A 1,138,150-nucleotide genomic window follows, 5' to 3' on the forward strand; every position below is an offset into this window, starting at 1 on the left:
ATACAGGTACCAGAAACCAGTAATTTCAATTCTAGAGTATCATTCATGTTTCTTTTCACTACGTCATTTTGTTTGACACATGAATAGTTTTGCTTTTTTTCTAATGTTACAATAATTGATGCTGAAGCTGAAGACATCAAAGTTGTTTTTTTTTTTTTTTAATTCCTTAGCCAGAGGGGAAAAAAGCTTTGTCCTTGCTAGAGGGGAAAACAAGTCTTCAACCAAAAGTTTGTAACTTTAAAAACAGGTAGGTAAATATAAGGTGGTGAGTTTAAAGAAAGGTAAAGGAGCAGTTAGAAGAGATTCTGCAAGAAATCTGTAGCTTTTGAAAACAATAAGGATGCTGTATTAGAAGCAAAGAGTAGTGCCAAATGATTGGGCACTTCACGCAATGAGGACATACAGGGCTATGACAAAGAAGATGTAAAATTCCACATGGATACTAAAAATCTTGAAACTAATGCCTACTTTTAGGTGATCATATTACTGGATCTCGTATCTCGGAACTGTAGTAGAAGAAAGGTAACTAGTAGGATATTGTAATATTAAGGATATAGATTATAATACGGACAGCTTTCGTTCTAACATGCAGTTTCTTCAAGCCCTGGCTCCTGTTTCTAATTCAGGAACCTGATTATAAATGGCAGATAAGGAACTATGTTTGTCTCACCCAAAAGAGTTATGCGAGAAAGCAAAACAGCAGCATATCCTAGGTGGCTGTAAAGTCATTTAAAAATGTCTAACATTTATTATAAGAACATTCACGCAATTATTCTCTGTTAATAAATTATACATAGATAGCAGTTACCTTTTCCTTTCATAACTTAGTCCAGTCAATTTCTGAAGAATGACTGTAAAAGTGAGGAGCTTCTGTATCTCAGTCCCAACATGGCTATTTACAAACTATGACCTTAGTCAATACAAGTATTCTTTGTATTCTAATCTGTAAAATGAGAATATTTACTTGCTCTGTTCATAGAGATCAACAAACACAAATATCACAAGACTATGTAGTGCCAAACCAGAGAAACTTACTATTCCTTATCCAGAAAGGCTAATGTTCCACCTTCCACTCTAGCCTAGCCTTCCCAAATGCTATTCACCCAGTCATAAAAGCTATTCCTTTTGGGGGGGGCAAAATTCCATTAGGTACCTTCAATCATAATTTAATCACATTCTGGATTAAAATTGAACCCTGCCTCTTTGGGCTTCTCTCTTTTTCAAAAAGTATTTCTCTGGTTAAAATAATACCTAAATGGAAGTAGACACATGGAAGATTTATAGAACGCTAGCACAAAATTACTGGAATGATATCAACTCCACAAGATCCTTCAGGAAGCCATGAGAGAAACAAGTAGTATAGTCAGAGAGCTAAGTGAAGCACAGATGTAAAGTTCTTCAACACACAAACAGTTCAGACAAATTCTGATTTCAGTTGTTGCCTCATAGATCTGTATCAAAACATTTTTTACTTTATTATTACAACAGGTGCAGTAGACAAACATTAGCATTCTTTCTTTGCATTGCTTAAAACAGGGAATAACATCTAGATAGTGACCTCAGAACACGTCACACATTTCACTTTCCATGGGCTTCATGCACTACAAGATTCATGCAAGTATTAAATCCAGAACTCTAAAATATCTACAGTCCCTAAATTAGTGAAGCTTTTATAAAACAGGTTCTTGGTCCTTTCACCGACTAAGTTTGGATAGTCCAAAGCAGCATTCTGAAACCCAGAGCTAATAAAAGAATCCAAGTTGGAGGCATGAAATACTGGAACTGAACAAACTGCTATTATATATTCTCTTGCTTCCCTCCCCCCCCCCCCATCTGATGATTCACAAGGAATAGAACCAAAAGTGAGTAGAAAACTGTGAAAACACAAAACCACAGCCATTTAAAAAATAAACAAAAACCCCAACCCAAAACAACCTGACTCATCACTGACTTTTAGGTTTTTTAGGGGTACATAGAAGCCTAGCAAGACGAGGTGCTTACTGAATCAGGTTTATCAGCTTTTTCACAGCAGCATCCCCAACATTTCACCCCAAACGCAGAACGAAAAATATTTGCATTCCTATGCTGTTTAGGACAAGCTTGAGCTGGGATGCAGATCTGCAACACATGCGTATTCACATATGCAATACAGGAGGATTGCATCATGAAATTCACCCTAACACAAATAATTCATGTGATCATTCACAGGGATTTCACATAATCCCAACATTAAGAAAAAAGTAGCCAAGGATTCCAGTTCTTTACAAAGATTGTGAATACAGCAGCTAATTTGTTAACTGTAGCCCATATATACCTACTCAGTATTCAGCCTTGCTAGCTCACCTATGGATAACATCAAAGCAATGTTAGCACAACCAAAATATTTGTCCCGAGTGGACTCCTGCAGCCTGTATGAAGCTCAGAGCAGAACAATTATGGTTTTAGCACATAAGCTATATACAGTTTTAAGCTAGTTTATCAAATACCTTTACACAAGCTGTAGTGAGGCTGTGTCTTAAGTTCCACTTACAAAATTACTACACTTGTCTGCAGTACAAGCACAAATAATTAAGGGGCACCAACAGTTAAGGTCACACATGCCTAAAATGGAAGTGTGGGATAGGCCTTGTCATTATAGCACTAAGCACACCAGCAACTCATCAATGTCCACTACCAGGAAGCCTAGCTTCAGTACACCTGAAAACAGGGCCCAGAGTCAGGTGGTTTGCCCATCAAATGTACACTGAAAAAAACAGACTGATAACTGTCCTAATTATGTAAGGAACCACAAGAGGGTGCGTGGAAAAGTGTTATTCTGTGCACAAGACTAGCAAAACCTAGTCTCAAATGTTTTCGTCTTATTTTCTGTACCCGCCCCCCTCCTTATTTACTCTGACATGAGATTAGCACATGCTGTAGGTGGTCTGGAGCTCAGCACAGACACAAGTTGTAGGAATTTCTCTGAGATTTCTACTCTTCTTTCAAATCTGGCTAGTACTTTTTAGTGACTGTAGTCCCAGTCAGGAACAGGTAAATGGGCCAGAACGAAAAAAAAAATTATTGCCTACGCTGTTTTCATGAGAAAGCCAGGCTTGAATAAAAATGTACAAAACCAGACAATTTTTTAAATTGAAAAGTTATTCTGAATGACACAACTTCAATGGGCAGATAACAATACATTGTACAGTACATTTATTCTTAAGAATTCATAATAGGACTCCAATGATAGTTTATTATGCAATCAAGTATCAGTTTAAAACACGTAACTGAGAATAACTAAATCATATGATTTTTAACACCAGTGGTACGTAGTAGTTCTACATCTATCTGCCAGCAATTTACTACTTCAAAATCTGGCAAGCTATGGCCTGATCTGCAGTCACATATCACCAGGAACATGGAGCACACTGGCCCATGAATGCTTATGTCTGCTCCATGTTTGTACACACCTGTAAGCCTAGAGCAGGTTTCCACATATCCTTTGATTTGACAGTACTTTTTGAAGAATAATTCAATACCTTCAGATTGCACAGTTTACTTCTGGTTTACTTCTGGCACAATATCAACTGTTAATTTCCAGTCTCACTAAATAAACTAACCAGCAATGTCTTACTTTCAATTTCACATCCATTTTCCTGCTGAAAGCAAGAAAGCTTTTTCCACTGTTCCAGTTTGCTAATTTCAGAACAGTTGAAGTGCTTTGTTTACTTAATTTAAATTGCACCAAAAATCTGAGTAAGGAAACACATTCGGTACTCAAACCAGTAACTTCCCAGAAATAGTTTATACACAGGAACAGAGGACTAAAACAGAGCACCTAAGCCAGTGCATCCAGTTCCCCATGATCATGTAATAAACATCTGGTGGAGAATGAAAGGGACTTCATGTCATCAGCACACCAGACAAAACATTGCAGTATTTCTATTAAGTGCTGTTATTCTGCCTTAAAAAAACAAAACCAAAAAACCCCAAACACAACCAAGATTGAATGTAGATTACAAAGCAAATATGATTCTGCGAGTTCAAGTGTTCAAACTAGAAAATGTCAGTATTAAAGTTTTTAATGTACACTTGTTTTAAGTGATAACAGATGGTTTGCAGAAGATTGTGCAGACTGTCTCAAGCAGAAGTCAAAAAGACAGGACAAAATGCAATTCAGTGTTCACAATTCAGCTGAATAAGCCGCTGCAAAACTTCCACTAACGAATTTCCCAGTAACAACATACCCATGTAGTACCAGGTAATGTAAAATTTCTATGCACAAACTATACGGAATTAATTTAATCTACAGAGAGGCAGTTTGTTGTGAAACAGTTTGTGCAAGTATAACTAGACATGGAAGTGTTTCTAAATATTGTGAATTATGCTTTTATAGTGGAAGATTGAGATAATATGTATCTACTTAAAACACTAGAAAAATTGAGATATAATATTGACAGTAACATCTCTTTCCCTAATATCAGCACATTATCAATGTCAGCACGTCAAAGAGAAAAAACACACCTCTGACAATACTAATGCCCAGCTAATTTGTGAAGACATAAAAAGGGCTTTAGGATCTTTCACATCTGTAAAGGAAAGTATTATTCTGGAAATCAGTGACCAACAGTATTAAAAGAGTTTTAAATTTTCCATCCATATTTTTAAACTCCCACTGCTTCAAGGCAGCCTTCAGAAACCACCACAGAAGCTTTATTAATTTTCTCACTACAATATTAGAAGTCTTCTGACAAGCGTGGAAGAGCATTTAGGAGATGGGAAGCAGAATTTAAAAGCCACTAGATATTGAATGGAAGTTCCAGGCAGTCAGGTGGCTTGAATCAATCAATCCCAACTCTAGAAATGCTCAGTCCATAACAAATGAAACTGAATCACACAGATATTCACACTTTTTTATTTTATACTCAGCACACCAGCACAAATCCTTCCTCAAGTCTTATGTAAAGAACTTCCAGTGCTTTATTTAAGATGAGCCTTAAATACTATTGTGAAATTAATTTGCTTACAAACACAGAATCCTTATGCTTTTCAGACTTCTTAATGTTACCCTGGGTAACTAAAATTGTTTCCACACATACTGTTTTCAAAATGCAAAGAGGAAACACACATAACCAGTAATAGTTACTCTAAGGCACAAATGGAGCTCAGCACCACTCTTCACGGCATAACATTTCAAAGAGAAGTTTTTAATTACACAGTAGTGCTAAGTCACAGCTATCATGCGTAGGACGTGCTGATGCTGGGCATGACAACATTACTTCATCCCGTCTGCAATCAAACAAAAAAATCACTGTAGTTGTGCAATCTTATGACAAGCATATGCCTAGAATAATAGCACTCACTCTGCAACTAATACGCGGTTCGTATTAGAGGATTATAACTTGTTATTTATGAACATTAATGGCATCTAGACACAGTATTTAAATCTTTCTCAGGAAGTGTTAAAAATGCTAAGAACATTGCTGTGGTAGCAGACATATTCTATTTAGTAAGTGAACAGTGAAGCATTCTGTTGCATTAGTTAAGCATTCCACTATATTTATATACTCAAACAATTTTGCTTTTGTAGAAAACCATCACTATCTAGAGTACAGATAACAGGAGAACAAAGAACTTGCATTCTATTGAGGATCCTTCAGGAAGTTGTAAGTTTGAATGTTAACATAGTCAGTTAACATGTTGTTATGAATACGTCTTTTAAAAAAGTGAAAAGCAGAGCATTTGTAACACTATCAACTTGCTTAATTCTTTTGTTTGAGCTCAAAAGTTATGTATGCCAAAAGATCTTGTAAATTGCAAGGTATACATTATATAGAAATGAATAAAAATACAGCCCTAATTCACATTTATAAAGTATCTGCTTTTGTTCCCCAAACAGTAACAATACAACATATTTTGTTCAGAATTATTTTATTTGGATTATAGCAATTCGTATCACCGATCAGTAGGCCAAATCCAGGCAGAGAGCACAGAATCAATTTCACAAGGCAACAACACGGACTAGTATTTTAGCATACAAACCATTTCACTGCATTATCAAGTAGAAATATCTTCCAACCATGCATAAAAAGTCTATGCTTAATCTTTCAGAGCTCCAGGTAATACCAGATTCCTAAATATACAAAAAATACATTGAACTTATAATAATCTTAGTGAATCAGACTTATAAAATTACAATTTTATTCTTCACAACATAGAAAAAAATACAAAAATGACTGTATATAGTTTTCACCCAAATTTCACTGACATATACATCAAAACGTATGATTTGATGTATACCCATGAAAATTTTAAGCTGAAAGATAGGTTTTAAAATGACACTGCAGATTGGTCCACACAAATGCCAACCTTTCTACTGATAAATAATAAAAAAAAAAACTTTGATAGAAATATCACATTGTGAAAAATTACATTTAACCTGCACTGTAACCCGCATCTTACTGTAATTTACAATATGAACATTTCTACAATTCCAGTTGTAAACTATACACTGGTAAGAACCTTGGTCTTTTAGAGGGTAATGACTAACTCAGACAAAGCCGGCGTGGTGGAACATAAAGTATTGTCGACTGAACCAGTGCACAAAACACAAAGACTACCAACGCAGAAACCATATCTGCTGCAGAAGTTTGGTGACGCTGATAGAAAACATGCAAGCCAAGTAAATAGTCTGTGGGGAAAAAAATACCCTCTAGATTTGTGACAAAGAGTACTAATCAAAGCTTCTATTATAAAGTTCACATAAACCATGTTACAATTTCAGTGACAGATGAGGGGAAATTTGTTCTTATTTTATGAGGAGGAAAACACCTACACATGTGACCGAAGTCCATATTAGGGAAAAACCCAAACAGTATTGGGGCATTGCACTACAGTTCTTACGCAAGATCACCTTCCAGTGATCTCCACGGAAGCTAAACTTGAAAAAGCACTGCAAGCTGAAGTGCTGGAATTCTTGTACATACTAACTGCATGTTCATACTTCAGAATATAATTTTTAAATCAACTTTGCTGATAGATTTCTTACTATCAAAGCAATTTCTTTTAAAAGGAAAAATAACTCCATTATCTTTTAAAAGACTAGTTTATTTGCATTTGTGTGGTAAATTAATATTTTCAATTAAAGTAAATATTCCATAATAAAGCTTATTCAGTAAAGATGTTGGCTGTACAAGCTTACTCGCTACTGGCAGCTCTCTCTGCTTTTCTGTAGTGCCAATGCTATCTAATACAGGTATGTACTACATCTTCTCATCAACAGACCTATGAGTTTGTTTCATACAGGAATATTACACAGCCATTTTCTTCTCCAAATTGGACCAACAAATTTGAAACCAAATCTTTTATTTGGGCACAGAAATCAAATCAAGAAAAGTTCAGGAGCTGAGCACCGACAATATCCAGTAACCTGAGTACATCAGGAAATCAGATCTTTTAGATGACATCCTTCAGAAGTACTGACACTAACTCCTTTCATAGCAAGTATAAGGAAAAGTAGATGTTTTGTTCAGAGCTGGAAGTTTACACTTTTGAACAATGAGTTCAGTATAATGCAACATTTTCCAGATCACTACAACAAAGCACCACATAACCTAATGGAGAAATGAATTGAAATTGTTGCATCTTTGAATGCAAAACCACTTTGAGGTTGTATATGGCCATAGCATTTTTGATTACAGCCAATAACTGTCTCCAAAAGGTTTAAAATAGAAGCAAAGATCATTACTGTCTCTTACCCTGTCCCTGCTTACAACAGTCCTGTTTGTGTTGAACAGGAAAGGTTTCCACTTTATACATGTTATGGAGCACTAGGAAAATTCAGTCAGACTTTCTGATGGAGCCAAAGGAAATTACCGAAAAATGCAAAGTTGTTTTTTTTTTTTAAATACAGCTCTGACAAACATAAACCAAAGTAACTGTAAATCCAGCTCTCCCAAGGGCTAGAACAGAGAGCCTGTGCCCTTAGTACTTACTGGCTATGTTTAGGGAGAGCTGCGATGCGTCAAGCATGAGTAACTGGGACACAGATATGGGCCACGTCCAGGGGGAGGTGCTGGCAGGCACAGCATGAGGCTAGTATTGCAGGTACCACAGTAGGGGTCACACCTCATTTATTCACTAAATCATCATGTTACAAGAGGGAAGCCAGAGAAGCCCTTGTGTTGTTGTCTAGTGGCTCTGACTGTGTGCAGATAGGACTATCTGACTATCAATTCCTAACAGGGCAAAGGCCATAACCTACATTTCCTTTTGCCTTTGCTTGGATGTGTGTTCTTTTCCCTGCTCCCTTTGTCCCCTCCATTCCCGACCCCCTGCCCCCAATCAACAGTTTGTTCATAACCTGGGGCACTGCTCACACAGCATTACCGCTTTCTGCCTCACCACAAGGTTTTCTCAGTTCTTTCATTTTCTGTTTTACCTTCTCAAGGGAAGGCTTAGCCTGAGAACCCAGAGAAAGCACCTAGGAAAATTTAACTTTCTATGGTCTTCTGCTCTTTCAAAAGAGCAGATGAGGGAAGGCTTGTCCAATCTGCAAAAGCAGCATGTAACACACGAGATAATCTGCTTTCAAAGAAGGAGCTTATGACTTTGCAACATTTCAGAAGCTGAGTGCCCGGAACTGCCTGCCTGCTTGGATGTGCCACAGTGATACACATTAGTCACTTGAGAAAAGTTAGGTTGAGGAACAAGGCCCTCAAATGATTCCACAGTAGATCAAATAGTCCTCAACACTGAAAGATGAGTACCACTGAGATAGTGGACAGTGATTAGAGATGATAATTTAAATTAAAAAAGGGAGAACTGCACCTGTTTCTGGGTGACCTGCCTCCTTATATTGTTTAGATTCATTACTGATATCACTAGAAATATTACAGTTAGTATTTTTTTTTTTTAATATTTAAAAAAGTATCCAGGGATGCAGTACTTAGAGGAGTTTTAATGTTTTCAGATAAGCATTAGAGCCTCTGAATTAACATTAGCATTTGAGTAATCAGCTTAAACAAGATCTTCAGAGAACACACTCTGGTCAGACACCCTACTGTTTAAATTCCTGAAGAACCACATTCCCCTCATTTCCCATAATTAGTTTCCTGTTCTCGTTCCCATCACCTTTTAAATACACAACCTACTTTTCTAAATTCAAACACTTTGCCTGGATTACATTCTCCACTGGAGTCTCTGACAAAATCCTAAAGTATTCCAGAGCATATTGTTTGCTTTCACAGCAATACATACAGTTTCTGGCATGCAGTCAAGCACTTAAACAAAAGAGGTATCAGTAATATAATCCCAATTCAAGCATTTAGTGGGTACAACTTCATCACTCATACTGCAACCTTCAGGCATTTAGTAATAAATGAAAACCATTTAGCACATCATTTAAGGAAAAGGCTAACTGCCAAGCCATATAAAGTTTTAAAGTTTTCTGAAGCACTGCAAGCTGAAAATTATTTCAATGTTTTACATTGTGGAATTTCAGTGAAATCAGATTTATTGGTTATTCTTGCTAAATTATTGGTCTTTTACCTCTGACTTATTTTATCTTGGTATTTTCTTTATAAATGTGCTGGGTATTGAAAATCTGCAGCATTTTGATGTTTGAAAAGTTCTGAAAAAGAGTTGGAATTACTCCGACTTCTTGTGTTCTTCAGTGTGGGAGAGTACCTTTCGCCTCTGATGCAGCATATGAAAATACAGCTGAGGAAAGACTGAAACGAAAACAGAGGTAAGTAAATAAAGTATGAAGTGATGCACAGTCACATGCTCAAGGTCACCAATTCTCCATTAAAAGAAAACACGCTTATCCACTTTCTGCTCAAGTCATCTATTGCCTTTTATTCTTTAAAGAGAAAAAGTGATATTGTCTTTAGGCTTCCGGTACTATTTATTTTTTGCTAGAGCAATCACATTTTTAATTAAATGCAAAATGCCTTACTTAACTCTGCATGTACAAGCAGGATAACAAAAGTTTCCTGAACTGCACACACACAATAGAAAGAAAATACACTGCAGGGAGGAGAAAGTCTTTCCAAAAGAACGAAATTTCCAGATGTTTCATTTCTTATAATTCTAGTGTCACTTTTTCAGGATCTAAGGAACTTTATACAAGCTGGTGCCTCTTTCATGTCTTCTCTCTTTATCCTCCATGCAAAGCTTTTTCTCCTACATTATACAGTATGTTTGCAGAACAATAAAGCATGGGATGGAAAACATACATACATAAACAGCAAAAGCTAAAATTGCCATGAGACACTAAACCTTTGTGGACCATATGAAAATTAAACAAGGTCAGCATCAGTCTAAATTATATGTTACACATGTAAAGTGTTCGTCAAATATAGGCCAAAGTCTATTTGATTTGTGTACTAAATTTTTTTTCAGGTCAACATTTTTTCTTTTGGCTTTCTTTACCCTGTAGTTCATTTCCTGATTGTTTCCCCCTATCCTGATTCACCCTACCAGTGTTAAGGAGTGAATACAGCTGTCCAGAGACATAACAGAATACAGAGCCACGTGGTTTCTCCATTAGAAGTCTAAGTAATGGGGATCCATTATATGCAAAGAATTTAATGACAACTTTTCTAGCAAGATGTCAACTTTGACAGACAAGTACTAAATTAGAGATTTGAAGTGAGGTAAATTGTAAGATGCAACTACCAAGAACGTAAACCCCTCAATTTTTAACAACAGTTTTCAAAGCTTGCTTTCCTTGTGATATTAACATTCCGAAAGTTTCCAAGATCTTCAGTGGGTTCAGAAGGCGTAACTCCTGCACAGGTAGCTTTTATGAATGAATAACCAAACTATGGCATAGTCAATGACTGCAATGAACATTGCTTTTCTTGTATCTCAGAAATACCACAGGAATAGCTTAATGTGAAAAGGCACCTAAGACTGCTTGAGTCCAAGCAGTTGGTTCTCAGAGTTAAGATATCAATTCACAATAATAATTAAAAAAATAATTTAAAAAAATTAAAAAAAGACTGCATTCAAGTTACGCATCCAGCAAATGATAGTGGATCACAGAAAATACCTAAGAGACAGCAATTTTAATGGATAAAGTGGGCTAAAATTGCTACTTGGGTTCAATGTGTGTTCCCTCCCACATGGCCTGTCAACTGTGATCTAGCTACCGCACAAGTAGTAATTAATACTTGTGGTTATTTTGACTAAAACAAAAGATACTATTCTGGCTGCTTGGAGTTAGTAACATTACCATTTCTGGAGAAGGGCGACAAGGAGAAACAAATGCATGAAAAGTGTTGGGGTTTTTTTGTTTGTTTTTTTTTTTTTTAAGAACAGCTGGAAAAACTTATGAACCTTGATGTCAGAATTACGAGATGGTTCACTGAAAGTGTAAGTGCTTCTTACAGAGACAGCCATACTACTGAAATTTAAATCTTTGAATATGGTTTATCATTCTGCACAAACAACAAGGTTCATATAAAGACAGCTGCAGAGATAGCTAACAGCAGCGTCATCACTACATCATTCTGCATGTTAGACCTTATTTGCACATTTAAACTTGCTAAAGGCTTCCGTGTTCCTATTGCCCATTTCAAAGCAGCAAAGCCAAAACTTCATTCCATCTATAGAAACATGAACCAGAGATTATGTCAAATCAAGTTAATTCAACAGAAATGGTTCCCTACCCACTAATGCAAAAGCAATGTTCTTATTCCTGATAAAGAACTGAATTCTAAGAAGCTGTTTTGAACTTGGTTCTCCTAAAAGTCTGTAAGTGGGGGAAAAAAAATATGAAGATGGCAACATTTGTCAAGAAGTACCACAGTTATTTTATATTCCAAGTGTAAGAGAAAAAACATGTATTACTGTTTTGCAGGTGTTGGTCGAAAGCAATCCCTGCAGATTTAACTCTGACTTTTTTCTTTAAATAATTTTCAAAATTAATTTTGCAAAATTAGTTAGTTATATGTATGTTAATCCCACAATTATTAGCTTCTCCTGTTACAGCTTTTAATATTAAAAAACCTAACAAACTCATACTTACTTGGAATGTAAGAGATCATAACCAGGATCAGGAATGTATAGTAGTCAAAAGAAAAATTGTACTTGTTAGGTAAACTAATGGAATACAAGCCAGACTGCCTGACGAAGGGTAATGCAGCATATATTGTGAGTAATTCGCCTGAGACTCCCATTGGATACAATACTATAAACAAAGTGTACCTAGAACAAAACATTTACGGAAAGGATTAAAAGTTATGACAAACTCTGACAAAGTATTTGTTAAATGCTATTATGGATATTCAAATTTTAAATTCTCAACTCAGTATTTATTTCCCTTAGCTCTTACTTGATTAGAGCATGGCAAGGTATGAACGTTATTGCAAGATAAGTATTCAAATCAGCAATCAGTGTGAATTACTTAAAGATTACCTCTGAGAATCTAAAAACTATCTTTAAAACTGTTCTCCCCACTCCCCCCACACTTTGTTACTTTGATTTCTGAACTCTTTGGTAGAGGTCATTATATTACTTAAAATGGGGCCAAACACAGTTGATATGAATCAATGAGCTTACAGATTATTTCAAGTACAACCCTTGGATTCAAGGGTTACTGTTAAATGTCAGTTTACTTACTGTTAGCCCTCACTGTTAAATGTCAGTTTCTGACAAACACGATCACTTTGTAAATGGGACTGAGTTCTGACAAACTACTCTTTCAGCTTACAATGTAATAGATTTTTTTAAACCCAGAAATCTGCTGGAAAGAAGCTAGGAAGTCACATTCACAAACAGGGCAATTACCTCAAGGTAGAATCTAATTTTTTGTACTGTAACTATTTTACAAGATAAAGATCCCTGTCAAATCAGTGCTTTAAGGCTATGATTTCTATTATGCCACCTACCTGGCCCATTTGATGAGATAAGGGAGATGGTTTAACAAGCTAAATGTATAAAAAGAATAACGGATTATTTCAGTGATTGTCCAGGCCACCACAAACAACAGGACACTATCTTCAGTTTGTACCTGTAAGAAAGAAAAAAAAAAAAGCTCAGTATGAATTCAAGCGTTACTAATTACTCACCAGACCCAAGAAGACCTCAAAGAAATCAATTCCCACGGGTTGCTTTACTGCATCATATTAGAGAACAGACTCCAAGAATGAGCTTAAACGCAACATTAGTAACAACAGTAAAAAAACCTTCTTATCATGCTCTATATTTTTCTAGTTGCTTAAGAATAGCTCTGCTTGGTGATCAGATAACTTACGATCTCCCATTCTGTGCAAGGTAAATCAGTACAAGAAATCCCCGAAATGCTGAGGACAACTCATAACTCTTCCCATTCCTATATAGTACCAGCTTCTATTTCAGTCCTATGATTGCTTCCTAGTGCAGCAGGTAGAAAGGATGCTAACACATTAGTCTAACACTTGATATCTGGTTTAGACTTTATATTCTGATCCTAGTCCATGCTACTTCTGAGTAGAAGCACTGTTTTCCTCTCTCTACAGATGAGAAACTGAATACTAATTTTGAGCAGCAGCAGCAAAACAGCTAACACCACGACACAGGCTGGGAGGAGAGAAGAAACAGAAGCTCAGATTGTCTCACCGCAGGTAAGCTTGACAACCACCTGCTTCACTGTTCCTTGCTCCTTTTTCTGCTTATTGTATCCAGCATAGTCCCTCTAATGTTACACTCAAGGCATTACTGTTTCACTGCTTTACACCTCTTAGAGCTTTTACTTCAGACACGCATCACTGAGCCAGCTTTTACTCCCTTCATAGTTTGAAGGTTAATCTTCAAAAGCATGTATTTTAAAATGAATTATTAGATTTATTAGATTTGGGAGCACAATTATGAGGTTTAACTTTCAGATGGAATAACAGTGATCAAGTAGTGTATGGGGTCACATACCTGCACTACAAACTCTTGAGAGCAAACATGATTTTTATGCAGCCCTCCCCCTCCTTCCCTCCCCTTCAACAGAATTCTCAGCTGTATGAGTACCTTGAGCCCAAATTCAGTGGACCGTGGGAACAAAAAATGCTCAACCACAGGGGTCCGCATTTTCTTTTTTCCTCCAACTCTTGAAAGAAGGGAAAAGGAAGTCAGTAGGTGTGGGTGGTACACTCTATTCATCGTGGGGAAAGTACACGTACAAATGAAAAAAGGAACAAGTAAATATATGGGCAATCAGAAACCTTTTAATAGAAGGGGACTGATCATGTATTTGTGTGTAAAAACACTAATGAGGATTACCCATAAAAAGCTTTCTGTTACAGACTAAAAAACCCAGGAAGATTTATACAGAAATCTTGGGATATCCTGGAATGTAGAGCTGCTGTTAACCTATATTCCGCTGCATATAGCATTTCAAGTCACTTTCATTGCATTTTGCAGCAAATGCACCTTGTCCTTTTTCCACATGAAACTCTGATAATTTGCTCATATATTAATCTCCCTTACATCATCATAAAAGAACAAAATCCAAAACTTACTTGAAGATTTTCAGAGAAGAGACCAAATCTATTTTTACATTGCTACAGGATCCTAATCCTGTTTGGGCTCTGCTTTATAAGCAAGACTCCGTTCTCAGCCTGGAAAAGTTAACAGCACTTCAGTGATGATGCTGTTCCCACGGAGCAACATGCTTCACAAGCACTCCAGAGCTGCATCTTCTGGTCAAATCCAGAGTAGCAGCTTAGTGAGTTCATCTAAACCTTTGAGTCACAGACTTCAACCTGTACTTTGAAACCTCACTTCCTTCCCTAACTATGGAAGTCAGTAAAACTAACAAACAAAAGTTTGTAGCTTGAAGTAGCACCCAAGGACATGAGCAAGGACAAGAAACTGTGACGCTAACAGTGAATGATACACGTAGAAGTAGAAAATCTGGCAGTTACAATCCAGTTCTATCACAGGACTTCTGTCAACACTGCCTTCACAGGTCTAGCCTTTCCCATCTACTTTAACATTAGAACTGTGTTTAGAAGTTACTAAAACAGTTCACACCATTATAAAACACACACATACAACTCTGTTAAGGTCACTTAAAGTATCACTGATTGTGCCTTTATAGCTTGTGTCCCTATTTAAGGAAGAAAGAATACTGGAAATTGGTGGTAGTTTTCATACAAAAGTAACGTATACAGTTTTCAAATAGTTCCATTCTGTGCAGTAAGGAACAGAAGACTACTGTGCATTTTATTATCATATTTTAACTACATTCCACAGCTCATCATTAAAAAGTATGTTTCTTACACACTAACAGATCTTTCAGAAGTCTGTCACTATTCGAACATCTCTTTGAGGACTGACAATTTTTCAATACTTCAAATAAAGATGTCCGAGATGCACATTATCAAACCCCTGGGAACTGATTTACAAACCAGTCTCTCAAGAGTCTTATTCATTTAGGCACTGCTAATGCTGCATTTGTATCGTTCCTGTTCCAAATTGAGGATAAGGGGAATAGTACAGCCAATAAAAAGTAGACCTTTAATAAATCACTAAGCCCAATGCTGCCCTCAGAACTCAGTTTCTCTTCCTCTACTTTTTCATGCCAGTCTTTGAAGAAGGTGTTAGACAAAGTCAAAGCACATTTTACACTGTATTTACAACTTATTTGTCCAACTGCCTTAATAAGGGTCAGTCATACCACTGGCATAATTTTTTGGCATGTGTTTCAAACCAATTTATCATCAAGGAGGGTCCTGAATATATTTTAGCTTATCTTCAATACTATGAACAGCAGACAATGTTTGTTAAAATATAAGAGAATCCATAGCCTTTTAAGATGCAAAGATGAGAATTGGGAATTGATAAAATAAAGCCTGAGAGGTTTTTACTGTTCTCCTTATGCATGAGAAGGGAAATTCTATAGATTTCTCCACATTAAGAGTAACAGTTTGACAAATTATTTGCAGAAAATTTCAGCTAAACACATAATTAAGCAATCCAGTGCAGAAGAGTAAAACCAGCAGCACTATGCAACTATAATGATGAAACAGCATGTCTCCCTCCAGAGCACTGGATCTCTGGTACATTAATTAAAAAAAAAAAAAAAAAAAAAAAAAAAAGAAGCTTCACAGTAGGCACAAAGGGCCTGACAGACATTTGTGTTATACAGTATTACTCAAATTTTACATAGATGTAAAGCAGTGATGAATCGGGCTTTTCAACTGCACTCACCCATTTAGAGTTCTGAACTTTGCAGCATGGACTTCCTTTACTACAACTTAGTCTTAAATATCATAAATTAAGATGCTCTTCCTTCTTTAAGTACACTTTACTACTGATTGAAGATGTCAATTCATAACTGCAGATACTAGAGTCTTAATTATCAGCTCAATATGCTGTACATGTCATCTTCACACCACCCCTTTTGACTGTGTGTTCTAGAAAGGTTCCTCTAAATATATACTATACTGATCTGCAACTTATCTGTAACTGAACCCAACTGGATAAGCATTAAATCACTGCTGACACCATTTTTTAACTACCCATCAGAACTGGGTGTGGAATTATCTATCAGAATGGAACTCTATGAAGGCCTGCCATGATGTCACCAGATGATCTCATTGTTCACACAAATTCAAAAAGACAACTTTGAAGTGAAGAGCACCTTCTGTTCTCCTATGCCTACTTTCTTCTAGCCCTTCACGCCAGTCTGCTCATTCTCTTCCCTCCTTTGTAGGAGAAACAGTAAAATTCACCAAACTGATTCCTTTCTGATGTAATGACAAAACGATTACAAGTACTGTATTACATGCCAGGCCCTCCTCCACTAAGCTAACAGCTACTCATATGGTGGAGGTAAGGGTAGTCTCATTGCTACCCAAAGAAGTGTGCAGTGCTTTAACATTTGCCATGCTTTAACATTTATTATAAATACTTTCATATTGAATTTAACAACACATCAGCACTAAATTCAACAAAAAGCACAAACATGTTAGTGGCAAGAAGCATGCTTCAAATCACATCACATATCTATAAGTGTATTCTGACAGAAAGGAGGGATGCAATACAGATGTTTCTTCTTTTAACTATATTATATATGAAAACAGTCTGGAAAAGCAAGATACTGAACAAGTCTCACTCAAGAAGTTAAAGAGGAAAACTGCGTTTTGTTTTACAAGAACCTCATCATGCAACTGCATAGCTTACAAGTTCCATAAAGCTGTGTGAGAATTTAATCCTGGACTTCACCATGGAGCTCACTTGTGCAGACAGCCCTTTAGAAAAAGTAGAACACTCATGACACTTTCAATACATCTCCCCAGGTGAGACTGCATGCTCTCTGGTTGGGGGGAAGGGGAGGGGTCAGAATACAGCCTCTTCATTTGATTTATTTGCTCTAAGTCAGAGGTGAAACTCATCACAGGATTCCTCATCCTTACCATTCTTATGCCCACTTTCTAAGACATTAAAAAAAGTAACACATAATACAGTCTCTCACAAGACCTTAACCAAAAGACCACACAAATGTGAGGGGAAAAAACTGCGTGTAATATTGTTGAAAGAATCCTTGTTAAAAATTGAATGTTAGGCTGAACTTGTTACTCACATTTTCTCCCATTTTGCTGGTCTTCTCTAGTGAGAATGTGGGCATAAGTTTCAAAAAACCTAACCCACAATCATTTTAGACTTCCGTTTGATGTCTAACAGACAACACATGGAATAATTCTAATCCATGCAATCCAACCTTTAACATTTGGGTTACTTCAAAACCAGGAGGCAATTCATAAAAACAGATTATCGCTGTTCTTTACGAAGCACCACATACCCCAACATTATACAGGTAACAAGCAAAACTACAGGCATATTTCTTTAAAAATATTTTATACATGTATGTAAAATCTAATGTCTTGGGATTACGGCTTTTTTTTGTTCAAAATCTAGTATTTATCTCCAGTGAATTAACAGAGACTGGAGTACATTTGTTTGCACCAAAAGTGAAATCCATCAGAAGGTAAGTACTTACAAGATTTTGAGTTTATTGAGAAAAATAACATTCCTCCACTTTAAATAGCATGAAACTAAGGCTCCACATGAACAAGCATCATAATATCAGAAAGGGCTGTTAATTACTAGGAAATACTGTGACTTATGTTACTCTACATGTGAATGGACGCTCTGATAACAGGTTTGGAGTAAGGAAGAGAAAGCAGCTTCCCTGAAGACTTGGTAACGAGACAAGCTCCTTAAGACATTCTCCATGTCACATCACAAAAGATCTTATGCATATAATGACACTAGATGACCATCACTTATTTCAGGCAGCCATGCTGACACTGGCATCAAGACTAATTTCTTTCTTTAATGAGAAGAAAACCAGTAAGGTTGGTTGGCTAAAGTAACAGCACAGATGCGGCATATCTGGGCTACTACAAGGTATTAAGATGACATGAAAGGGTCAGTCAGCATGATCTATATCAATTAAAGCACATTTAGATTTTAAAATAGCTGTCAGGAATAATTTTCAAACAAGATTGCTTCCAAAAGATTCTGCAGAGACTTGTATGAAGTACAGCAATATTTGGTGTGGTAAGCAATGAGAAGAAACACACAGGCCCCAAAACCCACCTATACTCAAATGGAAGAAAAATGAACGAAGGACAGAGGGAAGATTATCCTGGAGAGTGATAATGGAGAACATCCAGGCATTGCTGTGCACAAACAGTGAGGGGGAGCTTCCACATGCCATGGTAAAGAAAGCAAACTGTGTATGAAAGAGAGGGGCAGTGAGGAGATTTTGCTATTAATTATGGCACTAAAGAGATCAATACTAGAATGCTGTCCCAAATTCTGGGTTCCGTATTACACACAGGAACCTCTTTAACTTTCAGTAAGGACTGCAAAATCTATTCAGGAGCTAGACGTCTTACAGTGAGAGAATCAGACCTCAGGCTATTTGATTGTGAAGAAAAGATGACGTCAGATTTATTTTTATTTCTTTTGATCCACAGAAATTCACATAAGCAATTTCACATGTTGGGATACAAACAGAAGTCATTTTAAGGAAAATAAGACAGTGATAAACACTTGCTTTTCAGCATGGGTCATTAGTTTTTCTATCTATTTTGTAGCTTAACTTACCTCTTTTACACTATGTGTTACTGCCCACGTCAGGAAAACCCTTGACATCACTTGGAAAGCAGTCAGAACAACAGAAGAAGGAACAATGCCTGGAAGATATTTTGCAGTTAGTAAGTATTCCTGACTATTGGGGTGGGAGGCAGGGGTGGGGAAATAGGACACAGCTAAGCCAAAGTCCTGTTATTTGAAATTTTTGGAAGGAAAGCATTTAATTTTTTTAATTTGAGAGTATGAAGTCTGTCCTGTGGTGTGTCTATACAGCCTAATGCAATGCAATCCCCTGACAAGACTTCGTGCATCAAAACGCAAATAAAAGTAATCAGTCTTGTTGCAATCACAGCATTCCTTAATACACAAAACAGCTGAATAAGATAACTTCAATCAAATAGCTTTTGGGATACAGTCTTTCAAATAAACCCTGTCTGATTAAAATATCCAAGATACTCTTCATTACTATGATTTAAAAAGTAAAAACAATAAAGATGTTTCGCACCGTATATCCCAAAAAACAGCAAGCAAAAAGTATAACTACTTTGAAGAAACACTGATCTAGCCCATATTCTGATAGATACAAAGTTTGTAATTCCTTCCTGGGAATACAACTTTTAAAAAAACCAAAACCCAAGGAACAGCTGATGCATTAGTAGGTACAGAAACTATTTTAAGATTTTCTCAAGGAAGCAGATTTCACTGGTTCTTCTAAGCAAGTTCTGAGGTGCTGATTAAACTGCCACTAAAAGGATCCTACACACCCAGGTCTGACAGAGTAGGAATAGTTTTAGACTGCAAGATTACACAAAATTTCTAAAGTTCACAGCACAAAGTTTTATTTTCTTCCAATAGCATGATGAAGACAAATGCAAGAGCAGTTGAAGCTCCTAAAATACAGTAAAAAGTGCTTCTAAAACTAATGCAAATCACAGCAAGCAACACAACAGCCTCAGAAAGATGTAAAGACCAAACTGGAAAGTGGAAGAGGAAGAAAGAATAAGAAAAGCCAAAAGCAAGTTTCATTAGAATTATTTTCAGTCACACAATCATTATGTTAGTCTTCTTTCAGAGTAAAAAGAGGGAAAAATCCTACAAACACAGTTCTCTTCAGTTTTATCACGTATTGTTCATAATCTAATTTCTGTTGTAAAACCTCAGGGCAGAATTGTTGTCTGTTACACAGACAACACAAAAGGGGGTGCTATAAAACCACACAATCTATACTCATTAAAGGCTCACTCCTATGATATAACAGACCTTTTCTTTTATACAATTTATATCATTCCTTCCTAAGCAAGATAACCTAATGTTCTTGCAAAGGAATCTATAAATAAGCCAAAAAGACTGTGTAGGAACTATCCAAGATTATCTCACAAGTTAGACAAACAAGGTTTTTCATTATAGCCAAGACAATGCCAATCTATGCCAAAAACAGGAGATCAAAATAAGTGACTCACCAGCTACAATTTATGTAAACTTTACTTGCCTCTAATTATTTACTCATTGCACTGAAAAGGTACCCGACAGTCAATTTTAAACTTGGTATTTTTAAAAACATCTGTCACCACTTATACAACACTGCACGTGCTAGAGCAGTGCCTGACAGAGGGCTCAGGTCCAGAACCAAGCCACAAGCAAGCCACGCCCAGACCTCTTCCCGATCCTGGACTAAGCCTCCCACCTCCAGCAGGAAATCCTCCAACTCCCAACAAGTGCTTCCTCTCTCCCAGGGAGTTCCCAACTGAGAATATACTGTATGCATAGCTTACAGGTGGAGCCCTCGTATCCCTCCTAACTGAGCAGGCTAAAGCAAAGTCAACCAGTGCTGACTTTGGCTTACCAGAGGGTTACTGGTAAGCATCACTATGGTAGGAAAGCGGGTGCTGTAGTGATTCTGTAGGCTGGGCCTGTACTCACCAAAGCCTTCTTGCTTTTCCACATTCCCTTCACAAACTCCCTGTACTATTGCTTCTGCATTTTGGTGGCTCCTATCACCTCTTTCCATATCAAGTTCCTCCAGGCAGAAGCTCTTCCATGCTATCGATGCCATGGATACACTTGGGTTCTGTCTGCTACAGCAGTCAAGGAATTGCATGTTCACTTTCCATTTGCCTGTCCTTCAGTCTCTCCTCTTGGTCTCTGGGCTATATGTTACCTCCTCTCCATGTAGAGCTCTCCTTCATTTTTAAAATCTTTGCCACATGCCAAAGTTCTGTTCTCAACCATGCTTGCTAGAGACATTCCCCTATCAATCTTCATATTTTGAAGAACTTGCCTCACAGATGCTAACATTTCAGATTCTACTGAAAAGATGTGGAGAGAAAAGTTATGCTGATACACACAGCCATCTGTCACAGATAAGCTCCTCTATTGACAGAGAATTACAGCTCTACTTATAGCAATTAGTTTAGCAGGGGCAAAGGACTCTGCAAATTTCCTGTTTCCCTTTGCATAGAAACTTTTACCACAGTCAGTAGGACTACAGCAGACAGCAGCAGTGTATCTAGCTGTGCAAAAACGCCTCATTTTATTTAGCTGACAAATGTTTCCATTAACAGAAAAAAAAAAATCCATAGGCAGTATAATAAGTGGGTTTTTTGTAAAAAACTTTGTTAGGGAAAGCAAAAAGATAGAATTATGATGGTATAAAATGTTGCAACATTCCACTAATGGCTCTCTTCACTAATATTAAACTGTGCAACTGAGGATAACACGGGCTAAATGGATCCACACCTCAAATCAGCTGAGCCAGGATTATTAGTTTTGCACGCAGATGGGCTGGTACAGTCATCTTGTTTGCTGTTCTGCACCAGCCTGGAAGGTGAGACACAGAACTCTCTCCTGCTATTCACCGATTTGTGTGGACATATACTCTAAAGTGTGAGGAAAAGATAATCCAATTAAATTTTTTACACTCTTTCTTAGATTTAATACTAGCAAACATTGGCATCTGCACACAAGTTTAGCTTAAGAAAACAGCAGAGCATTATAGATTTAGGATGGTAAAATAGCATTTTATCTGCAAGGTTTTTTTGCTCAGTGTTCTGAGATTTAACTTGTCCTTCTTGCCACTTGTTAAATAAGACTTCAAAAATTTCACATTATTATTAACTTTTGACAATTTTTTAAAAAGTAAGTATGGTTTATTCTGGTCAAAAAACAGTAATTGAGATTTAGTAAAATAAAACAGCATTGGAAGGACTGCCTTGGCAGCACAGGCAACTATATGATACATATAGTTTACTCTGAGAAGCCTTACATTAATTTGAGGAGTATATGATCATTCATTTCTTGGGATGATCTGTGCACAGTCTGCAAACTGCCCTTTATGAGATAACATTTTCAGGGTAACTGAATTACTGAGGAAGGTCGGAACTACTTTATCAAATACAGAATTAGACTGCCCTCTGCTGACAAATTTATGTATATGATTTTAAGTTTGCCAACTACCACATTCGATTATTTAAAAAAATCTTTTGCACAGGAATTCAATATGAACCTACAATCTAATACACTGTCCAGTGTGTAGATTGTTTGTATAATATGTGAAAAATCACAAGTTTGTAGCTGCAGCTTTAGGAACCTTAATGCCATGTTACTCTTTAAATAGTGGCTAGCAAACATTCAGATAGGAGCTCAAACACTTATATTTAAAATCACAAGACCAACTACCTGAACATAAGACTGTCTCTTTGTGAAGACTGGATTGTTTAGAAAAATCAGAGTTAAGCAAAGGTATGCAGACAGGCACCGCTCCCTTTTATAGCACATTGGCTTTGATCTTGCAGAGATTGCGACACATCATCTATTCTGTGAACAAAACATCCAAATGCTGAGGCCAAACTGTTCACTACTCGTGACGACTGAGAAACCAGACAAGATGAAATCCTGTCACTCAGACATGAGGCTCTTCAGGTTGACTGAACCACGACACTGCTACTGACCCCAGGCCACGTATATACAACTGAGTTCCTGCTACCAAGCTAACAGACAAGCCTCACAGGACAGGCTAACAAGAATCGTCAAGTCTTAAGTAATCCTTACTCTCCCAAACAATTCCACAGCCGAAAAAAGCACAGCCGAATCTGGGATAAAGACTGGTTACCCCTTCCTAATTTTGCAGTGTGTATCTATACTCTATGGATACGGGCAAAGTTCTAGTGCTTGAAATGTTATTTTTATTGGATTTTAAATTACTTCCAGCTAGAAATTTTTTGGGGGAGGAAAGACAGCTTGGTACAGAAGATTATAGGATGTATTATGGAGATTATGGAGAGTAATGATCTACTATAAAACATTTATAAACTGCTCTAAGATTTGTAGCATTGGAAGGATCTAGATAAAAATAGAATGTCAAGTAATTGAAAACCTGTTACACTATTTTCCTTTTTGTGATTTAACTTGTCAAATTATTTAGTAAAAAATTGCAATGTACTTCAAGCAAAAATTAGTGAGTTATGCAACAATTAAATCTGGCAATTCACAGACCATAACATTTCTCATGCTAATATATTGCTAAAACTGCAGTCTTCTATAAAAATAAAACTGAAAATTTGCAAGCTTACCAAATGCACAGTGCAGAATCTAGAACAAAAAGAAAAATTCAAATCACTAACATTTCAAATGAAGCAATTCAGAAACACATTTAGTTCTATCACAAGAGCTTAAGATTAATTATTTGTATTTCAAAGATTAAGCTTAATATTTAGCTCTGCTGCCCAAGCTAAATAGCAGACAGTAAGCTCCCTCACCGCTTGCTAAAAGGAAAAATTCAGCATTTGTCTGAGGCATATTTCTTACGTTTACCTTCAAATCACTCTATAAATGCTAATGAAAAAACAGGTACCTAGAAAGCACTGTTCAACAAAGGCTGCCTTATTGCTCCTAAACAACACACTCATGCCAATATTAGTAATGCTAGGGAAGAAGACTACACCTACCTCAAGCAAAGCTCCAGTTTGGAAGAATTTCAGGGGTTTTTCTATTGAATAGTAAAGGCTATGGTAGCTACCTTTAGCCAGGTATGCTCGAACTAGACCAACTGCAATAACAAGCCATCTGAAAGAGAGAAAAAAGTCTAAGATAAGGAGACATTAAGCAGAGCATAAATACAAAGAAATCCTTAATCCCTCTTTTGATATCTGAGAAAGCAACAGGCATGTAACTGTCCTGAAAGATACTAACTTTTTGCCTACCCTCTGCAACACTGAAAACATTAAACATTTAGATTCTCTGCAAATTGATCAAAGTTAAAGATCACACATTTTTTAAACATCTTTCAGCACCAACATGATACCAATATCTTTAATGCCTAAGTTTATTTTTCAGTAAGCTCTATTTAATTTAGTTATGGGAGGTATTCGTGACAATTTAATTAAGACTGGCATCACATTTTGTTTAGTTTAAGCAGAAAACCATTTACTGCTAGTCAAAGATCTCTTACCATACCATAACTTAAAGAAGTATGACAAACAATTAAGATTCAGAAGGCATTCATTTTAACATTTCAGTTCAAAGGAAACCGTTAGACTTTATGATAGACCATCCAGCTTAATTGCTAGCCTATATTTTATGAGAAACAGTTATGGATAAGTAACTGCACGAAAACTGAGCTTGCTAAAGCCTTGAAGGCAGCAATGGCCATTCCTGTCCCAGCTTTCCTTTTTAAGCAACAAATGTATCTAGGCCTATATAAGTAGTGCCTATATAACTGCAACTGTACTATAAACAATGTGTCCTGTTAACCCTGCTGATTTTCCCCTCCCGTAATTTAGGAAGCAACCCTAAAAATTTTTCCTCCAGTCCTGGCCGATACAGTAACATCTGTCACTACCACCGCTGTCCAGAGTCAGTGTTTGCCCACAACCTCAGAAATTCTTCAGTGAAGTCTAGGACAAGCCACAAAACTAAGGTAGGTACACCCTGGTCAAACACTTTTTCATTTGACATTAGCATCTATAGTTAACATCAGCTTCCAATTGCTTGTGGCAAACATGGGGAGAAGGGGTTGGTCAATGAAAAGTGGGAATCCCTACCAGCGGCTCCCAAACTTTTCACTGACAGGCTCATCCTGGCTGTCTTGCCCTCAGCTGCTACTAGTGTTACCCTACTTTACCTCCACCTCCCTCCAAACCCAGAAGTGCCGTTACAAAGCTTGTGCTAACAGCCACCAAGTGTCTCTGCTGACAACGGTGCACCTCAGTGGAAGCGTGTGCAGACATGTAGGAAGTCCCCTAACTATGCAACAGCTTTTTACCCTTCGGAAAAAAAACTGCAGCTGTGGTTTTATAACAGGGAAGATGAATAAATCCCCTTAATTTACAGCATATTAGATGCTTACAAGTACCACATTAGCTTAGGTTTTATGAAGTATATACAAATATTGTCCCAAATGTAGTAATTGTTTGAAATACACTGTGAAGTTCAGATTTTTCAATAATAAGTAACTCTGGCATCCAAGTTTGTGTTCATAACAATATTTGTTAGTACAACTGAAAAAAAGCTATTTCATTTCTGCCTGGACTTCTCAGAAGACAAGCACCAAAGAAAAGCAGTAGGAGTGGGGAAGAGAAATGGGGAATGAGAAACAAGCCCTCCCTTTTTTCAGTAGTGACAAGTTATTTCAGTTAAAGCTGTCTTGTGAAACCAAAAGACAAACATTTGCCAAGTAATTGCTGTTTACAAAGAAAGAATCAGATTAATTTCATATTTGGACTTCAGTGTAGAATAAACCAGTAAGCGCTATAATATTAATGACTCTCCCCTGCAACACTGCTTCTTTTTTAGAATAGTAAATCAGAGCAGGTTGACACTGTCCTGTTTGCATCTGTCAAGTTTCTCTATTTTTCCTAATCTTCCGTGTTTGTTGAGAAACTTCGCTGAATTGAGCAATTTCTCAGGTTGCACAAGATACCAGTTCTTGGTTATGCCTGCAAACTGTTCTCACCTTAACTGAGCGACGGGTGAAGTACGTGGCTCCCAGAAGAGCTCCAGCCCCATGCTCATCTCCACCCTCCCTGCCAGATCACTGACTCCAGAAAGACTGTACTTTCCATTTACTGTCCTTCAAAAAGCATTTAATACAGATCAAAGTATTAATCTGTACAAAATGAAAAGCTGTACCTAGTTTGTGTTCAAGCTTTTAGTACCTCTGTCCTGCTTCTGTGATTCTTAAATAGTTCTTCACCCTCTATGACTAGAGAAAATGGAATAGGAGTAGGTGAAGCAAGGAAGATCAACTGAAAAAGAAACTTGGTGAAAAGTTTAAAAGGGCAGCAAAAAGCACCGCGGTCACATGAAAGCTAAGCTATAAGTTAGTTTTTCCAGCTTTCTCTGACCTAGACACTAAAGTCTACCTGATATACCAGCCGGAGTTACATTTCATTAAATTGTCACTGCCATGCATGTAAACTTTAAGCTAGACTCTTACACTCTTTGATTAATCCAAACTAAGGAAAATGAATACTGCATACACACAATTTACTTTTCTTACTTTCAGTTGCTCAGACTTGATAAGCAAGCTTCGTGCTGAAGTCCTTCATTTAATTCCCTTTATTTCTCTTACAAATTATAAAAAGGTGTTTTCTTATGCAAAGTTTACTGAGGTTCTGCATCATTTATGCAAGAAAATGCAGCAAAGCTCTGCAGTAAATGCACCTGGAAAGGAAGAAGTGTACTTTGACTCTCAACAACCAGTCACTGAAGACGTGGATAACGAAACTCATAACCAAGAACACTCTTTGCTTAACGCTGATAACACGAACACTTGCGAATTCAAAAGCTATTACATTAAGATCTATCTTGTTGAGTGAAATCCATTTGAAATTCATTGTTTATACCACCATCAGCTACTTCTACCCAGAAGTACTAGTCAGTTACGGCACTTGACTAAAAATAAGAAACATAATCGCATTTTAAAGCGGCTTATCAAACATTTACACTCAACTCTAACAGCATGCCCTCCCTCCCCACCCCCCCATTATTCAGTGATTTCAGTCAACCTCGTTTTTTAGGAAATAATTTCCATGCTGCATCTATGCCTCCAGAATGAGCTTCCTATGCCAGGTCAGGCGTGACTACATGACTTCACGCTGTGACCGGAAAATAACAGTTTGACTGAAGACAAGAGAAGAAAGATGCAATGCTTTCTACAGCTTAACACTTTGAACCATGGTCAAAAAAACCTGAGCAAGTACAGCTGAGAACCAACTGCAGGACTGGTTATTCCCTGTTGTGTCACGTTGGTCCCTTTTCTGAAAGAAAACACCCAAAACATATGAACCAAATGGTAAGTGTATGCAGCTTCATTTAGGGACCCACAGGTATATATACTTTTTCTACTGTTCTGCTCTTGCAAAAGCCACTGTAGTACTAGGAATCCATATACTACATGCACTACAGTATAAAATTATGTCGTGGTTTAACCCCAGCCAGCAACTAAGCACCACGCAGCTGCTCACCCCTCCCCCCTCCCAGTGGGATGGGGAGGAGGATCAGGGAAAAAAGAAAGTAAAACTCGTGGGTTGAGATAAGAGCAGTTTAGTAACTAAAGTAAAATAAAATATAATACTAACTTATAATAATAAAAATATAATAACAGTAATGAAAGGTAATATAACAAAAAAAAGAGAAATAAAACCCAAGAAAAGACAAGTGATGCACAATGCAGTTGCTCACCACCTGCTGACCAATGCCCGAGCAGCGATCCGCCCCTCCTGGCCAACTCCCCCCAGTTTGTATACTGAGCATGACATTCTATGGTATGGAATATCCCTTTGGCTAGTTCAGGTCAGCTGTCCTGGCTGTGCTCCCTCCCAAGCTTCTTGCACACCTGCTTGCTGGCAGAGCATGGGAAACTGAAAAATCTTTGGCTTAAGATAAGCGCTACTTAGCAACAACTAAAACATCAGCGTGCTATCAACATTATTCTCACCCTAAATCCAAAACACCCTGTACCAGCTACTAAGAAGAAAATTAATTCTATCCCAGCTGAAACCAGGACAAATTAGAAATAAGATCGATATTTTTAGAATCAGTATGTTTTCTTTAGCTAAGTCAAGATAAATGCAAAGCAAATACAATAATTATGCTGAGATTTTTCAATCACTACTTGATCCATTTTAAATAAAGCTAATAGCCAAGGCAACTATGATTTTAAAACATTTACTACCTGTTTATTGCACAACAAAGCTGTTGTGTGCTTCAGTTTAAAAGCCACCCTTTTGTAAAACAAAACCAAAAAACCCACTTAAAAAAAAAATTTTAAAAATCCCACGCGCTTTTACAGCATCACTTCATCATCTGGGCACCTTCAGATTTTTGGTGTTTTCTTTTCACAATTCTCTTTCCGATGCAGTGCTGTCTGAGAAACTAAGTCTGAGCACTCTGACGGACACGGGGACAGTAACTAATTACTGCCACCAGCTGTGTATCAATCTTCTCATATGAAGAACTGAGCTTCTGCCAACCAACTCCTGAAAAACTACCTTATTATGAAGTCTTTCAAAAAGAAGAAAATAACTGAGTTTTTTTTCCTAAGCTCAATGTTGTATATTGTGGAATTTCAGCAGTGTCCAAGGGAAGTGCAAAATCCTCATCCATTTGAAGACAAATTATCAGTCAGCGCCCTCAGTGACCTTACCCCAAAAGAATGGCAGTGAGTGACAACACAGAGGTATGAACCCTGATCACAGGACTCCTATAGTAGCTCTCCAAATAGCAGAAATCATCTAATCACACACATGCCCAGAAAAAAGCAGCTCATGTTAAAGCACTATAAGTCACATCCCACCCGAGACTGGAATTTTCTAGGAAGCTGGGTATAAATCCGGAAAACAGGTAACATCATGATCAAGATTTACATGACAACAGGAAGCTAAATACAGATTTATGCTCTTTATTTCTGAGTTTCTAACGTTTGGATTTGTTTTAATTTTTTCTTCTGAGGAAACAGAAATTTCATATGCTCGGGAACTTGCCTACCATGATAAAAAGTTCAGGACCTTTAAAGAAACTTTCCATTTATACTGCAATTTCTCTCTCAGGTTTTTGAGATCTTTTACAAACGTAAGTGAATTAAATATGAGCAGCTCAATGAGCAGGCAAATGCTTTTACTTCTAAGAAGAGCTCAGAGAGGTTAACTTCCTAACATTGTGCAGGGACATCACAACAAAACTGAAGAGACCTCCTGACTGCCTGTACTGTGTTGTATTGCTCATGTAATTAAGTATTTATGAAACAAGAGATTCATTTTTATCAAACCGGTGGGTAATTATCATTCCCCTGAGTGAAATACCCTGCAAATATCATACGGAGCCATAAATCTGCTTAGCAGTCCCACTTCACAGTAACAGGCCTATTGGGTAATGAGTGTAACGAGCACCTTCCAAGAACTGAGCTCTCCCCTCCCAGCTACCTTTGTTCCACGTAAGTGTAACTATCTTATAAGCTGAAATAGCACCAGCTGTCACCATCAAAGACAAGAATCATCACATCCAATTGCCTTATTGAAAAAAATCATATCTATATTAATCCTATACTAATCTTCCCCAAAAATAGTGAGACTAGTCTGTTTGCCTGACTCCTCACCTGCCAGGACTTATCTAACGGAAGACAGGCTCATTCGGGATCCATTTTAAAGGCTCTTTTCTCCTCCCACCCAAATATCCTCAATCTTTTGAAAGATTTGAGAGTCCCCAGTTGTTGTTATTTTTATTTTTGTGCCTAGGAACACACCCAAGCATGCACCAACTGGCTCAAGTCTCCATTTTCCTACACAGGGCAAGAGCAGAGCATCAAGCAGGCCCGGGAACTCACATGTCGCAAGCAGCAGCTTTCAACTTCAACTGAAGTATGTAGCAGCTGAAGGGTTTACAGGAAAATCTTGCAGAGCTCTAAAGGATAACACCTTTGCCTTCTTAACTACTACAATGGATAAATTCCCTGCATTTAGGTTCACCTCTCTACTAAAAAGTGCTGGAGTCCACACCACAGACGTCGTGAGGCGAGAACGGCAATCTACACAATCACCTGGATGATAAAATAGTTGCAGAGCAAATTAAGGTGTCAATTACAAAACACAGCAGTTCCCAGAGAACACGCACGTGTGCTGTGCCGCTTAATTCGTTTTGGAAGGGGCGCCTGGAAGAGGACACGCCACAGAGGGGCTCGGCCGGTGCTGAGCGGGCTCACGCCCAGAGGCTGCTGCTGTCCGGCTGAGGCCTCGCACAGGCAGGGCAGGGGCAGCCCCAGGGACACGCTCCGGGGGAACACCCAGGCACCCAATCGTCACAGCATATGACGGAGAGAAACGAGAAAGCAAGCAAAGCAGCTTTACATATACGTACAAGAAACCCCTTTCCAGCACGAGAAGCGGCAAGAGAGGTTTCTGGTTGTGTTTTTTTTAGCGTTATCGAAAGCGCGAGGCATGACCACTGATACCACGAGGGACAATGGGAACGGCAACACGCCTCCCTCCGATACTCGGGCAGGCACGGCTCAGGCGGCAAGCGCTTGAGGGGAGGATGGGGACAGACAAGAGAAAGGGCGCAGCGCTGGAAAAGACCTAATGAGTTCGTCCAGCCCAACTCCCTGCGGCGCAGAGGAACTCCTCTCCCAGCCCTGCCCCGGCCCCGCGACACCCGCCGGGACGGCACCGGGGCCGTCAGCCGGACCCGCACGCACGGCGGGCACACACACACGGCTGCAGCCCGTCCGAGCGGAGCCCCCCCGCGCTCGCAGGCTCCCACCCGCTGCCGCTCGGGCACCGCGCGGAGCGCCGCTCCCGGGGGGGGCCGCCTCCGACGGGACGGGCTCCGCCGAGCCCCGCGGCGCCGGGGGGGAGCCCGACCCGCCGCCGCCGCAGGCGGAGCTGCCGTAAGAGGCGGCAGCGGCGGCGCCCGGCCGCCCCCTCGCCCCGCCCGGCGGAGGGCGGCCGCTGCGCGGAAAGTTTCCCCGGTGCGGGGGAAGGCGGCGGCGGCCGGAGGGACGGCGGCGGCCCCTGCCCCGGAGAGGCGGGCGGGGTGCTGAGGGGAGCCGGGGCGCAGACGGGCGACGCGCCCCTGCCAGGGAGACCCCCCCCCCGCCAGCGGCCGCGCCCGGCGACCCCCGCACGCCTCCTTACCCCGCCGTCATCACCACGTTGTAGATAACGAGGTAGGCCGTGGCCAGGGCGCCCGGGCCCTTCCTCCGCCGCGGCTGCTGGCTGCCGTAGCCGTTATCCGCCCGGCTGCCGCCGCTGCCAGACGCCGCCATGTTGCGGCGCTCCGGCAGCCTCCGCCCGCTCTCAGCGTACGGCGAGGCCGCGGGGCGGGGCCTCCCCGCCTTCCCCGGCGCTACCGTCGCCGCCATCTTGGAGGCGGGTAGGGGGCTCTGCGCAGCCGTTGGCCCTCCCGCCTGGCAGTGCCGGGAGCGGGAAGGAGTCTGCGGGCGGTGCGGCTCCCGCCGGCCCTCCGCGGGGTAGGTGCCGCGTCCCCCCGCCGCCCTCCGTGTCACAGGCGGATCCCGTGGTGCCCGCAGAGGGGAGCTCGGAAACGTGAACCGAGAGGGGTGGCCAGTTCCTGGGGAATTTCACTTAAAGCGCGGCGCTGGCCCGTGCCCGCGCGGTCGGGGCGGCCGGGTCGCCCCGCGGGGAGGCCGGGCCTGGCGCTTCCCGGGTCCGTGATAAACGACCTTTTAGATCACTTTTTAAAACAGGTTAAAAATGCCCCTCTGCGGTCTCACTCCTGCAGAAAGAAATAGGTCTGTCATTTCCTTAGAGAAATTAATAGCGTTAGCTGTCAAGGTAAGGTTATTTTAGGAATATTTAGTAGGTTTAATAACTGCTGAAGCCGAGTGCAGCCAGAGCTGGAACTCTGTTTTCTGCTGAAGTTTTATACAACAGCAAAAACCTGGATAGTGTTAATTTCATAGCAACACAAATTCAAGCATCCTCTTTAGGGGAGATATAACTAGAACTACCTTTCCAGAGAGTTACAATGAAAGGATGATTTTTTTTTTTTTCCCCTACAGAAATTGTAGATATTATTTGGAGTTACTTCTCAACTTCCAAAAACAATTCTCAATTTATTTTTCATGCTGGTTATGGTGCAGTTCCTTTATGAGCCGTGCAGAATAACAGCAGAAGCCTCCCTTCCCGTCCCAGCAAATTCTGCTTTCACCGAAGTATTTACGTGGCCTAATAAATTCATGGTGTTACATGCACATCTCTTGCAGCCAATAGGGCTCAAAATTCAAAGATAATTTATAAGAATTATATTTTCAAACAGCAATGTTTTAGTGCAATGTTCTGATAGATATTCCAAGAAGTTTTAGAGAAACACATCATTCATTATTCATGTGTGCCACTAAAAGAACTTTCTACGTTTTCAAAGCCTGACACTACAGAGGAGAGAGCTATGAAGCCTTGTGCTGTCTTCCTTGTGAGCAAAGAGAAACAGCGATACAGAAGTTTCTGCATGCCACGCATACAATTAGCAAAGGTCTCTTCTTCAACCAGAAATATGCACGGGACGCTTGGGTGGTTGGACAGGCCTGTAATTAAGTAAATTAAGTTTATGCAAATCCAGAAACCCAAGTAGTGAAAAACAGCGCCCAGTCCCAAATTTTCCATGTCTCTTGAGACGACTGAATTTTATATAAAAGAAATGCAAGAAGAATTAAGTGGTCCATCTTGGGCAGTACTGATGTCTTGCATAACCTCTGCTATTGGGGATTGTTTCAACCCTACCACACCCCAAGGGTGGCCTTCTGCAAACATTATACAAGCAAGACAAGGTTTATAGGAAGAGGTAACACCTTTTATTAGACCAATTAGGATGGCTGGCAAAATAAGACAGGATTTCAAGTACATAAAATACCCTTCTTCAGTGGAAATAAAATTCTATTCTTCAGACAAAAAATTCAAGGTCAAATACAGGTTGGAGTCAATTGCTGAGAGTTGAATTAGATACGTATCACATCACTTTTGAAGCAGAGGTCATTGTTTCCTGCAGACTAGAAGGGATGTTAATAGGAGGCAACAGGGAGATGGTAAGCTAGTTATGTCCTTGGGGAGAAAGAAAAATAGGCAGTTTATAGCCTGTGGGACATGGAAGGACTAGTAAAGGAGGAGAGGGAAGGGAAAATCTGTGCAGGAACACCAATATTGAGTCTGTGGGTTTTGATACCCAGTACATGTACCCACAGACATTGCTGTGCCCACAGACCAGGCCATCAGAGTCAGACCTTTTACTGCTTTATGCATGCCAACCATATCCTGGGCTGCACCAAAACAAGCATGGCCAGCAGGTCGAGGGAGGTGATTCTCCCCCTCTACTCTGCTCTCGTGAGACCCCACCTGGAGTACCATGTCCAGCTCTGGGGCCCCCAACATAAGAAGGACGTGGACCTGTTGGAGCGAGTCCAGAGGAGGGCCACAAAGATGATCGGAGGGCTGGAGCAGCTCTCCTGTGAAGACAGGCTGAGAGAGTTGGGGTCGTTCAGCCTGGAGAAGAGAAGGCTCCGGGGAGACCTTATAGCAGCCTTCCAGTGCCTAAAGGGAGCCTACAGGAAAGCTGGAGAAGGACTTTTTACAAGGGCATGTAGTGATAGGACAAGGGGTAATGGCTTTAAACTGGAAGAGGGTAGATTAGATGAGATGTAAGGAAGAAGTTCTTCACTGTGAGGGTGGTGAGACACTGAACAGGTTGCCCAGAGAAGCTGTGGATGCCCCCTCCCTGGAAGTGTTCAAGGCCAGGCTGGATGGGGCTTTGAGCAACCTGGTCTAGTGGAAGGTGTCCCTGCCCATGGCAGCGGGGTTGGAACTAGATGATCTTGAAGGTCCCTTCCAACCCAAACCATTCTATGATTCTATGTGCCTACCTGAATGGAAACCAGCAGTCAATGAATAAAGTTAGGTATGTTCACAAGAGAGTAGAGCACATCTTGCAAAGATGACTGTTTCAAGGGCTGAAGATTTGCTCAAGAAACGTGTTGCTACAAGCAGGATGTTTCACAATTTTTGCTTTAGGGAGTTTCTGCGTGGTCCTGCATGGTCTGTGGTGTCTTGGACTGCATGTTAGAAGAAGCCTGCATGAAGGCAGTGCAAGCGTATTTGCTAAATATTTTCATCTTTACAGTTTTTAGGAACATTGGTATAAGTACACATCTACATCTAGACTTCCCTGAATTTTTTCCCTCTTGCTCTTACAGTCTTTCTGAAGTATAGGTTTCCCCACCATAAGGGAATTCTCAACTGCAAAAGAAAACCACAGCTGTCATGGTGCCCATCCACGTTTACACTTCTGTTCATTGTGAAGGACGCGATGAGGCTGGAGACACGCGGCAGAGCACAGGGCTACAACTAGTGCCAGCCCCAGGCTGTACCTGATAGCACTGGGGCAGAGCAGCCTCCACACAGCGCTGCCCCGCGCTGACGGGGCAGGAGAAGTGCAGCAGCACCACAGAGATCAAGGAGGTTTCACTGTTGCCACCTCAGCCGTTTGCGTGCCAAGCAGCTCTCAGGACAGAACAGAAGACCGCTGCTACTGATACGCTTAGCCATGTGAATGCAGTGACACCTGCAATAGAGTATACAAGGAGCATGCTTTGTGGTATTATTTATTTAGGAACTGTGAGTAACTACAGCCGTAGCGTTCTCATCTTTGCAATTCTGATGGTTTAACAAACTGGGAGAACATTAGCATATTTTTATTAAGGTACAAAATACACCCCGTTGTTGCCTAAAACATTTAAAAAAAACGTGAGAAAAGCTCTGTATGCTCTAAATCAGATTCAAAACCTTTCTGTATAAGGAATTGTGGCAATACTGTGTTTAGTATAACGAGGTTTTTATCAATTGGAAAGGAAGAGACATGCTGGCAATCTGAACTTAGCGACAAAGAGTAAAGCAGTTAAAAACCATTGTGTCATCCACATTAGTTGAGCTTTGAATGTAGAAGGAGCAAATCATATGAAACACGTACACAACTAGGTAATATCAAACAACCTAAGGTTGATATTGTACACACCTGTATTAAAGTACACTGACTACTTAATGGTGAGGATTTAAGGTAATGTTTTTTTAAAAAGAGGTAACCTTTGAAATGCAAATGGTTGCACTTCACACACAAAAAGTGGAAAAGGAAAAGAATCACCTTTGGAATGATACATAGATATAAGACACTAGTTTTGGATTATGCGTATCACCTTGCAGCCTCTGATATTACCTCTGAACAACAACAACAAAAAATTAAAAAGTGCCAATACTGTGAAAGGAAAGCAAAGTTACTAAGTCTGAGTGCATTAACCACTTCTGAGAAAAAACCTGGGCTTTGGATTTTTTTGTTTTGTTTTGTTTTTCTGCATTTTTAAAAACGCAACAGCCTTACTGGTGCAGGTTCAAGACAAAAACAAGACAGTCAAGCTCATAAGGTAGAAATAGGTCCTATATAGGTTAAGATTCTTTGGAAACTGCTAAGTATAAAGGAGTTTGTAATCCAGGCTACTATCTTTTTGGCTACTCCAAAAATCTGTGGGAGTTTCCAGCTTATCATCAGTTGAAATCTGTTTTGCAATCGCCAAACAAATGCAAGTAAAACTTTAACTAACCTGGGATTCCATTCACACACATGCACACCGAAGTCACTGATTGTGCAATAACCTGTTTTTTCACGGCAGCGTATATACGAATCGTAAGTCATTATTAGATTGACCAGAACAAGAGAAAATATTCTCAGTCTTTGTGTTTTCAGCCTGTTTCTTAAGTAGGCAGCTGTAACTGCACTGAAGTGACAGGTTGTATAAGGGAAGAGGGACCAGGTGTGATCAGCTAGTTAAAAGCAAGATTAGAAGTTATCTTGGGAAACCACCTTCATGTTTAACTTTAGCCAGTATTACAACGGCGCTAACAGCGCACTGAGAAAGGGCAGTAAATGTGTTTGAAGTTAGGACTGTGAAATTCTGTTTAAAACAAATGAAAAATGAGCCATACCAACATACAAATCGCAATGCTGGCTGTGTCAGACCTTCCCTTATAGAAGATACTGCTCAGGGAGCAGCCTGTTTCTTAGGACTGGAGAGATTCACTGCGTGTCTGGGAAACGATTCCTTGTAAAGTAGATCTTGGGGAGCCAACTTAGCTGCAGTTTTGGCTGAGGAAAGTGATGGTATAGAGCAATGAGCTCACTACATAGACTTTTTCTTTAAGATGTTCAGAATATAACTGTAGACTTGTTTTCCATACATTTGATTTTAAAAATAGACTGGGCAACTTAGTTGATTAATTGCTTAAAGTAAATCCAATCATGCTAGCAACTTAAAATTGCCTGCTGATTTGAATTAATGCCCATACATAAAGCAAACAGGTATCAACTGACCATGCTGAAAAAACAACCCCCCAAAGACCTACGTATCACACAAGGTGCTTTTGATAACTTGGTTTTCTGAGCCTTATAAGGAGAGTCTTTAAATATATTTTTTTCATTTTTTTTTTCTTTGAGCCTTGATTCATTCTTCCTCCTCATCATCTTCATCTTCTCCTTCTTTTCCCATTGTTTCCACAAGGAGTTCTGCGGTGCACGTGGCTTCCCCAAGGCTGTTAACAGCTTTGCAGGTGTATTTGGCATCATCGTCCCCACATACTTCAGAAATAGTCAAAGAACAGTTCCCATCCTCATCATAATCTATCTGGAAGTGACGGGACTCCTTGACGGGCTGATCGTCTTTGTACCACATTACCTCAGGGTCAGGATAGCCTGCAATAGTGGAGAGAGAACAGCAATTGCAATGAACGAGTATTGACTAATCTGTAATTACTTTAAGCTCTAATTCCCCGTCTGTGTATGGACATGCCAATACGTTGATACACAAATACTTCACTGAATTCTATTTAAAATAAATGTAGATGCTGTGAGGCTTTTTTACTTCACATTTACCTGAAACAACTGTATTATGAATAGCAAAAAATTGAAAGTTAGCACTGAGGTACTCACTAGATTCCTCTTTCCACTACTTTAGCAGCGACTGCAGACAGCTTTTTGTGTGTCTCGCACATCAGCCAGCGAGGGAGTCTTGATAGTGTATGTGAGGCTTACCTTACATTGCACCTTTTGTGGAAACCGCAGTTCCCAACACTGAGATTTAGAATTTCAAGGGTAGGGTGTTTTGGGCTACAACTACAATTTAATATCCTTCTCAGGTTGCTTTGTTGTGGCTATTCTGAATCTTCCTCGTCCTAATCTGCTCCTTACACACCAGCCTGTCCTGTACGGTGACCGAGGCACTCCCATTTCCTATTTGTGTTTGTTAGGATAAGCGAGGGAGTCTAAGAAAAGCATTTTGATTATGCATCTCAACAGGAGTTTTGGAGCCTTTTGTGAAGCAAATGGCTCTGCTAGACTCGAAGCATTCAGAGCAGGGCTGTACAATACATGCTGGAGAACAATCCCTTATACAGTACTCTTGGCTGCTATAACAAATTGAAGGCTTGTTGTCTCAGCCAAGTTCTGGACTGTGACGGGAGGATGACTTCCCACTGAGCAGAAATAAAGTGCAGGAATCCTTGATACACAACGAACATTACAGCGATACACTGGGAAGTTTGGAACATCAGCCGTGGTACATCCATCTATTTTATTCCATGCAGTACTTATGCACATACCCCTCACGCTGAGCATCCATCAGCAACAATAATCCATCCTCACATCTCCGCTGTGAGGTAGGAAACACAGGCGGTGAAAGAGATTAGGAGCACAGAAACAGACAAGCAGAAGGTCAGTGAGGCAGTTTCTGAACCTCATTTTAAGATTAGAAATTGTCTAGCTTGAACACATATAGTACCAACTCTATCCATTTTGTTTTAACAGCTCTTCTCTTCCTAAGTTCTCGTTTTCATCAACAGCTGTGATACAGAAGCTTCAATCTCATTGCAATAGAAGTGCTAGCGGTCTTGGCCTTCAGACTGTTAGGCTGACCAAGCCCAAGCTCCTTAAGTGCCTTCTCATAAACTTATTCTATCTGCATATTCCGTTCTGCGTTTTCTTTCTTGAACTAGTAAGCTAAAAAACCAACCACCACCACAGTATTTTCTAGATGTGACTTTGGTAACCAGCACAATGATATCATTACTTCTCATGCGAATACACTGTTAGGGACTTCTTTGCCTTGAATACAATGTATGTATGGCTTAAAGTTATCTTGAGGTCACCTGAAATTTGTCTGTCATTTCAGACCAGTGACTTCCTACTTATTCTTGGTTTCTGGTTAGCAGTCTCTAAGAGTGTACTCTTGCAACTTACGGTACTACATTGCATCTTGTTTTTACTGTTTCTACCCTCAAAAATCATCTTACTGTTCCCACTTGCTATTCTGAATTAGTGATTCACACATTGACTCTTGGAGACTTCTCTTCTATGGCAAGCACAGAACAAGCCCGTGCAGCTCCAGATATTCTGTTATTGCAACACATTCATGCTGTGACATGCAGATACTGGTAAAGCAAAATGGCACCAACTCAACAATAATACAGAAAAAAAATTGAAAAAGTTAAACAACAGCACAATGCAGAAAGCTGGCAAGGAAGGAAGGAAAGAAACAGATATGCTGATTCAAAGTACCTTCAATTTTGCAGTCAAATCTAGCAGCACTTCCTTCCACAACCTCTATGTCAAGGATTGTTTTAGTAAAATATGGCTTTACATGGGGCTTTTCTTCAGCCACTTCTTCAAGGAAAGCATCTGGAAGAGAGTGAAGAGATAGTTAATTATTTTACAGGGCATGTTCTCAAAAGATGCATTTTAATTTTTAATTACCAGATGGTAATGAAAGCATCTTTTATTTCACTTAATTCCGTAAGGCTAATGGGACAGTGAGGACGTTAGCTGCTTAGTTTTGTGCCAATCTTTTGCAGCTGGACAAAGATTCAGGCCATAAATAGAATGAAATCAACATGCAGGCCACCACGCTACAAATCATCTTTATTTTTTCCTTTAATTTGTTTCTAACCGAACCTGGACTTTTGCTAGTCAGAGGGGTAAACCAGTTCAACTTGTATCAGGCCTGCAGTCTATCTGGCTATGTCCAAATGACTTGCTTGATTTTCAGAAGTGTCAAACATGTGCACCTCTGATGATTGTTACACACCACAAATCCACGTTTCAAATGGGGACATAGGGGAATAATGTAGAGACATTATTTTTTTCTTAAATGCCCCTGTCTGAGGAGCATGGTTGATGCAGAGTACATGTCTTGGTTACAGCAAGTGTTAATACTTTATTGCTTGCTCGCTTGCATGAGAAGGCAATACATCACTGTAATCTTTGTATAAACATGCGTTCCCAAGCTGATAGAAAGTGCAGCTGACAAATCTGCCTTAATTCTTTGGCTTTAAAAAGAGAAGAGTTTACTGCCCGTACTTATACTGGGGCATTTTGAGTAGCAGAACAATATGAGAACAATGAATTTTTGATAGATTTCTTTTTAAAAAAAGAAGATAAAAACAGAGAGAGAGAGAGAGCAGGAATAACCGACTCGATGATTGGTCTCTAGCATTTTGCTAAAAGTTTTAGTAAGATTGATTCACAGAGAGGTAAAAAATATGGTGCAGCAAAATTCCTTACCTTCGTTCTCTACTTTGTCTGCATTTATAGGGCTGGTAGGCGAGCTCCCAGAGGCCTTCCTCCCACTCATACCAGAAATCATTGCCATGGACGACAGTCTTCCTATTGCTCGGACAGCATGGCCTGTTTTCTAAGACATAACATAAAAGGCTTCTGATCAATCCAATCCAACAGGCATGTGATTTTCTGTAACAATCGTGCTTCGGACAAATTATCTGGGATCTCTGCAAACCTCACTGGAATTGTTGGACAAACTGCTTATATATAGCTCTGTTGTTTTAGGAGAGACAGAGCAGGCTGGTCTGAATTACCAAATTTAGTTGCAGATATAAACTTCCCCTGATGAACTCATACCTAAATGAATGTCTCTGTTAGCTGCGGATAAAAAGCACTGTGCGAGAGGAGGGCCAGCAAAAAAGCTATGTCCTGTTTAACTGGAACTTAACTCTGGTGGCGGACAGCTCTCTCAATAGCCGAATGGGCTGGACTGAGTTTCATCAAGGAGGAATAACCAGCTAATATGAAATGAATGAGAAAGCACCATCTGCACGATGGAAGCAGACCTCTGACAGGCTCAAGAATCAACCACCAGGATACTAAAATATGCTCAAACTACGTTGCCTCTAGTACGGACACTTGTATTTTTGTACAGCTTGCATGAGCTCCTAAGAAACACATACAGTAGCAGGTAAGAGGAAATATAAGGTAGATTTACATAAATGAATATTTTGTCGGCTACTCAAAAGGCTGGATGCAGGATTTCATACACCAACTCCCCTAGCTATCAGAACGGCTCCGATGGACCTGCTACAACAGTTCTGGCATTAAGAAAAAAGAAGATACGGAGACCAAATACATCAAAGAAAATTATTAAACCCATCTGACCGAATCCATGAGAAGCTTGGTGCTCTGACAGGACAGAACTACTGGCTTAGGAGAATGAAACTACCACAAAATGAGGCATCTTTCGAGAGGCCAGGCGGATAAGCTTTTCCCTAGCTGTTCAGGTTTGTTAAGGATAACATAATCCCCCAGCCCTCAGTGGCATGGAGAGGGCAGGGAGGAGAGATGGTCATACCCCCAAAAGAACAGGAAAAGCTGTACTTGAACTCATACGCCTTTTAGTCGCCTGAAATGGAATCACCACGTGTTACATACATGCAGCCGTGCACCCTCCCACTGCTTGCCCGTAGAAACCAAACCTGCTTTACTGCATTCATACTCTGGCCACACTGGAGTTTTCACCAGCAGCAGAAACCACCTGGCATGACATGTTTCTCAGAATCATAAACATTAGAAATCAAGAGATGTATTAGGATAACTAGCCCAATTCTATGTCCTCTTCATTACCTGCCATTTTCTTCTGGCCATATATTTCTTCATCCTATCTTTGGAAAGTTTTTTGGCTTCCATGGTTTTGGTGTCTTTTTGCAGCCAAGGATGCTGAAGACATTGAGTACAATTTAAGCGACTCCTGTTTTTATATAAAAAGACTAGTCAGTGTTGCCATTAACGATAGTTGAACCTACCTGCTTTAACATTTTGCGCTCTCTTTTCTGAGAGCTGATTTTTGTTTCCTAAATTTAGCAACATAGGTCACATGGCACTGCTTTCCCAGCTGTGCTTACTTCTTAAACTCACTTTCACAATTTCTGTAGGTTTTTTTGAGAGGAAACCGTGCATTTTTAAGTGTTAATAAAACATTATAAAACAAAGCACGAAAAGCCGTATGTTTTAGGCAGGGAATACATACAGCAGAGCCACAATGGCAACGATTCAGCTACCTCATGCTGGCAGAACCCTATCCCAGATCTCCTCTCCTTCACTTACAGAGATTTCCCCTTTCCCACCACTTAATACCCTCCTTCCCTGCAGCACTGAACATTGAACAAAACAGAAATGTCCACATCTCTAATCAAGCCACACCCATTCTTCACTTTGTTCATGGTACACAGATAAATAACCCTCTGTTCTCCATCCGTCTGATTGCAAACTCATTGGAAGAAGTACGTTTTCTTTCCTTGGTTTGTTCAGAGTCTGCTATAAACAGGGCTTCCAACTCTGATTTTTTTTTTCTTGCCCGATTACTAGATTTATAGGAAAGCTGCCTACTCAGAGGTACCACACTTAAAAGCAACACATGGAAATACATCTGGCAAAATTGCAACCTATTCAGATCAAGACAGAATATGTCATGCAGGAATCTGTGTCACACAACAGTGAAGTAAGAGTAGCCACATAAAACCTCAGGGTGCATCTTGCCCAAGGGAAGGGAAAAGCAGAATGAGTAGGTGATTAAAAGAAAGCGCTCCGTTCAGACCCTGCACCCTGCACGTAAAATAAACAGACAGATGGGCACACAGAGCTCCTTATAAAGTATCACCAGAGGTGCCTGCATCGACGTGGAGATTCACAGTGGGGAAACAAGAATGACAAGTTCAGCTAAATGCAAACATAAAAAGTGTATCAAGTCCAACAGCTTTACTTCATATCTTTCTTTAGTAGATTGCTGATAAAGTCCTTGGCATCATCGGAGATTTCATCAAAAGCCTCATCATCAAAGTCCCACGTTGCTGAGGTAACATTGGCGAGGGTTTCGTTGTCATTGTCTCCCATGAAAGGAGAAAGTCCGCTGACCCTGGGGATAGAATAGACAGACAGACACAAAACAAACAGTGTCAATTTGCAAATTATCAGAGGAGCAAACTAAAATTGTGTGTGACATCTCCTATGCTCTGCAGATCTTTATCAGTAAAAGCTCCCTTTAAAAAAAAAAAAAGGACTCAAGTTAACTATAGGTAGGCTTATGGGAAGGAAACTAGAATTTTGACTGCAAAACTGAAAGGAACATTTTTGCTGTTTCTTTCTCTTTTCCCAAGACATTTTTGAGGAGGGAACTAGAATTAGGTGAAAGCGGAGCATACTAGTTTGTTAAATGACTTGTCTAGTTCTGCATAAATAATACTGCAGTTTTCACACCAAATTCAGCTAAATAGCTTTTTTTTTTCCTGGTGCTTTCAGAGTGACTTTGCTGCCTTTACTGTCAAACCAAGTTTTTTTGTACATTTTATTCCATTTACTCCTGCAGAGAGAGCCCAAGAAGAAAGATGCATAATGAAATAATAAAATCCACGGGGGTATTTTGTAAACAAAACCACCCTGAATTATATAGCCAGATAAAACAGTGCTACATCACTGCAGGCTGTAGAGTTATGCACATGCATCCAAAGTAGTTTGGTCTTTATGTTCTCAATCAGTCATGATGATGCATGAAATGGAAATAATACTCTTTTATAACCTAAGTTGAGCTTCCGAGGCTTTTTACTCAATATAACTGATAAATTGCCAGTGAAAGGCAATTACAGAACATCATGGTGTCGTTTTTGCAGAGTATCTTTCTCCAGTTGAGCGTTGTCCTTTATTATACTGTACCTTTGTGCATCCAGATACTTTTGATTCCTGTATATATCACCCTTTCAGTAAAATCTTTCAGGTGAAAGGTTGCTTATTCCTTAGAACTACAAGTTAGTCAGTTTTCCAGGTCTTCTTCCTGGCATGCAATTTACATAATAACCTGTTCTTCATGAAATTTTACAGACTTTTTTTTATTTCTCTGTACAATCATGTTAACCAGTTACAACAACCAGTTACATTTCAACAGTAGTACATTTTTTTTAAAATATGGAAAAATAAGTGAAACTTATTAGGGTTCTGAAAATACTGTATGGATATAATACTATATGAATATCGTGATGCTATGAATATCACAGAACAGACTGGTAGAAAAAGAGATTGAGATCAAATAAAAAGTGAGTTACTGGATTAATAATATTAGTATAATCTCCTCCTCCAAAGTTATTTTGCTACTCTTTTGTTAGTAATTACATTCAAAATCTGATTTGGAATTTGTTCCTAAGGCTTTTATTTCTATAAGCAAAGCAGAAACACACACTCTTTGAAGCCTCAGACAAAGCAGATACTAAATCTTTTACCATTTCTGGAAGTTGTGTGCAGTACAGCAGAGTGTAGAATCTTATGTGTATACTTCAGAAATTGGCTAGTAATAATACATGAGATGAAGATAAAAGGTTTGTTTCTTCTCAGACAGAAAGAGGTAAATAAGAACAGAAGGTATTTGCTGTCTTACTTTCCATTATATGGGGTGCATTCAAATGCAACAGCGAAGCATGACTTTATAAATGTATAAGGTGGCATAAACCCATTTATCAATTTATAATAGGCAGGAGTTACAGAAAGCTGAAAGATTAACGTACCAAAAAATGCTCACATAAAACAACTTTGCCACGACTGTTCTCAGTCTTTGACACTTACTTTACTGGAAGCGACAAGGTTTATGCCTGATAGCACTGGAGAGTTGGTATTGCTGCGGCGCAATGAGAGACTCTGTTCTGCCCTCAGGCACATCAGCCATCACGGCCAGGTAAATTGTTGAAGCAAAATCTCTGTCCTGCAATCCGCAGAGCACTCCTGCAGGGCCTTAAACCTACCTCCGCTCCAATAGTTAGGCATTTTCCTATTTATGACAATGTCATCGTTCTCTATAATGTTTTAGAAAGTGAAAAAATCTCATCCAGGCTGCAGTCTAAGTTTTGGGTTCCAGATAACGATTGCGAAGTTGTCTCTTTTTTTGACTATGTAGCAAGTGCAATAATCTCTCAGCCAGTTCAGTGGCTGCTAAAAAGGCTCACATTCTATACAAATGAAGGGTCTGTGAAGTATTTCTTTAGTTCACTGTCAATATAGGAGACGCACATCTCCTCTTCATCCAGTTAAGCTTCCAGAGGGGACACTTGGGCAGCCAGAGCAATAACGATCCCATTTCCCTTCAATACTTGATCGAAGCGTGGCAAAGGTGACCCCTGCATAGTATTGCCACAAATAGTATTGTGCAGCTCTTGTGCTACATTAGATAATATTTTGGCCTATTTCCAGAGATTAAAGCTGCAGTATTGAGAGATCACCTCCATGCTAAAAAGGCTGCAGAGACGTTGCTTTGTGTGGCTGCCATAAGAGGCAGTGCTTATAAAGACATCTAGCTTTCTGGGCAAAGGGATACTGCCTGTCACACACAGCTTTTGAGGGATGAGGATAAATAGAAGGAGATTAGAGAGGGAAAAAACCCTTTGGTTGTTTTGGTTGGCTTTGTTGGGTTTTTTTTAGAATTGCGTGACAGAATTATCAGATAAAATCTTAAATGCTGTGGTAGGATTGACCCATCCCATGCATTTGGTAAGTTACCAGAGGGGTATCGGTTAAGCCTCCACTCACTTCGTCATTTCCAAACACCAGTGTAACAGTACCCATTCAAACGTTTTAATGAACCTATTTTTGTATTACTGAATGTGCTGTTGCAAATTTATAAGGCTAAAATAATTTTCTCTCTCTACCACAGTTTTACACTGTGAATCAGTTGCCTTGTCGTGGAAATAATTGTAATGAGAACTAGATCTTTGTCTATAGTCAGAAAACAAAATCCAGCAACTAGTGTAGCTTATAACCAGAAACGCTTATCTTTAGCACAGATTTCACTGACCTAAGTCTTGGTTGTTCATTTCTTAATAGCCATTTAAAGTAATAATGGCCCAGCAACTCTTTTGACAGATTATGGAAACAATTTCTTTTTGGAATGCTGAAGCTAAGTGATAAAGATGAGCTACCGCTCCAGAAAATTAATACTGAGCTTACACTGCAAAGTTACTATTAGACAAGCAGCAAGTTGTTTACTGAAAACATTTTTCCAGCTACTTAACCAGGCATCTTCCTGGCATGTTAAGAACCATTTGTTTAGAAAATCTTTCACTGTTTCCACTTCTAAATAAAGAAGAAAGATATTTTATCCTCTGGAAGTTCCTTAACATTTATTGGTCTGTTCTAATAAAGCTCTGAGTGCAGATTTAGAAATGTTAAGATCAAAAGGGTCCAATGTGGTCGCCGGTCTCACTGCCTATGTAATAAACCCCATAGCATTTCACTTGGAAATCTTTGCATTAAGACTGCCTCTAATCCAGGAAAGACGAGTTTGCTGCATGTCTCAAAAAGTCAGACTCTGAGCATTCATTCCTCTGCAAGCAGTGCTTGCAGCAGCGGCTGATTTGGGCTGATGGCACTGAGCTCCTCCTTACAGTCTTTGCATTGCATTAGCAGTGAAAAAAGTAACGGATCTCAGTACGAAGAGTACTGTCTGCTTCTCATAAACCTGTGCAGGTCATGTCAAATAAGCACATGATAATGCCTGCACCCTGAAGATCATGTGGGCATTTAATTCTTTTACAAGTGAAATAGAACAAATAAATAGTCTCAGGCTACTTTGTGGAGGACACGCATCCACTGGACAAAACCACCTTTTCCTTAGCTGAGGGCTGACTGACTCCCACACCGGTCATCTCAAGGAAGAAACAGACCACTGAACCCACGTAAAGGAAGACAGGTCATTGCTGAAGCAAGGGCGTTACTCTGTTCTCATCCTTGTTTTACGTGCCCAGTGGATTAATGAGGAATCACAATTTGCTGGTGCCACTGAACAAAGAATTCATTTTCTTTTGAGCAGTACAGTCATGACATTAACGGCCTCCTAACTTGCTTTATTGAAAGAACAAGGAGTGCTCTCTCATCTTTATATTAATGAGGCTTAAATTTTTAATACAACGTGGAGCCAACTGTAAGCCAGCAGCGTGTCTTGCTTTATCAAAGTCCCAAGTCAGCATACCCAAAAGATGAACGATGCCAAAAGATCTTTCAACCAACCCAAACTGCCAAACAAGGGAGGAATAACAGCAGTGATGAATCACACAATAGATAAAAAGGAAAGGGAATATTTGAAGAATCGGGGTGCATGCTATTAGGAAGGCATTGAAGGAAAAGAGTATACAGCAGAGTATATTAAAAAACAGCCTAAGATATGGCATATTAAAAAATTATTAATTGACAGAGATCAACTACTCTGAAAAGATACACACTGCCTGGCACTGATAAAGCAAGAAGAACTAATGGAAAGGAAGTAGAGGTTTGAATTGGCCACAGCAAATTCCTCACTGAAACTAGTCAGATTCTATGGTGACAGAAGGAAAAGGGCTATCCACTTTCAATGTATGTACACGCAGCACTGAAATCTTAGACCGAAATTTGGTCTGAAATAAAAATAGGATTTAGAAATTGTTTCAGATTACTAAATATTGGAAATGCTAGATATCCAAATGGATCATCAGAAAAGAACCAGAAATAGAAACACAACAAACAAAATCAGCAATGCCCAGAAGAATAAATGGGACAGAAAGAGCTGGAAAGAATTCAGGAGGTTTAACCTTCATTAGATAAAGATTACTGTAAATGCAAAAAGAAACACTGAAATAGACATAAATGGAGATGATATACACAAGCTATAATATTTGTGGCCTGTTACTTCAAAGGCAATAGATCAACTTAAGTATGTGGGACAGTACTGTGATGCAGAACAGGACAGAGAGCAAGATAAAAGTGGAAGATAAAAAACATGAGGTGAATACAAAGGGAAATTTAAGGAAGAACAAAGACTGATGAAGAGACAGGACTGAATAAATTGTCCAGAAAGATTAAAAGGACTTATCGTGTGGCTTAGAAATGTGGAAGGGGAACCCATGAGCTGTAGGACGGAATTAAGTCAGTCATGCCATAAGGAAGACAGATGCAGCATCCCAACAGAGTGCGGTATCTGTACTTACGCCTGCACAGCAGAAGGCTAGGAGAGAGGTTTTGCTGCAGGGTTTTGGAGGAGCGCTGTCACCCTGTTTCCTACTTGAGATTACATCCCACCCATTTATTCTGCTGCAGGGAAGACCCTTCACCCACAGAGATCTCTTTAGTAGCTCTTCACTAAACCCGGTTTGTATTCATTGTTGTACAGGACATAATGGGAACACAGTCTCTTTCTAGGCAGGTTACAGGTCTCTCAAGTCTTGAATCCTACCTTGAAAGAGGTGTTATGTCAAGTCATGCAATAGCATGCTCCCTGCTACTTCACTTAGGACCTATGATGGACACAGCAGCTTTGGGCCATCAGCTGCCTGTAGCAGACCTGTCCTTAAGTCCAGTGCTGCTGCGGTGCTCACCTCTTCCTTCATGGCCCCACTCACCATGTTGGGGGGAGAGGGGATGCAAATGCTAAGTTACAAGCACAGTGATGGTATGTGAGACAGACACCAAATGAGCGAGTCTTACACTTCGTGCGTGAGATCTGGCAGTTCTGAGCTTATAATCAAAACAGGAAAGCAGAGCTACAACTAAAGAGAGATGCAGTTCTCAATGACTTTTATTTGCATTCTGGAATGATGATGTGATGGTCCATTTTGGATAATGGCTCATAGTTGTGAGTCTGCAAAAATAGCCGGGTTTTAAGGAAGTGAAGACAGATTGGGAGCCTGTCACTCTGGGGTGGAGAGGGAAAGTCCAGGCAATGACTCACAGGTCTTCCCTAACTTCTATTACTTTATTCATATTGCAAGAAAGACAAAAGCTGATTATTACTGTTAATCATTATTGTGGCAATAGCTGTGCATCAAAAAGAAGATTTTTGTTGCGTTTGGGTAATGTAATTTTCCCCTCACGAGGATTTAAATGAGCTTAAAGACACCTTAGCAAACAAGTCATTTCATAATATATTTCACAAGGCATATCAGGTCATCTGAATCAAGTGTAACACCACCCCAATCCCATCAGCTGAACATTACAGCATCCACATATCTTGCTTCTGGTGGCACAGAGAAACTGAGAAGAAGCAGTTCTGCCACTGCAGACTGGTCTTTGGCAAGATGTTTCACCTCTTCTCCACCTGTTTTCACCTGCGCCCTTTGCCTTGTCTACTTAGACGACGATGGTGTTCTCCAGCACGTACCGTACTGGAGCAGCAACCCTGATTGCATGCCTTAGGAGCATAGACAGCTGCTATCACCAATTTTTGCCTCGATTGTCTGACATGTCACTGCTTATGCTGGAAACACACAAAAACTCATTATATACTTTGATAACAAGTGACAGCAAAAGACGTTCAACCCCCCAAAGGTGCCTGTAACGCTGCGGTTAATGTTCTGTGCCTTAACGTGTCCGAGGCCTCTAGGGGGCAATGCAGCATTGATGTAACGGTTGGGTTTTCCATTGCTGTGCGGGCAGCCTGGGATCTCCATAGCACTCTTCCAGTGCTCTGTAACTCAGGAGGCCTCAAAAGCTAGAGAAATAAATTAATTTGTCATCTGAGTACTGCGTGTGTGGTCTACGTTATTTGAACTACAGAATGATCCAAACGAGCTTTCAAGATCTAGAAAGAAATGTTGTAAGTGAATGGAAAATAAAGGTCCTGTAAATAAACTGGCAGAGCAAAGTGACCTTGGAGAGTGTAGCATGCTTCACATAAGAAACAGAAGATAACAGAAATATTCAGAGTCTTTGCTGGGAGTAAAAGAGTTGATGTAGTAGCTTTTGCACAGGACAAGAAAGAAAATTATGTTGCTTAGTTTGGAAATGAGAAGAGTATAAGCGTAGGCTGACAAGGCAAGCAGAATCACAGAAAGACCAGGTAAAGATGAGGCAAACTGTGCATTGCCGGCTGTCAAGGAAGAGGGTAGCCAGGGCGGACGGGACTTTGTTAAAAAAGAAAGTAAGGTATTGAGAGAAGCCTTTTAAAAGAATGAGTGCAAAGCAGATCTGCCGTTTACTTACTATTGAAACTGGAGCGAGGGAGAAAGAACCATGCTCCAAACTGAGCTTCTCTTTTCATTTTTTTATATGGCATCAAATGTGTAAAGTCACAGTTGGAAGAAGATTGCTTGCTGTTCTAGGCATGGAGATCCTATTTCCATATACATTTCTCTAGACCCATTGAAGTTCATAATCACGTGTTATCAAATCACATATAGAGATCAAATCAAATACCGAAATATACCAAGAGCTGCAGCTAACCGTCCTCTAAAAATATTTCCATGAGCTTGATCCATGCTGTTTATAAAATGTATTTATCCAGTGGTTTGTGCTTAGTAATAAATTAAAATGCACTGTGAACAGATACAGTAATGCTGGAATACGTTAGTCTGTCCCACGAGGGATACAATCTGAGTAAGAAGACTCCAAAATTTCACAAAAATTTTTTCTCTTGAGAATAAAAGAATGGAAATTATCAGTTATTAGTGCATGCCCAAACATTTCTCTTTGACATCTGGGAAGGACAAATAGTTTAAAGTTAATAATAAAATACTGTCACATTGTCTTTTTAAATGAGATGAAGCGTTGCTGGTTTATGATGGAGGATGTACAACACTAAATGGCTGAATTTCCAGAACTGCTAGTTCTGCAGTTTACCAATTACACCCTTCAGAGAACAGAGAATTTTTATTAAAGATGCTGGAGCTGCTAATTTCAGCCCTACAAAAGGGCTGAAAATTGGAAAAGAATTCAGAAGTTGATGGAAATTTTGTATGTTCAGCAACTGTCAGGATTTGTGTTAAGAATAGCAAAGGTACTCACAAAATGTAGCAGATAACTCCTATACTCCACATATCTGTTTCATATCCAATAGGTTCATAGTTTATAACTTCTGGAGCCACAAACTCAGGTGTCCCAAAGAGAACTTTCAGAGAACCTGCATTTTCTGTGAAGAATGAAAGAGAAAACCATTAACTGCTGGTAGAAAAACAACCTATACGGAACCCAGTATTGCCAGTTTATGCTGCCAGTGTGCAACTATGAGTGATATGTCTAACTTTTAGTCATACTGTGAAACACAACGCAAGCCATTTAGATAGAAATTATTAGACAAATCTCAATGGGCTCATTTGCATCAATGCTCATTCTGAATAGGATGGGAAGAAGAAGAAAAGCATAAGCAAGGTCAGGAAGGAAACAAACTAGGAATAGATTAGGAACTGGGAAAAAAACCAATCCAAATAAAACATTTGTAGTATAAAAATATAAAAATGTCAGGAAATAAATTGTTTCTGACTTGAAACAGGCTTGGATTTAGGTTGAGAAACTCTTGTCCAGTCTGCACATGTGCTTGAGCAATCAGTATTTGCCTTAAGTGAGATTCATTGTGTTACGTTTGTCTTCTGTGCACTAGTAGCATCCAGATTAGGCACAGTAGAATGACATTGTGAGGAACCATTCCTCTCCAAAAGAGATTACCATCTAAACAAAACAGATAGGAATGGGAAGAAAAACAGATGTAACAGATTCCAATCCTGCTCCTGTTGAGGTTACCACAAGTACAGAGATTTGCAGCTCTGTAATCAAGAGAAAAGCTTAAAAATACTCAAACAACAGCAGATCAAAGTTTTGAGAAGACTACAATAGAAGCTACTTGTCCACAACACTGAATCTTTACAGAATATTTTTATTTACCAGAACTTCCTCTACCAAGCTTTGCAACATAAATGCTGATCCCAATACTGACTCCACACCCACCGTTACCTCCATTAAAGGCTGTAAAGCCATTTCATAAAATGGAATCATACACCTAAGTTAGTACTCTTTTGAGGTATGCAAATCTGCAACTTACCAAATGAAAATTGAAGGATATATGGGTTAATAACTTGCCTAATGATTGAACAGCATGCTTGAGGCAACTTTTAAGAACTACCACAGTAATTCACTGAGTCGTGCCAGTTTCCCATTTTAAATGCTGTGAAACCCTTTTTGCTCTGCTCAGGTATGGTGATAGTAAATTAATTGCAGAAACCTCATTTTCACATGTTATCCCTGCTTTCAGAGACCCCTCCATGCAGAGAGTACCCATTTCTAGAGACAGAAACAGACAGAAGAACGCCTGGGAGCGGCCCCAGGAAATCACCTAGATCCTCCCATGCAAGTTCACCAACATCAAGAGCTTCCTGCCAGATGTCTGACTAGCCTTTAAAAAGCACATTCAAAAGCTATTCCACAACATCCCTACACTCACATAACCAGAGTTTTCTCACCCCAAAAAGTAGGATCCTTTTCCTAATATCCAATCGAAACTGACTTAGCCTAAAACAAGGGCAATGTCTTCTCCACAGTGCCAATGAGGAGTGAGAGATCACCCTTCCTTTTCCAAGCACAAATGGGAAGCCTCAGATCCCATCTTCCCATTTGCCTGCTGTAGGTCAATACCTACATTTTTTTCCAACTGTCCGTATGAAAAATTACTGAAATTTGTCACAAAGAACATATTTGCTAAAAGCTTCATCACGATCGTCCAAATCTCAGGCTCAGATTTTCACATCCAAGTTTGGAGGCTTTTCTGTGCACTGTGTAAACTACCATGAGCCATTGTCTGTGCAAAAGGCTGGTGTATGAAATGTGCTGCCTGTAGGTCAGAGAAATGTTTTTCTGAAAACATGGCATTTGAGTGCAAGCATACAGTGTGAAACAACTGATACAGCATTTTCTGTGTATAAAAGAAAAAAGAAAAGAATAAGACCTTTTCTATGCAATAATATGTCAAATCTTTACCCAGATGTTTACAAGCTTAGTACACAAGTAGGATCTGTGTTTGGATATCCCTTAGTTCAGATAGAAAGCTGACAAGCTAGCTGGAAACTGTTGCAGACACTGTGTATAATTAACTGATTAAAAAAAAAAATCTTTACAGTACTCAAAACCCATTCTCTTTTCTCCTCAAGAAGTTTATCTTAAACAATTTTCTACATGTGTTCCTCAGCACACCAAAAAAGGTCAGGAAAATATCCCACTGCAGCTTTGGTATTTCCTGACAGTGTAAGAGAACTAATTAGCTGCAGAAGATGACTGCAGAAGGAGCTGATCCTATTTTCTTGAAAACTGATCAAAACACTGAATATTTAGAGGTATTAGTTTGCACTAGTTACAAAATGTTAAAAGTAAATCTCAGAAGTTGAAGTGCAAAATCAGCCACTGTTCCCTTTAGCAGTCCCTTGGTTGAGTGGTTTCTGCTCAATCAGGGTCAGGTCCATAGTATGAGGGCTCCAATCCCACATCTGTCAAAGCCAAAGTGAATTTGACAGCCAATTTCAAAATCAGAAGGCTTGAAGGAACACAAGTGGAGGAACGTGCCCTCAGTGCACCACAGAAGACAACTGGCAAGAAGAGGGCACTTAGTGAAAAGGGGTTTTAGCAATTTTTGTAAGTAAATGAAACAGTAAAAATTGTTTTCTACTTTTGGAAAACATCTCAACCAAAATGTTACGAACGTCTTCATGATTAACACACTGCTTTTGCTTTATGGGCATGGAATGGGAGGGCACTTTCTCTTCCTAGGGAAACGCCGTACGGACCGAGTTATCCAGAACGGAGGCTGATGAAAGAAACAGCAAGTACCTGTAATGTAACTTTGCAAGAATTAGCAAGATATTAAGCCAAATGAATGTACAGTATTGTAAAATCAAAATCAATGTCAGTGCCCATAGCTCTCAGCCTTCTACATCAAGAAGAGTTATATATAGGTTAGAGATTTACTACATATGGCATGACTGTAGCAGCTCACAAGCACGTGTCAGCCGTGCAATATACAGTGATGCCGCAAGATTAACAGAAAAATGGAAAAGCTGATGGATATGAACAAGTTACTGAAAACAGGATCTTCCTTTTGCTAAATGTGGGTTTGATTGTGGTTTGAAGTTAAAAAGGTAGTTGAAGAAATTTCCATAAAAAGGCCATTCTGTGGTTACATTATATCACTTCTTGATGAAATCCCCTCAGTTCAGCAGTCAATGTATAGTTTTCAGACTGACAGCTGTAATGTCATGGGATGAAGTCTTTCACGCACCTCTGACAACAAAAACTTCAGCACAGGAACTTACTTAACAGTTCATCTGTTTCCTCAACAAGAACAAAATCCAGTTCATGCTCCCAGAAAACTATTGGCTCCATACTGGTGAAGGAACATAAATGGCAGCGATCTCTTTTTTTAATGAATGAAATAAACACCTTATCTCTGAGTTCACAGTGTCCATGTGACCAAGATTCATGTAATACCCTTTTGGAGTTGGACATCATCTAAAAATCTGAAAAGCGGATTTCTTTTCCCCTATTCATTCAACATACCATTTTTGGTTTGTTTTAGTAAAATTTTATTCTTGGGTATGCAGTAGCCTGTTACTTAAGTGTCAAAAGAAGTAGGATGAGCAGCATGTAGGCAGATAACACAAACCAGAAGGCTGTAATTCCAAACTGTACTCTTAGAAAAATCATTGTTCTACTTTTTATAAGTATTAAGTATAATTTTTTTGAAGAGGGAAGGCAAAAGATTACAATGAAGAATGTAGCTGTGGGCCCCTTTATATAGAGAGCAGCAATTCATAGGAGTTGTCCCAATCAATTTAATGGCAGAAGAGCCACAAATCTCAGCTCTCCCAGTGTAACAGGTTCATAAAGTATTTTAGCTCCTTTCAATTCCTGGAATGATTTTTTTTCTCTTGTGAAAATACAAGATTAAAAAAGATCAGCATGTGATGTTGGTATTGTTTAACACTAACGGACAGAACTGGGGGGCTGCTTTTTAGAGCTGAATTAACACTGAGCAATATGAAGAACCCTCCAAGGTCTTTGGCTTTCAAATTGCAGAGCATGTTGGAAAGCTTAGTCCAAAATGAATGATAGGAAGCAGCGAAAAACAGCTTAGGAAGAGGAGGAGCTTGTCAAATGGAACTTCCCCCTCCCCCACCCCCCATGCCATTGCATTATTTTTAAGTAGTGCTATTTTATTAATCATTTTGAGCATGACCAAAACACAGCTGTTTATAGAATTCCTCCCATGTTTAACATGTGTGACAATATGCTGCTGTTTAGGATAAGAAATGATAAAACTAATGGGGAAATGTAAATTGAATGTAATTATCCATATCTGAAAGGCTTCTAGAACATCACCTTAACTCCTGCCGTTAGAAAAGTTTCAAGGATTTGTAGTATTCATGAAGATCAAGGTTTTGTTCTATTTTTTACAGTTAGAGAGTTAGTGTTTTATGGTTTCCTGTAGCAAATGTAAATATTTGTTAACATTAGTACTCCTGTGTATTTTACCTTGTAATCTACAGGGATACCCTAGCCATAGAAAGAGACAGGTAGCTTGTATACACTTCACGGCAAACTCCTTTTGAAGATGAGGTGCCCTACTCTCACTCTGCATGTCTTCTTTTTCCCTTTTCTATTTTTTCCTAAAACCAGAACTATTTATAGGAAACATGTCTATTTACTCTTTATGCATAAAAGAATATAATAGTAACTATGAATTACTGCTTGTCCTGCCCTTTTCCCCACATCATATTGAAATAGGCAGAAAAGTCATTACCTAATCTTCTTGCAAGTCCAAAGTCAATGAGTTTGATACTTGTACCGGTCTTGTTGACACACATAATATTTTCTGGCTTCAAATCCAAGTGGACAATACCCTGCTTATGGATGTACTGAACTCCTTCTGAAATCTGCCTCATATATTTAATGCACTCTCTCTCTGTCAGTTCAAAGTCTTCATCAATGATTCGTTCAAAGAGTTCTCCTCCAGAAACCCTATGAAAGACAGAATAAAAAGAGGACTTCTGTAACTTTTTCAGTTCGGGAGTAATCAAACTATTTCCTTTACAGAAATACAGACAGTTAAAGCTTGCAATAGTCATTTCAGGATGTAATCTATGTTTTGTAATAGCACTTTCCATAGACACAAGGATCACATCGGAAGAATCACCTCTTGTGTGTGGTATAAATAGATTTTTTTGCATTCTGAATCTCTTTCCCAGGTTAGGACTGTGAAACACTCATACTGGTATCCCAGGCAGTAGGGATGTAGCTGGATTTACATCCTACCTTTAGGATTCAGTCACCCGCAGCTGGCAGTAAAGTGTGTGCCATGTGATTGTCACCCTGCTGACATGTGTTTACAACATCGCTCCAGACTCTGAGCTCATGTTTCTCACTGCTTCCTTCCCTCCTATGCTCCATCACTACACAAGTGCAGATAAAATAATTTAGAAATAAAGAAAACTAAAATACATGGGATGGGTCACAGGAAAAGAGGACAAAACTTCTGGTAGATGAGCAAAAATTTGGGAAGAAGAGAGATTGAGAGCGACAAAGAAAGGCTGAAGAAGGAAGAATTCAAATGATACGGTTAATTGGAATGCAAAGCTCAAAGGGTAAATTACTGACCCAAGTGAGCTCAGAGGGAATTTCCTCCTCAGCTATGACAGGACAAGGATATAACCCACAACTCTTTCAGTGCTGGTATTTTTAGCTAAGCCATCAGCACACTCCTTGTAGGTCAATTCCATTTTTATGCTTATTTAAGATGTGAAATAATTGGTCTTTCCAGGGTAGAATCTCCTGGATTGAACTGTTTGTGGAACTGAAGTGGGACATTTTTAACCTAGATTTAATAAAGCAAAATTCAAGTTGTAGTTTGTTTTGTTGGTTTGGTTTTTTTTAAATTCTGAGTAATCACTCAACTGGTTTATCTGCTTGCATCCAAAGATGGGAAATACTTTTTTGTATGCGGCGGGTGAATGACCCATACAGAAAGGAGCAAATAGTGAAGAGCAGCTTTGCTTTTAGAAATCTGTTCTAAATTAAATACTCCATGGTCTTTATATGGCTTAATATTTTGCAGCATTCATGCTTATTGCCAAATGTAATTGCACATTTCAGTTACAGAAAGAAAACACACAACTGAAAACTGGCCTTGCTACATTTGCAGGTTGTCAGATATACGATTATATCCCTCATGTACTAAACTGAAATTGAAACATCTGGGGTTCTGGACACATTTGTTGCTTTGGCTATAAGATTTCAGAAAATATATACTTAGAAATGCTACTGCAGTTTCCTACTAACATGAAAATAGTAAGAATAGCATATGCTTGACAAACTGAGAGGTTATGTTGGATTATAGCACATTTGTAACATAAAGCCAGTAATATGGCTACAGCTGTTGAATAAACAGCTCTCATAAGTTGAGGATCTAGTATTTTGTTACTTCAGTAAGACATTAACCAGTATGGAGGTGTTTATGAAAACATCTGCATGCAAAATGTGTATATCTGGAGCACTCTGCAATTCCAAATGATAACCATTCTAACAGTAAAAAGTACCAGTTGTTTTTTTACTATTTAACACAGATAATGACGACTTATTTTTAGTATAAAAGTGCCATACTTTTCAGATCCCTAAAGTGAAAAATTTTCAGAAATCGTGCCATTGTCTCAAGCACCACTTTTTAGCATATTATTTGGAAATTAACTACTGTTAATACATCTGCATGCTGTTTTTACCCTAGGACTTTTAGACACTCTGGTAACATCATTAGATTAAACTGCAATTGCATTTATAGAATGCATATTTTTGCATTTATATCCTGAGCCAAATCCAGTTTAATTTTTGCCAGGTTAGGAAGCTGAAATGAACCAATGCAGATTAGGTTCTACGTATACACAGAAGGAGAAGTCGGCTTTCTTCAAACAGTCACAACTAGTTCAGAATCTAAATCTCTCATTCTATTCTGGATTCTCCTCTTTTCAGTCTTCTCTAGATGAGGTCACAAAGGAAAATATTCCTGTCTATAGAGTCACAGAACACACATTTTAAAAATGTTTTATTATAAGGTTTTGGTCATGGAGGAACAGTGAGAAGAATCTACCTTGGAGTTGCCCAGGCAAATACTCAACTGCATTTTAATAAATCTCCCTTTGAAAAAAAAGAGAAAACTTTAGTGACTTGTGCCAACTTAAATCACACCAAATGAATGGAGTTTACTGCTGAAATTTTGCTTTAATATTCTTAATTTGCAATGCAATAATCTTCTTCTGATCTATGTCAAAATAAAGTGACTATCTGAAGTATGTAAAAACTTTAAGGCACTTAGCTCCCAGTGCTGAATGCCATTCACAACATGGTACTATTTTTCAGATATTCTTTTTCCACTGAGATGCTTATTGGGGAACCAGTACATTGCTATATTTGAAAAGGAAACGCCTGAGATTTGCCCCTGACTTCCAGCAAATGGTAGATGGGAGGGTTTCCAGGGAAGAGCACATCAAGTGATTTGAATCATTATAGTATTCAATTTTAAATGTATGATAAAAAATTCTGAATGTATTATAAATATGAAATCAAACCATATAAAATAGTGGCGTGACAGATATTAAAAGGAGAGAGGGTGAAGTTCAAAAAGTTATAAGAAAGATACGGCAATAAAATTAAAATGAAAAATTTAGGATGAATATCAGGAAGAAAAATCCAAAGGTGCTCCTCATCAATAGCTCCAGTTTGAGTGGAGGGGGAGCTGCTAAATTCCAGTCACTGCTAAAATCTGGTTTAAAACGAGACTGATGGCAAGTGAGCTTGATTTATTTGAAACCCATGCATTTAGACTCTGATGGGAATAAAGAGAACAGCTTGGATACTAAGAATTTTTTAAGGTATTTCCAACAACTTCTTCGATATGCAAAGAAATATTAGCTTAACAGCTAAACCAGACATGATCCGTCAGTGGCTTTCTAACAATACAGGTGCAGTTGCCATGCTGGGACTGTGTCAGCTGGGTAACATGTGACAGTATAGAGGCTACCAAGTCATCTGACACAAAGGTGTCACACAAGCATCTCACTGCCCAGACCTGCTCCAGAGCAGGGACAGACTGCTACTGCCCGCCATCGTGCTGCTGTAAGAACTCCTCCTCCTCCGGCTCTCGACACTATGGAAATTTCAGCGTGGGGGTTCAAAAGCCAGAAAAGGTGGCCACCCCAAATGAAAATCACGTCCTAATTAGAGTGGTTAACAGAACTACTTTAAATTTGATTGCACTTTTCTATATTTTTAAGAAGTAAAACCCCTTTGTTGGCAGGGGGGAACTAAAGGAGAGTAAAGCCATATGCTATTCAAAACTCTTTATACATTTCCTTGTTTTCCATTAGGTCTGCCAGCTCCCAATTCCAAGCTAAGTAGGGCTCCCTTCCCTTAGCATCACCAGCTTGCTCAACTGTTGAATCTAAAAATAAAAACACTTTCTTGCACATAAGTTCCAAGGTTGTATAATGGAGATCCAGTCTCTGAAATATGCTAGTGCAATAATAGTTTGCACATAATCTAGGCAAGTGCCAAGCAAGCAAAACAGACATATAGTCTCTTTTGCTTCTAACAATTTATATCTTATTCAGCACTTCCAGCCAGCAAAAAACCTGCTTCTCCATCTTGCAGCAGACACCACATCAAGTAGATGTGGCAGCAGAACAGTGACTGATGTAACTTTTGGGAAAAACATCAGCACAGATCAGGATTTCATTTTCTTTCCAGCTGCTACTGCCACAAGTATGGGATTCACACTAAGCAGGTGCGTTATGGGTGATGTAAATGTTGGTCATGTTGGTCATTATTGTTTTTGAAGTCTGACCATTACTTTCCATCCCATGCTGTGCAGATTCTTTTCTTATAATGAATTCTGGTGCATGAAAATGTTCTGAACCTTCTTTTAATTAATAAATACCTACTATCTTTAAATACAAAGATACCCAAGTCACAGCCCTGTGAGATGCTTTACAGCACTGCCTTTGTGGTGCTTTTCTGCTACTTCCCACAGTGGTGTGGCCTAAGAAGCTCAGGGCGAACAGTTTCTGGGAGGTAAAAATAAGTGTTGCTATCTTACTCAGCAAGAACAAGACAGCAACGCAGGCTGTCTTCAAGTTCAGCTTTACTTAATTGTATAGCTTTGGATGAAGAGTGCCATGACTTTCAAGTAAAGGAGAAATTCCCTTCTATGACTTCCGCACCTGGACCATCATGGAGAATCTGTGTATTGACATTAGGGGCAGATCAATTCATGTTTAATTAGTTTTTTGGGGGAAACAGTCAGTGTAACCAATCTTTCTGCATCTACTGATCTAGATTTAGAACATTCACTGTGTTCACCTGTGGAGATTTTTTAGACAGCACTCCCTTATTACAAATAAATGTTTTGCAATCAGAGTATTTATGTTGTTGCAGGAAAAACACATCAGACTAACCCTTTAAGGTCTCTTAAAAATATAAAAACTGGATATAGCACTTGATGAAAACTAAAGTGTTCCCAATACCTCTTGGGTACTATAAATTTGCCTGGGTGAATTTTTCATGGAAATTCAACTATTTTGTTAGAATGTAGCCTAGGTGTTTGCATTCTCAAGCCTATCTTTCTCTCCTACTATCTGTTTTGCACCAACATTCAATTCTCTGCAAGAGACAAGTGATCAGTGCTTAAGTGAAATTTGACACAAGCTTCTTCAATACATGTTTAGAACTGCCTAAAGAAAAAAATATTTTTTCTCCTCCTTAAACATGTTTTTGGTTCTAAATGCAAGCCCAAATTGCAGCTAACTTTTTTTCTCTCCCCTCCCAAGTTGGCAATAAAAGTGAGCTGCAGAAAAACACCACATGTACTTGATTAAAAAACAAACAAACTAGACAATAAAGACTGTAACACATCTTCACTGATTTTTAAGAGATACCACACAGATTCACTTACACAGTTTAAACAAGTTGCATAAATAATTGGAAAAACTTGAAAGATGTGAAAACCATCCAGGCCCTGCAGATCCTGGGGCTTTTGACAGTCCCATGTCTGGGTAAGTTGCTACTTTTGTGTGCACAATTTTCAATATTATTAGCTTTGTTAGTGTGATCTGCTTTATACTTACATTTCCAAGACCATAACGATGTTGGCTTTTTCTTCAAAGGCATCTACACATTGGACAAGTTTTGGATGATGTAGACAGTTCATGATGCTGATTTCATCCCTTATGTTTTCTTTTTCCTTAGCAGAATATGCTTTGAAAAATTTTCCTGCCCAAACTTTTCCAGTCTTCTTTTCAACAAGCCTAAAGACTTGTCCAAATTTCCCCCTGAAAATATATAACTATTTCCATAAAATGTTTTTGCAATATATGGGTCACCACGAATAGCAACATTTTACTAAATACTCCAGCGCAACCACTCCATTCTGAAATAAAAATGTCTTCATATCAAGTGCTGTTCTATACTGATTTTATGCAGGGTAATCTGCAAGAACTTTTGCATGAACACCACATATAGAGATATCCCGCTATTCCAGTTAGCAAGTTTTATATAAGAGGGTTCAAAAAATGGACTCCTACTAGGCTTTAATTCATGTGACTCACATTTTTCTGCACACAGTTTTCTATAGGTCATACACCTCTGAAGGGGCAGCAGATAGGAGACTTCTCAGGTATAAGGTATAGGATATAGGATATAGGTGAAATCAGAATCTGCATGCTAGAGGCTTCAGTACTGTTATTTCACATTGCTGTATATGTACAATTCTACCTCTACAATACACTTATCAAGATTTATTAATGGCAGCATACAGGATCCCCTGGCCTTCAGCACCACCAGCAGCAGAAATTGCTGAAAGATTATCATGGCATGCAATTCACATAACCACGAGTTTGAGCACTGAGAAACGCAGCCAGGCTAATCACTGACCTTCACTGAGCCATACTGTTAATGCTCTTGGGATTATGACTGCTGTCAACAGAGATTCTAGCCCGTGGGCAGGATAATCTTATTGCCACTAATGGATATAATGGAAATGCGAGTATACAATGTGTACCTTCTTTTCAGCTAGCTTTTAGAACACTGAACAACAAATGAATCCTCTAGCTTTATTCATTTGTGGGCTCCATTTTCCTTGCCAGAAATGCATGTAGTGCGTATTTAAAATTATCAACTAATAGGAATAAAGGATCTTTATGGAGTGGAGGCCAACATATGTTAAAATCTATTTTTACTGCAACAGAGGAGCCCAGCTGGAATGTTGAAAGTGCAAGACATCATCAAAGAATGAATGCACATGATCTTTATAATTGACTGGTAGCCTTGAAAACTCTTGTGTCTTCAAAAGCACAATATGGTACTTACGATCCCAGTCTTTCTTCAATATTATAGACATCTGAAACTTTTTGCTCAGTGTTGATAGTAACCGTCCGATAGTCGACCTCTGTTTCTTTCCCTTCTACAAATAAGGACCATGATTAAAACCTCCATCAAACATGAATTGAAAACACAGATTTGCATTTGTCCAGATTAAAATATGAACTTCTTACCATCGTCAGATAGTTCCACTTCATCCTCTTTAAGTTCTATGATGAAAATAAAAAGACATGAATAACTTACTATGTAGGATATGGTACTTACATAAGATAGTCAAATTATTCACAGTAACATGGGCAACTGGTAGACCCTATGGCTATGCAGCAAAAAGCAGTCATGGAGTTTGTGCATTAACTTCCTAATTAAAATCTCTTCACCACTTCTACGTGACTACTGACTACACAGTCACAATCTGGTCACCATTTCTTAATAAATCAAGTTCATGTGTTTTGCAGTACTTGTCTATTTTACCTGCCTACTAGAAACAGCAGCATACCAAATCAGTTCAAAGTCATTTAATAAATAGCTTTAGGAATGCCTTAGTGAAATAGAAAATAAATTAAAAATATTAAAATCAATAACAACACTTCTGGTTCAATGACAAATCCTTTTCTGGCTTTTCTATGCATTTTTTGGATTGCAAAGCCAAAAGTAAAGCAAGTTTGTACACGAAAAGATTTCCTGCAAAGCATCCAGACAAATTTTTCAGACTCAAGATGACTAGAAAATTTGGACAGCATGCACTTTGCTGAGCATGGCTGAATTTTGAAATCATTGAGGTCCAAATGGAGCCTCAGTTCTACAGGGATACTCAAAGGCAGGCAGAGATGTTGGCAAGCCCAGTGACAGAGTAAAAGCTGGCCTGAGTGTCTTGATTTTCATTTTTTATTTTCCTGTGCATGAACTGTCAGTAGCACCGGTTTGTGTGTTGTTCCCTATGTTGCCTGCAGGTATGAGGGGAAAGAAGTTGTAGCTGGAATGTTGTTATAGATTACTTACACTGCTTGGGCTTGCTCCTAAGACCTGTGGCTATGACCAGTAATTTGAGAAACTGCAAAGGCAGTTGCACAGTGACCTGTACAATTCTCCCTTTAGCTGCTGAAGCTGCACTTTGCCGTTGTAGAGTGCAAGCCTGACCAAATGATTTATCCCCACTGTGTCAACAGATTTATGTTATGAAACATCAATGCGGTACTCTGGATGCTGTTAGGTGCTTTAGAGTATAGAGTTATATGCAGCGGATGAGAAGAAAACAACAGAAAAAAAGGGTGCAGCATGAGCAGATAGCTGGTCTGATGCGTGGGGATCACCTTTTCATATCCAACACATAATGCTGCATCTGTATTCTGGTAGCAAAGCCAATTGAGTAGATATAATCTGTTACTAAAGCCCTTCTCTCTTTTTTCTGGATTTGCAACCATTGTATGTCCCAGCACAGACTAGCTGGTTTGCAGCGATTTACCAGAAGAGCAAGGAGGGAAGTGAGTCCTCCCCGCTCAGGGGTAGCTGTCCTCAGATATTCCTCAGCTAGAAACCACACTTGCATAGAGCACATCACATTTTCCTCCCCTTTTAAGGGCTGCATAAGGGAGCTGATCCCAACCACGCTGCCAGTAGTTAACGTCTGCCAAATACTGATTAGACAAAGAAGTCAGTTCCTGGTTCTGCAGTGACACTGTATTGAAGCCATGAACTAGAAATATTTTGGTCCACTGGTGGAAGCCTAAATTAGATAAGCGGAACATATCCGAGCTTGATAAGCACTGAGGAGCTGTGCTAAAACCTTTCTCAGACGTGAGTCAGTGATACCAAATTTTCCTCAAACCTGGCAATGCCTACTTTAATCTGTTGTGACTTACAGCCTTATTTTAGTAGCTGTTTTCTTTAAATGCACAGTGAAAAGTTAGCCATGCCTTTCTTCACTAAGATTATACTGAGATTGCTAATATGCACTGGCCACCTCAGTATGAAAATCAGTAATCAGTCTTTCTGGCAGCAACGGAAAATCCCTAGTTACTCAGCTAAGTGTTTACATAGATGGCAGCTTAAAGTCCTGACTTTGAGAGGTGCTGAACACATGCATTTTCCACTGCCTTTAATTAAAGCACCGGTTATATTCACACACTTGAAAAATCACGCATTATATGACTTGCCCTTTCTCCACGCTAGCTGCAGTATCAAGAATTGAAATCAAGAAGCCCTGGCATTGAGAGCACCAAGACAACCCCCCCTCCTGCAAACAGAATACATTTTCTTTTCACTCAAAACAACTTTTTTTTTGTTCGTTTTTATACGTATCATAATGATTCATACACTTTCTAGCCTTTTTGTATTAAATCTATGTAAGAAAACTCAGTCTTAAAAAGAAAAATAGCTTGTTTGCTTTGGTCCAGTACACGTAGTTCTTGCTCTAGGAAAAACGAATGTAGGGAAGAGTCAGGTCCCCAACTCTAGAAGGTGTTCGTCCTGCAACTAAAGAAAGAGGGCATTCAAACACAGGGAATTTTATTATGAAGAGCCAATACCATCTAGCTTCCTTTCAAGTTTATTGCTACTCTTAATGTTATTTTCACCCCTTTGAAGAGAAGCTGCATCTTGATTTAGACCAGGTTTTCAATTTTTAAAATAGAGGAAAGTAATTTCTCAGAATGCATCCAATTTAGCACTTGAAGAGAAATATGATTTACTTTTGTCTGGAAATGTCTGTTGAGAGGCTTACACAGTTGTGTGATGCTGCACCATTTTGCTATCATTTTGTCTTGCTGTGGCAATAAAAGATAACATCACAAGGATTATGTGAGACACTTAAAACTCCAAAGCCCTGCATACATAAGTAAGGAGGGAGAGATACAATGCACAGTCCACTCCTCAAAGACAGGAAAAATGGCAAAATACATTATTCCTGGTCTGGGCTTTTTGGTATGGTATGACTATCAAAGTGATCCTTGCACAGTAGGTAGATGTGGGTGTGCACAAAAATATGCATTCAATATCTGTTTTTAAAAAATAATGCTGATATTTGTGTGTGTTTAAAATTTTGGTATCAGTTTCCGAATAATTTCTAAAATGCTCCAGCTCTTCCCGTTAGTCCTTTGAGAAGAACTTAAGCAAAAAAGAAGAGGCAACAGATACTGAAAAATATTTTTACAAGTACGTGCAACTGTAATCAAAAACCCTAAAAAATATTTTTAGCACGCAAAACACTGCAAAACCAACATGCTAAATAGGATAGCCTTGAATTCACAAGATCGGTGTACTAGGGATAACAGGACTGAGGTGCTCTACCGTGCTGGGATTTGAAGCATGGGAACTACAACTAGGTATGAGAGACTAATTCAGTTTCTGCTGTATATTCAGTGCTTGGCTAGCAGCAAGCACATTTACTTTTTCCAAAAGCAAATTTGGGATAGTGTTTATGGCTTGTTTTTCCATGGTATGTCCAGTATAAACTGTAATGAATCCATCAGTATGTTTCAGGTAAGCCAGCAAACATCATTTTCCAACTGGGCACAGTCTGAATGCGTAACTTCTGTGTGAAAGGTTTCATCTCCCATTACCTGTGCACTGAACTACAGAAGTCTGTCAGCCAGCACTCACACAGCAAGCCAGAAGTCGAATTATTGGTTGCTTTCACAAGGCAGGGTTTTGGGATCCCTGAAGCCAAGTTTCCACACTGGATGCACGCAAAACTTACATGCTCAGACACCCACATGAAGTCTACGAAGGGACTTCAGCACACTTACAGCCAGCATAAGCGTTCATTGTACAGAGGCATATGCGAAGGAGTGTGTACAGCTGCCTGACCTCACTGGGGAACTGTTAAGATAGAGTTTAATTGAATTTAGATTTTTTTTTCTCTTAAAAACTAACCTTCTTGTTTCTCTCCAACTTTTACCAGCTCGGATTCTTGACTGGGCTCGCTGATGCCATACACGTTAGCAGCTCGCACACGGAATTTGTACTCCCGGTCAGCCTGCAGGTCCTGCACATTGAAAGAGGTGCTGCGGCAGGTAGTGAGATCTGTCCATTTGTTATCCACTGAGTTCCAGATCTCCACAGTGTAGGACTGCACCGCGCTTCCACCATCATAAGACGAGCCGTACCACGAGAGAGTGAGGGAGGAACTCCGTATGTCTGATGCGCAAGGTGTGCCGGCAGGTGGGTCTGGTTTATCTGCGAAAACATATGCAAAGCACATCAGATGAAATCGTGAGAGTGAGAGGTAGGACTTCCATTAGGGTATTACTGGTCCTAGCTAACGGCCTTTTTCTTTCCATGCCATTGCTCTGCTTCAGAGGTTTGTACTACAGGGAGAAGGAACAACTGTGGCATAGACAGACATTCCTGAATTAGCTAACATAGATGCCAATCCCACATGGGCCTCAGCATGGGTTTTTCAGTTCCCTGGGCATCTTGCTAAGCCATGCTGAAGCCTAATGCCTTTCACAGCTATTATTACAGAAACTATGGAGACTAAAACCAGTCACAGCTATGCCTGCAAGTACTGAAATCAAATCTCCCACGACAGTGCAAGCGACTCCTTGGTGAACTTCCTTAGAGGTTTACCCCTCTAACAGTCACCGTAGCTGTGACGCTCTTTCTCCAGCTCCCTTCATCTGCTTCCATACTTCAGGGCCACTACGAACCTTTCACAGCCTCAGAATGTGCCACTCATCCAACTATTACCTGGGTAGCAGAGATACTAAAACCATTTTGTTGGCACAGAAACACAGACCCTGAAGGGTGACAACTTTGTCTGCTAATAATTTAGTGAACAACTTTGCCTATGTGCAGTTTTTTGAAGCCTAGTGCACTTTTTGGTAAAAAGGAATTCAACTTAGAATACATCATTTAAATATTGAGATTTTTTTAATCTCATGTGCATTTTGGAAATTGTTGGTGAGGTGGAAGATAGAAACTTCTAACTGTTTTTCATCAGTTAGAGGCTTACTCCCACAGTCCTTATTTGCATGAATAGAGCCAATATCACCAGAACCTGGTGTGCAAATGAGCAGCCAACTATGCAAACATCCGATACCAAAACCATGCAGTTATATGACTTTTTCAAAATGAAGTTTAATGATTACATAGTTATTGAAATGAATGTTTTCCTAAGACAGAAAAATGTTGACTTTTTAAGAAAATTACTGATTAAGAAAATAATTATGGAAGTTAAGCACTTCAAAAGACTTTAAAGGGAACAAATATCTTTCTTGGGAATAATCCTCTCAGAAGTAATCTAGCAAAACCTACAAAATAATGATGATGTTGATCTGGATGAACTAGTGGCCAAAGGTTGAATGAGAAATCAAAGGATGGGATAGAATGACAAAAGATGAAAAGAAAAAGATAGAAAGCTTGAGATGCTACAAACAGTGGTTACACTGGACACGGACTGATAAAATCCTGTCCCATTTTGCTGGTTAAAACTGCTAATGGACATTATCACTTTCTCCTTAAGAAAGGCAGAGCTGGCAAATCAGCCAAAAAATACAGCCATTTTCTCAGCAATAAAAACATCCAAATGCTGGGGAAAACTACTGTGGACTTTGATCAAAGCCTTACTGTGGTAGCCTATATCAGTTATCCCTCCATACTCAAATTATCATTCCTAGGAAAATCACTGAGCAGACAGAAATAGCCACAGTTGGCCACAAACATACCTTTAGTTCTTGGACAGAGGGACCTCTCCTCTGGCTGCTGTGCTTTTACTCATAAAGAGGGAAAACGGGGTAGTCTAATCTGATCAAGACAGTTAAGTATCAGTTCACTATTTGGAAGAGTGCAAGTTCCGTTGACCAATGATTTCCCTGAAAAAACGTTTGTAATTCCTTTTAGTTCAGTTGTGATGGAAAATCCATCTCCCTCCGCAACTTAAACATATTAGAAGATAGATAAATAGAATTTGCTCAGTATGAGGGAAAAGACTGGGAGGGAGGAAGGGAGATGGACACCAAGGGTTTGCTGCTGCATTCAGCATGAGAATGCCCAGGTGGAAGAAAAAGAGACTGCCAGAACATAGGTTATCTTTATTCATTTTGGCAACACTTAAAACACCATTCCACTAGGAGTCATCATTATACAGTACATCTCTTGTTAAACACAAATATCAGAGACTAGATGTCCTTAACCTGTGGAATGGCTTATTGCCCTGCTTAGTTGTCACATTTTACTCACCTCATTTTCTGGCAGAATGGAAGGGACTATTAACAAGCACGAATTTATAGTGTAGATATCATGAACTGAATCACAGAGAAGTTAAATGATTTGTTCAAGATTAGAAAGAGAGATTGTAGCAAAGATGAGAACTGAATCTTGATCTCCTGGTGCCCGAACAGCAGCACCCCTCTTCCCTGTACTAGTCCTGCCCCAGCCTCCTTGGAGCTGCAAGAAATGAGAATTCAATGCTCACACCATTCACAATATCAGAATCCGTGTACAATACTACAGCAGCCACCAGAGAGCTGGTTGCATGGCACACAGGGATTGTATGACTTTAGTCAAATAGCAGCGATAGCCATCTTCTTTTCACTACAACTTATTATCCACACAGACCTTGTAGGGAATAATGCTAGCTCTGTCCTCTTCAAAATCTGTACAGAAGAAGAATATTCAGCTCTGTGTCTTGTTTTCCTCCCATATAATCATGATTGCATCATCTCAAGATGCAGATAGAAGAACTTGGATAAGTAACAGCTGACTTATCCTAAATCCAGACAGAACAGAGCAGTTGCTGATAGCAAGAGGAAAATACTTTGAAGAAAAAGCTAAGCCAGTAGTCTATCACCTTACAGAGGCATCTGTTCGGGTTTGTCAAAGTAGTGCAGGTTCTCTGACATCTGCTATGCACACAGATAAATCTGGACAGTATGTGTTTGTTTTAAAAAAAAAAAAGAAAGTGTTAGCTTGCCTTAATGCTCTGCACTGAATTTTACATTGAAGGAGGAAAGAATGCATATGCTTCAGTCTTGACAGAGCACAGTAGCCTGCTTCCTCTGCAGGACATGAAAATATAGTCTCTCTTTGTTGACTTTCAACACACTTCTGTTTCCAAATGAAATTCTGGGTATGATTTATCAGTTGCCTAGGCCACAGTTACCTTAGTGACCTCTCTTCCCATGACTCACCTAGGTAACTGCAATCCATTTGGCCAGCATAGTTTACAGAAGCAAGGCTTAGGTATGTGAGCACTGGAGAGAAAACATTCATGGCCAAGGGGACATCATCAGTAAAGAAAATGCTACATGGCTTTAGTCTAATATCTGCCAGCCTTGGGAATATTTCTACTTTCCTAATAAATTCTTCCCAGTAGGCAAAGACGAAAACCTGCAACTCTGTCTGGACTCCCTTGAGCCAGAAAGACGCACGTTTTTGTTTGAAGTCTATCATGTGCCGCTGCTTGCAGATCTGCTCAATGTATAAATACTGGGGTAGTAGCTGCTATGGGAGATCATAAACAAGAACGAAAGCCTAATCTTTGCTCTTTCTTAATATGACAGATGTATATGTACCATTTTACCATGCTTAAAAATTATTTGATATCAGACTGGATGATATTCTACAGCTCTGCACATTCAGAGAATTTGCAGATGGTCTCTCCATGTGTCTCTTTTGTTTCTCAACAGTTTATTCTATGGGGATTTTAAAGGTTACCCTTTATTCATCTGTCTGTATTGAAAGCTAGGATATTTTGCCAAACTACATTCCCTTCTGGAATATGAAATCTCTATCAGCACAATTAACTGCTTCCAATAAAAATATCCAGTGGGTTGAGGAGGGGTGTGGAAGTCAAGCACAATTCTCTATTTTGTCCAGTTTTAGTGTTTAGTATACCATTAATGTCCTTGGACTGCCCATCTTCAATATTTCATTTGCATGTCACGTGCAGTCTTTTACACACACAAACACACTTCATACTTAGGCTTATATTATGAGGGCTTTACATAGGCTTCACTGGACCACAATTTTGTTCTTCCTTTTCTGGATCAAACCATAGCCACAAGCCAACGTGAACTAGAAGGAAGGGAACGCATCCAAAAATACACTGCTCCTTGTGAACATTTCTATAGGGGAAGCAATTAATTTAAAATATCGAGCTCAAACTTCAGTTCACTATTATATGCAACAAAAGAAAACATATATTCTCCACCATAAGATGTCTTAACTATATGAAACTAGGGGTACTCCAGTCTTGGCTAACTTACAGCATGCATATAACACCAAAATCAAGACTTAGCTACACTTTATGATATTCTAGATTGTCACAGTCAAATTGGCTGTATCCACACAGTCCTGTTGAACTTGGTCAGAATCCTACAAACCCCACCTCCTTTGTAGCAGATAGTACTTACAACTCTTTTACTAGGATGCATGATCACCTCATTTGCCTAATAGTATGACTGCAGAGGCTAACAAGATAGTTGGAGGTTGGACAGTTTAATGCTAAGGGGGACTCAAGCACAAAGCTCCCTACATAATCTCTTTAGGAATATCAGTAGGGTTGCCCCGAGCTGGCTCCCAAAGCCTAGTGGCAGGCAAAGGAGATGGACAAGCAGCTGATTTGGCCTCAAGCCTGCCTCAGGGACTGTTCTGCACAGCAGCACAGAGACTGCATGAAGTCACTGACACTAGTGGCACAGAGGAAACAGCAGTTGCAACTTGTATGTGCTATATACGCCATGCATAGGGGAGTAAGAGGGGAGTGGAAGTGATGTGAAGGAGGGCTCTACTGCTTTCCTCCCTTTGTGCTCCAGCAAACTAGGCACAGATTAAAAAAAAACTACTTCCCAACAAAGGGAGACATAAATTACCACTACCCCACAGCAAGGAGGTCAGATTCCAGTTTATTCCTTGTGGCATACATTCCTTAGGGCAGATGGTAAGGTCACGAGCTGGCCTCACATGAAATGTATAAGCCACATTTAAGACCATACCAGGATTGAAACACGCACTTCTTATTTACTCCCAAATTGAATTCAGCTGCACTCTTTCCTCAGACAAATTCTCAGAAATATTTTGGTAAACAGGTTTTGATATACAGCCTGGAGTAACCTTTAGTTAATTTGTATTTGTACACTCTGAGAAGCATAAAGCATAAGCATGCTCCGCCTTTAAATCATTGCTATTTATGAGACAAATTTGACTTGAGGTCCTTGCCTTTTTTTCAGTGGTGTGTCACCCAAAATTCCTCCTGATAAGGAAAGGGTCTCTCTTTCTTTCTGCATAGGTGGTGAACCCACGCTTATACAGGACACCCACATAACATGAAACTGTGCTATCCAGATCTCACTGCCTTCTCCATGGCTCAGTTTACAGAGTCCGCAGAACACAAGCACCATTCCAAGAGACCAAAAAAGGCAGCAATCTCCTTATCTAACTCTGCGCGCAGGGAAATAGAAATTGTTCTGCTACTTGATGTGAGGGTCAGGCTGAGCCAAAGCAAGGCGATAGGGCTTGCTGCACATTAAGAGCTTGCAGGGCTCTGGCGGGCTCTTAAGTGGCAATGCTGTTCCAGTAGAAAGCCTCTGAAAACTGAGAACAGTATAACCACAGCCTCTGAAAAAAGTTATTTTTCTTTTATGAACAGAGACAGCACTGAAGTGATGTCTCTGAAGTAGTTTTCTTTATCTGTTCTCAAAATTGGTTTGGTTTCTTTCTAAATCCAGTTATCATATTACTGTATAATACTATTATTAGCTATTGTGATATTTGTCTGCCAGATAAAGAACAGACAGAAAGAAACAATTTAATTCCATTCCACAAGCTGTTTAGCCAGAGAAGGTATTTAATATGCTGCAAAAGCCAGTTGAACACTGTCCATGCCGACAGCACTGGCAAAGCCTTCGTTTGAAATTTATCAGCAGGAGAAAAGCGAAACCATAAAAGGTCATAACTGAACTCGGCATTATTGCTGACAGGGCTTGGGGTCATGGCAGACCTCTCTGCTTTGCTCAGAAAACTATGCCCTGCAGCTTTTTTTCCAAGGGAGAGGAGTGCTATAAGTAGAGATATTATTACCCGTTAACACCCTGTAACAACCATTAACACCCTTCTGGATGTTAGTGTACCATAGGTTTAGGATAAAATTAAACTAGAAAAGAATGCCTGTGTTCTCCCGCAAAACAACACAAGAGAAGTTGAAATGAACAGAAATTTTCTCCTAATGAAACAGCCTCCCCAGCAGAGCCGAGGACCACATGGACAAGGTTAGTTGGCTCAGGGGCCCAGAGTTTGAAATTCACACCTCCCCTGTAATACACACTGCAGGCTCCTGCTGGCCTCCTCGAAGTATGATCCGTCACCATATTGCCCCTCCCAACATCTCTGACATAAAACTAAGTTATTTAAAAACTGTCCTTTTGAGACCTGCGGATAAAGTAGCTCACAAATACTGGAGGCCCAGAGCACTGCTTCGTGCTGTTGTTCCTGCTTTGCCAGTTGGGGTAACCGAGGCATAAAAGGGTAAAGTGACCTTGTCCAAGGACACGCAGGAGAATGGAGCTGGGAATGAAACCAGAGCTCACCACTCCCACGCAAATGCCCTCAGCACAAGAACATCTCCTGCCACAGGCCTAATGGAACAAACAAATATATAATGCATTCTCAGGAGCCCTTTTTCTAAACCATCTGCTCCCGTGCCTGAGTCAACAAGCTATTCGGATTACTTATGTGCTACACGTTAGGCATCTGGTTTGATAACTGATTGAATTAGAGCTCCGATACCTGTCCACTGAAAGGCAGAATAAATTTTAGGACTTTCCCCAGTAAGACTATCAGCAGATTCCAAGTCTCCACTGGGGTGAGTCTGGGTCCTAGGAACCCCATGTTCGCGTGCAGGAGTTGTGATGAATAATTTCTTAGTAACTAAGACATTCCTAGCATTTAACGGCAGGTAAAATACAGGAATTTTGTTGTGAGAAATACTGTCATGATATTTCCTTTTCTTCATCAGAAGAAAGGTGAAGGTAAGTATCAGGAAAAATAACTAAGCAGGGGGTTCTACTGGACTTTCTCCTAACAGAAATGACACTGAAACTAGATCGCCCTTCAAGGAATAAATCTGGATCAGTGTACCAGCACTGATGCATGGGGTAACATAAGCTGTTTTTCCTCTATACATTGTTATCTTGCTGCGAAAATTTAGTTTTGATACAGCTGCAGAGTTTTGCCACTAAGCATTAGTGGGGAGGCTGACAGTGGAGGTTGCAACACTGTTGAACTACAACAGCAGCAGCAACAGCAGCAACATAAGACATCTCTTCCTTAACCACCAGTCTAGTTGCCCTTCAACCATAAAACTGGTGACAAAAATCCTCCAGCAATCCAGAGGAATTTAAAAGGCTAAAGGTTAGACACCAAGTCCACCCACATATTCTTAGGCAATTCACTGCATTCTCGACCCTAACTGTAAACAGGGAATCACATGGATACTGCAAGATATAATCTGATGCTTCTCAAAAGAAGATGAAGTTTCAGAAGCAGTCATGTTAGCACTTCTGAGCTGCAGTATTCTCTGTAGAAGTGTCTATGGTTGTTCCGCTTCACTATCTACTTCACAGATATCTGCGCTTGCTTTTCCAGAGAGAGAACGCACAGTTTCTGACCACCGCTGGATCCACTCAGTCTGAGCGGCTAGCACTGAGCCAGATTTCTCAGGCACTCACAAAAAATGCCAATAGTGCCACTGTGAACTGTTGGTTATGCTACCACATTTCTTTATAACAGAGTTTCAGGGCAAAGAACTAATGCTAATATAGCATGCAGATATGTCACTTGTTGAACCAGGACCAAGCCCTTCATATAGGCAATTAATAATCCTAGCATTATATTTAATGACTGACTATTGGAGTTAGTGATGATCAGATCTTGTTCTCAAGCTAAGCTTGTATTTTCTCATTTTTGCTTGGAAAGACTCTGCTCATGCAGATTCTGCTAAAAGCATAGAAGTAACAGTTTCCTCACACAAAGTAACTTCTCCATCCCAACTCAAGTGTGGAATCATAACCTCATGCAGAGAAGCAGCTATTACTTAGTGAATTCATGTTATACTACTTGCATGCCTGTGTGCAACATGCTTATATTTAAGTGTCCTTAAGTACTTGGTTTATCACTTTCCAACAGTGCATGAGGACGCAGTACACAGTATGTGCACAAATGCTTAGAGTAATAAAAACACCATAACAATTATCTTTAGGCCTCTCAGGTTATAATGATATTGCTCTTACTCTTCTGCATGTATCTACCATATAGCTCACTAATCACCATGTGTTTTTTTTTTTTTTTTTTAAATACAATACCACACCAGGAACAATACAAATCTAAAGGATTTATAAAAGACAAACAAGGTTGATCAAAATTAGCCCCCAGGTAGGTAGTACATGTGTACTTCTGTATTAAAAAAAGTAAAAGATATACTAATATCCAAAGTATTCACCAAACACTGATCATCAGAAAACCCCTGTATACTAGGCATGGAAACCTAAAGCAATTTGCCCAAAATCATGAAGGAAGCTTGTGGAATAGCTGCGGAACAGACTACTTCTCTAGTGCCAAATTCTCCTTGTTCAATACTCTGTTATTCTTTTGACTCTTTGTCATAGTAACCAGCTTTAGCCAGTATGAAAACCAAGTTCCTTTTTCAAAAGTGGTTACAGGTTGGGGTATTCCTGTCACATAGCTAAAATGTTCAGAACCATAAATTTGATAAATTTACCTATATACATCCAATAAATGGCATGAAAGGAATGACTATTCCTTGTTATCACTGTAGAGCGAGGGTTCTACCTTGCCTAAATCAGTCCTATCTTAGACTGAGCTCATCACTGGCTCATTTAATATAGCTTTGGCAACAGAAGTCCACCTTAATCTGACACAGTGTCTGCTGTAAGTCATTAGCTCAGTCTCACATCAGGCCATTTTGGTTTTGGAGCAGAAACATGTTGCAAAATCTCCCTAGAGAGATCACTCAGCTAATGAAGTTGCTTATTTAAGAGAGCTAATCATAACAATAGAGAAGAGCTCAACATGGACATTTTGGGACCAGTCAACCCTTTAAAAGAAGACATTGCTTAACTTGGATGTCTCACTTCTACTGCAGGTCTCCCAGAATTATTAGTGCTTATACAAAGTTACACAATGAATCAATGTGAAACTCAAGACTTGGTCCTCGTGGCTCGGTGCTGTATACTCATCACCACACTGCACTGCCTGTCAATTAACAAGTCAGCTCTAACTTGAGTACGTATCAGTGCATCTGGTGTGTGGACTGCAAACAGCTCACACTGGAGGCTGAGTGTAATGGACATTTTGTTCATTGATATTCATTAAAATCACAAAGGAAAAAAAAATCCTTAGAATAAAGTTGGGTTTCTTTCAAGAGCATCTTTTACCATGGCCCAGACTGCATCGAATTCAAACTCTCTGCGTCTATTCAAACCCTTTAAGCGTCAGAACCCCTGCCCAGTTCAGTTAAGCTTACAGTTGAAGTCTGAGTCTGACAGCATGAGCAGTTAAATTTAAGACTTCAGGAGCCAAATTCAAAGGAATGCAGGGTAGCTTTTTTTCCCTAAAAGTCAATATTAAAAATCATTTCTAAAAATCATACCCAGCTATAGTTTACAGTCTAGGACTCAGGGTTTAAATCATAGCAGGATCATTTCTGATTTGAATCCTGGCAGATAAGCTCAGTCCTTTGTCCTCTGGTTGGAGATAAGTCAATAATGTTATTTTTTGTGAAGAAAGGTCTTTGACAACCGAAAGTATGAACCCAAGATCCAGGATGTTCTTAAATATCCTCAGGAAGGTCTTTAGACCTTCTGCTCAAAGCAGGATCAGCTATAAGGTCAGACCAGATTGTTCAGGTGCTTATCCAATCTGAACTTGAATACCTCCACGGATGGAGACTGCACAACTTTTCTGGGCAACCTGCTCCCTGGCATGTGTTACAGTCCAAATTTAATTTGGGAAATGCTTATTGGAGTCTTTCACATGAGAAGCTTGCCCATCAGCATGAAGACTTTGCAATCCACATGGTTGTGAGAAGTAATAATAAAAGAAATACTTCTTTATTTCCATGTTTATTTCATTTTATATTTTAACAAATGTCTTTGATTTGCTAAAATTCAGAACAGACAAGCCTGTTAGCTAGCCCTTTGAGAAACATAGCTCTAGGTCAGCTCAGACACACTCCTCCAGAAAGCAGATGTTCTGTATTTGTAGTTTCCCTCGATATATTCAAGACTCAGTTGTGGATTGTGGTCAGTCAGCAGTGTTTTGAGCACACAGCATACATATAGATGTGCCTTTTATCAGTAAACTTATAGGGAGGCAGCTCACACAGAGTTTAGAGCCTTGTTATAAATAGCTGAGGCAAACAGAGCTGATCTCTAGCACCAGGGCTGTGTCCACAAATGCTTGTTATGAATGTGGGGTCAGGGCAGGGAGGGCAAGTTTCTTCCCCGTACTTTGGATGGAGCAGAGAGAATGGACAGGTGAGAATTTAGGACTAAGGATGAGCTTTGGTAGACTAACAAGTCTCACATTTTGTGTATTCAGAGAAGCATAGCTTCCCTATTTTGACTAGAGCAGGCTTTGGAGAAAAGTACCTTCCAACTTTCATGAACATTTAACACCTTTAAAGGTGCAAACAGGGTGAAGGATTTTATCTCAGTAGTGAGATTCTAACCTACTCCCTAGAAGGAAGACATTTTTGCTCCCTTTTCCCACATTTTTGAGTACCCAGATGGAAGAATCTGGCCTTAAAATGTGTGTGTAGCAAACTAGGAATCTTGAGGCTTTGTCATGCCTTTGGCAGTGCTGACATCAGCGAGATGTCTCATTGAAGAACCTGGCAATTTTACAAGAGGGAATTTATTCTTTTCAGTTGGAAACAGATAGCTTGTCATCAGCCAAAACACATGGCAAACTCCAGCACATTGTAAGGATTCTTCACCCAACTCTCCCAAAAGCATCTCTGGGAATCCCACTGTTCTCTGGCACATTTCTTATGGAAGAGCAAAGCAGGAGGCTGAGATGTAGCTTTATAAGGTTATAGAATTCAAAGACTTTCAAACCAATTAACTCCAAAGGATATAAAGCAGTGACTTATATAATAATGAGTCAAGGCTCATACAGTGACAAGATAATAGGAATTGTCGGCCTAGTTCAGCTAAAAAAAATCCATCTTGCCCAATAACCTGCTACAGTTAGCAGCCTGCAGCAGTTGCCTAGGAAAGAGTGAAAAAAAGGGAAATGTAAAGAGCAATTAATCTCCTGCCATACTTCTAGCTGCTAATCAGCTGTGTTGGGGCTTTGGAGCCACACGCTGTACCCAGAACAACGTATATGATGATTATTAGAGGACCAATTTTTCATGGTGTTCATTTTTAACCTAGCTATACTTCTGACCTGTACAACCCACTGTTGGACGGAGTAGTACAATTTACCTATGCATCATGTGAAAAATACTTATTGTATTTTCTTCTGTCCATGAATTCTCTGGCACGTTGCTGGAATCTACTTGATATTTATACTCATTCATTCAGTTATCTTTTAACTGCAACACAAGCCACAGATTAGATGAAAGAAATTCATTTAAATAATCAGGAGGCCACAAGTGACCATATGTACAGCAGTATGCAAATAAGGAACATTCACTCTTTAGCAGTGGATATTGTACTTGAAAGTGTGATTCCACTCATTAAACTTTCTATGTTATTCACTGGATTGCTGGAATGAATTTCCAGTCCAACTTGGGTTAAGGGTATTTTGCCATTGATTTCATTGGAGTCAGATTTTCATCTTTGGCCTTATACCCGCATTTCTTTACTTGCTCACTAGCCCACATATCTGTTAGGACAGCAGAGCCAATGCAGTTATGAGTGTGTGATTAGGATGCAGCCTTGCTGGTTGAACTAGAATTCGTCCAAATGCCCGGGCAAGCTCTGCCCTCCCCCGCCTTGTGTCAAAACCCCTCTGCAGGCCATAGATAAGAGAGCCTAGAAACAAACCCATCCCGCAGACTGATGTTTTAACGAAGTCACCCTCTGTGCTTGTAGAACTTCCCTAGATTTCCCTGGAAACCATTTGCTGTGTATCCACACCAAGGTGGGTTCATTAGTCCTTTCAGAGCTAGATGTCACAGCTCTAGATTTTGTCTGATACTCAGGCTAGCTGGTCTAGATATTGGCTGCAGTTTTACCTGCAAACATATTGCAACCATCTACCAGTCTACAACTATCTGCAGCTGTCCACGGCCTGCTATAACAAACTTGACGGCCTGAATGTATCATCTTACAAGGCTGTTTGAAGCTTTAAAATACATGTGTGTAAAAGCCCATATACGAAGGACTCCATATTCAAAACAGAGTGCCTTTATTCACTGCTTTCTGTCACTATAAAACAGTAGATAATGGTAGGAATTTCAATTAAAAGGATAAAATCTCCCTCCCCCAAGCAACAGGATGTTTTCAAATTTACAGTCTAATAGAAACCACCTCAATCCTTCCTGAACTAACAGTTTCAAAATTTGCAGTCTAGCAAACATCTGGATGGCGCAAACATTAAATGGGAAAGAGAAGTGGTATCTAACCAAAAAATGGAGCCGTGAGCTGTTTTTTTCTTGTGTTTTTTTTAAAGTCTGAGCTATTTTGTACCTCCATTGGTAATTAGTAATTTTTCAAAATAAAACACAGTATAGCCCTACTGAACTTGCTTATAGTCCCTATTACAAAGTCACTGTCCAGATATTTTTTAAAGTACTAGTTTTTCATTTCAGTCTTCTTAACTTATCTGAATCTTTTATTTAATTTTTTGCATATCATCATATATAAAGCAAATGTAGAGTGATGTCTGAAGAATGAGTACATATCTAAAACATTATTATGGACTTACCAACAACTGTAAGGTTGACTTGTGCTTGTCTGCTGCCAAGTTTGTTCTCTACAACTAGGGTGTAACATCCACAGTGTTCCTGCTTTGTTGATGATATTGTTAGCTTGCTGCTGTTTTCAGCATTCTCAATTTTAATATATTCATTTTCTTCAATCTGCCAAATTCAAAAGACAAAGAAAATAAAGATTTTATGGGATAAATTTCTTCATATCTGAAAGAGCTCAAATTATAATACAAGGTTATCATACTGAGTGTTATCTGCAGATAACTCTGTTACAGCAGTGAGTATGTGCAGCTGGTAAAGAGTGTAATCAACACGAAACATCTAGAAATGCAGTGGAACGTTATAACGGCTCCAGTCCTGCAAAGGCAACAGGGAGCGTTGCTGATTCTGGGACACCACTAAAGAACAGGAGTTTCACTTTCCAGCTCCTCTTTGACAGGCTGAAAGTGCAAACTGTGTAATTGGCAAAAGAACAAAGTTTGGTCTCACATATCTCACAGAGACCTCAGTGGAACAAGGGTTTAGCTCTAAATACCCTAATACATTTGCCATTGCTCTTTAGAGGCCCAATGTGCAAATGATCCATAGCTGTGACTTTTACCCTCTTGTCTTAACCAGCCTTATTCTGTACTTCCACATAAATCAGGGTAACAGTTTCTTGGGTTTGAACAATTGAAGATGATGTTGCCTGAAATGGAGATGTAATGCTACAGCTGTGCAGAGAGACATAGCAAGAGCAGATTTAGCTTTCCTATAGCATTTTTATTTTCTGGAGAGGCAAAAATCAAAATCTCAGCTGAATACCATAGGCATATTATGAACTAGTTTTTAATTGAAACAAATCTATCATAGCATAAATGGCCAAGGAGACTTAGATTTTAATCAGTATTAGCTTGAGACATGACAGATTATTTAAAAACCTCGTAATGCTACACTGCAATTATAGAAGCTGTACGCTGTGTTCTTATGAAACAGACAACATAATGTCAATGCCCTCCTTCCTCCCACCACTTCCTTCTTAGATAAGTGACTCTTCCAACTCATTCTCAGAATTTCATTAAAAATGAAGGCTATTTAGTTTGCCTTATCTTGTCTCATATATTCAGAGAATAAGAAATGGCAAGGCTAAGAGCAGGACTTTCCCTGCTTTCTCCTCAAGTGAGATAGAACACATGCATTGCTGTATGCCCAAAAGTAACCTGAGAAAGATGCTCCTACAGTAACTCAAATAGAAAGTTAGCAAATGGGATTATGTAGGATTACAGTTCAAATTATACTGAAAGTTGTTCCTCCCTGCCCCCGTACTTTGTTCTTCTGAGATTCTACACAGGCTTACATGTTTTGCTTTATTAGAATTAGTCAAAGGGTAATAGTAATAAAAAAATCAGTCTAATAGAACTAGATCTGTGTTATGCAGAGAAAGCCCTGAAAGTATGCAGAGAAAGCCCTGAAAGGGCTCAGGGGCTTGCAATGGTTGTGGGGAACAGGAAGCTGGATCCCTGTGTTCCCAAAAGAAAGTCACTGGTCGTAGTTAAGAAGCTCCAACAACTGACGATGTTAAATGATGGACTTTGTTCCTCAACTAACGAAGAGTCTTTCAAAGGCTTTCCCCTTTTTAGCTGAGCACAGTTCCAGCATCCCTCCACTAGACTGCCATCATGTACAACAGTATGGGTCACAACTTTGTGACATTCCTTTTCTTCAAGCAAAAGATATTTGTCCAGAATATACCTGTAAGAGGCCACTGTGGCTCTCTTGAACCTGAGGGAATGTGAGGAAGGAACATGGAGAGGACAAGTCCCTCCTGCATGCTGCAGCATACAGTGGCAGGGCTGAAATCACAACTCAACACTTACTGGGTCTGCTCAAATAACTACTACAAATAACCCCCAGGAAAATTGTAAGAACACTTGGGTGATTTTCACTTTTAGGACTGGGAATGGAACAGAGTTGAAATCAACCACGTTTGTAGAAGAGGAAGAAATCCAAGAATAAAAGAATATGTGGTGAAGTATAAGTGAAAAAGAAAGCAAAATAATAGTACAGCGCAGTACATAGTAACTGGCTCCCCATTTAATTGAATTTAATAAAGGAAAGACTGCTGCCCTCACTTGTCCTCTTACAGTGTTTATTAACCTTCCTGAAGTTTTCTTCTTTTCTATATATCTCATTCACCAGCTATAATGAACCATTGAAAAATGTATATGTCATTTAAATGTATGATTTTGCAAACCTTTAGATGGTCTCATAGTGAATAACTAAAGAAGAAAGTATAAAGATGGTAAAAATAACATTTTAGAAAGGAAAAAAGCTGTAGAATCACAGATTATGGATCTGATATGGGTATTATGAGCTGCTGGTCTCTGTTATCACATAGGTTTTGTATATAAAAATGGCCTTGAAATCTATGTAAATAGGATTGTTGTATTCAGCAACGAACTCAGAATTCTGCACAAACCAGAAACTCACTTTTGAGGGGTACATTTTACCCGCATGTTAAGACAGAGCTCAGCAAAACAGGACACTGAATGTCACTGGAGCTTCTGAGACATATTTGTGTGGAAATGAGTAGGCCACTTTTTAACTCCAGTCTTGAAACTAAAGAATTCAGGCGGAAAACATCCTTTCCACTGAAGTAAGAAGTTATTTGGGTTTAGCAAAGATGGACTCTGGAATACCCTTTGCACTAGCAAACTGTTTTGAATTCTTTCAATTAAATGCTGACACATCTGGATTTAGAGTCTAAACTTCCTTGTAGGAGGAGATGTTTTTATTTATGTTCTATAGAGTGCATAACGAGTTCAGAATGAAATAAACAGAATAGCAGCTACAGTACATATTTACATTTGCTCTGTCCTAGCATGGCACTTCATCTTCCAGTTTGTACTTGCATATTGGACTATTTGATTTAAAGTGGTTTTATTATTCGCTAAAGCAACTTTCTTTAGAAATTGCCCTTATGGACAAATGTAATGTAGTTCAAGGAAATTAATTCAAGTGGAAGGAACTTTAAACCTAGGGGGTGAGGGCACTCGCGGCAGCATAATTGCTGTTGTGCCTTGCATGGTGACATGTGTGACGTAAGACATTTCACTCAAGCTTCTTATATGGCATTTTGCCCTTCTGACATAACTTTAGACCAAGCATCAATGAAGAAGAGGTTATGTTTGAAGGAGAGAAATGTTTCCTGTGACATATACTTTTCAGGTGCCTGTATCTTTCACATCACCTATCCTTTAATTACATGGTCTAAGGCTTTTCTCAAAGGCACAGTCATTTGTTATAGGAAGGGACAGGCAGCAACAGGTTTAAACTGTAGAAAGAAAGATTTGAGTTTGGCATTAGGAAAAAATTTCTAATGCTATGGATATTTAAGCACTGCAATAGGTTGCTAATGGAGGTTGTGAAATCTTCATCATTGGAATGTTTTCAGCAGAGGTGAGGAAAACATCTGGCAGGAATGACATGGACTTTGCCAGTTCCTGGGGAAGGGAGATGGACAAGATGGGGCATTGGTGTTCCTTTCCAGCTCTGCTTTTTCAATGATTGTTAAAACAAACCAGAAAACAATGTACCTGCTTACGGAATTTCATCCAGGTGCAAGTTATGGGTGCCGTTCCTACCACCTTGGCAAACAATTCCACTGATTCACCTGCACGGACTTTTCTGTCTTCTGGGAACTGAGTAATCTGAGGAGGAGCAGCTGATGAAAAAAAAATAAAAATCTCTCTTTAGGTGACTATACTTTCTATTTTTCTTAAAATTCAAAACACATGCATCTCTCAGCTCAAGAGTTTCAGAGCAGCATTTGAAATCCAGATTAGCAGTTACCTGTTGCTTGCAATGAAACAATTCTGTGGACATTGTTAATTCTACTGTAGTGAAGCAATAACAATCTACCCGTTGGAAGTTTGCTCATGCAAGAACAAGGTACAGAAATCCAAAGGCCAAAAGTGTTAAGACCTACCATCAATTCCAAATATACAGCTTATGAAATTTTGTGTTGGGTTTTTCAGAAAAACTTCTTCTTTCTTTTGCACTTTGTATTTTTGAGGAATGGCTCAAGCTACCTTCATATCAATTTGCGCGTGCTGAGGGGGTCTGCAAACCTGCTCCCTGATGTCATCAACAGCATTCAGAAAATTTAAGACTCAACACCTGCCTATGAAGATTCTGGCTTCAGTAGCCAGGTAAACATCATGTGGGACATCTATTAGAAAGACAAGGAAGGAAATCGACGTCTTTCTCCATCACACTCAATTTTCCTGTGAGCAATGACAGATCCTTTTGTTTATGTATTACAGCGCTTCTTTTAAATCTTGCAGTCCCATTCATACTCCTCCATTTCTGAATCAGGTATTTCTCCTCCTCTTCCCTTTCACTGCCTGAGTATCCATAGATGGCAGAACACCTCTTTTGCTAACAGTGCTACTACTTCCTGACTCTCGGTTGTGATGCTGAGTGTGCCAGACCCCTGGTAGCTGCTAGCGACAGATGCCAGAAATATCACAGCCTGGACAACTCCAGGGTGAAACCTGTTCTGTTGCTTTACAAGAGCAGCACAATAAAAAATATTCAGGGGACAAGGGGGGTGTCGGGGGGGAAGGGGGCAGATTTGAGGACATACTGACAGAAATGGTAAAAGGCATTCCCTAACATTAGAATGACCTCACTGCCAAATGTAACATTCCCCTCCAAAGCACAGGGCTACTGGGCATGAAAAAAAGTGCTTTCTTTTTCTTTTCGATGTAATTAAAACAAAGTGGGGTTTTTTTTCCCCCTAGACTTGTTCTTTGAAAAGTGTTTTTCTTTTGAAAATATCTGAAGGAAACTAGGCTGAGGCACATATCTGGCATACAAAACAGCTTGAACAGTTTAAAAGTCTGACAAAGTTTTAAGACACTGAAAGCAGGTTCCTATAGAGGAACATTCTGGGTAACTTTAAATATAGATAGCTTTGCCTAGGAGAGTGCAAACACATGAACGGATTACCATAATGCCAGTTATGAGGAAAAGCAGAATCTATCAACTTCTCTGGTAGCTGCTCATGCAGAGGTGGCATTCTGTGATACACAGAAAAATCTCTTTCACAGAAGGCTAAGGTGTGTTGTGGATATAGAAAAGGGCATGAGTTACAACACTACTGCTGATATTTGGTAGGAACTTGCTATGGTTTATTTGATAGTAACTTTTTTGCATACTCATAATTTAAGTCTTAGTGCAGTGTAACCTTATGAACAAGTTTGAAAAAGGGACTTTGCTTACCCACTGTTTAATCACATATGCAAACCAATTTAGTAGGCAAACAGCTGTACTTAGAAATGTGGTGTCTGTTCTTTAAAACTGTATTGGTTTATTATTTATTCCTACAGGATGACACATGCAACAAATTACCTGCTTTTGGAGGAGTCTTTGGAGCTGGTTTCTTCTTCACTGTTGCTTCACCTAGTTAAAAAAAAAAAAAAAGGTTAATTCAAAGGTGAGCTTTGGAAGGTACCAGATTAACTGCAAACCTTACATCCATAGCGATGCTTTGTTGGCACTTGAAAATATAACATGTTCTTTCAGCATATTAAACTCAAGAATTAAAAATACTTTTTAAAAACACTTTTATTATCCTGAATGATCCTCAGAATATTCACAGTTGAAGCTGGAACTTTTAAAAGAATCAAAGAAATCTGCTACACATCTCCCATAATCTGTCATACTCCATTCCTTATAGCAGTTTAACTGGGGTAAAAACATTGGGCCAAGATCCATCTAATACTGAATTTCTGCTCAGATTTCCAGCATAATCAATGCTGAATGAGCTCAGTTAAAACTAGGGTAGTTAACACCACATACTGCTTCTTATACCACTTGTGAGCTAGCAAAGAAACAGCGATATACAGGCAGTAAATACTAGTATCACCCCTCTGCCTCATCCTCTTCCCTAGGCAGGGACAACTTTTTGCTATATTCACAAAATAAAGGGTCATGGCATCAAAAAATATGGCCCAGCATTTGAAATCTGGGCGCATAAATTTTGGGAAGACAATGTTCTACAAATTGTGAATGGTAAGTCGAAAGGCAGTAGAGAAGACAGGTAGGTAGAAAATGGCTATTAACTATTTTTCACAAAACAAGAACTAGGGGCCACCCAATTAAATTACCAGGCAGCAGGCATAAAAGAAACAAAGAAGTATTTTTAAATATAGCATGCATATCTACATTCATAGACAAGCAATGTTTTGCAAGACAGAAACATAAACAGGTTCAAAAGGACAAATTCATAGGAGTTAGGTCTAGTGGTGGCTGTTAAATGTAACAGTCTGGATGCCTTCAAACCACTGAATTCCAGAAGTGGAGGGGCTCCTTCCTTTTAGACCACTCTCTTTTTATCTGCTCTCCTAAGCATCCTTGTCAGATGATGGCCTCTGCTGTGAAAGGACATTTCTTATTTTCTTATGCTCAAGTAGGCAGCTTGATTGCAGTACTCTGGCTTTTAAGATGTTATTGCCTCCAATGGAAGCAGTATCTGCTAAGTGCTTTTCAATATCTGGCAGAATATACGTAGGTGCCTAGTGATAGCCATAACAGTCTCAAAAGGTTTGAATTTTTTGGTTCATTTTCTACTTAAGTTATTTCAAAGTAGCAAGACACTGAGCAGTAAAAAAATCCCCCCAAATCCACCAAACCAATAAAAAGAGTCTTTTATTTTAACCCCTTTGCTACAGCAAACTACAAGCTGTGCATGATACCCAGGGAACACATCACCTAATGCCCCGTTAATAAGGAGCCATGAGTTGTGAACCCGCCATGGGAGTCTAATGTTATAGCTCAAGCAAGAGACAGATGTGAAGGTTGATTTTAAGTTTTAGAGTCATTGGAGATAGTAACTGATGTGCTATAGGTTGTTAAAAGACCAAATGCTTCAATAAATAGATAATGGTTTAGCTGTCAACACCAGTGTTTGTTCAGTTCATTCTGGAGAATATTTCACTGTGCACTGAATACAGAAGAAGTTTTTGCCACCTTCTTTTTTATAAACTTCCATTTCATAGTAATTTTCTCTGAAAGTATACTTAGCTTTTATGTACTCAGTCTGTATTGATTTTGTAGGAACCAGAAACACAATAATGGAGAGGTAGGATATTCTTGCAGTACTTATGGCTGAGTCGAAAAAGAATAGTTGGATATCTCCCAAGGAAGCCTTTCTTCAATGACTGTCAGCGCAACAGCACTAGTTAAAGGTTTAGATTAGTACTTGTGAGGTGTTTATCCTGCTATAACGACCACCAGGGCATGCGCTAGGTATCTGTCCTGCGACATCTTCCATGTGGGCTTAACTCTGTTTAAACGGAGGCCTTCAAAGAGCACCACTGCTTATTAAAGGGCCCCATTACTTTTTGGGCCACCAACAGACTGACATGTACCCTGGCTGCTGTAGTAAGTGACAGCAAATATATTTCCAGATTCTCTTTCCTGCCCAAGCTGTATGAGCAAAAGCAACAAGTGGTGTTTTCAAAGCAGCTTTCCTCTTTGTCATTGTATGGTCACACTCTGAGCTGAAACTCTTATTTCAGGCTGTAGTCACAGTTACGTGGATGAAACTACTTGTATTATCAGGTGCCAGCTAGAAGGGCTGTAGAGTCTGGCCTATCATCTCCTGTTAAAAATCCCTGTTAATGGAAATAATCCATTAGTTACTCATTAGATGCATAATCCCATGCAAACTAACTCAATTATATGATTTGAAAACGTAAACATTTTTGCGTGTATGCACGCTGTATTTGACACCAGATTCTCTGCTCTTCTCTAAACTGAGAATGCAATAGCTGTTGGGTATCTCCTCAGAACTATAATGGCTTTTAATACAAGCTAAAGCAATGACATGACATTTGATTACTTCCACGCTCCATTAAGCCTGATACGAACAAAGAGCACCAATGATGAGGAAAAAGCGCCATTTGTCAAGTGCCATCTTGCGTTGCAGATACTATTGCTATTTTTCAGAAATGTCACTGCAGACAGGAGGAAAAGCAAATTCCTTAATACAGCATGATTTTCACTCAGCTATCACCTCTTGGCCTACATTGTATATTTGTTGCAGTACCTTAGTTAACAAGTCACCACACTTGTGGATGTCACTGGTGTCCACACTGGTGGAGTCATCACACTCTCGAAATGTTCGTGTTTCACTCTGACTCTTAATAGCTCAAGATTTTTTTTTTCCTCCTGGCTGACAATGTCATTCTCTGCCTTTGCACAATATATGCACAGAATGGATATCTATATACTCAGATACCCCTCTCACTTTTCTCTGCCTACTGTCAGCCACTCTCAGTTCATCACGGAAGGGACCCCAATACCATAATTTGTTCATTCACAACTACAGTCAGTGACATTCAATTCATCACTGTTAAAGAACAATGTTTCTATACAGGCTAGGATGTATAATGAACCACCAGGTATTACATTTACCCTGTAAGTGGAATAAATGCATGGTGTCCCTCCTAGCCCTGGAATAACTACGGGCTATGCTTAAGACAGTTTAAAAGGCTCTCACCTCAATGAAGATTTCCATAGCAGCAAAGCAAAGAACATGAACTCATCACCTCACTCAGCTAGGGTACTGCTTTTTATATGTAAATACGAAATTTTGGTTTAATTTTTTTTTTACCCACTAGGACATTACATTCACTTAGCCGAGGATGTACAGACTGTCACTGGACTTCGTCAAACCACGCAGATTGCAAAGGGCTGCTGGAAGGTCTGGCTGAATATCCTGTTTTGCAGACACAAATAGCCCTGAGCAGAAATGAAAGGCAGGGGCAGCGTGGAAGGGGATGAGTACAAGGATGTGTCTCTGGGTCTGTGAAGCTGACTTCTTTGGCTAGTAGCATACACTCCACTGTTCTTAGATCTTCCTTAAGAATACCAGCTCATCTCATGCATCTTTTTGAAACACAACTTTTGTTTCAAAAGCTGCTGGAGACAGTTAGTGAAAAAGATCTAGTAAGATTACCCAAAGTTGACGAGGTCAAATGCTTGTTTTCATTAAAATATTTGAGCCTCTTGGAAATGTTAGTTCCAGTCTGCCTCTGCTGCTTTTTAAAAAAAAGACAGTTTGTCTCTCTTTTGATATTTACATTGAAACGGGCTGAAGCTCAAAACCAGCCTGGAAGAAAAAGGACATAATATGCCCTCCTTAAATGAATCTGCCTTCTAGAAACAACTTAATGTAAACATTACAAGGCTGGTATTTACATAACTTTATAGGCAGGTTTGCCTCTTAGAGAGCTTGTGTCTGGGTGGGGGGACATAAACTAAAAAAGGGAAAGATCCCATACAGGCTGATAGCTGTGGGACATTTGCTTCTGCCGTTCTTTGCCCTGATGGTGAATTCGTGAGAGCAGATATGTTCAGAAGCCTCCGTCTTTCTTTTTTGTTTCCCTTTTTTGGAATTTTACTAAAAATAGGCATAGCCCTCCCCTGAAATGGCTCTCTGCACAACTTGCTTTCATAAAGCATGAAGTAAAACTCTTACAGTCTGAAATAAACATCAGTACTCAAGATAGCATTTCCAACCAGTCCATAATTCCTACTCTCTTCCTTGAGGGACATGCCTAAGGTTACGTACGTGTCTTCTATAATGAAGGATTTCAGCACCTGGTAAACAACTACAGTAAATCCGTAACTCCGCTAACATAAGGAGCAAGACATTTCCCTGCTTCTGTCTGCTTGTGGAATAGCCTCATTTTAGCTCAGGATAGGAGAAGGGCTAAGACATACTCTAATACTATAGTCACATAGGAAACCATTTTCCCCTCATGCAAAACTTTTCAAGATTTCATCTTCTGAGAGGAACTAAATTGTTTTTTGCAGTTTCCTTTAAGAGAAACTGAAAAAAGAAGTCATGTCTGTAACGTGTCAGATATCATGGTAACAGGAATATTTATACAGGAGATGGAAAACCCAGAATCAAGTCTCTGCTCCTTCTTCCCCATCTCACTTGAATGCTTCAGACGTGTGGGATGTGACATTATGAGGTCTCTCTTCTCCCCCACATGTAAATGAATCACAGTGTAACCTCCTTCAGACCCTTCTGGGGATGGGATAGATATCAGGGTCTGAATCAAAGGTGACTGTTGTCTGTAAAGCTTCACTACTCACTGCTATGCTAGAAAGCATGGAGTGACTGAGACCTAGATGTACAGAAAAAATAAAACACCTGGCCTTGTGGTCAAGGGAATGAATTATTCAGTTCTATCCTTGCTTCTGTCACAGACTTCGCTGATGTTACAAAAACTTATTACAGGTATTACTTTGCACAGACAAGATGAAATAGGAGGAAGATGATGGCTACAATTATACTAGAAGACAACAACACATCATTACTCACCAATTTATTCAAACGTTCATGAACCTATGCTAATTGCTACAGAGAAAAATGACAGTCACAATGCACTAACACCAGTAGCCTGAAAACTTCATCAAGGTTTGAAAGCTTAAACAGTTTCGCTTCATTGCTTCTCAAAGAGCAAATTCCTCAAACTGTTTCCAAATAACTGTTTATTATCTAAATACAATAAAATAGAAAGCAGCTCTGGCTTAAATTTGATGACAAGCAGAAATTAGAAAACTAAATACCATAGAAGTCAGTTATTTGAGTTTGTGTGTTTCAGAACAGTTTTTAATAGCTTTTTTTTTCCCATTAAAAACAACTGTCATTTTGTTGCAACATCCCATATTTAGTTTCTAAATCATGCAGAGATTGTTCTCTAATTGAAAAAAATCCTGCCTCCTCCTTCTCAAAATAAAAATAAAAATCCAGGACATACTCACTCTTGCATTCCAGTCAAAAGAGAGCTAGCATATACTAGCACACTCAGAGCTTCAATAATGCAATATAGTACACTGAAAGTAACTCAGTATTTGAAAGCAGCCTGGCTGGAGGAAGAAACAATTCCATAGCAGTTTAGTAGCACAGTGCTTGAGCAATTTCTGCAATTAAAGCAAATCTGAGCAGCGCAGAAGAGATCCAGTATCAAACAGAGCTTACAAACAACCCAGGTCATGTGAATTCCACTAAAAGGTCTGGTGGGAGCAAGACGACAATGTTAGTTTCTTAAATACAGATTTAATTTTCATATTTCTCATGTCCTGCAAGAAAACCTACAATTAGATGCCAAAATGCTGTGCCCAAGTGTGTAGGAACAGGAATCTAAACTAGGTTATTAGCCTGCTACCCAGTCTGTTATATAGGAAAATACTGTCAGGTCATCTGGACATTCAGGAGCTCCAAATGATTTCAGCGGGAAAAGCAAGGTGTTATGTGCTTTTGCACATTAATTAAGCCAATGGATTTAGGTCCCTACTTTATAAAGAAGAAACTTCGGTCAATGCTTCTATTACATGCCTCAGATCTGCAATTTCTAGTCAATGACTTAACTGGGAATTAATGATGCATGGCACCTCTTCAGTTCAAGGTCACATTGCAAAAACTGTACTCATTTTTCTCTGCATGAGACAGTCAATAAACATTTCTGTCTTCTTCTGTCAACATACACATATGTAGGATGGACTGTATGAAAAACACATGGAAAATACTGTTCTGTGCCAACAGTAACTCAGAAAATGTCAGTATGGTGTGAGCTGTAAAGTAACTTGGCAGAGATTCAAAATGCATAGCCGGCATTAGCTAAACAGTGCTGAACTGGTCATTAAGGAGAAGTGATTTACACAACAAATTAGTGTTTCTCCATTGCTCTCTTTATACGTACAGAAACTGAATTTTATTTTCATCTGTGGAGGCAACCAACCTTCAGAGTCACCAAGTTAAATCTTACATTGCCTTTTTACTTCAGCCTAACTTGGTTGTTAGGCCTTGTGCCACAGTTATTCACCCTTGGACCCCAATCCTGAGGAATGAAGTCAGCACCTTTCATTATTCAGGGTTTCAGACAAATCATATCTACATCTTAAAAATAGCTCATGGCAATTTTATTTACTGTCCTGGTTTCGGCTGGGACAGAGTTAATTTTCTTCTTAGTAGCTGGTACAGTGCTGTGTTTTGGATTTAGTGTGAGAATGATGTTGATAACACTCCGATGTTTTAGTTGTTGCTAAGTAGCGCTTATCTTCAGCCAAGGACTTTCCAGTTTCCCGTGCTCTGCCAGTAAGCAGGTGTGCAAGAAGCTGGGAGGGAGCATGGCCGGGGCAGCTGACTTGAACTAGCCAAAGGGGTATTCCATACCATGGAACGTCATGCCCAGTATATAAACAGGGGGGAGTTGGCCGGGCGGCGCGGATCGTGGCTCGGGAACTAACTGGGCATCGGTCAGCGGGTGGTGAGCAATTGCATTGTGCATCACTGGTGGTTTTTTGTTTGTTTGGTTGGTTTTTTTTTTCCCTTCCTCCCCCTCCTTTTTGTTATATTCCTTTTCATTGCTATTATTATTATTATATATTTCATTATTACTATTGTTAGTATTATATTTTACTTTAGTTATTAAACTGTTCTTATCTCAACCCACGAGTTTTACTTTTTTTTTTCCCCCTCTTTCCTCCTCCTCACCCCACTGGGAGGGGGAAGGGGGAAGCAGCTGCGTGGTGCTTAGTTGCTGGCTAGGGTTAAACCACGACATTTACATATACTAAAGGAGGAATTTTCAGCTTCTCTTAGAAAAAAAAAGTTTTGGTTTTTTTTTTTCCTTGAAAAAGTTTGGTCAGAGGCTTCCCTGGCAATGTAATTCATATTGTTCCAACACAGTAAGTACTTGCACTCACTATGCAGAAAATGTCTTGGTTCTTCTTGCAACAGCCAGGAATGGAGCAGCATGGACCTTCTGGGAAATGAATGGGACTGAGAGAACTGGTTTGAATAGCCTCATTGACCCTCAACAGCATCTTAGACTATCCCAGGGACAAAAGAGGACAGCAGCAGCACAGTCACCAGATTACAGCTGCTATGCAGCGCTCTTATTTCTGCTATTAAAAGAACATCTCTGACCTGATCAGTTACTTCCTTGGTAACTGAGTTCTTCCCTTAGAAAGTGGCAACTTTTATACTGAGGAAAAAACAATCTGACATGAAATGAAGATTCTGAAACATTCTATATTCGTCAGTGCTATGTTTCATATTGTATTCATAGAATGGAAATCAACAAAAAACTTGAAGTGTTTACTGATTTAGTGATATATTATCTAAACTGGACACATCAAGTTTAATGTTTTAATGACATTTTCTTAAAACGGTGCTTGCAGACTTGGATTCTCTGACAAGATTGTTTATTGAAGAGTAAATAATAGAACTGCATGCTAATCACTTGGCCACTGACTCATAATTTTTCCATGGTAATTAAAATGCTTAGAATCCCCCCCACTATGGAAAAGAATATATAACATGATAAGGAGTCCTGTCTGACATATTTACTTTTATGACACACTGTTCCAGAGATGCCACTGCTCAGCCTTGCATTCAAGTACCAACGCTGAGAAATCAGATCTGGGAAGATAACAGTGCAGCCTTCCAGAGGGTTTGATCTGGACAGTGTCAGTGGTGACATTTTATTAACAACTATCAGCAAGACAATGCATCGTTACTTAACCAAAAATGTGTTTGACATGAAATCAAACATTTTATATAGTAGCAGATATAAAAGTTTTATATCAGCAAGATACCAAATACTGCTAAATAATGTCTTTTGGGCTCCTTTACTTGAAGGTGTGTGGAGGAAGTTCTTTTCTTTGATGTAACTTTATTTTTAACTGAGCAGAAGAACTTATATTTGTGCGATCAAACTCTGTGCTGGGTCATCCCTTCAATGTATGTGGTTTGGATATGAGAACAGCGGGTTTAACGAGAGTTACTCAGATGAGGGAATCCAGGATATCCTGTTAGGTTTTCATACCACTGATTATGACAGGTGATAGTTGCCATTTCTTAATATTTACTGGAAGTAGTGCTGTGAATTAGCCCTACAAAAAACAGTGGGCATTTCTTTCCAAACACTTTAATCCAATGCTTAGATTTAGGAGAGTTATTTTCTAAAGCATTAAAGTCAATTCTTTTCTCAGTAGCAATGACTGGGATACAGTTTCTTCCTACTATAGTAAAGTTATGTTGCACTTCTCAGCCCTGGTGAAGTTTAAAAAATAGCATCTAACTGTTGCAAGATGCCTTTTTCCTCAGCAAATCTTGAAAAAAACCTTTGAAAAAAAACCCTTTTGGAAAATTCATGTTTTAAGTAAATTTTTGGGATGTCAGTTTAAAAAACCAGTTAAAAAATATCACATGCAAACTAATCACGAGACTGAGGATCAAGAAAATTGGCTTCTAGACCTGCAAATGATTGTGCCTGATATTGGGCTAATTACTCCAGCTATGATTTACTGCTGTTTTGGTCCTCAGCTTAAGACACATTAAGGAGGACAAAATATTAGGAAGTGTGGAGTAGTAATAGGTTTTTTGAAAAAAAGAATATTTATTTATAAACCTTCAAATCATTATTTACTCTTAAAAATCTCAAGCAGTACTTTGATTTTTCCACAGTCTGTTGGGACAAAAACATTTATGTAATATGCACTGAAGATTTTGCAGGTAGCCTTGGTAATTGAAATAAGCAATTCCCTTTAAGCCTAATTTGAAGTAACTTCTAATTTCAATGGGAATTGGGTGCCCAAATCCCTTTACAGCAGATGCTTTCAAAGCTCCCTAGAGAAATGTTCAAGTGGTGAGAATTTTTAGCTTAGTACTTCTGCTGCAGGGCTATGTCAAACTAGAAGACCCTTATATTATCCACTGATTGTTCTGGCATAGCAGGGAGTACGCAGTATGATAAATAATGAAAGGTTCCAATTTTCCACTGCCTCTTCTAGTCTTTTATATCTGCGCAGAAGAAACATAACACTTTATTATTCTAACTCACTAGCATTTCACATCCACCTAGCAAAGATACAAGTGGCAAAGCCTAAGTCAGTACAGCCAGTGAAGAATGAACCAATTCCAACGTTAAAAAAAGAGGTGTCCTTCCTCCATTCTTCCTCAGGATTGATTTCACTCAGATTCAAAGGTGGATCTGTTTGTTATTCTCAGAAACGTTATTATTTATTCTATCTATCATTACAGAGTTGCATTCCGCAGAGTCATAATTATTACTAAATTCTAGTGACAGAATGTTAATTGTAAGCAAAAAGAAATACATTGTAATTTTCCTAATTTACTAGCATGGGAGCGATATTTCTGCACATAAACACTTGCAAGCATCCATTCAGAGCTACCGTTAAACATTGAATGCTACAAAGCTGCCTTCATAGGTGTTTTTCTGAGAATAACTGCTTATTCTAAACCAGAGTCTAGTATGTATTGCATTTCAAGAGAGGTAATGCCCAAAAATTTCCTTACCATTGGATTTCTGTAGCTTACAAACCCCAAGCTTCCAGTAATAAAATAACAGTCAGAATGAGCAGTCAAATGACCTAGGTCAGCAACTATTCTCACAGTGAGACAAATTCTACAGATTGACATACTGACAATCATTCTCTTTCACAAAAAGAAAATTATTGATCTGTGCTTTCAGGAACTAAAATTTAATTACTTTCCTGAAGGTTTCTACTAGGGCAAAAAACAAGGATCACTTATAATTTATCTGAAGGGAGAAAAGGTTGACATAACTCCTAACCAAGAAATTTGACTTGCACTTTCTTACAGAAAATGCAAAATAGGGATTTTTTTTCCCCTGAGAAGTATTTCTAAAAATGACAGAGAATATATAGTTTCTGTATCCCATACAGTATATACTATTGTGACTGAATTCACTATTCAAAATTCAGAATTTATTCAGTGGGATTATTAGGAATTTTTGTTCTCTATTTCTTCAATATCATTCCTTACAATCTATTTGCCATTAGGACTGTTGGCGAGTTGATGTGGCAATAAAGACTAGAAGACATCAGAGTAAAAATTTATGTCCTTATTAGGTTGGGACATCTTAATTCACAGTCATTCTTTATTAACCTTCTTTTCGAGAGAAATGCAGTAAAGATGCACAAATATCTGACTTGTTAAGCCCATTCTGTTTCAGGTAAGGAACTTTAAAATCTCTACTTCTGAAAGGGATTTCAGTTTAAATTGGAACTGTGAAGTCTACTGGATCAGTTTTGTATCTTTTGCCCCTGACAAACGTACAAATATAACACTCATTTCAGGCAGACAAATACCCACAGTCCTCAGAGACTGAGGCTGAGATGTTAAAAACCACCTGTGGAATCTCTGCAGCCAAATCCTTTTAAAATTAAATATGTATTTTTCCGAAGTTTTCCAAAAGCTCTTCCAAGGCCCAGCTTCCTAACATTCTCTCTGGTTACCTTGATGTTTTCAGTGCAACAGGAAAGATGTTTTAAAGGTATTTTGAAAAAAGAGCTTATGAGAAGTTCAAGAACTTAAACACTGATATAATATGCCATGAAGCAACCTTAAGAAAACCATTCACCATTTTCAACCTTCTTTTCCCAATCATTTCTGAAGCCAGAGTTGCCAGTTTCTGTTTTGCTACCTATATCCAATTTCCAGTAAAATCATCAGCAAGACAAGCAGTGATTTCAGCAGGATGTGGATCAGGTCATATATCCACATATTTAGACTTCCCAACTCACACTTTCTCCTGGGAAAGCTGCAATTGGTAACACTGCTGGGAGGATCAGAGGAAATGTATGTGTTTGTGTGCATAGAAAACACTATTCAAAACACTATCCCGTGGAGCTTTAAATGGCTTTAAAACTTTCTTTTCTATTGATGTTCAAGAACAAAATGATTGTTATTAATTGCTATTATTTACAGCATTTGAAGCTCAGGTGCAGAGGTGGAGCGTGTCGGTGTGACCCTTGCCACATCCCCAAATGACTGGCTGGAGGGAAGGTTACAATGCTCAGCCAGCAACTCAGAAATAGCTGTAGCCCAGGGCATAGCTCTATGTAAGTCAGCAGTTCCAGAAGCACAATTATTACCTGTGATCATCAATCAGTACAAAATTGCACTGAGTCCTGCTGAAAGCAGCTGAAAATGTTCCATGCTGGAAAATCAGATTATAGTTTCTTTCCTTTTTTTTTTTTTTGAGAGAGAGAGAGAGAGAGCGAGCTGGATAAAATATTTCATGTTTCGATTAGAACCATGTCTTTACATCTTTTTTAGGAACTCACATTGTGGACATCTTAGATAGACAACTTCCAAAATCCAGTGATTGATTTAAGAGATATTTGTATCCCATAGACACTTAATTTCAAAAGTAGTAGTGGTATTAGGAATTTCTAAACTGACATTATTGTGCTGCCTTTACCATTTAAAGTTTCCTCTTAATCAAATGCATGTATACAGAGTAGCAAACATGGGAATTTATAGCTGATTTGTTATTTCAGAAAGCATTAAAAGCAAGTAAAGCATTTAGGCTTAAAACAAGGAACATAAAATTCACCAAACCACACCCCACGGTCATGGAAAAAAGGAGATTACGCTGCAGCACATTTCAGTCAAGATACCTTGCCGACCAATGGTAAGACAGTATATTGTCTGCACAGGACACAACATGACTTGAAGCACACTACTTGAGAATTTCTGTGCTCTTTGGGAGGCAGCCAAAAATAAATCTGTGTCATAAGTTTATTGTACCATTATGGAAAACTGAGAATAGAGTGGGCTAGGTCTGAACTCACAGTTTCAGCACTTACTTCTAATCCCCACAAGGTATGAAAATGAAAAACTCATTTCACATGACTTATGAGCAAGGGTTAAAGAAACAGCACAAGCTTCTGATACTATGCCTGCAAACAGAAGGGAATGACCACCGAATCCCAAAGCACTCTTTTGTTTCCACTGAAAAGGAAGTAATTAAAATCACTGTCACTTACTCTCCGTTGGCAGCACAGGGGGAAGTGTGGTCTTAGGCTTCTTGGTCTTCTTCTCAGTAGGCTTTGAGGTCTTTGTGGATAAGGCATCTGCAATCAAAACAAATAATAAAATACAAATCCTATTTAAAAATCAATAATGAAAAAGCTGCCTATTAACATCAGTTTGTTTTGGATCTTTCTGCAAAGTTAGAGGAAATTGCTGTCCTTTTGGTTTTTAAGAAAGATTTTATGCACAGACTTGCTGGAGAATGTCACATTCTAAAAGGAAGAGGGAGCAGAGAGGGAGAAGCCCTCTACGAAAGCAGCTGCACTGAGAACCTGAGAAAGCAACTAGACAAGAGGCACCATCTAAGCTGATAGGTCTATTTTAACTGAATAGAGCAAAGTACACTCTGCACAAAGCTGCTTTAGGCAGTGCATGGAAGAGGGAAACAAAGGCATGTTTGAAGCATCATTTCATCCAAAAGAATCTCTTGCTATGTCATTCTTCTATTCCATTGTCTATGTGATCTATATAGATGAACACATTTTGAAAAGTAGCATTTCCTCTATGTTTAAATCTTTCCAAGAAGATATTATTACACATTGGTTCACTCCTAAATAAAAATGGCAAAAGGGACACCACAGGACTCAAGTTTGATGGATTTCATTATTCTCAAGATTGCACAGCTCATATCCAGCAACTACTCAGTGCTGCAACCTCCACCGACAGCTAAGAGTCAATACAAGCTCTCTTCCATGTGTATCCCATATGACATAGACACATATAACTAGAAGGTACAACCTTTTTTCAGCAAGGTTATCCCAGGTCAAGCATGTCATATAATGCAAATCCTAACAAGCTCCGTTAGATTGTTTCATCCTGACATTTATCTTTGGAAGAAAGATCCCAAATCTGGATTATGATCTCAGCAATAGCTGTATCAATTTATAGCTTTCAAATATTCAGCTTTCAGAGGATTTGTGCATGAGAGAGCTGTTTGAAATTTAGTTACCAGAGAAAAGATAACATAAATATTATGGAACCACCTATTTCAGTCACCTACTTCTAGGTGCCAGAGCGTGGAAGTTCATCTCTCTAAGTTTCCTAAAAAGTTAACAGGGGAAGACAGAATCCCCTAGCAAACAATTCAGAGCAGAAGGCTGTGCTAGACCTGAGTTCAGACACTCAGATTCTACAGATTTGTCCCGGAGCTAATTTGACAGCTGAAGTCAAACATTCCTCCAATCTGATTTGAGCCCATGAGGCCAAAAGGAATATAATGATATCTATCATTACTTGTTGAGTCTAAAAATCAGTATCTGGGATGCTGACAGCAGACTGAGTAGAAGGGAGCAATTTTAAATGTTGTTTTAGATCACAATTCTAATTTAAAAATAACAGTCATCCCCTCTGCCAGTCACAGACATGGGATATCAAATGGCGTCTCTCCTAAATAGCTGGAGTTTGCTGTGGTGTCATTCCTCAAAAACCTCTTCTCAGCCGTACAAAGCAGCACGCCAGTACGGAATGGAAAAGAGAGATAAGGCAGCCAGTATCAAGGTAAGGAATGTCGTCGTTCTAGTGTCCAACATTACGCGAGCAGTGAGCTCCTAACGCCATGGGTGCCACTACCAGAGTGAGCCAGACAGCTGATGTAACGCCATTCATGTCATCATGCAATATGTCATGAGCTGACAGTGTCCCATGATGAACACTTTGCAAGCCAAAGTCTACCTCCAGCCTCCTAGAACATGCATTGCCCAGCAGGAAATTGGAAGTGGGAAATAGGCTAAGGGAGGGTTCAGGAAGAAAAGCAACTGCTTGAAGGAGATCAGAAGACAAAGTCAAAGGAAAAAACACATAGGTGATTGAGACTTGTAAAAGATGCTGGAGCGGCTCTGGAGAGCTACTGTGTGCTAAGCACTTGGTGATCTGATCCTTTAACACTCCGCATCTGTGGCAGTTAAGGTGTTACAGGGTACTAGATTTTGCTTAAAGCCTCTTCTTGATAGTCTTCTTTGAACTTCAGTGCTGGTAAAATTTATTACTTTAAATTACAGAAATATAAACAATAGCTTATCAAATATCTAAGCCAGACTATGTTGTGACCATAGTATCACAGAAGGTGCCATTACAGGAACCAATATAATTAACTGTAATTATATGTATAATTAATTCCCTTTCTAGCCACATGAAGACTGACCCTTACTGATGGAGTTACAGGATCATATTCTTACCTTGTGTCATGCTACATTAGGAAAACAAATAATAGGTTTTTTTTCTAGACCTCCTGCCCCAAATACCACATCTGTAACACAGCTGTGAAGGCTTAGTACCCAAGATCTATGTTATTGGGCTTGTTGTTTAGTTTTGTGTTCTTTTTGGTCACAATGGAAAGTATCAGAGTATTCAAGGACGAGCTCACCAGAAGGTGAGCTGATAAGAAGCACATTTAGTTACTTAAAGTCCCTTAAGCAACTTAAAGTCCATGACAGGTTTAAAAGTCTGTGCTCTCAACCTCATGACAAAATATTTGCCAAGACCAAGACTACTTGGCAAGAGTACAGTGTCATCAGCATGACTAAGGCTGAAAATGTGTACCTCAGGCAGCAAATTATCCATATTTGAAGACTATGGCATACAAGGGTGGTTGAGCTGCTATTTTGTTTATTTTTGCTCACTTCCACTAGAAAAACCAAATGACCAAACATCAGTGAATGCAAAGAACTGATAAGTTCTAGACTGAGAAATGTGCCATACATAGTCCTGAGGCAGACTAGTACCCAGGCTCACACACCGAATTCTTATGTGCTCTTAAAGAATGCATACAGCTCAGAAGGAAATCTTCATGGATTCAACTTACTGCTCTAAAAACTTGTAGAAATACAGGGGGCAGCAGGAGGACATAGATTATTCCGCAAAGCAGCCAGAGCCCTTGGCTTTGTACTGTCTCTCTGTTCATGCTCCTTTATGGTACATATTGAATTATGTATTGTCTGAAAAGTGCAGAAGGGAAGGGGGCAGAGGTTTTTTTGTGTATGTGTGTATTGGGTTTCCATGGCAAGGTTTTGGTAGTGGCAGGGCTACAGGGGTGGCTTCTGTGAGAAGATGCCAGAAGCTTCCCCTATGTCTGATGGAGCCAGTGCCAGCCGGCTCCAAGATGGACCCACCACTGGTCAAGGCCGAGCCCATCAGTGACGGCGGTAGCGCCTCTGGGATAACAGATTTAAGAAGGGGAAAAGTTACTGCACAGCAGCAATTGCAGCTGGGGAGAGGAGTGTGAGTATGTGAGAGGAACAACTCTGCAGACACCAAGGTCAGTGAAGAAGGAGGGGGAGGAGGTGCTCCAGGCGCCGGAGCAGAGATTCCCCTGCAGCCCGTGGGGAAGACCATGGTGAGGCAGGCTGTCCCCCTGCAGCCCATGGAGGTCCATGGTGAAGCAGATATCCACCTGCAGCCCTGGAAGAGCCCACGCCGGAGCAGGGGGATGCCCGAAGGAGGCTGTGACCCCGTGGGAAGCCCGCGCTGGAGCAGGCTCCTGGCAGGACCTGTGGACCCATGGAGAGAGGAGCCCATGCTGGAGCAGGTTTGCTGGCAGGACTTGTGACCCCGCAGGGGACCCACGCTGGAGCAGTCTGTTCCTGAAGGACTGCACCCCGTGGAAGGGACCCATGCTGGAGCAGTTCGTGAAGAACTGCAGCCCGTGGGAAGGACTCACATTGGAGAAGTTTGTGGAGGACTGTCTCCCATGGGAGGGAACCCATGCTGGAGCAGGGGAAGAGTGTGAGGAGTCCTCCCCTGAGGAGGAAGGAGCAGCAGAAATAATGTGTAATAAACGGACTGCAACCCCCATTCCCCGTTCCCCTGCGCTGCTCAGGGGGAGGAGGTAGAGAAAATCAGGAGTGAAGTTAAGCCCGGAAGAAGGGAGGGGTGGGGGGAAGGTGTTTTTAAGATTTGGTTTTGTTTCTCATTATCCTACTCTGATTTGACTGGTAATAAATTAATTTTTTTTCCCCAACTCAAGTCTGTTTTGCCTGTGACGGTAATTGGTGAGTGATCTCCCTGTCCTTATCTCGACTCATGAGCCTTTCATTTTCTCTCCCCTGTCCAGTTGAGGAGGGGAGTGATAGAGCAGCTTGGTGGCACCTGGCATCCAGCCAGGGTCAACCCACCACAATGTGGTTCATAAAGGCTGGTATTGGGAAATAAAGGGGGGAAGAAGGAAGTTCTAAGGAAGGGTCTCCAGCAAAGTACTTACCTTCTACCAGCACTTTGCAAGCACATTCAGCTTTTCCTGCTGCATTCTCAGCTATGCATTTGTATTCGCCCCCATCTTCAGGCATGGCCTTCTCAATGGTAAGTGAACACAGTGTCCCTAATACAAAGGAAGGAGAGATCAAATGGATGTTATGTTGCAGTTCACAAAAACCTTAGTGCTATTAAGGAACAGAATGTATCCAATGATCCAATCCTTTACTACAGGTGATCTTCACTGCTAGAAAAAGATGTTTTGTCCTTAAAAATTCAACATCAGAATTGGAACCTTATTAATGCTAAATAAAATAAGAACACATTTATAGATAAATTGAATCTTATTGCTGTTCCCTAGGAGCTGTCCCTGCAGCCCTCAAGTGATTAATGGATGAGGGTAGAGAAGACCCAGAGCAGAATATCTGCTGCTGTTCTTTGTCTTATACGGGGGATAGGAAGTCCTCACTCAGATGATCTTTTTCCAAAAGCGCTAGTAGTGTAGGACTGTAAACAAGAGGGCTTCTGTCAAGTGGCCATCTGCAATATTTTGATTCAGCCTTATCTCTAGCACTCCCATGAGCATTCATGTGTGAAAGTAGAACTTCAGCTTAGTGACCAAGTTTAAAAATGGCACTGAGACACATTTTCTTTTTGCTTGAATTACTTAAAGAACAAGTGTCTGGTATTGTAAAACATCTGTTAGAAACTCCAATATATCAGTGGCAATCAAATTTGTCACTGCAACAAATCCATTTCTTTTCAAGCAAAAAAGCAAAATTTGACTTCATTGGGTTTGCAGAAACAGGATGCGACATAAGCTCTGTAGTTACCAACGGAAGCTTGGTATGACCCAAGGGAAATACATTTCCTCTTAGAAAATAAAACTCTGTGAACCAAAACAGAAGCTGTTCCCAGTAGTTGAGGGATAAGGAAGGAGAACTGTGGTTTACTTCGTTCACTTGCATTGCTTGGAACAACGAAGTACTTTGCTCCCCAGGGAGAACCCCAATTAAAACACTCCAGACTTTCCCCTTCCAAATATCCCTCATTAAGTGAGGGTGAAGGGTGGGCTTGCTTTCTCCTTCCTCACTGGAAAGTGTGGCCTGTCCCCTAAACACAGCCTGAGACATTGTGCACTTCCACCCATTGCTGTTAGCTTGTCAAGAATGCCTCCACCCTCCGCTTATTTCAGCCGCAGTAATACCTTCCCCCCTTCGTCCATTTACCTTTCTCACAGTTTCTCCTAATTAATGGCAAGATTGTATAGATGATCTTTTTTTGACATTTCTCCTGTGTCCTGAGACGTAAGGAAATTTCCCAGCATCTCTTGCTATTTGCCACCTTTCTCTCTATGTTAATGGGAGGCTGCCTTCTGCCTTCCAGAATGCCAGATCCCAGGCTCCCCGTTAATATATCCCTTGTGATGTGGGAGGTGGCACAGGCACAAGTGACACTGGTCCTTGAAAAGGACATCAAAAAGTCCTTGAAAAGAACACCTTTCTGTCAGAAGAACTTTGGGAATTTACTGGCTCCCCTTGGAGACTGGACCTCAGTTCTGACATGGCAATTATGCTTTTGGCATTCAGATTTTCCCCCACTGTAAAACTGGATGTTATTATTCAAGACAAATCTTGTAAAAAACATTCAAATGGTTCCTAACAAATTTAGTTTGCCAGACACACTCTAGGGTTAGAAGAAAACGAATTTTTCCCTCCTCCTCATCCTCCACAAAATCAAGAAGCTCTCAATAATGACTATTTTCCCTCTGAGAAACGATATGAAAACTATCTCAGAAGAGGAGCACTGACCCCTCACTCACATGTGCTGTGCTCAGCCAACCATGGTGAAAAGAAAAGCCACGTGCCTTCCCTGAGGCAACTCTTCTCCATGAGTCAGGCTGAGCCAAGAATGTCACAACTGCAGTTCCATTCCAAATGGAGGAGGGACACTAGAAAAGTATTCTTGCAGGCATCTAGCAAATATAAATTCACATGTCTCTGCTGTTTAAAGAGACAATTGGAGAGCAAGCCAAAGATAAATTCCAGTCTAAGAATTTGTATAAATCTATGTAACGTGATTAGAAAAGATCACACATTAGAACCTAAAAACGCTATTGCAAAACCATAAACAAAGACACATACATATGAAGGAGATCTCTGGCCACCTTACTGCAGGGAAGGAGTCTGGCTTCCAAGGATAACTGGATCATTAAGGGACTGGAACAAAGCAGCATTTAGTTTCTGCTGGAGTTTTCTACCTGCTCAAAAGCCCTTCCTCAGCTCATTGAAGACTAATGTGACATAGGGTCATTCCTCACCACTCATACTGTTGCAGAGTTGTCCATACAGCATACTGCAGCAATATAAGTTAACAACTTATGAGAAACACATCCTTATGCAGCATATACAAACAGAAACATCCCACGCTAACAGTAAGTCATTCCCCACAGTTATACTAAAATCTAGAAGCAAATCCTAGGGTTTTCTCATGATGATCCTCGACTTGCCGTGTGCATTCAGCACTCTGTCAGTTTTGCTTTTAGAATCTAGCCCTGGCCAGGCTGCGTGGCAGAGGTCTGATCAAAGCTGCATTTGGCTTATTCCACTGGAAGCAGAGTCCTCATGAAATAATGTCAGTCTTACTCCTTCCAAAAGAATATTTATATGTGTTGAATTTTAATGAAGTTATTTTGTGAGAAGGAGGATGAAGGAAATCTGTTTTTTCAAGGGCTGCATCCTTTTTCTCCTGACTTCCACTCCCCTATAATCTGCATCCTATTTCCCTCCACTTCTTCATACTCCCCAGCAACTACACTGGAACAGCACATACAAAGTGCATGGGGATTGCCGGGCTTGTTGCTACCACCAGATGCAATTGTAGTATTCTGCCCTCAGTGGAGGAGTGAAGGGGAAATGAGATAATTTGGGTCATTCTCCTTTATCTAGCCACTAGTTTTCATGAAACTGTGGACTACTAGGACTTAGCATGAAATTGGCCAATGGTTCAAAAAAGTATTGGCCAGGCTGGGTCAGGAGTATAAGGGGAGGCTGAGAGCACGCATGACTGTAGAAACCTCATTTTCTTAGAAAACCAGAAAAAAAAACCCCAAACAGGCAAAACTTGATGAGATTTCATAAGGACAGGAAACTCCCCAACAGGCCTATGTTCTGTGATCTAAAGCTACAGTCAATTCCTGGGGCTAGAAGGCCAAATGTCTTTCAATGAAGTATTTGGTATTTCCTCTGCAAAAACCCTTCATGACCTGAAACAAGCTTATTTTCTCATAACTGCGAGAAAGCCCAGACTGGTTACTCCAGTTAGGTATTCTGAATCCTGGCACTTCACAAATCCCAGTCAACTAAAAGAATTTGCTATCCATTTTGTCCCCCCATCCCTCTACTTTTTTTTAGGAACCAGCCCATGGAGAGTCTTTAAAACACTGTCACAAAGTGCAGGACTGGAGTAAACGTGAATACTGGGATCTTCCACTTAGACATTGGAACTGGTGCAGCTCTAGAAAAGACCTTAACAGCCACAGAAGCTGACAGTTTACTGGAGGCTCTGGTTTAGATACACAAAGCCTTTCCCTTGTATTTTGAGCTATTAAAGGATTTTCTGACTTAGTCAAAAATAATGCAAGCCAGTTTAAAATATCTCTAGGCTTCTGCATTCTTTCCATGAAACTCCGCAGAAAGTCAACTTCAGATATAAAACAAATACACAAACCAACAAAAACCAGCTCCTGAGTCTAATTTCCCGCACTGGCATCTAGCTGGCCAACCTCCTGACTCCTATCCATGATGCAGATTGAGTTTATGTCTTTCTCATTTGTATGCCATGGGATAAAGAAGTACTATGGAGTATTTAGGCAATACAAATAAATACTAGGCCATGAGAAATTGTGCCTAGGAGCCATAACAAATTTGTTAAGGAACTTGTTGGCCCACAGTGTTAATTTTCTAATAAATCACAAATTGTCTGGGAAAGTGCAAATATGTGCTAGTGTCACATTCATGTTTAAAAAGGGCAAGTGGGTTGACCTGGAAAATATTGACTACAGTTACAATGACAACAGGCAAAGTAGTGAAAAAACTCACATGAGTTTCAGAGAAGAAAAAATGTCAAATTTAATTATTGCTAATTGATAGAGTTTTAAGGGAAACAATGTAAGAAACCTACTTTCATTATTCATGAGATTACACATTTAACTGGCAAATGTATCTGTGTAAAGGTAATTTTCTTAGTCTTTACTGAAATATTTGTGTTATCTCACATTATTCTGCTTGTAATTGATGCTATATTACTATGTTAATGACATTCATTTAGGAAGAGTTAGAGCTGCCAGAATAAAGATCTCATGAAGAAGCTGACAATAGGAAATCATCACTTGGTATGTTTCTGGTGGATTTCCTCTGTGATCAGACTAGGACCAAAGTTATTCAATATTTTAATCTGTGACGTGGAAATATTCATAAATTAATGTTGATAAACTTACAGATGATAGAAAGAATGTTGGAAAGGGAAAAGACAGAAAGAGAGAGAAAACAGGGCAGTCCTCATAAACAATCTCATTTACTTGTTAAGCTGAGTCCTATTCACTCAAAGAAAATAGGGCTTAAGATAGTGAAATGACAAGCATCCATGGACAGCAAGGGATGCTCTATTTTCAGAAGGTTTAAAGGTATAATACAGAAGTAACAAACACGAGCTCCACTGTTGCGAGGTAGAAAGAGGACCAATGACCTCCAGTAAGCACAGCAATAGGAAGGTCACCTCCATGTCACTGATGCTGATACTGACATGCGGTTCTGCTGCCTATTTTCTAAATAGGATAATAAACCAACAAACAGCAACTGAAGAGGAAGTATTAAAAAGAAAAACAAAACAAAACGACCCCAAGCCTCCAAGGGCTGGATAAAGTGCATTACGGAGAGAAAGTTAGTAAGAGCTTGACTTGTCAAGTTTCGGAAAAAAGAGCGAGAGGTATCTTGATTACAGAGTCAAAGCCATTTTATCAAATACAAATGGGCTCTTTAGCTTAGTAGAGAAAGGAAAGAAGTGTATGGAAGAAGAAACCAGATAAATTCAAATTAGAAATAAGACATTGCTTTGTTTCTTGATTTAAAAACAAAACACTTATAAGAATAATTAGACATTGCAATAAACTACCAGTGATTATAGCAAATGTCTCTCTTTTGCTATATTTAAACCTACACTACATGCATTTCTGGAAGAAGGAAGATTCAGACAAAACTGGCAGTACAGAAGGAAGTTGTGTCAGAACTGACGCTCAGACGATCTCCCTAGCCTTAAACTTTCTGAAGAAGATTTTTTTAAGCTGCAGAATCCATCTACTTTCAGCAGTACATAGAGCTGTGTTAATTACACACCAAACTCTTGTCCAAAGCTAATTAAAAAGAAATAAAAAAAGTCATGGCAGATCCTAGTTAGACTGACAGACACAGACTTGCACAACTGATAGGAAGATTTAGGAGTTATGTTAAGTCACAAGAAAGTTGTTAAGGCATTATTGCTAACAGGATTACCAACTCTTTATGCTGCCAAGACACTTAGGAAGAAAAAAATGCTGTCTTACACAAAGCAATACAAACTCTGGGCATTTTCTAAGCTACACCATCACTGCTACCTGACCCTATATTAAGTAGTTCCTCTTCAATCTATATAGTCACATGCTACTAAATCTAGCCAAAAAAAAGCAGAGCAAGTTGATTTAAAAAACGGTAAGTTTGGCAGTTTTGACTTATATTCACTGTGCACCTCAATTCTCCAGTCTAGTAAGGATGCCAGCTTCCAAACTCCTTTCACTGTTGTCTTCTAGAACAACTTTTGTAAAGTTGTTCTAAAATGCAAAAATTTTCTATCTGGATTTTCTATCCAAGAGCGAGTCACATAGCAGGACACTAGCACAGGGCACTACTGTGTCAAGTACTATACAAATGTAAAACAAAATGGTTCCTGCTCTAAAGAGTTCACCGTGTGAGGAAGCCTGTTCTGCCCAGTCCTTATATGTCTAACTCCACTGTAATGTCTGCTAGACCCTTCTTAAAAACTTTTTTCCAAACAAAAAGCTCCCCACAACTTCAAACAAAGAACTTTCTCATATTAAAATCAACTGCCTCTTTACCATACAACATCTAACCTGCCCGTATAAATGCATAATGCTCTAATTTAGGAGTACCCTCTTTTGTTTGTTTGTTACAGTTACCATTTATTTTGAGATTTCACAGGCAAAAACCACATTAATATCTATCCCAGGAATGTAGATAACCACACTCTGACAAGTGTTTAAAAGAACAAAAATAGAAAATCAAACCACTAATAAACTCCTACCGGGTCAGACATGTTCATAAATGAAAAACGGTGTAAGAGTTCTCTTTGTCATAAAAATGATACTTTAAGCAACAAATCACTCATGCCAATCAACTGACAGAATACTATTTGGGGAATTATTAAAAGAAATGGAGAAACAAGTACTGATGTTCATGATTTCAAAGGGAAACAAAACAGTATTAATAGTTGAAATGTAAAATGGAAGGAATGAGACTGATCTTAGATATGTTGTGATTGTGACATTCAGTATAATGTTGCCCAGATTCTGGTTTCTAATTGCTAATATAAACTTAACCCTGCAATAATAGAATACATTGCAAGCCCTAGATTAAGTACTAGAATACAGCACAAATACTGCATAAATATGCCTGAAGATGAAGGTCTTTTTTGGAGCAGGATTTATTTTTTCCTTTGCCAAAGACCTTACCAATCAGTGATTATTCTGATCCTGGTGTTTGAATTTGGGCTTCTCCGATGGTACGGAAGTGGGGCTAACATCCCCCCTTCTCTTGCACACTAATGGCTAAACTGCCTTGGACAGGCAATGTAGTGTTAGCCTCTTCAAACACAGAGGAGACGTGTAAATAGAATTGTTTCTAACAGGTAAAGGGCCTTACTATCAGCTAGGACAAATATGCCAAGGAAAGTTACTTTCATTGAGTGACTACATAAAGGGACTAGTTAGTTTCCCTATCCTGTGAACTTGTTACACACAAGTATACTTTTAAGTCTGCCCTTCCTGGCCAAATATGCCACTTGTTTCATCAGGTGGGCTTGTTCCTGAAACCAGATTTTATGTATTTATCTTCACAATATATTTGGCACCAGGAGATCAGCAAACTGCTATCTCTTTTTGCTGTCTGGTAATGACAGAGAGGGTTAATTTAATTTCCAAAAGACAAATACATGGCATTTTGCAGGTTCATGTGTTACTTACATTGAACAGTTTGTGGGTCAGTGGCCCATACTAACTAATATGGGCTTGTAGTATGATGGGAAGCAGATAGACATGTCTCACTCTAGACAGAGGATTTGCCAGTATCCAACTCACTAAGAAGAAATAAGTTATTCTTCTGTGAGATACTTCTGGAAGATTTCCCATATGTGAGAATCAGTGGTCACCACCAGACGTCACCGCAGCACAAAACCAGTTGGTGAAATAGCTAAGAATAGACCCAGTCTATCCACTTCCATAGTGGGTTTTGTGGCTGAACACAAGAGGAGCAAGGTCATACTGAAGAAATAAAAAATGGCTTTGCAAGATCTAAGCCCATTAATGTGAGCTAGGTCCATTTGCTCTGAATTCCTCTCCTTCCCTACAGACTCAACCTTCTTTCAGCTGAGGATGACTCTAAGGGATTATCTCCAGAGCCCATTAAACGCTGCTCCAAGGTTGGCCAAAGGCACTGCTGCTGAAGGACATGACACCTGTGGGCGTGACAAAGCCGCCTTTTCAGTATTTGGGGCAAAAGATGGAATCTGGGATTTTGGCATTGGGCTGCTGAGTACTGCATCCAGTTTTATTGTTGCTCTCTATGTTTAAAGCTGCTCCAAACACTCTCTGTGATACTAATCCATACAGTTTCTCTATTGAACAGTATTTCCTGATATGCATCCTGAATTTGTTATTTCTCAATTCTAGTCTGTAGCTCTAATTATTCCTTCTCCTCCCTTGGTTCCTTCAATTATTTATGTGTTCCTAATTAGGACAAAAGAGAAAAATCAATCTCTAAGAAAACCCGAACTTACTTAAAGTAAGTATCATGCATACCTAGTTAATCACTTAACAGTTGGCATGAAAGCATCTCACAGTGGGAGAGCAGCAGCACATTGTTCTCCAAGTGCCAAAGTTAGCAGGTACTGTCAGGAAAAAGCCTAAATTGACCATCATGCAATGCATCCCCTCAGTGTACCAGAGGGTATGTAATAAGGTTTAAAAAAAAAAAAGTTCTAATCCTCATTCCATTTCTTTCCATCAAAGGAGAAAATTGTAGCATTTACTTCCCTGTGTAATATTTCTTTCTAAGATCCTCTGCAAATACATGCAAAAGAAAGCATATCTTTGAAGTACCAATAATACTGACTACCTAAGCATGATACTAGTGTAATAATGCAGGTACAACTCAAACATAAGGACAGTTTCTTCACTCCCTGCAAGAAGCTGCCCTGAAACAATGGATTCCTTATCCAGTGGTGACCTTTGTTCCTTACCTCAATGGAAAACACTGCTAAAGTGTGACATCCTGACAAAATGCCAGCTCTGGGGTGTTACGACAAAGAGTGTCACCTAGCCCAGACAAACTGGATGGTATAAGTCACATGCCCTGCTCAGGCAGGTGGTAGAGCATTTCTGTACATGAGAATCACTTCACTGTAAACACAATTACACTGGATTTTCAGCTCCACAGTACCATTTTATAAGGTGAATATGAGTTGGTGGATTGTAACACTCAATTACTCAGATTATTTCAGTCAAGAAAACAGCTTTCTGCAGCACCACAACACTAAAGCTTCGGGACTTTAGGAGGCTCCACCATAGCTCAGAAGCTTTGATACAGAGCTGCTGTCTATCTGATGTACTTTGATAGGAGACATGAAACTTTGAGATACATAATTTCTTTTCACTCTGAGCAACTCCAAGAAAACCCTTGAAATATTGCTTCCAGTGTAAGGCTGATTAACTTGCAGTCTCCCACCTTCCTGATCCTGTCAGTCCTTTTTACAAGGATGGCATTTCCACCAGTTAACTTCTTCTCATGTACATGACATGTACCCCTATTCTATACAGTCCCCTCTGGTGGAAATCATCATGTACTCATAAATAAAATTTTTATGCTACTTCAGACACATGCCAGACGCAATGCACCTGCTACCATTTCCCTCTCTCCAGCTACTTACTTTGGTATCCCCTTAATGTAGTACTCAGGTACACACACACACACACACACCCCCCACCCCCCCTGCTCCCATCTGAAGGCAATGTTGTTTCTGACTGCATCCACTTTAAAAGAATCCTCATGTTTCGGTGCCTGGAACACTGCAGAAGGATTCACTGGTTGTGGTGAACCATTGTGCGTATTCATTTGGTTCTCATTTAATAACACCGAAAATAGTCTGGATTAACTGAAGAAAGATTCACAATTAAAAGTGCAGACCTCTGTGTCAAGCTATAATTCTTACTGTGAACGTGAACTTTTTTAATACAATGTGCAGGACAGCGTCATTCTCCATATAATTTCCTCAGTGTTTTATGAAACAAATATGAAGTAAAGAAGTTTTTTTTGTTTTATCAGTTATCCTCCCTATTTTTGTCCCAAGGAAAATATATTTTGTCTAGACACCTTATTAACTTTCATACAAAACCAGTCTAGTAGGGTTTGATTATCCAGAATGTAGAATATAAAGAAATCACTCAATATGACAACAGTAAGTGTTCTCTCTGAGGACTTCTACCAAACTCTGTACTGTTTTGAAATTAGTTAAAAGTCGTCAGGCCAGTGGCGTTCAAATATTTCAGTGTCTGTAAAGGCAACAGAATCATCTGTGGTGGGGCATTAAATACACTGGAAATCAATTCTCAACTGTGATCTTAACTATGTAACTTGAAGTTGTAGTAATTTCTTTCTATGACACAACCCCTCTTTGCTTCTGTGTTTCTTATTGCAATAAAAAGCCTGAAATATTAAACATACAGAAGAATTAAATTAGAATTTGTAAACCAGCAATAGTATTATTCTGTTTTCAGTGTTCTAAATCCTTAAAGTTCAGCTTAAATAAACGTCATGTACCAGCTCCTTAAACAGCGTTAGCAAGGTAAACAGCATTTAAAAATGCAAGAAGTTCAACTTTATAAAAATTACATCTGCAGGCTGTTAAAGGAGAATCTGCAAGAAATGTCAAACAATACCGTTCCTTGTGTACTCCACTGAAATAACAAGAAAGTTGCATCTGGAAACAGTTACTGGCACAGGACTTAAATAAAGTATTGCATTACCTTTAATGAACTAAATATTATTAATCAAGAGCCAGATATAATAGTGTGCTGTCCAGCTGGCTTGTAATTCAATTAATTTACCTTCTTGGGAGATGACAATGGACTTTGATGATTTGATGGTTTTGCTGTCTAGAGTCCAGGTGACAGCAGCAGGGGGATCAGAGGAAATCCGACATTGTAAGACCAATTTTTCACCATCTACCACTTGAGCATCCTGAAGCTTCTGTGTAAAGGAGGGTGCTGTTCCTTTGCTTGCTGGTAGTTTGCTTGCTGTTGCTTTGTTTTCAGCTTTTTTCCCAATTATTCCGCCATCCGCCACCGCGCACCCATGTTCACAGTTTCTGTCATTCTTCTCTTCTTTTTTCACTGCTGGTTTGGCAACAGGGGCTTGAGAATTGGGGGTCGCATTCTGGGCTTCAGAATTGGTGCGGGCATTTGGTGCTGGGGTGCTAGCACTACCATTCTCTGCAGGTGGCTTTTTCTTTGAGCCCAGCACAGATCTGAAATCTGTAATGGCTGGTTTAGGAGGTGGCACCTTCTCTGGCAATGGGGTTTTTGGGGTGCCTTTCTTGGCCAGCACAGAGCGGAAGTCCACCTGCTGAGGAGCATGAACTTTCCTTTCCTCCTCTGACAAGGTCTTGGGTTTGACCTGCCGCTGCAGGTTTGCTCGGAAGTCCATTTGCTCGGCTGGGATTTCTTTCAGTTCCTCCTCAGAAAAACTCTTGGTGCTGACTTTCTTGCCTAAAATGTCACGGAAATCAAGTTGCTCAGCTTCCTGCTGCCTCAGGCTCTCCTCTGTGTGTTCCCGAGTTTCCACTCGCCTCTTCAGCACACCCCGGACGTCTTCCTGCTCTTCCTCAGCTGCTCTGGTTTCACTGCTGTTCTTTTTGAAGCCACTTGTTCTACCAAATGTTAGTTTACCATGATCTCCACCATCTCTTCGCTCTCCAGAGCTGGCTGATTCCCTCCCACTATGATCCGAAAAAGAAAAGAAAGAGAGAGCCAGGAAAGGGGCTGGTTTAAAAATGTCAGGGAACAATCTCAGAGCAGGAACAAAATGTGTTTATAGAAAGGGAGGTTGATTAGAGGAGCACACTCCATTAGTTTATTGCATCAATGATGACTTCAGGAGCCATATAAGGGCACAAACAAAAAAGATCTTCTTTACTCTGGCTTGGTACAATGTGCTTAGCCTGTATGATGAAAACAATTTGTTGGGTCACATTTGGGGATTAGGTTGAACAGCAGCCAGCCTGGGTCTGTAAGGGCAGGGAATTAACGGAGCAAAAAATAGAACCCACCCATGCAAGTCCCTGGGAAAAATACTCACTCTCTGAGCATTTCTGCTCTGGAAGCTGAACTCTCCCGCAGCATCAGAGACACCTGGCAGCTGCATTCTCCAACTTGGTTCCTGAAATATTTAAGTGAAATCAGGAAAGCAGAGGTTTCTCCCTCCAAAAGTGTAACTTGCCTGAGCTAAGTGATTGTGTGTTGCACTAAAGCAGCTCAAATCCAGTGTGGCATCCTCCTTTCCTACGCCCAACATTGTGGTGGTTGACTGAGTGGATTTGGTCCCCTTATATTTGGAGCCAAGATATCTCAAACAGCTTTTACTGATCTGTTGCTGTCTACACTGGGAACAACACACTCCCTGAACAAAAATCAAAGCAACAAACAAGCTAAAGGAAAACAAATACAAAAGCTGGAAAATCAAGGCAGAGGAAGGGGCTATTTTGCAAAGCTGAAAATCTTTCCAACTCTGCCTACTGTTTATTTATTCAAACCCAAGCTCTTAAGTTTTCTAATGTTAAGATATTAAAAGCAAGGTCTCATTTCCTTCCCTCCCTGCCAGCCTAACCAATCAGCAAAACCCATCTACATGGATTGCTCCAGCCTGTACATGTTTATATTAAAAAACATAAAAGTATCACCATATATGGTGCTGAGTACTTATTCTTCCTTTTGCAGAGGAATACCATGGATGCCTTCTGGAAAGGGCTCCCATTAAAGAATTCATTTAAAATGCTCCCCCCGCCCCCGCTGCTCCCTCCCTCCCGCAGATATATATCATTCTTCTAGCCCCAAACGCCTCTTCTCCACTTAACACAGGAGATGCCAAAAGCAAAATTTAACTCCCCCAAGGCAGCAGTTGTGTAACTGTTGTCACCGCTGCCCTGAACTGCTATTAAAAAACCAGGCTTTAATTGATTAAGGACTAGAGATATCTTTTATTAGTGAAAACACTTTCGTCCTTCCCAGTTTAAGTATAAGCTTGTAAGGGGACTACAAACTCCTGGATGATTTTTATTTTTCAAACAAAAACAATTTTTGCTACTGAAAACATTTCCTGGACATGAACAGAACACATGTGCATTGGGGGGAGGAAGGAAAGAAAGGCAGGTTTTTCCAGCTGTGTTCTCCTTTCAAAAGAGTTGCTAGATAAGAGCACCTTCAAGTCCACTTTACCCTGAAGTTTAAAACACAGACTCAGGAGTGCTTTTCGGTTAGTTTGCCATAAATATGTTGTATGGCCTGTTTTTTAAATAGTGCATGGAAATACATTCCTAGATATGCTTCTGTTTGGGTCAATAAACTATAATTTCACCCATTTGCAACTTGCAATGAAGTCACACAGTAGGCAAGATCATTAACACAGATGCAGCACTAAGTTATGTCTTTATAACAGCAGTTAGTGCCATCACCTTTTCAGACAGATTTCCCTTGCTTTCTGTTGCTTTAGAAAATGAAACCGTGGATCAGCCTAATATGAAAACCAAGCCTTTAACACCAAGAAGAAATTGGTGGGGTTGACTGAAGTAACTGGATTGCAAAGAAAGGCCCTGCTGGTAGGAACACATCTTATTTGACCTTAAGACCGTTAACAACAAGAAGCCATAGAAACGTTTTCAACACTTTCTATCCAACAAGTCAGAATATGTACACTAGAAACTGTTATTGAAGGCAACCCATAAGGACAGGACTGAAAGTCACAATCCTAATTTCCTTCAATACAAAAGACTAGAGAACATCTGAGTACCAAACAGAAACTGTCCAAATGGCAGGAGAGGATCCAAGTCAATGCAGAGAGTATTTAACTCAGTCCTGCACTGGCGACCTGGCATTCTTACTTCCTCTTATGTGTGACCTCCATTTGGAAGCAAGAGAAATAGAAAGAAGGAAAGACAAATGGAAAGATAAATAGAAAAAATTGCATGTCAGCTCCTCCCAACATACTGATTAGCATCAAATGATGGCAGGGTACCAACATTGCTGACAATCTGTTGTCTTCAAATAATGCATTTCAAACTGGCCCCTTTTGCCACTATTGAAACTCATGAATTTTTTTCCTGCTTCTCAGAAGCTTTTAAGAAAAGCAGACACACTCTGAAACTGCTCAAGTACTTTCTCATTCACTAGTGCTACAGGGCTGTTAGCAGGCTGTTGGTTTACCAGAAGATCCCCCCCATAAGTCTCCTAGAGCTCAATTACTCTTCCTTTAGGACTTAAAACCAATCCAAAGCTGACAAAGTAGGAGAAGCCATGCAAGCTGAAGTATAGACAATTTACAGCATACATCAAATAGGGAGGCACCACTGCCCAGCTTCTGTCATGACTGTACGGCAAAAATATTTGCCCACAAAAATTGTGTCACCAGTGAGAGAGGTTAAAGTGACAGAGACAGCACTCTCCCAGGAGAGGGATCTAGGGATACTGAATGTGGTCCTGACCATGAAGAATAGCATTTCTGCAGGACCCATTTCTGCAATGCATCTTTCCCTCTGCAAATTCTTTACATATGCAAAGAGGCAAATAAGGAAGGCAAAGTAAACCTCTCTAAACTAAACTATTTTTCACAGGGTTTGGAAAATAAAGGAGGGGGTAAGAAAGCAGGAGAGCATTTTGTTCTTTCTATTTTTAAAACCTTGGGAAGCACTTACAAATTATGGCAACAGTGGGACATAGAAGTACCTAGATGGAAAAATTATTCACAAGGTAGTTTTCTGATCTTAATTATGATTTCTGATTCAAGTGAATGGCTGAAAACTAGACCACTGGATACAAACCTCGAGTCTGTGTCTGATTCATCCTATCCCTGTTCAAAAGTGTAGCCTTCTCAGGGCAAGTCCTGCTCCCAGTGAAATCAAAGTGAGTTTTGTTACTGATTTTAGGAACAGGGAGAACATAATTTTGTCTTCTGAATTCAGTTGCAGAGTCTAAAAATGTGAAGTTAATAATACTGACCCACCTTGGGGATCACAAGATGGAAAAAGAGAAACAAGCCAAGAAAAATTAAGAAGGACTGGATGGTTTAGATGCTAAATTCAATCAAGAATAATTCTGGAAACTTTGTAAATATTTTTACGTTTATGCAATTTCAGAATCTAGGTAAGGCAAGATACATGGGGGCAGTTAGAAAAAATAGAGCTTTGCAGTACACAAGCACTAATTCAAGTCTTTCACATCTCTGCTGTTTTGAATCTTGGCAATAACAATCTTCTGCAACTTGAGGTTCTCTGTGTCGGCATTTTATCAACAAAACCCTAGACAAAGACAGATCTTAGTGGCTCTGTTATTGTGGAATAATGATAGATGGATAAAACTTATGCTTAGTAGCTATGCTGTAAAGAAGTGTCTGGAAGTGTGGACTTTTACAGGATTGTTCTGTAGAATGCCCATGCACAAGACTTATCTTTAAAATGTCAAGGAATAATAGTAAAAAAACCCCACCAAAACCAAATAAAACCCCAGCTGCAAAGCCTGAAGCAATTTTAAAAATAGCTCTCTGTCCTATTGTGGGATCACTTTTCCCTGGAATGGCTTTTATGTTCAAAATATCTTGAAATACTAGTTTCTTGGCAGAATCTACTGAAATATTTTCACTGAACCTTAGATGAGACTTATTGTCTGTGTGTCCCTAGGAAGCACTCTCTGGAGGAAGAGGAAAAAAAGCATTGTTAATTATAGTGTGGGGACACACCGAAAATTCCTACTGGCCTACCAAGTCCGACACAAGTATTGCAGAGTAAATTACATTTTTTTAAGAATGAACTGAAAGGGGCAAAGAAGTTGATTCCTAGCTATAGCTGGTGCTTCAGTGCGGGTAACTGCAAAGCCTCAGAGCGAGGTTTTGCAACCCTTTTGTGAGTTAGTTAAATGGAGAGAAAGTCCAGACTCCATGAAGCTTTAGTCCCAAAGAAAGCAACTAATCTACTGGATCACAACTTTAGCTGACATAAAGCAGAGCAGCTCTAGTGGCTTCAAAGAGGATGCACTGATTTACCTCACTTGAAGGTTTGGCCAAAAGCTTTTTGTACCTGAAAGACCAATCAATTTATTTGCATTTTACAGCATTGAGTGGGAGAATGGAATGGGAAGGGGTCATGGTTTTCTTTCCTAAAAATAGACAATGTGTTGATAGCAGAAAACAAGGTTTTCAAACTGTATTTTACAGACAGACAGAAATATATTTACTGTTTGGTGTAATGGAATGTAATCTTACAACTGCTTTTTATATAGCGTGAATTGCAGAGTATTCAAGGTACCACTGATTTATAAGATGAATGTTTACCTCTGATTTTAATCAGATTATCAAAATCTCTAAATAAGATTAATCAACACTAGCCAAACTTTTATGGTAGATGGAGTGGGTGAGAAGAGAAATATTCAGCGTCTGAGAAGACAAAGGTTAACAAAGCAGATGATCTGTTTAAGGAACTGCAGGAGGATTTCTGAGGTTCTCTCATGTTGACTGTGCTGATATAAAGATAAAGGCTGTGCTCAACAAACACAGTCTCTGTCCAGTACTCCCAATTTCTTTGCTAACCTCTTCATTTACGATGTACACACTGACTGAAAGAACATGGGAAAGTCATACTGGGATAAAAGGATACCAGTGCTTGCATCACTGGAAGGATGCAAAGGACAGGAGGAGAAAAAGATGTCTGTGGTTTTCTGAGTCAAAAAAGGATTGTTATTTCCCATTTCAATCACGATGGTTTCACAGAGACTCTGACTGACTGATTTCTTATCCCTCAACTGCACGGGCCGGCATTTTACAGGCTGTAGAATGTTCAAATTTCAATAGATGAACCGCAGTAGTGGGCGAATCTGTTGTTCTTTTTATATCTATGTGACACTATTCCTTGAGGCCTGAGCAGTAACGAACTCAATGGAACATTATTAGGACAATTAAAACGAAGAATGCAAGTGTAGATGAGTCAGAGGTCTATGTAGGTTTAAAACAAAGACCAGGAGAGGCTACAATGGCTACCCTCTTAAAAGTCAGACTTAGTAGTCTGCTATACAGTAAAAGGCAAAGCAAACACGTATTCTAAATAATGCTGAGGGATGGAAAGACAGAAAGCCAACCAGCAATCATCGATGGATCACATTAGGATCACACTGGGCTACACACCCTTGTCAGCTCACTCTGATGAAAGGAGAACTAAGAAGAGACAAATAGATCTTTTGTTAAACCCAAATTTTTAAGAGCAGAGTTTTAATTTGTGAGCAGCCAACACAAAAGGAGAATTGTGGATGTATTAGGACAGAATTTAGAGCTTAAGAACAATGGAGAAGAAAATTGGAAAATAATTAACACTGGTAGGAAATCACGCCTGGACTAAATTAAGGGAGTTGGAGAAGGAATGACTCCCTAAAAGCAGCTACGCAACATGCTTCTAAAATTAATACATTAAAAGGAACTGCACATTTTATTTGAAAAGAAAATGATTATGTTTAAAAGTAGCCTACTGTCAACTTCTCTATAAACTCTCCAGTGAATTGACTTGTGGCTTCTCAGTTATTCCATATTTTTAATGGGCTTTGTAGGAGTTTTTGAGGGAAAGACACTAAACGCAGCTCTCCTCCTCTCAGGTACTGTTAAGGCTGTTTCTGAATATATAAACAATTCTCAATCAAGTATTGAAGACAAATGCAGGCAGTTCAAAAGCTATTTAGACAAGACTATTTGCTGCTGAAAATTATTTTGGCTCTATTGCAAACTTGAAGTTATACAGCTGACATTTGGCTCCTTGGATATTCCTGAGGCAGTTACTTCTCTGTTATTCATAGTATAGAAGCAATTGCCTAAAAGCATATGGCTTTCTGTTCCCCAAACAGTAAGTGAAATTTTACAAATGACAGCAGGGTAAAAAGAGGTATCAGCATTCCTCTTGCTCTAATTGCAGCATTAATTTACTCATTAAGGATTAGAAAAAGCCAACACGAACGCACTGATCTTTGTGGGATCCCCAGCTATTTCTCCAGTAAAAGGATTAGGGAATAACTGAAACTAGCATGTAATCTGCTGTGTTGTTTTCTAGCTACAACTTTACTTCTTCTCACCCCCCCAAAAATTGTCCTCCTCCGCTAATTTTTTGAGATAATTTATTTTCTAAGTGTACATTCTGTTATGTACTAGAGTCATGATATTGTCAGGCTTCTACTTTGACAAATGTCTTCAGCGATGAATTTGGTCTGGGTGATCACCAACTACACCTGATCATTAAGGTCAACTTGCTCAAGTCAGCCACAACAAAGTCTTCCACAAAGCCCTCTTGGCTCTCCTTTGTTCTTCCTGTTCTCTTTCCTTCTTCCATCCCTAACATTTTGCTGAAATATCTCATCCTCTTTCAGTTCAAGTGAAATCACCATCATATCATACGAGAAGATGCCCATGTCCAGGGCACACAAACCGAAGTGTGGAAATGTACCAGTAGAAGGTAGCAATTCTCACAGTTTGGCCTGCTCTCTCATGCAGAGGTTAGTGACCTTAATGAAATTGAACTGGCATTTCTATACCCACCAGAGGTACCGAGTGTTAGAAATGCCACTGATCCCCGAAGAGACTTTTCTTAGATGCAAGGATGTATGTAGACATGACCCGCGCAAATCAGCATTATGAATCCCCTAGATGACCTGGGCTGATTGCAAACAAGCCAGTTGTTCTGAAATGAGTCAGTTCACAATTTATTGCAGAGTACAAAGGGTCTAAATCTATGGAAGAGCTTATTTGCAAAAAGGTCATGGCACATATGTCTCTACCTACATAAATATTAGTAATAAGACTTGAAATTAAGTGTAGAAAAACTTCATTGTAGGAAATCTTGATATGCAACAGCTATAATTTTCTAAAGCACCCTTTTCTGGTGAAAAGTGAGTGCCTCGTCTGACTTTAAATGCTAAAATATACTGAGGCTAGTTTGTAGCTGCCTGTGATAGTCTATGGAAACATACCTTAGAGCTAGGCATCTACACAGTGACATGTCCATCATTCGGGCAACACTGGTTGGAAAATAAACTATAACTATAAACAATTAAACTCACTGTTTGGACGTTAAATGGGTTAAATTTATTAAGAAATGCCCTCCCTCCTTGGGTTAGGAAGACATGAGTAATTTATTTGCAAATAGGCAAAGGACAATTCAGTTTTTAAATTTTGTACTAGACTGAAGTATATGAAACAAAACCAACTTGTTTATAGCATGAAAAAAGACAAAAAACACCATAAACCAGGCAAGTGCAAGCGATGTGGAACTGCAATGCTAACACTTCGTAATACTGGGCAGTATCTTTCTAAACTGCCTACTGGACTAGTCTGTCTGAACTAAAAAGCTAGCGTGTAGAGCAGAGCAGATAATTTTCTTCCAGTGTAATGGATTCATATGTCCATGATGGTTAAATAAATTTTAATAAAGAAAGTCACAAATATTAGCCAAGTAAGGCAATACATCTATGCACAGTAAATAGCACAGAATGATAACATCAGTTTAAAGTTGTACACTAAGTTTTCTACAACCACATAGAGGATATGTAATTACGCCCAATCTTCACCATTGGAGGTGGAAAATGCTGTGGCACTTTCTGCAAGGTAAAGAACCAGCAAATCTGATTCTTCATTTAAAGGACAGTTATTTTACCAGGGGAGGAAAAAAAAAAATTCAAAACAGCTCTTCCAAATTTTGTAGGAATGACAAGAAGTTCAAAGCATCAGGGTCCCTCATTTCAAAGACACATCAGAAAAAGGAGACTACAACTTCCATATAAAATTCAGACATTTCAAACATGGCCAGGAAACACTTTTTCCCCTTAAAGGTATGGATCATAGTCTTGTGGAACGGCCCTTCCTGGTCAGGTTGTTCCCATGGAAAGCAGGCATCCTTACAAATATCCAGAGAGATGCCAAATATGATAAACAATAGCTCCAAAATCAAGACATTGATTGTGGTTTCCCTTGCTAGAAGCCCAAATTGCTTCCTGTACTGCTGCCACAAAGCTTTGTTTTTCAGGATCCCAAAAGGAAACTCTATACTGCTTTCTCCTTCTTTCTGACTCGTCTTGTGTTTCCTCTTTCCTCTTTGAGTTTTATTAGTTCTTTTCATCCCTCAGAAATATTTTGTTCCTTTAGTACCCTACTATTTTGTGTGAATAGGAGGGAACTCACGTCATCTTCAGGCGGGAATTTCAACTTGAGGGTAAATATAACTAATTGTTCCAAGGGAACAAGCTCTTTCCATGGCAAACATACCTGAGCTGAATTTCATATTGCCCTGCGTGATGAGACTGCACATTTCTCAAGATCAGTGTGAAGATGTCTTCATTTTGCAGGATTTCACATGCTGTTCCCGGCATTATTTCTTGTCCATCTTTAAACCAGTGAACAGTGGGGAAAGGATCTCCAGCAATGGCACAGGATATAAGGACATTTTGCCCAGGAGCTGCTGTCACTGATCTCGGTTTGCTAATGAACCAGGGCTGAATACCATCCTGAGGTTCTGTAGTTTACAAACACAGTTTACAAATCAGGAGAAAATGCCAAGCTTGAATGTAACTAATAAGCTAACTGATTTCAGGGAAAGCAATCACAGACAAGCAAAGTTATTTTGAACATGCAGAGTATAAGTTTTTAACATGAAAATAAGTCAGGCTTTAATTTTGGAAGTAACTTCTGTTGGTACTAAAATTAATCATTTACTTGGCACTTTACTGGCTCGATCCAGGCTTATATTAAGAGCAAAACAAAGGGACTTTAAAGCTGCCCTAAAAGGAATCTTGAAGATTTGTCCTTAGAGAATATGGGTAGGAATAGCTTTAAGGGTAAGTGACAGTACTATGACTGCTGTGCAGTTGAGAGCTCATGTAATAAATCATCATTAGCCATTGCATAAAATTGCATTTAGTATAGAAGACTGACCCTGAGGCTAGATCTCAGGGGAGCTTAGAGAATAGAGGAAGGTCTGAATTCAGAGCAGACAGTGACAACAGACTACAGACCCACCCGTGGAGGCACAGCTCTCTGAAATCCTGGGGTTAAGATCCTTTACATTAAAAATAATAAAAGTCTCCCATTGATTTTCAATAATTCTTAGTAATGACTATGGGAAAATTTTGGCATACACTACGATTAGATGAAGTCCCCTATCATGCAGGTAGTGAATGCCCAATCACAGGAAGTTTTTAGGTATTTGAGTGTTTACTGTGGGATTTACATCATACGTGGAGATTCAAAGCCAATTTTTTTGCAGCTAGTTCTCAAATTGCAGAAATCATGTGTTCCTCACCTGCTACCGCTGCAATGCTAATATTAAAGCCAGAATACCTGGCTCCTAGACAGCTTTTCCAAATACTCAGGGCTTTAATTAGAAAGAAAAACATCATTAAATTGTTTACATTAAGTCCATAGCTAAGTAAGCCTTATAGTTATAATCTGAAGCTGCATTTAGCAGAAGTTTTGCACTATCCCTAGGAGTAGGACTCAGGAATGCATTTTTGAAATAGTAACATAATGTTCCAGAGTGAAAAGATTTTTTTAAAGTTGCTTCTGCTCAATATCCTTTTTAATTCAGATGCAGAGACTGAGAACTCCTAGCATCCTTCACAACAGATCTTATAAACACTAATGTACTTTAAATAGACACTCCTCCCGCACATTAGAATTATTTTCTTTTAGCATTTCCTAAGGTGGAGAAGAACTTTATACCTTGTACTGTCAATGTAGCCTGGGTTTGAGTTTCTCCTAATTCATTCCAAGCTTCACAGGTGTATTTGCCTGTGTCTTCAGGAAATACTTCCTGGATGTACAGACTATACTCATTGCCTTTCTTCTCAAAGTGGAAGTCTTCTGTCTCCTGGATTTCTTTCCCATTGTGCAGCCAGATAATTGCAGGAGGTGGGTTAGCTGAAAAATAGGAAACAACAAAAATCAGAGACACATACAAAAGCCCACCATACATTGATTAAGAAAATGAACAAGGTTGGTTGTTTTCTGCCACCTGATTCTGCAATTTCATCTTCAAAACATTCAGGAATTTTATTAACTGTGTTGATGCTGTGTAATGTGGAATAGTTGTAAGTCTATCTTATTACAGTTAAAATACAAATGAATAAGGGAAGCATGTATACAATAGAGAGGGAGAATGTGTTCTAGATCCCACGAAGGTGGTTATCAAGGGTTTCTATTACCAAAGTTCATACTAGGACTGCTCTTTTCTGCAGCACTAATCTTACCCCAGCTGCCAGGAATTCAGTCTTGTTTGGTTCACAACAAAAGCTATTACAAGTCCACTGAGAGACTTAGTTTTAGTTCAATAGCAGGACCCAATAATCACCTTATTATTATTATTATTCCAATAAAGAAACACTTGTACAGGCCTGAACACATTAACACTGGACAATGTTCATCCACCCTGAAGATCAGATTAGACAAACCTAGCTTCTACTTTTAAAAAATTGGTTCCTTGAAATATTATTTCCAAATGCAAAGATACTTGCTAAAAGAAAAGGACAGTTGAAGAAAGCACATACTTTGCAGCAGGGCTTAACATTTTTAAATAATACTGTTCTATAGCTACACACCTGATACCTCCACAGTCATTATCACTTGACTTCCATCCATTACTTTGAGGTCAGTCAGGCCTTTAAGGAAGATGGGTGCAAAAGTCTTGTTTAACTTGGCAGCCTGTGCGCTTTCTGCCTTCTTGCTGCTTTTCTTTTCTGTGAAGTCAAGAAGAGAACAAAAGTGGTCTCTTACTGGAATTTTCATGACAAATTTTAACTGACACTAGGTTCAATCTGATTTTGAGTCAGTGGTCTTGTTTCAGCTCTCAGAAGGCAAAAATCACTGAAACCACCCAATATAGCTGTTTTGCCTTACCAGTAGTCCAAGCAGAAAGGCAAGAAATGGGAATGTAACTGTCCTTCCTCCAGGGATCCTCTTAAATCATTGTTAACAGATATTATAGAGTATCACACAGAAATTTACACTCATTTTCCCCAAGTACACGTGCTCAGGAGCAAAAGAAAGAAAACCCAGACAGCTTGTAACCAACAATTCAATGCCTTTAATCACTGCTAAATTCACATAAAAATCTTAAGATATGTTACAAGTTGCTGTTCTCATGGTAGATGACTTAAAAATGTAAACTCACAGGAATATAGGATTCGCCACTCTGTATGAAACTACAAACCATTTAGATTGTTAGACAGTCAATATCAAATGGGTTTGAGTTCACCATACTCCTCTCCTGTACTACATTTAGCCAACTGATTGATGATGGGAAAGATTGAAACCTGAGGTTATCAACATATATCACAAAACAAACTGTTGGATTAGGGCTTTTTTTTTGTTTGTTTTTAGGCTGTACAATCAAATTATGAGTGCTGGAGTTAAATTAATCACTCTTAAAAATAAAATCTATCTGTGATAGATATGTAATTTCCCATATCCACAGTGGTATCCTCTGTCTTGGATTCAGAGGCTATGAAGCAAGATCATTTAACTGTGACCTATATGGTACACTAGACCAGGAGAAATACTTCTGCTCTGAAAACCTGAGCAAAGACACTTCTAAAGCCAAAGTAGTGATCGTGACCAAATGTAAGAAGTCATAAATATTTATCGGTCACTTGGATACACTTTTTGTTTTGTTTAGCTTGAGTTCAGACCTCTTACGTCTTTAAAATGCCAACCCTACTTTCTGTCCATACATGAAAAAGCTTCATTTTGCTTATTTCTACCTTCAAAATTTTCAAAGGTATATCAAGATCATCCAAAATAGTATTACAGCAACACAAAGTGCCAGGCTGGGAAAAAACCACCATTCATAAAAGGATGGTGATTAGACAAACTGAAAGCACCTCGCTAGGCAAGTCCACTGAACCTCCTGGAGGCAAAAAATTAAGCTTGTCCCAGGGTTATTTGAGCTCAATGTAAATTTGGAAGCTGCCTGGAGAGGAAGTTTTTCCTCTTCTCTAGCAAAGCTTTTTCTAGCCAAAATCTTGTCTTGCTGGCTTATGTCGTAGGTCTTTTCTTGGCACTGAGCAGTAAGACTTTGATGCATGTGAGAATGGAAATATGGGACCTGACTGAGACCCACTCAGCTCGGTGTTATGGACTTACTACTCTGAAATGCCTGATTCACCATCAGGCCACATTGGTCAGTCTTAGGGCTTCCTATAGCACCTGCTTGTAAGTGACCAGTGCTGTATATAAAATAGCCATGAAGTTGGGTCAAACCCATCTACAGTAATAAACTGCTGTGGTTCACCATATTGCTCTGTTTTGTATTGTTTACTCAGGGAAACAGCTTCCAACAACTGCTGTACTAAGCAGTATCAGCACATACTCCTTCACTACTCTAATGCCTTGCAGAAAATCCCTTTGTCCCTCAAACCTGGGAGGGAAAGCAGAAATCCATATAATGGGAAAAAGGAGGAAAAGAAGAAGAAGAAAGGAGGAAAAGGAAAAAACAAGAAAGTAATAAGACAGAAAAGAGGCATAGAAAAACAAGAAAGAAAAGGACACTTAAAAGATAATGCTTCTGTTATCCCTTTTATTGAAATAATTCATAACATTGCAAATCGAGAAGGCAGATATGTAATAAAAGGAGAGCAGGGAAAGGAAAATTAAAAGTAGAGATGTGGTTCTAGACCACCAGAGAAACAGACTTGGGGTATGATCAGAGAAGTTCAAGCCTTCAGAGAAGGACAGATAACAAAAAAAGAGCTGAAACAGCTCCCGCAAGAGAGTTAACAGTGACCAGGAAACAAATTTGCTAGTAGTGGCTCTAACACCAATTCTCCCAGAACAGACCGAGCTGCCTCCAGCAGAGCCCTGGTACAAACAGCATTAAGTACTAGCAGCACTCCACATCCCTTGCAACTGGCTCTTTGCTTTATTAAACTGATGTGCCTGTTCCATGTAGTCTAAATAAATGGATTTTTGTAATCAAGGAAGACAATACAGTATAACAGCCTCAGCTTATTCAAAAGAAATGGGTGAGCAACTACAGAAGGAATAGAGCAAAATTATCTCCCAAAAGGAATTTTTCAGCAATGCTAACTCCTCCAAAACATGTGCTGCAGAAATGAAAGTTTTGTGTACTGGAATAAACCCACCTTCTTGCACAGAGCTGCATAAACATTAAAAGGAAGCAAGCAAATAATTCACAGTAATTGCATATATGAATCCCAAACCCAACAACATTACAAAAAAGTTAGGCCTCAGTTTCTGAAGTTATCTCAGGCAGATGTATCCTATGCTGGTGAGGAGACCTACTGATATGAGTGACATTAAGAAGATTTACTGGGGGTGCACGCCTCTATACCTAAAAGAGCGACCTGCAGGATTAAAGGATTAAGAGCAACTTGCCATTGTTACCGATCAGTGCTCACTATTTGTAAGTGAAGCTGTCAAATTGAAGGGGACCAGAACCTGCCTCACCATCACACAAATCTTAAAAATAGCATTTACAGTAAATTTAAGCATTGCATAGGTTTATGCTGGTCTCTTGCATGAAGACCAGTTCTGTGCTTAAACAGAAAATTATGATGGTAAGTATCAAAAAACAGAAGTCTATGGTATATGAGTAGTAAAAAGCTTAAAGGGTACAGCTTCAACAGTGCAAGAAAAGTTACTGGAGAGATGAAAGAGTTATTTCATTAGGGGAAACTGAATGTAATCATGCAGAGGAACATTAAGATGGATTATTAAGTCTGAAATATTGAAAACTTGAGGATTACTCCAGGGACAGAAACAAAGGCAACTTTATATATCATAACTTTTCTTAAGACATTCCTATCCTTGTAAACCTATCATATACCAATGCACATACACTTTGATGTATTCCTTGAAGTATTACCTGATTTCTGAATACCTATTACAAAGCAGGCGTAAAAACGTCTCTCTTTCTGTTGCTGATGTTCTTTGGAGCATGGGGGCAGTGAAGGCATTTCTTTACCAACAGATATGAAATCTGTTGTATGTAAGAGCTCAAAAAGTAGAAGCTGTCATGACTAAGGCAACCAGTATTTCTTTTCAAACGTGTGACATCCAGGATACAGTAAATATATGGCTAAAAAGACTGACTCCATGGCAACTTGAACAGGCTTTCTTCAAAAAACAAGCATTTTCCCCTACTTTTTAAATATTTTTTTTAATGGGGATCTCTACTCTTACGCTACTGTTGCTCAGTAGTATATGTTGATCAGTAGCATATGTTTATTGTACCAACAACTTAAGCAGAATATCAGAAAAGTTGTCTAAAGTTTCTTGACTTGGCAGCAACAATTAAAAAGATTTAAGTTCTAATCCATAAACGCTATTTGTTCATTAAGAAACTATAGGGGCTCATTTCATATAACATTTCTTCCTTTACTTAAAATTTGATATTGTGGACTTCTGGACTTAGAAAAAAATTAAACTGACTTATTGACAACTTTAGTTTCTTGCAAATGTTTTACAAAAGACGATACAGCCAGTTTTGGATACATTATTTAGTTTTATTTAGTCTTAGTCTAAAATCATTGCATTTTCTCAGAAGGGACTGATACAATCATGCAGAGGCCAAATTACAAAGCCTGAATGTTAACTATTTTCAAATTCTTCTGAAGCTTGTAAATGCTTTTAGTTGTTTGTTTATTACATAGCACCATGCAGTGACTCAGTGTTCTGATGAAGGCTTTAATGTTTCACAATTTCACCATGAGATAGCAGTGCTGTACATTTTCACAGCTTATTTTAATATACCTAAGGGCTTCTTCCATTTTAGCCTTTACAGCTCTTGTTTGGAAAAACAGCAATCAATCTGATTTTGGAGGGTACTTGGGAAAAGAAGGGACAGTGCTCATTCAAGATTAAGCAAATAACTCCTGTTCCCATTTATGGTGAAAAGATACTGTGTGATTCTGCTTCCTTTTGAAAACACTTGGCTAATTATTTTGGCAGGAAGTAGTACAAGGAAAACCATACACAAAAAAACCAGGTATTGTTTGCAAAAGGGTAGCTTCAGAATGTGTAACAACCGTAGAAGTTCACATTCCCTGGCCACAGCTAGGTGCTAGCTAGTCTTATACATCAGGAACAAAATCTGTGACTTGCACCAGGAAAATGGAGGGCAAGGAGATAAGAAAAACAGGATACAAACAAGCAAGCTGCACACAACGAAAGGCCAGTATCAGGGCTTGCTTTCCCTCATTCCTCCAAAGCCCCTTTTAGCACATGAACTCTGCTGGGGTTCAAAATTCATGTGTTCTTCAGTGACAGCTGGCTTCAGAGGCCAAAGCAGGGGGAATGAAGAGAAAGAAGAAAGCACAGGTACAGCTCCCAGCTCAGATACTGCAAGTCACTATGCTCCTGGCTGAAACAACTTCTTTCGTAACACAGCAGGGTATTTTTGCTGCCAAAACTACAGACAATAAAAATATGGCACATCTGGCACCAGAAAGGAACCTAAGGAAAATTTTGTCTGACATTAGCATAAGGGCATGACTTTGTTATATATCTACACATCCTCAAGCCTAATCAACTGGATGTGAAAAAGAGGAGATCCGATCTCTTCCTATTATGTTAATGCGCGCTAATCGCCTATAGCCATTTAACATCTCCCTCACCACTCTTACTTCTTATTACTTTCAAGTAGGAGTAAGTTCACCTCTAAGAATGAAAAGAAGGAATATAAGAGTTAACACATAGCAGTACTGCCACAGTGACTAAAAAAATTCTACCCCAGGCAGTTAATTTTCTCCCTCCCTTTCCTTTCCCCCATCAACTTCTGCTGCTGCAATGAGTTCCCCGCAGGTGGATCATGTCAAAGCAATTCATGAGGAAAATCAGAAAGCACTACATAGGGTGGGCTTGATAAAACACAGGTACATTTCAATAACTTGTTTTTAGACCATGCAACTAGTTTATTTTACAGTAGCTTATAAAAGCTGCCACAATTTTTTAACCACTGCTGTTGGCTTCATGCAGGTCAAATCATGCAAGATAATACAGAAGATACTATGATTTTCTCAAAGGCTGCTTATAGAGCACTGAATTCCCAAAGGCTCTTATAAAATGATGAGATCAAGAAGTTTAACAATTTTTGCACAGAGCTGTGGTCTGACATAATACATAAGCCCAGCTGGGGCATTCTCTGGTGAGCAGTGGTCTCTCTGTCATTTCAACAGGCTTTTGATAAGGCATTACACAGGGTGATAGATTTAAAAGTCCACCACAATGATGCCACTTACATGCTTCCTATGGTTTTTGCCTTTCCTCAAGCTTTAATATGTACAGAGGTTGGGAAAGAGCAAGTAATAAGATGCACAGCTCAGTGGGAAACACAGCCTGGAAGACCAGAAATAGTAAGCAATGCATTTAAAGGGTACCTTATATACCCACATATGTTTTCTACAAAGCAAAAGTAATATAGGCTTTTCCCACAGCATTGCCTTACCCCTAAGGGTTCATTTTTTTTGTTAGAAAGGCACTCTAATAAGCATCCAAATCTATGTTTAAAAAAGCCACTTAGTGCATTAAATCCACAGAGATTAAGGAGAATTTAAACTCTTCCAGTTTCTTAAAAAAATACAGATTCTCAACATATTTGGATGGCAATGGGAAAAGAGATATATTGCCTCTGATACACAACTATTTCTATTAATCTCTTATTCTATTTTCCTGTGTTTGTGTAGTCAATAGTAAGTTAATCCACCTACAGCTACCATATCAAACATCTGTTTATCTGTTAACCTGTATTAATAGAAATTTAAGGTGATAAAAAATGCTTTCCTATTATTTGACTTTTCTCAATCCAGGATTTAAAGAGTCCTTACATAAATTTAACCTCCACATATCTGCAGACTGGAAATTATTGCAAGAGGAGTCTTAATGTTAGCTGTGGGCCTAAGCCAAAATACATTTGAATTTTTTAAAACCTAGACCTGGATCAGAACTTGGTGCTTGGACACAGCTCTAAATATCTTTATATTGATAAGCAAGGGTGAGTTATTGTGTTGAAGGTGTGTATGTAAAAGAAAAAGTGGAAAATTCATGCTGCACTGAACAGTTAACCTACTACAAATCAATTGTACAATACACTTGTACCAGTTTAACTGCAAGTATACAACCAACTATTTACTTTCTAAGGTAAAAGTTATAGATAAATCTATACACTTGGAGAGAAAGAAAAAAAGAATCAGTAACTGCACTGTGGCATTTCCATTCCCAGATTTGCTGTTGAAACTGGAATGAAGAAGAAAATCCAGATCAGGATGCAAACTTTAAGAAGGTTTCCAAACACTGGACCTGGGTTTTACCTGGCCTGTAGTCAAAACAGTTAACATTTTATGGACACCATCTATTCTAGTAAATTTTCTTGTTCATTTGCCTACCCAGATGTACTGAAGACTTTTTGATGTGAGCTGCAGAATGCTGACATCTCCTGTTGAAATATCAGGACTTCAGCATGCTCAACACTGCACAGAATTACACAATAATTGAGTTCGGAAGGGACCTCTGGAGATCGTCTAGTCCAGCCCCCGGCTCAAGCAGGGTCAGCTACAGCACTGCACATATACACCTTCAGCTGCACAAGATCAGGGTTACAACTGGTTACAAGTCAAGGACATGCAAAGAGTAGAGAGTTTGCTGCCTTATGTTCAGAACACTGCAAACAACTTGCAGTGTTCAGTCTTATAAGAGATTTAATTATACTTGAGGAATCTGTTTGCCAGAATCATGTGGTTAACTGCCAAATAATGCCTGGTCTGAGCTGTGCAAAAGGACTGCCTCAGCAACATTTACCATTTATGGTGTTTAAATATCATTTTGGCTCAGAGGCTAATAAGTCAACTGAGCTGAGGAGAATGCTTAACTCAAAAAGTTCTCTGTGTGAACAAGCTCAGAGAGAGAAGCAGCAGATTCCACTAAAATTTCTCAAAGCAAGACTCAGGTTCACACACAGATCTTGATCTTGAAAAGAGTTTCACTTCTCCAAATATTTTCAATGTAAATAAATCCAGCTGTTACCAGATTTCACATTAACAATGCTATCAACTTAAAAAATAACAGATTTTATAAGGCAGAAAATTGATATTAGGACACTCATCTCATCTGTCTTTCTTCCTGTAAAGTATTCTTCTATCTCAGGCCTGAATTGATATGGTCAAAATATTTTCTGCAAGTTTTCCAAGAATTCCAAACTTGATTTATACTGGCATAAAAAAATATGAGACCTCTATGTTCTTGAGACATGTAGGGACATTTCTGCTTTATTAAAGATCTCAGGTTGGTATGCCATTTTGCAAACCTAGGTCATGAGAACTAGATGTTTAATGACCTAGCAGTGTTCTTTACACACCTACCTCCCATCATTTATTTCTGCAGTTATAATCTGGTTTTGTAAATGGAAGGCGAGATTTAAATATCCTTGGGAGATGCTTTCACTGAAGAGCCAGGCCAAGTTATAGTCTGGATGCTGTGCCTTGCATTACGCAGAAAAACTATTAACCCAAGATTGGCAACGCCCTAAGCCTATACTAGTCAGGATGGTTAGGGATATACAAAGGAGGCCGAGTTCCACTTTATCCAGTCTGGCAATCTATTTATTTTACTGCAGGCTAGTCTCCCAGCCCTATCCTGCAGCTCCATGTACGCTCCTTCTTTCCTGAGGCTTTCTCTCTGTACGGTATAGCACTAGGTCATCAGCCTTTTAACCTCTGTTTTGTCTACTCAGTTCGTTCTGCAACCCACAGCATTTGAAAGAGATGCCACCCCAGAAATCCCACTATCAAAAGGCTGACTACACCAGTAAGAATCATGATTTGGGAGAAACAGTCAAAACAGAATGGAATAGACTATTTCAGTTGCAAGGGACCTGCAACGATCATCTAGCCCAACTGCCTGACCCCTTCAGGGCTGACAAAAAGTGAAACCATGTTGTTAAGGGCATTGTCCAAATGCCTTTTAAACACTGAGAGGCTTGGGGCATTGACCACCTCTCTAGGAAGCCTGTTCCAGTGTTTGACCACCCTCTCGCAAAGAAATGCTTCCTAATGTCCAGTCTAAACCTCTCCTGGCACAGCTTTGAACCGTTCCCACGCGTCCTATCACTGGACACCAGGGAGAAGAGATCAGCACCTCCCTCTGCACTTCCCCTCCTCAGGAAAATCTCAATTTAGAGTGCAGGGGACAGAGATACAAGTAGCCAGCTGAGTTCACGGCAGATCCCTTTGCAGTCAGCAGGCGGAATTCCTCAGTGACAGTCTTGCTGGAAGTTTTTGCAGCCAAAGTGGTGTTTGCTTTTGCCTTCAGAACTGTCTGCCTTATTAATGACTAACTCTGTTTGCAAGTCATTTACATGAAGTAATTGCTCTTTTGTCACTGCCACAGACAGCAACTCCATGGAAGGCCTGAGAGTGTGTATACCTACCGAATGCATTTATAAGGCAGCTCAGCTAACAAATCTTCCAGCATTAGATACCAGTCTGACATGGAGAACTGCAGAAAAGGTGCTTCATATATGCTAGATCAAGCCAGGTTAGCTCCGCAGTGAAAATGTGCATACTGCTGAGGCAGAATTTCACCTTCACAGGTTCAGTCTCAATTTTTTGTGTGGCTGCCCAGGTAGAATTTAACTTAATTGCAGTGTATCATGATCTATAGAGATACCACTTCCATTAGAAAAAAAAACCGGGCTGTGCATGAGCTGAAATGCAATGGAAGCACGATAAGAACAGGCAGTCACATACAGTACAAGTGTCCCCGAGGATGCCACTGATATAAAGAGTTACAGCCCCTTCAGCCCTTCCCTCCTCTGGCAAATCCACACTGGCAACAGAATAGTTACCTGCAGTAATATTAAAATAGTGCTGCTCACTCTGTTGAGTGAGTAATCAAAAGGATACTGTGCTAAGAATGCTTTTAAGGAACCCCTCAAATAAGACAAATAAGACCCAGCTTGAAAGCAAGGAAACATTTGAAGTTAGACTAATATAAAGGGAAGAGGGAAAAAAAAAAAAGAAAAAATACAGCAACATTGTATTTCTAGGTAAAAGTTGGTGTCATAAAGGAATTCTAAACCAAGGCTTGTTTGGCATTTAAGTCCAGAAAAGATAAGGTAGTTCTAGTATGGCATGGTTTGTGGTCAGTTGTTTCTTCTTGATGAATTTATATTAAAAATCTCTCAAACTAAGACATTACCCTGAGAAAAAAAAAAAGGGCAAAGTCTGTGTATGTGGACTAGCAGTCAAGGCTTGACTAAAATGAAGCTGCATGGAAACACCTCCAGTAGTATACAGCTATACAAAGTTCCTGCCCTCTGTTCCTTTCCTCTACTGCAAAGGAATGACCTGCTCATTAGGACTCACACTATAACCTGTATTGAGGCGCTTAGACATCTCTGTATTGCTCATTTTTCCAGTTTGTAAAATAGAAACCTTATTCTTCTAAAAGTAAGGTATCACTGCTTGAAAAAATTAGATCTCATGAAGTGCTAAAGCAGGTCTTAGAGTGGTATATCTGCCTAGTTAGATATATTTTCTATCCCAAATTCTGTTATGCTGCTTCTGTTATGCGGACATTTTTGCCTTTTAGGGCAAGAGAACTGCATAGACTCGCAGAACTAGTAAGGACAAGGCAGGACCTGCTAAATTTCAGCACGGGGGCCCTGCGTTTGTTTTTTCAGCTTTGTTTTCAGTTTGGTTGGCCATACTAACCTAGGGACTCTATGCTGCAACCCAGTTAGATGCTTGAGCAACACGCTGTTAAATTTGTAAGACTAAACTGAAGAAACATACTTTTAAGAACTTGCCATCCTTACTTGGCTCTATATACACCAGCTTATGGGTTTGAAATTTTCAGATTTCTCTTTAGTCACCTAACTCAAAGACAGATGCTTCCCTTAGGCAAACCCATCTCCTCTTTTCCTTACTTGGACCTTCCTTTCCTCCAACCCTACTTCTCCTCCTGCATATGCTGTTCATAAAGCAATTCTTTAATTCTCACCTTTACAGCTCTTCTCTTTCTGCTGGTGCTGAATATCCCTTGCTTATACACTCACAACTCTTCTCCATAGTCCTCCCATTTCCCTATACTTTTGATAATGGTATTCACAAAAATATTTATACTGAGAAGAAACATGCACATCACCCTGCTCTCAAACCAATCCCTTTAGTTCACTGAGTCCTTTGATTAAAAGCCATTTTTTAATTATTATTTTCTTGTGAGACCCTGACATTCTCTGTTTTTCTGTAAGCATTGGCCATGCTCCTCCGCTTATGCAAGAATCTTTCTTCTGTAAGTGAAACTTCCATGAGATTTTTGCACTGGAGCATATATATGTTTGTTTGTGTATATGTTTTGCATCAGCTGATAATGCAAGGTACTCAACAGGCTTCTAAATACTGTCAACATGTCTGCTCCCAAATCCAAGAGAAATTAATAGAAAGGGACAAAACTCACACTAAGAGAAGTGCTAATTATCTTTAAAAAAAGTGAAAAAAGTAGGCACAGATACCTCCTTAAAGTCTGTCTTGCTGCCTCTGTAATTTTAATTCTAACACTGGGAAACAATTTGCTTAAAGATATATTTCACCTTTTGATTTGTAGTTTAAAGGCAAACATCAATCCTACAGGTACTCTTCAATTTGTGACTCTCACTCTACTTAAGTATAAGGCAGTAGAGATGACAAGCTTAGATGTTAAAACAGGTCACTTCTAGCACTTAGCCATTTTACCTGTGATGTTGTGTTTTTTAATTGTTACATAACCATTCTACAGACTAGATTTCTCTTTGGTGGCTGCTCCATCTGATGAATCATGACCGATGGTACACAAGTGACTAAAATATGCGTTTGCTCTTTGTCATTTATTTAGCAATATTTGCACAACAGGACTGTGTTTTGATAAATTCAAGTTAATCTAGTAGTCATGGAAAGGAAGCTCAGTGAAGCTAGGTTGGAAGTCAGTTCACAGAAGTAACATAAGCTGAGTGAATTCATAACTACACGAGAAAAGCAGGAAAAAGGCCAGAAAATTAACGCAGACAGAAATGATGTGTCAGAAACCAAGTCCATTTTCCTCCAGAAAAACACACACTACATCCAGCTCTCAGATGCTTTGGGACTGATTTTCAGTGATTAATTCTGATTAGGGCTTCCTCTCATCCTACAGCTTGCCTACCTCAAATCTACCTGCACAACAGCCATTTCTGGAGAGTTTTACAAATTGAGCTAATCCTGTGAGACAGTTTGATGGCTGACTGTTTGTGTTCCCGTTAGCTAATCCACATCAGCTGCTCTCGGAAACATTCTTTGGGGTAACATCATGCCCATGCTTTCAAAATTACTCAGGCATATATTCAGTTAACGGGTTTTGTATGTATTTTGATGACTTCCACTTTTCAGCTGAAACTTAGAGCTTTATAGGATTTGGCAATCCAAGTTGGGACAGTTTGCCCCTTGGCCAATGCAGGGCCATTCCCAAGACTGTTACAAAAGCCATCTGTTCTCTGTCATTCTGGTACCTAATAGCTTAATGTTCATAGCATTTGATCGCTTCACAGTTGAGAAGACCATCAGAGATAGGGGTGGGTTTTTTTCCTTCCTTCTTTTCTTTTTAAATTAAACATTTTTTCTGTCAGCATCTTATCTTTGTTTTTCATTTAGAAGAAATATTAATGCAATTCCTGCCATTTAACTTTTGCTCATTCTGCAAGCACTCATCCCTCATTTGCATCCAAATTTGGTTCCCCTTTTACTGGAAATAATTTATATCAAGAAGCTGTCTTTAGACAACATTGTTTATATTGATGGCACAAATCCTGTATCATTAAAAGCTTCCACGTATGGTTTGCTTTTGTCCTTCATTTTTGGTCTCTAACTGGCATTGTGTTTCACGTTTGGTCCCGAGGTGCTGAAAGAAGGCTATTTTAAGAAAAAAAAAGAAGCTTAGTTTTACAAGGATTACAGCTGTTAGTGACCCATACAGAGTGCTGGACTGAGAATTTTGGGACACTCTTGAAAGCACTGGAATAGAGTTTCTTTGATGCTCATGACAGCTTACCTCTGACCTTTCAATACAGTAACAACCCCCCCTTCCTGTCACTTAGTGCTCTGAAACCAATTCTTACGTAGCCAAGTGGTTCCACCAGGCTACTGGTCTGGAATGCCTTTTGGACATTTAACAAGACTAGACTTGTATATCTTGGAAAGTCTTCTATAGTTCTTTATATTTATGTTACGCTTGAAATACAGCAAAATGCTTTCAAATAAATAGTGACTTTGTAAAGCTGTCACAAATATTTCATCACTGTAGGCAAGTAAGACATTGTACTTCATTTACCTTAGGCAGAATATATATCTCAGAGAAACAAAGCTGTAGCCTCTCATTTAAGTCTTCAAAGAGAGGCTGCTTATTGCAGTAATAACCTTCTTTAAAAGATTAATGTCCAAGAGAGGTCATTCTAAGATAGAAAGAAAAACAACCCACAACCTAGAGACAGCATCTCTCATGACTGGAAGAAAAAACTCCTACCTGAAAGCCTTTCTTCCACCTGGTTATATTTTATGGTCCTGCTCACACCAGATGGAAGAGTGACAGGAACAAAACGAACTGGTTTTCCAGAAAGCATCTCCCTTCACTGCTCTGATAAACTGGTTACAGCAGGGACTCTGACAGGCTTTCAGGTGACTCTAATCTGCTCGTCCAATGATCAATGAATGACTACAGTAATCGGATTGTAAGGGCTACAGGCTTCCCAACACAGACACTTATGCTGGGGAGGCTGCACTAAAAAAATAAAAGTGTGAACAGAAAGTGGTGGAGGAGAAAGGGGAACCGATGTGAAGACAGGAAAGTGCACTGCTGGCAGGGAGGGAGAAATGAGGTCAAGAGCCAATGAGCAGGAGCAGCAGTATTTGCTGAATCGTGTTTGCTCACCAAGGGAGGCAGTATTAGGCCTCTATTCAAAAAAGCAGTGTGCAGAAGACAAGCATCAGCAAAATGGGTGGCTGCAGAGCATTAGAGCCCACAAAAGTAGCCTGGCTGCAAGACTGTGCTGCTGCTATCACTACCCATGTTTTGTGCCTTCCCTCTTGAAATCAATCAGTGATGCTGCTGCCTGGTGGGAGGAGGCTGGAGAACTCTCAAGGAGCCTGCAGTGGGTCAGATCTTTTGTTTATCTACTGCAGAACTGCAAGAGAGAAGGACATTCTCTTAGGAGTCAGCCCTCATGTAACAAGCACTCCAGCTTGATGCCATACCTAGAGAAAGCTGGAAAAAGCAATTAACTGCCTCTCTTACATGCAGAGTCTGTTTGCAAAAGAACAAAAGCTTCCTACACACAGTATTAATTTGGTTTGGTACAACAGTAGATTGAGTCTATCACATATCCCATCGCTATTCCCACTCTCCCTCCAGCCTGTAATCTTGTGCAGTACACCCAGGTATTGGTGTGAATGTCGGGTGGTTAAATATCCCTTTGACACATCTTTTCTACAGGTGGATCTGACCTATAATTCCTTGTCAGTGATTAGTTAACTCACAGAGACAACCACATATCAGAAGGCTTATCTCAGGTATGAGGCAGACCTGAAGAACAGTTACTATGCCTGGGAGCCGGCCTTACCTTCCAACTATACCAGTTATTACCACTAGTTGTCTTCCCTGTATACTCTGATTGTCGCAGCTACAGCAAAGCACTAACACTGACTCACAATATAGGCACATCCAAAGTCAATTAATTTCTCCTCACCTCAGTTTCCTATTCATAAAAAACTGATGAAAATGTTCAGCCACCCTGATAAAAAGCTGATTAATATTAATATTCAACTTCAGTATCTACAATCACCATCAGTATGTAATCACTGTATATTTCTGGTGACCTGAATGTACCCTGCATATCCCTGTTAAGGAGCTGTTTTCTTTTTTTTTTTAAATGGGATGCCTGGTGTATTTAAAAAATGGCTTGTATACTTATTTTCGTATCACAAAACAATACAAAAATTGTAATATTAAATGGGAACACCAACCCAATTGCCTAGCTTGCACACACAATAACAGAAACGACTTAGTCATGCATATGTTGTTTAAAAACTTTTTAAAAAATTTGTACATCCACCCTAAAGCCTCCCACGTTCTGATTTTCCTGTGTATAGAAAATGATGCATAAGTTTAAAGGAAAAAAATTCTAACATTTGCAGAGCAGCAAATGGTACCATTTCAGGACTGTCTGTTATTGGATGTTTGAGTCACCTGGACCATGTTTCTCACCTCTCAGATTTTCTTGCATTAGACTAATTAATCTAGCATTTTCTCCAGTGCACCCCACTCACTGGAGAGTTCAGTTAGAAAAAGTTCTTATGGTGAAGACAATTGTTAGGCTGGTTTTTCAAAGACGTGCTGCTCATTCTCTGTAGTTCATCTCTACCTGTATTTCAGCTGTAAGAAAACGCTGTCACAGGGAAGATGGCTGTCAGGATTCAATTTAGTCTACTTAGTCTTTTACAAAGCCAAAATTAGCTTCACCTTGATTAACTTAGTTTCTCCACAGACTACCTAATGGATCTATCCCAATTTACTCAGCCTTCAGATCACTTCCTTAAGTGATCTGAAGATGTTATTTTCTTGTCTTAAATAAGCAGAAGACTGATTAGTTTGAATTTTTTAAGACCATTGCAATTCTTATGCCCCATCCATATGAAGTGTGGGACTTTTTCAAGACAGTGCCAAAAGCCTCCTACAAACAGCTAAGTACCTTCAGCGTTTTTCATACAAAAACAAGGAAGGACTGAGGTTGCTCAGCACTAGGCAGAATTTATCCTGCTTAATAATAAGGAAGCAAAAGACAACCATAAATGAACCTGAGACTGATGACTTAGAAGGAATGCTATGCCACAATAAGCCTAGCTAGTTATCCAGGGCCCAATGAAAAGCATACTGAAAGTACTGGAAAAAATCCCCCCCTTGTGTTTAACAGGACTTGAAGCAGTAGCCGTTTATGGGGCAAAGGGCCTTTAAAATGTTGTTTCCTACAATAATCCCACAAAAGGAATTTTCCTTTGACAAAAACAAAGGAACAGATCTTCTAAAGGACAAAGAATGCACAAAAGATGATCAGAAAACACAGTATGTGGCCAGATAACACCTGTAACCTACCGGCAGGTTTAAGTACCATCTTGTACTATAATTCAAACGAGGCCTACATTGTGGTTGGTTTTTTTTTCCTTTGAACAGTTTGTCACTGACTATCCTTGCTGCCAGTATGGGACTTTTCTGAGTGATCTGTGAGCTTAATTTAATTTAGAAGGTGGAGCTTTTTGCCTTTGAAACAGAAAATTGAGTTTTACTGTTAAGACAGACAATTCACTCCAGGTAAAGTTTCCCCAGTGATCACAGCAGATATGCCCCTCCATGAGACCCTTGCTACATTAGAATAGCAAAGCCAAAAATGGCAATATGAAGTGAAATGTAGACCCAGACAGACTCAGAGATGCGTCCAAGGACCACAGTAGCAAGTTAAGGAAAAGCTGAATTCTGACACTGGTCTGATACTGATGATATGCCAAGAACATCCATTCCTTCTTAGATAAAATACAAATTACTTTTCACATACAAAAGGAAAATATTTCTCTAGCAATGAATGAACAAACTGAGCACTGCCTGAAACGTGAAAGGAGACAAAAAGCAACTGGAGAGAGATGGGTTACAATTCAGAAACAGTTCTTACAGACTTTACTCCAAAACTCAATGTCTGGTCAGGAGAGGATTTTTGAAGTTTTCTCTCCTTCTGCACGTACACTGATTTCCTGCTGTAATCTGTCTGCAAAAGCTGAGCATTTAGAGAAGCTTTAGCAGCAGCATTCAGAATCTCGGAGAACTCTAATGCCAATAAGCATTTGCTAGAGGGTCTGATGGAAAAATATATGAACAGATAAGAGATTTGGAAATCATGATTTTAAATTTGGTACTATTTTTGGCAGGCAAATCCACATTGATCTGAGTCTTGGGGAAAGTTACTGTAATCCTCATGGCAACAGGGACATAACGAGTTTTAGGAAGGAAGTGGAGGGGACAGCTAAAGCTGTAAAAATGTTGAACATGTGGCTTTACAGCCTGTCACGCATATTCTTAATTCTGCTCTTGTTCTTCCCCCCACACTCCATGACTCCCAGAAAATAAAATGGGATGCAAAAGAGAGGAACTAACTCCCCATAATAGTGGCAATGCAGCCTTCTAGCCCCAGACTAGCTAAAGTACAGGAGGAATCCAACTCAGTGCAACAGTGACTATGTAGCCAGAAACAGCTCAGCAGAGTACACAAGCCTAGGGAAAGGCTAGGTCAATATTGCTCCCACGTTAGCATTGTATGTCAATCCTAAAATAACTCAGAAATGGTTAGTGAGAGGGGCTGTCTTTTTGGTTTCCGTGTCCCAGTGAAGAATCAGCAGGTCCCATGTCAAAGACAGCTCCCTTGAGATGGAGCGTTCTTGATTGACCCTTAGCTAATGCAGATGAAATGCTTCAGAGAAATTATAAATGACAGCTTTGAGAACAGATTAGTTTCAGGCTTATTTTAAATCAATGTTTTCCTACTTTGTGCCTTTTTTCAGGGGGGGGAAGGGGAAGGCAGGGAGAGGACGACTGCATTTCCAATTTGGTAATCAAGAAATTAACTCATAGGTTTACCAGAATTACTTTGTTTTCATTTTAAGCTTGTCTAGGGTTTTAAGTGGATTCATACAGACAGAATAGGGGCAGGCATATCACTGAAGTGCTGTAGACAAACACCACAGAACATTAGCAAATGAAGACAAATCTTGGGATCCCAGGGATCAGGGTACATTTCCCACCAAGCTGCATGTACAACTTTGGGGCAGGTATTATTTGGTCATAGGCAAATGGAATAGTTCCCTTGGCAGCTGTCACTCAGCAGTCTGTTGGACAGGCAGTGCCAAACTATTATAACTTTGGGAAAAAATCATTTGCAGATGACAAATACCAAATACAGGCTTGACTGTAAAGGGAGGGGGGAGTCGGAGGGAGGGAGATTGTAGAGGGAGGGGGCTGATCATCTCCAGGCCATAAAACGATATAAACTGATGCCAGGTGAGATTATAAGGATAAAGACCAAAATACTGATTGATACTACCTCACTGTTCAATTTATCCATGGGATTCTGTCATCTCTTGTCTTCATTGCGATCTCTGGTCTTTCAGACTGTGTTTGTTCAGATCCTAGTACAGAATTATGGCTTTCATGGACAAATCAGCTACGTCAAATCAGCACTGAGGCTATCAAATTATTGATATTTGCAAAGAGAGTGCTCTCAGGTTTCAGAGACAACAGATCACCTCAATTGCTTACTACAATGTTCTTCTGGTACTTTCCCTACCAAAATTCTGCTTATTTAGAGATATACTGCTTCCAATTAGCTGATACATACCTCTTCAGAATTATCTCTGATAAATCCTGGTAGCAGAACAAGAATATTGGCATTTGCTATCATAATTGCAGTCCCTGGCACTGGTCTCTGTGCTCTGCCTTTCAAGAGAAAGGGGTAGCATCTGCCTCCTCACCATAACACACTCTGCCTGATGGGTGATCCTGGTGATACTGCACTTACTTTTCTTTCAGCAGCGACAGTCCTTTCCTACACTGGTACACCTCTTCCAAAACTTAACCTCACTGCTCTGTACCACACTAAGCCCTTCTTGGTAAGGTCAGAACATTAATACCTTTTTCTAAAACATGCATGTGACTTTACATTTCACAGTCTTTAAGCACTTAAGTTGCACACACCTCCAAGGGGGAGAAAAGGTACCCAGCTGACAACAGCTTAGAAAAAACATGGAATCCACTGACAAGCACCTCTGTTAAGGATCCAAGATTTTTTTTAAAAAAGATTGTAGCTGATATCATTATAGTAATTACAGCAGGCTGAGATATTCACCTTTGACTGTGACCTGAGCACTGCAGGATGCCTGTCCTGTGTTGTTTTCAGCCAGACAGGTATAAATGCCATCATCTTCGGGTAGGGCGTCTTGGACAGTCAGTTTTGCAACTCCATCTTCAAAAGTGGAATGGGCATACTGAATTGGCTGGTCTGCAGACAGAAAGGAAGAGAATTGTCTTAATACATCAGCCACAAGTTTCAAAAGCACTTCTTGTTTTCAGTGAAATCTGGATGCCTAACACCAGCCAGTATATTAAAGTGCAGAGCCAAATCCCGCTTTCTGGTGCACAGCCACTGCTCTCTAGTGACTACAAACAGCAGCATCCCAAGCACAGAGCAGAATATGGTTGTCAGACACATCTCGCCACTAGGTTCACTGGGTGCTACCCTGAGTAGCAGCAAGAGGAGAAAGGTTTATCTTTGTATTTTGAATAGATTCTCTTTCAGGTGGATAAAAAAGAAATGTCTTGTGTGTTTGCTTCACCCATTGTCTCCATCTTGTACTTTGCCTGAAACTAGATATTAGCATATTGTCTAGATGTGCAAAACCTGTTGGGCATGGAGAAGCACCTGAAGTCCTCCATCAAGTACTTTGTAGTGGAAGACATTCCAAGAGAGACAGCAAAATCTATGATGGAGCCAAGAGGCTGATTTACACAAGCAGTCAATCTACACTACAGTATGTATAGTCTGGTAACAGACAGGTACAGTCTGATCTGTGGTGACGTGACTATTAAAGAAGTTCATTTTAAGAAACTGGTTCCTTGAATTGTTTTGGAACATGCTTAAATGTTAGCGTAGACTGGTTAAAGTTGCCTTGCTATTGTTTCAGGAACTGTCATCAATCTCAGCCTTACTGTCTGAAATGCTTCTGCAATCTGTTTTCCCAATATTAAATAGTTTCCACTACTGACTCATCACTGGTTGCTTTCCCAGTGTATGCAATGCTTAAGAGGGCCTGATATCTGTGCATAAACATCATGCTGGAAAAAGAAATTAGAATCATCTAAGAGAAGAGGGTGAAACTGCAGAGAAATTGTGCAGGACTGAATCAAAGACATCTGTCACTTGGGAAATCATGGTCAAAAGGAAAGATCAAAATTGATTTTGTTGCCAAAATAATTTTAAAAGATTAGGACAAAAGCTCTGGGGTTTCTAAGAACCAGCTCTGCACTATGAGCAGGATAAATTAAATCATGGGACAGATTTTTCTCTCATCTCTGCTTTTCAACACTAGCAAACTCAGAAGGCAGTCATTATCTATGCACTATCTAGCTGCATACGAAGTTTCATTCTGAAATACAAACGTGCCAAAATCAGCATGATCCAATACTTACATATATTATAAAATGTGGTAGATGATCTTGTTCCTTTACTTATAAGTCATCTGTTAAGTTAGCAAATTTTCTACCACATGAAAACTGGGGTGAACATTTAATCAACTGCCCAGAAGACTCCAATTTTAGAATAGAATCACAGAATCATAGAATGGTTTGGGTTGGAAGGGACCTTAAAGATCATCTAGTTCCAACCCCCCTGCCTTGGGCAGGGACACCTTCCACTAGACCAGGTTGCTCAAAGCCCCATCCAGCCTGGCCTTGAACACTTCCAGGGAGGGGCAGCCACAGCTTCTCTGGGCAACCTGTTCCAGTGCCTCACCACGCTCACAGTGAAGAACGTCTTCCTTACATCTAATCTAAATCTACCCTCTTCCAGTTTAAAGCCATTACCCCTTGTCCTATCACTACATGCCCTTGTAAAAAGTCCCTCTCCGGCTTTCTTGTAGGCCCCTTTCAGGTACTGGAAGGCTGCTATAAGGTCTCCCCGGAGCCTTCTCTTCTCCAGGCTGAACGACCCCAACTCTCTCAGCCTGTCTTCACAGGAGAGGGGCTCCAGCCCTCCGATCATCTTTGTGGCCCTCCTCTGGACTCGCTCCAACAGGTCCACGTCCTTCTTATGTTGAGGGCCCCAGAGCTGAATGCAGTACTCCAGGTGGGGTCTCACGAGAGCAGAGTAGAGGGGGAGAATCACCTCCCTCGACCTGCTGGTCATGCTTCTTTTGATGCAGCCCAGGATATGGTTGGCTTTTTGGGCTGCAAATGTACTTTGCCAGGTCATGTTGAGCTTCTCATCAACCAACACCCCCAAGTCCTTCTCCTCAGGGCTGCTCTCAATCCATTCTCCGCCCAGCTTGTCTTTGTGCTTGGGATTGCCTCGACCCATGGGCAGGACCTTGCATTTGGCCTTGTTGAAGTCCATGAGGTTCGCACGGGCCCACCTCTCAAGCCTGTCAAGGTCCCTCTGGGTGGCATCCCTTCCCTCCAGCGTGTTGACTGCACCACACAGCTTGGTGTTGTCAGCAAACTTGCCGAAGGTGCACTCAATCCCACTGTCCATGTTGCCGACAAAGATGTTAAACAGCACTGGTCCCCATACTGACCCCTGAGGAAGAGGAACACCACTCGTCACTGGTCTCCACTTGGACATCGAGCCATTGACTGCAACTCTTTGAGTATGACCATCCAGTCAATTCCTTATCCACTGAGTGGTCCATCCATCAAATCCATGTCTCTCCAATTTAGAGACAAGGATGTCATGCGAGACAGTGTCAGAAGATTTGCAGAAGTCTAGGTAGATGACATCCGTTGCTCTTCCCTTCTCCACCAACACTGTAACCCTGTCGTAGAAGGCCACCAAATTTGTCAGGCACGATTTGCCCTTAGTGAAGCCATGCTGACTGTAACCAATGACCTCCTTATTGTCCATGCGCCTTAGCATAGTTTCCAGGAGGATCTGCTCCATGATCTTGCTGGGCACAGAGGTCAGACTGACTGGCTTCTAGTTCCCTGCATCTTCCTTTTTTCCCTTTTTAAAAATGGCGGTTATGTTTCCCCATTTCCAGTCAATGGGAACTTCCCTGGACTGCCACGACTTCTCAAATATGATGGGTAGTGCCTTAGCCACTTCATCCACCAGTTCGCTCAGGACCTGCGGATGCATCTCATCAGGTGCCATGGACTTGTGCACCTTCAGGTTCCTTAGATGGTCTCAAACCTGATCTTCTCCTACGGTGGGTGGTTCTTCATTCTCCCAGTCCCTGCCTTTGCCTTCTGTGACTTGGGCGGTGTGACTGGCGCACTTGCTGGTGAAGACTGAGGCAAAAAAGTCGCTGAGTATCTCAGCCTTCTCCATATCCCGGGTAACCAGGTCTCCCGTTTCCTTCTGTAGAGGGCCCACATTTTCCCTAGTCTTCCTTTTATCACCGATGTACCTATAGAAGCTTTTCTTGTTGCCTTTGACGTCCCTGGCTAGATTAATAATAAACTCTCTCCACCTTCTTCCCAGGTCACATATTCTTATTAGTGGTTCCTTTGAGCTCCCTTTCACTCAGTTACACACAGGCTGTTGTAACTCTTAAGTCCAATCACATTTTTTTTGCATGTGGGAATAACATTATGTTCAAATATGTACACGCAGAGCTAAAGCCCAAGCAGATAAAGCTTTCTGTAAGAGGACATGGGGCACTGGACTGCCTTCCTGGTCTAACTGTAGAATATCTAACCTGACAGGGATCCTCTCTGGGATTCTGACATTGAAACTATTAATGGTGCCTAATGATGCTATGATGATAACCATATCAGAAATGCACTCAGGATAAAAGCTGCATCATCAAAAACAGAACAATGCCTTTTTATTTCTGTTGTAAATAAGCAAATGAATAGGGTAACTGTTCTATGTGGAAAAAGAAAATGTGGTCTCCTTCACCATGTCCTCAAAGTTTGTCAGGGCATCCTCTTTTTCACTCCAGCTCCCAACAAAACTGTGACTATTTTTTAGCACTATTCACAGAATAGCAAATTCACTTACAGAATAGCCTTTTCATCAGACCCCAGAAAACAAACAGAAGTATATCAGCCCTGAAGAATAAACTGCAGCAAGATTCTAAGTTATGTCCATTGTACTTATATTTTGATCTAATAAAAACAGCTCTCCCAGTAGTGAAATGTTCCCTTCTCCAGAGGCAGAACAGTCAAATCTCCATGACAGCTTGGCAGCAGGAACAATAACAAAAAATACCTTTCTGCTGGCATGTTATGCCAGAAGAAAGGAAATTTTCCCCTGGCCCATTTATTAAAAGCTTTCTGGACAGATCAGAAAGCTATCCTAAAACCAAACACTACTCAGAGAATTGTTATGCTAAAGTCATGGTCATACTGTTTTTAAATTCAGAAGAAAGAGGTTCAATTCAACTCAGGGGAAAAAAAATCCACACGGTAAGCAATATGAAAAGGAAGATATTTAAAATACAGTCATATAGGCCTTATTCATGCAATTTAAAAAGAAGTTACCAATAAAGTATTTAAAGAAGCTAAAGTAAATTGGAGTTACATACTGAAGTATTGTCACAGAGAGCACATGTAAAAAGTTATTTATAAGGCTTTGGTGAGGCCAGAACTAAAACACAAGAAGTTTACTTTCAGGGAATTTGCCAGTAAATCAGTGAAAATTCAGAAAAAAACTTAAAATAAAGGGCAGAGTGAGAGCAACAGGACAAAAGAACCATCTTGAAAAAGTTGGAAAAAAGCTTTTAATCATTAAAATAGGGAAAAAGTATAAGAAAGAAAGTGAAGATGGTAGAGCTGCAGAGAAAAGCAAGAGCTCGAATAAAATCCATAGTTCAGTCAGGTAGCTCTTATTTGTGCAGTCTATGAATGTGGAAAAACTATTCATCCTCATAGATGCTAAGAAGTAATTACAGACAATGCACTGCATACATCATCTATTTTTTGTCTTGGTTGACCTGAAAGAGAGGTCAATCTACATAATGGCTTGGAAAATGTTTTAAATTCGTATGTAGTCACAGCTGGTAAAAATGCTCAGTATCTAAAGTAGTACTTGTATGTAACATTGTCCAAGAAGTTATTGCAAGTCTATTAGTTCTCAGGTGGTGTGGATTCCTCAGAGATCGCGGGAAGGCAGATTGGACAGCATACAGGCTGTTCAGTATCAAGGGCTGGCCAGCCTAGGGGTGAGACTGTTCTGCTTTTTTCCTATTTTTTATTTGTTTCTCAAAGCAGCCTTCTGTTCATGTTTCTTATGATTTCATAACTTGGTCTTTACATTCATTATTTCACTGAGATACACACACTTTTCTCACTATTCCTTTCAAAAATTAATTCTAATTTGTTATCATTGTCATACTTGGAAGACAATTTGCATTTGATGTTTTCTTGTGAATTTTACACATCCTGTTCCATATGATTTCTATTTCTATGGAGTTCTGCAAAAGCGCTATATTTTGAACAGTAGTGTGATTGCTCTCAGCAGATTGCTTTTTTCTCTGCCGTAGCCTATCAGTTGTGAATGTAAAAAGCTTTATATTCCAAGCACGGACAGCAGATTGTAACACACCTTTTTTTAAAACAAAATTTGTCTGCCTGCCTCAAATTACATACTGTGAATATACTGTTTTCTTCATATGGCCAGTTGATGAAAGACTCCATCGTGTCATTTTGCCAAAAGCATTGTTATGTCTGCTTGAAGTAATATTTCAGGACCAGAAACACAACTTTCTCCTTTATTTGATAATGGATATAAATATCAGAAATTTGTAGTATCTAACTAGCTGGTAGACAGGAAGGAAATGTTTGCATTCAAATGGATATCACAATAGCCGATTTGATCCTTATGTAAAATAATGACTGTAGGAGTGTACACGGAATTATCAGCATTAAACAACTGTTTATAATCCATTCAAGTTTGTATCAAAATGGCATATGAACGGTTATGTATCACAATCAGATGCAAGACAGAAGCATTAAATTACAGTGGTATGTTTTAGGAGTCTGGAATGAAAGTGGTGTGCTTATGTCTTTAGAATAATATATGATGTCCCTAATTTTTATTATTATGATAGTTTCTTGTGCTTCTGTTACTCAGACTCATCACTGCCTTTGGATTTAAGAGCAGAGTTAATGCACTGGCTTTCACTTACAGAACGCTAACGGTTTGAAATCCCACTATCTAAAAAAAACCCACCTGCTTTTGCCTCCTTGTGATATTGATCCAATTGCAGTTAGAAGCTTGGACGCAATATAAACATGGTTATACCTGAACAGGGGCAGACTCCTCTGAGATTAGGGAGAAGAAAGGTCAATGCAGAACAAACATCCTGCAAAAAGGCAGGGGGGCACAGTGCGTACTGGAGGCTTACAGAAACATGTTGCTTATTGATCCCTAGGCTGTATTTTTCAGGAGACAACGGTTTTCTGGTTAGCAAAGCAGAACATGGTTACATCAATGGAGACGCTGCATCTATGCCTGATGAACTGTAACACAGAAAGTCATTTGAGACAGGAAGATGTTCTGTGTGTGGAAGACAACTGAGTATAACCACATCATTCAATGACTAAGGGAACCCTTTATGAGCAGGAACATGAAGATGAAATGACTGACCCTATGGGTCGGAGTTGCTCCTTCTGTGCTGCAGGACACAATTCTTGCATAGCAAAACAGTGATTCTACTCACATCTGCAAAGGAGGAACTGCAGAGTAGCCTTCAGACAGAGAAACAAATTATTTCCAATGGGAGAGTGTCAGAGCCTTTACTCACATGCTTCGTGTTTTAAATAAAGCAGTAGCCTTTCTATTCTAGACATGGAGCTATTGGGAAGGTGAACAGATCAGGCTGTGGGAACATACCAATCTCAAGGTCATGGTTCATTTTTTGCCCTGCCACCTTTTTCAGTTATCCCATTTACTCTGAACAGCTAAAGAAAAACAGAGATCATGTGCAAATAACTAATTTTAAAACAATCCTGGAGGAAACATCTTTATGGCAAAGTATGCTATTCTTTGTCTTTAAATCACACACACACATACACACAAAGAGAGATAGCCTGGGAGAGTCTGCAAAAAAATTAATTGCACTTCAGGAGTAACAGAGGTGATGAAGGGTTAAGCTGAATAAATCTGCCTAGTGTTTAATAGACATGGCTCTAAATGGAAAGAGCCCTTAGCCGAAGTGTGTAGTCCCTGGAGTTCTGAAATCATTTGGAATCTAAGCAAAATGCTGATGTTTGGGCCCAACTCTGATATTAAGAGCGGACTGTTAAGGAAACTTGAATGTTCAGTTGTGTAATCAGGGCAGGGTAGGAGATTATACAGTCTGATGAAAGTAAAAAATATTTTACTTATCCTTTTTCTTAGTCAGCTTTGGGCAAGTGTTAGAATCTCAAGGAATATATTTCTAGTAGAGAAACAACCAGAAAAGCTGTGATTTTAAGATCTTGGGGACATAGCTGCTAATACCAATTATGACCTGCCCAGCTGATGGGAGGGTGGAATTGGGCATGGGTTTCCTTCCTACAGTAAAGAGTGATATACTGCCTTTATTTTGCTTAGAACTTATTATCCCTGCAGGCTCATGATGCCAACCCGTTACTCTCAGAGCAGAGGCTAGTGCCAAAGGAGTGGGGGTAGCACAGGATTCAGCATACAGTAGCAACAGAGGCTTTGTTGCAGCGTGGTGAGCAGCTGTGTTTAACAAAACCCAGGAAACCCCTCTGCGTACAATCTTGTCACCAGAGTCCCCTGCTGGACATACTGGAAAACTGCAGTAAGACAGAAAACGGCTCAAGAAAACCACCCTTCGTACATATTACGTGCATATCAACTGATTTTCTTCAAATATTCTAACGGATTATATTACAGTGATTTAGAGTGTTTTGTGCAGCATTCACAGCCTTGCTGTGTACCGATCAGAGTGGCATTTGAGACTATGGATGTAAGTGCGTGCATGCGTATATTGCAGACCAGGGGATTCCTTACCATTGAGAAGCCATGTGATCTGAGGCACAGGTACGCCTCCTACACAGCACTGCAGCACAAAGTCTTGCCCTTCACTCACAGTGCATCCTTTCAAGACACTGGAAAAGCATGGAGCAACCTCTTGAACTTTAGGCCCTTTAAAACCAAAACGAAAACAGTTCCTTTAACCCAAATTGACAAAATTATCTTTACCACTTAGTGACTTTTTCTAGGTATGCTTAGGTGACATGGCTGGGCTAACAGATTCATCCCATGTAAACAAGAAAAAAAAAAGAATCAAAACCACGGTGAAATGTTTTATTGGGAAATAGAAATCATTTTGAGCAATGGACTGGTATGAAGAAGGGGTTCTTCTATAATCGACAAGGCAGGCATTGCCAGCCCTCAAGTTGTATCTTAGGTGGTGGTTTTCTATGCCAGAATCCACCATTTGCAGCCAATCACTAGAAGTGTATGCAACATATTACCAGAGAGTTCAGCTCAAAGAACAGGAAGGATAATTCATCTCTCCTCTTGTCTGTCTTCTCCCAGTCCTTCTCCCAAATTTCCCCTGGCTGGCAGTGAAACAGGGTGACTTAAGGATGCAGTTTACAGGTCTCTCATGAGACAGAAAGAGAGTATCTTGGGTGTGCTGGTTTAACCTCAGGCACAGCAAATAGAGAAATGTTGCATAAACATGATCATAGCTCCAGGACAAAACCAAAAACCAGGTGAAAAGATTAGAATTGAGGACAGGATTTGCTAAGAGGCCAACATATCTTTCAACTAGACCATTAAGGCAGTGCCTTCAAGCTCAAAATAATTTGTCACTGGGAGGTGTACTTGAATTTAGCAGAATGCAATTCTCATTCCTTCACTTTTCTTTTATTCACTTTACTGCACAGGATTGGTTTGTGCTCACAAAACATTTCAGATATGCAGTGTCCTACAGGAATGCTAAGCAACTCCAAAAGAACTGAATGCAGAACAACAACAACAATAAAATCTTTGGCAACCTGTATTAAATGCAAGCATTAACAGAGAACCTCAGTGGAGAGCAGGCCCTCCTGTGTACAAAACATTCAATGAGATGGTTTTAGCTATACAAACGACAAAAACAAAAGGTCAGAAGGGAAACTGATGCAGAAAGTGGCTTGCCAGCTATCCCACACCATATTATTCACAGAGCTAGGAATCAGAATTAACCTGCATTGAGAAGTTGTAATAGAAATTTTGTAGTCACCACCCTCTGACAGCTTAGAAAAGCCCAGCCACAGTTTTCAAAGTGCAGATGGGCTCACAAGAACTTACTTCTGACAGTTAACAACCAGCTGGTGGAAGTCTGGCCTTTGGGGTTGAAAGCCACACAGCTATAAGATCCACTGTCCCCCAAGCAGGCTTTCTTTAACCATAGGCAATGAATTCCATCTTCTTCATATATTTGGACATCCTCTCCAGCTGTAATAGGTTCACCCTCTTTGAACCACTCCACATCTGGTTTTGGTTTCCCTGAAACTAGACAATCAGGTATTTGAATTTTTATGAACAGATATTCCCCTTAGTGTAATTCCATTATTTGCTTTAGTGTAAATTAGGTATAATTTACACATACATAATTATATAAACCTTAATGAGCAAGTAATAAACAAAACTATCTTCAAAAAGATGGTTTGATATTTCTGATCCTCCAAAACCTCTTGGCCAGTCCATTTTTTCAAATAACAAATATTTTGGTAACAGGAAAAACCCCAAGCACTTCTATCTGAGAATTGTTCCTCTAAAAGTCACAGACAAAATGGATGTGATGAGATATTAGAGGAGAAAGAAAGAATTTTCTCCCCGTTCTTTCCTACCCTGCTAAATTGGTTTCTCTGAGCACCTAGCAGTACTTTGCAATCCACGGTACCTACCACTGAGCTTGTTTATTCTGGGACTGTTCAGCCTGGAGAAGAGAAGGCTCAAGGGGGATCTCATCAATGTATATAAGTATCTGAAGGGAGGGTATAAGGAAGACGGAGCCAGGCTCTTTTCAGTGGTGTCCAGTGATAGGACCAGAGGCAATAAGCACAAACTGAAACACAGGAGATTCTGTCTGAACATCAACACTTTTTTACTGTGAGGGTTACTAAGCACTAGCACAGGTTGCCCAGAGCGGCTGTGGAGTCTCCCTCCCTGGAGATATTCAAAAGCCACCTTGACATAGTCCTGGACAACCTGCTTTAGGTGACGCTGCAAGAGCAGGGGTGTTGAACCAGATGACCTCCAGAGGTCCCTTCCAGCCTCAAACATTCTGTGATTCTGGGTATTTTTTTCCAGACTAGGGTCCAGTTGTAGGCAAAGCAGGCAGCTTCCTAGGACAGTAAACTTTCAGGGAGCAGAAGGAAAACAGCTGTGGCTTCACTGCCTGCTTTGCCTGTGTCAGAGCTCTAAAAAACCAGATTTGGCTCCCAGTAGTGCTGAGGGAGGTCTGGGCTTCATGGGGCAGTTGTTATGATGAGCAAAGAGGAGAGGTTAGGAAAGAATGCCAGAAAAGGTCACCCACCCCATCCTTCACTTATTTTCAGCAAACAAGGCCCTCTGGGGTTTCCACCTTGCTGATGTTCCTTTCCAGCTCTACCCATTTCATTATAGCAAGAGTGCTCATCCTCAGAGGAGGGTACAGACCAGTAAAAGATGGCAGGAATATCCGCAACAAAGACATATGATATACTGCAGGAAACCCTTGTGAACAGAGGAAGTACAAGGATAGGGGAGTGACTTACCAAGAAGAGGAATCCTTAGCTAGAAGGAGGACCCCACCTGATACAAGTGACTAGAAATAGGAAAGCAAGGAATCCCTTCTTTTTGAAGAAAACAGCAGTCCCTAAATCCAGGCCCAAATCCATAAAAAATTTGGAAGGGGGCAGGTTACCATTACACCCACAAATGGGGCAAAAAATGGAATGCCCATTGCATACATCGGAAAGAAGGAAATGTCCTTTTTCTGTGAATTCTCTCCACTAGAAACTAGAAGTTATTATTCAGAAAAGATTATTTTTCCTGCTCAGCAGAGAAAGGGCACATTGGAATCTACAGACAATTAGTGAAGAACAGTGGAGGTGGGAGAACCTCCAAAAGCTAGGGGGAAAACAAAAAATCAAGCCCTGAAGTATCAAAGAACCTGGATGCTTTGTAGTAACTGTACAGACCCAGAAGCATGCTGAGCTGACAGCCTGGCAGGTAGAAGCCTCCTTAAGGGTGTAATAGCATTTCCATTGTCCTTTGCAACCAGGAAGCAGAGGTGCCTGCGAAAGCAACCCTGGTCACCCTTTGCGGAGAGGATTCTCAGGAAAGGGAGTTTCTCGGATTACTTATTGAAGCGCACTAGGGACATTCCACTGTAACTTCCCTACAGATACCTTGCCTTTGCATATAAGAGTTTGTGCCTTGGGTCCAAAGCCAAATGAAAAGGCATTCACTGGCTTCAGTAAGAACTGAATGATCTCCTTGGTTTCTGTACAATAGGGACTACATTTCCCTACCAATCAGGATCATGAATTAGTTAAACCTTGCAAAGTTTTTGAGATGCTCTGATGGAAAGCAATCTATGTTCTTAGTACTAACATACCTGAAAAATAAACTATTCAAAAGGTGTCGGGATCTTTGGAATACTTTCTCCCCTCCTTACTCTCTGGACTTGTGATATAAATTGTATTCTTTAGTCACGGGGCAAGAAGTATCAAGAAATGAAATAAATTACCATGGTTTTGTTGTGATTTTTTTTTCCTCCAGAGACATAAAAAACAATTTCTCTCTCACTTGTGGGAATGTTATTTTTAAAGTGCGAATGTTATTTTTAAAAAATAGCAGAAAAATGCTTCAAAATTATTTTCTACTAAAATTGTAATAAAAAAGAGAGAAATGTTCCAAATCTACTCCCTGGATTCAGCAAAATGCAGCTCTCATTACTCTTCTGAGAGGTTAAAACGTGGTCAAGTTCTGCAGAGCAAACTCTAAACCTCCCTTTTAATTCTGACTTTATCATTTCAGCTGTTAGGAAGCACTCAGATCAGCACTGGGTTGACCAAATATGAGGGGCAAAAGTAGATGCCACAAGGGAAATGCAGTGACTGATTGTAGTTTCTTATCCGATCAATTTTTTGGCTCCAGGGCAATATAACTAATTACAGTTCTGGAATGTGTACCATCCATTTTCTCTCTTGTACTCTCATATAAGAGGCTGTAAAACTACCTCCTAGAAAGAGCGGCTTTGATTACATCTGGGGAAACCCCCGATGAGAGAAGGGATGGACACTACGGTATGGACTGATTTGAAAATTTCATTGAGAAGAGTATTGTGGAAACATCATGAGATTCTGCATCTATTTCCAAAATGCTTTAGGAGGAGGACAATTTGCAGTGAAGAAGGAATTAATTCCACACACAGAAGGGGAACCTGACTAACCCCAGGGCTCTGATAACTTTCATCCCTTTACCTTTGCTCTTGAATTTAATCTCTTTGCCTTCTGATGCTTCCAGGCTCTGTGGACAGCTCTCAAACTGAGGGGGAATTCCCAGAGGCTCCCTCTTCTCCTTCATGACAGCCTTCTGGGCTTCAGATCTGTTTTCTGCTTCTCTAGTCTTTGGACTGACTTGTCCTGTCAGAAATGGGGTTTGTTGAGCTGACATCAGGGGCTGCACAGCCCTTTTCCTGTCTTCATACTGTCTGATGAAAGTGGCCTGAGGTTCTGCCTTTGGTTCTGGTTGCAGTTTGACAGCTTGTAGTGTGATGGTGCTTGAAGTTTTCTGCAAGACCTGAGATCCCTTTTTTCCTTCTTTAGGTTCTTGAGGAGACACTGCGTTGGCTTCTTGGTGCTGTCCCTGCTTACTGTCTTTGGCTTCTCTGGTGATGTAAAAGGTCTCTTTCTTTGCTGACACTCTGTCTTTGGTTTCAACCATGAGTTCAGTGCTGCTGGATTTCAGCTCTTTAGCAATCCCATTGCTAGTTGCCTGTTTGAATTCTGAATTTTCAATGGCTTTAACAGCAAGTGTTGTTGGTTTTGATGGCATGCTGAAGGAAAATGATAAGTTTACAGATATATGACACTGTATAAAGACTAATTATTATCAGCAACGATATAAATGTACAAGCCCTTAGCAAGGTGAACTAATTAGCCCTTAGTTTCCTTCACACAGATTAAGAACATGGATGAAAGAGGTGAAGTGAAAAGCTTCATAAAATGTGATCAGTGCTCAAACACTGTCTCAACTGAGGAGTTTCTGGATACAAATCCACTGCTCAGGTTTTAACATGTTTTGTGAGTCAGACACTAACCTTGCATACACTGCTTTAGATAAGAGAGCAATTACACGAGACTCTGGAATGACCATGATGTAACACTACTTCATGCTTTAATAAATTAAGGCCACATATAATTATAGCTGAAAATGCCACATGAAATAGTTCCCTAAAGGGAAATGAAAATGTGAATTGTGCAGTGAATTTACTATTTCTAATTATGGTGCCTTGTAATTTAGGTGATTTCAGAAGAGGACTGATGAGACAACTTCACTAAAGTCTAGGGGAAGGAGAGGGGATGTTGTCAAAAAAAAAAAAAATTGACTGGACGTAACAATATCAGCTGCAGTTTTATTAGGAAGAGTTTCTCAGAATTATGATGGATCTGCTGCTCAGTACTTTGGGGGCACAAGAGTAGCTGACTAACTGGGGACTTGAATCTAAGTTTCCTTCATTGAAGTTGACTGCCCTGACCACTAAGCTGTTACCTGTAGATCACTGTGTCTGTGTCTCACACTTCCAAAGTATTATTCCAAGGCAGAATTGAAACATATTTGAAATATGGGAAGTAATTTCTAGCCCAGCTCTGTTTTGCTATACTTAGTGCCATTGACTTATTCTCTCAGGAAGATTCAGGATATTTATTGTAGTACTTCATTCAGCCAGAGTTAAAAGTACTAGAGAAATAATGCCTATGAGATTTGCAGTTACAACCGTACGATTTTTACATTTTACAAAATATCTCTTTTTTTTGTGAATTAACTATGGAGGAGGCAAAACTACTCTGGAGAACCCAGTACATGGGGAGTTCTGGCTGTAGAGTTGCACAGTTTCATTTATACTAAACTTATTTTAAAGTATGTTCCTAAAAACCACACAAACCTGAAAAACAGGGTAGCACAGCATTTTCAGATCCACTTTGCAGTGGACATGGAGTTAGGACAATGTAAACATGCCATTTTGAAATCCCATCCAGGGCATGTAAGGACAGATTAAACACCCTGAAGACTGTAAAGCAACTGGCCTTCATGAAAGTGTCTTACACAGTCAGCTTAGAGCATTTCATTCCTACATTTTCTATTCATGAAGAAAAGCCATTTTACAAAATTTTTTTTTAAATTATAGTCAATTCACTTTAAAATCTTGATAAAGCCCTAAACCATGAAATTTTTTGTTTCTTGTTACTTTACCTATAGTTTTGCATATATTTTCCGACAACAGCAAAGACCATGGCCATACCACGTTCTGCTTATGACAGCAAAGAACAACCAGCTCAGTACTGACAAGATGCATACAGGTTTTTTTTACTCCAAAAAGGAAGTTTGACCAATTGGTATAATTTCTCCTCACATAGTTTCTGTTCAGATTATATAACTATTTGGCTACATGGGAACAGTGAGCATAAAGCCATCTAAATTTTGCTTTCCTGAACCAGACCAGAACTCTGCACTTCATAGTGTTGAGTTCCACCAGTTCCACCAACTATTTCGTAGGAGTCTACCCGGACAGCTGAATTTGGCAGTAAGAGAGAATCTCATTCCAAGTAAACATTTTCTAACTTCTAACTACAGACTGACTCAAAAGGGTTTATCACTTTGTGAGGAAGGCTTATGCAGTAAATGTCAAAATTAGTGCACTGCAATTAAATATTCTGAGAAAGTACTCCAGTAAAAACATACCATGGTGGCTGAGTGTATGTGTCAGTCTTATCTGGACCTGAAATAAAAAAAGAAAAACAGGTAACTTATACATACAACACTGTACACAATTCCATAAATTTGCAAGATTTTAAGCAAAGAATATACTTAAGAACCTTCACTCTTCATATTTTCAATCCATTGAAGTCAAGATTGACTATCACCACACCTGAAATTTGATATGGATAACAAGCAGCTGCTCAGCTGAAACACAAAGAGGTCTTAGTCCACTTTGAGACATTGCTGGGTCAACTAAGTTCTCAAGTCCCTTAAGAACTAAAGGTTCTGTGAGCCTCAAAGGCTCCTTGTTAGGGGAGAGAAGTAAGAGGAGATTCCAACTGGGAGGCAGCTCATCAAATCTCATAGGAACTCCATAGAGCTTGTAGAAGTGGAGAAAGACAAACCGTCAGTACTATACCTGAGCATGCCCACAGTGAAACTGCAGCTGTCCTCTGGCTAAAACACAAAACCAAATTAACAGTAGTAAAAAATGCCAAAACCTGAGCCCACCTGTAAACTTTTACCAACTCATTTGCTGTGTAGCAAGTATTATCATGTTTAACATGAATAACACAAAAGCTAATACATCACATTTCTTCACTTTGCAACACCACCAGGAAATCTGGGAACATGGCTGAGCTATATTGATTTGCCAAGGTACCTCATCAGCTGCATTGATACAACTGAGCACATATTTGCCCATAGCAAGTCTCTTAGTTCATATGTATATGTAATCCTCCATGTATTCTCTCAAACCTTGACAGTATTTGTTTCTTTTGGGGGCAGCATGAGATAATAAATAGTTGGGAGGAGAGAAATACCACTCCAGATCAAGTACCAACCACATCTCTCCATTTTTCCCTAGTTAACACTACAGGATGCAACTTTTTTCCTCCTGGTCAGATCAAAGTTTCATCTACGCTGTTGTCAGCTGTGAGACTAGAAACTACACTAGAAAGACATGTAATAATGAATTTGCAAGATAATGAATTTTGCCAGTCATCAACAAATACTCCACAAAAATGCTTTCAGAGTCTTTTCCTCAGGGAAAAGACATGTGATGGATGATACCCTGATTTCCACTGTGTTTTGCAAGCAAAAATCCACATCTAAATGCTTGGACTTGCCGCATCATTCAGAATGACCAAAAGAATCTATTTACACACACACAAAAGTTGCAGTGAGAGAGGGAAATAACCCATTGACCTCACTTCAATAAACCTGTCAATAAACAGTAACAGAAATTCTTCACATAAAAATTAAGGCTGAAAAGAGACTGGATAAATGCTGAAGAGGAAGCTGAATAACTACTGGTTGCAGACAAGACAATACCATGCAACCCTGTCAATTAAAAGAACATTTTCCCCCTCCCTCTGCGCTTTCCACTATGGGAACTTGGGGAAAAAAATGTAGCTCTTGGAACAAGATTATCTATATATGAGATTGCATGGATTTAAAAGAAAATGTAGTAATTCTGAGCCACTTGATTGTCTCCTTGCATCTTGCAGCAACTCCTACGACCTGATTGAATTGATAATGAAAGAATTAGGTATTATATATTGTGGTTAGGTAAGTGGAATCATCCGATTAGTCAAGTAAATTGCAAGAGAGTGCCCTTTTTACTGACCTGTACTAATCCAAGAAAGAATGCCTGCATTATTCAGAGATGTGGTCAGCATCTGAAGCAAACATATACCACAACTGACTTTGTGACCCCAGTTCCGCATCATCTCTCAAGGCAGAGGTACCCATTACACAACAGAAAGCTCACCACTTCAGGGAGACCAAGTAAGGATCAAGTTTCACATTTACAAAAAAGGTTTATTGAACAAAATGGCCCTTTCTATAAAACATCAGTTCAATAGGCAACATGTAGAAGCTTCCCATCCTTCTACAATGGCTTCATCAGTTTGGAACTTACAGATAAAAAGTACAGCTTTAAGTGGTAAAGGCTAGTTGTGGTTCTGAGGATCCCAAATGTAAATCCTCTTGTTATTTATATTCTTGATATCTTACAGAGTGACAGCATTGATGTGAACCTAAAAATCTTGCATCAAAAAATTCACTGCTGGGTGCGTATGTAACCCACTGATCTTATGACTACAGCTGAAGCCAGCAGCTGTTGATTTAATTATTTAATTGGGTCCACTGACTGATGAAATTCCTCTTTAGTGTGGTTGCTGAAGGCTGTATGATTTTGAGGCTGATGCAAAGGGCACCCTAAGAAGCATCAAACTGCAAAATGAACTGTATATGGTAATGCATATATGGAATAGAACATCCTAAATTATTTATACAAAGACATTTGTTTCCTTTAACAGCAGTGAAATAGGCAGGTTTGGGAGTTGAGAAGCCTGAATTTTAATCTCATTAAGCTGTTTTTTCTCTCTTACAGTTTAGAGTTACGCTCCTTTACTTTACTTTCCTGGTTCTACAAATATAGATAAAATTTTGTTTCCCAAAAGGGAGCTGGTATAAATGTGCATCTGGTGTTGGTACTCAACAAATACAAAATTAATTACTGATTATAATGACAAGTGCAAGGTTTCCATTTGCTGAAATTAAAATCTATGTTCAAAACATATGGAGGTCAAAATCACAGTAAAAGTGAAAAGCTGGTTTTAAAGAAAGTTGTTACAAAGCATTTGGATAGCCTTTTTCCCATTGAACCAACACAATGTTTTCAGCTGTAGCACACTCCAAGCTATCACAGTATCATTTAACGAAGAAAGAGGAAGATAATGGGAAAAAGAGAATGTTTATACTGAGAACACAACCAAAGATATTTTAAAGGAAAGTCTGTGGTTCACTTGTGCTCTCTCCTGTAAACTCTTTGCTGTACCTTGAACGGTGAGCTCTGCAGACACAGATGCCTTCCCAGCGCTGTTTACCACTGTGCATGTGTAAATTCCTGAATCAGCAAGCTGAGCATTTTGGATTTCCAAGAACTGGATGCCTGTTTTCTCAAACATGTTGAAACGCTCATTTTGCTGCAACTGAATATCACCCTGCAAATATCACAAGACACCATGAGACAGCTAGCTATTTGTAAGAGAAGGGGAGCAAGAAATTTTTTGCTAAAACATCAGGTCAAAATGCCTTTCTCCTATCTTTTAGCCAAATTCCTTCTACGAATAATACTCGGATGGTATAAACAAAAAACTGTGTCCAAAAGTTCTATAATTCATATCTGCGGGAGGCTGTTTTTCCCTGCCTTTTGCCACCCACTCATCTCAGTTTGGTTTTGGCTTTTCATTATTTACTATATCCATATTCCTAGAAAAATTTCTTTTCACTGTATGTGGGCTCAAACCAGTTTTCTGTTCATGTTTGTTCCAGGAAGTCAAACATCACACTTCTAAGCAAAAAATTCCAAGTTGGGGAGTAGTTCTCTATCCCTCAGTAGCTCCTTTATGCTGTATCACTTCAGGAACTGGAAAAAATTCTGCATAAGAGGACTTCTTCAGTGGCCAGGTGGGGGTGGCAGGAGGCACTAGGCATACATTAAGAGAAGCATTGCTGCAACACAGCTCCTTTGCAGTGCTACACTGGAGTTAAATCAAAAGGGATGGCTTCGAGGCAGGAAGAAATGCATGTAGTTCTATGCTCTCTGTTACATAGATGAGATGATCAGAACAACAATTTTTGCCTTTAAATTCTACAAAATAATTGACCAACAGCTCATTTGTGAGCAAATCAGTGCTTCTGCTTCAGCACCAGCCATTAAAGAGGAGTCCCTTGCTATCAGGCACCACAACTTTTCCTATCCTAAGTTTAGGAAGGGAAAACGCACAAATCCACGCTTTGTAGGGCTTTGGTCAGTAAACATTTGGGAAACACTACAGTGTTTTCAGACACTGTAATTCCTGAAGTCTCTATCAACTTACTGCTATCTGGGTGCTGTAAGTCCTATTTGTATAAATAAAGCTAGTTCACGTCAGGGGTTTGGTGGTGATACAGTAGAAGCTTCTGTTCTTTGCAACTTAACAAGAAAGAAAAAGGGAAAGAAAACAATAAGCAGAGTAAGACATTTACACAAAAGCTTATTCAGTAGTTCTGAAAAGTGCAATTTTAATTCTTTATAAAGCTTCCATGCTGTATGGAACTTGGTCATTTGTTGGCTCTGCACTAGTCAGATGTGGTCCAGCAGCCGTATAAGTTCATTTCCATGACGCTGAGGCAGAGTTGAAATACTTACCACTCAGCAGGACCCTGCAGCGCCATCCTGACATGACCAGAAGCATTGTGGGCCTGAGCTTGTTTGCAGCTAGCCAAAGCACATGCATGATTACCTGTTAATCCATGCCTTATGAATAGGGATGCAAAAATATGCTTCACAACAGCAACCTGCCAATAAAACTCTGATAAAGAGCAACAACACATTTGCACTTCACAGACCATATGAATTATTGAAAGACAGCTTCATGGTGCTCAAAACAGGTGCTGAAATAATATTATGAAAGCCTAAAGAAAACTAATTTAACCAAAAGCGATGGATTGAGGATAAGTTCAAGAGAGTGGACTGGGTGTCTGCAGGCCAGCAATGGTATGACTACTGAACCTCTGAACAACACACCTGTGGTATTTTACAGAATAATATATGCAGACCTGCAAGTGCTGAAATATGTTTTTTAAGGACGTAAACATGAACAGAACTCATGGAGCTGCTAACAACAAGAATTTTGCATACTTCATTCATTTGATCAGACAATGAATGCCAGATTATAGAATAACACGTTATAGAAGCTGACAATCAATAGCAAAATATATAATACAACCTCTAACACACTGCAAAAACATGTATGAAGAAGTATCAAAGTGTAGATCCAAGCTGCTGCAAGTCCCTACTTGCTGTTTACCACGCAGCCCTGAACAAAGAGAACTGAATGACAAATCCTGTTTTGCACTGAGTTGCATGGCTGGAAAACCTGAGCGAGTCTGGTGGGACTGGAAGCAGGCTGCTGTGGAGCAGCTGCATTGCAGGCTGCCTAGAGAGCCAGCAGGCCCAAAAGAACTGACAGCAGCTGGAGGGAGAAGCAGACTCTAGATGGAGCCGCCAACTGAAGGAGATGTCTTAGTGAGTGCTTCCACAGCAAGAGGCTGCTTCTTTTCTGAGAAGTACCCTGGCATTCTTGTATTACAGACAACAAGGATAAGTCTGGAATAAAGCAGACAATGACCTGGAAGCATTCTACGAGCAGTTTTCTGGTTTTATTTGTGGTTTCTTCCCCCTGCCCCCCAGAAAACCTGGAGACACCAGAAGAAAATAAAAACTCTGAGAAAAGCTTTTTTTTTTAACTGTATGTAAGGCAACTGTCTGTTGAAGGCTGAAGGGGAGCAGGATGCCAACGGAGCAGTCATATATTTGCTCTTCCAAATTAAAGAAAGTAATTGTAATTCTTTGAAATACTAATAGTTTCAGTAAAAATGGCCTAATTAGTGTAATATTTAATTATCACCTGAAAGCTCTCTCCTTACTAACAAAAAAAAGTGGTTGGAGATCTTGTGTATGCCCAAAGGGGGCACTAGGACTTAAGTCTTCAATGCTTTTTTAACAGTCTAATGAAATTTAAATATTGCTCATTTATAAAGCTTTTTTTGTAAATGACAGATGTTCACAATTCCCAATTTTAATGCAGATCTGAAGTTGACAGCTCAGGTCTCCTTTATTTTATGTCAGACACTTTTCTGCTACCACTGTTTTAGCAGAGGTCAGACTGAAACAGTTGAACTGTTGTTCATCTGCCTTGGATTTTTTTTTTTTAATTTGCAAAAAACACTCGTGCATGCCAAACCCCAGTTGTATCTGTTAATTCCTAAACAGTTACTTTTCTTTTCAATTCAATTTCATTTCTTTGCAAACATCATTTTCATTCTAATGTACAGGTAAAACTCAATGTGAGTGATACAGAAAAGGCAGTTTATGACTGAGACACTGACATGGAACTTGGGAAATACAGCTGTAATTTTCACAGCTGTCAGAGACTCCTCCGTAACCACAGTCAAAGCACTAAATCCCTGCAGACCTTCTCTATAAAACAGAGACAATGATAATATTCAGGTTTCCCATCCTTTGTCTATTTCCCTTACCTAGGTAGTAAGGTCTTTGGGCAAGTATGTCCCATACTTGCTATTTTTATAATGGAACCTGGATCTTGTTTGGTGCCTTCAGATGATTTTTTTGTACAAATATTTTCATCAATGAGACAGATAAGGGAGAAGTGTGTACTGAGAAGGAACGCTATTATCTTTTGTGAGTTTATTCAGCATAAAAATGAGGAAGAATATGGCTCTCCTTGTATGTAAATTCTCACCATGGTAATTTGCAGTGGCAAGTACATTTCATCGTTTCAAGTCACAAAATTTCAAAAGAGAAAGAAAACATTAATTTTTTGGGAAATCATACCTTAAACCAAGTTACTTGAGGCTGAGGTCGTCCTGTTATTTTACATGAGAATTTGCCTGTTTGGCCTTCACGCACAACAACTCTATTGGGTTTTGTAGCAAACTTGGGTGGACTCTCTCCCCAGATGCTTGGCCTAGACTCCACAGATGGAACAGTAAGTCTTCCCCTGGAAAGGCAATTGACATCCTGGTTTTACAGAAGAACTGGAAGCTGTTGTGGTAAGAGCACACTTCAGGAAGCATTTTAGACCAGTGGTCTGCCAACAAGGGTATATAATTGGTGGTAACAAAGATTGTAGTTACACAGGGGTTTTTTTGACCAATGGAAGAAATGGAAATGCTGGTGATGACTGCTGTTGACCCCTCATGCAACTGAATAGTATGATGCTACACACCCTCGTCTAGCATACACATAACAGATCTTGGGGACAATTTCAATTGCTTATAAGCACAGCTGGGCAAACCAAATTATAGGAAACACTGCGTGCATTTAGTTTTTCCCGTTTTCTGTTTCTTAATTGCCTCCTAATAGATTATTTGTGCATACTTGTTCACTGTTCACAGTTCTTTATCATGTAATTTGTTTTGACACTGAGTGCAATGACACAGTAATTTCTGATTTATGAATCAGCAACTTGTTTTTGCAACATTTCTGACATGTCCTGGTAAAGATTTTTGGTTTGGGGAAGGCTTCTGTTTGGAATCTCATTCACTAAAATGTTTGCAAAGCAAACATGAAAAGGGCACAAAACCAAAGTACACCTATCCCAGGTGAATGTCTGTTAAGTGTAAATGCCCAGCTCTACTTACATGGATGGCACAGCTGGGAAATGACATGTGGAATGAAACTAGAGTGACATCAGTGACTGAAGTCCAAAACCCTCACTTACACAGCCATAAAACATAAAACATCAAGCAGTATTATAGCAAGAAAAAAAAAAGGTGCAACTTCAGGTCTGTTAATGTCAAAAGGAACACTCACACTCTTTGCTCTGAAGCCCTGGTACAACAAAGACACACATTAGCAGACGGCAGATGGCGATTTCTTTTTTTTTTTTTTAATCCTTTAATTTCAAGCAAACGGAACCATTTTCAAGGCCACCTTTTCCAGATGGCCTTTTACCACATGCAAGTAAGATGTGTCAATACCTCACCATTTCTACCAGGTGTCAGATACTAACAGAGACCGCATCGCCTTAGTCCAAGGTGCTGCCAAGACATGATGGTTGCCATATAGGCAGCTCGAGGTTTCTAAGTAAGAGATGATACCATAATGAAAGGATTTACATGGACAAAAGGACCAGCAAAAAATCTTGGGAGAGAAGGGTGACCGTAATACGCTAAAATGGAAAACATTTCATCACGTAATTAAATATCTGATAGCTTTTAATGTCATCTTCTTCATGCTACCACTAAAGAAGAGCATAAATGTGTATTAAAGAAGTCTTTTAGTGACCATCTTTAGGTGATGTTTCTATATTTATATATCTATACACGTATACTAACGCATTAAAAGAAAATCAACTACTAGCTAGCCTGCAGCTTTACGGCTGTTTCCTAGATATACACAAACTGAAATGTTTTTTTTTTTTTCCTTTTCCCTCCTCCCTGTTTATGTAAGGCATAAACTTTCCATACCATTAAATTATTAATACTAAACAGGAGTAAAACACGTGAGAATGAAAAATGAGGACAATCACTCTAACTCCATGCAATGCAATGGATTAGGATAGTGCTTTGGAAAGTCTGAATGTATAACAAAACCTAACAGCAACCTCGACTGTCCTTTCTTGCTATGATTATTTAGCATGTGTATATTTCTGTAGCACATTTGTGACACAGACAATATCATGTAAAAGCCTTCCTGATTACTCAGTTTCACTTAATATTTTCACTGTTGTAATCTCAGTTAATTTTAAAATTCAAAACATACATAAACAATATTCATATCAATGACAAAATTAAAATCTTCAGTTTTAACTATCTGTATTCTGATCGCTAACATAATCAGAAACATGTATTTTTGTCTACATCCAGGGTGACTCAGTCCCAGGCATATAAATTAGAAATAATTCTGCTTAAATTCAAGCTACTTATAAGGAAATGAGTTCAGCTGTTGGAAGAATTAGGCCTGGGGCTTTTAAAACAGTGGCATTCACTTAATTGTAAATGCTTACTGAAGTGAGGAAGTACATGACAGCAAGAAGGCTCTTCTGTGTGCCATCATAGATCACCCCATCAACCTATTCTTGCTACCAGTTACTCCAAACCGGAACAATTCTTTCTTCTGGACTACAGTTTACCCACTGTGTTGCTTGGAAGTACTTAAATTATATGTGAGAGAATGCTGATTTCAGTTGCTTTTGTTTCCTACTGATGACTCATAAAGCAGTATTTGCTCTGGCTTTATAAGGAGACTGTCAAGTCATGAAAGATCTGGGGAAGGATTTCTGAATATCAGAGAGCAGAGACAAGAGGATGCAATATTGCAGCAGAGGAGGGTGCAATATTGCAGATACCAGCAGAATGTTCTGTTTTCAGCCAGATTAATTCCTGTCAGTATGAGGGAGCAGTAGCTGTATCAAGCTACTTAGGTCTTCCTGACAGCCTCAACCATTTTCCTAACACAGCAGCTCTCATAGTAGCTATTCTGCTTGGGATAAATGGAGATTTGGACTTAGAGCATTTGAGTTCACAAATATCGAATTGTTTGTTTTCAGATGTTGCTGTAGCTGGCACTGCCTCTGACAGCCCAGCCATTCTTGCTATCCCCATCTCACAAGCGTGAGAAATCATGTCAAGCAGTTACTCTGTTCCAATGCAATGCTGTGCAGAACTGAGTCGTTAACCACCAGGCTTTGCTTTCCTCCATTACCTCTGATCCTTGCATAGGTAAGGAGCCTTGGGGATACGTTTCCAGTAAGGAATTACTGAGAACTAGACAAGAATCCAACCCTTTTTGACTGGCCCTCAAAGTGAATCAGAGCTAAAGACAAAATGCAAGAGGCACTTAAAATGGGGAGAAGTGGCTATTCTTTAGAGTAATTTTACTTGTTTTCCTACCCAAACATATTTAGGTGTCCGTTAAACAATATCAATTCCAGTGGACTTCTTACCCTGGGGTTTTGGCACTGGATGGTAGGCTGTATTTCTTCAAGGAGTTTCCTGTAAGCATAGGACAGAAAGACAGGAAGTCAGTTTTGTCAAGACCATTGGGAATTACAGACACGAAAGACTATGTAAAATATGCATTTCTCCAGGTTTCAAACATAAAGGAGGAATGCAACACCTGCAGTATAAGGTTATGTCATCTGTAGTCCAAAGTTAGGCTCTCCAATTTCAAAAACAAGTTTTAGCAGAGTTACCATCTAACCCCTGGCCTCAGTAGTAACAACACTGCAGATTATTCATGCAAAAATATTTTTAAACATGTGAATGAAACACTGTGTCTAATTTCTACAGTGCAGCACTAATTCAAATTAAGATAGCAAAAAAAGGGGTTTGGACTCTGAAAGAGGTCTTACTTTACTTGGTTTGGGTTTTAGTCCTGTGCTAGCCCAGACTACCTTTTCTGTAAAATGATTCTTTTTGAAGCACAATAGTTCATCATGCTTGCTGGTGTGAGCAATAGGGAGATGGATATGAAGTTATGTAAGCTCACCGCCATCTACTGCATTCCTGATAGCTTTGGCACATTAAAAAAGGGTAGTGACCTGGGGTAGATCCAGAGTGGCAGCATGAAACAAACAGCTCTGATGGCTGTGAAAAAAAAAATTTGTTCTAAAGCCTTATAAGAATCTACGTTACTGACAGATAGGACAGCCATGCAGGATGGAAAGACTAGATTGTGTTTCAGTCACTCATTTTTCCAAGTAGCACTCAGCCCCACCTAGATATCTTTGCTGAGAGCAGAAAAAATCTGCGCTTTGCTATCTTGATGCTTAGAGGGATTTTTAGGATAAAGACCATGTAATTCTTAAACTCTGAGAAAGTCAGTCATTGGGTACTGCCATGAAATTGCTTTTAAACTGCAGCAAAGCCCAGGTCAGAAAAACTGATATAAAAACAGCTTTAAAAAATCCTCCACCTCCACGCAAGTTGTCACTCATAAAAGTTGTCACAACTTAAAACTAGGGGAAAAAAAAGATTTTGCATAATTTTTACAACAGAAGGCAGTAACAATCATGCCAGATCTACGCATATTTCAGTACGTACTCTGAGGATATCTGTTAGAGATTTTGACTCTGAATAAACTCAAATGCTGATTGTTTCAGGACTGCTGCAGATTTTTGCTTTGCTTCAAGAATTCAACACAAAGTTGTGACCTGAGGAGCTTTGATATTCAACAGATCTCTGACATGACCAAATTGCAAAGAGAGAAGCAGTACAATTCCATCCTTCCCTGGCTTTGTGTCACTCTTTAAATTTTAAATTTGGCAGTTTGCAACTATCTAATATGCAGATGTTCTCTTAAAAATTCCTGGGTTTGATCTTGGCTGTTTCCCGTGTGACATTAAGCATGCAATTACAACCAGGCGCTCAGCTTAGCAAATGGAAGCATGCATGGAGAACTCCAGAAACCCATTGCCTCAGTGTGCCTACCTGATGGGCTGTGAAGCAACCAAGATTGCCACAGTTTTTACTGCCTCAGAGAAAATGCTAACTTTCCAGGCCTTTGTTTCTGTCCTGAGTGGTGGCTTCCATGAAAATTACAAAGTTTATAGCAAAGTCTTTAAAGCTAGGTCTTTTGCTACCTGGGCATCATCATACACATCTGAAACTGAACACACACTTTATCTAGCTATAGACATGTAGTTTCCTGCAAAATGTCTTAAACTGTGAAATGCAATTAATGAATCTTACTCTTACACCAGTGAGAAAGCATGTGTGTACAGTTGTGATTTTAACCAGACAGTTTAACACAGCTTGTTCATTTAATTAAACTCTATAATCATCGCAACAACAGTATAAGTATCCTTTTACCTTCCACTGTCAGTTCCACGGTCACTTGACGAACCCCACCATCATTTGCAGCCTCGCAGGTGTATTTACCACCATCACCTTCCCGTACACCTTTGATTACCAAGCTGAATATTCCCCGAATGCTGCAGTCCACGACATAATGGTCTCCCTCTGGGACAGGATGCCCATTTCTGTACCATGTGATCTGAGGCTCGGGGTAGCCTCTGACCTGGAAAGATGTGAGAGAGAGAGGAGAAAGAAAGCAAACATAACAGATGATGGTATTTGGAAGAAATGTTGGACATTTAGCAATGCAGTGGAAAGTTCTTGATGCAGGAGCTGTTAAACACATACTTTTTGCAAGCCAAATGGCAGAACATAATGAAATGAAAAAATTCTTGCATAAGTCAAACTGTTAAAATCATAAGACTAGTCAGGCAGATAGATACCTACACAGAAAAGTTTCCCACTAGAATGGTTTACCTGCAGAAGCATAGTGATGGTGCCAACGAAGAATCCTGACACCCGGGTCCCCATTGTTCAGAGACTCAAGGGCAGTAGTGCTACTATACCTCTAAGTATGCAAGATTGCAAGGTATCTAGACCAAAAATTTCTAGCATGGTTGCCAAGGATTAGGTTTATATTGTAAACCTGTATGGAGCCATCTAGTTTTCAAATGTGCTGAGATATAGTAGCTCCTGACAACATACAGGGAAGAAATGCAGACACATACCAAATTTTGTCTTGATCTTTAAAAGCAGAAGATGAGGAGTTGCCATTTGAGAAAGCGTCATTAAGGGTCATTCTCATGTTATGGTGGTAGGGGGACTATAAAGACCTAGATGTATTCACACAAACACACTGCTCAACTTAAAGAGCTTTATGGTCTACTGGTAGCCCAAAGAAGAGCTTTCAACAAAATGAACCAGTCCTGTGCTTATTAAATAGCAACCATATTAATATATCCTTGCCTGCTGTGGCATTAATGATACCTTCAGATTTGCAAGCAGATGCTCAGTTGGTATAACTGAGAACAGAGTTATTGATTTCAATTGAGCTGTTGAAACCTGCTGAGGATCTATGTCTGTCTTTCATAAAAAAATGGGAAAAGCAGACATACACCAGTTTCCACCAAAGAATTAAATCCTCAGGCAAGGGTTCTTCTGCTTTATGAGAGATGCCATCCTCTTTGAAGGTCGCTTTAGTGTGTGTTAACTGTTAGCACACTTCCCCAGTTATCATAACGAATCCTGATTACAGTATTTCTCCCTTCTTTCCTATTCCCCCATTCTGGTATGTTAGCTCTCCATCTTCCAACTCTTTGATCCTTTGCCTACAGGCCATGAAGTAACTGAGTGGATCAAGATGAGCTGGGATGAGTAATAGTTGTGGCTGTGTTTGCTCACTGGGAAAGGAGCAATGTTGCATTTTGAACAATGTTATCAAATCTTGGCAACTGAACAGGAAGTCCCTTCAACCTCCAGGTGAGCAAAATATTGATTATCTGTCTTGATTTGAAGAAGGCTTGGTTGTGGCTTGCACAAATTCCTCCCAGCATTCTCCTCTCAGTTTCCAATCCGCATTTCAGCTCTGCTTTCTTCTGACTGCACAGCACTTACTTTCCAAATTACAATCTTTAGCCAACTGACCTTACCCATTCTCAGATTCTCTTCTTTCAAAACCTTTCATTTTTAATCCAGCCCCACCTCACTCCAGCTGGGTTTCTCATCTGTTGGAGCTTAACTTACATCTGTCAGAAATTTTTCTCTTTCCTTTAATTCCTTGGGTATCAGTTCAGACAAATTAATTTTGCCAGTGATGTGGCGACCCCTTCTTCCTGGCACTACTTAATATATATATAGAAGACATTAATGTTTGCCAAGAGCATGAATATGCTGAATAAGCTGGAGAAACTTTCCACTTCTGGTAGAAACTTCTCAAGTTCTTTCTGAGTCTATCTTTACCTAAGTAAAAGCCATGTTCTATGAAGAATACATTGTGGGATCTTGCACAATGGGGAGTCAATTGCTGTTTAAAAATACCACAGCATCTTTCTAAAGCTCTTTGCAGCCATGCCTTTTCTTTCATGTGCCTTCTGAAAAACAGCAGCTCCCACTCAACCATGCCCCCTAACACTACTCCAGCATATTGGTTTAGTGCTTACTCAGAGGACAGGCTCCCAGGAATATCTTTATCAGCACATCTCATTTTCAGAAAAAGGGAGTTGTGAAACATCAATATGAGATTTTTACAGTAGTGTAACTCTTGTTAGTTGATAATGTGCTCACTGGTATAGAAAGTGACTTGTACCAAAGAATTGTTTCTTACTATTAACTTGTCAATGCCCTCCTACCTATGTTTTCATTTTAGATTAAGAAACCAACAGAGAGAGTAAGTGATTTACCCAAAGCCAGAGAGTATATTAGAATGGAGTTTCTACCTCTAATTTTTGCTTCACTGGATATTAAGATTTCCTTGAATTTGAAATATTTGAGGCAAAAATACTTGAAACTGCTATTTCAAGTAATGCATTACAATAAAATGACAGAGTAGCACTTGAATTGGTGTGAAAAAATAACCACCTTTTCAGTGCATTACATCACAACCTGTTTACTAACATTAGTCTAGCCACATCTGTTTACAGCTGCTGAGATTCTGGCCTGTGAATACAAGTCATCAATTACACGTCACCTAATATATTTACTATTTACTATCACAATCATTCCTTCTGGTGTTTTCTTCTACGTATTGTTCAACCCAGCTTCAAAGCTCCCAAGCATAAACCTTCCATCACTTATCCCAGGGAACAACTGGGGTTGAAGCAACGGGAAACACCTTCCTTCCATTTTTCTTTTTGTTTTATCATATTCTTAAGTCCCTCTTGGACCACACAAGGCCATTTTTACCTGACCCCTCAAGCTCTGGTAGACCATTATACATGCCCTTCCAGTATCACATGGCTGAGCCTACGTTAAGTATATTTCCATTTCTTCCATGTGTGTTTATTTTATGCTTGCTATGTCTGTATTATTTTGTTCATCCACACCTCTACCCTGAGGAAATGCCACACAGAAAATTACAAACACAGGTGATCAGCATGCCATTTCCTTTCAAAAGGTTGAGTCATTCCGTTCCCAAACTCTGTAATTTTTTTCTTTTATTTTTTGTCAAAAATGAAATGATGGGAAAGCAGAAGTTTACAGAATTGCTCTGTTGCAAGGATTTATTTCAGGTTTGGGTTTGGAATGTGTTTCAAACTGAGCCAGCCCACTCTGAAATACATAAGTCTTGCCATAAAAGTGTCAGGGACCCTTAAATGAATCACTGGTTACTAGGTTTTGATCCTAATGGATCAATTCCAGAACTGCAGCAGGTTTTATATTCCTCCCTAACCTTTCCAGAGCTCACTAAAAACATCTGCCTTGAATAAATCCACAGCAAAGAGAAATTTATCTGCTTATTTAATGCCCAGCAGCAGAAGGCTATAACCTTTATTTACAGCTTGGCCTGCGTGATTATTGCCAGTCCCAGTGAGGCTACAGCTTTTCTTTACCTGCTCTACAACACTAACAAGTGGAAAATTGACAGCAAGCAGCAAATAACCATTGTATTAGAACAAACATGAGTTTTGAGGTTTTGTCTGGACCCATGAACTGCTTAGAGTCTTACTGGAAAAGTCTGCTAAGGTAAAACAGGCCTTCTGCTTCATGCATCAACACAACAAGTGGAAAGATCTGAGAGAGAACCTGTTGCCTATGAAACTTCCAGAGTTAAGATTCACTTCTGCATCTAGGTCTGGGGGAATGCTATTGAAAAGGGATGGCACTAGGTTCCCAAAGAAAAGAAATAAGGAGAAAAAATACAACAAATCTATTGAAGCTGTACACTAAAGGACAGTATTATTAAAAAATGTGCTGCTACAAAGTAGTCCCCATTGTCACACACCTAAAGGCATTCAGTGACCATCAATGCCAAGTATAGTCAATGACCCTTTTTCTTGTTCGAAAGCACAAGAAAGATTTTCTAAAACTTGGCCTATATCTATGCTCCATAAAAGAGCTGTTTATATACGAATTTCAAAAAAACCATAGGTTTGCCTACTTGAATGTGTCACAGTTGCACTAGCAGTTTAGGGCAATGAGGTGCACTCTTTCGGCTCATGCTTTTACCTTCAAAGATACCCTGCTTTGTAATAACTGTTGCTAGCTCCAGTGAGGTTAACGATGAGCACAAATCCACAGCACCCAAAAAGAGCCAGCCATAAGTGACAATAAACCAAAGTGTAAGTAACTGTGAAACACTGATGGGACGTGTACTATTACTAAGTGTTGCTCACTTTGACAGTAACACCTTAAGACTATTGGAAATGATGGCAAACATTACATGACGTATTCTAGCATTATGTTCATTATGAGGCTGAGGTGTTCAGTGTTTGATGTTAAGGACTAGATAAATGTCCCATGTTGCTGCTCAAGGTCCCATCAACACACAAGCAATGAGATCAGGAAGAAAACAGTTATCAAAAGGATGTCTTGGTTTGCAAAATCCCCCCAAATTACATCATATATAGCCAGGCACGTCAAAAGTTGTACTAAGACTGGCAATGATACAACTTTTATGAATTTGCTATTCAAAATAACTCCGCTCATAGAGATGATTTCATATGCTGCAATATGAATTCCACTAATGACTAAAATTCCTCTCAAGAGACAATCCTTCTTCCATGAAGTCAGAATTTTAAAACATCCAGATTCCGTCAGCACATAGTGTTCAGTTGTGCTGCTATTTGCTTTTAATTCCACAAAATCCAGAATTAAGACCTATGTACGTAAAGTATTCAATCATTGAATAAAAGAATCAGTTGTATTTGGGTCGTTCAATCCATCTAAAGAAAACTGATTTTGAATTTACCTGTGAAAGACAGAAATATTCTCTATGCAACTTTTTATATTTCACACGCTATTTAAAATGTAGCTTTCAACCCAATTTGCATACCTTGCTGCTTTTTGAGGAAGGTTGTCCCCTTTGTAGGCTGTTAAAGAATAACAGGGTATAGTAGGTAGTATTTAACATCCTAAAATAAGCAGGTTTACTGCCTCTGCAGCTAAGTGACAGTGCTTTTTGACACCTGGTTCTCAGTGAGAACTTGGTATCATAACTGCCCATTTATATTTGAGACGGAAAAATACAGAATGTACTTCTTAGAGAAAATGTATGGAAATTTTTGTTGTTTTAATTAACATGTGCACTCATAAAGGGTTATGCAAAAATAGGCTTTTCCACTTGTCTTGAGACTTCTAGGGATATGCAGCCCTTGAGGCTATTAAAAGTGACACTCTTAGCCTGTATCTCATTCATTGCAACACAGAGAAATAATTTATTAAAAACACTGATGGTCAGTAGTGTAACTAGCACATTTATAGTTAGACTGTAGTGTCTGAAAGCATTAAACCAACATGAAAACAAAGTTTGGATGACCTGGGTAACAAGTCTTACAAGAAGAATGGCAGTAATGAGAAATGTTTTCTAATGCATAAAGGTGCCTGCAAAGCAGAAGAGAATAAACTGTTTCCCACATCCACAGTGGATAGGACAAAAAATAGACTTTTAAGAGAAATTGGTCAGTGGGTTGGTAGATGATGTCTTACAGCAGTGACCTCCTTTAGAAGAACACCAGATGTTTTGCTTATTTGGCTGCCTGCCTATCTTAACATTAAGGAATGCCAGAGAGCAAGGTAACTTTTTAAGAAGGGTTTGTAGCCTATCCTCTGTTCCATGCCCACCTTCAACCAGAAACCAGTCATTCCTTGGAACTACATCTCAGAAAAGGCCACAGAGATCAGAAATTGCGAAGGGATAAAAAGGGGATAGCCTCAGTTATAGTTGCCAGATGTTACCATTGAGCTCCCAAGTGTATGCTTTGGGCAGATCATTAGAAGTCACACCAGGAGGAGATGTCAAGGGAGATGTGGAAAACCATTCAGAATATCTGACAAACTTTGACCTTTATGCTGCTGCCTGCAAACAAAAGCCTGATACAAAAAAAGAAGGGACTTGGCCTAGCAAATACTCATTGCTAGCAGGGTATAAACTGCTTGCACCTTTTGCAAAACTTAGGATATTGATCCATCAGATTGTATCAAGAAAGCAGCAGAAGAAATGCAATTAAGTAGCATGACAAAATTTGTAAGTGTAATTCTACTCAAAGAAGTGAAAATATAGGAAAAAACAATGTGTAGCACTTACACTTGAAATGGAGTAGAGACTGTATAGTGTACCTCTTCTTCCAATGTCTAGGTATCAGTAAAAATGGAATATTATTCACTTTATTGCAAGTTATGTATTAGACAGGCTCATCTGCAGGTCATATAGTTGAAGGCTCTCATGCAGCCCCAAGAGATTCAATCCAGACAGTAACAGCTGTTCTGTGGATGTGGCTCATCCTAGGTCCTACAAAAAAAGAGGTGTTTCCCATAGTCATCAGACTCTAGCCAGTGTCCTCTCTCTTCCTTGAATCAAGAGCTGAGAGGTTTTGGATCTGGACCTTGATCAAAAGACTTGTGAGGGGAATGAAGTACTTGAGAGCAAGCTTAGCAGAGGATGCTAAGAACTGGATACACCGTAACACAGGCTTTGTCCATGTGGACAGAGCTGTGCTCTCTAACTAGAAAAAAAGCCACTTCCTGTTGTAATAGTTCATACTGATGTGAACTCTTACTATCAGTCTTAGGAAAAAAGTACTACAAAACTGTGGAGACTACAACATGAACAACGTGAATACAACCCCACCTAGTAGGTGGTATATTTTTATTTTAATTTAAATTTTTTTATTAGTGCAGGTGGGAAACATGGTTCTGGCCAGTGCAGCTCTTTTGTAAGTCTTGTAACAAAGCTTCTGTTAGGCTCAAGCTGCAGTTTGCTTTAACAAATGAACAGCAGATGTTCTTGATAAAGGAAAGTGGACATGATACATTGTTAAGCTCCTTCTGAGACTTTAAACACACACAAACCATATCTCAGGAATAGTTTATCCATTTTAAAAGCTTGCTTCTAAAACAGAGAACTTGCCTGGCAAGGTTAAACATGAAAATGTTAAATATTTGGAGACTTAGCTGTGACCTTGCAAACAAAGCAAATAACCTACCTCTTCTACAGAGCAGTCTAGAATCTACAATTGCCCCATTTAAAGCAAAAATGGAATACGTACTAGGACTAAACATAGCTCACTTCAAAGCATTACCTATTGTATGTACAAGAAACAATAATGGTCTTTCTGTAAACCTTGGGTATGTTTTTGTTTAAGTGCTGAACTCTGGTACACTGCATCTGGTGTTTAGGTTTCTTGTTCCACATGCACACAGTCCTCATAAATTAGTTCTTCGGGCATAACCTGAACTGGAACACAACTCTGAAGACGTAAGTCTTCACAACTGGTGTGTGCAATTATCTGTTTCTTCTCCCAAATGGTGTGGAGCAGGGAGAGAAAAATGACAACACAGGCCTTCAAACAGACTGTTGTCTTGAAAAAAAAACAACCACAAAAACCCCCCAAAAACAAACAAACAAACCCAATCAAAACCAGCAACAATTAAAAAAAAAAAAAAGAATCAAAAGTAGAAAGTAGAATCAAACATCTGCAAAGCACCACCAAATGCCACAAGTCGTTCTTTAGGCACCCGTCCCTGGCAATCACTGCATTCTGTTCTTAGGCAAACTCAGACCATGCATAATTATGTTAAGTTCTTTCTCAAGGTTTCACCTATAGAAGTTTCAAACCATACACATTTTGCTTCATTCTCATTTGTGGCAATGGAAAGAAAACCTTTGCTGAATTGAACTCCTTGATATTGCTAATGTTAACATCATGAGTGAAGGAAGTCTCAAGTAGAAAGATCATATGCCACAGCACTAACATAGAAAGGCTGCAAGATTTGTCATTGTCCCATTTGCTCTGATGAGAGATACAGAAGAATTACCTGGAGATGCAATTCATAGAATTCAATGCAAGGGTAAGGAGACCCAGAAGGTTAAAAAAGACTTAGCAATTTCTTCCTATTTATTAAAAGCTGTTCCTTTAAAATTATTGTTTCAATTCAACTGTTAGTGTGCCATATGAAGTTTACCTCTTCCTAGTCCCATGGAAAAACCTGTGGCCCAGTTTCAGAAGATGCTGAGTAATGTGTAGTTTTCACTGACTTAAAACATGATAGTGAGTGCTGAGCACTTCTGGCTCATTTTGACTGCTGTACCCAGCTATGGGGATATGAATGAAAACCAGTATACTTTAGTTTATTTTTAAAAGTCCACTATGTCGCGGTTTAACCCCAGCCAGCAACTAAGCACCACGCAGCCGCTTCCCCCTCCCCCCTCCCAGTGGAGTGAGGAAGAGGAAAGGGAAAAAAAGTAAAACTCATGGGTTGAGATAAGAACAGTTTAATAACTAAAGTAAAATAAAATACACTACTAACTAATAACAATAATAATAATAATAATATAATAGTAATGAAAAGGAATATAACAAAAAAAAAAAAACACCTGAGAAAAGACAAGTGTTGCACAATGCAATTGCTGACTGATGCCCGAGCAGCGATCCGCCCCTCCCGGCCAACTCCCCCCTGTTTATATACTGGGCATGACGTTCCATGTTATGGAATACCCCTTTGGCTAGTTCGGGTCAGCTGTCCTGGCCATGTTCCCTCCCAGCTTCTTGCACACCTGCTTGCTGGCAGAGCATGGGAAACTGAAAAGTCCTTGGCTTAGGACAAGCGCTACTTAGCAGCAACAAACATCAGCGTGTTATCAACATTATTCTCACACTAAATCCAAAACACAGCACTATACCAGCCACTAGGAAGAAAATTAACTCTATTCCAGCTGAAACCCCCACAATATCATAAACCTACATGGACTGAGCAGATTATGGATCCTGGATCTAATCTGTAGATCATAGGATACAATTACAGAATTCAGGTGAGACAGAAGCTAGGGGAAAGTAAAGAGTTAAAGGATTCTCTAAATTTTCACACGAGAGACCCTTTCACAGAGTTTGACTTTGCTGTCTGGCAATGTGCAAGGGTTTCTGCAGGAGCGTGGCAAAAAGTCCATTCATCCTAGACAGTGTGGAATGATTTGATCACGTGGAAGAATAACTTTCTGCCATGCTTCTGTGCTTATTCCCTCCATGACACCAGTACTGACAATCTAGAATTCTGTAGCAAAAAGGCAAAAGTTTATCTCATCCAAAATTCTTTGACTCTGATGAAAACTCATTAGATCTTGCTTCATTAACTCTGCAGTGCTCCATTTGGCTGGAAGCATGCTTTCAGTTCAGATCATAAACCAATGCTGGCATTACATGCATGCTACTTAGATAATCTAGAAGAAACATACGTAACTGGGTCTAGTGAACTACTAGCACACTTCACAATTCCTAATTGTCTAAGTAGGAATTCAGGTACCCAAGGACAAAACTTCCATCTTAGGTGTGCATAAAGTAACATGCACACAGAAAATGCATACACAAACACAGCCATTATGGTGGTCATGGGAAAAGATGTTACAAGAAAGAAAAGGTGCCCGAAACAGTAACGCACTGGAGAATTCATGAAAAACAGCAAGCTTCTTTGTAAGGAGAACAGTTGGGACCCTACATTTCTTTGAAGCTTTACAGAAATACAAATAAAGCTGGTGTGGATTTTCCATCTGAAAATGTCAAGTTATGAGATGGTCCCAAAACCAGATTTACTTCATGCATATAGTGAGAATTTAGAGAACAGCCAGAAGTTACACTCTGGAGCACACAAGCCTGAGCAAGTGCAGTACCTTAGTACATCATTAGGGCAGGCTTAGGCAGGCCTCCCAGACTGCGTGCAAGGCACTGTCTGTTTTAGCCTTGTTGTTTGACATTTTACAGTGGCTTCCTATTTTTTATATTTTGGAAAATAGCAAATAAACATTCTTTATTCACTTCCATGTCATTCATGATTGTGTAAACCTGTTTCAAATCCTTGTCTGCTTGTATTGTTCAAGCTGAAGAGCCCTTGGTTTTTAATCTGTGCTTGTACTAGGAGCCATGAAACACCTCTGATAATCCTTGTCAAATTTTCTGTCTCTTTTCTAGCCTGAGATAAGGAAGAGCAGAACTGCATGTAGCATCCAAAATGTGGGAACCCACAGATTTCTAGATTGACACAGCAGACTGTTGGGGGTTTTTTGTTTCCAAATTTTTTTTAACACTATTTGCTATTTTTCCCACCTTGAGCTCATTAGTCAGAGAGCTGTTCAGGGCACGATCTCTTTTTTGAATAGTAATAGCTAAGAAAAATTCAACTAAGTATATTTTATCTTTCTACTTTGTACTCATCAATGCCAAATAGCATTTGATGTTTTATAGTCCAGGCACTAAACAGAATAAGATACTTTTGCAGATGGCACCCCACCAATTTTAGTTTTGACTCTTTAAAGTAGTTCTGCATTATCTGCAAATTTTGTTATCTCACAATTCAACCCCTTTTTGCAGATTGCAAAGGTGCTGAACACTACACATGCTACCACAGTTCTTTAGAGGAATCAGCATTTATGGTACTCCCAGCAGGGAAGAATTTATGACCTATCCATGGAAGACATGGTCTGCTAACTGAAAAGCAGACAGCAGCTGCAGATCATTTCTTCTTCATTCTTCTACATTTAGTCATATTTTTTTGTAAAATTCAGTGTGGAGAGTTCCCAGAGGTGCATGGAATATTGGCTTTGTGCTCAGTCACCAGAGTATAGCTGTTTGAATAAAGCATAGCTTTCCCAGGTACTATAACATCTACAAGTCCATTTGTCCTAAATTATTTCTGAAGGACTCAAGTGGAATTTCAGAGCAGCACTGGGTGTCAAGCTGCTTTGAGTTTGTTTAATTTCTAAGTTTGTTTAATTTCAAACACCAGCCCATATTAATGCAGCTCTTAAGAAAATGCTTAAGCCCTACTTATGTCTTTTGGAATTAATCACATGCATAGGTGCTTTTCCTAAATTAGATTTTATTTCATTTAAAGAATAAGTTTAAATTTATTGTATTTAAAGTAACATTGCTATAGGAGTCTTCAGAAAGACCCAAAGTAACCTGAAACATCATTCAGATGAAATACAGAACACTATCAAGGTGGACTCTACCCTTTCCAGCATAGTGGACATTAGGGGAACACACTGTATAGAGAAACACATTTCTGTGTAGCTATAATGTCAATCAGCAAGTGAATCAGAGGTTGTAAACCTCTGTTACACTAATGGGGGCATTTTCACACAGGTGTTGCAGTCTCAGAGTGGCAGTGGTTTTTTGATGGAGCTTTAATAAATCATTCTACCAGCAGCAACATCTGCCTTTTTACTTTCCCCACATTGTAGCTAGCTGACCTGTAGCCATTTAGCGCATGAGGAGAGTTTTATGCAAACCACCCATATAGCTGACCCGGACCTTTTTTTCCTGTAAATACAAGTTTTCTGAACTTGATGCGATTATAAGTAGACTGAATCTCTCTCCATCTTTAGATCTATGTTTATATTTAGTCATTGTCCAATTTTTCCCCTTTTCAAAAAAGTTTATCTAGGTTGGCAATTTAAAAGCAGTCAGATGCCATCAACCTTGGATAAAGTCTAGGAGAAAGGTTAGGCTATTTCCCCCATTGCCACCCAGATGCTCTCCTGGCTCCCTCCTACTCCCCTGTAGTTGTTGCACATTTTTATGAGTTACACTGGCACACAAAGATGACAAGGTCTCTGCAAAGTGGTGAAATTCTGACACTGAGGATACTGAGTTATGTACAAACTGAAGACAATTTCAGTTCCAAAATAGGTAGCTGTCATGTGGGGAAGTGTCACTCTGACTTCCCAGCTGAGGATCTGAGACACGGAGACACTCAGTGACTTTGCCAAACTCACACTAAAAGGAAATTAGCTTTCCATATTTATTAATGTTAGATCAAATAATCTGACCATATTTCCTCCTTGCCAACAAATTTGCTATTGCAGCAGTCAATGCAAGACTGAACTGAAGTTGCAGCACAGGAGGGCAGCTGCTCTTCTTACCCTGAATAATGGCTGAAGCCATCAACATATTAATGTGTTTGTATACATGTATCAAAGTGCACAGTATCAAGTAACAGTGAAGAGGGTGCAGACAGAATAGGTCCAGAGTCTTGGCAGCAAAACAAGAAGCATGTAAAATAGTGTTACAAATAAGAGAATGTTAACTCACCACCATAGGAGAATGTGAGCAACATAATAAGATACAACTCTGTCAGCTCTCAGTAACTTCAATACTGCCATACAGCTCTGCAGAATAGAAGTGTCTGTAGAATGGGCCAAAAATATTTCAAAGGCAAGGACAAGCACAAGAGCTCTCAACAAAACAGGGAAGATAAACTTTGCAGCCCTCTCTTGGGTGAAACTCTCATCAATTTTAATGAGAATTTTCTCTGCTTCTGAGTCTCTTCTTAAAGAAAAAAAAAAGCAAACTGCAAAGAGGAAGCTTTCTTCCCATGGACCAACTGATGTTAAGGCCTTTTAAAAAGCGTTAAGTTTTATGAGGTGCTGAATAGTTTGAACAGCTTAAAAAGCCAAAAAATGCAAAGAAATAGCTGATTGTGTGTGGTTATGGGTCATTTAGGATTATGCAGTAACAATGTAAATGAGTGCAAAGGGAAACAACTCTGGCTGCTGAATGGAAATAAGGCTCTTGCTAATTGTTCCACTTAGCCCAGTAAGCCCCTAAAACGTGCTCTCTTTCCCTATCCTTCTCTTCCTCCCCACATCTTTGGTGATTCTGAATCAAGATGTCTATCAAATACTACTAAACGAAGCAGCTACTTTAAGTCAGTAGCAATGAGTTTAGGAGCATGCCAGGAGTTTCCTGATAGGACCAGTGTTCATTTCAGAGCAGCAGCAATCTTTGCTACAGAAAACAGGATTTTGAAAAATCAGACCAGAGTTCCACTGTGTTGTGAGAGCTGTCATTCATTTCCACTTCAACAGGACAGCCTGATTTACTGTGTTTGCTGCTACTTTTGTTCATAAATTTTATTTGGCAGTACTAGAAGAAAGGCTGAAACATAAAACAGTTTAACACAATAAAAATAAATTGTTGGGAAACTGTCTTCCCTCTTCCCACTGCAAAAAGCTTAGCTTTTAACACTTGACAAAGATTTTTACTTTCAGTTGTGAATCCTTCATTCAGTAACAATTCTGAAAGGTGGATAAAGATTGTTTAGACCAAGCACAAGCACTAGGAAGCCCCCTGACAAGTACAGGACGAAATTAACACCACCATTTTGCTCTGTCATTAGCAAAATGTGTGTATGTCCCCACTTAGAAGGAAAACTGTAAACATGTAGCTGTTTTATCTCACAGAACTGATCTCACAGAATCCAGACACTCTGAGCCACAGCTTGAGACTGGGACATTATCAGGTCAAAAGACTCTGCTGATACCACGCAAAAAAAGCAAAACTAAACAGCGTCAATTATTTTCAGAGCAATGATTTGTTCATAACAATAATATTTGGGGTTTGAATTGGCAGTCACTTTTTAAAGATGACAATCCACTCCGTTTCTTTCCTTTCTCAAGAGAAGGATCATCATTCACTGTAATAACACTTGCAAAAACCTAATTTTTCCATTGCATATTATTTCTGGAAGACTGAAAGATTTCTTGTTTTTTTTTTTTTTACTTACCAGTGTGAAGTTTCTGTCTTAATAGGATGTGAATTCATTTCAGACGTCACCAAATACTAGTGGCCCTACCTTCTTGTAGGAGCTATGCCACTGACCAAAAGAGCTTCATACTTTCCTAGCTTGGGGATGCTGTTTTGGGGAATTCAATATCAATACATGCTATCAAAAGGTAAGGAATCTCTATAAATTTACATGAGCACACACAGTATGCATGACCTACTGTGGAAAATTAATAAAAAAAGAAAATACGTGTTTTCTTTCTGTGCCCAAAACACACAGCTACTGGAAAATATGTTTGGAGGTACGAAACTCATAATTAAGGGCAACAATCCACATCTGGAACGTAAGGTGGTAACAAAAACTCTTTGCTCTGAATGAACATGCCCGTACTTTATCAATTTCCAGCCAGACAAGATTTATTTCCTGCAATTTAGGAGTCTGGCAGTGGCCACAGAAAATGCTAAAACTGGATTTTGTTGCTGAGTTGACTGCACAGTTGTATGTTCATTTAAAGACTGTCTGCTGACAGTGATGAATGCTGCTGGCAAAGGCAGTGCTCTGGAGAGGTTACAAAAATTCTCCTCAGTTACGTGTACTGCATCGTTGTTAATGCTACTTGGTAGGGCTGGCAAGCATACTGGCATGAAATGTCATTTGTTTTAAACTTCATTAAAAAGTAGAATTGATGTGATTACAAAGAAGTATAAAATGCAATGTTGAATTGTGAAGATATGAATGCATTAGCCTAAACATCTAGCATTTCTCATTGCATTGTTTATTCCACTACGTGCAACCTACTGCTACGCCTTAAACAAATAAGACTTCCATACATAAGCCTATTGCAAAATATCGACTGCTCATTAGCAACTGTCAGTGATGTTTTTATCCTGTAATAATCCGTAAAATCTGTAAGCTTTCCAGGCTTCACACATATACTTTTTAATAACAGCTTAGCAGAGATAACTCATACAGTACAATATACAAATTGCTGTGTTTAAAATAAAAATAAAAATCAAGGGCTGAGCAACAACTGTTTAAAAGAAAAAACCCTCAAAGCACTAACTGAAATACTAAGTATAAATTGATGTGGCTATAAATTTCTAGTTCAACAGTTCAGAATAAATATTTATAGACATGCTGAATTCAAGAGAAATTTTGTGGGATCATCTCTTCTTTCTAACGCTTTCTCTCAAAACTAAAATTGCTGTGATCTTGGTAAGAGCAACACACACGTGCACTCAAAAGTAGCTACATTTGTTTAGGTTGTGGAAAAAGTGCTTACTCTGCATATGCTTTCAATAGAGCTCCACTTAACTGCAGTTGCTGGCATTCCTATTGAGAGATCTGAAGAAATCCAACATAATGTTTTCCATTAAACCTATGAGCATGTAATAGTCTCCTGAGCAGACAAATCTTTGTCTACACTTCTGTCCATTAGCATATCCCAACAGGCAAACAAACTAGCTTTTGTGTCAAGGCACTGAGGACCTAATTCTGGCATTGTGTTTTCATTAAGTGATGCTGTCCTGGTTTCAGCTAGGACAGAGTTAATTTTCTTCCTAGTAGCTGGTATAGTGCTGTGTTTTGGATTTAGTAGGAAAATAATGTTGATAACACACTGATGTTTTCAGTTGTTGCTAAGTAGTGTTTATACTAAGTCAAGGATTTTTCAGCTTCTCATGCCCAGCCAGCAAGAAGGCTGGAGGGGCACAAGAAGCTGGGAGGGGACACAGCCAGGACAGCTGACCCAAACTGGCCAAAGAGCTATTCCATACCATATGACATCATGCCCAGTTTATAAACTGGGGGAGCTGGCTGGGAGAGGCGGATCGCAGCTCGGGAGGTAACTGGGCATCGGTCAACGAGTGGTGAGCAATTGCATTGTGCACCACTTGCTTTGTATAGTTTAATTCTTTTAGTATTACTATTGTCATATTATTATTATCATTATCATTGTTATTCTTTCCTTACTGTCCTATCAAACTGTCTTTATCTCAACTCACGAGGTTTTTTTTCCTGATTCTCTCCCCCATCCCAGAGGCGGGGGGGCAGTGAGCGAGCGGCTGCGTGGTGCTTAGCTGCTGGCTGGGGTTAAACCACGACAGATGCTCTTAATCCAACAGCAGTCACCTAGATATTGGTGATACTTGCACCTATTGCAAATCTTAACTTTCTCTTCCAAAATCAGAAGCTATTTATCCAATAAGGATAGGTTCATGTCTAAGGTACTGGATGGGAATTGAACTTCTGGAAGACAGCAGTTCAGTTCTGAATCCAGGCATGTATTTCTATGCAATCTTGCACAAACCAATAAATCTCACTGTGCCTCAGTACTCCACATGAATGTCAAGGGGCGTTACAATGACTATTGCCTCTGTTGTTTTAGCTAGGAAGGTCATCAGAGAAGGGTCCGACACTAGTCTGGCCTGTGTATGTGTTAAATACTGTCAGCAAACATACACTAGGACTCAGTTGAATTAGGCTGTTTAAGCGGTACCATGAAATAAGCAAAAATCAATACCATTTACCATAGTTTTTTAATCTGTATTTCCAAGATTTTGTCATAGTTTTTCTTCCAGTGCCCTGGCTTTTAATGTAACTTTGTTTTGAAATATTTATATTTGCCTCCCTGTAGAGATGAACTGCTGTGTTATTCTTTTATAAAGGAACACCAGAATTTATATAGACAAAAGAATCAAGCTTAAGTATATTGAACTCTTGTTCCAGGGTGTTCACAGAAAAATTCTTTATTCATTGTTTACCTGATGAGTATGGGAATGTGATATAAGTGAGTTAGATTTCAGATATGAGATACCAGATACTACCGTGTGTGTGGGGGGGTGCTTTTACAAAATAGTGTGCATTACACTAATATTCTAAGCTTTGCAAAAACAATTTAAATAATACATGCACTATAAGCTTGCTTGTGTATTATGGGGCACATGGAAAGAATAGCAACCTCTCAAGCCGCACAGTTACAATTTGACTCTACTGTGCAGCTAGAGTAAAATTACCTTTCTGATTCAACACGAGTCAAGAGAGCACAAAGCTGGATGAAATAAGCTCAATATTCTGTCACCAAAAGCCAAGTAACCATGAACAGAATTATTTAATTTGTCAGTCTTTGCTTCTCCATTTTCTTTGGGCTACATGTGCAGATTGTTGTCATCTTTAAATGAAAAGTTCTTGTATACATTACACATTGGCATACAGTATGACTTTTAATTAGTATTTTATAGTAAGCTCAGCTGTTGTATTTATAATAAATAGTATATTCCATAGAATAACATTTACTATAGTATTTTGAAAAGGTGCAGAAAAGCAAGGAAAATTCAGAAAGAAAGATAAAATAATTTATTTTTCCATTTCACCTCATTCTGCACGTGAATTACAAAGGTCTCTACATAAGCAATAAAAACATGCAAAGCTGACTTGGAATTTGTACCAGTTTTAGCCACAGTTTTTTCAGAAGACAAGGATTGCTTTGTTCTGTCTGGCTGCAGGCTTACATCAACGCACTGATTTACAGGGAATAAAGCTATCTTCATCATCAGAAAGCCTAGAAGAAGATTTTTTTTTTTCTTTTGAAAATGGAACATTTCCAGGTTTTCACTCTCTCATGCAGAGTGGTATATATTCCTAAAACTCCTCTGAAGAAGAAAGGCATAAGAGCTTAGATCATCTCTAGAATCTCACTACAACATATCCTTAATGTGGGAAGGCTAGCCCAGAGGTCAGGTTACTAACTTGTGAATCAACAAACATGATTTAATTCCCAACCAATAACCTGGCTGTCAAGTTTCCTAGAAGAATAAATTCAACATATTTAGGCAGGCAATTCAAGGCCTTTATACTGGACTAGTTATCTCAGGGATGACCAGTCAGTGGAATGCCTTGATTTTCTGGGTCCTACTAGTGCAGAGAGCTTTGACACACAACCTCTGACAGCAACAGGAGTAGCAGTGTCTCCCTCATCAAGCACTACCCCAGCATATTAACGTCTCTCCTCTTCCAAAGGTTATTTCCTCCATGTAAGAGAAGAACACAGAGATGTGTATTCACATGTGATGCTGAACTATGAACTGGGATGACTTCTGGCTTAAAAATCATGATGAAGGCAGGTTTGTCCCAGACACGAAACAATGAACTCTGGCAGCTTAGGCACAGAAATATGTGCTATTTCAGGCACCTGCTAGAGATTCAGTAACCTCCAGTAACATAGTGATAATGTCTTACAAACTGAACATTAAAAACCAAACTGGGCACCTACAGAAGGAGAAGCTGGCCTTGCCTACTTTTGCTCCTGACTGTATCCTCTGGTTGGATCCTGAACCTGGTTCATTGCTTACCGTGTCTGGGACCATCAGTAGACCCTGTTAGAGCACACGGCACTGCCTGCTGTGTTCGCAGCCTGTGGGACTGCGGCCCATTGGTGATGGCACAGCCCGTGCGTGGCTCACCCTCAGCTCCTGGCTCGCTTTCCTTTGGGGAGCAGCCAGCCCTTGCTGCTCCCTGTCAGACAGACTGGTTTCTCTCCTTCATGAATGGGTTGAATTGTACACGATTCACAGCAACGTTATTTTCTGTTCAGCATGCACTTAGATGCTAGGGAGTCCAGATGTTACATGTAAAAAAAAAAAGTATGTTGTCTGGTTTTGCCCAGTAGGTTTCCAAACTTCATACTACATCCATGAGTGAACAGAGCCAAGTAACATGTCAAAAGCAGAAATTTTTAGCTTTGGAGTCTAGGTGCTAGAGTGAGTGTGGACTAAGCAAAACCACAATGAGTAATGATGTGTTTTGATTATAAACCTTCTCCACATGTGGCCTTCTGGAAAGATTCTGAATGCATCATGCTTGCTGTCTATTAATGACTACTTTCTTTTCCTACAAGGGAAACGCAGGATTATATCAAAAAGTGTGATTTTGTGTCATTTGGTGTAATTTAGGTCAAACTCTCAGGGACACATTTATAGACAGTCAAATGCATACTTTGCTATTTTTTGTGCTCTCGTAGTTACATATGGCACTGAACCCCTCCCTGACCTTTGTGGTTTCATCAGCCACATGAAGGCAAGGTGTTGGAGTAAAGTTTAAGCCTTGCTCATGATGGGAGAAGGCAAATATATTACTAGTTAGCCAAATGCATGTCTGATGATAAGTATTCCAGCCTATCTTTTGGGTCAGCTAGAAAAAGGAAATTTAAAGTTGTTCCAGCTAGGGGCATATTTCTGGAAGAAAAAAAAAAAAACCACCCAAAACCCCCAAAAAACCACTTTTCCCCATTTCATCCCTCTCATGCCACTATAGGCTATTGCAGCACAAGTAAAAGAAAGTTAACTGCTCACACTGTTCCAGTTACTAGGTCTTCTTTAACCTTTAAATCTATTATGACTGTGAAAGAAGTCAAATGCACAATTCCCCCAAAAAGCAAATTTAAAACATCATAATGAGAAGTTGCAGTCATGTTTCATGTACTACTAAGAACTTTTATTTAAATAAGAAAGCACAATGCTACGTGATGAGTTTTATTGCCAGTGGAGTTGACCACAACAAAGACTTACGTACTAGCCCAGAGGAGCAAGGGAGACTAGCCTGGAAAAGATGATGATATTTTTCAAATTAAAAGCAGAATTGAAGAATCCAACAAGACTTTGTTGAAATTTGAGAGATTCACGATTAACCATCATGGGACAAGAAAAATAAGAAGAATTATACTGATCGCTTCTACCCTGACTTACACGTACTCAATCTTTGAACATATCTTGGTTCAGCTATTTAGGATCTGCTGATTAGCTGTTTTTCTCTTTGGAAACAGCTAGATTTTCTTCTATTCCTTTTTCAGACATTTTTATCTTATCATCCCTAAACAGTGGACTTTATGATTAGTCATGGTATTTATTCCATCATTAGTTTTGTAAAAGACTGAACCTCCTTTACACCACAATATGAATATTTTATATCTCCTTTTCCTCTGCAAATTTGTTAATACATAATTTAAGAAATTTTTCTCTGATTTCTATTTAAGAACTATAGAAAAATAGCAAGTTCAGAAGTCCCTGCTAATGAAGTGAATTTTCTTCAAAATCAACCCTAGGGATATCCCTATGGATAAATCCTTAAACAAACACACTTGCCTTCTTTAGCTGACACAAAGCCATGTTTTACAACAATACATCACAGTAGTGGGCAATCACAAAACAGATATCTACAATAAAATTTTCAGAGTCAACAGTTGGTTGGTTCCCCCAACTCAAACTAGGAGCAGGTAGATGCAATTAAATCACACAGAATTTTATTGACAGGTTCCTCATGTGATTTTAATTGCTTCCATCTCAAAATCAAAAATAACTGGAAACACGTTAAAGAAAAAGCAAAGAAAGAAAGAAAAAGTGGTGACCAAGAGCAGCACAAATTCGTGGTCTGGCTTCAGCTGAAACAATGCTGGTTTGGGTAGATACTACACAAAATAATAAGAGGTTCTCTTTAGCTCCATGTGTACCTTAGTTGAAGTGTTCTAAAAAACTTCTATTATTATTATTACCATTATTATTAAAAAAAATTTTTTTTTATGTTCCTTAATTACAGTAGTTAGAACCAAAACAACCAAGAACAGGGAGCCAGTCTTTCTGCCATTGCATAGAGCAGCAGAGAACTCCTGTCCCCAACTGGTTATAGAGAAGCAATTAAGGTGGGAAAGGAGATAGAAAGCAGACAGAATAATAAATGTGATAGTGGCAAACAGCACATTTCTTTCACAGTTTGGGGGTGGGTGGGTGGGTTACTGAGAACAGGCTTAATTATTTAAACAAAACAAAAAAAAAAATCAACCCTGAGAAATGGCAACTGAGAATAGGGATACTCCATGTCCAGTCTTCCCCAGTCGTGGCCTCTTTCCTGCTTAGAAATTTTGTCTGGGTGGAATTTGAGGATATTCAGCATTGTCTAGGATTTCTGAATGTCTGGCAGATTGGAGCAACTCTGCAAAAGGTCTGACCAAACTTTGCTGCCAAACATCCAGAAATCTTGGCTGTTGCCTCAGCGCATGCACAGATCAGTTGCATGGGACGGTGTACTAAGTCCAGCACTTTTAAGAATCATCACACACACTGCACACAGGCTACACAAGGAATGCTTAAATACTTCTACCTGGAAAGTCCTGAATATAACTATGATGGCCAAAGGTGACAGGGAGACAGGTGTGAAGTGAATTTATGAGTTAAAGAGACTGAGACAGAATTGGAGCTCACAGACCACCGCTCCTGTCTAAAACCTAGAAATTTCTTGAGCAGCAACTTGCACCCCTGCAGTTTTCCTAAAGGACTTATCACATGCAAGGTAGGGAAATGGGTGCCAACACATGGGTGCTTGTGTCAGTTGATGAAGGGAAGTGTCTTTGAATAATTCTGGGTGTAGATGACACTGTGTGGGGAAGGAATTTTGACTGAACCCCACCTTAACGACTTCCCAGCTGAGCAGCCACTCCCACTTCGCCCTTGTCTAAAGCTGGAACTCTTTTGAGCCACTGTTTCTATATGCGAATAGAAAGTTATACAATAAAATAAAACCAAATAAAATAATGCATGCATTACATATGAGAACATGTAATTGGGTAAAAAACCAGCACTGTGGTAAGTGAATATAATGGGAGGTCAATTACCCCAAGGAAAAAGAAAGAGCAGTAGAAGATCCAAACAGAAAAAAGATGTGCAATAAGCTGTTCACAGCCACCTAACTTGTGCTTATTTTCCTTTTTATTTCAGCTGTCTATACCCCAATGTCCATTTGACACAAAACATTTCAGTAAGTTCTGAACGCACCACATTTTTCCCAAGAATGCTCACTGGTATGTGGAAAGAAAGATCAAATAAAATCTCCAGTCAAATCGATAACTTTTTCAATTCTTTGCTCCCAAAAACATGCCTCAGTGTTTCATATCAGGTTTCTGGGAGTATCACAGTGCATGGTAGTTTTACAGATCAGCACAAGTCCTCCCACAGCATTTGCTTTCAGACAACTGTCTCCCATGAAAACACAGATCTTTCCTGACTTTCTTCCTCATATGGCTCAGAACAGGCACCCCTCCAGAAAGTGCAGATCCAAAACCACTGGCAGCTTCATGCAATTAGCTGCCCAGTACATTTTGTAACAGCAAATGTCTCATGCTGACAGCAAAGGATTTTGTGCCATGTCATCATCCTCTGTCATTATATGGGCTTCTCTCATTTCAGATCCTGCCATCTCAAATCTAGACATACAATGTAATTAAGGCATACTTCTGGAGTGCCTGCTGACTGAGGCTTGGAAATGGAGCACACATTGCTGCTTCAAGTCCAAAGCAAAGGGAAGATAACAAAAGTTTTGCCATGCAAAGCTGGTGCAGCAGCCACAGTAAAACAAATTGGTTAGATCTCAGTTTTTCCATTAGCAGGTAGTTGAAAGGATTTACAAATACTGTGGGAGTGTTTCCCTTCAACACTTCTTTTAACGCTCCCCTACTCATATCTAACACACCACATAAATGGGTCTCCCCTCTATCTCAGAACAGATGGCAGAATCACTGTCTATCTTCCCATTGCCTCTTGTTTCTCATTGCCTGATCCCAGTTTATTTTCTCAGGCACGATGTTTCGAAGAGTGCCTGAGCAACCAGCAGCAGCAAAAGCAGCTCAGAAGTTGGCAAATTGATGCACATCATTGGACTTAACTGATTCGAACAGATACAGATAGGGTGTTGCAACAGCAGGGTGGTAGAAGGACAACCAGAAAGCACATTAAAAAGGGGCAGGATTTGACGTTGGCCTGGCTTGCCTTAAAATTTACCATCCAGCTCCCTTACGTGGAGGGGGATGGAAGGGGAAGAGCGGAACATTAACTACTCAATGGGCAGCAAACTGAGCTAAGTACCCCAACATCTACTCAAACTATGAACTACATGTCAATACATGAAATCTAGCTCCCTGGGATTAGAATACCAGACTAGATTTAGTATTTTGATATCTTGATTCTGGCAATGGACCACATGTGATGGTTCACGTGAAGCAGAAAAACAACCCGTACTGCACTGTTGCCAACTGTGCAATGTTTTATCCAAGGAGAAAAATTCTTTCCTGACCCCTAGGCAATCAGTCTGTGGTCTGTAGCATGACATTTGGCTGTTCCTCTCAAGCAGAGCTGTAGCACAAGTATTCTTTAGGCTCATAAAATTAATGACCGTCAATATTACCCTAAAAAATTATACATGTGTGCAGCCAAAGCAGGTTGAGTTAACTGCTTGCTGAAATCAAATGCAGAGGTTAATATCACCCTGGACAAGGAAAGGTTTGTTGGAAACTGATGGTTCTTTGACTTGTCATTTTTTACTGCTTGACACTCAGTGACATTACAGTAAAGAACCAGAAGTGTTCACGCTATATTTTAGATGTAGTGAGTCTATTGCTATTTAAGTTCAGCAAAGTTATGTGTGGGCAGCTAATCACATAGTTATCAACTGAAAATGCTTGTTTTGGTCAACCACCTTAATTTTTTTTAAAGCAACAAGCCTGCTGCAGACTATTTTATTGGTCTCGGAACCCAAAGCTTAAAATAGGGAGGGAAACATCAAGAGCATGTGATTCAGTGGTTACAGAACAGTAAAGATTCTCAATTTTTGTTCTCAGCTTCTCCATCAGTTTGCTGCAGAAACCTAAGTAAATCTCTCTATGCCTTGAAGTATCTTTTTGTACAGAAGTTAACATGGACTAGGGAAACCTGGATGAGAGCGCTGATATCCACTGACTCCTTATGTGGGCAGTCAAAGTGCAGAGCCCTGCTGGCGTAAGTCCATCCTGCTGCTCTGTTCACCTCCACACATCACCAGGACTTCAGGGTCCCAGTACTTTTTTCTGCCGCAGAAAGCCAACCTGCTTTCTAAGACTTCCCCAGACAGTCATGAAAGAACTTTTCAGTGCTTCTAAACACAGAAAGGGAACCGGAGGATCAGCTTGCCATCTTAATACACACATAGCAAGGCTCACAAACCCAAGCAAAAGCTGAACCTGAGCCTTAACACTAGGATGGGCCAATTTAGGCTGAGAGCAACACTTAAGCTGTGGGTATAGGTGGATGCAGAGTGGAGTCAGGGCACATTTAAATAACTCTTAGGTTCTACACTGGAGACATATCTTCCCCTCTAAACAGTTGCAGCAACTTAGAGCTGGATAAAGTTGTCCAATATTTAGAAGTCAAATTTCTAAATATGAAGGAGGAGGTCTTCTCAAAAAGGATGGAGTTTGAGTCGTAAGACAGGCTTCAGTCTTAAGTCACTGAGCCTGCAGTCTCTGAAAGACCAGTAAAGAGGATAATTTTGTGCCTAAGGTAGGCACAAAAACATGCAAAGTTGTGGAAATCTGTGGCCACCCTCTGCCCATCACAAGAAAAGAAAACTTGTACAGATCTGCAAATTCCAGTGAAATATCTTTCTAGGAGCTTCTGCCCAGCACTCAAATTAATATATGTTTGCCATCCTTGTAAGAATTGGAAAGGATAGCGAAATTCATGGAAATGTTTAAAAGCTTTATTTCATTTGACTGTATGGAAAATTATACTATTTGCATCCGTATTGGTCTACTGTGATGTTTTGAACTTTTGCTATAGAATAGTGCAGCTGAGTTTCAGAGAGTGAGAGAGACTGAAATAAATTAAATTTTAAACTAGATATACGGCTAATGATCTTGTACTTGTAGGTCAGCACAGTAATGTGCTCCATGTCATAATTAAAGTATCCTGCACTGTTTCAGAAAGTGAAATTTAGGAACACTCAAAGTCTGAAAGAATTTGATAGGATACCATGCTTGGATTATGAATTGATCAAATGTCATCAGCAGCATTGAAATACCTCCTTGCCTGATAATTTACAGATGCTTATTCAGGTGCTATGGCTGAAAAGGATTTCCCTGGCCTCTCAGGTGACACTTGCCACAGAAACCCCCATGATATTTGCTACAAAGAAAGGAATCTCCTTCATTAGTATGCCATTAAGCATTATAAAATCCAGTGATGTTCAGATGAATTAGAAAGATAAAGATATACAATCACAATTTAATGTTGCAAAGCACTAATAAACATTCTAGTGATTAATACAACAGAGAAAGAAACAGCTTAAAACAAATCCTGGTAACATTTTGGCCTGCTCTTCTCTTCCAAGAGTATCTTAAAGGCTCTGACAGACAAGCTACAATGCCTTAGCACAAGGCAGGAGGTTACTACCCTGAGCTGTTCACCTCACACATGATGTGCAATTGAAGAAGCACATCAATCAATTCCTAACAAGCTGAGAACCCACAACACCATTTCATAATAATCTGGGATGGTTTCCCTAAAAATCACCTCAGCAATTGATTGATGAACAACTGAGATGTCCACACAGCAGATGTTTGGGGAGCATCTAGGGAAGGAAACCTTGCCTTTGCCTTACTAAGTGGTTCCACCCCTCAGTCTGTGCTCCAGGCCAAAATCATGCTCATACACTTGAAAGATGATGAGCTAACTTTTTAAGCTGAGGTCACATTGGAAAACTGAGATCTGCAGTCAGATATAGATAAACTTGCTGAGATTTTAGTAAGAAAACCAGGGTGGTAGTGGGAGGAACAGAAAAAAAAAGAATTCCTGTTAATGGTAACTCCAGTTCCTTTCTACCTCTAATTTCCTACATTTATGGGCTATTTCTCAATTTCTGCATTCTCCTTGATCTTGAATTGCCATTTCACACAACTTATCTTACATGCCACTGAAAAGAAAAGCAGCAAGTTTGACTCTGGGGCCCTCTCTTCCTTGTTCACTTAATGAGAGTACAGGATCATCACAATATCAGATTTATATCCTGTCTTGGATTCTCAAAATGTTTGTTCCTTCTGATAAGATAAATTCCACTGCAGAGGAACTCTTTGAAGAAAATCTCCTGTCTAGCCATTTTTAAAACTTTTTATTTTTCTTTAGCCTGAGTCTAGTTTGGTATTTATACTGTGTGATGAAGCAGGGTATCAGCAACAACCCATCATAACATCTGTAGCCTATTTTCCAGGATAGAAAAACCTAAGTATGTTCAGTAGCTACTTCTATTACTAAATCTTAATAAATTGTTTTTATTAAGATTGTCCTTCCGAACCTGTCCTTCTGAACCTCTGGAACATTAAAGTGATAGAAGAAGCAACATTGTACTAAGCAGCTGAAAATGGACCCAGATGATACAAGCTCTGCAAGCTGCTGCAGCTATTAAGTGACAGTATCCTTTCAAACTGTACTGTTGCGTACCTGCCCATGTTGCTCACCCTGCCCATGTTACTAGACTAGGAGCACAAACAAAATACGAATTTGAAACCACCAGTTATAAACAACAGAACCAAACACAAACTCCCCAACCATGTTATATTACAAACAGCAGATCACACAGACTAAATTTTAATAGTTGGTATTATAATTAAAAACCTAATTTTTCTTGCATAAGATAATAAGGAGAATGTGCTGTGCTCCATTACTTTCTATGTTCAATTATTAGAATGTAGCTTGTTCTCCCCCCCCCCAAAAAAAAAAAAAAATTAAAAAAATTGCAAGTTCATATCTCAGCCTCCAGCTAGGGTGTATTCCAGGAAATTTGGAACTAATTCACAATGATAAAGATTGGCTGTTTTATGTCTTCAGCTGCGTCACATGTTTACTCTCATCTGTGTTAGCTGAGAGAGGTAAAATAAAGCGCCTCCAGGGCAGTAAGCTGGACTGAACAAAAAATACTCCAAGCATAGCAAGAGGCTGAAGTGCCAAAGACAGTTGCTGTAATTGCATCATCTTGGTTTGCCAAACCGTTAAGGCAGGCTACTTGCCACAAAGTAATTGCAGATCTCACACGTATTTCAGCGAAGCTGTGCTCTTAATGTTTGGCACTTACAAAAGCACTTTGAGCATTAAAGGTTTATTTCAGCTATACAACATGCATGCAAATAGTATATTATCATTTCCATTTTAAGAACGGAAAATTAAAAGTTTCAGCCATGCTCATATACCAGATGAGCAGAACTGGAATTTAGATTTTCAAGTAGGTTCAATCCAGGGCTTGACTCAAAGCTTTGTTCATTCAAGGAACTTAAGCCTGTCAGTTTAATTAGTATTGAATTTGTGTATTTTTTCCAAACTACTATAAAAACCCCTTGGACTTTACCCTTCCAGCCTTCAAAGCGACTTTAAAAAGGGGATAGGTATCCCTGAAAAATTAATACTTTAAGACCAGATCTGAAAAAAATGCAAAGCAGTGATGGCACTCTAGCTCGTAGGTCATTATATTTTACAATTGCTTCCATATGACTAATAATAAAAAGTCTGTAGATTGCACTAAAAATTGGAAATATCCCACTTCAGCTTTTGATTAGGAAACATGAGAAATGTAAAACCAAATCTTAGCAACATCACATGCTTCAACATTGATTTCACTGTACTGTTATTGCCAGTTGCAGTGTTGTCTGGAAGAACCAGTCGGAGTTAGAGTAGTATTGTGCACAGGTGTCAATGCATAAAGTAGCAATATGTTGCCATTTTTCCACTGTGTCTGCAACAAAGCAAGGTGAAATAATGGGGGGGCGGGAAGGATAAAAACAGTAAGAAAGGGAATGCTCACTGGGACTGGCCAATGTCATACACACAGAGGGTTTCTGACTGGTGCCTTAAAATCACAATAAAAGTAAGCTAATTTTTAAAAAAAAAATCTTTCTAAAGGTTTGATAAAAAAACCTGTTCTTTGGTTTAAACACTTTCATTGAAATTATCTGCTTTCTATGAAAACTGCCAACTTTTCTCCAAAAAGTCAAATCCAAGAACTACTTCTGAGTTTTAGTTTTGCACTTAAAAATTTATATACTCTAAAAATTGTTTTTCTGCCCAGTTCCTGTTGAAAAATCCCAGTTCCTGGCCTGCTCTTGCATAAACAAATAAGATAAATATCAGATGCCCTCTACCGGCCCTCTGTTTAAGTTAGAGTTTCAGAAGTTATGAATTTCCCAAATTCCTTCTAGCCCTTGCTTTTGTTACAGTAAAGTTGTAGTTTCCTGCCTCTGTCAGACAAGTCCCACCACTTCAAAGATTAAAAGTGCGGTCGGTTTGATGATATAGCTGTCAGCATGCAATCAGAGCATGACATGGACAGAAGGAAGCTGAAAGGGCTGAGGGGGAAAACTGGCAGCTCCAGGAAAAAGATTTGGGTTAAGGAAGGAGAAAGAAAGATAGCTAGAACAAGAGATCATACCAGGATTGAAGCATGAAAGAATATGGATGCCAGTAAGCACAATTCAATGTCCCAAGCATGAGGGGAAGGGAAGAACCTGGGATCCACACCCCACTACACATCCTTTTAAACCCTTTGGGTTAACAAGTTTCCTTGAACAAATCAATCTTTCCTCTGAAAATGCTCTTTTTGCTTTCTGATTAACAACATGTATGGCAGGTGATGCAGATACAAAAATGTCACAACTCTCTTTACAGATTCCTAGCTTGACTGCTAGGAAGAACATGCTGTAGCAGGGTTAGATTTGTGTTACACATGAAGCTTCACGAACAAGCAGATTTGGAATGCAGGGAGACGAATATGCAGTAGGAGAATATGTACTCTCTTTTTAGAGACAGCTCTTGAAGCAGTTTTCCACTGATACTAAGCTCAGTGCCTGGCATGTTCAACCAGGTTATACTTAGTACATACTTAGGTTTTGCAACATCTACTGAGAAACAGACCTGTAATGCTCCTCCCTCCTCAGGAGGGTAAACACTGGTGCATTCTTCTTGAATAAAGGTCCCGTATTGCAGAGGCAACTTCACTATCTTTGCAGCCTACTAGGCAGCTTCAGAAAAGGGCAAAACCAAGCAGAGAAGCCCTCCATCATCTCCGTTTCTTACCTTCCCCTCAAATCTTGCGGTGGCTCCCAGCTGCACTCGGATATTCCGAGGAGGAAGAGTAAATGCTGGTGCTTCAGCAGGGACAGGGGGGCTGAGTGTCAGGGAGGTTTTGGAGACTCGAGTAGATGTCACCAGTTTCACATCCCCCATGATGTGGACTGTAAAAGAGAAACAAGTGGTAATATAGAAGTTATGATGATTAATTACTTACATTACAGTAACACATAAGAATCAGATCAGGAGCAGATTGTTCTATGTGTGTGCTATATTCGTATACATAGTAAGAGTCTTCAGCCTAAGGTGACAAGTGCTATTTTCTGGGTGGGGAACTGAGACCCAGAAAGATTGCCTGGTGTGCCTACAGTTGCGGTCAGGGTCACAGCCTTGAGCTGAACTCAGTTTGAACTCTCAAGTCCCAGGCCAGAGCCCTAACCAAAAAGTCATCCTTTACAACTGCATTAAAAGGTAATAGCTTATTTCAGGAGGATATTTTCACAATATGACTTTGATTTTCCTGGCCTGGAATACACCAAAATCAATAAGTCTTAAAAGTAGAGTCAGCGTTAAACAAGTACATATGAAACAGAGAGACCTCTGTTTGCACTGGATTTAAGTTGCAAGTGGGAATGTGGAAAATCTGATTTTTCATACCATGCTTTCAAGATCCTAAGAAATATCTGGATATATCCCTCCAAAGTACTGCTAGTACATAACAAATACTTTTGCAGAAATTCCCAGTCTCTACTGCAAATCCTTCTACAGCACATAGACTAGCCAAATAGCATGGAGACCAAATTTCATAATGCTACAAAAATGGCATTTTAGAGACCTCATTACAGATATCTGCTTCAGAGGTGTTTCTTCTGCTACACATTTCATACTTCCCAACAGAAAGCAAAAATTATTGTATTTTTGAAAAGTAAAATTTCAGGTTTTCCAGAAAAAAAAAGTAGTAGCTGACCCTAGTACTAATTCCTTGAATCATCTATGTAAATTAGAAGCCCTACTGTAAAATGCCTATTTAATAGACAAGTTTAACAAAGAAAAAAACTGAGAAATGGCTTGACCCACCAATAGGTCATGTTGAACCAATGAAGAACACTGGGCTTTCAGTCATAATCCTCTGCCATACACACCAATTCATGATAGACTGTGTATTTATCTGATTCTGATGAAAGTTACAATAAAGAATACTTGAGTAAACAGTGAAACTTCAATTTGAACAAGAGAAAAATCAGTTAAACTAGGGCCATATTATTCCTGACTGTATGAAGGATACTTTTTCTAGAACAGGCTGCAGTTATTTGGGGAGCAGGGGAACACAAAACTCCTTCGCTTCCAAATAGGACTTACACTCCAATGTCACATGTATGCATCTGAAACCCCAGTCTGAGAACAGAGTTTTCCATATAGCATACCTGACATGCTCCATAAACATATAGAAACACCTTCTCTACGTTGATCAAAAACAGTTTAAGAGGGCAGCTCCTCTCATGGAAGTTATTAGTCTAAAAGTTAGATGTTTAATCTGAACTAGAAGTTTTGGCTCCCTCATAGTCAACAGAGAGAGAGAGGCACCTCCAGAGAGTGTTTTGTTCTAAGATGTGGGAGCCACAGAGCTTTCTGCTTCACAGTATGCACTTGTCAGGAACTATGGTTTCGAAGGCAAATCCTTCCAAGATATCAGTTATATTATGTATGCACACAGATTTTTAAAAAATGCTGGAAGCCTCCTTCCTCATTCATAAGAATCCAGATGACCTGGACTTTGGACTTCTGGAATGGTGTTCTGTTAGCATTTCTGTATATTGACATGCAAAAAACCAAGAAAATCCCCTAGCGTTTCTGACAATTGAATTACTGAGACCAACACACAAATGGAATAAAGATGATTTCCTTAACCATGATGCAAAGCTTTAAACTGAGAAATTCTGCCTTCATTTACACGAGAATTAATCTTGCAGTGAATCTCTGTATTGGCACCCAGTCACTTGAGAGCACAGCATTAGTCTCCCTCTCCAGTACAAGCAACTCTTTAAAACACAAACAGAAAAAAACCAACCCCAAATTATCTTTGTACCTTAACTTATCAAAGAACCATATGAAATCATAATATAATTTAAATAAGAAAGAAACTGATTGTATTCCAGAGACAAGAGATGAAATCAAAGACTTGCTTCTTTTCTAACAAATGTACTTAGCACCCTAACAGACAAACAACGACAGTCTTTCACATCTATAGTCACTGCAATGAACAACCATTTGCCTGAAAAAGTGAGAGAATTATTCTTTCGATTATTTTTTCTTTCATTAAGGACAAGACGCCAAACTCAGTTCTCCACTTGGCTAAAACCGCAGTTTATCCCAGAAGATTTTCAATCAATTACACAGATCTAAACTGATGCATACCGAGTCCATATTTGCCAGCACATTTTTAAAATTTATTTTTCTTTACAGATTGAGAACAAACATTTTGCAAATCTCAAATTGCCATAAATATCAACTGTGATCTTTCGTCACTTTTAGTATATGATGTTGATAATTTTGTATCTGCTTACCTCTTCTGAATTGGCCTAAATTCCATTTTAAGGTTTATTTCTAATTTTCTTTTTTTCTGTCCTTCTCAAAGTGCTTCCTTGACTTTCTCTTTTCCACAGATGATCTTCACTTTTCGATATGCTTAACTAACTACTCAGTCTTCAGTTTTCCTTCCCACATGTTCTTTTCCTCTGCTAAGCTACACCTTTCCATAGCCTATAAATACCAAAACCTGCAATGTCTCTCTAGCTGTGAAACTCTTAACTAACAAATCAGTCTGCCAATACTGCCTGCAATATTGCCAAGCCTGCAATAAAATTTTCAGATCACCAGTAGTGACAATAACGTGCCAGGTATAATACAGATGCTATGCAAATCTTCTCCTGTCTGAAGACACTGTAATGCATTCGATTCCATAAGAAGCCAGTAACAAAACCTATCCTTCCACACACATCTGTATCAACTTTGCAGAGAGTTTACAAAACCAGAACAGCATTTAAAAAAGCATATACCCCCTAAATTTTGTTTTAAAAATAATATTGTAACAGTAGTAAAATTGAAAACAAAACAAAAAAACCCAACAACCAACATGCAGAATCCAATTCAAACTTGATACTCACTCGTGCAAATGGAACTCCATTTTGGTTCATGCCATTATAATGGCTGAAATAAGCAAGAGAGAAAACTATATGCACTGCAGATGCTCACAGGTCTATTCTGCAGGGACAAAATGCTCAAGTATCTGTCCTTAGGTACAATGCACTGCTTATGCAGGGCGACTTTAAGGAACTTGTTAGGCATGACAGCTGCTTACACACAGAAACCTCCACACTGGGTATGGTACAAGACCAAATTCACCAAGTACCTGAAACAGAGCCACCGGCACATGCCTGCATTCAATATACACTCATCCTCCAAGCATCACTGGGCTCAGGTATGTCTGGACTGCATTGGACGAAAAGTCCTGCGGCTGGGAAAGACCCTCTGATGACAAGACTGAGCTAAAGCCCAACACCAGCTTTCCACTGATTTCTCTGGCTACTCGATCAAGCTCTACACAAAATAATATGAGAATAAAAAAAAAAAAAAAAGAAAAGAAAGGAATAGGAGGGGGGAAGTAGAAAGAAAGAAAAAAATCCTGAACAACTAAGCCACTCTAACTGGTCAGGTTACATTTCTATTGCATGTTGGTAATGTGCCAAAAACTGTCAACAAATTGATGCCTAATATAGTGAGACTGTAAAGCATAAAATAAAATAATAGCTAGTCTTTTCCATAAGCACATCTTGCAAAGATTTATGTTTTTCTAAATAAAGTGTCTAAATGGGATTGAATTTACAAATGAATATTAGCTCAAATCAGCACAAGCAGTTTTCTAGCAACATAAGCCTCTAATCATCCACATTTAGCAGTCTGATTTTAATTAGCTATGTATGCTGAAGATGCTTCTACTAAATAATTAGGAAGTATTTTTTTCAGCTTAGAGAACGTTTAGCAATTATGTTCCCAAATAAATAAATAATTCCATGTTGTGCAGTCTGGTGTTACTATGGAACAACCATGTCCAAATATTTTAAAGAAATAATGTTCCAGAGAACAAATATTGTTCAAGCTTAAAATTTGATAGACAGGAAGAAAGCAGACACGTAGAAGCTATGGAATGTATCTGATTTTTTTTTCTTTTATTTAAGCAACTTTCTAGAATAAGCCTATCCCTAAAATCTTTTTCTTAGGTATTTCAAGCTTGCTGCTGAATGAGATTTCAAGGATGCTACATGAACTCATAACATCTCATTTCACATGCTGTGTGCACCTAGACTATGGTCTCTAAACAAAACCAACTGTAACTGAAGTTGCAATACAAACATTGTGGTATTAAACATAAAAGAAAACCACCATGCAAATGTTGGCTTGTAGGGTAGTGATGTGGCTAGACAGCATTTCTAATCGGGATTTTTTTTTTTATTCTTAACTCTTTCTAAAAAGCACATAAATTCTTACAAATTCTCACAAATTCTCACAGTGTGCCCTCTAATCTTTCTAATACCAAAGCAGACTAATGTGTTTCAAGCATTTTCTACTGGGAACAAATCTCTGTCACTCAATAGTCTGCTCACAAAAATAAACCCCCAAAAGCAAACACTAAGAAATCCACCTCATAGTTTTTTCTCCTCCACTTATTTTATATAAGTAAATACTTACCATCAGCTTCCTACATAACCATTTAATTATACTAATTTCCTTTTACCAAGTCCTTCCTCCGAGGCAGAAGAAAAATGAGTTGCAGAGAGGGCGTGTGGGTGTGTATGACAGCAAGCTCGCACAAGTGAGAGGAAGCCAGAGCTGCCAGCTGAAAAACCTTTATTTGACTTACTGATATTGCAACTCTACACCGAAGCGGCACATTTTTACTTGGTCCAGCTATTCTGTTATTTTAGCCAGACTGCCTTCAATAACTTCTGAACCATGTCTGAAATCTGGATGGAACCTTTTGAGCTCTTTAAAAACAGGAGCAAAAGGACAGACAGCCCAGGGGTTGGAGCATTTATCTGCTGTTTGGGAGTCCTGGTTGAATTCCTTGCTCCATAATGGGCTGCCTGCATGACCTCAGGCAAGTCACTAAGCCTCTCTTTTGCCATGGCTCCCCATTTGTAAAGTGGGGATTATTGTACTTCCTTACCACAAAGAAGTGTTGTGAGGATAACTATATTAGAGGGTGGGAGTCAGGCTACAGTAATAGGACCACATAAATAGCATAAGCAGCAAAAGGCACAGAATTACCATAAACTTACAGGAAGCTGGATCTCATTATAGCTCTCTCTTTATATCAATCAGTTGGAGGGTGTTTTCAAAAAGCACACATTTTAAAACACTAGGTAAAATTTATTCCCTTACACAGATCACTGAATTCAACAGAGTTTTGCCAGGGACTAAATGTTATCCGTTATGCTTCAAAACCTTCAGTATTTAAAAGTTTCATTTCTAAACCTGCTTGACAGCTTCCCCTTTTCACACACCTTATTTCCTTTCCTACAACTTCTTTCTTTACCACAAGGACTAACATGTGGTTACCATACTTCTATACAAATCTATAACTGAACACATTCTCCACAGAACTACAGAAATGAATTTTTGCAGCCATATGACTTGTGACTATCTTTTCAGTCTTGCCCTACAAGACCACACAAGGAAGTATCCTGCCTCCTGTCAGCTACCAGTACCCAAGAAACAGCATGTAGGGAGAACAATTAACCATAAAGGATCAGCAAAGGTGATGAAGTCATGTGTAGATTTAGCAGATGGGAAGAGGCTGGAATCCAGAACAGGAAGCAAGTGACTTGTAACGCCACCAATCGTAGCCACACTATTCTGGGCAGCTTCTCCTTCAGACCCAGTAATTATAACAGGTATTGGCCTCTGGTAAAGGAACAGCAACAAGATTATGCTGTTGCAAGTAGGACTAATTTGAACTGACCATGCTATTAATACAAAAGAAATAGATCTTTTCTTTTTCTAAGGGAACAATAGGAGACTGTCCACAAATCATGCTTTTGTGATGTTCAGATCTTTTTGTGCCTGTGCTCTGCTATTTGTAGGTCTTGCTAAGTGTTGTGGTCAAGCAGAGCCTCAGAATGTGTCCTGACACTATGGGAGCAAGTGACATTTTGTATCAGTCCTAACTCGACTGGGGTTTCTTCCTCTATTGTCTCTTCCTCTGTTGTCTCATCCATAAGTGATCATCATCATCTCACTTGTTCTCTACATACCCAGTTTCTAGAAAAGCCCTTTCGTCATAAAAATTTTCAAGGCATTTTCAACCCAGACCCCTAAATGTCCTACCCTTTTCCCAGTAAAATTTGATAGCAACTATTAGACATGGCAGTAGGAACAAGATCAGACGCCAAATCTTCATGCGCAACTCCATGATCCCAAAATTTTGCAAGCTTAAGTTTTGGCAACACTATGCATGTAAGATCCCTGGGAATGTTCCCACAGTATGCATTTGCATAACTGTCCCACACAAATGGGAATTACAGATCAACTTGCAATTTGTGCTAAAGCTTAGGCTCACTAAAGCGACAGCAAAAAAATTCCAAGCAAAATTACAATTTCATTTGGGACCATCATGTCAAAGATTTTCCCAGAAGTAAGCAAGTTCTTCAAATCCCATCATTTCAGTGCCTTGGATTTCACACTCAGCAAGTCAGCCATGAGGCTTTGCATTAGCAAGAATCTTGCTTGTACACAGAAAAAGGAAAGAACAGGTTCAAACTGTTCCAGGTGCTCATTTTAACAAAATACTATTGCAACCTCTATGTTTTATTCTGATACAATAACGTTCTCCCGGCTGTTTTAAAGACTGAAATACTATCAAGCTCCAAAGGAGATGTATGCATGTGAGACTGTGATACAGAGTTTGAGCTACGAAGTATAGTAGGAGCTTTCTGAAATGAAGCTAGGCCATTTTCTTAGGTAGCACTGTCCAATATCTTCTAGGAGTTCAGGCTACACTATTTGAGACAAGTGGAGAACAAAAGTGTTTTGTGGCAGATTTCCTTTAGTCTACTGTATGTCCTGGGTATCCTTGCAAGAAAATGGACAACTCTTCCCACGTACTCTTTCAGGGCTTCTGCGATGCTCAGTTCATTAGCTTTTGTTGAATATGCAAATCACAACACTGGCTACTGTAGAAGTGTCCATAAGTAAAAGTGGCTAATCCGGTGTGACTGAGAACAAACTTCATAATTAATATTCAGCTGACAAGTCTCTAAAAGAGACAAAAAGATATTGTCATACAGCTTGTGTGACACAGAACTGAATTATTTTTAGCAGATCAGAAAGAGAGGTAAGAGAATCTATTTGTCTAATCAATAAATTTGGCGCTCTTATTATATTAACATAACTAATGCCACATGGGCTTTAACCTGAAATGGTTTCCATGGTACAATTACATAGCTGGGTGAGGAATTTCATCCTGATCTTATACAAAAGAATAACTCAAGATGATGCTAAGTGACCTACATTTATTTAAAGATAGGTTTATTAGAGCACAAGAAGGATGGCAGTCAAAAACATCTATTTATATAAATCATAAGAAAAAAACCAAAAATAAAAAAAAAGAAAAAAGAAAATCATCCTAGCCCTCTGTGCTGCCTAGCAAAGAAATCACTAGCAAGGATGTGACTTTCCTGCAGATACAGACAGTTGTAAACATCCTGCAATTTTCCTGTTTAACAGTGCTGTTTAGGGTACTAAAGATACCAGGCCCACTGGATTTGTACAGATATCTAACTTCACCTACTGCCAGCAGTCATGCTGCTGCACCAGAACACATCTAACGTGAGCCCTGATATGTGCCCTTGCACAATTGCACCTTAAAGGTTTATTGATATATTAAAGTAGCTGCAAAGGGTATTTCAGGTACAAGGAAGGATGTGGAAAAACATATAAAAGAGAAATGAATGTATACCTTTGATAACATATACTCATCTTGATTATAAACAGACATGCTACATTATTCAATTATTCCATACCACTGAGCACTAAACTTTAAGAAAAAACATGCCCATTACAAAGAAGCTGAACATGTGTCTTAAAAGAATGTGTGTCTTAAAAGAATGCAATGACATTTTAAGACTCAAAACCTTGCATGTTTAATTTGAAACATCAGATTAAGAAACAGTAAATCAGGGGAGACCACAAGAAACACAGCTTCTTTGCAGCTGTTATCTTAGAAGAAATATGAGTAACTAAATGTGACATGCATTGGGCAGGTTCAATACACCATCTATACTTAAGAATCTTTTTATAGCAGCAAATTGAAGCCAGAGGGAAACGCAGATGGCAAATGGGATGCAGGTTGGGCTTGTTCTTGCTGCTTCCAAAGTGGCTTCCTATAGAAACACGTTGGGGAGAATAATTCAATCTGACTTCAAAACCTGCTACAATTCTAGTTTATAAGCAACATTTAAAAAAAAAAAAAAAATGAAAAAAGGCAAGACCTACAGAAATGTTTTCAGTGTACTAAGCAGCAGGTCACTGGCAATAAAATTCCACTGGTTTTCCTTTACAGGATCATTCCTAGTACTCAATATATACCAAAATCCAAACACCTTAGTCTTGGGAAGGTTTGGACTAAAAATCTCATTCTGAGTTTCATCATTGACAGCTGGCCTCAAAAGAATAAACTTCTAATAATGCCTTTTATAGTCCTTAAAGAAGGATTTTCAGGATATGCAGAGCATGCACTTTAAATATCTGCAGTAAGAGAGATTGCATCAGTCCTCATCCTACCAATAAACCTTTGTAGTTAATTTGCACCTTATATCTTATCCTTTACAAGTAGAGAAAATAACTGGTAGAAGTTGGTGTTTATGATAGAAATACGCATGTGTCAAAGATCATCCAAAATTCAGGGAGACTTCTGGGTGTGGGTATGACCTTGATCACTGAACAGCAGGACCTGGACTACTAATCTATTTTTGCAGGAAGGAAAACAATTTTCCCAGTGCTGTGCTGCCTTTCAGGACATACACTGATGAAAGTAGCAGAGAAATCTGTAGGAAGACACTTGTTTCAGGTCATTTTAACACAGCAGATGAGCATTTCCAACTTGTTTCCTCTCTCCAACTCACATCCATGTGGCATCAGTGACTGAACACCACAGAATACCTGAGGATCAGCTGGGAATCCCAGCTGACCATGGATTTAAGAGGACTTGGGTGTAACATTTGGAATAGAGACTCTTGAAACCTTCTTGAAATGTAACTTACAATTCTAGAATAACTTTCAGCGCCAGTGGCAACCATGTGGAGGCGAAGCATGTCAGCATAAGCTGATAACAGCATAAAGTTTCAAGTACACAAGCACAAATTTGCAGCTACAGCTCTGGCTTCAGATCTTAATACTCAACATACACAAGCCCAATAATATTGCTTTGCTAACAGCAGTACTTAGAACTTAAATCATACCTTCCATCCAAGCCTCTTAAGTCATTTATATGTATTAACTCTCCCAGTATTGAGGAAGAAGAATGATTCAGTGCTTCCGTGATTTAGTGTAAGACTATAGAGCTGGGAGACAATAAAAAAAGTAAAATCAAGATGTCAAAGATCCAAGGACTGAACAAAAAAAATGAATCTTAGAAAGAAAGAAAAATCTTATTTCCTGTTTATTTTGTAAGGTAGTTCCTTTTATCTGAGTGCAGGTTTCAGCAAGGCTTCTAGCAGAGCTAACAAGTTTAATTCTGGAGGAAGTTAGCATGTGGCAAGTTTTGAAAGGTCTGCCTACCATTTGATTTAAATAAAAAGTTTTATAGAAAAAGTAGTTGTTGTAGAATGTTATGCTAAATCAGCAGTTTACAGTGAAGTTGTCTGTTGGATTTTTTTATATTTCTTTTTTTTTTTTTTAGGTTCCACATTTCAAAGAGTAACCACAACATTAACTTTCCTTGATGCTGATGTTGCAGGTGGCCAATCACTATTGCCCATTTCCAAGCCAGTAGGGCCATGATAAAATTACACGAAAGGTGAGTCATGGAAGATTTGTGGTTCATAAAACACAGAATTTTTAGCCTCTAAGTTTTGCTTTGTGCTTTAGTTTCAAATATAGCCAGAACTCAAAAAACAGACACCCAAGTCCACCAAGTTCTATGCCATTTGGGAAAATGAACACATGCGCTCTGCTGGCTGAGGTGTGTGAACCCTGGGGTAACATTGGAATGAAACCTGGTGACTTCAGCCAGAGATAGACTGGGCCATGGATAAACATCACTAAGTTTCAGATTATACCGCAAATACTTAATACTAAAGGAATTAGGTTCTTCGTCTGAAAGAGCCACCGGTTCTTCATGCTGAGATACTCTGCACAAGGCCAAATTCTTTGCTGCCTTCCATTCTATGAAGTCCCATTAACTGTCAGCAGAAAACCTAGCCCATAAGTTCTCCTGAAAGTTTATTTTTTCTGGAAACAGCGGTTTTGTTCAAGTATGTGAGCCAGCATACTCCAACAATCATTGGTTATACATTGTTAAGGACTGATGTATTCGGCACTGTAAAGCAAACAGAAACATCACCTTGCCGAAAAAGTTATAACCTAGATGCAAGATGGGGCTATACAATGACAATACCTTTTTTCTTAATTAATAAAGAGTTGGTTTTATTTCATAAAAGCACTAGATAGCATGCAAAACTTATTGCTGCAAGATGCTCCAGACAGTCAGACAGTTACAGCATTGACAAGACCATCTACAATTAGATTGCAGAAAAAAATTTTTCTACAGAGGTAACAGCTCTCAAAACTTCAGGATAAAGCAATGTCTACTAGAGAGAATAAGCTTATGGTTGGTCCACAACACCCTCAACCCCACTTTACCTATCTGACACAGGACAGCTTCTTGTGACTTTCTTCCTGTCTCTATTCATAGAAAGAAAGAAGTGAAAGCTTTAAGAGTGCCATCCAGGAGAGCTGTACCAGACATCATAAAAAAGTTAAAGCAGTCTTCAGATGATGAAATGTGAACCCCTACACACTTCCTTTGAGCTGGAGACTTCTTTTCTACTTTACCTCTACTGTCCAGGTTCTAGCAACGATGTAACCAAACAAGACCAACTCCTAACACTGAAGCCATCCATCTGCTCTTCTCATGGCTAGTAAGGTTCCACATCCAGTGCTGCATGCTGCACTCCAAGCCTGAATCAGCTGGAGACTTTGGAAACAAGCAAACAAAAAGTGGTAGCATTTTTATAAATTCTTAAACAGAATAATTCCTCAAATGGGCCCCACTAGGTGGAGAAGTTAAGGTGGTAATTATATTTAAACACTTAACAGCTTGCTGCAAAGAAAATGAAGACAAATTTATCCTCAATGTACATGGAAAATAAGATGTGAAGTCATAAGCTTTTAATTGTACCAGAGACAATTTAGACATTAGGGAAAAAGTTTAATAAATAAGAACTGAAGCAGTCCTGGAAGAGATTTCTCAAGGAGTCTGTGGAATCTTCAATGCTGGAAGCCATACAAATGTCTGTCAGGAATGACATGTACAGTTGATTTAGCCTTGGACATGGGAAAGACTGGATGGCCTTCTGAAGTCTCTTCAAATCCCATGATTCTATGATTCATCTGACAATTGAAGTTAAATTTGGACTACAATATAGGACTTACACAGGCTGGATATGGGCCAGTAAGACGACTATTATTCTGTAGAGAACACTTTAAATCTGAAAAGAAACAACTGTTATAAGGTGAAAAAAAATCAGCCTATGAAAACGACAACAACATCAATATATAAATCATTAGCATTGCAGAGCTTAGCGAGGAGGGAGACAGAAGGAATCTGGTTTAATCTTACTTAAGCACCAGTTTGCAAGTCTCAGCCAAATGTCCATTTCTGATAACAAGGGAACACAGCTTTCATTTGAGACTGCAGAGAGTGGGACATGCAGGCAAAGAAATCAATGCCTTTAAAGACATTTCCATTTTCAAACATAAAGAAACTGCCCTGTTACATTCAAAAACCTTACTGCATAAAAAAGTTTTTACATACTTTTTACTGGGTTTGTAAATTAGAGAGTTGCAGTAAGTTACTTAGATTGCATCACATTTGTTCAGCTGTGTTCTACAAAAGCACACAATGCACCTTCTTAAAACTATCAGCTTAAAAGTGTATGTAAAAGAAGATTCAATTGTGAAACAGTGGTTTGGAGCCTCTTCACATTTCAGTGGGGCTGGTATGAACACAAGAACGGTTGGACTCAGTCTGAGATCCAGGTCTGTCCTGACTGCCCTGCTTCCAGCTGGGAGACAAGCCCAAGAAGGGCCCGTTTTCCTTCTTCTGCATCGAAATTCATGAGAATGGCTTTTCTCATGAAATATGGGCACAATTCAATCCTCAACCCCTCTTTACACAGTATATCTGTTCAATGAACATATCGACATTTACTTTATCAGCAGGGAAAAAAGTGGTAGGAATAATAAAATCTTTCCATCATGTCCACAAAGCAAAGTTTTCCTATCCCCTTTTAAAAGGCTAAAATTGAGCAAGGTGTAGCACTGTGGTGCTCTTGTGAAGATGTTCTACAGAGGCTTCATCCTGTCAGTGACATCAACTTGTCTATCACATTGGGAGTAACTGGCCTAGCTCTCCTCTCGGGCAGTGAAAGATGGGAGGTGAATACCATTTCATGTCACTGCCAGGCAAAGATGATCCCTAGCAAGGAGGGAACAGATGAAAAAAAGGAAGAATTGAGATTAAAAACAAAAAAGAGAATAAGAAGGAAAAAAATCAACAGGAGATTAAAAAGACAACTCTGAGAATACAGAAAGGCACTGAGCAGCGGGGAAGAGCATGGTCACACATGCAGAGAGAATATAACAAAGAACATATGATGAAGGCTGTCAAAGGCCAACCAATATTCAGCTGTACCAGCAGTATGGTTGAGAATCATGACGGCTCCGTTGTTGAATTCTACAGCTTTAATTGAATGAACTTCAGGACATTTTCTTTGACTTTTTTTTCCCCTCATATAAGAGCAGACAAATAATCCAAGAATGACTGAGGTTCATACAAACCTCTTCTGATTGACTTTCACCCACAAAGTCGGTTGTTAAAGAGTTATTCCCCCCAAGCCCCCCTCCCCATTTTTCAAGCTTTGTTGTTTGCAAAGTGTTTTATATTTCTCCCCACCCAAGTGCCTCACTCAATCTGTCTAGTTGCCAGTCTGGGGCAATTCTCCTGTATATGAGATCCCAACAACTGCTCTGGATGCCAATACTGAAAGTGAAAGACGCCAATTATTCAAGTGTTTACACAGATGTGAATAAAAATGTGCAACATTGATATTAGAAACAGAGAAATGCATTCTTCACTTTTTTTTTTAAGATAAAGCATTAAAGAAGATTTTAAAAAAAAAACCACGTATGAAAAAAGCTAGTTCTTCAAATGCTGCTGACACTTCACATCCCATTACCTCTGTTGTATATCTCTTGCATATACAAAAATTTTTCATGTTTTCTCCATTCTCTTTTCAGTTCCTTTTGCATGCAGTTCCTACCAGAGATTTCTTCTTTAATGATAGATTAAGAGAATCATCCCTCTCCTCCCCTTAAATTAGCTCCCACCACCACACTGAGATACTTACACTTCTTAACAGACCAGCATATTGAAGCCTTAATTGTGATTAAAATTTGATCTCTCTCTGTCAATTTTATTCTGAAAACCAATTTCAGCCGTGGAGGACAGAGGGCAGAACCCAGCCAGTTTCTGTGCTTTGTTCCCAGTCACACGTTTTATTCCATGAGTAGTATATCTGAGGTAAGCAACAGACAAAATAGTATTGTCTCACTTCAGTTTTGCTGAAGTCAGTAGAAAGACTACCAGTGCCTTTAGTGAGACCTGAATAGGGAACCAGGTCCAAGGCAAGCTCTTCATTTACAAGCACTTGCCAGGAGGCTCCTGTGCACTCAATACAGAGCTCTGCAGGCTCTGAAAACCAGTTTAGAACTGGGCACACTTTTAAACTCTGCAGAGAAGCTCTACACCAGATGTGCCTTGAGGTATCACTTAATTAAAAAAGTAACAGTATGCCTCAGTTCTATAAGGTGTCCATGAACAAAAGGTTCTTAATTAACTTGGAAGTAACAAAAGTAATGGGAAACCTGATCTTTGATTAGTATCAATGGGATTAAAAAGTTCAAAGAATTTTGTAAAGCTTGGGGAGGGGGTTTGAGAAAATATCAATAAAATCCATACCATTTTCCCCTTAAGCAGAGTCTCTTTTCCTATACGAGGAACAACCAGAAAGTTACCCTATGAAATTGTCACAGAAAGTGTCAAATTGGAATGAGAGTTCTGCAAACCACATAAATCCCCTTTTAGACAAAAGAATCTCCATGCCACAAATCTAGAAACCAGCACTGAGGGGGTAAAAGAGGTTAGAAAACTGCTTTTCCCAGTGGACCCACAGATATAGCATAGACACAATTTTAGCAAGGGGCGGTTTTGCCAGTTGCACAAGAAGATTTCATTTCTCATGGAGATTATTAAAACAGTGTTTTTCTGATAAAAGACAATTATAAGGATCACCTATATCCAGAACCAGTAAATAGGGAGTAGAAATCATTGCACTGAAAACTGCAGAGGTACACAAACAGAAAGTTCATCAGTTTTGCTGAGCAAATTCCTGGAATATTTGCACCTCGTGATACATATCCAAGTCTGCTGATCATGGAATACTTTGGCAAATCACATGCAAAATAATTGATTGTTGAAAAAATTTTGTGAGCACAAACACTCATGAAAAGAAACCAAGCACCTAAGTACACAACTATTTCAAGGAAAAAAAAAAAAAGAAAGAACCAAATTACATCTAAAGGCATCAGAATGAGGTTTTTTTTTTAACATCAGGTATAATTTCTGAGGAATCTAGCTGTGAAGACAGACCGATAAAGATAAGGTAATTAATAAAAATAAGACCATATGAATATATAGACTACATATGTGTATCACTAAACAACTCCAAATCAATATAGCAATATTTTGACAAGTATCAGCAAGTCCTAAACCCTCAGTAACTACCTCTAGGATCCATAGCACAGGAAGCTAAGATGGCAGTAAAAGCACAAAGACCTTTTGCATAGCAAGTTAGAGGTCTATAGTGGAATTCCTACTATGCCACAGCATCACAGTTCGTATCACCCAGCCCCAGAAGTGCATTGCCACACAGGCTCAGACAAACAGCATAAGGATGTCACATGTTACAGGTTACAACACAGGAAGACTTCCCCTATGCCTCAAATACCATTCCTACTTTTCCTGTAACCGCAATCCCTTCGCTACTATTTCCAATGGCCATGGATCCCTTCCCTGCCAACATGTCTCCACATTCCCCAGCTAAAAGAAGTGCTGCAAAATATTTACTTGTTAATCGAATCACACATTCCCCTGTGCTGCTGCTTAGCCAATTTTTCACAGTATCACACTGCTGGCTACTACAATGAAGCCACAGCTGTGTTAGCTTTTAGACTTTGTTTTTTGGGTCGGTGGTTTTGGGATTTTTTTGTTTGGTTGGTTTTTTTTGCATCAGCTAGATCTCTCCCATGCTGCTTTGCCATGTTAGCTTTAAACCTGAGCTCTGAATGACTTTAGTGAAGACATACAGCAAGTCCATGTGAGAAGCAGGACCCAGTTCTATTGCTGTCCTTCGGCTCTGTGAAATGCCGTCTTTCCTCAGTTCTTAAACAGCAGAATTCAAAGTGATTTGAGAAGTTTCAAGTTCCCATGTTTATCATCTTCTTCCCCTGCATTTCTTCATGGCAGTATTAAATCTATTGCACTCTGTTGAAAGGCTCATCTCCTGCTACCTAAGGCTTTGTTTTGTTTTGTTTGTGGGTTTTTTGATGGTGCAAGTGTTTATTTTCAGCTTGGAGGGGTTTTTTGCTCAATAGCTTCTTGATTCCTCACATCACTGCTGATATGATCTACTGCTTCTTCCTGCCTCCTCTGTCCTCCCACAGCAATGACACAATGTTCCAACGACATCCCTGTCAGATCCATTTTAGCTGTATGGGAGTACAGTGATGTATTCTATAGACACTATTACTGATGACTGAAACAATGCATGGCTTATGATGCATCAGACTACTTGAAATAAAAGGTAAAGCACAGAGGCCAGACAAGCACAGGTAAATAATGCTTTTATGATTACTATTATCATGTTTCCGTAAGGGGGGGAATGTCTTAAGGTAAGCAGCTAAGTTTTAAGCTGGTATAAATCAGTCTATTTTCATAGGGTCACAAAAGTGAACCAGTTTACACTGGCCAGCGATCTGGTAGCACATCGTTCTGTAAAAGTTTTGGCAGCTCAGTGTAAACCCATTAATCATGAACTACAGTATTACAGTTCTGTGAGATCTGCAATCACAATGACCCTGCATTATTTATTCTACTTCTTATCTGGCAGGAAAAACCAGCCTCCAGGAATCTGCCTGCTGAGGTACAGGACAATGGATGATTTCTGCCTCTGAGAGAACAGCCTCATATTTGGAATGACTAGGTTATCTGAAACCAGAGGTAGAGTACCTAGCAAGAGTTTTCTTCTTTAGATTAAATAGCATGGTCCTGTTTTCAAATAGTGGAGATATTTCAAAGCATCTTTTTCATTGCTTTAATAGATAACCTTCAAACAGAGTAATCCAGGCAAATTCCACGCAAGATCTAGTAATTTGAAGAGAGGATAGGGAGCCCAAGCTTCCAGATTCTGTTTCTGATCTTGATTCCCTCTCAGTTTGTGATCTTTTCCTTCCTCCATTCTCTCAATGCATCTCCTAGTTGGTACAAGAATGCTATTCATCTCAGAGATGGCTATGAGAGTTGGTTTTTTTAAAAGTACGTTTGACAGCTCTGGATCAAAACCCTGCTGCAAGAAATCAGTAGGGCCTGAGTCTTTGGTTTTTTAATCATCTTTACTATTTGCACAATAAGTGCCATTCACGTCAACTTTGTATGACCAGGAATGACAGCCAAACAATTTCCACATAAGAAGCCCTTAGCAAGCAGCTGTTAGGCATTCAGAAATACAGATTGGCTATAAAATAGATTATAGAAATTACGCAAGTTGTCATGAGGTGCATATTGCAGCTTTATGCTTTGTCATTAAAGCAAACACCACAATCCACTCTGAAGCTTTAAAGTGTGTGGCCAGATGCAGTTTTGTTTTGAGGACATTTCGGTCCAAGCGATCAGAGGCAGCATTGTTGCTTGTGTGGTTCTACAGCATACATCTGAATGATTCACCCAATAAGTGACAAAGAAAACAGCTTTTCTAGGATCCTAGAAGATGACATTACACAGTATGTTCAGCAAACCATCAGTGTTTCTAACACACGCAGAGTCATGAGCACAAAGAGAAAAATAATTCCCTTCTTGAGGAGTCAGGAAAAAAAAGAAAAAAAGAAATAAAAGGAAGGGCAATTCCTACAGTCAGGACAGATACCAAAAAGACTCGCTATTGCTCTATTTTCTATCTTTATGTTTCTGATGGGGAATAACAGCAACAACAAATAACAAGATGCATCAGAATTTCAAATAAGAATTGGTTTGTTGGTTTAACAGACAAGAGCAACTTTTTTCAGCACTATTATGAAATATCTGAAACAATTATTAACCACTTACTACAAAGGGGTAGTTGCTCCTGTGCTAGAAAAGACAGTCGCTATCTGGATTTATTGGTATTATGCATGAAGAGACATCTGGGAGAAAATATGAAGTAAACCAATTTTTACAGGCTTCTGATATCACAATTGGAAATCCTTAGAACAAAACTTGAATAAAGAAGAAAATTGCCCAATTGAAATGGTTTCTTGTAAGCCTAAAACTTAGGCCAATTTCCTGAGGTTGGCAAACATTTCAGTTACCATTGCTATCCCTAATCACCGAAAGTTTTTCCTTCCAGTCTTGGCTTTTCTCTGAATTTGAAACCCAAGCTTAATGCAAACCCACATCAAGTAGAAACAGGATAAAACAGATCCATGCTGAGCCTATATGGGTAAAACTGCAGAGATTCTTGCTGCTCTAGTCACAATAATTGTTTTTCAGCTAAAAAATCTACTGGTCCAATTCAGCAAGTGACTGCTTTGCTCCTGTGCCACACAAAGCCACAGGAAAATGAAACTAGCCTTCTGCTAGTTTTTTTTAACATCTGTTAGCTGGGACATAGCAGCATAGAATCTTAGAAGCTTGTAAAATGGATTAAGCAGACAAATGCACTATATTTGTTTTGAGTTCAATAGGAGGCTCTAATATTGAATACATATGAAGGAAGAGACATGCTAAATTGAACAAGCCTGGAGGCTTAAAGTGATATTAATTCCACTTGCATTCAACCATGTGGATCCAATGATCAAAGGGATTTAGAAGCAAGAAGGGAATAATGGAAATATCAACACTCAGCAATACTCCATTGCCGCAGGGCAGCACAGGACAGTAACAGATGTCAGGAGAGCAGCAGGGCTATCTCTTCTCACATCGAAAGGAGACAGGAACTACAGTCCCACTGGGTTTTCATGCACCAACCTCAAATCTTCAAGATGGTGTTATGAAAAGGTGCCAATTGCACTTCTATCCTTCTGCTTTATAAGCTTAGAAACTTTCTGTATAAAGCGCCACTAGTGATGGCTAGTTCCTCTTAGCATGACTTTGAAGAGATGAGAGAAGAGCACCAAAACACCATTGTAGTGACTGAAAATTAGCAGATAAGTCTTTGAAGAGACCAGAGACAGACCTGTTGAGTAAGCAAGTGTTTATTTAAGCAAGAGCACTTGCCACAGGAGAGCAAATCTTTGTTTTAAGGTGTTTAAAAAAGGCTTCCCAGATCCAGCATAGGTATTTTGCATTATCCATATAATAATAATAATAACTAAACTAGAAATACTAGCTGATTAAAAAAAAAAATTAAAGGGGGGGGGGGAAATCAAGATTCAGAGCAACTTTTTGCCAGAAAGTTCCTCCACTAGCACACGAGAAATCTTCAATTATTCATTATTGCATGTTGTTATGCTAGCAGTTAGTTTTCTGTCCTGGGGGTGGGGGTTATCCTTCCTATATGGTGGAGCAGAAAAAGAAAAAATAGAAATTCACTGCCCAAAGATATTCCAAATAATGCTTTTCCAAACTAGAATAATGACACAGAATATAGAAAACAATTGTTGTTTTGTTTTGGTTTTGGTTGTTTTTTTTCCTGGATCACACAAAGATAACAATACAAGGGTAACTGCTGTGAAAACCCTGATCAAATAAAGTATTCTTTTTAAAAGTCAATGTTATTTCTCTTTAAATATTAAGTCCTTGAAACAGTAGATTTGCAGAGTTCTCCAACACATGCTGTTTTCCTGAGAGAAAGTGAAGTAACTCCATTGGTATTGATAGAGTTAATCTAGATTTATAACACCATAAACAAATCATCACTGACCAGGTATGTACATGTGTTCTTGTTTTCTTCCTGACCTATATTTCTCCTACATATATGGGGCCGAGGGGGGGTGGGGGAAATCACAGGAAAACATTCTAGGCAAGAACATAACTTCCTTGTAGATAGCAGGTGCTATGTACAATATTAAGTTATTAAGACAAAGAGACTATCCAGTTGGAAGACTAGGGCACCTGTAATTACCCACTTTATTTATTTTTATACAAAGTAGAATCTGAAACTGCTAGTCTTGAAGTGACACACTGCCGAATAATTGAGGATTACCAAGTGGTTATGTCATGGATTTTATTCTTTGCTTTGCTTGCCACTGACATAATAGAAGATCTCACATATGGCTCACTGACAGATGATCTCGTGATGTTTGCTCCTCAGGAAAAGTGTTAGAGAAGACAGGTTTTCTATACAGTTGTATAAAGTATGAATTTTTGATAGTAGCCTGTCTTGCAGAAGATATACTTCAGTGTTTTCTACTTGCTGCAGTGACCTAATTGCTAGTGGTTTCATGCCCAACTACATTGTACTGCTACAAGACAGACAACAGGTAACAAAGCTTAAGTGAAGACTCTGGACCTCTAACCATCTCTTCCAAAGGGCTGCCCAGCTTTCTGACAGAGCAGAGCTAGATGATGCCAGCTCCCTAAAGGTCAAAAGGCAAACAAATATTCTCATGTTGGAGGAGGAAACAAATCACTCAGTAGCTAGAAGGAATCAGAGTCAAATCTCATCCACAGGCCACTTCTCTGGCAGTCCTGATCATCACCTGCTCAGCTTGCTAAGGTTTGTTGGAGATTCTCCTGTAAGCCTTTGTGCATAACAGTAAACAGCAAAGCTTGTACAGAAAGAGTTCTAGCCAAGTTCAATATGATTGCACTTCTGAATCAAACTAATCATGAAAGTAAGTTTTCACAGTATTAGGGCCTAAATTGTTCTCTACATTCTTGTAGAAAGACAGATCAGCTGAAGGCTGGTATATTAAAATTTTTTAACTATACGTCAGGCCTTAATTCTGTCAAGGAACAGACCTGATATTGCCAAGGGTTGCGAGTTTAAAACAAACAGTCAAAACTGGTAATGTAATGAATAACTTCATACTTAGCTTTAGTATTTAACCTGCCTCAACTTAAAATTGGGTTAATATCTCACATTCAAGTTCTGTTGAACTGAATGGGAAGGTTCCCCTGATTTAACAGACTTTTGATCATGCCTTGTGGCAAACTTCATCAGTTACACTTTCAGATTCTCATGTGCAAGACATCCATCCAGAGAAGTGGAAAGTATTCTTGCAGTAACTGGAGATTTTTGGAAGATTATTTGATGAAACACTTCTCTAAAAGTGTGTTTGTTTTGTTTTTAAAGTAGGAATTGTTTTGGAGGACTAGAGGAGTTGGATTTTGTTGTTCTTAAATGTTTAAGTTCTTTGTCTTTCTGCCTGAAGTTTTTTAAAAAGGGTTAGGGATAACTTTCCTGATGTCTTGCTGCATTTTTTAAATATTTTAAATTTACTTTGGGAAGGTCCTGTGGTACCTTATAAATCTCCCAGAGAGTAGAAAAGGATTTTTGTGGGCTTTCTTTTTGCCAAAGTTCCCCATGCTATGTGTATTTTAACTACTACTTTCTTTAGACTGAAGTGCTGCCTATGTTTTAACCCCTCTTATGCAGACCTGCTGTATCTTCTGCATGGAAGATTCAATCACCAGAGCCCAAAATGGTCTGTTAGAGGCAGAAATCTTACATGACATTTAAATAACTGTTAGATGTCCTTACTGTTCCAACAAGATAAGGATTGTCACTGTGCAAAATAAACTAACAACAAGCTCCTCACAAAGACCTGTAACTTCAGGAAAAGAGGTGAATGATGAAAAATAGATAAATAACTACTTACAGGTTTCTAGCCTCTTGAAGCTGTCTGTTCTGTTACAAAGTTACTTCTTTCCCCATTCTTTGGAGGCCACCAAATTGATTTTGAAGTGTAAACTGCTGTAGATTTTTTTAAAAATAATTTTAAATCATGGAAGAAAAAAGTCAGTGTGAGATTTGTTAGTTAATGTTAAATAAATGGAACAGATAAATGCAAATCATTAAAGCATACCAGTGCGCCCTCTGGTTTGAAATTACCAGCCATTTTTCCCTAAGTGCTAATCCTAGTTAATGCCAATCCCTTTCCTTAAGGACTCTGTTGCAAGCTTCATTGCTTGCTGCACAGCCTTGTGCATACATAAAGCTCTTTATGAATTTGGTGAGTCTATTTAGATAAGTAATATTAAGTTTGCACACCTAGATGGAAATAAAAATGAAGCAACAACCATGGAACAAGGATACAAAATCTTAGTACAGCTTTCAGTCAGAAGAAACATGGTCTTGTGAAGTCTTTAGATGCAATATTATTGGCATCTGACAGAACTGAATCCTTTGTAATATTTTTGCATTTGAGTTAAGCAAACATTGAGGAAAGCAAATGCTTTAATGGCAATGATTGATTCTGAACTTACAGGGCATGAAAAGCACTACTGTAGTGCAGACTGGGGGCACTGCTGACAGGTTTAAGGCTCAGGAACAGACATCCAATAAAATCTAAGCACATAAACACAGCTAAGTGAGACATCTGCTCCAAGCTACTCAGTTCATCCACAGGGTGAAACTGGTTTGCATTATTTATTATATTTATTTGTAAACAATCAGGCAAATCTGTTGTTAGTTAAGGCATTAGAAAAAAACCTTTACAATGCCTCTTGCAGAAAGACATCTGTTAACTTGAACTCTCCAACCCAAAGAGCTTAAGGAAACCTGTGCTTGCGTATTATTTGGGTTTACCTTTTCTCTCTCTTCCTATTTCCTTTTCTGCTCTCACAGGTCACTTTAGTTATGTTTTACAAGGAAACATGTTTTGTAGCAACAAAGAACATCATAATTTTGGCCATACGCTTACCATTACACCAGAGGCTCAACAATCAAAAATTATTTAACGAGAAAAAGATTCTAGTGTTTTCAAAATACTTTGGAGACAAACTTATTCATCTATAAAGAAAACATATAACTTGTTTGTACTACTACATATTTAGTATTCAAGACTACGTGCTTGAAAGACCAAACCTTTCTTTAAGGTGTCGTGGTTTAACCTGGCAGGCACCTAAACACAAAGGGAATCTGAGTAAGGAATTTAAAATGTGAGCTAGATTTATAGCTGTAAACTCTTCCTAGACAAGCAGTTTTCCTATTAATGCATGCTGCAATCATCTGCTTTCTGTAGCGTGATTTTTCATTCTGATCCCATTGAAAAGAGACTTAGCCATGGCATAGTGGCTTCTCTTGAGCCAAGCCAAGTGCAGTGCATTCAACTCTTGAGTATTAAAAACCAGATTTTAATTTAATTGTTATAATTTATTTCACAGAGGTTACTAGCACAAACCAATAAGGAAAAGCAGCGCATATGAATGTCTTCCACTGTTTTAAAGGAGAACAATCAAAATCAGCTTCAGAGTATTAATTTTCCATCCTAACAAATGGTTTAACTTCCAAGCTCAACCCAGCTTTCTGAACTGGATTGATTCCACTGGGCACCCTAGTTATGCCTGCATATCAGCTGCTTCAGAGAAAGTACATGATAAATCTCATTCACTGAGAAAGGATATCAAAAGAAAAAAATAACATATCCAGTAACACCCCAAAAATACAGAGGTGACTTTTATGCTAATAAAGGTACTGCATTAACATTCTGGAAACTGGTATATTTTCAGTATTGAAGACTCATGTAGTCTTTTGGTAACTGGCAGGGACAGTGACGGCACCTTACCGTGGTTAAGCTGGAGGTGCCTACCACTGTTAGCACCCAGACTACACCTCTAACCTGCTTCTCTCTTAATGAGGAACCATGCATACAAGACAATTAGTAAGTGATAAAGACTTGTGTATCCCTCTAAACCCCTATATCATGGGAATAAAGATAAAAAACGACCAAAAAAAAACCCCTCAAGCAAAAGACCCAATTAAGCCACTGTTGACAGCCCTGCACCAAAGCACCTCCTTCCTTAAAAGCACGAAAAGCTATTGACTGTTCTTGGCACATTATACGTTGCTACTAGGTAGAGACAGAAAAGGAGATATGTAACTTCAACTAGTGAGTTTCTTCAGAATACCAGGAGCTATCTTGACTTGCCTTCACTCAGTATAACTGCTATTTTGTTTCTTGCTGAAAAAGCATATTTTTCACTGTAATGCAAACTGGACATGTGAAACCACAAAGAAATCAGGATTTTACAGCTGTTGGAGGATCAAAATATCTGCATTTGATCCTACGGGGATCATCAAGAGATTGGCTCTGTAGTGGCAGTACTGCAGCATCAACAAGCAGAGAAAATAGATTAAGCAATACCTGCTTATGACAAGTTTTTGTCAGCTCCTGACCTCTCACTAGTGCCAAAACTTGGAAAAAAACAATACTAAATAAAAACCTAATGGCTTTAAATGCTGGAAAAATATACTTACTTCTCTGGAATGAACCTCTAATCCAAACAAAAAAAATTAACATCTTCTGCTCTTGTGAATTTTGGCTGCTCCATCTATATTCATGTTCTTTCTTTATGCCTGCAATGACATCACCCAATAATACAGAAAATGGAAATTCATTGCAAGCTTAATTCACAGCCCTTTAAAGGGCTCAAGATCCAAATTGTACTGAATTAATGAATTTACAGGAATGGGGCTACTGCCTTCAAGAGTTTTATACAGACGTTATTCAGAGATCCAGACACACATGAACAGTGGAATATACAGTAACTGAAAATGCAATCATTGACATCCCTTTAACCAGAAGGCGGCTATACCAGATTAAATTTTTAATCTTAAAAGGAAGAAAAAGAACAACCTCAAACCTTTCAGTAGTTTAAAAACTGATAAGACTATAATTTGCAAAAATGTTTTAGTCTAGAATTTTCATGTTTAATGCTCATAAAAGTTCATTGCTTCTCCTTTTATTGACTACATAATATAATCTTGTTTATCTAAAATTCTTTGGGGATTTCTGAATCCACTTGAGAAGCAGACATTCATGAGAGGGGACTGGAAGGATTACAATGACTTGCATCAGCTTTTTGAAAAGGTATAGTTCCTTTAATGTATCCTCTTAAAGGGAGCCCATATTCTTTTTATTTCACTGCAGGGATCTTTGGATGGGGGAGGGGGCAGGGAAGGAAAGTCCAATCACACAAAATATAGAGAACTTTCCTTTAATCAGGATTTAAATTAATCAGAGCTGAGCCATGTCTGGCAAAAATATATGCTGCTCCCAGTAAAGAAACAAACCTGAACCACTCCTAGTCCCCATAAGATTTACAATAACTAGAAAAATATTCCCTTGTATACTGAGTTCCCCAAAGAAATATTTTATTTCTTCTCTGAAGAACTGTGCAAGGAAAAGTGTTTTGCACTTCTAAAAGCAAGCCTGCCCACAGGAGAACCTCTCCTCCCTCTCCATTGTCTCTAAATTCCAAGACATCCAAAGTAGACAGTGCATTGCCATATCTACAGATAATGTGCCATTGCTGGATTTCAGTGCTTCAGCCATTCTCCTTGCCCCTAGCTCAAACCTAGACAGGTTTTGGTGCCTTGTTAATAAACTGAGACTTGGGATTAGTCTAGTGCAGTATTATGCCCCATTCAGAGCTAACAGGTACAGAAGAAAGATAGGTACAATCCAGCTTCCTCTTTTCCTTTGCAATAGCTAACTCAAGTTAGACACATAAATGGCTGCTACACCTAGAACTTTCCAGAAAAAAATAGGGAAAATAGTACAAATACAAATGAGACAACCTGCCTAGTAAGAAAGCACCTTGGCCAGAAACAGACTATCCTCTATACGTTACTGAGCAATCTGCAAATAGAGAAAGTAAGAGCATTAGCCAACAGATTCATATGTTAAAAAAAACATAGAATAATCACTGTTCTTTTCAGCCAAGCCTGGTTGTGTTAGGTTTATGATACCCTATCATAGGGAATAAAATTCACCCTAAGATGCATCTAGTGCAGAACTTCAACTATGGGCATCCGTCTCCTAAGTTGAGACTCAGCAAAATTTTCAGGGTTACGGCTTGTATGCTTGAGCTTTGTGAACACAGATGAAGCAAAAAGCTGTTTAAAAACATGTTGTACAACCCCTTCTCTCTGGATATTTCCAGACAAGAGTCTGCAAGAAGAGTGAAGTATAGAGACTGACAGCATACATAGAAAAGAATTTGCGGCCTCCCTGAAGATGATCTGTTCCTTAGAATGCCCAAGAAAACAGATGCATCCTTCTTCCATGTATATTGGTAGCTGCAATCTATAAGCCTAAATTCTTCTCCACTGTGCCAATCACCAGACTATTCAATTTCTATGGGTCTGAGAGAGACCAAGGCCATTTCCAACCAAAACAAATAAGATAAACTTTATAGCTTTCACCCAGGATGATTTGTGTATTTTGGAATAAACACAGTCTCATGAAATAAGGTTACTTGAAAAAAAGAACGTGTTTACATGAAAAGCACTAGGACAGGCCAGTTTTTCACTCAGTGGTGGAAATACTGTGCTGTTACTCTTGAAAATTTTGCTTAATAAAACCTGATTGCTTTTCAGCTTTTTCTCTCAAACTCAGATCAATACATTCTTAATTAGATGTTATATAGGCTTACCTGTAACTGATGCAGTAGCAACTCTCTTTAAAAGATTGCCAATTACTCCTAAAATAAGTCATTCTCTTTGTGCAATACCATACATGTTTTCATTATCAGTAGCTGACTCCTCCGACAGACTGAAGATAAAGAGAGCTTATTCTTCTTTTGTGTTTCAATTTGAACATGAGCTGAGAAGTGAGGCATTTTAAAAGATTGCCAGTTTTTCCATAGCCCTGACAGAAAGAGACAGCAGGCCTTCCTGTGGCTGACACACCAAACAGTAATACTACCCAGCTGCTCTTTGTGGCTCTCGTCAGTCAAATTACTGCTATTGTTGTTTTTAAAGGTCACAGCTACAGTGGACAAAATAACCCAAATCACCTCATTAAGCTTGAGTTTTCCCTAAATTTCTCTGTTTCACACAAAAACCTAACACAAGCTTCCCTTGCTGCTTCTACACAAATCTCACACTTGAGCACGTTCTGGGCAGACACACACTTGTGCTCACTCACTCATAACATTTTTGACCAAAAGTTTTGACCAAAGTGAGTTCTTGAAAACTGTAGAAGTGGGATTAAAGCTCAAAAGTTTGCCCCTGTCCTGTGCTCTAAGGCTGTCTGTACACTCCAGTTTTTCCCTAGCTTACCCGTGCTACAGTACAGAGATTCTAGCCTTCATTTGGCCCATTTCAACATGATTTACAGGAAGACAGCCTGCTGTAACTCAGGAGTTAAAGCAATATGGTAACAATAGAGAGATTAACTATCAAAGTCACATAGGCTCTAATGAGGCTTTCCCTTGGCACCAGTTATAAGGATACTTTATAACAGATATCTGTCCTCCAAAAATAAGACAACACTAATTAGCTTCTTAATAGGTCTTCAGGTAGACTATAAACTGGACCACAAACTGGAAGTTTGAACTGAATTCAAACTGGCAACGGAGAACTTTTACTGAGTTCAAAGTTAGGAGAGATTATTCCAATCATTTTGTCTGACTTGGTGGGACACAGCCCAAAGAAATCATGCAAGAATTCCTCCACTTATTTAAGATCCTTTAGAGAAGACATCCAGTCACTCTAAGATGTCTCTAAAGCCATATTATTATTTTTTAAGATTGTTAAACATTTTGGCATCTCAGTTCTAGTGAGAATTAAACTCTCCTTCAGATTCCAACCTCTGGGTCTAATTCTACCATCAGTAACCTCCTGTCCAGGTAAGTACAATTCTAATCAGTTAGAGTCACATTTTCATCCTTTTGAAAAGTTAAATGGACTGAGCTTCTTTAGTCTCTGGCTTCAAGGCATTTTTCCAGACAATGAATCATTCTTTTATCTCTTTCCTGAATCTTTTCCAATTTCAGCCTCCTCTGTGAATTGTGGCTACTAGAATTGGATATGGTAAGTGTATAATGGTCTCTGTGGTGTTACAAAAAAGTGACATCCCCACCTCTCTCCTCCATGATGTTTATTTCCCTTCTCCACCTCTCAATAAGGGCTTAATCAGATCTCTTGCCTACAGCATCACAATGACAGTCCTTATTTCCTTGTCCATCCAGTACTAGCCCCAAAACTTTTCCAAAGCTGCTTTCTCAGATGTAACATCCCATTTTCTGTGACCCACATTCTGCTCCCATATACATGATCTAACAACTGACTGTTAACAAACATGAGTCTGCCTTGCAGTAAGATCCAGATTAGCACGTTATTATACGTGCTTCTTACATTATTGGTTAAAAAACAAATATAAAAACAAACAAGGGGAAAAAAAAACCCAAAACCTGCTCTGCCCCACTGAGGCTTGCATGGTGTCAATAAGTCCTTAGAACTAACCACTCACCTAGAATCAGAACACGGTGTACTGCAGTCAGGGTGCTTCTGATATGAGGGAATTTCCTATAAGATTTCAGTAGAAGCAAAGGTCAGGAGACATTAATGGTTTTGTACGTGTTTTATAGAAACACTAATTTGAAACACAGTGTGGATAAAAATAAGTATTGAATTTGATCCATTTCCACTGACTCTTGGAAACGAATACTGGGTTTTTACTGATGTATTAATAAATGAACAAAATTTAACCTCTGATGGAATTGATGCCAGTGATGGATTTATTTGGAGCATTTAGCCTGCTAATCACATTAGTGAAGGCCCAGCTGATAGAAAAACCACCCCTAGAGATGTTGCTACTTTCCCTTCCAGAAACACTAAGAAACAGCTAGTGAGTGATTTAGGAATTTTTCCATACATATCATTTATACAAATCTTCCATTGCTTCATGCTAATGACAGTCAGACAGGTAGCAACTATCACAAACTGGGAAAGACAATTTCAGCAGAAAAAGAGAGCTGGGATTTTGCTAAAGCTGTTTTCTACCGAAAAGCTCATAAATGGAAAATTATTTGGCATCTTCATTGGAGCTGAATTGGCAGAGTAAGATGGAAAGCAGTTCTGTATCTCATTACTGCCTCTACTATCACTAGCTGGAAGTTTTGGAAAAACAGGCCCCTTTCTGTTTAGATACAACGGTGCTGTCGCTCTACAGAGTGTCTGGCTTTCTCTTTCCTTCTCCTTGGTATGGATGACATCTGCGTAGAAAGGCTCTTTGTCTTTTTAAGGCTTCACCTACTGCTGCTTATTTTCTACCTGACATCTATTTCTGATATCATAGGCATTTCCTAACTAACAATTACAATGTCAGCAAAAGACAGATCGAATGATACCCCCCCCCCCCCCAACACACACACGTAATCAAGTGTTTCCGATTTAATTTCGGTTTAACTTGGTGTAGCATGCATTTTCATTAATTAGTTAAATGCAGATAAATTTAGCTTTCCAAAAGAGGACTGCAAATTAGCACGTAGAAAGAGCAATATCAACAGCTACCCAATCTTCAGTCGAACCGAAACAACACCCGGATAAGGTGAGCAGTAAGTGCTGGGAAAAAGCAAGATGTGTAAGAAAAACTCTGCTTTCATGTCAGGATTCCCCAGAAATAAAGGATGATGGGAAAAAGAGATCAAAAGCCATGATACATGCTTGACTGCAGTAGGAGAATTATTTCTAAATAGCTGCATTGATAAAGGAGACATAACAGCTACTTTAATAGAACAGGAAAGGTGTTCTTACATCTCATGTAAGCCTAATCAAGGCAGTACAGTATTCTATAGACATATCTAGGCCAGTTCCAAAGCTAAAATAGCAACATGAGCATGCTAATCCACTGGACTAATTATCACTCTTGAGACCTAAGCTAATTTTTCTAGGTGTTTCTTCGTGTAAGATGTATCAGCACAGAAAGCAAAACTGTGGACTCTCAATATTTTACCTTGCTTTTCTGGTTTAGGAAATGCAGTTTCCATCCAGGAGCAGCAGAAATCTGAATTCCATCATTACACTGTTTAGAGCCTGACACTGGAAAGACAACATGGTCTACCATGCAGAACAATCAAGTAGTAGGAATTCAAACATCTGACACTATCTCTGGATAAAACCATTTAATCTTTCTTTCTCTTTTTCTTCTTTTTATCTTTGGTTTATGTATTGAAATTCAGTGCAAAGAATCTGTGTGCTTGTACAGAGCCTAGCACAATGGCATCACAAGCAATCTTTTTTCAGTGCAACAAAAAATACTACATCTTTTGTTTCCAGGTTCTCACAGTAGGGTAGGGCTCTGTCTTACACTTAAAGATGTCTGGAAAATGGAATACTATATCCAGATTAACGCAGAAGAACACAAAAGCTTAAGTCAGCCATATAGCACAAAGAACCACAGTCCCTTCACACGTCCAGTCTTTAGCGACTCATTTCACAGCTAACACTGGAAATTAGCCCCCCACCATCCTCTTCTCTCACTAATAAATTGACTGATTTCTCTTGAAGTCACAAACACTCAAAGGGCACATTTGTTACAATTGTGCTGTATGCGTTCAGACAAAACTATCTCCAGTCAGATTGGGCTCTTTAGACACAGTGAGATCAAACAGCTCACAAAATCCTTTGATGGAAATTTAATTCTTTAAAAATATGCACGAGGTAATTGAAAACACATTTTATGATATTTCAGATTATAAACAGTAGATCTCTGGCTGGGTTGAACAAATAGCATTAAGCCTTTTTCTTCCTTCTGAAAAACCACAGTGCTTGGCAGCATGAGGCACTGATGCGTCTTCTGTACCAGTACAGGGAAACCAGTGTTTATAATGAAGAGCTTGTGTCAGGATGCAACTTGCACTCCAGCAGAAGAAACTACTTCTAAATATCAGTTATTGTTCATTCAAAGCCATTTTGTGATATTAGCATGTTTTTCCAAGTTCTAAGCACAAGGCCTGGGTTTATTACATTTTTCCTCCGCCCCCCTTCCCCTTGCACAAGTCTTCAGGAAAAAGCAAAAGTAAGTATCCTTTGCTCACAACCTCCAGTCTTATGATCAATCCTATGCACCCTCGAAAGCAGAGACATTAAAAATCATAAGATAAACGTTCAGAGTATAAAATCCAATTCAAGCTTTGCTCACTTGATATTTAAACCTCTTTGTCTTTGCTAGTACTATGAAACATTGACGAAACAAATCTGTAGGCATGCTTTATAGAAAAAACAGTTACAGAAGGAGGCACATAGCTTTATCCATTAACTATCACTTCCACACACACACACCCCAAGATCTGTTTGGTTCCATCACTAGTACTTTGTGCATTTGCTATATGAACAAGGAAGTTCTGAGCAGCAAATGCCATGGGCAGTCCAAAACTTTAGCGCTTCATGCTGCCAGACTACTCTAACTTTGCTTCTATTTGTGCAACAAGACAGAGGCTTGTGTTAGGTGTCAGAGATACCTCAAGTAAGAGCAGGACAACCAAGGCCTCTTCATGTTCCTCTAAAAAGACAGGATGTTAATGCGATGAGGTGGGGTGAATGAGGACTTTTCTGGCAAAACCATTTAAGAAAACAGTACCTTTGTCACAGCTAAAGCATTTCATGGAAAGATACAGGCTAGTCTGAAGGAGGTCATTTCTAGTCAAAGAAAAAAAGTGCAAAATCAGCCTTAACTCACCCCAATGGAGTCAGGACCCAAGAGTCCACAGGTATTCAGAGACTGTGGGAGACTGCTTCAGACTCTGCCTGAATCACACACGAGCTATGAACTTCAGTCTTCCACATGACTTAATGCATGGGAAGTGCATGGGAAGTGTCTCAATGCATTTAAAAGGTCTTTTAATAGTAAGAGTATAATGAGTCCGTCTCCCCTTTCTCCTGTCCTTGAGGGAAAAGAGGTGGGGGAAATCCAGAACTGTCTGGGGTTCCTTCTGTGGCAGAGACACAGAAAAATCTGCACGCTCAACACACCAGGAGTTAGGCTTGATTTGAGTGCATATTGCTCTTCATTATCTGTCGCATTTTTGACAGACTCTGAGTAACGCAGTCCCTACACTTTCTCCTCAAACTAGAGATTAAACTACCTCAGTCCTAAAAAGGAAACAGCTATGATTTTTATTTCCACAGAGTTGATGTTTCCCTTCATCTTCCAAGTCAGTGGCCCTTGAAAAATACAGCAGTTTTACTCCTGAGTTGGAACAACACAGACCAAGGAAGGTTCCAAAAGCAGGCCAAGACTGATGTAGCCTTTCACTAAGGTAAAACGCACGTTGTTGCTTGCTTCAGCTTCCTCACTGCTTGAGCCACAGATGAAAGCACAAAGACAAACATTTGATTAAACAATGGTACTCACCCACTCACTCTCTGCTTCCCCTTCTGCCTACTTATGTTGACAGAAGTCTTTTCATTGTGTGGGGGGATTAAAGAGAAGCCCTTATTTTATGGAAAATGCTTCCCTCACCTCAGAAGAAACAGTTGATGTTTAACCTAAGGCTTCCTAGTTTGTTAGTTTCACTAGAACACATACAGCAACTGAGAAATCTATGAATTTGAAATGGTAGGGTATCATCCACACTTTAAACCAATGCTCTTGTTTTCCCTGGATCACTGAAAGAATGTGCTGCCCTTTGTACAACAGGAATAAGAAGTTAATATGTGAAGTCTAAAAGGCTCCACTCTTCCATAAACTCATTTTAAGGGATTCTTTATCATAACTAAAGTTTTGAAAAGTGAAACAATCCAAAAGGACAGTGAGATCTAACAATAAATCAAGCTTTAAAGTGAGAGCACTCTGAAACTGTGCAGGAATTACAATTCATTGTGTAGGGAGGCATCTGCACCTAGGTAAAACCTACCAAACCAGTGGTAAGGCAAAACTGAATAGGCTGCTCATTGTTCTGCACCACTCTCCCTGGGTGAAGTGAAAGTACAGGAAAATGAAGTCTTTCCCTCTCACAACTAAAGATAGAACAATGCAAATCCCAGGGCAGCATTGACTTGTTAAACAGTTTCTGCTGGCTCTATTTTAAAGCTCTAAAGACTTTGAAGTGGAGTTGTAAACTCAATTGATTTCAAACAAAAGGCTAATGTAATCCACTTTCAGCACCAGTACCATGCTGGCAGTGAATACTTCCTTCTCAGTAATAGAAATTACTTATTAGGATTTAAAGCAATTCATTTCAGTGTTTTCAAGTCACTTAAGAAGTTGGATAGGCATGATCTTGGCTGAATTCAGCCACAGGGAAACAAAGCCAATCTCTGGACCTGTTTTACTGGGGAGACAGTAAGGCCTCCAGGAACAATGGCATTAATATTTGACACATTCATGTGCCCTTTTTGTCCCAAGCTGCTTTCCAGGTATTGTAGTTTTACATGTGAATTGTTACACCCAGCCCTGGAGTGCAGCCATCTCTGAGGTGGGATGCACAGCTTTAGCTGTGCAAGGTCAGCAGGATCAATTAGGGTAGTAGTAGACACTGCATCAGCTTAAAGGACTGGGCAGCTGTCAAGATTCAGACACTGGAAAATGAATGGAGAGTTTGGGAAATACTGGCCACTTTATAAAATTTTATAACACTTACAGGTCATGAAAATGAACCAGTTTAGGAGTTTGTGGCAACAAGATCAGAAGTCTCCGAGAACAGCCAAATGGAAAAAGATCTAGGAGGGAATTGATTAGAAGAATATGGGACAGACTGAATGGAATTACCAATTATAGAGAGTCTAAGAAAAACAGGAACAAGTGGAACACAGAACAGGTCAAAGATTTTAAACCTTTCCAATAAGTTTCACAGCATTTGGCCCCTTCCTTTGGAAAGTACATGTGATACACCAGGGAAAGTAATGAGTCAAGGCAGAACGTGAAACTAGGCAGATTTTAAGGTGGCCCTGACATAGTTTTACATGTACACGAAAGCTGCACTGCCTGTTTCACTGTGTTTTTGAGTTTCTAAACAAAAGGTAGGACACGTGTTAACAAACCCATTGAGTTGGGATGGAAAAACCTGCAGCATAATTTTTGAAGGCCAGTGCTCGGCAATGGGCACCCAGGACAATTCAAACCCAGAAGTGATTCAAACTTCCTTGGGTAACTGCAGGCCTGTTCAAGGCCCAAGGAATAGAATTAAGATCATTTTGTCCAGCAGATGTAGTCTGGACTAGATCTGCTATTTGACCTTCCAGGCCTCAGGGCAAAAAATCTACTATGTCATTAATGTCCAAATGGATTTGGACAAGGACAATCTGCTTCCAAGAAGCTTCTGTAAAGGAAGGACACAGCGTAAGAGGATTTTGCTATAACTAATTATAAATGTTCAAATTAATATTCCCATATTGTTGACAGTTTCCAATGTCTATCTGCTCCTGGCTTCTGCAGAACTGACTTCCATGCGAATCCAAGAGCTGCTCTTCCTGGATAACTATCTACACTGAATGCCTTGGAAAGCTTTATTACTTTCCTCTTCTGCATTCATACCACTTGACTTCATCCCAGACTGAAGCACTTTGAGGCTAGCAGTCTTTTCCCCAAACTGACACTGAAGTCCTTTAACATAACAGCAATTTGAAAAATATTAATAACAATCTGTAATTAGAGCAATTAAGTCATGTTTGATATAGAGAAAGAGAAAGGAGATTTTTAGATGCATCTCAGCCTCTCAGAATGGTTATTTAGCAGCTGGAGCTGCCTTAAAATAAAAGCTTATACAGTAGATTTCTTCCATGTTCTCTAATTCAGATGAACACAAAACCATTTTTAAAGGGCACACTAATTCCTCCTGAGCCAGACTACATAGCAACAGCACTCTCCCTCTCAAACTAATCATTTTGTGCTAAATGAAAAATAGAAATTACTCTTTACTTCTGCCAGCAACAAAATAAAGCATGCACTTCCCTATCTCATAAACTTCTACTTATCAGGTAGGAAGCATACTTGGTCTCTCCTCCTTCAGACTAGATAGGTAACAACTCCAAATCCAGTAAGTAGGCAAAAGTTTTTGCACGCCAAGGGTGTCAAAGAATTCAGTGAGCATGAGACTGCCAGCAGGCAAATACATGACTAACTCCAGTTGAAATGTTATGACAAAGGTCTGTTTTTCCCTTTCTCTTTATTCACTTCATACTTTCCGTTGTTTACTGCTGCTCATCTATAGCTAATGTTTCTTTAATTGAGCAGACTTGGGCTGCACAGATACTCAGAAGCCAAGTGTTTAGCTCACCCTGTGCTGTTAAAAGACTGCCCAACACAATATTACTCACCTTCATTACATACCCTCCCATTTTTCTAGCTGCTTTGATGCACAATGAAACAGTTAATGTTCACCTTTAAATTTTTATCAATGCCATTTGAATTAGCGATCCATTGAATGAATGAGAAGAATTCACACCTCAAGGCTTATTGTTTCAGGCTGCCTGCCAACTCAGGTGGCTATGGCCACAGCAGTTACTGCACGCTTTAAAAGGTTTCTTCACAACTACAAAAGCTAGAAAATTAGTTTGAAAACTTCTGGTCATAGAAAATAGAGTATAACTGTGGTATCTGTCTAGCCCCCAAACTTTAGCTGGTCCTTTTTAAGGAAGCCTGCCTCATTGATTTAAAAGTCCTGTGTTTAAGCGACAGTTCTTTCATTTTCCTCAGGACAGCATTTTTTGACATGACATCCTTCTTAGGAAGGCACAAAAATTTCCTCAGCTCCCCGAAGATGGCTTGCCTAGAGTTGCATACGTTCACTCTGTATGCAAGCTGTATTTTAATATGCATGGCCAGGGAAGAAAGCTGTCACCTCTGCACTCCCAGAGGAGTGTGAAAGCTGGAATATTACATAAACAACAAAAATAGGCAGTGGGCCAGATAGCAGAAAGGAAAGCAGTTCTCATTCCTAAGTACTTGCTGGTTTCCTATTGATTGTAGTGGGAAAATTCCAAGTTCACACTTCCAGTCTCTGGGACAGCAGCAAAAATATACACACTTTCTGAGCACACCACTACAGAGGTTAACGAACCAGCAGGCCCCTGCAGCTTCACTGCACTGGCTCACACACTGCTAATGTGACACTGGCATTGACCTGGAATTCACTCACGGCAGTTACAGGATTAAACAAGCAAAATCCAGAACAACAAAACCTCACGTGCATTTTGCCCATGTGAAATACAATTGTCTATCACTCATCAAAGGAGCTTTACAGAGCTAACAGCTTACAGTATCGCTTCCTTCAAATTCACAAACATGAACCAGAGCACCACACTTCCATCCCTTCCATGACAAAAGCAGGAAATTCCCCCCCCCATTATTTCAAGGGAGGAATACTCAAAACCGAAAGTGGACAAACAGAAAGGTTAGTGGCTGGAAAGAAGCACCGGTCCCAACTAGGAAAGCAACAGCTAAATTACCTAGATAACAACAGTAAATAACTTCAATAAATACAGGTGGAAAAGGCTTCCAAGATGATTAAAATGACAGCAAGTGAAGCTGAAGTGAGTGTATAGATGCTGCAAAGGAGACAAACCAGAACTGGAATCAGCACCTCACAAAGCAATTGCTCTCGTGAAATTCATGGAGTCACACTGAATAGGCAACTCAGAGAAGTTCCTGGATGATGCTCTGGCAGACAGGGCTATCGTGTGCCTTGATGTATGAAGAGAGGAGTACAGAATAAATATAAGGATGTATTTGATCATTAAGTGGATCGTTACCGAAATATCATGTTTGTAAATGGAGTCAGACAGCTGGAGATGTTGGAAAGCAAGCCATAAAAATGCCCCAATGTCTCATTCTTATGCATATCCTATCTCCAGTGACCATCAGTAGCACTTGCCTTGGGAAAGAACACATAAAGCCAGAGTAAGCTTACAGCAATTCTTTCCCAAATACACCCTCCTGGCTTCTGGCAATCAGCAGTTTATGGACTTAAGAAGCCAGACCATCATGTTTCATAGTCCCTGAGTTTAACCTCTATGAATTTAACCTCTTCCTGAACCCATTTTGGCCTTCTTGACGTTTTATTGCAGTCAGTTCCACAATCAATTGCACACGCCTTGTATTAAAAAAAACAAACAAACCCAAAAAACTTGTTTTAAGCTTGTTGTCTGAGTTTTACTGAGTTCTCCCTTTATTCAAATGAAGCTACGACTGATAATTCCTTGTTTACCTTCTCCACACCATTTCTAGTTTTATGACACCCTCAGCGTCCAACCAAGATTGTTTCCAAACTAAAGAGTCCTAGTTTACTCTCTGGTCCTATGGATGTCATTCCATACCTCCGATTTTTCTGCCCATTTCTGAATCCTTCTCAGTTCCATCAACCCTTTCTGAGTTATAGTCAGAGCTGCAGATATGAGTTTTGAAAATGCCAGAATAAATGTTTCTGTTTTATTCTGTATTAGAATTCCTAACTTTGTTATTTGGCCACCCCTGGAACTGACAATTTGAAAGAATTATCCACAGTAATGCCAAAAACACTTGCTTTACATAAGAATTTAAATTACATTCTCCATTAACATATTGCGTGGGGATTCTCAAATCCTCACTTGTATTTATTACTACAATACCTTTCTGATAGTCAATCTAGAATTAACCCAGATACCATGCTCAGCACCACAACATCTCCCCAGTGCAGTAAACATAGGAGAAGACTCATTCCACTTCAGTAAAGTTTTTCAAGTAGAAGGTTGTTTTGGGAATAAAGCATACCATGAATTAGTCTCATATCATCCCTAGCACTTATGACATTTGACGTAGAGCAGAGACAAAAAGCTGCAAAAACCATTCCCCCCATTTCTTAAAAGTCAATCTATAACGAATAGAAGCCTGAAGAAATGCTGTGTGCTTGATTCTCACTCTCAGCACTCTTGCTTTTTCCCCTCCTCCAAGAGCATGATATGGGGACATAAATCAGTAGCCTCAATTCTTCACACACACCCATCCACCTCCCAAGTTAACAGAAAAGATGAAAACCAGCTGCCTTCTAATTTGCCTCTGTTCTAAGTAAGTGATTCCCACATTTATCAATATTTCATCTAGCTATTTTTTGGCACCAACATTTTCCACATCACTTAGAAGTGGAGGGGTGACTAAGGATGGGAGGGGAGAACATAAATATAACCCCCACACAAAAGAAAAAAACCCCACCAGTGTCAGGTTTCACAGTGGGACACTTCCTCTGCAAGATTATTCATTGTCTTTAATGATTTTTTCCCCTGCAACATGACTTTAAGTCATTTTCTTATTTTGAACAACCAGAACAAGCAAAACTAATATAGATTCCTTTGGAAGTAAAAGAAAGCTCCTAATTCACTAGTAGTTCTTCAAATGTTAACTTAGACAAATATTGACCAATACTAATCCACTCGTAAAAAACAAATAATCATTCAGTATATACCTCAAAGGGTATCTGGAAAAGGTTGCTTTTTTCTCACCCACTGAGAGCTTCCAGGTTCTGTGCATGCAACATTGGGTTCCGAAACAACAACTGGCTCAGGACACTTCTAAGATACCAAATGCACAGGTTGAATACTGCTTGCCTGGACAGCAAGTGAGAGAAAATTATTTCCAAAGGCTGTTGGAAGGCAGAACTGTGGTTTTATCCTAGGAATAGAATATGCACACACACTCCCTCCATAGCACAGGAAAGGTCTCTGCCAGCTCCCTGGTAACCAACTTTCTGTTTTGTTGACTAGACTGTTAGAAAACGTTAGGGAAAGAAAAGCATGGCTTGGCAGTAATGCCCTGGACTCAGAAGACATGAGTTGAGCCACTATCAGTTTGTGTGAGAAGGGGTAACTACAGTGAGCTTTGTCAAGGTACTTCATCTTTCCAGGACAGAGTTCCTCATCTCTTTGCTTGTAAAAGGATGGGACCTTTTAAGTGGAAACTCCTTAGCCCAGAAGCTGTGCCTGTTAGTGCTTGTACAGCAACATGAACAGGTTTCTAATCTTCAGTCTAGAGGGATCTTGTATCCACACCTTAAGTATCAGCTGCTACCAATGACAACATTCACCTCCTCGTTCCCATCCCCCCACCTCCAGTTCTCATATTCTTACCTGTCCCTTTTTACTAACTCTAGCATTCACCCAAGCACAGGGGGCACTGGATCAGGACTGAAAATAAAATCAATCACATTACATCCAGAAGGACCAGAATCTGGTTTGAATATATTCCTCTATTCCAAGACACAACTTTCCAAATGTCCCTGCCTACATGCTGTCTCAGAAATACATTCTAGGTTAATGTTACAATATTCCTTAAATTCTTTGTTAAGGAGAAGACAGTGTGGACGTAGGTCCATCATGCCAAAGTCATGTCTAATCTCAAGTAAAAGCTGGTAGCATGCTTCACTAACTAATCCAAGCCTATCTTTGTGTACAGTTCAGCAGTCAGTTGATGTGCTAATATGAAATGTTTTCTGCAATAGTCAGGATAGATAGAACATCCTACCACACAGTGAGTTAATAATTTGATAATAGGATGGTAAAATTTAGATGACTGCACGTGGCCTACCAAAGTGACAACAGCACATCCAAAGAGGCAGAAACTGTCCACGTACCTGTGAGGAGAGGCAAAATTACCTCCTACTGGACTGTCAGATGACCTGCCATCCTCAAAGAAATCCCAGACAAGACAGAGATAAAACTCACAAGCTACACCAAACCAAGTTTCTCTTGCATGGATATACATTGGACAACTGCATTGTCAGAATCATAGTGTAACATTCATTTCCTGTTTGTTAGAGAAGATTTGATCTGGCAGGTAAGTGATTTTCTGAGCTTTGTCACCTGTGCCTTTATAAAAAAATCTTTCTAACAGTATTACCTATTTTGGATTTTAAAAATAAATATTTGTATTCAGTGCAACTTGATTCAAAGTATTAAGGATTATTTAAATGTAAAAGGCACCTCATTCTTACGGAAGGAGTGATCAGCCTTAAAACAGGCATACCACAATGCGCTTGTAATGCTCAGCTTTCCAGTGCATTTCTCCAATATCCAAAAGATATAGGAGGCACCTTCAGTGAATTGCACTGACAGTGGAGATGTCCACACATGCATAAGTAAACTATCAAAACAAGGGTCATGTCAGGGAGCCTTCCTGGCATGGAGTGCAACAAACCCCAGCTATAGAGCTTGTGACAATAAGTCTGCTCAGATAGACTAGGAAATTCTGTGATTCTAGCTGTACAGGAAGTTAACCTAAACCATCATATGAGTTATTTCTGGCATTACCCATTTAGTAACAGACTTTCATAATAGATTACAGGTGTAATTATATGATTCAACATGTATGTTCTTCACAGACAAGTGTTTGCTTGCAGAGAGCCAAGCTGACATTAACAAAGCACTAATGCAAGCTCCAGAGAGAGAACCTGAGTTATAGTACTTTTGACTCCAGTCAAAAATGTAACGCTCTTTTCACGTTCAAAGAGAAATTACCCAGTTATTACAGAAGCAAATTGTTGCAGAAGCTCTCTACAAGGCAGGCAGAAAGTTCAAATGCAACTATATTCCTTCTAAAAAAGGACTTCGAAGAAAAAAGATGTACTGTGGTGAGGAACACAACACTGAACGAGATTACTGCTTTTAAAAATGTATGTGATTTTACAATCTTTAAAGTCAGGAGCACTGGTCTTTTATACTCCAAACAGCTAGGCAGATATTCTACAGCTACCATGGGGAGTTTTAAGAACATGCATCTTTATGCTCACAGAATATAGCAGTAGATTAAGAGATGTAGGACATTATGATTTTCATGAAAAATCAATAGACAGAGATTGTTTGTCACATCAGAAAAAAAAAACCCACAAATGAAAATATGATCAAAATGTACCATTGTTTGCAGAGATCCAGGAAAGTTCAGAATCGGGATGATGGAGACAGCTTCGTAAACTATAAGTCGAATGAGCTGTCCAAATGTATAAACTATGAACCAGGACCCCAGACAGACTGCGAGTTCACCAGTTTTGGGAGATGCTATAAGAGGTCTTTATCTTTCCCAGGGATGAGGATGAAAGAAGGAAAACTAATAAACTGATAACATAACGGCAGAGTCCCAGAAATGTTAGCTGGAAAGGATCTCCACGCATCCCTAACCCAACATCCCACTTGAAGCAGAACTACCATCAACACCTGATCAGATCAGCTGTGGTTTTGTCTAGACAAGCCTTGAGTATCTCCACAAACAAAGGTGCCACAACATTTCTGGGTAACCAATTCCAGTGCTGCACTACCCTCCTAAGCTTCAACGTGAACCACTCAAGCTGCAACTTGTGGATACTGCCCCTCATTTTTCCATCTGCCACTACTGAGAAAAGCTAGGCTGTTTCATCTTTGTAACTTCCCTTCAAGAAATTGTAGGCTGCTATTTGATTGACAGCTCAGTAGCAAGGCTATATATGAAATCTTTGAAAAATCTCCCACTAGAGTAGGAGACACTTAACAATGAAATCTCTTTGGAAAGGAAAGAGTGAGACTGAAGAGTCCAATTTTGAGTTTCCCACTAATTTACAGAATTTTATATTAAATACAATAGCACAGTATAAAACAGCATCTTTCATTAAAAGCAGAGTTTAGTTAAAAGTGACATTTTTCTTCCACACTATTTAAAGAGAAATAACTTTTGCCCTGGTGTCTGTGATTCCCAGCTCTCTACGCCTCCCAAGAAGTGAAATAAGAAATTTCAAATGTAAGCTTTTTTTCCCTTGAGGTATGGGTGGAAAAGGGGAAGAATTTAATGAGTATTATCTGCTCGGTTGGCACTCAGGAGGGCTATGACTGAGAGAAAAAAAAAAAAATGCAGGGAATATGTAAAAACGGATTTCATTACAAAATATAAATAGTTTCTGCAGAAACATCCATTTTAAAATGAATTATCTTCCAAGTTTACTGTCATCATCACAGTCTAAGTTAGATACTCAAATTTATGCTATTACAGGACATTTATACTAGCCTGTTTCCTTAACCAAAGCAAACACACAGTCTAACTAGAATAGTATGTTTAAAGTTAGCATGCTTGTGCCAAGACATTGCACTTTCACAGTTATTTGCTCTTCTTCCCTCTGCTTCTGAGCACCTTTGGGATATGTCTTCATAAAGCAGCTATTGAATCAACATACAGAAAATTAATATTTTGCAATATGCATTCAAATTACTTTAAAGGTAAAATTTTGGGCCAACTAATCAATTTGGGGAAAAAATTAATCCATTTACCTCACTGAAGCCAAAACTCTTCCCTAGGTAATTCTCCCTAACTCTGAAGGTCAATGGATTCAATGAGTACATAATGTTTCCAATTCAAACTACTTGTGTTCTTAGATGAAAACAGGCTAATGATCAGATCCAGATTGGGTGCAACTCCAATGATTCCATATGGTCTCCAACACTTTGAGAAGAATAGTCACGGTAATAAGCACCAGCTGATCTGTCCAAAATATGAAGCTGCTCACGTCTGAATGAAAGTTGTCTAAACCTGGCCATTCTCATGAAAATCAGCATTTCCATACTGGCCCAGTCTTCTATGCACAGAAGTCAAGCTGCTAAAGAAGCACAAAGAGTTTTTCTACCCTCTTTCTAGATAAATTTCTCTTCTTATTAGGTTGCTTATTCAGCCAATACTAAAAAGTTCAAGTCTAAGAACTGCTGCTGCAGTTTTATTTAAATATTTTTTTTATTTATTTATTTTTTTTTTTTAGTAAATGTATCACAATTTAGACAGAGACGTGACTGGTATGCTTTCAATCTTAAAATATGTTCTATGCAGCTGTAACTTAAGAGTTTTGTGCTTATTTTCAGAGTACACTTAGCTAAGAAAAATCTACAGAATGGCAATTTTGAGAAGAAGAATGGAAGGAAGAACTCCAACACCACAATATTTGTAACATGAAACAGCTTTTTTCTAACCAGAGCTTGACCCTGGTTTTCAAAGGTAAAAGCATCAGTTATGAAAAGGTGATGCTTGGTGAATTTCCCAATTGACAAAGGATGATTAGGACGGTGGGCAACATGAAACACTAAATGTACTGTGCTACTCACACTGAGTTTACTTTTAAGTAAATGGTTCAGTTGCACCATTTATCAAAGGAGAATAAACACAGACATGAAGGAACATGCATATTTGAATCCCACACTGGTATAAAGTTGTGTTTGCTTCAATATAGGTGAGTAGGGGGTGGGGGTGTCTAGTTCTTTTTCTAAGAACACTTGAATGCAGTTTTTAACAATTACAACAGTCAAAGTAAAAATGAGTGGAGAGGGCACGTAAAATGCAGAAAGTGGGAGCTGGAAGGAAGCAGTAGTCTGTCAAGCCAATTATTTGTCTAAGCCCTTGTTTTCCCCTCACCACCTTTTTCCCAAATCCAACTAATAGGGAAAAACATCAAACAGCCAACAGCCAGTATCCCCATTGGAAGACTGGTATCTTCTACAGAGTTCAGCTGCAACGGTATTCATGTTCTTTTAAGCCTCTATTTGAACAATGTCACTATGGAAACAGATCTGTGATGCCCTGCACCTTATCAGGCCTTCTCTATTTAAATTCTTTTCTTGTGCTTTCAACAAAGCCGTTCACTGAACCTCAACTAATCCAAGATTCTGTTAGGGGTGAGGTTTTTGTTTGTTTTTTTGGTTTTGGGGTTTTTTTTCCCCCCTCTTTCTCCTTCGCTAGCCTGTCTCTTCCAAAAGGTTCTCTCCCCGACTAATGCCATCTGACAAGTTTTGTTTGACTCGCATCTCTTCAGTTCCTAGCTCAAAAATATTATGGCTGTATTTATTGCCAAACAGATTCTATAGTTTTTATTCCTCGCCCTCCAAGTGACATAGTTTTCAATGAAAATTCCACTCATTCAACAGCAACTTTTTCATTTTGGTTTTAGCTGCTAGGAATCTGCCTGCATCTACATCAAATGTGCCTGCAAGTTCTCTCTAGAGAATTCCTAGGTTAGAGGTATAAGGGTTACATCTCTGTAATACCAACAGTTTATCAGTTCCAGATGCATATGGAATCCCAAATCCTGTGTTTACAAATTCCAAATATTAGAATACTTTTGGGGAACAGAGAACAGGAGGTGAGCTGGGAAGCTTCAAGGTTACTTTATGCAAATGAAAGAGGGCAAATCTGGGTGTGCCCTCACTGCATCCAAATCTGGTGCATAGGCAAGAGCCATAGCAGTGCTTTTGCAAACTAAGCAAATGCTATAACCTCTACAGTAGTGAAATGCATGCTATAATCCTCCACCTAAGCAGATATGAGCCAAACATTATTTAACCTTTGAGTTTTTGTAATATTGGCCATAACTGTAATTTAAAGCAAGGCTACAAGAGACATGTTTAAGGGAAGTTTCTGGTACTTTCCAGTGTGGGGGGAGGTGGAGTCTTATCAGCTTGCATGAGAGTTTTGTGAAGAGGAGGATGGGAGTTATAAAACAATTTTATTTTATTCGCTTACTACCTTTGATATTCTGGGTTGGCTGAGGAAGCAGAAGATATGGCACCACAGTAGCCTAGGACATGCTGTGGCTCTCAGAGTTTCCAAGCTGGACTGGTATAAATACAAAGGCAATTGCGATTAACTATCCAAATGAGCTTCACAGTGAAAAACTAATCAAAACCTCCTTATGACTTCCACTGGGACAAAGCAACTGTATGTATGTTGATGCTTTAAGAAAAGGTAAAACTGGAAGGAAGCATACAACTCAAACATTCTCCCTTTCTATATTTAACTGCATTATCTCTAGGCTTTCATTGAGCAAGCTGTCTGATGGAGGCAGGAGCAGCACAATTCACAAGCAATACTCACTGGGGTTCAGTTACTATTTCAAACGGAAATAAGAAGGACTCTTAAGAACCTCATAGCAAACCAGTTTCATGTTGTTGCTACTGCAAATTTATATTTTCTTTACTCTTATAATACACCACCTAACAGCTTTTGTGAGGTGTATAACATGACACATTGTAGTAATATATTTTAAGTTATATTTTCCCTGATACTTGCACAGCTTATTTTGGTTTACTGAGGAACAAGTTTGACATATGGCCAAGAAGAGGACCTGCATACCTAAACAAACGTTACATGTTCAAATCCTTCAATCCAAAAAGGTAATCAAATTCACATTTTTTCCATGCATCTAACCATGGAACAGCAGCCTTATTTCCTATTTCCACACAGATCAGGATCTTGACATTCTATTTCAGCCCATACCCAGGAGAACCACAGCAAAACAGGTAAGCTCCCTGCTCCCAAATGCAGCATTGCCTCCCTGGAGCGTCATGACAAATGCATGACAAAAGCAACATAGTTCATAGAGAACACATTTTTCAGAGAGCTGCTCAGATACTTTGTGCTAAATTCCACTGATGTTCAACAGAACATAGATACTTCTGAAAAATGCTACCTACACAAAGCAAAAAAGGTAGAGACCAAATAATACACATTCCAGCTTCATCCCTAGTGCACTAACGGGGAAATTTTTAATCTTTATTTTTAGGAACTAATAGACTTGGCACAAAATAAAGTGTTACTTTGTGTTACCTCTCACGTTCTTAAACTAATCATTCTTCCTAAGTCATCTCTGGCAGCTACTACTCTGCATCATCATCGCTTGCCATTGAAGGACTAAACACACTACTGATTTTCAGGGACTTAAAAGTTGGGATATAAAATGAGGAACTAGGAAGTACCGTGCTAATTTAATTTCTTGCCACAGTGCATCTTTCACTGGGTAAGATCAGGACATTTCCAGGGACCCTGTGCATAAGGCTATCAGTGCATCCAACGTCCTCTTGCACAGATGCCAAAGGAGCACAGCAAGAGGTCAGCTGTGCCTTTGGAGAGGAACAGTTCTACACCCAAAGCTGCAGTTTTGCAACCTAATTGGGTTAACTTCCATGTGTATGTACTCTACTGGTTCATTTTGTTTCTCACTGTAAACATCCCTCTGCTGGGTTTTAGCCTCACTCTTGATAGCATACTGTTAACAGATATCAAACAAACAAAATCAAACAGAAAAATACTTAAATAAAACAATTCTGAGTAACAAGGGCTGGGATAACCAGAGACATAAGTCATGGGTGTAAAATGAACAGTGAATATATTTAGGTTAGAAATCAAAAGAATGCTTCCACTTTGGCAGAGGAGCAGCTTCCACCAACTAAAGAAAGAAGCCTAACTCCACTTAAAGATCAGAGTATGAAAGAGGTTGTATGGCACAGCTATTGTATATAAGGCTGGACAGGCCTCCCTGGACCACTGGGTCTCATTCCCTGCAAGGATAGTACTGAGTTGGATACTTTGTGTACCATGTTATCCTTTCATCATGTCATGCAGTTTCCTCTGAAATTACTGAGAGTTGTGCTTACATTTCTGAGGGCAGATCTGGGCAATTTGCCTTTAGCCTCATACCACTGAATACACTTCCCTTTCTCCCTCCCTGCCCACAACTTTGAGAATTAAGCTGGGAACATAAATCTCTATTTCAGATTTCCTTGGTTTAGACAGACTAAGCCAAGACGCTCCCTGCCCCTCTCAAACATCTATAGCAATGAACCCATTTTGGAGTAATTTCTTCTCCTATGGAAGACACTAGCCAATGATATTGATATGTATTTTCTCTTCACATTAATTTGATTTTGTAATCCAAACTAGAGCAAGACTTCGGTTGCTTCTGTATTCTTCAGGCTGCTGTGGGTCCTCAGAAGACGACCCAAGTGGTGAAATGAATTTGGAACACTGGTTTTCCTCGAAAGCTTTCTCACAGAAAGCTTTAGTGATCCTTCCACTAGAGACTGCTCACCAGACAGTTGCCATTAATTACTGCATGGGAACATTTGGCCAGATATACACAAGACACAAATCACGCATTAGGGATTTAGTTGGTTTAGAACTATGGCAGAAGGAGTTGGCTTTCTCCCGTTGTGTCTTGTGTGCATCATTTCAAATCCCTATGGCATTTTCACTGGCCTGGCTGTAGACAGAAGCAGGTAGGTCTCAGTAGTGAAGCTGATGAAGGACAGGTCACAAACTGAATTTAAGTAGGGAAGTGGAGCTTTGCCAAAACCATGAGCCTCTCCCTCCTACACTGCACACTACCAGTCTAGAGGCTGTAACAAGTTTAAACCCACCATTAAACCTGTGTCTAAATGGAAGCTTCTATTTCATGGTCTAGAAGAAAATTAATTTGATGATTACGAGAAAAACTGAGTTACAGTCTTGTTGGCGCAAGCAGTAGTAGAACCAGCTGCCAGTCCTCTTGGAATGAGGAGGCATATTGCAATAAGAACCACATTTTCTGTAAGAAATCTCAGAGAACATTACTAGCAAGTTGTCTCTAACATCTCCGATTTATAGCATGGCCTGGCTCAGAACCACTGCAATTTCAGAGCTTCCTCGCAACAAAAACTGTTATTAAAGTTTGAAACTCTGCCCAAAGCTTTTATTCCTATAGCAGTTTATTATCTCCCTCTCTTCTAGTGCTAAAAGTCCAACAGTACAATAGTCTCCCTAGGTTATATGTTAAAATGTGCAACAACAGTTCAGAGCTACAGCATGCACCTTCCAATAAAGCACTTTCTGTGCAAGCCACTGGGGGCATGTGGGGTCCTGAGGTCAGCAAAACACGTCATCTGGTTCCATCTTGATCTCTTCTGACATTAAAAGAGATCAGCAGATAAGAAAAAGAAAATTGTGCCCTAGCATTTCCATAGGCAGAATCACGCATTTATGTGGATGTGATGTGAAACAGTAATGCAATGAATGTGGAAGACAAAAATCCAGGGAATTTTCCATCTCATTCATTATAAGTTATCATGCACAAAATGTTTGTACACTACTGTTTGCACAGAGAACAGCTCATCTAGACACAGTTGAACTGGTTTTAAAATGAGTTAGTGACGGTGAAACAGCACAGCTTGCAAATCCCGCCAAGAAAGTAAGCGAATTTTCAGTTTATTAGGATAGGGACTTCCCACTGAGTCCGGCTCCTTTCCCTTCAGAGAAATGAAACATTTTTCTAGGAGCAAAAGAACTCAGATCCAAAGGAGGAACTGCATTGGGACACTCCCAGTCTCCCAGCTGATTCTTCTGCCCAGCAAGTCTTCACTTAATATATTGATATATGGAAGAAATCCCCTTGTAAGGAAAAGGAGATTAGAGGTTAATCTTTGCTTTAACAATAAAAATAAGAAGCCGCTTCACAAACCATTGCAGTCTCATGGGTTAAATGGAACCAGCTGTACATGTGGCCATCGTGCAAACAAAACAGTATGTCACTAAAAAGAAGCTATTTCTGGGCAGCACAGAAAAGTGGATAGGACACTACAATGTTGTCACAAAGGGACAGTTCAGTCATTTATTCTGACCCACTGGATACTGTCAGCAATTCAGTTTAACCCTTTCACACCTATATTGAGACTGATCAGTGCTCCCTGAGTGAAGCACAAAATACAGGAAGACAACTCCTAAACAGTGGTGTCTCAAGAATTTCTAACAGCTGCTGCCTGCTGCATTGACTGAACTCAAGTCTCTGAATTAAATCCTGTGAAATCCAGTATTTGCCCCAGAAAACATGTCTGGGATTATCCTATAGATTCCACATGCACAGGATACATGCAGCTTCAAAAGACAGCTCCCTGCTGACTGAAGGAGGAGCAGGTATTACAGGGCTTTTAAGTCTCTGCAAGCAATATAGATATCATATCCTTTTACTGTATTACTCTATAGACTCCAATAAATCTATAGAATTCAGCTTACCACAAGGCTACTGTTTTTCAGAGCGACTGACCCAATGACTGGTATTTATTTGCTGAGACAAGCTCCATAAAAAAAAGAAAAAATCCACACTATTCCAGCTCATCACCACAAAGATGACATCTTGTTGCCAATCTGCCTGCCAGGAAACCATCTGGAAACAATATCAATACCACAATCTATAGGCATCCCTCCAATGCATTAATCAGGTCAGAGTTCAATAACTGACAGCATCTTTAAGAACTGGAAAGGATAAAGCTGTGGTAATAAGGCACAGTCAAGATCAATCCCCAGGGCCTAGTTAGTTCTTCCTCTCCTTTGTTTTTTTACTTTTTTCTTTAAAAAACATACAGCATTAGCATTTTTGTCCCCAGTGTTTGGGTTTAAATTTACCATTTCACAGAACTTCTAAGTGCAAGCAAGGCCTCGCAGTTTGACACACACACACATAATGGAAAATGTCTACCGCCTCACTGAAGCAAGTGCAAGTCCTCTCACATACAAGCCAGGAAGAGCCACAGACTTCTGCCTTGACAGAGTTATCCATATAAACCCTTAAAAGGGCATTGAAAAAGTCTGGAGAGAATTAAATGGGGCATGACAATGATTTGGAGATTGGGAAAAAATACATTAAAAAAATATAAATATATACGTATATGTTTATTGTAGCCAAAAAATGTACAAAGTTCAGTTTAAGATGGTTACAAGGTTTCTTATCACACAGAGCAGACATACTTTCAGAGGGAGACTAGCAGTAGCAGATGCTAAAGTTATCTCAGAGAAAGACATACCAAAGCCCAGGGGCTGGAAACTGAAGCTGCAGAAATCTAAATTTGAGAGTGCCTTTCTTCTAAAGCACGAGAAAAGGTAACAAATCAGGGAAAAAAGAAAAAAAAAAAAAGTGTTGCATGCAATTTTGGTCTCCTATCTTTCTTTCTCAAATAAAAAAAAAAGGTGGTTTTCTAGGAAAGATGTTTTAACAACACAAGTTATTGAGTATGTTATAAGACCAATGAAAAGACACACACTTCTGAAAAGCAGGGATTAAAAGCAGAAGCACAGCAAATCCCCCTAGATTAAAGAAACAAACAACTATTCAGTTTTATCAGTTCAGTACAGCTCTCCATTAAGAAAAAAAAAAAAAATCACTGCACTGGAAGTAAGCAGCCGTTTATATCTTGGACAAAACTCTTTGAGGGCAGTGACAAGGTCTTCCTCAGTGTTTGCACAGCAGCTGGCATAACACAACTCAAAGTTAGTTGTTGTACTACGTAACTCCATAATACAAAAGACAGCAGTCAGCCCTTGTTCTGAATTTAAGTTAACCAGAACTGTTCAAAATAACAGCATCAAGTCCTGACACTGAACCTAAACTCAGGTTTTGTTTCACAAGTTGAGATTCAATATTTGTCAAACCGGTCAAAGCTTTTTTTCTTCCTAGTAAGCTCATTTTTTTAGTTTCCAGAAATCTTTGTGTCTCCTGTAAGCCTGGAAACTTTGCAGAGCAGTTTTCCTATAAAGCATGTTCAGGTTCTCTCATTTGAAGATGGAAAAGAGTGAATAACGTTGTCATCTGGAAGGGGCAAGGTACAGGGAGTTCATGTAATATGTTCAAAGGGTGATTTTTAATCTTATTTATTTATTTTTCAGGCTACAAACTTCCAAAGGTAGCTAGTAAGAGCTTCATGTCCAGTTTATAAGCACCTAAAAATCTTCTTGGTCTGCAGATGGGGTGGAATAGCTACAGATAATAATAAGTCAGAGTTAACCTCTGAAAAGGGTTTTTACATTGAGTCTCTCATTGTGGAAGAAATTAATATTTTGGCTTGCCACTAGATCAGTTACATATTTTTGAGCTAGTTAATCCAGTTGAGCCAACAGAACTAATATTAATGCAAGTAGACGGCAAAATCTTACATTAGAGTCTCACAGAGAATTGGGCTAAAAGATTGACCCAAAAATAATTCTCCAATGAGCTCCAGAAATTCTGCATATGAAGCATGTGATTTAAAGGTAAGAACTTAAATATTCGATAATACCTAAACATTCTCATGGGTACACTTGCATTTATAAGTGACTTTTCTGTTTGTTTTTTTTTTCCAGTACATTAAGCTAAATCTAGACTAAGCCTACATTATAGGTAATGTAAGTGTATTAAATCACAGGTTTTAGTCAGTGAACGCCTAAATTGATTTTAGTTATAATAAGACAACTTTGCATTCAGACATGGAATCAGAAGATTCACCTTGCCTACCTTTTTTTTTAGGCCTTAGAGAAGTCCTTTCAAACTCCTTTCCCTCTGATACTTCTTTGTAAAGTGTTTTGAAACCTAGTGATGAAAGTAGTAAGAACTATGTATTTGGCCATATCATTTGAAAAACATTCTAGTAGAAATCCTGCAAATAATTCACATTAATGAATGTATTTTACAGTTAGAAAAAACATAAATTAATATGCTGTTGAAATTATCGATACCTAAATATCAGACAAGTGAAGTCTGGCTGGAGTAGCTACATAAACCTACCAGTCTAACTGTAAAGTAGAAAATTGTATCTAGATAACAAGCAAAATCCTTCTGAAGCCTGGCACTGAGAACAATTCCACAGCTAAATACCTCCACAGAAGTCAATGATCACAAAAGATCCTGACAGCCACTGAGGTTTCATTTGATAAGAAATCACTCAAGAGAATGGATTACAGGACTGTAAGAAGTCTTCTGTATCATGAAATCCAGTTCCTCTTTATGACATGCAACTGTTTCACTTAATATCATTTCCCTTGCACATATTATAACGAAGTGATGAGGTACAGGTTTTCACCACAGATGTTATTCCAGTCAGCTTTGATGAAGAAATTGCTCTGAACAATTTCACTTTCATTTTTTCACAGTAACTGTTAAAGTATACAACACTACATCATTATTTAGCTCCTCATATGATGGGGAACTCCTGCAACTCATCAGCAAAGTCATCACACAGAGACAGCGTGTACATTTCCAACACCTTTCTGGTCCAGGCAGATATGTAGTAGGCTTGAATCCAAGACCTTCAACAGCAAAGCACAGACACATAGCTAGATTTGAAGCAAGATTGGTCCAGCACTCACAGGTTAAGAAAAGGCTCAAACAGACAAGCTCTGCAAATTTAGGTGTTTCTATTTACAGAATGCAAGGTGACTGCTATAGCAGGGGACTGGATGTGGCCCAGAAAAAAACCACTCAAACACTCCAGTCCTGTGCTCCTAGTAAAGACAATATATGTGACTTTACTGATATAGTGCAAAGAGAACACAGTACTAGGTTTATTCAGCTATCTATTATTCGTTAATATTAGCTTTGACTAGCTAAGCAATACTAATCAACAATAACTTGTTTGCATATCTTGTTTCAATGCTGGATTGCATCTGTAAAAGTAGCCCTTCAGAGTACATCTGTAGAGAATAAACTTCCGTACTGCTCCTTCAAATGCATGCGCATGCTTTATGGAAGAAGGACAATCTTCCAGTAACTGCACAGAAATTAATATAAACACACTTCAGCTCTTGTAAACATGTCCACAGAGACCTCTCATATAACCACAGAGTATTTGCCTTCAGGTTTTTTCCATGTCCGCAAAGTGGGAAAAGCAAGGCTATCTTCTTCCTGCATTTCTGCCACTTCACACAGCCTGAGGGCTCCCACAACTTGTGTATTGTGATCTGCTCTCCACATACCAAGAAGGACATAGTAATGTTAGAGGGGTGCAGAAAAGGGCAACCAAATGGAAATGGAGCAGATACTTTACACGGAGAGACGAAAAAGGCTGGGACTCCTAAGCTTGGAGAGAAGGCAGCTGAAGGTGGATACAACCAGGTATAACAAAAACCCATGAGCTGCTGAATGCAGAACTGTTATTTGCCAAATCCTACAACACTAGAACAAGGCAGTACTCACTGAAACTAGCAATAAACCCATTTAAATAGAAAATACTTGTTTACCCAGCAGGTTACAAGCTTCTGGAACTTGCTGTCACACAAGCCTGTGAAGACAAAGGATGTCCATGGGTTCAGAAAGGGATTAAACAAACTCTTGGACACCAGGACCATAAATGGACACTCAGAGGACTAAACAGGTACATATCCTCTAATATTCTTAACACTAAGAGCTGTGGAAACTGGAGAGGTAGGGAGAGAAGTGGATCTCAAAAAATGGCTGTTGAAGAATCTTCTGTTAACTTGTCGGACACAATGCTGGGCTAATTGGAACACTGAGGCAGTTTTAAAGTTACTCATTTTTTGGGTAGACTCAGCATTCCCACACATCGCACCACTTTCTGAGGATAAGCAATGACCAAGATTCATCAGGGCTTCAGAAAAGGACCTCCTGCCACTGTGACAACCAGACTACAATTCACTGCATGGTTTAATACAGGAATATTGTTTTAGAGATCTGCTTTCTGCCAACATGCTGACCACTGTCTCTTAGTATCTAATGATAATTATCCATAAACAATGCAATAAAATAAAATATACACATGGCTGGTATTCTTCCTCCTGTGTAGCTTCTGGATTAATTTTGTTATTTTATCTGTACTCTAACCCCAGCAAAGGAGCAAGCTGATAAAAAGCAAACATATTAATTACCTCTCACGACAGAGGTGGAAGTGGAACAGGGACAGATACAAACAGCAAAGAATAGGAAATAAAACAATTTAGACCAGTTACAGGTGCCAGAGCTTTTCTTTTAACACTCTTCCCCCTGAAAGCACCTTTTACATCTGTACACACAGTACAGACATCCATAAGTAATTATTTTACCAATCCAGGTAAACCAAGATTTTAATTTAATTTTTAAATCATCACAAAGTTTCATTTTAGAAGCATTTTTTAAATGAACACCATCTTTGAAGACAGTAAGTTATTTATATCTCAAAAAAATTTAATCAGCAAAGCTGTATTTCCTGTCTTGTAAGTGAAATATAAGCTTGGACAGAAGAAAAAAAACCTCACAAGAAGTGCAATTACAGCGAGTTTGTCTTCAAGACAATAAATCCTTTGTTTTGAGGTTCAATTTAGTTCATTATCTTGTAACTCTTACAGTTTTAAAAGAAAATACTTTTGTTTGGTTCTTGGGGAAAAAATTTCTATGCTACACAGATCAAAAATTAACAAGGTTTGACAAAGTTAACTCATGCCTGCCCTTGACACACTCTGTCTCAAAACCTTATGCTTGTAATAAAACGGGCTAGAAAGGAACTAGCACTGGAAAGCTATACAGTGAACTCCGTTCACCACAGAACACATAACAGGCATGAACAGACATGAAACACCACACGTTTTTCTCCTCAGTTTCGTGAGGAGTAGGCTACATTACTACTGTTCCCTACACCAATACCAATAACCATACATTGCTAAGGTAATATATGGGTACCTGTCACACATACAGGATCCTGCACAGTGCTCCTGCCCTGATAAACAATCACAGCAAGTTCAAAGCAGGTTACCTTAGTTGTCAAGCAAAGCACAATATAATAAAAAAACCAAACCAATATAACATCGAGTACTAAAATGTATTTACACATTTACGTTTACTTTTATCATCTCAGACAAAATAAAAAGGATAAAGTGGTAAAGAGTTTGCAGTTAGAGGATACTACATTAAGTCTAAGGTCACGATCACGCATGTGGAGAAAGGAATAAGGTCCACACTATTTTACCTGGAAAAGTATTTGAACATCTCTGACTTTCTGTCCTTGCTGTTGAGATGCCATGGAAGTCGTTAACTTTTGCAACCTTATTTTCTGGATGTCACCGTGGTCCAGTCAGGAACCAGGCCCCCACTTCTGTTCGGGCTAACCAGGACTACCGATTTGGTCTCCATACTTCAACATCCACAGCTATAGCTTGGAAATACCTTGGAGAAGGAATATAACTTCGAGTTTCATATCAGATAAGAGCTGAATAGATTGAATGAGAACTAAATACTTTATTAGTCTTCTGAGATGAACTAGATGATGGCACAATTTCAGGTAAAATGAAGGAGCAATACTTCTGCTGACTAAGTTTAGAAGCATTTGAAGAAAACCCATATAAAACAGGCTTTTAAACAGCCACACTGACTTTTACTCTGTATGAGATGTGCTTAATTGATCAGTAAGTAGCCTAATACCCATGGTTCAGGTTGACTTAAGCATGTAACTTAAGCAAAGTTCCCCATCAGTTGCAATAAAGCTTTGGTCTCACAGCTCAGGGCTGAGGCAAAATGGATTGCGTGCTTTTGAGCCTGACTGGTAGGCGTTCAGGCCAGCCATGCCTGCAGGACATGGCACAGCTCCTGCCTCCTCACTTGCCCCTCAGCGTGAGGCGACTCCCTCACAGATACTCACCACCATCCCACAGCCACACCTTTATTCACATCTCTCACATAACGACATTGTAACTGGCATGAGTGACAGGTTGCATAGTGGGACAGCCTGTCAGGAGGCCGTGAGCCGCCCCGAGCTTGTCCCAGCCGGTTCCCGCTGGCTCCGGCACTGAGGGGGGCCCCCAGCAGGGAAAACCACCACACGCCAGAGCCTGACCATCACACCAAACATCCGTCAGCCAGAGAAGCGCCTGGATACGAAGTGTTAGGGAAATAAAATGGTGGCTGCTGAGGGCTGGAGACACTCTGTGGGGTCCTCCATGGCAAAGGGGGCAGGGACAACCTGCCTCAGCGCTGCTGCGATTCTGTAACCTGCAGCGAGTGTGCAGCAAGCGGAGACTATGAGGAAAAAGGTTGAATAAGTATTTATGTAAGCGACTTCATAATTGTTTGTGGTGGTCTTGTTCCTTAGCATCTGAATCAGTGATCAGAAGTTTGTATTGATTGCCATGAAAATAATAAAAAAATTAATTCTCTGACTCAAGCCTGTTTTGCCAGCAACACAGGGGTATCTTGTCACAAACTCTCCTGCAAGAGCACTATGTGCTGTTAAGGCACATCCCTTAGCAGGGCTGAAGAAAGCGCAGAATGCAAACTCTGCAACTCCCCTGGGAATGCTGAAGTTCAGACTTCAAAAAACAGCAGCCTCTTCCATTCAAATGTGTTCACTCACCAGCACAGACATTTTCACACCAACATGAAAAACTGCTGTACTGCAGAGGAACAGGAAAATGAGTAGGAAGAAGAAAGGGAAATGAAGAAAATGAAACAAACCATCTTTCACCACTCCCCTGTCTGTGAGAAAGATGCACCCAGACATGCATAGACACACAAGCCAGGACCTCTTCCTAGAAAAACTGCACGATACACGCTTAGATATTTGCTTGCCTCTTACTGATAAGAGTTCGGTCAGCACTAAATACCTCCAGCGGGTTTCAAGTTACAGCCAGGGGAAGTAGTACCATAAAATTCCTCACAGCCACCCAAACCATTACTCTTCTATTTTCTTCCATGTGGGGTCATCACACCCCCTCTGGAAAGCTTAGAGGTATGATACCACTGCAGGCATCTTCAGAGAGAGCCTGACAATGGTGTATTATGAGGCTTGTTGTAACATTCTTTCAATATTCTTAAGGTCCAGTGATTTAGAGAAGAGGGTCTTTTGTGTCTCCTGTCAGTTCCAGGAAGCTCCTGTCACTGGCATGGAGACTGCATATGGAAAAGAGCTGCTAAATAGACCAGTTAAAAGAATATAGGCCCAGTTTCGCTCCCACATTACTGAAAACCATGAATGCTGCAACTCTGTTGAGGTCAGAGGAATTGCACTGCTCTGGTGTTGGGGGTGAGACACCCATACACCAGCTGTTAGATTTCAAAGCCAGGGCTTCCTCTGCAACCGTCTCACAGGCTCTGCCTGAGATACACCCTGAGGCCACCACAGCCGGAATGTCAGCGCTGGAACAGCGGCAGCATGTGTACAGGCAGATCCCACCAATCTAACCCACAACAGCACTGGAGTAAACACTGCACAAAACAGAAAAGGTTTCTCATCTCCAAAACTAGGCTGGACTTGAACTAGTGATGTGGAGAGCTAGTAACACTTTCAGACATTGACTTAATACTTTCCTCTTCTTCCACCAAAGGAAAGGAAAGCTTGTGATCACAAAAGTTCTAAGGTAAATAACCTGAGTAAAGCAGACCATTTTGACAAATTTCTCTTTCCTGTGTATTTTAAACACAGCCTGCTTATTGCTTGTTTTGTAACTTTCCTTTTGATATAATCAACAGTCTAAGACCACACAGACAGTGGTTCCCTGACCTAGACTTTGTGAATGCTTCTTACAGAACGTGCCCTCACACTTTTTCCTTACCCAGTCAGACTGTTAATCCTTGTTCAGGAGAGATAGTCAGTGATTTTTTTTTTTTTTTTTTTTAAATGACACCGATTACAAATACATGACATAAAAGATGTGAATGAAAAAGCCTTTACTTCAGTATTTAACAAACTGCTTGCATCATTATAAGGAATTAATGGAATGGTATATTTATTCCGTTATGAGACAAGCAACTTCGTAAGAGTTAACACTGCAGAAAATATGATTACACAACCACGTACATTTTATAATGGGGTATTAAAGCAGGCATCCTTGTTATTATTTGCACCGCACGTTTACGCAGTACATGAAATTGTGACTGTCACTTAGGAGATATGAAAAATCTCACATCCCTGTCTCACCTTGTTTATCTATTGTTTTGCACCATGAGTATTCATCAGTTTATAGCACTTAAGAAAACAATATTACCTTGAAATCAAATGCAACAAGGTCCTGATCAGAACTAAGAGCTGGTAGCTGTAGTTCCTTTGACTCATGCTGCCTGCAAAACACAACTCTTACAGGCCTTAGAAGCAAACAGGAAACTTGCAATACTTTCAGGCAGAGAAGAACAGCTAACTCACAAAACAGGGATCCTTTCATTATTTGGAACATCTCAGAGAGTGTCTATGCCAGACCAAGTACCACTGTGTCTCTCCAGTCACTCAAATCCTGATCTCTTTTGTAAGAGTATTTGCAACTCAGTCCTTGGTATCCCCATTACCCAGTCATCCCTTAATATTTTGCTAAGATTGACAATCGGGATAGTGATTTTTTGGTACTTAGCAGCATTTCTCACTGAAAGCTGGATTACACTGGTTTAGACAGTATATAAAAGGTTTTGGGATGAAACTACAGGCTTGGCAGTCAGATTATCCTTCACTACACAGTTCCGATATCATTTTGGGTACATCTTTCTGTTCAGATATCATCCTGTCACTCTGCAAATACCCCAGATTACAAGACAGCTGAAGAATAACAGAAGAAGCAGTAAAAAGACAACTTAGAGCAATGGTCTTAACCTGCTGTGCAACAATTAGAAATAAACTGCAGTGGGTGTATAAAACAGCACACGCCATCACTCACTTTCCTCAGCCAGGAGGTCTGCAGCTTCAGACCACCTGGGGACTCTCAGCAATTTATCACATTTCACAAGAAGAAACACCAAGTGATGCACATGACTGGCAACTAGAGCATCTCTTCCTTCTCCCACAGGTTATATCTTCTACTTTCAAACAAAATATATGATATGTTTTAAATCCTTTCTTGATGAAGAAAATAACTTAAAACCTCCCTCGGTGACAATTCTGTATCCTATGGTGTATCAGCTGCATCACAAGCCCTAAAAATGCCTTTGGCACCAGGAATCCTGTGCATACAAAACAGCACTTCAGTCTGAATAATTAATATGCCATCAGCTGGCCATGTTTTTGGCAAGTGAGTGAATTTAATCCAATTACAGCAAAGGTGATGAGGTCAAGATGACTCTTACTGAAGAATCACCAGCAAGACTGTCCTCAAAACATAAGACACTGCAGCTTGCTAGACTTATGTAGAGAACTGACACACTGTAGTGAAGTTCAGCAATGCTCAGACTTGTTATAACAAAGGTAAGTGCCAAGAAACTGCTTTGTGCCAGCAAGCAGAAGAGGAAAGGGATTCAGCAAGAACACACTTTGTAAAGCACACTGTAATCCTAAGCACTTAATTGCCTTTGGCAAGAGCTGCATCCCATTGCTCTCTCAGAAGTCCTTTTATCTGCAACTTGATGCTCACAGCTACAGCAATGAATGGAGTGGGGGAGGAGAAGAAACTGGAGGAATCAGTGAGCGCTACGGCTACTAGTCTGTGTTTGCTGAACTACCAAGCAAAATATATAAAATATTGGGATGTGCAAGGCCTGATCTGCACATCCGATGACTCTGGAGAGCTCCCATAGAAGCAAATGAACACTGACTTGCATCCAGGCTCTTTAATCACCTACAGAGGCAGGGAAATTTGTTGTAGAGTTACACACCTGTATTTATACTTCAGTATTTATGTAGGAGTGGCCTCACTTCCATTCTGAGTGAACCCGTATAGGTCAGTGTAAATTTGAAGGTATAGCCAGAGTTTGTTTCTTTTCCCTGTCTCTGCTTATAATGCAGCATTCACAAATATTTTACAATATGTTAACCCTAACTCATTGTTCCCACATAAATGGAAGACTCAAAGGTAAATAATGCACCAAGCCTCTTTAATTAAATAAGGAGTTTGGGGGAGGAGTTTCTGCAGACCCTTTTAAATTTTAAAGCCTGCCAACTGGAGGAACAAAAGGTAGATTAGGCTCACATGATAAGTCCCAGTAAACCTGAAAAGCCTTTGTTAATAAGTCACTAAGGGATTTTTTTTTTTCCCCCTAGAATTTCTGCTCGCAAGAAGTGAGAGTTAAGATTATTCGAGCGGGTTTGGTTTCCAGCAGCATTAAATCGGTATATGCCTCATGGAGCTCTAATCTCCTCATTTCTATAGAGCTCAATTCTCCTTTCATTCCTACTAAAAGAGAACCAGTTATTTCTAGCTTTTATATAGGGAGCAGCTGCTGAAACTTCAGAGGAAAAAAAAGTTTATGAAATTCATCAAGATTCCCAGGCAAATTAAATGGGAATTCTGTATCAGCTTTAATAGCAACATCAACAACAACAGAGGTACAAATGTATTTTCATTTCATTTTGGTATTTCTTTCATGTAGCAGGTTGCAAATGATCCTTTTAAGTTGCCATTCATAAGTTAGCATTCAGTAGCTTGTTCACGGAGCCAAATGACATGTTAGTCTGGCAATTAGTATACTCTTCTGTTTGTAGAGAGGCTTAATGAAGACATTATTAGAGACAGACCTTGCTGTAGCACATTCAACAAATCCTTTACAATTGCTCAGGAAAGACCCAGATTTTAGCAAAACCCATACTGTAATCATAGACAACATAGATGACATTTAAAGCTGTGATACATTTAAAAGAAAGTCCAGAGTCCATCCTACCTGGATCCATCTGGCTTCACTGATGAATCTTTTTCAGCACTATCGATCAATCATATCTTCTCTGCATGCAGTGCTGAAATCCAAACAGCATATGTAATCCTAATGTACATCGCGGAAGAATTTCCATCAGTGAAGGGGATGAAGGCAGCTGTACAAGGTTTGCTAAGATCCTGTCTGGAACAGTGGATGCCACTGTCATCATTCAGGCCCAGAAAAAGTTTAAAAAAGTCTACTGCAACAGGTGTAGCAACATGTTTCTAGAGCATTGAGAGAAAGGACATCCTACCTTCCACTGGGAGGTTAAAAATGAATAATTTAGCATCAGAGAGAGAAGAGGGTATTAACCAGCCAAGGGGGGGGGGGGGGGGGGGGGGGGGGGGGGGGGGGGGGGGGGCGGGGGAAGTTACCTTCATTACCTCCTCACTCGTACTTGTGGAGTGAAGTTTGGAAAAGCTATTGAATACAGCTCTAAACACAGCAAAAGCAAACAACTGCAGCATGTTTTACTATGAACTTGACAAGTTTATGAAGGAGATGAGATGAGTCTTTCTGCAAAAACAGGATGAAACGGTCCAAGATCCCTTCTAGCCCGTGCTCAGGCCTAAACCCAAACTACCTAGAAGAGTCCAACAACCACAGACTGTGGCTCCCAGTTCTCCAGAGTCTAACCAAAAACTTCAACCGTCTCCCTACATGGCTCTGAAACAGAGCTTCTGAGCACACTTTCCTGATTTAGACACCCACAACTTTAAGGCGCAGCATTTGGAGCAGTTCTGAACTCAGTTTACATCTGCATTTTGTTTTAGGAGCGCTCTGAAAGTAATTTGTAGCTGTTGGTTTATAGTCTTTCTAATACAGTGTATTTGGCCTGCGTAAGGATATTGGTATGGATTTTGATTGACTGTAAAAATAGGATCATCGCCCAGAGGAAGTCCTAATGATCTTAAAGGAGCAGTCAGGGAGAACACAAAACAGACCAAAAACTGGTGAAAAATCATGCTTCTCTTACATTTAACTTAAGCCAATGACAATACGTAATCACTGCTTATTTCAGACTTCACAAATTCCCTTTCAGCATTATGCAAGCAAACCAACAGAACTTCACTGATTTATTTCCTTCATCCTCCTTCGCACCATGTAGCAAGGCAACTAAAGCTATGGAGAGATGCTTGCAACAGCAAAGTATCAGATTTCTAACTTTCTTTGCAGCAGACCTTTTAAGATTTTCCTACAAGACCAATAAAAATTGGGTCAGTGACATTAACTAGTGTGAGCCTCCCACATTTATATAAAATCCTAGCTGTGATGTGTATTAAACCAGGCATTTTCTTTCTGCTTATGTCTCTCTAAAAAGGTTAAATACCATTAATATATCGCACATCGGCACAGGACGTGCTGCCTATCCTTCTAGTGGCTGGTCTTCTGGTGGCAAACATTCTCCTACTACGACCAGCAAAGTCACTCCAGTTACTGCTGGAGTTAAAACACTTGTCCTGTAGGGTTAGAATGCAAAATGCTGAGGACAAGTGTAACATAGGTGTATTATGGAAACGTGTTATAGTGAGCACTATGTTACAAACTACAGTGCACATAGGGACTAGCTACAGAAGAACAGTATCATTTGAGGAAACAGAAAACACTGTGGATGCATGCCAGATGAAAATTAACTATTCATGCCATCTGACAGTTACTAGTAAATATGATTCTGGTTTAAAAACAGAAGGCTCCTAAAGCGTGCTTGTAGAGCCTAGTTCCAGGAACATCTCAGAAAATATAAAGTTGCACAGGAAGACACATACCATATTTGGCAAATAATAATGCAAGTCATTAGGAAAAAAAATAAAGATGTGTGCAGGAACTAAGGGGAGGGAGAGAGTCGTTCTGTTTGGGATTTAAAATGTGAGAGGAATTACTCCTTCCCTTACAGCTTCACTGACAGAAATGGTATTTCCAGCACTCCACTAAGAGGTGGCATCATTTTGGAGAGTCTTGGTGGGGAACACCCCTTCTGTGTGTCATATAACTCCATGCTCACCCTCCACAGGGTTCAATGCTCGGAAACCCTCAGAAGCAGGGTGTGTGGAACCAGGTATTTGCACTTAACACGCTCAGCCATTCCCTTTGTAGAGAGCATAATCTAGGCTTCAAAACACTTTTGATTCTGCTTCCTGACTCTGGGAGAAGTATTCCTATGAACTTACTCTGCAGAAGACAAAGCTGGGGCTAAAAAATATCTTTAAACTGTAAGACAAGGGAAGGATTCTCTGTCTTTTCGTCCCTGGTCTCCAGCCCCTACTAGTCTGCCATGCCACTCCCTCCCAGTCTGAGCGCAGGGATCGGTGCCAGGCCAGAGTCCAGATGTGCACATACAGGAAAGAGGATTAAATGGCAAAGAATCCCAAAAAGCATATTGCTCCATAGCGTGAAGGCAGCACGCAGAGAAGTGATTTCACCTCCTCCTCCCCCTCCCACCAAGTTAATGATTTTAAGCATTCATCTCCTTCCCCCATCCTTATGCAGTGTGTTTCAGTGGTGTCACCAGGATTTATCCTTCTCTGAGACCCTAAGTGTGTTGTGCAACATGGTACAAATTACTTTGTGAACGGCAGAAGTTCAAAAAACCCAAACCACATACATTTTGTCTGAAACATGAAAGATGTAGATGTGCAGTGAAGGAACATTTCTACATGTGCCTCCACATATGCACCCTTATATTTGAAAGGCTCAGAAGTCCAAGGGAGAGCCAAAGAGATGATGATTACAGCCTCGCCTATAAATACTTGTTCTTAGTAATCCTTTGCTACCTACCAACAGAGAACAATAAAACTGTAACAAATCACACATAAAAGATGACAAGTACTTACTACCAGGTTTGCTTGCTCTCGGATTAGTGTACTCTGGGAGGGGAGCCGCAGGTGAGCCCTTCTCCCTGCCGGCGCCCAGCTGACGCTCTTGCAGAGGAAGGGATGGGAGCTGCGTTGAGACACCCGCAGGAAACCCGCGGCTCGGATGCTCCAAGCCGGGCATGTGCCCGCAGCCGGCGCCGCTGGGCTGGCCCACTGCAGCGCGGCTACCTCGTCCCTTCGGAGAAGCAGGTTCCCCTCCTCCTTCTCCGCCTACTCCACCTCCCCCTTCGGAGGATGCCCCGGTACCCCCAACCCGTGCCCGCCCCCGGGCTTCCCTCCGCGTCCCGGGGCGCAGCCGGCAGGGAGAGTCCCGCGGGTCCGGGGAGCGCTGCCGGAGCCACTCCGCCGCCGAGCTCCCCCAGCCCCGGACCGGCGCCTCCGGCCGCAGCCCACCGGCCGCTCGGCGCGGCTCGCAGCCGCTGCCCGGCGCGCTGCGGGAGCGGGGGAAGCGCGGAGCCCGCGGGGGAAGCGGTGCCCGGCGGCGATACTCACTGCGGTCAGCGCGGCTCCCGTTAACTCCTTCCCTGCCCCGCCAGCGCGGGCTGGCGGCCGCCTCGGAGCCTTATTAGGCAGCGGCCGCGGGGCCGGGGGGAGCCCCGGGCCCGCCACAGCGAGCGGCGGTGGCGGGGAGGGGCCGCTCGCCCGCCCGCCCCGGGCTAGCCCAGCACCTGTGGAGCGCGGCTCGCTCAGGTGTAAGCGGCTAGGTATGGGGGCCTGTATTGGGGAGCGTATAGAGCTGTGTATGTAGGGGGTGTATGAGGAGTGTATATGGGCGCTATGAGATGTATACAGAAGAGTGTATAGGGATGTGGTGGCTGTATAAAGTGCATATGGGGGTGTAGACAGTGTGTGTATGGGGACTGTATGGGGTGCATCTGTGAGGAAGCATTAAGAGGTGTGTTTATGGGCTTGCATGGGACGTGCATGAAATATGTATGGGATGTATATATGTTTTCTGGGGTGAGTGCATGGCTTGCATAGAGGATGTGTGTGAAGGTCTGTATGGGACTTGGATAGGATGCCTAAGGGGTGTGTTTACAGGGGTGTGCATATGAGTATGCATGGAGACTGTAGGAGTCTGTATGGAGCTACAGCCCTGCCACCCACTACCCCGACCCCAGCAACGGGGCACTCTCTCAGGCACTCAGGGGACACAGGGCTGCCCTCTGCCTCCCCCACCCCACCCCTAGAGCCTGGCTAGGGCTGCGGCACTGGCACATCTGCCTAGGGACGTTCAAATCTGGGGCAGGGGATTTAGTTTAATAAACCGTTTACAGTTAATTGTGTTAAGTGCTAAAGTAGTGTAGAAGGAAGAGCAAATGAGAGATGGGGACAAACTGGATCCTCTTCAATACTAAGAGCTTAGAACTGCCATTTTATAATGTGGAACTAGAGACCCTGAAGGGGAGGAGTAGGGAAATCCAGGTACATTGCAAACTTAAAGCCTTTCTACTCTAGTACTTTTGAAAGTTTTTATTTACACATTTTAAAAAAACAAACAACAGACTTTTTGTTGAAAATGGATTTATAGCCAGATCATAAACACACATGGGGATAGACACACCAAAAGCCCACATTCTATGGATAATGCCTTTCCTTTCTGTCATCTTGCGTTCTTCTGTGCTGCAATCAAATTACTGGTAGGTATCTTAAAATGTGGTTCTAAACTGCTACAGAAAGGGGAAAGCACAAGCTGCAGAGAACTTGCCTTCTCACCAGGCTCTAAAATACCTCTAGGGGTGATGGAGCAAACCACAGTCCGGGCTCTAATTCTTTCTCTCTCCTCACTGTTTCCACTCAATAGCAGTCAACTCAGAAAAACGTGGCCAAGATAAGCAAGTCACAGCAAAGCTGTACTTTGCTGCAGCAATGTCAGGAGTTTCATATTTGCGGAGACCTCAATGTTTTTCATTTTGATTCTGAGGTGAATTTTTCAGCCATTGATAGAGGATGTGTCCTGCAACCAGAGTAGGCTGTACAAGGAGGCAGTGCAAGATGCTGCCTTTTCCCGGTACATCGTTTGTCTTACTGAGCACAAGCCTCTGCAAAGGGTGAGAGCAGTTACCAGTGTGAGTCCATGAAAAGTTGTAGCCATCCCTTTTGACTCTTTCTCTTCCAGGTGCGGTACACAGTGAGTGAACTAGAAGGAATTGCTGCTGCCTCTTCAAGAGGAATTTGTCTGCTGGCAGTGATACTTTTCTTATTCCTAATTCCCTTAGATTGACTATCTGTTAGGAGCACAAGATGCTTTTCCTGTTTTAAAGGCTCTGGGACTTTGAAAAAAGATAAATAGAGACTTTTTAAAATTTTATTTTAAACGTGAATCAGTGAAATGGGAGTCCTAAAGAAAAGTGACTTTATTTCCGAGGTTATGAATATCTCAGCTCTCACTGGCTCTGTTGAACCTCCCTCTTCAGATTTTCTTTTCTGTGAAGTCACAACAAAGTTTCAAGGAAATTTTAAGAATATCTGTAAAGTAAAGTAAAGCTATGAGTTGGTACAAATAAATTTTAAAGAAAGACAGCTATTAGCCAGTTTACTTCACAGGTAATCATTCATAGCATTAGCATTCAACTGTACATACATACCATGCTAATTACATGCAGCCAGGCTGTTACTCCTAGGCTTTTTCCTTCTCAGTGCACGGTGGTGGCATATTCTGGACTATACAGATGTGTTTCCCTTTAGTCCAAAACAAATGGACATACATCCCTGATCTCTGCTGAAGTGCATGACTCTCTGTCTATAGTTGATTTCAAATGGCAGTGCACATGCACAGAATCCAACAGCTACATGCTCATTGGCACATGAGCTGTTAAAAGAAAGATGCTTGTTATACGAACATTTTCTTTCTGCAGATAAGTGTTTATTTGGTATTATAGTACAGAAAGAACATGAAACCCTAAGATAGCCACGCAGAGCCTGGCATGAGCTTGCTTTGACCTTCTCCATGCCATAGCTGACCAAAGTCTGTACTGGCAACACCTTTTGGGAAAGAGTTTTCTTCTCAACATTTTTAAGCATTCATTCCAAGAAGATGCTGCTCTGCATCATGCTTATGCTTTTCTTTGCTGATTTCTAGCCTAGACTTCATGAAACTCCTTTCTTGTAAATGTTCTCATGTCTTACCAGTTGGGAATTGTTGCTCTAGACAATCTTGTAATAGCATCACTGTCTCTGCTTTCAATTTAAAATGATTGCTCAGGCCTTAAATACTCACAAAGAACAAGGCCCACTGTTGCCAGTGAACCCACATCTGCCTTCAGCTGAGAGGGAGGAGTAGGAGACACTTGAATTGGGATGAAAGCCACTGAGCTCTATAAGGAGAGCAGACAGTGCCCCTGCTGGGTTTCAAGGGATTGACTCATTCTCAGCAGAGCTCATATATTTCTCTCTCTTTTTTCCTGTTTTTTTGATTGCACAAGTCAGATCAAGAAGGGGGGGGGGGGGGGGGGGGGGGGGGGGGGGAGTGAGGGATCTCCCATCCTAGTAGAAGCCAGTAGGACATAACACTTTGTGTCCAGTCACAGTTTCTCCCCAGAGTCCTTGCTAGGACCATTTATCTTCTAGTTGGGCCTTTGTCCTAAGAGCCCTCTAGGATCCTGGAAGTCAATAGTGCCACTTCTTTAGATGCTGATCCTAAATCAGATCAAGCTCAAGATAATGAATGTTCAGATATGACATTTAATGAATGCTGCTGGCTGGAATAATCCTGTGCATTCTTAACTGGCTGCTTGAGGGTTTTTTTTCATTGTAAACATCCTTCATGCAGCTGCTCCAGGAACATGTTTAGGAAACAGTGGCTGGCTGTGTTTAAAAGATTTCAACTCACCTTGACCTACATTTAGATTTTTGTAGCTTACAAGCCACGGACTGTAACCAGCAAAACCCTCAGAGAGGTTATAGAGCTTCTGTAGGGCAAGACACAGGAAACAAATGAAGGATGAAGTTACCCAGCTGAAGTGTTTGGAAAAGTGAGTTAATGAAGCTGAACTATAGGGTTCAGATGATTATCAGGTGATTAGGAGTACAAGGAGCAGAGCTGCATAAAAGGAGTAAAGATAACCTCTCCTTTTGCCTTGTGCTTTCTTCCTGATTCATTCTCTCACTTGGAATCTTTCTGTAAAATCTTTTAGGCTCCTTTCAGAATAAAGTTCAGAAGGTGCCTAAACAGAATTGCACTTTTATATGTGCTTCCTTCTCACTTAAACTTCTGCTCCAGAAATTGCTTAAGTATAGAGCTTGTTCTTGATATGACCCCTTATTAAGCGGAAAACTGGTAGAATCAGATGCTCAGGAAGTAACTTTTTTGGGAAGGAACACATTCACCCATTTCCCGGAGCCAGTTCTTTCTTTTCTCCTTCTGGCATGTGACTGCCTGTTTTTGCAGAATGTAAGCACTCGTTTTAAAAAGCAATGCAGTTTCTAGCCTCTTGAGATTAGAAGATAATCTTCTAAAAGTGAGCCACTATAGTATCTTCCCAAATCTGCAGGCAGACTAAATTATCATTCCCCATCCTGCTTGTGTCTTTGCTGACCATGAACACAGAAAGCATCAAGAAGCCTGTGAGTTTCATGCTGCAAATAGAGATTGAGTACCTAAGGAGGGAGGAAGCCAAGAGGTCAGACACAATGTAGTACTAACATTGACATATAACGTTTAGGCCAGCACTAGTTCACTCAGCTCAGGAGCAAGAAAGATGAATTAGATGTGTCAGCAAAAGACCACATAGGCAGTTTATGCATATCTGGTAACATGTACAGGTATCCGAGCCTTTACACTTTTAGCTTTGTTGGAAAAAGGCAACAGGGCTGTAAGCATTTGGCTGTTGGGGAAATTACAGATTTGATAGCTCAGCAGCTGCTTTATCCTCTTGTATTTAGAGGTTGGAATAATGTGTAAGCTAGTGGCATAAACAAGGAAAAGCTAGCAATTTCACTGATTTTAATAGCAGCTAAAATGTACAACTTGTGTTTCAAACTAACGAACTGTTCAGATTAGGAGACCAAATATTTGGTTGGACTGCAAAAATCCTGCACCATCATTTTTCTAAAGCCACTGGCGGTGGGAGAGAACTTCCACTTTCATACATTAAAGCATTAAAAACATTAACTACTTCTGACTGTTGCTGAAGAAATCCATCAGCAGAGTACTATTGGTTTTCATGAGAGTGAAGTGATGGATAAAGGGAGTGGTTACTCTGTGTTATGCAAAAAGGCATTGAGAAACAGGTACTGACTGAAGCTAGATTGACTCTACAAACAAATGAATCACTATAAAGACAATCAACAGAAAGACAATATTGCCACTCTGCATCATGTGTTTATCCTTTTCTTCATGAAATGGAAGCATATAGTACCTGCACATATGGGGAAGACACAGCTTTTTGTCCTGAAGCTCTCACTTCAGCAGAACTAAGTTCAAATTGACAGAGGGGTTTTGAGATGAATCAGAGGCTGCAAAACTTCAGCAAATATGCTTATTAACCATTTCTACCAGAGCATACTTATGTTCTGCTCAAGTAATAGCCAAGAACTAGAGAGCTTGCATTACATATGCAGTTAGTGTCCATTCCCATTTCGTACAGAGACCAGCCAAGCTAGCTACAGAGTATAATTTACTTTTATTACAACCTTCAGTCTCTAATCTCAATTTCTAGCCTAAAGAAAGAAGTACTGGTAATGGCTACATGGATACAGCATGATTACAGAGACACACAATATTCTTGCTTTTTTTTTTCCCCTTTCTTTTTTCTTTTTTTTTTTTAAATACAAAGCTTAAGAGTGTCATGCAAATAGTCTAACCCTTGGGAATGAAAGGTAAGAACAGTGTGATAGAAACAACTGCTGGTAAGTCTCATATAACACAGATTTGTTACCATGAAGAAGTAAACATGATAAATTGAGAAGGTATATCTGAAGGTTGCTTAATTCATGGCAGTAAAGTTGTTATTTGACAAAGCTCAGATTAGGTAACTTCAACAGTTATAGGAGAATAACATAACATTTGTAATTAAAAGTTTTTGCCAGGAAATTCTGTTGGAATTACCAGCCAACACTCAAACAGTAGAAATGCAAGAGGATATTGTAGTTACCTGGAAATGCAACACATGCCTGACCATCCTCCAATACACATTTGGGATTGCCAACCACCCACAGCAGGAGTTCCACATAAATAGCTCACCATCTATATTTTGGAAGCCCACCCCAATTACACTGTAGATATGCCTACGCTTCTGGATTTATAGCTAGGCCTCTATTGCGGAGCAGGTGAAAACTTGCTCTGGGAATGCTTCACACAGGATTTCCCAGACCCTTCCAAAACAAATGTATTTGCACATCATTCATATATGGCACACACGTCTGAAGATATACAGATGTAGCTAGTACAGTTTACAGACCTAGGGAGAGAGAAAATGAATTCTTTACATGTCCCCTTCCTTCTTTTTCCCCGAGAGAGAAAAACATTTATTCTTACCAAACATAATGAGAGAAACCAATCCTGCTATATCAGTGCCCTAGCTGAGAGTATTGTCAGCAAATTCCATCTAGACTAAAAACTTTAAGTCCCTGTGGTGTGTCAAATTTCTGAGACTTTAAGGTAAAAATGAGTTTGAACAGATTAACTAGCTGGGACTTGAAGATAAAGCTGGCTTCTCTGAAAGAAATGTGTTTTACACAGTGTTAAGTGTGTTTGGTTCCTCTTTTATTCAAAGGAAGCAAAGGAGTTTTGTGAAAAGAGTCTTCAATAGGGTCTTTTCCTTTTAAAACCGTGGAAGAGTTCCAGCCAGTCTGTAGCATTGGCTTGAACTTTGTTTTTCTCCAAAGCAAGAACCCTTTAGTTTTCAGTGGCTTCCACATTTTTTCCTCCTCCTTTTGTGAGATATGCCAGTGAAGTCAAGTGGGTTGTATTAACTTAACATTTTTCCAAACATTCACACTTAGGACCAAAAAAGGGAATATTTAATAAACATAACCAGGAATATGTTGGAATGTTGATCTTCTGACGATCATAAGAATTTTCAGTCATAAGGTCTAATTAAATATCCCAAGTTGGAAATGCTTCCAGTGACTGTTACGTCTCCTTGTTATCTCGTCAAACATTTTTAAGTCAGCCCAAGTGGCTTCTGTGCCAAAGTGATATTTTTAATGTGAATAACACACATGCACAGGAGACCGCATTAAAATTCACCTAGGCTAGTGACATTTTGGCATCTCAAATTTAATCTGAAAGCATCAACCCATCTTTATGCACAGGGGGCTAACTGGCAATGAAACAGCTCTGCAGTGGTAATCATATGTGTTTGTTTATAGCAAAATTTTTTAGTCTAAGAAAAAAATTGTCTGTGTGGTCTACTATGGGAATTTGGACCACCATTGCTGACATTCTTGAATTTTGATGGAATAGGATTAAAGAGAAATAAAGACATCATGTAAGACAGTTTTCCAAAAGTACTATGCGATGTTATTATCCAAGAATAAAGCATTTTTGCCAAGAGTAGATAAAGAAAACAAAAATGAAACCCAGAGATAAAAAAAGACTAATTAACCACTTCTTCTGATTAGGAGCAATAGAATTCCAGTAGCACTCAGATAATCAGAGCTGCTTTGTATTAACTGATAAAACAAAAAACATTTTAAGAGACAATCAGTGCCCTAAGGAGCATCTCATCTAAGTAGACAAGTCAGACAAAGGAATATCATTGTTTTAGAATTAGGGAACTGAGGCACAGAATAATTGTGTTGTCTGCAGCCAGTCTGTGGTAGGACAGTAATTGAATGCAGATCTCCTTACCACATGCACATTCTCTATCTATATTCCAACCGGTCAGCTGAAACAGCCTCTCATTACTGCTCTGTCAACATACCAAGAATTACACAAGACCATGAACATTTCATATGTTTGCTTGAAATCCACTTCTCCCACCACAGCATTTAAAAGCATGTAGCCAGTGAGCAAATATTTACCATAGACACAATAATTTCTCAAACCCAGAGAGCAGGTTGGAAGTTTACAGTCCATCCGGAGACTCCTCCCCCTGCAAAATCCCCACTGACTTTCTATTTTGGACTCCAGCTTCCTTTTGCAGGATCAAGTTTTTCTTTAAAAGAGCTTTAAAAACACTTCCAGCTTTTCTTCCTATAGCTAGAAGATGAAGCTTCATTTACTTTAAGCCAAGATCTGCCTTCTTACTATACTCTTACCGTACCTTTCCTCATACAGTGAGTGGCATCACCTCTCCAAACACAGTAAACAGTATCATTCACAGAAAGAGTAAGACCATCATAGCACTCCTAAAGGCAGTATATGCAATTCTCAGCTCTACCAGCAACCAGCAGAAGCCAGGAATTAATCCTATTTGTAAGTGTCCATATAGTCTTTGGAGAAATTAAGCAAGGAAATAACTACAGGAAAGTTTTGGGAGACCAAAGAAAGTTACAGTCTGGCCACTTATCTGAGCTCCTGATAAAAGAGGCAATTCACAGTCAAACTCCACTTCTAGGCTGTAACACAAGGAGGACACAAGGTGTTCCCCAGCTCCTTCCAAAGCAAAGTCTTTTCTTTTATAGACATGTGAAAGTACCTCATCTAATGGGGCTTCACAGGCCTCCTGCAGTACAAATAACTGATTGCCCAAAGTCAGGCCATTTGCTTTACTAAACACAGCCTTCTCCAAAGCATTTTTATGTTACACATTTGTGTATTTTATTCATACACGTCTTAACCTACTGGGAATGAGGGAGGAGGAAGCACTTAGAGAACCAAGTGTGAAGACCTGCATTTGCGCACAGGACAAACAAGCAGCTATTTAAGAACTTTGGCACATGGGCAGTGATATAAACAGCATTTCTGATGCTTAAAATGAGGAACAGTAATAATGACAAGTAAAAGCCATAGAGAACATTTTGGTCCCTGCTTCTCTTGCTTGAAATCTAGAACTCGCTTGATCTTACTTTGCATGACAAGAAGCTTAGTCAGCACAAGGGAAATTTTACCAATTAGGAAACAAATCTATGATTCCTTAGAAACCTGGGGGTGCCAAATCAGTATTTGTTACCCTCACAGCCTTTGGAGTAATGCTCCAGGTACAGGCTTTAACAGAGGGATACTATAGGATGTAGGGTTCGCCTACGTCACACTATGAAGAAAGAGCTGGGCAAAGAGACTGCCAGCGTAGCTTGGCACTGAGGATGGTGCAGCCACGTTAGCACAGTGCTGTGCCACCTACCTGGTACCTTCCAGAGCAGCACAACCACCATGCAGTAAGCAATGCATAACAGCAAGCCTCTACATGGCTTCTCTAAAGAGATGACTTCAGCTACAAAATAATTACTAATACCCTTTTAAAATTATTTGTGTTAATTTTGAAGACTCGGTGTTTGCTGGTGTCCATGGACACGTTCAGATTCCTTCAAGCCATGCTAGTTCTCTGATCCCAATGTGTCCTGTGGCAGGGAGTTCTATAATCCAGCCTTATGTTGAGAAAATATATTTTAAACAATGTTGGCTACTGCCTGTCCAGTACAGCTTATAAGAAAAAGAAACAGAAGAGTAATTTGTGCTGGCTTAAATTTTGTTTCTTACAAAAACACCCTACCCCCTTCTTCCATCCTCTCCCCGAGGAAGGTTAAGGGATGCCTAGAATCTGGGTGCAGGGCTGAGAACTACATGGGACAAGTTCTTGTTCCTTTTTTGTGATTGCAAGGCAATGAGTTAATTACAATGGTCATGTTCCTTATTAGTAAATACCCAATTAATACATCCTTCTGCTGTCAGAATCTTACACCACCAGAGGAGGCAGGTCTAAAGTATAACTTTAAAAAGTATAACTGTTTGCCATAGCTCCAAAGCATCAAGATATAAAAACTCTGTAATATTCCTGCAGGCAACCCCTCGTGTAGAGGAGAGGGAGCCAGTGTTTAACAGTGCCCTCTCGTGACTGATGGAATAAAAAACCCTGCTTACAAACCAGGTGGTCTGCCAGATGTGGTGTGTTACATCAGCTGAGTGCTTTGAAGAAGATGTAGGGCAGCGTGCAGGTGAGCTAGTTTTCATTATGGATAGAAAATGAATTAGTTATACTCTAAATAAAATCATTCCCTGTCTAGACAACTTCCAAAGCAGCAACTGGCTGACAGTAGGGATCAGTGAGCTCCTTCTAGCAGAAAATAACAATGATCAGAGTTTGCTACATGACAATTATTGTTATACTGTTAGCAGTTGCAGAGGACACAGTTGCATTTTTAATGTGACAGCTAGGAAACATCTTTTTTTTGGGCTAATGAGCTAATTTGTGTGCCTGCAAGCCTGACACAACACCATCAGCACACACACAGCTGAATTTTCATTCCTGGAGTTAGACCTTCTCCTCCATCTTCAGAAGAAGGGCTCCCTTCTCTGCTAGAAGCGGAACAGGGCTCCCCTAGGAGAAGGAAAGTAGATGAAAAGCAGCTGACTCTGCCACGTGTTCACCCTTAAGCTAAGTACAGAATAACTTCAGAGCGTCCCTGAACTTTTGGGCTGAAAATGGGGAGAGACTGAGCACAAAAATGAGTAACAGCCCAGAGATACACATAGTACCAAAAAGAAGTGCAACTACTTTTTTCTCAGATCTTTCTCTGTTTGTCTTCCTGGTCCCATCCCACACGCTCTATGTAAAATATACCATACCTGCTTGCACTCGCTCACAACACTGCTCTTCTAGTACAGTGTCACTATGAATTACAGTTCCAGGGGCAGCTTCTTAATACCAGTTATGCTCTTCCTTTCACCCATGCTAGGAAAAGAGTCTTTTAAAAATAGCTTAATTGTCTTCCTTGCAGCAGAGATTCTGCAAACATCAAAGCTGGCATCTCTTTTCTCTGCAGCCCTGCAGTGAAACATTGGGTATTCAAGTCACCTCTGATCAAAAGAACTACTTTTGTCACGGGCTGCTTTATGCCCTTGTAGTTCCTAAATTTTTGGCAGCCAAATCCGAGTACACTTATAGTAAACACTCTGTTTTCACACAGCATTTATGCATCTTGGTGTCTGTTCCAAGCTGTGCCAGCTCTGCAGGCTGCCCAGCCCAGCCTTTGTGGCTGATCCCCAGCCCAGCATCAGGACAATCTGATCCCTGTCACGCTGCAGTGTTAGTTCCTCCTGTGCATCGCAGGATGCGTTGCTGGTTTTCGGCAGATAAGCAGACTAATTCCCTGGGCACTAGACTAATAAAGCTTGGGTTGCTGTTTATTTATATTTCTTGACCAACTGCAATTTCAGATTCTAGGGGGTTTTCTCCTGCAGAGGGGAAATTTATAAGAGATCTTTACTGTATGGATTCTTTAATCTTAAACTACATGTGCATTCTTGCAGCAGGCTTTCAGGGCATTTATAGGTTTCTCTCTTCTATCCAACTTCTAATCTTCATGAAACTTGTAGTAGCTTAATTATCTTGTTGTTCCCCCACTTCTGTCACATTAGCTTGAAATCAGACAATGAGTTCAAAAGTCATTAAGGGGACACATACAGATACCAGGATCATATAAGCCTCATTTCCTTAATAAACTGAATTAACATTTCAGATGGTGTCTGGTTCTCATTGCTCACAGTCTAGACAAAACAGGCATACACAGGGCAGGCAGGGTATTAGAGCTCAAATTTATTTTTATCTTTACTCTATTTTCACAGAAAAGAAATTGTAACTTCACAATAAAAATCATTGTAAGTGGTTTTGGGGACAGCTCAAGAGAATGGTTACAGAAGTAGCAGCTTTTAATTTCTGTGTTTCCAGATTTATTCCAGCATAGGACAATACTGATCAAAAGTCAGGAGTGTCTAAATGCAGTTCTCATTAGATGGATGCCCACTGCAGACAGCACTGATTGTCAAAGCCATTTTGATTTTTAGAAGTGATCTCCAAATCGTCTTTTGGGGCTAACCAATCTTCCTGCTGGTTCCAGATGATGAGGAAGAAACCAGTACTAAGACATTAAAAAGTAAATATTATGTAAAAGTTGCAAATAGATCAATAGATGTATGTGTGTTGGCAGGACATGAGCAGTAGCCTGCAAACTAATGCTGAGTTTGAAATGGAAAAGAAAAAAGAGGGAGAAAAGCAGACAAAGGAGTAGCTTTGAAGTACACTCCAATGTCACAGCTGAAGGACTCCATCATCAGAAATAAAACAGGAACATAGATGGATATTGCTTTATAAGTGCTCATAAAAACTGGATGTGCAGTGAGACAGCTATAATAAGCTGAACGCTGTGAGTTAATCCATACTTTTTTCACAAGAGCACTGAAGCTAATACATACTGGCATTAGCTTTGGTAATTACTCTATGCAGGTGCATACATTTGCTATGCCTGTAGCCAGCTTTGATGCTGCTCCAACACAAGCTGTTAGCTGGGAAAGGAAGGCAGCTGTGGGTAGGTCTTTTGTACCTGGCATTCATTAAGATATTCAGTATATATCCCTGCTGGAGGAGCTAGAATTTGACCCTGGTGCAAGTGTGTATCTTGTGGATTTTGTTTCTGGAAGTGCTTCTGATACAGAAAACTGTGACTAATGCTCTGTTATTCCGCCATAAGGATTAACAAAATATTAGAGTCTTTTAAAAACAATGTTGTGGCAGTAGGATTTTTTTGCTTCTAGATGCATACATTTATAAATATACATATGTATATGCGTGTGACTCTGTTTAGCACTAAGGCAATATTTAGTCATTCAGCAGAGGACTGAGATCTTTCCAAGCCTTAATCTGGAAAAAGGCTGCTAGTTTGCCTCTCTGACCTCCAAAACACACTAAGATGTCATTGCAATGCAGATGTCAACTCCAATTATTATTTTCAAAAACAATTCTTTTGAATGAGCTTGAAGTATTTGAAGATTGATGGCTGTGATAGTTCAAAGGGCTAAATATGTTTTTGGTAATCTACAAAAATAAAGGAGTGGAGCAGAGCGGAGCAGAAATATTGTAACCAGCAGATTCTTCCAACGAACACTATTTTCAAGCTTTTCCCAAATTTTCAAATACATGCTGAAAATGAAAATGTACAGCTTGCTTACATCCCCAGACCTCTGGTGTCATTTCGTCAGGATGGATGTTTCTACTGGAGTGTTGCAAAATGTCTACCATAAAGATGAAGAAATAAAACCAGGCCCAAAATAAGACAACAGTAAAGGTGTGAAATCCAGATGAATTATGGTAATATATGGCTGTTTATTAGTATGCTCGTTGGAACAAATGAGATTCAGTGTTTCTCCCACACTCAGTAACCTACTTCTACATAGAAAGGGTCTCTTGAAACGTACCTTGATAGTTTCATGAAGCGGGGTGTGTTGTTTTTTAAGATCTAGAAGTATTTCTGGTACATCTTAATTATTCTTAAATCAGATTACTGCTTGGACTACTTATCTCACTAGTAGTACTGATTCAGCACCCTCATGGGCCACCTTCTCAGAAATGACGAGTGTTTCAATAGAAAGAACGACCTTGCTGACCAACTACAGTTCCTAGATAGGGGTGAGAAGCATAGAAGAGGAAGGGACATTTCCATATGTGAATAGAAAGTGTTGGTCTCCAGACTTGGCAATTCCCAATGCTTTCGTAGACATTAAAAAAAATCAGTTACAATTTTACCCCTTAATGAAAAAGAGAGAGGCTTCCTACCAGCTGTCTTTCTCTGAATACATATAAATTGGAAAACATGCTTACTTCAGTTGAAACACTGCATTCATTTCACTCTGAAACATCCAAAAGGCTGGGATTAGAAACAACCAAAAAAGACCCCCAAATCAACCCCGAAAATAAACTGCAGGAAAAAAACCCTCAGCCTACATGTTTTGCTGCCAGAGTTTCATTTTCAACTGGAACTGTTTGACATGTTTATATGTTGCACATATTGCTTTTATCCTGGAGTACGAGTTCATTAGTAACATAAATATGTCTCTCATGTTAGCTGAAAATTGGAAATTAGAGGTAGCCTAGTCACATCAAAGGGAAATGTTTTCACCACATCTATGCAGCTCAAGAAACATTTTAATTTCTTTACTGCAGATTTACAATGTAATTTGATTTGGGCGGCTTTCTATATCTCAGCTTCCCTGCTTTTAAATGGAGGTTCTAATAATAATTAATTACACATATTCTTTTGCCTATTTGTACTAGACTTTCAGGACTACAAGATTTATGCTGTCTTTTCCTCTATATGTATCCCTCATCTTCTAAAACAGAATCTAGTTTGCAGTCTTTTAGCCTCATAACAATACGAATAATTATGTTGACTTCACATAAAAATGGCCTTAATTAATTAACAGAACAAGCTAGAGACTCAGACTCAGATCGGACTCCTATTCATCAGTAGAGGCATTAAAGTGCTAAATGATTTGCAACAAATCTTGTAATAAAAGCTTTAACAATTTCTCTAATGCAATAGATTTTTTTCTCTGAGAAAATTTCAAAATAATTTGTTATATGTCTAAAGAACTGAGCACGTGAATGAATTAGTTTATTAATGAAACTATGGATTTTAATAAGTTGATCTCATTAAGGCAAATGTAATGATAGGTTGAAAACAATGATTAATCAAATAGATCTAAAGACACATGCTAAGCAAAAAAAAACCAAACCATGCTTTCATTATGCAATGAAAACTGCCTAAGTACTAACAGATTGTCTGTTGGTAACACACCTCTACCTGAGGCTTTAGGCTCAACAGCTGCTATTGGAAAGCCCATTTCCTCTTTACACACAATCTTTACCTGAGGCATCAGCTTTGTCCAGAACTCATTTGGCTTCAATAAAGCTGAATAACAAATTTTAGCATTTTTATGGAAGTAACATCATCTGCTTTTAATGTGGCTATGCATGCGTGCAGTCTAGAGAGAAGGTAATTAAGAAGGGACAGTAGGATTGTGAAATTATGTATGGTACCAAAGAAAGCATGTCAAGCTGTCCCACTATCTTGCCTGCCAGTACAGGACTACAGAATATCAACTGCAACTCCAAGGCAACATATTTACAACTGAACAAAATACCACTTATTAGAGAATATAAATAGCTTCCAAAGTGCTCTGTCTCATATCATTGAAGCCAAAAGGCTAAAAGAATTAAAAAACCAATTAGCTACCTGTTTGGGTATTAAGAATTTCCCTAGTTTTGTTATAGATTATATGAGCACATACAGGATATAAACTCATGGTTCAGGATTTACCACTAGTTGCGTAGGAGCACTATAGTCAGACGGAAAGTTCTCTAAAAGACAGGAAACATAGATGCTGTGATGCAGAGCCAAACTTAACTTTAAAAAAATATTTAGAGGGAGAGAAAAGAGAAAAATAATTAAATCTTAATTTTACATTACATCGGGAAATTTTGCGAAGTGACTAGAAGCAGGTCTAAAAAACAATAAAAGAAGGAAAATGTAGTTTTGGAAAATATAAATTAATAGATCTAAGAGAAAATAATCTTGTCAAGAGGTAGGAGGGAGCTTGGGAAGCTCCACTAGTAGGAAAAAAGCTTAAAAGTTTTGCTGAACAATGTAATGAACAGCAATGTGGCATGGCAACAGAAAATAAAAAAGCAAAATAAAAGGAGTAGTCTGGAGAAGTACTGACCGTGCAGGTAGGGTGTCACTGCCAAGGGAGGGCTGGTTCCCTGTATGCCGCTGGGATGGCTGTCTCTGGAGCGCCGTGTTCAGGTCCGGGCACTTCACTCACCGCTACGGGGCTGATGTCTTGAAAGCATGTCAGAGGAAATTGTGTAGGGGCTGGAACCTGACTCGTGAATAAAGGGAGTAACTCAACAGTTTAGGTAGATTATGCCTACTGGAGCAGTCAAACAGTCACTAACAATAATATTTAAATAGTGTTAGATGATGACAATCTAGGGCTTCCTGATGTCACTGGTTACCTCTCCACTTTCTGTCCCTTGCTTGAGGGCATTATTAACATCTGGCTTCTCTGTGTCTTGGAAGATGATGCCACTAGTCCCCAAAATGACCTTTACAGATTGATGAGAAATTATCCCATCTCCCAGCATCCCAGATATGCCTTGGATTGCAGGCACCCAAGGGCATTATATCTGCACTACCATTTTAATTAGATTTGATGTTTCCAAAGAAACAGCATACCTCATGCCTGCTAGAGCTAACTGGAATCCTTCGTAGGGCCAGGCATGCTTAAAGAGAAAACAAAGGCATTCTAGCAACAATTCTTTGAAAAGAAAATTACAGAGGAGAAGCCTAAAAGTAATAGAATATAAACTGTGATGACACCTAACTGTGAAGTTGTCCCTCAGGTGTTTCAGTGACTCAGCCATCCTGGAAATGGGAAGACGGACAATCTAACCAGCCAGCCGTCTGCTGCTGTCAATTGTGCAGAATGTTTTTTCCTCCTTTATCTACAAAATAAGTTTTCCCCCTATCTCAACTGATTATCTCTCTCTCTCTCTCTCTCTCTCATCTGTTTTTAGTCCCAGCCTGACTTTCACTGCCATTCACTGTCACTGTAGTAAGTTGGGCCTGAGCCTTTTCGTTGAGCAATGAGGGAAGAGATGATATTCCTAGATATGTATATCTAATAAGATAGGCAGTACTATCTTACCTTGCAATCTTTAGAGCATTCATTTGTGCTTAAATGACTTTTCAGATGATCAGAATGATACCAGGAGAGCTACAAAGCTTCAAAAGTCATGTAACATAGCAAGTTTTTACTGTATGTATGTCTTACAAAACTTACAGTCTTCACTTTGCTTTGAGCTCTTCAGGAAAACTGCATATCAAATGTAAGGATGCAGGCAGCAGGTCCAGCATTACAGCTCAGTGGTGCAGGAGAAAGACCTTTCCCAGGGCAGCTCCAGCTCTACATGGGAATTTCTCCTGAGAGACCAGGACCATCACAGTCACGAACTCGCACCTTCTCCAGATGTCTAGGGCAAATTTTAAGCTTGTCTTTCACCAAAACATATAAATTAATTGAAAAGAAAATAAATAGGACAAAAGCATGATTTCCTACAAATGTGTTTGGTACATCCAATGCTCAGGTAAAAGATTGCTGACAGAGTCCCACTGTCAGACAAACCACACAATCACATAAGGAAAAAATGCTTATGAAAAATCCTGCTGAAAACTGGAGTTTAGCGAGAAGTTTAACAATAATTCCTTGCTCAGCCTAATTAGAAAAAGTGGGAATATTCAAGGAACTCCTCAGTACAAGTAACATAAAGCTACCAGGAGCTGCTCCTGAATGCTAACTCCTGGGACCCTATAGCTATGTTGACATTTGCCAGTCAAAACAGAATGTGCTGGAGTGGAATCATAGAATCATAGAATGGTTTGGGTTGGAAGGGACCTTAAAGATCACCTAGTTCCAACCCCCCCTGCCATGGGCAGGGACACCTGGAAGTGTTTTGATTTACACCTCTCTCAAAAAACACAAATAAAGTCGGTACCCTAGGCTTTATTTTATTTATTATTTTGTAGGGATGGTCAAATGGTTAGCAGAAAGATGAAGATATAGGGTCCAGAAATTGGTTGCTGTAGTTAAAGCTTGCTTACATTTTCTTGGCTTGTTTTACAGGTAAGAATTTTAACATTGTTTCAATTACTTGTTCTGTATTTCTCAGGTCTTTGTTTAATCTCCAAAGCCTTCACTTTGTTGACAATATATACTGTAATGATAAATCTAGTGAAAAGTTATATATATTCTTATGTTATGTATAAAGCCTCTTTAGACGTATAGTAATATATTTCAATGGCTTAGTTTTGAAATGCTTAAGAGGAAACTGTTCATTTTGCTGTCACTGTTAAAATGTATTTAGCTTTATATAGAGCTTATCTCTGTCATCAGGGTTAAGGTAGTGATTTGTTTTTGTCTTCATGTAGCAACAGAATGAGTGGCCAGGAAAGCAAAGCTTTCATCTTCAAAAACCCAAAATACAGCTCTCTTGCTTGTAGTAGTGATGCCACATTGCTGGGGTGATTTTTACAGTATTTCTTTCAAACTGATTTTCTATTACTAGATGCAGGTTATAGCTAGTGCATAACTGAAAAGAGTAAGAAGGACTTTTTTTAAATTTAAAAACCGTGCCTCAGTTTCATATCTTTTTGGATTGTGAGTAGCTTCACTAATAGGTATCAGTCCTTGATCTGACTGAAAAAAGATTCAGAATGGCTGCACAAAGGCAGCCCTTTAAAGACCTTTAATAAATGACTTATTTGAGTACATTTCTTACTAGTAAACTGCTTCTTTTGTTCTAGAAGCACCAGACACACAAACCTGCATTTATCACAAAGTCTCAAATCTTTGTTCATTTGTGTTAACCTTTTCTGTATATAGGAAAGCTCTCTCTTGTAAGAAATGGATCAGGAGATGTCATCTTGGCACTGATCCCTTGGGGGAAGTGATGATAAAAGAATAAAACAGCTATTCTGAATTAACCAACAGAGCAACATATAAGGGTTGCACAGATTTCAGTGTGGTGATTATCGCTGGTTGTGCTCTATGTGTAGATAAAATATTTGCTGCCCTCAGCAAAGGAAGCTAAAGAGTATGGAGTTAAATCTTTCTCCTTAACTATTCTGGGATGACCCTTTAAGTCCTTTCCTGCCTGTGGAAAAAATCACTTTTCATTAAAATCTGGATACCCCTCTAGTAGTAGTCCTAATATTCTCTAGATCAATGGAAGCCTTCGGTAAATACATTGGGACTGAAGCATGAGAATATTGCAATTTATTATCAATTATGGATGGAGTAGGAAGAACAGAATAACTGCAAGCTTAGTTAAAGCATCCCTTCAGCTATCAGTTTCTCTATTAAATAGTGTAAACACTGAGTAATCTAACAAATACAGGTTCTGATCCTAAAACTGAGATGCAGAGTGCCTTCACAGGCTTGGAGCCCAGATACTTACACTGATGTGAAGCACACAAACTTTTATGAGCGCTCTTTGGGGAACTTGGCTTGGAAATAGAGTGTCCCTGGAAGTTAGAGCCATGATTTATAATGAACTACCCACAGACATTCAGATGCCATTATGGTAAGAATTTGTTTCCTCCAGTGGGTAACCGAGGAAGACTCTTATCCCAATAAGGGTTGCACTGGAGGAAGATGGGAGCAGAACCATGTACAACATGATATTTGCAAGGAGAGAAGTATGGCAGGAAGGAAAGGGAGAGGCTTTAATATATAAGCATAAAGCCTCAAAGATTAGACCAAGAAATGCACAACTGCTCCAGCAAAATAATGCGCAGTCTTCTCAATGTTAATGGAATGATGTTTCCAGATTTGATCAACCATAAGTGCAATAATGCACAGAAGGAATGCATTAATTGTAATCTTGATTTAATTGTCAATATTTGCAATAGGCGGATGGGAACAAGACTAGTTAATGTCCCCTTAAACTGTCAGAATAACTCCTTTAAAATCCTGCAAAACCACAAACATGAAATCTTTAATGACTAGGCGTACTACAGAGCCAGACTGTCTAGAGCATAGGCTGAGAATGATCAACTTCAAGCCTTGTGACCCAAGTAATGAATCTTCTTGCAAGTCTGTAAAGTAATCTTCAAAAGGAGAAGGGTTTTTTTGCTAATTTTTGGAGCCTTGACCCTGTAAAATGACTTTCATTTGCAGTCCTCCCAGGTCTCTGTAAAAGGAAAACTAGTCTTTCAGTACATTCAGGCTAGGTATGTTCCTATTTAAAAGGTGAAGAAGCTGCTGCTCAGTTACTTCAGCAGAGGGGATCCAGCTGAAGAAGCCAACTGGGGGAAAAATTCTAGACTTTTAGAAGTGGTCTCTGGATTTTAGAAGCAAAATGTTTCTCATTGTGGCTTCTGTGGGATGAAATGACTGATGAAACAGTGTATTTGGAAGATGTGGCCAAATCCAAAGTAACCTCTTTCTGCAGCATGGCTGGATGACAACAGCTTTTGTTGTAGCTGGGTAAAACAGTGTTTTAGAAATGCCCAGAGCTGTTTACAAAGGAAGAAAATTAAATCAGCATCAGATAACTTTTAGAAACGGTCCCTTTTGTACTGTCGTGGGCATGAAATGTAGAAGTCATGCAAGATCATATTTGAAGACCCTTAAGCAAGAAGGGGCTCGAACTGCAAGCACAGGACTACGTCCTATCACTTCTGGAACCTTTGGTGGAAGTTTCTAAGAAGGCCGACAGAATAGATTTAAAAAACATCTCAGTAATTTGAAATATTAATGGTGAACATGTGTTGTAACTGCAGTTAATTAAGCGTTGATAAAAGAATCTGAGCGTAAACAATTACACACTCCCTAGAATATTTCCTGAGTGGCACTAACAATAGCAGCTCTTCCGTACATGGCCTGAGACAGTCTGCATGAACGGTGTCTGAGGCTCCTCGGCGGGTTTGTGGTGATGATTCCTGCTCTTGTTTCCACAGCCAACTGCTAGGAGACAGGCTCTGCTGTAGTGAATGCGCTCTGAGCCTGGCTCTCAAAGCAGTGCTTTCTTGGGGGATGATCTTAACCCTTTTGTAAGGATTAGGGTTGGGCTATGAGATGGCAGAGACAAAAGTGCAGTAAAGACAGTGATGGCATGGGAGGGAGTGTTCAGCGTGCGTTCACCAAACACAGTGAATGAATGGGGCTGGGCTGTGACTCCTCGGTCCATACGCACTCTGCTGGCTATCGCCTCAGTTGATATCGCAGTCGGCATTGCTGCCTACACTTGCAGAGGGACAGTAGGTATTTGTGACTCCTTGAGGTGGGGCATCCCAGAGGCTTCTTAACAGCAGAGCAGTGGTTGCAGGACCCTGTTCAGGAATGCTCCTGGGAAGAACTAGGAAGCTTGAACAGGCAAATGCCTCTATTTGCTCAGTATATGTTACACCAAACAAATTGGGTTGATGATGAAGTCTTTTTAAAATAAAAATAGTAAGTGCTTTTGAAAGAACTCACTTCAAAATCTGATCTGAGCTTGTCATTCCTTAGTCAATGCCTGCTATGAAAGTAATCACTTAAACACTAGCTTCATTACTTGCAGGGAGGCTCCACCACTCTCTTGCATAGAGGGTCATGGTTTAAAAGCTGGACTAGGTGGCAACATTCCAGTGTGCTTGGTGTTACAGCGGGAAGGTGAAAACCAGTAGCCCTTAAATTTCAAGCCCTGGCCCGGGGGCCAGTGTGAGACATAAAAATGCCATGCTGAAAAATTCTTTGAACAGAAATGCAAACTTTGGTTGGAGACAACACTAGTGCTGGAGAGAGCCCAATGTCATGGCGAACTGCTGCATCTCTGCAGACTGGGAGGGAAGACGGATGAAGGTTGAGGGAACGTATGGGAACACCCGCACAGAGCAATACTTCTGTGTTGTCTGTCTGAAGTCTTGGGGGACAGAGCAGAGTTCTTGGCCCTGCTTCGCTTGTGTTTCTTGGAAAGGGGGCTCTGGGGCAAGGGTGATGTTAGGATGATCTTAGTTCTGAGACTAACTATGAAAGAGAACTGGCATTCCCTAGGGGAATAAAGAGAACCTGAAACTGATGTCTAAGCTATTTATATTCTAGATTATGCCAAGAAAAATATTTTACACTTAGCTTAATATCATAATTGCAAGTCCAAAACCATCACTCCTAGCTTCTAAATACAGAATAGAATCTGGGAGGAGGCAGTAAGAAAATATATGTTTTGGCTGTATGATTGCAGCAGAGAAGTAGCCAGAATATATCATGGGCTTGGACAAAACCAGGAGTCTTAAAAGAAATAATACTTCTAAGTAGTCTTTAGACATGCAAATGCTGAAAAGGCCTATAAACCACATAATGTTAACTGTAGCACAGACGGCCACTACTCTTTAACTAGTTTAAGCTGCTCTTTTTCCAGTCAGTAAAGCACTATTTTTACACTGTCTTTGGAGCACAGTGTAAAAACTTCAGTAATGGATGTTCACACATGTGCAAAAAGGAGATTTTCAGCATGTGTCATTGCTGGTGAACTTGCAATACTACTGGTGTCACTTCATGACTGGGGGTTGTTGCGTGGCTGTGCACTGTGACTGAAGTCTGGTGTGTGGCCGGGACAAACATTTAAGAGTAAAACTGGAGAACCTATGGGATAATATTCTCTCCACTCTGTGTCCTGATAAACAGAATATGTCTACAAAAGCACTTGGTCTTCAGTTCAGCTTGCTGTTTGGTCTTCAAACAGCATGTGAAATCATTCACTGAAGATGCATTTAGGTATGACCACAGCATCTGTGTAGATCTGAAGTTCACAGTTGACACATCTCGTTTACATATGATTTTATTCCTGAAAAAGATCACCATGTAACTGTGGCACTTCTGTCAAGTGTTGGAAGAGAAAGCAGTGCATGACCGTGGGGACTGCACAAAGATAATCTGATGAATACTGCTCTTCTCACAGCTGCACCACAGTTTACTGGGAAGCCTTTGAGGACTCCTGACAAGGATAACAGGGCATTGCCAATAACTGAAGGTGTGGACAGCTTACAGAGAGGTACCTTTCCCTTGCTGACACTGCAGTAACAGATGGGAAGAGCTAAAGTGAATACACTTACAAAGACTGTTAAAGATTGCAGAAACAGTCCATTTGCACAGATTAAGAGAAATCTGGAGACTAAAAACTGAGAAAACTATTTTCTTCTCTACCAAAAAGATTTCTCAGCTTATGCACTATATGTGTGTCTATACCATATATGCACAAATGTGCACCTTTAAAAAAAAAAAACACACCATAAACTATTCTTATGCTGGAGAAAGACCTGATCAAATGTAATACTAATTAAAGGCTGGGGGAAAGGACAGGTTGTTCTGTTGAGGCTCCTGTCCGGTTACAGCTCAAAACGTAAGAACAGTCATGGAAATTACTGTCACTCTTGATTTCACCTTAAAAGCAGATAGGCTAAAGTAAGCTCAGCAGGAAGACCTCATCTGCTATTTGTTTGACTCCCTGTACCTAAGGCTCTGCAGGCAAAATCCCCGACTCACTCATCTAACTAAAGACTACTGAGTATCCCTGAATCTGGCTGAAGGAAAACTGACTCTAGGACTTTGTTGTCCAAAGAAATTACTGAAGGAAAATCCCCTGAATTTTGGGGAAGATGGACACTAATCTCTATTTGCATTAATCTTGATCAAGAACCACTCGAGATGGCCTGCCTGAGCTTAATGGGAAGCAGGTCATTAATGTGGGTAGTCTGATCTACCTAGGATGGTTTAGAGCTAAGCCTGTTTGGACTGAATTGTCATTCATACCCACTTTAATACCCCAAAGCTGACTTGACATTCTCAACTCTTCTTGTAGGTTCTGGTTCTGGTGCGGCAGTAGATGTGCAGACCTGTCCTGGCTGGCCCATTCAAGCTTGAATATTCCTCTGCCTTATTCGGCAGAGGAAGTCATTGAAATGACTAAACCTATGATTTCTTTTTTCCTTAATCTGTTTCTGTGATCTAACCAGTCAGATTCTAACCAAGGAAATGTTTCTTTCCCTTCTAAGGAAAAAAATTCACCCTTGTTAAGGATGCCTGCATAAGTCAATGACTTAAGAAAGGTACTTGAGGTACCAGTAGCAATCACTGTTATTTTGTGAAATGCACCGTGAGCTGTAAAACCTTCCTTCCATACAGAGCTGAATGATGTTGCCACTTGACCACAAGTGGTATCCCAGATAGCTTATTTACACACACACAGATGCAGCACTGGCTTCACTTCAGCAAGTAAGGCATCTTTGTTCCTTATGAAGTCTTTGATCAACTTGGACACAGTAGTAAGGCAGCAATCCTTTGTGTCTGCAGGGAGCTATCACCATTCCCCAGTTTTTTGAATGAGACACTGGATTATAGACACTCATTGCTCAAGAAGTCAGAGCAGTGAATTATATATGGGTTAAACTCAGGTATCCTGGATTCTGGAGTATTGCCCAATTTTTTCCCTTTTCCATAAGGAAAAGGGTTCATAAAAGGAACTGTTAAGAGCTTGATGAAATGTGTTTTAAGAGTTCCTTTCCTCTCCACATCACTGGCAAGTGCAGATGTCAACTTCACAGAATATGCTTTGCAAAAGTGAAACTCCTGCATCTTCTCCCTGTGGCTACAAGAAGAATCGAGAGGAGACTTCATGATCACTGAAGCTGCAGCTGCTGAGCTGTTCCTTGTAAGTTAATCCTTGGAACAGGAGAGCTGTTTCACAGCAGCTATTACTGAACATAGAACAATGATTTCATGTTGAATATACACATTTCATATATCCCTTATATTTGGAGGCTGATATAGTGATGGACAGAACCTGAAACCAGCTTTGCTGGCCAGGCTGGAAAGTTCTGCTGAGTACTTGTTCGGCTGTATGATCAGCTAGCTACCTGTGATAAAAACTCCTCAGGCCAACTAGTTGCATTTTTCTCAACTTGGCATCACAAGGTTCAATTGTAAATCTTTGTAAATACTGAAAATATACTATACAATAACTTATTTTATACTACTCAGAATACAGTGGAAGAAAATCTTAAGGTGGTTTTTCCATGACCACAGTAAAACAGCGGGTGTGGAAGAACAGGCCTCCGGACACAGAAGAGAAGGTTCCTTTTTGAACTGTCTCTGATCTCATGGCTGTTTATGCTACTGTTAGCCTTGCTCATTCAAACATTACCTCCTGGCTACAGAAACTGAGGCACCACAGCTGGTTGTCCTTTGTCTGATCCTTCAGACATGCTTTTCCGAGACAATATATCTACCTGAATTCAAATACTACCTTTTTTTTTTTCCCTTAGAAACAACAGCAAAATTCCATGTGCAACACAAAAATTCCTTGCATAGTTGACTCTGTGGCCCAATTCATTACTGTATTCTCTTGCCTCTTCCAAGCTATCCTAAATTATCCTTAACAAACCTGGAAGAGAAACGGAGCTTGAATTCTGTCACAAATACACTTTGACTCCTCTGCCTATCATGACTGTCCCTCATTGTAGGGATCTGCCCCAAACCAGAAGTCAAATGAAGATTGTATTGCTCTTACTACAGTGGTTGCCACAAGTGTTGGATTTACACAGATAAAAATTCTGTCCTGCTTCCAAACAGAAAGTTACAGTTTTTAGCAAGTGTAACCGGGGCTGGTGGGGAAACAAATTTTGGCGTTGGAATCTAGCCAGGTAGCTCAATCAGCTGGATCAGACTGAAAAGTTCTTAAAAGTAGTGTGGAAAGGAATATGTCTCAGTCCATGAAAGACACAGGCCTGAGGTCTACTTGCTTGCAATAAGGGCGAATACTAGTAACTTCCAATTTATGCAATGACAAGCACTTGTCATATCCTGACTGGTGAAGAGCAGCAACGTATGCTGCAGTATGAGCTACTCCAGTGTTCCAAGCACTGGTGTTGACAAAGGTGATGCCTTTGATCCATAGTGATTTCTACCTTATTACTACAGGAATAAGAGATAACTTTTAAGCTGTTTTACACACCAAAGATAAATATTTCTTTCCACTCAGTCACTTGGGATCTTATTTACTATGTAATTCCAAGACTATGCAAATTTGAGTGGCCAAAATAGGTATGTGACAAAATGTGCAAATTCTAAGATTTCCTTTATTTCCTGTACGGATTATTTACTACATACAACACATTAAAAGAACGAGTTTGTATGAGATATTATTTGTCTTCTATTGAGCCTATCTGAACACTAGAGTTATGTTGACTTCCACAGTTTCAATGCCCTTGTCTTGAGTTGAATCACCTTTTCCCACTTAAAGACTGACATATTTGGTCTTCCTGGCTTTGGCTTCCACAACAGTGCACATTCATAATGCCCATATATGGGAAATTTCATATTTCATTTAAAGTTGCTATAGCTCTGATTGACATGCCTGAGTACAAAACAAAGAACTGTAGTAAAGAAGACTCCTTCTTCCTGTTTGTTCTTAGCTTCTCCTCCTTCTAAGAGAGGAATAGACATTACAAACCTGCTCATATCTCATTATTCCCAAAAAGGTTTTCCAGTAGTTACCTCATGCTTTGATAGAACTAACTTTGTAACGATGAATAGGACACAAGTAAGATGGTGTAACATCTTCCCCTGTTGAGATAAAAGTGATGTAAACGCTCTCAAAGCGAGAAGAACGTGCTTGGGCTTCTTGACACCACAGCTGCTTTATGCAGATTGCAACTAGCTTTAGCCAGGACAAATATCTTCCTTCAAATGGAGTAAGTCCTAGCTGCAAGAAGAAAAACTGAACTAGTTTGTCTACTAATGAATATTCTTTCAATCTTTTCTCAGCCTTCTCATGAGTTTTAAAGACTAGAATTTATTGTAGCTTGTCTTTAATCCACGCCATAATCATCGTTTAAATCTTGCTTTGCTTCTACACTGAAACTGCTTGTAAACATTTAATTAAAACCTGTTCATTTTCATACCATCAACCTTATTTTGAATCTGAACACGAGTAGTGTGGAGAGTAATAAGAAATCCAGGCCAAGCCTTAAAAGCATTCTAAATCACTGAAGTCACTATTTAGTCTAACTTTCCTTTTTCGAAGCAGGAGTGCCAGTTGGCATCTTCTGTTGTATGTTGTCTTCATACCTTTTTATTGCTCAGTTACCAGTAACTAAAATAAACTGCTCCACAGCATAATGTATGGATAGTGCCCTGACTTTAAAACATGTTCATTCAAGCAATGAATGGAAACCATGGAAAAAAATAAAATTCTTCAAAGTGGTAAAACTTGAGACTTTTGTCCTACATGGAAACATAAAAGAAAAGGCCAGCACCAGGAAGCACAGTCAGGTTTTCTAGGGGAGGAGGAAGGAAAAAAAAAAAAGCAACACTACAGAAAAAGCAATCTTAAATTCAGGTCCTTATACTGCTGTTCCCTTTCCAAAGATAACTTCCCCTGAAAAGCCTTGAAATGCATGAAAAACAGCATTCCAGCACTGCTAAGGGTGTAAGAGGAACAGAATGGCAGCAATAACGCCACTTTCCTATACCTGTAACTTAAAAACTTGCATGACGCATATTCTTGACATTGAGATCTGGAAAGCCCTGTCAAGGAGAACAACAGACTGGAATCATTCCCCTCTCTGCTCCCATTCCTGTGAGAGCCAGTTTGGGTGACTCAGTCCAGACTCTGTATTTATGCCCAACAGATGTTTGACACCTCAACACCTGTGGAATTTCCATGACTTCCCCACACTGTATATTCTAGGGCTTTGCTAACTGTACTGGTTTGCCAGCTTTCACTAATGCCTAATTTGTCTCCTTTGTGTCAGCTGATGCCTGTTACTGCTTCTGTTTCTCAGCATCAGTCTGTTCTGTGTTTATCCACTGGTACTATATTCTCTTTCACTTTAGATAAAAATCAAACATTTGTAAAAACTGTGACCTAAAACAGAATTGTAAAAAAGAACAGAACTTTGATGGTTCTTTTTTTGCCCTCATCTGGACTCTCCACTTAATCAACTTCTTTCAAGTACCATGCTCAAAACTGAAAATTGAGTTTTACCAGTGATGAGCAAAAAAGGAATACTTCATGTATTTCTTAGCATCTACCATACACTGCAAATCTCATATGATGGCCGCAGGTTTTTTTTTTTTTTTTTTTTTTTTTTTTTTTTTTTTTTTTTTGCAACAGCATGATCCTGACTTAGCAACTGTAACTCTCAAGGTTCCTGCAGAGCTGCTCTGTAACTAGCTCTTCCGTGGCTTCCCTGTGGAACCTCTTGCCCATGTATGGTACCTTGCAATTGTTCTTTGGGGAAGAAAAAAAAATATGTGTAAATAAGGAAGTTTAATTTAGCCTTCTGCATCTAAGTTCCTCTTTAAAAAAAAAAAACCCAAACAAAAAACAACCTGAAGAGACCTACCTAGTCAAGGCAGAACACTTTTTATGTTCAAGGCAGCTCCACTTTCACCAGTTAAATTCCCACTTCTTGATTAAACCCAATTTGAATTAAGAAGCAATGCAGCGGAATAAGAAGTCCTGTTCACCTGTTTCTTTGATGCTGACACTACTGTTTGCACACCTTCATGGTGAAGCAGAACAAGGAGCTAGTTTCTTGAAACACACGGTCATAGCCAAGGAAAATAACTAAGTATGCAATTTTATAAGTTAAATTATAATGAAATAAAAATTTCTCTTTATCACATCTGTAACTGACTTCAAATGCATCTCTCTCAATGCTGTTCTAACTACTTAGAAAAAGCATGCAGAAAAGCATGCACGTGTACTTTATCATTTAATAGAAAAACTGTATTGCCAACAGCACATCAGTTTCTTAAACAGTTATCAGCTGCTGTTCTAAGAATTAATTTTGCAATTAAAGAGTATAAACCTAAGTCATGATTTAAAAAAAAGCACTTATACCAGTTATTTCAAGTTGTACACATCAAGGGAAGCAGCGCCAGAGCTTAATGAGGAACAAATCCCATCTGTAATTTAAACAGCTAGGAACAAGTAATTTCATACCAAAAAATACAAATATTTGTATCAGTACCATACTTATTAATATACTTCAGAAAAACCTAAATAATCCAAACAAGTGCACCCCATTTTGTTTCCTCATACTCATTGTTTCATAATGCTATTTTGCAGAGTTCTTTGTAACCTAGCTATGTTGGCATCCAAGGCTGCTAAGCTATTCTTAAAGTCCTCTTCATCTCGAGAAGTAAATGTTGAGAAAGAGGATGCACTCCACTCAGACTTCCCTGATATATCATCAAATGAAATGGAACTAAAATCAGCTATTTCACTGCCTTTTTTCCGAGAAATCTCTTTTGGAAATAGCATCAGTACGCGAGGGTATGCACCAGGCTGAGGTTGGTCTGGTTTATCTGTGAAGTCTTTTGTAGCTCCACTTGGAGTGCCTTTTGGCCTCATTTGGACTTTGTCTCCTTCTGGCTTCACTTTATCCCCTGTAACTTCAGGCGTGTTTTCCATAGTCTTTTCCACACTGTACCTAGCACTTAATTTATCCAGAATAGTTGGATCCTTTGATATCTCACATCCATTCTGCTGCACAGAGTTTGAGAGCTCACAGTGGTAGTCCAACATCTTACAAGCCCCTCTACTTTGGGGTAGCACACCAGTTCTTTCAGAGATTGGCTGCTGTTTTTAGAGGCATTGCTAGTCAATGGAATATAAACAGTCTCATCCAACTTGTTTTGGTCATCTAGTAAAGTCCCAGAATCACTAACTATTTCTGCATCTTGCTTCAGCGAGGTTAGTAGTAGTCTGGGAGCCGATGTTCCTTCTTCTGAGAATGTACTGTTTATTTTACTTCCTTCAGCAGCAAACTTTTCATAGGCTAGATTTTGCATTTCTAATTCTCCACTTTTATTTGAGAATTGAAGTTCTGTATCTGTCAAAATATGATCCACTTCTAATTTTTTAAGGTAAGTCATTACTGAAGTACTCCCAGGAAACGGATCAGGTTGCATCTGCTTTTCATGGTCTTCCAAAAGAGACTTCGAAAGACCTTTTTCAGATTTGGGTCTAATGTTGTCTACTGTGAGGTCAGACAGAAGCTTGGCCATACTGCCCTGCAAGGTTCTGTTAAGATAAGATCAATTAATCAGATTTAAAAGTAGTCACTAAAAAAATAGTTAAAAACTTTTATATAACACCACAACATTAGATTGATCAGACTGCGGCAAAGAATTGTCTTTCTACATGTTGTCATAAAATGTAGTATAAATGTGAACCAATTCCAAGTTTCTTGAATTTTCTTCAGCTCAGCTCAATGTGCCTATAAAGTAACTAAAATACCACAGCCAATGAAGTTCTCAAGATTATTCCCAATTTACCTCCTTTGAGTACTACAAAATGAAATAAATTGATGTCAAGAAACTGTTACAAAGCATATAGAAAGTTATCAAAAATGAGTGAGAAATTTTTTCTGAATTATTCTTCCCATTGCATCTAAATAAAAAAATACAATAAAAGAAATAATTCTTCTCATTTTCTGCTTTGTACATCAAAAGAAATGAACACGTAAATGCTTATGTATAGAGCATATACACATACACATGTAATAAGACATCATTATACTACCATCTGGTGGTCAGTACTCACAGAAGTGTGTAATGTGTCTGAAGTGTTGATTAAAAATATTCTGCCATTTCAATCAGTATCAACTATAAACAAGACAGACAACAGTTTAACTTCCTGTGCACATCATGTCCAAACAAATTTTATGTACATACCACTTTGAATGTGCAAAAAGCTATTTAGGGCTCCCAGCTTGCCACAATATTAATCATAAAAGACCACGATGAAATAAATTCACAGTAATAGTTCTAAAAAACTGTGAGTAACACCACCTTCATTCAGTGATCCAAGAACTCCCACCTTTACCCATAATTAATATCTGAGCATAATCTACTTCAAATGTGTGTACAATTAAAGAAAGGACTGCTCATTCCCACAGGAAGAGCTTGCTGTGTGTGTCCTGAAGACAGATCTTTCTGCAACTTCTTCTCAAAACAGACCAATTTCTGAACCAGTGTGAAGAAAGAAAAAAAAAAATAATCCCTCCTTAATTCAGGTTAAGAGTTAGCTCCCAAATTCTCCAGCTTCAAGGGAAATATCAGCAGGTTTTCAGGTCCATGCACTTCCCATGGAGCTCCTTATCGGCAGGTCTGCTATTAAGAGTTAAAACTTCGCACAAGTTACGGCAGATAGCATTTTACTTTACAACAGAACTCAAGTCATGGAGCATGACAACTCTGTTTTAAAATTATAGCACCATTGTAGCAAAAGTAACTAAAAAGAGAAGTTTTAGCCTACATGACCTCCTACCACCAAGATACTAAGATTACACTAATCCAAAGTATGGGGGGGAAAAAAAAAAGTGGTCAAGAGGCAAAAAAAATAGCTTAGCCAATAGTACCTGGTTAATTCACGCAGTCTGTTAACTTCTGCATCACGCTGACGTAACGTTATGCCCAAAATCTTATTTTCTTTCTCTGAAGCTTCCAGCTTAAACTGAAGGCTCTTCACGTTTGCTAATGCCTCTTCCACTTCTAAAACGCCAAGAAGAATTTACCTAATTATTTAAGTTTTAAAACACTAAATGAAGAATAAACAAATTCAAAACACATACCAATCTTGAGCTTGGTGGAATGAATGTCATAATGCTGTTTGTTTTCCAGCAATTCTTCTTCTTTATCTTGAATATCTTTTGCAAGACGTTTATTCTCTTCTTTCTGACTTTCTATTATTTTAATTAGTTCTTCATTTTTAGCCTGCAGTGACTCAAGGCCTTTCAGTGATTCTTTCAATTGACTCTGGAGCATCACATTCAAGGACTGCAAAGAAACTACTACCAAAAGCAGAACATAAAAAGTTTAAGTGCTTTGTGTGGTACAGTTTGAATTTCTAAATCAAACTAAGTGTTTAAATAATCTTGGTAATATGAATTTTGCTTACAGATAGAAGAAGGGTTTTTTGAGGCAGCAAGATAAAACTCAAGCTTTCTTCTTAGTTATCTAATATGTTATCTTCATTTTAAGAGGCACATAAGGAAAAATAACCTGCTTGGCAGTGGAAGAGCTGAGTCTCACTATGAGGAGTCTAAAGAGGCACAAGAATCCATGCAAACGCAGTTGCATGATTAGACGCACAACACTTAGTTCAGTTGCCACTAAAGGCCACAATACATACTGTTATTTTTTATTTACATATCTATATCTTTATATGTCTGTATCTATTTAAATAAAGCTTTAACAAAAATGCCCCTAACAAGCATCATTCTCTATTAGTACTTTACATTCATAGTTGCAGCTCTGTCCAGATGTCTTCTCACTTCTTTCTTGTTCTCTGAGTTGCTGGTTTAATATTCTTAGTCTCCTAAATGTGAATTGTGAAAAAGCACAAATTCAGAAAGTTCAGAATAAGTTCAAAACCACTGCATTTTAAATTAGTTTGATAAGAAGTTGCTACTGAGAATTAAATGTCACAGAATGTTTCAGAAATATAAAAAAGTTTTAATAATGCATTTTTCTTACATTCCTATATTTCTTCAACACAAAAGACCCTTTGCAAGTTCTGATAAATAACTTTCCCTGTGTTTTGAGGTAAAGTTCTACCCAGTTATGTATTTGAGAGCTCCCCTGAAATGAGAGACATTTTTGCATTTGAGAATACACTACAAAAAGAATATAATGATGCTGCAGTTTGCAGAGAGAATGATACTACATTGATCCCACCTAGACAAAGGCCCAATCATGATGTAACTGATGCTACTAAACCATCAATATTAACTGAAGCCTTGCTATATGTTATTTATTTTTAAACTATACAGCCTTACCAACACACTTTCTAATATATAAATACTGCACAGACAAGAATGAAAGGGTCATAACACTTACACCATAACAATGATCAAATATGCAATTTAGAACAGACCAGTTAAAGATGCTTTAGGCGCATTTGCAGTAAATACAGAATCACTGATGAGTTACTAACCTACGCAACTGGGCATTTTCACTTCTGAGAGGCTGTAAAGCTAGTGCTATTTCAGCTTGTATATTCGTACTTCCCACTACAGCTGGGAGCAATGATATGTAGTCTTCGATTTCACTCATCAACCTTAACATTTCTGAATCATCTGCAAGAGGTGAGGGAAAAAAAGACCCCATAAACATATAAACCTGTAATATGACAGTAATATTTTATATGCAATTAAGCAACCTACAAAGTGATATAATAGTATCTACTTTTTTTCAAAAAAACCTCATCTTTATTTTAACTATATTTATTTATTTAAAAATTTTAAGCTTGACTATGAAAACCATGCTTTAGGTTCTTGATAAATCACAACCCACCATCTCTCCAACCAACCTTGGTGGGACTGCTGTTGCAACCTGTCTACGCTGCTCCCTTTCTCAGGGGAAAACACTGTATATGAAATGAGAACAATCTTTACCCTAGCTGTTACGATAATGTTAAAATACTCCAAAAAATAATTTAATACTTATCCAGAGTGAAACATGAAGCTATTACAGTTGTGGAAAACCACTCTGACACATACAACTTCCAGAAACTGAAGTGCTCACTCATTTAATGCAGCTCATGCGTTATTTGTAGGTAATCGCTCTATTGCACAATGAAAGTGTCCTCACCTTGATCTGTTATCAGTGCTCTGAGCTCTCCCAGAAGATATTTTACAGTCTTAACTTTATGGGCCGTTTCTTCTGGACTTTCTTTTCTAGATTTTAGAACTTTCTTCACAAAACTTGTCTTACAGGTTGTATCTCTCACTGGGGCTATATCAAGCACATTCAATTCATCTTCTTCGTTGATGATGTCCTCACTGTGTTCTTCAGAAGTATCCTCCTCCTTGTTACTTGAAGCATTATGTTTTGCTGGACAATGATGATGGCACTTCTGTTCAGTCCTGCCATTCATCATTTCATGTGATTGTAACAGGGCCAGGTGAGCTTGTATGCATCTTATCAAATCTGCTTCTTTTATCTGTTGCTCGTGGTTTGGGGTCATCTCTCTGCCAGAAGATGATGGGATGAATGCAGGCACTGTAGAGTTACTTGATGCACCTGATGCTATACAAGGGATCACACTAGGAAGAGCAGTGGCAGACTGTATTTGCGCAGCAGTAGCAGGAGCAGCAGAAACTACCGGGCAAACCACAGGTCCTCCCATCTCTGGCACGCATTCATTGCCACTGTCTACAGGAACATCCTACGTAAAGATTATTCATATTAAACAAAAAATTAACATGATTTTTTTTTTAAATCTTAAAAAAAACCAAACCCACCACCCTTGTCTGACTCAATGTAGTCTTGAGCATTCTTTGCAAATTATAAAGGCAACTACAACTCGTTAATTGCATAATTTTCCAGTATATTAAGGAGTAATTAAAATGTAAATCTGGTTTAGATTACCTTTATCTTAAATATTATTGGCAACATTAAAGCCAGTTCTTTTTTAGCTGTTCTGTAAAGAAAAAAGCTCAGCAGTGTTTTGTTTTTGTTTTTTTTTTTGCTTTATGAACACTCATTCCTTGAATCAAACCAGAACAGGGAAGAAAAAAAAAAAAAAAAGACAACACTATTACCTTTCAATATTTTAAGTAGATGAATTTCTTAAAAGTCAAGGACAGCACTAGCTATACATGGACTGCCTGCAGATGGAAGGTAAAGTCTACAGTCTTACAGTTTCAAGGTGCAAGCCCTTTACCACATTTCCCCAAGGTGGCAGTTGGTACTCTCCATTAGTTCTATTCTATACCCTGAAATACACAAGTATTTTAAAATGTGGCTCTAAGACAATACACAGTGTCTGAAGAAATAATCAGCTCTGTCATTGGCAGGGAAAAGCTACATATCATATATGATTTCTTTTATCAGGAGTTGGTTAATGATCCTAATGTGCATTACTGACAATGTAATTATTAACAGTAATGAATAATTTCCTGCACCGTCCATGTTTGCTGTCCATTACAGAATTCACCATGCAGAAACAAGGAGCCTGTTGAAATGCCTCTAACTTCATTTTTTGGTGTCTATATAAAATGTATTTTAAATAGCAGTATTTTCTCTCACTATTTATTCTGTTCATCACTATAGGTTGAAATACGCACATTTTTTTCTTTAAGGAAAATTATTACATAATCCCAAGAAAACCCACACGAATAAATGTATAAATAAGTAGGCAGTGCTAACTTAAAACGTTTTATTAATAGTCAGATTCAAACTTTTACTTACTGACTGAGTAGACAAGGGATTAGCTGAATGCTGCAAGGACAGAGCTGATGTGGAGGTAGGTAATCGATAATTAAAAGCTGTAACATTTTGACATCCTAAAAGAAAACACCACTCATAGATCAGGGCAATTTTGGGCAAAACTCATACAGTAAAATAGCAGGCTCGACATTAATAGTGCCACTAACCGTGATTTAAGGTAGGAAAAGGAGTTACAGTAGGAATTTCATTACTGTTCGGTGGTGGCGGGCCCGTTATCAGAGACATCTGAGTTTGCACATGCTCGCACAGTTTCTGATGCATCACAGGAGAGTGTTGACTGCAAGGCACGTGAATTGGTTGAACCATCTGATTCTGTGCTGCACTGGAAAGTTCTTTCTCAGCAGAAGGTGTGGTGGATGAGACAAGTTTTCTATTTGATATTGGCACTATAGAGAAAGAGAGAACAAAAAACCCAGCTGAAGTTATCCATCTTCTCAATCTATACAAACCCATTGCGTTGCCAGGCAGACTCTGGCAGGTTCCTTTGAAAAAGAAAACCAAAACCTACAGCCTAAGATTCCAGTCAGATTTTTACTCACCAGCAAATTAATCCATCATTTTTTAATTCCAGACACAGCAACCTAACCCAGTCGGACAGACAGCTGTCCTTGAAGGAAGTACAGCGATCTAATCCTACAGAAGGCCAGTTCTAAAATGCAGTTCTTAAAATCTCTGCTTAGCTGCTTCCTAAGCTTTTAAACCATTTGGAATAACCCATAACAAAGCACTCTCCAAACCTAATTTTCTTATGTTAGGTATAATTAAAACTCCGTATTTTTACAGTGCTGGAAAGATATCAGCTATGTGCTCACCTTCTACAATTCACAAAATAGGCATTCTGCTACACGCTTAGTCTACTGGTCTACTGGATTAGAAATCACACAAAAGAAACGGGGTGGAGAGAGGAAGAAACGCTAATGAAAAGTGAAATATTTCAACTGAGAGCAACTCAGCCTACAGCACTCCTTTCCATTCAAGTGCTCTGGCCACTAAACCATTTGAATTCTTATTATTTATTGCAACACTTTCCTGTTTCCAGAAACTGATCTTTGAGAAAAGCCTGGCTGGACACCTAACTCCAGGACAGTTTACAGCTGCGTATCCCAAACAGAGACCAAGCACTGTAATGCTTCACTGTCCAAGAGAAATGGGGCATGGGTATTATCATTTTCCTCCACACTTCCTACCAGCCAAACTTGACGATGTTGGTGTTTGTAAATGCACTCAACTTTCTTCCTTGCACATGAAGCTCAAACATTAGTGAATTTTAGTAACTGTTGAGTACACATTTAAGGTTTCTAAAAGGCAATGAGTAATGTCTACATCCTTTTGTGGATCCAGCCCTGGATCAATCTATAACAAACAACAATTATCTGAAGCCTTGTTATATCTCAATAAGTTGAGGAGTCTCTCAATGTTGTTAAAAAAAAAAATTAAGCCCAAGAAAGCCCACTTACCAATTTCTTTTCGGACGTGGGCAGGAGTAATGTTTTTTTTCAACCCTTTCTTCTTGGAAATATTTCCTTTGGTTAGCAAAGGCTTGGAAGTAATTTTAACAGAAGTTGTTTTCCCAGGTTGTTTATATATAGTCTCCCTTCCTAGTATTAGTCAAAACAAAAATTAGTCAACAAAACAAATCAGAACAGTCTTACAAAAACTAAAAATGTAACTTAAATTTTCAATAGGTACAACCTGTAGCCTCATTTTGTAAGATATTCTTCAGTAAAGCTGCACAACGGTCAAGTCCATTATGAATAGTATCGACCTGCACAAAGAATACTGCAGTCAGAAAATGAGTATCACTGTCTTCTTTCAGTAAACCAAGATACTATTTTAGAGGAGAGTGTTCCCCACTCTGTCACCTGAAAAAGAACAACTGACAAGCAGCAAAAACATGTCATTTTCCATGTATTACTTTGCAATTACATGAAAGTTTGCAAACACATAAATTTTGCAAAAAAACCTAAATTGTGCTCTTGCACACGTGTCCGTTTGCTGGATTTTATGTTTTGTTAATTGCATGTGTGTGGTTTTTCTTCTTATTTCCATGTACAGCTAACCTATTACCTACAGTGTAATTCTATTTTGGAGATAATCGACTCAGCACTACACAGAAAACAGCACTGCAGCACTGACTCCATACAACTCTCTTCAGCACAAAACCTAACAAGTATGGCTATGTTTCTGCCAGGGCCAGCTCTAGTCCATAAACAGCATAGTTGTGTTTGCAAAATATATCCTGTGCCTTAACGAGATTTGTCAGAGCCAAACTCACTGCACACGAAGCCAACTTGCTTGTATCTGCAAGATGCAGTATAGACACCCTTGCTAGCTTTGCAGGAGCTATTTCTAGTCCAGATGCAGTAGTATCTAAATTAACCTGTTTTTCTTCTATTATTCAAGGTGTTCCAATTTCCCTTCTCTTTAGATAACAGAGATGACTGTATTAAAGTCATTTAATTACCTGATCATCAGAGTCAGTGGAACAGAGAGAGTATCCAGACTCCACATCAGAATGACATCCTTTTCTTAAGCGAAACCTGAAAAAGTCAAATTCACTGTTTACACTACCTCCTTAACATGCAGCAAAGTAAAAAATTTACTTTATTCAATAATAGCAAACTAAATTAATTTTATCAAGAAACAAAATATCTTTGTCTTTCTGAAAACTCTGCATTGCTGCAACAAGCATGTTTAGCAAATATTAACAGCTTATGTCAGAGGAGAATTCTGTCTTTACTCAACAGTCTTACATACGGCTAGTAACTACACAAATTCAATCTTTCACAAATAAAACACACAGAGATAGTCAACCCTGTATTTCTACAGGCAAAATTTCTATTCAGTTTGTGTCTGTCTATTCATGGGCTGCTTAGAACCTGGCCGTACTGCCTTTCAGCTAAAAACATTTTCTGATATACACAAAGAACTTCTGGCTAGTTGTGAGGTATGACAAGTGTAATGTTCCCAAATGCTCATATGTACACTCAATCTTAGATAGTATTCATGATTAAGGTCTTACTGTTTTCTTCCATTTGTTAATTTAGCTGCTCCTGTTAGCCTTCCAGAAGACAGTACCTGTTGATTACAGAAATATATTTTGATTTTCACAAAGTACTTCCACAACATAATTGAAGATTACCATTGCCCACTAATTCCAAGAACTGTTGCTGAGGCAGATGAGTTAAAGGTAATTTACAGCTCTCAGAACAAGGAGAGGGTCCACCGCTGCCATTAGGGCCTGAATCTTGTAGGTTTCATTTTACTAAACATGCTTTTACAGCATGAAGCTTTATTCATTTCCACAGCATTCTACAGATACAGTAATTCACTTAATGGCAGAGTCAAGGGCTGACATACAAACATACATTCCAGACTGAAGCCAAGCTCGATAAATACACACCTGAACTTTGGGGATTTTAAGAATAAACTACAGTCACAGCACAAAGCACGGATATGCCAAGGTGGAAGAATCCCTGAACAGTAAGCTTGTTGCGGTGCCCCTTACCGACACACACAAACCCGCTGAGCCCTGAGTAAGGACTGTTGGGCTAAGCCAGGAAAACAAAGGCATCCAGTGCCGGAAGGCCCGACTCCCCCTCAGGAGTCGTCACGCTGATCGCCCAGCTCCGCACTCGCCGGGGACACCCTCTCACCCCGCTCCGAGCAAATCAGGGGTCTAACGAGGCACCTTAAAGCGAGGGCTGAGACCCGACTGCAGACAAAGAGGGCTCCAAACGTCCCCGCTCCCCCCAGGACCCCCGCCCCGCACGCACCTTGCAGGGCCGCGGAGCCCCCGGCCTGGCCATAGCCCCAGCCCCGGCCGACGCGGGGGCGGGGCCAGCTACCGTCCCGCTCTGCCCTCTCCCGCGGGGCGCGTACCCGGCGCCGACCAATCCCGAGCCTGCTTGGCTGACGGACGGGACGGCCGTTACGGGGGGGCGGGGCTAACGCCCCCCTGACCCGCCCCGCTTGGCGCTCCTCGCTGCGCGCCGGCGGCAGCTGGCGCGGGAAGGGGAAGAAGCTGCGTTACGGGGAGCGATCGAGGATTGGCGGAGAACGGGCGCCGAGGAGCCAATCGGAGGAGAGAAGGGGAATGGGCGGGGCTAAGGCGGGCTGTGAGGCCGTTGGCGGTTGTGGTCGTCGGGGTGTGAGGGGCTAGCCGTCCCCTTCAGGGCTGCCCGCTCGTGCCTCGGCCGCCCTGAGCAGCGCCGGCACCTGCCGCTCTGCTTAGTAAGAAAAAATTCACCTCATATAGCTGAGTCTGCCCGTCCCAGTGCTGTCCTCTCACGGCCTGCTCTCTGGTGCTTTAGGGGTCCTGCGGGAGCAGGAGGCCCTGTGGGGCAGGGACTCCGTGCACTCATAAAATACATGGAAAAACGGGCCTTGCAGAGGGGTGGGCCACTCTGAAGGAAAACTCGGACATCTCTGTGGGGCACTGCTCATAAAACTACCTCAGGGCCTGTGCTTGCTTGTGCGGTCTGTGTCCTGCAAGTCCTCAGGGGCACAAAAGGTAAAAGCAGGCTGGTAGCAAGTCAAAGGGAACTGTAGATATTTTGTGTACAGGCTAAAACCATCAGTTCTTTGTTCTCTATGCTGGCTTTCAGCTAGTGCTAAATCTTCTCTGGCAATCCCTGAAAAAACCCGTGTACATGGGTCATAAAGGATGGTGCCTCAGGTTTCACACACACACGCTGGCATATTAGTATTCTGCATATTCGTTTTTATTAGCTGAATAAATAGACCTGAAAACATAGCATTGAAAGCAATTACATTTACTCAGGCTGAAAATGTGGTTACATTACTATGTTATTAAGAGTACTATAGCAGAAGTGCATATAAATATTCAACATCTATGCTCTCCCAATGTGTAAATTGTGTTATTAGGTATTACTGTGTTAACATTTACATTGAAACTGCTGAACTTGAAGTAAAACTATGTTGTGAAGATATTTGTCGTCTTGTCAAAAAAACCAGAAGGGTTTTCTGGCAGGAATTTGGAGACTGCTTCAGTTTTTCTCTTTGAAAAATATAAAATAAGATGATTACTGTAATAGGAGAACAGCTGAAGGAAGGAATATAAACTAGAAAAATGGAAGAAGATGAAAACAGCTCAAAAAGACATGTGGCAACTACTAAACCAGTGCCAGAACCATTGGTATACTTTTTTCTTAAGGGCGTTTGTGGAAGTTTATGAGTAAGTTCTTATTGAACTGATAGATGTGAGTACAGCAATTTAAATAATTAAGGAAGAATGATCCCAAGTTGTTTAGCAACAATTAACAGTATTAAAAAAACAATCCCCCCCAAACCACAATCCCATCCTTTGATTTGACATATTATTTGAATACACATAGAACAACACTTCATTTTTTCATCAAAAGGAAAATTAATACAGAAAGCTATCGAGTTCCATTCTTGTCAACTGAACCATTTTGAAACTATGGATGAAATAGCAAGATTGTCTTATTAATAATTTTAAAAAATGCAACTGTAAAGATAGAAAAATTGCATAAAGAATAAAAATTCTCATGAAGTCACAGACCTCCAAGTGGTCAGTCTTTAAAGAAAAGTACAAGCTGTCATGAGACTTGTGATAAAACTACAAGAGTTAGCAACAGCAGTGTATTCTGAGCATAGAGTTAGCTATCAGAAGAGCTAGACATTTTTTCTGACTGACATTGGCTTTCTTCATTGAAACAGTGTGAGGAATCACTGAATATCTCTGGACCTGTCTGGTTGTTATGGTAAAATTGTGATTAAAAAAAAGCTTATTCTTTGTCTTACATACAGAAACGCTTCAATGTCATGTGCTGCATTCATACATAATATTATATTGTTATTCATATTCATGATCAAGCTATGTTTCAGAGAGAAAATTAAATTCCATTTTATTCCATTGCATTTCATTAAACCAATTTCATCTTTTCTTCCTGTTTGACAGATAACTAACATTCCCCAAACATTTCCAGGGTCACGATTTTGGATGTGGCCGAGGCCAGGTTTGCTCAGCCTTTGGGAAAGCAAACTGTGGCCATCTTCCAGATTCCAACACTATGTGGTATAGCAATAATGCTAAAGGCAATTAAAAAAAATAAAGCTGGCAAATGCAACATAAATAAAAGTATAATGATGAGCAGCATTGTCCTGAAGAGATGAAAGGGACTTCTTGGATTTCCATGATTTATCTCAAATTTGATGTTGTGCCATATCTAAAGAATTAGTTTATGTAAAGAAATAAGGATTATATTGTTGTTAGTGAGGAGGAATAATAAATTAGTTTTACAAATACTGTACAATGATGTCCACGCAGTGAAACAGAACGAAGTGTGAAGTGGGATATGATAGCTTAACACAGGTCATCATGCATTGGACCACCTACGCAGAAAAACCATGTTACAAACTAACTGGATATTAACTCTACTGTGACAGAACATGCTCTCCTTAACAGAAAGTGGTTGACAAATTGGACATAATTTAGAGAATAGTGACAGGACCAGTGTAGTACAGGACAAAAATACCTGTGGAGGAAAAGACTCAAATCATTAACCAGGGAAAAGCTGCCTGAATTATGAATAATTAAAACATATATGTAGTTGTATTTGCAATCTTAATGCTTGAGGTGCCATTCATGTTGCATGAAGCATCACTGAAAATAACAAAAAGCTTATTCTTACTCTAAATAATTTACAGTTTAAGTTGAAATACCAGGGTAATACAGCAAACTGTATACAAGACTGATGCGCTTAATAATGACGAAGAAATAAATATACTTAGAACATAGCTTTCAGGGACCAAAGATTTTTGAGGGGATGATTCTCAGATAAAGTAAAACAAAGCTCTTTCATTTCAGGAAGGAGAGAAAGAAAACAAAATGAAGCTAATAAAGGCGAGAGAAGACATTTGTAAAACAATCCAGTTTCATCAGAAAATGGGGCTTTTTCAGTACCTACCTAGGAAAAACAAGTCATGTTCTCATTCACTGTAAGTTCTGGAAGTCTCCTGCTACCACTACTAACAAGGTCTAGTGATCTAATTAAGTACTAACCTAAGCATGATCAAGCACTAGCACGAACTAATATTAAGCTTTCCTCTGAATGGGTTACAACCAAGAATTTGCGTGGACTTAACAAAGGAGTATTTCACAAAATTAGGAGCTTTTTATGAGACAAGTAGGCCAAGAATAAAAATGATAACTGATTGTTGTTTAAGACTATTTTGGTAGGTGCCCAAACCCCCATAAATGCACAATTAAGGAATAAAGCTACAACTTGGCTAATGGAAAGAGAATGAACAGCTTTTTTGTCTATCCACCTATCCTTCAATCTACTTATAACAAACAGAAAAGGGGACAGGAATAGCAATGAATATGTAGTTAAGAATACAACCGACAGAAAACAGGTCCTTCATTTATCAAAGACAGGCTTAAGGGATGTCTTGATGACAGTAAAAATACTGTTAGAGGAAGCAGAAATTTAGTAGAGAACTTTTCAGTTTGATAGGTAAAGATATAATGAGGAGTTTAAGCTGGATATTATGGACCCTAGAACTGTGGTGCAATTGTAAAATAGTTTTGAAAATAATCTACAGAGTGTTCTACTAGATGTTCAATGTCTCAGTCAAAGATACGCTTTAGTTCAATCATCCTTACTGAAAGCTACAGCAGGAGTCACTGCATGGAAGACCCATGACCTGTTTGGTTCAGAAGGCCTGTCATCAAATTTTGATTTTGTGATGTATTTGGAATGAATGGGTGTATAAGCCGTGAATTTCTTCTTCCTAATATGTAAATATAGTGGGAAAAATCAAAACAACTTAGCTTTGGCCTGTCTGCCCACATTTAAGTGAAGTATCTTGTGTAAAGCACATTAAATGCTCTTCCCCTTGAGCAGTTCTCACAAGGACAAGATCATAAAAGTATTGAGTTATGACTTGTAGGAAACATTACTAAGATTCAAGCTGTTTTTGACCTTTCTCAGCTGTCTCATTTAAACTGATGGCAGTTTAAATAACAACCCAGAGTTTTCAGAAAGCTGGTGACATGCTGCACAAAGTACTGGTGCATGAGTTTTGAATGCCACAAGATGGCGCCACGTGAACATAAAATAATAAGCACTGCATTTAAACCAAAAAGTGACTCGTTACTGCCATAAGGTAAATCGATGCACAATTTTGTTTCAGTAACATTAGGACAATTCCACTGGTATTTCATAGACTCTTTGTCAAAACTTGTCTTTTCAGGCAATCCTACTGACAGGAATAATGTTTTATTAGTGAAAGTGTATGTAAGAAAATAGTAATTTTTGGCTAAAACTTCATAGCACTATTTATTTATTGCTCTACTAAATATAAAATCTACCGTGACATCAAAATGACCTTTAAAAACACATAGGCTATTTTCACAGTATGCGAGTTTCATCTAGAATCTGATGACTTTAGGGGAAGAACAAACTCTTAACAGATTAATTTCTCAAAACATTTCTCATTTTCATTCTAAGTTAGAAAAAGAAATGAAGCAAGAGAAGAACAGCAAATAAAGTATCTAAAGAGAATTGCCTCTAATTAGAGTGCTTGTCCAAATTTCCCATGAGGCAGGTTTTGGAGTTACTACTAGTGGTGAGAGTATTGAAGACAAGGGTCAATGAAGTTTGTTCCACTAAGGTTAAATCTTGTAACTCTTGTTTTAGGAGCAGATTCATAGATAAGTAAGTTATAATATTTGAGAGACTTTTAAAATAACATACTTCTATTGCAAACAGCCAATAGAGCTTTATCCACACATTTCTGCTTGAAGCTTTAACTTCCGTTTGAGCTGTACCAGATCATTCAGATGATCTCAGGAGGTCCCTTCCAAGCCAAGTGACTGTGTGATTCTGATTCGGAACTTTTTTCTTCTGCTTTTTTTTTCTTCAGGTCCACTCTTGATTACCTCAGTGTAATCTGTTGCCTTGCTCACATCCATGGCCCAGTCTCATCTGAATTAAAGCTTTCAGCTAGAAAATCAAGTTGGTTGTACCAATATAATAACAATGCTATAACCAGGGCTCTGCTAATCCTCCAAATGGCCCCACATATGAATTATGGAACTATGTAGTCTTCAGTATGTAAACATTTGCCCAACGCTGGTATTTGGGATGAGAGAGAGGGGTCGTTTCCTAAGATCTGCAGGTGAATCAATCACATCAATACATCTAACTAGTCATGTCAGCTCAGTAACCTGGTTGTCTTCCACTGCTAACAGAATATCACAAATCTATTCTCCTTTCTCTATTAAATGGCTAAAATAATTGAAGAAGCAACACATTTAAGTGCTGTGGGAAGTATCTAGGTACTTTTGTGAATCCGTAGTGAGATCTGTGACTGTATTTGCTGGGTTGTCAGCATTAACTGATGGGCTTTTACATTCTGGTTTCTTGAGGTTATGCGAGAAGACTGCAATCTGTTTCCCATACAAATTGACTATCAATTGCTATTAGATCTAAAACCATTACCTGCCCTTTGGTTTTCTTAGTAACTGAAAACACACGTTACGATACTAAGTTTCCCTCATATTCTTGGGTTTCTTTGGCAGAGATTGTCTGAATACTAGGTAGTGGTGAAAAGATGCTGATCTGTTTCCTTTGACACAAGACGTTTGCTCCAGTCATCTACAGTAACGATACAAAATCAGAGTGAGTGAAGAATAGCAAGACAGAGCCCGGATACTTTTCATCAGTCATATCTGCTCAGTGATGCTGGAAACAAAGGAACTCTTTTGGGCTTACCCTCACATCTACAGCATAGTGCTGCAGAAACGGCTTTAGCAAATTGTTAGATGAAGCTTACAACCTTTGTCCCTGTCTCTCCAACTGTCTTCCCCAATGCTTAATGTGTTGGGAATTGTCTGGAAAGGAAAAAGCTGGCAAAGAGCCTACTACAAATATTCTAGCTCCATTGATCCCTGAAAGAATGTAGTTAAAGTAATTCCCTTAGTCCTAAAAAAGATTTCCTCCTGACTTTAAAAACAGCAGCTGGGTTAGTGGTTAGCTGGTTAAAACATGTGATTACTCAGTCTCCTTTTTCAACATAAACATTAACTGAAAATCACAATATACAGCATATTCATTCAGGACAACATGAAAGTATGAATAAACTTACAACTCCAATCAGTTTACATGCCAGGGCTAAAAACTTCAGCCACTCAATTTCTTCAGTAAAACGTCCAATATTCATTACACTCGCAAATAAGTCTTCTGGGAGATTCAGTGCCTCCCACGTGTGAGCCAGTCCACCTACGTGCATTATAGCTCTCCCTTCCACCTGGAGATAAGCACAAATTAAAAATGCATCACAGGGAAATGCATACTATTTTGCCTCCATTCAGAGGAAGACAAAGTTTTCTGTAATCCAATATCATGCCCAAAATACTTGGATTGGGCTTGACCTAGGCTTTTCTTTTTAAAGTGTGCTGTGATGACTAGGGGCTAGATATATAGGGAGCATCAGTGATATCAGAGACTAACTGGATGTCTGAAGCACATGTTTGGTGGGTACAGTTAAGAAAGTTTATAGCAAAAACACTCCATAAGTAAAATGGGAGGAAAAAGTGGAAGCACATAATGATTACAAGTTATAAAAATACAGGTAAAATTAACAGTGTGAGTACAGGAAATAATTACTTCTGTAACATCTGGAAGGATGTTAATTTTACAGGAGCATGGCCTGACTATAATTTTAAATTTGTTCTGGACATTTATTCATGCATATTCTTTCTTTGGCAACAGTGGTATGACTTGGGTGAGCAAGTGATCTGAGTATGAAAACCATAAACGTTCAGGGCCAAAGGAAGCACAGCTGAAGAAATAATCTACTTTCTGCTGTATAGAAACAGCTAATACATTAGTATTCACCATCCATTATATTTGTATTAATGATACAGAATGTTTATGGACACAGAGGTGAAAGCAGATTATCCAAACTGAAAATGTAGTCAGTGTAACAATATTACTGGAATAATAAATATAATAGAAAGCCTATGGATGTAAATTATCAATGTCTTATATATATGCCCCAGAAGTGGGGACGATATTTCTTGCTCTTTGATCCAGGACCTTTAAGAGCTCTGGTGTGATGTCTTTCCACTCTGTCCCGGGCACCCTTCCTGATCTCTGGGGGAACATCACCACAGACCACAGCAAATGTACAATAATTCAGACCTATGGCATCAAACTTAAGATGCCAAAATAAAGAAGGCAAGCCTAGAGGTCGTCTGGTCTCTCCTTCTGCCCCAAGGCTGGATCAGAGATGTCTGTGCCCATCCTGCCAGGAGTTTGTCTAGCCTGCTCTTGAAGACCTCCAGCCTTTCCGTGTAGCATTCTATGTGCCACGGCCCTGAGGGCATCAGTGGCCTGAATGGCCTTGACCAGCCTCCCCTGGAATTACCCCCATGCCTGCCCTTGGGCCCAGGACCCTTATTTCAGCCCAGCCCAGGGCCATCAGTCCCTGTCCCAGCAATGCCGTAGGATGTCAGGCTCTAGCTCCACCACAGCCCTGCTTTGCTTGGCCATGGGCCCTCCTGATCCCAGTCTGCTGGCTGACTGCTTGGCTTGACCTTGGACCTGCCTCATCACCAGGAACTTGCCTGATGACATGGGCTCGGGGCTGCCTCCCCTGGCCTGCCCTGATCCCTTGCTGGGGGCAGTGGGACAGGCTCTGGCTGGCGGGTCTCTGCCCTGCCAGCTGTGGCATTGCACGTGGCTCCTGGCTTCCCACCCCTGAGGGAGCAGCTGGCCCCTGCTGCACTCTGAGCTACCACCCCCCTGAGCAATTTGTTGCAGTGCTTCACTGCGAAAGTTTGTCCTCCTCCCAGCTTAAATCTTCCCTGCTCCATTTTATTTTCTATTCTCCATGAACTTGGAGAGCATCGCTTCCCTTTCTTCTTTGCAGTAGTGTTTTAAAGATTTGAAGACAATTGCTATGTCACCTTTGATATTCTATTTTCTATTATAAACAACCTGAAATTGCTCAATCCTGCCTGTGTGTTGTGTTTCATAAAATTTTAGTTACTCTCATCTGGAGTCTTCAGCTGATACACATCTTTCTTGAAATATGATGCCCAAAACTGGACAAAACACTCCAGCTGAGACCTTACCAATGCTGAGAATAACAGAAGGATTACATCATCTGTCTATAAATGATACCCCTGTTTATATTTCTCAGTACAAAGTTTTTCTCTTTTGCAACAGCACAGTGTTGTTAACTGATGTTGAACTTGAATTTCACAATAGTCCTCAAAACTTTCTGCAACAGCATGAGCTATCCAGTTATTCCTTATGTTGTGTATATTGTTGCTGAATCCTGACTCACTGTAGAATTTTGCACGTTCCCTTATTGAATGGCTATCTTTTTTCCACAAGATTTCACTAATCTGTTAAAATATGTTAAGGGAATTTTTAATCTAGGGTTCATCCCCTAGGTCCTCAGGATTAGAATCTGCTCCCTTTAATCTACCCACATGTAGCTGCCTCTACAGACTTCTCCTATCAAATACTTTCCCTTCCTATCGGCAAAGTAATTAATAACACAGACATTTCAATTATGATTTTGATTCAAAGTTAACACCATAGTGTAATGAATAAGTTTTGTCAGAAGACATTGTAAGAAAAATTCAGTGTGTTACATCTGGTATACTGCTTGGTTATTCCATTTTAGGGTTGCTGCTGCAGTGGATTGGCTTCAGAACATGGCAGTGGGGTGATGGAGAAACAGGTTCACAATAAATTTTGCAACTAATTGTATATACCATGCTTATGTAATTTTTACGTATATTATTATTGAATATTATTTTTTGTCAATTTGAGGAATTCCCTGATATTTAAAAAAATGCCAGAATCTTCTGCCTGTGAAAATGATGAGCTTTGGTTATCTTTCTGGTGAATTAGGTAAAACATGGGCCTGATGCTGCAGTCCATTTAAAATGGAATCTCAGCTGGGTCAGATATGTAACTGATGTAAATCACTACAACTCCATTTACCCTAGCTAGGAAGCTGACCTGTATTCTCAGTTTAGCCACTGGGCACTTTCTGAAACTGATCTTATCAGAGGTCTAAGTATTTTTTTCTCTTTTTAGACCTTAACCTAAAGCATTTGAAATAATTAGGAAACTTACTATTTATTTAATAGTAGGCTTGGCGTTATTTCCTTTAAAAACCAAGTAATAGTGCTGAAAATATATCATTATCTGCTCCTTGAAAACATATAGGAAATGACTGAAAATGAGCACATCTTAGATATGTCTCCTTAGGCCTGGGACTACATCAAAGGATGCAAGTAACAGCATGAAGGTAAAATGTTGTCTTCATCTTAAATTATTCAGTAGAAGTAAAGAGCATTAAATCATTGATATCGTCATCTTCACCTTAATTATCTTATCTGAGAAAAACAATCACTGATGTAAAGTAGACCTTAGTCATGGAAAAGCATTTATCCTCTAAAACAGGGTTCCCCTAACCTGTTTTATAGGATGGGAACTATGCTTCACTTTTTCTCATCTAGCTCCAACACAGTCTTTACTTGGAAAGTCTGCTTTTGATCTTCCATTTCATTTCAATATTTCTCAGCTAAAGTTCTCAAGCAATCATTTTTACTTCCACTTATGGAACAGCCATGTAAATCCTTCAGTGATATCGTCCTCATCATATTTCCTTAAATGTTTGGGCAAATACTTACAAAACCTTTCTCAGGATCTGTCTCATATCTCTTTTACGGAAAAAAAATTATAAATAAATCACCTAAAAATCACTGCCTTCAATTTTGCCCAGCCTGGTACTGAAAGTGACTGGAGATCTTTTCCTATCTCATGACTATTTGTTGTCTTATGAGAAATGAATTTAGTGATCTCACTCTGCTTTCTAGTGAATATGTTAGCATAATTTATGACTCCCACAGCAGAGAAGGCTGAAAATATAAAGACTTGAAAACAGGTTTTTCTTTTTCTAATATGAGTCATCTTGAATTACCGCTGAGGGACATTGCCTGGCTTAGGCCAGGGAAGCTTGAACTCTTAGTGTCTGTGCTTCTCCATATAGAGAGACATAAAGGAGCTATATAGGAGAATTTCTCTAAGGCAATTGCTACATCCTCTGTCCTTGTCCAACCGCTTAAATTGCCAATATTGACTTTAAACTCAGACGTGTTGTAACGCTTGTTATATCATGGGACTGGCTGTCTTGTGAGCTCTGTGAGTCCTGCCTCAGGTGGACGAGGGTCTCCTTCTCAGGGTTGAATTAGGCTCAGGTGACCTGATATCTTGGTCATACAGAGGCTGACCTGACATCCAGAGACTGTCCTGGCTTTTGAGTAAAACCTATTGGATTTTTTTTTTCCCCCTATTGGGCTTCTGTCAAGATGTTGGATTTTCTCCCTTTCCTTCTCTTTGGTTTGATTTCCAGAGCAATAACTTATTCACAGCTTCATTTCCAGTTTCATTCTCAGAGATGGAAGTGGCGGCCTCAGTCTTAGCACCTGTGTCAGAACACATGAAAGAAGCTTGCTGACCTAAAATAAGCCGTTTCTGTGCTCAATGTCTCCCACTGAATCCCTCACTTTCACTCACAACTCTAATCCCCATTCAGAGGCCAGTAGTTGTCATCTCCCTTAGTTTATTTCCTGTTTCTTTGCCTTTTTCTTGCACCAAAAGTGTCAGCCCTTTTGTTATGATGGACCTACCTTTACAAAGTTGAGTGCTGGCTTCTTGCTTCCTGTCCCATCTGGTCTCCTCCGGAGAGGAGTATGACCTACGCTATCATGTTGTGAGCTTAGTGAGCACTTCGGTATGTATGGGATAGACCTTTAAACAGACTGGCTTCTAAATGTGCTTCAATTGATATTAGGTACCTTAGGCTCAAAATGCAGGCTTTTTCTAAAGATTTCCAGAGCCTGATATTAAAGAAATGTCTTATTTCTTTAACAAAAAAGTCAGGAAGGCAGGTCTGATTTTAAACATTTGATTTAGTGTTTGGATTATGTTTCTGCATGAGAACCAGAGGATGAAACTGAAAACAACTGTTTACAGTCTTGAAACTCATTCATCTACTTTTGCTGTTCAGTCTGATTAAAAGTGAAATGAATGAAAAAAAAATTGTTATAATAATCTCCCAAGTGATTACTAACAGACAAAATAGGACTTGGAAAGTGTTAGCTCAAAACCAGTAAAAGAAAAAACACTTCTGGAGTTGAATTCCTACTGTACAGAATGCTAGTGAAACTGGTGGATCAAGAAATCATGCCAAGAAAATTGTATTAACTTCCTAAAGATTTGTAAGCCACAATGAAAAATTACAAAAGATGACGTCCCAAAAACTTGAGCTCCTCCAGGCCTTGAATATCTATATTTCTACACTTGAAAAATAACCACGCCATATGACATTACTACTTGTATTCTTTGCTCTGCTTAGTGAATGTTCCTCAGTATAAGTCCAGTGATTCCCACCTTGCTGTTCTCAAGTCAATTAGCTCCTTTTCTTCTACTGTTCCACCCCCTATTCTTGTTTCACTTCCCAACCCTTTGCAAGTCTTCATCCTGAAATACCTCCCTGAACTCTTAAACATACAGTTCACCACAAAACTGTCCTGTAGCAGATAATTTCCTCCCATTCCATAACCAATGTCCACGCAGATATCCCACCTCTTCATAATTTTCCCACCTTAACACCACCCTCTCCGCCACTGTCCTCTGCATATTAAGTTGTTCCTGCTCCATGCTCATCCTTACTCCAGTTATCTCCCTCTCCACCTGCCTGCCTGTCCACTGGCCCTCTCTCCCCATTTCCAAGCTCTTCCCCATTTTCCATCATTACCAGAGGCTGAGATTTTCTCCATGGAGCTTGGCCAGTCTTAAGGAGAGGAACCATTGGACCTGGTTCTAGAAGCATCTCTGTGATCCCAGCTGTAGTCTACTGGCAGGAGCAAGGCTCCTCTTTCCCTGCATCCCCATGTAAATCACAAACACCCTGATCCCATCACCTGTGTGTTGCCCAAGGAAGGGTGAGGCTGGGGAGCTTGGACAGGTCACTGGGGCTCCAGAAAAAAGCTGTTTGTAAGTGTGCTAGAGATCAGCAAAGAAGAGAGTGTTTGAACCCTTCAGGGTGGTCACCTTGAAATATTGTTGTGACTCTGGGGATAGGCAAGGTACTGGTTGTACGCAGTCTACGCTGCAGAATGCCTGAAGCTAGCATGGGGTGTGTAAATGTAGGGGGGTGACAGGGACACTGCATGCAGTTTTTCAGGGAACTTGAAAACGCATTTGTACAAATAGAGTGGCCCTTGGTTCGGGGAGCTCTGTGTCTGGGAGACAAGGGCTCCACTGGGATCAGGGTGGGGTGGGAAAAAAGCGAGAACAGCCTGCAAGTGTATTTCTCAGCAAGGATGTGAACCTGTGTGTGACTGTCTGAGGCGACAGCAGCACAATATGAGTTGAATGTCCAACTGGGTTGTCAGCTTCTAGAATTGTATATTTAAATTAGGGCCTGTTTTATGTTAAAATATATATTCCCAATGTTTGTGTATCCCCCAAATCCCCTGTTTAAAATAATGATTCAAGTGGAATGATTTTAGGCAGACAGTCTAAAAGCAGTAACTCCAGGAGGTCATCTGAGCTCTGAAATGTAAAAGCTTTCCAAGGCAAGGCAGGGTCATGGTAAGGCCTGGTTCCTATCTATTTACCCTGAAACGGTACATAATGTTAGTCCCAAACCAACAAACAAGTATGCTACAAGTAGCTCCCATGGATTGTGTGTCATCGCATTTGTAAATTGTTTGGATGCTTCAGTCAAAAACCTTCAAATGCAAAACACCTTAAAGGATGAAGAGTTAGGGTCAAGAAGTACAGTACATACCTTCTGAATTATGTCCTGTCACAATAGATACAAATATATTGATGCAGATATAAACTAGATATCTGGCAAAAGAGAGCCGTAAATAATAATAATGTACTATGAAAAAGGGATCATTCAGTAATTAGAGCAGAACAATTACAGAAATTGTACATTTTTGTAATTATTACAGTAGAAAAACTCAAAAGCTTTTATATCAGAATATTATTGTTCCTGCAATCTTCCTTCAAGTTTATGGGAGGCTGGTTCCTGTGTTTCAGTGACAGGAACTGTGCTGTACGTAGACTGCAGTGAGGTTGGTCCAGAGGTGAATCCTAAATAATTTCCAGCGGAAGTTGGCAATACTTCTTTATGTGGCTTTAGTCTACAAATGAAATATAAATGGTTATTTTATTTCTATATACAAAGTTTTTCTCCCTTCCTGATGCTTTTGTCTAAAATTGCATCTTGGCATATCTTTGAAGGTCAGGAAGTGCAGGGGAGATAGCCTGCTGCTTACGGAAGTGAAACAACGTGAATATACAACTCTCTTCTTTCAAGCAGTTCTTTTTTCCACAGATATAAGAAGCTAAATTATGTTGCTAAATTGTCATTCACCAAAGTGTACTGGTTATTTGGGTTTAGCTAGCCGAAGTCTGTGCTGAACTGACTTGCTGAGGATTCTTGATGGAGTTCTCATGCTCAGTTATATGTTCCCCTATGTAACTGTTTCAAGTTGTGAATAGGCTTTATATGTCTCAGAGAGATTTGTTGCTAACCAATTAGCACTAATAATATTACTTTCTCTTTCCTATTGATGTCAGAGTAAGCTTTTGTACTTGAATGTGGTGGGAAGAGGATGGGCATCTTAATTACTGAGGGCTGGATCATGCTGCCTTGTAGGAAACTCTGTGGGAGGAATACAAGAGAGAGTGAGATTCCTCCATCGGAAAAGAAGTAGTGAAAGGCCAACTTCTCCTTCCCCCTGCACAGAAGGCGCAGGGAACCCTGTCCTGGTTTCGGCTAAACAACGACAGCTTGTAAACAATCTGCAAGAGACACTGGCCTCAGCAGCAGTTGGACTTTGTTCTCTTGAGGTTGGCGAAGCACTGCTTAAATAAAAGGGCATAGGAGCTTGGTATAAATTAAAACCAGAAGATTGGTTTTATCTTCTTTGTAGACTCCCCATAGCACCTGGGAAATGAACAGCTCTCTCTGGGCTTCCTCATCTTCACGATTCTCAGAAACCATTTGAGAGTCATCTGAAAATATTCACCCTGACTGCATATACATAATTATTTTTATATAGATATACATATTTATTTTTAAACTTACTGCTATCTAAGCTGGCTTTAACAGGCAGGTAATTTTAAGTCATGTTTTGTGTGCTGTAATAAGGCAGAATATAGTGACAAAAACATCATGTTTCATTCTGTTTTCCCTTTAAGACATTTTGTGATACAGCATTGCCCCAGCGTTGAAAAAAACCACAGCAATAATCTGTATTCGACAAACTGTCAAGGGAGCTTAGTAGCATTTATATCACTGCTGAGAGGGTGCAAATGCAATAGAACATGGGCACAGTAACTTTTTTCCTGTGGACTGCTAAGAACAGAAACAAAGCTTATGGAGAATGAATTAAATAAATCTGAGAAACTGCAAATATAGACACTTATTCCTTGAGAAAATTAAATTAGACAAGATTTATTGGGGTTTGATTAAATAATGTACATGATTTTTGTTATGATTCACATTTATATTTTGTTATTCTTTGCCATAATTTCTTACTATGCAGAATAGTTCATAAAACTTGTTTGATAGGAATGTATTTAATTAATCTACAGAGAAACATGAATTCTTGATTTAGCATAGCACAATAATTTTATGATAAAAACAAACGCTTAATAATGATGAGCGGGTCAAGGTGTGCAATGGAAGTGTCTCTCAGAAAGCTGCTGTGCAGTAACCACGTTACCGCTAATGGAAGTAGGTCGGCAGGAGGTTATTATGGACATGCACGCTGCTAGCATTAGGAAAACTCTGCTTATGCTCCTTCCTCCCCCAATTTGCTCCTAGTGGTTCACCCTTCTTTAATCGATGTTTTGGTAAGAAGGTGAGCAGAGAAGAGGGGCTAGTCACTCCTTCATGGGTTGGAGCACTGGGATCATTTGACAGAAACAAAATAAAAGCAAACTGCCTGAGCAGTGGAGGCATGCTGTGTTTGTATCCTGTCTTTCGGAAAGAACAAATAGTCTGTGAGATATGGGAGAAAGACAATGCAGAGGAGCTTGCTGGTTTTGTATCACCATATCCTTAAATAGAGAGGGGAGACTTGAATGCTGATTATTTCCCTATTTGTAGCCATAGCCAAGGGAAACAATAGCCTTGCACATACAGCCTTGCATATATTGTCTGCTCTTGGACCTTAGCAGGGTGCAATATGTATGTAGGTGGAGGGTTTTGAATACTGAATACATTTTTGAAACTCAGATATTCCCATCTTCATCCCAAGAATACGTCTTTCAGTAAGCCTGGGAGGTCTAAATCAATTATTTACTGAAAGTTTCCTGCTTGATCTTGGTTTTTTGCCATCCAATCTGACAATCCAAGGGCAGCAAAGTTCACGAGGGTGTCTCCTTCAGGCCGCAGATTTTTCATTTCCTAATTCTCTGGTGCAGGTGGGATGACACAGGGATGGCATGTGGCCATGGCTGAAGCAAAGTGTGTTCTCGCTCATCCTAAATGACCCCTGAGCCTTTCTAGCCAACTGCTGCAACACTGGCTGCTCTAACACTTGGCAGGAAAAGAAAAAAATGACAGTTATGGCCTGGTTGCCGGATTTTCTTATTTCATGGCCCCTAGGCTTACCTGAGTGGCAGGAGGGAGCCTGTCTATCACAGTTCATCTGGATCCTGTCAGTTGTTCCTCCCCTCCAGTTCTCCTGAAAACTCCATGCTTCAAAGAGAAACAGATAATAAAGCAGCCAGAGTGAGTCATTTTCTCTCTCCCCACTCCATGACCCAGCCAGCATCCAGCAGAGAAGTTGCTATACAACTGCAGGAGGGAAGGGACACTGGCTCAGCCAGCCTCGGGTGTATCCTGCAGCTACTTCCCAGCTAGCTGGGGAGGAGGCAGAAGAGGTATTGTGCGACGGGTTGCCAGCTATAGTGATAACGACTGATCCTATCAAAAGCTTCCATGTTTTCAACTCATCATCAAATACACATTTTTCTTAAGTCAAATTGGCACCACAGGGACTACAAGTCAGCAGCAAGGTGAAGGCACAGCACCTCTGACATGCTGGTGCGCAAACACATTTCCTTTCTGGCCTTGGCTTCGGAAGTTGGGGAGCAAAGAATGGAGGTTAGCATGAGGTGGAGGAAGGAGATGCAGTGGATAAGGTGTGGGTAGAAGATCACATTCTGGATCTTCACACCAGTTCTGTGCACCCACCTCACACTCGCAACTGCTCCCTGCCTTTCAGTCTCTCCCTTCTTGTGCCCTCTGGAGTCCTCACTGCCCTTATTTGTATCCCTCTGTGTCAGTGAGGAGACTGCAGCATCCTACTGCACTTGCCCAGGTGTTCCCAGGCACAGAAAAGAGCAAAACAGCCCACTGGAACATTTTTCCATAGGAGGGTCTGTGTGTGATGGTGTTACACTGCAGTTACAAGGTTATATGGCAGCTTGGGAGAGCACATTCCTGGGAGGAAATTTACTTTGAGGACATCTGTGGACCATATACCACCCCCTCAAAGAATCCACAGAGACTTAGCCACCAAAGTCTCTGCTGTAATTTCTTCTTGGGCTACTTGTCACAGGATCGGGAGGTGCAGGAGCCCAAACCAAGAGTGCAGTGAAGTCTCCACAACCACTGACATGACTGGTAGGAGCACTGCCATGCACTGAGCCACAGCAGGTAAAAACACATTGGTCTTCAAAAATCAGCTGTGTGCCCATGTGGTATCAGTCTGAATGTATTTGTTCTGGTTGCCCCCCCAGTCCTATTCCCCCACCACAGCTCACATTAAGAGATTATTTACTGACCACGTTACAGTAGTGCCGAGGGATTGTTGATCCTCTGGTGTCAGGAGTTCAGCAAGTACAACAGAGGAGGCCTCAACATTATAAGTAGAGCTCAGATATCCATCTGTGTTTTCTCTTTCACAGAGGTTTAAGCTAACATGATTCCTCGCATGTTTTCCACAGGTTAAGTGCAAACATGAAGAATTACTTTGGTGTGGTTGTTGTGTTGCAACTTATTAAATCACAGCAATTCAGTCATGACTCTTAAGGCAGATGGTGATGTACATCCAGTTGGTGTTAACACTAGGTTTTAAAGCAATCAGTTAGATGAATGATTAGTAATTTAATAACAAAAATAAATAGCCAGCAGAACTTCCACTCCAGTAAAAAAGAAAAAGAGGCTGTTTTAAATGTTGCTGTTCACATAATCTTTCTGAGACCAGTATCTTGACTTTAGACACACAGTATGAGCCAGAAAGCCTGTGAAGGTGGTGCTCAGAGACTGGCTCAGACAGCGAGGAATGTGGAGCATGCAAATTTGCCGAGGCTGTGCCTTGACACAGCTCAGCAACTGAGAGCTTCTGTGAAACCTCTCCAAGGCTTCCCAGCAGGTTAGAGGTGCTGCTACAATTACCTTAGAGGGCTTACTGCTTGATGGAAACCTAAAAACATTTCTTACATATATCTGAGCCTTTGTGTAAGCCTCATAAGGTCCAAGCATGCAAACGGTGCCCTGATGAAGGGTGGGACCTTGGTTGGTAATGAGGTCTGTCGGAGCCCTGCCTTGTGCAGAGACCTCACTGCAAAGTGCACCTTGAAACTGGCCCTGCAAAGTACATGTGCTGAGCCAGGAATCTCACACAGGCAGATGTCTTCGTGCAACTCTAGTGAGCTAAAGGAGGTTAAACAGGGGTAAAACTGAGGCAGGGACGATGGGAGCACAGCTACATTTTCTTTGCTAAAAGTTTTAGAAGGTTTTTTCTCTCCTTGCTGTGGTTTTGGTAAAGCTAATTTACCTGTTCTAGCCATGATTTCTTGTGTTTTAACTGGGAACTTGCTGTTTGGGGGAATCTTTAAGAACAGGATAGTTTTATAAGTCCTTTGTTACCAGTAGGTTGGGAGGAACACAAGTCTGGGGAACCCAGTCTGCTTTCCTTCTTTTGTAGGAAAAGCTTTCAGCTGCTTTTTTATCTACCCCACACATAAATTTGAAAAGAAACATGAGGGTGAGGCAAATTCCTCTTCTACCTTTGTAGATCGCTCCGTGGGATCACACTGAGTGGTTTGGGCGGCCCACTGTGCCGAACCTGTGAGCTAAGTGCAACATCCACCCGTGCGTGTGCTGCGTGATGAAGGCCATTGGCAAACGTTACATTCTTGACTCTTACTCTCCCATTGTGCAGCTTGGTCAGTCCCCTGCCCGCCAACAGAAATCTGCCAGTTTGGATAACCATCTCCTGGTTTGGTCTGCTTTAACTTTTTTTTTTGGTATTGCTAATGTAAAGAGACCAGAGAGTTACTAAGAACAGTACGTAATGAAAGACGGAGATGCTGTGTGTGTACGTGTGTGTACATCTACACATAACTTTTGCCAATATCTTAATTAGCAAAACATCTAAAGGACCTAGATTTTGCTTTGGCTTTTAATTCCTTTCGATTCCTTCAGTCCTTTATCACATAACTGGAACACTGATAATGCTGCATCAGTATACTGTGAAGTGGAAAACCCCAACTCCATTTTAATAGAATCCATAAATCGGAAAATAAGATTAAAGTTGATGTTTTTGACTTCTGGGCTTTATCAGGCTCTAGGAAAAGTTTTACGTTCTGAGCTGAAGAGAAGAGAAACCAGGAAGCCAGAGCACAAAGACGAAGAAAGATAAAAGCAGTTGAGAAAGAAGAGGAGGAGGTGAATGAGGGAAAAAGGGGTGGAGGAAGTATGAAAGGGTCAAGTGGCTTACTAGGAAGGCAAAAAAAGGATCAAAGGGTAGCAAGCCAAGTACTAGAAGAAAGAATTATAATTTTCAGCAGCTGGGGAGAAGACTAGAATAGAGGAGTCGTAATGGTCCACAGTTGGAAAGGGAAACTGAAAGGTACTAAATCAAAAAATGATAGTAAAACAGAACTTGTGGGGGAAACAGCAGAGAAGAGCAAAGAAAAGCGGCTGCTAAATGGAGAAGCATGCTGTCATTTGTATCAAGGGATGGTGGCATAAAACCAGTAATAGCTTCAGCTGTTCTGTGAGAAGTGTTGGAAATCCTTTCACAGTGGTGCAAAGAGAAATATACTTTCAATATTATGTTCAGCTGAGGCTCTTCAGCAAACTGGTGGAAGCAATTAGCACAGCTGATCAGTTTAGCATTCTTTGAATACTGGTCTGCTGGACCTCTTTTTGCCTAACATATGATATTTACAAACATTTCGTTCAAACCATTAAGTAACAAATCAAGAAATTAATGAGAAACTCCTGGTAAATATGATCCTGCTTTTAAGGACTTGAGCTTGGTAGCAGGGGCTGAATGATGATCTTCAGGTGGGAATGGGTTGACCTTCAGGAAGGTCATCAGGTGGGAATGGGAGAGAATCAGAGTGACTTTTCTCATTTTCTGACTCTAGTTTTTTCTGTATCAGCTTTTGTTGCAGTCTTTTTCTGTAGGTAGTGGAGAGATTTGGGCTCTTTATCATGGGATCCTGCAGCAGAATCCATAATTTCTTTAGATTCCTTGCATATTTATGCTGAAAATGATAAGCAAAAACACTTTCTATGCCTAAGTTTTCTTTTGCTTACAACTTTTTTTTCCTGCTGTATTTTGCAGAGTTATTTCTGCATTCTCTACTATATGACAATTTTTTTTGGAGGGTTTTATCCCCATATTGTCTCAACAAATGAACAAGATTTTTAGCACCTGTTCTAGATTTGGTCCAAACCAAGAACATGGCAGAGCAAAATAGGGTTGTCTTCCCTCTAATTTCTATGATGAAAGTAAGGAAAAAATCCAGAAAAATTAGGTGTAGAGACAGTGTTTTCTCTGGAGAAAAGAAAGAGGGTGCCAAGAGAGAAAATATATTGTTTTAAAATAGGCTCTGTTCACTAAATCATAATTACTGATGAGACTCCAGCCTGTTTTCAATGAACTGAATAACAATATTAATATTTGCAGTTTTAGTGCCATTAATGTAAATGGCAGAAGACCTCCAGTTCACCCTCCCTCTTCACAGTATTTTATCCGTTAACAAGGGAAATATGTAAGGGATGATACATCAGCAGAGAAATACTGAAATCAGCCTCAGTCACAAAATATTGAAAATTTGATGGAATAAATTATTTGGCATACAGGTTGCAGAAGGGCCTCAGAGGTAGTAAAAAAAAAAAAAGTCAGTGGTTTTGTTAAATTTTGAACCAGATCCTTTAGCATCTCCACAGGACTTTCTTCTAAGGGTGTGACTCAGTTTTGAACATAACCCAATGTAATGAAATGTCAGCAGAATGTGCTTCATGGGAAAACCTAGTTGCTTGAGATACTTAAAAGAAAACTGATTAAAGTGGAAAAAACAGATGGAGAATCATGCATGCTGAAAGGGAGCTGGAAATAATAGTCTGACTCCTTGTACTTCTAAAAACCCTCATGCTATTCTGATGATAAATATGGGCAATAAAATGGGAGGAATTTATGTGCGTGTGCAGGAGGTGTTATTCCCCTCCAGTGAGGAGTCTGGTATTTTTTACCTGGTGGGCATCTCAGCAGAGTAATTTGTAGTGTGCATGTGGCACAAAGGAAGTTGAAGAGAACAATATCAAGAACAGAATTGGTTATTCACTATCACAAAAAGAATAAGCAGACAAAATATTTAAAGGAAAAAAAAATGGCCAATGCCTTGCAAAGAACCTGTTAATTTTCTCCTTTTGACTCCTTTTTGTGCTCACCTCCAGTGGTCATGTGCTTGTCTCAAATCATGAGGTCTCCTGTGCAGATGCATGAATGTACAAGAACTCTGAAATGGGTCCTGCTTAAACAGCATTAGGAAAAAAAAAAGTATATGGAAACTTGTCACATGTTCTGTGAGTTATTGCATGCTGTAGCAAGTTTCTATAACATGTTGAGATGGGCATGTGGCAACTGAGGCTGAGCATGAAAAAGCCAAGGCTTCTGGCCACCTTCTCCCCAGGAGGGACCAGTAGCTGGAGAGTTTTAGCAAGGGCTTCCCAAATGGAAGTGGCAACCAAATGGAAGTTCCCTGTAAGGGTAAGCTGGGGTTCAATCCTGCTGCTTATAGGCATCAATGATCTCTTTGGTGCTGTCATCTTCTTGCGACCAGGGCTTAAGCCTGGGACCTTGTCCATGGGTTTTGTATACTGTGCATGACAGCCTGCAAGTAGGATATTGTGTTTTCAACTCCCTGCTCTACAATATGTTTTTCTGAAGTTTAGGTGTCCCTACCATCCCACATTTTGCCCAGTATGACTCTTTCTTGCCCAGGTTCAAAACTCCTAGAGTTCTGCAGCCAAGACAGGAGTTTCTTGCTCTACTGCGCTGAGGGAGGAAAGATGTTCTGAGACAGTGGAGAAGATGACTGGGGTTAAAGTGCCACTTTTTGTTTATTTCCCAAATTAGCCACAGGGCTCATTTCAGTAAGTGGCATTGTAAATGATCAAATTAGAATGACTTCATTCTTACCATGTGTCGTGGTTTAACCCCAGTCAGCAACTCAGCACCACGCAGCCGTTTCCCCCTCCCCCCTCCCAGTGGGGTGAGGATGAGGAAAGGAAAAAAAAAGTAAAACTCGTGGGTTGAGATAAGAACAGTTTAATAACTAAAGTAAAATATAATACTAACAATAGTAATAATGAAATATAATAATAATAGTAATGAAAAGGAATATAACAAAAAAAGGAAGGGGGGGGAAGGAAAAAAAAACAGTGATGCACAATGCAATTGCTCACCACCCACTGACCAATGCCCAGTTAGTTCCCAAGCCGCAACCCACACCTCCCAGCCAACTCCCCCCTGTTTATATACTGGGCATGACATTCCATGGTATGGAATACCCCTTTGGCTAGTTCAGGTCAGCTGTCCTGGCTCTGCTCCCTCCCAGCTACTTGCACACCTGCTTGCTGGCAGAGCATGGGAAACTGGAAAGTCCTTGGTTTAAGATAAGCGCTACTTAGCAACAACTAAAACATCAGAGTGTTATCAACATCATTCTCACACTAAATCCAAAACACAGCACTGTACCAGCTACTAAGAAGAGAGTTCACTCTGTCCCAGCCGAAACCAGGACACCGTGTTATTATAATGTAATTAAGGTTCAGAAAGACTCTGGAGCTTCTCTTCAATAAGCAAGAAGAAATGCAACATGACTGGAAACTTTGTAGTGAAAATAAAATAAAACTTTGCCTTTTCCTGACCTTGAAGAGTACTGTAATGAAATTCTTTACTGACTCAGGTACTTATCGTAATAAATCCTTTAAGTCCAGAAAGTCTGTCTCCTACCTTTGCCTAAACAAGATGAAATCAATTAAGTTTCTTTTTAAAGTTTTGTATTAAACCTAAATTACAGTTCCCTGGAAGAAAGATTAGGGCTTGAAATGGGGCACGGGGGAAGAGGTAGACCAGGGTGGTGCCTGGGGTGCAGCAGGTTGCTGCGGGGCCAGCGGGAGGTGGAGGCAGTGCTGGGAGAGGAGCCCTGGGGTGCCCTGGTGCAGAGCCACGTGGTGGGGGAGAGAAAGACCAGCCCAGTGGGGCAAGTCCTTTGCTTTGAAGATGAAGTGGTCAAAGGGGCACAAGCTGGGGTCCTGCCTCGGGTGATCCCTGCTGGCAGAGAAGCATTGACAAAACCAACTTCTGCTTAAAAGCAAGGAGCCAGAAATTTTAGCAATTGCCTTCAATAGCTAACAAGGGAGAAGGATAGAGTCTAATACCGATACTTAAATAACAGACAAATCTTGCTATATAGCAGTTGTTTGCTAGCCAGGAAGGCTACTAAATCACAGCTTTAATTTAGAAAAAGAGCTGATGTATTTGAACACACAGTGAAACTAGAGAATCATGTAATTATGTCGTTACAGAGCTCAGCCTTTCTTTTGTCTGCCCTGTGCTATTTGTCGCTTTTCTCTTTTGGATCATTTGAAAATGAGAGCCTGATTTCTCTTCTGGCACTGAAAAGGCAATCAAACATGCCTGCACAAAGCCCCTTCATGTGAGTCTGTCCTCACAGGTCTGAGATGTGGTCCTTCCATTGCCTATTGACACTGGTGAAAGGAGCAGTGTCTTCTACTTCTCCTGTAGAGCAGCTATCGGTGTACAAATAACAACATAATGACCATGGGAGAAAATGACTTGGCAGTGAAAATTGGAAGGAAACTACTGTTGATTGAACTAAAAAAAAAAAATGCCACTGTTGTTCAGAGTATTTAGCCTAGCTGCAGCCAGAGTCTGCCTTTTTCCCCCTTTTGCTTTGCAAAAAGTGGTTGGGTTTCTTACAGCAAATAGAGGCATTTGTTTTAAAGACAAGTTGTCAGTAGCATAGCTCTGCCCACACTGTGCAAGCACCATATATTATGTATATGGTGGAAAGCTATGAAAACATAAGGAATCTGCATATCCACACTTTATGTACTGTGGATTCAGTCTTCATCAAGCCTTTAAAGGAGCATCTCCTCAGGGAAAAGCAAGTGAAGCAAGTTGCATGATGCCAATGAGAGAGAAATTCTTTATTGACTGAATCAGATTAGTTAATTTAGTTGTACCCAGAGTCCGTGAAAAGCTGGTGAAAAGGCAAGCTTTGGATCAAGTTAAGAGAAGGGGTATGAAGCCATGAAAAGGCATAGCCTTGATAACACGTAGCACCTATGAATTAAAACAGCAGTTGTGATGACTAAATCAGAGTCCTGAGCTTTGGACATATAGCTGACATGGAGGTTTCTTTTCTTATCCCCACAGACTTCTTTGTGTCTGGAAATCTTTTAAGATTATTATTTGAGAACTATTTCTGAGTGGTGAAGGGATGCCGGTATCTGCCCAACCTGCTGCTAAGCTAACAACAAATGTAGAATTCAGTCTTGCCATAGCATTACAGTATTGTAGCTGTGACGTTCCAGCCTCAAGGCATAAGCAAGGCAAACAGTGTAGCAAAACGTGCTATGTTTTATTAGGTCAGATGGTATTACTGGGAAAAACACGCATATTTTGGGGAATGTAAGCCTCTTTTTAGGGAAAAGTATTGCAAAGGCCTGAAGGAAGACTTATGCACCCAAAAGCATATCCGGTGTTTCCCAATTATATCTGCTGAACTAATAAATTATATTCCTTGTCTTTGCAGACCATATCTCTTTTTGTGATAGTAGTGTGATTTAAGATATAGGATCTTTGCATTTTATCCTTAGTTCTGCTCATCCTCTGTGATGTGGAACAGCCCATTGCTGCCCCACCTTTAATCTACCATGGGAGAAATGTCAGGTGAGTTAATAAATTATGGTGGGAGAGAGAGGTTTTAGTAAGAGCTCACTATTTTCTAGTTGTTCTGTCCCTTGTGACCCAACATAGAGCAAGGCCTGGAATAGCTGCAAGGTTTTGGTAAAAGCCTGAAGCAGGAGGACCATTAAGGTAGTGAAAAGCCACTTTGGCATTACATCTCACTTTCATTTTTTTCTTGCCTTTAGATAAGGAATAAACAAAGTGGAAAGGAGGTGCATGTAAAGAAAGAATTTTATCTTGCCCTCTTGTATTTTAATGTGTGTTTTCTCTTTACTTGAAATAAATGGCTTTTGTTAATTCAGTCAGTGGTTAAACATCTAGAACTTTCAAGGCTAGCTTAAGACAATAATCCTTGTTTCTAAAGACAAGCACACCCGAATCCCAAATCTTTCTGGCCAAGTCATGAAGACAGTTTAGAAGTAAAAGTTTTGGAAATATTTACAAACTTTGCCAAGTCTTTCTTTCACACCCAAACCCCCTTTATTCTCTGCGGATGCTTTTCATTTTAGTGTGGTCTTAAATACACAACTTTGCCTTTTATTTTATTTTTTACTTTCTTCCTCAATGACTTATTTCCTTCCTCCTCTAAAATGAAAAACCTGGGTGGAGGAAAAAAATGTGTAATTGTATGTCCTCATTAATCCCTGATTCTAATTACGTGCAGGGCAGGATAATTGTAGTTTGAACTCAAGGCTGGCTGTACAGGTCTCATTGAATTTTAAAATATGTTTCTGACAAATGGTTTTAATTAGATTCAAGTGATGGTGCTACTATTTTGAGTATGTAATCTTCACAAGCTATTTGTCCGTGAAGATTCAAAAGAAAAAAAATAAAATGTTTTTGAACTTTAAAAGAAATTTTTATCCCTAGCAAAAGCTGTCCTAAGAGTGGTCAGTGACACACTTTAAATATACAGCTATGGTGTTTCTTATTCTTAGTCATGATAACATCAAATTCAGAAATGCTTACAAGTGATATTGAACTTGTGTTCTCTTTTACTAGCTCTGAAATCTTAGTCTAATGATTCACATTCATATATTTTAAACTAATGCAGATTTATGGGACTTCAAACACAAAGAGCCATATGCTTCCTCAAGCAGCAGAGCACGGAGTGAATAAGACACTTGAAACACACTACCCAAAGCGCCTGACACATGCTTTCTTGCACAAAAGAAAAAAATCCTGTATGTTAAAATACAGTCACGATTTCAGATCCTTAAAGGTTGCAGAACGCAAAGATCTGATCCATAGCTTAGTGAAATCTGTGAGGATTTTTCTATTGATTTCAATAGATAGTAAAACAAGAAGAGGAGCTTTGTCCAAACTGAAGAGTGGAGAGTGTGTTAAATAGGCTGAGGAGCCTTATCCTGCATAATTAAAATTAGTAGAAAAGGAAAGTTATCTCATTCCTTCCTGTAAAGAAATATTTTAGAGAAAGGATAAAAGAGCAATTAACTTTCAAATTGCTCTCTAAATAGCTGGGAAATCTGGAGGTGTATGAATCTTCTCTGTTCTGTGGATCTTGGGGATCTTTGTCAAACATGATGCTCCCTGTGCAAATGCCAGCCAGGTCCAGGGGTGATGTTCCTGCACGTGCCTGCCCTCAGCCCCTCCTTCGCTGGACTCCCCTTGCTGCTGATTGCTTTGAGCCATAGCAGGGAATGAGAAAGAGGGAAGGCAATTTTAAATTGCCTCCCAGCAGGAATTTTGTACTAAAAATCTGGCAGCTACATTCTCATTCTCCATTACTATAATATTGCAGAAAAGATGGAAGAGGCTTTTTTCTGAAATTACAAATCTGTAGTTGCAAAGGAATAAAGCCTCTGAAGAGAGCAATTTGGTGCTGAGGCAACTTCTTTCTGTCATCTGCTCAATAGTGATCTATTTTTAGATGGTTTGGATAAAATTATGTTCAGCCTCTTTGGTCTTTGACAGAGGATCAGAGTTTGTTTGAAGACTTTCTGTGTAAGCCCGGCACCTCAGCAGTGAGCGCATTTGGTTGCTGAGCTGAGAAATAAGGTGGTTCTGGTAATGGAAGGCTGTGCGTTATTCAATAATCTGCTTTCCCATGCACGTAGAGTTCAGCCGTGTAAATCTCCTCATGAATCACCTTCTTGTTTATTTTCCACTCTCCCTGATTAATTCCCTGAATTCCTCAGTGCCGATGTTCGTAATGGGAGGCTGTTCAGAAGGTCAAAATACCTCTCACTGGGCACTTATTATTTCTGTTTTCCCTTTGCCACTAGGAAGCAAGAGTATGATCAGTGGCAGAAAGGTTTGCTCATGTGTTTCTTTTTTTAAGGTAATGGATGCAACTACCCATTTCATGCTTACCTATGACTACAGCTAGAATTAAAACCTACGGATACCTTGCTGGTTTTTATATATTAAAAAAAAAAAGAGGCATCTTATTTCATTGGATATTCTTTCCACTGCATTGCTAGGGAACATAATAATTTGCTTATGCCGTTCTGAAAACATGAGTTTTTTTGTTGCTGTTTTTTTGATTAGTTGAATTATTTTTAATGGCTTGGATTGTATCACCTGTAATAAGAAATAATGAACATTTACAGTAGAGGGAGCAATAGCACCATTACTGCTCTATTTCTCTTTGGCTATCTGTCAGTTGTGTTATAGCTTTATATAGCAGATATATAGAAAAATAACAATTATCTAGATGAAATGATGTGGTCTTTTCTGTAGTAAAGTTTCCCTCATGATTCACATTAACTATTGAAATAATACTTTATTTTATAAGAAGCAGAAAATTTTGCTTAGTGAGTTGTCTTACAATACAGCTGGATGAGCTGAACAGCAATACTATTTCCACCTGAGATTTCCTTTTTCAACTGCTACCTTAAAATTATGCTCTTATCAGGCATTTTAATTTATAATCAGTGTATTTGGCACCTTCCTTTTGAGGCTTGCAGAATGGTTTAAAACCTTTGTGAGTGTTTGTGCTACCTGTGGTTAACAAGACCCTTCTGGTGTTGCTATGGAAATTGTGAGGTTACAGTATGCACATGCTGGATCCTCTGCACGCTCAAATGGGAGTGGGAGAGGTGACGGTGGTTCAGCATCTCTTTGTTCAGCCACATGACCCTTAAGCAGGAGGCAGTCAGCAAAATTAGGAAATTATTTGGGAAAAGGCATCTTAATACAGGATGTGTCTTAAGTCTTCTATTCAGTGCAATGTGCTTTACAGGCGATTTGTGATATATACATCAGCCTTCCCAGACTGGACTTTAACTGCAGGTCAAATAAAAATCAATGCCATTACTGGGCAACTCATTTTCACTAATCCTTTGGGTGGTCACTTGAGAAAGATTTCTGTATAGTACAATATATTTCCTTACATGAAAGAGCCTCTTGAAAAGGAGGAAGAGGATGCATTTGGCATTGACGTGCCAGCTGAAGTTTTTGTGGGAGGCTGCAGTGGCTGCACACGAGTGTAGAGGTCGAGCTGGTGCCTCTCCAGATGCACAGGTCTGGACAATGCAGCTGAGAACAGAAATGTGCCTAAATGCTGGTCTGAATTGCAGCTTCTGCACCATCTTCACTTCAGTGCAATTACAGGAAGGATATTTTTCCTATATGGGTTGGGATTTCTGAACAGATTGGTTCCTGCAACATGCGGTGCCTTATTTAGGGCAGAGATGTTACATAGCATGGGAAGTAGTTCAGGCTGGAGGACTAATCTTAGGTGAAAATGGAGGGGTGAGGAATTTGGCCTGAAAGAAAGAAACAAACAAACAATAAATTTTCCCATCATAAAATGGAAGAAAAAAAAGAAAGTTGGCAAATCCGGAATTTTCCTATGGGGAAATTTTGAATTTTGAAAGACTATTTTTCCTTAAAATGTAATACTTAGATTGAAACTTCTCAGTGAGTTCTGCTGTTCAGGCTGCAAACTCTTCCAAACCAGGGACTGTCTGCACATACAGTCTAGATAGTACGTGGCAAGATAAGACGCTGATCTTAGCTCGCTCTCTAGATACTACAGTAAAAATGAGACATTATAGGCAAAAAAATGTAGAAATAGAGCTTCTCTCTGGTGATCACTGACAATGAATAAATATTGATCTCCAGAGTGCTGTCTTTATGAAACCACTCTTCTTACCAGAAATGCACTTTATAATCTCTTTCGAAGGTGATTAGAGGAGGGGGGGGTGGAAAAAGGCTCATGGCTCAGATGATCCTCTTGCCATTCAAGATGAACTGTCAAAACATTGTCATTTATTGTAAATGACTCATTTAAAAAGCCAAATCACAAATGCATAAATGGCTCTTGTTCATAACATGATTTAAATGGAATGTCTCTGATTTTGATTTATTTAATTTGGACATCATGCCATCTTTGCAGAATCATGTTGATGTCACTTCCATTTTCTTGTTAAAGGTTGCTCATCAATGATTCACAGCATCATCTTTTCATTTCACTTTGACAATCTAGTGTTGCCTCCATACGTGCACACCAACATTGTTTCATTCTGGTATCATAACATCATCTTGATAGAACCATGGAAACATTGTTTTGTCTCCATAACGGTGTTATAATTACATCATAATGTCTTGAAGCAATTAGTATTACAATAATATGTTACAAAAAGTATCTGTGATGTGTGCATAGCAGTCTGTGCTGTAGCATTTGTTAAGATTGTACTGAAGTTTGTTTGCAGGTCTCCGAAGAGTGGTAGTTTGTAACAAATGTTTACACACTAATTAGTGTTTGGGTACATTTCTGCAAAAAAAAAAAAGCTTCCTACCTTGTCATAAGTAATTGCCTTTTTCTGTGTTAACTCAAAAAGAACTGACTTATTAAAGCTATTTTTAACCTAGAGGATGACCGCAAGGTTGACAATTTATGAACCAATTAACTCTCCACTTTTCTTTAGCACTCCTTGAGCATCTTGGAACACTATAAACTGGAATGAGGGCTCCCTGCCACTCCTGTGAGGCAAATAAGTATCACTATAACCATTTTACAGAAGTATGAGAGAGAGGCACAGAACTGTGAATTGCTTGAGGTCATTTTGCAAATACATAGCAGAATTGTTCCAAGATCCAGAGACTCCTGTGCGTGTATAAGAATGTTTGTGCATGCACACACACACACTCATATATGTGCAAATCACCCAGAGGCTTTATGTATGAAAATATGGTAGTGTTTAAAATCTTACAAATGACAAAATACCATTAAGGCAAAAAAACCCTCCAAATCTTTGCGTTCATGTTCTGTGCGTTCCTCCTGACCAGAGCTACCCTGTCATGCAGTGGTTGTTTTACTGATCAACCCCCAGCTTTATTCTATATTTAGATACTTTGTCTTTCATTAAGATAATAGAGAAGACGACAGGAAAATGAGATTTCTAGAAACATGGGTAGAAAACTGCCAATTGCAGAGAAACAGAAAGCATTGCCCTAAAGAATCAGAAACTACAAATAAGAGTCAAACCCTGCAGTTGTTCTCTGTTTGAAATCTGGAAGAAGGCCAATGGCAATTTTGCTTTAGCTGAGAGTATTTCCAAAATGAATAAGGAAGTGACAGCCCTGGAGCTTAAACTATCTTTCTGTTGACTTCTATGAAAATTATACTGGGCTCTAAAGAAGTGTGTGTCTTTGGTTGGGGGGTGGACAGAAAGCAACGTCTGTTGGGTAGGCTCAGCTGGAGGTTTCTGAAGCCTTTTCATGGATCAGTTTCTTGGAGGCTGCGGAAAACTTTTCCAGAGGGACAGTTTGGAGTTGACTCCTGTTAGTTAAAGTTCACAGCAGATTCTGAGTCAGTAGCTCCTCTGCCTGATGTTAGTGTCCAAAAATGTCCACCCACACAGTTAGGGACAAAACTATAGCATAACAAGGAGGCAGCTCCATGCCTTGGCAAAGTGTGGCAGATATAGTAATTTCTTTAGGTATTTTTGAAATTATTTTCATGGTCTTTGGCACTTAACTTCTACAGAACTGTAATGGGAGTGGAGTGCCTAAGTCTACTAGGCTCTTGGCATAATCCCAGTGTGGTGATGCTTTCCTTCCCTCCTCTTTTCCTTCTCGCTTATCCCCCTCTCCCCACCTGGGTTTGCAGGAGATGGCAAGAGCTCCTAGAAGGAAGGAGAACATGTCAGTGAGCAGTATCAGGCTTATGGTGCTCTTCCCAGGTACAAGGAGGACTAAAGCAAACGCAGTCACCACTTATGCAGCAGGGATATTCAACTCCCTTGCACTGGAGGGATTGGAAGCATCAGGCTCTATTTTAAGTGTCTGCTGGTTTGTTAGCGTACCATAAACCACAGAAAGTGTTATTGGACCTGGAACAACAAACCACTGTGCTCCTGGTGAGGATGGGAAGTCCATCTAGCTTTCATTTTCTTTAGGGACATATGTTGGAGTATTTTTCTGTTTCTGATGCTTTCATGGTTGTATTTCTTGCACTGCTAAATATATCACAGCAAAATCCAATTCATTCTTAAGAATTCTTAAGAATAATCATTCTTAAGAATAATCACTTTGTAGTGTAGAGAATATACCTTTCAATACACTTCATAATGATCTAGAAGATTAAATGAATAATGAGGTGGTGAAACCAAGCAAGAAAGTATGGAGGACTGGGAGGATGTCCAGAAGGATTTAATAAAACTGGATGATTGGGCAATATGATAGCAAATGAAATTCAGTGAAGATAAACACACGATAATGCATTGAGGGAAATAATTTAAGCTGCTCCTGTGCACTGATGAATTCTGAATTAGCTGCAACTTCTCAAGTGTAGGAACCTGGTGTTATCGTGGGTAGTGCAAGGTCTAATAAGTGATGCAGAAGAAAGTAGTGGGGGAGATCCTGGAGCACGTTAGTACAGGGTGGAAGGATAATTTTCTGAACAATACCCTTTACTGAAAACATATAGAATGCAACAAATGTTGATTTTAATTCAAGTAAGAGAAATTGCTCCTGACTAAACTTCCTAAGATTAGTTCCAGTTTCACAATCTAAATGGATGATGAGTTGTGCTGATAGTAGTATTTGAACCTGGGATTTTCAGCAATAAAAACATCTTATACTGATCAGACTGAAAAGCATTTGGATGAAATGTGGTCCCCTTGATGCTAGAGGGACTTTTGCTTTTAATTTCAGCAGGCCGGGGATTTTACTCCAGTTCCACAGTTAAAGTCAATAGTAGACTTATGACACTTATGTACATTACTGACTAAAACTAAATGCTGTTGTTGTACCAGTGTTGCAGATAAAAGGTATAGAAAACCTATATAGTCTAATAAGTTAAACAAGATAATAGCCATTGGTAAATAAAGAAAAATATTTAGTGGAGAACTATAATCTTCATTGCCAAAATTAGTTCTAATTTGGTTCCCCACACTTTTAAAAAAAAAAAAAATTAAAAAAAAGAAGTGTGTATGGAACTCTCCTTTCCATCGACTGGGGGAGAATCAGCCCAAATATGTGTGTATACGCACATGTATATAAAGGGAGCAGGAAGGATGGCCTTGGCAAGAGATTAAAATAAAAGGAGTAAAATGCCATTACATATAAACAAATATGAATTCATGGATTTCAAATGATATTTGACTGCGTGAATGAGAATAATGACTGCAGTGTTTACTTCTGTTGCCTAGGAAAGCTGCATATGTTTACAATATTGACATTTGAATCTTAAATTCATTTGTCATGTTTTGCTGTTCCATTTTATAACTGATGAAGAGATTTATCTTTGAGATAAAAGCTTCTCCTGGCAGAACTTGCAATCGGATATTATTTAGCACTTGCAGAACATCAGACCTGGAGCAGGGGTGGCTGGATTTTGGGTGTCGCTCCTGTGAGCAAATGGGGACCAATGTGGCTGTGGCCCAAACTGTGCCTGCAGTGCCGGCTGAGAGGAGTAAACAGAAGCTGGAAGGGGAATGTGTGTCTTTTGGGCACCAAAATATCCTGCTATAGCTCAATACCACCCACCATAAATGGGAATGTGGAATTCACCTCTGTGCAAAGGATATGCCAAGGCTTCTCACAGGAGTAAAATTCACCCTGAAGTAGTGTGTCATTCAGCTGTAGATCTAAGAATATTTCACTGAACTATAATGAATTTAGCCTTTCCCTGAAGGTAAGAATACACTATAGCCCTGTTGCAGATAGGTTAATTATTATTTAGAGGGGTAATTGTTTTCTGGAAGGTCACAGTTCATAGCACAAAGAAACCTTGGATCTGAATCTAAGAACCCTTACTCCCAATATTTGTTTCTACCTAATATATATTTGTTGTTCTGGCTTTGGCACTGGAGTAAAAGTATTTTTTCTTTGGCTACATACCAGACTGAATATCACTGAACATGTACTGCATATACACAGGTTCAGAGTTTTTCCAGTAGCCATAACTGCTCAAGCTGCACAGGCACCCCGTATTTGTTTCACTTTCAGGATACTTGGCTTGTTTTTAACAACCAACCATTTAAAACAAAAGTGTCTGAAGCAAAACCATTTTCAGATAGAGAGTCAAAATGTCAAATTTCAAAAGAAAAACATTCTGAATTCTTTCTTGCTATTTCTAGCAAAATTGTTTCAGTCAGTTTTACCAAAGCTATGTGTTACAGCAAATTTATTAGATGTTAAAAACTGATATTAGCCCAACTCTGCCTTGCACTGAAACAAGAAAGGTTGCCCAGCCTTCTCTTTCTGGGTATTTGTTTGGTATCCTGAGCTCCCTGCTGCTGCCCCAGACAGCTCTACCCAAGAAATGAAGTCCTGATGAAATGAGTTATGCTTTCTCTAATCGCTAACAAGATAGCGTATGAAGGCCTTTGTAGACTTCTGTCTGTGTTATACACCAGGTCTGCTGGTAAAAAACGCTGTTCTACAAGGACCAAAGAGGCTTGGTCCAAAGACGCTGGATCTTGGTAGCCAGATGGCCTGTGGCCTATAGCTCGGACTTCTTGCAGCTCTGGAGGGTGAGCTGTCTAGCGCTGTCTGTGAAATAAAGTGTGCTAACATAGCATAGTATGGGTTTGGTCTCTTCCAGATGTTCACCAGAGTACAGGGAAGAGCTGATATGACATAGTCAAAGACAGGAAGATGGTTGGTACTTGTGTACAGTTTCTAGATTCGTTATAGCAGTCATAATGATACAGAGAGCTTCCTTTTAGGAGATATCAGTGTTTCTAAATAGATCCAGATGACCACTGAAGGTTTACCCTTTGAAGGAAGGGAGTACTTCAGCTCCAGCAGCTGTGAGGCATTATGTTTTCAAAGATATTCAGAATCGTGTGTGGTCCTGAAGAATTTGTAGCACAGCTTCCCTGGAGGGCAATTTTGATACCAGCCTCTATCAGACTGGCAGACGGGTCTGTAGAAATACCTGCCTTGAAGCTCTTCTACTGCAGAAAGTATGTCAGCCTTACCTGCTGTTATATAAATGACCTCCCTCTCCGAGCAAGTGTCACAGTGGCTAGGAACAATATTGTTTTGAAAATGGCATCTTCAGATACCGTCTTGCCCCTCCTGCAGAACAGTATCATCTGTGACTTCCCATCTGGTTCCTAATTTTATCTCCTTCTAAGCTCTCAGTACACCAGATCTACACTTCTGCATCAATCTTGGTCCCATCAGCACTAGAACTAAAAATACGAATATCAAAGTGGCAATTTGTACTGAAAACCCAAATTATACAGTGGCTTTTGGGCCTTTCTTTGGTACTGAGGTTCTTCCTTGAACATTCTGCCTCTGAGGCATCTCTTGTAGGGTGAAAAACATTCGTATCTGCAGTTGTCGGAACTGGCACAAACTTCATCAGGAATCTCCAATACACCATATGCACATTATCATCCCTGTCTGTCTGTCTAGGTCTCATTGTGAACCATGGGACTCCATCCCTGACCTTTTAATGCATGGAAAGTGCAAGATACCCCAAGCAAGATGCGGTGGCAGTAGAGATCTACTTTTAAAATTCGGAGCTAAGCTGGGGTTTGAGCTGTGTGAGATCTGAAGTACCACTGCAAGCAGCTAAGCACCAGGTCTGTAATTGTGGAGTGGGGTGGAAGGCTGGCCCTCAGCTCAGGGGGGCCGGGAAGCACAAGGATGTGGCTGGTTGGACACATCTTCCTCCTTGCCTAGTAACTAGTCTTTGGTTGCAGTCACATGTGCTTCTCTCATACTCCCGGTATCCCAACACCTTCCCTCCTTCATACTTGCCTGTAGCAGGCAATACTGGGAGGAAGCTGGAGCTACTCTCCGTCCTTGTGAACCTCTGTTTATAGGCAGCAGAGAAGGGAGACCTGCTATGAGGTGGAAAAGAAAAAGCCGAAAGGACAATAAATGAAGGAGAACATCTGGAAACTCTCCAGCCATAGCTGTAAGCCAGGCTGAAAAGATATCTGGGGAAGGTGGCAGAAGAGGAGATCTGCTCAGCAAGACTCTTAAAGCTCTCTGGAGAGAAGTAGTTACTGGAAAGCAGAGAGATGCTGAATAACCGATCCCTGCTCCTGGTGTCAGGAAGAGTTATGACTGCCCCTGAGATCTAGTGGAAAGAACGGCTGTGTGTGCTTGCAGGAGTGTGGGTGAAAACTCAAAGTCACTGAATGACTCCAGTGCGTCAGATTTGGCCTCAGTAATTTATTGATTGCTGCCTTCAGTAACATTAATTCTGTTTTCAAAAAAATACAAAATCCAAACTGCCACAAAAAAAACAACTGAGGGGCATCTTGTAACAGTTCCTCATGTGAGGCTCTGCAGATAAGACTTATCCAAATTTGTTACATGAGCGATACTGTGATGTTCACTTAAAAACAAAACAAAATTTATTTGATTAATCTTATTGAACTGGGTAATTCGGGAAAAGGCATTCCAGTTACTGGGTGGAGTCTGGTGTGAACATTACAATGTACATTTTCAGTGTTATAGATATTGTAAAGCACTAAGCAGGATAAACAGCTGCCAGGTATAGGGTCCGTAAAGATTGCTGGTAGGATTTATGAGGACTGTATAGTGTAGGTTTAGGGGATTTTGAAAGCTTGTCAAAGATGACACCACCTGTTTCAATAAAAATGCATGAATCACTTGACGTCCTAAGGATACTTTTAAAGTGATAGCTGATGAGTTTCAGGTTAACTAGGGCTTCTAACTTTTTATAAAAAAAAAATAAACTCAGCTCACATTGTTTTTGTTTTTGCATACAACACCACTACTCTTCTTTTGTCCCAGGAAAAAACTTCTTTCTCACACTAATTTATACTGGTGAAATGGAAAACAGGTTAGTATTTATGTCCAACCATGTGTGAAATTAGTATCCTACAAGTGCACTGAAATGAATGCTTGTGGTAATAAAGTAGTAGTCACTGTTTAATTTTAGTGCATGCTTCACCTTAAAATTGGTTTTCTGAATAGCTACTATGTACATTTTCATTCTTCCCAAAACACTTCAATATTTAATACTTCCTTTTTCTGGTCTAGTTCTGTAACTCTTTCTGCACTGGGCAGAACTTGCCTGGGAGGTTGCATGGAGTTTAGGAGCTCCTGATAAATAAATACTGCTCAATATTGCTAAGCATCTGGCAAAATTGCAGAATCAAGATGAACTGTTTGCGGGAAACTTAGTTAGAATAAAATGTTCCAGCTTAACAGTGCTTAAGACTGATGTTCTTTATGTACATAAAAGTACAGCGTGGACTTGGCCAACACAAGCTTCTCTTTTCTACCCTGCTGTAGCAAACAGAGCCTGGCTGAGGGATACCACCTTTGTGATTAGTTTTTGGTGGGTTTTTTTTTCCCCATTAGTTAACAGAATGTGTGATCCTTTAGCACTAGCAACTTATTTAACAAATGTATCCAAATGGTTACGAGGGAGAAAAGGATTTTCAGTCACTATTGACTCTTTCCAGATTCATATCTGTAGACTTAGAGAAAGACCTCTATCTTCTTGGATGCAACAGCTGTTCTGCTTGCTGCTAATTCAGTTTAATCTTCTGTGGCCAGAGTGGCAAATGCAGTTCTGTATCTTATGGAAGAGGCACATTTGTCTGTCTGCTGATGCTAGCAAACCTCTGTATTGCCACAGTGATAAAACGACTCTATATTTTTTAAATTGTCTTGCTAATTGTTGTCACTTTCTTCTGGATGAGGTGGTGTTTCTGGAGAGGAGTGATTATTGCTCAGCTTTCTGTCCAAGCTTGGGGAAATTGGAACTAATGTCGAAATTGAAACTAAACTCTGGAAGCAGGAGACTAGATGGCAACTGAGTAGACATTCCCACTTCAGCTTTGATCCAGATGGGGAGGATAACAATAGCAGGGATGATGCTGGGACAAGGGCTTTGGCATGGGATTAGAGCTTGCTCTATGCCTGCCCATACAGCTGTTCCACATCTGAGCAAAGGCTAGAGCTAACCTATGTGCGTAAATGTATACGTGGGTGCTGCAAAGCCAACCTTGATGTGCGTGTGCTATCTACTGAGCACAGAAATAATCTTTGGCATATATATGGGCATTTGAGTCTAAGCATATGAAACATGCCTTCTGCCTCCTCCATCCTGCCCTAGAGGCTTCTCTGCACACCGTGTTTCTGGGGACTTGCAGATTTTCCCTCACGGCATTCCTGATGATAGTCTAGAATACAGATGGAAGCTTCCACCCCCTGCACCTGGTCCCATTTAAGAGCATAGTAATTTCAACTCTAATACCTAGACATAGGTCTGAACAGGTCTCTGAGAAATTCTTTGCACATACCCCAGAATGTAGCTGCAAATAACTTATTAACAAGGCAGCCTTAAGTGCTTTTAAAACTTATGTTTTCCTACTGTGTTATTCAGGTTTTCTCTTTGATCCTACCTATTAACACTCTGGATTTAGCCGTTGCTGTGACACTGAGAGGGAGGCACTTTCTGAACAAATAACGGTCTCTGCAGCACCTTGCAGACTGCAGCTCATCTGCTGAGCCTGGCAGGACGGTTTTTCTTCCTGTCCCTTTTTGAATAAGAACCCTTGGCGCTGTACTGTGTTTTGCAGCACTTGACTCCTGATCCTTTGTGCAGCACACCCATGTTGCATGTGCTTTCTCAGAGTGCTGTACTGTTTCCAGCAGTGCAACTGTCCTAGAGCCTTCAAATACATTTCTCCTGTCTTGGATCTGCTGTCTTGGAAAGATGAATTTTACTGATTTCTTGTTCAATTTCTTCTCCCTCCTCGCATCCTATAGTTTGCAAGCTCATGAGATTTAGCTAAAAAATGGTTCATCTCAGATGCTACCTATCGCCATCCCATTGGAAAACTTGACTGTAGCAGAGGCCTTAAATCAAAAGCCTATGTGACAGTTTCTGATCTTTGAGCAGCTTTAGGGGCTGTCACAAATAAAAACATTCGTACCTAGTTAAACTGAGTTGTTTGGTATGGATTGAGGTATTTGTCAAGTAGACCCATGCAAAAGATTAAAGCAGTGTCTGTCAGTGAAACTAGTGTATTTTGGGTTATGTAATTCTACAGGGTTTTTTTTCATGTTTTGTTTTTCAAGGTAACTATAACAATGCCTTCAGCATTATATCTAAAAAGTGAATTATACATTGCAGAAAGTATTTCATTCTATATTTAACAGCTCTTCTTTGAACAACAAAAACTGTAAACTTGTTGCCGAGACTTGAACTGAAGTCATGGTGGTTCCTAGTTGTTAATGATATTTTACAGTGACAGCCCTGTTCTGCTTGCAACGTTAATAAAAATAGTAGCTCACTTAATGTCTGGGGTTGAACTAAAATTTACTGGTATCTGAATGTGGTACTCCCTGTCCTGCATTGCCATGGTGTGTGCATATGAGGTGTGTGTGCAAAATGTGACAGCAGGACTGTTGCTTCAATGATAATGCCATGAAAACAGTGAATATATTGTGCAGGGCTCCCCTGGCCAATGGAGCTGCAAGCAGAGAAGAACAAACTTGCTGTGCCTTGCACAGCAGAGATGGGCAACAAAAATGCATGGCTAAGTCTTGATATACTTTAATGAAACTGGATTAAAAAAACTCCAAACACCTTTATTGTTTAAAAAGTGGAAACTCCCATTTGTTTCAAAGTACGAGAGATCTGGGACCATTCTTGTTCTAACGAAGTTGTTCTGCAAAGAAAAAAATCATTTGTTTTCAGAAGATATCAGTATTTTATATGGTTAAATATAAGTGCCTTAACTGGTTTAATCATTAACCAGGAATCCGTGTAGGTATCAGGATGGCAGGTCAGCTAAATTAACTGCTCTCCCTCCCTCAGCATTTTCTAACGTGTTTGATTGCAGGTTATACAGACAAAGATGTTTTCTGTAGTCTATATACAACTGATGCTGTAGGCCACGCCTGCAGGGTTCATAATGAAAGGGGAATATAAATTTCTCTGTCATTGACAACAGTAATTCCTTTTGGATGATGCTAAACCTTCCCTGCTTACGGGTAACTCCTGTCTAGCTTCTAAGGATGCTCCTGAAGGAGGAATGCTTTGACTCTAAAAACCACCAGATTGTACCTAATCCTGAGTGGATTCAAAGTGCTTCACGAGGAAGCCACATTCTTCCCAGCTACCAATGCTTTAGCCCACACTCACAAATCAACCTGTATGTAAGAGTCTGGGGGAGAATGAGGGTTAAGGAGGGAATCTGGGTTGTGGGTAGTGAATATTAAGAGATGAGGTATTGAGATGGGATTTGAAATGATGCAGCTTGCTTAAGCCTGGAAGATGGAAGGCTTTTCTGCATCGTGGTGTGACATGGAAGAAGAGGTGAATGGTCACTGAAGAAAGTCTGGTGCTTGAAAGACTGATTGTAATCAGGTGCTTGTACTGTGGTAATGCCCTACTGCTGGCATTCCTGATACGGAGGTGGTCCTGGCATCCTGGTTGTCCTAAGGAGATGAGCTTAGAGGCAGCACAGACATCTGCAATGAGTTTTGGCAGCCTGGACGTAGCTTTTGTGTTGATATTTTCTGCAGATAGTCGTGAAATGACCCTTTTTATCCATAAACATAAAAAGGTAAATGACTTCAGTTAAAACCAGCTGGTCTTAGGCTTGGGAAATGGGCAGTAGATCAGGAGGGAGGGAATAAGGCAACCAGAGGGAAACTAAATGCTAGGTAGATCTCTATAGGATGTTTGCTCTTATTTCTGCAGTCCCCAGGCATGACATCATATAATTTGCTTCTCAATTCTATTTCAATTCCAGTAGTAAACAGTAAGGTCAGAGAAGATGTGACTGGGATCTCTGTGCTCATCCTGCCTGGTCAATGCCATTTTGACAGTTAAGTTTCTGCAGGGAAAGTTTCATCCTTTTTATCAAGTGCAATATATCTAGTCAGTGAGCGTACACCCAAATCCAGCCTTCCTCTACGCTCTGTTGAGATCAGATGGAGGAAACCCATGTTCCTCTGTTGTCTAAAATGTTCTGGGCTGAAACAGGAAAGGTTCTGCCAGCCTCAGCTGCTAACCTACCTGACAGATTGAGATCTGATCCAAACACTGTCACTTACAACCATTTGGCTCTGAGAGTTCTGCTATATGGAGTATTTACTTTCTTGAGATGCACTAGACTGATACTTAGCTCTCTTGAAGTGCTCCAGTGACCCTCTGTGGTGACCAGGTTCACGGAGATGTTTTGTCCTCATCTTCTACAGCTGACTTCCTCCTGTGCACCTACAGAGTCCCTTAAACATCGGAGTTTTTCAGTGGCAAAGGAGTGGTGATTGGGCATTACCCCTGCAGGATAATGACACTGAGGGCACAGGGATGTGCTGGCTAAAAGACTTCTGTTCTTGAGAGTGGGAGATGCGATTTTGCAGCAAGGATGGGTTATCCAAGGGCAATGCAGCCAGAGGGGTGATTACTCCAACAGTTGCTTTTGCTTTCTAATGGTAGAGGTAGCAAAGATGAACAACTGTGAGGTGCGAGAGTAACACTCCTGTTTTACGACAGTGTTTTGAATAGGTGCAACAGCAACATTTCTCTTTATGCAGGCTGCTAGTTTTGGAGCTGTTACGCAATTATAGAAGAATGAGGAGCTGGTGAGACTTCAAATAGGCGAATAGGAGAAGAAAGGAAGGTGCCCAAATGGCAAACATCTGTCTTTCTGTCTATCTCTGCCTGTCTGTGCTTGAAATCTTGATAGCTGGGCTCAGGAAATAATATTTAACACAGCTGCTAACAAAGTACAAACAAGCATTTCTCACAGCACTCCTTTTGAGACAACAATTATGGTCCCAAATCACAGATATTGGAGTTACAGCAGAGAAAGAAAAATCATTTAGCTAGCTGAATCAGTCTCTGAGCTGGGACCAGGGTCTTGGCTTTTCAAACTCCTTTTTGGCTCTCTAGTCACCTAGGACTGTAAAAAATAAAATATGAAGGCATACCTGCAACAACATGCGGTTTCACTGATCATTTCCAAAGCAATTGTGCCCCACAGCCCATGAACAAAAAAAAAAACCCGAACCCAACACCACCAAACCTCAAAACAAAGAAAAGAATATTTTTCCGTGTAACCACACCGGCATTCACTTTCGCTCCCCGAGTACCTGCCTAGCTGACAGCCGAGCGCTGCGCCGTGCCCCCGCGGTTATTCATCAGAGGGGAGACATGGCAGCGGTGCAGACCGGTGATGCACATCAACACGGCTGCGGAGCGCACAGGGGTAGAAAATAAAAAATCCGCCCCCCGCTGGGGCGCCCATGCCCGCACCTGTGCCCGGCCCGCCCCGCCGGCAGCAGCTGGACCCCGACCCCCGCCCCGGGCGCGCTGCAGCGCGGAGCGGCCGCGCCCCGCGCAGGGGCTGCCCCGGCGGCGGGGGACGCCGTCAGCTTTCCCGGCCGGCGCCCCGGCCTGGCTCAGGAAGTGCCGGTAGGGAAGCGGCGGGGGCGGCCGCCGGGGGCCGGGCTGGGCTGGGCTGTCAGCGCGGCGAGGGGCAGCGGCGGCGTGGGGGGAGCGGAGCGGAGCAGGTCGGAACAATAGCGGGTGGAAGGGAGGGGACCGGTGGCGGCGGGGCTCGGCATCGGCACCCCGCCCCGAGCCGCGCCGCCCAGCGCAGCCCAGCGCAGCCGGGGGGCAGCGCAGCCCAGCCCCGGGGCAGCCGCCCCGCAGGCAGCGCGGAAGGGATGATCCGGGCGGCGCTCGGCTGGGCTCGCTGCTAAACGCGCCTCCATCCCTCCCTCCCTCCTCTTCTCCCTCCCTCTTTCTCTCTCTCGGCTCTCCTCCTCCCTAACTCACTGGATATTACCAGCCGCCGGGCTCGCCGCCGCCTCTCCCCCAGCCATGAATCCCGCCGAAGGGGCGGCGGAGGAAGGCGCTGTCCCCGACTCCGAGGTGGATGCTTTCTTCCGAACAGGTAGGGGAGCCGCGGGGAAGGGGCCAGGGCAGCGCCGGGCCCTGCCTCCGCCGCGGGATGCGGGGCTGGCGGTGGCGGCGGCGCGGGCACCGCCGGTAGCGGAGCCGAGGGGAGAGGAGGGGAATGGAGGGGGTCCCCGTCTGCCTTCTCGCTTTGTCCGCCGCAGCCCCTCGGCTCGTCCGTGCCCCGGTCCCCCCTTCCGCCTCCAGGAGGATGCTACCGCGGGGCTGCACTCCCGCCGCCGACCGCCTCGGGAGGGGACCGGCCGGGCCCCCGCCCCGGGCAGGCACAAAAGCCCCGCGGGGATGCTCAAGGAGAGCCGCCGCGTTGTCGCCCCCGCGGGAGACTGCGCCGGCTGGGCCCCGCGGGGCCCCCGCCTCGGGCGGCGGCGGCCGCCCGGGTACCGGCCGGTATTTGGAAGCGGAGCCGGTTGCCTGCCCTACGCGCCGGGCGCCACCCCTGCCGCCCTCGGGTGGGCGGTGAGGGCAGAAGCGCCTCGGGCAGCGCTCGCCTGCAGCCTCGCTGCCGGCCGGGGATGCTGACCTCGCGGGGACGGGCTCGCAAAGTATCTCAGGGCTGAGTGAAAGCCGTGTGTTTCGCTCTCCTGTTTCAGAGGATGCTGAAGTGGAGCAGAAGTGTAGCTGGGCTACAGCAGAGCGTGGTGTGGGGCCTTCGCTAATGAGGCAGTTGGTTAATTAAATTCTTTGGGCAATGAGTATGTGGTGGGGTCCTCACTGCACCACCCGTTTGTGAGGCGATGTTTGTGTGGGAGCCCTCAGCTCGGAAACGTGGCTTTGCACAGGATCAGCATCTCAATTGAAACAATTTGTGGTCTGCCTCCCGCGCCCCCCCCCCCCCCCCCCCCCCCCAAATCTTAAGAAAGTGTTATAGGCTTCTTGATAGATTTTTTTAATTAAAAATTGTAAAGGATTAAATGCTTGTTTCATAAGGGGACTGACCCTTTCAGGCTAGGACTGACACTTGCTGCCACAGCTGTTTGTCAAGACTTTGCTTCTCAGCTGTTTTCCTCCTTCTACCTGCTCATTAGCTACACAGAGGGCTTTGAGTTCCAGTTGCAAAAACCCAATTATGTAATCGCCAAAACTTTAAAGAAGTAAAATCCTAAAGGCCTGCGGCAGCTCCCTGCTATGGTAGACTACACCCCATTTATGTGAAAACCCTTTGATCTAGAGGATAAATATAATAAGGTCTGGCTGTGTGTATCTTGTGATCCACAAGCCAGTAAGCTGTAGAATATTTGCCTGTTGATAACCTACCTGGTTACAAGCTAATTTCCTAAGTCTCAACAATGACAGATTTGTTTAAAAAAAGAAAAATACCCTACCAATTTTCCTTTCTAAAGGAATGTGTTAATTAAGGTTCCCCCCAACTTTTCTCTCTCTCCCCTCCTTCACCCAAAGCTGAATCATTTCTCTGTGACACAGCCTTCTCAACATAAGCACGTTAGCAGAATTGAATTTGGAGAGAGTCAAGTCTGTCTAGCTTATATGAAAAAAGTATTCCTAAAAGAGGAAAAAGCACAGGGAGCCATGTGACTAGACAATCTACCTCCCTCACCTGAAATTTCACCTGTAGATCCATGAATACACTTGTCACCTGCCTTATACATTTAACCTGGAGATTTCAGAAAGTCTCCTGACAGTTCTGCTTCTTGAGGAAACAAAATCACAGGAACCTGGGCTTGGAAGAGGTGCCTAGGCCACATCCTTGCACTGAAGCATGTATGCATAGGCCATCCCTGATGGTTGTCTCATCTACCTTAAGCTTCATCAAAGGAGATGGCAAAATTCTTGCTTCTGTGCCGTTACGTAGCATCTTGTGTCCAAAAAGATGACATAAAACCCCCCACCTATTAGTAATTAATTTTGATTGTGAGCTGTTGCAATGGCCAGGCAACATCACTGAGAAATGGGGGAAAAAGCACGAGAGCAGGCACGACTGGTGGAATTGCGCTGGTGGTTTCCTGTGTTGTTTGTGCACTGTTCACTTCTGGGGTTTGTGCGCTGCTGTTGTTCCTGTCTGAAGTTGGTTTTAATGGATGGCAGAGAGAACAGCTGATGTGGAGCTTAGGAGAACAACTGTAGACAGGACACAACTGACTCCCCACTCCTCTTTTTGGCTGTCAATGGCAATCTTGCCTGAGTAAGGACTGTCAGATAGGGTCTGATTTGTAATAGCTGCAGAGACCTGCATTGACTTAGCATCTGTTTCCCCTTGATATTAGCTTTTTTCTTTTATTCCGTCTGTCTTGACTTGTATTCTGGATTTGTAAAGCATAGCCATTGTGGCTTACGTGCTCTTGTACATTCACATCAAATAAAAAATGAGTCTATGTGGTTTAAAGATTAGCTGCTCTAATAGCACAAGCGTACACTGAACTGCCTAAACTCTTCCCGAATTCATAGCTACTACACGGAAAAGCATGAACTCGTTATTCTCGGTGAAAAAAATGGAGTCCAAACAACTAATGTCTCACTCGGAGGCTTTTAGCAGCCAGCTGGGCTTTGCACTGCGCCGGGAGGATCGATAGGCTGCTCCCTGGTACCAGCAGAGGCGGCTGGTGCTGGCAATGGCGCCGCGCACCGAGCGGCTCCCCCAGCAGCACCTGAACGCTCGGAGGTAGCAGTCCCTTATCAGGGATGGCAACTGAGATAGCAGCTCTCCGAGCTGTACCTGGAAAGTAAAATTGAAGGAATTAACACAAGGCAATAAAGGAGGGTCTGTTCTGGTGCTTACACTGATGAGAACTAGGAATGACTTTTAAGAAAAGGGTGGATTTAACACCTGTGTGGTTGATGCTGACAGTCAGTTCAACCTCCCCGGAGACAGGCAGGGTAGGGTCTGTTCTAATTTTCACCATCAGATATATGCAGAGAGTAATGCAGTCTTCTTTTAGAGAATTAATCCCATGTAATTGGGATAAAAATTAACAGGCAGAAGGACTTTAAAGGCAGAAATGACTATTGCAGTCTCCAGCTTTGATTTCTGGGATAACACTGGCTGCTGAATTGAGGCAGTGATTTCTGCGTGACGTCTGTCACTTCTGTTTGAGCTTATGTTTGAGTAAGAAACCAAATCTATGTCTAGGTATGCCTTATTAAGTTTCTTATGTCTATTTTGGTGACAGATAAAATATGAGGCAGTTCTCTGGAACTCTCAGTAGTCTATATGAAATGTTCACTGAGACTTTTATATTGCATGGAACTGAATCCAATACTTGTTTCAAACATAAAGTAAGTCACTTTGTAAAGCATACAAATGGCAGATATCCCTTGGATACAGACACAGAGGGAAAGCTTTACCTTTGTGCCTAAGCTGCAGGAATTTCTGCAGTGTGTTTTGGAAGCAGAGGTGAAACGTATAAGGAAATCCTTTACCAAAATTTTAAATATTTATAGAGGTCAGTGACAGAACAACTTAGCAAACTACCAATTACTGGCAAGGGTAATCACCACTATTTTGTATCCACTAACAGGTACAGTTTTATTTTCTAATTTATTTTTCTGGCACTTAAGTATAACATTGATTATGTCTGATAGGAAGATGCTGACTTTGTCATCGATACTTCCTGTGAGTGAGTTGAAAATTGATATTGTTCCATCTCCTTTGACTGCGATGAATTATTCTGTTTGCCTTCTGCTTTCCACCAGCCGGTTATACTTCCAGCGTTGTTCATTTGTGCACAAGTGACTGGCAGCTCTGCTACTAAATAACTTTAAAATGATTGGCAGTGGCCAGGCTGTTTAATCAATAGATGTGCTTGAAATGATGTCTGCAGAGAAGTGCTCCTCGAGGTTGATGGAATCAAGTGTCTCCTCGTAGAGCAGATAAATTGATTCAGTCGAGTTGTCAGTGGGGGTGAGGTGTTCGTGTGATGCCTGGCTTCCTCACCTTGAGACTTTATAATTTATAAGGCCTGGTCTGGTAATGTGTGCTGATAAAGGAGGCTCTGTTCTAGAAAAGACTGTCAGGTTGTGCCTGCCACTTGGAAAGCTCCTGTATTCTTTAAGGTGATGCTGTTAATTAAAATCTGTACCACTCTCTGGAGGCTTTGACCTCTGACCCTGTCAGGAATATGAGTTTTGTTCCTTTCTTATTGTCTAATGTAGGTGTTTTTTCATGTGATTGACGTGAGGGAGGAGGACGGTTATCTCACTACCCATGGGGACCCAGATCCTCCCAAGCCTCTGTCACCGGGTACCCCAGTGCATGGGGAAGGCCGTGTGGCTCTGCCCTGCTGTTGTCCCATCTCCCCCTCCTCATGACTCTCGGAGGGAGCTCTGCTAGTCTGGGAATTGGCACGTAGACATGGCAAAGGATGTGTAGGTGAATCGAGAGGTCTTGGTGGGAATGACTGTCCTCTTCCCCCTCTCGCCCTGCAGACGCTGCTCAGAAATGGGGCAGAACCTGCTGATTTGTGGGGTCTTGTGACAAAAGGGAAGGATCTCTTTTTGTCTGATCCTGGAAGGGAGCAATTTAAATTGGTGATTTATGTTCAGAAAGGCATTTCTTTCCCATACTTCTTCCTTCCTCCTCACTCAGAAGTACGTACAGGGCAACAGGGGTGACATCTGATCGTCATTTACAATATGTTTCTTCTGGATGAGATTGCATTGTGTTATAGGCCAGTAGGAAGATATTTATTCTATTTGATATTAGTTCAATTAATGCTGAACAGAATTACTTCCAGAGGAAGAGGTCTTTCACAACCAGCTTCTGTTCAGAGCTGGTATGTACTGAAGCTCACAATCCTTGATTTCCAGGACAGGGTGCAATAGGGAATGTAAGTTTATAGCACAGACATTAGTAAAGTGCACAGGCAACACAATAAGGCTCGATATGGCACCTACAGAAGTTATTGGAAGGGGAAACCTATTGCCTACGCTGTATTTTGGGGTTGAACCTCTAAAAGAAGAAAAGTGCTATCCCGAAGTCATCAAAGAGGAGCCCTGTACAACCCTCCTAGTGCTTGTGTAGACCATTTTGCATGTGGCCTTAGATGGCAATGCATGTCTTGGGTTGATGAGCTGCACGGATACAAGCAAGCATCCAACTTGGCCAGGCAAATACAACTATCACTGTTTCCCACCACCTGCCTCCCATAGTGTATTTTATCAAGTCCCATAATAATAACCTGCTGGGGAAACAGCAGGGTTTAAAAATGGGAGCAACTTTGATGGGTTTGGTGGGGTTGGTTTTTTTTTTTTGTTTGTTTAATTTCCAAGCACACCCTTGTGTTAAGAGCCCGCTGGGGAGTCCTCTGGCTGGACAGGTGCTCTGGGCCTCTTGAAGGTTGGGGATGAAGTATTCTGTTGTTTCAGCTGCTGTGACCTTACGGTCCTTAGGAAGGTTGATTATGGATGTATAGCAGCTTTATCGCCCCATGGCGACATGTACCGTACAGTACCCAGTGGTATTTTAAGTACTTCATAGTTATATCAAAGAAAATACTTATGGAGTATTAGGCCTTATAAACCCATAGCGCTGTGCATTTTATGGCTGGAACTTAAAGTAAGTCATGAAACAACTTAGAGGTATTTGTGCTTTTGTTTGATTTGGACTGGCGTCCTGCTTTTAATATTCCTTTGGATAAACAACTCCCATTTTACAGCCTTGCATGGCACATGCACCCTGTGTTTAACTGAAGGGACTCTGCCACTTGGGCCATTTTGCCCAAAATTTCGCAAGAATAACAGTGAATATTACAATATACACGTTGCAAAAGAAAGCTGGATATGAAAAGAGAAGTCAAATATGATTGTCTGAATGGAGGACCCTAAAGCGTGGAGGGCTGTAAAAGAAAGAAGTCATAATATTTTGAATTTTTTTTTTCCACTCAGTTCTGGGACAGATTGCGTTACTGTCACGCAGATCCAGAGGACTTCAGAGGAATTGTCTGGGAGTTTTCACAGATGTAACTGAAAATAGAACTTGGCCCAGGCACTGCAAAGGCAATTGTAAATCTAGGTTTGAGTCAGTCACCTGTGCGATATGTGGACTGCAGTGTGTTGAAATGGGATTTAGAGAATTTTGTGCTAAGAATGGAATAATATTTCAGCAAAATATTTAAGTTTTCATGTTGTATTTCTGATTTGGTTCAGAATGAGCCCAGTATTTGAATCCAGGGCAAAGATTTTCCTGTATTGTAAGTCATTGCTAAAGTCGTTATGTGTGTGATTACTGTGGAATAACATTAGTTTCAGTTGCTTTTCATTTATTTTATTTTGAACTATTCAGTGAAGATTCAGAGTGGTATATTAAAATTATGTATGTTCAATGCTGGAGTGTGAAATACCATGTAAAACATTTATTGAAGTTTAAATAATTCCTGTTTCCTAATCAAGGGCTTTGGAGAGAATTCTGTTTCTACTTTTAAATATTCATTTTGCCTGCTCATTTTCATTAACTAGTGCCTAGAATAAATTGTGGTTTATTGGGGTTCTTTCTCCCTTATCAACATATGTGGCTTTGTTACTAAAATCTAGGAGTGTTTTCTGTTTCTTCCAAATTTACACAATATAATGACTGAGACCATATAGGTACATAGGCCTAATTTGTTGCACTCCCACTTCAAGGCAACAAATTGCCTTTAAAACTAAAAATGAAATTCCTTTTTTTCCTAACCTTCATTATATGAACCAGCATTTCAGTTTCACTGATGGAACAAAACTACCATAATTAGGCAGACTGTAGTTTTTAGTGTAAGGTCACATCATGCTTTGCTGGGAATAGTAAGAGGAAATGATCTTCAATGTAACATCTCGGTGACTGGCAGACCAGCTGCTCTGGTCATTTCTGTTAGTGAAGTGGCCTTGGGAAAAAGGGTGAGTGTGTGTTGTTTGTGAGAGGAATTAAATTAACCTCGTCGCATAATTGGTACCCATGTAGACTTAGTGGATCTTTCAGGTTTTTTAAACTACTCTTTTTTTTTTTTTTGTGTGTGTGTGTGCTGAAGTTGCAGAAGACATACCTTACCTTTAAAATAATAAAAAAAAAAATCATTACAAGGAAAGATTTGACTCCAAGATGTTGCTCTCTTCTGGGGATTGTAAGCCATTCTTTGCAAGGTGAGCGCTTGGTAAAACAGTAAAGGCAGTAGGTCAGGCATGCTCCGGTGCAGCCAGGATACGAAGAGTGGTAGTTGGCCCGTTACCTGAAATTAGAATATATATATATAGCAAAAATTGCTTTGTAAAGGTTCCCCGGTAATATCGATGTTGCTGGCGTGGTTCCTGACTCCTGGAGTGTACCCTGGTGCTCCTGCTGTTTTAATGGCAACTGGCAGCCTACATTGGGAGCAGCATCGTCAGCTGGAAACAATAGTGTCTGATTCTTGTTTGTCAGCTGGGACAATAGCCCTGCTGATGGGCTGTGGTGAAGGAGAGCGGGCTTCCTTTGTATGGCAGTGCAGGCATGGCAGATGGCTAATTGGACATGATAAACCACGGGGGCAATGGGAGAGAAAAAGGAGATCTGCAGGGATTATCAGCTTGTATCCGCCACGTTAGGGAAAAAACAAATATGTATTTTAAAGATGTTATCAACTTTAGCTTTTTGCCATGAATATATCATTCAATAACAAAGAAGGGGGACACCCTAACTAAAGTCTTTCCTTAGCTGATGAGAAGTTCGCTTTATTAGCTGGGAGCAAATCATATTAGTGTATGGGAAGGTAGGCAAATGCATGGCCCCCAGAGATGCTGGCATGGCACTTAGGAAAATTAGCAGTGCATATTTTTCACCAGTCTTGTAAGTGAATGTCAAACTGTTGTGCCAAACAGCATCCAAGCTGAAAACAAAGAGCTTTGCAGCAGTGCTTTTCAGGAGTGGAAAGTTACGCTCTACCATAGTTTATCTCAATACAAATAGACGTCCATCAGTGTTGGAGCACTGAAAAGCTAAGCTGATTAACGAAGGCAGAATTTATTTGTTTAAATGTATTTTATTAGACTTAATAGAGTATACACTATGAAGCCAAAACCTGAGGCCCTTGCGCAAACAAACTTTTGCTTATTTAAAGCAGCTTAGTGAAAAATGGAATGAAAGCCTCAAGGTTAGGACCACAAAAATGATCAGAGGGGTGGAACACCTCTCCTATGAGGAAAGGCTGAGACAGGTGGGGTTGTTCAGCCTGGAGAAGAGAAGGCTCCAGGGAGACCTTATTGCAGCCTTTCAATACTTAAAGGGGGCTTATAAGAAAGGTGGGGATAGACTTCTTAGTAGGGCCTGTAGCGATAAGAGAAGGGGTAATGGTTTTAAACTAAAAGAGGGTAGATTCAGACTAAAGATAAGGAAGAAATTTTTTACAGTGAGGGTGGTGAAACACTGGAACAGGGTGCCTAGAGAGGTGGTAGATGCCCCATCCCTGGAAACATTCAAGGTCAGGTTGGACAGGGGTCTGAGCAACTTGATCTAGTTGAAGATGTCCCTGCTCATTGCAAGGGGGTTGGACTAGATGACCTTTAAAGGTCCCTTCCAACCCAAACTATTCTACGATTCTAAGGTATGTATCAATCCCAGGTAGTTTTCGGTATGAGATGTGTAGGCTTAGCTGGTGGCTTTGGTGGCTGTGGGCTGTGAGCCCAAGGCTGTGCCCGCAGCCCGGTAGCAGCAGGCAGAAGTTCATCCCATTGGATGCATTTTAATTCATTTTTTGCTCACCCCCTAGTTAAACAACAAGAGAAAGCACACCACAAGTTTTGGAGTAATTCCACAATTTTTGTTCATCTCTCTGTCCACAGAGGAGGTATAAGAAGTAAGGCTGAAAGGAGGTCATGTGCATCGGTGGCTGCTGCAATGATCTGCAGTCATCGCAGGCTTTAACTCCCTGTTTCGTAAAATGGTATCAAGTGCCTAGAATACTTTGCTATTTTAGTGTGTCTCATAATAATGTTATGGTATATAACAGATAAGTTTAAATTGTAGTAAAAATAAATCTGCAAGAGATTAAAAATAATAGCTAGCAAGAAATATGCAGTAGTCTGTGGAAGCAGATTTACTTTCTGTGGAAATGTCTGGACTGTGTTTCTCTTCCACTGTTTACTACTGTCTTTTCCCATGGGACAAGTTTAGTGGAAACTCCAGAGGAAAAGTTTCAGTGGGTTGCTGTTGGTTTCAGCAGGCCCTTCAAGTGCTGTACCTGTCAGTCTGTCTAGATTTTGAAGCTATAGGTGCAGGAGACCATTCGAAGGATTGTGAGTGGATGCAATAAAACTTCCAATAGGGCTGCTCTTCTATAGGACCTACAATATTGTCATTATGTTATGAAGGTTCTCTACCAGAGTTTATTATTTGTATTATTGTCTCAGTCACTGATTAGTTCCTTCTGAAGCAGATGCTGTGTGAACGCTGAACAAAAAGATGATCCCTGCCATCAAGTGATTACAATAAAAGCTGTCAAGCGGATTGTGAATTCCTTTAACTGAAGACTTGTCTTTTGCTTTGCTTTTAAACATGTCTGAAGGACAAGCCAGAGGAGTTATGGAGTCTAGCACTGGGTGTGGAGCAGAGGGAGTGGCTGAGAATAAGGTACAAGCAGAAAAATAGGGAAGAAATGAGATAACTGTAGGGAAACCTAAAAAACCGTGGAAGAATGCAACAAAGTTATCTACTAGCAGAGCACTTCAGAGCTGGAGGGCACTTGGCTGAGAAAGGGATCGCAGCCTGCATGCCTGCATCCTCTGCGGAAGGGAAGCAGGTGATGTCAGCGTGGGGAAGGTCAGAAGCCAAAGGAAATCACAGAAATGAGACAATAAAAGGTTTGACTGGAGTTGTAGCTTTTGAGATGGAAAGCCACAGGTAGGTTTTCTGACACATTAGCAAAAAAATTGGCAGACTTTGGCTGGGTACATAGTGAAAGGAGGGAACAGGCAAAGCCTATGCATGTATCATGCTCAGAATGGGGAAGGCAACCATAGGAGGTACTGCAAAGCACAGGAAAAATAGCAAGGTTTTATCTTCTAGGAGATGCCCCTCACCATCGAAGACCATTATTATCACACTGCAGTCTTTTAATGGTGACTGCACCAAATGCCTGTCTTGCTTTGATGCTGTGGAGAGAAGGCATTTCCCTATGAAGCGAAGACACAGAGCCAAAATCCTTGGGTGTTCTGCTTCACATTTAATGCCTCTTGTTCACAGAAATATGTCATGAAGAGCCAGCCTCCTTGGATCTGACTGCCACTGTATTCGCAGCAATTTAACTTTCCTGCTCTGCTTTTCTGTGGTGAGGCAGAGAGTTCGGGAGTGATGCTAATAGAGTCAGTCTGAAGCATTCAGATAAATTTAGTCTGAAGGAACAAGTCAGGCCTACCGGGTAAATAGTAATGATCTTGTGAGCTTCCAGGACTTAGATCTACAGTGTGCGAATCTCCCATTAACAGCTTGCTCCTATTCAACTCAATCCTTCTCGAAAGTTAGCTGGGGTGTTAAATAGGTCGCTATCTATTACAGATTCCTGTTAGTCTGTAATCTGTCTGCTGCTTCAGGTTATTTATCAAATTCCTACTGAGGCGGTCTTGAACTATTTGAGGCCAGGAGAAAGTTTTTAACACTGGCTTGGTTTAAAACACCTCTGGTGCTAAAACTGAACAGAGGGAAACCCCTGTTGGTTAGATGAGTTCAGATCAATTAAAACTGATCTGTGTGGTAATGGGAGTTTGTAAAAAATGATGCTTCCCAGCATGTAAGCCCTTATCATGGGAAAAGATGATTTTTTTTTTTTTTTAAAAGCTGCTTGTCTTCATCATTGAGTTGTGCACTAAGGTGTAACTGGCAGCTTGGACCTGGTTGCTGTGATTGGGATTGATTTCAGCTCTTGATCCAGCTTCAGCTCCGTTGTGATATTTGTGGCTGGGAGCCTTACGATGCTCATGTGCAATAGTTCAAAACCAATGGCTGGTAGGTTCTTACTCGGCTACTCAAAGGACAGGTTTGTACAGTATCCACCTCAGAAGTCAAGCAGTGCTCGAGACGTGCAGGATGAACAATGATTGCTTTGCTTGGCTCAGCCATCCTCAGCGCCCCTTGGTGTGCAGTGGTAATGGAGATAATAGTAATTAGAAATAATACACAGAATTAGTACAGCATTTGAGAACACTTAAATAGTCAACGGTCTTTGTGTAGAATAGGGAAGTCTCATCAAACCCATCTATAAAAAGGGGATAATCAGGCACAAAGCTGCAGTAAGAGGTTTTCTTGAGGTTGTATGGACTTTTTGCACATGTTCTTGAAAAACCCACGTCCTGGTGGTGGAGCAAACCCTGACAAAGCGCTGCATGGCTTTACCTTCTGTTGGCAGGGCATGGGCCAGGAAAAGCACACCAATCCCTTTTTACTGTAGGATTGTCAAAAGTCATGGCTGAAGTGACAGGTGGAATCGGAGAGATATGCAAACACTCAGCTCTTCTTAAACCACTTGATATGAGTGCCTATATATGGATGCAGGTGACCTGTTTCAGACAGGTTGTACGTATTGGCCTTAGTCCTGGAAATGGGATTAACACACCTTGCCTGTGTCCACACCAACCAGTCAAACGGTCTTAAGATTTTTTTATTACACTGACCCTATTTTTACATATACGTGGGTCAGAGCACATCTGGTATAAAAAATGGCCTGATGCCAGTGACAGCAGAGGAGCTACAGTAATTTACACAGGCGGAAATTTTGGCCCGTGTTCAGCTGACAGACTCGTGTGGGGATGGGGCCAAAGAGGACTGGTAGCAGAGTAAGGATATTTCTAATTTAATGTGTTAAAACATCGAGATGATTTTGCTCATCACTGTGGTATCTGAATGCTGACAAAACGAGGCACTTGGGCTCTGGGTCTGTTCTGCTCACTATTTGGGAGGGTCCTCTGTGCCTTTTTTGTAATGAGTGTGCTGCTGTGAAAGTTACATCTATTAAATGCTAAATGTAAGAGAGATTTAATGACATGCTATTAAAAAGTTCCACCTACCTAAAAATGCTTTGCTTTCCAGCCCAGGTTTGCTAATATATTCCATATTTCACAGAGATCTCTTCATGAAGAGAATGCTGTCAGGAGCCTTTTACAGCTCTGATCCTGCTTTTGTTGTCTTTTACGAGTGCCAGATTCCCTTTCGCTGCAGAGCCAACTGCTCTGCCATGAAGTTTATGCTGTGGAAGTCTCCCGTGGGCACGTTAGTTGCTCAGGGCATGGGAAGGTACCTCCTGACTGGTTCCATACAGCAGAGTTTAACGGAGCTATAACCATAGTATATGATTTCCTTTTCTTGGTCTCATTTTTCCTCATACTTTTTCCTCTTGGAATATATCTAGCAAATGTAAAATCTGTGTGTCGCTATTCCAAATGGGGCCGTTTGCTTAACATGGCATTGTCCAGGGTAGAATAAATACCCATGTCCTTCTGAAGAGCACTGAATTGATTGCACATACCACCTGTATTTACCAGTAATGTAACATGTGAATGAGAGAACTGCAAAGAGTTGTAATTAAGTGCGACTCAGAAGAGTAATTTTCACACTGACAAGAAATAGAAAGTCATGTTGCATCTTCCTATGGCAATACATAGACAAAGGAAGGTTTCCTCGTTGGAAGTTATCTTTGTATTCGTTTTCTTTAGAGAGAGAAGCTGTGGAAGGTATAGCACAGGCAGTGGTCACCAGTCTGTGGACTGCAGAGATTGGTGCGGGAGCTCTCTTCCCCCTGTAAATGCCCTGCCCCTCCATTGCTCCCCAGTCCAGAGCACAGCCCTTACTTTTTGCTGGCTGCAGCTCCCCAGCAAAGGCTTCCTTTGGTTCATGTATACCTGGAAGATTTAAGAGGGAGCAAACTTGCTCCCTGGCTCTTTTCTAGGTGTCCGTAGTCCAAATGGGCCTCTGTCTTGTTGAACTGAACAAGAGTGTGCTATGGAGGGAGTCTGTCACTCCTTTTCCTCTTGTCCTGCTCCTGGGGTGCACAGTGACCTCTGTTTGCACACAAAGTAGCTGAATGTCAAACGGAAAAGACAGAAACTTTATACAGATTAAACTGAATATTTTGAAACTAATAGGATAGCATGGAGGTCAGACTTAGGGTGCCTAACTAGCAGGCATGCAAAGTGCACAGGCAAACAAAGGAGGACTAAGCTTCTTTTTTTTTTTTTTTTTTTCTTTTTTCTCATCTAACATGCAGCTACATTAACAGCTGCAGCTAATGACTTCTGAAGGGATCTCCTCTCCTGGCTCCCTTCTTGCTCTTCCAATCTATGTATGTATTTTCCCTGAGAGCTGTTCCAGGAACTGAATTAAAACCTCCCTAGTCATTACTTTTCCTTTTGGTGTGCAGACATCCTGCAAACGGTGGCTCAGGCAGCAGCCTGAAGCAGTTAGGTTTCAGAGGAAGCCAACTGTAGCAATCTATTTTTAAAAGGTTATTTTGATGAATTGGATTTTGTGACCTGATTTGAACTGGTCTTGGGCACCCATGTGTTGTACTGCCGCAGCCTGAACCCATAGGAGCGTCACTGCTGTTTTGCCATTGCAATCCTATCTGCTTTCTGTATCAGACAGCAACAAATTATTCTCTCCATCCTCAATCCCACTTGTCCTGTGTGTTGATAGTGGAGAGTTGCAGATCTTTTGCAAAGCAAAACTATGCTTGTCATTGCAGTTTCTTGGCTGTCCTGTTTCCCTTCAAGCAGTGGGAGTCTGGAGTTGGGGCTGTCATCTTTTATGAAACACTATTACGTTTTTTATTTTGACTATCTGTAAAAAGTGATTTAAAAATCCTCCATGACCAAAGAGTTTATGCAGGAGTTTACATAAGTTTCATCCTTAACTTTGCTATAGAGTTACGGATATAGGTACTATGTAAGACCTTAAAACACCAGAGTTAAACACCCACACCTCTCAGCTACAGTAAATGAAACTTGAAAAACCTTGATCCAGAAAGCTATGGGCTGTTGCAGCGTCAGTCCCTGATGCCTTGTCTGGACACATCATTGCACAGCTCCTCTTAACATCAGTGGCACAGGAGCTTTACAGTGCAACTTTGGCAGGCACTGGCCTGCGCTTGTACCTCCTTATAGGAGGCATTCAGCATGTAGGAGTGAATATAAATCTTGTATTCAGTCTCTTGAAACTGTCTCAATACTTCTATTATGTAATTCTACACAGTATTTCTACTGTGCTGAAGTAACTTGAGTTTATTCTCAATCCAAAAACAAATGGGAAAGCTGTAATGGACTACTTTGGATTAGGTATTGATGCTCAAGAAAGCTGTCTGTTTCAGTGTCACACTTCTACACACGGATATGTAAATGAATGTGTTTGGAAGTTTAGGACTTGTCGTGGAGGTGTTTGTCATGCTGTAGTCGTGCTGGGACCCTGCTGATAAATGGGATTTTTAGATAGAAAGCTTCCATGGATGAGTAGGTGCTGATGGCTCTGTTGTTGGCACCCATCCATTTGAGCCCCTAAGAGGCACTTAGATATTAAAACTGCACTTTTTTTGAAGTTAAGACTTGAGGTTCACAGTTTTGAAGCTGTTGGTGCAACTAAGGAACCCCCTGAGCAATTTCTGGAAAGGAAGGCTTCATTCCTAATATCCTGGCCAGATTCCTCTTGGGATAGCTATATTCTTCTCTTGCTCTTCGACATTTCTGCTCTGAGGTTATGCTTTGCAATGCTGGTGTGCATGAATAGTTGCTGAATTTGACTGTATGAATTGCTGCATTTTAATGTTGAGAGGTAATTTGTATCTGTGACTCTCCTATAGGGCTTCACGGTGAAGATCCTGTCATTCTTAGCACATCCACTGTCTTTGCATAACCTCCCTTGCTTTAGGCAAGGTAAAACAAACACAGCCTCTGGCAGCTCTGTGTCAGGAACAGCACATGCAGACCCACGTCCAGGCACCCATCCTTCCCGGCTGCTACCAAAGCTGTCCGGGAACACACAGGCTTCCCCTGCGTCACGCCCCAGCCTGTACGCCTGAAGGAAACCTCCTCGTATCTTCAGCTCTTCCTGTCCAGCTGCGCATGGGTCCAGCACGTCACAGCTCATTGTTTAAGATGGCAAAGTGTGCTGCGGTCCTGCAGCACGAGGGGGGCTGTAAAATGTGAAATGATGTTGTTGTTGATAAAGAAGTTTATAAGCTGTTAAACAGCACGTGTTGGTCAGGCAGAGCTTTCCTATTTCCACTGCTTGATAAGAGGCTTGTGAGTGAACTCCTGCTCACTGTATGCAAAGAAGGGGAAAGGCAGGCTCTGGTTGTCTCCAGTGTCCCAAATCAATGGGTGCTTTTTCTGGTGGTGGTTGGAGCTGAGTTCGCAATATCTCAGCCCTCTTCTGCTTTTTGGTGTATAGAGTTTATATAGGGTTAAATTAGGGTGCAGCAGTTGAATTGCAAGCTTTTCTGACAGGAGCTCTTGAGCTTCTGCATCCATAACTTTCCTGAGGCTCCCTTAGGTAAAGCCTGGCATGCTTTATCTGACAGACAGCTCGACTGATATTTCTAACGGCTTACTCTGCTAGTGTCGGTGCGTCTAGGTGCAGCCAGAAACTTTCATCCTAAAGTTATAGGTATCCCCAAGTTACATGTACAAGTGGCGATGTTGCAATGGAAATGCCTCAGCAGCAAGGCTGTGATACAGGAATGAGTGTTGCATCCCCGTAAGATAGAACAGTTGTGCCTTTTTGGGTAGGAACCATAATTTGGATACAAGAATCTTATGTGCTAGAACAGCATCTTTTACCGGGCTTTTAATTTTATGTGCCTCATCTTTTCTGGTCTATGTCAGACCAGAAGGTTCCTCAATTATTCTTCTTCATCTTAAATGTTATCCCCTTGCTGTGAAAACTGATCTATTGCAGAACAAGAATTTTTTTTGCGTTGGAGTAATCCTAAAAGATTGCTGCTGTGAAAAGCAAAGCCCTTGGTCTTGTTGTTCTGTGTTCCTCCTGTCATCATTAAAGCTCTTTGTGTTAGACCATGAGCAGCCCACATCATCACCAGCTTTCCCTGCTGCTGAAGCCTGCAGTGAGACCGTAATCCTGTGTTTGCCATCACAGTGTCTTCCCATGTAGTGTGATTTTACAAATCTAATATTGTGCTTTCTCTGCAGGAACAACAGCAACAACAAGATGGGCTGCAAATAGCAATGTTAGCAGAAGTAAGCAAGTATCCCGCTGTCTGACAGTGCTGGACAAACAGCAAGCTAATTTTCACCTTGTAGTACCGAGGTTGTAGATAAGTTTAGTGGATAATGTAAAATTCTGGAGATGAAGGTCCTACTTCTGCTGTGGCCTACTGGATGACATTAAGCAATTAGCATTGCTCCGTGCCTCAGTTTCCCCCTGAGAACTGGGTAATTGGCTGTGGATGAAAAGCCCTATAAAATAATAACAGTTATATGCAGTGCATGTAACAGTTATTAACACAGAATGCTGTCATCATCTCCACTTTATAAATGTGAGGAACTGAGGCAGAAAACAGTTTGCCAAAAGCTATTGATGTAGTCGGGGCAAGAGTCCTCACTAGACCTCTGGAGCTGGCAGCTGCCTGGCCAGCCTGCAGGCTTCATGCTGCTCATCACCCTCCTGCCCCTGCCTTTCAGTACCGCAGCACTGGTTAAATGCAGAGGACTTTGGTGTGTGGAACAGATTTAGGCTCATTCCTTTTACTGTTCCTGCTGAGTGAATTGGAAAAGTAATAAACAAAATGGTTTTTATCTAGGAAAAAGGTTTTAGAGCCCTCCATTTTTAACAAGCATACGTTAATAGTACAAAGTATATGGGACAGCGTTGTCCTAATTAGTTTTCTGTCGAAATGAACAGCCCTTGAGTTCAATAGGAACAGATTTAGGCCAACACAGTGTCTTTGAAAAATTCACAGGACTTTTTGCCCTGTGGTTTTGAATATGACCTGAAGCTTCAACATCATGCAACCTCCTCTGAGCAGCGCTTTACTCTTCATTTAAAATGTTCTCCCTCTTTTTAAAAGCCAACTTCTTAGTGTAATTTGAATCCATCTTATTTTAGGGTATATATTTAGTATCCAGCTGATTTTTTCCCTGTAAAGTTCTTGATAGCAAGTCCATTAAGAAATCTCAGTGTTGCCAAACCAGTTTAAGACATTTGGAACTTCAATTACCTGCTGAACTCTTAAAAAGTAATTTGGTAATGAAAGCAGTGAATGCATTCTGCAGTGTTTAAGGATTGCTTACAGAGATAAAATGGTTTTGGCTGGATGTCAGATAAATACTTTTATGCTGAAGCATATGTGCAACCAGTTTTTCTCCTTTTTTTGAATGAATCTGAACAGTCTAATGCTTTAGAATATCCCCAAACAAATTCTGGATTACTAGATCCTGTGTTCTTAAATGAAGACAATCATTTAGTATTTTGCACCTAAGGAACATCTTTCATCTCTGGATCTTGATGTATTTTACAAAGCCAAATATGTTCAGTCTAAGCAAACTTCTGTAAAACAAGAAAATATAATTTCCCATTTTACAGCTATGTTAGCCAGCAGGAGGACATGATCTGGCTCTCACGTCAGGCTGGTAGCAGAGATTGGTGGAAGATGATATGGGATGGCATGCCTAGGTAAGAAACTTGGGGAACAGATTCTTGGAGTCTCACTATATTTGACACTGACTCAAATGTGATCCTGGATACGGGTCTGATGCCTCTTGCAGGTGAACAAAAGAAGGGTGCAAAACTGTTTCCCTCGCACTCTGAGTTGCAGATTATATTGGCATGGGTCCCTTGGCGAGCTCTGTCCATGCCTGGGAAGCCAAGCAAGGGCTCTGGTGCATGAGACAGTGGCCAGCATAGGGGGAGAGAAAGAGCTGAACGGCCTTGCTATCATACAGGTAGCAGATGGCGTTTTGCTTATGGGAGAGAAGCTTCTCAGCTCTTCCAGTGTGCTTCCATTTTAAAATTCATCTTTCTGGAGTTGGGTTGGCTGAAACAAATACACACTTAGCTCTGGTTCGAGAGGTGATTGAAGCCATGCCCTGTACTGTGAGAGGCTTATCTGTGTGTGTGTCTATGTAGTATTAACAAGCCAATCCTAGTTACCCTAAAATGAAGAATTTAGTTGAAAAATGAAGACCATTAGTACCGGCATTTTTTTTTTTATTGTGATAATGGAATCTGAAGCTGAGTGGTGTTTCCCATGTATCATACCCTAACTTTTTACACTCCATAGTTCATCTGTGACACTGAATGCAACCTCATATGCCATTTTTTTCCTGAGCAGTATCTGCAGCTGTGGCCAGATGTGCTGCTTGGCTTGCAGCTGAGCTGGGTTCAAAGGCTTTGAACCCGAACCGGGCTCAAAGTGGCTGGGCACTGTCCCCGCTGCTGCGGGGTCGGTATCTGCAGGTGTAGCTGCATGTGCGGTCCTTCTCTAACCCAAATCAGTCAAAATGATCTGGGTTAAAGAAAACTCTCCGTGCTTTTAAATAGTAAGCTAACCTGGATCATTTTGACACAACCGGGTTAGGGAGCGACTGTGTACAGATATAGCGACAGATTGGAGGGGGCGGTAACCCAGCTCTGCTGCAGCCGAGCCATGAGTTGGACCACAGGCTGAGTAACGCTAATTGTGGGTGAGTTCAGTAAGCTGCCCTGGCTTTTGTCCTATACAATAGCCTTGTCTTATAGGAAATAATGAAATAGTCTAAGGGCTAGAAATGCAGCTGATGTTTCCCAGGTTTGGCTTCTGATTATCAGTTTGCAGTCTGATGCCATCTATAGTAGATATACGTTCCTGCCCAAGGGCTTGATAGTAGCTGTTTTTTCCCCTACAGGCAATTTAGAGCAACTTCAAGGTTCTTCTAAACTGCACTTGCTTTCACAGGCTGTAAACTGTTGCTACCCAGGCAATATTTTCTGGATAACAGCAGTGATTTTCAGATGTTTATGCACATGACTGACACACATGTGGTCTTGACATGAAAGATGCTCTGTGGGTTTTCACAGCCTTCTAAACATGCTGATAAGGGGCAGATACAGCAAGGCTTTCTGCAAAAACAGAATGGAAACATTCGGGATTTTAGTTCACAGAGGGTAGTATAAAAATCCCTGTAACGCTATCTTGGGCAAGTTTGTAAGAGTGTGTGTTTGACACTGGACTTGACAGTGATCTCATTGATTTCTGCTGTGCTGAGACTCAATTACTCTGGTTTAACATCAGTGCGCATAAGAGCAGAGTTAGGCCCGCTGAAAGGATGGATACTTTTTCTTTCCCCTTGGGCAACCTGTTGGCAGTGGTTATGCAGGTCACATCCACACGCTGTGACCTGTCTGCACAACAAGCCACCACTCTGTGTCACTTGCCAGCACATATTTCCAAGATAACCTCAGCTATAAAAGAGCATCTTCTCACCCCATCTCCCCTCCCCAGGAGATACGATCCCCTTGTTCCCATAGCACACACACTGGGTGCTGTGATCCAGCTCCTCACCAGGGCAACATGTTCTTGCCAACATGGGACCTCTTTCAGTTTCTGCTGGAGGCAACAGTAGAGGAATCCTATTTTGGTTCATAGGCTCATTCAGGAGAACTGAACATCCATATAAATAGATGGAGGAAGCCCCGCTACAGTGAGGTGTATGGTGCATGGTGGTGAGGACGGATGCCCAGGCCATTGGACGGGGTGCCCCCTGAATGCTGGGGGCATTCTCATTGCCTTCAGTAGTCCCATCTAGTGCATGTTGCAGGTGTGTTGATGAGGGTGTGTGACAGCTTCATGTCTTCTAGCCCTGAAGCTGATGACAACCAAAGAGAAATGACTTTCCCTTGTCGGTGTTTATTTCCAAATGCATTCAGAGCGTGACTCGGTGCTTCCTCTGGCTGGCTGAGGCGAAGGCTTGACCTCTCCTTCTTTCAGCTCTCTTGACATTTACTTGTGAAGAACAGACCTAGATGTTGCAGTATGTTTTTCTGGGTCATCGAATGCATTATATGCTTGTCCTTCACAGAAGAAATACAATATCTTTCATCTCAGCCCATCAGCTTGTTTTTGTTGGTTTTAATTTTGTTGTAGTCATTTAAACCCCGTCATTTTGTCAATTGGCATTATTCATATGGGGAGAAATAAATTGATTCGTACTTGAAGCACACTCCCTCATGCACACACTCACACAGGGCTGTAGCATGAGGCAACAGCCATGAGTCCAACCCAAAGGGCTGACTGCTGCTGTGCCATCTGTGGGGTCGTTTACACCTGTGGGGACAGGATGCAAAATCCCACAGCAGTGCTCAGGCATGAGTGGGGATGAGCAGTCCCAGAGCAGAGTGTGGCCTCAGCTGGTTGCATTTGGCAAATCTACAATTTCTACTGTGTTATGAGCATGTACCCCCAGTCCAGGTCCTCCTGCTTGCTGTTATATGCAGAGACAAGTCTATATGCAGCCTACAGGCTGTCTTCAGCAATTTGGAAACCTTTGTGCGTGAATGGTTTATCTGCATTTCTGGAAATGAGCTTGAATGACACAAAAACACAGGAGAAGCTGCATCCCAGATGTTTTTGCTATGATTTCGTTGTGTTTTCTGGAAATACTTGGCATTTGTAGTGCTGTCTGGTCTCCTTCAAATCATATACCTGCCCGGAGGCCAGGACTCTGAGCTTATGACTTGAGCTGAAATTGGCTACCTTCAACCTTAAACACTACTTTTCTGCAACAACTGTCTTTTATTTGTAGAATTTCAGTCCAATTTTCATGGTATTCAGGCTGTTTCACTTACCATTTCTCATGCTTTTTCCACGCTATCTCTGCATCCCAGTAGTGCAATGGTCTCCACATCATCTTGTCCTAAAAAATTTTGGTGGTAACAATAAAAATGTCCATGTTTATTGATGGTTTCAGGAGAAACCTCTTCAGCTTTTGGTTGAAAAAAAGAAAAATAGATAATTTGACATGTTTGGACAAAAACACTAATAACTGCAAAACTTTGTTTGAAAACTTCTCAGAAAATTAGAATAGAAATTGTTAGTTCATGAATGGTTTACGTTTTCCAACAAAAATATTAAGTTTTTTTTGGAGAACAAGGGGTACTTTCCTTTGATTATTTTGCTGAGTCAAAGCCATATTTCATAGTGAGGAGAAAGTTTTGCTGGAAACTCCTTGTTCAGCCCTACTCCTCCAACTAGTTGGTTAAGCATCTCCTAAAAGCCCATTCTGCTTGCATCACCGTTAAATTACCATGCTTTAATATTTACGTTCAAAATGAGGCTGATAATATATTAAAAAACAAGCAAGCAAGCCTGCGACCTGCACGTGCCAGAGTTAATGGAGCTGTCGGCTCTGTTCGTGCCATAGTGATTGATGGGTGCTCTGATGGAGTTGCCTCTTCCCTCTCTCTCTGTCTTGTCTGCATGTTAATGCCTCCACTCGTTGAATAATGATGCACTTTAATACAGATTTATCTTATTTTTGTTTCTGAGCACTGGCAGGGCTGGGGTTATGTCTGTGTTTCTCTGAAACACCCGGCATGCTTCTGGTCAGTTGGAATAATTCAGCAGGAAGAATTTTACCTGGAGATAAGTACGCCCCTGCCTTATGGGAGCACCAACCAGTGAAACCAGTTGCCATGTTGTATTTCAGTGAATCTGCAGATTTGGTACTAGGGGTAGATGGGCTCCATATCTTGGAGCATATAGGATTGCATGGATGTGCGTGGGCATGCCTGGTATTTTGGCGTGGTTTCAGTGTGTCAGAGACATGGATTAGAGGGTATGAGGAGCACACAGCAGGCTGTTGGTGGGCTTCTTGCAGGAGTTTCCCCAGGCGGCTTGCGGGGGAGCCCCTGCGTAGAGAGCAAACAGGCACATCTACACCCATGTTGTACTCGTGTCTGCTCCTGAGCCAACTTGTGAGGACCGGTGTGGGCACAACCAGTGGAGTTGTACGTGATTCCCTTGTGGATGCGCTGGCTGAGTTATACCTTACATGATGGATGCACTTGGCTTTTGTGCTTCACGTACAGGCATCTGAAGCTCATGTAAACCTTCAGAAGCAGAGTTTCTCTCTGGACATGATTCCTTGTGGAAAGATGTTCATAATGCCTTGAAAAGAGCCCAGAGCTTTTCCTTGTCACAAAGATGCTCCAGATCACTATATATTCACTTCTCTGTGGGATGAGGGCAGATAGTCTCCCTGCTGCAATATGCCTCCAGTTTGTCCTACTGGATATTACTGTCTCTAATATAGTTATTTATGGTAGGGCCAGCTCAGCATGTTATTAAATTTACAAGCCCTTGGTTACATCATTACTAAGAATAAATATTTTAAAAGAGAAGGGCAATTTAGAGATCCTGGGTTAGGTGTAGCAATTTAAGCAGCAAAGGCAACTGATACTCTGAATAGCACGTACAAAGAATAGATATTTAACAACATGGGAAGAAGGGGGCTTCAGGGACCTATGTCACCAGGGAATATGGGATAGTTTCAAAGACTGCAGAAAGACCTTAAGATATTTGGATCAGCTACTGCCTGTATGATTACAATGTGTGAGGAGGGTATATAAGGAAAAAAAAAAAGCAAGATTCTCACTAACAAAATGTAGTTAGTTCCCTGCATCTTTTTATACTTTTTTTTTTTTAATTTTATTTTGGGAGTCTGGTGGGTCAAAGAGGTCCTGGGGCTGCTGTCTGTGTGGGATACTTGGAAATCAGTAGATCTAAGGATAAGTAATTCTTTCAAGACGGCAATTCCCCCCTCCTTCACTTATTTACTTCAAAGATAAGTCTTGAAATAAAAGAAAATCCTCTGCTCCCATTGACAAGTATTGCGGAGTATAGCATTAATATGGGAGGGGTGGGGGGAAGCAGCAATTTACTGCATAGCTGCGGTCAATTTTCTAGCTATTTGGAAGTCATAAAGTATCACGGTTCCAGAAGGACAACAGAAGCTGCAGTTTGCAAACTCTGCTCCCTCCAGCTCTCCTGCAGTATTTATTCACCAAACTGTGCAAAGTGCTGTTAGCCACCAAGGCAGTTTGGGATTTATCTCCCTTGCTTGCTTTGTTTCACTAAGGGGTATGGAGCTTTCATCCCTTCATCAAGCTACTCTGGAGAGATTTAGTATTGCGAATATGCCAGTGCATGGTACAGCTGTCATATTCCTGCTGCTTGAGCAGAAATTTATGGCAAGGAAAGACAGATACATGTGGTGTTGGGTTATGAGACTGACAGATTTGCTGTCATGTCTCATAGCAGTTTAGGTGAGATAAAGCTGCTTTTTATTTATTTTATTTTGTCATGGAGTGCAAAACTTGAGCAGAAATAAGGGATGTTTAACAAGTAAATGGAGTCTAATTTTCCTATTGGGGTGAATTTGGAATTTCCCCACTGATTACAGATGACTAAAAAAAAAAATTAAAGCTCACCTAAGTGACTCAGAGGAAGGAGACAAGGCACAATGCAGTGATAAGCACAATCTCCAGCATGCTGGGGATGGCGTCCCAACCCTAACTTGGGACAACGTGAGCAGCACTTATCCGCAATGAGGTTATCGCAACTTTATTGAAATTGTTTTCACGTGTGAATTGTTGTCTTTCTTCCAGCAGCTGTCAAAATCCTGCCTTGGGTAACGTCTCAGAGCAGTCTGATCCTGCTGCAGGAGGCCACCCGAGCCCGGTCCTCCTGAGAGTTTGTTACATGCGGCTGATCACACAGAAAGATGCACTACGCTGCATTAAAATGAAGCAATTAGGGAAAAACCTGGAAACTGGGTTTTAAGCCAAGATTTTGAATAGTTGCTACCAACTTCTTAAATTTTCTGGGGCCCGCTGGTAGTTCCTAAAAAGGTGTTTAGAAAATGGGGCTAGTCCATGCTGTAGCATCTTTTGTGGTGATTTTTGGTTAGTATTTATGTTCTGAGGCCATATATGTGACTTGGTGTCAGAAGCTCTTGCCTTAAGCAAACCAAATAGTGAAATAAAGGTCAGAGTTTCCTTCTCGTCTTCTGTACCTTAACAGTAGTCCGTATGCCCATAATCTGTCCACTGAATGTGATTTAGGGTGTCTAAGAGGAAAAGGATATTTTCCTGTATATATGAGTGAATTTTTGTCTCTGAAGTAAAATATGAAGAATTAAAAGGAAAAAAAAATCCATTTATTATGTAATTTCCTCTCCCACTTATTGTATTTCCTTTGAAAAATGTAATCCATATGACACTTGGATGTTACAGTGAATTTGTTTTAAAAATCTTACAGGTGATTCCAAATACTTATTACTTCCCTAGTGGAAAATCAGTTTCTAGAGACTTCTTGGCAAATGTCTTCCCCCCCCCCCCCCCCCACCTCCCCCCATCATGGTCACACTTTCTTGTCTAATTTATTGTCCAGCTCTCTAGAAAAATAAATGAATCTAGGAAATCTGGGTTATTTGCTCTGTGCCTGGTTTGGGTATCATTCAACCTTGCTCCTGTTTGGATAGTTCCAGCTTTTTAACTTGTCTTCATGTCCTCTTTGTTTCTATGGGGTGGATTGTGTTATGCTCCTCAGTGCTTCTTCGTGTGTTTCAGTATTCACACAGCAGGGCTGGTCTGGATAGCACAGCATAAAAGCATGGGTAATTACTGGCCTTGCCCTGGGAGGATGAACAGAAAGAATTCAGACAAATACAGGATGTTATGCTCTGGAAAAGCAGCAATCTGGAGTAGGAGAACAGTAATAGCTGTATTAGCATGGCTTGCAGAAGATGTGGAATATAAATCTTATTTATTCTAGGAATTTTAGTTTTGCATTTAAAAAAATAAATAATTTTTTTTTGACTTGTCAGACTGGCATGACCAGCGCCATAGAGAGAACATTAAACTGGTTGTGGCTTAAAGCATCGAAAAATGTGCTCCATCCTTCAGGCTGGGATGATTCCTTTGGGATTGCTTAGAAGAGCTGGCAATAGTTATAGCCCCATCTACCCTGGACACGACTTAAATGTGCGCATTGGAGTGCCTTGGCATTAGTGCACGTTCAGCATTTACCACATTGCCAGGGTGGCACGATGTATTGCTACGAGCCGTCCTTTGTAACACTTACATTTGGCAGAAATCCTACAGAATGATTTTTTTTTTTCCCTTTGTCTTACATATCTATCTGTATCCCAACAGAAAAGCTGCTCTGTGTATAGATCTTAATAGTGCTTTTCTGATACAGATACGCAGCCCTCTGAGACCACTCTATTTTGGCCCAAGATAGATGTCCTAAAAAGGAAAAAATATAACCTTCATGATTGCTTCGAAAATCTTGACATTCACTGCCATTTTTTAGTGGATGGATTTCTTAGGTGCCTTTGCCCATAGAGGAACCAGAAATCGAATGTCTGCAATATTTGCTTCTTTTTATTATTTGTATATTTTTGGTACTTCAGGAAGAAATTCTGGTATTGGGGAAGAAAGCCCAAGATGTTTTTTCCTGCTCACCTCTGAAGTTGTCAAGCTCTGTTGTTTAAAACCTGATATTAAAATGTGTTGAACATAATCTAGTGCCTTTGGTTGTAGATCGGCATCAATTCATATTGTGCCTTGGGTGAGGCATTTTGTTCTTAGCTTTCTGAAGGTTAATTTCTGCTTTACCTGGAGTATTCCCTCAGCTATTCAGCAGTTTATGGTTATCTATCCTTTTTCCTTCAGACCAACAGGAATTGATGACATCTGAACATCTTTAAGTAAAACATCAAACCTCATTGCTTCATTGACTAGGCTGCTGAAGTGTACGTATGCTGGCAAATTCGCTTATTGCTGTGAGCCTTTAGTAACTAATATACTATGTATCACCAATTCATTAAACAGAACCACAAACAAGCAAACAAAAACCCCAAACCAGCCCTATTGAGTACCTAAAGTGACCCAATTGTTATAAGCACCAAATACTGCAATTTGTAAGCAACACGTAAAGGTCTCTTCTCCATCGTTGTGAAAATGAGTTTTGATACCAGAGGCTTATGGATGCTTAGGCTGAAAGATTCAGATTGCAATTCCTAATATTAGACATATAAGTACATTCTGGACTTGTATATGAGTTGAGACTGCATTTTGGAGAAGAACAATAACACAGCTCTCTCTGGCTTCTAAAAATGAAGTCACTTGTTCAAGAATGTGAAATAGGTGTCCAATGTTAAGTAGCCAAGATGTTGGCTGTAGCTTTCAGAGTGTATGAGATGCAGAATAACTTATACTGGTGGTTAGCTGGAGCATCCCTATGCCCACCATGGGGGCAGGACTTGTGAATAGCAGCCTGTGGTGGTGTGCCGAGTGCTCATGCAGCACAAACAATGAGGTAGTTTTGTCTGTTCTGAACAAGCCGAGAGACAGAAATACTTCTGGTCTGATTCATTAATAATGGCATGTTTGAGCGTCCACACCAAATAAGGCTGTGGTAGCAACAAAAGGTCAATTTTCTGTGACTTTTGCTATCCATGGTTGCTGTTATTGCTTAGTTTGGTGATCAGGTGCTGTGATAGAGCAGTTCACTTAATGTCTCAGACATGCAGCCTAGAGCCTAGTGCAGAGAACGTTTAAGAAGGAAAAACATGTTTTCTCTAAACAGTGCAATTAGGAGCTTAGAATGACAAATGCAGCTCTGGCAAGTATTAAACGGTGTGTCTCAGACCCTTTTCTTCCCCAGTTTGCTCTTCATGGGGTGAATTCATAACCGGCTAAAATGTCAATGTTGTAAAAGGTTAACACCCTTTACAGAAGCAAGAAGCAAGGCCTTTGTAGGTTATTAAAATGCTAGTTAGAATCTGGATTCCTGACACCTCTAGTGTAGCTGTTTTCGGTAATCCTCCTTCTAGTGAAGTCAATGAGAGCTTTGCCACTGCCTTCAGTAAGGTTAGATCGTTCTGCAGCAGAAAGGAACAGGAAGAGTAGTGATTTACTGAGCCAGCCAGGTCTGCTCCAACCACCAAAAATTCCTTCCTGTAGTTGCCTGATCCTTTCTTTCATTGCTGTTCTAGCAGAGATTAAAAGCAGTAGCGTAGCAGCAATACTGGAGGCTTGCTCAAATTCACATCTGTCTGCTGATATATGAAAGCTCTGTGCGCTGGTATCTGCAAGTTTCCCCCAAATTATAAAGTGTGCACATACAGAGAGGTTTCCCTCTGTCTCTCCCCGGTGCCATCTGGGCTTTGTTTATCTGTGTGTGAAGTGGGGGATTTTATGTGGCCTCCTTGTGGGTAGCCTGGTGAAAGAAGTGGCTTTTGCATCCTGCGATGGAGGCACTAGAGATCATGATCTTGATTTTTTTTTTTTTTTCCCCCTAATTTTGTTTTATGTCCCCCCTGAGTTTCCATTGCCTGTGACCGAGGGAGCATTGCCTCCTGGAGAAGCAAGGACCTCATTTGCAGTGATGCAGTGGGTCAGGGTGTAATCTGGGATGAAACCCAAGTCTCCAGGCTCGGTGTCCCTTGTTGCTGTGCTGTCCTAGTGCATGTGGACTCAGCTAACTTGCACATGAAATAAGCTGGGTGCTGTGAGTCACAGCCTATCAGCACTGTGGCTTTCATCAGGAAAGTGAAGGCTCAATGTGTGCCCGTGGGGTTCGGCTCTGTCCAGGACCAGCACCAGCCTCAGCTGGCACTGAGCTGCCCTCCAGAGCTGGATCTTCCCAATCTTGAGGATGCGGTATGAACAGTTAGGGGGCTGTAGGGAAGGCAGCTGAAATGTTTGAGCTTTTATTTGGTGTTTTGTGCTCTGGTGAGCCTAGATCTACTCAGTCTTCCCTCCAGTTCCATCCATTGCAGTTTATTCACAGTTGTTCCCCTACAAAATAGCCTATGACAGTTTGCATGAGCTAAAGAATTGCTCCTGTCTGTAAGTTAGTCTTTGTACAAAGTCGCACAGTGCTTTTTAAACCAATTGACGGCCAAAAAATAGAACGAAATGTTACAAGAGGCCGTTCCCTGTGCGTGAAACGAGGAGCTGCCCATCTGTCCCTTTCATCGTATCTGCAGTGTTGCCCATCCTCCTGAGTGCCAGGGCTGAAAAACTGTGTTCTTGCTTTGCGGTGGTTTCTCTCTCTGCTGCTCTGTGTTGGACTGGGAGGCTGCAGTAGGAAAGTCAGAATTTAAACTTTAAATCACATTCCTACAAGGTGATGATATGGAAATATGGAAAGTGAACTAATTGTATTTATTTGGTAGTTGTTATTTGTTGACTATGACCTTTCTATGTTTTGTTATTTTTGTTTTGTTTTTTAAGCAATAAAATCCAATTCCAGGTTTTCCAAATTCTTGAATCTCCATTCACACTTTCTATGAAGCAGAGTATGACCCAAACTGGACTGCAAAGACTATTCTTGCACAAGCGGCAAGGAAACCACATGTGGTCACAAACCTGATCTTGAGATCATCTGAGATCTCACTTTACCCCACACCATCCTGAGCTGTCAGATTTACCTTAAAGCTGATAAAAGAAATTTATTTCGCTGGATTTCCTGCTTTGAAAGGAGCTGTATATTTTGCTGACATGGTTTGATTTTGCTGAAATTGTGACAGAAGCTGGACCTTTCCCAGGGTCCCCGGTGCAGAGCCAGCCAGCTGTGTGAGCTGCTGTGGGGCTGGCGATGCCCTCTTGGGAGGGTATGTGGTGCCAGGGCAGCCGGGCATGCAAACCGCCGTGGGACTGAGGATTGTGGTATCACAGGATCTGTGGCTCAGGAGCAGGCTGCCAAGCCACTAGGGCCCCATTTTTCTTTTGGAAGAAAACCAAGTTTTTAAATACTAAAATCCTGCATTAGGCAACAGCCTTTCTCTTCCCAGCTCTAGTTATTCATGACCCAGAAGGAAGAGTGCCATCCCAAATCCCCTTCTCTCAACAGTTAACTGTTCCTTGGATGTTTCCCATTTAAGTATTTGTTTAATGGGCTCCTTAAATCCCAACAGAAGGAGATACAGCCCAGACAGTGTGAGAGAAGTCCATTTAGTCTGAAACAAACTGTATGAAAGCTTCCTAGGTTATTCTACAAAAAAGTTCTGCAAAAGCTACCATGACTGCTTTTTAATTGTTAGGATCTGCTATGGTTGTAAAACTGTTGCTATCTCCCGTTTAGGAAGCTGAGTGAAATATGTCATATAAACATGCACTTTATGTGTGCAGGCTTATCCAGCACAACTGAAGGATGAAGGCTTTGGGCTGGCATCATCTCCCATTACAGAGCTGTTTAATACCAGTCCAACAGGAGACATAACCGCAATCAGCAGTAGGTAGCAATACAGCAACACTCATTAAAACAGGGTGAAAATTATATATTGATTGGAAGTTTTGTCATATCCAAGAATGTGACAGATGGTTGATTTATAGGCAGGGAAAGGTTATTTGTTCTCATTTATTTATTTATTTCAGCCATTAAAACACACTCAGTTGCAAGACCTGGAGAATATGTGCGGTAATTAATAAGCTGACAAAGAGAAGAGGTGATGTTGTGTATGTCCCGTTAGCTCCCGTCACCGGTACTGAAACACTGCTGAGCCATGGTGAGTTAATTCATGGAACAGCTGTGAGACGTGGGGGATTATTAGCATCTCTGGTTTACAGATGGCACCGAAGCATGGAGAGGTGGATGAAACGCTAGGATTTGACAGTGGTGGAGGAACAGAAATGGATCCAATTTTCTCATGCTTAACTGCAGGACCTCCTCTCTCCCACCACAGCCTCTTGTAATAAAAATAAGCGCCTGGCTCTGACATGGTCCAAGTTTTGCTTGAGCATTTTGTCTGATACTGTTTGAGTTAGTAGTAAAGGAGGACAGGGAAAGGCTTTCACAGAACTGGAGCTGGAGCCTCAGAGGGATTGCTGGCCTGTTAATGGGTTGGATTACAACCAAGAAACCAGTGAGAAGCTGGTTGACCTGGCTCCCTTAAGCTTCCTCCTCCTGTTGCCCCAAGCAAGCAGAAAGCTGCTGGCTGTGTTAGGTGAAATAACCCCACTGGCACCCATGTAGTAACCTCAGACAGGCTTTGGGAAGAGTAATGGTCAGAAAAGCTGTCTGCATTTGATGGAAGTGAGAACTGAAGGGAATGTATCTGCCTATTTTGGCAGCCTTACACTCACGTTTCCAACAGAAAGATGATCTCTGATATGTGATATACTGGTGCAGGTCATAACAGCCTGAGCCTGCTTTGTTGGATTTCAAAGAAAAAAGCAGAAACACTACAGTAATAATAGCTACCCTTATAAGCATCTGCCCAGCAGTCAAGAAAACCAGGCTTTCAGCACCAAGCCTTCACACTGCCCCATTAATGTAAGTGCACTGCCCAGATTCCTCCATAAGCTTACTTGCCTCTTTTTCCTCTAAAAGAAGGCAGAACTCCTTGAGACCCTCACTGATGGTGAAGTCATTACCCTTGTGGTTTGATGGCAAGCAGAGGTACTTGATTGATTTATTTATGGCAAATAATTTGAGGCCTCAGTCAGATCTGGCTGTACTGGTCATTCAGGTGGTATGTGACATTCTACACCAGCAAGTGTGACTGTAAATGCACTAAATGTATGAGATGGGACAGATGAAGGTGAACAGTTTAGATGAGTATGGAGGGAGGAGAAGTTGGGGATAACAATGATGGATCCATGAAATGGTGTACACAGTGGTTGTCTGAATGAATGACAACTTGTAAATAATAGTAATTTAAAAATCTCATCATCTTTGGGAAAGCATGGTTTGCTCCATGAGCTTACATGACTGCCTGGCATCACTATGATAAGCTATGCTCTGTGGCTGTGTCTTTTTTTTTTTTTTTTTTTTTTTTTTTGTTTAATAAAAAACAAACTCTTTGGGTGGTGTCTGTATTTCCTGAGTGCTGGCATTAGCAACACACGATTCTAAACAGTTGTCATATAAATAGGAGGCAGTGCTCTCCAGAGAGCTATGTGCTAGTCTTAAGAAATAATAACTTAACTTTTAGGGAATAACATATTGGATGTCCCTCTAAGCTTGGGCGACTGTAGCATTCGGCACATATGAGTGAAGTTCTGAGATTCCACTTAAAGCCATCGTCTTCATCCATCCCTCAACGATGGGACCACTGGGATTCCCCTCTCTTTCCTTTCCTTTGCTGTCTTGTAGTGAGTTTCTCTGTATATCTGTCCTTTTTACCACTGACAGTTTTGGAGGGTGATTTTTAACAGTTGAAGATTATCTTCATGTCTAAAGAGCTGGTGGATTAAGAGCTTTTCAAAATCTTTTAAAAGGGCTGAAATTCTCCAAGTTCTAGTTTCAGATTTCTCTTTTAGACAAACAGTGATGGATGAGATTTCTTGTTCACCATTGTGCTGATGCATAATTCTAAAAACAAGGTGAGGGAGGTACCCACTTTGCTGTTTTTCTATGTGTATGATAAACTTAATGCCCAGTTTGTCAGCTCCCAGCTTCAATTTTATAATTTGGAGTTAGTCAAAGTACAGTTTGTTCAGCACCCTCATTAGGTTTTTATATTTATAACTGCTGATTTAAACAGATTCAGCTTGCAAAGGGCCTCAGAAATCTTCAAAGAGTATTTACCAAAAGTCCAAGACAACAAAGTTGTTCTAATTGTATCCTAAATTCAGTAGGGATGTTATGCTGCTGGTTTCATGCTAAAAATATTTGTATTCAACAAGAGAGACACTTCCAATTTGCACATCTATCGCTTCTTACAGAGCACAGTTGTTTTCTCAGGATATTTCTTACCTGCACACTAATAAATAAATAAATAAACAAACAGAACTTGTAAAATGGGCTGAGAAATAGAATTTCTCTAAAATAAAGGGAATGCTAAGCCAGCTTGTGTGTGGGCTAGATAGTGATACCGGGTGGTGTAGAGGACTAAGTGGTAGTGTATCAGAGCCTCTAAAATGACATAAAACAAAGCTACTTTTCTGATCATAATTTCGGAGAGATTGTGTTGCCCAGAGTGTAAGTTTTATAGCACTTCTTTAGTGGTTGCTTTTGTCTGTGACACATTTTTTAGGAAGCTGTACCTACAAGTAAGAGAGATATAAAGACTGGAAGTGAAACTCTAGTGTTCTGGTCTAATTTTAGGTAAGGGGACACATTTTGGTGAATTTAGAAGATGAAGATTTCTTGCTGAGTAAACCGAGGCTCTCTAGCACCATATTTTATTCTATTACAGCACTGCTCATCTACAGTGAATCCATTTTTATCAGTTAAGGTACTGAGTGATATATTACAGCCAAATTTACAGCTCTGGGGATTAAAATGACATAACAGTGCAAAGCTGAAAGGAGTATTTGCCTGGTGTACTTTCAATGAGTATGTGTATCTAAGTAGGGAAAAACAGCTTTCTGTCATCCTAGAATTCATATAAAACAGCTTAGTCACATTGAGGCATCGCTACAAGAAGTACAAAACCAATTTTGAACGCACTTCTTCATTTGCTCTGTTGGAAAGTATAAAGGTCAAGTTAACCAAAGGACATCATGAGATGATACAGAAAAGATACAGTAGGAGAAAATAATTGAAAGCAAGTACCCAATTACTTGTTCCCATCCGCTTCCTAAGTGATAAGAGAGGGATGGAGTAACGTCATTAGTGCACAGTCACTGTAGCTGTGACTGAGATCCTTCCATGCACTGTCATGTTGAAGCACATAGGTTAAAAATCAAACCAAAACAACAAAAAACCCTCACCAACTTTGCAGCTGGTTAAAGCAGATTCATTTGTCTTAAGTGTTTGGGAATTACAGTTTTTAGCAACAGAAAGTCCTTACTGTGCTGACTTTTCCTTATTTTGGTGTTATGCGTGAAAATAGAGATGTTATGTAGCCCACAAGAAGGACATGACAGAATCCTCTGGCTGATTTGCAAAAGTAGAGCTGCTTATCAGGTCTTGCATCTTCCGAGCTGAGTAGGAAGTTTTTTGTCATTTCCTAGTGAAGATCGCAAAGATGTGGTGTTCACCTAGTAATGATTTAAACCAGACAGTGGATACTACGAAGAATTCTCTCGAACATGAGAATTTTTCCTCCTTTTCCTGGGAAAGCTCAGCAAGCTCTTATTGAGTCACTAGTGACTTTTTGAAGGCAACCGTCAGGGCGATATCTGCCCTGGGAAAAAAGCAAGGGAAGTTTCAGGGGGTGTCATGCATCTCAGGGAAAGCAGAGCAGCATCTGAAGTGCATTGCTTGATGATGTCTTTGGCATACTGCATACTTGACAGGTCCCAATAGGCATCTTCTGAAAATTGGTCCTTTCAGTAGTTATTTTGTGTAAAGGTATAAACAAGGTTTGCTTGTCAGGATTTTACATGTGTTTCTCATAAACTCCGTGTCCAGGTATCTAAGGAACAGTTTACAACTTAGCAATATGTGAGAATGGAAAATATTATTTTTGTTTTAAGTATTATTGGCTGGGTGACTGAAGTTTCTCATAAAGCATGCAGTGCTTCTGAGGTGCCTGTGTCCCAGAGGAGCCTCTGTGCTCGGAAATGGATGTAACTCATGGCTCAGGACTGACTGCATCACACACTCGATAGGAATTTGAAATTTCCATAGGAACTGAAATGCTGTATGTCATTCAGGCTAGACAGTTTTTGGCCATTTGAAAGTTTTCAGTGTACACAGGCCGGGTCTGATCCTGCTCTCATTAAGGCTAATGGGAGCTTTGCCATCAACTTCATGGGAGTAGGAAAGAATCCGTCACAAGCTGTGCCTATCCGAGCCATGGATTATTTTGTACAAGTCAAGGTCTTTGCTTTAGTTGCTCTTTTTCTCATTGATAGTTTTTTCATTATTATTTGTATTCCAGGTGTACCTAGAGACCCTGACTGAGCTTTACTATGCTGTGCACTGTACAAACAGGTACTTGGAGGGGAAACCTGCCCCAAATGTAATGCTTGTAATGTAAATAGGAAGATAAGGGAAAGCTGGCAGGTGAAGGAAGAGGGGTGTGCAGAGGGACACAGCTTGCTTGGAGTGGCAGGCAAGGATGAGGAGTGCAGCCAAGTCTCCTTGGTCCAGGTTCAGTGCTCCCAAGCGCACTACTCTGTTCTGTGCTGGACTAATTTTGGGTCTATTCTGATGGAATTGAGGGAGTTTTCAAACTGATTTCAGCTGGAGCACTGTCTGCCCTTTGCTGTCTGAGGGCAGCAGGAGAAGGGACAGGCTCTTGTCTAATGGGGAATTACAGTGCCTGTTACCACGGGGAATAGAAGCCATTTATGCCATTTCTCTTTGGCTTATCTGGTCCTGTGAGTAACCATGTGCCTTCTCAGGAGAGTTGTCCTGATGCTGAATGGTTCAATGTGCTGTGTGGTAGAGTGCCAATAAGACAAACACAAATAAATTGAAGTTTTTCGTATTGGCTTTTCAGAAATGCCGAAGATCCTTGTTAAAACAGGAGGGAAGTGAGGCTCCTGGAAACAGAAATGCACCATTGTAATTAGTTTTAGATGTTTTCAAGGTGGCTGTCATTTGCGTTTCTTTATTCATTAGCTTGTGTTGGAGAGGAGGAAATGTATATTTTCATTTGGTTTGTTATTAGTGAAACTTCCTTAACTTCATTAATTACTGTGAAGTTTATTAGTTTCATTCCTGTTCCTGTATTTATTTTCTCTACACCTCTATGGCTTTACATATCCACAGCTCCTTCAGGAAAGGGGATTTCTCTTCTGTTGTTTCACAGAGGCTGGTTTATTCCCTGGACCAGTCTTCACCTGTTGGAGAAATGAATTAGCAAAGCTTAACAAGTTCTGGGTTTGCCTCAACTAATTCATCTAGTCTCTTCAGGGCAATATCCCAGGCTTTTTCTGACTGTATGGCAAACATGGTATCTGTTTAGCATAGGAGAACACAAATTTCAACTGTGAGCAAAGACTACATTGCCCACACAGGTATATTTATTTTAAAAATGTTGGTACTAGACTTTATGCCAGGATGAAAATCACTTTCTGCTTTCCAAGGTTTAGAAATGGCTGAAAACTCAATGCCGAAGTTGATGTTGGGGGACATTTTTGCGCTAAATTTTGAGTGAAATTAATTCACTCTTGCAATAAGGAAGATTACAAACCAATGTGCTTCCTGCCTATAGCAAAAGTCGCCCACATGTACAACATGACAAGTTGGTTATTGCTGTTAGGAGCTTTCTTCTGTATGTGATACTATTTGAGAAGTGGAATGCTATGGTGTATTTAAAGTCTGTGTTGTAAAATGCATATGCACGGGGGGTAAAATTAAGGTTGCCTGGGCAACCTTAATTCTGGCATTTCCTGATTTTTGAATGCTATTTTGTGCAACCTTCTCATTGCCTCAGAGTAGTGTTTGCACTGTGTTCTATTTATATGCACATGGTATAAACTAAAATAAATGTTTTGTAATGTTAGTGTTGGATTTCAGCTAGTTATTTGTTCTTCATTTCATGCTGGAGTTGTTTTGTCTTTGGGGTTTGTTCCTGAACATTTTAAACAGTTAATATTCAAAGGAAAATGTTATCGATTTTGTTCTTCCCGTACTGAAGGCAGCTCTTTTCAGTTGAACCTGGTTGTGCAGGGGTAAATCAGGAAAGAATTTGGCTCAAGTGATTTCTATTTCCTTTGGTATTTTTCTGCCTGTTTTGCAGTGGTTCTGTATGCAGCTTTTCAACGAGCAATATGTTTCTCCTACAGTTTCACTTTACTAGAGAGATCAGGATGGAAAACATAACATCCAATCAAAGTGATGTAATCTCCAAGGGAAAAGTTTCTTCAGCCTGCTATAAGTAGAAATTACGTTTCTTTTTAGCAGGTCTCCTGGATCAAGCTGTTCAGGGCTTCTAGAAGGGAATGAGTGCATCCAAATGGATTTTCTCCAAAGTAGAATGTTCTCTTTTTTTTGGCTGTGCTTTTAATAGCAAAAGTTATTTTAACCCTCATCAATTTCTAATAAGTCAGAACAGTGAAGTTCACTGAATCATCTGAAACTGTAGCTGATAGGTAATCTTAAAGATCAAACCAAGGAAACAAGGACTGCAGCATAACCCATGGTGTATGGGGAACTCATGGAAGCAAAGATGAATGAAATGAGTTTTAGTGGAGGTGGGAGTGGGAAGGAAGCAGGTGGGTGGAGCTAGCTCTAAATCAGATAGTTGTAAATATGGTCCAGGTTATTTTTAATATTATGCCACTGTTTCTTCTAATGTTGGGGAAAGTATTTTGATTTCCTGAGGCCCGATGATTGAACAGTGAAACAAATGTTTGCAGCCACGACTGATGGTGAAATCAGACTTGAAAGATAACTAAGGGAAGAACCAGGTCAGTAATTAACTCATCTTGACTACCAAACTCAGTAAATCTCATTGCCCTTTTGAACGTGAGGGATGAGGGTGGGTAAACACCTTCCCAAAGGTGTGGAAGGGTGCAGTGCTGGGGTAGCAACTCCATCCACAAGTTCATGGCTTTCAGCAGCCCTGTGTTCAACCCACTAGGTGTGACCTCTTTCTAAAAATGTTTGCTTGTACTGTGATTTAAAATTAGCATTCCACACCGGCACATCATATGATTTTCTAGCAGGGGTAGAGTGAATGAGAGTGTTCAGGACACTCCCAATATCAGCTGCTTTAATCTAAGTACGACTAAGGAGGGGTTCGATGTCCTTCAGACCTGCTTTCTAGGCTGGAACATGCTGTTCCTTTCTCCCATCCTGAGCTTTACAACATACTTTGGGCCAATTTGTCTGCTGAAGTAAACAGCCAGAATACCATTTGAGTTTATACAATCCCAGACAGGTCTTCCTCCCCGTGGGGGCTGGGGGAGGATGGGGAGTATTGTATTGTAACTTCCCCAAATCTAAGTACTGCAAGCACGGGGAGTTTGAAGTTAAGGAGACATTTAAAATAAATCACTATGATATTACCAGAAATGCACAGTTAAGTCAATCAAATAATCTACTTTATACTAATGCCCTGCAATAATGCTAAATATGTGATTAAGGCATTTTAGTGGTTGTGGTCCTAGAATAGATGCAACTGATTATAAGGCATGTTTGAGTTATTTCTTCCTCTCCTTGTGGTATCTTGTAAAGCAGAGACATTTCCTGCAAGACAGAGGAATTGAATCCTTGATTTAATTTGCAAAATGAAATTCAGCCTAAGTATTGATTTGCTCAGAGTACTGTCATAGTAAGATCATGCAATGACTTGCAGTATTTTATGCCAGCTTCTGTTTCCATCAAGATCACTGGGAACTTTGTCACTGACTTCCTTGGGAGCAGCTCTGGGCTGTTCACATGTGCTTGTAGTGCTAGCACTCCCACTTACCAGGGCCTGAGGACAAACTGGTCTTGGAGGTGACGGTTCATCGCTCAGAAAGCCAGCGGAGAGAGATGTGGATTTTTTGATGTGAGGTTTTCAGTCACTTCCTGGACCAGTTGTAGCCTCAATGCCATGTGGTTGTCACCACTGAGCTCCTGTATCCATCACAGCTCTTCTGGCCAAAGGCCCTTGCACAGATGCACGTCTACCAGCACAGCTGCACTTATCCTGCCCTGGAAAAGACTAGAATAAACCTGACAAGCAATTTTACCTTTTTTTACTTATAAATGCTGCGTCCACAGTCCCTTCAGCACAGTTGTTCTGGTTTAATTGTGTTGACGTGAAACTCTTGCACTGGCACAGCTCTGTGAGCTGGAGCGAAGACCTCGGTGCATCCTTGACGGACACAGTGTGCAGGCAAAAATACGTGGGCATTTTGACACCTTCTTTGTGCTGCTTTTAGCCTTCACTTTCCTGTTTCCTTTTCTCTAGACCATGTCATCCCCAGTGATTAAAATACAGTTCTTTGTAAAGAAATGACATAAACTGGTCTTGCTCTGGTGATCTGTTCACTGCATACAGTGAAAGTCAGGTCTTGGAGTTTGTTAATCTGCTCTACAGACCCACCACAACTCTGACCAAAAAACCTGTAACTTTTCCTAGTTTATACACTAATTGAATTACTGTTATCTGCATTTATCTTAGAAAGCCACCTGTATAAACTCATTGTCTTCAAATTTACAAACTCTTTGTCTTCAAATTATGCTCCCAGTGACACGTGTACAACCCTAAAGAAGGAAATAGGGTTGGCCAGATAACACAGGAGACATAATTCACGAGTAATGGATTTACACAGCACTGGATCTGAAAGGATTTGTGTTATTAATAATGATGCTTGAGCCAGAAAAAAATTGAACTTGACTTCCAACTCCAGGTGAAGTTTGCAGCAGTGTTGTTTTACTTTTAATCTCAGCGTCTTGCCGTAGTGGTTCTTAATAGCTGTACAAGCCGTGTAGACCCGTTGTACAGAGTCACAGTGCGGGGCTGAATGACACTGCACAGGAAGATGGCAACCCTGAAAAAAAGGAAAGCTCTTTCTAAAGATGCAATAGTCCTCTGATGAGGAAAACAAAACTACTTTCTTTTTTTTTCCCCCACCATGAAAATATATGATGGAATCTGAAAGTCAGGAATTCTTTCCATCTCCTAATTCACAACTTTCAGATCAACATCAGGGTATGTCATTGTTTGGAAGATTAATAGCTTCAAGCTGAGTTTTGTCACAACATCCACATGTTCTCCTTTATAGCCCAGCAAAAGCACAGACAGTGCTGGTTAAGTTGCTTTCTTAGTCAAGTCTTCTGGTTTATTTACTTCAGCATTGTTTAGTTACTAAATGTAATTTTAAGGCCTAAATTTTCACTGTTAATACTTGAGTTTACTCTGTTATAATTCATTTGAAGCCAGTGATGCTACATTGTCATAAGAATGAAGTAAAAGAGAAATCACTCGCTTCAATCTAAAGAGTTATCGGGTGCTAACAGTTAGGAGGAGAAAGGGCCAATATTTTCAACACAGCATCCTAAAAAACTTAGACATTTAAATCCATATATGGACATGTCGTTAACACATGTCTGCTTTCAGATGTACTGAATCTCTGCAGCCCTTGTTGACATAAATGGAAATGGAGATGTTTGTTGCTTATGCTCATGTAAGGCTTTGGGTCTGCTTTACACATGTGCATGCCCAGTGCTGGAGCATCCAGGACTTTGAGCCAGATGCTGAGCTCCCAGCTCTCTGGGCTGGGTGGGCTTGCCACTCTCTCTTCCTTTTTGATGGACTTCCTGTACCAGCCCTCAAAATTTGTGAGCAAATAAACTAGCTTGAAAGCACAGAAGATCATGACGGCTTTCTCCAAATCTCATCAGTGTTTTTCCTTATCATTTAGTTTTTAGCTCCCAGACTGTAAGATCGGGCCAAAGTGGGCTATTGCTGATCAAGATGAGATGTACCCTTTTCTGAAATAAGTTGCTTCTGTTGCCTCTTGAGTGCTCTCAGCCTCGGGAGCAGCAGGCAAGGACCATTATTCAGACGTGGCTTGGCACAGAGACGCAGTCACTAAGCTTTCAGGCTGGCTACAAGTTGGTTCAGTTGAGCAATTTTATACAAGGCCAATGCAATTATTCTTTTTTTTTCCTTTTTTTTTTTGCTTATAAGAGAAGAAAAAATTCAGATTCTTTGAGCTTGATTGGAAGGAAAATGATCCTCTACTACTGGATTTCCCAAACTGCCATATAATCCAAATAAGTCTGGATTTGACCGAATTCCCATAAGAGGCTTAGTGATATCTGAGCCATTGTTTTAACTTAATGCCGTCTGATGGGTTGATTATACCTAGTGCCGCAATGCTCAGAGGTTTGTTTTGTTTGTTAAATTGTGGATAAAGAAGTTCACTTGAAGATGAGGTGCCTTTCATCTCTTTTAGAAATGAACAAGTCCAGTAACTGTTCATTTAATGAGTAACAGTTCATGGCGTGTCTCACTGCACGGGCTTTTCAGGTTGCTTTCCAAATTTGCATTTCTGATCAAGGATCTGTATGATTGTGGTTGAGCTGTGTGCATGAGGCATGATGATCTTTTGGATGTTTCAGTTCTTTATCACAAGTGCAATGGGAATCAAATTCCTCAATTCCACTGCTGCAAATTTGTTGTAAAAACTATCCAGTATAACACATCCTTGCTTCCTTCTTGTAATGGATGAGATTCACTGGCATAATGTTCCTTGTTTGTTCTTGGCTAGTGGTATGATTTGCTGAATGATTACCTGTAGCTGCCAGATCTGAATTATATGTCTTCTTACACCTTGTGAGGATAAAAACATGACAAAGTATCAATCAAAATGTTGACTCTGAAACTATTGTTAGTAAACTGAAACTGTCAAAGGCGTATTACTAAAGGCAGAAGAATAGCTCTGTGCAGATGTTGTATTGTAAAGAAATTTTTCCCAAGAACTTTACCATCAACTATTGGTGTCAGGAGAATATTATAAATTGGCATCATTACAGCTGCAGTGCCCAAATCGTGCTCCCATGCATGTTAGATGTAAACACCAGAGCAAATTCACAGCATAATGACGGAGTTATTAAACACTGAATCGGATTGTGTCCTACTTATTACCATCATGAATGTGTTCTGATTATGAGGATATTTTGGGAGGAGACGTGCACCAGTCTGGTCGCGTGGCAGGAAAGGCATGTGCCTCACGCCTGTGCTGGGCTCCCAGCATCAGCCGCGCGTCCTGCCCCGATGCCAGGCCTGTCCTTGAGATGCTGGATGGGAAGGAGAGAGAGTTTTGCATCATGAGGGCTCTGGGAATCACAGGATGTTTAATTATAACATCACCTGGCCAGGAGAGAGTTGATACCAGTGTGACATGTGAAACTGGAAACCAAAGAGAGTCTGGAGAAAGAGGCGAAATTGGTTCCCGCTTCTCACGCAGGTATCTTGTCTGATATTTCAGTGACATTTACAGTGATTAAATAGATAGAGAGGATCTGTAAACCTGTGATTTAAGTTTTTTTTTTTTTTTAAATTATTTTAAAAAAAGGTCGTTGGGGATTTGAAAGAAAGCCTTTATGGTCTCTCTAGTTATCAGTAGGGGAAGACTTGGTACTACACCAGCTCATGAGAGGCTGGCCTCATGGCATCTCTTTTCTTGAAGAAATAACTGTTAACTATCTCAGCTATAATTTGAACTAACCAAAAAAGTATTGCACACTGGGGAACTGCTTCTTCCAGCCTCACTTCTTTCTGTCATTTGTATGAATAATGCCATGTCATGTGTTAGCATAATATACTCCCCATGTTCTTGCTGTATTTTGAAGCATCGACTTCATCTTTCTTTCTCCCCTCTTTGATGGTTTCAGTGCTGTTGCATTCCTGGTGTTTCACGTCAATCCGATATGAGCTAATGACAGCAGGAAAAGTTATAATTCTGATAATTTTATTTATTTATCATTTGGTGATACCAAAAGCCTCAAGGAGGGTCTAAGGTCTTTCCCAGGTCCTGTACGGGTGCCTGCTGCCTGGCATCCAGATTTGAGAATGTGTTTAAGCACCTAACTTTTATTTTAGGCTCCTAGGTCTGTACTGAAATAAGTAAGAATTTAGGGTCCAGATTCATCAGGATATTTAGACTTTTATTTTCCATTGATTTCAGTAGCTACAGTCTTTATATATAAAGACTTACTAAGTCAGGCAGTGAACATGAAGTAGGTTGTGTGGATGCAGGTTATGGAGTGAGCACTGTAGCCTCATAAATATTTTGATAACAGTCCATAAGTAAACTCTTAAGTTAATGAGTCACATGTAAAAATGCCTTTTGAAATCTGTGCTTTGCTGCATTAACTGCTGCAGCTGAGGCACATGATCCTCTTGATGTGGCCTGGCAGCAGGGGGGACAGCACACCAAGTCGTGCTCATGTTGATTCGGTACCTCCAGAGGTGATAGGTCTTTCCTTGCCAAAATTATAACCTCTACACCTGGACACTAGTGCTGTTATAACTCCAGCAGACACATATGGAGCTAGTTTTCCAGCTGGCAACAGCAGCTTATTTTTATTTGATGGCACTTGAGTCCTAAGTGGGGAATATGCTATTATTAATAACTTACTGAAAATCTTTTGTAGTGAATTTATCGCTAATGCAAAATGTATTTTCCTTTTTTTGAAATAGCTTCTCTGATTGCTTGTTGCATACTGATGGATATGGGGGCAATGGCCTATGTAGAGACTTGGATTCATGGTAACGATTTCTTCTCTGCTGACTTTGAAGTGACTACATTGGAAACTTACTGGTTTCATTTTGTCATTATTATTAATGTAAATCTGAACTGTAACTTCTAGTTATTCACCAAATGTTTCTCATAGGTACTGTAACCAATAGCTAAATTTGGCAGGGAGAGTGTCCTATCCAAAACCCACAGGCAGCAGTGAGGTAGAGATCACGTTGTCACACACAGTTGTGTTGCCGGTATTATGGTATACATGAATAGCCACATTCAGGGTCCTGTTAGGTTAGCGGCTGCTCATTCATGCCTAGGATAAGAGGTGTAACCTTCACCTACCAGGAGGAACTTCATGTCTTAATATACAACGCATACAAATTGTGGGGAAGAGAGATTGTATTATAAAGCCCTAAAAGCTGGCAGGTGACACTCCTGCTGTCTGTACCTCTCTGAAGCATTTTGTTTAAGACTAAGGGTGACTTCAGGGCAGGATCAGGAGATTTTGGTCACCAGCTAACCTTCGAGGAGAGAAAATAACCCTTGGAGGACAAAGTGCTTATTTACTCACTGTGCTGTACATCTACATGGTGCTTCTCAGCAGGTTTTTATTTAAGAGGGGAACATATAGTATCCCTCTGCCCCTGCCTGAATCTATTCTTTTAAATGTCTTGTGACAGTCTTGGAGTTGCTGCCCCAATTTCTGTGACCCCAGAGTCAGGGCAGTGTAGCACATCGTGCTGATGGGTACCCATGCCCCATCAGCAGTGGCTGCCCTCAGTTGGGCTTCATGAAGGCCCCATGACCCATGGCACAGGTCCTCACTGGGATTTGCAAGGCACTGGTTATCCATCTCCCTTTATTTTCAGCAAGATCTCAATGCTGTTTTAACTTCCCCTGGCTCTCTTGGAAATTTCAGCCTGACTCCTTCCTAAGCTGGGTAGAGGAGCTGTACCCTGCATGCAAAACTGGTGTTTCATATCAACAAGGAGGGCTGAGGTGCAAACTGAGTTAAGAAACCTTAGCAAATCTCCATTAATGTTTTTCAGTCCTAATAAACACTTTTAATATAATCTCTCAAACTGCTGGAGGAAGGCACTGAGATGGAGCTAGCATACAGTCTTACACCTTTGAAGGGAAATAATAAGTAACTGTGCTCAATGAAGTAGGCTGATACCCAAATGCAGTCGGTTCAATGGTTAAGAAACGCTGTTTAGTTACATACTGAATCTCTTCTGTGCTCTGAGGTGTAAATTCATCTCCATTAGCTCTCAGTTAGGTTCCTGTGCCATCAGGTGCCTCTCAAAGCCTAGTGCTAGTTTTGATGCCATCACAGCAGGGCAGTGGTACCCACACCATTGGTGGGCATCTGGGGCAGCCTCTTCAAACACAGCCTCAAAATGTGCAGCCCATTTGTGCTGGCAGGAGAAAAAGGCTTGTGAGGTCCTGTGTCACTCCTGCAAGCACTAAATTTAGAGGGTCCCTGTGTCATTACAGATAGATTTGTTGTTTGTAGGCAAAAGAGACCTGGAGACCTCCCCTTTCCACAGATGTTAGTTTTTCATTAATATCAAAGAGACTATTTGTGCTTCTCAACCTGAACATGGGGCCAAAGTGATAACTGCTCTTACTCTTACAAAATACTTCAACCAGAAAGAGGAAATGTCTGAATTTGTATAGTCCAGCTTTGAAAAAACACTGGCTTTCCCTTCGTAAGAAAAAAGATTTTGTGTTGAAGGAGAAATGAAAAACATTCCCAGACCTGGGTAAGGCTCTTACATAAGCTGTCCTTTCTTTTCAGATGCCCAGCAGTAAATGATGCAAATGAAAAGGATACAGTGTGGGGAGTACAATTTCAGTGTAATCTTCCCCCTCACGACTGATGCTTGAATGATTTTATTATAAGAACAACATGGTTTGGGGCACAGTGTCAGAAAGTCAGCTCTTGCCTGGAGCACGCATTTGAACGTCAGTAACCCCTCTGTTGCCCGTTGTCCAGAGAAATCCCATTTCCTTATCTTTTAAAACTTTTTCTCTCTCTTTCCATGCTGAATTCTACCACTGAATTTCAAACACAAACCCACTGAAAAGGGAAATGCGCTCATGTAGAGTGGCTTTTCAGTGGCATTAGTAAACAGGCTATAACATATGTGGATTGCTTCTTGTTAGTGTAAATTAATATTAGGCATCAGTGTTTGTAGTGTGACTAGGTCTTACCAGGTTGTAACCGAAACGCTTCGCCACTGTCACTCGCTTCAGGAAAAGCCTGCAGGTGCTCTTTGGGAAGGTGCTATGTTAGGGAGAAGCATGCAAGGTGGGCTATGACAGTGGTTTGTGGCACTGCAGGCATGGGGAGGTGAAAAGGTACTGCATGAGTGACTGGATTTCAGCCTTCCCCCAAGAAGGGATTTTACTTCAGAGAAATATGTGCTGTGTTGGTACTGAAGGAACAGTTTGCCCACGTCAGGGAGAAAATACAATCCCAGAGATCATGTGGAGGGATAAATGAGCATCAGTGAGATTTACCTTATGTAAACATATACTAGGCAAACTGTCATTGCTCTGTAGTTTGTGCTGTCCAGGGGCTATGCCAAAGCCTGTTTATTTTGGGAGAAGGACTTCTTGTCTTGACCCACGTGTGCCAGCTATTTTGAGGGATATAATTAATTTTTAGTATGTGGTCAATCCGTAACTTATCTTACCTTCAGGCCAGTGCAGAAGTGCTGTGCTGAATTACAGCCTCCCACAGGGAGTGCCAAATGGGTGTAACTCATAGGAATAATAACCTTCCTAGGACAACACGGGGCCTGTCCACCTGCAGCAGCTTGGGTTGCCCCATACTGCTCCCTGCTTGGGACGTGGAGATGCTGACCTGAATTCTCTCAGTCGTTGCTTGTCATCTTATTTCAAATGTTAAGCTCTCTGGAGTGGGTGTTGTCTTTACTGTGTATATGGTGGTCAGCTCAATTTTCGTTGAAAGCTTTAGCTGCTGCTGTAACACAAACAATAGTGAAAAGGCAAATAGCTGCTGCTGGGAGGAACGCAGCTTGTGCTGCTGACCCAGAGCAGCAGGGATGGGGGAGCTGCTCTCCCACCTTCTGTACGGATCATGTGGACCCTCAGAGGAGAGCAGCCTTCCTCACCCAACACCATAGCGCTGGACTTTGTTTTCTGGGAATCGAATAAACCCTGGGGGTGGCTGGGATGAGAGAAGCAGCAGTGGGAGCATGAGGGCAAGAAGGAAACGTTTGGCTGGTGTGCAAAAAGGGGAGAGAGGGTTTACATTGCCTTTGATAGCACGTGAAGAGGGTTGCAGTGGAGCAACTGCTGCAAAGTGGAGAGCTTTGGGTGCTGGTGAGCTGATGGGTTAAATGGTGATTCAGTGGCTGCTTTCTGATATTCAGGCCTGCTCAGCTAGCTGCTCTAGCTAATAAAAAATTTGATGTTTTCTCGGGTGTAATTTTTAACTAAAGCATGTTTCCTCCAAAAACATGCTTCCTTTCCCTTTCCACCCTCCACCTCTGTTTAGTGCCCAGCCCCAGGCAGCAATCAATTCCCAGAGCCGTAGAGATGAAGCGCTCAGCACTTTTCAGCTTCTGCACTTTTGGACGTCACATTAAAACCTTTACTCTTGGCTGGCTGTGTAGGGCCGCAGCACATTTTACAAGTCTGAGGGCATCTTGCACGACAGGGAAGTATTTATGCAAAGGAAATAGTTTTTCTGCCCAGCACGTTATTAAACTAGAAAATTCATTGTGAGAGGAGGTTGTAGGGATTGAAATTATAAATGGATTCAGAAAGGGATTAAATGAATTCATGAAAGTAGAAGTCCAGCAAAAAAGCTTACAAAACAGTTTAATTAGAATTTGTTTCAGAGAAAACTCTTAAACCACTGTTTGCTGGAAGAGCATCCTGGAGAAGGGTCACTTGTCAGGTGTCTGGGTCTTTATACCTCCTTCATGAGGTTCCTCTAGTTATATCAGTCCTTCCTTGGGCCGGGCTTAGGGCTGAACAAGTATAGCACTTCAGCACTGATGTTCTCCAGTATGATGCCTGTTTCTTGGTGACTTAAAAATTAGGTTTTTTGCTGTGCAAAGTATGAGGATAAAAAGAAAAGAGTTAGTAGGATAAATAAAGGTAAGACATGCGCACATATATTCTCTCTGGTCTCAAGAGACCAGCACAGTGAGGGCTCTCCCAAAAAACCAAAGCAGCTTCTTGGGACCTGTGGGCACATGAGTTTCGTGGATATGGATACTCTGTTCCTGCTCATGGCTCTTTGTGTGTCCTGTGCAAACTGAGCTTTAAAGACAGCATAGAAACATTTTTTTTCTGCCTTAACTCACTGTATGGGTATTATTTGGCAAATTATTTTAAACAGCAAGACATTTGAGAAAATCTGCAAGGTTTTGAGTAATCTGTAAACAAAATTAGAGGCTTAATTTGGCAAGTGAATTAGTTACTCTGAAGCTTTTGCTGGTCTTTGATTTTAGGCCAGGTAGTATTATTTTTGTAGTTGATATTGCTTATGTTCCTATTTAAATGTCATCATGCCTTATCGAACTCTAAATATGTCACCTGTAGTAGTGTGTAAGGAGTCAATGTGTTTTGTTTTTTTACCAAGCATGGGAAAATACTGGTGTATAAACATCTTGCAATCTTGATTTCCTTTACAACTTCTTTAAGTGGTTAACAACTGCAAAAACCTGACTTCAAACACTTCCTGCAACTACTTAGGGATTAATTTGAATTAAGATAATTCAAGTGTTGGCATATAACTACGAGTCGGGCTTTAAAAAAAAAAATCTTTGCAAAATGAAAGGATTAAATTTTTTTTCCTAATAAAAACAAACAGCTGTGTCTCCCATATGGTATTCTCTTGTAAAATATTTACATTTGAAAGGCGCCCAGACTCCTTGCAGTAGAATACAATTTAAACAATGAGCATAAGTGAACAGAAATCTGTTGCTGTCAGCTCTGATCACAAAGGTTTTTAGCATGCACCTTCCCCCTTCCCACCCCTCTGCGCTCAGCATTAGGCTATCATAGTGTTGGAAGATTTTCATTGTCGAGTAACTCAGTGTTTCCCTTTCTGAAGAAATAATAATTTTCATCAAGGCTCAACCTGGTGCAAGTCAAAGGGTGTGTGTGAGAAGGCGGCTGTTATGAAGGAACTGGGGAGAAAAAAAGCAAGGAAAGAAGGGAATGAACTATTAGTACATGAAATTTTGTAATGGTTCACTACTTTGAACTGCAGAAAAGTTGGCTGTAGGAGAGTGTCCCTGGAAGCACCATCGCTCCTTGGTTAGTGGAAGCAGTTTCCTTGGCTGCGTGGCTGCCAGAGTCTGTCTTTTTTAGCCTACTGCAAGGATGAATGTTAACTTTCCAGCTGGAATTGCTCTGTTTGCTTTCACAGTGAAAACAGAACTAACAATTCTGGTAATGTTATTAAAAAATATTTGTCATGTCAAAAAGTCTTGCTGCCTGTAGTTACGTTTAAACATCCCAAACTGAATAGCAACATTCAAACTCAGCTAGAGTATTTGATTAGGCTCGGTTAATAGTTACTAATGGGTGTGCAGCTTTTATGTATGACTCGAGGGAGAGAATGGGGGAATTAATGGCAAACTTATTTGGAAAGCTGTGAATGACTAAAGAGCTACAAGGTCTTGAACCTCATCCTGTCCTATGCATGGCGGGGGGGTAAGGCTACTGCCAGGCCTGCTTCATAAAGCAAAGGGTCTGATTTTACCAGATTAAGGCAAGATCTTAATAGAAAACAAAACAGTTTGTAGGTCTGATGAATGCAGGGGTGATGGGAGTTTCTTTTTTCTTGCCTTTTTTTTTTGTTTTATTTTAAACAAGTTTCTGTTTTGTCTCAAGCCCACAGCAATCTCTTTGCTGGCTGTGTTTGCTGTTGACGTTATGCTCTGCAGAGCAACGGGGACCTCAGTCTGTAGCGTTTCAGCAACAAACTACGATTACAGACTCTTTCATAGTGCGGGACACAATCTCCTGAGTTTGCCAGATACCCACAGTAGCTTACTAAGGCCTTGTCTCTTGAGGAGTTGTATCACTAGTAAAACCACCAGTGCTACTAAACAATACATCACTCCTTAATGTAAGCACAGTTTGGATAGTTAAAGGTGCTTTTCACAGAAAAGGCTGTTCCCCAGGACAAGGTCTACCTGCATGGACAGAGGTGAGCACTGCAATCATCCAACGTTGCTCACAGCAGGGCTTACACTGGGACAGTGTATTTATAACTGTATTGGTATAAAATCACATCCCTGGCTAGCAGTCACACGCGGAGGAAAACTGGGTGCAGACCTGGCTTTGGTAATTAGAGAAATCCGTGCAGTTTTACTTTTCATTTTATGTCACACCTGTTTACCAAGGCCTCTTGGCATAAGCCTCGCTAAGCTCCCCTGCAGTCCATGAAGATATAGAAGTGTATTATGAAGGAAGCTGTTTTACCCTATGCAACGCCATCATGACATCCCGAAGAATTAGTTTCCAGCACAACTTCGTCCTTTCCCCTGGTTTTCCTGTTCTTCCCATTCTGCGTGAGCGCTTTTCTAGTCGTAGTAAAAGAGTATTTCCCTTTTGAGTTGTTAATCAGCTCCATCCAGTGCATGTTGCTCCTCAGGAATAAATATGAACACCTGATAGGAAGATAGTTTTATGCTTTTTGGTAATAAGCCACAAGATGGTCCAAAAAAGCTGCATCTTTTTATTATATGCAATGTTTAGACTTTGGGAATAGTTTATATTCAGAAATAATATATTGCCAGTGCCTTGAGAAAAGCCATGAGACTAAAGAATGCTTGTTTTTGTTGCTTAAAAAAGATTGTAATGATAATGTTTATGACACATCTGATGTTTGAGATAAACTTGTTATTGGGGTGTGAAGCAGCATGCTGGTTTACTTGCTGTTTTGAATGGAGGAATTCAAAGTTCTGGGTTTACAAATGCATTTTTTCTTAACTGAAAAAGAGACTCTCAAGAAGTCAGAATACACGAGCAGATAATCTGCATGCTAAACTGATGGTGTCTTTGAATAAGTCCGAATGATGGATTTCTGACACAAGTGCTACAAACTAGTGACCATTTTAAAAGAAATGCAGGAAAGGCACAGCTATTTTATACCGGAAAGGAAAGCACCAGGCATGTTTACATTTATTTCAGAGACCTACATCACCTGTATGTGTTTTTGGACAGGTCTGGAGGAGATGGCAGGAAGATAATAGCAAGTTCAAGGGGTGCTGCTTACAGCAAAAAACCCCAAAGCAATGTTTTTAACCCCTTGCTGGCTGCTGCTTTTCTCTTTCACCATGTGTTGCCCTGGAACAGCTGTCAGCAGCTCTGAGCACACCAGGCTCAACGCACACAAAGGCTCGGCGACACGAAGGTTATGACCTAATGTTAATAGTGCTGCCATTTATTGTGTGGCTGCCATGGGACTTCCCCTGCTTTGTCTGGGGTCCTGCCTAACCTAATATTCTCTTTAAAAGGCTTCCTTGCACAAGGAGGAATTATGAAATCAAACTTTCTCTTTTATTGTAGCAGTTTGTGTTTACTCTTGATGTGCTTGCTCAGAAAAGCTATTTTTGTCACCGCTGGGGAAAAGAGAGTAGGTTCCTGTGCATCCCGTTTAATCAGAGTTTCAAATGGTTGTTTTCTAGAGAACAACAACAACAAAAAAATCAGGTCAGCAGTCAAGGGATCTTTTTATGTTGATGGTGACGGTTTTTATTCTGCAGGACTTATAATCTAGATGAGAGAGGCAAAAATACTTGGGGACAGATATCTGGCTCTGTAGAGTAAAAATGTTAAGTGTTGCTGCAAGGCTGAATGTAAGTCTTTTTCACTCGAGTGCTTTATTGTATTCAGTCATATAGTGGTGTGATTTTTCAACATAGATTTTTGCCTTCCAATTTGCTTGTTAGGATCAGTGTGTAAAGTCTATGCACATCTATTTTAAAACTAGTTTTTAAAATAGTAGTTTGTTGTTTCCTACCAATCAGATGGTTGGAGGCATATATTTATTACATGCTTGGGGGTGTCTATTATATTCCCGCAACAATGATGTGAATAAATACAGCAGATCAGCTATGATTAATGATGATAATAATAACTAAAAAAATCTGTCCTTAGATATCTATCTATCTTCTATCTATCTATCTAGATAGATCTATCTTGTCTGCAATAGAAGATAAGTCTAATTCCAAAAGGGCAGCAGGGATGGAGCATTGTCCTCCAGTTCCAAAAGCATAAGCTCTTTGCTAGCAACATCTGTTCAAATTTGTCTGTGGTTATTAACTTGTAGCTGACCTGTAGTACATATTTGGGCAGTCCTTTTCAATACGGTGAAGGGCAGTAGTGCGTATACATGCTGGCCAATTCATTATAATTAATTTTGCAAACTGGGAAATCTTGAAGAGCAAAGGTTGATTAAGCACAGGATAATCGGAGCTGCAAAATTTGGTAAAATACTATTAGGTTTTTACTGTGCCCAAGGGATACCTAGGGGAAAAGCAGATTATAGATACTTCATGGTAGAGACAATGGGATACAGTCCTGTCCAGAATTATTCCTGATGTTTTTATGCAAGTCTGTAGTTAAACTTGCCCTTTGGTTAGATTTAATTTAAGATTCAAGTGCTAGAATGAGTAACATGTATTTCAGGTTCTTGTATCTGTTGTCTCTAGCTGGTGCCTAAAACTGAGGTGCCTGAAGTAACTATGTGCTTGTTAAAATCTTTGTCAGGTTTTCATTCAGAAAATGATAAATGGATGGGCAGGAACAGGAAATGTTTAAATCCTATGAACATAAAAGCCTCATGTGGCAGTAGAAACAGAATAGCGGCTTTTTGCCAAATGCCTGGGACAGACGCAGGGCCCTGAGCACCCCCACATACTTGTGATGCCGGCGCTCAGCCACATGGTGAAATTCTAGCTCGCCAACTTTGTTTCATTACTTGGAGAATCTGTTTCAAATTTACTTATAAAAAAAACCCTAACCTATTAAATATGGCTCATTACCAAGTTTAGAGGATATCTGTAATGGATATTTCTCAAACTTGCAGGTAATGGAGGCTACCCTTTGGAGAGTTACCTAAAATGACCCTTTCCATGTTTAAACCATTTGCTACCACCACTGTGAAATGAATTATAAGGATTTTTTAAAGGAAAAACATGTATTGATTAAAAGACTTCTGGGATCCTTTAGCTGTGGTTCAGATTTGTCACAATGACGATGCTGTCAGGTGTCTGATGTTTCACAACTGAATGTTGCATAGGGGGACACCTATGTTTTATGTCACCAGAGGTGTATGAAAGCCCAGTGTCTTGGACAGGGGTCACTGGTGTGGCCTGTTGTTCAGCATCAACGTATCACCTTTTGAAAAGTTGCTTACCAAAGTTGGTGGCAGGTTGTTTGCAAAGGAAATCATAGAAAATATGGACCTCAAGAGGTTGTCTAGTCTATCCCCTACTTCATGGTGGGGACAGTGACTCTTGTGTTATATCTGGCAGCTCCTGCAAGGAGATGGCAGCAGCCCTTGCAGTGGGGTCTCTTCCAGCACTTCACTATGCCCTGTTTTCAGACGTTTTTTCTAAAACTTTATCTCATTTGCAGAAATTTAAACAGGAATCTGCAAGATTGAAGCTGTCCTTTCACGAATCTGTTTGAAAACCCTTAGTGTGTCTTTTCGTAGTCCTCTCTGATGAAATAACCCCAGCTCTTTCAGTCTTTCCCAGGAGCTTGTGTACTCTGGACCTCTGCACATTTGCACTCTTCTCTTCTGGCCTCTCTCCAATATGTCCATATCTCTCCCTCTCCCTATGAGTGAGGAAGTTACAGAGTGTTTGCAAACAGTTGATTGGGTAAAATAGAAGGCAAAACTGAAGATTTAACATTTCATTATTCAGCTAATTCAGCTTCTTCCAGGTGGCCCAGTGCCAATTTAATGAATTTCTTTTAATTCTGCTGCAAGTGATTGGGATGCCTTCATTTCCTGAATGTTGTAATTCACTTACTGTCTCTTTATTCTCTCCTGCTCCATTCTATAGTATTTACTTGCTGCTAGTTTTCAGATGGGATTTTTGAGTAACTGAAAATGCAACTCGGAGATCCAACACAAGAAAGTGGAAATTTACTGGCTGCTCTGTTCCATCCCATCCACACGGTGATTTATCTCTATCTTCATCTGCAAACCAGCTGCCCCTTCTACTTTCTAACTCTGATTCAGTTCTTGCTATTGTTGCAGTAGCCTGGGACATAAGAAAACTTCTCTTGTGTTTCCTTGCTATCCTAATACTGTTGAGGTTGTACCATAGCTTTTCCTTTGTGTCCAAGAACAAAAGTTTCAGCCACAGAGATAACCTGAACTTAATTTTTCTGTTTTGTGAATGTAAATCTTGGATGGCTGTTTGCTGAGACCAGTGATCCTTATGGCTATAAATGAGAACAGAATATGGTCCTGCTTGTTTATAGAAAAAAAGAAAACCCACATAGTTTGGGCTTTCAGTGATGTTATCTTTTGGTTGCTGATCTGTCCAATGGTTTTCAAATTATGATTTCTAAAAAGTTACTCATAAGGCATCTGCTGAAGGATTTTTGGCCTAAGCAGTTTGGCAAAGTGCTGGTTTTATGGGATCTGTATCTGGGTTCTTGACTGTTATTGCTTCTACTGGCTTATCGTTTCTATGCTGATTTGCAGCTCTGAGTTGTGGTTACCTGCAGTAATAACTTTGGCCCTTTCCACTGAATAAATGGACCAGATTCAGAAGTGGAGTTGCAGCGAGGCTGCAAATCAGGGCCACATGTATAGACTTATATGGCTTGCAGGAGTATGGATTGAAGGAGTATAGATTTCTGTCAGGGGAAACACGCCAAAAAGGACAGAGTCTCATGGAAGCCAAAAGTTTGGGTTCTGCAGTGAAAATGCTCCAGTTGCAGCGATGCTGAGATGACTTGGAAGAACAGCTCTTACCTAAGTTGGCAATAAGACCATGAAAAAACAGTCTCAAAGAGCACAGCCCTTTATGAGAGAGAGGCAACAACACTTGCGGTTGTGCAAACCTCTGAATGAGACAACCTCCTGCAATGGCTGCAAGTCGTCTTCAAGTATTTTTGGTTTTGTAGCAAAATGTGAGAGAAATTCTCATTAATCTAATATAGTAGAATAAATTTCTGTCATATTGTGTGCAGAAAAAAAAGAAAGAAGAAGCAGCGCTGAACTTTCCCAAACCTCAGAGCGGTGTCTTGGGATGATGAAATGGATGATGGGGACCTGTGCATGACTGTTCCCTCTTCTGCATGTTTAGTAGCCACAGGGTGCAATGTGGTGACGACAGGCGTTTCCTGGCTGGGCCTGTAATTCTTAGAGTAGAATATTTTCCATGCTTAGCATACGATAAGATCTGAATGTCCTTTTTTTATAGCTGAAGAAAACCATCTATCTGACCAGTCATTTTGTTCACTTACTAGCTGTGCTCAGCACTTTCCAATCCACGGTCGACTAAGTGATAGAGAATGGTTAGATCAGACTTTCAGTCTTGAAAAATGCATCTTGTGGAAGGGACCACATGCTGTTTCTGCTTTTGGAGCTCAGGACACTCAGAAATGGTGAGGAATCCCCAACTGGTACGTGCTGCTACATGTACAGTAGCAAATAGTGTGCGAGAGGGAATAAATCTGCACTGAGAGACAGTTGGTGTGGAGGAGCCAATGTTTGCACATTGTGCATTTCAGCTGTTGCACTATGGACTGGCCCCATGGATGCCCAGATCACCTATTTGGGGTGTGTGTGCATCAGCCATTTAAGCATCATCCAAAAGGATGCACTTTGGGTGCCCATAAGACCCGTTGGCAGCACAAATCAAAGCACAGTAAGTGGGAGCAGTTGGGAGATTTCTTCAAAAGTGCATTCTGGACCTGCGCTGTGATGCTAAAGTAGCTGCACCTACTCTCACCCTTGTGAGGTGAGGGGCCACTGCCTGCGTGGCCAATTTATCACTTCTGTTCCTCTAACCAGCAATAATTATTATTGTGGCTCTGAGGGATGAAAGCACCTCCAAACCTCTCCTTCTTTATGTTCCCCTTCCTCAGTGTAACGCGTTTGCCTCTGGCATCATCTGTAAAGCTCCACCTTGCAGTGCAGCCCCTACCATCCACCATGTGGGCTGTGCTCTGCCCCCTCAGCCAAGCGAAGAGCAGGCACCCAGCTTCCCCCGCCCATGTCGCAGGGACATCAGCACTGCTCCCACTTAAGTGGTTGCTATTTTGGAAAAGAGCAGAGAGGATATCAGCCCTTGTGTAGAGCGCTTACTGGAAGTGCTTCACTGACTCACAGCAATTACTGGGGTATCTGAGGTTAAGGGAGTGATGAGTAATTGAGGTCTTTTTCACTTCAGGGATGCCAGATCCTGTCTCCTTGTGCACCCTATGGAGAGAAGTAATTTGGAAGCCTTAAGGAAAGAATTTATAATAAGTGGATTCCACCCCCCCCCCCTCCCCCAAGACTAGCAGTGTCTCTAAAATGTCCCTTTGCATTGACTGGAGGTGTTATCAAGGGCAGCGAGGGTTGCACACTGCATCCTCCATGAGAGGGGTGCAGGGCTGTGCTCTCTACCAGACCTGCAAAAATTGTCCTGAGACCTGACCTTTTCCTGTGTAGCCCCTGGGAAAGGTAATTTTTGTATTACATACAACACAGGGTCATGCCTAAATTTACCTCTGGGTCAGCATCTATGGAGCAAGAGCCCAGTGAAACCAGGGAAGATCAGATTCTTGCTGATAATCTTCCAAGGGTGGAAGTGTGCCTCTTCTTTATCAACTGGTGCACCACGTCCTCGGCAGACTAACGATTGATGCCTGATAGCAGACATTCCTGGGAATACAAATCCCCGTGCTGCTGTGTTATGCATTCATAAGGCAATTATCAAAATGGAGGTGATCTTGCTAAGCATATAATTTGGATGCTGAATAATCTCACTCAAATGTAGTATCAGTGCAGAGTGAAGGAGGTGTTTTTCATGCCTGAATATGTATATCTTAAAGCAGAGAATACAGTCCAGCAGATCTGGGAGCTAAAGCATGTTAGTACTGTGCACCCACAGTCAGAGTCGATTTACTGCAATTGCTTCACCCATTCTTCCTGAAGCAGGTTCTGTTGCAGAAATGCTTAGCAATTTATCTGACACTATATATTCCTATGGATTATTGACTCCAGTATGCAATTCCATCAGATGTACCAGATGGTTGCTCCTCCTTTTCTTTTTAGACTCAACATGGTTCTACTTGGGGCTTTTCCATGTGTCTATAAAATTCAGAGCAAGTTTGGCTGTCGTTAGTCTCTTGCCTGCCTTCCGTCACCTCCTCTCCTCTCCTCTCCTCTCCTCTCCTCTCCTCTCCTCTCCTCTCCTCTCCTCTCCTCTCCTCTCCTCTCCTCTCCTCTCCTCTCCTCTCCTCTCCTCTCCTCTCCTCTCCTCTCCTCTCCTCTCCTCTCCTCTCCATTTCCATTTCCATTTCCATTTCCATTTCCATTTCCATTTCCATTTCCATTTCTTTGTCATGATGCCTGCTGTGCCATCTCCTCCTGGAGGATGCCTGCCACAAGGGACTGGAGCTGCAGCCCATACACATTTAATTCTCGAACTAAAAATACAGACATGTCATTCCAGTCACTTCTACCCTGAGGCCAGACAGGCTTGTGGGGATTTTTATCATGTAATGAAATGCTTCCAGTGACACAGTCTAAATGAAGAATAATATCTTATGCATCTTGTGGAAATAAATTCAAAACTGAAACTTAATTAAAATTGCTTTTAAAGGGTGACAAATCAAGCTGAATTAAAAATATGGAAAATTTCTTTTTAAACACTCACTTTTCTGAAGAATGTTGGGTTTGGGTCTGATTCACTGAAGTAATGAGAAGCTTTCAGAGATCAATGTATGTCTAAAAAGTACTGGCTTCCAATCATGTAGACTGCATGCAACCTGGGTGGATGAGCCTTTCACTGGAGAACAAGTCTTGGTATCACTACTTAAAAGCAAGTCAAGCAAAGAAAGTTTTGCTTGAATGAAAACCTTCATCCTAAGCTCTGGGCAGAGTACATCTGGGACTGAAGAGTGGCTCGTAGGGTCACAGCTTCATCCTTTCTTCTCCTTAGGATCAAGGCAAAGTGAGCTGTGGCCGCTCCTGGTTTTTGTTGCTTTATGGGGCTGCGTATAGTGTGGGTTCACAAGGCAAACCTCCTCTGGCATCACACTTCCCAAAACTTTCTGAACTGGGAGAGTATCTTCTATCGCGCTTATAAAGCTTGAGATCTAAACCCAGACATGAGGCAAATCAAAGCATTTTTTCCTTGGTGGTACTAAGCCCTGGTTATGCAGGGTGGTTTTCTGACTCTCTTTTTTGGGACTTAAACCCAGAGCCCATCCTGGCCCTCGGGCTTTCCCCATCCCAAGCAGGGCACAGGTGCACTGACCCTGGGCAGACCCAGCTTTCTCCACCAGCGCCCATTCAGCCGAAGCCTGGTAGTTGTGCAGCCAATTAGTCTTTGTTGTGAACATCTGTGACAAAATACACTTTGTTTTAATAACAATCATTATTTGAAAAGCCACTAAAAATTAAAACAGATGCAGCCATTATGTAGCTGCTTACATTTGCGTGGCTCTACCCGCTTTCTTCAGTCATGAGTGAAATTGTAGCTTGTTTGGGGAATATGACAGACCCCTAAATATGGTGATCAGGCAAAATATTTTCACCCGGCTGCCTTCACACAGAGGAGCTCATACACGCCTGTGCTCTCAGTGGCTCAGGGCGAGACAGCGAGCTGACAGATTTCTGAATGCAAAATAAATTCAAGTCACCCTCAAAGGCAGTGATGGGAGGGAAGCCTGCCTCTCTCTCTCCCCCTCTTCCCTTGTGTGAGTGTTAGGTCTCGGTAAAGCTCCAAATTAAAATATAATATGCAGATTATAGTTGTGTGAGCATTTTTGTGCTTTTGAAAAATATTCTCCCAGGCACTCAATTTAAAAAAAAAAAAAATCTTTCCTCCACCTGTAATGGTGGGAATGTGTTTTCTGGTAATAATCATACCAGCACTTCATCCTTACACTGTTCAGAGACCATCCGTTATTTTCAAGGGAAGACTGCGTAAGAAAAAAAGATGCATCAGCGAACTCTTATACAACAGTATGAGGAATGCTGTTTGAAAATGTCTAAGTCATGGTTAAGAAGAAAGCAATGTCTTGTCTCAAAGCCTGTGATTATATTCTTCCATTTTCTTAACATGCTCATTATCAGATAACACTGCAGTGGGTCATATAAGGAACGCTTATATCTGCTATGAGAAGTAATGGAGACTTGTTGAATGTTTTCAGTGTTTCGTTGTCTGGAGAATATGAGAGACCAGGAAAGGACTTAAATGAGATAGATGTCTCAGTTTAGTATTAGCCAGACTTGCTTTTTCCACGTTGGCCCTTATTTGCCCAAAGTTCCCTTCCTTTTGGCGCACAGTCCATGCCATGAGCTGGTATGAACAACAAAGTCTCTATTCTTCATTTGCTAAGGAGAAAAACAATGTTATTCTCTTCTTTTTCTAAGCTTCATCCTTCACAGCAGATCCTTCTTCAGAAATCTCTCTTCCTCATCTATTCTTATTGCCTCCCTTTTTCTGATTGTTCCCTGAAGTTACAATTCTCAGTAACGACCACTAATTACAGATGCACTGCATCACAGGGAGCACCAGGATATGTAAAAAGAGAGAAACTCATATTGTGGTCTTTAGTTGTTCCCCTTCATCCTCCTTTTCTTGGTATTTCACACTGTGCCTTGTGTCCAGTAGCGTCCAGTTAAGCCAGTACCTGAGCATTTCCATTAAAGTCAGTGGGATGAGTTATGTCAGCAAGAACTACTCACCCAAGGAAGATCCAAAGCATTACACTGGAATTGCAAGTTAGAGCTCCTTAGGGACCTATTGGCTTTTATTTCTATTTTCTTAATTTTGTAAGGCATAATAAATGTTGGTGATATCAGGGAGATGAAGTGAGGAGACAACACTCCTGAGCAAATGCGAGTGCTGAATTTGTGGTGTCCGGCAGCAGAACATGGAGGTGACATGATGGAGTTGGTACCAGCTGCGTGCCAAGGTCTGCCTGATAGGGCTGTCAGCCGCGAGCCTGTGTCTCCTGGCAGCGCTGCCCCAGTTCAGGGTCTCATCAATCTTTTGTGCAGGATCTTTGCAGTGGGAAAGAAGCTTCTCCATTGTTGTTCCTCCATCCTCCATTCCTCTGGATGTCACTGCTAAAAAGATCTTTAAATGACATTTATTAATTAAAAAACCAAAAATCCAGTAGAGGAAGAGATGCATACACAGAGTGCGTAACTTTGGAGAGTTGATTAGGGACAGTAGACAATCTGTTATAACTATATTAGGAGACCTTAAAAGTGAATCACCCAGACCTTTAAAAAAATAATTGATCCTAACCATAGCTTTGTAGAGAAAGTTGCTGAGTAGAAACTTTTTTCACATTTTTCAAGTGATAATCTGGGATGCAGTCATGTTAGCAGACTCGTCCAAAACACAGACAGAGAGTTTCAGAAGGAGATTAAGAGAGCAGGAATTCATGACTCTTGGCCCTGCCTTCAGGCCATTTGCCCTAACAGAGAAGAGGAAACCACAACACACTAGGCACTTGAAGTACACTCCATTAAAGAGAACATGAGACTTTTAAATTAGGCCCTGTTTCAGCAAGGTGCTTTCAGTGTGCACTTAATGTTGTGTGATTTATGCAACGACTTCACATGTTTTCCACAGGGTTACTCACGCTTAATGTTATTTGTTTGCTGAATCAGGGCCTAAATCAGATCTTCTTTTAAAACTTCCTAGTTAATTAGTGATCTCATATTATCTTGTGCCCAAAGCAGTTTCCAAACTGGCATTTTAGAGCCTGTGGGTACAGTTAGCTTAAAGTAATCAAGATAAATGTTAGATTTGGAATGCTAGTCCTATCCAAATTGCATGTTAACTGAAAATACTGTTTGGATAAGCACTACTGAATGCAAATAATATTAAAGAACTGAACCAGCCCATGTGTACAATTTAGGAGATCTTAAAGATCAGGAAGAAGAGGGAATAAACAAGAAAGCTATTGACATATTAAAGAATAAACCACTTATTTCTGTCAGAGTTGTGACACAAGGTTTTGTAGTAACTAGGGACCAGTATTTTTCTACAGCTGTTGTAACTTGGCTTAAACTTAAGGTTAATTTGTCAGTTAAAGTAGAGGCGTAAGATGATGGAGGAAGAATGGTTATGTGTTTATACTCTGACAGAAAGTCTGTGTTTGGTTCTTGTCTTTGCTATAAATGTCCTGTTGGACTGTGGGCAAATCTCTTAAGCTTTGTGTGCCTATACAATTTTAGCACAATGGGCACTACATCTGATTAGTATACGTAGGTATTTCTGAAATACAAACAATAACAGGCAATTTACAATAATCAGACCATATAATGATATAAACTACAATGTTCTGTCATTTTTATTTGTTTGGAAAAAATAAAGATTACTCTCCTGGCTTCATTTCTTTTGTGATAGTGTCGTCCTACAAGAAGCAATGTTGCTTCCTTAAGAGATATGCTGAAGTTCTCCCAGCTCCTCCCCATTACCACTAAGATGACCCACACTATTCAGGGCTGCAGTCTTGGATGCAGTGCTCTGTTGTTTTGCCTCACCATGAGCCCAATCCAGATCACAGCCCAAACTGCGTATGTTGCTTTACAGTGTTTGGTGTGATCAATATGTCATTTTGTCTTGTTCAAAATGCTTTTAAACATTAAGTGCCACTATTATTTAAGGTGAATATTACATGGTGGAAGTAATTACTGTCATGTGTGGAGCTGTGAAACAGATGATTTTTCTTTTGTGTATGCATTGGACAGCATCTTTACATTTCTGAAAGTTCTGCCTTTAGGGAAGATTTGTTCTTAGAATTCATGGTTGTCCATTGCCATGGTTCTTTATATCTAAAATAAGCTTGTTTAGATGGAAAACATATGCTTAGATCTTGGGATATGGAAATACCAGAAGCAGTGTTGAAACTTTTTCATCTTCAACAAAACCTACGTCTGGAAGAACCAATGGCACTGAGTTTCTGTAGGACTTTTGACTTGTGCATCTTCTTCCTGGTCCCTGTGTAGCAGGATTGAACTAATGTACCGTTGTTTGGTCTTATCTTGAAATGGAAAGAAAAATGGCCCCTTGTCATTTGTAAGGTTGCCCATCTCCCCTTTCTTTCAAATTGATTGCTTGAAGGAGACCTGGCCTATGAAACTAAATAATCCCCATTACACTTTAGAAGCACCACAGAGTAAGTTCAGATGAAATGGTTAAAGAATGAATGCCATCTTGTCATCATTTTAATATTTTTTATATAATAGTAAAATTATATCTGTTTGCTTGGCATTGGTGCTGACATAATACTGTTGTGCATTAACTCTGAAAGCATGAGAATGTATTTAAAGCTCGTCTTTATCACATAGGGTTTCAATTTCAATGTGATGTAGCTTCCAAATCAATTAAGATGTATGGAAAAATTTACTCACTGGGTAGAATTCATCTTTTAATTTAAACTGCAATAGAACTCTGTGTAGATGATTTTAATCTCCATGTTACCAGTAGTTCTCTATGGTGGAGCAAGATGACATTTTATGATCTGCCGAAGTTTGCATTTTTGACACAGATACATGGCATTACTAAGGTTAAGTGAAAGGAACCTGAGGGAATTAACTATGAAAAATTTATTTAAGGCAGAGAGAAAAATGTTCTTAGTATATGTAAAATGACAGCCACCCCTCACTGATAGTCAGAACCTGCAAACACGGACTTTTTTTTTTTTCCTAGAGTCCTTGCAAAATAGTCCTGGAACTGTCCCAGACTATTCAGGAAATCTCTTTATGGCAAGAAGTATCAAAATGTATTGCAAATCTTGCACCACTTTTCAAACTGTCATATTAAGCATTGCTAAGATATAGAGAAGGAATTTCCAAATATCCTCATTGTCTGCCTGCCTCAACCTTTCTGATTGTTGAAGTTTTACCAATGATGTCTGTAGGAAAGCCTGACCAACAAAGAGCTCTGAATGCTTCCTTTTCATCTTATACAGCCAGCCTACAGATGATCCCAGAGCTATTGGGTCATGAATATATATTTAGCCCCGGCAATACACACAAAAAAAGCATTGCATAATGTATAAGGCTCCACATTAGTAGAACTCTCGAATGCCAGTTTAAGCACAAGATTTTTTTTTTACTAGTACATGAATAGACATTTACAGGGGTTTCAATACTGGGGCTGTAGTTATTTGGCCAGCAGTATGCACCTGCACTAATGCAGAACCGAAAGTGTGATTTGCAGCTAGAACTGGCAAAATTAGTCTCTGGCTTTTATGCCTCTACATTAATCTGAGACATGTAAATACCTCATTTATAAGTTCATTCAGACACAAAGACAGCTAAATAATCTCTCCAGAAAAAGTTGTAGGTGTAAAAAGATACTTAGCAATATTCCATGAAAATATAGGAAGAAAACAGATGCCTAGCTAACAGCTTGAAATTGTAGGTTTTCAAGGTTTGCCTAAAGTCCATTGAACTTGATGGAGGGATTCTCATTGCATTACCTAGGACTTGTGTTTGAGTGCAAGTGTACACCAGTATTTTAGAAGCGTAAAATACGAATAATTGTCAAAGCAGCACATGAAAATACAGCAAACAGTCTAAAAAGCTGATGACTGAATTAATTAAGGGGATCCTCCACAGATTCTCTATTTTGTGTTACAGTGGTGGGAATTTGGAAATAATAGTAGGTGAGGTACAGTTAAAGGGCTTTTCAATTTAGTGCTCCAAAGTTTGACGTCTGCATGGTAGATTATCAATCACTTAGCCCAGATTTTATTACATGCCTTATGCAGCTCAACAACTTCTGAAGAATACTAATTTAAATGCTCTGGCATGTAACAATGCAATATTGATTTGATGTATATCCTATTTGATTTGAAGATGGAGAGCAACATTAGCCTCTGGTCTTTTTCCTGGGTTCCTGTGGCCAACACATGATATGTCCCGTGCATGAAGCAGTCATTGAAATCAACAAAGTTTCGTGGGCAGAACAAGCGCAGGGTCCACAGTGCTGCTCCCCAAGGGTCTTCCTGGCTTTCAGCAGACCGGTGCTCCATTCTGCCATTTGAGTAAAGACACTACCAGTGGGGAAAAAATCCCATTCTCAGTTAAACTTGTGTAAACTAATTGACATCACTCAGGCTAAAGGGGATTTAACAGCATGGGGGATTTAACTGCAGGCAGAACTTGGCAAAAATGGGAAAATTATATGGGAAATAATAAGTTTTGAGCTTGGGAATAACTGATCAGGCCTTGTGAGCCTTTGATGGATAATTTTCTTTCATCAGTCCCCTTTTTCTCCCTTCTAAAGATTGGTTATCATAACTTGTGGATTTTTTTTTGTTTGGCTCAAAAGATTTCTTCACTCAACTGTTTTGTTTGTTTGTTTGGGTTTTTTTAATCAAACCATGTTGCACAGGTTCCCTGCAAGGGGGAGTGGTAGCATCCAAATACACTCACTGCTCAGAATAGGTTTTGGACAGTACCTTGCTGAACCGTATGTAGCAGGGATGTTCCCTCATGCAGATAATGTTCAGATGGCAATGCAATTGTACAGGTGTGAAAAATGTATCTGTGGTATAGAAGTGGCTCAAACCAGCTGTTCTTTGATAAGGTATTTACAGATCCTTCTTTTGCGTTTAATGCTGTATAGTATCACTAAGGAGATGCAAAAGGTTGTTGCCTGCAGTTAAAATGGCACTAATGCTCATGGGACTGAGATGATAAATGTTGACTAAAATGAGTAAATGGGACTGGATAGTGAAGGGCTTCTCTGTATTTCTGTGTGAAGGGTACAATAATAATTTGCATTTTATTTTTACTTTGTGGGAAACCTCCAGTTCCTGAGGAAGTATCATTACTAGCATGGGTCTTCTCGTGTTGCATCATGAACAGTTTCTATCAATAGAGTGGGATTTTTAGCATTTCCATTAATGAACGAGGGGTTTGAAAACATGTAGATCTTTGCAAGCAGTGTTTCATGCTGCCTTGCAGCATGCATACGAGCGCTTAAAGTAGACTATAGCAAGTCAACAGGCTTAGTGTGAAATTTTGCATGATTTACGTGAAATAAGATACAGGAGGTCTTGAGCAAAGAGTCAGTGTTGAATAACAGAAAATTCTGTTGGAAATACAGCCAAACAGCTTTAAGGTTCTTTAGGGGAATGAAGGAGGTTGTCAGCAATTGAAGGAGTTGGGAGGTTTTAATCATTTAGAAACGTGGGTGGGACTGTCATCACCAGCCACTGCTGACCATAAAAGCCCATTCCTGCAGCCCTTAGGCAAGGCTTTCCTTGCCTGAAATAGTTGTATAATCACACCTAAAATGTCCCATCAGTATTAATGTCTGGCAGGTCATTTCACAAAGCAGCTTTTGGTTATAATTATGTAAGCATCTTTGAGCTCCCAATAACTAAACATTATTATTAGCCGGTGTTTAGGAGCTTATATCTTGTGTTGCCTGTCCACAGACAAGACCGAATATGTTTACATTGCAGCACAGAGGCAAATTATATTGGGATGCTTTGGTAAGCATTTATAAATAGGCTAACAGCTCCCATGCCATAAAGAACCACATAAAAAGGCTGTTTCTTGACATAGCCCACACAGTTATGTTTGATGAACCTGAAAATGTTTTGTAAGGAGAGACCTTGCAGTGTTTTGTCTAATTGTCACAAAATACTAATGATATATCCAAGTTGCTGTTGTTTTCCAAAATACAGTGGTAATAATAAACAAGGAATCAAGTCTTCCCAGAATCTTGCAGAATGATGTAATATGTTTAAATATGTAAACTGTGTAAGTGGCTCTCCGAATGATTTGAAGGAAGCCTATAAAAAGAAATCGAACGTTACCCTTGCTTGCCATGCAGCGAGGGTCCTGCTCAGCATTTCGGTGTGGTCGGGGTGGTCACCAGTGCCTGTGGGACGTCCCTGGCTGGTGCATAGTGCTCCTCTCTCCATTTCTCAGGAGGTTACACTGAGGCAGAGACCATGCTAGCTGATGGCTCTTGAGTCTCCGTCATCTACAGGCTGGCTGAGCGGGTGATTTATGTTGTTAAACATCAGTTTAGTGCTGGTGAGAGCCCCAGAGGCTGAAGTCATATATTTATGCATGGAGCCATCCTGCACACAGCAGCGCAGTGTCTGGCCCTGCATGAGGAAGCACCCAAGGCTGCCTGCATGGGACCCAGCGGTCCTAGGCGTCCTGGTGACTTTCTGGCATGGACGTGTGCCCAGAGGAAATGGCGAAAGGCTACTAACACTTCTCTCGTCCACCCGCGGTTTCCGGGCCGAGCTGGGAGGACTCTTGCTGGTGGTCCCTCGGGATGGGTGACTCACACAGCCCTGAGCCACGGCCATGCTTCCAGCTGCCAGAGTGTCTTGTAGGGTAGTTGTGGAAATGCTGGAGTTTTCCATGTAAGCAATGGCTGGAGTGGGCATGTATGTGAATGGCATGGGAGGTATCTCCCAAATGAGAGCAAAAAATAAGGGGATTTGGGAAAGCCTGGAAAACACAGATGCTATAGTACAACCTTAAGGCAGCACAGGGATTTTGCTCCCGGGAGACCTGAGATAGACTTGAACTGGTGACATGGAAGTGACTGCGGGTTGCTCCTGATGCCCTGAATTGTCCCACTCTGCCTGAGGAATTGCTATAGTATATATTGGTGTTTGTCGTAGCTGCTGGTAAACAGTTTCCTAAGGCAGGGACGGACTGGCAGAACAGTTAATTTATGGGTTGCTTTTTTTCTTTGTCCAGTCCATATTCCGCTTCTCACTGGAAACAAAGATGTTTACAGTCGGGCTGGATTACCACACTGCTACTGATGTTATCAGGAGTGATGATTTAGCATTTATTTATACTCACCCATTAGGAAGTGATGGACAGTGATGCTTCTGGCAATCCGCACCCACTATTCTTTAAAGGAGCCAGTCACAATTTCATGCAATCGTGGCTTCTTGTTGTTGTCTCAGAAAGCAATTAAAAGTTTAATTAAAATCAGCACTGTCTTTATTGGCTACAACTGTAAATATCCTAAAATGATCAGACATGTGTCTGCAGCCTTTGGAATTGTGAATAGTGAACAGTTGCCAAACGCTGAAATGAAGGAAAGTGTTGGCATGCATTTAAAACCCATAAATGCTAAATTAAATCTTTTAGATTGGATAATAATCTCCATATTTTTAAAAAACTATTTTAAGTATATCTGTCTCAAAATAAAGCAAGGAGGCAAAGGGAACAACATATACTTTAGACAGAACAACATTACTCATCAGACTTTTAACTTCAATGATCACAAGGCTTTTAGAAGACTCTGTGCAATACTGTAATGTAGACCATATTTTCAGCTGAATATTTAGGACAAATAGAGTCAGTTGCTACAAGACAGAATTAAGCCTCCAAGAATAAGCTTTTGAGAGGCACTGGGACAGCACCACGGTGGGGAGAAGCTGGTCGCTTCTCGTGTAGTTCTCTTTTCCTCCCAATTACACTGGAGTCTGGACTTAAAGCTCAGTAGATTACAAAGATCATGTTTACTTTTTAAAACTGTAATAGGTTTTTGTTGAATTCATATTTCTTCTACTTTAATTTATGTCTTTAATTTAAGACAGTTTTGGCATATGTTATAGGCAAAGAGTCTTGTTCAGGAGAAACATTGGTTTGAGGAGGAAACTCTACCAGCATGGCCTGGGTCTAAGTGAGTGCAGATGTATAGATTTAAACTAATGTGGATATATGTCGGAAAACTTCCCCTATTTTGCTTATTAAAGGTTAAATCACAGGCTCAGTAGCTAACCTCTCCTTGATTAAAGGAAGCTGTAGAACCAAGGAACGTCTGCATTCATGAGGTGCCAGGCTGTCAGCAAAATGGAGGAAGGAATCAAAGACAATGTAAAAAAAAAAAAAAAATTTTTTTTTTTAATATCCCTTCTGTTTTGCATCCTTGAGTCTGATGGTCTCACCAGGCCTACAGGAGAGGATTGTCCTTCACTTTCAAACAGCATCTCAGTGTTACACAACGGATCTCACCCAGGATGTCGTAAAAGCCCTTATGGTCCATTTTGTGGGATTTAAAGCTGCGGGATGCTTGAGTGTTTGCCTTGTTTGTTGTGGTTTTTTGCATGCGAAAAGGAAACCTCAGAAATGTGCATAATTACTAATATTAAACAGTCAGTGTGCGGTAAAAATAACATTAGATCTTGGTGGAGTTATAGCTGCAGAGCTGTTCTTGCTGGTAACAGCCACACACTCAGCTGCTCCACCAGATAATGTCTGCCAAAAGCCCGACTATTCTGCAGTCTATATGTACATAGAGACTGTTGCTGTGGACAGAGCTGTTATTAAAAAGGCACAGAAATCATGCTTTCTGTTTTTTCCGTCCCACCCTGAAATTGCCCTCCTAGTGCCCATTGCAGGAGTTGGTTGGTTGAGAAGTCAGAGGTGCAGAGAGGAAAGAGTTTGCATTTTCTTTTCTGTATGTGGGTGCTCTGCCTGGGGCTAGCAGTTGATCACAGCATGATAGTGCTGTTTTCTCTATGTAAGAAGGTAATTTTTTAATGAAATGTGTGACTCAATAACACAGAGAAGTCCAGATTTCCTTCTGTCGCTGAGGCGGGCATTCTTCAAGTGTAGCCCCATTCTTCTGGCCTGTTTTTGTTAATCATTATCATAAAAATTCCTAAACAGGCCAAAAACCTCATCTCTCAGAAACGAGAAAGTAGGAACAGTTCTTTTGGTCAGTGATGGGTAGGAGGAAACATGAACAAAAATCCTTGACCTGAAATTTGGGAAATGTAGAGGTGCATGTTTTGAAACATGCATAATATATGTGGCAGAGAGCAAAAGAAAAACTGAATTTTAAAAGAATTCAAAATCTAAATCTTAGTTTTGCAGTTTGGACTCTGCACTGGTGAAGTTTATTCCCAGAGAAGTGTTGCAAGTGGGCTTCAGGCAATAAGTTTGGTTAAGCATAAACTTAATAAGCATCAATAGTGTCTTGGTACCAGGATAAAAGCAGTAATAGTAACAGAATAAAATGTTCAATAATGGAAAACTTTAAAAATATCTTAAGTGTTCTGTAAGTTGTAAACATATCTAAATTGAACCTCTGTTTCTCATCTTCCTGTCAGTAAAAAAGATATCACCAGACAAAAGGTTGTTTAGGTGTGCAAGGTTTCACCTTTCTTTCTGGCATATGATAAGGATCATTTAATAAACGTAGTTAGCTGGAAGCCTTATGCAGTGTTGTGAACCTCAGGCTTTCAAAAATTGTGGATTGCATTCACCAATGCCTTAAACATGAGATTTGCAAACAGTACACGTTTGCTTGCTTTTTGTATATGTATTCCAGACTTCAAACCTCTAGGATCTGTCCTTTTAAAGTTTACATTGATAACCAAGTTTCACGGAAGGTTTCAGGAGGCTTGTCAGGAGCAATCCAGTCTCTGTTTTATAGTATGTTAAATCCAGTATGAATAGTAATACAGAACTGAAGTTTTACATCATTTTCTCTTATGTGTAATATATGTAACTTCCAGATGAGACACCAATGGGACTTGTTGATATTCATCCAACACAATGCACTGATCATAATTTATTTGTATGCAGTAATATTTCACAGATTTTATTGAGACAAAATTTTGGAGTTTGGAAACAAATTAGTCTGGCTTATTTGAACACATTCAAATAGACATTCTGGGAACCTGCAGAGCTCTGGGTGTTTTCCATTTCTTGTAAGATCTCCAAGGCCAAATGAGAGCAAAACGCATCATTAAAAGGCCATACAACTGCCACAATTGTCTCTCACCAACCTGTAATTACAAATAGTTCCCACCGATTTGCCCCACTGACCTCCAATGAAGGCAAATGAGCGTTTATTTGGCACTGTGTTGCAAATTGTCCTGCGTATTTCTTGTCGTATGTTGAAGTTTTTATTCTTTCCGCTTTGTTTCTTTGTGTTTTGGGGAATCATGAGTTGGTAGTATTTGCCTAAAAGTTGTAAAAACAGGAGAAAGAAAAATTTAAAACTGAAGAGGGAATGTGTTGGCAGAAAAAAACCATTTGAAGCCACTGGGGAATTCCTACTGTCACTTGAAATGGCTGTTGTGGGGGAGGATAATACAAAGGCCTGGATATTTAAATGTGACTAAGATAAACAAGCAATGTTTCTTATCCTTGAGCTGGTTACAATCTAATCCACGCAGCTCAGTGTAAAAGTGCATTTTTGGCCTTAATTGATATTTTTACTAATGTCAGTGCAGTCTGGAACGATCACATTTTGCTTTGACAGCGTAAAGCGTTGTGTAAGTGTTCATCCATACCACTGAACAATAAACATTGCCTTAGCCAGCCCATCAGAGCTTGAACATTTGAACTGGGAGCCGTCTTGCCATGAGGGCGGGAAGGGAGCTATTTTTCTTGCCGAGAGCAGAGTTGTCAATGGTGGTTTGGGGGGACATCAGCAGGGGCTGGTTGCAAGAGTTTTAGATTATATGGGTCTGATCCCATAACCTGGCTGGCCCTGAACTCTCAGAGGGGCAAAAGAAGTTGTGTGTGTGTGAAAGCCAGGTAGGACTAGACCCTGAGATAGTTTAACTGCCTGTTTGTAGTGCAATTTCAGTATTAACTGTGAAGAGAGAAATTCTTTAAATACCGATGGATGCTAAAGCTCCTGCATGATGCCTGTCACAATATATCCTCCCTGGTTATTTGCTTTAAGAGTGTTAAGTCCACCTTATTTCTTTTTAAGTCTGAGGCTGAAGTTTTTGTTGGAATCCCTGTCCATGAGCAGTGCCTCCACTACGGGTGGGTTATTCCTCCTGGCCCTGGAGCACGCTCACCTCCAGCCAAACAGGACTTTTGCCAGAGGGTGCTTCCCTCTTACTCAGAGCCACGCAGCCCTGTGTGCCCCCTTAGAGGGGCAACAAAAAAAGGATCTCAAAAGAAAAAGTGAATCCTTATTTTTCTTATCCATGGTTCAATCAAGGCTTTGTCTGCTTGTTGCTGTCCCCAGGGTGTGGGCGACAGGTGGTGGTTGGAGAAGCTGCTGTGAGTGCTGGGAGCCATCCAAGCTTCTTTTCTGAGTTTAGATGCTCTTGAAAAGCTTTGGGTAGCAGAGCATTGCCCCCAGACTGCTACGCCAATGCAGTGGACCTGTCTGCTCTGGACCTGCCTAAAATGATGCTGACATAGGTAATAATATAATATATTATAGAGAGATTTGTAGGCTTTCTGCAGCAATTTCCCTCACTTGAGTTCAACTCTTCCATTTCAGTACTTTGGCACCTCAGTTTCTGCCCTGTCCCCAAACCCAGGAGCACAGAAGGTGAAATCCACGGGAGGGAAAAACTACTTTTTTCCAAAGTTCCCGTAGCTTTTCCAAGCAGCAGTTATGGTTTGATTGAGCTGAGAGGAAAAAAGCTCACCAAGAAACAACAACATAACCAAAAGAAACAAAACCAGAATGTGACAACATTAAAAAAAAAAAAAAAAGGAAGGGAAGGTAAAGTAATTGCTGTTTGCTTTTGAATTAAAAAAGAAAAATCAAAATTTCATGATGCTATAAAACTGTATCAGTTTTATCTTAACCCATTTTGTTTATTTGTAGTAGGAAAAATTTGTCCTTTTATTCACTTAAACTAACTTATTTTTTATTTTGGTGTACTTAGTGTTTGAGGGGGTACGGGATAATGTTGGTGAGAGCCAAGCACCATATGCAAACATTGCAAGCTCCCCACAGCAGCATTCAATGAGGGCCAGGCTCTGAGCCATTTAGGACATTTATAACTCCCACTGAAGTAATTTAAAGTTCTGCCATCCAGTACCTTCCACCTATATTGTTTTTCCTTTAAATCTATTTGAAACGTATCTGTCTTTGTCCTTTTAAAATAAATTTCTCAATACTTCTCTTTGTTTTCAGAAGCATGAGATCATTGTTTTTGATGGTTAAGAGTTTCAAAAGAAAAAAAACACACTAATTTGCTTCATGTAGTTTGTTTAAAGAAATGAGCAATGACATTCTTTTTATTATTATTGCTTCATCCGAAATCCATATATCTATTTTACAGTCTTTGGTGGCCTAAAATTATAAATAACATTTTAAAGTTAGTTTGCCTGTGGGAGAAGAAAACTCGGGAGAAGCTGGCTGTGCAATCATCAGGCCAAACCTACAGTGTCAGATGAAAGAGCTGAGAGCAAGCGCGGGTGAGCAGAAGGGACACAAATAAGGCACTGTTGGGGTGGGAAGGCACAAAATGGGTTAAGCTTCAAAGTTGCTGCTTATGAGAGTAAATGGGAAATAAGATGTGGAAATGCCATACCTCAGTGTGTGTATGAATGCAAATGAAGTTTGTCTTGACCCTAAGAGCCGACGTTGACATGACACCACATCTGCATGCATCCAAGACTGGTCTGTGCAGGGGAGAGCACTGGGCTGTTACCAGCTTGTCCCCTCACATCCTTTTCTGCTTCTGGGAGAGGAGAGGAGCCTGTCATGGTTGGCCCCATCTCAAGAAAACTTGGAGCTCTGAGTGCTGAGCTAGCTGGGAGTTTAAGAAAAGGAATAGCTTAGATACGTGTGTTTGCATCCAGGGGCTGCTACTGTGCGTGTCCTCCTTTTGCCTTCTTCCAATGCTGTAAAGCACAGGGTTGTTCTGAGTTTCCTCTCGGTTCATCGCTCCCAGTGTACAAGTGCTTCAATTAATTCAAAATATAAAGTCAGGAATCCCTCTGGACCAGTTCTTCCTTGCTCAGGTATATAGTAAAACAAAGAAAAATTGGTACTACCACGTGAAATACTGTGCTCACTGTGTCTGTACTGGCTCTGCATCACCAGCCAGCTGGCTCCTCAAGAAGAATTTTAGTCCCCTCTGAAACCTGTGAAACACTTCACAAGTTCACACAGCCTCAGTAGCCAGATCTTGCCAAGGTTGGCTGGGATCCACGCCACCTTGCATGCGTGTAGTTCAGCATGCCATACTTCTGAACAGTGTATTTGGAGCTGGTTGATGACTGTGTATTTACCAAACAAACCTTGTCTGATTATATTAATTCACATCCTCTTTGTGTATCACTATCAAATGAAAAATTAATCTCTCCTTAGTTTCCATGACACATGTCTGCTCTGGGATGGGGAGCACAGACAACTGTACACAAACTCAAGGTCTGGTGTCCAGCTAAAAACTGTCTCTTCACACGATCTTCCTATGTCCGTCTTGCTATCTTCTATGCCAATGAAGAACTCTTTCTACTGTCTGGTAAAGTTAATACTGATCCAGAGATCGGTGGCAACATGACCATGATTTTGACTGCACAAGACCTAATTCATTGCACCAGATCCTGGTTTATTTCTTTGCAATTTCCAGATCATCAATGAGGATTGGTTCCCTGAAGATACCCTTTAAGACATGGCTTTCCAGAGGGCAAGACAACCTGAGCAGGCTAGCCATCTGAGGGCTAGCCATCTGAGCAGGAAGTTTATTGGCAAATATGAACCAACTCTAAGTAATACAGGCAATATTCAAACAGGAATCTTCCTACTTGTAGTGGGTTGACCTTGGCTGGATGCCAGGTGCCCACCAAACTGCTCTATCACTCTGCCCTCCTCAGCTGGACAGGAGGAGAGAAAATACAATGAAAGGCTCATGGGTCAAGATAAGGACAGGGAAATCACTCAGCAATTACTGTCACAGGCAAAACAGACTCAACTTGGGGAAATTAATTTATTGCCAATCAAAATCAGAGTAGGATAATGAGAAATAAAACCTAATCTTAAAACATCTTCCCCCCACCCCTCCCTTCTTCCCAGGCTCAACTTCACTCCCGATTTCTCTACCTCCTCCCTACCCCGAGCGGCAGAGGAGGACAGGGAATGGGGGTTGCAGTCAGTTCATCACATGTTGTCTCTGCAGTTCCTTCCTCCTCACACTCTTCCCCTGCTCCAACGTGGGATCCCTCCCACAGGAGACAGTCCTCCATGAACTTCTCCAACGGAAGTCCTTCCCATGGGCTGCAGTTCTTCACAAACTGCTCCAGCGTGGGTCCCTTCCACGGGGTGCAGTCCTTCAGGAACAGACTGCTCCAGCGTGGGTCCCCCGCGGGGTCACAAGTCCTGCCAGCAAACCTGCTCCAGCCTGGGCTCCTCTCTCCATGGGTCCACAGGTCCTGCCAGGAGCCTGCTCCAGCGCGGGCTTCCCACGGGGTCACAGCCTCCTTTGGGCATCCCCTGCTCCGGCGTGGGGTCCTCCATGGGCTGCAGGTGGATATCTGCTCCACCGTGGACCTCCATGGGCTGCAGGGGGACAGCCTGCCTCACCATGGTCTTCCCCATGGGCTGCAGGGGAATCTCTGCTCCGGCGCCTGGAGCACCTCCTCCCCCTCCTTCTTCACTGACCTTGGTGTCTGCAGAGTTGTTTCTCTCACATATTCGCACTTCTGTCTTCTGGCTACCATTGCGCAGTAACTTTTTTCCCTTTCTTAAATCTGTTATCCCAGAGGCACTACCACCATCACTGATGGGCTCGGCCTTGGCCAGTGGTGGGTCCATCTTGGAGCCGTCTGGCATTGGCTCCGTTGGACATAGGGGAAGCTTCTGGCATCTTCTCACAGAAGCCACCCCTGTAGCCCCCTGCTACCAAAACCTTGCCACACAAACCCAATACGCTACTTTAGACCTGTCTACTAGCAAGGAAACAAAAAATATTATTACTTCTGTTCTGGGATAGCCAGGGCCAATCTGGTACTCAGAGCTCCTATATGCATACCATCCCAGCCCAGGGATCTTCAAGAAAATCAGAAAGCTCTGACTAAAATGGATTTCACAGCCTTAATACAGTTAAGACGTTTTGGTTCTTCAACCTTTGACTCTACAGTTTCTTATAATCATCCTCTTAATCCTGGATTTAATCTCTCAAAGGCAGGGCCAGGCTCTGCACCCTCCATCTCACCAAATGGATGTTGAATGGCTTTTTTGGAAGAAAAAGAGCTCACATAAATATTCAAGACATCCTCACCAGCAGCAGAAAAGGCTCAATTATAAACACTTACCTGGCAAGGTAGGAAAGGGTTTCAGTTTGGCTCACTGACATCTTCTGACTCTATCCAAAGCACAGAGCCAAGGTATTTTGAGCCTGCCAGTGCTGAAGAAGTCAGGCCCCCCAACAAGATCACCAGAAGTTCTATTTTAGAAATAGTCTGGTTTTGCCTTCTGCAAAGATAAGAGTTTAAAATATTTAAGAAAGAGACATGGGCCTTCCAGGTCCCATAACTCAATCTTGATGGGACTTCTGAGACAAATTTTGCAACCGGCGTCCTCATCCTTTCCATTCCAGTTATAGGCGAATGGGAGAGCTACAAAGTTTTAACAGCAGGGCTCCTTTCCAGTCTTTTATACGCATATATCGCACAGAGGTCTCCCAGATATCTATCAAAAGTGATCTTGGAATTCCATCCAAACTGCCCAATATATCCATCAATATTCTTTCCAGAACTTGAAGAAACATGGAAAAGCTGAGCTTACAGGACATTTGGGTACAGTGGACTTTATACAGACATGTATTTTAGATCTACTCCTCAGCTTTTTGCACCTTCTGCAAAAATAATAATGATTAAAAAAAGCCTATCTGTATCAGCATAAGGTAAACTAAGCCCAGCTCAGCTTCCATTTTGGAGACATGCTCTTCACCAGGCAGCTTGTGGCACATGTAGAGCTCTGCATGGGCTGCTCAGAGCACCAGCGCTTCCCAGGATGTGTGTCTCCTACTCCAAGGGTGCTCATGACTGCAAAACTTTCTAGCAGACAAGTCTGTCTGCTTTCTAACAACTGTCCGGTTGTTAGAAATACCTGAGCTAATGTGGGTACCAAAGCAGCCTCACTGCAGCAGAGTGGAGTTCCCAGCAGGCTCATTTCTCCAAAGAATGTAGGTGAATTCTGAGTAGCCACAGCTTTAGTGGTTCTGGTACTCGTACTATCTCATTTGCACTGTAGAAATGTTCTGTGACTTCTTTAGGCTGGATACAAGTTTGTAATAATCAGACACAGAAGCAAATGCAATCCTGATAAGCCATAGAGAGCATGCAGGTAAATAACTATTTATATTTACTTTGTTAATGATCGGTTTCATCATTTTCTGTTTATGGAGTGTATGAGTCATGACTGAACTTATCTGAACTATTTGCTACTATGTCGAAGTGTCCTTCCTCTGATCTACAGATCATGGTATTGAAATTGTCCCACGATCAAATTTATTTCAAGTTGTTCATTCCTCAGTGTCCTCTTTTGCTGGCAACTGCAAAGAAATAAAGACAAGAATTGTTAAAAGTTAAAATATGCCTATGTGATGGTTCAAATTAACAGTTATGAGTTTGTCGGGGGGTTTGGGGGGGGGGTTTAGTGGTTTGTTTTTTTTTTTTTACTCAAGCAATCAGAAGAGCATGCTTGCTTAGTGCATTTCAAATATAATCTGTGATAAAAATGAAGATTGTTTTCTTGACTCAGGATCAACTATGGTAAACTTCAACAATGTGTGTATGTGCATGAGAAAGTGAAAGAAAAAGGAAACTTTAAGAGAAGTACTTAATGAGTGGAGAGCTAGGAGCTGTGTTGATTACAGTACAGTAACTCTTTTTCTTCAGACAGAAGTGTCAGAGACTGGTAAAGGGTAGTTGATTGAAGAAAAAGACGCTGAAGTTATTGAAAACATCCAGCAAGTGGGTAACTTCTTTGTCCATGGCGATGCATTTCCCTAAATCAGTTTGCTTCGAGTGCGTTGTCTGATAACAACTTTGCTCGTTGTTTGAATGAGAAGTGGGGATATTTAATTTGTGTCATCAGAGGTTAGATAATGCAAATCAAGGTGACTGTGCTGACAGATGGTAATGCTTAGTCACAACCAGCCACTCCTGGAGGCTGTAAGTCTATGATCTATCAGTACAAGTACATTTGTTTTCTTATAACTGATAAGGGAACAAGAGACTCTCCACAGAAGCATTGATTAGGTATTATTTTCTCTCCTAATGCCTTAAAGTTCATCTGATCCTTTGTAAGAACTTGTGTCTACTTATCCTATTTAATTTAGTGGACTACTTTAAGCCGTTCAAGTTATCCACAGGTAGTACAGAAGGACTGATAAAAAGCTGATATAAGTGTCTCTATCAGCAGCAGAATTTTCTTATTTTACTGAGGCTTGGAGGAGAAATAGATGCTGACACAGAGAAAACCCCGCTGGTATGCTGGATGCATTCATGGCAATTAGTCAAGGACCTATCAGCAGGAATTCTTACATTTCTTTTTTCTGTGGCATCTTGAGAATATCCTTTCCCAAAGTACAATAAACTTCAGGAGGGAAAGAATGCTACAAGGAAATTCCAGATACGAAATACAGTGTTTCTTCAATGTTATGGTGAGGAGAATATTGGTGCTTGTAAGAGCATGGAGACTGCAATACTAGACCAGACCAGTCATCCCTTTAGTGCAAATTTCTGGGTGGTTTCTTCTGTGCTTTTAATATTCTTTTGCTTTTTCTAGGTCTTTTTTATTTATTTCATCCCTGCTTATTGAGAAGAAAGTGCATATAAAACATGTTACAAAAGCAGTGATGCTATTTTATTTCAAGGTGTTACATTTGTCATATAATTATCAATCTATTCGGTGGAACAGTTTCACAGCATGCTTTGTTTGCAGTAGCTGTTGAGAAATGGAAGTTTCTATCAGCTTGTATGTCTACTTTTCCTTAATGATTGCAATCTTCTGCCATTGAAATTCATTGTAAACCTAACTTAATCTTAGTGGAAACGGGATTTCACCTAATATGTGTGTGTATGCAGAACGATCTAATCATCTAGTGTGGTAAGACACACAATGAATACATTGACACAAGGTTAGGATTCATAAGGAAAGTCTCATAAAGGCATTGTTGATTTGGGTCAGAATTTGAACAATTTGAATTTTTTTGAACGGACATCCTCCCTCCCAAAAGCCACAAGAAAGTTTTCAAGGCCAAATGATTTGTCATGAAAAACTGCATCTGGCTCAGGGACTGCAGTCTGGGCTCGCCTGAGCCAGGGTTGCTTAAGGGGCCACAACAGCAAAAAGAAAATATCCTCCATTGTTGGACATTTTCAGGGGAGCAGGAGTGGAAGGGAATTTGTCTCTGGGGAGGGGGAATTTGCTGGAGAAGAGAAGAGGGGAGCAAATGAAGGAATTATAGGAGGAAAAAAGGGTTCATCTGTGGGCCTTGTGATCTCCTTTGATGATGCATTTAGGGATTCACCACTGTAAAAGCTGTAAAGGGTTGATGGGTACCTGAGCGTCCCTTGGCATATACACAGGTTGTGGTGTAGCACTGTATCCAGACGGTCCCAGAACAAAGAACTTGTCCTTTGTTACTGTCATCTGAAGGCTTTGCTGCCGACTGAAATGGTATTTGGGTTCATTCCTCAGCATACGCTTTTGCAACCTCATTTAAGAAAAAGTTCAAGCAAAAGCTGTGTACGCAACCCCATGAAAAAGCTACTGTGGCCTTGAATCTTTCCTCCCTCTTCAGATGTTGCTGGGGATGCATTCTTTCAAATGCTGATATTGTGTTGCTTCCAGACTGAGCCATTTTAGGATTGTGGTTAAATATCATATTGTTGAAATTACTGCTGTTGATATTAAATTGGCTGGATGGTGACTTTTGCTTGGGGTTAGCACAAGAATAAATTCCTTCTCTAACGATTGCTTTCAGGTTCAGTGCCACTAACATTGTGCAGCAAATCTGTTCTGAATGTGCTTAACTAAACCTCTTGGCATTAACAGATGTGTTGCTTCCACTGGCGTACACAAAACAGATCTTGCAGAATTTCTTTGTTTTGGGAAATCTGGACTCTTGAAATCAAAGGGGTGAACTGAATGTTTAGAATGAATTTATATATGTTTTAATTCTTGCCCTGTGGAAATACCATACTGTCTCTTAGATGAGATACCTTTAGATTTACATCCAATGCCATTGACAAGATGTCTCTTAAAATTTGACATCTCAGTACAGTGCCACATACTACTTCAATGTGGAATATTTTTCACTCATTTTATATTAGTTTGAAACCTGTTAGTGCCAGCAAAGAACCCTTAAAAAGTAGTACTTCTCTGCCAAAGTAAACTTGGAGATACACAGGGGATAGAGCATGAGAAATGCAATGCTCCGCTCTACTATTTCTCATTTGCTTGTTAGAAGCAACATTTCCATCTTGGTTCTTCTGTTTGGGTTGTCTGATGTATGTGGATGTTGCTGTGTATTTGTTAAGCACTTGTAATTTTCACAACAGTATGAGATGCAAATATCACAATAATCCCCTCCTCGGGGATTTCACAGCCTAGAAAACAGAAAAACAGAATAAGCACCTGAGTCAGTATGTAGATAAGTTGCGCAGCCTAACTCAAGGGAACAGAGCAGCCCTACAGAAAATTTACATGTGTACGTGAAATGTGTGTTCTGATCTTGGAAAAGAAATAAGCCTAAGTATAAATGGGGAACATGAACTCTCTGTACCAGTGTTTGGGTGAGGGGGGAAGTACTGGAGGTTTTTTTGGGTAATAGCTGCAGAGCATGAGGCAGGGATGAAGACTGAGACGGGAGAGGTGGGACCTGTATATGCTGCAGTTTCTCAAGCAAGTGAAGCAAAAGCAAAGGTGGTAGGTGGGCAACCCACAGTAAGTGGGCTCGTGGGGTACCCTCTTGTGATGCTCAAGGATGAGCTGTCCTTGAGATGGTGGGTGCTGGGGAGGCCATAGCTCAGCTCAAGGACAGGGTGGCTGTGGTCAGCATTGGGTGTCTGCTTTAGGCAGCGTCTTAGCCATTGTGTTTAGCTTAAAGGTTCTCTGAGGGGATTTGCAGCCTTGCACCTTCTAGCAAGAGGCCCTGCCTTCTGAACGGAGAAACGCTGGATTGGAGAGAATCATAAAGCAGAAGGTGGTTTATTTTGATGATGACTTTCTGACTGTTGTTCACACTACTGACACATAAACTCTCTCCTATCCCTCTCCTCTCTTTTGTACCGTCTCCTGCAATCTGCAGCATCCAAGTGACACTAGTTGTATTTCTATAAACAAACTTCTATATTCTGCCCCCCTTACAGCTCGCTTCAAGTCCCTCTCTTCTTACTTGAGCCATTACTAGTCCGACTCCAAAGGGGAAATAATCTTTAGAATTATTCCTGGTGCCTAGAGGGACAATGTGGGAGTCACTGTCTTAACAGACCCTTCTGGAGACTAACAAAAAGCAATTGCTTAACCAAGGGGGAGTCAACATGTACTCTATACACATAGAGCGATTTTGGGGTGTTCTCTAAGTAGGAGAGATTGCTTCATGACAAAGGCTCAGCTAGAGGAGTTCACTGTGCATTAAAAAGTGTCAGATTTTTATTTGTAATGTGAAACTGAGTAATTTGCTCCTTTCATTAACCTGTAAAAGTGCAATTGCCAGAGGTCTAACAAAATCAGCAGAGCTGAGGCCTCCCTAATAATTACAATCAGTTTCCAGCTTTAACTTATGAAAAAGGAACACGATAGTATTATGTGCAAAGCCATTATTAACTGCGTAAGTCTTTGTAATTAATTTTCTGCCTTCTCCTAACAGTCTTTTTGCCTTGGTCATTTGCATTATAAATCTTGCCTGCAATGCCATGGGTTTAAATTTTTAAAATTGAATGTAATTAATGTATACATAAGTCCCTTTGTGTTGTAAACAACACTAGGAATCCTGACTGAATAACTAAACAGATCTTTTAATTCTTCTGTTGTTACTAGACTACCAAACACTGTCAAGAATTTTAACACTATCATCCCTAGTGATGGATCTGATATAAATTGCTAGACAAAAATCTTCTTAAAGCCTAAGTTTTCAGTTGTTTATATAGTCCTAGTTAGCTATTCACAAAGCATAATCAGCTCAGATAAACCTCTGGCATGTTTAGAAATACCTGGGATGTGCAAACTGTGACATCTCTACACAGAGCAGGAGAAGATGTAGAAAAGGCTTTGCAAAATTTATTGATAAGCAACTGAACAAATCCAGTTTGTTTCTTAGCCCAGTTTCTGAAAGACCAATGCCACTGTGGTGGTTGAAAGATACTGCCAGTTCTCTGGATAATAATTTTTGAGCCCAGTGGGAAAAGGCTGAGTATGAATCGAGTTATAGCATTACTAGACCGCAGAGAAGCCCTATTGTAAAGGGCGGTTCTGAAAGCCCGAGCTGTAGAGAAGGCTTTGGATCGAAATGTGTCTTACACCCCAGGGAACCCCTCCACAAGACAGAAATCCGTGAGAAATGGGCATTGTTAATACTAGTGTTGATTGTATTTAATTAGAGCATGAGGCTGGGAAGCAGTAAATCTGTTTGTTGGTTGGGGTTTTTTTTTTTTCCTGACTCTGACCTTGACTTGCTTCAGCTGCTTGGGTAATTTTTTTTTTACGCTCTTGGATAATCTTTAAAAGGATTAAAAAGTTTTGCTGTCTGTCCTACTCATGACAATAACATTATGCTTTACCTAGAGAAATGGCATTTAGCCTTTGTGTCATCCAGACCCACTTTTCAGTACTATGAGTGTGGTATTAGCAGGGATGTTCCTGGAGACTGTCTTATTCAGCCAAATGAGAAGGGCAGTGTTACCGAACTTGGATACTTAGAACTTATATCACCCTACAGGAAGCTTGATCTAGCATTAGCATAAGGCCCTTTCAGAGGTTGGAAGAGCCAAAAAAAAATGCTCTTCTGTAACATCATATTATTTCTAGGCAAGCATAAACGTTAAGCCAGCGTTAAGGTTAGGGTGAAATCTTTCCAAGTCAAATCAGTGGAAGCTTTGACAATTGCTTTGGTAAACCCAAGCTTTTACCATATTGATTAATTAATGAGAGAAAATCCTCACAAGGAAACTCAAGAAGCACACTTGCTACCTTGAAAGTTCAAACTCAATTTACACTTTGATGAAAACAAGAGAATGTTAAAAAGTTTGGAAATACCCACTGGAAATCAACAAACTATAAGCCTTTCCCTGACTATGCTTTTCATCCATACTTCAGGCTGTTAACCTAATAGGAACTCATTGATAAGAGCATTAAAAACCTATTGATAAATTGATGAGAGAAGTTGTGAAAAAGAGACGGGCCTGGGAAGACTCTCTTCCCAGCTGCATCTCAATCTGCAGATACTTTCCAGCCTTCCGAGCAACCAGTCTGAAAAGCCATTTACTTTCAGACATATCAGGATGGAGTTCTAGCAGCTGGAGCTGAGTGAATAATTACTTCAATTAAAATGCATTCAGCAAGAGGTCAGTGAATATTTGGTGTAAAAACATATATAGTACTTAGCAGCTTAAATGTGTGCAGATTTTTCAGCTATGTATATATACAAAGTGTCACTTTGGGCCAGTTGTGAGAAGCTCAGGATAGCAGCCAGGAGGTCTGGTTTTTACAGCCTTGCTGTCCGGTGGTGGTTGTGGTGGGCTGTGGGGCTGGAGGTGTGACGGGGGGCCAGCGGCCACAGGTGAGGTGCTGACCTCACTGGGACAGGACTCAGAGAAAACTCGATCACGTGTCTTGGGGTTGGACTGAAGACTTAGTGACACCCGAGACGTTATATATGAATACTGAGCACACAGCTGGGTTGCGCTCTGTTATTATTATGCAATAACTGCACAAAAATGCTATTAAGCTACACATGAAATTAATTGAATATAATATGGAACAGACCCATGAACTGTCTCCATGGTCTGTCTGAGACACCATGGTCTGGTATCCACAAAGGCAGATTCATTTCTAGGTCTTATAACCCATTTTAGTTGTGACGGGCAGTTAAGGCACCTGACAGGGTGGTCAGGGAATAGTGTGTCCTAACTTCTTGGTGACGCACTTGTCCTGTTTGTGAAGTGGAGATATTAATTCTACCTATCCAAAGACCATGACCACTTCATCTAGATGGAAAATATTATTAATTTGAAAGCATTTTCCTTTCCTCTTTTTTAGCCTTTCACTATGAGTATCCCTGTCTGCAAAATCTTGACTCCTTTCCCTCTTTTTATCTTTCAAATTGAATGGTTCAAATTCATTGAGCCTGCACCAACTGAAGGGCAGCAGGGTGCTGCCCGGGTAAGGGGCCCAGACCTGAATTGCAGCAAGCACACCAAGTTCCCGGTAAGTCATCGAGGAGTCTGTTGTGTTGACAGATAGAGGATCACACCATTAAGCTTTGCTGCTGTGTGCTGGATTAAGTAAGAGACTGTAGGTCAGGATGCATCTATTGACTTTCACGCTGATTGCACAACTTTTTAAAGGTATATATTTATTCAGCTGGGGTCATTAGAGATCTGAGCCTTAGCAACTCAATTCACTTGGCTATTTTATTTGTTTATTTATTTATTTATTTTTGGAACCAAATCCCATTTGATGCGAAGATAGTGAGAACTGGAGAATTGACTTAGGTCTTCCTATATTCAATCCTATGGCCAGTCATGCTCTTTCTATAGTCTTTCCCATCTGAAATTTTTTTCTAAGTGGCAGTAGTTAGACCCTATAATGCAGTCAGATGTTTTATTGCTGGTAAACTATGTAAACTAAGCTTTTTGAAGTCTCATTTTAAGATTTTTTTTTTCTATACCTTGATTTTTTTTTGATGGCAGTTTTCTGCATCGCTTCCAAAATTTCAATCTCACTGTAGCAATACCGATTATAACCTGCAGTACTCTTCCAGTTCTTCTTCCAGTTCTCTTTTTGCAGTCCTCTGTTTGCAGATCCCTTTTGCGACATCACTGAACAAAGGACTTGGGTTCAGCTGCTGTAGCTCATTAACCTGAATTCCTTCAGAGCCGCTGCCTTCCAGAGACAAGTCCCACTTTCCTGCACACCTTGTTTCTTGCATCATTTTTCACCTTGCTTTGTAAAATTTTGGAATGGATTCCTAAGCAACCCAGATTGCTGCTGTATTAGGCTGTCCTGCCTTCATCACTGCTTGCTGCTTTACCAGGCTCTGTATCATCCAGGCATTATGTTAACAGCAAAGTTACTTTTACCTCCTGAACACTGATGATGTTCAGTGGCTTCAAGCATAATTCCTGAAGAAACATCTGCAAACACCCGTCCCTCATGTGCGATTCCCCACAGATAAATATTTTTGAGATCTGTCAGTTAGCCAGGTATGAATTCATTTAATGCACACTTTATTGGTACTCTATCATGCTAATTTTTAATACAAGTGTTGCACCGCACTAGATCAAACATTTTATAAAAAGATAAGTGCGCTATATCAATACAGCCATACTTCAGCAACCAAACTTGCAACCTCATTAAAGAATGAAGTCAAGTTTCTTTGACAAGATATTTCAGCAATTGAAGTATGTTCTGAGGTATTGATTGTATTCATCTTTATCAATTGTATTTTGTATTAACTTTTACATAAGTCTGCCTGAGGCTGATGTCAGACTCTATAGTTTATAGCTGTCCTAACTGTCTGCTTGTACTTTTTCAATGTTGGCAAAGCATTAATTCTCTGCTAAAGATTTTTCCCTGGCGTAATTTGCAGGCCAAACTCCTTAGCTAGGCTTTAAGACCTTTGGGTCTTGCTGCTTTATGGGTTTTTTTCTTTCCCATAGATGCTGCCTGACAATGTTTTCAGTTTTTCATTACCTGGAGAGGGGTTCATCATCTTTACATGGTAGGAATTCATTGTCCTACCTCTTTCAGGGCACAATGCTTTTGTCGCTGGTAACAATTCAACTTCTGGTGTCTAGCAAAAAGTGTCTACATAATTGCTGGGATTATAATTGCTGGCATTTCTTTTTCTGTAGAAGTTTATGTCAAAATTTAAACTGTACAGAAATACAGCTGAGGAAGAGTAATTTACTGTAGGAAGTAGATGAGCAGTCTGTTCTTACAGAACGCTCATATCTAAAATGAAAGTTCAACTTGGCTTCTGGAGCAGCATGCTGGGTAGTTTTCCCTTTAAAGACTTTTCCTCCTTTTGCAGTGAAACCTTTTCGTGTAGGGCTTTACTTCCTTGAGAAGATCTCATGCTGCTTAATGTCAGTAGATACACCCACGGCTAGTCAGGAGGTAGATGTCAGAAAGGCGTCCTCCTGGGTTTGGATTCCTGAGGCAAGCCGGGTGCCCTGCTCAAGGAAAGGAAAGAAGCTGAATGCTGCCTCATGCAGCCATCAGTAATTTTCCCTGGTTAAAATGAAGCTTTGAATATAAAGTCCCGTACTCCCTCCCTCACGAGCCTAATTGAAATACTTATTTCTTTTGTTTAAAAAACATAAATCACTATCATTTCATGTACTTGTGCATGGCATAAACAGAAGCTATCTACTTGTTCATTATAAAGACCTATATTATTGTGACTTGTATTATATTTGCTTTTTGCTGTTTGAACTTTAATCTTTGATGTTATTGTGGTCTGTAACAGTGTGGCCAGTAACTCTTGTTTCCTTCTGTCCTGTCCTGTCTTATCATATCCCATCCTATCCAACATTTGTGTAGTGTGCTCATCATATCCAGAGCTGACTGTCTTCCAGTGGTGCATTAGGCAATCTGAAGAAGAGCTGAAACACCACAGCATTACCACAGCTTAGGGAATTACTATGATTTAATGAATAACTACTACAAATATGCAGTACTTCCAACCTCAATATAAGATGCTATTAACAAAATATGTACAGAAGCCTGGACATCTCTATTCAAGGAAGGTGCCAAGAAAGGCAACTAGGATGACCATAAAACTGGAAAAGATATATATGGGGATCTCATTGAAAAAATACTAAAAATGTGGCTTCTTTATTTATCTAGAAGAATGAAGACTGAGGGTAGATAAGGTTTGTTTTGCTGTAAATACAGGAGGAGATAATCTATTACTCCACCACTAAGAGAGATTGAACTTCATGTTCTTGTCTAATCCAGATTGTTCCAGAATATCAGGTCAAGTTAGATCGGGTTAATAGCTGGTCTTTGAACTTTTCTATGAGTTTTCCAGAAAACAGGAAGCTTGAACTTGGTCATCATTTGTGAGAACATTGTGAAGTTCTTCAAAGGTCCAGATAGCCTTTCAAGTCATAGCCAGTGTCTAGTGGGCTGGATCAGACGTCTTGGGGTAACTTAGTTTCCTGTGGCTTGCAAGCATCCTGTAAATACTTTTAATGATAGACAAAAGGAGAAGATGGAGGGTCCTGTGACCTACCAAGCACTAGGTACGTGTACTGCATGGCTCGAAGGGTGCACAGACATGACTCTTGTTTCAATCAGCCTGTACAGAAAGTGGGAGACTGTGGAAACCATGGGTGGTTATTAGCTAAGCAAGAAGTAAATCCTGGGCTGTGGCCAGTCGTCATGGACTGGTCCTCCCCTTCTTATGCTGCTGGACCCTGGACGCAGGAGCTTGATCTTCAGAGAGCGTGGCTGGTGTTACTCGGCAAAGGCTGCAGTTACGGCTGGTCCTCCTGTACTCCCTAAATCCCTACAGCTCCTACCACTGCTGGGAACACAGCAAATCCAGACACAAAAGTTTCAGTGAGAGCAGCTTTACAGTGCTTTTAATTGTCATCCAGTCAATCGTCTGCCTTCCCCCTCAATGTTTTCTGACTGATCGGTAATTTGATAGATTCAGGATGATCCTGGAAATATGCTTGGAAAATTTTTTGTCTTTTGTTTTGTTTTGTTCAAAGAGAAATAATTAATTCCCCTCCTGCTGAACTCAATTCTGTTGCAACTTATTTTTATGCCTCATCTTACCACTTGACAGGCAAGTATGTTTGTGTAAGAACTGGCTTATTAAAGTGGGATAGCCCAATAAACCAGAAGTAAACCCATTGAATCCCAGTAATATCCTTGCCTAACAAAAGCCAAATCCCATGCAAGTGTCCTTGTTTATTGTTCCAGATTACATAAAAGTTGTGCCAGCCAGTGATGGGAAATAAACTCTTATTTTTCGTCTTATTTTTGAGTTTGTGGGTAAAAGAAAAGAGGAAATATCCAGCTCTTTGAACAGGAATGCCATCTAACCCCAACCCCGAGGTAGAAGCCAGATGTCTGGGTGCTGTCTGTGTGCCTATCCTGGAGGTCTGTGGGAGGGTAATTTCAGGGCAGAGACGATCCAATTTGTTGGGTGCCAGATAGCTGGATACTGACCACAAATATTCAGTCACGTTTGGATGACTGATGTTTGTGTTATTCTGGAGGTAGGTGTTTCTTTTTGTCTTTTCCTACTGCCAGCGCTTTGCCTTTTTATGAACATCTCTGGTGAGGGGGAGGCAGAGTTGTTGAGTGCAGCAGGTCGGCAGCGATTCCATCGTTTGGAGTAGTCTCAAGCTGTTCAGAGAGAATAATCTTCCTTCCTCCTTATTAAATGCTAATACCACATTGGCTTTTGAAAACCTTTCTTTGCTCAGGTATTTGGCTGGCATCTGCGAATCCTGGTATTGTATGGAGGTGGGCTGAATATTTCAGTAGCTGCAGAGTACTGTGTTCCCATAGCAATGGAGAAACCTTAGTACCTTGCACAGGCACTTGGCATGATTTACAGTAAGGAAAGGCAACCAAGGGAAAACAGTGGTAAATCCTACACAGTCCTAGTTCTTTGGGACAGTTTACCGTGTCTGTTCCTTGCTGAGGAGGAAATGCTGACGTGGCAGTACTTGATGAGTTGATCAAATCAAGCTGAAAAGGAAGGCAGCTGGTATGATTGCACATACTGGGGTGACGGTGCTCGCCTGGATACGTGTTTAGTATCCTGGCTGTCCTGTCCACAGCTGACAACAGGCGGGGTTGTCCTATTTGTGTCTGACCACCACACCTTGCCTGAGGAGAAGGAATTTGGGGACAGCATTTTCTCTGTAGTGCCATTCTCCACTCAACCTTCCTTTTAATCAATGCAGAGTAAAGAAACTATGCATTGCAAATGCTGATGCACTGAGCTATTGAGCATACAGCTGCATAATTATGGTTTTGCCAGCTTTCAGGAGCAGCCAAATTTGGGAGCGGGTCTGACACGATGAATCGAGAGAGAGAAGTATCTGAGTATATTTTCTGTAAAATAATCTTTGACTATTTTTATAGTTTCATTGCTTGATAAAACACAGAACCAGAGAAGTAGGGAAAAAAAGAATCTGGATTGTATAGCCAGATTGTCTTCTGAACAATGGATTTTAACAGATAACCCTAAGAAGGCTGGAGAGCCACCCAGACTTCTCCTTTGACAGCCTCTTTCTCTTTCGGAACAGAGGTTACAGCCATATCACCTGGATTTGGTGGCAGAAAGGTTTGCTTGGACAAGGACATCAAGGACTGGATGCCATCCAGTACTTGAAAGCAGGTTAGGGCAATTTGTGTCCTATCAGTAATGCAATGGGGTCGTGCCAGGATGCGTTACTCTGGCTTGCCAAACAAAAGCAACCATGGCTTTGCCTGAATGAATGTGCAAGAAGGACCTTTCAGGGCTTCTAGACAGCACAACCTTTGAGACCACTATTGTAGCGACCTTTAAGACCTTTTGTGAAAACAAGGCTCAGAAATGACCCATGAATACTTAAAGAAAAGTACACTGTATTAAAGAGTTGTTTAATTAGTAGGAACAGGCATATTGAGATCCCCTATCTGGAAGCTGAAGTCAGATAAATTGAAACAGGAAGGTCGGGTAACACTTTAGTAGTCAGGGTTATAGCATCTGCAGTAGCTTACCAGCAGATGTGGGAAGTTCTTAATTACCTGGAATATTTCAATAAAGATTAAGTATCTTTCTGAAGTAAATGATCTAATGTGACCACAGCATGTAGCTTCATTTCGCAAGAACTGCTAGGAAGTTTCTGCAACTTGTCTGAAGTGGTGGATCTAAATTCTTGTGCTTGTGATAGTCTCTTCTTGCTTCAGAATATAGGTATCTATGCTTTGATTATTTCTGCGGATAGCTAAGCAGTAAAATTAAAGGGGTTGCTAAGGCAATTGATTGACACCAATTTCTGGGCTTTGTACTTTTAGACCTAAAGAATTCTCAGGATGAGTTTCAAAACACTTTTTGACTCAGGCATATTTATTATATATGTCTTACTGATGAAAAGAGAAAGCATGCTGAAGTGAGGTGCCTTGCTTAAGGTCACACAGGAGGGCTGTGACATGATTGAGACTGGAAACCTATCTTTTTTTTTTTTTTTTTTCCTCCCAGTTAAATTAGCTCGGTAATACTGATACTTGATCTGGTGATCTGGAGAATTAGAGTCCTCTGCCCATTGCTAAAAAATAATGGGGGGAAAAAAGTAAGACAGTTCTCATTCATTTTGCAAGTCTCATTCATTTTGCATCCCATTCCTGAGCTGAAAGAAGGGTTTAGCCTGTGAATTTAATCCCTCTTACCTGGCTGGCTGAAAGAACCTTGACAGAAGTTGTAGTAAAAGCAGATGAGAGATGTTGAATGCTTTTCATACATATAAGTTTTGACCATCTATGCAGGTCTACTGATAGATTCTGGCAAAGACAGACCAACAGAATCATCATGTGCTTGCCATTTTTGTGTTTAATAATATGATATTTTCTCTATCAAATCAGCAGAGGTGAAGTTTGAAGCTCTTTTGCAGGCTGCCCATTGTGTTCCTAAACAAAAAAATGCACAATCGTGCCTTTTTACTACGTTAATTAATAAATAGCAACACAGTACATATGGGAATACATATAGTGCCTTTTGTCTCTCAACTTTACAATACTTAACAGAGGGAGATAACCTTCCAAATTCATTCAGAGAGAGAAAAAAGAGGTGAGGACCACGCAACTCAGCGAATCAAACAGTGCTAGAGCTGACAATGAAGTTCCTCAAGTTCAGCTCCGCTTGCGAGTGGTTGTCACCTACCAATAATCAACTCATTCAGTCGTGACTTGTGGCTTCTGTTTTATGATATGACTAATAACAGTGGAATGCATAACTTGAGCTCATTTTCAGAGTCTGAGCCATAAACTGTTTTAAGACCAAGTCTTCTGAAATGTCTCTCAACATCACCTGCCGTTTTTAAATATTCAGGCCAGTTTTCATGTAAATGTTGTTGATCTCTTTGTCTTCTCAGGAAAGTAACATGTACTTTTGGGGTGATTTCAGTCTGAGAAAAGCCAAGCTATTATAATCATTCCCTCTAGCAGAAAGAATATGTTGTTAACTGAACTATCTGAGGGATGAAGTTTAGCTTTTTGAAGAATTTAATCTAAATCTTGAAATGTATCAAAGACCACGGTGAATCAGCAGAGCTTACCTACAACCTTCTAAAAGTTTTCCTTTAATGTTCACTCTACTGAACTTCTGCTTCTGAAGGTATTTGAGAAGTCTGAGAAGTCGCAGTCTCTTTTTACGGAAACCTCTCTTGATTTAGCCCATGAGCAACAGCTGTGAAGATCAATAGCCCACTGGTGGCAAGGAATAAATTATAGTGGCAGGTTTTTTTAGCAAGAAAGAAAAAAAATATGGTTTTAGAATAAAACTAGAAGGTTGATAATGCATTTCTGGTGCATTAATAAGATTTTCTAAGAGCTTCTGCATAGGTATGTACAGACAGATTGGTGTAATTCTTAACCCAAGTGGATATTAGAATAAATATTTAATCAAACCACTTATAATGTGAATCATAGAGTGAAACATAAATCTCATGTACAAACTTTCTATTTCTTGTTCTGAATTTTGATGCAATATTTATTGACTAACAACAAGTTAAATCATTTTGGCTAGCATGGCTGGATTTCCCAGTTATATGTACTCTGCTTGTCATTTACCCAGCAATCCACCTATGGACATATCTTGTTTGCTGTCTTTCCTTCAGGAACAAATGAAATAATAACTCTCCCAGTATTTTTGACTTCTGCATCATGAACTTACAATGAGTAAAACTAAAAGTAGAGGCAGTGTCAATAGGTTGCTCAGCAACAAAAGGGGAAGAAAGCCAACCCAGCTGTAATTCATTGACATATTTTTTGTCTCAAGTATCTCTTCAGCAGGTTGGTTCTGGTTTTATAGGCTGGTTGCACTATGAACAGCATTAATGATATAAACCAATGCATATCTGCATTGTTATTAGACCAGAGGGACTTTCAAAATGAGTGTTTCAGGAGACTGGGCTGTCCCCAAGCCATCTGTTAAAGAAAGTAGGACAGTTTGAGCATCTGAGGTCTGCTGATGTGGTACACTCTAAACTCTTTTTGGTTTCATAAACCTACAGGCAAGTGCCTCTTCTTCCTCCCAGCTCTCTGATACCTGAAGACGTTTCTGTGGCCTGGTGCCTTAGCTCTCTTTTCGAACATATAAAGTTCCCAGTTGTCTACTGGCCTTGTGCCAATACAGCATTATTTTTTTTTGCTACTGTTAATATCATGATTTGAGACTAAAGTGATTGCTTGTAGTCAGTTTCTTGCAGAGGAGATGTTCTGATCTATGTCCAAAGTACTGCTGGTTTGGTCCCTCACTCAGTAATGAGGCAGATGGCCCAAATACTGAGAGGACACAGAGTCGCTTTCCTGATGTGCTGCTCACACATAAACGTTTTATGCTGCTTCTGAACCAAATCCTGAGACTTCCCTGCACTTCCCATTCAGTGCCGTCACCCTAGTGCTACACGGGAAAGGGTGAAACCTGATTTTTGGTGTGAGAAACTGAACCTTGTGTAGAAGGCCCCTAAGTAATCTGGTGAGTGCATTTGAGCTCTGAAGTGGAACGTTTTTTCTGTAAGTTGCTTTGGCTCCTTTGCTACTCAGATACTTTAGTGATGAGCATAGTATAAGCATTAGGATCATGAAGTTAGACAGTCAGAAAAGCAGAAGCAGCAGAAGAAGGAATTTTGAGCACTGTGGATAAAGAAAAGCTTTCGAAGGATTAAAAAAAAAATTGAAATGTTTTTGACCATAGGGATCTCAGATAACAGATTTTGATTGGCAAAGTAAATCTGTACTTTATGCAGCACAAACATACAGAGCAGCAGCGACCAAACAAAAATGAAATCTATCTCGTCATTGAATTATAAATAATATCTAACATATGCATGTAATTACGACCAGGATTACATATATACAGAGAGCCAAGGGAGAGCTGTAACATCTATGCTTAAAGAACCAGCAAGATCTTTCCAGTTCTGTAGGGATTACATGACAGCATGTTCATTTTACAAATATTTTTGTGGTCCTAATACGCCGATTTCTGTTCCTGTTGATTTACTATTGTTTACCTCTCTTCTTGGCAGATGTTTAACCTGGAGATCCTTAGTTACATTGTCTGGGGGACCTGGAAAACTCAGGAGATAGATGAAGGGCTAAACTTCAAGGCCAGGTTGTCCTCAGATGCCGTGTGTGTACGTACCCTGCTAAACAAAATACTGACTGTGGCAAGGATTGAGCAAATGAAAAAATGGGAGAGAAGAAAACTTGTTGAGGATGTAACTAAAAACAGTAGCAAACCCGTGGTTAGTTTTGTAAGTGGTTTCTTCACTTGTGACCAAGTTACTGTATAGTTCAGTATTATTAAAATGGCAACACTGTACCGCTGTCACATCTCTGCTACTGGCATAAGTGTCAGACAGTGGAGAAAATCCAACTGCCCGACAGAGAGACAAGGAATGCCTCTCACTTGATAGCAGCTGAGCTGCTTATTGCACATATTATTACTGATACTTATCCCTTAAAAACCATGTACATCACTTGTTTAAGCAGGCAGGGAAAGTCCATTAATTTTCTCTGCTGCCTCTTGGAATAGAAGAATTCAGTTAGCACTTAGTTGCTCTTAAGAGAGGTGGCCAGCTTGAAACTCTTCCCATTAGAAAGGTCCCTCCTTACTTCATGAGTCCAGATACATCCTGCCGGAGAAGTATCTTGCTCTCCCTGACACCCTGTGCCTCTTGGCAATGCCCCTGGTATGAGCTGCGGGTCAAGGAACACAACAGCAGCACAAGGAGCGTGAGAGAGGATGGAGCCTCCTACTCCTTTGATTTGGAAAACTGGTCAGATCCTTGCGTGCTTTAACTCCTGAGTACTTTTGCACCAAACCCATGAATGTTTGCAGCTGTAATTTTTGAAAATCAGTTATTTGTTTGAATTTCTGGTCATGATCATGCAAAACAGAAAAAAGTAACAATTACCTTAGATTTCCTACTGGGATAAGGCAGGCAATTTTCCCCTGCAGCTTAGTTGTAGCTCTTCAGGGACTAATAAAAATTATAATCCTGTATCTTGTTTAAATCTTTAAGTAACTTTATCCAGTTTTGTAAAAGAAAATATTGTCAGATTATCTGCCTGCTTTGATGTAGAAACTTTTCCTTGGGTGAAGCTTTTTCCATTGAAATCTTATTCATGTCACTTTTATTATTATATTGTTTTCACACGTGGACCCTATTATCAGCTTAGGGATGAAATGGTGCTTCTATATTCCTTTAAATAGAGAGTTCAACGAAAATATTATTAATCTTTCTGGGGTATTTACCCAGCATTACAAGTAGCATATCTGTGGCGTCAATGTTAATGATTTTATGTAGGAAGGAATGACATCTCTCTGTTGACCCTAAAGAACTGTGGGTTTGCCAAGTATTATTTTGCGGCTCAGACATCTACTACTGATTACTCTGGTCCCATGAAAGGGTGTATTAGCTGTAACATTGATTTTTCTTGTGCTCTTACATAGATAGGAAAAAATGTGTTTGCTACAATTCATTTGAAGGGGAATCAAACAAGTTTTTTGCATTCCCCTAGCCTCAGCTGACAGGAAAGTTTGGGTCCTGCCTTCCTAGGTGATACTAAGGTGGTAGCTCAAGAAAGGGTAGATTTTTAAATCATGGGATAATGAGCTCTGAGTGAAACTAACTGAGCCTTGTGCTGCCTTGTTCTACTGGAAACTGGGGTGGAAATGTCCTGGTTCTGGCTGGGATAGAGTTAATTTTTTTCTTAGTAGCTGGTACAGTGTGTTTTGGATTTAGTGTGAGAATAATGTTGATAACACGCTGATGTTTTAGTTGTTGCTAAGTAGCGCTTATCCTAAGTTCAGGACTCTTCAGTTTCCCATGCTGTGCCAGCAAGCAGGTGCACAAGAAGCTGGGAGGGAGCATGGCCAGGGCAGCTGACCCGAACTAGCCAAAGGGAGATTCCATACCATAGAACATCATGCTCAGTATACAAACTGGGGGGAGTTGGCCAGGAGGGGCGGATCGGTGCTTAGGCATCAGTCAGTGGGTGGTGAGCAATTGCATTGTGCATCACCTGTCTTTTCTTGGGTTTTATTTCTTTTTTTTCTCTTTTTTTTTGTTGGTTATATTCCTTTTCATTACAATAATAATAATATTTTTATTATTATTATTGCTAGTATTTTATTTTACTTTAGCTATTAAACTGTTCTTATCTCAACCCATGAGTTTTACTTTTTCTTGATTCTCCTCCCCATCCCACTGGGAGGGGGGAGGGGGGAGCGAGTGGCGGCGTGGTGCTTAGCTGCTGGCTGGGGTTAAACCACAAAGAAAAAAGAAAAAGTTGGCCTTCCCCCAGAAAAAGTAAAAGTCGGGCTCTGAATTGGAAGGTGGTAGTGTGAGCTGATGCGGCATCCTGGCCAGGACCTGACCACTGCCTGTAGTGGAGGATGTCAGAGAGATACTTACAGGCGTACCTGTCCTCTGAGCAGATCAATTCTGTAGCTGCACAAGGCATGATGGGCCCCCAGTGCTGCAATTTAACTCTTGTCATGCTGTCAGGCCTGGATCTGTCTCCTGAATTTATTTTTAGAAGTGATTTGACAGAGAGAGAAGTGCTGAGACTTGCCCTTTCCCTGTGGAGGGGAGGTCTGATTATCCCTTTAGCTGCAGCATTCTTGTTTGGCTGTCTCTAATCTAATCTACCTCTGGATGCATTTCTATACTGCGCTCATTACTGTGGTATGTGAGCATTTTGTGCAGCAAGCTGAAGAGCAGAGTGAAAAACAAAAATCTCCTGGGCAGGATCCTGCACCATGTTCTGCTTCTGCTTCTCTATTTTTAGGGAGGTGGTGGGTGGGGGACTGTTGAGTTTGCCATCCCCTTTCTGTACCTTCTGTATCTGGCCCCGGGGTGATTATTGCTTGCTGTGTTTCCTGTCCCACCACCATGTGCTGGAGGACTTCCTACAAGGGGGTTTCCACCAGGACCTATAGGTCCAACATGCCGTAATTGCATTGACTGTGATGGGGCTCCTGCAGCTCTGCCCAAATAGTACCCTTGAGTTGCAAACCAACAATATCCCTCATTAGCAGCAGCATGTTTCCTCCTTTGGACCATTTCAGTGTGATGTGATTTTTTAAAGTCTTTTTTGTTTCCTTTGCTTTTCCTGTGCATGAACTACTGATTCACCCTCCTTCTCCAGCTTGGACAGCAACGTAGCTTCCTGCAACCTGTGACACTCCCCTTACAAACAGGTCTTTATCTTTTCCCTCTCATAAGCCTGTATGATCCTTTAATTGCAATGTGATCTGCCCGTGCCAGGGTTTGGTCATGAGGCCTGAGTGTGTGTTTGCTTCGTATGCTTAATACTTGGAGGAGAGTGGGTTTTGTCCTATTCCTTGGTGCAGAGCGAATTGCTGCCAGATATGTAGAGTGAAGAGCCGTGCACAGAAAAGTAGAAGCACAACCAGCTCACACACTTGGTGGCAACTTGGTATGTTAGGGTCACGTTTTCCTGCAGCTTTACTCCTGTTATATCCAGTGTTAGGAAAAAAGAGAGGCTGAAAAGTGCCGGTTTGGCTTGGAGCCTGGGTCTCCAGAAGACGCAGTTCACTACGCCAACTACATACCACTGTTCATGGTGCTGCTGAGGTGCCTGTCTTCTTCCCAGCTACATCTCCCTGTGCAACGTTGCAAAGAAACATACTTGTCTGTGATGGTTCAGACACTCTGGTAACTGCTGAGGTGTTTCTTTTTTCCTCTTTTTGGCAAGGGATCCCTGTGAGGTGGAATGCTTCTGTTTTCAGCAGTGATGGAGAGAATAAGAGGTACCCGTTCTCCATCTGCTGAGCTCCACTTAAATTGTTATTCCTTCAAGCTTTCTCCACCCTTCAAAACATAAAATTGGCAGAAACAAATGAAGCTGTAAAATAACAGCTCTGAATTAATAAAGCTTAATTGTGCCAAGTGCTGTTAAAAAGAGCGTTGCCCTCAGTACGCTCTTAACACTTCAGCTATTACAGCTGCTGGGAAGAGAGAAAAGTTGTTCATTTTTACCTGCCTGGATACTGTGGGGTTAATAGACCCCACACTAGGTCTGTCAGTGTTAAAATCATTGTCTGGAACAAGTGGAAATCCTGTGGAAGCAGCTATGAATGCAGTTGAGCAGCACCAGCTAATAGCCTGGCTGTTAATACCTGGATCTATGGGATTGCCAGTGAAAATAGCCAGAAATGGGCTGGGCACCGCTTAGATGAAAAATCTAGTAGGAGCATGCACAGTGCTGCTGGGAAAGGGGTGGATTTTTTACTTGAGTCATCGAAGACTGATGTGGGTGTCATGTCTCTTGGATGAGACTAACTGAGCAGTGTAATGCTGATCTATCATAAACATTTGTTTTAAGTCCTCCAGGAGACTAACCCAAACCCAGGCAGGGGTCCCGGTGCTTTAGCTGACTGTCAAGCAAAACTGTTTTGTATTCCTAGGCAGGTAGCAGCGTGTCTGAAAATCTGCCAGATTTTCTACTTAATTATCTGTGAGGGCTGTTTCACCATTAGGGCTGTTTCCTGTTTTGCATTCTCTGAGGAAACGCAAGAACAGAGTCCCTCTGCCAGTGACAGGGAAATTTGAGGATGCCCAGGAAGAGTGGTTTTGCTGGGGCTGCAACTCTGTTAGGGATGGTCAGAAAAATTTTGGCAGAGTCCACACGCTGTGCACTGAAGCTGAAATGTTTTGTGGTAACATACTGGTCTCAGGGATGTTTTCTAAAGGAAGGATTTGGGAACCAATGTAGACCCTGATTGCTTCCAAAAAGAAGGAGAAAGAAGGTCTCCATCAAACTGCTCACCTTTTCTACCTTGAAATAGATATTTTTACTGTACTGGTTTTCCTGTAAAATTCAAAAAGGTTTTCAGTCCAGTGATGAACTCAAAAGAAAAGGAATTATCCTTTCTTCAGTTCTAGGTTATGTTAGGGCAAGGAGATTCACAGGCCAACACATCTGAGAACCTAAAAGCCCATCTTTGTTTTTTCTCAGTAAGAGAATGCATGTCCTGTGAAATACAGGCTGAAAAATCTGTTTAAAGACCCATGCTGATTTCCACTGAGGTTGAGGTTGGTTTTTTTCTTTTCTTTTCCTTTGATTATTAATTGTTGGTTTTCCCTGAGGTAAGGAAAACTGGTCGCTCAGAGCAATAATCTCAAGCCTGTGCCTCTCATATAAAGATACGTGATTAATTGGCTGGAGCGAGAAAGAGTGTCTCATTTAGGTTATTAGTTTGGTGATACTGTCATGGGGCTACAGGTGAGATAGCTGACCGGCTAAATACAGCCACCTGAAGATCCTGTAGCAAGACTGTGTTGCTTATAGGTAGCAGTAGGTCTGCAGCTGCACTGCACTTTTATTTGTATGTCAGGTCTATGCACTAAACATGATTTATTTGGAGCCTGATGGAAATATTAGACAATATAATAAAATGAACAGATCTAGTTGCCAATGTTCTGTTATTTAAAAATTCAAATTAGAGGTCTTAGAGTGCTGTGCTCCCAAGAAGCAGTAACATCCAGGGGATTAAATCAAGAAGAGCTGAGCTCAGATTCCAGCTCCGCCACTGACATAGTGGATAGTGCTGGGAAAATAATTTTCCTTAACGTTTTTCAAAGGTGGCCGTTTGCTTTGGGTGCAGAAGCTGATGTGCCATGTGCTTGGTTTTCAATGCCAGAGCCAGGAACTGGTGCAAATGCTTAGGGCTCACCACTGCTGAGAATCTGTCATGGCCATCCTCATATTTGACAAGAGGACGTTAAAGAGCTCAGTCATGGATGCCTTTTGAAAACTCTGGCGATGGGCATGTGTAGAACTGGGGTGGCAGCACATGTTTCAGCATCTTTCAATCCCTCATACAAGTACTGAGAAAAATGGCAGATTAAATGGAGAAAGTGGCAGCAAGGATTTTGGTACAGTAAAGCAAGTAGAAAGATGAAATTTGCAGAATTTACAGTGCTTCAGCCTTGAAAGCCTTAGGAAATGAATGGGAAATACAAGATTTAGTTATGTATTCAGGCAAACTACGTTCCTGGTGTACCCTTTCCTTCAGAAAGATGTGTTAGTGAGTGAGCCTTGATTCAAGAAATTTATCTTAAGAATGAATTTTTTAAGTCACAAAGGAAAAAATATAAAAGCTTTATGGACATTCAGGGAAACTTAGGCTGAGAGCAGGTCAAGATACAACGGAGCCACTACTCTACCCTTTCCCTGCAACTTCATACTAATAATTGGAAAAATACATTAGCAGATGCTGCACTTTTCTGAGGACAGTGAAAGATGCCATAATTAAGAGAAGACTGATGTATTATTTAAGAGTAATTTGCAATTAGTGTTCCTAAATGCTGTGCTATATTATTAGTTTCTTCTGTCTGTCTTGATCAAATGCAGTTGAATAATCTGCAAATTAACACTGATGGAAAAATCACTATGAGTACAGCTCTGGCTCTCTGGACTGAAAAGAGCCGGAAGAAAAATTGGCAGTTTGCTACTCCGGTTGCAGAGGGCGGGTGGCAGAGCGGTGGGGGTGGGACGCTGGGGCACCATGGGCATGAGAGATTTTGAAGGATGTTGGTGTCTGGGACTTTTCAGCCAGTCCAAAGTTGTGATGGCAGGGCTGGGAGGGAGGGGATTTGTGCAGAGTTCCCATGGGACCACATTTCTGCAAACACTTTTCTCCTAGGGACAGGATCTCTGCACAGCAAGAGAAGCAGAGCTTTGCTGTCAGACCTCCTGGATGTTTGCTGGAAGAGAAACCAACCTGTCCCCAGGTCTCTTATCCCTGCCTGTGCGGTGGGCTTCCCTCGCCTGCTCCTGACTTCATCCCTGTGAATTCACTGGAAAATGTCATAATTATGCTTCAAATGCCCAGTGATAATTGGGCAAATGCCCATGGCTTAATTATTTTCCTTAAGGTTATTGGTGTTGAAAAAATGGGCATCTTTTCCAGTGTCCATGCTTCTCCACTTACATGCTTTGAGACCACAGAAAAGTTTTCTGAAGTCTGTTGGAAGCCCTTTCTCCACATAGACAGGAGGCAGCACATGTCGCCATTGTCACATAATGCCAAATGAACAAGTTTCTCAAGCTTTTTGTCACCTTCTTGAGTTGTCACATTTTCCTTTCCTTTGGCAGATTCATCCTTGCAGTGGCTATGGCTGAGAATGATCAAATATAATTGATTATTTCAGTCTGTTCCCCACTGTTTGTGGCTTTAATAATGTGGTAGGAATATAAAAGTGTTCAACCTGTAATGTCAGTGCAAGGAATTAAATATTTATCATACGTATATTCCAGGGAGTGATTCAGAAATTATTAACATGTAGATTTGCATACAGGAGCATTAAGAAACCCCACAAAGTGGACCATTTATTTCTAAAAATATATGCAGAAACATGTTTTGTTTTCAAATTTTCAGATTTATGTGTTTAAAGGAAACCTAAAGAATGGTGATTGACATGATCCTATAATTCTACTGGCTTCAATGTCTGATTATGCTACATATCCTGTAGGGCAGCCGTCTCAAAAGCTTTTGGTCTATGACTGTCAATCTTGACTGTTTCTTTCTGAATCAGCAGCAGTTTTAATTTGAGCTGGTGTCACTGTGAGCACCTAGTCTTTCAGCTAATGGAGTAATGGAGAATTTGCATGGTTGGAAGCAGTCAAATACCTGTGGCTTAACAAATTCTAGTTTATCGAGCAAAACATGCTGATCTACTGTTAGTGTGCTCTTAGCTTACTCCAATCACTAACGTGGTAAGTTTAAACCTCTGTGAAACAGCTGCAGGTATCCCCTGAAGCACGTTCTCAGCAAATGTATTTTATTTCAGTAGTGAAGTGGGCTTAAAGTGCACACATAATTATTGCAACTCAGTGGATGGGCAGTAAATTGCTGAGCTGTAACAGCTCAATCATTTTTGGTTACGGGAACGTACCTACGCTTTCTGGTTTTATTAAGAGTTTGATTTTTTGTTATAAGCCAAATTTGACTTGGCAATGGCAAACTGGAAATGCTTTTGATTCTTTTTCAAAATCAAGCAGAACAACTTCACTTGCAATATTTTAAAATGTTTTATATTTGTTGTCACTAGTGCTACCTGGCTATATAAGCAGACCCTTCTAGGAGCTCATTTCTTCTATCTGTGCAAATGAACTTGCTACCCAAAATAGAAAATCAGGAGGATTTTAAACCCCTTTTCACTAAAAGGGTATTTCAATCTCTCCTATGTTTAGGCTGGCAGTAAGTGAGATACACACCCAAGAGTGAAAGACCTGTTTTTTCCTCTAAACCAGGTCTATTAATGCATTTGACACTGGTCTGGCTTGCAGAGCTTGTGCTGAATCCTGCTGTGGACCTGGCAGTTCTCTTGCAGAGATCATGTCCCACCATCCTGTTGGAGGTTACGGCCGATGGAAGATGTGTCTGTTCTGTAGCTCTCAATTATCTTTCCCTCTCCAGAAAGATAGGAAGAGCTGTCTTTGATCCCACAAAGCTCTACAGATGTTAAAGGGAAATACAGAATAGAACTGAGCTGACTTACAGGTATTGCAGTATCTACCTTGGCCCCAAGTTTTAACAGAAAACTGTGGCTTTCAAAAAGCCTTTTACATTTAATGGAAGTAAAGCACTGCAACTGGAGTCCCCCCATCATAGCTGTAATCCTAATAATAACAATTTCCAGCATGTTTACGACAGTCAGTGTGGCTTGAGGTGTTTAAGAATCATAACTCGTCAGAATTGCCATAATCTCTTTTACCTAATATTCCCTTCATTTCAAGTTTCTGTTTTCTAAATGTTTCTGTTTTCTTTCATCTTTTAAGTGTTCAGAGCACCAATGTCATACAATGCTGGGAGTTTAGTTATTAATAATAGAAATAGCGATGCTGCTCTGAGGATTAAATTAGATTCAAGGTACAGCCAACAATGCTCATTCAGTTTCTGTCTTTCTTATAGAATTCAGACTAATGAGGAACAAACCTGATAGACAATTATAATTTGTATGTATTATCTTGAGCATGATGGGACAGCATGCTGTTGAATCAGCTGTTTTTAGAGCCAGGTACCAATCCTGTGATGTTGATGACATTCCATAAAAAGGAAAAATAAAAGAAATGGAAAAGAATAAAAACGTGAACTAAGAGTTGAAATATTTTATGAAACACATGCTAAATCTCCCTGCTTTAGGACCGGTGGCCTACAATGGAGCAGAGCACTGGGCCAAAAAGAGTAAATCTTACTCTAAATGAGTGAGACAATTTTATGCACAGCATGACTTTAGAAAGGGGAGGAAGGGAGGAGGCCATAAGACCAAGACAAACAGAAAGAGGTAGAATATGTCTGCGAGAGAAAGCAATCGTAAAAGGAAAGGAAAATTGACACAATATGAACAAAATAAGATGAACTCGCTTTTTTTGTTCTATGGCACTTTGTCTTCCACGTCAAAGCCTATTATACCATTACATCATTCATGTGCTGAGTACTGAACTGTGCTTTCACCGGGTCATATGTTGTTCCCAGGAACTTTACTACCAATTCAGATCACCTCGAGGCTTGATTTTGCATTACGTTGGTGACACTGGGGTTAGTCCTGATTTATATTGTTCTAATCATATAAAAATCACACACTTCATTGGTAACACTTAGCATTTCTTTAGGGTTTATCATTCATTGATCTCAGAGCACTCTGTGGCAGTAAATAATGTTCTTTTCCAGCATGTGGCAGATGATTAAAAACAAAAAAAAGGAAAGCACAGAGCACTTGCATGTTTTGCCTGTGATCACATGGCATGGCAGGGAACACAACCCAGATCTCCTGATGCCTTGCCTATGAGATCATGCTGCCTCCCTAAATAAAATTAAAATGGAGTTCTGCAGTAAAAAGGAATGACTCTGCTCTGATACCAGTCTTAGTAAGATCAGCAGTGGGCCTCTGCTTAATAACACCACGTTACTGCTGGGGTCACTGGGAACACTATTAGACTCCCTCAATAACTGGAGAAGAAAGTGCCGGAGCTTTGGTTCCCGTCTGTACACAAAATGCTGTCGTACATCACAGCAGGAGCACTTCAGCAGGTGAAAAAACAGTTGGTCACCTCACAGTTTACATAGCAAACCAAGTATTTGCTATATCCATCCAATTTACATCATAGCCCAAAAAACCCACTGTTTTTTTTCCCCTAAGGTGGCAGTGCCCCAATATTTATCTGTGACTTTCGGAGGCTCAGCTGTCTTCAGTGGGATGCATGTGTATCCCACTACCTCTCTCCCTCTCTTTCTACCCCATTCTGATTGAAAAATGTGTTTTTAATATTGTGAAACAGAGATTGTGTTTCCACGCTACTAGCGCCACAGGAAATTCAGCCCTTACTAATAATAAAAAAAGACTTAGTGATTTTACTTGGAAGGGAGTTCAGGACAAGTGCAGCGTGCACGGGAGCTGGTCTGGTGTCCCACCATGGGGATGCGAGGACGTGGGAGCTGGGCAGCAATGGCCATTGGCAAGGGCTTCGGCCTTGTGGAAAATACACTGCAATAGGGAAAAGAAAAAGCAGTATCAGGATATGAAGCAGTTGGGATGGCTGTTTAGGCCTGTCCTAGTTGATCTGCTCAGATGCTCAGCTGGCACAATGTTGCTGCTGTATGGTAATACTTCATGGAGAGATGGAGGTGCCAGGGTCATGCTGCTGCAGGACACGGAGCTTGGAAGTTCCCCAGTCAAAATTATAAATTTGGGTCTCCACACTCCAAGGTGAGGGATGTATCCTGCAGACAAAACTGTTTATGCCAGTGTTTCCGATATGAAAAAAAGGGAGAGAGAAAAAGAGGTTACTGTTTCACTATTTGTAAAAGATAAGGAGGTAAAATCTAGGCTCGGAGATCAATGTATGGAAAGGTAAGTATAAAGCGTGGTCACATGCAAGTAATTCAAGCAGTGCAGAGCACACAAACTGTGCCAATCTATATGTGCATCTCTCTCTCTTTTATTTAATTAGTATTCCTCTCTTGGGAATACCTGCTTCATCGAGTTCCCCATATTCGTAGGCCATCCAGTAGAACTGAAATTGTAATGTTTGTAATTGTAATGCTCTGTCATGTGGCTCATGGTTTTATTAATAAACATTGCAGCCACCTATTTATTAAAGGGATTTGCTCAAAGCAGACTGATAAACAGTGTCTGTGATGACCTCTGTGGGAAATCATTGCTGCCTCTCAAGGCAGTTAGTGTCCCATAAATCAGTAAGACGGTAACTCCCACACTTTCCACGAAATGCAGCTCCTGCCTCCTCGGTTGCCCTGCCCGGCTCGCACGTTTGTGCTGGGGATAATGCTGGTGATGGGGTAATCTCCCATTGCAGTAACAGATTTTCTGCTAAGTTTTTCAGACCTGTTCAGCATGTAATTTGTAATTAGCGTCTAAATCCTAGCAAGGAAAAGCTTTAAAATGCAGAGAGCTGTGTATCATAACTGGCAAACATCTCTTGGTCATTTTTGGTATTGAGAGTGGAGCATCATTCTGGCGTAAGTGATTTCTGTCTTGAAAAACTTCCAGACCAAACAGAGGCAGCAAACAAAAGCTTAAAGGGTAAAGACAGACATACAGGGGTGAAAGAGCTTGCCAAAGAGCATACAGAGGTGCAGCAACGTAGCAGGGAGCAGAGGGGAGCTAAGCCCTGGGTCCATCTGGCTGCGAGGCGTCCCCCAGGTTTGTCCTCAGTGCAGGATTCTGTACGTGTTCATGATTTTGCATGAGACAGGAAATTGAACTTCTCAATGTCCCCTGGTGATTGTAACATTGATGTATGTTGCAGGGTGAAGCAGGCTATATCTCTGGAGTAAGAGTCTTTTGATTGAAAAAGTAAGAAATGGTTTATCAGCATTTGTCCCAGATTTCAGTGACATCCTGGGTGCTTACAGAGGAATATGAAAAACAGTCCTTGGTCACACACTGTTGTGGTTGTGCTCTTACAGGCATTTGAGAACCTGATATTCATGAGTTTCTCTAGCTCACCTCATCTTTTCAACGTTTTTCCTTTGTGAGGAATGTGTTCATGGTGGAATACAGCATGGGAGACAGTACATTAAAACATGAATAACTGGGAACATACTGTACTTCTCTGCAACAGGTAGATCAAAACAACCCAGAACCTCCAACAAAAGCCTGGCTTTCAGCTCCTTTTCTGTTTTTAGTGGTGGCATGAAAGCCTAATGAGAACCTTGATAGAAAGCAAGTGCATGTAGCTGTTTGGCTTCATCTCTTTCTTAGCAGATACTGAAAGGCAGTTTTCCTAGAACTCTAAATTTCTTGATCTGTGCTTCACCGGTTTGGTATAAAGTGAGATCTGACACCTGAAATACTGGTTTCAAAGGCTGTCCCATGTTTCTCTGATGCTCTGCAGCACTACAGCACTACATTGGTTTTCACCAGTGAGATTCTTTTTGCAGGCAGTAAACTGAGTTGAGGAAATTACCCAAATGTCATAATTATGTTAGAAGTGTTGTGGCAGATTGTAAATATCCATGTTGTCTTTAGTTATTCTGGACCTAGGGAACAGCTCAGACAAAAACCTAAGATTCAGACTCTAATTAGTGAAGGAAAAAAGTTGGACAGCATCTGATTTTGTTTGTATTGATTGTTTTATCCATTAAGCTTACGTACAGGAAAGCTTTTGTGAATGAATATCAGGCTGTAGGTAGGCAGCACGGAAGAGCTGCTAGCAGGATGCTTTGCTTATTACCAGACACGCTATGGATGGGGGCATCAATTGCCAGGAAAGTATTGAACGGTGAGACAAATGGCTGACCTTGTAATGGGCAGTGTTAGGGACTTGTTATGGACCATTTCCTCCCCGAGTCAGGCACTTTGGCACCCGTCTAATCCCCCGTTGACATTGGAAACAGAAGTGCCTGAGAACCAGAGCCAGCCTCGGCTGCCGGGCTGTTCCAGGCACAGGGCAGAGTCACTTGCTGAGATTGCTTGGGAGCTTCTGTGCGTAAAGAGAAGGAGCTGCAGCCTTCACCAGACCCCAAAAGTTTGATCCTTAAATAAGGGTGACAGGTATTAACAGTTAAAAAATAATACTAATGTGCATTCTAGAGGATAAGGCTGCAAAATGACAGAGCAGAGGTGGTTGGGTCATTAAAGACCTTTATAAGCTTCCTGGGTGCTGATTTTTTCAACTTTCTATGAGTCTGGAGTCCCAAATGATTTAATTGGCACCAAAACACGCAGGGCTCTGCTGCAGTCCTGGTCATTCAATGTGTTAGAGCATAACTTGGGTTTCCTGAGTTACCAAGGTTTTCCTCCAGTTGAAAACAGGACCTGGAGAGGAGACAGTGGGACTTAGCACTTGCCCTGACATTAAGTTGGGATGTGGCCAGAGTATACATCCAGAGTAGGAGCTGGGAAAATTTCCCAGACACCATAGTTTAGATGTGCCCATGTAAACACTGTCTGCTTTTCCAGATTTATTTGACGGTGTCACCTGGATAAATTTCTATAATGCTAGGCAGTACCTTTGAAACTCGATCTCCAACAGGTAATACTTGCATGCCAATTTTAGGCATTTGATCTGAGTACTTCAATCAGCAACTTAGGTGATCTGTATATATTCACTGGAGTCTCCAGAGACAATTCAGAGCCTCTAAGCATCAAAATAGAAGCCACTTCTAAAGGGCAGGGTTTTTTTCTATGCCTTTTTCTAAATCTGAAACAATGTAATAATTATAATTATAAGAACTCATTCAGTGACTGTTATGAGAGACCTGGGACAAAAAGATAAAAACCATCTTCATTCTTCCTGCAGCTGACTGTAGTGCAGCCAGATGGAGGATAATTCCAGTTAACTATGTCTCAACAAGAGTATTAGGTTCCTAGGTGGTTTGACGTTAGAGGGAGCAAAGCACAAGGTGAAATTAGTATCAGAGATGATGAGGATGTTGACTTCGAACATGCGCAACAGAGATGATGATATTTCTCTAGTGGTTGCATAAAGCTTTGTTAAGAGGTGGAAGTGAGGCCTTCTGTCTAGTTGAGGTCACTCAGTTTCTGCATTAAGAGATGAAATCTTATGCAACTTCTGACCAGCCTGAAAGCTTTCTTGAAGCATTGAATATCTTTTCAGCCTGGGTCCCATACAGGGCATGGCACAGTGAAACCCTCACCTGGAAAGGGATCTTGTGTTGTCACTGTGCATGTAATACATGTGCTTCTTGGCTAAAACAGGGGTTTAGATTCTTGGGTTTGTTTGCATTTGATTGAACTTCATGTAGGAGTTCCAGATGCATCCATGATTTTGTTAGTAAGAGAACTAAAACCAGTTTAGAAACAGAAGGCATCCTCTCCTGTTGTCATGATTCTTTTTAATGCATCAAAAGATGATAGAAATTTTTTCTAGAGAACATATTTTTCTTGCACTGAAGTTCACTCATATTGTCATTTCTTCAAAAGGAGAAAAAAGTTTAGTATGTTTGGTTTTGCTGGATGCAATCATCAAATCATTAACATAAAAAAGGATAAAGCAGCAATGAAATGGAAATAGTTGAATCATATTTAAAGATTTATCATATATCTGCCTTATTACTGTTTGTCTGCCTTTTTCTTTTCTAACTCCAGTCTATGGCAGATTGCAAAAAATGGAAAGCTTTTCCTCTTTCTCCACCTTCTAGAAATCTGTATGGTAGGCAAAACATATAGGCACATGCACAGAACTGTTAATGAATTAGCATCCTATTTGATTTTAAAGACTCCATCAGGAGAAAACCAGAAATAGTCAATTATGAAATTGTGTCTTTATATGTAAATTTCCTACCAGATTCCCTCAAAAGAAGGTTTAGTCCCAATGAAAATTATATGCTTGTATCCTTGTATGTCCAAAGCACATAACATAACCCTTCCTTTAAACTTTTATAGTGATGAAATGTAAGCTCATTGTATTTTTTGAAGTATCCATAATTGATTGAGATTATGGAAATGTGACAGCAATTCCTCTTTTAGGAAAGTAAGTTGCTTTGCATTAATCATACTTGGTTGCAAGGAAAAGAGTAGGTGTGACTTTTCAAATTAAGCAGCCACAGAGAAAAACACTTAGTGATTTTCTTCAAGTAAGTTAATGTTTTGAAAATTATTTTAATTTGAAAGCAAACAATCTTGAGATCTGGGTTGGAGAAGGAGGAGCAATGTTTTATTTTTATTCTCATTTAGTGTTCGAGCCTCTTCCTTGCCATTTTTGTTGCACTGAAAAAATTAATTAACTTAATTGAGTTCATTTGGAAATAGTAACAGAAGGATGACAGACGCGTTTGTCGCCCCTCTCCCTAATGAGGGAGCATTGTCTCATTCAGCAGCCGCCCAGTGCCGTGTGTGAATGGAAGGAGTACAGCGGTGGTCCCACTCCCTCTGCCTCTTAATGAGCAGAAAACGTCCCCCCCACTTCATCACCAGTCTGTAAATAATAGCTGCAAAGATGGTCCTGCTGGTCCCCCGCTGGGGGTGGCAAGGATCATCTCTCTGGTGCCCGTTCAGGAGCTTCGTTCTCTAGGCGTCCAGATCGAACAACTTTTAGGAGGACAAAATTCACTGGGAAAAATAATTGAGATGAAAAAATCAAGAGGGGCGAGGGGGATGTTTCCATATGGAGGCAGGAGGTGGATGCCTCGGCCCTCCTGTGCCCCCACCATCTCTGAGCAGCAGGCGGTTGGCATCACTGCTGTGGGCCCCCTCCAGTCGTGCCTTTCTATAGCTGTGTGTATTTACAGTTGCAAGCTCTTTGTCAGGCTTTTACTGTGTGTTTGCACAGTCCCGTGCATGCTGGCTCCTGATTTCTGTCTGGGCCTCCAGGTGCAACTGGTCTGCAAATAATTCTGTACACCCAAGTAAAAAACATCCCCTGGAACAGGAGGTTCACTTAGAGGGATCCATCCAGTGTGAAGTTTTTACTTTATGCTAGGATCATGCAGTAGAAGCTGACTAGACAGAAGACTGAAATAATCACTCAGGCATTTAGTCTTTTTACTTACATGGATCATGCTTTTAAAAAAATAAATAATTTTTCAGTTAATTTCAAAGCTGAAACTGAGGTCACTTTTTTTTTTTTTTTGCTCTCCCTATCTAATCACAGGCATCCAAGGAGAGAGCCCAGAAGTCAGGAATGGGCACAGGGGAGTTGGGGGGTTGTCCTTTGTGGCTCAACACCCCCCTGGGGTTCAGGCATCCTCCTCCTCCTCCCAACTGCAGTTGAGTGGCTCAGTTGCCTGCGTTGGGGCAGCAGTGCAGGCACACGCGAGGGCAGCTCCTCTCCCGCATCAAGCCTCACAGGAACCTCCAGAGGTCCAAGTTTGTCTCATTGTTTACGGTTTCAGCCTGAATGTTGAAAACACCTGCTAACCTGTCCACAGACATGAAAAAAAAGGAGGATTTATGTATTTTAGTCAACTTGATTTAAAGGGGTAAGAGTTATTGTGAGACAAGGAGGTATCAGCTGTTCTTCCTCATAGAGGGAGAACCACCACATGGCCGCAGTAGACTGTTTTTGGCAGGCACAGCCAAAGTGCAATAATGTGTGTGTTTCCTATGAAACATGGGGGGTCAGCTATGAAAAATGCTGAGCAGCTCTACAGAGGCAAGGCATGCTTGGCTTTCCTCACTGCCAAGCCCCGTACCCCTCGGGTGCTTCAGCTCCTGAGACCTTGGTTTACCACATCTCCCCTGTGCAGCAAGACACAGACACACATGCTTGATGTTAAATCTACTCCTAAGTCTTATGTAACTCATTAAATACAAGCATATGTATTTCAATGCTTTCCTGAGTGACACCCTCACAGCACAGGCCAGCAAGCACATATTTAATTTCATGCATTTGGTGAAATGTTGATTTTGTTTTATTTATTTTTGTGCCTAGTGAGAAGGAAAAGGTTTTTTATTTGATTTTTTCTGCAACTTTCTGTATAGGGAGTATTGAAAAAAAGGTCTCTACACCATCAGTTAGAAGCTTTGCTACCTACTAAATTTAATTACTTCCCCCTGCGGTTTTTAAAAATCAATGGTGATTTCAAAATGAGTGTGGTATATAATAAATTAGGTTATTTTCGTGGCAGCTTGTATCTTTAATATCTGGCTACAAGATAAGAGGTGTTAACGATTGGGCATGATGTGTAAAAGAAGATGCATCATTCCCGGTGCCCAGTATACCTTTGACGATGAACAAGCAGTTACATTTAAGCATTAGAGAAGGAACGTGTATTCCTGCAAATGAGATGCTACCATACAGTCCCAGTTCAGCAGAAAACATCCTGGCTTTTGTCGAATGTTGCATGAACATGGCTTTACTGGAGCAAGGGAGGATTTTGAGGAGATTTCTCATACACTTTTCTTCCCAATTAACACCAGCTTCCCTGTTGCATGAGGTGTGCAGTTTTCCTATTTAGATTGGCTGATCATTACAGACTTAGTTCAGCAAAGCTTTTAAGCGTGTTCTTAACTTCAGTGTGAAGTTAATGAGCATGCTTTGGTGCTTGTGGGTTCATTGCTGTCCTACCTGCCCCTCTGACTTGAAGCAAGATAAAACTATTGCTGAAGCAGGACTAGAGCTACCATACTTCAGATGTGTCTGGGTCCAATACTTCCAGGGAGTGTGGGTGGACCGGCTCGGCATCTGCTGCCCAGTTGTGCTGCATGTGAGTGGCAAATTCGGCATGTCCAAAACACCTCCTGGTAGTTTTCTATCCTGGAAATCCCATGCAGGAGTGTTAGATGCATAAAACTCGACTGTTGAAATTTCTGATCTACAAGTGAATGGCAGTAGGTCCTGTAAGAGTGGAGTGGAAAACGTGGTGTATTAGATCTCACTGCTGGTAAGCTCTCTTTAATATTTATGTCAGTGATGGAGGAAGGCAACTTTGGCCTAATTGCTAGATGCTAGGTATGAGCTGGCAGCACACCTGTCGCTGGGAGCAAACACGTTAAATTTACATCAAGGACTGGTGCAGTTCTAATTAAGAGTCATATAAAATTGTGTTAGTCATCAGGCAGCTGAAAAAGACCACCAACCAAAGTCCTTATAGCCTTTAACAAATGTTAGAAACATCACTGTAAAACATCCAACCCTTCTACTGGGCATCGTGCCCACAGAGCTGATGGTATTTTGTAAAGGGTGTCGGTGTGATATGTGAATGTGTCAGGTCTGGTCCTTTAGACTTTCCTCTTAATGTATATCTGAAATAGCTTCAAAACAAGTCATTGTAGGTGGACTTTGTGAAACTTGTGTGAGGGAAAGATTGGGCCACCAGCAAAGAATCCAGAGTAACCTGCAGGAGCTTGAATATGCGTGGTTTGGGACCTGTGGTTCTTCAATATAGAAGTTCACACGGGAGGGTGCCCATTTGTCTGGGACACTTGGGGAGAGGTTTGGATTTATCATGTATCTGAAAATTCTGGGTCTGTGGCCTCTGCCAGAGCTTTTGTGTTAATCTAATATGAAATATTTTCTTTAAAATAACATACTGATATCTAAAAAAGATAAGATGAAGAACAACAAAGGAAAAAATGAGACCTTTTTTGACAGTATCACTGTGATAAAAGCTCTTAAATTAACACAGGTGGGCCAGTTTGTATCAGCAGAGGTGTTGGCCTAGAGTCTCCATGGGGAAAGATAAAATGCTTCCACTTTTCTAAAAGTTGTATTACTGGCTTAGTGAGATTTTTACCTTTATCTTTTTAAATAATGTGTGCCAGGTCTGGAAAGGAAACCCCCTTTCATTGTTTGGCATGAATGTGCAAGGGGGTTGGTGAACCATGAAAGGACTTGTTTGAAAGGGCTCTTTCCCCAGAAAGGTTTCTAAGGACTGTGAAGTACCAGACAACATATTTTTTATTATTTTTAAATGGTTAAGAGATGAACCAGAAAACTGTAGGCTAGTTTACTTAACGTCTGCTGTTAGGACAAGAAACTTCTTGGAAGATTTCTCAAATGATATGGTAAGAGAACACCTGGAAAAGTGTAGTTTCACTGTGGACAAGCAGGGTGAGTGCTGGCTGGGGAGGTCATGCTCAGCCAGCTTTCTGGTGACACTTTAAGATATTAGTGCCATGGCAGAGGAAGAGCATTTTGTAGAAGAACTGCACATAGGCCTAATGGTGGTGGGGGAAGGAAGAAGGCAGGTTTTGGATGAGCAGTAGCAGAGAAGCAGCAGTGGACTGCTGGAAACTGGCCTCATGCCAATAAAAGATCACTGTAGATGGAAAATTCAAATTTGAAAGGGGTCAATGGTGTGGAGCCCTGTGGCACAGCTCTGCTTATCCTCACCAGCTGGTGAGGCAGCAGGATGGGTATCAAGGGAGATGTGGTGGGAGGCTTGGGGCTACCACCTCCCCAGACCTCCAGCAGCTGTGCCCCTGATGGCCCTGCAGCTGGACATCCATAGTGCACACAGGACTGTACCTCCCCTGGGTTGTCTGCTTGGTACCGAGAAGTACAGTCAGTGGTAGGAGGAGTAAGAAGTTCTGTATAGGTACCATTGCCTTTATTAAACCAGTGTAAATAATCAAGATTCTGTTTTTTTTCTTTTGGGGGCAGTGGGGGTGGTTCTGGTGCAAAGGTTCAAATTGAAGCAACGTTAAAACTTTCCTATTTATTTTTGTCATGCCAAAATGAGAAATATAAGTTGGCCGTGATGTCTTACACTCAAAATCTATACTGATACAAATGCGTGTAATTGCATATATTTGTCTCTTTTGGACACAGGAGGGAATTCTTCTTGCTCATCTTTAAAGGTCGTTGTCCCTAGTCTGTCTAATAACAAAATATTAATTAAGGTAACTAGTATAATCCTCTTTTATCCCTGAGAGTCTTCTCAAGCCTGCATAACCTTGCAGGCTTACTGCCAAATTTTAGAGAGTGCAAAAGATGCCTTGGATTTGTGGTCATGATCATTTCTTGTGCTGTAAGTAAATGAAATGATCAAAATGCACAAGCAGCATCTGACATTAATTGCATGAAATACAGTTCTATTGAGAGTTAAACAGAAGAGAAATTCACTGCTGGAGACTCCTCGTCTTTAAGATTGATGATACGTGGGACAACAGCCTTAAAGTTCATTATTTAAAGTTCATTGGAGGCTGCTGACAGGGGAGGCCATCTCGATGAAATGCACTCTTCATGTGGGATTTCCTAGTTTCCCAAACGGGGCTTGGGCTTTAAAGAAGAGTGTGTTAATAGAAGTTAGATCTTTTGGTTTTTCCTTATGTTCTCTGTAATGCCCAACAAATCTGTGTGGCTGCCTCATATTCCCAGATTCAGCAATGAGGTGGTACAGGTATAGACAGGTGCTTAATGCACTCTATTTAAAAAATGACATTTCCATTCCTGTTTGGAAGCAAAAACACTGTGAAGCTTATTAGTGCTCAATTAACATAATATATTGCAGTTGTTATTCTCAGAATGATACCAGACATCCCCCTTGGAGTGGGTAAATTGAATCCTGATAACAGGCATTTAAACAAAACTGGAAATCAGCACTTAATAATAGGTGGTAAAAATACAGAATATCATTGTTCCCCTTCTGAATTCAGTTAAGTCTGGTTGCAGGTGAAGAATTAACCACAGAATTCCATCTTTTGTTAAGAAAAAGTAAAAAACACAGAAAACCTTAGGCTGAAATAATCATTATACTTCATAACATGGTTTGCTGTCAGTACAGAACTTAGAGAGAAGGAGGAAGGCTTTATGGTCCTCGGCTTAGTACTTGATGGACATTTATGGACTTTATCGGACATTTCTTCCCAGGCCCTGCTCTCATTTTCTTAAAAGACAAGGATAATCATTTTTCAGTCTGCTACAATCTCCTAGACCTCTTAATATGATCCTTTACTGCTAATACAGGAAAAAAAAGTGTGTTCCAGTTAAAGCCTTAGGCAGAATCCTCTGTGTCCTCTGCAACATGATGGGGGAAAAGTCCAGTGTTACATTAGTGCCTCAGAAAGAAAAATTCAATGGCTACTATGTTGTCCACAAATCAATGTGATTTTCAGGCTTCTGAACAGAGCTTGGAAATATTTTGGTGTTGTAACGAACGGTTTATGTGAAAATCTTTTTCTCTATGTGTGTGTTTTTTCCATGATCTCCAAATCACATTCTTTTAAACAAAATCATTACAGATACAGTTTTAAGACATTAAAGTGAATTGCATGTAGTCAGTTTTTCCTCATGCCTAAAAGAGAGATTGCCACAGCAAGCTGCCAAAGCTGGGTACATAGATTGGTGTGCTCTGTAGGCTTAGCTCAGTGCAGCAAAAATTTGGGTTGGGAACGACCTGTTGCTTCCATTAGAGAGCAGTTGTGTGGGAGGTTCTCCCCTTGCTTCACCCAGCAGTGCCGCTCCATTACATGGAGTGCTACTCAAGTAAGAACATTCGGCACAGAAAATTTTGGAGAACTATCCTTGATTTAAAATGTAGTCCCTTCTAGAAAATGTCAGCTGGAAAATTTGTCAGTTGGAAAACTGGAAAGTATACAGGGAAAGAAAGCTGAGTTGCAAGACCTGCTAAAGATATGGGGATTTATGAAACAGAAAAAAAGGTGATGGGTCTGAGGGTATTTAGTTATTTTCATCACATGTAAGACCCAACTAAAATAACTTATTAGGTTATTTCATGTCTAACCTGAAGTAATTACGACAAATAGATGGCAGGGAGGAGCTGCCTTCATGGGCCAGTAGTGACCACACTCTCCTCTGCACCATACTTTTCCCAGGTCCATGTTCACCATACACTCACATTGAGCAAGATGCTTGACGCCATGTTTACATCCATTAAAGCACACTTAAACATATGATTAAGTATTTTATTAAATAGAAAACTTCGCTGATTTGAGGCGGTTGGTACCAAGTCAGCCTTTACTCTGATTTGCTGCCATTCACCTCATCCTCAGGGCTGCGTGCCCTCTGCGGAGCTGATCCCCTTCACTGTGCAGCAGCATTGCAGGGTGTTGAAGGCTTGATTAGTGTTTATGAAAAGATCTGCAATCTGGGGAAGGAAGTTGTCACAGGAGGGCAAAATATTACAAAATATGTCTGTTCTGCTGTACTTATTAATAGGTTTTGGGATCCCTTGGAGATGGAAAGTGTTACATAAATGTGAAATTTTAATTATTTCATGTAGCATTACTCATGCAAAGGTACTGCAGACCTACTTCTATCTGATTAATGTCTGTGCTGTTTGATTTCAAATATGTTTAAATATCATTGTTGGACAAATTGAAACTACAGACAAAACTTAATCTGTTGTTTTATATTGATGGTAAACTCCATTATTATTTTTTATGTAACTTAATAAAGATTATGTGCATGCATTAATTACGAATAAAACTGTACAATGGAATGGGTCATGAGTGTCCAGTATTTCAGTGATTAAAATAACAAAGCACAGTGGAAAGAAACATAAATAAATCAAGACCCATTTTTAATTAATATCAGCCTCTTTTGAAACATGACATGCAGGTCTGAGAGTGGTGCTGCCGATGTCCATTGCAGTTTAATAGCCTCCTTTGTGTGGTTCCAATTTGCATGCGATTTACTTGGGAATTGATTCTTCTCCAGCCCTGCTAGCTGCTATTTTGGGAAGACAAAAGGGACCAAGTATGGTGCTGTAGCTCAAACATAGGGCAGGATTTCAAGAGCTGAACCCCGACAGGCTTTGTATGGCTGTCAGGCTGCTTTGTTTTCCTGAGCTGCTCTGGTCCAAACGCTGAGTTTGTGAGCTTTCTGTCTTACAGAATAGAAATAATAATAGTTCAATTATTATTTCTAAAAATAAAAATAATAGAAAGTCCAATTTTATTGGACCCCAGGCATTTAATAATCTTTTAATGATTTCTGCAAGTTTTGAAAACGGGGAGTTGCAGCTTCTTTATAACATGTGAAGGACAAATAAATAAGTGTCTGTATGAGCTCCTTACTCCTGCCCTGGCAGCCCTGTTCCCAGTGCAAGGAGCAGGGCAGTGCCTGAGCCCTGCTGGGGCAGCTCTTTCCCTACCTGGGAACCCAGCTGCCTCCCCAGGGTCCTGCGGGAAGGGTATGAACTGTGTTGGATAGGAGGCAAGGGCATATAAGGGACAAGGATTTAGTAAGGAGAGTGCGACTGTGCATTTGACATACTGCAGTATAACCATGTCCCACAGGGCAGGCTAGAGAAAAGGCTACAACACTGAGAAATCATCACTGAATTGTGCTCATGGCCTTTCCAGCCTCAGGGTGTTGGGATCTGGAGTGAGCAAAGAGGGCTTTGAGCCACCCAAGGCTCCTCTGCCCCATCGGCTGTTTGCTTTATGCTGCAGGTTGTAGCATGGTATTATGGCAGGTCACCTTATTGAAATGGCTCTTCATGGGCAGCTCATTGCATTTTATTTCCACAGGGACTGCAGTCTTCTGGGGTTTTACCTTTATAACACTGGCTGAAGCTAACTTCTTATGTAGGTGTGAACATGACTGTGTGCGCCTGTAACATCAACTTGACCAGCCTGTGAAGGGGTACAGGTACAGTACCAGTAATGTCAAGGGCACCATCCAACAGAAGATCAAAGGTGGGAAATGTAGTTTACACCATAGCCCTTGGCATCTCTGTTGAGTTTGCAGACAAGGGTGCCAAACGGTGTTGGTGGTAAAGTGATTTTTGGGATAAGATGACCTATTTAGCAGCATCAGCACAAAAGGATTATAAATTTGAAGTGGCTGAAGAGGTAAAATCTAAATAAACAGAAAGAAAAGCTCAGCTGAAAAATTGAGGGTGTTGTGACAGGGTTTCTATACAGTCTTCAAAGCAGAAATTCTAGCACCATCTGAGTCTCTAGGAGAGGCCAATCCTGCACGGTCCAGATTCTTGTAGGAAGCAGAGCGTCGGTGGGAACTGAGATGACAGAGCTCCTGGCAGGATGAGACCAGGAGCTGGCATGTTTCACAAGTGGCTCTTTTGGTGTTAGCAACCAGCTCTTCTTTGACGAGTAGCAAAATAAAATGAGTGATGTGCTTTTTTGGTTCAAGGAAGAGTTTTAAAATGTGATGGAGAGCTGCCAGGATAGGAGCAGCACTCCTCCCTTTCTTTGCTTTTGATGTGCAGCGAAGATGAAGGCGTTGCCTTGAAATAGTCTCCTGCACTAGGCAAACAGGAGAAGATGAAAGGGAAGAAAAGTGGCAAAACAGTCCCGGTTTAGACCATGGCAAAGGCACTGTGCAGAATAGCCTTTGTAAAATGTGTCACGATAGGAAATCAATTTCAAATTACACTGTGTGACGCATACTGTTATTTTCCATCCTTCATTATAATGAGCAAGCGCACACCCTTACATAATGATGGCTTTTTAAAAGATTGCCTTTGGCTGAATTTATTGCCAGACAGACCTATCCCATGGCATTTAAACTTCATAATGCTATGAAATGTGCAAGCTGGCTGAAGCAGTGGGAGGATGCTTGTAAAACTTCATGCCAGTGAGGGCCATCTTTCTTTTGCTCTTGTGCCTCATTGATCTCTTGCAATGGATGAAAAACAACAGAAATCGATGCCACAGATCTCTTGTAGGAGTTGAGTTTCACCTCCCTTTCACTGTACCGCAGCAGCAGCAATGCTGCTGTAACAGGAAGAAGGAGTTTTCCTTAGCATTAAGGTCCTATGTCCACATAGCATGTCCTATGTGTCTGTAACAGCAAGGAATTCTGAATAGCTGGTGTAGCTGAGCATGAAAAGATGGTGACAACTGTTGAAATGACTCTTTGCACAACACTGCGTAGAGAAGCTTGTGCTGTCTGTGTGGAAATCCCCAAATGGTTTGGAAGGGACTTGCTGAACGTTATTGGCACGCAACATCTGCAGTTTCACATTCCTCCTCAAGACATATGGGCATATTTTCCAGTGTTGCCCCTGTTCTGAGGCACAGCAGTGGCCGTGAGTTGAGCCTATTGGGAGCAAAAGGAGGGGGAGACACGCTCATCTTCCATGCACATTTGCTTCCTCAGCCTTGCAGCTGAGGCTGCCAGTGAAGATGCAGGTTGTGACAGTGGCTTTTAGCATGTGGGCACCTGTCTCTTCCAAAGCCTGTGGATGGATGGAAATAATTTTCACAGACTGGATTTGAACCAGACCACTGTAGAGGGAGTGCTGTACTAGTTGGTTGCTGCCTTCCAGCAGCCAAGCAAATGCACTTTTAGATGAAATTGCATTGAATTCTCCTCATCATTTTAGGGTGTATTCATAATTGACATGACAGATGAGATTTTCACATTTTCTGTATTTTTGTTACTAGCTCTCTTTCTACAGATAGTATGGTGAAATCCCCACTCTCTTCCTTTCTTTCCAGAAACTGGAGTAATATTTAATGAATATGAACTCCCTTTCAGCTTGGGTGACATTTTCAGCAATGCCCGAAATGAAACTCAGTGATTTATTTACTTCTGGAAATTTTAGCTGGAAATCACTAACCATCTAGAATTCACGTGGCATGTCAGAATGCTTCTCACTGAATTGTGTTATAAGACCATGCGGCTGCATGAGATGCTGATTCACTAAAAAGAGAAAAACAGAGGACCCAATTCCTGGTTTTATACAATGAATTAAAAAGATAAATTAGAAAAGAAATGTTTTTGAGTTTCCATATTGGAATCTGAACTGGACTTCATTAGATTATTCACTGTTTTTGCAAATTCTTTGAAAAATGTTGATATTTGTTCTACACTTGTCCATTGAAATGAGGAGGTATCTCCTGGGTCTGAGATGGATGAGAGGTCCCCAGCGTGGAGCCTTCTCCTGACTGACGTACAGGAGCCCTTCAGTGTACATATTCTCTGCAGCCCTGATCCACTGGCTTTTTAAGGGTTACTTCCCTCATGTTGAGAAGGTCAAAATGCCAGGAGGAAATTGAACATAACTTCTTAACATTTGAGATCGTGAATTTTACTTCCGAATAAGAGCAGTAAATTTACAAGTTAGTAAGAATAAAACTCTAAACCCTTCAGACAGTTCGGGGCGGGGGGTGTGTGTGTGTAATTAAATCCTCCAGGTTGAACAGTCCTCGCTCGTCTGGTTTGATTTTGGTGAGCTGCCTGAGCTCGTGCGTACAGAAGCGTGCCACTGTTTGTTTTATTTCCTAAAGCACAACTGTTACGAATCCCCCGTGACAATAGCAGACCTGGACATGCTCAGCTGTGGCAGATTGATCGTCTTGGCTTGCCCGTGCACTACCCTCTGAGTCACTGACTGTGTGCATAACACGTAGGGATGGATATACATCACTTTATCCCTTAGAAATCCAGTGAGCTGGAGCTCCCCAGCAATAGGGATTGGGGGATGCTTAAGCACAGATGTGATTTGTATCTGAACAAAGTTGTCCTCCCTGTCTCCTTTGTGCCTTCACCTTGTTGCAGCTGGTCCAGAGGGTTGTAGGGTTTGTGTTTGTGAAGTGGTGGGGGCAGGAATGTGGTTTGCCCACCAGAAGGACACGCAGTCTGTGCAAGGCTGCTCTCTCCATCCTAACATGCACAGGGCCTGCGTGTGTGATCTCTTGTTGGGGAAGGAGAGCCACCACCAGAAGCCAGTGTCCCCCTGTCGTTCCTCATGGGAGACGTCAAGGAGAAGTAATTCCCACACTGCAGCGCAAGGCTAATTAATCACCATTTTATTGAGAAAGCCACTGAACTTAGGATCAGAAGTACATCTGGACCAACAAGTTGAATGTGGTCGAGATTGTTTTCTAGCAGTGATGGCGTCTGGCATGGGGCAGCCCAGGTCTGTGCTGAGGCCCTAGTTCAGTCTCCAAAGTAGGGTGGCTACATGCAAATTGCTCATGGGGAATGGTCCATGGCCTGTGCTGCCCTGCTTGGAAATTGTTTAGGAAAGTGCTACTCAGCCCAAGCCAAAATCCTGCCAGGCACCATTTATTTCCAACCTACATTTAGTTTACTCATCAAGTGCAACCTGTGTGGTCTGAGTTCAAACAAATAGACATGTCATGGGCAAACCATCTACTCCAGCTTCTGGAGAAGGCAAGAGGAACTGGCTGCTCCCCAGCTCCCACAGGCACTGGAAGGCCAAACTCCCCCAGCATGTCCTGCGAGGAAGGCAGAGAGACCCGAGTTGTCTGAAGAGAAGCATGAAGCCTGGGCTTTGACCAGCCTGACTGGGATCAAAAAGTGCTGCGCCAATGCAGAATAGTGCAGCTATTTTATTAGAATTTTCCCAGGGAAGCATGGAGTGGTCAGTGAGGGTGTCTGGAAGCAGAAATGGGCTCTGTTTGATCTGCTTGTGTAAACAAGCAGTAAATCTAAAGCCAAATTCAACTCTGGTTTGTGGTGTATAATCCCCCTTGGCTTAACTAGGGTTAACGAGGTCTAACCCTGGGCTGGTAATGGTCCCTGAGAGGTTCCTGCTCATCACCATAACAGACCATAGATTCCGCTTTGCTCACTGATAATTATTTTGACAACAGTGCTGGTTCTGGAGCCAGGAGATCTATTTGTTCTACATGACAGAGCAACTTTCCAATTTATGTGTGTTTTACATTGCTATTTTTGTTAACACTGGACTTATCCAGTCAGTCTCTTCCAGTTCCAATTTCTGTAGATATTTGCAGTACAGCTGTACTGCAGATACAAATATGGCAGCATTTCTCATACCTCTACTGTCTCCTGTATAGGGTTCCCCCAGATTTTGGGTGGGTTTTGTTATCCCTTCCTACAAGGTATCTTTCAGCTCACAGTCCCCGCTTTGTCCCCTTAGCCCGTACAAGGTCTTTGGTCTGTGTCTGAGCAAAGGAGAGCCTTCTTGGCTCCTGGTCTAATGTGGGAGCCTAGGGATATGAGGCACCTAAATGGGACAAATATTAAGTTATATATTTTCCAAGAACTACTTCTATCTACTTTCCTGTATGGTGTCACATCTTCCAGGATTTTAATGACTTTTTGTTTTCTTTTCAAAGACAAATATTTCCTTTCCTTTAACAGGCTTCATGCAGCTTTTCAGAAACACGCAGGGGAGTTTGAAACACCAGCTGTTTCCTTTCAAAATCTCTTTGAAAGTCCCTGGGCCATGTACTCCTTACTCAGCTCCTGGGTAGCTGCAGGGTCCATGCTCCATGCAGACTGCAAGGGAACAGTTTCCAGCCTCTCAGCGTCACCCAAGGGTACCTGGGGCTGCCTTGTCTCCGATTTGCGACAACTTGGACATCCTGGTCCCACAGTGGTGGAAGCAAGTAACATATGTATGATGGTCATTGATAAAAATTGCTGTTTCTCATGCCCTGTGAGATGTGCCTTCATGTTAAAGAGCAGCAAGGGGAAACATTTATTGACAATGAGAAAATGCATTCCCATGCAATTTGCAGTCAGGATTTGGATAAAAATTAGATAGGAGAGGTGGAAACTATTACATCTGCCTGTCCTAAAGAATGAAGGGCTACAGCAGATAAAATGTGCTCAGCATTCAAAAAGTCTAAAGACACCTGCTGAGAGCAGCCAGTGAGGAAATATAGGAATGATAATGCCACACTTGCTCCTGGAAACATCCCATTGCAGTCACGGGAAGACTGTAATGGTAGTCAGCATAATGTCCTGACTGTCCCCTGGCACATTTCTGGGCATGCCCTGCATTTGAGGACATTACTGGGATGCTGGGGCTTCCCACATGAGCAGTACTCCCACTCATGTGACAAAGACATGCCTGGTGTCCCCATTGCATCGATGCCGCCCTTGCCTGGACACAGCCCACCATCCTGGGGAGGTTGTTCCTGCAGAGGTGGCCACCCTTCCTCACAAGCTCTGTGCCAAAATCCTCATACAGCCAAGAGCCTCGAGATGTGTTTGAAACTGAGAAGAAGCAGACTGCAACTTGGTCTCTTCATGAGGGGATGGCATTGCATGGGCAGGTGATGGGGTCCCTGGCTGCGCTGTGAATATTGGCCTCCACGGTCCCACCTAATTCCCTCCATCCCTCCCTCAGTCCCACAGAATTGATTTAAGGTGCTCTGGTTCCCGCTGTGCAGTTGCAGCTCTGTGCCTCGGCCATTGATGCCATACCGATGTTTGAGCACTCTCTGGACTTTGCAGCTGCCACAGACGTACAGGTTGGCTGCGTCCATGCTGGTGTACCCATCACCACACAACGCAGGAAGTTTCCCCCCTGAATGGTGCTCCGTCATTAAGAATATTAGCACCAGGTATACCTATTAAAGCACAGTTATGAAATATTTGTTCTAATGATGAATTCATAGCATTGCTTTTGTTGCTTTCAACAATGGTAATCGCTTGGGTCTCTCGGAGACCCTGCAGCTAAGAGATAACCATGGCCTTTCTACTGCAAATATGCCTATGGGTAACTTTTTACATATACGCAGCCTCATTAAGCCATCTGTAGAAAATTAAACTTCTTACTGCATAATTGTTTGCAGGAACAGGAACCGGGTTCATCACCTTTCGAACAAAAATTTTATATCTGTCTAGAGAGTGATGACTTTATTTTAATTTGCATTAAGGCCATGGTAATGAAGCAAGTTTGATGAAAACGAAAAGCAGACTATGAGAACCTGGCATTGGTGGTGATACTGATAACATGGTCTCATTTTCCGTTAATCCTGAGACTGTGCTGTATTAGTGCCCGGAAAGCGTCAACTCCTTACTTGTACCCTGAGAACATCCATCTTTTAAAGATCTTTCAATACTGATGTTGTGTTCTCACTACTTATACTCTTATATACAAGTATTTTCTTTTTAAAGGAAACATCTATTAGAATTTTCCTTTTTTCCTTTTCTCTTGGAAAGGAAGGACAGTCCTGTACTTCAACACTTGACTACGCTGGATTGAGACGGTTTCATTCCCAGCTTTTCATCTCTCGAATACTGCAGTTTGCTCATGGCATAAACAGGATCGCGCTCCTTCCCTTCTCCTATTCTGCGTGTATTGTCTTTAGAGATTGTCTTGTCCTTGGGAATTGCTAACTCCTCAGACTCACAGCTAATGCAAGCAGAGGTTGCCAAAGGAGGGGCTGGCGTGTCCCATGTGCCTAGACTTTCACTCTAAGTGCAGCCTGACTTTGCTCACCTGCAGACAAATCTCTCGATGTGAGACTGCTGGAAAGCAGAGCTTGTTGCTGCGCTGGCGACCACACTGTCAGGCAATGCACAGTGCACTTGGGTGTCTACCATGTGTTAGACACCCAAAGTTTTGCAGCTTAGGTTAATCAGCGGAGAGGTTTCAGACATATGGATGGTCATTACACCATCAGCTTTTGCCTAAACTGTTGAAAATCTTCCTTCATGCCATAGTTAGAAACCTATGCTGTTTTCCAAAGTGTTCACCCTCTAAATCAGCATGTGTTGTGCTATTGGGCCTAAACATGTTGGTTTACTGCTAATGGCAAAACTGCAGGCGGAGGAAACTCAAAGACGCCCAAGCAGCTCAGCTCTCTGCAGGTGCTGTGGGTGGGATTGATGGATCCCACTTCAGAAGTTTACAGTGTTTACACCTGCATCTGGACTAATCAGAAATCTCTTTGTTGTTAATTATGAGATATAGACACTTAGAGAGTGATGCATCCAATTTTTTTAAGACATCTCCTTCAAATAAGATGAATTGCCCCCTATATCGCCCCATTTCTCTGTTCTCTCCTTTGATTCTGTTGTAAGCCATTTGCACCCGATGAAGGAAAACCACTGAATGTTGGCCTCTATAGTTGTCTTCCAGTGCCCCGCTGCGAAGGGAGAGCTTGCACCTGCCGCGGCCCTATGCAAAGTGAAGGCTCAGTAGGAACAAAGGAGTTAGGAATGCTCCAAAGTGTTCTTAACTGGAAAAAACAGTGATTAAAACCCACAATTGAACGTATTCCCGAGCCTGCACGGTGCCATAGGGCTTTACTGCTTTCTGTGCAGTGCGTCTTTGCAACCTACTTGATTTCCCTCACTCAGTTTTCTTCTGCTTTACTCAATCAAGGAGCATCTTTGACGTGGAAGGAAGTGGTGAGAGACCGCAGTGATCCACGCTCTTCCACTCTACATGCTATTTGCAGCTGAAAGTGAAAAGCTACTTGAGGTGGAAACCTCCTAGCTTGCATTTTGCCACAATGCACAGCCATACATTACAGTTAGGGAAGCAGATATTGCAAATGGGGAGCTGATTTATTTCATACTATGCTTTTGTGAGGCAACCATGGATTGAAGTGGAAGCACGCAAATAGGCCAGCGCCATTAGAGGGCCTTAATAAATATTAATATAAGCACATGCTTTCCTGCTAAGAAAGAGTGACTGGTGAGCAGAGTGCACACTGGCAGCTGTGCACAAATTAAGCTTTTCCATTTGTTGAGCTCAAGCACGGCCACAGAATTACACGGGGAGAGGAGACGCACCAAAGTGGGCAGATGCACCCTTAATGTCATCACACCGAGGAGTCCATCTAGTCTCTCTAATTAACATGAGAAGTGTCTTTGTTTTTCAGTTTTACTTTTTGATCTTTTTTATGAGTGAGGCTTGGTTTGATATTATTTAGTAAACTTTAGGCATGATGATTTGCTAAAGTACATAATTTACACCAAATCTTTTTGCCAGCAAGAGAATACGCTATACACAAATGTAAGTAATTACAGAGCTTCAAATTTCTTTTTCATATTTTCAACTTTTAGGCTTTAATCACTAAGAAAATAGTGAACAACTTTATTTTTATTTACCAACTTACTTTTCATTCATGATTTATAACAAACTTGCTAAACATGCAAATTGGATTTCAGTTAAAATGCAGAAAACCTGCACCATAAAATTGCTTTAGTATTAGTTAAGTAAAGCTACTTGTGCTGGATGCAAGAGTTGTTGGTGTTTTTTTTTTACTAAACCAAGTATATTTGTTTTTTAAAATGTTTAAAATATTTTTTCTAGGTAATAAACTAAACTGATTATTTTTGGTCAACCTGTCCTTCCAAATTATTAGATCCTAGTTTTCCACACCCATTTCTTTTTCAGGTATCAGAAAGAGAAAACAAATCTTCCTGGTTTTTTGTTCTTCCAATACTCAGTCCTTTTCTTAATCCTGGGTGAACTGATTACACTGACTTTATTGAACTAAATTAACCTAAACTAAATGGATCGTTCCATTGAGACAGTAAATGTTTGCAAGGGTGGCAGAATCTGGCCCTAGTGATAGATAAAGCAGTATCAAAAGGAAATAGATGTATTAGATTTTAAGGTTTCCAGTACTTGATGATTATTTTCCAAACCTTGAAATGTTAAAGCTTTCTGTAAAACTGTATTTAACTGAATGCATAGCTCAGGTGTTCCTAGGTCCCTAAAGATCAACTGAGTGTTATTTGTTGTTGATTCCCAGTGCTATTTTTGATCTAAAATGGACAAGAACTGATTTTAGAACAGTAGGTAACACTTTTAAATGAGGTGAAAGTTTTTTAAAAAACAAAGGGAAAAACTCCCCACGTTTTATGTCCAGAAATATTCATTAAGAGATCTAGCCGAAGTGAATAACCATCATACGATTTCAGAGTTGAATATAAGTATAAAATTAAAGACTTTTTATTGCTAGCAAAGATAACAGTTGATTTTTAATACAGAATCCTAATTGTTTATATTTAAGGTTTGTAAAGCTAAGAATTGTTTATACATTGGAAGTCAAATACAAACCAAGTATTTTATATGCAAAAGAAAAAAAAGATATGTAAATATATTGGGTTGGATTTAGTTGAGAGAGGTTATTAAATTATTCAGTTCTTCATGTGATATTTAGATAAATAAAGTCTCATTTTCCACTATGCAGCTGATCTCATTAAAGGGGGAAAAAAAAACCCTTTAATGTTTAAACCATACTCTAATTCTGAGCAAATCCCTAAGAATGTTCTAAGGAGAGAGAATTCTTAAATCGCTGGATTTTGTATCCTAATTAAATCTCTTGACAGCTCTCTGCATTATGTGCAGCAGTGGCTCAGTGCAATACAGGAGGTGGGGTTCAGCTTTTCACAGTTCTCCTTTTTTTACAAAATAACGCTTATATTTTCCTTTTTAGTCTGTGTGCTGAGGAGCCCTGTTTCTGGATGATGCAAGCTCAGTTACTCCTTGGAGGTGTATGCTTTTTGTTTTTTTTTCTTGGGTGGGAAAGGGGGACTGTCCAAAGGAGGGGTGGATGTTGTTAGTAATGCAACAAATTAGGAGGAGTGGATCAATTTCCGAAGTTGTCTTAAGAATGAAGTATGGGATTTGACTTATAGATTTTTAACTATAAATGGATTAATTAGAGTGTGACTGAAGTCATGGATAAAAAAGGAGCAAGCTAATTAAGTCTGAGCGGTACTCCAAATGCCTTTTGTACTGATGACTGGAGATCAAAGGCTAGAGCAAGTTTTTTAAGATTATATTTCTTTAAATGAATAAATGAGCCTTACTAAGGGTGGACAGGGTGTTCTTTTCAGAGGAGCACAGACAATCCAGGCATCTTTTCTACCTGGTTGATATGCTTAGAAGTGTCTGGTTTTTAATTGATGCTGAGGTATTCAGATATATTATGCTCCCATGCATTATGGCAGAATAGATACGTACTTTTGCATTTTCATGCTTAATTTAAATGCAAGGATTTTTCTCCTACGCCTTGGGCTCAATTGTCAGAGATTCTGGAAATTGTGTTTATTATGGTTAGACTGTGTTTATTACAGTTAGACTGTAGCTGCACCAATCCAGGAGTTGCCTATGCCCGAGAGACTCACTCATCCTCCCTTCTTTCGAGGGATGCAGTCAGGTATTCTCCTGTACTCTGTCCCGCTTCTCTGCTGCGTGCTCTCCTTTCTTTCTGCTGCTACATGGGAGATGGCTATAGATACACAACCAGATTTGGGTTTTGTGGAAGTTTGTTGGGGCCAAGTTATAGTCATCTTGTATCTCTCTGTAATGTCATTTAGGACAAACTACACCCATGCCTTCTTGTTTTGCACTGGGCTTTTGAAGAGTTATGGATTCAAGGCAATAGTAATGCACAATAAAAAGCATCTCCTGTGATGTACTGAATGCCTGCAATCAGCACTGAAGTCAAGGGAAACTAAGGGCACTCAGCTCAATACAAAGGAGCCCTGAGTGGTGGTGAGGATTAGGAGCCTAAGTGCCACCTTAGTTTTTCTTTAAAATTCCATTACTGCAGTTTAAATAGAAATGATGATTTCCTGAGCAGAACAAGCCAAACCCAGATACAATCTTGTGGAAGTCAAGAGTCAGTAGCAAGGCAAGTTTGGGGCAGAAGGACAGTTGTACACCTCACTGAAAACTGCTTCTCTCCGTCAACAGTCACAATGAACCTATTTAGTATAGTTTTCATATGTTGTGTTTGGAGATGTTTTTGCACAGTTGTTTCTCATTTTTTGACCTGATACAGCATGGTACTTAAATGATGACTTTGGCATTTCCACACGTGTGTGATGTTGATGTAACTTTTCTGTGTTGAAGTTGAGGGATTTTTTTTCTTCTAGACAAGAAAAAGGCACGGAGGGGGCTGCTGATTTTTGACAACTATTCTAAAATGAGAGCTATTTCCATTTGGAGTTTTAAGTGAAAAGAGTAGGTTTTTGCCACCTGGGGGGGTGACCAGATGATGTCTTGAGGTCCTGTGTTTTGATTTTGCTAAGTATGTCTTAGAAGTGACCTGACCTTTCAGAGTTACACCGTTTAATTCATGAGGTTTAGTTCAACTACCAAAATTTACAGGATCATTTAGGACAATGAGAGTCACTGGCTGATGCCCAGGTGGACGTGCAGACTCTCCTGCTGAGGGTGTTGAAAAGCTGGACAGTAGATGAGGTTTATAAGATACTGCTCCTGGCAGTCTCATCGGTCAGATTTAGTCTGATGTGCAAAGACTTGTGAATGGAATTGAAGGAGGATTTATTGTCCTCCCACCCTGGATGGCCTGAGGTGGAGTGCTGTTCTCCAGTCTATGGGTTGTTTGCAACATCCCTGTTGCTTCCCATGCATCACAGCACGAACTGCCTCAGTCTGTAATGCTCTTAGAGAAATATAACCTTTTGATGACAGTAAACATCACTTGATGGATACTCCAAAAGAGGTTTTATTGACCTTTGTGTCTTTTCATATTTTCTGATTTGTTTCTTTTTCAGAGAATCCTGGCTGGGATAATCCATTGTAAAACTATATAGTTTCAGAAATGAGAGTAGCTGCTAGCTGAAGGCTTGAAAGCATCTCCTATTGCCAGATTTGACCAACAACGTAGGAAAATAGGGAATAGTTGGTTCCTCAGCATTTTCCTCCTGTGTGCAGAGGTCTGTGGTCAGAATGAGTTGATGTTTGATGTCTTTCAATTCTCGGCGTTGGTTCAAGCCAAGAAGGGCCTCCACCTCGCTCTTTGCAGATGGGTGCTCTGCAAGCACCTCTTTCTTTCTCCACCTCAAAATGGAGCACCCAACAAATGGTTGCAGATGCTGACAGTGGTATTGGGACACTGCTGAGCTCATGGCACAGCCTTTGGGACAGTGATTTTTAAACCTACTCAATAGCAGAGGGGCCCTTTGAGTATCCAAATCAATAGTAGAACTCCTAGACTTGAAAAAAATCCTAAATATATCTAAGGACAGATCTGCACACAAAGAAGTGTAAACATTACCTCGTGTGTCTTGCCAAAGCCACTTAAACAGCTTTCCTATATCTGCAAGCAGTTTTTATTTGGAAGACAGATGACTACCAGCCAGTGCTTGAGCCATATCTGCCTTTCTCAGGGCCTAATTAAATGAGAGGATGCCTCACAAGCATTTTTATTTCCAAATAAAAATTGCTAGAAAGCATATTATGGACAAAGAAGAATTCTGTGGAGAGGGAGATGCAATATATTATGCTTGTTCATAGAAATTTAAACGGGGTTATTCAGCGGGGCACAGCATGCAGACAACTGCCTGTATTATGGAACGTTATTACTGTATGTAATAGGAACAAATTCAAGTGTTATTAGATAAAAACATTATGATCTCCGTTATTCTAAGACCAGTGGCCATTTTGCCCAGTTCAGGTGTTGTGAAACAGCGCTGGAGCCACTCTCTAAGCGTACAAAGGCATTTAGGTGGCAAAAAGCTGTTTGTTGCTCTGTTGCTTGTTGCATACTGAGGAACAAGTCTATAGTAAGGTCTTGTACTGAGGTACATAGCATGAGCAAATCTGTTATAAAATTGGGATGGTATTTCCATTCTCTGCAGAGATGTTAAGTGAACGTGCATTAGGGACTTTGAAGTTATCAGGAGTTACAGTGAAAGGACAATTCATTTCTATGTAAGAGTACAGCATTACTCAGCCTCTGGAATCAACCATGTCACTCACAACATCTTAACCAGCTGGCAGCCGAAGAGAGTCATGCCATGGATGCAACGTGACCTGCTGCTGGACATACAGCATACGCCATCCGGGAGCCAGACCGACACACAGTGAGTCCACATCCTGTAGAAAGCCAGATATCTCACAGATATGTATGGCAAAGCGAAAAGCCCCTTCTATGCAAGAGCATCTCCAAAAACTGTCTGTCTCAATTCCTAGCAGTGTTGCACTTCTTTTATATAGGCTGGTAACCTGACATGTTTATACCATGCATACCTATATATGTGTGTGTTTGCATATATATACACACACACATATATAGGTATGCATGGTATAAACACATGTATACACACACACACATGCTCAGTTTTCTCTGGCTGTCTTTCACAACTCTTGACTTTTGCAAGTGGCCTGTACACCACATTTATAACGCAAGTTATGTTCTTTGATTTTTTTTTTCTTGTTATCTGGATGAGTTTCTAAGCAGTGCTCTCACTGCCTTCTCTGAGCCGTGCTGGTGACTAGAAGCTTGCTTTAACAAGATATGAGCAGAAACCTGAGTTTGATCTATGTAGGAAGTAGTCAAAGCAATATGAGATTATTGCATGGAAGAGGTGATGGTTAATGCAGAGCACTCGGGTATGGCTTTTGAAGCCCTGAGCCCTTCTTGTGGTTTTGAACCTTCTAAATGAATTTAGGGTGCAGAATATTCTCTAGGTCTTTGATTTGCAGCCACACAGAAGTAGAAAGAAGCACAAGTATTCAGCCTGGCTCTTCCTTCTCAACAGCTGGCACACAAATGGGGGTGCCCTAATTATGCAGAAAGCAAAAATACACCTGCAAAAGGCAGTCCTCATTTGAAATCTAGCCCTGTATGAAATGCAAGATGGAAAGGAAATCTGGTTTTATCAGTGCATTGGAAAAATGTGGAAATTAAGTCAGAGCAACTGCTCTTATATGTGCTGCTGTTCGTCTTTCACAGGAATAAAATTTAATATGAACATGTTTATTATTACCTCATAAAGCCAAGCAGCATTTTAGAGTGGAGTAAGTGAATATCTTTGATGGATTGTTTTCCCCCGTTGGAGTGAAATCCCAGTGAAAACAGTAACATGTTTAAGGAGTCCTTTGGGAAGCAGAGGATGACGGGGCTGGAAAGCCTTCTGCTGTTTCACAGCGGTCTGTAAATAAGCTCACATCTCTCTTCTGACTCTTCGTGTATCTACCCACCTGGGAAGAGATTTATTTTTAGGACACTACCTATATTTATGTTACTGTCTCTGGAACTAGAAGCGGTTGTTGTACTTACGGAATTTACTTTTGAAACTTTTTGAAACTGTGGACCTAAGTTAGAGTTGTCCTGTCCCTTTTTAGAGTTACTTGGATGTGAAAGTCCCAGTGTATTTCACACCTCCAACGCTTACAGAGCAGGGTAGAGTGTGTGATGTGTGTGTGTGCCAGGGGGAGTTTTGCAGCTGAGAGCTGGAAGCACAGGAAGGCAGATCCTGCTCTCGAGGCATGTAGGCTGCAGGGGCTGTATCTGCTCCTCCACCTGGGTGCTTCGCTCACAGTGAGGTTCTTCCGCGTTTTTTTTCTGATGGCAAAAAATCCGGTGACTGTACTTCTCTATCTCTCTGCTTGTAAGACTTAGGCATGGACACAGATCACTTTCAAGTTTAAAGGGTAACTTCATTGACTTTAATGGACACTGGCTCTTCACCATCCTTGATCTCTTCAAAACACTTTGAGATCTTCAAATGAAAAGTGCTAAAAAGGTGAACAGCATTTTCCATCCTGCACATACTAGAATTACCTGGTTTTTTCTGCTTAGTGATTTGAAGGGTTGGTTCTGTACCACTTGGTAGAAGAGCATCATGATCTGTTCCTGTCTGTACAGAAATATAGGTAATTTGATTTAAAAAACCCAACACAAATAACCTTCACCATTAGTCATCAAAGGTGTTAATAAACAGAGCACATAAACATTACATTGACTGTGTGTCTCAAAGATTACAACTCCCGCAAGATAAGCTTCATTATAAGGATTGACCTGTCTCTCTGTGTGTTGAAATTTTTATGGAATTGTAGCAATGCCCTGAGCAAGGATTACATGGGGGAAGCAGCTTAAATTAGCTAGAGATTTAAAGATTTAAAAAAAAAAAAAAAAAGAGAGAGAGAGAGAAAGAAAAGCCAAACCCATTGCTGCAAGTTTCATGGGGGAAAAAAACCCCTTTATAAAAGGAGAAAATTTAACTAAAAGATTGGGCTTGGAGGCAGCAGCTGAATCAGACTTACAGTCTGAAGATCTAGGACACCCCTGCATCTCTTCAATCTGGATCACTTACCTGTTAGGAAAGGAATTTTTGTGCTGTAGATGGTTTACTATTGCTAAAGACACAGCTAACATTCATGAAGCAACTGAAATGAAAGTGCTATAAAAAACCCCAAACATAAAAAAACAAAACAAAGAAATACCCAAAAAACAGTTTAGGGCAGCGAGGTGTCTTGCCCCAGCCCTTGCTGAAGGTCAGCTGAAGGTCAGCTTTGCTTGTGATGTTTTCACTTGTGTCTTGCTGCGCTCTCATACAAGGTCACTTTTCTGTTCAACCTCTCAGAGAGGTCCATCTCCTCCCAGCACATCTCTGTAGTGTAGAAGCTAGAGATGAAAATCTAGGTGGTCCTGTCCTCCACCTGTCCCTTGCAGAGTATTGGTCTTTGGTATAGTTATCATTTGCTACTTCATTATGTTAAAACTGGGTAAGAGGACACTGCTGGAGATGAAAGTAATTTGAAAGTGCTGTCTTTCAAGGTGTTGAGTGTCCTTATGTCCATTACAGTCAGTGGGAGTTGATAGCACTTAGCACCTCATAGGAGGCATTTAACATCCCGGGGAGGGGGTTGAGCTGTACATTACAAAGCCCCTCAGGGAGGCACTCTGTCATGATTTATTTGTCTTTGAATCTCCAAAGTCCCCTATGGTGCTATATAAATAACAACACGCTTCTGGAAATGCCATTCGCAGCCTTGCGTAGCTGACCCACTTATCATAAACATCTTAAACTTCTTTGCTACTGTTAGGCTTGAGGGTGCAATGTTTGTGCTCTCAGTATGCCGAGCAGGGGGGTGCTGGCAGAGATCTGGGGCACCCAGCCCAGCAACCTCTCCTTCAGCACCACGCTGCAAAGCAGCATGGGCCCAGGGGCTTCCCCTGCCCCGGCAGCATGCAAGTGCCTCACTTGTCATTAAAAGTTTAGCTGGAAACTAGTTTATTGAAGAGGTGACCTGCAAACACTGAAGAACAAAGAATTTTAGGACAGTGTTTCAGATGTCTCAAAGACTGAGCTGGTGGGGGAGCTTGTTTTCTCCCTGTCCTCATTAATGGGCTCCCAGCTGCTGGTTTGGGTGTCTGGTGCAGGATACACTTTGCTGCCTGTATCATGGCGTGGGGGCAAGTGCTTGTTCTCCATCACTGCACATTACTATGTTTTGCTACTGGTTTCGTCAGAATATGGTTTGAATGGTATAGCAGACTAGCTCACCCTTGCCTCGGCATCCCGCTTCCAGCCTGTAGTGGGGTGTCATCGTCACTAAGTGATGATGTGGACTTTCCCCTGAGAGGTTGGGTCCCTCCGGGTGATCCACACAAGGTGCATCACTGCTCATTTCCACAAGCCCGATCAAGCGGACGTGTCCCCAGGTGGGAGCACGTGAGACCCACTGTCTAGACTTGGAGGAGAGGAAAAAAAAAGATAAAATCTGACATCTGTTCTGTGTCAGATGCCCCACTTATCCTGCTGCTCAGCACGTCGACTGAATTACAGATTTACTGCAGAGAATGAAGGCTCCCCCTTTTAATACAGCCCAATTGATGCAGGTTTAGAGGGCTAATTTGCTAGCTCCTTTGGATAGAAAGGTCAAATATTCCTTTGTTCATAGCAAGTGAGTCCTCAGTGAGCACAGAAACCCTCAGAGCAGTACTGCCAGTGCATTTGGCAGTGGGAGCGCACAGGGTGGCAAGGCAGGACGCTGGCTCCTGTAGGAATGGTGTATTTGTGAAATTGCGTGTGATGCGTCTTTGTTTTTTGTATTCTTGTATTGACTGCAGTGGGGCAGAGGGAGGATTTCAGGCTCAGCTCTCTGCAGCTCAAGGTGACTGTATGCTCTCAGTTAAGCGTGGCAGGTCACGATGCAACCCAGGCACTATTAGCGCTGTCATTAGAGCAAACTTGTTTGCTGCTCACCCACCTTCAGCTCAGGACGGGGCTACGTTGTGGCTTGTGGCACAGCAGTGAACACAGCCCCGCAGGAAGGAGTTTTGCATTTGGTTTTGGACATTTTGCATTCCACAGTTTGAGTTTTCCTCGTCCTTGGTTAATTCAAATTTTTGATTTTATACTCTGCTGTTGTTTCCTCCAGGGGTATGTGGAGGCTGAGCAGAAGTGCTGTTTTCTTTTAGCCATACCAGCCCCACCATTTCAGCAATGACGGGAGCTCCATAAAAGCTTTTATACATAGATTACAAGAGGATTGCTCCATCCTAAAGTGCTTTCTGATCAATGGCTATCAAGGTCAGCTATTACTCTGTAGAAGTTTCAAACCTACTTGTTAAATTAGGAAATATTTTAGGCATGCATTCCTGGAAGTGCTGCAGATCAGGTGTGTACAGTCCTCTGGCAGAAAAAGCTTCCAGTCTAATTCAGAAATACTGACATCTGTTTTTCAGTTGTTTTACAGCTTGCTTTTTTTTCCTCTTTATTACATGTTCATCACCAATTAAAAAAAGGGGAATCTGAAATCCAAAGTTCACTTCTGTGGTCAAATAATTTTTTTGTCTCATGTGAAAGAGTCTTGCTGCTAAATGCGTTATCTGCTGTGGGAGACAGAGCTGACAGGCTCTGGGCTGGGAGTTTGACTGTTAAATCCCACCGACAAGGCTGTTGATGACTTTGACAGATAGCATGGCTTTTGTGTTGTGGCTCAGCTTCACATTCATATTTTCTTAACCTCATAATATCGAGATCTTCTCACAAGGAGATGCTCTGACAAGCTGAAATATTATTTCAGTGATTGCCTGCCACACACACCTACTTATCAAAAATAAATCCTTTTGACTTTCTCTGTAATTATGCAATGGGACAGGGAGGCCTGCAAGCTGCACAACGAGGGTCAGGGGCTTGCCTGGGGACATGCCTGTTGATGAACCAGCCTCTTGCTGAGGTTTTTTGGGAGGCTTGTCTTTAACGTTACTCTGCAAGGGAAGTCAGGACCACACAGAAGCTGTGGGATGCCCCAGGACTGGGATGCATCACAGGGTGACATGATACCCAATGTGTAACTGCAGAAAAGGGGCCCAGGGGTAAACCGTTGTGGGTTGTACACCTTCCTCCCTGTGCTGAAGAGCCCTGAATAGCAGGAGCTTTTCTCCCTCTCTTATGCAAAGGGATGGGTTCATCCATGGATTTTGGAGACACTTCTCCCCCGAGAGCCTGGCAGCCATCTCCTGCACAACCTCTCCTGTCCCCACGCAGCCATTTCAGCTCCACGGCTGGTGGCTCTCACCCTCAGCACAGGAGCTGGCCCTGAGCATCCTGCAAACACCCTCTTCTCTGCTGTGGCACATGCACTGCCACGAACGGGGGTAGGCAGTCCCCCCAGCGTCTGAGTGGTACACGTTGGAAAAGCAACAGAATGAGACCAAGGGAAAACCACCAAAGCGTGGGTGCTGGTCCATGAAAATATGTATGAGAGGTGTCATGATGGCTGTCCAGGCTAGTCTTACACAAAGTACTTTGAGGTTCATCTCTGCCTGTGATGTTACTTCCCAAGTAGCTCACAGCCTCCTCTGGTCATTACTTTGTGTTGGATTTTGGAGAAAAGTAAAAAGGCCACTTTTTCTCCTTTTTCTGTGTAGGGGATTCAAATCTGCAAAGTGCTGAGTTTTATTTAGGACTCGTTTGTGCCAGTGAATGAATTAGAGAATCGCAGTGATGCAGCTGATTTATATGCGTTGGATGCTGTAATGTAGAAAAATGCATAGCATTATCCAGTGCAAAGAGTGGTGCTTCAAAGTATGAAAGGATCCCATGCCGGGGTTTATGTCCCCACCCAAATGCGGTGCAGGGTTACACAGCCAGGTAGCAGCTCAGTTCTCCTCCCTTTAAAGTGTCAACCCCTGGTGCTGCAAAGCCAGATGGCAGACTCGATGGCTCCGCAGCCTTGCTCCCTGGTGAAGCTGTTCCCTTACGATGTGATCTCTCTTGTACTGTGGGGCAGATCCTCAGCTGGGACAAATCGTATCAGCTCCCTGGGTTTCACTGAAGCGATGTGAAATTACAGCTGCTGACTCCAACGGCTGAGGATCTGGCCAGTACCAAACAAAGAGCCCAACGAAAACCTTAGCTCACGGAGATAGCTGCCAAAAATTCAGATAAACAGCTGTAGATCCAAAAGCAAATCCAGGCTGTGATTTCATTGCTTACCATCGTACCATTGTACCAGCACTTTAAAACCTGATGTTGCGACAAATGCAGTAAAAGCGCTGGCTATGCCTGCACAAATCCCCTTCCAAACCCAGGGCCTCACAAGTCTGTGCAGACGTACCTGAAGTCAAAATTTGGCGCTTGGCTTTCCATTTCGTGCCTTTGCGGCCTACTGTTGGCTTCCTTTGACAGGCGCCAGCTGGCCCTTTGCCTTTTGTCTGGCTTGGTTTTGGTGAGCAACACTTTACCCCCATGCTGTAGGTGGACAGCCAGTTATGATGTGTTTATTCTTGTTGAACTGGTGAAACACTCAATTGGGAGAAAAGCCTGCCAGTCAATTTGGTAGGAACGGGACCATTCCTCATGTTGTGCCATTCCTGATGTAAAATCCACAAGTCCCCTCACACCCATGGGAAACTTTCTGGGGTACAGCTTTGTGCAGGGTTTTGGAAGGTGCCCACTCAGCTGTGAATGAAGGGCTCCAGTAGATTTCAGCACGGCTTTGATTCCAAAGCATCCAGGGTTTCTGGCAGCAGGCTTCTTCCAGCATCACACTTTATATATATACATAAATATATATATTGGATCTCACTTAGTCGTGAGTGTTTTTCTTTTACAGGAAGGAGGAGATGCACAGAAAGGAAATGTAATGGCTGCATATAGGAAAAATATTACTTTCTTTGGCTTTAAAAGTTGAGTTCCTACTAACCTCAGGAATATTCCTCCTCCCACTGGGAGAGTCAGGTTTTGTCTGGGTATCATGTCATCTGTCCACATTTATTTTGGATCCAGAAGAAATTATTAAAAGTGATTGAAAAATCAGGCTTTGAAACAGTTGGTATAGAAGTGTGAGACCTGTCTATCACCTTCCATCAAGGAAGTCTTGGCACCTCTCTCTCCATCTGACAGTTCCCTTCACCCTGCTTCTGTAAAACAGAAATGATGGCTGCTTTGGTAGGGGAGCACAACCTAGCTGATACCAGCAGACATGCCGCCGTGTTCACCATGTGACCTGTTGGCAAGTACCCTCGTTAGAAAATTAATCCTTTTAAAAGAGAATTAAGGAGACTGGAGGCTACCACTGTGCCCTGCAAAACATATTGGTCTCTGGGATATGGTCCACAGAAAGCCTTTTTCTACTTTTTGTAAAGGAGGTACAGTCTGTTCTCCATCATTGGCCTGTTTTATTTTTTTTTGCTGTCACCAGTGATGCTTTCTTGGTCAACATCCTGCACCATCATCAAAGTAGCTGGGTTTAGTCCTTTCAGCTATTTGTTTTCCAGCATTATCCCCCCTCTCTTCTGTTCTCAGAAGTGACTGACCTATTTTCTTGTTTCTTTCTGTCTCTGCATCTAGTCTTCCCCTGTGTTATTATTAGCAAGCTGAAGCATCACTTACTAATCTAGGAAAACAGCCCTGTCCCAAAGAGGCATAGCCATATGCCTAAGTGCTTTCTCGAGTTTAGACCTAAATCCATGGCCTTCTCCTGCTGTCCCCCACTGAGAGAGAGCTGTTTCCAAACTAGGACTCCAGTCGCAAACCCGGGGCCACTGCGGGATCTGTATGCAGAGTCAGTTTGGCAGCCCCAAGCTGTGATTAGGTTAGAGACTGGGATTCGGAGCTGTTAACTACTCTGCTAAACAGCTCATAGGCAGCTGAGCGGCTGCAAGATGGGAGCAGCAAATTTGAGCTTGGTGCTGACACAGCCTTTCAATAACTAGATGTCACGGGCACAGAACACCTCTATATACAATAATATATATACAGCTTCATATACAATAAGGAGAATTAGCCCACATATGTTACTTTTTCCCCTACCTGACAAGTTGCCACATATCTACCCTGTCTTCTCCACTTGCTGTCATTGATTATAGAGATGGTACTTGCCTGCTGAAAACCAAGTCAACAAGATTGGCTTATTCATCCTGGGTCTGTCTTCATTGTCATCTCCCTACAGAAAAAAAAAATAGGTCTGTCCACCTCCACATCCCTCCTGTGAACGTGTGTCACTTTATTCAAGTTACTGCCAGTAACTTTTCCCAGTGCTAAGGCCAGGCTCAGGGAGCCTGATGTTCCCCACTCTCTGTCCTGAACCTGAGCTCACCCAGTCTCTCATCTGCTCCTCATGGGAAGTTAAAGAGCTTCCACCATACAAGTTCTTCAGACTATCACTCCTGCCTTGCTGATTCTCCCGACCCCTTCAGAGCATTGTCTGATCTTAATTGTTCTTATCCCTTTTTTCTTTCATTTGACATACTTGAGTGTTGCCTAGCATTTCATTAATTTTTCATTTTCTGCCCCCGGGAAATTTCTCTCCATTTTTGGCATGTTTCCCTCATTCTCCCCACAGAACACTGAGTCAAAGAAATCATTTAGTTTCCTAGCAATATCCGCCTCATCTGTCATCGAGAGATAAAATTACTAAAACAATGAACAAAGGTTAAAAAAACCCTGGATGTCTCCAACTGCCAGATTGTAGGTCCCTGCAGTCAAATACTGGTTGCGTGTGTATTTTCCCTGTATGCCTTCACATTTGCCTCCTGCCCACTCCCTCCCCTGTGCTGAAACAGCTTGGTTTGATCTGATCCATCTTTCTTGTCTGAAGAACTGGGTGGAAACCTCTCCTGAAAGCATCATTTTTGCTGATGGGGCAACTGGAAGGTTTTTTGGGGGATGTCTCTCTATAACTGTTATTAAAAGGAAGTATGGAGTGGTTTGTAGCACTGGAAGTTTTATCGGTATGCTTGTGAGTGGGAATGGGCAGTGCCTTTGCCTTCTAAAGCATGCAGGTAATGCTCAAAACATTGGGCGGACAAAGCCAAAAGTAAGGAGGAACAAGAATTGGGTCTGCTTAGTGGAAAAAGAGGAAATTCTTGTTTTATTATTATTCATACTGTAAATGAAAGTGTTTTTCTTGGCCAGCAGATTATACACAGCACGGTTATTATTAGTGGTGAGGACAAGGATTTGCAAGTGGATATACCTAGTCTGTATGGGTACAGAAACTCCTTTGGATGGGAGTGGCTTACGCAGGTGTGATGTATGTAGTGAATGACTGACGGCTTCCTCTGGTTTGCCTTCTGGATCATGAGAAAGCAGTCGTTAAACGTGGTGTGATGCAGGTCCTCATGGAGCCACATGTGGAGGAGAGCGCCAGGGCCAGGCTCTGTCCTCTTTTGGGTGGGTGCAGACCCGGAGGTCTTGGGGCAGTTACACCAGATTGACACCCACATAGCTCAGATGTGCTTTCTTCTAACTGGGAATTGAATGAAGATCTTTAAATCTTCAGAGATCTTCAGGTCTCTGAAAATTAACTTGCAGGTTTGTCACAAGCAAGTGTTATGTTGTAAGTTAGTAAATTTGAACAAAAAGTTGTCTGAGTCATCTAAAATTTGTACTGGGGAGATTTTGTTCAACAGAATGAGGCTATCTGATACGTTTCAAACAGCTGTTAGGCTGAAGCTTGCTTTTATCCCAGCTGTGAATTTCCAGCAATGTTTTTAACTGGATTGTTCATCCTCAGTGCTGTATGAAATTCTTTCCTGCTATTGCCATTGAAGGAAACAAATAAATAAAGAAAAGGCAATGTGGGGGGTTTGCAGGGCATCTTCTGCTTTCCTAGAGTGATTATAGAATAAAGCTTCTGACAAAGCCAGACTCTGTGCAAGTTCAATGGATATGTTTCATATGATAAAGGAAGAAAAGGGGAAAACCCTCTAATTTTGTGTCAGTTTTGAGAGTTCTGCTTTGGGCTTCTGGTAGTTTTAAAGGTGGAATCCAAAAAGTGTGGAAGCGTGTGATGGCTTTGTGACCGTGTTAGTACCGGCCAAAGCCACTGAGTCACCCCTACCAAATGGGGAAAATGTATTTTTCAAGCCTTGACAGCAAATATCTTTGTGTTTTGTGTTTCAGCTGCGGTTCAGTTTGCACTCTTTGAACGTCTTCTCCTCTGTGCTCCTCTGGGTTGGGATTTTCTCTTTTAATATGTGACAAGGAACTTTTCCTGATTGAGAAAAGGCCATGACCATGTCCTTATAGTCCATTTCTTTCCATATTATTTAAGCACATGCTTAAATAACCCCATGGAGCAGAGAAGTATTACCAAACCATGACCTTTGTTTACAGACTAAGTAAATATTGGTAACCATCAAGTTTATATCATGAAGTCGGAGGAAAGACTTGTGTCCAGTCACTGATTGTCCAGAAAGCATGTGTGTGGTCTATCCTTTACAGCTCATGGCCGTACTCTGTTAGAAATTTGCCAGAAGAATCAGTCTTTTTAAATATGCATATTTTTCCAAACTGCTATGGGAGCAGTCCTAGAGCAGTCCTAGACCACTTTCTATTCCATAACTCAGGTTAGTAAAACACTGTAAGTTTGCTTTTCTCATTTTAGCTTGATGACCTGTGATGAACAAAAATTGAGTGAGGTATTCCAGTTTATTTCCCATGTGCATTTTAATTCTGCATCTAATGCAGGTTACTCCATCAATTTACGTTTTTCTTAAATCAAGAGTTGCTATTTTATTTTTCCAGGTATTTCAGCTGTTTCAAATTTGCTCTTTTAAATGCCCACTAAAGCATCAGGATGACAGTTAGTCAACATTTGGAAGTCTGTTTTATGGAAAATTTTGACATTACCAAATTTGTTTTCTTTCAAAATTAGAATAAAACCTACCTAGTTTGAATTTCCCTTTGGAACAGAATTTGCAAAGCTAGAGGTGAAATACCACTTCTTCCACCATGAATAAAACTGGCAGAGGCCTAAAAAAGGCTACAGGAATCAAACCCCATCTATTGGCAGAACAGGGGGAGCTCCACTGCTTTCTAAAAGATGAGGGAAGCAGAGGGATTGCACAGGAGACCTGAATTTTAAATCCATCTCCATGGTGTGTGCCCATTATTGCTGTTGCTTTGTTGCATTTAGCTTCAGTGCCCATCAAGGCCCACTCCCCATCCCTGCAGACGCGGCAGATGGGGACAGGGACCTGGAGAACAGCAGGACTCTGAGCAGAGCACCAAACAGGCAGGCGCTAAAAGCACCTTTCTGGAAGACCTGTCCAGACAGTAGACGTCCCAACGGGACAAAGGTTTCTCTTTTTTGCCTCCTCTCTCTCTCTTTTTCTTGTTTTTAAATGGACAACTCTAGTGAACTGTAGCATTGTCGTGGTTTAACCCCAGCCGGCAAATAAGCACCACGCAGCCGCTCGCTCACTCCCCCCACCCAGTGGGATGGGGAAGAGAATCGGAAAACAAAACCCCCAAACCTTGTGGGTTGAGATAAAGACAGTTTAATAGGACAGAAAGGAAGGAAAAATAATGATAATAAGAATAATAAAATGATGACAATAATAATACTAAAAGAATTAGAATATACAAAACAAGTGATGCACAATGCAATTGCTCACCACTCGCCGACCAATGCCCAGTTAGTTCCTGAGCAGCGATCTGCCCCTCCTAGCCAACTCCCCCCAGTTTATATACTGGGAATGACATCATATGGTATGGAATATCCCTTTGGCCAGTTTGGGTCAGCTGTCCTGGCTGTGTCCCTTCCCAGCTTCTTGTGCCCCTCCAGCCTTCCTGCTGGCTGGGCATGAGAAGCTGAAAAATCTTTGACTTAGTATAAACACTACTTAGCAACAACTAAAAGCATCAGTGTGTTATCAACATTATTTTCCTACTAAATCCAAAACATAACACTATACCAGTTACTAGGAAGAAAATTAACTCTATCCCAGCCAAAACCAGGACAAGCGTGCATCACCAGAAGGAAATACATGACTCCTTTTATGTTTTTATTCAAAGGAATTGGGATTCTAAGGTGACATTTGTGGTAGTCTCTAATGAGCAGGTTTATAACATGCACTAGCATATGTATCCTCTAGTATAAAATCTCTACATCATGCCAGGGTGCCACATGACTTCACACTGTAAATGTCATTAATGCCTTGTATGTTAACAACCCTAATTGTTTTCAGTGATCTGTCATGAATTGTTAACTGAGGACACTGGCTCTTAACAGGAGAAGTTGCACTAATTGCCCAATTTTCACATACTGGCTAAAAGCTGTTGGCCTTTTGAAGTTTGTGTATGTGTATATAATCTTCGTTAATGGCATATAGATCATTAATAGAGCATTCAGCTGTGCTAGCATCTTCTAACAGGGACTATACACCTTAGTGGCTACTATCAGTGAGTTCCTGGGAAGAGACAGCCAGATGAGAACTTGACTCTGGCTGCACTCTTTTTATGCTCAAAAGCTCCTGTAAGAAAAAGACACTACAGGACCTCACAGTGTAGCATTTGTGTGAGCCCTTGTTTAGCTTTGAATTATTTGGGATCTCATTTCTTGGAATCTGGGATCACATTATACAAACACACTTCAGCCATAAATTCTGCAGATCTGTAGAAGTGGTTACAAAAACCAATGCTCTGAAATGGTGAAAGCCCTTCTCTGGTGCTTTAAATGATGTCTCAGTTATTTGCAGCTAGTGAAATCCAGCTATAAAAATTCTTTTCTTAATGGAAGGAAATTCTGTAGTAAATAATTCTGACATCTGTAAAGCAACCCAGAATAACAGCCATCTTCCACGTAAAGTGACTTACAAATTTCTGGTTACTTGCAGCTCTTTCCTCTTTTCTTCTCAGAGATACGGATGTAGAAAGCCAAAATAACTTGCTGCTGATTTGACTCTGCAAGATGCATTTTTGCAGTTTCAGGATGAGGGCCATGAAGAAAAAGCTATTTCAGCATGACTCTGAGCTTCACCTCTGGCGTTTGCTGGCTGCGGTGGCTTCAAGTTGCTGTAATAGTTGGGTGCTATTGTACGTGCATGTTTGTTTTCACTTAGGTCATCTGCAAGACTCAGGCGATCGCTGTTGGCTTTCAGATGGTTTTTTTTGGGAGGAATTACATGCTTCAGGGACTCATATAGGAGGTGTTGATCCCTCTGAAGAGCACTCACTATTATCAAACAGCTTCTGAGGGCTCGTGGTAATTAAACAAGCCTCTGTCTGCTCATATCACTTCTTTGAACTTATTACTGCAGATTTTAGGTAGGTAGGACCCAAAAATAGGTGGAAATGATTGGGGGGTGCACTGATGAAGTGTGAGCATTTGTCCTTGAATCACAGGCAGAGTTTCTCCATAGGAAGATCGTAGAGATGATCCAGGATGGTAGAGCCATTAACAGATAAACACGTGCTGACCAGCTCTCTTATTCCTTGAGTACAGCTGATAGGGGATTTTCTAATCTTCGCCTCCATAGGCTGTGCCGTTACTCTGGATCTGTCAGCGTAAAGATCTTATGACAGTAATTTAATGGCAAAAGAGGATTTTGGCTGAAAGAGCAAGAAAAACAACTTAGGGGACAGTAAGCATTTCTCTTGCTGAGCAGCTACTAGAGCGAATCTCTCTACTGCCTGGTTCAGCACTTCCCCACCCTAAGGTAATTTTGTCCTGCCATATTGAACCTGACCGCAAGATCCTCTGAGCCAGGCTTGTAATGGTGATTTCCCTGTCCACAGTGTTACTCCATGCTGCTCTGTGGTGACAAATAGCAAAGCTGACAGGAGATGCCTGCACTCAGGGAGAGCCCTCCTCGAACTGCCGTCCTGGGGTCAAGGGATGCCAGAGGCTGGGGTGGGACCACGGAGGAAGGAGCCCAGCAGACAGGCACGTTGTACTGGGCAGCAGTCTGCAAACAGCAACCTGATGGTTCCAGGCAGAAAACGAGCCAAGGTTCGGGGAACTCTTCTGTTTTTAAAGTAATAGGGGAAAAAAAGGTTCTTTTTGGCAGAAATTTGGGTTAAAGTCAATTTCCATCAGCCTGTGTTAAAAGAGCAATTGTGACTCCCTCATACTTTTCACAGATTTCTTTTTCTAAAGAAACCAAAAAGTAACAGATTCTGAAAATGTAAGACTTTGCAGTCCTTGTGTTTTAATTTATGGCTTCTAATGGTGAAGGAAGCAATACTGTGTGAACAAATTATTCAGAGATCAGAAAAAGTTGGGGGGAGAGGGATAGGGGGGAAATGGGAGTCCACTAAAGAAATTTGCCTGAAGAGGCACCTAAAGTGATTCCTGTTTCCCAGTGGAGGGCTGGGATAAAGTGTGCAGCACCGAAATGCAACTGAGCAGGTCCCAGATGTGTATTCAGCAACGCAAAAAGAGGAGGCAGAAACGGCGAGCAGAAATGTTGTTAAATGTGGGGGAAAGGAGGATGTTTGGGGTTTTGGGGGGAGAGGATTTTTTTGTGTGTTGTGCTGTGCTGCTCTTGCAGTGGTGGGAATTATGAGGCTGCAGCAAGTCTATTGAGGACTCCAGGCTGAAGCAGTACTTTAGCATTCATGATACATAGGCTGAACTGCTGACAGTCCATTCAGCAGGGCAAGTGAAAAGGACAAAACTGCCCTGTGTTCTGCTCAGCTGCGCTGCTCTCTGTTTCGGACTAATAGAAAAACTCCCCTCTAACAGTAAAAGGAAACTCACATCACGGTGTAAAGCCTGATTCTCACTAGCAGTGGATTCAGCGAGCCTTGGTTGTATCTGATATTCCAGCTGCTGAAGTGTGGGGCGTGATGCCAGAATGTTATGCTTTCAGAACTGCAGGTTGAAAGAGTTTGTCATTCGATAATCCGATCTATACAATTCTCTTTAATCTGTTTTCCTAGTGGAGTCATTAAGTACACAGGAATGTTTGGCAGAGAAATGATGGAGTGTGATATATCTTATTTTGGGAACTGACTTTCCTTTTTAATAACAATGAACATTTTTTCCGCCCATCACTTTTGTGACTGACACAGGAGATGTAGTAAAACTCCTGTTTAGAAGAAGTGTTAGGTCAATCTGCAGCATTTCCTACATACACAAACAGCTAACATCATTGTCTGGATAAAACCCTCAGATTTACAGCCAAGTGCTTGTTTGAACTTCCTAAGCATGCTGGAAGATTGATTTTAATGGGAACAGGACCTGCTTGCAGCACTGACAAAAACACCTATTTGCTTTAGTGGGAACAGAAGGAGGATGCAAAGGGGATCAGATATAGAAGGCTGTGCCTGATACGACACGGCATGAGATTTTGCCAGTGGAAGCAGATGTTTTGAGCATTTATATTTTCAAGTTACCCTACTGGAGCCTCCTAACAAGAGGCTAGGTTTAGAACATGTTCCTCACTTCTCTTCTTGAAATCTCTACTCCTTAAGAGGTCTCTTGCAGTTGCTAAGAAACTAGGTTCCCCAAATGGACATCCCTTTGAAAATCCTGCTCTATTATGAGAAGCATTTGTGGTATTTCAAAACAGTCACAAAATGCTCAGTAGTGCTTTTTGTTATTTTTGGTTTGCTGCTATGGGCAAGAACAAAAAGAACCATCTTTTCTCACAGAGACACCTGACAGATGAGAAATTTGGCAGAGGAAAGGATGTCCATCATTACTGGGCTTAGGAAGATGGTGCTTCTTTCATAATACAAGGAAATCGGTCCATGTACACAGGGCCAACATAACACAATCGCACCTCACTCAGGTCTCTCTTCCAAGCCTGCATGACTAATACAGGTGAGGGAAGGCTGTGGGGACAGAGCAAGGAGCATCTTCATCCTGAAGCCATGTCCAGCTTTTGCTGCTCAGGCTCTGCTTTTTCACTGCCCTGAGTATCTCTATTCCAGACCCAAACTCCTGCAGTGAACAGGCTCAAGGAATAATTTCTGGATGGTAGAGTTGTTCTTGTGGTTACAGTGGCAAAGTGACCGAGAGGTTGGCTCAAACGGGACTAAGTTGAGCACTAGTGATACAGCAGGCTGGGGCAGTCGTTTGTCTTGCCTAGAAGATGGGCAATGGCTCTGCCAAGCTTTTTACTGTGGTAGCTTCTCAAGTGCACTTATAGCTGCTTGATTATCTGTACACTCCACTGCTGTTTGACGTGAAGACATCCTCATGTGAGCTGTCCCCAAAATCCTTCTCTGCTTTGCCACTCTGCACCCACAGGAGTGGAAAGGCATCATCACCCTTTGCATTAACATGGTTTTGTGTTCTTCCCTGAGAAAACAGCCGTCATTTGAGCCTATCACCAGTCTCTGTCTTCCTCTGTTTTTTGTTTAAAGACATGTTATCTGCAAAAATATAAATGAAGGGCTAGCTTCTCTGGTTTATACATTTCACACTACCACGGTCCTGAATCTGTAATCACTCCATGTCAAGATTTCCCATTTCTTTCAAAGGGTGTTTCATGCATGGATTGTATGTATTGACTTGGTCTTGTAATGATATGTTAGCTTGCAGTATGTTATTTAGCTGCTAGTTATCTTTGTGTACTGCAGAGAAATTCAGACAAGATTTGCTACTTGGTAAACAGGAAGGCAGGGTAGGAACCAAAGCCTTTTTATTCACGTCAAGTCCTTTAGGTTTTTTCTACAACAAATACCTTCTGTTTAAGAAAACTGTGTGACAGGAGTAAAATGGGAACAAAATGATCATGAATTTTCAGCTTGGGCTAGAAATTGCATACTGCTTTTATTCCAGATTCTGGATTTGAATATTATCTTGTCTGGAAAGGTTTGATGAGGTTTTACTGCCAAATATCAGCACGTTCTCATCAACCCCACACCCTGTCTTCTGGTCACCGTGGAAAAATGGATCAGTCAGGCCTGTTTTGTGTCCAAAAAGGCAGTTTATAACTTGAGCAAGTTAGCCTGGAATAAAGAATTATGGCTTGGATGTATGTCTTCCTCATCTGCATGAATTTACAACATCCATTTGAACTGGCACTGATTTATAGTCTTTAAAATAGCACAGGGCATTTAACTGAAGAGGACTGACAATATGCAAGGAGTAATAGGCTGTGAAAAGAATAATCGGTTATGAGGTTACATTGCTAGAGGTTTTCTTTTTCTTTGTAATTTGCCTCTGAGACTAAGTTAAATTTCCTTTTCTGTGCATATAAGATAAGCAGTAGTTATTGGTCTTGTTTGAAATGATTGCTTGATTTCATTAAGGGTCTAAATCATCATTCTGGAAAAAGAAAGGCACAGGCCCTGTGCACAAGTCACACTGTGCCAGGACTGTCGGTCTGTAATGATGCATCGGCCTCAGACTTGTGGATTTCTCCCTTGGTTTCCAAATCTCCTTGCTATACTGGTTTCTTCTCTTTAATCCTTTCTTTTTTCTTTTTTTTTTTTTTTTTCCTTTTTCTTTTTCTTTTTTTTTTTTTTGCTAAAAACACTTTCCACTGTAGTATCATCCTAGGGTGTCGACCGGCTGTCGAGTGTCTCATACAAATATGGACATAGGTCCTATCCATGCATCTAGAGAAAGTGGGCTGTGAATTTTCTGTTTCCCGTGAGTTGGATATTGAGGCATAGCTGTAAATGATGACCCAAGTAACCGAGAGGTAAGTTACTAGTCTGTTTGTAAGCAGAGAGAAAGGGGAAGAAAAAGAAAGGACACTCGTGTTCAACAAATTATTCTGAAGCTTTTTCCCATCATCTTAATTGTTAGTTCCTCACGATTTCCTTCCGTAAGTAATTATGAAGGAGAAAAGTCATAAATTATAACTTAATTTGCCCCAATTAATGTTGAACGATCAGTGCAGTTTGCAGAATTGAGTGATTCAGCTGCACTAATGGATTGTGGTGAAAATGGGTTTCTATCACGTTATATAATGCTCTGTTATTGTCTTTAGCTCAGCTCATGAGATGCTAGAAAATCTCATTTGCGCTTGCTTGGAAGCTGGAGTCTGTCTCAGTTTGCCAAGCAAATTACGTGGGTTTTCTCCTCAATGCTGTTACCAGGAATCCTGACAAAGTCCAAACCAGGAAATGGCTGGATTTCTTATTCAAGGGTTATCTTTATGGCAAAAAACCCAGTATGGACTCATTACAGATAAGTGTATCTGCTATATTCTTCTCTAAGATCATGATCTTTCGTATTAATTTCCAGGACTACCAATTTCCCAACTGTTTGACTGAGATCTGCAAAAGCCATTGATAAGAGTTTATTTCCTGTCATCGGACTAGGCTCTGTTTCCAATTACCATCCTACACTTTTATGTGCAACAGATTATTGACTGTTTAGAAGACAGGATTAAAAAAATCTGTATAAAAAAGTAATTCTTTTAACTTGTGCCACATTCAAATTTTCTTCTTTTGACTTTTAATCATGCAATTTAGCAGGATATTTTCATTAAAGAGCATGAAAGTCTTCCTTTCTCACTTTCTCTTCTTTGACTCATTGTCCTCATTTTCACTGATTGACTGTCTGTTTTCACCCCATTGCACTTTCAGCTGGAAAGGCCTGACAGTTCTGAGCTACCACACAATCTTGTTCTTTTAGGAAAGCTCTATATATTCCATTAAATTCCTATAAATTCCAGTTGGGTTAAAGGAAGAACATGGGATAGTTGGATTACCCTGTTTTCAAGCAATAATGTGTATCTGTGGCTTGAATAAAAAAGTATGCAGCCTGAATAAATGATAAGCATTGTCTCCCAGATGACACAAGTTCTCTAACAGGAACCTCCTATAAACAGATATGGCTCCAGCCTGGAGAGCTTGGAGATGAGCACGTCTCTTTATGACTTGCTGCCTGGCTTTCAGCACAGGTCCCCTCACAATAAAATCTGGGTCTTGGCCTAAAAAAGGCCTTGGAAAGGCCTTGTAATTTGGTCTTCTGCGCCAGAAAAGCATGTGGCTGGAACCCGTTGTGGTGGAGATGCATCTGAGATCTTGGGCGCTTCTCCTGTCTGGAAGAACAGATTTGACTCACAGCTACAAGAAGTCCTGTGTGAGACCTAGTTTCCCTCACAGGACAGTAGGACGAAGGACAAAGATCATCTAGTCATTAATATCTTCATATAACACTTCTCTGCTGCCCATTGCCATTTTTTCCCCATTTTTGGTATGAATTTCTTTTGAATTTCTTTGGCCACATTATTGGTTAGCTGACCCAATTTAAAATCACAGACTCCATCAAACCCAATATTTCCAGAGTAGGAAGCTATAGTGCCTCTGGTGAGTCTCCTTTTTAGCGATATTGGTTGTGGTCTAGACGTGACTCTCTGACTGGAAGACTGGGAGCAGGGGGAATCTTTCTTTTCTGAAGCCGTCTTTTTTTTTTAGCAGCACGTCAAACACTGCTGACTGCCAGCTTCCTCTCCATGCCCTGCTTAGCACCTCACGTGCAGCCATATGGGACCAGCACTTTAAATGAGAGGTAATTTGGTGTCAGTGCTGCTTCACCTGAGTCTCACCTGAGTAGAGATCAACAACTGACTACTCCAGATTTCAATGTGTAGGTTTTTCCTATTGAGGACCAAATCTTCATCCTCATTTCACTGAAAATCCCACACAGAGTTGGGGCATATGTCTTAGAAGTTGAAGGTGATAGTTTTGGCGACCAGGTGTTCTCGCTTCTGCAAAAAACATTTTACAAAAGACTCGTGCTTGTTGCCCCACACTGCAGCTCCTTTCTGCAACTGTGTTGTCAGCTTTCAGTCTTGTAGGTAGAGAAATTATATGCTCCAGTACCAGGCGATTAAGTGTGTGGTTTTGTGTTTTATTTTCAAATCTACCAATTTTTGGAGCTGTTATTGCTCAGAAATTTGGTGCAGTCATTGTCAGATGTAAGGAAGTCTTGAGGACGAAGAGATCTGGGCTAACACCCACTGCGTGCTTAAATGCCTCTTCCACCACCCAGACTTCATACCTTCTGAAGATCACTGCTTGCTGTGGTGGGAATTCCAGATCAAATGAAATGCTTGAAAGCTCAGAAGATCAAGAATGTGTAAACAGACTCCTGAGACAAGCACCTTTTTGAAGTGCTTAGTAAAAACACCTGTAAACATCTGCAGCGTGGAGGATAAGCAAGTGACTGATTCAGTCCTGGTCTTTGTCAGGGGAGGTAGTGCGGTGCATGGCACAGGGCTCTGCACAAGCGGCGAGGAGCTTATCCTGAGCCTGTGATAACCCCATGTGTGACCTCAACGAGGGACTTGGCTTTCCCATGCTGCTCTTCCTTCACCCACACAGTAGATGCACTTTGCCTCCAAGCACACCATTCTCCATGGCGGCTGCTCTGGGATACGAGTGATCCTGCTCAAAGATGTGCATACTGAAAGCTCAGAGATGACTCAGACAAGCTGGTTTTCTTTCTGAATGCAGTATTCTCCACTCTTATTTCTCATTTACTCCACTAAAAATTGGCACTGGATGGTAGGTTGCACCTGAAGGTCCTCACTGGGTCAAAACAGGCCGGTGGGGCAGCTGAGAATAGCTCTCTGTGACCACCATGTGCTGGAAACGTCCTGTGGCTTGGACTGATGGTAAGTTAGATTACACCCAGTGAAGTTCAAGCAATCACCAGACTAATTGCTTGAGACTTTACTTGGCAGCAGTGATAAATGACTGGCACTTGAATATTTTCTCAGTTTTCGAGAGATGGACATGTTTTCTTTCAAGAACAGCTTTACATCCTTTCTTTCTGCCTTTTAATTTCCCTTTGAGCAAACCACACAGAGAAAACACCCACTTACTACTGATGGTAAGAAATTTTCTTGGCCAGATGCTGCTTCTGGGCCCTGTGGCTGCTCTCAGGAGGTCAGGAGACACGCTGTCCCTGGCATATGGGTGAACTGAGACGCAGGAAGAGCGAACGATTTACGTGTGATCCCACGTTATGTCTGTGGCCAGGATTCAAAAGCAAATGTTTCAGGCTAATCCCAGTAACCATTATCCTTCCTTATCTTGGGACCATCAAGGAAAATGTCAGGGCTTCCTGGAGACCAGAGCTGGCACAGCAAGACCCCAGGCAGAGCCACATGGAGCTGGGGGAAGCTCTCATGTATTGGGCCACCTGCAGCTTTTATTATCGTTGCTGTGACATGGGTTACTTCCTTCACAGGCATTCGGAGAGGGTACGCCAAGGAAGAGAAGGCCATTTCCTTCCGAGGAATAAAATGCAAGTGTGGGTTCAGTGTCAATTTCTGGAGAGCTCTCTTAAATGAGCCACAAAAAGGGGTTGGGATCTGCACTGATGACTGGGCGTCTCCACCATCTCCTATTTTTGTGGGAGAATAGGTAAATGAAAGGTTAGAAACATCCCATGTTTATAAGGCAGTAACTGTTTCCTGGGCTGAATTAATTTATAAGCAACTTTTGAGTAAGATATACATCCTGAGGCTTTGAGCCAAGGGATTGTCCATGATGGCTTTATTGCCAGATTAATGTGGTATATCTCCATGTTGCTCTTAGCAGACAGATATGTGGTCTCCTTTTTCTCATCCTAAAATAATTTAATAAGGGAAAGATAAAAAATGAAATGGGCTTTCAATATCAGTTTAATCTGTAGCTATCAGTAGTACTGCACACTAGCCATAGCTGTGCACTTGTTCCCTGGTATCCCTGAAGGCTCTCTGGAACGTTGCTGGTATGCCTTAACACTGATTTCCATACCTTAGCTATCTTGGTTTGCTTTTACATTTAACTCAGCTCTGAATTTTCTGGATTTCTCTTGGTTGTCTGGAATAATTACAACTTCCCACAAAATGCTACTTTTGCTTTCAGATATCTGAATTTACTCCACCTAAACTCCAATTTAATGTTATTTTTCTTGGGAATCCAAGCAGTAAGTGTTCAGGTCTGAGTCAGTAACTGTGCAATGTCCTGCACTGTAAATGGCAAGGAAAATCCATTTCTTCTTATAAGAAATCAAAATAATTCACAGAGAAACCGTGAGGAAAGTTCCACAGACGTGTGGAACTGAAGGATGGTTTCAGCAGGGTAAATATACAGTTCTCTGAAAACTGTGTAGAGCTGCTTCTCTCTGCATCAGCATGACTAAGGACAGGGTTTAATCCAAAGTCTAAAGCCAGTAGTATTGAGAGGGCTCCGTTCTCCCTCCAGCCCAAAGCGTTTCTTTGCCTACCATCCTATCATCCCATCCGTACAAGGCCCCTTCCCCCTGACATCAAACAGCCCCTGGCTCTCCAGGACTCGGCTCAGCTTGAAGCATCGTGAGAGAAGCCGAGCTCCAAGCCTGCAAGCAGAAATACTGTATTACCAGTTAGGAACTATTTGCATTCTCAGATGAGGATGACTCAAATAGCACGAGCTGTGACTGCGTGCTGGGAAAATATCATCCGGAGGACGGAGTGAGCCACAAGTACACCCATGCTTCTTGCTGTGCTCGTTTCAGAGTCCCCCTGACAGTTTATGAAGGCAAGTCAGCAGTAGCTTGTTTGCAGGAGCAACAACCTTGTCTTGCGTGACTATAGGTTTCTAAAATCTCCAGGCAGATTTCATCATCACAGGCAAGACTTTGATGGGCTGGAGTGGGAAAGGATTGGCAATTGCCTGGCACTAAATAGCTGTGTGATTGAAGGGGCCCTGGAAGGAGCTCCTTGGGAGTGAATATGTCCTAAGTAGCGCAATTAGCGTTTGAGGCTGCACTTTCCTTCGCTTTACACCTGAATACATAAAGAGAGCCAGAGAACAGAAATACATCTGTCAGCGCCATAACCACCGTAATTGGCCTGATGTTACATTGATCACAGTGCTCCTTAATGATGAAAGCCAGGCATGGTGCTTTCCAAATCAACAATTTTAAACTTAGCTAAAAATGATAACATTTGGATTTAATTAAACACCCTTGCTTGTCCTTGTTGGAGGGGGATAAGGAAGGGAGGAGAGCCACAGTAAGGCTGCAAGGATGGCCTGGCAGGACTGCCCCTGCAAGCAGGCACCTCCAGCTTGTGAAACCAGTGTGGAAAGGCCGGGTGTGTAAAGCTGGCTAATATTTTGGAAAGTTCCTCCGAACTCGTTAACTCAGCACATCTGTAAATGCTGGCCATGTTCCCAGCCTTTATTTTCAGCCCACTTTTCCTGTAAGCTCTTACATGTTATCTCTTTGGTTGCCATCAGACATTGTCATTAACTCCAAAGAGCGCAGTGCAGGAGGAGGCAAAGCCCAGATCCAGATGGGGAGGTCAGCATTAACGTGGCTGTACCATGGGTCATGGAGGAATGCTTTGTGAGCACTGGTTAATGGGGCAAACATTCCCTCAGTTTACCCTCAATAAATCTCTGTTTCACGTACAGCTGTTAGCTAAGGCTCCTTTAAATCCTTTGTAAGGCCCAAGGCAACCCTCATACTGGGGTCCACAGAGCAGCGCTGGGGGTATAATATATGTTTGACTGGTGGCATCCAAAACCGGTTCGCACGGAAGCCCAGAAGGTAAGAGCTGGATGTATTGCGGGGATGAAATGGGGAGAAGCAAAGGCATGGCTGAAAAGTGGTTTTGCTGTAGAGAACTCACAGGGGACATGACAAAGAGTTGGAGGATCTGTGTGTCAATGTGGTAGGAAGCTAATCCATTAGCAAGCCAGGTTTTAGGAGTTCCTCTGCCCCTAGAACAGCTTGTTTCTTTCATGTGCATGGTAGTGGGGCTCAGATACCTGATTATAACCTCTAGGAGTTGCCGTGAGGGAAACCTGCTAACCCTTACATCGCTGAGGTTTTGCAGACAGACAGCTGGGGAATGGTTAAGTTACAAGTACACACATGTGTTTGTGTAAGTGAGTTGGCGATGTCTGTAATGCAATAATTTGCAGCTGTCAAATAGTTAATGTAGACTCAGCTTGCGGACTCATAAATTTTAGTTTAACATGCAATTCTGCTCTGACAAGTGTCTATATAAAAATAGCACCTTCCTACTGAAATGATCTGCTATCTATGTGTAATCACATGCAAATCTGATTAATTTGCTGACTAAATTAAGGGGAACGGTTTTGAAAAATGGGTGCCTAAAGTTAGGTACATACTATTTAGGTACCTAAATATGCAGTAAGATTTTAAGTGGTACTTAAGTCTTGTCACTTCGAGTTGCCCTTGGAGTAGCTTTTAAAATCAGATTACCTTTCTGGAGCCCTGAAGCGCAGAATTAAATAAGTGGGTTTGAAAATATTGTCTTCATTTTTATTCCTTATTATCTCTGTTGAAGCTTGAAATACGCAGCCGCTCCGGGAGTGGGCGAGCAGAATTCTTTTTTGTTCCTTTTGCAATTGTACAAGCCAAAAAGATGACAACTTAACTTCTAGATCCCAGCATGAGTTTGTAGACCTGGTAGTTGGAAAAACAAACCAAACATCTTTTTTACTTGTAAACTGACTGCGTTTGATCTGGAAATCATTGAGATGCAATAAACATGAACTCCATGATCCTATTTTTATGGAGTCAGTTTTCCGAGTAGAACCACACTTAACAAAACAATCATTGTAACTGAATAGCAGTGCTTGTGAAAAGGGCTGGATTGAAAACACTGATGACAGAAGCCTTCTGTTTATCCCTGGAACAGCAGTGACAGTGGTAGCGTAAGCCACAACACACTATTCCTCAAACAGTTGATACCCAAGGGACTAACTGGTGTTACAGCTTCGAGTGCACTATTTTGCCGAGTACCTGTTTTCTAGCAGCCGTGGGTGCTCCTGAGCTAGCAGTAGTGTAAGTGGTTGCACAGCCACGTTGCTGAGCAGGTAGCAGTGACTTAGGGCACTTCACCTGACTGGCAGCTTTGTAGCTACACTATTGCTAAACAGTTTTTGGAAGCAAAGGGATGAGGAGGTAGCTCAGTTATTGCTTATTTGGTCTCCACACACAAGCTCACCACTGTTTTGCCAATTACTGCTGACTGTGCAGAGCTTGGACTTTTTTTTTCCCCCTATCTTTTTATGCTAACATCTGTCTGTTCGACATCAAAGTGCAATCTTTCAAAGCCACAAAATCATATGACTTACCGAACACTTAAGTGATGATCTATACAAATGCGAGCAAGCTTGCTCCTGGAGGAGGCATTCTTCTGTCGTGGTGCGTTAAAATAGCTCTTTGTATTTGGGCAATAACAAAGATTCATTTGAAAGTATTAGCTGTCATTAGGGCTTGACCTCTTCAGAAAGTCTTCTTTAGTGAGGGTTTTAAAGTGGATTTGGAAAGATAATTATTCTTGTCCTGGGTAGAATCTGGGCAATTTATGTGCTCAGCTGACTTGCCATTTTGGCTTCAATGGATATTTATTCACATAACGTAGAATTTCTGTGCATGGTTGTGTTGCGGTGGCTGAGGACGATGGTAATGGGCAGATTAGATACGTGCAGACAGAGATACTGCTCAGGGTGACACATCCTTAATTGTCAGTAGTCTTGTAGCAGGCAGTGTGCTCAGCACTGTAGCTCTTCAGTGCAGGGGAAGAAGAGACGATTTATCTCTTTGTTTTTCTCTCTGTGTGTGAGTTCACAAAACATTTCCAAAGAAGCATCTCATGGCCATGAAAAGGTTATTTGTCTATATCATTTAAGCCAGTATACCACTCGGAAAATTGAATTTTGTACCTCTCCTGCATGATAACTTTCTTTCCATAATATTTCAGTATGCATTTTTTCTTCACAAGCATGTCATTATTGCTTTATCCTGCAGCTTTCATTAGTAGTCAGTGTCATGTATCTCGACTTTCTGGAGTTAATGTACACCTTGCTATAAATAGATACTGCAACATTTGATAGGGCTTCCCAGGAAAGTGGTAGAGAGGGTAGATGTATTTCCACAGGCTGCAGGCATTTTCATCAGATCACAAAATTTAAGCAGGCATTACCAAGAGGATATTTTTCTGGTCCTCTCAGTCCCATGTAATATCCCTGAACCCTGCTGGTGGGCACTGGGCCAGATCCTGCGGTGGGATCCACTGGATGAGGTATAAAACAGAGACCTGTGGACTCATGAACATTTCTATGGTATGTTCCCAGGAACAAGAGTTCTGGCTGGAAAGTCCTAGCTGCTTTTCCAGTGCATGTTTATAAATGTCAGGTTTATAAAAGGTTATTATAAATGTCCTGCCTCAAATCCCTGGCCATGACACCTGCGCTCTGCCATCAGTCAGCTGTCATGAAATATGGGCAATGCTGTTACGCGTTTGGTTGTCTCCAACCGTAGCTGGCTCTGGCCGTTTTAGGCACTTTTGGGTAGAAACTGCTCTCCACGATGTGTTTGTGCAGCCCTGTACCAGTGATGCTGACTGGACTCCATAACAAAGCTGCAGGAAGGATGCAGACGTAAGATGGATGGCAAGGGGCATCAGCACAACTGCTATTTCCCATGACTGACATGCATGTTGCACCAGCTGGTAGTGGCAGAGGGGTGGAAATAGATCTTAATGTGCACCTGCTAATATAAATTAATTATTATAATAATGAAGCCAAAGCGTGATGAATCTGTTCTCTCCAGCCTGTCTTTCATTCTGCCTTTGCTTTGGAAGTAGGCAGAAAAATATCAGTGCATTTCTTTCTTTTCCTTTGTGCAGTTAATTTGCCATTTTTGTTTTGTCATCGCTCCTAATGTTTCATTGACTTCTGACTGTGAATTGTCATTTATTCAAAGCCATATTAGCATGGTAGGGCCTAAGAGTTATTGAACAACTGACATAATGGACAAGTCATTCCAGCAACAGAGCTGGAGCTTGCAGGAAAAGGTTGTGGAAACCCCAGGCTGAGTCGTAGGCTGGAAACGTGGACACGGTCTGTCCTTTTATCAGCAAAGCTAGAACCAAAATATAAGAAGTTGCGTGTGGTTGCATGTTTGTGTTGGAGAGCAGGGATGCCTCACATGAGATGTGTATGGAGGATGGATTCCTGGCTGGGGGAAAATATAAAAATGGGTTATTAAAACTGCTGCAACTGGAGGAGTGAAATCTCACCTGCAGTAGGAGATGTGGGGGAAAGGAGAAGCTGTGTTTTACCCTCATCTCTAATTTACTGAAAGTAATAAACGTCCTTTTGTTGACTTAGCTGGGCTTAGATTGGGGTCTACTTCTCAGTATTGTACTCAAATGAGGTTCTGCAGTCGCCTGTAGCAAGATCCTGGTGAGACACCATAGGCTGCAGCAGGTCATCTGTGATCAATGTATAATTTCACTATCTTTAGGAGACCTTTCTAATGAACTTTGTGGACTATTACTGACACTTTGCATGTGACAGTTTCATCCTGCCTGGAATTGCTGTTTTTTGCAGAGTGTGGTGTTCAGTGAAACTGAAATCAGGGAAACCACCAACCAGTAAAATCCCTTCAGAAGAAGGGTAGATGTGCATGGAAAAAGGATTTTATAATGCAATCTGCGAAATTAAAAAATCATTGCCAAGATATTGCACTTCTGTCACCTCAGTTGAAAGAAAAAAAATAAGGAGACAAGGTCAGGTCTGCAGCTTTTGCATTTGCAACCTGGCAGTGGGCTAGAAAGAGGGACCCCAAACTATTTCCCTGTGTTTTAGGGATGAGTTGGATGGTCATTTGACTCCAGCTGTCAGGAATCTATAGAGCAGCAGCTTGCACCCTCTGGAGATCAGTCAGATCTCATTAACCTGTAGCCAGTTATTTGTGCAGCTCTGAGCTCCCCCTTAGTGAAAAGAAGCCAATTTACTGAGTTTAGGCGATAATCTTGTTAGATATATTTTAGCCCCTTCCATAAAGAAAAGTATGTTTGGGATGAAGAACATACTTCTGGTAACTCTGGCATCCAGTCTCACAGTCTAATGGGATATGTAAGATGAGATTAAATGCGTATCCTCTGTCTTGAAGGCTGCCCAGTAGCTTTGTGTAACTCTACCTTCTGGTGAGTATCATTTCAGCAAATTTAAGGACTGCTTGTCCAGGAAGAGATCCAGACAGCTAGTGAGGCTTTAATCCCAGTCATCTCTTTATATATGTCCTTAGCTGGAACAAACTAAGGGAAAGCTGCATTTTCAACCCATTGGTGATCCTTTTCTATTCAACATTACAATAACATTGCAGGTTTTTGCCACAAAAATGTCAAGCTTCTTACAGCAGTAAGTCTTAGGGCTATAAACATTTATACTAGCATACTAAAGAGATTTGGGCATAAGGGGCTGTACTGGCATAAGGGAGCGGCTGAAAATATGAGTAGGCTAACATTAGATTAAACAGAGGCAGGCAGTAATTTAATTGGCATTTATACATTGAGAGAAGGAAAAAATAGTAAGTTTAAAAAAAAAATGTGGCTAGGAAGCTTTTAGAAATCAAGGAGGTAATTTGCTTTCCAAAATGATTCACAGCAGCTCGTGTTAGCTAATTAACAAAACAGCAGGTTTGTGAATTTAACAGCAGCGGGGTGAGGACTCGGTGGGCTCGGTTCTCGTCCATGTGTTTGTTAGGTTCTGTTCAGCCCCCTCGGTGCTTTTGCTTTGCCCTTTGGCATCTGGGGGAGCCCGGCCACTTTCAGGGGGCAGAGTTACAAGTGGCTGCACTCCGCAATAGGAGCCAGATGACGGTGAAAAGGGCAGGTGGAGAGGCAGGAGATTATGCCTTGACTGGCATGACTCAGCCATCCATAAAATGATTTTCATTAATGTTTAATGTGTGTCAAAAATGTCAGCATCTGTAAGAGAGGCAGATAAATTATTTAGTCCTGTGAGTGTCTTGCCTTCCCCCTCCCGCTGATGTATGTAAAATGTTTGCCCCGGTTTTGTTTAGATTTAGGATGTTGTCGGGGAACCCAGAGCGTTTCCTTGCGAGCCTCTCGGAGGAACTGCTGCCACTGCCGCTTTACAGTTAGGTGCTTCGTTAGAGAGGTCTGGGCAATCTGAAGTCAGCTGCAAGTGGGTTATGCACCGTCCCTGTCGGTGGGCTGGGGTTGTTTTTAGATTGGTTTGCAGAGGAGTAGACCCTGGGAAACTGAAATAAAGACAGAAGAGTGGGGTGAGAAGGGAGGTCCTGCTCTCCAGGTAAGGGCTGCGAGGAGCTGCTGTCGGAGCAGCCCAGCGTCACAGCGTAGCCCGTGAGCCTTCCCTGTGCCCCCGCGGGGATGTGCAGCACCTGACGTTAGCTGGCGTGCTTTCTTCTGCCATTCTTGCTGCCTTGGTTTTGCTGGTTTTGTCCGGAGGTGCATCACCCAGAGACCTGTGACCGCCTAGTCTGGATGAACTGTGTCCCACTTAGGGGTGGGGACAGCCTCTGCGATCCCGGCAGGGCTTTGGCTGCTCTCCCACATACCCCTCTGCAGGGATGGCTTCTGCTTGCCTGCCCTGTTTCAAGAGCTTAGGGCATGGATCTTGCTTTATCGCTAACCAGGGAATTTGTGCACGGGAAGGGAAAACTCCCCTTTGAGTTGCAGGTTTCGGTTTTCATTTTGTTAATTTTTTTTAAAATCAGCTTCACAAGATGACACAATAGCTGCAAACTGAAATCATAAACCCTAGCAGAAAGAAAGAGGGACCGAAGGGGATGAGCAAAGGAAGAAATGTGTGTGATCAGATGGGATTTAAGGCGAGGTGAGACAGAGGGAAATGTAAGCCTAATTAATAGTGAGGCACTAGTTTGTGAATGCTGGATGAACCACAATCAAAAATGATTAATTTAAACCCCACTCTGACACTCGCACTAGGCACAACCATCCTTCCTGGGCAGGGATCTTTCTGAAGGCAATGGGAACTTTGTCAGCCTGTGCGTCTGTTCAGACAGGGCACGTTGAACCCTGTCAGAAAAATTAAGAGAATCCTGCGTTAAAAGAGAAAATGTACAGATTGTTTTTAAACGTGGGGGCAAATGCAATTGCTTTGTTTGTTTGGGATTTTTCTTTTCTTTTTTAGGGAAGTCACAGGCCTTGGGACAAGGATCTCAATTGGCCTCTAATTAAAGTTGCTTTCTTACTGTCTGGCATGAAATCCCCCTGAGAGGCAGATGTTTGCAAAGCACACTTGAGGCACTGGCATATGGTTCCTTTGTAAGGCTGGCGTTTCAGCAAAGTGCCTCCTGAATGTTGTACATAATTAGATATTTTATTTTATTTTTTTGTCCCGGAGAAGTTACTGGCGGCTGGGGACCTCCAGGATCTGAGAGGGAGGCTTTCTGAGAGATGGATGGGAAGCCCTAAGCACATCACCGATATGTGACAGGTGCTGGCACATGCCCTGCTGCAGCTTTTTGGAAAAAGCCTGTCGACTAAACCAATGCCAGCTAAAGGAAATTATTCTAACCTACAGAATTTAATAGAGGATGAGACCCTGGGTACCCAACCTCTACAACTTCACAGAGGACTTGCATCCTTCCTACAGGAATCCATCAGAAGGTCTAAACTTTTTACAGGATTATAAAATTCTGAGGAATGTTTCCATAAGGAATCCAATTGTAATTGAGAGGGGAGTGAAATGAAAAGAAAATACTCATGCACACTAGGCTTGGGTAGAAACCATGGCTGTGCTTAAAATGTGACTTCAGATTACAAATGGCCCATAGCTCTTCATTAACACCATAAAAGACTGTTGCATCTGGGTGGTCACTGATGTGTAGGGCAATCTACAGCAAAACACTTAATGACTAAAAGCTCAAGGTGCTGAATACACTCATTTCCCTCTGGGGCAGCACATCCATCCCTTGCACACTTAAGAAATAAAACACAGGATTTTGTGTCAGATGACCTAATTTTTCCAATTTTATTAATGTCTTCCTTTCCTGCCCAAAAAGTCCTTTCTGTGATCACCAGAGCAAGTCTTCCCTGCTGTCGGTGCCTCATTTTTGCCTATCTATAAAAAGTACACTGGAACAGTTCCCTGCCTCAGAAAGGTTTTTTGAGACAAAATTAATTCCTGTTTGTAAGGTGCTTTTGAGGTCTGTGGACCTGACTGTGCTTTACTAATGTGGGCAGTCATTATTTCCATTCTGTAGAGAGGAAAACTAAGATCTAGCACAGTTAAAACAGCTTGTTCAGGATCACAAAGCAGTTTAGGAGCAGAACCACAAATAGAGCCAAGTCTTTTGACTAGCAGTCAGATGTGCTATCCACGGGGCTACCTATAATGTCTAATTATTTTTCTAAGGGTAGGAGCTGAAAGATCTCAGCCTGATTCCAAAGTCCTGATGAAAATAAAAAGGAAATGCGTAAAAGATTGACTCACAATCATTGCATTCTCTTAGCATCTCTATTAGTGTGTGTTTAAAATGAAATGAATAAAATCCCCCATGGATGGAGATGAAGCAGAGCCTTCGCCGCAGATTGTGCATTAATTCGGTATCCTTCTGATGCTTTGAATGGTTTTGTGCCACGTATGAAAAGGCAAAGCCTGTCTGTTGGCTTAGGTGGGATGCACAGGGTGCGATGTTTTAGGCTTCAGATGCTGAACACAGCTTATTAGAGGCCACGTGCACAGAGGCTAATGAATTTGCATGCTTGCTGCAAGCGGCTGTATCTTTCTTGAAGCCTTGCCTATTCTTTGGCGTGCTTTCAAGCTGAGGCTACTGTTTAAATGTGTGGACATTCAAAGGCTGTGCTGGGAGGCTCGATGCTGCCAAGTACCTCGTGGAAGGAATAACAATCTCAGCAATTAGCAAGCTCCCCCAAACCCCAGCCCTGCCTCTCTCGGTGTTACAGGCAGGGGAAGGAAGGGGGCTGTGCTGGCAGGGGCTGTCCCTTTGCAAGGATTCAAGTAGCAGAAAATCAGAGGGACCGACCTGTCAGTGTAGAGAGGGCAGAAAAGCAGCTGGACCTCTGACAAGCACTGGCAAAACTTGGAAGCAGAGGTAGCCTGTAGTATTGTCACCCAATAGCTGTGACCAGAAGAATGTTCCAGCAAGTAGTAGTGGTGTATAATTAATAAAAGGAAGGACAGAATAAGGAAACAGAGAAAATAATATTAGTCTTGGACTGAGCCTAAGTATTACATATAAAAACAACATTCATCTCTTCATTTTAGAACAAATGCAACAATGTAATGAGTATAACTTTTGTCTCAGCTGGGATAAAGTGCTTGGCATGTGGTGCAGTGGGATTAGTCTTCTGTGCAGACCATCTATTTGGTGTCCATGGTTCTTGCAACTTTTGAGGTTATGGGGTGGGTCTGTGTGTCAGTCTGCACACTAGATCTGGTGGCAGAAACATATTTACTCCGTACAAGACTAACAGGAGTACTAGATATCAGATTCACATCAGATTTATGGTTGGATCCTCTATGAGGTACCTGTAACCCACTTTGCATACCTATACGTCTATAATCCTGTGTTTGTACCTACTGACATGTGCAGAAATAAGTAGACTTCAACCACAAGCTTAAATGCTACGTAGGTCTTCAGTTATATAGCAGGAAAGCCATCACAAGTCTATGAAGGTCCCAAGGATTATTTACATTTCCACTGCAGAGCTGAAAGCAAGCTCTAGCCCCAGCTCTGCATGGGGTGAGAAACACAGCCAGTGCCAGCTGTGCTTCCACGGAAAATATTGGCAATGTCCGTGTTAGCTTTTGCTGGTCTCCCCAGAAGAGTGTTGCATGCTGTGGCCATGCTTACTGCTCAAGTTATGTTGAATGCAGACAGTCTGTTTGCTGCACTCATTCAGTTAGGAAGGGCAGACATGTCAGGAGCACCAGCTGAGAAGTTCTTGCTTGAGAAATCGAACTGAGGATGGAGGGGGACAGTGGCCATCCTTGCCCCAGGGCTATGGTGCTAGTCCAATCTGCCGTTCACCCTGTCCCCACCACACTCTGATCCGCAGTCCTAGGACTATAAATGCTTCCTGTGAGGCCAGGTATTACTTTTTATTGGTTATTAAGGAGAATAATAACCTTTGTTAGTGAAGTATATAGCTCTGGGTTAATCTTCAATAATAGTTGGTAATGATATTTACAAATTAATTTTGTATTTTTTCTGGCTGGTGCTGCCTTTAGATTCAATTCAATCCTTCCTTCCTTCCTCTGTGAAGTCAAAACCTGTTCTTCTTCTGCCTGCAGCGGGGAAGCATGGCAGGAGAGCCTCGCAGGCTCCTGGGGGGTCTCAGGGCACTAAAATGCTCTTTCTTTGCATCAGGGATCAGGCTGTTGTCCGCAGAGGAGCAATCGGCAGATGCAGAGTGTCCAGCCCCATTTATCTCTGCCAGATGGTGCTAAAATACTAGTCCGGAGCACATGTTGCTTCTGTTCAACCAAATGCTTGTGCCATGCTGTGGCCTCTCTGCCTCTGAACCAATGAGCCTCAGCCAGAAAAATCCCAGCAGCAAAGGCCCTGGCAGCCCTTGCCTAAGCCCCTCTCCATGGCTTGTAGAATATCAGAGAAATCAAACTAGGAAGGCTCACAGCCCTGCGGGGACAGACAATAGCATGCAGGAAAGGGAGGAAGGGGTTAAAGAGGGTTTAGCACACACAAAAAGTAAATATTTGAGGCAGAAATGCAGGAAGAAAGAATAATGGAGAGAGAATGGCAGGAGGAGGAAGCAAGAAGTGTAAAGAGAAGAAAAAGGAGGATTATATTCTGCCAGAAAACAAAGGGATGGTTGTATGAGAAAAGCATTGGGGAAATGAGGGTTCAGCTCTGCACAAACTTTCTCTCTGACACTGGACAAGTCAATCTCTCTGTGTCTCAGTTTGCAAAGGCTACAATGGGAATAATAAAGTCTCCTTCGTTCTGCCTCTCTCTGCTCACGTCAGATGTCCCTTCTGTTGGTATGTTGTAGAAAGCCAAGATGCTACCGTACTGCAAACAAAAATAAAATCCACTGAGTCTTTGAGGGGAAAAAAAAAAGAGGTAGGAAGGCAAATAGGCTATGATAAACCTAGGAGATAGCTGCTCCAAAAACCAGGGTGGGAAGAAATACAGGAGAGGCCTTTACTGAGGGAAGAATAAAGAAACAATATGGACCAGATTAATCCTACTATTGCCTCCTGGACTCCAGTAGAGTTCCTTATGGGATGGGTTTAGCCCAAGGAGTTCAGTTTTGTTTGGTTAAAGAAACTCCATGCCAAAGTTTTTAAATAGTCAAATCTGTTCTGAGAACTATGAGAATGTGGGCTGCCTTTCCTGAAACATTGCATGGGACTTGGGACGAACAACTCCCTCTGAAGGCATCAGGAGCCAAGTGATTAAGCCCCATGCAGTGCTCTGACAGGAGGCCGCCTTCTTGCCTACACATACTTTTTTTAAGTATAGAAAGTATTTCCATATTTCCAGCAGCTGATCTTTATTTGAAGCCAAGAGCTGCATTTTTCAGATTAGAACTGAAGCTTTTCTAGGAAAAGCCACTCTGGAGCAGACCATTGGCCCACCTAGCCCAAGATGGTGTCTCCAACAGCGGCCCTGCACTCTGCTTAGAGAAAGAAATCCTAAAGCCCGCAGGGCTCTCTCCAGGGAAAATTTATATTTCACTCCAAGAGTTAGAGTTTGGCTTTCACTGCAAAGTCTGTAGGCTTATATTCTTTCCAAAACTCTTGCTTATTTTGTTAATCTTTACAGTTCCCTGGAGATGTTTGTTGTTTGCAGATCTCTAACCTGTTCGGGAAGCCCCTTGAGTTGCTGAACTCCGCGTCCTGCGGCAGCAAGGCCACCAGGCCAACTGGGGCATTTGTGCGGGGAAAAAGGAATTTTCTTTTCTCAATTTGAGGTTTGCTGCATTTAACGTGGAAGCATGCCTTAAGCTTCCCGTCTCACCCAGCTGGCTTCTCATTACAGCATCTCACCTAAAACTGTGAGCTGCTTCTGCTGCACAGGGAATTCCTGCGAGGAGATGGGCTGTGCATGTGCAATGCTGCTGTGCCCTGAAACGTGACTCAGCCATGCTGAGGATCCACTTTTTAAATCTTTCAGTGCTTTGAAGTTTACAAGAATACATTATTGTCAGCTGCTCCTGCAGGCATGGTGTGTTTTCTTCTCATGTCACTGGAGTAATAGAAGTTTGTGGATAGTCATAGTGTCCCTGCTATGTGGATAGCACGCTAAGCCAGGGCGTGATAAAGGAGTGAGGGGCTGCAGGCTGACTGGGACATGGCACCGTGCTCTCTGTGCCTCTCTTTTGGTAAAGAGGTGGTTGCAATGCTCAAGCTTCTTTGCAGACCATGGTGAGACTTGCAGGTAGGAGGGCAAGAGGGGCACTGTTGTGTAGTCCCGTGCTTATGATGATGGCGAACCAGCAAACCAGTGCATGGACAATGGGCAGGATGGCTCAGTGTTCAGCCTGCCCATCCTTCATCCGTCTGTCCTTCTCTGTCCTTCTGCCGCAGAAGGGCTCGGGTCTTACAGGGGTAAGAGAGAGGTGTAGGGCAGGATACAAAGTACAGCCTTCATCATTGTCTAGTAATGAACAGGCTAGATGGCTGTATACCCGGGGGTCTGCGACAAAAATTAGATGGTGCTATGCAGACATGGCTTCGGATCCAGCACGCAAACAAACAAAACAAATTTATTAGAAACAGCTGGAGAATAGGATGAAAATGAGCATTATTAGGGGTATGCTTATAATAACTTATGAACTGGGGAATGCATCATTGCTGTGCTGGGCCCTCCTGGAGACAGATTGGCTGTTGCTTTTGGAGCCCTTATTACAGCCATTGGTTTTCCCATTTATGCATCCCTTCCCCCAGCCCTTGCTGGAAAACCTGACAGCATACTCTGAGATGTAGCTGCTAAAGCGAGGATTTTGTCAGGAGCTGGAGTGACCTCTGAAAGCAGTGCCCATGGCCTCATCTGTGGGTCATGAGCTGCCACTTGGGTGAGCACGTACATCACCCAGAGTGAGGGCATTGCTTTAGGCACTGATCTACCTTCAGGAGTTTCCTCCCTCATCCTGAGGGAAGTTTCACAGCTCTTAGGAGTTTTTGTCAATTCCCTGGCTGTAGGATGGGCTCACAGTTTTCTAATTCATTCATCATTTTGGAGCGTGACTGACCTGTCCTGGGGGATACTGAGAAAAGTGAAAACACCTGCTGGCAGTACTGTCCTCTTTCGTGTCTTTTCTTGCCTCTCTTGTGCCCAGTCAGGACATCAGGACTGTTAGCAGTGAGCCCCTTGCCTGCAGCCTGCCCTGCTGCAGCTCAGGAGGTGACTATCTTTAAAACTCATACATGTTTTTCCTGGTCTCCCTGTGTATTACCTCTGTGAGATGCAGTCCTTCCTTGTGGGAGATGGTTTGAAATTGTCCTTCAGCCCTCAGTATAGTAGGCTCTTGCTAAGAAGTCCTTATTGTGTGTTTTACATATACAAATACCGCACCCACTGACATTTTTTTGCTAATGTTCACTAAGACTTCAGTTGTATAACATCTACTGTACAGTTAAGTGCCTAAGAACTGACTTTGCTGTTTCCCTGACAAATTTAACATATATTGGCCAAAACTCAACTTGCACTGACACCGCTGATCTTGCAGCTGGAGAAATTTGGCCCAGTACTCTCCTTCAGCGTCTTCGAGCCATGGTGATGTGTCTAGCACATTGGCCGTTCTTGTTTGCTTCACGGCTGGATGAAGTGCTCATATACAAAGCTGCTTAAATTCCAAATGTTTCCTGTGGCTGAATGGTTCATGTCTTCAAAGTAAGAGCTAGCCACAGCCTGGAATCTGAGAGGTTATTCTTGTTAAGAGGATAAGTTAATATCAAAGTCTCGTGTATTTAACACAGAGTGCACAAAGTCCTGCTTACTTGAACACAGAAAGAGTTCAGCAACCAGGACTAGTTTCCCTCGTCCCAAAACACTTTACTGACACAAAGCACTCTTTAGGGATCTTTCAGGACTGTGCTCCAACACCTGTTCAAATTGCAGTTAGATTGATCTTGGCCTTGCATTGAATTACCTCACTCCTTTGTGTGCTCATTTTCATGACCGTAGGCTCAGCTGGTGAGCTTGCTCGTCTTCTGGAGCTGAGTGTCACGGAGGTGACACCTGAGAGCATGTGGGGACATAAAGAGGTAGTTGTAGCCAGTGGTCACCGGTGAGAGATGTATTTGCATGTACAAGACAGTCTTGTTGCACAAGCTGACTGTGAATGGCAAATGCTACCTCATTTGCCATTAACAGTAACTCAACCATAATAATAATACTGCTTGTAGGTACGCAGGTTCAGCTGCAGGTGAAAATGGCTGTTATGGTCTTCATCCTGTCTGTTCCATATGTCTGCATGGATCGAACCACTGTACCTTTGCAGGCTGCGTGATGCAAGAAGTAGATGACAATATATAGGGGGGACTTTTATCCCCATTCCCACTTTGAGACCTAGATGGTCAGGTGTCATCTGCTGTGTTCAGCAAGGAAGATGTGATGCTGGGGCAATGTTGCCCTGTTTCTAGCCAGTCAATAAAGCTGCTTAGTGAGAAGACTCTCTTGCCCTGATACCATCTCAGAAGAATGGTGGTTGCTGCCTGCCTGTGAAAGGCAGAAAGTAAAAATACAGGGTTTCAAATGTGTTGTACTCTTTGATGAGCTGGAATAGATTTAAGGCCATATTGAAGATCACTTCTTGTGATGAGTATTCACTACCCAGTGATGGATGAGTTATTTTTCAGAGCAACTGCAAAGACGTCCTTCAAACCCACCTTTTGTTTTGTAATAGTGCTGATGGAATAGCAGTGTCTGGCTTGCTGTGGGGTGATTCGTTACTGCTGGTCTTTTGCAAAGCAGAAAGATGCTGCTGGTGGCTGAAACCATCGGCGATTCTTTTCCTAAGGCTTCCAGGAGAGTAAAAATCTGGGATTTCTTCGGTGAACTTTCAGGAGACATGAAATAATTTGGCACCTCAGGGAAGGCAAATGGCCTGTGCAGGTATATTTAACATGTAATCAAACTGCATGAATTACACGAGGATGTGCTGTGGCTTCAAACTGCTCCTTACCCAGGGAAAACTTTGGCTGGCTCGTAAGGAGTGTGTCCTCCCTCTGAGCGCGGTCCTCACCTTAAGCTGTTCCATCTCCAGCTGTGCTGTGCAGAGCAGAAAGAGGGGAAGGGGAAAAGCCTTTTTTAAGCCAGCCCTGTGCAAGTCTGTCTCAAGGGCTGATCCTAAATGGATGTGTATGTGCTGTGATGTTCCCTGCAATTTTGCCTGAACTGTGTTCAAAACAGTGAAGGGAGAAGGCTCCTGGCTCAGTGTGCAAGCTGGACATCTCCCAGGCTCGATAGTATGGTCTGTGAAAAAGGCAGCGGGGATAAACCTGGTTACTTGGTGGGAAATTTGTTAACCTTTCAGAACTTCTGAAGGATAAAGTGATGAGCTGATTCTCTGTATTTTCTTTTTACAAACATATCTCTATTAATGCTAATGCTGTTTGTGTATCAGCCATTAGGGTCTGTTTCTTGGTGCTTTTATGTAGTTTGTAGACTTTCCCCAGTCTGATTTTGAGAAACATGGAGTGTCCGTGAAGCTGGGAGCAAGGACATGCTGTCTTCTAATGTGGCTTTCCTGTTTTCCTCTGTTTTGCAGGTTCTTTTCGAAATGATGGTTTAAAAGCTGCTGATGTCCTTCCTATACTGAAGGAGAAAGTGGCCTTCGTGTCAGGTGAGCACATCTTTTCTGGATCCCTCCAGCCCAGCATGAGCACTGCCTGCCACATCCTGGTCCTTATGGCGCTACACTCACGAGGGACCAGTTTCATGTTTGGACTTGGTAGTACTTAAATTAGCTCTCCTGCTCAGAAACGGGCTGTATGTGGAACAGGGCTATCCAGTAATACTTAGTGTTGGAAACTGACCCATGTTGATTTTTCTTCATATTCTGAGAGACAGGTAAATGGGCAGCACAGGTGGGATGAAATGCAGCTTCTCAGCTCCAGCCCAGACCTGTGCTGTCTCAGCATTCAGTTCAGGGATCCTGCTTTGGGTTCAAGGTCAGTGAATAACATTAATTCCTGTTTGTAGGGAGCACTCAGACCTGTAAATCACTGGTGTTTCATTTGCAATCCCAATCAACTTGCAGTTAAAAGTACCATTGATGCTGCATTTACATTATAACTCAGATGCTCAAAGATGCCCTGCCATCCTGTACAAAGATTTACAGCCTTCATTCAGGAGACAAATCTTGAGGACCTGGGGGTGGATGAGGACTAGACAATATGGAAAAGGCTTTGAGAATGGCTTGGATGATATTGTTTCTGGTGTGAATTATAACTTGTCAGGGAGAGAGGGAAGCAAAAGTCTGAAGTGATCATAATCTTGCATGAAGTCACTCAAATTGGCCGCATAAACCCGGGGTATTTCCAGTGCCAGCGTTTCTGATGATTGCAAACCATTCAGGCTGGTTTTGGTGATCTTCCCTGTTGCAGTGAGAAAACCTGCATCAAAAATAGCTGGCCCCCTTGTTTGCAGTCTTTGCTTTTTGTTTCCTTCGTCTCCACAATAATGCTGACTGCAGAGGGGAGGAGAGTAGCAGCGAGGCCGTTAGGTGCCTGGACTCTTTCTCCCTGGCTCTCCCTCCGGGTGCTGGAGTGGGGCCTGTGAGGATGAGACTTGTCACCCTGCTGAGCTATGGAGATGCCTGGCCAGGCACGAAAAGCTTTCGCCTTGACTAATGGTTGGCGTGAAATGTCTTCCCGTGTAGCAACAGTTAAATGGTCCAGGGATCATGAGTCCAGCAGTGACTTGGGCAAATGATTTGTGGCTCTATAAACCCTAAACTTGCTGACCAACGACATGAAAATCCAGGACTTCGAGGGAAGTTTGTGAGACACCAAAAGTCTTGTGTGAAAACCCAAGACTATCCCCGCAGTACTTGCATGCAGGACTACTTTACCTCACACTCGTGTCTCATTCTGAATGTCCTGAAATGTTTTACGTGGTTGTTGTCTTTCACTGCTCCGAAGAGGGGAACATAGTCATAAAAACACAGCGTACCTGCAGACTTGTTTGTGACACAAAGCTGAACCAGGTGCCCTGGGGAAATGAAAGGGAGGAATTTATACAGGGACTGTACTGGAATTTAGTTCTTGGCTCCTGCTGCTGCTTCGCGTGGAAATGACTGCAGGATTATTTGGTAATTCATGGAATATTTAATAATGACAACCTGTCTGGATCGTTTATATAGACCCTTCCACTGACGGTGCCTGCATTCAGCTCTGAGCCAGAGGGTCTCGCACCAAATCATCAGCTCGTTAGGTGCTGTCCTGGGCCAAGCTTGCCTTGTGGGAGGGCATTAAACAAGCAGCACCAACACGATCCCCCAGGGTTTTGCGCCACAATCCACTGCAGGCAAGGAACAGCTCGCTTCTCGCAGACTCACCAGCCTCCAGACTTGTATCTGCTTAAAATGTTCCTGTTCCTGACACAGCTAGCCAGATAGCGGTCCTAGGATTTACACCTCCTCTCCATGGTCTCCAAATGCAATGACTATGGGCAACAATTGTCAGGGGCTTTTGTAGATAGAATGCTCTGAACTGCTAGTGTCTTATTGCAATAGCCCCAGCATCACCCTCCAGCCCAGAGTTTAAGTACTGCCCAGTCTTCCCCTGGGTTGTTGTAATAAAGCAGCTTAAGAAAAGGATTTGAGCACTTCAACTGATGGCTAGGTTCTTTTTAATTAAAATGGAATAACTTCCCAGAGTATGCTTTGAGCACAGAAGAGAAAATGTTTGCCAAAATAGAAAAATCAAATAGCTGGACTTAGCAAGATTAAAAAAAAAAAATTGTTCTGTAGTTAGCACAGACTCTGGGAGCACATTGCATTTGTAATCAGGCTTCCTCAAGGAAAAGGAGAGTTTTATTGAGTCTCCTTCAGAGTTTTATACTACAGTTAATTTTAACGATAACAGTACAGTAAAGTTGTCAAGGGGGTTCTCCTTACACCAGCAGAATTTATCAGCACACACAAAAAAATCTCAGCTGAACATCTCAGTTACATAGTTTATTTTTTTTCTTATCTGCTATGGCTCACCAGCTTGTTTTTTAGTCCACGATTTGACAGGAAAGCTGCAGAGAACAAACAAGCTCCTTCAGACAGGGGCTATACCATGCTTTGTGTTTCAGTGTTGTGGATGCTCCACACCTGGACCACGCCGAGCAGCAGGGCAGAACGGGCAGGGAAGTGACACTGGCTGCCGCCTGCTCCAGAGCAGGCACAACAGGGCCTGCCTGCACAGCCATGTAATCTCAGAGGAGCACTCGAGCTTTCAGAAGTGCACTTAATTTCAGAGTTGAAATACAGCTCTAACTAGCTGGGCATGGATTCATCCAGCCTAAATGCTGTCTGGGGCTCTGTGCCTGGCGCTTCCCCTTGGCTGGCTCAGCCGGCAGCGAGCAGCAGGTGCAGGGCTCTGCATCCACATCCCTGCGCCGTGGGAGAGTTGAGGGGCGGGTAATGTTGGGATTTTTTCCTGGAACTGGTTCTTGATTTCTTCCAGTGATCTCATGTATGAGCTAGACTGAACCCAAGCAAAGTTCATGTGTATGTGGGTCTAAACAGCACCTGAAAATCCCCTTCCAGCACTCAAAAGCAGAGAGATGGCCTGAGCAGTCGGGGGCACGGTGCATCCTGGCCATCGCGGTCTGATTGCTTCCATTGCTGACCTCGTGGAAGCAGATTAAGCAGGGGGTTGGCGGGGGGGAGGCTTTGGCCACCTACTTGTTGCCTAAACCCTAATAAAATCTTGGCTTTGCCTGGGTGGTTCACTGTGTTGCTTCCAGGAATGGCTTTGGGAACCATTAGGGAGTGAGCTACAGGCCAGAGACTGATTTCTGTATTCTGAGAAGGAGATGAGCGCAGAGAGGAAATAAAACAGGTTGTAGATTATTTTAGCTGGTTTTTTCAGTGAGAGGTGGTGAAATATTTTGGAAGCTGGGCTTATAGTCTTTCCTAGGAAACACAGATGTTGTTTTAGAAGAGTGGTTTAACTTGGGATGTTGTTCAGCTGCTTGATTATATTTATAGTGGATTTTCTATTGATCAGTGCAATACGGGAGGAAGCGTATGAGGCTCGCAGGAGAGGGAGGGGAGTGTGTTACCGTGTTCCCTTCCTGTGCATGAAGCTTTTCATACACTTAGGCTATGAAAAGCTTGTTAGTTGACTAATGCCGTGGGTCTCGCTGAAAGCATTTGCCCTTTCCCCACGTCCCACCCAGAAGAGTTTCTCAGGATCCTTCCCGGCACTTCCCGTTCCCCAGAGGGCTCAGAAGAGCGGCAGCGCGTGGGCTCCCGCCTGTCACCCAGGTACCGTCTGCTCATCTGCCGAGGCAGGAGCACAAAGGAGGAGGCTGGCCAGGTTTCTGAGAGGGTGGTTGAGCATGGAGGAATCAACAGCAAAAGGCAGCAGGGTGTAATAAGCCGGTGAGCTGCTGCAGCTGTGACAAGCTGAGCTCCCAACGCGTGTTCAGCAAAGTGGGAGGTTTTTCTGTGGACTTTGGGCAACAAAAGGCATGGGGCAGGGAGAAGTGGATGCGGTAACAGTTTGGCCATCTTCATCCTTCAAAAGCCCGCTGTCCCCAACTCCACATGTCTCAGAAGTAGCCTCATGAGCTGGGTCACAGCGACGTCTGAGCCTGGCTGAGAGCCTGAAGGAAAAAGAGAGAGAGATTTCCCGAAAGGTCTTTCAGAGGAGGAATTTCAGTGTAAATAGATCAGATGAAAAGACAACTTTGCAATTAGGTTTCACTAAATTTAGGCCAGCAGGATGAATCAAAGAGGAAGGCTCAGAGGGGAAGACACTGACTTTCCCAAAAACTTGTCTGAAGACACCAGAGGTCACTTAGTGCCAGAGGTACACGGGACCACATGTGGAGGGGCATGTTTTTTCTTTTCTGCGATGGATGCACTACACTCTTCAGAGAAAGGGTTAAAATGAGACCCCAGGGCCCTCTGGGCACTGGAAGAGTTCAGATCCAGGTTTCAAGGGGTCTCAAATGCTGATTTGTGGACACTGGAATTTGTATTGGATTGGGAACAGAACTAACCAAAATATTTAATTTTTGAATGATGTAAACATTTTGTATTTGCACAAGAAGTTTTTATTTAAATTAAAAGTTTCCATTCTCCTCTTCCTCTGGAATGGAAATTTCAAATGAAACATCAACAATTGTTCTCTATTTTGTTACAGAAAAATGTCTTCCATTTTACACCATTCCCTGATGTAGTTTGAAATCAACGGAAATTCCAAAAAGAGGAAATATGCTATTAGAAAAACATAGCATTGCTTGACTATTGAATTTTCCTAGTGTTTTTGGGCCATCATGCTTTCATCTAGAATTTGCTGCTGCGTTGATGCAGACTTTTCTTTGAAGAAGAAAATGAGGAAGTTTAGACTGTAAAGTTTCCAGGTCTTTTGATGAGGTCTGAGCCTCCTGGGTTTTTTTGTTTCAGGGTTTTTTTTTCCTTTTGTTTTTCAAGAATATTAGGTCATTTTTGAGGACAGAGAAGAGCCTTTACCTATAGTGGCCGTTTAGATATCTTCATCGGGACGCTAAGGTTAAAGCAGAAATCAAAATGTTTCCTGGGATTTCTGATTTCATTTACAGGTTGTAAATGTAGTGTGCAGAATCAGTTGCCATATTTCTTTCCGTATGTTTTAACTGTAGCCATGGACTAAATTAAACAATTTCTGTGGAGAATGTCTAGTCACTGCCAGCAGTTACTGTCCTGGCGCTTGGACACCAGCAGCTTGCCAAGATCCACCAATATCTCCTTAGAGCAGGGAGATTTCTCCTTTATGTACTTCCTTAATTAGCGTGTGTGAGAGTAGTGATGCAACCTGTGCTGTCTTGTGGAGAGGCAGAAAGGTTCAAGTGCCTTACAAAACTGCACAAAAAATCAACCCAATCAAAATTTCTATCCAAAAAGGCTCGCAAGAACTTGTGGGATCACGAGTCATTGATTGGGTGTCATCCAAACGCGCTGGACTCTGACCACCTCCTGGTCAATGGGTCCCTGCATCCTGTCACATAGGTATAGCTTCTCAATTGATGATAGGGACTTTCAAAATAACAATAAGAGGAAGGAACTGAGCCTGTGAAGCAAGAAGGTCTGTATACATCCCATCCTGTTTCAGCTCACAGGATTTTCTCGTCCTTAAAGACACAGTGAGCTCCATATGTTTCTCAGCAAAGGTCTCGTCTTCATTTATGCAGGCAGTCGAGAGTTGTCCTTACATAGAAATCAAGGCTGGGAGCTTATAAATCAATATAAGGACCCAGGGAGGTGACTGTAGCACCTGAGATGATTAATACGATAACAACGAACCATTTTGGTCATTTTGCAGTAAGGCATGCTCTTCTGTCCCACTAATGAGACTTGTCACCTCTGAAAACTTCCTCATTTCTGTGAAAGTACTTTGGTCCATAAGCTTATGTTTTTTTCCTAAGGAATCAATTTTAACTGACAAGAAGCACTGAAATTCACAACTGGACATCCTGTCTGTATTAGCAATGGTTGGGTTTTTTTAATACTTTTTTTGTGGGAAAGTATAGGCTATTTGAAATGGAAATACTTTGCTGGAATGTGCAATTTCAGAAACATTTTCATCTGCCAGTGTTTTCCAGCTCTAGGCTGAATTTCTTCTTAAAACCAGAGGGGAAAAAGACTTCCTAATAGCATTTATGTAAGTCCAATAGCTTGAACTCTCCCCTGAACTTTCATTAATTTACAGGATCCTCTACTTTGCTGTAGCTGTCGAGGTCTTACCTGCTGGGGATGTGGCAAACCTGAGCAGCCAGTTATATGAAATCAATTTATCACGTTTCACTTTGCTGATGAACATCAGAAACTTTGCTATTGCTGTCTCTCTGTGCTTATCTCAAATGAGGAATACAAACAGTGTGTGATCAGGGTGAATATGGCCTCTCTTTGTTTCTCCTTATTCTGTACACCTTCTAACGTCATGCCCAGTGATGTGAGTTTGGAGTGTGTCAGTACCGCCATCAGCAGCGTGACTGGCGTTGCCACGTGCTGTTTTGTTCCCTTCCCTTCTCCAAGGGCAAGAGGATGTGCAGTGGGGTGTTTTGTTTTAGATTTGGGGTTTATTTTGTTCAATTTCTCTACTGTTTTTTGAATATATACAGCTATTCCCATACATCTGTGATAGAGGAGGTGAGATCAAAAAAACCAATTTGCAGCTGAGGCAAAAGTCAGCGAGGTTTGCATAGGTGTGAGTAAGGGTCAGTGTTGAAGAGGAGGGTACTGGTGCTCCCTTGATACTTCACAGCAAACCAGCTTCTTCCAGAGGAAGAAATGGGCTCCTTTGGACTCTCTCTGGAAGTTTTGCTTTCTACACAAAGAAGCTCTTCCTTCGTTTTAATGAGTCTCACTTGTCCTTAGTTTTGCTTTGCTGGGGCAATAACTTTCTCCATGGGAAATGAGATAATTTTCCCAGTGGCTTGTTGTCAAGTAAACATTTAAAATTAAAGAAGTACCCCAAAATACTTGCATAAATCCGCGAAGGTGTATTACAAGCCACAACAGGTGGTCTCTTTGAATCTATGCAGTGGCTCTGGATGACTGCGGAACAAATCTACCTGGGGGGAAATGGGATCCTCCAGTGGCTGTGCTGAGCATCCCGTCTACAGCCTCTGATCTGCTCTGCCAAGGGATCTTCTGGTGGGAACATACAGCCTTGTTTTTGGAGTCATTAACCCTCAGTGTAATGTTGCAAATGTTGGCCATTAGGATTTGATTCAGGCAATTGACTCGGGGATATGGGATGCTGCAAAGAAGAACACACTGGAGGATCAGGCCCTGGTGACTGCATTGCAGCTGTGTTAATTTGCAGGTGGGCTTGTTGTGGGAGCTTAAATTTCCATCACTGTTGCACTAGAATCATCTGCTTTGGAACCAACTGAATTTGAGGGTGGTCATATGGATAGTCCTATATATGACCCTTACAACAAATTAGTCCCTCTTGAAGCTGGAGGAGTTTTAGTATAGAGGTCTGTTCACAGGAGGTCTGGTAGCAAGCAGACTCTCACAGAGCTCAGCTATGGCAGGGAAAGGAATATTATTTTAAGACTCTGGACACCAGTTCCTTCAGAGTTTGCTTTTCTAGGAAGTCTGTCAATTAGATTTAGAAATCCAGAGCGTATTGTTTGTCATTTTATCGAGGTGCCTGACATCAGCTGAGCTCATTCTGTCTCCTAGTTCTCTTCATTATAATTCATTTTTTCACCATATTTTGGACTGAAATACCTTTTGAGGAGTATTTCAGCTCCTCTGGAAACTCACTTATGGTCTCAGCAGAGTCTGCAACATCAAGATTGATCAGCTTATGATCTGCAGGGATCAGATGAAGCAGCATGTTCATCTGAACTGCAGTAGACATCTGAACAGAGGCCAGAGACACTCTGTACTACTCATGTCTCTGTTGCTGCTGTGTTGCAGGACCTTAGACAAGGTACTCAGGAGCCGTTACATGTGTGGACATTTGTCTGTGTCTGGTTAATCCTTGTGAATTCATGCTTATCAAGAGAGTGCAAAAGGAAGCAGAGGGCTTGAATCCCTTAAATATAGATAAATGCAAGCAGATAAGTATCATGGTAGAATGGCTGATAGAACTGGAGAGATGCAGCTTGAAAACAGAGGTTGATAAAATCATTGTCTGTTGTATACAAGAAGTCTGCATTAAAGGAAACTGATAATTTCCTGTCCTAAACAGGATTACACAAAGCTGGAATTTCATCTTTTTGTGTATTATCAGGGATGGATGTGCCTCAGGACTTCAAATTGGGAAGGCCTGTACACAGATTTCACATTAACACTCTAGGTTGGCCAACATCTTGACTTAACTGTGGGCAGTTGGAGCCACCATAGGCAGAAACATTTGGGCCCACCACTGAGAGGATTAAGATGTCAGTGCAGGCAGCTACCAGGGCAGGGATCTTGTGGCTGGAGTCCCTTTTCTTTTGGCTGCAGGCTTGACCAGAGAAGTGGTCATCAGAAGGTCACTGACTATGCTGCCTGCTTCTATGCACATTTTCTGAGGTTTCTTTAATGTTTTCTTTTAATGTAGTGTGCATCACGATGTCTTGTGCCATCACTGCAACATCCCCTGTACGATCTGTGGAGGAAAAATGATGTAATCCTGCTTCTGGGAACAAATGCTGAATTTAGCAATGGTTTCAGCATAGGCTAGAAGAAAGGGAGATGGGAAGAACCAGCGAGCAAGCCACTGACAGGCAAGGCCATCAACAAAGCATTTTGTAGGAGGAATGCAAGACATATATGGCTAAATATTTGTTCTCAGTGTACTTTGTGCCCTGAAGAACATGTGTTTTTCTGACTCCTTTTTCCAGAGCACTAATAACTAGACCATCTGTTTGCCTCTCTAAATCAGAGCAAAGCCCATGAAAACCCACCTTGAAAAACAATTAGAAATTATCAGCTGTTTGTTTTAGCATTTAATAACTGTAATTAGCAAACCTAATGACATGTTTGATTATTGCATCCCATGTCTGTGAGCCTAGTGGGAGGCAGGAGATGGGACATATTGATTAGAGCAATTGAGACTCTTTACTTCCTTCCATTTTTTCTTTTCTTTTAAAACAATATGCTGGGTAGTTCTCTGAAGAGACTGTGCATGTAAAATTGGTGTTGAGATCATGGCTGACTTGGGGCAAGATTAGCCTCCTTGGGTGGATTACTAACAAGCAGAGACAGAGTTTCTATAATGTTTTTATTTGCTGACTTTTAGCCTAAGCACTATGAAGCTCTAACACAGTGGACTAAGAGTCAGAAAACCTCATTTCTACTCCTGGTTCTTCAGGTGACTTGCTGTGGGATCTGGGCTGAATTTCTTCCCCTCTCCGTACCTCACTATTCCCCTCAGTAAAAAAGGAGATAATAATAAAGAAGAGGAAAAGTATAGACTCCCTGTACAGCCAATGCCAAAAGATTTTCTTCTCTTTTTTATTGGCTGTTGCTACCTGTCTGGAGGCTCTGTTAGAGGAGGTGAGGGTCCTAATATAGGCATGTTAGGTGTCTGAAGTTCGATGGTGGTAATATCCCGTTTAGTCTGCCTAGAAAAGCTGAGATTTGCGGTTACAAAGTGCAATGGAAAAGTGACAATATTATTAGTATTTAAGAGAGTAAACCACAGTTACTGAACTCTGCAAGGCTCATGGTGAATTAAACATACCATGGTTTGTTCTGGAAGAAACCTGATGTTTCTTCATACAGACTCTTCATAAAATTGTAAATTATGCAGGCATTCATAAAAATCAGGGATTGCTCGTGAATAATTTGGAAACAAGTGAAGTATTTTAATATGTATGATGCTCTAATAATAATTTCACCCTCTTGCTCAAAGCATAGAGCAGTACTTTTATCACACATGAGAAAAATCTGTTTCTAAACCTCACGTTTCTTGAGATTTGCCCCATATCTCCTTGTTCTTCTGTGCCATAGGACTAGAAGGAATCGGTCCAGGCACTTATTTATCCTTCCATCATCCAGAAACCTCCAGCTGGGTCATCAAGTAACCTTCCTCCTCCAACCAGAATTAACTCATTTTCTCCAGCCTGTCCTGGTAACTTCTGACTCTGCGCTAGAGCCTTATTTATCCTGCTCCCCTGAGGACAGTTTAGATGAACTGTTGAGGGACAATTTTTATCCTGAAGCAAAGACAAGACAGGAATGTTCTGGACCCTGTTTCCTTTTCCGTAGCTGAAATCCTTGTGTTACTGTTAGTAAAAGGGTCAAGAATTTCCTGATTTAACTTTTTCAGCCTACCAGAATTTAGATAATTTTTTATTTATTTATTTATTTATTTACTTATTTATTTATTTATTTCAGAGCTCGCTTTGGTGGAACTGTAGGTGGGAAAGGGGTCCTTGGCCAGAAACACAGTTTTTGGTTTACCAGGCTGAGGTGAATGGGCAGCATCAGAGCGACCAGGGCTGCTGGGCTGTAGGAAGTTCATGGCCCTTCCCAGGTGTTTCATATCCTGGGAGAGGATTATAACTCTGGGCTTGGATGTCTCCTGATCTCATCTCTTAGTCCTTTTCCACTTTGTAGAAATATTTAAATAATAGGAGGAGGAGAGGGAGCCTGACTGAGTAGCGGGTAGCATGTTCTTCTGGGATGCAATTCAAGTTCAGGTCTCTGCTTCAGTGAATATCTGGAAGCTTTTGAAAGCCTTGGTTACATCTTGATATGATGGGAATTTTTTCAAAACCTTGAAAAGTTTCCTGTGTTGAAAAAATATTTCCCTCCAGCTTTAGTTACTACATTGGTTTGCCATTCTATAGGCTGGCTTGCTTTTCTGTTGGACACATCATGCATGATATAAGGGTTTTGGCATTGTTACCATGTGTGAAATAATCTCAACAAAGGGAGAATGTGCTTAAAATGAGGAAATTTTTTAATACATATATATGTATATAGGTCTGAAAAGAAAAATGAGCTTATTTCCTTGTAAATTGAATCCTTGTTACATTACACCCCCATTCTCATGCTATGTGGCAGAGGCATGGATCAGCCACGGTGCCACTGAATTCCCATGGACCTTCCTCACCTTCACTGTGTGAAGCGAAATGCAAACATCAGGCACAGAGATTTGGGTGGAGATGAGGCAGGACAGTTTTTGTACTCCATATGTACCCCTGGCTGCAGGAGGGCTCAAAATGAAGATGGCATCTCTTGTTTGCCTCTCCATTTGTACCCCTGGACAAATTGGACATGACCTGGCTCCAATGGAGAGTTGCACGATGTAGGCCTTCAGGTATATAGCATTCACTGAAAACTATGGGAATTTCAATGCTGGCAAAGTGTAACACAGGGTAACACTGGCATCTCTGTCTGTATAGGTGAAGTTTACGTAACAGACTTTGACTTGTACAGTCTGCAGTGCTCTAGAAAACTCTTTAGACAGGACTTAGCAATTTTTTAAAAAATAATATATATTTTTTAAAATGTATATATAGTAACAACATTGCTATTTTTAGCTGTTTCTGTGTGACTCTAGTCATGTAGAGAGACACTTTGTGCTAGAAGGTGAGCTTGTACCTGTCGTGGCATCAACTGAACGGACAGTTTCAGAATAAAATCGACAGGGGCTATGTTGTCAGATGGGAGCTGGATCCACAAGTGACTTCTCTGTTCTGCAAGCAGGGCCAGCTGGAAAACCTGTGCCTTGGGGGTACCTGCATGTATCTTATCAGTTTGGTTTCTGGTTTGTCCACCTGCAGAAACTCCTGCCATATGAGGCACCTCCTTGATTCCTGATCTAAATTCTGGCCAGACCAATTCTTTGTCCTGTGGTGATCCAGGATACTGTTTTTCCAAGCGCATATGTGCTCTCATGCAATCCTACTCTTAGAGCAGAGTCTCTTAGGACTCTTCCAACTGAATTAGGGTGTTTAGGACCCCTGCAGAAGTCATGGCCCCACAGAGTGCGGGCATCCTGTGTTCCGGAAGACAGAATGCAGCATGGATTGGTGCTGGAGATGTGTGTCCTTGTGTAGCTTTTTCTTCTTGTTGGCCAGGTAAATTAGTTCAGAGAAGCACGTGATCTTCCTTTCTCAGAAGTTATATTTCTGTTAAAGGGATTATACTTTCCATTGAAAAGCACAAACTCATCTGCATTTTTACAGCTTATTTGCAAGGTCCTTGCAGTTCTGTGCTAGCTTTTTGAATGGTGGTTTTGCTATGACTTTTTTTCCTAGATAACAGTGCAAACACATATCTAAAAACACACAATTCCTGAAAAAATCCTGTGATAATGTGTGAAGAAAGAACTAAACGTTGAGTGAGGCACTAGATTTCAGTTTCAAGCTTATTAAACTTTATTCACAGCAGAGAATAAAATAAGGTGCTGTAGAACAGATTGTTTTCACCCCTATATTTGTGATTGTATAATTCAGGGTAGAGTCATTCCTTTATGGCTAAACCTGTTGACAATTCCTGTAAAAGATGAAGTGCCAGACACTGGCAGTTTAAAAGGAGTGGATTTTAAGATAGGAAAGCTACAGGAAAAAAACAAACCAAAAATCATTCCAATTGCCAACAACACTCTCTAAATAGAAAGCATAGGAGGCATGAACTTCTAATCAAAATTTCAATTTCTAATGAATTGCCAGATAGATTAGAATGTCTTACTGCATAAACATTACTGGGATACATCGCTTCTAACTGGCGGGACATTGTAAACTATCTGGTAATGAACGATGCAACAAACTGAGTAACAGTGAAAAATACTTTCACTTTCTTGGTGTTGACCAGTTTAAAACTATCCCCACAGTAAGATTTCATTAGCGTTGCCTGCTTGGATTGGCAGTTATATTAGATTTGATGGGATTAGGTGAAAGTCAGAAGAAATGCTAGTAGCAATTTTCCTTGTGTGTTGGGGTTGGGATTTTTTGGTTTTGGGTTGTTTTTTTTTTTTTTTTTATATTTCCCCCCTTTGGAGCTCCAGCAAATGCAAGCACGTCTTCCTCAATTAGGCAAGCCTGAAAGCTACAAAGAGTGCACGGGCTCTTGAATGTGCTGTAGTTTATGTTTATCAATTCAGTGCACATAGTTTTTTTGACGTGTGCTTCCTGCCTGATTTTCTAACAATCCTTTATTTTCCGCAGGTGGCCGTGATAAACGAGGTGGTCCTGTCTTGACCTTCCCAGCCCGCAGCAATCATGACAGAATAAGGCAGGAAGACCTTCGGAAACTTGTGACTTATTTGGCCAGCGTGCCAAGGTAAAGCTAGAAAGAAAACACTTCAAAGCTTAGGGTGGATGGGTGGGTGGGGAACTTGTTCTTGGCAGTTGCTGATTTCCAAGTATTAACATTTAGTACCTTCAGTTCTTGGGACGGAGAAACAAAAGTGTTCCCTTCCTCCTCCTGTGTATGCTCTGATGGTTTTTATCGCACACACGGCAATGCAGGAGCGCCAGAGTGGAGGCAGCACAAGCAAACCCAGGCTTCATGCTCACGACAGCAACAAGGAGCAGCTCTCGTTCCCCACGTTTCTGTGTGGCTCTTCTAGAGGAGTGGAAAGGGAGGAGAGTGCTTAGAGGTCTGCAGTTAAATATAGCAAGCTGGAGAGAGCCTGCTGTCTCCTGTTGCTTTTTAATACCTTGTGGGAGATTCAGGAGAGCTGGGGTAGGGGACTGTAGTTGCTGGGGAGGAGAGCCTGCCCCATGTGAAGATGCAGATCTTCCTCATCCAGCACTTTCCAGAGCTTTCTCCAGGCTTAGGAAGGAACATGGGTGGACTAAGGGGGAAGCTTTCAAAGAAAGGCATTTCAAATGGTTCTGCATGTAAACCAGCGGCTTTCCCCGCATTAGTCCCCATGTCCCTCCTCCAACATGCAGGTCCCCATCCCTTTCCCAGGGACGCTGGAGGAAAGGTCTGTTGCCAGCGCATATTTATCTTTGCAAGCTTTGGGAGACAGTTTATAGGGCTCAGTGCCCAGCTAGGTATTTCTGAGCCAATGTTTAATGCTTCCGAGAGTACGAGGCTATGTACGCCCTCATCCAGCTTCCTTTCCTTATTTTCAAGCTTGCCAAATATCCTTACCCAATAACCACTGCACTGGTTATTGAGGTGAAGGTTATCCCAGGGCAAGCGAGGGGCTGAGAAGGGATGTCAGGGTTGCAATAACACACCCAGTGCCACCCAGGAGCTCCTTCTTTTTTAAACCCAGGGTATGACCTGTTAAATAGTGCTCATATTTTTGCAAAGAGTGTGAAGTTGACACCTGAAGGGCAGAGGGCTTGGCTGCATCTGGAAGTCAAGAGGTAAAGGTCTTGGAAATGCACTCAGTTCCTTAAACATGTGATGTGCAGAGAAAAAAGGTCCCGCGTTTGGTATGGAAGAAAGTTGAGAGCTGTTTGGAGACTCATCACTTGGCTGCAGAGAGTGAGGGGCAAATGCAGCTGCGTGTGCCAAATCTGCCAGTGCTCGTTTCCTGGACTTCACAAGTCCTCTAGCGATGCATTTTTTGCTGCAATGGACTTTTGCTCATCAGGGTTTTACTAATAAGCTGAATTGGTTTGCTTTTCTGCCCACCCCTTCCCCTTTTTTCCTGTAGCCAGCTCTATTTTTAACCATATTGTGAGAGAGATTACGGACATGCTGCGGGGCTGGGAGAGCAGTAGGTCACTCCCTGGGAGTGCGTGTCCCAGGGCTTGGCAATCCCCCTCCAGCTGCTGCAGTAATGAAACTGCTCCCTTACATCTTATCATTTTTTACATGCTCGCAAGTATGAAGATAAGACATTGCTTGGGGTTGCAAGCAATTGCACAGCAAAAATTACCTTCTAACATGTCAACCTTTTCTATTAATTGCTCTTCCCTCATGGAGCTGGCAGTAATAGCAAGATACATCTCTTCTGTTCCCCACCCTCACACAACTAAATCAATGAGCTCAATCTTTGATGCTGCTTTTGGTTGCCTCACTCTGAATCAGTCCAGCAATGATTTTTCACTGATGATGCAGAAGCTGGGGGACAGAGGCACGTGCTGAAGGAGCTAATACGAGACCCAGCTGCTTGTCTCTCTGGAAACACTAAAAAAGCATTCCCCCTCCTGGTCCCCACTGCAAAGACTTGTCCTGCCCTGGTGTTTGAAGCCTTTCAAGGACATCTCTCTAGTTATACCAGAGAACATTCCTTCCTCTGCGGTACAACCTCCCATCATGAAAATGTGCCCAGCAGTGAGGGACTGGCTACTCATGAAGCACTCACCAGTTTCCCGAGGATCCATGCAGATTGGTTCTGTGGAAACATTAACCAGAGTACTGTCTCCTGTTCGGGATATTACACATTGAGAAGTGTGGAGCAGAAAGCAGCAAGAGTGATCAGAGGTCTAGAAAAAGTGGCCTGTCAAGGAAGGATTGAAAGAGTAGAGGTTGCTCAGCCTAGAGAACAGAAGAGAGTGAGAAGGGTCTCTGAAAGCATGTTGTGATGCTGCAACAGGAAAGGGTTCATAGGCTAGGACAAGAAACAGAAGTGTTACGCCAAAACAAGGGAAGCTTAGGCTGGACATGAGGGAAAGATTTCTAATGGATTCCTATTAGCACTAGAATAAGTCATCTAATGTCTTCTTAAATTCCTCCAGAACTCTATAGGCAAACCTCTGGCACAGGTATAAATGTTAAGGAGAGGGGATGATGAATCAGGAGGTGACTTCTTTAGGTTCCTTCTAGTCCTGTTTTGTCTCTTGCCGCAGCTGTGAACTCACTGCTGTAGGAGGGAAACGTGACCACAAACTGTGTGGGTTTGGCACGCAGTATTGTGTAACCTGTGCGGTGTGAGAAAACACTAAAAACTCATTTTCCCTAAACATTTTGTTCACTTTAACAAGGGCAACAAGCAGAGCTTTCTAACTTATTTACTTTTTGGAAACAAATATATGGAAGGAACAATTTGAATTCATATCACTGGCTCCCAGTTCATATTTATTCCAAGATGAGTGCTGTAATGAATAACTGCATCAGAGGGCTGGAGCCCCTCTCCTATGAAGACAGGCTGAGAGAGTTGGGGTCATTCAGCCTGGAGAAGAGAAGGCTCTGGGGAGACCTTATAGCAGCCTTCCAGTGCCTAAAGCAGGCCTACAAGAAAGCTGGAGAGGGACTTTTTACAAGGGCATGTAGTGATAGGACAAGGGGTAATGGCTTTAAACTGGAAGAAGGTAGATTTAGATTAGATGTAAGGAAGAAGGTTTTTTAATGTGAGGGTGGTGAGGCACTGGAACAGGTTACCCAGAGAAGTGGTGGATGCCCCCTCCCTGGAAGTGTTCAAGGCCAGGCTGGATGGGGCTTTGAGCAACCTGGTCTAGTGGAAGGTGTCCCTGCCCAAGGCAGGGGGGCTGGAACTAGATGATCTTTAAGGTCCCTTCCAACCCAAACCATTCTATGATTCTATGATGACCAGCCATCCACCAAAATAAACAGTTTCATTAGCAGAGACTCTGAACAGATGTCAGGAGAAACTGCTCTGATGTTCAGAGTGCTGAAAGGGGGAAGAGTTTTCTGTGCTAGTTGAAAAACTAGAAATTCTTCTTTAGGGAAAAAAGAGACTGTAATTTATCATATTGACACCAGTATAATAATTCTTCCTTTATTCCCGGTGCAATGGTTTCTGAGTGAGACAGATTGCTATCCACATTGATACTATCTGTCACTTAACCCTTGTTTTATATCTTAATGGAGGGGGCAGAGGTGGCGCGTTGCTGGGAGCTTTGAGCAGGTATGAGACTGGTGATGAAATATGATGATAGATTAGGGTAAGTGAAACCAGGGTCTTGCTAGCAGTTTTCAAAGTTTCTGATTCAGCTTTCTGCAATTCCTTCTTCAAAACCAGAATAATAATGTGGGTTTTCTGAAAGCAGCAATGTGTGTTTGAGTTAGAGCAGAATAGTGAGTGCTTTCATGCAGCTGGGAGTCACGGTCAGGCAGGTGCCTGCAGTCAGTGGGGTTTCCTGTGTAGCTGAGGATTACTGCTTGGGGGTTAAGACTTCAGATCTAGGAATGCGGTTTGTTCATATTCCAAAATGGTAACCTTGCAGTCCATAATAGCCGGGGTGACTTAGGGGTCCTGGAAGATTCAAAAGCCTGATCCTGCAGTCTTGGGTACTAGGAGGAGGTTGCGAGTCGGTATCTGACCCTGTGGACAAATGTGGTCCTGATTCGGTGCTGTACACTGGTTCTTTCAGGCATATCATGAGGTCCTTTTCTCCACTATAATTAGTCACTAAGAAACGAAGATGCTGTTCATTAGAAGTAAAGATAATTGCCACGGATGCCAGGTTTCTACCACTCTTGTATTTTCTGCTTGTTTTACATTTGCACTAATGCTTTCTGGATAGGCAAAGCTGTATTTCTTGTGAATCAGGACAGCTCCTATTTACATGCAAATTTAAATGGGATGTGATGTTTAGAAATTTGGAGGGCGTGACTGAATCTAGGAAAACATGGTGTTTATGATCAGGGGAGCTGAGGGGGAATTTTCTGGCCTCGCTGAGGGTTTTATTTTTTAACACCAGTGCAGTGCCATCTATTCCGGTAGACTGAGTTTTGATTTATATGTGTGTAAATGAAACTAGCACCAGGCCAGTCTCCTCTGTGAGCCCTTTGGAATTAAGAATTAAGTTATGCGTAGGCAATAGGAGGATAAAAAGGAGACAGAATATTATTAGCCTGAGTTATCTCCTCGCATGGTGAAGCAATACGATGAAGGAAATGTTCTCTGTCAGCTATAGTGAATCTTCCGGCTGAACACATCAATCTGTTTTGGAGCCAAGATAAGCAGTCTTCTGTTCTCGTTGCGGAGGGGGAAACCCGAGATGCCTCAGAGGCCTGTATTTTTAAAGACATCTACTTTTTATTTGTCCTTTGTTTAAAAACCTGCTCAAATATTTCCCTCTTCTGGGGGACATCCAGGGCTCACAACAGCAGCAAAATGTTAACAAGGGACAGCCCTGTGTGTTTGAAGAGCTCCTCAGAGCTGCCTGAGTTCGATGAAAGGTGTTAGGATGAGTAAAACAACTTAAGTGCCTCTAATAATTAGTTCAGTGATTGGGGCTTTATAAAATTAGAAGAACAATACAGGGGATGGCAAAATGTAGCAATACTCACCCACTCTTGGATTTATTTTAAGCTTTTCTCTGATGACCTGTGGTACCGTGTATATTAACTCCTCTGGCCGCGAGTAGTGTGAAACTCATTTTGTTGATTGATAGGAATTAAACCCTAGAGCTCTACTTTCTGTTACATGATCCTAGCACAAAAGAAGCTTTGAAGGATCATTTTTTTCTGGAGGCTATTGTAGATCTACAAAAATAACCATGTATTTTAAAAATAACACCAGGGACTTCATACTAATTTTAGTAACTAAATATCTGGTACCATCTATAAGATAATTATTCCACCGTACACTTGCATCAAAATACCACAGTAAAAAATGAAGTGAAGCTAATGAGGCTAATGGAGGTTTAGTATTTTCTTCAGATATAATTTGCCTTTTTTATAAAAGATTGTAAGTGTATTTTGGAGAAATAGGCTCATTAGGAATATATAACTGACATGAATGCTAGTGAATTTAAGAGCCTTTTGCCACTCGATAGCCAGTTCAAATCCAGCCTCCATTGTATGTGGTATTGGCACATGATGTTATTATCACCATCTGTTAGGGACTGGGGGACTTCTGTAGAAATAGTTGGTGGTCTCACCTTGTCCTGTTAAAAGGCTTCTGACCACATCACTCTGTTTTGCGTCCTGTGTCCCTTTACTGACTACCTCAGGACCAAGTTACATGTTCACCTCTTGTTGGAGATCAGCTCTTCAAAAGATGATCTCTGATTTCCTTCCAGCTGTGGTAACGACCTGTTGAGACACTTTATTCCTAGATAAGTGGATAGTGGCTATAATTAATGTCGAAATTCTGCAGTAAGTGTCTACAGCTGCCAGCCTGGCAAGCTCCCCTGTTTACCAGAAGCTGCTAGAAAATGTGGACTTCCTAGAAGTGCAGAGGGAGCAACAAGAGCCATCAGAGCCTGGGGAGCCAGAGTTATGAGAAAAGATTGAAGGTGTTGGGGATGCTTAGGTTAAAGACAGGGAGAGTAAAAGTTAGGTGATTACAATCCAATATGCCAGACTGAGCTAAAGGAAGCAATTTGGTCTCAGTGTACATGGCAAACGGGACAAAAAGAAATGGATTAAAACCATAGATTGAAGAAATGAAGCAGGTTTCTGTAGCATCTCCATCTTGGAGACCTTGTTAGAAGGCTTATCAGGAATGACCCAGGTATTGTTGCTCCTGTCTTGCAGCAGAGGGATGAAAACAACAGCCTCTCCAGCTCTCATGACACTGTTTTGTATAAACTTTTTAAATAGGTACAAGATTTTAATTTGCTATGTTTGTTTATTTTTAATCCCTGGAATTTTTTTGAAAATTAGTCCAAACTTAAGGTAAATGGGGGCTTTCTGTATCAGTTTCCAAATTACTTCCTGCTTTCATTGCCTGTTGCTGTTTTCCTGAGTAGTGTAAGAACTGATCTTGCACAGCTCTGGACCTAAAGCAAATGTCATCTATTCCTCTGCCCTCCGTGGGAGCTGAGAGCACTCTCAGACTGGTTCCAGCTTGGTTAGCTGCTGACCCCTGCTCTGCCTTCCAGCTGGATAACAGTGCATGTGTTTTCAGACTGGTTTTGTGATGAACAACACAAATAGCATGATACACAGCTTTGTAGTTAATGTACTGTGAATTGCACAGCTCACGTAGCCTTTTTCTTCTAAAGACTAATAAAAGGCAGAGGAAGCTGGGCTCTGCATATCACTTCTACCAGCGATCATCAATATCTTCTATTTGGTCTAGCAGAAGTATTTCTCATCTCTCTATTGTGAAACAGAAGCCAATGAGAGAAACATAATGCTAATATTGAGACAAACTCATGGAGATTTGATTGTCTTGTTTCAGAACATGGGTTCAGCAACTCAAATAAATAAATAAAGGTTGATGTTCTTTCAAGACTGAATTCCTTATTTGAAATAAATTCCTTAAAGGACATAGAAAGTACTTTGCAAATCTCTTTGTAAGTTGTCTATCTTGTATCCAAAAATCTTTGCACCATTTTGGAAGACCTGAAAATCTGTTACTGTTTTTTCACACTGACTTCTTCAATATTTCTATATTCTTAAGTAGTAGCTTGCTCCATTTTATTATATATTAATTGTATTCCAATAAATAATTGAAATTAGTGATTGCCACACACAGAGAAACTAGGATTTCAACTTGCCATTGTGTTTTTAAGCATCCTATTCAACACTCAACATCTTCTTAATTTTAGACTGTAAATCTGCAATTGAAAACAGTAATATGAAGGAATCCCTCATTTATTGTATCTGAATTATTTCCAAGGCAATTGTTCTTTTTTACAGGGTAGGGGAGGGGGTCCAGTTTTCTCTTACTGCCAACCATGCAGACTCATGCTGAGATTTCAAAGTCGTATTGGGTTCTTTCTGGTTCATCGAACTTCAACATAAAGATTCTCCAGCGGGTTGCTCATTTGAAGATTTAGAATTGCAGAGGTAGCCCTACAGGCCAAGTTTAACATACAAAGCAAATGCACAGGTCTGGAAGAGAAGTTCCTTTTCCCAGCACTGTGCTGCTTTTCCAGCCCAGTGAGAGCTCAGTCATGCCTTCTTCAGCAGAGTCAGCAGACAGGGCTCAACAAGGGGACACATCTGATGAAATAAAAGGTCACTGTTTTACTTTGTGCTCTTCCCAGGCAGCAAAGCAAGTGTGTCTACCTAGTTCAGGTCCAATGCCTTTTGGTTTTACTGGTCTGGCCTTTTTTGCTCCAGCCCTACCCTCCCAGCTGTGGGCTGTTTCTCCTCACCACAGGCAGCGCATTCAGGCTGCAAGTTCAGAGCAGCCAGAAGGAAGGCAGCGAGTGGAGTCCTTCTCCACAGCCCCCATCTTCCCAGGTCCACTGCACAGAAAATAGCCAACAGGCCGCTGCTGCCGAGCCATAGCTCCACAACATCACCGTACCTGGCTTCTCTCTTTCTCACTGAGAGAGGAGGGACTGGAGGGCTCCTAAAACCCTCTGAGCAGAGGTAGAGATGCCTGTGGCAGTGCTTCCCACCAAAGGCATGGCCAAGGGGGGCTGACCTGGAAACAGCAACCTCCTGTAAGGATGGTGACCCCACGCAGCGGCATCAGCTGAGCCTCCTCAAGGCAACCTGAGGGGCTGATGGCACAGGGGGGTGAGATTTGCCAAGGCACTGAGAAAACCCCAGCTGTCTTCTCGGGGGAGAAGACACAGATGCTCCCAGCATCTGTCTTCTCAGATGCTGCTCAGGTCCCCAGCATGGGCTGGGGGCTGCTGATCTCTAGTGCTCCCACACAGGATGGTGCCTGCCCTGTGCAGCCGCTCCCTGTGTCACTGTATTTCTGTTAGCAATGTTGTAGGTAGTGTCTGACTGCATTTCCAACAGGGGGTTCGAGCTGGGAAGGATTCTGCTTGGATTTCTCCAAATCTGGAGCAAACAGCAAAACAAACCCCCTCACCATGCACACTGCAACTGCTAGGATGCAGGAGCCACCATGACTGAGGGACACCAGGCGGCACCGGCAGGGTCTGGGGCCTGATCCCATCCCCTGAGCTGTCTCACATAGATCTGCGCGGCCGCACTCTGCTTTTTGAGCTCCATCCAAGCCCTCGATCTGGGGATTAGATCAGCATTGTTCCTCCTCACTAAATGGCTTTTGCATGTTGATTGTATTGGCATTTGCTGCTTGGAAGAAGGAGATGAGGTGATGGAGAAAAGGCAGAAACTTGTAAACTAGGATATATCCTGCACCCGTTCACTGGTGTGGGAGCCAGTGGGCACTGCAGCCTGCTATAAATTTTATGCAGAACATCATTCTCTCCATCCTCTTCCTCAGTGGCTCTCTGACAAGTGGTTTGTGAGTCTCTGCAGCACACTTCGCCGTGCTGCCCACTCTGGCCTTTTCCATGCTAGTGCTAATTTAAAGCTGTTGCATGCTCCTCGTGGGCTTTTTAACCATCAGATTTGTGGCTCCACAGTACTCCAAGAGGTCCAGGCAGCAGCGACCTGGAGACTTCCGTGGAGAAGGCAGGTTTGCACTAATATGAGCAGTAATTCAGAAGAGCTAAAATTAGCAAACAGAGACCTTTTGTGGGAGCGGCGCACTGGCAGCAGAGCGAGGGCCCGCCGTGTGTGGTTCCCTCCCGAAGCTGTCAGCAGCCGTCAGCAGAATATGCAGCGGCTCAGCCAATCCTAACTTTTCTTTTCGGTGATCTCTTTCCTACGGTTTTTGCAGAGACTGTAAAATGGGTTTTGTCTCATTCCAGCATGGGTGCTTGTGTTCCTCATCAGTAACTCCAGTACGTGCTACATCCTTTTCACTCTTAGAAATTATTATAATTTGGAAACGTCTTATGCCACCCTCTTCATGGATGTCATTAGAAGCAGGAAAACAACTGCTGTGCTTTGCAGTCTGCTTTGTAATGGGAATATTGTCAAAGGTATCTTAAAGTCAATGGAAAGCTCTTCTAAAATCCTATGGAGAATGGATGAGACCTTTATTGTGTACCAATATGGAGCAAATAATGGGAGACACGGAACTGAAGCTGTCTCAGTCTAGACTGCCTGGTCCTTATCCTCATTGGATGGATGGAGGTGTTGCGGATGCTGCTCCAAAGTCTGGATTCCCCAGTGCACAGCTTGGGTAGGACTGAAGATATGTTTTCAGGAATATATTCTTAGCCTTGTCTCCAAATGATAAAAAGCTTACGCAATTGTGCTGTCAGTCAGTCACTGTTCAAACCAAATCTGTCAGAGAAGACTCTCAAGAACATTAATTTCCCACAAATTAATGAGAATAGACAGCTGTGTGAAGGAAAGAGACCTAATTAGTGTCCACAGAGAGGGAAAAGTGGTCTGAACTCACCCCTTCTTAGAGACTAGAGGTAGAGGGGATATCTCCAGAGCATATAAGAGGCAAATTTGTTATTAAACATTAGAGAATCACTGTGTAAACCACTACCAAGGGTTCGGCAGTTCCCATGCTCATAAAAGTGCATGCTAGTTTATGGTATTAGAAAATTGGATCATACTAAAATAGAACAATGACCAATTCATGGTAACATATGGTATTGAGCAGGCTGATGCTCTTATAGCATGGAAAGTATGGGTTGGGACTGGCAAAATTTGTCTCAGAGGTTGGGATGCTCAATTCCCTGCTGTTTGCAAAGGGAATTGGTATCCAAGTTTGGTAGGCAGTTGTAAATCTCATTAATGGTTTCTTCTCATTTTCCACAAGGTGCTCCTAACCAAGTCAGTCTGTGGTATTTCATGTTTTCCTTGTGGATCCTGGCGCTGCTGCAGAGTTCCCTGTGGATACTGTAACGCTGTGTGCAGCAAAATGTAATTGTAACTATGTGGCATGAGGCCGTTAGGCTACTTAGATTAAGGGGAAAAAAAAGAGAGAGAGAAATATCTTAACACAAAATAAAATCATAAATAAGAAAAATAATTCTAGAATCTATCTTTGCCCCCAAGAAAAGGCAGAAAAGTGTAACTCAAACATGCTTTTGGCTCAGCAGATATTGTCTGGTCCGCAACGTGTGCCACAGTGTACTTTTCTACGATTAACAAGGGAACATTGGTTTCCCTGCCTGTCTACACAGGGCTTTATTTTATGTCTAAGTTTAAAGAGAAACCTTGGTCTCTGGAGAATTTTCCAGTGATGTAATATTTTAGAAAGTTCCTTTGTGGTACTTCACCAAAAAGCCAAAGCACCAAAACAGCTTTCCCTTGTCCTGCATTCAGGGGAATATCCTGCACCTCCTCCAGACACACCCGCTACAGTGCGAGCAAGAGAAAGTAGGAACCTGCTGTAGGCTCAATGCAATGTTTACATGGGACATCTTTGCTGAATGGTCCTTTTGGTTAAAGTCATTGAACAGAAATTGTAGTAGAGCATTGGCTTTGTAGAATAATTGCATCTCTCTGAAAATTGTAACAGCAGCAGCAGTTCATCTCCAGCCAAATTCAGCCTGCTTTCGTATGCCTTTCCTATGCACTACTCAAGTGTGTATGTGATGTTCATAAGATGTAGCTCTCCTCTGTCACCCTGTTTCCCATGGGAATACAAGGATTGACAATCTCTAATATCTATGCAGTGATATTAGCACTTAGTCTTTTACTAGAAGGATGAGTTAAGTTTGATTGTTAACTTATTTATTTATTTATTCTGCTATTGATGTTGTCATTGAGGATCAAATAAAGATTACTTTTTGAAATTTAGTTTGAAAGAATTACTCATTAAAAACCTTTGCTTGGTAAAATTCAACCCTTCTTCCTCCTCCAGTCCTATACCAGGGTCCAGCATCCAAGCAGTTATTGAATGTATCCATTTAAGGAATACAAATAATAAGGATACCAACACAGCATCAATATGGAGATGGGTGGGATCCTTAGCAGGAATTTTATAGCATTTTAAAATACACGTTGTACCCACACATGGGGCTGTGATACTTTGGAACTCCAGGGAGTGATTTCAAATTTTCTCTGCAGGTTAACATTCTGCAAAGCATGGTAAATGGCTTTGGTGATTCTGAGGAACGATCAGCAAAATACTTTGTTCCAGGTCAAGAATGAATGCTGTGTCCTGAAGTGCTGTTGCATGGTATTAAGCAGCTCCATGGGCAGACATCACGTCCCACTAGGAATAAAAGTGTTTTCCCCTAGAGAACTCCAAATGGGCTTCCTGTACATGTTTCATCTACTGTCCACTTAGACTTTGTATGTCACATGAAAAAGGCATACCATCGGTAGTAGTGGATGGAGACTCTTGTATTCCATATTTTCAAATATTCTTTAAATTACATTAATATAAGCTATACCTCCAAAATGGTTTCCTACTATTCCTCTTTATTTGCATGTTAATTTAATGCTAGTGAAAGATTAGCTGCAAGAAAGGTACGCTTATGGTACTGATTACTGTTCTTTCTTGGCAAAGTACCAACAACATCCCCGGCTAGGATAATTTAATAGGTCTCTTCTTTCTCAATCTTCTATGATTCAGCAGTTGACTGCCGTAGAGGCCAAAGTCCTCTGCTAATGCAGCAATGCAAATTTTTCCTTCCTTTGTTTTTCTATTGTGAATCAGTCCTAATTGGAGACTAAAATTACGTTTCCTTTTCAGTAGCCTTAGCAGCTCTGCTTAGACCACCAACTAAGGACTATGTTTATTAGCAGCTCTGCTTGTGTCTTTTGTGATCTTTGTAGATGGTAATCAGATGGGAGCCTCAGGTTTAATTTAAGCCACCCATTTAGGTCACATTTACACTAAGGTAGATGCCATCCTGGAACATCAGGGGAGACACACAGTCAGAGCTTCCTAAATTTTAGTTCTGGACTCAACATTGAGTTCTCTTCTCCCTTGGTTTAACTGTATAACCTGAATTTACCAGTCCATACAGGAGACACCTCACAAAGGTTTGGGAAACCAAATTAGCTGATATTTTTACATCTTGAAGGCAGAAAAACCTAAGTGGTTTTATTATAGTTATGCTGCATAAGGCGGAAATACTTTTAATAGTACGCACTGATTAGACCTCTCATTTCTGGGAAGCAGGGTCTTTAAAGTTGCATTTCCCAATGCTGTCTTGGGAGCACTGCGTAAGAAATTGGCTGTGTACTGTGTCACCTCCTGACCTTAGAAAATGCACTTGATACAATCATGTCATTACAAATGTACCATTGTGCCATGCAGCAAGTCTAGGGAGTAGAAGAAGAACTTACAGAAGAACTGTAATTCCAAAAAACAATCTAAATAAAAAGCGGGTAACTGATAAACTAATGGGTCATCTTACCCATAGGAAGAATGGCTGGAAATGCTTCCTTGTTAATAAACTGTTAGTCTAAGAATTAATCAAATAGGCAATATGTTCTTTTTCTTTAAGACCTCTTTTTCCTCCATTCTCAAGACAGAACTGAACTCTTACAGCACTGATTAATCACATCCAATTTTGTGGTTATGTCCCCTTATTTCTCCATTCTTCTGTTTCTACAGCATTTGTAATTTAGTTCAGAAACTGCATCTGGAGAAGCAAACATCTCTGGGATCACAGATTAGTTTAGATTTTGCTTCCCTCTGGAGATTTGTGGGTAAAAGCTGTGATTCCATTCCAAAATCTAATTAAAAAGCAGGTACATAGGAAAGTAGGCGGACAATCTTACCCGTAGGAAGAATGTCTGGAAGCTCTGCTTTGTTAATGAACTGTTAGACTAGGAATCAAATACACAAGCAATATGTGCGGGTTTTTTAGGGTTTCTTTCTCCTCCGTTCACAAGGCAGAACTCAACTGTTATGTCATTCCACACTTACCAGGCTTACTGGAAATCTCAGTTTCTCCTTAATTTCCAGAGCAGCCACCCCAATGATTTTGCAGTGTCAGATGGTATGTGGTAGGTGACAGGAAAATAGGATCAGCTAAAAAGGTTTCCTGGGATTTTCATTTAGGAATGAATTCTGTAGGACACTTCATCTCTGTAGTTTTATGGACTGTTAAATTGCATCTGTGGTGTATTAGCATCAGCAGCACTTTTCTGATGACTTGTTTGGGCGCTACTAATTGTATGAAAAAGGCATACGTTTTTGTTAGGTAAAATCAACTCAGTACCTTTGAGAAAGAGGCCACTTGAGGATCCACCTGCTCTAGCTTTGACACTAGGTTTAGAAATATTTGCCTTAGTTAATAAGATGCTAATTGTCCTCATGTTAAAATATATATTTTGTACATTCCCAGTGGCACTTGGAAAATTAAAGCAGACATGTTTGAATAAGGTACAGAAGGTGGAGCAATATAAACCAAATAAATGTATTGGATACAGTACCAGTGCAAAGTTGTCTTGATCTCCATTTCTGGGCTTTTAAAATTGGTGACAAGTCAGTATTTCCAGAAGCTGAACTCCATCTTGCCACTATTGTGCTCACTTTGCCCACTTAAAGGTAATTGACTTATAATTGTTTTTACAAATGACAACACATTTTTGCCTTTTTTGTGGGAGGACACAAATGCACAAAAGAACTTGAACTGTGTTCATGCTGCCTTGAAAAGGTGCCAAAAGTTAGATGTGTAATTAGGGTTTCTTTTAAAAGTCTAATTCCTGCACCTGTGAACATTTTTTGGCACATAGCTTTTTAAGTCCTTGCTTTTCTTCTGGTATTTCTCATTTTCTTGGCCAAGAATTAAGTTCCTTTTCAAAGGAAATTGTCAGAGATCTTCTGGGGTGTATTTTGTTCTTTGTCTAAGTCCAATAGAAAAAGGCAGTTCTCTCTGCTTTTGTTGTTGAGTGAAATACTCTAAAGCATAATATTAGACTCTGTTTTATTTAACACCTGATTATTCATGGCAAAGCTCTTTAAGATCCTTCAGGATGAAAGATGATACAACAGGTTATGACAGCATTCTTATAATGTAGGTTTGTTCTTCCAATGCTAAAAGTAATGTATGGGGCACTTTATGTTTTGCATCACTTTTAGATTCAAATATTGGTCAAGTTCTAGCAAAGCTAATGATAAACTATTTTAGTTAGATGAGGGAGACAGAAGAACAAAGATGTTGTTATCACCAGATGATGTAACAGGATTTTTTTTGGTGGATTTTAAAGTGGTTGGAAACAAATTAATGTATCAGGTAATTTTATGAGTGGGTCTCAACTGATTTATCAAACCATTAGTTCTTCTTAACTTTGATAGGTGCCTCCTGTCAAAATCACAGGATTCATCTGTTGGTTCTTCCAGGCTACAGCTGACTTCAACAGAATCTGAACGTACTGTAAATATGTATCTGCTCTGCAAACAGAATCAAGCAAGAAATGTATCTTAAAATAACAGACCAGAGAGGATCTGTCTAGGCAGCCATTCACCAAGCCTAGGACTTTTTCACAACTCTCTTACATCTGACGCAACAAAGATATTTATTCATTGTGTAAATTGCCAGGGGCATAAGAAGGAAATTATCAAGGTGGAAACATGCATTCACTATATCTGCTCTTAGTTGCAAATGAAAAGGAGGGTATCAATACTTTTTTAGGCTAACACATTAATTTACTGAAATAAACTTGGAAATTGATGCAAGAGGTCAACCGAAGCAGTAAAAGGCCTGCCTGTCCTGCAGGCTTCTACTTCCTATGTCCTTTTCCTAATTCTTGTTTAAGTACTGTGATCCTCCTCCAGAAAAGCAGTCAAGTGTGTACGTAAGTCCATCCATATCCAGTAAGTGTAAACATGTGCTTCATGCACCATCTTAATTGCTTAATCAAGCTCCCTATATTGTGAGGCACAACCATACAAACAGGAACCAGATGGAAGATATTTTTATCAGACAGACCATAGGATTAAAGAAGCATGGTCATTAAACTTTGCTGTCCTTTAAAAACCCGGTATCAGGATATGACTGCATCCATGCAGCATCCCCACAATGTGACAATTCAGGCAGCACCCACTGTCATAAACTCAGACTCAATCTTACCTCTTTATTTTCAGATATCAACAACCTGTGTGAACTTGCTTGATGGACATAAACACACATTGTTAATGATTTTAGGAGAGCTTATATCAAAGAGGGTTGAAACAGTTATTCAGGTTTGGAATCAGTAATTACAGAAAATGCAGGAATAGTCAGTTCTTTTTATAGTCATTAGTTTTGTGGGTGATTTTAGCATTGAAGTACTATGAATTGGTATAGCGTCACTCTCATAAGAGACCAGTGCAGTATTCTTATTATTTTCAAGTGGTAAGAAAAAGTCTGAGTCTATTTGAGCTATATTTTCTGTGCTGTTTGTAAAGCATGTCATAGCAACAGAGATTTTAATCTGTTTTCCTTAGTTTTATATCATAAAGCACTAAAATATGTATTAGGCTAGTGCTCCTGTGGGTTCTACATCCAATCCAAAATAATTGTAGTTTTGCAATCTTTGCCACTATAGGCTTCTAGCACTAGTTGTCTGATTATGCTGTGATCAATGCTTTACTCCACACATTAAAAAAGGAGCAAAATCCCTGAGTATAATTGAAGGCATATATATTTGGCCAGGTACTTGCTTGGTCCTAATTGACAGCCTGAATTGTACAGCATGGTCATCAAAATGGGCAAGAGCTTATGCGAATAATTCAGGGCATTGACAAATATTTTATCTGCAGGTTTGGTGGCAAAATTAACAGCAATGAAATAGTTAAGAATCCTGGTATTTAGGCAGTCAGAATTGGCTTTTTAGTTAACACCCCAATAGGATGGAGGGTGCAAGTTCACTGTTCTCCTAGTCTCATTGTTTCTTTCCACTGGCTGCAGACTCAGCAAGACAAATGTGCATTAGTTTATATTGTCAAGGCTATCTTTGCAAGCAGATGGGCTGGAAATCTAATTAAAAAAAACCAAAAGCTTTGATTCTGGCAAAAAATAGCAAAATCTGTGGGACGACCCTAAATCCTCTGAATTAAATGGATGTTCTATGTCAATGCAGTTCTATTGTCCCACTTTATAAATAAAATATGAAGGGCTCTACTTTCACATAGACACATAAATGTGCTCATTTATGAGTTTAATAAAGCATGTGTATTCAGTACAATTAGATAAGCATATGTATAGAGCACTAAATGCTCCCCATATAAAATCAGCACACATGTAACAGAGAATATAGCCCAGCATGGAGAAATAAGCACATGCTTAGATTATTAAGTGATCTCTCTTAAGCTTTTGTGAATTAACCATGAAGCAGCCATGACTATTTGCAATTTGTAATTCTCCTGCAATTATGTATCCTACCTGTGTCTGAAAATGTGGTAAATATAATACATTCATTGGAAGAATGCATTAGCCTCAGTAAAGAAAAGTACAGTAACACCCATTTTACAGGTGAAAAAAAATGGAGGTAGAGTTGAGCTATAACACAGAAACACAAGAAGGAGGTGAGCAACCCAACTAGAATTGCCTGACTCTCAGTCTCATCCCCTGGACTGCAGTGCTCCAGCCAGATATAAAAAATTAATAAATTGTGAAGCTATAATTGAAAGGAAAATACTACATTTATTTGTGTTATCTCAGTGTCAGGGAGTTATACTTAGTAGGCTTTTCTTATACTGGGTGATGTGACCAATGTGAAGCTAGAGGTTTGCAGAGCGACTGTGAAATGCTTTCTGTTGTTTATCGCCAGTTGTTGTCCGGGGGGGTGACTGTGGTGGTTCAACTTGCTACAGAAACCCGCTGCATTAGGCTCATTTCTACAGAGGATGTTATATTGCATTAGTTTGACTCACAGGTAGGAAACCCATTAGTCTGGTGGAGTAGATGTGGCCTGTGACATATCTTTGATGTGTCTCTTCCAGATCAAATGAGCCACTCAATATTAGGCCAAATATCCTTAGGTGCCATGCTCCATGAATCTGTTCTGTGATTTTTATTATCCTGGGCTGGCTAATAAATTCTACAATAAATTGCAAGAGTTTTCTGACTAGCAGATTCCTATCGTTCCTATCCTGGCATAAGTTAATTTGTCAATATAATTTTCAGGTCTGCAGCAGAAAAAGCACCACCTGGGGTATGCAGTTCCTGAGATGAATAGGACGATGCACGTTCACATGTGGCACTCGTAGATGGACTTGGCTGTGAAGTTTTATTGTGCTTTTGATAGAGAAGTAATATAGCTAATAGGGGAAAGGGAGCAGGCAGTAGAAACCAGGCAATTACTTTTCAGAGCATTTATCTGAACCTGCTTGAGTTGATGAAACAGTTGCTCTGGGTTTTTCCAATTAGTGGTGACTGACGGGAAGAGGTACTGATGGAGAACTGAAATTATTAGTCGTCGTGATGGAAATTCAGGATCGTAAGGGAAGCAACCTTAAAACTGTGTTGGCATGACATCAATATGTGAGTTCTGATCAGGGTGGGAATGTGCCTTAGCATGATGGACTGTAAAACTGAGGAGACCACACACAGGCATCTAAGCAGCTCAGTCTCCTACAAAGGTGAGAGCATCTGAGGCTGGAGAAATACCTCAAGTGCTCTTGGAAAGACAGGCAGAGTGTTAGCTCAGAGACTCAGTTGAGGTCTGCACGGTTATTGCCGGGTTTTGGTTCTATTATTCAACTGTTGGATTAATCTTTGTTCTCCAGAAGCTTTTTGGATCCAGCTTTCTCACTCTGGGGGTCAACGGTATCTTTTAGGTCTTCTGTTCCTTTGAAATACCGAGTTATCAACCTCTTTGTACTCAGTCAGCATCAATGATTTTGATCTATCACACATTTATATGTCCATACAAATAATAAGGGATACCTCACATCAAGTAGCTTCATTGGCAAGGCTTAGTCCCCCTTGCTAGACAGAGTGAGAGAGCCTGGCCTTGCTAGGAGACAGATTCAGAAAAAATCGGACATGAGCTAGATGTTTAGAAGCTGGATTGTGAATAGCACATCAGTATCCACTGTCTCCTGAGGACTCAGTAAAAAGGACTTTTTCTCCTCTCAGTGCCATCATGGTAGTTATTTGAAAGAATGAGTAAAGTCTGCTGTGTAAAGGAATACACAAAAATTGATTTTACAAGTGTGTCTTATAACATAGGTTGATTCTGTAGCTTCAGAACAAGCCCTTCTGGATATAATACCACAGGCAGTCTTCACCCAGCCTGGCATGGCAGGAAGTATCTCTCTGATAAGTGAACTATTTTGGGTAAATCATTGTGCCTACAAAGACCCGCTTTGTTTGCATACGGGTGGAGCTCAAAAAAAAAAAGAGTACCACTGATTTATTAGTCATGGTCAGTCCTCATTGTCCAACCTGGGGAAAACGGAGGCATCAGCTTTTAAATTGTACACTTCTAAAGAGAACTCAAATTCTCATGTAGTGTCTTAGCAAAACAGACTTATCACAGGGACCGCAGAGTGTTTCTGGGATGTTGCACTCAACCTTTCCTCCTAACAGATGCACTTGAATCCAGTGTGTGCCCTTAAATAAAACGAGTGTGTGGACTCCGGCCAAAATCTTGTAAGTCTCAAAGAATGGTTATATCACTTCTGCTTAGGAGATAAAAAGTGCAAAGCAAATCTTGTGCTGAACTCTGCACTGCAAATGGGCAGAAGTTAAGTTACTTATTTGTGAAAGAATCTGCTATTTTGAAGTGCAGATTTTTAAATGAGGAAAAACCCAAAGGCTTTAGAAATTTCCCACCAAAAATACCTCTCAAATACTATGTCAATCGAAGTATTTTTTTGATAAAATTCAGAGTTTTTGGGGTTTTTTTATGTTGTCTGATAAAAAAAAGGAACAAAATGAAAAAAACACATTTCATCTGAAAAGGCCTAAACAGAATATTTTGCTGTTATAAAAGCCTTTTTTCAGTTTCTAATTCAGTACACACTTCCATGAGAACCTGCACTTATCATGAAACATCTTATTTTGAATTACTGTGTAATTTCTCATCTTCTCTCCTTGGTTCCTTATTTTAATTACAGCTCTTCTGTATATGGATGTACATGGCTCTCCTGTACTGCCAGGAGCAGCATATGAGAACTGATGAGTGCTTACTGCAAGAAATGTCAATACTACTTAGAAAAAGTGATTTTAGGATCTTTGAAGAGTGTTTTTTCCTATCCTTACCTATGAGCCCAATTGAGCCCTGGATCAAGTGTGCTAGTGCCCGAGTGGTTCTACCTGCTTACATCAGGACCGAGTTTGGCATGGTGTCTGCCTCTGGACATATATTGGATTTCACCAGGTGCTGCTGTCTACTGTCTAAACCTACATCAATCATTCTTTGCACGAGCCGAACATGTTTGCAGGCTTATTTATGCTATAAAAGGTCTTTCCACTATGGCTAACTCTGCCTCCCACAATGCATTTCAACAAAATGTACGTATTTGCAATCTGGAGACTGTCCATTCTGGGGTGACTGTGTTTTACTATGATGACTGGAATTCCTGGAGCTGTTCACCATGCTCCATTCACTCACTTGTTAAGTCACTGATGCCTTGAACTGATAAATCAGGGTCCCAGGTCTAAGAGCCCCAAGCAGACGTTGCCCAGATGAAGTATCCTTTGCCTTATGTGAAAATCTGGCAGTGTTGACTGTAGACTAAACTTTATAGCGACTGCATGTGAAATGGACTTCATGGTCTCCTTGCCTGAACTACAAAAAATGCTTAAAGTGCAGGCAAAAAGAAATATTTATTTTTAAAATCTTACTAATTTGGCTGTGCTAAGCACAACCATATATATTTATTTCTCACCTGGAATCCGATGGATTTGAATCTCCAAATGTATTCTCAGTAGCCTCTGCTCATCCAAACCTTTTCAAGAATGGTGTGTTTATATTTCAGCACAACTCTAATATTTATTTTTCCAGCAAATGTCAATAACATATAATTTTCATTTAGTAAAGTGTTTTTGTTTTGTTTCTGCTAAATCATCTCAAATGCAAGACTTAAAATGCTCAAGAGATAGTTGAATGGTACTTACTGTTCAAATATTTCTTTGTTGTAGTAACAAATCTTTAAATGTAGCCCTGCTTCAACAAAAACAAAGCCCTGATTAATTTCATATTTATCTCAGCAGCTGTTTCAAGGAAGACCTGCCAGATATTGATCCAAATATAGTAGACGTGCAACAACAAAAGGGGAAGAGGGTAAATGGGTTTATATGAAGGCATCACTTACCAGCAAAAACTTAATAGGAATGTGAAAAATTATAATATTCGTCCTCCAGATTTGGCTTTAACAGCTGCAATCATGCATTCTTCGACACAGCTGTGTTTTATATCTTTGCTAGTTGAATGAAGACAGGAAGCTTCTCAAATAGTGTTTATTTGCTCAATTAAATAGGAGGACGAATGCCTGCAGAGCTCTGGGTCCCAGTTCTGGTCCAGGGTGTAATGATGTAGATGAGAATTTTTACCTGGGTAGAAGACAGCACAACACAAGCCTGCTGAATCCTGATAGAGATACTATATGGGACCTCCACCTCTCACAACTCTCAGGAGCTCACAGGATCATGGTTACATGTTGGGAAAAGGTTTCTTCACACCTAGCTGGTGTCTGAGTTCTTCCTAGCTTACATCGTTTTACAACAGAATTGCTTTTACTTCAGAGCCATTTTTCTTAGGAGTAAAAATCGAATACCAAAATAATTTACTTGCTTGAGAATAGCAGGAGCACCCGTTCTAGCACCAGCTAGCTTCTGCCAAAATATTTGGGGTTTTTTCTGTCTTTCTGTTCCCTCCTGTTGACATGGGGCCAGAGGCGGGGGTTGAATGTGGACATTGTGCAGCCCACACATCTGCATTCTTGTGCCATTCGCAATCACACCTCATGTCCCCTAAGAGCAGTGGCTGGAAACCAGAGACAGGAGGTTTGTCTCTGACTGGACCTCACTGGCTCCAAGTCTTTTTACAACATGTCACTGAAATTTCTCTAGATCGCTGCTTTATGTCCAGCTCCAGCCAGTGTGAAACTGGCTTTGATTTCTTTCTTTCTCTTTTTAAAAAAGAAAAGTGAGAATGAGTGATTCCTTTTCAGTGCTGAAAGAGAAGAAACAAATTTAGGTCACTGTAAGGAAGAAAGCATTAATTGGAAATGGAGGCTGGATGACTGTTTCTCCTCTAATTACAAAAAAGCATTGTGAAGCCAAGTTAGAAAATGTAGAAGGAAAATTTAGGATGAAGTCTGTCTACCTACAGTCTTTTAGGTAGCTGAAGTTCTCTGGTGGGAGCTTTCTGTGAATTGTTACTCCAGAGTAATTGTGCTCTCAGGATGTGCATCACTAACTTCCTCCACTGGTCACTGATATACCAGCACGTAAGGGAGATATGAGGATCAGCAGTCACAGGTGTCCTGGGATCTGGGACTGAGAAGACCAACTGCCTCATCACGCCGAACAGCCACAGTCACTAGGGGATGTGGGTGACAACTCAGACGGTGGTGTGAAAGTTCAGGAACATACCTGGTAACTGTGATAATAAGCAAGGTACATTTTGATGAGAAGTATTAAATGGAGTAAAATATTTTAATAACTAATGTTGAATCAGGAGTGCTTGACAAACAGGTCCACTAGAAAGGACTGTATCTGGTCCTCTAAATGTATTGGCAAGTATATTATGAATATAGATGACTAACTATTTCTATTGACAAGGTGATCTTCAGGCTCAACATGGTAATGTGGAACCAAAGTATGAAAGTCAGTAACTGATGCTGATTATAAACCTTCCCATCTAGCTTCATTTTCAAGCTGAGTAAACAAACCACAGACAAGATGAATAAAAAATTGCAATTGATAAAATATATTAACACATAAGTTACTGAAGTGATCCTTGGCACATTTTGATATGGAAACTAGGCAGCGGAGTTAGTTTGGTCTCAGTATGCAATGAGGCCTTTGGGATAACAGTCTGCGCTTGGAGGCTTTCACATACCCATTTTTCTCCTCTTCCTCTCCGTTTTCCACCCTCAGCTTGTGAATCAATTGGCTGACTACAACCACATTTGTCAAAGGAATGGTGATCTCAAAAAAAATGAAGTTCCTGCAGATTTTGTGCTTACAAATTGATGCTTGTAGAGCTACTTGTTATGCTGAGAGTGTCTCCTGACAAGGTTACACTGACCCTCCTTAAAGGAGATCTTGCTCTCACTGTTAACAAATCATATTTTGAATGAGATGCTATACACGTCAGATCTGTGCTTTTAGTGGTCCAACAAGCGTGCTAAATGTGCTTCTTTGTCATTAACTCATGACTGCAAAATGGGAATGGAGACAGTATGTTATTTCAGCTAATCAAGTGCTGAAGCTTCTAAATGCCAGAAGCTTTGGCCAAACCGTAAGGATGAAAAATACACATAATCAATGATAAGTATTTGAAAGATTAATCAGAAAGCATGAAGTCCTTAAGCTCATTTTGTACCCAGCAAGCCAGCTCCTGCCAAAGAAAATACAATTTAGAATGTGCCTGAATTAAAGAGGAAATTTGAGAAAATAACCTTATGAAAGTACCCTAGAAACCAAAATAGCGGCATTTATTTTGACAAAATTATCACATCTGCTTCTGAGTTTCAATTTTATGCTGTTTTTTTTTTAAATCCATATTGTAAGTATTGTTTTCACAAATATTCTAGGGTATTTTTATTAAACTTAGAAGCTGGTCTTTGTCTTTTCTTAAAAGCAGTGTAGCAACTGAAATGACATATCAACTATCAAATATTTTGTGCTCACCGTTGCAAATCTAGTCCAGATGAGCACAGCCAAAAGGCTGATGGATTGTCCAAATACCTTGATCTGAGTGTTTTCTCCAGTTTCTGGTCAAATATCAATACTGGAAAAAATTAAGCACCACAATCAACATTAGTTGCCATCCTAAAACGATTACTTATGCGTAATAGATATGTGGATTGATGTAGCATCTTGGGAGCCAGGGATAAGGCATGTCTTGCTCTGACAGTGTGGAGGAAGCTTGATTGCTACTGATGCTTTTCCCGATCAATTGCTAAACTGGGAAGGGCTTGAGTTGTTGCTTTTAAACAATAAATTTAATAAGCATGGCTAGACTATTCAAAAGGAACCTAGGGTCATTTCCTCAATACATGTTGAGGTAACTGAATAAAATGACTGACTGTCAAAGATGACAAATCTTCACAGATTGGTCTGACTCACCAGAGTTTATGGGTGCTTCATTATGTCTACACAAGGCCAACTTTTTTAGGACCCTATCAATAGCTGTAAATATTTGGATATTACAACTTAAATTTTGGCCTTTTTTAGTTTTTTTTAATTGAATTGCCTATGAGGTGTCCCCACATTTATGTAAGCCTTTTGTATTTTCACATACATGTTCAGTTGTGTTTTTGCAGACTGTTGTTACTCATTATTTTTAATTCTTTGGATTTGCATCTATAGTTTCCTGAAGAGTAATTTTTTGGAATTCATTCTAGACAGCTGAAGACTGTAGTATGAGTATAGGTACCTGGAGACCTCCATCAAGGCAGGCTCCTTAGACAAACACAGCATGTCAGATGGTCTCACCCTGAAGAGCTTACAATCTAAATAATTTTCTTATCTCCCTCTTCTTTCTCTGAGGTGTTAGTACCCGATTAGTATCCGGCTGCCTGCTTGTATAGTGTAAGTGCTCTCAAAGGCACCCCTCTCCACAGCATGCTCGGCAACTGAAAGTAGAAATAATGAGCAGACAGCTTTCTGGCTTGCAACAGTTTAAACTGTTAAATAATAGTTTGACAAGCAGGTTTAGAAATCAGGTGCTAATTTTCTGCAAAGAGTCAGAGAAGGACATGTGGAATTATCACTGTGCCAGGGAGATCAAATTCTGTAGATGAGACTACAGACCCACAAGTCTTGTTACAGGTTAGTACTGTTACAGGTTAGTACTGTTCATCTCATTAAAGAAAAAAATTGCAAGCAGAGCCAATTTTGCAAGACTGTGAGCAAGGCTCTTGAAACAGAGTTAGATTTGCTCAAAATGATAAATACCATCCATTTGTACATTATCTGCACTATGATTGAAAAGGGATACCCATCCTTTCACTTATTTTATTTCATGCAGGAACTTACCTGCCTATGTGACCAATCAAGTAGGGAAATCCTCTTTGTAATTAAGAGCATTGTATTGAGTTTTGTATTATTAGTGAAATAGTTGTTACTTGTTGATGAGTTTTGAACATAAGAATCATATCTATGAATTATTCTCCTTCCTTTCCTCCTTCTCCATCCCTGCATCCTATCAGTTTCATACTTGAAAATGTACTAAGCTTGTTGAAAATTTGGTCTAGTTACAAGGAGTGTGGATAGTACTGGAAGGGAATGGCTGCTTATTGCCTCTTCCAGGACAAGAATCAGGAAGCATCTTGACCCCTACCCGTGGGCTGATGCTCCAGCCTGGCCCGCAGGGTCAGTGGCTGTTCTCCTGTGACCACCAGAAAAAGCTGGGGAGTCGTTACTCTTTCTTTTTCCACTGAAAACATACTGTGAAGTCTCCAAAAACCTGAAAGTGGGGATTTAGGGTGTTGTGGATCGTTTTTTCACACATGCATGCTTAGGCATGGTGTGCTGATGGGAATGGGCGGCACTACTGTCTCCTCCCTCCACTGCTTCTCTGGACCTCCAGGGTCCAGAGAGGCTGTAAACCTTCAGTAAACACAGAATCCAGCCCATAGTTACATGTCTTAGTTCCCTCTCTGGAATATCTACCTTACTGCAGGCTGAACTTCCAGTCATGGTGGTGTGTAATAGTGGGTGTCAAGATGATATCACACTGCCTATGCTCTAAAGCTGGGAGCAGGGTCTGATTTTGGGTCTGTTTGGGTCTAAGACTTTAGTTCAGGTTCATAAATGGAAGACTTCAGTCCTTCAGGACATTCCTGTTCTGCTTACCGAAACAGATTTTTCTGTTAAGTTACTGGTTTAGATCAGATTTGGTAAGTTGTCAGGTTGGCAGCAGCCATGGGGAGTTGGAATGAAGTTAATATTGGCTATGCCTTGCTGTGGTTGCAATGGGGGGCTGGATATTTACTTATTTGTATCAGAAAAGACAGATTGCACTTACCTGTTGCTGTGTCTGCTTTGGGGCTCTCAATGTGCCCATATGGCTCCTGGATCTCTTTGTCAAGCGTTTGAAGAAAAATCAATCCTTGGAAAAGTCATTTCAGTATAACAGAGATCGGTGACTTGGCAGAATTTACTGAAGACCCTACAAAGCTTTGCAAGAAAAAAAACCCAAAACAGAAAACCCCTTCTATTCATCCCTTTCTGATTTGGTTCTTTGTCTCAGCTCTCATTCCAAAGGGCAAGAGGCAGTAGCACCACCAACAAAGCTTCTTTTACAGCCCTTTTTGGCATTAGTTATGGAAGGATCAGATGTCTGACCTTTCAGCACTAGGTAAAAGGAGAACAAAAAGATCTATATTCCTGACAGCGTTTGGAAGTGCCTGGTCTCCCTAGTTTTTCTTTGCACTGACTGTTGTACGCAGTGTGCTCTAGATGTGCCAATAATGTCAAGGCAGAGGACCAAGCTTGTTGGCTTTGACTGCTCCTTCCTGGCACTAAGTTGAGACTGTTCAAGTTAGCGAACTCTCTTAACATGGCAAAATCCACTTTGCCATGGAGTGGTCCATCTGTGCACAAATCTTTCTACATACTGGTAAGGTCACCAAGGACTTTTATTTTTAAGTTATATATGTTAATCCGGTGTGCCTCCTATGAAGGATATCCCTATCCTTGTTGCAGCCCAGAAACCTAGTTGTAAGCTTTATAGAGTTGTTTTCAGTGAGATATGTAGGAGCTGGATCGTATTAGCAGAAAGAGTGCTTTAAGAATTTAGAGAGGTAGTATAGTGAAAATCATGCTGTGTGTTTGTGCACTGAAAGTATTCATGTGGAGGCTAAACAGTGTCTTACAATTCCTGCATTATAACCATACTTAATAATATCTGTCCTCAGCATATTTCAGATTCATTCCAGTGATATCAACACTTGCTATTTTAAATTATCTTATATATGCCTTTATATCCACAATATTGATCCTATTTATGTTGATGGCCAGTTTGCAGAAAGGTCAAAGGTGCTATACTCATGTATTAAAGAGGATTTCTTGTTCTGTACCTCACCGTTGCATTCATTATACAAAGTATGTTCATGTTGTACCATTTTTCTCTTCTTTCTCAACTGTTCTTTCTGTTTTCATCTTCCTTTCTTCTTTCCACACTTCCTTTCTTCCATCAGGTTCTCCTTCTGTGGAAAAGGCTGTGACCCCCATTCCACCTTAAAAAAAAAAAAAAAAAAAAGATCAGTAGGTGGACCATTCTGGCATTTTTAGTGCATCACCAATTATTTTTACTCATTTACCATACCAATAATATTACTGGGGATGGGGAATTTCACATTTTGTGCAAGTGCTTGAGGCCTAAAGCAGACACCATAGCTCTCAAGACTTCAACACCATGCATGGCAGATATATTAGCCAGTCAGTCAGAGGAGCAGACACTTCCTAAATCTCATCAAATGTTGGATGCTGCAGATGGAGGATGACACTTTTGAGCCATACCTCTTTTTCTGAGGAGCAATCCTATGTCCCTGGAAAAGCTGTGCTGAAAGCTGCCCAGATTTGACTTGAATCAACGTGTTCTTTTATTCTTTCTCCTCTCTTCTCCTGAGGAAAAAGGGAAGATGTGTTTGCAAGCTAATGCTCGGGTGCTTTTGGGCCCCATGCATTGCCAATGACCAAGCCAGATAACTGTCTTGAACTTTTGAGAAGGGAGAGCACAGGCTGGAAGAAAAGTACGACTGCAGATTGAGAAAGCTCCTGCAACATTTGGAAGATCAATCAGGAGGGGAAAGAGCCACAATTTTAACAGTGCACATGCTGAGTCACAAGGACCTTCCTTTCAGGGAATGATTGCCAGGCACTTTTCTGGAAATTACACTTTTTAAAAAGCCCTTAAAGGGGCCTCTAAAAATGAAGGCACCCAGATTTACAAGTGGCCAGCAATGTTAAGGCGCAGGACCCTGCTTGTTGGCTTTGGCTGTGGATTGAATTCAATATGTTGAAAACAGAATCCGTTGTATGTACACATAAATAGCTTCTATACAGATATATTTGATTCTGTTTTCAATTGCGTGAAACTATGTATGTTTTCAGTGAAAATTTGAATTACATGTATTTGGGAAATTAGAGATTAAACTGTAATATATACACTTGAATTTCATGTAAATTAGATTATGGTAAAATTAATATAGCCTTTCATATAGCCTTTATGCTGTACTTTCTTTTGCTTTTTATTTTGAAGTATATAATTTCTTGCTTTGCTCTGAAGCACTGAACACTAGCAACAAAAGTTAAGTCGCAGTGTGACTGTCCACAATATTAATTATCTTGATATGCTTTTATTCCTACAGTGAAGATGTTTGTAAACGAGGATTCACTGTTATTATTGATATGCGGGGATCCAAATGGGATTTGATCAAGCCTCTCCTAAAGACCCTTCAAGAAGCCTTTCCTGCCGAGATTCATGTTGCCCTGATTATAAAACCTGATAACTTCTGGCAGAAGCAGAAAACGAACTTCGGCAGTTCCAAGTTCATCTTTGAGGTGAGAGCCACATGAGAGGTGTATGGTAAAGCATTATCTCTGATAAGAAATTTTCTTCAGGTAAAAAAAAAAATTCCCAAGCCCTGTGACTGAGAGAAAAAAAGACATCTGAGGGCTGTTTGCAGGAGAGGGCTGATGTCATGGTTTAACCCCAGCTGGCAACTAAGCACCACACAGCCGCTCACTCACTCCCCCCACCCAGTGGGATGGGGGAGAGAATCAGGAAAAAAACCCTCATGAGTTGAGATAAAGACAGTTTAATAGGACAGAAAGGAATGAATAACAATGATAATAATAATAATAATAATAATAATATGGCAATAATACTACTAAAAGAATTAGAATATACAAAGCAAGTGATGCACAATGCAATTGCTCACCACTCGCCGACCAATGCCCAGTTAGTTCCCGAGCAGCGATCCGCCCCTCCCGGCCACCTCCCCCCAGTTTATATACTGGGAATGACATCATATGGTATGGAATATCCCTTTGGCCAGTTTGGGTCAGCTGTCCTGGCTGTGTCCCCTCCCAGCTTCTTGTGCCCCTCCAGCCTTCTTGCTGGCTGGGCATGAGAAGCTGAAAAATCCTTGACTTAGTATAAACACTACTTAGCAACAACTAAAAACATCCGTGTGTTATCAACTTTATTCTCACACTAAATCCAAAACACTGCACTATACCAGCTACTAGGAAGAAAATTAACTCTATCCTAGCCAAAACCAGGACAGCCGATGCCCTGGCATCAGGTTGCCTTCTAGTGGAACGGGATGCACGTTTCATCTCAGAGGTTCACATACATAATTCACTTTGGTGAGGGGTTTTTTGTGGTATTTATTTTTGGTGGCGTTGCATTCAGTCTTTCCTTTGTTTCTCTTGGGGAAAAAACCCACCAAATCAGTCAATATACTAAAGACAAAGTTCTCTAGATGCTATTGTATGGGTTTGTTAGTTGATCTTTACCCAACTTCAGGTAGTGGCTTTTTTTATAAAAGACTTTTTTACTAAATTTATCTATATATTAATTTATTAATATATTAATTTAATTGAGATTTACAATTCAGAGGAAGCATTAACAACTCATGTTAATGATAAGGTACCTCAGGCAGGTTCTTTGAGAAGTAACCAATATACAACAACTGCATAATTAAAGGGAATTTTACTAACTTTGTCATTGGTGAAGACAAACCAGCTGTGTTCTCTTAGTGCACTTTAGTTTTCTGTGAATTTCAGCTTCTTACCCAAAGATAAGCAAAGCTCAGGTGCATGAATTGCTCATACGTCAATCATGCCCAGCCATGAGTTAGTCATGTATTGGGTTTTTTTTAATTTGCTGAGAAACAATTCTATCGTTGGCTGTCTTACTTACCAATCCATTAATTTCAGAGAGACACTCAGATTTTGCATCTCTGGAACTCAGAAGTGAATTTGGCTATAGTTCTTAATGTTGACTGCAATGGAAGACTATATTTAAGTATATATTTAAGATCTGTTGAAGCCAGTGTGATATAAATATGTCCTTATTTTCAACTTCTTCTTAAAAGCATTCTTGGATTGCAATGGGTAACTAGATTGGTGTTAAGCATTAACAAACTTCTACATTATTATCACAATTTAGGTATTTGTACATTTTTTCCCTTTGTCTCACAAAAACCAGTCATAAATTTTGCTTTGTTTAAATGGGCCCTTACCTTCCTTGGTTACCTGTGAGGACTCAGCCATCAAAATAACTTCCACTTGCTATCCCCTATGCGCCTTTGAAAGCAGGGCTGCTGTCAGTATAGGTTTAGGTCACCTCCAGAGATTCCTCACATTTACCGAAATCGCCGCTCCTGGCTGCCATTACAGTGCAATGAGACTGGCTATGCTGCCTGTGGGGAATGAGAGGGATCAGGGCAGTGGGAAGGAGAAAGGAGATGTATGGGTACAGAATAATGTGGAGCAGGAGGGAGCCTGTGCAGAGACTGCTAATAGAATAACTTTTGGGGATGGGGAGCTTCTGTTTAAAATATATATGGGTACTAAGGGGCAGTCCCATAGTAGCTCAAGAAAAGACAGCTTATGCATGTATATTCAACACTGAAGTTCAATCCTCCCGTGCTTTAGTAAACAAAAACAATGTCTTTATAAAGCTTCAAAACCTAGATGTAAAGTAACAGAGTTCAAGTATATATTTTTAGAACATTTGTTTGTTTTTAAAATGAATTAATACTTTCCGGAGGCTTGACTTAGATTTTTTTGTTGTGTGGAGTTGGTGTGATGATAGTGAAGAGTAAACTGTGGTCAAGCTATTCTTCATAGTTACAGCTCTGAGTCTGTATTGTGTTAAAAGCTCTGGACTCATTTGCTGTACATGCTGGCACGCATTAAGGGTATTTTCATTTTGTGTGTGTGCCTCTGAGCTTTAGTCTGTCTGCTGGGCTCTTCACATGGGTGTCTGTAATGGGTCACAAATTTTTGGACCGGAGGAGGAGACTCAGTGCTTTTGCTGTCTGTTGGACCACCTGCAGACACTCAGAACTGATGAGTCCTTCAATTCTATGATTTTAAAAAGATTTCTTAAGCTGTGGTCCACTGTACAGTAGACCCCTTGCAATATACACACCATAATGCAGGAACTTCTGTTTTAAAGGACTCTTGTGGATGCTGCTGCTTATCGGTAAGCTCAGGCTCTGGGGCAGCTCATGCTCTCTTGTAAGAAGAACTGTGAATATCAAATAAGCATCACAGGTCAATATGACTCAAATTTATTTAATTTATGTGGGGCAGCACACAGGTACCCTCTCTGCACTGAACCATCATGGTGATTTCCCACGGCTGTGATCAAACACGAGGTTCTTGGCAGGAACAGACTGCAGTGGAAGGCAATGGAAGCCTCTGCTGAACTACCCCATCTACAAACTCAGCAGTAACCAGTGTCAGTTTTAAAGCCAGATTCTGCTTTTGAGCTTAATGGAAGCATTATGTATGTGCCAGGGCAGTGTATGACCTTTAGTGGAGGCTAATGATCTGGATTTTGTGTTCTGAGACTCTGACAGAATGATTCCATGACATAAGAGAGTGAAGCATGCCCGCAGATCATCACACAAAGAAAAGAGAAAAAAAGGCGTTTGGTTGACGTATGTGGACTCCAAAGCTTCCTGTCACTTTGAGGAATGGACCAGGCAGCTTAGTTAACATTAATTCAGAGGTGCCTTCAAGATTATTTTCTTTCTCCTGCTGAAAGGGTTTGAATAGTGGGCAGTGCTTTTTAAAGTGATTTCTAAAAGAAAGACGGGTGATGCCTGAGAGACAGTTACTTTATCTTACCATCTACCTGCCTAACTAGGGTTGTTTTCATGACAGTTTCAAGAACTCCTTAAAGAAACAAATCTGAATAAAGAAATTTGCTGCAGAATTCATGAAATGAAAAGCCTTTCTGCTATATCATTATGTCAAATTCTGTTCATGATAAGAGCAGTGCTTGCATTAGCTTGACACACTGCAGGGGGAATGCCCAGATATTAGCCATGAAGAGAAGTCTTTTCTTGACAGGCAGTTAAACTCTAAATTGAATTATCTTCAAGAGGACAGTGTCCAGGTCAAGAGGTTTAGAAATATGAAATACCTCTGAAGCTACATACTTACCTTCCCATTGTTTGTTGGCTCTTCCCTCTGTCCTCCCGCTTTCCCAAAGCAAGGAATATTGCAAGAAAGTTTTAAAATAATCTTTCTGCTGAGCATAAGTTCAATACAATCCCAATTTTAATACATTGCAGAATGCCTGATATTTTTAGACGGATACAAATTGGAAGAACAGCCTATTACTAACTTTAAACCAGTGGGCAGCCTGCTATTTTGGACATAATTCAGGATAATGGACAGGACTTGAGGTATTTTTCTTTGCAGATGACTTTTACGGGATTGCTGTGATTATTGGGCACCTCCACTTTTGAAGAGCACAAACTGACATTTTTTAGAGGCCTGATCTCTAGGGGATAGGTGTCCAGTCACTGATGAACATCACAAGCCTTTAAGGGATGCCAACTTGGGTGTTAACATGACAGCACTGAAAATCTCTAGTAACATACGAAACCCTATGCTCATATTTCAGAAAAAAATAATTTGTCTAAAATAAATGGGAACAGCCATCAGGTGTTGCGTCCTTAAACTGTAATCTGCTTTCCAGGCACCCAGTGCATTTCTCTATCACTGATTACTGAGTCTGAATGAATTAAAACCATCTTTCATTGATTGTGTATGATTCATGAGCCATACTTTCTACTAGCAATAAATTCTAATTGTTAATACTCCAATGACATTTCACTTTTACACTGATTTTGGCTTAATTACATTAGAAATTACTAATATGAAAGAGATCTGCTTGTGGCAAAAGCCAACTGGAATAATCTGGAAGAAAAAACGAGCACATTCTGTGTTTTGGCAGGTCACAATACGTGCTTCAGTTCATATGCCTAAAACTTTTGCTGCTGTATAGCCACTAGCCTGAGCGTAACACAAGTAGCAGAATCCCTGTAATACCATATACCTGTTTAGTGAATAATCATGTCCAGATATCCAACAGCTGCAGTAAGAAGTCTTCAGCGTCCAACTGGGTTAACGTAATCTACAGCAGAAGCATTCTCATTATATGTTTTTGATAGTCAGGCCAGCTGAAAAAGATAGGCATTATTCCAGTAAATATCATGTCTTTTAATAAATAAATAAATCAGTGCCATTAATAGAAAAGTTTTCAATCCAATTAATTCATCAAAATTAAACATAGTCCTCAGCATCTTTTACAATGTTCCTTCAATTATGTATTGACGAGGAAAATAATCCTTTCATGCTATTTATGGATTGCATTGTTATTTCTGATTAGACAGTCACTGATTCAAATGCTGTCATTTTCCCTTCCTTAGACAAGTATGGTATCTGTTGAAGGCCTGGCAAAACTCGTAGATCCTTCTCAACTGACGGATGAGTTTGAAGGATCCTTGGATTACAACCACGATGAATGGATAGAGTTGCGTGTCTCCTTGGAAGAGTTTTTCAACAGTGCCATCCATTTATTATCAAGGCTGGAGGATCTCCAGGAAATGTTGGCTAGGAAGGAGTTTCCAGTTGATGTTGAGGGCTCAAGAAGGCTGATTGATGAGCACACGCAGCTTAAGAAAAAAGTGATTAAAGCTCCTGTGGAAGAACTGGATCGTGAGGGTCAGAGGTTATTACAATGCATAAGATGCAGCGATGGTTTTTCTGGTAGGAACTGCATTCCTGGAAGTGCAGATTTTCAAAGTCTTGTGCCAAAGATCACCAGCCTTTTAGACAAGCTGCATTCTACCCGGCAACACTTGCACCAGATGTGGCATGTCCGCAAGTTGAAACTCGACCAGTGCTTTCAACTCCGGCTTTTTGAGCAAGATGCTGAGAAGGTAGGGAATAATCTGTTCCTTTCCTACTTTAACCAAGACTTTATCTCAAGGACACTGTGACCATTTTTTTCTATAATTAGCAACATGAGATATTCATCACAGGTGTAAATGTCATGTTGCCAGCAGATGTACTTTATGTGACTCGTAAACCAAATTCAGTGAACTAGTTGTTGGATGTAGCAGGCGTAATGATATCCAAGAATAACTTGTCTGTGTCACTTCTGATGAAAGTTAATCTGCTTTTTTGTGTCACAATGGATACATTTGGTAGACATTAGCACGAGAATCAGGCTTTTTTTTTTCAAGTTTCTTTTACTAAGCTTATGAATATATTTATCTACATGTCACAGAACCTAAAGAAGAATGATTTTAGGGTTTGATTCACTATGATTATTGTTTGCACTTCTTGCAAGTCTATGGGAAATTTGTAGTTTAAATCCTCCTAATTGTTATCTCAAACAACATTTTCAGTTTCCCTTTCCTAGGAAATTGCAACAGGATTTGCAACTGGTAAAATCTTTAGTAATGACTTTGTACCAAGGACATGGCCACATTGTTCCCACAGCATGAGATCTGGGACTGTGTTTAGGTTAAACATATAAACACACCAAGAGAAAGTATTCTGAAATGACAGCAGCATGCAAAACTCAGTGTGGCTGTTTTGCATTAAAAAGCACATAAGGATGGCATTTGAATTCATACCTGACACCGAGTCAGTGGTCAAGATTCCTGTTCACCAGCACAAGACCTTATTTGAAAAATACTTAACATTAAATTATTCCATAGAGATTGCATTGCAACTTCATATTTCTTAGACGTTTGTAATGTAGCGTATCAGCCTGAAAAGCACATAGGGTGTCTCAAAATGAAATACAGTGTACAAAAGTATTTAGAGCAGCAGAAGCACAGGTAAGTAACATGGCTTTAGGAAGCTGTAGTTTCATAGGTGTGCAGTATCACTGCGGAGTTACATCCCCATTCCCTGTCTCTTCAGAAGATACTCATTCCGGAACCTGTAGAAGATAGGGAAGTCCCCTGCAAGCAAAGCATAGCAGCTTGTCATGTTGCTTGAAAAGACTGGCTAAAAAACACCACCACCTACAAATTTCAGTAATACACAATAAAGCAGGCTTCTTACTACTTCTAGTATTTGTCTGATTTCGGTGAATTTATTTTAGAAAATTGTGTTGTGCTAGGGTCTTGGCAGTCTCACTTTCTTAACGCAGAATTGCTTGACATCTTGTTAGGTGGTTTTGTGAGAAGTCTTTGCTGTACATTTAAAATTCTAGACCACAGAGGCAGGGTATTCTCAGTAGAAGGTACTGAGCTCTCGGGCTCATGTTTGTCTAGTCTGTATATTCATCAAAAGCACCGATCTCTGAGTCTTCTCCGCTTAATGTATGATGCAGTTGTTTCACTAATGTGTCTGCCTGGACCCAGGAGGAATAGCAAAAGAAATGCAGACCTCATCTGCAGGGGGATCTCACTGAAGATGATTTTTTTTTAATCAATCAGCTGCAAATTAATATTATTTTTGAAACATCAAGGAGAAGCACACTGCTGAAACAAATATAATCTTCAGTAGTGCAGAGCAAGACACAAGACACAAGCCATTGGTTTTCAATGCATGTACTAAACATCTCTAAGGGATGCTAGGACTGAAAAGGCTCCATCATTGTATAATCAGTCCTTCTATTGGGAAAACCTTGAATTCAGATGAGTCCCTCTAATTTTAGTGTCACTGCAGCATCACTCAAGAATGCATAAGAACAGAGTTTTTCTTCCAAATGCTACAATTTCTTCTTCTTCTCCCTTTTCCTTTTGTGTCACATGCTATAAGGAGATCACTCACTGCTGTCCTTCCCAGTGGTGGCTGTATTTCAGTCAGTGCTTCAGTTTGGATTTTCGATTTCTTTGGGATTATTCAGATGACCACTGCTTACTAACATAAATTTTTATTTTTATTTATTATTATTATTATTTGCTAATATTATTAGCAAATTATTATTATTATTAATGTTATAAGCTTAAAGTCTCTCAGATCAAGTCAGTGTCTGAGAAGTTCTTGTTGCCAAGCACCATTCTGTAGTGTTGAAGGAAGTCTCCAATGTATTTTTCCTTTCTATCTCCTGAACAGGCATAAAAGGATGGTGTAATACAAGTCTGAGCATTGTGACAGCTAGGTTCTTTGCATGTGTTATTCTCAGGTTGTTAAGCGTAAGGTTTAGGCAAGTCAGCAGATAAATGAAACTTTTGAGGTGCAGGAAGAAGCAGTGAGAACGTGATTCCTGCCTTTTTAACGCTGGCTGTCTCGAGCAATTCCTGATTGACAAAACTGGCATTTTGATCTTCTTGATATCTTTTATTCATCTACCTCACATTAACTAAACATACAGTCTTGCTTTGGCTTCTCTGAGTAGCTCTGCTTGCCTTTCCTTGACTACTACATTTTCCTAGAGAATAGAAAATATTTTGTTGTTTTATACTCTCAAACCAGTGTTTTTAATCTTTTCAGTCTGTGAGTCCCTAAAATTCTTCCAGGGAAGGTTGCAGACTCTTTTACTTCACATTTCGCACGTGTAGACTGATGTAAAATATTGATGTGCTTATTCTCCTTAGCCGCCTTTTGCAGATCTCTTTAAAGTAGTCTGACCATCTCAGACTGGAAAGTACTTCTCTCATAAAATGTTCAGAGCTAAATGCAGTCCGAGCGCTGTCTCCACTGTATAAATAACCACCACAGTGTGTCTGTGTATTGAATTTTAAAGTTTCCTGGTACCTCCATTTGCTCAGTTGCACTCTACCCTCTACAATTAGGTATGGTAGCAGAGCCAGGATAGTCTTCATCTCCTGGGGAGAGGCACAGATCTTTCTGTATAACCTGGATATGTCATTTAGTGCTAATCAAATGACAGATCTAATACCCTGTGAAAGCTCAAAGTCCACCATGAAATTCTGAATATAACTAAGGTTTTAGGGCCTTTTAAAATATCTCTGTATACTCATTGGGTGATATTTTAGGAAACTTGTTCTATTAAGGAGAAAATGGACAAGGACTTTCCATTTTCTGGACACCTCTGATTTTAAAAATTTCAGGTGTCCTCATTGCCTGAGAAGTTCGTAAAGATGGGATAGAAAAAACAAGGGGACACAAGAAGGAAAAACACACAGTATTTTAAGGTAGGTTAATTTTTGAACCTGTTGGTATTAAAATACCCCAGATGTTCAAAGCAAATCAATCCACTTTTTTCCTTCCTATAGATCCCCTCTATTGGAACATTTATAAATAACGGTCACTGCCTGGACACACGAATTATTCAAATTACAGGTATTACAACTTAGAGAAGGTCTGTATAGTTGTGTGCTGAGCACCTCATATTATTGGCAAAATAAAAGGAGGGGGTGGCAATCATACCCTGGGCTTCTCCCACTCAAATCAATGGGAGAGAGCAGAGCTATCTGTGGAGAAACTTCGTCTCTGAGTCAGGCCTTTAGGGTTTTATTTTCCTGTGCTGGGGCCAAGGGAGAGGAAAAGTTGGACTACCACATAGGCACAAGCAGTGCAGTGAGATTGAATCCCCAGATGGAGGCTGGAAGCTCCTTGAAGCTCAAGTCAGCAGGCGGGTCAGCCATGTGGGGAGCTTTGGCAGAGTGGTGTGAGGAAGCTCACATGCTGTGCAGTGCTGACTGTAATGATCTGCTGATAAATAACACATTTCAGCTGCTGGTGTAGCCCTGACCTTCACTGTTCAACAAATTCATTCCTCACCAACTAATATATACATAGGTATGTGTATATATATATATAATTTTGAAACTAGAACTGAGGCTTCACTGTGTTTTTACTGGGTAACAGGGAAAATATTTTTAGCCATCAGGAACATGAAAAAATGTAGTCCAGTCTAAATTGAATATAGTTTAAAACAAAAACCCCACAATCAGCATAGATCCAACTATTCGAACTATCTGAGAAATGTTAATTGGGTGGTTGAAATCTGGACAGGGAGAAGAATTCAGGCAAGAGTCCACATGTTTTGCACTTGAATAAATACCAAAAAAAGACAAAAAATTATCCTTACACTCTGCACTTTCCAGCTCTTCTGGAAATAGTTTGTAACTGGCACCCAACTTGACTTTTGTAGGAATTTCCCCATCATTCTGGGTTGGTTTCATAGCAATTTTACTATCCCAGCATGTATGTGAATGAAAAACAGCTATCATGATGTAATCAGCGTTGTCCACATTAAGTATAAACAATATAGTCATCAACTGGACTGAACCAAGGGTCTCTACTGTAAACTTGTAACACCAGAGCAAAGAAAGAGCAGGCTGCTGTAATATAATTGGGGTCGGCCTCTAAGAGGAGGCAGAGGAGACTCTGCGTGTTCTCTCTGTCCTCACCTCCCCTTCTCCTTCCTGACTTTCTACAGAGTCCGCTACACACAGGCAAACTCTAAAAGATGCCAATGGGAGTTAGAAAATGCCACGAGTGAATTTCACTGGAAGTTTGCGGTGGGAGAAGCATTTTATTTGGATAGGGCCAGCTTTGTAGAAAGTTTAGTGGCAAACCACAGGCCACATCTAGTCTTCAAGGAGCAGTGAAGTAGCGGGCTTGCAGTCAAAACCATCTGCCTCATCCATACTAAAGCTTCCCTTTGAAAAACACAGCTCTGCCTGTGATTTTCCCTGTGGAGCAGGCTAGGGAAAGCTGTGCTGGCTGCTGGGGGCTGCCTTGGTACTGCTGCTCTGCGGGGGGCTGCGGTGAGAGGGAGCGGAGGGCATGGCCTGCAGCTCCTACCCCACAGCAGCTGTTGCTCCCATTTCCCAGGTGATGTGACCAGCCTGGAATGACAGAAAGATTTCGGTGAGTGCAAGAGTCATCGGAATGGGATAACAATGCAAAGTTCATATGAGAGAAGACAAGTTTGGAGAGGGGGGAGTAAGCAAAATTGTTGAGGGGGAATAGGGTGGAATAACAGTTGCAGCAATTCTCCTGCATCCCACTCCCTGTGCAGGTGTGGGCAGTGAGACTGTGGCACCAAGGAGCACACACTGCATCCCTCCCTTCTCACGCACAGCACTGCTTCAGGCCTATTCCTTGGTCTGGTCTCCTTAAATAAGGGAACTGATGTGTTATTCTACTGGATAGGTGCTATTAAACTCAACCCCCATTTAGTGAAATAAATAATGAGGCATTTGGTTCCTGAAGGAGGAAAATCACAGATATACCAGCTGTACTAGACTCCTGTCCAGTGTCCTATTCCCATTCCCAATGAAAGTATTGGGAAGACTCCTATTGATTTTCAGCAGAAGCACAATATACCCATTAATGCTTATTCTGAAGTGCCAGATGAAATTTAGGAGTTCCTGGTTTAGAATCTAACTTAACACCATGCAGAGTTAGTCTAGAAAAATACAGAGAAGCTCTAGCTCCACAGTAAAGTCAGTAGGAGAGAGGATTATCCAAGAAGTATATAATCTGAGTATTTGAACCATGCTCACGCTATTACTGGAGTATTACATCTGCCAAAGGTTCCTCAGAAGGAAGGAATGCTCTGCAAGCTATTCTTTGTCTAAAAAGATGCAGGATGACTTTGATGGAATAATAGAATGCAAAATGTGGAAATTTACGTTTAGGGTGGAAAAGATGGCTTTAAGAAAGAAACTTTGATATCTTGATGTTTGAGAGAAGGGAAACTATCAGTGCATTTGTGATTGTATGATACATATCCACTTTAACTGTTTCATACATTACTTCCCCTTATACTGCACTTAAAAATTCTGATGCTGTATGTTCTGTAATAAAATGCATTACAAATCTGATGATATAATCCTTCTTGCTAATAGAAGGCAGTTTATTTTATTACAGTCCATTAAGTAGAGCAATTGTAGTGGCTCCTTTAGTCAAGTGATGCTGTGTGGGGAAGCATTTCCTAGAAATGGGTCTTAGCTGACTTTTTGGAAAAGCAGCATAAGAAAGATTAAAAAGATCAGCAACATCTTCACTTCCTTCTTCATTTCCCATCACCTCTACATTTTCTTCTTCTAGCAGTGTCAAAAGACCCTGGAAGTGATACATAAGCAGATGATAGAGTTTTCCCGCTTACAATATGTCATATTAACCCTTAAGGATTTGTGTAATGCCAAAAGGCATAGCACCTGGGACAGACTCCTCTGACTGAGATAAAATCCACTTAGTGAAGGACCATTTCCCCTCTCTTATTTCACTGCTGGAAGCACTCGGTTTCTTTGATCTGTTCTACGTGCCATGGATACAATTACCTCCAAGATTTCATGTGAAATGTTGGCTTAAAAATTACTGTAAGGGGGATGTGTCCCAGGGAATGAGACTGGGAAACCGACGAGGAAAGTACTGAGAAGCTGACGGAGGGAGTTGTCATAAGTGAAATGAATACAAAGTGAAGGATTTCTGGGGAGGTGGTTAATTAGGACTGGGGAGGAGGCAGGAAGCATATTAAGAGGGGAAAGAACCAGAATCAGGATTAATAACGAGAGCATATCCTTAGTGTCTTGCACCAAGGAGAAGTATATATGCCCCCTGTGCTGTTTCACTGCAAAAGAATTTGTTGCTGAATGAATGGTATTTAACAGTTAACAGTAATAATCATATGGGCATAATAAGCATGGATTAGACATGGATTTTTGCACAGGATTTAGATTTCATTTAAGTTACATGAACACCACATTGGTGTACAGAACTCAGCATGCCCTGGATTTTCCATCTAAGTACTTACACCATGGATATCACAACAGCACAGTAAGTGAGCAGCACAGTAAGGAGCTTTCCTGGAGATTTTGAACACGCGGGGTGTTGTTAGACCTGAGGTAAGCTCCATAAGACTTCTGCAATAAAAGGAGTCAATAAGCTTAGTGTCTTCTGCAGAGACATTTGACTGAGGGTCTAAGTGAGGCTCATTTAAGCATGTTACTTTCATCCTTAGCCCATTCCAAATGTCTGTGTGGACAAAGGACAGAGGTCTTGGGGTACAGATACTGACTGGGAAAGACACTGAACTGGGGTCTGTGTTTGTGAACATGCATGTGTTTGCAGAGAACTTTATAAGAAGAGTGACCAAGAATTTACTGCTAAGCATAAATGAAATCCCTTACCCATAGTCCCAGAAAAAGAGTTCTCAGAGATCACAAGGGCTCAATTTGTTGTTGATGCCTACATTTCTCAGCCCAAAGCAGCTGCTTCTCTCTTCATCAGGTGAAACAACTCAGTTTCGGGCCAGTTTAAGCTGCATCCCCCGACCTGATTGCATTTTGGTGCTCAAGATCTCCCTGAGCTGTCTGCTAAAAAGACAGAGGCCTGGTCCTGTAAAGCAGAGAGAGTCCCAGCTTCTATTGAAATTAGCGAAAGACTCACGGTCTCTGGAAGAGTTCCCACTGACAAGTATTCAGTGAGCCAGTGCTGTCAGAGCCCTACATGCAGGAGCTGTGTAACCACCATCTCTAGCTACTGTCTCTGGCTCCAGCCTTGCTGACGGCAGGGTTAGCAACTTCGCCACCCACTTACAGAAACGAGACCTTACTTCCAGCTCTCTGTGCTGGTGCCCCCCCCCCAGTATTCCAGTTATGTTAGTACACATATGCAACATTACGGGCAGCCTGATTTGCCAGGGCGTGCAATAGTCCTAATATAAGAAAAACAAGCTTTGAAAATGTTCCTGACACAACTGGTTCTTATTTTTAAGCTATAGAAGAAATATACAGATCTCTACATTTATGGATCTGGAATAGACATTGCTCAAGAGCAACATTTAGTCAAATATTTTAGGTTGCTTTAGCATCTTTTTCTCTATCTTTTCTCATGCATATGGACTCTTGCACAGAGCACATAGTGTCTGTTCTCTCCTGAAACCTTGTTTCCATATCTGGTGTCTCTCTCATACTGCCAGTGAAAAATGCTTTCTTCTATAATCTGAAGTTTCCCTTAGCATATGGCGCCTTTTCTGTTATAGAGATTCTCACTAGACAACTGTTCTTCCCCATTAATCAGACTTGGGATGCCAATGCTGGGAAGGAAAGTCAGCTATCAGTCTAAATAAGCTGCCATGTGAATAGAAGACCATAATTTCGTGCCATCCTTTGTACTTAAACCCACTCTGAAACTGAAAAAACAGAGAGTACGAGCCCCATGTTGAACATGAAGTTTTTGCTCTGACACAGAATTTCTAATACCAGGCAGAACACAGAAAATGGGTGCAGATAGGTCCCTAAGTTATTGAATTGGCAGACACCATCTTACAATATCAGATCTTAAAATGTCAGAAAGATAATTGTATAGATGATATGGAAAGGAGGCTTAAATTGAGACTGAACTGGGTGCATAAACAATAGTTAAGTGCATGTTCGTATGGCACCTAGCACAGTAAGGTACTGAATCTGGCTGGGGTATTGGCTGTTTTCAGCAAAGAAATGAAGATTTGCAGTTGAAAAATGCCCTTGGAGATGAAAGGGTATGGAACCATTCCTACTGAATACAGACATGTATCCACAAATGACTTGGGTTGCTTTAGTATAGTACTGGGAATATTCTGCTTTACTTAAGATGTTTTGTGCAAGACCTTTCTAATAGCATCAATCTAGGACAAAGGATCAATACAGGAAATTCATATCAAAGGGAGAAACTGTATATCCATTCTTAAAAATCTGTGTATTTCCCCACATGAACCTATGCCAGCTCTAATCACTTTTATTTAATTACTTCACACATCTTAGAACAAAGGCGGCTCTAATAAAACAGATGAGAATTGAAAGCATGTAGCAATAACTCTATTGTAACAGCAGTTTTTCATTACTTTTCAGTGTTTATTCAAATGTGTTCTCTGTCATGGTTTTGTTTTTTGCATTTTAAAATAAATGTACTCTTGCTACTGAGTACTGCTCCTGCTTTGTCTTGAAGCACATCAGTGCTCTCTGTCAGGGATAAGCCACTATGAGGTGTTCTGATGCAGCTGAATAAACAGTATGACATTCTGAATGCATCTTTACTGATTTTTTTTCTGAAGCTCAGTGGTAGCAAAACAGGGCTTAGGCTCACGGATTCCCCAAATTACTGGGTTTACCTGGTCTCAGACTTATTTTTTTTTCTTTTTTTTTTTAAACAAACAAAAGAACAAAGTTTGCCTAGAAGCAGAAAAAATGTTATAACAAGGGGTGGTTGTGCACAGAGTGTGTGTTGACAGTTCCTTGTGATGCTATGAGCATAGATGTCATGTGCTAAAGAGATTTCGGAGTGGGATCAGCACCTTCCACTTTGGAAGGCTCTGAGAGTGGCAACTAAACTGTGTTAAATCTGCAATCCCCCTCACCCAGTCATGGACACAAAAGAATTATTGGGGAACTGTGGGGTAAATCCTCTTCAGCATCTATAAGGATAAATTACCTGCAAAAACCTTCATCTTTAACAGGAAGACGAACCCTGCATAACCTGTATCTCTCAGTTCAGGAACCTGCATGCTGGGACTTGCAGTCTTTGCAGGCTATAGCTCTGAATTAAAGATGCAGCTAGCTGACATCTGCTCTGTTTAATATGAAGTAGGCTTCTGACAGGTTGCTAATGCCATCCACAATTTGTTGCCCCCAATCTAAAGTGAAGAGTTGCTGGAGCAGGAAGCAATCATGGGGGGCTCTGTGGGAACTGTTCATTACTTTGACCACTGCTGGTCACACTTAATAAGATCCTGTTCTTGGTATCTGTAGGAAAGAACAGATTTTTGCAAGACCAGGAGATCACTATAGAAGTTTTTAACTTCCCTCAAAGCACAAACAGAGCTCATTTCTGCTAACTGGATTGTAAAATCAAAATGTCTTCATTATTAATGATGTTCCAAAGGAGCTTGCAGCTTTTTCACAGTGTCAAGTTTGTATCCTGCTCCTTTCTTATTTATCAGTCAAGGCCACAGAGGGTCTTCTCCTATGTACCAATATCATTGTGAACATTTGCTTTTCTGCCTTTCCATCCACCAGTAGAAAGCTTGGAGACAAATCTAATAACAGGACAAATTCACAAGTACACACCAACTGCTTTGTGCTGCTCCTACAACTGAAAGCAGCTACAATCCTGGTTTTGCCATCTGGTTTGAGGAAGTGTGGGATTGCCTTGCCTGCTGAGCAGAGCAGTACAGGGAACTGGATAAATATATATCAGAAATCCTTTTCCTGGTGGATGTTATTCTAGTGGTGAATGTCACCTACCCTTGTTGTAACCATCATTTCTTTCCCTGTGGAGGAGGGGGCAGGACTCCTTTTGGAGCCTACCAGTGACATTTCTGTTTCTGGTGCAATGAGTCTGTTGCTGGTTTTACAGCTCTGAGGGTACAAACTTCCGCCCATAACACTTCCATGACCCGAGTTCAGACTGCACAAGCAAAGCACATAAGAATCTTCTGAAGGCATTTGTGGTGCTGATTTTTCAGATGTGGACAGCTGTCCATCAGGAAGGGTAATCATCTGCCAGAGACTGATTGCTGTTGAGCTGGATTGGCTTTGGAGCAGCAAAATGAAAGTACAAAGGATGCAAAGTTCAAAGCTAAAAATTGGGAATTAAAAACCACAGGGGTTAACTGCCTTGCCTGCTGTCACACAGGAAGCCTGTCCTGCAGGGAGAGTCCTGATCGGATGTGTTAAATAGGTATCTCAGTGCTTTCCATCTTTCTTTACCAATTCATTCTGCCCTGTGCTGCCAAATCTGCTTTTTTTTGCAGGCAGCTAAATATGTTGCCTCCACAGCACTTGGAATTGAACCTGATCTTTTTGATGGGAATGTGACAACAATAACAATACCTCGCTCCACTGCTGCAGCTAGGGATGAGGAAGACTTGTGCATTTCTTCATGCTAAGTGTTGCCCTATAGCATAGTTACAGCAGTCTGGGCCCACTCTCTATCCAATTTGCACTGGATCATCCAACACACTTGTGACCTTTCAGTGTAAGAGGGCAGAACATTAACCGAGTGATGGCGTAGTTCCTGCTTTATGTTTCCAGACTCTGGCAGCAGTCACCTCACAGTCTGTCCACTCCTGACTGTAAGGAAACGGCTCTGAAGCCTGCTACTGCTGAAACTGGAACATGGTGTGCTGTGCTATTTGCAGTTTCCTGCTTGCCGACACTGGATACGCAGTTACTATTCCTCTTGCTTCCTCCATGAACATTAGAATGGGTCCAAAAATAATTAAAGGCAGTATGTTCTGATGGAATATTTTTGCATTTGCACAAATTTCCTCTTCATTTTGCTTGCCAATTTTGATAGGGAGCATTTTGAGGCTGTTTCAGCTTCTCCAACTTGGCACCGCTGGGAGGCACAGGAATGCTCCCCTGATCGGTATGGCAAGAGAAAGGGTTTTGGCATCTGAATACAGACTTAAAACTCATTTTTAAGGATGAATATAGCATATTATAACCACGAAGTTCTGCTTTAACTAATGAAGACAAGAAGACCCAAATGCTCTAAAGAGCAACGAAGCCCGCACATATAGAAAAAGAGAAGAAAGCTGCTTTTTTTATTTATTGCTTTGATCCTCAAGAAGGTTAGGTGATAAGAGCCTAGCTGTCAGGAAATAATGTAATTAAACTGTGCATGAGGTTCACAGACTTATTGTGCAGCATCTTTCAGATGTAGCTATGTGATTATTCCTAAATGAATATCTTCCTGGCCTGGCTGAAATGCTGTAAATGGCCCACACTTGGAGCCTTAAAAGTATATCTTAAATTAGCCTTCATATCTATTTATAGGGAACACATAAGCGTGGGTGTGCAGTTGAGAGGTTGCCTCCTCAGGAGCTGGTGATGGTTTAAGAGGTGAAACCAGGAGCATGGTCTGTGGATCATTTCCAGGAGTATCAGTGTCATTTTAAACCAGGTCACTCTGGCTTTTCTTCTTATATATCATGCACGTTATGAAAACTAATTCAGAAATGTTTTCTTGAACCTTTATGTGTTGCAAGGCCCCTCCATATTGGCATTGAAATCCTGGATGCCTTACATTCTACACAGGTGCTGAAAAGGTGTCACAAGCAAAACAGTCTTGAGTTGAGGAATTTTGCTCAATTTATTGCTAATCAATACAGACTTCTGATCTTGATTTGGGTGTTGAGAGGAAAAAGTAAGACACACTCCCATAAACACCTATTCTTCCCCAGACTCAATTTCCCTGATTTTTGTTGTGGTTTATACCCAGTCCGTCAAAATTCTTCTGGTGGGGTGACAGGCAGCAGGGGATGTCAGGGATAATATTTACATGAGTTTCTTTCTGCTGCTGTTACAGCTATTCTCTGATTCTTAAAATTTTTCTGCTGCTGTTCCTTAGTGTCCCTGCTGCCGTGTGGGCCACCCGCTGTCCCTCAGGGGCGTCCCTGCCCCCTTTGCCATGGAGGACCCCACAGAGTGTCTCCAGCCCTCAGCAGCTGCCATTTTCTTTCCCTAACACCTTGTATCCAGGCACTTCTTTGGCTGATGGACATTTTGGCACAACGGGTGGGCTCTGGCGTGTGGTGGTTTTCCCCACTGGGCCCCCTGCCCCCCCCCAGTGCCGGCACCAGCGGGAACCAGCCCGGACCGGCTTGGGGCAGCTCACGGCCTCCTGACAGGCAGCACCACCACTGCCCTGCTGCGCAACCCATCACCCGTGCCTGTTACGTAGGGGAATGCGCAAGCACCCTTACACCCAGCTAAATTAGCTTTTACAATCCTTTCAGCCCTGGGGAATCAGAAGTCACTGTGAGGGGTGAGTGGATTTTAAGGTTCTTAGCAACAAGTCTGTTCACTGAGGTAGACCTTAAGGCAGCCCCATGAGAACCAGGGGCACTGCTGAGGGAGTGGCGAGGCCCGGTGCCACCTGTGGAGCGTGTGTCACCATGTGGGGACACCATCCGCCCTCCCAGCTTGCCAGCTTTGCCGGTGTCAAGGGAAAACCTTGAACCAGTTGATTCGTGGGATGGGGAAATAGCCAGGGAACAGGGGTGGGGAGTGCTGGACACCTCAAAATCCAGGAGAGAACTGACATCCTCGGCTTTCCATCTGTGCAGAGATCCCAGCTCCGGACCCGAAGCGTCATGACATGTCGGGATTTTAAACCTATGATTACACCACAGCTGTATCTCTAAGTCTCAGACACGGGTGATTTTGGTAGGGGAAATGCCATGCTTCTAATACAAAGCAGTAAACATCTGTCTGGCTGTTTTGTTTTTAATAGCTGATATTTGGAGTCACAGGAATGTCACACATTAAGCCAGGAATAGAACCAGGGTCTATAAGGAAGTCACCAAACTCGTACAGCATTTTCAACTGAATGAAATTGTATCTCACAGATTCTGAAAACTGAGAGGAAGATCCCTCATCTGGGGACCCACTCTGATCTTTTCATAATTTACACTGTTTTTTCCATTCAGGAGGCTGTTGTCTATTTATCTCTTTTAGTATTACATTTCCTATCCAGCCAATGAATTAATTTGCACTTAGACAGCAAGCAGTTCTCTGCAGATGATCTGTGTCCAGGAAAGGCCATTTCCATTTTAAGGAACAGAAAATCCTTTCCAGGAATGCCTGAGTGTTTGATGTCACTAAGTGTGGTGGAAAGGTACAGTATTTCAAAAGGCAAGCAAACAACACAGATGCATAAAATACGCCCAGATATCATTAGTCATATTTATGTGTTCAGTATCTGTAATTTTCTCCCACCTTCAACAATAAAATTATTGCTTCTCTATTCAGCATTATAGGAATCACTTGCCTTACTTTGTGCATGGCTGTGGCTTGGTATCTGTCAGGAAAAACCCACAGATCTCTTACTCTGGCATTTAGTAGGAACATTCAGCATATGTTGGAAATGGTGCTCTGATATTAATACAAAGCTATTTGTCACATCACACATCTAGATAATTTTCTAGTGGGTTGACAGTTGGGCCCATTGTCTGGAATAATTTAATGCGCTGTAGCTTAAACTTACTGTACTCTATGAATCATATACACAGATATTTATAATGGAAAAACTGTGTTCATGCAGCATTGAGGTTACACAAATACAGCTGTGGGTCTGAATCTTCAACTGGTGTAAATTGGCCTCATTGGAACAACACCAATTTACCCTGGCTGTGGACCACGGTGAACACATGTGAAAGGGAAAGATCTGGCAGAAGTATCAGCTTGTCCGTCACCATCTGTAAACAAGAGACAAACACAAAACCAGACACAACTTTGTATTTAGGCCCTAGCTTAGCAAAGCATTTAGATATACGCTGAGTTCTATTTTAAACCTACAAGTACTTTGATTTAATTAAGGCTGTATTTATAGAGTGGCAATAGGAATTACAGCAGATTGGGATTTTTTTCTGTTGAAGCAGTTTTCATCAAATTTGTTGATTCATGAAAAAAATGAAATGTGCTATCAAAGTTTTCTTTAAGTCCTAAATTTATTTGGAGCCAGTACACTCCTGTCTGAGAAGAGCCATTTTCTTAGTGACCCTTCATGTAACCAGCCCAGTGTCAGGGCCCTGTGGGCACTGATGGATGTTAAAGGCCCTGACCAGCCTCACTTAGGGCCTCCCAAACCCCTGCCCAGGAGCCCCATTTCAGCTCAGCTGTGGATATCAGCCTCCAGCTTTGCCACAGCCCTGCCCTGCCTGGCCATGGGCCCTGCTGAGCTGGGCACTGATCCATCGACTGATTTTGTGGCATGACCTGGGACCTGCCTTGTCCCTGTGGGCCTATGCTGTGATCATGGGGCTGTGTCTGAGTCTGATTACCCTCACTGGACATGATCCTGACCTGCTGATTGACTTCCTAGCTTAAGGTTGGACTTGTCTTGTCACCACAACTTGCCTGATGATTTCTTGATTAAACCTGGTTGCTATCAGCCCTCAGGGGCTGTGGGACAGGCTCTGACTAAGGAGGCCCCTGTCCTGCCTGCTGGGTCTTTGTTTCTGGCTCCTCATCCCTTAGGGAGCAGTTAGCCTGGACAGCCAGCATCAGCCCTCTGTTCTGCTGAATTTAGCTCAGAGGCTTGAGTGGAGGGATTTTTCTGTATTCCAGGTAAATGTCCTGGTTCTTTAGACTGTTGGCTCTTCTCATGTGCTCCTTTGTGGAGGTGTTGCACTTCTGTTGGCCTTTTCCAGATGTACAGGTGACCTAGATATGTCTGGTTCCAATTAAACTGTAGTTATGATTCTTGTCTGGAGGCACTAGGCGACTTTCTTGATTCATTGCCTTTTATAAAGGTAGCTCACATGCAAATCTTTCCAGGATCAGGCCCTTGCATGTCAGTGTAGACTGTGTATGTACCACAAATCTGTTGCATGATATTCTTTTTTTGCTCAAATACTAGCTAAATTCAATTGCAAGAGATGTAAGGAACATGGCTTGATTTATCTTTAATTGAATTGTTGTGAATACGTGAACTCACTTAATGATAATTTTGTTTATATTGTTGAAACATATGAAAATGAACGTGCTTATCTGTAGGCGCCCTCAGAGTGGAACTTTCCACTTTCTGTTGTAGATTAGTCAATTTAACACTGGCTAGATAATTTTGAAAATCCAGAATGCACATGGACTCTTATATGGACCTCTCTTTAATAAGTGTGCTTATCTGCAGCGTTTTCCAACTTGTGGATCATGGATATTAAGTTCCTTAGTAGTTGGTAAAGGTATTCGATAAAACAGGTTTATTGTCCATAGACTTTAATTTGCTCTAGCACTTGCCTTGAAAAATTTTATGGGGTCCACAAATTGGAAAAGATTGGAAAGCACTGATCTAATAGGAATTTCATCTGGCATACAATTAGTCATCTACCCTCTACTCAACTACAGGCAAGACATTCTTTTAGATTAACATTTTTTTCTCTTTGTTAGCAGCATATGGAGGCATAGTGGGAGAATACATTTATGCCTGGTGCATTACATGTGAGACTGACTGGAGTTTATTACAAAACCCTACGTCATATTTTTTCTAAGTGCTCTTGAACTTGCTCTTCTTATTTGGAACATAACCCGAGTTGTGCTTGTCAGAGCAAATCCAGTAAACACTACTGGTCTTTGTCAATATTTATGCAGGAGACCACCAAGAGCAAAGATAGTGAGGTAATGCAGAAGGTACTGATGTTGATTCAGTAGCTGTTGCTCTCCCATTTTTGTATCTTCTTTTCTAAAGTTGATGCCAGAAGCACTGCACAGGTGATCCTAGATGATGTCAGCTGGAATATTTCCAGCAAAAAATCAACATTCCACAAAGTTCTGTTAGGACCTTAGTTTGGATAGAAGGATAACCGTGAACTAGAACAAGTGCAGAAAGAGGCTGTGTATCTTATGAAGAAATAAAAGAGCTGGGCTCTAGCAAAACAAACAGCAGGAGAGACAATGAACCCTCCCTGTCCACACTGGAAAAGGTTAAACACCTGGGAGGAGAACTTTTTTAACTTAAAGATCAGTGTTGTGTTGACTTAAGAGCAAATGTGTATAAACTGGCCATGAGTCTGATTTAGGTCAGAGAGTATATGAAGAGTTCGGTAACAGCAGCAGAAAGTTTCTGGAACTGTTTCTCATAGGAGGAGCTGAGCTGTGGCACTTAACTAGTTTTCAGGTGGAGCTTCATCCTTTTATGAAAGGAAATTTTATACTGTGGTTAGCTGCCAAAAGCAGTGAATGGACTTGACCTGAATGTCCCTTTGGAACCGTTTTCTTGATATGTATCCCTATATTGTTCGTCAAGATGGTGTGGTTATAATGGTTATCATTCTGCCCTTACTTACCCGTATGAGTTTGATATTTATGGCTCAGAACTTATAAAGAAGATGATTTGCTACAAGCAGGTTCATAATTAATTCCAGCCCTACTATAGTGTTAGATGGATTTGGGATTTATTATTTTTAGCATGTATAAACAACTTCATTAATAAATATATTCAGTTCACTTGCTGCCAAAACCATGAGGGCTATAATCCTCCCATCAGTACCACTTGGTATAGGGTGTGCTGCCAGCCATGTGATGGGAACATCATCCTGTGGTGCTCTGCACCAGTTTCAGCATCCAGTGCTAATGCTCCTCAGCGAGCTCTGACAAAAGCCAGAGAGCACAGGTTGTTATTTGAAATTATGTTATAAATCTCATTTTATCTGAGGTAGGGCTGGGCTGCACGCAGTCTGCATATATGCTGTACCATATCCGTGTGTTTCTTCTCTGTTCTCAAACAGCTGTTCTCACCCTGTACTCACTAGCCTGCCAGATGTTACAAATCCAGGGAAAGTATGGAGTCACATTCTCCCTCCGTAGGACTTATTCATGACCAGCATGAGACCTGCTGTTTGGTCTAACACTTAACCTGGATTTTCCAGTAACTCATCAACTATGATGACAAAACATGAGGTTAAGAACTCATTGTTGCCAGCACGGCTGATGTTGGAGATATGATCTGATACCCTAACTCTCAAGTGAAGTGGCCTCAAGACCACATGTGTAATAATTACTGGCGCATGTATGATCTTTTATTTTATGTATTGTTAGAAACAGGGACTACAAGAGATAATCACATTGAAAGTTTATCTTCTGTTTTAAGTATGTTTAACTCCTCCCCCCAGCTACTCAGTCACTGGAAAACTCTTAACTACTTAGTTGGTCTCCAGATTATCTACAGCAATGTGGAGAAGTGCCAGTCTGGGAGACATTGAGGACAGTTGGTTCACGTGTTTTAAGTGATATAATGTCCAATCTTAGTTATTCTGCACTCCTGTTCAGTGTGAATTCATCACTGCAGGAATGATTAGCAGTCAGCATGACTCCAACTAAGAAGTAAGTCAAAGGAATAATTGAAGATCCATTAATTTTATGATAATAACGAGGCTAGGTTTGTTAGGGCAGTCTTTTTCATGGATGGGATGAGATCAATTTATACAGTGCTGTATGGCAATGTATAATGACATGGAAAATCTCAGTTAGCTGAGACACTGTATCTGGTTTAAGCTGATCTCACAGGGCACATGCTCCAGACTCTGCTATTTACTGTATTAAAAAATCATTCCTTTGACAAGGAAACTAACTTATCAAAGGATGTTGAACATTTTTCCAGGAACCCAAGCTAGCCCCTTGAAAGTGGGGTGGTCCTTGCAGGGTTGAGTAAAATAGCAATTGTTGGGTTATTGCCATGCTCACATCCTTAATGGTGTGCTTTAATTAAGCAAACTAGGCAGCACACTTACTTCAGGAACACAGGAAGCATCAGTGTTTCTCAAGTGGAAAACAAGTTTAACTTGAAAGCTTTCAGGAAATATTGCTAGTAATATGGGTCAGGCCAGACAATGTTGACAGACCTTCATATTGAAACCTCCTGGTCACACATTGCAAACTCTCACAGCATTGTCACGAGTCGCCCAACATCTGGTATTTTCAGAGCCTCAACTTCTTATAAGAAAGTTGTTTAAGTCCATTTTAGACTTTGTGATCAAAGAGAAAAGTTTGAAAACACAATACATTAGATCTCAAAAGCAAATAAGACCCCATTTTTATGTATTTATTTATTTAAATCTCTTGATTGTTAAGCAAATCTTGTCATCTGTGGGACTGTGTGATACTTATCATTTCCATGCATCTTTGATTAGGAGGGTGAAAATACAAAGTTTTCCATGATGCCAGACCTGTGCAATAAAGAAAACCCAATACTCTCTTCTGGGTACTTGGGAAAATGTCTACAGTTAAGTAAGCATTAAGCAGAAATGCTTGGGAAGTCTCTGAAGGAACCAGCCCTGGAAACAAAAGCAATGTAGACAAATCCAAGCAGTACTGTGCCCAGGCTGTGCTGTTTTGAGGGTCAAGTTAGTATTTCCACACAGCACTGACTGTGCCATGCAGAGGTACCAATTCATCTGGAACTTGTTTGGGTATCTCAGATATAGTAATGCATTGCATAAGGTAGACATGTCTGCAGTCTTGCAAAGCACTGGTTGCTCTGTAAAGCAAGAGTGATTGTAAATACTGCTTATTATTCATTAAGATTCAAGAGCAATGAAAGTTTTTACAGTGCAAAGTGCATCATTAACCCTACTTTGGACCGTAGTGAATCTGCATCTTTTTACCCTGCACTCCTTCCTAGGCATCTTGCTTTATTTTCTCCCTGCTCCAAACCACATGAAACTCAAAACTTTTAATTCTCTGGGCTTTCAAATGAGACTTGAGAGAGTCAGGGAGAGACTCCAGACCATATTGATGGGGAATAATTTGCTACAGGCATAGGCCAGCTGAAACCAAAGTAATTTTTTATGAAGAGCATAATAGAAAGATTCAAAGTCTAAACTGAAATGGAGTCTCTTCCAAAATCTGCTATTGTCCATGAATAGAAGTTTAAAAAACAAACTGTTTTGGAAGGAGGTCCAGATCTGATCATTGCGGTCTGTTGCTCAGTGTTGCTCAAAATTCTTGAAGGTCATCCTTTCAACTGCTATTGTGTATTTCAGTTGATTAAACAAGACAAAAAGATTAATCATCTCTTAGATTTCCTTTTTTTTCTTGATAGTTTATTATTGTATTTTAAAAGGCAGAAGTGTGGTTTAACTTAACCTAGATTCTCATCCAATAATATGTGTATAGATTAGATGGAGGAAATGCTCCCTATCCACAGAATAATAGATTACTAGTTTAAATTACTTATCTTAAAAAGATCCTGATTCGGCTTTGCTGAGCATAGAATATTAGGTTTACTGTTTATTTTTAGTGGATTTCTGCCAGTTTTCTTCTCCCTGAATGTCTTTAGATTGTTTAAAACATTAAAAAATATTCACATCAAACATAGATCTACTTACAAGAAATCTGTGTTGGTTTCTTAGCAGAGATGTAAAATCTTGTTGTTGGGACATGACCTTCACTGTTATGGAATTTTTCTTTCTCTGTTGGCTTTATGGCTTTTTATTTTCTTTAAGCCCACAAGTGTGGCAATGTATTTTGTGCTAATGTTGCTTATTAAATCTTAATAAAGTGAGAAAAAGGAATCCGATGAGAAAGCTTTAGGTGTCTCTTCAGGTTATAGTAGATTGTTTCATTCTGTTTAATTGGCAGTAATGTTTGAAAACCCTGACCTCATCCTCGCAAAAATCTTGTTATTTATACTTTCTGAAAAAATGGTGATAGGCCTGGTTTTGATCAGCTGCATGGGTACAAATGAGAAAGTAATTGTGTCGATGATATTACTTTGGACTTGCACCACTGTAACTTGAACCAAATTTGGCCTTTAAGAGTATTCATCAACACAAAATACAAGCTTGTATAGACTCTGTAGTTGCAAGCGTATTTTCATAAATAAAAGATTAAGAAGTCAGGCACATGTGACAGATTTTTGGGACCAGGTCAGTGTAGTGTGTCTGGTGGCATTGGAGCACTTGCAATGTTTATTTGCCTTTTGATGAAAGGGATATTCAATATTATTTCTGCAAATCCCTTGCATAAAGCAGTGCACTCCCATGCTGAATTGAGTGCTCAGCATGAAATGCTGAGTTTATTGCAGGAATCTTAGGTGACCCATACAGGGCCTTTTCTCTACTCTTAGGAGCGCCGTCTCTACAGGGAACGGGTAACTGACCCTGAGAAACTACAGCAACATACAGTGCCTGAGCAGTGGGCTCTGAGTGTTCTTCAGCTGTCACAGGTCAAAAATTGTTATTCAGTGCTAAAGAACAAAACAGCTCTTGACTGTAGGACACATAAAGGTTATAACAAAGATCTGAACTAATCCTTTGACTGTAAGGTGGTTGCTTAGAAGCTGCCTTTTCACCCTAAAATACTTTCTCTAACACCAGGGACTGTATTGACCTGACCTCCACTGCCTTTATGATTAGTTTTTCTTTCTTTACAATAAATTAATAAGTTGGGGGTTTTATTATGAAAGAGTCCTTATTAATGGACAGTTCCCCAGCTTGCTGGGGTGGAGATGAGGGAACATGGTTTGAAGGGATTCTGTAACAAAAATGTTTGCAGAAAAGAAGAAATCTGAGATTGTAATGCCTCCAGAGCTGTAGACAGGAGTAAAGAATGAAAGGTTCTCACTTTGAATGCATTTATTCTCTAACACAACACATAACAAGCCAAAACATAAACACACTATCTCCTAGCTGACTTGTGACAGCTTATAATGAATGAACGTGCTGCAGATTGAAATGTCACATTAACGTGCTACAAAGTAAGGAATGAGTTTCATCAGTTTTATTCAATATATTTCTATCTATGTCTGAAGTACTGAACTATCCATTTTGCTTGGAAATACATTTGGAAGTAGGAGAAGTTGAAATGTGTACTTTTTATAGATATTAATAAAATACTTTTTTTTCTTTTTCTCTCTTCATCCCAAAAATAATAAGTGGAAGATAGACTGGGTTCTGGCTTTGGAACTGGAAAGATCTAGGAAATATAAGTGTAGGAAGTCAACTGGCTATTCGAATGTAACATTTGGAAACTTTATGTACAGACAAAAAAGAAAGGGGGGCGAGAAAATCACATCAATAATATTTACGGAATTTTTGGTCCATTTCTCGATTAAGAGTACTTTATGAACTGCTAGATCTTCAGTCAGTGAAGCAACCCCTGATTTTAGGTCCCTCTGCTGCCATCTTTCTATATATGAAATTCCCATTACTTATGGGAAAATACGATGGGATCAGCTTACTGAGGAACATGCTTTATGAATTATGTTTCCTGACCTATCATTCTGTTAATAACGAAATATGGTGATAACTTAAATACTCCCATTGCTCGACAACAGCTTATTTTGATGAGGAACATAGATGATGTTTTTTTTGTCTGTGTTACATATACTTCTGTCTCAGAACTGTGGATTTTTATATTTTGCACTGTCTCTTATTTTTTTCATCCCTGTCTAACACTTTTTTTTTTCTCTGTCCTGTGTGGATACTTCTAGATGTTTGACTGGATCAGCCACAACAAAGAATTGTTCCTGCAGAGTCACACAGAGATCGGCGTGAGCTACCAACATGCCCTTGACCTACAGACGCAGCATAATCACTTTGCCATGAATTCCATGGTGAGTTGAGGGCACGCTGTGAACAACAGGTCTGTGCCTGTGAGTGAGGAAAGGGCCGGCCCATGAGGCCACCTTCAGAGAGCACTATGGACCTGTGAGAAGTGAAGTAAGGAAGGTCAGGCTGGGCTGTGGCAGCAGCCCTCTTTCTGGAAAGCAGAACGTTGCTCTGTCCACCCAGACACTGGTACATGATTATTTCCTTGACTTAAGAGCAGCACAGTCCTGTGGAGTTTATTTACATTTTGGAGAGCAAATACAATATTTTTTAGGTTTTTGACATTTCTTTGACTGGGAATTAATGAGAGCTGTAGGTGGCACCTTAATAATTTACGCTTTTGCCCCCCCACCCTGCTAAGGTACTTTTCAAAACCTTGAAAAAGAGACACTAATCAGGCTGTCAGTTGTGGCCACAGTGGGATTTTGGCTTTTTCAGTAGTTAATCGGTCAGTCTTTTTTAATGCAACTCAATTTACCTTAGGTTTAAAAAAAAAAAAAAAAAAAAAGCGTCATTATACATTTATAAGTGCTTTGCTCACTTTCTTGTTCTTTTCAGGCATAAGGTATTTGTTCTGGAAACTGCTCTGCTTTCAGCACAGAAATGAGGACAGAATGTATTGATGTTTTGATTGTTGCACTGGGTTAGAAAAATGCATGCGTACCCCCTGCTGCAATTACACAATGCAGAGATGAGCCCTCTCCAAATGCTCTCTGTCAACTACACAAAAGCTTGCCCTGAGTAAACCAACTCCTACAGGTGTACCTCTTCATGCTGTGCGCGGTCAGACTACAGTTGCATTGGGACTGAGACCTCAAAGGTGGCAGTTGAAGTTTAAGTTTGTGGTGTAAGTCACTAGAGAGCCATACCCTACTATGCCGCCAAAGGGCGAGGTACTTGAGGGCAGCCGTCTGAAATGTGAAAAAGAGGTCCTGACTACCTGAGGTCATTAAAGACCACACACCGGTTTCATAAGATTACAGATGTTAACCCTGGTATTCTGGCCAAATTCCAGATCAGGTAATTAACTTCTCTGACCTAAATTCCACCCGCCATTTCCACCAATCTAGGTATTCCTCACTAAAGCACTGTGCCTCACTAGGGCATTGCGTAACAGTGGAAGATGAGAAATGTTTATAATGTCTATTAATGTATTTATTGTGATTATAATTGAAAGGAGCACTGAAAAACAGGCTCTAGGCACCTAATTGTTAAGCTTGCCATCACAATGCTATCTAGCAAAATACAGGATAGCATGGACTCCGTATAACAGTGCTGCTCACAGAATCCTAATGAATAAATGCGTCCTGGAGGTTAGTGCATTAAAAGTTATTTGGCTTATGAAAGATGCAAAGTCGGTCATAATTCTTCAGAAAACAACATTAGAAGAGTCAAGCTGGAGGACCTCCCTTTATCCTTTTTGTGGTACTGTCTGGTATGTTTTCTTAAAAGAGCTGGGAGCTAAACTTGGAAAGAGATAATTGTTGTTAATAGAAAATTAACGAGTGACAGGGAGGGTCCACCTAATGGAAGAAAAATTATTTTCCTCCATTCTTCTTCCATCTGTCCCCAAGTGAGCTTTCGGGAATGAGGAATGCAAGGAAGTGAGACATTTGCAAAGATCTTGGGGAAACTTCTGGGGGCAGAGGCCTCTCAGTGGCTGCGCTGTGGCTCGCAGCTGTGCCATCTCACCACCTCAGTGCTGCCAAACTCCTGTCTAACAGAGCTGCCCAGGAGAGAGACCTTTTCGGCTGAGGGGAAAGAGTGCGACAGATGATGCAGCTCCCATTTTGTGCTGTCTCCAGGATAACTCACACTCATGTATAGTGATATGGAAGCCCATACAGTCAGCATGAATCAATCTACAAAGAAGATTGCCTCCTCTATCTCTTTAGCATAGACGATCTATGTGGAAGGGCATTCATACCGGGCACCTTTAACTTTCAACCTGTAAGTACAGTGAGAGATGGCACTCAATTCTGCTCTAATTAATTGGACTGAAATATATGACTCTGTGGAGGAACCCCACAATGTAACAAATATGCCAAACAATATATATGTTCTCAGATAATCCTCCTTATAGGAATATAACTCAAAGAGAGCAGTACACTTGTATGTCATCTTTCATATGCTACTTTTCTTCTATCTTTAGTTGAATTTTAGACCTAGAATCCCCTTTGAGGATGGTGTGGTGTCTTCCTTTGGGTTTTGGATCAACATCGATTCATACAGACTAACAGGCACAGTTCATTCAACTAAGATTTCTATTTTAAAAAATTCTTGTGATATACTCTCTCAGTAGGAACTTTTAAAAAAAATTCTTCAACAGATTTCAGTTGTCGAACAGGGGTTGCATAAGGAGTTGTGGTATTGTTATTGACAGTATGGCAAAGCCAGGATAAAAAAGACTATAGAAATATTTCAGGATACAGATGCAACTCAGGACTACACTTTTTTTTTTTTTTTTTTTTTTTAAATCTAAATGAGGCCTCCATGGTATTTATCAGAAATATCAGAGTTTTACTCAGTGCTTGAAATTCCTCATGATCAAATAGGTTTCTCAAGACTTTCCATATTGCTGAAAGGCCTGTATTTGGGTTACATGTCTGCACAATGACCTTTCTAGAGGGGATTTCAATGCCAGGGTTGCACAGGTTGGCAAATGAGGTGAGTTTTACAGTCTGGTGAGGTTGGCTTGTGGAATTAAACAGGGCAGCTGTCTTGCAGAGGGCTGGGCTTCCTATTTTTGGAACAGTAGACATGGGGGTATATCAAACTGAAAGGACATTTGGAAAATAGTGGGAAAAGGGTAATAACCTTAAGCTGCAGGCTACTTGAATGAACCTGGAGCTGCTGTTCTTATGTCAGTATAGTGCTACTGTCAGCAGTGTTGCTCTTTTTTTAGATGGAGCAGACTACTAGAAAAATATGGAGTGACTCCTGGTGTCCCCAAAAGTCAGTATTGTGAATATGAGGGTGTTAGCATGCAGGAGACATCAGCTTGCTGCATAAGGATGTTGGGCTGCATACTAGTCACTCCATTTGTGGTAAAGCATGCAGGAAGAGCAAGAGGAGATTGAAACTAAAATGACCCTTTCCTGGCCACAGCCCGGCTTTTGTGGCAGATGGTAGTTTTGTCTCTTGGCATGCACAAGAACTCTATGCAAGCCTACGTAAAGACACTCTGTAGTAAGGATGAAGCCCCTGCATTTGTTCAAGGGAAGAGTCAGTGATGGTCAGCAATGGACTCAGGACGCATCGACTTACTTGAACGAAGCAAAAACAGAGAAAGTTGGGTGATGACTCTGAACATAGTGGTACGGCATTACATACCCCAAGCCTACACAGCTATCTGAGCCATACTTTGGTTGTTGGAGAAGTGGGGCTAGAAATATGGATCAGGTCTGTTTCATATGTAACAACACTTTAGTTAAGAAGAGTCTTGCTGATAACAGAGAAACTAGTGGGAAAGAATCACCACAGCTAACTGTAGCTTCTTGAGGCAAGATATACAAAGTCTGTATGTTTTGCCAGGTTTTCTGATGTACGGTCTGATTATGTGGTTTTGGTGATTTTTTTTTCCCCAATATAGTTTTCTCTAAGAAAATTATAGTCAGTGATGTTAGAAATCCATAATCATTCGATTGCGACTGCACAACTGCCTTTGTTCAACTGTCTTATTTTTATGGCAACATCTTAGTTCAGTTGTTCATGCTACCATTTGATTCCTGTTGGAGACTGTTGGAAAATGACTAGTGCGTATTATTTGATAATATTTATATTGCAGTAAGAGTAGGAGGTTTAGGTCACTGTTCAAGGTGCTATACCTGTTCAAAGGAAGAAATGGTCTTTGCCTTGCAGTCTGTTGCCAAAGGCTCTGCTCCTATAATGTTTATATACATAAATTACTTTTGCACATCAAGAATATTCTTGCATTAAGTTACCCACTGATAAATATTTGTGAAGTTAAGGATTAGGATTAAGTAACGTAATGCAGAAGGTGTTAGAGAGAAAACTATAGCTCTGGTGAATTTACTATTGGGTATGTACTTGTTTGTGTTTATAACCCGGTATTCCTCAATCTCTTCATGTAATACCCTTGGCTCCAAAAAGAAAATGACAGGAATCCTTTCCTATTTCTTTACCAGAGAATGGGGAGCTTATTACCCTCAGATCTGTTTGCAGTCCCAGGTAGAGTATTGTGACCCACCCGAGTCTGAAAACTTAAGATTCTGGTGAGTTTTAATAAATTAAAACATTCATATCATTCATATCAGATTCATATCTGATGAGCCTTCAAGCTCTCTCATGCTAATTACAAAACTCAAATATTTACCTACCATGCTTCAGGCTCAAGACATGGAGATTGGTTCAAGAAGAATGACTTTTCAAACCCAGTTAAATGGTGCTGCATTTTTTTTATATAAATATTTTGGTTTCTGAGTCTCAAGGGTGAACTAGATCACACTGTAAACTTTTTCTCTGGGAATTTGCTTTATAATTGTGATTTTGCTAGAAATTTGCTTTATAGTTTAGCTAGATCTTCTTTTATGCAATAAATTAGTCCCAGCAACTGTTGGATTGAGAATAGTTCAGCTATCACGAATCTGAGTAACAAAATAATGAAAACTTGAAGCACTCTTATTGGTTGTGGGACTTGGGGTTGTTTATGGCTTTTGGGGTTTGTTTTGTTTTGTCAATACATTAAAATCAGTATTGAGAGAAGATATGGAGGAGGACAATGTAGCTGAGGATGGCTGTATGTTTTGCAGCAAAAAACCCTATGAACTTCAGTGGAAGTTGGATCAGATCTTGGATCTCTAAGGTGTTTTGTTTTGTTTTGTTTTTCTTTCTTTACACTATGCCTAGTGTCCTTTAAGCCTGGCATAACTAATAATAGTTAAAATATTCTCTTCAGTTCCTCTAGAAAATACGTTCTCCAAATGTTTATTGGGTCATGCCTTTTGTCGCATGCTCTTCCTATACATCTCTATAGGCATGCTGTGACCAAAGCTCCTTCTTGGAAAAACAATTTGTTACTCTGTTTTTTACAATAATAATTCTTCCTTTTAAATGAACAATGTGGGATGTGGAGAAGTCATGTATTTGAGGTCATAAACTGTACTGTGGTATTTTTTTTCTGTGATTCAAGGCAGTGCTTGTTTTCACTTCAGTTTCAAAATAAATTATGTTAGTCTTTATCACAGCTGTATAATGTTTATACTGAAGCAATAATACTTTTCACAAAGATGAATATTTAGCTCCAACATTTTGTGAGTAATCTCAATAGTAAATTCACTAGAGAAAAAAACCAGTGTTTCAATATAACACAAAGCATACTGGTTGTAGCGCTGCACTTGGATACATGGTATACATGCCATTTGTTCCCACTGAAGTTATTTGTATTTCCTTTGCTGGGACTTTTTTATCCATTAACCACCTTAAAGAAAGAGTTATAATTTTCTGTGGGACATGCATAAAAATGGCAGTGTTCAGTGCTGGCATTGCTGCCTATCCTGCTGTCAGGGAGTTAGCTGTCTGACACTAGATGGAGATGCATGTTGTCCTAAGGAAGACGCAACATATTTCGAACACGTTACAATTACCATGTAAAGGCTAATGATGTCTGTTGAAAATTCTCAACATTTATCTTAAATGAACGGTATTTTTCTGTATGTAGGCTGAGCTAAAATGCCATCCAATATTATTCTGCAACAGGCTACACATAATTGGCCTTGTTATAGAAACTTAAAGGTCTTAAAGATATCTCATGAGTTTATTTTGTAACTGAAACATTCTGCTTTGGATTTATGTGTTAGGTTAATTTCACAGATGGTTTCTAAACTCACAGTAACACAGTGCAAGCTGTTTTTTTTTTATTTATTTTGTTTTAAAGAAGAACTCTTCAACAACCAAATTTCACCTTCAATTAATCTGCAAAACCCTGCTCTTGGAGCCCACCTTTGCTGCTTGCCATCACAATATCTCAACTAGTTCTCTAGGAAATGAGATGAACACAGCCAAGTTCCTTGCAGATTTAATGCTTCTCACTGCTCATTTTTCTTCTGTGAGTGTAAGGTATTCTTTTTATACATGTATTAGAAGAAAGTATTGTTCCAGCTAGGGCTGGAGGGTTTAATTAAGAGGGAAGGTCTCCCAGCATGGCCACTAGATGATCAGGGCTGAATTAGTGTATTTCCCTGCGGGAGATCATTCCACAATTGAAACTCCACTACTGTCAGTGCTTATTGCTGAGACTGAGGGCTGTTATCCTACCTAGTGTTAGGGACCTTAGCAGTGCTGCTTACACTGGAAGGAACAGCTATGTTATAGACAGTGAAGACCAGAATCAAGGCCTTGTTGACGTGACAGAAACGGACAAAGAACTGGTGGACAAAAAAGGGTATGTGCACTTGCAAGGCATTGCACAAGGCTTTCCTAAACTGTAAAAGAAACTCTTGCATATCATGATGCTGATGTACATGTGGGAAATTTTTCTTTTGTTTGCCAGTCAAGTGATTTTTAGAAGGCAAAAATCCCCTTTTTTGACTAAAGTTTCAAAGTTGAAATAAAGTCAATGAAAAATTAACTCTAACACGGGGACTGCTTTTGGAAAGTCTGCAAATACATGTAAAATAAAGGTTTTTCAATGATAAAGGATAGGTATTAGCCAAAACTTGGGTGTATCCTAGTGTCACTACAACAGAATGTCAACTGAAGGGCTTTTACCCTTACTTCTAGACATTAATATATTGTTTTCTCCTTGTTTGACCTATTGTAGTCCTATTTAGCCATAAAGCAGTGATCCCTTGCAGTCCTCTTTGGGGACACCTCTCAGTTTTGAAAAAATGATGAGGCCTCAGGTTATATTTAAAGTGAGACTCTCTATGAACCTGCCGGTAGTGGATTTTCCAGCCTAAAGGAAAAATAAAGTCACAGACATTAGTTGCTCTGTTTAATTTATTTCCTATTAGGATAAAAAGGTCTGTATAATAGTGACATAGAAAAATCTCAATTCATTCAGTTTTTAGAGGTGAACAAACCAGAGGGAAAGGAAGGTTTAACTGTGTGAAATGTCAACAGTTAAATTTTGGCAGCATAGATTTTTGTTCCATTTTACTCAGAACATTACACATTGGCAGATAAAGATGAAAAAAAGTGGCTTACAATTTTATTCTACTTCAAGGTAGAAAAGAAGTGGATTGTGGTCAATTAAATGTTTTTCTCCTGAAACTAAATTCTGGAGTGCCTTAAAGCCATATTGCATCTTACCTCAATCCACAACAGCGATCTCATCTTTCCCAGTTTTTCCCAGAGATCCCATCCTTCCCAATAATAGTGGGTGAAGGTCCTGAGATTGTAAAATGTGTTACGTCTGGTAGGATGTGCTATCCTGAGTTCCAGATCTTTAGCCAAGTCTTTGCTCTGTCGTGTTTTCCTGTGAGACCTTGGACAAGTCTTATGTGTCCAAGCCCTACTTCAATGTCTCTGCTTCACTGAGGTGGGACAGATAAAGCGGAGGTAAAGAGTGCATGTGTCCAGAAGTAGGAGGTATCCCCATTGCATTACCTGTTGGAGCTATACAGAAGAGCACATCACATGTGATATTGCATTTGAATCCATTTATTGCTCAGAAAGCAACAGGGGAATCTCAGGAGTCTCTGTTTCCTGAGCCAGTTCCACTTGGTGTGCTAAGAACAGAGGTGTGAGCAGGTGACTCCCAAACTGCTCCTTGCTTTCTGCTGGAAAAGCTATGGAGTTAGTGGGTCGGCTATGGGACAGGTTGGTACTCTTCCATGAAAAATTCTCATCTAGGAAAGTGAAATTTCATCCATGAAAATCCTCATCTCTGTATAAAAGTATAACAAACAGACATAGCAATATATAGATCTCCCTAACTTAAAGAACAGACTCTAAGAACATCTGCTGTATTTCAACTAATCTTACCTTTACCCTTCTACTAGTTAATACATCTATATTCTGTAGCTATAGGGAACCAAGGAATTCACAGTTGTTTTCCTCCATGCTCATTACATTGTAATGGCTGAGATCATTCTGCGGGGGGGGGGGGGGAAGCAAGGTGAAAGCAACTATTTTTTACATTAGATCAAAACTTCTTCAGCAGCTTTTCTTTTCCTTCAAACACAGCAAAGTTCCATGTCTTTATTTGATGCAACTCATCCAAGCTTTAGCAACTGTAGTGATGCTACGCTGCTTTCCCCCAGAAGAACTGACCTGAAATGCTGCAAAATGATCTTGGCTGAGGCTCTATCATGAAGACTTTCTGGGAGAAAGGCTTAAATATTTAGTCTAAATTCCAGTTTCTAACCTAGAGGGACACAAAGAAGTGTTTGACTGCAGCTGGTGGTAAAAATTCCAAATCATAATATCTTTTTTAGTATACTTTAAACTTCAGAACAATTTTGATTGGTTTCTCTAAATGTACTGAAAAAAATATTTTTATTTCTTTAAAATTAATCTGACAATTTTGAGACAAATCCAATTTTTAAGAAAAGGCTATGTGATACGGGGAAAAAAGCAAAACTGGAGGCTGGGTATTGCTGTAGATCTGTGTTATTTATGTGACAGCTGTCACAGTCATGGTTCTACCAGGGAAAGCAGAGTGGCTGTGAGGGCTGTGGCCCCATCCTTCTTTCGTTTAGCACCTACAGGTATGATGAGTGTATTTCATAGTTATCCCACACACTTTGCAGACATACTTTGCCCTGCTTCACAACTTAGTTGGACCTGTGCCTGCCTTGGCAGTGCTCTGTTGTGTTTCATGTTTGGATTGGCAGATACCTTTCCACATTGTGCTCCTACTCACTATGATGAGATCCTGCTCCAACAAACACTTCCACCTCTGATTTATTATTTGCCCATGAGTAATACTGTTAAAATCATCAGGGCTGTGTCTGTCCTTGTGCATAAGAGTCTTACAGATTCTACTCTCTGAAATTCCTAAAGCCCTTTTGAAATACTTTAGTGAGACAAGAAAGCAGTGAGTCAACATTAGCAAAACATCTCAAATTCTGGGATGCTCCTTTCCTGCGGTGAGGAGGAAAGAGAAAGGAGAAGTGTTAACATCAAATGACATTCCAGAAATCTGCAAGACAGCTATCATTTGTCTTTTGATGGTGCACCTTTTAAGACATTTTCATGATGGCTATTTATTTTCAGGTTAACGTTCCTATGCAGAAAGGGGTATTGTAATGCAATTACATTGCTGTCCACAGTTCAGTTTGACAAAGAACTATCCTTCCACTGCTTCAAGGCTGAATAAAAACCATCATGGAAAATTCTTATGAAAGAACAGAACATATTACCCTTTTAGTAGGCTTTTTGAATCCTTCTAAATTCACTGTAGCTAAATGATATCTCTGCTGGAGAACAGCTTAAAACAACCTGTAGAAAAGATAACATTTTAACTGAAGAATATAATTGAATAGACATTTCTATGGAAACTCTTATATTTCTATAGAATATCCTTACGAGCTCTTTTAAATTCTATAAGACTTTTCCATTTGTTGACACTGCATGTCTATAAAGGATTGTCAGAGAGTTCTCAAAGGACAGAAAGCAAACATTTCACTTACGAATATGTGGATTTAGTATCCAGAAATATGAAGTAATACAACAGAAATATCAAGAATAAGATAGAAGCAATGAGTAGACCCTAACAGGTGAGTAAATAGCTAAAGTATGGCAAATTAGTTTTACATAAAAAAATTCAAAGGGAGAGAGGGAGAGAACGGTGTTAGATAATGGCATAGATCTGCAAAAAGATTCCTGAGGGATGTATTTTTAGAGTGGAAGGTAGTATGCCTGCTATTCATGCATATTTAAGCAGGTGGTTGATTGCTCTCACTGAACTGCTCGGCTTTATTCCAACTGATGGTGTTTGGAATGTGTAATGAAGGCAGAGGGTGGTCATGGTTCTTCCTTCTCTTTATTTATGTGTGCTTTTTAATTTTCAGAATGCCTATGTCAACATCAATCGGATCATGTCTGTTGCGTCAAGGCTTTCCGAGGCAGGCCATTATGCTTCCCAGCAAATTAAACAAATATCTAGCCAGCTGGATCAAGAGTGGAAGAGTTTTGCTGCAGCTCTGGATGAGCGCAGCACCATCTTAGCCATGTCTGCTGTCTTTCACCAGAAAGCTGAACAGGTGAGCTGCTTTTGTGACTGGCAAAATGATCCACGGCTATTTTGATAATGACGATGCTTCAGTTATTACCTGATGGCTTTTGGCTTGTATGCAGTGAGGTTAAGAGCCTTGTTCCTAGTGGATCAGTGTCTCAAAACCAAATAGTAACATTTTGCCCAAAAAACTGGTACATGTTCCCTGAGTGGGTAAGAAAATATGTTTATGCCTTAGTGATGAGAAAGAATCTGATCATAAGTGAATTGCCTAGGTGCAGTAACATGCTGCCTTATTTCTATTGCCTAATATTTCATTAGTGTTGTGGGTAAATTCAGGATGATTATGGTCAGGAAAACAGTATGTATCTGCACTCATCTATATCTGCGGTATGTGCTATGGGCACAGGAATATTCACACATGACATAGACACATACCAGCAGACAATTTCTAGGAGCCAAAGCACATTCTTGTTAATGAAACTCATGGAATTCATTCCACCACCTACCCTTACAGTGCTCTCCATAGCCCCAAATTTTGTTAGACCTCACTAAATAGAGACTTCAGAGACAGCTAGGAACATCCAAGAAAATTTTCCATGTCCCTGAACTCTGGTTTGTGTCTTTAACAACTACCAGAATTGTTCCACAATTTCATAGCTACAAAAGATTTAAAATATGTCAGTGAATAAACCTTCTGCTTTTTTTACACCTAAACCAGGTCCACTTAACAGTGATGGTTCAACTTTGATCATATGTTGATTACATTCATTTTCCAGTGACAAACACTGCTTTGGGGCTCTCTTCAGTATCGTTGTGTGCTTGTTTTTCCAAGTAGTTAATATCAAAGCTACTAAGTGGGTGTGCTTGATGTTTATAAAATGACCCATACTTCAAGTGTCTGAAGAAGAAATTATAACTGATAAGCCAGAAACTGTGCCTCATAAGTCAGAATATATGTATGGAAAAGTTTAGCTCAAAGAGTGAAGATTTTCTTTACTGTTTGTTTCTGACTATAAAATTATAATGGATTTTTCTTTATTTTGTGTTTCCTATTGACATAGCATAGAGCAATTACTCACCCTGCTGGGCACTTACTCATGTAAGCACACTCGGTAGCTCTGATGGGACTGATACACTAAGAAGATGCCCAGTGCAAGTGCTTTCATCTCTGTACAATGGGCACTGCCATGTTTAGGTGTAGTCTTCATGTTAATAATTGTCAGTCATCATATGTTCATAAAGAAAAATCAAAAAATAATTTATATCCAGTCTGTAGTCACAATGAGAATGTTTATTAATGAATTAGTTCTTTCTTGTTTGCTTTGGTTTGTTTGGTGTTTGGGTTTGGGGTTTTTTTGCTTTTTTTATTTTATGAGCATTCCCTTATTTTTCTGAAGTATCAGTCTTGTTTACAATTTATGAGGAGTTGCTGAGGTATTGTATAGCATGAAAAGCAATAAAACAGAAAGCTGTATTGAACTGTCTGTCAAGCTAGAGGTGAATTTTTTTTTTCTTCCTACCTTTTAAACACTGTCAAAGTGGGTATTTTGCCTCAGCCTTAACTTGAAAAAAAGCTACACTAATGTCACTTTCAGCTTTGGGTCTTTTTTCTTTACAATTGTATGCATAGATCTGAAAAACCCAGTCCTGCCTTTGCACCTCTCGTAAGGAACTGAAGTTTGTGCTGCCTGACAGAAGCCAGTCTCTCATTACTAAGCAGACAGGAGAATTTGCTAATTGTGAACAGCAGTTGTTCCTCACTTGCAATAAGAGACAATTCAGTGGAAGATAAGTGCTGATGTGAAGCCTGTAAACTCAGACTGCTGCAAAAAAGAAATGTGGGAGTCAGTGTGTCCGTTAGCCAGGACTAAAATTTCAGCCTTGCTTTAGTAATTCTGGTAGGATAAACCAATGACTTGAATGCTAATAATTTAGCTTTTTGACCTCTGTATAGTATAAAAAGTGAGGCATTTGGGATTTGGTCAATAACTCAGTCTGTTGTCTATCAAACATTTTCCAAATGTGACTGTTTATTATTTGGCATCACCCAGGGTTTGTTTTGTTTTTTTTTTTAACTCAAATCAGGGCTTCATTATTTTACAATAAATAAAGCTTAAATCTCTGAAGCAAAGATGTAGATAAACCCACTATTTCCTCTGTCCCAGATCAAATCTTTTTTTTGCTCCCTTTGTTCTGTCAGTAAAGGTAATCTCATTGTGGATCCAACCATTTCTCCCACAGTGTACCCCTGCTTCCCTCATACCGATCTGATATGCAGATTGTCTTTCCTTCTCCAGTGCAATATGCTGCTACAGTCTCTTTGTTCATTCCTTCGTATTGATTGAAGTTCGCTGTGATGCCAACAGGAAGCAAGTCTATTAGGACCATAATCTTTCAGCCTTTGGCACACCCCAGCCTGCAAGGAAGTTGTTGGCTTGGGACAGAGGTTTATGAAAAGCTCTATGATCTCTATAAAATGCAAGCTGAGCAGGAAGCAACTTGTTTTTCAAGGTCTTTTCCTAAAGACCCCACACAGAAAACTGCACAGAATACAATTTGTCTGGCTTGAAGGATGAAAGGCTGAGTCAACCCTGCTGGGAATTGAACCTCACATCTGTCTTCATGTGCCTCAGAATCACATTGCTTTCCTGGCTCTTATAGCAGATACATGTGGCATGTTGAATGGGATTCGGCTGAACGAGTTCCTGGATCAAAGCTTTTTTTTTTTTTTTTTTTTGCTTAGTTTCTTTTTCTTCTTTTTTTTGTGTGTGCGCACACACGTATGTCTTCCTTAAATTTTTTAAACACAATTTGTACATACTAAACCATCATCAAGAAAAGAGCAAAGAAAAGAAAAGGAAAAAAAGGAAAGAAAAGAAAGAAAGAAAAGACAAATCTAGCCAACTTAGCCTCCAGCCAGGCTTCCTTCAGCATGTGTATTTGATCAAAAGCCAGTAAACTAAATTCCAAACAACCACTATGTCCAGGTCAAGGTACAACTCAGGATATTTAGTGGAGATGTTTCCCAAATGTCCCTTAATTCCACCTGCTACAAATCTCTTGTTTGTTTTGTTTTTTTCTTTTCTCCTCCCCCTCCGCATGCTAGCATGGAGATATTCTAGTGCAAAAGAGAATCTGCTTCTGTATCTTTAGGTATGTCTGAGGCTATTCAAAGTTGCAAGAGAACGTAGGAGAACATGCCTTATCTCACTGTGATTTCAAGACAACTGTGCTGATTTACACCAGATGAGATTCCGGCCCACTAACTGCCAGATGGGGGAAGCAGACATACCAGGTGTCCTCCCTTTCTTGGATGTAATCTCTGAAAGTGTGCTAAAGTATTCATAAGATGCTCACTCTACAGATCCTGTCAAAATGAACAAATTAATGTTTTCAATCAGCTGAGAGATCTCAACCAATTAATTCTGGGTCAGAGTCTACCCTCAGAAGTGCACAAGCAGAATTACTATTTAAAGTAGTAGGTGTTAGGTGCACACGCTAGACATTTATGCTGATTCTCTGAAGACTGACCCCTGACTGTTTGTTTCGTATTACCTTACTCCCCAACCAGGAAGACTACTGTCCTCATCTCTCATCTCTGCCTGGATCTCTCTAAGCACACCCTGAACTCCCCTATTTGAGGAAAGGAAATGAAAACAGAGGAAAAGAAAAAAGGGAGGAAGAATTTGAGGAAAGGGAGAAAAGGAAAAGACAGTTGATATCTGTAAGATGCAGGGATAAGACCAAGACAACTTCTGCATTAGATAGGGAAATTCCAGAAACAACAACAGGAAATATACAATTAGCCTCATACAAAAAATTCAGGGCATCAAGAGATATTATAGGTCACTGAGGAAAGCAGTTTCGTGGCCACCTTCCCATCTTTCCCCACAGCCATTCTGGAGCATGAAAGTACACTAGAGTTTGGTTTTAGTTTCTCTGGGGCCTCGGAGAACCACCCTGGTTATCCTGCAGCTTCCACGCAGAGGCCTAGCAAGCAGTAAGCAAGGACTATGCAAATAATGTGGAGAAATATGGACTACAAAATGTCTGAGCTGTGTTTTGGAGCAGCCATGTGATACAGCATAGCAGTCCCTGAGGAAAGTTAGTAAGAAGTGGTCTGAGAATACATTATTACCTGACCCAATACAGAATTTGGAACTTAGGTGAATAGGTTGTGAGTCAGGAGTAAGCGTAGGTCATTACTTTAAAGTCACTTTTGGTTTGGATCAGAGGCACAAAGGTACCTTAAGGACTTCTTTATTTTTTAGGAGAAATTTTTCTTAATCTTTCCTGAAGTCTTGAAAAACATGGACAATTATTGGAGCCTGTCATTTCAAATCATATTTAAGCAGCTTTTATGTTCCCAATAGGAGCTATTCTAGTCTATGGGCTAACTAGAAATTTAAGCAATTAATTTAAATGGTATTGAGTATCCAGCGGACAGTAACAGCTCCTGTTCCAACCTAACAGTTAGCAATTTACAATTTTAAATGCATCTTTTTTCAACTCAGTCAAATGGTGATTTTGTGATATGAATGTTTCTAGCATGAAGGGTTACATTCAATAAAGATTTTTGTGCCTTCCACAGTGTGTGACAACTAATAAAAATTAACATAGTTGCTTTTTTCAAAATACCTAAATCAATAGTCCTATGGTATGAACTAACACTTTGCAGAAATCCTTAAAAAAAAATTTGCTCTCCCTACGTGAATCTACACACACAGCACAGACCACTATGCACTGTTTCAGGGTATCAGAGTAAAACACTGACAGGCTGCATTTCTTAAAACTTTTTAAAACAGATGATGTCAACTGCTTCTGCTAGTGGCAGAAGTGAAATTACCGATGTAATTGTTGATGTGACATTGTCTATATACAATAGATATACAAAAGAAAGATAGATGTGAGACAACAAGGTGGAAATGCTTTTATGTGCATAAGATCTTCTTGAGACTTCTCCCACCTACTCTGCAAATCACAGTGTGGGGATATGGCAATATATGAGTAACATGACTATAAGAGCTTGTACTAAAATTGGTAGAATTCAGCAGTTTTGATAAGAGTCATAACAGTGTGATTCCAGCAGCAGGAGCACTGGTCTATAAGGTGTAAAGGTCTTTTGTTCACTGTTTCGACCAAGAGATTCATGTAACAGCCCCAAAAGGGATTGATCTCAGCTCCGTGCTCTTAAAACTGCGTAGGAAATGATGTGAATTCCACTACCTTGGCACAAAATATGATGACTTCAGCTTTATGCAAGGGTGTTTGGGGATTTCATCGGAAGAGATTCAACAGATCAGGAGTCAGACCAACACAAGAGAACCTACCATCCTTGCCTCCAGACTTCTAGAAAGCACAGTTTTCACTGGTAGATTTGTACTTTGTAGACATGAAAGTTGAGGAATTTGTCTTTGTCACTGAATCTTTGTGCACTGAAAAGAAGTGTTTACAATGCAAACACTTTATAGCCTTGATTACACAGCAGCATGGTGAATAGCTTTACACTGCTAATAAAAAAGAATGCTGATGCCAGAGTTGAATTGAAATTCGTTGCTTTGAATCTCACAGCCCTTCACGCTGTGAGCGAGTGCTTTACTAACAAGCCACAGGTGAACACTTCAGGAGTGGATAGAGCTGTGATCCTGGGGGTGGTTTTGTGGCATTATGCATTCACCCTGCAGGGCACTGCATCTGTTGTGTAATTACCTGTTCTTTTTTATAAATAGCCCCAAAGTATGGCAGGCTGGTTTAACAGAAAGATGGAGGAAGAGAAAATATTAATAAGAAGTAATGAGGTGGCATTAGGCAGTTAGTATGGACAAAATATGAACATGTGAGCCGTGTCATTGAAGTAAGCCCTGCTTAAAAGAAAAACAGGATGGGAACCTTAGAGACTAAATTCCTCTTTTCTTTTACAGAACAGGCAGCACCCAGGAGAGCTTCCCCAATTTGTTCTGCCAAAGGGCATCAGCACTGCTCTGGAGGCCTTTAAGGTGGAAAAACGTTTTTTTCCATCCCTCTGCTCCCCAAAGCTGTTCAGTTTCTGGCTGTCTGTTAAGGCTTCCAACCAAGGTGCTAAACCATATCAATTGCAATGGCAATGTTTTTTTTTTCTCCCTTTTCGTGGATGTCTGCCCACCAGGAACTGGACTGAGACCAGCAGCTCATTTTGCATTGGCTGCTTAGCAGCCGTCAGATGGTAATGGTATCTGGTCACTGCTGACCTGGGCCAGAATCAAATGTGTGACCCAGGGGTTTAAAGCCTTGGTATCCTATTAGCAATCCCACTGAGCTGGCCCTGGGTTGGGAACTGCTTGAATACAGACTGTCTGCCTTTCACTGAAATGAATGTCAGCACTGATTTCAATGGAAGTTTTCTGTTGCTCAAATTAGTAGTGTTAAGGACAGGTAAGCGACTGAGGGAAGACTGACAGCTGAGACAATGCCAAATACAGCTGGAGCTGTAACTGTGTCCTTTTGTGCTTCACACTGATGTTTTTTTCTAAACATATTGCAGCCTCCCTTTTTGGAATGCAAAGTTGTAGCCTCCCTGCATGGTATGCAAAGACTCTTAGAATGGGTGTTTTCTGAGCCTGGTTAAAGGAGCATTTGTTTTTAATCCAGAAGAAACAGAAAACATTCCTTTGGATCTAGGTGTTCTTCGAGTACTGAGGAGGTGACAGGAACGTGCTGTTCCAGGGTGCCCAAAAAGGACTCCTTTGTAACTGTTACGTTTTCCTCGGTCCTTGTTGCAGTCATATATGGCACTCTAAAAAGAAAGTTTTCTAATGTTGATGAGATGTTGTTCTGTGTTACTGTTGCTCATTGTTCCCGGAATTGTCTCAGTTCCTTTCAGGTGTGGACGCCTGGTGCAAAATGTGCAGTGAAGGAGGTCTCCCCTCAGAAATGCAAGACCTGGAACTGGCCATCCATCATCATCAGACCCTGTATGAACAAGTAACCCAGGCCTACACAGAGGTATGTGCTTCCCAGAGAAGAATGTGAGTATCTGTTAAGTGATAACAGATATTTGACTGCATTTTGGAGCTTAGCTTTTCTAAATGAGATAGGTTCTGCTTTCCATTTCTGCAACTTTTTCAAAGAAGGAGACAGATCTAATCCCAGGCTGTAGGAGGTGACTCCCAGCAATCTGCTTGTAAGGGCACAACAGGACAAATCTGAGGGCCAAAGCCCATACAGAAATGAAATCTAGAACTAGTGTTGGCACCCCAAAGAAGAGCCGCTTCACTGCCTTTGCTGAACAGGGAACCCCTTTAAGCCACCAGTAGCTTTACTCCTTTTGCTTTCCTTCTGTGAATGAGTCCTGGCCCTAGCACAGGTATGCTAGTGGGAACAGAGGATGCCAAAGGCTTTTTCCTTCAATATACAAAGTCACGGAGATGTCAGGTCCTCATGACAATGAATGCTACAAAAGACTGTGCTTTAGATGATAGAATCACAGAATCTAGAATCTTAGAAAATACCGTTAAGATCATTGAGTCCAACCATTAACCTAACATTCCCAAGTCCACCACTAAACCATGTTCCTAGGCACCATAGCAGATGTATTGGTATCTACTGTTGTCAAATATGTCAGACCTAAATAGGGTATATGTTATTTTCCTTTAAAAGAGGGTGCTAAGGATGCTAAGACTAAAACATTTTCCCTGGTGTTTTGTCATAAAAACCATAAAATTCTTCACTTGCTTTTTCCCCCATCCAGGCTGCAGCATGAAATAAAAGCTACCAACAAACAGCCAATGTCCAGTGCATCTGACTGTGCAGGCCAGGGTCTGTGTTTAGTCTACTTTATTTTGCAAAAGGGCTGCAGGACCTCCCTGGCATCTGGGAAGACTCCTTTTAGGAATGAGGCTAGTCTAGATGTTCACCCTAGACATAGGCCAACCTGCAAATTACCCTAGGGGTGGGAAGCCATGTATGTTATCCGTTCTATTCTGTTATTCATGTCTCCAGGACTCAAGCTTGTTGGAAAGTAATCCACAGATCACCTGAATGCTTGGGTTTAGTTGTATTTTTCATTTCCCTGTATGGTGCTGTGCTTGACTGTCTTTCTAGATATCAAGGGATTTTACTCCTTGCAGGATTTTCCAAGATGGACTGGAGGACTGTGGTAGTGCTTTCTATACTTAGTAAGTTACCAAGTGAAGACTCCAGAACAGAACAGCCTCCTCCATGCTCAGGCCTTGCTCTGGTCATCGTATTCTTGGAAGAATCTATAGGATAAAATAGAAGAGAAAAGGATTTACTAATCTAGGCTTGGTGGTAGGCACTCACGCATACACAGTGAAATTGTGCAGATACCTTGATGATGAATGTGAGGAACGTTAGAGAGAAATCTCTTATTTTCCAAACACCTGCAAGAATTTGGGAGTTAGTCAATTAGAATGAGCAAGTCTGGGTTGCAATCACAAAGGGCAATTCCTTATTCAATACTCAGGATTCTCAGGAACAGCGGATTGTGTGAGCAAACACAGAACCGTCCTGTCGACCTCTAGTTGCAACTGTGAATTTTGTACATGTTCCTAGTCAGGTGAAAGTAAGTTTTTTTGATTGCATTTAAATTTTTTTTCTAAAAATTAAGTTAAACTGGGATTAAACAGAAAGTAATAATGTTTGAAACTGGCATTTTGTTTATTAGCGTCAATCTTACTTTTTGTGAAACGAAAATTCATTTAAAACTCATTACCAAAAGCAACCTTTTACATGCATATTGCTTTTGCTGATGCTTTCTCAGAAAGCTATAACTTGTTACAGACACTGCTGTTTAAAACATTTCTATATTATTTTACTAATAAGTACACTTTTAAACAGTATGTAGAATTGCCAGAAAGGTTACAGTTTGTTATTTTAGAAATGTTCATCCCTTTTTCCACAGCTACATGGTGAGCTGAAAAGCCTTAGGAGTCCTGCCTCCTATCCACATGCCTATTTCTCCAATCTAGATAATGTCCCTTACCCATAGAAAATAATGTTTCTTTCCTCAGAGCTCTCTATGGTGGGATGAAAATTGTAGCTTTTTCTTTCCTTTCTTTTCCTGAAGAGTCATTGAAAATCTCTGTTCCTATAATTCTAAGAGATTTGGAAAAGAATGAACATTCCTCGGAATAACCATTTTATATGGATATTTAATAGGATATTAATTAACTTTTAATAGGATATATGGGCCTATTCTGTTCTCTTACAGAGTATAACAAAGCAGTTCAGATTCACTGCAGGAACCTAAGAAAAGACACCTGAAGAATCTTAGGGAGACTCTTTTTTTCCATCTTGCCATGTTTGTAGCCATAAGTATTTGCCTTCTTTCCTTTATTGCACTTGAGTGAAGCTCAGAAATAGTGGAGGCAGAGACCATAAGCCTGATATGCAATCCACAGCTAAGCAATCCTCTGCTGCTCCAAGCCAAGCTGCTGGAAGAACAGGCCTTCTTCCTTCTTCTGAGAATCAAGTGGTGCTCTTGCTTTTACTTTGGGTGGAGCAGTGCTGGAGGGAGGAGATACACGAGATGTATGCCTTTGGAAGATTCCCCTCTTGCAAAAAGAGTTCCTCTATATGTCTCTAGCCAGGGTATGTTTATGTTGCTCCACCAGTGTTTCTAGTGGATGAACAGCAGGAGACAAACTTGGGACAACCCTATGGAGGACTGTACTGATCTGGTAAAAATCAGGAGGGAGAGAGGGAAAGGTTTTCTCCAGTCAGGCTTGAGCCCAGTTGATGGTAAGAGCGTCTTGTTCACAGTGACTTGATTAACTGCACTTTACTGTCTGTTCCTAGAGGCATGATATATTTGCTCTAAAGACCAACTTTTTTCCTACTGCAAATTGTAGCTGTTTCACAGATGGCACCATTAGTCTAGTCACTTGCAAGGCTTTGGAGGTCTTTCTGACCCACTATATAGGACATCTACATGTTTTAACTTATTCCCTGGCTATGTATACAGCATCCGTGGAGATTATTCCACTAGCACAACAAAATCTATTTTTTGGTTCACCCAAGGTCACATAACTTTGTACAGAAGCATTTGCATACTGCCCATCCTAGCCCTTCTACCATGAAGCCAAAATGCAGGAATATCACCATATCACAGGAGTGTATACGTGTGTTGTGTCAGGTAGTGAGTTAAACCTTCCCAGAGAGTCCAGCAGCAATTCTGTACTTTTCAAAATAAGTGAGAAATGGTCAAATTTGCTTTGACAAATGCAGCACTGGCACTTACACCTTACAGGGACTGCAAGTCATGCTGGGTGCAGGTCTATTCAGTTTAAGACTTTTGCAATACTTCTTAAAAATATATCGTAAGTGAGATGTAAGTGAAGTGGTGCAAATAAGCTGGGTTGTTGATGCTTGTCTCCTTGCACAGTTCTTGATAAATTCAAAAGATTCACATGAAAAGAGATTTGGTGATTTATTTTTGCAGTTAGAAGGAGAACATGGAAATGACTGAAAGAGCACAGTAGGTAGCTTCTCCATTTGTGAAGCTGTTCCCGTCCTTTCTGAAACCTGTTCATTGGTGAACTCTGAGAGCACAAAGCTTCTATGCCCATTGATTGGGAATGCAGTAATATTCACAACAAAAATACTTTCAGAAAAGAAACTTTTTAAGCCAAAGAACTTCAGAGCTGCAGAAGATATGAAATCCTGGAATATGTATGTAATCCTTGCAAATACTGAGTACTACTGGTTACCTGATTGTCACTGTGCTCCTTGCCATATATTTACTCCAGCATGATGGGACAAGCATGTAAATTGGAGAGCAGGATAACACTTCTAATAGCCTCTGATTTGTGTTAATGATTATAACAAGACAACACAAGCACTTGAACTCTGGCGTTTATCTCTGGCTGTGCAGAGAAGAACTGGAAGGCGATGCCCATCAGGGAAAAATCATAACTTGTAATTTCTGAGGCTTTTTAGACAGACAACAGGAACAAATTATCATGCAATAGATAAAAGCCTAAATCCTATAGAAGAAAAAGGAGTAAGAGGGAATGCAGAAGTGTACTAACTCTTTCCCTTACACCACAAATCTGGGAGAACGTTGTCCTGTCTCAGCTTCGGATGAAGCAGGGCCATACAAGCTGTTGCCTTTGAAACAATCTTTTTGTTCTGCATTGCTCCTCCCACTTAGACTTTTTATTGTAAAGGCCTTGTTGGCCATATTCACCCACTAGTCAGCTCTGGAAAAGCACTTTTTTGTAAGATGACTGAATTTAGTCTGGTGTTTTGATCAGTCATAGTTAGTATACAGAATATTTCACCCAAGGATCTGACCCCTCAAAATGGAACTGACATGCAGGGCCTGCACTTGCGAGATGGAGTAGGTATGAATAGGTCTATATTATGGCACAAATTTTCCAGGAAAGTTGTCCTGAGTAAAGCATGTCTGTCATATTGTCTGTGCAATAATGTATCTCTTACTGGTAAACTTTTGAACCCTTATTGTTAGTGCTGATTCTGCTGTGATTTCTATCAGTGTAAATCAGCAAGGACTATACGAAAAGCATTATAACACGACCCAGGGACAGATTCAGACCAACTGTAAGCGCAAAGGCCAGTAACAGGAACATACTGAATCCATACAGTGAATTTAGCCATTGCAAAGAGTGAGTTTCTGGTGTAATAAGCTGCTCCCAAGTGTGTGCATACCCTTGGTTTCCTCTCCCAGTGATTAAATTGTTGCTGATTATCTTCCCACAGATAAAATAGGATGTAGCGTGCCTTGTCTCCTTCCCTGTCTAGAAGCTGCTTCTTCCTGCCTAGCAGCTATTGCCACCTCCATAATGTTGCCAAGGTAACACCTGTGCCTCAGTGTTTCCTCCTAAAATCCTTCCTCATATCGCCACTATCTACTGCTGTTGGCGAGCACAATCGTTCCCTCTGTGACCCCAGAAGTCTCCAGCATGTGCAGATTGCTCCAGCTGGTCTTCAGCAGCAACTGAATTTGAGTATGGAAAGTCACTCCCTAGGGACTCTCCAGTTATTTCCTGATCTAATTCCAAATTGCCCTGAACATTTAAAAAATCTCGAAGGATCTGCCTAAGCCCACCTAATAGTCATAAATATGATGAGATTTGACTCCCACTTTTGCCAGTATAACTCTCAAAGGCTCTCTTGATTTCTCTGAAAATGCACCAGATACACACTGCTACAACAGACTGGGATGTAGCATGGCTTGCCAAAAGACACAGGTTTGGGTATTAAAGGATATTTGCTGCATTTGAACAAGCAACTTATAATACAGAAATAAATGAGACTTGGAAATCCTTGAGATGTGTTTTAACTTTGACTGATAATGTTCAAATTTAAATTGGATGAAAAACATTCATTAAGCCATTCTCTGGCAAGATTGGTGATTGTGGTTGCATTGAAATAAAAACACATTTCAGAAAATCTTGTCATTTTCACTGCAGTTTGTTTCAGAGGGAAAAGAGAAAAGGGGGCTGGGAAGATGAAAGGGATTCCGATAGTGTCCTCATTTACCATTTCTGTTGAACAAAATATTTTAACTTTGCAATCTGCAACTGAAAAATATTTTAAAAAGCCATATTTAGAGAACCAGTGCATGCACACACTTGTTAATAGCAGTTTGGTTTTTATGGTTCCATTTTTCATTTTGCCCCTGCAATAAGAAAATGTTCCAGGAAAAAATCTGGCGTTAAAAAATCTGGCATTCTGGGGTTTTTTAATGCCCAAATGCCTTTGCATCTGCAAATGTGTTTTAATATGCTCAAAAAAGGTTGCACATGTGCAGAGGGCTTTGCATTTGCCAGCAAACTTTGTAGCCCATTGAAAATGGAGACTATAGGTCCCTCTGAGCTGTTCCTGGGGAAGAAAAGAATCACTATCACATACTAATTTATTTTTCACTGCCACCGAATGAAATACAGAATCGGAATGTCACACTTCTCAACATATATACATACTTAGTAATCCTACGAAGTAAAGGGCTCTCCCTTATCATACAGAATATGAATGACGCTGCCATCTGTGGTTTTCTTAAAATGCCACCTCCTCACAAAAATAGGCCCGCTATTGCAAATGCCACCTGTCATCAACTAGTACATGTCAAGAATTTTCAGTGCCCGAGTGTCAGAACATAATATAGTCTTGGGATCTCTGTCTCTGTGTATGCAAGTCCCAGCAGTGCAGTATCTGTGCTCCTCCTGAGTGACACAGCAGGCCTACTAGGAAGCAAAGGCAGGTGCTGAATGTGTGAGTACAAGTCAAAAAGAGATGTTATGAGGTCTTTCTTCCTTTTTGACTAAAATAAGGAAAACACGCAGGGGAAAAAGAATCAGCTAGACTGTTCTCTGTCAGCTATTGGATGTTTAAGTATCAGTGCAGTGAAGTAGACCTATTTCTTCACTCAGGTGAGCCAGGATGGAAAAGCCTTGCTGGATGTCCTACAGCGTCCCTTGAGCCCTGGGAATTCTGAATCCCTCACTGCTACTGCAAACTACTCCAAGGCTGTTCACCAGGTGTTGGATGTGGTACATGAAGTCCTGCATCACCAGCGGCGCCTAGAGAGCATCTGGCAACACAGAAAGGTCCGGCTACATCAAAGGCTGCAGCTCTGTGTTTTCCAACAGGATGTTCAACAGGTAATATCATTACTAAAGGAGATAAAGACTGGCCTTTCTTTGCAGCCATAAAGATTTTTTGGTGACTCATCTAGAGGATATTGCCATAACCAAGATTTCACACACAGCTCTATCTATGCTAGAAATATGCTAAAATCCTAATGCACCTTTCAGTACCTCTTGGTTTGATGTTGGAAATCATCAGTCAGTCCATTGATTATTGATCAGTCCATTCCCCACAAGAATGTGACACTTTTCAGTGGTTAATTTTTCACAAGTGAGCAATTAGCTGTAGGTACTCTACTGTTCTTGAGAAAGTGATGTTTAATAGAAAAAAGAATTTCAAGTGTAAAAAGCAATTGAACTGTGGTATATTTCACCTTCCTATGCGGAAACAATACAGATACAGACCTTTTGGTGATGGTGTTTAGATGATCTTTGCATTATTACCGCTTATGGAGTCCACATACCTGTGCTATGAGTTTACTGGCGCAAATGAACTGCACACCCCAACGTGCAGAGCCCACTCACAGAAATACAGTTTATACGGTACAGGCTCACATCTGAGAACTTGAGCTCCAGGTGAATAACGTTCCTCTCCCAAAGGAATCCATTTGTGTACCAGCACAACAGCATAACTGACAGTAAGTATGAGATGCCATGTTTGTAGCTGCCAAATATGCAAGCACAATCAACAGATGTTACAGGACTCTGCTCATTCAGGATGGTGTGGTTTGTTTAAGGGCCCCATTACAGCCTGAAGCAGATGTTGGTAGCAATATGGTACTTGCTTTAAATGAAGAGGCTGAATGCTCTAATCATGTTTATGGAGCATTCTAACGTCCCTGGGGTTCTTTATGTCATTGCTTTCCTCCAAGTGAAAAATGAGGTGGAGGCAGAATGACAAAGCCGTCACAAGCAAAATAGACATGAACCAGCAAGGACAGGAGACAGGCAACTTTTATTCAACATGCAAATTTGTGGTCCTGTTAGTGCCATAGTTGAAGTACACCAGCACAGACAGAACTGCAGCTGTAGATATCCTTTGCAAATATGTACGACCATTTCTTTGTCAGTCTTGAAAAGTTTGCCAGAATTTCCACCTGCTCACTTTTTCCTATAAAACCACACAAATATTCATGCTATATATATAACTAAAACTGGGATTGAATGTAACAGATGCTTAATTTAAGCAACTTCACTTTCGTTATGTGTCAGCAAACATTCTGCATGGTAATGAAATTCATAATCTATATATTAAATAGAGCATGTACTTGGAATTCAGAATACTCTCTGCAAACTATATGAAGTTAATATAGTTTGGGGGTTAAAATCTCAAAAATCAAGGCTTGTAAATTCTGATGTTGTTATGCTTTTTCCAATTATGGTATATAATGTCAATAAGAATCCATATTATCTTAGGCATTCTTCATCCCCTAGGGTGATTTACACTTTTGTTCAATCTTTCCAACCCGAAACTTCCTCTCTTACATCTTCTGAAATCAGTAGAAGTATTTAGGAGGTTCATTCATGAAACCCATTCAGACTTTTACTTCCCACATATGCAAGGCAATGAGGCTGTGTCACTGGTTTTCAAAAGGAACAGGTCTTTTGTACATACTGTGGCTTTTGGTGAGAGGAAAAGAACCAAGCAGTAAGAGTCACTGGAGTACAATCCCTTTAGAGAGCATTACTCTATGTGATCTCTGTTGGCAGCAATCTTGCCAAATTTTTCTCTTAATGGGTAGTTATTATCTGGGAAGCAACAACTTAATGACAGACATGTTTCTGTCCTAGCACACACTTACTGGAGGCATCTCTTTGTCCTACTTAGAAAGCAGAGAGGAAGAGATGAATCATTCTGTTCACTAAACATCTGTACTATTCAAGATAAATGCTTTGTAACTCATAAATGAATTATCAGCTAAACAGAAATATGAAGTGTAGATTCCATGAGGAGGAGCAAGATATCTGAGTATGTTGATGGGGGTTTTTTTGAAAATAATCACCTCCTATATATCTGTCGTGCAATTCCTATTATGCTTATTTTGTTAAATGCCCATCAGTTGGCAGGTGAAGCTGTCTACCTGTGTGTTGTCACTAACCTAAGTAATATTTATCTATAATAATTTGATACCTTGTCAAAATTTAATAACCTTTAACTGAGTTCTTCCTGGTTCAAGTCTAAAAAGAAAGATGTGAGAGAACAAATCCTGACAGAAGAGCCCTGAGTTTATTAGACTTCACTGTCTTCCAGACAAGTAATGGTACAGTGTAGTTTCTCTAAGGAAGATGCTCCTCTTCCCTTTCCATCCAGCTCAAAATTAAACGTGTTCTCACAGATGCAGTTTTCCCTATCAGGATGTCCCGTGGCTCACCCTCTCCAGCTGTTGGCCAGTGCAGTAAAAATTCTGGTGAAAGATGATCTCCGTGTCGGAACCTACACTCCCTCACTTGTTCATCTATACCTTTCTCTTCATGTCAGCTGTTCTGTATCAATCTTGTGTTAAAAGCAGATGTGAATAGGGACAGGTTTTGTTGTGTTGCATGTTTTTAATACAGACTCCAGCATTATTTTGCATCCTCTCAGTCTGCCATTAACAACATTAATAGCTTTTGGTAAAGACACATTTCCAAGAAGAGATTCTTATGAATCTTGAGAGACCAATAATTCCTCACCTAACTACTCTAGTTAGTCTTGCCAGAGGGATCAAGTATTTAGGCATGCAATATCATGTGTTCATAGAGCGGTCTTGCAAAAGTGGTTAGCTGGATGAAGGCTTTATGTAGGCCAAGTGTGTGCCTTTTGGACTGGATTTAAGGGTTAAGCTGTGTTAAACAGGGCTTGTTCATATCATTCCTGGTGTATTCTGCACCATATGCAAGGCCAGACTACATGCTGTATGCATTACTGGCAGGTCAGGGCTATGTTCTCAGATAGTTACACACTATCAAGGAAATCCTGTTGATTCTAGCTGGGTTTCAGTTTGAACCGCACAAAACCTGAAAATACTGAAAATGATGGATTAAAAGAAATAAAAGTAATTTTTATTCTGAGATAGAAAGTCAGGCATCCTTACAGTCATGTCATAATCAAAATACAAGTTGTGCTGTAGAAAAAAAAAGTTTAAACACTGTGGATTGCCAAGTTACAATATTAATGTAAATGTTATGCTATAAAATATCATTAGAAGTAATCACTACCTCACACCATCAGACATTTTACAAGATTATTTGCTATTACATCTATGTATTAATACAATTACGTCAATTTGCACATGTGAACCAAGGTAAATAATGGTGTGCTAAGGACAACAAGTTATGAATATATAGCATTTTAAAGAAGGAAAGAAAATAAACGGCATGAAACTGCATTTGCAGCCTTCACAGGAAATGGAGCACAATTCACACAGAAGGGATAGCAGTTAAGACAATTTGTGAGCTGTTATGAGGCTCTACGCAGGCAGGAACTGACAAGGAACTCTTTTAACACCAAAAGTATTTAGGATCATTATAAAAATGTTGGGTTGCCAAGTGTGTAAATACTTCATTGCTTCAGTTGTTTTTTAGAAGTTCTCTATCATTTCAGATAGGAAAGAGCTGCGCTGTTTGATCCTTTTAGAACACAGCTGTGGGAGGAGGTGCTGAGATTCTGCCCTGCAAGGGAGGAAAAAAATCGCTTTGACATTCATACTGATATTCTGTAATTGCTGCAGATGCTTCAGCCCATTTTTGGTACCTTTTCCTTTTTGACCCTCTCTGCTCTGGGTTTTCCCCCTCTGCAGACTATTTACCAGCAAATTAACACCATTTCCATTTCTGTTGAGATATGAAATTGTTCTCATGTTGTCTCCAATTTCCACTGCTTTCCACTGTTACATCCTGATTTACCCTGTCTGCCTCTGCATGCATCACTCCACTTTAATATGTTCCCTTTGCCCCTGTGAACAGCAACACTGTGAAACAGCAAGGGTAGCATAAGGGTTGCGCCATGAGCAGATGTTACCAAGCAGCCTTAGAAATAGCTGAAGTAAGTTTATTACGCTGTTCTTCACCCCATTGCCTCCCCCGTCCCCTTTGTTTCATATGGGCAAGAATTTTGTCTGAATTCTCTCACTTCATAAACTCATTCAAGTGAAGTTGTAAAGCCTGAAGCATACCTATTAAAGTAGAAGGAAAATGGAGACCCATCAGATGCATTATTGAAATGGTCTGCGCAAGACTTGAACTTGGTATTTTAAAGCACTTTCGTGGCAGAATAGTCAAACTGCTACTTTTATTCTGCAGGCTTCATTCCTTCTCAGGGAAATTCTCAATCTTTCCATCATTTTCATACATACACACCAACACTTTAACCTGACACAGGCAGCCTTTTTCTCCACAGGTTCATGTGATTCTCTCAAGGCCACTGATGGTGCTGCTTCCTTCTTGCTTCACCTTGGTTGTGATGGTTGCCTGCAAAGGAAGAGCTGGAAAATAGGTAGATGTAGACGTACTGTGTGTGCTAGTGGAGTTTCTTGGCTATGTACAAAGCCTTCAGTTAGCTCTGGTGGCTCTGCATGGCAAAATCGAATAGGCCCATCATGCCAGATGAAGACCAGTGGTAAACAGCAAGATGACACTAACGAATGCTTACTGGCAAGAGGGTAGGCACGTACTAAGAAAGCTAGGACTGTTGCCATACCAGCTGTAGTGATGTCTCGAATCCTCTTGGTTATTGAAAGGTCAAGCTAGACCAGTGCCAGGTTCACCTGGATTTCTCTAAATTTGTGGATCTGTGTTCTGTTGGCTTCATGCCCAGATACATTAATGGACATAGCTTTGGTTTCCTTGTGTGGTTATCTGCCTCTGGTGATGGATAAAAAGGCCATGTGGCCATACTGATATCATTACATTTACCAGCTGCCATTGTTGTGGGAGACTGCAAAGTATTGCAGAGGAAAGGCTGTCTCTCTTCATAACCAAGCACTTTAACTTTTAATGTGTCTGGCTTTTACTGGCCGAGAAAACAGATCAGGGCATGATCTTGACATCATTTGTATGGAAAAACATCCTGCCAACATCTATCTCTCTCCATACACTATCTGAGAATGCTGAAGACTTCATGTGATACATGTGATCTACGTAGTCCATTTGCAGAAGAATGCTAGGGTATTGGAGGCAGTTCATGATTCATTTAGCGCTCAAACAAAATTTTAGAGGATTAGGTCTGTACATCCCCCCCCACATGCACGCATACACTCAGTTGTTTTGATCACTTCAAGGCAATGAAGAGTTCTCCAACATTCTGTAGTTTTCCAACTTGTCATAGTTTGTTTCAAAGACAGAAGAGATCAGACTAAAGATCTCCTTTTATGCTTTTTTTACAATAATACCTTCACTGGGTCTTGTAAAACAAGAGATTTATTTGTAAACAATTGCTAAGGAAAAAGAACATTATAATCAAGTCAAGATTATATTATATTTACTACCATATGATTTCAGCCACAGTACCATGCAAAAATAAATCACATGCTCTGTGTGCCATCTGAGCAGATTTAGCCTGTAAATAGCTACTGCTGACAGATCACTAATTAAAATGTTACAATTCAAAGCATCCTAGAGAATTTTCACAGCCCCTTTGGTGAATTTATCAAGTAATGAGAGGCATTTAATGTTTGTCACTTACATGTTTACATTTTCAAAGTATTACTGCTGTACTTTCTCTGAGCTTAGAAGGTATGTGTGACCTTACCAGCCATAAGGTTGAAGTATTACTTGATAGTGAGTAGAGGTTCTAACTATGGTTGTATTGTCCCCAAAAATTAATGAAAAAGGAACTCAGGAGTCAATGCTGGTAAAACTGCTTGGCAATCTTCTCCCAATGGGATGTAACAGGAGAGAAAACAACCTTTTGTTATCTGTGACTGAGAGATAAATAGCTCTATTTTCACTAATCCTGTCCTTCTAGCAATTGTTGAGGCCAGAGTGTCCACACCTGGTTTATTATCTGACATAAATATCTCACCACACAATTCTGATAGATCACCATACAACTTTTAGCTCTAAAGGACTAACTTAGTAAGATGTGCACGTGTTTCCAAACCCACGTTATGTCTCTAACAGCCTCTTATTTAGTACTTGTCTGCTTTATTATTTATGCAGCAAAGGATGGTACGTTTGTAGTAAAAGGTTTTTTTGTTTGTTTGTTTCCATCCACTCTTCGTCACAGACCATGCAATAAAACATCTTGGCAACTGCTTCTTTAGAGCAATTTTCATTCCCTTCCTTTTGTTCCTGCCAAAGGAACTGGCACGTTTTCAGGCAATGTGAGTGCAAGTCTAGGCAATGAAGAAATTTGTGGCCCCACTCATCTTCTGAAGAGGACTAACAAGTAACCGACACTGACACTGATTTGAAAGTAAAATGGTGGTATATTTGTGCTGATTAGTATCCTGCAGATATTATGAAATGAATTAATAATGACATGGCCATTTAAATAACACAAGAGTTGCTGAGTGACTTAGTTGCTTATTTTGAACTGTTAAAAAAGGACTGTCATTCCTTAATTTGAACCCACAGTGGCATGGGATTATGCAGGAGTTTCACATGATTTCTACTGGCTGTATATGTATCTCTAAGCTCTGATGGTGGCAGAGAGAGTAGTAGAATAAGAGCACCCTGCACAGCTATACAATCCCTATTACTCAATGACCAGCATGGCACAAGGCAGCCATGCTAGGAAGGAGAATATTGCCCACATATTTCTTCAGTTTCTGGTGATTTCATAGGGATGTTTCTCTAGTTCCTTTAGCTTGCAAAGACATGGAGCATTTACGGACAGCGCGCTCAGGGTTGTCCAACCCAAACAGGACAGGGTTCTTGGAAAAAGAACACAGCTGAAAGAAATAACATGCATTTTTCCTCTTTACCAGTGACTCTGGCATAGAAATCTGCCCTTCAAAGGGCCACAGCATAGCTTCCCAAGTGAGGAGTGCAAATATGTGGCACTTCGATATTTGAGCATGTTCAGACAATGGCTGTTGGTATAGAGCTAGGCTCTGTGTTTCTGTCCAGGCAGTCACCTTTGCACCCTGTAACCAGCGATCACTGTATGGCATAAGAACACCTCAGAGAGGTCTCGGGCTATCAGCCTAAGAAGTTAATTGCTTTAAATACTTCAAACTCATGTGGGAGAGAGGGAGCTCTGTTCTAAACTTCTGACAATGCTCTTTAAATATAGATGAGTATTATCTTGTATTTTTTGTGCCAAAACTCTTCACAAAGAACTATAGGTTTAAATTATTACTTTTTCATTTAATGATATTTATTCTGGAAATTCCTTAAGGGTTGATGATTAACAATACTCTATCATCTTCATAACTGGATTTAAAGTGTAACTTGAAATTATCTGGAAATAACCTTTGTGTCTTTCTTCCTCTATATAGTTATTAAGCCAAGCAGACAATTGTTCTTTGTGCTTTTAAAGAGTCAGTGATTAAAAAATAATAAAGATCACTTTTTAATTTACACACAGAGCAGTAATGCTGGGGATATCAAACTTCAGGGGCCAGCTTCAGTTACCAACTGAAGTTTACTTAGCATTGATGCACGAGCAGTACGAGAACACTTTGATGAGCTCCACAGCTGTCTTGGGAAATAGGATCTGAAGAAATCTGAACCAGCCAGCTTGATCTCTGAACCTATTGAAGTGAGAAGAGGAACTGAAGAAAAAAAAAAAATCCTTTGTGCCCCAAAAAGTGTTTTTCTTGTTTAGAGCACTGTCTGTCCTTCAAGACCTAGTCCTTTCAGATGGTCTGTTTTGCTGTTTCCTCAACTGCAAATTTTTGGATTCTTACTGAGAGCTTAGGAACCTCTAAGAAGGCCTTCTGAAAACCCTCTGAAATACTACTGACTCACTGAGGTTTTGGATCTACCTCATAGTGGATGAAGAGGACATAATTCATAATATGAAGAAATGGAGAAGGTGATATAAAGATACAGTTAGTTCTCTGTATGTAGATGCAACTATCTGTGGTCTGGATTTATCCTACCTGTCTTTAGGAGTGTAACTGAATCATCCAACTCAGGAGCCTAATGCATAGTCTCCTTTTATAGTCAATGGAGAGACACTGGCATCTTCAGAGAATGACAGTCTAAGATCTGCATTGTACCCTGGATACTTCCCTCTCTTACTGTTGACTGTTGGGGAAATAATGATAAGGTAGGCTCTTCAGACAAGACCTTCAGTTTATTACCTAATGTTGGGTGAGATGTATGAGGATGCAAGAACCCAATCCTGTGTGGTGCGGAGCACCTCTAGCCATCATTCCAGGCCACTCAGTGCCTTTCTGATCCAGGATTTTCTTTGCAGCAAACTGCAAGGAAATCAGTCCTAGGCAAACTGTTAAAATTTGCTGTTATGCTTAAGCAGAATCATCCTCCTTATATATCATATCCTCATTGTCTATTTCTATCCCAGGATTGTTTGCATGTCAACATCCCTGAAAATATGATGTGTAGTTTATTGTTTCTGAAAGGCATTGTTGGCTCTCATTATCATGGCAAAGGAAGAGAAAGAATCAGGCTTGTCTGTTACTGATTAGGCCTACAAAAATTGTAGGGCTGCAGTGGTGAAGGAAGAGAAATAAAGTAGAGTTTTCTCCAGAAATATGTATATTTTTTGAAAGCAATTGCTGTAATGAGTAATCATCACCAAGGACATGGAGAAAAAAAAGGTCTTTGAATAAACGTAGGCTGGAATGCCACAAGACTTTCTTCCCTGTAACTCTAAGAAGTAACAATAACAGTAGTACTTCTTGCTTATTGTGGTTTCTTTCATCTCAGGATTATGGGCTTTCTAAAAGGTTGATGTTGAGTGACTTGCCAAAGGTCACTGAAAGCTTCATGACTAGAACTCTTCATGTCAGGACGTCTGATTCACAAATCCCTGCTCTAAACCCTCGAAGTCATTGCTACTCCAGTTTTACCCCTTATGAAAAGGTCTTACAGGATTTATTGGGACTATCTAAAAATGAAATAAGGGTCTGTTATGCTAAGAAATAAATATGCTATCTTAGGCATTGGTTTAGGAGTCCAAAATAGTCATTCTTTTCTACTCCATTTGTTTCCCTTGATCCTTCCTTCCAATTATCTCCTCACATGGCCTCCCAGCTTTTTCATGATCCTGCCTGTCACTCAGAGTGATCAGTCCTCTTTCATATTGCTTTTGACTGATGGCCAACAAAAGCTATTTTCACTGAAGTGAGGAAAAAACCTAGCCAGACAACAAAGAGGGTAATGATGGCTAGTTCCTAAAGTATAACAATTTCACTGTGTTTTCTTCCACGGAGCAGCTGCTCAGCCAGCTGGTTACTTTTGCCCTCTGGTAATGAATTGTACTCATGATTTGAGATTATTATGTCTTGCTGAGTAGCAAGGCCCAATTTAGGTTGAGCTGATCTGGCACCATGACCTGTTTCTGCTAGCTGCTCCTCTCCATGTTAGTCATTCCCACTAGCTCTTGCTCCTCCTTCTAGCAGCTCTACCTTACTCCATGCTACAAACTACTTTTACTAGCTCTGCTCCATACAGCTGTGCTCTGCAGCAGATCTTTGCTCTGTCAGCATCTCCTGTTGGCTGTGCTTTGTTTCGGTAGCTGCCCTACCTAACCAACTTGACTGAAGAGTTCTGGTATTTCTGTCCTTGGAAGAGAGATTGTGCTCTGTTTAGGACTAAACACAGTGTTTTAGCTCACAGGAGACTTTTAAGCAACTTCTTTTGTTTCATATTCCTCATAAGGAACTCTTACACAAAGCTTCTTGCTTGTTTTTTAAAGTTGTAATTTTTGGATTGTAGCTCTGGAAGCTATTGCCTAGGCTGGGGTGACCCTTCAGGCACATTTAGACAGAGCTGGTTGGCTCAAACTCCTGTATACTATTACAGCTATAAACTTTCTTTTATGTTACACTATGGTTCCCTTTTAACAAAAATGTCTTTCAAATGTGAAAACATGCAAAACAAACATATTTCAGGCCTGTCCATTGGTCTTTTACCTTTCTCCTCCCTTTGTTTTGATAATTCTTTACTTGTTGTTTCTTTCCTGCCTTTTGGATTTTTTTGGATGGGACGTGTGTTGAGGGATGGAGAAAATTGTTTTTATTTTTGGCTTCAGCAACATACAGAACATTCTGACCTTGAGACAGTTCCCTTCCCAAATAAGGACGAAAGGGGGGGGGAGGGAACCACAAAATGAAACTCTTTTTTTTTTTTTTTTTTTTTAATTTCCCTCTCCCTCCAGCAAAAGTAACTTTAAACAATCATAATGTATTTTGAGGTATTGTTTCTGCTTGCTTACCTCCTCAGGTTTTCAAAGTGCATGAGGTGTCAGGAAACCAGAAGAGAAGGAAATTCAGGATGAGGGGATACCGTATTCTGGGAGCCACCAAGCTAGGAGAAAATAAGAAAGCAAGCAGTTTTTCACAGAAAACTTCAGTTTGGGAGAAACTGAACTTTTCATTAAAAAGATGCTTTTAGGGGAAGTCCCCAACCACTTCTGCCCCTCATTCTGCCCATGACTCTCACTCCTGGAGTCTTTTAGGTGGCTCCTCTTCTCTCTTGAACAGCTCAAGGTTGTTCCTTGCTGAAAGGGCTTTTCATAAGTCTGGTCCTGCTTGCATGTATATTCTAGTTTATTCTTGCATTACCAGTCTGCCAGGGGACCCAGGGCTCAGCATCCATTTGTTTGCCCCCCACAAACAGCTTCTCATTGCCATTATCCATGGCCTCCTTTGGTGAATCTGTAAGGTCATTGGCCTTTCACCCTTCAAAACCCTCACAGGATCCATTTCTGCTGTGACATGTAGAAGGAATCAGCCGTACAGTTATGGGTAGATTACACAGTGATGCAAACGTCCTGGGCTTTTTATTTCAGCTCTGCTGTGTCTTGCATACTGAGTGCCTAGCTCAGCATAGGGTCTGTATGCTACATGCAAAGCTTCCCACACACCACAGTAACTTAGCCCTTTCCCCACTTATTTGCAGTACTAAGCTGTGACTTCTCTGCCCTGGGACACCATGTGTCAAGCGCAGCTGGTTTGCCTGAGCAGTGATTGCCAGACAGACAGTGCAAGCAGAAGAGATGCTGCAGTGTCCCTACAGCAGGAGAAATGCTGTGGTGCAGATTTGAATCCCTGGGCAGGACCCAGTGGCAGAGGAGCCCTGCCAAGAGGTCAAACACAGCCTTGCGCTGCATTCCTTTCTCCCTGTGCACGGCCTGACGCATAAGAGTATCTTAAACTGGGAGATAAAATGTTTGAGACATCAGGCTATTTATTTAAAAGACAAGAGATCCTAGAGAAGTCCCTGATGGAGAACAGCCACTCCTGGCATTCAGGGCACTTCTTTCATCTTTGTTCTCCTACTTCTCCTTCCCCACATTGTTTGCACTTTCATATTTTGCCTCTAGTTTCAAATCAGGTCAGAGCCCCATGGGGGAAAGGTTATGTTTTCCTAGATGTTGGCATGATGCTCAGCCCCAAAGGGCTCTGACCCTGGCAGGGGTGTTTAAGACTACTGCAGGTTTGTGCCATCCTGGTGAGTTTTTCTGTTACTGGGATGAGACTATGTACCAAGACCCATTTGTCCCAGTTGGGATTTGTTCTCTTACTAAACCTGTCTTTGCTGTGTGCTGTGATTGTAAGCCTTGTTAAACAAGATGATTAAATCACCTGCTCCCAACAGTAACCTAAAGCAGCACTTTATTTAATGTCCTGGTCAATCAGCAGTTTTCTCTGTGGTGAAGCAAACAACACACGTAAAGTGGGGAGTGCCTATATGGGGCCTGGAGCATAGTGCCTGCATTGAAGACTACTCTGTTGTAAAGCTCATCCTTGCTTTATCAGTCCTTTCTAATTGCTAATTGCCTTTAAACATCTTGTTTAAACTAGTAACAGTTTAGGTGGGTTGATACTGTCAAAATGTAGATGGTACTGTCTAAATTAGGAGAGCAATCTCACATTAGTACAGTGGTAACAGGTCCAGACAGTGACCCAGAGCACTGAAATTAGGAGACAGCCAAGTAGGTTGCTCTTTTCCTACTGAGTAGACAAGGAGTGTATTTCCCAAGTTAGGTGCCTACCCGACTTACATTTATACTACTATACTTCTGCCTACCCTCACACAGTTATGCTCTGGTTACAGCTGGAGCTGAAAAAACACATAGTAAATAGGTTCAGGGTTTATCTGAACTGTTATCTTAGTCTGACATTTATCTATCAGTGGATTTCTTTCTTCGTTTTACAGACAGGGAAACTGAGGCACTGAAAGAGGCCATAAAGCTGATCAGGGTTGGAATTGTGAAGAACAGTCCTTTTTTTTCCTGAATCTTTATCCACTCTCTATTAGGTTTGGTTTGTTTCCTCTCTTGAAGCCCGTAGGCACATCTGTCACTGGCAGAGTTAAAACCAATTGCTCTATTTACATACTTGAGGATAACTTACTTTTCTAAAGAGTTCAGGTAGCTCCTTTTTCCCTCCTGTGTACTTGCTGTATTTCTTGGGGACCCTTTACGTTTTGGACAGTCCCACTGAGGAAAAAAATGAAGCAAACATAAACAAGGAAAATACTTCACAAGCCACAAAAGGCCACACTTTCAAATGCACAAATTTCTCTATAGGATCAGAATGCTTTTCCTCACAAACATGAAAATCAGCATTGTGATGCTGTGTTCACAAACATGAAAATTAGCTGTGATGATAGCTGTCATTAGTAACAACAACTTGGAGGTCAACACCTTAGAAGTCTAAATCAGAGCTTCTAGTCAGAAATCTAAATCAGCTGGGTCCTGCAGGTGTCTCTACTTACTATCAGGTCTGCAAATGCTGTTTTTCTGTTGGTCTGATGCCAGAGAAGCAAAATAGAGAGTTACTAGAGGTAGCAGGAAACACAAGATGCTTAATAATTATTTGAGGAATTAAAAAACCCCTCGTACACGTGGTCACAGCATAATCTGAGCATTGTTAACTCAGCATACAAGAGGTTTCTAATAATTAGGATATTGTTTCATCTGTTGGTGCTTAAGAGCTGTAGAGATCCTCTACTTCAGTGCACACAAGGAAGAAGCTGGGCCAGACATTCAGTATGCTCAGGTATTTCTCTTCCTGGGAGCTTCAGAGCATACGCTAAAGAGGTGGAAATGACCATAGAGGAAAATGAAATGGATGCTTGCTTGAGCAAAAAATCAAGAGCTTTTCAGGTTCCCTTTGCTTCAATGCCCACCCTGCCTGGGACAGTGTTCTTCCCATCCTCTGGAGCTGTGAGAGACCTGGGATATTCTTTCAGAAAACGGATTATGTCTAAGCAAACAGCCCAGATGGGGGGAGCCAGACCTAAGACTACAGCTGGCCCCAGCCCTGACTGACCTGGCAGTTGCATCCTGTAAAACTGATCTGAAAGGACAAACATGGGACAAGAAATGGAGACCTGGGGAAAGCATATTAGCCTCAGAAAGAGCAAAAGGAAAGCCTCAGAAGGAGCAAAATCACTGTTCTAACTAGTGCTATGGACAACAACAACCAAAATCTGCTATATGCCCTAGGTAAAAATATATTTCTGTATTTCTGAATATTACCACTCGTAAGAGACTGATAGATCTGATTAGTATTGCTAATTCATGACACTACAGCTAAGTGCCAGGTATGATTCTTGAGTGTTGGAGAGGAGACTCACAAACCGCAACACCAGCAGCATAACTGCAAAAGAAATAATCTACCTGTCAGCCTCGAGAAGCTTCATGCAGAGCACAGCAGCATCTTTCTATGCTGATGCAGAGCACATTTTCTGTGTCTTGTACAGAAGGAACATGCATAAATGTGGTTATTTATAGCTTCTCCACCCACACACGGCTTTGAAACTTGCTCTAAAAGAAGTTCAGCATTTAAAGAACACAACGGGGTTTTTAACCTGAAGATATTTTTTCTTCTTTTTTTTAATTTCCTTAAAAACAATATTCTGGGAACATTAGTAACAATCCAGGCATTAAGGAAGAAACATTAGTTGTTCATTTGTCTGTCTATTGTTCTCTTACTTGGAATGTTTTTAGAGAGGCAGTTGCCAAATTTTATCAAGTAAAATATTTAATCAAGAAAACGAAAGATAAGTGGGATACATTTGATGAATGGGAACTTCAAGAAAGGAAAGCAATATTAAGTTGAAAGAAGTTCTTTCGCAGGGTGAGAGAGGCATGTGTATTCCCACTCCCTTTTGGGGAGCTTGCATCTTAGATGACAGCATTTAGTGAAGGAGCAGGTTGGGGCTGCGTGAGCTCAGCCAATGCCCAGAGGAAATGGGCAAGTACTGCTCTCAAAATGCCCAGCCAACTCTGCCAGAGCCCTGAACTGAACGTGCTGTTCCCAAGAGAAAGACGACCAAATCCTGCATCTCACTAATTACTAGGGCTGGGATCAGCTCTTTTCTTTACGTGGAGTGAAGGTGGATGGGGCCAGAACGCATCATATTCTCACTCTTCTCCAAATGCATGTCAGTTTTAAAGCATCATAATATGTTTATAGATGTGAAGAACTGTACAAGTACATAATAGCCATCTGCAGAAAGCAGACACAAGGGGTTTTTTGCCATATAAGCCTGTGAAAAGGTAAAGGAGTTAAGTTGGAGCAGAAGTGTGGGAGACCGTGCACACCTCATCATCACATGAAGTGAGCAGCCATGTTGCCCATGTTGGTATATCTGGGAGAAGACAAGAGTATTTGTGACTATTGTACAGGTCTATAGGTCTACACTAATGTGAAAGCTCTTGGAGGGGGTGGGGAATGGAAGAACAATGCTACTGCGAGGCCTGAATCAGCAAGTCACCATGAACTTCTGAGACTCTGCTAGAAAAGTTGAGAACAGTCTTGTTGGTGCTCAGGCCACTGCCAAGGGAGATATTTAGGATGTCTTCACTTAGTCATACTGTTAACTCTGGAGCCCTTTCACAACAGTTTTTTGCATACTTTTGCAATAGCAGCTGCTAAGAAGAGGGTAGCCAGGGAGAGTTGTTATTCTGTAGTGATTTCCACTGCAGAAGCTGTTGATGAACAAGGATCCTGCTGCAGGGACTGTCTTGTCTGGACAAACTCCTACAGTCCTCTTTCCAGATGGGCTTGTAGGATATCTGTGGGTGCTAGAAGCAGTGAGGAGTCTAAAGAAGACTATGTGCATATATTTTTGCATATCGAGGACTTTTCTGACACTTTTCTAAATCGGTAGACCCACGTGTCTCAGTAGTTGTATAACTTACTCAGATGTGTTCACTAGTATCAGCTGTGCTTTGCAAGGCTGTCCCTGCTGCAAAGAACAGAACATGGATGTTCTGCTTTTGGCAAACTGGTGGTTTTTTTAACTACAGAGGTTAGATTTTTGTTGTTAAAATGAGAAATTGTGCAGAGGTGAAACTTTCACATAATGTCCAGAAAGCTCATAAAAACACCTACAATCTTATTTCATGGGGACTTCTTTTTTTGGTTGAATGTAGACAAGGGAATAAAAGAAGTTTTTTAAATGTTGTAATTGGCTCTGCATTTAATTCCCTTCGTTAATTTAGTTGCACTATGCAGCAAAATACTGATAGGTCTGTAAGGTTGCTTTTCGCTCCAAGGGTAAATGGGACTGCATGCTTTTTCTTTTGAAAAGACCTCTTTAATTATGTGGTGGTATTTGGAATAACTACAATTAGAGAGGAAAAGCAGGGAGTGATTAAAAAAACATACTTAATAGCAGCTGCATTAGTTCTCTGGCTTTTGAAAGAGACCCAGGCACAGTTGAGTACATACATACCACACAGAGGAGTTGTGGTGAAAAAGAAAGGCAAAATGGAGGTGACAAATTTTTGACTGACTTTGGGGAAGGTTGTCTATTGTAGCATTTTAAGAGAGATCTTCCTTGAGAAAGGATTGAAGAAGTATCAAAATTCATCTTTCTTGTCCAGTCCTCAGAATGAGCGTAGCTCTGTTCACTCAATTCCACTTTTTCTTTAAAAAAAAAAAAAAAAAAAACAAAAACACCAACAAAACCCCGAAACCTCAGATTGCTTGGCTGGTGATAGTGGGATACGCTGATTAGGTCTCAAGCCAATTTGAAAGAAGTGACTTTTATGACTGACTGTCTGAGCTGAATTAAATACAGAAGAACTTTGTTGGCTGGCTATATTATTTTCTGAAGATGAATTAGTCATCGCCACACAGACAGGTCAAGCTATGGTATTTCAGGATTTATAGCTATATGCTCAGCAATTAGGCATTTATACCACAGTGAATTTGGAGCAGCTTACGCTTGATTTTAAAGCCCTGCCTTTCAATGGATTGCCTGCTCACTTTTGTACAGCTGCCATGATGTTGTTTACTATTTATGATATTTCAGTATGTTCCTGTATTGGAAAAGGTTCTTAGAATCCCCAACCAAATTTGGAGCCACATATTGCTAGAGGCTGCAAAAACTTAAAGTAAAAGGCAGCTTTCACTCCAAACACTTTCTTTGTCAGCCTTGCTTGTTTTGACTGTAAGTGTGGTTAATGTCATTTTGGAAATGAGAGTGGAGGCAGGGAAGTTAAGTCATTTGCTGAACTGCAGTGCTGGGCATTGAACCAAATCACTCAAATTCCAGTCTACTTTTGATATGAAATCCTTGTTGCTTTTTGCTTATTTCCTAAAACTCTTGCATAATTTGACATGCTTAACCAAAGACAGTGAACACAGTAAGGCACTGTTACCTTCCACCGCTACTGAACTGCATTAGCAGAGCTGTATCTGTACATTAGGAGTGCACTTATCTGCATTAACCTCTGCAGCTTGTAACGTGCTGTCATATGAACTACATTTGTTCAGAAGTTGCTAAATGGGAAATAGAAGATGGTGTTCAGGCATGTGTCCGGAGGCTCAGATTCTGCTGGATGCATAACTAGCCCCTGCCTATTAACTTTACAAACATGGGGTCTTTGATCCACATTTACTGAAGTCAGTTGGAACTTTGCTGTGGATTTTGGTGGGAACAAGATCTGAGTTTGAGTCAAATATAGATGTGTCTGAAATTAAAAATAATCTCTTGGGAGCCAAAGATGATGTTTGTGGTTTAAACATGAGGTGTGATTCCCTTCTTCAAAAAACTCTTTTTTAAAATACTTTACTGTGCCACCAAATTAAAATTATAATGACAAAAGAAGTGAAAAAGGGAGCTCAGTTTTTTATTAGGAGGTAAAAACCACAAATGAGAATGCCTGAGTTTTGTTTTGGGTTCTATTATAAACCATTAATAATAGCAGGAAAAGCCAGAGGATAAGTTCCTTTGTATTTTGGTGTATTTTCTCAGCTAGACCTTTACTTGACATTACCCTGCTGTGACAGGGTCAGGGATAGGAGGGAAAAGAAATCTATTTTCAGCAATGATTTGGAATACGACAAAGAAACTATATTTTAATTTAAATCAGACTTGGTGTGCATTTTATTCATTAAAGAGGATTAGGATTTATTAAGTCTCTTTGAGTTGTCATGGGTTTGGGGGGATTTTTTGTTTTGTTTTTCTTCTGATTCTCAGTGTTTTTTCTGTCTTCCCTGGTGTTGTTGCTGACACCAAATTCTCCTGGAGGGCCTGGTAGCAGGCCAGGGTTTGGGCTGCTCATGCCAGCCTGCACAGAACAACGTTATCCAGGAGCAGATGTAATTCCAATGGATAGAAGTTGACAATCCCACACTGGCTACTGCCTTGACCCAGAGATTCAGTGGTGTCCCTGGCAAATGTGCACTCTTTATCGCTTAGAGGCCCTTTCCTTTTACCTCCCAAGAAGGGAGTGGTTTGTGAGTATCCTGAGAGCGTGCCTACTTTCAATTGTGTTGCTCATAAATGCATATATGATGTGTAGCTTCTAGTTCTTCTACTGTAAGAAAATGAATTATCTTCTGCCAAGAGATTCTCTGTCTCGTATTTGCAAATTCTAGTTCAGCCAGTAAGTGTTACTAACTAGGCTCGGACAATTTTGAAGGGCTTTGACAGAAAAGATCAGATTTTGTTGCTGTGCAGTATAACAAAACATTTACAATAAGCTTTGGATGTAAAGTACCTATGAAAGCACAATCTGAAACATGAACCTTTTAACTACACTTCCTGGTTACAAAAAGCATGGTTGGCAAAGGCAGAGTTTCTGGAATAGGAGTTTCAGACATGCAAGGCTGTGCAGTTACTGAGCATTCATAATAGCAGCTACAGAAAAGCTAAAGATAAGGTTTGATTCTTGTAAGTGGAAATGGCGATGAGACTATAAAACCGCAAGTTTTGAAGTGCCATATGAATTCCTGGTATCACACCAGAACTTAGTCAGCCCATAGTATCTCAAGAGCGAGCAATAAAGTGCACATAGGGGCAACTTGATACTGTTTGGCTTCCTTTCACTGGCATAAGCCTAGCAGATTTTGGAGGTTCTATCCATGTGTTTAAAGTTAGGCAATGCTTATTGCACCTATTTGAAATAGGGCCTCATTTAAAGCTGAATAAATTGGGTGTACTTCATTGGAATTGCTCTGGAATTTATTACAACTCTGCTAGAGTTACCAAAGAGTTAATCTAACCCCTTTGAGTTATGCCAGGTTTGTACCATTTTGAGATCAAGATCTGACTCTTAACTGCTTAAAGTGTAAAATGGTATAATTTATTTTCAGTTTCAGAGTAACCTAGTTTTAAGAGTCACTATGGCAACAACAGTGGGTTTTAGAGTAGCAAAGATTAATGATTCCCTCGGCCAAGGCACTTCAATGGGTCATCTCACTCAGGAGCAATGAAACTTCAACACAGGCCTGGGTCGAATGCAGAAGTCGGGGTGCTCCGTCACTGCTAGCACAACACACTGCATCTTATTAATGCTGGTTTAATCACCAGCTTACACTTCTCATCTCCTTCCTGTAGGACAAGGGCAGGGTTCAGTGACGAGCATATTTGAGCAAGCCTCTGTGTTCAGGCTGCCCAGGGAAGTGGTTATGTCACCGTCCCTGGAGGTATTTAAAAGACGTGTAGATGTGGTGCTTAGGGACATGGTTTAGTGGTGGACTTGGCAGTGTTAGGTTAACGGTTGGACTTGATGATCTTAAAGGTCCTTTCCAACCTAAATGATTCTATGATTCTTACCCAAGTCATTCTCATTTCATCTTCATTCATTGCTGCTAAAAGAAATACAATTTAAAAGACGTGAAAATACGGAAGTTTTTCAACTAACTTCAACAACAGATATAGTTCCTTGAAGTAATGGATTTACTACTCCTTTCACATTTTTTATTCATATAAAATGGGAGCAGAGCATGGGGACTTGCTAGGAAAGAGTTGGTTCTCCAGGAGATTTTAATTTAAAGTCAGATAAAGTTATGAAATGCTTCTTAGTTGTCACATTTACTGATTAGGAAAGATACCTACAGAAAGAGGCTTCATTTTTGAAGAGCTACATTGAAAAGTCTGCCCTTTAAAAATAGCGCTCATTGCTTTTTTTATTTAAAAATCAAATTAACTTTTAAAGCTATTAAAAGAATTGACCTTAACTGCACTAATGCAATCATCTTGCCATATTCCCATCATACAAATTAGCCTAGAGGAAGAGCAATTATCATCCCAGAACTTTGCTTAATTATTGCCTGATTGCTTCTTCAACCTCTTTCCTTTAAAAGTATTCTTCCATTTCTTTCTTCCCATGTTTTCCTACCAACAGACTCTCAAGTACGTTTTTTCCTGACCTCACCTGGGCAGTATTTATTTTGCCAGTCTAAGTGTGCCTTAGGTCTTAGACTTCCCATAGGCAAGAGTTCGGTCATCAGCAAAAATGAGCGTGGAGAGGCCTCTGGAAGCGTTTCTCTTCTAAGCACCTGCTTCCTAATGCTGTGCTCAGATGACACCTGTCTGAATTGCCACTATTATTATTTTTGAAGTTACACAGATCATTCAAAAGGGACAGTTACGGCTATTCTTCCTCCAGGTAGCATTTGAATCTTGTGGTTATCCAGCCATATAATGACTGTAATAGCTAGCGCAGTCAGCCTGCTATAATTGTACTGGAGTTTTATTTAGTTTTCTTGGTGACCTGGGTTTGCTGCTTATTTTGTTGGGTGTGTAATTGTGCCCCTGAGGAGATAAGGAGACAGGACATGCACGTCGTGATAGAAAGAAAATAATGCTCCTACCACTTTTGATCTTAAACTAGGTGAAATAAAAAAAGAGATATTAACATCTTGTTTTTAACATGTGTGTGTATCCTGCAGCATTCCCACCAAGAAATGTTGCTGACATCAGATGTGCTTCTTGAGCATTTGGTTTATGTTCTCCTTCTGTTAACAGGCTCCTAGCAAACATTTCATGCTTTTGAGCCTGATGCTGTATAAACTTTTACTAGCTGGGAATTAAACACAGAATTATGAATCTCCATCCAGAAAAGAAAGGGAATCTCCTTCTCACCTCCTAGCCTCACATGCACACTTTCTGGAGTCCCATGCAAGCTACCATCAGAGTAAACAGAGCAGCTCATTTATTTCCTTCCATGGACATCTTATGGGACTGGGCAGAGGAACAGCAGAAACAGCTACTCCAATCAACTCACCAATAGCAATTGGGTCAGTAAGGTGTGGGATGGGAATTTGCCACAAGTGAAGGTAAAATACCAAGACTATTATCCTCCAATCCTTTCAGGAGATGTCTGTGAGTTATAATGTTTCCTAGGTGATTCCTGGGGCAGCTTCACCCATGCTTGGAGATGTGCCTTGAAGTTTGAACTCAGCTATGTTTTTATTAATGTAGTATAATCTAATGGACAGCAGCCTGGATTGAAAAACGCGGCCTACGTGGGGAGTGTATCCACACAGCGGTTAGCCTGTATTTAAATTGCAGTCAGGCAGAATCAGGCTTTACTGCGCTAGGAGCTGCAAAGCAGGAGGGAGGTCCTGGCCCCTGTCCCGAGCAGCTTTCAAACTAGTGGAAGTACAGTAGTAAATGCATACTAGAAAGAGAGCTGGCATATACTGGAGTTACAAAATGTATTTTATGTTTCAAGAAACACCTCAAATGATGGATCTATCTGTAGCACACTATTTTCATTCCAAAGAATTCATGACTTGCAGCCTTTTTCTAGCTGTTTTAAGAAAAAATAGCTTGGCAATAAAAGACAATTAGGAAATTTGAAGATGTAATTTGGAAAACACTCTTAACTGCATTTTTAATAACATCTTCAAGCTGTTTATGTTTTTAAGGAGTAATTAAATTATTTGAACTAAGTCACTGTAACTTCAATGGCTATATCTCAGGACGTTGATTTTCGGCAGTAGAGTAAGTTACACAGTTTGTGCTCTCAATTAAAATGTTAAATGTTTATCTTGAATTATTACACAGTTATGCTAGTTCTAAAGACATTTCCTTTCTTCAGGGTGAGGGAGAATGTCTCCAAACACGCTGACAGGTAGATGATTACAAGTGCTGGTGATTTCAGGTTTAATTGCGACCTTTCAGAGTTGTTCCTCCATTTGCCACAGACTAATTGCTTAACATTTCTCATTGTTTTCACTGGGGAGTAAGTGTTTTGTATCCATCCAGATTTATGTTCTTGCTGTTGCTTTGCTCACTCAGTTATTCCATACCTCAGCTCCTCGTTTAGTGCAAACTTTCTGTGCCTTGTACGATGGAAACAAAGATGTGATATTTCTCCATGTTTGCAAATTATTGTGAGCTTATTAGATGGCAAATGCTTCATATAAGGAAAAACATATTAGCTGCTCATATAAATGCCGAGGATTCTTTTGATAGTTAGGGCTATCAGATTATCAGAGCCTCATGCTAACATCCTGTCTCCTGCCAACTTCCTGGGACACCTCAGCAATTCACTTAGTCTCTTTATATGTGTATATATATGTGTGTGTGTGTATATATATATATAATTCCCCCCCCCCCCCCCCCGCAAAATGAAATTGCAGCATTTATATATTTCACAGAATGGTTGTGAAAACAGATGCATTGAAGACTGGAGTGGTCAAATATGTTAACATGGGTTTCAAAGCCACAGAAAATGCTGTTAAGCAAGTTAGCCTTTAAAAAGTTGTGATATGTTTCTTGTGGGAATCGTGGCAGAAGTAGAGTTTATGGAACAATTTGAACCAGAACTTTTTAAAGAGCAGATACCCTATGAAATCTGAGACACGGCACTCTAAGGAGAGAAATGGCATAAGAAGGAAGTAGTCAAATAGAGTGTTACAGCCGGTGTCATTAGTGGATGATTTATAGATCTATTATTATTTTTTTATCTTGTCTGCTCACGTAGTGTTGATTTAAGTGGATATACAATTTTGTCACTGCAAGGGGCGTTTTATATCTAATCTTATAAACTAAAGGATTTGGAAAGCTAATCAATACCTGCATAGATGACTTGAGAGGGAAACTTTCATGTTACAGGAAGGATTTGGTGAATCACCATATGGTGCCCTTCTCTGTCAGGCAGTATGGAATAAGTGCCCAAACGCAACATGAGACTTTGCTGCAGGAGTTGCCAGCTCTTGGATGAGTCCTGGAACAAAGGTTTATTCCCTATGGATTAATGTTCTAGCACTTTGGTTGGTTGGTTGGGTTTTTTGTTGAGAGTAAAGTATCCATATTTTGACTAGTACCCTGGCCTAGATTCATTGTTACATTGTTATATATTACAAGTTATATACAGATTCCTGATCAAGAATATATTGCAGAAAAGCTCTTAGCAGACCAGCTGGCACATGCCTGTCAAACAGTTTGAAGGAATGTATTTGGGATTCTCTACCCAGAGCAAATGGGAGACGAACTGATGAGAGAAAGGGAAGCGGAAAGTGATGACTGAACTGCCAACACACCTGGTCCTGCTTCCTCAGCCCCACAGTGACACTTGTGCCAAATATGTGTTGTCCCTGCAGGACATAAAGTGCTTTGATACCCCATTTTGCGAATTTGTACTTTGTGGATGAAAAATACCTTTTAAGCACAAAGTATTAATTTAAAAAAATGCTTTTTCCAGCAAAGAAATAGGGTTGGGAAATAAGTATATGTGTATAAAGCTTTGTTTGTACTTGGAACTTCTTATAAAAATATGCTTGGGATCTACAGTACAGAAAAGACTCAAAGCCCAGGTGGTTTAGATTCTGTATAACCAAGCCATGAAATAGCTTTACTTGCCTGAAATAAAAAAAATAATCACATCTTCCATTTGTCCAGTCTTAGGTTTGTAGGCTTAGTCAATAATATCTGCTCGTTTATCAGCCCCACACAAGACAAGTGGCTCCTCACACAACGGCTTTCTCCTGCCTCAGTTCTGTGCCCTGGTACCAGAACCCTTCTCAGGCCAAGCTGCCACAAGCTGCAAGGTGTCCTGCAGCCCCTGCCCAGCATCACTGGGGCCCATGCTTGCTGCTCGCACCCCAGCGCTGCACAAAGAAAGGATGCAGCTCTGAGGCTGTTTGCAGGTGCAGCACTCTGTGGTAGTACCACTATCCTGGGGGCACTTGTGGTGTCTTCTCCCTTCAGTATGACAGAAATACCAGCTGCTGTTTGCTAGTCCATTAGCATCAGTAGCAGCGAGGATCAACAACTCGCTGTGAGTGCAGGGCTCCTTGCTGAATGAAGTCCTAGATACTTACAGAAATACCAGTACGGATCTAGTATTATTTATTCGCTTAGCCTCTGTGTGTTGGGAAAGACATGTAGAAAGGATGGAGATGACATCCTGAAATTTCCCAAGCTCATATTGTCAAGTTAATTTTTCTTTTCCAGCTTGTAGCAGACCCCGAACAGATTTGATCTAAATTTTAGTGCCAGTGTTATTGTGAGAAGGAGCTCCAAATGGATGGTGCTCATGCAGTTGATCTATTTTTAAAAGAAAATACTCTTTAACTCTCAGAATATCAGATTTGCCACTCTACTTTTCTATAAGGATCAGTTACATTTGGAACTGAAAACCTGAAAGACTTGGAGGGTGCACACCATCAATATTTTATAGCCTGCAGTGAAGGATTCTTAACCTTTTCATTCTAGTTACTCTGATAATGCTTTCTTCCCACATCAAAATAAATTTTAATTGATCCCTCCAGCATATTTTTGGACTCACTTAAGATGCTTCCCATTGAGATCTGCTGTTTATGTGAAATCAGCTATCACTGTTTTTCAGTTTACACAAGGAACTTTTAAGAGGAGTGTACTTGCTGTAAAAGATTCCAGATTTCTGATTCCCGTTCCCCAAAATTCACTTACGTGAAAGTAAATATTTAATATCTGCCAGGGTCAAATAACTAAGCTAAACTTCAAAATAAATTGAATAGTAAAAATCCAATAATCCTAATTTACCAGTAACATCTATAAACATTTATCTTCTATCCAGTTGGAATGGAGTTTGACAGATCTGTGTGTGTTTAGCCATAGCAAGCACAAAGCAATACCTCTGCAGCTGTTGTATCCTCACCCTGAGAATTTCTCTGTGCTGCTGAGACAGGAGAGGTAATTGCATGTTGTTCTTTTCTGGCAGGTACTGGACTGGATTGAAAATCACGGGGAAGCCTTTCTGAGTAAACATACAGGAGTGGGGAAGTCTCTACACAGAGCACGCGCGCTGCAGAAAAGACATGATGATTTTGAAGAGGTAGCACAGGTAAGAGTCTGAATCAGAGACTTCTGCTTTCTGGCTTGATTTTTGTTACTCCTCTTGTATATTGAGAAAAAACTACAGCTGTTTTGAGTCACGCTGCTGTCTTCAAACATTTGGAGCTGACCAGGATCCTGTCTCCCAGGTTTGAAAGTTAGCATGCACACTGCAGAGCATGGTAGCAGCAGGACTTATAATCAGAAAATCACCACATTGGATCGATGGGAGTTCTCAAAGCCTATAAGAAATTGCAAGCAGTTTGCAAGAGAGTAATGCAAAGTGTTGGGACATAGAGGAGGATGGTTATGAGCGGGAGCAATAGAAAAATCAGTTGTAACTCCTAGAGTGGAAACTGAGGACCTTGAGAATAAGGTGGAAAGAAGCAGCTAGTAAAGAAGCAGGGAAAACACTAGAGTGTGTTTGTAGTAAGGGCAACTACCTTCCACTCTTTCCGAGAGTACAGTGTATTATGTGGAAGGGGTTTTTGTTTGTTTTGGAATAAGAGGCAGTCATTACAGATAGACATCATCATTATTATTATTATTTATTTTCCTCATAGCACAGTGTAAGCAAGGCTTGTCCAGGAATTTTGATATGAAGCCAAAAGCTTATAAATTTTCCTCAAAGCATGGTCATAGTAGATGTTTAAACATACATCCCATCTTTATTTATAGAATTTAAAAGAAAGAGGACCTTTGATAAGTTCTTCCAGGGATGAATAACTTTTTTTTTTTTTTTTTTTTTTTTTTAAAGTATCCTATGGCCAGAAACTATCCAGTCTCAGCTCTGGCTGTCAGATCATGTTATACCTTTTTGTTTTAGATTTGAAGCATCCTTTATCAGAAATTGATCTTCTGTAAAGGTACTTCTGCTTTGGGTATTTCAGATAAAATCCTGATTAGTCTATGTAAAACAGAATGTATCAAATGCTTTGTCTTCCCGATGCACACAAGGCAGATTACTGCTCAAATATTTCACTGCTGCATAAGACAAAAATGTATTAGACTTCAGTTTTCTTTTTCTGTAGTACCCTTCCCATGTGCTGGCCTAGTTTAGTTTAAGATGTTTCCAGCAACAGGAACATATCTCTTTCACTGTGCCCTCAGGGAAACTGTTTTACTACTGATGGCAGCTACTGGCTAGATATGTATTTTTTTTCCTCTCCCTCATATTCAATTTGTATTTCTCTCAATCTTCACCCCCCCCCCCCCCACCCCTCGTGTTTATATCCCTTTATCTCTCTTAAGGAGATAAATGCCAGGGAAGGAGATGGATTAACAACCCTGAAATATCTGTGGAATGTTAGCATGTCTTCTCCTATGTGCCTCTTAACTATGTTAAACATATTTAATTCTACTAGCATGTTCTTATTAACCAATCCCTTAAATATCTTTTGTTACCTATTTCCTTGGATCCATCCAGTTTGCCAACATCCTTCGTTTAATTAGATGTTCAGCTCTTGATGGAATATTCTATTCCTTGGCTTTCTAGTGAACTTCAGTGTTACCTTTCAGCTGTGATGGGATGTCTTTGCATACCACTGACAAATCACACAGCCTGAAAGCAGCAGTTCTAGATTGGTGGGTCTCTAAAATTTCATGGGACCTCCTATGGATTTAAGCCTTCTGGTAATAGGCTTGAATTTCTAGAATTCTAGAAGCCTTTTGCAAATTTATTAAAACGGACCTTAGGCTGGAGGTTGCAAACCACGGTTCTACAAGGCCTCATCCAAAAGCACAAGTTAGTGGGAGGTTTCATCCTGAAATCAACATTAGGTGCCCTTCCAGAAGATGTGCTCAAGTCAGCTGTTATTGGATGCAATACTGGGGTAATGAATGAAAATGGAGATCATGTAATATACAGGAGCTGAAACTAGGTGATTTAATGTCCTTTGTGGCATTGATATTTTCTAAATCTCCCTTCTCTATGATACATTAGCTTCATAATTCCAGTTACATCTCACATTTCTGGATCACAGTTAGCTTTTTTTTCTTTTTTACCTCCTCTTTGAGTAGTACTTCACTGGAGATGTAGGAAACAAATTAAGAACAGGTGAGAAAAGATGGAAAAATAACATGGTCTTGACAACAGAGATGAGAGCAAGCTGTGTAACTGTCTGCACATGGAAACAACAGCTTGCTTAAGGCTTGCTCCACTGGATGATGTAATTTGGAGATACATCCCCTCATCAGGGTTTAGGAACCTTACAAACGTGCAGCTTGCATGTGTAGGTACTAGGGTAAGTCAGAACAGAATTATTTCACTTAAGACTTTTCTAACTCCTCTGTTAGTCCTCCTTCTATACTATTTCAGCATGTCTTTCTGTGAATAACTTTAGACACATTTCCATTCACTTCGTGAGGCCAAATTCAGAGCAAAGAGTGCATGAATCTAGTTCACTGGATCACCACATGTGTTCAAATGAAGGTGGGTGTTTGGGACGAGGGTGAAGAGGAAAGAGAAAAGTATAGTTTGCATGGGTATAGAATCTCTTAGGTTTCTCTGAATCTGATTCTTTTATATCTTGTGTTATAGCATCAATGAGCATCTCATCGCTCTGCCTGGACAATTGTGAACAGTCACGATCAGTCCTGTACTCCGAGTATAAAGTTTATGGTGCCTCCTAATTAGAAATAACTGACACAAGTCGAACCTGGTTACTTCCCCCCGGCTTTGAAAGGAATAGTTTCCTCTGGTGCATTCACACCAGAATACCATTGGCAATTTATGAGGCCTGTCTGACACTGGAATGTGGTGCTGGCAAATGGACATGGGGACATGCACTGAGGGGAAGGGAAAGGAATCTCAGGCTTTATCCGAGGTCAAGGACTTGAGAATATGATACACTCTGCTTTGGAAAGAGTAATAGCGAGGGTAAGAGGGGAGACCATAAATTTATCACACCTGGAGTTCTCTTGCAGAAGCTTCTAGTGAGGTCAATTTTGTGGTTGGGGAATAAATCTCCTCCCCACTTTGATTATGACCAGTTTTTATTCTTCCTAACTCCTTTCTTGATGCTTAACTCTTTAGAGTTGTTTAGTAATTAATTCTAACTTAGGTTTAATTATTTGTCATTTTTCTCAAGATAGCTAATATCTTTGCCATGGCTAGGGTGGATAACTGGCATCGCTTATTCCCAATATAGCTATATAATAAAGCACATGTGCTAAGATCCTGAAACAAACTGATGAGTTTGCCCATTCCCTCATCAGGATGTTAACTACTGGCATTAATGACAATAAAAAGAGTTGTGTTTGTTTTTCTTAAAAAATAAAATAAAAAGTGTAGTACTGACATACCTGGTGAGATTGACAGTATAAGCAATAGTATTTGCTATCGGCAGTTCTCTGAAAAAAATATTTAGCCTGCCATACAGTATAAATTTATTCTCCAAAATCTACTTTCTTTTGGCTCTGATATATTTGTTCTTATCTCCTACTGTTTGAGGAAGGCATTTGCAAAGGTTAGACTAGAAGCAATTTTCATGAGTTTTCTTGATATTTTCAACAGTGGGCAAAACATTGATGTTTTTGAATGCTGCCTAACTGCATGTAAAGGAGAGTAGTGTATCTGGGATTGCTGTGCTGAGAAATGCTCTGATTGACTGACCTGCCAAGGCACTAGATTGAGAGGTGGAACGTGCTCCCTCTATGTCTGATTAGAAACTCCACAGATTTATAAATCTGGATGTAATGATTCAATCAGGCATGGCCCAAATAGATCACATTCCTGCATACAGCTGTGCTCAGAAAATGTCAGTGATTTTAGAGTGCTGCATTGTGGGCAATAGGAAATATAATTTGGGGTCCCTTTCTCTCATAACTGCTGTTTAGACAATGCTCTGGCAATTTTTCTGTGTTTATTCTACATGGAACGCACAGATGGCAAATGTTTGAATTTGGATTAAAAAGCCTGAGCTCCTGGGAGGGAGGTTGTTATCTTGTATATACCTGTGACTGTTTCTCAGCCAGTGCTGATACTGTTCACAGGCTGCCACCCTGAAAATGCCAACCTTAGGCACAGTGCCTACCACACAATGAAATTTAGTAGTCAGGCATTATCGATGAGGTAGGTATCAAGATCACCAAAGAAATACCACTCTGGATGTAGCTGCAGTGTTCTCGCAGTGACAGCCTCTTTACTTGGCTGGAATTACTTTGTGCAAATCAGATAACCGTAGTGCAGCCAGTTATGGTTGTAAATCCAAAGGTAATGTCATTTTAGACTCTCTAACTTTTCCTTATCAGGGCTTTTATCCTGAAAATCAGTGTACCTTCCAACTGGAAAAGTCTCCCAATGCTTCAGCACTATTGAGTTGAGCTGCACGTGTTGGAAACTCTTCTCCTATTCTCTGTGTATGAAGAGAGGGGCCACAGATCATTCTCCTCCCTTCTGGCATTCCCGGCAATCGGAGGTTAAGGTGGCCTTCTCAACATCCTCCTCTGCTCACAAAAAGCATCACTGCATTTGTGCTGGCGCAGAATTAAGGAGGATAGTGGGGAAACTGTTCTGTTAATCCCTTGCACTCTGCTGCCGCAGGACTGAATGTTTTTGTGCTTTGAATGATCTGAAACAAGCATTTCTGTAGTCTTTCTGCATTTATGAGCTTTTCCTCAGATGTGCTGTTCAGGTTTCCTATCGGGCAGGTTTAGCTGCATTTTTGGCATGCGAACGCCCACCAGTACGTATTTCAACCTGCAGATGGCACTCGCAATGCGTTGTAAAAGCCTTTAGCTCCGCTAATGGTAAATAGAGCTGATGTTTCTAATCCAGACTAACCAAACATTGTCTCGAAGTGAAATGAAGCAGAAGTGGAAGCTGGCTCGCACGCTCTCCCCTTGGTGTTCTCCCACCCCTGCCAAAACCCACGTTGTTCAAGGTCACCCAGAAAAGCAACTCTCCTTTTTTTTTTTTTTTTTTAAATGCAAAGCTGGGCGTTCCATGCTTTAATGAGAGGTGGTGCTTGTCATCTGTGTTTATGGGATAAGCTGCTCTTGGATCTGTGGAGCTACTTTCAAGGCTCTTGGGCCACATTATGCTTGCAGCTACAACTGAGTTTTGTATTTGGTACCTCTGTGTGTGTTTGCGTGCAATAGTTGGTGTATTTTTCATGGTAATCCAAAGGCACTGATGTTTACAAGGTAAAATATCACAACTCCAGCATGCAACCAAGCACGTGTTCTGAACAGCCTTGGTTCAAAATGTGTGGAGTTGTCCCTCGTTATTCAACACAGTAAGAAGGTTGACTGGAGGCTGAGCTGTGGCCATCAAAGCTCATGGGGCTTGTCTGTATGTCCAGTGCAGCAGCTCTTGGTTCAGGCCTTGTGACTAAAACAGTTTTGATTTAGGTACGTGGCTGGATCCTGTATTCCTGACTTTTGAAAGTTTTACAGGATCCATTTTGCCAAGGTATATGTGCAATGCAGTGGACTATGCTTGAATTATTTACAAAGAAGGAGAGCCAGACAAAATGTGAGCAAAAATGCTGAGGTTTGCAGTATGCCATTTGGGAAGCTATTCAGTTTTCCTGTTCTTGGGTATCTATGCTTGCTTTCCTCCAAGACAACTTTTGGTAGATGATGATTAAACACCTGAACACTGGCTTTAAACCATCAAAGTTAACCTTATGTGTACATATACAGTTCCTTTGAGATTCAGCTCTTCCTTTTATTCTTCTCAGGGAAGTAAATATATTTCCTGCAAGGGAAGGCTTTCAGGGGAGACCTTGAAAGCCAAGGGCCTGTATCGTCTACTAGAAATCAAAGATCAGGTGATATTCTTCATCTGAGAAGCAATTTGTGCTCCAGTGTTCCTGTCTAGAGTATTCCCTTCCTCCACTGTACTGTTCCTAAAATGCTGTCCATTCAGAGTTTTCAAAAAGCTCTTGGAGATAAGTGTAAATATATAGAAAAATATGATTATATTGTTTGTCATGTGAAATATCCAGTGGATTCAGTAAGAAATCCTGCAGGTAAAAATGGTATTCTGTGATCTCTCAGTCCCATGTAGCTTTACTTGTACCACTTTAAAATTAAGTGAGGTAATGGAATAGTCAGGCCAAAGCTGAATTGCAAACAGCTACTTGTCTGGCCTTCAGGATAAAAACCTAGTGCTTTCCCATACAAATTCCAGCTTGGTTGGATGTCATTGTTCTAAAGTTTGGCATGAAGTTCAGTACTGATGTAAAACAGCTAGGCATAAATTAGGAGCCCATGTTGATAAAGAGCACTTAGGGAACATTGTCCCAGGGTGCTTTTTTTTTTTTTTTAAATTATTATTATTACTCTTTAAAATTTTGTGACCTACGTGGTTGTTGAAAGGAATAGCTCACTGGGCATACTGGATTTTTCCCTTTGGGTTGGGTGACTAAAATTCTATGTAGGATGAAATACTAGACCAAAACAGGGAGAAGGCAAACAATTAAACCTGGTAAGAACTATGCTCGAAGTTAGCAATAGTAACTCTGGTTTCAATAATGCCAAATCTTTTTAAAAATAACAAAAACATGAGACAAGCAACAAAAAATCAGCCCTACTCTTATCTTCATCGTCCTTTGCTTGGTCATTAGCAAGTTCGGAAGCAATAATCTGCAGTTTTCTGTTCACTTCATTTATGTAAATGTATTCACTTCTACACAAAGAGGAAAAAATGCCCGCTGGCAGCAGATTACGCAGGCCTTTGTAACGTGGTGCAGGAGCTCTGGGCTCCAGAACTCTTGGTTTCTTCTCCTGGCTGGCAGCAGGCTGCCTCTGGTAGTCACAGGCAGCAGAGAAAAATGAAACTGCCTGTATATGGTTTGTCTGTGAAGGTTATCTTGGGACTTCTGGATCTAAAAACTTCTAACAGCATAGCCGAAGAGCCAGATAGTTTATCATGGAAGCAATAGTATAACTTTTTGCATGAAGTCTAGCAGCTTCTGGGCGACTCAGCACATATCTGCGTTGCAAGTGCAGAGATACTGAAATTGTTCTGCACAGCCTGAGCCAGGAACCAGAAAGGCTAGGAAGGACTGAGCAGTTAGCTGTGTTAGATGTAATGCTATGGGGGCTCCACTGCCAGACCTAAGTCAGAAGCAGGTCATGTAAGACATGTTTTCCCTGGGGAAGTGTGATAGTCTTCAGAGTATGCTGTGGATATCAGTACCATGCTCCATTGCATGATCTAGACATGCCCATGGAGACTTCGTTAGCAGGGGTTGCTCAAAGAGCATCTTGGCTGATCTTCTGAAAGCAACGTAATTGAATTGGTGGCCGTTGGTACTCCATGATCTAGTGGTAATGGGGAACCTGTTTTTAGAGAGGCCCTATAATGGCGCAGAAATCTTCCTGGCAATCATGTGAAGAGCTGTGCCTATTATGCCATGTCTCCGAGTTTGCATTTCAGTGTCGTTCTCCTCAAGCTAGAAGTGATTTTCTTTCCTATTTCTTCTCTTCCAAAATCACATGACAGCTGGATCTTTTCATTAAACCGCCTGCAGCATGATTCACAATCTAAATACTCCCTATAAAATCTCAAGGCTTGGCAACACAATACATTTTTGACAATTGCCAGGAGCTAGCTTCCTATCGCTGGTTTATTTGGGTAGGTTTATTTTTGTGTCTTTAAAATATGTTCCTTTAATTTGCTATAAATGCATAATGCTGTTCCCATGGCAGACTAGGAGACAATTAAGCTATTTAAGAAATATGTATTTTTAATTCTAGAGGTTCTGGAAAATGGAATTTCTATTGTGTGGGGAATTCTGAGTTTTTTAATTCATTTCTTTTCAAATCAGAAAAGACAGCCAAAATTTCCTAAAGAAGAAAAATCCTGGAATTTGTTTTTTCAAGACCATAAATTTCTTAAAGAGAACACTGGAAAATTATAACACTGATGTGTTATATAACATGCATACTAAAAATATATTCAATATGGTACTGATGTCTCAACTGAATAAACATACAGCTGAAACAAAAGATATTTACCGTTAACAGTTTCTGTGAAGTATACCCACTTACATGAACTACTGCTGTTTTGACTGACCTGTGTATGTTGGTGAAAACCATTGTCATCTAAAGGTTTTTGATTCCCTCTGATCATTTTTCTTTGTGCTCTTCTTATTGGCAGGTCAGTGGATTATCAAACTGTACCTATTGATTCAGGAAGATTAATTGCAGCAATGTCCAAATCTCATTTGTAATGGTGGACTAGTACTCTTCAATTCAATTTCTTGTAGCTATTGATAGTGAGAGGGCTCAGGGGGAGAAAAGTGACGTTGTGAATCTGAACAGTGTTTTTACTTTCTGATTTTGTCGTAGGGCAGTAGAAGGAGCTGCCCATGGCTGTGCTGCTTCCTCTGGGCCAGCCAGTGGTGTCTTCAGGAGAACAGCACAACATTAGCCACAGCAACTGTATTAGACATTGCTGCAAATCACAAACATGCTGCTTTGCAGACATTTGGTAAAGGAAATTTCATGTAGATAAGCCAATATCAAAGAGATTTGTATTCAGTAACAGAGCAAAATAATTTTCAAGGACAGGTTTTAGGTATTCATTACCATTGTGCAAATGTTCTGGGAATAGACACTAACTGGGTCCGATTGATCACTCTGCTGCACAAGATTTAGAACAAAATCACACTTCCAATTTCAGAGAAATTGCTTATAATTAACTTGTTCTAAAGAGTGGAGAATCCAGTTCAATGGCTGTATCTGCACTGCAGAGAAGCTGCTTGGCAGTGTGGTTGTCCCTCCTTCTTTTCCTATCACAGGTCCCTAATTGTCCAGATGAAGGACAATAAGAGGACAGGTCCTCTTATTCCCACATCAGGTGTTTGAATTGTCTAAAAACTACACTTGCATTATGAGACTATTGCAAATGTTTTATACTGATTATATATAAATAGAAAGTATTCAACCAACATTTTATTGCATATAAATCTATTTTTTAAAATTTATTTCCCTAGGATGGAGTTCACATCTCATTTTCCCCTGCATATAAATAGGGCAACATCAGTGGATTTATAGAGGTCTTTTGGAATTACATGTGTGTGAACAGGGACAAAAATCCTAATGTGTATATAAATAATTGACTTGTTGATTCAGGGCGTGCAATCCAGCCATTAATATTGCCCTCCATAACTGTGGTCTGTGAGGTCTGGTTTTGCATAACCAAGCTCCAAGAAAGCACTGGTTTGTGTCACTATGGAAAAGGCATATGGTTTGAGGCATTTAGGCATCTTTGTTTAGTGTCTGGTTCAGAGCACTACCACATGCAAAAGCACAGGTTCCTCTCCTCCTTTGCTGAGCTAGGGAGAGAAATTCTAAGACTGACATGAGAAAAGCAGGCAGAATCTGCCTTCTCATGTCACTACACTTAAAATGAAGCTTGTTTGGGGAGAAAGAAATTGCAGAATTTGCGAGAAGTCAGGAACTGAGACAGGAGGTGTTTCTGAACTGTCAGTGAGTATGTGCACATGTGTTTTTCTAGCCTGTATTAGTATGCAGCTGATACAATAGAAACCAATATGTGCTCCAAAACAATGACACCGTGTCCTATTAACATGCAACCCTCATTATTATTAGAGTGTTTTGTTCAATGCATAAGGGTTGTTTTTTCTGCGCAGTGTGGGTAATTCCTCATGATGTCAGTGAGATCCACAGCTATGCAGCAAACGGAGAGCAGAGCCTTCTTTTCCCTCCCCTGGAGTAATATTAGGGCTCAATGCAGAAGTGCACAGTGTAAAAGGGCGTTTGTGAGTCATTAATATCAGGGAATGGAAAGTGCAGCCTTCACGTTAAATGTGTCAACCTGAGAGCTGAAGCGAATGCATTGAGTGTTCGGTGAAATGAAGGGTGTTTCTGCACAGAGAGGAGAGATGACTGAGAGCACTAGATTTTGGTGACTGGCTCCTGGCAGTTTTGCCTGTGGCCAGGATTTATATTGACAACCAGAACTTGGATTTGTCAATGCCCACACATCAAAGTTGAGTGCAGGAAGAACTTGAAACCTGCAGTGCTCCACGGCAGGGGAGAGAGGTCTAGTACAATTTCAGTGTTACTTTCTGTTGTCTTCTGGGGGTTCTTTTAGGCTGAAAATGGACCTAGTTGAATCCTTTTTAAAATCGGAGGTAGGTGTTTGTTCCCACCACAAAAGTGTCTCAAACGAATACTGCCCAGCCAGGAATGCGTTCACACCATTCCTCCTTTGTAAAAAGTAATAATTTCTGACTCATTTCATGGGGTGGCAAGCTGTCCCTCCCAGTTCCAGGCCCTTTCCTAAAGAATTCATAATTTTATCAGCGCCAAAGCACAGTTCCTCAGTGCACACCGAGTGATGGGCTCCGTTCCCGCTTCGCTCCTCTGTCATGCATCGAAAACCCAATGGGAGAGAAGCAGCCTCCCAGCACAGCCAGGGCTGCGCTGCCACGCTGAAACATCAGTCAGCTCACCCGAGTGTGTGCTCCCCCTTGGGATTGGTAATTGGGTCACTGGGTCATTTAACCATTGTAAATTTAGTTTTCTTATAGTCACATGTAAATGTGGGACAGAAAAAAAAAGAAGAAACTTCAGAGCACAGAGCAGAATCTGATCTGTGTGCTAGGATAGGGACACAAAATAAGGAGATTATTTTGGGATGAGAATGGTGAGGGCAGTGTGAATTGCTGCTTGGACCTGCTGGGCATGCCTCCAGGGGTGGGGGCAGGTGCCCAGATCCTACTGCTTGGATCTGCTTGGCACAAAACTGGGACTCGGGGATAGCAGGCAGAGAGAGATCAAAAGACAACTCAAAGAGAATTTCTCTGATCTTTGTTTTTGTCTCATATTATGTCCAGTCTTATCCTTTGGGGGCCTGATTTGGGATTTTTGGAGGAAGGGGGATTGGATAAGGAGAGGGAAGGATTCGGCAACAGTAAATAAAGAATGTACTAGAAAGCTCTCAGGATTTTTTTATAGCAAAAAATTTGGCAGATGTTGACTATAGAAGCAGTATCTCATATGCCTGCAATATTCTTGGAGATCTACTACATGCCAAAAATCAATACATTCTATAGCACGAAGATTTCTGGTGGGAATACTGTTCTGTACCAGATCTCTCATTGTAAGTCATTATTAAGATATATTTATCTCAGATCATGTGTGGCCGCCTCATAAAAGCCAGAAATAAAAAGAAGTTATCTTTCTAAATCTTTGTTGTGATTGTGGATAGCCTGAATTGAATTTCACACAGTAGAACACATTTTTAAAATGCACCCCATATGAATGCTTTCTGACCAACATGAAAAGTGTTAGTTCCTGTCTGGAACTTTTGTAAACTATATGAGTAAGTCTGGTGTAAAATAGATAAATAAAATAGTTTATTACTTCCAGGGTAGTGAAAACCCCTTTTATTTTTCCTCATTATAAATATGCAGTACATCTCACTAGCTGTTACAGAAGATTTTAATCTTTTTAAGTTTTAGGGAAGACAAAGCCCTTAGTCCATTTTGCTTTGGTGGCACCTCTGAAGAACTAATTTGATGGGTAAGCCGTACAGACAGTTCACGTCAGGGAAATAACAGTGGTGAAAAACTGGTTTATAAATCTAATGAGATTCAGAGAATGTTTTCTACTCATTTGAAACAAATTCCAGTGTGTAAACCATGACAGAGAGCTGAATTAATGTTGACAGTGAAGAGATTCTGAATCCAAAGGGACCATCTTGCTGACCTGCTCCTAAGGATGCTGAGCTGGCACAAGGAGATGAAGTAAAAAGTTACTTCAACTTTAACTGAAGTTGGGGAGGCTGCTTTATTCTTGTAGATAGCAGAGGGACATTCGCCATCAAATTATCTGAGGCCCAGAGAGTAGGGGGATGGGGATGGCTGTTATCTGAGTGGTGGGCAGGTGGTGTCTTACCATTCCTGTTCACAGGGTATGTTGAGAAACCTCCTTCTGCCAAATGGAAACATCCAAATTGTCAACAAAACAGAGGTGTTGGTGTTTTATTCTCATCATGTGTTTTGTCTCCAGCAGGCAGTGTGCTGAAGCATGAGGTTTACTTTGGACAGAAAGACCAATTTTTAAGTGATTCTTTGCTACAAGTTACAGTTACCTGGGCAAATAGAAGGGATCCAGGAGAACACCAAGGGACTCCCTGCTTCCCTCTGAGTCTAGAGGGAATATAGACAGTGCTAGCACATGGCACCAGCTCAGCTGCACCACAAGACATGATGCCCTCACTCCCACCTGGGTCGGTGCATGGGAGCTAATGCAATGCAGTGTCAGGGAGATAATCTGTGTTTCAAAGGAGCAGCAGCAAAAATTTCATTAAATCTCTGCATCCTTCCTGAGGTAGCAGCAGTGCACTGACCCTGCTAAAAGGCTGTGGCATTTCTTCCTCCATGTTTTTTCTGTCAAACATCAGTTTGCTTGTCAGCGGTAGCCTTTAACTTATGGCAAAATAGAGTTCACTGCAAATCTTGAGATCCTATGATGCATTCATGGTAGACTTACCTTTTTGCAGCAGTCTATGTTGCATTTTTGTTGCATATTACCAGACAGAAAGTAAGTATGATTGTTATGTGGTGTATATGCAGTACTGTGTTGTGCTCCAGATTGCCTAGTCTCTATATTTGGCTACATAGGAATTCTTAAACTGAAAGCTCTGGAGAATTTGGGCCAAAGTTTTGCTGAATTTTCTTCTGTTAAACTTTATCTCATTCTATAAACAGCCCCATGTCACTCAAAATGTGCTTCAGGAAAGATGTTATAACTTATCTCTACATTAATGGAAATAAAGGCACAGCTGAGTCGGCGTGGTGGTTGTGGGGGAAACAGGGAGAGGAAATGCTTTACTGTCTTATTTAAAGCAGGTTTCATGAAAACCCAGACACTAGAAACAAAGCCAAGCAGTTTACAGATTTCACATCCTCATGGGTTTATTTTTGCCTCTGTTTTCAAGGCAGCAGTGCTGCCAGTTGTATTTGGTACTGACTTTTCCCAGTGCTGCTGACAGTCTAAAGCCTTTTAATACTATCATCGCTGTGTCTTTGAAATCTCCAAATTGTGAACATGATATTAAACCCAGAATGCCTGAAGTTATTTCAATTCAGGAGACCGGCAGGACTTGATAAAGCTGTCATGATTGCACTCATGTCTGGAGGGCTCAGAAAAGATGTGAGCTGAGCCTTTGGGACAGAAAACAATACTGTGCCCTCTCAGATTGCTGCTCACCTCAGAGCTGCCATACGTTTCTTTGTTTCTCCATTTGCCTTCCCTTTTCCCCCTATCATAAAGAAGTTGTGGAGCTTTGCTGTGAACTGTCTGGGCTTGTTGATGATACTTATCATTTAAGAAGCTTTCAAAATGCTGCATTTCGCTCCTGACAGTTTGCCGCCTTGTGCTGCCTTGTCATTTCGACAAAAGAAAATGCTTTCCTCACCTTTGCTGAGTTTCAAAGGCTCAGTTACCTTACAGTCACTTGAGCAGCTCTCATTCATACACTCTGCTAATTACCCAATTATCAAATCATTGTGCAGTGATAATACTGTTTTACTGGTACACTCATTGTGCTGCATAACACTAACCGATATCAGATGATGCTATTTTTTGGCCCTGAAACCAGTTTGTTTTCATGTTTGATACCAGAACTACTGTATAATGGCATCTCAGTCTCTTATGTTGTCTTCATTGTTCTGCTCTGCTTGCTGTTGCTCACTTTCATGTGCCTCCTACTGTGCAAGGATGTTCTCAAAGAGAAGGGATCAAGCTCTTTTCATGGATATTACCAAGGATCAAATACTAGGATAAAACCTGGCCAATAATCATCAATTTCGGATATCTTCCCTAATTCTTTTAGATCCTTGTACAGTCCATAAAATATTGAAAACATTGAAACAGCGAAAGGGGTATTTCATCATCTCATTTTAATATGCTGTTTAGATATGCTTCTCCCAGAAGAGCAGTAGGGTGACAGGAAAAAAAAAAATATTCCTATAAGCACAAAATGAGCCTACATATCAAGTAGATACTGTTTCTATTTAGGATGCCTTAAGGCACCAAAGCGAGATATAACTCCTGGCTTTGAAGGGCTCTGAGACCACCTCAGTTAAAACTGCCAAGTTTTTTCAATGTAGTCTTTGAAAATTGTTTCCACTGATGGTTCTTTAGTTTGTAAACAGAGTTGTTTGTTTATTAGAGCCAGTGCATGAGCCTTCCTGGGGCAACGCTGCTTTCTCAGCTGGCAACCTCTCTTGGTCTTGGGAAAGACGCCGAAGATTGGCTTTGTGGGACTAAAACTTCACTCTTGTGCCAAAGGGGTGTTCTTCCAGTTCCTAAGTGGAGTTTTGCAAATCAAAACTTCTTAAATCACATCTCACAAAGTGTAAAGGTGCATGTATTTCTGGTAGTTTAAACTGCAGCTTCTTCAAAGATGCATATCAGATTCCAGTGTAATCCTGCAATAATATGCCCTCCTTATAACATGAAGCGTGCAGATTGCTTCCCTGGAGACGGTAGGACTATTTACTTATCTCATATTAAGCAAGTGCTTAGCGCTTTATTTACTAGAGGAGATTGCACATATATACTAATTAAAATAGAGAGGAAAGGGAAAGTTTGCCAGGCTCCAGGTGAAAACTCTGGTGGATGTCGTCTTTCTGCCTACAAAAAGAATGAAATCCCGTGTCTTCCCCCTTGCAACAAAAATAAATTAATCTTGCAACATTAAAAAAGAATCTAAGCAGAGGTTTGAAAAGTCTAGAGCTTTGCCAAACGTGCTTTTGAGCATTCTGATTTAGAAGAAGAAAATAGCTCTGGTGGCATTCAAAGTAAAGTCCTTGCATAGATGGTACTCTTTAGTAGTGATAGCAAAATTCAGTGATAGTTAAGCTGACCACACTGAGTTAAAAAGCTTGTTCTTTGTGTGTATGTGGTATGTGCATGCGCATGTGCATCTATGTGTCTTTGCATACTTATTAATATGGGATGTGATGTGTGATATTAGATGGCATTTAAAACATTATTTAGGTGTATGTTTCACTGGCATTTCGTTGAATAATGGTTGGGATCACACCAGAGTTAATTGGCGTGATTGTGGTAATAAGAGTATTCTCTACTTGATGTATGACTGCACTCCTGATTGAGATGAACAGTTGATGTGATAAAATATACCATAAGCGACATTTTTTTTAATCTAAAGTAAGCACTCAATATGAAATAGCACAAAGAAGAATTCTTTTAGCTAACATATTTCCAGCTATTAATTCTAATCTTGCTTATTTATTAGTTTGAAGGTCTAAGGTAGCTTTTGAAAATTTATCTGGGGTTTCAGCATTTGATGTAATGTGTGTCACTCTTTTTAATTCAAATAATAAATTCATCTCAGTTTGTATGTGAACCTTGAGGGAAAATCATAAATAAAAAATAACAATACATGGAAAAATATCTGGTTCTTGGCAATGGTTAGTGGGGATGCTGTGTCATATTCACCTTGTCATTCCTGGGAGCTGTTTATTTCTCATTCATACTGAAAAATCCCTTATGCTTATATAATTAACTGAAATCATGGAATTACTGGAGGTGTAAAGTAGTGATTAGTATCAGCATGGTATTATATATGGCCTCTTAGCCATCTGAAATGGGAGCAAACTTCACATTCCCCAAATCTGTGGATGTTCATGAACTGAGCTAAGCTTCAAATCATAGAATCATAGAATGGTTTGTGTTGGAAGGGACCTTTAAAGGTCATCCAGTCCAACCCCCTTGCAATGAGCAGGGACATCTTCAACTAGATCAAGTTGCTCAGAGCCCTGTCCAACCTGACCTTGAAGGTTTCCAGGGATGGGGCATCTACCACCTCTCTGGGCACCCTGTTCCAGTGTTTCACCACCCTCATCGTAAAAAATTTCTTCCTTATCTTTAATCTGAATCTACCCTCTTTTAGTTTAAAACCATTACCCCTTGTCCTATCACAACAGGCCCTACAAAAAAGTCTGTCCCCACCTTTCTTATAAGCCCCCTTTAAGTATTGAAAGGCCGCCATAAGGTGTCCGTGGAAAATGTCAGCGAGGAAAGTAACAGTGGATCAGTAAATACAGATGCTCAGCCAGAAAATGTCTGAAAAAAAATGATTTAAAACATTGTGAATGAGCCATGATCCCACAATGGGAGATGAGAGGTGTGAGGACCTTTCAACCCCATGTACCAGCTGCAAAGATAACTTTTCCAGGAGCTGGGAGAGAGGTTTTCTATGCAGTGCTGGTCTGCTGAAGCATAGGTGACATTCCAGGCACTCTGGTTCCTAGACTGTGTTTGCAAATAAATGCAGTTCTGATAATAGTAGTAATCTTGTTGAAATTGTCAGGTGGTTGATACTTGGACACACACTCATACATGCTTGCACTCACAAACTTACCTGAGACCCTTGTTTGTTAAACTACTTAAACAGATGTGATTCATTCATTTAAACATAGGCATGTTCTTATGTGTTCATCAAAAGATGAATATAACAGACTGTAGCATTTGAAGAGCTCAAACTTCAGGAAGGACAGTGCAAGGAGAGCTGAGGCAAAATTATTATATGAAAAACTTAAGATGAATTGCCATATTTAAGGGAAGAACAGTCTGCAGAAGAAGGTGATGGAAACTTCATTAACCTGGGTATTTTTCAAAAAGGTCTGAAGAAGTTTCCGTTCTAGCGTACAGTAGGGAACAATCCTGTACTGATAGAGCAAGTGGCTGCATGACCTCAGAGAGATGTTCTGCCTTTAACTTCTGTAACTGTAATTCCTGGTAAGTCTGTTTTGAATTAGAGCAATACAGCACAAGTAAGAATATAGGTCTTGATTTGATTATGTGAAATTCAAACTGAATAAAATCACATCTTACATTAGATCATCATATGCACTTAGCCTTTGCCCTTCTTAAGGGAGGAGGAATTTTGACAAAGATGGATGCTTCCTTAAACCCCAGATTTATTTATCAAAGAAATGCCTCATTGTGGTCACTCATTTTAGCTTTGGAATATCAAGTTACTAAAGAGATAATTCTCCACAAAAGCCTGACTGTGAGATCACTTAACCTAAACAAAAAACTGGAGCTAATTTTAACAAAGTGGCTTGAGCAAAGAATCTGATAGCAGTAACTGAGCTTCATGATTAAGGATAACAATAGTTTATAAGGATTGAGAAGAAATGCAGAGTCAGCCCCATAATTATCATTTTGCAAATGTGAATCGTGCTGTAGTTTCTGTGGGAAGGAATGCTACCCACTGTCTATGCACGGAACAGGGGTACAAGGCCTCCGGAGTTCTATTTTTAGCCCTTTGCCATTTTTTGTCTCCTCCTGTGATCTTGAGTAAATGGCTAGGAGGCCGATCCAATTCTCACTGAAGTCAGTAAGATCCTTTTTACTGTTTTCAGTGCGAGATGGATCAGGCTTTGAACTTTGTCTCCACATCCTATCTTCACAGCAGGAGTAATAATACTGAGATTTCATCTTTGGTGTTGAAGAGTCAAGTCACGACTCTGAAGAACATAAAGGAGATATCACATCAGAGAAAGCCTAATAAGTCTCCTAAGCTTCAGCCTGCAGGCATAAGATGGGATTCACATCACTAGTCTTTATTCAAGAAGATCAGATCTAAGCTAGTCATCTAAGTTCTCTCTCTAGTCAGTACTTATTGGCCTCTAGAGATGCCATCTCTTCCGTGCCTTTTACATGGCAAAACCTAGGTAACAAAGCTCTCTGAATTAATACGAGGAACCTCTGCCTGGAACTGCCTTTCAAAGCCCCAGAACTTGATTAATACAGAATAAGGCAGACCAGTGCTGCCTCGTTCCTCTTCAGCATATCTAAACATCTACTTAGGAAGTGCAGTGTCTAGGGTATGTAGTTTGTGTTTAATGTGATAATGTATCTGATCACCTGCCCTGTTCCCCTACCTCATGTTTCTCCTGATGTATGCAACTAAACATCTTTCTCTGGCTGATTGGCATGGTTCACAACACATTGGAGATCTTGGAGACAGTTACCATGAAAACCTCCCAAATATAATAAACAGCTCTAAAATACTGTGCAAGGGGAGATTGTTCTGGAAACAAATTGCCCAGATTTAGGGCACGAACTCTGCCCTGGACTACCATTAGACACAGCTATTTTCAATGTAATCTGCCTAGAAACATGCAGCAATAAACTAGTTACAAATGTAGTTGCTAGGAGTAGAGGGAAAACTACATGGAATCATTTTCTGAAAATGCACTTGGGTCGACACCAAAATGCTGCACTAAATTGATTGATGCCTTAAAAATGTGGGGAAGGGTCAGTGAAAACACAAATATATATGATTGGTACATTTCCTTTTTTTTGTTGTTTTAATATAAAAAGGATGTTAAGGTACTTGTTGCCCTCCTCTGGATGCATTCAAAGCTGGTGAAAGGGCTGGAAGGCATGTCCTGTGAAAAGCGGCTGAGGACTCTGGGTTTGTCTGGTTTGGAGAAAAGGAGGCTGAGGGGCTACCTCCTTGCTCTCTACAGCTTCCTCAGGGAAGGTGGAGAGGGAGGTGCTGATCTCTTCTCCCTGGGATCCAGTGATAGGACACGCGGGAATGGTTCAAAGCTGTGCCAGGGGAGGTTTAGACTGGACATTAGGAAGCATTTCTTTCCGAGAGGGTGGTCAAACACTGGAACAGGCTTCATAGAGAGGTGGTCAATGCCCCAAGCCTCTCAGTGTTTAAGAGGCATTTGGACAATGCCCTTAACAACATGCTTTCACTTTTGGTCAGCCCTGAAGGGTCAGGCAGCTGGACTAGATGATCGTTGTAGGTCCCTTCAAACTGAACTATTCTATTGCATTCCATTCTAATTTGTTTCTAAGTGACTAAAATTTTAGACTTCTTTAGGCTGCAATACATATCATAAATAACGCAGGCAAACTATTTCTGTTCTGCTGCCTCTAACCTTATATCTGTCCAAGAATTAACTGATGCATTGTTCAGTATTTTTTATTTTTATAATTATTTATTTATTTTTAATTAGGAAAAAAATGCCAAATACTTTCAAACAGGAATTGGGGCCCTTTGGTTGGTTTGTACTGAGCACTGTAATGCTTTTTTCTGTGTAACAGATGAGGCCAAGCACAAACTGCATGCAGCCAATGCTCTCTGATGTTGAGAATCAGTGCAACTCCTACTCTGAGTTAAAAAGATTTGGAGAGAACAGTTGACGAAACACTTCTCTGGCACAAAGATTATGGACAAAATAATGTTTGTTTCAACTTTAAGGAAATCTCTTAGGCAGTTTGCTGAAAGAGCTGTGTTTGGATAGTGCATTTCCAATGCAATGATGGCTTCATATGCATTAACCTGGAGACACAGTGGAATCTCGGCTGAGATCTGCTACCTGGGTCAGAGATGGAAATGGATCCTGACATTTTGGCGCTTGTTGGTCTGAAATGCAAAGGAAAGCGTGATAAATGTAACGGGCAAATTTCACATCTGCTTTTTCATAAACCTTTTTTTTTCAACTTGCTACAGAATATCAAACTGTTAACAATTAATGAACGAAAGTTACAGGGAATCCTGTTAGTAAATATTGCCATGGTATAAGACAACAATCACCTCCAATTCTGAATTGTGGTAGGGATTGTTGTATAGCTTTTTTTAGTCTATTTCTTTTCCGTAATTGTGTTTATTTTTTGTTATTTGCAAGAAACAGAAGAGATATGAAAGCCTTCTTGTTCTAAAATGAACTCCAAACTCATATATTACAGCCATTTCCATTCTGAAACCTCAAGGGTGCAGTTTCATTTTCTTGTGTTTGCAGATTTCATGATTGAAATACGTGATTATGCAAAGATTAGTATAGAAAGATTATTAAGAGATTTGAGATGGAAGTTGGTTTTGTGCTTGAAACAGTGCAGAAGTATGTAATACCAGTTAGCAGATCACTGAGAATTTCAAGGGTTTGCACATGATAGTTCTCTCAGGGGTTAATGCAATGTTAGGAAAAAATGCCACACAACCCTAAAATTTCAGAGAGCATATAATTTTATAACTCATAGATTATTTTTTCTGTGGAACTTGTGCTATTATTATTTGACAGGAACTAATTTCCACAGATGCAGAGGAGAGATTCTTCATGGGATCTCCCCTCTGGAGGGATTAGCCATTTTTGGTGTCACCTTCCTCAGGATGCCACAGAAAACCTTCCATGGGTCTGCGGTTTGCAGAAAAGGGGACAGCCATGATTGTCCTTCTAGTAGCAAAAATTTCCTTCTGCAGTTGCATTAGCTCTTACCTTCTTCCAAAGTTTTGAATCCTGATGCCAGTTTGGAGATGTACCTAGATCCTGTGCTCCTGGCAGATCCTGCCAGATCTCAGAAGGGTTGGGTATCTGACCTGTTCTGGCTGGGGGAAGCAGGACAAGGAGTCATTATATGCATTTCTTCATCATGAGACTTAATTGTCTCTTGTATTCCCACCTCGCCTGATCTAGGGTTATGTCACACCAAAAACGTATGAAGTGCTTCAAATAAATGAAATAAGGGTCTGTACTCTGAAGAGCTTATTAACAAGAGAGCAAGCTCAGGATGAAAATGTGTGAAGCAGGCAAGCAGTGCAGCGTTACAGTACCAACCAGGATGAAGCTCTCAGGTTCAACATAGCTTTAGTTCAGCACTTGAAGAGAAATAGATGTACATGAAAATACTTGATATGTGTAACAACTTCTGATATGACTTATATGCACTTTAAGCAAATGAACAGAACAAAAGTAGAGCAGCCCCTTGCCCTCTAGCTTGTTTGGCCTGTGCTGTGTTTATATCTCATCTGACAGTAGATGACAATCCTTTCATGAATACGTCAAACTCTGGAGTTCAAGGCAAGTGTGGTTAACTCCCAAATGTGGTTGCTTATCTGAAATGTATCTAAACCTCTTAAATCTGCAACAGTGAGCTGGAAATCTCTCAGCACCAGGCCTTCCTTCTAGAATGGCAGGGATAAAGCCATTAGTGTTTTTCCCATCATAAACTGCACCTGTTTTTAAAACCCAGACACTTAGCTGCAAACTCAGTGGACAAAGATAGAAAAAGAGATGAACAAAAATTCCACCATACTTAAAATACGCTGTGTTCAGGCTTCTTGTGCACGACACATTTATGCAAACGTGTCCAAAATTAAGTATGAATGCTTCAGGGAAGCTTCACTGTATGCTGACAGTGCCTGGCACAGCCCAGGGGAAACACTGCGTGTGCCTCCTTCCACATCCAGCCAGCTTTCTTGCAGAAAATCCCCTTTGCCTTTGGAGAACCTTGTGCAGTACAAAGGGACTGCTGCAGGACCACTACATCCTTTACTGTCTGTGCAATGTGGCCAGAGCCTCTGTTGAGGCCAATCTGCACTCTCTTTTTTCCTCAAAGTCTAGGGCTCAGCCTACACCCTTTTCACCATGCAGTGTATTTATATTTGATCATCCTATTGGTGAACTCATCTCATCTAGATGTAATTAGGTACAGCACGTATTGGAGTCAGTAAACTTGTAATGGTTTTTCAGCAGAGGTGAACATAAGTGTGTGAGGAACAAATGCCGCAAAGCTGTATTCATACTGTATTTCAACAAAGGTATTTGCGTCCCAAGTCTGTGCCATAAGCAAAGAGTGAATGCATTTAAAAGTATACTAAATATTATAAATAAAAGCAGGGAATAGCCTTCTCCCCAGGGAGCTGGACTGGTGTTTGAGCTATTGTAGTGGTAATGTGTGAAAAACCCTAGAGTGGAGTAGACTTTGAAAAATAGTGCTAGCTTTGGCATTTGCTCCAAATACTATTGGAAGAGGATCATTCAGAAAGGATCCTGTTAAGTGAAACTGGACCCTAATTCAGATCGTATTAAATGGAACATTTTTTACAAATTCTCAGCTAAAGAGGTTTCCAAAAATGATTATTAAAACATAACATTTTGCCGCTGTTAACAACCTAACCATTATAGCAGTGGCCTGAAAGTGAGAGAATAAAAATTTACTATTGGTAACAAAACTGTCTAGAATATGTTCTTCACAGTCCAAAAGGAGAAATGCAAATACTGTATATTTATAGTCAGCCCTCAGAAACTGGGAAAATGAACAGTGAATGAGCTGTTTTCTTTCTGCTTTTTATAACTGGAAACATTTTCCCCCATTAAACACTTGGAGGCCAGTGTTCCATCTTTGTATTGAATATTTTCTCAAGCAACAACTATTGACTGCAGCAGGATATTATCTAAGTAAGAACAACATGACTTGATTCATGGCTTTTATGTTTGACAGTGTTCCTTTAATGCTCAGAAGTACATGTGTGTCCACAGTGTTCAGAGGTATTTTGTGTATATGCATCAAGTTGATGCATTTTTAAACTGATAAGGATTCTCAGTAGGATTTTGAAAAGGAAAGTGCTACAATTCTGCTTCTATTGATGGGGAGGTTAAAACTCCCAGTGGGAGCAGTCTGAGGCCAACACTGAGCATTTCTGAAGATCTCACCCAGTACTGGAAACACCCTTAAGCTGATATCTTTGTCTCTCCTTATTTTTGTTAAGTATTAAATGCCACAGAGCTATTGGCCTCAACTTGAGCGAAGAAAGCTTTTCTGTGACAGCAAGGGCTGGCTATGTTCAGTTAGCTAAACATAGCTGACTAAAGTATAGCTCCATGGCTATGGAGAAGATGATTGCACTCCCTTTCCATTTCTGCTGTTATTTATGAGACTCTCTGGTGTATTAGTTCAGTGGTATTTTCCAGAACTGTGAAAGAGGGAGAGAAAGGATGGGCAGGCAGTTCGAAAGCTGAGGTAAGTTTGATGGAATTCGCCTCTGTTCCTCAACAGTCTGGCATGTCTTGGGTACATCGCTTAGCTTCTGCGTTCCTCAGTTCCCTCTCTGTAAAGTAGGGGTAATACATCTCATATCGCAAAGGCCATGGCTATGGGGTAAATCTATTCGGGATAGTGAAGTGTTCAAATTCTTATGTAATGGAGGGCAGGTATGTGCCTCGGACAAACTGGAAATGATACCCCTCCAAAGCAATCTGAGCATTACATATTGGCAGCTGCAAGCTAATCAAATAGACTTACTCTGTTTAGAAATATGATGCAGAACAGTAGACGAGGAAAAAACATAGAAGGAACTGGAAGACACAGACTTCTCAAGTTATCTCACAAAAGCCAGTGAAAGGCAAATGTGTCTTGAGGCCGAGACATCTCTGGTTAACAAGATTACATGCTGTAATGTGATAGCCATTGGGAAGCCTTTACAATGAGCTTGTAGCTGAGTGTCACGTGAGGCACCGTAGGCTTCTGAGGTGGTTATTCCCACTTGCTTCATCACATTATCTTTGAGAAATTGCAGGGGACTTCAAATAAACAAGTGCACAGTCCTGTTGCTGTGCCTGGCAGGATTGGGCTGGAGTGGTGTGTTTCAAATAAGAAGTTATTTCATGTGTACTCAGGGGTTAGTCTATGTGGTTTATATATTCTCCTTTCACAGATGACAGTGCCAGTAGGAATTATTACTATTGTTTTAAAACTCTGGTAATCACTTGCTTTCATGCCTTTGAAAGTACAAACAGCCTGTTGCAGGGGCTTACTTGCCACAGTTGTATTACTCATACTCCATTTCTTGCTTTGTTTGCTGGTAGAATACATACACCAATGCAGACAAGCTTTTGGAGGCTGCAGAGCAGTTGGCTCAGACTGGGGAATGTGACCCTGAAGAGATCTATAAAGCAGCCAGGCATCTGGAAGTACGGATTCAGGACTTTGTCCGGAGGGTGGAACAGAGGAAACTTCTCTTGGACATGTCAGTCTCCTTCCATACCCACACCAAAGAGGTAAGACATGCATGAGGAAATTTTTCTATGTATTGCAGAGTGCTGTAAGAGGCTGACTCTGAAAACTCAGATGACATAGAAAAGGCATCTTCACCGCATAGGGCTGATATCCAGTTCATTTGATGCATATGAATAACTGTTGTAAAGAGGAAATAAAATGTGAATGAAACATATGAATGATATAGTACACTAAAATACAGGGACAGCATATCTAACATATCAAGCGGTGCTTAATTCACAACTAGAGTGTGTTGTTATAAAGCAAGAACATGAGTTGATGTTAACACATTAGGTATAAACATGCTAGCAGCGTGATATGTATCCTCAGAGGGATTCCATTTGAATGTAATGTTAATTCATGTAGCCATTATTATTAGGTGTTACTGGAAATGTTACATTGTTTAATGAGGCAGACTTCACTTTTCAAAATTACAGTTAAAGAGCAAATAGCCACACGCTGATATAGTGAATCAGTGAGGACCTGAATAAATGCTGTTTAGTGTAATTGAAAAATATCCAGAGATAAGGCTGTCTCGCCAGAGATACAGTGGACAGGACATCAAATGGGAGGCCACTGGGGATGTAATTAAAGCATACTTCACATTTTTCTGCAGACCAAAGGCCATGCAGTGATGAGTGACTTTTAAAGATAGAGTTTCTGCTGAGAGAGATGGAATTAGTCAGAATGGTTGTTTTCATGCTCTGCAGCATCTGTTTGCAAAAGCACACTTGATCAGAAAGATGCTCTTAGAAGCTGAAAGCTTTGCCTGTGTTTGTTGATTTACGTGTTACAAACAAGTTGTGTAAGCAGGCTTCAGCGTGTTGGAGAGCCTCCTTAAATAGAAGGTGTATGTACACATTCATATCTATAAATATGGAAGATGGAGCTACAGTGTGTCCATTATAGCTGTTGATACATGAAGGTTTTCCTTTTACATCCTGCTTCTGCAATATACTAAAATCTAGTTACTTTAAGCTTGTGAATAGTACTATTGTTTCCAGAGTAGCTCAAATGCTTGCAGCTATGCTGGTTTGCCACAGGGGAAACTTAATTGGTCATTTCCTCTGTCAAAATTATTTCATAACAGTTTCCTACTGTGATTAACCTCGCTTCACCTATGCAAGCGGCGACTAGTAACACAGAGATAGGCGTGACTCCAGGAAGTTATCAGTATAATATGTTTTTTATCATCTAAATTTCTTCTGATGATTACTGATACTGTGTAGCCTAATTTGGCTTTGGGAACTAGAGCTTCCCTATATGAAGGGGTTTGGATTGCAGTGCATTATACTCACTTCTACCCTTCAACAAGAAGGGAATTTGCCTGCTCCACTCACCTGCTTTCAGTGAGCCCTGTCTTGGTGTATAGAAATGCAGATGTATAAAAATGCACATTCTTTTGCATTAAAAAACTAGTCTTTTGTGACAGTATCAATGCTGTTTACTAGATACTGAGAGTAAACCCTAAATCTCTGCCTCATTGACGTTTACCCATGGGACAGATTGGTGCTGTGATGCCTTTTTGGAAAGGTCAGTAAGTACTTGCTGTCAGTTTTAGGGAGATCCAGAGTGGACAGACTCTGGATGCCTCTCTCTCCCCAGAGGGACAGTCAAGGGAGCTGTAGCATGAAACTGGGACATCAGCAAAGTCAGGGTGGACCCAGGAATCCACATTCATCAGAATGAATGACAGCCGTTGGGTTGGGTGCAAAGAGGCTGCTAAAGTTATTGCAGTCTCCAGCAGTCCCCCAGTGTTGGAGGATTCACAGTTGCTCTGCAAGAGAAAGGAAGTTTTCACTCACCCCTGTGTTAATTCACTCCTGTGGGGGCCAAACACTCTGATTTTCTGCAGGTTCACCGAATTTCATTGTGTGTCACTATCTGCCTCCGTCAGTGACACATTTCTGCACTGGTGGGAGTCACACAGCCCAATACCTCATTTTTTTGCCAAAAATAATAAGTGAGAAAATTGCTGTGGTTTTAGTATTTGTCTGCCAGCTGTGGGGATCCCCACAGACACAGTGAAGTAACCAAAGACTGCTGGGGGGAACTGGTGCAAAGGGCAAAGCATTACAACAAGAGAGCCTTAGCACATGTTTGGATCTGTATTTGCCTTTTTATGCTATAAATAGATTGGTTCAAGTAGAAATGACTCATTGCTTGGCCTTGCTTGGCCCTTCATGTATATTGTAAAATGGCAAGTTAACCAATGTAATTGTCATTCTTCAATATGAATATAAAACAGATAGCTGATTTCCTCAAAAATGAAGAAATACAAATGTCCTTCCTTTGCCACCATGCCTATGATAGTATTCTGTCCTTTCTCTGTTTCATACCAACTGATCTCAGTTGGTTCCTCCCTGGGTTCTGACTAGGAAATGTGCTCAGCCCCGGTGAGACCTCCCAGCCTACAGAGCTGGGCTGGACCAAACGCAGGTTCTTGCTCTAGCTACTTGCCCACTTGCCCAAGTCAGATCTACACCATCCATGCTCGTTTTATGAAACTGCTTAAAAATAAATTCACTGTATTTGCTGGGATTTCAGTCCCAAACAACAAAGATAACTTTAAATTCCAATTTTAAAGTCAGGATTTATCAAGCAAAATTCCCTTTGAGTCAGTAGCAGTTTTAGTTGAGTTAAAGAGTTCAGAGTCAGATTTAAATTATAGCAGATGTCAAGGCAAAAAATCCTTTTGCCGCAGCAGTAAAATACAGGGAGATCTGAGATCCATTGCTGCTGTTTCCCTTGGAGGCATTCCAGTTACAGTGCTGACACATGCTTCCCTGATTAACCTTGCCCCTCCTACCTGCCAGCTGTGCCTGGACTGTACTATGCCCATCCAAACCCATCACCTGGGAGTGTCTTGGGGCAAGGAGAATGCAGTTTGGCTGGTATGTTCATGTGTTTAACACCTGACATATTTTGCATTGTTCTAGAAGGCATTATTAGCTACTTAATAATAACCATCATTATTTGTTTCATCCTTTGTAGTTCTTAAAACCATTTCTTAAACTATTAACAACTGTTTCTCTTATGTCCTTGGAAATGAACAAACAGTTCCCCTCATATTTTCTTGGCAATAATGCAGGAGACTCTGGCCTAGATGTATTTTTCATCTAAGTTTCCCAAATTCTCATTATTTCTTGATATATTAATCTACTGAGACAGAACTGGTGAAAGAGAATTAAATAGAAAGAATCGGTCATACTGACATGGTTTTTATGGAAATACTCTAAATATCTTCCTGCAATGAACCTGTCGCTTCTGCCAGTCTTCCTAGCACAGATGAATTGCATTTCTGGTGCGATAATTCCCAGGCGTGGATGAGTACATTGATTGTGAACTTCTTGCTGCTTCACCTGTACTCTGCCCACCTCTTCATCTCCACATATGACTGCTCAGATTCCCAGCACCTGAGAAACTTTTAACAGCTCCCATTTTTAAAAACTGATCTTGTCAAAGGAATGTTTCCTTTTGTAATCTACCTTGCTAGAATTTCTTCAGGACAATATATAGTGTTGAATTAGGGAGTCACTTAAATCCAGATATCCCATGAGCAATGAAAGTTAAGGGTGGCTTTTTTATACTACAGTAGATTTGAATCACTGCTCAGTTCATGTGAAAGCATTATAAGAGGATTCCTTCTGCTAAACACTGACTTACACAGTTGAAGGAATATGAAAAAGACTGTCAATTAAACATAACAATAATTTTGATTTTTTTTTTCTTAAGTGGCCTTACTTAACAATACATACAATAGGTTGAAATGATGACTTTCTGGTGTGGTAAAAACATTTTAGAGGCATAAATTTAGAGCAGTCCCCTAAGTGATTGTTAATGTCATAACTCATGAGTAATATAGTTGTCCTATTGCTATGCCTATAAAAGAGATGTTGTGTGTCCCACTGTCCTACAGTATTCATTATGCTCTGTTGGTTTATAGTCAATATTTTCATACCTTTTAGGCCAAGGCATTCCTGATGGTCTGAGCAGGAACCTGGTACCTTGGGAATCAAATCCAATTATCTGTATGGCAGGGTAAAGTTATAAATTATTATCAGTGGGATAAATGCATTCAACAGATTTGTACCTGAATCATTTCTCTCAGGACAAAGTGTGACTGAATTCAGATTCTTACTTCAGATCTGAAACAATTATTGGCAGGATTGTCCGATCTTCCAGTTTTATCACAAATCTCATGATAGTTGATGTTTTTCTGTGAGCTCTCAGCTGCTAGGATAAAATGATGACAGAGGATTCTTGGCTGTCATTTCATTTTGTTTAAAAGACAATAGTTTTTGAGCCTCCTGGAGAAGAAGTTGCAGATGTGATAAAATCACACCCTGAAGGCTCAAAAACCTCAAGGCAAATAATAAAAACATCTTGTAATTCATTGTCTGAATCTTAATATTTTACATTGGTCTCACAGTTTTATACTTATGGTTCTGAAGTGTACTTTACAATTCCAAGTATAAAAATATAGACACAGAAGAGCACTGTCACCATGTCCATATCATTAAAAACTTTTAAAATCTTCTTGCATAATTAAATTATGACTTAGCATCTTGTAAATGTCCTTATTTTCCATACAGATTTTCTTTTCTGTTTAGCAATCATAGTTTTGTTTTGCCTGGCTTAAAGTGGCAGAAAATACTGCTACCAGCCATTTCTGATACAGCTTCAGTGCTGGGGGTTTAAACAACAGTATAGAAAATCTGGGAATTACTTTTGTCAAGTAAGTGTTGAGGTGAGGCTACATGTAGATAGCTCTGTGTGGTATCTACGCGCAAATAAATTCTTGGCTTCATCGGCAGGATTTTAAGCTTTTAGGATTAATGTAGATGTTTAAAAGCAAGTGTAGGTACCTTAATGTATTCTCTATATAACTGAAGTAAAGGTTTGTTGTGTTACTTGTTGTAGTGGCTGATAATACAGTTGCTAATTTAAGCACAAGAAGGAACTTCACTGGATTTAGATCCATTTACAGTATATGGGTCTTACCTGAACTACAAAGCAGTTCTCCAATTGCTTCATAGCTCTTTGGGGCATGAAAAGCATGTTTTAACACCTCTAGGTTTCTCATTTCTCAGTGGGTTTCAGATTACCACTTTTGTGTTGCTTTGAGTCCAGCAAGATAGCAGCAAAAAGCAGGAGAGGCAGTAGTGTGGTTTCAGGTCATGTGCCCTGTGCTTTGTTGGCCCTTGGTAGGTCAGAAGAGCAATAGGACAAGGTGCTCAGTGCTTGCAGTTCCATGTGGAGCCTGCCAGGTCTACCTGGCCCACAGAATGGGGGGATGAGTATGCTCAGGAAATATTTAATGTTGAGAAAAATGGACTGCCAAACTCTTAACAGCTTCTTACTGAACATGTGCAAACTGGAACTTGGCAGAGGTCTTCTGAGTGACCAAATTTGGGCAAATTTTCACAGGGATGACATAATGTATATTCTTGACATCAAGGCTAAACCCTGCAAAATTTCAAACCTTTGCTTAAAAGCGTGGAGGGTCTGGAGCATCTCATGTGAGCAGAAATAAGACTCTTTTTCTAACACAGGCAAAGTAACTCCTTTTTCCCCCTTCCTCTCATTCTGGACCTTTTACCTCAAAATTCATCAAGTTCAGCCTTAGGCAGATACCTGGTATGGAAAGTTTCACTCTGAACAGCTTGTCTGATAAGGCCATGAGAAACTGAGCACAAAGTCCTGCACCATTAAGTGTCAGGCAACTTCCTATATAGACCTAAATTATTTGTGGTCAGCAGGTCACCTTGGTCACCCCATAGATATCAGTGGGGTTACTCAAGTGAGTAATAGGAGTGGGTTTACCCTGTCAGTTAGGAACAGTGACAGTGTTGTATTGCAGGCACTGCTAACTTAATTTTACTTGATAACCAAGACCTGTGAAATTAAATTCTTTCTGCTTCGGTTGAATATCGTGATTAGGAGATTATTTCAGTGTAGGTCACTAATTTTGACAGTGCTTGGCCCTCACATTGTGGCAGAGTTGCTGGGAAGCAGGGAGCAGAAAGCTCATGGGGCTAAGGTTGGCTGCTGTTGACTCTTGTCAGAAGAGTTGACAGAATGTATCAAAGTTAATCATGGAGCAAACATGACAGTGGTTCTGGGATATATTTTTAATCCTGTCATTCATTGTAAATTGACCCAGGATTCAAAGTTAATGTTACTCAACTTAATAATTTGTTGTTTGACTTTAACTGTTAATATTGACATTACAGAGCAAACGCCCTTTAGATAATAAAGACTTCTGATGAAGGGGATAATCAGTTTAGCAATTCCACTTGCTGGCAACTTCTAGAAGTCCTGAAAAGGTCTTGTTCTCTGAACATGTCTACCATAAAGTATTTGTCTTACACACTTAGACACTACTCCTGTCGTGGACAGTGCTTTTGTTCCTCTTCTCATATTATGGCCAGATTTAAAAAAACAATGAAAGCATAAAACACTAAAATGACCCAGACTGGCTCTCTGCACATAAAATATTCACTGACTGGCCATTTCACATCCCAGCACTTTTCAGGGTTAGAATGAAGCACCACGTGCCTTGTTCAAAAGCTAGAAATTTTGTTCCTTCAGTGGGATAAAATTAACAGCTGAGATACATACAAAGCAACATACAAAATCAGACTTTGAAAATATCTGCCCCTTCTCTCACTGCAGGGCTGTTAAACATCAAACCTTAAATTTATGCCTCTTACAAGTATGAACATTGTTTTTGCTGAGAGCTGAATCAGTGTAGTTTGATGAAGGGAGTATTATAAGCAGAGAAATCACAAGACAAGGGGGTGAAAAAAGCAAATGTTTTTATAAGGGATTAAGTAAATGCTGATTTAAAAAAAAAAAAAAAAGTGCTCAGTTCCTAAACATTCTGATATTCCCATCAGAGGTGGATTTGCAGGCAGAGAGCAGAGGACATGGGAGAAGTGAACTGCCAGAGCTGCACATACAGGTAATGTGTGTGCAGTCCTTTGCCTGGATGGCAGATTCCTTGAAGAAGACAGATACATTGCCAGTTTACTGTTATCATCCTGATAATTGGGGCTGTAGAGAGGGCTCTGCTGGTATAACAAGCGTTATTTTTGTGTGAGCTATGTAGAAGTTCACTCTGGGTTATCAGCAACCAATTACCATGAAGCAGCAAAATAAGAGCAAATCCTTCCCCTACTCCAGAGCATAGACGGTGGTTTTGACCAAAATGCAAACATTCACCAGTCATTCACGTTGGTGGTTTCTTTGCAGAGCTAAAACTTGTGTGTAAAGCTACCAAAGATCTGGGACTGAGGAACGAGGACAGCTGGGGCAGTGCGGGGTGCCCCTCTTCCCTGTCCATTTGTTGTCTAGAAGCAAGGTTTTTTCATGAAGGATTAAGAAGCCGGGAATGAAGAGAGCTGTGGTATCCTGGCAGCACATCCTGCTCTTGAGCAGGGGAGTTTGAAGCACAGCCAGACTGCTAGTGAATAAAATTCTGCCATCTGTGATGGCAAAAAATTGTGAGACAGAATCAAAGTCATAAGAATTAAATACTTGTAAATGCAGTCACATACACCAAATATCAGGAAGTTGAACCTGCAGCAGAGCAAGGGCAGGCTGATGGAAGAGGAGTTTTTTCCATCATTCTGCCATGTGCTAGCCAAAGAATTCCTATAGACTGGATTTAAGTTTACACTTTACTATCCACATTTTTCAGGCCATTCACCAGCATTTTGACCTACTGCTTGGCTTTGCTCAAATATCATCTTTGGCTTTTGAGAGCCCTTGCATGTGTTTTGTGTGTTATGGAGATGGGTCTCCGGCCTGTATGACTTGCTCTTCAGATAACGGTGGTTCATGCTGCAGCTAGAAGGGTGTTTTATGAGCACCTTTAAATAGGATGTGCCAACTCTCATGAAGTACCCTTTTATTAGTCATATTACAGCCCATTTTCCTGATTTTCTGAAGCTGAGGAAGACGAGCTTCTCCCAGTTCCAGTGTGTGGGCCTGCATCTTTTACTGCTGTGTACAAAGGCAACAGAGTGGGCAGCCAGTGCTTGTCATAATTTGCGTACTGAGTAAATCTTCATCAAAGCCATACAGGGACACTCCTGTAATTCACTCATCACTCAAAAGACGCATTCTGTTGCGCCTTAAGTACACTTATGCATCGAGTCTACGCAACTAGTTTAAAATGGTTAGTGTCAGTATAGTGGTTCAAGTTGATGGATCCAGTAAGACTGTTTGGTTAGAGAAAGGTCCCACAGTTTGTTTAATCCTTAGCAAGTTTCAGAAGGATTCAGAATTGTCACAAGTGATTTATTTATGAGATTCCTAGGGCGTAGTGCACAAAGTTGCACAAAAGGCTCAAAGCAGCAGATCAGGGTAAGACTGCAAGTGATGTGGCCAGTCACTGAAAAAGCACAGAGGGAAGAGGTAGTGCAACTCCCGTTTGAGAAGTAATGAAACATGTAGAACCAGTGAACAGTTTACAGGAAAATGTAATGGTACCTGCATTTATTTAAGTAAATTGCTGAATTTGTAGTGTATATTTTACAGCCATGGAAAGCTCCTCCTGCACCAAATTGTACTGTATTGCACTGGTGTAAATCTGAGTAAATCTTTTGATGTAGGAAGAACTTCTCCAAGCCTATTATCAGTATGATCAGAATTTGATTTGCTTAGTACAATTACTGCAGTTAATTACATCCAGATTCATAATTACAAATAACTTATATTAAAATTATACTAGAAGAGGAACATGTTTTTGCAATTCATAATGGTCACATAAGAAGCACAGAACATGTACATCTGATTCTTCAGTTATAAGCCAACTTTCTCTCCTAGAACGAATAGTTCCTGAATTACATTTACATGACCTTGGGCTGGGGATCTACACACTCTCTGATGAAGCATAGCTACCCAAATCACATTTCCCTTGAGAGGAGATTATTTTGTGCTATATCAATCTGGTCCATGCAGGACTTGGAAAAAGGATCAGATGTTTAGGCATGGCAAATCCTTTTGCCATAGGCAAGGTTACTAATTAAAAAGCGTCGGCATACAGAAGCACCAGATGCAGCCCAACCAAGGATGAATGTCAAGGAATTGGCGAGAAAAAGGGAAAAAGCAAGAAAGAGGTTAGGAAGAGATCAGATGATTTTTTTCACAGAATGTTCCCTTTCTTTCCACTCATCGTTTCTTCCCAACCAGTTTGGTAGTATCTGACAACTTTACTTCTTGCAGCAGGGTGTCTTATCAGCTGTATCTTACCCTGGAAGTTGCATATTGTGGTGTTTCATATGTAGTGTCTGGTTATATCCCATATTGTCACATTTTATTAGGTATGCTGTCATTGTGTGACACTTCGCTGGTGGCATGGGGTCACATTGCAGCTCATCATTACATACACTGTTTTCTGTGTTTCTGTTGACCTTTCCATGAGACCTTGAACGTGACTTCGGAAAATGTTGTTGAAATATGCTTCCAATTTATAACAACCATCAGTTCTTTCAACTGAAACGGCACTGGATGCATTCTAAGTGTGAATAAACATCAGCTGATGAAGATTAATTGTGCTGAAAAGTTTTATCATATCCACCATGTTTGTGTGGGGAAATCAAGGTAGAAATGGCAGTTTCCTAAAGGCTGCGCAGTGAAGCTAGATTCACAACAGCACTCGAACAGGTGCTTAAACATAAGTACAGGCTGAAGTCCTGCCATAAATTAACCTGAAATTGGGGTCTGTGTGACTTCCTAATGCATATTACAAAAAAGCTAGGTGTTACTGTTCGAATAGGTTTGTGTAAGCCTGGCATAGTAGCAGAGGAAAATAGGGTTGATGGACATCTCTCTCTGGAGCAATTCTGTTTGTGTTTGTTTTTTTTCTCAACCTGCCCTTTGTTCTCTGCACACTTATGTTACAACTCATGAAGTGGAAGCAGTGCAAATCAGGTGGGAAAAGAGGGTCCCCATATTTCACTGAATTCTTCTGTATTCTGCTCTAGCCTTCATTGCTGTGATGGATGTTCGCTTTATTGAGTTGGCATGAGCATCCTTTTGGGGCCTGTTCTGCACGACATGACACTTCTCTGATGTAGTAAAGGAGTAGAACATATACCCTGGGAAGTTGCTTGTTTCCATCAACATACTTGTTTTGAACAACTAGCAAAAATGTTGTACAATGGTAATTCTCATGGATTGAACTGAGTGGTTCTTTGCTTTTCACTGGTCTCATTACTCAGTGTTTTTAAACTGGTTTTGAGGGGATTAAAACTCATCTCTGGCATTTGCAAATAGCAACGTATAAACACTGGGTGTTTAATAGTTATTCCAAACACGTAGGCAAGCTTTTCTTAGCAATCTCTTTAGGTTTTAGATTTTGTTTAAAGTGGTCCCTTGCTCTAAGTCAGAAGCATTAATTTCTAGGTAACAGGCACAGATGTCCTTCAAACCTCCAGTAAGTGGTCTCATTAAGTACTTGAGTAAAATGAAGGGTATTGCATCAGATGAAATAGCTGGGAATAAAGAGCTGTATTGTCTCGTGGATGGAGGGAAACTGCCTGTGTTTTATATCCAAGAAAGACGCAGAAGTTGTTACAATGCATGAGAGGTGCCAGATGCTCCCCCAAAGTGGGGGGGAATGGGGGGGTGGGGAGCATCGTTCTCCTTTTCCACTGGTCTAGTAATCAGAAGAGAATTGTTATTCTTTTTTAAAGCCATGGTTACCTTGATAAACAAAGCCTCAGTTCTGGAGCCTCTATGGCCCTTCAGCATGGACGTTTTAGGGCTAGGTATTTACCTTAAACTTCTGCGTAGCTGACAACTGTAACATTTTTAGACATAGTTTGCATGAGTCAGATTTGTGGCTGGATCTCTCTGATGGACTTAGTTCAGGTTTTACTACTAATGTGTTAGTATTTCCATATCCAATTAATCATACCAAAGCATATATCAATTTGAAGGAAGCACAAAAGTTGTTTTTGTGTTATTTCTTCATTGTTTTCCAGGATTCTGTATCTTTGGTTTAGTACGTGTTAAGTAATACAATGCAGAGATTATCTCCTTTTCTGGACATGTGCATCACTGGCAAGCTTAGTAAAAGTCACCACAGCTGGATGTGGAAATATTGTGTTAATATTTGAAATGTCTGCATGCATCTACATACGCCCCCTGTACAGGATCAAGTGATAGTAGTTTGGAGTATGTATGTGAATTGGACAGCTGCTCACAAATTTTGCTCATGCTAAGAATAAAAGAAGAAAGTCAGTTTCTGCAAATATGAGACAAAAGTTGTCTTGTGTAATATGTCAAATTTCAATGAAAAATTGAAACGATTCACTCAGTCTAAGCTAGCTAGCTGTTTAGAGTAGGTCACAACATGAATTAGGAAATGCACAAGGTGTCTGGTGATTTGGCGTTTTAATACTCACAATTTTTTTAAATCAGTTGAATAGTTGCATTGGAATTAAACATCAAGCCCTAATAGGGACTGATTTTCCTGAGCTGTGACAAACAGGATGTGATTTCTATTTTATGATTAATAGCTCTTCTGACTCTGGTGTTGCAGTGACATGGAGTTCATCTTTTCATTGCTGTGGCATTCACAAGTGGGGCTTCGTGGTAATTTATTTCAGTTGCTGTTAATTGTAGCACATAACCTAGGAGGTTTTTGAATCAGGTTCCTATTGTAAATTGTTCCTGAAAGATCTTCCTAATCTTACTAAAATTGACTGATTCTTTGTATTAGGATTTCGCAGGGATTGGTGGAGTCTAAAGGATTAAAGGCCTCTGAGTCAAGGATGACCTAGATTCTGATAGATTTTATTATGCAAATCCTTACAATCAGAGGTGATTAATGGAAACATCTGAAACTAATATGAGTTAATATATTTGAGTGTTCTCTGAAATTAATGAGTGTTTTGGTTCCAGGTGAGTACAGTACAGTTTATGTTTAAGTATTTCAAAACTGCTTTGATTTAGAAGTGTACTCAAAAAGTGACTTCGGATCTTAAATGTCCAAATCCTTTTGGCTGCTGCTGAAAGCTGGGTTCTGGAGACACTTTTGAAAACAGGGTTTTCCTCTGAAGTCGCAGTGGGGGATCGGAAACTTTCTCCTCTGCCCTTTCTAACATGCTATTTTCAAGAAAACAGTAGATCCCTAACAATGAAACAAGTTCTCAATTTCACTTTCATTTTTGTAAAGGAAATTCCCTGAGCTTTTTTTGTTATCTTAAGTGGAAAAATGAAATATGAGGAAGAACAGCAAGAAATTAAAAAAAACTACTGGCTTTCCCAACTCGAAACAGAAGGATGATTTATATGCATGGCCATTTTTCTCTTCTGTATTTACAAAGTGCTCTATTACTTGAAGATCTGATAAGCAGAGAAAGTAATATTCCTGAACAACCTGGTCCTTGCCTGTTATAGTCCAGCTGTCCCTACTGTTTGAGTGGGAGCAGGGATCAGATCAAAACCAGGAAGATTCTGAATGTAATTCGTATATAAAGGCATTAATGCATTTGCCATTTTGGTGGCTTCCCAAAGCTCAGCACGTGGACCTTAGGCCACAAATGATAAAGCTCTCTATTTGATTCTTTAAACATGTTTTCATTCTTTCATTTATTTCACAAGCCTGACTACTTAATTATATTTATTTCTTTTATTAATAGTTGCCTTTTTATATCATGGCTTTCTCCTGAGAATGTGAAAATATGTAAATAACCTGAGCAAAGACATTCCATTTTAGGCCAGTAGTAAGGTAGGCCATTATGATTATGTGATTTATGAATAAATAGAGGCATGTACCCAAAATATTCAAAGCTGACTCTGAAAATCTAACTGAAAAGACTTCAAATTAAGCATATGTTTTAAAACTTGTTTTTGTAAGTCTGTCAAGCAAGGAGTCGGTAGCAGAGGTGGGGACAGAGCACAGGGAGGTGGGCTCTCCCTTTTCTGATATCATGAGCAGTGCTGGGACAGGTTCTGATTTTGATTATTTTGGTTTAGATCAGGGTGATATCCTTGAAGTCAGTAACATCCGTATACTGTAACATTCAATGACTGGCCTTAGGTTTGGACCCTAATTGTGAGAAGCCTTGCCAGCTGGTGCCTAAGACGTCCCTCTCCTCCTCTCATTTTATGTGGACGTGCAGAATTCGCAGTCTCAGAAGAAATCCTGTAGGATGGGGATCCAGTGCGCCTTGTTTTGAACAGGAACATTTTTACCAGCTCTTTTGCCACCCCCGCACAACGTCTGTCATCAGCTTCATGTGTACCTCTAGGTCCCTTTGAGACAAACTGCTTTGCAGCTCTCTGGAACGTCAGGCACAAGTGCAGCCCTGCTGCCGCCAGCACCGTGTCCTTTGACATTTCCCAGTGCCCTGCTGCAAGGTGGTGTTTCCCGCTCCTGTACTTCTCCGCTACCTTGCAGAATATACCAGCAGAATGTGGGTTAATAGGGCAGGCATGGCACAGAAAATAGTCTCTGGTGGAGTCATCAGGATTTGCTGGCAGACTGCCAGCTCGGTTGGTGCAATTTTATACTCACTTTTCAGAGCAAGCTTAAAGGGAAACCTCCATTCGCTTTAAGCCTTTACAGCCAACAAGAGGCTGCTGGGGCTTGCCTGCCACTGTTCAGATCTCTGATGAACAGCTGGCTGGAAATTCTCATCTAAGCACTTACTCAAATGATTTGTTGTTGTTGCTGTTGTTTGTAAATTGGTAGTCAAGACTATTTAAAATTAATGGATCTGGATGGGATTGATTGGTGATATTGCTGTCTCCTATGTTTGGATTTTCACAAAGTTAAAAAGCAGAGTCTGAGGTGCATTTTGAGGAGGGGGTAAGTGGCAGAAACCCGCAAAAAACCCAAACCAAGAAAAAAAAAAAAACCAAAACCTTCTGCCTGGGAAGGCATAGCTGAGCAGGCACAGCTAGACTTCAGCCAGTACCATACATACATACCAAAGATTTTAGGTCTGTTCTGCAACAGGCTTCAGCTGCATGTGAAATTAATAGCAGCAGATAGCACACAGCTCCTGAAAGGGTTAGGTTATCACAGCTATAGGGCATTGTAATTTGTTACTTGTGGAAAGAGTTAATCAGAATAATATAATTACTTATTATATTATTATTATAATATATTATATTATATATTACTTATTATATTATTATTCAGTTTATTATATTAGTTATGATAAACTGAAATGCAAATTAATTTTGGAAAAAATTACCTGATATTATATTTATTTTACTTTGTTGCTTAAAATGGAATTGCATCAACCAGAATCAATAACCAATGTATCTTTTTGTTTTTAGAAACTTCAGGTCAGTTTTCATGTGAAATATGAAAGTCCTAGTTAATGCTTACTGATCTGGAATTAGAGAGCAAAAGGGTTAAATCTCAATGCCTCTCTGATTTATATTTCCCTCCCCTTCTTCCCAGCTGTGGACATGGATGGAAGATCTGCAGAAGGAGCTCTTAGAGGATGTCTGTGCTGACTCTGTGGATGCAGTTCAGGAGCTTATCAAGCAGTTTCAACAGCAACAAACAGCCACCTTGGATGCTACCCTCAATGTTATTAAAGAAGGGGAAGATCTAATCCAACAGCTCAGGTAAGCATCCACCTGGAGGACAGGTGTTGAGAAATCTGATGTATGCTGTGGTTTAGGTGTGCATAAATAGGAAACTGTAAGTTAGGATTAATTGGGAGAGTTTATTAATTCTTTGCTTATTTATGATTCTTCAAATTCTTTCAGTATTTTATTGAAATTGCAAGGAGTGATTTGTGTGGACTGATTAGAGTAGTCAGTGGATCAGCATGGGTTCCTGTTTGGCAGAGAGATTATTTATAGGCACAGTGAAGTGAATCGAAACAAATGTGTTTCAGGTGAATACTTTTAGTTGGTATTTATAGAAGATTGTTAAATGGTTGTGAGTCAAGGCCTTGTGATTTATATGGTTACTCTTGATGTAGAAGTGTATTCCTCTTAATAAAATATACATGTGTCTAACAATCTTCACTCTTTCATTTTGCATGCAGCGCCCTTCTACTTGTCTTTGTCCATGTGGGGTTTATTCGTACTGTCAAAGAGGGTCTTACGTTTCCAGTTCTACTTGCATTATGAATTAAAACAGCTCATTTTACCTGATTTAAAATACATGAAGAGACTGGCTCCAAGAAGCTGGGGTTTTTTTTGCTTTCTCAGTCTGCAAGTGTAGTAGAACGAATGTTTTCAGAGTAAGCTTACACAAAACTTGTAGTTGTGAGATCTTTCTCATTTGTTCTTATTTACAGTGGTTTTCTGTGGCTTTAACTTTGTTGACAGCAGTGGAGTTTTCCTGCCTTTTAGTAATGTTACTGAGCTCAAAACCAAGTCCAATACATCACTTATTCTTTAGATCTTTGTATTGCTACAGATTGCCCTTATCTACATGTACATAGTGTGTACATTCTGTATACATATATAATATGCAAATCTGCCAAGTCTTACGCATTTCACCAGAGAATGTCCCAGAGAGTTACGTCATCCTCCTCACCCTGAGCTTTCCTAGTCTGATGCCTTCCGTTCTCACATGAGCAGTGCAGAAAACCATGAGCCACGACAGGAAAAGCCTAAGTTGCTCTAGAGCAGAGTAGATAATGAAGGGCCCTGGTGAAGCTCTGCCCTTAAGAGCCCTCCTGGAGTCCCTGAGTCTTCTACTACAGCCATGTGCTGAGCTTTCCTCTATACTTTTCCCTGTTACCCTGGATGTGGAGTCTTCTCCACTGCATCAGAAAAAAAATTGAGAGATTGAAAGGGCTTCTCTAGGTTTTGATTGTCATTCAGCCCTAGGCAACCACACAGGAGAGCCTCTGTAAATTCCTAGTCTTGCTGTATGTGGCTTGCCTGCATCACAGGGGCGGAGCGAGAGACCCGAGCTGTGGTATCGCTTGCCGAGATCAGAGTTGGAAAGGAAGGATCAGGAGCAGACATAGCTAGGCTCCATCCATCCATTCATCTTTGCTGATGAGATAAGTAGGAAGGAAACATGCTGTGTTTGGTAAGTGAGCTGCCAGAAGGAGGGGGTTTTAGATAAGAATGTATGTATGGCCAGCTATAACAGGTCAGTCAAGGGTCTGCATGGTAATTTCCCTTCACGCAAAGAAACTTTTTGCAAAGTTTAGGGCATTTCTATGAGATCACAAAAATGGCAATGAAATTCTGGACTAAAGATTTTTTTGTTGTTCATCCCACCTATTGGCATAACATCATTTTGGCATGAATACCCATGGAGAAGAGCCTGAAAGGGACCCTGTATAAGCCCATCAGATGGAGCGTGGGGTGGTTTCTGGGGCTGCAGAAAGTGTCTGTATTGAAGGAGTCCTGGTGCTGGCTGTGGGATTGGCCTAAAGGCTTTTTGCCTGCACCCGAATCGGTAGGAAAGCAGCATGTGGAGTTGGAGAGTGGCCAGGGCAATATTTGGAGCTGAGAAGTCAGTGGAGCATCAGTATGAATAGCAGTTATTGGAGACAGGCTGGTGTAGTGGCTGCAAGGTCATGCAGGGGAAGAGGTGAACTGGAGATGGCGTGTGGGACTTCAGCTTTCTTTAATGTAAACTTAGTCAAATCTCAGTTTCAGTCTTTGAAAAGTAAGGGTGGCCTCAAGTTTGAGACTTTTTTTGGAATTGGTGTCACGCCTAAACATTTGTGAAATGCCAAGACATCTTTTGCGGCAGCTGTATTTAACAAAGAAATGTTGTTTTTGGGATCTGGCTTGTATTCTGGGCAGTGAGCAAGGTGGAACAGGGTGAACATATTCGTGCAAAGTGATCCCCTGCTTCTGATGAAGTTAAGACCAAACACAGAGAGAACAGTTGTCTGAAGGACAGAAGCCCTGAATGCACGCAAAGATTTGCAGAGCTGAACCGTCAAGACAACCTCCGATTCAAGTGTTGGTTTTGAGCACTCTGACTAACTGCAAAGCCTGTAATGCAATCCTCGACTCTTTCGAAAAGTGAAGCGGAACTGTGTAAGAAAAACATGAAACCACCTCTGTGTGTGCCCACTCTAACAGCTTTTGTGGCTGCTGGCAAAAGTAAAGAACATACAGATAAAGGAAAGGAGGAAAAATTAGAATTGCTGCAATCTTTCCTTAACACAGCATTGCATTTCACAGTGAGGATCACCTTGTACCTGCCATGAAGAATAGCTGAAGATTGCAAACGCTGCAACAATGAAGAGAATGAAATACACTGCTCTTATCAAGCATGTCATAGCACAGGTTAAAACCAATAAAATTAATGGGGCTTTGAAAAATTTTACATTTCTTGTCCTTATCTCTGAGAGAACAGATATTGGTTTAGAGAAGATCATTTTGTGTAATAGCACTCTGTGTCTCCTCCACATAGCTTAGGAAAAGCTCAGCTGCCTAAACTAGTTAAATACAATGCCTGGAACTGCTCTTCACAGAAGGTCTTCAGGGCCTTCAGTGACTGCATCAGGAGACCATACCTATCAGGAATAAAACAGGCCTGGCTAACAACACTGTGCATGTCATGGTTAGCATTGGAAACACTTTTTTCACTCTTCCTTATCAGTGTTTTACTGAGGTGATCATCATTCTCAGGAGTCAACACGAAAGAAATGTTTTGATCTGCATTTCTAGGAGTGCTGCTGGGGGCAATATTTCTGCACATCTGTGAAAGGCAAAACAATGACTTGCTCCAGCGAGATGTGAAAGAACAGGAATGTTAGGGGCAAAAAAAAAAGGCAGTGAAGAGTTATGTATCTTGCCTTCTTTACAGTAGTTCAGCATATGAGCTTTTGATAAAGTTTCGCTAAGCTTTCTCCCAGTTAAAGCACTGAAAGTGGTTTCAGGAGCACAGTGTTCATTCTGAACAAACTCAATAGCAATGCACTAAGCCCAATTTTATGCTCCCCAAAGTTTATTTTGTATTTTTTTCCAATAATTTCCCTGCATTTTATAACTCTAATTCGTAACCTTTCAGAGACTAGAAAGGATCTTTTACAAATTCTTTCCCAGAATTTCTCATTGCCAGACAGAGCAAGAAATTTTATGGCGGAAGCATCCAATCTCAGAAATTTCTTTTTCTGGAAGGAGATCCTTCTCAAACCAGACTTTATAGGGATTGTCAAGGCCTTATCTGAGGAGACTGTGAAAAAATACCAGATTATTACACTTAAATTTTTGTATTGCATCAGCCACTGAAATGCAAGTGTGGCTTGATTTGAAGAGTGAAATGTTTAAAGAAAAAGAATTTCTAAAACCAAGTGTGTCTTTAGATCTCGTGAGAGATTATTCAACACCAGTCTTGAATAATTCATTGACTCATTTAGATAATATATGAATAGTAATAATCCTGCATTTGAATGAAGACATATTTCATGTCCTTTTATAGAAGACAGGTGCTGACTGAAGGAAACAGAACTTGATTGAACGTAGCCTCAGATTAAGCCGTAGTTTCAAAATCTCACCTTGTTATCTTCATTCATCCTTCCTCTGTACAGCTCTAATGTGGAGGCAGAGAGAGACCTTGTGGTCACCAAGAAGGTGAAAACACAAGACTGACAGAGTGGGGCAGAAACCATATGACCTGGAGAGAGTAATATTGGTGTAATATTCCCTTATAAGCAAGGGAAGTTGGTAGTACTCGCTTCAGAATAGTGCTGGAGCATCTGAAGTTCAGTGTATCAAACATAAAGTATTTGAGGAAAAAGAGGTGAAACACATCCAAAGAGCAAACTACTATGCAGTTAATAGTATTCTGTATTTTTAATTTTACTCTTAGGCTTCAGATGTTCAGGCAAATGCTTGTTCTGTTCCTTCAAGACACATAATGAAAACAGAATAACATGTGTGTTTTGTTGCCTTAGAACCTCAAAGGTGTGTTTTAAACTTACCTAAAATGACTCTGTGTGTCAGTGCCTCGTTTCAATTTAAGGCATCTGCAAAAGGTTATACTTTTTTTTTCCCTCAATTATGCTCACTAACAGTGTTCAATTAACATTTAAGTTGACTGTATGTTGTTTTGATCTGACCCTACGTGATGATAATTTGCAAAGAGCAAAGCACAAGCATTTCAGTCAAGTTCTGTAGAAAACTATGAATGCTTTGCTAGATGTTCATGGAGGGGAAAATTCAACCCAGAAAAGGGAAATAAAAACCTAAAAATTGGGAACACACTAGCACTCTTCCACAGTGGGGAGTCTTCGCAGGCACCTCTACTCAGCAGCCCAGGTTAGCTGTCCGGAAGAATGGCTCCCAGCCGCTTTTGGTCCCTGTGGGACAATGCAGTGACCTGGCAGCATTATCTGACATTTTGCTTGTCTTCCAATATCGTCAGCCAGTTCGCTGTACACGTGCAAGTTTGTTGGTGCACCAATAATCCAGTATGTGCTGTTGGATTTGTAATTGTCCCCTCCACCTTCTCTGAGGCAGAACTGGAGATTGATAGGAAATATTGATGGTAAGACCTGCTGACTTACCCACTTCATCCTGTTATCCTACCAGTGCATAGATCTTTCCAACAGTGTATTTGGTAGGGTTTTCAGTTCGCTTGGTTGAAGTATGCCAAATAATGCAGCTGCTATCACACGCCTTTGAGTGGGATGGACAGAGAAAACCATTGCATCTAAATCTTGTTTTAGCTAAAATACCAAAGCCAAGATTAAATTTATGGCTTCAGAGTTTCCTTTCTGGTTCTTGTTAAAGTTGGGGGACCTTTTGTGGCACATTCGAGGATAAATTTCAGCTCTTTTTGTCTGCAAAGTCTCTTTATCCATAAAACACTCACTGAAAAAAATTTTATGAAGATGTCACAGACTATAAGTGAGCCTATTAATGTATGTGAGAGCATAAATAGAAAAGAAACTGTCAGGACTGTCCTATGTCTATGCTAAGACTTCTTTCAGGTACAGCAAACTTCCCCTTGGTCCTAGCCCACCAGTTAAAGGGCTAGCTCCCTTCTGCTGCCTGTATATGGAAGGTGTAGATGGAGCAGTAACTGACCTGTCACAGGCATGTCTCATTTCACTTACCCCAGTGAAAAGAGAAGTCAGAGTCTGTCTTACAGTGTTTGAAAGGTGTTTTCCTTCAGTGCAGTTTTTTGCACTGTATTCTGCATCTATTGCTGTACTATGTAATCCAGAGGAAATCAAGGCGTTCCTACCCCTTCGTCTAAAATGCTGGTAATTCTGATTCAATTAGTCTGTAAGTAATAAAGCAAACGCACAAAATTAACTTATAAAGGTCCAGGTGGCTAAATAGCATCTCTGAGCTTGGTGTGAGTGTAGGCTGGAGCAGGTCACTCTGTAGGATTAAAGGGGATTGCCAGCCAGTCTCCTCAAGAGAGCCATTGAGACTGATGTGTCATCCTCCTCCCCTCCCCCTGCCAAGTGTGTAAGGTTGCAGTGTCACAACACAAGAAAGGACGATCCCCTTGTTCAAACTTTGTGCCAAGCTCAGGAGCTGCAGGATTTCAGCAAGTAGAAGAGATGAGTGTTGCATACACCTTCCCTCAGCCCTTTGTGCTTGGGTTTGCTTCTCAGCAGCACGCAGAATCACAAATGTGTAGTTCTTGCTCTTTTGCCTGCCTTAAAGCTCAGCTTTAACCATGCTCTCTGCCTTGCTACAGGGACTCCGCCGTTTCCAACAATAAGACTCCACACAATAGCTCCATCAGCCACATTGAATCTGTCCTTCAGCAGCTCGACGAGGCCCAGGTACAGATGGAAGAGCTCTTCCATGAGAGGAAGATTAAGCTAGACATTTTCCTTCAGCTCCGGATTTTTGAACAGTACACCATTGAGGTAAGAGCTGGCTGCATGACCTGAGAAAGGTAGAGCTGTGGGAGAGGGAATATATGTAAACATATTCTGTTAGGATACACCTGGAGCTGTGTGATTGTGCTCAGCTGTCCAGTGAGGAAGAGAGTGAGTTACAACCAGGTTTTAAATTCGGCATGTTGAAGCTAAAATATGCTTTAGGATATACTGCTAGAATGCACTGAAATAGCTTTGTGTCTGCTTAACTGACTATGCTGAGAATCTGCCGGCTTTGCAGAGAAGCTTTATAAGATGCCCCTGTTATAACTCTTTATTGACACTAGTCACTCAGGGATTTGAAAGTTCTGTAGCACTTATTAGTGAGGTTTGTCTCTTCAGATACAAACATAGATGCATACAAACAGATACATGCTTGGCTTTAAACCACTGAGTGAAAAAACATGTTATGCATGAAAGGAAAGGAAGTTTACAAGATGGGCTTTTTAAGCATCACAGTGGATTTATTTGAAAAGGAAAGGAAAAAAAAAGAGGGGAAATTTTAAAGTATATTTTTATGTCCTCGTGAAAAAAGATCTTTCAGTTCTGTTTTGTACTTCAATTTTGAAATCAAAACCACTGGATGGAAAACTCATCAAAACATTAATAACAGAGAAAGTTTAAAGAGACTCCAGCCAATCTCATTAATTACTTGCTGTAATTCTGATAGGACATGATGCAAAAAGAACAACATGTGAACTAACTTGTGCACAAAATTCATGAAAGCCATGTGTCAGCACTTATGTCCCTTCTGGAGTGTGTTCCTTCTACTGTATCCCACTGGTGCTCGTTGAGTTCATGGAGCACCTTTAAGCATTTTATGATGATATATTCCTGAAGGTATTGTTTGTAAATCTGTAGGTAATCTCAAGGTGGATACTGGTAATTAATGGGACCCATAGAATGCTGTGTTATGCTTTGTAAGTGTTTTAAGACATGGCATGATGAATCATAGTGGAATAAAAGGCTGGAAACAGAGGGGTTTAGGTGTCAATCTATAGCTGGATGCCAGAGAGGGAAATCAGTGAGGAGTATCTGAGCTTTCCTGTTGTGACTGCATAGTTAGGTATTGTACTGAAGTCTGTTCTACAGTGCTTGTTATTTATGTAAATTAGAATAGTTTCATTTTACTTACCAGTTATATACAGCCTCCTTGATTTTGAGAGACAGTATTCTTTGTGAGATATTTTGATACAATGGTGTGGCACATGTTGAATAATTCAGACTTACTCGAAAGACATAAATGGGGTGTGAATGCATATACTTGTACATACCTATAAATGGCACCTGTGTTTTCAAAAATGAAGCAAAAAAAATGAAAAACAGTATGTGATTTTGGAACACACATATGTGTCTGTAGGCAGTATATGGTGAACCCGTGTGAGTCATTCATTAATATCTCAGCTTGTTTCACTGCAAATTCTAGGTCTGAACCTAGAATTACGCTGTTTTAAGTAAAGATCTAAAAAAAAAAAAAAAAAAAAATCACTGTTTTCAAATTCTTTTTCTTTGTACACAGTCTTTCAATCACAGATCTCAAAGGCTGGTACCACCATGGATTGCTTTACTGATGGGGCAACCGAGGCATCAGGAGATGATGTGACTTATCCTAGTCCCCTCCATATGTGGTGCCAGAGATGGGAATACTATGTGGATCCCTCTGTTTTGTTTCTGCATGAATCCTACTTCTGTGTATTCACAGACACATTTGGAGTGGCTGTGATACGTTAAGATATTTAAAATTGGAAATGTGTTTCAGTCTTCTAAAATCAGATTAGCTAGAAAGGATTTTAAAGAAAATCACCACTTAGTTGTCACTGTAGATTTGCTGTTTTTTATCATGAGAACATCTGAATTCCCTCTGCAAGATTAATATTACAAGGAAATCTGAGAACATGTTTCATAGGGAGTCTATGGGCAGATGATTTTATTTAGAAAGCTCCCTCTTTCTGAAAAATATTTTTTATTTTAGAATAATTATGACATTTAATTTATAACTGAACACACAATGAAAAATATATCCAGGTCAGTATCTTAAATTTTATAAGTACATTTAGTGCTTAAACAAGTAAAACAGTTGGATGGATAATAAAAAGAAAGGCAATTTGAAATAAAATATTAAATGACACATGTATGCTATGCATTTCAAACAACAGCTGAATTGGCTCAAATTGACACAATAATGATCCTTAGAAAGTAGATTGCATTCAGTTGCCTCAGCCGTATAATAAAGATTCCAAGCCAGTAGGAAACTGTTATCAAAATTAACAAAATTATCTCATGCCATTGTTGAGAAGCAAAAAGATTTTTTTCATCACCATAATTAAAAAGCATGTAGTATTTCTGATGGTTGACTATTCCAAGCTTTTAAGGGAAAAAGATGACAAAATTTAAAACAGGAAATTAAGTATTTTTTCTACTAAAGACAAGTAGCTTGAGCTATGACTGGAAATGTATTTAGGTTTTAATTTTCCATAATAGCCTAGATCCTGCATAGATTAAGAATAGTGAAATAATGTGTACCAGTATGATTGTCAAATGAATTTCTCCTTTTCTAGTCTCGATAAGCCCCCTTCCATCTGTCCAAATAGCAGTGCCATATTGAACACATCCCTAACAAAACCCCTCTACCTGCTGCAGCCATGTTGATGTCTCTCCTTCCGTCACTCACACAAACCGTCTGCAAAAAGTGGGCCCTCCACCTCCCAAACTTGAACACCTTTGTCCTTTTTGCTGCTTCTGTCTTGTCAAGCATTGAGTTTCCCATTTTTCCCCCTCAGGTCTGTGTTCCCACCCTTGGTTCTTGGGTTCTTGTGCTCCAGGGAAATCCCTGATGACAAGGACCCTTCTGGTGAGAGGAAAACCTTGCATCTCTCTAGTGAAAGCCAGAGGGATGCAGCGGTGGGAGCCCGTCTGCTTCCAACAGCTTTAGGGAAGGCTACACATTAGAGCTCAGTCTCGAAGAATAGTTACATCTCATGTTGTCTCTTTACATCCAGTTTTGGTACCAAACATTTTTGATTCTGTTAATTTCCCTACTACCCTCTCCCTCTCTCTTTTCTAATTAATAATGCAAGCAAAGTATTAGGAATTTTTCAAACTCACAAATGGTAATTGACTGATTGGCCTTTAGTTTTATTTAGAAAGTGTCTGACTGTCATTTGTTCTTTGGAAACTTTCCTGCTTTTGCTGTTCTCCCAAGATATTGAAATCCATGCCATAGATCACATAACCCTTTCCTTTGGCACTCCTTCCTAAACTTGCACTGTACCCATCTGCTTTGTAGCCCTCCTGGTTTTTGAGCTTTTCTATAATCTTCTCCTCTTGACAGAGGTTTGGAGTCCAGACAAACTTCAGAATTAATGATTACTGCACAAGCAACACTTACTTCCATCTATTTAGGCATCATTGGACCTTTTCTTGTACTTCAGTGAAACCTGCCAACTATTGTTGCATTTTGTCTTCAGAAAAAGTATTTCATGTGAAGAGAAGCCACCTGCCCGTTTCTTCGGCAGGGCAGACCAGCTGCATTCGTTTAGGACTTCTAAGGACTTCTAAGCTGCACAGGCAGCTTTTGTGTTGTACTTGAGTCAAGGAAGGTTTGGCAGATATGAATTTGGATATGAACCCACAGCCACGTAGCATGTGCTGCCTGTTCTTTCTTGCCTTAATCTCATTATATTGACTGATATTTACACTCTGGGTTCTTGGGGTAAATTATGAAATCCAAACTATGACAACACCTGGAAACAGACATAACAGAAACATGAGAGAGCCTAGCTATCCCTGTGGGAGGCTATTCTGCCTTAGATTTAAAACCATAAAATGACAACCCATTCTTTATTTAGGAAACGTGTCTAACTTTGCCTGATATGTTTTATTCCTTTACAAGCCATTGCGCATTTCAAGACAAGATGGGATCATTAGCATTATATGGTTGGTCTTTCTGTATGATACAGACTTCAATTGAGTTCGTGCAGCCAACCAAGTAACTCAGGAGATTTCATGCAATGTGAATGTGGTAGCTGATCCACTACGAGGAAATAAGGTGTAAGACTCAAGGGACAATAGCTGGCAGACATTAGCGGCAGTGCTGGCACCACACTGAGCGCATTATACATATGAAGCACAGTCTTACTCCAGAGCTATATCCTCAGTAAAATCTGTCAAGTATACTTTGTCCCTTGCTTCAGAAATAGTCATTTAAAGGCTTATTAACCGTTATTTGAATGAATGCTAATATACAGTAAAATGCTGAGTAAATGCATAAGAAATGAATGGTAAAATGTGCTGAGTTGCAACCCCTAACAAAATTACTGCCATCCAGAGTCTTTCTGCTTATTTTTTCCTTATATCTTTTGTAGAGAGATGATCAAATTCACCTGTAGGCTTCTATAAAACTCTGTGACTGAGAACAGGAATGATCTCAGCCAATACCTGTCTGGCAACATTTGTTGGTTACCTCCAAAGAAACTTCCCTTTCCCTTTCCCAGAGCTGCCCAGCTCCTTCCCTTGTGTGTATTGTTTTGTTTCCTGCAATGTATATGGATCTGTGCAATGCTAGACAGAGCCTATGTACTGTAGTCTTAGAGCAACGTGGTTCCTAGGCCAAGATGTAGTCCTGGAAGGGCTTATGGGGGTTCCCACTGTACAATATAAATTCGATCTTGTATGCTGTTTGTTATCTTTCAAAAAGCCCCGTGATCACTGAAATCTTCACCTGCTGGATATCTAATTTTCCACCATTCAATCTCTTGGGTTCCATTTCACCTGCTAATTAAATTTTTCAGCCTTGATTTCACTTGCTGGCTCTTCCGGCTGTTCGCATCCATCCCTGAGCATGAGTTTAGAAGGGAACAGGAGCCAGCTTTCACAGTAGTTTACTTCACTGTTATTTACAACTCACTTAAGTTTCCCATTGCAGGTTTATAACATTAGCAGAATCTTTCAAGTGAATTAGCTGCCTGCGTGAAGGTACAAGATGTTTTATAGCCTCTCACTGACTTATAGCTGACACTCAGATGTGAGCTTCTTTATTAGAAATAAGAGTTACAGAGATCTTCAGATACATTTCAAAGAAAGGTAACAGTAAGAAAAATTTCAGCCTCTTCTGTTCATAAGCTGGAATCCTATAATGTCTCATGCTTGGTGAGCTTTTGTTGTTTCTTTTCCATATATACCTAGTTTTCAAACTGCACATCACTTCATTTTAAGGAAAGGCAAGCACTAAGCTGTCCTGGGCACCCTGTCTTTTGGAGCTGAATTCCATTGTTTCTCTTGATATTTTTGGGATTTAGGAGCCAAAAGCACCGGAGCAGAATCATCACTGTGACAGCCTTTTCACACTTAGGTGGCCCAGGTCCCCACTAAGCCAGTGTGGCATCTCTGTCTGTTGTCAAAAAAATGAGTGACAGTATTGTCATACTGCACAGCGTCAGCCCAAGCCGAGGCCTGAGAAAGAGGAACAGCAAACTTTCTGCTTACATGATCTGCAGAAGTGACAGTTTCATTCACCCTTTCCTACCTACATTTCCTTTACCATATACCTTCAGTATTAGTCTGCTCGTAGATTGACTTATACTGTCACATCCAGTCCTCTGCTCTTCCAGCCTGCTCTGAACACTGAAGCAGAGCTAAGTGTTGTTGCCCCTGGCATCCCTGGTGCCCAATCTCTAGCATGTGCCTTAGAGATCTGGTCTCCCCTACTCCATTATAACCCCTTTCTTTCTGCACTCACAGACACTCCCTCAGCATCCAGGAGTCAGAATTACCTTTTTTTGATTCCTTCCTGGATCGTATCTGACCTCTCATCTCATCCATCCTCACTCTCTGTTCATCCCAGCTGTATGGCTGCCACCTTTTTTCCTCTTGAAATGAGGTAGATATTCCCTTTTCTTGATTCTGAGCTCTGTACAGATCTGCCCTGTGCCTGTGTGACTGTTCTTCCTGTCCTGCCTCATCCCCCTGCTCTACCCACTCTTCTCGCCTTTGCTCCTCCTCCTACTTGCACCATCATTTCTCTTGCAGCCTGCCTCCTACATTTGCTTGTTCTTCCCAAGCATCTTTACTCTCTTCAGATCCCTCTCGCGAGCCCACTTTCTTTGTGTTGATAGCTTATGGTCCCAGGATAGAATTTTCCTTCCCTCCTCCTCATATGCCCTTCCTCAGCCCATACTTCAAAATATCAGGTCCTATGTGATTCATTCACCATATAACATTTATTTTCTTTTCCTTGATTCCTCATTTCCCCTCTCCACCTCCTTCAAATTGGCAAACAAAATTTTGCAGTTGGCATTAAACAAGATGACTTTAGGTGTCAAACACTGAATTAAGGCCAAGCAAGCAGCATTCAAGGCTCAGCAGCACCATTTTGTAGAAAATCTCAGCAGCAGCATCAAAAAAAAGGATACTTAGGGTTTAGATATGCAATTATTTCAGATGTACAATTACCTGCACAGCAGCTGCTGCAACTCAGATAGGCTCTTTGGCCTAATTCACAAGCAGGCTGCAATGTAGGCATGAGATGGCTGGACTGCTGCTGTTATTATTACTGCTATTACTTTTCACCTGCGTACCTCTTCTCTATACCTCTCCTCTTTCTCCAGGATTGAAGATGAACATGTCTCTCTCCCTTCGGTCATGTTATCTGCTGGTGTTGCAACATGATAAATCCAGGAAGCAGCCAATGCAGCAGTATTTCAGCAGTGGGAATTTGGGTATATTAAGTTGCTGCTTTAGGAGGATTCCTGCCTAAAGAGTACGTGGCTTAGGCTGTGGTCGCTGTGTCTGTATGAAAAACAGACCTGGCTGACGTAGTCTGTATGTCTATTATAGCCTTGTGATAGTAGCATGGAGCTCAGCACAAACCAAGTATTTGCTCACATGCTGAAGTTAACTTTTGTGCTGCCTCCTCTGCTCTGATAACAGTATCTCAGGTATCTCATTTAATACTAGACTGGGTTCACTACCAGCGTTATTTCCCCTCCCATTATCATGGCAGCAGGAGCATCTATTTCAGGTGAAGAATGAAGAAATGTGCTTTCTAGGCTCATTGTCAATCAATAGCTTTGTGATGTATTTCTCTCTCATTAGTACTCTGGGGTCACTTGACCTTCCTTTAGTAATAGGGAGCTGTTTCTTGGCCACCAAACTTATATGATGTGCAAGGAGGGAGCATGGCTCCTTCCAAGGAGTCAGCTGGAGTGTGGCTGACAGTGAGACATGTGCAGCTTTCCTTGGAACAGTGGGGCACCTGGGGATAAGTCTGCTGCTTTTACTAATGCAGACGTGTGCACTGCCACTATTGCTGCTCTCATGACCCTTCTGCTTTGGTACGATTTCTCTCTCATGCCACAGCAGAACAGAGCAGAACTCGGCTTCTCTTCTCTCAGGGCATGTGAGAGATCCTAAGGTCTATGTAGAATCACAAACACTGGGAAGTAAAGTGAATAAACATAAGAAGTGCTGTCAGTTCTTCCCACCAAAAATCTAGCAGATGAGCAGAGTAAACTCTAATCAGCCATTCTTCTGGGTCAAAAGGGAATTAAACAAGTTCATGGCTAAGTGAGTCTCATTTATGAGACAATTCCTGACACAGGCCCAGTGCAATTGGCTCTTACCACAGCTTAGGAGATAGGACACTTTTGTCTGATGCAGTCCAAGTTTCACCATAGTTGTCAATGCCTGACCAATCTGTGAAAGCATCCAAAGTCCTTTTTTAGACTTGAAAAATATACATCTGTAGTTAACAGAGCTGCCTAATTACAGCTTCTTCCTGAAGAAAAATAAATCATTTTTCCTATACCCAAGTCAAACCAGTTAGGGACTCAAATTCAGACTCTGGGACCATTTCCAAATGGTCCAGTTTGAAGTACAGAAACTGCTGGGATTTTGAGGCATTGGCTGTACAGACAGAAAAGGAAATGTCTTAATGAGATATGCAAAGCAGCATGGTCTCTGGGATAGGGCACCAGATTGTGATTCAGGAAACCTGGGTTGTTATCACAGCTCTGCTATTGCTTCTTTGCCTTCGTGCGCTTTAGATTCCCTTCTAGCCATCTGTTTGTCTCAGTTACTCAGAGCAACGTACCCAACCTTCCTGTACACACTTCGCCTGAGAAATTTGGTGGTGTTCCACCTCTTGCTGTGCCTGACTCCTTCCTCTCTTCCCCTAACCCAGCACATGGCATGATTGTCACTCCTTCATCAGCCCCCACTCGAAGGCAACTTCCCTCCTTCCTTCCTTCTCCCCTCCGTTGGTGGCTGTGCTCCTGGCCCTGGCAGAGCTGGCACTGGGCTAACGAGCCCTGCTGGACCTGTCCGACTGTCCAGAGCCACTCGGGTGCAGTCTTAGCCCCTGTTCCTGGTCCTGGCAATGTGACATGGAGCACCGTGGGCTGGCCTTGCATCCCGCATTATTTATCAGCTCATGTCCTGACTGCCTGTCCTTTCCTCTTTAATTGATAACAGACAATGGAGCATAAACCCTTCAGTGCCTTGCAATGGCTAATAGGACAGGTAGATATTTGGGTGCGGCTCCTCCTGTATGGGGAGCCTGGTGAAAGCTGGTTGCCAACATGAGCACAAGGAGCACTGGTTGCCTGGGAGGCAATCCTTCTCTTGAGTGTTTGTAGATGCCTCTCTGCTACAGACCTGTCTTAGACACTCAAGCCTAAGGGGCAAAAAGCAGTACAGTCAGGAACAGCCATTTCCCGATGCTCGAGTGGAAATTATTGTAGATTTAACAGTAAAAGCAATGCTGATCATTGTCCCTTGCACAGCCAAGTGGAAAAGTTACTAAGAGAAACAGCACCCCAGCAGAGGTTTACCCAGGCAGTTTCGTAGAAGCGCTGGATCTCAGCATACTTGTGGGAACATTTGTTGATTCCTTCGTATGTCCATTGTCGACTCCCCTGACAGTTCAACCCTCTGAAGGATTTGCATTTTCCTGTCCTGGAGTTGATGTCCATAGACGTAAATGAGATGGAGAGATTTTGTTTTGATTGAAATCCTCCAATTGTAGTATCATGGCTGTCAGAGAAAACTAATGTAACACATTCTTTGATTGTTTTAATCTTTTCTATTACTGTCACTTATAAATGCTTTTAGACATCTTCCTGAGTGCACACGCATGAGAATGTTCACAGGAAATCAGGAAGTACTTTGTGAATCCTTGCAAAATTTCAAATAATTATGTTTTAGCAGCCTGACAATCAATGCAATGAATTCAAACAGACGGTATTTTAATAGCTCATAAAAACCAAAATTCTTCTGATTCACTTATATCACATGCCTTTCCATTAGAAAGAGCAGAAAGGGCTTTGAACTTTAAGTGTTATTGTCATGATTGTAGGAACCTGTGCTTACTCTAAATCCGTTCCGTTTTTTGTAGTTTGAAACAAGGTCAAGACCACCTCAGTTCTGATTACTGTTAGCTGAGGATCTGTCTCTAAATGTAAATGTATCTAGTAAAACCCTTTTCCAGCATCTACTTTGACCTTTCTCCACAACTGTTAAATCTGCCAATAAGTGTCCACAGTCCAGGGACTCCAGCTACAATATGTGAATGAATCAGAGGCTGCTGGAATCAGGAATGGGGCCAGAGAGACTGTAGAGATAGCTATTATTTAAAGGTAATTGAGTGGAATGGGCAATGGAACAAGCTGAAGAAAAATAGAAGCCCCTCAGGATATCCACACTCTGCCTTTCACCCTGCAGCTGAGGTCCCACGTTCTTGGTTGAGTAAATCTGCTTTTCTGCTTCTCTCAAAAAAGAGCCTAAAAACTGCTTTTTTTTCCGTTCTAATGCAAAACTGTGTACTCCCATCCATTCTAATGTGAGAAGAGGTCCATTTGGGCTGCCTTCCTGTGCCTGCATTGAATATAATGTATGTTTTCTGGAAAGGAAAACTGAATGGAAAATTTTGAATCTTGGCTACTTAGGAAGTTAAGCATCTCACTGCACACAGGCACTGAAGAGCACTTTTAGTGAGAAACGGAGAACTTTTCACTACATCATAATGTGCACAAGTGAGAATTTAGATACCTAGTTTTAGCTCTCCTGAATCTAGCTATGAGGAATTGACCTATGAATCAGAATTAAGGCATTTATTTAATATTTTTTAAATACTTTAAAAAACCTATGTTCTGTACAGTACTAGCCTATATGCATGATTTAATTCCCATTTCCCTTGTCCCCCCTCCCTTGTTCATTGTCACTAGCACGTTCCCTCTTTTTTGTCTGCAGTAGCAGAATCTAGGTTGAGGTGAAACTGTGCTCTTTGGGTGGAGGATAGATCTTGCTTTAATTGAACAGGCAAAACCAGAGAACGAATTTGATACCGGTTGGCTACTTGTGGGCCAAAATATAAAATACAGAAGATACAGTAAATGGACTGCTAAAACGTTTTAATCAGGAAGCAAAGAAAGCAAGAGAAGACTTTGCATGTTCCCATGAGTTATTGGCAGGTTATATAGGTCTTTGGTTAGAGCGAGGTACCATTCCTGATTCTACTGGTGATTCACCTAGCCCTTGAGTATGATGTTTCTGTGCTGTGCTTTCCCCATCTGTAAAAGTGAATTGTTTATATTCATTCCCCAGTGTAAAAGCTTTCAAATCCACAGGAGAAAAATGTTATAGAGGGCCTGTTCCCAAGTCCACTGAGGACAACAGAAAGACCCTTATAAAGGACTGTAAGTCCCTGAAAGCACAGCATAGGACTTATTGCACAACTGCAGTCAATGCTATGGGGGTTAACTCACAAATTCATAATAAAATACTTAGTCTCATGATGCATTTTCTGTGAACAATGGGTAGATATTTTTCACAATACATTATACATTTTCAGAATTATTACTATTGATATGTTATCCCTGGTTTAGGGCTTAATGGAAGCAGCTTATAATTTCAATTCTATGAAGATAGAATAAATAATATTTCCATCTGTAACATGTAACATATAGTGTGTTGCAAAATGTTTTTGGAAACATTTAGGCCATTTTGGGATAATGTGGTCACAGGTGTTACAAATTGTTTTGCAATTCTATAAGCATTATTTCTTCATTTAAATTTGAATTTATTCAGAAACATTATCTCTACCATCCATGTGAATATAGTGGGTCTTCTCTTACAGTGCCCTTTGGAATGTGTAAGGGAAAAAGAAGGTGTCAGATTTCTTGTTGGACCGATAATCTTTTCATGGATCCTCACCTAAGCAAAATGTTAAGCGTGACCATTAAGTGGGCAGGATCCAGAGTGTACTGAGGCTGTGGTTTGGAGTTTTCTGGATCAGAGTCAAAATGTGAAGTACTTTCGTGATCCAAACACAGTTTGAGAGTAAGATTTTTCATGGATCTTGGGTCAATATAGCATCTGTCTTCTGCCCATGAAGGTTACAGCAGAGTTAGATGCCTGGAATGAAGATCTGCTGAGACAAATGAATGATTTCAATACCGAAGACCTCACTCTGGCTGAGCAGCGCTTGCAGCGTCACACTGAGCGGAAGTTGGCCATGAACAACATGACCTTTGAAGTCATCCAGCAAGGGCAAGATTTACACCAATACATCATGGAGGTCCAGGCTTCAGGTGAGCAGGACAATTTGATCTCTATTTTACATGAGGAAAAAAACCCAAAAAACAAGAAAAACCCCAAACCCCAAAAATGCATATCAAGCAAAAATACCCCAATACATACCAAATACATCAGCTTTTAACATAGGTGAATATGGGCAACACCTGTCTCTCCACTCCCAGAACTGTTCCACAAGTTTTGGGAATTCTTTGATTCAGGATTGTATGTCACAAATTGCTGTTTCTTTGAGACTGAAACTCATTGAGGAAATAAAGCTCACTTTCAAGTCTCATTCAGAAAGTTTCACAACTGCAGGATGGAGTTTGTGATCAATTCCAAAGTGGATGGAGAGGGGAGGGCAAGACAAGTTACACTGGTAGTTCCTTGTCCTTGCACCAGCTCAGAAACAAGCACTGCAGCAAGTCATGAGTTACAGATACTTGAGCTGGCCGGTCAGACCTCAGGTCTGGATGAAGTCTAGTCGTTCTAGACTCCTAGGCTTGTTAACCTTTCTACAAGTAGACTTTATTGAGAGGCAAACTGACCACATGTGCCGGTTTCATTCTCTGCAGACTTGAGTACCTTTTCACTGTGCTATATTTCAGGGTGCAGACATGCCTGAGGGAGAGAGAGAGGAGTGAGGGGAGAAAGAAGCTAGTTATCCAAGAGCCCGCTGGGAAAGAATCCAAATACGAGAGCCTTGAAACCAGTCATGAAACGGAACTCTTCTTTCCAGCCAGCTCTAATTGGAATTATTTTGTATAAAAAGGGAATATGATAAACCATACTGGAATTTTCCTTTTCAGTGTGCACTTGAAAGTTAAAGGTAGCAACTTGGATGTAAAAAAAAAACCTCTGGCACGTGCTCTTAAATGAGACTTGATTCATGTTGATAGGGAGTCTGTCTGATCCTTTTACTTTGCTTCTTAGCAGTAGGATCCCATTTCTAAGACATCCTATGAATCCAGATTTTTGTATCCTTGCATTTTTCATTTGGAAAAGGAATATCATAATTCAGATTAATCACTGCGTAAAGTCCAGAAGTGAATGTTACTTGTGAAGTGTTTTAACCTTCTTAAATGCCTGGAAAGAGTGCAAAGCAAGAGCAATTCCTCTTCTTTCCCTCCCAATTTGCACTTTCAAAATAAGAAGTATTTTTATGGTTTTATTCTTTGGCAAACATTTTACCTCTATACACACACCTTTAAAAAAATCTGGTAGTATTCAGCCTGATTTGGCAAGCCGCACTCAACAGAGGCTTAAGGACTGCTACAAGAGTATGTTGTGAACTAGACAATCCAGTGCATTGTGTGAACCATGTGTGTGAGCTTCTATGAGATCTGCCCACACTACGCCTGGTCCTATGCTTCAGATCCCTTGCTTTCTGGGGTACAGAACTTGTCCTAATACATCAGTTAAGATGCTTGCTTTCCGCCCCTCCCCCCCCCCCCCCCCCCCCCCTTCCCCCCATCCTGGAAGAATCTTAATATGAGTAGGAATCCATGGGAGATAAAGAATATGATCCAGAACAGAGCACAGTCAGGAGTCTCAATGCCTGATTTTTTAGGAAAAAAAAAACAAAACCCTGTGTTTGTCAAGAAGTTAGAAACAACTTCTTTTGGATTGCAGACAAAAGATTAGCAACTAAATGAAGTGACTTTTAAAATGTTTTTATAAGATTATCTAAGCTCACTTTCTATGAAGCCTACCTAATAAAAATCCATTGCTCCCAAAGGCAAGGAAGCAGAAGCCTCATGGGGATGTAAAGTAACTGTAGTTAATCAAAGGTAATGGTCATGTCTGCCATGCATGGAATGCTAAATGCTGGGAGAATGGCAAAATAAGGGAGAGAGATTGCTCTTGGGAGCCTACTGTTTCTTATTTCAATGAAGGGCAGTTATACTTCATAAAAAATTCATTTAATTTTACTCCCTCTTCCTGAATCCTGTATCATAGTCATTCAGTGCATAAATTAAGGGATGATTGTTCTTACTGCCAGAGCTGCAAACTTGCAGGGGTTCTGGGAAATCAGCTGCTATTGCTGCTTCCTATTGTACAGTGTCACCACTGCTACAATCAAAACTCAGCTGTAGCCATAAAAGATAAAGCCAGAAAAAGTGTGATTTTTCAGGGACATTCTACCTAACCAGCCACTCTTAACTGACCAGGTTTCTTCCCTTCCCTATAATTCTCTTTGAGCTTTATTCTTTTTATCATGTCACACAGGAAACTGATTCAATTTTGATCACTCTGGCATTTGGCTTGGAGATCTTTAAGCTAGTAAGTCTGTCAGATAAAATTACGTCCAGGTTTTTCCACATATGATGCCGTTTTCACTTGGAAATCTTGTGCAGGTAGAAAAAGAAGGTTTTAGAAATTCGCCCATGATTTTTGCACATCCGATGCAGATTTGGAGCGGTGATTCCTACCAGGCTGCAGAGTGTCTGGAAATCCCCATGAACATTGTCATGTTGGTACAATAAATCCAGTGGTCCTGTGATGCACCATATCAGACTCTGTGCAGATATTCAGGGCACCCGTGCATGCGAGGCATCTATGCAAGTCCAGTATTTCCAAAGTTCCACACAACTCAGAGTTATGTTCCTGTGATTCCTTCCACTACTCCAGCACATGTGGGTGACCCTGCTTTGGATTAGCCTGTTTTCACCATCAGAATAATTATTCTTCAAAGAAATGTTTGTTTTTATTAGGGGATATGTAAGATCTGGAAGTCAGGTCGTGTTTTCTGAAATTTTGCAGTACTTTCAAATTGTCTTCATGTCTCACCAAAATCTGTATCCTTCAGGAAACATATTTGCATTTAGAGAATATTATAACAGTATTCTCAAGAAAACTGGGCTTTTTAATGAGCCAGCACTTCTTATTTCACTGAACCTATCTTCTATTTTTCCAGTTTGATTGTAGCTCTGCTGCTGATAGCAAACCTAAATACGTGGGCAAATATTCTCAAAAATGGATATTGATTTTTGGGTGTCTAACTTGATATGTTGAAGGGGTCTGGTGTTTCCAAAAGTGGTAGCTTGGACATTTTTGAGAAATCCATTTCCTATGGAAAGTTTAGGATCATAATTCAGCAGTGATTTAACACCTCAACCTGAGCTGCAGTGATGACGCATTCATGCAATTCATTAGCATATGCACCTTAGTCATTCTGCTTCTAGGTACTAAAAGTAGTTACACTCTAATAGCTGATTAATTGATTGCACAAATTTATTTGATTATTAAAGTCCATTTGCATCGTCAGCATCATTGTCATAATGAGCACCACAGTTAGGAGTCGCTCATGGTTTACAGCGCTACCTTTTTATACCTTAGAAGCAATTTGTCTAAGTCAAGCCTGAAATACACTGCAAAGCTGATGTTCGGGAAATTTATACAGTCCCTACCTGTTATGTGGAAAATTCAAAGCCCTTTTGTTTCCTGGTTGTCAAGATAACATCTCGCGTCTTCTCCTAGCATTGCATTACTTAAAAGGGAAATGCAAATCTATTTCATTTTGTTTGTGATGTCATTTATAGTTAGTTATAACTACAGATTATATTGCAAGGAAGAGGATAGTAAACTTTCCTGTCACAGGCTTTTAATAGTTCAGCCTAAGAACAGGTTCAAAGCAATTTCAAAACAGCTTTGTACAGGTCAAAAAGCAATACTCCTTTCTTACACTGAATAGTATCTCATATTGCAAATAGCACAGGTGTAACTAATGTATGTTTTGTAGGATGCCTGTTAGTGTGACTTGGTACTCTTTTCTGTAATTTTTTTTTAAAAACATTTTCAATTCATTATCCTTCACTTGATATCTGCTGCACTAGTTGAGACATTAGAAGAAAATGGCAACCGAGTTTGGTTTATCAGAAGATCAGCTGTGCTTTTCTATCTATCAAAACACAATGTAAAGATAATAAGTATGAAATTATGCTGAAAACAAAGCTTTCTATTTTGCAAACCAATCTTTGAGAAGAATAAGTGCTCTCACCGCATGCGCTGGCACTGTAGAATAAATCTGCGTGACATATGACAAGCAAGAAAGGGCAGATCATTCATCATGGAGAGCACAGGCTGCCCTTGGATAGCATCCTAGGCAGTTCACTGGTTGCTGCTGATGAGTTAGCACAATCAAAACCATACCAGCTGAGTGTGCATGAAGGAAAACTGTGCATTTAATATCGAATAGGTGTGGTGAAGTCAAGCATACAAAAAGCCATCATGTCCTGAGGATACAGAACCATATGTAAGCTAATTGTAGCAACAATGCCTGGTGTCTGGCAATTGAAAGGAACTTCACTCCCAAGAATAGAAACATATATTAAATTTCCAGTTCTAAATGGGAAGCCAGGGGCCATTCCACTTTATTTGGTAATGAAGAAACTGTTTTGCTTTGGCTGCGAAAGGGAATAAGGCAATCACTTGTATTGCCATGTGCTTTTTCTGATAAAACCAGAAACCAGGAAAAAGGGGATAGAGTCAATCATAAGGTCATATTTATTTTGTGTACTGTCCTCTGTAGATACCGCTGTGGGAGAGAATGAAAGTCATAACTCTATGAGGAGGATAAAGGAGGAAGAAAAGACATCTTTCTAAATGGGTTTTAAAAATACTGTCCAAGCCTTTTGTACAGCAGCTTCTAATTAACACATTTCTTTTTTAATGTCCTATTATTCCATGAAATCAAATGGCTTTGGAGAAAAGTATAGTGTTTTCTCAGCATTACTACAATCTAATTATTTTTATTAGGTTCCTGATCCTCCCTGTATTAACGCCAATGGCAAAATTCCAGTAGACCTCAATAAGAGAAGAGTCAGGTCTTTGTTAGTTTATAATCACAGGGATTACAGTAACATGGGATGACATCATACTTCCTCCAGGCTGAACTTTCACAATTACACTGGTAACGTACCCAGCAATGCTATCACACCAGTGTAATAAAGAAGGAAGATGTGAAGTTCTGCATGGTATTTCATGTAACCACTACACACAAGGCTCGTAGGGTCATAAGAAAATGCAGGAGGTAGGAAGGGACTCAGGAGGTCTCCATTTCAACCTCCTGATCAAGTCAGGGTCAGCTATGAAAACAGACCAGGTCATTCAGGGGTTTATCAAATTCATGCAGGATGCAGGGAATGGGGAATGTGGTACTAAGCCACCTTTTCCCTCTGGTATGTGAGGACCGGATGAAAGTCAGTCTGTGGAATAGTTCTGAATGAACTATAGGTTGGTTTAAACTAAGTTGTTGTTAATGATCGTCTAAAGTGCCCAGATGGAAAAAAGTTTGCATTGTGGAGTTCCATGCACTTGCAGCACTACTGTAGATCTGGCGACTAGAGTTTACTTCCTGTATTTCACTTTTCTATTTTATTCCTCATCTTTTTTCTCTTCCAAGTTCTTTTCGACATGCATAACTAAAGTATAAGTTAATGAATTACCATAAGAAAGGGAGGTTTTTTCCTGTCTTTTTTTTAATTTGATGTTCATGCAAGTTTTTGAGCAAGGCTGTGGTTAAATCACGTCCTGCTAGCCAGATGCTGATGGGTGAGATGAGCAATGATCACCAGAGAAACACTACTTTGTAGAAAAATGTAGTGGTGCAGAATGGCAAACTGGGAAAGCCAAATATGACATGTGAGAGAGTTTAGTGAGAAAGAATTACTCAGAGAGTTGCAAATGAATGTGTTAGGTGGCAAAAAAAATTTGAAGCTTACATTTGTGCAACAACTGAAATTTCAAATAAGTTCAATGATCTCTCTCTCTGCATGTTGCAGGCATTGAGCTGATCTGTGAAAAAGACATTGATCTTGCGACACAGGTTCAAGAACTGCTGGAATTCCTTCATGAGAAACAGCATGAGCTGGAGCTTAATGCTGACCAAACTCACAAGAGGTTAGAGCAGTGCCTACAGCTCCGGCACCTACAGGCTGAAGTTAAGCAGGTGAGAGTTTTTAACCACACATAAGGGTCTTAAATGGGTTTTCAGCCATTACATACATGCAAACTGCTAAACCAGCTTCTGCCAAGTCACATACCTTTAGGTGGACAATCTTAATCCCGCTTTCCTTAACACTATTTGATTTGCTGACAGATTGCAGCATGACCCTTTACAAATAACGAAGGGTTCTGTTCTCTCTAGTGTGCATATATTTGGGTTCATGAATAGTTATGGGAAGTCTGTGCAGAACTGTGCAGTGTATAAACTGGGGGGAGTTGGCTGGAAGGGGCGGATCACTGCTCGGGCATCGGTCAGCGTGTGGTGAGCAATTGCATTGTGCATCACTTGTCTTTTCTTGGGTTTTATTTCTCTTTTTTTGTTATATTCCTTTTAATTACAATTATTATCCTTATTATATTTTTATTGTTATTAGTTAGTATTATATTTTATTTTACTTTAGTTATTAAACTGTTCTTATCTCAACCCACAAGTTTTTAATTTTTTTTTTTCCCCGATCCCCCTCCCCATCCCACTGGAAGGGGGAGGGGTACGTGGCTGTGTGCTGCTTAGTTGCTGGCTGGGGTCAAACCACGACACCCCGTAACTTCTCAACTGGAGAAGCTGCCTCAAACTCCATGTGTTCTGGGAATATAATGATTTGATTTGGGATCCAGACTTAAGCTGTTGTGGAGAATTGGCCCAAAGCAAAGGATAACTAAGCTGTGAGGTCTAAGTATGACATTACAGTAGTTTCACATTTTCATTTATTGCTATACATCTGTGACCTGCAGGAATCTTTAACATCTTCTGGGTGAGATAAAAAATTCTGTCTGCGGTCTCTAGGTCCTAGGACTTGTTTAGCCATCTTAGTATTGTTACATTGCCTTTCTTCCAGATTTCATCCTAGCATAGGCAGTCGTGTTCTGCCTCCCTAGATTTCTCCTGATATTTAATTTGGATGCCTCACATTTCTTTGTTTTCCTTTGCTGCACAGGATAATGCTACACTTCCTGCTTCCTAATCCATAGGTAGCTTCACACTTCAGTGTATGTCTGGATTTCAATGGAATGGTCTTGGTTTCATTAGGAAAATCAGGAACATTTTTCCAGACACCTGGAATATTCAGGTTTCCATTTTACCAGTACAAATCGGGGGGGATGGGGGCGGGGAGTTCCAAATACTACAAGGTGTTCATGAAAAAGCTTTGCTTCTTTGTTTACCAAAAAAAAAAAAAGTATACTGAGTGCTCAGTACACATGATCATAGTTATTCTTTCTTCAAAAGTGAATATTTGAGCGATGCTTTATCTGAATTGTTTTATCATTGCTGGCAAAAAATCCTTCATTCTTAGACAACTCTCAAGCTAGAAGCTGGCAGTACCAACACCAGTGCATACATTTTCTTTCGAAGTCCACTTTGATATGAATATTTTGCAACCCTAAATGAAAGTAGCACAGAACTCTCCTAAATTTTTATTTTGAAAATGTAGTCATTTTGCATTTGTGATAATTGAAGGCCAACTCCTCATGAAGCTCCAGAGCAATATAGAGTGCTTTGGCTTTCTTCTGAGAAAGGAAAAAAAAAAAGACTCTGTGCTATTCATAATCACCACCTTAATGTGATTATGAAGTATATCCTTTTTTCCATAGGTTCCCAAAGTTTTTTTACACAAAACTTAGCAAAGCTTGGAGTTTCGTGCAGTAGATTTATGATGAAGTAGAGCATTTTAACTTATGATAGAGAATAGAGAGGAGTAATATGTGTAGCAGAAATGCTAAAAATGCAGGTTATCGCTATCCGACCAAGTCTCACTAGCCCGCTTGACGAGGGTGAAGTGCCACTCGGTCAGCCCTGTAGCTGCTCCTGGAGCCATACAGTGGCAGTGCAGCACTCTCTGCTACTTGCCTCATTATCAAGTATCTGCTGGACCTTAACTATTTTACAAACCAAAATCTAACCAAAGGAAATGGTTTTAGGACTGAACTATCTAATACTTACTGTGAGAGGAGGACAGCTGCCTTGAATTAGTATTTCCTTAACGGAGCTTGGGACCATCAGGGTCTTCATTACTATGTGACCTTTCAGCAAACCAGTAGTGAAGAATCATTTTATTTGTTCAGCTGAATACTAAGGACTCCTTTGCTTATTAACCTATAAATTACCACAGCTACAGTTTCCCTTAGAAAGTTAAAATATATCTGTGCCCTATCTATTTGGTTTCCTGTAGATGAGTCATATTCCAAACCATTTAGTGAAATTGGGAAATATATTGATTTTGGCTTGTAGTTCATCTCCAGTCTGGTCCAGATTTCCTTCACTTTCATTTTGGTGCATCTGAGACGACGGATGATCTCATTACCAAATTGCTCTCACTGTTGTGAATCAGTTGAGATGTGGTTGCCGCAAGACACCTACTGTAGCTGTGGTTAAGTTCTGCTGACATAGTAAAATTGGTCAAGGCTGCTACGTGTACATGTGTTTGCATTTTGATATAATGGCTCATGGAAATACAAAGTCTTTTAACTGTCTCCATATATTTAAGTCTCATTTACCAGGGATTTCTGCTTTATATCATGCGCACCAAGGGTTCGAATGCCAAGACAATGAATCGAAGTTTGGGGCCATTAAAGCGGAACAATTCCAAATGAGATGTTCTGTGAACTGCTTTAGAGTGGAAATAGTATAGATCAGTGATTGACAAACTCTTTGTTATTAAGAAAGATCCTGCCCAGGACCGATTTCCCCTCATTTGGATCCCACTCATTTCTCACAAAAACTACAGAGCTTGGATTGCTTACACAAAAGTAACAGCAGAATACAGTTGTGGAGATCAATTTAAAAAACAAACACTCTAATGCTGTGTTTGCAGCTGTTTGGCTTCCCTAGCCCATTATTTTGTCTTCGTATGTTTTATTTCTTTTTTTGATAAGTGTTGAACTTGACCTAATTTACTCCCAGATACCCTCACGGTGTCCCACTACACTTACTTTTCAGGTTGTTTTGAAGTGTATTTATTCTTTTCATGTGCCTGTTATCCATCCACTTTTTCTGTTTGGCATTAGATTTGCTTCCAGATGAATATGCCCAAAGGATCATGGGAAGTAGTCATTTGAGAGACACTGAATATATTTGGTTTTTTCCCAATCTGATGTCACAGAGCTCCTGGAAACCTGATGCAGTTTTGAACGTGGCTAAAATTACCAGAAGGTATCCTTGCTGGTGATTGTGTCTGTGGTAGTAAGAGCCTCTCAAAGAAGCTGCCAAGGTTTCAGAGATGTAAAAGATTAACTTACATTATTTTGCTTTTTAAACTTAAAAAGCTTTTCCAACATAACTTGACGGGTATCATTAGCAAGGCCTTAAGTCTTTTTTAGAAACATCAAGGCAGGCATTCTGACTAAACTAAACTAGCAGACAGAAACACTACGTGACGCAGAGCTCTCATTTCTTAAGGAAGGCTGTACAAGGGGTGCCTCGCTTTTTATTTTTCCTGTAGCGTCTGATTCTGTGCTCAGTGAAGATGGCAGAGTTTCAGGGTATGAATTTTAGAAGAATTTGGTACTATTATTTAATTACAGAGGAGCCATATACAGAAGTGTAGCCTGTTTTAAGCAAATTGGAGTCAAAGGTGGGAGTTGTTTCAGAACTGTGGTGGCTGCTGTGTTAGAAAACCCGTGCCTTGCAGTGAAATTGTTCTCCAGTGGCAAGTGGCTTTTATCTAAGACGCTGTCAGTGTGTTTCTGCTTCTCCATTATAAAAAAAATGGTTAGGCTTTTTAATAGAGTCTTTGGAGATTTATTTAATTCCAGAATTATTTAATCACTGCTTCTACAAAGTTGATAAAATCTGTAATTTGTAGCAAATGTCTGTTTAAAGCCATCTTTTGCTGTTGGCCTGTCTACACATTGCCAGATAATGGTGAATCTACTAATACAGGAAATGATCGGAGAAGTATCTTGGTGCTGTATTAGCAGCTTCTATACATATTTTAATGAAAAGGTATTAAGCACCATATAAGTAGGAGTCACTTTGTTAGCAGGTCTTGTAAACCAGATCAAATGTGTAAATGCTCTCTTCCAACCATTTCACAGTCTAGTTCCAAACCAGTGACACAGTGAGAGAGTCTGCAGGTGACTGGTTTTTGCACTTAGACTTAAGAAACTTTGGGTATGCAACTGAAATTTTTTCTTACTGTGTGTAAATGACACACACAAGAAGAGGAGGGGAAAAAAACGAGAGAAAAACATTACTATGGAAAAAGCTGATGCAATCCAAGATGGGGCCCTGATATTTAAGTGTTAGACTTTGGAAGTGGAATGGGGTCATTATTTAAGTTCTTCCAAGCAAAATTTGCTAGTGCTCAGTGGGCCTGGAAGGGGGAGTGTAGGAGTCCCACAGTGAGCATCTGAACCCACACTCTGGGGGAAGGAGGGAGGGGCACAACTCGGGGGTGGCAGCAGCCTTGGTCAAGAAGAGTGCTGTAAGCATTGCTGACAAGATGTAGTACATCAGAGCCTGACCTGAACTACTTCACCCTGAATATTTTTGAGTGAACAAGACAGTTGTACAGAGGAATGCACATGTATCATTAACACTAGAGGAAACCTGGCTGATTTCAGTTGTATGGTCCCTCTTCCCCCTTCCTCAATCTTGTTGCCTATTAGCTTTTCATTAATCAAGTTGCTTTAAGACTGAGGTTTCCAGTGATTTTTTTACTATTTAGAGGCTCAGATATTCGTATGAAATATGTGTCAAAACCTCTGTGGCAGGTTTTGACAATTTCAGCTCAAATGAAAGCTGTTCCCAAGAGGACCCTGTCACACCCTGATTGTATTGTTTCAAAAAAAAAAAAAAAAAAAAAAAGCTGCAGGTTTTTAGCATACATACTCGGTATTTTCTACACTCTAAATGGCCCAAGCCAGGATGTATCACAGTATATAAAATGTGAAAGCATGTCTTGCTTTATGATGTCCTCACTTCAAGTCTTTTCCAGATACAGTGATCCTTTGGTTAACTTCAGCTTTTGGTACCATGTAGTCAGTAAAAATGTAGCTTTCTTGTCTGATGGGTTATAGAAAATGCCAGCCACAAAGATTGCCATATGATAACCTGATTTCCTTTCCTTTAAATCTTTGTTACATTTCCCACAGGAACAATAACACCTGCTGATGAAAGAGAGAAAGCTGACAAATGAAATCTTCCACACTGTTGTACTGAGCAGAATGTAATTTTCTACAAATCAGGGTCAGCTACATGTGTAGATAGCTCCCCTTTCTTTGTCCTAGGGAAAATTCATTTTCCTGCCCTACAGGGAACTGAATGGCTATAACTAGGGTGATACATAATGTAGGGATAAAAACCAAAACAGAAAATCCCTGTTTCTTTCAGGCAGTTTAATGGATCACTTGGTGAAAATGATGGCACAAAAGGGAAATTACTATGTAGAATATTGCAGCAAAGTCAATTTTGGAGCTTTGTAAATTATGAGCTAAGTTTAGGGCAGTGATTGGGCAGTCAGGATTTCCTATGCATCTGTGAATTGAATTCAGCAAATTTCTGGCTTTATTGGAATAATTTGACACCCACACAGGTAGAAAATAGGCTTTGAGACAACACAGCAAAGAACTTGCACATGTTCTGGGTGCTAATTTTCCAAACTCGTGTCTTAAAAGAGCAGAAAATGTTGCTGCTTAAATGAATAAATACAGGTTTGATAGATTAATTATGTATATTTAGGATTTGATTCTGCAGTCATTACCACATGAGTTGCATGTCTACAAATAATCTGAAAATCCCTGAAGTAAAACCTCTTGACTAAATATAAAATGCACAACCTGGGATTTCTTCCTAGCTCTGCACGCAGGTGGAAACTCCAACTGCATCTTAACTCCATGGCAGATGAAACCAACTGTGTCTTGTCCCTCTTCACCCCTAAACTCTGACTTTTATGTGAAAGAAACACAGGCAAGTGGAGCAGAAAGGAGTTGCAAGGTCCATGATTCCAGTTGGAAATTCGAAAGAGAGAGACATCTTTATGTTTAATTTCAAATCTCCCTCATTATACCTTGTGGTTTTGCCCTGGGGTATTTGCATAGGGGAACGTTCATTTTTCTTATCAAACCTTGGAAATGAAAGCTCTTTGCTATTCGAATATCCATGTAAATACTTTGGGGGGTTAATTCTTCAAGCAATAACTTCTTCAATAAGATCTTTGCCCTCTAAAAATTTATGTCATTAAGGCCTTATCCTAGGATTTCTTTCTACTCACTGGTTCAGCCTGAGACCACACTGGGCAAAGTACCTTTTTGTTAGCCAGGCTGAAACATTTTCTGATCGGTGACTACATAAACCTTTGTACTGAAGCAACCTGTCCATAAGGACATCTTTTCTTTACAGGTGCTTGGCTGGATCAGGAATGGTGAATCAATGCTGAATGCAAGCCTTGTCAATGCAAGCTCCCTCTCTGAAGCTGAGCAGCTCCAGCGAGAGCATGAGCAGTTTCAGCTGGCCATAGAGGTAACACAAATAAGTTAACTTTGTTTGTCCTTTCCAGGTGAACATCATACAAAAGGTTATCTCTTGGGCATCAGTCGTTGCTTACTTGAAAGAAGGGAGGAATAAAAACTTTACAAAATCAACTTATCATTAAACTCAATGCAGCCAGGGTTTAATAGTGAAATAAATTACTTATCATCTGCAACTAATTCTTCTGCTGTCAGTTATCAGCTTTTCCATTCATGAAAATGACACTCACGCATGTCCTGATAACTTCTTTGGTAAAAAAATAAGGAGATTAAAATTCCAAAGTGATCTGAAAATGGGAAAAGTTTGTGAAGTCCCACGTCCATGATTTGCAGATCATTTCACAGCATTCAGTTATGAATATTTTTGTTACTGGATAATGCTCTCACATGAAATCTTTGTTTCATTCAACTCTCCTTTTGTGGAGAGCAGAAGAGACACTCATTCAAACCCACATTCTCAAAAAACTTTGAAGAGGCCAGAGGGGTGATTTTTAAGAATTGCCTGCTAAACTGAGCTTTTGCCCCTGCTCTGGAGTAACACATCTTTGACCTGGCTCTTGAAAACTAATTGTGAGCCAACTCATTTGCCTCACTCATGGGGCCAGGACATGGCAGGAGGAATAGTACCTCCTCTGAGCTGCTTTCCTTTGAATGAGAAGGTAGTGGAAGGCTATGGACTCCCCTGAGTAGGGCACTACAAGACTCATAGTTAGGCTCAGTACTTTATATATCTTTGTCATTATGAACAAACCCTACACTCACAGGGTGTGCTTGCTCTGGTTGCTAGAAAGGGGGTCCATTGCTTTCTCCTGTTCCTGCTTAACAAGGTGTATATGCTTCCCAGGTTATGTTAATTGTTAGCTTTTTACAGAGCAAAGAACAAGTTGGAAAATCCCTTTCTGTGGTTTATATATACTTCAAAATAACCAAAACTAAACCAAACTTTAAACTATGAAAATAATATTTGCATAATGGAGATTTGAAGAGATGCCTGATTTAGGGGGAGAGAAGTGTCTTTATGTCTTCTGGTAAACTTTAAATAAGTCAATATACGTTATAGTGTTGCTAGTAAGTATAGAGTTTAAATCTCAGCTAATGACCTCTTTTGATCCAGCTCCACTCACACTAAGGAAGGAGCAGCTGTTGCAACTCCTAAGGGAAAAGGAAGAAGTTTTCTATCAATTCTGTATGAGCTGGCTGGTACCAAGCTGTGCTGACCACGTCTTGGCAGCCATCACCAGACAGCAGTGGGGAACAAGACACCCACTGGCTGTGTTATGGCAGCTTGCTGCCATTGGGCAAGTGCTTGTATTTGGTACTAAATACAAATCACAGAGGGAGAAGAAGGTTATGCCACAATAAGGGGAAAATAAATTTTCAAAGGGAGAGAACACTAGATTAAATGTTTAAAGTGTTTAAAGCTCAATGTGGGGAAGAGATCAGCAAAGCACACAGGGCAGACTGTTCTCTAAAGTCATTCTAGATGTGGAATTGATTTTCAGTTGAAATCCTTTAAAGTCTATTTAAAACAAGTATTACAGTTCTAACATCAGTAAAGCAGCTGGATATTAAATTTAACCAGTTGTTCTTGAACATCTTCCTAAATGTTTCTGCCAAGTATTAATCCTTTTTTTGCTAATAGCTTTCTCTACATTGCATTATTCATCAGTGTATTACCAGATGATTTCAAGCTTCTTTCCAGGTTCAAGGATTAGATCATAAAAGTATCACATGAGAATTTCTCAGCAGCAGTTACAAATGGGATGCAGAACAGAGGGGTCTTTGGGAGATTTTAAGGCTTCTGTTCAGAAGATTAAAATCAAATATTGGACTAAACCATGCCTGAACACAGTTACTCAGGAGGCTGTGAAGGGCTGGGGGCTATTTTCCTCTCGGCAACCCACAGAGGAAGGTGTAGCCACCACCTGGTTACTCTGAGAGGAGCTGGTGTAGGCTAGGGAATGGGGCAGATAATTCAGTCCTGCCTGTAAAGTGGCTACTGAGTAAATTGGGGAACAGTGGAGAAAATGGCTTGACTCCCCCCAGCTCTGCCCTTAAAGGTAGCATAGTGTAGCTCCAATATGAGTGAACTGACTTTCAGAAATATGTCTTGTAGGGGCTGATATTTGTGATATAGTTCATGCCATTTAGTAAGGAATCTTCGTATTTTCTGGGGTTGATGTTTTGTATCCTGCAGACAGGAGAATTACACACATAAGTAAAGCTGCTGATTCCAGCAAACTGCCTGGCAAGAGTCAAATTAGGGTGATTAGGCCCATAGTTTGCCAACTCTTTGGTGTTTGCTTTTGTATCTGCAGATTGTGTGGGATGCAGTCAGGACTGAGTACAGGCTGGGTGGGAGCTCAGCACAACAGCTGCCTGCATTGGGGTTGTCAAAAGGGATCCACTGGGAACCCCACCCCGGGTTGTTGCCCAAGGGGCAGTAGCTGATCCATGGAGCTAACCCATCTTAGCCAGTGCTTGCTTGTCCGAAGCTTTAATAACATGTTGTAAATGTATGTGAATAATTGAAACTAAAATGCTTTGCAGAAAGTAACTGTTAACTGAAGATAACTCTGAAAATGTCTCACTCTCTTGCATCTCCATGCTCACACCTCGCTTCACCTTTCTCCCATATATCTGGCACATCTATACAACCTCTCTTTCCTCCCCTCATACACAGTCCCTCTTTCATGCCACTTCCTTACAGAAGACACACCAGAGTGCCCTGCAGGTCCAGCAGAAAGCCGAAGTGTTGCTACAGGCTGGGCATTATGATGCCGATGCTATCAGAGAGTGTGCTGAAAAGGTGGCCCTGCACTGGCAGCAGCTGATGCTGAAGATGGAGGACAGGCTCAAACTTGTTAATGCCTCGGTGGCCTTCTATAAAACCTCTGAGCAGGTGAGCTGAACAGTATCATATCTGTGCCATAGCATATTGCTACAGCCTGGGATTGTCTCTCACCAAGATCAGTGCAGTGTGTTGAACTGTTCCAAATACCTGCTCTGCTAATACCGCTAAAGAGCCGTGCTTATTCTTCTCCCTTTTCCTTGAGTAATCCCAAAAGTAGGAAGAGTGTGGCTTCAGTCAGCCCTGCTTGCCCTTAAAAGCTGCCCTTTGTCTTTTTACATATGTTTGCATGTCTTCATCCACACATGAGGTGCATATAAAGCTTTCTGTCACCTGAACAGGGACAGCGTTGAGCCCTCGGGTGACTCGCAGCTGGTAAACACCAATGTGAGTGCACTTCATGATGTAGCAGTGCCGGTAGGTGTGGGTTTTCTACTCTGACCCTGAGTGCAGAGGGTCTTCTGCCAGCAAGGGATCTCACAGCATTGGCAAAATTAACTGAAAGGACATTTGCTCCATTTGCATAGCAATGCTAAGCCACATATGGAAACCGAAGTTTGAACTAGTCAAAATTGTTTCTTTGACAGGTATTGTAACACAAAAACCCAAAACCAAACAAACAAAAAAGGGCAGCAGTTTGCAATAACTTTCATCTCGAAGTTTTCAGTGAAGCAATGCAATTCTTGAAGTTGTTTGTTTGGTTTTTTTTTTTGGTCCCCTTTCCAATGGGAAGAATTTCTGAAATCCTACCATTTTGTTTCAAGTTCTCGTGATATCATAGTTAATTTTGAGGAATATAAATCTGCTGTTCCTTGAGAACTGCTTGCAATTAATTACTTGTTACTTTGTGAGCAGTACTAGCCGGTGTTTTCACTAGTAGTTAAACACCACCATGCTGAAAAAGATGCCAAGATACGAAGGGATTTCTCTTAAATCCATCTGCAACACCGATAATGACAGCAGTAACCATTATATGTTGACGTAACTTTACTTCATTCCAGGTGTCCGTGAATTGCAAACCACATTCCAATTGGCTGGTGGTACAGTGGGATTATTCATCCCTTGCACAAACAGGTGCCATTTACACTGTAGTCAGTGAGAATTAGTGTCATAGTGTGGATACTCAAATAGCCTTGCCTGATGTAATTTACTGCAGCCAGGCAGTTCGTGTTAGCCTGGACATTGCAGGAACCCGTGGTTTTACACAAAAGGCAGCAGTGATTTCTGTTAAATTTTCTATTGTTATTATCACACAGTTAGTTCCTCGATTAAAGAACCAGACATGAGAAGTTTTTTAGCACAACTAAATATATCAACAGGGAAAGACATTATTTTTTCCTTAACATCGAGGCTGTAGATTGTTTAATGCATTTTTAAGATTGTTTAAGATGAATTCGTTCCTTATAATGAATGTCTTTCACTGTGAAGAGTTTCAAACAGATTTACAGTCCCTGATGCATTCAAGATTGAAATGAATTACTGCTGGTGGAAGATTGTGAGAAATGAAAACCATTAAGGGATTCATTAGTGCTTTAGACAGTCAAATGTGCTGACCAAAATATGCATAGCCAGTAATTTATCAATTCAGTCTCTCTTCCTGTTTCCAAGTCATAGTCAAGCATACTGCAGTGCCCACCAGTTCATTCATTAGTTGTGTCTATTCAGCAAATGTTTAGGGCAAAGATCATTCAGTCTTTGAACGCTCATAAACTCACTGCTGCAAGTAGTCTGTCGTCTTCTCTTGGGCTGCACGACTGATCTATGGTCATTAGCGGTCTGCTCCCTGACTGGATGACAGTGGATTGAGTAATTTACTGGATCCTGAATTCTCCAAGTATCTAGAAAAAGCAGCTAAAAGGGTGGAGAGACTGTCACAACCAGCCAAACTTTTTCATGCCTGTCTTCCCCAAGCATACTATGTTCTTGATATAAGTGGTGGAGCCCTGGCTTTCAAATAGCCCAGTTTCTCTCTGACTTCATTGACAGCCCTCTTTATATTAATTTATCTCATCATCTTAATAGAGAGATGATATTTGAATGTGCAGGGACCATCCTTTCTGGAAAGATTTGGATCCCAGGTAGTCCATCTACTTTCATTTTTTAAGACACCAAAGCCCAACATAGTGCCAAAGTTTTCAAGAAGTAAAATGGAAATGCTTTTCTGTGCCTAAATAACACATGGGGCACCTGCTCTCCAATAAGTGTTTGAGGATGAATGCTGGTTTGCATCCAAGCAAGAAGATGATTTCAGATTGTCAAATGCATAAGGTCCTTGAACAGCTTGGCAGCAGGATAAGTTGATCAGTTCACCTCAGCTCACCAGTTTTAAAATAGAGTTCGATGTGTTCGTGAATGGAGTTATACAAAAATGGCCTGCAGTAGTGGGGAGGATTGGTGGGTGATGCTGGAGTCTCTTCCAGACTATGCTCTTAATCATGTGGGGTCCTCTGAATTATAACTGTTCATATAAATGTTGCAGGAGTGAGCAAGAAAAGGGTGAACGTGGTTAGGTGGACCCCTAGCAATAACTGACTGGTTCTTGAGTAATCTCAGCACAGGAGTATATAGCAAGAGCCCTCTGGGAGAGAAGAGGAAAGTTCCAAATGTTCTGGAAAACTTTTGCAGTTTTTTCAGTGTCTGCACAGGCCACTGAGAGTACTCTCAGGATCTGCAACGCAAAAGACTCAGCCTTGTCTGAGGCCACTGCGCACAAAATTTTCAGGCTGTGTTGATTTATTTACCTCTTTTCCATTAATCTACCAAGATAGAAGATACGTGTGTAAGCCCTGTACAGTGGAACACCTGCATCCACCTAGGTTGCGACACTGATTTAATGTCTATTGGTTTCCATCAGTCTTTACAAAAGCTGGATAGGGAGCAACTAACACACAGCTGAAGAGAATTAGTTCCAGCTTCAGACTTTGTTTCAGGAAAGTATTTAAGCATGTGTTTTTCTTTAAATATGTGCTAAGTCCCTTGACTTCAGTGGGATTTAAACACATCTAAAGCACCCTTCCGGAATAGGGATTGTTTCCTGAATGATCCACCGGGGCCAGACTGACCCCTGCCTTGATTCAACCTTTTGAGCTTCCCCTCCATTATCCACTGGAAAAGAAGGATTTATCACCCTTAAACCAGATGAATTGTATCCCAAACAGTAGAGATCCCTATGGGTAAGAAGAACTGCTCGATCATTCTGTCCAGGGCCTGTTTCATACCCAGTTATCCTCCATGCCATGGCCCATAGTCCAAAACATTTAGGTTTGAAATGTCACTGGTCATAGACCTTTACTGAATATGTTCCTCCTGATTATGATAGTAGATAACTGAATTGTTGTGCTATGGGCATGTTTCAGGTGTGCAGTGTATTGGAGAGTTTGGAGCAAGAATATAGACGGGATGAAGACTGGTGTGGAGGTCGAGATAAACTTGGACCGGCGGCTGAGATAGACCATGTCATCCCTCTGATCAGCAAACATCTGGAACAGAAGGAGGCTTTCCTCAAGGTCTCATTTTAGTTCTCTAATAAATCAGGAAAACTCCCCATTAAGCAGTCAATTTAGAGCAGTGTTGGTGAGTTTGAGAGGAGGCTCTGAGGTGTAGTTCCAGTTCAGCTACTGGCTGGCTGTATAAACCCTAGGCCAGTTTCACACTGTTATAGTAGGTGTAATAAGCATTATCATCAATGCATATCTCAGAGAGATGTCATCAGGACTAATTAGGTGGTATTTTCATTGCACTTGGAGGATGTTAGTTGTTGTGCTGGTTCAAAGTTCAAATTCTCTAAATTGCACATGATGAGCATTATACATGACAGGTATCATACGGCATTTTGGTGTTGGCTTATACAAACCATCCAGCATTTCATATTCTGTCCTCCAAGCCAATAACTGAAGAACTACTAACAACTGAAGCAATTGTGTCTCCGCAGGGCAGCACCAGGATGGAGACAGAGATTTCCTCCTGCCTTCCAGGTGCTGCTTTGTAAGAACTGTGGAGCTGACAGGCTGACAATTCAACTGACAGCCAGCCTCCCACCTTCCACTAAAACTGATATACAACATGAAACTATGCTTGCAGGCAAGGCTTAAGAAATTATGCCTCTAGATTGTACATATTTTGAAACAATGAGCACTTTTCTTGAAAGATGGGTTAGCTTTGGTTAGATTGAAAATGTGTGATGTACTAGCTCTTTACAACCAGTTGTTTTATTATTGTCATTAATTTGCCTTAATGTATAAAATCAGCCACTATATTCAAAATGACTCATGTTTTAATACATTTATGAGGCTGTTAGTTTATTAGCTGAGTTTATTGACTCTTAGCTGAAGCTCTCATGTTCCCAGATGAAACAGAACTTCTCCCTGCAAAATAAGCAGAGAACTCCCTTGGGTTCCCTTTGCTTTCTTTGCTCGTCTTTACTGATTCTTTTTGGTGGGGCTGTTTTTCTTAGGCCTGCACACTGGCACGAAGGAACGCCGAGGTATTCCTCAAGTACATCCACAGGAACAATGTCAGCATGCCTGGAGTAGCAAGCCATACAAGGGGGCCTGAACAGCAAGTGAAAGGTTAGTGCGCTGGTGCAGTGACAGCATTGAAGGTTTTGTTTGCTTCCCCCTCTGCAGCGTGGTCATCCTAAGGTTTGTGAACATGCTGAGAAGGCACCTTAAGTTTTCCCATCTGCTGTCACTAAAATGATACATATGCCTGACACCTTTAGCAATGGTAGTGAGTCCTCTCAGAAAGTGATCCCTTCTCTTGCTAGGCGTGAGTTCTTATACAGAACTCTGCTGTTGCAAGTGGTAGTGGGAGGAAAAAAGGAAAGGCGTTTGAAACACAGGCTCTCTGTGGCTTCTCTTGTCAGGAGAGTCCATGGGAGTGACACTGTGCCATCCCCCATCATGTAGGTTGTCAGCTGAGATAATCAGACACTATTTTGCCTTAATATCTAAAAATGCATAAACAAATAAGCACATATCAAATACGAAGTCTAGATGCATCCTGTTGCTGCTGAGCACTGGAAAACAATGAACCCCAAACTTGTTTGTCCCTAGGATGGATCTGCTATTCTTTTGTCCCTAGAATCTTGTTTGACGTCCTACCACATCAAACAATCACTAGCAAAAGTATCTGCCTGTAGTTACTTTCCTTTGGTCAAAAGAGCACCGTTTACAATCAGATGATACATCTGAGATGTTTGAAATGCTTCCACTCCTCTGCTTAATTAAACTGTTGTTAATCTGTGCCTAGCAATGCCGCAAGGTACTGATAAGAATGAGCAAAGTGATTCTGCAGAAATAAACCATTTTTGTTATTATTATTGGCTTTCTTACAAGCAGCAGAAAGATACAGGTTAAAAGCAGTGCAGTCATTATATATGTGGGAGGGATGGGAACTTTGGTTATACACAGAAGATGAAAATGGTGCTACTGAAGAGCTTATTTTCCTTCCTTTCTTTCAATACCAGTTCGTCAATGTTAACATGACTTTGTTCAACTTTCCCCTGCTACTGTGTCAAATGCTTGTTGTTGTTGTGGACTTTTGTTCCCTACAGTTGAAAATCATGGGAAAATTAATTAAACTCTGACTCAGCAAGCCCTTAAATATACACCTGATATAAGCTGTGAGTGTTCCTCACTGAGCTTGTTTGAAATGACTCACTTATATAAAAATCAGCTTGTATATTAGTCTTTTTCTAAGGCAAATGTGTAATTTTTATACTTGGTGACTCTATCCACAGAAAATCTTTGAAGTGGACGCTTTAGTTCAGAATAAAAGCACCATTTAGTAGGATACTTACTGTGCTTCCAACGCAAAGTCATTAATACAGAACAAAATTAGTTTTATTTGGCATAAACTGTTTATGCAGAGACCTGATCTAGAGCACCCATGACAAGCTTCAAGTTCCTTTTGTCATTCAGACAAAGTTCCCGTTGTCCTCAGCAGGGACTGGGCTAGGTTTTGCAATTAACTTAAGTATTACAAATTTTTTGACCATAGTCGGTGTCACACTTGTAAATGGGGAGGGATGCATCCAAATCTGTTTGCTGCCACCAGTGTTGATACATAAGCAAAGAATATCAGTACATTCAGGAAGGGCTTAGGGTGAGCGAGGTTATTAACAGGTGCTGTAAATGATCCTAAGTCACTGTAAGTGGTTGAGAAGCCAGACTCAATGTTTTAATATAAAAGAGTGTAGCTGCTGCCCGGGCTGCGTGTGCCTCAGCCCCCTCTAGTGGATGCTCTGCTTTGAGGATAGGGCAGGAGGGCTGCCATGCCTTACCTGCCGAGGTAGCTACCTGAGCTCCACACCCAGGCATAGCTGGGATGAGCCACACTGCTGCCAGCTACACATGACTTAGGTCAGTTTAAATAGAAAAACTCAGGTTTACCTAAGGTTTATGTTAGTGATACAGCGTAAATTTCTTGCTCTTTCTCTCTCCGTGAACTTTTTAAAGAGTTAAATCACACCCTTTTATCAAGTTGATACAGTCTAGCTGAGCACTCAGGTTTTGAAGGAGAACACTTATGTCCTAGACTTCAAGGAGTAGCAGGTCTCCTGCCAATCTCTTCCTGAATCTGGGTGTCTGTCACATCCCCGTCACACAGAAAACAGTTTAGAGGACCAATACCAGACCTCAACCCAAAATCGTAGCCCAGCAGTAACTGCACAGGGAGCACACAGAGGGTCGCCAGGCAGCACAGCTGTAAAAGAAACCTTACCAGGTATGTGAGACTTGGGGCTAAGGTCTGAATCAGATTCAATCATGACTAGAGCTCTGCATGGGACAGTAGGCTTTGGTGCCAAGTGCTGGGTAGCCTGTGGCCGGAGCAACAGACAAGGCAGTAAAAGGGAAACTTCTCCTGTGTCAACCAGTACCAGACTCCTGAAATAAGCAACAGAAGAGAACGACAGGACTAGAAATCATGTAGCCCAGTGTATTTACTGGGGTAAATCCCAAACTCTGTTCTAGCATCTTCTCCTTTACCTGCTAACCCTGCAACTGCACTTTTTTTGTGTTGGGGTTTTTGGGGGGGGTTTTGTTTGTTTGCTTGTTTTTAAAACAGCCCCTTTGAATCAATGCTTGTTTTTAAGAAGTACAATCTCAGGGGCTCTGCTCTTGGGAATGCGGTCCAGGCAGAGTGAGTAAATTCAGCTTTTTATGGCTTATTTCTGTACGCACTTACAGAATCACTAATCATGCAGGCATTTTCCTTTGCCCTACAGCCATTCTGAGCGAGCTGCTGCAGAGGGAGAACCGGGTCCTTCACTTCTGGACCCTGAAGAAGCGGAGATTAGATCAGTGCCAACAATACGTTGTCTTTGAGCGCAGTGCCAAGCAGGTAGTGTAAAAACCCCACTTTGTCTTTCTGTCCTGGCAGTGTGTAAATATTTCCTGTATCTGCGTAATGCCTCTGTGTGGGGTTCCTGTTGCAATCTCAAGTTGTACTTTGAAACTGTAACTTTTGAAAACATGGCAAATGTAGATTTTTAAAACAATTTAAGAAAATTCCAAAACCCAACAACAAAACTCAGTATTTTTGCCAGGCCAGATTAATTTCTGGATTTGTTCATTTGTTTGAAAATAAATATAAGAGCAAACTTGTTTTATTGAGCTATTACTGAATGACAAAACTGCTTTCCCTGCGTGCAGATTTATCTGTATATAAGTAGAATTCCCTGCACTCCTCTTTCTCCTAGGAAACATACAGCACCTTTTGTATCCTCTCCCACCTGCTTTGATTACTGTATTGTCTTTATGTGTTCCTAGAAGGTTTAGTATACACATTATTAAGTCCCAATGGATTTGATGTCCTTTATTTGGCACATTTTTTTTTTGTCAGAGGATTAGTTCTTGAAATACAAAGACTGTTTGTTTTGGTTTTCCTTTGGTTGTTTTTGACATTCACAGGCCTTAGACTGGATCCAAGAAACAGGCGAATATTACCTCTCTACTCACAACTCCACAGGGGAATCAGCAGAAGAAACTCAGGAACTCCTGAAGGAATATGGGGAATTCAGAGTACCTGCCAAGGTAAACAGTGACTTTAATCTAATTATGCCATCTGCCTTAGTTTATGTTTATGATCCTGTTTCAATGCCTTAAATCTCTGTAATAATATTCTCTTGATTTTTGGATTTTCCTCCTGACATTCCTAGCCCAGAAAACAAAGGTCTTTTGAGAACCGTGATCTTTCATTTTTAGCAAGACATAGGCACAAAAAGAAGGTTTTCTCCCCCTTGGTCTGTACTGATTGTGGAGCATTTTTGTTCTGATCAGAAGGAAGAGAAAGTCCATTTGCATACACAGCTCACAGCAACCTGATGAGACATACCCTAATTCCATCCTCAAACAATCATACAAGAATGGTATAGAGTAACTAATTGATCTGAATATATCCAAGGTCATCCTGGATTCCCTGTGTCTTTCTTCTGTCATTACAATCACAATTTGTTTCATTAATTCCAGCTGGGTTGATCACAGATGAGCATTTATCTCATTAGAAATAATCTGCTGATCCCAACAATATACTTTAAATAAATGGGTTTGTAAACTCCGGGGTGAACACTTTTTAATACAAAGCTGTATTACCAAGAAGCTATTAATTTATATGGAGCAATTCTGAGAAATCTGGTGGGGTTTACAGAGGAATGGTGATTGGATCTGCTTCAGACAAATTAATTCAAACCATAGGTAATTCACAGACAGTGAATCCACAGGGGTATTAAGAGTCACTGATAAGGATCTAAATTGCAAAATCAGACTGCAGCAAGACCATGGCTTTGGTATTATGTAGCTTCATTTCACTGTGTCCTGAAATTGATCTCCTGTAATCCTTAAATTCCTCATTAGGCTGTCCATGCTTGCATGGGTTTGATTCACAGGCTTTGTGGTGTTCTTATCCCCTTCCTTTTCGCTTAGCTTGCATGTTTGTGAAAATGGGAGATAACTAACAGTGGATGGAAGTTAATTTAGTCAGACAGGACCCATACACCATTCCTTTAACAGTAGTTCTGGCCTCTAACCACCCATAATCAGTCCGCCTGAAATCATGTTCCAGTTTATAATTTAATTTTGATCAGAATAATCCCGATTCATCCTGAAGCTTCCAAACTATGTCTACTCTTGATTTAGCCTAGGATTGAGTTTTATACCTTGGTCCTTATTGACCATTACTAGCTGTTCCTTACACTGATGCATCTAGTCTCGCTCCCTAGGGCTCTAGTAAATCACTTTCCTGCTGCTGACCTAGAATATTTTCACTGCCGCGTGCAATCTGGTAAATGCACGTCACTCCCAGACTAATGTTATTCTCAAATTAAGCTGTAACTGAAAGCCTTCCTGATCCCAGTAACTTTCTGGCCAAACCAATTGTTTGGAAAGCAAAAACACCAGTAGCTTTTGGGAATGAAACACCCTTTAAATATAACAGGAAGTCAGATTTTTCCTTCTCCATACCTAGCCTTGCTTAAGTACTCAATTAATTTGTTAAAATGACCTCTGATTCAGCTGTTAATTTATTTTGCTGGTGAAATTTCTTGAATTTAGTTTTGTGTTTGAAATCTGCTAGGTGTTTTCTGGTCTGACATGCATTTGTCCATTTGTGGCCAGATTGCTGATAATGTCAAGTAGCTGACAGCATGTCTTGCTTCAGGCAGAGTGGAAAGTTCTCCCCATCTCTGAAAAGCAGCTTGCCAGTACCTCTGGGGATACAACTGATTCTCCTTTTTGCTTTTGAGGATTAACATGTGCATTACAGCTGGAGTGCAGTCTGTACAGTTGATATCTCAGTTTTTATAAGCATTTTGTACTTGAGTTGGCTCAAACACAGGGTCCAGGCACCTTCAGTTCCTGGGATAGATTTGGAATCTAAGCTAAAACTTGTGCCAGATTTGCACAAAGTTCCTCAACATGGAAAACCATAGTGACTAAGGGGCAGTCAGAGCCCAAGTGGAATAGAAAAGACCTCTGGAGGGTTTGGGGGCTCAATGTATGCTTTGGAGTTCAGGCATCTTTTAGTTTGTAATGCCCTACTGATGGAGGATTTTATAGTAGACCAGGAATTTGGATTTAAATTCTGTTTGTTTCTGAAACAGAGTAGTAGTGACTCACTCTCACTTCCTGGACTGATATGTGATGTATTAATGACATGCCTACACAGGTCTGCAGAACCACCTAGGTATAGATCCAGAGTAACTTGGTGTATTTTATGAGGTGTGATTTTTTTAAATCCTGTCTTCTGCTCCAAGGCTCACAAAAAATAAGTTTTTGGTTATGGGAAGGAGGCATGTCTAACTTGCAACATGTTTTCCTTATGTGTGTGTGTGGTTTCAAAAACTTGACGTTTTCTATCTCCTGCAGCTTCATTAGTGTCCTTATAAAAATGCCATTCCTTTCATGTTTTACTGGGCAAAGTTTAAAGCATCTGATTCTGTATAAGATGAAGTACAGGCACTCTTTAATGATGTATAAAAAATTGCGAGCTGCTTCTGACTGCTGTGTAAATTAAAAGCAAAGGAAATAATAATAATGCAACATAACTAAGGACCATATTTTGGGCAGCAAACAAAGGAGAAAGTGAAGCTCCTCATCCAGCTGGCTGACAGCTTTGTAGAAAAAGGACATATACACGCCACCGAAATTAGGAAGTGGGTCACCACCGTTGACAAACGCTACCGTGACTTCTCTCTCAGGATGGGGAAATACCGCTACTCCCTGGAAAAAGCCCTTGGAATCAATACAGAGGTACTGTAAGTCCATGTCCGGCTGGGGTTTTACACCAAAGCTGAAAGTCAGAGAGGGAAGTGAAAGCTATGCTATGAATGCTGCAGGTTATCATGTGTCCATTAGAAACACTTAAAACCCAGCCAACCTAACTAGCCAAGCTCAGAACTGTTTCTGAAGAGAAAAAGTGTTTTTTTTGTGGCAGATCAGTGATAGGAGGAGACAGATGAAGATCGGAAAGACTTTCTAAACAAACGTTTGCACCATTCTCCAGGAGACCATACAGCTACTAAGAAGGAGGGGGAAACACATTATTTGAATAAAAGTCTGTGTTAATTTTAGCATAAGCCTTAAATCCTGCTCCCACACCATTATTTTGAATCAAACTCAGGCTTTGACTGTAAGTTTCTATTCTCTCATCCTTTAACTAACCAAAAAATTGACCCCCAACCTCATTTCTGAGCTCTTTTAGGTGAAATAGAGCAACACAAGAGAAACAAAAATTAGAACCTCCTGCTATTCCCTGGCCACAGTATTAAAGGGGAGTGCCAGAAGCAGAAACACTTAAAAACCTTTCAGTCAACCATCCTTCGAAATTAAGTATCAAAGAAAGAGGAATAAATTCCCTCACACCCTCGGATACCTTAAATGTACTGTTCCTTGTAGGGTCTCTGGTTTACTCAAAGTTACTAACCATGGTCTGGAAAGGTATTTCCATGGCAGAAGGCCATTGGAAATTGGGATTGTCTCTGCATAGTGCTCTACTTTATCAGACTGTTTATGAAGTCTCATACTAGGCAACTAATTTATATGTGAAGGAGTAAGGTAAAATTTAGACGTTTGTCATCAATACCTGTTCCTAGGTAGGAGTAACAGAGAAGACCATAATAAATCTCATAGTCGGTGTTTTTTTAAGATTTCTCTCTCACCTTCTTACCTTCTCCCTTCTCACTGTAGTTCTTCTAAATCTCTTTGAATTTCCTTCTTTCTGACATTGGTATCTTCATCTTACTTTTGTCCCTTCTTATCCATTCGATCTCATGAACATGCTGCATTTTGCACAACAGTAGGATTACAATGAATTTAAAATCTGTACTGTCATTTTTTCTAGGATAACAAGGACCTAGAACTAGATATTATTCCAGCAAGTCTTTCAGACCGGGAGGTAAAGCTGCGAGATGCAAATCATGAAGTCAATGAAGAAAAAAGGAAGTCTGCCAGAAAGAAAGAGTAAGTCCCCAAATGCTCACAGTCTGCCATGACACGTTATCTAAGAGTGATTCTATGATATTTGCATGACCAGAACTGACTGACAGTCCTATAACTCCTTCCAGCTGCAGAGCTGTTGAGATAAGTCTACAGATGTAGGGCAGAAGTTGTGACTTGTAGGCTAGAGAATTTCAGAATATACAGGTTGAATTTCTTTTGGTTTTAATCAGAAGCGACTTTTGGAAAGGGAAAGGAGTGAGTCAAGCACTTCGATTATACTCTGATGTCATGGAGATACTCATTGTCATGATTTCTTTCTGGCTGTATGTGAAAAGTAAAATGAAGAGGAAAAAATGAAAAACATCTTCATATGTCTAGGTATTATCTAAACTCCAATGACATCCAGAGGAGTTAATTGGGTTTCAGTGACAGAAGAGTTCACTTGAAGTTTAGGTTCAAATTTCAGTGGGTGTAGAACTGAGAGAACTGGAAATATTTCATACTAGAGGAAATATATGGAGAGTGCTTGTTGCACTTAAATCTAGAAACAGTCTAATTTCACAGTATTTTGTCTTAATTTTTGTGTGAGAATATTCTAGAAAGCATTTGTATGTATGATCCTTCTCAGCCCTCTGAAATTGTCACTACGGTGCATAACCTTGATAAGAAACTATTTCTACTTTATGGAACAGTGGTTACACTTGGTCTGCCTGTGGCACATTTTCAAAACACTGGGCATTTCAACTTTGAGGTTCCCAGCCTCAGGCACTACAGATGTGGTTGTTGGGCTTCCCAGCAGTCTGGATTTTCTCTGGTTGGATACCAAGCTGTTGAAGCCTCTTCAAAGTAGTGGTGTCTCCCAAATCTATCTGTATTGCCACTGAAGATCAAGTTTCAGGGTGACTTACTGCTGACTATTAGTGAAGATGCAAGTGGTGTTGGTGAATCTCAAGTCCTTACTCCCCAGAAAAAAAATTTCTGAGAATCAGTTGACTGTTAAGGATGGGCATGTAGATAGTAAATCACAACTGAGGGTTGCAGAAATACAACTTTATAGAATTTTATGCAGAAAAGATATTTAGCAAATTATCCTACAAGAGACTAGAGTGTGAAGTGGTATTTCGTTCATGGAGCTGAAAGGTGCGAAGTAAGGCAGCTGAAGGTTTAGAGTGGAAGTACGCTGATTCGTTAAGACAACAGAAGGATGTTTTGTTTTCTGTTCATTGTACAAATGCCTATAATGTCCAAAACACCTTATTTTTTCCAGATTCATTATGGCTGAGCTGCTTCAGACAGAAAAAGCTTATGTCAGGGACTTACATGAATGTTTAGAGGTAAGTTATGGCCCAGGAAGTCTCCAGTATTTCCAGGAAGGACGTGGTATCCTTTGCGGTGGTGATGTTCTCTGTACTGCAAAGGCTGACCTTAACAAGAGTCTGTGTGAGGGTACCACCGTCGCTGGCTATCCGCAGAGCTATGTCCTGCTGGTGGTGGGAGCTGGGTGGGCAGCAGAGGGAGCTTGTCTCCCACTGGCAGAACCGTGCCCGGTGCTCCCCACACTTGGCTGTAAATGTCTGCACCTCCAGAGACACCCGAGTGTGCCTTTATGTACAAAGCTGCGCTCACCCCTGCAGAGTGAGAGCAATGTCCTGGGACTCAGTAAAGAGCAATGTATTTGGACATTGCCCTAAAATTTGTTGGTTTCTAGTCTTTTTTGAATCATGGAGCATTTTCTTAAGAATTCAAATCTATTCCTTTGGATCACCTCGTGCTAGAGAAAGAGCTGGATTTGCACTGTCGAATACCTTGCCTAGCTCTACAGCAGGGTGTTCCTGAAGGGGACTGTGATATTCAGGGCAACAAGCAGAGTGTATCTCAGTGAAATCTGTCAGCTTTCACATTCCTGCAGTTTGAAAGAGATTTTTATGTATCTTACGCTACTGAAGTGGCAAATCCAGTTTATCTGTCAACTGTTTCTGCTGCAGTTTTTGTACACCATCAGTTGGACAGCAAAGACAGGTGGTGTTGGCATGTTTCTGCTTTTTCCTCAGACAACTTCTACGTGTCAGCACTTTGAATTTCTCTGGAGAGCTTTCTGTGACACTGGAACATTTAAATTTTTTTTTTAGCTTGTTTTTTTAATCTCAAGGTACATAGTTCCCTTGTCAGCCTGTGCCTTTGGCAATAAAACAGGGAGATCTATTCTTTTTCACTGCATTTATTCACAAAGCTAAGAATTGCTTGTGTCTTCCAGACTTACCTTTGGGAAATGACAAGTGGAGTAGAAGAAATACCCGCTGGGATCCTTAATAAAGAACACATCATCTTTGGCAATATTCAGGAGATATATGACTTTCATAACAAGTAGGTTTTCCTAACAGTTCTGTTAATATTTACTGACTAAGGAAACCAAAGGCATGTGTATACCTATACATCTATGTGGTGTCTGCAGTGAACGCCTACAGTACAAAGCACACAGGAGTGTAAAGTAATTGATCCAGATTTGCAAAATAATGTTTGATTCCTTGTTTTGTTTCTTTTACAAAAATGAATTGCATCACATACACATAAATATGGTCCAGCAGAGGCTGCCATATGCATGCTTTTGTGCAATCAGCTTCCAAGCATATCAGGATAGCAGATTTGAACTACATATTACATTAAAAAGGCCTCTAAGTAACAGATGAATCGACTTCCAGCCCACAAGAATTGCCCTGTCATATGGGTAAATATTCTTCTCCCATTTGAAACTATGCTACCCAATTGCCTTCCCACTTCCCCTCTCTTTGTGGTGCTATATTTTCTTTTTAAGTGACCCTGACTGATGCCATCTGATTACTCTCCTTTTTGACTCTCCCTTGCTCCTAGCTACCACCCCTTCAACCCTCCATCATGCCCCTCAGGTCCCTGCTGCTGTCATTTCTCCTTTCTCTGACCCATCCTCCTCCAGCCTGCTGCTTCTGCATAATCCTTTTCCCACTAAAACTTCTAGCAACGCTAAAATAAATTGCCCCCACCTCACGTCCACCAGCATCCTCCACTATCTTCTCCTTTGGCTGGTGACGTTAAGGCATCCCCCAGCCTGATTCAGGGCTGGGGAAACAGCACATTCAGTTGCTTCACCTTCTGCAACTTCTGTTTCACATTCCTCTTCCCACCCAGGCATTGTACAGGGCTCTATCTGCAAACAGAGATGTCACTCATACGAGGTGTTGGGAGAGAGTTGATTACAAAATCTGTATTTTGGGAGTTTACTACTTATCTATGAGGTGTCAAGCTTGTTTAAATTGTTGTCCTTTTTCCAGTGTGACGAGTTTGGTGATGGAAAGCTGGCAGCTTTGGGCTTCTCTTTTTGCTCTTCATCTGAACCACTGCACAAGATCTTTTTGAAGATTCACAATCTGGTTCTTGAATATCGCTTTGCAGTTCTGAATACACTGACCCCCTCCTAGGGATTGCTACCTTTTCCTTTCTAGTGGAGCTGGGCATGACTGTGCTCAAAAACCAAAGCATACGTTGGCAAGGACACACTTCTTCCACTGGCAGGACACTTGATTATCCTCGTAATCAAGATACAAGTATTGATCATTAGCACTGATTAACTCATTGGTCATTCTGCTTCTCCTGGGTATTTGACTGTAACTAATTATGTCGGTGTCTTCTTTTTTCAGCATTTTTCTAAAAGAACTGGAGAAATACGAACAACTGCCTGAGGATGTGGGCCACTGCTTCGTCACCTGGGTAATGAGGCTTCTTCTTTTCATTATTTATTAAATTAATTCCTCCAGCACAGACAGAAACAAGCTGGGAATTGGTGCAAGGGTTACATCCTTAGTGATAAATGAGACTAGGAGCTAATCTGGAATTACGATTGCTTTGTCCTTCACCTCTCCCAGGGTGAAAGGTTCCCTCCCTTAACTCTTCTCCTGAGCAGTGGTGTGAAGGCTTTCCAGAGCCTCTCTCCATGTCCTGCACTGACCAGCACAGCTTTTACCTCTGCTGGTTCCTGTTTAACAGGACTTTGTCAAATCAAATCTGTATTTGGGGGTGACATTCATTTCTTTGCGAAGGGCCCTGGGAGGACAGACATTTAAAATCTTAATATACCTTCCCTAGAGAATTTTAGTCATGCTATGAGACCTCTACAAAGGTGTGAAGAACATATTTTATTAACATTTTTCTTCAGAAATTAGTGTCAAATTGCTGAGCCGCTGTGCTCCCTGATTCCATTACCCAGTGCCAGGATAATTTCCAACAGGACTTTGAAATCTTGATGCTAAGAGCCTTCATGGGTGTAGGAGGCTCCAGGAATTGGCTACAGTAACTTATCTGTATGAAAGCTGCTCTCTTTTCAAAATATTTACCAGGCAAGTCAGCCATCTTCATGTTTTCTCTGATGGTTTTATTCATATTTCAAAGCTAGGAATTAGTATTTTGAAAGTCATTATGGAAAATTTTCACTTACCAAAAAAATGAGCATGTTTGGATGATTTCAAATGGGCTTTTAATTTAAAAACATGACACAAATATTTATGAAATGGATTCAGAAATATTGTTTACAAAGAAGAGGTTACATATTTATGAAAGATGGACACATTTACGTATCATTCTGTGCAAAATCTTCACGGTACTTTTAAGATACTACCACACCATCTCAGCAATAGTACATGTCCAGAGCTGTGTGTATGGTTACAGACACACATACAAAGCTGCCTGCCCAATTGCAGGGTCCTCTTATTTAGAAACCTGGTATAAAAAATGCAATAGTAATAAAAGGAGGCCATCCTCCTCTTCTGTTTGCCTGCCTCTCCCTGAGACCAGAGTTCAGTAATACGAAACTGCTCTAAGGCAGAAGTGCACAGATGCTTTTAATTTCCTCTTAAAAATAAATAAATTAAGAATTGAAATGCAAAACACTCCTAGCACAACATAAAGTTTGAGCCATTAAAGTCTGAACCAAGGTAGGAAAGGCAAGTTTGGGCCAGGTATCACAAATCTGAGTCAGTCTCAAGTCAAAAATGTTGGCTCCAGCCAGTTTAAGCTAGGTGAGTCTCTTGCCCAGAGTTTCTACACTGGCTATATCTGCAAGTAGGTGAGAGAGCCAACACTTCATGACTGGGTTTTGAGACCTGCAGACGTTTGGATACAATCTGTGTAACATCATTAGAGCTCTTAGAAATTATTTTATAGCTGGGTTAAAGTTTTAGGCCTTCCCTCTGTGACACTTGTTAAAGAAAGCCTCCCATAGCTGTTACATGGTGCACCTCATTCCCTTCAGAACTTCTCAGGTAAGGTATGAACTGTCTATAAGTCTTCTGTTTTTAATTTGCAGTTCTTATGTTGTTTTGAGAGGTGGGGATTTATCACCTCTATTTGTCCTGGTGAGCCTTAATGAAAGACTGTGCGAGCAGAGAAACAGCTTATCTTGCTTTTCCCTTGATGTTTGTTTTTCACAGGCAGATAAATTTCAGATGTATGTCACCTACTGCAAAAACAAGCCTGACTCCAGCCAGCTCATCCTGGAACATGCAGGGACTTTCTTTGACGTAAGCAGCCATTGCCATTTTCCTTCAGCACACATAGTGCAGCTGAAACACTCCTCTTTACATCTGAGCAATGGGTTCCTTTTTGTGCTTTGGCGTTTGGGTTTTTCATTCCACTGCAGGTATCACATGCTGTGAAAACTGATAGACTGTGGTGTGATGTGTGATCTTCATCAGTGTCGCAAGTCATTTTTAATGGAGACACACATTCTTATGGGAAACTTTGTGCATTTTTCAGACCCAGTCCTTTCTAAAGATCTGGTTTAGATGTACTCTCTACTTCTGGGTTTAGTGGTAAAATGAAAAGCAGATCCCATTATATTTTATGACCTGAAATCCCTAAGTCCAAAATAAGATCCTGTCCTCCTGTTCTGCAAATTTTACCCACCCTATTAAACATTTGCTCCATCATGCTAGTAAGGGACTCCATTGACTGCAGTTAGACTATTTCCCTTATAAGTGCTACACCTGGTGGTAAACATTTGCAGACTCCAATCCCAGTTTTGTAGGCTGAGAAAAATCTTTAAAGTTTTTGAGTACTTTTAAACTAAGCTTTCCCTCCGATTTTTGGAACCTCATCCATTTTGCCATGCTTGTCTGCTAGCTTATAGCTTTAATTAGTTACCTTTCTGAAAAAATGCTAAGACCTCTTTTCCAAAGCATTGAAAATCTTTTTACAAACGTAACCGCTCAGCAGGATCCAAGCTGTGATGTGGTTGGCAGCTGACATGAATCAACTCCTCTGGGTTTTCTGTGTGCCAATGGTTGTAGCATTTCAATTAAACTCAACACTGAAAGATCTCACATGAGCCAGAAGAAAAGCGATGAACACCTTTTGCCTTGTTTTTTGCCTTGTTACCAAATGGTCTAAAAGTAGAATTGAACTGAAAGGGATTTTCCAGGAGGTGGCGCTTGAGCCTGTTGAATGGTTTGTACTGGTCGGTGACTCGTGGAGAGTTTGAGCCGCCTTAGGTGTCTATCAGTGTTGTTCGCACAGGTTAAAAGCGTTTCCTCTCCTAAGCTTTTCCACTTGAGCTCCGTGTATGGGCTGGAAACCTGCCTGATGTTGCTTAATAGTGAATATTCATGTGTCAGCATCTGCTGTTTTGCAAGGGGAGATGTTTTCCTTCCATTGGTGGGAGTTGTGCTGGGCTACCCGGTGATGCCTGTGCAAAAAGAGAAAGCCGGCTGTCTCCCCCAAGAAATCCCCTAAAAGTCACTCGATCTGAGTGACTAAGGTAGTGCGAAATACCTGTAGATCCTTCTTATCTTGATCTTGGAGTTGCAGTGGTTAAGTGACAGGACAGGGGACTGTCTGGCCTGAGGAATACAGAGGAAATGGCAGGTTCTTTTCTTCCAGGCAGAACCTGGAATTTCCCAAAACACCCTGATGATGAGAGTGAGTTATCTAGACTAACACCCCTTAGTAAGAAGCCTGCTTGAAGACCACAAGTGTACAACCCCTCAAATTGCATAAACCATCATAGAAAGCCACCTTTGAGATGAAAACAAGCAGTCCCAGTAATCTGTCTGAACCCTTCAAGTCCATGGAAAATTTGCAGCTGTAGCGATCATTACAAGGGTCAGCTAATTAGGAGAAGGAGCAAAGATAAGTGACGTATCTCGTTTGAAACTGTGAAGAGAATTACTAGCAATGCTATCATAGCTGGGATGTTCTAAGGACATGAGTGAAGCCGTATATGTAGAGAAAAGCAGTTTCTTTTCTTAGACCAGTTGATGCAGGTAGAAAATTATGCAGAAACTCTCAGTTGTGAAACTTGCATCATTTATCCTATAGCATTAGTCTAATAAAGGATAAAGAGTGCTATCTTCCCTCCCTACAGATCTTGCTTTGCTTATAAAATTCAGAAGTTGTTGGTATGGTTATATTAGCTGGAAATTGCACAGAGAATGGAACTAATGTGCTTACTCTTTCATAACTGCAGTAGACTCATTAATTTGGTTCTTTCACTTTTTGTATCTGTCTTGTTCATCATCTGAAAGTATTACTACATTACTTAAAGCTGTGTTCTTCATTCCAGTAGTTTCAAAGATAAATGACGCCTACCATTTTTAGCAATTTTTAATATTCGTAATAACATATACTTCAGGCTAGCAAGATATATTTTTGATTACCAACATGTGTTAGCACTCAGCTTCAGCTGGTGGAAATCAGCATATTATTGAGGTGATGGAGCTAATTTTAATGTCTGTTATTTAAGCAAGATTTGGTCCTCAGGGAACAGAGTTTGGTTCAGTCATCTATATGCTTCTGCTAGTTCGATATTTTTTTTTTTTTTCCTTTAAATCTTGGAAAAGATCAGTTTGTTATATTCAAGAAGCCACAGGGCACCTTTAACTTGCATGACCAGCATTTACAGAGTGGAACATAGTAAAGCTCATTGACTTTGGTAGTATTGCAGAGCATTGGATTTCTGCATGGATGATGGTTCTTGGATAGTTTCTCCGCTGAGTGGGAGTGTCCCTCAGAAAATGAGCAGAGGCGCAAGCAGGGTCTCAGTTTCTCCTTAGTAATATTTTTTCTGAAATTGCTCACCAAAGATTTGTGTCATGCATTACAAAACCTAAACATTTCATGAGAGTTTTAGTGCTGAATTGGTCTACTCAGCAAGCCATGGGTCTGTACACCCAGTTCAGGATGCAGTTTGTCCTCCTACTAGACAACTGTACACAATTAGATGACTTATCTTAATTTGTGAATCTCTTTAGACATTTGATACAAAATCTGGGCACTTTATCACTGCTTCGCGGTAAATTCAGCAATTCTTATGGTATGAAATTGTATTTAAGTATTCCTGTCTCCATGTTGTCCATCCAAGAGCCTCTGAAGGTCCTGTGCTGCCCTACGCAGAGGATATTTTTGGTGTTTGTCTGGGATTCTGTCATTGCATGTAAGACTACACATTGATACAGTTCTGAGGCTCATCTGGTTTGCAACACACAACTGCCAGCACATGGTGCCTGTCAGGTACCTTCATTTCTTCCAGGCCCTTGGGATACTTTTCCACCCAAGGAATAACTGAAGTTGTGTCTAATGGTGAGCCATGGTGCACTATAATGTGAGCCAAGCTTGCTTTAAACAAGAAGCAGGGCAAAGTAGAGAGCACAGAGCCCTGTGGCTAGCCTGCTTCTGAAACCAGCCAGCTGCTTCAAAGCTAGCTCAGATGTCTCTGTGCTTCATGTTACTTAGAGGTGTGTGAGAAATGTCTGCACTACTGTGCTCTACGCCGCACAGACCTCTCCAATTTCCATCTCCATCCACAGTAAGTCCAGACCTCTCCAGCAGTTACAAAGCCAGCCCAAGACACACTCCAGCAGGCTGCCATCTTACTCTAACACTTCAGGGACCAGAGGGAGGAGCTGCAGAGAGAATGTCCCTTTCCAGCAGTGTACTTGTCTCATTGCCATGTAGCAGTGCTATTGCTTCCCTGCTGCAGGTTCCCATGCAGCAGGGACAGCTGTCACTCCACCAACCCACTCTGTCTCCACACAGTCTGACCAGGAGCATCCTGGCAGAGCAAGGAATGCCCGAAGAGGAGGCACCTTGCTGGGAGCATGCACTGCTATTCAGAGAGCTGGGAGGAAGGAATAGCACTAAATTCATTACTTGGATCCTACAAAAACAAGTGTACTTAGCCAGGTCCAGGAAATTCACAGACGTGGCTGAGGTCTTGCTGGCTCCTGCAGTTACTAATTGAGTCCCAGCCATGTGCTCTGCAGACACTGTCCCTGTTTGGAGCCAGCCATGACTCAGCTACATGCAAACTCCATTAACCCCCACACAGAGCCCTTTCCCTTTTGGGTCTTGTTCATGGCACCAGAGATACTTTTTTTCCTAAAACAAACTTGCCTAGTACCAAAAAAAAAACCAAAAAAAAAACCCCCAAAAAAACCTGTTGGCACATTGTGTGAAAAATGGCTATTTTTGCATCCCAGCATAAAGATAAATACTGGAGCTAAAAAACCCAGTAACCTCCCTAGTACTTAGCAGAAAATCAGACTGTATACAGAAAGAAAATCTCTGTTCTTGGCAGCTCTTCCCCCTTCATCTTCTGTAACTTCTTCCCTTTACAGCCTCAAATTTACCCTCTAGTAGCTGGAGATAAGTTCCATTCCCCCTCCCCATCTGCTCCCTTAGGAACCAAGGATTTTGTGATGGCCAGGAGCAAGGGGAGGCATGCGCAGGGCCTGGCAGAGACAGAAGGAATTCCAACCTGTTCTATTTCAACAGAGAATCTGCCCCTGTAGGGCATGAGTTTGAAGTCTTTTAGATGGTTAAATATGTGCATTAGGGTCCTGTAGGATTTGCAGGAGCTCCTAACTCCCACTGGAGCCAGTTGGAGGGAGGGAGCTGGGCCCTTTGCAAACCTCACCAGGTGCCTATCTGCAATGTCTCCAGAAGTTCATGAGCACATCACACTGATCAGCACAGACATTTTGGCTGAGATGCAGGTGACAAACCAGAAGTATTCAGTGCTGTAAAAGGTATCATAAGGGTATCTCTCCTGGCCCCCAGCTGCCACCTCAGAATAGCACAGGTCTGTCAGCACTGTGTCAGACCTGTTACTCCCATGTGGATATTTCAGCTACCCCAGGGCTCTCAAATGGTACTAGATGCTTATGTTTAGACAGCTAAATCACACCCTACGCGTGCAATTTAATTTAATGTCACTCCATTTTAATTGACTGTTAAGACTCTGCTTTCAGCCTTCATAGCTAGGAGAAACCAGTTGACATGACAGATAAGTCATATTTAAATCAAAGCCTGTGTAGTTTACTCAACATAGCCTTAGCTTTACTTGCTTAGGGCCCCTGCAGTTTAAGTGGCCTTAGGGGGACTCTGCAGTTTATTGCCAGCCTCTCTGAAACCACAGTTATTTGCATGTGAGCTTAAAGAGAGTTAAAAAAACTAAACAAAGAAATGCAGAGATCCAGAGCTAAAATTAGTTATGGGTGGTTCTGTCTGGCAGGGGGTTGATGTTTTTCCATGACTGACTGCTGGTTTTATCTCTTCTAGGAAATTCAGCAAAGACATGGTCTGGCCAACTCTATCTCTTCTTATTTAATCAAGCCTGTCCAGAGGATCACAAAATATCAACTCCTACTGAAGGTACCTTAGTGAGCTGCCCAAATCAGCTCATGCAGAGCAGTTCACAAGTGTAATGAGTTAACTTATTCTTAAGGGAGCTGCTTCATCACCTGTTCATGACCTGTAAGCAGCTGCTGCTCAGCCGCTACTCCTACTTCCCAGGCCTGAGCATGGCAACAAAGTGTGAAATCAGGTTAGGTGTTTTAAAGCAAAATACAGAAAGAAAAAAACCAAACAGTAAAAAACTGATCACCTGTTTTGACTGGGGTTTTTTGTATCCAAGTGTATTTAACCCTCAAAAGCGAGAACTGGGAAAGGGAAATTGAAGGGATGACAGAACTGTTTACTTTCCTTCTTGTTAAGCTTGTGACATGTAATATTTTGATTAAAGGCTTCTATGACAGCAGTAATGAACTTTGGGAAATTTCACTGACTCTTGACTGGGACTCTTTCACTGGCATTAGATTCTGTTTGGGAGCTAACATGTTTGTGTTTGAAAAACAGGGAAAAGCTTCATATACAAAGCAAGAACTTCCAAGTGAAACAGTAACATTTCCCATTAAAAAAACCCCTTAGTTGGTTTGTTGTAAATTGTCTACAGACTTTTGCAGTATCTTGTGAGTAGGTGAATTTTAGATCTAACTTAACCAGCCACTGTTCACTTCAAACCTAGTAAACCAGAGAAGAAAAAATACATGGGGGATAAGGGAAGAGACAGATTCTGACTTTGAAAAGCTAGGACCAAATATGATACTTGCATCTCTTTAAAGCTTCCTGTATATATACCAAAAGAGTGATATGCTGTACTTGGAAGATACTTACTGAGTACATTCAATGTGTTGACAAATCTGTGCTTTGTACCACTTTTCTGAAACAACACACAGGGTTTACCATAGTCTTATGAGTGCTGTGGGACAGCGAGCCTGCACTGCACAAACCGCCTGCTAATGGGAAGGCTAAAACACCCCTGCAGTCATCACCCCTTTGGTCTCCTCCTCAGGTGAATCTTTCCTGAAGGGACCTCCCTGCCCTGGGCACAGCACACTGCCAGCCCTGCCTGCACTGCAGTACTCACCAGCACTGCTGGATCAGGCAGGGGTCCTGCAACCCGGCTGGCACATCTGGACTGACTTATGACTGCAGCATGGGCATAAATCCCCAGAAATTCTCTGAGTGCAGAGTCTCACTCAAGAGCACCTTATGTTGTCTTGCTTTATCCACAGTGTGTTTTGATGCAGTTCAGCTTTCTCCTGCCATTGTTAGCGAAGCAGTTGCAACTTTGTGCTCTACTTGCCAAGAAAACCAATCTGAGATAAAGCCAGCATGTTGGTCAGAGTTTGTTTATAGGTGTTCTGCATTGCTTCTTAGGAACTGCTAACCTGCTGTGAGGAGGGCAAAGGGGAACTCAAAGATGGTCTGGAAGTGATGCTCAGTGTCCCAAAGAAGGCCAACGATGCAATGCACGTCAGCATGCTGGAAGGTAGCAGATGGGCAGGTGGCTGGGGCAGGGGAGGGACCCGGCCATAAATGAAGCCTTCTTGTAACTTGTGTAGAAAGTTAGTACAGGTTGACTGTAGCAATGCTGTTAATTGATCATAATTTTCAGGCACTTCCTAGCTCCTTTCTGATATTTCTCCAAAAGTCTTGGAAGAATAAAGCTGGCTAGGAAGTTTTGGGGTTTTATTTATTTATATCTTATGTGTGCGTATATATGTATTTATATGTGTATTTATATGCGTATATATATGTACATACACGTGTGTGTATATATGTATACATATAAAATGTATATATATATTTGGTTAAAACATTCTTACTTAATGAAACAAAAAAAACCCTCCTGAAACAGTATCAGTTTAGCTGCTGGCAGCCGTAACGATTATTGGATGAAAACATTTCTAAATACTGTCTCAACATTTCAAAAGAAAAAGTTCTGGTTTTCTGAGTCAAAACAGCTTGTGTTTCAAAATGTTAGTGTAATTATCCCAAAGATTAAAGAAAAGAAAAAAGTATCAGTAAAAAGTATTTCAAAATTACAGAAAAAAAAATATTTTGATTGCCCCAAAGTTAAGTCTTTTATTGGCTTTTTGACGTGTGGAGTATTTCTAAAATTTAAAAATTTTATTCTGGACAAAGATGCTTTATTGTCTCTCAAACATTTTCTTGGCCTGGGAAAATCATTTCCAGCCTGGCTTGGGTCAGAACCAGGAAACAAGAAGAGTACTAAAACAGGCAAGAAAAAGGAAATGGTGCCAATAGCTAAGCAGCACATTAAGATCAGGTGATTAGAATTGCAGTGGGGCAAACTGACCCAGCATAGGTAGAAACACTATAAAGATGGTTTTAACCAGATGGTGTCTGGTGAAAAGCAAGGTTTCTCAAAGTAACGCCTGGATAATCTGTCCCCATGAGATGACCAGCACCACGCAATAATAAAGAAGCAGGGATGACTTTGTTAGGGTAGACAAGCACTTGGACGGTTGTCTTCTGAATAAAACTATTCCTGAATATTTGGAACAGGGACCAGGGCTGCTTGCTGCTCTCCCAGGGCTATCTGGCATGAGCTATAGCAGGTTGTGCTGGTGGAGGAGCAGTCCCCAGCTCTGGAGAGAAGTGTGACCCATAAGCAGCTGAGAGAGCAGCTGCTGAGACAGCAGCTTGGAGGGCACCTTGCACTAGGGACTCCCTTTTTCCCTCAAGCCTCTTAGTTATGGGGAGGGAGTCCTGTGATCCTCAGCCATGTGAAGGTTTTTGACATGCAGCTTGGAAGATGAGAAACTCCCCCTGGAAAGCTTGTTTCAGACACCATACCAATTCGCTCTCATAGATGTAGCTGCCCCGTGCCACTGCTGTGGACTCACAAGCCCTTGAAGGTTGGGTTAGCATGCTTGAAGGCATCATGGTATGATGGGGCATTTCCAGCCACCGCACGTTATGTTTCTCTGAATTTGCGTTGACGTGCATAAGATTCCTTGCATTGCAGTTCTGTGTACAGTAACCGCCACTGAAACCTTTGTAATATTTATTTTTAAGTAATTACTACTGCACTTAGCAGCAGTCTCATTTAGCACATATGATGTATTTGCCTCTGGTGAAATAATTATATCATTGCAGAAAGAAAAAAAAAAAGAAAAATATTTTCACTGGGGCAATGGATGCCCACTAATGTCCTTTCAGAATATGCATAAAAAAAAGAGAAAGGCCCTTTTATTTCAATTCCTTACTGCTCTGGTGTTTCTGGGCATTACTGGTCCCAAGAACAAATACAAGCCAACGTGTTTTGTGGTTTTAGGGTTTGATGAGAACCTGGACGTCCAGGGAGAGCTGATTCTTCAGGATTCCTTCCAAGTGTGGGATCCCAAGTCTCTCATTCGGAAAGGCCGTGAGAGGCATTTGTTTCTCTTTGAAATCTCTTTGGTGTTTAGCAAAGAGATCAAAGATTCTTCAGGACACACAAAATATGTTTACAAGAACAAGTTACTGGTAGGTGTGGCTGCAAAGAAAATATTCTGGATGTTGTGTTTCTTGTAGGTAGAGGTGGAGTTTGGGGGATGGCTCACATGTCCCCATGCTGAGTTGGGGATACTCATGCCACCTGGAAGGGCTGGCTCTGGGCCCTGTGGGGCTCACCTGGAAGCCAAGCTCACAGTGAGTCTGGAGAGGTTTAAGATAGTGAGATGTGAAGGGTGGGTGGGAAATGCAAGGAGTATCACTCAAGCAATTCACTCTCCAGCCATCCCCTGCTGGTTTTCTGTTTCTGTTACCTGTGTGTAGCAAAGCAGAGACAAGATCTCACTCCCCTATCTATCCCTGCCTCCCCACTTCTCCCTACAACTGTAAAGTTTTCTGGACTCATGAGGCTTCACATATATGAAATCTCTCATCATCTCTCCTCCACACTAGACCTCAGAACTGGGAGTGACTGAACATGTTGAAGGAGATCCCTGTAAATTTGCTTTGTGGTCTGGACGAACACCATCCTCAGACAATAAAACAGTGCTGAAAGTAAGTCTTTTCTGCTTGTTTTCTTTGCCTTTAGAGCTGCTAGTTCAGGCCTTGGGAGCACTAAATGAAAGGTCAGTTTCTTCCCTCCTTGTATTCGCATGGCTTCCATGTCTGTCAGCGGGGTCGTGCCTGCATCAAGAGCAATTCAGCTGTAAGGCCTCAGTATGACTCAAGACAGTGCAGTTGTGCAGCCTTGCTGAAATTGCATCTCCTCTTGCAGCCTGGGTTGAGTAGCTGCACACTGACACAGGGCATGTCTCAGGGTGTTTGGATGGGAGGTGTAATTCTCTTAGTCCTTTGCCACTGGGCTTATCGACAATCAACCTGTTCCTCAAACCTCCAGAGCTGACAGCCATTTCTGTCAAGTGAGCTTCTAACCAAGAATTCATGTTATAGTTATTTTGTCTGAGGAAATCCCAGCTGTGCACTGATAACCTATTTCTGCTCTACAGAGCATGCTGTATTGCTAGCACTAAATATATTTATCCAGAGCTTAGCTGCTTTGTTATTGCTTGCCAAGTAGGTCTGGTAAAAATACCCTCAGTTCTCCTGGGGTTACCAGGTACTCCAGCAGCTAAAACAGTACAGCAGAGAGGAGAAACAGTTAATCATGCATTTTCATCAGCCAACCACGATTCTTCTACATAGGAGGTGACATGCTGGGAATATGATAAAGTGTCTGTCTTTCTGCCTTGTGGAACTTTAGGCATCCAGTATTGAAACAAAACAGGAATGGATCAAAAATATCCGGGAAGTCATTCAAGAAAGGATTATCCATCTGAAAGGAGCTCTGAAAGAGCCAATTCAGCTCCCCAAGACACCAGCAAAGCAGCGAAACAACAGTAGAAGGTAACCTCAGTCATTCCATACAACGTGAAATCACTAGCTTTTTCTTGACCAACAGCAGTGTAGTGTCTGTGGGCTTTTTACTGGATTCGCTTACTTTTTCTTACTATAGTCAAAAGCAGTTTTCATCATCCTTGCTTTTTATATATTGTCTTGGCAAAAGTAGCTAGAAAGCTTTTCTATGATATACATACAAAGGTCTTTTATTTTAGTACTCTAAAGTATAAGAGAGAAATGAACAGTAAAAATTCTTCAGAGTTCAAGGTTATGTTTCTTTCCCAAAGTAGAATTTACTTCTTCACATTTGAGTATTAACAGATTTTTTTTTTTTTCCCCTGTTTGGCATTTTGAATTGTTTGACAATGAAAATCACAGCTGGTCATGACAATATATTACTACAGTGGAGAATCTGTGTTTCATCATCAAATACAAACTCATTTCAGCCTGCGAAGTAATACTAAATTTTTTTGTCAACTTCTTTGAATCCTGGATTAAATAGAAATTATCAAAAAGGAGTTGTTCTTTTGCTGTCATGCTGTCATTCCCAAAAGCCACCTGTAATTTGAGCATATCCATTTCCTCATCAAGTTTTATCACTCTCTTACTTCAGGCTGTATTAGAGGCATCCAAAGCATGAGTTACAAAGGTCACCCCGGAGACCTGTAGCAAGGCAGAGAACCAGACATTTCTTCCTGGGGACATGCACCAATACAAGACTTTTCTAGTACAGAACGGGGATCTTAATTTTATTTTTCTTTCTCCTTAAATATGTACTTTGTATTATTTAAATGTTTATTTTGAAAGACCGGGAAAAATTTAGGAGAATTATATCTATACAGCAAATGGGAAGAAAATACCTTCTGTTAGAAGACTCATAGAGGTAGACTTGTAGAGCTCTACACTGTCTTTATGTTTGTTTGGATATCATTTTTATGGCTTAGTATTAAATTCCTGAAGATGTGGTTGCTGTTAGACAAGAGAAATACCCCTTCCTTCAGCGTCACGTGTAGCCTGGGCTTGAATGGTTTTGGTTAAGGCAGAAATCTAATTGAAGGAAAATTTCTGCCTGACACCCTCATTACAGAGCTATTTCTGAACACCAGAGTCTTCTATGCTGTAAATATGCAGGCAATGGCCATCCTGTTTCCAGCAACAAACGTTGTGATTATGTGCTAATCCCAACCCTATGGCTGAGGGTGACATCATTTTAAATTGCAAGCTACATAGCAACGTGGGCTGCATCGGTGAGGTAATTTTAGCACAAAGCCAACTCTGGCACGCTGACTTGGCACTTCTCAAATCCACCTATAAAGTTGTGCACATACCAAGGTGGTGTGTAAGTAAGCATCGTTGTTTCCCTATTATGTCTTTTGCAGAGATGGAGTAGATGATGCAGACAGCCAAGGAGATGGCAGCAGTCAACCTGACACCATTTCCATTGCATCCAGGACATCACAGAACACAGTGGACAGTGATAAGGTAGGACTGAAATGTGAAAATACACTGCAGCTAATCGCCCCCAGAAAAATGTAAGTGAAGAGCAGAATAGAAGGCAAAATAAAGCAACCTGTCTTCTCCTGAGTGAGTCGAAACTTGTATTCCCCTATGCTAGGCTATTAAAATGCAGTCTGCTTCTAGGTGCTCGTCAGTACTGCTGTTTTACATGGTAATCTCTCTGTTGCTGCAGCTTCTTTGTGGTTAATACACAGAGGTTGAATTGGCTCTGAAGAAACACAGCCCACAGCAACCTTTTATTCCATAGTAGAACTTGCCCTGTGGGAGCCAGCTTCTGAATCAGCAAACAGTTGGTTATGTGCCATATTTGCCCTCTGAGCTAAAATCAGTAGTTTGTTGGAGGGAATACAGGTGCTTACACACCAATTAATACAGCAAAATTGGGATCCTGGCTGGTATCTTGAGAGCCTGGGAGACCTACCCTTTCCAGAGACTGTGATTCTGGACCCCTCTCCTCACGGACATATGGTGGAGCATATGGATGGCCCCGAGACGCACTAGATTCTGTTGGAATGCTGCACACTGTCGGCACGTACGTACTTGTCATTTTACTTATCAGATGATCTGAGTCCAGATTCCCAACTCCACTAGGATGCCTGACTTGAATTTGTCACCCTGATACCTCCAACTGCGGTCTTCCGCTGAATTAGCAGTTGGTGGTAGGGGTAAATGGGCTGTTAGTAATAATTTACCTTAGCTACGCTGATGGGGTTTGTCATATCCACTGAGAGAATGTCCATATTCTCTTCATGTGTTGGTTTGAAATCATGTGTAACTTGCAAAAGGATGAATTCTGCAGTACCATTATGGATTTATCTGTTTGTCAAGGCTTTAATTATGCTGCCACTTACACAAGCAAGGTAGAAGGGTGTCTTCACAAAATCAGAGTTCAAGTTTATGGTTGTAAAGTTCACAAGTAAGGTTCACTGAAGACGTTATTTTGAAAGCTGGACTCAGAAATAGGAGTTAATTGCAAATAAATTACCTTTGTAAGACCACCTGTTGTATTTATCTTAAAGGCATGTTCCCATGCTTTTGCTTTTTTGACCAATAATGTGCATTAGAAAAGTACTAATCCTCACAATCCAAAGGCCACTGTAATGTATGCAAATGCTTTGCCCGATGTCGAAGAATTGTCATCTTATGTCTTCAATCCACATGGACTTGCCCTGCTTTTCCATGTTTTTCACATTTATCATTCCTGAGAAAGGTCCTGACTTAGTAGAGTACTTGAGCTCATGATTAATTTTAAGCATTCACATAAGCTTTGCTCGTTTGCTCCCAGCCCATTGACTCAGTTGCATGAATTATGGTAGACGGGCAAGGTCTAGGTAAGATGCTCCATATTGCATGCTGTAGCTGCATACAAGATCTATAGCGCCAACAGCACAGGAAACTATCAGGCTGTACCCTGAAAGACAGCTCATCATGGCAACAGTTGGTTTAAGGATGCAAGACTGGAAAGAGTTATAGGAATTGCTATCCAAAACCTTGTTTGAACTGAATGGCAAATGTGTATGAGATAAATTGAGCACCAGGTCATACAGGGCAAAATTTGTTACCACTGGGGAAAGGCTAAATCAGTTCTAGGGTTGTGTCATAGTTTTTCACTTTTTTTAAGGAGGGTAGGTTCACTTGCTGACTTAAGGTTAACTGTGTGTTTGTGTGTCCTTATATACATTTAATGAATAGAAACAAATTCCAGTGTACAGCTAAAGCTTAAATATACTTGTATGTGCTTTGTTGAATCTAGGAAACTAGTTTATCATCCTTAGATAGAGAGGCAGTTCCTGCTGAACAGTTTCCTTATTGTCACTGATGCTAATGCCAGAATACTGCAGAGAATTTAGCCCCGAGTGCTGCATTACTGTGTCTTTGCTCCAAGGAAAATGAACTCCCTGTGTCACTTTATAGTTCTATCTCAGTTTTTCCACACAATGTTACCCAAATTAATGACAGATGGAGCTGAGTTGTCTCACTTCCTGTTGAAGTGGCATGGAGGCACACCTGTGCTCAGTCTCAGTTCAAACATCAGTTCTTATGCTGCTTGCACAAAGCCCTTAGCACGCGTTAGCATCTGCTGTGAGGGGACTCTGTGTTAGCAGATCCCAAAGCTGTACAAGGACCCAAGACACAACACTCCTAGTGGTGATGGTTTACCACATGGGAACTTCACTGTCATTCCAAGTTATTTTACTCTCCAACTTTAAAATGGGATTTTTTTCCTCCAGTGTGTAGTTGAGCTTATCTTCTAGGATGGTCTGAATGAATCTCATTGGACTGGGAAGGTTTATCTTCTCACATAGACTGGTACTGAGTTATCAGCACTGGAAGACTGTACCATATCATGCTCTTTAGTTAAGGTTTCTTGGCACAGTTGGTAGTGCTTGGTAAACACTGTAACACACATGCTATAATTAAGTTGTGTGGTACTGATAACAGCACCAACAGGTAATGGGTTCAGCAAATAGTTGTTTCCCTGCCTATTTAACTCCAGGGTAGTCAGCAGAGTTATTCCCAGGAGTTCAGATTCAGGCTCTGAGTTTTCTCACAGCTGTAGCCTCTGTGGGTGACCTCTCTGTGTGCCCCAGTGAGAGCTCCATCCAGAGGAGCCTGGAGAAAGAGCTCCTACCTTTAAAAACTCTGGCTGTTCATAGCAGCCTCATTTACAAACACATGCAAAGAGCTTTGCAGTGCTAGCAGTGTGCCAGGATGACAGCAAATTAATCCTGCGCTGGGACCCTCTATGGATTAACTCAGTGCCAGAAACAATTCTCAAGTAACATTTAAGAGTTGATATTACTCTCTGAAGGCAAAAGAATTCAAAGATTTAGCTGACACACTTTGTCCTTTCCCCAAATCTTGCTATTATGCCCGAGGATTACCTAACACATTGGTTGAATGTTCAGACAAGAATGCCAAACAATATTTTAGACAAAGAAAACCACAACCTCTCAAAGATTCCCAATTTCAAGTAGCACTTCTCCTTAATAACACTCCTTGTGCCTCAAGTCATATGTATTTCTTTCAACCTATTTGTGTGCCGACTCCTTCTGGGTTGTAAGTAGCAATTTCTGTCTCCTCTCTCATCATGGTGCAGCCCTAGAGCAAAGCTTTACCTTTGCATTTCAAACTCCTAAAAAGGCAGAAGGCTTTTTGTTATTAAGTGGGAATGAGATAACATTACTGTAAATTCAGCAAGGATTTTGCTTTCTCTCAAGACAGTTGAACCTAGCCATAACATTTATCAGGGGGATCGTTTGGTGCAGAGGATAGAGCACTTGACTGGGGGCCAGAAGAGCTGAGTCCTAGTTCTGCTCTGTCACTCACATGTTGGATGCCATCACAAATTACATTTGATGGCACATTGCATTTGTCTTTGTTTGTTTGTTTGTTTGTTTGGATTAGGAATTTAGGGGGAAGACAGGAATTCTTGCAAACATTACATTTGTATATTAATTATAGTATTGTCCTGTGTTGTCCCAGCACAGGATACAGACCCAAATTCAGAGCTGTTTTTGTATATTGAAGGAAATTCACAGCAATCATTATGGTAGCAGACTCTGCTTTGAAAATATTCTTAATTGTATGCCTGACTCCAGAAGTGTTACTAAGTCTTTAAATATTCAGGCTTTCCTGGCTGCAGGCATTGGTCAGGCGATTATATGAGACTCTTCAGATTAAAAAAAAAAAAAAAAAGCCCAACTCTGGTTTAAAAAAAAAAAAGAGCAAGAGAGAGATTACTCCTGTCTTTTAAATTAAATACCTGTTTAAGTAGCTTCTTAAATCCGGATCTTAGTCCTTAATATCTTTAATTTTCTTGGATTTTTCTCTCTCAAAAATATATAAAGCAGTTATCCCTGGGCTCAAACATTTCATGTTCATTAAATACTATATAGTAGAAACACAGACTTCAAGTAAGGTCTGTAGGTCTGCACCTTTGTAAAAGGAAAGAAAGAGAGAACATACAAAATGTTTATTTTTCCATTTGCAATCTATGACTTTTTCTATATGCAATCTATAATCTAAAATATTTCATACACAGGAAAAGAATTATTTGGATTGTCATTTGGTGTTATATAAGTATTATATAGAGGGGGAACAGTGGGTTCATGAACCGGACTCAGTGCCAAAGAATCAATAGATAATGAATACTATTACAGTAAGTGTAATTCCCATTGAGCATCCACGTCAGGTCCTAGGTAACCTACTATGCAAAATTTCTTCTTCTTTTTCCAAAAGGCAAACTAGATGGCTTTTGTTCTATACAGTAAGCCCTCTTCAGCATGCTATCTAAAAACCTCTCCTTAGGGAGAAATCCTTGCCCTATTCAATTCACAGCAGACAGGATTTCAGTCTTTATATTTGGATTCAAAGCAGTGGGGAATTGCATAAAGAAAATGCTAGCATGCAGGGCATTCTCATTTGTTAAGCCCGTTGATCTATTAGCTTGTAAAACAGCTGTTTCTGGCGATACTGGTCCATCTTCTAATGGCTTTTTTTTTTTGTTGTTGGCCTTTGCAGAATGCTGAGGAGAGCAGTTCTCATTTCCTCCTGTTGTTTTTGGATGTGGAAAAAAGCTCTGAAATGTGAACTGAAAAGTTTTTACTCTCTAAAAATAAATATACACAATATACTTTTATCTTTTCCATTAGATACTGGACTCAGCTCATCTTTCAGCAGTCATGAGACTGAGATCTTGACCTCTCCCACATCGGTGGTGTTATATAAAATCTGGGAATAATTATTTTTCTAATTGAAGATAATTGATGTAAGAGGGGAGATTTTAGAATTAAGGCTTGTTGGAACAAGCCACCTAGGGGTGGATCCTCTTTTCTTGAAAGGCTTCTAATCAAGGTAAAATAGCTTTCTCCCTGTGATATGGTTACTGAAGCAGAAGTTAGGAACTGATGCAGGAAGTACTGCTTCAGATTCTTTGTTAGGATGAACTCTCAGGAGGAAACTTGGAAGTTTCCTTTCCAAGTAACACAGATATGAGGAGTGCCTTGATCCCCCACTTTCTTCCTTGAGGCTACTAATTATTTTGGGTTTGAACTCCATAAAGTTGTGCACCAACATGCTGCATGTTTTTCTAAATAGGTAGTATTTCCTTGAACTATTGCCTAGTGTTAATATGTGCTGATTAAAAAAAACCATTACCAAATGGAAATGCCAACTCATTCAATAGTAAGGGAAACTTGATCTGTTACGTACCTCACAAGGAGGACATAAGGAAAATTACTATGTTCATTAGATGCCACCATCAACATGTACAATACAAAGTGGTCAATCACTTCTTCCCAGCATAAATTAATCTGGAAATTAAGTATTGAAATTAAAGTGCCTAAAACTAAAGTTGAAAAGCCAAAGATCCCACTCTGACTGGGCAGCTTATAAAGAAATGAAGTATGTTAAGGTGAGCAGGAAGTTCACAAATACTCCCTTCTCTGAAACTGTTGATCCCATCAGCGGGAGTTCAGCCACTTGCTTCCAGCAGTGGGAGTTGGAAACCTGACTACAGCAAGTAGGGAGCTCCTGGTTGCTGATGGCTGGCATTGTTCCCTAAATGTCACTGGGGAAAAAGTCTTCTCCCTCACACTAGCGTAAAGCTGACCTAACAGCCCAGCACAGTGCATACCCTGCTCTCCCTGTCACAGGACATGGATCCTGCAAATAAAAGGTGGGTTTCTGTGTGGTTTGTGTTGACATGAAGGCATAGGCACTTCAGAGTAGGGTCTAGTTGCAAATTCGTATTTACACACAAGTTCAGCTCTCTAGCCACTTGAAAGTGGAACGAGCCCCTTGGAGCACACTAGCACTGGGACCATGATCCTTGCTACTACCAGCATTGCACATCAGCTCTCCCTGGATCATAAAGCTGATCCCACCAGAGATGTCTCTGGTTTTGGTAGTAATAACATTCTTCTCTTCTGTGCTCTCAGACTGAGCTGGAATCAGCAGCAAGCCTAAGGCTCCTCTCAAAGGTGGAACGACTTGGAAAAGCTCAGTTAAAGAAATGAAAATATTTGCTACAAAATAATGAAATAATAATAATCTTTCAATGAAAATCCCCTTGAAATAAGAACATCAACAGAAGGAAAAAACATTTTAAAAAATTGATGTCAAGATGAAACATTACTTTGTCAAATACAGAAAATGCAGACCTGTGATAAAAATGAGAGAGATCCCCATTTTCAGGGAGGGAATTAAAGGCATGGAGAAACTAAAAACAATACCATAAGGCAAATGCATACATTAATTCTGCTAACAAGAGCACTCTCGCTAAGACTGAGCTGACAATTTAATTTCTACTTAGTTTCTCAGCAAGGGAACTGATATACCAAGCAGAACTAAAAACTATATAGCAGATCTCTGTTTCTCTTCAATGCTATTGTGTCTCTTCAATGCTATTAAAGTATTCTGTAGCTTTCAGTCATATACTTTACTTTTCTGAAGCATTTTTTTCCTTTGAACCCCTGGTACTACGGTTTTTTAAATAGTCTCTAGGCTCTTACAAAATATTTATGCAGCTAGTGATCCAAGCCCTCTATCCCTCTGGCATTATTGTGGCACAACGTGTGCATCCCATGATCTGAGTTTTGGCCTTTTCCATCTCTGCCAGTGAGTTCTATATTGAGTCATGTGCAAGAGGCATATTTCTACTGCAGCACTGGAGGAATTTCAAGAGACAAGAGCTGTTGACCCCCAGCACTGCTTGTGTATGGTCAAAATGTATCACTATGGACTGGAGTCTATGCAGTACTTGAGCAGTGGGACCGAACTGAATAGAAAACACCCATCAGTGGAAAGTCAGTCTGCCAGTGGTTAAGGGCTGCTATAGATTGTAGCTGACGTGAAGGAAGTTGGAAAGTATGATATAAACTCTGACTATGGCAGAGCTAAGGGAGAGCATGATCATGGGAATATGGAAGGGGTGGTAAAGCAGGTAGTCACTTAAATACAGAATCTGGAGTATTTCTTTAGAAATATTCCTGTTTTCTGGAGCCCTGTGAAAGGTGATGCATTTAGAGTTGTCTGCCAGGTGAGGCTGGGCATTGACTTGAAGAGATTTCTTCTTCCAACCTATATATTTTACTCTCACTGAATTAGATTAGATTTAACAACTGTGAGTTTCTAAAGGGCAAAGGAAGGGATTGATTTGGTCTCATTTATGTAAGTATTGTTGTGGTTACTCTTCACTGATCCTGTGCAAGTGATGTGCCAGAATTCAGTAGGGTACTGTCTGGAGCACTGCTCCGTTTTAGTGACTGATGAATTATGGTACCACAAGTAAAATTAAATTTATGTAATAGAAAATGACTGCTGACTGTTAAGTGAATTTTTCCTGTGAAGATATGATAAAGAAAAAGAGGAGTGAGTTATGACCGCAGAGGATGTATTTCTACTGCTTGGATGCTGCCTAGCATTAATGCAGTTGTCACACTGAGTTCTTACTGCCCTCACCTGTGGAAAAGAGAGAACATGATAGCTAGCAGAGGAAAACCTGACATAAAACATTTTGGCACTTTAATTGGCCTTCTTGAGCGCTCACTAGCTATAGGTTGTTAACTCTTTTCAAGATACTGTCATGTAGCAGCAAAATGTTTATCTTATCAAGGAAATAAATTGTTCAGCCAGGAGCTGACATCTCTCTCTCTCTAATGGTAGTTTCTTAAAATTTCCTTAGGCTTTGGGATACTGCCTCTCAATTCTTGCTCTGAATCTTGGCTAGGACCCCTGTAACCCCCTCAGCTCTTCCCTGGGAAAACTATACAAGTATACGTGTCTTTTTTTTTACTGTGAACGGTTCCCTGAAACTGAAGTCATTGAAGTGACACTTGGAGCTGATAAAATTTTTTATCTCTGTTTTATCTCTGCTGTCAATGCCGCCTTTGACGTGAACTTGCCTTTCTAATAATTCGTGCTCAGTAATGTTATTGTGGCACTTCCGCCCCCCTGCCCCGCTCCCTTTCCTAAGTATAAGTAAGGACTTTCCCTTTGCTTCCTGTATTTCTTACCAGGAATGCAGCACTGCCAGCACCATGAAATGTTCCAACTTTTGAATTGCAGGGCTGTACTTGCCTGTCTCCATTCAAGATTTTTCAGTCTTTTGGAAAAAAAACTTGAGGCTCTTGGAGTGAAATATAACACATTCAAACAGACAAGGTTTAAATTACATCTTTAGATTTCCAAATGAGGTCATCCCAGGAGTGAAGTGCTACACACACCTTATCTGACTCATTGTGCAAAGTTGCATGGGCACTCAAAGAAAACTCTGAACCCCAGATGTGATCTAAATAGTTAAAACCGTCCCTTGCTCAGACAGTCAGTGCTAGGCCTATGCTCTGCCCTGGTATAACTTGATCTCTGTTTTGGGGACTTGGATGATAGGTCTCACATCGCCTTTTTTTGTCTGTACACTGGTCACTATGACTTGTAGCTTTACAGGAGTTTACCCACCTGTCATCTACAAGCAGAGTCAGTCGACAGCTCTTTTTTTGGATTTATAATGCATGTAGCACAGGATCTCCAGCTCCTCAGCACAGGTATTAATACCGGCACTGCCTACAACACAAATCTCCCAGGACAATTCTGGGCCTTTGGCCCTTTTTTCCTCTGAAAAAATGGACTTCAGTCTTCCCTGGATTGGAACCAGATTTCAAAACAAGGGAAAAAGTAATTCTTACCAACCTTGATTTTCAGCCAGGTTTAATCCTGGCTTGAATTACGTGTTGTCTGTCTTTTCCGGCACCCATTTCTAAATGTAACAAGTAGATGATCAAGAGGTTTATCTCTGAGAAGTGACCTGTCAAGGGTGCAAGTGCTGCTGAGAGTAGGGACGTTTGCTTTCTGTTGTTGCCAGCAGTATTTGTTGCAGCTGTGAGTGGAGATAGCACTAAAGACAGGCTGTCTTGTTTCAGAGACCTTTCTCAGAAAAGGGGTATGTGTTCTTTTGAAAAACAAAGTAAAACATGAGCAGCTGTTTTTAAAATATGACACTCGTTGGAAGCACTTGCAAACTTCATAGTAATTGCTCAGGGAACTTTAGAGAAAGTCCTAACCATGTAGTGGAGCCTTATCCCTTTCTTATTGTACTGCATGGCTGGACAATTCCCCCTGCAGCTACGGAAGAGATTATGACAGTGGATGAATTTCACCAAGGGCTCCCTTTTTTTATCCAGTAGTTTAATTTTAGCAAGAAATTTTCCAGAGATTTGAGTGTTTCACACAACCCTGGCTTCATCACTGTGAAAATGTAGCAAAGCCAAAACAAAGGAAAGAAGAAGGCACAAGCTTTGTGAGGGGTTCTTTCTTTCTCACCTCAAAGGACATTTAAAGTAGTATGAATAGTGTCAGATTTTTAATTATATGATATCAAAAAAGTTTTAATCCCAATGTAATTGTTTCTAATGTGCCTAATACACTCTGAAAGAAAAAAAAAAAAGCCACAAGCTGCCTATGGAGAGTTTGTTGACTGTGGAGAGTTTGTTGACTGTGGATCAGCCTGTGGTTTCATTTCATGGACAAAAATGAATGAATATCTGGAAATGTGGAATATCTGTAGTGTCCACGGAAATAGAAATCATATTGTTCATTGGGTAATATTCCCGGGAAATAGCTTCATAAAAGGCATGCATGAAATTTGCCATGCATCTTAAATATCTCAGCTGGGATTTCTGAAAGTGCTATTGAACTTTAGTGGGACCTCTGCTCTCAGAACGCTTGGGCATAATTCTGTCCCCAAAGGAAAGCCATTCCTCTGGTAGTCTGTGAAGGGTAACTGGTCAGCACTCACAGGTGTATTTCCAGACCAGTGCAGAAGCAGCAGATTTTTTCTTAACCTCTCTCCCAGTTTTTTATTTGCAGCTATAAATAACTGCAGATATGAATTCAGATTCATTTGGGTGATCAGATGCTGAGAAGAGATCCAACTGAAAGTCCCTGAAAGTGCAGTTCTAGGGAAAGAGATTCTTCAAACATTTCTTTTCAACATTTTCCTCCATGCATAACTGGCAGTTACACCCAGGGCAGATCAACTATGCACCACTTCTTTTATAAAGTGCATTCTTTTGTACATTTTTCATTTCTGTTGCTATCCATTTCATAAAGAACATTTTGTTATCGATTTTCATAGATTTTTTTTTTTCATTTAGGAAATAAGGATCAGCATTCAGTATGCTTTCAGTCTTATTCTTAGATCATTTCAATCTAATGCATCTTTTAGTGGAAAATAAGTAAATCAGTAGCATTTGAAAATATAAGTCAAGTCCCTCTGATAAAACAAGTGTATGGAACTCCTTCAGGCTGAAGCTCTCCTGAGGACATTGTAGCTATGAATATCAAGGGTCAACACATTCATGTGAAAGTATTTAAATGTAATTTCTGTAGCAGCCCACTTGATATCTCCTTTCTATTCCTGCAAGCAGTGTGAAAATCAGATTCTATACTAATGTGCTGATGAACACATTCCCCTTACAGGTGCAAGGCACACAGCTAAAGGTCATCTTAGTTGATACAACGAGTATCCTAAATTCCCTGCAAATGTGGTATCTCTCAATCACAAGACATTTCTGAAGAACATGTGATCCTGCTTAAATGGGATGGCTGTAACTTTAAAGTGTACAGGAATAAGGTGCAGAATGCTGCCCTTGTAAAGATGGTTGAAACTCAGCAGTGGACTGCACTACAGCGTTAAATGACAGGAAATAAATCATGCTCCATATCAATAAATCTATATTATCAAACAAAGAAAGATGTTTTGATGCCTGCTGCGAAGAAAGAGGATGTTTAAGTTATGAGGATGTTTAAGTGAATCAGTTTGATGCAATCAAAACAGAATAAGAAGGAAGGAAGTGCAGTAAAATCCCTATCTTTCTTTCAAAGACATCATCAACCCGAGTGATTTTGAAGTAGAAGGATTCAAATAAATTATTGATCTGCACAGCAGAATTAAAGGATATTCTGTTTTTCAGCTCTAAAGAGAGACCAGCTGTTGTTTGACTTTTATAAAAGTGCTGTGATTTTTAAAGAATCACATGTCAAAGATTTGTTGCCATTTATGTTACATTAGAAACTGAGTTGGACTTCAAATGGCAGAGGAGCTTCTAGATCTGAATTGATCTTTGACTGAATGGGAAACAGTTAAAATTGATTCATATTAGTCAAAACCAGTATTTTTTTTCCAGCAAGATTCCGTCTGTAAAGGTTAGACAAAAATACATATATTAAGAGATCAAGTGGCTGAGTTCCTTTTTCCTCTAAATATATGCTAATGAGAGTGCAAGCTGAACTTTAAGTCATTAAAGGCCATTTCCTCATTATTGCTTATCAAAGTTGACATTCAGTGACCTGTAAATTATTCACTAATTCCTTCCCTTTCTTCTCATGAACAATTCCTTTTCACTTTTGTTCTTGCACTTCTTGCACAGCATAGAATGACAGTACTGGGCTATGACACTGGTGAGGTGATTCCTCAGGCTGCCCTCAGACTTACTTGCTTTGTCACATCTAATGAGAGTACACTGGCATCTGCCGAGACCTATGATCTGAAAGGTCCGAGCACCGCTTTGTAAACAAGCCTGCTCAAGACATGAAATAGATACTAGTGGCTCAGCATCATGCTGTTTTTGCAAATTTGTCTGTTGATAGAAGGGACAAAAGGGTTAATTAAAAGTGGATAGATTTTATGGTCCCCCCAAAATGAGGACATGAACAGAGTAGGAAGTGTCCATCAGTATTCTGGGGTTGTCTCTGTAGCCATTCTTGGGCCAGGTACTAGATCATCTAAAGTGCTAGGCTTAGAAAGAACGGAGCAAGCAGGATTCAGAACTTGTTTTAAAGGAGAGTTTTGTTTGTTTTTTTTTTTTAATTTCATCTCAAGTTCTACCTTCCATGTTGTCATTAAGCAAGAAGCTGTTCCTCATCTAAACCTGATCATTCTCCTCCTGTTCTTCAAAGAACTTGAGTTCATATTTATTTATCCTGTGCTGTTTTGAGTTGTTTCTGAGGTTTCATTCTGGTGATTACAGCATGTTTGTTTGATTTGGCTGTACAATATTAAATATATCCCTCTGGAGGAACAATATGTTTTCTTGTTGGCATAGATTTTTTTTTTCCTTTTAAAATTCATCATTTTTGTGTGGTTTATGCTTATTAGCTGTAAAGTGCCAGGTTTGTTCAAGAAACTTAGAAAACCTTGGAATGACATGGTTCCAGCTATAAAGGGCATATAGGGATAACACAGAATAACTGTCTAGAAAGGAAGAAAAGTTTAAGTGAGATCAGAAATTAGTATTAAGAACAGGTCTTTGAGCAACACTGTTAAGTTCATTGATCAAGGACATTAGAGGACATTGGAGATCATCCAAATTCAAAGTTAATATTAGCAAGAGGTTTGATATTGGAAACAAAACTGTGTGTGAAGGAGGGGAACAAAGGGAAACAGTTGCAAATTCCCTTTTTCTTCATATAGGGGATCAAGTCAGGAAAACACATATCACAAGCAATATTTATAAGAATGCCTTTTATTCAGGAGTGGAGGGTTGTACTGGTGTGCAGTAGCTCTTAGGCAGGCGTTCAGAAATTCTGTTCAGGGGTCCTTTCTTTCATCAAGTGTATATGTATATTCGCATGCAGCAGCCATTGCCTTCTTGGATCTAGTCTGAGTTATGCAACCAGTTGTTGATGCTAGTGTGTGCTGGTGGCCTTGTCCAGATTTGGCTGACTCTTGGTGTGCTGAATTTATCAGTTCCTGAGGATTCAGCAAGACTGTTTGTCTGCAGAGCTGATCAGTTCTTGGGAAAATTTCACAACCTACCATCTCAGCTTATACTTTTCCTCTCTTCTGCTTGCTGTCTGCTGGTAACCATTTCTCCATCCAAACCTGTATATAAAACCCATTCACACATTCTCATTGTGGAAGAGGCCTTTATGGCATGGCCTCGTAAAAGGTGCAATGCCTGATTATGGGCAAAAGGGAGCAGACAGTGGCCTTTGAGCAAGGCCGCATCTACCTCAGTCTTTGTGTGTTGCCTGGTCAAGTACAGCCGTGAACATGGAGGACCACGAAGCATCACAAGAACATAGATACTGGACTGGGAGGCAATAGAGGGAGGCAGAGGAACATGGAGGGCAAGCCACAGGGAAGCACAGAGCTGAGCAGGCAGCTGAGAGAGGTGAGAGCTTTCGTGAGAAATGGAGATGTTAGATGTGAGGGGACCGGATGAAGAGATCACACCACACAATGTATCATTATTTTGTTTTCTCTTTCCCCGTAGATCCCAGTAAGGGTTTACCTCTTCTCACCCCTAGGTCAAGTAGGGAAGAAAAGGCTTTGAGTTATGGGGAGGACTATTCTGGTTGCTTCTCCTAGTCCACAAACTCATGGTCTTTTCAGTGATCTGAGGCAGTATTTATTCTGGAGCCAAGTATTTTTGCTGCAGGATGCCCCAGGAGGCACTTCCCTGCCTTGGAGTTAGCATTCTCCCCACCTTGTAAACCACATGCATGCCTTGCTACTGGCAACCTACAGCTGAGAGACAGACATCCAAAGCTTCCCCCAAGCCTCAGTTTCCAGAATCACAGTGCTGCTGCTATCCAGACCAACTTTATTTTTCTGTTTGGATCTTGCATTCATTTAAAACCCACCAACAATTAAAATCAAATTCACCCTCCTCAGATGTGTGTGGGCGAGAAACAGAGGGGTGTGAAACGTATGGCGCAACTCCACAACCTCTTTTCTCCCTGGGTTCATTCTTCCTGACACTAGAACATCGCTTCCTGACCATACTTGCCAATAAACAATTATTGAAAGAACATGGCTGGACCACACATGCGTATTTTCCACTCTCGTGGAGAAAAGCTGTGTGTCAGCTGGTGGTTATTTATTTTCAGAAGAGGCGGTTGGGTTTGTTGTCGTGTCTTTAGGGCACCATCTCTTGAGGTGCTGAGCCTTCTCAGCTTGCTGAGGCTGCAGGAAGAACTGAGGGTGGGAACCAGCTGTGCCCCACAGGTCTCGGTGTTGGTATTTACTGCATGATCTTGAGGAGTCAATAGAAAAGGACAGCAGGGGGTCTACACAAGGGAAAGAACACTTTCCTTAACCAAACCAAGTGATGTTCCTTTAAAATTGGAGCTGGAGCTGTTAAACCATCAGTTAGAAGTGTGACATTTATAGAGAGAGAAGAAAGTAAATTGAAACACACACAGAGAAACTTCAGCTTTCTGGCTTGCTACAGATAATGCAGTGAGAGCTGATTTTCGTATGAATTTAACTGATTCTCCTTAGAAAGGTAAAGGACCACGTTCTGTATCTGTTGCTACATGTAAAACAGGGAAAGTGGCATTCAGCTGGCTGGTCTTTGCCTTCACAGCTAGACACCGCACATCACGGAGGATCCTCCACTGTGCAGGCTGCCAGTGTGTGCTGGGGCACTTGAAAGGCTGATGGCACCCTGTCTCTGCTGGCCCCGTACCTCCCCAGCAGCAGATCCAGCCAGGGGACACCTTCCCCCAGCTTTGTACTGGCTTAAACAGCTGCTGACTGCAGGGTCCAGCTTAGGGGCTGAGGTTCATGAATCACCTTCTGGCTGAGCAGACTATGGCTGCATCCCCCCTCCTTCTGTGGCTGAAATATAACAGAGGTGTGAACCAGGCCTTCAGGGGTTGTTTTTGTGGGTTGTCTTTTGAAATCTCTGAGGCTTCACATTCTTTCAGAGGTCCTGGTCTCAGTGCTACATGCAGTTATTTTGCAGAAACTCTCTTCCAACCCTGAAGTTCTGCTGCCCTCCCCCCCAACAACTGAACCTTTGGTACCTTTTGCCTTTATGAAACCTCTGCCCTTCAAGCTTTCTAGGAGAGAAATTTGAGGACTGAGAAAGGACTTTAAAATTCCACCCTTTCTCAAGCTCATCGAGTTGCTCCTTTATGACCTTCTCATTGTGTGATGCCCATGTGTTATTTATGAGCACTTGGCTGCTCGTTTCCATAAAAAAGATAACATTGTTGAAGCTGAAATGCAATTAGTTATGTGGTACTGCAAAGAGGGAGGAAGGGGACGATGAGAGCTATTGCACTGGGTTAGGCAGCTGCTAGGGTCAGAGATGCAAGGCAGAAAAGATAAGTCATTTGAAGAAATGGAAAGAAAACAGGATGAAATGTAAGTCAGTTTTGTTTCACCAGGTCAAGGAAACCACCTCACTGTGGACCAGGTGAATATCTGGCTCTGAGCATCTCGTAGCTCTACACCACATCCAGCCCTTCAGGAATCCATTGGCTGCTCGGGGTTTTGTTTCAGTAGCAGCAGGATTGCCTCCAGCCTTTGAACAAAACACTTTCCCTCTGAGGGGGGGACATAAATGAATAAAAATAGTTCAGTAAGAGCTGGGCTAAAGCACGTCTTCTAAACAAATATACAACTTATTTTCCATCTGCTGGTTCCCAGTCCTTGGTTGCTGTGAGAGAGAAAAGAGCAGCACTGCTGCATTTCAGGAGAACCAGGATGTGCCTCCCAGGGTGCAGATCTGAAAGGTGGCCACTTGCATCCATGACCCTGGCATTTTTGTTGATAGGAGTAATATAGTAACTGCTAAAATTGATCCTAATGAATGAGGGCTTTCCTTTGCATTTCTTAATGTTATAGCTGATAAATTCCCCAAAGAATTCTTCTGGGCATCCCATCCCTATGTAAAGACTAAGGCTAAGTGGCTTAATAGGATAAGTGCTTTATAAAGCAGCTCTGTAATATTTTAGTTGTCTTCTTTCATTTCAGTAACAAGCATAAGGGAAGCTAATGTCCCAGTACACAGGGATTTGCAATCACCATTAATGGAGATAATTCCCCTCATGGGAAACAATATAAAATACCATTGCAAGAGCTAGAACACTTTTCTAGCTTTTCTTTTTAATCACAACAGATTGGGTCTCTCTTGCTAAATTTCTTTGTGCTGTAGAGGAGAAAATAAATCTAGCAAAGAGAACTGATTTTAAATCCTTAAGATAAACTCTTGCTGGGGTACAATAAAAGAATGATTCTGAGTGTCCCAAGGCAGCACCTATATGATTGAGGAAAATGGAATAAAATCATGGCAGCTATTAGCAGTTTAGTGAGTTTTAAATGAGTCCTGAACGATGGCAGAATTAGGAAGAGTTTTTACCTTTTTCACATTATCATCATTAACAGGAGAGGTCTCACTTGCTGTTTGTTCTATTTTGATGGTAAATTCTGTTTTAACAAATATGCAGACAAGCTGCAAAAGAGCAACTGACTTCAATTGCACGGCATGTCTATCTTATTCTGTATTCATAGATCTCAGTCTACTGCAAAGCAGTTGGAGTCATTTTATGGCTGAGAAAACCAGGTCACAGAGCAGTGATGTGATTTGCCAGAGCTCACACTGCTGCCCCAGTATGGAAAGAAGTTCTGTTTCAGTCCCACTTCATGCTGAATCCACTGGGCACCCTTTCTTATGGGAGACCAATGGACAGTACTTGTTCAGAGATTTTCCTGACATCTTTATGGTGGTGCAACTCACAACGTCATTTGTGTGCATCTTGTCTTCCCCGCCTTCCGTTTGGTCTGAATTAGTGGGCCAAATTTACCTGTTTTCATTATTCAACCTCTACTTAGGCCAAATCTTCACAGACAGCGTTTGCATTTCTGTTTTGAGAGAGAAATTTGGCCCATTTCAGGAAGGATTAGATAGCTGGAAACAAATTGTCTGCTCAAGGAATGTTAATGTCCACGTATTTAGGATCCATTAAAAGCTAAACGTGAGCCACGAAATTATTTCTGGATCCAAATACTTATTTTCCCAAGATCATAGTCATTCCAGGCTGGAATTTCAACTCAGAGTTTTGTTAAGCATCTTATTTTAGTGGCAAATAAGATTAATTTCGTTTAAAGCCTAACTTTATTAAGGAGTGATTCAGCTTTCTGTAACTGGGCCTGAGCAGTTATGGAAGCAACTAGCAGCAAGGTTAACAAGCCAGGAGAAGAGAGTGTTCCTACTGAATCTGGATCAGCTGATGGGAGGCTTGGCATCCCATGCCAGTGACACAACATGTGACCCCCACAGCAAAAATTAGAAATAGATATTCTATTTTGCTTTGTTGGAGGAAGTGCAATGAACAGTGAATCAGACTGTGTTTAATATAGTCAATGATAGACAACGAACTGTGAGGGGTTTTTTTTAAATCCATGTTGAAGTTTTTCATCAAGATAGAATTTCATATGAAATTTCTTGCCTTACTGCTCGAGACAGAGCTGAAGTCGTGCTCTTACCTGCATTTACCTGTGTGAAGAGCAAACCACTTTGGCCATCAGGTTTGTAGAGGCTGCCAGCCACCATCACTCCACCATGGAAGCTGAGAGAGAATCACTTGCATGTCCTACTGGTTTTTTTCCAGGTACTTTATGTTCTTAAGAAAGCACTGGGCAAGGCTTGGTTTGACACTTTGTAGATTTAACCAGAAGTCTATAAGTGTAGCAAGAACCTTGGTTTGTTCCTGGGAGCATTTTTGAGTTGGGAAAAAAAAATAACCTCTCCAGGGCTGAATGCCAGGTAACAAGTGAAATGTGCTGTAAGAATGAGAACATGCAAAGGAAGGAGAAGCCTTTAAAAAGCCAATTTAATGTTATTTCTTCTTTCTTTTCAAAATGCAGAAGCAGCTTGTGGTGCTCAGAAGCTCTTAGAATCTGTTTTTCATGTGTTTAAAATATACAGCAGTGGAGATTAATACATTGGTTTGGTTTTTAATGAAGTGAATCTTGGAACTGGATTTGAACATTTGCTGCAAACACTTTTATTTAAATGCTTTCTTATTCATGGTGCTATGCTTGGAATGTTATACATAGCATTATCTGACTATTAACTCTTACAACAAGATGGATTTTAGGATTAAATAAATTGTGAGCATTCCTTTTAAATTGCCGGAGCCAAAAGGGTTAGGAGTGTTAGATTATCCAGCTGCAGCCATTCCCCCTGCATAGCCCAGTGGAATGTTACAGGGGCTGTGGTCGCTGAGCAGGAGGGAAGAAGTCACTGGAAGCAGCAATTGGATGTGGAGCTTGAATTGCACATCCTCTACTCACCACATAGGGTAGGTGACTAAACTGTTTCATGAGCAGCAGGCAGAGAGAGGGAATGGTAGCCTTGATTCAGCACAATATAAGCTCCGTGCTGGGCGTGTATTTATTGTCCTTTGAAGTCAGTCAGATTTGAACCTTTTATGCTTTGTTTGCTAAGTTGTGGTCAAGTTACTTTTTTGCATTGCCAGGTTACAGCCAGCATTATGAGCTGGTGTAATGTGCTAACACAAGTGATTATTCCAGGAGCTGTTTGAGGGGCAGCATGTTTCCATTGTGTGACTGGTCACAGTTATCTTTTTGGTGCAGAAAAATAAATGTTTTCTCTTTTCGTCGAGTGCAATATAGCAAATACAGAACTCACTCATGTAAAAGTGCACATATGAGTTGTCTGGATTCAGCTGCCCATCACACCTGTGTGTTCCCACCTCCACTTTTGGAAACCAGTTATGAGTCCAGGCCAAACCCTGTCCCTTTTAAGCATGTTGGGACTGACTTTAGTGGGACCTGAATTTGTCTCCCCTCTCAAGCAGGTTATTGCTTTGAACCTTTACACTTGAAACTGGAGAGTTTTATGAGCCTGCTATCGTCTTTGAGCCAACACTAATCTTTTAGTCAAGCAAGGAAGAGTCATGTTTTCAGATTCAAAGATTAAGCATTTCCTTCCTGCTGTCACACCTGTTTCCATTGAAGAGTGTTAACTGCACAAAGAGTAGCTACCGTTTACAGTCAGCTGTTCCTTGGAACGAGTCATCTTCTGTACACTCCTCTCCACCTTCCGCTAAAGTGTGTTCTTGGTCATGCCTCACATACTGGGCATGACGTTCCATGGTATGGAATATCCCTTTGGCTAGTTCGGGTCAGCTGTCCTGGCCGTGCTCCCTCCCAGCTTCTTGCACACCTGCCTGCTGGCAGAACATGTGAAACTGAAAAATCCTTAAGTTAGGATAAGCGCTACTTAGCAACAACTAAAACATCAGCATGTTATCAACAGTATTCTCACACTAAATCCAAAACACAGCACTGTACCAGCTACTAAGAAGAGAGTTCACTCTATCCCAGCCGAAACCAGGACACTGGGTGATCATTTCCTTACCTGATCTCTCATATTCATGTGTTATTCTCCTGTCTGCTGCATAGTGTGCAGTGGTTTACTCCGTCTTCAGTTTTTTTGAAGAAAAAAAATGAAATTTCCCATCCTTCATTTCTCCATACAACTAGGGTATAAAATTCAACTTGTTTGTTGCCAGGAACTTTGTTCACTGATGCTGATTAGTCAATGAAGTGCTTTAGTCCCACCATCTAGTTTCAGTGTCATTCAGTGATTTGGCTGGATGAAATGACTGGCACAGTTACTCAGGTCAGTATGACTCGGTTGTACCTGCAGGCAGGGATTTTTTGTCACAAAGTGTAATCAGGCAAAGATATATGGTTTATCTTATTTTTTTTACCTCAAATACAACAGAAATCAATGTCAACTTAAATGTCATTGTTGAGTAGGGCTTTTGTGTTAATGGGAAAGGAAAAGAAACAGGAAGAGGGAGCAGAGTAAATAATGAGTTGCTTAGTTCCACAGAAATGACAACAAGAGATGTGAATTTTAGTAAGAGAGAACTAGCAGAAGGAGGAGAAGGTATCAGGTGAACCTGTCTCTTACATCAGTGGATAAATTGGGCACGTTTCGGCAAAATGGGCAATGGGAACAAGTGATACTGACTTTCTGGTCTGTTCTGTAGACTTGAACAGTAATGCGACTGTTTTGTCTGAGATTACCTGTAAAATGGAGAGCACAGGGTACTTGGGATAGCCCTTTGGTCTGACTGCCATGGTTGGTATTTTGCAAAGATCAGAAACACTGTCAGGCAGTGTGACTGGATAGCAAGAGGTGGGAATGAGGAATCATGCCTAAAGAGCAAAAGGTGGGGAGCAGGAGAATGGGAACACCAATAAAGCCTAGAGGCTGAGATGGGGAAAAGAGCAGGGAGTGAGGGCATGTGGAACAGCCCCAAGCAGTGGATGGGAGTCCCTCACAGAGCAGAGGGATGGGCAAAGCCCCACCAGGTCCACAGCCCTCTGGGAGACTGGCTGTGCCCAGGTGGCCAAACGTGTCCTGCTTGCCTGAGAGGAGCCTGGTGAGAACAACCCATGGCAAGGGGCCCACTGTGACTTGATGGTCCAGCTGCAGCTGAAGAGGAATCTGACACTGTCCAAAGATACCAGGGAGCCTGTTGGCTGAGATTCCTTCTCTAGAAATGAGACGGTATCACTTAAAGATGCATTTTGTGCTGTTGTGCTAATGTCTTTCACAGAAGAGTAGCAGAAACAGTTGGAATATTGTCTTTTGGAGTAGGCTCGTTGCAAGCAAATTACAGACCATGAGTAATGAATGCATTTGACAGCAAAGCTTTTGATTTTACAACACATTCATAACACCTTGGAGCACTTAGTACCTTGTTAACCCAACTAGCATATACTAAAACTGCCAAAGCACGAACAGCTATTAATCTCATGCCAAACTGTCCAAGATACAGCTTTGTTATTACTGCAAAGGCAGCTAAGAGTACATTGGGAAAAAAGCATCCTTAAATGTCTAAATTCACAGGCAATTGGTTACAGTAAAGCCAAAGAATACTGAATCAGAAATTGATACAATAAAACAAGCCATCATACCATAGACTCTCTTGCCTCATAGGCAGTGAGAGAGCTATAGTAGTGTATAAGTGGAAGTCGCTTATCCTGAAGCTATAAAAAGAGCCCTAGATGATTTGTGCTGAGCAATCGCTGATAGTATTGTTCCATCCCGTAGGCTGCGCACGTTGTTTCTAGCATGTCGCAGAAAAAGAAAGCATTAGCAGAACATGACTGCAGTGTGCGCCTGTGCTTGCACTTATGTACTTGTATTGAGCAACTTCAAATTATATCTATCGTGAGTCATTTTCAGTCTCTAGGGTTCATGGCTAACATAAACGTACAGTTCAGCTGTCACGCAGGGGTGATCCTTGACCTCTGTTGCAAGACAGCTTTTAAAGGTGTTAATGTAATGGGACCATTTGGTCCTGTCCAGAAGGAATGGGACAAGGGATCCATGTCACAAATACGCTGCATTAGCATGTCCATTAGAGAGTTGCTTTCCAGTTTCTGTTCATTCCCACAGCAGAGTCTCTTATGCTAGAAGAATTATCTAATCTACAGTAGTCAAAACTGATGTGGTTTCTCATGACATCGTAATGGGTATCTGTGTTCCTGCATGAGATATAAATAATAGAAAAGATCCTGAGAAATCTTCAGAAATTACATTTGACCTAAAAATGAGAACAGTAAGGGGATTCATAAGTGTCAAATCATTCCACTTCACCTGTGATTTGATGAAGAGATTGCAGTTCTCAAAATCTGCTACATCTCATTTTTAGTTAATACAACTGAATTGCAAACCTGGTATATTGACTCCAGGAATAACAATGAAACTACAAATAAAGAGCATGAGTTAATGATGGATTAAATCCGGTTCATGTAGGTAATGCCAGTTAGCACCTGTTTATAGAAAATAAAATTAAACTAGCTTGGTATTTTTTTATGAGGTTATAATTCAGCTAATAGAGGAAATAGTGTCTCAGTGATAGACTCTTGTGGGCATTTGATTTGGGCCACGAGATATTTTTACTAACAAAGCAGAACAATAGAAAATAAACATAGCATGTATTAAATGGATTGAAACCTGGCTAGTTGACAGGTATAGATATAAATAGAATTATTATAGGGCAGGCAAGTTTGTAGAGAAATCCTGAAGAGATTTGTCCTTACCCTTGTGATAGGAGAAAGTTTTTAACTTGATTTTCTAAGGAAACAAGGTTTTCTTTCATGTTTACCACATCTGTTTGTGCTCTGCCCTCTAATAACTTTTGTACCCATTGGAAAAATTTCAAGCAAATTGACAGAAGCTTCTGATCTCAAAAATAATTTCTATGGAGATCAGCATAAGGATGGGGAGAGAGACCCAGAAGCTGCTCTAATTAGGAGAAATGCAGTAGTATGAATACATGTATGTATGGGGACACACATTACTAGAGAATCCACATGGCTGAGAGACCTCATAGATGCTTGACCCTCAGAAGAAGCTTCCACTGTAGCTGGAGACTGACCACACAGCCCAGATCTGTGGGGAGCTGGCCTGCACTTGTTCTGCTCCATGGGGACTACTAGTTATCCGTGAGAAGCTGAAAAAATAGAAGTGTGCCACTAATACCTGCAGCTGGCTGAGCAGTCAGGAGCAAAAAGAACAGCCTGCTGATGCAAATAGCTTGGTAAGCTTGGTGTAGGTAAACATGACAAGCCCTAATACATGCAGATCTCATCGTCGCGGAGGGAGGAATATCAGCCAGTCTTGTAGGCGCAGGGGTTAGCAATGGTGTTGAGGAGACTGGTGATTTCACCAAAGTTGTGGTGGCTTTCACCTTGCTAGAAATGTGCTAATGCAAACCACATGTTTCTTGCAAAAAATAACCATTAGTTCAAATGTAAGCTTGTACTCAATCTCATGAAAAGGTGACTGGCACTATCCTTGTTTCCAAGACACAGAAGGGATATAGGAGGGTGAAGTGGTCCAAGTTAAACATTGGACAAGAAGCAGAGTTGGAGTTAAAACCAAGATCATCTATGTCCCAGGCAGTGGCCTTCTGCTAGGTTATTTTAGCTTCCATATCTCTATCTTCTCATCTTTAAGTGGCAAACCAATCCATGTGAACATAAAAAAAGCACCTTCCCTATATGAAAGTTCATAACAGCTTGGGGCACTCAACACTCTTGAGACATAATTATGCTCTGCTCTGTTGCTAACTCTTAAGATTTTAATTATTTTGAAAACACATCTGTAACAGCATATACAAGAGCAACAGGGTAACAATAACAATAAAGTTGTATTGTGTTCTTGGTATAAACTCTTTGGTTTGGGGTTTACGATTTATGTGTCCTGGAACTGGATTATTGCCTCATAAAACAATGCAGCAGCCTTTTCTCATTTAGTTAGCCATCCATTTTTATTAGGGTGCTCTATAGAACGCCTGCAATAATATTATAAAGGTGCAGAAGGTTCATTATTTCACAACAAGTGGCTAGCCAAGACCATTATTATTTTTACAACAGCCAGGCTTGCTATTGAAATATAGTTTTGATTATAACCTTTTTTTTCCTCCTTCCTCTTTCTCTCTTCTCTACCAAAAGCAGAGATGTGCAATTGTTCCTTTTCAGATTGCTTTTCCACTGCCTCACAAACATGTCATTTTCAGTAAAATGGATAGATTATAATGGGAACAGATCAGTGATAATGCATTACTGGAATACAGCCATCCCCAAGAGAGCTTGTAATAATATCCAGTCTTCCTAAGCTTTAAAATCTGCAGTTTGGACAGCCTATAGCTCTAATATGGAATCTAGTTCTGAATTTTCCCTGCACTTACAATTCTTTGATGCTCAATTATTGTTTGGGTTCTCCCATCCCCGTCACGTTGCCATGACAACTGCCTTGCATAAAATCCAGCACTCAGACAATACAGCCACTGCTTTAGAGAGGGGCTCCAGGCTCATAAAAGTTGAAATTGTTGCTCAAAGAGATTTCTGAAGATTAATGACTCTGCTCTGAGCACCATGGAGCAAATTGCTGAAAATCATGGTAATTAAATAAAAAATACATGCAGGCAATGTGTTCTCCAAGTCAGGAGTGTTGACACCTGCTGGGAGTGGTGGAGTTACTGTAAATCTGTAGTAAAAACATCTGTGGGTATTATTCCTGCATATAGTTTCTTTATGTTAAATAGCGATGGTGTTTAATTAGCTGTGGTGGTTTTCCTTTGTCTCTTCTCTGGTTGTAAATTGAACATATTGACCAGGGCTTGCCACTGGGGCTGGAGCAGGTTGGCTTGTCCTGGGCTGGTGCTGTGTGCCGTGCTCGTTCAGCCTAATGGCCCCGTTGATGAGATCAGTGCTCCGTTTCCTGCCACTGGCCTGTCGTAATTTCGTGGGCACGTTACCGGTCGTAAGGAAGATGAATACAGAGCTGCAAATTGCTTGTGCTGAATCATAAAACAGGACTTGTTTCATAAGCCCATTAAGCACATGCCCCTAATGTTAAGCATATGCTGTGGTCTGCTCAATAGGAATAGAGTTAGCACTGGCTTGAGGTTAAGTGTATGTTTTTAAGTCCTGCACTGGTTTGAAGGTCTTAAGAGTTGTGAACCTCACTGGGACAATTAATTAAATACATTGATTATATTTGCAAAAGCGTTGGCTATTTTCATATTCAGTAATAACATCTTTAATATTACATGCCACATTAGTTGTAACCAGCTGTCATGCAGCAGGATTTAAAATGATCTTAATGGGAGCCACAGAAAGGCATTTTGTCTTCCCCAAAGACAATAGTACACAGTTGGGTTAGAGTTTGCCTCCCTCTGAAGGTGAGCAGTACTCCTCGGGACAGGCTCCAAAATCACATCTGTTCGAGAGCAGTATATTACAACCTTATGTTACTAAAATCAGAAGAAACATGTGTACTAGGAAAAGCCTAGCTTAGGAAAAAATCTCGTGTATTCTAAGGGGATAAAAATATTAACTCAAACCAGATGCATAAAGGCTAGGGCCATCTTTGTTCACTATAGCAGATCTTTCAAAATCTGTTTCGTATTGGGGCTGTCTGCCACATAAGATCTCTGTTTGTGCCCACCAAGAAACCTGCAAGTACAAGGAATTAATGAAAAACTCAGAAAGCGTCCATGCTGCCAAGCAAAGAAGAAATACATGCAGTCTGAAAGGGAACAATAATTCATTCTGAGACCTAAACCTGTTTTTAAATTAGCTGTTTGTATGTTAACTTCCCCAAATCAGAAGCTTAGCCATCTGTTTCAGTTAATTAGTTAGCCTTTGGATGAACTTTGATCATTGTAGGAATAAGAGGTAAGGGAATCAGTAGTCCTAGAGGGTTCACTGGGACTATGCCCCTGAGATTGAATTTAGCATCAGGCCCCAGTGCTTAAACAAAGGGCAAACTTGCGTTGCTGCACGGGGTAAAATCCCTGCTGGGGCCAGCATGGCAGTAAGGCTGGTGGGGATGCACAGCTGTAGTGAAACATATTTTATTGCTCCTTGAAGATTCCTTTGTTTTGTTTCCATATCCAGGACATGATCCTCTTTGAGGACGGCTAGGTTCTCCCTTGATGCAGTGAGAATAGCAATGATACTAATAAATAAATTTGGACCTGCGAATTTGCTAACCTGGTGTTCATGGCCGAACTAGTCCAGCCTTCTCCTGCTTGTGGTGAGCTGTAGGCCTGGGGTAAATCGTAGCAAAAACCTAAGAAGCATTCAGGCAGCTGGGCCAGCCTTTTCCATTGCGGTTATTTCATGTCAATTGCTGCAAATTAGACACATATAAAATTTATAATGTGTGGGTGCCTGTGCACAGAAATTTAGCTTCCTCAGTATTTACAGAATATAAAACAGTCCTCCTTGTTTAAGGCTAGGATGAACGTTTCTGTCACATTAGGAAGGCAACCTTATTTCATTCTGCAGCTGCTATTTAAACACTATGAGATCTCTTTTTAATCTTAGGCAAAGTTCAAAACGAGATGTTTCAAACATCTGCTAACTATTATGGGCCATGCCTGCTAGTAGAGGTAATAAATTATAGCCAAGAAGAGAATCAAATGTCTTAATAGTGTTTTTGTTCATTGCTTCAAAGTTTGTCCTCTTTCAGTGTTATCTGTTCTCTTTTTTAGCATGGTAGTCAACATGCCTGCAAAGAAGACTGTGCTGTGGGTGAGGTGGGTGGGATTGCAGTGGGATGAGAGTGACACCCTCTATTTTAATTTAGGGGAAAAACAACAAACAACGTGGCTTCTCTTTTCCTGAGCAGAGAGAAATCTAAATCAATCACAAAAACGCACCCTCTGTGCTATGTGCCAAAAACAAGATGGGTGGTTCTAGCAGAAAATGGGAGAGAGGGCATTTCAGTTTCCTCCAAAGGGGAGATAACAGATCGGCTTTCTCATTTGTCATGGAAACCTTTTGTCAACCCAGTAACAATGACGTCAAGGTGGCAGTGGCACAGAGACAGGGTTAGTTAATGTAGCACACACCTGTTGAACTGCCAGAGGGGAAGGTATGTTGGCTTTTACATTTTCCATCCCTGATTCTAAACAACTCTGGGTGAAGGTTTAGAAAGTGTTATTCAAGTCCCAGGGCAGTTTTCCTGAGCTGTAGCAGATTCATACTGTGAGCAGGTGGTGCTGGAGCTTTCACTCACAAAGAAATCCAGCTAAGAGGCATTTGCTCAAGCAATGCCATTCTACAGACCCTCCTATTTTGGGTATCCTTTTGGAGGGTGGTGAGAGCAGACTTGTATCTCAAAAGAAGAGCACCAAATTCCTTCAGTGTGTTTGCTTTGCTTGAGAGTAAAGGTTTTGCTAGTGTTTACCAAAGCAGATTTTTAGAAACACTTCTAGAAAAAGGGAAAACTGAACCTATATTTATTACGCCACATCTATAGCTGTAGATGTATAGCAATAAGCTGTAGCCCATTTTTGGAATGACTGTTTTCCTGCCAATTTTTTACTGTAATGCTTTCGTGTTTAGTGTTGTTGACTGGCTACTTTTTCTTTTTGTAAAGTGAGATTAGATCACTTTTTCACTTCATTCAGTGCTGCTTTTGTGACTACCTTCCCATTTTTAGTAACTGAAAATGCTTTAACAATTTCTTTAAAGATAAGCTTCTTCTCACAAGAAAAATGTGTTACCAGGGAAAGCAGTTCATTTTTGCTGGACTGTTCATGGTTACTAGCAAAATCACAGATGATGTGTTTGCAGAAGACTTTGAATCAGTCAAAGAATTGCACTGTGTCAATAGTTGATGCAGTTTCTGTTACAATGGCTAAAACGTGATTTACATTAGTTGCATTTCTTGTCTATGGTAACACATGATAATTCTAATAAATTAAAGTGTGCCTTGTTATTGCTAAACAATATGCATGAAACTGAATATTTCCTACCATATCGTTTGTAAGAGGAGAAGAAAAGCCTATGATATGGATGATGATTCAAATTATATTGCGTTGCAAAGTGGAATTAAGGCTGAGAAAAAGAATGGCATAAAATGACATACGGTGACCAGAAGAGGAAAATGGAGTCAGCCAATGTAAATAACATTGACTATACAAATAGAAACCAAATGTATGTAGTGGAGCCAGTGAGTTGTAGAAATCTTTGCAAGAGAGAACCATCTGGGATTGTAATTTTCCAAATAGCCAATGAATTAAGATAAGTGTTCCATTGCTAACCCATGGCATCCTAATAGAGACGGATGATGTCAAATGGCTGCCAAGTTTCAAGGAGGTAGAAAAAACAAAACTGGGTGATAAACATTTCGTTTTCTGTAGAAGATGAAATTGTCCTTCATATGAAAGAAATAAGGTTTAGCTACATTAGTACTATTGCCATTGTGGTGAGTATGCGTAAAAACTCTGGAAATAGCTACAAAGAACTATAATTCTCTTTGGCTTCAGTTTGGAAAACGTTGTACACTCCTCTACATTTTTTTCAAACTCCTTACTGGTGATTTCAGCCTGACAGAAAGATATTTCGTGTGATCTAAAGTCTCCGTAGTATCATTTAATTTTATTTGGGACTTTGTGGCTGGAAGACAAGAAAAAGGCTTTATAGACATTCTTGAAATAAGACTCAGAGTTCTTACTACCACTAATAGGGAAACCGAGACATGGCAAAATCTATGGTCTAGTTTTGAAGGTGCTCCTTTTGCCTTCATCATCGATATCCGTGAGACGTGACTGTGGTCTCTATAATGAAGTTGCCATGTGCTCGGTGTAACACAGAGAAAATAAATAGAGACTGGGGAATGGAACCAAGTCTTTTATTTCTCAGTGACCCACATCTCTCTCTCCAGACATAAAATAGCATCCCACCCCATAAGATACTGCAGAATCCTGTGATCAAATGGTCTCACTGCATACTTAAATGCTTCTCCATTTTTATGGACTGCTGCTTGTTTTGTCCTGATTGCAAGTATTCACATTAGTCCTGACTCACGAACACAATTTACAATTTAAGTCCTATTGACTTTTACTGAGCTTGTGCATATGTGTGAGTGCTCTCCTGAATTGGACCTATAGTGTGTACCTCTTGCATCAAACTCTGTAACTTCAGGGGGAGCATGAAAGAGACATTTGTTAGGGTACTGAAATGTCCATCTGCCCATCTACTTTCTTTCAAGCTTTCTGGGCCAAACTGTCTCTTCAAATTCTGCAATTTGGAGATTTTTTAAAAAAGGAGAAAAATTTTGGCCAAAAAAACATTTTCCTGATTTTTTTCTCAGTCATTGCCTTTTCTTTAAAGACCATCTAGCTGGAAAGTGGACGGAAAGGCTGTACTGCTCCAGCTGACAGAGCACTCTTCACCTTTTCAAGACCAGCGAAGTCCAGGATTTTTTGGAAACATTCAGGATTTGGCCCTTTTTGGTTGACATTTACCCTCTCCAACATTAGGCGTTGAAAGCAGGTTACCTGCAACCCCAGGGAAGGGGCCTGTCTCAGAGGACTGCCACGTCTCCTGCTCCCCACCCCCAACAGCTGCAGCCCAGCTCTCAGGGTACGGGAACCGCACCTGTCCCCTGCTGCCCCTGCCCTCCATGGGGAGCATCCCAGCTTCCCCAGCAGGAGCAGGGCAGTGGGGCAGGCTGTCCCTGGGGAGCCCAGGAGCTTCTCAGCACAGGAGGGGAGAAGATAGCTTGCTGCTGAGCTGGGCAGTGGTACAGCAGTGGCCAAAAACCTCTGTCTGTCTGCCAAGAATGAGCCTGCCTCTGAATACTATTCCCTCTGAGTTCCTGTTTTCTGCAGGGACTTTTCAGACTCACTTTTCAGTCTCTCTTTGCTTTTTTCCCATGCCTCAATGGTGCATATTACCGACAAAAATACCTTTGATATAGGAGAGAGGCGAATTCATTTATCTGCACCTTGGATCAATCCAGACATTAGTTATGGTACAATACGGAGCAGTGTGATAGAGTCCCTTTTTTGCTGGAGGGACAGAAAGGGGAATCAGAAGAAAGAAACAGTGCAGGCTGTGATAAGTTATGTACATGCTCTTAATAGGGTCACTACTTGCTAAGGCCTTGCTTGTGAACCCTGAGAAGGAAAGATGTTTTACATTGTGTTTTCATCATTTTCTTGCAGAAATTTATCACTGAAAGAACCACCAGCTCATAATTACAGTGTTATATTTGGGGATGCAACAGTAAAATCCCTTTTCATGTAGTAAAGGCTAAGTTCATTCTCTTTTAGTTCAAGAATGTTTTCTCTCCACTTAGGACACATTCTGGCAACCAGAGCATTTCAGCAGGTTTTTTTTTTAGATTGGGTAGGGGTTAATGAGGTTTGAACACACAGCTCTGCTACTGTATTGCCTGGGATAGAGGAAATTGCTTACTTATTTATCATTAGCATTCTTGTCCAAAATGTGCTCGCATTTTATGAAAGGAAACATGCCAAAAATCTTATAGCGTAGATGAAGAAATAATGAATTAGTGAAAAGGAATGTATTAAGGGAACACAATTCTGTGATTGGAAAAGGAGATATTCAGCCAAGGAAGTGTCCTGTTGGCTATTCAGTTTAAGTAGGTGTGATAATATGATGTTAATAGCATACAAACACAAGTATGGCAGGCAGGCTGTGAATGTTAAGAGTAATAGTAAGTGGAGTTTAAGAAAGTGCAGCAAAGGTTAATCATTTCTTTCTTATTTTAGGATTCTCCAGTATGCAGTTTGAGAAACTTATGTTTCTCAACTCAAAGTGAATTAAGGTTTTGTGTGGGAATTGCTCCGTTTCACTAGAAGTGCTGAGCAGCACTGAGAGCTGTTTATCGGCCTGGTTAGTTACTGCTGCTGGCATTCACCATCTTCTTTTGTCCACCTCCAGGCCCCTGTTTTGTCATCTGTCCTCCACCTCTGCAGCCCCAGTTCTGCCACAGCCCTATGCTTTTCCAGTGCCTCTACTCCTCCATGCATGGGCTCCTGTTGTCCCTCTCATCTGCAGCTAGGATGCCACGAAATCCCTTGCTATTCCAGCTGAAACAAAGCAAGTCAGATCCACTGTCAAACTCTATGGATTCACTGTCTTTCTGCAATAGAATTTCTTACACAATCTATTTCCCAGTTACTAGCAAAAAAACAACCGTAGTTCCCCTGAGCACATATCTCTATCTGCCAATTCAGGATAAGATAGAGAATTAGCCTAGGATTTTCAAAAGAAACCTAAAGGAAGTAAGTGTTCAATTCATGCTGAACTTCACTGACTTCAGGCTCTATCCCTCCTCTGTGCCTCTGAAATCCCCAGCAGTAGCTCTCTAATTGAGCTGCCCTGAAAACATCCTCCACATGGCTTTAGAGGCACACTGGACATGGTAATGTCAAACATTAAGTGTACTTAGATCTCACGCTGAAAATTTTACACTTGGCTACCAAAATCTTTGGTTTATCCTGGACACTGTTGCATTTCACGTTGACAAATACCCTGAGGATGTTTTAAGCTCAGTTCATATCACCTTCCTCTGCAAGTGTTGTGTGCAAAAGAGAAATGTGGTTTGGGGGAACAAAAGAACACATGCATGAGTGTTGTGGGTAAACATAGACATCTGTCTTTGAAAACTGAGGCCTCTGTATTGATTGAATTGAGTCTAGCAAAAACAGAAATGAACATATTCGTCCGGGAACCATTTACATGTAACTGTGATTGCACGGGCCAGAGTATTTTATCTGAAGTGACTTCAGTGAAAGAAATAAAGCAGGAGCTGGGAATGTGCTTATCAATAGACCTTATTATTCTGTTCATCCTTTGGTAAATGAACATAGCAAGTTCTTTCAAGCTCCTCTCAATTTTCTACTTGTTTGTGCTGGACTTCATTGATCCATATTTAGCCCTCCCCAATAATGTGACATGACAGCAAATGTAAATGGCAAAGTCAATGAGCATTTCCTTTCAGTTGAAACAAGGCAAGTCAGATCGACTATCAAACTCTTTGGATTTATATTCTTGTTTGAAATAGAATTTATTACCTTGTTAGAAACTAAAACAAAACACAGACAAGAAAGTGTGCAACCATTTTTTATTATTGTAGTTAAAGAAGAAAATGTTATGGGAGGAGTGTCCTCTGGGCATGCTCTAGTCAACTCTATCAAACAGAGAGGCCAAGAATGATAAAATTCAAAACCTGCAGCTGCTGGTTCCTTTGGGAGTCACATTACGGTAGTACAAGCAACAGTCTTTCATTTTAAAAGGGAAGCATACAACTGCAGCCAAAGGCCTTTCAACGCTACTTTAGGTAAGCTGATCTGCATAAAGGCCATTGTGATCTCTTGTGCTGCTCAGGTTTTAAGCGATATTTTTGTTTCATAATGCTGTTTCTGTGTCCACTGAAAACATCTGCTTAGATGTGCCAGGCTCGATCGTGCACCCTGTTACATCACTTGGCAAATGAGGTCACTTCAAGTAAATAGCAGTATTATGGAGAGGAGAATGAAAGCCCCAGGATTTAACTGTTAGGACTCAAGCTGCAACCCATCGTGATGGCTGAAGATCATGCAGCAATGCTGAAAATGCTCAGTGGGTGCAGTGGACAAGGCAAGCAATAAGGAGGACTCAAACACAAGTAATCATCTCCCTCAGGATCTTTTTTCCACAGTGCCGAACACTGACTGAGGGCATACAACATACAACACTGTATGGGCATACAACAGTTTTGCAAACTCTCCTGCTCAAAGTGGGCATTGCTTCAAGCAGAGTTCACCCATGCAGCCTATTTGCAGCAGCAGTGGCCTGTTTTTATGTGATGATTAATGGGAACACTGAGCAGGAGCATATTGTTAGGATGAGACTTTAATATAACAACCAGTAAACTACAGGCATTAGAGAAAACAGCTTGAGAAAGAGGGAGAAGGGTCTGTGGGGTTGCCTGACTGCCTCCAACTGCTATCAGACTAACCGCAACCACCTCACCCAAACAGTGTCCAGAGTTTACATTGCAGCCCTAGCCTCTTAAAGTGTGATTTAAATTTACCAGAAGCATTATTACTCTCAGCTGATGAAAATTCATGGACTGCATTGCGTGCAATAGAAATAGGCACTAGGTGGCCAGGCTGCGCTGAGCCCAGCCGCGTACCCAGTGCGGTGCTGGGGCAGGGCAATGCCCTCGGCCATCACACGTTCTTTCAGCCTGAAGCCTGCCTGGCACCCAGCACTGTCTAACAATCATGTTGGTAACGTGCCCTGGCTTTTCTAGTATGTACTAAATCCCTTTGAAAATTCCCACTCTGCAGTGTGACACCTGCAAGGGGAAAAGGGGCAGGAAAATGTGCCAGCCGGGACTAGGTCTTCCTTCGGCAGCTTGGAGATGAACGCCACTGACTGTCATCATTCCTCCTGACGCGTTTTCTGTCATCTGAAATCTGCATTTCCCTTTAAGTTCTATTAGACCAACCTACTACTGAAAATCATTAAAAGCAACTTATCCAAATCAACCTTTGAGTTAATTTTGGGCCTAAGGCCCTGATTTATAGTAATGGGACCTAGGGAGCAACAATAAAAAAGAAAAATAGCAGCTATTAAATCTGTAAAAAGGAAACGACTTGGAAAAGGAGAGGGATGCCAAGTTAGCCTCTCCAGCAATGGCAGAGGGGAGTCAGACTTACAGGACCATATGGCTTAGACATAGTTTGAATAATCTCCTCCAATTAAAAATAAAGCCAGTTTTATATAAAACATCTGTTCTGTGAATTCAACAATTTGGGCAAAAAAACCATCAGGGGATACTTTAAATCCTTCATTGTGTTTTTGGTTTCTCTGTTCAGATCCTTACCCATTTTGAGGAGCTAATATCCCTGAAGGAGGAGTGTTGTGGTTTCCTATGATGCTACCAAGCATCAGTGCAGGCTTTTGCATTTCTGTATGCTGCGCTCCCCATCCATGCTGCCTTCAGATATCCAGCCTTCATTGCTAAGGTGTGTGTGTTTTAGGAGAGTCCAGAGCACCTGAGGCAGGTCAGTGAAGGTCAGCAGAGGGTCTGCGATGAACGGGCATCACTGGAGCTGGGCTGGGCTGAGGCACAGGAAAGCAGACCCTCCCATAAGCCCTGTGCACTGCTCTCATAACAGTGCTGGGAGCTGGGCATGGCTGTCCACTGCGGAGGGTATCTATCTAACATAATCAGGCTTATATGTATCTAAAACACAGTGGTACTTAGCCACTAAATCCTGATCCCTGCATGCTAGCAGAGGTAAAGATAGAGTACAAGATTATCCCTTTTCTGCCTTTGCACACTCGCTCCTTACAGCAGGACCATAGCAGGAAAACATAGCTTTGAAGCAATCTGCAACTGCTTGTCTTGGAAATGTCTGCTTTTTATTTGACAAGGCGGGGGGAGACCTGTTGCAGGTATTGTTTGAAATTATATGACTTTTCATAACTCCATTAAAAGTGTAACTGTGCAGACAGCAACATACCTGTCTAAAATAATTATCTAGATTATAAAGGAAATATAATCTGGGGATATGTGTATCGAGCAAATTTGATCCAGCGCACAGAGATTCGTTTTGTTCTAAAGAATCACCCGAGGGTGATCTTATTGTGCTTTTCCTTTGAATATCATTTGCTTCCTTCTCAAGAGGACATCAGTCTGAGGTCTCTCCTCTGGTTGTTGTAAGCCATTGTTCCTAGTTCTTCAGGTAACTATTTTTATTTCAGTGTAATTTAAAAGCAGAGGTGGCTAGTCAGGGACCTTTAGGTCCTAATCATTCCCTGACGTTGACATCAGGAAAGCCGTAGGTTCTCTGCTGACAAGCAAATAGTGGGGATCGTACTCGGCTGGGAACACTGTCTGACATGGGAACGGGCTGCTGGAAGATTATTTGATTCCTCCCTTCTCAAAACTCTGGCCAGGGCAGAACGCCCCTGTTAGATAAAGACAGATGTGCACATTATCCACCCTTTGCCCTCGCAAAGTGTGCTTGTCCCTTGTCTTTCTAAAGCTTCTGTTGGACTTGAATTCTCCTTCTCCAATGGTACCAGGGTATGTGACACAGACAACTGGATTTCTATTTTAAACTCATCAGCTGCGTAGACCTTTTACTGTGCATGCTTCACCTGTGCTGTTTGTGCCTGGGGATGTTTCACAAAGTTCCTGGCCAGAATACATGATCAGATTTTGTGTACTTGCTAGCAGTGTCTTGGGAGCTGATGTCTGATGAATCATCTGTTGACTGAAACCCCTGACCTCCTGGGTCAAGATTGTTTGCTTTGCTCAGACCGTGCTGGACATACGAAAGAAAGCAACTAGTCAGTACTCCCTGATTTCAGTCTATCCTTGTGCTTTTATTAACTCTGGGTGAGTTTAAAACATCTTGTGGCTGTGAAATATGGCAGGTGGGGGATTACCTTGAAGGGTTTCAGCCATCTGCCTTTCTCACCTTCTGCAATGCTGGTAGCAAAGGGGTTTGGAGCCAGTTGTGCTGGCTCTGTATCACTGAGGAAACACAGATTGTATCTGCTCCATTTTGTGCTTCTCGAGGGAAGGGAAAGGAATGGAATTTGGGTACCAGCTCTCTGAGCCAAATGCCATGAGAAAACCTGCAATCTTATAGGATCAAACACAGACTGATGGTCTGGTTCAATTTGTTGGGTGAAACAAAGTGAGTCTTGTCGTCTTTATCTTCAAAAGCGTTTTTTATAGTTGGATGTGCAGTTTAATTTGGGTCGACTTTAGCCTTATTTCTGGAAAAAAGGCTCCAGAAATAATTCAGACAGCTCCATTCAGGCTGTTCTGCAGATGTCAGCATAAGCCAGAGTGCAAAATCCAGCACAATCAGGATATGGTCGTCTAGTAAGGACACCAGCAAGAGATGCTGGACAGGAAAGGTATGTGCTATTTGAGACCATAACACCAGATTTCCTTTCTGTTAGCATATTTATATGTCCCATGTGCCATCTCTGTCTCTTCTTCCCGCTGTGGAATAACTTACTGTGTCTTGATTTATAGAATGCTGCACATCCAGATGCCTCTGTTATCTCCTCGCTGACAGGAGCAAAGCTGGCACATTTGGGCTACAGGGCTGTCACCATGATCTCAGCCATGTGTTTGACTAATTGCTTAAAAATAAAGAGACCTCCTGGTGAAGCTCAGGCAGTGTTCCTCTTTGTTTGGTCAGACAAAACAGGGTGGGAAGCACTGACTCCATCTTAGTGGAAGATGGGTAGAGGGGCCTGAGGACCAAGAAAGACTCGGACATGAGCCAGGTATTCTCCACCGAATTTCTGATTCTGAACTCAGTCCGGAGCAATTCTGCTGACCATGATAGGTTATCTCTGGTTCAGCTCATAGCCCCTGAAATACAGTCCGTCCCCATAGAAACACCTCTGTACTGATGTAACGAAGCATTCACCAGAATTGCCAGAGCTTTCAGCTCAGCATCCTTTAGAGCTGTAGAGGCTTTAGAGGGAGGAACACAGGTGACTCAGTATTCGCACTCCAAACAGAGCCTGTTACAACGTAAGAAAACTAAAGCAATTCTCTAGTACTGAAATTCCTCAAAGGCTTCTTCTGAATTTGGTCTCTCTCTCTAACCTCCTGGTAAAAAGAAAATATCTACAAAATTACAGGAATTTTCACAAAGAACTCTGCGGGGGATAAGATTTCTCGTGCCTGTCCCCCAGCTAGAGTGACAGCTCCTGGATCTATTTCAGTGCAGACAGAATCAATGTCTAAGCAGTCTTACTCACTTTTTTTAATCTCTTGATAAGAATGCAAATGCCATTCTTGCTCCCACTGCCTCCCTCACCCTCTTGAAATAGGCTGTTTATGTTGACTAAATGCTTCTATCCAAAACTGGCTGTCATCCAAAACCAGATGGGCAGAAAGCCTAAGAGCAACAGAAAACTAGCGATTTATATTAGGACGCAGTGCCGCACCACACAGAATGCTTTGTTTAAACTAGCAGAGCTCTGTGTCCTATTGAATATATGTAAATAACCAGCTAGTGTGGATTTCTACAACGATGTTGGCATATTTCAAAATACTTAAATACTCTGAGCAGCTCTTCTGACCCTGATAGATTCATTCTCCATTGCTGATTCTTTGACTGAAAATCAGATGTTGGCTTGAGATTTGTACTGCAGAGTAAACAACTTCTTACCTACCTGAAATATATTGGGTTTTACCTCCATCTGCAGACGCTGTGCACTGCTGATTCTGCTTCTGAATATTATGTTATGATTGAAAAATATGCTGAAGGGGAAATTGAAGCATTTTAGAAGCAGAAAAAGGAAAGGAGATAAATATGAACAAATGATACAGCAATTTTAATAACAGAGTACGCTGGATAATTTAGTATAGTGAGTTGGGCTGTGCATGGTTCTTTGCATTATAATCTATTTTTAAATAGCTTAATATTGCATGAGAGGATACTCATGTGTTATGTGCTGAGAGCACCTTCGGCAGTCGTGAGCCCTTAGGCCAGACAAATGACAGTCTATAGGCTTTGGCAAAGGTATGGCAGCTTGAGCTCACTGTGTTTTCACAGTGTGATACTCAAAAGGAGTTGATGCAAAGGTGAGAGATAGGCATAATGCACTGACATTTATTCTCCTGTTCTCTGTTACTACTCAGTTGTGAGAAGGGTCTGACCAAACTATAGGCATATTTGGAAATGGGGAACGCCAGGTATAACTGATCTGTGTACTTCACTTGGCAGTGAGTGGCAACGACTGGCAATGAGATTGCCTGGGCTGTAGTCATGCCTCAGCATCCAGCCTAGGGATTCAAATACAACACTGAACCAAAGGAACCGCTCAGGTACATGCAGCATCTGCCCCAGGGCTGCCGGGGAGGAGGCAGTGGTATCAAAACCCTGGCTGTGGTCCAGCTCACAGGATCTCCCATGAGCGTCAAATGTAGTTCCCTGACAGAACAGGTAGCCATGTTGCCTCTGTTATGTGCCCACACATTTCACAGACCACAATGTGGTTCACGAGCCTCTAACAAACTTAAGACCTTAATTGCGAAAGGACTAAAACTTTAATTATGGCACTGTGCCACAGGAAAGAAGACCAAGCACACCAATATTTTGCACCCTTGTAGAAACAGACAATAGAAATGCTGCTACATTTGCTGGGGCAGCTGGTATTTATTCACTTATGCTGATACAACCACCACAGTATCACTATTACCAGTTCTCTCCCTCTCAGAGCTTGAGTTCATCTTTTAGAACCAGTGTGAGATCCATTGTGATTTGCAGGATAAACCATTTAGTTACCCGTTTAAGGAGTGCTTGAGGAATCCTTCTCCAGACACCCATCTCCCAAATCCCTGCTCACCCTGTTAGAGAGCTATTCGTTCCCACTTTTCTTTCAACTGGAGTGGATTTAGTACTAGTTAAGATCTATTTTAGAGGGAAGGAAGGACAGCTTGTGACCTGATAGGTCTTTTCCATCTGCAGTATAATGATAAATATGCCTCTGATGTTCAGCCTTGCTTCCTCTGGCTGCTGCTTTGTGGCTAGAAACTAAACAGATGCAGCAGTGGCCATGCACACATGCTGTGATTCAGGAAAGACCATCTCATGGTAATCTTCCACTAACTGGTACCTGCTGGTCCCTGGAGCTGAGCTGGCTCCTGCGCTTGGAGCAGCCTGGATGCCCCTGCAGCAGGATGTGTCCATGCCTGGGATCATTTTGGTGGCTTGCACTTCACCCTCCCATAGCTGATGGGCACTTGGTTGGGTGTTCCCAGAAGCAAAAAGGCTCATGTAAGTCATGACAAAACTCATTCATCAGAGTCAGTGTCTGACATAAACTGCTTGCCTTGATGCTCAGAGGTTAGTGAGCAATGTTCTGCTCACCAGAGAGGTAGAGAGGGGACTTTTCAATTGCTGTGTGGCTGGGTCCCTGCCTGCACTGGTGACATAGGGCAAGGCTCTATTCTAGCTCAGGTTTGATCTGTTTTAGAACATCCTGATGAAAACACTTACACACTGAATGCACAATGACGCTTTCTAGCCTAGGAACAAGTGAACGCAGAGGATGGGAGATGGTTTGCTGGTGGCAGGCACCATGGAGACAGGCTGGGGCTCCTGCTAGCTTCTCTCAGGACATACAGCACATTCGCTCCAGACTGCTTGGGGCCCTCCTGCTTCCTCATTACATTTTGCTATTTGCTTCTAGCATTTCCTTTTCTTCCTGATTTTAAGGCTATTGCTTGCTGTGTAATTCATTAGATTTGTCCCTGTGTCAGATCTTTCAGTTATGCCTTGTGTTCTGCAAAGGCATGTTGCATTGTCATTTTTATTTTAATGTCTCTCACCGATCTTGTTGTACCATGCACAGATTAGACTGCTGTCTGGGTTTTAAATATATCCAGTCAGTGGCTTTAATGGTGGTTTTTATCACAGGAATAATAAAAGTGAACGTTACATGTTAAAATATGAAGCCATTTACCCGTGAAGTTCAACCTTAAGGGCATTCTCTATTTTCTTTCTCTTTCCAAACCAACTGCAATATGCGTGAGAAACCAGCAGCCCATCTGTATTCCAATTTGTATGCTCCGACGTAGAGAGAAGCATGATGTGCGTCTCTGAGATTGCAAAATTAGTCTCTAAAAACAAATTAAGTAACTAATAGCTTGAGGGATCACTTCATAGTTGAAAGGATTTCTGTCATCGGGAATCATATGTATTTGCATTATTCCTCAGTGGCTTACAAATTGTATATGTATTCGTATAATATCAGCTTTCTAGAGAGATTACTTTGCTGTGGGTTAATTTGGTAAGTAAATGGTCTTTGTGGTGTGGTGGTACGTAAGACACAGAACAGGCATGGTAAATACTTGGAATCCCTGGGCAAAAGGAAGGAGCTCCTTTTCTGTTCTTTGTGGCTGGCACCTAAAAATGATCTGTGGGCCCCTACCTGAGCTAACCGCTTGCACCTACCACCTGCACCTGTAAAAGGGAACCTGCTTAATTCCTCCTGCCAAAGAGGGGGTCTTTCCCTTAAAACGTATTATTTTACACTGGCTCTAACTGGTGAGTTGGAGCGTGGGGAAGCCCTGGTCCATGTTTCCATCCAGAGGATGCTGGAGGAGCAGGTGATATAAATTCATACGGCTTCCAGGGAGCCGAGGGAGGTTAGCTCCCTCCCTTACACATCAAAGGTAGGCTTCTAAAGCTGGGGGGGTGAATATCTCCCCTGCTGAGGAAGAGCTTGATCACACCAGGTGCCGAGCAGCTCCTAGAGGGGATGATTACTTCCAGTTCTCATTATATTAAATCGCTATTTTTAATGAATCAGAGAAAACAGGAGCTCGGGGCTAGATGGTACCTGAGGGTCATGGAGCACACCTGCCTCCTCTGGGATAATGCTTACAGGTGTTGCCCTAATTGAAGCATCTGTTTGTATCACAGATGTTCAGTTATTTGAGAAGGGATTGACAAAGGCCTGCGATAGACTGATTTTAGGTTAGCTGCCCCTCAGCCCGCAGTGCGGAGGGCAGCATTGCAGGCAGGGAGCGGGGAGCTGCTTAGCACAGCACTTCCCAGGCTGATGCTCCCGGGGAAGTGCCTTGTTAGTCTCAAACTTTCCCAAGTGCTGTCTTCACCAGGCCTTTTTCCCTGGAATATTTCAGGGCTGTTTCACCTTTCTTGCTTAAGCAATAAAAATTACTTATTTTTCAAAAATCAACCTGAACCATCTGAAGAAATTTTTTTAATATTCTGGAACATTCCCTGCCCATATCGTTGGAAGCGATGGGTCTTGGGATCCTGTCTGAACCAGCTCCTTCATGCCTAGACACCGCACATCATACTTAGATAAGCACTTTGAAGACAAGTGAGAGTTAATTCTTTATAGCAAATTAGCTTGCTGTGTGATGGCAAACACGGACACCTAGTGGTACTCGAGTGCAGGGCATGTAGATGCCTTAAATTTATCTCTGGAAGAGAAGTAGATACAGCAGAGTGTTTGTTCACATGTTTTCCCCTAAAAGAAAGAGAGATTTGATTATTTTCAGATAAAGTATCATAGATAGCATAATGTGGGGGAAAGAAAATTTACTTGGCAAGGGGTAGGGAAAGAATTAGGGGAAAATCATCACATTTGGTAAGATTTGTCAGTGTATTTACCAAGAAATAATCAGGTTTTTTTCTTGTGTCTTAAATATACCATACCATACCAGATCAGATAGCATATTGGATCAGAAAGATTTTCCACTCCTAAATCAGTCCATAGCAAAGTAATCTCAGTAAATATTATACCAATATCTTATTCTTACCATACCTGTGAATGTTTGTACTCCAGTTATGGGGAGATTACGTCAGCATGATGAATGGTGGGTTTGCTGATAAACTGCATAGCTAGGTGCTAAACTGGTCTCTTCTGTGCTTTCATCAACCCACTGAGCTCTTTCTGCCAGGATTAATGCGAGCACTCTGTCTGAATGGCCTCGAACAGCTGCCATGGTTTGTTTTGTTTGTTTTTTTCTATTTATTTACAAATAATCTTTCAGAGAAATATTTCCTTCTTCTTCCCCAAATCTAGCATTTCGTCTACGGCAGAGACACAGGACAGGTGAGAACCAGTCCTTGTCCACTGACCCCTTTCTGTAATTGTAAATATCACCTCTGTGAATGGGATTTCTTTCACACCTGCATAAGACACACGAACCACTATGCCACTGAGTGGGGAGACGGGCTGTTCCCATGGCAGTGTGCATTCAGGGCTGCTTGGGCTAAGATAAGGGATTTTGAGGTTCTACTAGCTGAAGAATGAAGTCTGTAGAGATGAGAGAGCTCTCCTCAAGGGCTCTCCCATTGAAGCTGATAAGCAGATCCCAGTTCTCACTGATTTCACAGAGATACTCAGCATCTTACAAGATCTCGCCCAATTCAGTTGGATTTAAAAGTTGTTCTTTTAAAAACATTTTATAATATGCTTGGGTTTAGCTTCATATCCAAAGAAACAGGGAGGTTTATGGTATTACACTGTTTTGAATCAGCTTGTTTACCATTCTCATCTTAATAACTTTTGAATCAGTGGACTAATTTCTATCAAATTTGACACTGGAATAAGGACCTCAAAGATTCCTGCATGTTTCAGGGAAGCAGGCAGCACGTAGAGCAGAAAGACCCAAAAGAGGGCCCCTGATGACAGGCAGACAGCAAGAAATCCACCCTGCAGAGGAGCATTAAGAAAGATTCCTCACACCAGAAAAAATTAGATTTGTGCTCACACCTTTTTAGACACCAAGAATCAATCTCTGAGATCCAAATCTGTAAGAAAACAAGCTTCATTAGCTCTGCTGCTTGTGCAATCACTTCTTCTGGTTTGTTCTGCTATATACACAAGCGCTTATATATCCGGTCTCTGGTTATATAGAGACTATGATTAAACAGAGACCAGTATTGTTCATCGGGAGTCACAGAGTGTGAGGCTGAAGGAAAGCAGCAGGTTGCCAGTGCTCAGTACGGAAGTAAGATGATACATTTATTCTTAGATACAAATCCTGGAAGTCAGCATATAATCAATCACTCTACGTTTATATATTTACACTTCTGTTTTCCATCAGAGAGTATGGGAGGAGCTTTTCCGATCTGCCTGGTCAGGATTCCCTAGTCTCCCAAGAGGTCCCTAGAGCAAGTTTGGGAAGATGAGGGCACGTTTCTTGTCTTGCAAAAAAATTGTAGCTGTTTCCTCACTGCACTGGTGGCATGTGGAAATGTGTCCAGCTCTTGCTGTAGATGGGTGAGCTGGAATTTGTCCTGCCATGAGGGCACAGCACCAAGGCAGCCTGGGCTATTGCCAGTCTAGAAAGTCACCCCAGAACTAAAGCAAGAAAAAAAGCAAGGTTTCTGATGGACACCCACAGCTGGAAAATTCACAGCTAGAAAATTCACCCACAGCTAGCATTCAAAAGGTTACTGGGTGGGTAGCTTTGATTTCTCGCTTCAGCCCAGCAGAATCAATAAGAAGTAAAGGAAACCAGGGCCACAACATGTTGAACTTTGACAAAAGAGATTATTAACTTGGCTTCTAAGGAATATAAATCCTGTCTTTGCCAGTGTAAATATGATGCAAAGATGATTGCCTTCATCCTGTCCTCTCTAACTTCTATTCCTGTTCTTTTTTTTTTTTTTTTCTGTTGAACCTGGGCAGTTATCTGGAGGGTGTGAACTAACCGTCGTGCTCCAGGACTTCACAGCAGGCCACAGCAGTGAGCTGAGCATTCAGGTGGGGCAGACGGTAGAGCTGCTGGAGAGGCCAAGCGAAAGGCCAGGCTGGTGTTTGGTCCGGACCACGGAGCGGAGCCCGCCTCAGGAGGGTCTGGTCCCCAGCAGCGCTCTCTGCATTTCGCATTCCCGCAGCAGCGTGGAGATGGACTGCTTCTTCCCTTCAGGAAAAGGTAGGCAACAGTCCAGCAGGTTTAAGACTGTTTTGGATTTCCCCTTTTGTATCATGTAAGTGCAAAGCTGCTTGGGCTGCTCTTGCAGTTGGCGTGGGTAAAAGACTGTTTAGTTGTTAGAGAGTTTTGTTACCAGATCTCTGTGAATCGGCACAGCACTAGCCTAACTCCATTTCCATGAATCAATGTTTGTACATGTGCGTCTTTTGCTGTGTGGTAATCATTATTGTCGTGAGATTCTGGGTAAAAATAAGACCTTTAAACAACAAAGGGACTCATTTTAGTACTGTGGTGGGTTGACCCTGGCTGGATGCCAGGTGCCCACCAAAGCCGCTCTATCACTCCCCTCCTAAGCTGGACAGGGGAGAGAAAATATAATGACAGGTTCATGGGTCGAGATAAAGACAGGGAGAGATCACTCACCAATTACCATCACAGGCAAAACAGACTCGACTTGGGGAAAAAAAAAAAATTTATTACCAGTCAAATCAGAGTAGGATAATGAGAAATAAAACCAAATCTTAAAAACACCTTCCCCCCATCCCTCCCTTCTTCCGGGGCTTAACTTTACTCCTGATTTTCTCTACCTCCTCCCCCCGAGCGGCACAGGGGGACAGGGAATGGACGTTGCGGTCAGTTCATCACACATTTCTGCCACTCCTTCCTCCTCAGGGTGAGGACTCCTCACACTCTTCCCCTGCTCCAGCGTGGGGTCCCTCCCACAGGAGACAGTACTCCACGAACTTCTCCAACGGGAGTCCTTCCCACGGGCTACAGTTCTTCATGAACTGCTCCAGCGTGGGTCCCCCACAGGGTCACAAGTTCTGCCAGCATACTGGCTCCAGCGTGGACTCCTCTCTCCGTGGGGCCACAGGTCCTGCCAGGAGCCTGCTCCAGCGCAGAATTCCCACGGGGTCACAGCCTCCTTCGGGCATCCCCCTGCTCCGGCATGGGGTCCTCCACGGGCTGCAGGTGGATATCTGCTCCACCATGGACCTCCATGGGCTGCAGGGGGAGAGCCTGCCTCACCATGGTCTTCCCCAGGGGCTGCAGGGGAATCTCTGCTCCGGCGCCTGGAGCACCTCCTCCCCCTCCTTCTTCACTGACCTTGGTGTCTGCAGAGTTGTTTCTCTCACATATTCTCACTCCTCTCTCCGGCTGCAGTTGCTGCTGCACAGTAACTTTTTTCCCTTTCTTAAATACGTTATCCCAGAGGCGCTACCACCGTCACTGATGGGCTCGGCCTTGGCCAGTGGCGGGTCTGTCTTGGAGCCAGCTGGCACTGGCTCTATCAGACATAGGGGAAGCTTCTAGCAGCTTCTCACAGAAGCCACCCCTGTAGCCCCCTGCTACCAAAACCTTGCCACACAAACCCAATACAAGTGCCTAAAAACCTAGAGGGAGGGAAAGTCATGTTGTATATACACCCAGGATGTCCCAAATTGTGGATATGTTATTTTATGAGTGCCACAGTGCACACTAGTGCATGGTCTTTTAGTATATCCCTGCTGCCTGTCTATCATTGCAAACAAGCCACCGGTGAGTGCTGGTACACTCTACTGACTCATGAACTGGAGACATTGTGTGTAATGGTGCAGCACAATGGGGAAAGAATCCTTTACAATTAGCATGCAAAAAAACTCATCCCTGGTATTATCCTGAGAGCTTGGGCTTCACTCACAATGAATGGTGAAATATTGTTCGTCTCTGTGGTGTCTGTGGCCTATTTAGTTGATGTTCTGTTCTGAGCAATGTGTGTCCCGCATATAGCATCCATGCAACCAGGCATAGGAGACGCTCCAGACTGATAGACCAAAACCGGTTCAGTTCAGCGCGGCCAGAACAAGTCTCCTTTTGGCTGTGCCCCCGCTTTTGGCCACACACAACGCAAGTAAGGTCCAGGGAGGAAAGGCTCCTGTCATCCCACTCCTGACTTTAAGCCTGCAACCCGAACTGGCTTTTTAAAATTTTTTTTTACCTCTGCATTAAGGGAAATAGAATTTGATCCATTCTTGTTTGAGCAAGTTAATCTTGGTGGTTTTGTTTGTTTTGAGAAAAAGCATTGAAACCAGGCTGTAGCCCGTCCTCGCTCCCTGCCTGCACTCCCACTGCGGAGGCTGGGAGTGGGGCACACCCCTGGGACAGAGCGGTGCAGTAGGGCCAGGGTCTGCAATCAGGGTTTCCCTTAAAGAGCTGTCTGATCTAAACCCGGGGGAGGAGAACTCAGCTGTTCCTCTCAGATTTGATCCCCTCAGCAGGTCTCGTTCAGTTCGGTGCTTCCCCTTGCCCTGCTTTGCAAGGAGGAGGAGGTGAAGTTTGTGCTGGCTGTCAGCTCTGTCTGCAGTGCAAACTCCAAACTCGTCCCTCACTTCTTAGACCCACTGCCGCGTCTCCTCCCTGCCGCACGCCAGGGGCCCTGCCCTGCTTCTGCTGCCACAGGAGCCTGTCCTGGTCCTCAGCTCTCCTCTGAGACTGCAGTTGCTTACATGCAAATTAAATCTGTGAATAAACAGAAAAGTAAAGCTGAAAATCAGCCTGGTCTGTGCAAGAGCAGTCACTGCCTGGTATGACTCATAGGAAGCCAGAGACGTGTCTGCTGGGTGCGTGGTTCAGCAGTCGGGCTTGGGTCCTCTGCTGAAGGACACAGTGAGACGCCACTCAAACTTCATTTGAGTGAGCTAGGTTGTAGATCTTTTCCTCAAATGAAACAAAACTAAAAATTGCAGGACTAGGCTGTGGAAAGGGAGGCAGGAAATCCCGAGCAGGATTGAGACAGGGTGGTGCAGGGGCTGAGGGCTGGCAGAGGACGTGGGGACTCTGCTTCCAGCACGACTGCGTGAGCTTCAGGGCACCATTGCACTGCAGGTACAGCGTGATGAGTGCAGTGCCAGGCTGCGGCTGGTGGACCAGAGCCGACTGATGCCTGGAAGCCACCAGGCTGTGTCAGCACAGCGCTGAGCCTGCGCTAGCATGCTTTGCCTGCCTGTGGGGCAGGTTATCTCATGTAACACGCTGCGACCGCTTCCAGGTTGGAGCTGGCTCATCCCATCATCTCCAAACAGGTGCAGAGTGAGTCTGGGGCTGGCTGGCTCCAGCCATGTATTCATGGCCTTTATTTCCTTATATCGCTTTCCCTCTCGGCCTCAGTTTTCTTCCTGCACAAACCAAAGCTGTATCAGGGAGCCTCAGTGTTAATGGGATCTCCAGAAGTGCTGCTAGAAATAATAAAAATAACCACCCAATCCATAATTTTGGCCAGAGTACAGCAAATAGGTTCTGTGTCTAATCAGTTCTCCCTCTATTAGGAAAACAGGAAATTGTTTAAACTGAATGAACAGATGCTGGGAATAAAGAAAGAGGAGTAAGTTTAAAGTTTAAAGGGGAAAATGCAGTAGCCACTGGAAGAGCCTGCCGATGTCATGAGATGCTGGAAGGATTAGCATGATGAATGGCTTCTGACTATTCAGATTCGTGTCCGTCTCTACTTCCAGTAGCTTTAGGCATGGGTTGGACTCAGAATCCCTTGGTCCAGGCTTCCAAAATTTCTGGCCTTTCCCTACAACCCAGGACAAAGGCTGGCACATTTTATATCAACATCAAATGGTATCCCCTGCCTGTTTCAAGTATGTAAACATACACAGTTGCAGAAGAGCAGGTTAATAGCTGAATTTTGCTTGCAATTACCAAGACACATAATTCTTTGCTCTTACAAGCACTGTAATTTTAAAAACAGAAAGTATCTATACTCAGAACTTAACATTTCTAATAATAGAATTTGCCATCTATGATAGAAACATGCAGAGTTTTGACAAGTATTAAAACACAGTTACATCTGCTTAGTGGTAAACGGCAAATTACTGTGTTTGGTCCTATTATAAGTTATGGTGAACTATAAATGTAAATCATGTGACTCACAGAAGCTACCTAGCATCCTTAAAATGGAAGAGTAAAGAAAGTAATATGTCAGCCAACACCTGAACAGATGAAGGCTTGAAAGATTTGGTGGATTATCAGAACATTTTGTAGATCATCAATCCAAGCCCTCATCAAACAAAATAATAAGCCTTTTTAAACATCCTCACTGAAAACCACTGGAAATGCAAAACTAAACTTCACAACTGAACATGTGCTCTGGCTGTTCCTCACTTTTTTACACTATTACTTTGAAAATAGGTAATGAATTAACATAAAATATTGCAAAAGGAAAAATGTGGTGCGAATATAAGACAACAAATCTGGAAGAGAACACTTCCTAGCTTTTGTAGTGAAATATCTTTACAGATTTCTCTTGTTGTTGATCAGTAAAAGTGCAGAGACTTTAAGGACTGGTCTCCCAGCCTTCCGTCTGACTGCTGGCTGTGTTCCTTTGGAGGATACACATTTGATTTTTTCATGACTTGACTACAGCTCAGAGCCCAAGTATAGTCCTGCCTGTCCTTCCTTTCTGATTACCTGACAGTGTTTGCAATTACCCTCTGTAAAAAGGCAAACAGGTTTCTGGGATTCACCTTTTGCAAGTGATTTACAGATGATTGAATAAAAGGAACTCGTCTGCAGTCTCTATTACTGTACTCGAGAATTTGTGGGATTTTTTTTTCTGACTAGTATTCCTAGGAAGGAAAAAGAAAGACCTGTGACACTAGGAATGAAGCTCTGTTTGAACTATCCCACATGGCTAATTACGGGAAAGCTGTGACTTTTATTCCTGTCTCTTTTACCCTATAATTGAGCTCTAAGGTATTAAGCTATAAATTTCAAATTAAGAGAGAAATCCACATGGATAGAAAGCAACTTAATGACCTAGCCAATATTCATTAAGCACACTGCGACAAGCATATTCCTGCTGTCAGCCTGTTAGCTTTGACCGAGTGATTCCAAATTTGAATTTGGCCCATGAAACATTCAGATAAAATCTTGATCTTATGACCCTTCACTCAGTGTTTTTCTTGTAACATCAAAGTCACAGTGTAATTCAAAGAGTAACAAAGGCTAGTTTTTGCAGTAATTTTAAGCAACCTCCATCACCAAAGGAAAAAGAAAGCATTAAAAAAAAATTAGGGTTTTATGACACTTGTTTTGGACTGATGATATGTGAAGGGATCCCATTCAGGGCCCCAAACCAGATCCTGCCCGCAGGATACTTGTATCTGGTACGTATCTCTGGAGGAGATGAGGAATATTTTTTTTTAAGATGCTATGCGAACATCTTGCTGTGCAGGCAGATGGCCACTTAACAGCAGGGCTTTGGTGGCAGTGGTGGGTCCTTATAACAGAGGAAACTGAGAAATAGTTGGGTCTCTTCCAACTGAAGAGGGAACATAGGTCTCGCAAGGTGTATGTTAGCAGGGTGAGCATCTCATCTGCACTTCCCAGCTGGGTCCCATTGACCCTGGTGCATCAGCTAGGAGAGCGCCAGACTTTGGGCAGGAGGGACAGGAGTTTTGGTGCTGCTCAGGTGACAGCTTGTACATTTAGGGGGTCGCCTACCCCATCCTACAGCCAGAGAGAGCCTGTGGCTGGTAGGTGCGATGGCAGGCTGGGCTGTGACAGAAGGAAGCAGAATAAGGATTTAACGAGGCTGGTGAGAAGTAGAGTGGTATCATTGAAAAAGAGGTCATGCTGAGACCTGCATTTTTGTGACCACTCCTTGTGGGAAAGAGCAGATTATTTAACGGATTAGTGTGCAAAGCTGGTGAGGCTAATCTGGCTCTTGTTGGGGTTGGAAGTCTCTTTCCTCCAGTTCCTGATCTCAAAATAGTGATCTATGTAGGGAACAGCATAATTGTTTCTTCCCATGTCTCTGTTTTTAAGAACATCTTGGATTTTAGTGGAGGAAAAGAGTCTAGGCTGCTTTTATTGTGTCCCTGTTCCTGTTGAGTATTAAATTGCAATCTGCATTGGCTCATGCACTTTCTCTGTTGTGTTTTAAACAATCTCTGTTGTGAAACATATTCGATGGTAACGATTCCCGATGTCCTGGGGGAGCTGTGTGAGGACAATTCAGAAGTTTTAGTGCACTGCATTAAAGCTTCAGTTGTCCTTGTAGAGGCTGAGAAATTGTTTTTGTTTTTGAAAGTCTTAATTAAGAGCAGTCGATTAAAATGTTTGTAAGGCTCTGAACTAAAGGAAACATTTCCTTACGTAACAGTTGATTTAACTGGCACATAAACAGGTCATGGGGTTTCTATTAAGCAAACAATGTTCAGGCTCCCATTGTCAATATAAATATGCAGTATTTAAATAAAGAAACAAACCCTCACCTCTGTTCCTAATAGCGTTCCAACAAGGGTGTTCAGAGTCAAAATTTCATAGTATAGACTGTCTTTCAAGAGAGGTCACGTGGACCCCTCCTGCCAGCATTTAGTGCCTTGTGGCATCCTTGTTACAAGTTCAGGACATGGCTTACATAGAAAAATCACATCAGGAAAGTTTTTGCTGTGTTTTCACCCCTTTTCAATCATGACAGAGCAGCTGGAAACAAGTCAGCTAACCAGCGTGGTGTAACACGGCAGCTCTCTGTGGGCTAGCACCAAGGATTGCCAGGGCCCAGCTCGGGACTACTGCTCTACCTCAGTATACAAGGGTGGCTCCATGCAGTCGTGAAAGGAATGGGAATAGAAAGATGAAAGAACTCAAAACCACTTTGCTATTTCAATCAGGTCACCCTTTCCCTTGTTTTTTTCCCACTGTGTCTCCCTCCTCTCTCTCATCAAACAATGGCTGTTTGTCTTCATTTTGACGGCCCTTCACAGCTTCTCCCTACCATATCACTCCTTTTGACATCAGTGGGCAGTGTCTGCCCTAGTGCTGGAGAGCTGGTGATGCCTCTCTCCCCCACCTACTAGTATCTTTTGATCCCAGACCTCTGTGCTTTCTCCTACTTCATAGTCACCCTGTGGAAGAACTCACATACCCGTAAAGTGTCCGTCCTTGGTGTTGTCCATGCTTACACCTTCTACTGGACTCTGTTATCTCCCAAATAATAAAAAATGAATAGCAACAATTGGCAGTATGGGTGATGAGATTTGATTTTCATTGTTTCTAAGAGGTAGGCCAGGTCAGGACTGAGAGGATGAGCCGTACCTGTGTAGGGGTATTCATATCACTGTGACTGTAGCTCTACCAGGGATTTTACCTGTTGGGTACATCAGTACATCAAGAAGACAAAACTATACTGACAAATCCTTGCAAATAGTCAAGTCCTAGAGGCAGTGTCAGTCCAAGCACCACCTGAGTAACTAGATAAGCTAGGCACAGCCTGACCAAGCATGGCAAATACTTGTCCTTCACAATAAGTCGCAGCAGCTACAAGTTGTGGACGCAGACTGTATGCAGGCTGTTGGAGCCATGTTCTGATGGCTTGCGAATACCCATATTTCTTTGATGTGGTATTTCTATTTCATTATTTTTTCTTATTTTCAGTATGGCATCACTAGATATTTAAAGCTACATTCAGCCATGTGGACTTGTTTAGGACATATCAGGTACCACTAAAGTCAATTATACTTATTGCTTCAGCTGTTTTGTTATCTAATCAAAGCAAAAGGCCTCCAGTGCTCTACCTGGAACTTTATTTTTGTGGAGAAGTACAATTTTGATGAATGCTTTGATAAAGCAGGAAAGGCTATTTCGGGGGAGGTTGCTTTGCTTTTGTACAGTGGATTTTTATTATTTTAAACACAGGAGTCTTTGTTTAAAAAAGAGAAGGCCTGCAAATTTTCTTGTTTACTTTGCCTTTGCTTCCCCTTCTGACAGGGGGTAAAACTTTATCCACCTAGTCCCCTGTCAGCTTAACTCCAAATTTCACTGTATGATGTCCGTGCTGGTTTTTTCACTGAAAAAGGGGAAAAAAAAAAAAAAGGAGGGAATTTAAAATGCCGTGGCCAACTGAGCTCATCAAGAATGCCAAAGGGTTCAGCACCTGGTCTGGCAGGGAAACTGGGGGGAAACTCAGCAGTGGCACATGTAGTGCTGTAATCCACACATACTATGGTCACAAAGGGTCCGATCAGGATTAGACCACTGATGCTGTAATGTTTGGACACATCACCATTTGTTGGGCCTGATTCCCCAATGTGGGACCCATCTACCTGCTTTCCCTGCTGCTTCTTCCATCCTTGTCATAGGTCACCCTTGCTGCATGTGTACCAGGAACAACTTGGGGAGTACAGCAAATAGGGAGAGCACAGGATAAAACTGGGCAGAATTCAGTAGCTGATATTGCATAAAGGTCAGGGCACCTGAGCTAAAGGTCCCTTCTGGCATTACAGTCTCTGACAGCTTTATTATTGTGCAACTCATGGTCAGTTTTCTAATGCATAGCTTACAGCACCTTTGGGACCTTTGCTTAATTTGGCTGGGAGGCTTTCAGAGAATAGAGTTTCCTGGTAGCAGATATCATATTGATCACCTGTATCTCATCATTAACATACTGGCACCATCATCCCAGGCTGTGACTGAGTATGAGGTGGAATTGCTGCCTATCAAGATAATATATCATTCTGATTTTAGCATCACATTAGTCAAGGCCAGCTAAAAAAAAAGAGAAAAACTGGCAGAGAAACCCTAATAGTGGTCAAATGGGAAAGCATCAGCAAAAATGTAGTGCAGGATGTTTCCAAACTCTGTGTGGATCTGTGAGAGGACAGAAACATTCACATTTCAGAAGGGTTAAACGCTAGTCTCTGCGGAAGGAAGGGCTGACCATGGTGTATCGCTGCTACGCAGGCTCCTGTCAACACTGCGCAGAGTGGTGCTCATGACATGTCTATTTCCAAAATGAAAAATCTTCTCTCTCAAGATAAAGGGTCATTTGTTTCCTTTAGATGTGCTTGTGGGTTTGTTGGAGAGGCAGTTTTTGGAAGAGGGTACAGTTACTTATTGCAGCGCTTCTGTTTTGTGGAGAGATGGTGGTTTGGCAGGTCCAGGGTTGGGTGGTGGAGCTCAGCATACAGCTGGCCAGGCAGACTGGGTCTCCCTGTCAAGGATTGGAGCTGTAGGGAGTGAGAGGAAGGGGGAGAGGGATCGCAGCTCTAAGAGACTTTCTCTTATGGCCTCTCTGGACCTGTTTCCTCTCTTCACTTGCCTTATTTCTGTCTGTCTGAGGTGTTGACAGCAACACTCAGGCAGACGTGGCTAAGCATTTTCAGATGAGGCAGAGAAGGAGAATTGAGTCGCCAAGACATAGCCGTGCGTTCTTCCAACTCTTTGATGTTTCTCTAAGACTCTCACGTCCTGCTGAAGTTTCCTTGTAAAGTCATTGTTAGAAGGCATTTTCATGCTTCCCCACAGGAAAAAAAAAAATGTAACAGAGTCCCTCTCTGCGTTAGGCTCAGGACCGCATTTCCTCCCACAGCTTCTGTGGAAGACCAGGGTCACAAATTCTCCATGCCCTCCTGGCTCTCCTGCCTGCCTTCCCAGCCTTCTTTCCTAGGGCCAGCCCATGCTTTTCTTTTCCTAGGGCCAGGTTAAGCCAACCCAGATATTCAGGGCTCTGTGCAATGGGATGGGGTTGTGCTCCTCAGCACAGGTGTTGAGAAGCCCCAGCGCACCCTTTTCCCTATCCTGCAGAGAAGCAAGAACCTCTCTCCTTGGCTGCAGCTCGCTTACAGACAAAGGGAAGGTCCCAGCCGGTCCCTGCTGCCAGGACCTAGCTGCTTAGGTGATGGATGAGCGGGTGGCCACAGCCCTCTCCTGGCCCCATGAGCCATCTGAGAGGGGACAGTCTGAGAGGACTTCAGCTGGGCATACCTGGACAAACAAGACTGCACTGGTCCTATTTTCCCAACTTGTCTTCAAAGACATGCTGGAAAAGGAGTCTTTAATTTTTATTGCTCACATATTGATGTCCCAACTGTTGGGACATCGCAAAGACCAAAGACAGTTCTACTGAGTAAATACTACACTTTTAATTCATTAAGTGAGATAGTTTCCTGGAGTAATGTGGGCTGTGCAGCATCCCATATGGCCTGGGGAAGACCAAAGACATCTTCCGTACAAAGGACCCTAAGCCAGGGAAGGCCTGTCCTGCCCAGTCCCCAGCTCTCCCAGAGATCCCAGCACGTGTCCTTTCACAAAATGGCTGAGCTCAGCCTTCCCTTGTGTTAGCAGGGTCAGAGCAGAAAGAGGGGCCTCTGAAGGGACTCCACAAAAAGTGCTGATTGAGTCTGAGCGATGGTGGTTGTACCGAGAAAGGACTCAGGCTCCTGCTGTGGTACTGAGGTTCAAGAGACCAGCTCAGGTCAGGTATTATCCAAGGCTCTCTGCACAGTTATCCAGGGGAGGCACCTACTGAAAATGGTCTGAATATGATGCCTGTTTCTTTTTATTAACTGCACAGGAACCTTGTAGATGCATTCTGTTTCTTCTCCTCCTTGGAGCTGTGGTACCTCGGTGCATTGCACACACCAGAGCAAGCAGGCGGAGTAGAGAGTTCAGTTTGTAGCATGAGGTTTTATACTAGCTCTGACCTGAAGCCAGCAGCCATAATATCTCCACGCCTCTGCCCCACTAGTGAAAAATAAGCAGCCCAGAGGAAGGGTATAAAAATAGCTCCTTCAGTAAAATCTACTTCCTCTGTATTTAGTCGTGTGTCTTGAAATACATGTAGCGTGTTGGGAAGGGGGGAGTTGTTCTGTAGTGCTTGGCGCATCAAGCTAACAGGAAGGTCATCCTGAAAGAGCAACGGGAGCATGTGGATGGCTTGTGTCTTGTGTTTCCTCTGAGGTCGGACTAAATTTAGCAGATTCACAGATGGACATCGGACCGTAATCCGTCTGGGACTGCGGGGGGAAGAGTGGGATCTGGGTTGTTTGCCTAGGCTTTTTGCTGTGTAACCAGCTTCAATGAGCCACCATTCATTATTATGTTCCTCATGGTTTTCTGCCTTGCTTAATATGCAGAAACTTACTGCCTGATCCTTTTCCCTGAAATGTTTAGAGTTTAAGCATGAAGGAAAAATAAACTGCTGGTTCTGGGTTCACGCCTAACATCCCTACTAACTTAATGTCAAACTGTGGATGTACTTTTTAATAGCATCATCACAAAGGCTGGACCTATAACTGGTACTTGCAAGAACTGCAGTGACACATATACTAACGACTGATGATTTTGGCTTCCCCAAAATGTTGCCTCCTCACTCTTTCAGCTTCCAGACAGTTAAAGGGACTAATTCTAAATGCAGTATTTGCACCCTACAAGGCCTGTACACTGCTGGGCTGGTCCTTCCGTTGCTATCTTAAACAAATATTTTATGACTATGTTTTGAAGTGAACTAGCTCTGCTAAAAATCCCATTTCCCTGACCAGTCTGAGACGGAGATAGGCAAACTGCAATGCAAAGCACATGTGTATTAAATAATGTATTTCAAGTAATTGAAATTATGTTTCTGTATATCTGCTTCAGCACACTGCACAGATTTGATATATTGATCCTGACACAAGCAGCCTGATTTTCCTGTCATTTACGCAAGCATTTTGTCAGAGCAGTTATTCCCAGGTTACACATTTTGCAAAAGAGCCTGAACCAATGTCAACTTTGCTTAGTTCAGATTAATCCCAAATTCTAGAAAGTAGAGTTAATGTTATTGTCACTATGATGGTCTAAAAGTCTAGGGCAGGAAGTTATTTACATAAACACCAGTGTATTTTTTTCCATTCATATTAACTGGTCTCATAAAAGATATTATCTCTTCTTATAAAAGTTGCCTTTAACTCCAGAATTGTATTTTTCTTTTCTTTAAGGCAGAGTACATATTTGACTATATGTTCCTTAAATCTGTTTAAATAAGTCTCTCACAGTTCAGAACAGCTATAGAACAGTTCCTTTTTTTATTATAAGAGGTTAAACCATTCTTGTCTTTGGTTGTCCTCAGCATTTATTAAAAGGCTCTATTTTATATATGTAAAATACATGCGTATTGTTCATAAATGCACTGAAGAATTATTGATTCTGCAGAATTGTAATGCAGTGAAATAAGTATTTTCTTTCTTTCTAGAGTTTGCAAAATACAAAGTACATTTCCAGCAGCATAAAAAAAAAGAAGGATAATTGCTTGTATATTGCAGTAAAGGTTGGGATGGCATTTTTTCTATTTTCTAGACTAGGGAGGAACACTGAAATCTTTCAACTCAAGATACACTTTTAAAAAGTATTCTTAGGTCTTCATACATTTCAGTTTTACTCCTTCCAGACTGTACCCAGCTCTTTATTTTCTCTGCAGATTTCATGTATCTTCAGAATTTTAAGTTAATAGCTGTATTTTGCAAAGGAATATATACCCAGTTTCCCTGGAAATCTATGGGAATTGCGTTTAGGTATCAGAGAACAGATTCTGGCCTTAAGAGCCAAATGCCATTCTTCAGAAAAGCACTGAAGAATTTATTAACTCTGCAGGACTCTTACTCAGTGAAATAAGTACATTTTTCCTTCCGCTGGCTGCAAAAGTCAAGTTAAGTTTCATGCAGCGTGAAGGAATCAGGGTGCTCTGGCTGCAAAGGAAGGCCATTCTAACCCATGAAAAAGCTTAGTAAAACAAAGTTTTGTGCATGGATGGCAGGGGAAGGTAGTTCAGGCTTTACACCCCAGTAGTCTTCATGGCCATTGCACATCTGTTCAGACAAATCTGCTGTAGTTGTGCTATGCATACACAGTGCTGCTCCACAGGAAAACTGCTTTGTACATAGCCTTCAGCTGGGAGCTATACACGTTCTGCAACATTCAATCTGCTACAGCCTTTCCTTATTTCGAAGATGTGTCTTTCTGCACGTCAAGATGCAAAAATGCACATTCCACTCCCCAGCTTGCTGATTGCCATCATAAAACATGCTATGGGCCATGCAGGCACAACAGAGACAGGCCTGTTCTCGGCAGCACTGGGGGCTGGTGCTTCTCTCTGCTGAGCAAAAGATAGTCGGCCAGATGGAAGTACCCATTTTGTCTCACGCGGGGAGGCTGACCCTCTTTGAGCATCAGATATGTGTCCTGTGCCTACCCGAGCAGCCAGGATCTACCATAGTGAATGGGATCACTGAGACCAGGAGATAGTACAACAGTACAGGTGAGGCAACAATCATATACCTTGAGGCTTTTGCAGTAAAATCTGAACAATAACGACAGGAGAACCGAGGCAGATCAAGGAACTGATCTGGGCTAAAATGAACTTTTTTTTCCACCGTAGGTTAATTTGAACCCGGATCTGTTTGCGGATCAGATTCACTGTGAGGCTGCACAAACATTTCTCTTGGCACAGGGGAAGCGGCAGGAAGGAGCAGGCACCTGGGAGAGACAGAAAAGGCAACAAAGGGTTTTGGCAGGGCTGTTCGCTCTTGACAACTCAAAATGCTTATGGAACTATCATGTAATGTGGAGCTGTTACATACCAAGAGATCGGCTGAACATAGGAATTAAAAAATACTCCATGACATCATGTACTTGTCCCTCTCACAGAAAGACAACAGGTTTTTCTGTCTTGCAGTGACTGGAAATGCCAATGTGTAGAAGCCCAGCTTTTGGCAATGTCTGATGGTACCAAGCAGAAGGGGGATTTCTAGAGTATTTGGTGTTAGACTAGCAGTCGCTCACTGATGTTCCCAGGAGCAGCATTTCTGTACAGGACATCAGCAGAAATCCTGCCTGCTAGAGAACTAGCATCCTAAAAATGCCATTATTGCTAGTATGTGGGCACTAAAGAATGAAAGCAGGCAGAGGTGCTCCACACTGATAAAAGCAGAGGGGTTGTTTTCCAGCCAGTCATTCCACCAGCTGATAAAAATAGCTTAAAACCGATTTTTTTTTTTAATTCTCCACACAGCAGGCTGCCTGTTATTTGTGCCCTTGTTATTTATACCCGACATAAGTTTCAATAACAGCTTTACAGATTCTTCTATGCTTGTCTTAGATCTGCTATTGTAAATCAGAAAGCTTTGCCATCCTAAACATTGCCTGGTAAGAACTCCTCTGCGTTCTTTTTACCCTAGGAAAAAAGGGAAGTGGAAAATACAGTTAATGCAATAATTTGGCCCAAATAAATAAAAGCTTTTACAATATTGACATTGAATTTCATTTTAATTCCAGTCCAATTCCTCCAGACTGGCCAAACAGAGAAAATTTTCTCTCTAACTTCTCTCTTCTAGCTTGTCTTGAACCATAATTGTGTTGGATACTGCAGGGGGGATAGGTGATGAACAGAACTTGCAATTTTCTGCAAAACGTCTCAGGAAAATAGTCTGAATACTCTTCCATTAGAAAAAAAACCAACAAAAAACCAAACAAAACAAAACCCCAAAACAGGTAACAACTTTAAGGAAGGAGAAATGCCATTTAAAGAGAAAATTAGCTGTGGTTTCTACCATCCAAATAGAACAACCTCAGGCAAGTTGAGACAGGCAGGTCAGGAATACTTTTGTTACACTATTAGTCTGTAGTTGCTAAAACAACAACTCACCTTTGTCATTCACAAGTGGGTGAGGCTCCTATTTGTCTTGGAAAGCAGACCATGATGGGCTGAGATAGGCTCATGATTTCCCCGCTGAGGCCCAACACAGTAAGACAGGAGCCAAAACATGTCCAAAAGGCAATGTTTTGATGCTTTGTGTCTTCCATCATTGGGTATTGCAGTAACTCTCAAAGATATGTCCCTGCTCTAATGGAGATAAGTGCTTCAGAAAATGAACACAAAACCTGCTTTAAATTTTTATTTCACTCTATTCTGCTGAAGGGTTGGGGTTTTTATTCTGACCAGTAGCTTGTTCAGGATGTGTCCACCATCCAGCGTAGCTCTCCAGCAACCAATCAACACCGTACTAACATAATGTGGTACGTGGCTCCACTTACTGGACCTCTTACGTTAAACTGGTTTGTGAGGTGAGGCTCTTTGCTGCAGCCTCATCTAAGCGTAACTCATCTGGGTCAGACAAGTCCTCTCTGCTCATACAAGACCTTGCTGAAGCAGTAGAGCCAGTCCAGGGGCAGGTGAACCGGCGCTGAGGTCTTGGAGGAAGGCAGCGGGGCAGGACTGTACACCAGCTTCTAACTGTTTTCTTAAGCAACTTACTGTCAGGAAATGGTCACTGCTTAGAAAGAAGCCGTATATATAGTGGAATTGGTCCTGTGCCCAGGAAACTGGAGCAACTGGACAATGTAGGCATCTGCTCTGAGATATTTGAGAGGCAAAGTTAGGCTGGAGGCTGAAGAGGCACATGTGTTCTGCAGGTCTGTTCTGCTCCCAAGAGTGGGTGAAACTCTCCTGGATTATACCTACGTGAATATTTTGGGGGCAACTCTAAGTTCCCTTGAAACAGACTGAACTACATGAAAGCAAGTGTATGTAACTTATTCTGCAGTCTGCTCTACAGCCATCCACCTCGTGCTGTTTTTTTGATGATCTTTTTAAGATACTTTTGGGGATAAGTCTCCAAGCAACTTCTCTTTTTTCCGTAGGCTCTTCCTTCTTTATAGCATGCAGAGAAAGAAAAAAGATGGGTTGTAAATTAGGAAAGAAAGTTAGGCTAGTGTCAGTAGAGGACTTCTGATGTTTGGGAGCAGTGGGTTGTGCAGTACAAAAAGGTGAGGTCCATCTCAGCAGAGCAGACAGGTCTTGCTGTGGCCTTTAAGGCTTTACAGTAGAATTGGTGGGCCAGGATGCTGTTTGGTCATGGCAACTCTTCTAAGTTGCCATAAACCCACCCCGTGCTGACGTCTACAGCAGAGGGATCAGGAATGATATATTCTAACATTTGCTGAACATATGCCTACATTGCAGTTCAGCGTGGAGTTTGTGCTGGACAGTCTATATTTCGTCTTAATTTGTTTGTTTTAGCTAGTTGAGAATGTTCTTTTTTTACCTACCACTGTGCTGAGCTGAGGAGCCAAAAACCTCTCCTTGGAGTTGTGCTCCCTTGCGCCAGGAGGGAATATGACTCTATTTATTTATTTATTTTTAATTTATTTGATCTGTTTTAATACCCAATAAAGTTGTTGTTTTTTCCAACTGGCACGACAAGGCTCTGGCTATTTTTAAAGAATGTGGTTCATTTGATTTAATCTAATGAATGTTTAGCGCTGTTGAAAATAGCTGGAGCCAGAGCCAAGAATAATGTGCTGAAATGTGCTGGTGGAGCGAGGACTGCTTTGCTCTGCCAATCTGTTTCCTCCAATTGTTCAGATTTACCTGGTTTTGCGAGTAGCGTTTGCAGGCAAGACATATTGATCGAGGTTGCTTTTTAATACTAAATCTAAAGACCGATAATGTCAGAGCCATATTTTGCCACACTCATTTCAAGACACATCAAACAATAACAGCTCTTCTTGTTGTTCAGTGTAGGATATCTAATCTCTGTTTCAGACCACTTTAAAGGGACTGTGAAATGCTAATATCCTTTTATTGCACACAGGAAAACTGAGGCATGAAATGGTGGTTTTTTCCCCTAAAGTCACCCAGAAAGCAAGTGGGAGAATCAGTAATGAAACTAGTCAGCTAGCATCTCCTGGGCTCCTTAAGCTGCTGTGTAACTCTTGATTTCTCCATGAGCTGAAACTAGACCATAGTCAGAACATAAATTCTGCTACGTCCTTGCTCCTGGTGTTTCTGGTTCTTGGCACGTCCGTGTTTACTGTCCTGCCTGCACCATCTGAATTGCTCTGCAGAGGTACCTGACGCTCTCTATTAACGAAGCTTAAATTTCACGCATGTCGTTGCACTATCTGAATATGTCTCTGCAAGTCATATCACGTATTAAAATGATGTATTTAAAACTGTACGAATCCATCTTCCTTTTGCCATCTATGAGTTATTTCTGTCAGATAGCTGTTTCCCTATTCCTTCATAAGAAAGGAGTAGCTAATACTTAAGTTTCATTGGATTAAAAAAATAAATCAGCCATAATACATCTTACTCCATGATAGTGGTGCCTGTAGGGATGGATTTTCTGCAGAGATCACTTTACACCCTAAAGCACAATGTGGGATTGACTTGCATAAGGAATGAACAGATGCTCTTGACAGCTATTACATTATTCATCTCTCTCTATATGTGATGGGGGGAAGGAAACAGCACCTGTTACTATGGAAGAAACGTTGTCGCTGCTATTCTGTGTTACAGACCTCCAGGGCAATCTGGGCCAGTGTCCTGGTTTCTGCTGGGACAGCCAGGCATATTTCACTGCATTTGTGTTGACCCAAACGAAGCCATGCCAGTTTACATCCACTAGTTATTTTGTCCTGTGTTTCCTTCAGATAGGTACCTCGCTTTATAACCTAAGAAAATGAAATAGCTGCTGCAGGTATGAGGGAGCACTGGAGACAGTGTAAAAATTTATATGCTCCATCTTTCACCTCAAATTTTGCACAAGAGGACTGGGTAAAAGTATTAGAACTTATTTCCCCTCTACAGCAAAAGTAATTTCTACAGACTCTCTCAGATTTCATATGAAAGGAACTCATATGCCTGGGGACTTTCTAAAGGTGTATTTAAGAGCAGACAGAACTAATTTCCTCATCATCCTGACATTAGACTGAGATTACTTCCCTTCCATCGTCTGCATTGCACAGGGCAGCACAGTTGGCCCGTGGTGCAGGCACACTGCCAATAGCCTTAGCTTCAGATGCAGCAAGTCAGGACCCTAAAATTTTTTCGGCCACTCCACTGCAGATAACAATTGTGTTTGGAGCGTGGTGCCAGGAGATGTTTCCTCAAAGAATTCCTGTGACTTGAGGCATAGGTTAGAGCAAGGACAGGAATGTTTTCTTTGCCAGGGGACATACAGGTTATTCGTGGACCACAGAGTCACACATTAATGCACCCTGTCCAATAATAACATGAAAAATACAATGTCAACATAGGAAGTGAGGTTAAGGACCCTTTCTAGTCCCAGGCAAGAGCCTCCTCACCCCTCACCTAGGGCGCGTGGACTGTGCAGATTTTTTCCCCCTGTGTGATCTCTGCAACACTTCTACTTCCCAAAGGCCAAACTCCCTACTTCAAGCTGAAGGCTCAATGCAGTTGACTGCATAGTTCCCACTGATGCTGATGACAGAAGTCTTCCTCATCTAGGGCTGAAGCTGAGCTAGACTGTGCCCACAGCATGTCTCTTCTTCTGCTTTATAGGAGTTAATTGATATGATGTGATTATTAAGAATATGTCTTTCAGTCATCTCTTATTTTGTGAAATATTTATTGCATGGATAATTAATCCGTGAATATATATAGATATACATATTTTTAAAGAGTAACTTTTAAAATATAACCTTCACACTATTGCTAGAACTGTAGATGGGGGGGGGAGAGCCTGCTTCCCCCCACAATAATGACTTCAATTCTGTTTTAATTAAGCAAACAGTTTTTCAGAGCTGAGATTGCACCTTAATTATGTTTTAAAGTTTGGCTGCGATTGCAAGAGCTACCAACTTGCTTCAAACCCCCCCTGAGAGTCTCAGACTTCACTGCCGAAGCGCTGTTTCACTGAAACACTGAAACACCCCCCAAGCGCTGTTCCATTGCCGTGCCTCCGGCGTGACGCGCACCGCGCTTGCCAGGCGCTCCCTCTCGGCCCGACGGCTCGGGCGCTCCTCCAGCGCCATCAGCCAAGCCCCTCCGCGCTCCCCGCAGCGGGGCCGGGTTCGCCCCCCACGCCCGCGATGCCAGGCTTTGCCGCTAGATGTCCCCGCCAGCCCCCCCAACCGCCCCGCGCCGGCGGCAGCCGCGGCCGCCGCTGCTGGGGTCCCGCACACCCCGCGGCCCGGGATGCCGCCGCCGCCGCCGAGGCGGGGTCCTCGTAGCGGCCAGCTCTTCCGGGAGTCGCGGGAATTTAGGGGTGAGGTGCTACTTTGAGGATGTTTCCTAGTTTCGCAAATGAAGAGTCTTAAAGATTTCCTTGTGATGACTTTTAAAACCCACCAAGAGCGGGGCTCCAGCATACTAGGCGCTATATATATGGACTGCTCCTGCCTCAGAGCCCATATCGCCCATCCAGGCAGATGCTACATGAACAGCAAGATGCCAGTGAAGAGCATGTTCATCTTACCCCTTTCTTCTGTTTGCACGAAGCAGGCTGAGTTTAGGTGGGAGGCAGGCAACTCATAGGGCAGAAGGTGGACGTGGTGTGAGAGAGTGGATTAGAAAAGAGAGAGACGCAGTATGAAGGAGAAAGCAGCAGAGAAGTGAAGGGCTGCCTTCTCAAGAGCCCTGCTACAAGTTTCCTGAATCGCTCAGAGGCCCTAAGCTGGTGTCTTCTCACTGCTTGGCACTTCAGGTAGCTGAAGCAGCCACCTGAAGAGCTGCTGCCAGGGGCACCGTGGCAGGGACAAACGGTCTATAGGGAAAGGGAGACGCGCAGAAGGGTGGAAGTGTCCTAGCTGTTTCCCAGTCCACCTCTTTCTTCTCCAGCTGCAGCTGCAGTTTCTGCTTCCAGTGAGACGTATTATCTCTCTGCTACAGGCACAAGAGCCCCGAGTGCACCCCCGAGACAATCCCTTGCATCTCCCAGATAGGCAAAGACCCAAGTCAAAGAAAGATGCAACAGCAAAGTGGAAACAGAGTTAAGGTTCCCTTTATTCTTATGTATTGAAAAGCACCTTGGTGCTCAAGGGCATTAGCAGGAAAATTTTGCATGCTCCAGGCTTGTAATGAGGTTGCCAGTCCTTCCAGTGAGGCTGTAGTCGAAGAACAGTTCCTACAGCGCAGCCAGAAGTGAAGCAGGAAGGTTTCATATTTGCCGTTGTGGTGGAAGGAGTCTCTCAGGGAGGGTCTCTGGCACTCTCCTGGCACCAGGTACTGGGATCCTCTGCCAGGATGGCTCCAGGGTCCACAGGATCCCACCTGGCAGCTACATGAAATCACCCAGTACAGACCTCCCTCTGGCCAACAGCACCCACTATGTAGGCAACCCCACGTGGGTTTATGAACGCTGTGCTGAAGCCGCAGCCCTCACCTCCTGTCCAGAAATGGCCCTTAGCCCCACAGCAGTGTCGCTTACTCCAAAGCCATTATGCAGCAAACCAAAAGCCTTAGTCCAGACCACCAGCCTGTGGCATCAGTACAGCCATGCCTGCTCAGGCTGAAGTCCTGGCCCCCAGGGGCACAAAGCACAGCACATCTCCCCTCTGCGGTTCCTTCTCAATACGTATTTATGCCTGGGAGAAGCAGCTTGTTGGGTTTGTTCAGCTTTCTATGCAAGAGTGCAAAACTATGATGCTGCCGCTCTGGAATCCTGCCCGACCTCTCCTACCAGCCGCCTCCAGCAAGGTTCGGGACGTTTTTGGCACCTCGTTTTCCATGCTTTAGGTGGGAAATCCTAACACAACAGGCTGGCACCTTCCAAAGCAAGCTGTGCTTCTGGATCTCAGGCACCTTGGTCTGTGTGTCAGAAGGGTAGGCATTTACCCTTCAGTGCTTCAGGCAGGTCTCCCACTGCAGAAAGTAGACAGGCAGAGCAGTTGGGATCACAACAGGCTGGTTAATATTTTCAACTAGTTGTAAAAAGTTTTAGCTCTCAGACGCTTCAGCTAAGGAATGGCACTGGGGAAAAAAAAAAAAAGTTGTGAACTTTAAAAAAACCCACAGCAATACAAGTTTTGCCTTTTCAAGACTTTGGAGGAACCCCCCTCCACAACATATCAGAGCTTTAGCAAACTTCCTCCCAGGCAGTTTTTATTTCTCGCTACCGACTTCGGATGCCGCCCGCGCGGCCGCGGCCGCCTGCCTGAGCGCAGCTACAGCATTCTTCCCCCCGGAAAACTCGTTTTCCTTCCAGACAGAGGCGGGAGCCCCGTCTCGCCGCAGGCCCCCTCTCTCCCTCCCTCCCTCCCTCCTCGGCCGGCTGCGGGTGCGGGCGCTGCGCGGCCGCGCAGGGCGCTCCGCCTGCCGCCGCCCCGTTGCATAAGGCGGCGCGGTGGCCGCGGGCCGTGCTCCGCCCCGCTCCGCCCCCGGAGGTGCGCGCCGGGCACGGCGGGGACAGCGGCTGGTGGGCGCCGCGACCGCGAGGGGCTCGGCCACTTATCACGGCTATTTTTACATATTTTTTTGGCTTTAGGGCTTTTTTTTTCTTTTATTGTGATTTATTGTTTTTCCCAACCGGGCCGGTGGCTCCTTGCCATGAGCAGCCCGAAGGCAGCATGAAAGCGGGCAGGCGCGGCTATCCCGCCCGCTCCGGTGTAGGATGGCTCTTGGCGAAGTGCTGCTGCTGCTGCTCCTGTAAAGGTCGGTAGCGTCCGGGGTGTGGGGAGCGGTCCCCCGGGGGTTGGGGCAGGCGCCGGGGGGCCGGGAGCTCAGCGGTGCCCTCGGCAGGGCAGCATCCCCCCCGCCGCCTGCCCGCTCTGCTCCGGGGGGCGAGCGGAGGGAAGGGGCAGGTGAAGGCGGAGAGCAGCCGGGCTCGGTGCCCCGCAGCCCGCTCGGCAGCGCGGGTGCGGCCAGGACCCCCCGGCGCGGCCGGAGCCCCCTCGGCAGGGAGCCGCGGGGCAGCTGCCCGGAGGGGCGGGTGAACCGGCCACGGGCATCGGGAGGGAGAGGGCTGAAGTTGACAGGGTACATTTTATCGTTGCTGGTAGGAAACACCCTGGGACTGTAAGGTCAATAGGGCGGGGAGAAATATTTGCTTAAATGAGATTTTTTTTTTTTTTTTCCCCCCTTTCTAGTCTTTCTTGGGCTTGGATAGGAGCAAACTGCTTTGAGAACATCTGTTTCTCACAGTTCACAAATCTCTGAATGGTGATGTGGGAAGGTCTGGGGAAGCGGGCTGAGCTGAAACGCTAAGAGAGATGTGGGAAAGGCACGGCAGCTAGAGAGCCTTGTAAAAATAAAATAAAAATCTGGCTTTTACAAGGAACAGTGCAGCTCAGATGCACTGACTGAAGATTTCCCAGCCTGCAGTCTTTATACTGTGATACAGCTCTTGAACTTGTTCTGGATAATGTGAGTTTTTTGAAGATCTCTGTGTGATTTTTCAGTGTTTCCTGTTCTCTGAATGGCCAAGCAAAAATGTCCCAAACAAAACTTGCCTTTTCTTTTTTTTTTTTTAAAACTCAAGCTTTTAAATGCAGTTTTTTGGTAATCATGGAACCCATTCGTATATCCCCGGATAAAGATGACTTTGAGGATGGGTGGGTTACTAATTTCTTGAGGCACACATTTGCAATGTAGGAGCCCTGTTTCCCTGGTTATTGAACTAGAGTCACGCTTATGTGGTGACAGCAGCAACTAGTTGGTGATGGAGTTTGCCATGATTTGATAAGATGTTGATCTTTTTCAGACTGGGGAGAACACACTACTTCATGCCAAAGAAGTGACTCTTGAGGTCAATGCACAAAACCCCGCTGTTTTGCAGCCTTTATAAAGGAACACGTAACCTGATTGTAGGGGTAGGGCTGCTAACAGAAAGGTTATGGTACTAAATTACTGTGAAAGCCAAGTCTCTCGAACATCTTGTGCATGTGTCGGCCCATGCAGCAGGTTGGAGCAGTATTCAAGCTTTCTGACATGGCTCTGGTCTTTAAAATGTTGATTCTGACAGATTAAAATCTCCCTGCTGCCTGTCCTGCCTGCAGACGTCTCTAGAAGGGGGAAGGGGAAACAGCTGGCTTTTCTCTCTCCTTTTGAAATGTTAACTGTGTTTACAATTCTAGTTTACTGGGTTATTAACAAAAGGTGTTTGTGATACCGATTGCTTTACTTCTTTCTTGTCCTTGATAGTAAAAACTTTGGGCAAAAAGTTGTAAAAGGCTATCTGTTATGCGGTATTTATTAAAGAAAACCAGAGGTAGTCAGGTGGTGGAAATACTCCCTGAATATAAGCAGGCACCAAACCTGACATTTGATGAGGGATTTGGGTGCCCCAGACTACAGCATCAGTGTGCTGTTGTTGGCAGCTTCTGCTGTTAAGCTTGGAGATGCTTTAATGTGGCAACCAGACCTTTGAAGCTCTAACTTCATCTATAATGCCTTGTCAGTGATCATCTTTGCTTCTGGGGGGACACTGTTTGTCCCAGGGCTTCTCACTGATCTCAGACTTGCAGTGCAAATAGGTGACTGTAGTTTGTATTTGAGATGGATGTGAAGCACCTTGGAGCTGTTCTCACTGCTGCCCCATAAATGACCTTCCCTTTGCCTTTGGAATTGCAGCTCTGCTCTTTTCCTGGTGACAGATGCCTGATGTACCTTGATCTTTTGCAACAACTGAGTAAGTTTTGTTGTGCCAATAAGAACCATCCGGTGAGAGAAATTGGGAAGATGAGCGTGCAGTCTATGCTCAAACAGAGGTTGTGTTGGTACAAGCTGTGTCAGAGCTTTTAATGCCGTGGAGCTTGGAAGTGATGCGGATGCTTGATCTCCTAAATAGCAACAAAAATGCAGAGCTGACGAAACCCAAACCCTAGGTCCCCAGTGTATCATGAAATACATAAATTTCGTGTAACTGGGCATTTCTCTGAAGGATTTTGACGGATAACTCACACTACTCTTTTGCATCAATCTTACCCTGTCTTTTGCAGCAGTAGAGACTTTGGTACTGGTTTTTCGCTTGTTTCTCTTGGTGAGTTTCTGATCTTGTCAGCTTTGCCCATGTACAAAGCTATTGGGATCCATCCAGAGAAAGCAACTGACACTTAGTACCATTTGCAGTTTTGCTCTGACCCTGACAGTCCCCTGCATGAACTAAATAAGGACTACTTGTCTGTTCTGAAGTATGGATATGAATCCTAATATAGGAGTGCCTCAGAGCAAGACTCTGTCACTTGCTTTCAGCCATAAAAAGGGGTAGTTAAGAGCAGTAGACTTGTACAGCCTTTAGGCCAATGGCCTTAATCAGCCAAGAGTGGGCAAGCAAGGCTTTTTGCTGTATCTCCTAAGTGCACAAATGCAAAGCGACCTAGTGTAATGGGATGCTTCTTAGTGCTGCAAAACTGGCCCTGAAAGCAGACTGATAAGAGGGTTCAAATTCTGATGGTCTTCTGACAACTAGAAAGTCACTGAACTCTCCTTAGAAATCAGTTCAGGATTTGCAATTGAATATAGCTTATTTTCTTCTAACATGGAGTCCATCTCCTCAGTTATCTATGTGATTCAGATTAGAGGCTCCTTTGAAAGGGTCATGGTGAGGGAAAGCAAAGAAATTGGAGGGATTCCTGCTTTGTGAAATGTCTTTTCTAAAGCAAATGGTAAGCTGCATGCCTTGAACATGACAAGGTCAAAACTTCATTGCCTTTAAACACAGAGCAAAGTCCAGCAGGTGAGTGCCGTTACTCTGCACTACCTTCAGCGCAGAGCCCCGAAGCTCAGCAGTGGGTGCATGGAGTTTGGGTCAGATGGAGACTGAACTCCAGGCTCTGATGCATGGGGGGCTGTAAAGAATAGTCAGTGACTCAGATTTAACCTAGAAGTTAAATTTTGTGTGTTGTATTATACCCAGCACCTTATTTAGAGGACGTTTATTTGCAGTAGTTCAGCTCATTCAGTTCTAGTCCTACCTGGAGCACGCCTAAGGGGCACCAGGAGGGTGGAAATCACTAACAAGGTGTAGGAAATGCTTTTCTTTGAGCACAAGGAGAGAGATGTTCCCATCTACTGGACTTGAGAAGCTTGCTATGGGTGCATCAGGTACAGCCCAAAGAAAAGGGTCTGTGGTTAAAAGTAATCTATTGTCAGCATAACTTTACAGTGCAACACCTTACACCCTGTTCTAGGTAATATTATGTGGCTGCAGAGTGGCTTCAGGTGAGAATATAAAACACTTTTTACTTGAGGGTAGCCAGAAACAGGGAAGATGGATTTAAATGGATGTGCCATATCAGCTTCAATAAAGAACATGTCCCTCTGCCTCCTTCAACAGTTGCTCTTCTGAGCAGGCTGCTGGTCATATCCAAACTTTTCATTTCAGAACAAAAGAAACTTAATCTGAATGTCAAACCTTTAATCTCAGTGTGTTAAAAATGAAAGAGTGAGTGAGTTTGTGTCTGTGCTAAGCTCCTGGTAAAGCTCTTGTTTAAATTTCCTGTCCCTCTGGCTTCTCTTCTCTCCTGTCTCCTACAGTTTTGCTCTTCCTTCTGCAAGCTTCCTTCCTTTTACTGTCCTCTTTTTCTTTCTTTCCTTCCTTTTCCTTCCTTCTTGCTATCCTGCCCTGAGTCTTTGATTTGTTACTGGCTCAGTCTGGTGAACCTCTTTGCTGTAAGATTAACAAAGTAAGCTTCTCTTGACAGAGTGATGGTGACTAATGTGCAGTGAAGGGAGTTCAGCCAGCCACCTTGTGTATCTTTGCTAGCTGGTCAGAAACAGAGCCTTAACTGGAAGTTAGGCAAACGGGCATCATTACAAGGGCTGTCAACAGCATGTTAATAGAAGTTATTTCTTCATTAGGTAAAAAGTGAGATCTGATGGTGCTTTTTATAGAAGGTGCTGACACTGTGTTACAGCGAGCTGCAGAGCTTTGCTGAGGAAGCTGGTACCTTTGTGCTAAGTGGTAGCAAGAGAGTGATCTGCAGTAATATATTCAAGCCCATAACATTTCCTAATTTGAACATATTTTATTTAGTGTTTCAGGCTGAGCCATGGTTACACTGTGTAAAGCGTAATGGAATTCATGGCCAAAGCAGTTCCGTCAAAATCGAGGCAGAGGAGAAAACAATAGTAAAATTAAGGGTGTCAACCAAAGCTCACTTAGTTTCCTGGTCCTTCTTGAATGAGAAATATGAGGAAACTGTTACCTTCCCCAAATACACTCCTTGGGTGAAGTCCGTCTGTTGCTCATTAGTTGCATCTCAGTGAAGTCAGGAGGATCAAGTGTACTGGTCTTCTGTGGGCAGTCTCTCTCTCATGCCAGAGTTGTACTCAGCTCTTTCTCCTGGCAGGTTCACAAGCAAATGGATGTGGTGCGGTTTAGGAGAGTTGTTGTTATTTTCTTTCAGTTCTATTAAGAGAAAACTGGTAAGCCCATGACAGGAACATCTCTTCCAAGTCCTGTGTTTTCCCACCTCTGCAGGCTGAGTCAGGAGTCAGAGTAGGTCATGGCAGATAGTTATTGGAAGGGACAAAAGAGCTGATGAAAACGCTGCTCAGTTGACCAAGCAGGATTAACATGACAAGGTGAACACTGTTAGCAAAAACATGGCTCTTTTTGTTAGTGTGGAAACGTGCTTTCCCACACCTGCTTTAGACCCTCCTGACAGATAGTCCTGAGTTAAGCACGTCCCAAAAATGTGTCTGACAGTCCCCATGCCAGTCTTTTCGGGTAAATAAAGACTCACTTGTCTGAACCTGTTAGTATTTGTGTGCGTGGGCATGTCCTCCCTTGAATGTGGCAACGAGACATAGGAGGATTTCAGCAGGAGAAGTCCTGAGGCTGATAAGCAACCTCTGAACAGTGGACAGTTGAAGGAGAAGCATGGCCACTGCTCTGTTGGCAGGCTGGGGGAACAGTGAGCTCTTTTTAGGATTATTTAGTTTTAAGTTTTGTTAAATCTTACATGTTCACAGGAGGGTTTTTTTGAGGGTAGAAACCTTGCTCATGGATACAGCAGGTCAAGTTTTCAGTGGGTCTGTGTTACTGCAAAATATAAAGTGTCCAAAAGCACAGGAGGTTTGAGGTTTTTCAAAGTGCTTGTTGCCACATGTGACTCTGCTCACCACTCTCATCTTCTGCCGGCCACTTTCTGTAAATCTGATGTTTATCATATCAGTGCTAGTGTTCAGGATGCTTTAGCAACTTTCTGTCAGTTCCCAAGATCCAAGTAATACTAGCATTGTTTTGAAAGTTACACACGCTGCTAAACATCTCTAACTCTCTCGATGCAAGCTAGCCCCTCATCCTCCAGCTTTGTGTCTTCCTTTTGCGACTGATCTTGCAGCCTTATCTTTTGTGATGTGGATATATACAGGATGTGACAAAAGTTGTACAGACAATAAACTTTCAGATGTTAATTCATAGATAGGAAGAGCTTCTATAAAGATCAGCTTTCAGTTGCTAGTCTGGGGGTGAATGCATGGTGGGGATCCTTATTATTCGGATTGCTGCATTGTTTTCAACTTTCATAAATTCATCCAGCTTTAAAGAAACATGGGGTTTGCTTTTATGCATGCAAAGCTCCTAAACTTCCCATTCACTCCAAGAAGCATGTAAGAATTCATAAGGCCTTATTCATCTTGTCAAAAGCCTGAAGAAGGGAGACTTTATTCTAAGGAAAAGAGAACAGATAACTGTGAAAAATATAGCTTGGGTAACTCCCTGTTCACTGCAAAGAACATGGGGTAACTAAACATGCTGTTTTCCTATAAAATAAGTGCCAGATAGATGTATTGCTTAGGAATTCAATGCACGGATGCTGAAATAAAATCTATCCATTTTGAAGTGAAACAAAAAGGGCAGTTATTTCACATGACCCCAGAAGGATTTTGTTTTTTTTTCCAAACCATTGTGTTTCAGTATATACCTTGTTAAAACTTGTGTATGTATTAGGAAAACTAATCTATCATTTTATAGTTAAAAAACCCCAAACCTCAAAATGTTTTAGTCTAAAAATAGCATCAAGATACTTCTCAAACACAGCAGAACACTGTTACATTTCAGTGTAATTCTTGTCTGTTAACAGGCTTTTGATGAAAACATTTTCATCTTTGGCAAAAGTTGCAATTTCTTTTCAAAAGAGAAGAATTGGTTGGGCAGTTAGTGATTACAGCAGGGATCTACAGATGTGGTTTTCAATTCAGTAAGGAAATCCAGTTCTCTGCCAGGTTAGCCACTGCATATCAGTTGCTATTGCAGAACAGTTCAATTGCTAATATTGCATCACACAATTCAATGTCATGTAAAGATACTTTTTAGAACAACTACAGAAGCACATCTGGCTGTTTTCTTAAAAAAGATCTGTAGATCCTAAGTAGGACTTCAGCACATGTAAAGAATTATTAGAAAATACCTAACGAGATATGCTCAAAAACATCTCCCTTGGCTAATGTTCTTTGCCGTTAGAAAACACAAACCAAAAATTAACCTGTTTGCTTTTAGTTCATAATGTTTGATGTGGTTGATTATGCTGAAACACAAACCATTCCTTAGGTTAAAGGTAGTTAGTGCATCCTGTCGGGTCTCCTGTTGAGTTTGACGTGCCTCTCAATCTGTCAGCCTCTGTCCTGGACCAGACCTGCAATCCTGTCCCTGGTAGGCTGAGAACATGGAAATCACACACGTCACCGGGGCTCCTTTCAGATAATTAGGACAAAATATGAAAATTTCACCAGTGAAGTCTTAATGAGATGAGAAATAGAACCTGCAAACTGAATTACAGCAGTTAATAATAGAACAGCCATGGGGGTTTCTTCTCTTTGATGGGGAGAGAGCCATTATATACACTTCAGCTTACATACTTGTCGTTTGCTTTTCTCTAATGTAGCACGCATAACATCACGTTGCAGAAAGCCCACTATAGCTGTGGCTGGTTTCTTACACCCTCACCTCCCAGCACTTCCCAATGCCTTTGGGTGCTCCTCCTCGACTATACGGGAACTGTGGTTGCTCAGTACTTTTGGAAAACGGAAAAAATACATCTCCTGTTCTGCGTGTTGCCACATGAGGAGTTAGTAATTGCTATTCTGTTGCCCTTATTGCACCCCAATGCACTTGGTTGTTCCACATGTTACAGCCATTGTTAGTCCTGGTACAGCTCAACAGCTTCGAAATCTTGGATCCCTGAAAAATTATCTTTCAGGCTGTGCAAGGCTGTAAAGTTGCACAAAGGGGTGAAGCCTGGGAGCCAGACCTGCTGGGAACCCTTTAGCAAATGTGATCCTGAGGAACCAGTAGGTGGTTTCTGGTGGAGATTGTTATCTTTTGTATTGGAAGGTTGTAAATTAAACATGGAAATTTAATGTTGCTATATACAGGAAAGCACAAGTACAGTCTATATGTCAATTTTGAGCAAAGATCCCTTGTTCACTAGCACAAGACAGCACTGAATTAAACATTTAGGAAAGAGAGGGACTCTTACCTGTGATAAGAAGGGACTGGATTTAGCAACCCTGGACGTGTCTCCACTGTTATGTTTTCCGGGCATTTTTCCATGTTCATATTTCACATGGAGCAAGCAGCTCCGAGCAGACAAGGAGAGCTGGGAGTGGCACATCCCCAGCTACAGCTAAATCCACTGAGGACACTTTTTCATGCGGTTTAGGCTTGCTGACAATTACAGCTACAGAGTATAGCAGCCGAAGATGTGCTCTGTTATGCTGTATTTTTCTCCTCCCTTCACAATGCACATGCAGCTTCAGTGAACAGAGGTTTCTTACATCCCCAAGACATGCAGTACAGTCTTAACCTATCTGAAAACACATTACAGTTCAGTGAGCGCTCAGAAAATTTCTTGAGGTCACATAGGAAATTGGTTACAAAATGAGCATCAAATAATCAGCAGTTATATCTTCCAGATTTGTATCTAGCAGTTGATTTCAGCCTTTTTGTAGGCCTCCATGTCCTAGGAAGCACATCACACGCGTACCCAAGATCACCTTGTTCAGCGGCACCAGTTAACTGTGGCCAAAACAACCCCCGCTACGCAGCAGGGAGCAGCAGGATTGCATTAGAGGTGAAGGCAGCATCTAGGTGGTTGCGAGGCAGAGAGCACGAACCAGCATGTGTGTTCCTTCTCATCGGCTGGGGTTCGCTGCGGTCCCGAATCAGATTTGCCCATGTTGAGCGCCCCTGATGAACAAGGCCCCAGCTGTCTGCTGCCGCAGAAGTGTGCGCCAAGGCAGGCTATGAAAAGTGTTGCACAACCCAGTATAACTTAACCACATGCTGAATAAATACACTTTTGAGAACTCTTTCGAAGAGATGTTGCCTAATTAATCCTGCAGGGGGTATAATATGTATATTTTTGAAATCCAGTTTTAGCATCATGCAATTAGCTTTTATGGCCTAAGGATTCTGATTTAAGACATTCTTTAGTTACTAATGGTAATCTGTTTTAATTAGAAATGCAAATGTATTTTAGATCCAAATGTATCTGAGTGGTACAATGTAAAAAGATGATTCACAGCTAATACCATTGAAGTGCCTCAAGTCTGGTATTCTTTGTACCTTCTGTAGTTTGAACCCTGAGGATCAACACGATATTCAAACATCGCTCTCAGCTGAAGCATGTGGAGGCTCAATAGATTTCTTTAGGAAATGGAATAAGTATTAATCAACGGGGATCCTTTTTAGGGCAGCAGAAGGAAAATCATAGCTTTAGGCAAGAAGAGGGCAAATGCTTTGAATGTTACAGTAGTAACTTCAGCTCTGCAATAGCAGAGCACAGCTCCTGCCAGGGCGCAGGTGCTGAGCAGACAGCAGCATCTTAGTTGACTTTGTCTTAGTATCAGAGAAATTACTCAGACTTGAACGTCCCGGGCTGCTCAGGGAGGGCTGTAGCTGCTCAGAGCTGTGCTGCTGTAGAATTTGATCCGGCAGTGTGTCTAAGAAAAGCCTCAAACAAGGCAAGCTCCAGACAAACATCTAAAGGCTAATGCTCGCTGAATATTCACTGCAGTCACTTGTCCTGGAGATACTAAGCTATCAGGCAGGTGATGTCTGTGATCAGACATCTTACATTGCAGTAAGAGATCACCCATGTTCGACAAAGTCTTTCCAGAATCAAAGAGCCTCTGCTGCTAGACCAGTCCAGCCCTTGCTGTTGTGTTCAAATAAGTGTTTCTTTTTCCTAATTACTTTGAAAGATGGGGCTGAAAGAAAGCAACTACTCAGCAATAGTGAAGATGGCTTTTCTCATGATAATCACTTATTAGACATGTTGCTTGGTAGAGCATTTTTACAGCTATTTGTGATTAGACGCAGTGATGCAGCTGGGAGTGAAGCAGTGCAGTTTATGCAGTGCACCTCTCCACATCTCTGCTAAGCTGGACGTAGAATTTTTTCCGTGAGGAGGCTGCTGGTAAGGACCAATGGTGTAGGCACTGTAAAAGCCATGGGAGGCTCCGTGTGGCCCTCCAGAAGTCAAAATCAATGAATTTCTTAGGACTAGCCTTATTGGGGAGGGTGGTGGCTGGGTCAAGGCACTTGCATAGCTTCAGAGGGCTGAGACCTCGGCAGATGCTGCAGAGAGCTCTCCTGTTCTCATGCAGCAGATGCTCTCTGAGACTTCAAGTTCCTGTCCCATCTTTCTTGCTGACCCAGATAGAGTGTAGTAGTGATTTCATCACCTGAAATTTGATAAACTTGTTGACTGGCGCCATGGGGAAGGTTGCTCACAGAACTGCTCCCTGCCCCGGAGAGCTGTCAAACGAAAAACCAAGACATAGATCACGTGAGCCTGTTATATGGGACAGCAAGTGATGTTCTGATTTTCCTACTTAAGCTAAGTGAAGCTTCCCACAAGTTTAACTGATAGTCTTGAGTGTGCAGTTAAAAGTCTCCGAGCTGCTTAGCCATTTCCCTGTGCCGTGTTCAAAGAGCAAAACATCACAAGCACCAGCAGTTCTTATCTGTGTGTTTTATTTCCAAACCACTGTTTGCATTTACTTCATTCATTACTTCTTTTGATTCATCCCAGCCAGTACCTTTGCTGTGAGCTTGTATTTTCCGCTAGTATTTCTGGAGGACAAGGGCGTGGAGGAAGCTGCTTTGGGCACCAGCCCTGGAGGCTCCGGCTGCAGTGTGTCTGTCGTCAAACACCCCAACCTCGTTGTTCTTGGTGGTTACGTGGTGTCCGCTCTCACCCTGCACCACTTGCAACTTATTCTTATTCCGTTCTTTTCTTTTCAGGGGCTGTCAGAGCCTGAATAATTTAAGAGTGAACAAATGAGAGACGTTCATGGAGGACTCTGTTCTTACCTAGGCACAATTTGACAAGCATGTAGATTGCCTTGGGTTTCCACTGCACCTACCACAACTTTACTAAGAGAAAAGCCCCCTTTCCTAGACATCTGTGTCACTCTTGCTTAGTAAAGTTATTCAAGATCAGCGCCTTTGGAATTGGTTGGTAAATGGACAAAGACTTTCTCTTTGCCCGGAGCTCCTGACAGCCTCCAAGTACCAAAGAGAACTCCACAGCACTAGAAAGCAAGAGACAGCTGCTGAATGTTGGAAGCTACTGCATTTGGCAAAAGAAGCTGACGCTAAGATGCACACAGTTGTGTTTGTTTGTTCTGCTTGTTTTCTGTGCTTTCTGAGCCCTGTGTGTGCCTGGAAAGTTTAATGACCAATCCCTTCTTTCTCAACATGCAGTTTTTCTTCCTATCCCAAAAAGCTTTGGGTTCTGTTCTTGCTTTTTTTCCCAATTCCAATTTATTTTGTCACCGATACTCTTCTGTTGTTTCCATGAGGAATTGTTTGGGGACATAGCCACAGTTTCCTTTGAGGTAGGGAGACATAAACAATATTCAAATGTCCTCCTCCTCCCTCCTCTCCCCCTATTCAGCAGAGTGGTCCACCTTGTGATAGAGGTTGCTGGCTTCAAGCGTTAAGGCAGAGTTGACCTTAGCAATGATGTCATTTAACTGAGAAATTACTTCATTAAGTGTGGAAAAATTCTTACAGTAGCTCAATTTGGGAGCTGCTGAATGAAGCTGACCCTTGACACTTCACAAAAGAATAAGGCTTGTGTTGTACTAACAGCTGCTTGGAAACCATGTGTAATAAAGTTTGTTTTTGTGCCCACCACCAGGATAAAAGATGGTATTCGCTGACTCTGGTACCCTTACGCTCCCAGCAGAGCAAAACTGCTTAGATCAAAGTTAAAAAGTCTGCTTCTATGTGGGTGTCTAAGCATTTCACAGTTCCTTATGCTAAAAGTAACAGTGTACTTGCAAAGGCCAGCAAATGCTGCTCTTCTTGTTCAGCTTCAAACATGACATTTTCCCTCTCGTCATCCCATATAGGTTTCCATAAAGGTTCAGGGTTAAACCTTTTTTACGGAACATACATAAGTCTCCTATCAAAATATATCAAGGGGGATTATTTGCTTTGTGTTTGGGGCTTTGTTCTTTTTGCTGCTAGTGACACTTATTCTGGAAACTTCAGGGTTGGGGATTACTTTATTTTTGTTGCAGAACGAGGACAGTGTAAATACAAAATGTAAAGTAGAACTTAGAGAAGTGCTTCAATGAGTTGTTTGACTAAACTGAAATAAATGTTGACTTGTTCAAAAAAAAAAAAAAACAAAACCATGCCCTTTCTGGATCTTGTTAGTCTTGACTTCTTATTTCCTTTCTTTGCTAAAGCAGAATGCGTGCCTCTTGACTTCAGAAATCTGCTCTCCCAGCTGTGAGACATTACAGGAAGGCTGCTCTAACGTGCGCTTGCAGCAGATGTGTTGGACTTGCTCTCGCTGTGCTCTGGGCTGCTCCGGGATGTGTGCTGGGCACAAACCCGAGGCAAGAGAATGGGTGAATGAAATCAAGTGCGTAGAAATACTGCGTCTGGCCTCAAACTCTGCTGTGTGGAGCAACTGCTCTTTTTCTGAGCTTTTCCACACCCTTTTATTCAGTAAAAAACTATTCCAAAAAGTTGTTGTTTTGTTGGGGAGATAAGCAAGGTTCCCTTGAAGGACTCAAGGCAGGCCAGTAACATACCTGTCTCATAGTATTTTGGGATAGGAGCTGGCTAGGAGTATCTCACCAACGGCTCCGTGGATTCACTCTGCGGATGTTTGTTCTCTTATTATTCCTGTCATGAACTCACAGCAGCTTATGTGAGGGGTCAGGTGGGACTCTGAAGCAGAATGAATTTGTCAGGCTGATAAATGGAGAGAAAAAGGCTCAAACCTCCCACCAGAGAAGTTGTAAATACCCATCACAGCTGTTATATGGCTGTTATATGGAAACACGTTTCTGAGCAAGACACCCAGAGAGGAGGACTGCAGATGTTTCGGCTGCTGTTCAAGTGCTTGGTGCTGTGGGGTTGAGTTGTACACTTCCCTGAGAGTTTCTTCAGAGGCACAAGGACATGTTCTGCCTTCATGTGCAGCAGCTCCTTGGTTAAATGCTCGTCTGTAGGAAACTAGAGCCTGCCCTGTATTCATCTGAGGACTCATCTTCCTCTTTTCCCTATGCCCTCCCTACAGTCACCTCTGACAATAGCTTTAGGTCAACATGAAGCAGCAGATACAATAGGGATGACTTCTGTAGCTGTTCCTCTCACTAGGCTCTCTTGGACAGTAACAAAGTCATGTTTTATTTCAGCAGGCTCGCTCTCTGTGCCTTCCCCTTGTGCTGTTTCTCTCCCTGGAGACCCAGCTCACTCATTCAGCACGCTCTCAGGATTTCAGTAACTTTTCTTGCAAGGTCTCTTGAGACTGTGCGCCTCTGCTGTTTCTCTAGGCTTTTGGGTTTATCTCACTCTTTGAAACTTTCCCAGAACTGCAGTGACTTTTCTCTGACCTCCAGGAACTGGAGCTCTTGAGCCCTGACATGCCGACTGGCACAACCAAGACCTGGAGACTACTTTGGGATGTCAGCTTTCCCAGCACATGCTGGATGAAAGCCGCATCTGAGCAACACCAGCTAAAAATAAAAGCTATTCAACTGAAGCTAATGGCGGGTTGCCATGAGTTATTGCTCATTAAAGTGAATTGTCAGATGCTTAACTTCAGCTAATCATTTCCTGCTGCGAGATCGGCCTGGTGTGAAACATACTCAGATTTGGGAAGGGGATTCACAATAACTAAATTTAGCTAAGGGTGTAATTTCCTCAGACTCCCTCTGTAGTTAATGGAAAGAGAGAGGCTCCTACAGGGTGTGATCCCCACTCTCCATCACCCTTGGGCAGAAGCGTGCACAGCTCCTTGACTGCCGAGAGCATGAGGTGAGCTGCTGCCTGCCACAAAAATGAGCTTCTCCAAGTGACGGTGTTTGCCCACCCCAGCTAGTTTTCCTGAGTGCTTGTTTTCCTCAGCTTAGGTTTCTACCTGGAAGTAATGATCAGGAAGCTGAGTATTAAAACCAGCAGACAGGTGACCATTTCCCAAAGGCAAAACCCATACGCAAAATCCCCCAGGAGCATCCCCTGCTTTGCAGTGTAGCTAAAGGGAACTCTGCAGATCATCCTCTAGCTCAAAGCAGCTCTTCTTTCCCATTTCCAAGAAATATCAGCTATTCAATAAAGAAACAGTGTGTTCTGAATGTTGTGTAATTAATTTAGTTTTTACTCCTTTTTTTCCCCTGTTCTTTTTGGAAGTTAGTCTTGTTTGCATGTTTGGCAGTGAAACAGATAGTCAAATTTTGAGTTTTTACATTACAGTGATTGGAAAGTTCATCAAGTACATCTGCTTTTAGCAGTGTAGGCTACTTTCTCTATTGGACTAGAAACTTTTGCATAAAATATTTAACTCCATACCACTCTTCTGAGTTTGTACAGAAGTCATTTCATCCACGTAAATGGAATTGTGAGAATCCTGCCAGATTGATTTGTGCCTTTTGATGTTCCTTCCAGCTTAAAGCTTCAAATGATACTCCAAGACACAAACAGAAAATTCAGTTGAACCTTCTCAATTCTGCTCATTTCCAGGAGATTATAAAGTTAGGGAGAGCATTTGAACCTCGGAGCAAAATTTGCATTTAGATTTCAATGGCGTAGTTTGAACGTGTCTTTACCCTCTGGTGTGAAACTGGGTCCTGCGTGGTCTCATCTCATTTTTCCCTCGAGCCAAAGCGCGGGGCAGGTCTGCGGTTGGACACGTGCAGAGTGGCTGAGCAGAGCTGGGTGCCGATGGGGAGCTGTGGAGGACTCCAGGGCGAGTTTTGCAATGCCATTGCGAAAGTTTAACATGCTTCTAATCTAAAGGGCTTTTCAAGCCAGTTGTCCTCCATCTTTGTCTGACACGGGCACTGAAAATTTCCTCATGTTCACTTACATTCTTCGCTGGAGCCTTTTTCGGAGGCAGTGCCTGAGGAGACAGTTTATCTGTTGACATTAAAAGTTGTCAGATTCATTATTTACGTTGTTATGAACTAGCATTTTCACTTGAGGAGTAGCTGTAAAGTGACTTTGTATTATCCAAATGTTGTTACCTCCCAAATTTTTGCAAATCCATGCCAGGTTTTACAGGCAGAATAGGCTCTAACACTAAAACTGGGATTGGTACTGTCATCTGCCTAAGCCACAAAGTTTTGTAACCCTGACTCGTGCCAATAAAAATGTTTCACTGAGCGTGTTTTGGACATTTAATACAAAAGCACAGAAGAGACCAAAGAAGCAGTTTTCGTACCTCGTTCTGCCATCTTTGCGTCCATCGAGTAGAGCTTTAGCCCTGAAGCCCTTGGGCAGATCCGAGGTAGCTCTCACAGCAGTGTTTCCCGAGGGAGAGTATAAAGCCTCAAGGGGCTGAGAGCTGTGAACTGGAGCCTACAGCCTGTATGGTGAAGGAGTTGGTCTTGGAAAGGGCAGGAGAGGGTGCATTTTGATGGTTTAGATGATTCTTGTTTGTTTAGTGTGAAATACAAACATAGAGGCTTTGTTTGTGCATAGGGTGGGTCTAGATGACTCCTGCTTTCCAAGATCTTCTGGTACAGAGATTCCCGTTTTTCAGGAAATAATAGCTCAAGTAAAGACCGAGTTAGTCTTTCACCCACATATGATTCAATTCCATCTTTGTCAGAAATGTTATTTTACAGGAATCACTAAATATGGAAAATGGGCTCTGTCGAGCACAGCAGAGCTAATTTATGTGCTCATCGGTCAGATTGTCATTATTGGCTTTCATTCATGAGTGGAATTATTTCTGCAAAAAAATTGTTGATTTAAATGCACATGCTAATAGGATTACAGAGTTCCCATTCTGGCTCATCTTCTTTGACTTCTGTGGAAAAATCCTTTTCTCTCAGGCTGTTTTTCTGAGGTGAGAAATGGAGCCATACATAAACCAGAAGAAGACTCACCTCTTCTCACCTAAAGCAAGATTGTGCCCTGCCATAGTCACCTGTCTTCATAGGTATATTCTGTATTAACTTCTGGTTATGGAAGCGTATTTCCTTCCTATCATATATGATCTGTGGTTAGTATGGATCCAGTTAGTATGAGTCCAGTGCTGCATGAGCCTGATCAGACAGACCTCCCCTCCCATGTGTGCTCTGGGGAACAGGGAGGTAAAAATAAAATGCCTTGTATTTATGTTCCAGCAGTAATTCCTACTGACTCAAATGGGGATACAACTGTGCCTCTAAAACAGGTCTATGAGATTTTCATTTTTCCTTTCACCCAAGGTTGCACAGAACTGGAACCTTCCATTTTTCAAGTAAAAGAGCTGTGCTTTTATAGATGTCTGTTCATTTGAGCAACAACAAATATTTCATGCCTCCGGCAGTGCAAAAGCTCTGAACGTTAAAGCTCTTCGGTCTGGCTGAGTATCTGTCACAATCCTATTGCCAGAAGTTTCTTGGAGGTTTGCTTAGGGGTGTTTTGGAAACCATCATTTCTTCTGTCTGAATGAATGGTTTGGCCAGGAAATCAATCTAGCCACACTAGTCTGCTGACCTCCCTACACCCATTTCGCTTCACCAAATACCTTTTTTTAGACGTGTGTGCCTCGGGACATTGGTGGCAGGATGACTGCTCGCTGCAGCTCTCTGCCAAGCCCTGACGTTCCTGCAGACCTGCTGCAGTGCGAGGGCAGCCACTGCTTTGCTGGTCCTTGCGGGCAGCGGCGGCTGCCTGAACTACCATGCAATGTGCCGCTGCGTCTTTTCCAAAGTGCTCTCTGGCTTTTCTTAAGCAAACTGTGTTTCCGAACAGCTCTACCAATACAGTTTGCAAAGCATATACCTGCTAGTGCTTTGCAAGAAGAGCATGGTAACGTGTCCTCCTCTTCTGCTTGATCCACCTGGTGTCTGGATCTCAGGCTAGTATCAAGTGTCATGATTAATGTGTTCGTAGCCATACATGCCATGGAAGCAGTGGAGCTCACACAAGCACGGCTTAGGAGGTTGTCTCCAAAGTCTTTCCTGGCAGATTTTTTGTGTTGCATGTTTCTGTCTCTCATTTCGTGAGCTCTGCTCTTCCTTGAGCTCCAGTCCTGCCTCTGCGACTCTGTCGAGGTGACCTGCTTTATGTGCAAAAGAAATCATTCTCAGCAGGGCTGGCAAACAGCAAGTGTGACTTGCTCACAAATGTGTCCGTATTTGCAGTTCCTTTAAAAAAGAAAAGGAAAAAAGGCTATGAATATTGTGTGTGGACTCTTCAGTGTGGTTTTTGGATAGTGTGTGTTTGGCCATGGTGGGAAGTGGGACAATGAGATGGCAGTGCTTTGTACATGTATAGGGTGCTGGGTAGAGCGAACTCACCCCACCTCGAGGGGCTCTCATGGTGGCTGGGGAGCAGGGAGATTCATACCAGTCTTTCTTTTCCACCTCCCTGCCTATCCTCCAGCCAGCAGAGACTACGTTACCATGTAAAGGCAAGATAAGGCCACGTTTGCAGTCTTGGGTTGCGTGGGCCAAGCGAAGCCCGGGCTCTGTCCCGGATGCCTTACAGTGGTCAGCCAGGGCACTTCAGCGGACAAGGAGAAAGAAAGAGACTTCATATCTGCCAGGGTTGCGTACAGCATGGCACGACCGAGATTGAGTAACTCCTTGGTAAATAGCCTTTTCCATCACGAAAGGCATGACCTTGAGCGGGAAAGTCCACAGCCTCGTTCAACTGGGATCATGGCACGGCGTAACACACCTCTCTCTGGAAACCTTTGGGATGGCTTTCATCATGGCTAGTGGCTCTGGAGGCCTGATGTTTGGTCTGCAGAGGTTTCCTGGGTCTAGGTTAAACTTTGGACAAAATTCCTGCAAGCGGACAGGGTGGGCTGTGGGCCAGCTCAGGACTTGGGCTGTTTCTGCCCACCTGCTGCCTGCCCTGGGATGACAGGGGACAATGGCTTGACCGTCGCTTCCCCAGGACAGCCTTGAGCGAAGAGTGCCGCGGTGTGAGAGGTGCTGTGTGTCTGGCCATGCCCCGGCCGTGGCTGTGCTGCCTGGGGAAAGGAGAGGGAGGCAGCAAGGCTGGGGCCTGGCCCTGTTCGTAAAACCAGGGGCGTTTCCTGGTGGGAAGGGAGGTCCCTGCCCCTTCTATCATGGACTTCGGGGTCCCAGGTTTGGCCCTGCCTTGAGCTCACCGGGCTGAGGTAGGATCGTGCATCTTGGTAACAAACCCTTGGGGCAGAGAGGGTTGTCCCAGACTCCATTTAGCCTCCTATCAGCTCCTCTCCCTTACTAAAAGGTAAATTGGCAAGGTGCCATCAACTGGAGGTAGGAGTTTGTTCTGTGTTACTTCCAAGCTGTAATAAAAACCTCTCTGCACATTAATCAACCGAGATGTCGGAAGATCAGCTTGTCCTCGGTTCTCCTCAACCTCCCCCCGAGCCCAGTCCCCAGCAAAGGCAGTGAGTCCGTGATACGGCTGCTTGCCCCAAATCATCCCTGACAGTGGCAGCCTCCACAGAGCGATCACTTCCAGCATTTCTCCTTCCATGACTGCAGCTTGGCTCCCTTTGCACCAGTAATTCCCGAAGTTAATCCTCCTGCAGCCGCAGTGGGAGCGTGGGCACCTGAGGGCACCCCGCTTGGCGCAGCCCCTTGGCGAGGAGCCCTCAAGCTTCCCCTACCACCTGCGGGGCTTTCGGTGCTGCGGGGGGGACGGAGGGGCGAGGGCACTTGCAAAATCAAACTCACCATCGCGAAACCCTGAATGTTGCTGACGCAAGGTGCACTGATAAACTCCCAGAGCATCACGTGGAGCCTGCGAGAGGAGACTATCTAAAGCCTATCGAGTGGAAGATAAGCTGGCCACTGACAAATATTATCTTGCGCTAGTTCATTTAACGCCACTTCATGTGCATGAAATAACATCAACGGGAGCTGGCTAAATCCAGGCTTTTTTGAGATAAGACTGCTACTTTGCCCTCACAGAGGAATGTCAGAAAAACCCCAGCAGCTCCACCTGGGATCCGTCCTCCTCCCAGCCTCTCGCACACTCACTCCTGTCATCAGAAGACAGATGATTTGGATTTTCTTCCTGTCTGGGAAATGAACTTTGACTTCCTCTAGCTTGTTACAATTATTTCAGTATGTTCTAAAAACCTAACTTTTGACCTCAGGTATGTAAAAAATTATTGGTGCAACTTCTGACTGAGGCTGTCTCTGGTTATAAAATATAACTCTCACGGTCTGCATTTTACAAGCTGGCAGACAAGGCAGGCTGCAGTCTCTGCTCAGTGCATAGCCAGCTGTGAGCAGCAGCTCTGCCCAGAGAGGTTGGAGCTCTGCATGCACGTAGCAGGAACTGGCTTCTAAAACAAAATAGGTAACGATCCTCTGGGAGGGTAGGTCTCCCTCAGCATGTGTACTACCCAGTATCTCTAATGATATTTATTGCTGAACTGAGACTATCGGGATGCACCAGGCTATTTTCATGTGTTGTAACTTACGTTTTTGTTTTCTGCTGGGGCGGATAAAAGATTCAGAGGTAACCATCTAAAAATGTTTAATAACATCAGCTGACTGCTTTCTGATGTACAGTCTGAGATGTATCTTACAGGAGTGTAACAATTTCTGAATTCTGTAAAAAAAAAATTAATCTTAAACTGTGTGGAATTAAACTTCTCGGTCCCAGATTGCTCTTGGGGAGGGAGTTGCCTTGCCATGGTTTCAGAAAGGTGAAAGCAGGGCACTTGTTCCTAAAGGGCAATTGAGAAATCTTCGAGTAACTTGTTTGCTTTGGTTTTAAAGGCTTATTGACATTGGCGTATCCTTGGTCTGTTGCTTTTGGGGGGAGTAAGGGAGGTTGCGCCCATTTCTAAGGTGCTAGTCTGAACGTGTGTATCGATAACTGCGGTTGGATACAGTTCAGCAGACTCTCCTGCTTGGACATAGTGGAAATCTTTTTTAATTTTAAGCCTGCCTTGTATCTCCTTCTTAGGAGTTTCCTTTGGTTTGAATAATTTCTCATCTTTTGCAATTGTTCGTTCTAGTTTCTTACTTCTAGGGAAGGTGTGAAGTGTTCTGACAAATTGCTTTCATGGGCAAAGGAGATAATTTTAAGGTGCTTCAAATAACCTTCAAAAGTTAATAAGTAGTCTAACTAACAGTAATGTCATTGGAGTCTGGAAATGGCTGAGAAACATTTATGGAATTGGAACCTGACAAAGTGTTGGTGGCTGTCAGGTCTCCTGTAGTAATCTGCTTTTTGTGCTTATTTTCTTCCTGGCAATTCACAATGAAATCTGTGGGAAGAAGCTGAGAAGTTCAGCATTTAGCATGAAATTCAGGCTTTCATCAAAAACTAGATAACTTTGCTGTCTGCAATCTTTCATAAGGACAGATAGTGTGGTAGGAAATGAGAGAAGTGTGTAAGATTGTGAAAAATGCCTGTTGCAGGGCATATTGCTCTCTCTGGTGCGCAATAAAGTTTACACAATGTCCATAGGTCACAAAACCTTTCATTGAGGCAGCTTGTATTTTCATGCTTAGGACTGCCAAGCACTTATGTGCACTAGGAAACAGAGGAGGTGCTGGTATGATCTCTCACCTGCATTGTTTTCTTCCAGATGCATATTCAGTCTCTTCCAATGACAACGGGGGCAAGTCTGATTCAGTGGCCAACTTACAACCTCAGCCATCCCTCAACTCCATCCAGAGCTCTCCTGGCCCCAAGCGCTCAACCAACACCCTGAAGAAATGGTTGACTAGTCCTGTGCGCCGGCTGAACAGCGGGAAGACCGAGAGCAACATCAAGAAACAAAAGAAGGTGCGAGATGGCAGGAAGAGCTTTGACCTCGGCTCACCAAAGACCGGAGATGAAACTACTCCTCAAGGAGACAGCGCGGATGAGGTGTGTGTTGGTGTTGGTTGCAGGAAAGACCATATCTCGGATAGTCTCTTCTGTGGTGTGTGATTCACGCTCGAGTAAACGCAGTTCCCTTAGGGTCTAGAGGGAACAGTGAATCATATGTAAAATTGCATTGACTGAAGCTGTGTTGCAAACAGCATTGTCATCCAAAGAGCAATGGAATATATAGGGAACAGCATTTCAAATTCTGCATATATTATTGTCCTTTGACTAGATTTTTTTTTAATAGCCTATTAGAAAGCTGCCAAGGACAGAAATGAAGTTATTCTTGAGCAGCTGTTATCACTTTTTGCTGAGGTTCGTATCACCTTTATCCTACCTTGGCAGTGTAATTCCTTATTGAAAGAAAACACTCAGAGAAATAGCCATGTTTCTGTTAAATCTGCTTCATATTTGTAGCTGCATTTTCTCTGCAGGCATGTTCTTTGCCAGAATGGCTCTTTCCTGATACAGTGAATAAGGAATTACAAGCCAAAAATGGAGAAGATGCTAACTGAACACAAATAGAGGAACACATTTTAAAAACTGTACATTGAGCTGTTCTCAGCTAAATTAAAAAATACTTTTCCATCAGCACACAGACAGCTGTAACTGCCTTAGCTGCTTGGGTGACCTATAAACTGTATTTCTGTAACTCTTAGAATGCACCAGGATTAACCAGCAAAACCTTACATCTTTATTGCTTCTCTTCCATGATGCTTAGCATTACCTGCAATTCTCTCCACCCAATGCAATATTGAGTATTATATTAATTAATATTTATTAATTATATTAATTACTATTATATTAATTATATTAATAATACTATTAGTATTAACAGACTCAAAGGCTGGTGCTAGGGCTCAGATACCTAAAAAGATAAAAGAAACCCATCTCTGCTTCTAATTGTATTTAACTTTTCTTCAGAAGAGCAAGAAGGGTTGGGGAGAAGATGAACCAGATGAAGAGTCTCACACACCTCTTCCTCCTCCTATGAAGATTTTTGACAATGATCCAACGCAAGATGAGATGGTAAGGCCTCCCCTACTGTATCAGTTTGCTGTTTAAGTGCATTTCTCACATACCAATCTCACAGTGGTTTCATAGTGGTCTTTTAGTGTCCAGGGCCTAGACTTGTGGTTACAAGGCACGCCTATGTGCAAATCATAATCTAACACCTTTCACCAGCTGGATTTACAAATAGTGCTGGATAAGCAATTTAGCCTTGGCATCCCATTTCATGACAGGTCGATCGTGTGCTTGTGTGGTCAGAAATTCCACTCAGGCTGATAACATGTGCTCTCCACGTCTGTTTGAAAAGTGCCATTGGTGTTCGGCAGTAGCAGCAGAAATGGTATTTGGTGGCAGCCTGGGCCTGAGGAGTAGGACAGATGCTGGAGTCTGCTTGAATCCAGAAATACCACCCTTACCACAAGTTAGATAGCTTGGACTCTCCACTCAGGCTTTGTTTGTGACTGGGGTCCAGAAACATTGTCAGTCTGTGCCCCACCATCCGCCCTCCATTCTGAAGTGCTTTAAAACTTGCAGGTGGAAAAGCCTACCCAGTGCTGTCGTTTGGCATTTTTGGCACATGTGGCTGATCATCACTGAGTGGTCCATCAGCTCCACAGAAGCCCACAATGGTATCTGAAGTCCTTCTCAGGAGGGTGGGAAAGGCTTTGGTCTGCCCATCTTTGTGCACCATGCTGGTGGTGGTAGTTCTCTGCTGTTAGCTAGCGTCTCTTGAAAGTTAAGTCAGAATTTGCTGTGGTAGATGGTGCAGTGGCTTGCAGAATCCTTCAGTTGCTCTCTTGGACTTGAGGTGAGAATCTGTCAGTACGGCTATGACAGTGTTTTGTGTTCACAGTCAGTGCAGGTCCTGTCTGCACGTGTCCTCCCCCACCCTTTCCTGGTGCTGTCATCTCCCTTGTAGAAATCCATCCTCCTGTTTAGCTGTTTCCTGCTTTCCTGCTGGCATCTGTTTTTAGCACTGCCACTTCTGTGTCTCTATCCTCTGATTGTAATTACTGCATGCAAAGAAGCAAGGATAGGGGAGATTAATAAATTGTCAGAAAAAAACCAACCCAGAATGTTCTTGGGGAAGGTTCAGGCAGGAGTTCAGAAATACAGAGAGATAAGGGTGCAAATATTTCTGGGACTCAAGGAGCAGAATGATGGAGGAAAGGATTCGGGGCTTGCTGCTAATCTGTCAGGAAATGTTATGACATTGTGGTGGCAGCAAGACCAGAAGGAAGCAGCTGGAGTCATGGACTCTTGCCCTTTGAGTGCTGCATGTGCTGCTGGCTGTCTGGTGAGGGGCAGAGGCGAAAGGTCGGCAAAGCAGAGCCGTGGTGGATCCATGCCCAGCACAATAGCAGTTGCTCCTGGCTTTTTCCCCATGGTGTTTAGCTAAATGTTTTGGGGTTAGTTTGCATTTGGGTTTTTGGGCGGTTTGTTTTGGGTTTTTTTTAAAGAAAAACAAAACTGCTTTAGTCAGGTCACTTTTTGATTTTTAACATGTCATGTGATTTCAGTATTTCTTAAATACATTTCTGACAGCGCCAATGTTGTGGAACTAAACTGTGTTCTGCTCCAGATGTCTAAGCTTTATAGAGCGTTTTGTCATTCTGTTTCTTCACCCGCTCCTAAAAGAGATGATTAAATAGAGCAAGATGCATGTGAAACCCCTTTTCTCTCTCTTTTTCTTCCCCTACTCACTTTTTGTCATGGGGGAAAAAAACTTAAGCTCACAAACATGGGTCCTGAATTCCCTGGCACAGGAGCACCACGTTAGCAATGGTTGAGTCATGCTGGAGCCAAAAGCTCTTTAACAGTGTTAATTTGGGCACAGCTCCCTGCTCGTGCTTACAGTAGCTCCCATGCTACTGCTTACAGGCACGGGCTTAGGTTGGACCAGCAGCAGCATGGGGAAGTAGCAGTGGTAGGTGGGAGACGTCTGCGTGGTGCTGGGGTGGCACCTTTCCCTGAGCCTGTCTGCCAGGCAGCAATAATCGTGCTTCGCTGCTCCTGGAGGCTCTTATAAAGACAGATTGCAAGATATCTTCATATTAGAATTTTATAATTTACTTCCTGGGAAATAGAAATACCATTTTTGATTTGCCCCACACAAAGCAGACTCTCTTGTCAATCACAGAAGAGTTTTATTTTACCCTGAAAGACTTGTAGGCAACAAATGTTTCCATGCTCCCTTCAAAATCCTGCAGTTATTTACTTTTCAGAGATATTGAGCAATTTCAGTTAAAAGAAATGAGAGCAACAGCTGCTTAGTGCCTCCAAAAATTGGACTCCTCCTGCTAGAATGGTTATGTTTGACGGTTATTGTTTTCGTATTTGTCCAGTATCTCTTCAAAGTCCCTATTTTCAGTCTTTTTTTTCCCTAGACGCGTCTGTCTGCATTGCAGGTGAAACAGGCTGTCTGAGCTTTTACATATGTATGAGATTCCTGCATTACCAGCCTAATTCCTCAATTACCAGCCTGATTACCTGTAGTTTTTGTTGTTGTTGTAATTAGAACTGTTGATTAGATGTATTATTTGTGAAAGATGAGAGGCTGCTCTGTCACAAGGCTTCTGGTTGGGATTGGTCTCCTTTGCCTTTTTTTTCTCCTCCTGGGGCTGTGTCACTCAACAGGAGCAATCTCCCCAAAGGGCCGCTTAAAGAGGTGGCCAGCTGCCTAATTCCTGCCATCACATTTCTATGTCTCACTCCCCAGCACTATTTAATCTCAGATACGTGTTTGTTGGCACCTGCACGGTGACTTCGCTGAAACAGGTGCTCTCCAGAAGACCTTTATTAAGCAGCTGAGAGATGAATAAGCTTTTTAATAATTTTAATGCAGAATTTATAAAAATTTAGCCATGCTTTAGTCTGTGTCAGCCTGCCAAAAGCAGGTTATCAAAGGGCTGATAGTTTTAGTCAGTGCTTGTATTTCGTTCAGAAGAAATGTACATACAGGTGAGCTAATAAATACCAATTCTCATAGCTGTCACATGAGTTTGGGTTTTCAAAGTGAGGTTTCTTAGGACAAAGACCAAGGGATGAAGAGGCCCATATAGAGCAAAAACCTTAAACTAAAGCTGAATATTTCACACAGAGGCCAGTCTTTGCAGCGCCATGGGGTATGCTTGGGTAGCACACTGAAGAGGTCTCGGTGTTTCTGGAGATTTGTAACAACCAGCAGCTATTAGCTGTGGCTACCTGAATGTGGAGACATCCAAAGACATTACATGATGTCAGGCACGTAAAATCGAATACCTGCAACCAACAGACAGGCATAGAGAAACAAGACTGAAAATATTCTAACTAATGTCAATAGGGAAAAGCAGGCATCTCCAAAGAGTGTTTCTGCCCTCCTGTGCCAAGTACCTAGGATAGATGAGATATGTAGGGATGTTTTCTCTCCACTGATTGCAGAAAGAGGAGAGAAAAGATACACATTTTAGATGGCCGAAGTTGCATGAAAGGGAGGTGTCATCTGAGTTCATTTGGAGTTGCAATTGATCTGTGGGGAAGGCAGAAGGAATGATTTGTTCCCCCCTGCCTCCCTCCCCTATTGCCTTAACTCCACGTGTACCTTGTACTTAACTGCATTTATTAAATATGTATGTATGGGGGAGGGGGTAATTTCTTACATCTGCAGTAAGGAGATCAATTTTCTGGAGCCTGTAAGACCGTGGATGTCCTTTGAAGGAGAGTATTGTAGCCTGGTTGCAAATGAACTTCAGTTCTTTGACACTGTTCCCTGGTTCCCAGCCTTGGAGCTGCTGCAGGGAGATGTGCAGCCAGAAGTGGATGGCAATTCTGTGCTTGTCTGATACGGTGACACTCACTCACCTGACCATGCATGTGGTCCTCTAACCCTCCTGCTCCCCTTCCACGTTCGTTCTCCTGTCTCAGAAGCTGCTTCACTGACCGCTGGTTTCCTACTCCCTTCTCATCCTGCTAACTTGCTTTTCCTTTGCAACCTGGTGTCTTGCAGTCCTCTTCTTTGCTAGCTGCTCGACAGAGCTCCTCCGATGTCCCAACTGCTGCGGATCTTGTCAGTGCAATAGAAAAGTTGGTCAAAAGTAAGCTGGTAAGTTTAGTGTTGTGAAAACTGTGTACACAACAGGCCTAATATGACTCTAGGGAAGGGTTTTAAAGTCTGCCTCTTGTTTCTGGTTTCCTTGCTTTCCACCTTCATCTGCTATGCTTTCATTAACCCTATGTACTCTACTTCTCAGTAGAGTGTCTAATATTTTTGCTCCCCATGTGAGAAGAAGCCTACATCTCACGTTGCCATGTAGGCTCTGCGCTGCATAGTCAAAAGGCGCTTTTGGAGCAGGCTTTGCAGAGCATGAGCTACTGTACTGTACTCTTTCTGGGGTCTTGTTGGTATTCAAATGTTTTACACAGTGGGATGTTTTGTTTGTTTTGTTTTAAAGCTTGTTCTGAGGCACAGGAGTTTTACTACCCAACGTGAATTTGTTTGGTATTCTGGCTTCCCTGAGAAGACCCTCTAAAGAGTAGAACTGCTTGAAATATCACAGCTGTGCTTTAATTTTCCAAAGATTCATGTGTCACTTCTAATCTGCCTTGTCAACTCTTTCTGACAGGGAGTGGAATAAGCAATAAAAATGCTCTGGGTTTAATTTGTTCAAAAATTTCAGCATCGTGCACTCTCCCTGTCTGGTCCCATGTCTGTTGGACAAGGAGTAAATCCTGTTTCATATCTTGGCTTCTCTTAAGTTTTCCCTGAAAGAGTTCAAAATGTTAATTTCAAAGCTAAACCTTTTTCTACATGTCCCAGGACCTCTAAAATTAGGTAATGCTTGCTTTGAGCAAGTCTAACTTAATTAACAAGTCAGGATTAAAGCAGGGTTATGATGAGCCTACAAAGGTTCATTTCCTTATGTGTACTGGAAGGATGAAGAGAGTAAAACAAAACGAAAAATGCCACAGTGATCATTGAATTACTGTAACTCTGTGCAAGCAGCTTTATCTAGCAAATCATTTCAGAGGGTTTTGGTATTTTCTCGGTTTCAGATGTTAGTACGTGAAGATAGTTGGCGTTCATAGGGTGCTTGATAAGGAGTAAGTGGTGAAGGAGCTCTTCGTGACATGGGAAACTGAGAAGGACATTCCCAGAAAATTTACTCAAAATAGTTTTATTCCATCGAGGGACTAACAAATCAAAAAGCACTTCATTAATCCAGTTAGATGTATTTTCGGAGGATATTTTATTTTCTCTCCCCCGCATGCAGGCTGTTAGGTCAATTGCAATTACTTTCCAGGGATTTGGGGGAAACTTTAATTATTGTGGAATGTTACTATGTATCCGTCTATTTCTGTCTCATTTGGTGTTTTACTTCACTACTAAGAATCCTCATTCAGTCTTTGGCAGAGAAACACTGACCACGTGTAGCCTAACACTGGTTCTGATTGAGACACCAGGATATTTTCAGGTTGTTTTGAAATAATTTGGCAGAGTTTTCTCATCCTGGGGCTACTGGAACATCTTTTGCCACCTTCTAGCAAAAGGACATCTTCTCTGGTTTAATGCTTTTCTGAGGGGGGTCTTAGATCAACTTAAAACTAGTTTGGTTGTGTTTCACTAAGTCCTGCGGGAAAGTATTGCTGAATGCTCTGCTTGGTTTTAGACTGCAGTGTTGATTGCAGAACTAACTTGAAACAGAAAATAACACTGATGCTGGAGTTCAAGGAGAATGTTTATTCTGTTATTCTTTGGGGTTTTTTTAGACCCTTGAAGGAGGATCTTACCGAGGAAGCTTAAAAGATGCCACTGGCTGCTTAAATGAAGGAATGACGCCTTCAACTCCCCCACGAAACCTTGAAGAGGAACAAAAAGCCAAAGCAATGAGAGGCAGGATGTAAGTTGTCTTGACGGTTCTTCTTTCTGAAATATGCACCCAAGGAGGACACATAGCTGCACTGAAAGAATACTTTGTAGTCAGTGAATAAGCATGGAACTGGGAGTAAAACTGTGTTCTGCTTGCTTCTGTTTTTTCTTAACCTGTAGAAATACTTTATAAAAGCACTTGCACACCCAGGAAGTTCATCATCACTCTTTAAAATGTACAGCTTTTACCCCAGATAGCAAATACCTGTTGCTGTAAATGCCTCTGAGCAGCTAGACAAGTATTACTGAGATGTTTGCCTCGGTAATTACTGCATTGTCAGAGATGAAATCAGCTCTCAAAGGGGGATATGTGGTTGACCTTGTTAGCTACCTTCAAAGAAAAGAACAGAGAATCCCACTAGGATTTTTTGAATGAGAGAATATTTTTTGCCTTAGTTATTAGCAAAGGAAGGGCAGAATTCATATGCGTTTGTGGTGGAAACACGCCACTGAAGAGAAAGTTTCATTTGGGAAACCCTCATGTTCATGGTAATGGGAGAGGAAAGAAATGGTGACAGCTCATGAAAGTTGTTTTTTAAAATTATCTGTACACTCCCTTAAATGTAACAAAAATAACACTTGTGCCTTCAAAGCTTATCATGATTAAAGCATTTCTTAAATGCATAGCTCAGCTGAAGGACACAGAGAATTGAAGACACAGAATCAAGATTTATATGAAAGAGAGCTGAGGTAGCTGTTTTCTTTATACTGCCTCTTACACTAACAGCAGTAACTGCAATGATCTAATCAAATGGTAGATTGAGGGGAAAAGTAACGGTCCATTTGACGGTCCAAGGCGAGAGGTAGAAGAAGAGCAGTGCATTTGGGAAAGATGCCAAGCAGGGAAGGAAACCAAGTCAGGAGAGAACAAGGAGGTAGTTAAGAGTAGAAGAGGAAGTAGGAGCAAAGTGTCACAGGTCTGTGAAAGCCATCATTTGCTCGTGCAGTTTGTTTTAGGAAGCCAGAGAAGCAATACAGTGAGGGACTGGATCAACTCCCAGCAGCAGGCAGGGACATGACACTCCTGGATGTGTTTCTGAATGGGAGAAGTTTTCTACTAGACAACTGTCAGCCTTCCTGCAGGGAACATCTCTGCCCATACCCGTCTCCTAAAAGCTCCTCAATATTGCAAGTTCTTCGGTTTCTCTGGTAGCAATTCATTAATTAGATAACTGGCAACTAACTGCAGGTTGCAGTTTTAGTGCAGAGACCTTTTCCACCATAAGCATAGATACAGTAATGCTTTCTAGCGTGCGACGCTTCTGGCAGGGGGACTGGCAGCATGTTATGCGTAATTAGTGGCTGCCTCCGTCTAGATTTCCTAGATGCCAGGATGTTTAGGAGCACCTGCTAGTGGCTTTCAGCACAAGTCATCTGTGTCCTCTCCAGCTCCTTTGTGTCTGTGTTCTGTATCTCTGCAGCTCGCTGGATTTAATTCCATAGCCATATGAGGCAGCTGAGCTCCCAACTCAAGCTGTGACCCCCCATTCCCCACAAAACAGCAGCTGAATCCTTGCACAGGCATGGGCAGTAATTTCCTGTGTCTCTGGCAGCACGTGCATGCCAGCAGTTAGCCCTGGTGTTAGGAAACCCTATTCCATCAGGCTTGATTGCTGCGTTTCTATGAGCAATAGGGCAATAGTCTCATTGAGTAGCATTGTTCAGTATAGATTTAATACAGAGTTACCAAGATATCCAGATATTCAGACTTACTCAGAAGTGAGGATGCTCTATCCTTGTTCCAGTTCATGCCATTTTAAATACAGCTGTGTAGTCAATACCTGCTGGTTACTAGGGCAGGCACTTTGCAAGCAACTGCCTGCCCTTGCTCCATGTTATCAGATGAGGAGATGAGTGAACTTGAATTTTTGGCAGCATGCATTCTAGAAACCTTAAATTTGGGAGTACCTCTAAGGTCCTGTGTCAGGTAGGCTTCAGAGAACTAACAGAGATGGTCAAGGTTGATTTTTCCACTTGCTAGGAAGAGGGGAGCTGGGGGAATGCTGGTGCTGAGTTTAAAGTAAGCAGAGGAGGTGCAGACCCTGGTTCCCAATAGAGGTGTAAATTTGCAGGTTTAGTCTGTTCACCTGATAGACACCTGGTCACTGCACTGATTTTTAATTCACACCCACCTGCCTGCATGTCCTGCAGCATTACGTACTACAGGTACCCGCTGCTTCATTTTTAGAGCAGGATTTGGCCAGATGGATCCTTGCAGTAACTCAAACCAAAGGAGAGGCAGCGGGCAGGTGGGGAGCAATGCAGACAGAGGTGGTGCGAGCCGAAAGTTAACCTCCCAGCACGCCTCCCCGGGCGGAGGAGACGTGGCAAGCCTTTTCGCAGGGCACAGTAGGTCAGCCAGCGAGAGGGGACTGTACAGCGTACGCTTGTTCAGGCCATACGCTGCTGCTTTGTAAAAGAGCAGCCTTTTGCCCCGTGCATGTTTACTACCCAGGCACACAACTTGGCAGGGCGCTTCGGAGAGCACAAGCATCTGGCATCGCTGCTGCCAGCCCTGCCTTCTGCCAAGGGGGCTGGATTTCACTCTCGAATGAACAAGAAGCTGTTTGACCTCTTCCTGCCACGTGTCTTAAGTATCTCCTCCGCTCGCTCTGAGCAAGGGACAAGTTGCGAGTGCAGCGGGAGCAGGATTTATTTTCTCAGTAACCTCTCATAACAGAGTCCCTCCTTGCAACGCCGGTCCACTGTTTTTTTTTTCCTCTAGATATTTTCAACCAGGCTTTTATCTTGGCACTGTTTGCCCTCAGCCCTATCATTTCAAGTGGGTCAGTCTGCTGATTGATGTGAACGGAGTGATACTAGACATGAAAGCACTCCTCTATCTTGTTAGCCTTGTTACTGCCGTGGCGAACTTGAGCACAGATGGAGTTTGTCATGTGCCAAATCTATGTATTGGCGTAATTGAGAGGCAAACTGTCTGCAGCAAGCTGTAACTTTTTGAAATTGTCCTCGAAAGAACATTATGTGATTAGTCAGTTTGACTTACAAAGGAGGGGCTTTTTTTAGCTTGCTGTTGTTTGCATGCATCAGGCCTTCATTAGATGACTCTGCTACCCAGGATTATTAGCTCTGAAATCAGCGTAAAGCATTTGAAACCCACACATAGATTACCTAGTCTGAAAGATTAAGCTCTTGGTTATGACGGGAGAGGAGATTTGTTTTCCAAGTGTTTGAAACTTCTAAATTAAAACTTAATTGCTGAATCTTGGGCAAAGTCAGAGGGACTGGGGCAAGAAGTCCTCTCCTGCTTGCTGCAAAATGGGTCAGGACACATCTCCATCGCTATCAGGGGGGCTGCGTGGGGGACAGAGGAGAGGAGAGCGGGGAGGGGTAGTTCAAAGTACAAGCAGCTGGTTGTGCTGCTGCTCTTGCACCATCCTGGGATGTGGAGGGGAAGAGGGGTAGGAGGAAAGAGTAGTTAAGAGAATTGAAACTACCCTGACCTGAAGTGTGACGTTTTTGTCATTTGCATTCCACTGAGCTGTGAGTGAGTGAAGAGTGAGTCGTGTTACGTGACCTGGATGATGATGGGGTTTTATGGAGAGGTAATATGTGGTAAGAGGAGCGAACAGTAACGTCAAGGAATATGGTCAAATACGTGTGTGTTCTGTTTTAATTTAGGTTTGTCTTAAATGAGCTGGTACAGACTGAAAAAGACTACGTCAAAGACTTGGGAACTGTTGTGGAGGTGAGCTGAAGCAAACCCTGCTATGCAAAATGTTTTCCCCCTAAAAAGCACCATGCTGACAAGTGACAACAACAAAAAATACAGCATGAGAAACAAACTGCTTTGTTTTGCACTCTGCTTCCATGGTCCCCCTCTCATGTTGACAGAAACAAGAAGAAATGCCTTTGGAAACTATTTTTGTTTCCATCTAACAAATGTTGTATTTTAGGTTTCAACTCCAGTGTGCAAAGGTATTTCTTGGCTAACTTGCTTGTGACAAACTCTTTCTGTTGTCATGCAGCCTTGAGGGCAGTGGTGGAGAATAACTTATGCTCCTACCACTTATTTCGTGCTTTTCTTGCTGTCATATTAAGTAATGGTAACATGTACTTTACTTGAGTTTGCACCTGGACTAAAGTCCTGTGTCTGAGTACTTTTCCAGAAGCTGGGTTTGGACCTGTGCTGAGGTGCGTGTGTGGCCTGTGGATTATTGTTTTGCAAAAAAACCTTGAGATAAAATAGAGTTTGGGTTTTTTTCTGTTTAAAAGCAGTCATAGTTTTTTAAGCTTCAACTTTTAAAGACTTGGCTGATCCCTAGGGATCACCTGTCAGAGCCAATTCACATGCAGGGTCCAGCTTTTTTCCCAGCAAGGACTCAGAACTTGAGGCATGTGATTGAAGTGGGCTTTCGGCAATGCTTTTGGCATTCACTAGTCCAAGGAGAATTATCAGCTCATCTAACAGTGATTTTCAACAGCTTCCAAACTTGAAGATCTTTGCGTTATCTTCTATTTACATCATGCACCACTGGCAAACCTGACAGGGCTGCAGTGCTCCAAAGGCTTATAAAGAAACTCTCAGGATGTGTGAGAAATCCTATTCATGTGACTCTTTAAACTTACTGCTTGGCTTTGTGCTCCCCCAAAATACTCATGGTAATGAATGGAAGAACTCTGTACAAAGTCTGGCTTCTTCCTCTTACCAGAGAAGCCAAGAGCTTGATCAACTGCTTTTGTTTAACTTTGATCTTCTAATTGCACTTGTCACTTCAATGACATCTAATAATGGTTTGTCTAAGTATTGTAGATATTCAGAATAAATCCTTTAAAGTTTTCTTTTAAGCAAACTGTGTAATTTAAAGTAGCTAGATGGGTTTCTGGTTTTAAATTGTACAAAAGGTATTTTAAGCGTTTTCAATGTAAGAAATCCTGACATTAAACTTTTGCTTGTTTGAAAAAAAGAGTGTAATTATTCTCCCCTTTCAAATGAACCCTTTGCTAATCACTGATCATTAATCCTAAAGGGCTTCATGAAGAGGATAGAAGAAAAAGGAGTTTCTGAAGATATGAAAGGGAAAGACAAAATAGTATTTGGCAATATTCACCAGATCTATGACTGGCACAAAGAGTAAGTTTTTGGTTTAGTTCCTTTTTAAGCACCTTTCTAACCACTCGTCCATAAAGGATTGGAATATATGGTGTCTGTATGTCTAAGCTGCTTTTAATTGAACATCAGCAGGTCATTCAGGGCTGAACTTCCAAAGGACGTTGCCTCACTTTAAATGGTCTCTGTTGGTTTGTAAGTGCTGCTTAGTAACTTCACAAGTCATCGCTACCTTAGATCCTGAGAACGTGTTCTAATTCATGTGCTTTTAGCCACAGTTTCACAATACGCCAGATCCTGATACAGGGCTTTGTCTACCCAATCAAAAACGGCACAACTGCATGACGCAAAGCATCGGTCCTACATAAGCTCCTTTTCCCCGGTGAAAAAACTTTGATGGGCTATAGCTTTGCACTGCCTGGCTTCATGGGAGGGTGTTTGTCGTGCCGTCTCTCACAGATACAGCTTTACGCTGGCTCAAACGCCATGCCAGGAGTGCTGGTCAGGGTGACAGAAATGTTGTTGCACACCAGAGAGTCTGCTCTGTGTCAGTGCTGTGCTGCCAACAGCTCTGCCATTCCTTGCTGGGGAGTCACAACAAGAGACTGTGGGAGATATCACTGTGGTCCATCCACAGCTCCCGAGCTGCTGTTCATAAGCAGTCCCAACATGGCTCCCAGAGAGGTGCTGTGTGTGGGGTACTTGCTGAATCCCCAGGAAAGCTGCTGAGGCTGCCATAATTGTATTTCTTGGGTCACAGCTGTAGACTTAATCCATCCCAATGATGAGCAGTAGCAATGCTGGAAAGTCATGGTTTCCTTCCTATGTCTTGTGGTTCTCAGCAACACGAACATCTTCACATGCAGCTGACAGGATCAAGAAGGCTGACCATACTAGTAGTATTTGGCTAGTAGGGTGATAACATGCAAATACTTTCAAGATACTTCTTATGTAAAAGCTCTGAGAGGCTTTGGCCTGGTTGATGCTTTTGACTCTGAGTTAGGAACTCTGTTCCATGAAAATCTTACTCTGTCCTCATACAGGTAGCTTTTGAAAAGCTGCTGGAAACACAAGGCTTATTTCAAACCATGGGCCATTTCCACTGTAACTTTATGAACAGCAATGTCTTGCTTATGGACAATATGGTCATCATTTCAACTGTGCCACTCAGAAATACTCTACAGCTTTGGCTAACTAGAATTTGAGCATGTGTATGTGGTCTTGAGCAATGGACACCAGGCTGGATCTTCCTTCAGCTCTGGACATTTCCCTCACCCAAGAAACACGGTGTCCTTCCCATCATGTGTCCCACCGGTGCTTAACTCATGGCCCGGGCTTGTCCTTATGTTCTGACAGATGCCTTTGTGAGCACAAAACAAAAAATATCAGAAAAAGCTTCACCATATATTAAGTTGATACCAGCAACGGAGTGTTTTTACCAGTGCCATTCATTGTTTAAGTGTGATGATAGGAGTTTTCTGTAACACATAGGGAGGGATTCCGTATTTTTAGTTCTGCCTATCTGGGTCAAGAAGTCTATTTAAATGCAGATGAATTTAACATTTATAGGGGATTGAGTTATAGAAGCAGCTGTATCTGATGGTAGCAATAGGGATGTTTAGTTGGGACAGCTGTCCAATGTGCATCTTTTTTTGAGGTTCTGGGATTTCTTGGGACCAGACCATTGCAGGCATGTCCTCTCACCAAATCTGGCTACTGTAGCAAATCCATGGAGGCATTTGAGACAGAAATCCTGCAGTGAAAAAGAGGAAGATCATGGAAAGCGAGATTGTCGGGATTTGCCTACCAGTTAGAAAAACCTACCAGTATTTCTAAAGTTTAGTTTAGCTGCTTTTACCTCACTTTTAGGCATCCCAGTATATACTTGGGTATACTTGGTAAGGGCATTCAAGCTAGAACAAATGACCTTCCCAAAGCTGCAGGTCAAAATAGAGACAATGTTTATGAATTACTATTACTATTATGAATTACAGTATATTACTAACAGTAATATACTGAAAAACAGTGAAAAATAGAACATACCAAAACTCCACCAGCAAAGACGTGTTGATTTGTTTATTCAAGTGGAAACTTCTGCATCTCTTTCACGTTGACCAGTACTCCATATTTGCTCATGCAACTGAGAACTCCTGGTAAAGCTTCAGCTGAGTTTTCACAAGCTTTTTTGTATATGGAAAAGTTTTACTTTGGGAGTTCTCAGTGAAGGAAAGCAACTCTTGCAATTAGATAGTAATTGGCACTTTTAAAAAATTGAAACCACTGTAATAGTGAAGAAGAGCAGATAGTTTGCAAGACAAGACCTCCATATTTCACAGCTCTCATCTAATGTTTTAGAAATGCCACCATTAAGGGCTGAAGCCAAGCTTACCGTTTCATTTATTATTGAATACTATAGCTAAAATTGCACTGATATATCTGAAGGATGACTAGTTTGCTGCTGGGATGACCCAAAGAAGTATTCTGAAATGATGATATCCTTTCTTTCAGCTTTTTCCTGGCTGAACTGGAAAAATGTCTTCAAGAACCTGACCGTTTAGCACAGCTTTTTATTAAGCATGTAAGTTTTATTTTGTTACCCATCTCTAGTATAACTGTCATTTAGGGTGTGATGACTCCTTTCCGAAAACATCTACTTGTGTCAACTTCTACATGTCTAAACTTAATTTAAATATGTATTTAAATGTGCCTTATAGTTATGCATCTTCAGTGAGCCACTGGATTGAACTAAAGCATTAATCATTGCCTTCTTCAGACTTATTTTGGGAGCAAAATTGGTGTGGCCAAGGACATCTGCCAAAATACAATTATGGCAGGTACTTGCCAACTGCTACGATTGACATGTTCATGTGATATTAGCTAGAGCAGAACACTGTAGCAAATTTCAGACCCACCAGTTTGGGGATGACATTTCTAACTGGTTACCCCATGGAAACCTCCCCTTGCTTAAGATGCAGAAGTGGAGAACAGAGTTAGTTATCCATTTACTTTCCTACTTCAGCAAACTAAGTCTTTGATTAAACCAAAAATAAGGGAGACCAAGTAGAACATCATAGCAACTTTCTGCCAGCTTTTAATAGCAGGACAGAATGGTAGCCAATATCTCACAAGGCTGCTGTGCCTCTTGCTTTCACAGGAGCGACGATTACACATGTATGTGGTATATTGCCAAAACAAGCCACGATCTGAATATATAGTAGCTGAGTATGAGGCATACTTCGAGGTAAGCATGGCTCATTATACATTACTGCTACATACAGCTGTGAGTCCTAGTCAAGTAGACTAGTCTGTGACCTGTGGGGTTTGTCTAAAACAAATTCTAGAAGATTTTGATACAGGACATGCTGCTAAAGTCTTTGCTATGGGGAAAAAAAGTTACTTCATTTATCTCAAATTCTCATGTTGTTAATTTCTAATAAATATTTAATCCAGTACTGTCTGTGGCCCTCAGAGTGCCACAACTGCATTGATTTCTGTCCAAAATAAAATAAGACTTTTTAATCTGTAGTCTACAAACAGGGGAGGAGGTAAAAGTCATTGGAGCTGGGTGGTGCCTCTCATAAATTCCCAATGACTTTGTCTGTTTCAAGAGGACTAGGTCCATTTAGATATTAATGTGAAAGAAGCTTGTTTAACAAGGGAAAAATGTTTCATTTCACTCAAGGGCATGAGGCATGCTCTGTAGAACTTGTTTGTGAGCTGATCCCTGCTGCAGTGGAAAGAGTGGTCTCCAGACCTTGCAGTCCTGCTTGTTCAGCTCGAAGGGGGAAGGGATCCTGTGCTTTCCAACGCCTTCCAGCTCGGTCATGACTTTTAGCCAGTCTTTGCCTAATAGGATATGCCAGATTTTTAAATCCTCTCAAATTCCCTCTCACAAACAAAAGATTAAGAACAGACCAACTTTCTGTGGAAATAAGTCTCTGCTGAGACATTTTATCATGTTCTCTGTCTTACTCTGTGATTGTTTGCAATTTTTTTTAATCCTCAATTTTTAGGAGGTTCAACAGGAAATAAGCCAACGGCTAACCATCAGTGACTTTCTGATCAAACCCATTCAAAGAATAACTAAGTATCAGCTTCTTCTCAAGGTGAGTGGAAAGATGCAGTTTGGACTAAACTGTAGTCTGCATCTTGCATTAGATGCTGTTATTTTAAATTAGCCTTAGTTTTAACAGGAATAACTTCATCAAATTAAGAGGAGAGAGGAGTCTGCTTATACATGCGCATACAATGACAGAGTCCCATGCAAAATGTCCAGAGAGCAGGAGGGCCACATCTGTGGGAGTAGTTTGCAATTGATGATAATCAAAAGATTTTTTTTTATTTACTATTGGAATTTTTTTATAGAAGAGTAAACTTCAAATAGGAATTTTCTTCCTCTGAAGTTTCAGAGCAAACTTTCATTCAATTTTTTTCAATTGCAATAAAGATGCACAAGTGTGTTAATAAAGCCTGTCTTTGGTGCTGAATGGCATGCTTCTAATAAATGCTATAGCCTCCATTTCTGAATATCTCTCTTCAAATTAGCATAAGAAACTTATTTCCAGAATATTTTGATGTCTTCAAATTTGGGGAACTCACCGCAATTTTTTTCCCAAGGAGTCTGGCCACTCTGGCTTCTGCTGACTTATCCACAATGCCAATTACTCAGCATTTCTGAAAATTCATCCCTAGGGGTCTCAAGACAATATCTAAAATTAGGCGTGTCTGAACCCTATCCTGTAATCTCCAGCAGTACCGGGGCTCTGAGCTGGTTTCTTCTCTTTTTGAACTAGTCTCAAGCAGGCTGCCATCAGCCCACAGTTTGGTAATTGCACACTAGCAAAGAGACAGCAGCGTGTTCCCTGAAATGCCAAAAGGAAAAGAAAAATCTTCAAGTGTGTGTGGTCTTGTGGCTTAAGACAGGGACCAAGTAAGCATTCCCAAGGGCTAATCCCAGCTTTGTCTTTTTTCTGTGATGTTTTCAGCAACCATCCACACCCCTTTTCCATATCTATAAAGTGGTTATAATGTTCAGCAAACTCTGAAGATGGATTTATTAATATTAGCCAGTTCCTCCTCAGAAAATCACATGCTGAATATGCTTTTTCTTTTTCAAACTGGCACTTTTGTTTTCTCTTTCTGAAGTGCCTTAATGCAAACCTTTCTGCTTTGTCCAGGACTTCCTGAGGTACAGTGAAAAAGCTGGTCTGGAGTGCTCTGACATAGAGGTACGTTTTCATGTCTTGGACAATAGTGCTGTGTTATCTAATGGCACTTTATACGGAGGAATGAAAACCCCAGTATTCCTTTGATGACAGTTGAAGATCCCGCTGATATTCTAAACCTGGTATTTCTCTTAGCTTAAGCCAGAAGTAAAAGATGAAGGCTGCAGTCCTGCACTGTAGGTGCACCATCCTCTTTTAGACATTACCATACATCTTCAGTGCATGAGGGCCTCACCATGAATAACTGCTAGCGCTGATCGCACTATTGAAGTTCATTATTTGACACTTTGCCTTTAGGAACCCTCTGATTCTCTTGTAATAATACAACATCCTTTTTCCTTAACAGAAAGCAGTTGAATTAATGTGCCTTGTACCAAAACGTTGCAATGATATGATGAACCTGGGTCGCCTCCAAGGCTTTGAGGTATGCATTTGCATTCTGCTTGTAATAACAACTAGGCAAGGAAAAGTATTTTATCTTTCTATGATTGTCTCTACAATCTGCCCTACTCCAGGCTGTTTATGTAGTGCTTGTTCTTCTCCAGTGCTGAGCTGCATGCTTTGGTGAGGTTTCGAAGGTGGGGGTGACATACCTCTCACTCTAAACTTGTGACAATCTATGTATTGTTTCTTCAAAATGTGAGGTCTGTAAAAGCTTCTGCAAGTTTGAATTAAACTTCTTATATCTATTGCCAGAGCAAAATAAGCGGTGAACCAGACTGCTCTGCCTGTTAGTAAGGTCACCTAGCATTAACATGTTAACAGCTCCCTCTGAGTTTGGCAACATCCAGGAGGGGACTTGTGAGTTACAACCCCACAGGTTACAGCTTGTGGTTTGTAACTAAGCCAAAGTAGACTTTGGCAGTCCTGGTGAGATGTCTTATCTCCAAAATAAAGTCAAGTTTGTCTTACCATCTTATGCATCGTAGCATTCCTGCAAACAGGTAGGTCCTGTTTTTTCACACCTTCAGAGGTGGTATGTCACTGCCTACTGGCTTAAGGGGTGATGGAGAGCTCATGACTAGAGGGAATTCAAGGCACTACAATAACAAACTACATAATGGGAACAGTGTTTGAAATTAAGTACAAAACAGTCTACTTGAGACCTCTTGCTTTTGGTTTTATATGCACAACCAGTGGCAATGAGAACAAAGAAAACCTATGTTATTTTCCTTAAACTGAGCTCTTGATTTACAAGATTGCTGCTTTGATAACTTAGAGGGGATATGTCTCACATGAATTCAGTGCCACTTGGAAAACTTGGACTGCACGAAACATAGCAGATCGTCTCGTGGGATCATGGTGGGTCGGGGTTTGTAACGTTGGTGCTTTGTCTGCTTCTCAGGGCAAGCTGACAGCTCAAGGCAAGCTGCTGCAGCAGGACACCTTCTACGTGACGGAGCAGGATTCTGGAGTTCAGTCTCGACCGAAGGAGCGTAGGGTGTTTCTCTTCGAGCAAATAGTTATCTTCAGCGAACTCCTTAGAAAAGGATCTTTAACGCCAGGCTACATGTTCAAGAAAAGCATAAAGGTAAGAAGTAGAGAGGGAGAGGCATATTCTGTTTGATGGTCACGTAAGGAAATCTTACCAATTTTCTATACTGTGAGACTGGTCCATCCTGTCATAGGTGGACAGCAATTTGCAGAAAACATTTGCATTTACCTTTCAGTGGATCAGAAGCTGTTTAAGACCGTCTCTAAATAAACCACTGTGTGTCTAAATTTACTGGGTAATTTTTACAGGGAACACAGCCAGGGCAGGTCCTCTGTCATTCATAGCTCTGAGTTAGCAAATATTGCTACAAAGCCTGCAGTAGTCAAAGAAAGTATACAATAGTTGCTTTTAAGCATGATCATAAAAGGTGGGGGAAGGTGTAGCATCCAAAACAGTCATCAAACTGTAAGTCAATATTAAGCCTCTGTGTGACATTACTGGAAATACTCTCCCTAATGGGGGGAGGGCTCTTAGTACAAATGTCAATGTTGCAAGAAGACAGAACTATTTCAAAAACAAACAAAAACACACACAGTTCTAAAAATGCAGCTATGAGAAATTATAAAACCAGCTAAACTATAAAGAAAGTTTTAAGAAATTAATTTGGTATTAAATAATCTTTCCAGATTATGGGGCTGGGACTAAAAGTAAAAACTGAAAGTAACCAGGGAAAATACTTATTTGTTTATTGGTTTGTTTAAGGGGTTTTATGCTTGTTTAACAAATGCAAAGTTAACCTCTGAAATGGTAAGTGAAGGTGAATGAATGCTACATCTCTCCTGGTAGAACAGCCTTTGCTGTGCCTGCAGAAAGAGCGAAGTCAGTGGTTCATTTGAATGTCTTGATCGTTCAAAGCTGAGAAACCAGTCTGGGATTGATTTCCTTTTCAAAGATACAGGTTAAAAAGATATGTGGGAGAATGCATTGTGTTTGCTCTAAATTTTAAATGGGACATTAATATGAAATAGAAGAGAACAATATCAGGTAAAATAATGCATATTAACCATGTATAACTAAACAAATTATGATAAACAGCATATTTACTGAAGTGAGGGCATCTTCTTGGCTGACAGAAACTGCAGCATTTACTGAAAAGCTTATATTCATTTGCAAGTCAGTGTATTTCATAGTTTCCAACCAAATAATGAGCTATAAAGGAAAAACCTAAAGTGTACAAATAAACAATCATCTTGAGTTAGATGATCAGCTTTGATTTTATCTTATTGCTGATTTAAATCATTATTAAAGTTGGAGATGGCAATAACATGGATCATTTTTACTTCAGTTTATTGTATGTATAACAATGAGGCTTTTATCTGCAGGAAACAATTCCTGAATTGTATATTGTAGATAAAGAGAGAAAAATAAATCTCTCCTAATGTCAATAAAATTAGCTCGCCTCAAGGGGACGAGTTGCTTTTCTAGTTAAACAGCCTATGAAAGTAATGCTATTCCCACTGCCTGAGTTTAAAATTTTTGTGTGATAATTTTCCAGTCCCTCTTTTCTTCCATTTGGCAAACAGCTCATTCTCCTGTTGAGTGCCTGCAGCAAGTGTGGGATCCTCCATGGCTCCATGTGCATCTCCCCCACCACAGCATGGAGCCTGTGTGCCGGCAGCTCTCGCACCCTGCCTCCCAGCCCCTACTTCAGCTTCTGGCTGCTTTTGCATTTCTCTCGTGCTTTCCCACGGAGATGAGCTGTGGCTCGCAGTGGAGCAGGACCATTCCTTAGAGCAGGACCATTCCCCGCCTCTCTGTGCCATGGGCATCCTCACCTTGCAGTGGAGCCTCAACCTGAGCTGGGTGATTCCCTGGTGAGAGGCACTTTGTCGAAAGGTGTCACATAAACCAGCTGCCTCATCACCTGTCTTTCATAACCCTGCCCTAAAAGTGGGCATCCAGAAATTGCATCTGGTATGAGTTCATGAGCCAGAGTTTGAGGAGGCTTTACGCTGTCAGCTAGGGCCAAGTTTCTTTGACCTTGGTTCGAGTGCTGACAAGATCCGGCTGGGCAGGTTGAACCCATCTTCACAGCAGCTATCAGGACTGACTAGCCATCTTTGGCTAGGTTTGATACCATCTGCAGTCATGGTTGTCCAGTTCTCTGGGAGACACTCCCTGAGAGATGTAGGCTGTTTCCCTGCTGGTCACATCCTCCCACACAGCAGAAGGACCTAGCCAGCACCGGAGATCCCATTTCTTTCCTCTGTGTCACAGCCACTGCTGAGCACTGAGGTCTTTCTGTTAGAGTAGGAAGTGCATATGACTTCAAATGCAACCGTTGTGGTCTGTCAGGGAGATGAGGCTCCCAAATATTGTTCTCCAAGGTCTGTCACACTCAAACTGTGATAGAAGCTTCAGCATGATGTCCTACATTAGCGAAGAACCCTTCTTTATGCAGTGAGGTAATTAGCGTTCAGAAATTGCACGTCCCTTCTTGGATACTTCTCAGTTGGATACCTTTCAGACTCTCAAAATACCTAAGCGGGTAGCCTTGGCAAATGCATCTCCCTGAGACACAAATAGGAGGTTAGGGACTCTGACCTACAAGTTTTTTTCCTGGAGTCATACCAGGATTGACTTGCTTGCTTTAGCTATCAATCAGAGGAGCAAGAGCTCAGAACAAGAGGAAGAGCACTGTCCAGGCTCACTGTCTGTCCCTTTCCTTGTCGCCATGTCAGAGGAGTTCCTGCATGTCCCTCTAACTTCACAGGGGCCCCCAGAAGAGAAGGAAGAGGCTCCTTCCATCTTGCAGTTTGAATGCTGGACAGTATTCAGATGTGGAGTAGATGTCTCCATACCTTGACAGATATTCAGAGAAATTGGAGACAGACTTCTTCTAGAGGGACATTATTGCCTTAGTCTTCAGAACTGTCTGCTTTTAACATGAAGACTCACTCTCTCTTTTTTTGAAAGGCTGTGCCAACCGATTCTTGTTTACTATCATAGATATAAGTAGCTCAGGAAAAGTTAGAGTTATGGGTACACTTAAACAGAAGCCTCACAAACGCAGGACAGCAGCCGAAATTGCCATCCATGAGATTTCCAGAAAAAGTATCTGTGACTACAGTCAAGTGAAGTGATTGCACACAGATGACTGTAATCTGCTAGAAATAAGATCTGTTGGAGCATCAGGGGAGAACTGCCCTTTTTTTTTTGGTATATCCCTGTGCACGGTCCATTCCATTTTTAAAATACTCTAATGACTGAGACTTTATTTCCCATGGAGGATAAGAAATGTAAACACTTACTTAAATTGGAGGAATGATAGACTTTATTAACATCTTACTAGGAACATTTTAACTCTATTTACAGGTTACAGTAAATTTTTAGCACATCAGTCAGGTCTATGTGACCTTAAGAGAAGTTGTAATTCAAGACAAGGGAGGCGGATGTCTGGTACATCTGTCAGAGCTTTATTAAGCATCATATTTAAGCTTCAGATTTATGTGCCTAAATCTAGATGAGGCAAATACTTCTGATTATGATCTGACAGTCTGTTATTGGACTCAGTTATTTTCAGGAACTTTTCACAACAATTTTATTCTGATTCTTGAGTAATGTTAACTCATGCTTCATGTAACACATGCTTACCTTGGCTTGTTTCAGATGAACTACCTTATCATTGAAGAAAACGTGGACAATGATCCCTGCAAGTTTGCTCTAATGAGCCGGGAAACATCAGAGAGAGTCATTTTACAGGCAGCTAATCCAGAAATTCAACAAGCTTGGGTACAGGACATCAACCAGGTCCTGGACACGCAAAGAGATTTCTTAAATGGTATGTACATCGTCTTTGCTCTGTTTCCCAAACTGTGACACTAAATGGGATTTAGAATCTTTGTGTCTTTGTTCCCTCTATGAGAAAAACATTCAGCAACTTCTTTTCATAAGGAAAATCCCAAGGGGAAAACTAGAGCCCAGTCTGCCTGTCATTAAGCACTGGGTCAAGTGGTATCCACAGAGTACATGGGAAAGAGTCCTCATAATTTACAGCTGGTCTTTGAAAAGAGACCACCTCAGTGCCACTGTACAGAGCTCTCTGTCCTGCATGCCAGGTCTGCCTGGTGGGAAGGTGAAGAATGGGAGAAGGGCCGGGCAAGCCTGATCTGAACTGCTGTGTGGCGCTGGAGCCCACCCTGAGAAGCCTCTGGAGCCCCATCTTGCATTAAAGACCGCAGGTCATTCCGGCCTGGCTCCATTAGCAGCATCTCATGGACTGTTTTTGGCAGCCTGCCGGCTCCCTGCTTAAATAGGTGGTGGGTCCCTGGGCAGTTGCCATGCATATATCAGTCAGGTTCATGTTCAGGTCTCAAGTCCCTCCATCAGTGATACCTCTGGTGGTATTTTTGTGCAAGCTCCTTTAAAAACGCTGGGGTTTGCAGAGCTGTATCGCCTGGTGCTTACCATTCTACAGGGAGATTTTAAATCTAATTCCTTCCCAAGACCATGTCAAAGCCAGGTTGCCATTGTATCTACACAGTATCTCCCACTTACTCAGAGCAAGGCTTATGCACAAGAACGTCCTATTCAACATCACCATGTGCTACAAGCTGAGGACATGAGATGGGACAAAGGCTGCCTCACCATCCACCCCCTTACAGGTCCAAACTCTGCAGGGCAGCAGCTGCTTTCAACAAAAAACAAAAGAGAGGGCAAGGAAACATCTGAGCTTGTTTCTCCTAGGAACCATGGGAGCTGTGCATGAACAGGGGCCTTTCCAAAATGTCAGCTTTGCTTTAGGAATAGATTTGGGGTGGTTTGAAATAATATTTCAAATTAAAGCTGTGTTTCTAAAAAAACCAGACAAACACACATGATCAACAGAAGTGTGTATTTTGAAAATACAGAGGAATCAGATTCAGTTAACAATTTTAGCTTGTTCTTGCTCATGACTGGATGAGGGAAAGAGGAGGAACCAGGACTAGAGGAAAAATCTAAAAATAGTATCTCTTTTGTTTGTTTGTTTGGAAGCAACAAAGTGGGAATCATTACTTTGGATGCTTCCGAAATTGTTTTGCACTATTCATTTCAAAACAGCTTTTTTTTATGGAGCTTATATTAGCAAAGAGTTCTGTATTTAAAAACTTAATACATGTTCAATAATGAAACTTATTTGCTTGAATCAAAATGTTTTGGCTTGGCACAATCTGTTAGCTTTTTTCATTTTCGGGTTTTGGTGTTCGGTTTTGTGGATTTTTTGTTGCAAAATCTGAAGAGGCTCTTTCAGTTCACATCAAAACAAAGGTTCCCTTTTCTTCAATGTGGAGGTTTTTAAAATTTTAATTTAGCTTAGTTTTACTTTTCGGAAGTTAACTGGGAAAGGATTACATGTAAAAGCTGTTTATAACAGTTCGAAAACTATGGCTGAGCTGAGAAGGCAAACAGTGTTTCACCCATGATTCCAAAGCTTGATATTGGGTTTTCGTGACTTGGAACAGAAAAGGCCTCATAAAACCACTGTAAAATGATTCCTTAAATACATTGGTGAGATGAGCAGTCTAAGTTCTCCAGTTTGAGCAGTTGGTACCAAAACTTGCCGGTTTTGTGTCGGTGCAGTTGGCTTTGAATGAGGGATTATTGGAATAAAAATAAGTTCCACTAACGGTTAGCTACAGAAATTTTTTTTTAAACTTTGTGAGAACTCCAGAGACACTACTGCAGGGGGTTTTTGTCCCTTCCACATCTTTCTTACTCATTGTTTTATTTTTGATATATTCACTCTTATCCTCCCAGGACTTGCTGCCCTGTGAGCCCCTTTTTCTACTGAAGCATCTTCATAGCCCCTATTTAGCCTATCTTCTGTGAGGCCAGCAAGGAATTTGATGGGTTAGGAACATAATTGTCAGTATCTCTAAAGCCAGAAGTAAAAATAGATTTATATTAAAACACAGGCTTAAGGATTTACTTTAAACCTATAAATAAGATCCAAGAAAATGATACTGTATCCAGTAGAGCCTGTCCAGTCCAGAACAATTTAAGTGGCTTTTAGGATGTAATCTTATTGAGGCTGACTAATCTTTAAATACGTTCTTCAGCTTTGCATTTCATTAAAGTGGATGTTTTCTGTCTTTAAAATCATATTAAATCCACACTGAACCAATGTCACGTAAACTTAATAACAAAACATTCCCTGTGAGTTCTTGCCCAAGCTGTCTCTGATTTTCTCTGTTCAACAGGGAAGCCCTAAAGAGTACACAGCTACATACAAAGCATAGTATTTGCATCCACAGTTCATAAATGTAAAACTTGGTGCAATTACACTGTAACATTCAAGCTTTTCATATTTTTCCTTGGAAAAGCAAAAGGTGCTAAGCTTGAGAAACAGACTGTGCACCAAATGATTGGCTATAGTGACTGTTCTTTCGTTTTGCCTTAAGAAGCAAGCTGTAAAGAAAATATGTCACTGATGGATATATTTCATAAGGAAAATGCCATTGATCTGTACCTTTTTTTTAACCACGTTTTGTGGGGGTTTTGAGAGAGAGAGAGCACGCAAGTATGTGGACACTGAAGCTCGTAAGAATACTAACAGATGTTGCAGAGGAGGCTGGAAACCAGGCATCGCTGTGATAGTTAATGGTGGAATTAGTAGTCACAAGTGGACACTCAACTAAATACCCTTTAAAAGCACTGAGTAGGATAGATTGTTTTGAGATAGATTGATAAGTATTCATTCAGATCTTACTGCTAAAGACCTTGCAGCCTAATCTACTGTATATACTAGAGAAATGTCACCATCACTGTCAAAATCTTTGTCAAAGTTCTCCCCAACCTTCCTTCTCCTCTATGGCTGATTTGCAGCAGGACCAAACCATTTTCAGCTGCAGCTGAGGTAAGCGAGTGAAACTGGTAGTCACTGTGGCATAAATACGAAGCACTTCTGTGACAAAGGTCACTACATAGGTTTTGGAGCTAAGTAATCTTCCGGATTGTTATAGGTCTATGTTTGTGTCCTTTTGAAGAAAATGGTGATCTGGTATCCTCCTTGATTTTTTTTTAGTCTCTTGTTCTTTAGTATTAAGTGATTTCTTGTTGGAGTAGTCCTGCCTTTCTCTGGAAGGGGAATGCTAGAGAGTATGCTGTGTGGTGCTGAGCCTTTCTGTTTTTCTTTCCTTTTCCTCTTGTTGGGAAAGACGTTCCTTCTGTTGTGGTTCCCTGGTTGGGCTGATGCTGTGACATTATGTCCTCTGTCCGCCTCTTGCTAGACTAGTCTCTCTGCATTCCAGTAGGTTTAGTCTGGTGCATGTACACAATATTAACTGACTATAAATCATCCATTAAAGCCACATGACATGCAAAAACCCAGACCCATAGGTCTGCGGATGGTAGTCTGAGCCTAGCAAATCTGTTCCTTTCCCATTCACTGTGAGTCCCAGCCCTGATCCCTTCTCCTCCAAACATAACAAGTTCTTTATTTCTTTACCATCTGGCATTTTTATCCTTCCTTTTCCCAGTGTAAGCTCTCTCCATGACTATGAAATGTACAGTCTCACAAGCAGACTTTTTTTTTTTAAGGCTTATGAAGCTGTTTAATGTTGCTTGTGGGTGTTTTCTGGAGAGGTCTGCACTGCTGGGATTAATGTCTTTGTGCCATCTATACTTCCTCACTTGCTGGTCATTTCCAGCAGTTTCCTTGAACTGAAGTAGTTAATATAGAAAGCACATAGCCAAGTTGCAGTGATTCATGCCTGAAGAGTATTTAGTAGTCACACTCTCTTGGGAATAAGCAAATGAGAATTATGGGTCTTGACCTGTGTTTTCTGATGATAGCAAAATTCACTGTAAATGAGCTGTGCATCTCTTACTCAGGCTTTCATTTATTTTGACTACAGAATGCAATTAATTTGTGCGATTTCAAAGAAAATGAATGCAATTATGTATGCTATAAATGGCAAATATTTTAGCCCACTGTGTTAGAGAAGCTGTTCTTCACAGTAGCATGGAGTGCTGTGTTCAGTTCACGCGCCATACAATGTAACGTGCTTGCGTCCTGTCTAGCCATGAACGCGCCACGTGCTTCCATGAGTGGCATCTCCTGTGCCTGTTTGGTTTGCAACTTAGGTGTCTATTCCAACTGAATCACCCCACACACTCTCTGCAGCCCTTTGCAACGTCATTGAAAGCATATAGCTAATTCTTGTCCTCTTTTGCAGCGCTACAGTCTCCCATAGAGTACCAACGCAAAGAAAGTAGCTCAGCAGTGCTGAGGCCCCAGACCGGTAGGGTCCCTCAGCCCAACAGCAGACCCTATTCTTCTGTTCCAGTAGGGTCTGAGAAGCCTTTGAAGGCTACAAGCCGTAACCCATCTCTCCCACCCCTGAAGATATCTACCTCCAACGGCAGCACAGGGTATGAACACTCACAGCCCGGAGACAAGTATGAACAAAGCAAGGTACTGAGCTCATCTGATAAAACATGATCTCATAGCCCATTTCTTGTACCATAGATGATCTGTGAAGTTAGCTTTAATTATCAGCTAACCAGGTCAACAGGAATCAACATACTGAAGCAATGGTGTAAAATGTGATTTGGGATTAAACAGAGACTGCGAAAGCTCTGGCATCCAGACGGGTAGCACTGCAGCTGGGAAATGGAGACAGAGCCTGACCCTGGAGCCTGGAGCGCTGATCCCAGTGTTTTTTGGGGCACTGTGTTTGCAGACCTGGTGAACTGAATATCCATTTGCAGTACTGGCAGCAGCAATATTCAGGCTTCTCTAATATCCATTAACCACCCATTCCTGAAGAGGTCTACTCTGATGGTATAGAAGAGTTTAGACCTTTTCCCACGTAACAGCTCCCAGGGTGCCAGTTGAAGGTTATAATTTGGGTGCGTGTGCACTGCACACAAACCACCAAAGAGTCAGTAACCATCAGCGGTGTTTGGACCCTGCTGCTGGCTGCGGCTGACCAAAGCCACTTTCCAACATGACCTATATTTAAGATCATGAGATGTGTGAGTATTCATTCAGCTTCTAACATTGAGCCTTCGTTGGTCTTTCCCCCCATTTGGCTCAGCACAGATCGTTCATCTGTAACACCACACAAATGAGAACATGGCTGGGGCACCCTCGCTAGCAGCTGTGAAATCTAATATGAAATAGGAGGCTGGTTTGTATCAGATTACTGCTGCCTTTCAGATCCTTAAAATCCTTTTCTACCAATGTGAATTTTAAGTGTTTTATATCTTTTTTCCTGGTACAGTTAGGCTGGAAATGAAGTAGTGGGACGGCTGCTGGAAAAGGCAGGTTCCTCAGCGCCGCCTGCTCACCGGTTTCTGTTGTGTCCGTTTTCACAGACTGATTTGGGAGGGTGCAATGGGACCTCTTCCATGGTGGTGATTAAAGATTACTATGCACTGAAGGAGGATGAGATCTGTGTGAATCAAGGAGAGGTGGTTCAGATCCTTGCTATCAACCAGCAGAACATGTTCCTGGTGTACCAGCCTGCAAACGACCACTCTCCGGCTGCTGAAGGATGGATCCCCGGCAATATCTTGGCTCCCCTCACTAAATCCACTACAGATAATAGCGACGGAAGCATCAAGTAAGTGCCATGTTGGCTTCGCTGGGAGCACTATGTGGATTTTTTGAGGAAAAAATAAAAAAATAAAAATAAACAAACCCAAATGGTAGGGAATTCCTGCTGATTTTTATCTACAGTGCCATTGGAACAAGCTGAGTGGTCAATCCGCAGCGTTGGGCAGCCATGATGGATAGCTCGGGTTTTCCTTATTTTCATTTTGTGGGGTTTTGTTTATACTTTGGAGAGAAATAAAACCATAGACAGTTAAAGATATGCTTTACGTTACACCATTTTACACCAACATGGACCTGCTTGGACTGGACTTATATTTATGTTGTATTAAGTTACTAATCTATATATTGGTGATAACAGCATCTAGCAAAAAAAAAAACCACAAAAAAATCCAGGCCCCTTGTTGGACTGAGGTTCGCTTCTCAAGGAGGAGAGATTTTGTTGTCTATGGCAATTTCCTTGTACAGCTTGTATCTTTTTTTTATTTTGTTTTGGTTTGGGTTTTTTTTCTGTTTGCAGTAACTTTTGTAATATATTTTTTGGTTTGCAAGACCCCCATCCAAGTACATTCCTGTATAAAGTATTTTGCACTATTTAAAAAAAAAAAACAAACTCATATTGATGAAGTCAGGTTGTGCAATATAATTGATAGTCGCAATGTTCATCATTGTACCTGTAATGTAACTAATTTTAAATGTACTATTTTAAATATGTAAAATAAATTTTCACCATGAGCATGTTTTAATGAGGTAAAAGAACTAGTTTGACCCTCTTTTGGTTTTGGGTTGGTTTTTTTTTTTTGTTTATAACATTTTGTTGCTTATTTAACAAATGTGTGGATATATATTTTTCTTTTCTGATTTTTAGAAATTTGTCAGTATGAAATGACTAATGCAAGAAAGTGGTTTTTTGGTATTAAATACAGAAGGTACAACCCTCTTTTCAGTAATACCTGTTGATTTCTTTTAAAATCTAAAATAACTAGATGGTAATGCATGGTGTATGCTACAAATTGGGTTACCTTACACAAGGCACAGAATTGAACACAAGGAAAGATTTTGCGACAGATTCACTAAAAATAATAATTTGATCTCTGCTGCAGTTTCAGTTAAGAGAAATTATGACTTTACCTGTCAGTCAGTAATGAACGCTACTATGAATTGCATGTTAAGCCAAAGGAATTGCTTAGCACGTCTCTTGCACATCCACCACGGCCGTTCCCGGGTTCCTCTCTAACCACAACATGCAACCACGTGCCCTTAGATTCATCCACGGCACCAGGCTCCTGGTGAAGACTCTGATTTCATGGCAGCTGTACAGTCAAATTCTGCGTCAAATTATGTAGTTGGATGAATTGGAAGGCGTAACAAAATTGAAAGACACATACGTTGCACTTCTTTCTTTCTCACTGCAGTGAGATTTAAAGTCTTAAATCATGTTTTCAGACTCAAACAGCTAAAACAACCCTGAAACCAAAAAGATACTTGAATAATACAAGTCCTATGGGTAAAAAATGACCTGGAGCTGGTGTTATCTTCAGCCCTGTCTAGTCTGCCAGATCATATTGACTAATTAGTATAAGTAATAAAACTGTTTCTTCTGTTGACAAATACTATACACAAAGTATGTGGTCAATCCAGTAGTTTTGGCACCATGTATTATTCACCCATAGGTCAGTGAGTCCATCAGCCACATCCTTGACTCTTACCATATCTTAAAGGAAAACATAACAGTCCTGAAGTCTTGGATAACTTCCCCTGCTCTGCACATCCAATTTGGACCTCCTCCAGAAACAGCCAAATATCAGGCAGCACTTACTGTCTGGCTGAGACGTGCAGGGTGCTTTGGTGCTCCTTGTGCTCAAACATGACTGCCCGTGCCAGCTGTTTGCAGTGGAGACACTAATCCTGGTTGCAAAAACAGTCAATATGACCCAGTTCAATCTTGTGTCAGTGGCAGCCAGCTGTTGGGAGGCCGTTAGTTTACTTTTTTTTTAGTTTGAGCTATTGTGCAGCTCCCATCAGGTGCTGAAGTATAACCAAAAAAATACTTAGGAATCAGATGCAGCGTTCATGGGGGAGCGTCGGCTGTGTGGGGCACCCTTTGAGTCCTACCTTGCTAACATACTGCATTTTATTGGCATCGCAGGTGATCGTTGGATTACATGCAACTTGCTTTGTAAAATGTATCAAGGTACTGTAGACATGACATGTGCCAAACATTGGGCTTAAACATGCAAATCAAATTTGCATGACTTAAAGGTGGGCAGATGCTTTGAACCTGGATCCCAGCTCATCACACTGCTGTTTTGAGAGCTTTCTGCTTTGGACAACATACCCCTTCCCAAATACCCCCACAACCTGTCCACTATTTAAACCAAATGAAATCCATATTAAGAACTCTTTTGTTTTTTCTTAATTTTTTATGTCTGCTTTGATGTGCAATTTCTGTTGTCAATACAGCATTGCTCTTACAAAGAGTGACATGATCTATTATTTTTTTACAAGAATAAGGTCATAGGAGCAGTAATGAGGGGTGAAAAATGTACTGGAAATCGTGCCTGCTGTGATGCTAGCCAAAACCCATGGACTGACTGATGTCCTCTCTAACCCGATTGGCAAAATCAAATGGGAAATTCTTGGTCTTGAGAGGCACAGCAGAGCTTGTCATTCTAGGAAATGACTTACCTCTTGGAAAGTTAATGAGGTAGCTCCTATTTGTTGAGCTATTCATGTTCTGAGCGACATGTAGGGAGCAACACCTTGAATTTCTTAAATTTTTTTTGTTTGCTTTACTGAGTAACCTATTAAGACTGTTCTTATGTATTTACATTTGTTTCACTGCTTTTAACCAACAAGACCGAGGACTGAATTGACCTTTTAACTGTAGCAAAAATAAAATCAATTTCAATTTGTGGCAATGCAAGACAAAGTCCCTGACACCAGATGACCAAGTTCTAGTTGCCTGCTTCCATCATGGGCATTGTTCTCCTGCTCCATGCATTTAAACAGCAAGTGTGGCACAACATCTGCTTCGCAGAACTATTTGGTTTGGTTTTTAACTTCAACTCTCATTGCTCAGATTGAGATAGGCATATTGCCGGTGGCTTTCACCTTCTAGGGAATTGCAGTAATCGCAAATGTGGATGCTGGTTCCCCTTTCCAAATCCTTCCTTCCTGCTATGATTTGCCGTTTGATTGCTGCGTTTTTTGGTACAACAGGAAGTCATGTTCATGGCATACCCTGCGCATGAGAAAGCGGGCGGAAAAGGAGAGCAGTGGCAAAAATGAAGCCAATGGGCCACGTAAATCCAAGGATATTCTGGGGAACAAAGTCTCTGTTAAAGTGAGTAAGGCCATCTGAAAGCTGTGTGCTGCTCTCCTGCTTCCCATCCTTTTTACCCCCTATAGCATCCTCTCCTGAGAGAGGGAGGGGGCGGCGATTTTGGGTTTGTTTTTTGTTTTTTTGTTTTTTGTTTTTTTCCACTTTAGTTATCTTTTTTTTTCTTTTTTTGTAGTATCCATTTTAGCAGGATTTTTGCATGCAAGATAAAATGCAGCCTTTGTTTTTCGTTTTCTTTTTCCTGGCATCCCACATGCAAGTAAGTAATCTTCATTAAAAATACAACGCTATATATGGTTAAGTAACTATTCTTAAAATTGGGACAGTAGTGATTTACTGACCTCTGACCTAGCCCAATCTGCAGCTCCATCAGAGCAGCTGCAGCGGTGAGAGAGCCACTGGGTGAACCAATGGCCTTACTGAAGTTGATGAGTTTTCTTTAGGCCAATATTTCACCACATCTTAAGATAAGGGGTTCTCAACCTTGAGACGCTTAAGGTTTTTGGTCTGGGGAGAAGGTCTCAATGACCTTTTTCTTTCCATATTATAAGACAGGGCAGAGATGCTGACTCTGTCTTGCCAGGAGAGGGTCTTGTGTGTGTCTGTGTGTGCGTGTGTGTGTTTGTGTCTGTCTCTCTCTCTCTGAGATCTCCCAGTATGGAAAAGGTTGAGAACTGTGGGGTTAAGCTCCATCTTCTGCTCTGGGTGCCTGACTACTGTGCTCCAATTCAGAGGATCCATCCCTATAAACCGACCATGAGGCCTGCTCAGGACTAATCTGGGGCTTTCCCTCCCAGCAGAGGCAAGCAAACACTTGTGATTTTGACACAACCAAAGCCCAGCCTTGATTCAGGAAAGCACTTGAGCATGTCCTTTGGATCCACCCCTCGCCAGGAGAGCCCATGATTAAGTGTTTTCCTTTGGGGAGGCTTTCCATCTTGTAAGCCTAGTGAAATAGCCATGGCATGTGCAAAGGAGGAACCCTGCCACTGCAACCCGGGCGCCCCTCGCACCCACTGCGCAGCCACCCTGCAGCCCTGCAGTCAGCCGGGGAAGGACTGGGCCCGAGGGAAGCGGTTGCTCCAGCATGGTGGCCACAGTCCTTCCTCCTGTTGCTTCCTCGCTGTTTTTACTACCTGAACGACTTGCAGAATCACTGCTTCTTCTTTGGCAAAAGCATGTCTTTGCCTTTGCTTCCCTTGTTTTGTTGTCGGTTTCATTTTTGTTTGTTTTTTTAAGAGCATTTTCTGTACTGTTACCCGTTTCCATGCTGCTCACAACTCCTGTGCTGCTCTGCACTGTCTAACCAATCTCTCTTCTAATCTCTTGTTCTCTTTCTTCCTCTTCATGCTGCCAAACAAGGAGACAAACAGCTCAGAGGAATCAGAGTGTGATGACCTTGACCCCAATACTAGCATGGAGGTAGAGACAATCATCCTTGTGATTTTTTTTTTTTCCAAGAACATGTACCCGTTTTGAAATGCCTTTGCTGAAAGGGGAGCTGGTGGGTCTGTATCGCTTGTGGATATATGTGCCAATTAAGTGTGAGTCACACGAAGCGCCAGTTCTGGTTTTGCCAAGCGTTGAACTGGAGTTTGGGCTGCCTTTGTGGTCGGAGCAGTGGAGGAAGCTGAGGAACAAGGTCCTGCTGAGCTGGAGGCTCCCATAGCCACCCTCACTCGCTGTTTCCCACCTGGCACCTCATTCAGTGAAATAATAATGCATGCATGTCAACTACCGATAAACAGAGCAGCTCTCTGTATTAAAAACACCCCTTGCCCTGGCAATACATGCTGAGCTGCTCGTCAGGCTTGTGTTATAAATCACTGGAGCAAATGTTGCACCACAACTAGTGCTTTAAATTATCTAGAAGATCAGAAAAGACAAAGTTTCTTTTTTCTCCTAGCAGAGTGGGAAATTGCATTTCTATAAAGGTACTGAAGGAGAATGGTAAAACTGGTGGCGTGAATGTATCCGTACCATAGACAAGGCTGATGCAGATAGGGAGACCCAAATTATGATACATTACACTACTCTTTTTCCAGTGTGAAGCCACCAGTTCTAGTGGAGTGACCGAGACATGCCTTGAGAGAGCCCGAAGCAGCTTAAAATCATAAAGAGTTATATATCTGGTTCTCCTCAATTAATATCTTGCAGGACCCAGGTTTTTCTGTGTATAGTGACCACACCAAGCATTTGTATACATTGTACCAAAGCTGAAAGACCTTCCTAGTGAAACAGGCAAGGACAAGGTTCAGAGAGACATAAGTGATTTTGTAGAGATGACAGGGCAGGTCATTGGAGAACAGGGATATCTGTGTCCTAGGAGATCTCCGGGATGCTGTTAGCCAGGCTGCACTATAAACATCCCGCAAAAGAAAGCTCATCTCCTCGAGGGAAAAAAAAGAGGGAGAAGTGTATTGAGATGCACCACCTCAGCTATTAACCTGAAGGCTCTCTTTTATTTTAATTGTGTTGGCGCAAATAAACACATCTTTGAGAAAGAGATGTGTACTAAAGGAAATCTTTGACCTAGCTGACATCCTGGAGATTGAATGGCCCTTACCACTAAAGCTGCATTATTCTCAGGAGTCTGTTTGCATTTTCAAAGAGCATTTTGCCAATCACAAGTAAAAACTAGAAGTATTTGTATTTGTTAAACGCAGTGCCTGGTTATTGCACGTAAGTCTGTGTAAGCTTTAGATCACTGAAAATTGCCCTATGGAGTAAAAGGTGGCTGCGATACAGGTGTATTGTACAGAGCTGGGTGAGAATTGCCATTCTTTTTGCAGAGGATTTCTGTGTTTTGACTTTGCTCAATAGGAGGAAAACCAGATGTTTTAAAATTGTCAGTGGAAGGTATCTGAGTCCTTACACTGTCGGCATTTCTGGTTAGTTCTAGCATACTCCACATGGGTCCTTTTGTTTGTCTGATTTGGGTTTTTTACCATGGTACAGTCTACTGTTCTTGCCTGCCTCTCTGAATTTCCGGAGGTAAGAGCCTTTCTATTTAAACCAAAAGACACTAATGTGAAGTCTTAGCTCTGGTATGAATCTGCTATTGGGTGAGTAACTATGTGCCTGGTATGTGACTTGATTTACACTCGGAAACCCCGTCCCGCATCTCCCAGGTCACTTACTGGAGGTGACAGTGTCACTGTGCTGCACTGCAGTCCCCAGGAGCCACAATGTTCCTCATGGCTTGGAAAGCTCAAGTCTGCTTCTGAGCAGAACTCTTTGGGGCTGAGCAAATGTTTAAAATGGCAGAGGGAGAGAAAATAAGAGTGCAGTTGTGGGGTGACTTACTAAGGTCACACTGCCCTGCAAGGAGCAGCATGGCCCTCACTTTGTGCTGGTTTTAGTACATCTGCAGCCTGTGGTGAGTGTGGTCAGCTCGTTGGTCCGGCTAAGAAATATTGACGGGGAGGGATTGCTGATACCCAGTATAAACTAAAAAAAATCATCCAGAGGGAGCAGAGCAAGGGCAGGGTCACAAAAATGCTCATGAAGCCCTAGAAGAGGCCATGGAAGTCTAGTCTGTAAAGGTCTGGGGTATTCACTACTGTAAGCCACAGTTGTTCTCCCTTTCCCTTCATTACGAGTGTTTTGATGCTCCTTTTCAAATGCGTTACGAGAAATGAACTACATTAAGGCCTTGGGAGCTAAAGTCTTTTCTCATTAAAACAGAGGCAAGGCAAGCTACTTCTGCCGCCAGAGCCTGGTTTGGGGCTTCATCGGTCTTTTAGGCTTTGTGTCCTAGGCTTAAATAATTGTTAAACAGCTGTGCTACCTGTCCACCCCAACCTGTGTGTGCAGTGAAAAGCAGCAGCTCACCTGGTTTTCCCTTCCCTACTCCGCGTGGTACGTCCCAGCGGAGCCGCTGGCGAGCTCCCAGGGGAACTGGAGACAGCATGACTGGCTGCCCGAGGAGGGGAAGACCTTGTCCTCACACCTGGCTCGGCTCGTGATGGATTTTATAGACACTGGGAGTGCTGGTAGGAGAGCTGTGTCCTGGCCATCAACATTCAGAGGTGCATGAGGCCCTACCTGTGTCATTAAGGCGGAGTCATCTGTAGCTGTTATTACAGCCAGGTAATAACAGGGCAAGCCACCTGGCTTCTCTTATAGGACTGTCACCCCTGACATCCCTCTACCTCTCATCGTGCATAAGAACATGTGCCCAGTGCTGGAATAGAGAGAGCAGTCTCTAAATGCAAAGCAGACATATTAATTACTTGGAAATGTCGGTGCAATTTACCTCCAGCCTACTCACTGCACAAGAAGTCGGTAAGCTGGTTGTAGTATCCATGAAGTCTCACAGCTACTGTGGTCTTTCACATCTAGCTTTGCTTGCTATTTATAAAATACCACGTATCTGTTCAGTAGATTCCAGATTTCTGAAGCACTTTGCCTTTGTTTCAAGGGGAAACATAGACAGAAAGAAATGTGGAGAACGTATATCGTGAGAGCAGGAAACTGAAATTCTGGGTGACTGTTTAAAAGAGCTAAAATGCCATTACTGTGTTTTTGCCCACAGAGGGACATGCTGGCCCTGGAGAACTTTCCATTCATTGTAACTTTGACTAGAAATAGTAGCTCTTGGTGGCTGTTTCTTTTCTCTTTGTTTATTAATATTTAATGAAAGTGCATAAGGATGGAAATGAAATTTGGGGGTTTTTCCCCTAGTTTTCTGCTTTGCGCTGTTGTTTCACAAAACAGAAGGTGCAAACTCACCTGTTGGGCATGTGAGCGTAGGAGCAGGCACTTAAGGAGCATGTGTAGCCACGTGAGGGATAGGAGTAACCTATATTTAAGAAAGATCAGAGGCTCCCTTTCCACATGTCTGTAGCTAATTGCACAGGGACAGGCAACTCCAATTCTGGGAAGAAGGTGTATGCCCTTGTGAATCAGTAAATATCATCCACACCCAAGTCTGGGGTCCTGGACAATGACGCAACTAATTGTCCTACAATTCTGTGTCATAACATCTCATGGGGTTTCGATATTGCTGAAGGGGTCATAAGTCAACTGTGCAGATCCCATTGGGCTACCTCTCTTGTCTAAGTGAATGTCCTTCCAGCAGTCAGAAGACCTGACTGAGCTAAACCTCACTAAATTCAGCAGCAGCTCTTCCAGGCTCTGGGGTGGACCTCACATGTAGGGATCTGACATGGCTCCAGACGTCTTGTTTTGCACAGTGCGACTCCAACTGCAGTGCATTACAAGTAATCCTGACCAACACACAACTGTCACCGAGTGTCTAGTATTTGTTCCAGTTTCTTAGCTGTGCAAAGGAGAGATGAAGTCCAGGCCCACCCCGAGTCAGTGGAAGTGCCGTCATTAGATCAGTGAGCTGGGCTATCGCCAAGGTACATAAGTTGGGCTTCATAATCTATTTGTTTCAGTTATGACATTTTAGCATGTTAAGAACTACTCAGAGACCCTTAGAGCAAGATAAGCACTAGGAAACATCCTGTAGGGAAGAATATTGTGTTAGCATTCCCATAGTCCAAGTGGTTGAATAAGTAATGGCTTGGTGGATACAGCATTGGCTCCAAGTCAACACTCAGCTCAGGCCAAGAATTCCCAAGTGCTTTAGGCAAATGCCTGCACCCCCTGCCTTGAGTTGTCCGTCTCCAGAGCAGATCTAACATACTCTCTTGGTCAGATCTTGTACAATGCTGGTAAGAAAGCCTTTCCGGGCCTGTTACCACAGTATGAATGAGTACAATCCTGAGAACTTCCCGTGTTTCCCTGGGGTGGCCTCCATGGGCGCCACCGCTGTCCTGCTGCCCTGAGTGGCCACAGATTGCTGAGACTGACCAGGAAGGTGGTTCATCAGGTGTGACATAGCCTGAGCTGGCAGCACAGGCGTGGTGGTTTAGCTTTTGGAAAAGGAAGAAGTGACCTACTTCATCTGCAGGAAGGGGGTAGAGTGCTACAACACGGTGCCTGGAGTACCAGAGACATCCCACAGCCACAGCCGTTGAAGCACACCAGCCATTAGGGCCTTCCAGCAAGAGCGTGACGAGGGCCAGAGGACTTCTGCTTTGCACGGATGCATGTACAACAGTCAGCATCCCCTGTGGCTTCTCCATCGGTCTCAAAGGCAGCTGAGCCCATCCATGCTGGGTGCCAGAAGGCATCCCCCATCCCCACCAAAAGGCTGATGCTGTGGGACATCTCATCAGACACCATTCTCCCATTTTAAATTATATTTTCCCTTTGGGTAGCATCTATTCATGTGTAGCGGGATCCTTATTTGCTCCTTTTATCAAGAAATTTCTCTTGTTAATTTGTTTCTTTTTGGGGGGAGGTGAGGCTGGTGACACTCTGAGCTTGTCCCCCCAAAAGTCTCAAAGTAAAAGTTGACCTAGTCAGAGACGGATTGATAGATCTTTTCCTACAGATTAGAGTTGGCTTAATTCCTCTGTAACTCATCTCATTTTTTTCTGAGAATCATTAATATTTTTCTTTTTTTTTTTTTTTTTGAGTGAGGGAGCAAGGAACACGCTGCTGACTCTGCTACCAGCATGTGCAAATGCGTCAATATTTTATTTTAACTCAGTGAACAAGAAGTGCCATGAAGTGTTTACAAAAGGCTGAGCTGCTTGTCTTGGAGTAAACATGCCCTCTACTGTTTAGATAAAGCATGGATCTTATTACAGAGGGCTTGGTTTGCAGCCTAGCCTTGTGCTTTGGGGGAAAAAATATTCTCACTCCTGTTTTTGATGCACTCCCTTAAAATGGGACTGAAATATGCCACTGGAAAAATCTGGCCATCCGCTGGGCCCTTCCATGCATTGCATGTGTCTGGGCTGGGCTCAAGCCTCCTCCAGGGAGGTGGGTTACGCGTGGCGAGGACATCTCCGCAACGGAGAAGCAAACCCTGGCCAAGGAGAGAAGCCCTTGCAGGCAGCCAAGCTGTGCTTGCAGAGCGTTTCAGGACCGTTGGCATTGCAGAATAGTTTCTCGCTCCCCACCAGACACAGCATGTGTGCACAAATGAAAGATAAGCTCTTGCTAAGAATTAGGGCAGTCGGAGTCACTTTGCAAGTGGACTTTGCTGCTACTGCTGCAGATGCCTTTCTATCTTTATAACATGAGCTTAACAAACCAGGAGGAAAGTGGCCCAGTACTGCAAAATACTGAGTTGCCGGACGCAGCACATATGCTGCTTTTCTAAAGCCTGACTGTTACACTAAGTTACACTTAAGTCACTGAGATCTAAGCCGCTTAGATCCCTGCAGGTCCCCAAAGGCATTCGAGTGCACGCCTCGTGTGCCTTTCTTGGTTTGAGCCCTGAAACAGCACAGGCTGGAGGAGGGAGAAGCAAGGTCTATTTCTGGCTTTTTTATTGAATAACCCTGACCCGTCCTCCCATTTCTTTATCCCACCCCCCTCCCTCCAGCTCCCTGTCTTTGCCTGGTCAGCGTTAGACCCCACGTCACTTGAGCAGAGGCTGTTTCATGGTCTGCCTTTGTCACCTTGGGTGGGGTTTCCATTTTCAGCCGTCATTGTATGGGAAACAGAAACTCTTCTGGCTGTGGAGGGAGCGTTACAAGTTTTCACCTACCCTGGACCAGGCTACAGGTATTTCATCCAATGGAAAAAATAAATCTATCTCATTTCAACTAAATTTATGTTCCTGGAAAAAAGAGCCAGCTGTGTTTCTTACCGCAGGAGTGACTGCATTGCCAACCGAGTTTCATCCCTTAGGGTTTGCGTTTGCCTGGTGTGGACTGACGCTGAAGATGATGTGAGAAGTTTTTGCATTGGGTAGTTCCATCCCCATGAGTTTGTTTGCTCACAGGCCAGACTGGCAGCCACAGTGGTGCAGGTGGCGTTTGCTGGGATTTCTTCAGGGAGCCCTTGTCAGCGTGAGACCCCGGGCCGCCTTCCCCCGCTCATGGCCACCGTGGCCAGGGATGCTCGGCTGAGGGCTGGGCTGTGAGATCCTCGTTCAAACCGCTACGGACTGAGTGGGATGTCAGGGCTGAGCCTCATGTTCCTTTCCAGAGAGAAGAAAAGTAAAACTCCGCAAAAGCCACATAACCAGCAGGGTTTTTTTTCCACCTGGTAATCTCAAAGCAGTGCAGAGCATTCCCTGAGGGAATGATGCGCAGAAGCCAAGACTCCTGCATCACCCCCACAAACACCACCGCTGCCCTTCGGCTTGTGTGGGAGCTCCCTAGGGTGAGCAGGGGCTTTAAAAAGGGGGAGAACATGCTGGAGAGGGCAGTCTTTCACCTCCTTTTCTCTGAGGGAGAAGTCCTTTTGATTTGGAGCCCACCGTGTTGCCCATGCGAGCATCTCTGGCAGCATCGCGTGCCGTGGGTGCAGCATGCTGGCCCCTGAGCCTCGGTGGCTGTGGGGGAGCTGCACCCCCTGCTCATAATCCCCATTTCAGTGCACGGCACCTCACCGGCTCGCCAGCAGCCCGCCCCGGGCCCCTCACTGGCAGGGATTTCTGCTCTTCAGAGCAATGCGGCCTGGCTTTCATCTCTCTGTAAAAGCCCTGAGAAAGAGGAAGAGAATTGGGAAGAGTTACTTGCATGGATTTTGACAGCTTTTCCAGCTTTTTGCACACACCATCATTTTCAAGAGGCTCTGGGAGGTGCTTGGCAAGTCCGTCCATAAGGGAAACCAGCCCCGGCACCGGCAGGAGGCTGTGCGGACAAGCGGTACGTGAGCTCCTGTCCTCTGAGGGCAGTGGGGCCACGCTCTGGAGCCCTCCTCTCCACCCACGGGGATTAAAAACCTATTTGGCAAATGAAGACATCATCTCCAAAGGTCTTGCACTTTATCTAGAAGGACTCTGTGGAGTCTGTCATCTCCTGCCATCTGCCCGTAGCCTGGGAACCCAGCCGGCCTGCAGAGAGAGGCAGCAAACCCCCGGGGCCTGGGAGCAGACGTGAGAGCCAGCAGAGCTGGGTTCTGGCCACAGATCTGTCTGTGAACTTTTGCTTTCTTATTTCTGCCCTTCTCACCCCGTCATTTGACCCCCTCCTTCAAAGCAGACCAAATCTCGTTCCCTAATTAAGTGATGTACTAAATCACTTTGGTAGCACTTAAACATTCTCATCCAAACAGGCTTTTATTTTTGTCTAAGCTTACAGCAGGCAAACGCTGTGACGTGGCTGTGGGGGTGTTGTTAGGTAACATTTTATTAATTAACAGATGAAGTTTTAGCAAAGGAAATGTAAATTTTACTCATAGGCTCTTCCAATATTATCTAGCAGAGGTAATTTTCTTTCTGATATTCCCATGGTGAGGCAAGGGAAAAAAAACCTTGGTAAGGCAATTATTATAAATGATTGTGCCCTGGAAATCATTAGAAATGTAGCATTATTTATTTATAGATACATCCATTACATACATCATTGTAGCTGCATCTTCTAATGAATCTTTTAGAGTTATAAAATTAATATGAAGGGTTAGGAGCCTTTCTTTCTCCTGATCTCTAATCCTACAAGGATGGAAATCAGTGAATAATAAGGGAATTTAGGGCATGCTGCAGGGAAGAAAGGGGAGAGCTTTGGAGGATGGATGTGTATTCCACTTAAGCCAAGAACTACCAAAATGAAGACGTATGCGCAAATGCGCTGATGCCTGGGGTTACTCAGCTGATAAGTAGATGGTCTCACTGAGTGAAAAGTGGCAAGCAATGGTTATCCACAGAACAGCTTTTTCTTCCTTTGCTGTGTTGTGTGAGCGATACAACTTAATCATGAAGATCGATCTCTCCTCTTCCACGTGCATAGGCGGGAGAGATGTTCTTCTTCATCCAGTGCCCTCTTGCGCCCCGATTTCTTCCTGCCTGCGGGATCCAGGGGGCCGTATGTGGGTCCTGGACCCTGTGGAGCGGCAATCGCTGCCTCTGAGCCCCTCGCCCTCTCGGAGGCTCCCAGGGTGGCTGGCCAAGGTCCACATCCTGGCATCGGTGCCCAGCTGCACCCTTCAGATGGGGCTTTGTGCTTCCCAAGTGAAACCAGGGCCAGGAGGTTCAGCCAGGAGGAGGAAGACCTGGCACAGGACCCGAAGAGCCTGGCTGGCTCTCTCACCCACTCAGGCTCCTGCCTGCCGAGCCAAGCCGTGCCATCCCATTGCAGGGGTGGCACAGTTTTCTGCACCGTCCCCACCGCAGAGGTGCCCCCAACATGGCTTTAAAAAATAAGAAGCCCTAATTATAGTAAGAGTGCTCAAAGAGTCCTCTCCAGGGATGTAGACAGAGGTTGGCTCCTTCCAGGATGCTGGGAATGAAACGTTTGAAATCTCAGCGCTCTTGGGAGCATGTGAGAGTCCAAACCATCACACTTTTGCCCACCAGGTACAGACCTTTAGGACTGACTGTCTACGTGGTAGGGACTGAAACCTGCTTTGCCCACAAGCAGCAGCCCCTACTCGTTTCTGGAGTGCAGGGTGTAAAGCACTGGCATTGTGCGGTTGTTTCAGCCAGTACCATGAACGTTGTGTTCTCTGTAGATGTGTCCTGAAGGATCAAATTCTGCCTATTGCTATGACAAAGGACAGTCTCAGTCTCAGATGGCAAGGAATTTGTTGATGTAAGGTATGTTTCTATGGGGAAAAAATGCACTTTTGTGAGCAGCAAGTCCATGTTATGCCTGGTTCATTTGGGCTTTCTGGTGGTGATACGGGAAAGCAGACCCTGGGGTCTCAGTGCTGGTACCAGAGGTTTTGCCTGGGGCTATGAAGAAGGGCTATGAAACCAAAATGAACCTGAATAGGCTCAAGTGCCTCCTTGAATGGCACCCCGAGCCATTCACCTTGGAAAACTATTTATAAAGCCAAAATATAAATATAAATCTTGAAGATGTATCTATGTTATTTTGAAGCTTTATTGCTTCTGCTTTGTGGCCTGGTTTCTGAGCCTCTGCAAAAACTCCCATCAGCTTTGGCAGGCCACAAATTAGGTCACTGCTTCGCTGGCATCTTCGAAAATAGCTCTGAAATAGATAGTAACAAAGATATTTGAGGCGAGATAAACCACACTGGTGTTTATGGTGCTTGATATCAAATTATTAGTTTGAATTTGGATAACAGGGCCTTATGAGATTATTAAAACAGTTAATGAGGCTAAAACCTCTATACTGTTGTACACCACTATGTAGTTAGGGTTGATGCTGTGTGTAAGAACTTAGTGGCGTTGTCTTTGCTTTTCCCAACTTTGCTTCCAGGGTTACATGAGGTAATTGGCATATATAGGCCATGGAGAGACAGTAGCTTTTCAAGTCTTTGTTAACTTGATCAATTAACTAGTTAGATAGAATAACTCTCAGTTATCCAAACCTAGTTTCAAGTTGGAAAGTTTCCAGCAGTCCAATGAAATGAGTGAAACTTTACTCATTGTGATAGGCCAAGAGTTGTTGCAGGACTGATACTTGCCAGTAGGCAAAAAGAAGGCAGTATTTCTGTTTTAGTGCTTTACCTTTTTTTCCTGAAGCTGAGCAGAAGTTAAAAGACGTGTCCCCAAAGCTGGTTAGTGGCCAGAGTGCTGGTGAGATGCCCGAGGTGCGTGACGACTGCAGGCGCTGTGTGACGTGGGTCTGGAGCCGGGCACAGGGGGGCACAAACCACCTCTGGGAAGAAGAGTTAATGACCTGAGCATTATCACCCAAGCAAAGAGAAAGCACATCCACCCTCCTCAGCCTTAGTGTTGTGCCTGTTACCGGTGACGCTTTGTCGGAGTTCAAGAAGCCGTAGCTTTCATTTACTTTCCTAGCTGTGCACGGGCTTTTTCTGTTCCCACTAGAGCTTGCTGTGTCTGCCGGTTGTTAGAGGTTGCTTGTAGCCAATGGTCAGCGCTTCTGCGGTTCTGGTCAGATTCACCATGGTACCTTGTGAAACCAGATGTCTCTTTGTCACTGTCCAGAAAAATAAATGCTTTTATTTCTTTGTATTTTACAGATTATCAACCCCAATTTCATTCAAGAAGGTGAGTTAACGACAGCTGTGCACTGACTGGCACAGAAGGGCAAGTCAGCAGCTGTGATTTACTCCGGTGCAACAGCATGCTCTGCACCCACCACCGTTTACAGCAAAGGCAGCTCTCTGCTGCTCAGTCCCCAGGGAAAGCGGTCTTCCTGCTGGCTGCTCAGCTCAGACAGCCCGGGGCCACAGGCGAGGCTGAACCCCCCAAACCTGCCTTCACAAAGTCTCACCCTCCTGCCAGAGCACAGGGCCGGGGGACTGCTACCTCCTTCTCTGAGCTGTTGACAGCTGGCTTTTGGTGAAGGGGGAGTTCTGGTAATACAATCCCAGGACCTCCAGCTGTTTGGGACCCAGATCCCATAGTTGGTCCTATAATGTATTCTCTAGACTTGTGTGGGGAACGTCTTCACCTGTAGATTAAAAGAAGGTGTCATGTGTGTGTCCCCATGTTTTTTTCCAGTGGCTCCAGAGTTTCTTGTGCCATTAGTGGACATCACCTGCCTGCTCGGCGACACAGTGATGCTGCAGTGCAAAGTCTGTGGACGGCCCAAACCAACAATAACCTGGAAAGGACCAGATCAAAACATTCTTGACAATGACAACAGCACGGCCACTTACACGGTGTCATCCTGGTAAGGTCCTGCCTGTGGATCCCAACATAGCTGGTCACAATGGTCACGTTGCCCTCAAATATGGCACTAGCCAGGCTACAAGACTCATTAGAAATGCAGTTAATCAAGTCTGGCATGGTGTATCGGCACATCACTGCACCACACATCAGCTAGAAAGGGTCAAACTTTGGGGTTCGGGTAGCTCTGTCGTTTCCCGAGCTGACATAGGGTATGGCCACAAAGTGTGTTGCTGGCAGATGTGAGCTTGCTCCTATTGAACTCCTGAGCCAGCTGCAAGCCAGAATGTTTCCAACATATTAGTTTGGCTAATATTGCCTCCGCATTGCTGGGGCTTCTCTGCTTGAGTTTGATGCCAAGCTCACCTTTGGTAGGAACAGGAGTCGAGCAGAGCAAGCCCTCACCGGCTTGCAATACCAATATCACTGGGCGTTTTCTCATCTCATGGGCAGAGGTGGTAACTCCTGCAGTTTTGCTGAGCCTTTCCTCAGCTGTTCCTAAAAGAGCCTACGTGTGCTCCTGGGAAGACTACATCTGGCTGTGCTTGGACAGAAAGATGCTTGTCATGATGTTCCCAGCTCAGCTACAGGGGAGGAAAACCATCTTTACAACAAGCCCTGGGAAGATCCAAAAAGATCTGGAGTTGAATTCAGGTCAGGTAACAGCCTGCTGCTGGATGCTCATCTGCAGCTTATATAAGCCATTTGGGCCAAACTGCAGTGGAAATCTCCGGGAGGCAATCTTTCATGCGAATGTTTCAGCGCTTGTGGCTCAGGCTGAGATGAATCCAGGGAGTACAAAGTCACTGAAAGTGAAAAACGAACACTAAGGGAGAAGGGATTTTACATGTTCAATAAAAAAAATTACATCTGATCAAGAGCTTCCTTCAGAGACCATTGGCTCGCGTGGCTGCCCCAGAACACCCAAAATTGTCTTTTTAGCCATTACTCAGTAGATCACTAGTGCCTTATCTTCAGGCTCTGGCTGGGGTTGGGATGGGGGGGATGTTTCTGTACAGGGTTCTGTTTTCCATCACAGTCTTTTGCGTGTGCATTGGCTCCCTGTGCACTATCAGCACTTGTATTGTCTTGTTACTCATATTTGTTTTTCAGTGAAGACACTGCCTGCTAAGGAGAGGCCCAGCAGATCAGTGGCTGTCTTACAAATCTTGCTGGCATGAGTGTCCGGATTGCAGGGGAAGGGGATATTTCTGTCCTGTTTTAAACCAGCATAGTCAGACCAGCAAAAGCCACAGCGTCCAGGCAGTTATACTGGCAACCATGTCCTTCTGCAGTTTCCTATAGATTACGCATTCAAGAACTAGTCTACTTTTGCCATCAAGGGAATTTAGTGTTGGCTCTAAGCTGGGTCTCCAGTACAGCTAAAGCAGTTACACAAGCAAAATCCTTTAATTCAGGCCAATTCCCTTAAATTGCATATCGAAGACTGCAATGTGCAAACCGAAGTGACTATGTACAGACCTGCTATAAATTCACTAGACTCTGTAGAGCTGTTTATTTGCTCAGATTGGCCCAAAGATTGAGTGTCTCTCATGAACTCAGCGCTGGCGTTCTTTATCCCTAGCTGTTGTGAGATGTCCAGCCTTCCGACTGGGGGCCTGGCAGCCACATTAGATCAACAGCACAAGCTCCAGGGGTCTGAAGCTCCCCAGAAATGTCAGGCACCCTGTACTGTGTGACCGCCTTCTGCATCTGCAGGAAGCCCAATTTGTCTGGCACGTGTTGGACTTAACTGCAGAGGCACCGCAGCTCAGCATCTCCCGAGATAGGAAAGATGTACCTGGGGAAATCTTTCCAGATATATGGAGCCTAAGCATCCAGCTCTGGACAGGCACAGCAAATGTTCAGCTCCTGGACTTTGCTTGCTGCTTGAGTGATCCTTCCCCATCTCCTCCGAGGCCACAGCAGACAAGTAGATTTGCCTGGCAGGCAATTTGGACCATTCTACTCGAAGGTTTCATTAACGACCTAATTCTGACATATGGAGGGGTTATACTTGGGTACCGGATCGCTGGGGGGATGTTCCTTCAAATGAGTTAACAGGATTTGTGTGCACATGTGTTTGTAATGAGGCAGGACAGGGACTGGTATACAAAGCATTAGCAAGTGAAGCAGCGCTTTATAATCGGGGCTTCCTGCATCCACAGTGACTCTGGGGAGCTCACCTTGAAGATCTGCAACCTGATGCCTCAGGACAGCGGCATTTACACCTGTGTGGCAACCAACGAACACGGAACCGCATCAACCTCTGCAACCATCAAAGTTCAAGGTAGCGCATCTGACCTTAACACCCAGGATTTTTCCTGTACAGAGTCCCTTGGTGGGGGCTGGGAACACACAGGAATAGCCGGTGCAAAGGCAGCCAGACATGGAGCTGTGCCAGGTGAATTGAGACGTTAAAATCATACAACCGTTCCTCAGCCAAGACTCCCACTGATGGCTGAAGGCAATCGCGCTTGATTAAGTCGTCTGATCATAAGCATCACATCTGGGAAATGAAAATGCGTTGGCACTGGTTCAGCTCCTGTATCCTGCTCGCAGCGCTGCTCCTCAGGGGCTCAGTAAGGTCAGCCAGGGGATGCTGAGCTCCCTCGGGCCGCCGAGCCCCTGGGGGGATGACACCCCGGCTGCCTGCAGGGAGCTCTGGGCTTTAGAGTCTGCCTGGAGCAGGGGGACCTGGGATCCAGTGACACCGATTTTCAGCCTCCCCTTCTCCGTCGGGGACAGAGGAGGTGAGAGTAAGATTTGGCCTGGGTGAACTGTTCTGCAGGGATTTAACTTGGAGACATGTCTCCGAGCCTGAATTCTCATCGCTGTAATTAGTGGCCCATCTAATTGTAATGAATATGAAATGAATGATGAGTTGATGCTCATGACCTCCAGCTCTGGGAAGGGATCTGTTAGCATGAGAGATGAGGGGTGCCAGCTGCGCTGAAGGGGATGGCACTGAGACAAATGTCTAACCGGTGACTTACAGATGCAGGAGTGTCACGAGCATTTAGAAGTCGATTTGTTTGGTCTGACAGACTGCCCTAGAGCTATAATTTCCCCAATTTATCCAAGCAAGTTAGTGGCTGCACTAACTACTCCTGTGCTGAAGGGAGCCCTGAGCAAAGCACAGAAGAATTACTGGTCATTTGTCAATCTGCTGCCAAACATACCAAGCACCGTACACACAGAAGCACTCTGAATGCCTTGCTTGCGTCATTTTTGGACACTTCAACAGTAACTGCCTCCCCACCTCCAGAACCTCACTCGCTGCTTGGTGGACTCTATGGGAATATTTGTTTTCCTCAGTTCCATGGGCTTTGCATCAGGTCTTGAGCTGGAGCAAAAATTAGCAGCAGAAGGGGGCAGGTAAAGAGGCTCTGCCTTTACAGCAGCTGAGCTCGGACAGATCCTCTACACCCAAGGGGTGATTCTCCCGGCCAGTCTCGCAGGGAGCTCTCTGGGGCGTCGCAGTGCAGTTGACCACCAGCTGTGAGCAAGAAGAAATTCCCCCGTGCTGTAGTACTCTGAAACTATGTTGAGGCAGCGGGGTTTGCAAGCAGCACGGTTCTCTCCTAGCTGCTAGTATGGAACTATCAGACCGCCGGTGGTAGGTGAACGGGACCGTGACATTGCCTTTCCTCTGGTTGTGCTGGTAACCCAGTGTAAACCAGAGTGCTCCCCCGTTGTGACTTGACGTACCTGATACACCTGGTCTTCAGAATAAAGCACTAGCGCTTGTTGATGTGATGCTGGACTTGGTGCTTGTTGTCTCTTCCCAAGGTGTCCCAGCTGCCCCAAATCGCCCCATTGCTCAGGAGAGAAGCTGCACCTCTGTGATCCTACGCTGGCTACCCCCATCCAGCACAGGCAATTGCACCATTTCAGGGTACACTGTGGAGTACAGAGAAGAAGGTAAGTGGTTTGAGCTGTGCTCACTGGCTGGGAGAATGAGAACGAAGTAAGTCTCCTTTATGGCACAACAGGTCCCAAAAGCATCCTTGCCACCAAGGGGGTGCCACTAGATCCCAAAGTCTAAGGCCAAAAGAAGCCCTTCTATCATCCAGTTCAACTTGTCATATATTACAGACCTTTCTGTTTCCTCCAGTCACTTATGGCAAGTAAAGTGTGCTAAGCTAAAACACATCCATCACTAAGGCATCCTTTCATCATTTGCATTCTACCACCACGGTATCCATCCTTTCTGGTGGATGTTTCCTGGGAATGCAAAAACAAAGCAGCCTCATTATTTTTTTGGTCTGGATGGAGTTGCAGATCCCTGCATACTTTTCAAGCTCAGCTCTGAAATCCATTTGTTCTTAAATCCAACCATCCTTTTCACCTGAAGAATTAAATAGATATTAAATGCGCTGTTTTCCCAATATGCACGGACATGTGCTCTTGAAAATGGCATTTGAAATGATTCGCATCCCTTTTTGCATTCTTCCTGCAAAGGTGTGAGGGTCCCTGGGCAGTAAACCTTGCCTTAGGTGTGTGGCCTCTGTTTTTTCCCCTTCATCCTTCAAAAAATCCTACCTCGTGTTAGTAAATGTGCAAACTTAATCACTCCATCATATTAATACCTTCTCTTAGAAAATACTCTGCCTTGACCCTCACTGTGCCATCACTGTGACTAGCATTTTTGTGAAAGAATAAAAGCTCTTCTATTAACAACAGCCACCAAAACAAACAGCAAAAAAGCAGCAGTGTTTTCAGTTTTCAGTATTCCTCCCGCTCCAAAGGAATCACTGACTCTTCCCTGTAAAACCAACCTTGACCTTGTGAGACCTGGCAATCAAAATTTGCGCACAGTGCACACAAAATATATGGGTCACGGTAAATAATGTAAAGGTAAAAAGCCCTGAACTTACTAAAATGAGATAAAATTTTATATATTCTTGAAAGAAATCACAGGCTGTGACAGAGCTCAGTGTCCCAGGGGTCCTTTTCTGTTCTGTGACCCTGTGCAGATGAATAAAGTATTGCTCCTTTGGATGCCACAGGTTAGGCAATGGTTGGGTTTGTTTCTGTTAGGAGCAGAAACACATGACAGTCACACATGTCTTTGCTGCAATCCCGCTCCTCTGCAAAAAGCCCATACTAAGCCTCAGAAAGCTGGTTCTCCTCCTGCAGCTCCGGGTTTCACTGTAGCCACCATGTCTTCTGAAAAAGACTTCATCTGCAAAAGCACTTGGATTGCACTGATGCCCTGTCTCAGCTTCATCTGGGACTCCCTTGTCCATATTTTTTTTGCAGTATTTCTGCTACCGTTTCTCTCATAGCAGAGCTGTCATCAAATCAGCCCTCTATTCCTGTCTTATCACACTGCCCTGAGACACTGCTTGTAGCACACAGCCACAGCTAGACTGCTGGAGAGATCAACTTGTCCCTGGGCTATGTTTTTTCCATCGCTATCGGTCAAGTGAGGGGCATTTCCTTCTTCCCTCATTTAGCCAGACTGGAAGGTGGCTGCAACACAAAATAGCTTCCTGTGGTCTGGTTCTGGTTTAACAGAAATACATCAGTCTGCCGTAACGTTGTCTTTTAAAAACCCTGTGGATTTTAACCTCCCAGGGTACTGCATGAGTTGGGCAGAGAAATCCTCTGCTCTAAGTTCATGTGTTGAGACTGATTCCTTCAGCTCTCCTTCTCTCCCTCTGTAAAACGCAGGCTCACAGGTCTGGCAGCAGTCGGTAGCCTCAACTTTGGACACATACCTTGTCATTGAGGACCTGGCCCCAGGCTGCCAGTATCAGTTTCGAGTGAGCGCCAGCAATCCCTGGGGGATCAGCTTGCCCAGTGACCCATCCGAATTTGTGAGGCTCCCGGAGTATGGTGAGTGGGCACGGTGAGGAGGGGCTGAGGCACACAGGTATCCACCTGCATGGTCTGTATGGTGTGCTTTGATGGGTCCCGATAAAAACATTGATCCTGGACCTGGTAGGAATACAAGAAACAGCGTGGGAGATGCTCAGAGCCAGCTCCTGCCACTAGAAAGCCTTTTCATGTCTGCTCCTCCAGCAGGGCTCACAGCCTTCCTCTGTCACAGAAACTATTGCAGTTTCCTACCAGGTCCCTGCTTTCTATCCCAAGACCGTTTCTTGTCTTTATCTCTGAGCAACAGGCTCCGCGTCCTGGCTGGCATCCCCCCTGCCCTTCCAGCAATGCTGGCAGCACCAGGGACTTCTGCTGGGCAGCCCAGCTGGGGTCTGCAAGTCAGCTTGCAAAATGTACCCCCCCCGAGTAACGCAGCCGGCATAGGAAGGCTGCGATGGAGGCAAGCCCCCAGCACGTAGTGCTGCAGGAATTTGGGGTACAGCTCACTCACGATGGGGTGCTGTGAGCAGAGCCCACGTTTCCCCATGTTTTAGCAGCTCCAGTGCGTAACTAGGTCTGTGACTGGCTGGGATAGCCTGTGCTGGATGAAACGAGAGCTCACACAGCATAGCTCTGCCTCCCAGGTACACACAGAGAGGCCCTTCGACTGCCCGTGTGGCCCTTCTCAGCCCAAGATTGCAAGGACAAATTTGAATCCACCTTATCCATACCTTCCTCTGGGGAGCTCTGGCTTTTAGTGGTCCAACACACTGGAGCTGTGCCTGAGCAGTATGAAACTGGACTCCTAGGGGTAATGTTTGCTGTTTTGAGTAATATAGTCTCATATAATTTTAAAATACACCATTTATAGTTCACAGGAAACTGTCTTTATGCTTTCTTGAATGTGCTTTGTTCTCTCAAAGACTCTGCTGCTGATGGTGCCACTATTTCGTGGAAGGAAAACTTTGACCTCGCTTATGCAGAGCTGCATGAGATTGGGAGGTAATATTAACCCTGCTTATCACTGCAATAAAACACCGAAACAATGACTTGAAGCTTTTTCCTTGGAGGAAAGTTTAGGTTCCTTTTTGTAGTTAGCTTGAAAACTGCTGCCCCCTTCAAAGAGCATTACATATTAAATACCGATTAAAATACAGATTGGTTAAAACACTGACTAAATTTTGTTTTTCAAGATCAGTTGTGATTTGAGGATTGCAACTTGGCAAACTTGTGAACAATTAGGCAGCCAAATCTCTGACAGCAGCTCTCACTGGTATCTCCTCTGTCATCTGTGATTTGATGTGACCTTTTGAAGTCATGACAATTTGCTGGTTCTAAATAAGCTTAACCTCAAAGACTGAGTTTGCCAAAGCACTTAGGCATGTGACTGACTTAAATCACACGCCGAAGCGCTTTGCTGATTGGGACGGTCAGTTGAACAGGAGCCTAAATAGGAGCTGCATACCTTGTCAGCCCTTGGTGCTCTGCGCAGACAACACATAAGGGGCCTGCAAACAATTCAGGTTAATGCAGTTAGTTCTTCAGCTCAGAGATCAGAGGCGAGTAATTCTGGCGTTGAAAGGACAGGAGTCTCTCTGGCTCTGTAGAAAGGAGAGCGATGTATGAATAAGAGGCCAAGTTCAGCATGTGGTTTCACCGAGTAGTTTTATTTTCAGGAATGGTACTAGGCACTAGTCTGTATGAGTTTTCTAAATGCTTTCCTGCCAGCTTTTTTCTTAATGTCTTACTGTGTGCCTGAAACAGTGAGACAAAATGATAGGTTAGTGATTATTTTAAAAGGCTTTTCTCTTAGTTGGCTGAGAAAGCTTGGGCTCTATTAAAGCAACTGGAGAAGGGAGACCCACAACTAAAAAAAGAGACAGAACCTGTAAAAGTGGCAGCAAATTGAACCCAGGGGAGATTGTTAGAGGACATCAGTATGGCTGCACAAAGCAAAGTGACACCATTTGCTCTCAGTGTTGGCTAATCCCCAAAGAATCTCTACATCCAGGGTAAGAGACGGAGGCTCTTTGTTGGAAAAGGTTATGAACAACTTGTTAAGTCTGATTCCTTGTGAAATATTAATGCGCTGAATCAAATAACACTTCAAAAATCGGTCTGTTATTGCACTGAAAACTAGGCGTGATTTATTCATGAGGCCCCTTCATTATTCTGTTTTGGTTTTTTTTTTTTTTATTTCAGGGGTCGATTCTCCATAGTAAAGAAATGCGTTCACAAAGCCACCCGGAAAGACGTTGCTGTAAAATTCATTAGTAAAAAAATGAAAAAGAAAGAGCAGGCAGCACATGAAGCAGCTTTGTTACAGCACTTACAGCATCCTCAGTACATCACTATCCATGATACCTACGAGTCTCCTACTTCTTACATCTTAGTTTTGGAACTGTAAGTACGTGGAGCTTGAATTCAAGTGTCTGGGTAGGAATCACAGCCCTATTAAAGCCAAGGATAAAATTCACTCTGACTTCAGCAGCGCAAAGATTTTGTCATCTGTTTTTTATTGATTGTGACGTCAAATGAAATAGCCATTTTCTGCAGAGCTTCCACTGCCTGTTCTTTACAGTAAATAAGATTCAGAGGGACAAATAAAACTGCTTTCTACTCTGGTGAAGCTTGGGTAACTGTATCAGCAGTTAGTTTGTCCCATTGAATAGCATCAGATTTATTTGGGCAGTTCTGTCCACTTTTTACATTCAAGTAAATGTGTTTCAGCTAGATTGAAGCCTACATTGTTCTAATACTTCTTGCTGAAGAGAGCTGTGTAGCAACTATGCTTGCCCCTATAAGGAAAAATAGTAACCAGAATCCAAAATGCTTCTTTGTTACAGTATATCCAACACAGTATATTTGGGCTGTTTGCTTGTTTATTTATACAGATAAATAAAACTAGGTGGAAAACTTTTATTGGGCTAGTTTTCCCACAGAACGTATTACCAGCTGAAAATGTCAGTGATTTTTTTCCTGCATTATACAACCAGCTCTATAAATAATTAGATGAATCCAAATAATTAAGAGGATGTGTTTTCAAAGGAATTGCCTCCGTCTATTGAATCCATCCTTAAGCAAATGAGTTTACTTTGAGACTGTTGCTAAATTTTTCAAGGACCGGAGATAACAGTTGAGGATTAATCATTCTACCACTTCCATAGCCTGCAGTATCTTGAGATATCATTAAATACTCATCAGATCTTGCATTTTAGTTTCCTCCATTTTTAGGCCACGAAGTTTCCATTGCAATTTTGTTTTCAAATATCAACTGTTCCTAGAGATACCATGTGATCTTTCATGTGCAGGGTTTGATTTATTTGTAGGATGGATGACGGTCGTCTCCTAGATTATCTAATGAACCATGATGAACTTATGGAGGAAAAAGTCGCTTTCTATATAAGAGACACAATGGAAGCCTTACAGTATCTTCACAATTGCAGAGTGGCTCACTTAGACATAAAGGTAAGAAGAAAAGAGAATGATGCTATTATTCAGTGCCCCTGGTACAGAGAGTTCCCAGCTGCACAGACAGGGAGGAGGTGCAGTCTGTACCCCAAAGAGATGATTGCTAAACGGACAAGCACTATCTTTCACACCTATTGACTAGAGAAAGGACTTACTGACCTGCAGCACAAGGTCTTTTTCTTCCTTCAGACAAGAGATGCACCCATTTCCTTGATTCACTGGTTTGTTCTCAAGGGCATTCTGGATTTAATGAAGGAGAAGGAGGACATCTGAGACAAGAGCAAGATATCACTACCACCTGACTAGAATTATAAGATAAATCCACGGGGTGTGGTTTGGGCTCACACCTGTACCAACTTAGCTACCAAGCTTCCCGAGCAGAGCTGGCTTGTGCCCAGGCAGCTGAGGGCAGGCCAGAAGGAGTGCGTGTCTCCCTCACATCCGCAGCAGTGCCCTGGAGAGCCCAAAGCGAGGGGAGGGGAGGGGAGGGTGCAGGGGGGCAGGAGGTGGGGAGGGCTGGCAGGGGCAAAGGAAAGCAGCACACTGCATTGTGCTGCAGAGCCTGAGAAGGGAACTGGGTGGGAAATACACCCAGGGAGAGGTTCAGAGGAAGAACAAGCTGCATTGTGGAGAAGAAATTCAGGCATTCTGTAATGTCACGCTCAGTTAGATTAGCACAGCTCGTACCTCCTTTTGTTAGCACACATGGTGGGAGGCACTGTACTGTCCTGGATTCGGCATTGTACTGCTGTCCTCACCAACATCCCAGTTATCTTGGATGACAGAGAATTAGCGGTTGAAGTTATGATCAAGTGTTTTGAGTTTTGTGATCTGCAACATTGATTCTGGTTGCCAGGGATATCAGATAATCTATAATTTTTTTGCAGACTTAAATGCCAATTAAAAATGGAGAATGAGAGATGAATTTAACTTTCTTTTATAGTGGACAATCCACCTCCAAGGAGGTCTCTTCTCAACTCTCCAACTCCCAGGCATGTCAGATGAAGTGATGCTTTCATTCTTCTGCTGCCTACTACCACTACAAAAAAAAACATTCCTTTTGTACAGTACCTTATGTGAGCAATAGTCCCAAAAAGCTAAATCATCCTGGTTTCTTTCAGTAAGATTGTTTGTATTTATAGGACCTGTCAAAAAGTAGGTATCACTTGGAGGTAAGAAACTGCACTGAATTCTCTATTTGATCATAAGATACTTCCCAGAAACAAGGTGAGAAGCCAATTTTCTGTGACCTATTTACAGTTCCTCTGAATGAGGGATGCTAAATAAAGCACCTTCTGCTGCTAAGTGGGAAGCGGGAAATGCATTGGTAGTGACAGCAGACCTAGCCATGGACTGTCTTGTCCCAGGATCCTGCTCAAGAGTGTGTTGATTTTTGTCGATACAGACTGCACAAGAGAAGAGCAAGTGGAGAGATTTGAACAGCAGTGTAGTGAACTTTGCTTTATATATACAGCCATGAGGCAGCAGTAAAATATGCATGAGGATGAGGGGCTACAGGACAGAAAAGTGAGTCTAGAGAGGGTGCAAGAAGTAAATTCAGAAATCATCTCAGAGCCAACAAAGGAAGCAAAATCCATGTTAAGTCCCCAGAGCGGAGTGCATAGGCAATGCTCAGCATGTCCCACTGAGAGAGAGAGAGATCTTAAATACTGAAAGAATTGGTAAAACAGAGGGAAAACGAATTGGGATGAAATATAATTGCACTCTGGCTTGGAAGGCACGACTGTGTGCTGGTGTTTATAAGGGAACACTGGCAGCTCCATCCATGTCAACTGACTGCCACAGTAATGGCATGCACCAGAGTCCCTCCCAGGATATGTGGTAGTGGGAGCAAAGTTGAACATTTACTTCATGAAGAACATTTCTGCTACAAGTTACACACATTTATGTAGCCAGTTGTCATGTAAACAAATGGAATCTAAATAAACTGGTCAGAGATACACAAGTCTTATCAAAATTTAAAAACCTGTCAGTGCTCTTAATCAGTAGAGATTAGTTTGGGAAAATAAACTGTGAGTATTTGGGACAAAGTGCAAAATCCCAGTGTGTTGCTCTAGTGCAAAAGAGGATGTTGTCATTGCAACTTCAGCATTGATCTGAATTTACAGCAGTGTAAACAGCAGCTGAGCTGGTTCCTTGTCATTCACTCTCCTGATCTGTACCTTGCACATCTGAGTAAATGCGAGTTTTGATTGGCTATTAAACCTAAATGAAATCTACACATTTTATTTGCAAAAATATAATATAATTAAGTTTTTGTTATTATCTTTCCAACAGCCAGAAAATCTGCTCATTGATTTAAGAATCCCAGTACCTCGCGTCAAGATCATTGATTTGGAAGATGCAGTTCAGATCACAGGTCATTACCATGTCCACCACCTCCTCGGAAACCCGGAGTTCGCTGCTCCTGAAGTTATCCAAGGCCTTCCTGTCTCCCTGAGCACGGATATCTGGAGCATTGGGGTCCTCACCTATGTCATGTTAAGTGGTGTCTCTCCGTTCCTGGATGAAAGCAAAGAGGAGACTTGTATCAATGTGTGCAGAGTAGATTTCAGCTTCCCGCCTGAGTACTTCTCCGATGTGAGTCACGCTGCCAGGGATTTCATCAACGTTATCCTCCAGGAAGAGTTCAGGAGAAGGCCGACGGCAGCCACTTGTTTACAGCATCCGTGGCTGCAACCGCACAACGGCAGCTATTCCAAGATCCCACTGGATACCTCCCGCTTGGCTTCCTTCATCGAGCGCCGCAGGCACCAGTACGACGTGCACCCGGTCCCGAGTGTCAAGAGTTTCCTGATGAGCAGGCTGAACCCAGGGACGTAATGCCTCCACCCCTGGGGTCCTACACTGCTGGTCCTGAGGCAAGGCGCAGGCAGCGAGCAGGCGCAAAGCAGATCTGTCTGTATATAGTCCCGTATTCAGCGTTTGCGATTCACGTGGCTTTCCTAACTGCAGGGTACAAATCATTGCAGAGGTTGCAGTACCCGCCCAGTTCCTTGGGACCAAAGCAAAGGGGGTAACAGCGGCGGGTACCCGCTCCCTCCCCTTGGTGGGCTCCTCTTGGGACACGTGGTATTGTCACATCCACCGCCGAAAAAGGACTGCGGGAAGCAAATACCAACTGGAAACGAGAGCCAAAATTGCAGTTGCCTTAATCTTTGTGAGGCAGCCTTATAAGAAATCCTCTTGATCTTGCTGAACTGATTTCAAAATGTATGAGAGATTAGGAGTAGGATAGTGGGGGGGAGTGAGACTAGGCTGACCTTAGCATGTACTGCAGAACTGGACTGAAGTCAGTTTTTGCTGAAATCATTGCAAACCTGCTCCAGGTTAACAGACGGGTTTTGCCCGGGTCTGCCATGATTTCAGTGGGGACTTTGCCTGCGTAGGACATGCAAGATCAGGCCCTAGTCACTGCTGGATCAGCTTCCGTGGTGGTGTGGCTTAGATACACTCTCATTGCATGGTAGTGCTCAGACCAAAATCCCCCATTAATCCTTGGGCTTTCTGCTGTGTCAACTCAACATGCAGTACCTTTCGGAGCTATGATTAAGGCAATGAATTCATTGGAGCATACAGCTGGTTTTGACTAAGCACAATGGGACTATGATGGGTTTTTTAAGAGCATTTTATACACACTGTACAGAAATCTTTTGCAAAACCTGTGCATTGAGAAAAGGCTGTGTCCAATTTTTGCAGTATCTGTAAACTAGATGATGATGATGAAGACAATTTTTTCTATCACAGGTTTTCAATATACATATATTGTATCATATATATAAATATATATATATAAAGGATCCTGTTCCATTTCTAGCTTCAGAAGTGCTTGGCCCAAAGTCCATCTAAGCCTTTCAGAGTGCAGTAGGAGTGGTGAGTTCATCCTTGTGCTTACAGCTTGAAAGTCGTTTTCAGTGTTTAAAGTATGTCATTTGTTTCATTTCCAAACTTGTAAATATCTCTCAGCTGCCATTAGCACCTCATCACCAAAGCATTCGTGAGGATATTTTTATGTCCAAAGCCTAATTTGTAATAAAATAAAAAATATTCACAATTAAAACATTTCTCTCTTGCAAGCCAAGTTGCAACATCATCATATTGATGTTACAGTGACGGAGCCAGCTTCAAGTATAACCAACGCTGGGAGTCTGCAGTGACAAATCAGCAGTTCGTAGGCTGGCCAAATCTTCCTCTCTAGCAGTGGGACTGGGAGTCGAAACACCTCCCCAGCTGGGGCTTCCCCATCCTGCTGCCCCACCATAAAACTCTACAGCCTTGTAGGGTGACGATCAAAGAGATTTTTTTTTTTCCCCCTGGCATGCGAGGACTTCGTCTCGGTGCTGAGTGCCGTTGCTGTGCCTGTAACGGGAAATGTCAGTTGTTACCAAAGGTTTTCCTAAGGAAAAGGGCTTGATCTGACCATGTGTGCTCAGTATAGACTCTCTTGTAAGGGCAAGAGTCAAATTTAATTTACCATCCAAGTAACTGCACTGTGAGCCTGCAATATGTCTTCAGGAGCAAAAGCTGTCTCTGCCAGCAGGTGGTGGAGATACTCTGCAAGTCCTGTTAAATTCTCAGGGCTCTGCTAGCCCTTTTTTTGATCCACCTCCAAGCTCAGTTTCACAGCAGGTAGGAGACCTGGCCCTTCTCTTTGTGCTTGCTCTGTCAGCACGCTGGAGTGGTCGGTATTTTGCTAGTGGAGAAGAAAGGAGGCACAGCAAAAAAACCAATGTTCAGCACTGCATGCATGCAATACAAGAACAGACCTTGAGGTTGGGGAGCCACAGGCAGAAGGCTGAGCCCGGGTGCCTGAGCAGAGTCAGAAGCGGTGTACGAGGCTGTGTGGCTGATGGAGAGAGATCTAATGGAGGGGGAAGCTGTGGAAAGGCTTGAAAGAGACGGTGTTCACAGAAGGCTAAACCTTCTGGATCAGCTAGAACCTCTCTCAGTTCCCCTCTGTAGTGCAGCAACTAATTTTCTAAGCAACGCAGCAGCACCTCTTAGACAAAGACCAGACTCCCATCCTCAGCAAGAGTGCAAAGTATGTGATTTCTTAGCAACCGAAACTTCTTCAGACAGCAGTCATCAAGGGGTGTCTTTAATTAGCACCAGCCTCAGGTACTTTCTCACTACAGGACTGTTTGTACTTCTTCCTATTTGTCAAAGCTGGCTCTTTGTGCTGTGATTGTGCTGCCCTTAAAAAAATGTTTATGGAAGTGTGGTTTATAAAACCCACAGCTTTTATTAGGCCTGTGGGTACAGTTTAAGCCACAGGCTTTCTGCTTGGCATTAATACAAACAAATTCTCATGTATCACATGATATCTGGAGTTACTTAGCATTTTGTTTTCCTACCTCCTGCATTCGCATCTCAAACTGCAACAGCAGACACTTTGGATGCACAGGGGGGAAAAGCTAGATTGTTTAAGGGAATATTTAAGCCTCTCATTGCTATCAAATAACAGAAAAAAACCCCAAAAGAGTGAAAGAGGATACATGTTTAGTATTGGTGCTCAGATTCAAAAAGAGATTCCTCATCAAGGGAGAGCTGGAGGTGCTGAACTCTGAAGATTTTGAATGTTATGGGGTTGCTTTCCTTTATGGTTCTGCTTTTCCCATATTCATGTTAGAGAACTCCTCTTCCCAAGTACCGGTCTTTTTACAGCACATTCAGGAAAACTTGCACCTGTTAGTACTTCCAGATACATTTGTGATTATTAACCATTCTTGCATTTTATCTCAAAGATTTCTGTTGCCTGAACAATATCAAGTTGATTCGAAATGCTGCCATATGATAAATACAGAGGAAGTATTCTGACCTTGCTCTCTCGAGGTCTTTTTCACCAACCTGTGGCCTCTCTGCAGATCCAACAGGTCCTGTAACTGTTGTAAACTGTAACTCTGTTGTAAAGAGATTACAGAATCTCACTAAGTAGGCCTGGAGTGGGCCCACTGGGTGAGAAGCACTACAGCCAACCCCCTTTGCACCACAGCCAACCCCCTTTGCAGCATTCTGCAACTACTGGATTTTTTTGTGCATGAAATATTGCCTGTAACAAACACGGGGAAACACAGTTTCTCATAAAGCTCCGTTAGGCCTTTACAAAGCTCCCCAGAGAGCAGCTGACTTCGAGGGGAAGATTTCCACCTGCAGCTTTACCACTCAGGGTATTCCCAAGACGGCTGAGTGAAGGTGTGATGGTAGCTGTATCCTGTAGCTTCTGTGGCAGCTTCAGACCAGCTAGAATGACCAACAGTAGTACTGGCAACAGAGCACCACAAGCTCGGTGCAGACTGGCACTACGCAGACAGCCACCGTCTCCAGACGTCCTCACGGTGCTCTTACCTGCAGTGACATCAAAGTACACTTGCTCACAGTGTCCCCCGGCGCTGGGCTGGGTGACAGGCCTGCAGGAAGACAGCAGCAAGGGAATCAGCAAGACAGAGCCCGGAGGGCACAGTGACTTGCGGTGCTCGTTATTTAAGATGGCTACATTTAATGAACGTGTGTGGCAACAAGAAACTAACTCGCCTCTCTCTCTCTGCTCCGCTTGGAGGCAGCCGGGCCAGGCGGTTTCACTCGTAGCCATTGAACGGGAAATCTCATTGCCCATGTAACACCGTCAGCTCCCATCAGCCATCTGAAGCACTTGCTGCCCTGTGGGTGATCCCCACATCTCCACCAAGCTGCCAAACCCACTACGCATGTTACTACAGGGATGACACACATCCAGTCCAGGGTTTTAGACTTTAATATTTTAAAGCAATCCAGGCTTTAAAATTTATAAAATTTCTCTCTTCCTACTTGTACCAACAAGTCCTGTTTAGTCTTACTGCCTTTTTAATTTTTTTCAGTAACATTTATCTTTAAAAGGATTTTACTTTTAAACTAAGTTAGTGCTGAGACAAAGTCTGTGCCCTCAACTGACCTGTACAAGTTCTGTGGCTTCAACGGAGTCCATTAGCATTTCTGACAATGCTATTAGGCCTTTGTTACAAATACCGTGAATAAAGGCTAAATGCAGAACTGCACATTATGACCTGACTATATATAACCATATTTTAATACCCTTGCAATGAGGGGACTGCATCAAGTGACCTGGGATAATATAAACTTCACAGACAGATGTAAAGGCTAGTCTGTATATACAAAGGTCTAACAGATAATTAACACACGCAGGGGCTAACCACCTGGTTTTGTTTCTGTTCCTTTCACCGCAGAGGTAGATTCTCCTCTAACACAGGGCTTGGATTTATTTTCCAGCTCATTCTTTCATGTCCCATCAGAAAATGGTGCTTTCCCAAGGAAACAAAATAAAATCCCATTTTACTAGGCTGACTGCACACTGCCATCAAGTGATGAATTCTCGTTCTGGGATTTGTATAGTGGTGTTACCATAGCGTCAGGATGCTGAATATTCGCTGTAACTGTAGTCGTTATTATGAAGCTAGTGAAAAACCAACATCCTCTCTGCTCAAGCCATATTTCACCTTCATCTCCAACTTCTGATGCTGGTGCTTTTACTTCTCTTTCTACCAAACTGTTCAGCATTGCTCTGCCACTGAGGTCAATTTGCTGATAACTTTTGGAAGGCAAATGCAATAGAAAGTGCAAAAAAAATCAAATCTCAGACTTATTCACTGAGATAAGAGCAAACAGTTGGAATATATTGATGCTTTTCAATCTTTGCAACCATCAATGAAGGAGGAAAAAAGAAACAGTATTGCTAACAGCTCAGCATTTTCAAGGTGCAAAGTAATTCCACAGCCTTAATTATTTCAGTGTATTGCTGGTCTGCCTTAAATGTATCTTCAGTTTTATTGCGAATTTCATTTTGTATGCACACAATGTTGTTTTGTAAAGGTAAGTTTGTAAATATTTCCTTTGTAAGTCTAATCACTCATGTGTACTGTTGTGAGGTGATTACTTGCTGTCCCATGTTGTTATTACTATACTGCAGTATATATGATCATCTACAGATGTAGCTTCAAACTGTACATCTTCTGTCCTTGCATTCCTATAAATAGAGTATACTAATGATTCAGTTTCTGGGCTTTTTTGATTAAATACAATTGTTCAGAGAAGACCGGGTCAGTCTTATTTCACACATACGGCAATCTTTCTGAGGCCTTGAAGACTCAGAGCTTGCCGATCGCTTTATTCAGCTCATCTTTTCCAGAGGGACGTTCACAGGAAACCAGAGCAGGGGACTATCACTCCAGCCAACTCTTAGCCTTGCATGCATCAAGTCGGACACCACGCAGCCTTTTGGGAGTCAGTCCGAGAGCCGAAGCAGAGAGAAAGTCTCGGTCACATCAAACCCTCCCTGCAGCAGCGGCTTCTGCTTCCCTGCGGAAAGGGCGGGTGTTGCCCGGGGGGACGGGCAGACCCTGGACGCACCTCCAGCAGAAGGGTTCCCTGTCGTGTGGGGCCGGGATCGTGAGGGGCCGGGCCCGGGATGGCGCGGGCTGGGCCTCACGCCGTGGGGAGCTGGGCGCGGGGGATCGGGGCCCTCTGCCGTGCGGGGCTGGGCCCCACAGCGCGGCAAGGGGAGCGCGGGAAGGGGGGCCCGGGATCGCGTGGGCCCCGGATCGCGTGGGGCCGGGCCCCTCGGGGACCGCTCCCGCCGGGGCCGCGCTGTCCCCCGACACCGCGCTCCCCTCCACGGGCTGCGGCCCTCTCCGTGCATGCGCACAGCGCGCACCGCCCCCTCCCGGCGCCGCGCTGCGCCGTCATCTCCCGGCGCCGGGGTGGCGTACTGGGGGATGGCGGCGGTGGGGCGCGTGGCGGCGGCGGCGGCGCTGCGCGAGGCCGGCGCCCTGCGCTTCGGCGACTTCGTGCTCAAGAGCGGCCGGGCCTCCCCCGTCTACATCGACCTGCGCGGCCTCGTCTCCCACCCGCTCCTCCTCCGCCAGGTGCGGGGCCGGGGGGGCGCCCCCGGGCCGTGGCCGGGGCCGAGCGGCAGCCGCTGTGGGGGGCGAGGGTCCTGCCCGGAGTGCCGGGCGGCGCTTGTCCGTGCCGGCACCCCTGAGGTCTCGGGTGTCTCCGCGCCTCTTGCGGGGTAAAGGGTCTCTGTTAGCTAAAGGAGGGGAGGGGGCCCGGGAGCGCTGGTGGGGCCTCTGCGGAGAGCCCTTCCGGGGCTGGGGTCGTGCTCTGCTGGCCAGGAGCCGGCTGGGTACGGACGTCGGGCTGTCGGCTCGCTGTGGGGACAGCGGCTGTCGGGTCGTGTGAAGGAGAGAGGTTTTTCGTGCGTTTGCGTTGCTTCCCTTGGTAATACGTTTGTTTAGTCGCATTCACACCAGTCTGACTGTTAAAAAATGTTTGGTTTTCCTTTTCAGGTTGCAGATCTTCTCTTTCAAGCAGCCAAAGATGCTGGTCTCGAGTATGACTGTGTGTGCGGCGTTCCTTACACAGCACTGCCGCTGGCCACAATTATCTGCTCAGAAAATCAGATTCCAATGCTTATACGGAGGAAGGAAGCAAAAGACTATGGTAAAACTTTCAAATCAAGAATTTGTGTCTACTTGTGGTCCTATTTGGGAAATTACTTTAGATATTTGTAGTTCTTTTGTAATGTGCAGCATCTCCATTCCACTTTTAAGGTTACCACTCCAATTAAAAAAGCAGCCCCTTTCCCCCCTAAAACATACCTCCCACAGCATCCCAACCTGATCAGGCTCTCCCAGCTGGTTGCTGATTAGGCTACAGCTTGAATCCTGCTGTAGTATGTGTGGAGACTCTTGAGGGGGTTTTTTGTTTCTTTGTTTTTATTTGGGGGGGGGGGGGTGTGTTTGTTTTCTTTGGCAGTGTCTTTTTTTCCTTGGCACCCTTACCATGGTTCTGGGTTACTGGCCTCTTCCAGAAACCAAGATTTATAACTCAGTTTCTCTGATACACTGAGAGCAGTGCCACATTTCACCCCCAAACAGAACTTTTTGCATATTGACTCCAAGAGGAACCTTTCTTGTCTCTTCTTCATTTACCTCTCAAACCCCTTTTTCTTTTATATCCTATAGTCCTGTAATCAGCAGACAGGTTGGACCACGTGAGAAGCAGTCAGTTCTCTGCCCAATGAACCATTTATTTGATTTTGATAAGGGGGAGAGAAGACTGAAGTGTTAACCTACTGTAGCAACTGGATTTCTACATGTGATAAGAGCTGTACTCTTCCAACAGTATTTAATTAGAAAGTATGCTTGTCAAAACTAAATGTTCCTCCTATGTGAGTCAGTGTGCCAGACATGAAAACGTTTGCTGTTTCTTCTTGTGAAGGACAAGTCAATTGTGACAGCAATTAACTGCCTGGCACAAGGTTTCTGGTGTCACATGGATTGCAAAGCTGTACACACACTTGTTCTATAGGCTGTCATGGTCTGAGCAGCGCACTTGCTGCATAATGTTCTCCTGCTGCTTGCTGCTTCCTGGGAAAGCTAGGCATCCTTTGTCGTTGTCCCCCGGGAGGCCTTTCATGGACGTGTGCCTCTTGTGGGTTAGGGCAAAGGCATTTGGGGCTTTACTCCTTCTAATTGTTCTAACAGGCATATTAAGTACAGAATACTGCTTGTGGAAAATAGGAAATATGCTGAAGAGTACCAATAACTTGGCTGCTTTAAAGACGTTTTAAATAACTGGAGAAAATAATTTTGTAATTCTGAGCATTCAATTCATGGCAATAATAAACTTCTGTAGTCATCTTATCCAAAGATTTAAATTTGTGCAGTTAACAATATGTCAGTTTTGTTAACGCAACATCACTTGTGGAAACATAAAGAAGTATTTTATTAACTTGGAGAAGTAACAGTCTTTATGAACTCAATTACAAGTCAGTGACTGAGCTGTGGTAAGAACTGTGATAACTGGTATCAGGTAATAACTAAACAAATTACCTCTCCATACTGACAGTGAATATGAAATTCCTATTCTCTTGAAGTCCAATTCCATTGGACTTCAGGATATGCTGCAGCATATGCTTGTATGTGGAACAAATATGATCTTTACATTAGCATAGCAAGTTAAAGTTTTGATACTTTAAGTTTTTTGGGGGTCTTTTAAACTGTCTTCATTTAGTGAAGTGTTTGCCTTTTATTTTTAAGGTACTAAGCGGCTGGTAGAAGGCACCATTAATCCAGGAGAAACGTGCTTGATCATTGAAGATGTGGTAACTAGTGGATCTAGTGTACTGGAAACTGCAGAAGTTCTTCAGAAAGAAGGATTAAAAGTCACGGATGCCGTAGTGCTGTTGGACAGGGAGCAGGGCGGGAAGGCCAGGTTAGAGGAACGTGGAATTCGCCTGCACTCTGTGTGCACATTGTCCGGGGTGTTGGAGATTCTCCAACAGCAGGGAGAAGTGGCTGTTGAGATGGTTGAAAAGGTGAAGAAATTCATTCAGGGAAATATGTTTGAGCCAGTGGCTCAGAATGGCCCCGCTCCCATGAAGAGACTGTGTAAAGAGCTGAGCTTCAGCGCTCGTGCCGAGCTGCCGGGGGTACATCCTATTGCAGCCAGGCTTCTCGCACTCATGGAAAAGAAGCAAACAAACTTGTGCCTTTCTGCTGATGTCACCAGCTCCAAAGAGCTGCTGCAGTTAGCTGCCATCCTGGGCCCCAGCATTTGTATCCTGAAGACTCATATAGACATCCTGAATGATTTCACCCAAGAGGTAGTAAAGGAGTTGAGAACACTCGCAGATCGACATGAATTCTTGATTTTTGAAGACAGGAAATTTGCAGACATTGGAAACACAGTGAAACATCAATATGAAGGTGATTATCACCAGCCTCGATTTACGGTAACTTTGCTGCCAGTGTGTGTAACTGCAGTGCTGGCACAGGTTGCCAGGAGAGATTGTGGAATCTCCACCCTTGGAGATGACTCAAGGGGACAAGGCCCTGAGCAACCTGATCTAGCTTTGAAGTTAACCCTGCTGAGAGAGTATGACCTCCAGAGGTCCCTTCCAACCTAAACCTTTTTATGAATCTATGGTTGTGCTCAGTAAGTATTTCTGAGTAGTTGTTTGCTGTGAGAAAACACAGCATGGCTTCTTAAGGCAGCCTGCTATTGTAAGCTTGTGTGCTTGTTACGGCTTTCATTTGATATTGCATCTGCAACTGTAGAAGCGTTTTTGTCTTTTTCTGATGCATATGTCCCGTATGATCTGCATACTGTATTGAAAGGTAGCACCTGTGACTGGATTTCTAGGTTACCATAAATGTCTCTGTGAATATTAACAGTGAGATACTAAGAAGTGTTTGTGAAAAGTAAAACTGAGAGATTACACTTTGTGGTTAGGCAGCTGCCAGAACTGTCTGATGAGACTGAACTTGTAACTGTCAAGCTTCAGTAGTAAAACTGTCTTTTAAAATGTGAATGATTTAGCGTGCAGCTTGTTTTTGTTTAACTCATGTTTCCTTTTTAATACGTTTCTAAAGATGCTTTGCCTGTGTCTTCCTATCCATGTTCTCAGGTGGTGTGTTCAGAATCGCATCCTGGTCAGACATCGTTAATGCCCACGTGGTTCCAGGCTCTGGAGTTGTGAAAGGTCTGAAGGAAGTAGGTCTTCCTCTCCAGCGCGGCTGTCTTCTGATTGCCGAGATGAGTTCCCAGGGGTCACTTGCAACGGGTGAATACACAAAAGCTGCGGTAAGTAGGCAGTCTTGTTTCGGGTTAAAAGCTTCTAAAGTGTTGTGACAGGGAGGTTTTGTGTGCTTCTAATATTTGCACTTCCAAAAGTCTCTCCAGCTCTAACTATTACAGGTTTTTTCCTGTGGAGACTCAGGAATCTGACAGTGTGGTGTTTAAAGGTTACAGCTGTAGGCTAGTCGTGTGAGGTGGTCAGAGTTCACACTGTGAATTCTAGTAAACATGCCAAGTTTGCTATTAGCCCCCCTCCCCCCTTTTTTCTTCCTTAAGCAATAAATTTCTAAGTAGTTTAAATTCATTCATTGTATTATTTATAACGTAGAAGGAAACATAACATTCACGTTCCTGGCTGCAAATGCAGGAAGATCAGTGAGGGGTGGGTCAGCTCTGGGTGACTTTATATTGGCAAAGCAAGAACAGGTGTTTCATACCCCTGCCTTGCACAGCTTGATGTGTCAAAGGGTGGATGAGAAACAGATTGCTAGTCAAGCTTAATTTTAGGTATCTCACTTGTAACTGTTTACTGATCTTCAGGTACAGATGGCTGATGAGAACTCGGATTTCGTTTTTGGATTCATATCTGGATCTAGAGTTAGTAATAAACCAGAATTTCTTCACTTAACTCCAGGGGTGCAGCTGCAAACTGGAGGTAACTTTTTCTGAAATATTTATAGTCTCTTTGTAAATACAGTAAGTGATCTAGCCTTCAGTGAAAAAGTGACTTCTGAAGAGGGTTTGGTTGCTGATTCTCTGGTGGGAGGAGTCTGTGTTTGCCTTTGTGGGCTGCCTTCTGTATTTCTGAGTATGCTGATCCCTTTCCTGGGAGCTCTGAAAGGCAACTAGCAGGTTACACAGCTTTGTTCGTGTGCCATAAAGCACAGTCCTTAAAACATGTGAAATGTCTTCAGATAGGTGTTAGGTTAGATGTACAACTACTCAGTAGGAGTAGAAAAAAAGATTTTTAACAAATACAGAAGTCTAACTGTAACACTGTTGATACTGATGTAAATGCAGTATCAATGAATTGGAAGTCTAATACTGACTAAACAGGTTATCACTGAACCAGGTAGGGCAGATGTGTTTCTCTGCAATACTTAATTCTTATCAAACCTGAAGTGAAATCACAAGCTTTTACGTGAATGTTTGGGGGTTTTGCCTGTTTTAAGAAGGCTAAGGCTTATTTCAGTGATCCTGATTGGTGCTTCTTTGTGTAACTGTTCCATCTATTGTGATTGGTAAATCATGAAGAAGGAGGGCGCTCTTGATCAAATTTGATCTGTGTAATAAGGAGGTCGTTAGTTGGAGACACGGTTTCTAGCTATGTTTGTGGATTTTTAGGGTGAGAGCTGGAACAGCATACCTGTTCTCTGTTCCAGCACCTCTTTGAAGCTTTTTAGTAGATACAGTTTTGTACAAACTAAAAAAAAATGGTGTCTCTATTTCAGGTGATAACCTTGGACAGAAGTACCTAAGCCCTAAGGAAGTTATTAGCGAAAAAGGTTCAGATATCATTATTGTGGGACGTGGCATCTTGTCAGCTTCAGACCGTCTTCAAGAAGCAGAGAAGTACAGGAAGGCAGCTTGGGAGAGCTACGTAAGCAGACTTGGTATTTGTGCAGAAGACTGAAAGCAGGCCATTTTCCTAGTCAATAAGCAAAGCTGATGGAGCTGCAATCATCGAGAGACTTCCAGTTAAATACGTAGACACTTCAGCCAGTAGAAAACTGCCCTTTTGGTGAAAAGTCTGTTACTAACTAAATTATTTTTAATCGCACACACGGAAATCAAGTTGTACATGCCATCATTGTTTTTTAATATTTGAATATGTGAAACAAAAACTTCATGTGTAGTTTTTAGCCTTAATAGCTTTTCTCTGCTGAAAATGTTGCACGAAACACTCCAAGGGTATTTGGTTGGCTGTTGTTGCTTTTGTTTCTTTTCCCCACCCTCAAATTCCTTTTGGCTGTGGAAACAGTATTTTACTGTTCTTAATAAACTTCACCTGCAGACCTGGCCTGCTGCCCCTCTCACAGGATTACTCAGCTCTGCTGTTTCCAAGGAGCGACTATGGGTCTTAATCCCACACTGTGAAATTGAATGTGTTGTTTAATAAATACTTTTTTGCTACTGTTTTCCTTTCATTGGATCTATAAGTCTTCCTTCTGTGGCAGTGTGAAATACTGTTTTCAGCACCCCAGTATTGTAAAGTCATTCTAGTGTGTTTGTGACTGCAGGAATTACTCATGATTCTGTTTACAGGAGCTACAAAGAATTTCTCAGAGCAACTAGTTGTTGTGTGCTTAATTACAGTGGAGCTGTTGATTCCTCTAATGAGAAACAGAAATGTACTTTGTTTACTGACTTTTTGTGACTAGCTGGAATACTTCCAGGAATTACTTTCTACTCTTCGTGATGAATAAGGGGAAGTAGAAATACCTTGTATGATTGGCTTTGATTAGAAAGGATGGAATAACCTTAAATATATCTAGTGTATGTGTAGTGGAAATCGGCTTGAATTTTCATTGCTGTCGAGAAGGCGAAGATGAATGGTGATGCTGTTCTAGACTGTTGCTGTGCTGATGCAAAGCACACAGAGAAAGCTGAGTCCCTTTGTTAATGCACTTAGCTGTAGACTAGGAACAACTATATCTAATGAGAAGAGTTTTTTGGCATTAGTACTGGACTCTTCGCTAAGCCTTTCAAAATAGGAGATTGGAGTTATGCTGACGTTCAAAAGGAGAGGTTTTGTTGATTGTTTGTTGGATTAGTCTATGCAGAGTGTCTAAGACCAAGGGACTCAGGCTTAGATCTGAGGGCTTTGCCTTATGCTTCTTGTATTTCTGACATTGTGCTCTGCTGGCAGTCAGACTTCAGAAACATATAACTGCAAGACTTCGTTGCTGTCTGGGCATGTTGGTGATGATTTTACCCTTGCACGCTCCACATGCCCTGGAAGTGTGCTTCCATTCCCCTTGATGACGGGGCTGCTTGTGGGGCTTAGGAGTTGGTTACAGTGGAGAGAATATAAGACCTTACTCTGTGTGTGTGTTTTGTTTTCCTCGGGGCTACCGTTTGTTTCAATAGTCATCTTATGTATCACAATTTACATCTGGAGAACTCCATCCAGGGAAGGTGGAGGCTCTCTTGGCCACCTTTCACAGCTGGAACTTGGTGAGTGTGTTTTGTCTTGTGCAGCCACCCTGCAACAGTCTGTGAGTCGTGATATTTCATATCAACTTCTAAGAAGTTCCAGTCATTTGAAGTGAATGGAGGATTTGGGATTTGTTTACTGTCTCTTAATTATCTCATGGCCTTGAGGCCTGTAGCAGAAACAGGACTCTTACTTAAAACTGTTTTGCAGAAAACTACTTTTTCCACCAGAGGGGGCCGAGACTCTATTTTTCAGGAGAGTTGACGCCCTAGCTCTTTTACAGCTAATGGTTACCGATGATGATACCAACTCTAGATATGCTTAGGATGAAAACCTGTCTGGTTTTCAACGTTACACCCTTGATGATGCCCTCATTTAAAACAGTAGAGTTTACCAGAAAGCTGCCTCAGGCTGGAGTTCAGTGCTGTATGTTGTAGGCTCGCTGTTACAGTGCAAGCAGAATTTTGTGAGTTAAGTATTTTCCACTAACTATGCTGAATTGCATTAAGCGGGTGGTTTCATCCATGCAGCTAAATCCCTGAGCAGGCTTCTTGGAGAGCTAGTTTATCAGGCCTCTAGCTGAAAAAATAGCAACTGGATTTGGAGAGATGGATGTAATTTAACATCCAGTCACTTTTAGAGGATATGTGCAATTCATTTTCTTTACAAAACAAGTTCTGAGGAACAGATCGATGGGAAGACTTCATTTCACAGTCTTTCATTGTGCGCTCAGTAAATCATCCAGAAAGAGCTGTATTCTGGTGCTTCGTTTGACACCAATGTTGCAAACATTTCAATTAGTAAAACAAAAATGTGTTACCTCCTATATGCATTCTTCTGTCAGAATGATTATGGTAAACAAGTGTGTGCACTTTCTTTGAGGCACCTGAAAGTGATTAAAAATCCATTTCAAATTAAGAACAAATGTTAATTTCCTTGCTTGCCCCCGCTGCTCACATTCATCGCATAGTTCCTGCTGTTGGTCCCAACTGTTCCTAACATGGGAACTAGGTCACAATTTACAAAACTCATTTGCATCATAATATATGAATCTGAAAGTCTTGCACTTCATTCTCTGATCTGATTGAGTCTAGGGTAGAGGCATAAAGCTATATTTAAATTACTGGGTTATCACATGATTTATATTATCTGGCAAGTGGGTGTTTATATGAAATTGTGATCCTTAATCCACTCTGGAGTATGGTTTGTAACAGAATGAAAGGATATCACACTTTTCATAGTGAAATAAGACTGTTCAAGCGTTGTCAGTGCTTGAAGCAGAAAGAAGCCTGACTTGCAGCTAATTCTGAGCAGCATAGGGGGGACTGTGTGAGAGACCAGCACAGGCTGGAACCATTAAGGAATTGTTACGTAGCTTTTGATATTTGTATGTAAAGTTCACTCTATCTCTCCGAGGTTGTGGGTATCTCTGTCTAGCATGAGGAGTGCTGTGTCAAGAGAACCCAGCCTGGGCACTTTAATCGGTGTAACTGCTTAAGTACAGTGCTTGACTTGGACTTAAAATTCTTGCAAAATCTTGATAAACACAGCACCAAATTAAAACCAGCCGAGTTAAAATTTTTGTCCTTAAAAGTATGATTTGTATGTCACAGTATCAGCATTGCTTTATTAACCAATAATTGACATATTATAGTTTCCGTAGCCTATTCTATGAAAATTTATTTAAGACTTAATCCAAGAAAAATAACTGAATCACTTCCCTTTAAATTTACGTGGAAAGCCTGTTGCTGTGGATTTTTTTAGCAAGCGACACAAACATTGCATTTAGGGAACAGGACCAAAGGAATGTGAAACACCCAGAGGAGGTTTGTTTCCAGATCTGAGTTTTGGAGGTCACTGTCTGAGGGAAATGGTCTGTTTTGGAAGGCTTGTAACTGGACTGTGGGCTAGACAGGCTGGATGTTTCATTTGTTTGTAATCATTCTGTTGGTTCTCGGTCGCTGTGTAGCACAGTGACAAGTACAGCTTGCTTGTTCGAATGCTGCAGCAAATTAAAACTCAGCCTGGTGCCTGCTCCTGCTTCAGGTCTTCCTCTGGCTCTTTCAGCAGGCGTTTGCAGGCTGGGAGCGGTGACCCTGCCTGCGTGTCTGGGTTGACTTTGTCCTCAGTCTTGGTTCTCTGTTTCTGCATGACCCACGTCCTCCTCTGAACTTTTTCTTATAAGCTGATGCTGTCCACACTCAGGCTGTGAAAGTGCAGGGTTGTAGGTGGAGGCTGGCCAGAATGGAGAACAGGAGGAAGCCTGAGCTAGGCTGTAACTGCAAAGTTCTTGCTTATAGCGTGGTCTCCTGAGCAGAAGCGTGATGGTATGCCATAGGTTGTGTTTAGCCCAAATAGGTATTGCAGGAGGAGAAACTAAGCTAGTGCAGTCACTTTTGATCTGTTCCTGAACAACTAATAGTAGCTATACAAAAGTAACTTTCACAAACAGGACTACTTAGACGGGGAAATTCTGCAGTGTTCCCTGCAGCTGATCATTTCTGCTTTGCTGAGAGGTATCATTTTAGGCTGATGATGGGAGCAGCCATAAAGGCGACCTGGTTATAAAGGGGAAAATATTGAACAGAAGAAGATGTCTGCTCAAATACCGACAGAGAAAATGCCTGCCAGCCTGGGAACCAGGCCTGGGAACCAGAAGCATCCTTGAGGAGCACACCTGGCATCTTTGAAGTGCAGCTGGATACCGAGAAACCAAAGGCATCCCAAGATACCATTGATAAGTGCAAAAACAAGGAACTGTAATAGCAACTTATCATCTGGAATGGTGAAAAAAAAGTCTGGAGAAGGGGGAAAACATCCTGAGAAAGTAAGCGGTGATAACTGCCATTGGCTGTTCTAACTCACAGAACAGAAAAACAGTCTGATAAAACAAAAATTGGTCTGAGAGAATAGAAAACATCATCATTTATTGGCTGTGCCAGGTGAAAAATAGAAATTAGCAGCATCTATTGGCTGCTCCGGGTGGTGGTGTCCTACGCCCCTTTATGTCTCTGTGATATAAAAAGGACTTACTTTTTATCCGAAATGGAGCCTCTTTCCTGCATATGAACCCCTTTTCCCCATGAGATTTCTTCGGCAGAGCGGACCCTCGCCAGGGATGCCGGGCTGACTCCAGGCTGCATGATGCGGATCATCGTCCAAGTGAGGCTTCATCTGTTGTCAACTGGCCCCGCTTCTGGGATGGGTTTGACTGGCCCTGCTGCTGGGATCGGTTTGATGAGCACTTGGTACCGGTAACATTTTTTAATATGTGTATATATATAAAGGCCTGCATGTAAGTAATTACTGATAAGTGTATTTGCTGCTTTACTAGTGGTAATTCTGCAGTAACTTGTAATATTGAAATATAGACTTGCTGCTAATATTGATTGCTGCTGCTGTGGAAATATAAGTTTGCTTTCTGACAGTAACTTGTAGTAACTTGTAGTATAGATATAATTGTTTTGCCAATCGTAACTATACTTGCCTTGATAGTAGTAAACTGTAATGAAGTAAAGAACATAGGTGATAAATCCTCTGTGTCTTTGTGCATGACGGAGTCCTGCAAACCTGCAAACGGTTGCAATCTTTGCACACCCGCAGGCCAGGTAACACTTCTGGGTTGTGGGATTAATTGGTGTCAGGAGTGAGGTTCTGTGATACACAGGTCATGGATGCTTGGGAGAAGGCAGTAGAAGAGCAGCAAAAATGGCAAGAGGCTAAGAGGTGGAAAACCCCTCGGTGGAACAGGGATTGGGTGTCTGAGAATTGGTTGAATTGGGAAATGCTGCGAGCAGAGTTTCAGAAGTGGCAGGACAGTCATAAATGCAAAGCAGAGGACAGCAAGGGGCCTTCATCGGGCTTCTCACAGAGGCGTTGGCAGCCACGGGTGCTTTGTTTAACACTGCTAGGCAGGAACTGGAAGCTTTGCAGCGAGCTAAGGATGCAGAATCACGAGCAGTTGCCTTTGAGTCCCGTAGTTTTGTTACGAACCAGTTACTTAGAGAATTAGAAATGAACTTCAGACCTCTGGCTATACGACAGCTAGAGCAAGAGCCTATATGCCTGGTCTCAGAGACCGAGATCACTGACAAGATACACATGCTGAAAATGGATAATGAGGAGGAGGGCTTTGACTCTGGCAGTGGGTCTTCCACCCCCGCTTCGTTACCCGAGCATTGTCCAGATAACGCAGCCTCCTTGTACCCTAGCATTAAAACTCCCTGGTACAACTCCCGGCTCCTGCTGGAGAGGAAGGTGCTCCCCCGCCGCCTGGGGTCACGATGACCGCTGCGAATTTTAACACAGAACAGCTAAGGCAGATGTCCTTACAGTACGGCAAAAAGCCCCGTGAGGACTGGGTGGGATGGGCGGTGTGGTGCTGCCAGCTGGGGACTGGAACCATGATCCTTAATCAGACTGAGGCCAGACAAATATTCCTGGGAGGAAAAATATTTCTCCCAAATCCCAATACAAGGGCCGGAGTGAATACCTTCTCCCTGTTGTCGTCGATAATACATGCTGTTAGAAAAATGCTGGGACTGTGGGGATACCTCCCTCCCCCTCCCTGGAGCACTCTTCATGGGTTTTCTGGCTCGATGATGAGACTGGCTGCTCAGGATGTCCTTAAGGGACAAGGGGTGATACCCTGGGACATGATGGCCATGCCAGCAACAGCAGCAGGGAAACTAAAACTCATGCAAAATGCAGCACCCGGGGGGCCAAAAAAACTGGCCTTAATGTTACACCATGAAACCTGGGACTGGAACACCATAATGGCCCAAGGGCTGCAAATTTGGACAGCCCTTATGGGGAGGCGACAAGGACAGGGAAGCACCCCCAGAACAATAGTCTGTAAAAGGGAAGGTCAAGTCAGGGTCATCCAGATGACAGAGCGAGGTCAGAGTAATAAGAGTAAGGGACAAAATGCTCGAAATGCTGAAATTAATCGATCTGACACAAAGCGACCCCCTGGCAAACAGGAGCGTGCTCTGGAATGGAGACATTCATGGGATCTCCTGCGAGGAATAGGATTCACAGGAGGCCGGTTAGAGGGGATGCCCATGTTCGTCTTGCAGAGACTGTGGGACAAGCGCGATGGGGGCAGCACCAGCAGCCCGGGGTTAGGGAAGGGACCGGGCAGTGTTAGTCCCTCTGCTTCCCCCATCCTGGACAACCTTGTTCTGTCCGCTCCCCCAGCCACACTGCCCAAAAACGAATAGAGGAGCTCCCGCTGTCAGCCCAGGGAGTCCCAATGACCCCTCCCAGGTGTCCACAATTTTTTGAATTAATATTAGCACCCTTGTATACCATTAACAGTGAATGGCAAATACTCCATCTCATTTCTTATGGGTACAGGAGCCTCAATATCAATGATTAAAGCTGAGGATGCCCCTGGGTTAATTCAGAAATCTCAAGAAAGGATTTCTATAGTAGTAATTGCCAGAAAAAGATGAGAGCTCCCTGTGGCCAGGATAAAATTGGCTCTGCCTGGTGGAAGGACACTGAGACCCATAGAGGCAGTAGGGCTCTTAAGTATTTTGGGTATGGATATATTAAAATCCCAGACTATTAATACTCCATTAGGCTCTCAGGTGCCAAACCCTCAGACCCAGAACTCTGTAATTTCTATTGATAAAATACCTACTGAGGAGGCTCTTGCCTTTCTGTTACAGGCAGCACCCAAGTTACCTAAAAGTCCCTTCACCCACGTATGACAGTACTGTATTAGCCCTGAGGCCTCACAAGGCATAACTGCTGTCATCCAGGATTTAGGACAAGGGGGTATTATTCAGAAAACTCATTCACCATATAACTCCCCCATATGGCCTGTCCATAAGTCTAACAGCACCTGGTGTTTGATGGTAGACTGTCATAAATTAAATGAAAATACTGGACTCTTACATGCTGCTGTCCCCTCTATTACAAATCTTATTTTTTCTATAGAGCAAGCAGCCCAGCCTTGGATGGCTGCCTTGGACATAAAAGATATGTTTTCCATGGTCCCATTGCAACCTGAGGATTGAGACAGATTCACTTTTACCTAGGGCAGAATACAGTTTGCTTCTACCCAATTACCCCAAGGGTTCAAACATAGCCCTACGTTGTCACACCAGGCTTTAGCTAGGGAATCAAAACAAGTCCCACGTGAGCCAGAGGTGACAGTATCTCAATACACAGATGACGTTTTAAATGGAGGCGATTCCCCCAGTAAGGTCCAAATAACGCGTGATCGCTCTGGGAACTGTAGGATTCTGGCAAGCACATTTTCCAGAGTTTGGTATAATTGCTCAACCCTTACGTGGTTTGTTAAAGAGCTGTGCTACCTGGGCATGGGCAGTTATTAATGAAGAAGCATTTCATTTATTAATACACAGGGTTTCAGAATATCAGGCAATGGACCCCATAATACCAAGAGCCTGCATATAGGTGTCATGGATGGAGTGACGCACTTCACTCGTAAGAGAGAAGTAGCAATATGTTTATTGATATAAAACAGTGATTTAACAAAGTTTGATAGTAAATGTGATGGGTTTAACAAGATTCGACGGCAAGGTTCACTTGTTATTTTCTGCACAGAGGGCAGGGACAGACAAAACTGTCAGGGAGACCCTCCCGTTGAGTCATGAGGTTCAGAAGGGACCCCCTTGCGTTCTAAACTCCTTCTCAGAGAGGAGTCTAGGTGCAGCTGGATCCAGACTTAGTCCCAGACTTGGTCAACGGTTTATATCTAAAGGATTATATGTGCACAATCAATCCTTTATATCACTTAGTTAGGATTTCAAAGTTTAGCATGCTATTAATCACTTACTGAGAATCTGTTGCAGCAAGGAATCTCTCAACCTTGAGGAGTTACCTTGAGAGGTGTCCCTGCTCAAGGGGAGATCCTGGCATGCATCCCGCTGCCATGCAGGAGAGCTCAAGGGGCCCTGGGCTGTCCACTATTTATGGAGTAAGATAATTGACTTAGTCATATTTGCATACTGACTACAGATGTTAGCTTCTTCCGAATTTGGCTTGAGTCGGACATTGACCAGCACTGTGGTTAGGTGGGCGCATTGCTCAAATTAGCCTTTTTTCTATTGTGCTGTCTGTCTCCCCTGAATCCACTTTGAGCTGGATGCAGCCATCACGACCAGACGCATCCATTACAACCGCCACTGGTGGTTATCACTTGAGCAGGGTTACAGGAAATATAGGTCAGGTTGGGGGTCGGGGGAGCACACCACCACACTAGGACATACAGAGAGGTGTCAATGGGGATTATAGCAACCAGTTCCCGATAAAGACCAATTAAGTCCTATACTGTTCAGATGAAAGGGGTGGCAAGGTTCCCGGTCGCGGTATTTGCCTTGAGAAAAATCCTTGCTAACTACTGATACAGCCCTGTTAGATAGAGAGCCCATCGCATGAGGCGCCCCTTTAGAAATACGAACCCCGTTCTCTGTTCTTAAGAGAATCAGAGAGTCTGCTCCCGTTTGCCAGGGATAGAATGGAATAGTTCAGTTGGGAGGGACCTGCAATGATCACCTAGTCCAGCTGCCTGACCCCTTCAGGGCTGACCAAAAGTTAAAGCATGTTATTAAGGGCATTGTCCAAATGCCTCTTAAACACTGACAGGCTTGGGGCATTGACCACCTCTCTATGAAGCCTGTTCCAGTGTTTGACCACCCTCTCGGTAAAGAAATGCTTCCTAATGTCCAGTCTAAACCTCCCCTGGCGCAGCTTTGAACCATTCCACGCGTCCTATCACTGGATCCCAGGACGTGCCTTCCAGCCCTTTCACCAGCTTTGCTGCCCTCCTCTGGACACATTCAAGGACCTTCACATCCTTCTTAAATTGTGGGGCCCAGAACTGCACACAGTACTGAAGGTGAGGCCGCGCCAACGCTGAATACAGTGGGATAATCACCTCTTTTCACCGGCTGGTTATGCTGTGTTTGATGCACCCCAGGATGCGGTTTGCCCTCTTGGCTGCCAGGGCATGCTGCTGACTCGTATTGAGCCTGCTGTTGACCAGCAGCCCCAGATGCCTTTCTGCAGGGCTGCTCTCCAGCCACTCTTCTCCCACTTTATACTTGTGCCTGGCGTTACTCCATCCCAGGTGCAGAATCCAGCATTTGGACTTGTTGAATTTCATGTCATTAATGATTGCCCAATGCTCCAATCTATCTAGATCCCTCTGCAAGGCCTCTTGTCCCTCAAGAGAGTTAACAGCACTTCCCAGTTTAGTATCATCAGCAAACTTGCTAATGGTGCATTCAACTCCTACATCGAGATCATTGATAAAAATATTGAACAGAACTGGTCCTAGAATTGAGCCCTGAGGAACACCGCTGGTGACTGGTCGCCAGTCAGATGTAGCCCCGTTCACTACAACCCTTTGAGCTCTGCCCTTCAGCCAGTTCTTCACCCAGCGCACCGTGAACCCACTCATCCCACAGTTGGACAGCTTGTCCAGAAGGATGCTGTGAGGGACAGTATCAAAAGCCTTACTAAAATCCAGAAAAACTACATCCACTGCCTTCCCTTCATCCACTAGGTGGGTGACCTTATCATAGCAGGATATCAAATTAGTTAAACAGGACTTTCCCTTCGTAAACCCTGATGTGCCTGATGATTGCATTGTTCTTTAAAAGCCTTTCAATAGTACTCAGTATGATCTTCTACACAATTTTTCCAGGAACTGAGGTTAGACTAACAGGTCTATAGTTCCCTGGGTCTTCCCTGACGCCGTTCTTGTAAATTGGAGTAATATTGGCTAGCTGCCAGTCAGCAGGGACCTCCCCAGACTCCCAAGACCTTTGGTAGATGATCGAGAGGGGTCCTGCCATAACATCCACTAGCTCCTTCAGTACTCTGGGATGAATCCCATCAGGCCCCATGGACTTGTGAACATTCAGCTGATACAGCTGGTCCCTTACAATTTCAGTGTCCGGAAATGGAAAGTTGCTGTTGCCACACTTGCAGTTCTCCGACTCAGAGGACTGGGCAGCCCGAGACCTAAAGACTGAGACAAAAAAAGCATTGAATGCCTCCACTTTGTCTTCATCCCTATTAGTCAGGTGACCATCTTCAACAAGTGTTGGTCCGATGTTTTCTTTAGACCTCCTCTTGCTATTAACGTACTTTAAAAAGCCCTCTTGTTGTCAGATACAGCACTGGCCAGTTTCAACTCTAATTGAGCTTTGGCCTTTCATGTCTTCTCCCTGCACATATGAACCCCAGCTCTGTAATCTTCCTGTGAAGCCTGACCTTGCTTCCAGAGATTGTACAATTTCTTTTTCCTCTCAAGCTCCACAAGGAGCTGCCTGTTCAGCCAAGCTGGTCTTCTGCCCTGCTTGCTTTACTTTAGACACAATGGGATTGCCTGCTCCTGTGCTTCTAAAAGGTGGCTCTTAAAAACTGACCAGCACTCGTGGACTCCTAAGCCCTCAAAAGCAGATTCCCAAGGACTCTGCTAAATAGCTCCCTGAATAGCTTAAAGTTTGCTCTCTTGAAATCCAGGGTAGCAACTCTGCTGTCCTTTTTTTGCATTACACCGAAAATTTTAAACTCAACCATTTTGTGATCACTGTGGCCAAGACAGCCACCTGCCATCACATCTCCCACAAGTCCTTCTCTATTCACAAATAGCAAGTCTAGGAGGGCATCTTTCCTAGCTGGCTTACTGAGTACTTGTGACAAGAAGTTATCATCCACAAACTTCAAGAATTTCCCAGACTTGCTCATCACAGCACTATGATATTCCCAGTTAATGTCTGGGAAGTTGAAATCTCCCATGAGGACCAGGGCTACCGATCCAGAGATTTCTCCTAATTGCCTATAGAGTAACTCACCAGTGCTTACATCCTGGCTGGGCGATCGGTAGTAGACACCCACTACAACATCTCCTTTGTTTTCCGTCCCCCTAATCCTCACCCAGAAGCTCTGCACCACATCACTAACTGTAAGAAGGGCTGCACAACCAAACCTCTCCCTTACATATAGTTTGAATCTCAGTGCTTCCATGCCCCATTGCCCAACGCTCTCAACATAGTCTTTAACAGTCCATTATATCTCTCAATCTTTCCAGAGGCTTGTGGGTGACAGGGGATGTGATGCACCCACTGAATGCCATGTTTCTTTGCCCGAGAGTTTATGAGGTTGTTTCAGAAATGAGTGCCATTGTCTGATTCAGTTCTTTCTGGGGTACCACGTTGCTACAAGTTTTGCCTTTCAAGGCCTAAGATGGTGTTTTGGGCAGTGGCATGTTTTACAGGGTATGTTTCTAGCTAACCAGTAGTTGCTTCCACCATGGTGAGTACGTAGCACTTGCCTTGGTGTGTGTGTGGCAGTGGTCCAATATAGTCAATTTGCCAGGCCTCGCCATATCGAAAACCCAGCCACTGCCTTCTATTCCAGGGAGATTTTACTTGTGTGGCTCACTTGATTGCAGCACATGTTTCACATTCATGAGTGACCTGTGTGATGGCCTCCATGGTCAGGTCCACCCCTCGATCACAAGCCCATCTGTATGTTGCATCTCTCCTTAGATGTCCCGATGTTTCGTGGGCCCATCGAGCAATACACTTATGCTCCCAGTCCAGGTCCACCTGAGCTACTTCAATTTTGACAGCCTTGTCTACCTGTTCATTGTTTTGATGTTCTTCAGTGGCGTGGCTTTTGGGTATGTCAGCATCTACATGACGTACCTTTAGAGCCATGTTTTCCACCCTGGCAGCAATGTCCTGCCACAATGCAGCAGCCCAGGTGGGTTTACCCCTGCTCTGCCAATTGGTCATCTTCCACTGCTGTAGCCAGCCCCACAGCGCATTAGCCTCTTGGGCACGAGCCACCTCCTCAGGCAATGCTCCAAAATCTCTGCCTTCTGGCCAATCTGTGATCTCTTCCAGGATTCCTGGATGGATGGATTTCCCCAGTCAAGCTCGTTGCGTGATCAATGCTACCCACTTACTCCATGTAGCACTGGTTGCATGATGTGTAGAGGGGATGTTTCCTTTGAACATCCAGTGTAGCACAGGCAATCGCAGTGCCAAGAGGAGATATGCTTCTGTACCAACAACCTCTGAAGCAGCTCAAACCCCTTCATATGCTGCTAGTATCTCTTTTTCAGTGGGGGTGTAGTAGGCTTCTGATCCTCGATACTCCTGGCTCCAAAACCCTAATGGTCGACCTCGGGTTTCTCCTGGTGTTTTCTGCCAGAGGCTCCAGGTGAGACCATGCTCCCCAGCTGCAGTGTAGAGTACATTTTGCACAGCTGGTCCTGTCCAGACAGGCCCAAGAGCTACCGCACGAGCTATTTCCTGTTTGATATGCTCAAAGGCTTGTTATTGCTCAAGGCCCCACTCAAAATAGTTCTTCTTTGGGTTACTCGATAGAGAGGGCTCACAAGCTGACTCTAACGTGGAATATGCATTCTCCAGAACCCCGCAAAGCCTAGGAAAGCTTGTGTTTCCTTCCTGTTAGCTGGTGGAGACATAGTTGCTATCTTGTTGACCACATCCATAGGCACATGATGGCATCCGCCCTGCCGTTTTATTCCCAAGAACTGGATCTCCTGTGCAGGTCCCTTGACCTTGCTTTTCTTTATGGCGAAACCAGCTTTCAGAAGAATCTGAATTACTCTTTTTCCCTTCTCAAACACTTCTGCCTTGTTGCCCCACACGATGATGTCATCGATGTACTGTAGATATTCAGGGGCATCACCCTTTTCCAGTGCAGTTTGGATTAGTCCATGACAAATGGTAGGGCTGTGCTTCCACCCCTGGGGCAGTTGATTCCAGGTGTATTGGAGACCCCTCCACGTGAAAGAAAACTGTGGCCTGCACTCTGCTGCCAACGGAATTGAGAAAAATGCATTGACAATGTCAATTGTAGCATACCACTTGGCTGCCTTTGACTGCAGTTCATATTGGAGCTCTAACATGTCTGATACAGCAGCACTCGGTGGCATCACTTTGTTCAGGCCACGATAGTCTACTGTTAACCTCCACCCTCTGTTAGACTTTTGCACTGGCCATATGGGACTATTAAGAGGTGAGTGAGTCTTCCTGATGACTTCTTGGCTCTCCAGTTGATGAACCAGCTCATGGGTGGAATCCAGGGAGTCTCGGTTTGTGCAATATTGCCACCGGTGCGCTGTCCTGGTAGCAGTTGGCACCTGCTGTTCTTCAACTCGCAGCAATCCCACAACGAAGGGATCTTCCGAGAGGCCAGGCAGGGTAGATAGATAGCTGTTTGATCTTCTCTGTGTTCACAGTGGCTACACCAAAAGCCCATCAGTACCCCTTTGGGTCCTTAAGTACCCTCTCCTGAGGTAGTCTATGCCAAGGATACAAGGGGCCTCTGGGCTGGCCACAATGGGGTGCTTTTCCCACTTGTCCCCTGTTAAGCTCACCTCAGCTTCCAATACAGACAATTCTTGGCATCCCCCTGTCACTCCAGAGATCCAGATGGGTTCTGTGCCCCTATACCCTGATGGCACCAGCGTACACTATGCACCAGTGTCTACCAAAGCCTTATACTTCTCTGCGTCTGATGTGCCAGGCCATCGAATCCACACAGTCCAGTATACCCAGTCATCCCTTTCCTCCTCCTGGCCAAAGGCAGGGACCCTCTATTCCTGTTCCTGGTCAGAGTATTCACTGTCTGACCCTTACAGTGCCAGACCAGAAGTCCCCTCACCAGGATCAAAGGAGGTGATTTCAGTTCTTCTGTGTCTGATCGCTGATTGCCTTCTTGTGTCTCTACAGCAACTACGCTGACAGCCTTCTTGGGTGACACCTTCTTAACAGCTGTCTTCCCTCTCAGTTCACGTACACGGGCTTCCAGCTTAAAGGTGGGTTCACCATCCCACTTCCTCATGTCCTCCCCGTGGTCACACAGGAAGAACCAGAGTGCATCACATGGCATGCGCCTGGGGCTCCCTTTCCCTCTGACCGGGGCAGGAGAGGACTGATTTCTTGGGGCACCCCTGACAGCTAAGGCACTGGCCCGTAGGGATGAGGAGGTACAGAGATTTTCTTCAAAGTTTTAGAGCCAAGAAGACAGTCTCTCCCCAGTTGGTGTATCCAGATCTGGGCAATACATCATTGCCAAGCTGTTAGAATATGACGCTGGGGCACTTTGAATCACCTTCCTCCACATGGCCTGTGTGCACAGGACATCCTCTGGATCTTTGGAGACCTCATAATCGTCTAGATCACTGTAGATGACTTCCAGCACTGCTAATTCTCTCAGGTACTGGATGCCTTCATCTGCGGTAGTCCACTTTCCTGGGGAGTTCACAAGATCTTCCTTGAATGGATATCTTGCCCTCACACTTGAGAGGAGCTGTCTCCAGAGACTGCAAATTGCTGCCTCTTTTCCAATTCCTCTCTCAATTCCCTGGTTTCTAGCAAAGGATCCCAGCTGTTGGGCTTCCTTACCTTCCAATTGCTGACTGTCAGCCCCGTTATCCCAGCATTGGAGCAGCAAGGCAGCAATCCGCTCACCTGGTTGGCAGCTGTAACCTTTCTGCATGTCTCAAAGTTCTGATGAGGTCAGGCACAGGCCAGGCCCCAGTACAGTGCTTGAAGCTGTTGGTTTTCATTGGGGTAGGCAAGGCACCCTTCTATCAGGTGGCGCGTCAGTTTGCCAGGGTTGCTTGCCTGTTCAGGTGTAAAGTTCCAGGTCATGGGAGGTGATAACCGTCCTAGGAATCTGCCCAAATCCTTCCACACACCCTGCCACCCAGGGACCAGCCGCCTCAGGGCACATTTCAGTATTGCCTCACCCAAAATTTATCTTCTCTTACACCAGGATGAGACCAGATTCCACAAAGCCCTGTCGTGGTTTAACCCTAGCCAGCAACTAAGCACCACACAGCCGCTCGCTCACTCCCCCCACCCAGTGGGATGGGGGAGAGAATCGAAAAAAAAAAACCTCGTGGGTTGAGATAAAGACAGTTTAATAGGACAGTAAGGAAGGAAAAATAATGATAATAAGAATAATAATAATATGACAATAATAATACTTAAAAGAATTAGAATATACAAAGCAAGTGATGCACAATGCAATTGCTCACCACTCGCCGACCAATGCCCAGTTAGTTCCTGAGCAGCGATCCGCCCCTCCTAGTCAACTCCCCCCAGTTTATATACCGGGTGTGACATCATATGGTATGGAATATCCCTTTGGCCAGTTTGGGTCAGCTGTCCTGGCTGTGTCCCCTCCCAGCTTCTTGTGCCCCTCCAGCCTTCTTGCTGGCTGGGCATGAGAAGCTGAAAAATCTTTGACTTAGTATAAACACTACTTAGCAACAACTAAAAGCATCAGTGTGTTATCAACTTTATTCTCACACTAAATCCAAAACACCGCACTATACCAGCTACTAGGAAGAAAATTAACTCTATCCTAGCCAAAACCAGGACAACCCATAATATGCCAACAGTATTAATTAGTAGTATTAAACAGCTCACATAAGGGTGAACAAGGACCTCGGGAGCCTGCATAATAAAACCATCCACATCAATCCCAGGTAGGGAGAGGGAGATGTATTCCCTCATCTTCTCCACAAGATAGCTCCCCCAGCACAGCAAGGCCATCAATGCCAGGGCAAAGCACATAGCTGTTATTTGTATTAACATGTTCCCAAGCTCAGCAAAATAAAGAGATAAGCAGTGCAGCCAACAAACTCCATGACCCGCACAGGAGCTTGCTACTTAATAACTACTATAGCTATAGCATGCTTAATACAAAACTGCTGTTGTCTCATGCCCCACATTGGGTGCCAAAAAGGACTGGTGGGCTGACCTTGGCTGGATGCCAGGTACCCACCAAGCCACTCTATCACTCTCCTCCTCAGCAGGACAGGGGGGGAGAAAATAAGATGGAAAAAAACCTCATGGGTCAAGATAAAGGCAGTTTAATAAAAGAAAAAAAGCAAAGGTCGCGTGGAAAAGCAAAGGAAAACAGAAGATTTTATTCTCTACTTCCCATCAGCAGGCGATGTCCGGCCACTTCCCGGGAAGCAGGGCTTCAGTACACGTAGCGGTTGCTCCAGAAGACAAATGTCGTAAAAAACGAATGCCCCCCTTCCTCCTCCTTTCTCTTAGCTTTTATTGCTGAGCAGACGTCATATGGTATGGAATATCCCTTTGGTCAGTTTGGGTCAGCTGTCCTGGCTATGTCCCTCCCAAGATCTTGCCCACCCCCAGCCTACGGGTGAGTGGGGGGAATGTTGGAGAGACAGCCTTGATGCTGTGCGAGCACTGCTCAGCAGTAGCCAAAACACTGGTGTGTTATCAACACCCTTCTAGCTACCAATACAGAGCATAGCACTGTGAGGGCTGCTATGGGGAAAATTAACTCCATCTCAGCCAACCCAATACAGAGGGGAATTGACAGTACAATATGCAAAGGAAACGGGGTGCTGAGCCCGGTGCCGATGCAATATATATAATGACTGAAAAACTAAAAGATGGAAAACTAAAGGAAGGTGCTTGATCACCATGGTGACAAGCATCTCATTTCTAAGCAATGATATCCAAATTACGTAATATCCAAAAGGAATGAAGCGGTTTTGTTTTTCTTTCAGGTCACCCTAAATGCAACATCAGCAACCGGAAAGTCAGATTATTCTCCCTGGATTTTCGTCCTACCTTATTCATCGTCCTGATTTGGCAAGTTGGCATGAAATGAAACAACATCATGAGCACTTTTCTTTCTTACAATTGTTATATTATATACACAGTGATTGGATCACATCTAGTAATTACAATATTGCTTGTTCCCTTATCTCAAGGATGGAATAGCAATCGCATTGTTCAATTTATGAATATAATTTTTCAAGCGGGCAACGAATTGGATTGTTGGTATTGCTTATACCACCCTCAATCACTAGATTCCAAATTTTGGTGATTAGCAGAACCTGTCCCTGAAGCATCTTGGTGTCAATCTAATTTGGCATATTTACTCCCCAATACACCAAATTATCAACAACAACCTTTCAAAGCACATTCATATGATAAGGCCCCACAGTGCATTACAAAGCCCCAGGACACAAATTCAATTTGGGTGGGGAAGACAAGCAGTTGTAATTACACTTTGTATTACAATCACACTCAAGCATGGTTTCAATGTCAATGTGACAGAACACAAGCTTGTATTTACTCTGGAAACCTCATGGACCTGAAATAATGAATCAGCAATTACAAACAAAGGTGTTTTTAATGGACTCTGGCATCTTACATGGAACGTTAATAACACAAATTGTCAAAGATACTATAATCTCACCGGTCTTAATTCTACATGCTGTTGTCTACGGAGTAATGTTTGGCTTAGTACTAATGCTAATTGGGACATATGTGGCCCAAGCAACATATCTGGCTGCATAGATCGTAACCCCTTTTGGACACTCCGATTAATGTGCTTAACAAATTTGAATTATTTTTCTAATCCATGGTGTTAATTCTGCAAACATGGCAATGACTCCGGGCGAAGCTGGTGGCTGACATTTTAACACCTGAATGGTTCTGGCTTTGTGGCACTAATGCCTCTAAGAGTCTACCACCACAGCGGACAGGCACTTGTACCATAGCACGTCTTTCTCCTTCGACATTTTGATCTCAAGATTTGACGTTTAACATCCAACACAACCATTACCCTGTAGGTAATCAGGGCAGAGTGTCTAAGCCTGCAGTAACGAGACCATCTAAGTTGCCTAAGTTTGTACGTGTGCTGTTTCCAAACTTGGGTGTCGCTGATAGAACGAGCTGTTGTTAGTATTTCCACAACACTTGAAATTACCCAAAATGCTACTATGCATGCTTTAAATAACCTACAGACGGAGATTAACTCACTCTCACAATTGGCTACGGTCACAGGTGAATTATTAAGAGAAGTCATCGTTGTGGGATTAACTAAAAGGGGTTTATTAATGATTAAATGATGATCAAATGGTAGTTAATTGATGATTGAATGAAAACCAAATGGCAGTCAAATGGTGATTAAGCAATAATTGAATGTTAATTAAACAGTGATTTAACAATGATCTGACAATGATTTAAAAAATGATTTAAATGATAATTTAGGTGGTGACTAGATGATGATTTAGATGATTTAGTGGTAAAACACTCTACTACTTACTACACTTCTAATAGTTAAGCTAGAGCTGGATATATAAATATTGCTAGCATACAATATACCTTTAGGCCTAATGTAAAATGTCGCTTACCTTGTTATAGACATCAGATGCTGGGTAAGGGGTTCTCAACCTTGAGGAGTAACCTTGAGAGGCCTCCCTGCCCAAGGAGAGATCACCTCTGTGCAGCCTGCTGCTGTGCAGGAGAGCTCAATGGGCTTGGGGGGCTACAGATATCTGTAGCATAAAGCGATTGACTCGTAGTCAACCCCCCTTGGTGTGTATGCAGGTGTGCAGCTGTAGCAGTTCTAGTTTTGTCTAGTCCTAGCTTGGGCTGGTACTGTTAGTCCTGATAAGATGTGGGCTAGACTCCTTAGTCCCTGAGAAGATGTGGCCTAGCACCATTCTCACAGTTTGCACGGCAGGGCTGATTTCAGTCAGGGCTGCTTGTTGGTGATGCCTGAACCAAAGCACTGCTCATTCAGTCAGAGTGGGTGCACCCATCACAGCCACCCACCGTCGCTGGGCCTTGGATTATTTTTAGGCTCCCAAAGGGGTATTTTTGTGTTAATGAATAGTACCCGTTGCTTCTACACTAACAAAGTCAAACAATTCGAATATGAAGTGAATGTTATTCAGCAACACGTCCACCAAACAGCCCAAGAGCAGCCCCTGCCCAGGGCTGACCATGGCCATTGTCTTGGCTGCCAGACGCTGGAGCATGGGCACGGTGCATCTCAGTGACATCATTAGCTCTTGTCCTAGCTGTAGGATTCGTGCTTTTCTGTAGTGTATCTTGTATCAAAGCACTGTCTGTATCACTTTTATCCAAACCGGTACTGTACACTCGTGCCTCAACCAACAAACCCTCTCAGAAGTTGCAACAACATTGGGCCCGACATGTCCATGAGTCTCCTCTGCCTCACACATTAGGAGGCAAGAGAGACACACCAAGCAGGGTGTAGTCTCACTCCTAATGACCCATCAGTGGTTGTAGGCCAAGGGGTGGAGTGATGGGAGCAGCCATAAAGGCGGCCTGGTTATATAGGGGAAAATATTGAACAGAAGAAGATGTCTGCTCAAATACCGACAGAGAAAATGCCTGCCAGCCTGGGAACCAGAAGCATCCTTGAGGAGCACAGCTGGCATCTTTGAAGTGCAGCTGGATGCCGAGAAATCAGAGACAGCCCAAGATACTATTGATGCAAAGTGCAAAACCAAGGAACTGTAACAGCAACTTATTGTCTGGAATGGTGAAAAAAAAGTCTGGAAAAGGGGGAAGACATCCTGAGAAAGGAAGAGTCATTAACTGCCATTGGCTGTTCTAACTGGCAGAACAGAAAAACAGTCTGGAACTACAATAATTGGTCTGAGAGAAAGAAAACATCATCATTTATTGACTGTGCTGGGTGAAAAATAGAAACTTGCAGCATCTATTGGCTGCTCCGGGTGTGGTGTCCTACGCCCCTTTATGTCTCTGTGATATAAAAAGGACTTACTTTTTACCGAAAATGGAGCCGCTTTCTCTGAGAAGTGCCCGTGCAAGAACTCCTGTTCCCCACATTTCCTGGGCCTCTTTCCTGCACATGAACCGCTTTTCCCCATGAGATTTCTTTGGCAGAGCGGACCCTCGCCAGGGACGCTGGGCTGACTCCGGGCTCCGTGATGCAGACCATCAACCAAGTGAGACTTTGTCCGATTGGCCCCACTTCTGGGATGGGTTTGATGAGCACTTGGTACCAGTAACATTATATATATGTGTGTGTGTGTATATATATATGTGTATATATATATATAGGCACACATATAAGTAATTACTGATAAGTATATTTGCTGCTTTACTAGTGGTAATTCTGTAGTAACTTGTAATATTGAAATATAGACTTGCTACTAATATTGATTGTGCTGCTGTTGAAATGCATATTTGCTTTCTGGTTGTAATTTGTAGTATAGATATACTAATCATAAGTGTACTTGCCTTGATAGTGATGACCTGTAGTAAAATGCAATAAAGTAATTTAGGAAATTAATCTTCCCTGTCCTTGTGTATGACGGAGTCCTGTGAACCCACGGTTGCAACCTTTGCCCACCTGCAGGCTGGGTAACCCTTCTGGGTCGTGACAGTTGAATGGAGGAGTTTCTGTTGGGCTGCGTCCAGTGGATACCAGCACTAACTAGTGGGCATGGAGAAAGGATAGGATGAAATCAAACCCTGTGTCTCTATTGTATTGTATTGTTCCGGCTTTTTGCAGGCTGGCAGTGAAGAGGAGGTAGAGGAACAACAGTCAATTCCACTTCAAAGTGTGTTCAGATACAGAGATGATGCTGGAATATAAGGGTCAGGAGAAGCTGCTGGGCTGCAGACGTAGTCAGTTATCTCGCCTTGGTATTTCTTTCCAGGAATCTTAGTGACCCTCTCCTCAATACACCAGCTCCTTCGCTTTCCACGTGGCTGGAGAAATGCAAGGTTAAACAGGTTGAAGAGTGTGAGGCATTCATCTTCCAGAGCTTGGGCTTAGCCTTCAGCTGTTGAGCACCTTCTCACTCCACCGTACAGGGCAAGGAGGATGCAAAGCGGGCATGCCTCACTCCGGCTTGTGTTACAGCAAAGGCTAACGGTGCGTTTCCACAATTAACAAAGCAAATAATGCTGCCATTGGCCTTGACTTTTCCCAAGGCGTGATGTGATGCTCTCTCCCCCAGAAACACCAGCAGCACAAGGAAAACGCACTGGTGAGCCCCAGGCCCAGTGGCCACCCAGCAGCAGCCGCCAGCTGTGGCTGGGGAAACAGGAGGAGCTGATGTTGCAATGGCATCCGGATTCCAGCTTGGCCAGACAAGCGCTGACATTTTTCCATCACATGTGACCCGTTGATGCCTTCTGCCGTAGTTTTCATTCAGGAATGCTAGCTGTGGTCAGGCTGCCTGTATTTACAGACACAAATAAACTGCTGCTGACTAAAATACACCGTTCCCATGACTGCATTTGGCACTAACCTTCCAAGGGTAAAGGCAGATCTGCTTACACAGTAAAGCAAAGCCTTCTTGCTCTTAGCATCACTTCCTTTTTTTTTTTAGATGCAACCTTGTGGAGAAGCTAAATTTGGGGGGCAGAGCCTGTAAAAATTAGAAACCAGCTATTGTTTCTTTTATTTATTTATATAAAGTTTCTGTGGTACCTTCTGATAGTAGAAGTGACATGAAGAAAGCCTGACCTAGCAGCTGAAGCCTTCCTGCACCCAGGCATGGCAGCTGCTGTCCCCATGGGACAGGCACCCGTGGTGGTGCTCTGTGCCGCCTGGCCCAGCGCTGCGGGCAGCAGGATGCTCTTTGCTGGCAGCAACCCACCCTATTTCCTTCTTTTTGCTACACTTTTTTGGGCGCCTGACCTGTGGCACCCTTCCCTCACCTACTCGCTCCCCACGTTACTCCCTGGCTACTCTGCAGACCAGTTTGCTATACACTGAGCCTCCCTTGCAGGTGAAGGAGGGCATTTGCAGTCCTGTCCCCAGGCCCTTTCTCTCCTCCTCTGCACTCTCCCTACCAAAATCACCCCTTAGCAATGAGTCAAACTTCATCTCCCTATGGTTGCCTTGATTGTCCGGTCTCTCAGCACTAACCCAGTGTGCTGGGAAATGCCAAAGCATAAAGGTAATCTGCAAGGGAAAGGAGGGGCAGGGGGGCACCACCTGTGCCTTTCCTTTCGGAGCGCAAAGGAAGAAAGCAAAGGGATTGGTTTTGTTTTTAAACTGCTTGGTCCCTTGTAAATTAACTGCAGCAGAGCTGTATTCACAGTATTTGCTGCTTTGGGTGGCAAAGCAGGTTTAAAACATTCCTGCCCTTCCTTTCCCTCCACTTTCCTTCCTGCTTCCCTTTTCCGTGCCTGGGGCAATACAGCTTTGAGGCAGTCACATGAACCAAGTTAAAACTTGCTCTGTCTGCTTGTGATGATTATTTTTTGACTGCTTTCTATTTTGTCTTCTGTGATAGTGATGAAATCTATCTTGCCAGCGTGGCACTAGGCAGTGCGATGGTCACGAAAACCAAATTTGCTCCACGGATGCTCCTTCCCAGGCGGCAGCATTAGTCCCAGGTATTCAACATCTCAGCCTGCAAACTTTAGCCTGGGCTTCAATATTGTGTAGGAAATGTGGAGCTCTGAAGAGCTGCCCCTCTGCAGCGCTCAGGCCTGTCCTATGGCTCCTGGCACTGCCGGGAGGAGGCAGCTGAGGGGAGGAGGCAGCGCAGCCCCCAGCCCACGCAGCACCGGTGGGTTACAGGAAGGCAGTACCAGCATTTAACCAGAGCCTGCCCTTGCACTTGTTTTCAGGATGTATGAACCCTCCTCCCCTACTAGGGCAGATTTAGCAGAATCAAGTGGGAAGACAGGGCACGGATTTCATTTATTTGGGATGATTTGGGGTTTTTTACCCCACCTGATCAGCGTCAACGCTGCCAATGTGCCACTTGCTGCACTCCTAAAAATCCCCATTTTGAGCTATTTTTAGTGTGGTCTGCTGCATTTCTTCAATGCTGCTGCTAGGAGGAGGGGGGGACCATAAAGTTCTCGAAGGACAGCTGTTTATACTGAGCAAATAAGAGCTGCTGTTTATAGAGGCAAAAACAAATAATAAAAAAAACAAATCCGGAAGGATGGGCCCATGGCCCTTTTCCAATGAGAAGAGCAAGTCAAAACAATGAACACCATTTGTTTTTGCTTTTCCCTGGCAAGCTTCCTTCAGCTAACTATTGCATGATCTGTTCAGGGCGAAGAGACAAGGAAAAAAAAGAAAAAAAAAAAAGGAAAAAAAAAAAGCAGGCAGTAGCAATTGCTCCGGCTTCTCTCTCCTGCCGGCGGCTGCAGCCCCGCTGCAGTCTGTGTGGGTTTAAAGCTGCAGCTGTCAACCGGGGTAACCCAAACCCCAGCTCCAGGGGAAAACAGATTGGGCCGGGGGAACAGTTTGGGGGGAAAAAACCCAACAAAACCAAAGCAAAATGTATGTTGTGAAGCAACAACACTGGGTTTTATCCAGCTCCCTTTCCAGCCAAAAGCTCAGGGCTCCCCTGCTTTTCCAGCCGGACCCCACAACTCTAGTCCTCTGGTAAAAGTCAGAGGTCTGGATGAGCTGCTGTGTGCTCCCAGCTGCCCCTTGCAGGCACCCAGGCTGGATGCCTACTTGCACACCCCAAGGAATGGGTGTTTAATTCAGTTTCCTCAGCCTAAACTCCTATCTCCCTCGGGCTCCCACCAGTTTCCCATCTGTTTAACACCACCAGCACGGAGCAGGAGCAACTTCTGACACTCCCTGCCCTGGGTCAACACCAGAGTATTAAATCAACACACCTTCTGCAGCAGTCACTGCGGCTCCAGCTCCTATTTTTATAGCCATGCTTTGACCGATAAGGCTCTATTAATAAATCAATCAGGCAGCACCACTTGCGCTTGCAGGAGCAAGTCCCCATTCGGTCTGTCGGTGGGGGGCTCAGCAAGGAAACAATGAACTCTACTCACAGCATCATATATGCACAATAGTTTTATTTTGTTTTTTTATATAAAAAAAAATTCCTAAAGACTGCAGAACTCTTGTATCCTAATTTCTTACACAAATGCTTCCAACACCCTCTTCTTTTTAAGCTAATTCCCCCCTAACAACTTGCAATGGCGTGGGTTCCCCTGATTTTTGACTTAGTCACCCTGTCTAACGGGCTATGTCTAAAGCTGCAATATGGCACTTGGTTGACTTAGTTGGCAGGTTTAATACATCCAGAAAGCTGGGGTATGGAGTCGCACACGGCTCAGAGTCCATCAGCACAGGCGGGGAGCCTGCCTTCGCATCCGTGCCTCCAGAATGAACCAGACTTTTCTCCTTACTGTGCAAATAACAGGCTTTGGTCACCGACCAGTCCTGTCATAAGGGATTCTCGCCCCTGAAGAGGATCCCATCTTCAAGTGGGGAAGCAGCACATACAGTCAAGCAATTGCCCACAGCAGTCCGAGGTGCCGAGACCCCATCAGTCAACTGTACCGTTGTAAGACTTGTTGAGCTTGTTGAATGTGAACTCTACATTATGCGTGGAAATAGGCTTTCGGTAGAGAGGATTGGATGCCTTTGGAGAAATGAGCGGACAAAAAGAACGAAGGTGAGGAACAAAATCCATATCATGGCAAAAACGTGTATAAACCCCCCCTTCCTGCGCCAATTAATTTGGAGATAGCGCTGCATTTGGCTTTGACTGAAATGTGCATTCAGATCCAAAAGCAGTGTTGTTTGTCCATAGTTTGTCCATCAGACCTGCAGGCACAGGTGATGCCCTCAAATACTGGGCAACCCCACCTAAAGCCTCCCAGAAGGGCTCCCTCGCAGATCTGACCCACCTGGCTGCTGCCACAGTCAGAGCTTGGCCCCTACTCCCGCACCTCCTTCAGCCCTCCAGCACTGATCAAAAATACATGATGAAACCAAAGACTGGGCATAATTTTGCAGAATATTTGTAACTTGCCAAGGGGAAGGGCAGTGCAATGTGCTGGTCGCTGAAGCTCTGCTGCATGGCACTGCAGGGCACGGGCACCTGCATCCCTTGTGCCTGCCACCCTTCTCCATCGCTGCAGAGCTGTTTGCTGCAGGCGCATCCTGATGGCCTCCCCCGTAGCCCAGCAGCACCTCCACCCCGGCTCACCATTTCGTATCTGGCCCGGGAGCGTTCGCTCTGGAATCGGTCAAACTCCCGTCTGTCGTGAATGGTGACAAGCAGCTTCCAGAGCCCCAGCAGGATGATGCCGATCAGCACCACGCTGCCGATCACTGCCAGCACAATCGTCACGGCGCTGGGGGCTGAGCTGCACGCTGGTAACGAAGGGGAGAAGGTAATTAGCTCTGGTGCGAGTGTATCCCGGATCATGATACAGGGACGTAACGACCTGGACCGCAGCCACTGAGCAAATGACCTCAGGGCAGCGCTAGCAGCAGTGACTAAATTAAAAAAGCAACAGTCCTCTCTGAAACCAAAGGGATTTTTTTTTTATTAAATAAATTCCTGGCTAGAGGCAGGTCAAAGGCACAGCTCTCACGGACGTCACCAGAGCCGGGATGTCATGTAGCACTTCAGGGGAAGAGCAGTGCTGCAGTGCCACAGTCCAGCAGTGATGCCTGGTTTTAATGCTGGGTGACCCATGTGGGACACAGAGGGTTAAGGTGCCTCTAGCAAAAGCCAGCTCAGCTTCTGGCCCACAAGGCGACAGGTGATGACTAGGCACTTTAAATAAGTACATTAATTGTCAGCTAATCAACTGGTCTTTCAATTAAGTGCAAGCTGCAGCACAAATAAAATAAAACGTGTGGTATCTCAGTCTTTCCCATACTGGCCTGTGCCTCCGAGGACCAGAGCAGATCGCGAGAAGCTACTGCTGGGTGCTCGCCAGCTTGTCCTGCAACACCACGTGAGGTTTTCTTTGAGAAACTGCATTGCACATGATTAAAATAATGCTGGAAAGCACAGCTGTCTGCGGCAGCCTGGGGAGGGGAGCAGGGACACACAGCCCTTACGCTGCCTGGACCAGAGCTAGCTCTTTGGCAATGCAGAAATCCATAGGTGGTGTGGGGCTTCCCTAACATCTTGACTTAGCCAGCAGCAGCACCAGGTGTCCCTTTTTGATTTTTTTGCTCCCAGGGGCTGTATCTCCAAATCAGTACATGGCATGCTTTTTGCTACGTAAATAGGCTGGGCTTAATTTCAGCATCCCAAGCTGGCAGAAAGCCCTTCAGCCGCTTGCTAGCAATGCTGGTGGCTCAGGTGCATGTTTCACTCTCAGAGTTCTTTTTTACTAAGTTGGGAGCATTTGGAGCTGGGTTTCAGCACTGTAAAACACTTTTTGTTTTAAATCATCCCAGTTCATCTGCTCACACATGCCTTCGTGCAGCCAGTGAAAACAGCCTTTCTGCAACCCACCAGGCTCCCCAGCAGCCCGTCACCTATCCCGAGGCAGCCTGTGCTATTAAAAGGAAACCCAAGGGAGGGCCAACCTGGCTCTTTGAGGACGGTGAGGTTGGATTTCCCACTAGCAAGCTCTGAGTAGGTGAACTTCATCACGCAGTTGTTCACCGGGTAGGCGCAGAGGATCGCGTTCGGGTCATCCGTTTCTGGAACAAGATGCAGAGTCGCCGAGTTTTATTTTGTTTTTTTATATTAAAAAAAAATCATAAAGACTGCAGAACTGTTGTATCCTAATTTCTTACATAAATGCTTCCAACACCCTCTTCTTTTTAAGCTAATTCCCCCCTAACAACTTGTGATGGCGTGGGTTCTCCTGATTTTGAACTAGTCACCCTTTCTAACGGGCTATGTCTAAAGCTGCACTATGGCACTTGGTTGACTTAGTTGGCAGGTTTAATATTAGGAATTAGCACAATTCTCCCCTGCAAGCTGAGCAGGGCTTCCCACGGGTGCCTGGGAACGGGGGAACAGGGAGCAAACCTGGGAAGCAGCACAGTTTGATCACAATTTGTGCAAATCGTAACTGAGCAGCGTCCAGACTTACTGCTCAAGAAAATGTGGCACTCGGCAAACATTGCATGGCAAACAGACACAACCTCACACATACACACACTCTTCCTTCACACAAGTCTGCTTTGGCAGTAATGCCGTTTTCTTCTTAATCTGCTAAATTTCTTGAACAGTGGAAGCTGAAAAGAAAGCGAGGGGCACGGACTCAGCCTGCGAGGACACGGAGGGGGCCATCAGCAGCAGCACCAGCCCATGGCTGGCTCGTGCTCCAGCTGTGCTGAACGGCTCCAGCTCCGGAAACTGTTGAGAAGTTTGTTTTTAAAGTGTGATATAGAAGAGCAAAATGGGGAGGGAAGGAGGGAGGGAGGGGGAAGGGAGGATTTGGTGGGAGGGGAGGATGCAGAGATGGGGGAGTTGCAAGAAATGAAACTACCTGATTCCCATGGCATACGGCGCTGTTTGTTTGCCTGTTTAACGTACTGTAGCACCAGGCAGAGCCTGCCGCTGCTCTGGTCTCTATAAGATGCTTCCTGAGGAAGGCTGCTTCACAAAAGCCATTACAAAGTTTCAGCAAAGCCATCATCTAAGGTTTGCAGCTCTAGGTTCAGGGGTGATTTCAGCAGAGCTACTGCCCTGCATGGCCATAGCTCATGGGGTGTCCCCGCTGCAGGGACAGTGCCTGGAGGGAGATGGGGCAACATCTCCAGCCAGGCCAGGTAGCTCTGCAGGAGCACATCTCTGTAGGCCTGCATGGGCTGAGAGTTTCAAGGAGAGGAAGGGATATGGGCACTCGGTGCTATTGGCTGCCAAAGACGTGACCTTGGCTTAGGCACCTGGAAAATGCTTCCCACAGCTCTCCTCCTCACTCGTATCCATGCCTGTCTGTCGCACTGAAAAATGATCGCGTTAATGACCACTGCTATTCCAGCCCCTTCTCTCTAGTGTCTGTTTGCCTTTCCTTTCAATGCCTTTGACCTGCTTTCAGTCAAAAGATTAATACTCTCCATTTCAACAGCTCTGAGCTCAGATGCAACTGCCCCTCTGGTGAGTCCTGACGAGGTTCCTGGTGTGGACAAACCTCAGCTGTTCCTACCTCAGGACGGGAAAACCTGCTCTACCTACACAGTGGTATCAAAGGCAGGGCTGGAGAAGTGCTGATTGTTACAAAGCAAAGTACTAATTAGATTAATATAGATAAAAATTCTATGTTTCTTGACTAATGCCCTTTGGAGTTGAGCAGCAAATCTTAGTTGAGCAGCAAATCTTTGTTCCTCCAGGCCCAGCTGCTTTCAATCCCATCCTTGCACCATTATTCTGCTAAAAGATACAGTGATTAACGTCTCGATAGTAATGATCTCTGTTGGTCTTTACTCAGTTTCAGAGATCACACGTCCATAGAGAGAGGTGTGATGGCCCCATCAAGGTTTCAGGCCCACTGATGTGTGCTGTTGGCAGGTTCAGGTCAGCACTGGACCTGTCATGCTCCTCTCGTGTTGAAAGTTCCTTTCTGGAACCATCACGAATGGAAATGTAATATTGCAGAAGTGAAGGAGATCCTGCTGAGTCCAATGCAAGTCATATAAGCCTCCCAAAAGGCATCATTCTGGCTCGTGAGTCCAACGATAGATGCCTCCGCTCTACAAAGCTTTGAAGCACTGGCTGCTTCATACCCAGAGCCAAAAGGCACTTGGGATCTTCCAAGGTGTGTTCATTGCAACTCGATATTTAAAAAGGTCCCATCCTCCACTGCCAGGACAATGCAGACCTATGTCTTCTGTGACAAATATCAGTGTTCGGCCTCTCAGCAGGGACTTTTAACATGTGCTACGTAACACAAAAGCACTTGAAGACCAGGATTTGGCTGAGTCTGCCTGTGAAGAAGTCTGTAATCCCCAAGCACTTTCTCTAGGAATATTTTGCTTTACCTCTTTCACTAGCAGCCCAGATCTCCAAGCTGCAGAGTGCCCGGAGCTCCCAAGAGCTCAGCACCACCCGCAATGTGACTGCAGTAGTTCAACAGAAGAATAAGTATAATTCCCCAAAATGTCTTAAAACAGAAATTTGGCTGTGTTTTTCTCTGAAAGCCATGTGAGGGGTTGGCAAACCACAGCCCAGCCTCACCTCCCAGGGCGCAGTCAGCACAAAAGCTAGCTTTGGCACAGTGCAACACCCAGGCAGGAGAGTTGAGCTTTAATTCCCAGTATTTGCTGGCTCCTAAGAAACGCAGGCCAGCCAGGCATCAGAAAGGAGCTTCGTGTGGTTTGGAAGTGCCTTGTAACCTCTTGCAGTGTGCTGGTGTAGGTGCACTCCCTGCTAAACTGTAGGGAGGATAGAGAGAACGAGAGCAAGTCTCCCAAAGGGAAAGGTAGGAAAACCCACTGGTCGTAATTTAAAAGCTAGACACTGGATGTGAGAGGAGTCAATGGGAAAAACATTGCCTGCAGGCAGCTCGGGAGGAAGGGAGAGAAAGGACAAGCAAGGTAGAGCACTCCTACCTCTATAAACTATGGGAAGAGGAGGAAATGTCAGATGTGGACAGTAATTTATCTCTGCTTGATCTCCATCCCTCCCTCCAAGGCGTATTGCTAAGGCCAGGGTCAGGATTAAAGCTGTCACAGTTTGGGTCTCCTCTACTCCCCCAAATAGCAATCAGTGACTCCCAGAACGGAGCTTGAAAAGAAGTGGGGGAAAGTCATCTGAGGGACACAGGTGTGGGGTGACCTCTAGAAGAGGACACAAAGGGCAGGACAGGAGCTTGCCGGGGGGACTTTTAGCAGTCAGTTCCACCAAAGCAGAACTCATCATCTCCAAAACAGCTTTGCTTTCTCTTACAAGCTCACTTCTTCCAAGATGAATTCTCAGAAGATTAGATAATGCCTTTTTTGGGTGATACTTTGTCCTTTTACACTCTCTCATGGCTCATCTAATCTTCTGTCTTATCTGATCTCATCCTGCTCTCTTTGCTCCTTGCACTGTCAGTAGGGGTCCTCACACGTCTTGCTTTTAAGATGTTATTTAAAATCAAAGGGTTTTTTACTTCAGTACAGATTACAGCCTGGAGAGAGGATCACACATACCACATATACACATATACACACTACATACACACATACATTTCTAAATACCAGGTGTTCCCTGAGGCTTTCTTTACAGATATGTCTTGGTCTGGTTAAGAGGAGTTCAACGCCGTAGTCACTGGCTCCCACCATCTGCAGTCCTGCTGCTGCCTACTTACCGAGAACATCCACAGTGGTGATGATCTCGTCCTTGCAGTGCTTTTGGCAGGTTTGGTTATCAGCCAGTCTTCCTGAGTTAAACAGCTTGCATTCAATGCAGTCCCTGCAGAAGGACACATGGAAGGGAAGATTAAGCACCCGTCAGAAACCGCATGAACATAGAGATTCACCCCTTGGAAAAGGACTCCCTGGGTGTTGGTCTGGAGGCTGCACATCTGCACCACAAGGGAAGAGCAACTTCAGGGCCAAGCATCTCCATCTCAAGGATGGATTTATTCTAGGGGGGGATTCAATGAAGGTGCAAAACAGCTGGTAGGTTTGGGGTCTGTTTTCCCTTTGGATGTCAGGAGCTGCATGTCAGCTACTGCAAAATCCATCCTCCCTGAGATCAAGGCAGACAGCATTGCTGCTCTGCGTCAGTCTGAGGCTGATGCCCAGGGCACCTCCGTTGCTGTGAGGCAGGCAGTTATCCCCATCCTCCCATCCTCTGCAGCTCGCAGCTCTCTGGGCCCAGATGTTTGCAGCTCAGGGTGCAGCAAAACTGGGGTGGCCAGCCTCTCCTGCAGAGCGGGACAGCACTGGAAATGAACAGGGACATGAATCTCCATGAGGACTTGGGCAGCAATACTTGTTGCTTCTCTACCTGGGATGCTCTCAGGTTGCTTAGCGTGGGCTCCGAGCAGTGGCAGGCTTGCCTGGGGCTATCACCCCTGTTTAACAAAGCAGGAGTAATTCCTTAGCTGAAAAGTCTCCCAGAAACCAAAGAGCTGCTCTTCCCACCAGCAAGAAGTCCCTCCTGAACCCCCTTGTGAGTACCTTTTAGTGCTACAGACGCCTGGGCAGGTGGGACACTTCTCACACGTCTCTCCAAAAGCCCCCGGCTCAGTGCACTGACACTTTCCACAGACGCAGGTGCCCCTGCCACTGCACATCTGCCCGTCGCTGGAAACACAGCCGTCTGTCTCGGTGGAGCAGTTGCAGTTGTCCCCGATGTAACCGGCGTGGCACTTGCACTCCCCGCAGTGACACTCTCCGTGGCCTGAAGGCAAGAGGAGTCAGGAGGCGTCAGCAGCATCCCGGGCCAGCGCTGGGCACTGTGGCTGCCCCTGCGCAGGAAGGATGAGCAGCCCAGCAGGAAAAGCTGCCAGAGAGACCTTACTCGGCAGAGTAACAAACAGATGGCGATGGGAAACACCTAGGTATCAAATTATTATCTACATTTAGCAGCAAAAAATACCTACTCGCAGCTCCTCCAGCTTCCCTCTATAGTCACTCAAGACAAACGGGCACCTCTCCTTTCCTAGGTGGGACCAGGTGGCCAGGACAGGGACACAAACTGCCCTTGGGAGGTACTAGCAGTGATGGTGACCGTGGGGAGAACAAGGCGGCTCCCTTCAAGCAGATACAGCCCGCAGCTGAGGGAGGTGACTTCCACCCCAAGTCCACGTGAAGAACAACCACCTACCATTGCAGAGCCCAAACATGATTAGCTGGTGGAGACCGCATGCTCCAGCCAGGTGTCAAACTTGTTACCCTCTTATTTTCCTCTCTCCGGATGCGGGTTCCCAAGCATCCCCCTCTTTTCAGGGTGCCCTTTTGCACCCTCCTGGTTTGTCCCCATTCAGTGCTTGACATCACCGAGCAAACATTAACATTCGAGAGCATGTTTTGGCAGTATGTTGTCATGAGCCTTTCTTACCCGCAGAGTGCATATTCCCCACCTCTGCCTCCTGGTGCCTAGCACTGTGTAACTGGGCTTTGCAGAGCACTATACCTCCCACCTCCGCAGAAGGCAAGCAGCATCTCTGTCACTCAGTCCCCAACACTTCCTAAGCATCGCTCAGCTTCACTTGTGTGCCCACCTGAAGGCTCTGGCTAAGCTAGGAGGGTTATGGGCAGTTTAGTACCATGATTTCCACTGCTACTGGAGTAGCAAGAATATTCAGGCTGACGAAGGGTCCCTGGCAGCAGCTTTCGAAATACTGCTTCTCAAACCAGATGTGTCCATCTCAGAGGCATGGCACAGGGCGGACAAATACTTCGGGGCACCAGAGGATGTGACAGAGTTGATGTGATCTCGCTGCTCAGCGCATGAGCCAGACAGGAGGCGGCACAGCCAGGCTGTGGCCAGTTTTCTGCTCAGTCTTGCTTTGGCATTGGATTTTGCTAGCAGAGCCGCTGTGCGAGTAAATGGGGGGCCCAAGCCATGCTTCCAGCCTAGCCTTCTCCAGGCCACACCACTCAACAAGAAGTTTTCTCCTCCTCCACGCTTCCCGGCCCACTGCGGATCCTGAACTCTGGAGATCAGTATTACTGCTGAGCCCTCAAAATGGCGTAAAAGAGGGGGCTCCTGCAAGGGCTTCCATGTTTACTGGGCTGGCTGGTGTTTTGTACGAATTAATCTTTTCTTTCTCTGCCTACATTGAGAGATATGAAGATGGGAATGGAGCAGTACTTCCTTGCTGGTTTTGAACCCAGGGTTTAGCAGCAAAAAGCCTAGCAGGTCAACCATTTCATAAGGTCTTTCCTACCCTTCTTTCCTAACAGTTTTACTTAAGAAGTACTCCCCAAAACCTTAAAACGCCTTAAAAAAAATTGAATCAACAAGCACTGTCTCCTGTGTCCAAGCGAGACCTCTATGTCCCAGCCAGTACCATGAAGGTTGCTGGGACCAGCTGAACCTCTCCCAGGGAGTAGCTCAGGGCAGCTCACAGCAGAGGTGGATGAAGAAACCGATCCAGTAAGGGCACTCCTCTACTGAAGCATCCCCTTGCAGCTATGGGGTTTAGTGATGGGCTGAGAAAGTCAACAGGCTTCAAGGCTTTCAGTGACGGTAAGTGGAGTGGCTGGCTGCCGAGCTGGTTTCAGAAAGGCATCCATCAGCTCGCTGGAAATACTGCTTGAATTCCTCCTTGGTCGGTCCCTAGGAGAAGGGATGCCTTTGAAGGCATAGCTTATAGAGCTGAAGGGTTTGTATATGAGGCTCAGCAGCAACCTAATTACAGCTCAGCTTTCCCACTGGAAACAGCCTCAAGCACCTCAGACACGATAAATTATACACACGCTCCTTTCATCGGCACAAAACCGCCTCTCCCATCGCTCCAAGAGTACCAGAGAGGCTGTGGATTGTCAAGCTATATCCCTTGCCAAAAGTCATGGGAGCACCTTCTGTTTTACTAGGCATCTCATATGTCCCAGCACATGACAAGTTGCCCTCCTACAGCCTCTTTTGCACTCCCACCGTTTGCTTTGGATCCCGCCTGCAAACTCAAACATTACTAGACAGAGGAGATTATGTTTACAAGATCTCCAGAGGTGACCTCCTTCCCTGCCCACATCTGATGAAGATTAAAAATCCCTCGCTCTGTTTGCCTTCATGGCGACAGCTTTGCCCTTTCCCCAGACACATCCGTACAGGCAGGTTTGGTTTGCTCCTCCCGTACAAAGCTCCGGTTTTGAGCCCATGGACACAGCTACGTCCACCACCGCTGCTGCTCAGGGAGCAGCTGCAGAACGGGGACAGCTGTGCCCTCCGCTTCACAAGCAAACCAAATGGCGTGGTTGGCTTTTAATTCAGGCAATCAGGCTCTCGCACACAGCAAGTTTGGTGCCTCCATGGCAATGCATGTGTCCAAATCAGTTATAAATCATGGTTTTCTTAAATGGGCACTATTTCAAGGAATCCAAAGCAGCTGGCATTGGGAATCCACGTATAAGGCATTTAGTAAATGTGCTCATGCTTGAACTTGAGCTGTGAGGGCCAAGAGAAGCAAGCCGATTGCATTCACACCACCTCATGGTCCCAACCCGGGTGGGAGCCACCCCCCTGCACTTGGGCAGAGGGGCAGAGCCCCTGTATCGTCAGCCTTAGCTCAGCCCTCCTAGGACACCACAGAGCCCAGCACAAGATCCAAATCCTTTGGAAATCTGCCTCTGGACCATAAAATGGTTCAGTTTTTAAAGCTGTCAGCGCCAGGCCAGTATAGGAGGCTAGAAAGACTGCACATCCCTTCCAGCCCCTGGCAGGCTGGGGATGGAGCCTGGAACGACTGTCCCAGGGAAGGGAAACAGCCATTTCCAACTAATGCATCCTATTAAACCACTGCGATTCGAAAATTTAAGAAACAGCATCTTAAAGCAAGCGGTTTTGTTTATTGAAGGGCATGAAGAAAAAGCCGTTCTATATGAGGGTGACTAAGTGTGGGGTTAAAATTTACAAACATGTTGAAATGTGTTTTCTGCCTTGGCCACACTGGCTGAACATGCAAGAAGTCACTGGCTGAAGCTCATCATGGGGAATGTGGCAAGAGTGGGAATTTCCATGTTGACCTTTAAAACGGCAAAGATGTTACAATCTTCACTGCCTTCATCAGCTTGAGTGGCCACTCCTGCAAGCACCATGAGCTCCACTTCTGGTGCTCTCCATCCCTCTCCCACACAGCCTGAAGACTGGAGAAACATGGTGAGTGGGATACATTTATTTCTCATATGGGTGTGACAAGAGTCGTCCCACTTCTCAATGTCCACCTGGAGCACCACAGATGGGAATCCACTCCGTCCTCTTGCTCAGGGGACAACCTCAGAAGAGCCCTGAGGCAATGTGGCAGCGAGTCCTTTGGTGACGGTGACCCAGAGCTGAGGTTTGCAGCATGCAGACTGCTACCTGGTACTCGTATTTTGCAGCAAAATGTGCTGCACGTTTCCAATCATCTCAGCTATCCTATGGTCACATGCAGTGCTGATGTGGTTAAGCAGTCTCTAGGCCATGTAAGATCATGCCTGCAGGAAGCCTTCCACCACTATGCCAATAATGAACCTAGTTTCACTTCCCAGTTTCGTTTCCAAGATGAAAATGCATCCTCGAGGAGGGGGTGTTTCAAGACACCTCTGCACCAACAGAAGTCTTATGGTGCAGGACATTACCCTGGACTTCAACCCCCTTGAACCCTTTGAGTTTGCATGTTCTCTATTAAAGCTGATTTATGAAGCCAAAAGACATTAATTATGTTCTCCAAACCTAACAAGAGATATTTTCTTCTGTTCCCATCCTTGAAATGAGACGAGCTTAGATGTTTAAAAGATCCAGATCTAAATGGGAAATGAAATGCTCCCTCTGAATTTGATAACACACTTTCCAGCCAGCTCGTGATTGTTGGGAGGGCTAACATGAAACACATGTCAGGGAGGCTGCAGAAACACGCTGGAAGGGTGTAGCAGAGGAAAGCAATGCTTCTGTGGGGGGAGAGCAGTCCCCAGACTAAGTCTGGACTAGTTTGGGATCCAGCAGGGCAGGAGCCACGGGGTGTACCGCTGCTTGGAGGCACCCTCTTCCCAAGGAGGCCACCAAGGTGGACCGAGACCTGCAGCCCAGCTGGTCCCTCCGTCTCTCTCCCCGCTCCGAAATACATCCCCATCCTACTGCCGTGCCCCGGCTGGGCTGCACATCTCCCTGTCACTCAGGCGGCTTTTGGCAGGACATCCAACCGTCCTCGTTTCACCCCAGCCGCCTCTGCCTCTCCCCCTCAGCTGCCTGCCGGGATGACAGCCGCAGACCAAACCCCCTCTGCCCTCACCCTGGCACTGCACAAACCCGACTTGGCAGCCCGACACCAGCGCTGCGTGCCGCGGCTCTGGTCCCCGAGCGGGGGTCGTTGCTGGTGAGCAGGAATCGGGATAGCAGCTTCTGGCAGAAAATTCCAGCCTCTGACCTTGATTTCATCCCAGGCTTCCTGAGAGCAGGCTGCAAAGTGGGACCCTGCAGTGGCCGAGTGCTCAGTGGAACAGCCCGCCTGCCCTCCATGATAACTGTTTGCCTTTTAGGAATTGCACTGACTGCTGCTGCACCAAGAGGTCTGAAACTCAATGCACTAAAAGCTCTGTCGCTAGGTCTTTTGATAGAAAGTGGTTTTCCTAAAGCCCCCATCTTCTGGGGACCTCAAAATTATGCAAAAATAACAGCTTTCTGAAAGAAATAAAAAATGATCCCCCCTTTCCTTCTTCTTCCCCCAGCTTTATATGCTGAGCATGACATCATATGGTATGGAATATCCCTTTGGTCAGTTGGGGTCAGCTGTCCCGGCTGTGTCCCCTCCCAACTTCTTGTGCACCCCCAGCCTACTCACTGGTGGGGTGGGGTGAGAAGCAGAAAAGGCCTTGACTCAGTGTAAGCAGTGTAAGCACTGCTCAGCAGTAACTACAACATCCCTGTATTATCAACACTGTTTTCAGCACAAATCCAAAACTTAGCCCCATACTAGCTACTGTGAAGAAAATTAACTCTATCCCAGCCAAAACCATCACAGAGAGGGGGAAAGAGTTTGAAGACAAGCCCCTCCAACACTCCTTTTTTTCCCACCTTCTAGAAAATTAAATTGATGTGCCTACCATACAAGAAAAAAATAATCCTCATGATTTTTAAGCCAGTTTCTTGGTTTCTGAGCACTCGGGAGGGGAAAGGTCATACTGCCTTTTGTTCCCATTAAATCAAGCTGCTTATTTTTGTGCCTCCATGCTCACATCCAGGCTTTTGGTCAGGACCTTCAAAATGCTGTGCTTTTGTCATTTTTAGTTACTTGAACAACTAGCTTGAAAAAAACCCACAAAAACCCCACAGGAAAACCAATTAAGAGAAATAAGTTATGGCAAGCAATTTCCAGGTTCTCTGGTGCCATCCCTTTAACAAGCCCTGGCTGCTGTGCCCATCACCCAGAGAGCCCCGACGCAGAAGCCACATGTTGTTTGTACTCCCTAGGGGTGGATGCACCAAAACCATCTGCTTATGAGAGAAGTAGTCGAACCCTACCGACACAGGACACTGCTTCAGCATCGGTTTTGTACCAGACCAGACAATCTCTCAGCAAAAGCGCTTGACGTCTGGAGGAGAGGCTCTGTGAACGGCACATTTTGAGTGGGAGGAGGAAGGGCAGTGGAAGAGGCTTTGAACACTTGGAAAACGTAGACCTTTCCATTTGGGAAAGGGCTATGGTAAGACACAGTGCCTGCTTAGGCAAATAAATCATCAACTTCCCCACTAATCTCTTTCCATGACTTAAAGCAGCTGGCGCTGCACATGAAGAGGCCAGGCAAGGCAAGGCAGCCTGCCCGTGGCACTGCTCAGGTTCACAGCACCGTCCTGCTGCCAGATGGTCGGCACTGGTAGGAAGTAAGGGAGAGCTCGGGAAATTTTAAATACTGGGGATGGGCTTAGGATCCATTCCCCGAGTCACACCAGTCTGGCAGGGAAAACAAGAGTGGCAGGTTGGCAGGAGCATCCCCAACTCCTGGAGCCTACAGAGCATAACAACCTCCTTGTGAAAAGGAATTTACTATATAAACAAAGACAGACAAACGTCAAGGGTCCAAGGTTTCTGTGTAAACTGAAATGCATCCACCAACTGCCTCCATTCACACCAGAAGAGAGCTCGCCCACGCTCATTTATCCACAACGCAATACTGAAACAACAAAACAAACACTAAGAGGCTAGTAATAAGTAAATAGTGCTTTTCTGTATGTTATTTACACCAGACACCATGGATCTGTGCATCTTCCCATTGCATTAATTTCAATGGATATTTATATCCTGAAGCATACGAGTTTGGCCAAGAATCGACAAGGCTTTAAATAAGCCTTTATTTCAATCCTAGTGCTGGTTGAGCTCACCAATCATCAAAAATAGCATCAGAGATGCAGGCTAATGAAACCAAAGGTGAAGGAATAAATACATGCTTGAGCTGCTAATTCAGCCTTGGGTACCACAAGCCCCATCACCAGCTCCACATTACTGCCAGCATCCCCCATGTTGCAGCACTGCCATTACAAAAAAAAACCCTCAGCCCCCCAGTTTCTCACTCACTTGGGAACTTCTGAGTTAAATGAGAACTGGGCAGGGAAGACAGGGCTTTGGAAACTGCTGTCTCATGAAGGCAGCTGAAAGTGATCCGGGGCAGGCGGATTTCCTGTGGCAGCCCTGGCCAGCCTTTCCTCATTTTCCTTCTCTCGGCTACAGAAGTGGAGCTGAAACGCAATCACAAGATACGGCTGATGATCCACCAGAAAGCCAAAACAGGCAGCAAGGAGTCATTTCCTGAAGGAGATCTAAAGCTGCATTTCTTAAAATAAAGCCTTCCTTTTTTTTTTTTTTTTTAAAGTAAGCTCAGCACTCCACAAATCTCTTGACTTTTGCTTACGTTAGCGCCTCAGCCGAGCCTGCCACACGTGGCCTTTTGGACGGAGACCCAGAGCTGGGAATTGGAGCTTTTAGGTCCTGCTGCCGTCTCTGCTACCGATGCAGGGAGTGATACGGGGCGAGGGCTGCTGCCAGATCCTCCCAGGGACGCAGTGCTTCATTCTGAGCGGGGGCAATCGGGATGGGCGTGCCGGTTCCCTTCGAGCCGTGGGTCCAAATACCATCCCATCAAATTGGGCATATGCTCATCCACGGCTTTGTCACCCCGTAAACACCTGACATGGAAGGCACTGCAGAAGCTGCTAACAATTCATATTATTCCTTAAGCCAGATAGGAAGGGGGGATGTGTGTGTGAATCCTCTGGTTCTTCCCCCTCCTGTATTTCCCTCCAATCCTCTAACTCAAAAAGGGCTCTGTGCCACTGTTCTTTTCAGTTGACCTCCATCCCTTCTCATGCAGGTGTTTACTGGGTCTCCCATGGGACACACCAATGCCTCTCCCACTGCAGTGCTCTTTTCTCCAGCCAGCTCTCCGGCCCCCTAACAGACGAGACCCACTTGCAGAACCCCCTCGATGTAGCTCCCCCCATTTGTTTCCTTTCTCCCCAAAAAGCCTGACAGAGAAAACTGCTTGACAAAGAGCAGCTTCCATTTGGCTCTTCCAGCCCTGCCCCAGATACCACCAACACCCGTGGGTCCAGAACCAGGAGCTTCTCCCCCACTTACATACTTCTTGGCCCATCTCTTTGTCCAGGTCTGCTTATACAATCCTACATTTAGCCTTCAGCTTTTGTCACCGTGAAAGCTCTGGAAGATTTAGAAACATGAGGGGACATACGGTGAGCACGCAGTTAGTTAGATGAAATGCACATAAAGGACTTGAGAAAAGCTATAGCGCTGCAACCCTTCCACTGACGTGTGGTGCCTCCAGGAAGGACGAGCTTCATCCTCCTGCTCCAGTGCCTGAGCAGGCTCCTACCAGCTCCTACCACCCAAAAAACCTCCAGATTTGTTCTTAAAATAAAACTTGGCTCCAAAACAAAGCCGCACAATCCCAAATGCCTGAACTCCAGGGCCAAATTCTATGGTTCAGGTCCATCCTTCAAATGAAAAGCAGGCTAATCCCCACCCTGCCGAAGCCCAAGTGTGCTGAATGTCCTTTCAGCTGGACCTCTTTAAGAGGAGTGGGCTCTGGAGCAGAGAGATTCTTTCTCTGCAAAATCCAGTGCTGTGGGAGCCTTGCCCAGTTCTGTGTTTGGATGCAAACACATACTCTGGTGCAAGTTCACCAAAGGTTCATGGTTTTGGAACGGATTTCTCCCTTCCCAAAGAAGCTGGAAGAAGTCAGAATATCATTCAAAATAAGACAAAAAAAAAAGAGAAAGAACGAACTCGCAGCCTGTGCTGCACTTCCCTTTCAGGTCAATTATTTAAATTCGATTTTTTAAAGCAAACTGAGCAAAATTCACAGGTTGTCAGTGCATGTCAACAAGAAATGCAGAGACCCAGAATTTCACTCACCTGCTGGTTTGAGGCTTTCACCTGCCTCTAACCCCCAAACACAGCATTCATTTCCAAATGTTTATTTCCGTTAATTACTATCATCAGAAGGACCAAATGCAAATGCCAAACTCAGTGGGACGCCGGCCATGAAGGCAGAGTATTTAAGCGAGTTTGTTCTAAAACCATCTTCTCTCTTTGGGGAGCGAGTAGGCGATGAGCTGTGTTTTCAAAGTTCATCTTGTTTTTACTTCGGAGCTTTCTACTTTCTGAGATATGGGGTTCCCGGCTGTGGGAGGGGGCGGCTGCAGCAGGACAGGGGGGTTTGGGTGCATGCATGCACCATCAGATGACACTTCTGGTTGCGACCCACACGCTGTGCCGCTTTAAGAGCGGAGACCCACAGACAGAGCTCTGGCTCCCGTAAAGATGTCAAAGACGTCACTTCTTTATTCTTTAATTCTGCCCTGGCATTTAATGCCTCATTAGCATGCATTAACACTTGGAAAAGGTCCGCTCAAGGACAAGGAGAAACCCCAGTGAAAAGAGGCAGGAACAGCAGCGCTCTGTGTGGGTTGGTCCTCCAAGGAGATGCTGCCAGATTTGGGGAGAGCTGCAAGACTTTGACAGCAATGAGGGGAAAAGGAAGGGTAAGAAAAGGCAGCCTTGCCTTTTCGTGACAGGAATGGAAACTCTGGCAAAGCAGTACGCGATACGCTGGGGAAAGAAAGTCCAACTCAATTGCTGTTTCAGTGTGAACAACCAACACAAACCCTTGGTGTGAGCAAGGTAGGGCAGGCAGGGTATACCAGCTGCCAGAAACACAACGGAAGATGAAGAATAAATATAGCACTGAGCAGAAACACGAATGGAAATATCATTTGTGTTCCCGTGAGAAATCCACGCAAAGATCATAAAATATCTCGAGTTGGAAGGGACCCATAAGGATCATTGAGTCCAACTCCCAAATAATAATATTTAACAGGTAACGATGTAACGGTAATGCCTGGTGGTATAATACCTAATACTGCATTTATTTATTGTGAAAGAAATCCAGAGGAGCATATACCTCAAGCACAGAGCATTCTAGCTAAGAACCATCCACCTGCACTGAAACGCAGCCACCTCTGACCTGAAACCCAGCAGCTGCACCGGGCGACACAGGAGGTCATTAGCGGAGCAATCGGAGGGGGAACCAGGCATTTTTACACGCTGCAGCTACAAGCACTGGCCATGCTTTCGCAGGTCACGGCCAGCGGGCGAGGGTCACCCCGTGCCGTTTGCCCCAGCCCAGCAGCCATTTGAACCCCTTGGGATCTTCAGCCTTTTGAACGGGCACAGAGCAGGACGGGGAGGCGCACGCTCTCGGAGGAGAGCAGCACACGTCTCAGGATTAAATTGGAAAGAGAACAGAAACCAGGTTAAAGGGGAAAAAATAAATTCGGAGTGGAAGCAGAAGAGAGAGATTGGGGAAGAGTGGAAATTATGACCCAGGGGGAAGGGGCAGGGAGGTTTCAGGAGCCTCCGAGAACTGGAGATGTGAGGAAACACATGCACTGAGTCACCCGCATGCTCTTCCAAAAGGCCACTGATGATTTGCATGCCAGGGAAATAGAGACTTCATGAAGATGAAATTTGGGATGCAAACACATCCCACCCAGCTCTCAGCCTCTCTCTGCAGTAGGGCTATGAGCCACGGCTCCTGCAGATGAGCACACCCAGAACCACATGGTTGGTGAATCTGGTAGCATAAGGCAGAGAGACCTGCAAAGAGCGAAGGAGCTGTCGGGAGTGAGAGGTTGGCTGCACAGAGGCCAGCGAGACAGCGTTAAGGACGGGTCCCTTCCGAGGTGGTGGTTTACGGGGTGCCCATCTCTCTTGACTTAGGGCTGACAAGAGGAGGAAGCTTGTGCCCGAGCCAAAGCCCACCCATGCAACTCAGAAAGCCTGCATTTGTAGAGGGTGTGTTTTAAATAAAAATCCTCCCTGGCTTCTGTTACAAATAACAAGCAATCCATTAACACGTGGTGACAGGTATCAATGGTCAGCAGTAGCACACCAACAAGGTGTGAGTGCCCCCAGTTCCCTGCCTCGCTCCAGCCCTCCGAAATAATAGTGGCTGATGCTCAGGAACCCTTTGCTTGCAAGGAAAATTCAAACACTGCTAAAGAGGGATGCTAACACCAGCCAGCCGCTTGCACAGCTCCTGGGGAGTCTCTCTCCACCCTTTCAAATTATTGGGGAGCCTGGGGCTGGGCGTCCCTGCTTCCCAGCGCAGAAGGTGCCACCCCGGCGCAGGGCAGGGTGCAAGCACAGGGCACTGCAGGCTGCCCACAGCGGATAAGCACGTCCCCTATGCATCCCTGTGGTTTCTCATCCTCTTCACACTGTGTAAAGAGTGGAGAGTTTCTCAATGACATTCCCCATTAAAGGCTGAGAGGTTTTGAGTGTCATTCTCAGAGCTCACTGCCCCCAGGCCAAGCACAGCCAGACCCAGCCTTTCGGGAAGGCACTGCGGGAAGCAGCCCGGGATGACCCCAGGGCTTCGCCACCGGCTCCTGTCACCGGACCGAGACCTAAAAGCCAACATCCCACATGTGACAGCAGCAGCAGGCTCCTCCACAGTTCCTTCCCTGCCTGTGGAAACATTTTCCAAATCACCACTTGAGCAATCACACTCTGCCTCCCCACAATGTTGCAATGGCACAGCAGCCCCCACACTCTGCAGGAGGTCAAGCAGGAATGCAGGAATATCAACAACTGACATCAGTAAAGATCTGGTTTATACAAATATGCTTTGAAAAAAAAGAAAAAAAGAGGAGTTTTCCCTGATTTGGGGCTCAGATGCTGTCATGTAGACAAACTACATTGGACACAGGGCCAACAGCATCTGCAGGGAGCTTGTATGCAGGGTGAGAATGGCATCAGTCTGAGCGGGATGAAGGTGAATTCAGTTGGCTGCTCTTCCAGTTAATCCCCTTCACAGCTCTCAGCCCTGCCTGCCCCAGCTGACCTGGACCTTACATTTCTTTAGGCTAACCCACAGGATGGGAGTAAACAGAGCTGACCTAAACCTTACATTTCTTTACACTAATCCACATGATGAGAGTAAGTGGAACATGCCCAGCTTTGCAGTTTAACCATGAAAAAGGAAGAGGACAGTGGAGGTCTCCCATTTGATTCGTTTCTTATTAAATGTTTGCAGCCTATATAAATTCTTGTTGGAACCAAAACGTTTCACAGGTGGAGGGGGACGTAAGCTGGAGAGGGAATGCCCACCCAGCAGCAATGCCAGGCACGGGTGCTCTGCCCTCGGTTCATTGCCGCTATGGGACACAACAAGTCAGAGGTTTATTTTTTCCTCTTATTCAGGAGGATTTTTTTGTTTCATGCATTTCTTCTCAGGTGTGTAGGCATCTCGGGACAAGGGCTCCTGCTGAGCAGCTTCTGCAGGTGATAAAAGCCAAGGCTGAAAAGGAATGCAGCAAGGAGAAAGGTTTTTAGGAAGCTCTAGGATAAATGTGCAGCCTGAGTGACTCCTGACCACATCTTAAGAGAGATGCTACCACGGTGCCATCTCCTCGCTATTTATTCTGGCCTTAGGGTCCCTCTGGGCTATGCAGTGGCTCTGTAGGCAGGAGAGCTCAAGATGCTTGAAACCAGGTTTGTTGGCTGCCAAGAAGGAGCGATGGGCACCCTGTGCCCCACACAGCATGACGACACTTACATACCTCTCTGTTTTCTAGCCCAACCTCAGCTGGTTTTTAGCTCCCTGTCCCCTACCCTGCTCTTTGGTGGGGCAAAGAGACACTCGCAGTCCTATAACCTGCTCTAATGGAAAAGGGTTTCGGCTCAGAGGATTTTACTGGGTTCAGCTCAACCCAAACCGCCCTCCCATGCCCTGCAGCCCCGACAGCACACATAGGTGCTGCCTGGCGCCCCACGAGCCCCCCACCTGATGCTAATGACCGGGACCACTAACAAAGCAACTGGTGCCGTGAGGCTGCACCACGGTCACCCGAGCTGACACTGCATCCTCCATCACCAAAATAATCCTCAAACACTCTGGTAGGCATGTGCACTCCCCCATCCTCCTCCAGCCCAGGGAGTGGAGCAGGATCGACCTGCGGGGTGGCCACCCCAGAGATGGAGCCACATCTTCACAGCTGCATGGCTCACGGCTGCACAAGCACTGAGCAACAACCAAAGGATTATTTTTAACTTCCACATCTTATACGGCCCTTTTGTCTCTCCCCTTCAGGTCCTTTTTTACTAGGCAGTGCTCAGATTCCACCTTTTTATGCAAACTAAAGAAAAAAAACCCCAAATCAAAAACGTAAAATAACAACACTTGACATGACTTAAAAGAAAACATTGCAGATGTGGTTGAGGCTCCGTTCCCTATCCTCTTTCTGCCACAGGCCACCCTCTTCCCTTGTGGCGGGGGCTACATTTGCTTAATGCCACCACCCCCCCGCTTGGCACTGCCACAGGCAGTGGGCACAGGCAAGCTCCCCTTCCTCCCCAAACCACGCTCAACCCATCACCTGCACCTCGGAGGTTAATAAAACAAATACTACCCACTTCTTTCTTAACAGCAGCTTCTGGTAAAAGCTTACATGTGAGGAGCGAAGAGAATTAAGACAAGAAAAAAGTGTTAAAGCTGGATCACCTTTATTCTCACATCTGAGCCTTCAGATGCACACCAGCATCCTCCATCCAGGCACTACCACTGGGCAGGTGAATAATAACTACAAAAGTAAGTGTGGAAAAAAGTTTATTTCCAAAAGATGTGTCCATGGGCACAGTGATTTGTATGGTAACAGGCCCCACCAGAAACTCCAGGGTGGAGATACCAGCAGTGCCATCAAACCTGAGCGCTGCTCGCAAAGTGCGGGGCTCTATTGCACAACCAGAAACTGCCGTGCTGGCACTGGAGCTGGCATCGTCCCACCAGACCTGCCGCAAACACAGCGCTGTTAAAAGCTGTTACAGCGCCCGGGATGGGGAACGCCAAAAACAAATTGCAGAAGCAGGACTGAGATTTCTAATTTGAGGCTGTGTTAAACAGAAAAGCCTTATCTCACCAGGCCTTAGTACAGGCTAAAACCTCACAGTGCTTCCCCATTTAATAAAACCAAGAAAGGGAAGCATTCAGAAATAAATACTGAGGACTTGTACGTCCTCAGCAGTTTTTGAAGTGGTTTCTGCAGGGCAGCTGGAGTAGCATCGCACGTCAGCTTGGCTATTCTCTGCGAAATAAGCCATGGATTTTCAATGAGCTGTCACTTCCCAAATCCCATTTCAGAAGTGATTCTGGCACTTGCATGTATTTGCAAATTTGACATCTGATGCTTTATTGCTGACCTGAGCTTTTTGTGTCACTGGAAGCCCTGTACTGGCAAGCGAGGCCAGACTCCCGGCTCCTGTGCTCCGAGGCATCGCCATCTCGCCATGCTTTAGCCAGCCACGATCTTTAGTCATCTTAATCAGTTAAGATGGTTGCAGCTACTTAAGAGCTAGAGAGAAGCTGCAGGGCTTGATTTACAATTGCAAAGCATTTATAAATCTGATTTATTGTCTCATTCTAAAAAAATGAAGAAGAGAAACCACAAAAGACCTGATCCCACAAGGCTGCACAAACATCAGCAGTCGTCGTGTCGCTCAGGCAGTATGGATTTTCGGGACGAGATCCTTTGTGTTTTAGGGGGAGAAACGGCTTGCAGCATGGCAAGTGCTCTTTACTTATGCCTTGGTAGTGATGTTCCTGTGCACAACCACAGTCCCGGGCTGAAAAGCACACAAATGACACCCACACGGGGAGCCGGGTAACAGCGGTGATGGTTAAGGGGAAATTTCTCTAGAGACACCAAAGTAAAGACAATGCCGTAATCCTCTGCATCCCCCTCGCCAAGAAAAAATAGGTCTGCAGCACTGAAGCTAATGAAGCTTGGCCTCCGGCGAGCCAGTCTCTCTTCATTAGAGGCAAATGTGCGATGCCCTCACCGGAGCCTCTCCTCCCTCTTGCTACCTAGTTTTATGGGACCTTCAGGAATGCAATTAACGCCAAGATGTTTCCTCCTTTGTCAAACTGCCTGGCAGGCAGCCAAGGGGTTCAAAAGCTGCTGGGCCGCGCAGTCAGCGGCCCCTTCCCAAGCCCGGCTGCAGGCAGGAGGGCAGGCTGCAGGCAGGAAGGCTCTCTTCCCCTCTCCCGCAGCCACCCACATTTCAGAGTAGAGGCCAGAGCGATGTGCCGAAGGTCTCAATGCAAGAGGGCAACTTCTCCGTCCACAGAAAAACTGGGATCGAAGCATTCAGGGGTTTGGGAAGCAACTGCCTGCTTTGTCGGAGCATGATGCCGTGGATACCCAGTTGCATCTCTTTTGGAGGAACAGAGCACTTCTGCAAGCCATTCCCAATGGCCCTTCCAGAAGCTGGATTAATGGTTTGAAACAGCTACTCTGGAGCTGTTAACTGGACTCAGGGAGCAGCAGAACAAATGCCACTTATTAGTGACTAAGCGGCGTCAACTAAGAGTTGGATGCAACTTGAATCAACATTTACGACATGTTTTAAATGACTCCTTTTCCCACCCATCTCAGATGCAGGAGGCACATTAAACCTCCCACTAACAGGAATTAAATTCTTGCTTCTCCTTTAGATTAATCTCCCACACAAAATCTGCTTCTCCACTTCATGGGGGGCTACAAAATGACCAAAGCTGTACGTAGCACTATGCAGTCACCTCTCCTCTCAAACACTGACAAAATGAGGTTCCAATATTTATAAATGGACCCAGGAATGAAAACACTTTTGCTGGCCAAAGGACTCAGTACCAAGAGACAAGAAGCTCAAAGTTCATTTCAGAATATTTCAACCCCACTGTGGCTTTTGCCGGGAATACGGGATGCCTGAGCACAATCTGCCACCCAGTCCTGTGTCACGGCAGTGAGTCGATGGGGACAGCTTCGCTCTGGATCATAAAAGGAAGAAATGCCCAGGCTGGTTGGTGATGGGCTCACGGTGCCTCTGAGCTGAGGGATGCAAAAAGCACAGCCACATACGTGCAAAGCAGTTTGCATGCGTGGATTTTTACTTCTCAGCTTGGAAAACTGCTTTCCTCCTCGTGCACACCCAAACCTCGGGACAGGTTGGACTGGCTGCTTTCCCACCTGCTCTGTCTGGGACGGGCACTCAGAGGTTCATGATATCATCTTGTTCAACAGCTTGGGCAGGTGTAAATGCATTTAACGGAGGACACCACAGCCCACGTGCTAAAACTGAGGTTCCTTTGGGGTGAAAACGCTGTTCAAAATACAGTTATCAGAAATGCACTGAGAGGCATTAAGTGCCTTCCACACTACCAGAAGATTCATACAGTATAAATAAAGCCCTTGACAACAGCAATGAGTTCCCCTCACAGGTCCAAGCCAAGCAACTCCCAAGCAAGGATGGAGACAACAACTATCATCTGCAGCAAAATGACAGCTCCCTACATGCTGCTTTTTTGGTTTCTGCATTTGCTAAAACCTGTTGGTCTCCCCTCACGGTGGGATTCAGCCTGCAAGAGTGGTGGGCACCAGGATGCTGTGGCCTTTCAGGGACAGACATTGTGCCCAGGAGAAGACAGAGGGAGGACAGGGTGTCACTTCTCTCCTTGCAGGAACAAAAGCAGCAACTGGACCCCGCGCGACTGCCCTGGGGGACATCCTGCACCCAAGGCGTGACCCAAACTCCCCTGGCTGCCAAGTCTACACGTGCTGGTGGACTGAGATGTTCAGTGCTGAACTAAACACATAGTCTTTTCAAGAAGGCCCCATTTGTAGGGAGGAGAGAGCACGCATCTGCTGGAAGCCACCAGAGATGCTTGTGTAGCAGAGGGCTCTTTGTTAGGGGCAGCTTTGGGCACAGCCCTGCTGTGCAAGCTCAGACACTTTTGGTGGGCTGGTGATGCCCCAAGCCTCTTGGGCTGACAAAACCACCTCAAAATGTTATGTTATTGGCACAGCGCTTGCCACAGCTCAGATTTAGCATCATAACTGCTGGAATTCCAAAAAAAAAAAAAAGCCAACAAACCAACAGCAATAGAAATACCAGGAGGCATAGGGACAACCACCCCACCCCATGCAGCCGTGCCAGACTCCATCCCACCCCTGGAGCAAAGAGGCCACTTGGCCTCAGCCTACCCTTTGTTTTCTTTCATAGCTATAAAAAGGACTTTTAAATGACTTTAAAAAACTCTGGCAAATCCCAAACCAGCTATGCTGATCTTCTCAGCACCAGAAGCCCTCCACAGGGACAGAAGAAAGTGGGCGCAACAGAAGACACAGAACTTGCTTTCCTGTGGAGTGGCAGAGCTCTGGCTCTCCTGATGAAAAGGAAATTTGAGCAAAGGGGTGTCCTTCTCTTGCAGTACCAACCACTACACCAGTAACTTCCAACTTCTCTTTATAGCATCGTTGTACTGCTTGCTATTAAATATACTCCTTTTGGGTGGGATGATGCTATCAAAGCAATATGGTCATATGGAGAACACCCAGGCAGTGTTGCTCTTAATTACTTCACAGTTGAGTTTATTTTTTCACCCCATCTACCTTCAAATAGCTTTTTCCTGCTTGGTCACCACTCTTTCTGCTCCTGCATCAGCAGGGAGAGTCCCAGCCCTCCCGGTCTGGGGCAGTCACTGTGGGAGGTGGTACTGGCCTTTGCCACTGCTCTGCAGGGGGGAGCCCCAGGGCAATGCCAAAAACCAAGATATTGCCTGCCCTGTCTTCAGCAGTGCCAAAACATCACTAGCCAGGCTACAGGAAAATGAGCACAAACATCCTCTGCTCGCCTAACAACACAACCATCTCAAACAGCCAGAAACTTGCAACCAAAAGGTGCCCCATCACTTACTGCCCAGCTCAGAAACATGCAGGGCAAGACAAACAGCAGGGAAAAACCCCACCACTTCCCTGCAGAAAACATGAAAAATACCTATTTTTCCAAGCTCACACTTGTTTTGGAAATTTTGTCTAAGATTTTCAGTTAAGGAAATATTTTACTTGCTTGAAAGCAGGCAAATTTTAAAGAATAACCTTTTGCCCAGCTCCAACTGAGGGAATTATATCCAAGGGCTAATCCAGGCAATTACGTGCAAGGTAAATTATGTGACCTCGGACTGACAAAGGAATTAAAGCCATTTTAGCAAACACAGCTAAATAACTCCTCTACCTTTGCTTAAGCAAAGCTGACTGGCTACATCTTTCCCAGTGAATGACTTGTTTTCCCAGTGGGCAGAAAAATCTATACATAAAATACCTTTAGGAATCTTTAACACAGATTTTCTCTAATAAGTAACAGACTGAAACACAACCTTTCCTTTCACCTGCGCTGCACCAGGGGATTACTTCAAATGCTTCATCTTTAAAAAAAGATTGTTTCTGCCTACGCAGGGAAGGATGGCACATGTAGAAAAAAATCCAACCTAAGAAGACACCAAAAAGCTTCAGAGGATTCAAGCCTGTGCTGGTTTACTCTTTCCTAGGGATATACTTCAGTGTGCAAGAGATGTGCATGGTTATGTCAAAATAACAACACCAAAGCCAAGACTCTGCTCATCTCTGTGGGACCCGGGCAGAGGACAAGCCTGCAAGGAGAGAGCCTTTCACTCTAATACTGAAAACTCAGTTCTGATGGGGATAATTCACTTTTTGCTCATTAGTGTGGATGCACTTAAACCTCTCCCTCCTTTTTTTCATAAGGAAAAGAAAGGAAGCACAGATCCCTCCAGAAACAGGGCAGATTTCGGCAGGCAGGGCAGGCGCAGCCCCTCGCACACCCTGCGCACACCAGCCCAGCAGCCTTCCCCATTTCGGGGCTGTTTCCCCATCCCTGCGAAGCAGAGGGCGCGAGGGAGGAAAGGCTCCTACCTGAGCAGAGGACTCCCTTGTACCTGGCGCAGGAGAAGTCGTCGCACTCGCAGAAGGGCCCGTAGATGTTTCCGAACTCGCTCTCATAGCAGAGGCACTGGTTGCAGCTGCACTCCCCTCTCCCGCTGCAGAGGGGTTTGCCCTCCGCCTCCCGGCACATGGCGTGGTGCATGTCCCCGCTGGCACCCTCCTCACACTCGCACCTGGCCCCCAGGTAGCCGGCGTCGCACTCGCACAGCCCGCAGGCGTAGGTCCCGTTGCCGCTGCACTTGCCGCTGGCCGGCGCGGCGTGGCCGGTGCAGCCGCAGAGGCAGTTGTAGGTCACCGCCACCTCCAGCGTGTCCCGAAAGCCAGCGGGCTTGATGGTGAAGGCATGGGAGGTGTCCTCGGCGGGGCAGCTCCGTGCCTCCACGGCCACCTCGAAGGAAACCTGGGGGGGGCAGGCTGAGATGTAAGTTAACACGCACGGCCCCAGAATGGCCATCAAGGGTGTCCCAGGAAGGAAGGCAGGAAGGAAGGGCAAATGTCCCGAGGAAAAGCCATGGAGCAATTCCCCCGAGCGGAGCCACACTCAGCACATTGAGCTTCACTTCCAGGTGTGCAAAAACCCCCAAAACCATTGCACATCTAGTGAGGACATCTGCAGCTCAATGCACCGACATCTGCCAGTCCCACTAGGAGTCTGGCACCCTTAATGTTTTAAAACTCTTTACTGTCAGCCATTAGCGGTAATTTTCCCCATCAGGGACCGCTGGTTTCTGTGAAGTGGAAAGGAACCTGCCTATTCCCATGAAATAAACAGGGCAAAACTCCAGCAAATAGCCTGGTTTCATGCTATTAAAAATAATAAACTCTGCTGAAACCAAGCACTATCAAGGATCTAACCAACGCAGCACAAGGGCCCAAGGTGCCTACAAGATCACAGATTTAGAAGGTTTTATGGGAATCCTGATCTGCACATAGAGATATGCAGTCCCAAGCTTTCAGCATGCTGCTAACAGGCCATTTTTGATGGATGCTTCCATTAAGACTGGCTTCAGAAGGGTTATACATAATTATATGGTTATACATCACCCCCCTACTCATTTTCTGTTCCTACAATCCAGTGTCAGGGATTTTCTCCTTGGGAAAACCAAGACCATCTTATGGCCGCTTGCTTGGCCCCTGATTTAATCCTGCTGTTTGGTGGGGGTCTCAGGCCAGCCAGTGCTGCCTGGAGCTGCTGGTTAGCAAAGAGGATTAACCTTATTCCAAGGAAACGAGCACCTTTCCTAGGCATCAGGAGGGAATGACTTTTCTCTGGAGACATTTGGGGTCACCTCGAGCTCTCACCGCCTGTGCCATCCCACATGCCAAGGGGCAATGTGCAGATGGCGGCACAGCAGCCACCTCCAGCCAGGAGAGCTGCAACCCCAGGAAACCTCCCTCGACCCCCTCCCATTCCCAAGGCCTGAAGCAATTAGGCAACGAGCTCAAATTACAGAGGAGAAGGAGATCAAAAAGCAAGCTAAGGGGATCAAGGTAATCCCGCTCCCTTTCACCTGGTGACACCCACAGCCCTGGGACTAAACCCCAGCAGATTAGGACCCAGCGCCAGCGTTATCCTCTTTGGGGAAACTTTCTTAGCAGGAGTCAAATCTTGATCCACGGGGAAGCAATGGGGCAGAGAGCAACTGAACAAGAGGGGATGGAGGGACAGGACCCCCATAATCCTCTGGCACATCTGCCTGTGCATGCACCTCGATACTCAGGTGCACCTAAAATGGGAGAGGTACCAGTGCTGCCTCCCTGCTGCACCCGCTGCCAAACCCCTTTACGCCACGAGCTGGAGTGGCTGGAGCGACCCCCGTGCTCATGCCAAAGCTGGGAGCCCAGGATCAACCACCAGATTGACTCTGCTTACCTCGGGGGCTCAGGGTTTGCTGTGGGAACAAGGAGGGCACAACGCTACAGGGATTGCTTTTACCCGCCCATCGGAGATCCAGTAAAGTCAGCTAAAAAAGGAGAGGCCACCTCCCTTTTTAACACTTCGCATGATCCTTATTTGGCAGGGTAAAAATCCAGCTACTGTTGACTCTTTCAAACTATTTTTATATGCCTCAGCGCTTAGAGCTCTGGTATGTTTGCAGAGTCACTCTTCTCAAATAAGGTAATCAGGCTGCTAACGAACCCACACCCGCGTCCTCGCAGACAGCAAAAGCCTGAAGAAGGGGAGGGAGTTCCCCACTGGTCTGAGCCCTCCTGCCCCAGCCTTGCAGCCCAGCAACTCATTTATCTGTATCAATATTCAGTTTAAACAAGCAAAGCTTAGCTTCTCTGTTTTTTTATAAAAAAGCACAGGATAGATTATGCTGTGTATACTGTTAACATTAAGGGGCAAACTATATTTTTAGTCTGTGCTGCCATCCAATAACCCTAGGAACCAAACACGAGAGGAAGGTTGCTGCCTTTCTGAGCACTCTGTCTTTTTTTGCAATACCTCCAAAGTTAATCATGACCTCTTCACTCCAGGAAAGACAGGTTTAGATTAGAATCATAGAATCATTTAGGTTGGAAAATACCCTAAAGATCGAGTCCAACCATTAACCTAACACTGTCAAGTCCACCACTAAACATGTCCCTAAGCAGCACGTCTACACGTCTTTTAAATACTTCCAGGGATGGTGACTCAACCACTTCCCTGGGCAGCCTGTTCCAGTGCTTGATAACCTTTCGGTGAAGAAATTTTTCCTAATATCCAATCTAAACCTCCCCTGGAGCAACTTGAGGCCATTTCCTCTTGTCCTATCACTTGTTATTTGGGAAAAGAGACTGACACCCACCTCACTACAACCTCCTTTCAGCTAGTTGTAGAGGGCAGTAAGGTCTTCCCTGAGCCTCCTTTTCTCCAGACTAAACAACCCCAGTTCCCTCAGGCACTCCTCATAAGACTTGTTCTCTAGACCCTTCACCAGCTTCGTTGCTCTTTGGACACGCTCCAGCACCTCAATGTCTTTCTTGTAGTGAGGGGCCCAAAACTGAACACAGTATCTGAGGTGCGGCCTCACCCGTGCTGAGTGCAGGTGGACAATCACTTCCCTAGTCCCGCTGGCCACACTATTTCTGATAGAAGCCAGGATTCTCAAACAATAACAAGAAAACCTTGAATATTTAACGGACCAGGAAAAGACCAGCAGACCACAGCAATAAAAATTCCACAGGTGAGAGCGTGATGTGAATATCTGGGATTACAGGAAAAAAAAAGCCCATTCTTGACTATTGCGTCCTGCTGCCTGATCAAGACCTTTTGGCTCAGGGTGCTGGAGACAAGACGCCTATATTCCCTCTTTCCTCACAGCTGACCTTGGGCTAATCTATACCACCCAGAGCCACTTCTAGCAGAGCCACTCTCTGTGGGATTCTATATTAATGTGGCACAGCATGAGGAGAGCAGAGGAAGATGAGCAAAGCTGTATTTTGTCACCCGGGACCACTCATCGAGAGAGGTAAGCGGCTGCACGGAGGGTGAAACAGCCTCTCCAGGGGACAGACCGAAAGGCAGACTCACCGTATCTCCTATTTTGAGATCCCCACACTTCCTGAGCCCGGGATAGGACAACCCGTCCTGGCACGTGGCAGTGAAGGTCAAGCCAATGTCCTCAGGGCTGTCCCAGACTGTGAGCTCCACCTTGGACCGAATACTCTAGAAACACAACAGGAAAGCAAACCGTCAGGTTCCCAAAGGTGGGTGGGTTTCTTCTGCTTTAGTCTCTTCTCCTGATGTTTCCAGAGGGTGGCTAGGACATCTCTGCACCTATATGAAAAAAAATCATCCCTGCACACACATTGACATTTGGGCTTGACTTAACCAGCTCAGGAGGCTTCTGATGAATGCAACTAGACGCATGGGGAGCTGCCTGCAAGTCCTGTGGGTGGCTTATGCCCTCTAGGACAGGTGCGATGACCACTGTAGCCTGCATTGGAAAGATACGGATGCACAAGAAAAAGAAAGAAGAAAACATTCTCGACCACAAATGGAGCATCTCTGAGCTGAAGGTCAGAGTCTCGTGCGCACATCTGCATCTCCTCCTCCCCATAAACCAGGCCCTTAGCGAAGCGCAAAGCGTGATTCTCCACTGGCAGTCCTGTGACATCTGCCGTACGGCATAGAAAAGGTGCACTAACTCTGTCCTGCTTTCTTGATTTCACCCAGCTGGTCAGAAAAATGTATTTTCCCTCTTAGGAGAAAATGCCAAACAAAAAGTACCCTTTCAGATGCGTCAGCTGGAAACACCACCATGGGAAAAAATAAATGAAAAATCTCTTTCTTTGCGAAACTTTTCAAAGTGAAAAATGTTTTCCATCAGCGAGGTTTTGGTATGCTCCTACCCCCTTTCTTCTGCTTCTCATCTCTCCGCCCTGCTGCACACACAGACTTTTTAAGTCAAAACGAAATGAAGTTTATAAGTATTAAGTCGGAATGAGGTTGTTTTGTTTAATTCTTCCAATGGCTGGAACTGATTTTTTTACGAGTGGTGTCCAAAAACGACAAAGATTTTCAAAATGGAGCTTTTTGTACAAATACATGTATTTTCCAAAGCCAGCTTGCAGCTCCATCCCTCTCCCCCTTGTCCCCAACCCTCACGAAAGTGGCCAGATTAAGGAAAAGTGCTAATTCAGACCTCTTGCCAGTCCATGTGATAACAAAACCAGGGTTCACACGCCAGCAAAGAGCTAACGCTTTCGGAAACAGGCAGGAAATAAATGAGTTTTGGCCAGGTGAATCTAAACAGCCCTTGAGGAAAGAAAGGAATAATTTCCCAAGTCTCTGCTGTAATGGAGGAGCCATTCATGGGGTGGCAATTTTGACCACACAGAGCATCCATTGCCTGCGGGCTGAATGCCGCGCATGTTGGTAAAGCTGAACATACTGCTCTGCCCAAAATTATCCCGTAGGAATTAGCTGTCATACTGGTAACACCCTCTCATCTTCCTGCCCAGAGCATCTCATTTGGGGCATGGCAGAAGACAGGACACCAGGCCAGCCCTTGGTATGACCTTGTGTGGGTCCTTCCAATGTTCTTATACAGATGCCAAGGTTTCTTATTAGCCTTATATAGTAATGCTATTAGCTTAATTGTAATGCTATTATTATTAGCCACTTTGCACCATTACACAGCAATACCTTCTCACAGCACCGCAGCCACCACTAAGATATACCGCAGATTTTGCTGCTGTGTTGTTTGGTGGCCCCCAAGCCTACTGCGCCTTCAGGGACGAGCAGAGGACGCTGGAGAGATCTAGAGGAAGGACCCGGCCCTGAGGTGGAGCAACATCTCTGCCTGAAATAAAACTGATTGCTATAATCCAGCAGAAATTCCAAGGCTGGATTGTTTCAGTGTAAAAACAAGGAAATCCTGAACTGGTGGCACCAGTTCCAGGTACAGCTGATGTGAAGGCCACCTGCCATGGGAAACCCATCAGTGGTGTAACGAGAAACATATTTGAGACCTGCCTGGATTGGGTTTAGGCAAGCGGTTTTTAAGCCAGTGTCCCGTTTCGGTCCAAACCCAGCCCACGTGCCCGGGCAGAGACCTCCTGGTGCCATGCCAGCCCGGGCACAATCCCCCAGGAGCCTTTCCATCTCCCAGGCGTGTCGATATTTGGAGGAAGGTTTTTTTTCTTAGTGAGGGCAGAGAAAAAAGCAGTCCTCGTTCTCTTTTGCTTCACGCCCTGCGGGATGAGGGAAAGGTGACAGCATGCTGGGCAGAAGAAAAAGGGAGATGGAAGATGAAGAGATGGGGGAAAGGGATCTCAGGGGTAACGTAAGCCCTGAGCAAGTCTGATGTACATATCGGTGGAGGGAAGCAGACGAGAGAGGACCAGAGACGGCCAAAGCACTGAAGGAGAGAGGCTGTGCCCAGGTCCAGAGCACCAGCCACTGCCACCCCACAGGAGAAGACAGTCCCTGTCGCAGATGAAGGGTTTCTCCAGGCTCAGTTTCCTTTCCGTGAGGAATTAAAACAGGTTCACTCTCACTTGGGAAACAGAAATTTTAGCTTTCTCCCTCAGTGAGAATTTCCTCCTTCATTTCAGGAAAAGAACAAAGCTACCGAGAGCAGACAGGACGGGCAGGCACCAGGTTTCCTGTGGCCCCAGGCTGCCCGCAGCACAGGCAGGAGCTGCCAGCTCCCGGCAGCACGCCCTGGGGTCCCAGCCCACACCCTCCACCCAGCTGAACAGGCAAGAAACCAGCCCCAGTGTCAGCAGCAGATCATCCCACACAGCTCCTTCCATGGGGCACCTTGGTCTCAGCATCCTAGTGGTTTCCAGCCAGCTGCACTGGAAAGCTCACAAGCAAAGAGAAGGAGGGAGCAGGGGTGGGGGCATCAGATCCCCAACGGTTTTCTTCAGCTTATATCTATCTGCAAAGGCTTGAGGGATGGTGAAATGGAGGCATGGGTGCATGTTACAGCTGGGATACCGAGGCAAAGGGAGGTTTTCATGCGATGGTGCTGAGACCACATACAAAGTCAACGTGAAGTGAAGATTCATTTCTTTCTCCCCAGCCAAGCATCTTAGCCACAAGACCCTCCTTCCTCAAGGGTACAAACTGGGACAACTGGGCTTTTGTTTTGCAGTATCTCCAGGGCCTTGTTAGCGGCATTAGCTGCTCATTGCCTTTCCTCAAAGGGTGAAGCTTTGGGAAGCACTCCTCCCAAGGGCATAACCAAATGCTGCTTTAACTGCAGGGAGCTGTGGGGGAAGCAAAGATGAATGTTGCAGGTCACGCACAGCACAATCCCACATGACCTCTGGATGTATAAACTCCTCCAAAGAAGTCCTTCTTCACTCCCTTGCACTAATGAGCATAGTACCAAGAAGAAGAGCTTGCAGCCATTGAAAGCTGTGTTCGCAGGTCCCATGCATGAAGAACCCTACCTGAAGGCTGACCCATTATGGGGTCAGATCATGCCCAGCACCAAAACAGCAATATACTTCCAGGAGCATGAAGAGCCAACCCATAAGAATTCAGGGAGAAGTCAACAGAAATGTCGACAACTAACTACCCAACAAATGTGCAATTTAGCTGCTTCTAATTGATCTGCTCCCCTGATCTCCATGGAGATGGACAACATCAGGTCAGCAGTACAACTGCAGGTCCTTTGCTGTCCTCCATGGGCCCCATTGCGGCAGGGCAGGCTGCACTGGGAACACCACATAGGCAGGGCTCCTTTGGGACCCAAGAGACACGGCAATGCTCATGGGGTGCTGAGGACCAACTTGTGCTGCATGGAGACCAACGCAAGGATGCAACCTTAGCTGGAGCCTGGTCACATCCTTGGGAGGCCTCTGAACATCAGATAGCAAAGAAATAATTAATTTTACCTACTTGTAGGGTGCTCTGAGAGAGAATTGTTTTAGATCAGGGCTGTATTTTGAGGGTAATTCTGCACATGAGAGATGTGGGGTGAAATCTCTGCTGTGCCACAGGCTCCCTTGGGTATCCCCGTGCTCCTTCTCCACCTCATAAACTTTGTTTGCCTCCCCAGGGTGGATGCCCCAGCTCCAGCAGTGTGCGGAGGACCAGGGAGGGAGGCAGCCAAGCTGGGTGGAGCATGCCGGGGAGAGGCGAGCTGGCCGAGCTCTTGGCACTTTGCACGACAGCAGCTGTGGTATTAAAATGCACTTACGTTGTAGGCCTTGACGATCAGCTCGATGATATTCTTGGAGTCTTTGTGCAAAATCTCTACTGTTGTCCCAGGAATCAAGGCAGTAAAGTTCTTGGGAAAAAAAAAGAAAATGAAAGAAAATGCTGAGATGCAGAGAGGAAAGCAGAGGGTGAGGAGGGACTGACCCCGTGCCAGGGACACCGGCCACACCCTGCACCATGGTCCGGTGGTGTACACAGTACAGCTTGGCTCCCGTTAACGTGGAGCTTTTGAAAGCAAAGCATTGCTAACTCGGCATGTCAAATGCTAAACAAAGCTCATGGCCACAAGACAGGGACTAACGGACCCGGGTCTGCTGCCAGAGGGGGCAAGACCCAGCCAGTGTGCACTCGCGAGAGCCGGTGCCGCGGGGAGGGAGGTGCAGCTGCCCCGTCTCGCCTCACCACCCGCAAGCATCCCCAGGAGAGGGGGTGGAGAATGAGCTCAGCCCTCCCGTTCTCCACGGGCGAACAGCAGCATCTCGACGGTAGCAACGCGGCTGCTTGTTGTTTTTGCTCAAGCCTCGAGAGCCAGAGCAGAGGTTTCCGAAAGCAACCCCGCCTGAAACGCCTCCCCTGCATCCGCAGCGGAGCGAAACCCCGCGGCGCAGCTCCAGACACAGGCCGGCCCTTGCAGCTCAGGTCACCTTTTCCTTTCAGAGGGGAGAGCAGCGATGGCGAGGGAGTTCAGATTGTGTGTGGCGTGTCGGGGGGCCTGGACTCTGTGATGGAAAAACACAGCTGGGCAGAAACACTGCACTCGATTAGGTAATGGGATTAAGTCACTGCAGGACGGGTTGAGCAGGTTTCTGCTCTCTCACATGCTGCACAGCTGGCAGCCATCCGAACATCAAGATTAAGCTGGAGTCTATTTTAGGTCTTCACATGCTCGCTAACATACATATCTGTTTGCTCTAAGAAGCTTTAGTGCTTTTCGCTGAAAGGACTGGCGGGGAGGGACGGCGGGCTGAGCCTCGCCTGCCTGCATCTGCCTGCCCCTGCCAGCCCCACGGGCAGCACGCGGCCACGTGCACGCACGCTTGCAGCTGCACACACGCGCACTTGCGGCTGCCTCCGCTCCACGGTGCCAGCAAGAAGATGCTTTCAAGAGGCATTTAAATCTCCCCCCCAGCCCGGGTGGCTCGGCAGCACTTACCTTGTACAGGACATAATGACTTTTTGTAACAGCGAAAATCAGGTGGATGTTGTTTTCAGCAAGTTTCTCCCCAAGAAGCGCCAGGGAAGGATAATCCTAGGGGCACAAAAAGGCCAGAAAGACTGATGGGTAACACAGAAACAAAGACTAATTTCATTCTCTTCTCCTCCCAACAGCAAAATTCGTTCCAGAAATGTGGCGCTTTTTGTTGCAGGATGAAGTCCCTGATGTACCAACACAATCCCAACTGAAATAGTAGAAATTCTGTCATCCCTTAAATATTTCTGCTGCACCTTTCACTAGAATCTATGACTGACAACACCATGAGCTGTAGCAGCACCTGAAACACTGGATTTCTTTCTTTCCTTTTCCTGCTTTGCCATCAGCAGACACACGTGTGTAATAATCTGGCTGCTATCTCCAGGGATGCGAGGCAGGGAGATCTAGAACTGCAGTAAGTGGAAATGTATGATTTTTCTCCCAAAGCGGAAACATCCATTGCCTGCTCTTTCTGCATACTGGAACCATAAAGAGATTACAATAAGCTCTTTAATTCTGCAGACTTCCCAGACAGAGAGGATGGCAGGAAGATACCTGCTCTAGCTACCCACAAGCAACAAAATAATGAACCAGGCTCACTTTCAAGACACCAGCTTGAGTTTAAAATCCCAGGCTGCTTCTGAAGTGCTGTCCTCGGAAAAAAACCACCTCATTTACTTGCAGACTGGAGGGCTGATTGAGAGCCTCCAAGACTTAACATGGAAACACCAAGGCAGCATCCCCACACCAGCTCCCCAGCAATAACTCCACATCAGTATGGGGGCTGTGCTCCCTTACATATATGCTTGCTAGGATCGCAGAGGTGGGTGGAAAGGGGGGTTCTCTGTGGAGCCTAGCCTCTGGCCATAACACAGCCATCCAGAAACACCTCCCCTTACAGGGTGACATCCATCCAGGAACAAAAATCATAATTAGCGTTTGTGATCTGCTGAATAAAGCACCCTTCTGCAGAAGGATGTGATAATGAGGCAGCAGGCAAGTGCTCGTTCACCCCAGAAGTTTCCTCAGAGTTTAAATTAAAAAAAAGGGCCAGTTTGTCTATTTATTACGAAGACGTATGTTAGTGTTGTGCTCAAAGGCTGTGAATAAGAGGAGTGTCCTGTTGTGCTTGCTAGTGTAGCCACATCAAGGTAGACTCAGCCTCCTCAGGGAGAAGCTGACAGCCCACTGGACGTTTTAGAAAAGGGATGACATATTTTATGTTTCCTCTACACTTTTGCAGGCAAAATCTGATGCTCTTCAGGACACCAAGTTACTTTTCCCTCCCTTGCAATGAGCCCTGAAGGAACTCGCTAAGCTCCTAACTCATTTTTGAGCATCACAGAAGCATTCACTGTGGGGGATGCCCAAGGGGAACTGCAAATTTTATTTGCAAACTGCAGGAGCAGGTGAAACCATGCTGGTCAGGGGGTGCGTTTGCCAAAGGCTGCTGGAGTCGGGGATGGCTGGTCTCCAGAGAGGTCCACCAACACCCAGAAGTCTCCAAAGGCTGGGCCCCCATGTCCCCCCTCACCAGCTGGCTGGACGCGCTGTACTCGTTGGCTTCATTCAGGTGGCACTGGCCATCGTGGGGCTGCACCAGCCCCCCCAGCTTCCCATCCAGGGCTATGTGGGGCACGTCATCCGTTGTGAAGACCAGCAGGTGAGATGCCTCCTTACGCCAGCCAATCTTCTCCTGGGGGAAAACAAATCCTGTGAGACAGCCAGTCTACCCCTGCCAAGCCCACGCTTTGCCCCTCGCCCTGCACGTGGTCCCAGCCATGCGCCCGTCCAGCAGCAGAGCCGTTTTAGCACTAATTAGAAGAGCACCATGCTCCTGTCCACCCATCCCTGGCAAGAAAACAAATTGTCAGGGGCCCGTCTAGCATTTCCCAATATCTCCTTCCAATGCACTTACTTACTTAAAAAGGCATGAGGAGGTATGTGGACTGTCCACCAGACCCTCTCTACCCAGATCCAAGAATAAGAATTTCAGCTGCTTTTATAGCCAAAGGAGACCTGCCAAATTCCTCCACACACATTTAATCTGACCTTGTTTCCTCAGCTCCGCGGAGTGGGCAAGGCAACAGCGAGAGCTGCAATACCCTCATTCAGCAGTTTCATTACCACCCGCTCGTAAAGGCTGTTTCTGAGCTGTGACACACAGCGAGGTCCCTGCCCAAGGGGGCTGGCTTTGGTGCACCCATGTGCATGCACAGGCACTCTGTGCAAGGACCAGACATTATCACCATCTTTGCGTGGAGAAAGATGGAGGGATAGATTTTCTTCCAAATAAAGGGATAACATTTAGTGGATAAATGTTTCCCTCCCATGGAGCTTCCCCAGGTTTCCGGCTTTGCACTGGCCCGAGAAGCAGATCTGTGCCTACAACAGCACACTGAAGCTGTTTGTTGCAATGGAAGTGGAGGGAAACAGAGAAGCCCAAAGGAAATTTTTGGAAACCATAGCGCTGCAGCACACTCCTCTGTGCTCGCTGGCTGCTCCCACTGCCAGCGCATGCCAAGGCGGGCGGGCTGAGATCCTGCCTGCCAGACGCAGCAGGGAGATCCTGCCACGGCAGAGACCGGAGCCAGAAAGCCCCATCTCCCAGAGGTTCCCCTTGGGCTGGCCACCCTGCCCGTCTGCCGGCAAAAACGCAGCCCCATGCCTTCCCTCCCCACACACATCTAGCATCCCTCTCCCTCCAGCCCCCGGCTCAGAGCAACACAGTGCAAATCCCTTGGGAAGGGATGAGGGAAAAGCTGGTAAAAGCTTACTGATGGGAACGCAGTGCAGATGAATATACCCAACTCCTCCAGAGCTTACTGCTCAGCTTATTTAGCAAAATCTGACATCTACCTTGTTTTATATTAACATGCTAGCCTACGAACTGCTGCAGCCTGGCTGCAAAGATGCTTCCTATGGAAAGCGCTGGCGTGGGCAGGGCAAGAGGGCAGAGCAGGCAGAAGGATGCGGAATCATGGCTGCCAGCGCAATTTTCGCCTGCAGATGTGAGTCATAGCCCAAAGCCTGCTGATCTTTCCGATAAATATAACTCTTGCTTAAGGGACACTCTTCCAGAGTAGATTTCTTTTTCCTCCCTATTGCAGAAGGTATTTTTTCTTTAATGGCATTTTACAGACCCACACAATGCAACTAAGGCCATAGGAAGAAATCTTTGGCAACACACATCCTTTGCCATGTACCAGCACATTACAGCTCAGCTCAGTATGCAACGAGGACTTTTTTGCTCTGGGAAGCAGGAGTCATTCCACTGAAGTGACCCCACTGGACAAAAGGCAAAATCTTCAGCCAAAATGTAATTTCTTAAGAACTCAACCCAAAAGTGATTACAGCTCTAACAATGCAAGAGGCAGTTCTTGGTCTACTCAGCCACCAGACAGAAGCCCATCCTGTTCACTTTTCTTTGCATATCCAAAGCTGGTGTTTTTTTTTTTAATGATTGAGGCCAAGAAACTCCCAAAGATATTAAAAGGATTAATCTAAGTTTCATTTCCTTAGAAATGCGCTACACACAAAGAAAAGGAGCTGCATTCAAGCAGCAGTTAGGAAGCTACTTCAGGGATGCTGCTGCTGTTCACCTGCCTGCTAAGCCCACCTTTATATCAAGGGCTAAGCATCCCTTTGCAGACAAACTCTCCATGCCTCAGACACACACTTTCCCAAACAAACAACATCAAAACCGCTTTGGTTGCTCAGTTCAGGAACTCACTTCCAAAAAGCAACAAGCACCCACAGTGTCGGTGCCAATATCTGGGTACTGAGAGCATTTGATGCCTCGGAGAATTGGACGAGGGTATCTCAGATGGGGTGGCTGAGCCGGTGCCGACGCCACACCGAAAGAGCTGTAGACCTACGGAAAAAGCACCCGGAGAGGCCGGCACGCCAAGGAGCCACCACATCTCTTGCTGTCTCCGCCAGCGCCTTCCAGGCGATGGAAAATACAGCTCTTCAGCATGCAGTTTCCACCGCGAAACCCAGAGCAGTACTCTGCTCCGCTTAAAACAAATAACCAAAGAGACTTTCATTTATTTTTACTGGACTGGGATTGTTGAACAAAAAAACCTGCACTGACGTCTGCCCCCTCATCTGGTTTTTGATCCTCATGGGATATAAAGCATTTTGAAACCAGGGGTGGGACCTGATTCAAAGCAGAGTGAAGTGGGAAGACGTGTCTCTGCAGGGCTGGGCACGCTACGGATCCTGCCCCTACTCCTGTGACCAGCTGCAGTCGCCTCCCATACCCCAAAAGACCGGCTTCTCACTCCTTACAGCCAACAGTGACTGGCAAAACTGCCACAGCTGTCTCAGCACAGCACAGCCCTCCAAATCCTATTGAAAAGGCTGCAAAACCGTGCATCAGTATTTCCAAGCCTGAAATAAATATCTAAATTTATGCTTTGGGCGCGGCATAAAAACGGTTCAATTGCCAAGACATCAACTGCCAGGAGACGCCCCTGGATTCATCAATATGTCTAAAACACCACCAGTTTCTCAGGTGCAGGCCTTTTTGGAAGCAAGAAACAGATACAGGTGCAAGACAGGTATGCCTTAGAGATTAAAAGCCAAAACCTCCATTGTTTGGTGTAGCTCTGAAAGGCACCTCAGTGTCTCCCAGATGTCTTGGCCATCTCCATGTATCAGTGTCTAGCAAGCACCAATCGAAACTATTTCAAAAGACACTTTATTTTCTAATCCAGCATTATCTCCTTGCTGCATCTCAGTATATAAGATCTGAAACTTATACATACCACCACGCCATATGATGCTTGCACTTAAAGAATGGCAGAAAACCAAAATATTGCAAATGGAAAATGTAATTACAGAAGGTTGATTAATACTCCTGGCTTACCATTTTAGCATCAGGATAAAGGCTTATTGTCTCTGGCTCTTTCATTGCCTCCAGAATAACATTTACCATATCTTCATCTTTCAGAAAGGAGCCAAACCCTGGGCCTGCTCGTTAGTCTGTATTAGCTATACAAACTTTTGCCACTTCTTGGGTTGAAAACCAGGCCAAAAAAATGACTTGAGCATTACAGAGCTCTTAGACAGCTCATGCAGAAGAAATGCTTGATATGAATTACAGTATAAAAATACCAAGTCAACAGAGTAGGTACTGTTTCTGACACCTCAGCGCTTGAAGGGGAGAAGACCACACTCGGACACCGTGGCTTGGAAACAGTGAGGCTCTGCCATGCCATGACCAGCTCTCCCCGGGACATCTTCCTTGATGCCACAAACTCTGCTGCTGAGCACAAAGTACTTCATGGTCAACATACTGTATCGGCCCGAAGGCAGGGGACTTTCTAAGGTCATAACTGCCCTAAATCTTGAGGTTTGAATACGCTAGAGAGGGTGAAAGCTGGAAAAAGCTGGAGCATGCCAGTGACATGCAATGGGGTACCACAGCAGCGATGAGGAAACCCACCCCAGAAGTCACCAAGGTATCTGTATGCTCCTGTCCCTGCACTGGGGGAAAATAGTCTCTGAGTCACTAGAAACTACTGTCTGTGCAGGGTTTAGTACCCACGATACTTCATTAATCACTGCTGGATGCAAAGCACCATTTGTTGCAGCAAAGAGCATCCTCATCAGGAAGCAGCACTTCACTGCTACCCCAGATGTCTGCCACCTTCACCCGCCTCAACGGTGCTAAGCTCCACCACAACCTGTGGCCGCCAACCAGTCTGGGCCAACACTCAGCCGCCACGAGGGAAATTAATTACTAAGCTCCCGTTTTGGCTACGGGGCTTAGGAGGTCAATCAGCTGGCCCGGAATTTTGGCTATGCTAACTCTGGATGGATGGACCCTTTCCTGCTCATGCCTGCAATCAGCAGGCAGCTGCTCCACCCACAGCAAGGGGCTGCCAAGGCAGCAGGAGTTACGGCACAGCCGGTTCTCCTGCCTCGCACACCAGTCCCATGGACTTTCTTTCCCACAGCCGAGCTCCAGTAATTACTTAACCATTGTGGCTGCAGAAATTTGTCTGTCATGACTTGCCACATCACGCCAAGAGCCATGCAAGTGCACGTGCTCACCTCTGCTCACCCTTCCTAGAGGATGCTCAGTCCTGAATTTAGATGGTGCCAGCATCTAAATTCATCTTCTGAATTTAGAAAGGACCAGGCTGTGCACTCAGGAATGACAGTCAAAGATTTTGGTCTTTACCAACAGTTTGAGACTGGCACAAATGTGCAGGAAATATCTTGCAGGTCTCCTGCCTTCCACCAGTACCTCCAAAATGAGCCCTTGTGATACACACTGCAGCATTTCTGCACTGTAGGGAAACATTGTCCCATTTTTGCAATACATGGTGAAAGGGACTGCAAAAAACCACACGGTGGGTGGCACAACTGAGTCACCATCCTGAGATGTCTCTGCTCTAACCATGAGAGCCACCTCTCCAAAACTGAGAAGCGCTTCATGCCCAGACGAGTATTGGGAGCAGCACTGTAGTTGTGCCAACAACAATATCTGTGCCAGGCTGGGAGAGGGAAGATGACTGCTGGGTGGCATCAGATCCAACGCGGCAGGTTCAGTCCTGCTGAGAGCATGAAGCATACAGGAAGCAAACCCAGGTAAGGGAAGATCTGGTTTCCCACAAGCCTGTGTCCCATCACTCCTGCAGATGATGCCTATCTCCTGGCTCCCAAAATCCAGACCCAGAAGAAAACATGCCAAACCAAAAGGACTACGCAAGGCTGGTGCAAACAAAAACCAAACTGTATGTCAAGAGGGGAAAAAGCAACCAGAGCTGTCCCTGGCAAGCAGGGAAGCTCAGCCATAAGGCGGAGGGGAGCAAACACTTCCATCCCTGATGCACAAAGGGATACGGAGCAACCCACTAACTTGTTCCAGAAAGATCTTCAACCAAACATCTCCAAAAACCCTAAGGACATGGCTAACATGGCACCAAGCTAATGAACTCTGTCTTTAATTACTGCTCACAGGTCCAATTTTGCTGACAAAGAGGGAGAGCAGGCTATCAGTGCCCGGAGGTGGGATCATCCAGCCCCACATGCCAAAGGGGGCAGGTACGAGCAGTAGGAACCAGCTCCAACCCTCAACATGGGTCAACCACTGCAAGATGCGTTTGACACACACTTAAGAAACGCATTAAGCCAACGCACAGTGCTGCTGCACACAACTGTACACGAAATTGAACTGATTTCGTCCCAGGTGCTCAGGGATCAGCACCTACAAGTCTAATCACATGATCAAATCTCAGCCCTAAATTTGCATTTGCAAAAGCTCCGTTTTTACCCCTTTAAACTAGAAAAGATATTAATCTTCTTTTCTTTGTCTGTTCATGTACAAAAGCACACGAAAACAATAGCCGCTACTTTTCAAGGCATTTTTCATGGTTTCTGCAAGAAAAATTCAGTAGTTACTTCCAAGAAATGCCATATTGAAGCTTCACCCTGGTCCAAGAATGGAGCAGAAGAAACCTCCTCCTCTTTTGCTTTGCTTTAGAACCCCAGAAATCAGAGCGACTCACCTTGCACACAGCAGCCTGCAAAATCGCATCGAAACCGCCCTCTGGAGCATCTCGGTTGCGGGAAACCTTCTGTTTCTGAACTTCTTCATTGAAACGGTCAACTTTATCCGTTAGGGACAAGAGGTGGCGGAAGCCAAAGGATGGGACGCAGCTGGGGAACAGCTTGTAACTGCAGGAGGAACAGAGAAGTGGTCAGCTGGGAGGAACCACACCAGCAGCCAAGAGCTGCAGAAGCTCCCAGCTCTACCAGGTTGGTCTCCAAACTTCTGTTCAGAGGGATGAAATACTTCCACAAGGCTTCATGTTTTGAACACTTTGATTTCTGGCCATTTATCTACAAAACCCTACAGTAAAGCCCATTTTTTTTTTTGTTTCCCCCCAGGGGCTTTGAGCAGCTGAAGTTTCCAGAGATCTCACCAGGACTGAACATCTCTATCCATGTAAGGTGTGAGTAGAGACACCAAGCTCCAGCCTGCCCTGGGCCATGCAGCTCTGCGGTTTCAGCACCCATAAAGCAGTTTTCACACTGGGAATCTGCAGTGCAGGATGCGACCCACAGTGATGCAGAGGGTGCGTTTTGGCAGAGCCACCCTCCCCAGCAGCCCAGGAGGGCAGTGTGAGCCATGCCCCACACCTGCAGAACTGGTGGGCTGGTGTCAAAGGGCACCACGCAGCAGCATCACTGCCGAGAGCTACCTTTCCCCTATTTTTCAACGTGCATTTTCTCTCTGTCATCCAGTTTTCTTGGTAGTACGTGCCACCCTGCGCCCACTGCACGTCACCGGGCACCTGGCAATTGCCCAACACGAGATATGTTAATAACTAACACCAACTCATGCATCCTCCCACTCTCCCTGCAAGCCGGTGAGCAAACACCATCTCTGCTTTCCAGAGCGCCACTGGAGCAGAAAGGTAGGAGTGGCACCCTAAGAAGGCAGAAAAATGCCTCAGCAGGCTACCAGGAAAACTTCTTCTTCCATACAAAACTATCAGGAGGCAGCTTTGGTGCTCACTGCGTGGCCGGGAGAGCTCAGCAGAGCAGCTCCTGCGGCGTGGGAAATCAGTGAGTGTGTGCAGGGGAGAGGGAGGAGAAGGGTTAAGAAGAAAATGTATTTAAAAAGGAGTTGGGCTGGCACTAATTCACTCTTATCTTCAAAGATAAAACCCGGAGAACAATTAAAGGCCTCTGATGACACATGACCCACTATGGGTAAGTTGTAAGAGGCTTTTTACACAAAGGAGTATTTAGGATTTACCACCACTGGGAACTCAAATCCCTCACAAGGGACCCCAGAGTAGGGCTTTCCACCCACACAGCCATGCACACACCTAACCACGGGGCAGGTCCCACTGCCCTGGGCCCGGCTGGCAATTAAAGTCATCCCTTGTGATCAGCCCCATGTTCAGACTTGCATCCCGCTCACACCTAGGGCCAAGGCAAGGAGTTTGTAATGTCTGAAATCTCTGCACTGCAGGGTCTCAGCACGCAGCCCTTAACCCATACGATACATCTGGGTGCTCGGTTTGCCAGAGCCGTGGTGCAGAAAGAAAACACTGACACACTATAGAGTCCCACCTCCCATGAAGATGTACAATTTATTCCTTTTTTGTTTGTTTTGCACTCCAGGTTTGCTGGCAGAAGCTGCAGGCAGCAGCAGGACAGACAGTGGATATCTGAGTGACTACACAAGGGCACAAAGCAGTGTGGGTGGGTTATCTCAGGCTGGAACCTCCACAAGTTGTATCGCAGACAGATGAGCAATTAGGTGTTCAGTCAAACCCTCTGCCTTCCTTATCTTTTTAAATTTAGTGTTTGTTTCCTTTGTATTATCTCTCTTGAATGACACCGTGGCTGCGAGAGGCCACATCCTGGCTCCCCGGGAGGTCCCAGGCGGGATGCTGAGCCAGGAGCAGGGGTGAGCAGTGAGCTGGGGTGAGATGGAGGAGGCATAAGGGATCCCAGCCAGACCCCACGTGAAAACAGGGCTGCACCCCACCCAGACCTGCAGGACAGCCATCACCGTGAGGAGGAGGAGGAGAGAACCTGGACCGGGGGCAAAAAACACCCACCGCAGCTCATGTGTACTTGCAGCTTTTCTTAGATGCGAGCAGGCCACTGGACAAAGTCCGCTTTGATGCTAGAAATAGCCGCAAACAAAACCACACCTGACAAGCCACCTCACTGCCACATCAGTGAACCACTTGGCAGCAGTGACAGCCCATTTGCAGAGCAGGCAGGGGAAGGCGCCGCTGCCGGAGAACAACGGGGAGCCAGCAGCCCTGGTTTGGATGAAGAGGAGACAGATGGCAACTGGAAGGGAGCACCCACCAGACGAGCTGCCTTGAGCAATCCTTCCTAAATGGTTTCCCAAGACCAGGCTAGCTTAATGTAACCAATAAACAGAAAAGCAACCACCTGGGTAAAACCAAAAGGACATGCAGATAGCCTGATCATGGTGAGAAAAGCCGAGGCAACGGCTCTGGATGCCCTTGATGAAAGGGCATCGGCAGTTTCAGGCATGCCTTGCCACAGAGTCATCCAGCTCCATCCTCTCCTCCTCTCCCACCCCTCCCCTCCTGCACGTTTCGCTCTATTTCACTTGGCAAAACCCATGTCACTTCAATTAAATCACACACCAGCCAAAAAAAGTTTTTGAGATTTCCCCAGCTGGAGTGAAACCCTGTCCCCAGCCCGCAAGCAACATGAGTGGGTGATGGAGACTGAAGATGACAGAGATGACTGAGAGCATCCCTCTGAGGCCATGCCAAGTTTCTGGGGGAAAGAGCTATGAAGAGCATGGTGTACAGTGCCATGGTGGCAGAGCCACCTCGCCGGCTCAGTCAGCATGGTCGCTTTTGGCTATGCTTCATGGCCAAAGCACGAGTTTTCAGTGTTAAAATCCATTTGACTTTCCTCTCTGGACAGAACTGGTGAAAGGAGAATACAGATAATTTTGTCTGCTCAATGGTCAATGCGCAATGAGATGCCAAATGCTTGGTCAATGCCAAAAGTTGGCCTAGAAACTCATAGCTGATGCAAGCTCTCTTTAGTCTGCCTCTCATATGGAAAACTTAAAGAATGCACACTCGCAGAGCTTGGCATCCATTCGTGCGGTGATCTTACAAATGGCTCAAATAAAAGTGCTAACCTTACTGCCCTTACATGACTAGAAAGCACTCCAACGATGGATGAGGTGAAGATGGGGACCACAAAAGTAAGCGTCAACGGTGACATTCTCCCAGGAGGGCACTTGCTGCTGTATCCATTCTTTTGTGCCAACATCCAAACCCATCTGAGCCTGGACACCCTCCACAATACCCAGTTTCACTCTGGCATAATCCACAATTCAATGGACTTGATCCCAACTCTGGCAGTTAAAAGGCAAACAAAAAGGCTCTAGCAAAGACACTAACAAGCAAAAAAGAAAAAGGAGGAAGGCTCTGATATCACCGCAATGCAAATCACATCATTTGTGTCTTTTGCAACTGCCAGCTTGCTTTCCTTCCACAGCAATAAAGATGAAAAAACCGGCCTGACAGCTTCAAAACACTTTACAAGAACTCATTAATCAGCACTACAGGCCGTTACAAATCTCACTTCCCCCAAACACTTCTGTTGGGAAGGACTTACATTGCCTGCCTTGGTCTCCTTATCTGTAAAATGGAGACAAAGAGCTTAATTGATTTACTCAAGGCCAAACTATGACTCAGAGCCAGGATCAGAAATCAGGAATTTCTGGCTCTTGCTCCTTTTTCTTAGAGCCTGTAAAAAGGCCTGCTATGCCTGCATCCTCTTCAGGTACTTAAAAATAGCTTCAGGCTCCTGATACAACAGTTTCCCATCTCTAGATGCAGAAATCTCCCAACAGCCACTGCAAAATTGGAAGTTGTCCTATTCTGAATCGCTCTGGAGCATCACAGTGACAGCCGTGGCTAATCAGCATTCCCAAAAGCCAGGGCTTAAGTGTGATTCATTATTTAAAGCAAGAATGGGAACAGAAGACTGCATCCAGGCTCCGTGCAAACACAGGGCTTGTCCCTTTGGGGTACACCTACCACTTACCCAATGCAGGGATTGTTTTGGTATCTTGGTGCCGTGTAGGAGAAAGGAGAAATGTTTTTGTCCACGAAAGAGCCAAACCCCAGCCGGAAATTGCTAGTGAGCTTCCGCATCTCTTCAGCCAGCTTGGTCCCCAGATTGCGAATATTATCTAGGTCGTCGTTCATGGACAGGGAGAGATCCATCAGGTAGTAGAGGTCCACAGGATAGTCCTCCACTTGCCGAACCTGAACTCGGAAGGAGGTCTGGTCACCTGCACACACACAAGAGTTGAGAGTGGTAAAAAGGAAACTCCTAGCACACATAAAATCCAGACCACATGCTTTCCCCCCACCCCCCTGCAGAGCAGACCGATCACTTGCAAAAGAAAAGGGTGAGGGGAATAAGCTTTTCCAAATCCATCCCTTAGGAGACTAACAGGAAAGCAGGTAATGACTTTGGGTCCTCTTAAGCTATGTAGTGTACTGGCTGGTGAGAAAAAGACACATCTATAGAGTGCATGTCTCTATTTTACTTTGGAGATATGGGAAAAGGTCTTTCCATCTCAGCTGAGAGAATGTCTAAGGAGGGACACATAAAAAATGCTGCTGCCCCGGACCGTGTACAGTCCGGGGGTGTTTTCCTAGAAAACTGGAAAGAAAAGGAAGCAGAGTGAACCTCAAATAGATGTTTCATGGACTACTGAAAGAGGGACCCTGCACACGCTTACTTGGGTATGTCCTCAAAGCAAACCAGGAGCAGTCCAAGAAGTCCTGCACAAAAGAGAGAAGGACGTGGAGCAGAAGGAAGAGGGTCAGGAGAAAACAGCCAGCGTGAGATGAATGCAAGATGTCCTCCAAGCTGTGCAGGGAAGTCAAGTCGAAGCAGACACAGAAGAAACACCTTTGAAAAGGACCTCTCCCCCGAAAAAGAGCTGCGCCACCATGATTCTGGAGAAAGCAGGGCAAAAGGGAAGTGAACTGGAAAAAGAAGGTTGTTAGGGTCACCCAGGGAAGCACCGAGGCAGAGATGAAGCTTCCTGAAGTGATGAACACAAGGGAAGGAGCTGACAGGGCTGTCACAGGCTGTGCAAATATGAAGAAGAGCAGAGGAAAGCCTTCCCCCTGACCTTCCCCTTTGCCAAACCGCTTTCACCAGAGATGCCCTCCAGAAGGGGTGCCAGCAGGGGAGGCCACCACCAGCACTGCCCACGCCTCGAAAAAGGTGAAGTGGCTTCAAAGTGAACTCAGCTTCACACCAGATGGACCTCGGTGGAGCCAGAGAGGAGGTGGCAAATGTTTGCCTTATGCTTTGCTGAGAGAGGGGTCTAAATGGAAACCCCAGACTCCAGCACCCTCAAACCCCAGGGTAGTCTGGAGATCCCATGTCCCCAGCTGCCACCTCGGCCCCTTTTCCAGCTCACGGGGGTCTCAGACCCAGGGACTCGGATCCTCTCAAGACCAAGCTCCCCCTCCTGCCCACCTCTCCCAGCTCTTCACGGCCGAGGCTGAACTTTGGGCACTGGCAGGTTCTGCAAAACACTCATGGCTTCCCCTCTTCTTCCCCAGAAATGAAACGCACATTTTTTGTATTGTGAAAACATTTCCCTAACTGCTTTATTGTTCTCCTCATTGTGTGCAGCAGCACAGCTGCTCCCACTTACTTCCAGCCCAACAACATGCAGCAGCAGCAGCATCCCAAAACTGCCGTGCTGGCAAGACACGGCATGAGGGGCTTTGCAGCCTGGCAGGCGGGAGCCCTGCATGGCACCTGGGGTCACGCTGCGCCGAGCCGCACGCAGGGCCAAACACCCTCCCTGGCTCCAGGATCCGCTTCGTAGTGATTCCTGCAGCCGTCCCCATGTGCGGGGAGCCAGTGGATGCCCTCTCCCAGACTTCTGCAGCAGCTGCTTCAGCCTAGCAGCATCCACCCCCTCGGCGAAGGAGCTGGGGTCCCAGCACCCAGGGGGACGTGCAAAAACATCAGAGCCTGCCTCTTTTGCAGACAAAGCTGTGAAGGGTTTAGATCCCAGTCTGCTCTTTGCTCCAACAGTTCTCTGTGCATCTCAGCCAGCTCGGTGCTGGGGTACCAGAGGAGTCAGCTACAGCTCCTAAACCAAGACCTTCCCTCTATTTAATGATTTCCCTGCACATTTAGATCAAGGGTTGCTTCCAAGCCAGGCCTTCTTTTCTTATAGGTAATTGCTCCCCCCTGCAGTCTGCTACAACCCCACCTGGCAAAGGCAGGGTTGCAAGAGGCACCATGTACAAACATGCACATGTAGGTATTGCCCAGATATCAGCTGTAGCAACCAGGAAACTCTTGCCATAAATATTCCTCCTTATTCTCCCTGGCTTTCTCTTCCGGCAGGAGCAGGACTTTCCCGGCACAGCGCTGAGCTGTGGTATGCAGCAGGATGCAACTCAGCGCTGGCCCTACAGTAAGCAAAGCTATCGAGGCGGCTCAACCAAATCAGGTGGGCCTGATGCTGTACCTGGCACGCATTTTGTGGGGGAACAAAGGAGAACATCATTTATATAGTGCAAAACCTGTTAGCACTGATTGCAGGGTAACAAATCGTGATTGCAAGCTTGACTTTAATTCAGTGCTGCAAGAATGTGTTTAACTCCGGGAAAATTCATTCCCATGCCTATTTTTTTCATTCCTACATATTTTTCCCACTGGAATACTCAACCCTTTCAGAAAAAGAGGGTGTGTCCTTCTGCATTTCCCAACATTTCCGTTTCCAAAACACTGTTCTTCCTGAGCAGCTCCTAAGATGGGAATTCCTGTGCCAGAAAGGGTATTTGGGATGCTCTGATCAAACCTTCTTCTCTTTATAGTTACAAATTTATTAGTCCCTGAGAAACACCAAAAATAACAGGATCCTGAGCCTGGTTCTTCTTTTATTCCTAACTGCACAAATCGATTATCTCAGAGAAAATATTGCTAATGTATGAAGATGTAAGTGCAAAAGAATTTATTATTCTCTGTGCACAGTATTACTCTCACATTTCTAGGGATAATCCAGCCCTCTCCTTCCCCACGTACCGTCACCACCATCCTCTCCTTAGGGCTTTTACTGAAAAGTTTTAAACTCAAAACTGAATTCAGAAATGTTTCTTGGATACTGTCACACAGAGGCAGTGCAGAAACTGGAAAAACTGCTTTTGGCCAATTTAAGAACACAAACTCAACAACCATGCTTATCCAAGAAAAGCTCCTTTTTCTGCTTGGTGAGGCTTATGGCTTGATGGGCAACACAATTTGCATCTATTCATTTTTTTAAATTCCTTTTACACTATTCATATTTTTCATTTAACCAGGACACACTGCTTTATAGCTGGACCCAAGATTAAAAAGCAATATTATGAAAACTAAATGCTCGATCTCAAAGCTACCCTGTAAGGACATCAATTTAAGGCCTTTGGAAATTAGCTGTGGGCACAGAGATTTGGGGATATGACTTCTGCCACAGGATGATTAGATCAAACTGCCCGGGTGGGAACAGCAAACAATTGACAATTCGCTCCCTTCTGCTTCTGCTTAGTGGTCTAAGAATAAAAGATCACCATTGCAACAGACCGCCGTGTGAATCCATCTTTGAAATAGTACACCCTTCATGCCCAAAATTAAATCAACATTGTCTCCTTTTTGTCTTGGGTTCACAGGGTGAAACCCATTCTCAAGCTCAACGATTAATGGATAATTTAAACTGGGGATGCTAATACAAGGGTTTAGGAAGTCAGCAGCCCTAAGACGGAGTGCTGCGCAACATCAAAAAGAGAGAAAAAATGGGAGATACTATTACAAACATCTAGGTATGTCCCTCCTCCTGCAACGACTCTGATGCTCTGCAAGAGCAGCACAGGGAGGGGAGCTCACCGGCTCAGCGTGGGAATCGCTGCAGGGACCCTCGGGGCGATTCCTGCAGCTCAGCCCAGACCTGGAGAACTTCTCTGCCGTCCAAGGAGAACTGAAGATGGTCACGAGCGTGGTCCCCTGCGAGGGCTGGCAGGAACAGCACACCAGCCCTGTGCAGTCCAAAGCATCCGACAGCGCGGCCCCCAGGAAGCCGCAGGGAGATGGACCCCCACACCCTGCCGCAGACTGGAGCGGTGGGCATCCACGCCTCCGGCTGGGCAAAACTGCCAGGGATTGGGAAAGGGGAATTTGCTGAGCACCGAGCACTGCGCGTGAAGGAGGGTCTGCAGGAGGCGAGATGTGGAAGCTGAGCCAGCCCTTTCTGCCAGGAATTGCCTCAAGAAACAGGAGTAATAACAACTCCCTTTTTTTATGGGAGCAAACTTGTTTCATCAGCAACATTCAGTTGCAAAAGCCATGCATCTAGCCATACATCCAGTGGTGACTACCCTCAGGTATTTGCTTTTAAGGCTTTGAAGCAAAATTCCTTTACATTTGAGGGTGTGACTGATGACAGCAGTCATACTGCTGAGGAAGAGTTAATGAAGAGACATGACGACTATCCAACACACAGAATTAAAACAAAAAATCGTGCAGCAACTGGTAGGCTCTGGGAGAGCACTGGTAGCGTGAGCACCAGCTCAAACTCCTGTTTTTCTTGGGCAAAACATCATATTTCATTTTTCTGTATGCTCATGAGAGCTGTCACAAAACTGTAAGCCTTAGAAACCCACACCAATTGCTTATAATGAATCGAGCTTTTATATTTGCTTCTTAACTTTGCAATAAAGAGCTTTTTTTTCCCCCCTTCAGAAATATCAGCTGCCAAATTTTTGCAAGAATTCTGAACCCACATTAAAGCCTCCCCTCACCATGCAAAAACTTTTGATAACAAGCATGCTCACATGGCTCAGTCCAGCCATTCCCTTCTAATTTTTAATTAAAAGGAAGAGATTGAAGAAAAGTGATGGCTCAGGGGAATGAAATAGGGATCTGGCTACAGTCCAAGGCCTGAGTCACAAGTTCAAATCTCCATCTTCTGCCTTGATCCCATGGCTCTTTTGCATACCGACAGAAAACAGATATGCGTTTTTGTTTCCAATTTATAGAAGGAGCTGTCTCAGTTTAGAGTCAAGCACTGTCAGCTTGGTGGAGGATCCAAAGTTATTTTAACTCCTTCCATCCAGTGATTACATTTTTAAGCTGAGCAGGTTCCTTTTAAACACATGCAAGGGTTAAGACTAGTATTGTTAACAGTCGTGGGTGGGCTTTGATTGACTTTGCCTAACAGCAGTGTCCTCTCATGGAGGACATACACCTCAGCCCCAAACCTGTTCGTGATGCACCATGAAGTTCACGGGCTGTGGAAGGGGCCAGCAGCCACCTGCTTTAGTGGGCTACAAGGTTACGAGCTATAACACGCTCTCAGCGTGTCCCGGCCACCCTTTCTCACCCACACACACCCCCCGGCATACGGCTCACAGCCGTTGGGGACTCACCAGGACGAAGATTCAAAGCGACCTTCTGAGGCGTGATCTGCGTGACGTCCAGGTGGGTCTGGCCAGAGCCCTTGCTGCTCAGAGGGACGTTCTTCACCACGCTGATGCTGCTGCTGGGGTTTTCGATGGCTCCGGCACAACCGTTTGCAATCAAGTTCTGCAGGAAGTCGCACCGCGACGTGATGGACTTCGTGCTGCCGAACTCCTGAGGGATGAAGAATGGACAAAAGGGAAGGGGAGGGAGAAACATCAATCCCACAGCAGGGGCTTTGTTTTGACATGCTGGCACCTGTAGCAAATAGGAGATGACAAGGAGAAGCTGGTGTCATTTGGGGTGGCTGTACTCAATAGCAACCTGCACTGAGCCTTGAGCCTCTCAAAGGGATCTACCAAAAAAGAAATTCTGCAAGGATTTGAAAATTGAATTTGCTCACAGATCACCGCAGCAGAAAGCTAAGCCTGGGTTTTCACCCCAGCCACAGCAGCAGCACTTGCTTGCAGCACTGTCTTGGGCCATGTGAAAGCAAGGCAAAATATTTGGTTTGCTGCCTGGACAGCCAACTGCCATTTCTTTGAGGGGAAGAGGTGAGAAGCCGTTATTTTTTGCACATGCATCGCCTCAAAGGAGCTTTGCAAAAGAGAGAAGAGAGGGCAAGGAGGTGGCACTGAGGGAAGCAGGACAAACCCACCAACCCAGAGAGCCAAGTCAAGATGTGAAGCTGGAGACTGAGGCTGGGTGGCTCCAGGGACCTGCGCCCTCTTCCCCGGGTGAGACACCGCACGTCCCTACACAAGCACCGTGTGTGTCCCCTCCCTCACACCTCTGCACTGCAGGCGTTGGCATGACACCATCACATGGGAAAAAAAAGTGACAGCAAGCGGTCCCTGAGGCGGAGCACAGCCAGAGCGGTTTGACGTGGGCAGGCTGTCCTGGGCAGCTTCGCCAGAGAATAAAGGAGGTGGTGGGAGAGCCTTCATGGGAGGTGGTCAAAAGGCAGCCCATGCCCGCCGCAGGCAGCGAGGCGCAGGCAGTGGTTCGCTCCCAGAGGACGGGCTGGCATGGCAGGGAGCCTCCCAGCGCCCATCCCCAGAGCTCCAGCCCTCGCTGCGAGCCCGATGCGTGGTGCACAATGCAGCCTTGTGCGGGGCGGTGCTCGGGAACAGCGGCTGCACAATGCAGCCTTTTGCAAAGAGCCCATTTGTTAGAATGCCTTTTTTTTTTTTTAATGTTTTTTTTTCCAAAAGTGCCAAAGGGAGCAAGTCGCATGCCCAAAACTTACTGGATTTTCAACAGTCGATTCCTACTTATTTCTGCACTATAACAATAGAGACAACCGTCTTCTGCTCCAGGGCTGATGGACTAAAATGACATGAAATAATGCAGAGAAGATGCTCACAGCCACGCCAGCCCCTCCGTCAGCTGTGCAGCCAAAAACCAGTGTGGGGCTGAATAAACCTCACTTTTTGCTGAAGCGCCAGCATGGAGGCAGACGGGGGAGACATCGAGGAGGGAAAGGTCATCTGATAGATCTGCTTTCGCACCCCACGGGCTGCTCCGGGGGTACCTCGAGGACAGCCTCGGATACAGGGCCCCAGGACACAGGCAGAGGGTCTCTGCTGCATTTTCTCACTACGAGGTCCCAACGCTATTTGAAAAATGCGAGATTTGCATTCCAGCACCCAGCGGCAGGGTCCAGCCAAGGAGACGGCACGTCGGATGGATATGAACATGAATTTCTTGGAACGCGCCGTGTAAACAGATGAACTTCCAGAAAGGAGGACTGGGACTATTTAAATCATCTCCCACATGACAAAATAAAAATCAGAATCCCTCACAAAACTGAAAACAACGCCCAGCCTTTCAGAGCAGCACGTTTAGGGCAGCCTTGGAGAAAAGTTTCTCGGATGTGTTTTGACCTAAAGTCAGTGAAAAGCCAGTGGGGTCCAGGCGCTCTCCTGGGCCGGTCTACCCAGCAGCAGGGCACCCATGGGGAGATGCTCTCCTGCTCTCCCAGTACCTGGACCATGGCTCCAGGTGAGCACCTCTGCCAGCTCATTTCTGCTGCCACCTTTTAGAAAGGACACTCTGGTTGTGCAAAAAGCAACACAAACAGCACCAGGAGTGCAGCCGGGAACCTTCAGTTATTACCCAGGAATTAACACTGGAGAAAAGTATCCAAATAGGACGATATTTAGGGCTGCTCGTGCAACTGCAGCCTTTATCAGGCATTTCCAGTCCTCCCTGGGGTCTGCTCCAAAGCCTCTTGATGTGAACAGAAAGACTCGACTTCAAAGGGCTTTGAATTAGGGCTTAATTTTCTGGCTGGGGCTGGGGTAGCAGAACAAGAGCCAGGAGCCAGGAGGGGTAGGCAGCCCGGGGAGAGGAGGATGGCGGCTTCCTCCCCCAGCTGCTACTCTTTAGCAGTCGAGCTCGTAACACCACGAGAGACAGCTCTGGGTATGGTACTGTTTATACCGATGTCCATCATCCCAGCAAGGGGCGTACACAAGAGCAGCATCCGCACGCCAAGGACGAGACAGCGTCGGCACGCAGGGCGAGGAGCATACCCATGTGGGACCTGCCGGGAGCTTTTTTGGGGCAGGGCGCCCGTGCACGTGCAAGCCTGTCCATTTGCACAGCAGCGAGAAACAGTTACTGCTGCAATGTGTTTTTCTGCAGCCTCCGTGACAAAAGTTCTCCAAAGGAAGTCCAGGAGGTTGGGGGAAAGCCCCTACACAACTCCTCCTGATGGGTGCTACACAAAGCTCTCAGGTCAGCTACACCTCTGCACTCCTCCAGCCCCAGGTCCCCCTCGCTCGACCCAGCTATTTTCTCTTAACCTTTCTTCTAAAATGGGCCCAGACGGCTTGCTACAGCACAGCTCCAATCAAATCCAGGCCTCTTCTTGTTCAGTGAAATTCTGCATTACCCAGGGTGGAAGAAAATAACCCCTCCTCAGGGGTGCAAATGCCCCAGGGGAGGGGGGTGCAGCTCAGCACCCAGGGGTGCAGGACTGACCCCTACTTCTGCTTGGGTTTCTAACCCAGGCAGGGTGACACCGAGCAGGGGAGTGACGGTGGCCTCGGGAAAGCCCCAGCAATCACCGCAGCACTCGGCAAACAAACACCCCTCACATGCACCCAAAGGTCAAAACTCAAAGCCAAAACTGGGGCTACCAACTCAAGCACCAAGTTTTCCGTGACAGAGAAAATTGAGGCTCCCGGAGGTTAAACGAAAGGAAAAAAGCATGAGCAGATTTGAGGAGTAAAGGGTATCGTGCAGGCCCAAATAATTCACTACCAACCATGCCAAAAGGCAGCCCCGCACCAGCTCAGACGTGGCACGCTGGTTCAAGCCCCAGTTCCCCCTGAACAGAGGACACCTCACAGTTAGTTAAGCAATTCAGTGCACCCAAATACCTGCCGACCATCTGCCTGCACGCCTGCTTCAGTGAGAAATGCAGCAGGGACGCACAGCAAGCAGGAACCGCCCCAAGCATTGCTTCGTGCCACAGAGAAGCATCGGTTCGGGAAGATCCCGCCTAGTCCTTGTCAGTAACGCTGGCTGCGCGCAGGCCGGTGAGCGCTTTGCGGTCCGGCCTCTGTGCTAAGAAGCTCACAAAAGCAAATGCACACAAGCGGACAGAGTGAATGGAGACAACAGTGTGACAATTACATGCTCATCAGTTTGACAGTTTTAAGACAAATCGCTTGGTTCATGCTATAAAAATGGAGAATAGCACTGATTGTATCTAACTGACTATATCTAACTCCTGACTAGACATGTCCCTACCATTTTTTGCTTTAATCAGTCCAGTTCTGCATTAATTCAGTTTGAAATATGCCTGCTTTCTCCATTTAAAAGAATTGAAATGTTCCCTCTAGGAACATCCTTGATTTTCCTTCCTCATTCTCCAGGCACACATTCCTGAGATGGGAGAGGATGGGGTACAAGCAACCTGCTGCAAAACAGAGGGTGCTATTGGGGAAATTCCAGTTCAATTAACCAAAAAGGAAATTTCAGTTTAATAAATGTAATTAATGTGCATCTCTATTCTGCATGTACACACATAAATGCATCCACATAGGTAATGCATGGATGAACACACAGTGTACACACACGTAACAAGCAAGAGGAGCCTCTGCACACTGGTACGCTGCTCCCCAGAGCAGCAAACAGAAGATAACAGCAATGTAATGACATAATTTTCCCCCCATACTGGTATTCTCAAACGCTCTTTTGGAGAGCATCTCCCCTGCAATCACTCCAGGTAGGTTTATCATGAACACAAATACCACCTGTCTATCACACCCCACCTGGCAGCTCGGAGGACAGCGCTGAAGCCACTTCCAGAGCTCCCTGCTCTCCCCAGCAAGCCTGACAAGCCCCGCTGAGCCTGGGCAACCTGAAGCCACCGCAAAAAAATCAATGAGCATCCTCCTCTCCCACCCACGAAAACCAGGCTGCTACAGAGATCACAGCAACCCCACGGGCCAGTGTGCAGTTTCCAGCCAGAGTCTTTCACCAGCAGTATGTCAGCAATTTCTAGTCATTTCCAGCTTCTTCTGGAGCTTGCAGGAGAAGCTGAGGAATCTCCTCAGATTCCAGCATGGATGGAAAGGCTACAGCAGTCTCCATCACCCAAGAGTCACATATTTCCCCCAGACAGCCCTGTTTCAAGGCATGTTCAGGCGACAGTTAAGGCCACACATTCATACCTCCTCTTTTAAGTGCCATTTAAACAGATCACCTCATTCAAGTCCTGCCTTTCAAGGTATTCTTCCACGAGCCAACAGAATCGATGTTTCCTTCCAAATTTCCAACAGCCCAAAGACGTGTGGTTAGCTCAGCAGCCCCTGGGGGCTCTGGGGCTGCCGGATACCAGAAGCTGCTATCATCAACTCATCCATCATCACCCTCTCGGGTGAGAGCAGAGATGCCGAACACAAGCAGAAGTGAACAGAGGCTGACTCAAGCCGAGGTGATGTGATGCACCCTGTACTAACAGGTTAGGAGGCGGTAGTCATAAATTTATAGCATCTTGACTACTCTGCTGTAAGGATCTATCTATACGCATGCTCTTACCCTCACAATTCAAGGCAATGTAAATACAAGGAACCTTATCCCACTTGGAAAACCATCGGGATAGGGCTCCTTGTATGTGCAGAATTGCGTTCGTGCACTCCTAACCCCTACTTGCAGTTCATGAGCACTTGAGACTTTCTGCTCCTCTGCCATCACGCAGAGTCTGGATCCGGGAGCGCAAAGGGTGATGGAGGAGGATGCAACACTGCGGGAGGCTGCATGAAGCGTGACCGTCTCTGGGAAACAGCATGGCTTTCCTGCTCGAGCTGCTGCTCTCCCACAGCCGAGGGGTCCCTCACAGCATCGGCACTGCCGGGCACCCAGGGGGACAAAGAACAAACAGGTATGACGGCACTGCCAAGTGATGTTATTCCCCAAAGGGAGGAATATTATACAGGAGAAGGTACATATATACAAGAAGATATAATAATATATTATATTCTGTGTGTGTATATATTATATATACTATAGACATCTCTACACTTCCTGTATATATAATACATATACACATATTATAATATATATAATTATATATAGAATTATATTATGTATACTTACAGACTTCTACTATATATACTTCCTGACAAAATTATTAATCGTTGCCTACAAAGATGACAACAGCTGGCCCAATTTCCTCCCAAACCTGTTAAGTTAATGCAAAGGGAGCAGAAAATACACACTAATCAGCTGCTCGTGTTTCTACCACAACATAACTAGCATCTGTGGAAACCGCTCCAATATCTTAGCCCTGATACTTAAACAGCAGCAAAGCTATAGAATTTGACTGGTATATATGCTCCCGGGCAACATACACGGCGAATGACAGCTAATGGAAACAGCTAAGGCAAACAGACTAAAAGCAATTTAATAAGCGTACCTGACTAGGCTGCGGCAGAGGGAAGGAAAAAAAGGTGGTGAAATGACTATGCAAAGAAAGCAGATATTAAGAGTTTATAATACAACTATAAAACTTTCAAAGTCAAAAACCTCTAGATATCTTTCACAGTCCCGTTACCACACCTGATGATCTCAGTTAAAGAGAAATAGAGTTTCAAACAGTAAATTCTAAAAAAAAATACAGAATTAGAATAAGAACTCACTAAGTTTTAGCATGCAGCATGTAATGGGGACAGCAGCTTTTAAACACGTAGCTCTTGGCACGAAACACCTTGAAATGTATTTTTAAATAGCTGCTGCAGGCTAAAGGTCAGGAAGTATTACAGCACTTCCCTGTAAACACCCATCTTCCTTCTTGGCCCCTCCATTCCATTTAGGAATATTTCTTTTTTGGTAACTCTCCTGTTTGCAAGATAAGAGTCAGGCTGCCATTCCCATGGGCTGCCATACAATTAGTGGTCACAGCGACCACCAGATAAACATTTCCACTGGCAGCATTTTGCAAAAAGTTGTCTTTTGATGCCAAGAAGAAAAAAAGACCAAACAAAAAAAAGCAAGCTATTGGGTACCCATAGCTTAATAGCCAGCGTTCCTGGATCCAATCTCACCACCGCAGATTAGCTGGCTGGAAGAGGAGCTCTTACAGCTGTTTACAAGATGTCTCAAAAACGGGATCTATTGCTTCACCCTTTCCCTTCTGCACACCATTTGCCTTGCTGGAAAAAAAACATGAAAGCTATTACGCTGTCAGGTAGCACAGTGTTAGTAGCGTTAGGAGGTTTTCCTTGGAGAGCTGCAGCTGTGCTTACAAGTAAGTGAAAATCCAGTAAAATAGACCTGGAGAGCCAGAGACTGGGGTACCTCCTGAGACCCAGCCAAACCGCAGGGCTTGGGAGCCCCCCTCGCCCCATGCCCATCTCCATCCCCATCCTCCGCCCCGAGGGGCTGCAGCCACCCCAGGCAGGGCCAGCAGGAGGAAGGATGGGAGCAGCAGAGGGGCACGCAGGCAGCGCCTGCATCCTCAGCTCAGCAGCACCAGCTATAGCCGGAAGGTGAAGTGTGTGCTCAACCCCACAGCTTGGCTCCCCTAAAATGGGACCGGGACGGCCACACTAGAGGAAAAAGGGTCAGCGGGGAACAGGAGAGCATCACTCCTGGCCATACCTGTTGAGAGGTTCAAGATCATCCACTGCTCTGGGGTTTCTCACAGCCCAAAGCTGGTTCCTGGCACAGCAGCTGTGCCTGCATGTAGGCAGGGTCTTTCCCTGCATCTGTAAGCATCCGTATTTCTCTCTTAAACACTTAGGACAGATGCAGACACTAAGCAGACAACAGCTGTCTGTGCATCAGACATCATCAGGTCTTTCACACACCTTGTTCTCTAGAAATCATAAGTCTACGTGATCAGATGTATATTTGATAAGATATAGATATCTCTCTAAACTCATGAGCAGTCCTTAGGGAGCAGGGAAAGATATTTGCAACTTCTCACGAACCAAGGAGGCCCAATTAAATTATGGGTGAGCAGCTTCAGCACCAACATAAGGATGCATTTTCACCCCGAAGAGCACAGTTCAGCCGTGTAACTCATCGCCACGGCATGGTGCAGATGCCAGAAGCATGGGTCGCCCGCCCAAATGACACAATAGATTCAGAAAGGAGAATTATCTTTGTTACAAAGAGCCCGTGACATGCTAGGCCACACAACAAGGGACACGTAGCAGGACACCAGCTGGGGGCTTGGGACTTCTTAGGGAGAGCCTTCAAGCAAGGCTCCCTGCAACACAGAGCCCATGCAGGGACCCAGCACCCACTGAAAACAAGAAGATAATTGAAGGGACAGAAGGACTGAAGGAACAGTGCTGCTCTGTTGAGGATGCGTGGGGGCCAGCAGGGTTGGAGACTTATTTCCTACAGTGTCAAAGAGCTGAGGAGTCACATACACCCAAAATACACTCGGCGTGGAGCACCTGCTGCCCTCACCCACCCCTTCTGGCACGGGACAGTGTCAGGAACAGGCGAGGTGGGGGAATAGCTCCCTTTCTGTGTTACAAAAAGCATGCAAGACAAATGAGGTCTGCCCACCTACCTCCTTGGAGCACCAGGCACACTTGGGATGGATGAGGAGACATTCTTCGCAGGACGTGGCGCTTCCGCTGGTGCACAGATTGAGACCTTCAGTGAGAGAGAATGACAGAGAGCGGGGTGGGCTGAGTGGTTACTTCACTCCAAAACAGTGTTCAGGGGTTTTCTGAGATATTCTTAATGCTAAACATACTGTAAGTTCAAACAAGAGCAAAGAACCTCCCAGGAGCTTAAAACGCAGGAGAAGGCATAAATCTCTCTTCATCTGTAAAGAGGTCTTGTTTTCTCTTCCTTCCCCAAGAAAAATGAAAAGCACAGAAACTTGTGTTGGGGGGGCTGAGAACCTCTAAAATATGACTCTCGTGATTTTTCTTCCCTCTTTTTCAACGGTTTCTTGTTAATCAAAGAGTTCAGCTATCCATCTCCTAATGAAACACTTCCATCACTGTGGACAGAAGGCAATAGCTATTTGACCAGTCTGAAATACGGAGGTGGCTGTCCAAAACCCCCCCGAGATGCCAACTTTTAAAGTCACACTAGGCACATCTTCTCATTTTTTCCAGCTGAATATATGGGGGGACCCTCCCCAAAATTTTCATCTTAAAGCAGCCTTGGAAGATACTCATCTCTCCCTTCCACACAGGTGATTTCCTTAGTGGACTCATGTTACAGTAAATTACTTTTAATTTATTACGAGAGTCATTTCCACAGGATATCCAGGTTAAGCCAGGCAGCGTGTTTGCACTGGGGCACATCCAAGGCTGGCCGGGGTAGAAGACACCAGGCCTGTGGCCGAGGGCTCTCCCTGCCTGCGACAGCAGCAGGGACTCTGCATCCACCGAGGCAGCAGCAACCAGGGCAGCAGTGATGCTCTTTGCTCCTGGATTGCTGGTGTCCAGCAGCACAAGGGGCACCAAGCGAGTTTTGCTTGCAAAATCCACGATTTGGACTTTAAAAATAAAGTGGAACCACATAAATTAAGCCGAAGCAAACATCAATGGTATCGGCTTTGAATGCAGCAGCTTGTTTGAGCATGCCTGTGGCTATGAATGTGCCCCTCGATACCACCAATGCCCCAGCTCCCCCGGCTGCGGCTATTAACTTCTACTGTCAATAACTGATTAAACAAATCTTCAACCGAGGATTCAGCAGAGAGGCTGCACACTCCAAATGAAATGCCTCAGGCTCGAACTCCGAGTCTGCTATTTTTTCCTACCCAAATGTCAATAAAAGCATTGTCAGGCCTCTATTTTGAGCCAGTTGCATCTGCAGATACCATTGCACCACACTGCTGCTGGGTATAATCTGCAGATTGAGCAGACTTGTCGATGGCTGCTGAAGAGCCACACGGAGTTTTCTCCCATCCCAAGAACCTTCTACCCCAAGAGCTTTGGAAAAGAGATTTTTGCTGTATCCCATGTGAATATTGCACTGAAAAAATGAAAAGCGGTGGCTGCCTGGGTCGCTCCCGTACGGGGCCAGGCTGTGAGCGCAGGAAGCAGTGAATCAAGCTGGACAGCTGGAGAAAAACTGAGCATGCCCTAGGCTAAAAGCAAAAAGAGGATAAGGAGGTCCTGTCAGTAATTCTCAGTCATCACTGAGGCATGACCATGTCAGAGCCCTGTGCTGACGGGTCTCTGCTGCCCGCAAGGTGGTTAACTCTAACCCGGGAGCGCGAAGCCCTGGACTTTCTCTATGGCTCTCATTCAGACAAACTGCTTGGGCTCATTCATACCGAACAAGAGCCTTCTTAGTGGGTTTTTTGCTGGCTGTTACAACATACTCAGGCGTTTCATTCCTTCACATTCAGAAGTTATATTCCAGCTCCATGCAAGAGCTCAAAACATAAATAGGTAATATAAAGTAAAATGTAACTTGTTTGACTGAGTTACAATTTGCACAGAGATTAACACTTGCATTTCCAAACCCTACAACACAGCCCAAAGCCTCTCCTCGATTGCTGCTGCTCTGGCAGCTGTGCACGGGGTAGCACAGCAAAAATAATGGGCTTTATAAAGCAAACACTTGCGTTCGTACCCTGGCTACCCAGCCCTGCCTCTCCCACAGCTTCACTTGCCCGTCTGCATGGAAATAGGACAATATTTACCCCCATTCCTGACTGCTGGATTTTTGAGAGTTTACTTAGTAACAGTAGTATCTGAATGAAAACCAAGGTCTCCTTCCACCGGGTGCCATGACCAAAGCAGCCCATGCTCCTGTGGCCGGCCACGGGGTGACATTCCTCCCGGTGGCAGCTTTTGAAGTTTCCAAGTATGCTTTTCTTTCCACTTTGGAGCAACACCAAACCGTTTCCAGCATTGTTGTGAAAACAGAGCTTTGTGAAGCCCTCTGATTTTGGACTGAAACCCGAGCTTTTTGAGTTGGAGTAAAAACATGCAGGATTTTCCAGATGTAAGTCTTTGCAGTGCTTGATTAAGCGCAGTCTTTCCTGAGTCGGACAAAGGAAGGACCTGAAGATGCTCATGCTAGTCCAGATCCTTCTAGATGCTGGGGTGAGTCACCCAGTAAGACTGGAAGAAACTCAGTCTGCTCCTTGATTCTGATACATTTAATGAAACCACTCCTGAACATCAACTAAACTTCTTATAATGGGGAAAATTCCATCCAGGATTTAGTTGGGATTACTCTGGAGGAAAATAATCCACCCTCCCAGGACTGCTGAGCTCCACACCCCACATACGGCCTTTCACATTGATGCCGCTGAGTCCTAAGCCCTGCACTCTATTTCATTTTGCAAACTAGTGTCCAGCAGGCACGAAGAGCATCTCCAAATGACATCCTTCCCTTGGGCTGAGCCGCAAGAGAGCCCAAAAAAAGCAGAGGAAGACAGTGCATCCCACTAGGCAGCTGAGATTTTAATACATCAAACTACTGATGCAGAGGAAGACAGGAAACTCTCATGAAAGGTACTCCACAAATTTACTCATAAAGATGCTCCAGGCAATCAGACCTCATTTTAAACCTGTTCTGCAAGAAATCCTAGTTTGGGCAGCTCTTCAAACTGAGATGAATGTACTGGCTTGCTTGGGGGGGGCGGAAAAAAGCGATGTACTTTATTCTTTCTACAGCTAAGTGTGAAAAAGGATCATTTTATTCATGCTTGCAATAAGCATTCTAACAGCCTCATCCCCGAGATGGTCTGCTGAACTATTGAATCATCAATTCTAAGGATCATACCCACAAAATAAATAAAGCTAAGAAAACCTCGTCCGAGTTTTTGCAGTTGCGTGCCACACAGCACTCTGCAAGGTGAGCCTATTGTTAAGATAACTCATTAAAGCATTAAGCACTGAGAGTAAGTACTGGAATGGTGGACTCAGGCATTTTGTGGGCTCCCTTCATATAAAAAAGTGTCCCCAAGTGCTCAGAGAGGAGAGAAACGCCGTTTCCAGTACTACTGGAGCAGAGTAACAAACTGCGCTCCGGTCTCTGAGTGTGTCCAGCAGCTGTGAGAGCATCCCCGTGGGGGACAAGGACCGCTCCCTGGATGCAACACGTACGTGGGGGAACAACATAAGGTGAGAGTGGGGGAGCGATATAAGGTGAGAGCGTGGAGATCGGTCACCGGCAGAGCGAACGCTTGTGGCTTTATGCTGCTGTTCCTCATCCAATCAATTAATACACACTGCCTAGACAAACATGCCAGGGAAGTGCTTTTCCCTGAATAGAAGTGGTTATAGCTGGTTCCATTAAAGTATATATATAGAGAGAGAGGTGTATATATAGCTGTTTCATGCTTTTTAAGGCGAAGGTGTAAAATCCCGCACCGCAAAGCCCAAGGATGCAGTCCATGCCCAACAGCGCTGCTGGAGCGCGGGTCCCCACCGCCCCGCAACAGGGGGCACGGCGGGCGGGGGGACCCGGGGTGCAGACCTCCGCCGCGGCTCGGGGACGCCCCGGGGCCGGAGCGGGGAGCGCAGAGAGCCCCGGCACCGGCCGCCCCCGAGGCGGGAGGGGGGCAGCGGGCGCAGCGAGCTGCGTCCCGCCGGCACCGGGGCTGGAGGGGAAACGGGCGCACACGCAAAACACAGCGCAGGGCGCCGGTGGGGAGATGGGAGCGGGGCTGAGGCAGCCGGAAAGGGGGGGAGAAGGGGGGGGGGGATACAAATCGCAACAAAAGTGCACCGAAGCGGGTTTGGGGGGATAATCCGCCTTCCGGGGCGGCGTGTGCAGGGCCCGGAGCGGCGGGGAGCGGAGCGGCCCTTACCTCTGCCGGGCTGCAGCGGGGCGGCCAGGAGGAGGAGGCGGAGGAGGAGGAGCAGGGGGGGCCGGCGGGCGGCGGCGGGGGCCGGCAGCCCCCCTCGGCGGGGCATGGTGCGGGCGGCCGGGGCGGCCGGGCAGCCCTTCCCGGCCGGGCCCTCCCCGCCGCCTTTTGTGCAGCCGCGGCGGCGGCAGCGGCGGCGGCGGCGGCGGCGGCGGAGGAGGAGGAGGCGGCGGGGGCGGCGCCGCGGAGCTGCCCCGGGGGCAGCGGGAGCCGCTCTCCGCTCCGCGCTCCGCGGCGGGACGGGGCGGGCCGGGCCGGAACGGGTGTGCGTGTCTGTGTGTCTGTGTGTCTGTGTGTCTGTCCCGCTCCCGAGGGTGCGCTGCCACCTCCCCGCCCCGCCGCGCAGCGCCGCGCAGGGAGGCGTAACCCCGTCCCCCGCGGGCGCGGAGCGGGCACAGGCGGGCACGGCCTGGCCCACGCACACGTGAAGATGCATGTGCACAGGGACACACGCACACAGAGACTGCATCTGCACACGCACCCACATTCGTACGCACACGCACACATGCGTACGTGCATGCCCGCGTGTGCATGCCCACATCACATATGTACATGCATGCACATTTCATACACGCACGTGCATACACCCACCTGCATATGCGTACATGCATGCATATACCCGCACACAGATGCATGCACATGTGCACACACACGTGCACGTCTTTCACAAACACACAGAGATGCATATACACGGGCGCACCCAGGCACGTACCTACAGGCAGACATGCACAGTGTGCACAGACACACGCACGCACAGACACACATGCATATGTACCCACAGGCACATGAATAATGCGCGCCCTCCTCTCCTGGCTCACAGCAGGGCTTGCACTTGTTTCCCCACGGGTCAGTGGCCGCTCTTACGTGGCATTTTCCTGCTTCAGGGATTTTCTCTGTGCAAACAAACTGCGTCCATCTGTTAAAGGGTTCTCTAACTAAGCAGGGGCATCCGGGCAGTGCTGCCCTGCCTGACGGCTTTTTGGCACGGTCCACACACCCACCGCCTGTCCCTGGTGCGATGGGACATCAACACTTCAGATGTAAAGGAAACGGCAGTTTTATGATTGTGTTTGTGTTGCTGGGGAGCTTTCTGTTTTGTTCTGTTTCTAAAAGAAATCATACATCAACTGTAGAGCTGATCACCGATTTTATAGGCAATTTATAGTAACGGTTAACTACCCGTGGCCTGCAGACCTTCATGCCACTTTAGCATGATGTCTACTAGATCTCACTGTTAGATTTTGCTTAAAACACATGCCCTCAATCCAATACATTGCATTGCTGTTCTCAGAAAGAAGTGATTAACTGTAATGCCACCTGCCAAAATTTCCCCTTATTTGCACTGATTTCCAGCGCTGCTTTCATAACCTTGCTTATTTCTTCAGCTTCTCCGTACCCATGAGAGACACAAGGTTTGGGTCTAAAGTGACCATTTGTTGTCATAGGAAATATCTGCCTACAAAAGTTGTACCATTTTAACTGTCCTGGTGCTGCTAAATCGCAGTAACTCCCGGTGTGGCTGTAGGAGCATCACAACCATACTGCTTGCAACCAGTGCAAAAATATTACTAAATGCCTCACCAAAACCGCTGCTGTGATAGGAATGTGGTGCGTGGGCCAGGCTGTGACCTACAAGCTGCCCTCAAGCCCTCGGCTGTGCATGGGGAAAGGGGCAGCATCAGTTCTCCCTCTTATCCCAAGAGCACGATAAGGTGCATGCCATCACCCTTTATTAATAATAAAATTAATACTAGCCACATTGTGACTGACCTGGAAATGCAAGACGTGGTGTGCAGGGACTTCAAAGCGGGTTGTTCCTCTGTGGCGTATTTTTAATATTTCTGTGAAAAGAAAGAAAACGAAATGCAGATCCTGCGTTTGCATGACATAAAGTACCCGATATGAGCCTTAATGCCCAGAGAAGCCTCGTGTAGACCTAGAAGTCCCTTCTCAGATCTTCTGGCCGTGCCCAAGTACCCCAAGACACAACCACATGTACAAACATACATAGACAGACTTGCGTGTGAGAGCTTTAATCATCCTGGTCGTAGGAGCAGGGACACCCTGATCCCTCATCCTCATCTCTCATCCCTCATCCCTTGTCCCTGTGTCCTGCCATGCCACCCGGGGAGCGCTGGGGGGAAGGAGCAGATGCACAGTGGCAAGTTGTGAATGAGCAAGAAGGAGAAAGGAAAAGCAGGGCCATGGGAGGAAGAAACTACTCAGAGGGAAGAAAACCACCTTGTGAGACTTGACTGTGGCATCTAAAGTAGCAGAGAAGAGGATTTGAGGAAGACTGATGACTTTCAGAAGGAATGTATTCCAGCAGGACTGAAGCCAGGTGAGGCGTAGGAGCTCACCAGTCACCGGTTATATTTAGCTGGGCTCAGCCGAGGTCGAGTGACTGCCCTTGCTTTCCATGGGTGCCTGTGGCATCGCTGCAAGCACCCGGTGCCCACCGTGCCCAGGCTGACCCTGGGAACCTGAGAAACCCCTGAGAGAAGGGAGAAGGTCAGGAGCTGCTACTACACATTTTTTGAGTCGTGGGCTGTTGTCAGTGCCAAACAGCTGCTATCAGTCATGTACCCTTATCGTATTTTTCAAGCCAAACCCCTGTGAAGGTCCCGCAGATTCACAGACTGTATATCTCGTCCCAGTAGACCACTGCTGACCACGGTGTGGGCCCAGGGCTCTACAGGGAAAGACCCTGCAGAGCTGCAGGGGAGGAAGTGCCGTGGCTTCCACAATGAGAACAGCGTTAATACCCTTCTCCGAAGCCAGTGCTGCGCTCTTGCCCCCGCACGCAGCAGCAAAAGGGGATGTAATTGCACTAATGACCAAGCGAGCAGCTGTAACCTCAAGAGGGGGACTTTGTGGTGGTTGAACGTGGGGAATGCACCCACCACGGGGTGGGCAGCTCAGCTCTGGAGGGAGCAGGCAGCCTTGTGTCCCTGAGGTTGGCCATGGACCAAGAAATGAAGCATCAGCAGAGGTAATGTGTGGCCTGAAATGAGGTCCCCAGAGAGGGTGTTTGTATAAATCCTTCCTGCTTGCTGGTGACAAGGGCGCTGGACCGATGTGTGCTGGCTGCTTTTCTGGAGTCAGGGACTGAGTGGCAGTAGATGCCCGAAAAGAAGATTGCATCCATGTAACAAAACCAGATAAGCCCTTCATCTTCCTCCTGGGATTTCCTTGTGCTGAATAAGGGACTGAGAAAAAAAGTTTTTAGTGCCCATGTGTTAACGAGATTATTAAGGACAAAGGGATCATACAAACCAGTAGAAGATGAGTTTGAGGCAGGACCACGATTTTGGGATGGGAACCCAAAGAAGGGCTCTATCTCCTGGGGGCTGTGAAAGGATGACCTGCAACAAAGTCAGCCTTGATCTCCAGGAACAGCCATCACTGCTGCCCGTGTCTTTTCTCTCTTGACCATCGTGTCTCCTGTCTACAAAATGCCATTCTTGAGGATCACTTAGTCCATGAGACTGAGATCCCTCAGGTTCCTTCAAGTATTTAGGTGCCACAAAAGCCCTTGAACTTGGATTTTGAGTATCATTGCACAGTTCTGCTGGAACAGAGAGAGAAAACCCCCAGGCTGGAAAGGCCTGATCTTTGTGCTTGTTTTCTTATCACTTGCATTTTAAAGCTACGGTCAAAGCAGGACATAAACCCAGTGTATCTGACCTAGGCATGCATTTATAAGTGAAGCAATTGTAAGTTAGTTCTTTGGCTCTGTTATCATCAGTAAAAACAAATAAAATGCTTTATCAGAGATACTTTGGGTGTTTTAAAGATAGGTTTTCATTGTCATATCTTCCTCGTGGCAGGAAGGGTGGATAAAAGCATCTGAGTCATGTCTAGACATCTGCTGTGGCACTGAAGGGGTTCTAGATTTTCAACGATAACTCCTCTTTCTGCACCAGTCTGAGCAAAATGCTGGTCCCAGGGCCCCAGCCCACGGCCACAGCCTGTTTCAGGGTGACACTCCAACTCTGCCTTAGTGTTTCACAAAATACTGCCTTGATCCTGCAGTAAAATCCTGGGACACCTCCAACTTTCTCCTGTTTCTAGACTCTGTGGCATAAGTTTAGGGTTGCTGCTTACTAGCAGCTCCAGTTGGAAGAGACATCTTCCGACTGAATATAACTCATTATAACCTCATTATTGGATATAACTCGTTCAACCACCATACCTGCAGTAAGTTCAGAAGCCATAGGATCTCAGGCACAGCTCCCTAGTGTGCCAGAAAGACCAGCTAAGACGGCTAAGATTACCCATTTCCAGAAGTCACAGTGAAGCCAGTGATGGCTGGAAAAGGAGTTCAGATGCAGCCTGGCCTCGGGCACTGCTGGCGCGCAGCAGGTCCTGAATGTCTCTCAGTCCTTTGGTCCAAGCAGCTCTCCATACAACAAAAGACGGGCAAAACTGGAGCCTAGATGATGATCAAGCTGGGCTAATTTATGGTTTTAATAAAAAGGAGTTTTGGGGGAGCTAGGGTGAAGCTGGGGCATAGGATCAGGGATATGAAATAAAAGGCAAACTGCTTTGAACCTTGGGCACCTCCACCGTGTTACAAACAGTTCTTGTATTAGGGAAACACTTTCTCTTCCTTTCCAGTTCCTCACTGTGCTGTTTGCCGGGTCCTCCTGGCTGCGCTGTGGTGAGAAGTGGGAGCACAGAGGCACACGCCGTGGGCACCGCGCGGCTTTGCCGTCCCCACACTGACTTCCCCCCCAAGCCAGCCCACAGACCTGGCTGCTGGGGTTTTCACAACCACGGAAAAAGTTTGTCTCCTGCTTTTTCCATGGAAGCTACAAAAAAATTCCAATTCACACAAAATCCTTGCAGTAATAGGCAACTATCACATGCCAAAAAATGACAATCATGAATTTCATCCTTTCTTATACAGTATGTACTATCCTCCAGCTAAAGATGCAGGTCATGTTGCTGCTGCCTGCTATAAAAATAGGTATAAAAATATCTATTTTTACCATCTGAGGACCAACCTCTCTTCTCAGCTACTCAAGAGCAACGCTACCACTCCTGACCTGCTGAGAAGAAGTATTGCAATACTGCTGGGAAGCAGAAAACGGCACCTAAACTCATCTTGCCAAGTCTTATCCCTCTCCTACATGAAAAAAGGCAGGGTTCAGAATAACTCTCTGTGCAAGTCCATGCCTGGAGCCGCTGGGCTGGAAAGCAAGGGAGGTACGTGGGAGAGATTTTCCTCATGCCTCTAAGGTGCATAAACTTAAGTCCTTCAAACAGTGACAATGGAGCCAGACCAAAGCTGGCAGGTTTTGGTGTTCCTACATCTCCTGAAGCAGGCTGGGGGGCACTTGGCTGCCTGAGCGGCTGTTTTCAGGAGGGGTTCACTGACATGCTGAACTGAAATAGGTCACGGATGTCTCCAGCCATGAGCCACCCTGAAAAATACGCCCCGATCCCCGGAGTTAAGGAGCATGCCATCAAAGGGACGGGCATGGGGATGCACAAGGCTGTGACACAGGAGAGGGTTAAAAATTAGCAGCTCGCTGGAAACCTGCCTGTGGTCTCTGTTAATGGTTAGCCCCAATTAAAATGTGCTCAGTAAAAGGTTTTGCCTTTCGTGTGGCTTTTCCTGCAACTGCAAAGAGCCAGCTCCATCTTGTGGCCAGGGACTCTGCCAAGTCGCAGAGAGGAGGGAGTGGGAGGAGGGTTTGATAGCCTGAAGGTCCGTCCCTACCGCCTTGCATGGTATATTGAGGAATATTCCCTCTTCCTGCACCTCTTGCCTCAAATAAACTGGACCCATTTTGATTAGTACTCCGGGAGAGCCACAAAATCCAGGAGCATTTACTGGGCGCGTCTAGCAGAGGGTTTCTCATAAATGGAAAGCTCAAAGAGATTCCCTTTGTATGCATGCATGTGAGGGAAGCATCATTAAATATGATTTAATATGTCAGCAGGTAGAGCCAGCTAGGCTTGGCTCCACTCACATCTCTGGGAAAATTCCCACTGAATGGAGTAAAAGCCCAAGTCCCAAGCACCTGGGCGAGCAGCGTGCTCCAGAGGTACAAACGGCTTTCCAAAAAATTCACCCTGGATCTGTGTGGTTTGGGCCTCCCAATGCCCCATACAGCTTTTTCAAATCTCAGTTGACACTTGGCTATTTAATCACTATTTGAAATAAATCATTGAACTCTGTTTTTTTGCTTATTTTTCTGGCAAACCATTTCTGCCCAGCATGAGCTTGCTGCAGAATCTGTTCACACCAACCTTGGAAGGACAAAACAGTTGAGAAATGATGAAAAGTCTGCAAGGAAAGACCTTGCTTTAAAAAGAATAATAACATACTGTTACACATGTGCAACACAAGCCCTGTTTCATTTATAGGAATGATATATAGGCCCAGGTCCACAATTCCCCCCCAGGGACCTTATTCCCATTAATGTCGGTACAAGTTAGGCACCAAAATAACCTGCCTGGACTTGACCCCTGATTCCCACCAATTTAAACATTCCTCTACTTGAGAGGGAATTAGGTACTTAGCACTGTAATAGCCTCTTGAATTTGTTGACTGTCCAGATATGAAAAAATTTTTTAAATTTTTGGCTGATTTACCCCATAAAAGGATCTCTACATATAAAAGACTTCAGAGAAACCCTTTTTTTCCAGTCTCATTTATGCAGTAGACTTTCTTTCCCCAGCTACACCCGTATATCCATGACTAAAAGAGAAGCAGAGATTCCCTAATGTTTAACCAGGCTCATGTCAGCAGGCACGGGGCAGGCAGCAATGAGACCAGTGAAGGTCGAGGGGAGCCATCTCAGGAGGGCTGAGAGCTTTCCTCACCCTCCCCACCCCACCAAGACATGACGGACATTACTACATTACTCTGGGAAGCTGTTAATGTCACTTTAGAAAACCGACTGCCAAAGCAATGACCAAACTGGGAAATCAGCTGGGACAAATGTCCCTCAGGGGCTACCAGAGGTATTAGTGTTTCAGAACAGGCAAAAAAAAGGAAGAAAATGCTCAGTTGCCATAGATGCCCACCAAAAGCAATGCTGGTCCCTCCACAGCCCTCTCTGGAGTCCTGGGCAAAATTTCTTATTCCTCTCAGTGCCCTATTTTCCCTTTTCCACCTTATCTGGCCCTGTAGGTCTCCCAGCTCCCCTGGGGAAATCTCTGCCGTGTTTGGGCCAGCAGCTGGGCAGATATTTTCTCTCCATTCCCCTTGATGTCGCCCACTTTGGTGGGTGCCATGGGGGACATTGCCCAGGGTTTGGGGACACTGGCCAGGGACTGGGGACAGAGAGAAGCAGGTGAGGCACAGCTCCTTCACAAGCTGTTTTGCTTCCGCCAGGAGAGGGAGGGTGGGAGCTGTTGGTCTTGGTTTGCTTTTCGTGGAGAGGAGAGGAATAGACTTTGGGCTCCAGAGGTTGCTCTTCGGAGCTTGTGTGTGAAAGGCAGCACCTTTCGGGCTTGAAAGGAAGCATTTTGCATTTTTTTGAGTTATCTGCTTGGAAAAATTTTCCCTTGGTTTTTTTATGAGGCTGTTTTTACATAAACAAGAGCTCTATGTACAGCACCTTACCCTGCCTCTCCATGGTCCGTGAACAGCTTGGGCATAATTAGGGCATACAAGACACGCTATGTACGCACACCCCAGGCATCACCGCTCAGCCCGTGCTGCCGTTGAATAAAGCAGATCAATGAGTTCAGAAGGTGAGAAATGTCCCCCTGGCCCAGGTTATCCATCCAGCCCCAGGCTGTGCTCCCGGGGCTGCAAGAGGAGGGGCTACCTTGGGGGCCTGGCTCCTTTTACAGCCCCTTCCTCCAGCACACCCACCCACTTTCTCATCCTGTTGTTAGAGGGTACGTCTCTGTCATGCATTTGCATCCTTGAATTTGCCTGATCTCTTTTTGAACCTGCAGATACAGCGTCCGCAGCCCCCTGTGGCAGCAAGTCCACCACCTGCACCTGTGAAGTATCTTTGTTCTGTCTGCTTTACACTGACCTCCTTTAGCTTTGTATACCCCCAGATTCTGGTGGGTGTTTGGCTGCCACGCCGAGTCAATGGCTTCGGACACCTATCAATGATGGCTCAGCGTGTCCCAGTGAGTCTGTGGGGTGCGATGGGCTGGCTGTGCCTGGGAACACAGCTGGGTACCGCAGGCCCCCGTACCGCTGGGCTGCGCCGCTCCTTTGGGTCCCCTGGATCAGCGCCGCCTGGTCCTGGTCACTTATTAACAACCACTTTATGTATTTGACCTTACACCACCTGTTACCTAGTTACTTCACTTACTTTCATTTACTCCTGCTACCTCTTTACTCCATGTTACCCTTTTACTTCCAATTGCTCTGGCTCCTCCAGCTGATCCACTGCAGAGTGGGACAGATGTGGGAAGCTCCCCAACAGCTTCAGCTGTAAAAACAGCCACAAAGAAATCACTGAGCTTCTCTGCTACATCTTCTTCATCCCCATCTGCCCCTTTTATACCCTTGTCATCAGCATTCCCACCGATTTCCTAGCTTGGCTTTGATATACTTAAAGAGCCTTTTATCAGCAGTTAGAGCATCCTTTGCAAGGCAATTTATAGATTCTTATTTTTAGCCCTATTTATTTCCTGTTTAACTGTGACCTGACAAGTTTTATGAGTTTCCCTGTTCTTAGACCACTGTGGGCTTTTAGGGTTGGGTTTGGGGATTTTTTTGACTAGTTGCTGCAAAAATCTGTGTCTTCAGCTCACACCCCAAAACCTGGGATAAGTCAATTTAATCCTCCTGGGAACCCTTAACAAGCAAAGCTGCTGCATCCGCAAACACCAGACACAAGGCTTTGAAACAGGGAGCATGACTGGGCTAAAAAAAAAAAGGGTGAAGGGTGGGAAACTGGGAAAAAACAGCAATTGATGACTTTGCAGTTGCCAAACTTGACAAATTACAGTCCTCCTCTCACAGGAGCAGCAGATGAATGAGGCAGTGTTAGGCTTGCCTTCCTGTGGTTTTTGGCCCTGGGCTAATGAACCCCAAATTTCAAGCGGATCCTCTGTCGCTGGGTTGTACCAGGGTCCAGTCACCCTCCTGAGCCTGGGATGAAGCTGAGATGGTCTCCCCAAAACCAGCTAGGGACAGTGATATTCACCGGGGCATCTGCCTGAATCCCTTTGGCCCTCACCTGAGTTTCCCTAGAAGTTCTCCGTACCGGGGGTTTCTGTTGGGGAAGCCGTTCCTAGCAAGGAGGGGAGCACTTCTTGCTAGAGGAGAGGCTCCTTTTCCCTTACCCCTGTTCCTCCTGTTGGAAGGAGTGCTATCATTCACCTTGAAAACAACAAGCCATCAAAGTCAAAGGAAGCACACAAGAAGTGAAAAGTCAAGCCCTTGGGTCTGCAATGGTGTCTTACCTTCATTGCTCACTCCTATTTGTTTATGCCTCCAGCCTGGCACATCACATGCAGTATCTATGTAAACACAGTCTCATAAAGGAAACAAGGAGTGGTTTTCACCAGCAGGTAACCAGAAAAATGCAAAATGTTTCCTGCTTTCAAGCCTGAAAGATGCTGCCTTTCACGTGCAAGTTTGGATGCTGGGGAGCATGTGGATGCAGAGTTTTATGTCTCATTTTTGAGGCTGGTTTCAGGCATAAGCAGTGCAAACAGCACAAGATCCGGCAGGCCTGATTAAGCCCATCCTTACCCCACCATCCCATCACATTACTGTGGCACAGCTCCTCTAAGGCAGATGCCCAGAGCTGGGCTCTTACCCCACCACCATCCACAGCACCGCACCCCTCCCCTACCACCCCGCATCGCTTGAATATGCTCAGGTGTATCCAAATAAATGAAGAACAGCATGTGACTTAAGTGATCCCAATACCTCCATACATGTGCTATAACCATACAAACCTCTGTCCCAACTCCTTTGGCGCTATTTAGTACACCCTGTGCAGATGTGCCAAGCAATTACGCTCTCCAGTGTAATTTTTGGTCTAGGATAAAAGGAGGTGGCAGACTTGAGTGGCACCATCTTCCCACGTCCTCTGCAGGTTATGTGCCAGCAGGACACCCTGTATGTCGGGGGAGCAGATGGACGGGAGATCCCAGGACACGAAATGAGTTGTGGCAGTTCCCTGAAGCCTCTCAACCTTCCTGCAGGCACGTCCTCTCTCACACCAATGGGTGAGGGTCGCACTCAGCTCCCTTTTGCATGCCCAGTTGGATTTTGACGGATGGGCAGCTGAAACAATGCATAAGCCAAGCGGCAGCAGTCATAAAACACCACAAAGAGCTATTTTCCATGATCATATTTCCCAACAGAATCACACATTTCTAATAGCCAAACAGAAGTGAAATATCTGAGAGTTTGCCCTTTCAGTACAGAATTCCAGTCCAGATAAAATAGCTGTAGCAGCCTTTGAAATGCCAAAGAGTCGTAGGCTTACAGTAGTATCTGATAGCCCCTCCCCAGCACAGGCTAAATGAGAACTGGTTGCAGTTGCAGAAATTAGCTTTGAACTAGAGCAATGAAAATTCCTCTGCAGTTAAATGACGCAAACACCTGACTATTTTTGCTGCTTTTATTGTCAATGACAGCAAATGCCTAGATATCACACCCTCAATAAAGTTTTACTGCATTAAAGTTTCATTTATCACTGAGCTTTTGGCTGCATTTCCAATCCCTATTGCTTTGTGAAAGAAGAAGAGATAACACTTAAAAGCCTTTTCCTGTGCCTCTATAGCAGGCTACTGTTACCTGTATTTTAAGGATCCTCTGCACTAAGCTGATGGAACCAGGCAATTTACTTCAATGAAAGACCGTGATGCATGGGCTGTTACTCTTGATATAGAGAAATCCTTTTATTAGATTCCACGTAACCCCAAGTTTCAGTCTGCCATACAAAGAACGGGAGGAGGGGGTATCCAAGCAAGAGCAGCTGGCTGAACACAGCAGAAGTCCACACGGAGCTTCATGACTTTTTGCCATTTGTTCTGCCTGTATCCCACCCATTTGTTAGTGTCTCACCCCGTGCAAACTCCCCAGAGTGTTCTGCTGGCAGCAGAACCTTTTCCTGCTGCTGAAAAATCAGGAAAAAGGGGAAAAGAAAAGGGCTTAGCAGAGGGATTAGAAGCAGGGAGCATCTCCTTCACCCAGGGAATGGTGGGGACATACAAGGTTCTAAGAAAAAGAAGGGGGCAGCAGGCATGGGGGCCCATACATTAATGAAACTGCTGGGTTTGGGAGCTGGTCCCCTTGTAGGGCTTTTCTAGCTGGAGGAAGGATGGGGCCTCTCTGCCTCTTGTGCTAAGGGTAGCCACCATGCCTTGCTTTGCTCCTCACAGGTGAGTACTCTCAGAGGAACAGTCAAGAAAATAAGCCCAAATCTCTACCATCCTTTGAATAAGGTACCATGAATAGCTAAATCCAGCTAGCCCTGCTCACATGGAGTAAAGGTCGCCTTATGCATGTTGAGAAGCACACAGCCAGTGGAGGGTGGCTAAGGCCACCAGAACCTGGCCTCCTACAGACACCTGCCAACAGCAGGCACTGTGCAGCCAGGTGACAGCAGCAAAGGGGACAGGAGTCAACTGGAAGAAAGAAACAGTGAAAACTCAGGAAAACAACAGAGAGAAAATGGCACCTTTTCTCACCAGGCTAATTCTGAGCCACTGCTCATTGCAGGCAGTTCAGAGAAAGCAGGGTCTATCTTCTTTTGCTAGAGAAGCCGCATGAGAAAGATCAGGATTGTTTAGGTCCCAGTTTTCAACCACAGAACTGTCAAGTGGGAGCTGGTTTTGATCACCAAGAGCACTGGAACAACCTGTCTGCATGCACATCCTGGTAACCTCTACAGCCACATACAATGTTCTCTACTACTGGCCCTCAAACTTGTCATTTAAGCTGAAAGACACTTCTTTTTTTTATTTGTGTGACATTAACAGACCCATACGCAGAAAGCTGCCATCACAGAGAGCAGCTTGTCCAGTGTTTTCAAAGGAGACCCAGCTGCACTAACTACCCAGTTCCCACCAAAAGCAATCACAGAAAATTGGTGCCAGCCTTACAACAATAAACATTTTAGCTTCATTAAGATTTAATAATATTTCTGATCAGAACATCTGAGTGAAAGCAGGGTGCTGATGCAACCAGTCTGTGCACACTTGCGTCTAAACTCTGCACAAGTTTTAACATAAAATAGTCTCTGGAGTTGTTAAAAAAAACCCACACCACTGGGCAGCAACATAAGAAAGCCTTGGTACTGAGAAACAATAATGTTTAATAGGACAAGTTAATCTGCACATATAAAAACCAAAACACAAAATATAACATGGAATTAAATGATGGTGTAAATGAAATTAACCTATAAATATATGTACATATTTGTGAATATATATATATTTTGTATATATAAGGAAATGTTAATGCTAGTCAATAGATAATGCACACTCAGTAAACTACGGTAAAATGTGGATTCTTTTACAGACAGATTTATTGAGTGTATGTAAGAAATGAAAAAACCCCCAACCTTAAGATCATTCAATCAAAACATAAAGAGTGCAAGAGAAAAAAAAATGCTAGCACTTTCCACAGGAGCTGAGAATGTAAAACCAATGTAGTTGTGCAAGATGGAGAACAATAGTGTTTATTTGAAGATATTGTTTCTTGCCATTTTATTGGGAAGGAAGGCTGCATAAAAGGTCAGACAAGTACCATTGTCTCACACAATGCATGTCAGCAGAGATCTGAACAGCATGCTTTCAGGTAGGAAATATTGGGGGGTTGAGGAGGGGAAAAAGACTGTATCTGATATAGTAAAGAGAAACAGGTTACGTTCTCATGAAGAACAGTTTTGATTTGCCCAAAGCCATACAGGCTGCCTGTAGCTGAAATGGAGTGAGCACAAATACAGGCAAAGCTCTGGGTGCTGACACTTTTCAGCATCACACATATTGCCTGGACCTTTTCAGTTCTTCTTCCAGAAGAACTGAAAAACAGCAGGGTTAAAATCCTGGTGTCTTGTCTACACTCACTCTCTTGCCAATGTACTGGCCTCCTGAAAGAAGTCTAATGTTTATTGGAGCCCATTAGTTCTTTTAAAAGTCCTCTTCTTCTCCCTACCGTCTCCTTCATTTTTCCCTTATTTCAGAGAGTTGTCCATGATCTCTTTCAAGCAGGGGTCTTCCTTTAGAAAATCTTCAGAGAATCTGGGGTTATGGACTTTGTTGTCTCTTCTGCTGAAGTAAGTGCATTGGTGAGAGGCTGTGAAACTCTTTGGTCTGACCCGTTGTCGCAGTGGTCGTCCATCCTTCTGCCGCTCTGGTTGCTTAGTATCTCTTCTGCATCCTAAAGCCCTCAGGCTCCCGTGATATTTCGTACTACAGAGAATTTGGACAAGAAAAGAAAAGAAAAAAATAAAGAGTAGCTCTGGGTCAGAAAGCTCCTTTCTCAGAATAGTTCAGCATGTAGCACACTGCACATGATAGGCCTCTCTCTGACACATCAGCCCTCAAGGAAAACCAAACAGGCAGATTTTCATCAGTGAAAAGTTGACATCTTTGGAAAGTAAGAAATGCCAAAATCCATGTGAATCTGATCAATCAACTAACTAAATAGATGTTTTTCTTCTCTTAATTGGCAGCTTTTTAAAAGCAGGGTTTTTTTTTAAACTTCAGGTTTCTGCGTTGCTTCTATAACGGTTTAGGCCTCAATTCTGCAAAACACTTAAATGTATTACAATTAAACAGATTTTCTTCACTAAACAGGGGTGGTTTCTTGCACCACAGAGGTGGAGCTAAAATGCTATTTAAACGAGATTTGAATGGACAGTATGCTTCCTAGTTACTCGATGCGTGCAGAACCCAGCAAATCAATCATATCACAGTGTAGCACTTCTCAAGCCTCTGCTCCCTCCGCAGCTCCCTTGCAGAGTTCAAGGATAAAACAGGCAGTTTTTTCAGGACACACCTTCCAGGTAATGACACGCCTCTGCTGAACAGGCTCCCCTGGGCTGTATCAATGCAAAAGCTCTGCTAGCTTCTTCGTGGCACTTTACACTTACCCCTTTGCAATGCTGCAGCAACTGCAGAGGCTCTTGCTGTGAACTAGGCAGCGGCAGAGCGGGTGGGAGGACACCGACCCTCGGGGCAGCTGTGCCAGCTTAAGCTGACTGTGAATCTTGCATCAGGCTGCAACTGGGAAGTGCCACTGCGGCACCTATTGACACTACAACTGGCTCAAAAGAAGTACAGGCTGTGACAGCCTGTGATGCTTGCATGCACGCCTGTGCTGAAGGTTGTGTTCGGTCAATGCAGACAAATGTCCTACGACACAGAAGACCACTGGGCAGCCAAACTATTGCTTTGACCCTTGCTTTTCACATATCCCTCCTGTGACTCAAGGATGACTACTGGGGCTTTAAAAGGTCTTCATAAGATGAGTGCTGATCCCTGTATTAAGGGAAATTTTTTCAGCTGTAGCTACAGTTCTTTGGTTGCCTTTATACCATTTTGGCCTTCTAGATCAAGGGAGGATGGACAGAATGGAGTTTAGGTTCCAACAATGTCTGTAGCCCACAACACTACAGTTCAGGAACACAATTCCCGTAGGCCTGTGTGAACACTTACCAAATCAACATAATCCCTCTCTGGAAAACGACCTCTATTTGCGGAACACATCTCATATGGGTTGTTTGGCTGATATCCTGGGTTCGCATGGCCAGAAGAGGTCTGGACTCTGGGGAACATCGTGGTCTGTCTGTCATCAGAGGTATTTGGGCTTGAATATCTTGACTTCATCAGGCTCTTCTTCTCTGGATCTTGGTTGTGTTTGGCTCTTCAGAGGAAATGGAAGAACAAAGGACGTCTTAAAAGACATTCTAGTGTGCCTTACTTATTGGGTAAGTCCAACTTATTGAGTTGTCCACTCCCACCTTATTTTGAATGCTCAGCCCTGTTCTGAAACATGCAACAGATTTTTCTAGCATACCTATTGCAAAACCCTTGTTATCAATGATAGGGTACAAAGTTTGGCATCTCTTATCACATATGGGGCTAAGCTGCTAGGAGAGACAGAGGGGGACTTTGGCCTCTTTCAACTAGTTCCTAGAGTGAAGGAGTTTCCTTAACCACCACTAGCTCTAACTGACTGTTCAGAGGAAGAAATGAGGCATTCATTAGGCCCAGTTAAGAAAAGTTGCCCTCGTGCCTGCAGCCAAAGCTGGACACTCAAATGATGCATTTGAATTGTCTGTGATCAGAAGTCCATACATTGCACACACACTCAGCACCAGCTTGTGCACCTGCTGGCAAGCTATGCCTGCTTGTAGGCAGTCTTGTAGGCATCTTTACCTGGGCAGCACTGAGAGCAAAGGCAGAGGATCTGCTTGAGTGTTTCTATATTTTTTGTGTGGCGAGAAGTGAGCAGGTGCAACTGCAATTGGGAATTTGCCAGTACACCAGGAATAGCAAGCTTTAAAGGGATGCTTGGCTGGAAATGCCACTTGTATTGAGCTGAAAGGGCCATGTCAGGCCTTGAGCTGAAGTGCTAGCCAGAAAACTGCAGGGGGTCTGAATGTGGGCCACACAGTCTTCTGATATCAGCATCCTTCTTCAGGATGCTCTCATCCAGATGCCATATCAGCACTGGCTAGGGCAGGATTAGGATTAATGGGTCAGGTGTGTATTTTGAAGACTTGGCTGAAGCTTTCATAGTTGAATTCACAGCAAGAGAAAAAATACTTCTGGGAAGAGCACACAGACAAAACCAAATTCTAGTGGCTACATGACTTAAATGAACTTGTCTGCCCAACTAGGCATGCAACCACATTCGCAGCCCTGCCCCTCTCTAATTTTCTGCTTAGTTCTCTAAAAACATGCAGCAATGCAGCTTCTATTCAATTGTAAGAAATACTCTTACCTTACTGAAACAATAGAGACTGCTATCACTAAACTCAGGATAATGGCTCCAAACACTGTACCCACTATTATAAGGATGAGTTCACTATCTGGAAAAACAAACAAACAAACAAGAAACATCAGTTGAAAACTCATGGTAAACATTGAAAACCAAGTCCCGTCCCTGTCCTCTTACTAAGAAAGAAAGAAAGAAAGAAGGAAGGAAGGAAGGAAGGAAGGAAAGAAAGAAAGAAAGAAAGGAAGGAAGGAAGAAAGAAAGAAAGAAAGAAAGAAAGAAAGAAAGAAAGAAAGAATTATGAAAGAAGATGTTATTCATTTCCATGCTCCTGGTGCTGTCTCAGTACAACTGTCTGTGGACACAGAAAGATGTAAATTAAGGAACAGATCTGCATTAAAGACCGTCTCTTCTGGATGGCTATTTTGATCCCAGCTCAGGTTCCTAATCCCATGCACTGAATGGCTTCACATATAGTTATAGCTGAGGGACAGGAACAACTGGGAGGGTGTAGGGGTTGCTTAAGCTAGTATTGCTGCTAAAATACATAGTTAGGTGTCAAATGGGCTCTTCCCATGCCCTAGGCACATAAGGCATGCTGATTTGAGGTGTCTATTATGTGGCACTATGAACACTGCATAAATATCCCGTATCTGAATAAATGTTTGGCAAAGAAAATTCATTTTCACTGGTCTTGCTGCAGAACCAGCATGACTAAGGGAGGAAGACATGGATTCTGTATATCTTCCTTCAACTGTGAATGGAATTGCTACTAAAACCTAGTCTTAGCTCTGCGTAGCCGTCGTAAGGAAAAAAAAAAGGAGAATTGTGTCCTGCAGGACATAATTTCAAGATAAGGGTGTGAAGAGTAAGACAGTCTCTTGAGCTACCCAACCTCACTGGTGGTACCTACTTGAAGATCCCAGTCTGGATTTATGAGTTTGCCATTTAATACACTGAATGCCTGTACTGGAGATGAGATACACAACATGAAACCACCAACTGTGCCATTACCAGCAGAACAATCCAGCACATTTAATCATAGGAGCATACATCAAGACAACAGGGAATATGATTTCTCAAAAGAACTTTATGCCAAACACATGTAAAGTATCCTTGGTTATTGCTCAGCAAACTTTTTACATCAGTACCTACCAAGTGCCATATGGAGAAGATGAGGCTATTAATGGAGTTTATTATTAGCAGGTCCCAAATTCGTGTTTAAATTCACAATGTGTTGACTTTGTGCCAATTTAGCATTTTCATTTGCTTTATGAAAAAGGCCTTAAAATTCCCAAAACTTTCTCCAGAAAAATATGTCCCATGTGATGAAAAATATCCTTCCTGACAAACATTTACACCTGGCAAGATTCACTGTGCTGCACTACAACTACCATTAGCCAATCTCCAAAACTTTTAGGCAAAACCAGAAGAAAACCCTTGAAGATCTCATAGCTGCAGACACAGGTATGTTAAATATGTATAAGTTTAAGAATGCAGCAGTGTGAGACTCCAAAGGGCCACATGAGGATATACATTTTGCTCAAATAAAGCCAAAGGAGTTGTGAGAAGTGAAGAGCCGTAACTGTTTGTTTTTCAACCTGCCTTTGCATTAGATGTTCTGAGTTTAGGCACATGCGAACACTAGAAGGCATGAAGAATGTCTTCTCCTAATCTATATGATGGTGGAAACTGGAGAACGTGCAGCAACAGCTGCAAAACTGACTCAGAAAAGGGAAAAAGCTTTGGAAGGCCTGGTTAGCTTGTCCGGATGATTACAATTATGTGATAACACAGTTGGCACCATCATCTCTTCACTGGTATAGAGTACTAGACACTATGCAGTGCTTGCAAGGTAAAGCACAAACAAGAACCAGTGGTTGGATATTAAAACAGAAACATTTCAAATGAGAGTAACCCACTGATGTTTTAATAGAGGGAGTGATTAATTACAGGAGGAACTAACTCATTAGCGGTGCTGAGTTCAGCATTGCATGTCTTTAGATGAGGACTAAACGCTTTTCTGTTAAATAACCTGGTTTTTTGACTAAAAACTAACAGGCTTAATGCAGAGGTCATTAGAGGAAATGCCACTGTCTGTCTGAACAAGAGTTTCAAGAAGGATTTTTCCTTCCAGGTAACAGTGGAATTTCACTCATTTTTTTCTAACATTTTCCTGCTATCTGTACAGGATGATGGCACCCCTAAAGGCTGCTACTTGTTAGTTTTGTTATCTCAGGCAGATTAAACATTACCAGATATTTTTCCATGCTATAATTAAAAACCAGAAATTCTTGTACTTACTGTTCTTGCAGTTCTCCCCAGAGTAGCCCACTGGACAACTACATGAGAGAAAAAAGAAAAAAGGGGAAAGAAAGAAAAGAAAGATAATGTCTTTAAGCAGATGATCACAAAACAATAGTATATTTCCACCTTTTATCAGCAATTTCTCCACAAGGTGTGTTCATTACAGGTTTCCTCTTTCATGCTAACTTAATATTGAATTCTTTAGTTTCATTGTTAGAGTAAAACAGTCTGAGATTTTCAGAATGGTTGGTGAGCTGGGCACTCAAAGTTTCAGGTTCTCAGCCTGAAAAATGTTAAAAGGGACTAATTTCTCCAAAGAACTAAGCCCTATAGCTCTGAGCCACTTGGAGTTGCTACCCACTGTCTTTATCAAAAGCCTCAATGTAAGGTCTATAAGGACTGGCAGCTCTTTATCTTCCTCCCATACTAGTTTCTTACACTTAAAGTATATCGACTTTATGGTAAGAAGTGTTCACTGTGTAGCAGTGAACTACAAAATAGCATAACTACAAAACGAGCTGAATTAATGGATATGGGGAGTAAGGTCCCTCTGCTTATCCACGGGAGCAGAGCACAACCAGTCACTTAGCTTCACCAGCAAACACCACTGCTCTGTTCTGATCCTGAGCTGACAGAAAAACCCACACAGAGAAAACCAAGACAAAATAACATAGGTCTGAAAGTTATCAGGAAACAGAGTGCCCACTGATATCAGTGGAAACTTTCGAGGGATTTGAGGCAAGTCTTGCTCTAATGCCTGTTGCTTACTAAATGCTTCAGCACACCAGTTCCCATGGCTCGATTACTCTGAAGGAATAGTTTATGTTTATGTGGGCAACCCACAAAATAAGTGTGAAGTAGTTTATCCTCTTCACTGACTCACAGATGACCTTGGATCTCCTTGCCTTTCCTCTGAGGTATTATGAGTGCACACCAACGGCTAGTGCCAAGCAGTTAAAATGCCATAACTTGTGACACCATGGGAATTTGTCCACCTGCTAACCACCTTAGGCACTTCTCTGATTCACACAGCTGCAGCCTGTTCTTCTAGACTGAGGGTGACCCTGTGTTAGATGTTCTTCTCCCCTATCTTTGCCCAGAACACAGGAACACAAGAAAAAGCTGAGTACTCACGATACACATTTGCCATTCTTGTTTTTAAAGTTAGGCATGCATTTGCATGTTGGAGCCCCATTTTCTTTTGCACAGTACTTGTTCTCTTCTGCAGAACAGTCTTTACTGCAATCTGTATTTTCAGAGGGAAAAAATACAGAGTGAATTGAAGAGAGCCCCCAAAAAATCAACATTGGAGAAAATCCACACGCTCCCTTTTTTTTTTATTGCACTGTAAACACACACAACTTTGTTGTGCTTCAGAGCATCAGAATCGTTTTTTTAGGGCTATACCAATATAGAACAGAAACTGAAATACAAAATCACAAAATTAGAAGTGAACAGTCTTTGTTTAAAACCATCCAGCTCCATCAGAATGGAAATCTAGCTAGGCTGCATCTTACATAGGCAAGCAATGACCTGCAGTTTGATCTCACAGTAGATGATTTGTATTGCAACTTATCTAAAACTGGATCAGATTTAGACAGGTTAGGGGCCACAAAGGCCTACACTGGATCACATCTCACTGGCCTTTATTGTAGTCAGCTTTTGTGAGTGCTTGCAATATTTGTTGTTTTTCTTAAAATCTCGTATCTTAGACTTTTTTTCTGTAGTGCAAAAATTTTAGTTTTCATAAGAAGAAAATAAGGTACATCTCAGGGCTGTGGAGGATAGCTAAAAATATAAACAGAGTACTCATTAAAAGATTCAAAACCAGCAAGCAAATAAAACCCCAACAACTAACAGTTCCTAAAAATCACATAAATCATTCTTCCAACAAAACCTGTCTAAACACAGCTAATGTAATCCTAGAACTACCAACAAGGGACAGAGCTTTAACAGATAGTTGTAGTGTGTCATGAGACTTCCAGTTCTGTCAGTGTCCTCATAGCTGCCTCCAGGTAGCATGTAGAATTTATTCCCAAAATGTGTTCTAGCAGAGAAGGCTGTGAATATAGGATTCAATTTGTTCCATCCTTTACCTATTTAGGTTTCAATTCTTACCAAGAGTTTAACAACGCATTTAAAGAGTGGCCCACTCACTGGTTTCAGTGATAATTTTCTCAGGCTTTAGTATTTTATTCTACTGGAATAGAATTATGGCTATGTTTAAAGTGAAATGTGAGAATGTGTTTCTATGGCTTTCTTAGTAAGACACACATTCCCTGATTTTTAGAGGTCAGCACATTTGCGGAGTGCCCTTTTCAAAAAGGGACTGAGACAGGGAATAACCAGGTCAGCCTTTCAGGGATAGATAAAGTAGCAAGGTTCTTACCTGAACAAGAACGATCATCCCATTCTGTCTTTACGAAATTACTTTTGCATATGCATTTTGGAAACACATTTTCTTCGCAGTATGTGGTTTGAGCATCACAATTAAAAACAGCACAATAGCTTGTAGCTTTAAAAGAGAAACAGTCAGGAAGCAAACCTGAGTACTAATAATATCATTTCAGAGAAAGCAGTGCACTTGCTCAGTAAATCATAAACCAATTATTTAACAATTCTGAAAAAAACTTGTAAGTCCTTTTTTTGAGACATCAATACTGCAGGCATTTGGACGAGCCCTTTCTTTTCCCTTGCTCTTTACCAGTTAAGATCATGTTTCCATCACATCTTATGACCTTTTGTTTCTCAGCCTCCTACAACTGCCTCCAAACCTTCCTGCCCCCCAGTCCATGAAGAGGGAAATTCTACCCAGAAGTTCATATTCTGAACACTGACTTTCTGACTCACCTTAAAAAAAACTATAGAAAAACCCTAGCACTATTGCCTTAGTTTTTTCTACAACTGAACTGTGAGGCCCAGGTCCTATACAGTTCTACATAGATATAAATATTTATGTGCATGCAGCTCATTTCATGAGCAAAGTTAGTATGCTGTTTGCCCAGCATATTGCTCTTTAGATCCATGTCCCAGTGGTGGGAATGGTTTACAAACCTCAGTGGGTGGCATGCAGTGGAGGGATGTGATTGCACTGGTGCTTCATGAGCTTTCAGGTTTTTTCTATTTCCCCCTCACGTTTAGGACCAGCACACAGGAAATGTCATGATTGAGGTGGATACAGTCACCTTCAGAGACCAAACTCAGGCTATAAGCCATGAAATGGACTCCTTTAATTATTAGCTACGCCTTTTGCGAAAGCTGATTTCAAAATAGGAGCATATTGGAAAAAAAAAAGAGAAAAAAATCCGTATTTTATTTAGAAAATCATTCTCCAAGTATTACACTTTTAGTAACACAAGACTTTACTGATTTAGACCAATGAATCACTTAGCTCAGCAGCTAATCAGTGAGGCCTCATTTCAATTACCACAGCTTATTATGGAAGTAGTAGTCTAAAGAGAGTTTCATCCTATTTTACCAGTAAAATACTGGCTTGTTCTCAGAAGCACACTATATGTCTATATATACTTTGTCCTGATTTTTCCAGACACTTAACACTCAGCAGGTTAAAATCAACATGCTGTTGCTTACTTGGGAATAAGTATTTTCCTTCTCTTCTTTACAGAGGAAGTAGAAAGCCTTAATAAGACAAAAAAAGCCCAGCACTGAATTGTTGAGTCTTCAAAATTACCTGAGATTGAACATTCACCTCCTTAAAATCAACAAGGCTTATGCTATGATGGGCTTTGCTGCACACAGAGATGTTCTAACCAGCTTTGAAGATAGGAACCTCTGTTTCTACTGATTAGTTACTTTCACAGTAAGGAATTACGTACCTCTGTACTGAGAGACATCGGGTGACTTTTTTATTGCATTATTTATTGCAGAAGTGACTGTCTTATTGTCTACAGCTGAGTTCTCCATAAACAGGTTTGTCACTGTTACACTCGTTGAAAGAGAAGCTCTGCTTTCTCTTAGAGGTCTGAAAAGTACAGATAGCATCATTTTAAAATTTCATATAATCCATATGGATAGCAAGCTAGATGCAAAGACAAGAGAAGATTTCTGCCAAACCTCCCTCCCTCCCCTAGCTTCTTTCATCCCACAATGTAGGTAGTTGCTAAGACACCTGAAAATGAGTTCAAGTCTTGCTTAGGAATACATTAATGGCCATCCTTCCAGTAGATCCAGATGTAAATAGGTAGCTGGTAAGCAAAAGCTGTTGGATTTAATGCTAACAACATCACTCCTTTGTGTGCTGTTGGCATGCAACTGATATTTTTTTACTGGGTTAACCTCAAGCTGGCTGCAGTGTGGAGGACCTCATCTGTTAGACCCTAACTTTTACATGCTCGCATCAGCCTGTGGTGTCATCCAGGCATGACGTGGAGAACCCATGCTGAAGCGTGGTGAGGATAATTCAGGGTATGACCGCAATGAATTCAGAAGGGTCTGTTTGCAATGTAGAGGTATCTATGCTAACTGCATGCTAGCTGGGTTGGGTTCACCTGGACAGCAATCTCCCTGGGGTGAGGTGGAGAACAGCAGTGACTACCTTGTTCTTCAGCTGAACTTCGTGCTGCTGGGATATGCACACAAATACCTTTAAGTGGTAGATTGCTGTAGTGCCTTAAGATGTTACTGTGCCCCATGTGTTTGTCACAACTGCTCTGCTGGAAGCTGCTGCCCTCACAACTCTGCTAGAACAACAGTCTGATTAGCTGCTTAATCCATGGGGTTCGCTGAAAGGGTTTACACCACTGTGTGTGCTAGGGAGCACTCACAGAGAAGCTGGCAGAGCTCTGGGGACAGTAACCTGTAACAGGCGAGGATGGGAGGAGAGGGACATCTTACAGTGTCCGCCTAGATCAGCGAAGGACCTATACCCACAGCTACAGTCACCACAGCCCATTCAATAACATCTTTGCTCAGCCTGCCATCAGGAGAGACCAGCAAATGCACAATGAGATGCAGTGGCCTTCTGTAATGAGGGTGTTTCTTAAATTAAACTGAGACTACCAGCTGGACCTGGAGTTAGGAATCTCAGAGTTAACTGTTACAATTGCAGAGACGTGTCATATATCACAGGGGCTGCTAGTTATACCACAGTGCTATGTCCTACACGTGCTAAAAGTGGGACATCCACTGTGGAGCTGTCTCAGCCAGCCCACTTCACAGACATATTGGAAATCCATAGGGCAAAAATGGGGCCAGCATCCCAGAAACTTTAAAAATACAAAAAGAATGTCCTTCTTTAACAGGAGGTATACTGAACTGAACTTATCCTATATCCTTTCTCGAACTGAGTACTCCATGGGAAACAGATTAAAATGGGGTGTGTGGGAAGCATGTACTGTGCAAAAACCAAACTGGCAAACTTACTGAATTTCCACGATGACAGTCTGTCCAAAGGCTGCTATACCTTGGAAGGCATCCTTAAACTAGAAAAGAAAAATGAATTGGAGTTAAAGGCGAGCAGAAATATAGACCAAAATCACATGACCCACTGAGGCTTCAGCTGTAAAGTTTTAATCCAGAACATGCTACTATAGGCACAAATAAAGCAAGCTGATCTGTCTCATCCACCATGCAAGGTCTTGCAGAAGAGGAGCAGTGGGGTGGTGCTGTAGAACAGGGAATACGGGAGCAGTGGAGGGATGGAGAGACATGAGTTGAATGAATGTCAGGCAGTGCATTAGGGTTGACTGGCTGGATAGCTACAGATACGCCCTTGCAGACTCATTGCTTAGAAGGGCGTCTCCGCAGTACCAACCTACGTACAAGTAGAGGGAAGAGAGAGAAGTAGGCATCCTTACAGATGGCATGTGTCCCTAAGATGCAGTGAAGTGGGATCGTCAGGGGTTGATCTTGTGGGGAGAAGCACAGCACTGATGAAAGCACTGGGGGTTGGATGGGATCAGTAGAAAAGTCACTGCTCCCCCTCATCCCGTGTGAAGCAGGGAACAACTGGTGGAGGCAGCTGCCTCCAACTGCCACACAAGCAGGAGGCACCATACGAAAAGGATAAGATGTCTAAGTCAACTGAAATGAAGGATAAGCTATCCTTCTTTGTAATAAAATAAAAATTATTTTCTATGCTATTTTCACTTTTGCATACTATTACACATCTATTCTAGTGCTGCATATCATGCACTTCTGTAGCCATGCCATGAAAAAATGTTGGACAAAAAAACTGAGGAAAATATTTTTTAATGTTCTGGAGGGACAATTTTTGGTTACTTTCTGATAAAACATTCATAGGAAGCAATATAATAACATGAAGAATTTGATAACCATTTTTGATGAATTCTGATTAATATTTGGTGAATATTTTTTGATCAGCTGTCTGGTAGAGTTGCATACCTCTTCTTCCTTACTTCCAGAAAGTGACATAAGCAAATCCACTTGTTTCAACATGGCAGTATAAATTAAACTGTTCATCTTATTTCTGCAGGAAATCCATTACCAGATTTTATCTCTAATCATAGTATGCTCAAAATGTGTAATATTCATTTCACTAATAGCATTCAAATACTAACCCTGGTATGCTTATGGAAGAGGCTTATTATTTAGGTATTTAGACACAGCTGGACAGCCATTCTGAAAAGTTTGTGCTGTGTGGAAACGATAGCTTTCTTTAAAAAAAAAACCAACACGTTCATTTTTACTCATACCACTGAGTATTACTGAGCCCTCAGTAAACAGTGGAGATCTTGGAAAACTTTGCTCAGCCCCATGGTTTCTGGAGAGGGAATGGTGAAAGATACAGAGCAATTTATGTGAGAACTTCCCAGAACAGAAGTGGCACTAAAAATGCAGATATTACTTATTTCAGGTACATCCCTTCACTTCAGCAAGAGCCATGCATGTACTCATCTGAGGGCAAAATTCAAGTCCTTTATGAATAGGTCTAAACCAGTGTGAAGCATTCTTTGAAAGGTAGATTTCTCACGTGAAACTATTCTAGGCTCCACATTAAAGGCAGTGTGTATCCCCTCTGTCTGTATGACATTCAGGATAGCATTAAATATACAGAAAAAAAACCCCATCATCACTCACAAAGGTTGTTATCTTTTGGAACACCTCTTCATACTCCATGGAATTTACACTTTGAACACTATTACTGTAAAATCCTTTCAGTATAATGACCCCTGGGTATATTTGCCCTGGAATAAGAACAAAGAATATTAATTAATTAGAAAGCATTCAAGTAAGTCAGGTTTCACCTTAGTGTTCTCCAGCCTTCAGAGATGGGAAAATACAATGCAGAAATCAATCAGTGATATTTTTCATATACTGGAGGAATCAGTAGGGGACAAATGTTTGCTCAATCAATTCAGCCACAATGGGGGATGTAGTCTGCCTACCTGGGAAGCAGGCAGGATCCTGGGCTCAAACAAACTGGCTAGACTATGAAACTGGATATCATTAAACTGTAAGCATGGCCTGAAGCTAACAATAGACTCCATCTGAGGTGTTACAGCATTTAGTGAGAAAATACCTATATTATGGACTCCAAATTTGCAGCCACTAAGGAGCTAATGTGGTTCACTGTATTTGAGAAAGTGATTCAGTGTCTACCTGCTTCTTTAGGCTCACAAGTAAATTTGAGAATCCTGCTTGCTGGCACTTAAATAAGAAGCCCCATTTGCTCACACACTTGGCCTTCAGTAGCATCTCAGAGATGCATTTCAACAGGACTGTGATGAGTGTTTAGCAATAGGGAAAATCAAGCCAGTTGTTCAGAGGTCTTCATGGATTGGGGCCTTGTTAAATCCTGGCCATTAATATTGATGTCAGGTTTACACTTGTATTTTTTCCTGCTTTTCACTCATTTTAATCTCCAGCACACCTGACAGAGAACTCATCTTCTTTTCCTAGCACATTAACCTCTTTGGCTGTTACTGTTTTGTGAGATAACAATCTAGGTCATTGTAGCAGTGGCTGTCTGCAATGCAAGGCATTATTCAGCAGTCACTTTCCCAGACTGATTGTGTTTTCAATTATAACCTGAGAACAAGGGATACGGGAAGAAAAATTCACCTGAGCAGTTATCTGTGAAGTAACTGAAAATATAGATTGCCCTTCTGCAACTCACCTCTGTGACAATCCTTGTTGCTATAGTAGAATCCATATTGGCACTGGCAGGTAAAGGTGCTATTTAAAGCAATACATTTAGCCAATTTTTCTCCACAAGGGTCTGGGTTGCATGAGTTCCCTGATACAAAGATGAAAGATACTGACGTCAGGATTTCCATGAAATTGCAATAGCAAGTTCAGATATATAAAGTAGTTCATATATTAAATAGTTCATATATACTTCTACTAAAGGAAACTATCAGGTATGTTGTACAGAGTATAGATGCAAGTAAAGAGCAGATGGCTATGTCCTGCTTGCTTAATGTCTGTATAGTAACTGTTTTCCCTACACAACCCAGCAGGATATCACAGTGAGGACACAGAGTAAGGCTGAAATTTATTATCCGCCATACTAAGCATTCACAATTCAACTCTACTTAATACAACTAAAACCAAAACAAACAAACAAACAAAGATATCAAGAGTTGCCAAAATCAGTGACTAAGTTAGAAAAAGGCAGACTACAATAGCCTGTGCATCTTTAATACCACACTGGTATGTACTTGGATTATTATAATACAGTGTCATGGTAGGGTACTTTAATGCAGACACATTAATAAAATGAAGGCTCTCAAGTTAATCATCATAGTATACCTCAACAGATATCAGAGTATGCTGCTAAAGAATTTGTTGCAGGGCTTACAGCTGTCACCAGCTGTCTTTTTTATAGGTATGTTCTTTGCCTAAAATGGTCACAGTTATACTTTCTCTAAGTAATTATATATTCTGTAAGGATTTTAAAGTAGTTTTAAAAATATCTATACATAATTTATTAGTTTAGAAGTAACTAAAAGTTATATTTCAATAAACATTATTATAGGATGGTAATTACAGTCCTTTTCCAAGTCACCAAATTCTGCTTTTCACCCTGCCTGGTTCTGTTCAATAGCTCCATAGGTACGTTCTCAAAGATGAGGCAGAGATTTTCTGTGCAATGGGGAAAAATGCAGTAATCTTCTTTCATCCCCCAAAAAGTAGAAAGGAAAACACTTAATGAAGTTTCATTGCATAGAGGGCTCATCTCCAGATACTGTGTTTCCAGAGGTCCTACTGAAGCCCAATTCTGTTTCTGGAGGAAGAGACCCCAAGCAGAAAGCAATAACACTTGTGAAATCATCCCCAACACTTTCCCCTCACAGGAAAGGCCAGCAGGGAAGAGTGGAGGGGAGACACAGCATTGACTGGGGGCACTTGGTCTCCCCAGGAACATCCCACTGACATGGGGGCTCAGCAGGGCATGGAGGATTCCTGGGAGGAACGGTTCCATGGCCCCCCAGCTACTACAACTAGCACTCAGCGCCATGCTGGTGTGTGCCCCGGCTCCCTCCCTGCCGTGCTCCAAACAGCCGCAGCACCTCTGTCTCCCCTGGGAGAGGAACTCAAGGAAAACCGGGCAGGGGCACTCGTCCCTGCCTGGGGGGGCTGCAGAGCTCCCTGGGACTGAGTTACTCCAGTCTGTCCTCGGAGGGGCTGACTGAGGGCTTTTGCTCCTTACCTGTAGTTGTTGGGTTGTCGTCGTAGCTGTGGCAGCAGTTGTTTCAGTGATCTTTCCTGATGAACGGAAAAGGAGATGGTAGCACTGGTTAGTGTTGTGTGTTGGGAAAGTCTCGGGGAGCTCTGCGTGTGCAGGACAACCCCTGAGAAGGGAAGTGGGGGACCCATGTGGGATGAGCAGCCGCAGCCCCGGGCAGCCTTGCCCTGCCTTTGGGCTCTCCCTGGCCGTGATGCCTGTGTAGTCTGACACGTCCATGGCCCCTTCTCCCCCAGACCCCAGGGCTTGAGCGCGTGCCCCACGCAGGCGGTGTATTGCCCCCAGCTCGGCTGCACTCACTGCCCACAGCCGGCTCAGCCACCGGCACACGCGTCTCTCCTCGCAGGAAAGCTTCCTCCGCCTGCCCAAGGCAGCACCACACGGCCGGGACCGGCTGCCAGAGCAGGTCGAGGGGTGCCATCAGACTGAGTACAGCCAGCACACCCTCCGCTCCCCCACAGTGGCCTTCTCCCCAGGATCATCCCGGTGAAAGTGTGAGGCAGCCGGTCTTTCCAGATGGTGGGCAGGCGTGGTGGGAAAGTGGGGTGCTGGCAGGAAAGATACACTCGTCCAAGCCCACCATGGAGGAACAGCTGAGGGGGTGGGCAGGCTTCCCCTCCTCAGCGTGACTCCAGCAGCAGCTTCGACCCACCTGCATGGGGCCCCCCAGCACCACGCTGGGACAGGGGGCTCGGCCCGCTATGGAGGATTCCTGGGAGGGACCGCTCCGTGGTCCCCGGCCACGGCCCCTGCCACTCAGCCCCATGCTGGCGTGTGCCCCGGCTCCCTCCCTGCCCGTGCTCCAAACAGCCACAGCAACAACTCCCTGCTCGGCCAGGTCACGGGCTTGCCCTGGGCACCTCAGCTGCAGGGATCCTCTTGCACCCGGGACTGGTGCGGGAGGCAAAGGCACCGAGCAGGAAAAGAGCACCCTCTTCAAATCTTCCCCAACACTTTCTCCTTGCAGCAAGGGCCAGCAGGGAAAGAGGGAAGAGTGGAGAGCAGCCACAGCCTTGATCTGGGGACCTCTGTCTCCCCTGGGAGAGGAACTCAAGGAAAACCGGGCAGGGGCACTCGTCCCTGCCTGGGGGGGCTGCAGAGCTCCCTGGGACTGAGTTACTCCAGTCTGTCCTCGGAAGGGGCTGACTGAGGGGTTTTGCTCCTTACCTGTAGTTGCTGGGGTTGTTGTTGTAGCTGTGGCAGTAGTATTTGTAGCATCGTTTCCTGATGAACGGAAAAGGAGATGGTAGCACTGGTTAGTGTTGTGTGTTGGGAAAGTCTCAGGGAGCTCTGCGTGTGCAAGACAACCTCTGAGCAGGGAAGTGGGGGACCCATGTGGGCTGAGCAGCCGCAGCCCCGGGCAGCCTTGCCCTGCCTTTGGGCTCTCCCTGGCCGTGATGCCTGTGTAGTCTGACACGTCCATGGCCCCTTCTCCCCCAGACCCCAGGGCTTGAGCGCGTGCCCCACACAGGCGGTGTATTGCCCCCAGCTCGGCTGCACTCACTGCCCACAGCCGGCTCAGCCACCGGCACACGCGTCTCTCCTCGCAGGAAAGCTTCCTCCGCCTGCCCAAGGCAGCACCACACGGCCGGGACCGGCTGCCAGAGCAGGTCGAGGGGTGCCATCAGACTGAGTACAGCCAGCACACCCTCCGCTCCCCCACAGTGGCCTTCTCCCCAGGATCATCCCGGTGAAAGTGTGAGGCAGCCGGTCTTTCCAGATGGTGGGCAGGCGTGGTGGGAAAGTGGGGTGCTGGCAGGAAAGATACGCTCGTCCAAGCCCACCGTGGAGGAACAGCTGAGGGGGTGGGCAGGCTTCCCCTCCTCAGCGTGACTCCAGCAGCAGCTTCGACCCACCTGCATGGGGCCCTCCAGCACCACGCTGGGACAGGGGGCTCGGCCCGCTATGGAGGATTCCTGGGAGGGACCGCTCCGTGGTCCCCGGCCACGGCCCCTGCCACTCAGCCCCATGCTGGCGTGTGCCCCGGCTCCCTCCCTGCCCGTGCTCCAAACAGCCACAGCAACAACTCCCTGCTCGGCCAGGTCACGGGCTTGCCCTGGGCACCTCAGCTGCAGGGATCCTCTTGCACCCGGGACTGGTGCGGGAGGCAAAGGCACCGAGCAGGAAAAGAGCACCCTCTTCAAATCTTCCCCAACACTTTCTCCTTGCAGCAAGGGCCAGCAGGGAAAGAGGGAAGAGTGGAGAGCAGCCACAGCCTTGATCTGGGGACCTCTGTCTCCCCTGGGAGAGGAACTCAAGGAAAACCGGGCAGGGGCACTCGTCCCTGCCTGGGGGGGCTGCAGAGCTCCCTGGGACTGAGTTACTCCAATCTGTCCTCGGAAGGGGCTGACTGAGGGCTTTTGCTCCTTACCTGTAGTTGTTGGGCTTGTCGTTGTAGCTGTGGCAGTAGTATTTGTAGCATCGTTTCCTGATGAACGGAAAAGGAGATGGTAGCACTGGTTAGTGTTGTGTGTTGGGAAAGTCTCAGGGAGCTCTGCGTGTGCAGGACAACCCCTGAGCAGGGAAGTGGGGGACCCATGTGGGATGAGCAGCCGCAGCCCCGGGCAGCCTTGCCCTGCCTTTGGGCTCTCCCTGGCCGTGATGCCTGTGTAGTCTGACACGTCCATGGCCCTTCTCCCCCAGACCCCAGGGCTTGAGCGCGTGCCCCACGCAGGCGGTGTATTGCCCCCAGCTCGGCTGCACTCACTGCCCACAGCCGGCTCAGCCACCGGCACACGCGTCTCTCCTCGCAGGAAAGCTTCCTCCGCCTGCCCAAGGCAGCACCACACGGCCGGGACCGGCTGCCAGAGCAGGTCGAGGGGTGCCATCAGACTGAGTACAGCCAGCACACCCTCCGCTCCCCCACAGTGGCCTTCTCCCCAGGATCATCCCGGTGAAAGTGTGAGGCAGCCGGTCTTTCCAGATGGTGGGCAGGCGTGGTGGGAAAGTGGGGTGCTGGCAGGAAAGATACGCTCGTCCAAGCCCACCATGGAGGAACAGCTGAGGGGGTGGGCAGGCTTCCCCTCCTCAGCGTGACTCCAGCAGCAGCTTCGACCCACCTGCATGGGGCCCTCCAGCACCACGCTGGGACAGGGGGCCCGGCCCGCTATGGAGGATTCCTGGGAGGGACCGCTCCGTGGTCCCCGGCCACAGCCCCTGCCACTCAGCCCCATGCTGGCGTGTGCCCCGGCTCCCTCCCTGCCCGTGCTCCAAACAGCCACAGCAACAACTCCCTGCTCGGCCCGGTCACGGGCTTGCCCTGGGCACCTCAGCTGCAGAGATCCTCTTGCACCCGGGACTGGTGCGGGAGGCAAAGGCACCGAGCAGGAAAAGAGCACCCTCTTCAAATCTTCCCCAACACTTTCTCCTTGCAGCAAGGGCCAGCAGGGAAAGAGGGAAGAGTGGAGAGCAGTCACAGCCTTGATCTGGGCACCTCTGTCTCCCCTGGGAGAGGAACTCAAGGAAAACCGGGCAGGGGCACTCATCCCTGCCTGGGGGAGCTGCAGAGCTCCCTGGGACTGAGTTACTCCAGTCTGTCCTCGGAAGGGGCTGACTAAGGGCTTTTGCTCCTTACCTGTAGTTGGTGGGGTTGCCGTCGTAGCTGTGGCAGTAGTAGTTGTAGCATTGTTTCCTGATGAACGGAAAAGGAGATGGTAGCACTGGTTAGTGTTGTGTGTTGGGAAAGTCTCGGGGAGCTCTGCGTGTGCAGGACAACCTCTGAGCAGGGAAGTGGGGGACCCGCGTGGGGCTGACCAGCCGCAGCCCCAGGCAGCCTTGCCCTGCCTTTGGGCTCTCCCTGGCCGTGATGCCTGTGTAGTCTGACACGTCCATGGCCCCTTCTCCCCCAGACCCCAGGGCTTGAGCGCGTGCCCCACGCAGGCGGTGTATTGCCCCCAGCTCGGCTGCACTCACTGCCCACAGCCGGCTCAGCCACCGGCACACGCGTCTCTCCTCGCAGGAAAGCTTCCTCCGCTTGCCCAAGGCAGCACCACACGGCCAGGACCGGCTGCCAGAGCAGGTCGAGGGGTGCCATCAGACTGAGTACAGCCAGCACACCCTCCACTCCCCCACAGTGGCCTTCTCCCCAGGATCATCCCGGTGAAAGTGTGAGGCAGCCGGTCTTTCCAGATGGTGGGCAGGCGTGGTGGGAAGGTGGGGTGCTGGCAGGAAGGATGCGCTCGTCCAAGCCCACCGTGGAGGAACAGCTGAGGGGGTGGGCAGGCTTCCCCTCCTCAGCGTGACTCCAGCAGCAGCTTCGACCCACCTGCATGGGGCCCCCCAGCACCACGCTGGGACAGGGGGCCCGGCCCGCTATGGAGGATTCCTGGGAGGGACGACTCTGTGGTCCCCGGCCACAGCCCCTGCCACTCAGCCCCACGCTAGCGTGTGCCCCGGCTCCCTCCCTGCCCGTGCTCCAAACAGCCACAGCAACAACTCCCTGCTCGGCCCGGTCACAGGCTTGCCCTGGGCACCTCAGCTGCAGGGATCCTCTTGCACCCGGGACTGGTGCGGGAGGCAAAGGCACCGAGCAGGAAAAGAGCACCCTCTTCAAATCTTCCCCAACACTTTCTCCTTGCAGCAAGGGCCAGCAGGGAAAGAGGGAAGAGTGGAGAGCAGCCACAGCCTTGATCTGAGGACCTCTGTCTCCCCTGGGAGAGGAACTCAAGGAAAACCGGGCAGGGGCACTCGTCCCTGCCTGGGGGGGCTGCAGAGCTCCCTGGGACTGAGTTACTCCAATCTGTCCTCGGAAGGGGCTGACTGAGGGCTTTTGCTCCTTACCTGTATTTTCAGGGATTGTTGTCTTAGGTGTGGCAGCAGTTGTTTCAGCCGTGTTTCCTGATGAACGGAAAAGGAGATGGTAGCACTGGTTAGTGTTGTGTGTTGGGAAAGTCTCAGGGAGCTCTGCGTGTGCAGGACAACCTCTGAGCAGGGAAGTGGGGGACCCATGTGGGGCTGACCAGCCGCAGCCCCGGGCAGCCTTGCCCTGCCTTTGGGCTCTCCCTGGCCGTGATGCCTGTGTAGTCTGACACGTCCATGGCCCCTTCTCCCCCAGACCCCAGGGCTTGAGCGCGTGCCCCACGCAGGCGGTGTATTGCCCCCAGCTCGGCTGCACTCACTGCCCACAGCCGGCTCAGCCACCGGCACACGCGTCTCTCCTCGCAGGAAAGCTTCCTCCGCCTGCCCAAGGCAGCACCACACGGCCGGGACCGGCTGCCAGAGCAGGTCGAGGGGTGCCATCAGACTGAGTACAGCCAGCACACCCTCCGCTCCCCCACAGTGGCCTTCTCCCCAGGATCATCCCGGTGAAAGTGTGAGGCAGCCGGTCTTTCCAGATGGTGGGCAGGCGTGGTGGGAAAGTGGGGTGCTGGCAGGAAGGATGCGCTCGTCCAAGCCCACCGTGGAGGAACAGCTGAGGGGGTGGGCAGGCTTCCCCTCCTCAGTGTGACTCCAGCAGCAGCTTCGACCCACCTGCATGGGGCCCTCCAGCACCACGCTGGGACAGGGGGCCCGGCCCGCTATGGAGGATTCCTGGGAGGGACCGCTCCGTGGTCCCCGGCCACGGCCCCTGCCACTCAGCCCCATGCTGGCGTGTGCCCCGGCTCCCTCCCTGCCCGTGCTCCAAACAGCCACAGCAACAACTCCCTGCTCGGCCCGGTCACAGGCTTGCCCTGGGCACCTCAGCTGCAGGGATCCTCTTGCACCCGGGACTGGTGCGGGAGGCAAAGGCACTGAGCAGGAAAAGAGCACCCTCTTCAAATCTTCCCCAACACTTTCTCCTTGCAGCAAAGGCCAGCAGGGAAAGAGGGAAGAGTGGAGAGCAGTCTCAGCCTTGATCTGGGGACCTGTCTCCCCTGGGAGAGGAACTCAAGGAAAACCGGGCAGGGGCACTCATCCCTGCCTGGGGGGGCTGCAGAGCTCCCTGGGACTGAGTTACTCCAGTCTGTCCTCGGAAGGGGCTGACTAAGGGCTTTTGCTCCTTACCTGTAGTTGTTGGGCTTGTCGTTGTAGCTGTGGCAGCAGTTGTTTCAGCCGTGTTTCCTGATGAACGGAAAAGGAGATGGTAGCACTGGTTAGTGTTGTGTGTTGGGAAAGTCTCGGGGAGCTCTGCGTGTGCAGGACAACCCCTGAGCAGGGAAGTGGGGGACCCGCGTGGGGCTGACCAGCCGCAGCCCCGGGCAGCCTTGCCCTGCCTTTGGGCTCTCCCCAGGCCCAGTGAGTGATTGGTGTCATGTTTTTCCTTTTAGGCCTTCTCCCACAGCCAGGCAATTGGTTCCTTCCACCAACAGCAGTTTTGTACGCTTCCTGCCTTTCTCCTCTAGGCGATTGTGGCATGCTGAGTTGCCAGTATATGCATGTCTCCTCGCAGGAAAGCTCCCTTCACCTTCCCAAGGCAGCACCATTGGCCAGTGCTGGCTTCCAGAGCAGGGTCACGGGCATCCCATTCACTAGCGCGTATGCTCCAGCCTGAGAGCTAGGGGAGCTCTAATCTGACCTAGTGACAGTGTTGCCGCCTTCTCTTGCTATGTCAATTTGCTTTTCTCATCCCTTAAACAAGCAGTGCTTTTACCATCATGCATATTCAGCAGTTGCACTGTTTTTAATTAGATTTACATGACATTGCACTCCACAGTTAACGTGTTCACAGTGAGTCTTCAGATTCTGCTCTAGACCTCAGCTAAATCCACAAAAAATACATTTGCTGCAAGATATATAAATATAAATATTTTGCAACTATGGAAGATGCTCTCAGGAGAAGCATCATTAAAAACTCTATATGGACTCCTTCAGAGCAGCAGTGGAAGAATGCCTTTGCTAACACCTTCTCCTATGCTGTAAGAAATTCCAGTGGACATTGAAAGCAGAGTATTTCTATTCAAAGAATGCATTTTCTGCTAAATTATTATCAGTGGTTTTAAGACCCTCTTTCCAGGACTACACTTCCATGCAGTTATGACAGTATACATTATTTTTTGTCATTCTTTTCCTTCCTTGTTATAATTCTTTCTGAATAAAGAGAATCCTGGCTGATACCAGACAATAGTTGAAGAAAATTTTCCTCACATTTTGGTTTCAGCATTACCTGTTACTGTGTTTACTCTTCCAAAGTATTTTATCTATTTATTTTTAGGATGTTTATTTTATATTTAAACTGTGTCATTCTTAACTCTTAATATAAGGAAGGTTTGGGGTTTTTTTTGTCTAGAAGTAACGAGACCAAATAATAAAACAGCCTTGCTGATAAATGTGTGATACTGACAAATGGCCAGTTTGGATCATATGATCTAACTGTAATCTGAATTAGTTAATATACAAGTTAGGAGTAAACATATTTCCTCTAAGTTAATGCCGCTGCAGCAATAATTTAATCTAAGTCATTGACAGCATGCAGCTGGAAGACTAATGTATTTGTGGCTAAAATCCTTGGCACTAACACATTCTTATAGCTGGTATATTAAAAAAAATATTGCAAATCTCAACAGACATTTGAAAAATAGACCCTACTTTTCAAGAGCTTTGTAGGGCTTTGAAAATCTGAAGTGAGGCAAATTTTACAAACTTTTTTCTTCTGATCAATAAAGCTGATGAAGAAAAGGCACATCAAAAAGACAACACCTGAAGTAATCCATTAGTCTCCTCTAGGTGAAGGGGAAACATGAGCAATTGTGCCAGTTCTCTGCCAAGTCTTCTGCCTCCACTGATTACTGAGTCCTATAGGCAGCATTATTTGTTCCCCAGGCAATATAAAGAAATGTACATTTTTCCTATAACCATGATAATATGAATCTATGCTGGCCACTGGCCATGGTTTTGGAGCATTGTTTAGACTGCCTTCTCAAAATGGATGTTGGGGCAGTAACCTCTTACAGAGCTAGTCCTTAGTCTGCAACAACTGTTAGCCTTGTAGAGACTCTGGCTAACAGTTGTCCAGGAGTACCCTTTGGACTCAGGAAGAACCGCGTCCGTGGTGACAGCAGAGCACATGAGCTGCAATTGAACCTTGCTGATGGGCTTGTCACAGGTGACCTGAGCAAAGGTGGCTATTTTATCGCTCCGTCTGCCTAGACCCAACCTTCTGTAGAAGGAAACAGGATGTGTTAATAGACTTACGCGTTTAGTATGGAGATAAAGAAATGGATGTTACGACCGAGGTTATGGAATAACAGAGACATCTGGCTGCTGAGCAGGGCAGGGCCTTTGCCAGTACTATTCGAATGGACACATCCTGCAAAGCTTTTACAATGTTTGCTTAGAATGAAAAAGGTTTCTGGGCAGGCCCATCCTGATGCAAAGTCTGTTCAAGTAAGTGAAAGACTCACATTGCTTTCAGTAGCTCTTGGGTCAAGATTTTTCACATCTTGCTGTTACCCACAAGCCTCCAAACAGAACACCAACTAACTGACAATCTTGAAGACTTCTATGCTTATAATTTATAGCTAAAAATTGGTCTGTAGCATGTTGTAGATGTTACTGGAAATACATATGTTCACTCACAGTAGTCAACAGAGACCCACAACCATCTGTCACCAGTTGCAAGCTTAACAGCATCAGTGAAGGTCTTAATTTGGCTCATATCTCTGTAACTTTATGTCTGTGTTAGCTGGGAGTTCCTGTCCTCTCACAGCTTCAAGTTGCCACAAAACTCTTCATATAGTTTCCTTAACTCTACTTCTGCTAATGCCTTTGCTCCCTCGTATCTCTCACTGAATATTGTGATGGGCAAGTTTGGGCAGAGGCTCTGGCCTACAACTACCAAGTTTGTCCCAATACCAGAAAAAGTAGTAAGTGGCTTAAGGAATGACACCTGCCTTTCAGTTTGAATAGACCATGGTGCAATCCTCTGCCACTCAAGTTGGTGGTGAAGTTCCCATTAATTAATTTCAACAGGAGGGAAGGAATGCTCTGTGAGCCAGCTCAGGTGGCGCTGCTTTCCAGACTGATTGTTTAAGGAGCCTCTGGCTGGAAGGCCACTGGCAGCACTCCTTTCCCTGGGTACTGGGGTGGAACAGTCACAGCTTTTGTTATGACCGTAACAGAGCTTGAATTACCTGGGTTTGGTGTGCAGGTCCTGAAAACTGCTCTTGGAATAGGCTAAATTAGGTTAATCACAAGCACCAGTGACTTTGCGTTGTTCTGTGAACAAGGAAAACTGTTGGCTTGCAGTGACATTTTTTGTCGTTAATTAATCAAAATCTTGACATGCTGAATTGTGTATCGCCACTGACCTCCAGCCTCTCAGCAGCTGCTGAAAGTACTACGCAATCCATTCACTGCCACAGAATAGCTGCCCTGATAAAACCCAAAACAGAAGATAGTGTTTCTTACCTTTCCCAAGGCTCAACACCAGGCTGAGCAATACAGTGAGGAATACACAGCGTCTCATTGCCACTTCTGTTGCTGGTGCTACTTGCTGCTAAACCTAAGAGAAAGTGCTTTTCTCTTCTGGCGTCAGCTCATTTAAGGTCCCAGCCACAGGTAGAGAGTTCAGCCCTGAGCTGACGTCATGGTGGCAAGCGGCAAATGATAGATCCAAGCTGTGTTTTTCTTCGTCCTCAGGCTGGGAGGAGATTTCTGGACCTGCAGCGTTCTTCCTTTAAGTCATAAATGCTTGAGACCTGTTAACACAAGGAAGTTACTGCTAAATAAGCTGACGTGGGAACTGACAGCACACCAGCTATCCCCTGCCAGCTCTCCATACTGACACCTTCAGTGCAAATTAAATGGAGGGTGCTGTAGAATCTGTTCTTAAAGTGGAAGAAGCTATCCCATCCCAAGGCATGCTGATTATGCACTTGGAGCAGGGTACCTGGGATCCACACACTCACTTTCCCTTGCAATAAATTACCAGTACAGAGAAGCTCTATGCCTCAGACTCCAATAGTTCTTTCCCTATAAGCAAAATTTTATGCCAAAGCACTTCTTACTGCTCAACAGGGTAAAAAGCAACAGACAACATCTGCATCTTTGACATCAAAGAAACAGGACTGACCCTGGCCATGCTGGCAGCGATTATGGCTGTTTTGTTTGCTGCCATCTTATGTGTGTTACGGGCTCACTGAAGTGGTGTGGCAAGAGAAGGGGGAGCAGGCAGGACAGCCAGCAGGTGTTCGACTGTCTGGGTGGCAGCCCCCTTTCTTGAGAGGAAGCGTGTTTGTGCCGGGGAGACATTTGGAAGCAGGGATGGTCAGGCTGGAGCAGGGAGCCTGCAGCAGATCTAGAAATGAGAAATAGCCCAGAAGGCCATGGAGCAGGTAACACAGCTGTGACACAGGGAAAATAGGTGGGAGACAGAGACCTTCTGACATTGCATCCCAGGAAGCATTGAAAATTGTTAGATAGAGACCAAGATGGGAAAAATGGTCTCTGCGGGCAGGATCTGGTTTTGCAAACCCTCTTATTTTTAGCTGCCTCACCTGCCCGAGTGCTCTAGCTGAACAGTGTGTTTGTTCTGCTTTGTGCTCCAGTAAAATGCATTGCTTGAGACCGTTAAAAATCGGATGGCCCATGGTGGTTTCCAGTTCCTCCTTTTCAGGCATAGGTGTCATTTCTCTCACTTTGAAGGTCTAGGTGACCCTGGATCCTGACACAACTGCCAGTAAAGTCTTTCTGTGAAATAAACACAGGTTACCCCATCATTATCAGACATGGACAAGAAGGATGAGCAACCCATCGGTGTATCCCCCGCAAAGCCACCTCTAATGGCTGTGGAGCTGGTCTCCTCTGGCAAACTCCACTGCCGCAACACTGGCAGGTTATGAACACATTTCCAAATGCGAAGTAACAGCTCTGTGTGTTAAATGCCTCTCCCCTTCCTTCACCTGCTTTTGTTTGATCTGCTGTTTTAAGAACAAGACATGCAGTCTCGTGTACTATCTCATATATTCAGAGGGTGGCTCTCCTTGTATGCAGGAGGGTGGGAGAGACCAGAAGTATTACTCCAGTCATTCCTGAGCTTAGGGTTGTCCTAAACTTTTATCTTGCACCGAACTAGGAAACATCGGTGGCTTACGGACAGCAAAAATGGTTGGGTGCCTCTCTGCCAGCATGGGGAACGAGCAGCCTCGTCCCTCTGCGCCCTGCCACGTGGACCTGCTCAGGGCACCGAGCCCAAACCGTGGGGTGTTTTGTCTGCATCTTCCTTTGCCCCTCCAGCCCTGACGCCCCTCCAGTGCAGCCTGCTCCCCACACCTACCCCCAGGCCCCACAGTGACCCCCTAGCAGCACCTGCCCCTCCCTATGGCAGCCTAGGACTCACCCACAGACCCCGAGGGAGCCCCATGGTGGACACCCTGTGTGGTCGCCAGGGAGGTTATGTGGGGTAGCGGAAATCCCAAGCTCTGAGGGGAGGCTGGTATTGAGGTCTCCGTGTGCCCCCCTCACCAAAGGGTTCAGTGCCAGGCCCAGGGCCCGGTCATGGGGGCTGACCCCGGCCTTCCCCAGGGCGGTGGGCCTGCCCAGGGCAGCGGGCAGCACCATGGGGGATCAGGCCAGGCTAGGGAGTCCCTCAGGAGCCGGCGCTGGGAGCGGGGGGTCCTAGGCTGGAGGCAGCCCACGCTTGCTGTCAGGAAGCTGTGGGGCCAAGGGCGGTGGGGGACCAGGAGCAGCCAGGGCCCATCCCGCCGCCCCCAGCCAGGGAGCAGGGCCAGCCTGCGAGGGTGGCCAGGGTCAGAGCCAGCCCCGGGGTGGCCTGGGGCATGCTTGGGGCCCCCGCAGCCCCCCTCTCACTCCAGCCGCCCCTCCGGGCCATGCTGGATCCAGCTCCTGCCCCTGCTGCTGCTCACTCCCATGCCAGTCACCCAGCCCAGCCCCTTCGGTTCCTCCAGACCCCTCCTTAAAACTCCCTTTGCCAGGGAGCTGACAGAAAAAGGGAAGGAAATGCCTGGGAAGCGTTTGTCATCAGACCGCTGTTCGTCCCTGCTCGGGCAGCGTCCGCCCTCTGCCCCAGGCCACCACCGCCCTCCCAGCTTCCCTCATGCAGGGCAGGGGCATCCAAAAACTAAACCCAAAGTCTCGCTTGGATAAAGCATTTCAGTCCTGAGCAGACTGTGCTGTGAGCCTCCAGGGAGACCCAGCACCCGCGGACACTAGCCATTTGGAGAGCCACAGCATGTGCTTCAGCTGGAAACCGGTGTGCAGAGGGGGACAAACCTGGCTGTGGAGGGTGTTTGGCAGAGCTGTATGCCACCGGTCCTCTGGCAACCTCCATCTCCCATATCTAGACTCTTCAGTCATCATGATACGTCATGATTTTCCAATGCTGCCTCAAGGTGCAACTAGACTAATCCAGGTCTTAAAATCTCCCTGTTGGCTGTGAAGCGAGTGTGTAGGACCAAGAGAACTTCCCAGAGCACTATTGAAAATGAGGGTCAGGTCTTTAGCAGGTCTTAGCCAGCTTTGCTGGCTGCGTTGGTATCTACCGGTTGAGTGTGTAGTCCTGCACGTTAAAACTGTTCTCTACAGTGAATGCACATCAGGAGCTGGCGTATTACCTCTGTTTTCAGAGTTCACTTCCATTCTTACCTGGTTGTTCCTGTTTATCACGATCACAGTTTGGGAAGTGTGAATCGTTTGCAATGCAAAAGGCACCAGTTCTTCCAGGAAATAATGCACTGAACAGACATACACCTTCACATACCAGATCTTTTCGTCTCTGCTTGCCCTTCCCTGTCCATTTTGTGACACACTGGTGGTCACAACAGGCTCTCCCCGGGGAGAAGGAGGGTGACAGGCTATATGTGCCCCATTGCTTGCCAGTTTGTGGGGGAATTAGTAAGAGAGATTTGATGGTTTAGGAGAACAGACACAAGGAATTACCAAAACAGGAGAACTGATGTCAGTGAAACATCAGCAGCTCTAATGCAATTATTAATGAAGTTATTAAGTACATGTTTAGACAATAGATAGTTGACTGTTAGTCCAGACAGACTCACGCATCCACAGCAGTTGTGATGTCCTGTAAGGAATTACAGAGAAAACTTTCTTTGCAGAAATAACTAAGTAACTTCCCAGAAGCTGTACTGACAAATGACTATTATGGAATAAAAAGTGTGCTATGTTTAGTAACAAACACAGCAGTTGTTCTCTCATCTTTATCTTTGTTTATGGCAGGAAAAAGAAGTATCGAAGGTAAAAGGCCTTGTTTATCTATTAGAAGGTGCATAGTCCTGTGCAGCCTCATTATTTAACTGTAAGTTGCGTGTAATCAAGGGGCAATCATGCTGCCAGAAGACATACGTTAAAGTAGGAGTAAGCGTCTTTTATAGTTCTTCGTATGCGTCACCTGGGTACTTTCCTCCTGTGTATTTTTTCAATCCTATTCCTTACTAGATTCCTATACGTTTTGCTATCATCTCATGTAAATTTGGTTCACCCACTGTGTATTACATGCACAAGTAGAAATATATGTTGTAATTAGCTAAAAGTTCAAAAAAACCTCCAGAAGGTCTAAATCAAAGTGCTATATATACAGAGTCACCCATAATCAGGGGAAGCAGATGCACTTTGACTTCTTTGCAGGTAGTTCCCAAGATGGTTGAGGGCACACACTCTGGATGCATTCGATGCTCTCAGAGGCACTGGTATGCAAATCTGAAGTGGGCAGGACTGTTAAATCCTGTGCTTGTCCATAACTGCAATGGCCTTTTACGTAATCTCATGGCAATGTTGTGACCAGTCTTTTTGCACTGCCAATTTCCTTAAAAGATACCAACGTCACACAGAAAATAGAACAAGTTGCAATAGTATTGGTAACAAAACTGTTAACGGTCCTTCTCTTGCAAATGAACAGAACCTCAGGATTTAATCGGGTTACTCTCTCCTTTATTTTCCCTCCGGAGTCTTACTAGACAAGGAGCAGGCATATAACACAGTTCTGTACTATATCACAGTAGAAAGTAGACTAAAGTTTCAGGATGTAGCAAGAAGTATGTTCTAGACTCACCATTTCCCTGCGAGTGGCACTCACCTCATCTAGGGCAGCTGTCTAGTGTGGGGTCTTGTGACACTACTGTCAAGGGTAAGGGATATCTTACCGTGGGGTGAGCTACCCTCTGCGGACACTTGTCTCTTTTCAGGGCTACTGGAGGAGCCAAATGGTGAGTTCAAACCTAACTTTTGGTAGAGCAGATGAATCCCACCTTAGTCCCATCCAATTGCTATCGCAGTTGAGTGTTGTACTCCTCTGGAGCAATATAGGAAAAGATTGTCCCAGATGAACATACCTGCCATTACTCCAGATGCTCTCCCACATCATGCTTCTACCCAGCAGCCTGGGCTGGACATTGTGTTCATCTGGATTCAACGTACCCTCCTTCTTCCTCTGAAAGACACTCAGCTGTATATTCTTCACAGTCCCCAGTGGCACTTACTGAGGTAGGACTGATCTCACTGTGGTCAGGTCCAGTCCCTTGTCCTTGCAAACAAAGAGCCCTGCTGCACCAACCTCTCCTGAGGTTTTCCTCCCCTCCAACATGCACTCACACACGCAAATGCACAACTTCACCAATTCTCTTGCAATTCCAGCAGGATGAAAAATTAAATTGAGGAAAAAATTAAAATTAAACTGAGTTGCTTAATGCTACTGAAATAAACATATCAGAACACAACTTGTATTTCAGCTGAGCAGAAGTTCGTTTAGCACAACTAACAGAACATACCCACTTCCTCTTTGCTTTTCATTTTAGTTATTCAATCACCAAGCACCACCAGAAGAACAAAAGAACTATAAAATTTCTTATTTTCTAGATTAGACTTCTAATTATAATTAAAACCATCTAAAAGTTGCATATGTATCTCTTTACAGGGAAAGCTAAAGACAATTAAAAAGCTGAGACATAGTAATATTCATAGTTTTATTGTATCCTTTTATAATACTGACTAGAACGCCAGATTTAATAATATTGGATGCAGGTATAAAAATAATCCAATCCTTAAAAATTATATTTTGCTACTACAGTACTGTATAATTAGTGGAGGCTGAAAATATGATACAACTTTAAATAATACTGGTTTGGAAAATGTCCTCAGAACCCCAGCGACTTGGTAACAAACATTCAGAGATACAGGGAAGGAAACAGGGCAATGTCAAGAACATAAAGCAGGTTTACATTCAGGTTGATAACAGAAGCACAAACAAATGCTGAAAATTTACCTTTTGAAATAGAGCTCACAAAAGGTGAGCTTTACTACTGCAATTCTGAAAGCTGCTCAAATAAACCATTATAATTTTACACACCAAGTTTGACCTTCTGTTAGGAGAAAGTCCTGTAGAATTTAACAGGGCTTAAAATAAATGACTGAGTTTAACAGAATTTCCTTTAATTTTTTAAATTTTTTTAAAGTTTTTTTTCTTTCTCTAAAGTAAACCCATCTCAGCAGATTTTATTGGAGACCTTCTATGTCAGGTGAATTCTATGGCACTGTTTGAGAGAAGCGATCAGTTTCTACTGTATTCCACAGGATTTTTCCATATAGGATTTTGCAGATCTGGGGGCTGCCTGCTGCAGTCATTAACCCAAGCAAGACTCCCGTCCTTTCTAGCATTTTATCAGAATAAAGACGAAGGGACTCAGCATTTACATACTACTTTTGAGGAACATCAGGCACCCTCTCTAGGGTTTCCCTCAACAAGGATATTACGCGTATGCAACACAAACTAGACACAGAAGAGGTGTCATCCCATATATGACCTTACAGTACAGAAGCCACACTCGCTTTAGATGTTTAATTCTGCAAAGCAAGTAAGCATATTCCTTTCTCTTTTTTTTTTTTTTTTTTGTTATTTCTTACTCCTTCGTGGATTTCTGTCCTGCTTTTCAATTTCAGCAGTTCAAGGGAGTGGAGAATTAAACACATATTGCAAAGCTTCTGAAATCTTACAAGCACACAGCGCATACCCCTTTTGAAACTGGGAGATCTTGCTTCATTTCTGAAGGGACAAGTACGAGTGAACTGAAGAGCAGTTCTTATCTGTGACTGCGGGAAGCAGCTCTACATCCCTAGAAGATCTTACATGATAGGAACAGGTTGGCTGATCAGTAAAACAACTACACAAAATTCACATTCATTCTCTTCCAGGAAGGTGTTTCAGATCTTGAACCTGTTTTGTTCAGTCTCACATAATACAGGTCCTGCTACAGTAATAAGTATACTTTTTAAAAATTAATACAACATGGAAAGGCAGCAACAGTATCACAGAAATAGGCAGAACGCAGAGTCACGGGAAAGCATTTACTACACACCGGTGAGCCTGGTGGTGGAATAATTCAGGCCTAAAAAAAACTTCATTACAGCCCATGGGAGAGTTACCCCAGTCACTATAATGGATGCTGGATTAGGTCCTTTGTGTGTAAAGAGGAAAAAACATTAGTCAGCAAAGGAAGAGCATTTAAGTAAAATGCATCCGTTCCTGTTCATTTAAGGAAGAAAACTAAAGATTAAACATCACTATGAGGGAATGAGAGTCCAGCTGGATTTGGAACAGATATGGCCGTTGACCAGCATTACAGACAAGTCCTGGGGAAGCACTTGGTGTGTCTGCAGCAATGTCCAAACCTGTTATGCTTCTCACTCAGGTCCCAGCAAACAACCTTTACAAGTATTGGCACAAACAATTTCACAATGAGAAACACCTCTCTCTAACTGCAATTTATTGCTATTTTTTAAAGCCTTTTACTGCCGCTCAGTGTGGAGGCAAATATCTTTTAGAAGTCTGGTCACAAGGGGTGACGCAGTACATGACCGTGACAGTGGGACTTACGGGAAATGCCACAACAGCAATGAGATTCATTGCTGCTGTCTTACCTAATGCTTTAAATGTGGAGGGCAAAGGGCATCAAAACGCCCCTGTCCTGCTTTTTCCTCATATAGCCCAGTTCAGTGCTGTGAGGTTTCAACAGTATGCAAAAGGCCCCTGATTTTTCCAGTGCAGCTGGGAGGGCTGGCCGGGGCGAGCAGTGGTGCATGGCAGGGACACAGGAAGGCTGCGCGTACGAGCCTCCCTTTTGAATGATCCCTCAAATCTGCATTTTGCTACTCTCTTCACTGGGGCTGCCTCTCCTAGGCTGGCTGCCGAGGGTATTTCTGTGGGTGAGGGGCTTTTGTCAGCACAATTGGCAGAGCGCCGTAGCAGCAAACGTGTGCCTCCCACATCTTTTCCTGTCAAGCAACAGAATTAGCATTTTTTCCAAAGTTAATCAAAAATACACCCACACAACTGCCCGTGGGCCCTTGCTGATGGCTCCCCTAGCTTTCCACAGCAACCAGGAGCAAGAGCAGATTTCTGTGCAGTGTTGGTGTAGTTTTTCTTCCTTTCTCCACATCTGGCTGAACCACTTGCATCCTCCTTACAAGAAACATGCCACTTCTATCTTATCCTCTTGGACAGTAGAGAGCAATTCCCCTTGGCAAAAACATACAGTATGCTCAAAGTTTGCAATTTGGGGTAGCTAAAAGTAATCTAAATAGTCTGAGAAATAAGCTGCATGTATTTAGACATCCTACGGGGAGTTAGGTACTGAACAGAGAGGCATCCACATTTGAAAGTGGGCTTGAGGGCATGTGAAGACCCCTCTTACATCTGACAGGAGCGACAAACCCCACTCCACTGCCAGAGAGTGCTTAGTTTATGGCAGGGATGGAAGCAGACAGAGAGGATCCTGGTGGCAGCTTTAACAGAGGCAAGCTGCGCAGAAACAGGTGCCATCCCTGCCGTGGCCAGGCAAGCCCATTGCTGCTGGGATGTGGTAGTAAATAACTGTAGTAAAATAACTGTCATAAATCGTGGCAAAACACAGTGCACTGCACCCACCCCTTCTGCCCTAGGGGAGCTGGGAGCCAGCGGGGCTTGGGTGAAGATGGAAGCATCGCAGCACGGGGAGTGGCTGGGCTGGTGGAGACCCGGGGGCCGAATCACTCCGGGCTGCATCCACTGGCTCCGCAAAGACTTCCTGGACCACCGTGTGGGAAAGCACCTGCACTCACGCTGGTGCTGACTCCTGCCTAAATCCTCTCCTGCCTGCTACGTGGGGCCTCCTAGGACACCCAGAGAAGGTACTGCAGGTCAGGAGAGATGCTTTTCCTCCTCCTGTGGGCTATGCATTGGCTCCGTGACTCCTTTCTTACCAAAGGAAGGTAAGGCTGCAATGGATACATTCTCATAAGAAATTTCCCAATGTTTACCTGCTCTGGCACAGAGAAGATTTCAGTGCAATAAAGTTCTCTCTGTTGGAAAAGGCCAAGTTTTGCAGTCCTCACTCAGAAAATCCTGCTGGGTTTACTGAGACCCTTTCACTCCATATACAGCATTAAGAAGAATTTGAAGATCATTAAGAAATGAAAATTAATTACTTACAAACTTCTGTGTGATCTTAATTAGGAACAGTCCTATCTGATTTCCACTCAAATCCCTTGCAATTTGCAATTTGCTGTGAGATACAGACCAGGAGTTTTGTTCATATAGTCCATTACTCTTTATATAGAAGGATTGATCTGCAATTGTCAGTTGATATTTCCTACTTTGTCCTTTGCACTTGGCACACACAGGAACATTTCCCAGTCTTTGAACTAACCAAGCAATTAAACATATTTGCCTATTTGCATGTGCCTAAACTCTTCCCTATCTGATGAAATGCTGGCACGTGGTTAAATCCTACCATCATTGCTGGGAGACTCTTCCTTTTTGCTAAGCTGCTTTACTAAATAGGGGCAGAGCCCAGTGCTCGTCTATACGCTTTGGGTTTAGATTTAGCATGAATCCCAGCTTCCTCCTTTCTTTTGTAACACAGACAAAACCCTCCTCCATACCATGGGAAAGGCAGTCCTTTCTGTCCTAGGCACTCGCAAAAACAGAAGCAACTCACCCGCACAGAAACAACCCTGCCAATGTCCTCTTTGAAGGACCTCGCAGCACAGCAGGGTCAAGTCCTTAGTTCACATCATCCAATGGATCCTGCGTAATTGAGATATCGGCTGCTAACGAAAGGGAGAACATCATTCACGGACTGGAAACACTGATCAGCATGGCAGGGAACAGCTAGTTCTTGTGCTTTACCTGTGTCCTGGTTTCGGCTGGAATAGAGTTAATTTTCTTCTTAGTAGCTGGTTTAGTGCTCTGTTTTGGATTTAGTGTGACAATACTGTTGATTATTATTATTATTCTTAGTTAGTAGTGTATTTTATTTTACTTTAGTTATTAAACTGTTCTTATCTCAACCCACGAGTTTTACCTTTTTTTTTTCCTCCTCCCCATCCCACTGGGAGGGGGAGGGGGAAGCGGCTGTGTGGTGCTGAGTTGCTGGCTGGGGTTAAACCACAACAACCTGTTACACTATTCTGGATACTGTAACTAGAGTTTTCCTTAAATACAGCTCTTTAGGCAGCTGTACTTCCCATAAGCATCCATTGATTTCCTCCCTACAGTTGAGATAAGCTGTGTACTACCACCTGCGAGGCTCATTATGGATCAGACAGGCATGAAGTTGCATGCATTGTCACCATAAGATCAGGTAAGTGCAAAGGATACTGCTCTAGGCATCCATAAAGATCTGTTTTTCTGCAAGCCCACACTGCTGTTTCTACATAGTAGATAAGGGGTGAGGCATAAAAAGACACCGCGTTTGTGTGCTATGGCTGGTGCACCAAACTATGTCTTCTCAAGCACATTTGTGGTGCCTTTCCTGCCTTGCAGTTTTGAGAAAACAGAAGTACATGTGAGCAGGGACCAGAAACCTCTTAGCCCACGCAGCTGATGACTGCCTAGGCCTAGCTGCCCTTCCTCTGGGTAGCTGTTGCTCACTTTTGACAGGGAACAGAACAGCCTTCGAAGTGCTGGGAGAGGATCTGGGGACTCACAGCATCTGTAGGATGGAAGTACTACTACCTGCTCCCTGATGGAGGGCTCCTCATCACCCCAGGTTTACCTCTGGGGAGCAACCACACAACACATCAGCATCCGAACTGCTGTTCTCACTTGGGGTTAGGCACTTTGGGCGATGCATCCCGTGGTCCTTAGTGCTTCAGTGAGCTGAGCTATCTTATGAACTTACTTGTTGGCACTGTGACTTTTCGAGCACTGCAGGGGAGAAGGGAATATCAGAGGGTATGTGCCCTTCAGTGAAACTAGCTTATGTATGCACTACAGAGATGGTGGGTTAATGGCTAAGGAACTGTGCTATTTGTTATCCTCATACAAGCAGCCACCTTGAATTAAAACCACAGTCACATTCAAGGGAAGGATCCATATCTGGACCCTGTGTCTGGACAGGGTTTGGATGACCCAGGTTAACACTGCAGTAAAGATAAGTGGTAAATATACTTCATTAATAAGATCTTTTGCAACACCCAGCTCAGGTCAGAATACAGTCCATGAGTTTTCAATCTGATCTTTGGTGAGAAAAGTAATAACTTACATTCTTCAGCTTTTGCTGAGGTGATTAATATGAATTAACATACCTAGGTGAGGAAACCTGCCTGGTCTGAATCACTCAAAACTAGGACGGAAGAAAGCAAAACACTTCCACATAAGTGATCTTTGCTCCACTAGGTCTGAAAGCATCATGTTTTTCTCTCCCATAAATGCAACTGACTGCAGTGAGCCTTATTTTCCAATGTACTGAAAGCCTCCACAGCTCCTACAGAAGTTGAGATAGGCTGCGGAGGCTTCAAAACTGTGTCCCACCTGCAGCACCTAGAATTCAGGTTCCACCTGCCCAGCCAGGGCTATAGCATTATTGCTCCTTCCCAGATTCCTCGTAAGGAGGATGCTGAATTCCCCGCTCATCTTTTTCTTCCCTGTGAGCAATTATTTAACATTATATTGCTGTTTCTACAGGCATTTAAATCCCTGCAGGGAAACAGAGCCCCATAAGATCCTATATAGAAGCACTATGATGACATGCAGTGGCATCTCTTCTGAACAACGTTGGTTGACAAAACAACAACATACTTGGACTCTTCCCTATATACAGGAAGTTTTCAAAGCGGCACATAGGATCAACTGTGTCTTTTTTCAGTTAAAATTGCAGTGGTATGACTAACTTTCCCGTACTCCTTGGAGACAAACAACCCATGAATTCAGCCAACTTTGCCAGGCACTAGACTTCAGGAAGGACCCAGGCATCTGAAGAACTTCTACCAGTAAGAAGGTGAGGGTCAGAGGACAAGCCAGCTTCCCTGTCGTGTATGAAGCAGAAAGCAATGCAGCAATGTAAAAGAGTGGACAAAATTGCCCTACCAAAAGCAGTTGCACAGTGAATCTTTGCATGAAGGTTGGCTAAGAAGACAAGCACAGTAAACAGTGAACAAGATCTGTAAACAAAACACTCCCTAGTGGTATTCAATGCAGAGTGCTGGGCACAGTTCTTCTGCCTGTACTGATCCATGCTTGCCATGTAGCGTAAAGAGTGAAGAAGCAGCACAGAACAAAACCGGAGTACATGTGTTAACTTCCATCTGGGTCTTTTAGTGATGTGCACCTTGAGCCATACCCTCCTCCTCGTCCTTCTCTCTGCTGCTCAGCAAGTGTAACCGTTCCTCAGGGCAGCAACGCTCGGCATGAAGTTCAAAGTCCTTCCTGTTAAATGGGAAGAGTAAGATTGATGTGGGCTGAACTGCCCAGGAGACAGATTGTACCTGGGGATCAAGGGCCACAAAACTGTGTCAATCTCTCTTCCACTCCCTCTCCACTCCCCGCTAAAAATAGTCTCTTCTTCTGGTTTCATCACTAATGAAGGATGGATTGTATTGTCCAGGGTAGATGCATGAATGTCGAGATCCAGGCAAACCAGTGTAGGGAGGATAAAGTCCGTTTCTTTCCAGTTCAGGATTTCTCAGTCCAGTTGGCTGTATTAGCAAAAAAATTAAATAAAAAGGGTCTTATTCTCACACTCAAATTCTCCTTCAGGCACAGCCTTATCACCTTCCCCAGCAGTTATTTCAGTAGCTAGGAGGAACAACATGATCGCTAATGATCTCTGTAACCTAGAATGGTTTTTACTGTGGGAGTTATGCATTGCCTGAAGGGATGATTCTGATGCAATCTAGTTTCGACATCTTGCCAATGAGCGGACTTGAAGTTTACCTGACTCCACCAAGTGCAGTCTAAGCATACAGTTAATTTTTAATCCAAGAGGACTGTGCTGATGAGCTCAGGTATCGAAACAACTCTCATGAAAAGGATATTGTCCCAGAGCCATCCTTAAATGAAACACTTCTAGAAAATCAGAGTTAGTTTCCTGCTTTGAGTATTACCTGGGAGCACTTGTCTCCCCATTAACCATAGGTGTCTCCTCTCCCAACACAGACACTAGAATTATGTGTCAAATTCAAAGTGATCTGACCTTCCTTTCTCTTCCCTTCTCTTACTGAAGTAAATCTCCTGGGGACACTTGGTTGAGGAACTTTGATGTCTAAGACCAAGACTGTACAATCCTTTCACCCAGTAAATAACATCAAGGCACCTGGTTTGATCTGTTACAGAGCAGATCCATGCAAAGCCCTCATCACCTACTGCTTGCTAAAAAGCTCCCCTTTCTAGTCACCAGCATAATAAAAGTCTTAAAAAATGTTTAGGAAATGCATTTTGATTTCCAAATCTCTCATTCTTACTAGAAGCAGGAAGGAGGATTATTTCCCTTCATGCTGTGCAACCCATTAAACTTGCCTACTGGAAAACTTAAAATACAAGCCAGAAAAAAAGTATTGCTCGCTGCTTTTTGCTCTGGAAAGCATGAGTCCAGAATGTGTGATTTGGGTGAAATCCTGCAACCTTCACTCACGTGAGTAACCCCCACACACCTTAAGTACATCCAGTATGTTGCTGTAGATTAGTGACAGATGATACACCAGCATCACAGCTCTGGATACAGGCATTAGCAGATGGTACCAACCATGACAGCAGGTCTTGTGCTTGTGTCTTTCTGTGCCCTACACAGCCTATTACTCCTCAACCACTTCTTCCCTGCTAATCGTTCCCTGAGAGCTGAAGGGATGCTCCTTATGCACCCTTCCTGCTGCAGGAAGGGGCATGTACCCTGGAGAGGGGAGAAGTGAAAGAAAAGAGGAGTCCTCAGTGACCAGCATCTTCCCATCTTGGAGTGAAGTCCCCCAGGCAGAGGTCTCAACCTTCCAGCATCATCAGTGATGGTGGAAGGGAGAAAGCTACCCACAGGGATCCCTAGCAGTCTGTTCAAAACCTTTAACTGTCCTTCTCTGCTCTAGGATTGGGCTTTTTGGGCATCTACCAAAACGTTTTGGTAGCACTCTTTCTAATGACATCTCTTTGTGATATTCACCATGTGTAATAGCTAGAGTCCATAGGACTCCCAATGCCTTGCTGTCTATGGAAGTAATTTGCTTTGCTCTTTTATTTTGCAGGAAAGGGATCTGTACTTCCAAAAATAAAGGAATGTGCCTTTCCTGTATCAGGCACAAAGGGTTAATAGTTAAGCTATGAATAGATACCGAATAATACACGTCTGTCATCTGCAACAGGTTCTTGGTGCTTCCATTCTCCTGCATCTCGATGGTCTCTCTGCCCCACTCCTGTGCCCGGGGGTTCTTCGGATATTCAGCATACGGTGACATCTGGAAATCCCCACTCTTGAAAATGAGTTTACTTATGTCATTTTTATTCTTCCTGTTTATAAAAGAATGAAGGAAAGTGAAAACATACAACTTATCCTGCTATCTTGTATGCACTTCTGACATGATCTCAGGAGATTTACTTCATGTTATGAACCTTGACTGGGAACAAAGACCACCTCAAAAGAGCTATAGTCCAATCTTCTGCTCCTAGGCAAAATCAGATATGAGGTCAGATCATGCTACTCAGGGCATTATCTTGTGGGATTTGAAATCTCCAAGGATGGAGATGGCATAACCTCTCTGAGCAACCTGTTCCACTGCCCTGCTGTCCTCCTGGTGAAAGAGTTTTTTCCTACATTCAGTCTGAACCTCTCCTGCTCCAGCTTATGCCCGTTGTCTCTTAAAAATGTGTGTGTTCACCTACGTCAATGAAAAAGTCACGGAAATCTATGAAGAAATAAAAAATGTATGGGAGCACTCATGCTATTCAAGTCTCCAAGTGCTTAACTATAGCACTTCTAGGCACTATGTTAATTCCTAAGAAGGAAGACCTGCAAGGGGCCAGTCTGAATGACACCAAATGCCCCTACATGACTACCGTGTTGTATGAGTGGACTTCGGCGACACTTCCAGTTCAAAGCAGAGTACCCTCCAGGAAGTCACATAACCTGCCAAAGGCCAGGACTCATGAGAAGATCAGTCCAATCCTGCAGAGATCTGCACTCTGGGGCCTGGAGGTGTACTGGTGTCCTGGTTTCGGCTGGGATAGAGTTAATTTTCTTCTTAGTAGCTGGTGCAGTGCTGGGTTTTGGATTTAGTGTGAGAATAATGTTGATAACACGCTGATGTTTTAGTTGTTGCTAAGTAGCGCTTATCTTAAGTCAAGGATTTTTCAGTTTCCCATGCTCTGCCAGCAAGCAGGTGTACGAGAAGCTGGGAGGGAGCACAGCCAGGGCAGCTGTGCCAAAGGGATATTCCATATCATAGAAAGTCATGCTCAGTATATAAACCGGGTGGAGTTGGCCGGGAGGGGTGGATCACTGCTCGGGCATCGGTCAGTGGGTGGTGAGCAATTGCATTGTGCATCACTTGTCTTTTCTTGGGTGGGGTTTTTTTTGTTACATTCCTTTTCATTGCTATTATTATTATTATTATTATGTTATTATTATTATTATTATTATTAGTTAGTAGCATATTTTATTTTACTGTAGTTATTAAACTGTTCTTATCTCAACCCACGAGTTTTACCTTTTTTTTTTCCCCCTCCCCATCCCACTGGGAGGGGGGAGGGGGAAGCAGCTGCATGGTGCTTAGTTGCTGGCTGGGGTTAAACCACGACAACTGGCCATCACACCTCCTGGCTGGGGCTTGCTGGTGTCCCTCTGGCTCAAAACACAGGGGAACAAGCGCACACTACTGTGCCAACCAAACCACTGCCACGTCTATGTTACTGATAAATCCAGCTGCTGACTTTAATCAGAGAGCTTTGAAATCCTAGATTTGGGGGCTGGAATGGTGGGGAGAGGGTGTTACTGCAAAGCAGCCCTTTTCATGATATATAAATCATGAATCAGACCTTCCTCAGCAAGCACATCTTGCCTCTAGTGTGAGGCCTCTCGTACCTGCTGGTACGAGAACTACGTATGTACATGCATGTGTGCGTCTGAGAGGGAGAGACACACAGAGTGAGAGCACATGCAGGACTTGTCTATAAAGGAAAATGAAAATAGCCTTAAATCCACTCAAACACCACTTGAGCAATGGCCAGTAACCCCTCCTGTTGCCTAAACTTCTTTCTACTTAGCTTGCATTTTTGGAGACTGCTCCCTGGCTGCCTTACAGCTCTGAGTGGGAAGGACTCCTTTGCCTCTCCATCCTTAGAGGACATGATCCCCAGGGGCATCCTTAAGAGACACCCAGTTCAATTTTTTAGCCTGGTTGCTGGAAAAAAAAGTATGCCCCAAATGAAAGCACAGTGTAATACTCCAGTATCTCTGATTAACCCACTTGCTTAGCTATCCTATGTTTTCACCTATGTTTTGGTCCCTCAGGGTTCATGTGTGGAGCGCTAAGTGTGGTGCAACCCACTGAGAGGATGCCACGCGAGCTGGGGATGGTGGCAGTACCTACCGGCAGCAGGTGACAATCAGCGCTATGCCCATGATAAGCAGAAGTCCCCCTCCTGCAGCCGCGATCACCACAGTGATGAGTTGATATGCTACAGATGGGAAAGAGACACTTACTTAGAAACAGCGATGTGGTTGTAAATACTAATGTAAACATATCCACAGTCCTCATGCAAAGGAATTAACTGTTTATTTCCCATCCTCCCTCCCTCTGTAAGCAATACTGCCTTAAATTTTCAAGTGAAATGGATGGAGTTGGTCATCTCTTGCTGAAGATAGAACAAGCTGTTGTTTCCCTTGGGGACGGACTCCCTTAACTGATAGATCAGAATAATTCAAACAATATTTCATGGATTCAACTCCGAATATCTCGCTACAAGAGTGTACACTATATGTGTTATCATGACAGTATCCAGAGAAAGGAGATAGCCTATCCTTAGGAGATAATATTAAGTCAGCTTTGTCAAAGAAGGTCAACAAAATAATTTTCAAAAGAAATGAAGAAACAGAAACCACTGACAAGAGTAGCATGTACCTACTGCATTTTAGACATAGTCATTTGCAATTACTTGTTTCAAATTTCCCATTTCTGATGCTGCAGAAATTAAAAGAAACAAAACTCGGTACTTACGGTTGCCACAGTTGAATCCACCTAAGCCAAACGGACAGCTGGTAACAGAAAACAACAGGGAGTTTCAGCGGCTTAGTTGTGCCGACAGGTCACCACAGCAATATTAAGAAGGACGGTGGGGTAGGAGAAGGGCAGAACAGTCACCATACCTCACACAGGTCTCGTTTTCCAGCTTATATCCATCTTCACAGGCTAAAAACACAGAAGAGAGAAGGGCCATGAGCACCGCGTGGTGGTGCAGGGGAGGCATTTCCCATCGCCGCTTCCCACAGCAGCCTCACCCCAAACAACCTTGGGGACGGACAAGCCGGTCTGCGCTGCTGGCACAGCAGGAACGTGATGCACTCTGATGTGATGCAATATCTCCTCTGGTTTAGGCAAAACACCATGCACTTAAATTCACCTCCCGCTGGCTTTGACGGGACCGTTTCAGGGCTTCCCGGCAGTGCTAGCCCGCAGCCTGGCACAGGGTGGGCAGCTGGCAATGTAATTCCCAGCAGAATCTCTTCTTGCCCAAATTAAAACTCACTGTACACTTGTACTGCTTCCCACAAAATAGCAGTGTAAAAAATCTGCAAGTGCCTCCAGTTTTTGTTTTGAAACCTCATTTGAACAGTGCTACTTTAGCACTGATGCATGTTATCAATTACTTTTAAATGTTAGTATTGCAATAAAATGTTATGCAAACACAGTCGGGGCAACCCAAAGTGGTATGTTATATTTTGCCTCATGTCACCTTTTTTTCTTGTCTTTCAAATTTGGAGCTAAATCAGATTTTGAAATATCATATTTTACTATAGAATAGAAATTAAATTTACAAGGTCTAAATAACCCAGAAAACTGCTATGTACAAAATGCTGGTGAAAAACTGAATCCATCGCTTCAAAATAAAATAATTTCTGTGCTTATGGACAGCTATCTCATCACCTGAATTATCTGAGAAGATTATACTACCCTTCTGATGAGCAGCAAAGGTGATGATACATTTGACATACAATTATAAGGTTCAAATTACTGCTAAGATCACCGCTTTTCTCAGCCATAGTCCCACCAGAGCTCCTGCAGATCTGCTGCCTTTTGCAGAGGCAGCAAAAGTGATCGCTCAAAGACCTGAGTACAAGTGACACGGATGGAGTCGCTTTGGGCAGAGGGACAAGCCAGGGCCAGTACATGCAGCAGGCCTTGGGGGTCTGCAAGACATCACCCAGGGGTCTGGGAAACCCCTGCAGCACGCTCCGCAGGGAATAAAACTAGATTGTTAAGTGAAAACAAAAATGCTCATGGATTTTTTTTCCCCTCAAACACCATATGCTTAAAAGTGGTGAGGCAGCAGCTCTCAAGCCCTCTTCCCTCTGCCTTGCTCCCTAACTGTAGTGAAAACCTGCAGCCGAAAGCTCGGGCGCTCTCTAACCTCAGCAAATGCGAGGAAATCTGCGGGGAGAGGAGGGGGCTTCCAGCAGAGGTCCCAGCTAAGCCGCAGCAAAGCCCTCACCTCCTCCGCTGCTGCTCCCAGCACACCAGATGCCTTTTCCCCTCTGGCACAGCCAGTAACTGTATTTTCAGAAACACTTAGCACAGGAGGGGAGGAAGGAAGAAAAGAAGGACAAACGTGTAACGTTGTCCATTAGGATGGGCTGGCAATATCATAGTAAAGCAAGAGAGAGCACTAGTATTCTGGCTGGATTCAGAAGTTTATGGCTCTTCCAGCACCAATAACAAGTGATATTGATGCCAGCAGGGAGCAATGTGACTGTGACCTCCCCCTCACAATACAGGTCACAGAACTTCCCTAAATTTAATTCCAGTTTCAAATCAAATAGTTGAACTGGAGCTACATTTTAGAGAACCATCCAAGATTGATTGTAATATTTTCAGTGACAGACAATCAACCACAATCCTGGGTCAGATGCTCATAAAGTTAATTTCCCCAGCCATTAAAAACATTCACCTTCTTTCTGGTCTGAATTATCCCAGTGTCAAATTCCAGCCTTTGGATGTTTACTTGCTAGATTGGAGAAGGTTATATGATCACATTTCTCCTCCTCACCATCAAATCACTCCTTTGCCTTTAATAAAGCCAAGTGCACTGAGATCTTTGAGTCTCCCTGGTTATTGCAGCTTTTCTCTGAACTCTCACAGGTTCTCTTTGACCCTTTTGATTTCTGGTTCCCAGAAATAGATGTCGCAAGCCCAGGGATAACTAAACTTCCCCTCTTCTGCCTGCCCATGCCCTCTAAATGCACCCAGGGACCATATTAGCCTTACAAGCCAGAGCTGGGGACCTCTTCTTTACCTGCCAGGCCCCCTTCGCGCTCTGTCCGAGTCTCTGCTTTCCAGGAGATGTAACCCACAGTGTGCCTGGCACTCTGCTCTTGGATGCCTGGCCTTGCTTGTGGTCATATTGAAATACTGTTTGCCTATATACCATTTACTAAGTGTCTCATGTCACACACTCCATGGGGTGTGTGGATGCAGATGAGTGATGCACTCACACCATGAATATTGCAGCTCTAGGCACAGACTTGCCATAGCAACTGGCACCAACGATGACAAGGGGGCTGATGTCCCTGATAGCTGGTCTTGCACCACTTTCTCTGCTCTTTACAGCCCCACTACTCCTCCACTACCTCTTTCACTCCATTTATTCCGTCAGAGCTGGGGATGGGGAGGGTGAGGCTCTTTACGTAGCCCCCCTGCTGCATCTCACCTTGATGCTTTTTGCACTGGATTTATTTTTCTCTCTCTAAGATGGTTTCTTTGAAGTCAAGGAAGAGACCAGAGGTAACTGGACAAGAGTTAAAAGCCTCAGTCAATAAACAGCCAGGACAAGGGTAGTAAAGCCCAAAGGATCCTTGCCTGGCCCATTCATAACACCGAGGCATTAGCAAAATGAGACTGGATGGGTTGCTCCTTTCACTCGCTAACAAAAGCAGACCGAAAACATTATGGAGCAAATGTTCTACCAAAGTGAGCCACAGGATCAGGCAATAATGAAATCTGCAGCGAAGGGGAGGGAGGCATCACCTTGACAGCTCGCTGGAGTTGCCTTCTTTAATGAGCACAGCAGCCCCGCGTACCCCAGCCCCAGCCCCAGCCTGCCGCTTGCATGTTGGGAAGGCCTGGAGGAGCCTGCAGGCAGATCCTGGAGCCCAGCCTAATCTCACCCCTTCAGCCCTAGCCCAGTAATGTGTGCCCAAGGGCACATACACCTTGAGTGGTCTCAGAGCTGGAGCTGTGCCCTGGGCAGGAGCAGCCCTGGGACCCCACTGGCACAGAGCTCTCAGGCCAGGAAGCTATAGGGCCAGTAAAGAGAAAGAGCAAGATCCTGAACATGCATCTTTCCGTCCTACTTAAACGCTTGGTGCTTATGTCTTTTCCTCTCCTCACCTTGCCTTTTCCTGCCACTTTGCTTTCTCCTCTGGCATCTTTCCTGCTCCTTTGAACATGCTCCCAGGAGAGCTCATGCTGTCACACTCACTCGGCAAGCTTTCAAACATGAGCGGGGAACAGAGGAAAGGCTTAAGTGTCAGGGGCCAAGCAAAGCTATTGAGTTGTGTTTTTCTACTCAGGATTTCTTTGCCTTTGCCTTCCCGAAAGAGACTCAGGGGTCTCTTCGGAAACCTGCTTTGCTGCTCCTTCCTTCGCTCCAGAAACGCTCTGTACTATTAAAAACAGCATGCCCTTGAAAAGCTGGCACAGTGGGTTTGTTGCCCTGTTTCTAAAACAGCCCTGAAGATACCGGGAAGGTTGAAAACCAACAATGACCCAGAGATGACCGAACTGCACACCGAGAGTTACCACGGCCAACATGTTGAAACTTCTGTGGCTCAGAGACCCAAACCTTCCTTGGTCCAAGGGATGATTTTTCAAGCGTGCCCCAGGGGACAGACACCACAAGGTAGGACAGAACAATCCCTGGGGGTCGGGGCGGCCGATCCCCCGTGCCCCAGCAGCTCTCCCAGCCGCACCCGCCTTCCCACGGGGCAGACCGGACAGGGCATCACAATAGCCATTTCCCTCTTTGCAAATGCTACAATTGGAGTCACTGCGCCACATTTTCGCAACCCACAATGAGGGTCGGATGCTCAGGAGACCTCAGTTCCTGTTTAGTCACTAAGAGCGCAGAGATTTTCAAAGAGGCTGGCATATTGTATGCTATATTTATCAGAAAATAGCCCTAAATATCAAATGAGGGCCATAGGTTGGCTTTTGAAAAAGCCTTTAAAAATCCAACGACCTGACTTACCTAGATGGGAAAAAAGTGATGCTGAAAATCTGGTATCTTGCCGGAGCGTGGCACCATGCAGTTGGTGCTACCCTCACGCCACTGCACTGCAGCCTAAATCCCCCATCAATCCTGTCCATCAGACACTCTCAAGCTGGTCAATAAGATGTTTCCTACTGACAGCAGTGAGCTGAAGGTGGAACTGAGGCCTCACTGTGTGCAGGTAGGGTTTTTATATTTTGCGCAGCAAACAAGACCCGTAAGTAGGGAGTAACCACATGTACAAGATGTTAGATCTCTTAGCCCTCTGCAACCATCGCATCCGAGTGTCTCACAGCCTTTCAGGTATTTATCTTCACAACACTGCTTGGCAAGAGATATGGACAAGAAAAATGGAGTAACCCATCGTCAACGATGGAGCAAGAATTGGGCAAAAACCTCCCAGGTTTCAGCTCAGTTCCCCACTCACTACATAAGCCCTTCTCTGCCTCTCAAGGGTCGGTGGAGATGGTCAGTATTTCCTAATAGAAATCCTTCCCCCAACATACAAGATGAAGGGAGGGAAGGAAAACACAAAGGAGAAAGGTTTTGCCTTGAAGACACAGAGCAGGACCATGACCTGGGACCCAGAGATGCCCATCTCCAAGATGTCCATCCCAGAGCCTGCAGCACATGATTTATTTCCAGGCACATTTTTCTCACTCTCTGATCAGATTTGGAATCGACAAAACATCTCCTCCTATTTTAACAGCAACCCAGCAGACTCTGCCAGAAGCAATATATAACCACTACTGCAATTCTTATTGATATGTCATCAAAAAACTGCATTTCTTAAGAAGCCCTACAACAACCACTGGAACTAGGGAATGGACACCCTGATCCTACAGAAGTAATTTTGGCCACTGGCATGTGGACAAAGACCTTGTTTAAAACGTAGCAAAAACAGATTTCATGATCTGAGGAGTAACTAAAAAATAATATAACACTTAAGCTTAAAATTTCTATTAGGAACCCAGCTGAAAAATAAATTCATAATCATTTTCAGATACTTATTTTAAAAATATTGATGATGTATTAATATAAGCTTGTGAGTTTAAAGCACTTCTAAGTTCGCTGAGAGTTCAGACAAAATCAAAACAGGCTGAGACGCACGTCATCTCTGCTCTGTGCCACTGAACTGGAGCCCAAAGCAGTCGGGCCCCTTTCTCCCTCTTCTCAATCACCGTGACTCACAGTGTGCTCCAGAAAGAGATAATATTATTCCTAGAGAGAGACTGTATCTTCAGCGTCTGCTGAAAAGTCCGCTAACTAAATAAAAGAAATCTGAGCTGCTAATATTTATTCATAATATTGAGCTTCTTGCATGCACAGCGATACACACACACACTCATTTCCACTGGAAAAAAAAGTTCAAGCAAAATTCAGGCAAAATATGCCACATAAAGAGCAATACCTCTGCAGGAGTGGTCCATCTTGTTGTATTTGAAGTACCCACTTTTGCACTGGCAGAGTGCGACTCCATCGAAGTCGGTGCATTCAGAAGTTTCCTTGTCGCATTCAGGGTCTTTCTGCTTGCACAAGCTGCCAACTATCGGGAAGAGGTGGCCAACATCAGCACGATTCTCTCTGAACCCGCTGTTATGCACATTTGCTTTCCCCAGGCATCACATTCAGCTCATGTGCTGCTTTAATCTCTTTTCTTTTTTTTTTAAATAATATTTGTTCCATTAGGAGACAGTCAACATTACACTATGTCACCATTTCTTGCGTATCTACCGTTGTTTGTACAGGTAAATAGAGGAGGCGAATAATAAATGTTTCAGCTCAGAGGCAGAAGGGGAAATGAAAAAGAAGAATTTGGTTTGGCTCAAGCTGAAACACATTCACCCCCTGAGACAGTTCAACAAATCAGTTTTTAAGTTTATATCAAGCAGAACATTTTGCTCAGCCCAAAACAATTTTTTTTCCATTTCAGTATTAAGCACTGGGTTTTTTCATTTTTCAAACAAAGAATTTGTCCCTTCATTTCCATTACTTTGAAGTAGTGTTTTACTTTAGAAAGTCAGATTTGTTACAAGGAGCATTCAGCAAAACTGTGGATAAATGATGGAAATTGTGTCACCAATTTTACATTTTTTACTGGGAGGTCAGACTAAATGGAACGAGCAAATGAAAAAATATTCACGAGAAATAGGATTTTATGGAAAACATGTCACTCATTTGGCACTCAGCTTTTATAAACCTCTCCCTGCTAGATCCATCATCTTTTTTGATCTGACATCTTTTCTTTTAAGTACTTACACGAGAACATAATTAGTTTCTTATTCTGCTTATTTCAAGTTAGAAGTAGACTTTAACAGAAGCATTGTATCAGAGGTAACAGCTAGATATAATCTGAGTGGGTCTACCAAAATAGTTTAATTCCATCCATGGTGGAGTGTGGCTTTAAAATACGGCACATTAAAGTAAAAGCAGACACTAGATTTCTCATCTTTGTGTTTACTTTGCCAAAACGATCCAAGGGGTTTCCCACTACAGCCAGGCTAAGCGCTGCCGCCCTTCAACCTCAAAGCCAGCCCTCGAAGCCTCAAACCCCGAAGTCACAGGGCTCCACGTGCAGAAGTTTCCTTGCAGGAGCCCATCTTCCAAGGGTGCTCACTCCCTGCATTCTGCCAGTACCTCTCACGGCTAAATCTCCTCTATTGCTCCCTTGGAAAGCGAGGACCGGGAGGTGCAGGGCACAGAGCCACCACCACCGATGGGGTCCACCTGGAGAATGTCCTGCACGACACCGATGTGCTTCCCCAGGTCTCTCTGTGCCGCACCCACGTTCCCCTTTGGCAGGCAGAGGATTCGGAACAGAAATCGAAAGCTCTTAATTGTGAACCATTTTTACACCCTGCAACACTGAAATTGGGCAGGCAGGAGAGCACAGCTCCCTGCATAGCCTCCAGCGGCTCTAATCGATTTTGCTGGGGGGGTTTGTCTCTTGGCTTTCATGCCGTTTCCCCAGCTCCCGGCTGCGCAGGTGGAATTAAGACTTATGGGGTTTTGATCTGGCTGGGGCCCGGTGTCACATCCCAGAGATGAAAGGCTGCCCTACAATGCCTCTAATTCTGTGCTGCGCGATGTTTTCACAGAGAGGCAGATTTCTCACACATGTGGCGAAGATAAGGCTCGATATCTGCATCCCTTTTGTATTGCGAGGCTCTTAAGATGACTCCCATTTAAATAAGATAAAAAAGATTCTGTGGGGTTTTTCCAAACACCAAAGTCTTTCTCCCCCTGTTATAAATGAAGCCAAACAAAACATCGCTTTTCCCTCCTGTCACAGTCCCTCCAGATGCTATTTACCTCTGTGGAGCGGTTTCAGGCTGGAGATGAACTGGCAGGCTTCGGTGGGGGATTTGCAAGCTCGAATGTAGCTTTTCACACTGCTGACAATGTCGTAGAAAGTCACGTTGGATGCTAAAGAGAACGTGGATTGCACTGAAACATGCACAAAATTTGCCTCCCTAACAGAAAACAAAACAAAACAGCCCTGAGTATCGTGGGTCAGTCTGATGTCATCATTAGCATCTTATACATAGGACTCTTATTAATGCACATTATACATAGGACTCTTATTAATGCAAGCAATGCTTATCACAGACACAATATCGCATTCATACTGAAACAGCCGTGCATTGTAACAGACCTTAAAAACAGGACAAACTTACACACAGAGAGGTAAATTTGGGGCTGGAAGGGGTGCTGGTAGCTCACTTTGAAACCAGCCATAAATCCCTCCTGGGCAGCTCACAAGCCTGTCCTCAAGCTGCTCAGGCCAGGAGGAGGGTACTGGGACAGCCAGGTAAGGTGGTCAGGCATTCCCCATGCCCTGCACTACCACTGGGCTGGATTGCATTAAGCCCAGCACTGACTCAAAATGGAGAACGTGGATCTCAAGTTGAACATCCTGAACACTCGAGTTTCTCATTCTTCCCCTGGTAGCTTTAGCCTTACCTGGTTGCCTTAACTGTGGAGTGGTGGTAACCTGGCAAGACGGAGAGTGATGCATTGAGCTGCAAGGAAGGAGAAAGTAGCTGTTAGTGCCCCGGGGGATGATGGAGGGAGGCAGCCTGGCAGGACACAGCATGGAACAGCCCTCCTGGGTCACCGACACCATCCTCTCCATTCACCAGAGCTGCCTGCTGAGGCTGAGGGGGCTCTGGGCATCCCAGCAGTTCATCTGCTCAATAAGAAAGATGCGCCGTCCTGTTGCCAGCAAGGGATGGCCAAAGTCACCATCACGCAGCCTTGGGCAGGAACGGAGACTTGGGGATTTTGACATGAGCACCTGCCTGGGGCCCCACTGTGCAATGACCGCAAAGGCCGAGGACGAGCTGGAAGCCAGCAGGGAGAGAGCCCTGCACAAGGCCGAGCTCAAAGCGGCACCCTCGGAGACTGCACATCTTCCAAGGAGCCTCCCTCCCCCTGGATCTGCGTGGTTGGTTGTGTTCACTCCCCAGCACAAGCCACGGAGGCAGCATCAAGGCAACTCACCCCGACTCCCCCCTCCTTTGGCAGCATCTCCAAATCACCTACTCGAAAAAGAGTTGGGATGAACTGCAGCCAGCCCAGGAACTGCTCATGCATGCAATGATCTGGCTAAAAAACGCACAGAGGTGTACCTATCCCCAGCCCAGGGGTCTTTTTGGAGTAGCTGATGGCACAGAATATGGGGAAGCCACCAGCTCACCCAGCGCTTGCTCTCAACTGACCGAGGGCCACATGGTTGAGATAGCATGGCTGAGGAAACTTCACCAAGAGGAAGGTATGTTTGGGTGGGTGCTGCTGCTGTGTTTCATCCCATGGGGTTTGGCTAAGAGCAAGGTGGCACCAGCTGCAGTCCAACCCGCCCCAGCACCTGTGAGATTTACTGATGAACGATGAAGCCCAGAGTTACTGTTTTGATGTTTGACCTTGGAGGATCACTAATGCCCTTTCAAGGTCTGGAAAAGGCAATGCAGCCAGAAGACACTAGGAAAGGATGGAGGCTATAGAAGCGTGAACCCAGCGACACCACTTCACGAAAAGGGCTTCAGGATTTTCTGGGCAGATGTGCTGCCTTAAGCCCCATAGGAGCCAGATCTCTCCGTTGTTGTCTTGACAGCCTGAGCAAGGCAGGGGAGAGAAGTGTGCTGGGATTTAAAAGTGTACGTCTCACCAGTCCTACTTACACCAGACCAGGATGGTTCGATGATAAAAAAGGCTAAATCCACGCTACAGAGTCTTGTGGCTTCCCATGACAACCGTAAGAGGAGCGAAGGGGACCTGTCCCATCAGTATTGCCAAAGTCCCAGCAATGACACTCACCATCGCCAGAATTTCACTCTCGACGTGGAGGAGCTCTGCATACTTTCCATGGGTAATATTAAGTTTCAGGGGGACCTGGCCGATAAATATTCTTACTGAAAAGGGGAGTAAGACAAGTTAGTCGGAACACATGTCTCCGTGCCATGTGTAGCTGTCGTTTCATCTGCCTTACATGAGAGACTGTCTGCACGGAAAACCCCTTCATGCAGCAGACAGAAAACTCAGTCTGAGAGTCACTGCCCCAATAAAGCAAAGTCCCAGCCTTGGGATTTTTCCCAAGGGTTGCTGCAATGTTCCCACAGCCCCAGTCAAATTCCAGAGCTCAACGCTGCTGAACAGCCAGCATTTCACCACAGCATTCATACATTTCATATAGAAACACAGACTAATTTAAAAGGACCCCTGAACACAGAGAGAGCTGGGTAAACTTAGTAACAAGACAGTTTCAGGTACCAAAGCTATTTATAATAATTTGGGGTAAACGTGTCAAATCTCTTACCCCTCCCTGCAACGGAAGGAAAGCAAATCAGCAAGTCAAAATAAAGCACTGTAGAAAGAACATTTTCATTTTTCAAATTGTTGGACAGAATGAGCAATGACATTTGAAAACAGGTCCAAAAGATGCATTTTTCCGTGCTTAGATTCATATTTGATTCATGGCAGCAGAATGCAATAATCCGAGTTGTCCAGACTCAGAGAGATAATATCCCTAAATCTTGTATTGTCATGAGATACTTGGTGGAAATGAGAACTCAGAGCTCCAGTTTTATGTTCCACCAGAAAAACAAATACGGTTGCAGATAACATTATAAAGCCTCCAATTCTTTCCCATTTTTTCCCATCCACAGAGCCTATCTTCACCACAAATTTTATGTCAGACAGCTCTAATGTAACAACTCCGGGTAAAAATAAGATGAGAATCACCTTCACAGTATTTATATAATCTGCCCGTATCCCAGTTCAAGGCATAATCAAAACAACTCTCTAAATTAGAAGCTGACACATTCCAACTCAAAGAAATGTTTCAAAACACCCTTCAGGGACACCTCACCCATGTTTCCTTAGCAAAATTTCCATGCCTCTAATCCTCGCTGATTAAGGGTCAGAAGAAACTCTAGCAAATAAATTCTCCTTTACAATGGGACATTGTGAGTCCTTGAGATTGAGAGTCCTCTAATAGAAAGGAGGGGGTCAGAACCTGAGTTCCAACTAATAACTGTGCTGCATGAAAAACGCTAAAGGTACAAAACAAGACCTTGATCTTACAAAGACTTTCACGGCTGCTTAATTTTCCGCACATGGCTGATCCCACTGAAGCCAGGTGACACAATAACCCCACTCACTTCTCCCAAGCCAAGCACCGTCGCCCGGGTTTGCAGGGCTGCAAGCTACAATAAGCTGCTGAACACTTTTTGGGGGTTGTAAAACATATTAGGAACAGAAGGGGTACATCTGTCCTTACTAACAAGCCTGAGCCCACCACCCTGTTGCTGTGTTTTTAAGAAACCCTCAGCCATCACTGCGCCTGCTCCCCGGGGCAGCCCAACACAACAGGCATTGGACACTGCACTTGTATAAACAGTAAAAGGCTCTTGTTAAAAGTGGTGGCTGGGAGGAACATTAAGCTCCTGAACTAGTCTGAGCCTAGGTTAATTTATTTTAGAAGATTACAGATAATTATTTCCATCTTTTTCTCCCCTGGCTTTTCACTTTTGTTTTCTTACCTAAATTGCACTTTCCTTTTTCCAGCTCATATCCAAGAGGACACTGACAGATATAGGAGCCACGGGTGTTGTTGCAGGTGGCCAGCGCAGGACAAGGGTTGGAAAGACATTTATCCACATCTACAAAAGCGGAAAAAAACCCCAGATTATAATTACAGAATCACAAAAATCATCAACTGTTGGGCTAAAAAAGATCAACTTGGCTCCTCTTCTGTGACCCCCTGAGCATTATCAGATGCTTCATTGCATCATTTGCACGTACTATTTATCCTGTTCTTAATTATTCTGTTGGAGCTGAAAGAATAAATACAAACCACTTTCTCTTGAATATTCATTAAAAAGCCCTTGGGATCCAGTGTTGATCCATGTTAATATGAATACCCAGCTTCTCTACAGCACTGCTCATCTGCAGATCTCAGGGTGCTTTCCAAAGACAAACAACCCTACAGTTATGGATGGAGAGACCAAAGAAGGGACCTCGACAGACAGAGCTAGACACGGCAGCATGGGCTGCTTCAGCAAAGTCCTGCCCTTTTCATCCAAGCCCTGTTTCCGTGATCCAAAGCTAGTGCTTGAACACTGATGCAGTCTGTAGATTACCCAGTAATGGTGGAGGCAGCCCTGGCTGCCGTCACCTCCTTTACGGGGGCTGCAGCCTCCTCCGTTCCGGGCTGGGGATGGTCACAGCAGTGATACCTGCCTGTGCCACCACTCATAAAGCACTTCCCGCTGGGTGAGAAAGGGCTTGGGGATGAGACACCAACTGTGAAATACAGAGTATCTGGGGATTAATGACCGTAGTCTCAGATGCTTCATAGATTAGCCAACTCAAACTGCAAATTCTGGAGAAGATATCCAATACTTCCCTTTGGAAAAAAACATGCCCTGGTCAAAAATGTTCCTCTTGCTGTGTGTATGACTCACATGAGCACAAACGCACGTCACACACTTGTCCAAGGGCAGACCGTAGGCAGGACTACGGACTTGTTGACGACAAGGCGCTACAAGATGAGCAAGACAGCTTACACACCACTCGTACCTATTTTGCAGCTGCTGCCGAGCACTGCAGCAGAGGCAGGAAGGACGGGCTTTGCGGTTAAAGCACAAAGCGCAAGAGCCAAACCTGTGTGTGTATTTCCGACGGCGCCGCGAATACCCCGTGGCACCATGCAGGCCCTGCAGACCAGACAATCCCGAGCCGACCTCCACATCAGGACACACCATTTGACGCAATCTCCATGTCTCAACTAGCCTGGCACAGCCACCTCAGCATCAGCGAGAAGCAGATTTGGTGTCTCTGATATAAGCAGCCAGAAATGAGTGGGCGTATTTTAAAACGTTGGCTTTCACTTTGCTGTCCTTCAGTTTGCGCTTTGCACAGTGGGGACTAGGGAAGCTTCTTCTCTCGCGGCACTGAGTGCCCACGTACAAAGCACCACGTCCAAGGCAGCAGAAGGATCTTTTGCATTCTGGTAAATGGCAAAACTCGGTATTTAAAGGGAAGAGCAACTTGGCAAATGTGTGAATCAGTTGGTAAAAAGGATACATTACCTTAATTTTTTGATAAAAAAAATCCATTGCTCTACAGTGAATTTTTTTTGCATGAAGCTATAGCTATAATTAAAACCAATATCAGCCTGAGAAATAACCTTTAAATACTTAATTATTGGATAGAATATATACTATTGCTGGTATTTCACTGAGATTAATGCCATTAGCACACGCAATATCCTACAGTGGCATGAGGGCCAGGCTCCTGAACTTTAAACACACAATCAATTTCCATTCACATAAAACTTCGTTCAGTGTATTTACTTGAGGAGATAAGGAGCCTGGCAGCAGTAATAAATGATTGTAACAACACACTCAGCGAGACTACGGTACGTAGCCTACCAGGAGAAGCAACAGGCCCTTGAGTAGATTATTTATTGAGGTGGGGAGAAAACAACCGTAGGTTGTAATAACAGAAGAAGTTCCAACACAAATACCAAGTGCTGGCCAACCACCTTTTCTCATGAACAAGATAGGTATTGATCAACATCGATCAATATTGTCGACTGATTGACAAATATAAAATGCATCCTGTGCTTACCTGGAAGGTCAGTCAGCTTTATTTTCTTAAAATTCTCAAATTTCAGCTTAACATTTCTATCAGAAATGTTCACCAAAATGCTCAGCAGTTCAGCTTGATTGCTAAACCCTTAGCTTAAAAATACCAACATGGAGACCAAGTTCTTATCCTCAAACCCTGATGACAACAGACTTGTCATACATACATACATAACCCTTCAAAAACCCTCAAAGTGGGATCCAGGCGTTCCTGGTCCCCTTGTCCCTGGCCCCACCACTGATGAGCACCATTAGACACGCTACCTGTTGCTGGAGACGACATCCTCAGCCCAGCCGTGCTACTTGACAGAGGAGCGGTGGTTGGCTTGGTAGCAGCCAAAGTAGTTGCAATGCTTACAGTGGTCTTGCTGGTTGGAGGGGCTTCAGAAGGACTCGTAACAGGGATGTTTTTCTCAGTGACTTTACCAGGCCTTGCAGTGGTGGGATCCACAGCTTCTGTGCTTTCACCAGTGGTATACACATGCTTAGTGGCAGTGGGCGTTTGAGCTCTGTGGGCTTTCATGGTGCTAGCATCACCTGGGGTTGGCCAGTGACTGGCTGGTGTTGTCAGCACAGAAGGTTTCACTGTGGTCAGTGCCACTGCTGGAATGATGACGCTGTGGTTTGTTGCACTTGGTGAAGGACTAAGGGGTGCATCTGTTGGCCCAGCCCGTGGGGCATCGCTGGCCGTGGTGAGCAGCAGCGTTGCTTTCCCAAAGCTGTCCCCGTGGGTGGTGGCGACGCTCGGTGAGGCAGTCTCCGTTACCATCATGGGAGCGGACACGGATGCAATGTGTCCACCGAGCTGCTCTGTGGGTGCCGTAGGGAGAGGAGACCCAGAGGCGGTGAAGGTGGTGCTGTTTTGGGGCTGGGGCGTGACATCGTTGTGCTTGTTGGTCCCTCTGGGCGAGCTCCCAGCCATGGCGGCTGTGGAGGACACACGCCTGACCACAGTTGTAGCTACAGAGGTGCTGTTTGATCACTATCGTTGGACTGCGAGACGGATGATGGTGATGAAAACAGAGGCAATAAAGATGCTAATGAATAAGATGGGGAAAGCAAGGAGGAAGTTGGCAAGGAGGAAGACAAAGCCTGCAGAGGGGGTGAAGATGCCATCACAGAGGACAAGAGTGGCTCAGATGATTCTGATGATGTAAACAGATAAGTTGGTGGTGGTGTTGATGACAGCGAGTGAGGCAGCGATGACAGTGAGGAAGAGGCTGGAAATGCTGATGAAGACAGAGATGATCTGCCAGTGGTCAACAATTCAGAGTCAGTGTTGAAGAGAGTCGTATTTTGTACGCTGCCTGCAGAAGCAGAAGTCAATGGTTTGGAAGAATGTACCAACAATGGCTCTGTCGATGGTTCAACAAAACCGCCATCGCTGGATATGTTGCTCCTCCTGTCCTGTGCCACGGAAGATTTTGATGAATCAGAAGGGTTGGAAATTTCAGAAAAAAAGGTGGAACTTTCTGAGGAGTCAGCAGAGGTGCTGCTATTCGAGATAGACAGGAGGGTCCTTTCTCCTCCTCTGGTATATGTGGTTGAAATGTATGTGCCATCCGTATGAGAAACTGAGGTCCTTTTCTCAGCATCGATGCTACTGACTGGCTGATGGCTACTTGAAAAGCCTGGAGTAAAACGACAAAATATATTAGAAAGAGAGAGTAATATGAAAGTATTTTGATATCATATTAAACTCACTTGCTAAATACATAAAATATTCTTTTCTGTGAACTGGCCCATGCTCTTCTAAAAATTCGGAGCACCATCCAAGCATGGGTATCGAATTAGGAGTCTTCTGTGCTCCTTAATTGATTCTAAAATGGTGAACTCGGGCAGACACAAGGCTCCGTGAAACATGTAGGTTTCTAAAATACTGTTCTTCCAGTATTGCTTTTCTAATATGATTGAGCACTTATCGTTCCGTGATGTTTTGTGGCAAGCTAAGCAGGAAAACCCATCTTGTTCTCTTTATTACTCATAATTTATAAAACTCATATCCTCTCCCTCTTATCCTCCATTCCCAACTAAAGAATATCCATCTTCTTCAGTCGATTTGTTTTTAGACACAGTGAACTTCATGCCTCTGCAGGATGAAATTATTACATTATGTCAATTTGCAGCTTATCATGAACTCATTGATTGAAAACTTTGCAGTCAGGAAATCCTAAATGAGTAGCACATCAGTCTGCAAAAAATTCATATTATTTAGCATAAAAGGTGCAGTCAATCTTATAAGACGAATTTCAGGATGTACAGCTAAGTTCAGTAATCTCTAAAAATAAAAAATAGGGTATTGAAAATTTGGTTTAATTCTGCAGTTGACTTAGGTCATCATGAAACACTTCTGAAAGCATCACCCAAAAGAAACCAGTTAGGATGCAAAAAAATAACGCGGCCATCACAACAGGAGAGTTTCCCTGCTCAGGTTCATGGCTTCACTTCTGGAACGATTCCCCAGCTAGGCGGGGTCTGGCTTTGAGTCCTTTGATGAAAACATCCCGCTGAGTGAACCCGCAGGTGGCATTTGCATGTACTAGTGAATGAGAACTTTGTATACAACATAGATAAATGAAGGACAATGTGAACTTCCCTCTCCACAAAATGTACGCCGAGAGACACTAACTTACTTGTGAGATCATTTTGGAAAGAAGAATAAGTGGGTATCTTGGAAGAACGTGTGAAGAGCGTCTCCGTCGCAAAGCCCGCAAAGCCCCGCTGCTGGTGGAGGTGTTGGCCGTCCCACTCTGCTCCACCGACACCGGCTGAGCCGGCCCTGGAGAGCTGGCAGTTTCAGCGTAGGAAGCGGAGCTCTCCGTGCCACCGGCCAGTGCGCCGTCTGTCACCAAGTGCAGCGTCCTCTCTCTACCGCCAGCAGACATGGATGAACTGTACACAGGATCAGTGATGGGGCTGGACATCCTTTCCTCAGCACTCGAGCTGCTTAGGGAGTGATGGCTGCTGCCCACGGCTGGAATAGGATTGAAAAGCAGGCATCTGATTTTATCATCTCAGAGCAGAGAGCACTTGTGACTTCTACAATAATTCTGTTTGGAAATGCAGATTAATAAAATTGCACAGATAAACACAGATTAAACACAGATTAAGTAGATCTCACATATCTATCACCTTAAATGTGGATTTAACACACAAAGCCTACTCCAAAGAAACAGGACTGTCCAAATACAGAGGGACAATCAGTACCATTAGAGTCATAATGGCATATTTATGTTATTTATAATTATCAGCCCAACCCAGGCAGGGAGTAGATGTGTCCTACAGCAAGAAGCTACACATCTCATTCCTGAGACTTTTTTGTTAAGCATCAACAGCTGCAGATATACAACACCAAGGAGCAGAATCACCACCACTTATAAATCCTGCCCACGACACCCACAACAGCTCTGACACGTGTTGGTGGTCATATCAACCCCACAGAAGAGGGGAAGGGAGAGGCAGTGGGTTTTTTCCTAGTTCAAACACCATCCCAGAGTTCAGAAAAACTCACTGGAAGGTTCACTGGTGGCTGTGAAGTAGGTGGAGACCTCGGATGAAAGGGTGACCTTGGGCTCTGAGTACCCTGCTTGGCCAGGTGAGACGTGTCCTGCTCCAGGCCATGCTGTGGAGGATGGGAGGGGGCCGGTGTGGGGCTGCCCAGCTGTGTCCGGGTGAGACGTGGAGCTGTCTGGCACTGTGCTCCACGTGCCGTGGCTAGCTGCAGCCTGAGATGTCCCCTCCTGGTGGCTGGAGAGTGTGGTCGAGACATACATGGTCTCAGTAGGAGCACCAGAAACTCTTCTTCCTCTCTCTGGAATTGCAAAGCAGAGATATACATAGATGTATATAAAAATATATATTTTGTATATTAATAATACCTTTGAGTCCTCTACAGGGACTAAAATCTGAATATTTCAATCCCCACAGTGGAGGTGGCACTTGGTGACCAACATCACTTATTTGCTAAGTGGGGTTCCCAAGCAGTCTGTACTTTTCCCCTTTACACCAGAAAAATAAAACAGATTGGGGTGCATGGCGTTTCTGAAGGAGAACAGTGGGAGGGAGGTAGGACCTGGTCTTGAACGTCCTGCAGAAAATTCCCTTGGGCGGACCAGTGGGTTTCAAACCAGCTCTGGTGGGACCCTGGCAGCAGAGCTGAGGCTGAAACACATGATAACTGCGATATAAGGAACGGCAAGAGGTCTACTGATCCCTTGCCACGTCTCGTGCCAGGCTCCCCCGGTTTGAGGGCTGAGGTCAAGGCTCCATGGCAGCCTTCACATGTGGCCCAGAAGAGCTGCATGGCCATCTAGTTCCCAACATGAGAAGCACTACCCCAAGTGCTGTGAGGTGAATAACTCACCAACGGTGCAGTGCTCAGATGCCCTTCACTATAAACCAGGCTTACTAAAAAGGCAAATCTAGTTTAAAGCTAGAAAAGGGAGGGTGGGACCTCAGGAGTGGGGTAAGGATGAGGGATGTCCTCCACGGCAAACTGGGAACCACAAGACCCACCTGAAGCACTTGGTGAAGGTGAAGGCACTGAAATGCTGGGAGAAAATGCAGGCAGCAGCTTCGTTGGAAGCTCCCTGAGTCCAGCATCGCTCTGTGAAACATCGCTCTGCCTCCCAGACTCTGTTGCTGATGAGGACGGCAGAAGGACCACATCCAAGGAGCTGGTGCGGGGTGAAGCGGGAGCGGAGCTCCCTGCTGCGCTGGATGCTGTGTGGGTGTCTGACACAGGCACTGTGCTCCTCTCCCCACTACTGGTGGCTATCACTGAGCTGGGCGTACTGGTGAGAGGAGCATCGGGCAGGTGTCCTCCTGTAGCTGAGGTCCCTTCTGCTGAGAAAGGGCAAAGCAAAATGGATTTATACACCCTGAGCTATAAATAAGTGGGTGTGCTCTCTTCCATCACCACCCTTAGGCTGACAGCACAGATACAATGTGGTGGAAGATCCAAACCTGGAGAAAACACTAACTGTGAAGACACAACCCTTTCCTGTGCAAGGAGGTGCTGCTCACAGAAGGACACCCTGAAGAGGGTACTAGGAACAAGTCGTGGGAGCGCTGTTGGGTTTGCTTCCATTCGGCGCTGCTCCCGGCGCCACAGTCCAGCCACGGGCGCCATGCGCCCGCACTGCCACCACAGCACCCGTGGTGAGCAAGGTGGGGTTACAGCAGCACCTAACTCCCTGAGACTCGAAACAAAGCACGACAGGCTTGTATGGGATCAGTAAATACTGCATTTGCATCCCAGCGTGGGAGTCAGGAATGACTGGTGTTGCCTCCTGCTTGTATAAACACAGCCAACGGGGCAGTCTTGAAATTGTGCTGTCTCAGAAAACACACCAAATCTCGGGGCCAGACTGCTCTTGCAGTAAGGCTGGGTTTTTCTGGTGACTAAATGCAAAAAACAGCTAATGCATTTTTCTCTGGAAGTTGAAATTTTCCTCCATAATGCCCAACGCCATTGTCCAGCACCTTCTAGCATGCCCTCACTCCTCCATACAGAGCGGATGTTTGAGGTCTACAGGAGGAAGCCCCACGGGGACGGTCAGAGCTCACCTGGGGAAGGGCTTTCCGAAGCAGATGGCGAGCCTGTGAGCAACGGGTCCATGGATGACATGGTGGCACCTCTGCCAATACCACCCTGGGCTCCCAAAGAGGACCGGGTATGGTCTGGAGAGCTGATGGTTTCGGTACCAGAGGTGGAAATCTCTGTGGTTTGGGCCAGTCTGGTGCTGGCTGACAGAGACCTTAACGTCCTCCCTCCACCCTTGGCGGCTGTTGTGGAAACGGAGGCACTGGTGGTAGGGAAATCAGTTCTTCTCTCTGTTGACAGGATGCTGAATGACACATGGCTGCTTCCAGTAGCTAAGATGTGATAAAGAAACAATTTACATTTTTACACATGTGAAACTATAAATAAACAGATGAGTTTTCTTCCAGTAACACCCAGAGGCAGCAAGTACATGAACAAGTAGAAAATATGAGAAGATGTCAATCCAGAGAAAATAGGAAATTTCTAAAGATGTGAATCCTTCCTACAGAAATTTGTCTTCTAAAAAACATGGTTTGATACTGAGAAAAGTGCTATTATATAAAAACTGTTGAACTACTAACGCTGTGCACTTGGTTTCATCATTATGTGCCTGAGTGCACTCTGTGCTGCTAGAACAAATACCGTAACAACCCAGAAAAGCCTGGAAATCAGTTCAGACAAGGCACAATGCTGAGCAGTGTGAAGGTCTTAGAGAAGAAGTCTGAAGAAATGGGATCAGGGGGATCAGACCCCTTCAGCACTGCAGTGGGGTCTAGGATCAAAAAGTGGCATGAAGGACCTCAGAGACCACATTCAAAGTTGCCTTAAATTTGTTGAGCTGGTTCAATTTCTGGGAAGCAGCATGGTCCAAGGGGTAGGACAGAGGGCAGGAACTGGATTCCAGTCCCTGGGACTGCCGGGACATGATCTAATCCTTGCTTGCTTAGTTCTCTTGCCTATAAAATGGAGATAGCAACTGGAGATAGTAAAAAAAGAATCATGATTTGAAAGTTAATTATTTTTCTTGGCATAATGAAACTTTCCACACATGTGCCCTTTCTGTAGAAAACCCAAATCACATTTTTTGGTCAAGCAAGAGCTGAAATATTTCAGACACAAAATCACACTGCATCCTTCCAAACAATATATTCGGCATAGCAGAAAAGAGTCGGGCAAGTGTAAGATACACTAACAGTCCTCCTTTTACTTACAAGAAAAATGGTATTTCACTTCTAACTTGAGCTCACCTGCGGAAGGATCTTCCGAAGGAGAGTGAGAGCGTGTTAGCGAAGGGTCTGCCACGCGCTCGGTGAAATCCGTGCTTTCTCTAGACCCATGAACTCCGTAGGTCTCTCTCTCAGAAGACGCGGATGAGGATTGGATCATGTCCAAGGTCCTGTACATGCCACCACTGGACGTGGAGACTTCTGCTGCCCATCGGCTGCTGCCTGTGGCAGACCTCAGGGGCCTCCCGCCACTGCCGGTGGCTGTGGCTGAAATGAAAGCGCTTGTAGGAGAGGAAGCAAGGGAGTTTTTCTCTGTCGTTGAGCTGTTAACTGGTCGGTGGCTGCTTCTGACACCTAAGATACAATAATACCAGGTTTGATTTATGCATATAGAGCTATACATTTGAGGGATTGTTTGTACAGCGTACGTTTCTATACTGTTCGTTGAGAAATTGAAGAGACCAAGTTCTCAAGCTGGAAAAGGCGCTGCTCTGAGAAGAGGTGAATCCCTTACGTTCAAGCACATGTGGCTTACAAAAAGCCATGAAAATCTCAACTTAAAACCATGTTTTTTAACTGCAGGCTGTGCACAATATCCAATTTATGCATTTAAGCTGCCTTCGAGCCTGTTTAAATCAGGAGTATACATCTCTAACTTCAAACCAAATCTAGAGGATGAGCTTAAACAGGCCTGGTTTAGATTTTCTAGTGACAGTCCAGAGAGCCAAGCTGCCGTCTCAGTGTCGGGTTGACGGCATGGCTGTGGGGCCGAGCCCCCCACAGCACTGGACACCCAGGGCCACGCAGGGCCAGACACAGCCTCACCCGTAAGATGCTCAGAAACACCCCAGCACCCCAGCCTGGCGTTTGACCCAGCCTGATTTACCCCATGTTTAGTGGCTGTTTAGAGCCCCAGGGCTCTCCCAAACGGCAGCGCTGGGGATGCCGATATTTCACCAGCTCACCAGGAGCAGGAGCTGCACTACGACTCCACAGAGCGATGGGCTTAATTGTGAATTAATGGTGAATGGTGGGGCAGAGCTCACTTGGGACCACTCCAAGGGCACTGGGCGAGTCAGCACTGTCACGGCTACGGGGAGTCCCAGAACGCTGCCTCTCTTACAGACCAGCCTGCATGGCAGACGCAGCACCGGGTGACGGCTGCAAATCCCCAGCAAAAGTGTCTCCGGCAGGGAAAAAGTGCATGCACATATTTCCAACCGATGGCTGCTCTTCCCAGCACGGGAGTTTCACTAGCAATGAGGACATTGAAGTTTTCCACTTTTTCACCCAAAAGCTGACACCCACTCCCACCCTTCCCACCAGCCCCGCTGCCAGCCCGATACAGCCGGTAATAAAAATATCTATGTATCCAATAGTGACTGATGGCCATATCTAAAGAAAAACAGCATGAGGATGCAAAATCTCATCCAGTCCCAAAGCAGCCAACTTTCAGACTAACAAATTTACCTCTGAAAGTACTTTCGGAGGCAGAGAGGGAGCTTGTGAGCAAAGGCTCCCCGGGAGGTGCTGGGAGATCGGTGGCTTCCCGTGAGCTGTTAGGACGGTGTGTCCCAGCCCTCGAGGAGGAGAAAGTCTCCCCCAACGAGCTGGTGGGGTCAGTGCTGGTGGCAGAGCCCCTTGTCACTCGGGGGGACCCCAGTGCCCCCGCTGCCACGCTGGGCATGTCAGCACTGTGGGCGTCCGAGTGCAGTGTCGCCTCTTCTGCAGCTGGGATGCTCTTGGGTTCGTAATTGCTGCTAAAGGCTAAAAAAAGGAGAAAAGAAATATAAAACTGCATACACGTAAATGAAAACAGCTGGATAGGTTTCATCCCACTATCAGTAGATGTAGACAATGTATGTGTGAATATTCAATACGGAAATATTTAATACTGGGAAATAATTAAGACAAGAAAAAAAATGGTCTCTATATAGGAACTCCTGAAGTTATTGCTTGCAAAATTCTACTGAAAGTTTTCAAGGAAAATTTATCTTCTTCCAACAAGAATAATATTTATCCATACTTTCATTTCTGTGAAATGTTTTTAAATGTACAGAATGTGCCAAATACAATATTATTCCTCCTTTCTTTAAAATAAAAAGGATGTATTTTGTTTATAAAGGGTCTTTAAATAATGTTCTGAGTTATACAGCTAGCTATCAAAACTCACTCGTGGAAGCGCTTTCTGAAGCAGACGGTGAGCCCGTGAGCAACGGGTCTACACCTCTGCCACCACCACCCTGGGCTCCCAAAGACATCCCAGGGGACTGGGTCTGGTCCGAAGAGCTGGTGATTTCGGTACCAGAGGTGGAAATCTCTGCTGCATCAGCCAGTCTGGTGCTGACTGGCAGAGACCTTAACGTCCTCCCTCCACCCTTGGTGGCTGTTGTGGAAACGGAGGTGCTTGTGGTGGGGAAATCCGAAACTCTCCTCTCCATGGCCGAGACATTGGATGGCTGGTAGCTGCTTCCAACGGCTACGACACAATAAAAAAAACTGGGTTTATACATATGAAATTATAAACAGATGGATCCATTTTCTTCCCAGATGCTTACAGCGCACATACGGATATTAAGCATAGGAAGTTTTCAATCTGGACAAAGTGCTCTTTTGGAAAGGCATGAATCCCCTCGCCGCAGGAAGACCTTACACAAAACCCAGGGCTCGCTGCCAGGACAGCACGGCTTCACGAGAGCCGGGGCGGCTCGGCCAGCGGGAAGCCCCACGGGACAAGGACTGTGGGGACTTGCCTTTAATTCCCACCTTTGCTCTAAGACTGGTGGAAATTGGCCCAGGCTCTCTTGGGATTTTTTTGTAGCTTGAACACGGCATCAAACAGCAAAGGGGGGAAACCTGAGCACAGCCATGTTCCCATATGAGCCTGCAACTCACTACACATCCCAGAGCTTAACAGGACATAGGGAAAAATGCTTAAGCACAAAATAGGGTAAAACAACAAATCATAGACTAACCGAGCTCACCCGCAGCAGTGTTTTCCAAAGCCAGGTGGGAAGGGGTGAGCCGGCGCTCCGTGGAGGGCCCGGGGGAGCGTCCCCACGCCGGGGCCACTGAGGAGGGCACCAAGGCCAGGGGCTGAGCCGTGGAGCCGGGCACTTCCCTTTGGATACTGGACCTCGGGTTTTCTGCAGCCCTGATGCTGCTCCCAGCAGCTGTGACAGAGGGAAAGGACATGTCAATATGAGAACCCTGGAGATGTGTTTGCTCCTGGCAAGCCCTGGGCACAGGATAAGGACTCAGCAACACCAAGGTCTTCAATAAGTTCATGTGGAGTGGGTCAAAGCCTCCGTTTTTGAGACCTCCAGCAATTAGCTGCTTGCAAAGCAAGTGAGGGGAAGCCGCGGAGCCCAGGGATCTCGAGTTTGTTGTCCTGTACAGGTTGTTGAAGCACAGGCATCTCACCCTCTCTAGCCGAGAGCAAACCCACTGGTGTGTCCGGGAGCGTGGATTACCAACCTCACGCCCCACTACAGCACCACTTGGGTGGGACACACAGCTCAGGTGGGGCTGGGACCTTGCCTTTGCTCTGCAGCTGGCACTGAACCAGCCGAGATATTTCGCAGCTGCAGATGCCCACTCTGCAGAAAATGTTGGGGGGTTTTGGACCAAATGATTTTTTCCAGTGCTTTTTCCTGCTTTTGGCAGGGAATTTCAGCTAACCATCCAAATAATAACAAACAGAGCGCATGCAAAACACAGCATCTTCTCTGTTTCAAGAAAGCAAAAGCTATATAAAGGCTTTTCAAAGCTATAAAACAAATCCATGGGCCAGCAAAGCTCACCTCCAAAAGTGCTGTTCGTGGCAGGCGATGCTGTGAGCGAAGGGCTTGTGGAGTCCCCTGTGACATCCCTGGGGTGTAGCATGGTGTGGTTTGCACCAGTCTGAGTACTGGAAGCTTGGGAGGAGGACTGGGGCTGTCCCAGAGAGCCAGGGAGGGGGGTGCTGGGAAGGGGCTGCAGTGTCCCCCCGCTGCTCCCCAAGGGGCTGGGTGAAGTGGCTGCAGTGCCTGTGGGAGGGCTGCCAGGCAGCTCAGTGCCCACCCAGCCGCTCGCCGGTCGAGAGGGGCCGCCAGTGCCTGCAAGGCAATGGGGGAAAGCAAATGAGAGCACAGAGACGGGCTGAGATGCCCACACAGCATCCTCCGCTGTCACCCTCCGCCTCCGCCCACAGCCCGCAGTCCCCTTGCCAGTACTCTGGCTACAGCAACTTCGTGTTTGGGAGCTGCATCGAGTAATTCATAATTTTCAAGGCCAGGAGAAGCTGCACAGATCCTCCTCTCCACCCTCGTGCATGAAGCAAGCCAGAAAACTGCCCTGAGCACATGGTGAGGATGGAGGGCCGGATCCAGTGCACAAAGCTCTAGCAATGCAGGGGAGCCAGGCTTAACTGATGCCCGGTTTCTCTGGGGAACAGCATCCACCTTGTTCCCAGGCTGAACTGGGATGGCTCACCCAGGTGATGAGTCTCTGTGGATGAAGGCAGCAGCACCGTCCTCATTGCATTGTCAAACCCCGTCACGTCCCAGGCCCCACGGTGCCCGCCTAGCGTCCTCTCGGCCGAATCGGTGCTGACGGCTGCCAAAACCAGCGGCGTGCTCTCGGCATCTGCAGGGGTGCTGGGAGAAGCCAGAGCCCTCTTGTCTCTCTCCTGGCTGCCCACAGCACGGTGATGGCTTCCAGTGGCTGGAAAGCAATGCAGAGAGGGTCATGTTCCCCCTGGACAAGTTAATTTGTCTCGGCTGGGGTGGCAGCAGCATCACCCGCAGTGGTACCCAGCCCTACCATATGCAATAGGTAGGGTCACAGCTGCATCCCCTGTGTTTCCTCTATTTAACACAGAGCACCCTGCAAGAGGGACTGCTGGGAACAGAGGGTTTGTGTCACCAAAAAATAATGGTATTTCAAAATTTGTCTTCATTTGTGCATGGCAAAAGAAATCCAGATTTTTTAAAAAAACATTACAAATGCAGAAGGCAGTAAGGAGCTTACACCAGGAGAGCCAGCAGCTGGCAGCCTGGGCATGCCAGCTCCACACTCTAGTCCCTAAGCAGGAAAAAAAATGAGGAATTAAAAAATTAAAGAAAACCTCTATGCTCATATCTCAGCAAGACACTTACTTCATCCAGGGATATTAAGAAAAAACCTGAAGTTGGGACAGGGCAATCAGCACAGCCTTGTCCTGCTGGTGTGGGAAACAGGCTTTGATTTAGCACATGCTTTAAAAAGTACATTGGTTTACTCATGACCACAGTCCCACCAAATGTGGTGAAGATTATGAACAAGCCCAAAGGTAAGTGTTCACTTGCACGACTTCCACACAAGGACCTCAGCCATAAATCATGATGCAGCTGGTCAGATATTTTTAACTTGGGCACTTATAATTTAGGTTGGATTCGCAATGGGGTTCAGCTCCTCCCGGGAGGAGGTGTGGGGATGCCGGCGGTCTCCGCTCTGCGTGCAGCCTTTGAGCTCCGTGGATGGGCAGGACTCTCTGGAGTGCTGCTGGGTGGTGAATAATGACAGCGGCAGCTCCTGAGAATCACCTTCATTGTCACATTAAAAAAAAAAATCTGCTTTCCTGGGATTGGATTTCTTCCAAAAATCAGAATTTCTAGCAGTGGGGCGGGAATACTTCCTAACCCACCAGCTATGCTCAGTCCATGGGCTGAGTACAGCAAACAGGGACTCTTGCATCGATAAAACTCACCGGGAGGACGGCTGTGGGCGGGCAGGCGGGTCGCTGTCCCGGCAGACGGGCTGTCCGGGGGTCCTGCTCCCGATGGGGTGACATCCCCACCACCAGTGGCGGGACCAACATGCCCCGTGACCCTGCTTGCTGCCGGCACCGTACCATGCCTGGCAGGCAGCGATGCCCGCTCCTCGCTCCCGGCCAGCATCGTCACCAGCTCCACACTGTCCACAAGAGTAGCAGAAGTCCTTATCTCCGTGTCCGAACTTCTTCTCACCTGATGGCTGCTTTCAATGACTGAAAGGAAAAACAAGAAAAAAATTAAAATCCCATCAGCACTGGACATGCAGGTTTGGCTCATTGCAGTAACACCGAGGCCAAGCTCTGATCTCATTTACACTAGAGAAAATTTTGCATAATCAAAACACAGACATAAAATTTATTTTTGGATTCACACCAGTGGAAATTAGATTGGTGTGGGGGGCCAAATGCCGAAACCCACCTTTGTGCACAAGATTAATTCAATTCAGCACCCCCCTGCTTTTTTTGTGTGTTAGGAGAAATAAGTCTTTAAAGGAGCAAAAAGAAAGTCTTAAACAAATAACCAATGGAGATACATGCAGTGTGGAGTCCATGGGAGGAGTGTGTAGGTCTCCAGAGCTGATGGCCAGCTGGAGCCCAGTACAGTCCCTGTGCCACATCCCAAGGGTGTGATGGGAGGGGGGAGGGCCCCAGAGCTCTTCCTCTCTCTCTGCTCGGCGGGTGCTTGCTGGATGCCTGACCTCAAATCCCATCACCTCCAGAGAGCTGACATGAAGCTGGCTGACAACTGCAGGGCAAACAGGAGGGTTGGCATAACCCATCCAGCCACGACGGGGCACCGGGACGGAAGAGATCAATGTATGGTGTGGATTACACTGGCCATCCAGGTGCTGAAGCACCCCAGGGTGATGGACATTTTAGCGTATCTGACGTTAATGTCTACCAGAACATGAAAAACAAGATGGAGAAGAAGTTTATGCACCTGCAGGTCCATTTTCTGTGAGCAAACGTGGCCAGAGCCCCTGCTCCATCCTAAAAGTGTTTGGGTCTGCTCTCTTGCTCCTGCGGGAAGGCTGCTCCAAACTCCCACCTCTCCCATCATCCAGAATAATTTTCTCATTTCATTAGAAAATGAATAAAAACATTTATGGAATAAATGTTGGTTCCCAAGCCAGCATTACCCTTTAGCTTAGCTAGCTCTTCCCCTCCCTCCACTTGCTCCCCACCGTGCTGATGTGTAACAACAGCAATCTCATCCCATCTTTGCACAAGTTTCTTCTGCATTTCTACCATCTGCTGTATCTCATGGACCCAAAAATGACTTCTCCCAGGGATGTCAACAGACATTACATGCTTTACGCGATCTCCAAAAGCACACAGATGTTCCCAAATCGGGCCCTAAGCAAGGACCGAAGACGTTACTCAGTAGCCAACTTCTCGGCTCAATCGTTAACGCTGACCGCCAGCAGCAGCAGCAGGACTCAGTGTGGTAGCTGTAGCTTCAGCCTTGGGTCTGCCATCCAGCCCGATACCGCCTGGAGCACGGCATCTAGTGACAGCTGCCGTCAGCAGTTCCAGTGAGATTTGCCAGGGGAATCGGGGTTTCCAGCCCACGGTACCAGCCAGGGCTGCGCAAGGATTTCCCTGCACATCGGTCACGTGAAAACCAGCAGCAACTGTCCCTGCCCTACGTTACAGCCCCAAGGCTTGGCTGGCACTGCAGCCTCAGATGCTCTTCAAAGCCCACAACAAGTCAAGCGAGTCCAAATCACAGCTATGTCATCTGAAATGGCAATATCCCGGTTTTGCCCATCTTCCTAATAACCAAAACGCAATCTCTGGGCTGGAATAGCCCAACGCACGCTTCACTTGCTGAGCGGGCAGAATGGGAGCCTGGCTAGGGAAACTGCAATGTAGGGTGACAGGGTCTGAAGCCTCTCAAGAAATTGAGAAAAGTTGTATATTTTGGGAAGGGAACGCTCCCCACTTGGCAGCTCGGAGATCCACCAGGCTATGGGACATGTTCTGCCTGTCACGCACATGGCGTCTCAAAACAGGACTGCGGACGATACACAGGCAGCAGCTAAAGGCACCACTCAGTCTCTGCCCAAAAGCTCTGATGTTGAAGGTTAAGCCTTGCACATCTGTCCTTGGCCTCCAAGCACTTTCTGTAAGAAAGCTGTGCCTCGGAGAAACACCCATGGGACACCCACTCCTCCTTGCCTTGCGCGTCTCCTTTGGGGTTGCTGTACCTGCCACACCAGAGGTGGCAATTTCGGGAGTGGTCTCCTCTGTCCATCTGCAATAGCTTCAGTGGGAACTCACCAAGAAAAAAGAGGTATGTAGGTAGGACCGTCTGCATTTCATCCTGGGAGTCTGAGCACCACGAGGCTCAAGGAGACAAGAGCTGCAGTAGAGCAGAGCTCCTCAGCTGCCTTTACTGACAGCCGTAGCCACAGCTGCGATGCCCACCTCGCCGAGCACACGGAGCAGCCGCTGCCGTCTGGAGCCCGCTGTGAGCCACCTCCTGTCCCATGTAACAAGCTGCTTGTTGTTGCCATTTGGACGAGGGGATGCGAAGTTGCAGGGGAAGCTTGCTACACTCATTTGCAAGCCAATACCCAGCCCATAATTGTAGCCCACACGTCCATTTATAGCAGCCCTGATGCTGAAAAATTTGGGTGTGCTGGAGGGCGGCACACTGAATTTCTCTCATTCCCCTCTCGCTAAAAGCTTTCAGCTGTGCAACCCGTGCTTACCATGCCCCAGCAGCCGGCTTTGCTGCGGAGAAAAAAGGCAAAGCAGCAGATGCTTAAAGAAACCCTTAGGGGATGAGTATAGACAGAGGGAAATTCGCTTTCTCAGGTTGCCAAGTCATTTGTCAACAAGGGTTCTGGCCAGGCACACTAAAATATATAGTGGGGCACTGCAGCAGGCATTTAATTACCACTTCTTAAAAATAACCCTGGAAATGCCAGCAAGCAGAACCTTCAGCTACGACCCTTGATTGAATGCAACTGGTTTGAAAGTAAAATGCTGCTGGTTGCTTGTCTGGTTGTTGTTTGCCCTGCAAATCCACCTCGGAGTTTTCTCTATCCTCTTTTGGCTCTGCAGAGCTGCTGGAAATAAATCGAAGCAAAACCCTTCCCCTTATCATGGGCGCCAGCAAACCTGGCTTTGAAAGCAGCCAGGGAGTGGACAGGCTGAATAAGAAGGTATTATTTACACAGGCTTTTTAGAGTCACCTGGCATTTTTAACTCTGCCCTGCAAGGTATGCCAGGTCCTGGTGCAGGGAGGAAAACCTCGTGCCAGCACAGGCTCAGCTCCCCGGTTCGATGGGTGCAGAGCGTGAGCCATGCTGGAAAATCAAACCCACAGCATGTAGTAAGGAAACCTGAAAAAATCAGGCTGTTCAACAAAATAGACATGAAATCTCAGCTCTTCACACAGCCATCAAACCTGCCAGAAGTGCAAGACAACCACAATCTCCTCTTTGACTTGCCTGCAGAAATTAGCCTTCAAAGATGACCCTCCGCTGGAGCAGATGGACCAGATGCAAACTTCTTCAAAAAAATACACGCGGGACCATCTGGCCTTCCCTAATGCATTAAAGGCTTAAAGCAGAGCGGCTCTTTAGCTCAGGTACTGATTTGTCACTAACAATTTTGTCACATCCTAAGCTGCCAACTGCTTTCCACGGTTTAACTCCACACGACCACAGCCGTCGAGAAATATTTGACTTCCAGTGCAAAACCCTCCTGCCACCCGCCGGACCGGTGTTTTCCTTCCCAGTTAAAACTAGCAGTGATGCTCACCAGACAGGTCGAGGCTTGGAGTAACTTTTTCTTCGCAAGCATAACAAGTCCACAGCTTGCTGGGAGCTGACTTATAACGTGGCCAGGACAAACAGATCAAGTTCCAGCTGATTTCTCGAGGCTTTGAGTTTGCCCCTGGCAGCCTGGCTGGATGTCTACCTTGTGAGACTCCTGAAAAATCCTTTTTGGACCAGCAATTTTCTGTCTCCATCCCTGGGTGCAGCATGGGCATTGCCCTGGCCAGGAGGTGGCTGCTGCTGGGGCAACATCATGGTGACGCTCAAGGCTCAACCATGGGACAGCACAACACCAAAAAGCACAATACTGCAAGTTTTCAGCAGCGGCTGTGATTGCTCACGGACATTTTAGGGCAGGGAGCGGGGAGCGAGGAGGGATGTATCCCGCTAATGCCAGGGGAGCAGGATCCCTGCAGACAGCATTTGGCAGGAGCATCACAGCCAGCCAACGTGCACCACGAGCTATCCCAGCCCCGCTGCTTTCCTGCAGAAGGGATTTTTCTCCTCAAAGGGCAGAAAAATACTCCCTTGACTGGGGAATGCAAATTTAATCTGTGTTTGCACACAAGGAAAGCCAAGAGCAGTTGCTTGGCTGCCCAGAGCAGCCGTTCACCCCAGAGCAGTCCCTCCTCAGGAGGGTGGCGATTCCCTGGGGACCGTTCCCGGTACGGCTGCCCATGCAGTGGCTGTTTTGCCAGGGCTACGGCCACCTCAGGAGCATCCCATGCTGAGCTGAGTGCGCACGAAGCTAAAGCAGGCTCCTCCCGAGGACAGGCAGCTATAATTATAAAGCCCACATCTGTTAACGTTGCATAATCTTAACATCATCCGAGGCTCGCGGAGGGAAAAAAACTCATCTCAACTTAGAAAACTCCTTGCCGGCTGTAGGAAAAGGTTAGGAAGAAAGGCAGGCTGCGAGGGAGGAGAAGTGGGGAGCAAAGTCAGGGCTGCCGGCCCCGCAGCCGGTGGCACGGATGGCTGCCGGTCCCTGCCGGGGCTGGGGCCGGGGCCGGGCTCTGGGCTGTGTTTTGAACGGCTGCTGCGGATGTCGGGATCATGGGTGGAGGCCGGTTAGGAGCCAAGTGAGTTTGTGCGAACAAAAGCTACAGCCCTAAATCTGGACCGTCCAGGGCTCTCTGGGATTTTCAATTTCCTTCCTTGTTCTTGCCCTGAAAGAAGCAGTTTGAGGCAGGGGGGGAACGGGGGGGCTGAAGTAGAGCTTAAAAAAAATTTTTCATACTTGAGACGGGTCAGTTGAGCGTAAACACACTGATAATATTGCTTGGGGAAGGTCCCTCGTGTGCACTAAGCACGGGAAGAATGCGAGAGGTTTTTAACCACATGCGGTCAACCCTTTTTTGCTAATTCTTTCGATATTAATAAAAGGAATTATTCAGGCTGGATGAAGAAAGGTGGCGAGAGAGGGTGGATGGGGAAGAGAAGAGGTGCAGGAGCCCTGCCAGCACCTCCCACCCCGCTGTGGGACTCGGTTTGGATGGGGTACCCTATAGACACATCCCCTGGCAGCACCTTCCTCTGGTCCTTGTGCTCCTCGTCCTCTCCCCACCAGGTCCCAGGCAGAGCAGGACAGCAATTCGCAGGACTTTAAATCATTTTAACCATAATATGAAGGATTTATCCAGCCACCAAAGGTGACTGGAGCTTTAATATGTCAGCTCGAGAAAGGTGATGGGGGCTTAATGCCAGCAGCAGACCCTGCAAGCTCTGAGTGCCAAGGTCTAGGTGGTTAATGCCTACCTGGCCGCTATGGGTGATGGGTGCCCACGGGGCTGGGGACATCAGCATTGTCCTCAGCCCCTCCTATGCCAGGCCATGGCACTTTGCTTGCAGTGCTGCTTAATGAGACAAAAACACACTGCACTTCCACACCGCCTCCCCTTCGGGACCTGAAAAACCACGGAGGATGCTAAAGGCCATTTTTGCTTCCTATCCTTTTTTTCACGATCCCAGAGCCTGATGCTCAGAGATGCCATAAGAAAAAAAAGGATCCAATTATTGCTCTTAAGAGCAGTACCCTAAAGCAGAGAAACAGGTACTCCAAAAGAGCACACAGAAACCTGTGGTCGTTTCCAAAAGCGTGGGATGCATGCATGCGGCCTGCCTGCAACTGGGGATGAAATCTGCACAGTGCAGGGACAGGATATTGTCCTGCTTATCCAGTGGTTTCCAGCCTCTTAATTTTGGTGTCCTAAACATTTCCCTGGGGAGGTGCAGGCTCCCGAATCACTAGCTCAAGCCTATGAAAGCCTGAGCTTCTTACTCATCTTTGTTGGACAGTTTGGGTTCAATCCACAGATCCCTGGGACCGCATGGACCCATACTGCCTGAAAACCACCAGCCCAGGGCTCAGAGCACCACCTTAAACCTCTTTTCATGAGCTTTTGTTTTTAAATAGCTTTTGGCAACTGAATTAAAAAAAAAAAGTCCTGCTTTATTGTCGAGTCTTTGGAAAACACGTTCAAATACAAGTCCACTTGTAACAGGGATAAGCTGTCTCATGACTACCCATACTCCTAAAAAACCCCATAACCATGCTGAGGCTCCGGTAAAATCCCAATCCAGCCAGCCAGACAGCCAGTGAAGAGGAGACCAAGCCTCCAGCCCCAGGGAGGCCCCACAGTGCCCTGGGACCCATGTCTCTGCTGCCTTTCCTGAGCAGAAAGCCTGAATTAGCTGTATTTGCTTGCTCGCTGGCTCGTTTATTTTCTTCCTCAGAAGCGTCCCCTCCAGTGTTGTCTCCTGGTGTTGATGTGGGAAAAGCCCCTGCAGCGCCAGGGAGTGCGAAGGCAGCTCTGCCCCAGCACCAGCTGACAGGGCCCAGGAGCACTTACCAAAGGGATTTCTTTCTCACCATTTTCAGTAAACATCAATAAAAATAAGCCAAAAGAAATCTCCCGAATGGCACAGCTCTTGCACCTCCTTTCCGTCCCCTCTCCCACCGCCCTGCGATGCTGAAATGTCTCCTACCACCCTGCCTGCACCACAGATCCCAAATGCTAAATCCCAGCACCGCCTGATTCGCTTCTAAAACCCCCCAGGCTTTTCTGTAACATCCTGCAGAAATGTTACAGAAAATATCACCTATGCAGCGCTTGTCCTTCCTTTTTCCAGGGTTCTTAAAGTCCCCTGGAAGCTTTGCTCGGCAGGAAGGCAGCGGTACCCTTGCTGGCACTCGCGAGGCCAGAGCAAAAGCCGTGCAGGGACCCAGCCCGGTGTCATTTTAACTTGTGCTCCCATCCGAGGGCAGTGCTGCTGGAGACTGTCAGACGGCTCGGGGAGGAAGTCTCCTGGCAGGGCTCCACCAAAGTGGAGTTGCTAGGTCACTGGAACAATAAAAAGGCAAGAAAAAACATCCTGGCTGCAAAAAAGAAAGGGGAAAAAAAAAAGGAAAAAAGCCATGGCAGTGTGTACAGTGCTGGTTAAGTGGAAAGAAACAGGGCTGGAGAGAGCAGGACGATGCCGCTGCTGGCTTTTGTAAGCCAGGTTTGCAATTGGTAAAAATCTCACATGGGGCAAAATTTCCAGGGAAGCTAGCCCGCTGCTGCTATGGAGAGATTAATTACCCTTTGCATGTTAACCAGAGCATCACAATCCATCGTGTGACTTTCTTGCACCATCACACCCCCCCAGCAGCTGCCCATGTTCATTTAAACTGGTAATATAAGAAAACTGCCTCCAAGCAGGGCTATATTTTGGCAATAAGGGGGTGAGCACCCTCACAAGATGCAGAGTGCTGCGCAGCCCCAGGGCTCAGGCTCCTCTCTAAGCAAAGGTGCTAGCAGCTTAGAAGCTGCAGGATGAAATTTGGCTTTCTGAAAAGTTTCTTTTCAAGGCCAGAAGGGAGCATTAGCTCATTCTGTCTGACCTCATGTATAACCAAAGTCATTCCGTGTAGCTTATTTACTCTCAATATAAGCTCAGTGACTCGTATTTGACTTAAATGGATCTTGCAGGGAAAAAAACCCAAACTATTGGTATTTATGATTATTTGGGATTGTGCTTAAAACGACGAGAACCATGGGCCGAAGCACAGATTTTTCTGCACAAAACCTCAACGTGCATCAAAAAGCGATGCCTGGTGGTGTGAAGCATACGTGCGGCAGGAGCCATCCGCCCCAAGAGCCAAGGACTCTGGCCCTTTGCAGACCCAGGAGGAAACAAGGTGGTATTTTCATGTCAGACTCTGGAAACAAAACCACAGGTCCCTGCTCCAAAGTAGTCTGAGACCAGGAGCTGCTTCCCACAGCCAGAAGGGGACAATAAATACCGGGAAGAGGGAGGAGGGAGTAGAAAAAAGGGTGCTGCCACGCTGAGAGGCCACGCCGGGAGCAGCCGGGGGCTGCCACAGGTCCCTGGGGGCCGAGTGATGCTGCCCACCGCTGCAGGGTGGGCTTTGGTCCAGGTGTCTTGACCAGAGCCTCGCTCCAGCAATGCACTTAAGAAGAGCTCCCCGGGGAACTGTTCTCTGTGCTTAACGCTAAGCACGCACCAAAGAGCTTTGCTGGCCGGCGGCCGCATGAGGCGTGATGACCAACCTGGGAACTGAGTAACTTCTCAAGGACATGGTGGGGACGAGAGGGATGAAGGGCCCTCTTGGATGCAGGAGGATCACAAGGCCACCAAGGGGTGGATGCAGCTTGGTGACACACAGATACAAGGCTCGCTGGATTCTTCCCTCCATGTGGACTAGCAAAACCCAACCCCATCCCAGGGGAAAACTGACAGCAGCCCAAGCCTTACACCCAGGCCTTGCCTCCCAGCTGAAGGTGGGATGCAGGGCATGGTGTGCAGGGCACAGATCTTCTCGTGGCTCCCACTCTTCCAGCAAGGGATGGTGAAAACATCCATCTTGGGAGGAGATGGAGAAAAAGGCAAACAGGCAAAAAAATAAAGCAGCTTAAAAAGAAATTAATCCCCAGAAGAGATAAGGGCCCCCACCTCCCTTCCCCCCATCTGATGCAAAAGGATGATGATCTAAATCGCATTTCCTAGATGACACCGCACTGATCTGCTGCCGGAAGCAGCGGTGGCAGTGCTCAGGATGGCGCCGGACCTCCTTCTTCCAGGGGACGAGCCAGGTCCTTCCCTGCTGGCACCTGCCAGCCGGTCACCACTGCCGCCATGGAGGAGCAGCATGCCCTGGGGTGGCTGGAGCAGGTGTTCCTCCCGCTGTCCCCCACCACTCTCCCACTGCCTCTGCAGTCACACGTTTCCTTTCCGAGAACTGGAGGGGAAGGGATTTACCACTTCCAGTGCCTTTCTGCATGTGTTTCAGGGAGGCTGAAAACAAGACGCCTTCTTTTGGCTGCATGCGAGTCTCTGCTCTGCAGCAGGCAGCCCCACAGCCAAGCCCTGCAGCCAGCAGTGGAAATGGGTGATGGAGAAGGGCAGGATTGGGCTGTCACCCTCCAAGCTGTCACTGAGGACTCACAGGAGTCACAGTCAGGTCACAGCCTACTGTGGTGCATATGGGTGCTGTGTGCTGACCAAGGCAGCGCAGAGGATCAAGAGGCCAGAAATCTGTGCCCAAACCCTATCTGCCCACACACTGACCCATATTACCCAGCACAGAGCCACCTCACACCAACTGCCTTGGCACACTCTTGTCATCAAGTGACCATCAACTTCGGTCTTAACTCAGCATGTGACACGGCTTACCCAGCACCGTACGATCTCCAGGCGTACCAGCAATTTGCAGGACAGGATTACAAGGATCTCTGACCGCACGGTATGGGCTGTTCTCGGAGGCCACAAAATTGCTGGTACTCCCATTCCCCAGATCAGAAGCCTCCTGGTCCTCATTTGGCTTTCTTCATGCATCATATTTGCTCCATGTCCCTCAGAAAAGGCCATCTTCACTATTATTCTGCACTCTCCGATCAAGTTTCCCTCCTAAGAAACATCCTTTCAAAGGGCTTTTATCTGCAGGATTGGCTGCCAGTCTAATACTGCAGCCCCATTTTGTATTTGCTGAAAGAGCTGATAATGTCCTAAAAAGAATTAACATTTAGATATTAGTCTTGTAACTGAATCCGAATCAAACAATGGTGACTGTTCAAATGCCTAAAGCTACTCAGGGGTATTTTCCTTTGAGCTCTTCCAAGCTTGTACCAGGGGTAAGGAGCTTTCTAAAGATGCCTTTGTGAGCACCAGCTACTGAAACCCTTCTCCTTGTCCCTCCAGACACAGATACAATTATGCCCAGCTCCGGCACAAAGATAAAGGCTGAATTACAAGAGCAGTATTATGCTTTACAATCACAGTCCTTGATTCCAATTGACAAGGAAAGCAAATCATGCGCAGTTGGTTTGCTGATGTTTCCACTCCTGGAAATTCATTCTACCACAGGAGAAGAAATTAGTTCAATACACAGGGTTACTTTTTGCATTACCTCCCCAGATTGCTAAATTACCTTAACTTGTCAGTTCATGAGCTCTTACAAGTTATGCAGGGTCAAACCTGGCCACCACTCATATGGGACATCTTTCTTTGCAGAAGGTTTAACCACCAGCTGCTACAGTTTCCCTGATAAGAAAGTGCTTTCTTACCTACAATGGCATGGATGCAGTGGGACAGCCATTCAGAGAAGCTGTGCAACCTTTCTCTGGAGTAAATTTTTAAAAACGTGTTAGATAAACATCTTCTGGGGTGATCCTGCAAGGGGAGACGTCTTGAGATCCCTTGGAAGGTATTTTGACATCCCTTCCAGACCTGCCTTCTGTTTTTATAGAGTGGTCAAAAAACAAAAACAAACCAAAACCCCCTCAAATATCCAAACTCCAACCTCCACCCCTCAACTTAAGTATACTCCTCCCCCCAAGACAGGTCCTGCCTCCCTGGGTGGGCTGCAGTACCCTCCTGCTAGGCAATCACAGAAGGTATCTTTCCAATAATATATTGAAGCCAAATCTTCAACTTAGTGTGATTCATCCCCGCTTCAGCGAAGTTCAACAGAGCATGACGTTTCATGCCGGTCCTCGGGGCTTAAGAGATTTTCCACAAGAGGAAGGGTGTTAACGCCAGTGTCCTAACAAGCGGTGACATGGATAATTGTGCTCTATAGATCCAAATTCCTCTTGTCACTCCAGATGCAGAAGTGCCTTTTAGCATGCTCTTCAAGAAAAAAAGAGCCCTCCTTTGCTACCGGGAACCCAAAGGAACCTGCCCATCAGTCCAAAACTCCTGCACGGGGTTTCTTCCATGGTCTGGAGATCTCTGAGGGAATCTGAGGGTGGTTCTGGTAGCAGAAATGATAACAATGTCTGCCTGGTTATAGAGGCAAGAGGTCAGACTGATTCCTGTAATAGCCTTTAAAACCTCTGCCATCACAGAGTGCTGAAAAATGCTGAGAAAAACGTCCTGAATGTGTGTGTGCAACACGATGTCCTCTGGGAGATGCAGCCTGGGCTGCACCGCTGGGACAACCACTAACCATGCCCAGTTAACCCTTCACCTATCAGACGATTTAAGATGCCTCCTCAGTCCTTTCCCAGCTGATTTCATCCCAGAGCTAAATTAGCTCAGGGTTAAAAAGAAAAGGGTGTTTTCTCCCAAACTTCAGCTGCAAGATCCTCGTTGCCATCTAACCACTGTGCAAAAGGTCCCTCAGACATCTCTGTGTTTGCCTTGGTGAAAGAGCTGCAAAGGTCACGGCGTATCCAGAGGACTTTTTGCAAGTGCTAACTTGGAAGACCAAGAAAGGCTGCTCAGGCAGAAGGGCCAAGGGAAGGACCTGCAGCGTTCGGTCGCATTGCAAGTGACACGGTCACCCTCAAACAGCTTAAACTGGCCAGATCACAGTCGGGATGCTGCAAAAGCAGTTTTAAAAGTCCTCCTAGCTTCATGTCCTTGCAAAGAATGAAAAGGCAGATGGTGCTTGCTTCTCCCAGTGGAGAGTCAATCTGCCAAGGTCAAGGCGCTTGCACAAGGTATTCGGACAGCTGGAGAGAAAACAACGGGGTTTGCACCTAATTTTCCTGCTGCATTGCCTTGCACTTCTTTGCGCACCCTCTTTTTTCCTAGCAAAGCAAGATGATTAAGATGGTTGCACTTCTCCTGCAGACACACAGGCAGAGCCCTGCCAAGCAGGAGTGTCTGAAACGGCCCCTCTGCCTGGACTCAAAAGCCTCGGGAGATCAGCTTCGGGCTAGTGGTGTTTTTAAATACAGCCAACCTGGACCTCTTGTGTGTCTCCTGGATTTGCAGCTCACGTTTTCAAGGGGTTTTTATCTACCACCTCGACAGCCAGAAGCTCTTTTTCTCCCCCTCTAAGCGATTCTCCTGTAACAACAACTCCAGGAGTTGGGGTTTTAAGGAAAGACAGCCAGATCTTAGGAGGCTCTCAACACAGATCCTGACTTTTGGCAGCAGTGCTCCCTCGCCCACAGCCGAGATGCTGACTGCAGCTTGGGAGATGCTTAAGTAACCAACTGCAAAACTATTTATCAAATGACTCCAAGTAAAGGGCACGGTGGATGCAGAAGCAGATATAACACTCCTCAACAGCTCTGCCTGCACAGAAGACAGGCAACGGGAAATACCTTCAACCAAAGCCATGGGAGGAACTGGGGGCAGCAGCACGGGAGCAGCGACAGCTTGTAGGATATTTCCTATAAGCGCCCTGCTTATAGGAAATAGGTTGGGTTTTGCATTTCAGGCACTTTTTAAATGATATTTTTATATCTACTATCATCTCATACATTTTTTACTGGTTTCTGAAGAGATGAAGCTCCTGAGACAGCTTTGTCTGTCCTCCTACATTGAAACAAATTAGCCTGGAAGGCAGAGACCTCCAAGACAGCAAGTTCCTATAGGTGTTATGAAGACCAGCACTTTGCTAGAGAAGACTCTACTGAGTGTCCAACTTGGGGACCTGCTGCACTCAGGCCAAGGAGGGTCCCCGTGGTTCAGTCCATGCCCTGGCCGTGGGACCTGTACACACTCAGCACCCACGGAGCCCAAAATAAACCACGGCACACGCTAACACCACCCACCCTGTGGCGAGCAGAAGGAAGCAAACCACAGGTACTGCTCACAGAGTAACTTTATCACATGTCTCTCCCTTGCATGGGTTTGCCCAAACACTGACAGCTCTAAAAATGAGCCTCTCTTTCCCCTGGTTTTACACAACCAGACTTTTGACCCCAGCACCCCAGCGAGTGGAAGCCTCACATCGTTTTACCTTCCTCGATCCCTCTGCTCACCCTGGCTCTGCCTGCCCATTCTCCAAGCTCTTCAGGACCAGGGGTGACCATCACCCCATCCAGCACCCACCTGAGATAAAAAACAAATTAATAGCAAAGAAGAGACGTGACCCAAGATCCTAAAATCTGTATTATAAACCTCACAGTATTCCGATCCTACAAGAGGTCCTCATTTTAAACAGGAACTGGTTCTTATTCCCTTTTTCGCCTGTTCTGTCCTGAGCACTTCAGCAGACTGGGTCTGACAGCAGCGTTACTAACACAGGCAAGAGCTACGCTAACAGCTTGGAGGAGCTGAAGTTTACAGAGCTTCCTTTACTCGAGGGAACCGCATTTTTCTAAGATTATATTATTACTTGGGCTGGTCGCTCAGTAATGCAACATCATTTCCCTTTTGGGTGGGAAAGTTCTCTCCTTGTCCTCAGATGCGAATGATTTCAGCCTGAAAGGATGAATGCGAACTCTGCATAATCAAAGAGCCATAAATGAACTGTGCCCCTTGCTGAAACAGCAGGATGTTATAGTATAACACCTGGGCATTAAAAAATATATGGTGATGGGTGTACGCACATCAGCTGTATGTATGCAGAAAAGGGTGAGAGGGAAGGGTGGCCAGGTGTGACAAAACCATTTTCTCCTGATAGGCACCCACAGACTTCATTCTTTCACCAAGCCTGTGCTTGTAGCCCTCCTGCATCTGCTCTGGATGAATATCCCAGCAAACGAACCTCTAATATTTATGGAAACAGCAAATTACAATGCAAATGTCACAAAACTGCTCAGAGAAACAGAAATTTGAATTTGTAATCAGGTCTACTGCCACTGAAAACTGGATTCTGCCTTTTACGCTCAGCCGATCAGGAAAGAGAAAAATCGTATGACCTACATCTTCAATTGAATGTAAATAACAGAGCCTGTGGTTGGGGTATTAAGGCCTCGTGACGAGCTTGCTCACGAGCTACAGACTATGGATTTTGTATTGGACATTATCAGGGGAATGAAGAGAGAAGAGAAGGCTCTGGGGAGACCTTATAGCAGCCTTCCAGTACTTAAAGGGGGCCTACAGGAAAGATGGTGAGGGACTCTTTATCAGGGAGTGCAGTGATAGGACGACGGGTAATGGTTTTAAACTGAAAGAGGGTAGATTTAGATTAGCTATTAGGAAGAAATTCTTTACTGTGATGGTGGTGAGGCACTGGAACAGGTTGCCCAGAGAAGCTGTGGATGCCCCCTCCCTGGAAGTGTTCAAGGCCAGGTTGGATGGGGCTTTGAGCGACCTGGTCTAGTGGAAGGTGTCCCCGCCCATGGCAGGGGGGTTGGAACTAGATGATCTTTAAGGTCCCTTCCAACCCAAACCATTCTGTCGTTCTATGATTCTATGAATATTACAAATGACCAACTTTTAATTCGGTTGGAGCACCTTCTGACCCTCTGGCTGGTCAAACTGCTCTGAAAGCTTCTTTGCACCATTGCAACAGCAGAAAGACACCACAACAGGTGCCAGGATCTGGCCATGCCTCTTTCCAGAGGAGTTCCGTGCATCTCCGAGTGGATCAGCCCAGGCGTGAGCGGTGCTGTTAGTCTGCGCAGACACCCTGACCCACCCAGACCCTACTCACCCCCCATACCTGAGAAACTCTTGAAACTATGCAGGGAAGCAAAGCCAGAATCCAGAGGGTTTACGCTGGCTATCTATGATCCATCCAGCTCCGGATCATTTCCCCAGGGTATTTAGGAGGTTGCAGCCCTGCCCTGAGCACCCCACGCATGGCAGGGGCAGCCGGACTGGGCGCAGCACGCCGTGCCCCCCTCCTGCCTCCCCACAGCAGCAGACACAGGCAGAAAGACAGAGTTTTTGTGCTGCAAAAAGGCAGCAGGCTCAGCCATAGCTGAACCCTACCACTCTGTACCTATCCTTATTTTGGAAATGGTATGTAGCTACCGTTGATGGGGAACCCATGGCACCAGCTAATGGGTCCGTCCAGCAGCGACTCCAGAAGAGCTACAAACTTTGGTGGTGCCTTAGTCTCTACACCACAGCACTGAAACACTATTGCTACACTGACAGGTTTTATTGGCTTGATTAACTTGTTAATTGAAATAGTTCCTTATTCTGTGCTTTTTTTTTATTAGCTTGGATGAATGCTTCATAAATAAAACCATCACAACCAGACTGATGCTACTAAGGCCTCAGTCCACTTCTGTACAGCCATAAGAGCAGTGTGCGGTGCCAGCAGCAGCTCCCGCAGCAGCCGTGCATGGCCCCGGAGCCCGGGCTGACCGGTGGCAGCACCCAAGCAGGCAGCCAGCACGCACCTACAGTCAGCCGGGCTTTGGTCCCCACTTTCACCCAAGGGATGGCTCAGTGCCCGGTTTGGTACCTAGCAGGACAGCACAATCCCCTACTCCTATTGCTCAGACACCTCCCAAAATCCCTTTTGCAAGATTGCCTGAAATGCTGCGGGTTTGAAGAAGTGGCTTTACATTTCAGATGCACAGGCACAGTCCCAGCCATGGCAGCATGCATTCGAGTTTTCCACTACAACCACACCAAGACCAACTACCTTTCTAGCCTGGTACCACACCCCCTCCCCAAAATGAGCATAATCCTCTGCCACCTCCGAGAGATGCGATGGTGATGGAGCCATTAGCCTCCGCAGAGTGCTCAGCTGCTGTGACATGCCCCCTGTAGATGAATGGGACAGGGAGGATGGAGGCAGCACACAGAACAGCTTGGGAGCTCAATCATGGAAGGTTTCTGACTGCCAGCCCAAAAATTGGGAGCTGTAAGAGCCGGTGAAGGAAGCAGAAACGCCACACTCCTCTAAACTCATCAGTATCTGCAACTTTTGATAGTGAAAATAATATTCCCTGAGGAAGGCACCCCTGCACCAGCAAGGCTGGCATCAGCCCCTGCAGCAACCGCCCGTCTTCCTCGTCCTCCCAGCCACGAGAGAAAATTAAAGCAAATTAAATTATCCCTCTGAAGTGGTGATGGCTGCTGGAGCAGAGTGCGCTGCGAACGCCTGCTGAATGGGCGCGGGCTGGCTCTGGTGGTTTGCTACTGGGAAATTAAACTTTGCGGAGAGCCCAATAACGGGATTTAGCTACAGCTGTCCCTTTACCCACTGTGCCTGGTCACAGCTTAGCACTCACATTCACTGCGTATGGAGGTGTAAATGAATACGCATCACTACGTGCTCCCTGCCAGTCGGGTTACACAATTATCTCTTGGACCATATTCATTTACCACTTAAATATCACGCAAAGTGCTTTTACAGACTGATGCGGGCCCAGCCAGTCAGTGCATGATCCTTGTTACCTTCAGGGGCCTGGGATGGGGAACAGGCAGGGAAGCTGGTCTCTTATCTCCTCCTTTTCTGAAACACTTTTTTTTCCTTCTCTTTTCTTTTTTGCTTTTAATTATGTACCCCAAAGGAGCAGAGCTAAATCTATACAACTCCAGGGACTTCACGTTCGCAGCACACCAACCAAATCCACTTACAGCTCACAGAGAGGAGCAGCAAAGATGTCCAAGAAAAGAAAACCCTGCAGCCTACGGGTCTTTTGATAGCAATGCAGAGGCACGGGAGGTGATCCTTCCTTGTCCCCATGCCACAGGGGAAGGAAGCATCCTTCCTGCACCACCGGCGGTCACCTTAAATCCTGTCAAAGCTAAACAGCAGCATCTTACACCTCTCTGCATCGGCGTGACTGCACAGGGAGCCAGGTTTCTGTCGCCCGGGAGCCACGAAATCCGTACTGTGAAATTTGAGGCAGGTTTGGAGGCACTACCATACTTTTGTGCAAACAGGCATTCTCATCATCTTCTTCCCTCACCCCTAAATTTGCTTCTTCCGCACACAGAAAGTTTCAAAGATAGAAAGTTAAAAAAAAAAGGTAAATAAATGCAGACTGTTCTGCCCCTCTCTTTCTTAGGGTTGGGAAGTTTCTCCTAGCAGCCAGTCTAAATCTCTGCTGCAAGCTAAGCCGATTCTTTCTCGGGTGATTTCACGCCTTATTTCCAGGGCTCCCACTGGGGAAGCTGCAAAGAAAGGCGGCAGCTGGCACAGGAGAGAGGGAGAAAGGACAGAAGGCCGGACACAGATGGCAGAAAAGCAGATCAACTTCTCAGGGCAAGCCCATTGCCGGCGGCCCCGCACTGTGCCGGGCGGCATGGCAGGGCACTGGTGCAGGTCAGAAGTAAAGGGAAAAGGGACATTGCAGAAACAGGGGGAGACCCCAGCCATAGTGACTTTGTCGGGGACTCAGTGCCACCTCTGCCGTCCCTGTGGTGTCACTGCAATTATTCCCATTTTACAGATGGGAAACCTGAAATAAGGAGACCTGCAGGAGGACGGAGCTTGTAGCCGAACCTCCACCCGACCCAGGCTGGCAGCAGACGGTGCTCTTCGGCTCACCCAGCACCCATGTAAAACAGAGGAATTTCAAAGAGGGGTTTGATGACTCTTTAACTCTACTGTCACCAGCTTTCTCGCTTCCTACTTCACCTATTTTTTCCTATGTTCCTCTCCCCCAATTCAGCCTGTACTTTAAACAACATGCGAAAGCCATCTGTCCTCATTTCTTCACCAGACAAGCCCACGGTGGGTTTGGCAGGGAGGGGTGGCAGATGTGGTCTGAGGCGCCGGCAGGCTGGGGAAGGCAGCTCCGCAGGGCAGCCCGGCTCCTGCCCCACTCCCTCGCCCCATGCTTTGTGAGAGACTCAAAAGCCCCATTTCTACACCCACTGCCTCACCATCTGCTCGCTAAGCCCTGCCTGAGAAAGGGCTTTTGCCGCCTAACCTCAGACTCATTTCAAACGGAGATGTTATCGTCATTTCCACGTAGTGCCGGTGTGATGGGTTCACAAGAAACACTCCCCGTCCCGCTTCAAGCAAGCATTTTCAAAGGCGAAAAACATCTCAGAGAGGCAGGAGCAGTGGTGAGACAGACAACAGGGATTTCTCAAGCATCTACAGCTCAACCTGAGAGTGATTCAGGAGATCCCATCAGCCCGCTCCCATAACACCAAACAATTCCCTTGACTGACAAGCATAGAGCTGTAGCTAACAGCAAGTGAATCGCAGCTGTCAGGACCCAGCATAATTCATGATGCTGTTTGCTAGGGAGCGAGCTACTGCCGGGCTATTTATCACTCCTTCACGATGCGTCCCCTGTTCTTTCTGGATAGGGTTGACATGAATCACGAGCACCTGTAGCTGCCGAGCACGGGCTGCACGGAGCAAAGCCTCTGCCGCTGAGCCAGGCAGCCAGACGCTGGTAGCCAGACAAATGGTTTTTCCAGCATATGGACAGATAGCTCGGGCTTTTCAGACTCTTAACAAAGGAAATGCATTCCTCCGCTGACTCTCAGGAGTCATCAAGGTCACAGGAAAAGATGCCAGATCGAAAGCTGAGATGAAATTAAATAGTTTTTTCTGTCCACTGAGGAATTTGCGCAGCTCTCATCAAATAATAGGCGAGCCCTTTGCTGGCAAGTTGCAGATTTTATCTTCACAAGATTGGTAGCAGGTAAGACAGCGTTATTCTCTCCCTGTTTGGAGGGCAAACTGATACTTGGAGTGGCACAAAGAAGTGGCTGAGCTGGGAACAGACCCAAATCTCCTTCATTTCGGTGCAGTATCCTAGCCACCAGGCTGCTCTCACACAAACACTGTTAGTTAGGAGCTTTCTAAGCCACTGCAGGGTACATTCCAGTCAATATCTCAAACTATACATTTGATCTACTGTGGACATATCTTACAAAGGCACGCCTTGGGTTTGTGACAAAAACTAAAATGTTATAAATGTAGTTTTGTCACATTTCCTGAAATTGTATAGCTCCGTGAAAGTAAACTTAACTGCAAGTACCAAAGCATGATATTCTCTCCACATCAGAAATTAAAAGATGAAATTTGACAGTCCAGCTCAGGCAGGCGATCAAGCCTAAAACCTACTTAAAACCTACTTAAAACCTACATAGGACTAATTTGACGTATTGGATTTCCTTATACCACCTGCAGACACCCAGCGTTTTCCAAACATCGAGAATTAGTCATCCTTAGACCTATGTGTCTTCTTCAGCAAGTAAGTGAACCAGTTTACTGGTGAAATGAGCCCCACTTGTTCTGGGAAAAATATGGTTTATTCGGTGCTGAAACCAAATTCAGCATCATTTGTAAAGCGCCAAACTAGTCATTGCTCCTGATAATGACACTGTAGATGTGGCATGCAAAGAAAAATGTGACTTTATACATGACTAATCTGACAGTCTGTAGGCGACACAGAGAGAGAGGGTATTTATAGAGAGCTGATGGCATCTGTCCCCACACCTGGATGTGGGTCAGCACCTAAGGTGAAATGAGGGCATGTCGGGAGACGAGCAGTAGGCAACTCAGACCCTGAAGACCACCTACGGGAACCACCGATTTCCCACCTGGGAAGCATTTTGGTGGGTGGACACGTGTTGGCCGTGCCCCTGGTACCCACCAGAGCCTTCCTCGAGTTCCTCTGTGAAGTTTCCACTGCTCGCCTTCGAGTCACTCCACGCAGCTACAACGCGTTTACAGTTTCCCACCCACGACTCCCATCCCAAACCTTCACCCATCGAAGCGCTTGCCTGTACCACGACGGGCTGGGGCAAGGTTAAAAAGGGAGAGGGATTTGGAGGGAGGGAGGGAGGGGGGGGTTGCACTTCGCAGCCGATGCAGCTCTGGGTGATGCCGGGATGCTCAGCAACCCTCGGTCGCGGTGCGGCGGAGGGGGCGCGGGTCCCACGCCGCGCGGGTCCCCGCGCGGCGTGGGACCCGCGCCCCCTCCGCCGCACCGCGACCGCTGCCGGGACCGAATCCCATCACCATCCCCACGGCGGAGCGGGGCACTCACCCGGGCTGCCGGCGTGTCCCGCGGCGGGAGGCGAGCAAGGGCGGCCGAAACGGCTTCGGGACGGAGGAGGAGGAGGAGGAGGAGGAGGAGGAAGACGAGGAGGAAGACGCCGTGGGGAAGCGAGGGGCAGCGACCCGGCCGGCGGGACCAGCCCCAGCCCCAGCAGCAGCAGCAGCAGCAGCAGCAGCAGGGTGCAAGCTGCCGGCATGGCGCTGGGGGTGGATGGGGAGGGAAGTGGGGGGGGGGGGGGGGGGGGCGGGGGGGAGTGGGGGTGTGGTTGTTCACATGCCCGGAGCAGGGCAATGAATAACCACGTAAATACCGATTTTTAATTAATTCACGGTGCCCCCCCCCTCCCGGGGCGGCGCAGAGGGCGGCCGCCCCGGTCTTAAAAGTGCAGGGTGCCCATCACGGAGGGGGTGAAGGGGGGGGGGGGCGGCCAGCAGCGGCAGCAGCCTGCGGCCAAGTGCCGGCGCCCGAAAGTAAAAGGGCAGGCGGCAGAGGCTCCTCCTCGAGCCTGACATCACCCAGCCGCGGCTCGGCTCGGCTCGGCACGGCCCGGCTCCGCACGGCCCCCCCCGGCCCGGCCCCGAGCGGCCGCCCCTCCCGCCCCGCGCAGCCGTCGGGCCGCCCGCTCCCTCACCCGGCTGTGTGCATTATTATTATTATTATTATCATTATTATTATTATTATTTTAATTCTTTTTACTTTTACTTTATTTTTCCTGATGCATCTCCCAGCCGCGCCGGGCGAGCAGGAAACCCCCTTGCCCACCACCCCCAGCCGCCAGCCGCCGAGGAGGTGCCCTGCCGCCGCAGCCTTATCGCTACCGCGTTTAAATGCGGACTAGCGCGCAAGTCCCGCGCACCAGCCCCCGGCGGGGTGCGGCGGCCCCGCTCCCGGCAGGACCACCCCCCGGCTCCCGGCACGGCCACCTCCGCGCTCCCGGCACCGTTGTCCCCCCCCCCCCCCGCTCCCGGCAGTGCCGCCCCCGGCGCATCGCCCCGCGGCACCAGCTGCCGCACGAAGGCGTTTGGCTCTCAAAGGGCAGCACTACCCTGTTTCATTTTCCAGGCCCCACGCGCGATGGCGGGAGGTCAGGGGGAGCAGGCCAAAGCAACCCGGCTGCAATAAGGGCGTCCCGCACGCTGCCTCGCCCTGCCCGGCCCGGCCCGGCCCGGGTCCCGCACGCCGCTACGGGGAAGTCGGCTCCGCGACGCTCCCGCGCTCGTTTTTGAGCTACAGGGAAACAAAGCAGGGATTGATCGATCGAGTCCGGTATCACGGCTCTGGCTGCGACCAATACAGCTTCTGAAGCGGATGAAAACCTGGCCGGTTGTGCGCTGCTTTGCAAGATTGGAAAGTTTCTTTCCAGACGAGCGTGGTGAACATTAGGTAGCCCCAAACTTAATTCCCGTCGAGATCAAGTCCTTGCCAAATAACTTCAAATCTTTTATTGATTATAAAGCTAACCCGCTCTCCTTTAAATGCCAGCAGCAGCGTTTGAGGCTGCAGCTTCTTGCAGTGGTGAATTTCCCAGGCTGGGCTGTACGGGAGGCAAAGGATTTCCCTTTATTGTTCTGAAATTCCCTTTCATAACTTCATGCTCCTGGTTCTGTGAGAGAGCACGCCACGGAGCAGCAGGTCGGGCTTTGCCGAGGCTGCTGCCATCCCGATGCGCCGGGTTTACCGTCCCCGCTGAGCTCCCCCTCCCCAGGGAACAGAAACCCTCCCTGGGCAGCCTCTCCCCTCTGAGCCGCTCCTGGGCCCTTTGCTTTTCCCTTGAGTTATTTCAGAGTCGGGCTTAATTTCCACAAGCCAAGCAGAATCCGACATTTCAAAGGGGGGGTGACAAGCGACAATACACCACATCCTGGTATCTGCAGCCTCGGACAAAACCCGGACCTGGTCCACAGCCCCCCGCTCCCCGATTCTCCCTTCACAAAAGCAGAAGTCGGTGGCTGACACACACACTCTCCTGAAAGCCTCTTTTCACCCAAAAGGTGGCACTGATGAGCCCACACCAGCATGTTGATGACCCTGGCTTTACCCAGACACAGGACCTGGTCTCCCCTGCTCCTATGCTTTTCTCTCAACATGCGGGTGCTTTCTGCACCTTCCCACGCAGCTTTGCAATGAAGCACACTTGGAAATCTTCACTCTGATGCTTGCATAATCATAGATGAAAGCCTTTTCCAAGGCAGCCCTTTGAGGCACCCCTTATCAACCCATTCTCTATTCTATTGCCTACAACTTTTGGCATCTTCTTGCCTCAGATTTGCTTAAACTCAAGGAACAAGTCAACCTAGTGTCAGTTTGGGAAGTACCACACGTTAGGAAATGAAGCACAAACAAATCACAGCGACACTTTAATTATTCAAGTAAACATCCCAGTCCTGGCAAAAGGGGACATTTGAGTGACCCAGAAACCACAGGCAGTTACCACCAAGGTGCATGGTCACGCAGGACATCTTTAGGCTCCTTCAGCCTATGTCAATGTACTCATACGTTCTTTATGGAATAGGTTGTTTAAAAAAAAGCTTCCTCGTTGACAAGATGGAGCTACCAATACGCAGCTAAGTGATCTGCCATCATGGGATTGAGTTATAGCTCAGGTGAAGAGCTGTGAAGAATTTTGATACTTTGGGAGGTGGCACAGGGAGCGTAGAGCAGCAGCTCAAATACTTGAGGATATCTGTATACATGAAATGCAGGACTCCACATTATCAATTCCTAAGATAATATCAGTAATAATTATGATTCTTCAGAAAGTTTTGTTAGTCCCTGGAACAAAAGTCTTGCCAACAAGCAAATCTGACACCTTCCTACATCCTTTACCTGTGTGATACAGGTGAGGCAGCAGGGGCAGAGAAACCTCTCCGAGGTCAACAATATGCAATCAGGGCTGCGTGGGGCAAATGAAAGCTAAACCCAGCCCTGACATGAAATGGATGCTCTTGTGTCTGCTCACGCTCAAGCCTGAGGGCCCTAACACTGAGCCTAGAGCTCTCATTCCCTTTCCCCCCGCCTTTCCCAAGAGACTTCCCCAATGTCTAAGCCATGTAGCAGCTCCCTGCTCTTACTGCATCCTCCCAAGCTGTAAATCCAACCAGCAGGAAGCACAGTAACAAATGCTTTTCCCAAAAAGTCTCAAGTTCTTCCTACTGTTTTACTCAACAGGCACATCGAGAGCAATAGCAGAAGCAGGCAAATGCAACACAAACGTTGCTGAAAGAACAACCGGTGTCTGTATTGAATGGCTCCATCTCCCCGTGCCCCTGCAGTGCATCCATAGCATGACCCATGGAGCCATGAGCAGTGAAGACCCGGATTAACCCCATGGGGGGGGGGAACAGCTAATGCCCTCTCCCAAATTGCCATTAAACCTGCCCGAGCTGGCGTAGCACTGCATTTCTGAACCAAACAGGGTATTTGTGACCGTCAGGGGGGTAACCATGAGGACCATACACCCACAGGCAGGGCTAGCACCAGGAAACGCCGGCCAAACGGCCCTGCACTGCCCTTGAACCGGCCACATCCCGGCAGAGCTTAATATAGGTGGGAAAACACACCGCTGGGCCGGCCGGCGGGGCTGGGGCTGGCCCATTGCAGCCTCCAACACACACAGCACCGGTGAGGCTGCTGCCTTTGCCGGCCCTAGCTGGGGCAAAAGCCCCGCAGTGTGAACCTGTGCATTTAAACCAGTATTTACTGTCAGAAAATAATCTCTCTCCTCTCTCCGTCACGGTTCCAGTCACAAGCAACACATTATTCACAAGCACCTGGAAAGGAAACACTGATATTCAGGCAGTTTCAGACTTCCCAAATGTAATCCCTTCCCCCCTCAGGTGCCTAATTTGCCAAGGTTTAGTGGCTGTAAATTTAAGGCTACTGTGTTTTCCTGCCATGTTATTTTATTCCTACCTTCACTGCTTCAAAGGAATACCCCTGCACCAAAGAAGTCAATTTATGACTGATTTTTTGAGCTCCAGCTCCAACAGCCACATGAAAACATGGAGAAAAAAAATCACTTTTTTTTTTAAATTGATTTTTTTTTTATCCATTGGGACTGCAGAGGGTGGTGTGGTGGGGATACCACCCCTGCCACCCACGTGTCACGTTAGACACCCTCCTGGGAGGCTGGGGAAGAAGCATCGGTGGTGGGAGGAGGATGCTCTGCAGCAGGATGAAAGTGGCTGCGTGGAGCGTGAGAGCTCAGCGAAGGCCACCGGCGCTTGGCTTTTCCTCATGCGGTCCTAGATTTGTTTATCCCCGTGGCACGACTGCACGCTCTGCTGCTGCATCCTGCTAATAATTGTTACAGGGCAGCTCCGGGCTGAGGGCTGCTCCCCTCCCTCCTTCAGAGCACAAAACTAATAGGAGATTTAAATGCATGAAATCGTGCCTGAGGAGTCAGACAGGCCAGGCAAACCCTGATGTAAAATAATGCCACCACATCCTCCTGAAAGACGCTGTGACCTCAAACGTCTCCCCAAATTATGTATAAAATACATTTAACACTTCCATCTGAAAGCAGCCAGCATGTTCAACACACAAAGGAGTTAAAACCAAACAAAAACTTCATCAACACAGGAAGCCTCTAACATAACTATATAAAACATGATTGATATCATACACTGATTAATTGAATCCCACCCATCACCTTGTTTTGGGGGAGGAAAAACAGTGTGTGTTTTTATTTCACCTCGATTTCCACTCTCCAGATTGAGGGGCTGGAGACATGTGATTGGATTTGCCCAGTTCTGCATTGTTTCGGTCTGAAATCACCAAAAACCACAGGAGTCTCTACAGAAGAGGCATCTCGATAGCACTTCGTCAGGATTACATTGACCGGTCCCTTCTCTCCGGTTCTATAGAAGCCTTTTGCAGCCCCGGCCAATGTCATGAAACTCCTGCAGCTCCCTTGAAACACAGCCCAGATCTGTCCAAAACTTGGACCAGGCTCATAAACCTCAGACAAGTTTTAAGCTGATGATGAATTAAGGTACAAAGTGAATGTTTTCTACTCCTGGAATTTGTTATTAAAAGTCCTGAGTTTCCGAAGTGGACAGATAGTTCCTAACCGAGTAATTAATTACCTTTCCCATCTCCTCTCGATGCCGTAAGCCATCCATTAATGGATCCCAATCATCCAAAAGGCACTTAGTACCTGACAATTTTTCTTGAAATTTTGGGGGTGGTGGTATTTTATTGATTTATTTTTACAAGAACTGCTTGCCTTGTACCTCGCTTGGAAGCAGCTTGTTCCGGATACTTGACATTTGGAGGTCAGGATGGATATGGGTCTTGTGATCTCTTCTCATCCCTCACAGAAAAATGCACAACAAATTAAAATGATGTTGCATTTTGAATTCTGTCACTGGAAATAAAACCCATATTTTCAGGGGGGGGCAGGGGGGGGAAGTAGGAATCAGCCATTTAAATCTAGCTAGGAACAAACAATTCTAAATTTCTGGTTTATTTCTTTTAGGACGCTTTTCAGCCAGCTCTGGTTTGGAGCGCATCAAGAAAAACACGGCCATTTCAGAGCTGAGCACAACACTGCACAGCAGCGCCCTTAAAATCCAGAAAGAAGCCCCTGCCAAAGTTTACAAGCAACATTTGGATCCGATGAAGTTACAGGTGCGCTCCTTGACCGCTGTATTTCTGGGAGCGCGCCCGTGCTTCCATTCGCTCTCGCACGAAGGGGGGCAAATCCCAGGTATCGGGGGGTACGTGCATGAAAATCACATGAAAAAAGCCACAAGAAGCAGAAGGCGGAAAGGGAAGGAGCCTCTCTTGAGCCATACGGGCTTTTAAGCTATTTATTCCTAGCCTGCACTTTGCTGCTAGAGCCTCTCATCCATAGCTTTTATGGCTGTTACTGCTGAGGTCTCACCTCGTCTCAGGTTTAAGTGATGCTATGCCAAATGTGGGTCTCGGCAACACACCGCTGTGGAATATAAGCAAGTCCATTATATACCTCTTTTATATGGAGTTAGCAAATTTATAGGTTGTCTACAAAATTTTCTTTTATCCTAGTAATTGCCTTTTCTAAAATTCAGCAGGCAAGGGCAATAATTCAAATAACCTCGGTTTCCCACTAACCTAAATGTTAATCCTAGGCTGGCTCCTGCGATTCAGCAAATCTCTTCCAACCTTGCAGGTGTATGATGCTGTTTAAGAAACTCTGCCTGTCTGAACCAGAGGTGCATGGGCGAGAGCATACCAGCTCATGGGGCACAGAGAGCCCCCCGTGCCTAAATTCGGCCATGCACAGAGGCATAATTTCTTATTTTGTCACCATTCTTTGCTACTTCAACACTGTGGTCACAACTATCTGCTATGAATAAGTGACCATGGCAGGTGTGTGATTTTTTTGGCCACCGTACACAACAAAGACCATCCAAGGAAATGCAAAGCTGATCAAGAGAGAGACAAGAGGGCAGAAAAAAAGACAGGTTTGAGCTAAGCTATGGATTTAAGGAGCTTGGTTCTCCCCATGCAGACTCCTCATGGGACACAGAGGCAGATCCAGGGGGATGATGACAATTTATGTAAGAGCTGTCTCTTAATGCCAGTATCACAATAAAACTTCAGTTTTCTCCTGCCCATTCTTAGTCTTGACTATTTGTGCTGCAAGTTTTTTGAGGCAGAAGATTCTGATTTCTGGACCCGTTCAGTGTTGTGGGATCACAAATGCAGCACGAGCTTCCAGGCAATACTGCAAGGCAAGTAATAAAATCTTTATCCTTCACTGCCTTCTGTGCTTGTATGTTCCGCAAAGGAAGCCATCAAAACTAGAGGCACCAATTTACAGCTGGAGTCTTCAAAAAGAAACAAAACCGAGCTTTTACATCCACATCTCTCTCGAAAACAAATGTTTTCACACCCTGACCCATTGCAAAACATTCTCATTTCTCAAATAATAATAATAAAAAAGTAAAATTTCCAGCTGAAAGGAAAATAATTATAGATACTTATCCTGGTTTCGGCTGGGATAGAGTTAATTTTCTTCTTAGTAGCTGGTACAGGGTGTTTTGGACTTAGTGTGAGAATAATGTTGATAACACGCTGATGTTTTAGCTGTTGCTAAGTAGCGCTTATCCCAAGTTAAGGACTTTTCAGTTTCCCATGCTCTGCCAGCAAGCAGGTGTGCAAGAAGCTGGGAGGGAGCATAGCTGGGGCAGCTGACCCGAACTAGCCAAAGGGTATTCCATACCATGCAACGTCATGCCCAGTATATAAACAGGGGGGAGTTGGCCGGGAGGGGCGGATCGCTGCTCGGGCATCAGTCAGCGGGTGGTGAGCAATTGCATTGTGCATCACTGGTTTTTTTCCTTAGGTTTTATTCTTTTTTTTTTCTGTTATATTCCTTTTCATTATTATTATTATTATTATTATTATTATTGTTAGTATTATATTTTATTTTACTTTAGTTATTAAACTGTTCTTATCTCAACCCATGAGTTTTACTTTTTTTCGATTCTCCTCCCCACCCCACTGGGAGCGGGGAGCAGTGAGCGAGCAGCTGCATGGTGCTTAGCTGCTGGCTGGGGTTACACCACAACAATGCTAACAAAGATTACATGGCTTAGAAGATAGGAGGGCCTTTACACAATGACATTAACCAAACTGCAACCTATACACGACATACGATGCTCAGAGCTGGGTCCCAAACCCACCTTCAGGGAACCTGAATATTCATGAAAGCCGCAGCATCTGGAGTCACAGCCTGGCTCCTGGGGGGGTGAAAGCAGCACATTCCCGCTTGCTGTGGCAATCTCTACCTGCATTTCTTCCCTTCAACCACTAAACATGAAGCTGATAAATTCCTACTCCTAATTTCAACCATTTTTTTTAGAGTGCTACAGAAGCTACAGACATTTTTGACACAACACCCTGATCTTTGGCAATGCAACTGCTCTTTCTTTCTTGCTGGAAAAGCTTCCTTGATGTGCAAAGCACTGCATACCTGTACAGCCTGAATTCGAGTCTCCAACGCTATAGAGCCTGTGGAGTTATCAGTGCTAAAACAAGGCTTCCCTCCACTCTTACCATGCCAGAGCTAATGCTCCGGGAAGATCAGCATGTCCCTTTTCAAGCATTAAACAGGAAAGTTGCTCTACTCATGACCTGTAACGGCAGCAAGGAAACCAGCCCTATGTGATGCGTTCCTCCCTTGCAGATACGAGGGGAGGAAAGGACCAGGTGCCCATACTTACCGGGTGGCAGAGGCAGCTGGTTCCTGCTGTGCTGGTGGTGCCAGTGGAGGAGGTGGCAGAGTTTCTCCAGCAGCAGCATGTGGAGCCCAAAGACCAGAAACCTCTGGAACGATGTGCTCCACAGAGCATCTCCTCTGCTGCCAGGCCCCAATAGCAGCTATTGCCATCCGGCGCTGATGCCAGCCCTGCTGCTGCCTTTCTCCAGACATAGCGAGGCATGACCCACCCCTGCACCCCAGAGCCCTCTGAATGTCCTCTCACCAGGCCCCTGCACGGTGTGGTGCCTTCCTCCGGCAGCTGGCGGAGGCTTTGCCAGGAGGCAAACACAACTGAAATTGTTCCAGAGGACGTTGGGATGCAAAGGGCTGCTGGAGCTAAAGGGGGAGGACGGTGGTGGCAGGGGAAAGGGACAGCTGCTGCAGACTTAGCTGCCCGAAAGCAAAGCTGTGGGGCACCTTCCCAATACTGCTAGACCAAGGGAGAAGCTGCTTGTATTTCGGGTCCATCACATCCCAGTTTTGGGGACGAGCAGGGACCACAGTGCCAGAGAGGCAAACACTCCCCCCCACCAAGTCATCTGGCTTCAACCAGCACAGCTCCTCAGCGAGGTACACGGCCAAGGGACCTTCCCCATCCTCCCTCTCTGGATCTCCTGATTGCTGCCTTATTTTAAGAAGGGAACTAAATTGTTTAGGAGCTAACAAAGAAGTTAACCCAGGAATTTCTGCCCATTAATCACTTCATGCCGTGCTCTGGGGTTTTCTTTTGTTCAAGCTACAGAGAAACGCAGGGCTGGACAATCCCCGTCTTGGGAGGGAAGGCACTCCACAATATTTTGATTCGACAAGACTTTATGAAATACAAGATTTTACAGTAATGGCATTATGGTTGTGTATCAAACTGTAACAGGGATAACACAGCATCATGCAGCTTGCCAGCAGTTGATCAGCACCGAGGAGCGTTTGAAGTTTGCACAACAGCAGTAGCTGCCAAGGTCAAGGATGCTACAAGCACAGGGAGGGCTCTGGAGCTGCTGGTTCAAGGGAACCCACAGAAAGCTTCAGCACGGAGCCACATCCCCACAACAGATCCAGACTCTTTGGAAACCAAAGGCAAAAGGCAATGGAAGGAAGGAACCTGGAAGGAGCGTTTCCAACACAGAACGACTGACTTGAGGTGGCTCAGAGCCGGCCACACAAGCATAACTTCCCTTTTGCCTCTACTGAGATAATTAAAGTTAAAAACACTTACTAAAAGACCTGTGACCTTGAAAAATGAATACGCTTTCTGCAGTGCATCAGGATTGCTCTCTTCTTCATCTCAGCAGAAAGCCTCCTTTGCTTCCCTCTGTAAGAAAACTGGAAGAGCCAAAGCTGCAGCTGGCCGGACCACAAGATGGGACGGAGGGTCACAGCTGGTAATGCCAGGGCACCGAGCACTGGCAAGCAGAACAGCGCTCAAAGGCATCGAGTGTGCCCACAGCAAGCATGGAGAGGAGTTCCTGGTGTCTCGAGCTTCTATTGCACAGAAGGAGAAATAAATAATCTAAAGGCTGAAACGATCAGAGACGAAAGGAAGGGAAAGGCAGTGATTTCCCCCTCCTTGTAGCATCAGAACTGATTTGTGGTGCTGGGGCTTGCCTTAACCCAGAGCCCTCCCTCACACCTCTGCGGGTCTCTGCCAGGACTGCTGCCTGCAGGCAAGACAGCGCTCAGCAGAGGGGTTTTTCCCCGGGGAGCAGAAGCGACGGTGATGGGGGTGTCCACGTAAGACCTCACCCCACCCCACAGCCACTGCCCACCAACCCTAAGGCCTGCGCGGGAAATCCTGCACCATCCCCAGCTGAACCTCCCGCATCCCAAATCATAGCAGCGGGAGAAACGGCTCCTTGTGGGAGCTCACTATGGGATGGGCTTTAAGCAAAATAAGCAAAGACGAGGCTAAACGTATTTTGTTAAGGCACTTCTGAACCATCTGTCCCTTCAGCCAGCAGATGCTCTATTTGGACCCAGCTATGTCGTCAGGTCCCAGGTGTCACGTCAGAAAGGATGTGGGAAATCACTATGAACAGCTTCTAAGACATCATTTCACAGTTTTACAGTAGAGGTCATTATAATGCATTACTGCATTTAAATGTGCGATTCCAGTTGTGAATATATTTCATAATCTTCTTGCACTTGCCACTGATTCTGGCCTATTGTCTAATGCCTTAAAGTACTTTCTAAGACCTTGGTAATTGAAACGCTGAGGTAGAAAATCACTGTATTACAAGCAGGCAAATTCATGCCGAGAGGAGAAGTGCGTTGACCTGGAAGGTCGCATCCACCCGTGACACAGCTGGGAGCGGGGCGCTGGCTCCTGCTGCCGAGGTCACCGCTCCCAGGCACAAAGCATCCCTAGTCACCCAGAGGACATTTGAAATGGGGTGTTGTAAGCTTTTATAGTGGCGACAGTCTTTAGAGCTCAATAGCGCTTATAATTGAATTCTTTAAAAGGATTATATTGTCCTCAGTAACTCATCACTTCCCTGGACTGGCCCTTTCATTTGCATTTTTTCCCCCATTTTGGGTAAGATTTGAAACCCAGCAATGTTGTAGTTTGCATAAACAAACAAGCCTTGAATATATAAATAACTATTCACATCCTTTTCATACATATTCAAGTATTTCACAATGCACCGTGGCAGCCATTAGCATTTCTAAATGCTTTTTGAAGTGACGGCTTGATTTTTTTTTGTGTCCTTTACTGGAATTGATTCCCAAACTCCTCTCTGCTGATAAGCGAGGACTGGTGATAGCGGTCCCGCGAGGCAAAGTCTGCGTTCTCCTCGGTGAGCTGTGTGGTCTCCATGCCAACTGTTGCAAAGGACGGTGTCACCACGATCTGCTCCTTGGGAGATGGCCTTCTCCTGCAAACAGAGAAGCAGAGGCGCCTGCATCACCCCTTGTTTGCCATCCATTAGCAGCCGTGCTCTCGGCTGCGCAAACAAGGCAGGGCGCTTCGAGAAGAGGCTAAATCCTTCTCAGCACCCTTGGGAGGCATAGAGCTAATCTGAAAACATTTTTCTTAGAAGGCGCACAAAAAATATACTCCCTTCCCCCAACAAACAGTGGAAAATACACATTTTCTTAACAAATAAGCTTCCTCTTTGGACATTGGCTATGGCAAACGCTTTCCACACCGTGCAGGAGAAGAAGGAGCATGAACCATTTCTAATGAAAAATACCCTTCTTACAGTTTCCTAAGCTTTAGTGTACAATTATTTTTGTAACTCTTTTAAATGAAAGAGGAGATTTTCCTGCAATCTTTTTATCCCAGAGGCTGATTTTAAGAAAACCTTATTGCACACCAGCAAATCAAAACTGTAAGAGCTTATAGCACTGACTCAGACCTCGTTGAGCACTTAAGAGCCTTAGAGGTGTCAAGGTTCCTTGGTTGCCTCCAACTGTCCTGCAGTCTAACGGGATTTCTTCTTTACCTCCAATTCATTAAAGTATCTTGCTTGGATTTCAAGGAAACAAAGCTTAGGAAAAACCTGTAAATGACTTCAATGCAATTTCTTGCAGCGTAGCAAAGGTGGGCTTCAAAATGACCCACCTGAACCCCAAGCAGAGCCGAAATTGTCTTTGTGCCAGCACGAGCAGGAGCCCTGGCACTAGGATAAGGCGACCAAGCTGGCTGGCTGAAGCAGAGATTGCACTCTTTGAGGAGAGAGAAATAGGATCGGTTTCTGCCTTGGGCACTCGCCAGCTCCCCACTCAGCCCTCCTCAGCAGGGTCTTTGCTCATCGATTGCACTGATCAAAGCACTAAGGACTGTGCCGGCCTGGTAACCTGCAGGATAAAATCCCCCTGCAACAACAGCACCTCCACCCACGAGAAGCAGGGCTGCCTCTCTGGGAGGGATAGTTTCTCCTTTCCACATACGGTAACTCAAGCCTCGCATCTCAACCATAGGGAACCTCTGACAATGGGCAGGAGACAGGGCTGAGACGCACCGAGGGACAACCGGGAGGAAAATCCTGCTCTATCATCATAGCTGCACCGAGCTAAAACGACCTGCCACGAATCCTCCTGGATGCTGAGGTGGAACCGGACAGACAAGTGGCCAGAATATGAAGCAGTGGGGTCTGACTCACTGTGCCATGAGTAATTCTGGCAGTGCTTCAGCATGGCCCCACGCACCCTGTTCCCATCCTCACCTCCTCACCCTTGGCTTGGGCTCATGTCACCAGTCGAGGAGACGTTGTGAACAGGGGCAGGGAACAACCCCTTACTCCAAATGAGATATCCAGAAAACATAGTGCACACCCCCCTCTGCACCCCCTCACTCCTCCTCTTCTGGGTAGGCTGTCTAACCTGGGATCTCATCCCCTAACGCTCAGGCAAGCGTGCAGCTTTGCACAACTGCCGTGAGAGGCAGCAGCACCTGCGTGAACAAAGCTACTCACGGCAAGAGGTGTGCAGGACAGGTGGGTCTTCAGGGACCCAGTTCGATACTCGGAGACATCCACTGGTCTGATAGAGAGAGGGATGGATGTGAAGCAGAAGAACCGACTTGTCTGTTCTCGGCCATGCCACAGACCTGCTGTGGGGACCTAAGAGAGGTCCCGTCACCCCCAGCTTCTTTCCCAAGCCACCTCTGCTACCAAAGGCATGTGGCCATGTTATAAGGACTGCTGGCAGAGGCAGGACCTGGCAAGACAGGCATGGGCATGTGCCAATGTGCTTAAACACCTAGACTTTCATTTATTTTAAAGAAGCCAACAAATTTGCACATATCATGCATGGCAGCTCGTGTTGTGCAGTCCTTACTACAGTGTTCACTCACTGCAACAAAAAAGCAACCCAACAGACTGAGAACCTCAAATCCCACTGCATTGCAGAGGCAGAGATGGTCACGACCTGCTACGAGAAACCCAAACGTGATGGAATTAATAATTAATAGGATCAAAACAGATTAACAAAACCAGTTAATAACCAACCAAACAAAACCCTTAAGGTCTTCTGGGAAGGAAAACCCCAAGACAATGCTACTGCAGTCCCATGCAAACTCACTACTGAATGGTTCCTTCACTGAAGACCTTGTTTATTGTATTTGCCCCGTAGCTATTGCAGCTTCCACCCAAATTTCCTCTCTGAATCTCAAGCACAGCTGCCACGCTTGCCTGTTCCACCACTACCATAGTAATTTGCTTTCCATGGATGGTGGGTGGAAGAGATGGAGTCTCCCATTTCTCATTTCCTACCAGATTTTCCAGTTCAACCTGAGCCATGAAGGTTGAGCACAGACCTTTGGGGTAAGATAAAGCTTCAGGCACCAAGATACGGTTATCAGCTGACATGTCCGTGGACAAGGCAGAGGAGATTCCTGCTCCCCTACTTACGTGGCCAGCCACATGCCAGGCTAACGGGAGCAAACAGTTATTTTTACCATTAAGTAAGAATAACTTTGAGTATGCAAGAAGGGCCAGGCAGACTGCTTAAGGTAATAAGCAAGTCAATTCTTCCACCCCTCTCGGTGCACATTAGTGGGTCACGGGAACAACAAGCACCGCCTTGGTCACTGCCAAGTGACTGGTACCAACCTGCACGAGGTGATCCAAACCGACTTGATCCAGCCAAAGAAACTGAAATTCGCTGCTGCTCCTACAGAGAAAAGGCACGAGAAGTCAGTATGCTGCTAATTCTCTCATAATAGCATTACACCATTGAATTTTTGCATAAAATCTCAAACCAACATGCTTGTTATTAGCCTTCAGTACCCAAAGATTTCGTGATGGTGAGAACATTCCTGCAGTCTTGCCACACACTGTGGCTTTTAAATGATTGTCAAGAAACGAACCCAAATTTCCCATGGAGAACAGCTATCTCTTCCCAGACCGACAGCTTGTTAAATCCCAGTAAAGCCATGAGCAAAGCACAGACACCCGCTCCAGTACCTTTTCCTTCCTGGACTACAAAGATCATTCCCACTGCAGGGATGGGGAGACGGGAGGAGCCATTCACCGACCTCAGCCAGGGTGGCTGTGGTCTCACCATTCATTCCCTCTTGTCTGACCCCATGCAGAGCTGGCTTAGCTTATTACACCAACACTAATTTTCTTCTGATTTCTCTGTAGAGTTAGTTTTCTGCACTGGCTCACTGCAGGCGCAGAGAAGTGCCGGAGCCGGCAGCCAAAGCAGCAGGAGAAGTTTGTGGTGAGGGACAGGGAACAGAACAGAGCAGAGACCTGGCAGCGCCTGCTGGATTTGGCATAGGCTGTTGGGGAGGAAGAGAGAGAAGAAGGGACGTGTCGAAATCCCAGAGCATTTCTGCTCCCAAGTTCTTCATCTAGTCCTTAATCCAGAACATCTCTCAAGCCAGTGTCTCCCAACCTTTCTAGACAGAAGGGTCGTTCAGTCCTTTGGAGAACAAACTCAAAGATCATTGGATGCCATGTGACCACAAAATAACGTTCACTCACAGCCAAATAAAAATCAGGCTGAACTTTGAGTATTCTTTTCTAACTTTTTCTTTGCCGTGCATTGTTTTACTGTATGCATGGGAATGCACGTGCAAAAGAAACCAAGAAGAAAATGTCTAATCATGCTGCTATTTCTCAGATCACCTTCCAAAATCCTCTACACACTGACTGAGGAATTCTTTCTAAAGTCATTTTTGGTAAATATTTCAAAAGCAGACAAGAGAGATATAATATAGTGAATATACAAAGGCAAAGAAAACTCCAAACCCTGAAAACATTATTTGTGTTTTGTTTAATATATGGGGGCCATAAAAATCTTTGTTAAAACTTAGATATATTTCAAAAGATACAAATTAGCAAGCACTATCCACAATCTCAGCTCTTTTCTACTTTCCCATACGGATACATAGAAAAGAAGTCACTTAAGAGGAGAAAGAGAAGAATTGTTGAGCAATGTTTTCATGGTTACTGAGTGACAACTAGTTTTTGGTTTCTCATTGTCTGGGTTTCTGAAATCTAGTACCTACTTACCTAGCGTCTAATAATCTTTCATCTAAATAAACCCAGGTAGCTATTTCTGCATTGCCTAAAAGACATATGACCTCAGGATCTTTTGACTTTTCTCATCTTGGACAAAAAATTGCACATCCACGCATGCACCTATGTATGTATGTATGCACCTACGTATGTACGTACACATAAGTACGTAAGTACACGCATACTGTGTGCATATCACCCTCTCCCTTCAGAGACACAGACCAATGCAAACCCCTCCTGCGGCCGTGCCAAGGAGCTGTAGGCTCTCATGAGCTGCTTTCTGAATGTGCTTCACTGCTTAATTTTGAACTTGTTTAAGCCGATCACATGCACAGACCTTTCTAATGCCCTCTGCCTAGAAGTATTTTCCCAGATTATGTTCCCAACATATTCAACCTGTTCAGTTTTGGAATCAAAAGGCTCTCTTGTTCTGCAGTTATGAATGCCGAGATTTAATGAGATACTCGTCATAATTCCCATTTTCTCAGGTGGGTTTAGATTGATTAATTGAGTTTATTAAAACGTATTTATCGCAGATTTTTCTCATTGCTGTGATACATTTACAATCTGCCATCCCTGTTAAGTCTTAGTATTAGTATCTGGTTTTGCCATTTAAAGTACAATATAATAAAGCAATAAGCATAATGTTCAAACTATCAGACCAATGCTAGTTACAGTTAGAATCCAATATAAAAATAAAGAGTCAGAGAGAAAATGTATTAAAACTAGGAATGAAACAAAACCTCATCATTCACTGTGTCACCTGCATATTAAACAGAAGTCTCAATTCCTAATTAAGTTAAATTAAAGCTTAATGAATTTTTAAGCAGATTTAATAATACAGAAAAAAAAAAAACTCACCAAGGGGGAGTCCTGGGCTCACTTGGCCGATGTAGAAATACAGAATAACCGCTGCACCCAGGCTGATGAGGGTGTAGATCCACTGAATGACAAACATTATGATGAGGGACATGATCGCCTGTTGGAAAGACACAGTTTGGGGTTACCCCAGAGTCCGTAAGATAATACGATGATGACAATCTGACAGTCCTTTTTCTGCAAAGCCCAGCGGCTCCACTGACCTCCTGCTCTGGCCCTGTGGGAGAGCTGGCAGCGCAGTGCCCAGGCAGGACCGCTCACCTTCAGATGCAGCCTGACCCCGGGTCAGCAGTTTGTTTCTCAACCTGGCAAGATGCACATGCATTGCAATTCTAATGGAAACTCTTCAATAACTGAGGCAGTGCTGAGGCTTTCAAGTTGTTACGAGACCATCAGTAAATGCTCTTTTTTTTTTTTTTGCCAGAAACGTTGCATCTTTTAAGTGCATGCAAAACCAGTGCTTTGATGGCATCTCCGCACCTCTGTCTTTCTCAGGGTCTTCTTGGGAGCATTGTGTAAGAGACATGCACAGTCAGGACCCAGGACGCAGCCACTCAGAATTATCCTGATGAGTGTTTCCTTTTAGGTGTCTCCCTCCTAATGATGTCCTGGGATGGGGACACAACAGAGGCTCTCCTTGCACAAGACCTGCTGCACAGCCCAGGTCCTGCCCGTGGGAGGAATGATGCCAGCTGCAACTACGTGGGTGGATAGATGCTCTTAGGCATCGGTGGCTGAGGCCAGTGGTACAGCAGGACCCCTGGGGAACCACGTCATCTCCTGCCTGCAAAACACTCCAGAGTGCGTGGCTTTTGGCCACTTGTAGAACATTTTCACCCAGTGTTATCTGAAAAGATTTGGGTATGGCATGGCTGAGGTTTCCTGGTAATGAGGTTCCTGTGTTATAGTGAGCCTCGCTTAGTCTCACTGTTAAAAGGAGGGACAGCACAGGTTTACAGTGTCATCTTCAGCAGCATGGAGGTAGCTTTCCGTGAGCTACCCTGAGTCCTAGAGGCAGCGAGGACCTCAGGTCTCTGCTCGGGCTACTCCAAGAGGAGCATCCAGAGGCTCATCAGCTCAGGAGGCAGATTTGGCTCAAGGGGCATATGAACGGGGGCAGGGGTAGCATTTTCATGGGTGAGGTTAGGAACAGCAAGGGGCAGCACGCAAAGAAAGAGCTAAATGAGTCCAGACTGACATGATCGGTGAAGCTCAAAGAGAGAGGGCAGAGGGAAAGGAGCCAGGATGAATAAATGCATCTGATTTTTGCTTCTGTGATTTTATTTTGCATCTTTGATCCCTTCTCAGCTCTGCTGCAACCTCCTCCCAAGTCTGACTATTGACAGGAAACCAACTCTGCTTTAATGAACACGTCAGTCATCCCCGTAAGCAAATTCCCCCACAAAGGCAGAGAGCTGACAGCTCCGCGATGACACGCGCTCGGGAGCCACGTTAGTTACCGAGCCCAGAGACAGCATCAGCGCGCAACCTCCTAAAGATGTCATCGCCAGAGAGGAGCCTCCACATCCATCCCACCCCTGGCACCACAATCCGGCGGGACCCCTCGCCAGGAGCTGGCTGCTGGCAGCAGCAGCAGTGAATTTGAAAAGTAGGTGTCAAACTCCATCTGAGGATTAAACTAAAATGGTTCAGTGTGCTGTTCGAGTGGGTTTGTTACATTTTACACACAGTTATGAAATCCCTGTCCATGCAGCAAAACCATATGGGTCATTCATTATGCATACCTGACCCTTTCCCCGTCATCTGCCCATTAATCCATCTTCCCAAGATGAATTTAAATGTCTTAAACTCCTCAGTGGCTTGAGACAGAAGCTATTTAAAAGTTATTTATTCTTTAAAGTAACATGCTGGAGGAATGCTCCGCTTTCCTCCTTCAGAAGATGGAATTTCACAGCCGGGCTGCTGGTATCAGGAGGTCAGCACTAATGAAACCCCACCCGGAGCTTGCAGAAACTGGCTCATAAATAAAAGCAGCACAGCTTTGAAGCTGATGTCTCACTACATCGCACGGCAAGAAAAAGCAGGCAGGCACACAGTGAAAAGAGGGACACTGATTTTTTTCCCAGCCAGCCATGCATCTCTAAAGTCCTAAGATGCCAGACTTTGAATTTGTATCTTTTTGGTTTGGGTTGGGGTTTTTTTTTTCTGTTGTTGTTTTAATTAATATGTCATCTGGCTTTCTCTGAATTTGAATGGCTGGATGCATGGTACCTTGAGTACTTAATCCAGGTGACCTAGAATACTAGAAGTATTGGAGTGCATTTACGCTGCAGTAAGTTAGGAATTTCCTTCTGTTTTCTACAATCACAAACCAGTGCTCAAAATAAAAGAAAACTACTTACACCAGCAAAGGAAACCCAGTGGTTGCAGAATTTGGAGTAGAAGGATTCTGGTATTTGCTGAATTCCCAGCTCTGGATTTTGCTGCTTTATAGATGATTCTACAGGAAAAAAAAAAAGAAAGGAAAAAAATAAAACAAAAAAAAGAAGAGACATTAGAAAGGAGCTAAAGTGGATTTTTTTCTCCTACTTTACACTACCAGATTCCAGAAAACCAAAGCAGAAATTCTAGCTGGTAGTGGGGTATGGCAGAGTTAAACCAAAACCTCTAAAATGAAAACAAAAAAGAAGTGCAAGAAAAAAACCAAGTTGCCAACTCTGGTGCTGAGTCTATTTGAAGGCCACATCTGCCTATCACTGCCTCAGTTTCCCTATTTGCAGAAGAAGAGAAATAAAGATTTTCTCCATTGGAAGGGTTTACAAAGCTTAATTGACTAATGCTGATAAAACACTACAGCACTGAGATGGCAAACTCCAAGCAAACACACTGTATCAAATACCCATATCGCCAACAAAACAAATTCAGACTCTTAGCTGTGGATGTTGAATTACAGACTTCACCTGTGGCACGGGGATCACTGCATTTTGATAGCCTGAGTTTTAGACTCGCATGGCTCCATCCCTCCTACCCCGCACCAGGATGAAGTAAACCTCAAGATACGCTCAAAACCTTTTTAATGTACAGCGCTAAGAATGTATGTGTAGAGTAATGAGTACACCGTAAACAACCCTACACTAAATATAGTCCTGCTTGTTTTCCTGTGATTAATCTTCCATAGGAAATTGCATTGGAACTTCTCCTGTGATGCACTGCGATGAACTCTACCCTCACCTGGAATAAATGATATTATTGCTATGAATCACCACATGACACCCTCGTATAAAGCTAGTTTCACGCCTGCCTTCAGGAAAGCACCGGGAGGACCAAGGTCATAAACCATTCCCCCGTGAGCATGGAGATGTCCATCTCCTACAGCTCTTACCTTCTCCCCTCTGGCCGGGGAGTGCTGGCACCTCGCTGCAGAGCTGCTCCGGCTGCTCCAGCAGCCCGGGTGTCCGCTGGGCATCTGCAGCGGGTGACGAGCACAGACCTGTGTCACGCCGACAGCCCTGCTCAGCCAGGTCCTGCCGGCTCTCGTTGTGGGGCTGCATGGTCTCATCCCAGTCATACTGAGCTGGGGGAGCATCGTGATGGAGATCCAGGAGAAAGCTGTCTTGTAACATCTGCTTGGCTGGCTTCTTTGCCTTCTTTTGTTTGACCTTTTGGGTTAAATTCTCGTCTCCTCCTTTTTTGCAAGTACCTGGCTCACTACGAAATGGTTTAAAAAGCTGGTCCATGTCTTTGTGAATTCCAGCAAGGTGCCGTTTGATCTGCTTTGAATTACTCCATCTGCTGCACGGCTGGAGGGTTTGTTGAAAATTAAAGGCTGGGAAGAGTGAGCAGGTCTAGCGTTTTCCAGCTGGGTCTTGTCAGGTTTCTGCTGAACGTTGTAGCTCAAGGAGACTGAGAAATAGGAATAGTCTACAGCAATATACGTCAACATGAAGTTGATGGTGACTATGGGAGCAAGAACGTTCACTTGCCCAATGAAGACAAAAGCCATGGTGATGAGACTTGTTAAGCAAATCGCAGCCACTGGCGTCTTGTTGGGTCCTTTCTAGTTCATAAATAAAACAAACTTACATTTAAATTAATAACCACGAGCCTTGCCGTGAGGATTCCCCACTTGAGCAGCTGCCATGGGTGGTTACCTGGGCAATCTACAGTACCCCCCTAGTCATGAAATACATGCATGCATGTGCAAGCAGAGGCTCACTGGCTTGATAAACTAAAGAACAGGCTGGAAGCCAAAAGCTGCTGAGCTCCCACCTCACCTCTGAGCCTTACTCAAGCTTTGTCTTTGGAAAATTCATCCACTCTCGCTCTGTATCTCCGCAGTAAAACAACGTCATTAAAGCAGAAATAAACCTTCAGAGACATTTGTGGGGCTTATGGGAAGTCTGGCAATAAAACGTGTTAATTAGAGTTAACCGTTCGTCTCTAATTTCTCTACAGGACTTCGCATCGCTGCCTACCCAAAAGGCTCCCGCACGCTGCTGTTGGAAAGGCTTCAACTGCCAGACACAGTCAAGGAAGCTCTGCCTGCATGGAGCACTGCCACCTTCAGATCAGCAGCTTCTGGCCCTGCCCTGACATGAGGCTGAGCTAAATCCATGGTCTGCTGAGCCTCTGCACTTGGGGTTTCCCTCCTTTCATCCACCCAAGCCGCATCTGTCCCGTGGCAAGAGGAAAGCAGCAGAGAGGTTAGGCAGCCGAGGATGCTGGAGGGCGGGAGTCAGCCCCCAGCAATGCTGGGCGTGTGTGGGAAGGCAGGCAGCCAGGAGAAACACTGCCTGCTCTTCTCCTTTGGGGTGGGGTGAAGGCAGGGAGAGGAGGAGAAAAAGAGAGACAAAGTAAAGGGCATCCGGGCTGGAAAGGCTTGAGCCACCAGCTCACGAACTTTAACCCCAGGTCTAACGTGTCCTTCCTTGGACCAGGCACTGTCTTGCCATTGTGGTATCCGAGAAGCCTGTGCAGGCTGAGTAAAGACCTCGCTGGAAAATATCTTACAAGATATCTTACAAAATGTCTTAGGTTTTCACTTACTGCACGTGATTCTTTAATAAACACACAGCTCAAATGGAAATTATTTCTATTTCCTCCACTCTTATTTACTAATAGAAAAGGGGACCAGTTCTGGACCTTACGCCTTTTCACAATGAAATAGAAATACGTCTCGGAGACAAAGGAACACAGTTCTCAGAAAGCATCTTCGGTATCAGAAAGATGTACTGAGATGGGGAACAGATGGGATGATCTCAGGATGCCTCTGGCTTGGGTTTAACTCTACAGAAAACACTCGTGTCCTTCCCATCAGCTGGGGTTATGGAAACTACAACACTTTCTTCAACCACGGAAAAGAAGAACTGATGTGGAACAGATTGGTAAGGGCAAACTAAATTTATTAACTCTCCATAAACCAAATCTAGGCAATTTTCAAGAGAAGGAAGTGGGGAAAGTGATCTGCCTTTGATTTCTCACCTCTTTTTGAGCCCTTCCCATCACGGCACTCTGCCCGGATAGAGTTCAGAGCACAAAATTTGACAGAAAGACAGAAAACTATCAGAGAAGAGAGGGAATCAACTTTGCAGTCAACTTTGCTAAATCACTGAGAATTTCACAAGGGTTCCCAAGTGGAGAACAGACTGTTCTGGGATCACCTGACAACTGCCTTCAGGAGCTGGAAGTTTTTGCTGTCGTTTGTTCCTGCTTCCCCTATAATTATTACTATTTATTATTACTATTGTTATTATTGTGACTTTGATTTTAGAAAATTACTTTGAGAAACATAAAACAAAGGATAGAAAATGATTACACTTATAAAACATTGAAATATTTTAAAACATTCATAAATACCAATATTGTAAAATATTTTTCTGTATTTACAAGCTGCTCTGAAGGAGCAAAACATCATAAGGTTTTTCCAGCCACTCAGTACACAGTTAGGTACTGCAGGTTATTGAGAGTGACGGGATTATTCTCTCCCTGTTTAGAAGAAGGGAAAACCATAGCCCAAGACTACAGAGTCCTTAGTGACTGGTACTTTGACTGATCTCAGTAGAACGGCTCATGTGAATGAGGATTATTTGCGAGGACAAGGAAAAAGCCTCTTGTCATATTCAAAGCAAGGCTTTGTTTCAAAGCATATCTAAAGCTTAGCAGCCCCCTAACTTAACCTTTCAAATCTATTCTTTGTTTTTATTTTATAGTGTCCAAAAGGCACCTCATCTTACAAAGAAGTGTCCTCTTCTCCAGTGCACACAGACTGAATCCACAGCACCATGACTAGTCATGTACTCAGCTATGAGGTTACCAAAGAGGATGGGAATAGCTCAAAGAAAATGTGCAGGAAAGCAGAAGAAAAAAAAAGAAGAAAAGATGAAGAGGCAGTTACCATCCATTTCACCAAGTGCTTGGACAAAAGCTTCAGGCCTCTACCCTGGACAGGAGGGCAGAGAAGAACTAGGTACCTCCCTCGGTCACAGTTAAGATCAGCACCAGTGTAGATAAGGCGTTTGCAAAAAAACCTCACAGGCAAAGGTATATCACAAGTGGCTCTTTTACTGGGGACCTCTCAAAGAAGCAGGTCTGAGGGAGGGAGGGGACCGATGGCAGCCCAGGAAGGGCTGTCTGTGCGTGGCGGCAGGACAGACAGCCCTGGGGCCGGGGCGCAGAGGTGGGTGAGCGAGATGCTGGGGTGAAGCAAGGCTGCTCCTGCGCGGTGCCGAGCCCCATGGCAGGGCTCGGGGCAGAGGCGGTGCGGCACAGGGGACAGGCAGGGAAAGGACCGCGGGCAGCCAGGCTCTTGGTTTTTTAATAAAACCACCTATTTCCTGGCTTTTCTGCTTATGCATAGGGTACCAGACCCCGAGCCTTTGCCTCCTTGCATTTCATACATCCCCCATCTCACCCTACAGACACACAGAAATCTTGCCTTATTAAATCACCAGTTTTCCTTCAGGTGAAGGTTTGACAGCAATCACAGAGAAAGGATAACTAACCCCACGTCCAAGGAAGGCGAGCATGGGGATCACGTTCTCCTGGGCAATGCACTGCAGGATCCTGGGTGCTCCGTACAGCCCTCCCATGCAGGAGGCCAGGGATGAGATGTACAGCCCTAGCAAAAACAAGAAACCCACCAAGGATACCTGGAGGAAGAGGAGAGAACACAGAGTTGATTATATTGTTCTTTAAAGACCCCGAGCAGTCTTAAATACATGTATTTCAAGAGATCACACATATTTTGTGACATTGCTAAATGAACAGAGCGAGCTCTGGGAAAGCAGCAATTTAACTGGTCTGTGGTATAAAGTGCAAGCAATTAATACAGGAAAATTATCCCATAAAAGTAATTTAACACTGAACATCCTGTACCGACAGAGCCATTTGACAAGCTCATATACAAGAAATTCTTTGTCACTTGGAGCAATTGCAGCAAAGCAGCAGCTATTAGATTCCCCTTAAGTAACTGGAAGTGAGTTTATTTCAGGAGAGATCACTTATATACAGAGCACATCATACAGGAAAAGCTGCCCAGGCTTCCAACCATCCAAAACAGGAAGACAAATCCCTGCGTCCCAGAGGGGAAAACCAATCCTGAAAGAAAATCCACAGTAAAACCAAATCAAAATTGCCACTTAAACAAATGGCATCTCAAAAAATATGCTCCGAAGGATATAATACAATGACCTTACTTTCCTGTCTTCAATGAGAAAAGAATTTCCTTTGGCCAACACGAAACTTAAAAAAAAAAATCTTTAAAGCCACAGTGCTAACAAGGCTGGGTTTATTACCGGTTTCTAGTGAGCACCCTTTCAAATGGGGAGCATCTCCTGCAGGCGCGGAGGGAAAGGAGGGCAGCTCATGGTCTATCACACAGAAGCGAGGACTGGGGTCCCCCTGCGCAGGTCCCCGCTGTCAAGAGCTGCAAGCACAGGCAGCATATCTGAAAAAACCCCACCCAAATACACAAAACCCCATAATATGAACACTGTGCAAGAAAGCTCTGAAATGGGAGTGCTCCTGGTACCGTGGTGTAAGGACATGGGCAGACACAGCCAAGGAGACTAAGGTCTAGGGTCACCTGAGCCATCCTCAAGTCCTGCAAGACCACACGAGTCTGACAGCCAGCAGCCAGCCACAGAGAAAGGCGAGGCACGGGGAGTAACACCAGCACAAAGGCCAGGCAGGGAGAAAACCCCCAAATTTTGGTCCAGATCTGTCCTGCCCATATTCCACTGAAGCGAGCTGCTGGAGATGCAGACAGACATCCGTGGCAGAGGATGTCACCGAATGCAGGTCCCCTGCATCTCAGATGTCCTTTGCTCCCACCCCTCCTCTCATGGAAAATAAGGTCTAAATGAACATGGGTCCTCCCAGCTTCTGCCCCTGTTGACGTCAGGTGGCGCATGCTTTATTAGAAGGAACTACAAAAACTTACATGGCTAAAGATGATTCAAGCTACATCTGCCTTTTCCTCATCTATGAAATCCGCACGCAGCAAAAAGGAGATTGGGTAAAAAGCCATAAAATGCTTGCTGTTTGGGAAGGCATGTAAAATTAATGTTGTGGTCCAGAACCGTACAAACCTCCTACCACAACACTTCTTTTCCCCAAGAAAATCCACTTGGCCTTGTGAATTTTATTGTGTGGGACAGAAGAAACTTGAGAGAAAGATGAGCAGATACCAGCTTCCATTAGACCAATGGACAGACACTCGATGGGGAATCTTCCCTTCCCTCTCCTCTAATCCTGCTCTGCTCTGAGAAATATTTGGAAGAAACAATCAGTTGTGCCAGACATTGTATATTATTTTAGCTGCCAAAAATGCTTGCATTTAAATGTACTACTCGACATTCAACTCAGGGTTAGAGGGGAAGAGTCCTTTTCACTGAGGCCGATGAAAGGGTTTGCTGGGGGTTTTGAGCACCGAGAGTATGAATACTTTGTAAGAAATTGGCACTCTGAGCTCATTAGAAGTGAAATTACTGAATCTCATTTTTATGTTTAAAAAGCCAAACAAGTATTGTAAGGGAGAAAAGCAGCCAAGCACTCGCTCACGTGTGAGTGACAGAAAGGGAGAGTTTGCATGTTGGATGTGTAATGGTCTCTCCCCACCCCTCTCTCTCCAAAGTCATTAAAATCTAAAGCAGCTCGTAATAACTCAAAGAAGCAACATGAATATTGGGATTGCACCATTGTTTTGTACCATACTAGGGAAAAGAAATCTGAATTTGTTTTTTGTTTGGGGTTTTTTGTTTGGGTGGTTTTTTTTTAACATATTTAACATTATTAAATATCTTCACATTCTTTACTGGGAGGTTTTTCATCCCCCCCCCCCCCCCGAGGGTTTTGAAGTTAAAACACAGCTTTAACAATCTCTTTCTCTTCAGCTGATTCATTTAAAGCTGATTCTTTTAGTTACCGCACTTTTCGCCCACTAAGTCTGTCACATTGACATACAAAGACGTTGCCTTAAAGAAGGTAGGCTCATTCTTTTTTCCCCTGAAACAGAGGTGATTTTTTTACCTTAGCAGGAAGTGGCAGGAGCCCCACCAATAATCTGGAGTTTATTTTGGGGGCTGGAGAAAGTTTAGGGCTACGATTACTTAAGAAAGAAAATGAAGCCAGAGTTTCAAATTGATATTTTAGATTAAAACCATGTTACAAATCAAATAAATGGCAAACATCTCAATTTTAAATTAATCACAAAAAATTGTGTCAAATATGATGAACCCATGATTTTGGATTATGCTGAATAATAGAAAATTATATCCCATATCCCATTTAAAGTAAGACAGTGACACATACCAAAATCCTTTGCTCTCTTTTTAAAGGCCTGCAATGATAAGGTTCATTGCCTGTAGCACTACAAACCTCCCTCATGTATATACACCCATGTGGAATGTCTTGAGTTTAATAATCCTATTGCTCGCCCTGCAATTACAGCCTGCTAGATATGGAAATGTAAGCTTCGCTTGACTTAGTAAAGATAAGCAGTGGGGTTCTTTAGAGATTTCAATTTGGTCTAAGCTTTCACCAACAAGAAAGGATACACTGAATAAAATACAGCATTTATCATTAGACCACATTAGCATATTTTAGCTCTTAAAGCTATTGCTGGGTGATTATGCCAAGATTCAGCATTACTGGATATGCTGGTGAATGCAAAGCTATTCAAATCAATTGTACACTGGGATTTGCAAGGGGGAAATCCCCCTGAATTTCAATGAGGGATGGGTACCCAAATTCCTTAGGCTTTTGGAAAAGTTCAAGCATTCAGTAAGGCAGATGGCAACCCAAAAGCACCATTATATAAACCCACACTGGGTTATTTGAACAAGTTACCTTCTCTGCTATCATGAAGTCATAGCGGAGTGACTGACGGGTACAAATGGCTCCCAGCAAAAAAACAAAGACCATGTACAGAAACCACCTGCAAACAATAAAAATAAACTATTTTCTTCCAGCAAGAGAAGACTATTGAGAATTCTGCCCATTAGCAGAGCCAGGAGGAGGTCAAGTACCCGCAAGCTGGGTCTTCAATCACTCTGCATGGGCTGTTCCTGCATGATTTAGCCTCAGGGCTATATTTAACACCGGCCCACGTTACTTACCCACTACAATGTACCAAGGACAGCCGCAGCGTGACTGTACGGTACCCCTGAGGGGAACATACCTGTACTCTTTATGTGTGCATGGAAGGAATAACCCAGTCCTGAGGGCAGGCTTTTTAATAGGGCCTGTAGCGATAGGACAAGGGGTAATGGTTTTAAACTAAGAGGGTAGATTCAGACTAGAGATAAGGAAGAAATTTTTTATGATGAGGGTGGTAAAACACTGGAACAGCGTGCCCAGAAAGGTGGTAGATATCCCATCCCTGGAAACATTCACGGTCAGATTGGACAGGGCTCTGAGCAACCTCACCTAGTTGAAGATGTCCCTGCTCATTGCAGGGGGGTTGGACTAGATGACCTTTAAAGGTCCCTTCCAACCCAACCCATTCTATGATTCTATGATTCTGCAGGTACACAGGTCCCCTCATCTGGCAGTAACGTTAAACACCGCAGCCAGCCCACTCTACAACCTCAGTCATGATTCTCCTCTGGTGTCTCTGGCCTTTCCAGTACTCAGGTGGAGGCTAAGCTAGTCTGTCTGCAAAGCCCAGACAGCAGAGATGTGAATGACCACAGTCCATTGTGATACTTCTGTGTCCTGTGCAATCCCCTCACTTAAAACAAGCACCAATTTCAGCAGGAATCCCTTTAAATCCTGAAGATCCTTGCTTTCTGTCTGAACCTTGGTATGGAATTAAAAGTAATAATTTCAAAAGCAATTCAGGTGGCAATGAAAGCAGGCAGGAAAACCTACTGAGGTTTTTTTTAATATGTAACAGTATTTTACTCCTGGAAGGCAGCATTTCCCGGGGGAGAGCAATGCTCGGGGATGCAGGGCTCCTGCATTCCCCTGGTCTTGCAGGTGGGTAGGTCACCTCACCTGTCTTGGCCCCATTTTCCCCAATAATAAAAATTATTTCTTTTTATATTTTATATTTTTTCTATTTTCTATTTATATAGAAAAAGAAAGCACTTTGAAATCAACAGCAATAAGTGACAAAATCACGCACCCCAAGCCTTCAAGAACTTTGCATCCCGCTCTGGGACAGCCGGGCTGCAGCAGCACAACCGCTCTAGCACCAACACACATCCCACCCGGCGGAGGAAGGACTGACCACATCCGCATTAATGAACCTCTTCTCTAACCCACCCAGAGTAGGTGGTGGTAATGGATGATAATTTGAATGAGAGCCAGACTTTAATTTTCCAGATGGCTGAGTAATAAAAGGTTGATGGGAATATGAAATGGATTGGTCACATCCAGGGCAGTGTCCAAAGAACAAATTTTCCCCCATCTATGACTTACGAGGTGCCAATAGCAGCTAGAGACCCCACGGGGATGTTGGTAGCAGGCTTCTGGAGATCTCCGCTCATATTGAACCCAGCCATCACACCTGTATTTGGTAGACATAAATGCAATTTGGAGTTAATCTAAGTTATAGCATATATAATACATATTATAATATGTAACATAATTTAATAAATCAATCAGTTAATTGATTGCTTCAGAACAGTAACTACATCACTTCATTGCACTTCCACACACATGAATACTGGCTCCCATCAATTGCTTGGTAAGAAACTGTTCATGTCTTTAGTAGAAGCAAGTCACCACTAACACGTCTACAAAGAACCCTTTGTCCAGTTTGAACAATGCTGGGGGGGAAGGGAAAAAAAAAAAAGGCAGAAATCTGAACAAAACCCATCTTATCTTAATGCAAACCTCACAGAAGACAGTGCTGTCCAATCATTGAAAAGAAAAATGCTACCGTTCATCACGGCAGCGCATTCAGCCGGTGGTACTACCCCCCAGACCAGATCCATTACAGGTCCCAGCATTCATGGGGGACAACCGCTGTTACAAAACGGCCTGTCCTGTCCGTGTTTAATGACGATCACATGCGCATTTAGCAGAGGGAATAACAGTGCTCAGCACGTAGGTGGCACCTTCCAGCCAAGGGTTCTGCTTTGAAAGTAGGCATTATCTCTACTTTGCAGATAGGAAAACAGAAGCGCTGAGAGGGCAAGTGATTGTCGCGGCGTCATGTAGAAAACACGTGGCAGGACTAAGAATAAAGTCCTGAACTGTTATTTTAGGCCAGAGTACAAGGTATTGTACAACCAGGGACAGTCCTTAGCCTAAAAAATTACCATCTAAAGATGCAAGAAAGGGAAACAGGATGGAGCAAAGGATTACAGTCTCCACATTGAGGCTAGGAACCCAAGGTACAAATTGGTTAAGAGGCTTTGCCCATAGTTGAAGGAAGAGTCATACCAGACTGGCAAGAAAACACAGCTTCTCTTGTCACATTATCCCAAAACTTTTCCTAGAAGACTTCTGATATCTGCTATAAATAAAAAAAAAAAAAAAAAAAAATTCTGTGATTTAGAATCCTGATGAGAATTTGGACAATTTGAAGGCAGGACAGAAAAGCCTCTTTAAGACACTAACTTCTGCTCATCACTGTCCCACCCCTCGGATGTCAGACTAATGTCTTCATAAGGATGCATGGGCCAGGTGCCAGCCAGCAGTGCTCATGGGACTGTCCCTGGGAGCCGGGGTGAGATCACCACAGAACAACAATGAGAAGGAGGACGCCAACGCCACAGTGCTTGCAGCATCTGCCAGCCCCAGCAGCAGGGGACTGACCGCGTGTCGGTCCGTCACTCAGCTGCCAAGTCCAGTAGTCATTCCTCATTTTCGAGGGCACAAGAATGACGACGTGAGTCTCTGAGGCTGCAAATCTGAGTGACTACAGCTCTAAATCAGCAACAACCCATTGCATTTTAAAGCTTAAACATTGATTGCTGCTTGGGAGGGTTTTCTCCCAAGATGAAGGGTGGACAGGAGCCGTGGGACAAATCCCAGGGTAAAGGGGACAAACCCAGCTCAGCCAGATGGATGCCTTCCCTACAGACCTTGCATGGCCACCAATGGACTGCCAACAGGGAGCAACGGTTGGGTTGCTATTCAAGGAACAGGGGCTCATCTCCCTGCTCTGTCCCAGGCTTTGCTGTGTATCTTCATAGCTCCTTCTCCCCGTCTGCTCGATGGTAATCGTAACACTTCCTCTCCTCACTGTGCTGCTGTGAGGATAGCACATTAATGAGCACAAGGGACTCACATGTTGCCAAACACATCGGCTAAGCATCCAGGGCTTTATTTATTTATTATTATTATTTTTTCTTGATCATCTTTTTTTTCCCCTTGATCATTCCACTCAGCAGCCATCTTTTTCTGTCCTCCTCTCCACCATGAAGCCAGAGCCCCAACAGCCACTCCCCGGTCCCCACAGGCTCCTGGCATTCCTCAGCTCCTGGAAGAGCTGTCTTCCAGATTCAGACCAGATTTGAATCCTTGACACCACACTAAAAACATTACAAATCAAAATGAGTTCTTAATTTTCTCCTGGAAGACTATTCTGTGGACGTACTTCTGAACAGCACTGCTAAAAGCCCGTCAACTGGTGCGCTTTTCCCCAGAAAAAGCTTCCAAGCGCTGTTCAAGCACTGCTCCTTTTAAACAGCTACACAATAGGCTTAGCTGGAGGTGAGAAAAGTTAGGAAAGCAGAATTCCATGGAAATGGTCACAAACATCACGCTAAATGAAGTCTCGATGAAGCACTCTTGGGTGACATGCTACTTTGCAATTCAGGGGCAAAGCAGAAAGCTGAGAATACTCTGAATTTTTCTTCCAAAGGGAACAAACTATTGTCAGAAGGACAGCTGTTAATCTCATGTGCCTCTTGGCCAAGTTTCCCAAACATCTGGCACCATCTCTAAATCTTCCAGCTTGAGCTTGACTCACCTCTTCCTCATCCATATTCCTGCCTCAGCAAAGCACTGGGGAAACACCAAAATGGCGTTTTCTGGCCTGAATACGAAAAAAGTTGAAGACGTGAGTCATCGGCACAGCGATGACTGCACAGCCTAGGCTGCCTCATTGCCTCCCTCCCACAAACCCATGCATATTCAGGAGCAGCCAGGAGATGACCTGCCAGAGCCCACATAAACAGGATCTTGAGATCGATGATTGACCTCCTGCCTGGCAGCAACTAGGGGTCAGACCCAGGCCAGTGCACACCAGTAGCTTCTGTCAGGACCCCCAGGAGGTCACCAGAGTCTCATGGCCTCCACTGCCAAAGGCCAAGGCCACCACAGAGGGAACCATCACAGATACTCTCAGCCACTGAGGCCAAAGCCATCTCATCCATACTGCAACTATGCCTCTGACCTGACTAGTACAAAAGTATGGATAATCCGGTAGTACAGACATATGAACAACGCCAAAGCCACCTCTCCACCACCACTCAGAAAGTAATTTTCCAGACAGGATGACAGCTGCCAAAGAGCAGTACTGAGAAGGTCTTTTGCAAGCAGCAGACTAACCACTCCACTTTTCACTGAAAGGACAACCTGACTAATTTTCAAAAAAAAACTAAACAATCCCACCTTCCTCAGCCTCGGTCACCTCCTGCCAGAGAACTGGTCTGACTTGCGAGTAGCCACAAACAGCCTTTCCAGGGACTCCAGCTACTCAACAGAAGAAAAACTCTACACTTGCATATAAAATTTGACAACAAAATTAGAGAAGTTGGGATGTTCCTTCCTCCAGACACAGACCTGTCCCTAGGGAAATGGCCAATCCCTTCTGAACTCAAGAAATCATATCTGCAGATTGTCCACGGAGAAAATTATCCACCTCTCTGTTTCAACGAGATAGCAGGCTGGATTTTCCACACTGGCTATTATCTCAGAGAGCAGCAGATAATGACAAAGCTTCTGGACAAGGAAGCACGAAAACATGGTCAACTCAGCCAGGAAATTATGGCTGAGACAGTCTGTACATTGCTGCTATTCCCAGTGTAATCCTGTCCTGGGCATCATCCAGGCGGCGGATACGTGCACGAGGGGACCACCTACATTGTACGTTAGACACAACCATCAGCCCCACCAGCTCGGGCTTCTAACTCCACCAGCTATGGTTTATAACTGTAGATATGACTGCTTGCAAACACCCATTGCATTTTCCAGTGAATTTACTATTAAATATAAAAGGGGTTTTTTTCCTTCACCCAAGAGATGAAGAATGGAAAATCTTAGATAAGAATTGTAGCTAATTTTTTAAAAGGGCCAAATTCTCCACTGATGTAAGCTGGCACCTCTCCATAGACTTCAATGGAGTTGTGCCAATTTACATCATCTGATAACTTAGCCCAAAACTTCTAAATCTATTTGCTGTCATTTTGCAAGTGCCAAATATGGTTTATTTCAGAACTGGTTTCAGTATGATGATATTTTCCACTAATGCCACTTCAAACGTCGTCTTACTTTCTTGTATCACATGACAACACACTTCTTTCATTAGACAGAAAACCTCGGGGATTTAGTAGAAAAACATTCTCTGCACAACAGAAACGACGTTTAACTTCATTTTAAAAACGCACTGACGGTTGCGCGGCTGCCGCTAGGAGCTGAACGTGGGCAGGCAGCTCCCGAGACTCCTTCCCCGGGCAAAGCCCTGGTTAGATGGGTAGCTGGGTGTTTGTGTATCACAGCATGGCAGCAAAACGTGCATTAGGAAGGTATTTACAAACACGCAGAAAAACATCTGGTTAATGCACAGAATCTCTATAGGGGTATGTTCACATCTTCTGTAGCGAGTACGTTAGTCTTCTTGATTGAAGCCAGCAAATCTGAGTCTTCCATGCCCATGCACTCCCATTTAGGCCAGCTCTAGATATATGTTTTGGATTGCTCAGCTACTTCTTTATTATTAATTGACAAACCTGGGGGGATAAAGCCAGCTGCACTGCACATCCAGCTGTAATGGTTTAAACAGCTACTACTCAGGAAGCAAACGGACCAGCCTCTGCTTACCACCGCTCAACTGTAAAACCAGGCTAACTTCATTCACGTTGCTGGAGTCGTACCAATAAAATACAGAGAAACAGAGAAAACAACCCGACCTGGAGCAAAACGATCCAAGGAGGATGCTCGTAGGAGGCAACACGCCGCTACCGGTCTACAGAAGGCTAGGACAACCATCCCATCCCCTCCAGCTGAAGCATGCACCCGGCTGCTCCTCCCGCCCGTTCGGTTCCGGCAAGGGTCTCCCCGCAGGTCCTGCTCCCCTTTCCCAAAGTGGCTGCCCCTCTTTGCTTTTACAACTACCAGCCTGTATTTCTGAAGTTTCCGTATAACTGCCATTTCTGGTGGAAACGGGCAACTTCAAACCACTTTCCAGTACATCCCAGAGACCAAACTTAAAACAGTTGAATTCAGATAACCATTTCAGAGGGAGAGGAAAGAGCTTATCCTGAAGAGATCAAAATAGTTTCACTTCAAAGAGGAACATTTCATGTCAGAAAGGCCCAAACATCTTGTTTCACAATTTCCTAAACATTTTTTTAAAAAACTTTGTTATCAGAACATCATCTTACATTGTAAACTAGCATGTGCTAAAAATTAAAAAGAGTAAACACAACATTTAATAATTAAAGATAAACAGAACATTGCTTTGGGTCAAAGAAGTGTTTCAAACTGGCTCAAAGTAACCCCTCAAAACTAAACATATTGTTTTGCTGAAACTCCCCCCGAATTTCTGTTGCATCTTAACACAAAGGATTGCGCTTCCAGTGCTTCGGCCAGGTCACTGTGGGGCTTCCAGCAGAGGCGGGTACCACTTGGGAATGGTGCTGGGCAGGAGCAGGAGCACAGGCTGGAGGTGACAGCCTGGGAGTGATGTTCACGTGTCCCTGCCGCTCTTTTTCATGCAGAGGTGCTGGGGACTGACGCTGCCGCTCGCTCGCAATCTGCATCACGCTGCCTGCCCTGCATCAGAGGCGCTGGCAATCCTATCCCATCTCTCCAGCCTGCTATTAATGCTGCTGCCAAACCCATCCCTGAAATGTCATCTCCAATCTCATGGACCGCCCGTCCTGCTGGCGGGCTCAGGCTGCGTCCAGGTAGCGCCTGCAACGTGCTGGGAAACAGCTCTGCTCCAGCACATGGGACCCCAAGAAACCCAGGGTCCCCTCTGCAGCCCTAGCATCGCACCCCCATTGCGGTGAAGGAAGTGAGCTAAGCCAGCGTGGGTCAGGCGGGACGTGGGGGAACCAGCCCTCACTCATTGCCCCAGCCCTAGGAGCTGTGAGCTTTATTCCCAGCACTTCTGAAGTTGCACTGGGCTCGCCATTTGTGATCTGCAGCAGAGAAGTCTTGACTCTCACCCTAAAACTTTCTTAAGCAGATCACAAGTTCTTCCATGTAGAGCACTGAACACAACGCTACGTTTTATGAGGCTCCTGAATTCCGCAGTGCTACAAACAGCAATAACAGGAACAATAGCGATGTTATATTGTACCACTGGCAACACTGCTCTGAAGGAATAATTTAAATCCTGTAAATAACGAAGCAATTAAAAAGAACGCATGAAAAAGCTGTGCAGCAACCAAAGTAATTATACATCAGCCCAAACTGTATTTTCAGAGAATGTTTAACATTACTACTGGTATTACTACTGCTAACTAACAAAGCAACAGGCTGCCAGGGCTTTAAATAAATTATATCTATTAGCTTTGGCATTTTTCCTAGCAGCCAAGCATTAGCAGTGATGAAGAACCATTTAATATGGCTAATCACGGTAATTTTCTGCACAGCTTTGTCATAACTATTCCTTCTTCTATAACCAGGGAGCTGGAAAAAACTGCTTTCCTGCATCAGAGGCAGGGCTTACAAGGAAGGAATCTTTCTTTGGCTGGGGGACTCGCTTGGCCGAGGCAGAAATGCCAAAAAAGAGGGCAGAAGCCAGCTTCTCCATGGTGCTGATAGTTCAGGCAGGTGAGTTTTCCAGGAGGAATTCTAGACGGAGGCAATAGCCAGCCTGATAAGCTGGGAGAGAGGATTTCAAAGGAATATTTGAAGTCCTGCACTAGGTGCACCTGACAAAGTGACGCCTTCTGCTACCAGACCATTCCTCCAGTCCCATCTGTTTCACAAAACCCTTTAGTTTGTCTCCCTGTACCACAGCAATTCTGCGAACAACTTCCAGCGAGTTGCTTAGAGCTAATCCTCTGAAAATTCATTCTGTAATCCAAGGATTCATCGCTATGGAAACTGCTTATAATCGGTACTTTTTATAGCTTAAAAAACCCAGCATCAACAAAAGGTATTGTAACTCCAACTGATAGTTATTTCATTCCCACTGGAGACTGCCAGCTTTGGAAAGGGGACATGGATCTTCCTGGTAATTTAAGGGAATGAATAATATGAAAGCATCCAATTAAGCTCATAAACATGAGCTCTGCTGACACACAAAGATGCATCCGTGACACCATGCAGAGAGCGATGGGTCAGTATCGGGAGCAATGGCATCAGCCCAGCTCAGCTGCCCGCCTGTGGTTAAGGATGGAGGGAAAGCCCTCCTGTGCTCTTCCCACCCTCCCAGTGCAATCAAGTCATAAGGCTTATCTAATAAGATAAATCATGATCGGCATTTTTAAAAAGGCTTGATACCTTGTGGTCCGACAGCATTGGCCAAGATCAGTGCCTGAGCCTTTTCCTTGGCAGGGAGGGATTTATACCACCACGTCAACCTATAGAGTTGACCAGCAGTTTCTGACCACAGAGAGGCAGGAGAGCACATTCACGTGAAGAGGACAGGAGTGTGCAAAATTTGAGATGCTGGAGGAAAGCCTGAACACTTTGAATCGACAGCATGAGTCTGCTATGGCCGAGTACGGTCCCGCTTGCCTCGCCTCGCAGCCCAGAGGAACTCTCCTTGCTTCTGCTCATCTCTGAGATGTGACTGTGGAGGGAAAGAGGGGGAGGATGAAACTTAACTGTACCTGTGGCAGCTGGGAAAAACACTCCAAAAACAGTGAAGAAGGACTCCCCCTGGCTGTAGTCTGGCAGTGTGTTGTTGAACATAAGCTCTTCGGAGTAGCCAACAAAGCCATGCTCTGCGAAGACAACGGAGGGTTAGAGGAGAACCTCAGAAACCACAGGGACTGCAGGAGACCCTCCAGCCTGCTCTCGGCGACCACCCGTCCTCTAAACACATGCAACAGCAATGGCTGTTTCCAGGGATAGTTTGAAAGGATGAATGTCAGCTTATTTGGTGGGGGGAGAAGGCAGAGAAGAGGTCAGTGTGGTTACAAGGGTGCAAATGCCAGGGAAAGGTGCAGCGGTGCAGGCCAGCATGTCGAGAGGCACCACCAGGCTGGGCCGCTCTCGCCAAGCCAGAACACGGATCGTATCGAGTCCCATCTGTGAGCAAGCAGGACATCTTCCTGTAAAACCTGTCCACAGAGGAAAACTGGCCGCAGGGATCAGCTAATATTTATACTTATTTATCCATGCCACTTTAATCTTCTTTCCAAACAGAGCAAAATTATGCTGCCATAAGACAACTGCATCCCTGAGCAAGCCCTCACACCGTATCCCAGTTCTGTGTTTCTGCCGTTCAAGCTCCTGCACAGACAAGACCTGAGATGTGCCCATGCTGTGAAGCAGCTACCAACACACCCAGTTTATACACTGGTTGCCAACGAGCCCAGAGCCAATAAAGCTAGTTTGTTGTAGGATGGGCTCTCCCCTACAAGATGGGTTTCCCCGTGGAGAAGGTACAAGGTGCCCTAAAACTGCCCACTGCCACATTGTGCACTTACTCTCCTGATGCCATTGCTCTCCTATTGCTGCTTTATCATCTCCAAACCAGGGCTAAACATGGGGCTCTGCATCACGACCAGCTGCCCCCCTCCCAAATCTTCTGCAGATGTTTATCACAGCGCAACAAGGAGCAAATGCCAAGACCCTGGGCTGTGCCCCACTCCCCACACCGACTTCTGCCAACTCTTTCCAAGGTCATACACACACAAGTTTTACTTTCCAAACAAAAAGTTTTACAGAAGATGGGAGAAAGGGGAAAGCAATGGGTAGGATATCAACATCATGCAACTGGTTTACTGGGTAGGTAATGGAGGATCCTGCTCCCTCACTTCACACTGGAAGGACAGGTCAAATTCTTCCACAAACCTGGATTTGTTAGGAATAGTTGAGCCCAACAGATGACGTGCCAGCAGGGCATTAATTCGGAAAGGTTTTAGATGCTTATAGGTAGAAAAGATAACTCTTGAAAGCAGGTTAGGGAATTAATGATACGTCTACGAAATTAGTAATTTCATTTTCAACAGGCAACACTGCTTTTTAATGGAGTATCTTAATCTGTGGAAACTTCTCCTCCCTGTCAGTAATTCAAATGCTCGTGCCAGCTGCAGGTGGGAGGTGAGCAAAGTTAGTTCCTTTTTTGCTCCTGCCACTACAATCTATTTCCATAAGACATGTGACTGCAATAACTTGAATTTTCTCATTAGCAGGCAGGATGTTGTTTATGGCTGCACAGGGTGATGGCCACAAATTAAAAAAAGACTCCATCAAAGCTGTCCCATGCCTCAAAGACAACATTAATGATGTTTGGACAATAGATTAAACCGGAAAATTAAATCAGAGCTCTGAACACAAGACATATCCACTTAAAGTCTCAGAATATAACCAACCACAGAGCTTTGAAGTTGCCACAGAAAAATCGTATAGATAATCAAAAGTTTCCTACTACATCTGCATTCATTGTGTTGCCCAAACATGGATGGAAACACACTGATAGAAGAGGTCTCCTGCTGCTAGGCTTTTTAAAAGCACCAGCTATCTTCACTAGGAACAAGTCCCAGACGAGATTTAAAGGGAATAAGCTCAGCGCAACACACTGACCTCTGGACCTCACAGATGTCTGCAGAAAGTGCAGCTTCTGGAGAAATAACGGGGGGATTTGTGTAGGCTGTACGTTCTCACAAGACCAGACCTGAGTTCCTTCAACTGGAATTCATGCCCACGATGGCACAGCATGGCACATGGGCTGGCTGCAAAGCTCCCACCAAACCGCTCGAGGAAAATTTTGGTCCCTGGCCAAGGGATTTTTCACAAAGTATGTGCTCCTCACAGAAATGTTAATGTTTCATTAGTAAAACAAAAGGAGTTGGCAAAATATTCATCTCGCCCCAAGGAGATCCGCAGACCTTCTCCAACCTGTGCTTCGCAGCATCAGCATCAAATATATCTGTGTCACTCTTGACAAAAGTTGGCCCCACCGATTTTTAAAAATCTCCTGCGAAGTGGACTCTAGTCTCTCTTGATGGTTTACTCTCATATTTTCCTGTCTTTATCATTTAGGTTTCCCGTACTGTCTAACCAAAATCACCCTGTTTGAAGTTCATGATGCTATTTCTTGCCTGATCCATAAGCTATTTGCATTTTTAACAGTATCCTTTCACCTACTGGAAACAGTCCCCATCTTGCACTGGCGCAGTTGACGCTTTCTGCCAGGCTGTAAAACTTTATGTTTGTCTTCATCAAACCGTAAATTGTCCATTTTCACACCACTTCCCCAGCTTGTGCAAGGTCATCTGGAAGTCTGATGCTCCCAGCCAGGCTGCTGCGAGCCCTTCCCAGCTGGGTGTCATCTGCAAATTGAATCTGCATATTCTTTTTTCCATCATTCAAGCAGTTAAGGAAAATACCAAATAATACCAAACCAAAACCAGACCCTTGCAGAACCTCACCAGGCACAGCGTCCTGCTTCGCGAGTGAACCATCTCCAACCAGGGTCTTCCAACTGGGTTTTGGGGCTATATAATTCAACGATGGGCTGATCCAGGCACTGTGGGTGCCTTATGTCTCCTTTCTCATACAAAAGGCCAAGTACACAACCAGACTACATGTTCTGTGATACCATTTTGGCTATACCATGGCCAAAGAGAGACCGTGAGACCCAGGAGTCTGACATCTGACCTGCACCTGTGTGCATCTGACCCCTACTAATCTTAAGAAGCCAAATGATCCCTTGTGCTCCATCCATTCATCTGCTGTTCCCTTTCCTACTTTATTCCCCTAAGTGTAAATCCTGGTGGAAGAGACAAAGCCCGAAACCATGGCAGATGTCACTGGAAGCACAGAAAACGACAGCCGTGGATTTGCTGAAAGAGCCCCAGGATGCGCCTACAACTCTATCCCACTTCTGCTTCCTTTCCTCGTGGCTCTGGCGGGCGAGAGGAAGCCCAGCCATTCCACATTTCCCCTTTATACAGAACCAGGACCTTTCTTGTCTAATTAAAGTGAAGTTCATCCAAATGTTACTTGTTACTGCAACCCCATTTCTCAATCACCCTCTCGTGAAGCAAATCTCATGTCCCTTTTGATCGGTTTTACACCAGGATTTGCAATCGCCATCAATTTAAGCAAGCTATCGGCACGCGACCACGGAGCTGAGAACAACATGCTGTGAGCATCTCCTGGCTGCCCTCATGCCTGTGACCGGAGCGAGTCATCTGTGACCTTTCAGCTGTCATATTAATGGGACTAATTGTAGCTGACGGGGCAATTGGGCTGAAAATCATCCAAAACAAAACAGGAATCAGCAACTGAGACCAATTGGTTAAACCAACAGAGCACTCGGTCGGTTGTTCACAGAGTCAATTATCCACATCCCATTGAAAGTGCACTTCAAAAGGACGAGCTTCGGAAGGAGGAGGGAAGGAAACGCAACAGGGTCTATATTTGGCTCTCTGATCTCCAAACAAGGCAAGATCATTTTACTAAATTTTTTTTTTGTAAGAGGATCTTTTCCTGCAGCTTACTGCTGGGTACATGAGATCCAAGCCTGATTCCTCCCTCCTCGCCCATTACAAAATGTTTGTCTGACAAATTTTGCTCTCAATTAATTTATGCAACCCCACAGCCTCTAAATCCTGCCTTTAATGATCCTGCTCTTGGTTGGCTTGCAGAGGGCTGGAGCTGGAGTGCTATAAACAATCTTCCCAGTGTCATGCTAGAAGGAAAAGAATCCGGTTCCTTCTCTGTGCCGTGTCAGCCTTATGGGAAATGCACAATAAAGAGTGGTAACAATTTATTTTCATCATTAGATACTCAATAAGGAGCAGGCAAATAATGGGTTTCTCAAGTGGTTAAGCTGAAGTAAATAACAGGGAAAAAAATTCTCTTGAGCAACATCTGAATTATTCCTGTGATTTCTGACAAATTAAGTCCTTCCAGTTGCCCTTATTAAAATAATGTAATATACAATAAAAACCACCTAGCAAGTTTCAAACGGAAGAGGTTCCAGGATGAGCATCCTCCATTCACAAGCACAGGGGGACCACAGGGGGCTGCACATCAGCCCGATGCAGGCGGAGGAGGAGGAGGAAGATGGCCAGGATTCTCTTGTCCCCCTGGCCACCACGGACGCTTGGGAGGAGGTACCGGCCTTCGCCTGGTTGCCACCACTGCGTCCCCCCTCGCCCCGGCTGGTTTCCACATTTGAGCTTTTCTTGCACTTTCTCCCACCTCTCACCCCATGGAAGAGGATGAAAGCAGTCAAGGAGGTTTTTGGCACTCGGAACACCCCTTAGCAGGGTGGCCCCTCCGTGAAGCCCAGGGTTTCAGAGCGGGACTCAAGGAGGTTGGAGAAGGGGCACGAGGCAAAGCCGTGGTTACACGGAGCCAGGCCATTATGCAACGGCACAGAGGACAACAGCGCTGCCAAGTTCCAGGCAACCTGGAGCTCATTACAGATTAGTCAAGTCTTGGCCAAATTCAATAAGCCTGTTCACAAGCTTAAGGTTAAGTAAACCCTGGCACCGAGGCAGGGGCTAAATAATGCAAAAATGGAAAACCACCTTAAGAAACAGCTCCCAGAAGACAGTCACGTATTGCGCTCTGCTTGTGATTAGAGATTTTAATTATGAAGGTGAATGCTGAAGGCTTGAAATGGTGAGATTTTTTTCTTTTCCTAGATAAGTAAGCCCACACGTTCCTGCCTGGAAGGTACTTGCTGAGATTTGCTTTCAGAGGAACAGCTGGAAGTGTTTGTCTTGCAGCACATTTCCCAGGTCTGACCCCAGCATTTTCAGGATCCTGTGTGACGTAAGACATGGAGAGCCAAAGAGTAATTATATATCCTTGGCATAATTATCTCCTCTCTCTCTCTCTCGTTCCCATTTCTTCTTCCATCTCTAAACCCTTCTGGCATAACCTCTGAAATCCTGTCCTTCCCCTTGGACACCAGTCCAAGCACACGCCCGGAGCAAGGTCCTGGTATGGGTGCTGGAGATACCCGGGAACATCAGTGTGGAGAAAACATGAATGGTTCTCATAGCCTGGTCCCACAACTGCCATCCTCACTTGAACACACACCTCTGCAGTAAGATAAAGTTTCACTCCTCACCAGCCACATGCTTGCATTTTCCTCCTCCAAACTCTTAGCCGAGGGCAAGGTACAAGTCTAGGGCTTCTGAGCTGTTAACTCCCCAGTGGGCAAGTCAAGTCCTGTCAGGCTGGTAACTCTCAGAAGTTGTGGTCTATCATATGACTGCTGGGCGGCCTAAACCAAATTAATTTCTACACAGGCTGAAGTGCTCTACAGCAGAGGAGGAGTGAAATTCTCCCTCCAAAAGCCCTTGCAATACTAATTCTTCCCCTGTCTGCAGAAGAAGTTCATCCATGGATGGTCTGGTGGTCACCACACTCACCAAAACATACTTGCTACCCATAGCCTATCACACAAGAACAGCATCTTCACTTACCAAGGGAAAGTCAGGCATGCCTGGCTTTAATGAAGCAACATTTTGACACCAAACCACCACCAGCAATAGGTTTTTCAGCATCTCAGTGTGCAATTGCCGATACACAGGATTAACCATCCACATAGAAACTGTGGATGTGAAGAGATGGATGCAAAGCCATGAACGTCATCCAAACCCCATGGTCTTTTTATCTTTGTGTTCCCCCCACGCTATGCAAACGCTGAAATTTAATTTGAGGCAACAAACAGCACAGGATCCTCTGACACAACAGCTCTGAACGATGCTCTGCGCTGACGCAGCCACGCTCCGGATGGCTCTGGGCTTGCCCAATGAAGGAGGTACGCGCACACGCCAGAGAGTGACATGGGTCCGGCTGAGCACAACCACAGCCCAGCAACGCCACGCAGCACACCCAAGGAAGGTCACTGAAAACAGCGCACCTCTCCAGCGGATTGGCATCATCAGAGAGGCATGAGGAGGGCACCAGGGTCATGAATAACACTTTCCCATGAATCACCTTTCCCAACAGAATAAAAAAATAAATCAATCAAAGCGGTGCAGTCGCAAGCCCCATCCCTCTGCATCCCTCCGTGCACACGCTTGGCTTCCTGTGTTTGGGCTTGTTTCACACCGACATTAACAATCACATTTCCAATGCTCTTCCAAGGCCAGGCTGCTTCTACAGCCATGCCTTTGCAGCCGCCCACCTCCAGCTCCCGAGGCCCTCCCAATATTTTTTCCCAGGCAAGTCCAACACTACCATCGTTACTCCCAGGCGTTGCCCTACTGCTGCCAGCCTGGTACAGGGCAGGTGGAGGCAGAGATGTTTGAGACAAACGTGGAAAGGTTGGGAAGGAAAACAGTGAGAGGGAAGCAGTGCTGGAGGTGGACAGAGGACAGTATGGTGGTTTTTCCATGCTGCCAGTCCACTGCTCCACTTGCTGTGGGCTGACACTTGGCCTGTGAGATGCATGAACAGATTTTCACCAGAAAGTCTCAGTCCGCTAAGAGACGGGGAACTGGTGAGTCATGAAAGCAAAGCGCCTTAAGAGGCAGAGCTGCGCTGGCAGGTACAGAGAATAAACACGACCTTTGCTGAACTCATACAGGGATACAAGAATGTATCTTTTGTATGACACAAAAATTTTAACATCTTCCAGGACATCTCCTGCTTCACCTTTGGATATGCAAGTTTGGGCTGGAAGACTGGGAAGAAACAGAAGGAAAAGAGAAGAGCTGCAGGGGAGCAGAGCTGGAGGAGGATGGGATGGATTGAAGAGATCAATGCCCCTGTCTCCTGACAGCTACTGCTGGACTCATTTACCCAGGAGACCACATTCACCAAAGCCAGGTTGCCCTTTTCTGCAGCCCCAGTGCAACGTGTGTGCCACGTGAGTCAGCGTGGAACAGTGCACGTCTGCTCCATGCTGGACTTGTGGGCAGCAGCACGGCTCCGTAGCTGGAGATGGGGCACGTGCAGCCCAGTCCAGATGGAGAAGAGCTTCCGATACCTGTCCCTGCAGATTCACCCTCCGTATGTCACAAAAGACATCATGCCTTGGGTTTGTCTCAGTCCTCAGGGCCACGTCCTACCTGCTGACAGCTCCCACAGCCTCAGTGTTTCTGCTTTGGGAGTCTTAAACTAGGCGAGGGAAAAAATAGAGAGGAATTTTTGTGTTGAATACATGCAGGTCAACGATTATGCAGTGATAAAAATGCAGCTATTACGCAATTAACACAATGGCACGTGGCCACACTGACAGATCAGTGCAGAAAGACTGCAGAGCATCTGCTTGAGCTGCCAGGGCACCGAGAGATGGGGGATGCCGGAGCTCCCCAGCTCCTGCTCTACCCCACCCCAACCCATGCCGCTGCTGGTAGCCCTAAGCACAAAGTACTGGGAAGAAGAGGAGGTAAGAACAGGAAGGGAGTAAATTCCCTCTGTAATTTCATCCCTAAATCCCAGTTAAACACATTTATTATCGAAAGAGCTCAGAGCGATCACAGACCCCGAGCCACAGGCAGCGGGAGCAAAAGCAGCAGCTCTGCCGCTGCTGTCTCCCCACGCGGCAGGAGGGTGCCAGCTGAAAATTAAGTGCTGGGTGCCACAGTTGGCATCTCCCCGCGCCTCGCTGGCTACAGCAAGTGGCGTCCTCAAAAACGCCAAACCAAAGCTGAGCAGCAAGAGGCAGCCCGGGGCAGGGAGAGGAGCCCATTGCTGCTTCCACTTGTGGTGAACAAGTAAGCTCCTCTATTTTATCATTAGCACTAGGGAGATGGTGTCATAAATTAGGACAAACAGCACACTTAAAGTTTCAAATTCGTCAGAGCTGCAAGTAGCAAAAAATAGACAGGTTTTAGTGAAAAAAAAATTTGGCAAGAGGGGGGTAGGGGGAGAAGGATCAGAGCAATTTTGAAGAAAGAAGGAAAGGAGTTCCCTTGCCCAAGACCTTCTCTGCACCCATAATAAGCCTGGCAAACCCAAAATGATAGATTATGTAAAGTCTGTAATTGAAGGAGCAAAAGCCACAATTAAAACAATCTAAAAAGGCCAAGCCCTGAGAAAGGCAACTCGAATCCCTTATCTGTTGATGGAAAAGAATGTGCTCCCTGAGATTAATGACGTGTTTACCCGAAAGGAAATCGCCGCCCTTCTGAAGCAGCGAGTGTTTGTTCCTCCCGAGCCCCTGTTTTCTGCTCCAGAGCTGATCTCCCGAACCTCCTGTTTAAAGTCAACACACAATACGGCTTCCTGCTGCCATGGGCTCCGAGGGATCCCACCATTAACCCTCTCCCGAAAAACACCCTCCCCCGCACCTGTCCGTCCCAGCCACCGCCGGCGGGGATGAAAATGGGGTATTTTGGCCACACTTCGAGCGCCGGCACAGAGACAGGCATCATGCCAACGGCTGCCAGCAACCTTGCTGCAGGGCAATGAATCAACCCCGTGCATAAATATTTCTCAGTTGAGCAGACAAATTAGCAAGCGCAGAGACTGACAGCGCTGTCGAGGGGAAGCACTTGCTTGTCTTGTTCTTCTCCGAAGTCTCCGGACACAGCAGGCGACCTCTTCTCAAGTTGCTCAGGGTTTCGGCAGCGCACCCTGCATCCTGGCCTGCTGCAGGATGCTCTTGGAAAGAGGTTTAACACCAGCCAGTGCAATGGTCTGCCATGTTACAGGAGGCACGGAGGAGCATGGGATTTGTGCACTGAAAACCCTCGAGCGAGCAAGAAAGCCTGGAGCAGAAGCACCGGGGGGTGATCCGTTTGAGGAAACCTCCAAAAAACCTGCTTGGGGACCATCAGTCCTTTGCATATGTGACAAACCCATATTTGTATGGGTATTCACATCCTCCCCCTCTGGTAAATGCACCCCCGGTAAATGCACTCACACTCCATCCCCGATCTCCTTGTGGAGCATCCCAGCCACGAGAGCCATCAGGTCATGAGCATTCTCCTCTCCCTAAAGCCAACGGACCTGCAATAACGGGTGCTGGCCAACAGCTAAAAATAGCACAAAAGGCAGAATAAACAAGGGACCTGTTTAAATCTGTCTCCGACGTTCATATTTAGCTAATGGGGCAATTTTCATTTGCGGGATGCTGTCACCTCTCTCAGATTGCGAAGCAGCCTACGCTCCCCCCGAGCTCTCCCCAGCCACATCACGTCTCCTGCGGGACCGGGCTGGGTGGGAGGAAACACTAATTTCTGCCCAACTCCCTGTGCGCCTGCTTTATCTCCACCTCAGCTTCTCAGGAGGATGGAGAAGTGGAAAACCACTGGCGTACACAAGAGCACACGCAGAGCCCAAAAGTGCCAACATGGGCAGCTCCTTATCACAAAAGCCCAGCGCCTCGGCACTGCTTAAATAAAAGGAAAACTCAGGAACGTGCCTGTGGAAGTAGCTAGTAGAGCTGTTTGGCACTTATTCTGTCTCTACAGGTTGGTGGGTTTTAATTATTTTTTGCAAAAAAGCCAAAAAATTGATATTTTCTGCAGGTGGAAAATCTGAAATTTTGGTTAGGAGAAAAAAAGAAGAGATTTTAACATGGGTATTTCAACTTTATAAAGTCCTCTTATGTTTTATATTATTTAATGCTAAGCACCAGACTTGCTGTAATATATAAAATCCTTCCATTACTACTTTATTTTTTGATGTGGTATCCGCTACCTGGCTTGTTCAGTGGTATTCAAACCAGCCAGCAGAAATGGTTTTATTCGTTACAAAGAGGATGAGAAGTAAAACGTCCCTTGCTTCATCCTTTTTCTAGGAAAATAGTTTGCATCAATAGGATATTATTATTAATTACAGAGTGGTATTTCTTGGAAGTCATGCCCAGAGTCCCCGATGGTGGGAGGCTCTGCAGAACTTCTCCGAAGAAAAAGCCCAGCCTTGAGAAATCTGAATTTAGGCTGAGTCAAGGCACAACAATTGGAGGAAAATGAACGGCAGTTGAGCGGCAGCAGCAATGACACACATCCTTTGGACTCATTGGAGTGACCTCCTTTCTAACTCGGAGCTACTCTGCGTATTGCTTGGGACAAAGCCCAATCCATGTCGATCAAATCTCCATCTTTCAAAAGAAAGCAGTTAACCAAAATGTAACATAAGCTACCAGACCCTGCCATGGTCTACAGAGTCTTCTGCCATGGTCTACAGAGTATTCTGTCATACTCACGACTAGAGCATCCCATACTTCCAAGTTATGGATATATTATCCAGATGAACATGGCATTTCAAAAGAAAACTATTCCATTTGTTGATTTTTTGATTCTGTGTCCAAAACGATAGTTTGTTTATTTTGGAGAGGTTTTCATTATCCTCTATACAACACACACAGCTACAGCTTCAAGTCCAGTTTCAGACTGCAAATCAAACTGGAAATGAAACAGTGTTTGATTTTGGAAAGGTTGAGCAAGATGTTGTCACCTAAAAGGATTTTTTTTGTTCGTTTGAAACTATTAATTGAATTCAGTTTAAATCAGAGAATACATTTTCCCTACCAAAATCACATTTTTCAATGAATGCAGTTCCCCTTTGAGTAGAAAAGAAAACCAGCAAGAACCGCTGGGCCATCATCCAGGCCAGTGAAGGTACAACCAGGCTAAAATCTCTTACCTACAGCCAAAAAAGGCGAAAAATTATTAACACAAGCCAGCAGTGTATGACAGGAGTTACAATGACGAGCAGTAGATAAGGACCCATGTCCCACACAAAGTTTTCTCTTTAGCCTAGGAGAGGAATGCGAACTAGAAGTGAAGCGGCTGGACAAAGAATCTAATATCTAGAAATTATCTTCATAAATTAAATCCCTAAATAAGGAAAGCTGATTCAGGGCACAGCTGAACTGTGACTGGAATTAAACACTGGAGGAATGAAACAAGAGGAGGTAAAATATCTCCATCATTTGAAAACAATTATGTAGTGGCACCAAAAAAAGAGAAAAAAAAAAAATCAATGCAATTAAATAAAGCTGTCCTGTTTAAACACAGCAACGGAGAGAGATGGAGAGATTATGGGATGATATATATCTTCCGCGAGCCAGTTTGTTTTATTAGGTCTCTAGCATTAAACAAGTTGCTGCTGAACGGAGAGCCTGCACGGGAGGTTTTATGGGGGGAGCGGGTGGGGAAAGCCCACGTGAAGGCAGCATCTAGCAGAGGACAAAGCCAGCCAAGGTATTTCAGGATTTATTTACAAGCTCTAGGAAGACGAGCTTAGCATTGCCTCACAGAGAAACAGCAAAGAAATTGAAGGTTAAATCAACCGTGTACAAAATCTCCTGTATAAATCAGGAGCAGTATTACCTACTAAGCAAGTTTAAACCTGTAACAACCTCAAGCAAACCTTCTCCTACTCCAGGGACAGACCTAGGCCAGCCCAGCCCTGATGGCACCATGCAGTGGCACGTTTTAGGGTGTCAAATGAGGCCAGGACCCTCCTCCTCCTCCTCGGCAGCACACGGCAGAGGGCAGCTCGCTCCCACGCCCCACGTGGACACCTGGATGGCGCAGCCTGGAGAAGAGAAGGCTGAAGAGGAGCACAAGAGGTCTTCCAAGCAAGGTGGTTTAACGCAGAAAGGAGGGACATCAGCTGGTCCCCAAGTCCTCAAGAGACCCAAAGTGGTGGGTTTTGGCTGCAGGAAGGGGGGGTTAACCTGAGATAGCTGTGACTAGAGCAGGGTCCCCAAGGATGCAGCAGAGGAACCATCACTGGAAATTTTTAAGAGCAAGTTAGATGCACATGGCATCCCCAGCGCAGCCCGGCGGGTGCAGGAGGGCAGGGACCCGCAGGCCCTGAGCTCTCCTCCCCTCCTCCTTACCCACCTCCTGGGAGATGCTTCAGGGCGGTGGGCTCAGAAATCCCGCATGGCCTTGGCGGAGCGGGGGCACAGGGATGCCAGCCCCGGCCCCCAGCAAGCAGCAGCTGTACCAACACCCTGAGCATCTGCCGGCAGGCAAGACCACTGCTCCTCAACAAAGTCCTACTGCCGGGTGTCCTCCAGCGAGGAAACACTGTGAAAACCTACCTACAAACAGGGTGGCAGAGTGGAACCACGCAGCAAAGTTACATCTCAACCTAATTTATTTTTTTTTTTTTAAATAAACTGCTTTAAATACCTACTTCAGAGAGCCAGGACAGAGTGGTGTAGCTTTCCTCTCACTATCTAAATAAGGCCCCTAACAATGTTATCACTTTTCAAAACACATCTGTCCCACAGCTCCTAGCCCAGACAATTGGCAGGTAACCAGTTAATAAATGTCTTCGCCAGACTGTTGAATAGGCTGGCCCCGGCTCAAGAGTGATGTCAGGGCCATTCAATGCACTATAATTGGAAAAACCTGGGGAAAGCAATCCTGTGTTTTTTAATAAATAAAGAGCGTATTAGCAGCCTCCTGCTTTTATTCACCACGGTGTCTACCTTGTTCGGTAGCAAAGTGGGATTTTTTTTCTGCTGCCACTCACTCAGTGATTTCTACTTGGAATTTGATGCCAGTTTCCAGATGTGTCTCAGGCCAGGAAGTCAGCAATCAGCCTGGATAAAGCCTCTGGGATTAGCTGCAGATCATCTTCTGACACACACATCCTTCCTGCACCCTCTTTTATGAAATTGGGGCACACCCCTCATGCCCAAAAATAAAATAAAACAACCCAGAGCCAAGCAAAAGCCCCTGATTAGGACGCTTTGATCACTTTCAGATTAAATATGTGGGAATATATTTAATTCATTCAATCCATCAAAGCCCCCGAGGCACCATTTGCGGAATCTTTACAACACCAGAGTGTTTATATACATAAATCACTTTAACAATTGCAGGTTCCCTGTCTGCTGGAGCAGCCCCAGGTGAAGCTCATCTCCCACAGCTCCTCACCAGTGGTACCCAGAACGTCCACAGTGGGATGAATCCTCCAAAGGACTCACCCTTGGAGGAAGAAGTGAGGATGATAAATGAGTTTTCTGGGCTCTATGCGAGCGACTTTGGGAAGCTAAAACCCAAGTGGGTGACATGAAGGATGTGGTTTGCACAGAAAATAATGCCAAGCAGAAGCACTCTGACAGCAATGCGCCTTTCAAACCTCCCTGCCTGCCTGAGAAACAAACTACCCAGGTTTCCCAGCCGGGAGGAGAGGGGCTCAGCCCCACGCAGCCAGGCTCCACGCTTGCCCCAGCCACGTGGTACCGTCTGCCGCAGGACAGGGGGGGTCCCAGCCCAAGGGGACCCAATTATTGAATTCCCAACAAAATTATTTTGTTTTCCCCTCAGGCGTTTAAGAGGCTGTTGTCGGGCCCCTTTTGCTCGTGTTGCGATCCCTTTCATCTCCCCAACAAAGCGCAACCAAATTAACACCAGCCCTCCCCCCCATAACCGCCCCCGCCATGCACTCCCACAGCCGCTCTGCTTTAACAGGGCACCTGAGAGCCACTGCCAAAACAGGAAAGCAGGCGCCTAACTGAAAGGGAGTATTTGGGAGTCACCCTACACAAAAACTAGCAGAGATATGCTAGGAAAATAAAAGAGTGGGCATTAACGGCGGGCTTATCTTCTTTTTCCATGACTCTAACGTTCGGGACGTGAAAAGGCCAAAAAGTTTCACATACTGTTCTGAGGAGCTGGTCACGGAGAGGAGCATCCTCTCTTTTACGTTCACTGCTCCCCCCTAAATAACTCAGGCTGATTTTGAGGTATGGGCCTCCAGAATTAAAATGCAAACGTACACAAGCCAAAAAACCCCTGTATTGCTACCATGCAATTGTGTAGCAGGTGCTGGGTCTTCATTATGGGTTGAGAAGTCAAGCGCTGCCTGATTTCAATTCACCTGTGTTAGGTTTGGTAAAAACAGTAAGCTGTGCCTAGAGAAAAAGAGAATACAGATGTTTTCCGTCCCAAGGAAGGAGTACGGGGTTCTCCATTTCTGGAGGTGGGACTGAATTTTAAGGTGAGTAGCCAGAGACAGCTCAACAAGGCTGGTTTTCAGACAGCACAGGGAGCCCCTCTCCTCGCTACCCAGCCCTGGCCAAGATCCCAGCCTGGGACCGTGACCCGTCCCCAGGGGAAGCGCCAGCCAGAGCCAAGGGCAGGATTTAGGATTAACTCCAAAAAATCAGCCAGTCCCACCCCACCCTGTAGGCAGTCTGCGGAGAGGAGCAAAATCCCTCCAGGCCAGGCAGAGGGATGCCGCAGCCTGGCAGGGAGCAGGCAGGCAGGCCTGCCTGCAGTCTCAGCGGGGTCGGCAGCATCTGGACAAGCGACCCAGAGCACTCCCTGTCTGCTGAAGCCGCTCAGCTTCTCCAGCCCCAGCTCTGGGCTGCAGGAGCCCGGCCGGCTCTCAGAGCAGGAGCAAGCCACAGCAATAGAGAGAAAGAAAAAAAAAAAAAAAGGAGAAAAAGCAGCGGGAAGCCCTGCTGAGAAGCCCCCTTTTGTGTAAACACGCTCCGTCCTCAGACTAAAAATAAAGGCAAACCACAGGAAGGGAGTGAGTGCTTGGACAATATCCGATTTGGTGTGTGCCTGGGTGTGAGCTGAGGGAATGGGGAGAAGAGCAGGGGACTCCACCCAGCACAACCACACAAAGGCAGCCGTTTAAGACCTTCAAGATGGACAGGCATTCCTGGAGATTATTTAAATCCAAATAACTGCTGCTTGGCAGATGCGCAGTCCTTTGGTATGTGCGCAGCACTTCGAAATGTTAAGTGAGGGAAAAGGCTGCCATGGCAGGAGCAGGAAAGGCAGGCTGACTGCACGAGGCCCATTTTACAGGTTCGGAGACCGAGACCTGAGGCTGTGAACTGAAATCCGATAAACAGGTCACAAAACAAAGAAGCAACCCACACAAGATGTCAGCTGAAACCTTTCCAGCTCACAGGTCCGCCCTCAAAAATTACCTCTCCCTGCACGCTGCCCTTCACATCTCAGTCATCGCTGCAGCCAAAGAACCAATCCCAAAACAACTGCACGCACATGAAGGCTGCGGAGAGCTGATCAGTTGACTGCCCACCCCAAAAGGGTCTCAAATGCTTCCCCAGGTGCTGGGCTCAGATGCACCGCACCCCCCATTGCCATCAGCCAACCCTCAAGGATGGAGCTTCACCAACACCTGCACGTCCCACCCGCAGCCTCCTTGCAGGAGGGATGCTTTGCTGACAGATGCAATCACACTCAACAGACAAGCATCCATCCATGTCGCACAGAAAGCATGCAAGACAGAGCGAGGAGGCTTCTTGAAGCCCAGCGCTCACCGTTGGTGCTGACACACCACTCAGAGGCCTTCTGGGGAAATGCAGGACTTGGGAGGAACCAACCATTCAGCCTGGCTGAAAACAGTTCTCTCACACGGAAGCGGTCTGTAAAAGCACAGAAACCCACAGCTCTCCCCAGTCAGTCTTACGGCCGCAGGTCCCACCATACAGGCAGTGCTGCTCTGGGGTACTGGCGTTTGGGGCTTAGATCTGGCCACCATCAGCCCGATGTTCTTCCACGCACTGGAAACCTTCCTCTCTTTAGCCAGCCACAGCTAAACTGCAGCATCTGCAACGCTCAACCGCCTTGTTTCCCCTCCTTTCTCTATTTTCTGTCAGAAGAAAATGACATAGTGCTCGGCAGTGGAGGAAATCAAAGACGACTATGTTAACCTCAACTTGGGCATGTTTCCTGCTGACGTGTTTATTCCCCTAATTCTCTCCTCCTGGTCCCATGTTCACTTTCCTACCATCAGGTCTCACCCCGAGTATTCGTTTTCTCTCTACTATTAGAAAGGTCTCTAGGTCTGCATTAAAGGTCTCCTCTGAGCACAACCGAAATGCAAACCCCCATCCCGTTTCCTTTAGAAAACAACTTCCTATGAAACGCAGCTGTTTGCAGCAGGTCAGTTGCTTTCTCTGCAAAACACGCCACACCGAGCACAACCGTCCTCGCTTCATTCTCATTTGCAAGTGTCTGCTGAGACTTTTACCAGCTTTCATTTGGGGCATTTCTTACATGCTAAATGTAAAACGCAAACACCTTTCCACAAGGCCCTCTCCGAGAGGGGAGCAGCTGCTGGCACAGCAGCTTCTGTCCCCAGCCCACCGTCCTTGCACACCGTACCGGCAGCAAAAAATAACACAGCAGCACGAAAAGATAGCTGCCCCATCGGCACTACGAACACCTACGTGACTCACCTCCTGCCGCCCGGCTCGGCGGCTGAATCCCAACTGTAAATCAAAACTAAAGGTCTTTCCTTTAAACCGACTTTAGCAGGTCGCTTGCAACCCCTAAGGTGCTGCTGGACACAGGGGAAGCCAAGAAAAAGGTGACACCTTCTGTTTACTCAGCTAATTACACTTTGTTATTGCTGGAGTGGCCATTGCGGCACTCATGGACCCCTTCCACCGCAACTCCTCGTGTCCTGAGATGTGTTTCCCTGCAAACACCTCTCGGGAATGAGGATGGAGCGGGGGGGAAGGGGGCTCGGGGTGCAAGCAGGCCTGCAGGTGGGAGCCCCGAACCTCCACCTTGCCCAAGCTGGAGCCACCGCTGCAGGCTGAAGTCAGGCTGGGGAATGTTAACAGGGGACACTTGCACCCACAGCTCCTTGAAACCCCAGCAGTCACCTGCCCCAGCCCACCCAGCTCCCTCCTCGGCTCCCCAACATGGCCCTGGGCAGCAAATCCAGTGGCGTGCAGCCCGGGGCCACCGCTGGTGGCACAGCTCACCACAGCCAGGGTCTAAGTGACCTCAGGGGTCTCTGGGGAGAAGATCTCCTTAACGCAAAGACACAGTGCTCCGTTTTCGTGGGCACAATGCTTAACATGAAGTTAGACAGCAGAAGGCTACAAAGAGCAACTGCAAACGCAGCCGCTCTTGTTAGAAAACCTCCAAGTGCAATACAACTATAACAAGCGCACACACTGAGAGCTCGATTCCTGAGGTGAAACACCTAAATTAATAAGGCATCTTCAGTCATGCTCTGGAAATACTTACTCCTTGCAAAATTACGGGTTACCTCTAAAAGATCTGTACCGAAGGACAGGGGACACGTCTGGAAGCGCTGAACTCCACCTCTGCCCAGATGTGTAACTTCACAAAGACACCTAAGGAGAAGACCCTGGGGGATTAACGCCTCCTGACCCCAATGTGATGAACCTCCAGTTTTACCTGGATCAAGGTGTGTAAAGGACCCGATGACAAAGTCCAGCGTCGAGACAGCCAGCAGGAAGAGCAGCAGGAGCTGGAGCCTGATGATCCACTTCACCCCGGCCAGGTTGATCCCCAGCAGGCCCAGCAGGACAGCCAGGGAGATCCCGCGCACCGCCCAGATGTTGCTGAGGCTCAGGACATCTGCGATGGACTCTGCAAAGCCAGTGATGTACATGGCACCTGCAACGCACTGAAGGACAGAGCTCTGTGAGTGCCCCGCAGGAGAACAAGGGATCCCCATCCACAGCCCCCATACTGGGCTGGGGGGTCTCTGTTCAGACAGACAGACATTTGCTGTCACAACACAATCTGTAATGTTACTCTGGCCTACAGGGACTGAACCTTATTGCTGTAAGACAGCACACTGCCAGGGCAGCATACCTACTGCCCAGGTAAACAGAGGCGGCTGGGCACCAGCACCAGCAGCCCAGCAACTTTCCACTGGCTTTAAAATTTACCCTCCATTAATGCTCCAGGAGAAACCACACTGGCTTCTCCGAGGGAGAAAAGGATGAGTCAACCTCTAAGTTTCTTCCCTTCTTCTGTTTCTCTGAAGGAAAGGGTCCCAGTTCAACATGTGCCTGAAGAATGGCAGTTTGCTTCCCCCTTCATTGCCTCCCAGGGGTTATTTTTAACTCAGTGTTTAGCTTGGATGTAAAGTCTGATGTTTCACCGGCTCCCCATCTCGTCGCTGGAACGGAGCCTGCACTTTTGAGGAGAGCACATTGTGCAAGCCGTGCCCCCTGAGCTCCCGGGAAAGCTGCTTGTTTGCCTTGCTGCAGGGCAGGACATGTGCTCTGCCCTGGGTGGCTGAGAGTCTGCAGGACGGGACATCTGCAGCACAGGTTCAGGCCTCAAACCCCACTGCGGGGCAGCAATCCTAAATACCAGGACATCTCCCTCCAGACGTTCCCACTAGCTGACATTTCAGCAACAACCCTTTCCAGTGCATGGCATCCCCAGAAAACCAGGTCGGGCACACAGCTGCATGCCGGCACGGGTGGTGTGACCTTGGGTCCTGCGGCCCCACTATCCCGGCCCACGGACAAGGGATGTGCAGCACAGCTCCCACACGACTGGAAGGGAGAAAACCCCCACCCAAGCCAGCAAGAGTCAGAGCAGACCCCTCCTTCACTGCAGATCCCCCTTGGACTGACCCAGCACCTCTCCACTGAGGGTGTTCAGGATGACCTGATCCATACGCAGGAGCTGCAGGTCCACGCGCAGTTTTCGGCAAGCAAGGTGCGTGGGATTCACCTGTTGAGGCTCAGACACCTACAACTTGGAAATCCTGCAGAAGGATTCACTTCCATCGTAGGCAGACACCTAGCACAGATCGGGTGAACTACATCCTGAAAGTCTCTCCTTCTCCTCACTGGTAGCTCCACCGTGAATGTCCCCACCACAGAAGTCTCAGACTCTGCAAGGTAGTCCCCAAATAAGTGGAGGTATTCTTGTTTACTTGTGTTTAGCATGGCCTACACCACCACTGAGTGGACCACACATCCTACATGGGTGCTCCCTCCAGAAAACAGGTCCCTCCTGAGCTAACAGAAGACAACACCCTGCGCCAGCACAGCTCCGCTTGGGGCACCCACAAAAACTGCACCTGACATCTGAAGCCAAAAAAACCCCAAACAGAATCTAACTCCAATAAACGCATTAAAACCGGGTGCAGTTCTTGCCTCTCACATGAGGAAAAGCCCTGTAGACAGAAAGCAGTATCACCTAACCCCAACTCCCTGTACCTGACCAACATCAGTTTTTGAAGAAGTTAAGTTTTCTTAACTAAGTAAGTTTTCTTTCCTTTCACGCCAAGCATGGCAATGTGCAAGGACACTCTGAAGGGAGCAGAGCAGAGCAAGCCTCTGACAGTCTCAGCACCGCAAGCCTCTTTGAAGCCTTTCCTCTGATGAGCCACGAGCATCACCAGCAGAACGGAGTTGCTGGGCACCCACAAACATCCCGCTGCTCCACACACAGCAATGGCCAGGGCCCCAGCGGCACTGTGACGTGGACTGGTTTCTCATGAACTATCTGTCTTGAAATCAGAACTGAGTTCTAGGCTGAAATTTGCAGAAATCAGTCCCATACAAGCCTTTGTAAAACAAACACTTCGCTGGGCGAGGAACATAATAGACTTTTAACACCCAGACAAGTGCTGCCACTATCTTTGCTTTTGGGATTTTAGGGCTGGACCCTGGAAAACCTCTGCTTGCACACGCAGGTCTTATTGCAAACCAGTCCAGGAAAGGAGCCTGCAGAGAAAAGCACCAAACCCTGGCCTCATGGTTAGAGCTGCGGTGACCAAACACGCATCAGCCTCCGTAGGACCTAGCAGCCGTGTGCTGCATCGTTTAGGGCAATCTGATTAAGCCTCTCCTCTGGAGCATGCCAAGAGGACAGCAAAGCCCAACCGGGTCTCAGCTCACCTTGGCTGATGCAGCAGGAGCCCATCTCTGCAGCAGCCCCAGGACACTGAGCCACCTCTCATCTCCCAAGGCACCAGCAGCACGTGGCCAGTCATTCCCCACTTGCCCCAGTTAGACCAGGGAATGGGGAATACCCCCATTTCTGGCCAGACTCGCCTCGTGACAGAGGTTACAGCGCTCCGTGAGCACCTTGTAGCGGGGGAGCAGCCTGCAGCCGTTGCAAAGCATGTCGGGCAGAAAGCACGGCCAAAGAGAAGGGAAAGGCATCAGCTTTCGGGAGCAGGCAAAGCATTCCTAAGCGAGCTGCCAGCTCCCACCCCGCAGCCCCCCGTGCGCACGGGATGCCTAGGCAGGGGCCGGGGCTGCCACAGCCCAGCTTTTACAGCCCTCAGGACAGGCTGCAACCTGATTGCTTTCCCAGACGGGGTCTGCTCGGAGAGCAAGAGTGGAAAATATGACAGGAAGGATTCTCATGTGTGGCCCATTTCCATATCTTGGCTTGTAACTGTGTTCAGTTTGTATTTTATGGACACTTGCTTTTAATCTGGAGTGAAAGGAGAAGAGGGGATTATTTTTGGTTTGGGGTTTTTTAAGGGTTCTCAGAGATTGCTGCAAGCCAGTCAGTTAAAAACAAACCTCAATAAAAATGCTTCTCTGCTCACCACATTTTATACTGTTCATAACATCTTTATGGGGGGAGGGGGTTAAGTTACTGCAGGTTTAAGAGATTACTTTCTATTCTTTATGTTTATTACTTGTGTATTTCAGTGCTTCACAACCATGATGGCTCCTTGGGGCCTTTCAGAAAACCCAGAACTGTGACTTTTGGACCTCAAGAAGTCAATTAGCTGTGGCCATTACCGCTGCCCAGCTCTCCTCCCATACCAGCTCCGCTTCTGCTGGCTCCTGTAGAGAAGCAGGCAAGGCTTGCCCGGTCCCTAAGGGCACGGGGAGCACGCCAAGGCCAATGTGCCAGCCCACAGCCACTCGCTGTGCTTTTGGTTGCCACCCTGGCCTCTCCTGCTTCAGTTTAAGTGTCTCGCCAGCAAGGGCATGTCCTGGCAATGGGGGTAATTTGGGATGGGAGGGCATGTCCTGCATGGTTCGCCTGTTCAGACACCCAGTTCCTCCACCGTTGTGACCATGCCAGGCGGCATATTGCCATGCACAGGCTTGCTCTTGGGGAGCAGCGCGGGGCTGAATGCTCCCCGTGGTGCTCTCCCATGCTGTCCAGCACACTGGAGCATTACTCGGATTTTACTCGGCACATTACTTCCTGCGGCAGGAAAGCATCTGCATTGCAAAGTTTCTAAATTTTCTTTAAATAACTTTTTTTTTTTTAATTACCTGGCCAAAAATATAAAGGAGGCCAATGGTCCCCCCTACTTGACCTCCAAGGACAGTAGAAATCATGGAGTAGACTCCTCCACTTCCGATGCTGCACTTCTCACACACCCCAATTCCAGATAAGACTGTCACCAGGGCAACCAGGATGACAAAGGACACCAGAAACATGCCCATTACAATGCCAGTGTTTCCCTAGAAAGAAAAAAAATAAAATCAAATAAAGATCAACACACACCAACTCTGTTGAGACAGAAAAAGGACCTATCTGCTTCTAGTCACTAGTGATCAATGAATCTGGAGTCATTACAGATTAAATGAAAAACACACACACACCCTTACTTATCTAATTAACGTAACTGATCGCCAAATTTACAGTTCCTATCAGCGCCCCTTTGAAGACGACCTGCCTTGTCCTGGGGCTGGACAGACCTTTGCATGAGCAGGTTCTGCTCTGTCACTGGGCTCCTGCATGAACCACTGCTTCTGTCCCCTCGTTTAAAAAGAACGAGATCAAACAATGATTCAGCCACTATGGGCAGTGGATCACCGCCTATTTGCATGTTTTAGAATGACATGCTTAAAAAAACCCCCACTTTCATTAAAAAAAGTAGTTTCAAAATTGAACCTCTGGGATTTGCGACAGCTGATTTATTAACAGCATCAAGACTGCATTTTAATTTTTCAGAACATTTACCTTTAAAAGCTCTGATCCTCCCAAACAACGAGATACCAAAGAACAAAACCCCAAAGGCAACACGGCGTGGAAGACAAATAACACACTCATAAACCCGCGCATGCTGGGCCTTATCTGCACGACGTACGCCGAGTGGCAGGCGGCTCCCGCTCTCCCTGCACTCGGGGGAGTTTTGTGCAGAGGATTCAGCCCCGCTGAAAAAAAAAAAACCACCCTTCCTGCTCGGGGCAGAAGGAGGGCCCCAGGAGGAGCTGCTGTACCAGCCATGGTCTCACTGGGGGTGAGGAGCAAAAGCCTCTGAACAAACCCAGCTGCAGGTCCCTGTTGGCAGCTTTAGGGGCCAGCGTCACCCCTATTTTTGAAGGTTCAGTTTGCCATTTAGGTCGGATTTTCAGAAAGAGAAGGCGCTTAGTACCTCCAAAAGCATTCAAGCACCTCTTCTGAGCTCGGGACCTTCCAACCCTCTCGCACATGGCTGTAATTTATTTTCCAGGGTTAAAAGTTTTCCCTCGTGCTCCAGCCCACCTTCCCCTGCTGACAAATCGCTCAGCCCGGTGCACAGTGATTCCAACTGTACAATCAGAAATCTCCTCCAGTGCCCAGCGCTTCGTTAACGTCTGGTTTCCCTTCCCCTGCCTTTACTCACATTACAGGCCATGTTTACATCCCTCCTTTCCAACTTTGCTCCAGCAATGCTCATTTCTGAGGTCATGCTAGCCTTGATGGGGTTTGTTTATCACCAGCATTAAAAGGCTGCTTCTCAGCCTTGGGGTTGGTTGAAATCTCAGATTTTTTTTCTTTTCTCTTTTTTTTTGTGAAACAACAGAAACATATCCAGGATGTTGCTATCATCATAAAATCCTATTTTGGTTCAGCATCCCGCTGCCTTTGACAGGGGCTTTATCTGGTCAGTAGGGAACAGAGCCAAGGCTTGCTATAAACGCAGCTGCTGGCTGGGTCAGCACCACAGTCCACTACAACCCGATACTCCTTTTTAAAAGGACAATTGGTTTTTTTCTTCAACAGCTTACCCTCAGGTTAAAAGGGTTAATAAATCCAACACACTTCAGTTAAAAAAAGAACGAAAAAAGCACACATACGCAACCATAGACGTAGCCTTGTGCTTTTCCAGAATCTACTGGTTGCACCAGGCTACGGCAGCAGCTAGCTAATGGGCAATTCAATGGTTCCCACAGAAGAAAGGGTTAACACGAAGACCAGGGAGGAAGGCTGGACTCACAGCAACAATAGCAAGCAGAGAAAGTGGGAAGAAAAATCCCCCATTAAACACTGATGCCTATTTATGCATGCGTGCTGGAAGGGGTTAGTGCAGCCTTACAATAGTTGTTGAACATTTCGGCAAGATTAAGGTCCCCTGGAATTGCAAAGCTTTACCAGCCCCAGCTCTGGAACTTTATAGCAAAAGCCTGACTCTGCGAACAGCACGACATATGACTGTCCTCTGCCAGGGGAGCTCTCTGCCAGCCCCGACTTCTCCTCCCTTCCCTTTTATGCTAGCTTCCAGCTGTTTCAGTTCTTCTTTTATTTACTGGCTTTATTTTTATTTGCATTTGCTCCAGCAGTAACTTGCTTTCAAAGGAGACGTGGAGGAAATAAGATCAGGAGGAAAAGGGAGCTAGGAAAATCATCCCAACTTCTCCACCACGACTACTGCAGCTCCCCTCAAAGCCTCCAGCGAAGCAATTTTCAATACAGAGTGCAAGTGTCTTCCTGTTCCTTTTGGAGGATGTCCACCGTGCCTGTGACATGAACTTGTGCCTGTGACACAAACTGTGCCCAAAGCTCAAATCCCACCCGTCGCTGGGGGAGCTTTCCTTCTTCTAAGGGGAAATTTTAAGGGACAATACAACGTTTTGCATCAGGAGGGGAGCACAGACACTCTTCCAGGCTCTGACCCTCAGTGAGATACTATTCTGGATCCACAAGCGGAAGTCCCTTTGATAGCGATGACAATTTCACCTGACTGAGGACTCTCCGTTCAAGACATCGGGGACTCCAACACTGACACATTTGGAAGAGACCTGCTTCAGTGGTGTTGGGAAGATGGCCGAGTAGCTGTAACTACGTCAATACACTTTAACTGAAAAGCGGTTATTTTGTCTCAAAAATACAACACAAGGGTGTCCCTGTTCATTGCCAAGGTTGGTTGTTGTGTTTTTCTTTTTCTTTCCTAAAGCTAAAATAGGAAACCACTTACAAAGACCACTTCAGCTTTCCATTTTAGTGGAGCTTTTTGAAACGCTACAAAATACCAGAGGACGTAAGCAATGCCTACAATGAGCAGCACAGAATCCAAAACACCTGGGTGGTGATGGAGATACGAGGTAAGGAGGTGAGGAGGAAAATGCCTATTCACACGTTCAACCAAATCAGCACGCACTCACCACAAGCCATCCTGTCCTCAGGAAAAGAACCACTCCAAAAATGTTGATCATGCAGGAGGTGAAGACGCCATCCCATGTTCCAAAAAGCACTGGCTCCCACACAAACAGCTGGATCTTCCACCAGGGCTTGGTCTGCATTTGAGATACCTAGAGGAAAGCAAAGCCTTCGGTTTTACATCTCGTGCTTTACAGGCAGGCTGCAGAAGTGGTGCAACAGCCAGCCACCAACAGTGGGATGGCCACCAACAGCTGCTAAGACACCACTTTGCTGCAAGTTGTCTCTAAGATGAAGGGGCAGCAGAGCTGTTGGGATCCCTGGGTCCTGGAAGAGAGCGTTCCCTGTAATAGCCTATTTATATTCTTGTAGGATAAGCAGCAACAGAATCCTACTCAGCCTCAGAGAACTAACCCCGTTGATGATGTTACATGAGCCAAAAACACCATTCAAGGGGTCCTTTACAGAGCCTGCAGCTATACATTGTGCTTCTCCTTCTGTCCCTGCCAAGCACCCCACAAAGACAAGCAGGGTCCTCAGTGCACTGGAGAAGTCTCTTAGATGAGATGATAAACCAGGCTGGACCAACTAGGACTGGCAGAGTAGGTTAAGATGGTCTTCCCATCACACACAGTCACCTCTGATCAGGACACTACGTTTCCAGAGGAGGCACGGGACTCTGGTGCTCGGTGCACCAGTGAATTTCAGAGCTGCTGGAACTGAAACCTGAAACTCCAGGGAAACTGTGATTTTCCTATTGCAACTGCTCCCTCCTGCCCTCTGGAAACCAAGTCCCCTCTTTCCCTTTCTAAATAATACACGTCAGGTTTACGTAGCAAAAAGAAGGGCAGTTCTGTTACTTCAGTCCTGTTTACCTGCCACAGAGGTGACTAGGAGGAGGTGCAGAGACCACGGAGAGGGAAACTTGGGCTATGAAGGGAAACGGCTCTCCGACATACCTGCTGCGCTTCCTCGTGGAACAGCTCTTGGACATATCCCTCACTTCTGGCACCATTCAGGCTGAACATCGTATCCTTCGCGTCGCCTCTGCCTGCCCAACGCGCAGCTCTCACACTGCAACAGGCAAGGCTGATCTGAGCAGAAGGTCAGCTATTCTCCTCGGTCGAATTCCTGCGGTGCTGGATCCTCCGTTGTAGAAGACTCATGATTTTATTGCACTTACTGTGAAAGCAGGAAAGACAGAAGACACTGCTGTTGCTTTCTTAGTCTGCAAAAGCAGAAGGCTATTACCTAGATGGAGCCGACAGTGGCTCGTAGCAGATGCTGAACCACAGAGTGACACCACAGCAAGCAGAGAGCAATACTCCCCCAGCACCCTTCCAGGGCCTGCCCGTGGCACAGGCTCTATCATCAGCTCTACATTTAACGGCCCTTGGTGGCCTTTTCTGGATCTATCCACGCCCCTGGCGTCCCCAGCATCCTGCAGCTCTAGCTCCACAGCTTCACTGTGTGCTGTCTGGGAAAAGCATTTCCTTTCGTTGGTTTTAAATCTGGTGCCTGGTAATTTCATTGCATGCCCCCGTGCTCCGGTGACAAGGGACACATGGACTACTTACTTCCCAGCACCACTAATCACTTCACAGCCTTGATCACATCCCCTTCAGCTGTACCTTTTGCAGACTAGAGTCCTGCCGATGTAACCTCTCCCCTGACAACCGACCTCGTTACCCGGCTCTGTCCCTCTTCCAGTATGACGCAGAGATGGAACTGGAGCAGCTGAAGGTGTCCACCACCACAGACACACACTCTGTATTCCTGATGCTCTCAGCCACATCCCTTGCACCGATGTACAGGAGCCTTTCTTCATGGTCATACCCACCCTTGGAGGTACAGTTGTCTTGTCTGCAGTGGGTCAGGCTTCAGATTTGTACCTGCCGCAGGCAGAGTATGGCAGTGGGTCGGGCTTAAGTTAACACCATGTATGCACCAAGAAAGCAGCATCAGGCTTTATTTCAAGGATAACTTAGCACATCTCTACAGAAGGGGAAAGCTAGCGCAAGCATTTCTCTGCCTCGAAATTGCTGGTTCCTCATTTACATGAAGTTCTCCCTCTAATTGTGGAGAGCTGCTTTTATACACCTCCCTCCAGCTGGCTGCAAGTCTTAACTTCTCCCAAATGGTCTTGTGATGGCCATCAACCAGTTACCCACAGTCTCCCACATCAGTTGCCAACAGAGCCTGTCTGGCTGTTCCTCAGTACAGCTACACCATGCCTAGGTAAGACAGAGGGCTGCATCCAGAGGGGAGCAAGACACGCTCCACAGATGTAGAGAGGGCAGTTTGTCTGGATCGTTGGCTCTCCTGGGGCTGACAGTTTCCTGGCCAGTTCAGCTCACATGCTTACAAGAACTAATCATGATCACACATGGCTCGTACCAGTGACTGGACACTTTACCTGAGACCAGAGACCCAATTTATCACAGCCACAGCGTAGGAATCTCTGACTCCTCAAGCTGGCAAGCTACGGAGACAAGACAACCAACAGAAATGTGCTTGTCCTATTGCACAGGGACAGAGACATACAGAAACTACTTTGGGTCACTCAGGATTTCTGCATCAGGGTCTGAATCCCAGCTCCCAGATCAGCACTTTCACCATCCTGCCTTTCTTATTCTACTTTTAAATACCCAATAATAAATAACCAATGCTGCCACTGCTCCACCATGGTGTTTCAGCTGCAGAAGGTCTCCTGCAGCTGGGGTACAATGGCCAGCACGGGAGGTTTTTCTTCGCCCTGTCCACGTGGCCGGTTAAGCAGCACCAAAGCCGTAAGAGTTCATTGATTCCCTGCTGCTCCCTCCCCTTTTTTTGAAGCAAATAACCCTTCACAGTATCACAAATGGCTGCTGTTAAAAGGAGATTGGGGCTTCACGCAGGGCAAAAGCAGCAGGAGCAGATGAACTCTAAAGAAACAAAGCTCATGTTTTTATGCAAATAGCCATAGTAATAAAAAAAGGAAGAAAATACACGACGTGAAACAAGATTACAATTGAACAGCCATATTCTCCTAAGATTCCCCAACGCAGCCCTTCCTCACCAGAGATTTCACTCAGTAAAGGATTCACTGTGGCCATCCAAACTCCTGTCTTTCACAGCAGTTCCAGCTGGAGGTAGAAAGAACAGGGAGGCTGCAGCCCTGCAGCCCCCGGCTCTCCTAAACCACTCCACCAAGGGAGCCCAGAAGGAGATGGCCCTGACCCTTTGCAGCAGCTCAGGGTGGCTGAAGCCGCTCGTCCAGCGTGCCCGGTGTGTGTCAGCACGGGTAGGTTTGATGTACCCGTATTATCAATCTGAAACTTGCAAAACACAAGAGAAGGGCTCCACACGTGGATTTCAGACCTGGAGCTCACCTTGCAGGAAACGTTACCCTCCTAGACATTTAAAGCCCCTTATCTCACAATTTCCTTCCTTTTTCTTAGCATTAAAACCCCTCTCCTGTGCTGTGCTCCCGTGCACTTTCCGCTCAGCCCTGCTCCCACTCACCTCGGTGTAAGAGCTTTCTCCTCCGCAATCGCAGGAAATTGCCTCTCCACTATTGCTCCTCTGCGGCGTTTCCAACCGCCTAATACCTTATTACTTAATTCTGCAATTGTTTACACCCCTCCTCAACGTATGGATCCATTCAACCCTACGAGGTAACCGAAGCAAACACAGGAGAGGGTATAAAGCGCAGAAGTGAGAGCTGAACAAACATGCCAGGATGGCCGCTGCATGCGCAGCCACGTCCCAATCCACGCGAGGTGCACATATTTTTGCAATTTAGGGTCTGAAAGTGGCAAGTCCTTGGGGCAGAAGCCTTCCTCTTGTCCCATGCAGCACGCTACCAGTGCAGCGCGGTTTCTAAGTTGCTGCACAGCACAGAGATGTTTTTGGGCAGTATTATCTATCTAGGTCACCAACCCAGCGGAAGCTTTTTCTGCTATACACCACCAGTCTGCCAAAAAAACCAAACAACAGGCACAATTTTCCTCTAATATAAGCAAGTCTCTCACTCGAAAGTTAATTGATATTACTTTTCCTAAAGTTTCTGCCAAAGACACTAACCAGTCTATAAATTAAAGAAGAATGGTTGTTTTAATCTTTCCATACCATTTAGCGCTCGAGAGAGCAGAAGAGCATTAGCAAACCTCCTCACAGAAACATTACAAAGGCTCGTCTCCTTTTCCTGTGACACCTATATTTAATTACAAAACCAGATTCCTACAGATGAAATTTCTGTGCCCTCAGCATCCTTTCAAAGCAATAATATTTTATTAATCGTCACATTAAAGCCATTTCTGAGCTAAGCGTTGCTGCTCTGAGCTACTCAGCAGCTGGCTGATTTTGAAGAGGAAAGGTTAACGCCTTCCCAAGCACAACTGCGTGTGGTCCCACGACCTCCGAAGCCTCCGTCCCTGCCAGAGGAGGTACTTCCAAGCCTCCCTCCCTCAAGGGACCCAGCAGCCAACTGCACTTTAGTTTTAATAAATCCCCTCAACTCCTCTCCAGGTCAAGTTCTTAAAAACACCTAATTTAGGGGACCCTGAGGAAGGCAGGAATTAAAGGGAAATAAAGGAGCCATCAGTGCAACGAAGGTAACGCCACGCATAGGAGCACTTGGTTATTCCCACTTATTCCCAGTTATTCATTTACTGCAATAGCCAGGACAATTACCCAACTCTTTTTGTTTTTACGTATCTCTGCAGCGTAACTAATGCTGCGGAACACCAGAGGTGGGAAACAAGCCCGGGCTCACCCCGGCAGCTTTAATTCCCCGCTGCGGTCAGACGGCTTCGGTTTTGGAGAGGCCGCGGCGCTGCCAACACCTTCGTGCCTCCGGCGGCGGCCCCGCGCGGGGCTGCCGGCCCGGCCCGGCCCGGCCCGGCCCAGCGCCGCACCGGGGCTGCGCCCACCCCTTCCCGGAAAACGCTGAAAGTACCTGCTCGCTCTTCCCTTTTTTTTTTCTTTTTGCCTTTTTTTGGCCTTTCTTTTTTCCTTTTTTTGCTTTCCTTTATTTTTGCTTTTCTTTTTTTTTGCTAGTCTTTTTTTGCCTTGTTTTTGCTTTTGTCTTTGTCTTTTTTCCTGCTTTTTTGCTTTCCTTTCTTTTTTTTGCTATTCTTTTTGGCCTTTTTTTTTGCTTTCCTTTTGTCTTTTTTTGCCTTTTTTTCTGCTTTTTTGCTTTCCTTCCTTTGCTTTTTTCCCCCCATTTTCTTGCATTTCTTTTTTGCCTTTTTTGCTTTTCTTTTTTGCCCCCCTTTTTTTTTTTGCCTTTGTATTTGCCTTTTTTCCTTTGCTTTTTTTTTTCCGCTCCTCGTTTTTATTTTTTAGCTTTTCTTTCCCCCGTTTTCCCCTCCCCCCCCGCCCCGAGCGAACTACTGCAACGCCCCAGCCGGCGGGAGCAGCGGGCAAAGCAAAGCAAAGCGAGGTGCCACCTGCGCGGTCCCCGGGCTGCCCCCGCCGCTTAGGCTTGTCGTCCCCCCCCACCCACCCGCGGTGGGCCCCGTTGCGGGGGGGCGCGGGTGCCGCCGCCGCCCCGGCCCCACTCACCTGGCGGCGCCCGGGCCCTCCCTCCTTCCCCGCCGGCCGCCGCCCCCCGCCCGCTCTCCCGCGGCGCCGCCTCCCGCGCGGGGCCGGCCCCGGGCGGCTGCCACGTCTGCCCGGGCAGCGCTGCCGCCCCCCCCCGCCCCGCCGGGCCGTGCTGCGGCCGGGCCCGGAGCGGGACCTCACCCGCGGGGAGCCCCCTGCCCACCTGCTCGGTGTTATCTGCTTGGTTTGGGCAGCTTCCAGCGGCGCCGGGGGAAGCCGCCGGTTCTCTCTTCCAGGAGGGGCCGAGGCACCGCAGTGCCGAAGGGACCGGCAGCGGCACGCGCTTGGCTGAATGTAGGAAACCGAACTAATTGGGGTCTAGCAGCAGACTTCCACTAAATCGGAAATTCTCAGGACTCTGACCAAAAAAAAAGAAAAAAAAAAAAACCATAGCCGCTCGGTTTCAGCAGGAGGGAAAGCTGCCAACCACAGGGAAATGGGACTCCGATTCCGCATAGGAGCGGTTGCAACCTGGTTTCAATACGTACTCACTTCAGCGTAACTTCCCTGTTCGGGGCTGCCAAGAAACCCTGTGACCCTGCACAGACAACGCTCCATCTGAATTAAAGGCACGAATTTTGGGTAGTCTCAATGTAAATAGGACCAAATCTAAAGCTAGACACCCTTCCTTAGAGCTTGAATAGCATTCACTGACTTCGTTTACTTCCAAAATGAAGTAAGCCAAAATGAGTTAGGGCCATTTTAATTTTCAATAAATTATCCATACAAGACACCCATATAATCTAGCAAACCTGCTTTGATTTTCCAGTGTCCTGCAGAGGCAAAGTGTAAAGAAGCCTTCACTCTTGGACAGAAATAGCAAGGACGAGCAAGTGGCAGAAAAGGAAAGCAAGCAGACCACGCTTCTCAAAGGAGGATGAAGCCTAACTGAGGAAACTGGCAGATTTCTCTCCGAGATATCCCATTCCTGGAATATTTCAGAAGCTCTCTTCCGGCTCCCTTCAAAGAGGACGCTCTTTACAACTACCAGGGAACAGGTTCAGCCAGATTCTCATCTTGAGGGCCAGTGCAAAAACTGAAATAAGTAGCGTGGATTTGTTGCAGAACTGGTGAAGAGTCGCTAATTCACTAAGGACCGAGTCCTGTGGCTTGCCTGCAGGCGCGTCTGCCCCTACGTACGCATGTGCACGCTAAGCAAGAGCTAAAGCAGCTTCTTGGGGCAGTTGCCACTGCCACCCCCCGCTGCTGAACACTCCTTTAGGAAATCCTGCCTCCCCACTGGAAATAACAACTGCAGAGGTCCAGCAAAAGGTATTTTCAAGGACCACATGGACACATTAAAATCACCAAGCACTGCTGTTAAAAAGCACTTTCAGGAGTGCTCGGCGTTGGTCTCTGTCTGCTCCTATTTAAGTCATGGCAATTTTCAACGTTCTCCTTCTTGGCAAGAGGATCCAGTCGGCAGCGCTGCACGCCTTCAGCGGGGCTGCGTGCGTTCCCGAGGAGCACACTGCTTTTCCATACTCAGCACATGAGCAAAACCATAGACTGATATACACTGTCACGCTTCCAAGGGCAATCAACAAGTGGCAGTCATGTGCAAAGCGGTTTGCTTTCTTCAAAGAACAGGCTTTGAAAATGAAGAGGTAACCCGAATGCAAGAGGAGCGGCTCTAACTTAGATTACTCATAACAAATATGTCATGACGTGGAATGGTATAAATTCCCCCAGCGCACGCTCGGGATGGCTGCGCGACTCACAGCTGGCTCAGCCACAGGGGTATTCGTGCAAGCCTTCCTCCGCACCGCTCCAAGGTCTGCGCCACCTTCCAGGAAAACCATCGCAAACCATTTGAGAAAGTTTTTCAAAAGTCCTAATTAAAAATTCTCTCTCCTTAGCTGAGTACCTTAGCTCTACTGGGAGGAAAAGGGGGGGGAAAATGCAACAAAAAGTTAAAATTGTTTTATCAAAGCTCAATTCTTGGGTGCATTCAGGGCTAGCAATGAACACTGCAAGTTCCACAGACCAGCAGGAATCCATCCCCTCAAGTTACGTAGGTCCTCAGGACTGTCCGATGGACCATCCGAAGCCTGGCAGACCTGAGTATCGGACATCCTGAACTGTGATTTGAGACTTTTGGTAGTCCATATGGTGTGACTCAGTGGAAACTGCTCCAGGGGCTGGAGTCCAGAGGTGGATTTAAGAGAGTGAAGGAGGTGGCAAAAGGTTATGTGGGATAAAACAGGTAAGGGAAAAATAGAGAGGTGTCAAAGGTACAAACGTGGCCCCCAGAAACAGGGAAAGCAGCAGCACAGAAGTCAGTCAGCAAGAGAAGATGTGAATTTGAAACATCCACAGGTCTGAGCCGTCCCGTGAAACGTGGAAAGGATTGATTCTTAGTAGAATGGATGTTAATTATCAGATACCTCATCACTGTCTTCTTCAGTTGCCAGACATACCCATCTTTCCTAACACAGCAACATGCAAGCCTATTTCCATGTACACACACAGCATGAACCATGAATAAACTACACGATTTAGCTAATCACATCGCTTAATGACCTGCAAACCCTAGATCAACAGTACAACAGGCTGTTACATGTAGAGTATGTTCCTAGACTAAATGAAGAGCCAGCCTTTTTCTATTTGAGTTCACTCCTAGTTGTAAACTGTAAAATAATGGAATCCTTTTGGTTTCACTTAGGCCAGGCTAGTGCTTTTGATCTAACAGCAGTTACAAAAGCTCTGTTACTTCTGCCTCTCTGAAATGGCACTAATGATCACATCTGACCATGAGAAAAAAAAAGATTATATGTAAATAAGAGTGAAAACCAACATGTGTTCAGTGGCACAGCTTGCACTTCCATAGCTGGGCCAGCTTACCTCTCTCAGGCTGTGCAGCCGAGAAGGTATTACCTCCTCGAAATGAAGGCAGCTACGTACAAGCTACTGCCAATGCACTGACCTATGTCAAAAGATATCAGCACAAAGCTTGGGCTGGGACTAGGCACCCACATTTCCAGCTGAGAGGCTTGAAAGGTGCAGCCGCTGGCCAAACAAAAGCCAAGCCGCTTTGCTACCAGCAGGCAGCAGCGTACAATTATCACGCAATAGCCAAGCAACATGCCTTGGCTCTCCTGTGTACGACAGGTAGAGCTGCCCAGGGAGATGGACTCCAAGTGGAAAAACCAGCAGTTACTTGTACACCCAGCAAACATCCAGAAGTAAGTACAAATAATGGAGGGAGGAACTGGATCCTATGCTTTTTGCGTGATGTGCACGGCTGCCGACACTGGCAAAAGTGATGTAGTTGGCTAGCCTGCAAAAGATACGCGCGCGCACACACACATTTTAAGATGGCACCTCACCAAATCATCGTATTTAATTTCTGCCAGTGACTCGTACGTTTATGCATTCGACTGCCTTTGAAATTCAAAAGCTAGAGGAGATGCTGCAGCAGGGATGTTACGAACCTGAAGACCAGCCCTGATGTGAAAGGGGAAGGACGGCAACTTACCTGAGTGACCAGGGCAGGGCTGCTGGCTTCCGAAAGGACAGCACACATGGGCTCCGTTTTAACCCCCTGTTCCAGTGGAAAGCTCTCTTCTTTAAACTCCGTATCTTGACAACTAAAGCAGACAAAAAAGCAAACAATATTCTATAGGAAACTACCTTCTGTTGATTTGGCAAGTGCAATGCAGAAGATAACCAACAAATTGGACACTCTTCCAGACTACCTCCCTAAACCAACCCACCTTCAAATCTACTTTCATAAATTTGCTGCCTATCCTGGAGCTACAAAAGAGTTTCTCCTGTGCAATGCAAGAAAAATAATAATTTCAGAGAGAGAGAGAGATTTTTTCCAGCCCTCTAAAACAAATAACCAATCATTTTAACAGAAAACTGTTTCCTTCTCCTAGCAAAAAAAGAAAGCTAATTTAATAGATTGTTTTTCTCACTCAACACAAAAGGCAGGTTCCGGCAATTTTTTTTAACATCAAAATATTGAAAAATGTCTTCTTTTCAATGTCAGTTTACTATTTGACAACTTCAATCATGAAAGTCAATAAGCAGAAACTATCAGGTTTGATTTCTTATTTCCACTGCATAATTAAAAGAAATAAAAATCAGTATAACTAATGTATGTGACCATAACAAAGCTAAAGACAAGCAGGGTGGCTGAGCACACAGACCCTACTTACTCAGGCATACTGGAGAGTGCACTCACAATTTAAAACTGTTAAACATGAAACCATTAAAAGTAGTTACTATACTGGCTGGACGTTAACATACCGCGTTAAGTTCTTGATAGGCTATTTTAAAAAACAATACCAAAACACGCACACTGGAGTAATAGTGAAACAAAGTCGTATCAAGTCACGTTGCTGTATTCAGAAGTATGTAAAGGCACTACGAGACAGCAATGCCTATGGCCTCACACAGCTAAGAGGGACTGAGTAAGGGCAGCCTTCCCAAGGCCAATTTCAGAAATGTCTGTGCTGATTTGATCTGTCACTGCCTTGCGGCTGTGCGCGGCCATCCCTGCTAGGGCTGCTGTCCCCTGGGTAAGACACTAGAGCAAATCTCTTGAGCGCCCTTTCTCTGCTACCATGCAAATTCAGTCAACCGGGTTAAACATCCTCAGAAGGGGTTTAGGCTAAGGCCACAGACGCAAAGCTCCTCTCGTGCAGCCACCGCTGCCCAGAGGAGGTTCCCCGAGGTGGCTGGTGGAGAACGCCCAGGCAGTGACGCTGCGGGCTCCAGGACCGGGGCTGTACCCACCAGGTGGGGAGCCACTGACATCCTAGACCCACACAGCTCTTCCCGCAGTGCTCATCTGATCATGGCTCAAGTCTTAACACAGAACTTCACCAGATTTTTTTCTCTTTAAGAGGTACCGTGTGACTTTTAACATTTTCTTAAACAAAACTTGTTCTTACACAAAGTGAAATCAACAGAACCACATACTTCACAAAAATCAAGTCTTTATCAGAAGGGACCCTACCAAAAGATTCAGGGAAAACAATGCCTTTAACACATGAATAAATGTGAGAGAACTAAATTATCAGTAATTAACGCTATGGGACACATTTCTGGTTTTGTAAGTGTAAATATTTTTTGTAAATATTTTAAAATATTTGCTTCAATGATAGAAAAATCTATGTAACAAATACTCTGTATACTACACATGCTACAAAATGATGTAGTGCACACATGGCACATTGTTATCCAACAGACTTGAAAACTTGAGTAATGAAGTTCACCTTTCTTACAACTGAGATTAAAACAAAGTCCTGATTCTCATTTACATGAAGAGTTGCTGGCACTGAATAAATTCCCTCTAGTGCAAACAAAAATCACAAAAGGAAAGCTGGTCTAATACTAGGTGTTTCTATTAAAGTGATTCCAGTGCAATCTTCTAAGACAACCAGGATTAAAATTAAGGTCAGATATTCTGTTTTCTATAATCAAAGGAGGCAAGAAGGAGATCCAAAGGGGAAGAAAACCCAAATAAGTTTTGTATGTCTCAAATAAAATATTTAAGTATTTCATTTAATTGTTGCAAGTATCCACTTCAGTTCTTGCACAATGATACGTATCTTTACATGCCTTCATCTGTCTCATTAAGAAAGCAGATTTTGTTTTAAATTATCTAACATGAAAAATACTGCTAAGTCTATTCATAAAACAGTATTCTATATTTTTATTTTTCAAACAGCAAGTGACCACATTTAAAATGCATCATTTGCAAATATAAATTATCAAACTATTAGTTTAATTAAAAATAAAGCAAAAACATAACTTCCCTTAGTATCACAATACATAGAAGGGTATTATAAACCCAAAAAGACTAAGTTAACCATAAGAAAACAATAATGTCAAAAGTGATGAAACAAGTCACTTAATGAGTAAATCAATCCTAAGAATACAATACCATTCACCATGATTATGTAAAAAAAAGCAATCTTTCATTGTATTATACAGATAAAACAATCCAATCCTTCATGCCACATTTTGTAAACCATGATATAAATTACACTCACAGTCAAATGAACAGGAAGAGTAACTCCCAAAATATTTTAAGTTGCTTTTAGGGCAGAAATAAAGGCAGAAATAGAATCATTTAAAATATATCAAGTTTAACCAAAAAAATTCATTTGGTCAAGCCTGCTATCCAAATAGTTTTGTTTCCTGCAAAACTATTTTTGTCTTTTTTGAATTATGAAATTTAAATGTTTCTTTTACATATTAAATGTAAGTCACATGTTGAACTACATTAAATCCTTTTATACTTGTATCATTTTTGCCATGAGACCCAAACATCTTTCATGTACCTACACACACACACACACACACACACACACACACACACACTCTCTCTCTCTCTCTCTTGATATCAGGAAATTCCTCATTTCACAGGAATAAAGACAGACTCACATACTGATTTCTGTCAGAAACATAAAGAATATACAAATTCATACTTTTCAGGTTCCTACAAAACCATCTCTCACCTATATACATACTTTTACTGATGGAATTCAGGCTACGGTCTTTTGTCTGATAATAAAGGGACGGAATAGATGATGTAGGATAAAGAAATACTGTATAATCATTGAAATAAACCTATTATCCTAAATTTATCTATACGGATTATTTCTTTTTTTAATGAATTGAAATACAAAGAAGGCATATGGACTTCAGGAAAATAACACTATATCAGAAATGCACTGTAACAGCGTTCCACTATATATATCATCAGGTTTTTCATAACACAATTTCTTCTGTACACTAGATTTTGTACTAATTTCTCTGTCTTCAGATTCATCGTATTTCCAGATCCAATTCAGCACTATATAGTATGCCTTCAAAACAAAAGGAGGTCACTTGCTTTATTGAATACCAAGTTCCCTTCCAGACAGCATTAAAAGAAAGACAAGACTACACAGACAAAGTCCAGTATAATTCATTTCTGATAATGAAAATTTCAACCCCTCATACTGTTGCAAAATTCCTCCTACTGAAATGCTTTACTACAATAATAATAATAATAATAATAAAAATAAAAAGCATACATTACATATAAAAGATACCAGTGTACTAAAAGTGACAGAAGTGGACTAGCAAATCCTTCAAAGCACATATTATATAAATGACTAGCATTTAAAAACATTTTTTTTCTATAAAATGTAGGTCATATACATTTATAAATTGGGGGTGGGGGGTTCTAAAGCAGTGATGACTGTTCAAATAGTTATGCTGCTCTGTACAGTCTAATAGCTATTCAATTCAAACTATAAGTTTGACATTTAGTTTATTTATTGGAATAAACCCATCTCATCATCTCATAGCTCGTAATTTGAAAAATACGCAACTCGAATGAAGAGGTGACTTGTAAGTTCACTATTTATCTGCATATGAAATAAGAAGAGAACTGCTCCTTTCTACTGGAGGCCCAAGTCTCATCAGTTCAATATCAGGACTTAAAGACTCCAAATTTAAGTAGAGGAATTGTCAGGAATCAGCACAGAAGCAGAATAGTATCTCTCATCCTTTAGAGACACAGCTATTCAACTTTTGCAGTCTTCCTCATCTTGCAGAAGTGCAGCCAAGCCATTCATTTCTTACTCAAAGTGTGTACGGATGAAGCCATAGATCTAAAGACTGTCCTCTCTGTGACTGAAATTGTGCTGTGTAAACAATGTTATATACTCCAGCAGGAGGACATTTGAATTTATTTATAAAAAAATGATTAAGAATATTCATTAACTCAAACAAGGCTATTAACTCCCAAAGGTATTTCTGGAACTTATCCTTATGCTACTTGTAAAGTTAGCACTGTCATGTATTATTGCTTACAAACAGTACATCATCATATGCCTTCTAACAGAGCGGTACTGTGATCAGTTCATATGTATTTACAGGCTTTTTTGTTTGTTTTTTAAACAAGCTATAAAAACATTACATACTTTACAGACAATACAAATACTCAAGTCAAACAAATGGAATGCATAACAATAAGAAACGTCATAAAGGAAGACTGACATAAGTCCTTGATTGTCAAGACACATTTATATTTATATATAAACTCTAGCTGTGCAGAATCAAAGATTCAATCATAGGTACATCCTTATTTGATAAATCATATTTACAGCATGATATTGCATAAAAAAATAAAATAATGTTGTTTACACAATATTACCTTTCCATCCATTGGATTAAGGAAAGCAAGAAACAACTCTTAGAAATGTTTGCTTGCCTCAGTTTGTGTTTCCTACCAAAAGATGTAATTTTAAAAAGGAAACATAAGGTTTTATATGCCGAGTAGAGCAAAAGCGACTATAAATTTATTTCCCTGACACAAAGCAATTTAAAACTGAAGAAAAGTTTAAATTTTAACTTAAACACATTTCTTTTCATTAGCACTAATACTTTCTTAGTACTTGTCCTTTGCAAAGTGAGTTTTAGCTAAATGCATTACATGCCTAACATAAACATGCATTACCGTAAGTTGAATGAACTTTCAAAGTTACAAGGCTTCATTTTAGTAAAACATTTAACACTAGGAAACTGTAACATTATTCATTTGCTTCAGTACCAACCATGTAATTTGAAAGTTCACATGTGTACTGGTACCGACTGCATAAGCGTATTTCTGCCTGTTAAAATTTCCAAACGGATACCCAGGAGTATGAGGATTTTCCCTGCAATTTGTAATGGTATTAAAACAAGCAAATGAAGAAGAATAAAAATCAAAGCTCTCAAAACCAAGAAAATTTAGTTAGCAAATATACATACATAAAGTAATCCAATGCTGCAAAATTCAGAGTGGATTCATCCAAATATTCTGGTTCATTTCAAATAGTTACTACATATGATACAAATACTATAAAAATATTCTGAACAAGCATGGAATATCATGTATCTGTCCAAGTGGAAAGTTTTCATAGGAGAACATGAATACTTTAGAATAAACTCCAAAAGTTACAGTAGAACCCCAATAATTCGCAGCAGTGCCTTAGAAACCCTTTACAAATCACAATTTTGAAAATAGTGAAGAAGCAGGCAATGAAAGCAAGGATGTCACATCACAAAACGTACTTTGTTCATTTATTTTGACAACTGCAATTTAGTTTTCAATACTTCTTGTACCTCCCAGTATACTCATATAGATTCTGTAGTATACTTGGGTGAAGTAGTACAGTATTACTAATATGAGACCTCGCTACAGTACTTTTTAGACCATTGCAGAGAGGTGGGGAAGAGACCATCGGGGATGTATAAACCTATCGGATGCTCTGATTAGCGGTCAGCGAATTAGCAAGATTTTACTGTACTTCTCAATTAACAATGAAAAGCTCCCATCATCCAAAAAATTGACAAGTACAATATAAAAATAATACAAGTGTTATTTCATAGGAATACTTTCTTGTCCTATTTTCTTCTTGAAATACAATTTTCCTAAAGACAACACTAGGAGACACAAGATCATAAACATAGTTCTTTTATCATCCAATTTAAATTGTTTATGTTGTTATTCGTAAACCAACATACAGTAATACACATGGTTAATCCTTCTCCCCAAACCTTGTAATTTATGATTATTTCATTCTCAAATCAAATGAAGAAAATGTAAATGCCTATTAGTATACCATTACAAGCCGATTCCTTCATTGTCTGTTATATTAATGGTAAAACATATCAAAGGATTCATGCTAAAAGGGACACTGTCAAGTAATTTAGGACCAAAATATGGCCTATTAATATGTGCGTGTGTATATATATATATACACATGTATTGTGTATATATATAGTTTGGTAATAAATGTCATCAATTTCCTCTTTTTTAAAATCATCATTGCTCTATCACTAGGAGATATCCCCAAAAAATTCCACCTTACACACACACACACACACACACACATTCAGTGCTTGCATGACCTTTAAGTAAGAATGTCTGTTGTTAGCTCTGTGGAATATAAATGCTCACCCCAGCCTTATGCTGACCAACTGAACAACATCAGTACAAGGACAGAACAGAAAACCAGTCACTTTTTCCCAGACACGCACGGAAAACTAACAAAAATGAACACTGACCAGATCAAAATGAAGAGTGTGCATCTGTAGCAGATTAAAAACAGCAAAACATGAGCAGTGGAAAACGTTATTAAATAATGCAATTATTAAACAAGCAAGAGCTTTTTACATAGTTAAACCTCCCAGAACTACATACACACTTATTCCAGAACAAAAGGGCATGTATTCAGGAAATCATAGCAGTATATTCGGTTAACTCCTCCAGTACAGAAAGCTTCAAGCATCAGCGGATCAACTACTCACACCACTGCTTTAATTGTACATGTGGAAGAACCCTATGAGGTAGTCCCTGTGGGCTAGACGGGGACTTCACAACCTGTCCTAAGGCACAGAGTATAGCTGTAATGGCTCAGCAGCAGGCTAGGGAATGAGCTACAACATAAGGAATAACAGTTCCTCAGATGATTCCCACTTCACTCCGGGGAAGAGCAAGTTCCTTCACTCTGTACAATACCTTGCCTCCCTCACACACCCAAGCAGCGATTCCTAGGTGTGAAAATGGCATGGAGCGAGAGCTACTCCCTCCTACTCCTCAATCACTTTCTCACAACAGAGTATCAATGCAGTAACTTTTTAAAATAAAGCTGAGTCAATCTCCTTAGGGAGAAGGAGGCTTTATTCCTCTTACCTCCCTATGGGGCCAGAGAAGTGCAATAATTAGCCTTT

The 1,138,150-nt window shown here is 42.8% G+C and overlaps 9 protein-coding genes across 21 annotated transcripts; 2 read left to right on the top strand and 7 right to left on the bottom strand.

Moving 5' to 3' along the window:
• Positions 1 to 4,888: 4,888 nt before the first annotated feature.
• On the bottom strand, positions 4,889 to 31,318 carry HACD2 (3-hydroxyacyl-CoA dehydratase 2). Of its 3 annotated transcripts, XR_007766720.1 has the most exons (8): positions 31,188 to 31,318; positions 24,006 to 24,123; positions 23,631 to 23,649; positions 19,075 to 19,163; positions 12,876 to 12,997; positions 12,014 to 12,192; positions 9,529 to 9,710; positions 4,889 to 6,112 (listed from the first exon to the last, which is right to left on the bottom strand). XR_007766720.1 is itself a non-coding variant. In XM_050899530.1 (7 exons), the coding sequence occupies exons 1-7, from the start codon at positions 31,316 to 31,318 to the stop codon at positions 9,628 to 9,630; spliced, it is 741 nt and encodes a 246-aa protein (XP_050755487.1). In that variant the 3' UTR covers positions 4,889 to 9,627. The 3 variants fall into 3 exon arrangements, 2 of the variants coding, with proteins under 2 accessions (XP_050755487.1, XP_050755488.1); XM_050899530.1 differs by having other exon boundaries at positions 4,889 to 9,710; XM_050899531.1 differs by lacking the exons at positions 23,631 to 23,649; positions 24,006 to 24,123; positions 31,188 to 31,318 and adding an exon at positions 21,799 to 21,828 and having other exon boundaries at positions 4,889 to 9,710.
• A 3,329-nt stretch (positions 31,319 to 34,647) lies between these two features.
• Positions 34,648 to 258,491, bottom strand: MYLK (myosin light chain kinase). Of its 7 annotated transcripts, XM_050899518.1 has the most exons (36): positions 258,338 to 258,374; positions 255,474 to 255,546; positions 223,925 to 223,980; positions 219,925 to 220,023; positions 217,325 to 217,419; positions 195,920 to 196,077; positions 167,313 to 167,520; positions 165,446 to 165,494; positions 162,331 to 162,496; positions 158,767 to 158,932; positions 155,907 to 155,943; positions 153,425 to 153,999; positions 150,261 to 150,464; positions 148,971 to 149,105; positions 141,138 to 141,290; positions 122,779 to 122,916; positions 121,904 to 122,101; positions 120,452 to 120,698; positions 112,253 to 112,333; positions 111,004 to 111,893; positions 100,585 to 100,701; positions 96,344 to 96,430; positions 83,852 to 83,902; positions 82,033 to 82,160; positions 78,454 to 78,607; positions 65,434 to 65,736; positions 61,737 to 61,772; positions 61,552 to 61,645; positions 60,312 to 60,515; positions 54,944 to 55,161; positions 50,170 to 50,293; positions 42,146 to 42,298; positions 41,011 to 41,134; positions 39,661 to 39,790; positions 38,659 to 38,778; positions 34,648 to 36,798 (listed from the first exon to the last, which is right to left on the bottom strand). In XM_050899518.1, exons 6-36 carry the CDS (start codon positions 196,067 to 196,069, stop codon positions 36,551 to 36,553), a joined length of 5,688 nt encoding a protein of 1,895 aa, XP_050755475.1. In that variant the 5' UTR covers positions 196,070 to 196,077; positions 217,325 to 217,419; positions 219,925 to 220,023; positions 223,925 to 223,980; positions 255,474 to 255,546; positions 258,338 to 258,374; the 3' UTR covers positions 34,648 to 36,550. The 7 variants fall into 7 exon arrangements, with proteins under 7 accessions (XP_050755475.1, XP_050755477.1, XP_050755478.1 ...); XM_050899520.1 differs by lacking the exon at positions 223,925 to 223,980; XM_050899521.1 differs by lacking the exons at positions 255,474 to 255,546; positions 258,338 to 258,374 and adding an exon at positions 249,874 to 249,891.
• A 28,072-nt stretch (positions 258,492 to 286,563) lies between these two features.
• On the bottom strand, positions 286,564 to 303,383 carry CCDC14 (coiled-coil domain containing 14). The gene is given in 14 exon segments (XM_050900049.1): positions 286,564 to 287,453; positions 287,456 to 287,889; positions 289,229 to 289,361; positions 289,442 to 289,660; positions 290,108 to 290,187; positions 290,806 to 290,947; positions 291,462 to 292,038; positions 293,064 to 293,158; positions 293,249 to 293,488; positions 294,560 to 294,700; positions 294,795 to 294,867; positions 295,567 to 295,642; positions 296,125 to 296,180; positions 303,240 to 303,383. Coding segments are annotated over 14 exon segments (2,958 nt in total). The 3' UTR covers positions 286,564 to 286,905.
• A 34,872-nt stretch (positions 303,384 to 338,255) lies between these two features.
• Positions 338,256 to 862,223, top strand: KALRN (kalirin RhoGEF kinase). 5 transcript variants are annotated; one of them, XM_050900356.1, is made up of 62 exons: positions 338,256 to 338,299; positions 338,679 to 338,783; positions 504,172 to 504,246; positions 517,227 to 517,341; positions 545,066 to 545,258; positions 550,157 to 550,669; positions 572,583 to 572,705; positions 582,678 to 582,869; positions 589,694 to 589,825; positions 596,236 to 596,466; positions 620,972 to 621,094; positions 644,712 to 644,903; positions 659,336 to 659,505; positions 665,528 to 665,702; positions 677,104 to 677,299; positions 683,066 to 683,232; positions 689,626 to 689,745; positions 692,437 to 692,655; positions 695,961 to 696,110; positions 697,058 to 697,172; positions 699,833 to 699,948; positions 700,518 to 700,640; positions 703,170 to 703,352; positions 704,443 to 704,561; positions 705,808 to 705,874; positions 706,795 to 706,904; positions 708,212 to 708,281; positions 709,997 to 710,086; positions 715,122 to 715,214; positions 716,562 to 716,673; positions 718,486 to 718,676; positions 719,097 to 719,198; positions 719,905 to 720,047; positions 721,421 to 721,523; positions 762,274 to 762,303; positions 763,888 to 764,134; positions 805,631 to 805,914; positions 806,839 to 806,943; positions 810,911 to 811,006; positions 812,671 to 812,801; positions 816,473 to 816,539; positions 817,822 to 817,925; positions 820,410 to 820,479; positions 821,056 to 821,142; positions 821,915 to 822,007; positions 823,079 to 823,129; positions 823,473 to 823,550; positions 824,472 to 824,657; positions 828,231 to 828,402; positions 832,778 to 833,016; positions 833,922 to 834,169; positions 837,382 to 837,505; positions 838,865 to 838,924; positions 849,431 to 849,458; positions 849,915 to 850,086; positions 852,251 to 852,372; positions 853,875 to 854,006; positions 855,762 to 855,926; positions 856,832 to 856,910; positions 858,111 to 858,311; positions 859,238 to 859,376; positions 861,678 to 862,223. In XM_050900356.1, exons 2-62 carry the CDS (start codon positions 338,711 to 338,713, stop codon positions 862,221 to 862,223), a joined length of 8,952 nt encoding a protein of 2,983 aa, XP_050756313.1. In that variant the 5' UTR covers positions 338,256 to 338,299; positions 338,679 to 338,710. The 5 variants fall into 5 exon arrangements, with proteins under 5 accessions (XP_050756313.1, XP_050756314.1, XP_050756315.1 ...); XM_050900357.1 differs by lacking the exons at positions 810,911 to 811,006; positions 837,382 to 837,505; positions 838,865 to 838,924; ... (7 more) ...; positions 859,238 to 859,376; positions 861,678 to 862,223 and having other exon boundaries at positions 833,922 to 835,109; XM_050900358.1 differs by lacking the exons at positions 810,911 to 811,006; positions 837,382 to 837,505; positions 838,865 to 838,924; ... (7 more) ...; positions 859,238 to 859,376; positions 861,678 to 862,223 and having other exon boundaries at positions 806,842 to 806,943; positions 833,922 to 835,109.
• Positions 862,224 to 868,165: 5,942 nt separating this feature from the next.
• UMPS (uridine monophosphate synthetase) lies at positions 868,166 to 874,180 on the top strand. The gene is made up of 6 exons (XM_050900050.1): positions 868,166 to 868,315; positions 868,739 to 868,892; positions 870,494 to 871,162; positions 871,864 to 872,039; positions 872,574 to 872,688; positions 873,485 to 874,180. Exons 1-6 carry the CDS (start codon positions 868,166 to 868,168, stop codon positions 873,664 to 873,666), a joined length of 1,446 nt encoding a protein of 481 aa, XP_050756007.1. The 3' UTR covers positions 873,667 to 874,180.
• A 23,656-nt stretch (positions 874,181 to 897,836) lies between these two features.
• On the bottom strand, positions 897,837 to 961,926 carry ITGB5 (integrin subunit beta 5). The gene is made up of 15 exons (XM_050899661.1): positions 961,820 to 961,926; positions 957,596 to 957,681; positions 949,524 to 949,728; positions 944,125 to 944,374; positions 940,062 to 940,230; positions 934,073 to 934,234; positions 932,500 to 932,595; positions 931,327 to 931,416; positions 927,201 to 927,335; positions 923,654 to 924,083; positions 904,870 to 905,092; positions 904,053 to 904,156; positions 900,337 to 900,453; positions 898,994 to 899,160; positions 897,837 to 898,423 (listed from the first exon to the last, which is right to left on the bottom strand). The coding sequence occupies exons 1-15, from the start codon at positions 961,923 to 961,925 to the stop codon at positions 898,328 to 898,330; spliced, it is 2,436 nt and encodes an 811-aa protein (XP_050755618.1). The 5' UTR covers position 961,926; the 3' UTR covers positions 897,837 to 898,327.
• A 13,261-nt stretch (positions 961,927 to 975,187) lies between these two features.
• On the bottom strand, positions 975,188 to 993,579 carry MUC13 (mucin 13, cell surface associated). The gene is made up of 15 exons (XM_050900051.1): positions 993,464 to 993,579; positions 993,323 to 993,379; positions 992,120 to 992,176; positions 990,916 to 990,972; positions 989,713 to 989,738; positions 988,177 to 988,296; positions 987,138 to 987,244; positions 985,461 to 985,519; positions 983,915 to 984,060; positions 982,468 to 982,593; positions 981,213 to 981,324; positions 980,076 to 980,113; positions 977,778 to 977,865; positions 976,487 to 976,694; positions 975,188 to 975,238 (listed from the first exon to the last, which is right to left on the bottom strand). The coding sequence occupies exons 1-15, from the start codon at positions 993,577 to 993,579 to the stop codon at positions 975,188 to 975,190; spliced, it is 1,368 nt and encodes a 455-aa protein (XP_050756008.1).
• A 17,169-nt stretch (positions 993,580 to 1,010,748) lies between these two features.
• On the bottom strand, positions 1,010,749 to 1,043,308 carry HEG1 (heart development protein with EGF like domains 1). The gene is given in 24 exon segments (XM_050900052.1): positions 1,010,749 to 1,011,585; positions 1,013,206 to 1,013,380; positions 1,015,459 to 1,015,546; positions 1,016,086 to 1,016,123; positions 1,016,235 to 1,016,277; positions 1,021,764 to 1,021,898; positions 1,023,665 to 1,023,825; positions 1,024,316 to 1,024,374; positions 1,025,669 to 1,025,763; positions 1,027,393 to 1,027,512; positions 1,029,766 to 1,030,476; positions 1,030,479 to 1,031,132; positions 1,032,135 to 1,032,224; positions 1,032,227 to 1,032,475; positions 1,033,013 to 1,033,312; positions 1,034,017 to 1,034,346; positions 1,035,070 to 1,035,378; positions 1,036,294 to 1,036,626; positions 1,037,743 to 1,038,039; positions 1,038,446 to 1,038,751; positions 1,040,076 to 1,040,369; positions 1,040,677 to 1,040,976; positions 1,042,001 to 1,042,279; positions 1,043,206 to 1,043,308. Coding segments are annotated over 24 exon segments (5,619 nt in total). The 3' UTR covers positions 1,010,749 to 1,011,435.
• Positions 1,043,309 to 1,071,035: 27,727 nt separating this feature from the next.
• SLC12A8 (solute carrier family 12 member 8) lies at positions 1,071,036 to 1,123,018 on the bottom strand. The gene is given in 14 exon segments (XM_050900426.1): positions 1,071,036 to 1,073,102; positions 1,075,782 to 1,075,842; positions 1,078,059 to 1,078,176; positions 1,080,440 to 1,080,537; positions 1,081,420 to 1,081,782; positions 1,081,785 to 1,082,094; positions 1,085,039 to 1,085,185; positions 1,088,385 to 1,088,472; positions 1,089,960 to 1,090,047; positions 1,097,504 to 1,097,617; positions 1,114,928 to 1,115,159; positions 1,118,749 to 1,118,940; positions 1,121,848 to 1,121,994; positions 1,122,802 to 1,123,018. Coding segments are annotated over 14 exon segments (2,193 nt in total). The 5' UTR covers positions 1,122,871 to 1,123,018; the 3' UTR covers positions 1,071,036 to 1,072,936.
• Positions 1,123,019 to 1,138,150: the final 15,132 nt, after the last annotated feature.

The sequence above is a fragment of the Gymnogyps californianus genome, chromosome 7, assembly GCF_018139145.2.
Source record: "Gymnogyps californianus isolate 813 chromosome 7, ASM1813914v2, whole genome shotgun sequence".
Taxonomy (NCBI): domain Eukaryota; kingdom Metazoa; phylum Chordata; class Aves; order Accipitriformes; family Cathartidae; genus Gymnogyps; species Gymnogyps californianus.

What these genes read in the sequence shown, in the direction of transcription:
- KALRN (XM_050900356.1), top strand. Translation starts at nt 338,711, where the DNA reads ATGAATCCCGCCGAAGGGGCGGCGGAGGAAGGCGCTGTCCCCGACTCC. An exon ending in ATTTTGAAGAGGTAGCACAG is followed by an intron (nt 621,095 to 644,711) that starts GTAAGAGTCTGA and finishes GTTTGCTGGTAG; the next exon opens with AATACATACACCAATGCAGA. An exon ending in AGAAGGAGGCTTTCCTCAAG is followed by an intron (nt 696,111 to 697,057) that starts GTCTCATTTTAG and finishes TGTTTTTCTTAG; the next exon opens with GCCTGCACACTGGCACGAAG.
- UMPS (XM_050900050.1), top strand. Translation starts at nt 868,166, where the DNA reads ATGGCGGCGGTGGGGCGCGTGGCGGCGGCGGCGGCGCTGCGCGAGGCC. An exon ending in ACCCGCTCCTCCTCCGCCAG is followed by an intron (nt 868,316 to 868,738) that starts GTGCGGGGCCGG and finishes TTTCCTTTTCAG; the next exon opens with GTTGCAGATCTTCTCTTTCA. An exon ending in GGTGCAGCTGCAAACTGGAG is followed by an intron (nt 872,689 to 873,484) that starts GTAACTTTTTCT and finishes TCTCTATTTCAG; the next exon opens with GTGATAACCTTGGACAGAAG.
- MUC13 (XM_050900051.1), bottom strand. Translation starts at nt 993,579, where the DNA reads ATGGACGTGTCAGACTACACAGGCATCACGGCCAGGGAGAGCCCAAAG. An exon ending in GGATGATCGTTCTTGTTCAG is followed by an intron (nt 981,325 to 982,467) that starts GTAAGAACCTTG and finishes CTGAAAATACAG; the next exon opens with ATTGCAGTAAAGACTGTTCT. An exon ending in AGAGGGATTATGTTGATTTG is followed by an intron (nt 975,239 to 976,486) that starts GTAAGTGTTCAC and finishes AATTCTCTGTAG; the next exon opens with TACGAAATATCACGGGAGCC.
- ITGB5 (XM_050899661.1), bottom strand. Translation starts at nt 961,925, where the DNA reads ATGCCCCGCCGAGGGGGGCTGCCGGCCCCCGCCGCCGCCCGCCGGCCC. An exon ending in ACAGCGCGTCCAGCCAGCTG is followed by an intron (nt 932,596 to 934,072) that starts GTGAGGGGGGAC and finishes TTGTGCCCCTAG; the next exon opens with GATTATCCTTCCCTGGCGCT. An exon ending in GGCGTCTGTAGCACTAAAAG is followed by an intron (nt 904,157 to 904,869) that starts GTACTCACAAGG and finishes GTCCTTCTGCAG; the next exon opens with GGACTGCATTGAATGCAAGC.
- HACD2 (XM_050899530.1), bottom strand. Translation starts at nt 31,318, where the DNA reads ATGGCGGCGTCTGGCAGCGGCGGCAGCCGGGCGGATAACGGCTACGGC. An exon ending in TATCTCATCAAATGGGCCAG is followed by an intron (nt 12,193 to 12,875) that starts GTAGGTGGCATA and finishes GTTTTGTTCTAG; the next exon opens with GTACACTTTGTTTATAGTAT. An exon ending in TATGATCTCTTACATTCCAA is followed by an intron (nt 9,711 to 12,013) that starts GTAAGTATGAGT and finishes TTTTCGTTTCAG; the next exon opens with TCTTTCCTCAGCTGTATTTT.
- MYLK (XM_050899517.1), bottom strand. An exon ending in CAATATGAAATTCAGCTCAG is followed by an intron (nt 112,334 to 120,451) that starts GTATGTTTGCCA and finishes TAAATATTTCAG; the next exon opens with GAACCAAGTTGGAGAATGCA. An exon ending in AAAGACTCCTCCAAAAGCAG is followed by an intron (nt 82,161 to 83,851) that starts GTAATTTGTTGC and finishes TTTTTTCATCAG; the next exon opens with CTGCTCCTCCTCAGATTACT.